The sequence below is a fragment of the Vidua macroura genome, chromosome 13 (assembly GCF_024509145.1).
Source record: "Vidua macroura isolate BioBank_ID:100142 chromosome 13, ASM2450914v1, whole genome shotgun sequence".
In the NCBI taxonomy this organism is placed as follows: domain Eukaryota; kingdom Metazoa; phylum Chordata; class Aves; order Passeriformes; family Viduidae; genus Vidua; species Vidua macroura.
The window spans coordinates 16,698,750-17,824,627 of NC_071583.1; the positions used below are offsets into that span (position 1 = coordinate 16,698,750).

At 46.0% G+C, this 1,125,878-nt stretch overlaps 41 protein-coding genes, 5 long non-coding RNA genes and 1 other non-coding gene across 103 annotated transcripts in view; 34 read left to right on the top strand and 13 right to left on the bottom strand.

The window, feature by feature from the left end:
• The first annotated feature begins 1,833 nt into the window (after positions 1 to 1,833).
• DOCK3 (dedicator of cytokinesis 3) lies at positions 1,834 to 185,780 on the top strand. The gene is made up of 55 exons (XM_053989064.1): positions 1,834 to 1,918; positions 21,226 to 21,309; positions 29,442 to 29,482; positions 31,327 to 31,382; positions 33,617 to 33,713; positions 61,739 to 61,887; positions 68,784 to 68,868; positions 76,530 to 76,571; positions 77,988 to 78,142; positions 93,082 to 93,163; positions 97,544 to 97,604; positions 99,606 to 99,753; positions 104,303 to 104,391; positions 106,472 to 106,597; positions 115,810 to 115,934; positions 119,959 to 120,121; positions 120,606 to 120,712; positions 121,402 to 121,573; positions 122,027 to 122,124; positions 123,790 to 123,873; positions 124,217 to 124,317; positions 125,603 to 125,684; positions 129,634 to 129,804; positions 133,709 to 133,901; positions 134,855 to 134,982; positions 135,935 to 136,081; positions 138,082 to 138,180; positions 140,267 to 140,361; positions 141,888 to 141,963; positions 142,859 to 142,959; positions 143,236 to 143,294; positions 144,697 to 144,845; positions 147,121 to 147,206; positions 149,014 to 149,040; positions 149,188 to 149,283; positions 150,975 to 151,035; positions 151,517 to 151,610; positions 152,295 to 152,443; positions 157,111 to 157,197; positions 158,788 to 158,892; positions 162,713 to 162,854; positions 163,568 to 163,734; positions 164,266 to 164,352; positions 164,811 to 164,990; positions 165,953 to 166,036; positions 167,280 to 167,396; positions 167,807 to 167,928; positions 169,395 to 169,530; positions 170,083 to 170,164; positions 172,070 to 172,222; positions 175,617 to 175,735; positions 176,649 to 176,736; positions 180,030 to 180,152; positions 180,723 to 180,805; positions 181,286 to 185,780. The coding sequence occupies exons 1-55, from the start codon at positions 1,882 to 1,884 to the stop codon at positions 181,790 to 181,792; spliced, it is 6,297 nt and encodes a 2,098-aa protein (XP_053845039.1). The 5' UTR covers positions 1,834 to 1,881; the 3' UTR covers positions 181,793 to 185,780.
• Positions 152,221 to 189,667, bottom strand: LOC128813724 (uncharacterized). Of its 3 annotated transcripts, none has more exons than XR_008439140.1 (4): positions 189,570 to 189,667; positions 188,761 to 188,846; positions 155,148 to 155,233; positions 152,221 to 152,581 (listed from the first exon to the last, which is right to left on the bottom strand). It is a non-coding gene; the product is annotated as an uncharacterized LOC128813724 (long non-coding RNA). The 3 variants fall into 3 exon arrangements; XR_008439141.1 differs by lacking the exon at positions 189,570 to 189,667 and adding an exon at positions 189,387 to 189,482; XR_008439142.1 differs by lacking the exon at positions 189,570 to 189,667 and adding an exon at positions 189,316 to 189,401.
• Positions 189,668 to 189,714: 47 nt separating this feature from the next.
• On the top strand, positions 189,715 to 194,636 carry MANF (mesencephalic astrocyte derived neurotrophic factor). Its single transcript, XM_053989063.1, has 4 exons — positions 189,715 to 190,045; positions 192,278 to 192,405; positions 193,192 to 193,333; positions 194,304 to 194,636. Exons 1-4 carry the CDS (start codon positions 189,730 to 189,732, stop codon positions 194,486 to 194,488), a joined length of 771 nt encoding a protein of 256 aa, XP_053845038.1. The 5' UTR covers positions 189,715 to 189,729; the 3' UTR covers positions 194,489 to 194,636.
• Positions 194,637 to 195,010: 374 nt separating this feature from the next.
• Positions 195,011 to 198,030, top strand: RBM15B (RNA binding motif protein 15B). Its single transcript, XM_053989725.1, has one exon. It carries the CDS (start codon positions 195,011 to 195,013, stop codon positions 197,759 to 197,761), a length of 2,751 nt encoding a protein of 916 aa, XP_053845700.1. The 3' UTR covers positions 197,762 to 198,030.
• Positions 198,031 to 202,979: 4,949 nt separating this feature from the next.
• DCAF1 (DDB1 and CUL4 associated factor 1) lies at positions 202,980 to 268,584 on the bottom strand. Of its 3 annotated transcripts, none has more exons than XM_053989419.1 (26): positions 268,507 to 268,584; positions 267,604 to 267,709; positions 250,642 to 253,358; positions 245,518 to 245,635; positions 240,836 to 240,912; positions 240,509 to 240,582; positions 239,454 to 239,567; positions 237,619 to 237,756; positions 236,291 to 236,794; positions 235,040 to 235,141; positions 233,684 to 233,842; positions 232,224 to 232,403; positions 230,818 to 231,027; positions 229,469 to 229,638; positions 228,149 to 228,273; positions 225,801 to 227,061; positions 224,710 to 224,908; positions 223,950 to 224,032; positions 223,094 to 223,178; positions 221,526 to 221,759; positions 220,897 to 220,990; positions 220,339 to 220,443; positions 219,554 to 219,627; positions 218,519 to 218,623; positions 207,482 to 207,737; positions 202,980 to 204,025 (listed from the first exon to the last, which is right to left on the bottom strand). In XM_053989419.1, exons 4-26 carry the CDS (start codon positions 245,625 to 245,627, stop codon positions 203,967 to 203,969), a joined length of 4,518 nt encoding a protein of 1,505 aa, XP_053845394.1. In that variant the 5' UTR covers positions 245,628 to 245,635; positions 250,642 to 253,358; positions 267,604 to 267,709; positions 268,507 to 268,584; the 3' UTR covers positions 202,980 to 203,966. The 3 variants fall into 3 exon arrangements, with proteins under 3 accessions (XP_053845394.1, XP_053845393.1, XP_053845396.1); XM_053989418.1 differs by lacking the exon at positions 268,507 to 268,584 and adding an exon at positions 267,868 to 268,364; XM_053989421.1 differs by lacking the exons at positions 267,604 to 267,709; positions 268,507 to 268,584 and adding an exon at positions 204,714 to 204,769 and having other exon boundaries at positions 203,992 to 204,025; positions 250,642 to 250,716.
• LOC128813946 (uncharacterized) lies at positions 224,801 to 228,144 on the top strand. The gene is made up of 3 exons (XR_008439222.1): positions 224,801 to 224,854; positions 225,091 to 225,201; positions 228,069 to 228,144. It is a non-coding gene; the product is annotated as an uncharacterized LOC128813946 (long non-coding RNA).
• LOC128814109 (basic proline-rich protein-like) lies at positions 268,397 to 269,275 on the bottom strand. The gene has a single exon (XM_053989690.1). The coding sequence runs from the start codon at positions 269,273 to 269,275 to the stop codon at positions 268,397 to 268,399; it is 879 nt and encodes a 292-aa protein (XP_053845665.1).
• Positions 268,638 to 337,551, top strand: RAD54L2 (RAD54 like 2). 8 transcript variants are annotated; one of them, XM_053989424.1, is made up of 24 exons: positions 268,638 to 268,719; positions 270,063 to 270,157; positions 281,990 to 282,098; positions 289,777 to 289,983; positions 315,530 to 315,728; positions 317,128 to 317,267; positions 318,814 to 318,945; positions 319,686 to 319,918; positions 320,399 to 320,581; positions 320,857 to 320,990; positions 321,695 to 321,891; positions 322,419 to 322,761; positions 324,011 to 324,188; positions 324,674 to 324,925; positions 325,487 to 325,605; positions 325,914 to 326,029; positions 327,021 to 327,120; positions 327,448 to 327,653; positions 328,879 to 329,054; positions 329,787 to 329,983; positions 330,096 to 330,292; positions 330,783 to 330,872; positions 331,435 to 331,527; positions 331,741 to 333,259. In XM_053989424.1, exons 4-24 carry the CDS (start codon positions 289,833 to 289,835, stop codon positions 332,727 to 332,729), a joined length of 4,425 nt encoding a protein of 1,474 aa, XP_053845399.1. In that variant the 5' UTR covers positions 268,638 to 268,719; positions 270,063 to 270,157; positions 281,990 to 282,098; positions 289,777 to 289,832; the 3' UTR covers positions 332,730 to 333,259. The 8 variants fall into 8 exon arrangements, with proteins under 8 accessions (XP_053845399.1, XP_053845401.1, XP_053845397.1 ...); XM_053989429.1 differs by lacking the exon at positions 270,063 to 270,157 and adding an exon at positions 334,817 to 337,551 and having other exon boundaries at positions 268,639 to 268,719; positions 331,741 to 332,205; XM_053989425.1 differs by lacking the exon at positions 268,638 to 268,719 and adding an exon at positions 269,177 to 269,253.
• Positions 308,992 to 309,819, bottom strand: LOC128813945 (uncharacterized). The gene is made up of 2 exons (XR_008439221.1): positions 309,339 to 309,819; positions 308,992 to 309,232 (listed from the first exon to the last, which is right to left on the bottom strand). It is a non-coding gene; the product is annotated as an uncharacterized LOC128813945 (long non-coding RNA).
• Positions 337,552 to 337,581: 30 nt separating the features above from the next.
• LOC128813944 (semaphorin-3D-like) lies at positions 337,582 to 360,432 on the bottom strand. 2 transcript variants are annotated; one of them, XM_053989432.1, is made up of 18 exons: positions 360,361 to 360,432; positions 348,765 to 348,968; positions 343,934 to 344,094; positions 343,179 to 343,241; positions 342,835 to 342,954; positions 342,415 to 342,517; positions 342,185 to 342,313; positions 341,741 to 341,886; positions 341,399 to 341,513; positions 341,223 to 341,292; positions 340,708 to 340,852; positions 340,408 to 340,630; positions 340,198 to 340,286; positions 339,678 to 339,719; positions 339,250 to 339,368; positions 338,994 to 339,058; positions 338,689 to 338,819; positions 337,582 to 338,604 (listed from the first exon to the last, which is right to left on the bottom strand). In XM_053989432.1, the coding sequence occupies exons 2-18, from the start codon at positions 348,886 to 348,888 to the stop codon at positions 338,191 to 338,193; spliced, it is 2,259 nt and encodes a 752-aa protein (XP_053845407.1). In that variant the 5' UTR covers positions 348,889 to 348,968; positions 360,361 to 360,432; the 3' UTR covers positions 337,582 to 338,190. The 2 variants fall into 2 exon arrangements, with proteins under 2 accessions (XP_053845407.1, XP_053845406.1); XM_053989431.1 differs by having other exon boundaries at positions 339,250 to 339,407.
• A 5,728-nt stretch (positions 360,433 to 366,160) lies between these two features.
• Positions 366,161 to 424,215, bottom strand: RBM6 (RNA binding motif protein 6). Of its 2 annotated transcripts, none has more exons than XM_053989357.1 (23): positions 424,150 to 424,215; positions 419,716 to 419,825; positions 416,169 to 417,507; positions 415,351 to 415,440; positions 414,303 to 414,372; positions 401,967 to 402,040; positions 382,530 to 382,604; positions 380,907 to 380,967; positions 379,372 to 379,440; positions 378,032 to 378,283; positions 377,373 to 377,533; positions 376,544 to 376,641; positions 376,018 to 376,060; positions 375,372 to 375,432; positions 374,340 to 374,431; positions 373,512 to 373,664; positions 372,546 to 372,635; positions 371,784 to 371,873; positions 370,879 to 371,151; positions 370,248 to 370,322; positions 369,550 to 369,647; positions 368,205 to 368,316; positions 366,161 to 366,491 (listed from the first exon to the last, which is right to left on the bottom strand). In XM_053989357.1, exons 2-23 carry the CDS (start codon positions 419,757 to 419,759, stop codon positions 366,366 to 366,368), a joined length of 3,546 nt encoding a protein of 1,181 aa, XP_053845332.1. In that variant the 5' UTR covers positions 419,760 to 419,825; positions 424,150 to 424,215; the 3' UTR covers positions 366,161 to 366,365. The 2 variants fall into 2 exon arrangements, with proteins under 2 accessions (XP_053845332.1, XP_053845331.1); XM_053989356.1 differs by having other exon boundaries at positions 424,146 to 424,209.
• A 136-nt stretch (positions 424,216 to 424,351) lies between these two features.
• MON1A (MON1 homolog A, secretory trafficking associated) lies at positions 424,352 to 429,600 on the top strand. 2 transcript variants are annotated; one of them, XM_053989707.1, is made up of 6 exons: positions 424,352 to 424,546; positions 425,782 to 425,923; positions 426,154 to 426,621; positions 426,802 to 427,570; positions 427,659 to 427,806; positions 428,263 to 429,600. In XM_053989707.1, exons 2-6 carry the CDS (start codon positions 425,797 to 425,799, stop codon positions 428,401 to 428,403), a joined length of 1,653 nt encoding a protein of 550 aa, XP_053845682.1. In that variant the 5' UTR covers positions 424,352 to 424,546; positions 425,782 to 425,796; the 3' UTR covers positions 428,404 to 429,600. The 2 variants fall into 2 exon arrangements, with proteins under 2 accessions (XP_053845682.1, XP_053845683.1); XM_053989708.1 differs by having other exon boundaries at positions 424,354 to 424,546; positions 426,805 to 427,570.
• Positions 429,601 to 430,889: 1,289 nt separating this feature from the next.
• MST1R (macrophage stimulating 1 receptor) lies at positions 430,890 to 439,021 on the top strand. Of its 3 annotated transcripts, none has more exons than XM_053989665.1 (21): positions 430,890 to 430,978; positions 431,403 to 432,700; positions 433,881 to 434,069; positions 434,150 to 434,275; positions 434,353 to 434,523; positions 434,721 to 434,890; positions 434,981 to 435,158; positions 435,244 to 435,389; positions 435,497 to 435,658; positions 435,802 to 435,895; positions 435,997 to 436,224; positions 436,304 to 436,450; positions 436,527 to 436,686; positions 436,768 to 436,860; positions 436,937 to 437,170; positions 437,254 to 437,334; positions 437,407 to 437,588; positions 437,662 to 437,771; positions 437,867 to 438,032; positions 438,112 to 438,248; positions 438,325 to 439,021. In XM_053989665.1, exons 2-21 carry the CDS (start codon positions 431,483 to 431,485, stop codon positions 438,593 to 438,595), a joined length of 4,263 nt encoding a protein of 1,420 aa, XP_053845640.1. In that variant the 5' UTR covers positions 430,890 to 430,978; positions 431,403 to 431,482; the 3' UTR covers positions 438,596 to 439,021. The 3 variants fall into 3 exon arrangements, with proteins under 3 accessions (XP_053845640.1, XP_053845641.1, XP_053845642.1); XM_053989666.1 differs by having other exon boundaries at positions 435,997 to 436,218; XM_053989667.1 differs by lacking the exon at positions 433,881 to 434,069.
• Positions 439,022 to 445,250: 6,229 nt separating this feature from the next.
• CAMKV (CaM kinase like vesicle associated) lies at positions 445,251 to 452,510 on the top strand. Its single transcript, XM_053989460.1, has 11 exons — positions 445,251 to 445,408; positions 448,517 to 448,625; positions 449,832 to 449,963; positions 450,042 to 450,116; positions 450,195 to 450,333; positions 450,413 to 450,533; positions 450,769 to 450,844; positions 450,924 to 451,060; positions 451,140 to 451,218; positions 451,294 to 451,381; positions 451,501 to 452,510. The coding sequence occupies exons 2-11, from the start codon at positions 448,531 to 448,533 to the stop codon at positions 451,930 to 451,932; spliced, it is 1,374 nt and encodes a 457-aa protein (XP_053845435.1). The 5' UTR covers positions 445,251 to 445,408; positions 448,517 to 448,530; the 3' UTR covers positions 451,933 to 452,510.
• A 293-nt stretch (positions 452,511 to 452,803) lies between these two features.
• Positions 452,804 to 472,845, top strand: TRAIP (TRAF interacting protein). The gene is made up of 15 exons (XM_053989459.1): positions 452,804 to 453,024; positions 454,164 to 454,221; positions 455,423 to 455,506; positions 459,471 to 459,510; positions 461,973 to 462,100; positions 464,633 to 464,727; positions 465,327 to 465,440; positions 466,349 to 466,436; positions 467,936 to 468,025; positions 468,234 to 468,322; positions 469,017 to 469,172; positions 469,373 to 469,421; positions 469,942 to 470,067; positions 470,591 to 470,641; positions 471,613 to 472,845. Exons 1-15 carry the CDS (start codon positions 452,927 to 452,929, stop codon positions 471,736 to 471,738), a joined length of 1,392 nt encoding a protein of 463 aa, XP_053845434.1. The 5' UTR covers positions 452,804 to 452,926; the 3' UTR covers positions 471,739 to 472,845.
• LOC128813973 (uncharacterized) lies at positions 472,629 to 474,705 on the bottom strand. The gene is made up of 3 exons (XR_008439236.1): positions 473,757 to 474,705; positions 473,575 to 473,642; positions 472,629 to 472,705 (listed from the first exon to the last, which is right to left on the bottom strand). It is a non-coding gene; the product is annotated as an uncharacterized LOC128813973 (long non-coding RNA).
• Positions 474,706 to 475,384: 679 nt separating this feature from the next.
• BSN (bassoon presynaptic cytomatrix protein) lies at positions 475,385 to 562,977 on the top strand. 3 transcript variants are annotated; one of them, XM_053989111.1, is made up of 12 exons: positions 475,385 to 475,594; positions 497,054 to 497,453; positions 520,396 to 521,202; positions 548,721 to 549,179; positions 550,205 to 556,843; positions 557,581 to 559,720; positions 560,024 to 560,760; positions 561,111 to 561,204; positions 561,333 to 561,476; positions 561,660 to 561,714; positions 561,801 to 561,898; positions 562,392 to 562,977. In XM_053989111.1, exons 1-10 carry the CDS (start codon positions 475,440 to 475,442, stop codon positions 561,698 to 561,700), a joined length of 11,616 nt encoding a protein of 3,871 aa, XP_053845086.1. In that variant the 5' UTR covers positions 475,385 to 475,439; the 3' UTR covers positions 561,701 to 561,714; positions 561,801 to 561,898; positions 562,392 to 562,977. The 3 variants fall into 3 exon arrangements, with proteins under 3 accessions (XP_053845086.1, XP_053845087.1, XP_053845088.1); XM_053989112.1 differs by lacking the exons at positions 475,385 to 475,594; positions 497,054 to 497,453; positions 520,396 to 521,202 and adding an exon at positions 521,226 to 521,635; XM_053989113.1 differs by lacking the exons at positions 475,385 to 475,594; positions 497,054 to 497,453; positions 520,396 to 521,202 and adding an exon at positions 547,741 to 547,797.
• Positions 562,978 to 564,463: 1,486 nt separating this feature from the next.
• Positions 564,464 to 569,783, top strand: LOC128813771 (acylamino-acid-releasing enzyme-like). 3 transcript variants are annotated; one of them, XM_053989115.1, is made up of 22 exons: positions 564,464 to 565,215; positions 565,788 to 565,917; positions 566,017 to 566,143; positions 566,229 to 566,316; positions 566,411 to 566,486; positions 566,561 to 566,724; positions 566,797 to 566,934; positions 567,023 to 567,114; positions 567,227 to 567,267; positions 567,356 to 567,477; positions 567,636 to 567,696; positions 567,765 to 567,862; positions 567,940 to 567,991; positions 568,075 to 568,163; positions 568,272 to 568,410; positions 568,486 to 568,569; positions 568,643 to 568,723; positions 568,818 to 568,906; positions 569,009 to 569,199; positions 569,278 to 569,380; positions 569,451 to 569,557; positions 569,626 to 569,783. In XM_053989115.1, the coding sequence occupies exons 1-22, from the start codon at positions 564,793 to 564,795 to the stop codon at positions 569,729 to 569,731; spliced, it is 2,601 nt and encodes an 866-aa protein (XP_053845090.1). In that variant the 5' UTR covers positions 564,464 to 564,792; the 3' UTR covers positions 569,732 to 569,783. The 3 variants fall into 3 exon arrangements, with proteins under 3 accessions (XP_053845090.1, XP_053845089.1, XP_053845091.1); XM_053989114.1 differs by having other exon boundaries at positions 568,075 to 568,410; XM_053989116.1 differs by lacking the exons at positions 567,940 to 567,991; positions 568,075 to 568,163.
• A 223-nt stretch (positions 569,784 to 570,006) lies between these two features.
• Positions 570,007 to 574,620, top strand: LOC128813996 (acylamino-acid-releasing enzyme-like). 7 transcript variants are annotated; one of them, XM_053989497.1, is made up of 22 exons: positions 570,007 to 570,088; positions 570,203 to 570,311; positions 570,384 to 570,513; positions 570,633 to 570,714; positions 570,818 to 570,893; positions 571,030 to 571,172; positions 571,375 to 571,512; positions 571,586 to 571,677; positions 571,769 to 571,809; positions 571,876 to 571,997; positions 572,171 to 572,231; positions 572,342 to 572,436; positions 572,520 to 572,571; positions 572,642 to 572,730; positions 572,943 to 573,084; positions 573,215 to 573,292; positions 573,365 to 573,445; positions 573,522 to 573,610; positions 573,701 to 573,891; positions 573,964 to 574,066; positions 574,140 to 574,246; positions 574,327 to 574,620. In XM_053989497.1, the coding sequence occupies exons 1-22, from the start codon at positions 570,059 to 570,061 to the stop codon at positions 574,463 to 574,465; spliced, it is 2,190 nt and encodes a 729-aa protein (XP_053845472.1). In that variant the 5' UTR covers positions 570,007 to 570,058; the 3' UTR covers positions 574,466 to 574,620. The 7 variants fall into 7 exon arrangements, with proteins under 7 accessions (XP_053845472.1, XP_053845466.1, XP_053845471.1 ...); XM_053989496.1 differs by having other exon boundaries at positions 570,056 to 570,088; positions 570,182 to 570,311; positions 571,769 to 571,997; XM_053989494.1 differs by lacking the exon at positions 574,140 to 574,246 and having other exon boundaries at positions 570,056 to 570,088; positions 570,182 to 570,311; positions 571,769 to 571,997.
• MST1 (macrophage stimulating 1) lies at positions 574,608 to 579,019 on the bottom strand. 2 transcript variants are annotated; one of them, XM_053989498.1, is made up of 18 exons: positions 578,836 to 579,019; positions 578,317 to 578,458; positions 578,047 to 578,159; positions 577,802 to 577,916; positions 577,456 to 577,592; positions 577,264 to 577,384; positions 577,046 to 577,164; positions 576,786 to 576,951; positions 576,562 to 576,692; positions 576,377 to 576,479; positions 576,160 to 576,296; positions 576,003 to 576,038; positions 575,809 to 575,920; positions 575,662 to 575,739; positions 575,450 to 575,596; positions 575,262 to 575,368; positions 574,927 to 575,066; positions 574,608 to 574,846 (listed from the first exon to the last, which is right to left on the bottom strand). In XM_053989498.1, the coding sequence occupies exons 1-18, from the start codon at positions 578,885 to 578,887 to the stop codon at positions 574,685 to 574,687; spliced, it is 2,118 nt and encodes a 705-aa protein (XP_053845473.1). In that variant the 5' UTR covers positions 578,888 to 579,019; the 3' UTR covers positions 574,608 to 574,684. The 2 variants fall into 2 exon arrangements, with proteins under 2 accessions (XP_053845473.1, XP_053845474.1); XM_053989499.1 differs by having other exon boundaries at positions 576,786 to 576,948; positions 578,836 to 579,018.
• A 488-nt stretch (positions 579,020 to 579,507) lies between these two features.
• Positions 579,508 to 629,081, top strand: DAG1 (dystroglycan 1). Of its 4 annotated transcripts, none has more exons than XM_053989786.1 (3): positions 579,508 to 579,582; positions 613,604 to 614,013; positions 626,205 to 629,081. In XM_053989786.1, exons 2-3 carry the CDS (start codon positions 613,732 to 613,734, stop codon positions 628,611 to 628,613), a joined length of 2,691 nt encoding a protein of 896 aa, XP_053845761.1. In that variant the 5' UTR covers positions 579,508 to 579,582; positions 613,604 to 613,731; the 3' UTR covers positions 628,614 to 629,081. The 4 variants fall into 4 exon arrangements, with proteins under 4 accessions (XP_053845761.1, XP_053845760.1, XP_053845763.1 ...); XM_053989785.1 differs by lacking the exon at positions 579,508 to 579,582 and adding an exon at positions 580,003 to 580,105; XM_053989788.1 differs by lacking the exon at positions 579,508 to 579,582 and adding an exon at positions 599,723 to 599,738.
• A 1,669-nt stretch (positions 629,082 to 630,750) lies between these two features.
• Positions 630,751 to 634,039, top strand: NICN1 (nicolin 1, tubulin polyglutamylase complex subunit). Of its 2 annotated transcripts, XM_053989792.1 has the most exons (7): positions 630,751 to 630,885; positions 631,040 to 631,213; positions 631,509 to 631,622; positions 631,994 to 632,065; positions 632,289 to 632,417; positions 633,492 to 633,596; positions 633,738 to 634,039. In XM_053989792.1, the coding sequence occupies exons 1-7, from the start codon at positions 630,766 to 630,768 to the stop codon at positions 633,777 to 633,779; spliced, it is 756 nt and encodes a 251-aa protein (XP_053845767.1). In that variant the 5' UTR covers positions 630,751 to 630,765; the 3' UTR covers positions 633,780 to 634,039. The 2 variants fall into 2 exon arrangements, with proteins under 2 accessions (XP_053845767.1, XP_053845769.1); XM_053989794.1 differs by lacking the exon at positions 632,289 to 632,417.
• Positions 634,040 to 634,200: 161 nt separating this feature from the next.
• AMT (aminomethyltransferase) lies at positions 634,201 to 636,306 on the top strand. The gene is made up of 8 exons (XM_053989789.1): positions 634,201 to 634,520; positions 634,596 to 634,676; positions 634,785 to 634,916; positions 635,081 to 635,159; positions 635,281 to 635,426; positions 635,516 to 635,696; positions 635,808 to 635,963; positions 636,071 to 636,306. Exons 1-8 carry the CDS (start codon positions 634,263 to 634,265, stop codon positions 636,247 to 636,249), a joined length of 1,212 nt encoding a protein of 403 aa, XP_053845764.1. The 5' UTR covers positions 634,201 to 634,262; the 3' UTR covers positions 636,250 to 636,306.
• A 42-nt stretch (positions 636,307 to 636,348) lies between these two features.
• On the bottom strand, positions 636,349 to 637,297 carry TCTA (T cell leukemia translocation altered). Its single transcript, XM_053989795.1, has 2 exons — positions 636,895 to 637,297; positions 636,349 to 636,452 (listed from the first exon to the last, which is right to left on the bottom strand). Exons 1-2 carry the CDS (start codon positions 637,224 to 637,226, stop codon positions 636,410 to 636,412), a joined length of 375 nt encoding a protein of 124 aa, XP_053845770.1. The 5' UTR covers positions 637,227 to 637,297; the 3' UTR covers positions 636,349 to 636,409.
• Positions 637,298 to 637,369: 72 nt separating this feature from the next.
• UBA7 (ubiquitin like modifier activating enzyme 7) lies at positions 637,370 to 645,751 on the top strand. Of its 6 annotated transcripts, XM_053989778.1 has the most exons (24): positions 637,483 to 637,523; positions 637,638 to 637,803; positions 638,530 to 638,664; positions 638,732 to 638,838; positions 639,024 to 639,114; positions 639,226 to 639,367; positions 639,473 to 639,570; positions 639,678 to 639,824; positions 639,905 to 640,063; positions 640,227 to 640,334; positions 640,414 to 640,494; positions 640,579 to 640,734; positions 640,833 to 640,998; positions 641,076 to 641,272; positions 641,514 to 641,578; positions 641,735 to 641,909; positions 642,023 to 642,097; positions 642,454 to 642,643; positions 642,802 to 642,911; positions 642,998 to 643,084; positions 643,158 to 643,349; positions 645,009 to 645,110; positions 645,185 to 645,285; positions 645,573 to 645,751. In XM_053989778.1, the coding sequence occupies exons 1-24, from the start codon at positions 637,483 to 637,485 to the stop codon at positions 645,697 to 645,699; spliced, it is 3,018 nt and encodes a 1,005-aa protein (XP_053845753.1). In that variant the 3' UTR covers positions 645,700 to 645,751. The 6 variants fall into 6 exon arrangements, with proteins under 6 accessions (XP_053845759.1, XP_053845753.1, XP_053845755.1 ...); XM_053989780.1 differs by lacking the exon at positions 645,009 to 645,110; XM_053989782.1 differs by lacking the exon at positions 641,076 to 641,272 and having other exon boundaries at positions 640,833 to 640,994.
• A 76-nt stretch (positions 645,752 to 645,827) lies between these two features.
• INKA1 (inka box actin regulator 1) lies at positions 645,828 to 648,862 on the bottom strand. 2 transcript variants are annotated; one of them, XM_053989791.1, is made up of 2 exons: positions 648,668 to 648,862; positions 645,828 to 646,754 (listed from the first exon to the last, which is right to left on the bottom strand). In XM_053989791.1, the coding sequence occupies exons 1-2, from the start codon at positions 648,845 to 648,847 to the stop codon at positions 645,885 to 645,887; spliced, it is 1,050 nt and encodes a 349-aa protein (XP_053845766.1). In that variant the 5' UTR covers positions 648,848 to 648,862; the 3' UTR covers positions 645,828 to 645,884. The 2 variants fall into 2 exon arrangements, with proteins under 2 accessions (XP_053845766.1, XP_053845765.1); XM_053989790.1 differs by lacking the exon at positions 648,668 to 648,862 and adding an exon at positions 648,067 to 648,163.
• A 3-nt stretch (positions 648,863 to 648,865) lies between these two features.
• On the top strand, positions 648,866 to 654,919 carry CDHR4 (cadherin related family member 4). The gene is made up of 20 exons (XM_053989796.1): positions 648,866 to 648,970; positions 649,349 to 649,369; positions 649,502 to 649,698; positions 649,771 to 649,933; positions 650,013 to 650,098; positions 650,223 to 650,318; positions 650,768 to 650,871; positions 650,944 to 651,080; positions 651,153 to 651,318; positions 651,409 to 651,556; positions 651,847 to 651,949; positions 652,136 to 652,351; positions 652,431 to 652,570; positions 652,650 to 652,797; positions 652,871 to 653,073; positions 653,153 to 653,292; positions 653,371 to 653,406; positions 654,374 to 654,440; positions 654,532 to 654,562; positions 654,699 to 654,919. The coding sequence occupies exons 1-20, from the start codon at positions 648,919 to 648,921 to the stop codon at positions 654,752 to 654,754; spliced, it is 2,310 nt and encodes a 769-aa protein (XP_053845771.1). The 5' UTR covers positions 648,866 to 648,918; the 3' UTR covers positions 654,755 to 654,919.
• Positions 654,920 to 656,267: 1,348 nt separating this feature from the next.
• IP6K1 (inositol hexakisphosphate kinase 1) lies at positions 656,268 to 693,397 on the top strand. Of its 5 annotated transcripts, none has more exons than XM_053989242.1 (8): positions 656,268 to 656,365; positions 656,757 to 656,811; positions 661,091 to 661,190; positions 685,053 to 685,398; positions 687,622 to 687,832; positions 688,406 to 688,590; positions 689,869 to 690,044; positions 690,888 to 693,397. In XM_053989242.1, the coding sequence occupies exons 4-8, from the start codon at positions 685,176 to 685,178 to the stop codon at positions 691,395 to 691,397; spliced, it is 1,305 nt and encodes a 434-aa protein (XP_053845217.1). In that variant the 5' UTR covers positions 656,268 to 656,365; positions 656,757 to 656,811; positions 661,091 to 661,190; positions 685,053 to 685,175; the 3' UTR covers positions 691,398 to 693,397. The 5 variants fall into 5 exon arrangements, with proteins under 5 accessions (XP_053845217.1, XP_053845215.1, XP_053845220.1 ...); XM_053989240.1 differs by having other exon boundaries at positions 656,281 to 656,409; XM_053989245.1 differs by having other exon boundaries at positions 656,281 to 656,409; positions 688,409 to 688,590.
• A 455-nt stretch (positions 693,398 to 693,852) lies between these two features.
• On the top strand, positions 693,853 to 696,122 carry GMPPB (GDP-mannose pyrophosphorylase B). The gene is made up of 8 exons (XM_053989016.1): positions 693,853 to 694,051; positions 694,117 to 694,197; positions 694,271 to 694,319; positions 694,735 to 695,036; positions 695,113 to 695,191; positions 695,286 to 695,413; positions 695,595 to 695,777; positions 695,933 to 696,122. Exons 1-8 carry the CDS (start codon positions 693,923 to 693,925, stop codon positions 696,062 to 696,064), a joined length of 1,083 nt encoding a protein of 360 aa, XP_053844991.1. The 5' UTR covers positions 693,853 to 693,922; the 3' UTR covers positions 696,065 to 696,122.
• A 73-nt stretch (positions 696,123 to 696,195) lies between these two features.
• Positions 696,196 to 743,996, bottom strand: RNF123 (ring finger protein 123). The gene is made up of 39 exons (XM_053989013.1): positions 743,921 to 743,996; positions 741,519 to 741,712; positions 740,392 to 740,476; positions 738,323 to 738,402; positions 737,436 to 737,533; positions 736,212 to 736,266; positions 735,784 to 735,869; positions 734,957 to 735,043; positions 734,405 to 734,472; positions 733,418 to 733,543; positions 732,587 to 732,701; positions 731,681 to 731,785; positions 731,425 to 731,550; positions 730,166 to 730,258; positions 729,900 to 729,973; positions 729,347 to 729,464; positions 728,766 to 728,865; positions 728,262 to 728,323; positions 728,101 to 728,172; positions 727,306 to 727,426; positions 726,428 to 726,529; positions 725,152 to 725,258; positions 724,447 to 724,645; positions 723,684 to 723,829; positions 723,415 to 723,498; positions 722,988 to 723,095; positions 720,258 to 720,435; positions 719,224 to 719,298; positions 718,734 to 718,821; positions 718,390 to 718,477; positions 718,180 to 718,264; positions 710,984 to 711,123; positions 710,646 to 710,834; positions 709,055 to 709,130; positions 708,816 to 708,900; positions 697,368 to 697,510; positions 696,953 to 697,047; positions 696,768 to 696,853; positions 696,196 to 696,663 (listed from the first exon to the last, which is right to left on the bottom strand). The coding sequence occupies exons 2-39, from the start codon at positions 741,598 to 741,600 to the stop codon at positions 696,564 to 696,566; spliced, it is 3,927 nt and encodes a 1,308-aa protein (XP_053844988.1). The 5' UTR covers positions 741,601 to 741,712; positions 743,921 to 743,996; the 3' UTR covers positions 696,196 to 696,563.
• Positions 698,827 to 701,714, top strand: AMIGO3 (adhesion molecule with Ig like domain 3). Its single transcript, XM_053989015.1, has one exon. The coding sequence runs from the start codon at positions 699,301 to 699,303 to the stop codon at positions 700,825 to 700,827; it is 1,527 nt and encodes a 508-aa protein (XP_053844990.1). The 5' UTR covers positions 698,827 to 699,300; the 3' UTR covers positions 700,828 to 701,714.
• Positions 743,958 to 771,853, top strand: SHISA5 (shisa family member 5). 5 transcript variants are annotated; one of them, XM_053989018.1, is made up of 7 exons: positions 746,690 to 746,782; positions 750,745 to 750,816; positions 751,422 to 751,499; positions 752,676 to 752,735; positions 766,030 to 766,145; positions 766,448 to 766,666; positions 768,761 to 771,853. In XM_053989018.1, the coding sequence occupies exons 2-7, from the start codon at positions 750,788 to 750,790 to the stop codon at positions 768,835 to 768,837; spliced, it is 579 nt and encodes a 192-aa protein (XP_053844993.1). In that variant the 5' UTR covers positions 746,690 to 746,782; positions 750,745 to 750,787; the 3' UTR covers positions 768,838 to 771,853. The 5 variants fall into 5 exon arrangements, with proteins under 5 accessions (XP_053844992.1, XP_053844995.1, XP_053844993.1 ...); XM_053989017.1 differs by lacking the exons at positions 746,690 to 746,782; positions 750,745 to 750,816 and adding an exon at positions 743,958 to 744,166; XM_053989020.1 differs by lacking the exons at positions 746,690 to 746,782; positions 750,745 to 750,816 and adding an exon at positions 746,377 to 746,441.
• A 5,209-nt stretch (positions 771,854 to 777,062) lies between these two features.
• ATRIP (ATR interacting protein) lies at positions 777,063 to 787,856 on the bottom strand. 2 transcript variants are annotated; one of them, XM_053989578.1, is made up of 13 exons: positions 787,567 to 787,856; positions 786,278 to 786,360; positions 785,109 to 785,279; positions 784,366 to 784,481; positions 783,924 to 784,075; positions 782,855 to 782,953; positions 782,255 to 782,384; positions 780,782 to 781,510; positions 780,092 to 780,234; positions 779,445 to 779,536; positions 778,509 to 778,592; positions 777,984 to 778,230; positions 777,063 to 777,511 (listed from the first exon to the last, which is right to left on the bottom strand). In XM_053989578.1, the coding sequence occupies exons 1-13, from the start codon at positions 787,841 to 787,843 to the stop codon at positions 777,450 to 777,452; spliced, it is 2,385 nt and encodes a 794-aa protein (XP_053845553.1). In that variant the 5' UTR covers positions 787,844 to 787,856; the 3' UTR covers positions 777,063 to 777,449. The 2 variants fall into 2 exon arrangements, with proteins under 2 accessions (XP_053845553.1, XP_053845551.1); XM_053989576.1 differs by having other exon boundaries at positions 786,278 to 786,363.
• Positions 787,857 to 790,901: 3,045 nt separating this feature from the next.
• LOC128814138 (protein BTG1-like) lies at positions 790,902 to 792,371 on the top strand. Its single transcript, XM_053989726.1, has 2 exons — positions 790,902 to 791,284; positions 791,397 to 792,371. Exons 1-2 carry the CDS (start codon positions 791,167 to 791,169, stop codon positions 791,747 to 791,749), a joined length of 471 nt encoding a protein of 156 aa, XP_053845701.1. The 5' UTR covers positions 790,902 to 791,166; the 3' UTR covers positions 791,750 to 792,371.
• A 15,449-nt stretch (positions 792,372 to 807,820) lies between these two features.
• IPPK (inositol-pentakisphosphate 2-kinase) lies at positions 807,821 to 834,646 on the top strand. Of its 2 annotated transcripts, none has more exons than XM_053989007.1 (13): positions 807,821 to 807,950; positions 821,312 to 821,359; positions 824,721 to 824,816; positions 825,570 to 825,636; positions 827,162 to 827,283; positions 827,684 to 827,773; positions 828,370 to 828,428; positions 828,783 to 828,855; positions 830,010 to 830,289; positions 831,488 to 831,638; positions 832,695 to 832,797; positions 833,275 to 833,354; positions 834,336 to 834,646. In XM_053989007.1, exons 1-13 carry the CDS (start codon positions 807,870 to 807,872, stop codon positions 834,559 to 834,561), a joined length of 1,476 nt encoding a protein of 491 aa, XP_053844982.1. In that variant the 5' UTR covers positions 807,821 to 807,869; the 3' UTR covers positions 834,562 to 834,646. The 2 variants fall into 2 exon arrangements, with proteins under 2 accessions (XP_053844982.1, XP_053844983.1); XM_053989008.1 differs by lacking the exon at positions 807,821 to 807,950 and adding an exon at positions 809,415 to 809,460.
• A 2,349-nt stretch (positions 834,647 to 836,995) lies between these two features.
• CENPP (centromere protein P) lies at positions 836,996 to 950,743 on the bottom strand. Of its 2 annotated transcripts, XM_053989012.1 has the most exons (10): positions 950,325 to 950,743; positions 949,045 to 949,193; positions 948,435 to 948,592; positions 947,994 to 948,082; positions 945,166 to 945,254; positions 940,085 to 940,181; positions 839,656 to 839,735; positions 837,921 to 838,012; positions 837,530 to 837,673; positions 836,996 to 837,081 (listed from the first exon to the last, which is right to left on the bottom strand). In XM_053989012.1, the coding sequence occupies exons 2-9, from the start codon at positions 949,179 to 949,181 to the stop codon at positions 837,552 to 837,554; spliced, it is 864 nt and encodes a 287-aa protein (XP_053844987.1). In that variant the 5' UTR covers positions 949,182 to 949,193; positions 950,325 to 950,743; the 3' UTR covers positions 836,996 to 837,081; positions 837,530 to 837,551. The 2 variants fall into 2 exon arrangements, with proteins under 2 accessions (XP_053844987.1, XP_053844986.1); XM_053989011.1 differs by lacking the exon at positions 836,996 to 837,081 and having other exon boundaries at positions 837,318 to 837,673.
• On the top strand, positions 855,036 to 870,056 carry ECM2 (extracellular matrix protein 2). The gene is made up of 10 exons (XM_053989005.1): positions 855,036 to 855,246; positions 858,617 to 858,896; positions 862,879 to 863,067; positions 864,322 to 864,801; positions 865,114 to 865,229; positions 865,919 to 866,054; positions 866,815 to 866,972; positions 867,285 to 867,424; positions 868,546 to 868,872; positions 869,538 to 870,056. Exons 2-10 carry the CDS (start codon positions 858,641 to 858,643, stop codon positions 869,740 to 869,742), a joined length of 2,007 nt encoding a protein of 668 aa, XP_053844980.1. The 5' UTR covers positions 855,036 to 855,246; positions 858,617 to 858,640; the 3' UTR covers positions 869,743 to 870,056.
• ASPN (asporin) lies at positions 882,913 to 898,722 on the top strand. Its single transcript, XM_053989009.1, has 8 exons — positions 882,913 to 883,177; positions 888,458 to 888,728; positions 889,952 to 890,064; positions 892,372 to 892,585; positions 892,964 to 893,074; positions 895,556 to 895,649; positions 896,777 to 896,915; positions 897,477 to 898,722. The coding sequence occupies exons 2-8, from the start codon at positions 888,482 to 888,484 to the stop codon at positions 897,672 to 897,674; spliced, it is 1,116 nt and encodes a 371-aa protein (XP_053844984.1). The 5' UTR covers positions 882,913 to 883,177; positions 888,458 to 888,481; the 3' UTR covers positions 897,675 to 898,722.
• On the top strand, positions 911,677 to 917,350 carry OMD (osteomodulin). Its single transcript, XM_053989006.1, has 3 exons — positions 911,677 to 911,909; positions 914,199 to 915,154; positions 915,694 to 917,350. The coding sequence occupies exons 1-3, from the start codon at positions 911,677 to 911,679 to the stop codon at positions 916,011 to 916,013; spliced, it is 1,509 nt and encodes a 502-aa protein (XP_053844981.1). The 3' UTR covers positions 916,014 to 917,350.
• On the top strand, positions 925,473 to 937,937 carry OGN (osteoglycin). Its single transcript, XM_053989010.1, has 7 exons — positions 925,473 to 925,722; positions 926,334 to 926,586; positions 931,480 to 931,564; positions 933,554 to 933,712; positions 934,233 to 934,435; positions 935,009 to 935,104; positions 935,402 to 937,937. The coding sequence occupies exons 2-7, from the start codon at positions 926,419 to 926,421 to the stop codon at positions 935,570 to 935,572; spliced, it is 882 nt and encodes a 293-aa protein (XP_053844985.1). The 5' UTR covers positions 925,473 to 925,722; positions 926,334 to 926,418; the 3' UTR covers positions 935,573 to 937,937.
• Positions 950,744 to 952,732: 1,989 nt separating the features above from the next.
• Positions 952,733 to 962,881, top strand: NOL8 (nucleolar protein 8). Of its 2 annotated transcripts, XM_053989634.1 has the most exons (16): positions 952,733 to 952,963; positions 953,190 to 953,252; positions 954,032 to 954,110; positions 954,401 to 954,548; positions 955,439 to 955,507; positions 955,842 to 957,719; positions 958,002 to 958,118; positions 958,449 to 958,568; positions 958,899 to 958,983; positions 959,331 to 959,475; positions 959,974 to 960,057; positions 960,611 to 960,885; positions 961,096 to 961,222; positions 961,678 to 961,748; positions 962,416 to 962,498; positions 962,813 to 962,881. In XM_053989634.1, the coding sequence occupies exons 1-16, from the start codon at positions 952,825 to 952,827 to the stop codon at positions 962,864 to 962,866; spliced, it is 3,537 nt and encodes a 1,178-aa protein (XP_053845609.1). In that variant the 5' UTR covers positions 952,733 to 952,824; the 3' UTR covers positions 962,867 to 962,881. The 2 variants fall into 2 exon arrangements, 1 of the variants encoding a protein (XP_053845609.1); XR_008439258.1 differs by lacking the exons at positions 952,733 to 952,963; positions 953,190 to 953,252; positions 954,032 to 954,110; ... (8 more) ...; positions 960,611 to 960,885; positions 961,096 to 961,222 and having other exon boundaries at positions 961,578 to 961,748; positions 962,717 to 962,881.
• Positions 962,882 to 965,967: 3,086 nt separating this feature from the next.
• On the top strand, positions 965,968 to 969,292 carry LOC128814111 (uncharacterized). The gene is given in 8 exon segments (XM_053989691.1): positions 965,968 to 966,353; positions 966,683 to 966,774; positions 966,860 to 966,961; positions 967,240 to 967,364; positions 967,441 to 967,659; positions 967,661 to 967,795; positions 968,010 to 968,123; positions 968,263 to 969,292. Coding segments are annotated over 8 exon segments (1,860 nt in total). The 5' UTR covers positions 965,968 to 966,310.
• A 3,831-nt stretch (positions 969,293 to 973,123) lies between these two features.
• Positions 973,124 to 976,438, top strand: LOC128814112 (PHD finger protein 7-like). Its single transcript, XM_053989692.1, has 9 exons — positions 973,124 to 973,499; positions 973,829 to 973,920; positions 974,006 to 974,107; positions 974,386 to 974,510; positions 974,587 to 974,752; positions 974,838 to 974,944; positions 975,159 to 975,272; positions 975,412 to 975,530; positions 975,684 to 976,438. The coding sequence occupies exons 1-9, from the start codon at positions 973,457 to 973,459 to the stop codon at positions 976,436 to 976,438; spliced, it is 1,623 nt and encodes a 540-aa protein (XP_053845667.1). The 5' UTR covers positions 973,124 to 973,456.
• Positions 976,439 to 982,637: 6,199 nt separating this feature from the next.
• LOC128813939 (uncharacterized) lies at positions 982,638 to 995,978 on the top strand. The gene is made up of 4 exons (XR_008439219.1): positions 982,638 to 982,847; positions 986,611 to 986,701; positions 987,386 to 987,496; positions 995,876 to 995,978. It is a non-coding gene; the product is annotated as an uncharacterized LOC128813939 (long non-coding RNA).
• Positions 995,979 to 1,011,194: 15,216 nt separating this feature from the next.
• IARS1 (isoleucyl-tRNA synthetase 1) lies at positions 1,011,195 to 1,104,020 on the top strand. Of its 4 annotated transcripts, none has more exons than XM_053989263.1 (35): positions 1,011,195 to 1,011,242; positions 1,012,902 to 1,012,993; positions 1,015,285 to 1,015,404; positions 1,015,896 to 1,016,052; positions 1,016,491 to 1,016,610; positions 1,019,315 to 1,019,397; positions 1,027,055 to 1,027,172; positions 1,029,662 to 1,029,809; positions 1,030,985 to 1,031,072; positions 1,034,888 to 1,034,948; positions 1,036,497 to 1,036,592; positions 1,040,995 to 1,041,117; positions 1,042,573 to 1,042,664; positions 1,046,937 to 1,047,035; positions 1,057,287 to 1,057,413; positions 1,062,114 to 1,062,187; positions 1,063,035 to 1,063,229; positions 1,068,021 to 1,068,107; positions 1,068,798 to 1,068,881; positions 1,072,268 to 1,072,415; positions 1,075,111 to 1,075,231; positions 1,078,938 to 1,079,029; positions 1,079,367 to 1,079,444; positions 1,079,824 to 1,079,945; positions 1,082,537 to 1,082,639; positions 1,082,748 to 1,082,831; positions 1,086,721 to 1,086,895; positions 1,087,800 to 1,087,903; positions 1,088,186 to 1,088,281; positions 1,089,095 to 1,089,271; positions 1,092,733 to 1,092,844; positions 1,093,814 to 1,093,939; positions 1,098,272 to 1,098,415; positions 1,099,299 to 1,099,451; positions 1,103,428 to 1,104,020. In XM_053989263.1, exons 3-35 carry the CDS (start codon positions 1,015,286 to 1,015,288, stop codon positions 1,103,508 to 1,103,510), a joined length of 3,789 nt encoding a protein of 1,262 aa, XP_053845238.1. In that variant the 5' UTR covers positions 1,011,195 to 1,011,242; positions 1,012,902 to 1,012,993; position 1,015,285; the 3' UTR covers positions 1,103,511 to 1,104,020. The 4 variants fall into 4 exon arrangements, with proteins under 4 accessions (XP_053845238.1, XP_053845240.1, XP_053845237.1 ...); XM_053989265.1 differs by lacking the exon at positions 1,011,195 to 1,011,242 and adding an exon at positions 1,011,389 to 1,011,533 and having other exon boundaries at positions 1,012,902 to 1,012,999; XM_053989262.1 differs by lacking the exon at positions 1,011,195 to 1,011,242 and adding an exon at positions 1,011,389 to 1,011,533.
• LOC128814201 (small nucleolar RNA SNORA84) lies at positions 1,013,559 to 1,013,692 on the top strand. The gene has a single exon (XR_008439294.1). It is a non-coding gene; the product is annotated as a small nucleolar RNA SNORA84 (small nucleolar RNA).
• Positions 1,104,021 to 1,121,062: 17,042 nt separating the features above from the next.
• Positions 1,121,063 to 1,125,878, top strand: part of ATP2B2 (ATPase plasma membrane Ca2+ transporting 2) — a 399,188-nt gene continuing 394,372 nt past the window's right edge. For 2 of the 5 annotated variants that reach the window (XM_053989799.1, XM_053989800.1), the window contains exon 1: positions 1,121,063 to 1,121,125. The gene's annotated coding sequence lies outside the window, so the exon portion shown is untranslated. The remainder of the gene's footprint in view (positions 1,121,126 to 1,125,878) is intronic. The other 3 variants (XM_053989798.1, XM_053989801.1, XM_053989797.1) reach the window with 2 other exon arrangements.

Sequence of the window (1,125,878 nt, forward strand, 5' to 3'; positions counted from 1 at the left end):
TTTCTTAAGTAAGAAAAAGATCAGTTTAAGTACTGGTCAGCTTGGCAGCAAGAAGAATCCTTGAAGGGCTGAGACTGTGGAATAAAGAGCCTGGAAAAATTAACCAATTCCTGTCACTGAAGAGGTTTTCTGTTCCCAAAGTACTGGGAAGAGATGAAAAGGTATTTATTATTGACATATACAGAGTTAAAATACCAAAACCAGTTTCTCAAACCCTGGAGCAGCCTCTCTCCAGCAGATGCAACTCAATGACTTTGTCATGCTTTGTCCCTTCAAAAAGCTATTTCTGCATGCTGTGGGAGTGCCTCAGGAAGGGAAGGAATGGAGCTATTGTAAATATAAATGCCTAAATGTGAATATGAATTAAGGTAGGATAGAATAAGTTGGTTTTTTTTAAATGAATAATGTACAAGCACACTCAGTTCTTGGCCACTTGCTGTTTGCTCTCCACACAGGAAAACAAAACCTAACATCCCAAAGCCAAACCAAAATCCAAACAGAAACCTGGCCCTGCTCGGTGGGGAAACAGTAGTTGCACGTGTTAAAAAAATAAATAATGAAGGTTTCCACAGCAACCCAAGTTCTGTAGTGCAAGTTGATGACTTTCATTCTGTTTTATTATATAATCAGAGAACAGATATTCTATTAAAAGTGTTGGGTACATCTGAAGTTATATTGTTTAAAAGTTTAATGCAATCCTAAAACTTCCCATCAAGCAAGTTGTTTACAAAGGTTTCTGAAAAGGCTGGATAAAAAGAGTTTTGGCAGAGGCTCTGCCTGGGGCAAGGGCACTGGTCCATCAGAATATTGCAGGGAGTAAAATTTCAGTCGCAGGAAAACTTTTGTATAACTTATTTCAGCTTTTCCTTTGCTGTGAAGAATTCAAATTCAGTTTTTATGGAAGGAAGTGGAAGCTGAACTTAGAGATGAAATCTAAAAACTGTTTCCCATTTTGGGTACGTGTTCATTGCGGAAACCGTGAGAATTTCACTAGCTCTTTAGAAGCTCTGGAGGTTGATAATACCGACAAGAAAGCGAAACACAGTATCAGCCAAATTTTGATCTAAACGCTGGTGGTGCCTGGGGTTAGCGCTGCCAGGGGCTCGGGGCAGAGGCCGGGCCGTGTCGCGGGCAGCGCGGGGCGGCGGGCGGGGGTCGGGCCGGCCCCGCTGCTGACCGACACGGCCGGGCGCGGTGCTGCACTGCGGGCCGGGCTCCCGGGAGCCGCTGGGGCGGGCAGGTGCGGCGGGGATGGGATGGAGCCGGCGATGGGATGGGGATGGGGATGGGGACGGGGACGGGAGGATGTCCCGGACCGGCCGCTCCCCTTCCCGCCCTCAGAGGCCACGCGCCGCCCCGCGCCTCGCGCCCGCGCGCGCCTCGTGCGGCCGCGCGGGGAGGGGGGGGCGGCGCGAGCCGCGCGTGCGCGTCAGGTCCGCCGGGAGCGCGAGGGGGGGCGCGGCAGCCCCGAGTCCTTCAGGCGGCGGCGGCGGGAGCGGCGGCTCGGGAGGAGGAGAACGAGAACGACGAGGAGGGGGCCCGGGGCCGCCGAGCTCCGCGGGGCCGCCGCGTCGGCAGGGCCGGAGCCCGCGGGGGCCGCGCGAAGAGAGGCGCCGGGCCGGCGGCGAGCGGCCGCAGAGGGGAGCGGCGCGGCGGCCGGTACCGCCCGGGCGGGCGGGGGGCGACCTCCCCCCCGCCCCCCGGCAGCGGCGAAGCGACCCCTGAGCGCAGCCCCGGCCGGAGCGTGGGGCGGGGGCTGCCGGCGCGGCGCCCCCGCTGAGCGCGGGGGGAGGAGAAGCCGCCCCCGCTCGATGAGCGGCGCCCGCCCGCCCGCCGCGCTCTGCCCGGGGACCGGCGGCCGCGGCCGAGCCATCCAGCAGCATGTGGAGTCCCACCGAGGAGGAGAAATACGGCGTGGGTAGGTGCTGCCGCATCCCTCCCCCGCCCCGCGCACCCCCGCCTCTCCCCGCCGGACCCCGGGGCTGTGCTGCGCGTGTGGGGGGGCGGCTGTTCCCCTCCCCCGGGGCCGGCGGTGGTCGCGGCGCTGCCCCTCAGGCGGCGCCGGGATGGGGGCAGCGCTGCCCGCGGGGCTGTGGGGGCTGCCCGGCGCTGCCTCCCCTGCCCTGCCCGCACCGCTGGATGTGCTCTGCGTGCGCTTCGGTTCGCGTTATTTCCCCGAGCGCCGCCGCGGCGAAGCGAGAGACGAGCGGAGTCCGGGGGCCCGCGCTGGGGTCGGGATCGCACAAATAATCAGAAAACGAGTTGCTGAGCCCTTAATCTACTTAAGCGCGCGGTTCCCTTTTCCCTGCGTTTCCATCTGCGGAGCGAGGCGGTGTGTGGATGGAGTTGGGAAGGGGCCGGCGCCGCCGCGGTGTCTTTAGGGGGCGTCGGTGCTGCACCTGCCCGGCCGCGGGGGCGAGGGGGCGGCCGGGCCGGGGGCTGCGGCGGGCCGGGAGCGGGGCCGCTGTGCGTGCGGACTGCGCTGGTTTCTCGTTGTTTTGCTAAATCAGACTTTACAGGCGTCTGGCATCGTGGTTGCTCTAATCTGAGGCATCACCGTTGGCGGCTTTGGTTTGTTATTTTAGCGTGTAAATCCCTGATAAGAGCAGAAATGTTACATCTAATGAAGTGGAAGATACAGAATTTCTTTTACTTGGCTTTTGCTCATTTCGATTTAATTTTTTTTTAACTGTTGACTTGTATTACAATAATAAAGGCTGTTACTGCTAAGCTGATAAGTTACTTAAACGCCTCATTAAATTTATAGTTATCAGTTGTGCATATTGATTTTTAAGTTCCACAGTGTGTAGTGATGATAGATTTCTACAAAATATTTAAAATAGTATCAACAAATTTGCTACATGATCTGTTAACCGGAACTGTTAAAGTGGGATTTTGGCAATTAACTCATGAGCAATTAGAAGCCTTGATGCCTCTTTGTTAAAATGCTTTTTGTTAATTTAATAATAAAAAAATATTTCTTGTTAATTTTTCATCTTGTACAGCAAGTATTTTGCTTAGTACATCCCACTTGTCTTCGTAGTAAAGAGAGATGAAGAAAATCACTTCTGTTTAAAAACAAAATCAAATGCAGCATCAGATGAGAACCTGTAAGTGTAGGGTAATATAAACAAGTGGCAGAAAAGAACACCTGGAAGTCGTTGCTTCCAATCGTGTTGCTGTGTCTGTTGGTCACTGGGAGTATATGAAGTTAACAAGCCCTGTTACATCCCAGCTGGATGCTGCAGGAATACGAAGCTGTTGTTTTGCTGGGGTTTTTTAATGTAGTTGATGCTTTACTTTTTTTCATACCTCATCTGCTGGGCAGAGGCCACCTCTGTTACCCTAGGATGAAACTGACTGCTATAATTGTAATGGATGCTTCAGAAAATAATTATCTATCTTCCAAATCTTGTTGCTTTTCATACATTTCTGTAGTTGTTTTTCTTTGCCGTGTCGCAGGGTTTGATATTCAGTGTTTGTTTTTGTGTTTGGCCCATGTGCTCAAATAAGAAAATCCTTGTTTTACCTTGATCCAAAAAAAACAGGTGAACTAATTTTTTTACACAGATATTTGAAAAGAAAAGCTGGGAAATCTCCAGTCAGGTTGTAAACAAGCCTGAAAGAGGCTTGTGGAAGGGAGAGCAGTGAATGAAAACAAGTGTGATTTCAATGATGTTCCCTGGGCTGGAGAATATTCCTCTAAGGATAGGGATTTTTATTTTGCAAACAACACACCTGTAGGTAGGGCTGAGGTAACGGCTGAGTTGTGCAAGTTTTGGTGATCTCTAGGCAAGCTTTTTTTGTTCTTGAGTAGCTTTAATTACTTTTCCTGTAATTGAAATTTGTTGATAATTCTCCAGAGAAAGAAAATAGGTGAAAAATGCTGCTTATATCTGGAGTTTAGTTACTACAAGTGAGGAGTGGCATATCAAAAGTAGATCTGTCATTGCTGGCTGGAAGGGTTATTTTTGTGCATTTTGAAGCAAATAGTCTGCAGAAAGTGTGGACCTGAGGGTTTGCTGCTGGGAGGTGCACTGGCAAAAAAAAAAGGGGGGGGATGGGAAATAGCAGTGTAAATTATCCTGATTCCACAATAAAATGTGCAAAAATAATCTTCTTGGCATGAGTCACTGTTCTGAGCTTATGCCTTTGGGCTTTAGTAGTTTGGGTTTGGTTAGAGAATCTCTGTCCAAAAAACCACTGCGTGTTTTCTCTGTGCTCCTGCTAAACCATGCAAAGTTTTAAGATTTGCCTTTGAGTTGGGCAATAAACTTTCTGTCCCTGTTGATGTAAGCTGTAGTGGGAGAAAAATCAGTTATTTCTGCAACTGGAATACCACCAAGAGGTTTCTGGTGGAACAGAAAGGAAGGTCGGGACATCCAGGCCCTAGACATAGCTGCTCTTGTGGACCAAGGAAAGGGAAAGTACCATTTACAGTGGTTCATCCTGATGCTGTTGTCTTTGTTGAAAGTAAGTTGTGCTCTGTTGCCTTACCTGGGTGGCTGGTTCAAAGGTGATAATTCATAGAAACTGATCCTTTAGAAAGACACTAATTCCCTTCTCAACACCTGCCTATGGAAGGGCTTTGTGTTCTGCACTGGCTTCTAGGGAGTATCAAAGGCATTTCTCCTCTCCTTGCTGGAACCCCTCTGCAGATATTCCTGTGCAGCCACAGGCTCTTGGCTGCAGGAGAATGTTAAATTTCCTGATGGGAACGCTGGTGCCTTTTGGCCAGTTCTGGAGTTCTCTGTGCCTACCTGCAATTAAGAGAAGTTTTCCACACTTGCAGTTGTAGAACACCATTGTATTGCCCAGTTCTCATACAAATCACTGCATGCATCTGCAGCAAAGATATTAAAAGATTGCTCAGGATATTTCTAAATAAACTAAACACTCTCCTAACAACCTTGAAGATCTTCCTTGATTTTATTTCTCAGCTGCTATAGCAACTACCTGGTAGCTGTTGTGAGTAATTCCCCTCTATTTAGAAATACTTATATTCAGTGCCTCTAATCTTAACTCTACTTTTAAAACTTGAGACTAGCTGAAGTAAAGCAGACAGTTCTTCCAAAGGTGCTTAAGATGGCCAGTTATGAACACAATTAATAAGAATTCTGAATGGATTATTGAAGGTAACGCTCTCTAGCCCTCTAGTGTTTTAGTATTTTTAAAGCAGTCTCTGTCTCTAAGAAAATATTTATTAAAGTGATCTGATTAGTTACTTTAGTCTTGAAAAGCAAGTATTAAATATTAATGTATTAAAAGAAAAAGTTAAATAGAACTCTTTAGTAAACAACATTTGGCTACTGTGTAAGAGCTGATTATTTCATTAGGCTGGCAGTTTTTGCTCTTTTATTTTTGTGCAAGGAGCACATATAGGCGGCTCTCAGGAAAGTGTGGTTTGGTGTTTTTTTTGGGGTTTTTTTTCTTTTTTTTTTTTTTTTTTCTTTTTTTTTTTTTTTTTTTGTTGGGTTTTTTAATGTAATTGATGCTGTATCAACAAGCCACTTTGTATGGCTGACCATATTAAATATGTGTGTATTAAGTCACAGAGGAGAAGAAGCACCTGCCTGCATCAACAGAATCTGTTCTTAGTTTATTCAAAGAATTAGGGTTAAAATCTGTTGTTTTATTTAAAAATGCTTTTTAAGTCTTTATTTTCACTGCTTACTTGGTAACAATGAAAAATAAATTCATAAGCACAAATACATACAATTAAACTTTCCCTTGTTCTTACTAAGAAGGGATGGAACATCACAATGTCCTAGTTATGGTTTTGTACTGCAGCTTTTTGATCAGTATCTTGATTTTATTTTTTCCCCCCTTGTCACTAAACCTTGGCTTGCACACTTCCAGTTCATATTTATGCTCATCAAAACAGGACTGCAGAACTTAGAAAAGTCTTCCTTCCTTCCTCAGGGCTTTTGGCACAAGACCTTGCCTTAGCTGTTCACACCAAGAGGCAGCTGCTGACAGGGGCTGTGAGTGGCACTGTGGTTTCACTTGCTCACTGGAGTGGTTTGTTACAGGTTTAAAAATGAAAAGTTACAGAGAGGTAGAGAAAAGTCCCTCTCCCAAATTAGGAAAATGTCCATTGTTTATATGGAAAGCAATATCAATCCTTGCATCAAACGCTGTGTTAGGGACATAGGTTGGTTATATTTCATTTTCTCTCCTGTGTCCCTGTGCCAGGGGATGTAATTGTCTGGCAGCAGGAGGGAGGTGACTAAGGATATTCTTCAGGGATCTGTCTTGGAACCAAAGCTACGTGCAGGGATTCACTTTGAAACCTTCTGTGCTCCATTGCTTTGGGAAGTGGTGCTGGTACCTGGGGACTTGCTCAGGAAAATGGGATGATCCAGGGATTGGAGTAATTTCTGTTCAGTACTTTACTCCTAAGGGCCTTTTTTTTTTTTACCTGTGGACCTTAAGAATGAGCAAAGGAATTTGTCAGTCAGGGATCATAAAGGAAATGTATATGTGTTATTTAACTGGATGGGAAATGAATCACACCTTGAAATGTCTCTGGAAAAGAGCAGCTCCCAAGATGCATCTGATGGGATACTATCATATAGAGAGGAGAGGTTACTAAAGTGTCATTAAATGTGGTGGGCAACTTCAGCTCCAGAGGAGGGTAAATCTGGAATTCTGCAGGTGCTGATAGAACTTGGAGATTAAATGTCCTGTTTTGTGGCAAGAAATTAATATATTTTGTCTTGTCTGTCCCAGAAAAGACTAAGCCAAAGACATTGTGGTTAGACCAGCTCTCATGAAGAGCTGATTTGCAGAACTGGATGAGAATTGACCTGTCTCCTTTGAGATTATCTAAATACCAGTTGTCCACAAATGCATTTGCTGTAGAAATTAGCCAAAATTTTCTAAATACAGGAGGAATGAAGCTGAGAAGCAAATTGCTCACAAAGGCAAGAAGTGAGATGTGTATGTTTGACAGTTCATTGCATGGTTTGTATAGGAATGTGGGGTGATCCTGGAGGAAGAAGTGATAGCAGTGCAATATGGGGTTTAAGTTTAGGTTATTTGATGGGGTTTAGAGCAGTTTTCTCCATTTCTTTGTTATTTTGCTGTATTAGGTATTCAGTTAAAACCTGCAGGACTTCAGCCACTGGCCAATAGAGTGGGGGCAAAAGCACTGCCTCCCCGAGCTTATGCCCAGCGCAGAAGGGATTTTGTTTTTAGAATTATTTTCTAAGGGTGGAAATATTTTGGTGTTCAGGCTTTCTGTCCTCACCTAACAATACATCCAGTAACAAGAGACATTTGGTGAGTCGGCAAACTTGGACAACTTTTCCTGCGTGTTTAATGGAAACAGGACTGGGTGGGGAAGGACTTGAAACTGGAATTTCTGTGCATAGTAGTACAGATTAAAAGCTTCTGACTTGCTGGGAAAAAAAAGGTTAATCAGGTTCTATCAGGTGTTTCTTGTGTGCTTTGGGTTTAAATTAATTGTTCAAGTGTTCAGAGTGAAATTAGTGAGGAAATGTAAAATAATTTCTCTTTTGAACCACTTAGGGGGTAGAAAGTTGGTGTGTGAGTATGGGGTGATGGTGCAGGTTGTGGTTTGCAGCTGTATGTGGGAATAGAGGAAGGATAACTTTTTATTAGTCCTTTGAAAGCAACTTTGTTAGGGCACAGTCAGTGGCATAGCTCAGCTGGAATTGAGTCCCACTACCCTTGCAAAGCCTTTTTTGCAGCAATTCCGCCCTTAGCAAGTCAGACTCCAATGCAGACATCAGGGAAACATGCAAGAACTATTACCAGAACTTGTAATTATAAAATTCTCTACCATGTATTTGCTGGCATTTCATAACCCACAAGAGGGGGATAATTGGGTATGAGGAAGTTTTCTGTGTTCATATGCACAGTGACATGTAGATAGACAAGCTTTTCTGATTAGCACATTAAACAGTTATTTGGAAATGGTTCTCACACAGAAGAGCTGTAACTGCCTGATGGGTCCAACAACTGGTGTTATTGGTGGCCATATGTATTCCATAGATTTGTTCTCTTGAGAAATGGGAGCACTTTTCAGATGTGGGTGTGAAAACACCAAAGAACAGGAAGTCTGTGGAAAATTATTTAGCTCTTGAAGATACTGATGCAACTTTTCCCTCCTTCTCCAGAGAAATTTTTTTTAATTAGTGTGGTTACTAAGTTTGTTGTGTTCTTCTCTCAGCTGAGCTATGCACTTAGGAAGAGGCCAAAGGAAGCACACCATGGGATGTCAGTCCAAAACCAGTTGTGATTGACAGTGGTCTTTCCACTGATTGTTTTTAAGTTATGAATCAACCTCAATCTCACAACATTTCTCCCTTTGTTCTGTTTCAAATCTGTCTGCTCACTGAACCTCAAAGCAAATACAAAATATCTCACTCAAGTGCCTGATGTTAAAATTAAACCTCTGTTCAAGTTTTTCCATGTCAAAATGAACTTCCTGAGGTCTTCTGAGATCCTGAAAGGATCTCTGAAGAAACATCTCTGAAGTTTTTTTTGGCCATAATTCCTTCCTCTTAGACATGTTTTAGTTTTGTTCAAACAATAAGTCCTTAGTCCAAACTTAGGGAATATATTTGGAAGGCAGGGAACTGAGGCTTTGAGCAGACCGAGTGCTTTCCAGTGCAGTTGTGAGGTGATTACTTATTCCAAGGATAAGACTTCCCTCCATCCCTCTTCAGCTTTTAACTACTTTTTCTTTTCTTGAGTCTTTCTGGATATTAAGCCTTAAGAAAAGCTTATGACAAGTGGTGCCAGCTAACTCTTGGTGATTAAAAGCAGGCCTTTGTGCTTTCAGAGGTAAGCTGGTGTTCTCTGAAACATCTAGACAAACCTTTATTTTTATTTCAGTGCAAGGAAGCTTGGGCACTAAATGCTTTTAGTGTTGGCAGTAGGCAGTTGATGGAGTGGAGAATTATTTTATTTTCTTTCTGTTGAATGTAAGTCCCTGAGCTACCCAAGGTGCCAGAGTGTAGCACAGAGTGCTTTGGCAGGTGCCTCACTGTTCTGGAAACCTCTTGTGGTTGTGTTTTTGAGCAGCAGGGCCCTTCTTCCCTCTCAAAATGTTTGTGAACAAGATGTTTATGGGTACCTGCACTTTTAGTATTCTGAACCTGATAAAGGAACCCTCGAACTCATGTCAAAGAAACCCAGAATTGTTAAATAGAAGGCAGTTGCAAGCAATATGTGACTGTTTGGGTGTCAGTGCACATGGTCCTTGCCTTGCTGGGGTGGGTGCTGGGTGGGCTGCCCAAATAAGTGGTGAAGGGAGCAGAGAGCCTTTCATAGGAGAATATCTCAGACAGTGCTGGATACTCCCTGGAGGGAGCAATGTCTGTTTCCAGTAACTGAGTCTGGATGTGGGGGGATAGGAGGAGATGTTTCTGTTTCACCCACCTCTTCCTTTGTGGAGAAAAATGCCTGTGGAAGTGTCTGCAGAAAGCTGCCCACTGCACCTAGGCACTGCTTTGTGTATGTGTGGCTGTGTTACATGGACAGAGAGTGTAGGCTCAGCTGAGAAAGTCTCAGCCGGAGTGGGACAAGTAATCCAAAAATATATGAATTACTGGAAAAAAGGGTTACTGAAAACTGTAGTTTGAACTTTGGTGCATTTTTGTGTTTTGTTTCTCTCTCTAAATGCTCACAATCTGAATGATTGGTGACCTGAATTTTGATAAACCATAGATACAACAGTATGGTTCTGCTGGACCTGTTAGAGAAGGATGAATATTTTTGTGACATAATCTTGCCCTGACATCTGCTGTTGCTGTACAGAATGGAGCTGGACACTACCTGTGGGCCTGCCGTGATGAGCGATGAGGGGAATCCTCTCCATGCTTGTGCCTCTGTTTAATGGTGATACTGTGAGGCCATTCCTCCAGCAGGGACTTGTTAGAGTGGGAGGAGCTGTCCTGGGACCTGGAAAGGTCCTGGCACTGCTGTGCTTGGCCCTGCTGTGTGTGCAGAGCATCCCCTGGAAGCCTGCCTGCTGGGGAAGCTCCCCTGGCAGTGCACAGTGATCTGCACCCATCCATCCATCCATCCATCCATCCATCCATCCATCCATCCATCCATCCATCCACCCCTCCATCCTCCATCCACCATCCTCCTGCCTGCTGCTCCAGCTCAGCCCTCCCAGTGCACTGATCTGAGGGGAGGAGCCACTTGTTTTTCTTTTTAAAAGGAAAGTGTTTGGTAACCTCTGTGTTCCAAGGGGTTTATGCCAAGGAAGATTGAGTTTCAAGCACTGGTCTTGCAGAAGCAGCTTCTCTTTGGACTCTGGGGCAGAAGAAGTAGAAAATAGGCTTCTCTCTCTTTCTTCATCACAGCAAGGCCCCAAAGTACAACTACCGATGTTGTTGGGTTTGTTTCGTTTGGTTTTGTTTTGGCTTTTTCTCCCCCACTTCTGGAGTGATTATATTTCTGGCAGAAGACCATATTCTCCTTTTAATAGGGGGAAAAAAGAGTTTATTAAATAAAAACAAAGAATAACATAAATAGTAATAATAATAAAATAAACCTGGGTGGAGGACACAAAAAGAGAAAAGGAGGATTTCCTCAACATCTCAGATGATGTTGATAGCATTAAATAATGCACATTTGCTTCAGTCAAGATTGGAAGAGTTAAAAATCATGAAAAGAAAGCATCTTCAATTTTGTCAGTCAAATGCTTTTTTTCTTTTTTTGTATTTTAGTTGCAAACCAAAAAAGTCAAAGTTCTTATGGGTGGATTGATAGGTTTCATAGATGTCTTCAGCAAAGTTCTTGTGTGACAGCCAGTATAGGCTGCCTCTATTTATAGAGTTTTCAGCTAAAATGCAGGAGCTATATGCTGGTAAATATACTTTTATAAATCTGCCCTATCCTTCCCTTCCTGCTGCTCATTGAAAATGTGCAAACTGACCATAAATGGCCAGGTAGCTTTATTGTGTTAAGAACTTATTTAACAGATAGACGGGAGGTCTGAAAGTCTCATGCTGTAGCCTGTGCAAAATGGAACAGGCTGGAAGCTGCTGTGGGGTGATCCCTGAGGTTTTGCAGGTGTGAACATGAGCCAGTGGTGTTCTCCTGTAGGCAGCCACGTCCCTGGCTGTGTTCCTGGGCACCAGCATGGTGATGGAAATGGTCTTTTCCTCCTTTAGTTGCTCTGGGGCTGCACCTTGCAGTATGAGGGGTGAGGTGAGGAGATGGGAACACAGGGGAGAGAGAGGAGGGTCTGTAGGATCCAGGGTGGTACAACCTGGGAAGTAGAGCATAGGAAAAGGTTGGCTCATGGATAGCTGCTGTCTAGGGAGGTACAGAGAAGACAGGGCCAGGCACTTCTCAGAGCTGCAGGGTGAAAGGAGGAGCAAATTCCAGTCAGGGACAGTGATTCCCACAGTGCATGTGGGAAAGCCCTGGAGCAGGGTGCCTGGAGAGGTGGTGCAATCTCCACCCTCCAGGAGAGTCAAAACTTGATTGGTTTCTTACCTTGTTTCCTGGTGTTGAACAGTTACGTGTTCAACAGGCTCACGTTTGCAGCGTGTGGAACGCAGCAGTGCAGAGCAGCTCCTCACCTCTCTGGGCAGGGTGTGCTCTGTTCTCTTTGCCAGCTGCGTATTGGAAAGAGGAGAAGGTTTCAGAAACTGAAACAGCCTTTGCCTCTCTTTAAAAGGGAGAAAAAGCCTGCTGCATTTGCTTCCTGCATAGAGGGAATGATGTATGGGTGAATGAATTGATGGAATAGAGTGACGGGAAGAGGATGAAGTAACAGGATAGATCCTTGCAAAGCTGGGAGCTCAAGACCAGTTCCTTAGCACAGCTAAGGCAGTGGACAACACTGTGGGCTTTTGGTCCATTACTTTTCTCCCACCTCCTGCCACCAGGATGTGCAAAACTATTTTAAACAGCTCATGATTTTTGAGCCCAATCTCTATTTTTGTCTTGGAGGACAGGGGAAGGATGCTTGCAATCCTTTGCTCTGCTACTGAATGATCACCTTTCTTCTCAGGCATCTGTTTCTTTTTTTGCAGGAATATTGTCCTGGTGCTGGTATGACTCAGTAGAAAGAGGCGGTGTTGCTAGGCAGCGAGTGAGCACTTTGCAGATGCCATGTGATGGCAGTAAGCTGCCTTGGAATAATCCATTGGTGGCAGTATTCCTGGCTGAGGTTCTGTACTGCACAAAGAAAGAAGCATCTCTGACAGGAGCAGATGCTGCCTAGCAACTGCCACTGCTCCCCGAGCAGCCTGAAATACCTTCACTTAATTGTACTGTAATTTTGGCAATACACAGAACCCAAAGTGTAATGCTTTGCTTTCAGTTCTGAAGTATATTCTTCTTCATTGAGATTTGGCATAAAAGTTCATAAAGGCCATTAATAAGGTCAAAAAAATTTTAGCCCTCTTCTAAATCATGTCTTTTGTTTAATCTGTACTCTTCGATTGTAATGTTTGGATGGCTTTTAATCAGCTTTTGATAATCTTTTTTGTGTGTGTGTATTACATTAGTGCCTGGCAATTCCAATCGGATTAGAGCCCTGTTCTGTGTCATGTGTACCAGTACACTCTGCAAGAAATGCCCCTTCTACAAAAACTTCATCTTTTATTTGGGTTTTTAAGGTGTAATTGGATATATCCTCTCTTCCATATCTAAATTATTCATGTGGTCATCTTGCTTAAACAGAGGAATGTTTTAGAAGTGCTGGACCTGTGGTCTGTTCCCTGTATTCTTTCTGAACATACTGACTGAATGAGGCCTGGACTTGCAAATAAATCTGCAAGTCTCAGATTAATTTCTGGCAAATAATTGAAACCCTCACTCACAATTAATCATTTAAATACTTGGAAGGTGTATTGTGAGGGTGAAAGCATTATTGTAGGTATTTGTAGAATAAAATGGAAATATTTTTCTTTTCATTTTCTCATGGTTCTGCTCCCTTGTCAAATATTATCAGACTATAACTTTGCAATCTATGAAGCTGCCAGGTTTAATCAAGCAGTTCCACAAAGGAAAAAATTAATCATATTGGCCTTTAATTTTGTGATAAAAATATGAAAGGATTTTTTCATCATAAACTACATCTTGTTGTTTTAAATTATTAAACCCACAATTTTCTGTGTTCAAGAACTACTGCTTTTTGCTGGGAAAAGGTTTGTGGTTCTGAGAGAGGCTCAGACTGGAAGGTACGGGGAGGTTTGGGAAGTATTAATTCAGTGCTGCCCGTAGGCGTGGTTGTGCAACACTGTTGCCTCACAGAAAGGTAAAGCTAAATCTCGCCTCTCTCTTGTCCTCTGTGAGATAATTTGTGTCAATTCTGGTTTTCCTGCCTGGTCATCCTGCCCTAGCCTGGAGACTGTTCCCTCTGTCATCCCTAAATACAAAAAACTCCACATTTGCTCTTCTTGGAAAATACATTATTAAGCAAAGGTAGTTTAGAAAATTCTCAAAACACAAATACCACAGAGTAAAAATTGTTGGTTCCCTCATTTAATACAATTCCTGAGAGTGTTGGTGACACAGGAGCCAAACAAGTGAACCCCCATTTCTGTGTGATGGAAGAGTTGTGTGGAGTTCTGGGCTGATGGGGCTGTTAAAAGTTGATGTGGTTCCACAACATTTGGGTGGCTCCATAGAAGAAAATGTATAGAAAATGCTACTAAATACATATATAAAATTAATACAAATAAAAACCTTCTTTTAGGAAGGCCCAGTTCACAGATGTCTCAAGTTGGAGGAAGCCACATCCTTGCCTTGTTCTAATACCCTTCCTTCCCCTCCTTGTTTTAACCTCTGCTAGGGAAAAGATGTTGGATTTAGAGCCATCTTTGGTCTCACCTGGTGACTTTTGGGTTACATGGAGCCTTTATTATCATCTGGGTATTATAGGGAAGAAAATAAACTTTATCTTATTCAGCTCTTAAACCTAGCATATATTGTGTCATACTAGACACTGTTATTAGCTGGATTAATTGGAAAAATTATTTTAGGGAAAGATACATGCATATCATAATATTAGTTTATCACTTTGGAGTAATTACATTATTTTCTTAAATATTAAATACTAGATAATTTAATATTGATCTAGTATTTAATTCAGTCTTTAATACTAATCAGTCTAAATCAATCTTAAGCTCAGGGACTGACTTGTGTTCTGTGTTAACTGGTGACAATGAGTAGTAGTTGAATACAAAATGCTGTATCAGGACTGTGAAATTTCAGGGTTTGTGTTTACCCTAAGTAAACACATACTCCAGATTCTTAACTGGTGTGGTAGAGGTGTGAGTTTAAAACATGCGTATGTGTTATAAAACATAAATTACACTGTCAGAGAGCTTGAGAACTTTGACGTTTGTAGCACAGAACACAATTCAGTGTCTGCTCGGTGTGATTGCCTTGTCAAGGTATTTTGGATATGGAGCAATACAGTTGCAGCTGTGCCTCCCCCGTGTGTTCTCCCTGCCATTCCTCCTGAAATGGGTTTAGTTGAAGGTCTACTGAGGATGGTCAGTGCATAATCTGAATAACTGCATGCTGAGTGTAGTACACTCAGTAATTTTTTATAAAAATTAAATGACATACTTTAACCTGAAACACTTGTTCTGCAAGTGTCATCTAAAAATATTGCAAGCTACCAGAATTTTAATAAGGCAGATAATATTAACAATGAGTTGAGAACTGGAAAAAACTGCCATGAAGTCCAGGATCTATCTTTTGTAAATGGAGATGTGTTGAAAATTCATGAAATTACAATTTTTCCCCCCAAATTAACCCATAGAGTACATTAAATCATGGCATTACCAACATCTTTTGATAAAGAAAAATCAAAATGTGGTTTAGCATATTGGATCTCTTCCAGTGTTAATGTTTTCTATTGTGGATGTGAAAACCTGGGAAATAAATAATAATTTTTAAAAGCCTGATTTAATGATTTAGAGACACATAGTTTAGATTTGGAGAAGGAAAGAGAAACGATGTAAACATGGAAAGCTCTTGAACCGATTTTGTTTCTCAGCCCTCAAATAAGTTCTTCTGATTTTCATTGTTACATCCTGGACACTGAGGAGGGAAAGGGCTCTGTTCCTTTATGAAAATAAACAAAATTACTCATGAACTGAACTGATATTATGTACTGTAAATAGAACATTATGCAAGATCAAAATATTTTTGTAGTCTTCAGTGAAATGTGTAGAAATAGGTTAAAGAAATAAGTACATGAAAAGGCATATAGTCCTGTCAGTTCATTGCATAACTTTGAGTAAATGCTAAGGAAAAAAAGATGTTTTAAGGGAATGAGCAGCTGGATGTGTTGGGCTGGGTAGTTCTCTGGCGTTTCCCACTGTTGATGTGACAAATGTGACACATTTCTATCACTGTGGTTATCAGGGCATTGACATCCATTTGAGAAGAGAAATAATCAGTGGCAGCATTGCAGCCCAGATGAGACTGGGTGGGGAGGTTGGGACACAGGAACCTGAATTGGAAAGAATTGTAAGAGCAAGATACATTTTAAAATATATCACCGCAAAAATGAAACCACCTCTGTGCCTGGCAGCAGAAAGTAACAGTGACACAGGTGAAATCTGATTCAGCATTTCTCTGAGTTGTGCTCTCCTCTTTGCCATCCTGGTGTTCAGATGAGCTCCCAGAGCAGTCGCTGGCACAGGACAGCAGAAGCTCAGGCAATGACTCCTTGATAATCCCAGCCCCGTCCCCTGCCCGGTGTCCTGCTGTGGCCGCAGTCAGCGCTGGAGCTCTCCCCAGCTCCGGTGTTCCTGGGACAGGGCCTTGCAGAGCCGAGGGTGGGACACATCCATAGATTGGTCCTCTTGGCTTTGGAGCTTGAGTGATTATTTAATTGCTGTCACCCACAGGATCTCATGAGGAGTTTCACAGTTTGTGCACTGTGTGGAGAAGTACTTTAATTAAGTTCTGAATTCTGCTGCTTCATTTGACACTGCTCTGCTTTTTGAACTGGAAGAGGTGAACAGCAATGGTTACCTGTGCACCTTCTGTCAGTTATCCCCTCTCCACCCTTTCAGCCTTCCTGGTACAGAAGTCCCATCTTGGTTAACAATCATTCACATGAAAGTCCTTATTCAGTCCTTGTTATGTTCTCTCTCACTTCTTTATATCTGTTCTTATGCTGTACGGTCCTTTTTGACAAAAGGGAAAACTGGAACATGGGGTTCATTGGGAATTTTATGCAGTACTGTGGGTAATGGTATCTTCCCTTTTTCCCCAAGACAATCTTCTGTGTGATGTGGGGTGGGCTCTGACAGAGGCTGAGCACTGAGTCTTATGGTAAAGGTCTGTGACATTCCAGGGTTCCACTCAGTGTGGCACTAGCAAGGGAGATAATGATTTTGTGTGTGAGGTGAGGACTGTTCATCCCTCATGGAATGCCACTTAAGTGAACAGAACACTGCTCATCTGCCAGTTCTGCTTGTGGAGCTTGGGTCCATTTATAACTCTTTATTACTCTGAATAGCCTGAGTGGCCTTAGAAACTTTGTGGCTTTTCTAAACGATGAGCTTTTTTGGATTATTTAGGAATACTTGAAACAGGATTATTTAGGAATACTTGAAACAGGAAAGATTCCAACAGAGACCCCTTCAGAGCTTGCTACTCAATCTGTCCTCACTATGGGAAATGGCTCTTTTATTTCACATCACTTTGCTGATTATTTATCTATGCAAACACCTTCCCACTTTATCACAGCCAAGTGCAGTTTTTTTCAAGAGCTATTGACAGGGGCTGTTTGAGAACATAGTTTGTAAAACCTCTTCAATTGTATCAATTGGATCTTCTTTGTTAATATAGCAAGGAGCTGCTTTAGGTGGAGCACAGGAGGAATCAGAGGTGCACAGAGATGCATTGGCTTAAGAGGTCCTGTTTATCTTTTGATGGTGACTTGCAGTGCAGCTGTTTATATTATACTGTGTCAGGGCATATCTATGGGCAAGGAAAAATCTGTCATCTCCTGGATCCTTGACTTTTGAAACCATTATTCCAACGCCATCTGTTCTTATATATTGTACCCCACAATTCCTTCATATGTTCTGGTACAGCATGAGGGTCACTGGCTGTGTGAGCTGGTCTGTGCCTTTCTTACTGATAAATTCCAGAGGTGAAGAGGGAAGGATTTCCTTCACTGTGGTCCAGTTTGAGTACCACAGATAAGGGACTTCAGTCTTGGAGATAATTCCTGTATCACATGGCATGTGGTGCTTTTTCAAAGCTTTCCTCTTTAGCAAATGTTAGCATTAACTGCTGGCTGAAATGACTTTGTGAGGGGAGCTACGACCTCCTTATAGACCTGAATGATGGCAAGGGGCTTCATATCTGGAAATGGATATTAAATATTTCAGCAGTGTGTCCTGGAATCCAAGAGGGATCCGTCAGACCTGTAAACTGGTGGGTAAAAGCTTTGCTTTGTGCCTGTTTTGGTGATGTGTTACTTGTGTGTTCTGGTGACCGAGGACATGGATCTTGTAAGAAATGATGGAAGCTTATGGATTGATGGACAGTTTGTAGATGATCATGTTGGGTAAAGAATTTCTCTGTGGAAAGGAAAGAAATCAGTTGTCAGAGTTCTCTCTGTAAATGGTTTTTTTCAGAATAGTTGAATTACTCTGTATTTCTCATTTATATTTGTGATCATATTTTTCAAATAATGCTGCTAAGAAGAACTGTGTACCTAAAAGGGACTTTATAAATAAGATTGTCTTGCATAATGCATATTTAGCTTAACAAATGAGTAATATCCATAACTTTTTTGGAAGTAACTGTTGTAATAATAAATCAGACTATAAAAGAGCCTTAAATTTCTGTGATGCTGTCATAATCAGGCGTTGTTTTTACCTTTTTTTTTTATTTCAGAAATGTTAAATTTTGTTCTTGTTACACAGTTCAGCAAGACAGTTTGGTCTATTGGGTCAGTTTATTCAGATTATTTAATTTTTCCTGACTTTGATTTAGTGTGGCTGGAAAATAATTTACTCTTGAGATTTGGCTTCCACTGTTTCAATAATATCTATATTGCTATCCACTGATTCTACAGATTGATTATTAAAAATGTCAAACAGAAGAGACTAACATAATTTATTGATGATTAAGAAAGAAATTAGATTCCATACTGTTGTATTGAGAATGAAGGGGGAAGGTGTTACGTTTGTATGAGAATTAATTTTCTAATTGAGTATGATCACCAAGATTGTATCTAGAGCTGATGGGATCAGCTAATTTCTGTTTTGTGATTTTTGCTTATTTTTTCTTTTTTTGAGTGAAGTAGACCTAAGAAAAGAGCTTTGTTTATCTTGTGAATAGAGCACGCTGAATTCTAAAGAGCCGATTACATATTGTAGAGTCCTTGTATCAGATGTTCTTTGTGTGACCAGTAGGAACCTTTTAAAAATGGACAGCTTGTATCTGTAAACTAACACATCTACTAGAATTACTTCCTGTAAGACTAAATATATTAAAGTCACCATTCCTGACCATATTTTAAAAAATTATTATATCAGCAATTGAAAAACACCCCTGTACTGTCTTTTCCTGGTACCTTTCCTTTAGCTTTTATTCCAGACTCACCTGTATTATTGCATAATAGGCAACTATTTGATGGCCAAAGAACTGGTAATTTCTGTCCCAGCTCCATCCTTGATTCAGTAGCTTTAATATAGTAAATAATTGCCATAGGAAGTCAGCTGCTGTTTGTTAATTCAGAGCACCTAATGCAGTGTTAACATGCAATAATACTTTTCAGAGTTACTTGTTGGGCTTGGCTGAGTAAGACCAGTCGAGTTGTTTTTCCTCCATGATTTACCTTTTCTATTGTCTACAACCACTAACATCCACATGTCCCATGACTGGTGTCTCTGTCACAAGATCCATGGCATGTTCAGAAAAGATGAAAATGGTCTAGAAATGGGCTTTTAATATTATCATGCCTATATTAATTCTTAAAATTACTCTCATAAATGAATATCTTATTACTGTATTAACGCTTCTCCATTTTGTTTTCTGGTGTTTTCAAAGGTACCTTTTTACCCAAGGTGTTTGAAGTTTCCCTTTTTGAGACATACATGAATTTTTTACTGGTTTTATTAGTTTGAACTAAAGAAATCACATTTTAATACAGGACTTTGTGGTATTTTGCAAATCAACTTGTATGTTCTTAATTTGGTAAAATTGCAAATTAGAAAAAGGAAAACATTTTCTGTATTTAAAAGATCCAGCTATCTAAAATACTGAAGGGAAAAAAAAAATACCAAAATGAAAAAAAAGAGGAAAAGCCACTGGAGGGTTGATTATGTCCTGCCAGTTCATCATTTCAGTTGTCAGTGTTCCTGCACTTTGGGTGAGGCTTTAAGTAGTTTTTCTTTGGTTGAAATCCATATTTATGATTTCCTCATGGGTGAAGAATGGGTCTGGAATGCTGATGAGCTTAGGTTTTGTTGGATTATGCTGTCTGCATGATTCCAGTCTGGAGCCAGTTGTTGTGCTTCTCCCGCCTCTGATGTAAACAAGAATTTAAAGCCTCATTTAACTGATGGTGACTTCTGCTGGGCCATAAGAGCTGAGAGAGCAGTTTAGGTTTGTTGATGAAATTCTGAGTTCTTAACTCTTGGGATTAAATTCTACATTGGGTCTCACTGTGGAAATGCAAGCATTTGATGCCATTTAATTCCCTTTAGATATTTTTTCACTCTTTCTTGTATTGGCCTCATGTGGGTATTTGCCTGATGGGTGTAGTTTGTTTTTTATTTTCCTTGCCCATTATGAAGTGTGTGCAAAGGGTTAAACTGCAGTTTTGTTTTGGTGGAAGTTCTGTCTCTGCGTTTCTCATTATTTCTTAGAAATTCAAGGTTCAAGAGACCTATCTTGTGGTACATGGTGCAGGTGGGAGTCTTGGGTTCCATGGTGTTCTTCCCCTGGACTTCATCCTGTCTGCTTCATGTGCAGTCAGAAGGGACTCGTGGCTTTGGCATGGGAAGATCTTCAGGGAGGAGCTGGACTCAGCTGGTTGCAGCATGGTGCTGGGAACTCCAGGGCCATGGGTTTGATCCCTCTATGGGCCATTCACTTGAGTTGGACTCGGTGATCCTCGTGGGTCCCTTCCAACTGAGAATATTCCATGAAATGTCCCTCCATCACATGGGAACATCTTGACCACAGCTGGAGTGTTTGCATTCCAAGGGCATTGAATGTTCTCCTGGGTTGGAGAAAAGGATGGTGCCCACTGGGGGTCACTGTCTCAACTCCTGGAATTCCACTGGAATTCCACTTGTAATGCTCTGGGACGTGTAGGTGGTGTGCAGGGGAGCTCCCCTGAGTGTGTGCTTACCTGGAGCAAGGTACTGGAGTGCTTGCATTAAATCTGTGCCTGGGGGGGGTTTAATGCTGGGCTTGGAGGAAGGTAGGTCCATACCTGCAATTCACCCTTTGTTCTGACATCTCATGTTTGAGGGAACTACCCATGTTCATGTCCCTGTTGTATTTTGGTAAATATAGCTGAAGAATATAACATTATACGCTGTGAATTTTTAAAACTTATTTTAAAAATCGAGTTTCATTTAGTATTTTTATTTATTGTATTAATATTTTCTGAAACATTAAGATGGGTTCTTAATTTTCCCTGGTTAATGAATTTCCCTGGTTAATGAAAATTAAAGATACCTGGAGAAGTAAGATGTGTTATCATGTTAGGTAGTGCTTATGAAAAGTACAGATTCTTATTGATTCTTTTGTATGTCTGCTTAAATATAATCTATGTTATTACAGGATTTTTGTAGTCTATTAGATGCACAGATGATATTTGAAATAGCTTCAACTTGGAGAAAAGTAATTGCTGGAGTTGATTTCCTGTTGTAATCTCTGCAGTCTGGGCAGCCTGTTCCATTGATGGGTTGTGGAGTAGAGTAAAAATTGTGAGACAAGGAAATCTTTGTATGCAATATAAATCATAGGTTGCTGATTAAAGTGATTACAAGCCTTGCTTAATTTAAAAATCTTTTTAAAAGCTCAGCTTTTATGATGTTGTTGAGCTTAATTTCTGATAAGGGCTGGAATAAACACACCTGATCAGGGAAAGTTGGCTGACAGGTTTTCTGGGCAGCTATGTAAGAGCTATTTTTATGCAGGGAGTGAGCTAAAGGGCTATGCTTAGAAGAAAATTCACACAAAGATCCAAGCCTCATATGTCTCTCTCTCTTTTTCCCCACCCTCCAGTGATATGCAGCTTCCGAGGAACTGTTCCGCAAGGCTTGGTCCTGGAACTAGGTGAAACTGTCCAGATCCTGGAGAAATGTGAAGGTAAGTGTAATGTCCAAGAGGGAACCCCATTTTCTATGTAAGAATATACCAATATCTTAATCTAGCAGATTTTAATAAGTTCTTTGGAAATCATGATGCATCAAATCAAAGCACTTGAATAAAACCTACTCTGACCCACTTTCCGTAGGAGAGGCTGAATGCTCTTGGCACTAATCCAGTCTGATAGGGGGTCAGTGTGTTTGAAGTTAACCATCTGTCCAGAAAATCTTGAACCCTGACCTGATTGTTGTATTGTAACTGGGTCTTACACTGAATTTTCATCATGTAAAGTATAGAATTAGTATCTTTTTTTTACTATATTTTCTCAGTGTAACTGTTATGTATTTCTAGTAAATGTATCCGTTTAATTACTTAGAAACATCTGAACAGGTGGAAAATATTAGTTACTAAATAGATTAGCAATATCAATATCAGAAAAAAATGTAAAAAATATGGGTTTAGGGGAGATTTTTTTGCATTTATCTTGATGTGTGTTTTTGTACCTAAAGCAAAATGCCACTGTAAATTTTATAGTTCTTATGTGGCTGGTGATGTCTGTGTGTGAATAAATTGAATGTACTAATGCTCTGCTTTATTCACAATGAAGAATGTGATTGAAGTTGTATGTAAAAGGAGAATTATTCTTATCCTCATGTTCAAGCAAGTGTTGTAAAACGTGTCTGGTGAGAAGTAGGTTGACAAGATACAGTAAGAGTACGTGTTTCACTGTAGTCTGAGGTGGAATAATGTAACCTTATTCCTGAGGTGTTGAACAAATTCAAAACCCAGATCCACAAATTTGAATTCCAAATTAACATTCCACAAAGTTGTAGATGTGTTTTTTTGTTTGTTCAGTTTAAAGTAATTTTTCATCTCCACTGTTAATGTTGCTCCCCAGACCTTCTGCATGCCTAGAACTGTCTTTTGCTCTTGATACTTTTTCTTGTACTCAGGCGTTTGTTTTCCCACTGACTTAACTCGTCACAAAGAAGTCACCTTCTCTATGCTAATTTTTCTAGCAATGTACATTTGTAAAAATTCTGTTGAATGAGAGCTTTGCAGTGCAGTGGAGAAAATTATCCACAAAGAAGCTTGCTGTAAACAATCCCATTCTTTTTTAAAAACCACAGGTGCCGTTATGGGCTAAGCTGTGCTCACACACTTGAGGGCAGATTGTAATTATTCTACCAGGTCTTGAAAATTAGAACGTGGTGCAAGCTCAGGAAAAAAGTATCCCTTTGCTTAGGACGGGATAAATCTAAGGGAATTAAACATTGTATGTTGCTGAAAGCAGTCATGGTATTTTCCAACCATTTCTGGGAAATTTTGAAAACTAGGAAATAAGAGCACGATCTCCAAGGAGCAGGTTTTTTATGGAAAAGCAAGTGGATAATCCAACTTGTCTTTACAGTGTTAAAAGAATTAGGCTTTGAATATTTCCTTTGCTGGTAGTTTTGAGGATGATTCCTCAAAAGCAATTCATGCCAGTCTTCAAATTGCTGAGAAAGGAGGTCCTCAGACAGGATTTTCCTGGGTGGAAGATGGTTTGTACAGAATTTTTTTGGTTTTGTATTTTAAGCCCTCCATCCTGTCATTTTGTTTGAGGTGCCTTTACAATGGACTTTGTGTATAGAAAGATAGATTAATTTTGATAATAACATCTGGAACTCCACACTATGAAACTCATCTGAATATTCAGATGGTCTGTGCTGCAGCTCTTGCATGTGTGAATTATGCAGAAAAGCACACTAAATGTGCAAAGTAGGCTCTTAAAAAGAGGAAAAAAAGCAGTCGCTTTTTAAACATTCTTGTCTAAGTGGTTGTTTAACAGGGTCCTCTACTTCTGCATTCTTTGCTGGGGATTCTTTTGTGTAGACAGACTGGATAAAATAATGTTAACTCACACAAAATAAGGGTCACTGCTGTGAGAGTCACAGGAGATCCACTGCTGTTTCAGATGCACTTCTTGAATAGTTTATGCATAATTGTCTGCAGCAGGGATTTTTCTGTCTGGGTTGGAAAGATTCACACACACAAAAACTTTTAGTGATGTGAGCTATGATTTCAGAGACTTGCCTGAAGAATTTGCCTCAGAGAATTCAAGGCTGACAAAGATTCAAAGAGTAGCTATACTTCTGAATGTGCTTATTTTTAATCATAACTTACTGAATAACTGTATTTGTATTATAAAAGAGCAAGTGTTCTTCTGTAGTGATTGGTGTAAGAAGCAGTCCATGCTTTTAGAGCAGTAGAATGAAAGAGGAGGTAATTTCCTATTTCAAGATTTTGGGTACCACTGCAGCTAAGTTTTATAGATATTTGCAGAGTAAAGAAACAAATGTAAGTGCATACACCCACACCCACATACATGTGTTTATCTTTAAGGTTAATAAATATAAATATAACTCCAACTGATAACATGTTAAAACATATTGTGGTTGTCTATGCATTTTTAAAATGAAATAGAGTGAAATAGAGTCTTTTTTAGTTTGGATCTTGTTCACATGTTTGAAATTTTGGATTTCCCCAAATTTGTGTGCCTGTTTCTCTGTGTGCCTTCATATCAGACCACAAATATCTAAATCACTGGTTTTTAACCCTTCCTAGGTCTGACAAAGGCCCTCCACTGCCCACTATGCCAGTAAATAAAAGTCATGGACTTGGTGCCTGCCTTTCCTCTGCAGGTACCAAAGGCTCCTCCTGTGTTTCCACCAAACACTCACCATCTGTAAAGCATGAGGTGTTACCAGGGAGGTTTTGTAGTTACTGCTTTCACAAAGGACTCTCATATCCTCCACTGGTCTTACTCAAAGGCTGGAAATGTTCATCAAGACACCACTTGGACCCATCCTTGTCATTCACAGCTTTCCCCTCTCTGAGCCCTTCCACTATGATCTTGGCACCAAGGGAGAACTGAAACACCAAGTGGAGCTCTCTGCTCTGCCTGCCGTGCCTGGAGGAGCTGGAGGGGCATGAGTGTGGCACTGGAAATGCTGAAAGATGGAGTTTTCTTTTTGTCAAGTGGCAAAGTATGAGCACACTCCTTGTTTGAAATATACATTTGGACTGAAGAACACTGTCTTTCAAGTCACGTGGCCATTGCCCTGCCACAGGCAGCGGCTGTCAGTAACTAGTGGCATTCAGACTAAATTTAAAATGTCTGTTTTGTCCATTTGTTTTTATTGCTAGAGGGCACTTTTCTTTAGATTAAAAAACTTCAGTAACTGTAATTATTACCTTGAGAATTTTGTATATTCACTGAAGAATGGGAACACCAGCTGATGCCTGAAGCACTAGTTAAAAGAATGTTATCTTACCCATGCAAATTCTGCTATCCACACAAGTATTTATCTACATGGTTTTCATGTGTGTAGATTAATAATTGTGTTCTTAAACCATGCATAAAATATATTTAAAGTTATTCCAGCAGTGATGGCATGGTCAAAATAAGTGTTTCTGGTATTTGGGACACTTAAGCAGCAGATATAACTTGCAATTAGGATTTTTAAGAAGTTCTTGATTAATTCAATATGCTTGAGAAGTGATGCCTTTGCCATGCTTCCAAGCTGTGCCATACAGATGAGGGAGGAGTCCCACTCCAGGCTGTCAGTGCTGTGGGAGCCCTGCAGGTTTCCTCCCATCTGAGTCAGGAGCTCACCTGTGGTTGCCTGGGCCAAAGTGACTCCTTCCCAGTAATTTGTTTTTGGCCTGAGGAAGATGTCTCCAGTGACATATCCATTTTTCTCTTGGTTTTCCCCGCCACTTTCCATTCTTTTTTCCCTCTTTGTGTTTTGTGGAATGTGCCCATGGAAGTGAAGCTGCTCAGACTCACACCTCTGCTGCAAGGATCTTGCCCAGTTATTCAAAGTTGTCTTTCAGAGCCCAGGAGCGACTTCTTGACAGCCCTCTGGCCCATGCCACGGTAAAACACATCCCATCTCTCTTTGCCTTTTGTCGTGGTAATAATGCAGCCCTGGCAGCATTATCAGCCTGTTCCTGTGGCTCTGCTGGCCCAGGGCGTGGTGCAGGCAGGCTGGGCCAGGGATTCAGCTGCTGCTCCTCCTGCCCAGCACGGGCGGAGCAGCCAGCTCGGGACAGAGCGCTCCCGGCTTTGGGAAGCTTTTGCTGAGCGCTGCTCCGCTCCCTCTCCTGGGTCACTTTGGGTGCCTTCAGCTCTTTAAAGCAGTTCACATGCAGATAACAAGGTAAAAGCAATTGTTTATTGGCCTGTCTATGCAAAAGACAGCTTTGCTTCATGTGTGAGGGTTACTCACGTTACTGCCAAGTACATTTATTTTTGTAGGACAAAGAATGCTTGAGTTCCTCTAGGAGATTCTACTAGCAGTACTTTATTTAAGAATAAATTTTAGCTTTAGGATTTACCATAAATACTTATGTAATTTATTTTCAGAATTTTGTTTGTCAAGAAGTTATATGCAGAATTTATTTTTTCCTACAATCTGCAGCTCATGATTCTTTACTTAACACTGACACTTGAGTATTATTTTTCTGAAAAGTAGATCAATATCTTTCAATTAGGACCCTTTTGCTTTTTTGTTACTGAGTCCTTTAAAGGGGTGAGCTGTTTCCTCATGACAGACCTCTTGTGGATTAAGTGGAAATCTGAAAAAGGTTATGAGATGGCTTTTAGAAAGAATATCCATTTTTGTTCAACACACTTTCAAGTAAAGATCAAAAAATCATTGGTAGCTCTTCCAGTCACTGAAATGAAGAGGTTGAGATGTGCAGGACTGCTCCAGAGCTACTTTTGCAACTTAACTTGGGCTGCACTATTGATGAGACTTCTGAGTTTGACACACCTTTGGAAAGAGGGGTTTTCAGTCTTTGTCCAACAGTTTGCAGATTCTCTAATGTGGCTTCAAGTTCCCTCACTGGATTTCCACAGGTACAGGTAGTTTTAGAGTGACATTTCTGATAGACTAATTCTTGGTTTTCTTGCACCAAACGATGTGTGCGGTATGGAATATCCCTTTGGCTGATTCAGGTCAGCCATCTCGGCTTTGTCCCCTCCCAGCCTCACTGCAGGCATGATCATTGTTTCACATTAATTTATGCACAAAATTCTTGTCACTTTATAGCTGTGTTTTTCCACTTCTTGATTTTAAATCCCATCTTCTTCACCATTTCTGTGAAGTCAGTACCCTCTGAAGACCATGTGTCACTAAATGCATGCCATAACTCTGACATATTACCAGTTATTATTTGCAGTGCAATGACACCTAAAGCTGTTGGTCAGTGCTGTGTCTAACCAGGGAGTGGTTAATTGTTGGGGTCTTAATTGTTGGGGTCACAATTAGCTGAAGCACCTGCCTTGGCTTGATGACTATTGTCATTAAATCCTCCAAAACAAATGCTCTTGAAGAGAAATGATTACATCAATATTAATGTGTTTAAGACTAATTCCAGAATGCAGGTTTAGTTCATTTTAGGGAAAAATGTAATGCAGATGCAAATTTCTAAATGTGCTTTTAAAAAAAGGCATTGTACCTTTTCCCATAGCTTTTACTTTGTGATACAGAATGAGTTGTGCATTTTACAGTGTGGGGCTTTCAGCTTCTGAGCTCCTTGACTCTCTTGCTTGCACAGAGTTGAAGGAAACTCAAAATAGAGAGGGATGACTTAAAAAAAATTATACTACATTAAAAAAGATAAAAAATAAAAGAACAAGTAAGATCTGGAGAGCACAATTTATAAGATTAAAGGAAATTTAACAACTTCTCAAATATATGAAGAAAACTACAAGAGGAAAGTCAAAAAAATGTTTTCCATGATGTCCAAAAGAAAAACAAAATCCAATATTCAACTAGAATCAAAGAAAGTTCAGGTTGTAAAGGGAATGTATGTTGTCTGAGCCACTGAAATAGGTTGTCCATGAGGATTTGCCATCTCCACTTGACATGAATAGGCCAGATTTCCAAGTACTGTACCAAAATTTCACGTTACCTGCAGTTTTACTGGCCAGTGTTGATCTGTAAAAGAAGTTTCTTCTAAAAAGTTGCCTGTGCAACACCACTGCTTTCAAACTGGTCCGTGTGGAGTAGCAGAAACAGAGTTTCCATGGAATTTGGTGCAGAAATACCTTGGAATCTAGGTTTGACAGATGTATGGATCATTTTCCACAGATAAGGAGTGCGGTGTTACTCAGCCCTGATAATAAATGATCGGATGCTGTTTAAACCAGACTCAGTGTGAGGAGAGATTAGAGACATGGCTTGGATGAGCTGGGTGATTTCTCAGGGTCCTTCCTTGCCTGTTTTTCACAACGATGTAAACACAGAGCTTGTAAACTTTGAACATTTGTTTTGGAATGAAGAAGAAAAGCTTCAGGAATTAGCTAGGTTTTTGTTTACTAATGTGCTGATCTAGATTATTAATGGTCACCCCCTTTAGTGGGTCTTGTTTTTTTACAGGTCTGTTCACAAACTTGGATAAAACCACTTTTTTCCCCATTTACCAAGAAGTTTGTCATTCTGTTTGTTTTAGAGCTTAAATGTCTGGTTATTTCTGAGGTACAGACTGTATTTAATATTAGTAACAGTGAATCACAGGATAAATGCATTTATTTTTCTGTGACCTTAAAAATATGCAGCATCTGTTGCTCAAAAGCAGGTGTGGGCACAGTTGTGTGGAGTTCTAGAAATCACTCATGTTAAGGGTCTGTATGTGTTGTTTGTGCATTTATGTTTATATTGGTATGATTGCTCTAAAGTTTGATCAACTAAAATGAATTCAAAACAATAGTTTCTTTTTAAAATATAAACAGTTATTTCATAGGAAAACAAATCTTTGTGTTATGTCCTATCTTCATGAGAAATATGTGTAATGAAAAAGATGGATTTTAATTTTTGCTTTTTTTCTGTACTAAGGTTTGCGATTGTCTTGAATTCATCAGTTATTTCATATTGCCATAGTTTCCCTTTTTAAAACAAAATAAAAATTCAAGACTATCAGGCTGTCTTTAATGCATATTCAAGGCCTTCTTCCCCACATCTGATCCTCGCAATGAGACTCCTATTATAAACCAGCCAAATCAGAAGTAGTTTTTCTAAGAGAGACGAAATACCCAGGTACTTTGCTCTGTTCTTTTCTATTCTCCATAGCAAATTACTGGCAGGTTTTGCCAGTGCAATTTAAAATAAGGGAGGGGAAAAGACAGTAAGTAGGAAGTCACTGGGAAAATGAGAGGACTTCCTATGGGAAGTGGATTTAGCTGATGTGAAGTGTTGGTTGTTGGCAGGTGAGGGCTGTGCCTGGCTGACAGTGGCTGCAGCTCTCTGGGGGCTGAACTTGGCTTGGCGTGGGCCAAGTTTGCCCAGGAATTTGGGGTGAGTGGGGAGGGCCAGGCCCCCTCCCCACAAAGGCACCCACTGTCCCCCTGCAGTGCTGGGCTGTTCCAGGCCCAGCTCCAGAGTGTGCTGCTTTTCCACTCCTCAGCCCCTTTATTCCCAGCTGAATCCTGCAGTGACACCACTGTCACCTGTGGGAAGCAGCAGGAACTGGGTTCTTCTGTTTAACTTGTAGCTTTGTGTTTTACTCCTCATTTACTTCTCTGTCTGGAGCTGTTTTCTGATGGGGAATACAAGAATAATAATGGGCTGTGTAAATTAGATCCTAAAGCCTGTTCTCTACTCAGACATATGTAAGACCAGACAGATGCAAAGAATTTGTATTTGTTTAAAGCACATTAGAAATGTATGATAATGGCTTTTACAGGTTTCTGAAGTCTGGAGATTTTGTCAAGATAAACACTGCAACAAGCTTCATGTGCCAGCCTGGAAGAAGTGTTCAGTGCAGACTCTTCCCTGAGTGCTGAATGAATCTTTGCCACAGTGACTAAGGATTGTTAGAATGGGAACTAGCTAATCTGCTTTTATTCCTGGTGGGAAGAAACAAGAGCATTGCTGGTTGTTGAGGGTTTGTCATTAGTGCAGAGCAAAATAAAAGTAATTTTTACAAAACACCCTAATAAAAAAATATTTTAAGAATTTCACCTATGTGAGGCACAGCTGGTTTTTTAGATTATCTCAGTAACTGCATAGCTGTAGTCAGATTGCTTCTGTGTAAAGACAGCAGTGCCACAAATAATTATAATGTGTTTTATCTGGTTTCAGGTTGGTACAGAGGTGTTTCCATTAAGAAGCCCAGTGTCAAGGTAAGCATGAATGCATTTGTTAATCTAATGGCAGATTAAATCTATTTTACTGTTGCAGTCCAGTAAAGTTTTCATTTTCCTTCTCTAACTTTTTTCCTGTGGGAGGATTGGATTTCTTTTTAAATTGAGTGATACTCATTAATCACTCAGAGGATCAGAAACCTTCCTGACATGTAACATGTAATTTTTTCAACATTTATAAATCTAATCCAGTTTGATCCTCTCCACCCTTCTCCCCTCAGAAAAGCATAGGTGGCTGATATTGCATTGCTTAAATGCAGCATTTTAAAGAACACATTTAATAAGTTGAATTATTAATCTAAGACAACTTTGAAAAAAGTCTGTTGAAAAAGGATTTTGTAAGACATTGCGGGTGGTTTCAGATTTCTGTGGTTTAACCATTTGATTTGATGATTTGCTTTTTTTTTTTTTCCATTGTTTTTGCTCTTGGAGAACTTTTTTGACTGTTCTGGTATGATTGTTTTTGTGAGGACATCTAAGTTTTTTAAAATGTTTGTATCCAAACATACCAATGGGTGCTTCTATATGAGCTTCACTTTCTTATCTGTTGGCTTAAATATTGCTTGTATTTAAAGAGAGAAGAGTACCAGATCCCTCATCTTTACCTAATACCTATGTATTATGGAATAGAAAATTACCTGTATTACATTGTCATGACTATAATACTCTTTTAATGAAATGTCTGCAGTCATTGTGTGTGTTGGCACTCCTGCTTGTGTGTATGTTCAGTTTTGATAGGAGAGCCCTTCAAAGCTTCCCTGGTTTCTTAGATACCAGAAATAAGCAGCATTAACTAGAAGTGAAGCAAACAAGGAAGTGAAGTATCATTTATTTTCTTTCTAGATTTTCATGTGGCTGAAAGCAAGCACATTTACTGTTTTCCTGATGAAGCCATTCCTCTGAGATTCAGCTTTTTTCCTTCTGTAGTTTTAGTCTTGCCTATGAGCAAGAAGGAATTTTCCTTAGCATTTGGAATCTTATGTACTTAATATTCCTTTCAACCTGCCCCCCCCCCCCAAAATTTTTCTTTCAAAATTTTATGGTTTAAAAGCTCTAAAAAGTGAAAGCCCACACTTGATTGCTGACATTTTGTCAGAGCCTGTCAGATGGTTTTTAATCCAAAGATTTCCAATGCTGCTTCTGTATTTCCCCATGAAGTGCAGGTTGCTGTTCTTACACACTGACAGACTTTGCTGTTAGGATTCAGGGCCGTGTGCTTTACAGGGACTGTGGAACACTGGGAAAAGGTTGGATTAAATTACCTCTTTTCCCCATGTCTCAACACACAAGAGCACACTGGCACAGGCAAGGTCAGAGTCCAGCCCTCGTGGGAGCAGCAAAAGACAAATAACTGGAGGTGTCCCAAGTGGGTTTGAACAGCTTTTCCGTGTCAAGGGAAAAAAACTGACAGCTCCAGGGTATGCAAGTAATAGAATACTTCTGTCCTTGGGGGTTCAATGCAAATTTGATGGAGGACATTTAGTTTTTGTTTAATTTGTCTTTTTAAGCCTCTGCCTGTGTCACTCCTAGTCAGCATCAGCCCGCTCTGGGAGCTGCAGGTGCTGTGCTGCAAACTGCAGAAGAGCCACTTTTCTGATCTTCCCAGGTGGAGGTTTGGTCCAGTTTGGTGTCCTGGTCTAAGACAGACTAAACCAGTCAATTGTTACTAATCTGAATGTAGAATTTTGACTGGCAGCTTTGACACAATGGTTGTTTGGGGGATTCTTAATAGATATATTGGCAGTTATTTATTGTGGCTTAGGTTACCAATGCTGAAAACTGCAAATGTATTTTTCTAATGGACAGATTTTTTTCTCTTGCAGGGGATTTTTCCTGCAAATTATATTCACTTGAAAAAGGCGATTGTCAGTAACAGAGGGTGAGTATTCTTCCTTCTTTTTAAGAAGCTACTGTGCTTTTTATCTAGAAGGGAAAGAAAAAAATAATTATTGAAACTTACAGAGATGTTCTAGTTCATTGTATCTTTTTTGTGTATGAGGGCTTGAAAATGAAATGTAATTCTACAGAATTAAGGGTTGGCTTGTTTGTTTTTAATATAGCAAGAATCAAGTCTGATGCTTACTCTTGTTTGCTTTGGCTCATAAAATTGTGACTTTAGAGGTATCATCTGAAACACATGCATTTAAGAACTCTACTTATATTCTTCCATTTCTGCTTGTTCTCTAACTGGCAAAATACTGTATTTTCCTATTTGTTATGGAGGCATCAATCAGTAGACAGCCCATCTCATTTACCTACAGATTTTCAGAGTCAGAGCTGTGTTACCTTGAATGCTTTCCAAAGGATCCAGCCCTCCCCACCTCACCCAAAGAGTGATTGAAGTGCACTGCTGAAAACTTCTGCCCTTCTCTTTGTATTCATGTGCTGTTGGCAGTGGGTTTATTTCAGTTAATGTGAATAGCAACAATGTCATGTCAGGGATATGGGGACTGACTGGGGGCTCTGGAACCTGCAAAGTTTCCTGTGAGATTGACTGAGATTCCTGAAATCAATATCTTGTGTTTTCACTGCTGCTTTTACTTGCATATTCCAGATAAAGGCTGCTGTGGGGAGATTTATAATTGCAGTGTTTCAGACAGTGACCTGAGGCAACAAATTAAATGTGGAAGATAAAATGTATTAAATGGCACTTAGTGAACTACCTGCAGAATAACAGGTGACTTCTGATAGTCTTGAATTGTAGATTTGTTCCCGAAGGGCCTCAGTAAGGGCAGCTGTAATAGTGATGCTTCATAATTTTGGAGTGTAATAAAATTATATATGTTGCATAGAATAACCACTCCTAATGTGTATCCCCTTAGGGGAAGGAGCAGTTCCCAGTGATGTGTAGTTAATTAGTCCTTGATGTTAGTTTAGAGTTTGTGAAGGGCAACTAGTTCAGGTACTTATTAGGAAAGCTGATAGACTGTTTAAAAGTATCAAAGCCTCATGCACCAATTGACACAACAGAATGTAATGCAGTTCTGAACCAGAGGGGTGTGGTTATTTCATGTTTTGTTTGAAAATTCTTTATTTCACAATATATTTCAAGTGCCATTATAAGCACTTGTGAAATAACAGAGCATGTTATTGTTGAAGCTGGCAGGTAGCTGAACACCACACAGCCACCTGCTCACTGCCCCAAACATCCCTAGAGACTTACAGGGACTGTCCCCAGGGCTGGAGCACTCCACTGTGAGGACAGGCTGGGAGAGGTGGGGTTGGTCAGCCTGGAGAGGAGAGAACACTGGACAGAGCTTGTGGCCTTTCAGTATCTAAAGGGGGCTTGTAAGATGATGGGGACAGGGCTTTTGGCAGGGTCTGTAGGAATCAGACAGGGAATGATGATGAGCTTACATTTAAGGAAGACATTTTAGGCTGTGGGCAGTGAAACCTTCACATAGGTTGCCCAGGGAGGTGGTGGCTGCCCCATCTCTGGAAGTGTTCAAGGCCAGCTTGGGTGGGGTTTGGAGCAACTGGGACAGTGGAAAGTGTCCCTGCCCATGGCAGGGGGTGGAATGAGATGAGCTTTGAAGTCCCTTCCAGTCCAAACCACTCTTGTGGTTCTCCTTTAATGGTTTTAGAAAATCTTTACCACAAAGGAACAAGTTTTATTTTTTTGATTAGAGGATAGATCACTCATATTTCATTTGCAATGTTGAAAAAAGATTTCTGGTTAGGACAGGTTAGTAGACAGCAGGTTTTTTGGGTAGTTTTGATATTGGCTAACATTTTTGAAGGGGGGAAAAAGGGGTGGACTGGCTGAAGGAAGGGACCCAAATTGTGAAGGACCCCACTTTACAGGCAAGTTAATTTAACATGCTATAGTAATGAAAACTTTTCATTGACCTTGATTAGAATGAAGTGATGTCTTTTGAACAGGTAACCAGGAAATGCTTCACATAAGCTTAATCTCGTGGAATGTAATGGAAGAACAGTAGCTATGACTCCAGAGTTGCTTCAGTTATATAACAGACAAAATGATCTCCTTAAGATATTCTCCTTATGTTGAACAAATTCAAGTTCTGGAATTCTACAAATTACTGTGCTGTCATATTTCTTTTTCTACCTTTTCCAGGCTACATTTCCTAATTTCCTCCTCTTTTTCTACAGGCAATATGAAACAGTTGTTCCTCTTGAAGATTCTGTGGTGACTGAAGTCACAGCGACGCTGCAGGAATGGGCCGTGCTCTGGAAACAGTTGTATGTGGTAAGGGCAGTGCTCCTCTCCTTGCACATCTCTAATACCCTGGGAGAAATGTTGCCTGCCTTTGTGCATTCAAAATCCATCAGAATCAATATCAGAATTGTTGGATTCCTTGTATTTAATGGGGGTTCCCTAAGTGCAGAATAATGGATCATGTGAGAGTTACCTGGACTGCGCTGGAACTTTCTGCAGTTCTGAAACTCTACCTTCAGATCTGAAAATTTCATTGTTATAAAAAAAGGCAACAATTTTAAAGGGCTATTAAGTATGTAAGAAACAATATAACAGATAATATAATATAATACTTCTGCAAGTCCCATCAAAGACGTCAAAAATTATTCAGCACAGTTTGTAAGTAGTTGTTTTAGTGCCTTGAGTCCGAAAGGAGAACTCAAACTGTGGGACGTTTTGTACACTTGTTCCTCCATAAATTAGAAGTAGATGCTAGGATAAGTGCATTGAGTTTTATACACATCTTTTTTATATAATTTTCAGTTGCTGTCACATAATGCCTCCTACTTTTGCTTTCATCCCTCTTCTTTTCTTACATTTTAATAGCCAAAGCCCATGACACAGCAGTTAAAAAACTTGAGCATTTGAAGATATTTTTTCCTGGCTTTTACTTTCTCTTTTTTAGCTTAGTAATTGCAAGTGTTAACTGTAGGATTAGGATCAAGAACTGTAGGTGGTCTAAGCTTGCATTTCCTTCCTGTCCTTTAAAGAAATACCTCTACACAGAGCTGCAGGGAGCTTTGTTTCCTCATTTCAACCTGCAGTGACAACAGTTACATGTCTAGGAAACCAACCCAGGAATGATCCAGTGGAGTGAGTCTAGTGCATCTCCAGCATAACCAGCTGTGTTCTGTGCTTCAAAAAGCAATCAACTCGTATGAACTCTTATGAAACCATAACTGATCCCAGTTCTTCTATGGGGTCAGATGTCCCTGGAGGCATTTTCTTGGAAAGGAGGATTTGATCTAATGGAGGAGGGGCAGGGAACATGGTATATGTCATGTTTCATACCACTCTTTTCACCTAGTACTTCTCCTTTTTCCTTTGTATAGACATACCTCCCTAGGTATGGGAACAAAGTGATCTTTCTGTTTTCTTTCTGTAAGATTTTTTTTTTCTCCCCCTCTCCCCAGTGTCAGCTGAAGATGACAACAGTAATATTGGCAATGGCATTAAATTGGAAAAAGGGGAATCATTTTACCTACAAATGAGCTAAGCTTCCTTTCTACTAAAGTATTTCTTTTTTATTGTTAACACCAGTTCCTTGAGGGGAAGGAGAGAGAAAGCTCTAGCTATAAACTTTCATTTAGTGATTTTCCTTTCTGGGACTGCTTTCTGTTGTAGCTCATTATATTTCTTATAACCTTGCACAAAACATTATTGTATTCTTAAATAACAGGGGAAAGAATTTACTGTTCTCATAGAACTTTGGAAGGAGGCATCTGCTCCATGATGAAGAAATTGGCAGAGCTTCTAAGCAGAAAACACATTGTTTTGTGTTGTGGGGTTTTTTCCCCCCAAAACTTACAAAAAGTTTAAAAAATCTAATATAGAAATAATCACAGAATTGTTTAGATTAGAAGAGACTTCTTGAGATCATCAAGAAGGGTCAATGCCAAGCAGGGTCAGTGCCAGGCTGACAGGACTGCCCCAGCCAGGTTTTGAGTTCCTTCTGAATGGAGATTCCCCAGCCTCCCTGGGCTGAGCTGCCATTGTTTGAGCACCTTCAGTGATTTCTTATCTCCACTGATACAGTACCACAGCTTTTCTGGCAGAACAATTTCTGCCATTGTTCAGTGGATAACAAACATTTGTCCCATCTGTGGGCTGTACATTGGAAGCCTGAGGAAATGCACTGAGGTGCCTGTGGCAGAGCTGGGACTAGAATTTTATCCTTGGTGTTCATGCTGGAAGCTATGTAAGGACACACCTTAAAATATACTGAAAGACTAAATGGAAATCCTTGTTTGTTGTTGGATCAGCACCAACAGAAATTTTTATTATTCCCAAACTGTAATAAGAATCATCTAAGAAATGTAATTGATGTTATTTATCATGCTGCTGTGCCTAGTCAGCTTTGTAGAAACATTTCTTACTGTAGGGGAAATTCAAGTGCTGGTTGTTGCACAGACACCTCAGTAGGTCAGTGCCAGCAAAGGGCACTGGTCAGTGGGGCTACCAAACAATGTGAGCAGCCTCTCTTAACATCTCTAAATAGGCTCAAAGGTACATCTCATGCTTTTTGGTGAACTCCCTACCTGAATTATGGTTTGAAAGACCAAGTTTGTTTCAATTAAAAATCCCCAGCAATCACCTTGTTGAGGTGCATTGTAAGGTTTGTGTTTGTCTCTCAGTGAAACAATGGGAGCTGGGATGTAATACCCAGGAAGCCTGCAGTGATTAAAACACTGCCTGGAGAGGGATATTATGTTGTTCCAAGATAAGGAAATTCTGCTGACAGAAAATTGGAGGGAGGAGGAAAACAGTGAGAAATGAGAGGGTGAAGTAAAGCACAGCTTTGAGACAGTTGCAGAAAATTAGTTGGTGTAAAATATTGGGAATCTTCCTCATTTTCTTCTGACCACAGAGAGCCCGTGCTAGTACTGGGAATAAACACTGCGTGGGGAAGCTTGAATGGGTTTGAGTTACAGGAGTTGTGCAGCAATCTTAGTTTAGATTTCTGAGAAATATATATTAGAAAGGTTAGCCTGAGATCATTGCATTGCACAAGGCTGTGATATTCTTTAAATTCCTGCTATCAAGGTGAAAGCCAAGTTTTAGTCTGAGGAGGAAAAGGCATTTGTCTGTAATGAGTTCACAGAGAAAGGGCTGTGCCTGAAATGAATTTGAAATAGAAAGATGTATGATGTGTTGTTTTCTTTACTATGATAACAAACTATGCTCTGAGTAGTTGGATTCTGATCATATAACTCTTTAAATGCTGACAAAACAGCATTTTTTTTTTGAAAATGCCAGAGGTTTTTCTCCAATTGGAAAGCAATGCAAATAAAACTTGGATGGAAATGATCAGAATCTGTTATTTATATTGGGTGGGATTTTTAGCAAAAAACTTTAACCTTGTTAAAAATTCTAGGCCTACTGAAAAATAATCTATTTTTAAATAGACTGAGTAATCAGGAATAGAACTTAAATATTTAAAGGGGTAAAGATGATAATACTTATTTTGGTTCTTGGGAGAGACTTTTTAGCAGGGCCCATAGCAGTAGGACAAGGGGTAATGGTTTTAAATGAAAAGAGGTCAGATTCAGACTAGATACAAGAAAAAATAATTGTACTGTGAGGGTGGTGAGGCCCTGGCACAGGTTTCCTGGAGAAGCTGTGGCTGCCCCATCCCTGGAATTGTCCAAGGCCAGGTTGGACAGGGGAACTTAGAGCAACCTGGGACAATAGAAGGTGTCCCTTCCCTTGGCAGGGGATAGAGCTGGGTGAGCTTTAAGGTCCCTTTCAACCCAAACCATTCTATGATTCTATGTGAAGAGCACATTTTCCCCTATTTCAATATGTAATCTGTTTGCAGGCAAGGCAGTGTCATGCCCCTGGAAAATGGAAAGCAGTTCTTTGCCTTCTGATCTGTATCCAGGCTGTATCCTGTATCCAGGCTCCAGAGATGAGCACTGAAACAATGGGATTTAGTAGCTACTTTCTGGCAAAAAGAGCTGCTGTTCTATTTGACCTACTTGGTTTGGTTTTTCCTGCTTTCACTGCTATTGTAAAAATCATTAGGAGGGAGTTCACTGTGAGTGTGGATCTCAGTATTTAAAATCTGTACTACATAACCACTGGAGTTGCTGGTAATGTAGGTAGGGTTAGTGCTAACCACAGCTGGCCAGATGTGTGTGTGTTTGCACACACTCATGTGTTTCACTACTGTCAGTAGGTGCACAGACCCAGTATCTTGTGGTGCTGTTTTGCCTGGCTCCAATACTCTGTTGTTCCTTAGATTCATTTGGACACCATAACTATGTCCTTCTGTGAAATCCTAAGAAACGTAGAAGAGGAGTTTACTTATTGTTTCCCAGTATTGCAAAGGCAATAGGCAAAAGATGCCAGTGATCCCCAATCCTGTACTTAATTTGGAGTGGAGGAAAAAGGAAAAGTGAGATTATTAGTGTACCACTGTAAGCAGCTGAGCCTGTTCTTGTGCCTACTCCAAAGGGATGAGGAAGAGAGAACAGAAAAGCAAGAAAAAAACTTGTTTAGGCACAGAGGTGGATAAAGATGCAAAATTGCATTTGTTACAGTGAAATGGGTGTGTGCAGCTCTCAGGTAGTTGCCCACACCAGTCTACAGACTTCTGTTGAGACAGCAAAATGATACCAGTAAGGTTGTTAACTTTCTCTCTTACCCTGTATGTGTTGATAAGATTTGTTATTTTTATACTACTTCTAAATAAAGGATCTGCAAGTTCTCTGTAAGCTTTTGTTAATTAGGTCAAACAAGACTCCTGTGAGTTTTTAAGTCAGCTAAGGAGATCACTGAAACTCACTGTTGGTGCACAGTAGCTATTTTAACTGTAAAAAAAAATTCCTCTGAGTCTAAGATGTGATGTGAGGACTATTTCTGTTGAGAGAGCAGATGACTGTGGAGAGACCAAACATAATTGCCCAATTTAGAGTTTGGTCAGATCAATAACATTAATTTTCTATTTTTATGCAAGGGGGAGCAGGGGATGTGTGGGGTGACTTCTTGTCCACTTTCAGAAGTTAGACCTAATGGTGTTTGGAATAGATGGAATTTTTGCCAGCTCAGTGTGAAACCAATTTCCCAATGGCTCCTTTTAAATTTCCTGAGGGATCCTATTAAGGAACAGAGTGGATAGCAGGACTTGGTGCAATTGCAGCAATGTGATTTGGGTGGTTTTGGGTGTCCCTAAAATTGAAGCACTAGTTAAAACTCATCTTGAAAAATGCCATTCACTGCATCACTAAGGTAGTTTACTCTTATAGGGAGCGTTCTAGGAGATATTTTTATTCAGTGAGATGTGCTTTGCTCCACATCTGATAAAACATGGAATTGCTGATGCATTTTCTGAAGTATGTAGGCAGAAGAAAATGTGACATGACCTAAAATGGATGTGCTGTACCAGAAGGTCTCCCTTCAAGGAACAGAATTTCTTCAAGTCGAGGCTGAGCATATTAAATACACTCTTAAATTCTGTGCAAGCAGACTCCTGGAAAGATGAGATATTTGTACCAAGACAGATGTACAGAAACAGTATTGGTTGTATACATGGCCCTCTTTCCTCTTTCTCATTTTCATGTCATTTTCAAGGTTACCTTGAAGGAAAATTCCTTTAGGATGATTGTTCAGGTTTGTGAGAGTCATTTTAAAAGCACTTGAAGAGCTTGTCTGGCCTCAGTTGACATTAACAGAGAGACTCGGAGGAGTTATCACTTTAGAAGACAGGACTCTGGATGATAGTGCTCAGCAGTGGTATGGATATTTTTATATCTTTCTATGTTTGGAGTGAAGGATGAATCTTCATGGAGTGACCAGAAACTCAGATGGGTGGTTGGGGCAGCTGATAGTCTTATTAAGTGCTTCACAGCATATAAGGGAAATGAAGAGTAAATATTTCCACTTCCAGAAGCATCTAGTTCTTCAGTTCCTCAGAGGGAACAGTGCACTGAGAAATCATCTCATTGCTTAGCAACTGAATCTGAGGCTTTTAGCAGATTTGTTATTTGATTACTTGAAAATAGTTGAAGATTTTTTTATTGGGTTATGATAGGCGTCTGCAGAATGATTTGGAGAATGCAGAATAATGAACATTTCAGCATTGTATGGTGGATATTTTTATAATTCAGTAGCTTTACTCATGGAGGGGGAAGCTGAAGATAAACCATGGAATGTTACAGGTTGGAAGTGACCTTGAAATATCATCTGGCCCAGCCTTTTGTCAGAAAAGGATCCTACATGGGATTATGTAGCACCTTGTCCAAATCCATTGAATGGTTGTTCTTATTGAAACAAGCATTCAACCATACTTACACTGGGATAAAAACTCTCCTGGTGCAATTGCCACCCATTGCCCTTTGTCTTCTCCTTGTGGACAGAGAGCCTCATCTGTGCTGGCACTGCAGTACTGGGATGGGATTCACAGGGAGAAAGGACCCAGCTGCTTTTGCCTTTCCTCACAGGCCAGGATCTCCAGCCCTCAGCTCATCTCTGTGTCCCTCCCCTGGACCTGCTCCAGTCTGTCTCATCTTTCTTGAGTTGTGGGGATCAGAATAAAGACCTCAATGTATAAGTGTCACACTGTGATTTATATCTGCTCATTATCTTAGGCAGTTAGAAGGTTTTGTAGGTAAAATCAGAGACTTTTGTGCTGCTTAGGTGTGTTGGAAACTTGAGCAGAGTCCCTTCTCTTACTTTGTCAAATTGAGACTTGATTTTACATCAATTTATTACCTATAGTTTCTTGGAGGTCTTTAGTGGATGTCATGACCTCTCTCTACATTTCTTCCTTGGAAGAGCAGTATTCATGTAGAAATTACACTTAATATTTATTAGGTTCCTGCTATAAAATGCAATCCATTTTAGTACTTCTTCCCTTAGAACTAACTTGCTGAAGTTCAGTTCAAGTGCTTCATATTTTAAGGTTATAACAGGTTCCCATAATTATTATTTTTTCTTTCCTTAATTTTAAGAAATTTTATGTAGTCAGTATCTCATAGTGATTTGTGGAAGACTCTGAACTCTAAGGAATTAAAAGTAGTTGTAAGTTTTTAGGAGAGTAAAATGAAATTTGTTTGTAAGCAAGTCTTATACCATGAAAATCTGAAAATCTATTATAATTTATTTGAAAGTTATTTTGCTTTGAAGAACACAGGATGTTATGGCAGTTTATTGGGTTTAAACAACAGTATGACAAGGAGCCATATATGCAGTACCTTTCATTTACTGCCACGTACAGATTTATGGTATCATTTAAGATTATTAGGATCAACTAGACAGTTTTTATGTATTTTCAAACAAACAAAAGGTTGACTGTAAAACAAAAACTATAACCTATCAATCAAACTGTGTGGGAGGAATATATGTTTTGAGTTACCATGGAGATGGATAGATTTTAATAGATTTTAAAAGTAAAGACAGAATTAAATGTAAGTCACCTTCTGGTGTCCTTTGCAAGTCTTACTGTGACAAATGACATGCAGGGTATTTTATAACCTCTTGCTTTGTAGGGAAATGTTATTTAGTCCTTGATATGGGAGGTTATAATATGCTCTTTTATTTTGGTAAATAAAACAGTAGTTGTATTACTGATGCTGACATTCATAGCAAATTGTGTGAGGATTTGAAGAGGGTTTGTTAGATTAAATTTTTCAAATATTAACTGGTTTATAGTTAACAAAGACCTCTTGCCTCTTTGAATAGTATCCAGTGTGCATGCTGCAAACAGTGCTACAGTACACATGTAAAGTGTGATATTAAAACATGGGAATTTGATTTTATTGGATGCTGCTTTAAGACTAGCTGGGAAAAACCCATAAGGAAACAGAATTTACTCAGGGGAGACCAGTGGCTGACCTGCAGATGATTTCAAACAGTCTCTTTTGCACTGTAAACACACTGAATGTTGAATTGCATTAAGTAAAGGAAAGCAGGTTTTAATCAAAAACTTGAACAGAAGTTTGAGAGTTTCTTCATCTGTCACTGGAGAAAAATCACCTGAGCTGGTCTAAGTCTGCTGATGTTACAGAATTGCATTTGAAATACAGGCAAGTGGTAGTGTGGTTCGAGTTTAGTATTCCAGAGACATATTTTGAGAAAACACGGCAGTTTGGTTTGGTTTGGTTTTTAAAGAACAGAAAATGAAGAGTGGGGGATAAGGGCTGGGAGAGACTGGCAGTCTGGCTTTTTAGAGTGAGTGAGCAAGGTGCTGTGCATGGATAGGGCTTACAAAGGAAAAGGCTGATCATCCCTAGTGGGTATTTACTGGAACTCAAAAGACAGTTTGGATTTAATTTCATAGAAGACAGAAATTGTTTTTCAGTAGAAAAGCAAAGAACATCTGTCCTTTTGGCAGCCTGGATGGCACTGTGGTCCATGTGGTATCAAGAAGTGTCCTTCAGTCTTATCCTGATTTATGCCACTTTCTGATGTTTCTATCCTTAAGACAGAGAGATAAAAAGGCAACTAGCATATAACAATTGCAGTGATTAATAGTTATTGTAATTTAAATATATATACACATAACAAAATTATATTTGTTTTCTAAGAGGAGTGGATAGCAGAAAGTTTCACAGGTGAGAGGGGTAGAAAAATCAGTGTTATATGGATCAGTGTAGCACAAGTGGATTAAATCCTTTGTGACTGGAGTGACAGTGAGCAAACATTGTGGCTGCAGCAGTGGACAGCCAGCACTTGGGCTGCCAAATCTGATTACTCTGCATTGTTGCATTTGGCTGGAGAGGAGGCAATGGTTGATAAACAAACAGGAATAAAAATGCATCTCAATTTAACAGCTCAGTAGTAAGCCCGGCAAATGGATAGATTATTAATTTTACGTAACATATTAAGGTGAAATGAAAATATTTAAGATAATTGAAGACCTGTTTCTTCTTTCTTATTTCAGCTTCCATCCACAATATTGGATATAATGTAGGGATAATTGGTAAATTAAAACTGTTCTAGAGGTACAAGCAGGGTGACAAATGCAAACATCCAAGAACCAGAGAAATGCCAGTGTTCCCAGTCCAGTCTACTTTGTCCCTAAAGGTTCTGATAAGAGCTTCAATCTCTCTGTAAAACCAAGGTAATGCATCTCTAGTCTTGCATATGTTTTCATAAAAATATTGTAGGTTTAAAGCATTGGGATGCTCAGTGTTACATAGAAATATTAGGAATGGGAAATATCTACCTTTATGGTAAGGTTTGAATAATTTTTAGTGAATTAAGCCGTAAGAACTGTATGTTGAGCCACAAATGGTAATGAAACTCTGAATGGTTGTTCCTGGGTCAGTCAAAATAAAAAGAGGTTCTGGATGTGGTCATGCAATCAAAAATTACTGTAAAGCACAGACAGAGGAAGCAAGGCTAATTTCAGTTGTTGTTTATCCACATTTTCTTGAGATCTTGACTTTCTCTTTGAGCAGACTTATAACAGTTTTTTGGTGACTGTTGGAATGAAGAAGGGGAAAATTAAATAAATTATATCTTTGGAAACTGCTCACATAATTTCTTAAATGGTTGTTGTTACATCTTATTTTTAAGTTAATAGTGATTAATGACCTTTGGAGAAATGTGTTCTCCTTTCAGAAATTCTTCTGTCTGTTTCCTAAAGCGTTATTGCTTAATATAAATTAATCATGCTATGTTTTACACATAGAGATAGCTTAAAATAGAAAAAATGCAAAGAAAGAAAAATAAAAAAAATTGGGAGAGATTTCTGTGAGAGTACTGGAACTCAGCTTCTCACATTTTTTTGTGTTCATCTTCCTGTAAATTGCATGGTAGTTTTGTTTTGTTCTTAATTTAGAGTAGAGCCTTGTGCTTGCTGGTTGGTCATAGATACAGCTTTGGGTTCAGTCATAAAAGTTGATTAAATATCAAAAGAATACTGATTGCCAAGTTTGATTTCAAAGTCTTTAGTTGCTGTCACTACCATCACTGTACTGTTTGGTGAGAAAGATACTCTGATTGTATGCTTATCCCTGAAAATATCATACTACCTTTGAGGGGGGAAAAAAATCCATCAGATGATATGAAGAATTAACTCCAAAAGGTATTTAGGGCACCCTAACAGTTTATAAAACAAATACTCATTTCTTTTTACTGCCAGTGCTCACTGCCACTAATAGGTCAAGATCCAGAGTGTTTAGAGGAGATCCAATACATATTACAGAAAAAACTGTCACTGGAATAATGGAAAACATAAATCATGTGTAGGGTTATATTATTTTCTGATAAGCTACGTTGTAGCTCTTTGTATCAGTGCCTTCCTGTGGATGTGGTCTGCAGTTTGTGTTGCTGCAACACCAACTCCTGCAGCTGCCAAGGGCACAGTGAGGGCTGGAGGTGCCTGAGCACTGCCCAGCCAAACCCTGCATCCCCAGGGCTGTGGCTGAGGGGCTTTGGGGTGTTGCACAGCAGCTGCAGAGACCCAGGAAATCCAGGAACCTCCCCTGCTGTAGGGAGGGGGTAGAAGTAATAGCTTTGGGTTCAAAGAAGTTTAGTTGCTTATGGAAATGGTATTTAAGGTGTACTCTTTGGTCAAAGTCTTACCCACAGCAGGTAGGATTGTGTGCTCATGTGACTTGGCACAGGGCTTCCTAGGGCTAATATAACTATATTAATTCTTTCTTTTCACTGTGTTTTGCTGAGCTGGGTGTGAGTTTTGCAATCTCCCTGAGCTGAAAGAGCTTCTCATAAATCTGGAAGATGCTGAGCCCTGAGTTCATTATCTGAAGTGTGTGTTTGTTTCAGCAAAGCGACAGAAGTCTGAGTTCAAAGCCCTTTGCAGAGCAGGGCAAACAGTGGTGTCTTTTATGTTCTTTGCTGTTCAAGCATTGCCTGTTTGATCTAAATTAAATTGTGGTTGATGGAGCAGATTTCAGTTTATTCTTTCTGATACATCCTCAGAGTTGATGGGGGGTTTGTGAATGCCTGTTCTGTAGTCTGTGCAAGAGGCATTCAGGAACAGAGCTGAGCCTGCATCCTGTCACAAGCAGGGGGACACTTATTTAACACCTCTCTGGACTCTCCACACTGCTGTAAGGCAGCACTGCTGCTGAGAGAGGCGGTTTGTCCCCTGCTGTCCCCTCCTGCCTGTGGCATTGTCACCCTGCCCCTCAGGAAGCAGCAGTGGGGTGGGCACAGAGCGGTCCTGGGCGGTCACTTGGCAGCTGGCCAGGAGCCTGAGCTTCCCTGCAGTTTGATCCAGTGCTCAGTGCCCTCCCAGGGATGCTTATCAAAAATGCAGATTTTAGACTGTGATATTACTGAAAGTGTTTCTTTAATTTAAGAATAATTATTCCAGCTTTCTTTTATGAATTAGTTTAAGCTCGCTTTACTGTATACAGGTGCATAAACAGGTGTTAAAGTCCTACAAGTGATCCTTGTGTTGTGCATTTCCACATCTATTACTGACAGCATGTAATAATTTTTTAGGGTAGGCCAGTAAAGTTTTGAATGCAGTAATTTTATATTGGGAATCCATCTCTGCCTTTCTCTGTGGTTTTTTTTTTTTCAGTACTTCAGAACTTGAGGTAATAATCAATGAAGTCTTTCTGGCCTGTATGTGACCTGGCAGACTGTGCAGAGTACACAGGGAAGCTACCACTTTAAAGGTAGTTACACAGAGAAGTTACCACTTTTAAGGAGTAAAGTAGTAACATTTTTGGTATCAGGATTTTTGTTGTGACCTGAATAGCTCAAGTTTAATTTTAAGTGCTTGTGGACAGTTACCTTCCACTGCAGTTTCTCTGCAGGTGATATTCTGCCCAGTGGGTGCCTTGTGCTGCTAAATGCTTTTACTGGTATTGTCAAATGGACTTGTTATTTTCTCATTAAAGGGACATGCTTGGAAAGCTGCTTAGATGGAATTTAATGAACTTCTAAAACATAGCATACAATAGTGGCTCACAATACTAAAAGAAAATTACCCTCTTTTCTGGGTAAACAGAGAAAGAGGAGCAGCAAAGGTTTCTTTTGAATCTTTCTGACTGTGTTCATTAATGAAAAGGACGCTGTAAAGAAAAAGGTGTGTGGCAGGTTTTCATGATAGAATTAATGAAATTACTGTAAATGAAAGTGTGAATTATAGAATAGTTGTTAGAATGGAAGAGAGGGAAGAGGAAAATAAGATTTTACTCACTGTGTGGATTTGGGATTTTTTGTAGCAACCAAACAACTTTATTGTATATAGGTATTATTAGTATTTTAATTTCATTTAAATGTATGTGATGATGGAAACTTTTGATCTTAGAAGTTATGGGACATGCTGGATCCTTAGAGAGATGTAGTATATCTTTATATTTCCCAAATATAATTTTTTTTTAAAAAGGAGCTAACCTGTCAATTTGAATTGGGAGGTGCCTATTACATAAGATGTGCTTTTTTAGAAGACATCAAACCCTGTCACCTTTGTGGAGCACTCAAAGCCCCGTGCAGGGTGGCAGCTCAGTTCAGGCTAGTTCTTCACTGTGCTCTGAGGACCAGCCCCCTGAGTCTGTCAGAATGCCTATCAATTATTCAGTGGCCTCAGATATTCAACAGACAGAAACCCTGCCCTAAATATTGGGAAACTTTGATTTGTACTTTTATGCAGTGTGCTCAGCTACCCCATTTCTTCCACCTGACTCTTTCCCATCATCTGTCCCTTTGTGTCTCATTTTTTTACAGGATCCCAGTCTGAGCTTCTCATTAACTTCTCGTCTTCCTTTCCCCGGTTCCCTGTCAGACACTTCCCAGTCAATCCCAGTCTTTATTTTGATTAAACTTGATTGTGTTTTCTTTTATTTCCTGAATTTTGTTGGGTACGTCTTGCTTTCCTAAATAACTCAGTTGTTGTTGTTTAGTTTTTACTTTAACGATTATGAAAGAGGACAATAAGAAAAATGTTGACGTAATTTTTCCTGCAATTAAAAATTTGACTGGACAATTTGTTTAGCTGACAAGGAGTGATGTGAAGAAATGTTGCAGTTATTTCCTGAATAGGCAGAAGGGATAGGGAAATGGGGATATCCAGTTGCCTTTCAAAAGGGGAAAATATTGTGACCAATCAAGTGCTAAGAAGATACAAACCAAACAATACGTTTTCTGCCAGTTTTTGTCTGGTCCTGGTGTCACAGAACAGAAACAGAATGGCAGTTTGTTTTTGGGGAACTAGCAGCATCACTGACAAGTTTAGAGTCAGGAGGATGATTTTAATGAGCCACTTAGGCTTGTTGTTGGATTTTGGTGTCATACTCTGAAGTAGCTGGTGAATGTTCTGTCTCGGATCTGACAATAATTGCCAGGCTTGTCAGCTCTCACTGTGATACTGGTGCTGTCATTGTGTAAATCTACATTAGAAACACAGCTAAATACAACACTTCTGTTTAACAGTTATTCTGTTAACAGCATAGTATTCTGGAAGGAACATAATTATGATTTGATATTTCTCTTGAAGCCACTGCATTGCTGTGTTAGATAAAGAACAGAATGCTGGTATTAAAATAGTTGCAAAAAGAGGAAACACAGACATTGTGTACTTTCCTTTTTTAAAAAGAATTCTCTCATGTGAAGCAATCTAAAATAAATCTTTTCTACTTGTCAGTTTTATTTATCCTAGAAAAGCCATACCCTGTTTTAAGATAAAATTTTTTAACACCTCTAACACATTCCACTACTATTTTCCAAGGGGATTTTTTTTGTCAGGAAATCTGGGAAATGCATATCTAGGTAGTTGACAGGCTTTGCAAAAGAAAAGCCAGAATTCTCTTACACATGGACAAGAGGCTGAACCATTTATATTCCATGTTTATCATTTATACATTTATGCTTTTCAATGCAAACACTGGTACTATCTCAGCTGCTTTTTTTGAGAACATTACTGTGCAACCATTTTCTAATTGAGTTCCTCCATTTTATTAGAGGAAATGAGAGAGCTGTGCCTTATGGAACATCTTTTGCTAGAGGTCCTCAAGCTGGCTTGGCCAGGACCTCCTAATGGGTTGAATAATCTGAGCATTACCTTTTCTTTCCTGATTTCTTCTACCCCTCTGCCCTATGATGTTGAACCTCTTTGCCAGTTTGAACTCAGTTTAACAAAAAAAAATTAATTTTCTTGCATATAAGTGGCTGTGTAGAGGAAAGAAATGTGATTTTATAGCTCCTGCCTTGGGAAGGATTGCAGTGCAACTTCATCCATATTGTGAAGCAGAAGGCAATTCAGACAGGAATTTCTGGTGGATTAAATGGGCTGTGCTGCCACAGTGTTAAATTTCAATGTCATAACTGAGTGGTTACCAAGAAAAAGAGTTTTTATATTATTGGTAATAGTTTAATGGCAGAGTTATTATTTTTCTAACTGCAGAATCTTCTATTGTGGAACTTTGATTATTGCTGTGCTTGTTATCTCCATCATGGAGTTTCAGCTTTAAAAATCAAATAGAATTAGATGAAGAATATTCACCTGGCTCATAGGGAGTTTTACTGTTTGCTGTGTCTTCAGTTTTACATGCACAGAATCACAGAACTGGGTAGATTGGAAGGAACTTCTGGGCATCCCCAGTTCAACTTCCTCCCCAAAGCAGACTCTAATAGAGCAGTTTGTTGAGGATCTTGTGCAGCTGAGTTTTGAATATTTTTGAGGAACCCACAACATCTCTTGGAAAAAGTCTGTTCTAGATTTTGACTACCCACAAGGGAAAAACATTTTCCTTTTGTCTAGTTGGAATTTCCAGTATCTGATGCTATTAACTAACCTTCCCTTGACACAATAATTAAAGAAATTAAGTGTAGAATTAAATCTAGCACTTACTAAGTGGTTTAAAAACAGATGAATTGATAAGAAAGCAGTTGAAAATGGAGAATTTTTATTCAATGCTGCTGGTTGTAATAGGACTTGCAGGGATGTGTTCTAGTCTGTTATTCACTAGTCTTATTAATAGCAATCAGGAAAAATCAGTGACATAGAAATTGCTGATGATGCAGAAATAGGAAGTTAAACAATGATTAGTTCAGAAATTGTGTGGTTTCTGTCAGACACTTGGCTCATTTAAACAGCACCAACTCCAATACATCCAAATATAGCAAGGCCCCACAGATGGTGTTTGTGTCCTGAGGTGCAGTGACACTTAACATGATGAAACATCATTATTGCAAACCAATCCAACATCAGCCCCTTCCTTGCTTTTGACAGCTAAGAGGATAAGAAGTCTTGCCTTTCTAGACAGGGGGCATCTGGAGTTCCAGAGGGGGAGAATAATTGAAAAATTCTCTGTATAAATTAATGAGGTGATTGCTGGGCAGCTGCTACTGATTCTGCAGTGTCCTCTTCAGAATAGATGGGGAACAGCCAGAAAGATTCCAAGGTGATCCATGATGGCAGCGAGTCCTAGGAGAGGAACGTGGAGTGGGTCTCCAGGTTACCCAGTCCAACTGAGTCCTTTACAGCAAGTTAATGTCCACTCATGGCATTTTCAACTTGTGCTCGTATTGCCTGCTGCAAAAAATCTATCTGCAGCAGTGGATATTTTGCAGCTTCTCAAAAATCCAGTACTTTTTGGACCATATGAGTTACAAGTTTTTCCTGAAGCCTGTGCTCAATCTTCTCTCCTGATTGTTATTCCTTATCCTATTTGTCATGAACAAGGGCAAGAGCTCATTCAATTTCTCTTTCCTGCAAGTTTTTGATTTAAATTACTTTTGTAATTTTGTCATTTCTAGACTAAAAAGTCAGAGTCAAATCCAACATTTTAAAAATATAATATTTTCTTTATATTCTCATTATTGTTTGAAAGAATTACTGTTTATCCATGTCTTCTTGATGTTCAAATAGATAAAAATATAAAGATAAATAAATAAAAGTGAGAATAATGTTCCAGCAGAAACCTGACAGAGTGAAGAGATTACTTTGCACATTTGCTAAGACAAACTGCAGAAGTTGAGTGAGGAGTCAGCCTATTGTGACTTATAAATAGGTATGTGGAGGAGGGATGCAGGTAGCTGATTGATAATTGTGGTAATCTGTCAACAATCTGTCAGTTCTCTCTCAAAAAAAAAAAAGGAGGATAAATCCCAGTATTTACAAAGCAGAGGCATGCAAATTTGGGGTAGTATCGAAGGCACTTTTTAATAATTAGGGTGATTAGCAATAGATTAATCACAGAAAGCAGTTGTTTCTTTATTACTGATATCTTTAAAACATGACTGGATTGTATTTTAAATGATTTGTTGCCACATTATCCTGGAGGAAGTACATTGCAGCAATCTGTGAGCAGGTTTCTATGGCATGTGCCCTGCAGGAAGTCAGACTAGATAATCACAGTAATCCTTTATAGTCTTGGAATGGATGAATCTTTAAATCTGTTTAGTCAGGACCAGCTGTGTTGAAAAACAGCATTACTAAAATACAAAAAAATATGCTATGAGGTAGGGGATGTGCTGCACTGATGTGTTTTATATTCTTTCAGGCAAGAGCGTTGTATGCAAAAGACTAATGGTTTTTTAGGAGTCTTTGTCTAGTGATGCCTTTCAGAGATGAAGTGCTAATTCTTGAACCCCTTTAAACACATTCTTTGTGGCTTTTGATGACTTATCTCCTTGGTGAGGACATGCTTTTTGGCTATTTATATAGAAACTGTGGAAAAGATTGACATTCAATACCTTTTTTTGGGCTTTCCTACGTTTCAAACACTGCAGGGAACAGCAGATATTTTGGATATCTTCAAGTGGGAGCTCACCAGAAATGGTTCAGTTGCCTGGTAAAGGTGTCAGGGTGAGTCAGGACTGGTTCCTTTGCCTTTCAGGCAGGTTTAGCAGTTGGGAATCAGCTGTGTCCTGCAGGGCCCTGCTCTGCCAGACGTGCTGGGCAGCAAATAATACTGCTGACACTGCTTGGCTGTCATTTATTAACTGGAGCTTTTCACCATTCTCCCTGTGCAGTGATGTTTTTCTCCCTTTCCATTTGGCTTTTGTCTGTGGAGCATCCTGAGCCCCAGTAAAAACTCCCAACTTCCACCTCAGAAGGTGACCCTATTTAAAATAGATGGAAAAAAGCTCAGGAAGTACCTGCACTCCACACTAACAGGAATGCTTTGATACCATTTCTTGGAATAATGAGATGCCCAAAGTCAAAAAACATGTTTTTGTTCTGGTGTTACTGGGATCTTTGTTTAAAATCTACTGTTTTAACAACTGCCAGCCACAGGTCCCTTTACAAATATTTGCACTGCTTTTGTCACATATGTGAAACAAACATTCTTAAATTGAAGAGGTTGGAATTAATTCTTTATCCTGGGAGTTTTACCTGTTTTCTCTTAGCTTTTTAGTTGTAATTCTGCCTCTCATCTTTGAACTATTTTAATTTTTTATTCACCAAAAACTTGAATATTTTACAGAATGAGTGAAAGCAAATATTTAAAACCAGGCTTTATTTATAATTTACATCCTATTTGCTGCATTCTGCTTTGCTTTTTTATGCTTTTTGTTTAACTGCTAAATTGCAATTTGTTTTCACTCCTGCTGTATTATGGGATGGCTATCAGCTCAGTGCCAGAGTTTAAAGCTCCTCAGCTTCACATGTTCTTTCATGGGGTGAAGTAGCTTAGCTTGCATTTGAATCAGTTATTATTTTCCCAGTATTTTTCCTGAGACCATGTGTGGAGCTGCAAAAGAAATGACTTGTTTATATAAATCTTACTTTGATGGATCTGGCTCTTCCTAACAACATTTCTGGCTGTTCTGAAACCCAAACTCTCTTCTCACAGAGTATCTGAGTAGATCATACAGTGTGATTCCATTTGTTATTTGTTCTCTGGAGGCATCATCCCTAAAACATTGGGATCTCTGCACCTGAGCACAACCACCACTGCCTGCAAGGTTCAGAAATGTCTGTCCTGGCTTCCCAAATATTCCTGCTCTCACAAATTTTGTGTCTATGACCCCTGTGAGATCGAGGCTGTAGTAAAATGGTGCTGGTCATTGCCACAGCTGGTATTCTCTGGATCTTCCTCTTTAGAAACCTTTTCTTCATCATGTATAAACACTGAAATTCAGAACTGAACAAGGGAGAGAACAGTTATTTAGTCACTGGTAACAGCTGCTGGTTCAAGTGTGTGTATCCCTTTATTCTGCACCTCATTTCTCCTCCTGTCATGCTCCAAATTAGGAACCTCAGAGATGTTTTGCAGAAACGAGCTGTGGCTCCTGCATTTATTTTCTCTTTTTTTTTTTTTTTTTAATATAATGGTGGGAGGCATAAAATGTGTCTGAGCCACCATTGAGAATTACTGTTAAAACTGTTGATAAATCAACAGGAGTTTGCATATACTGAAATAGTTCAAAGAGCCATAAAGAATCATTCCTTCAGTAATGAGAAAATCCTCATGTGTAAGGGAATTTTGATTTTCATATTCTCACAATTCTGTTTCATATCTGATGTTTGAACAGAAATAACTGCATTATAATGCACAATAGAAACAGAAAATTTTGGATTTGTAGATTTTTTTTTTAAGTTAGAAAACAACTTGGGTGATCAGCTTCCCTTTGAAAAAATCCTGAGCTTGCAAGTAAGGTGTACATAATTTCAGTGCATCTTGGTCTTAATCTTAGAAAACAGTTGTACTGTATTTGAATGCTGCCAAGTTATTATTTTATATATCTATTTTGCAGAGACAAAATTAGGGCTTCCAGGAAGGATTAGAGTTGTACTGAACATCTGTATGGAGCAGTAGAAATGGATCAATCTCTATTGAAACTGCTGGGTAAAAGTGCTACTGATTCCCTTGTAAAGGATTTTCCTCTGCTGGGCAGTGGTCTCAGACTTTGCAAACCCCCCCAGATTTTTTTCCTTAAAACTGTTCCTTTGAAGCTGAACTTGTCTCTTTTAGAGCACTGGAAATTACTGGAACCTGTCTATGAGAGGCATAGTTGAAATGCCTTTACTGTTTTGAATTTCCATTAGACAGTTTGGTTGGAAAACCACTGAATTTCAGTCAGCAATTTTCTTTAGGGATTCACAGAAATGTTGGAAGACAAATGGTGGCACCATGCCCAGGATCATTAATTACAAAATGCACTAATCAAACCAGTTTGCAAATAATGGTCTGTGTTCTGTGTTTTGTGGGAATAATGGTGTGTGTTTTGCTTGTGGTTTTCTTTCTTAGTGTTTTAAGTGCCCCTACTGCTACTTTAAAGTGGCTTTTGGCAAAATCTTCTCTAACATAATGAACTTGTGTTATATGACCTGCAGGGACCCTGACAGAGACAAAGAATTGTTAAAAATGTTCAAGATGACTCGTACTGACCCAGTCCTACAGATCCTGGGACTTCTTTTGAGCTTTTTTCTCTGAAAAACTCCTGTTTGTCAGGTCCAAAGCAGTAATACTCCTTCTAGAGCCCTCCAATGTGTGAAGGAGAATATTAATTTTGTGCCCTGTGGGACAATGTGTGAGAGGAGCTGGGAAGAGGGTGAAAGTATCAGGTTGTATCCTTGAACCCCACTGGATGTGAAGTTCCCTGTTAAGAATGTAAATAGCATTGGAAGAGCAGCTGTTTGATTTAAATGCAATGGAAATGCTTAAGGGAGAAAGTATTTTTCAGCTTGAAAATTTGGCACAGTAAGGCACTGCTAAAGGGAAGCTATTTATCTGACAGAACTTGTAATATACTGTAATCAGTTTGAATTTCTTCAAATATATTTATCCTGCAAGTTTTAACTTAGCATGATTATTATCAATTAGTTTGAATGTTAATTATTTATTAAGACCACTTCAATAAATGTCATGTTTATTCAGAGTGTAAACAAAAGCATTTAGCTCTACTTTAAAACTGATGTGAAAGGTAATATAATTCTGTCATGCAGAAAACAACCTTAAAATACTGATTTTTGTGGAGGGGTATATTGTATTTGCAAAAGAATGTAACTATTTAGTTATGGGTAAGAAGCTTTCTTATGAATACCTTAATTTCTTTTGCATTTAAATGATAGTAAAAAGTCTTCTGAAAGTGTGAAATATAGAGGCATCCACACTTATCCAATACTGCTTCAGTTTCCTTTAGAGCAGAATGTTTCTGTTTCTTGCTTGTCTTACAGGTGAATAGCACCAGTAAGCATTGAATGCAGCGTCTTCCTCAAGTCCTGCAGGTTTAGATCTTTAGCAGGTGCAGGTCACACAGCTTCCCCTTTTCCAGTCCATCAGGATAAGTGGGGTCTGCTGGCACTCAGTGCTTCCAGCAGGAGGCATTTTGGATGGCTGTGGCGAGATCCCAGCAGGAGGTTGGGAGTGCTCCTCTTCCAGCCACATTTACCAATATTCCAAGCTTTGTAGGACCAGAACTTCTGATGGGAGAAGAAATACCTTTGCTGTATTTCAAGACCATCAGTTCCCCCTCTGGAAGATCCCACATGATTCAGCAAGTGTGTTTTGGAAAGGAAAGGTCCATTATGGCTGTGGTTTTAATATAAATAGGAGACACAAGTCTATGAGGAAAATGGAAGGTGATGATGTGAGCAGGGAACATTTGGTACCAATTCTAGTTCTGCTTATTAAAGCTCCTTCACTGCTGGGACCTTGTGTTTACAAAAAGGCGAGGACAGTTTGGGGATGTGAAGGTCAAAGGTGTCCTTAGCAGCAGTGGCCTTGAGATGGGGGAGCTCAGGATCCTGAAGGGAGGGAGCAGGACAAAAAGCAGGACAACAACCTGAAAGAAGATCACAGTGGGAAAAAGAAGCCTCTTCCTGTTCTTGGGCTCTTTCCTTGGTGTATTGTCTTTCAGAAGGATAACTTATCTAGTCTTGTTAGTCATACTTCTGAAGAAAAATATGATAAAACATAATGTGTTGCCTTCATGTGTCCTAACACATCTGTGTCATGATGGAGGCATTCAAGACTGGAGGGAATCATCCTTAATTAAATAGCAAAAGCCTTGCATGCATATTTTTTTCCTCAGAATGGAATTTTATCCTAAATTTTACATTCTTATATTTAAGAATGTATAGAACAAGATGTTCTTACAATATAAAAACAAATAAGTATGTTTAATATCCAAAGGATTTGGAGCTGAATTCAATAAATGTAATATGGATTGAAAAGGGGTGTTAATGTCACTTGTTGTGCAGTATTATTGAAATGAAGAATTAAACCTCTAAGTTTATCCCCTTCAATTCCATTTCTATAAGCTTTGTTAAAAGTTTATGATGATGTTAGGAAAGGAGGTTAATGTTGCTGTCGCTCCTAAAGATTTAGGAGCTTAATTCAATCTCAGCAAAGCAATGGCAAGCTGCAGGCTGTGCCACAATCTCGTTAGGCAGGGTTTTCTGCAGCCCTCAGCTGTCAGCAGTGGCACCCAGGGTAGGGCTGGGCTTTAGACAGAGGGCAACTTTAAGGTATTTCTTCAACCAAATCTTTCCTCTTCTCACAGTAATTATCCTACAGAGCCACTCATATTTATTCCTGGAGAAGGCCAGTCTCCCTTCTTTGCATCCCATTTTTTCTGTTAATGAACAAAGCTAAACAGCACTAATTAACCCCAGAATACCTGTCTCATGCTGGCCGAGGTGCATTTCCTGATGATGTTTAAGAGTAGCAACAGCATATGAATACTGACAGTAGGAAGTGTCAGACATCAGAATTGTCTTAGATTTGTTTTAACTTGTTTCTGTAACTGTTAAATGTTGTCATCTTGTACTTGTCCCAAGTTGCTGCATTAGACAACTCAGGCATCTGAAGCTGTAAATAAGAAAGAGATATGAGAGTCAAGATGCACATCTTGACTGCCAGGGAGTGCAATAACTTGTACTCAGAGCTATTTACATGTGTGGCATAATTGATGTTTGGAGTGGAGAAGTTGTTTGTACCATACTGAGTTACTAGAAATAAAAATAGGCTCTGAATTGCACATTAGTGTGAGTTAATCATTTAAGGTCTGTGAGGTGATACAAACAAGTAGGAGAACACTTCTCTTCTTGAAGAAGAGCAATAGATTGGGACTAACCCATTGTAAAAGCATTTTTCTTCATAATATTGTGTGGAGAGCTCTGAACTGAGATGGGTTGATTTATTAAATTGTGACAACAGGTTTAAATATTACCCACTGTCCCTCATAGGAGATCTGAGGAAAAGCTTTTTCAAGGCAAAAGAGCTTTGCTGCCTGCCATTGTGAGGATTGTCCTCCTGTGTCCTGCTGTTCCTTAAGTGCCACTGTTGCTGCAGTGCTACCTGGGCTCCCCTCTGCAAGGGGTTGAAAGCTCTGAAAGGCTGTAGGGTATTTGTTTGGTTTGCAGCAGATAAAAAATATCACCAGGTTTTTGGATATGTTGGCAGATAGCTTTGATTTAAATAAACCATTTTGATTTTGGAGCAGAACAAACCATTGTTGTTTTTGGTTTATCGTAAAGAATTTGAATGCATTTAATTTTTTTTGTAAATGTGCAATCCAATCCAATGGAGTTCTGAAATTATTTTGGAGGCAATCCAGTTGTTGCTTTGATGCACAAGGTTTCTGGTAAAGCATATTAAATGCTCCTCAGGAGAGGGGGAGGTCAGCACAAATGGAATTTAATACATTTAGGAGAAATGGGGGAAATAAGGAGGAGTGAGAAGTTTGCATATACACTGCTAGTGTGAGGTACCTGTATCCAATCAGCTTCTCTGTGATTTAGGGCTTCCTATCACAGGCTTCATGCTTCTGAGAATTTACTTTTATTTTGCAGCTCAGGGAAAGTCAGGATTGTTGGTTTCTCCTTGGATTGTTGCCAAGAATGCAAGGAACCTTTTTGTGAAGTTACTGGTGTTAATTCAATATATCTTTCAGCTTCTGAGCTATTTGGAAGAAGCATAAGGACATAGTATATCTAGAAAAAAGTTACTACTGAAGTATGATATATGGTAATTCAGGCAGGTTATTTAATCTAATATAAAGGAAAAGCTTGTAGAAACATCTCTGTTTATCTAGTACAGGCTTTGTTTTGTGGGTTATTCTCTGCTTTTGCTTTCTTTATTGATGTTACATCATTCTTTTTACTGCTTAAGTTCTTCCCTTTTCACATGTCACTATTTTAAGCTATTTTACTCATTTTCAATGGCAAAAGTCTGAAGAACTTATTTTTTCTGTCCCTCTGATTTACTGGGCTTTATTACAGACTCTAAGTTGAAATGCCCTCTGTGAATACAGTAGAGAATCAATTTAGATAGATTTTTATTGGAGTAAATAATTTCTGTTTGAAGCTAAAAGCTATGAATATTCATAAGACAAAATAAATACAATTCATGATAATGCATCCTTATGAATAATTTGAGAACTAATAAATAGAGACTTTCAGGATAGAAGAGTGAAAATAAACCTAAACTGAGATGCCTTTCTCAGTCTGTTGTTTGATTTGGAAGACTAATGTTGTTTATTGGGCTTGACAATCATAGAGGCTTTTTCCAACCTTAACATTTCTATGATCCAGTGACTCTCAGTGTTTAATGGTGTCCTGTCAGAGAGGGCTGAGCTCACACCCAGCCCCTTGTGAAAACCCCAGGATGCTGCCTCAACCCTTAGTAAATGAAGTTTGTAGTTTTAATTAGAGAAGTTGTAATTTCTTAACTTCATTCTTGCTCGATGTTATTTTCACTTATTTGTTGTTTGTATTTTTAAACAGTTTTTAAAGTCCATTTTAGTTCTGTAATCCAAGAGGACCAGCTGTCTAGGCACATATGGAGAACTGATGAATATGTGCAAGTATTAATTGTGTTCTCAAATTGCTTTTTCTGTGGGTGCCAGTCAGGACACCTGTGTACTGTCCACATCTCCCATACAAATTTTTAGCTCTTTCCTACTTTTGAGACAACTTTGTATTGACCTGTAGTCTGACCTTTATTGATCAACAGGCACTTGATGAATACTTTCTAATTTGATAGGTGAAGTTTAAAGTTTTCATGGTAAAAATATTACAGATTTTGAGTAAGACTAAGCTATAAATTTTGCAAATATTTTTAAATTCCAACAGAGTTTTAATATGAAGTAATTTACTGACAAAACTGAGGAGAAAGGCAGGATTGTTGTGTTGCTTCTAGCTGTAGTATTTCCTTTCATGTGCTGATGGTGCTTGCAGGCTTCAATAGCTAATGTAGATACCAAAATTCATAACAAGGAACGCGGGAAAAGCTACTCACTTGCTTTTATAAGGAAAATAATTTTTTGCGCCCTTCTCCCCCATTACAGCTTAAGGCAGTTTTATGGGAAATGTCTTAAGGGACTGCTCTTGAGAGAGGCAAAATCCTGACTTTACAGTGGTGGTAAATGAAGTCATGGTAACAAAATGGCTATAAATAGGTCATCTGCTGTAACATACCGGTCTGTTATATATTTTCATATTATGTGGCATTTATTTTGAGAAGAGTGACAGAGGCAGCCGGTGTTTCCAAAGCCACCCGAGGGAATCGCAGGGAAGCGGGGCCTGCTTTGTGCTCGGCTGCGTTGGCGTTTCTGGCCCAGCCGGGCTGTGGGGATCCCGAGCTCCTGTGCCGGTGTCGGCCCTGGGGATGGTGCTGAGGGAAGAGGCCGATCCCCGCTGGGGAGACCTCGGGGAGATGAGGGGGAAAGGGGACAAACAGCCCCACGCACACTGGAGCCGAGCAGAGGGATGTGAACAGGCAATGGAGCTGGGATCCACACTGCGGTCTGTGTGGGCAGAACCCACCCTGGCACAGGGGAAAACTGGGACGAGGTGGGAGAAGGGAGGAGCTACCATGGGCTGACCCCTCCCTTCTCCTGTCATGGAGGGGAGGAAGCGATTCTGTGAAGGATGGAGGAGTTGGGAGTCAAGGGAAAAACGCTGGGCTTGGGAAGGGTGTTCTTGAGGACGGGGTTCTTTGTATCTCCCTGCCCAACTCTGTTGGAATTGGCAATAAATAAATTCCCCAAGGGAGTTTTGTTGTGCTGGGATGGTGGTTGGTGAGTGAGCTCCCTGTCTTTCTTTCCACCCACACATACTGTCATTTCCTGCCCTGCCCCGGCCTGTTGGAGAGGGGCAGTGGGGGAAGCTCCACACCAAACCCATCTTTTGGCTTTTGAACTCCAGAGAGTTCATACAGAGTCATTAAAAGAAAAAAAATACTGCCAGAATTCCACTTTTTGATGCATAGCTGCACATCTGAAGATTATCCAAACATTGATTAGTGTGACTTGTTAGTTATCAAAGAAATACAGCAAATGTTTTTGTGTCTGGGTATAGTAAAATGAGGCAACAAGACATGTTAGAGGACTTGTGCTGCTTGTGAGGAGAGTCCCAATTTGTTAAAGCCATCCAGGTTCTTTCTTTGTGACTCATTTATAATTATTACCATAAAAGTTCTGCAGAAATGCTTACTTTTATATTCCAGATTTAAACAAATATGTTTATAAAAGCACACAGCAGATCATTCTGGATGGACTGATAAGGTGCTCCTTGCTTGGGAGCTTGTGATAAAGCCAGCTGAAAAAATGAGAGATTAGAGGTTGTATGAAAATTTACTGTGAAACAGAATGAATGTTTACACATCAGACTGACTTGCACATCTTTTATTTAACTACTAACAAGATGTTAAAGATTCAGGTTTATTTATAGTGCTACTCTAACTAAAATTGAAGTATTTTAATACTTAAAAAATTGGGGGAGGGGGAGGGAGAGGTGTTTCTTAATTGTGGCACCCAGGGCCATCTGTTTTACATGTTTTTTACACAGGGGTAGGAATCTGATTAACTTAGCTTAGTGTTGAATTTTGAAGAGGTTTTTTTTTTAATGTTGAAAGAGAGAAGTCATTAAAATGTGAGTATCTCCTTCCTTCCATCTCTCCCATGTGAAGCTCATTTGTCCCTGGGCTTCTATAGTGTGAGGAGGGATGTTAGAAACTGATTTTTTGACTGCTTCAAACTCTCTTCTGCCTGCAAGCCTGGGATTAAGCCACTTTCAACTCTATTCTAGCTCTCCTTTCTCTCTCACGAGTGTTTTCCTTCACTATTATGGGTCTTACATCTATGGTTCTTTGTAACAGTTTCCCTGAGATCACATGCACAGCTCTGCTGGCTTCCACTTTCTCTTCCTCCCTTCCTTGCCCTAGACCTTGGATTTTCTGGAAGGACACCCTGTGTTTAGCTCTCTCAATACTTGTGCATTCAGTTTAAAGCAGGTGAAACATTTGTGTTCTGTAGTCTCCTTTATTTGTATTTAAAGTAAGTACTTCTGGTACTCCTTGGCTTGTATAAAATGACTGTTTAAACATAACCATAGAACATATTGTAATTTAACCAGCATGGTGCTCTGGACCATGGTCCAGATATTTTTGATATCCTTAAACCATCATTACAGGAGTGAGAAAGTGGCTCTCTTAGCAGGTTTAGCTGGGAAGTTTGAATATGATGGTTTGGGACCTGATTCTCATGATAATTTCATTCCCAACTGTTTTATTATTAAAATAGACCTAATTTGCTATTTTGATACTACCAAATTAAATTGTTTTCATCTTGGGTTTTTAAAAGTGACAGCCTTTTATTGTTCACATAAATAGCATATAAAAATGGACATTTCCCACACCTACTGTCATTGTCAGTTTATATAGGATTTACATTTAGTAATAACACCTAAACAAAATTGAGTCATTTTAAGCTTATCAGCTATGCATGATTATCTTCTTTGCATAAATTTTTTCAGCCCCAGAAATTTATGTCTTTCTGTTAGGTCTGGTGTCTGTTTTTCTTTCTTTCAAGTGGGACCAGAACCAGTATTGATGCAGAGTTGAAAGATTGTGCATCTTTTCATCTCAAAATTGTTTGATAGGAACAACTGATGATGCCATCTGTGCTTAACCTGCTTCAGCAAAACAGATGTGTAATGAGGTTCAGAGAAATTTTAAAAATGCTTATCAAAATGGATTGCATTGATGTCTGTTTTCCTAAGTCATGCAGATCTAGTGGTCTTATAGGAAAACAAACTCAAGTAGGTGGAAGTTCTTTTTTCATCTCATCTCAACTATTTTTGGTAAACAAGTGAAAAACACTTGTTCTAATAATGTGTTGCAACAGAAAACACTTATGTTTCTCTTTGTGGATGTTCCTCTATCAGATGTAGTCTTGGTAGATGCAGGTGTCTGTATTTAGAGGGCTTTTATAACCCACTCATGTACAAGCAAAGATGTGATCAAGGCAGTGCCAGCTGATCAAGTCTCCATGTCAATCCATCTACTCGGTGTTTTCCCAAGTGAGGTTCAAACACTTCAAGTTCTGCAAAGCAGTGGGAATGGAGCTCAGCTGTTCCAAGAACAGCATCCAGCTGCATCAGGAGATCGTTTTCCTTCATGGGATCCTCTTTTGTGGCAAATTGGCTGTTTTATGCAGTATTGGAGACTGGATGGAGACAAGCTCCCTTGACACACAGTCCTGACCCAGCACAGAGTGGAGTGGTTTGGACTCATGATCTTATCTTATCTTATCTTATCTTATCTTATCTTATCGGCGGTCTTGGTTGATGGCCTCAAACTTTCCTTTTTGGGGAATTCACATATAGTTATTTCCTGCAGGAGAAAAAGGTATTTCCACTTCTGTCTGGTTTTGGGGGATTTGGTTTTGGTGAAGAGGGTTAATTGAGTAATGCCAGTTCTTTTGGAAAGGATTACAGTGTTAGTTGTGGAAGTTTTTGTCTTTACTGATGAGGGGGTTTATATTATCTATGGTAATTTTTCTCTTTCAAAGTAGTTTTCCTGGTGGATTTTATTATTAATTGCTTTAGTCCTTTTTAGCCTGCCAAGTAATGAATTTTCACACACCCACCCCCCCTCATACCTGGCTGAACTTCAGTAACTGGAATATCACAAATAATTTTAAAATGCTCTTTTGTTGTGGTGACTCATTGTTGCTGACTGTTCAGAGCCATCCAACTAACTGCTGACAGAAGTAAACTTTTTCACCTCTATCACTTTAAATCTAAAATTTTACATTTTCTGTATGATTGGAATAAGCGATTCCTGCTGTGCCTAATGAATCCTCTTTATTTAGCATTAGGTTCCATCAGAAAATGAGCCTCTTAGCAGATTGAGCCTAAACCACAGGAATAAGAAGTTATTTAGTATGAATTGCATCCGTTAACACTACTTTTTGATGTAAATATTTTAAGGCTCACAAGAACTGGATTGATGTTCCTCTAGGGTAATTAAATGAAAATTGGGTAACTTATTAATCTCTCTTTTTCTCACACTTTCTCTCTCCAAACTTATTCTCTCCCCCTCTCTTTTTCCCCTGCTTTTTTCCCCCTCCTTGCCTCTTTCTTTTTTCTCTCTCCCTCTCTTTTCCTCCCCCCTTCTCCCAAAAATGTGCCTTTACAGAAACATAAGGTAGATCTTTTCTACAAACTGCGGCATGTGATGAATGAGCTCATAGACCTCCGCAGGCAGCTGCTCTCGGGGCACCTGACACAGGATCAGGTGCGAGAGGTCAAGAGACACCTCACAGTGAGGCTGGACTGGGGCAATGAGTAAGTACTGGGTCCTGTTTCTTCTACTTCTTCTCAAGTAACTTTTATTAACAAAAAAACCCTACACAACATTTCCTTTCCAATAGTATTTGTGCACAGGGAGAATTTGGGATTATTTGAAAATCAAATATAACTTTTTCCTCAATGTATTGCCTTCTACAGGGAGTTTTGCTCTTGGTGTGAAATGAGCTGTTTACCAGTAGGCCTTTCCAAGGGCTCCCTGCACTTATAAAAGGATTAGGTCACTTCACTTACTTGGTAACCTGTAGAATATTAGGCTTGGGAGGATGTGTTCAGAGGTACTTAAAACACATATTTTTTTCCACTGAGGAAGTATTTTAATGGTTGGTGCAAAAAATAGAGAATCTCACAGTTAACCAGGGACATGGGAGCTGAGGCTGTGATGTTCAGACTTTTTATATCATGACACTTCTCAGAGGTTTGGTTTCCTTGGTCAGCTCCATGTTGATTTTGTGGAGAGGTTCTTTTAAAGGCAAAGACAAATGCGATTCATTCACACAGAAATGATAATAGATTACCATTAGACAAAAACCAGCCCTTGGCCAGACTTGTGTGTCCTGGGATGTGGATCAGACAGGTAAGCTGTGCATGACACACATGACACTCTCAGACAGAGAGTTTCCCACTGGGAGTGGGATTAGTGCTAATGAGCATGTGGGAGTGGGGAGGAGTCCTGTAAGTTGACAGCTAAGGAGAAAATCCAGTGTTTGTCATTAAGCTATGTTTGATTCCATTCCGTGGTCACCTACCTCAAAACCCCCTCTGAGGGACATACCTGAACACCCTGATAAAGGTTTAGCAGCCCCCTTGCTGCACTTCATTTCTCTCTCGTTGAAAGAAAGTTCTGAAGGACATAGACCAATAGATTGCATCAATCTTTCTGCAGTGCAGAATTACAGATATTTTCCATTCTTATTCCCAGTAGAGCAAATGGGAACCAAGAGACTGTTTTTGAGCATTATGCCTGCCTGGTTTTGCTCAGAGTTTATGGATCAAATTAGCAACAAGAAGCTGCAAAAATGCTGTGAGGAAAAAAAGATGAGGAGAGTGGAGAGCAATGCAGCACTGAAGAGGATAGGTTGTTCCATGAAGTGCCTGTAGACCTTTTTTGATATAAAACCTTTAAATAGGAAAGTAATTGAACTATAAAGGTAAATCTAATGCATGACAAATATGGAGAAGCCTCAGTGAAATCCGTAAATATGTTCAGGATTATATTCATCTACTCAGGATGCTTGTTTGGGGGGAAAAAAATCTGTTTCTTACTACAGGTATTGAACTCCCGAGAGAAAGATATGCATGATATCAGAGATACATGTAGTATTTAAATCTAAATGTCTGGGACTTCGGAGGTGTTTCTGCAACATCACTCTTTTCCACAGAATTTCTGGAAGAGTTCTGCCACTTTCTTCTATCCCCCCTCTCTGTGTGTTTTAGCATGAAACTTTCAACCACCTGTGTTAATCTGCTAAAAACATTAATGATTTTCATAGACATATTCACATAGTACTGGCCTTTTTCAAGTATTATAATAGTGTTAATTGCTGTATGTGAATTAATGTTGTCTGAGAAGATTGACTTCCCTGCAGTTTGAGCAGAGCTGTAATTACTCAAGTCAGTACAATATAACAGGAGCTATTCCATTGCCAAGCAGCTTTCAGGAAATAGTAATCTCACACATCTAATATGTAACATGTTTGCTTATTTATTGAGAGACTCTTTTTATCCTGACCTTGATCATTAATGAATTATATTATTTGGGAAGGAGTGATGCAAACATGAGACTCATACTTCTTGTCATCACCAATTACTGATTTTTTTCACTTTGTTAAACTGGTACAATTTTCCCTTAAATACACTGGCAGTGGTTCTGGAAGTCATCCCTTGTGTCCTGGTAGGAGCTGGTGGAAATCAAGGGACAGATACCCTCCTTGAATGAATAGCTACACATTTCTTTTTTTGTGGAAGAGCTCATTTAGATTGTTTTCAAACTTCCTATTTGCTTAGTCTCGCATGCTTACTGTAAACACTAAGAAGTTTTGCACTGTAGTTGGGCCTGTTAAAATGTGGGAAAATTATTTTACAATAATTGCTGCTAAACCCCTGTATTGTTGCTAATCATTTTTCTAACACAATACTGATTGCCCCTTCCTCTAGCCATTCCATTTTCTGTTGCTTACACATTCTTTCTCCCCTGTACAAAAGAAAGATCCTGGACACAACCTTTTTTTTCATTCATTCATTCCTGCTTTCCTCTTCCATCCACTTACCCCCAGGTAGCTTAGGTTTGTACACATGCAGGGCTGATATTGCTGCTACAGAGGTTTTTGTATATCCCAGTCAGAATTTGGTACCTTCAGATGAGCACCTTGCTGGTTTTACACTTGCACTTTTAAGCATCTCCCTGTATATTTTTGCACAGCCAAAATCTTATCTGCTGTTTTCTTTCCTGCTTATCTTGCTGGGTTTTATACAAAATACTGCAAATACTTCTGCTTTCTAGCAGTGTTTCACTCTGATACAATTGGCCATAATATTGATCTATGGAAGTCTGAAATGCTATTGGAAGTGTCCAATGGCCTGTGAATAATAAGGAAAAAGTTGTAAAGCATGAAACAAATGTTATAAAGCTGAAGTCTGCTATTTATCATCTCATTTAAGTCACATTATAAAGTTGAATCTTCAGTTCTTCATCTCATTTTCTATCATAATTCAAATAAAATAGATACTTGATTTTGAAATTTTTGTTTAGGTTTTTGCTTCTACATGAATGGATAAGTCTTTCAACTTTTACTATTGCTTAGAATGGGAAACCAGAATGCAGCTTTTTTCTGATGAAGAGTTGTTTCATTGTGGAGACTTTTGCATCAAAAGCAGATGAAGGAATCTGCCTGACAGAGCTTCTATTTGAAATGTGAATCCTCTGCCTCTGCTTCAGTGCCAAAAGCTAATTGCAGCAGTATGTGCAATACCTTGTGTGCCAGAAAGGCAGATGAAGCTTTCTTCAAAGTAATTCAAGTTGAAAATCAGAGGTCACCTCACCTGATCTTCAGGACTGATTCTTTCAGATTAATGTATCGTCTGTCAGGAGATTACCAGAAAGCATCCAGGTCTCCTTGCATACTAAGGGAAGACACTTCCTTCCCTATAAATGTGGAATATATATTCTATGTTTTGGGTCAGAAACAGAGTCAGGAGGGGGAGCCACCAATACCTTGATATTTTTGACAGATAAAAGCCATAAACAAGATGACTTTGTAGGCTTTTATTACTTTTTAGTCAAAGGTTATTCTTTTTTCCCCATAAAATGTTATTAAAATCATTACATTGAAAGAAATTTTCCAAATAGTTGCCATAAATTCTGCACAGAAAGACCCACAGGTAGCTAAAAGGTACAAATGAGCGTTTAAGAAGAAAAACAAAGGGCAAAATATTAGCAATAAATCTTTTAAACTGTCATACAAAGAAAATGAAACACACTTTTAAGGTCATGATTTTTCTCCTACCTCAGAATTGCAGTTGGACAGTCTGTAGCAGCTGGTTAGTACCTACTGACATCCATAACTGTGGAGGGCAGGAATTGTGTGATCTAATGAAGTCAGCACAGTCTTGAATTTCAAAACGCCCTGAATTTCAGTGCTCACACTCTTAGATTATTTTGTGGCTTGGTGTGATTTATCCTCTTGTCATATTTTCTTGACATAAAAGGAGTAAGAATGACTTTTTAGTGGTGTTGTAACAATTAGCTTAAAGTTAGCTGTAGTGTTTGTATTGTAAATAAGTGAACGTACTAGAAATTAGGACTATTCCTCAAAATCACCATTAAACCTAAATTGATTTTTTCTAGAAGCCCAGGCAACCTTGAGTTGTGCGTTCATCCCTTTCACTATTAAAAAGCCCTGTATTTTTGTCAGTTGGCTTGATTTCATATTACTTGAGAGAAAATTATCTAGAGATTTTAGGTGGTGGATTTTTAAAATTTTTATCCCCCAAAGAAAGGAAAATCGTGAAGACTTTTATGTAGATGAGGAAGAATGTCTAAATGCCAGCTGGAGGTATCCCAAACAGGTGCAATCAAGAGGTAATTGGTAGGCTTGGGGATATTTTGTAGGTATACTTGGGAAATATTTTTGAAGGGCAGTTCAGTGTGAAGGCAGAATAAAAGAGCACAAGAATTAGCTTGTAAAAGAAGGTATTGTGGAGACAGGAACTGTCAAATAAACAAACCAGCACATTATGTAATTTTTATGCATGCTCTGTTTTGGAGAAATACTGCCTGGCAGCTGGGGCTCTTGTATTCCCCCAGTGTTTGATAATAGAGAGGGAAAGTGGGCCACTGACTGTCATTGCCATCTCAAGCATTACGTTGTCAGTCCTTCACAGGCAAAAAAAATAATTGATACAAATTGCGTGTACAAACCTGAACTTCCACCTGCACAGTAAATGGCTGCATGTTTGTGCTCCAGCCAAGACACCCTTATTTGCTGGGAGCAAGTGTTCTGCAGGATTAACATAGTATTAGAGAATGAGAATCTTCTGGGCTGAAAATCCACGGTGTTAAGGGATTTAACTAAAAATAGGGTATTAGATAAGTTTCACAGGGATGCTGCTGCAGTTGTGTTGAACATTATTAAGCAGAAGATAATACTTTTGTCATGTTCTGAGTAATGAGTGCAGGCACTGCTTCACCCCAGCTCTCCAGAGAGCTGAAATGATGTGAACAGAACCTCATCAGGCTGGGACTGGCTTGGCCAGGTTTTCCTGGGGAACTTTAATAGAGCTCTGTGACTGCCCTGGAACTGCAGTGCACACACAATGGCTGTGAAAATGTTTGTAGGGAATAATCTGTTCATATCTGTGTGCTGAGGGGAAGTCCCTTTTTCAATGTACTTTAGGGGTGGGAGTGTGCACACATGTGAGTGACAGGGTGTTTTGGAGGTTGTTTAGAAACTCACATTCAGGAAAGCTTCTATGTGTGAATTTGATGAGCATTAACATTAAGAAAAAAAAAAACCTTTGCAATTATCTCTAACTGATTTTACCATTTTTTTATTATATTTTTTTACTTTCTGTGATAAGTAGGCTCAACTGGCAGCTGCAGGTAAGGATTATCTAGTGTGTCCTTATTTTAATCTTTTTCATTTGGTAAATAGATGCAGTCATTTTCATCATTGCAGCTGCAGTTTTCAGATACTGGTCCTGGGCCGCAGATAACTTGTGTTTGATAGGTTTAATCAAAACAAAGTGTGAAACCATGACTTTCAAAATGTAGCATTAGAAATTAGAATTTGGTATTTGACATGAAACTGCATTGGAGAAGGAAAGCTGCTCCCTTTTTTCCATTGAAAATATAATTGATTTGAGCAAAGAACTGAGAATGTGGAAATTCCAGTTAGTCAGCAGGGGGTTTCAATGACCATACAGTGGTGCCAGGGCAAGTGAACAGGGCTGAGCTGTATTTTGGAGATGTGCTGGTTTAGGGATATAGATAAAGAAGGAAAACCTGCTTAGGCAAAGATTCAAAAAAAAAAAAGAATTATGAAGTTTGGAAACTTGTGGGTAGTGTTTAAAAGCACCGTGGTGAGCAAAGGTAGCTGAGCTTCCTCCAAACTGCTGGTTCTCCCCAGCTGTTGTTTTAAGCCAATTGCTCAGAAAGAGACACTGGATTGCCTGGAGCCTTCTGTTATTGCTTCACACAATTACTCTACAGTACCAGAGAGGTTTTTCTCAATAAAATTTTTCATTTGCCATCAGGAACAAGTCTGTGCAGAATGTTTCCCTCTCTGATTACAAAATTAAATTGGCTTCTGCTTTTATTTTATAGTTTGTGATAGGAGTGCCACAGTAATTCGTGAGGGCACCTCTTCTGCTTGTTTTTTTCTTTAAGACTGTTGAGAATTTCAATATAAAATGTCTGGAAGTGAAGTACCAAGTTATGTAAGGCAAAAGTAGGAAAATGGTTAATTAATGTGTTGGGTTTTTTAAAAATGTATTCCTAATATGTGTTCAGTGTAGCTTTTTATTGTAATGCTCAGAACTCTTTGTGCCTCAGGAACTGAAGATCTGTGGAGCAAAACTTGGGGTTTGTCACCTTTAAGGTTGTCTTGTTCTGCAGTCTACAGTTACTAATTATTCATTAACAGTTTGCATTTCTTTGTCTGGGTAAAGAATATCTTATTCTGTCTGCTACTCCTGTGAAGCTGTGACCTGAACTGCCTTCTCTACAGCTGAATTCCTTAAGTAGTCATCTTTGCACTGGTATTTTTTTCATCAGTTTATATATTTGATTTGAGCCAAAATATTAATTCTGTTCAGAATAATTAAAAACATTTTGTGGGTGTTACAAATACAGATTAAGATTATTGTTATTGCAGTTATTGTTTATTATTAACAAAAATTACTGTGTTTACACGGGGGTGAAGTTTTATGAACACCAGGAATATCAAAGCAGCTTCCCAAGGCTTGGAATCTGTTGGCCCATTTGAACAGTACTATTAATGGAACTCTTCCATTATGTAATGAAGATCTTACTTGAATACTTCAACAGCAAACAGAGTATGAACTTGATTTGCCTGCTACATTTCCATGTACAAAATTACTTTGTTTTGAATACTGCACCAACATATTGGCCAAAAGCTTCCCCTGCATTAATTGCCAGAGCTCCACTGAAGTCAGGGAACAAAAAGTAACAAGTTTGTGGAGGGATTTTTTGATGTTTGCATTAAATTTTCTTTAGAATTGTTTAATTGTTAATAATTGCAGTAAGACTGGAATAGCTGAGTATTTCTGTGTCCCTGCCCTGGAGGAGGTACATGCAGGAGGTGCTGGTGACCATTCATGTGCCTCACTGACGCTGCTCCTTCCTTCTCTTGCAGACATTTGGGCCTTGACTTAGTTCCACGGAAGGACTTCGAGGTTGTGGATTCAGATCAGATCAGTGTTTCAGACCTTTATAAAATGGTAAGAAATTCTATGGGAGATTCCTCTGAGTTTTCACTGTGGGAGGGAGAGAAGGGAAAATGTTTATATTCTTTACTCTCACGCGTTTTTCTGTTTCCAGTGGTGTTGTAAGTTAAATGTCTTCTCCATTTGCACCCTGACCACCAGAACAGTGTGTCTCATATCCTAAGTAGTGGCATGCTTTGATGCATTTTCATTTCAATTTACAAGTAATGTGGTGTTAACTCTTGCAAGGTTCTCTGAGCACAGAAAGTCTGTGGGAGCCATTATTTGATTCTTTGAGCAGATTTGCAGATGAAGAATACCTAAGTGAAAAGTCTTAGTTTGTGTTTGCATAGATAATAAACATCTTTGCCTTGTTGCAAAGATTTTTGCGCTCACAAAAGGGGAGAGAGGAAGGGAGACAAGTGCATAAGTTAATTTAAGTAAAACTAATCCTTGAATGTCAGTGCTCCTTAGAAAGCATGGAGTGCATTTGAATAAGAATATTTGGATTTTCAGGTGAAGTAGTATAATTCCTTCACTGGAGTGAGTTCCAAATGCTGTCATTATTAGTCATTTGTACAGTCCTGCTTGTACGTAATGAAGTTGTTTTGGAAATGTGAATTGTGCCATTAGTGAACTGTAAAGCCACTCATGCATTTTACAACTTAACTGTGTTTGGATTCTCTCTTAGTAGGACTAATATAGATAATTTTGGTTTGGATTGTGATGTAACTGTAGAGGGAGAAACAGCATGTAAAAATCAGGAAAGTGAATGAAAACCTTTCCTCAGATGCTGTTTTATCTAAAAAAAAAAACCCAAATAAAAAACCCTCAGCAATTATTTTGTACAACTTCTTCACTTAATATCTTCCAAAGAAAATAGTTGTTTTCTACATAATGTTGTTACAGTGTCACTCTACTTCTAGGAAGCTTTTAATTTCCTGTTTTAAAACAGTTCTGACTTTCAGCCATTTAAGATCAGGGGCAGAGAGATCCATGGCTTGGTGATGGGTTTGGTGTGCAAGATGTGACTTTTCCTTAAACCAAAGCATGTTTTGTAAACAAGCTGGGTGCTGTTGCTGGTTTGGATTATTTGCACCATGTAACAGTGGATTTCATGGAAAGAAGTAAGAATTATTGCATAAGAAATATGAAATTACACCAGTCTATAGTGCTAATTTTTAAAGTTTGTTCCTAATTTGCCATGGTCCATAGTGCCAGTGCAGCAGGGTTTTCCTTCAGTACGGCGTGGAAATTACTTGGTAGCAAATTCCATCAGTGAAGACTCAGGCTGTGAGATCAGTTGCTAACTAAGGATTGGTTTATTACTCTGAGGTTTATTCTGCATATTTTTTTTACTCTGAATACTTGGAGTACTGCAAATAGGCAATATTTATTGCCAGAGCAGCCTGATTATGTCACCCCTTAGTCCTGTGACTGTCTCTGTGCTGCTCCATCCTGGGCAGGGCTCAGGACAGCACCATTACTCACTTCACACTTCACTGCTGCCAGAGTCTGTAGATGCAAGAGGACAGTGCTGTCTAATCACATCTCTTCACAGTCAGGAGGCAATTTCAAGAACCAAAGCAGCTGAAAAGCTGTTCTTTTTTACCTTAAATTTTGTAAAAAATGAAGGAAAGGTATGTTGGTGACTTAGGTTGTTTTAGGGTTATTTTTAATGTGGTTTGGGGATAGTTTCTATCATTTACCAAAAGCCCAAGGAAAGAATCCTCCTTACTTGTGGCTAAATACTTTATGGATTCTCAAATGAGCAGTGAGGTTTTACATTGTAAAATAATCTTGCAGGAATAGTTGTGAGAGACAAATTACTTTCTTATATTTTCAGGATTGTAGGATGTTAAATGTAACATAGAAAACACTCATTAGCAGAGCAATGGGTGAGGTAGCACATCAGATTTTTCTCTCTGTGACAACAGAGATTCAAGCACTTTTTGCTCAGTCATTAGGCTTAGCACTGCTCTTCTTGATGATAAATTGTAAGTTGTTACATTTGAGCCTCTCTTTTAGCTCTCATGTTTCATTGCTAAGTGTGTGGCTGCTGGGTGATGCTGTATTCATCTCTTTGGCAGAACTATTGTGCTCTGAGGCCTTGCACATCCTGCTTCTCTGTGTTTCTCATTCTGAAGCTAAATGCCAGTGGCTGCAGGATGCACAGCACTTGTCAGGAATTGTTGCTTTGCTCCTGAAGGAAAACAAATTGCCCTTTCCCTATGACAATGTTTGTGACTTTAACCAATATGACAGAACACTTTTTAAAAATACATATTACTTTTGAATGGTGGGAAAATATGTTCTCAGAATTCTGCCACAGAGCTCAGCGCTGGAATTTCCACTGGACTGAAGTTGTCATTTAGGAACACAAAGTCCTGCAGGACGTCAGGAACACTTGGATGGCACATTTTAGTGGAAGGGTTACAAGACACAAATATCTGAAATGGTTTCACAAATCAGAAATATTCAAAGCTGGTGATTATTTACATTTAGCTTTTCTGTAAAGTTATTGCAGTGGGTATGTGTCTTCAAGACAAGTTCAGGAGGTGCATGAAAGGCACAGATGCTGGCTGTGTAACTGCTGCAGCTTAGGCATTTCTTGCAACTGTGTGAGAGAAATGCCATGAGTTCACCAGAGCTCCTAATTAAAAAAAAAAAAAAAATAGAGTTCCTAAATAAATAGTTTAAAATTAATGTTGCATCACCTCAGAACTGTATATTCTTTATTCAAATGGTAAATGTGATTGATAGAAAGGAATAGTCAAGAAAATAAGAATTCACTTACCCAGAACTCTTCTAGATAAGGAAAACAAGTGGACACAAATTGGACAAAAGATCATGAAATCTTTGTTGTGATTTTCTTGGTTGTTCTTTGTAAAATAAAGCAGATTAACAGAGAACAGGTTTGAGTACACTGCATTCTAAAGCCCAGTAAAAAGTCAGCTGAGAATATGAAGACAGAAAGCAGTTTAAGACTGACTTGGGAATGAGGGGATTCACTCACCAGGCATTGTTAGGGAAGGAATGAGGAAGAACAACACTGAAAACTGTTATTGATAGATAAGATATCATGAGAAAGAGGTTGGATGAGAAAATGGAGGTAAGGAGAATTGATAGTTCTTTCAGTAAATTAAAAACAAAACCACAAGATGCTCGCTAACAGGCCAAGTTGGATAAATTAAGAATTCTTCATTTCCTCCAGGCATTAGAGTGAAAGGGAAATTGAGATTACTGAGAGCCAGTTTACAAGAACAGAATTATAGAGAAGTATAATAGAATAGCAAAAGTGGGTAAATAGAAAAATTAGAAAGGCAATGCACAAATTCAAAGATAACAAACAAATGTGGTCAATTGTATCAAGAAACAGTTTTATATAAATAACCTGGTACTACCTGGGAAGCTAAAAGAAAGTTTTTATACTGGGAAAAACCAACTGGCACGCGATGCAAAAAAATAATGTGGCCCTTAATGTCCTTCTTGCCCCACTGAACTCTGCTAAGGTGGTAACTTTTTCAAGAAGTTTTCAGTTCCAAGGGATTTGGAGTTCCAGTTGGCATCTTTGGAGAAGCCATATCAGACACGTTAGTGATAATCATTGGGAAGATGGATAAGGTTCCAGAATACCAGCAAAGGGCAAGACAATTTCACACCTTAAGAATAGGTGATGGAGGAGGAGCTAGTAATTTTTCTCTCCCTGTAAAAAATGCTGGAAAATAATACTAATACTACTACTACTACTACTAATAATAATAAAAGAAAATAATAATTACTTGCAGCAAAGACATGAGTAATACTGAGTGTGAACTTGTCCAGAATAAGCAATTTTTGAAAGTTCCAGAACATAGATAAGTCTAGTGGATAGAGGAGAAGCAGCTGATGCCATATTTAGATTTTGGTAAAGGTTTTAAATGTTTGTTTTAATTTAAATTCTCCAAAGGTCATTAGTTCTAGATTAAATTACTGTAATGTAAACACAGAGCTAATTAGAAAACCCATACAAAAAAAAAAAAAAAATTGAACGGTTGTAAATAATTTGATTAAATAGGAGGAGGGATGAATTAGCTGAATTTCTTGGGGTCATCCTCCATTTTGTAGTACTTCAAGTTTAATTAAGGACTAGATGCTGAAATAAGGAGTCTGCTTACTAAATATACAAAATCCACAAAGTTGGAAATAGTATTTCTGATTCTTTCAGTGGAGGGAAGGATCAGAATTCCAAATAATAGAGAGAAATTTAAGAAATTATGTGAAAAATGTAGTATACTAGGGAGAATCATAAATGTAAGGTTTTAAATCCTGCAGTCAGTTGTTGGCTCTGAAGTATAGATTGGGACACTACAAGCTTAGGTGGTTTTGTAGAGGAGATTTGAGGTTATAATGAAATCACAAGCTGAATTAATTAATCTTTTCATCCTAATGATGGATAAGAAAAGAATCAATAGGCCTGGGTTACAATAGCAAGGAATCAATTTAAGCATCAGAAAACACTTTGATGAGGAAAGATATACTGAACATTGTATCTGTGAAAGTTTGCACAGTCTTTGCAGACAACTATCTTTTGGGAAAAATAAAGGTAAAAATGGTTTTGGTGGTGGTTTTTTGGGTTGTTTTTTTTGTTTGTTTGTTTTTGTTTTGGTGGATTTTTTTTGTTTTTTTTGTTTTTTTTGGGTTTTTTTGGGTTTTTTTTTTTTAGCATGAAGATGGATAGTTTCTTAACAGTCCTATTTTTATATCACTTTGGAAGGCTTTTCAGGTTGGAAGGGGCCTCAGGGAGGTCTAGGCAAACTTTCTGCTCTCAGTGCAAGGTCAGTAGTGAATTCAGACCAGGCTGCTCGGTGCTTTGTCCAGATGGATGTTGAAATTCTTCAAAGGAAAGGATTGAATGTTGTAATGGCTGCCCTGATGGAGTTACATTTTGCCTTGTTGGAAGGGTGGGATATCCCATGTTGTAGTTGATGACCACAGTGTTTTGGCCAATCTGCTGTGCAGCTCTGTGGAGAGCCTGGCTGCCTCTTTGTGCTGGGAGCTTCATGGACACAGGAAGGCTGCCACAGGTCACCTACAAACCTTCTCTTCTCCAGACTCAAATGCTGCATTCCCTGCATCCTCCTCAAACACCTGTGCTGCTTCACTGCCCTTTGCTGAATGCAGTACTTCAGCTGTAGTTTACTCAGTGCTGAGGAAAAAGGAATAAATGTTATTCTCAGTCTACTGGCTCCATTCCTGTTAAATTTACATTTAACAGTAAATTGTTAAATGTCTCTGCTGCCCGAGTGCTCCCCCAACTTCTGTTTGACTTGCTTTAGTAGGACCCTGCCAGTCTGCTGTCCCCAATTTAGGATCATCTGGCAATTTAAGATCACATAGGTTTCAGGACAGACCTCTGAAGAATGCACACCATCAGCCCACTACCTTTGGAGCCTGAAAATCCTACTGTTTGTTGAATTTTTTTTAACAAATAATGGGTCTGTCCATGAAGGTGTAAGTTTATAGTTGGGTACAGGAATGCTGTGGGAGACCGTGCTGAGGGTCTTGCTGAGCTAGGGGAACACAGCAGCCACTTATCTTCCCTAATCTACTGATTTGGTTATTTTACCTCAGGGGAATCACTTGATCCAGCATAATGTACCCCTGATAAATCCATGTTGGTTATTTTCAGTCACCCTCCCATCCAAATACCCAAAAATGGCATCTACCCTCTGGGCACTTTGCCTGGCCAGAGGCAAGGGCACATAAATTAACTCAGTCAGTGATTATATTGTAATAACATGGTCCTGAAGCATGAAAGCAGAGAGTTAGTCAAATCTAATCTTTTAGTTGTGGAAAAATTTAAAACCTGAGGTTTTTACCACTTATTGTCATAGATTTACCTCAGTGTACACTCTGTAAGCAGCAGTGTTTGCTGATGAATCTCTTCAGACCACCTCTCATATTTGTGTTGCCTGAGTGTCTCACTTTCTTACTTGGATTTAGAGATTAATTTAATCAAAAGCAGTCAGGACATCTTGAATAGCTTAAATAACTGGTCTTTTCTGTGCCAGCTAATTCTGAGTGGCTGCAGGTGACAAAAAGATGATAGGCAACTCAGCCAACTTGAAGGCTTTTAACATTCAGAAGATGATGCAATAGTTAGACAAACAATGGGGCTGGAGATCATTATTTTTCTACTGAGAGTGTGAAAGAGGACATTTTTATAACAGTGAATGTAAACAGATGTCAAAATATGCCATGTAGAATCACAGAATTGTTTCGGTTGGAGGAGACCTTTAAGATCATTGAGCTCAACCATTCCCCCAGCACTGCCGCAGCCCCACCAACTCCTGTCCCCAAGTGGCACAGCTACAGGTCTTTTAAATCCAAGGGTGGGAACTCCACCACTAAGGCTTGACAATGCTTTAGGTGACAAAATTTTCCCTAATAGCTGATCCAGTAGTGAGGGGCCCAAAACTGAACACAGGATTTGAGATGTGGCATCACCTGTGTCAAATACAGGGGTGTCCTTGGCCAGCTGGGCCCACTGCTGGTGAGGGATTGAGAGTGGCTCAGTGAGCACTTCTGCCAGCTCCCCCAGTACCCAGCATCTCCTTGGTTTAGTCTCATTATGAAGAATATCTCTCCTTTTGTGGTAAAAAGTCTTTTTTGTGTTCTTTGTGAACACAACAGCATTGTAGATTAAGAGTATTGCCAAATGCATTTTGTGGACAATCTTTTACTTTCACCTCCTTTGAAGCTTCATGTTTGTCAACAGATCTGCTAATTCTGGTATAGAGTGTAAATGTTTGGTCAGAATAAGATGTTGGGTTTGTAATAGAGGGAGGGAGGTGGGGCAAATGAAGAGAGTATTTAATAATGTGTGGCAGTGTCAATGTTAATATTTTGGTTTAAAATGCTAATATTAAGATGATGTGCAGGGAAAGGCATGGCAGAATCATAAATGATGGTTTTTTTAAAGCTCTCTGAAACCTTTTCAATTTAGATTAGTATTTAAATCTCCCTTTGGAGATTAAATGGCTTCAGTGAGTCTTGCAGTCCATTTTCTGATTATAACATCTCCTTCTAGCATAAAAGGCTTTAAATACAGCATCATCCTCTGACTTTTTAGACATGTAGCTCTTTATACTGATTCTTCTTTACAGGTATTGGGCAGATGAAATTGTGGAAGAGTCTTTAACCAATTTTCAGGATTTCATTTTTTATTAGAGCAAAAAGTTTTAACAACGTCTAAAATCCATCTTTCTTTCTAGATGCCTGTGTTTTTTAACAAATGCACCTTTCCACAGACAACATACCAGGAGATGAGGATTAGTGAGGTATCTTCCCATTTAGCAGAAGAAGACACAGGTTATACAGAATAATTAAATTTTCCAACACTGTAATAACATTTATTTTTGAAATTCTGTCTAACTTGTGATAGCCATTTACTTTAAAAGCTAAGGTAAATACTCCCTGTAAATTCAAATAGGTAAAGAAACAGCTAAACTGAGAAAAGCCTTTAGGAAAGCAAGTGGTCTTGTGAGTGATGATACACTGAAAAAAAGGCATGTAAAGTTGTAATCATTTTGAAAATCATATTTTAGAATTACTGTTCTAATGCTACATGAATATAATGTACATATTTCTTACTTTCAAAAAGGTTTAAATTTTACTCTTTTGTATCTCCACAGCATTTGTCAAGTAGACACAGTGTCCAGCAGAGCACATCACAGGTAAATACCATCCACATTTGAATTTTTTATTGTCTTTAAATTCTTGGTAAAGAACTTGGTAATGTAGGTAAAGGTATGATGGAGATTACTGGGTAAGTCCTTACCCACAGAACACTTCCTCAGAAGATTCCCAAGTATTTAAGTCACTAAGGTCCGTCTTCCAATTCCATTTAGGTCTCTTTTCCTGAGCTTGTAACTGTTGTTCTTAAAAGATACAATTGTGTAGTGAGATCAAAAGCCTCGCTCTGCCCCTGTGACTCTTCTGTCTACCTGCTAACACGTGGCTTAGTGGCTTCTGTTTCACACATCCTTTCTGTACTGGTATAATCCAGTCCTGGTCATGGAATCTGGCTTTGATCTTTACAGATATCTGTGCTTCCACAGGTACCTGTCTTTAAAGAATGAGGATTTCCTTGGATTTAATTTAAAGTCCAGAACAAAATTCCTTTTAAACCAGTACAAATCTGAATTGTAAGTCTGGAAATTTAAGATTTTTTTGGTTAGACTGTACCTGTCTATGCATTCAGAGGAGATGAACATAGGGAATTTAGGATATTCATGCAACCTGTTTATTAAGATCAGCATGAATGGATGTAAAGGGTTATAAAAACTGAAAGCATACATTTGGTTATACTCTTTTTTTTCTTTGGCCACCCCAGCATTCACTGCTGTAAATAGGCCTTGATATGTTGAGCCAAAATGTAAACCTTTCTATGGTATCAACCCTTGTTAAGTTTTTTTATACCTGCAGGACAAACTGGTCTGTTAAGCCTGGTTCTAAGTCATGAATTGTTTTTGAGTGGAAAATGCCCTTAAGTCCAAATGCTCCCCCAGCATTGCCAAGGCCACCACTAAACTGTCCCTGAGTGCCACATCTACACATTTTTAAAATCCCTCCAAGGATGGGCACTCCACCACAGTGCCCAGTACAGAGGGACAGTCACTGCCCTGGTCCTACTGGCTGCAGAAATGACCTCTGTAAGTGAATTGCAGCTGCTCAAAAGAAATAATGTAACAAATGTTACTAACAGTGCTTTGAAGTCCATCTGCTTTAAATGGAAATCATCAGGACTCACTCCAGTACTGTCTTATAATTCATTTTCAGTTCCAGAATCAAAGCAAAATTTGAGAAATAGGATTGACTTGGTTTACTTGATAAAATCAGATTTCCAATGCATAAACCATTTGTTTTGTATCTACTTGGTTATCACAGTTTCATCAATCTATTCAAATTAGAAGCGGTAAAAATAGAGACAGAAATCTTAATCTAGCACCTATCTCTGAGGCAGAGTAAATTTGAGATTAAACTTTTACTTGAGGGCGAGAGGAGAGCAGGATCTCTGTTAAAATGCTCACGTTGGTCTGGTGTCCTTTCTTTGTGAAGAAGTGCCAATGGTTTTCCCTGGTTTGACTCAGGTGGACACCATCCGTCAGCGGCACGGGGAAGCCTGTCGGATGCCAGTGCCTCATCACTTCTTCCTCAGCCTGAAGAGCTTCACCTACAACACCATTGGAGAGGACACAGATGTCTTTTTTTCTTTGTATGATGTCCGGGAAGGCAAACAGATCAGGTAGGAATTTGTCAAACAGCTAAAAAACGTCCTAGGAAATGAGTTGTAGCAGAGCAGATGCATTGGAGATAAACACGTGGTGTGTTCTTGTGGGCCAGCTGGAAGGACAGAGCTGGTAGATCGCGAGTTGCTGGCCCTGCAGTCCTCATGTGGGAATATCAGAAGTACTGGTCTTTGCATAGGAAATTTAGTGAAGCAGGAAAGGCACAGAATGGTTGAATTTTTTAGTTTTCTGACTTTACCTCCAGACATTACAGAAGGTCTTGGTGTCTCATCGCTTCCTCCTTAGGGCTGTTGGTTAAGAAGCACAAATAATGACAGGGCCAGGCTGAGGGGCTGGTTTGAGAAGGGACTGCTGTGTGCCTCTGTAACTTTCCTCTGCTCCTTGCCTTCCTGTCACAAAATAGCTTTTTTTTGGTCACTGTATTGGTCTCAACATAAACTCTTTAACATTCCTCCCTATGTCTGTGCTCTCAGTTTATTGAAATAATTGGTACCAGTGTTAGCAAACATGAGATGGGCCGGCCTTTTTTCTTACAAGCATGTGTTTTGAAAACATCAGAGTATGTAGAAGAGCATTGCAGAATTTATTTTGTGTCTTGGAAGTTGAGCAAATGCAGCTTACAGCTCTCTTACAGCTTGGTCTGATCTGAAGAACACCATGTTTGTGCAATGTTCTGGGTTTTGGTAAAAGCGTGTCCTGACAGTCACTTGCTGTCATAGTCAAAACTCTCCTAGTTTTCAGCAATTAGGTTTAGATTTGTTTCAAAGTGAGGGAAGAGCCACAGAATATTCTATCCTGTCTTTGGAAAAAAGCTCAGAGTAAGTGAGAACAGTTTTGTATCTCTTCAGAGTACCTCCCACTAAAAATTTGTCTATTTTAGAAAGCTCTGATGACTTGATGGTATTTTCTGATATCCAGCTTAAACCTCCCCTGACACATCTCCAGCCCCTCCCTGCTGTCCCTGGGCACAGAGAGCAGAGATTGGTGCCCTCCCATCCCCTGCCCCTCGGGAGGATGCTGAAGGCCCCAGTGAGGTCTCCCCTCAGTCTCCTCCAGGCTGAACAAACCAAGGGCCCTCAGCTGCTCCTCACAAGGCTTCTCCTCCAGACCCTTCCCATCTCTGCAGCTCTTTGGACACTCCCGTGGATGTAGTTTAGGATGTGCCTTTGATTCCTCTCTTGAGAGAATTACCAGAAAATAGCTGTTAAGAGGGAAAGGTGAAAATGGAAAACTAAACAGAAAAAAATACACCCAACTAGTTCCTACTGCAAAGCAGTAAAATATTACATAATTTAGATGAGAAAAGCTGCCAGGAAGAGGAAGGGACAGGTGGACAAGCTGCTGCTAGCAGACATTGCTTTGAAAGAAGATGAGTTTTCTTGGGCTGCAGTTTGTATGTAAACACTGAGTGGAGAGCCTTAAGGAAAGGGTTTTGCCAGTGTTAAAAATCAAAAGGAAATAATAGTTATAATGAGAAAAAGCACAAAGAGTGGTTCAGGCAAATTTAAATAAATATAGCAATGCTTTTTTGTGCAAACAGTTGTTATTACTTAGCTCTTTGTATTAAGCATCAGTGGTCTGCTATAGTGAAAACAGCATAATTTTTTACATTTTCTTACATCCCAAAGAGTGCTGAGGAAGAAGTGTGTAATGAGGCTGAGCTCTGTTTTGGAGAAGAAACCAGAAAACAGACAAACACATTGCTACAAATTTAGAATGATGTTTTTGTATCTACTTTTATCTATATCTACTTAAAACATTTTCTTTCCTCTCGGGAAACAGTACATTAATGTAAAAAACCCAAGCAAGGCTTCTGCACACTACACTCTAAATGAAAGGGACAAATTGACTTCTGAAATGGTTTGGAGGGATAAATTTCTTACCCAAGCAGCTCACACTGGAGGCTGAGTGGCTTTCAGCATTACTGCCTTGGACATATGCTGGATTAGAAACCTCCCTGAACATGCTGGTGCCAAGAGTTATTTCCCAGGGAGGTTAAGTGAAGAATTGCTGAATGTTTCAGTGTTATTCAAGGGCTGCAGTAACAGCATGCACCAGGTGTGGATTAGCAATCAGAAGGTTGGAGCAGCAGCTGAAATACCATTTGAGATGGTTCCCAGGTTCTGAATACAAAGATGTTCCTGTGTTTAATGGTTGTCAGCAAAGGAGGAGCAGACAAAGGATGACGGGGGGAGCTATGGACAGCAGGAATAACAACACTGTCATCAGAGGGGTCACACCTAGAGGTAAACACAAGGAAAAAGTTACTTCATTTTCAGTCTGACAGAAATATAAGTAATACTTCTAAGTAAGTAGAACTTGAAGGTTCAGATAAAAAAGGGATTAAAGTTTATTTGTCTGTTTTAAAGTATTTGGGATTTCTTTTTTTCTTGCATGCACAAGCCACTAGTCTAGCAACTTCGTGACTCATCTTTAATATCTCAGTTTGTTTGCTGAGTGGAAGTTACTAGAAAATTATGTGATAATTGATCTAGTTTGGATTCTAGCCAGTGATTATACCCCATTGTGAGATATACCTTGGGATGAATGATCATGGAGTGATTGAGTTCAGAGTAACATCAAGAAGGCAACAAAGAAAATGTTACTGTAAAGATGGTGAACTCAGTAAGGAAGGTGTCAAATAGATCAGGTAAATAGAGATAGGTAAACTGATATGGAGAAAAGACATTTGAGAGTTGTCTGTTTCTGAATGATACTGTTGAAGAGCACAAAAGCAAATTGTTTCAGCAGGAAGGAAAGATTAAATATATGGGGACAACAGAAAGTCTGTATCATGTTCTCTGGTGAAATGGAGTTGGAAATGTAGTATAAAAAAAGACAGATGAAATTGCACAAACAGGGATAGGAAGAGACAGAAACTTGTAGAAAAAAATACAAGTACCAAAGGGCATCAAGGACAAAAAACCAAAAGAATAATTCTATAATGCTTTACCAGCAAATAAGCATTTTTTACAAAATCAAGAAATAACTGAACAGATTAAAGGGGACATTAAGCCATGAGCAGATGTTTCCAAGATAGCTGGAGTATTTAATAGCTGTTTTGCCTCAATCTCCCTAAGAAGGTCAGCTGCAATCCGATGACAAATGTGAAAAGTTGTGGAACAAATAAACTACTTGTTAGCAATAAGAAGCTAACAAGATGGTAAGTAAAAGTCAACATAGATTTGTCAAGCACAAATCACATCAGAGCCAACTAATTTTGTTCTGTTATATGGGAATGCATCTCCTGCTTCAAACAGAAGAGAGGTATTAAACTTGATAGAATAAAGAGATAAAGTCTGGATGAAACTGCTCTAAAGGAGCTGGAAACTGGTAGACAAAAGGATGCAGAGTGTTATTTGTGCTAGAAGAATGCAACAAATCAGAGATATATTTACATTTCTTGACATTTTTAGCATGATTTTGGTGAGTGAAAATAAATTAAATCCAGTAAAGCAGTGTGGTTTAGATACCTAATATAATAACTCTGTTTTTCTAGGAAAATGCATGGAATTATGCATAGCTTAGAAAAATTACACATTCAGAAGTATGACAGCAGGATTTTTTTCTGAAAATAAGCTTGTTAAGTCCATTCCAACTGTCACAGAATCCCAGAATGGTTTGGGTTGGAAGGGACCTAAAAGTCCATCTCGTTCCACCCCCTGCCACGGGCAGGACACCTTCCACTGTCCCAGGCTGCTCCAAGCCCTGTGCAGCCTGGCCTTGGGCACTCCCAGGGATCCAGGGTTTCTCTGGGCAGCCTGGGACAGGGCCTCCCCACCCCCACAGGGGAGAATTTAATTCTGATATCTCATCCAAACCCACTCTCAGTGTAAAGCCATTCCCCCTTGTCATCTCACTCCAGCCCTTGTGAAGTGTCTCTCTCCATCTTTCCTGTAGACTCCCTTCAAGTTCTGGGAGGGGCACTTAGGCTACCCTGAAACCTTCGCTTTTCCAGGCTGAGCAATCCCAGTTCTCTCAGCCTTTTGAGTATGGAAAAGGATAAATAAATGCCCATCTTATTTTTTCTTTATAAAGTTTGTTTAAATGTGTATGTTTTTCATTCTGCCTGCATCTTCAACCAGTTACCCTATTTTACACACCACTGGGATTTAAAATTTTCTTGTCATGTAGAAATATCCTTAATTATGGAGAGTGAATAGAACAAAAGAGAAACTCTGATGTGATTGAATTTGAAGATCTGAGGGCCTAAGCAGTAATTATGCATGGGAGATGGTGTTGTGCATATTTCTGCTGGTAACTCCTCCACCTGCTTCCTCCTACTTACTGAGCCTTTGCCATTCCCATTATAGCAACGACCTCGTCGTGACTGGAGGATTGGGAGATGTGCTCAGTGCCTGTGGTGGTGTTGATGGGAGTGACTGAGGAAGTCCACGTGGGCATTTCTCATACAGAAAAGTGTTCAAACCCTTTGTTGAGAGACCAGGTGTTCTCTGCAGTGTCTGTTTAAAATATCTGCCATGTCTTTGGGGCGAGACAGGATTGTAAACACTGCAACATAGGCTAGGAGTTTGGTTGAGAAACATCTATTTCAGTGTTGAAATTTAAAAGCAGTAGCCAAAATGAGAAAAAATATAAGCTTGCTCTTTAAAGCTCTTGCTAATAGGTAATATAGAAAGATGTTTTTTGTGGAAAATGTTCTCAGTTTGTGGGTGGATGATGGGGAGAATGTGAGCAGTACAGTCTGTCCCAAGTCTTGTCTTAAGGATTTAGCACCATTGACAAAGCAGTTCTCAGGAGAGAAACATGGTTTGGAAATATAATTATGGACTGAAAAAACACCCTGGGTCTACAGCAGGATAGTTGGATTCAGCTGCTCAAAAGTCATCTGATATAAAATCATCTGCCCCTACTTTTCAAGGCTGAGTCAAATGTTCAGTGGCAAATGTTTGGCTGTTAGTACTGCTCTGCAGTGGGGTTTGGTGCTCTGCAGAGATAATGGAGATCATGATTACCTATTTGTAACTCGTCTTTGGATCTTGGATCATTTTCCAACCAAATTATTTTCTGTAATAAAACTCATCAGACAAACATGTAAATAGTTCAAAATACTAGAGGGATAAAAATATTAGAGAACATAGTTATCAATTTAAATGTATCCTTGTAAGCAAGTAAACTTCTGGGCCATGACCAGACTGGATTTGGTTTAACCAGTGTGTGAGTGTTAGAAGCTTTCTCAAGTTGCTACTCATTTGTATAACCTGGTCCTGTAGAAGTCCCGATACTGCACTTGAGTGGCCAGGGGAGGCTGTAAAAGGAAAATGTGCCAGTGTTTAGGTAGAGTAGAATGAAATGCAGCACTTGGAAACACTGGATTTAGAAATGATGAATTTGTAGGGAATTTGATTTTCACTCTTTCTGTAGTAGGAGTTTCTGAGACACAGTATCCCGGTTCAGACGTCAGAATACAAATCTGTACCAAGCTGCTGAAGGTTACCTTGACAAATTTGACAGGAATCCCTCACCTCTGTTTGTATTTGTTGATGGCCATTAGCTCCATGGTTCTCATCATCATTTAGTCTTTTTTGTTATCCTTTTTAACTGTCAATAGGAATGTATATCAACTGCTAAAAAATGTTAGCAGGAACAGTGTAGCTAAAATTACATTGTGCTTACACATGCCATCTTGAATAATTTTCCTGTAGCACTTGCTAATTGCAGACAATTACCACTCTCAGGAGCTTTCATTTCAAACACTGAGCCAACATGTGAAATGCAATGGCAAATTTCCCACAGGTCCTGTCCGAGAAGGGGTTTGAGTCCTCTCAAAGCTCTGATGTGCAGGATGAGCATCCTTAGTGCAGGAACACCTGTACAGAGCAGCCCTACCTGCCCAAGGCAGTAGAAATTGTACATGTTCTGGACACCAGATTCTGCTTGGGCAGAGGGAAGTTTGGCAGCTGGGAGTGGAGGGGGGGGCAGGTGAAATAAAAAAGAGTAAGACAGGCATTAATAAGGTCAGAAAAAGGAGAGAAGGGTCGCTGTGTAGATAAATATGGTTGAAGTTGAATAGCTGAAAGAGAAATTGTTAACTGACATGGAAGGATCCGCAGTAAGAACTGTGTCAAACCAGCCTGACTGCATTCTCTCCCAGGATATGGGACTGACCTGAAGATCCTTTTTCTGTATTGTTTCTCTCTCAAGTAATGGCTCTGGGAGCGCTGGGACAATGTGTGGGCATTTATCCTCAGTTAATTGCTTTAAAATATTATCATGTTCCTTTATTGCCAGTTGCTATGTAAGGAAGTAGAAAATTATATTTTACTTTTATCGTGCAATATATGCTAAATTTTCCTTTTGTTATGTTTTTAATAGCATAGCTATTTTAAAATAGAAAAGTTATCTCATTCACTGTCAGTATAATGATTTGTCTGCTGGGAAAAAATAACTTTGTATCACTCTGAATTATTTCTTTATTATTCAGAAAATTTTCTTAGGGATTAACCTTACCAACTAATGAGTTTTTTCTTCTGCTTAGTCATGAAAAAACCCATCTTTATATTTTTACCTCTTCTAGCAATCTGATCTGTTGGGATAGCTTATCCTCCATCAGCTCCTCCTGTACTTCAGTTTGTTGTGGCTTTAGTATTTCAAGGGGACTATTCTTCTGAGCTTTGTGCAATAGATAATTCATAGCAATAGTAATGGGAGCAGCACGACCTTTTCATCCTGCTGAAGGTGAACTTCCTCAAAAGCTAAGCAAGCATTAAGAAATATTGCTACCCACAGCAATGGCCTTGTTCTGGTCACTGCAGTGACCATGGAAAATCTGTGTGTCTCTGAAGTCTGCTGCAGACAGACAGCTGGAACAAAGAGCCTTTCTGGTAGAATACAGAACTTCTGAAAAACACAAGTTTTGTCATCACTGTAGACAAAACCTGTGGAGTATTTTATAAGGTTTTTTGATGGGTAGGTTTTTAGAAAAGGACACAGGAGAAGTGATGCATTTTCATTTTCTTTATTGGTTGCTTCAGCTGACTTTCATTCCCTGGATCTCTCTCTGGAATGTGCATTTGCTTGGTTTTCCTATTCTCTGTTTTGTTATTAGTGTATGCAAAAGAAACTGCTACTGTCTGGATTTGTATATGAAAGTTGCTGTAAGAGATGTAAGTGGTGTTATTAAATATGTTAATTATTTTCTATAAAATTACTATTTTTCCTAGTTCCTATGGACTTATTAATATGTAGCTATTCCAAAGCAGGAGCTTTTACAAATATCCATCTTATTTTGTATCTTTCACCCCACCATCCTCCTTCCCCCACAAGTGGGGGCTTTTTTTTTTTTTTGGTTGAAGATCAAGTATGACATACAAATAGGCAGGGATATTGAGTTTTCTACAGGTTATTTTGATTTTTCAGTTGTTAACAGGAAGAAATCAATGAGTTGCAAGCATTGGAACTTCCTCCCTTTTCCTGCTCAGGAGGAATTGACAATGTGCCGTGAACACACACAGCTGGAAGAAATTCTGCTCACTTGAGGGGCAGTGGGGAAATCTGTGTTGTTTAAATGTGTAAGTGAGCTCAGAGAAGGCACTTCCAAGTAATTTTCTGTCTGTAGGAAGGCTCAGTGGATGGAATCCTTTCATTGTGCCTGAGCTCTTTCTGTGGGAAAATTCCCCTCAAAAGCCAGGTCTGCGTTCCTGACAGAAATTGTCATGTGCAAAGCTCTTGTAGAGCAGGAATTAAATATGACAGCTGCTGTATCAGACCTCAGAACCATTAGCTTCTCCCAGGGTAGAGATGGTGATAAAATCCTTATTCTACAAAATACCTGTAATCCAAAATTAGCAGTCTTCCCTGCAAGTTTCCCTCACCTGCCACCTGGCAGGGTCAGTCCGCCTTGCCTTCCATTAGTTAAAATCACCATCACTGGGGAATCTCACTGACTGATGACTGAAGTCTTTCTCTCTCTTTTTTTTTTTTTTTTTTTTAATTGAAGCCTTTTCTAGTTGAGAGAATTCCTTTTAGGAGCAAAAATATGTACCTTTCATTATGGAAATAACAGAAAAATCCTCATGATGGTGTCAAATGTTCAAGTGTAGCAAAGTCATGAGAAGCCAAGGAGAATGTAATTGGTGCTTACCTCCCTTTCCCCTGCAAGCCTCAATAACGCTTTAACATTGTGGTGGTTTTCCCTTGAATGTGGCAAGAGAAATGACAGGTAGTTATTTTCACTATTTTCTGTTTCCATGGAAACCCAGTGTTTGCAGTAACAGTCTTACTGTAAGCTCTGTAATCCTCCCCTGGGGCTTCTCGCCAATGTGGTAATTTAATAATTCATGAGCATTAAGCCTGAATTTGCTGGGAAGCAAACTGTGTTGCTTGGAGCCGTTTTCTCAGGGCCAGATTCATTTCCCTCACAGATTCAGTGTTCTTTTCTCTAAGATGTCTTTATAAAATACACTCCATAAACCAAAGCAGTGTACTGTGCCTCAGTTTTTTGTGAAAGTGGGGTTATTGCAGAGCTACTGGATTAGACAGCTCAGGAAAGAACTCTCCTGCCTCCCCCAACAAAAGAAAAGGGGAAAAACCAAACACACTCTGTGAGCACTTGCCTGAAAAGGAAGATTGTTAAACTATCCATGAGTCACTGTTGAGACAGTGAGCAAACTGAGAGTTCAGCAGGGGTGATGCTCCTGTCTCCGGGGCTCGGCAGTGACCACTGTCGATGATGGATTGCTCAAACACTGCTGGCATCTGGGAGATGCTGTTGGTTTACACTGGAAGTGGGAATTGAGTTCTTCACAGACATCAGTCCATTCTGTACATATGCTCTGGCTTCCCGTCACACTCACACTGAGAATGGAGACTCATTCTGTGGAGCTCTGGGAGATTTTGTTATTAGGTCAGTCTTACAGCAGCTGTAAGGACCTAGATTTCTTCCCAAGAGGGTGAGCAAAAACTAGCTACTCTAAGAGATAATCATGATGAACAGAAAATAAACTTGAAAAGGTTTTTCAGAGGATATTCCTACTGCTTAAATAATCTTTCAAGAGTAAAACCAATTATTTTTCACAATGGGAAATTACTAAAATGTCGATATAGGTGCATGCTTTCTTCATGAACATGAGACCGTGCTCATGAAACAAAGTTCAGAAGGCCTAAAGTGAGACTTTTAGAAACTTTTTAGAAAGTTCCTACAGGGTGTTCTCAAAAGCATCAGGCTGCAGTGCTGTCCTGATGTGACCATTTCAGTCAGTGACTGTGGTAATGTTCTTGCAGTTGACAAACTCAAGAGATTTGAACACATTTCCAAATTCCAATTTCCAGTTTGGCCAATGGAATGAAAATAAAAGTATTTTTTTCTTGTGTGAAATTGTGCAAGCAAATATGAGAAGCCTTGTGTGGTTATCATTAACTGTATTGCAGGGTGCAGCACAAATGGAAAGCCAGGACAGTAGAGCCTGATTTTCTCTCAGCCTCCAAATAGGATGGTGGGGAGCAGCATTGCTTTCTGGCTAATGCTGCTCTCCTGGGGCTTTAAAACTTCTGCTCTGCTGGGTCAGTGCACTTCCTCTTTGATACGGGAACAGCTTCCCGAGTTAATCCATGCAAATATTAGCTTGACCAAACTGTATGGTTTTGAGACTGTAGTTCAGTTTTCTCTCCCCTTCCCATTCCCACCAAGCCCCAGGGTTCTCTTTCATGGTGTTTCTCTCTCAGCTTAATTCATGTTTTGAAACAAGCTCCTTTTTTTGCAGCTTTAAGAAAATGCTTTGATCCTATACCAGTAATTCCTCACATAATTCCATTCATCTGGTCAACATATTGTCCTTGTAGAGCTTGTACACACAGGGGCAGGAAGAATGCAGTGTTTGATGCACTTTTGAAGTAAACTTCCTGAAATGTGGTGTGCACAAGACTGGGATATTTTGAAGGGAATTGTTGGCAAGGTTTAATTGCCATAGAGTGCCCAGCTCATCCCAAGCTCTCTCCTGGGTGGCCTGTGTGGAGCTTGTTGTTGAGATTTATCTGGGACAAAATACAGTGCTTTTCCAGTAGCATCTTCAAATGTTTATGGTACTCATATGCCAGCTCAAATGTTAGTCTAGAATTATTGTCAGGCATGTTAGGGTTAACATTCTTTAAAGAAAAGACTAGAGATTTTTCAGGGAGGAAGGCAGAGGAGAAATGAAATACTATCATGCTTATAATTTATTTTTTAACCAGTAGGACTGAAGGGAGATGAACTGTCCTAGGCAAGTGTTGTAGCTTATTCCTGCAAACTTCTGCCTTCTGTGGCAGCATTTTCAGATTTTTGTTCCTGAGTTTGTATTTTGCATGCAGGCAAGGTTTTACATGATACTAAAAGTGTCAGAAAGAAACTTGAGGAAACACCAAGAGAAGATTAAAGTCTAAAATACAAGTTGTTATATGATCCTTTCCACTACCACATTACCCCTCCCCTTCCCTACGTGTGTCATGGACCAATACATATTTTTAAAATACCTGTCTTCTTTGAAGGGGTTGGCCACATGCTAAATTCTGAAAACCCAATTAAATACAGTTTTTGAGGAAGGACTGAGGTATTTTTAATATTGGGGGTTTTCAGTGTTCCCCTGGTTTTCTCTGGAAATGAGAAGCACTGAGGAGAATAAGAAAAATTAGGGAGCATTTGTATATTTGTACCTTTTCCCTGTCAGCGGCACATTGGAATGGAGAGGGTGAAGAAGGTTTTGTTTCTGGGAGAAATAGCTACTGGACCATTATTTAAGGCAAGGAAAGGGTATAAGATGTGAGGTTTCTGCCTAAGGAGATTGAAGCCCTAATGTGTTGCTGTCCCTGCTTCAGAAAACCAGTCTCCTATACTTTGTTATAGAATTATTTTTTTTAGTCAGTGTTCTTTATCATCAGTCTCCAATTCAAAAGAAAATTGGTCTGCAGCCTCTCTGCAGACCACAACTTGGGCATTATGCATTTATTTATCAATGCCGTACCTACATTCCCAAATTGATGCTCAGGATTTTTGTCTTGAAACACCCCCAGTAATGAAAGGTGCCCATGAATGAATGCAAGGGGCTCACCAGTCCAACCCAAGCTCTTTGCCAGCCCTTTCCTTTTGTTGTCATCTTCACACATTGTGCGAAGAACATCCCAAAGACCTCAACAACAAAAACTCCCTGGGGGCACTGTGCCACTCCTGCTCACCCAACAGTAAATTTTGTCCCTGTTTGCCCCCATTTTCATGCTGAAATGTAACATCCCAAACCAGTGATGGCTTCCTTCCTTTCTGCAGAATTCAGTATGGTTCTGTTTTTCAGTCACTTTGGGGAAGCCAAGAAGTGAGACACTACACTCCTTTCATTTTTCCTCCTTTTCAAGTGAACAAGAAGCTGTTTGGCTTTGCTTGTCAGAGCAGTGGTTCTTATATTTGAGTAGCTGTAGCAATTACTAATCATGAGAGTGATTGTAAACCCTGGCTTAGTGCTGCACAAGAGGTGGTTTCACTATGATGTGAATTAGCACAGGAGGAGATGCTGCAATTAGAGTAATTGGAGCTTACTTATAGCATATAGGAGGGAAAGGAATAAATAAGCTTTTGTTTAAGATACTGCTTCTGATGTGGTACATCTTGTGTCTGAGCTGAGCAGTCTAAAATGTTAATTTTTTTTCTCTGTTTTGATGCCTTTATCTCCAATTTTATGCAAATTAACTGATTTTAGTGTATATTCAGAATAGTTGAAAACTTTTATTGGGTTGTTGGTTTGGGTTGTGGGTGTTCTGTGGGTTCTTTTGGTTTTGGGCAGCAGTAGGATCTAGGAGTCAGATTGCATCTCAGTACCCTCCCATGTTTCATTTCCACCACATTTGGCAGTTATAACTACTGGGTTTTTAATTAATTTCCACATGGAGTTTATTCAGATTTGATATTTCAGTCTTACTAAACTGGACTTACTGTTGCCTAGATTTCAGTGCGTGTTCTTATCCTTGTGCAGAAGATAAACTTGAGGAAAAGACGCACTGGAGACTCAACTTTTTCCAAGGACGTAGCTCTTAAAGGAAGAAATTAAGATACTGAATTCCCATTAAGTTTCTTGACCCTAAATGTGTGTATTTTTGTCTAAAAACAGACCTGCAATGATAGATGAAGGCAGTGGATTTTCAGGTCATTGGAAACAGGGTTATTCTTCCAGATTTGCTTTGACATAGAAATAAATTTGCAATTGTAAAATGGGAAGCAGCTGACTAACTAGTTCATAATGTGGGTCACCAGTGTAAAAAAGGTTCCAGTCCTATTCCAGGGACCCTGACAGTATCAGCACCACTGAGACCTTAGTAGAATAATAACAGAACAGCAGAACAGTAATAAACTGTTCTTGATCAGTAGTGATATCAAAAATTAGAGGAATGCTGGACATGAGAAATAAACCCACAAGTTTAGGAGAAGTGATGTGCAAGGAAAAGAGGGAGAACTGGAGCTGGCTTGGTCCTTTGGGGTGGCCTCTTGGCACTGCTGCCCTGTCACTTTCTGCCTCCTGTCCTTGGATCTCCTTTGGCCAAATGCCTCTTCCTGTTCCACAGTTCTCGAATGCTGCAGTTGAGTCAAAGTTCCTTTAATTATTTATTCACACAAGCTCAAGAGCACTCAAGGGAGGACTGGAAATTAAGGAAAGGAATGTAAAGGCTGTTACTGCAGTGGTGCTGGAATAAGGGAACAGGTGATCAATAGGCAGATGAGAGAGGTGGTGGCTGCTTCATTTCTTGAAAAGCACTGGAATAGGGGGACAGGAACCAGATTTTCTCCATGGCTTTAACAAGGAAAAGATGAATTGCAAATTTTAAAAAATTTCCACTTATTAATGGAGGAAAACCTTGCAAGAGACCATCAAGTGAATCTCCAGAATATCTTTCTTTGGGTGCTTTAAAATCACACTAAGCAATCTTTTGTTAATGAATGAAATCCATACAGGCAGCTCAGCTCAAAGACTTGGCAGCCCATTCTCTGCCGTTGTCTGAGGGGCAGTCTGCACAGGATTTTGTGGCACACAGTATTGTCACATACTCAGCTCCTATATGAAAATTAAATGCTCATTAGAGCTGAAATTATAATAATAAAAAACCTAAAAAATCACTGTTTTGAAAGTTCAAGACTGCATCTTACTGGAAATTTAAAATACAGTATGTAACATTGATTTATGTGTTAGGTAGATAGAAGTAGCTGTGAAGATGTAACGTTGTTGTAATGTGACTGCCTGTGTAATATTGTGATGTTCTAGTATTGTCCTGCTCTCCACTAAACACATCACAAAACTACTGAAAGAATGGATTTCACCATGTCACTAAAGCACTTGGTAAAATATTCTTAACTTGCTGGTATCTCAAAAGAATCATCAAATATCTGTTTCTTATGGATTTCTTTGTGGCATTTCAGCAGTCTCTGAGGCTATAAGCATTGGTAGCAAATTAATTAAAATTATAACTGAATGGGGTTGTGGGATACATGGAGATTGGAGTAATAGTGAGTGACAGGGAGAGTGAAACTGGATTGCTGAGCATCATTTACTTACATAAATTATCATGCAAAGGTGTATAATGAGATGTATGGGTCATGCTCGAGATTTAAGGACCATTTCAACAAAAGTAATCATTCTGAAAATATATCAGTGTTTATAATGGACAGGTCATATGAACTCACAGCATAAAGCTGTGTGGAAGGGCCAAGAGGTGATGTCTGATAAATCACAGGCTGAGCAGGAGCTTGGCTTCACCTGTGTGGAACCCCCAGATGTGTGTGTATTTATGGTGCAGGTGCTCTCAGTACCAGACTGTTACAATCTTACAGCTTTAGAACTCTTCCTAAAATGCTGTTGAGAAATTTCACTGTGAGTTCTACAAAATTATTCCAGTACTTTTTCTTGGATTTTTTAAGAGTGTTAAATTGCTTATTTGTGTGTGGGGATATACTGCTATTCCTGCCCTGCAAGAAACAAGTTTCTCTAAAGGGCTCTTTAATGCAGAAGGGTGACAAAAAGCAGTGGCTGTGCACTGAAATCAGGCATTTCCCATGGTCCATGTGCTTTAACAGCAGGGATGAGTGGCCCTTGGAGCAAGCTGCCAACGGAGGTAGTGTGGACACTGTGCTTTCATTTTCTTCAGGCCAATGGTGGATAATATGCTGGCAGATGTATAAAATGAAGGTTATTGGAGTTGATGCAGTTGTACTGGATAGGATTGAAAGGATCTGTGATTATTGGAAGATTTAATAATGTGCTCTCTCTTTATTTCTGTGATAATCAAGGGAAAAAACTGTAGTCAATACTTAGGGGGTTGTTGCACACTAGGGAAAAAATTGCTCATCAAACTTACTTTTACACATAAATTCTCTGTCTTAAGAAGTAATACGAATTTCCATGTCTTACCATGCATTGAGAGTATTGTTCATTTTTTAGTATGGCTAAATGTGCTGGTTTTATTCATCAAAGGGCTGCTTAATTTGATTGGTAAGAGTTATATCAATTGAACCTTAATGTATTTGAATTAGTGTCTTGCTTCTAGAAATGCTCTATCTTGAAGGAGATTGCTTAATTGGTATTCTTGTAACTTTTAGTGTTGAGTGGATTTTAATGAACTCAGATTTACCAAAGGCAGTGTACCCCTCAGTAAGTTTGTCTTAGCCTTTGCCTGGAGGAGTTGTAATGTGTACAGGTTCTGTGCTTCTTATGTTCACATTATTTTAATGTTATTGCATCATGAATATGCATCAACACAATGTTTTCACATGCAGACTACTTACTATTAGAAATCTGTGCTATTCCATGTAATTTTCTATAGACCAGTGAATACTGTTTTATAGACTTTGGAATTATAGCAACAGTGCATCTTTTTTTAATGAAACCCAAATCTACCTGTATTTTTTCTGTTGAAGTATGTACAGGAAAAGCTGATTGTTTTTTTACCATTGTTTGTTTTTCAGTGAGAGGTTCATGGTGAGGTTAAACAAGAACGGAGGCCCCAGGAATCCGGAGAAGATCGATCGAATGTGTGCACTTTTCACAGTACGTGTCTGTTCCCTTTCTTCTCCCCTCACAGGAGTGGGGCTGGAGGTTTCCTGAGGGGACACCCAGTTCTTCTTCTCTTCCTCTCCAATATAATCAGTAGAAGAGAAATAATTTTTGTTATGATTTTGACTAAATGTTAACATAGAAAGGGAAGGTACTGCTAAATTATTTTTATGGCTAAGTGAATATTCTGAAGTACTTGCATTTGTTCCTGCAGATAGTGTGAAATTTTGAATATTTTCATTGGATATGCTGTGCTCTTTGACAACAGAGCATAGGAAAAGGCTGTGATGGCCTGAACATGAAACAAGGCACTTTTTTCTGAATGAAAATCAGACAAGTGTTTTCCCTTGTCCTGTCCCTATGTGCCCTTGTCAGAAGTCACTTCTGCGCTGGTATTCAGTTGTGTTTAAAATTCCCTCAGAATCAGGTGTCAGACCATCATTTTTTCTGCTACTTCTTCTCAGAAAGAATATGAAAATCTAGAGGCACTGAAACTTAACAGCTCCTCACAGAATAACTGTAAGGAATCTCAGATCCCAAGTGTGATAAACACCTTCCATCGTGACTCACCTTTAGTTAGTGCACATGCTGGAAGCTCTGTAGCAGAAGTATTTTTACCTTCAGTGAAAAAGAAAAATGGTAGAGCTTTGGTTCTGGCAATGACACTCTCTGGGGTCAGGCAGGGCTGGACACTGAACCAGCCATGGTCCCCAGCACTGTTCCCTTCTCTCCATTACGAAGGCAGCAGAATTCCTCCTCTTAGGGAACAGAATAGATCTGGGTGTAAGGATGCTCTGTTGTGTCTCCATCTGGATCTGAGAGATGCAGTCCAAAAGTAGCACTGACCTGGATGCTGACATCAGTAGCAATTCTGGTTGTGGTACCATCAGTGAGGTGCTGCCAGCTGAATAAACATCAGCAAGGTGACAGTGTCACCCCAGATATGGTAACTCAAAGCCAGAGTCTGGCCCTGCTGAGAGAAGGTGGGCAGGGGTTAAGGTTCAGCACTGGTGTCTGAGTCAGGCAGGAGTGAAAGGCAGGAGAGCGCAGCTTTGGGAGTGCCCTATAGGAATATTCCCAAAAGGCAGCACAGTATCAACTTTGGCACTCTCTGGGCTCTGGGGTTCATCAATTTGGACATCCAACTTCCCCACCCTCACCCATGGCACACGACTTGGGGTCATGGAATGAGTGTCCTATTTGTCTCTTTGTGGTGAACAGTGTAAAACAGTTTTTCTCTGGTAATCTGCAAACCAGCCTTTACACCATTTAAAAAATAATGATAAAGTACAGCCAGGTCCATAACAGTGCCAGGAGAGACCTGCTGCATATTCTGAGTAGGGCCAGTGTATTCCAAGAGCAGCCAGCCCTGGGATTGCAAGCTTTTGCCAGTGCAGCTCAAATCCTGACCAGAGATACCTCCTGAGCTCCCTTTCCTATTACTGTTAAAAAATACCAAAGCTGCTGCAGTCTCAGCTCTTCAGAGTGCTCAGACTCCATCACTGGCTGGTGGAGGTACTTAGACTCTCACTCATCTGCTATAGAATGTGTATTCTACATAACAGGAATTATAATGAATGTGTACTCTATGTAACAGGAATTATAATTGGAAAAATTATCTGTGCAAAAGATCTTACACTTCTAAAACAGTATTTTTCATCAAAGTGTTCAAAACACTATCCAAAGTGTGTAGTAAAAGAGCAATAAATATTTGCTTTTTTGAATAACCATTTTATCTGCAGTGGTTCTATCTTATCATAATTTCTTAATTTTGAAATGCTTCTAAGATAAGATAGTTCTGTGATTTTCAGTCTTCTCCCAAGCTCATGTTCATCTTGACTTTAAATCTATTTATTTCCTTGCCCTCCCTCACCACACCACAGTGTCTTTGTAAAACTCTCATCTTTCCCCAAGGCAAGCAGCCCAAATCTGAGATGATTCAAGGGATCCCTGTCTTTTCCTGCTGTCTCTGTTACTTCTAAGGGTTCAGCTGTCTCCTTGTGTAAGATATCAAAATTACCCAGGCTTGGGTTTTACGTCTGCTGTCATATCATAGCAAAGGTGAGAAACTGCTTGCTCTGGAGACGAAAGCTCACTGAAGCAAACCTCAGCCTGTGCACATGTTAGAAACATTCCTGGGTCTGAATTAAAATGTAACTGCACTGTATAAGGTTGTTATTTTTGTTATTCTCTGTGGCCTATGATGTTGGCAGCTGAATTAAATAACTTATTACTGGCAGACAGGTATCCTTGATTCCAGTGGTTTGGGGGTTGTTTGATGGTGTTTGGGTTTTTTAACACAAAAGCAGACCTTTCTAAAAACCAGCATTGTAAAGAACTAACTATTGTTGTAAAGTAACTCTCTTCCATACCCAATATAGGTAGGAAAATTTAGGGGCAATTTTCTAAAAAGCCATTCCATTAGAATTATAATGAAATTATGTTGTGTATCAGTCAATATAATTTAGGAAGCTCAGAAGGATGTGGGAGATACCCACCCTGTAGATGCAGTCCTAAGAATAACCAGTAAATGTGTTTTATCCTCTCCTGGTCCTAGGAGATGTACATGGATTCTCTGCAGAGGAATTATCTGAAAACTTCCTCATAGGGGTTGGGGCTTTTGATTGTTTGGTCCATGTCATAGTAAAAATTTCTTGCCTTGTAAAAAGCCTGTGCTGTACAAACTGAAATGCAAGGCCATCTGGGCCCACATTTTTTGTCTTTTGCCTGTGACACTATATTTGTGAAATTGGAAAAGCAGCTAAAGTGTGAACCCATCAATATGTTCATGCCCTGCCGTTTTCTGGTGTTTTGACAGCTGCCCTTTGAAAAAATAGTTCTTTAAATTGCTGTTAATTAGAACTGGTAATCTGATGGTATAATAAAATTCCCCCTGTCAAAGCACAGGAATCTATTGCTCTCTAGAGCATTAAGTATTACCTCCAAGTTTTTTTGCTTTTTGAAATGTCTTGTCAGGCATTTCTGAGCTTAAAACTATGTCAAATCCCTTTTAGTGTGGAACTTCATGTCTCCAAGACATGCAAGATAAAGGCTACCATATGTTACCCTGGTATGTTGGGTGATGGAGAAAGCCTAGAAAGTGTTTTCCCTTCTTGGTGCAGCAGTGCATGTTGCTCAAAATCGAGCCTGAGGAGGAAATGCTAAGGATGGTTTATGTAGTTTCGTTTCTGACTCTGGAGAGCCAGATCTGCTGGTTAGCAGCATCCCAAAGAGTGGCTCTGCAGCTCCCTGCATATTCTGCCCTGGGAAATACAGAGCTGCTTTTAGAGAGCAAGGAGGTACAGCCATGAATTTATTACTTGCCTGCTGTAATTCAGCAATGTAGCAGAATTGGGAAGGGATTGAAACTTCTCCTTAGGATGAATTCCCTTTATGCCTAGTTCTGAGTCACTGTGCCAGCTTTTTTTGTGCTGTGTGGCACCGTAGTCTGGAGTTGCATTGCCATCAAAATCTCACTGGTTAAGGTCTGGATTGTCAAGTCACATGAGAGATAAATTCCCTGTCTGATTTAAGGTTCATGTTTTAGCTTTCACCAAAATGCAGGTTTTAATTCTAAATTGGTTCAGATTAGGGATGACAGATTTTAGATGTTCGCAGTTTAAATTTCTTCCTCTTTTTATATAAAAATAGCATTATTTCCTTTTACAGCAGTTATAATACCATGTAGTTGAGGAGCTTTTTAAAGAAAACCAAGAGATTTTATCTGAATCACAGACTGTTGCAGTTAATTTTTGTGTAAGTAGTACCTGACAGTGAGATGACAGCACTCAGTAGAGAAAGAGGCAGCAGCTGTTGCTGTAGAGCACAAGGAGCCTTTTTGCATCACTCTAAAACAGGGATGAACATTCTTTCAGTACACAGTATCTGTTTAAAGTCTTGTCTGGGAGGTGAGTGGCATAGGGAAAACTGGTTTTTAGGAAGAAATGTTTCTTAGACCTTTCCTGTAAAAAAAAAAAAAAGCAGGAAGAATGTCTCAGAAGTTGCTGGTTTTTTATGAAGTTATCAGTGAAAAGTACAACATACCAAGAAAATTGCAATTAAGGTGGCTTCTGACATATGAATGCAAAATGCTGCAGTAATGAGTTATTGAAAAGTATCCTATGTGTATTTTCTTAGTTTATTTCTTTATTTTTAAATTTTTCTCAGAGTCATAACATTTATTTGTCTTCATTAACTTCAAGTTTCCTTTTGCTCTTCTGTAGGTTCTCCTTTTCCTGTTGTTTGGTTGTTCTTGAAGCTCATTTTTAAAAATCTTGGCCTGCTTTTCTGTAACATGTGATTTCAGAGGTTTCATCCACATTTATAGTTGCAGGCACTTATGCTGGAATGTCTCTGTTTTTTCTAATCTTTCAGGATCTCAGCAGCAAGGACATGAAGAGGGATTTGTACATAGTTGCCCATGTAATCCGAATAGGTACAGTATGATTTAGTGCTTGAAATATATGTAATAAACACAGATCTTAGAGTATTTTTAAATGTCTGTTTTAATTAGCTGACTTTATAATGATTTATACATTTAGAAAACTCAGTCATAGACTGATTGACATTCAGACCATATGGAGCTAAGTGTTAGAAAGTTACTGATGACTGTTTAACAGAGATTTTGTTTTTCTGAGTCTGAAACAGAATTTTTGATTAAACACCACATCTACAGGAGAGGGACAAAGTAAAAAGGCTTTTTGTTTAATGTTTAAAAATTTCAAGTGAGATCTTTTTACTGGTGCTATAGCTGGGTTACAGGGCAGGACATCAGCATGTCTGACCTTCCACATTGACTAAATCAGAGGCTGTTAGACAAATATATGTCAAGATTTGTTTGCTGCTGTAGGAGTCTGTGGTGCAAGTACATATTTTACTTGTGTTAAGTATAATTTATTTTAAATATTAGGCCTAAAATGTTAATAGTGTAGGAGTAGCAGAGACAGTTACCTCAGCTGTGTTTTTGTAAAGTCAGAAGTGCCATTTGTGTGTTTCAGGTGACTGAAGAATGGCCAGGCAGTGTTTGCAAGGAAAGGGCTTTTAAGCCTGTTGCCAGCCCAGTCACTGCTCACACCCATTACCAGCCACAGGCACCTTTTCTGAAGTACAGCAGCTCTAAACAGAGCTTTGTGTGTTGTGCTGGGAATGGCAGTGTGCCTTCAGAGCCACGAATGTGTCAGAGAGGTCGGGGTTTCATTATCTGACTCCCCGTGTCATAAGAGCCTACACGTCAGAATTGCTCTAGCACTTGAGGTGATAAATGGAGTCTGTAGAAAGATGCTGTATTAACCTTGATGCAAGGGCTGGACAAATTATTATGTGCAATGTTACAAAGTTCACTTTGATTATCACAGTGATTTTTCTGGCCTTGGCATATTTTGCTCTATTTAAAAACTGCCTCAGTAATAGGACGTTAATCACTGAGCAGCTTTGTACCTCAGAATTCTCCTTCCTGTTCTCCAAGGAGCCATCCAAACATGATAAACAACCAATATATAATGTTACATGTATTATATACAATATATAATACATTTCCTTTAAGAAGTTGAATAAAATGAGAATTTGTGCAAACAGTGCACTCTAAGGAAGGAGCGCAGTGAATCCCTGGGTGGGTCAGACTGATGAGTACAGCCATATTCTTGGCTCATCCACAGAGGATTTGGAGTCAGCCCAGCTGGATGCAAATATGTGTCATGGAGCTGCAAATCAAAGCTGGCCAGACATGATGCTTTTCACTTTGCCCTTGGCTGTTTTTTGCTGAGTGAGGTGTAGGTTTAAATGGACCTCTGGGTTTGAAAAGTTTGAGTGAAAAGCTGTGGTGGGTTGACACCAGGTGCCCTCCAAGCCTCTCTGTCACTCTCCTCATCAGTGGGCTGGGGAGTAAATAAGATGGAAGAGAATTCATGGGTGAAGATAAAGGCAGTCTGATAAAGCAAAGGCCATGAGCAGAAGCAAAGAAAAGCAAAAGATTCATTCCCTACTTTCCATCAACCATCAATGTCCAGTCACTTCCCACAAAGCCAGGCTTCAGTCTGTATAAAGCCAAACCTTGCAGTGACCAGTGTCCTCACTCCTCCTTTCCCTTGTGTTGCTGAGCAGATGTCACATGGTTTGGGACATGCCTTGGCCAGTGGGTCAGCTGTCCTGGCTGTGTGTCCTCCCAGACCTGCCCCCCAGGCTCCTGGAGAGGAGGATGTTGCAGGGCCAGCCCTGGTGCTGTGCCAGTCCTGCCAAGCATCCCTGGGCTGTCACCAGCACCTCCCTGAGCACCAGCACAGCCCAGCACGTGGGGCTGGGGCAAAACCAACTCCAGCTCCTCCAGAGCAGGCAGGAGTGTCACCTGCAGCCTGGAGCTGAAAGTCCTGGGTGTGATGAGCACAGCAGGCAGGATGTGGCTGTGTGTCCATCCCTGATGTTTGTGTTTCCCTCCTTTCAGGCCGCATGTTGCTCAATGACTCCAAGAAAGGGCCCCCCCATCTGCACTACCGGCGCCCCTACGGCTGTGCCGTGCTCAGCATCATGGACGTGCTCCAGTCCATCTCGGAAATCAAGGAGGAAAAGGACTTTGTGCTCAAAGTTTACACGTGAGTAACTCCTAGAAGGAAGTTTTTTGCTTCTTTAATATTCCAGCAGCTCATAGAAACTAATTAATATTATCCACAGATGTTTCAGGTGTGTGAAATGCTTCAGAAGTTATTGAATATTGCTCAAATCTGTGTGACTTGCAAAGCTGCTCTTTTATTAATGTGAATTATTTAAAATCTGCTGAGCTCAAACCCAAAGAAATGTGCTGCATTTCATCTGATGAAGGGAATAATAACTCATGCCTCATCTGCTATTCCTTACCACTCATACTAACCAACAAAAGAAGTAGAAAACAACCAAAGCCAACAGTGTGTGACCAAAATTCTCAAAACAATTCAACATTTTTTGAGCAGGAATCTATCTTCAGTTATTTGTGATTTTGAACTTTGAACTAACATTCTTATTATGAAATGTGGTCTCACAGTTGTAATAAAGAGGCCACAGACAAACTGTCTGGAGACTGCAGGGAATATTTAAATCCCTTGTCAGTGAGGATAGATACTGGCAAGATCTGCTTTGCAGATGGGCTGAGGCACAGCTGACACTGTTTTGTGGTCTGTGGCCACTATTGAGGGTAATAAAATAATTTGGTGGGTGATGGAACTTTGTCATTCTTTGAGAAGTGCATTCAGCAGCAGAAAATGTGACCTTCAAGGAAAACTAAATGAAAAAATGTCTTTTACTGTTCACTGAAGATTATTGAATGTCTCTTCATACATTAGAAATCTCTTAAGTCCAAACAAAAGTCTCTCAGAGTCAGCTTTTTCATTCTTTTGCCAAAAGTTATGAAAAGTGTAGCAAAAATGTCAAATTATAGGAAAGAAAATGGTCATCTTTCTTCTCTCTGTCAGTAGAATCTGGCCAGTCTTGGCCTTTTGTCACATTCAGTTTCAGCTTATCTCAGAGCAGTGGGTTTTGGGTAGATAGTTCTATTGGCTTTGTAGATATGGTGTTAATGTATTGCAATTGCAACATTTTGAATGTTTACAGAAATTGAACATTCTGATTATTAGATTTCTGTTTTGTTGCCCATTTAATGCTTCTATAGTTTCTGAAAAATTGAGCAAGAAAAACTTGTTGAAACACTGGGCTTTGTCAGTGACAAGTGGAGTCACACAGCCCTTTAGAGCAACCCAAAGTCTTGGTACAGTGATGGAATGAAAATCACAGGATACAGAGCTTCCCTTTTCTTCCTGCTGATCTGCAGTGTTCTGGTAATGTGGATTCTCTTCACAGCACCCAGAGCACCAACAGTTTCTGCCCAAATTCCTCAGCAGATTTGCACCAGTTGCTCCTCATGTGGGGAGGGACAGCCCCTGGCTGAATTCAGCTCTGTAATCAGATGTTTGTGCTTCTTTATCACTATTATCACTCGCCTGGGCTGCTGTAAGGCTTGTACATCATTCTTTTATGTTGCTGCTGTTTGCAGTGTTCTGTGTAAACCTCCAGCAGAAATATTCAGGAGGGAACATGGATATATCTGAGGGGCACCAGCTCATTCCCTTTGCAGCTTTGATAGCTGTTGGTCTTTCATGACAGAGTTGTCACAGGTTTGCCTCGTGCATCTTCTCTTTGCACGTTCCTTTAGCTCACCTGCCTTTTCCTGTTTGTTGGCTACATTTGAAATGACAGGGTTTTGTCCTTTGGAAGTTTAAAGTTGAATATGAGTGCTTTAACAGCCCCAAACTGATTTTCTTACCTGCTGCTCTCATTTTGATTACTGTTAAAATGCCTCAGGCCAACTCCAAAACATCATAAAGATGAAGTAAGGAGAGAGGTGTATTTGTATTTTTCAAGGAGCAGTAAAAAGCATTCCTACACATATACACTATGTGGCTAAAGCTTACAGCTGCCACAAATGAGACAGCTAGAAAAGCCTTTTCACAGGGAGAAGCTGGAAAAAAATTGAAAGACTGAAAACCTAACAAAGACTGAAACAAATACATGGTCTGTAAATGGAGACTTCTGTTGAAATCCACAAGGGAATGAGTATGGGAGGGGAAAAAAATCAATTTACTTCACCAGTCTTCCTCAGCTTGCCTTATTATTGTTAAAGATTTATGTCTAAAAAATATTTTTTCTCACAATTGAGATTTTTCTCTTTGTTAATCCCACATGTTAAAATCTCCCTAAGAGGATAGAGTACCACAGCTGTAGTTATAAGCTCATTATGCAAAAGCATAAAGGTTTACTTTTATTATTCTTTTTAATATATATGTAAAATAATTTAAAAGCGAGATGGAAGTTAAATTCTCAGTCCATTTTTACTGAAATGACTTAATATTTTATATTAATTTTTATCTTTAATGAAATTTTTTGCTCATTGAACATTACTCTTTTTGTTCATTTTACAATTCCCTTGAAAACTTCATGCATTTCTTTTCCATACTCACTTTTTCTGGGCTTTTTTTTTCTGTCCTATTTTCTTTCAATTTTTTTCCCCTTTCTCCAGCCCTAGATCTTTAAATTCTTACCCATTAATGCCTGAATGCCTTTCCCTTTTGCTGTTCCATTGTTGCTATTTGCCCAGCTGGACAAGAGCTCACATCCCATTGCTGTCCCCAGCTGCTGACACCGGGGGCTGCTGTGGGATGGAAAACATTCCAACTGTGCATTTGCTGCTCAACCAGCCAGCCTCAAAGGTGAAGGATGGCTCAGGACTGAATTGTTATTTAAAGGAGAAATGGATTCTTTTATATACTTGGTATTTGGACAAGTAAAATGTGAGCACAGTAAGACACATTCCAAGTGTTTCCAGGCCAGCCTGTAAAGCTGGGAGATCTTCCTTCCTGGCACCCAGGAAATGCAAAGTGCAGCTTCCACTGGCACTTGGTACAAACTGGCTTTAAGTTGATTTTGGGGTAACTTAGTTGCAGGTTAATTTGCAGGCATAAGTCATTGGAGGCTAAAACCTATTTTAACTTGCACTCCATAGGCTGGTACAGCAACTAAAAAATCACCTCAGGTTAGACATTTGTTTGTAACTGTGAGGAGGGAGAATGGTATAGAGTTTGTGCTACAGGTTCTCTCTCTACTTTTAGGAGAATATTATGTGGAGTAGGATAAATGACTCCTAATGTGTTGACAATGTGAAGATAATTTTTATTTTTTCTTGATGAATGAGCTGAATTAGCGCACAACACCACAATTATTGGCAGGGCGTTTGTGCTGCCCATTAATGCCTTAGCTCTGTTGTGTTTTGGTTTTGAGGGATTGTTTTGGGAAGTACAATTTACTGTCCTGTGAAGTTCTGCTAGGTCACTTCATGCTATCTGCCTTGTGTGACTGTGTGGAACTGGTGTCTCCTCCCAGAAGGGACATAGTACTTACAGGAGGTGGGCAGTAGAGCAAGTGAAATGTTCTGTGTATTTCATTTGTTCCAAGTTGTCTCTGTGCCTTTTGCCGTTCTAAGAACATTTGGGGGTGTCAGTAATTTTGCCATCACAGGCTTTAGGGGTTACCTAATTATTCTTGGCAGCACATGGTTTTGCAAGATTGAAGCTGTAGGAAATTACCAGTTCCTACTTGTAGATAGCCTGAATTCCTTCTGCCATGCTGTTCTTCAGTTACATAATGCAGCAAACAAAAACATCCCCACTGTCTTCACAGGAGCTGCTGTGTGTCTTACCCTGGCTGTGTTGACATGTTGTACTCTTGGGGGGAAGCAAAAAAGGAAAAAATGGAAATATCTTTGGAGAACTTGTACAAAGTGGCTTATTTCTCAAAACTCTAGGAGCTGAAAGCTTGGAGTATTAGCTTTTCTCTTTTTTTTAACCTTTAAGAGTCAATAGGACAGAAGTTTAATTAAATTGTTTAATCCAATTGCTTTTCAGGAGAAATGAGATTCACTATTGCTGCTGAGTTATAAACTGCTGACTTCATGGGGAATCATTGAATCTTGCCGTTGTGATTTAAATAAAGGACAGAGGCATTTAAAATGCTGTTAGACTTGAGCAACATAGTGCTTTTCCTTTCTTTTTTAACCAATAGCACTGTTAGTGGTAAAGGTGCCAGTTTTTTTTCACATGGGAGAAGATTATATGGCTCATTGTTCATGTAAAAGCTTGATAAAGAAAGCCACTTCAGTTCTCTGCCTTTCTCTCCACAGGCTGAGGTCTCTCCCATCCTGTGGGACAGTAGCCTGTGGCCTTAGAATGTGAGGCTGGTTTCCTTGGTTCCCGTCTCAGTAGCACTTCCATAGGTGCATGTTGTGCTTTGCATCCTGAACAGAAGTGTAGCACTCATTTTCTACAGGACAATTCAGATAGAACATACAGAGCTTTCTTCATTCTGTCGTAATCTGAAGAGTGGAACAATGGCTTTTATGACAGAAGAGTCACCACCAGCTCCAAAGCGTCCATTGAAAGGACATAACTATTAGGGAATATTTTGTTTCCTTCCACTTTTAAAAATAAGAGTTATATGGGATTTCTCTCATTTATCCAAACCCTACAAGCTTTCATGTTATCTCTACAGCAAAGTTGACTGTCGTGTTCTAAGATGATTCAGTGAAAGCATTTCACTTGAATTAGTGTCCTTTTATTTTAGGTGTAACAATGAAAATGAATGGTGCCAGATCCATGAGAACATCATCCGCAAGTCCAGCACCAAATACACAGCCCCCAGCTCCAACTATGGTAAATATCTCCTTGGGCTTGTTTGTCAGAGCAACAGCTGAACAACTCCTGTAGGGAGCAGCTGATTATTTGTAGCAGAGAAATTTACTGAGATGTGAGGTTTTCCTTTCGTAACTAATGACAGATAAATAGGGAAAGTAAAACCTGTCTTATCTGTTTACTTCATGTAATGGTGTATGTAGTTGCTAATTCAGAGATATCACTGCTCTCCCATTCCCAATGAAGCAGCTGATAGGGTACAGTTCAGCTTCATTACAGCCAGTTCTGCATTCATTACCAAGTGCCTGACTCATGGTGATGTCCAAGAACTGAATTTGTCTTAATTTTGCTTGTTTGCATATTGAGGCACTGTAGTGGAATATGCAGTGCACACTCCCATAGAAGAGATTAAGCACAACACTAAGCAAATAAAACATTTTGCAGGTATGGAATTTAACTGTGTGTAAAGATGGTTTCATTCCCTGCTCCCCCTGTTAAAGTTATCCACTAGTCATCATTAAAAGATCTTCCTAAATTCTTTATAACTTTGAAAACTTGAGCAAGATGTCTGAACTTCCAAATTTGCTCCACTCCTTTTACACTGGAATTTTTAAAATTTATTTTCATTGGTTTGCTTTTTAATAGCAAAAAAGGATATAAAATGAACAAGTTTTCCTGTAAGGCAAAAATAGTCAAGGCTGATTTCTCATGAACATGTCTCTTGTGTGCTGTGAAACATTCTGCACACACAGACACCCTTATACATGGTATTAAAGGATTTGGACTTTTTCCATGGCTTCAGAACCAGTGTTTTCCCTGCAGTGCTCTCCTGCCTACCCAGCTGGGCAGTTGCAAGTCCATGTTTTGGCAGCTTTTCAGTACATACATGCTGACTGTCCAGCTGGCTGGTTGGCCTCCCCTTTTCTTCATTTTAAGGCTTTATGCTCATTTTTTTCATCCCAACTCCTAGTATTCATTAAATGTATACAATCTTCATGTAATCTGGGTATCTGCTTATTTGCCAAATTTGACTGAAGCCAAACAACAGGCTTGAAAATTATTTCAAGTGGAGAAGGCAGGAAGTGGGTGGGAGGTACATGATACTCCTGGTTTTGTTTCCCTGGTAACTTGTCTGAGAAAATGGTGACTAAATATTGGTCCCAAAGCCCAGATATTGAGCTTAGCAAAGAGCAGGACTTTGGCTTGTGCAAAAATGTGCATCCAAGGCAGGGTTTGGTTTGGTGTGTGTTGTTCTGGGCAGTGAACAGAGAGGACAGAAAGAACTCTTGATCAAGACACTGAAGGAGATAAAGAATGTGAAAAATTGCTCTGTGCAGGTAATTCTCATGGATGTGTGGAGCTGGTAGTGTGTGCTCAGCAGGTGAGACTGGGTTTGAATGGCTGAGCTCAATCCTGGTATTTTTTCATATGGTAATGCTGGACTTCATCATTTTACCAGTACACTCTCCTATGTTGTAAAAGCAAGTAGAGAAAACAGCTGGACTGAAATAAAGTGTGTAATTATTCCTAATCCAGCTGCTCAGATTATCCACTGAACAACAGAACTAGTTGCTGAAGTCAGGTTGGCCAAACATGAAACCTGTTGAGGAACTGCTGGGAATTTCATTTAAAGTCATCAGCCCTCTATGAAGCAGTTAAAGAAATTAGTGGAACAGATACACTTTGAGATTTAAATCTTTTTCATGGTATAAAGCAGAATTAAAGATACTTTAGAGAGGTTCCAGAGCTTTGTGTGGTTGGTGGTCCCTCAGACAGAAGTGGCATTGCTCATACATGTGTCATAACCTGCTGCATGTGAGGAAAAGAAATAATGGAAGTACTTTCTGTACCTGGGACACGTCTGCAAAATTAAGTATTCTGATTGTTAGGAGTTGTATTTTAATACAATTCTGTGTTCTTGACTGATCCCTTTTAACAGTTTTGTTTCCTCCATTTCAGTTTTCAAGGGAGAAAAGAACTCTGTGTTTATATATTGTATTAATTAACTGTGGAGCAAAACATTCATTTACCTGCATGCTTTGTACACACAGAATCTAATTCTTAGGTCAGAAACAATGAACCTGTTTGGTTTTTTCCCCAGGACTTATAATATCTCTTCAGCTTCTTCGTGGTGACATGGAGCAGATCCGAAGGGAAAACCCCATGATCTTTAACAGAGGCGTTTCTGTCACCAGGAAGCTGGGATTTCCTGATGTTATAATGCCAGGTAAACAGAGCAGCTCCAGGCTAAAATACTGGTCATTCTTTTCTCATACTTTCCCAATCAAGTGCAACTGGAATGGGCACTTTACTTGAGTGGGATTTGTAACAGAGTTGTCTTATTTATCAGTAAATGCCAAATCCGGGGAGGCAAATGCTAAAACATTGTCAGGAGCAGCATGACAGTGATAGAAGGTATTAAAATCATGTGGATAGAAGGGGATCTGGAAAGATTGCTCTGATGCTCCCCACAACCCCAGCCAGTTAATATCCCTCTTGTACACTCAGCATATAGATGTTTCTTTTTAAATGCATGAAATTTCTTCTTCCCAGCAATCCAAATCCTGGAAAAAATTAGTTTCCACTCTGCTACCTTGATGTTTTTGAGTTTGTGTGATCCTTTTGTAATGAGAAGCAGAGAAGGTGCAGACCTGGTCAGATTTTCCCTCTGGCCTCACAGAGCAGCTGGCCCATGCACTGGCTTGGCTGCAGCCCTGCTGTGCTTCCGCTGCTCCTCACCTCTGGAGCAGCAGCTGGAGATGCTTCTTGGCTTGGCAGCCCCAGCACAGCCAAGAGTTCATTTAGAGAAAAACCCAGAATGTGGGCAGTCATGCAACCACATAAAACCTGGTGTTACCGTGGCTTGACTTTTGCAGTGTGGTAAGAAATGGGTTTGCAAATTAGTAGCATTTGAACTATTACTTCATTGCTGTGATGAGCAAGGCCAAGGATGACTTGACAGACATGGGAGATTTGGTGAAAGCATAATGGGAAAAGCATCAGATTTTATTACTCAAAAGGCTGCAGTGAGACATCAGTACCAGAAGTAGTTGTAGCCTCGTTATGGCAACTCTTCAGAAACCACAATAAATAGGGAGTAAGTGGGAAGCATTTCTAGAAACTAAAGAGTCAAAGGATTTAGAACAACGTGTGTATATTTACTAATGAGCTTGAAAATGGTGGTAACAGAGCAGCAGAGGATGTGGGCTATAAAAACAATTATAAGTTTTGGTTCTTAATGACCTTATAGCAGTTCCAGGCATAACTCAAAGCAATCAAATAGGGAAAAGATGAATTATTGCAGGCTGATGTACAGGCACAGCAGCTGCAAGGTGATCTGCTGTAATTGAGATCACAGCTGGATGTGTCACACTTACACACCTGTGCAAGGGAATTGATTCTCTTCCAAGAACTGCTTGATCCTCCATTTCTGTGGATAAAGCTGTACCTCAGGTGCTTCAGGCCACTGAAACTGAAGGAACAGCTTCATGTCCTCAGTGTTCCCTGAGTAATGTTTTTTGTTTTCTGGGCCCTGGCCACTCTGCAAAGTGCACAGTGTGTTCCCTGTATCTGCTGCTTTGAGCAAGGCTTTGGGCCAGGGCTAGAACAAACAGGTCAGCACAGCTCATACAAACAGGACTCCTGCCCTAAGCTTTTAAAATTCTCTTTTCACTGCAGCTAATCCAAATTTCCAGATTCTCTTTGTGAGAACCACAGTTTTTTTGGAGAAAACACTGGGGTTTTAAGATTATAACCTCATTGGAATTGGACTAATATACATTTATACACACACACACATATATATATATATGCTCAAAATGCTGATTGATAGAAACAAATGTGTGGAAGGATCACCATTCTGCTATTAAATGCTTCCTGCCTCTCTAGAGGATCTGGGCACAGAACTTCTTGGTTCCAGGTATGCTACAAGAGGTATTCATATGTTGAGTTTAGATGTAGAGCTTATGGCATTGTAAAAATAATGCTTCTATTTGTGAGGAAAGGTAGTTTGTACATGTCTGTAAACACCAAGTATGAAAAGCAAAGCAGTTGAGGAAGTGTGAATCAACTTTCACTGTGGTTATAAACTAGGACATTGCCAGAGTAGAGAGGAGCTGTGAAGAGAGGGATAGTCATGAATGGGGCTCCAAACAAAGGCTTTCACTATCTTGGGTATTCCCCAGAATAATGAAATCTCTGGAAAATGAGGAGATTGAAATGTAATGGAGCTCCACTGATGCAGCAAACAGTGTTCAGTCTAATTACTAATCAGGGTTTTTTTGAAATCAAAGTGATGTACTCAAGTGACAGTAGATATTTGCCTGTTGTTTGCTTTTAACACAACAGATGCAGTTGGAGTTGAAGTTTGCCTGACATCCAGGATAGAACATTTGGGTTGTGTTACCTTTCAGATGGATTAGCCCAGCTGCATGAACAAGGAATGTCTATCAATAGACTTTGTGCTTCTGTTTCTGCAGCCAGGCTCAAACATTCTTCCTTAGCTTTATGAGTATTGTCTAAAGTTGAAAAATAATTCACTGGGGACACACATGACCAAAAAAAAAGAAACAAAAACCCCTAACAAAAGACTAATGTGCACATTAGCATGTACCCAGCACATTAGCACACACTGTCATGCACATTAGCAGTACTCAGCCATGTCTGCTGCTTTAATAGTCTTTGTCAAACTGCCTCTTCCTTGCTTCAGAACTGTTTGTCATTAAACACAGGTTTCCTCTTCCAGAAAACAGCACAGAAAATTCATGACTTGTATATGCAAGTGGATACAGATTTTTCAGGACAGTGTCATTTAAAAATGTTTTTTATGAATAAATTAATAAAGACTTTGTCACCTGGTACTTGTAAAAAAAACAGTGATCATTCTGCTGAACCAAGAAATCTGTTTTTAAAAAAGTAAATAGCTCTAGCATTTCAACTTTTTTTTTTTTTGTTATAGGTTTGAACGTTTTCATTTTCTTTTTTAACAGGAAATCCTCTCACATGTGCACATCTTAACTATTAAAATTTTGTAGTGTGTCTCGTTACAGTTTTCCTATCCCTTTTTGTTTTCTAAGCTGTAGCATTAGCTCCCTGTATCAAGCCCTCTTTTTCTGTCCCTCAGACAGGAGCAACATCAGTGGTAGCTGATCATCATTAAGAAACAAAGTGAAACTGGTCTTTATGGGTTTGTATCTTGCATGGTTATGCAGAACAAGCTTAATATTGTACAACACAACCCTTCCTGCCTTCTTTTGTAAATATAAAATGTTCTTTGTTTCCTACTGTGTTGTGATCTGACAAGAGCATCATAAAGACTTCAGTTATCTTTTTTTGCAAAGTCAGAGGGGATTCAGTCAAACCAGCCTCCTGAAGAAGTTATGGTGGGGTTTTGTTTATTTGTGGTTTGCTGATTTTTATTCCTTTTCTAAATTGTTCCTGGGTTTAAGGCCATGCATCTGATGGTGCCAATTTTACCTTTCCCAGAGCTGAGAGCAGTGAGGCCTGTGCTGCTCCTTGGGGATTGCAGCTGGGCTTTGTGCAGGACTTGCTGAGCAGAAATCTGTTGCACAGGCTTGGTGTTTGTCAGTCCCCCAAGGACATCCCTCCCCTTGCCCATGTGCTGATAAGTATTCTGTCTTTTCCTTTGATCCTCTGATGAAAAGTGCATGCTTCATCTCTGACTCGTGAGTGATGTTTCTTTCTCTTTTTTCTCTCTCCTTGTCTTAATTTCCTGGCTTCTCTCCTGTTCCTTTCCCTTTATTCTCTCCCCTTTGTTTCTGATGCAGAGATGAAGATTGTTGGGTGTAAGTTTCTGCTTTTCTGTGTAATGTCTGCTATTTGCTTGCTTTTTTCCCATTTTCATATCTTCCATGGAATGTTGGGATTGATAAAGACAGCGAATCATAACATCACAGGGAAACTTCGGTTACAGGGAGGTGGAGACTTTGTCTCTCTTCATACCACAGGGTTTCAGGCAAATTTAGTCACTGTGACAGGTGAATCAGTAAGAAACAGGTGAGAAGCATCTCAGCATCTGTTCAGTCAGTGAGCACAAAGTCATAGCAAAAATGCATTGAGGAAAGGACATGGTAAAATCTATCAGCCATTCTCAGCGTGTTCATGGCAAGAGTGTTAACAAGACCAAAAGCCATAATTATGTAATAATTATCACCAAAAAATATCTACTTTTTGAGAGAATAAAAAGTATTATTTTCATAAATAAATTTGTGGAAATGGAAAGTTGGCGGAGACAAAAAGCATTAAAAAACAACTTCCTACTACTGAAAGGCAACTATTCCAGGGAAATCACTGCATTTAAAAAGGGCATTGTAGAAATTCTTTTCTATACATAGAAGTCAAACAATGGGTAGCAAATAACCTAATAAGTATTGCTTGTCCCTTTTCTTTGAAACAATTGTGTTGCTCAGTGAAAGCTGGAGAAGCACACGGAGTTAAACTTGCATAATGTTCTCTTTAGAGAAAAAAAAAGCTAATTTAATTTGCCATAGAGGCAGCAGATAAAGCTTTGTTTCCCCTTGTTGCTGTAATATTGCTCACAATTATGTTAATAGTTGCTCACTGTAACTATTTCAAGAATATAGGCCTTAAAAAAAACCTACTGCCTGGCTGGTGAAGGGCCAGAGAAATGAGCTGCAGAAGTGGATGAGATGTGATCCCCAGAGTGGGACTGTGCCAGGAAGGCAGTGGGAACATGGAGGGGCTGCAGAGGGGGTGGCACCACTAAAGGCAGGCAGAGTCCCACAGTGGGAGGAACAAGTCCCGAGGGGCAGCCAGAAAGCAGCACAGGGGTGCTGGAGACCCTTCCCACTGACCCTTGGCCAGTTTGTCCTTGTCCCTTTGGTTTGGAGGAGTGATGTGATGAGCACAAAGCTGCTCCTGTCAACCTCAGCTGTGCTGGAGTCCCTGCCCTTCAGAGGTAGCTCTGTGTGTGCACTGGAGGCAGCTGCACCTCCAGGTGAGGATGGAGTTTTGCTGTTTGAGATCAGAGACCCGTCACTGGCCCCTCCAAAGCAGCAGCTTCCTGGGAAGAGCCATGCAGAGAGGAAATGGCTGGGATAATGTGAGAGTCTCAGGCAGGAAGCAGAGCAGTTCCCTTCAGGGAGCTCAAACAAATAGCCAGAACATGTGCTAGATAACACTGCACATGAAATCCTCTACACTTTATGCTTTGCTTGAAAGCTTTCCTTGCTGGCCCAAGTCCTCAATTTGAGCTGCTGTAACTTGGCTCAGGTCAGTGGGGTGATGCTGATTGGCTCTGGTTGTTCATTTATGGATGGGACATAAATGCACACGTTTGGGTTTTCTTCAGATAGTGGAAGATACTTTGAATAACTTTCTTGCCCATTCACTCTTCTGTGAAATGCCACTTTTTTTAAGAGATGCCAAACCCAGGGGTGTTAGAGAGTCCAGCAGACAGTGCATCACAGTGTGGGGCCCTAAGTGAATAGGACCAGCACAGCAATTTCATAAAAATAAACCTAAACATTAATATTCTGATTTTTTTTTTCCCTTGGCTGCCTAAATTGTAAAAGACCAAACTTTCACCTTAAAAAAATCAATATTCTCTGGGTAAATAGTTATTTTACTTAGTTGAAACTAGACCTACACACACCAACTTCTGGGAGCTGCCACTTCTCCCCAGCTTGCAGGGATATATTACATGTCCACAAAGTCACAAGCTCAGAAAATGAAGTTGTTAGAATTGAGTGATCAGAAATTTGTGTCTCTTTCTCCTGCAGAAACTTCTGTGAATTATGTACCCTTTTTTGATCTAGTATTCTTCTGCACAAAACAGGGACCATTCCTGTCCTTAGTGTCCAAAATCTTTAGGATCCCTGAATAAAAAGTGTTTGATTGAATGCAGACAGTTCCTGTAAATTGTTACTATTTTGCAGTATAAGTAACTGGTCAGTCTTCCAGTGAAAAACCTACACAACCCTGTCAGGATAAACACCCATTTCTTCTGCTGGAGACTGCACAAGGAGTGGCTGTTGGGCTGCTTCAGGTTATTAAGTCTTGAAAATGATAAATAACGATTTGGAAGTCTTCCAGTACATTCCTTTATACTGCAAATGCAAAATCAATATTTGGCTCATGTAGCCTTTTCCACCACTCCTTTTTGCCCCCATTACCATTAAAATAGTTTGAGGTCAATACAAGTGAGCCCCCCCCCCAAGCTATAATTTATGATTTATAATTTAAACAACATGTTTGTATGTTGGACATTGGGCCTCGTAAATAGGTTAAAAGAGACAAAACAAAACTCCAGTGAAGGTGAAGGGAATTGATAAAGAAAGAGCCCCAAAAAATATCAGATTTTTTTTTAATATTATCATCAAAAATACTGTCTTTCAAGACATTTGATACGGAATTAATGTCAGTAACCATGTGTATAAAAAGTGCATGGATTATGCTAAAAAGAAGTTTACTTTTGTTTTTAACTGAAAAACAATTGTAGAGAGATGGGCTTTGAAACAAATCCCATTCTGGAAACTCTCTCTGAGGTTTTCAGTTCATCCTTGACAGCCATCCAGCACAGGGACCTCAGCTTAAAATGACATCAGCAGACTTTGCTCTATAAATACCCATGGCCCACTGGCCTTGTAGCACTTTTTATTCCTGTTCTGATGGTGGGAGGCCACAGCTCACCCAGTTTTTTCTTCTGTGCTGCTGTTTGGAAAGGCCTGAGGCCTCTGTGGTCCCAGCTGAGCTACCAGCCTGGTTTTCCCCCAAAATGCAGGATTTGCTGTCACAAGCCCAGGACTGTTTGTGCAGTCATTTGCATGAATGGTCTGACATCTTAAACAAGTTCATTATTTATCTCCTTGTCTCTTTCCAATGGAATTAATCTGGCCAAGCCCTGTGTGCCCTGGGCACCCCTGGTCCTGCTGATGGCACCGTGGTGCAGTCCTGTGCCAGGTGTCCCGTGCCAGGTGTCCTGTGCCCGCTGCCCCTGCGTGCCCAGCCCCACAAGGGGCTCAGCCTTCTCTCTGAGCACACTCAGAGCAGAGATTGCAATAAACTGCTCTGTGCTCAAGCATTTCTTCTGGGTTCTGTGCCACCCACTGGGGTATAGAGCTCAAATCCCTCAAAACCACAGGCAAATGGAGAAAAACAAAATGCTTGTGAGGCCTCAGGTCAACTGATACGTTAAGAAAATGAGATTGTTCCTTGTAGGAAGGTGATTTCCACCAAAATAATCACCCTACCTGATGGTTAAATGCTTTTTGTCTTTGTTAGATACATATGTTTCCTATTTTACTGTGTGTAGTGATCTTTTTTATTTTTTGAAGATCCAATAGACTGTTTTTACAAGAGAAGACACACTGTTATATTTCTCTATAATACATTTTCCCATCTTTTCCCTTAACTTTTTATGTAAATCCACTGGTTTTAAGATCCCTCTACACCCCACCCCAAAGGCATTTTTTTTTAATTAGTGGAGTAATATCCCTCCTGTTAAGCTTAATAGAAGATAAGATCCTATATATAACCAAATGCTGCCTTTAATTTAGGCTGGAAAATGATTTTTATCTGACATTGGACTTTGCATAGCCAGACTGCCTTCCAGAAAAGAGGTCATAAGTAGGGAGCTCCAAAATGCTAATTATAGTGAGTACAATTAATTTCTATTAAGATTTACAGCATACAAATTGAAACTTTTTTCCTAATTGAGCAAACCGCTGAGAGAAAGGGATGGAGTCTGTTGAGCAGGAGGATTTTCAAAACAAAAGGCCCAACTTAAACCATATTTTGTGATGAATTTTGTATTTCCTTGCTATCCCTATAATCAGGATAGAGGCATCTCAGCTTGATTTTGATCCCCGAGATAATTTTCTCTATTGTGGATTGTTGCATTTGGTGCTGTGCTTTGATAAGCCAAACCAGATCCAGTATCTGAGGTCTTTCACCAAGCTCTTGCTGTCGTCTTTTCCCTGTTGATGCCCCCTGGCAGCTCAGCCTCTGGCTGGGAGGTGTTGCCAGCACTGACCCTGCAGGAGAGGGAGGCTCCTGGAAAAAGGAGCACGTTCTGCACACAGATTGCCATTCACAGAGAGTTCCCAGCAGGAAGCACTGACTGGCAGCCACAGAGCTGGATTTTCCATGCTAAAGAGTTATACTTATCTCCAGAAATAAAACTGAAAGCAAAGGCAGGACTGAGAGCTTCTATTGTTTGTCCCTACAGTAAATTAAGGAACAAGTTCTGTGGGGTTTTAGACTTCAGGAAGAATTTGAAGCGCTGCTTTAAGGGGCACAAAAGGATGTCCCTCAGTGCCTGAAAGCAAATGCTGCCTTATTGCATTGTGCTTCTGATTAATACAGAGATTTAACTGCATCAGTTTCTCCAAGTGGAAGAAGTCAGACATTGAAGCAATCTCTGCTTTGTTCCATTACTTTGTTATTTAGTGTCTTGAGGCTGATTAACAAAATACTTGCCTTGAAAGGGTTTAATTTTTTTTGTTCGGTTGTTTGTTTGGTTTTGGTATTTTTATATATTGCCCTTTAGTATGTTTGCCTTTCTGGCAAGTAGATAAAAAGAAATGTTATGTATGAACCATCATAAAATGGTGACAGTAACTAAAACTTCCAGAAAAATATGTGGTACCTGCTGTCCTTTTGGTGTAGGCCTTAGAATTGAGCATATTAGTTTTGAAAGCAGTTTCCCAAATCAGATTCTAAAATAAAACCAAACCAAGTGAGCTAGAGTCTGTGAAATTCAGGATAACAAGATGCTGAGGCACAAGCATTTCTATTTCTGAATATAGTAATTTGGTCTGAAAGCTCCTGAAAATGACGTAGTGAGAAGCTGGCAAGTGTCCATACTGCCTGCTTTCATATAGCCATGCATATGGATGCCAAAGGCCAGCCAGAAATCTAGCACAAATTACATTTATAATTCCTTTCTAATCCATCTGAACTGATTTGTGATCAGGTTCCCAAACAGGCTGCTTTTATTTTGTTGTTATGATAAAAGGAAATTACGAAAATATAGAAAATGCTTGAAAGGCTAACTGAACATAATGTTATTGTGATTGTTACAAAAATACTTATTTTTTGTTAAATATATTGGAAATAGGGGGTCTGAAGCTAAGGATGTTTTGTCAGGCTCAGCCTGACACTTCCAGCTCAGCTAACAAGGCACAGTATAGCAGGAAGAGGTTTTTTCCCTTCCCCACTTACATAATTAAAACCAGTATTGATCCTGAGTTCACATTATTAAAGGCATTACTAACAATGGTCTGATTTATGCACTGATATTAAACTGTTCATCCTTATTAACAATTAACTTGCTGCTTGGAATGATTTGGGCATCAGCCATCGTCTTGCAGAACACAGAGAACGATTTGAGAATGGAGCTGGGACGGCCCCGGTGTCCCCTGTGGAGTTTAAGGCTGTGGCTCCTCTCTGTCCCTGCAGGTGACATCAGGAATGACCTGTACCTGACCCTGGAGAAGGGGGACTTCGAAAGGGGTGGCAAAAGTGTGCAGAAGAACATCGAGGTGACCATGTACGTGCTCTATGCTGATGGAGAAATCCTGAAGGTAAGTGCTCCTTTCCCTGAGAGCCTCAGGTGCTCCCTGCAGGGACACATCCTCTTGTTCCAGAGTCTCTGATGCAAGGGAGGAGTTAAAATAAAACTGCCTCTCTCTCTTTTTTTTTTTTTTTTTTTTTTTTTTTTATTGTGAAGTTTGTAAGCTCTGTGTTATGGTCAGTTATAAATCTGTAAGTATTTGGAGCACTTCCCTTATATGGGGATAGAAGACTTGGAGAAAATACTCATAAACTGAAAAGCCTGTGTGATTTCCAAATGTGATGTCAGTGGCTAAAGTAAAAAAATTTAGAGTAACTGTAATCAGAACTAAGAAGTATAGGCATATCTAAAATTAAATAATATGTGTCATACAACACGATGAAATGTGATTCCAAGGGAGACTTCTAAATCTGAGTTGTTGGGTTACAATACTGAATGTAGTTCTGGAAAATAACTGAATAAAATTTCACCCTGGCTTGGCTCCATTCCAGCTGGGAATGGGGATTGTTTATGTTTCCTGTTTTACCTCCTCTGTTCTTGTAGTTTTATTGAAGAGAAGGAGGTGGGTGGGAGGTTGTGAATATAGAGAAGTAAACAGGAAGTATTTCAGCATGAGCAGCTATCAGAAATAACTTCCCCCTACCTTTTCTTTTACCTCCACTGCACTAAAATGGGCTTTGTAGCCATTACTGTGGAGAATCTATACACCTAGAAGTGTGTACCGAATACATTGCCACTATCTTCCGCTTTTAATTGAAAGGAGAACTTTCATTGCTACAACTGCTTGTGGTTTCATTAAATATAAAGTGTATTTCTTGTAAGGAACTCGTTTGTGCCTAGAGCTGCTGCAGGAAGATCAGATTCCTTTTCCGCTGAAGCTTTTCAAACTGAGTGGCAAAGTTTTAATCATCAGTTGATTTCAGTCTGACAAGGACAAAGGGAAGTCCCTCAAACTGCAATATCAGCATCTTCAAATGCTGATACATAATGGTGTCTAATGATTATATACAAAAGCCAGATAATTTCTAGACATTATCAGTCTTAACTTGGGTGATTTTGGTTGGAATGGTCATTCACAGAGATGAAGTTGGTTTTTCACTGCCTTTGCCTGTTATTACCATTGGAAAGTACACTGGGGCTTTCCATGGACAGGCATGGCACAAACACTGGAAAGGATGGTCAGTCCAATTAGAAAAAAATCAGGTGATGAACAGATTGTCCTGAGAAGCTGTGACTGTCCCATGCCTGGAAGTGCCCAAGGCCAGGTTGGATGGAACTCTGAGCAACCTGGTGTGGTGGAAGGTGTCCCTGCCCATGGCAGGGGTTTGGAACAAGATGAGCTTTAAAGTCCTTTCCAACCCAAACCATTCTAGGATTTGCCATAAAGGAGAGACTTTACATATAAAGGACCTTTGTGGGGTTTTAAAATTTTGGCCACATATTTAAAAGAAATGTTCTGTCCCAGTTTTTATGGTATTGCTCCTCTGTATGGTTGCAGTCAAAGCAGCAAAGACACTTGGTTTGTGTCTGGGATCCCTTTGGTTTCTGGTGCTTCGTGATGCCTGTGAATGTGGGCAGAATACTGAGAGTTCATAGACCCTGGAGCACTGCTGCTCCTGGCTGGAATCCTGGTTGCTGCTCCTGGCTGGATTACCCTCCACCATTCCTGCCCCATGGCCTTTCTGGAGCAGAGCTGCCAGCTGAGACACTGTGTGCAGTTACACAGGATGGGGGAAGTGGTCAGAGTTTTCATCTGATGTCCCAACCAGCAGCACAACCCAAATCTGAATTGTGCCTTTGTGAAGCCTTTAGTAGAACCATGCACAGCATTAATGAGAATTTTCTCAGCTCCTCATTGCTGCTGAGTGTATTTTGATCCAGAAATAGTCCTATTGAAAAGAGTGAAATTACCCCCAGAATGTAGGGCTGTTCAAAATGAAAATGAGTATTTCCTTCTCAAAATGGTCTCACTCAATTGTTACTATGTTTCAATATAGTCTGAAAAATTAAAAAAAAAAAAATTCCTTTGACACATTTCTCACTTCTTTCTTCTTTCTATTCCAGTAGCAGGAATAGCCTGTGAATTGCAAGGCACACCTTTAACAACAGAAATTTCCTGATCGTTTTTCTAGTTTAGCTTCCCTTCCCTGCCTCTGCCCTCTAATTCCCCTGCATATTTGGGTCTCAGGGTCACCAGGTGTCTGGAGATTAGTCTGATGTTTGTATTTTGCAGATCACAATTTAGAATTAAAGATTTACCAGTCTGCCCTCCTCAGACTATAGATTGTAGTATCACTGCATGGGAACTAAGCTAACAATCAGAAGGAGAGACTATTGATTAATTTGAAGTTCATAGCATGCAACTGCATTCAAAGACTGGCAGTTTGTCAGCCAGAGCAGGTGGCTTCTTGATGGGACAAAAAAAGCTCACATTAAAATTTGAATTTTTACTGTACCTTGTAGAGAAAATAGAAATACTGTTTTGTTTGCTCCTAAGAGCCTAATGCAGAATGAGGTTTTGGAATTGCTGTGTTGAAGCCCAACCATTTACTCTTGCTACAGAATAGAACTGGGATCTTAGAGGTGTTCTGGGTTGCAGTATTGGCACTGCTTTCTACTATCCTGTTGCTAGCTGCAACACTTAATTCTTGCTACTGTTTTAAAAACATGTGGGGTTATGGCTTATCCCATGTGGTTGCTGAGGATTATTTGAGAGGACTGAGTTGTGTGAGTTCAGCCTTCAGTCACTCAGTTTGGATCAGAGCCTTTGCAGTGAGTCCCTGTCAACACAGTCAGTCCTTGCATTGAATCTCAGAATTCCAGAGAGCATTTCTTCCCTTTTGGGCTCCTTCACAGATTCTTAACTTTCTCAAAGCCAGCAGATTATTGCCAGAGGTTGAACTAACTGGGTCTGGTTAATGGGGTGTTCTTGACTGAGCAGTCAGATGCCTACAGACTAAAAAAAAATCAACATTTCTGGTATTTTCTTGGGTTAGAATTTGTAGATGAAATGACCAGTAGCAGTTCTTGTCACGACACTGTTCCATGGGGGGGTTTTACATCAGAATTTATATTACATGTGTTATTCTTGGTTTGCTTAGCTTGTTTCTTCCTGGATTCATTATCCTTGGACATGCTAAAAGTAAGAATCTCCAAGCTGTCTTTATTCTGCTGGGTTTTGAGAGATATTGTATCTCCTGCATCTCTTTGCAAGTGCTGGGTCTAGAGCATGGGTTAGTGCTCATATATTAAAAATGTGCTTCCTGTTCCCTGTCTTCATCACAAAGAACCTTTTACTGTCCTTATTTCAGGACTTCAATATTTATCCTATTTTCCTTCACTTGTATTCTAAGATTTTTTTTATTTCCTGAACAGTATCAGTTCATGTTTTTCTTCATCTGTATTTTTGTGAAGGCATGAATTGGGCAAGATCTCTGAGTTTATTAGATATGAAGGCAGAAATTTAGGTCCAATTATGTTTTTAGGTGATGAGTATTACACATAAATTCTTTGCTTACCACTCAGGAAGTAATTTGATTAGAAGTTTCCGGGATACTCAGGAAGGCTGGATAGTTGTAGTTTTGAAAGATGAACATTTGTAAAGAGCTTGGAAAGGTCAGTTATCACTTCTGAACCGAGATACTGAAGCAGAAATCGAGTTAAAGGGTTTTTTCACAGAAGGCTAATATTACAAGTGATGGTCCTATTATGTCCTATTTCTTGGACTCAATTTTATATATTTGGACTTAGGTGTTTATTGTATCTACTCAGTACTTGATGGAAAACTTATCTTAAATAAAAACTTAAGATACTGGGATTCATGCAGTATTACAGGTCTCTTAGTTCATCCTTTGACCTAAAAACAAGTTTTAAGATCTCCTAAAAAATTTCACATTTCATTGTGTCTGAATTTCTGCTTCTGACTCTTTTATGTCTACAGAAAGCCATGAATTGTATAAAGGTTATCACTGGCTGATAAAATGACTCACAGGTGGTGATGTGATGTTTAATGCTGTTGTTTCCTTTGGTGGCAGGACTGCATCAGCCTGGGCTCGGGCGAGCCGAGCCGGAGCGCCTACCACTCCTTCGTGCTGTACCACAACAACAGCCCGCGCTGGGGCGAGATCATCAAACTGCCCATCCCCATCGACCGCTTCCGCGGCTCCCACCTGCGCTTCGAGTTCCGCCACTGCTCCAGTGAGTGCCCCTGGCCCGCTCCAAAACGCTCCTTCCACTGCCAGCTCCAGCTGGATGAGGCTGTCACTGGGTGGAAGGCAGGAAAGGGAGGCCAGCCTGAAATACAGTGAAGGGGCTCTGCTGAGCAACCTTTTGCTGAATTTATCAAACAGCGCACTAAAAACACGGTGAACGATCAGTGCAGGGCAAAGCACTTTGTAGATGTTTGTCCCTGCTGTTCTTTTGTTGTGTTTTTCTGTAGAATGTTTTCTTTGCAGGGTAAACAGTTTAGATTTTGCTATGTTTGGCATGTCTGTGTTCGATTTGAAACTTGTCAGTTCTTTACGTAGAACTAGAAAAAAGAAATTAGAATTAGAATGAGAAAAGTCGTTTGTTATGTAGCTGCTTGTTTTCTTTTAGGCATGTGGAGAAGTTGGTGAGTAATCTTATATATATTGACAGGGTATGCACAAATACAATTCCTTCTTTCTATCTCTTGCTGCAGCAAAAGACAAGGGAGAAAAGAAGCTTTTTGGTTTTGCATTCACCCCATTGATGAGAGATGATGGCACGACCTTGTCAGATGATATCCATGAGCTTTATGTTTATAAGGTACCAGCTCTCTACAGACTTTTCATTGCTCATCTCTACTTCATTACTTAAATGAGTAATTACATTATCCATCTCCCCCTTATTAGAAGTTTGTGAGGAACAGATTAATAGTAGTTTCAAAATTTTATACATTCAAAATCACATGGTTTGGCTAGAGCCTTCTATTCTAGGTGCAGCTTACCTTTTCCATCCTGATGATAATGATTTATCTGCTATTAATCCCATCCATTTTGGCTTCAAACACGCTGGTGTTCATGAGCATTCAGCACTTCTACCAGCCTAAGGCATTGCTCTGTGCCTTTGTAAGATGACATTGTGCTGGATTGAAATGCCTCATGCTGCAGTGGCACAGCTTGGCAGCCCTGCAGCAAGGGATTTGGGCTTTGGGGTTTTTCCTTCCTGCTGATTCACCTGGGTTTATTTATTCAGTACAATTTTCAGGCAGCAGCACTAAGTTTACATCTGGAAGATCTGGTGAGTTCTAACAAAGCAGTGGTTGGAGATCACTCTGTAGAGCTGGGTCTATTCTGGGCATGTCCAGGCCCCCAAGCAACAGCTTTTCCTTAGAAGTGTTGGTGTGCACCCACAAAAATCCCAACACAGGCACTGTTGGGGAACTGCTGACAGGCTCTGGGCATGTGGGATGAGATGGACAAGGTGCAATTTCATCCCTTGTGCTGTCCCCACAGTGTGATGAGAACAGCACGTTCAACAACCACGCGCTCTACCTGGGGCTGCCCTGCTGCAAGGAGGATTACAACGGCTGCCCCAACATCCCCTCCAGCCTCATCTTCCAGCGCAGCACCAAAGAGACCTTCTCAGTCTCCACACAGCTCTCTTCTACCAAACTGACCCAGAATGGTGAGTTGCTGATCACTCAGAACTGCCCAAGGCAGCAGGAATTAGGAAAGAGAGAAAAAAAATTTCATTGTTAGCTCTTCTACACAATACAGAGTTTGTTTTGCTTGGCTTTTACAGAATGGCTAAGTAAATAAGATTTTTTTACAGCAACATCCCTAAAGCACAAGCAGACAGGAGTGGATTGTCCACAGTGCAATGTCAAGTCACACGGGAAAATGCAGCCTTTACTCTTTTCAGAGCCCTTTACCATTCCTCCATTCCTTTCTCCATTAGCAGCATTGGCTCACTCCATATTGTACTTCTTGTTTTCCATTATATGTATATATTTGTCATTTCCCAAGAAGTGTGGACTGCATCAAGAGGTGAAATGCAAGGGGATGAATCTCTGATGGGTCTGGGGTTGCCATTCTTCCCTCTGTGTGTGGTTCTAGCTCTTCCTCCCTCTCTCTGCAGTGGATCTGCTTGCCCTGCTCAAATGGAAAGCTTACCCAGATCGAGTGATGGATATTCTGGGAAGACTGAGACATGTCAGTGGCGAGGAGATTGTTAAGGTATTACATGAAATAACAACCTTTGGATGTATCTGTGATAGGCAGTGAGTTCAGACCTGCAGGCCACTTCTGAAGGCTCCCTCTTACTGTGCTTTTTGATTCACACTGTGAATTTCCACACTGTATGAATTGGGATTTTATTATGATGTGAAACTGGACAGGAAGATACCCTTGAGAATTAGTGCACAGTGAGTCTGTGGGATCAAACCAGAGCTAATCCTTAGTCAAATTCTCTCAGCCACCTGTGCTGGGTCCTCAGCACCAGGGTTTCCAGTCTGCAGTCCCACCCAGCTGCTGGTGCAGACACAGACCCTGGCAGGGGCTCTCTGGTGCATCCAGCCAGCAGTGCACCACTCTTCTGTCTGCCAGCTCATCATTTCACCAGGTTTTGTAGCCACTGTTGCTCCACATGATAATCTTGTGTGGCCTGAGCTTCCTTAGGGCCCAGGAACTTACAACTGTGTTTGAATACTTGTGGTCTCAGCAAAACAAAGTTCATTCCAGATATGCCTCTCATAATCTTAGGTGTGCTGGGAACTTTGTCTAGGATTTATTTTTATAAATCTGGAAGTAAAAGCTGATTTCTAACACAAACAATCAAGGAGTAGAAACCGAAGACAAATCCTATCATGTAGTAAAGTAGTTTATCATTAAAGCCACTTCACTGTAACTCATTTGAGTGCTGCCATATCTGGAATGTTACTCTTCATGATAACTTGGTAACAGTAACAAGGGAGCACAAATCCCATTTATACTGGAATTCTTCAAGAATGTCATGTTTTGTACACTTGGTTTGTAGGGCAGTACAAGTATCTGGTTTTTATAGAGAAAGAAGAAGAAAGATATGGATTGAATTATTTCATGGGGAGAAGTAATTGATTCTCCCCATAAATCAGCTGTCATTTGGCACTGGGATATGAAGAACAGACTGTAATAATTCAGAAAAAAAGACATTTTATCATTTCAGAGACTTCATAAATTGTTATAATTTATTTCTTGTTGTCTACATCAGAAATTTAAGTAGAATAGATTAAAAAATCATGAGAGAATGTGCAGTTAACGATCTCCAGCACCCTCCTTCACACTCATCCTTTTGGAGACTGTGCTTTCAGAAAGAAAATCACTGAACTGTCAGTGCTCAACAAGCTGTGGAGTTAAGGGTGAAAGAAGCAATTGGCAACATGTAACTTGCCCCAATTAATGCTTGTTAGAAAAGCTTTACTTTCTGTCATTTAACAAAAATTTCAATATTAAACATAATTTAATGTACTGCCCAGCTTCAGATTTGATGCTGAACAGTACCTGAGACTCCAATGATTTGAGAATGAGAGCAAGTTCTTTTGCCACTGGTGTCAGGCAGCACTTCCAGTCAGCTTAAAGTGAGAGGAACACTCAGTCAAAATTAAAAATCAGGTATATAGTACATATTTCTTATTTTTTGGTTTTCTGTCACTTTTGTTTGAAAATATTCCTTGCAGAATAAAGAGAAAAATTTTTCTTTGTAAAATCAAATTTAAATCTATCACATCATATGGGTGAACCTGAAGTGATTTATCCTTGGCAAGTGTTTCACAACGATATTAACATGCATGAACTAATAAAACAGGGGAGAAATAACCTTTTGAATACAATTTAAGTCAAAATTCTTTGTTTATGTCATTTTAGTTCCTACAAGATATTCTGGACACGTTGTTTGTAGTTTTGGATGACAACACAGAGAAGTATGGTCTGTTGGTCTTTCAGTCTCTGGTAAGCTGCTGGATTGTTATTTATCTCATGCTCAGTGAGTTTTAAGTTTCTTATGATCATGTTACTAGTACTGTACTTCTGTCAAATATGAAATGCTCAGCTGGATCCAGCCATGCTTTCTGTAAAGATCTTGGGTGAGCAGGGCAGGCTGGCCTCAGCACATGCAGGGGCAGCAGTATTTATTGTCTTGTGGGAGAAGCAACCGGTAATACCTGATAACACAACAGTGGCTGTCTAAAGCAGCCCCTGTATTTGAATGCTCCTTACCTTGGGTCACTTGTTTGTAGACACTTGGCAGCAATGTGCAATTCCTTGAGTTGGGTTCCCCTCTCTATGTCCCCAGGTGTTCATCATCAACCTGCTCCGTGACAGCAAGTACTTCCACTTCCGCCCCGTGATGGACACCTACATCCAGAAGCACTTTGCAGGAGCTCTGGCTTACAAGTAGGTCTTGTGTTCCTCCCTTTGAGAGATGGCATCACCAAGTTTGGGAATGGTGGCGCCATCAGGATCACAACCTTTCTGGCAGCAGTGTCCCCAAAAGTAGAGCTACTCACCTGGAAGTTTTCCAACACAGCTGTAGGGAAAAGCTGCCAAATGTCACCAGTGGCTGAGCATGGTTGGCCATTTCTCTTTCTCTTCTGGACTGGCAAATCTTTCTTTTCTTTTTTTTTTTTAACTGAAGAGACACTCAGCAACAACTTATTATCAGTCTGTAGTCTATACAAATGAGCTCCCAAGAGCATATGCATTCTTCATCTTAAGGATGTTGGGATGCATGACTTGTGTGAAAGCTTAGAGAACTAATTGTAACTTCTAAAATAGACTGATATTCACATAAGATGTTCTATTTGGTTGCAATTTAATTTCAGTAGATCAGAAATTTAAATTTCACTATCACTTTGATGATTCTGCCTTATTTTCTGGTATTCAAAAGAATTTTTGCATAAGTGAATGAGACAGACTTTTTAAAAGCAGTAACAGTTACCATTCAGGTTGTTGGTTTTTCTTTTAGACCATTGCTTTTGTATATCTGAGTATATTCTATCTTTGGCCACAGTAAACTATAAAAAATAGCTAATAATTTCTTTTGATTCTTTTAAGCAATTCACATTTTGTGTAATTAAAATAAATATAAAAAAATACTCTGTCAATGGCAGGTAAAACCCCATAGATAGTATACAACACTGGAAGGGACAGTTGTGTTCAGAGGATAAAAAGGTGTTCTGCTTTGTGTTAATTAGCACCTCTTTCAGACAAAACAAATGTTTTTTGGTAATCTGATGTCTGAAATAAAGCATGGGTTTAATACAGCTTTATAAGTTAGTCCAGATGGTCTTGTGTACTTAGTAAAATAGATGCAAGTATTTTCTTTGTGATCTCAGTTTCTAAAAGCTTCTTACTAAGATGAGAGCTGAGATTTCTTCTTAAAACAAATGTATATTTTGGTCTTAGAACCATAGCTTTATCAAAGCTATCCTTCTAATAACATCTTTTTTATGTGCTCTTAGTGTTCCTCATGGTCCAAGTCAATTACAAAGAAGAAATAATTTTCTGGTTTTGAAACTTAAATAAATGTAAATATTATGTAAATTCAGTATCAAGGACAGCTGTAACTGACCACTGAAATAAAGTGAAATGAGACTGGTTTAGAGATCTCTCCCTAAAACCAAAATGTTTGATGGCTGTCGGAAGTGGTGCTGAAGGCTGCTCTTCACTGTCCCCTCAGGGAGCTGATCCGGTGTCTGAAGTGGTACATGGACCGCTCGGCCGAGCTCGTGCGCCAGGACCACATCCAGGAGGCAATGAGAGTAGGTATCCAGGGGGAGCACTGCTGACTGTCCTCTGGGACCACAGAAGGGCTGGGAAAGCTGTAAATGGAACCAAGGGTAGTGTGACACTGGCTTCCTATAATTGTTTAACCAGATTTTATTTTATATAGCCACAGTTTTAGTTTTAGGGGGAGATTCATTCTTGTGCTGAAAAAAAATGAAATAAGTAAGTTCCCTTAAGCCCTTTTGCAACCCTGTGGAGAACTTAAGTGGGACTTACATCCATGGCCAGTGCATAAATACTCCGTTTATGTGGACTACACCTTGCCCTCCAAGCAGCAGTAGTTTTGAGTGTATCAGGCATGGATGCTATGGCTCAAAGTTTCACTCTTCATTTCTGGCTGTGACAGTGCTTCATTATACCACGGGTTGAAGTCCTGGAGTATTTTAAGCAGCAGATAAATGAGTCTTTAACTGGATAGAAATCCTCAGAAGTAGCACAGGACCTGACCTATGGTTCTGTGATGGGAGCATGATGTCCCAGGGAGGCACAGCTGTGAGAAACACCAGGAATGTTTTGGTGCTATTGCAGAGAAATTGAAGAATAAACAAAGTATTCATTTCATCATGTGTAGTAGTAAGCCTGGAAGTCAGTGTGTCAAGTGCATAAATACAAGATGCCAACATTTGCAGGAAGATGTTTTTCTTTGAGTGAATGCCCACCTGCACCTTCTGCCTCCAAGGGGACTGGTGTCCTAACACTGAGTCTGGGCACTTGGAGAACAGGAAGCAGTGGCAGTGATCAGCACTTGGATTTTGTCACTTGTCAGTTCAAACAGGTGTAACTCTTCCAGGTGAAGGACATTGCCAATGTCATCCTCTCACTTTCCACATCCCCTGCGAGGATCCTATGCAGATAATACAAGGGCATTACACCAGTGCTTGCTTTGGCTTTGTAGATATTGACATTCTTAGGAACATCTTCTTTGGAATTTTCAACCACAGATTCATATGGAATGGTAACAATAGATCAAAGATGCCTTTTCAAGGAATTAGCAACTTTCTCATTCTTTTTTTTTTTCTATTGTTATCTTTCCTTTCCTTTTTTTTTTTTTTTTTAATTGAGAAAAAAGCTATTAAAGTTACGAGATGAGAGGAATTCCAGCTGGAATGACTTTGAGGAGGTTTTCTTGTCTCTCAAACTACTCATTAATGCTTTATGCAGTGCAGCAAATAGAGATGTAGGGTATTGTCCCTATGTGATCTGCATTTTTTGAACCTCATAGCAGTCCTGTTTGGAAATTGTAATGACAGGAATGCTGGAATGTCTTTCGGCAGCTGGAGTTAGGGAAGTCAGTTTGTGAATATGGTACCTTGTGTCTCAGCCTCCAACGTAGCTCTTTGCTTGCTCAGGCTCTCAAGTGCTGGCCTGGAATGTGGCTGTTCCCTCTGTGAGGGAGGTCAGTTTGCAGACCTGACAGCCCAAGCCTTGCCAAGCACAGGAATTAAAATTACCAGCAGAGTTTGTGCAGACCTGACAGCACATCCTCTGCCACCCACACTGCTGTCACATCTTATTCAGACAGTTGCCTTTGCAGGTATCTTTTGCAGGCCCAAATTCAGGGCTTTATCTTCTCCCATTACAGTGAAGTGATTGATTTCCTTCTTTGTTTCCAGATTTTATTTCAGGCATTTGGAGCAAGTTTGTATTAAAGACATTACCATTGCTAATGTGTCATTACTAGTACCAGATTCTACTGTTGGGGATTTCTGTGGTTTTGATGTGTTCACAACACTCCTTGCATTAGAAGTTCTTTGACTGAGAAAACAGGATAGCTCTATATCCCTTTTCTCCTGAATTATCTGTTCAGTGTAGTGCCCTAAAGCTGGTGCTGAAATACTCTGCACTCGTACGATTCCTGGCTGCTCATGTACATCCGTGATGGACAGCTGATGTCTCATAGGATTCTGATTTCCAACCCTGGCATTAGCAAAGAGAGCTCTAGAGGACTTCTAAAATTTTTTACCTCCCTCAAGACTGCTCTTAATTTTCAAAACCTTCTGTGCTTCTTGGAGAAGCTATAACTGAAAGGACATTTCTACCTAGAACACAGCATCATGCTCCTTTATTGTGCCCTATACAAAGCTCCACAAAATCTCCATCCAGGAACAGCTGCCTGTGCCTCCCAGGGGACTTCTGTAACCAAGTGTCCATGAATGGCTCCACAGCCCGTTTTGCTGTCCCTGAGGAAATTAAGAACTAAGGAACTGTGTCAAGGAAATGCCCTTCCAGCTTCAGTTATCTTCCAGCAGAACTATATATATGTGGGTTTTGCCTAGATTAAGGAACCAACAGCAAGGGCTTTTCTCCCTCAGGAGGTTTTCCCTGAGTCTTCCCTGCAGGTCACAGGGCAGAGGTGCTTACATGTTACATGAGCATGCACACAGACTGTGTTTGTAAGGGACCTTCTTTAATTTGACACTGATCTTTTATATGATGCCAAACATCACTGAAGGCTGGGATTTTCTCTCAGTACATTTGTAAGTCTTTAGGCACAAGTACACATCATATTTGCGATGCTGTAGATAGCAAGAACCAAAGTTGGTCCTGGTGCTGACTTGTGCTACCAAGACTTGGTTTGTGTTTTTAGCATCCCGGCCACGTGTGCAAACACTGGGAACTCTTTGGTTCACTGCCTGCGTGGGCTCATTGTCTGTGCTAAGGAAGTGCAGTGTTCTGAGCCCTGCTAGCTCACCTTCCACAGGGAACTATGGAGGTTCACACACAAATGCTCTGATTCACTGCAAAATGTAATCCTCACATTGAAGTTATGAGCCTTCAGATGAGAATCATGGTTGTGTGTACTGAAGGCCTAAAGCAGCTCCTACGAGCACAGCATGTGCTGGGTTTGGTGTTGGCACAGGAATGTCAGCCTTGGAGAGCTGACTGGGAACCAAATGGCCTTTGTCTGGAAAGGAGCTGGGAACACAGCTGGTATTTCCTGATGAAGTCCTTTGGTGTAGGGAAGATTCACTGGGAGATGGTTTAGTACAGAAGTATAAATAATAACTGCTAATTGCCAAAGTCACCATAATTTCTAGGGGGGAAAAGGCTGTAAGAGTCAATGGCATTGTGAAATCCATGGTGGCTTTATGAGGAATTTCACATTCCCATTCTGTATCCTTAAAGCTGTGGCATTCTAAAGCTTACAACATAGCATTGCATACTTGTGCATATTGTGTGGTGGTTCAGTGAGGGACTCTTACGGGTGCAAAAATATCTCCTGGGAGCAAAACTTGTATTTGAATTAACTTCCAACTTCCCAGCATTGAAGTGAGACAAGAATATTTTCCATGGAATACAGTGAAATATTACTAAGGTTTCTATACAGCCTACGATTGCTGAATCTCCAGCCTGTTGTTTTCCTGTGCTGGGTTTTGAGGATATCATCAAAACATGAATTATGTCTTCCCTCAATCCTGCTTGCTGGGCTGGTGTCTCAGAACTGGTGATAGGGCAGTGACTTGTCACAGCTGCTCAGAACAATGTGTTTTCTTCATGGTCACTGCTGCCAAATCAATGCAGTTCTAAATAATGCCACTTACAAAATTTGAAAGAAAATAGAATAGCTTCTTCAGACACTTCATTGTGCCAAGTCATGAGAAAATCAGAAATTTCTTACCTTGATCAAAATTCTCCTCAAATTATGTAACTCAGATTTGTCTCCCTGATGTAAATGCATACTTTTTCTGTTAGTAGGACATGCAAGTAACAAAGATTAGTGGTTGAGAATGGGTACTTGCCTAAGAGTAGCTCTTTCTCAGCTGAATTATGTAACTTATAAAGCCTGTTTTTCATTCTCCTTTCTAAAGCTCAAGAATTTAGTTATTATGCATGTAGAGTCTTTCCTGGTTCTCTTTAAAGCTCCTTTATTTTTCTTTCTCTCTTTTTCTCTGTCTTGATCTCCTTCCTCTCCTGCTCCTTAAGGCCTTGGAATATCTTTTCAAGTTCATTGTCCAATCTCGGATCCTTTACTCCAGAGCTACTTGTGGAATGGAGGAGGAGCAGTTCCGCTCCAGCATCCAGGAGCTTTTCCAGTCCATCAGATTTGTGCTCAGCTTGGACAGCAGGAGCTCTGAGACTCTCATCTTCACACAGGTTTGCTATTTCCTACACTCCCACTGGCAAACCACAAGGCAGCTGTTCCTGCACGGGTCGGAGGTGTGGGCACGTGGGGGTGAAATGCAGGTCAGGGGAGTTTTCCCCTCTAACAAGGTGGTGATGCTGGAAAACAAGACACCCATAAATGGCATTAGGCAGTAGTTTTGCACAGGTGAGCTAGACTGGGGGCACTCTAGGAGGAAGTGACTTCTCACACAAGAATGCAATTTTTGCTGTTCACAAAAGTAAACTGCGTTTTCAAGTCTCCCTCATTCCTATGTCTCATAGTTGGGTGTTGCAACAAAGCAGATGGGACTCCGTTTCTTCATGCAGGAAAAGCCCATCCTTTATTCACATAGTTCATATTTATAGGAAATATCAGAAGGCACTGTGTTAAACCTAATTGGTCAGCAATACACTGACACTCAGTTTATTGGTGGGTAAATGGCTAGGGTGTATGTCTGTCAAATCTCTCTGTATTTGGTTAGTTTACATATTTTCTTTGCTGATTCTTATGGGACAGATTTCTTGATTAGAACAGGTGCAAATGGTTTTCTTACCAGAATAGCTTGTTGTGTTAACTGCTTTCATTCTTATGATTTTTCACGTGGGAAGTTAGCTAGCTGCACTTAGAAGAAATAACAGGCCAGCTGGTAATTTAGCAGAGCAAGACCTGATTTTATAAGGCCTTTCTTTTATACTATCTCTACTTGTATGCAACAGCTGGCCTCAAGAATTTCTAAATTCTTCATTATAGTATTTCAGATCAATACTTACAGTGACAGCAGCATCACAGTGAGAAGTTCAACTGATGTATTTGCACTCAGGTAAACAATTCCAGCTAAAATTACAGTCAGAATCATGTGCAGCCTGACCACAAACATGTTGTGATGCCCATACTCACATTTAAGGCATCATTAAATATGGTCCAGGGGACTTCATGAAGATTCCATGTGGGCTGAAGACAATACTCAAAGTAAGTAAGGATGCTGCTGAGTTTTGGGTTCAGTTTTAAAGACCACTGTACTGCATTACATACTGCTGCATTTAAATTTTAAAGGTCAAACATGCTGTTTGATGCCTCTGCTCAGAGAATGTCAGAATGAAGCACCCAGAGCTCCCTGGTTAACGGGAAGGTGGTTTGTAATCACTAAGGCAGAATTACAGATGTTTGGAACACCTGCTGTATTTTGCAAAAGAAGCAGCTGCTGTGAACATTGCAGCCAAGTAGTGACTCTGCTGGTTCAGGAAGCTGCCAGTGGAGTGATCCCTTTCTTAAGGAGCTGCTCTGAAAGATTTGAGAACAGCTGCTCTAATGTTTTATTTAATCACCCATTAGTGGGTATAATAAGATGAGCCAGGAACAAGAGAAATCAGTGCACGGAATTTTGCAGACAAAGTGATGGTGAATGGAAGCAGTATCTGCTGAATGTTTTCTAGTTGTGTTGGTTCCAAATAGAGAGGGAGAGTCACTTTGAGGATGGGGGATTTTCCTTTTTTTTCTTAGTTTCTCTTCTTAATTTTTTCCCTCCTTTCTCTCACTATGGTATTTCTTACTTTAAACTTCTGTAATTTGTAAAGCCTGTCCTTGTTGAATCTTTGAAAAGTTTACTTTTTGTTTCCCCCTTGCCACTGTGTTGCCCCCTGATCCCATTGCCCCGTAGGCCCCCCAGCCTGGAGGGCAGGCGAGCGGAGCCGGGACAGGTGCCCCACAAAAATGTGGGGGCACAACAAGGCCGACATTTAATTCTGTAAGTAATGATCCCCAGGACTGCTCAAGTGTTTCATTGTGGATGTTCCCAGTTAATCTCCTTTCCCTACCCCAAACACTCTTCCTGCATATAAACTAGAGTTTGATGTTTAAGTGGCCGGTACTTTAAAACTTGGAGATGTGGAATATTTCAGTTATTCATGGACCAGTTTATGGCCTCCACACACCAGTAAGACAGTACTGAGGGGGTACACAAGATGATATAAGTCAAGTTGTTCAGGGGAGCCAAGCATTTGTTTCTTATTTGATTATTAGTTCTGGAAATCTGGACAATAGTTAAATACCCACAGAAATGCTCGAGGCCCTGGCAAACATAATTTCCCTCACACTTGTCCTCTTCTCGAGGATATGTGACAGATCTCAGTGTATCTCAGTTTTTTCCAGCAATGAGAGTAAAACTGATTTCCTTCCTCCTAGGCAATTAGTTTGACATGAGTAATGTTCCAGCATATTTTAGGGTGTTGAGCAAAAATGGGACCCTTCAAGGAACTGTTGAAATGATGTCACCTCAGGAAGCTCCAAATCTTCCTGCAGAGATCCCATGCCTACCCTTGGATTGCTAGGGGTTATACAGAAATCCTTCTGCTTTAGAAGTAACAGAAAGTTTAGGAAAACTCCTGTAAGGTTTTGTTGCGCCAATATTGTAATTTCGCTTGTATTATCCCAAAGATAACAACAGTGACTGGATTTGTGGCTGTTACTGCCTTCCAAGAGTACCAGGAGCTAGTGAAACAATTTATACTTATTTATTTTGTTAGTACATTGTAGGTATGCAGGAACAAATAGGTGACAACACCCAGGAGGCCTTATGGGGGTTTGTGGAATCTGAGTTGATTGTAACAAAATAAGATTTTGAGAGACAACGAGTGGAAGAAGGAGGTAAATTTATATTCAGAATAATTTAATGAGCTCTACCATGTTAGTTGTAAAAATAACTTGGTTTTGCTCAAATACTATTAAATAGATTTCACTGTTGAAGGAAAAAAGACTTGGCAAAGGAGGAGGTTGGGATTATATGGATAAGGAGAGTCATGTCAGTATGGAAGAGATAAAGAAATGTTTATGCAATGAGAAAACAAAATATCTCTGAGGAAAAGGAAATACTGACAGTGGTGAGACTCTGGAAGGGCAAAGCTGAACAGAGATCTGCAGTGAAGTCTGGTAAATCTGAACTTGTGCAGGAAATCACTGAGGGGTTTGTGTGGAGAGCTTTGGGGAAGGGAAGTGGAAATGGCAGGAAGGGAAGGGTGGAGGTGAGGCTGGCTCAAGAAAGCAACCATCTAGGAATTAAAATAGTTACAATGAGGAAGCAGGTGTGAAGTTTGGGTAGCATGTAGAAGAAGGGAAGAATTTTAAAACATCAGTGGTGGTGGCAGTTGTTTGACAGGACACCAAATGTGCAGAACTTGAGCATGGGGTGATGCATGAATTTTCTAATCTTGCGAAAAAATTAACTGAAAAATAGGAAATAAGACATGAAGAGGTTTTTGCTGGTGTTGTGCTGACACCATTTCTGCACTTCAAGAAGCACTTTCAAGGACAGCTCCAGCTTATTGGAAATATCTGTTACTGCAAGAATCACATGCACACTCGCATGATGTGATGCCTCTTTCACGTGGACTCACACCCCACCCCTGCTGCAGAAATCCTGGAATGTCACATGGCAGAGCTGGTTAAGGGTCTGTCAGCAGGTTCTTCACTTCAGAATATTTTCTGAAGAGGTTTAACTGTCCCAGGTAGTTGCTTAGTACAAACAATTGGTATAGAACTCTCTAATCAGCATGTTGTATTAACTGAAAAAAGTAAATCAACAAAAATGGACTATCTTGTCTGCTATCTCAATTTTTCTTCTATTTTATAAGCTGTCTCCTAAAATACAGCTTTTTGAAGCTATAGCTGTGTGCTCTACTTATCCTAAGATTCACTATTGTAGCAGTACTTGATTTTTCTATGCTACATGTGACTTGTTCACTCTGAGCTCCAGGTACCACAAACCGTGACCACCAGCCATAGCACAGTCCGCAGTAGCTTTGTGCAGACCCTTTGTTCAGTGTTCCTGTCGTTCCCACCTCACTGCACTGAGCTGCAGGTGGGGAAGTGCAGGTGCTGAGCTCCCTGCTGTACCCGCAGGCTGCCCTGCTGAACTCGTTCCCCGCCATCTTCGACGAGCTGCTGCAGATGTTCACGGTGCAGGAGGTGGCGGAGTTCGTGCGGGGCACGCTGGGCAGCATGCCCAGCACGGTGCACATCGGCCAGTCCATGGACGTGGTGAAGCTCCAGTCCATCGCCCGCACGGTCGACAGCCGCCTCTTCTCCTTCTCAGGTGAGCCGGGGCTCAGGCCCGCTGCTCACTGAGGGCAGCAGCACCCTGGGTGCTTTTGCAGTGGCTTTGTTGCAAATAATTCCCTGCTGACCGCCGATAATGTTGGTAAATATTTCTCTTGGCTGCGTCATTGATAAATGTATTCATTCGCTCAGCTGGTTGGAGCAGGGTGCCAATAAAGCCAACATTGTGGGTTTGATCCCTCTTTTCCCAAGGGCTTTCACTTCATGATCCTCACATTCCATGATCCTTGTTTGTCCCAACTCAGAATATTCAGTAATTCTGTTAACTCTGCTCAATACAAATACTTTACAAGTTTCACTGTGGTAGGAAATGTTTATAAACCCATCATAGATAAATTGTAGTTACTAAAGGTTGACTAACATACATTAAAAAATTAGTTAATTATTAAAACTGCCAAATCTCACTTTACATTTTGTGTTGCTCTTACCGCGGACAGGAAGAAAACCTCCTTTCCAGCCAGCTTATGCCTGAGAAGCTGGAGGGATAGTCGTGTGAGAAACCCACCACATTCCTTTAGAGTATCTTTAATCTTTATGTTGTAACTTTAGTATTTCTTTAGCTCAACACTTTAGTAACTCTTTCATTCTTAAAATTTTACTTAAATATATTATTGTTTACATATACTTTAAAACAGAATTTTTAAAAAAATCTTTAAGAACTCAGTTGTAAATGGCTGAAGACTGTGAGTGTATTTCATACATAAAGATCTGAATGAAAGAAATTATGAAGGTAAAGTGGAAGATAGAAAGCTCCATTGGGTTTCTCTTTCCTGTAGTGAGGACCTCAAGTTAGTGCACTTAAATTATTGTACTCAGTACAAGGTGAGAATGAGAGAATGATAACACCACAGAATTTTGTTGAAACCATCCATTGTAGTTGTTTGTAAATATTTTCTTTCCTTACATTTGTAACGATTTTCCTTCATTCAGAGTCCCGGCGCATCCTGCTGCCTGTAGTCCTTCACCACATTCACCTTCACCTACGACAGCAGAAGGAGCTGCTTATCTGCTCTGGGATCCTCAGTAGTATCTTCTCCATAATCAAGACTAGTTCATTGGTAAATCTGCTATGTGATTTTAATTTTTTATTTGCACCACTGATTTAGTAAAATAAAGAGTGAGATATTTTTATAGGTTAATACAGGTTTTTCAAAGAACCTTTTAAGATTGTGCTGTCAGCAGGAGAACATCTGAAATGAGGGTCTGGCTCTGTGTGTGACTCAGAGCATCCTGATTACACAGTGTGCTTGCTGTTAGGAGTGGGGGATCACATACACCCTCACCAACTTTGACACTGTTTAATTTTCTTCATGCAAGCCCAGAGCTTAGATGTCAGTAGAGTATAAAAGTTCTACATAGCTCAAGGACTCATAGCTCTGCCAGAGACAGTAACTAGCACTTTGTGGTTCGCATTAAAAGAATACTCTAAAATTATCCAATCAATGAATTCCCACTTACTTCTAGAAATTGCTGCTGAGTTTCAACACCCAGCTTTGATGGTCATAATACTCTGATCTCAAATGGTAACTAGATCATGTAAAGCAATGCTCACAAAGAGGGGGTGGTGAAATTTCCCCACCTGACTAAAGTAGGAAGCTCATGGTGCTAAATATAATTCATACCAATGTGTATTTCCAATTACAAGTCATGGTTCTGTGTGAAAGGAATGAGATGAAAGGCATCATGGAAATAAGCTAAAATAATACTGCCATGGAGTAAAGGTTCCTGAACATAATCTGCTCCTGTTGTGTTGTAGACTTTGATTGTAGAGTAACCTTTATGGCCGTGACCTGAGTGTTTCCGTCAGAGACTGTCAAGGTAACACACACACACACACACTGACAGAACAACAGGATCTGGTACCAGTGAGGAGTTTGATTGTACTTCTGTGAGCCTGTTACAGAGCTCTCTGTCCCAGGGAGCCTGTGCTATGGCTGACTCAGTAGAACTGTCTTTACCAGTTCCATCTCTCCAGTTCCTAACTATCTGTTTGCTCACCACTTGCTGTAGGAGGGAGATGTCGTGGAGGAGGTTGAGATGATGGTGGAGAGCCTCCTGGACGTGCTGTTACAAACTCTGCTCACAATCATGAGTAAATCGCAGTCTCAGGAGGCGGTAAGAGGGCAGCGCTGCCCGCAGTGCACAGCAGAAATCACTGTTAGTAACTAACAATCAGTTTCTATTTCCTGCTTCTCTAACCTCTGGTTCAGTCCCTCACCACCACTGGCACCTCATCATCATCTCTGCTGCATGAATGCCCAGGGCTTTGTCTCTTTCCCTTAATAAACCACAAACCCCTTCCTTCTTCCCTGCACTAGTGAGGGCTGCAGGAAGCAGTGGAGCTCAGGAAACTTTAGTGGATTTCCAGATTATTTTCTTGTTTGTCTTTACAGCTGTGATTGAGAGTTATTGCTTAAGACCTGAGGTACTAGGGAACTGCCTAGGGCTTCACCCCTAAGGTGATATCACCAAGGGCTATAATGAGTATCAGGCTGTGATCCCCAAAACTGAGAATATGACAGTGCTCTGTGGTTAAATCCCTTTATTCAACACCCTGGAGAGCTTCTGTCCAGGGTCACGATTATTTCATGTAAATGAAACACAACATACTCAAAAAAAGAGATGCTAAGTCAAATGAGCTGTTGAACTTGGTGGGAGAAGCCACCACTTTACCCAGGCTGCCAGCCTTAGCCACAGGGAAAAAAATTTTCCTTGACATGCAGTGGAAGAGAAGAAAAATAATAGAATTTTGCTTCTTCTTTCCTGGATTTCTGCCCTTTTATATTCTAGCCTATTTTAGCCTATTTTTGTTTGTCAGAGTCTCTAATGCAGCTTTTGCACAATGGAGGATGTTAAGCTGCTGTTCAGAACATCCTTTTTTTAGACTTGTTTTTTTTAGCAAATGGCTGAAACCTCAGCAGTGCTGCTGGGGGCAGATGTGCACTAAGGTGTATTTCTCACACAAGAGAGAAGGTTGGATCTTTCCTTGTTAGCTCAGTTAACGAGATGTGCTTTGATACAGAAGAAAGGCACTGGCTTGCAAATGTCCAGTAATATCTCAGTTTCCTTTTACTGCTGCCATTTGACTTACTGCTGTTTCCCACATGCCAGCCCACACAGAAGAGCACATCCTTCTTCCTAGTGAAGTTCAGCCCTGGAAAGTTTCTTGCAACAACCCATGTCAAAGCTTCTGGGTAGATGCTTGAGCCATTTAGAGTAGCAATAAAATGGAAGGCACAGTCCCTTGTATTTGCTCCTCAGTTTACATTTCACAGCACAGTGATATATGGATTCTTATTAGATATGGCTTAGATTTGTGCATTTTCCAAATTAGTTTCTCTGTTGCAAAAAAAAAAAAAATAGTGTTGAGCAAGGGACTGGCAGTCAACAGACCCAGTCCTGATGTTTTTGGCACCACTTTGCTTGTTCTCTTGGACAGATTGCTTAACTTCTCTGTGCTTTGCTTTCAGATTTGTAAAATGGGGGAGCTCCTCTTTGGAAAACACTTTGGGATGCTGTGGTAACTGGTTAGGGTGCATCTGCTTGCAGAATTACAGAAATGTAATTGTTGCTCATGTAGGCTTACCCAGACTGTGCTCAGGAAATCTGACTGCAGATCTGTCAGTACTGGAGCTTTGACAGCACAGAACTTGGTGAACACTAATAAGCCATATATTTACAAGCTTCCAGACATCTTCTGTAGCCCAGCCTGATCCCAAGCTGTCACTGCTTTACAGGTCAGAGTCACTTAGTTCAAATAACTGCTGGTTTATTGGCATGAGCTGCAGTCACACCTCTAACAGACACTGTATATTAAGTACCTGAGAAAGGTATTGTCAAAACCTGCACGCTTGGAGGGTGATTTTTTAATGTCTGTACTAATGATTTTAAATTATTTTTGTTTAGACTACAACTTTGATTAAAATATCTTTAAAACTGGCATCTGTGGAGGAGCCTCCTGGAGCTGTATCCCTGTATTAACAGGAACTCAGGAACTGTTAACCTGCAGTACTTTCAAACTCTGTGCATGTCAGCTGTCCCCTCATAGGCATTGGGGCCATTTCAGACCCCTCCCTTTATACCTTCCCCCGGGTTAAGCTTTGTAACTGTGAATTTTCAGATTGTCTGAATGAAAGAGTTTCTCATTTGGTCAACAGGGAGAATATGTCTCCTGCCTTTTATCTTTGCTTCGTCAGATGTCAGATACTCACTTCCAGCACTTACTGGACAACTTCCAAAGCAAGGATGAACTGAAGGTACAAAAGGATGTGATGTTTGTAGGGTGATTCCCTCAGAATGGGACAGCAGAGGGGAATCCCTGCAGCATCACTTGCCCTGTTAATCATTCCTATTCACTGGCATTCTGTTCAGGGACCTTCCTTTCACTTTTACAATCATTGGGGTAGTGTTGCAAAAACACATTTAAGACCACAGGGCACTGAATTATCTTTATAACAGCAAATAAAGTCCCAGGATAGATGTTGTTGGACATAAAGGATATTGTAATTGTTACATATAAAACACAGGCAGAGAAACAGGACTTTTTAATCCTGTGAATGTGAAGTCACTTGTATAGCATTTTGCTGCATGTTCAGTATGCACAGGAACTTTCTTACAAAGGGTATTGATTTTATGCCAGAAGAGAATTTCAATACTTTTGGGAGTTAACAAATGTCTCTAGCAGAGGAAATCTTTTTTTGGGAAAGCTGTAACCTTACCACTGCACTTGCTGCATGCTTCTTTGTGAACATCAGCTTAAATTATGGCTCTCTGTGAACAGCAGGGGCTGGTGAGGGGCACAGACCTCTGACATTTTGAAATGGCACATCTCATACCAGCAGAACTTCTTAACTTCGATAGGGAAGAGGAGTATCTCCAGCAACAGCTTGTTTAAAAGGCAGACTAATCCTATAAATAAAGACAAGCTTTTATCTAAAACGATTTTGTTTAGCATGGCACTCAAATATGCACAATAAGAACAATGTAATGTGGTAGGAACTTCTGTTACCTTAACAAATGGAATGAAGAAGCAGTGAAAAGTCCTTTCTGGATAGACTTTCACCTTTAGAATGTTTTGTGTGCATATAGAGAAGCTGAATAAATGAGGGAGATGAATTTGGGGTGATAAAATTCTTATCTTTAGGTTGCAGGGTTCAGTGTATCTCAGGTTGATAGTTATCTGAGATTGCTGCCTTTCTGGTAACTTTCAAATTGCTCACAGGAAAATGATTTGGTAAATTAATTCATAATAAATTTTAATGGATATTTTAAAAGCCATCTAAACTATAGTTCTCATGTCTGACTTGTGGAAAGGTCATTGAACTAAAATTTATCTTTATGCCCAAAAGAACTGTTGTATCTCTGATAATCTGAGAATATGTTACAAGAGTACCACAGAGGCTGAAGATTTTATATATTACTCTATTCTCCCATCAAATGTGGCTGTTATAATATTTTCAATACTATTTCTGGCATGGAAAGGCATTTTATTCACTTACCACTGTTACACTTTGGGCAAAACGAGGCCAAAAGTCAAGGAGCTTCTAATATTTTACTCTGAGCTCAGTTGCACCAAGGTATTAATCACCCACCCTCTATTAAGGCATAATGGTAGTATGGTTTTGAAGAATCCCTGGTCTGCCAATTTCTCTGTTATTTTGATTTTGTCTGGAAGGAAAACAAAACAACAAAATCATAGTTTGCAAGGCCAACAACTTGTCATGTTTGATCTTTGCTCTTGTTCTGTACAGACATGGAGGTGCAGGTAGTCAAAAACCAGAAATGTCTTCAGGTTTGGGGATTTTTTTTTTGGAAAGCAAACAGCCAGCTGAATGTGTCTAAGAGCTCTTTGCTACTGTGTGTTGCCAGAAATGGGATTTTCTGGTACTATTTTAGGAAGTCTGTGTAGGAGTTTTATTGGGCTTGGGGGTGTGGTTAGTTCTCAAATTGTGACATAAGTCCAAAGAAATTTGGACAGATAAATTAATAAAATGAATGAAATTAAAAGGTGATTATGAGTCCAGCATATTTGAAAATAGCTGCAAATTGACACTGGAACTCTTGGTGAGAAAATGAGAAGTCAGATACAATTATGCACATAGGGAAGATTTTAATCTACCTGTAGAAGTGAAGATTTTAAAGAAGCTGGAAGTTGTATATTAGATTCAAACAAAGGAATAGAGCCATATTGCAATGTGTGTTCCTTTCATGTTTCCAGGTGAATGGCCTTGCAACACAAAGTTCAAGTAGAGCACACTTAGCTTAATTGTCTTTCTTACAGTCAAGAAAATAGATTCACTTGCAACTGCTGCTGATTTTTACATATTTTTCCCTGTGTGACAGGAGTTCCTTCTGAAGATTTTCTGTGTGTTTCGGAACCTGATGAAGATGAGTGTCTTTCCTCGAGACTGGATGGTGATGAGGTTGCTCACCAGCAAGTAAGTAGAGGAGCAGGTATAAAATGTTGCCATTCTGTGGCTGTTAAAGCCTGTGGGCAGTGTTTTTCCTCAGACTGAGATGTGAGGATGAAGACAGGAATTCTGGAGTGCTCATCCTCATTCTGCTGTTGTTTTAACACACTAGACCAAACCTGTGTGTTCGTGGGTTTGTTAAACTCCAGCAGTATTCTCAGAGCCAGGAGTTAAAAGAAGAGCTGAAGGAGCTGCCCTGAGGGTGAGGGGCTGAGTGACCCAGCAGCTCCAGCACACAGGGTGAACCCAGCTTCCCACACCAAGGCTGTTTATGAGCCTCTCCCTCCCTTGTCAGGGAATCCCTGCCTTGAACATCAGTTTTTTTCCCATGAACATCCCTCTGTAGCCAAGCAAGGAGAGGCTCCTCAGGTATTTTGGAAAAGGGGGAGCAAACCCCAGCCATGACACCAAAGCATTGCACAGAGTTCCTTCTCAATTCAGTTCTCATCTGCCATTTTAATGCTCCATTTTATCTCAGTTTCTTGCTTCTGCTGGGTTAAGTACTGTGCCCTTTGGATCAGCAGCAGTGTTGAACACAGGGTGGCTGGAATTATCCACTAGTTCCCTTAGCTAAAGTAGCTGTGGAATTCCCACTGGCTGAATGACAGCTGGAGCATTCCCACTCTGAGGAAACACCATGGAAATGCTCCTAAAGGCTGCCTGCTCAGCTGAGCTGAATGCTCTGCGAGTCCACCCTGCTAATGAGAAGTGAAAGAAGTGGATTTCATTAATTCAAGCGTAAAGTTTCTATGAAGTTCTGTAAGAAGAAAGAAATCCACCTGAAACAGTAGCTCCCTCAGATGCTGCAGGTTACCTGTTCCCTTGGGCATCATTTTGCCACAAAGCCTTAGACTGACAGTTACATTTAGCAGTGCTACTGGAGTATTGCTTGCATGTGAATCAGAAATGTGCTCTTCTTTTGATACTATGGTTGCCTTATCTACATGCCATTTATTAATTCCTGAATCTATCATGTGCCTTCATTGCCTTTCACAAAGGTCTATGGGTGTATATAGCCATCAACAAAAAATAACACAGAATCAAAAATTAGCAAAATACTCACAAATATCTGGAGTTGAATGAGAGTGAGATAAAGGACCATTGTATAGACAAGAACAAGGACAGCTCAAACTTTTTGAGTTACTCTCCTCCGGGGAAAAAGCCTTTCTGCTGAGAACAGGAGGAAAAGGAGTGTATTATTCCATTTCCCTGGTGGTCATATGGCCCAGCCATGCAAAATAGACAGGATTTTAAATGCTCATGTGTAAATTCTAAAAGTTACAATAGTAGTGAAAGTTTGTAATCTTGTATTAATTAGTATACATTGTTCATTAAAGAAAGAACAGTGAGTTGTGTGTAAATATCATGGAGATTGCACAAAGAATGTACTTCTCTGTACCTGTAGTAAAACCAGCACTACCAACCACTGTAATATGCTGTATTCCAGATTCAAATGTTCTCTTTTGTTTTCTTTTCTTTGTTTTTGGCTGCAGTATCATAGTTACAACAGTTCAGTACTTGTCTTCTGCCCTGCATAAGAATTTCACAGAAACGGACTTCGATTTTAAAGTAAGAATTGATTCAGAAAATGTTCTGACATCTTTTCAAACCAGCAGTAACAAAGGAACAGAAGCTGCCCTCTCCATTAGCTGATGATATTTGCAGCATTTATTAGAGTGTCTGTCAGGAAGATGACCTAACTGATAAAGGACAGGAATGGAATCTGCTGTGGAATTGATGGGAAGTAAAACAGATACAGTGTGAGATCAAATCAGGAAAATTAAGTCCCTCATAAAGGAAACTAGTAATTCCATAAACATGGGGCTAATGGAGCATCCTGTCTGATGGATAATGCAATGTAAATTCAGGCAGTGCTTTTCTTGAAGTTGAAGCATTCATGAATTTCCTCTCCCAGAGGTCTCTGGCTGATGATGACACAAAACCTGGAGGAACACAATCCTAGGGAATATTGTCCCTGTGTCTGATGTAGTTGGAGATGGGCATCAAGTTCAGTGTTAGTAAGAAGAGCTGCCAGACATGCACCTAGGGACAAGTGCACACACCAAGCTGGCAAAAACCTCGTCTCTTTGGGAAAACAGACCAAATTACAGGGGGTCCTATTCATGATATAATTTGATCTCTGGAGATTCTTGACAGATAAAATCTGTTCAACCTACAGAAAAACAATTTTAAAGTTTGCTAATGTCACCAAGTTTATTCATTCTTGAGCTCTGGTGCAAAGAGGAAAAGCCAGTGGCATTGCTTTTGTGGGGGTTTTAATTTTCACTTCCTAGCAGGGTTTAAATAATTAATTTGTGACTTTAAGAGTTAATTTGTATCTCCATAGTAAGAGACATATTGATGAAGTTACCCCTTGATTACAAAAAGGAGTCTATGTCTTTCTCCACTTATTTAAAACTTACTTTTGGAGTTTAATATTATAAAATTCCTTTGCTTGTCACAGGTGTGGAACTCTTACTTCAGCCTGGCAGTTTTGTTTATAAACCAGCCGAGTCTTCAACTAGAAAATGCCACACCACCTAAGAGGAAGAAGATTCTGGATAAGTAAGGATATCTTTTGTTGGGCTCCCACCTCAAAAAAGAGCCTTCTTTTCCTACCATAAGCCTCTGTGGTTTATTATGAAATCTGGGATGTGGAAATGCTTGGGAAATTAATAACTAGATCTCCCGGTACAACAATCAGTGATTAGTCAAGTTGTTTGATATTCTTACATTGACATAAATGTGAATTGAATTTTTTTTAACCATTTGATTATTTTTTCACATCATTGCCTTGCAAGTTTTTGTTCCCTGGGCAGCTGTGTCTCTGTTCTCTCTCAGATACGGTGACATGAGAGTGATGATGGCCTATGAGCTCTTCAGCATGTGGCAGAACCTGGGTAAGCCTCTCCCTCTCTCACTTGACAACCAAAGCCAAAGGAAAACCCTGTTTCTGTCAGATTTTAAAAAAAATTTTAGTGTTTTCTGGCATCACAGAATCCTTTGTTTCTCTGAAGAGAAGCACTTCTCCCACCAAAACTCTCTTCTTCACTGTATTCTAGAGGAAAATAACAAAATGTTTGCTAATAGAGATCAGAAATACAAGGATATGAGAAGGGGTCAATCACTAAGAGAGCAAAGGAGTGACACAAGTCAGATTGGATAACTTAATAATGTGGCTGCAAAATATTCACCAACCCAAATACAAACATTTTATGTGTAGGAATATAGGTAGGTGCTGCTATTCAAAAAAACAAAGACTGCAAATGTTGTCTGATATTCAGCTGAAGGGGAGCTACCTGTAAAATGCTATGAGTAAAGGAGATTTTGTAATCTCTGAGAAAATATGTAAGAATCTGGAGTAAGAGAAGAGGGACCATATTACCGTCACAGTGTTTTCCCTAAGTGCACTTGATTCTAGATTAGTTTGTCCAGTCCTGCTTTCTACGGCTAAAAGAAACAAGAAAACACAAAAGAATATAAACCCAAGGTGAGCTAGACAAAGTTCAGACAACAGTCAGGAAGATTACAGAAGCAATAAAACTGAATAAGCCTGATTTGTCTTGTACAACTGAAATGATACAGCCAGAACTGGTCACAGTTCAAAGGATCTGTGTGGAAAATAGAAGGCCCTCCAAGGTAACAGAGATATAACACCCAGAAAAATAAACTGGACAAACTCTGCTGAGAAGCAAGAAGCCAGTTTTGGATGTGTAGATGCAGACATTTATCACTGGATGCTGTTCCAGATCAGGCTTTGTTGAGTTTCTCTCTGCAACAGTGCAGTAGTGTGGCTCAAAAGAGGATGTCAGCAAAGTGCCTCAGGTCCCTCCTGGAGAAGATCCACTTGGTCCCAGTCAAGGGCAGTTAGGAAATCAAGACAGCAATGGGGACCAAGAGCTCTGTAGTTCCTTCAAATCTAAAAGTGCTCTATTAAGTACCGTTGTTCTCACCAGCCCTTTCAAAATCTTCATGAACTGGAAGTACCCTGGCCTCTTTTCCCCCAGTTAGTATGTTTTAGTTGGGTTACTTTTGACAGTTTGAATTCCTTTGCAAAGTAAAATGCACTGACATTTTTTTGCTGAAGGCTTTCACAGTGAAATTAAAAATGCTCTTAGAGACTTTGCAAGAAATAGTGTAAAGCAAATACTGATATTTCGTTCCTTTTCAGGAAAAGAATGTTTGCTTTTGTAATGCTTATGCTTACTACTGTGTAAATGTCATTATTGCAAGGGTTCCCTGTTTTCTCAGTGACGGATAGCAAAGGCTTTTATTTAATTACCATTGTTTTGTGTTGTACAGGTGAGCACAAGATTCACTTTATTCCGGGAATGATTGGCCCCTTTCTGGGTGTTACACTTGTTCCACAACCAGAAGTCCGGAATATCATGATCCCAATCTTCCATGACATGATGGACTGGGAGCAGAGAAAGAATGGCAACTTCAAACAGGTGAGGGCACTTCCCAAGCTTTCCTTTCTTTGCTCTGTCTGCAGTGTCTAGGTGGAAGCAAGGAGTTTGTATTTTTTTATTTGTTTCTGACTGTGAATATGTCATGTAAATATGTATAACATAGAAAATTCAAGACCTAATTCACAAAACTATCACAAGACCCCTAAGATTGTTTAGTGCAAACTGCATTCCCCATGAACATGAGGAAGAGAAGGGATGTGTTCAGCACACACAGATGGGGAAAAGAATTTTGTAAGTGCTGGGCTATCACTGCTCCCAGTGGTTTCACTTAGATTATTAGTCAGACATTAAATGGGTCAGACTGAGAACCAAAAATAGGGATGGTAAAGATTTAACCAGTCTTTGTGAAAACAGTGCTTTCTGCTTCTCTGTCTTCAATTTGCAGCTAGGAAGTGGTGTTGTATAATTAAATCATTAACCATGCCTTGAAACAGACTTTGTAGCTGCTTTCATTTTCAGAAATTGCAGCAGCTCTCTGGGAAGGGTTAAGTCCAACAAGAGCTCTGCAGTTTCTACCTGCTGTGAACTCTGATTGCAAATCAGGGAGAGAAATCTTCATCATTGTTTCCCAGTCATGGTCAGAGAATTGCTTAGATTTTCCACTGCAAACCAGATCCCTGAAGTGCAGAGCATTGCTAATGAAGGGTGGGTTTGGTCTGGATCCTCAGAGGACAGTGTTTCATTGTCATTGTGCTGGGGCAGTACTGGGGGCCAGTGTCTGCAGAGAAGTGCTCTGAAGGAGCAAATCACCATTAAATTATCATAATTCATATGATTAGTTATTTGCACAGTCATTAAAATGCCAGATCTAATCTATCATTCCAGGAGAATAGCAGACCTTTCCCATAGCCTGATCTATTATAGGCTGTGTGGAAAAGTATTACCAGGAACTTGTTTTTCTTCCTCTTCAACTCCCATGATTGCTACAATTGTTATTATTTACTATTATTATTATTATTGCAATAGCATTTTGATCATAGTGCTCTTTCCACTGGTTTTAGCATAACAATAGAACAGTCTTTCTCTGGAATTTACAGTAATAAGCATCTACAGTCACCTTCGAGTTTCTGGGCCTATTTATATTTTCTGTATTAAGACGAACTCTTTGTAATCTTCATTTAATTTTTATACTCACTAATGTATTTTAAACTACAGCTCCAAGAATATTTCTTAAATTACCTGTGGAGCAAATTTCCACACTGTTTTATGAAGCATATATTGTAACCTTCTAAGGTTAAAGATGAAATAATCATCTGTATTAGTGATTAAATAAATAGTTCAATACTCCAAAAGGTAATATACTTCATTAACATTATCTGCTGGAACCAGGCAGTTATTTGCTTTCCAGTATAATGCTGGATAGCTGGACACAGGCATTACTGATTTCCGTTGTCACTGTAGATCACAAACAAAGGGAGTTGTTGGTTTGTTTTTTTTTTTTTAATTCCGAGCTACTCTTCACCTTTTAAATATTCAGTTGTTTGTCAGAAAACATAAAAACCCTGAAAATTCATTTTCAAGCCCTTTTTTAATTTTCTTCAGTAGTTCACGTTTTTACAAGGTTATTTTTTCAGCAAGGCTGGATAACAATACAGTCTGATTCAGGGATGAAATCAGGTCTGCCTTTAATGATTTGAGCAGCAAGAGCACCAAATCCACTTGTGTAGCAGTGGTTGATTTGTTTTTCCTTCCCATCTTTACTTCCTTTGCAATTTGGCAGCTGAAAAATGTTGAGGTGGTCAAACTATGCTTGTTTTTAAATAAAAGTAAGCCATATTTCTGCAAATAGTTTCAGCCTTTAGGAGCCTTTGTCTTCACTAGTAGTGAAACTGTCTTCTGCAAGATTTCTGACTTCATGAAATTGTTTTTATTTAGTGTTACATACATCAATTTATGCACTTGAATCAATTTTATAAGAATATCTGATATCACACTTGATATTTAGGGTGGGAATTAATATGTATTCAAAATCTTTTTAAGAGAAACATAATGATGTTGGTGTGGCCCTTTATATAAGTGAAAGAAAAAGCAAAAGTGTCATATAATCATAGAGAGGCTTAAAAAGTGGGGTTTAATGAACAAATAATCTTCTAATAGAATAATGCCTGGGTGATTGCAAATCAATTCCACCAGCAGAACCAGCACAGCAGAGCAGTGGTGCTGGATATTCTGTTATAGTTCAGGATCCAGTTCACCTGATGTGCTGGTTCACTGGAAGAGTCTCTGAGTGATGGATTTGGTCTCCTTCCTGCAGGTGGAGGCCGAGTTGATCGATAAGCTGGACAGCCTGGTGTCTGAAGGAAAAGGTGATGAGAACTACAGGGAACTCTTCAGCCTGCTGTAAGCTTTGCCAGTTCATGCTCCTCGTGTTGTGCAGGGCCACTGGAAGAGTCAGGCACTGATCTGTGCAGCCACAGATCTTGGGGGAGGGCAGGAAAGGCCTTCCTGGCAGGCATCCATGGAATGGCTCAGTGAAGTAGTGCTGGAAGTAATATAGAGACCTTAATTCTTCTCTGTCTTTGTGACATCTAATAAAAGGCTGCATAGGTTATCATCCTCCTATCAAAAATTCATTTGCTGGAGGAGCCAGGGCCCTTCTCTTTCCATAGCAGTGAGTGAGATCCTGGTCTCAGGACTGTTTAAAGAGACATTGTAGTATCTACAGAGTCAGGCCTTGTTAGAGCAAGGGAGATTTTCCTTTCTTTCCTTCTATTTTTGAAGGCTATGTTTTGGTTGGTTCAACAGTTGCCAGTTGCTTCCTCCATTATGACACTTCCTTTCACACCAACAGTTCATACTCAGAAGGATAAACATGAAGATTTTATGTCTGACTTTACATTTCACTACTTTTGTGTTGCATCCTTTTTGATTACTGATTTCTCTCCAAATTTCATTTTGAGTGTTACTAGTTTATTTCAGATGGAATTATTTTGAACTCTTGACAGTGCAGAGCAGTTAACCCATTTTTTTTTAATATTCTAGTGAGCCAGAGAGATCATTAGCAGAATTCTAGCCATATACTCCAATTTTACATGGCCCCCAATAGCACACAGGCTGTTTGAGGCATAAACCTTTGTTTTGCTGGAATCAGTAATTCTATTTCTGAATTTGCAATTGCACATTCATTCATTTCAAGCTTGATAAGCCTGCCTGCCTATCCCATGTGCTTATCCTCAGGAAGTATGGAAATGTATTCAGTTTGGATTTGTGTATATACAGCCTTGGGAAGTCTTGGATCTTATGTGTACAGATAAAGTAAGTCTATTTCAGGGATAAAGGAAATATCTATTCTTTTTTTTATTCATGTGGCAAGAGGAATAGTGTGCCTTTGCTACACTTGAAGACATTCATTACCTGAAATGTTGAGAATTCAAGGGCTGTAGCTGTTTACTCATGTTTAAATAATAGTGATTGGATGCATTACCAAGAAACCTGGAATTCCAGCAACCAGTTAGTTTATATTTCCCACCAAGTTGTCTGAGAACAATAATATGAGGAGACAATTTGAGGAAAAAATTCCACAAATTAGTAAATGCTGTGTGAAAAAACCAGTTGACCCTGAATTCTACTGTCTCAACTATACTGCTGAAAAGGGAATTGGCTCCCTCAGCTGTAAATCATCCCAGTACTGAAGAGTTTGCCTCTTTGGAGGATGTGACACCCAACAGAATTTTTCTCCTAGAAGTGGCAAATTCTTTGTCTGGAAATCCAGTTTCAGGGAAACAGGCATGTAAATTTGCTTTCTTTCTTCACTTTTGAAACACAATGTTCCTTGTTCTTGTTCCAGCCTTCTCCTTCACTACTGTGTGGTGCTCATGGGTGCTCACTGTACTGTCAGTGCTAGGCAGGAGCAGATTGCTCTTATTTCCAGTTTAAATACAATGTGATTCAGGGTTAGTTGGTTGTTGATTAGAGATGAAAATTTATGGAGGGATGAGCAAAGAAGAAATATTTGCAGTAGGTTTGGACTACTTTTCAGTTTCTGACTGCTGCTAGCAGTATTTAAGCTACAGGTAATAATGTGGAATCAAGTATTGCCATGAGTGTTGCTCTTCTTCGTATCTGTTAAATGGCGGTGTGAGGATCTTGTCCCTTCTCCTGTCAGTTCTGTAATTTCCTTGTCTTTACTTCATGCTGCCTGGAGTAGAACCCAACTCTTTGGGCCTTATCCCAGGTAAGATGCTAATTCTTCTGGAACTTGTTGTATGAGGGAGAAACCAAATTATATGTATGAGGGAGAAACCAAGTTGTCTGTATCAGTCTGCATGCCCTGCACCATTTCCCTGGAAGCCTCACCTGCTGTCTTCCCATCTCCAAACAGTTTGCTGGAGAAGATTGAGCAGGAAACTTGGCGGGAGACTGGAATCTCTTTTGTCACGTCAGTCACTCGGCTCATGGAGCGTCTGCTCGACTACAGGTATCTCACAGCAGCAAGAGCACGTTCTAAGCATAAGAAGTTTGTCGAGACATGGTACCAAATTCCTACAGGGAATATTTTTATTGACTATCAAGCTGCATGCATGCAAGTCAATACATCACTGCTGGGTTCTGAGCAAACATCCCAGATCCTCATCTCATTCTTCTGTGCTCGTTCCTGATAGTTTTGTACTGAGGTTTATTCAGGTTGCTAAAACATTAATTCCTTCTGTCACTGAAATGATCTCACCTAATTCAGGAAAATAGATGTTAAATGCAAGAGTGATCCCCAAAGCCTCATTGAACCAAGGTGTGCTGAATGCCTCATCCAGGCCTGCAGGGCTGGAGAACTTCCAGAACTTATCTGGGAACTCTGACACATCAGCTGGTGGCTCATGAGCAAGATTTCACTATAAATTAGGCAGCCTTCGTTTAGTTTTAAACTGAAGTTTGCAGGACTGTTGTGTCAATGCAGCTGAGCTTTAACTTAGTTAGAAGGAAATATTTTAACTTTAGATTTATATATACACACACACTCAGAGGGTTGTTTTTTTTTTAATAATAGACAATTTGAACCTATATAGAACTGCCCCAGATATTTCTATCTTTAGCCTACTGACAAGAGTTCAAATAGTTTTTTCTTCTGCTGCTGCTCATTAGAGGTGAAACCTTCTGACTAGGCTGGGTGTTCTGCAGTCCCAAATCCTTTTCTGTACTTTTTAGTTTGCTCTTTTTGTTATCCTTACCACCTTGATCCAATCTCATATTTTTTTCCTGGCAACAACTGCTCTACAACTACTGTGCACAACCAGGTACTGGAGACACATTTAAAGGGAATGCAGGGGAGCTGCTTGGGGTTTTTGAGGGGGGAGGGTGGGGGGTGTCATGTGTTTTTGGCTTCTGTTTTTTGTTTTTTAGTGATAAACAGCTGCCAGCAAGGCAGCTTTGACACACAGATACACATTAACATGCTTAATTGAGAAACACATACCAGTTTTTAATTGATTTTCAATCTGCAGCTGATTTGTCATTCCCAGAACAGGGAACTGGAATGGGGCATTGGAATTTGGAAATACACAGGCATTTCTTAGAGCCCAGCTGCCAGTCAGTAGCTGTAGTAGTTCTCAAGATGGTTTGCTGTGTCATTGCTTTAAAAAATTCGTCTCTTGTACCGTTTGAATAGAAATAATTTCTAAAATATTCCAGACACCAAAGATAAATTTTGTGATTTAACTTACCTATGCAAAAGTTAGAAATCTAATCTAAATCCCTCAGGTTGTATCCTTGTGTAGCACACCACACTGCAGAGCTGCATTTATGGAAGCCAACCCTTTGACTAGGACTAAATGTTTACATCTGGATAAATAAGAGTTTTTTACTTTTGTAGTAGATCTTGCATTTGGATTATTTTTGACCACTGTTAACTGATTTTTGTTCAGATTCTTGTAAGAAATGATGAAACAGTCATTTCAGGTGCTTGTTCACAGATGCAAACTTGTATGGGGACACTCAGTTCTCACATCATCTAAGCCCTAATATGGAAATTTTTCTTAGAGAAATTTTATAAAATTAAATATATGATTATTTGTTGTTTGTCATCCAGGGAAAGTCTGGAAGATAAGATAGCTTCAAATTTATTTTAAAAGGACCGTTTTTGCAGATGTTTGTTTCAACATTGCTCTGCTTTCTTAGGGACTGTATGAAAGGAGATGAAACAGAAAACAAGAAGATTGGCTGCACTGTTAACCTAATGGTAAAGATGTTTCCTTCATCTCTTTGTGATACTGTGCAATCTCATTGAAACTGGGATGGGAAAGGCTGGGATAGGAATCTGTGTCAGGCAAGTGTAGCTTCAGAATCCAAGCAGAAGAAAATGATGAGGATCGTGAGGATCCTCTGGAGGCCTCTGATCCAACTCGCTGCTTTAAGCAGGGTCAGATAGGTCAGGCTCCTCAGGGCTGTGTCCAGCTGAGTTCTGTGTATCACTGTGACACAGGTTCTACAACTTCTCTCACCTCTTCTTTCAGCTTTTCACTACCTTCATTTTGAAAAAAAAATCATGCCACAGTAAAATTAGTGGGTTAGATCAGTGTGAGTGTGAAAAGAATTATTACTTTTTTTTTTTTCCCCACTAAGAATGTGTTCTCTTTTCAATAACTTTTCACATCCACAGATGCTGCTGAGTGCTTGAATGGAGAGTCTCAAGAGTTACAGCTCTGTTTTTTCTTTCACAGAATTTCTACAAATCTGAAATTAACAAGGAGGAGATGTACATCCGCTATATCCACAAGCTTTGTGACATGCACCTGCAGGCTGAGAACTACACAGGTGAGAGAGACATTCCACAGAGTCTGCTTGAACTCCTCATGACATTTTTAACTCTCCTGATGTGATATAATATCTGGCTCATTCTTTTGGAAAGAATTTGCATTAATCACTTATAGCAGTTAGGAAGGCAAGAAGCTGAGGCCCAGTTCCTTTCCTCACATTAAATACTGTCTGTTTATGCCCGCACAACCACATGATTATTGCATTGCACTTCAAATTTTACATTAAAGTGTTCTTTGAAGAAGATGGATTTAAAAAAAAATCACAACAGTGGAATAAAATTTAAAGGAAGATTAGCAAAACCACCATTATATTATCACTTGTCATATTTCCTCGCCTTGTAGTGCTGAGGGAGCACTTGGAACGTGTATGGACTCTAATGCTGTGTTGTCCAAGCTCTGTTTACAGCTGCAGGCCCCAAATCTAGCTACAGATCTGAACATCTGACTGTGCATTTAAATCAAGAAGCTGGTAAAAAGAAACTTGACCATTTGTACCTAAAAATCACGTGCTGCTATTTTAAGTAATTGAATAATTTAATGGTCCTGTAAGAGTTGAGATTTTTTTTGCAAACTATAGATCAGAAATCACAGACTGTGTCAGAAGCAGGTCTGTGACCTTTCAGTATTGACTGTGTTTATTTGCTGTCATTGATTCAGTGCTCCATAATTGCCTTTCCTACAGAGGCTGCATTCACTTTGCTTTTGTACTGTGAGTTGCTTCAGTGGGAGGACAGACCTCTGAGAGAGTTCCTGCATTACCCATCTCAGTCAGAGTGGCAACGTAAGGAAGGTCTGTGCCGTAAGATTATCCATTACTTCAACAAAGGGAAGGTATGCCAACTTCTTCTCTTTTCCAGCAGCTTCCTTCCCTTTTCCTGACTGACTTAGGGCTTGCAAGCCATCATCTCAGTTCAGTAGTCTGGAAGTAAATTTTTTTCAAAAGGGTTTATAGCATGACAAATTGGCTCTCTGGACAAAAAAAAAAAAAAAAAATAGATGAGAAAAGGTATTTCATTATGTATAGCATTTGGAATGGATTAGGGAGGCCAACAGGACAAACATCAGAACATTTTTAAACCTTTAAACCAAGCCTTGGATCAGCTGATGTGGCAGAGTGCTGTTCCTCAGCTTTTGGGGGGCAGGATTGCATTTTGTAGCTGTCTATGCAAACTGCTGTGCTATGACTCATTTGAGAACTTGTTTTGTGCTTAACCTACACATGGAAATGGCAGGCAAATGCTATAAGGGTCTCTTTATTGAAAAAGATTTAAGTCCTTTCAGTGTCGCTTATTTTAAAGTGATTTTCAATTAAAGTGCAATTCCATCCACTGCACAAGAAGAAAATCAATCCATTTCAATTTCATATATTGAGTATGAGTTTGCTACAGTTAATTTTTTTTTTTCAATTACTGCAGAAGTAGATGTTTTAGTCCCTTGTGTCATGGTGTTTTAGGAACATTTCAGAGGTGAACTTTAAAAGTGACATCATCTATTGGAGTATTTTCAAATTTTTCCCTTCTCTAGGAAAATTCCTACGGCTTATGTTCTTGGGACATAACATCTGTATGTGTGCCTTGATTTTGCCAATGACAGTGGCATTAAATACAAATGTGAGTTGGTTCTTATGGGGCTGCCATTATAGATAATTCATTCCTAGTCCTGGTAATAGGAGTTGCATATGGCAGAAACATTTTTTAAAGAACCTGCAAAAGGAAGTCACATTCCTGTGTGAAGGAAGAAATGGCCCATTAATGAGGAAGCAATTTAGATTTTTTTTTTTTTTTTTGTGTATGTGTCTGCCAGAGTTGCTCTTTTGTGGTAACACTGCATATGGTTCTCTCATTTCAGAAATTTTCAGGGATTTTCAGACTGCACTTACAAACAAATAACTGGTTTGTGCAAATATTGCAGTACTGTACTGTCTGACTAGACAGAGATGATAGAGGCACTATGGAAAGCAAGTGAGCCTTTCTTTTTGACAACAACGGGGAATCCATATACACAGTGAAGTAGAGTAAAAATTGACTGATGTAATTAGGCTATAAAACTCCTAACAGATTATAGAGTGTTAACCTCTTGAGGTTTTCTCCCCACTGGATGTTTTTGGAGTTACTTGATTTGTGTTTTAATCCTCCTTTATTACAAATGGTAGCTGAATGATTAACTAATCCACTTAAGCAGTATGTACATCACTCAAACTATGGAAGTGAAAGATGGTGAGAAGCCAAATCCTCCTTTTCAGCACTCTTGTTCTGTGACAGGGAACAGCTCAGGGAATGGAAGAAACCTGCTTCCCTCTACTTGTGTCTGACAGCTTCTTTCTGCACTATCCTGAGATGGTCCCCTCTCATGTTCTGCAGAGCAGGATTTGTTGTTGTCCTTCAGTTGCATTTCCAGAGTTCCATTTCTCATGCTGCTCCTGGCCTCTTCCACCAAGTGAGGGTGTCAAGGCAGAGTGTAAAGGCTGTAAAAATTCTGCATTTGTTTATAGGAGAATTTTCTCAGGATAGGAATAGGAGGGAAGCTGCCCACAAGGGTGTCTTGTGACATGCCAGTGGCACAGCCCGTGGCAGGCCTGGGATGCTGCAGTGGGTGCAGAACTGACTCCCACCCTCAGCAGCGTCAGCAGCAGCCCTGTGCTGGAAAGGAACATGGTGTTCCAAAGCCCTTTTAGCTTTCCCTGGTCATGTGCCCCTTTCTGCTGATTTCTACTATGCTGTGAATTGGTTTGTGGCTCAGCTGGCAGTGTGTGCAAGTACATAACTTAAACTGAAGATATTTTTAACCCTCAGTTACAATTCTGACTGTTAAAACCCAAAAGTTCTCTAGTTGAAGACATCTGTGAATGGAACAGTTTGAACTCTACTGATCATGTTTCTGCACAGCAATAGCTCGAAAGCTACACAGCCCACTTCTGTCCAGTTCACTGCTGGATTTATTAACTGGCAATTCTGAGCAGCTCCCATCGTGGCACTGCAGGGTCTCTTCTCCCTAGTGCAGCCAAGTGCACACAGAGACCCAAAGCAGCATTCCCAAAGCACTTAGTTTTTGATCATGTGCTCCATACCCAACACTTGAAATAATTTCTCTTGTGTACCCTCATGGGAATCATTTCCAAAAGAAATCTGCACATTGGGATGTGAGTAAATAAAGGCTGGCATTCAGAAGGGTTGATTGTCTCTACCTATGCCCCCTTGTGTGCAGTCAGCTGAGAGCTGCTGGTGCCATAGGAGAAAGCTACAAATAAATGCCCTGTGAATGTGGCTTTCAAGTAATACACAACATGCAAATACATCACAGGTCAGCAAAACAGAAAGCACTAATGAGGAAAATTACCAGTGGAGACATCAGGAAGTTATTTGAAGAGGGAAGTGGCACTTGCATGTCGCTTGGAATTACATATTAATTATCTGTACTGTGAAGAGGTTACTCATTAGCATCACAGATTTTAAAATTGAAGCTCCAGTGACTTGGACATCCATTCATTCCTTTTCCTTTCAAATATCTACAAATCATTTTCTCTTTAGGAAGTTACCTGTATGTTGTTTTTCTTCACTTCTCTATCTCACCTTGTATCTGCAGAATACTCAGGTAGCACAGTGGAATTTCTTGGTGTGGAAACTGAAAGAAAGAGAGAGCCTGAGTTAGGATGACAGGAATGGTATCAAGGTTCATGTAGAAGAGGTAGTATATAGCGAAATCAGATGTGGTTATATGTTGTTCATTTAATTGACATCAGAAAAGGAGCATGAAAAGGTTACATCCCTCAGATCACCTGGAGGGAAAACAGCTGGTGAGATTTCTGCTTCTGTCCAGAAGACAGATTAGAGAGTTAGGTAGGCTTTAGTCACAGCATCCCATTTGGAAGTAAAACTGCTCGCATTCTCTGTAGGGAAAAAAAAGCCATTTATTCCTGGCTAGATGTTTTAGAAGTGAACATAGTTCAGCTGAGGAGTGAAAAATCTATGTATAAGAATGTGCTGTAAATCTCTATAAATAATGTGCTGAAACCATATAAAATGCAGTGGTGTTTGAGTTTGCAAATACAAACACTTAACTGACTATGGTTGATCTCAGTTCAGTGGATCAATTTGTGTGTCATGGATTTTGACAACCCACAGCAAAAATCCTGTTAATTTGAGATCACAAATACCTCACTAATATTCAGAGTAATCAAGAAACTGGTCTTTCAGTTCCTTTCCTATTGTGTCTATTGCTTTGATCTAAATAAATCTCAGGCCTTCCATACTCCCAAACTACAAATACTATCAGAATATCCAAATTGATTCTGGTACAATATTTTATTTAGCAAGTTTTTATTGAAACTTTTGTAATTAAATTAAGCTAAAGAGCTGTAGTAAGGAAGTGGTAGTAAGGAGAGAGCAGACACTACAAATGTGAGCTTAAAGGGAAACACTGTAGACTGCCTCATAAATTAAATCAAACAGTAGAGATTCACTTTTTTATGTGAAGGTAGATGTAACCAGAAAAACTGTTTCCATATTAAGTGCTAATATTTTACAAAATTGCTGTTAATGACTGTTTCCAAAAATTTACAATGTTGCTATTAATATTCTTAAAACTTAAGGTGATAGTCTAACTCACACATCAATTTTGTTTTCACTACAGCAGGGTCCCATGTAAAACAACTGGCAAATTAGCCCAGTAATGCATAATAAAACTTAATCCAGTAAAGGTTCAACTGGTGCTCTAAATCCTTTACCATAAGCATGGTAAGAAACAGCCACTCCCCCAAAAGGCTTCCAGTGTGTGCAGGTAAAAGGTAATGGAAGAGGAGATGTCAGTGTAAAACGAGCTCTCCAAAATGCCACTTGAGGTAACAGGAGAGTCTTTCTCTCAGTGTGGGTGTGCCCAAAGTGGGTCTCTGTCCCTCCAGACCTCTGGGATGATGAGTATGGTGTGCTAGGAGAGATCTATTGTGTGGGACTGGGAGCTGAAGAAAAGAGTGTGGCTTTCTGAATATGGATATTGATTCACTGCAGTAATGCAGGTCAGTTCTGAGGATGTTATGTGTATTGGAGTGTTCCCACTGCCTGACAGTTTGTGCTTTCAGTGGGAAGGAGCAGCCTGGGAAGGGGAGCACTTTGCTGGGGAGCCAAGCCCTAACTCTGTACTCCAGGGAGTTCTAGTGCAGGAAGCAAAGGAGCTGTTGGGGGTGGGTTGAAGGGATGTCTAGCACGAAGAAAAATTGTTAGTTTTATTATCTTTCTCCAGATAAGTTCCCAATCTCATAAATGAACTGTCAGAACAAGCAGTATGTGTGTGTAATTTCCACGGAACATATGCCTCTGTTCCCATCTTTTAGAAGGAACTGATCTGCTATTTAATGGAAATGGTTTCACCGCATTGCATTTTCACGTCTAATCTCTGCCATTTCATACCAAATGAATTCCCAGAACTGAGTTTCCATATTGCTCTCAGCTGAGCTGGCAGTAGCATTGTGTTTGCTGTGAGTGTGATTTGCTTTGGCCCCGCAGAGCTGGGAGTTCGGCATCCCGCTGTGCCGAGAACTGGCCATCCAGTACGAGAGCCTCTATGATTACCAGAGCCTCAGCTGGATCCGGGTAAGTGGCAGCACCTTCTCTCCTTGCAGACTCTTACCTCATTCCCCAGAGCATTTTGCTCTCCTCTCAGAGCATTCTGAATTTAAAAAATAATCACATTCCTCAAGGAGCTCCATGCATTCACTGAGACTCCTTACCATTGATTTATATTGATGACTTTGGAGGTCCACTGAAATAATTCCAAGTCTCGTAGCAGTAAAATCCTGTGAGTATATGAAGACAGCACACACATAGAGGAGCTGGGCTTCCTATTGCAATGGCATATTTACATATATTTTTGTATAAAATATTATATTTTTAATACATATTTCATTTTAATTCCAAAATAATCAAGGACAGCTTGTGCCTCAGTGAGATAAGATGAACGAGAGAGAATGAAGAAGACAAATGTTTATGGCATTCTTACCAGTTTACAGGGATCTCGTCCTCTCATACAACCAAACACGTGATGAAATCAGGGCACATTTGCAGCATCGTGCTTTAATCAGAAAAAGCTGAAGTTCCCATTATTATTTAAAAACTTTCCGAATGTGAAAATAGTTCATCTCCTCCTGTCCCCTGGGGTAGCATACACGTATCCAAATTTGAGATTTATGCTGTATGGATACATGCAGTGTTTTAAATTCTCTTTCTAAAAAATCCAGTTTATTTTTATCTGAAGACACCTGTCTAACAAGGTCTGATAAACTGCACTTCTGAACAAACTGTTTTCTCCGAAGTGGCCCCAAAAGAAAGCACGTCACCAGTTTGGCTGTGCACTCTCTGTGCCATTCACATCACCACCACATTCCTTGATGCTTCCTGCAATGACTTTGGGACCTTCTCCTTCCTGGAAAGGGAATTAATGTTTGTGATAACTGACCACAAACCAGGATGCAATATTGCAAGTTAGGGTTCCTTGCAGTGGAAGTAATGGTGTCAAACTGGTTCTTCTCCTTGAAGAGCCACCTTTTGCTACAGTGAAATTCCTGGGAGCCTTTCAGTGGAGGTTCAGTTTGCCAAAGGGTCTGGAAATCCCACACTTCATCTTTATTGGCACAATTCCACAAAACTACTGACTGGAACTAAAAAAAAGTCTTTTTCCTCTTTCCAACCACCTTTTTCTGCCATGTTAAACCTTCTGGTGCACAGAGCTGATGATTTAATTTTGTTTTATCCTTTTTCATGCCCCTCAACTCAATTAAGGCAAACCCAATTAGATGTAATTTTCCAGGCAGTGGTATGGATTTTGGTCTGTAGGAGAGACTAGGACACTGTGAGCCAGGCAACGTGGATCTTAATCTCAGCTTTGTCATTAATTCTGCAAATGCAAAGAAAATTACATGCAAGACCTGTTTAATTTAAAATAAGATAAACCAGGAAAAATTCATATGTCATCTTCTAAAATGTAAAATGAGTATGGTGATATTCTAGTCTGTTCCACCATGTAGACTGGTTTAATTAATAATTTTTATCTTTAACAGAATTTTGGTCTTTTCATAAAAAATTGCAGGGGTGAAAGAGTAATATGATATTTTAATGAGTCTTGAGATGTTAATGTTTTAAGTGCAGCTTTAAGGGTCTGATAGCAGCTATCTCTTTCCTCCACAGAAAATGGAAGCTACCTATTACGACAATATAATGGAACAGCAGCGCTTAGAACCAGAGTTTTTCAGAGTTGGTTTTTATGGTCGAAAATTCCCATTTTTCCTGCGGGTAAGCCAAATTTATACAGGATGTGACAAAGTGACCAGGCTCAGAGTAGCTGTTAAGGCTTTGTATTTTTGTTTTGGAGATATGATGTCTACTATTCAGCATATTTTTTTATGCCTGCACAAATAAAAACATTTTTCTAGCTGAACTGAAGGACACGGTCCACTGGGAATGTTCTTGGGAACAGAGATCAGAAATTTGACTCACGCCACTGTGAATTTTTGATGAACTGCAGATGCAGCACAAATTGCCTCTATATTAAGCAAAATGCTGTATTGCAGCAATGTTGGGTCATTACAACTAATTTTCATCATCTCAAATTATCACACTTTAAAAAAAGTCTCACTTGACAGAATTCTAATCCCAGTCTGATGACTCTTATGCTGTGTGCAAGTGAAAATTTCCTCTGTTTGACAAAAGCCAAACAGCTTCTTTGGACACATCCTCACTTGGAGCTCATTGGTTGCTGGTGTACCAATCCACTTAAAAAGTGAAATTTTCTTCTTTTCCTAATGAGGAATCAAACTTTAAATGGGTATTTGTTTATACAACGTCTTGTTGCTACTTTAGAGCAAGGAAGGAATATAATCTGACAAGTGCTCCAAGAGCTGCCTGCAAATTGATGGCAGATGCCATTGAATGTGACAGGACAAGGTAACTGGAAGCTTTCAAGGACTGGAGGTGCATGGTTTGTGTTCTCTTTGAAGGAATGGCTTGACAAGAGGTGCACCAATCAAGGTACACAGGATGAAGCCATACAAAGCCATACAAAGAGGGCAGCATTTTGAGAGCTGCCCTCTTATACTCCCCTCTGATTATGAAGTTGTTTGTTGGTTTTTTTAACAAAGATTTCAACACTGGGGTTTAATTATAGTCTTTTAATGGAAACACAGGCAGGGATAATAAAGGCAAGTTGAAATTAGTCAAGGAGAAGAAATACCAGTGCATAAAGGGTGATGGTTTCATGTTATTTGAAGGTGAACAGTGCCAGAATCAGAGAATCACAGAATCATTTAGGTTGGAAAAGACCTCCAAGATCATCGATCCAACCTTTGACCAATCACCACCTTGTCAACCAGGCCATGGCACCAAGTGCTACATCCAGTTGTTTCTTAACACCTCCAGGGACAGTGACTTCATCACCCCCCTGGGCAGCCCCTTCCAATGCCTGACAACCCTTTCCATGAAAAAATTCTTCCTGATGTCCAGCCTGAATGTCCCCTGGTGCAGCTTGAGGCAGTTTCTTCTCCTCCTGTCCCTTGTTCCCTGGGAGCAGAGCCCGATCCCCACCTGGCTACCACTTGCTGTCAGGAGTTGTAGTGGGTGAGAAGGTCCCCCCTGAGGCTCCTTTTCTCCAGTCTGAGCCCCTCCTCCCTCAGCTGCTACTCACAGAATTTAGAATGCAGCACCCTGAAGCAGTGTGCAGAAGACCCTGCAGAGGAATCCAAAGAAAGGAGGGATGCTGCAGTGTGAACCTAGAGCTGCCCCATGAAGATTCCAGAGAAAACTGACAATTCCTGGTTTTTATATCTAACAACAAATATTTCAGCAAGTGACAACACAGTCATCATGGCACACAAGCCTTCCTAAATCTGAAGTACTGTCAGTGACTGGAGCTTATATTTTATCTTGTGGATCCTCACTTTTACCTGGGATCCTGCATGGCCAAGATGTTTGACACTGCTTGAGCTTCCTGTGCTCAGCCCTGACTCTTTGCAAAGTGCTGTAACAACGTGGATCCTTGGCTGGAGAAATTACCAGCGAACACAAGCGTACATAATTATAATCCTTGTTAATTCTGCAATTATATTTGGTAGCAGTACTTCTGATAGCAGATTACTAATGTAGCAATCTCATTAAAAGTCATCCTCCTCCTTTCTCTCCCTAATGATCCATACAGCACACACACTGTGGAGCACAGACTAAGCCCATTAGCAGTCACATCAGCATGGATCACACTGTAAAGAGATTGGAAGCAGCTATTCTAGAGAAGAAAAAGATTTACATGGATTTAAAATCTTCAAATGGATACAGGAGTGATTTAAAGTGATCAAATAACTCCAAGCCCTTTTCTCATGTATTTTTCTATTGCTGTATAGCTTAAGACAGAAAATAACCACTTCTTTCTGTATCTTTGATTTTTTAAGACCCTTTGTCTAGAAAAGTCATTGTTCATGTTTCTATGAATTCTGCATCTATTTCTAGCCTTTCTACATAAGTAAATTTAAATTAAAACTGTCCATATCTTCCATCTACCAGAAGTTCAAGTAAGGCCTGACAAACCATGTTTTGAGATCTTGTGCTGGCATCTGTCTGAAGTCTTATTAAATTTAGCTTTGAGGTGTTTTCAGGGCATTATTTTTAGAATCACAATAACTTTATTTATAGGCTTACAGTTTTCTAGATTGCTGCAATCAAAAGCTAAAACAGAGAAAGCAGTAAGTGTCATGAAGAGATTCACCTTCAAACATGGGTTCACTCCAAATTTAATAATAGCTGCAAAGTTTGAGCATTACAGACTGAACTGTCAAGATTCATCATGTGATTCTTCTCCCAGTCCATTGGTTGCTGTGACTGATGCATACAAAGTGACACATGTCACAGTCAGAACAGGAAATCCTTTCCATAAAGTTGAAATGCAAAGCCAAAGATAACTGAACTCCTTGGCTGTGTTTTATGATCTGGTTTTGCTACTTTCCCTTCGATTTTGCTACCAAGATCAAGAACTGCTTGGCCACATCCCCTTTCAAGAGCAATTAAAAACAAATTCTTGAATATACTGCAGCCTCTAAATGCAAGAAATAAAAGGCTGTTCTTGTTTATTAATTTTTTAAATTGCTTTAGAAAGGTGAAAACCCTCCCTGTTATTCTAGTTATTATACGTATGAGAGTTTAAACTACCAAAATTAGAGAATTTGCCTGCTTTGCTTGGTCTTGCACTAGGAGATATTAATACTGATGAAAATTGTGGTTTGTGTGAGGGTTAAGACACTGGAATACAATCTTCCTGACACTAAGGAATTTAGAAATACTGAATTGTGCTGTTTGGAGTTAAGAGATTGCTCAAAAAGCATCCAAGAACTCTGCACAAGTGGTTTAATGCCTCAAGAGTCATCTAAATGCAGCTTTCCATTATTAGCAGAAATAAAATTTTGTTCATCACGAGGAAAGTGCTTTTAGGGCTGAAGGGGAATTTGTTAAGTGGCCACTGAGAATTCTTGGTAAAGCTTTTCTGTATTACTGTACTATTGACAGGGGAGTTCCTGAGCATGTATTGTTCAACACCATCAGAGCTGGGTTGTATGGCTGTAATAATACAGCAGTGATTAAACAGTGTTTTTTGTGAATAGTTTGTTGCAACTTCTCTCTAAGGAGAACTGATAAAATGATAAACATATATCTCCCTCTGTTCTATCAGAACCTCAGGACTTTTATCCATCTGGTATAAATAGTATTTGAAGCAGCTTTCCCAGCGTAGAGCAGCCAAGCTGGTGACTTAAGTTTCAGTTGATACGTTTCAGTATAGTCCAATTAAAAATAGTGCCTTTTCTGAAAAGCAGGTAAGAAGGGACCACAGGACTGAATGCTGGGTGTGCCTGAATCAGAGGCATTGTGCTGTTCAGAGATCAGTGGAATAGTCTCCTCATTCTTCATAAAATACATTGTAAAGAAAAAGGAAACGATAAAATACATGAACTCTCACATTAGCAGATTGCCACTGTCATTTATCTTTGGTTTTGAAGAAAACATTTGAAGTGAGATAGAAGTCAAGAGAATTTAACTTACTTTTAAGGACACTAATTTATGCTTGTCCTTCTTGCAGAACAAAGAATATGTGTGTCGGGGCCACGACTATGAGAGGCTGGAAGCCTTCCAGCAGAGGATGCTGAGCGAGTTCCCCCAAGCCATTGCAATGCAGCACCCAAACCACCCCGATGACTCCATATTGCAGTGTGATGCCCAGTGTATCCTTCTGTGAAAGGGCAGACTCTCCCTGGAGCTGGGGCAGAGCACAGAGGCAGAGCTGGATATGGACAAAACCAGACCCTGTCTGCAGCAGACAGTAACTGGTTTGCTGTGCGACATGGTGTTGGAGAGAGCAGTGAATTTTTATTCAGGGAGTAATGCAGATCATGTTCCATGTAGAAGGGAAAGGGCTGTGCTTGGTCATATCCATGTTCTAATGCTTTACCAACAGCACTGGTGTCACACACAGTGTGTGTCCTTAGGAGTATTCCTGATATCTTCTCTTGGCCAATATTTTGTTGGGAACATATACTAGTTCCAAAGCACTATTTTCTATTCTGCTTATTTTTCTTACATCAGTATTTTACTTTTTAGCAATTTCCTTTTCTTTAAAACTGTTGAACCTTTTTATACCCAAGGCTTTGAATCTCATTCTTCTCACTGGTCACCTGTACTGGAATTTGGCACACCCGGTACAATGCTCAGTGCATTTAAGGACTGAACCACATCACATTTAAGGGGACTGCAGGGACTTTGGAGAGCTTAGTCATGGAACCTGCACTATTTGGCTTCTGAGAGAACAGCATGGATTCTGTGCAGGATTTGAACCATAATGTCACTGTCAGCAAATGGAGCCTCCTGTGTGGTTGCTGTTTCCTATCTGTCTTTCCTAACACATGGATAAAGCTTTCTTTGACTGCACAATTACCAGATTTACAGATCTATGCAGTGACTCCCATCCCAGACAATATAGACGTGCTGCAAATGGACCGTGTCCCTGATCGCATCAAGAGCTTTTACCGCGTCAACAACATCCGCAAGTTCCGCTACGACAGACCCTTCCACAAGGGCCCCAAGGACAAGGAGAACGAATTTAAGGTAGAAGTAGCAAATAAGCTGTGTTTAAGTGTTCATCTCTTCAAGGTGAATACTGTCTTGTTATTTTATGCTGATGGAGCCTTTTAGGTAATCCTGATTTGATAGCCAAAGATACTACAGTAACTCAAGTAACAGGTTAAATCCATGTTCTGATTGAATATTGTTGAGTTCTGACCTGCTTAAAGCATTGTCCAGTTTAAAGGTGTGTTATTTTAGTGCCTGGAGACACTGTTTGGCTGCACTTTTTTTTTATTACTGACACTTAGGTCTACAATGTCTTTTTGGGTCCCATGACACAACTGGTGATTGGACGAGTTTTAAAAATTAATAGAAATGTTGAATGTGTTATTTCAAGCATACTGAATTCCTGTTTTGTTGTTTAAGTGACTTTCAGGGAGACCTTCTACAGAATTAATGCTTGGGAGGTTAATGCATTCTTTTCTGAGCCTTGCCCCCTTTGCACTTGTAGTAAGAGTACAGAGGATGTGGTTGTGATTCACTGTTCCTCACAGCCTCAATTACTCCTTGCAGAGCTTGTGGATTGAACGCACCACTCTGACCCTGACTCACAGTTTGCCTGGGATCTCTCGTTGGTTTGAAGTGGAGAGAAGAGAGCTGGTAACATTCATAATTCCTATAATAGGGGGTTGAAATGATGAATTACTGAGGACATGGGATAGGCAGCTTAAAACTGGTTGGGCTGAAATCTTGCAGTTTAAAATGGTGTTTACCAAGGGTTAAATACATCCTTTTTCTACCACTTCATCTAAACAATGGCTGAATGGAACCAGGGGAATTGTATTAGCTAACAGTATAATGGAGACAGTGCCAAAAGGATGGAATAATTACATTGCTGCCATGTCTTCGGTATATAGAAAGACATCTATTATTGCAACTGAGTGACCTGAAATCCAGCACTGCCAACAGTGGAGTTTGTTAATGTAGCTAATTTTCTACAAAGCAGTAAAAGTGAAGGGAGCTCACTGAACAATCCTGGAGTACCATTTTATTACAAGGAAGATAATAAATCTCAGTGAAGTGTCCATGGAATTAAAGTATATTTTATTGCCTTTGAGGTTGAAGTAAGTCCTTTGGAAAATGCCATTCAAGTGGTTGAGAACAAAAACCAGGAGCTGAGGACACTGATAAGCCAGTACCAGCATAAACAAATGCATGGCAACATTAATCTTCTCAGCATGTGTCTGAACGGAGTGATTGATGCCGCCGTTAACGGGGGAATTGCGCGGTACCAGGAGGTGAGCCAGGCTCTGCTTCTCATTGAGTATCACCCTTCCTCAGTTTTATTTGCATTTCTGTTTCAATTACAGTATGGCTTAATAAGATAAGGAATTCTCATGTGTATTATCTAAAGATGGGGTTACACCCCCTACTTGGTTATTCTGCTTCAGTGCTTGCATAGCCACATGTAAGGAGGCTCCAGGGGTGGAGCTGGGATCTCACATGGAAATAGGTACAGGTAACAGTGGGGTTTCTCAAAGATGACACTTGGCTTACCTGCAAGTCCTTGGCAGGTAAAACAGCAAAGCAGCTTTTTTAATACTGCTCACATTATAGATTCATTTTGCAATAGAGGCTGAGGGACTGGTGGTAACTGATTAGGTCTGGAATCAGGAAAAACCACTAATTCATGCTACTGAACCATTATCTTTGCTGATGGGCTAATTTCTCATTGTAGAAGTAAAATGATGTTAAATACAATATGTTATCCAGCATAATCTCTGGCAAGCTGTTACTTAAACTGAGCATTGTAAAAGGTTTAGGGTAAAATACTGAAAAATTGCAGCAGTGGTTCAGGGGTTTGGGATGGCTCGCAACAGAGCCAGGGAGCGAATGCTCTTCAGGCTTTACATTAGTTGCCAACTTACTCACTAAATTCCTTTAGCTTTAGGCAGTTATGTGAAGGAAACTATAAAATTCAAATAACTGGAAGATACAAGGCTTAGTGGTATTGCTCATCACTGTCACAGGGGGAAACTTGGTCAGAGTCATGATTCAACAGAATCATTTCAGCTGCCAAGCCCATTTTCTCTGCATCCCAGAGTGCTATAAAACAATAAAATTAAGCTCTGCTGTTACCGTAATATATTTTTTGTTTTCCTAAGATTTTTGGACCTTTTCCTTTCATCCTTTGACTCCAATTTATGATGAAACATCTTCCCATAAGCAAAAGGCACTTTATTTTTTCTTCTTCCTGCAGGCCTTTTTTGATAAGGATTATATCACAAAGCACCCCGGAGACGCAGAAAAGATCACCCAGCTCAAGGAACTCATGCAGGAACAGGTACTATTTTTCAGGTGCAGTGGGACAGTGCTACATTGTCTAGATTCATCAGCAGTCAGTCTAAACATCAGATCCAACTGATTCATTCAGAAGTAAAGATTTTTGGTACAGGAGATCTAAATACATTCCAACAAAAAACGAGGGAAGTGGTCAATGCGATTATGACAAGTCACTCACCTTATGGGATGTGAGGTGAAGCTCAGCTGAAAGTACATTAATTTTGTTTTCTACGTTTATTATCCAACAGACATCTTGCTACATTTCAAGCCTGCCATTCATTTTTGGCATTTTGAACTATGCCTTCCTAGCAAATTTCAAAGATAATCGGAGGCAGGACAGGTCAGGCTTGAGATTAAAGTGGCAGAGCCACATATAAAAACTTAATGCCTATTTATATTATCTGCAGTTTTATTTTTCCATAGTGTCTCCTTGAAACATCTTGGTAGATAAAGCTGTGGGATGCTTTGATGGGAATGAAATCAGATAATCAAATCCCTCTTAACTGAAAGTTTGGAAAGATATACCCCATTAAACAATGTGCCCAAATGTGAACAGAGCTACTAGGCTTGTTCTTCAACAAATCACTGAATTGCATTTCAGATTCCCCATCTGTAAAATAATGCTTATCTCCCTTCAATCCTCAGGAGGTGTTTGAAGATTAATTAGTTATTGTTTGTAGAGACTTTGGATCATGTAGGGAATTACATACATCTTAAGCCTCCTATCATTGCTATTTTCTTTCATCTGAGACCTTATATAATCTCATTCAATCATTAAAATTATATGTTTGACCTTTGAAAAAGTGACCTTTAGAAGTAACTAATGAGGAACAGGAGGAGTGACTGCTGCTGTTCATCTCAATTATCAGAAACTCCTTTTAGAAGTCTCTGCTGGCAGCTCAGACCCTGTCCCTGGCACTGGCAGGAGTTTTTGTCGCAGGGCATTATCTGTGTGAGGGCATAATGCTGTTCACTCTGCAGAGAGAATCTAGCTCTTTTTTTTTTTTTCAGTTATCTCCTAAGAAAAGCAATGAAACATGACATAAATGTACTTGTCTCACACTTAAATATTTGTTGGAGTAGTATGAACTTGCCAGGACTCCAAGGCTTGCTTAATTACCAGCAGTTTTGTAATGGAGCGTTGCATATTCCTTGCACATTGCCAGAACTGCAGGACAGACTCCTGTTCTCTCTCTTAGACACAATTTATTTGGGTTTCTGATGTTGCATTTTCTTTTTCACAGGTACATGTCCTAGGAGTGGGTCTGGCAGTCCATGAGAAATTTGTACACCCCGAAATGCGTCCCCTGCATAAGAAACTGATAGATCAGTTCCAGATGATGCGGTCCAGTCTGTACCATGTAAGCCAACAGTCACTTTTCCATTTTTGAATTATGATTAAACATCTGTCAGTTGCAGAAATGTTCACAAAGTAACTGGGCAGATACAGCATTGATTGAACCTACTGGACTGCCAAATTACCAAAGGAATTCTTGACTTTTATGCAAGAAGGCAGTAGTAGAAAATATGTTACCTTGGCCTTTCAGCAAGAATTGTTAATATTTGTATGTTCTTTGTCATATCACAGAGCAATTGTAAAGCTTAATTTTCAGTTGCTATTTCACATAGCAGAAAATTATGTAAGACCAAGGAAGATTACCAGGAGGTGTTGGATGTTCTCTTCAAAAGAAGTGTCATAACTGGAAGTAGCATGAATGAAGAAAATTTGCAGTTTTCCATGACTGACTTAGCTGAAGTGTTTGTTGTGCAGGAGTTGCCTGGTTTGGATAAGCTGAGCCCAGCCTGTTCTGGCTCCAGCACCCCCCGCAGCAACGTGCTGGTGTCCCACGGCCCCATGAGCCCAGAGAGCATCAAGCTGATGCATCGACACAGGTAACCCCCTCTTCTTCCCAAACATCCAGGGGCTCTGCTCACTGTTCCACCAAGGTTCCAGGATCTAAGGAGTGCTTAGCAGTACTGCAGGAGGGGCAGCATGAGTTTAGGCAGAAGTGCCTTTTGTCTTCATTCAGTGCTAATTATTGAAGTTGGAGAATTGGAATAAGAAAGTTGAGAAATCCAACTTGCAGCAAATGCTGAACACCTCCAGGTGTGACTCCATCACTTTCCTTACTGTAGAGGCAGAAACACAGATCTGCTACTCAGTTCTCCAGACTCAATCTGACCTCAGAGGTCTCAACCTCTCCTACTTCTGTTGCACCAACAGCAAATATCTGGGTCCTTATCTACCATAAAAGGAAAATTGTATGGCTTGTTTTAGAACCCCATTCAATATGTACCCATTTTGAAGAATCAAAATTGTTAACATCATTATTTTTATAATTCTGACCAAATCAGAAGCCAAATACAAGAAAGGCAGCCATGATGTTTTGATCAGTACATCAAAAAATGACCCTGTGGTGCTTTTTCAAACTGAATGCCCATATATTAAATCTGAGATAATGACAGAGGATAAAAATTGGCATTACAAGGACAAAATAGTGAATTTTATATCCAGCCAACACTGCTTATTTGAAAATGCTAATTGCTCTTCTGTGTTTATTTTTCTTATTGGGTCACTATATTTTAGCTGGTTTTAAAGGCTGGCACAAAAAGCTGTGGAAAGTTGGTCCATGAATTCAGGATGGTGACATCCTTTATGCTATTAAAACTGAGTAGCTTATACTGCTCCTATGGCTTAGCAGTTGATAAACAGTGTCTGGGGATAACATTTTTTTTCCTCAAAATTCCTCACTTTGTAAAGGCATTTTTAGGTTTTAGGACAAACTAGGGAAATGCTGTAGTGTACAATGTATTTGTGTGTGGTTCAGAGTGACAAAGAAAAGTTCATTCCCTGAGGGAGATCAGGGTACAGCCTGCACACCAGCTGGGCTGTATAAATTTACTGTCAGCTGCAAAATTGCCTTCAACTGTAATGCTGAGGGCCAGTGTATGCAATAAGGAAAACTGGATTTTGACCTGTGTGTCTTGTGCTTGGATTCCTTCGGAATGTTTTTCTTAAGCTGCTCCCACTCACTGAGCATTTAAAATGAGCGTGGTTTCAGTGTGTTCTGTTATAAACAAAACAAATATGCACCCAAGGTCATGATGTGATGTTACCCTGGGTTTGGGTTCTGAAATTCAACATCCTATGTACTATTCTGTTTTACCTGTAATCTTCTTGTCACCTCTTTCATATTTACCCACATTTATGGATTTGTTTGAGCTTATTTGGCCTTTTCAAAAGTGTTTGACATGTAGAGGTGACCTAAAGCAGCAGGTACTTACTAGTTAGGAAAAAAAATCAGACTTCACAAACAGGTTTAAAAAATAATTATGCCCTTGCTCTGTTTCTTTTCCAGCCCACTGAACATGCTTGGTTCAGTCCGACACTCCTCATCCTCTCTGTCGTCGCACACCTCCAGTGAAACAGGAAACCTGGTTATCCTGACAGACAGCTCTGTGGGGGAGACTGCTGAGGATATGTACCACATGCAGGTACAGCTCCAGCACAGCCAGGAGCGGTGGCTGGGAACAGCACGGAACATGTTCCAGAGGGTTTTGCTTAGGAGAAGTTCACTTTACCTGTGCACATGCTTGGATCTATCTGTGATACTTTTTTCAAATAACTGAATAGGTAGAATCTAACATTGTTCAAGAAATATGATGGCAACTCACTAGATTAACTTTGGGAAGAAATCTCCTGTGTTTGTACAGTGACTGTGGTACTGCAGTCCAAGGTCACCCTGCTGCTTTCAGAAAGTGAGATTTTTGCCCCATTTGGTTTACCTGCCCCTTTGAACATGTGCAGTTAGTGTTGCTCTTGGTCTGGGGAGGTGGAACAAGTCCCACAGTCCTGAGTGCAGGTTAACAGTGGCCTGCACTGAAGCTGGGCAGAGGCTGCCCTGGCTCATCCGAGACAGGTAAATCCCTAAGGCACTGATGTGCTCAGGTCTCTCTCGATGGTTTCTCTGCCTCCTGCAGCTTGTTTATCCTAAGCCCAGGTACCAAGGCTCAGTCACCAATGTCTCTGTTTTATCCTCATCCCAGGCTAGTCCTTCCACCTCCAGCCTGAGCTCCACTCACTCAGCACCATCCCAGATGATTAACTCTGCCCCTTCCAGCGCTCGAGGTAAGCATGGACAGGCCCTGATGGGGGGCACCTGCAGGTGTTCTCTAAACCTGGCAACCTTGCTGACTTACAGGTGAAACACCACCTACATTGACATGTAACACTGTTTCTCTTTTTGGACATGTAAATACCTCTTCAATACTTTTTCTTTACAAATGGTTTCATTCCCTATTTAAGCTTTTTTTCATCCATATTTCAAATGTATCTCTAATACATGCTGGTTTCAGGCGGTTGAATTTCATAATGATTTCCATTGTTCCACCACAAAATTGTGGCAGGCAGTCTAGAGGAAAACAAGTCCTTGGTATAGTACTTAAAAGAGATCATCAAGACAAAGGCAAAGAAATAATTTTACAAGCTTAAAGACATTATGACAAAAAAGGACTTGAGGCACTTTAGCAGAAACATATGTATACAAAAGTAGATGTATAGGATGAATGTTGAAAGATATTAATTTTAAATAATGGAGATAAAGAAAGGCTTCCCTGCTGGGAAATTCTAGAAGAAAGGAAAAATATAAAAGCAGACTCTGTGGGTACTCATATTGCCTTTGTGTTACAGTAGCTGGTATTGATACTGATAATCATTTTCTTCCTCAGCTGAAGCAAAACCACTCTGTGTGATCTCCTGACTTTTGTAACTTCTCTTCAAGGTTTTCAGTTTTTTCCTCTCATTTTGGATTCTCAGTTGCAGGTTCTACACCTCCTTTCACAGGCATCTGAAGAAGGTGTCCAGGATACAGTCCGAGATAAAGGCTGATATTTAAATCTTACCCCTTTTTCCACATAGGGGAATTCTGAGTCTCCTGATGGAGAGGGAACATGGAGAAGAGCCCTTTCTCTCAAGCAGTCTTGGGGCTTTTTTGCTCCATCTGCCAGTAAAATCCTAATTGACTGGCTGTTGTTATGACACAGATGCAGCAAGGTGATTTAATTGAGGGATCAGATGGAGTAGAAAGGTGAGAAGTGAACATCTTCAAATAAAGGCAAATAGCTGCACTAATTACCAAAGGCTGGAAGGAAAATAATGACAAACAGTAACCAGGTGAAACTGGAATAACAGGAGAGGGAAGATGGAACTGAGGAGAAGGCTATCATGTTAGGAGGATGTCCCTAAGTGGATGTGCCTCAGCTGGCATGTGAATCTTTGGGGGGATCTGAAGGCTTTAGTGCTGTACTGTTTCATGCTGTTTTCCACTTTAGAAGTCCAGCGACAGGCTCACAGTGACAGGCTGTGACAGGCTGTGACAGTCTTTCTGAGCCTGATGACTGCAAAGCATCACCAGCTTCCCTCTTTACGGTATTATTCACTGTTGCTTAGAAACCAACGTGATGAATGCTCCAAAACGTCTGGGCTGCTGGGTGAGCCAACAGCACCTCCCAGGGATGGGACCCAGACAAATTTCAAATGGGAAACAGTAAGAGAAGTAATGAGTTTGAAAAATATGTATATAGCCTGTGATACAACATTCGTTCTCTGCTGTTCTATTAACTATTTAGATTAGGTGAGCACAGCATTCAGACATTACCCACTCATGGGATTTCACTTCTAGTAAGGTCCCAGATGTAATCTGTGTTTCCCAGTGTGCCAGTCACTGTCCTGGTTATTACAACACTGCTGTTGGAAATGGAGCTGTTCCTAATGAGAAAAAGCCCTTACACTTAAATTCCACTGTGGTAATGCAGCCGTGTTCTTTTCCTTGGTGATTCTTCCTTTTGTTTTGCTTTTTAACTGGGTGAATTTGATGCTTGTGAAAATGAGACCAGTATCACTGGCTGGAGCAAGGTACTTCGCAGACATGACAAGTGCAGCTCTGCCAATGCACCTCTATCCTTTTTTTTTTTCCCTTTTTTTTTTTTTTTTTTTTTTTTTTTTTGGTATTTATTTATATTCTTTTTAATTTAGCGCTGGTGAAAGGTGCTGGATTGACACCACTGGAGGCTGAAGCCCTCTATTTACCCACAGAGCAGATACAGCATGGGCGGCAGCTGTGCAAGTTCCCCCACGCTGCCCCCACCCATGTGCCTCATCTCTGTCCTGGAGGGACCACCTCTAGAGGTGAGAGGATAGTTCAGTCTCCATGACCCATCCAACCCCTGGCCTTTCTGCTGAGACTGCCAACAAAGCTACAAGAGTCATGATGCTGCAGCTGAACACTTGCCAGATGGGAAGTGGACAAAGGCCAACAATTCATTTCAAAAAGGCCACCTAAATTTATCAACTTAACATCTTTGCCACCTGTGGCTTTAACCTGAGCATGGTTGGGTAGGATTTCTAGGGTTTAGCTTGATTTTTAAATGCTTCTCTCCTTGATTCAAATGATAATGCAGGTACTTAGACCATCTTCTCTGTTTTACTACAGAGTCCTTTCCTGAGGAGATGGGTATCTTTATAACAAATTAGTTCCATCAGTGACCAAAGGAAGCCATGGCCTTTTGTCTTAAGAATCCAGCAGGAATTTAAATTTTTCTCCACTTCCAAAAAATTACCCTTTTATGGATCTTTAAAACAGCAACAGAGGTGATTCTTTGGCTTATCCAAAGAAAATAACTAAACTATTAATCTCTAAAGAATTTTTAAAGGATAGTCATCAGGAAAGTTGATCAATTATTTTATCACTGAACTACAGATTAAGGCATCAAAATTTACACTAGTTATAATATACACAAGTTACAGCAGAAGTCTGATAGAACTGAACTCAGAACACTGCAAGAATTTGCTAATTCTGTGCTAACAATAGACATTAGTAGTTACTCATTATTACAAGTATGTATCTCTCAGTTTTCACCTGGCTTGACCCTGAGTAGTTTCTTCCCTGTCAGGGAAGCACCACTGTTGTTGTGTAAAAGGTCAGTAGGAAATTCAGTTGGTTTGGCTTCATCTGAGGTGGCTCATGAGGCACTGCTGAACTTTACTGCAGTTAAAAGATTACAAAAGCCAGGGTTCAGAAAGCAAAAAACTAACTCAAAAAGGCTTGGAAAGAGCTAGGAGTGAGTTAGGGTTTATCAGTAATTTAATTTAAAATACAATTAGGACTTCTCCAATGCACTCAAAAGCAATTCCCACATGACACTTGAGTGGCCTCTAAAGGCATCCCTGCTGCTTCCTCAACACTGCCCCTTGTTAACGTGTAGAAAATGAGTCCTGGTGTCTTACTCAGCACTTTGCAAGAATACATGTACTTACATTAAAACTTCCTGTTTAAATCAAAAAAATTAGGACTTGGTGCAGGAGCAAACTTTTCATAACCATAATAAAAATGATGAAGCAGGAGAAGAGATTCAATGAGTTTGGAGTTTATATTAATGTTCAGTCTATTCTTTAAAATTAATACTTGTCACAAGTGGATTAATATATTTATAATTTCAAAAGCAAAATTAACTCTGGCTTTAGCACAGGTTTTCCTTTCTCATTAGAAAGTACCTACAGTGCTGCACACATCAAGTGCACCAAGCTACACGCTAAAAGGAGTAAGCCCTGGCACATGCTGCAGCATTTTATTATGGCCACTGTCTGCTCTGGAAGCTTTAGAAGCTTTTTTGACTTTGCTGCTTAAGTTTTGCCAGTCCTTGAAAGAAGCTGCAGTTATTGTGCTCTCTATCTGTCCAAAGCAGCAATACTTAAATTTTGCTTGCAGACTGAACACTTGGCATAATCTGTTACCATTTTTATAGCTATAGTTAATGACAAATTTAGGGTACCAGTTTTTTAACTACACTCTGCCAGCACATGTGGGATTTTTGAGGTCCTGCAGTCCAAGGCCTTTTGACACTGTAATCCCATATAAACTGACAGCAGGTAGAGGTGGTTTGGTCTTTGATATAAAAGACCAAGGATGACAAGATAAATAAAAAGAGGAAAGTTTGCAGTGTAGGTTGTGCTGTGCTGTAGTTCTGGGCACACCTGAAAGTTCAGCATCTTAACATTTGTCCTGTAGAACAGGACTATCTGTGACCTGTGAGGAAAAGACTCAGCACAAAGTGTTAAAACTGTGTTCTCCAAGCTAACGTTGTACATAAAAGCAAAGAATGTTGTCTAATTTTGTTTCTGTTCTATGTCTGGGGAGAAAATGAGTTCAGGACTAGAATGCAGATACTCTGCCACTGTTCATGTCAGAGTGGGGGTGTAGATTAATCTGGCATCTGCCCCCCCCCACCATGGAAATGTTGCAATTGTAGGACTTTACCCTGCATTCTGCTGGACACATTGTTCCTTCCAATGTGTGCTGAATATTAGTCCCCAAAACTGCATGTTTGCTTTTGCTGGGGTAAAAGCTGCATCAACCAGCACCAATGCCTTTGCTCATATGTTGGAGTGCTGTCCAGGTAATGTGTGTGGTTGTGGAAGTTTGCCAGAGGGGGCATGTATTCCCCAAAAGCTGGCATGGCTCTGTAATGCGCTGTGTGCTGCCATCTGTTCAGTGCGTGTTTGTGACGCAATCAAACAATCAGTGCAAATTACAGCTCACTTCAGCAGCTTCACAACATCAATCCTGCCTAATATTGTGCATCCCAAGGGTTGCGTGTATCAGTAGTGTCAGACTTTAGGAAGTCACTAATGAGAATCATTCTTCTGGCAATTCCACTGTCAGCTGTTGCACATCAGAAGGTGTATTGTTATGTGGCACTCATCTTGAAGGACATGAGTCCCAAGTAATTCCACCTGCCAGGAAGCTGTTACATTAAATACCCCAATATCTTAAATGACAACTATACAGATAACTAATAGATAAATCAAACTTATTATTCCTACTGTGAAACTCTACTACTCTCCTACTGTGCATTGGTAAATGTCTGGTGTCATCAAAGGGCTCAGTACAGCAACACAATAGTAATCATCATTACAGCAGCATTGTAAGCAAAGTGCCTCTCACATTTATAGAATATGCTATTTATTATTGGGGTTGGTTTGCTTTAACAAGAGGAAGCTGACCAAGATAGCACCAATTAAATGGCAACACTTAACCTCTATCCAGAACCAAAGAATAAAGTATTTTCCTGTAGATTTCTGCTTTAACTGAATGGTGTATCTCAAGCTTTTATCCCTTTCTCCCACATTCAGTCCTAAAATGAACAATTTTATGGCATTTCTGTAACTCCACAATACTTTATGGGGCAAGGGAGCATTAGGCACAGACACAGCTGATTCCACACAGATGCCCACTTTTTTTATGTCTGAAAGGAAGCACTTTGCAACATACAACTAGGGACACACACATCTTACACACCCTACGTGGTATGTCCTTAATTGTATACAACAAGCCAGTTCTTACTCCATCCTCGTGCTATGCACCCACCAACAGGCAGCTGCTTAGTGGGCTCGGCACCACGTTTCCTTGAGTCCTGTGAGCTCGTGTGTCCGAGCAAGTGCACAGGAGGACTGAGATCCCTGGGCATGCAGAGACATGGCTGTTGTTTGTCCCGTGTACGTGATTTTTCTCACTTGTTTACAGGCTCTCCCTCTCTACCAGATAAGTACCGCCACTCTCGGGAGATGATGATGTTGCTGCCAGCCCACCGGGACCGACCAAGCAGCGCCATGTATCCCGCAGCTATCATGGAAAACGGACAGGTAGCAGCTCTGGTTTCTTCTGTGTCAGTTCAACCACCTGAAACTGTGGCTTTATTTTGCTGTCTTTGACCACCTTAAAGCTTTCTTTTTTATTTTTTGAAAGCACGGCAATTCAGGATCATTTTCAGAGGTGAAGCAGAACTTTCCCTATTAGTCAACCCCTGGAGGCACTCACTGTGGCAGTTGAGTGATACAAAGTGTAGTGACTATTAAAAGAGCAGATACATCCTGTGAAAATGGACTCACTTCCCAACTTTGTCCTGTGAGCCCTGGTCCAATTCAAGTAGTCACACCATTCATTTTCTTAATTTGTTTAGAACCATGGCCATCCATCCTGCAGTCTAGCCTCCAAGTTTATTCTAAATAACTTTATAATTTCCAGTGGTATCAAAAACCATGAGAGGCTGAAATAATATACTGATACATGGTTTTTAAAAAATCTGTGCTCTAATTTCCCTGGACAAATTGAAATGTGTGCCTACATGTAAGCATTTCAATCTCACCCTGGCCTGCACATTTGAAAGGACTCTCCTGATCCTGCCCACTTATCACACTTGCATTGGAGAGCTGTCTCAAAGCATGCAAAGTCAATGTTCAAACAAAACCAAAGATAAGCTTCAGAGGGAAACCAATGTATTCCAGCTGCTAATGGGCACAATGCCAGGCTAGAGCTAGTCTGAAATAACTCCTCCAGAGAGCAGGAATTGAGGGTCCTCAGCACTGTTACACCTTAGAGATCCACTCACCTTGCACTGCAGTACCTGCCAATGTAGGCACAGCTTAAGGTTCCCAGGGAATCGTTAGTTTAAAAACTTCTTTGCTTAAAAAAAAGGAACAGAAAGTCCCCATGTTGCCCCAGCTGGTCTGTAACTATTTTTTTTAATTCTTCTTTGCTAACTTTCTTCTCTCTTAGCCTCCAAATTTCCAGCGCGCCTTGATCCAGCAAATGATTGGACCATGCAAACCTTGCAGTGATCCCAACCTGTCTGTGGCTGAGAAAGGTACTCCTTTTCCTCTTCAGCATGCATGCTAGCTAAAATGTTATTCCTCTGGTCATGCTACAGCAAGTAACAAATGGGCTTCTACATTTCCTGGCGGAGTGCATTTCTCTCACACTTTTCTAATTAACAGTTTAATTAACTGGGCCTTCTGCCAACCTACCATCATTTCAGAGCCTTCACAGTAGGGTGAGGTGGCACAGACCTCCCTATTTCAGAAAGCTTTCTGAGTTTAGCATTTTGTTATTGAAACAATTCCTGCAGCCTTTGTCAAGCAAACCTGCAAAGCAGCAAATGAGAAGTTATCTAAGAACAGCCCAAGACTGGGACTGTATTTTTTACTCATGAATTATACTGGTTTTAATACACATGTATTGCTTAAAATACAAACATTCCTTGTAATCTCTCTCTGAGGTAGTTTTATATTTATTTATCATTAGCAATATATGCTTTTTTAACTCACTCTTCTGAAAAAAAAACAGGCAGAGTCCCTGCAGGGGAAAAAAAAAAAAAAACTGAAAGAGGAGAAAGAATTTGTTTGATGTAAAAGAAAAGGAGCAGCTAGTGAAGGAGGTGCCATGGACAAAATTATGGGCTCAAAAATTATCTGAAAGGCAGCATTCTGAAAAAGCAGAAGAGGGAAAAATTCCTGAATCAAAATCTGAGATGAGGAGGCTGCCTAAGCAAGCAACAGTCATGTATGGCTGGGAAAAATGGTGTCTTAGAAGATTTCTAAGGCCAGGAAAGACCACTGCAACTCTCTAGTCTGACCTACATCGTGGAGTCAGATTTTTATCTGTCTTTTTATTTCAGTAACTGTGCCAGAACTAAAATGTACCTTAAAAAAAAAATTTAGAATTTCTTAAATCAAAATCCCCTCCTTCAACATGAGTGGTCCACATTGAAACCAAGCACCATAAATGGCAAAATGATGTCTTGATGACAATAATGAGTGATGACAAGAGAGATGGGGAGTGAGGGATTAAGAACTCCATCTTAGCCATGTTAGTTTGAACCAAACATATGACAGGGATGGTGAGATCTTTGTACTGGACAGGAGAAAGATCTGAATAAGGAAGGTAGATATTTATTGTCTGTCTAGGAAAAAGTACTTGAATTTGTATCTGTGGGTGATGATAGGAGTGTGGTATTCAGTGCCAGGAGACCAAAGACACAATCCCTAAGAAGCCACAAAAGACACAGGTGATGTTCAGTGGGGATGGTGAGGAAGGAATCCAAGCTCTTGTGCCTGGCTGGTGGCAAAATGCAGTTGCAGGTGCTCCTGGCAGGCCTGAACCCACAGCATTCTACATAGCTGGGATGCCATCTGCCCTGGATTTTGTGAGCAGTCAGAGCCCTGACTTCCCCCACCGCCTCCTGGCCGTGTCAGAAGTTCTGTTCGGTAATTCCCAGTGACAGTGGTGACATCAGTCGCCCGGGGCAGAATGGTTCAAATGCAGCCTCCCCACTAATTAAACTTGGCCACTGAACAGTCACTCAGAAAGACTTGGGCTAAGTCACAGCACTGGGAGCTCCTTGCTTCGGTTCTTCCCTGAAGCATTTTGGCTAAAACACTGGTTTTACTGGGCAGCAGCCACTCTTCAAAATCATCTCACCTTCTTCCAGCACTCCTAAATGCTCAAAAGGCTGTGAATGAGTGAACACTGAGAAAGCATAAATGGATTTTTCATTGGGATACCATGTGTTCTTCTCCACGTTCTCATTCTGCATCTCAGTGTTTAAAAAAAACCCAAAACAACAAGCACAGCAGTAGTTTTACAGGCCAAGAAAATCAGGTTTTCCCTCCTTTTCATTTGATGATGGGATATGGCAGGAGAGATGAGCAAGGCTGGCACTGCTGTTGCATCTTGTTCCTCTGTTTTAGCCCGTTGACACCAATTGCAGTAGTGCAAATTAGAGCACTCTGGCATGCGTACAGGGAAAATCCATCTGGAGCCATACTACTTATGTAGAGAGGTAGGCCCTGGTTTGAACCTGTTCTCTGTCAAGATTCTCCTTCATATGCCTTTCTCAGGTTCTCAGGCTGAGAGTCTCTCTTTAAAAAAAGAAACATTTACTTTTATATTTGTATGGGGTTTGTTCTGTCTTATGAAGCTGTCACTTTGTGATCTTTTTTACTTTAGGGAATTTTAGGCCTTGGGGAGCCCATGCTCATGCAAACTCATGAACTAGGGAGACAAAAAAAAAAGGAGAAACCTTTCAAAGTCATTTTAGAAAAAAATGCATCAAAAATGGCTGCAGGCATTTTAATTAAGGGAAAATCCTCTTCAGATGTCAAACTCCATGTTTATTTCTCTAGGCTTCCATTTTGCAAACTGAAGATGGAAAAAGCTATTTTTATCTCAGTCTTCTTTGACAGGCTCAAATAATTACTTTTTTTTTTTTCTTTCTTTGCTAATCTGAAGAAATTACAGTTGCTTATTTGTTTTTAAATAAACATACAACTATTGCGTCTCTCTTCTTAGAATAAATCAAGTCTTGTTTGGAAAGAAGGTGCATTTTAATAATGTTCAAGGTTGACAGAATTCTCAAGATCTTGAAAAAGGTTCATGTTCATGTCAAGAAGCAGCTTTTATTTCTATGAAAAACCAAGTTCATGAAGTTAATATTCATTCTCTGTTAAATGCAGCAAGCGTTGCTCTCTCTATACTTCCTGATTCGCAAAGACTTGATCTCTTCAGGAGACTGTAATACAAGGAGGCCAAACTTTTGTCTTTAAATATTTTCTCATCAAAGCTCTTGATCAACTCTGTAGCTTAGTAAATTGGAGCTTTGAAGTAATTTATTTTGCAACATATTGAAACAGACTGAGGTATAATTTCCATCATGTCCTTTATTCAGTCCTCACTGAGCCTGCAGTGCAGCCACAGGCCATCCAGTGTTTCCAGAGGGTTTTGCCATGTTCCCTTGTCACCACTCCCCACAAAGCTCACACCCGAGATCCAGCCACCGTTCCTTTGGTGGGATTTCATTTTTACCTCCGCACTGATTTGCAAAAATCCTGCCAAAGTCCTACTGCTCTTCAGATTTGTTAGAAATGAGCCCAGGGATGGAGGGAAGCTGGGCAGACTAACCCTGCAATCCCCTAACTCTCACTTCCTTAACAAAGCATCTCTAAACTTAACACTCTGTAGCCTTTCTGTGCTTTCAATCCTGCCATTCACTGAGTCTCTGGAATCTGTCTCTCTGCTGCTGGAGAGCACACTGGAAAGCCAGTGCTGGCCCCACAAACTCCATGTCCTGTTACTCGAGTTCCATCTGTTTCAATCCTTCAGCTGTGCCAGCAGCACCCAGTAGCTGGAGCCTGGACAGTGGAAGCCGAGAGGCGCTGCCATTCCTGTCTGCCCACGCTGGGAGCATCCTGGCCCCACCAGTGCCTCCCCGAAGCCTGCCCCATGGTAAGGACGTGCCCAGCAGGCCTGCTGCAAATGCCTGCAGGTCACACACACACAAATCCAGACCACCTAAAAGTTGACTATAGCCTTTTCCCCCTACCCCTGTAAAAACAAACAGAAACAAAAACCCTAGAGTCTTTCCTGGTCTGCCAGGTTTTCAATTTTTTTTTCCAAATCTTCAAATTCTTGCAGTCCTTAAGCAATATGGACTTGTGTGTACTTTGGGACTAGAATTAAGTAAGAGTGCCGAAGCTTGGTGTGGCTTCTTACCAATGACCAACTTTAGCAGTAATTTAAGCTTACAGAATGAAACTTCAAATGTTCATTGTCTGAGCCTGTTGCCTTGCTATGAGATTCTTGACAATGGAGCAGTGAAACAACTCTCTCTGCACTTAATTTCTCTTTAGCAGCCTGTGTGTGACAGATGCACTCCGCAGTATCCATCAGACAGGCAGCCCTAGGCTGGCGTTAGCAGCATGTGGAGCTGTTGCCTGGCATTACAGAGCTAAACCCAGCTCTGTGGCTGCAATGAAACAGCACAAGTCTGCATTTCTGACCCTTGTCTCATTCCAGGACACTACTCACTGCACTTTGATGCCTTCCACCACCAGCTCAGTGATGCTCCTCCGGCACTGCCCGCACGAACGTTGCGCAAGGTAATGGCAGGAGAGCGGAGAGGGATGTAGGGGCACAGTGGGCTCCTGAAAGGGATCCCCCCTTCTCTGCTCCCACCAAACAGCTTATGAAAACAGAAACACTATTTCTAACATGCTAGTAACTTGCACATGAGAAAACCCTCTGAAAGCTCTTAACCTATTCCATAGCTGAATGCTACAGAAATAACTCACAGGTTGTAGGTCCTTCCCTTTTCCTTTTTTGCACCATATGCTGTGATTTCAGCACCCTGATCATCACCTCAGCTGCTGTTTCCAACAGCTCTGGTGTTGTTGAGTGCACTTGTCTGCCCACAAGTGGTACTTCCATACATGTAAACCAATAATCCTTGACATTCTGAACATAAATGGAACTGCACCGTTGTTAACCACACTGTCAAAAGCTGAAATGGAGCTCAACACACAAGATGCAGCATTGCCTCCTTTGTCAATTTTAACCTGGTTTTGTTTCTCTCCAAACAGTCCCCTCTTCATCCTATCCCTGCATCGCCCACCAGTCCGCAGTCTGGTCTAGATGGCAGTAACTCCACTTTATCCGGCAGTGCCAGCAGTGGTGTCTCTTCCTTGAGCGAGAGCAATTTTGGACATTCTTCTGAACCACCTCCTCGCACAGACACCATGGATTCTGTGCCCAGCCAGGCCTGGAACACTGACGAAGATCTAGAGACACCCTACCTCCCTGTCAGGTACAGTCTCTCTGAGCCTGATGTCCTGGAGTCGCTCAAATCCCAGCCATGCCGAAGCCACTCTGCTCCATCTGGAGTCATTCCTCAGGACACCATGGACCCTCCTGCTTTACCCCCCAAACCCTACCACTCCCGGCTGCCAAACATGGAGAACGAGGAGGGGATGATAATTGAAGATGATGACAAACACCGCCCGTTGCATCGTAAAGTGTCCCAACCAGTGAGTGGTGGAAAGGAAGAGCAGGCCAGGGTGGCATGGGAGCACGGCATCAGCGAGCAGTAGGGACAGCTCCTGGTACGCAGCTGGCATTGGCATTCCAGGTCTGGATACGACAGAGAGAGCAGGACTCGGAGAACAGCAAACCGATTTTCTACTGCCGCAAGGTTATGTCTGAAGCCCACAAAAGCAATTGGGCCAGCATGGCAGGTTGCTGCTTTCCTTTTTAATTTCTTTTTACACCTTTCCGTTATGTTTTTTAACTTTCTGTGCAGTGGACAGTTTATTCCTTCTGCAGTTTCTTAACCACATCACACGGCATATGAGCCATAGAGACTTGCAGAAGCTGAAAAATACAATTTTAAGTGGAGGGGAAAATGGGGGGAATGTGGCAAGTTGATTTTGAACCTGCTTTCCTCCCAGTTCTGAGACGCACATGAGTAGAAGCTGTTGCACTAGGGACATATTTCTTTGCTGTACAGAATTGAAAGCTCATTGCTGAAATCAGGGATTCTATGAACTGTCAGGCTGGAAGGTGCATGAGCTGCAGGCAGTGGAAAGATGGCAATTCTAAGAAGAAATTGGCTCTTTTGAGAGCAGGATTGTACATATCTGTGCAGTGATCTCCCTGCATTGGTTCATAGGTGCTGAGGCAATCTAAAGCAGTGCTGAATGCACTGATCTCCAAGATATCATTTCCAACAAACTCTGCCTCCTTTGTTTTTTATGTACTGTTTCATTTCTTAAATTTTGCTTTCACTGGCTAAGCCAACCTGCTTTCTCATGGGAATTGTGTTATTCATCTGTGCTACAGAATGAGAGGAGGTTGGTGGCTACTGGAGCTACAACCTCATTGTAGGCCTTTCCCATGCCCAGCTTTGGGCAGGCTGTTGACACCAGCATTTCTATTCCAGATTAAAACAAAACCAACCAAATTGAGTTTGTCATGCCACAAGCTGGTTGATGACCCAGCCAGTAAAGAAAAGGTGGCTTAAATGCATCATATCCAACAATCCTTGCCTCAGGGCTGAACATCATAATTCTCACCAACTTCCATCACACAGGAGCTGAGATTCATTCCTGTTAACTCAATATCCTCAGTCCCTTCCAACAACTCACTGCAGCTGGTGTGCAGAAAGAATCTCCCATCTCTCAGAGCAGACAGAAAACACCAAGACTTGAGCAATGCCTGGTATCAAGTGTACACCCCAGAGTCAGGGACCTTAAAGGCAACCTGTAAAGAACAAGTGTTTGTTTCCTCTTTTGCTTCTTTAGAATGTGTAGTAAGAGCTGCTGTTTCTCTCTTCTAGAAGGCTGATTTCTCTCTCTCCTTTTCTCCTCAGGCAGCAATACACCCTTTCCCCATCCCATATTTTTTATTAATAAGCTCTAGAAAGGGCTGAAGAACATTGTGGGGGACACCAAGCCACACCACACAAACCAGAACTGTGCAGAGCTGAAGACAGTTCAGGTCTACGAACCCAAAACATGCCTTTTAATCAGTAGTTGCACAGTCCAGGAAAAAAATAACTATGGGTAATTTTGTTCTTTACAAAGAAAATATCTTGGTTCTAAGAAACCTTTTATTCCTGTTTTCATACTTATCAAGAAATTTTCAATCAAAATAGTATTAAATATTTAATGTTTTTAGATGAACAAGCCACCTTCCTTTCCCTTGCCATACCCACACACATTTTAGCCTTCCTTATAACCCTTTCACCTGCAGACTGCAAAGCACACTCCGTAGGATTGAAACAGCCCTCCCTCTTTCCTACCACTGAAAAACCTGAAGCACATTCAAATAAAACCGCCACGATAAAAATTAGTGTCAGAAACAGGAACAGCACCCAACTTACACCTTGAATTCCTGCCTAACTGCTCGGTTTCTCCTGCTACAAACAGCATAAAGAAGCAAAAAAGGATTATTATAAATCTTTTACAGGTCACCTTTAGCACTACCTCTAAATACAGTGACTGGGCAGAGTACATAGTTTCTGAACTGGCTAAAGATGGTCTGGCTGTATAAAGTCTGGACTCAGCAGTTGTATGAAGGGGACTTTAAGAGGATTTGTTTGTTTTCTTTCTCAAGCTCTAGCCCATGCAAAACTACTAAGTTATGGATTTGTTTCTTAAATGGCCTGTTTGGCTGGAACAAAGTCTCTCTTGCTTCCTCTATTTTGTTACTAACACAGGCTGCTTGTAATCATTATATCCTTCACGATTTAAACAATGATAATAAAATCTGGCCTATAATGGGTGTTTCATCTTTAGCAGGAAGGAGAGTTTTCCAATGCTAGGACAGTATTCAGTGTTAACAAACCAAGCTGGATCTCTGGTATAGAACAAATGTAGGAAAACAACTGATGTTTTCAGTAAAGGTAAGTCAAGGTAATTCCTTAGAAAAGGGTGAAATGTTTTCACATATGCTATCCTCCAATCCCACTGAGACTCTTCCAGTGAAGTTCTTCAAAGAACTAAGTTTTAATTCCATCTCCCTTGCCCCAGTTTCTTTCTTTTCCTGGCAGCAAGATTAAAAGTAGTAAATGTAGTGACTTACCGAGCTTCCTTAATGTGAAAAACCAGCAGGCCTTGCAAATAAAACTTTGCAGAACCAAGAATGCAATTACCATGGGACTGAGTCCCAGGCAGCTGGAAAACTTGCCCACCAGATCTCTAATCAGTCTCTGAAAATGCATCATCCTGCTCTGATTAGAGACCTGGTACAACAGCAGTGAGTTCATTTGGGGAGTCTGGCTTTCCTGTGTATTTGCAAGAGTTTGAAGATCAATCAGGTGATGTGTACAAATACCTACTTTATGGCAGGTCCACATAAAGAAAGGTGGAATAAATTGCTGAATTTACCAAATTTAAGCCTCTCTGGAGTTAAATTTCTGTTATTGTTCTGATATCTACCAAGTATTCTGTCTCCCTTTCCAGTGTTTGCCTTAAAGGGAGCAGAAGATAGAAAGACTATTATTAAGATTTTGTGAATCTTGGAACTAATATTGCCTGGAACTACTATTTCTCTGTAGGGTGAGGTGTCTTTTAGCATAGTACAATTCCAACGTCAAGCTCAGTCCTGGAGTAGGTGGAAGCAACAGCAGTTGCACTTGCCCAACAGGATTTGAAGACTCCTTGTATAAACCACAGCAACAGGATGTTTTGAACAGGACCTTGACATTCTATACCTAACTCTAATTCAAACCTCAGTGTACTTGCCTTCATTGGGTTTTCTTTGCATAAGAAAATAGCATGTGCATTCCTGAGAAAATTGGTGGAATTCTGCTATAAATCTCTCCATCATCAGTGTACCTGCTGGCCCCATCTGAAACAAAATTGAGAAGGAGCTACAGTGGTAGAAGAAAAGCAATTAAAACAATTTCTCTGAATCCTACTTTTTTTTTTTTCCCAGTAGTTGGGTTGGTTTTATTGCTGTATGCAAGACTCAGATCCTTTTTCGTATTTTCCCCTATTTGGTTTTTAGCTTACTTACCCTTTTCTAGGTAAGGGATATTGCATATCCCTTCTATGGAGTATCAGCCAAAACTGGGGAGGCTGGAGAGAGCAAGAGCCTTTGGGAAACAAATTATGTGATATTTAAATTTTCTCTGGTCATGCTTCTTTGTAAATACCCCCATTTGAATGCTGTGTATTTGTACAGGAAATTGAGCAAAAAATGTATAGATTGTGATGTCTGACTGGTATTCTGCCCTGTAAATGTGTTTTTAACCTCTGGCATTCTGTGCTTATTTAAAAAAAAAAGGCGAAAACCTCTAACCACTTCTCTTTTGTGTATTCATGTTTAAAATAAAATGAAAACAGCTATCTTATCTATAATGGAAATCAAATTCAAAAGGAAAAAAATTAATTTGTACAAGTGTCCTAAAGGTACTTCATTGTATATATTGTGATAGCATGTTTCCAGAACCAACAAATAAGTGGTGTGAATTTTAGATGTAAATATCTGCCGTTTGTTTTGGGTTCCTTTCCCTTACCCATTCACTCGACTGCTGTGATGTGGAATTAAAGATTAATACCTGATATTAAAACAGTACAGCTGTATGGTCATTGCTGTCCTTGAGGCAGGGCTATCCTCAGGCTTCTCCAAACCTTCACAAGAGACAAGGAAGAGCCCTCACTTCCCACCTCTGTGTGAATGACAAAAACGGGGGGCAACCTAAAGGCCCTTGTGTGTGGTGAGGGAACAGCTTCCATGTTTAAGTGTTATTTAGTATCAATTTCTTGAAGCAAGCAGCAGGTACAGCCCCCTCCTGGTCTAGTCAGGCAGATGGACATGGCACTTGCAACGGCCCCAGGCCAGTTTGGGGGCAATACTTTCAGAGACAAAGCTCTCCCCTAGGACAGCTGTGGAGTGGCTGGGTGCCACTTCCTTATCAGCTGGGGTTAAACCACCACTATCTCACTGCCTAAAAGACTGCTACTCTTTTATTGCAATAGTACTTAAATACTGATCATTTGAACAGAATAGGTGTGAAAGAATAGTAGTTAAGACATGTAGGAACACAGGATTTGGGAATTGAGAGCTATGGTGACTTCTACAGGCTCCTAATCTCATATTTTCTTCTATTAATACTAATAAATGAGGTCATTGTACAGGAGGCAAAATAACTCATTTAATGTCTCAACAAACCAACAAAAAAATTTCTGATACCTGTCTCAAAAGACATTTAGCAGCAATTCTGACTCTTCAGGTGGCCCCAGGATGTACATGGACTGCCAAGGCACCCTTTGCACACACCACAATCAAATACTGAGAAGAGAAACTGTAACAGGCTACTGAAGTCTGTATCTGTCATAGAATAGAATCATAGAATCATTCAGGTTGGAAAAGACCTCCAAGATCACCAAGTCCAACCTTCAAGGAAATACCACTCTGCCCTCTAAACCATATTGTGAAGTGCCATGTCCACTTGGTTTTTGAACACTTCCAGGGATGGTGACTCCACCATTTCCCTGGGCAACATGTTACAGGGCTTAACTACCCTTTCAGTGAAAAAATTTTTCCTAATATCCAACCTGAACCCTTCCCTGACACAACTTAAGGCCATTTCCTCTTCTCTTGTCACTTGTTCCCTGGGAGAAAAGGCCGACCCACACCTGGCTAGAACTTTTCAGGCAGCTGTAGAGGGTGGTAAAACCTCCAGCCTGAATGCCCTGGTACCCTCAGCCACTGCTCCTAGGACATATGTTCCCAACCCTTCTTCAATCAGACCCTTGGAGACTGTTTCTAAGCCAGGTTATTCACCTTGGTTAAGTAAGTGGTTTTTATTCTGACAAAAATAATTTATTAACTAAGCACAGGTAATAAAAGCTGTGTTTTGGCACAACAAAAGATGTGTGAAGCCCTCAGCTGTAAACAAGAGTTAAAAAAATACTCTAGTTTCTGTTCAAACCAACAGAACAATTTTTTTCAGTGCAAGTCCAATACTTTATTTAAGCTGCCACTAGTCAGATTGAAATCTAAATCCCATGTCCACATACCTCTTCTTATCTAAATAAGAAAACTTCAACACAGTTTCAAAATGTGGCTTGTCTGACTCAGTATGAATTTCATTATAAAGCTGATAAGAGGAGAAATTAAACCTCTACAAATGACTCTAACCTGGCAGATGAAAGATTCAGCCTCCCACACCCTATGCATAACTGTGCCTCCATTTCTGGATGATTCTTAACAAGCTATGGACACAAACACAGTTCACAAGACAGAGCTCTGAGTTTAGCTGTCTTAAGAGAAGGTTCACACACCACTTCTCTCTTTTGATGGCCTTTACAGTCAATCCCACATAAATTAACCCAATTTGAAATAGCAGATCTATTACCCTTCATCTTCTATTCAGCATTCATTCACAGCAGTACTGCATTACCTTTTCCCAAACTGTTTCCTGTCCCCCCGACAGAACTCACTTCTATGTCCTCGCAGCCCAGCACCCGAGGCTGAGCCCCTTCATCCCTCCCCATGGCTGTAAGAGATTTGTGTTCTCAGACGGCAGAGCCAGCACAGCCCCAGCTCCCACAGCTGCCAGAACAGCCTCTGTTTACCTGCACTTCCCAACGACTCCAATCCCCACAGATCCACCGAGCCAAATTAACTCTCCTGCCCACTCAATTGGCTGACTAGCCCAGGCAGACCTTAGAGCACCTTCCAGTGCCTAAAGGGGTTCCAAGAGAGCGGGAGAGGGACTGTGGACAAGGCCCTAGAGTGATAAGGACATGAAGGAATGACTTCACTCTGACAAAGACCAGGGTTAGATTGGATAATAGGAAGAAACAACAGTGAGGACCAGCACAAGCTCTCCATCTCAGCCAGGACAAATCCCTAATGCTCCAGAGAGACAGGGCATGGAGGGTGGTGGAACAAACAGAGCCCCAAAAACCTCACCATGGATCAAGAAGAAGCACAAGCTAAAATGCAAGGAATCAATTCTAGCTACTGAAACAAACTATAAATAAAAAGAAGGAAAAAAAAAATCAAAATACAAAAGGAGTCCTTGTTCTTCCTCAGACGCACTTGAGGATCCCATATTAAAATACAGAGGCTTATTTCCCAATCCAAAACCAAGTAAAACCACTTGTCTCCTATTCAACAAAAATGTATAAAGTTCCTAGTTTGAAGATGTTTCATAACTGCACTGTTTTGGTAGGTAAACTCTGTACTTATTATGACCTTCCTAAAGTGTCCTAATTCCAAATTTAAGTCCTATTCCCACCTAATTACAAAGCCACTTCATCTCACAGTTCTTTTCACCACTATCCTGATAAGAAACAAGGGCCACAACTTCTCTGCACACCTAAGTCACTTTAATGGGTAATGAGCATAATTCTAAAAAAGCCAATAATCTTCCTAAAGTATACTGATATTGAACAATTCTGGAAATCATTATGGACTGACTTAATAATATTTATATTGATCTTAATAACCACATTTGGAGAGATAAAAAGATCTAGAAATGTGCAAAACCACGTCTCCTAATGATGTACTCTCACTGGTAAATACTGTCCTAATTACTGCTCACCTGCTGTGACCTTTCCTGAATCAGGTGCTCCTCCTCCCCACACTGCCTGTCTCACCTCGTCAAGCTTATCACTTGCACCTGATGACCTGCAAGAAAATTTTGATTAGGCACTGCCCCACCAGGCTGCCTCAAGAGCCCATGGAGCTGCATGGGAGCTCCCTTGCGGTAGTACAGGGCTGTGTGACTCTGCCTCTCCCTTCTTTCACTGGAATGATATCCCAGGATACACAGAGTTACTCGTAAAGCCGCACAAGGAGCTATCAGCAGGTGTGTGCTCCTCTCCCAACTCCAACAGAATTTCAGTTATAAACTCACAGTGTCGGGGATTGTGGAAGGTAGCTAACAGCACAAACTGTGAGGACTTCTGGAACAGAATAAAAATATTCTGAGTTGGAAAAGACCCGCAAGGATCACCAAAGTCCAACTCCTAGCCTCGGCACCGGACAACCCCAAGAATCCCCCTATGTGCCCCGACAAAAGGTGACAGGCCCAGCGACTAGGATATTAAGTTGGAATTAAGCAAACAAGAAAATTTCTTTCTGGAAAACCACTCACCCAAGAAGCCAGAAACAAGTGCACATTTTGACTTCTCAGCTGTCCCTCCTCAAAGCATCCAGTCCTTGTACCTCACAGAGCGTACCCAGAGCCACCCGTGACGGGCTGTGCCCGTGCTGGCACCGAGCCCGTCCCTCGTCCCCGCCGCTCCCACCCCTCACGGGACACCCATCCCGCGAGCCGCCTGCCCACGCGACTCCTCTGCCCCGCCGACTCCACGCTACTCGGGGACCTCGAGCGACCCTCAGCCTCACCTTGCGCTGCCCCACACCGCCCCGGCACCGCCGGGAGAGGGGCGGAACAGGGGCCGGGGCTGGCCCCACCCGCCCTCAGGTGTGAGGATTTGCCCCTTTCCAAGATGGCGCCCGCAGCCGCCGTCAGGGAGCGCTCGCGAGCGCCCTTCCCTTAACAAAAATGGCAGCGAAGGGGGGCGGGGTCCCGCTCCGCGCGCCGGCGCTCCGCCGCCTCTCCCCAATCAGCGGCCGCCAACTCTCCCGTGGAGGCGACGGCGCGGCCAATGGGAGCGGAGAGCGTGGCGGCCGGGCGGGGAGCGGGCCAATGGGGCGGCGGCGGCGGGGGCAGCCGGTGTGGGGTGGTGGTGCCGGTGGTGCCGGTGCGGCGGGCGCTACCGGGCGAGGCGGGATGCGGGCGGCCCACGGGCTTTGCGCGGCGCTGGCCCTGCTCCTGCTGCCGGCCGGTGGCCGAGCGCTGCGCGACGGGGACTGCGAGGGTGAGTGCGGCCGGGCCCGACCCGCGGGCACGGCGGGGGGAGGCCGCTCCTCGCCGGTCCGCCAGGTTGTGGGGCCGGGACGCGGAGCAGCCTTGGGGCTGTTACAGCCCCTAGTGACAGCTCGGCCGCCGGGGCTGGGCCGGGCCGGCGGGAGCGCTGCCTCCAGCGGCAGGAAAAGTCTCCCAAGTCTGGCTAAGTGCAGACGGGCCTGGCCGAGCGCCGCTCGCAGGCGACCGGTGTCGGGACGGTGCTCGGGGGTGTCCGGTGCCGGGGCGATGCGCCGGGATGCCCGCGGGGAAGGCGGGGCGGGGCTTCCAGCCGCGTCCCGCGCCGGCGACGGGATCTCCCTTCCGGGAGTACTGCTCTCTCTCTGTCGGGAAGTTGCCGGTCCCTCTCCACGGGGTCAGCGGTGGTGTAGAGTCCCCACGGGAAAGAGGAGCGGCGACTCCGGGAGACCGGACCGTCTCCAGGCCGGGAGATCAGCACTGTTGAGGCTCGGCACTGGCGGGGCAGCGCTCCCCGCCGGCTTTCCCTGCCGGGTGACGGTGACCAGGCAGGGAGCAGGAGAACGCGAGTGAGGTTACTCACCCGGGACTCCCCCTTAATCATCACAGTATTACGGAGTGCTCGGAGTCCTCTCAGTGAGCACAGCCAGGAGCCGTGAGAGCTGATCCAAATCAAGTCGGGCCTTTTGTGTACCACGGAAATACGAACGCCTCGGGGGTGGAACCTGTTGAACTGCACAGCAAATTAAGCTGCTCCTGTGCAGTGCACTGAACAGATTCCCCAAGTGAAGCAAGAAGAACTTGAGGTGGGGCTCTAGTAGCTGGTTTGGGAGTTTGGGATACTAATATCCCTCCTCTACAGTAAGACAGAATGAGGGGTGGGAACCCCATAAATCAAAACTTCCAGCTGCACTAGACTGGGAACGTTTCTATCCTACAGTGGCCATCAGTGTCACTACCTGCAGCAAGTTTTTTCTTCCCAAGTTTTCACTTCCCAATAGCTTACAGTGAACATCAGTGTGTCTGTGACTGGGGACAGACTGGTGGGAGGTAAAAAAGGGTGCTGTATGCATACAAAAAATATTTTCCAAAGTGGCCCATCTTATAATTAGTTCTAATTTTAATATAATGAGAATACATTTCTACTCAGTTCTGTGATGGCCATACTCCATTTTCTGTCATATCCAATTACTGTGCCATGCATTGTGTTCTGAGTTGAACACAAGTTGCTAATGACAATAATATTTGCCAGTCCCTTCCTGCTGGAGTAAACAAATCTCATAAAAGCCATAACTCAAACCTGCTCCTTAGAGGCAGAATGGTTCTGGGCACTCATCTTGGCGTGGGAAGGGGTGAGAATCCACAGGTGCTGAGCAGGAATTGGCGGGACTGAAGAGTGCTCGGTCCAGGTGCACAGATGAGTTGTGAGCAGCAGGGTGACCAAAATCTGACACTCAGGGTGTCCCTCAGTCATCCCACAAGCTGTCTGCCCTCCTTCCCAGCCACACACGGGGCTGCTGCACTTTGGAGCACGTACGGAGTGACTGCTGCCAAGGGAAGGAGCAGTGACCGATTTGTGCAGCCCTTCCCACAGGCAGGAACTTGGATCTGTCCTCTCAGCTGCAGCTGCACTTGTGGGAGTTGCGTTATGTCTAAGAGTATTCCCTCTTTCCATCTGAAACTGCATCAGAAGCTTGTGGAAATGAAAGAAGGAGAAAGGTGCTATGGGAACATGGCATGGGATCACATTTCTTTTTCTCTTGGAAGTAATTTCAACTGAAGCAGCCTGGTAATCAGTGATACCCTGTTACTGAAGTCAGCACACGGGGAGTCTCAGAGGATTATGTACAGAGTTGGTTTTCTGTCAGCACTGGGTTTGACACCCATGTTCTTACAAGTTGCTTCCCAAAGCAGCAAGACAACTTTAAATGTACATTTTTGCATGGGCGCGGTTTTGTGTCCATATGATCCTGTGCTCACTCGGGACAGTGTACAGTGGCCCCTAGACACTTGCATGGATCTCATTTCTCAGATTGTCACAAACCCACCAAAAGTACCGGGGCATGTTGTTGATTCACATGTGCTCTGAATGACTTTCTGAACCATGGGTGAAGTTCAGAAAAGTTCTGTTAACCAAACCCCCGATTCCATTTCCCTACAAGTGTCCTCTAAGAGCTGCCATGAGCTTACTGCTCTGGCTGATAACTCCATCCATCTTCCCTTCCAGTGTGTGTCACATTCCTGGGAAGGTTCTACCAGAGTCTAAAGGACAATGATGTTGAATTCACACCTTCCAGTATTGAAAAGGAGCTCTTGAAATCCTGCAAAGAAGCAAAGGGCAAAGAGAATCGCCTGGTAAGTAGGGGGAGTCAGTAATATTTCCCTTCTGCAAATGAGGGGAAACTGAGTTTGTATGATGTGGCTTCCCAGGAGCTGTTTTTGGTGGCTCTGTGGCCACAGTAGGTCCTGTATTTTTTATGAAAGGACTTGAGGAGTTCAATCTCTTTACCTTATAAAAAAGGAAAAAAAACCACCACCCTGTCAACAGTGATTGGACTGGCTGGCATCTCACTGTTACTGAAGCACTGGATATTACAAAGCTTTTGTTTGGTGTAGGGTTTCCCTGTCCCTTAAATGGTATTTGGGGTGCTATGTAATCTGTTAAAATATTTATTAAAATCTGTTAAAATATTTATCTTTGGCTGCTTAGCTGAAAACTAAATAAAGGAAAACCAAATTGCCCTAACTAAAACCAGAGGCAGTTTGTGAATGAAGAGGCCCAAGGAAAAAGCCTGCACTCTCCTCAGAGATCTATAGAGATACCATCAGACATGCAGAGGGGGAATGCTTCAGAGAGGCTCTTTGAATGAAGAAGACTTTAATCCTAATCCTGTTCAATTTTTATAAAGTTAAGAAACAAGATCAGCCTCAGCAGCTGTAATATCATTGCAATGGAAAACACCTGCTCAGTATTCTGGGCTCAGTTAGGCTCCTTTTGCCCAGCTCTAGCTCTAGTCCCTTGGGGAGGTTCTCTAACAGTAAACATCGAGCTGCAAAACCAGATGAGAACAGGAACAGAAAACTCTGCTTTTAGAAGCTTTTTTTCCATGCATCCCCACTTCACTCTTTTCTTTCCTCTAGTGCTATTACATTGGGGCCACAAGTGATGCAGCCACCAAAATCATTAACGAGGTATCAAAGCCCATGAGTCACCACATCCCTGTGGAAAAGATCTGTGAGAAGCTAAAGAAGAAAGACAGTCAGATCTGTGAACTAAAATACGGTGAGTTGCCTGCACTCATGATACCTGCCCATGATTTGCTGGGGTGTGGATGACTGGGGGTGAAGCAACATCCTAAAACTACTCAGTCCTGAGTTCTGTAGCCTGGTAAGGTTGCACAACCTGGGTTGCTCTCCATGAACATCCTAGAGAGTTCTATGGAGATGCTTAGCTAAGACTGTTGGCTGCTAACCCTTCTTGGCTTCAGGGACTCTGCAGGGACTCTGATCAGCCCTGGAATAACTAACTCCCAGGTGTAGCAGCACTGCTGCGCTCACACTGCTGTTTGGAACGTTGTGTTTGGGAGGGTGTGTGGTACAGCCTGTGCTGGCAGCAGGCAGGGGTGTCACTGTGGCGGGGCTCAGGCCCTTGGCTGAGCTCTGCAGTCCCAGCTGCTCTCCTGTTCCCATCAGCAGGGTGATAAATTATGCTTTCTTACCTCCTCTGGTGCCTCCTCAGAGCATTCCACTCTGTTTCTCATCATCTTCCTTGAACTCTCATGTTCCTAAGATGACTCCTCTTCTTGAAAAGACTAATACAAAAAACAGGCATAGAAATGCCCCCTTCTGCTTTCCCTTATAGCTGCCCTTACACCCCCTGGAGACACCCCTTAGATTGTGGGTCTTTATACTTTTCATTTCTCCTACTAAGGTTGTGTTGCTTCCTAAAAAGCTTTTTGTTGTTGTCACTTTCTTATCTTTCCCTTGAAATCACTCTGCTACATTTCTTTTATCCAGTGGAAAAGAAGTGTTACTGCTCGTGTAATAAAGGGGCTTTCAGGGCTATTATGGAACTCCTGCATCTAAACTGCAAGCAAGCTTTCTGTCTTCTAATAATTTTTAGCATTAAGAGCCTTATCTGCTGTGCAAACCTAACTTAGGCGTTCCTTCCACCCCCGGCACCTCTCTCTCTCTTGGGTTTTGGCTTCCTCGCCCACCTGGCATGTCTGAATGCCACTCTGCTCTCCCCGCAGACAAGCAGATCGACCTAAGCACCGCCGACCTGCGCAAGCTGCGCGTCAAGGAGCTGCGGCGGATCCTGGATGACTGGGGCGAGGTGTGCAAGGGCTGTGTCGAGAAGTACGACTTCATCCGCAGGATCCACGAACTGATGCCCAAGTACGCGCCGAGGGCGGCCGGCGCCCGGACAGACCTCTGAGGGCCGAGACCGGGGCGATCCTGGGGCTCCGAGGGGCGAGACCGGGCCTGTGAGGGGACTGTGAGGGGCGACCTTGAGGCTCTGAGGGGCGACGCCGGCCCCGCGCTTTGTACGGGACTTTCATTAAAGTTCGCCGGTGTGTACCGGGCGGAGCCGTGCCGTGTGACGTGATTGCGGGACACTCCCCCCCCCTCTCCAGACCCCGCACCCGCCGGGTCGCGGCGTTCCCCGTCCCCCCCTCCCCGCCCTCGCTGCATCCGCGGGCCGGCCCCGCGCGCGCCCCCTCAGCGCGCCGAGGGGCGGGGCTTCGCCGCCCGCCCTGATTGGCCGCCCGACCGCCGCGCGCGGGCGGCGGGAAGCGCCGTGTGACGTCACGGCCCCGTGACGCCGACTTGCGGCGCGGCGCGCGCGGGGCGATGACGTAGGGCCCGCGCGGCGCGGCGGCCGGAGCCGCCTTCGCTCCCTTTTGTCCAAGATGGCGGCGGCCGCCGGAGGCGCCTCCTGAGCCGCGGGCCCGGCGCGATGAAGCGCGGCAGCGACCGCGACTCGAGCCCGCCGGGGGCCGCGGGCGGACGCGCGGCCGCCGCCGCCAAGCGGCCCCGCGACCGCGACCGCGAGAGCAGCAGCCGACGCGGCCCGCACCGCAGCTCGGGCGCCTCCCGCAGCAGCCGGGACAAGTCCACGCCCGGCGGCGGCGGCGGAGGCGGCGGCGGCACCACCACCAGCAGCGGCGGCGGCGGCGGAGGCGGCTCCAGCTCCCGCAGCCACCGCGGCGATGAGCGCGCCGGCGGCGGCGGCGACTCGAACCACCGCCCGGCGGGGAGCGGCTCGGCCTCGGGCGCCCGCGGCGGCAGCCAGGCCGCCCCCTCGTCCTCCTCCTCCTCCTCTTCCCGGGCGCTCGGCGTGCCCAAGGCCAAGGCGCTGCCGGGCGCCGTGGTAGCCCCGTCGCTGCTGCTGGCCGGGCCGCCGCCGGGCGCCGCGCCCTCGCTGCTGCTGGCGCCGCTCGGGGGCTCGGCCGGGCTGGCCGGGGAGCCTCCCGGCTCCTGCGAGTACAAGACGCTGCTGGTGAGCGGGCTGAGCGCGGCCTTGCCCGACCAGCTGCTGGAGGACGGGCTGTTCCGCCTCTTCCAGCGCTTCGCGGGCGGCGGCGCCGGGGACATCAGTGTCAAGCTCTCGCACACGCCCGAGCTCGGCCGCGTCGCCTACGTGAACTTCCGACACCCCGGGGACGCCCGCGATGCCCGCCGGCACGCCCGGGCCCGGCAGCTGCTCCTCTACGACCGGCCGCTCAAGGTGGAGCCCGTGTACCTGCGCGGGGGCCGGCGGAGCCGCACGCCGCCCCCCGCGCCCTCCCCGGAGCCGCTGGGGTACCTGCCGCCGCTGCACAGCGCCTACCAATACAAGCAGCGCTCGCTGTCGCCGGTCACCAGCCCCTTGCTGCGGGAGCCGCGGCCCCGCCACGCCGCCGCCGCCGCCTTCGCGCTGGAAGCGGCCGCCATCGGGCTCTCCCGGGAGCGGGAGCGGGCCCTGGATTACTACGGGCTGTACGACGAGCGCGGCCGCCCGTACAGTTACCCCATCGTGGCCGAGGAAGACCTGATGCCAGAGGATGACCAGAGAGCCACCCGCAACCTCTTCATCGGCAACCTGGACCACAACGTGTCGGAGGTGGAGCTGAGGCGCGCCTTCGAGAAGTATGGCATCATCGAGGAGGTGGTGATCAAGCGCCCCGCACGTGGCCAGGGCGGTGCCTACGCCTTCCTCAAGTTCCAGAACTTAGATATGGCTCACCGGGCCAAGGTGGCCATGTCGGGCCGCGTTGTGGGCAGGAACCCCATCAAAATTGGCTACGGAAAAGCCAACCCCACCACCCGGCTGTGGGTGGGGGGCCTTGGCCCCAGCACTTCCCTGGCCGCCCTGGCCAGGGAGTTCGACCGCTTTGGCAGCATCAGGACTATTGACTACGTGAAGGGCGACAGCTTCGCTTACATCCAGTACGAGAGCCTGGACGCTGCCCAGGCCGCCTGCGCGCAGATGAGGGGCTTTCCTTTGGGCGGACCGGAGAGGAGGCTCCGAGTGGATTTTGCCAAAGCAGAAGAGACGAGATACCCGCAGCAGTACCAGCCCGCGCCGCTCCCCGTGCACTACGAGCTGCTGGCTGACGGCTACAGCCGGCACCGGAGCCTGGAGCAAGACTTGAGGGTGCGGGATAGGACTCCTCCACACCTCCTGTACTCGGACAGGGACAGGAGCTTTGTGGAGGCAGACTGGGCCAGCCCTGCCAAAAACGCCGAACGCAGGAACAACCTGGAGAGCTACAGCCGGTCCGTGCGCAGCCGGAGCGGGGAGCGCTGGGGCAGCGACGGCGACCGCAGCGTGCCCAAACCGTGGGAAGAGAGGCGGAGACGCCGGAGTCTTTCCAGCGACCGTGGGAGGACTACTCACTCGCCTTACGAGGACAGAAGCAGGACAAAGGCCAGTGGGCCAGCTCTAGACCGCAGCCCTGACAGGGCTCGCAAGGAGAACCACACTACAGAACCCGGAGCCGAGAAAGAGCAGAGCAACTCCCTCCAGAACAATCGTCACGCGGCCGAGGAGAAACCCCACCGCGAGCCAGCCGATGCTCCCCAGCCCAAAAAAAGGGACAGCGAACGCAATCATCGAACTGGTGAATCGGAATCAAAAACTCACGAGGAGCCAAAATCTGAGACCAAAAAGCTAAAGAATTTATCAGAATATGCTCAGACGCTGCAACTTGCTTGGAATGGGCTTCTTGTGCTAAAAAACAGCTGCTTCCCCACCTCTATGCACATCCTGGAGGGAGACGTGGGTGTCATCAACGGACTCCTCAAAGACCATTCATCCGGCGGGAAGCTGACGCAGCTCAAAATCGCTCAGAGACTTCGGCTGGACCAGCCCAAGCTGGATGAAGTCACCCGGCGCATCAAACAAGGCAGCCCCAATGGCTACGCAGTGCTCCTGGCCACCCAGTCCGCCCCGGCAGGGGCAGGGGCCGAGGGGACCTTCCCTGTGGTAGAGCCTGGCTTGCAGCGACGGCTTCTCAGGAATCTGGTCTCCTACTTGAAACAGAAGCAGGCTGCTGGGGTTATCAGTCTGCCCGTGGGAGGGGCAAAGGGCAGGGACAGCACAGGCATGCTTTACGCGTTCCCTCCTTGCGAGTTCTCTCAGCAGTACCTCCAGTCAGCACTAAGGACATTGGGAAAGTTAGAAGAAGAACATATGGTGATAGTTATAGTCAAAGACACTGCCTAGCCCACACTGTCTTTTCAAATTCCATGTTTTCTTTGTGTGTCACACAGCCCAGTTGTTTTTAAGGCTGATCATTTTGGTTGAGGCTCAAAACACCTTGACCAAAGTGGTAAGATTTTTAGTTTCTAATTAATTTTAATACCTATAATATCTATTAAAATTTTAAATAGAGCCCATTTTATTCGTTTTTAATATGTGACACTGTCCGCTGTTGTTCTGTATTTTTATTTTTTAACTGTATGAAAAGTTGTCAGTAAAGCCTTGTTCACTGATGGATTTCTAAATTTGTGCGGTATCCCAGTTCTTCTGGCCCAGGAAGGAAGGGTGAGTTCCCTGTGCTGCAGGAGCAGCCAGGCCAGATGAGGATCCAGCCCAGTTCAGTTCTCAGATCCCAACCTTGAGAACCTCCTTCATCTTTATATGTGTCCCTCAAGGTGGGAGGGGAAGGGGGTTTTTAGTGCTGTATCAGAGACTTAAAGGTTGGGTTTTTTTGGTTGTGGTTTTTTTGTTTGTTTGTTTTTGTTTGTTTTTTTGGGGTGTTTTTTTTTTTTTGTCCTGTTTGCTTTTTATTTCGTAAATTTGAGTCTGGATGCTTTGCTGTTGAGTCTCTGTTTGAGAATAGAAGCTTCCCAAGAAGCCAGCAACCAAGGAAGCAAATCCTGATCAAGAATAAAAGTGTTCTTCATACACACCAAAAAATTAGTTGATACTTGGCAAAAAGTTTGCTACTGAGGAGTGGATGCTGTATTCAAGTTTGGTGAGGTTTGAGACCACCTGGTACATGCCTCAGTCATAGAAGTTCTTGGATAAAACAAAAAAGGTTTGACATTACCAATTTTTATAAAAGGCAAAACAAGCAGAAGAAAAAAAAAGTGGTTTAAGGGGGAGCCCCCTTGGGCCCATATTAGATGTGGACAAGCTTGGGGCATGAAGGTGTTTGGTGAGCTGGAGGTGCCCATTTGCAATCAATCATGTTGTACTACCTGGAATCCTTTACTGAAAGATAAATGGCTATTTTTTTTCCCCTAAAGTTTAAATTTGTTCTCAGGCTTCCAAAAACAGACAGAAACGTGTCTGTCTGGCTGAGAATGTGTTCTGTTACCACAGGTGACCTGTAACAGAGGAACCACTGGAGATCAGAATCTGAGCTCTAAAACGGGATGGATCCATCACCTGTGCTGTCTGTGCTATGAGGTGGTTGGGTGGGAGGTCAGAGCCTTTGAGTGCTCAGCAACATAAGGATGTGGTAATGAGTCCAAGCTCGAGTTAAAATCCACGCTTGTTCTGTTTGGGGATATTTTTATTTTTTAAAATGATGCCTGTAGATTTTAGGAGACTTACAGAAAATTGTGTGGGATTAAAAATGCTACATTTTAAAGTTTCTTTAGATTTGCAGGTGTTTTTTGTTGTTGTTCTCATAGTAAATAAGTGAACAAATTCGTGGGAGAACCAGATTTGTCTCACACCAATCTGTGTGAGCCAGCAACTCACTTGCTGAGGGTTGCCAAAAGCCCTTCTAAAACTCCTCTCAGGTATGATTGGTGTCACGACCTATTTAGCAGGGAGCATAACTCAGTCTAATGATGCTTTTATTTTTCACTTTTTAACCCTGCAGGGACATCGTCAGCTGATGATGGTTATTAATATCAACAGCTGTGGGTTGGTTTGTTGGGGTGGGGGATGATGCATCTTCTGTGAAGGCACGGATCAGAGGGGATCTGAATGCTCCACTGGGAACAGCAGGGATTCGGGAATGTGCTGCGGGAGCAGAGGAGCGGCTCCACTGCCCGAGCAGCCAGGCTGCCCCGGTGGCACTGGGCTGCCCCGGTTTCACACGGTTATAGGGACACCGACTCCGCCCTCCTGACCGGGTCCCTAACGCAGACGGTGCCAAATGTCAACAATCGTAACCGTTCGGTGTTACCTGAAACCAAGTGCCATTAAATACCCCTGGCGGCCGGTCCTAGAGCGATTAGAGCCTTTTGCGGGAGTATCCTGCCTTGGAGGTCTCTGGGCAGCTTGAGGCAGTGAGGACGAGTGCCCACCTGGCTGATGGTGGCAGGGAGGTGCAGCTCGTGGTGCTGCGCTGTGGCCTTGGGTGTGTTATGGAGTGTGAATGTTAGGAAGGGGAAGATAAAAAAACCCTAGTAAATTATAAAAGCTGCAACTGTTTGCTGGCAAAGCCAAGGAACAGCCCGAAATCCCCCATCTCTCACTGTCCTTGTGAAATAAGTAAATAATAATGTAGGTTTGTTTAGAAGACAAAGGTTAGGTGAGATTTGAATGATTTGAATGATGGGATTTCTCTTCCCAGAGAGGTGGCTGATGGTTTTAAGTATGTGAGACCAACAATCTTCCTTCTACCAAAATTAATAGTTGTAAAGGAGAAGTTGGAGGGTTGTGGAAAAAACACCTGGGAGAGAAGCAGCAGCATCCATCCGACATGACAACCCGAGCCTTCCCTGCTCCCCAGCAGGCAAGGGAGCCACACCACGGCTTTAACACACTGTGCCAAGGACAAAGCCCCCATCCCCTCCCTACACAGATGCATCCAGGCTGATTCCAAGAGAAACAGGCCTGAAAAAGGGGCTGGCAGTTACAGCAAAATAACTCAGCATCTGGATCTCGCAGCATCAAAGACTTGGGCCTTACACTGGGATGGGCAGCAGTTCTGGGGAGAAGATATGGGGGGTGGGAGGCCTGAGCCCCTCAGTGGTGCTGAAAGGTGCTGGGTAAGGCAGTGCTGGGGATTGTTTTTGGGAGGGTGGTGCCTTTCAGCCCAGTACAATGGGGCAGTAGGGTGATCATGGCAGGGTAATGGTGTCTGCCTCAAAGGGGGAACAGGGTGTGAGATGGTGGATGGGCTGGTCTGAGAGTGTTTGTGCTTAGCCTGAGGTACCCCATCTTTTATTCTAAGCACCCATTCAGCAGACATTCTGTCTTACAAGGCCTTTTAACAGCAGTTGCTGGCTGTCCTTCCTACTGAAACAGGGATGAGAGCTAGCCCTGGACATGCTCTGAGCAGTGCTGAGGAGCCTCAGTCACAGCCCTCAGCTACACTTGGTGAGGTTTGTACCCTGCTCTCCCAGCCTTGGCCTGTGGGAGGTTTTTTAACCCCAGCCCTGCAGGGATGTGCTGCTCCCTCCCACCGTGCTGGCAGGGCATTGCACAGGCTGTGCTCCGTGGAAGGGTGCTGCAGTGCACCAAGTGGGCCAAGCGGGTCCCAGCGCACTGAGGAGCACACTGACAGGAGGGCACAGGCTGTGCTGGGCTCGTCTGCTCACAGCATGGGAGGAAACAGCCTCGTTCCTGCTCCCCTCTGGTGCAGAGGTAGGAGTATGTCTTAGCCAGCTGGCAGGACATTTAAATCTCCTTCCACCCCCTAAGCCAGGATCTGTAACTGATGCATAGAAGAAATACTGTATGGCTCCACACCAGCCACGTGCTGTGAGTATTCCAGAAGATTATAGGATTCTTTCCAAGCAACATGCTTTTAGATAGATTAAACCATGATGCCAGGGTGGCAGGTGATTTTCCAAATGCTGAGAATTCTCCCCATCCCAAGCAGCTGCAGAATTATGGCCTGATAAAAACAAAATACTCCCTTCTAGTCCCCGGTTCTGAACTCCACTTTGCACCCAGGCTGGTGCAGTCACCTGTTCCCCAGAACTCTTCAGTGAGACCCCCAGAACAAAGGCAGTAGCATGGGGTGCAGGCAGCTTCCCCAGGTGTGCATTTAGCTTCAGAGAGGCCAGGCCTGCCCAGGACAGGGGCTGGGGGGGCTGCTTCTGCAGTTATGGGGGGTGACCTGCAGGCCCACAGAGCAGGCCCAAAGCCACTCCCTTTGGCTCTGTCCAGTGCAGTTAGGGCAGGTGTGGGAGGGGAGGGAGCTCATATACTGACAGCATCTCAGGCTGAAGTCAAATGCACACACAGGAGCTCCATCCCAGGTGTTTTGGTTCTGTCTCACAAAACTAACTGGCAAATTCCTCTGAAACAGCCAGGCCCAAACCAGCAGCAGATGCAGCCAATTACAGCTGGGGTTTAATGCCAGAACAAGATATGGACAGCTGGCACTACATCTCCCTGGGAGAAGGAGCTGAGTACATGCTTTATTTTTTTTTTTCTTCCCCTGAGCTGCATATTTTCTATGGTGAAGTTGGGTGGGATAGTTCCTGATAAGGCAGAGGCTACTTCCACAGCTGTTGGGTGGCAGATCCAGTTTTCAATCCCCTCATTTAATCAGAATGCTTCTCCAATTGCTGATCTTAAATGCTGTAGTAGTCACTTGTTCATCTTTATCAACTGTGTAGGGTACAATTATCCATTACAAGTTGCAGCAAAACCTTTCTTTTTAATTATTAACAAGCAGCCCTGGGTAAATGCATTAAGTAGATGCAATGCTGGAGGGAAAATCCCTTCTTTCAGTTAAAAAGGAAATCCTTCCTCTTCAAGCAGTAAGACTTTGAGCCTTAGTTGAAATGACCAGTTGTTGGTGGAAAAGTGGTTGTAGTGTCAAGGAGTGAGAAGTCTCCAGTTCCCTGTTCTGCCTCAAACCCTATTCTTAAAGTGGCCAAAACAGAGAGAGGGTTAAAAGGTGAGTGGATGTTATCTGAACACCTGGGAATGAACAGCACAGCCCTGGCCTTGGCCAGGCAAGCAGTGAGCACATTCACCTGCCAGCTCTGAGACAGGCCCAAGCTCTGCAGTTGGGTCAAACACTCCAGTGCCATTTCTTCCTCCTGTTCTGAGGGCAGGCTCTCTTGTCATGCCCCAGCAGGAGCACCTGATTTCCCTGTGCCCTGACAGCCACAGGGCAGCCTGGGCAATGCCAAACCACAGGAGGCAGCAGGTGCTGCTCCCAGCTCCTGGCACATCCTGGGAGATGCACAATTCCCTCTGAACTGCAGAGTGGAAGCTCCAGAGCACCTCCCCACACAAGCCCCAGCACCAGTAGCATCCTCCAGCTCCCACTCAGCGTGGTGAGCATGCCACTGAGAATTCCAGGCTGTCAGGCAACCTAAGGGATCAGACTGGAACCCACAGCTGCTGTGCCATGGCCATGCTGCATTCCCAAGTCCCTTTTTTGTTTCCTTTGTGTTTCCTTTGCCCTTCCTTACTGCAGACAGGTTCCAGCTACACCTGGCTGCTTTCAGCCAAGCCCTGCAGGCACATGGAGCACTGCTTTTGCATGGCTACAATTCACAGCCATACACACAGACAGGATTTGTATTTAATTTTTTAATAAATACACTTTACATTAAAGAAAAAGGCCTTCAATTTGCAGTTTCCACACAGAGGGCAAGAGGAAAAAAAAAAAAAAAAAAGAAAAAGAAAGAAAGAAAGAGTAAAAAAACTTGAACCACAAAGGGCAGAGGGGAGAAAAAGGGCTCAAACTCCAATCCCAGATTCCCATGTCTTCAGGAATACCAGGCTCTGACTAGGCCCAGCCAGGATTTCAGCCTCCCACTATAGCTGGTACCACAGCACAAACTGACATTGGCAAACACCCCAGGGGCTCTTCCCTGGAGGACAAAAGCATCTGGAACACACTGGTGCATTAGCAGGTGTAACACCTGAAGTTCTTATTTTTTAAAAATAAAATCATATTTAAAATAAAAATATTCTCACTCCTCAACGATATTAGAAACCATGATCCTCTTATTTCACTTAGTAGTTGCATAAATTTTCTTTTAATTTTAAACAATTTTTCTCCCCAAACCTACCCCATGGTACAAGGTACTACAGGAATACAAAGGTCTCCCCTCTTTACTAGAACACTTGCCTTTTTTTTTTCTTTTTTTTTTTTTTATAAAACTATTTCTGTTCTTTAGGAAAGAACTTTATACAAAGAAAATATATTGTGAAATATCTTCAGAAGTTTCCTTGAAGAGTCATCTCAGCCTAAAATGAAAAAAAAAAAAAAAGAAAAAAAAAAGAAAAAAAAAAAAAAAAAAAAAAAAAAAAAAAAAAAAAAGAAAAAAGAAAAAAGGCAGAGAGAAATGAGGCCTAGCCCCAGGTCTCTTTATTGAGACTTAGCCCCGAGCCTCAAACTGACTCAAACCAACACAGCGGATCGGCAGGAGATCCTCAGGCTTTCCCAGGAAAAGTAGGGCTGGGGTGCTCAGTCAGTTTCCAATTTGGTCTCTGGTCTTCCGCTGGGAAGGGAGCATCTCCTCCTGCCCACACCCCGCCCCGCAGCCGCTCCTCACTCATTCAGGGACAGGATGATGTCGTCCTCCAGGTCGGAGTTATCGGAGCTGTCGGCTGCAAAGGAGACACGTGGGTTATGTTTGGTTTGTGACACAGGAGACTGTCACCCTGCCTGAAGCTGCAGCTCCCTGGGACACACAGAGCCAGCACCATCAGTGCTCCAAACTGCTCAAAAGCAGCCAGGAAATCTGCACCAGAGCTTTCCTTCCCTGCTTACAACAGAGGCTCAAGGAAAGCAGCTTTAGCAAGTGCAGTTCCTATGAGCTGGCAGGTTTTTCCCCTGACAAGGTAGGGAGGATATCAGCAGAAAGCTGCCTGCACAACTTCCTGGGCACAAAAAAGGGCAACAGCTCTTCACACCAGGGGCTGGACAGATGTGGCAGTTGTTCCTCACAGCTGGACAGCTCCACCGATGTGCACAAGGTAATTCCTTGTGCAGTGAGTTGGACCCCACTAAGGTGGAAGCAATCCACACACTCCCAACTAGAACCTTCCTCTAGTAACTCAAAGATTTTGGTAATGAATTTAACTACAGGTCACTTCCTAAAGGTGACCTGCAAATTGTGCTCTTCCTGGTTCTCTTCATTGTGGTACAGAATGAAGACATGAAGGGATTTACCAGAAGCAGTCACACACACATACACACACTTGCTTTTTATCTTCAAGCACAAGATCTCTCCTCCCTCAGCTGTGCAAGAGGGAAGTGGTAGCGGCTCTGGCAGCAAGAGGGCTCCTGCCTTACCTTCGAGGTGATGTTGGCTCTTTTTCTTATGCGAATTCATTGGATGCAGCAGATAACTGGGTGTTAAAAATAGTTTAAAAGAAAAAAAAAAAAGACACCAAGACTTCCACTTAGCCATCTCAGTAACGGTGGATCTCTAAAATGCCTGTCAAGGTAAGAAAGACCTTCTGGAAGGTTCACCCCTTCTCAGATGCTATCCTTAGGGAAAAACAATCACAGGCAAGCAGAGGGCACAAACCATTTCCCCCAACCCTCCTCCCTGAAGATCAGCCAGCTGCCTTTCCTGTGATCAGCAAGGGATGCTCCATCTCACCATCCATCAGACTGAAGCTAAGCTGAGGGGTCATCAGTGCTCCCAGAACAGCCACAGCCATGTTGGGGAGATAGAAGACACCAGCCAGTGCTGCAGCAGCTACACTTACACAGTAATAGGGAAAGAAGCACAAGCAAGATAAAAATACAGAAACTCTGGAGAAGAAAAGCTGAGAAAGTTGGAGTTATAAGGGGGTTTTGTCATTTTATTTTTTTTTAATGCAGAGGAAAGCTTTGAGAAAGGATCTCCTCACTATTCCCCAGTTCACCACACAACATTCCAGTTCTGAGCTGTATGCAAGTAAACCTGACTAGAGTTAACTGCTTGGGATGATTAGTTTGCACAAACCTGCCTGGAAGTTGCCATTTTGGATTATGGAAGAAAAGAGGGATCAGAATCATGCTGCTGGTGAGAATTCTATATATTTCTTCCATCCTATGCCACATATGCATTTCAAAAATTACACCCATGTGGCCCAGGAACAAGCTCTTGAAAGACCTGCACAATGCATGAACTGCTTTGACAAACAGGTGTTTACCATCCCTAGGTGGTAACAAAGGGGGAGGAAGACAAATTCAGGTTCTCCATGGATTATTTTTAAAAAAGGAATTAGAACCTCTTGTAAAGCACAAGAAACCAATGCCACTCACTCTCCTATTTAGTTGTTCCCTGAATTATTTTGCTTTGGCAATACTCACTGTATGTTATGGAGGTTCACCCACAATGCAGCAAGAATCTGCAGCAGGGAACACTCTAAATGCACCCCATGCCAGTACTCGCTACACTGGCAGTGCCATTCCAACTTTTAATTCTGTAACAAGCATAAGCAAAGGACAATTTTAATTGCTCTTTGCTGGGTGGGAAACAGAAAGGTCAGATGAAGTCACAGAAAAGCTGCCACAGAACCCCACTCATCAAACCCATCAAGGGCCATGCATGCATCAGCCTGGCAGAGCTGCACTTCCTGCTCTGAGTTCCCGAAATTGCTGCTAAGCAACCTAACAGCCACAGGATGGGCTGGCTGCAGCTCCACAGCCATACAGAACCAAGGTCTGCTCTATCCATAAATGATGTACAGATGTGGCCACTTCATAACACAGCACTTTGCAGAGCATGCCTAAAATTTCTGTCAAGTAGCCGCTGGTTTGTTCCAGGAAGAGTTATTGAAATGGCCTGAACATCCTGGCCGTGCTGCCCCTTGGACAATTCAAAGTACAGCACCCCAGGTGCTCTCTGCAGAGCTTTTGGCTCTGCATTCCCTGAGGAAAAATGAGTGTAGTAGTGTCACAAAGATCCTGTCCACCACTAGGACAAAGAGGTTCCCTGTAACCCCAAAATGTTGCACTGCAAGATGCCATTGATGACTGAGCTGTGCAAATATCTTATATGGCCCTACAATATAAACCTATTTCCTTCTAGAGAACAGCAGAGTGATCCCACAGAATAACTCTGGCAACCTCATGTGGCCACGTCCTTAAAAACGACTGAGCTACATTGCCACAGAAGACATGGATGAGCCTGCCAGCCACGTCACTGCCACGGAGGGGCCTGGCATGCTTCATCCTCCAGCTCACTGGCAGGCAAGACTGATGTGAGAGCTGAGATGGGAATCAATCACCACAGGACCTCAAACACCTTGCACACTGTAATTACTCATCCTTACCAATCTTTTAACTTAAGGTAACTATATTATGTCAATTTTTACAGGTTTTTTTTTTTTAATTTTCAAGCTAAGTGGTTTTGCTGCACATACTCAAAAATTGTGCTGCAAAAAAGGGAACAGAATCTGATGTCACAAATCCCAAGTCTCATGCTATCCTACTCACCTTCCTTCTTGTAAAGCATTTTTCCAAACACTACTGCTACATAAAATGTTCAGACCTTTCTATGCACACATAGTTCATATTTTCAAATTACTGTATTTGTAGAATGCCAGAAAAAGAGAACAATTTAAATTGCATCCCAAAAGTTATGTAAGCTTCAGAATACTCTAATAAAGGAAGTGAAATGCCATGTTGGCTTTGCACTTTAAGCAATTATGAAGGAGAAAGAACAGCACCAAGGATCAAAAGTGCTTCTCTGTCCTTACAGGGTCACAAGAGGCAAGAGGACTGTGAGGTAAAGTTACACCTGTGTCCCCTTGAAGGGCAGGACAGGCAAGCAATCAGACAAAGTTTCTTCACATGGAGATCTCACACACACACACCCACACCTGGGAGCACTTGAAGAAAGGAGATACCTCCTTTTCCAGAATGCACAGTTGTTCTCTCACATAAGAGCTGTTTTTACCAGCAGATTACTAAGAGAAGCCCCAGGTGAACAAGCATGATGATGGCCTGTCACTGATACCAGCCAGGGACAAGCCAGTTAAGTCATTTCAGGGGAAATTTAGATGTCGTCTCTTTGTCAGGACCTTAAGCAGTGGACAAGGTCACCAAGGTGGGCACACACTTACTATCTCCAAGAATCAGCTCAACTTCCTCATCAGCATCAGAATCTTCATCTTCACCCTCATCTCCCTCTTCCAGGAGGTTGGCAATCTCCTCATCATCGGAGGGAGAAAAGTCATTTTCTCCATCCTCACCAGCATTCTCATTGTTCTCATCCTCCTCCAGCTCAGCCTCCAGCAGCTGGTCTGTATCTAGTTCATCAAGGTCATCTGTGTCATCATCATCTTCATCATCATCTTCTTCTTCTTGCTCCTCTTCCTCCTATAAAGGCAGCAAAAACAATCCATTGCAGACATTAAGATAAATGTAAAATGGAATAACAGTAACTAAAGAAGACCTATAGTTTAACTTCTCCCTATATCCAGCCATCAGACAATACAGACACTCTCCCATCACCCATCTAAGCATTCTCTCCAAAGCTTCAGAACATCACACATGCCAGATCACTTGCAGGCCTGCAAAATCTTAACTGCAAAATGCTGGTGCAAACAGCATTGGCTCAATCTCCTCTCCAGGACCGGCCACCAACACATGTCACCACAATGCACCCTTGAGAAGGACATGCAGTAAGATCTGTTAATCCGTGGCTTTGCTGCTAGTCTTGTGCAAACTGCTTTTAGTTTCAGCAGGACAAAAAGCTCCACTTGACATCAAACCACATGCACCATCAGTCTCTGTCATTGCCATTTAGATGAGGTACAAAATCTAGAGAAAGATACCTTTAGCCTAAGCCAATCCCTGAATCACTCAGCTTCACATGACAGAACTGTTTAAGGCAGCTCAGAAGCCTCATCTTTGGTATTTACCTGTGGATCAAGATCTTTATCAAACCATCAGAATTTGCCTTCTGTAAAGCAAGTGAATTCCTCATTGTACAGACAAAATCCAGAAATCTGAGTGTAGTGGATGAGACTGAGTGGGAAGGAGCTGTAACAGTTCCAGCCTTCTCCCAGACAAACTGCCATCACAAGCCAAGCTCCAGAGCATTCCAGGACTGAAAGAAAAGCTTCAATCCACCTGCACATCTCCTCAGCCACAGCCTGCTTCTCTAACAGAATGCTCTCAGCTCATTCAGTCCTAATTAATTGCCCCTTTGTTTCGGGAGGAGACACATTTTGCAAAATTAGGAAGCAATTAAGATAGACATCTAACAACCCACTTCAAGGGCTCCTTCGGTTCTCAAGCTCACCACACTCCCACTGTTTAGACTGCTGCATTTTCAGATCTAAAGGGACAGAGAAAAGTCCTGTACTGTCATCTCCCCAACCTACTCTTTCTTCAGTCAGTGCTCTAAAAAAGCACCACACTCACACAAATCCAACATCTGTCACAGGCAAAAGAAATAAAGAAAGCCAAAAAGCCTGAGTAAATTGTATTGTTTCTTCACTTGCAAAAGGCAGCCAAATCTTCACTGCTGACCAGACCAGTTCTTAAATGCAGATTATAGTATAAAAGCAATGGTTTGCTACATACAGTTTCATTTATGACAGAGTTTATATTAAACATAAAATTAAAACCAACCTCTTTTTAAGCCTGTGCTTATTTTAAGAAATTACAACTTTACTTTGAGTCAATGAGTCCTCAGATATACAGATTTAATTGTATACACAGTGGGAGAGGAAACATCTTACTTGCAGTTCAGTTTTATGCAGTGCTGTACTGGGTATAATTTTCCATAAAATATACTGAATAGAGTATAAAAGCTTTGTCTTAATAATTTGTGTTTCTTTTTGTTCTCTGCAGTATCTGCACAGAGACCAATGTCTTAAATTTTATTACTGTGTTCATAATTGAAAAGCTGATTAAAAACTGAAAAGGCAGGAGAGTTTATTTTCCTTTTCCAGTGTCTAAACAACACTGAAGCAGAAAAGAGGTATCAATTTATTCAAAAATCTTGGAACTGTTAAACCAAGTTTCTCAGTATCTGGAGATAGAGACACATCTGGAGATATCAGGACAGAAAAGTATGTTGTCTACAAGATCCATTTAGAGTCCATGTAGGCAAAACTTGAAGGATTCTGAAATGAGTTAGGTCCCCTCTGTGTTTCTACACATGTGGAATTTCTGAAAGTATTTTTTCCCTAAATATATAGTCCACAAGGATTCAAAATGTCAAAACCACTAAATTTTATTATGTTTCATATATAACATATTTCTTGGAAATTAAATTACTGTTTCATCAACATTCTAATTCAATGTTAAGGCAAGGCATATTCAAATACAGAATGAAATGCAGTTGTATAGAGTTAATAATCCCTTCTGGCTGACAAGAGTAAGAGCCAAATTACACAGAAAGGTTGTGTATTTAGCTGCAAATTAACTTTGAAGGGTTATATCAACCAGTGAAGAAAAAATAATTTGTGAAAATACAAACAGAAAAAATGAAATATTTCCACTTTTACAGTTTAAATTACTTAATCTGAAGTTGGTGATTAGGGCCAGGCCACATTTGTTTAAAAACCACCGAAGAACAGTAAGATGAGATGAAAATTATACCTGTCCTTGGTAAAACAGAAAATAGCATGTAACACATGCTCCAAGAAATCACATGCACATGTGAGTGTGACACACACAGTGACATCCTTACAGAGCTGGAGGGGTGACATGTCACAGGGCTCAAGAGGAGCATCTTCATCAGTGAGGAGGAAACCTGTACCTTGCCATGTTTTAAAGAACCCAAACACCACTTGGACACTGAAGCTTCTGCTAAGCTATAGGCAAATAAACTCTGGCTCATCTTCTGAGCCAAGCCAAGCAGCAGCTCTGCAGGGCCAGCGCAGCATTCCCGGCTGGAGCAGACAGCTCCACGCAGAGCCTGGGGACAGCTCTCCAAGCAAAGCACCCAGAGCTTCTGCTCCCAAACCCACCCCCTGGGACACACAGCTGTGTGTCACAGGGGTGAGCGAGTGCCAGGTGCATCTAACAGCACCACATGTAAGTGATATCCAGGCTGTTCATGAGGACGCAGGATGAATCCTCACAAGACACCACAACTGTCTCATGTAAGGGATCCCTACACAGAGAGAAAATGACACACCTTCCTCAGGGACTCAAGCACTCTGAGTAAGAGCAGAGGAAAAAAACTCTTGTGCCATGTCACAAGGACAGACAAGACAAACCATATCCAGGTTTGTGTAGGAAAAATTTACAGAGATGTAATAGTACAAGAAAACCTGGACATAAACTTAGAGAATCAGAAAAGTTGATTACACAGCAAAGGACTATCTCGAGATCTTCTCAAAGCAAATTACAGGTAACTTAACTCTACTACCAGTTTGCTTCCAGAAAGCCAAGTAGATTTGGTTCAATTAATTTACCATTTATAACCCCCAAAGGAAAAAAACTAAACCGCATCCCCTAATGGAATGGCAGATACCGGGGTAGCTGCACTGGAATAAAAAAAAGCTGCTTGACCTAATTCTTCATATTACCATTTTTTACAGCCCTTTCAGAGCTTACTAAATAACCTTTGCACTTGTTCAAGCATTATGTGTTTTCTGCCATATTGTTCTTTGATACTTGTTGGCATGCACTTCATAAGCTTTCATCATCATCATCATCAACTTTCTTACCATTCCCCTTTACCAATCATCTTGCACATACAAAATTCACAAATTTGTCTTTTTTGGGTAGCAAAGCTTATTGATACTTGACATACTGGTGTTCATCTCTCAAAAGTCATGCAAAAGTTCAGGAAAACTCCAGTATTTCACTTATTCAAACTGATTAAAAATACTTGTTAGCTAAGCAGAACTTTAACTTTTTGATTTTAACATATTTCTGTAATGTAGTCTAACATTAAATTAGTGTATGTACAAAGTGCTTCCAGGAAGTACTACTTAAAGCACTGCAGATTTGCAGTACATAAAAATACACCAGCCTGCTTTTAAGTACTCTCAAGACTTTTTTATAGAGCTTTCTCACATTTCTTGAATCCAAAAGTTTATGACCAGGTGACCAGAATTTGCGATTTCTCCACTGCAGATTACACAATGTCTCAAATTTACTTTAGGCTGGCCTTTAGTTGCCACAGGAAGACCCCACAGGTCTTTTTCAATTGTTGATATTTGGGTTTGAAATTTTGGTTCAGTTTTGAGACCTACAGGTCACTGATTTTTTTTTTTTTGCTTATTTTACATGGTTTCAGCTGTTACAAAAAGCTTCATCTGTTTGTCTCACACCTCATTGACTTTTTCTTCCTCTACTAGGAGCTGATTCACAGTGCAAAACCTAGCAGCACATCAACAGCTCTGCCCAGCTTCCTGGGACTGCTCCATGAACTCCTTCCCCAGCCCCCACTCATCTCCCATCAGCACCTCCAAAGCAGCACCTCTCACCCCCAGCTGCTTTCCAGCAACACTTCCTCCCTCTGAAAACACAATCTCTACTGCACCTCTCAGTCTGAATCATGCTAGATGGTATTACTCAAACTATTCTTATTTTCACTTACCTTTTCACTATCTGCAGAACTACTAATCAGTGTTAGTAAAGCTTTTCCCACTACTTCAAATGTTTCAGCTCATATTTAATTCACTTCTAGCTACTTTTAGCCAAGTCAAATTATCTGCTGGCAACATCTGCTTCTACCAGTTGTTTATATTATCTAAGTTTGTTTTCTTTTTAAAGAAATTCATGTTTCCCACAGTTCCATTATTTTGGTTAATTTAGTTGTAAAGAATTTTTGCAAGAAACAGCCTACTGGTTTACTCCACCCTCCTTCCCCAAGTTTCTCCTAGAGCAAATTTGTAACTTCAGCAATCTGATCCCTTCCAGATTATCAGTATTATTTTAATTACTCCCTATTGCCAAGATTGGGAAGGGGCTTCGCTTTCATAAAAAAGGACATATGATCATTGTTCAAATGCAAGTGTATTGAAGAATGTTTCACTCAGAGGAGTAAGCCTCTCCTTGTTCTAGTAATTTATCTTTCTCTACAGACAATCCCCTTGTCCTATCTTCTGACAATTGTACTCCTTGCTGAGTACCATGCTGGTACTTCCTGGGCCTTTGCAATGCAATTCCCAAGAGTGACAATGTCTGCATTTCAGTCACTTAAGAGTTGCTTTCCAATTCCCTCTCCCCAGCCACTTCTTAACACTCCTGGACAATGGGCAGTAGAAAAAGCTTAAATATAGCCAACAGACTCAAGCATGTAAGGATTTTCATCTCCTAGACTACCTAGTGTCCATCCTCCCCCTCAGCTAGCAAACCCATAATTCCTGTTACCTACCAGTAAATTAATTCCAAGCATTCATCTCCTTCACACTACAGGGCTGCACCTACTTTTACCTTCTTGGTTACTTCAGGGTTAGAATTTCTACTTCTTCATAGCCATTAGTCACAGAGCTAAAAATGTAGAAGCCTGGGAAGGTGCAGAAGTTACCATATGTAACAAGCAAGGAATCTTACCATAGGCTTCTATGCAGGTGTAGGTATATGCAGATTTAAAACAGGAAACAGCACACAGCGTACAGAATGTCACAGAGGCAAAACATGGAGTGAAGAAATAAAAAGCAGTTAATCTCTTAGTCTGTGTAAGTAGGTTTAGCTTGTCTAACAATGACTACTTACCTGTGATGAATGACAAACTATCCATGATACAGACAAACAAAAGCTTTAAGGGAATGGGGCTCACATGGATCCAGGAGCTTCAGGTGGGGCTCTTTTGAACAAATTCAGGTTTTGCCTATGAAATGTTTCATTTCAATCTGTCTGCAGCTGATGATAATCAACCTGGCTCCAGTCACTGTCCTCTGAGGCATGTGCAAGCCACCATTCCACAGCTGGTATCTTCCTTAATGCTTGGGATAAAGGGGTTCTAAGGTGACTTATTAAATTGTCTGTGGTGCAGGGCTCAGAGGTAATGTAAGGAGTACAGAACTGGGCACAATTTCTCAATATGATTCTTTTCCTTTCTCTCACTGATCTCACTCTCACTTATAAAAATAAATTCATTCCTTTAAGTCCATGACAAAGAACGATACTGCATAAAGGAATTTAAGAATTTGGCACATAAATGAACTCCCTGTCTATGGACAAGAATTTGTTCCTTTATTTTCTCAAGCCTCTGACTGGCATTTCTCATCACAGATGAGGCAGCTTTTATTTACTTTTATCCCAGCTACAGTGGGAATTCTATAAAGATGTGCTAGGCAAGAGGAAGGATATATTTAATTTATGTCACTGAACAGGCAGAATATGTTTTTATCTCTGCTGAAGCTGTTTTACTCCATAATACTAAGTCTGCCCTTCTGGAAACTCCAAATACTTATCTCTTTCCAAGAGCTTCCTCTGTTTGCACTGCCTGAGAGCTACTGAAAATAGATTCTGGAGCAAGAGAACAGGCTAAAGCAGTCACACTTATTTGCTACTATCTAAAAAGTGGTAAAAAGTACAGGCACTATTCTTTTAAATATCAGTTTTGGAGGATGCCTGCTCAAAAGATGTGTCTGTTATATAAAAAGGTCTTTGACAGAAACCTCTCTTTACTCAGCCTTCCCAGCTGCAACTAAGCTCAAAGACTTCTATGAAGATGTGCAACAGACACATATTTATAATAATTAGAGACATTTGTCTGAAAACATCCATTCGCAGCTATTATTCTGGAAACCATTTTATACCTGAACAAGATCTGAAATCAAACTGTACCTTCAAATATTACAGGAACAGCTCCTAAAACAAACCCTTACTTTAGGGTCCCTGGTGACAAAAAATCATTGTAGTCAGCTTACAGTGGCAAAGTACCACGATGGTCTGATGATTCCCAAATATTCGTGTCAATATGAATTAAGCTTTGTGGGGTCTTTCCCCAGCAAGTAAGTATTCACATGAAAAAAAACAAACCAATTTATCAATCAACAGCAATAAAGTACAGTGGAATTGCTGTTGGAATTACTGTTTCAGGTACACAGGGGGAGAATCCTAAAATAAAAGCAGAAACTGGGTTCACATGGACATAGACATAGAAAGCTGAGGAAAACATTCTCCACCCTGACTAAACCATATGTTAGAACAGTGATTGTCTTTTGAGTCTTTATTGCCTTTTCAACAAAGCTTATTTCCCATCACCTGGAATTTTCTAAACCAATGCAAAAAGACAAATTACACACCTACCATCAACCATTTGGATAGCCCAGAAGCACTGCAGGATAATTAACAGTTCTTCAGGTCTGGCAAAAGAAGTAGAACACTTTATAGGACAGGGACAGCTAGGTGAAGCAATGTGCTACTGAAGCCATAAATCTCTCTGAACATGACAATAACTGAGAACACTACTTGAGCCTTACAGATGCAACATCACCCACACACACCACAGAGAGAAACACAGGCCTTAGCTAATATGGAAAGGAAAACTAAAACAGGGAAGTAAAAATTAAAATCCTAAAACCCACTCAGATCACCTCATCCAGACTTCAGTTTCACAGTTTTGAGTCTACTCTGTGTTCCCTTGGTTTCAGCTTTTCTGAGCACAGAATATTTCTGAAGTCTCCTTTCCTAGCCCATGGCAGCTGCCATGTGCCACTTCCTCTGAAATTCCTCATCTGCCTCACTACAGAAGACAGTAGATTAACAAGGGAAATGGGATAGCAATCAGACAAGACAGAGAAATAAGAATAAAGCAAGCTAACAACTAAAAGATGGTCCAAGATCTGTACCAGTAGCTCAGACATCCAATTTATTTTCACTGAATCTAACTGAAGGAATATATCAGAACAGTGGCAAATACAGGAGGAAAAAGAGGAAGATCTTGCAGCCAGACTGAAAAATAGGAAACCCTTACCTATTTCCTTCTATGCTGAACACAGTTTTGCAAATACTTGTGAGTAAGACTGCTGGTTATTGATGGACACATTTGGATACTCACCCATTAGTGAAATAATTCACAAAACTCACGGAAGTTCAGAGCAGGAACATTGGTATTTTTGGAGTAAAACACCCAACCAAAGAGCTTGTAAACAGACTCTTGTTAAGCCTGTTAGATCCTCACTTTCCCTCAGTGCACAGAAAGTACAAACCACAGAGCATCAACATTCATTAACATTTGTTTTGTTTAACAAGGCTTGACAGCTCTGGCCATACCTAGGGAAATGCAGCCTCCCAGGGATCTCACTGGAAAGGCTGGTACAGCAACAGGGAAGAACCAGGCCACACTGGTGCTGTCCTCAAGCATTTCAAACAAACCCACAAACATTCACTGCAGCAGTCCCGTGCTCAAGCCACTGAGTCAGCCCCATCATTTAATTTGAGGGCAATTTATGTAGGAGATCAGTTGATCTTACAAGGCTGGTTTGAGATAGGAGGAATAACATCGATGTTTTGTTTCTTAAATTACAGAAGGAAAGATATCTCTAGAGCAAACATCCTGCTAGATGCATTTTACATACTCTCAATCTTTGCTTTTTGAAAAAGCTGTCATGGAGCCATCAGCTGACATTTGTCAGAATTGACATGGTGAGGCATCAAAATTTAGGGTAAAAAAAAAGGCAGATATTTTTCTCCATATTCTTATCTCTTAGCACAAATTTTAAAACCATTTCATTGTGCATCACATGACTTCTGTGCAAGGCTTGCCTATCAGCCACACATCTATTTGAGTACTCATTATTTTGTATTTTCTGTACTGAGTACTCATAACTTTGTATCTTCTGTACAGGCAAAAAAATGTACCCATGGACCCATGTAGGTCAGATATAAAAACCCAAATATACATCAAGTCATGGTGTGAAGAGGTAGGGGTCAAACAGATTAGTTTCTGCTTCACAAATCTTGACCAAAAAAGACACCAGATTCATGTTGATTCATATGCAATTACCCTCCCCCCACCACTTTCATGAAAGATCAAGAAAGCATCCTCTTTCAGGCAGAAAGGGTTTTAGAGTATCTGTGAGAAGTTCCAACAAGTTTGAAATGCTATACCAAATTTTTCAAAAGCTAAATCACAGAAACTAACTAGGCAAATACTGAACACTTATATATGTGTGAGGATATGCACACAAACAAACCTCTCAACAGACAAGTGTACCAAAGAGAGTCTGCTTTTATTCAGGAAAACCTCTATTCATTCTAGCTCAATGTTGCATGTCTCTTCAGAGACAAAGCTGCATTTCGTAAACCTGAGACAAAAATAAACCCAAAGAAAAAGCATAGAACATCTGTGGGACAAGGAGCAATGGGCTTAGTTTATGTTTGGCTAGATATACGTACCTTGAATTGAATTTAGGTTCAGAAGTGTTCTTATATTAAAAACAAATCTCTCCTACTAAAGAAACTTGGTTGTAACCATCCCTAAAAATTGCTGTCTAGGAAACATGTACAGACCCCAGAAATTGAGACCATAAAAAGCAGCAGTTATGCAATACCAACTAATCACTCTTAGCTTGCAAATCAATCCAGGAGCAGCTTTGTTTGAACACTCCATCAGCTTCACAGAAAAGCTTTTAGCACACTCAGATTCTGCCTGGGGCCACCTCTATTTGTAAGACAGAAAGTGTCCCCAGCCACATCTGATGGATGGCAGATCCCTTATCTCTGCTGGGTACCTGGTGTTACAGCCTGGAACCATTGACTGCCTTGCACAAACACAAATCTCCCTTAAGTCAACACTTACCAGTCATTTTGCAAAGCAGTGCCCTGACAGCTGCTAGTTAATCATTGTACAATGCAAAACCCATTTCTGCTACAAACTCTTTTTGGAGATTTTATAAAGAAAATATGAATACTAAAATATAGTGAAAGTGAACGAAAACAGTAGAAGTGGAAATAGAAATAGTAAATATTGCCCAGGACAAGCACTGGATGGCTAGGATGTAGAAAGGAAGGAAGGAGCAATAATCTTTCCTCCCTTTTCATTGCTTCCCAAGAAATTCTATTCTTCTAATCTATTAAATCTGGGGATAGAAACAGTGACCAACGATTTCAAAAGAATGCCAAGACTTCAATGGCAACCTTGCAGCACACTTAGTGGCCAGGAAAGCACACTTCACACCCAAACCATAATTACTGCTTTATCTTCAGAATTACAGGGAAATCATAGTAACAACAACTACTCACTGCAAAGAAAGTTACTCTTTCCTGAGACCTGGTCTTCAGTCTCCTGAACTAAAAATACAGGTTCTAACCTAGCAACAGGAAGATTCAGAGATAGAAAGGGTAGCAGAAATCCAGCTTTCCACACAGCAGGAAAAAACTCAAAGTATCACCTTCTGGCATTCTTTTGGAAAAGGTGAAATCAGTTTTTCTCACAGGAAATAAAAATGTATGATTTACTAGAACACAGACACCAAAGAGCAAAGAATAATGCATTTTAAATCTTTAGGGAATTGAAGCATAAGGTTTTTGCCTGTCCAAAAAAAAACCCAAAACACCTGACACCAACGAAGTTACAAACTGATTCTGTTGAATTTTAATTCTCACTTTACCGTAGTAAGCATTCTGTGCCACTGTGTATTCTACCAGCTGCACCCTGAGGAGCACTCACTGCAGTTCTGAGCTCTTCTGTCAAGTTGCCAGAGGTGAAACAGCTGATCAGAAAAGGAAAACCAACACATCCCAGTGCAAACCTACAGCCCTCTTCAAAATTCTTTAAACCTTTTGCTGTGTAGAAGTACTGTGCAGTTTCACTGCATTAGTCACAAGCTGTGTCTCATTCAGAAATTAGTGATAAATTATGTCCAAATATGAGAATTGGAATTGAAAAAAAGGAAAGCCTCAAGCACCACTGTCTATATTGGGGGTTGAAATACTTAAAAAAAAAAAAAAAGCAGAGCAGAAAGCAAAGCTTCTTGAATACTTAAGGAAATTAATAAATAAACTATTATTTAGTTTACAGTGTGTTAGTTTAGATTGTGTTAGTTTACAGTGCACAAAGTTACTGTTCACACAGGTTCTGCACCAGACAGTCCTAGTTTACACTGACAGTAAAGTGATCTATTTCATATTAGGTGAGGCCAAATGAGGCCTCTGGACTTTCTGGGTAATAAATGAACACATGTAGAGGGCTAACAGCTACTCTAGAACACCCAGCTCACTGTTATGTGACTCACCTGATCTTCTTCTTCATCCTCCTCATCTTCTGCCAGCCGCTGCCGGCCCACTTCATAGAGCCTGCACACTGTGTCCATGTTCATGGCATCCATGCTGCCCTGGTTCTGCAGGGGAGATGCCCACGTGCAAGTTAACCCCAGGAAATGAGCTCAGCTGTCATATTCAATGCTACATCTGATCTCAATCACAGCAACATTTCCAAAATCCTTCCCTCCCATTTACCAGTAGCACTAGAATTAGCACTAAAAATGGTTTCAAGATCTGCCACGTTCCCTGAAGTAACATTTCCAATGACTCCTAATAAAGAAAATTTTCTTGGTCTCACAACCCTTGTCATCTCCAACTTCATTAGTTAAACATGAAATCTGCCCTGCTACAAATTCTTGACTTGCTTTTGTGGTCTGTAGGGATCAGTGATTCTGCAGGGATATCACAGAGTATAAAGCCGACAGGAGTTCACATTACTCACTACACATGCATAATCAGACTTCAAGAAATTGGGTTCTGACAACATATTATGGAGCAAAGAACTGCATCCCTAACAAACCATAAGTTTAGCTCAGTAATTTTTGCTTCAAATCCTTAGCTTCTGGGATTTTGCTAGGAAGACAAGTGTAAAAGGAACAGTAAGAGTGATTCACAGAAAAGCTCTGTGGGAAGCCCCCTAAAGATTGCATTTCCCAGTTATTTGGTACAGTGCACATTTTTATTTTCAATAATAGGAAATTATTGCTATAAATAAGAAAAAAACTACATTTTTCTTTATGCTTGTGAGAAGGAGAATCTCTGTACATTTTGAAGTGGGAAGAGTTTGAAGAAGAGAAGCAAATGTGTTTGGAAATTTAAGGAATAAGAAGCAGCAAAACAAAACTGCAGGAGGTGCAGAATAAAAAAACGAGCAGCATCTTTAGCACCATCAAAACACCACCACTGCTTAGGACATGAATTTAACAGCAGGAACTCCAAAAAAGAAACAACAAGCAGTGCATTCAAACTACAGCTACAGAGACCAGGGCTTATTTTAGCTGCATTACCTCAATGACAGCCAGATAGCAGTCCTTGCTGTCTGTGCACAAGTCGAAGATATTCCGCTTTACATCTATGGTAGCTGGAAAACATCACAGAACAAACTCAGTAGTTAACTGCAGGTTACTTAATGCTCACTGAAAAAGTGTTTAAAACCAAATAATACAGTCTTGGGACAAGAAAAAACAGCTGAAGCTACTGAAATGAATGTTTGTAGGTAATTCAACCTCTAATAAAGAATAAAAACGTTGGAGACCATTGTAAAAAACAGCCATGTAAACGCCTAACCTGCTCTGCACGGTGCCTCCTCTATTGATAATACATTTATTGGTTTCCCTAAGCACCATAAACAACACATCACCCTTCAGAATAGGTGGCAACAAAGGGACTGAGTTGTGACCTATGCCTCCTTTCAACAGCAAAAGCCACGTTTGTATATGTCCACAGAAGCAATTAGCTTAGCTCCATGAGCTAAAAAAAGGAGCCCCGTGTGAAATGAGAGCAATGCCATCCTGGCCAAGTGACCTGCTGTCTCAGATTATGCCTTACTTGGAAAGAAGGGAGGAAATAAAGCCAGAACTGCTGAACAGGAGCAAGTAAGGCAGTCACACACTGAATGGGATATGATACTTAAAATTATGTCAGTGTTAAACCCAACTCCTGTGCTTCCTCCAGAACAGGATGTAGGGGTTTTTTTTCTCATGCGTGCAAAGAGAAGTGAATGTTATTATGCAAACTTTCAAAAAACCTTTAAACCTCCAGACAAAGCTATTGGCTCCTCTCTTACTCTTACCTATAGGTTTATAATCAGTTGCATTAAATGTCCTGAAAGAAGAGCCAAAGGGACTTCTCATTCTCTCCTCCAGAAGGTCATCCTCATCATCTGCCTGCAACATAGCTGAACCAAGGAAAGATTATTCCAAAAATCTGCCTTCCATTAGTCACTACCATTAATCAACTTCAGATCAAATGAGACTCTGGCATGAATTTTCTTTAATAGCTTGGCAAGACCCATTTAATATCTATTCTTCCAGAGATGCCTTTATTGATACTACAGATAATCAAAACTTAATACAGAGGACAAAATTATTTTCTCAAGCATCACTGGATCTGCCACTATACAATAGGTTGCTTTTCAATCTCACAAATTAGTTGTGATATTGCTGATGTTACAGAAAACTGTCTTTGTCAGCAATACACGTAGCATGAATATACTGGAAAAAATCCAGTTCACATATGCCAGTAAGGCCTAGAGTTACAGAGTCTCAGAAGCTTCCCATTTCACTGAACAAGCAACTACTTATCTCACAAGAGATGACCCAGGACAGTTATGTAAGGGGAGAAGTCCTACCTCCATACATCACTGTGCCAGTATAGTTGAAGACCACACGACACTGATCCAGTGCAGGTACTGTGTGTAACAAGTGAAAAGTTCGGAGGTCCCACTGAAAAATACAGGCTAAGGAGCAACAAACAATTGAAAATTTCTATTTCCTTTTCAATGAAGTGGCAAAGAACTTGCTAACTGCGTTCAAGAAACCTCATTGCCTCTGTCTTGCAAATAGGATTAAAGCAGAGGTGGACACTGGCTCTACAATTCCATTCCACGTGTTCAAAATGAGAAAGCTCTTACACAAAATGCCATTCCCAGACATGAGAAATGACTGCAGTACCTTCAAGACTGATCCTGTTAAGACATGGGAAGAGAGCTGAGGTGCTATGGAGTGTTATCAGATATGAAAATCTCTCTTGCTCTCTCTGTATTAAGTATTTTCTCCAGACTACATCAGAGGCAGGATCTAGATTTAAATTAGCTATCTAACAGTCCCTACTCTTCCCTGCTTCACAGACAGAAACTCTGTTACCACACATAACATGTAGCAGAGAAGACCATTAATACAACTCTGCAAACAGCTGTTTGTTCATCCACACCAGCTCTTGAGGTCTCAGTACCAGTTACTACAGTGGCCCAAAGGATACAATTTCAGTGTTGACTATGACCTCCAGCCCATTGGGATGGAAAACACCACTGATAGTCATGTTGAATTTGTCAAACTTGTGGATGGCTTGTGCTGATCTGACATCCCAGAGGACACCATCATTTAGGACAAGGTCATCAGTGGGGTTAAAGGTGGCACAGTTCTTCTTGTAGTTGTTGGCAAGATCTGGGTTAAACAGAGTCAATAGCTTGTTGCCAGTCTGAATATCATAGATCTTTTAGATTAAAAAGAAAAAGAAAGATTAGTCACAATTTGTAATATACCTGTGCCTAAAATCTTCCCCTTCCTTGATTGCTTACAGAATCACCCCATTCTCCATTTCATTTTTCCATTTCATGTGACAGCATTCCATGAATAACCTTTCCTACCAGCCCTTTAATAGTTTTTCACAGCTGGAACCAAGCCTCACAACAAGTTTTGGCCAGTGCTTGGCTTACTGCAGGTTCACTGACACATTTCACTACAATCAGGATGAGTTCCAAATAAAATAACCTCACTATTAGGAGTGGACTGGGAAGCTGCAATCACAAGGTACCACTTAGCCAGAAACTATTTCAGAAATGGAACTACTGTCAGACCAGATGGTATTTACAAACATTAAAACTCCAAAGCACACAGCAAGGGGAAAAAAGCCAGAAACTATAGAAAATGAATTTAAATTCCTGGCATTTACACAGAAAGGCAAATTTGAGCTTTGGCACAAGAAACTTTTGGAATATAGAAAGAGCTTTAAACTAGTACAAAGGGTTTGTGATCATATCCTCGGATAAATCTGATTTATAACATCTTTCAGAGCCCAGCTCTTTTTCAAACTTACAGAGGAAAATATTCTCTAGAACTGGAAAACAAATCCATTTACCAGATAAATACAATAAACAAACTTCCAGCTAAATCCAAGCTAAAAACTGGACAGGAATGGAGAGTTTACTTAAACAAGTCCGAGTAACATGTGAAATTATAAATAATTTGAATAAGTTATATTTAATGGAAAATTTTTATGCAAATTCTCTTTTAAGAGAGATGGGGACTACAACAAATGCAAAATAGCACTGCAAAGCAGCAGCAGGTCTCTGAAGCCTTGTCTGTCCACCTTGCAGGAATTCATGCAAAGCACTACAACACTACTCTCTGAAGATACAGTGGTAAAGTTAAATTAACCAAAAGTAAGCTGCAAATCTGTGAGGGGCAAAAGGAGCACATTTCTAATAGGTAATTTCCCACAGCTGTTGACTGAGCTTATTATTATTACTAAAGAGCAAGGCTAAGAAAGCAACTTCAGAGGAAAAAAAAATCCTGCATGATCTCTCTCAAATGAATAAAACAAAGCAGACTCTAAAATTACTCAGGATACCTGCCCAGAGGCAGCACACTGCTTGTGATGGTCAAGTTTATACCCTCAGGAACAGGGAGAAGTTACTTGACACTTTCAAAGCTTCCAAACTCATCAGTTACACAGAGCATCAAAGCACTCCCATCAATTAACAGCCATCCTATGGAGAATTATATTTCTGGCAGAGCTTCACAGCCATGAGCTTTCCTGGTACTTACATGTGCAATGTCTCCCTTTGTGCCAATGACCCTGTCCTGAGAGTGCTTGCTGAACTCCACATAGTGGTCATCAGGGAAGGAATGCCTGCAGATACAGTCAGTAAAGAAGTCAAGGAATTGCAGATTCTACATGACCCAAGCAAGCCCAACAGCTCCAGGACAGGCTTCAACAATGGAGAAAAAGTGTAGAAAACCCTCTCCTTTACCACTGACCACATCATACTGCAGTAGCAAATTCAGACCTGAATCAACAGAGCCTGCCACAACTAGAACACTTTGGAGAAGTCAGCAGGATCATGAACATTGGAATGTGCAGCCTGAGGGAGCTCAACCTTTCCTCTGAAGAAAAGCCTCTCGCTGACCCCACGCAGGTCACATCAAAACAGTTGTTTGCAACTAAAGTAGACTAATCAAACCTTTTAAAATGAAGAGTTTTCCACTCATCTTTTATATGGGAAGGAACAATTGTAAATACTGAAATAGATTTTAAAGAGTTTGCAGTCCAGGTCTGACAATTTCACCATGCAAACCACCAAGCTAGTTGATTCTGAACTGGCTACAGAAAGACTCCAAGGTGATCTTTACAAACATGAGAATAAAAACACAAACGTGTTTCTTTGCCTTCAGGAGTAACAGTGACTTTAGTGATCTATCTCACATGAAATAGGACTTCAGGTAGAACTTAGCTAGAATTTGCTCTTTACCAAATAAAATAGGGAAATTGCCAACATAAGAAAGGTATCACATTTTATTTCTCACAAGAGACATTTGTGCTATTCTATTTTAGAGTTCATTCCTGTTTCAAATGGTTCTTCCAACTGCAGCACACCCCACAGCTGAATCAGAGTGTACCTACTTCATATCAAAGACAGACTTCATTCCCCACAATGCAGATAGAGGTTGGCTCCATGTAGCAGATGTCAGCAATAAAGATCCATCCTGAATTTCCAGATTGGCATAGAGGGAAGGAAAAGAACACCAGGGAAAACAGAGGTCATCATTTTACCTGTACACTTTTAACTTACAAGATCAATTTAGAAACTGTAGAGCAGACACTTTTGTGTTTAAAACTACTCCTATAGGGATAAAATCCAAGTATCCAATACTATGTATAACAAAGAGCCCAAAGTAGACAAACTTTACAGGTAACAATAGGAACAATCTATGATGTTAACAGCAGATAAAATCAGGATAATCCATGGCTGAATTCTGATGCCCTATGAGGGGAGTCCATTCTGCTTATAAATCTTTTCTTTCTTACTAGAATGAAAGGTTTCTTTCTCCAGTAAAGATATATAAACTCTGATATCTTATCTTACACATAAATAAATGTGTAATAGTCAGTTTAAGCATTTTTCCACTTCCAGACATATATATTAATTTCTTAAGAAGGCACAGAACCACTGTGTATCTTCTTTACTATCTTGGGAAGAAGAAACCCTAAATGTAGACTCACAAGAGCGACAATATGCAACTATTGTAAGTACCCCAACAACAGGCACTGCAGGCCAGCCAGTAGGTGCATTTCAGATGTACATATCCAGATGAGCCCAAAACATCCCAGGGCTTAGGCAGTGAGAACTGCTAAAGATCAGAACAGGTCTGTGGTTCCTTACCCTGGATGGCTCAAGGTGCGTGATGGCAGAGTTATGGCAGTTGTAACTGGCCTCTTCCTGTCCACTGAACACGTTATAGAGTTTCAACTGCCCCGTGCAAGTACCCAGCATTAAGAATCGTTCTCTTGCAGAAAATGCACAACAGGTAAAGCCACTCTCATCCTCATTTGCTTCCCTGAACACAGAAATTGGACGGAACCTAGAGAAGGCAAAAATACATGGGTAACCCAATGGAGAGAAGCAAAACTGAAATGCTGTGTGATATTAAATCCAGCCCTTAAAGATTGCACAGATACAAGTTATAACTTTCTTCTAGAGTAAGGCAGGTGTCAGTTTGAAGACTAGTGCTTGAGTATTACAACAGTGTTTGCAATCTTTCAGGGTTTGTTTTCCACTATGTGGTACTTCTGTTAAAGCACATCATTAAGCTGAAGCACTTGGACTCCATCTTCAAAGCTGGATTGATGGAAAACCTGTAATGTCAACACCTGGGTAAGTACAGAGAGCTAGCAAAAAAAATTCCTAGCAGTTCTGAAACACTTATCACAAGAAGATGTCATATGAGCTAAACAACACCCTGGTATCATAACTGCCCAGTGACACTGCTTTCACTGTGAATATCTCACGTCACCTTTAGAAACGTGTCACCTTTATTTTCATAAACTTTACATCACCTTCCAGTTTAACCTCAGGAAAGGCCACCGGTGGTGCTGATGATTCAGTTGCAAGAACAAAATAGAGATTTCACTGACCTACATCTGTCAGCCAACCATCCTCAAGGCTATGTTACCCTCTCATAAAATTGGTGCTGCATACTCACCTTCCAATGGAAAACAAAGAGCTACCAGCTTCATTAGTCAATGTTGCTACTGACAATAAAGTGTGCTTTGTGTACTAAGGGTCAGCACTAAGGACAAGACAAACAGAACAACTACTAAAAATGCCTTTCAAGGCTCTTTCACTGTCACTGTGAATGAAAACTCTTTTGTCTCCAAGGATACTCCACCGTGGGACTGCACAGCCTGAATCCAGGTAAGGCTCTTTGGCACAGGGTACATCCTGAGAGATAACAACATAGTTTTCTTCCTTACCTGCTGAATATAAGGTGTCTATCAAAGCAGCCACCATCCACCCCTCCGTACTTCGGAAAGGCCGCCCTGCGGGTCAGCCGTGAGGTAAAGTTAGTGGGCGCCTGGCGCCTCTGTTTTGGCTCAGGACACTGGTGGGGAGTAAAGAGAGAGAAAGGGGGACAGGTGGCAACAGGGTTCTTGCAGCGGGCATGCTGCTCCCTAAGGTACTCTGTGATTATACTGTCCAGCGTGGGTGGGGAAGGAAGGTGTCTGTCCAGCTGCTTTTTGATAGCTGGGCTCTGGCTGTAGGCGCCATGGTCCGATTTTTGTCGCAACACTCTGATTTTCCTGCCGTTGCAGGGAGACGGCCTTTCCCTGACAAAGCTAATCCTGCCAATCAGAGGAGAATTGCTGGCATAAGAAGGGCCTGGAAGGGCAGGTGGGCCTTGGGATGCAGACGGTCTTGCCTGAGCATGGACAGAGGTGGCAGTGGAACCTACAGCAGTGTGGCTACTCAAACGGGCCGAGATGCCGTTAGCTATACGAGGAGTGCGAGGCAGAGTCACCGGAGAGGCAGCGGCTGCAACAGGGGTGAAGGCAGAAGAGTGAGATGCTGCAGTCATGGGCAGGTCAGCCTCTTTCGTAAGGACAGACGCCGTTTCCCCGAGGCCCTTAGAGATGAGATGGTTCCGAATCAGCAGCAGCAGCTCCTTCTCAGGAAAAGTGATCCTCGACTGGGCCACCACATCCGCCTTCTGCAGCCGTGCCAGCGAGACGTCCGTGCCGATGAGCAGGGGCTTCCCCGAGACGCGCTCGATGAGCTCGGCAGCGTACTTGCAGAACTTCACGTGCTCGCTGCGCTTGTCCTGCAGCACGGGCTCCTTCATCAGCTGCTGGATCTGGCAGCTGCTGAACAGGGGCAGCTTGCTGATGATCTGCCGGACGGTGCTGCTGCGTGACAGCCCCACCAGGGCTTTGCAGGCCAGGGCCCGGATCTGATCCGCGTCAGTGATCGGCATCTTCACAGACAGCAACGACAGCAGCACCTTGATGCCATTGTTGGACTGCACCACATTCCACATCTTGGCTAACGTGTGTTCACTGCTCTTGGGGGCCTGAGGAAGCTTCCGACGAGGAGTCCCAGAGATGAATTTCCCGATGCTGGAGATCCGGTTATCTGGGCCACACACACAATTGATGATGATCTGAAGGGCTGATTTCTGAATCTCAGCATCATGGATGAAAAACTCACCCTCAGCAACCCCAAGGATGATACTAATACCTAGTAAGGGAAAGAAACAGTTTCTTTATTACTCTAAAACTTATCTTACACAAGTTGATCAGACAAGTAAGGGAATCTTCTAACAAATTTGAAGAAAATAGGTACTTCCCTTAATTCCAGAAAATCCTGAAGTTCTGCTAAATAGTCTAAGACATATTCTTCTACCTCCCTAGCAAAATATTTTCCTGCCCTGCTGGTCCTCCACCTCATCATCAGTAGGTAATGTCACACAATCTCTTAGATTGATCAAGCACAGCCCAGGAGTAAAAAATCTAAAGTATCTGGACAGAGCAAGATGTACAGACATGCTCTGATTCCTACCGCATGGAGCAACTCTTTTATAAACATCAACAAAGTAAACCCTAAGAGGAAGGAAGGGGACCAAGTCACTGAGGACAAAATAATCGTATCAACTTCCAAAAGGGATCGGGTAAAAAAGAAACTTTAGGGCAACTTTTTTCCCCACAGAATTCCTCTTAGTTTCACGTCTGCTTCATAATATCAAAACCTTCACAGAATTGGTGTTTGCCTAGAGGTGTTTTGTGCAAAAGGAATTGTCTTTTGCCTATATCTAGTATTCTGCCTGCCTTTATTTTTATTTTCTTACAAAGAAAAGTGAGGCTCCAGTTAAAGTAGAAGCCTTGGATCTGATCCAGGCACATCTCACTCATTTACATGCTGAACCTGGAGGTAACCAGTTACAGCATAAGTCACACAGCAATAATTGTTCCTCTCCCTTACTCTCAAATGCCATATATCCTCAGGAGACCTAAATTTCCGAGAAACTGAGGACACCTAATAGTCCCATTACAAAAGTATATTTGCCTCCACCTGTATTTAATGAGCTCTTGAAAACAAGTGCAAGAGAAAGACCTGCCTCTAAATTTGTAACCTAACCACAGTGCTAATCATGACACAATTTTAACCACAGTGCACTCTCCCATCTATTTGCATCCTTGACAGTAACTCTGAGTACATGAATTATTTTAACCCTTGTCTCACTATAGGTGAGGAACAGCCAGCCAAAACCCATGTAGCAAAAGACAACTGATAAATGTGCAAGTCATTAGGACCATATTCTGCTTACCCACAGTGGAAACAGTAGATCCAGCTTCATCTAACACATCCACAGGTTCTGCCAGTTGCAACTGGATTTTAGGTACTACAGTCAAGATGGCCAGTACATCCAAAGCATATCGTACCGTGTCATTCCTGGAAGACAGCAACAGAAGAACTCCTTAGAATTGCATGTACAGAGCTGTTTCAATAACATAAAATAGTATTCAATTTACTCTACTCCAAGAAATGGAAGTAAATCAGCCACATCTGCTGCATTTGATGGTGCCTTTTGATTTTAGAATGAAAAGGGTTGGTCTCCATAGAAGGTAGTGCTCACATGCACACCATTGCCTGCAGTCTGCCAACATTTATCCCACATGGCTCACAGGCTCCTAAAAACATAGTAATTCTGTATTTATAAAAATAAGAATGTTAGGACTTACTAATGAAACCGTTCTAAATTAAGCTGCTAAATTTAATCTAACTCTACATCTTAGCTGGGAAACACTGCTGTCCAAAATACTCTGTCACCAGTTAACTGGGAAGGAAGTTTTTCTGAAGTCAAGGGAAACTGTTCAGCAGTAAACCAGACAACTCTGATAGTCAAAAAGACACCAACTTAGGCTCTAGCTCAAGAAAGATGCAGGAATGTGGAAGGTGAAAAGGGATGTTCAGCAAGAGGTGAGAGAGCAGAAAAATGCAAAAAAGATGAGATTTTTCACCTGGTTGGAAAGGTAGGAGTTAATCCAGATTAGGTTAGCAATTAGGAAACAGCTGCAGAAGGAAAGAAACAGGAGAACACAAACTACCCAGGCGGGAGAGTGCAACCTGAGAGTTGGAGGGAGGCAGGGAACTGCAGAAGCAAAACAGGATTTCAAAGGCTTTCAATTTAAGTTAGGCAAGGAGCTCCTGCAGGCAGCAGAAATAAGGAGGGAGTCCCGGCCCACCTCATTCCAGGATTAAGATATGTCTTAATTTCACCCTCTTCTTGGAGCATTTTCTAGCCTCTCTCTTAAAAAAAAGGTAAACAAATTTTGAGACAGATAGAAAGAGGCACAGAACTGTGATGAAGCTTTTCTGAGAAATCAGTGCCATACTAATTCAAAAGCCTGAGGCATTTTGGCTCTTCAGAAATTTCTTGACATCCCTCTCTCTACCTTAAAATTTTAGTCCTGCTTTCCCCAGAGTTAGCTTTGATAATCACTGTGTTGCCACAGCACAGGCCCTAACAGCACTAACCAGCATGTGCCTGTTTTAAACTATCAGGGTAGAAAATCTGGAAATGTAATGTCCTGCCCAAGAGTCACAAGTGCTGCACTCAAATAGAGCACTACAGCAAACAGCTCACCTTGCATAGTACGTCTTCCAGTTGCAGGCAATGGAAATGAGCTGAAGCATGAGCTGGACACAAGACAGCTTGAGAAAAACCTCTGCTGGCTCCCAGTAAAGCTGTGCTGGACCATACTCAATCAGGAACTCCATCATCTCCACAATCTGCTCATGAGTATAGGAGCAGGCCTGCAGGGTCCAAGGGACACCATTAGATCACAAGGGTTACAAACTTGCACATCAAATCCCTCACTGCTGGGATTAGACTGAGAACTGCATCTATAAGATTAGACTACTCTGTGTCTTGAAGATTAAGTATTTACTTTCTGGTTGATTCCCCAGTTATAAAAGAATATAGCAACTGTCACTATAATGCACAATAATAAGCTTAAGGATAATATCCTTGAAGTTTCTTTACAGTCTCAGAAAACTAAGGCAAATTTAAGAAGAAAAGTAACATTAAATTAAAATTCTACTCTGCTTTTAAGCTACTAATCTAGTAGTTACTACACCACCACTCAATATACATCTATGCTAAAATACTAAAAAGGTTGCTAAAAATATTCAGTTACATTTTTTAAGTTTTGACTACAAAGCATACTGAATTAAAAAAATTCCTAGCAAGTTTGCCTTTCAATATTTTTAATTACATGAGAAAGCAACATTTTATATACATTTTTAGTTACTGAAAATAGGTGATTTCTGCAGAAGCAAAAACTCCCTTATATTTTCTTACTTCAGTTCCTCCAGAAAATCATCATAAATTAAATCAGAAACCACAGGTGAATATACTTTCTCAAAACCAGCAGCCCTAAAATCTAGTTTAAAAAAGGCCTACCAAACGAACAAACCCAAAACAAATCAACAAAACCAGCTTTGCAGGGAGAAATCAGGAAAAAAAATCATAGCCAAGACTATGGATTATTATCTATCTGGATCTCACAGGTAATTTCTAAAAACAGTGGTGTTCAAAACACATTTCAGTTATCATTATCAAATTAAACTTACTTCTGAGTTTTTCAGCATTATATACCTCTATATACACACAGATTTTGTTCTTTCAGAGATTCACAGCATAGAAAACCCCACAAATATCAAAAACAACCTGCCTTTGAGTTTTTGAGAGATGGAAAGGTCACAGCACATGAGCAGGAGCCTTAATCAAATGTAATTCAGAAAAACCTCAAGGGTTCCTCTGTATTTTCCTATTGCAGTGCCATTCCACACAACAGGAAGAAAGTACAAATGGAACAATTGCAGCCTGCCTAGTTATTACACCGGCTTCAAAGGGTATCTACACGTGTCTACAGCTTGGATTCAATTGAGAAATGCAACAACCATGTGAAAAGCCTGCACTGTGCTCCTCACCTTGTAGGGGGGCTGTGGATGGACCAGGATGCCGCCCTCAGTGCGCTGCAGCGACTGCTTCACCTGCTCCAGTTTGATGGCAAGGTGAGCCTCGAAGTAGCGGCGCAGCGCCATGCAGGTGTGCTTCCCCGTCTGGCGGCTGGCAAAGATCTCATCATCGCTCAGGAGGGCTCCTTGGTCTTCCAGGTTTAAGATCTCCAGAGTGCTTATCTTCAGAAAGAAGTTGGGTGTGAGGAAAAAAAAAGTTTCATCAGCTCAGTCTTCAGGAAAAAAGCATCTACAACTCTTAGCTGCTCTTGTACTAAACTCTAACACTGCCTTTGCTGTACAGGACATAGAAGCACACTGAGAGCTGACAAAGGCTGTCTGAACAGAAAAGGGTCTCTGTGTGTGTAAACAGCCAAAATTGAACCATGCCCTCTCCTTCACTATCTATGGAGACAGAAATCACAGAATGAACTAGGCTGGAAAAGACCTTTGAGATCCTCAAGTCCAACCTATGACCTAACACTTCCTCATCAACTAAACCATGGCACTGAGTGCCACATGCAGTTTTTTTAAACATGTCCAGGGACGGTAACTCCAACCCCTTGCTGGGCAGATAATTCCAGTGCCCAATCACTCTTTCAATGAATTTTTTTCTGACATCCAATCTAAACGTCCCCTGGCACAGCTGAAGACTGTCCTCTCGTTCTGTCAGTCATTGCCTGGGAGATGAGACCAACCCTTACCTGACTAGGGAGTTGTAGAGAGTGGTAAGGTCACCCCTGAGTCTCCTTTTTTCCAGGCTAAACAAGTCACATCAGTGTAGGTCTGGAGGCAGTGTTGTGCTGGCTATTATTAGGCATTATATGGCACCACACAGTGTGCTTGCACCCTGCAGCACTGATGTCCCTGAGTTAGACACAGCTCAAGCTGCAGGAATGCACAGCAACACCCTGCAGACACTGCAGCTTTTCTACTTGAACAGTGTCTTGAACTTGTGCCCAGAAGGTACCATAGCTCCTGCAGCACACACACAGCCATTCCTCTCATGGAACAAAGCTGCATTTATCCACATCTAACAGCATGCATGTCTATGTGGAGTGGTAAGAAACATCTGGACTATCACTAAGCCACCACTGTTTGAATGAGTATTGCTTAACCCAGGAGTTGCACCAAAAAAGCTCCCAAAGGGTATAAGGCCTCTAGATAATAATCATAATAATAAAACTAATAAAGATAAAAGGAGGCATGTGAGTGTCGCTTAGAAAACTCAACCCACCTCTCCATCTCTTGGGAACTGAGGAGGAAAAACCCCAAACAACACCAAAGAACAAAACTCTACAAAATGAACAAAGTTGCATTTACAAGGTGCAAAACCTGCCACTAAACCCCTGTTCCCTACTAAAGGCCGCAGCCCTTACCAGGTTAACCAGACGTCGCAGCCCATCGTGCCTATCAAACAGCTCCAGGACAGCACGGAAGGAGAAGCAAATGGAGAAGAACATGGTGGCATGGCAGCAGCCCGAGGCGTGGGAGCACTCCATCAGCCACAAGGTGTAGTTCACTACATCTGAAAGCACATTATGGGGGTGCATGCACACCTAGAAAGCAAAAGAACACTCTTGAGGAGGACTTCAAACAGGTTGCTTAAGAGACTTGGTCCAAGGAGAATGAAGACTCTTTGAGAGGACAAGTATCAGCTATTCCCAGCTTGACTTGAGACATCTGAGACATGAAATAAGAAGTCCCATTTCCAGACCAGTAAAAATAGCTGCTGACTAATAAAGACTAAAAAAGAATATGATTTGGCAATGTAGGATTAGAAATTGGTCCGTTTCCAGGGCAAAGCACAATGAATACAGCAGCCTTAGTGTAGTATAATTCCAGAGTCCTTCTCCATACACTTCCATATATCCAAAGAATGCTTCGCTAGAGGCAGACAAGTTTCCACTGAAGAAACACAAATTCTGCTCAGTGAAACCAAGTACCATATGCAATGCTGAGGTACTAGCAAACTCTGGCAGCACTGAAGCCTAGGGGAATTGCAAGGATTGTCAAATGCAAGACTAGAGCCTGACTCTTCTCTGGAAACACACAACTGAGCTGGTCTTTTCCTGCTCTCAGGCCGTGCCTCCGAGATGTGCAGACCATGTGCTCAGAACTGTACTTTTGCATTTGCCTATTTACTTCTACTGAGGAGGAACTGGGAACCCTCTGTCAGGGTCGGTGACAAGAGAACTGAAGTGCTGGCACCAGCTGCTGTGTGCCAAGTTAGCAGAGTTTTCCATCTCTTCCCTGCTGGTGTTGGATATACTCAAAGAACACAGTGCTACCAGCTTCAGACCTACCAGCATGGACTACTTGACAGGGGACTGTACCCTGAAGCTGGCTTCCTCTGAAATCCAAAATGTACCACAGATACCTGCTCTACCTGGTATCTGAACATACTGGGGATAACATCTGGCAGAACATCTGGAACCATGCATGGAGAAAAACCATCTCAGGTGTAGTAGTCCATTGGAACAGACAGGAAAAGAAAGGCAAATGAGAATGAAGGAGGTTTTTGTTGAGATTTTTTGAGGGAAAGAGGGAAGAATAGAATGAACAGGGTGATTAAAGTATTAAGACAATGCTGACAAGGTCTTCTGTTACTTCCCTAGGAACTGAAATCCACACCCTTGAAACAAAACACTGTTATTCATATACACACCTTGAAACAATACACTATTATTCATATACCTCCTAATGCCTCTGCATATATCAATAATCCATATAAATTTGCTTTTAAGCTTAGATTATGTTTATTCACTGTTTGAACACAGGGAGAAACATTGAGAAATTATGGGAATCACAGCAGTTACAGTACAAGAACAACTCTTACCCTCTCCATAGCATCTTGATTGTACGACAAGTAATACAAACACATGGACACTCCTGTTGCTGCCATGGAAGGACGAGGAATCTCCAGCAACTTTTGCACTCCTCCATGAGCAACAAACTCTGTAGCAAACTTGTTGTGCAGCAGCAATGATGCCAAATGCTAAGGAATCATAAAAGGAGATTAGACTAGGATTCTTCAAACTGTCATCAATTCCATCCCCATCCCACAGAAAAACAGCAGAAAAAGTAACTGCTCTGTGCTTTGTGTACCTCACTTCTTCCTCCCATTACATTTAATCCAGAATGTAGTATTTATCCCAATAACAAAACCAAAAGAGACACTACCAGACATATTTTTTTACACATCTTGAAAAAGAAATACAAGAAAAGCAGAGCAACTCAGAAATTATCCAACAGGCCACCTTAAGGTCTTTCTATTGCCTTCAAATTCTCTCACTTTCTATTACCATTACTAACTATTTAAATGTCCATTCATGTTTTGATTATGACATATTGCTGACAGAAGGAATTTTACAAAATTAGGTATAAAGGCAATTAAAGGGAAGTCTGCAGCTGCACTGAAGTGTACTGCACACTGCTTTTCTGTATTACCTACATCTTAAGAGGAAACAGTAAGAGCCACTGCAAACCCCACTCTACTCCCAACTGAAGTAACCTACAGCTACTGTAGGAACACTGTTCCTTCAAAATAAATTTTCAAATGACAAAGATACAGAGAGGAAGACTCTGGAGGATCAGAGGCAGAGAAGTTATTGTGAAAGAGGGAAAGAATGCACAGAAAAGTTTAACTTGTGCTGCTGCACTGCAGGTTTGGCTTGAATACAGTTATTTTGTGTGGCTTTTTACCTTGGGGAGGTAACCTTAAAGACTACTCACACAGAACTAGTTTTTAAACCACTGAGTTCAGAGATGTCATACTGAGGCTTCTGGGAGTAAGATGTTTATGCTCCTTCACAAGTGTCCTGTGAGATGGCAGGCAGTGGAATAACTCAGGAATGCCATCTAAGGGCAGCAGGAACACAATCATTTGACAGAAAAAGGAATTTTTATCATCTTCAAATAGGTAGATGACAGGTGAACTTAATGGCCCTTCCTGCACAATTAAGATATTTTTATTCCCTCCTTCCTTTCCTGTTTTTTCATTTTAAGTGCTTGATACTTCAAAAACCAAAACTGCAATGCATTCAACTTGAGTGAAAGCCACTTCCAATCCTGGGGAATGCTGCAAGACATCAGCCTAAAGAAGATGAGCACTTGCCTTTGACACATAGCAAACATATATTCCATGTTTTTACAATGTTTATGGTATATTTTATATATTATGAAAGTAATTTACCTTAAGGGCTTCAAAAGTGAGCAGCACGTCGTTGGTTCGCTTCAAATCAATGTAGTACATCATCAGCTCCCTTGATCCCAGTTGCATAAAGATGGGTAGCAGCTGAGAAAATAAAAATGGGACACTAGCTGAATGTTTCATGGGAATTACAAGGTCTCTTTTGGTTTATACTCTCTCAAACCCCCAGTTTTCCCCTATTAGCAGATACCTGTTATGAGAGGTCAGAGGTAACCAGCTCCATCCATAGGAAGCAATAAAGGTTAACAGACCTCTTGTAATACATCTGCTGACTGCAGCAAGGTGCATGGCAGCTGCCACACGGAAATCTTAAGACTCTCCTCCAAGTGCGGCTATGGAAGTCCACACAGATACCACCCTGGAGAGAGGCTCCAGCTTCCATCTGTGCAAAGACAACTACCCAACAACTGAACAGAAAAAACAGGAGAGCAGGGCAACAGACCAAAACCCTTTGCATCATTCTTTGTAACACCTTCATGCTAGTAATTCCTATTTTTATAGCCTACTATTGCTGGCATATGAAACAATCCAGTCTGCATGCAGGGTGTTAGGGGGTAATGATTTCACTGGCTCTCACAGAAACAAAGCACACATGTGCACACACATAACATCTACCACAAGGCAAAACTGTGTTGCTTTGTTCTGCTACTAATTAAGGTAAACCACAAAAAAAAAATTAAAAAAAAAAAATTAAAAAAAAAAAGGAAACACTTTTTGGTAAATCTGACACGGCCACATTATTTTGTCTATTTAAGTATTCTCAGTTATCAAAAGCATCTGCATAACATGGGCCCTGCCACTTCTCCTCAGAACTACTACAGAGGTTACACAAACCACTTCATTTAGAATTTCAAGTTGATTATTTCCTCAGACTTTTACTTGTAGGACTCCATTATATCCACCATAGGAAACAGGAAAAATGTCTGCATTTCAAACAAAGCTTCCAAGCACTAAATTTAGCAGGAATATGGGACAAAATTCCCAGCCATGCTCCAACTACCAGACCACACATCTGCTAGGTTCAGGTTTGAGTATTACCCACCAAGTAATATTCAAACTAATGACTTCATCAGTTTAGAAGTCATCAACAACTCAGGAAAAGTTACCAGTCTTAATCATGACAGGAAATATCAGAGCGTGATATAACAGTTCTGCCAATTCTCCCCCACAATTCCACTCAGCTTTGTACAGAGAATTAGAACAGAGTGCTTCCTCCCACCTTCATATGCTCACCTCTTGGTACTCCCCCAAGGGAGTCAGGTACTGAAGAATCAGCCTCTGCTCTATGGCAGGAGTCAAGGGGTAAAGTGTGTAATTAGTGCCAATCACCCATGGGGACATTTCTGACCAGCTGCTGTTGGACAGTTCAACAAACATCCGCTCTGGTTCCGAGGTGGAGAAGCCCAGCTTTTGCTTGGCCTTCCGGAAGCCGTCTCTTTCGTGCTGTTTCCCTGATCTGCCTTTTCTCAGTCCCCCATCATCTAGCTTTGTAGCAGAGTTTACTCTGCTACTGGTCTTATGACTTGAATCGAGGTGAAAGGAGATCTCTATATCACCAGAAACTTCTTCTTGCTCTCCATCTACTGTCATCTCCCCATAATCCATATCCACAGCCTCTTCATCGAGGGGCAGCAGAGGATCTGATGGCACTTTCCGAGGACTGGGGCGCTTGTTTTCCTGTTTTGTGGTCATTTCAGTGACCTGCAACTCTCGTAGCCGACGAAGCACCAGAGCCACCTGTTTCAGAAAAGCAGCACTCATGAGAATACACTCCTTGCTTTGGTCATGCATCTCTCCTCAGCCATATTTTTTGTTATCATCATAAAACCCCTCCACAGCACATAGTGCTGAGTATGCTGTGGTGTACATTTGCCCAGAGAATAACTTCAAAGTGACTGAGAGAACTCAAATCCATTTTGCTACAGCAACTCTTCATTCTAAAATATCAGCACCATGTCTCCCATGTGAGAAGGAAGTGGCTGGAAAGCCATTAGGAGCAGATGAGCTAGAGTGGTGCTAACAGAAGCACATACCAGTTTGCAGCATCCTTCCACCATCTCTGCCCAGCCTGAAATGCAAGCAACATTCCCTTTGGAAGCAGCAGCTTTGGTAAATTGCAGTTCCACAAAACCAAAGGTCATGCTTTTACTTTTAATGTTTAGAAGAGAAGTCATAGCTGTCTCCATTTTGACTTACCTTTCATTTTAAAACTCTGCCTGGTGTTAAACCTCTGTAACTATTGCACAATCACAATGTGCAATAGTTACAGATGTAGAGCTTCTGAAAGTTCTTCTTTAAGGAAAGTATGAGTATAAGCCTCATTAACAAGTAAAGTATTTGACTTCTTAGGTTTCCATTGTCATTTTGAATACAACTGCTGTTAACAGAATAATCAGGCTGCATGCTCCAACTCAGGCAGGAAAGGATGGGAACCACGATTCTTACAGACAGTAAAACCACTGTAAGACTCATATTAACCCATGAATGTGAGCTCCCCATAAATAAAAATCATAAAGAGGTAACTGTACTCCACAAAGGGAAAGTGATTGAGAGATCATTACCAATTGGGAGTTCTCATCCCTGTAATTTGCAGCAATGTCCTGGTTTTCCATAGCTCCTCCCAACAGTCCTGTTGCATATGTCCTTAGGGGCTGATCAGCCTCTCGTGCCCACTTAAAGAGATTTTCAACTATGCCTTCCTAGAAGGGAGAAAACAAGAAACCAGTTCTAACAGTTACATTTCATCTTGAACTTCTCAGTCCCAGAGTCACACTGAAAGCATCTATTGGGAAGAATTCTCTCTTATTACAGTAATGACCAGGCTGGATTTCCTACCAAGCATGTAACGAATAAAAATAACAGCAAACAAACAAGCAAACAAAAATCTAAATCTTTATGCTGCATGAAACTATGCCCAGGCATCAGATATCTGGATTTGCACACCTGCAAAAAGTGGCCAAGGTGCTTCCTAGGAAGCAGCAAAACACTACAGGTATGAATTAGTCCAAATGAAAAGCCCAAAGTTCTGGTCAGCTTCACTAATAAAAATCCCCAGCAATTTAGCAAATTTCAAATAAGCTGTGTTGAACTTATATCAAATAAAATGAAATTTGGCTAAATTCAAAACAGACAATTAGAAAGACAACGGTTTAGAATGAAAGATCAATTTGCTTCCTCTAAATTGCCACTGGGTTCAGAAACATCAACAATGATCATGACAGAAATCTTGCACATAATTTGAATTACAGGTACAATACAATAGAACATCAGTGAAAAGTAATAATGAAGAGACACATTTTAACAGGAACTCTCAGCTTACAGATTTTTAGAGTTGCCTGTTATATACTTAAAGACAATTGCATTATTATTTCAATGCACTTACATAATCAAAAAAAGTCTAACTGATGAGCTGTGAAATCCCTTGGTCGCTAGAGGGCCTCTTTGTGACAAGGACAGCACCCTCTTCCCAAAGCCTGCTATGTACAGGAGCCCTAAGTGCCGGAACAGAGCTCTAGATATTCTCAAGTCAAAAGGAAAAAAAGTCCCTCAGTGCAAAGATTAATTTCATTTCAGTTTACAGAGAGCTTTGGTCTCTGGAAATAGCTGTATTCTCCTCAAATGGGGAACTACTGTTTTGGTTTTAAATTGTTTTTTGATCAAGGCTTCCCAGCCTCACCTTTGGACAGATCACAAAGTGCTCAAATCAAATCTTTCACAAAGGGAGCACATTATTTTCTTTTATCATGCTTTAGAATTCATCTGCATATTTCCAATAGTAGAGAAATTAATTTATAATTTTTATATACAGCACTGCCTCATTTCCAAACTTCAGAAAAACTTCAATTCTTACAGATGAAGAAACTGTGGCTTGAGTGAAATTCACTGTCTCCTCACTTTCCACTCTCTGTGCATTCCTTCAGAACAACTCATTTGTCAACATGTGAAGTCTGATTCAGCTGTCCATCACAGCTCCAGATAATGCCCACAAAGCTTGTGGATTTTAGACTGCTTAGTTAAAGTATGACTTGCTTATCACTTAGCTCTAGGAAAGCTATCACTCTGCCAGAGCTGGGGATTACTGGGCAAGTCCTCCATGTTCTATACAGCCTGCGCCATTCACAGGCCTATAAAGTAACAATTCCCAAAACATTACATTAAATTCCAGCTCCTCTGTTTCAGTCAGTCACACCACACTTTAAAAAGCTATGAAATACCCAAGATTTGATTAATTGAACAAGCCAAGAGCAAAAAGCCCCAAACCATTAGTGAGACTGAACAGATTGGCTCTCAGACACAGGATTTCAATATAGCTTTTTACTGGTTTCTCCTTTGGGAAGTCTTGTTGGAGTACAAAATAAAGAAAAGCATAAACCTCAAGCTTTAGTACAGGTGATACCTTTTCCTGAAAGACAACAGCTGTTTCCAGTCCCGGCATGATGTCCAGCAGAAGTCTGCAGGCAGCAGTGTTTAGTGGAGGTTCTCTGCTTGTCATCACATAAGCATTCACTAGCTGGAGAAGATCAGGAACAGCACTGGTTTGAAATTCAGCTCTGACCAAACCCACAGCAGTGAAAGCCTTACGGCTCCCACAGCAGCAAAACAATAAAGTAAGGAATGCCAGTCTAAGCCCTGGATCTCAACATGACCAGCCTTTAGCCTGCTCCCTCAGTGCTTTAGAAGTTGAAACTACTTCTCAGAGAAGCAGAGAGCCTCTGATCTGCTGTTCACTGACTAAATATCTATCTTGAACCGACTTGTAAAGACAAGTCCCTTGAAAAACTGTAACAGTACAAACATTAAAAGATAATGAAAAAAATTAACATAAGAAATTGCACATTTTTAATTGCTCATGTATGTGCTTATCACTTGCAGCTTGTGCAAGCAATCTGTCAGAATCCTTCCAGCAACGTGTACAGATATAGGTGCTTGCAGGCATGCAAAGGTCACAAAATTCTAGCTATTAAGTCATGTTAGAGTTTAGCAAGGCAAGTGGAAGGGCAGACTCTTGCCTCCTGATTCTCTGCCTGAGTCTTCTAGAGTTGACATGCTCTTCTGTTCCTGCAGGCAGCCCAGTAGTTCCAAGCACTCAAAAACAAAGCACTTAATGGTGGAATTAATGTATGCATTTCCATTATAGAATAAATTATGTTTTTGGACTTGTATTAGAGAAGCTCCATTTTCTTTTAAGAGACTGATAAACCTTGAAAACAACTAATTCAGTTGTTGCTACACACATTCCAATAGCTCACAAACTCCCCTTTACTTGAGTCACTTTAACAGTGGCAAAAGAGTTGCTCTTAAACCCGTCTTAAAAACCAGTATTATGGAAAAGAGAATTCTGACACCACTAAAAAAATATTAAACAAGTAACAAGGTCAACCGGCACAGAGAAAATAAAAGCAATAAGGTGCTGTGAGGAACTGACAGAGAAAGTTCTCAGAGTAAACCTACCGCATTCATGAAATCATCATTCTTGAAGAGTATCCTCAGTAAGTGACCAAGCATGCACTCCGGGTCTGCCCGACCTGTGGGACAAACAGGAAAACTCATCTTCCTACCTCAAGATGCCAACATTAATATTGAACTGCTACCTTGAAACTGACCGTGGGATGCTCTAGAGTCAGCACTACAGAGCACAGCTTCCCAGTGCAAAAGCAGTGTCAGACCTCGATCAGCAGTTGGCACATTCAGGCTAAAAGCTGTTTACTTTTGAATATGAGCTACCAGGTAAGCACTGGGCCACAGCTGATGCTGCCATAACAGCTCAGGACACCTTACCTGGGTGTCGGTCATCAAACGGGTCCGGGTCCCCTTTGCGGTACTCTTCAGTCTCCTTCTCAATCAGCTCGGACATTCTGCAGCAGGAACAACACAAAGTGAGCAGAATTCACACTCCTGGAGCACAGCTCCTCACAGCCACAGATATGTCAGAGCACTCCAAACCAGCCCATCAGCTTTCACCCAGTGTTCAGTGCCACCAGAGGATTTCTGACTGTCCACAACGGGGCAGGGGGGGAGAAAAAACACTGGTCTCTACTATCTCATCTCATTTTTAGCTCCAAAATGCACTGAACCCATAGCAACACCCCAGAGATGCACAAACACTGGCACTCTGAAGGGCCAACACCTTTTATTTACTCATGTTAGACTCCTTGTGGTGTTCTAGAACAGAGTGTAGAGAACTAGAGCAAATAAAGGGCTTGAGCAGTACTTCTCACCACCACAGTGTCTTTCTTTTGCAGCAGAGCAAGTCTTGAACAGGTGACTTACTCCTCCTCTCTGTTCAGTCTGTGCAGGGGCAGCTGTTCAAACTGTCTGCAGTGTTTTGTTATTTTGCACATTAAATTTCAATTGTGTTGTAGAATTAAATATAAATATTTAATAATTATTAAATACTTTTATTAAGTGCTGTGTAACCTCTATTCAGTTATCAACTTTTTACCATGCGTCAACTACCACCACGGATAAGACAAGGAGAAACTCAGCCAGCTCCCTGTTCACAGATCTTCAAAATACATTAAATGTTCCTCTGTATCAGAAAAACAAAATTGAGTTGTTTTGGAGCTATGCCTTCCCCTAAACTGAGAAGCAGTCTCAGCAGACATAAGAAATGCTATGCTCTAAGTAGTTTAGAATGACCAGTAAGAGAATTATTATTTTTATTTACACAAAATCAAGAAGAGAAAAAATTATCTCATGGTCAAACAATAAATAATTCCATAGTCATTCACTGTCCTTCTCCACGCAGTGTTAAAGCAGAAACATATGCAATTTGAGGTGAAATAAAGAGCACACAATTCAATTGAAAAAGCATTAGGAAATTAAATCTCATTTCCTTGGTATAAAACATGATTCCTTCCCCTCTACGGAGGTCCAGAGTGGAAGGCAGCACAGTATTTTAAAACAAGGTCTTAATACCTTAGAATAGTTAGCTAGGCAGAGTTTATCACAGGGGAGGGAAAACTGCTGGGAGGCTGCAGTAATCCCTGGAAAAATATTTGTCTTTCACAGAGGATTTCCCTTACAGAACACTGCTGACTTCTACTCCATGCCTGTTACTTTCCAGAAAATACCCAGTGTTCCCAGGCATGACTAGAGGCAAAAATGTACTTAGTCCTGCCTCTGTGAGCTACACTGACTTGCCAGTGTGACAGAGGATGACTCCTGCCAGATTCTAGGAACAGCAAATTAGCTCATTGGGAATGAGCAGAGAACTTGCTTGCTTGCCTTTGATCTGACAATTATCTTTCAACAAACTGTTGATCCTGTGGGGTTCCAATATTTACTTTCATAAGCCTGATTGTGAAAGGATGCAAATTGTGTCCCTTTTTAATAATAGGTGGCACAGCTTGAGCTCTCAAGAAATTCTGGCACAAGCAAGTCACTTAAATTCTCCACTGCCAGCTCCTCATTTTTTTCCATGAGAACTAATAGATTGAGGGATGTCTGCTGACAGAAAACTCAGACAAATGGGGAGCTGGGAAGCAGCACTCTCGCCTTGTCAGGTCTTTTGAGGTGATAATTAGCATTTTGGTGAAGTGCCAGAAAGGACAGACAGCAGCATGGAAAGTGAGCACAACACTCTGGCCAGTGCATCCTGTCTGGGTAGGCAGCCAAACAGCAAGCCAGCTCCCAGTGCTTTCAGGGACAACAACATTATCACAGGCTCAATGAAAGACAAACATGAATCGCTAATTATGGAGGGTTTTGAGACAATTATTCACAATTGCTTGAGCAAAATTAAAAAAAAAAAAAATTAAATGAATAAATAAATCCAAAACTAAAACCACACAAACATTGCCTCTTTGAAATTGATTTTAAAAAAACCATAAAAATCAAGCTTGCTTACAATACCCTTCTTTTAACTAAAACATACAAAGGTGGTTTGTGACTTGACTTAGATAAATCTATCTAGATCAACAGCTTTGTCAATTCTCAATTGAAGCAACAGAGTGTCAAGTAACTACCACAGCTCATTTCTGCCTTCTAACATAGGCACCTGGTATACAGGGCTGTAAGAAAACACAATTCACAAAACCACAGAGCTTTTATTCAAGTTTCAAGATTTCCTTCATTCACTTGGCATTATACTTGTTTTGCAGCCACTTCCAAGTCTGCAGACAAGATGTAGAATTTACACTGAGCCATTTACTTCTAATTTTTTTTTTCTCTTTACAACTGTCTTTGGAAAGTTAGTCAGATCCTCATTTTCACTTGCCACAAACAGCTCACCTTGGGAGCAGGGAAGGGACACGGGTATACAGAAAAGTTTGTCAACTTTGCAAGGCCCTCAGTGATCTAGATGGAACAACAAAGCCATCCTAATCCTGCTTTGTGTCATCACCTGGCATTAATGACCAACTTGAGCCTTTACAGCAGATTGCAACAGCATAAGGTGCTCTAGGATCCCACACCACAATACAGTTGGTTTGTGGAGATGAAATTACAATGTTAAACTGCTGATTTATTCCCTTGATGAAAGAGGCTCCTGGGACACAATAAATTATCTGAGTCCCACAATTTGCCTGATTGGTTGGACATGACTTGCATCCAGTCTATGAAGTAACACTTTTGCAGGATCATTTCAATTTACAACAGTTTTGAAAACCATGTATACTAAATATCTGTTGTTTGCTGATAGGCTTTCTGAGCAATTTCTTCAGTTCATACCTTCTAAAGCTCAAGTGTTTGTAAATCCAGCTTTTTGGAAGTGACAACTCAGCTGTGGTCTGTAACTGCTGCTATTACTGTTGCTGTCCTTGTCCTGTTACTGCACTCTCACCTGTGCTGCCTCAGCGTCACATTCAACAAACCCCCACCCACAAAGGGAAGTTTTCTTCCATTTAACTCACAAGAAGGAAGGAAGTAGAAAAATATCACTCACCAACAAGTATCACCACAGCTCCCTCTGCCCTAAGACCAAACCAATAAGAAGAGCACTGCCCTGCCTCAGGACATTGGCCCATGGAAGCTCTAGTTGGCGAGCATTCCTCAGGAGCATCTCTACCAGCAAACTCTAAATATCTACATAGCTAAAACTCTCTCCTACAAACATGGATCTCATTGATAACTGAAGCACTGTAAATCTAACTTCTGATATTAACTTCTGGCCAAATACCCATGCTACCTTAAATAAATCTACTATCTCTACTAAAGCAAAAATACCCGAGCCTTCACCACTCATAACCATTCTGCCTGCTGCACAGAAACCTTGAGAATCAACAAAGTTATCAGACTTGTCTGAGCATAAATAATATAGGGAGCTCCAGGAGCTGAGTGGGAGCAAGAAGTGCCAGACTGCTATAAGCACAAAAAAATACATGTTTTGTTCAAATGTCTTTAAATTTCTTAGAATACAGTAAATTTCTGGTTATGCCTACAAGAAGAAGCCTTGAAATAGCACACTTCTTTCAGACAATACACAAAGATACACCAAAACCTGCCTCATGATTTTCAAGAGCCCCAGTAGTTTTTAAGTGTTAAGGGTTGGCTTCCTGTTGCTCATCTCCTCCTCCTATGCTGCTATTTTTAAAGTGCAGTAAGAACAGCAAAGAAGTTGTGCCCAGTGGGTGAGGCACAACACAGACCTGAGCAAAGAAGCTCCACCAGATTCCTGTTACTTCCACCCAGTGCCAGCTCCAGCTCTGTGCACTGACTTGTCTGACCCAACAAGGCAGAAGAGACACCTGGACTGCTCCTGAACTGCAGAGCAGTTGAGTCCTGCACACATGAAGCAGGCCATGGATCTGCCAGGAGAGCTGTGAGGAATTGGGGGAATTTCTGCAAATCTCCCCTTAAAGCAGGAGTAATGTCAGTCTACCCAAATTAAGCCTGGCTTGGGAAAAAACAAATGCAACTGATCATTCAAACCTTTCTTTTGTACTAGATACTGTCTTATAGTTAATGGTGTTAAGCTCCAAATAATTTACTGGTCCAGGGAATTTTTCTCACAATATCAATGCCAGTTGACCATCACACAGCTTAAAAAAACCCTGATTTTAAAATCAGGTTTTAAAATTTCACTTTAAACATGCCCTATGAGTTTCACTAATACCTTCTCAATATAGCTCCTCCTACTCATCCTACTCTCACTCTTTCATTTAATCTGATCAATGTCACTGCAATCCAAAACCCCTCAACACCTTGCTTGCCATCTCCATGAATGTTTATAAGCTTCAAGTGAAGATACCGAAGTTATTTCAAACATTTAATGATGCTCCTGACTTCTATGATTTCAGAGAATCAAATTCATGTTTTAGAGACAGTGTAAGACGTCTTTGTAATATAAACTTCTTATTAAAAGTTTTTATTTAAATACCACACTAACACTTCATTTTCCAGATAAAGAAAATTAATAACAGGTTATCAAGTATGTGAACATCTCAAGAAAGCACATGATAAAAGCTGCTGCCATGTAACTTCAGCTATTCAGCTTTAGGGATTTGCTTAGTAGATCTTACCTGGTGAGAATAGGGACCATGTCTTGCCCGCTGCCATGTTCTTTCTCCCATTGCTCAAGCAAAGTAGTGAGCTCAGCCTTGGAGTCCACATGCCCAGACCCTGAAGTCATGGCTTAGCCTAAGGCAGAGGTAACAACCAGGAAAAAAAAGGCATAAAAATGAACAAGAAATCCCACTCTTTTACTGTATTCTTTGAAACAATCTAAATAAAATATTACAAGTAATTTGAAAGAGGCAAATAATACTCAGCAAAAAGGAGCGAGAAGATAAAGTGACAGAACAGTGCTTTCAAATGTGAAAGTTTCTTTCTGGTCCTTCGCCTGCAGACTAAAGAACATGTGCATCTCTGACACAAGTCCTGACTGGTGCTTCCCAGCCCTGACCAGGCTGGTTGGAATGCACAGCTCACCACAGCTGTGTTCACTGCCTGAGCCTTTTAAAAGATCTACCTCAACTCCAGGAGCAGACCCGAGTTACCCTTTGTGGTGATTTACTCAAGAACCAACCCAGCCAGGGCAGCAAGACTGTGATCAGTGTCCTTATCCCAGTTTAATGCCCTGCAGCCAGCGGTGGAGGTGCCAACCAACTCCTCGGGCCCACAGTGCTGAGGAGCAGAGGCAGCCCCTGAGCGCTGCGGGCAGTGGGAGCAGCCCCAGGACAGCCGTGGTGGCAAAGGGCCGGGCACCGCTCCTTCAGGGCTCCCAAGAACAGCCAGTGGCTCCCGCAGGAAGGAAGGATGATCACAGGAGGGAACACTGCAGCAATTACTTCAGATTTATCAGCTTTTACTTGCATGACAACAGCTGACAGAAGATTTATCTTCCCATCCTCAAAAGTGAGAAACTCCTACAGCATTGAGTGACTTGTTGAAGTATCATTTAATGAGGGGAACTATCACTGTAGGTTCTGTTTAAGCCTTTAAATTTCCAGGTGTCAGCTTTTGTCGATCTGATAAAAACCTACTAGAAATATTAACAGCTTAAACTAGAACAAAATCTGTCTCAAGATACTGCCATGCCCCTAGTTTCCAACCTGACAGACTGTGATTGCTGTGAAGAGTTGCAATTTCTGGAGGAAGGAATGCCCAAAGCAAATTTATAAACTGACTTTGTATTGGAGGTAGGGGAGAGTACACAAAGCAAAACAGATTTCTTCACATCCAAAAACACACAAAGATTTTCAGCATTTCATTAGCCATAACATAGCCAATATCCATCTGTCATGAGATTAAATACCCATTTGTCATAACTGACCCAGAGAAAGAAGTTTTCAAACCAGTGTAAAATACAGAAGTGTTTAAGACAGTGGCATACACATCAACTCCTGAAATACATGTTCAGGCGTCAGTCAAATGACAGACTCTAAAGGCAGCAATAGCATAGATAACACATGCATTTATAACCCAAGTTGTCTCTGAAAAACATCACCATAATTTAACTGTGTGCTGGACACCTCCAATTGGTTTAAAACTTCTCCTCACTCAGGGAATGGATGAACAATCCTACAGTTCTACCTCTTGTCTCATAGGTGCTTCTGAATTTAATGTACTGTGACTGGTTGGTTAAATGGGAAACATGAAGTTAAGAACACTGGCTGAAGATTAAACTGGCAGAAACTGCAGAAAAGTCATCACCCAAAGACTATGAAAAGATAAACCTGTGACTACAAGAACACTGTTCTGTTAAGTACTATATGAAGTGGGCATATGCTAACAAAAAAAAAACTACCTAAGCATGAAGAAAGATGATGTTTCCTAATTCACAAGTAATTATGATTTTATCTAGGGCACTCATTATTCATTCATTCATTTCAGAACTACATCAGGAAATTCAATGCAAATGCATAAATTGCTTAGGAAGAAAAACTACCTAGATGCAGGCAAAAACATAATGAGATTGTACACACACACTCCCAAAACACCTTCAAAAATAAAAACTACTCTAAGCTCATAAAGCTCCATTTCCTTTTTCATTAACTGAACACCACGTGCCAGCAGCTCTTCAGAGCTTTTAAATATCACAGAAAAACATTCAGACAAATCCACTCTGGGCCTCAGAACATAAGTGCTGTAACAGAATCCACATTCAGCATTTCAGACACCCCCACCTTTATTCTGTACTCAAGGGATACAGCAAAAAGGGCCCTGTGACCTCAGAGCTTCTACAGGACCTGTGCAGGCTCTCCTGCAATCTGGAAAACAATTTACTTCCTCTAATAACCCTTAACTGTTCCTCCTGGAAGATAGAAAAGGTCCAGCAATATCTACAACAGGTCAATGAAGTCCCAGCCAGGAAGACCACAGACCTGCTCACTGTCCTCTGGGACACCTTGTGCTATACCAAAATCAAGTGAAAAATCCCAGCTACCCCTAAAACCTGGAGTATTGCTTCAACAAAGATCATTATTGGTCTAAATAACTGGTGCTGACAGAGAGCTGTTTTCCTGAAATGAAGTTATAACATAGAAATGCCACCCTTTCTACTGGGACACGGCAGTGACAGTGTCTTGCCAAAGTATCTCCTGCCTTCCACAGGCTTGGCTTAAGACTTCCAATCTATTCAAATAAATACAATTATTTTAGATGGCACCACAGAAACTCCTACTGTGCTCACTTTTTTCAAGAATTCCATTTTAAATCAAAGTGAAGAGCTCTGCAGAAAAGACAAGAACATAAATGCTATGAACTAAACCTGTAACTGTCAGCAACACACCTGGCCTGATGGAGAGGAAACCTGGGAGAACAGCTCTGACTTTCACTATTTGCCTTGAACAAGTTAGTGAAAAAAATCCATCTTAAATTGCTCTCCAAGAACCAGCAAAACAGATCAGATTGAAATTCAGGAGGGGGAGGGGGCAGGGGGGATGTAATTTTTTTCTCTTAATAAGTTTTGAAAATCACAGCCTACTACAGATTTCAGTTTGAACACCTAATAAGCTAAACAATGGGATTTTCTCCCAAACAAGTGCCACAATGTATTTAGAATCACTATTAACAACACATAAAGCAGTTACTCAAAGGATTTGACTTTGAAAGACAAATATTTGCAGTCTCAACTACCACGGTGGCCACTGCCACTGAAAACCCACGTGTGGCTGTTGCAGCCCACCGTGCTTGGTGCACATGGTATTGCTTTAATGCCAAACACTACCTGCTACTGCTGTGCCACAGCGAAGGCTTTATGGGCATTGCACTCTTCTGAGCTTAGCTCGAAGAATGTGACATAAAAGGGAAACCCAAAGAGTACTGAGACACAGATTCCTCAAGGTACTCTCATGTTTTTGAAACCTCAGACACTTCAGTGCTTGAGTCACCTTAGTGAGACACCTCTGAACAGTGAGGAAATAAAATTCCAGTGACCTCTAAGCACAAACCTTGATTGAGAGCCTGGAACAGCTGGAGCAATTCAGCTCCACCCTTCTGTCCACTGGAGCCTCACAGCAACTGCAACACCACTACAGCTCACTCCCTGACTGATGCTCAGGGAAAGCATCAGCAGGTTCTGAACACACTGACTTCCCACAGAAAAACATTTTACAGCATGAAACCTCTAAGTGAATAGAAATATACTTGTAAAGTCTGAAAACCAACAGTTTGGTTATTTGGGAAATTACACAAAAGGCCTAACTTAGCAATTTAAATGCAAAATCAATGAGCTACATAATAAAACCAAAAATTATATCTCAAGGAAAAAAAAATCTCCTGAAAACCACCATTTTGATTAACTTTGTAGGAAGATTACACATCTAAACTAATGTGCACATTAAATTAATGGGCAGAAATTACATGAAGATTTCTAATTCCACATGCATAGGGACAACTCAAATTCTAATAACTGCACTTTGGACCAGCTTAAATAGTCCAAACTTGATTCTAAGTATGGCTGAGGACAAAATGTAGGGAAGACTAATGTAAAAATGCAACACCACTAACGAGTTGGAATCTAATTAATTATCCAGCAAAGCTGAGCAGTACATTTGTAGGTTCTTTCATACTAATGCTTTAACACAAAGAATTCCTTACTTTAAGAAAAAATAAAATTCTCCCTCACATCACATCCCTCTTTAAAGAGATGAGGCATCTGACAGCTATTTGTCTAAACCTGTTGAGCCTGAAATAACCACGTGGAAGTTAAAGTATCACAAACTGTCAACACTGAAGTTCACTTGAGGAAATAAAATACCACCAAGTAAGAAAAGCCTCACAATCTCTGGAGCAGAAAAACGTGGTTTGGTGTGTCCTACACTGAGGGAAGTCTACGTTTGTTCAACTTCTTCTTTAACAGAGCTCCAAATTGGCTGTTATACTGCATATATCCCTATTGTTGATTTTAAGTATTTGTTTAAAAACTCGGTTGTTGAGGGTGTGGGTTTTTTTTTTTTTTTTTTTATTAAGGCATTTTAAGGACAGGGAAAACCACAAGGTTATTCAGTTTCCTGGAATTTCTCCTTTTACAAAACAAACCTAGAACTACGTTCTGATCTAGCAAGACAAGCCCAAAAAAACAGGAACAAACTTCTGCTGTCTACAAAATACGGAAAAAAAAAAAAAAAAAAAAAAAAAAAAAGCCCCGCTCTGTTTCAACATCAATTCCCCTTCGCGCGGCTGCAAGGGGAAACACGCGGGCCGCGCCTCGCGGGGGGGCCGGTGACAGCTCCCGCGGGGTCCCTCCCGCACTGCCCGCCGCGGCGGGACGCACGGGCGGCCCCAACGTTTAGAGATCGGCAGAGACCAGAGCGGGGCAGCGAGGAGCCAGAGAGCGTCCCGCCCGAGCGGGCCCGGCGCAGGAGGAAGAGCCCGGCGCAGGGGGCGGGCCGGGCGGGGCGGCGCAGGCCCGGTCCCGCCGGGGGGGACGGGACGGGCCGGGGGGGGACAGGACGGGCCGGGCCAGGCCAGGTCAGGTCAGGCCGGGCTCGCCGGGCCCCCCGCCCCGAGGGCGCCCCCTAGCGCGGGGGCGGACCCGCAGCCGACCCCGCGCCCCTGAGGCGCCCCCCTCCCCCACCCCGCGCCGCTGCCCCTGCCCGGAGCGGAGGCCGCGGCCGCCAACCGGCCCGGCCCAGCCCGGCCCGGCGAGGCTCCGGGGAAGCGGCGGCGGCGGCGCGTCCCGCCCACCCCGACCCCGGTACCTGCGCGCTGCCCCGCGGTGCCGCCGCCGCCGCCCCCGGCCCCTGCTGCCGGCCCCGCGCACCCCGCGGCGGCCGCGATCGCTGTGGAGGGCGCACACTTTTTTGCGTCACCGCGCTGCGTCACGGCGAGAGCGTCACGGCCGTGAGGGAGAGGGGCGGAGGCCACGCTCTCGGCCGGCCTGCCGGGAAAGGAAGTTCGCGCGGGGCGCATGCGCCCCTCTGGGAGAGGCCGCCGCCGGGGATACTGGGAGCTGTAGTTCCCGGTGGGCGCCGCCATTGCCCAGCGCCGTGGCTCCGGGCGGAGGGGTCGGTGCTCTACCGGGCGCTCCAGAGAGAGGGGCGAGGCTGTTGGCTCCGCGGCCCGGCGTGACACGGAGCAGCCACCGAGCAGCAGCTGTCGGCCCCGATACCTGCGTGTCGGGCCCGATAGCGGCGTGTTTCTGGGCACGCCGCCATCCGCCCTCCAGCCCCACGGCGGGACCATCACCGGCTGCGGCTGCTCCTCCTTTCTCGAGGCAGAACGTTGTTGGCTGTGTTGTTCACCTCCAGCTGGACAGCGGGGTGTTTCAGAGGGAGGGTAGCTTGCAGGAGAGCTCGGATGCCGAGCGCTCCTGCTCCAGAGTGATTCCTCTTCTTATTTCCAGCGCAGGAAGGAACATCGTCCTGCTTCTTCACACTTAAACGAGGGCTGATTTTGGCAGCCGTAGTTAAACCCCACTGCGGAACCGAACACACACTTCCACCACTGCTCTGGACCATAACAAAGGAGGAAGAGGCGACTCGGGCTCTCCTGGTGTCTCAGGAAAACTCCTCTTCCCACGTTCCCACCCTTCCTACAGCTGCTCATGATGAGCTCCAGAGAGCCTATCCACTTCCCAGTCCTTCCCTCTATCACTGCAGAAGTTCTGCACCTGCCTGCGATGAGAGTCTGTGTGCAAAGAAACCCTTCAGCACTGTATGGCCCCATCCCTGTGTGCCTTCCACATGCAAGTCTTCTGTTCCTCTGGGATTGCTTGTCTTTGTTGGTTCCACAGTGGGAATATCCCCAGTCCCGTGTGCTTTTACACGGGTAATGAACTGTTACTCTGCACGGTCCCTTGCCTCGCTCTATCAGGTTACCCATGGAGAAGGTCCACGTGCTCTCAGCGACGTGACCATTGCTGAGGGGAAGGAAGATCTGGAAAAGCACACTGCTCACCCAGGCCCTCGTGGCTGGTTGGAGCATCAAAAGTATCAGACCTGCCTGCAGCGTTACTATCCAGGGAAGATCATCACATCCACAGCTGTACTTTCTTTCCCCGCCCCTGCAAGGCACCTGGGAGCCTCGAGGCAGCCGTGGGGCTGTTCAGGAGGAGCTGCAAAGGTCAGCATTCCCACCCCTCAACCCCATGTTCAAAGGGCTGAGAGCAAAATTAGAATTTCCAGTTCCTGCCATATCTATGGTGCACTGGAGAAAGGGTCTCTTCTCAGAGAAATTGGCATTCACTTCCCAGCTCACCTGAGCTAGTGAGGAGATTTGGAGCCTGCTGCTCATTGCCAGAGCCTGGCACGTTGCTGGCACAGGGCACAGCTTGCAGTCACCCCCTGGTTCTGCCACAGCCTTCTCTACAAACTGCCTGAAATGCTCAGGCCTCCAGCTCCTGCATTTCCACACCTCAAAGATATTTGGGAAGGATTCAGTCCAACATTCTTGTTTCCCACAGGGTAGGTGGGAATCCTGCTGGCTCACCTGTCAGGAACAAGACAGCATGAAAGCTGAAATCCCAGTTTATGCTGCTGTGCTCTAGTAATTGCCCAGGTACTGGCAGAAGCCTTTCTCATAGAAGAATAAATATGAATTTAAAAATTAATAAATAAGGGGAAAGAGGGTCCTCCCTCTCAAGGAAAAGCTTCATAAGCACTATTCCTATCTAAGATGCCCCATATTGTCCACATTAATCCACTTTCTTGCGCTGCAACAGCATAAATCCCTGCCCTGGGCAGTGTTTGCACAGGTAGGGATTCTGCTACGACACTTGCAACATTTGACTGTCAGTCTTGATTAACTCCAGGATAATGAGTGTGACAGTGGGAATCCTGCAGCACTGGATGCAGTGAGTAAGCCCCCACCCTGACAACAACACTTCACCTTAATGATGCAATTGAAGGGAAAAAAGCCACAAAACAAATGCAAAATGTGACCGTGGATTGCAGAGCAATAAAAACGAGAGGCCAGCAGTGAGCTGGCACCTCTTGCCCTGTGGGATCTTGTAGCTGAGAGAGAGGCCTGTGGTCTGCAAGGAAGGGAAGGTTCAGCTCCGCCAGAACATATTCCACAGGATGGCAAACTGATAGTAACAATGACTTATGGCTGGATCACAATTTGAGGTTCCTTGAACAAAATAACCACTTCTTCCCATTACTGTCACATCCCAGATCATCTCCACAATACTGTGGTTTACCAGGAGTGGGTAAATTCAGGTCTAAATAACTGGCCTTCATGGGGCCCTTCATGAGGCCTAGACTTAAGGAGAATTAGCTGTGGGATCAGAGGGGAAACAGCACTGTGGGAGAAGCCAGGAAGACAAAAACTGTGTTTCCAAAGGATGCCTTGAGTACAGCTAGGGATGGAAAATTGTCCAGGATGCTTCACCTCTCACAGCTGCTGGCAAAGGCAGAGAGCCCCAGACCCAGGCTCCAGGCTGCAGCTTCACCTTCTGCCTGAACAGACCTTCACTCTTGAGAATGAGAAGAAGGTAATTATCAAAAAAATCACAACATTCAGAGACGCCTCGCCACAGCTGCCCTACAAGGAGAGGACGGATTCTTTAGGCTTTTAGGAGTGTTAATTGCTCACCTTGACCTCCAACACAGATCTACAGTGATTAAGTTTGTTGACTTCCTACACTTAACCTTTCATTAATTGTCCCATCCTCTTGTGGGACTCAGTTTGCTTGTCACCGTGTTTCTCCCTGCGACTGAGCTCCTGTTGAACGACAGCTGTGACAGTGGTTACTGACCCAGCAGTACCAGCCTCTGCAGCACAATTCTGCTGCGTGACTCGTAGCAGGTGAGCAGTGAGCCCAGAATAGAGTTCAGTCCCTTCCCAGCGCTCTGTACCACTCTGCAGCTGCAACTGCACCCAGCACCCGGCTGGATTTCCCAGCAGCATCCAGGGAAGGGTACAATGCCGGGACTTGAGCCTTTGGGAGGGTCTGAACCTGCCCTGCTCAGCTGCCTGTAAACTGACGGGTGTTTCTTTGCAACGCCCATGCCCCGGGGGACTGCAGAAGCGGGTGGGAGGTCAGACGTCTGGGGAGCTGCGCCTGGGAGCAGAGCTCATCTGCCAGGGCAGCAGAGGAGGCCAGCGGGCTGTGCCGAGTCCCCCTTCCGCCCTGCCAGTCTCCTGTGTGCCTCTGGGAATCTGGGGAGTGGCCAGCAGGCACAAAACCCTGACAAAAAGGCCTCGGTTCCAACCCCAGGACCATCTATTGCTCTCCCAGCCTGGATCTGCCCAAATAGTTCAGAAGTGGTTTTATGAGGGGTGAAGCAGATGAGGGGTATCTGCAATGATACATCTGATTGACATGTATCTAGGGCTAAATTTTCACATTGTACAAAAATATTGCCTGATGGATTAGATTATGGCCATGGGTGACCTGCAAACTGGCAGCCAACACCCCTCAAATGATCTCCCATTTCTTGCCCACATCACAAGACTGCAGATAATAGAGTAGAAAGAGGTACAAAGGGAGAAAAAAAGGTACAAAGTGAAATAAGCAGGGAAAAGCAGTTCAGTGGCATCTCCTCTGCCTGGACAGACTGGGCAGAGCCAAGGGGCTGCAGGCATTGCCACAGGTTACCTGCGATCCAGGTGACCATGGACAAGTGGGGCCAGAATACGGGCACTGAGGGTGCGACAAGGGAATAGTTCAATCACTAGATGGCACACCGGCATCATCACACCACACCAGCGTCCTCTTGGGAGGAGAGGAAAAAGCTCAGAATAGCCCAAAGCAAAAATTAACAAGCAATCATCCGGGGCCGAGGTGCTTAGAGGAGCCATCTGTGTGCTCACACACAGAGCAAAACCACCCAACAACTGGAGAGAGACATCAAATGTAAAAGGGCAGGCAAAATTCAATCGAATTCTGCCTGTGCTCCTTTGCTGTTTCTGAGTGATGGTGGGAAAGGCAGGGGAGGCTCGCTCATCAATGGAATGCAAAGAGGAAACACACGGAGGGCAGCAGAGGCGGCGCTGATGCAGGGAATGCAGTTGCCACCTTTTCTGAGGATTATGCCTGCTCTTGTATGTGGAGAGAGCATTTGGGGTTTCCTTCCAGCAGAAAAGGCCAAGCAAAGCTCAAGGAAAAGTTTCTCACAGAGATACGAAGACAGAGGGGAACAGTGACAGCAGGCTGGTGGCACCTACTGGAAAAGGATTTCAAGGGTGGTTGCTTGTGGGGAGAGGAAAGAGTGATAGGAGAGTGATAGCAACACTTCTGGGGCAGGTTTTCTCTGGGCTGGAGCTAAAACAGCAACACAAACTAAAAACAGCTAAGCTATTTATGAGGGGCCGGGGAGAGACCTACGCTTTGGCAGCTACCATTTGGCTGAGCTACCATTGTGCCTTGCTTTACTACTGCAGATCAGTAGAAGCAGTTCACTCACAAAAGTATCAAGGACCTTGCCATGGCCACCTGCACTAACTCTTCTGGACACTCACAGGATCTGTAGGACTTGCCATCAGGCAGGCTGCTCCCCAGGCTCTCCTGGTGTTTGCATGGATTCAGCAGTGCAGACACAGGCTCCCCAGCCAGCTGCCCCTGAGCATTTAACCCAGACTGAAGAGAGAAGCCAGATCTATATCTGGGAACATGGAAATGCAGAAGAATGTCGTTCATCAGCTCAGATACTACTGAGAACATGAGCAGGCAAAAAGCTCTCTTCCAAACAGGCTGATGCCAAAACACTCCATTCAGACACTCAATGTGATGCCAAGAGCACATAACTCTGCCTAGCTGAGCATCTGAGTGACAGCACATCTGCGTTTGCAGGCTGAAAGTCAACAAAAAAGTTAAATAGTACAAAGTGATCAGTGTTGCATGAAGTATACACTGCCATACACCTCCTGCTTGCAGGAGCATGGCCCCCAAATCCTGACCACACTGCTACTGCAGTCTTGCTCAGAGCTTTGTGCTCAGCTTCTCTCACACACACAGCAATTTCAAGCGGATTTTCATACCTCTCCTTTCTCCCAAATTACTGAAAAATAGGGTTATTGGTGTGTCCTGTGATCTATGAGCTATCCAGGGGTATGAAGCTATGAAAGAGCCTTGGGAGACTGGAAGTACACAGATAAACCATGCACAGAGAATATACAAGGGAGAACATGAGAAAAGTGGGGGACACAGAAAGTGGCATCATGGCAACAAGGCATCATTTCCTAACTAAATTCATCTCTCTAACTGGGAATGTTAAAAGTTCATTTCAGGCACTACACAAAATCCCTTGCTAGTTTTTGTGGTTTAACAAAGGTTTTCCTTTCTTTAAATCTGTTTTGTTACTCTAGGAAACAACCAGCAAAGAAAACTCTTCATACAAAAGGAAGAAAGAAAAGACTATGCACAGCACACTGTGAAATGCCTGCAAGACACACACTGGGAATACAAACAAATTCTTCCTTATGTTTTCCAACAACAAGGATCTTAGGGATTACTTGTAGCAATAGCAGCTTTAAAAAACAAAGACTAAACAGAACCAAGGAAAAATACCGTTTTAAGACTACTAGCCTTTTTAAGGGGAGGGTGGGGTTTGTTTTGGTTTTTTATGTTTGGTTGTTTTTTTTTTTTTTCTTTTTGTCAGGCCTTAAGTGCAGATTTTATATCTGCTTTTTCATGACATCTCTCTATAGGAGTTAATTAGGTCAAGTGCATTTCTGTCTCAGTTTTTGATGCACATGGAAACAATAAACAAATTGGTGAAAGTAGGCTATAATGGTGGCAGGCACATGTGCAGATATTAATTTTGTATTAATAAGTTGTTTTATGACAGAGGGATTCCACCAAGGGTCTTAATAACAACTGTGTGGTGTTCGTTATCTGCAGCATCTCCTGGCAATCCTAATTTTTGGCTTGTCCATGGTGGTGCTTATGGCTCTGGAAGCTCCACAGATAGCGACTCTCAGCAGCCACACATGCGTGGCCCTGCTGCAGGCACTGCCCAAACATGGCACCTGGAGCCCTGCAAAGTCTGAGCACTTGGCTCTCACATTCAGCCACACTTAGGAAAAAGCTCTGAAGCTCTCTTAGCAGCATAAAGCATCCAACAGAGTTTGACATGGGGAAAGTCCCTAGCTGAAATGAGGTAATGTAAAGCTGAGGGAGTCTGTGCTGGGATTCACCCAGGACTCTTGCCCTAAGTTTTCCTCTGCCATGAATAGGTCATGTCTTTTCACCCAGAAGGAATGACTTCCTCCAGCAACACCTCTCTCTGTGGTGCCTTGATCCTGAACAGCCTCTGCAGCCCCAGAAACACTCTGGGACAGGGATATTTGAGGGCAGCTTCCTGCAACACTGAGCACCTCCAAGCCCAGGTACCTTGGAATGCAAGTGGGCCTTGGGGCACGTTGTTACTGGTGCAGACCCAGATCTCTGACGTCGTGGTGACTTAACAAAGTTCTGGTTCTGCTGCTGAACTCAAAGTGCCACAACTAGACAGCAGCACCAGCTCGAGGCTCTTCCCTCTTCCACTAGTTCCCTTATGTAGATGAGATTGTCTTTTCTTCCTTCCAGGAGCTTCATATCCCCAGTCAGTGGAGAGGAAATAGAGCAAGAATGAAGCCTCATAAATTTTCTTTGCCCAAATAAATCAGAAGCACCTGACAATATGGAGGAAGGGAAGGGAAAACACTGAATTTTTAGGAATTAAATTGGATGCCAACCCACAAAGGAGAAAAATCCCACTGCCTCCCAGGGCACAGCATGCTCTGTTAGCAACTGCAGGGACATACTCATGGGCTTTGGTCTCCAGGGAACCTTGTTTGTGTATGTTTAGTTACATTTATAGGAGTGCAGGGTATTTTATGAAGTAGTCTATTCCTTTTGGGATGTAGATAAGTGCTGTATCCTTATTCTAAAACTAGCATTGATAAATGATAACCAGAAGAATACCTGAATGTCCTCTCTGCTTTTGGAGCTGGGGTTTAAGGGCAGCTCAGATGTGCAGAGATGGCTGCAAATGGCAATAAATGGGTGATGCGAAGCTCTGCGTTTCCATTCAGATTGAACACCAGGCACATGTGTAACACACACACACCCCTCCCTGTGATGTGAGAGGTTTCTGAGAAAGACACATTGTTACCACTTCAGGATGCAAAGGAACAACAAATTATCAAAAACCAATGTCATCAGTCAGCAGTTTTAGAGAAGTGAAAACCATTCACAGCCTGAGAGTGCACTTGATTCAAAATATTGCACTATGCATTTACAACAATGTGTCTGTACCTGCTGCAATATGATTGTTACATTGCAATTAAAAGCTACTAATTATGAAATAGGGACATTTTGGAGGAATCATTTTGGCATACCCCAATTAAGACTTTCTTTTTTTTCCCAAGATTTTTTATCTTGCCTCTCTTTTCATCAAGTCTTCTCCAGAGAAAAAAAGATAATTTTCAGTTATTGGACACACCAAATCACCAGTACAACTGGATAGGATCAACAGGAATTTTCCCTGTATTACCTTATTTCACAGTCTATATATGTGTTTAATGTAACATTCATGCACTTACAATAATTTCATTACATATAATGTAGTACCTGGGCAGCAGTCGTCAGTGTTGTCTGCAAGGAAAACGATGCTGTAGCCTGAAGAGAAGTTAAAAAGATGGGAGGACACAATGAGAGATGTTTATAGCTTTTACAGGCTGTTTGGACAGCAGAACTCACGGGAGATTTTAGCAATAGGGATGCAAAGCTTTAAGCCAGGAAGGAAGAAGGAGGCATATTTAGCCACTCTTCAAGGCTAGGATGCTATTTTCTATAAATCAGAGTTTTGCACTGTGGCTGAGAGTACCAAGATTTATTTTGCTTTGTCTTTGGATCGTGGGAGTAAAATGCTGGTCTCCTTGAAATATGTGGGATGTTAGTGACTAGGATAATAAAGGCCAGATTTCACCATAGACATTTTGAATTCTCTTCATCCCAGACTCTCCCAGCAGGCTGGCTGGGATTGTTCCCAGACTGTTTTGTAGCAGAGAGGTGCACCAGGCCAGATGAGCCCTTTGAGACACAGCCTCCTCCCACAACTTACTGTTAACTACTGTTACATTCTCCTGGGGTACAGAAAACTGCCATGGGCGAGGAGAGAATCCCCTGGAAGATGGATCCCCAAGGGAGAGCTCCGGGGAACAACACTGCCTGCTGTGGAAAGTTTTACAAGCAAACTGCGGTTACCCACCATTCAGATGGTGAATATTCAGTGTTTGCTTTAGAGCAACATTTCCAGATCCAGCCATGCAACTCCCCATCTCTCCCTCTCACAAAGAGAAAAGGGAGTGCTGAGGTCTCACAGCTCCAGCTCTTCTGAGTTCCCTCTTTGCCTGGACTTGATCAGCATCACTCTCCCAATGCCTTGGAAAATGGGAAAGGAGGAGGAAGAAAGCAGCTTTCTTCCAAGCAGGTTCACAAAACCTTTTGTCTTGCTGGACTGGTTGCAGACATCCCACATTTACAAAGAAAAGTTTTTGCTCTTATTTCTAATGCAACTTTTCTCTCTTGGTTCTCTCTGGCTGAACCTTTGCCAAGACTTTAGTAAGACATACATTTTGTAGTTGATGGAGTTGTACCCCTTATCCTGTGCACATAGGAGAATATGTCACCCTGCAGACACTATCAAATTCCAGAGCTTGTATCTTCCTTCCTAAGGAAACAGTGTCTGAGGCAGGGGGGTTTGCTCAGTTAGGAATAATCCCCAGGAGGGATTCAGCACTGGCTGAGGAGGATTTGCTGGAGGGAGGGCTGTAGCTCCCCTCTTCCCCATGTAAGTGTCAGGTGCAGCACCCACATCCCTGAGCTTTTTTTTCTGGGAGGACTCTGACTTCACCCTGTGCTTCAGCCACAGCTTCTGGGTCTGCCAGTTCTGGTCCATGCCTCTCATCCCATCTCAAATCACTTGATGCTGGGGAGTTGCTGGGAGTACTCGTGTCCCAAACATCTCTTGGGAATTCGGCAGTCTCCTTCCCACGCAGACACCAGCTGGGAGCAATCCATTCCTGCTCAGCTCTGCACCCAGACTGTACACAAGCAATTTTAAATCCAGGGTGTGGACTAGCTGAAAATGACTAAGAAAATGAAAGATGACTAAGAAAAACAAGCTTGTGTGCTGTGGAATTATCTCCAGCCTGAAAGCTGAAGAGCTCTGCAATTCTCCTGCAAAGCCCTGAGAGAGGCACAGATCTGATAACATTGAGGCATCCTAAAAGCCAGAGACCCTGCCTCCAGCTCATCTGCCAGCAGATGTTCCAAAACACCTCCTCTGGCTGCTGGTCTTCCAGAAGTCTCTATCAGTGGAAAAGCCTGTTCTGCCCACTGCTCTTCACTCCTGTGGAGCATGGGGCTGTGCAAAGGAGTGAGCAGGGCTGTCAGCTCCTCTGCCCACATCCTATCTGTTTGTGACTCCATGGCAAAGCACACCAGGGCTGTGGAAGTTGGTGGCAGGTACACACAAATATGTCTGGATAAACTTCACTCCTATCACTTGCCTGATTTCTGACCCTCTGCACCTACAGTCCTGCCATTGTCTGCCTTCTTCTGTGGTTTTCCTTTAATTTTGCCCTAATACTTCATGTAATTCTGGTTGCTATGCAGGGTTTGCAGGCTCAGCTGCCTGTAACAACCCCTCTCCATGGGTGTGTGCAGCTTGGCTGCAGTGAGGACACTTTGCTGATTAATTTGCTTCTTTTTTGTGTAGTTATTTTAGATGCTTGGAAATAAAATAAAGCTGTTACTGATACCTTCCCTCTCCTAATGCCAACTAACTTCAGCAAATTAGTCTTTTTCAAAACCATCCTTTATGTGGTCTAGACCAAAGTGCAGACAGGAATACAAACTGTATGGCTCAACTTACTTCCCACTTTTGTTCTCACCGGGGCCATAAGGTGGGTAGTGAGGGGCAAGGAAGCACTGCAAATCAGAAAGAGTGTATTTGGACAAGTCCATGGGTCCTGTGCTGGGTCACCACACAGGGTGATGAGGGGAATCCCAGAAGCTGCTTCCTCTTCCAGAAGCTGGAGAAAGGGAAGGATCTGAGTCTTGATTCCCCACATGCTGGGCACATGTCCTGCACTATAAAAAGAATTATTTGATGTTTCATAACCCTTTGGTAGTGCCTGAAAGGGAGCCCAGTACAGTTTCCAAAGCTCTTACAACAGGTATGTTGTCACCTTAACTGCTATTTTGATCTGTAAACAGTAAGTTTCCAAAAATAATTGTCCAGCCTCTTGATTGCATCGTTCTCCCCTCCCTGCTGCATTGGCCTAGCTGGCAGATCTTGTATTTGAGCAAGAAAGGTCATTGACCATAGCTCCAGCCATGCAGGTGAAGAAATAACGTGTTACTTCTCATTTGATGTATCAGGACATTTTATTCATACAGGCAGCCCCAAATCACCTCCTTCATACGTACAGTTCCATAAGTTCCCTACTTAAATACATCCACCATCAAAATGATCCAGTTAAGTCATGCCCCAGAGATTGAGCCTTGCAGGAATGAAAATGTGCTTTTGAAACAGAAACTTCCTTGAGCTCCTAAACCTCAGGAACAACTGTAAAGCCAGAAGAGTCAATGAAAGAGAAAATTTTAAAGTTTAAACAGTTGTTGTTCAGGGACTGCTTTACAAATGAGTGAATTCACCTGTTGTGGAGGAAAAACAAACTACAATGGTGTTTGCCTATTTCAAAACTCAGATACCACCCACTGCAAGAGAGCACTGAATTACACCAGTGTATTCCCACTGAGTGAAGAAGCAGAAATAACTCCCAAACACAAGAGGTGCTGGGTTGAACAGCATAATGAATTGTGCCTTTCAAACACACCAGCTTTTGCCATTAGTATGATTACATCCCTCTAGAACAACTGGCTCTGCGTGGTGGGTAGTGGGCAACGCCTGCAGGGATCCAGGTGGGAGCCAACCTTGGATACCAGGGGAGTGTAGGGAAAGGAGCAGCTCTGGTTCCACTCTTTGCCTTAACAATCATGTGTGTGACCAGGGAGTGTCATGTGGTACATTGTTTCAGGATTGTGATACTAAAAAGAAGTGTTACTGCTAATAAATGAAAAGTGAAATCAATGCCAACCCCTACATATGGGCTGCTTAAAGAATTTTTGGTGATTACAACTGTTCTAATAAACAAAAGATTAGCTCCTATATGAGGAACGTGAGAGTAGAAAGTATATTGAAAAGCAGAGAAAAGTTATCTTCCTTGTTTTATGGCTGCAGATTAATAATAAATCCTGGATGAGTCTACAGATTGAAGAAACAAATGTAGGTCTTACCACCATTAATATGAAAAGTGCACTAAATTCTCTTCCCAAACCTTGATAATCCATTCATAGTCCTTATATCTGTTGCATATCTACTCAAAACCAAATGCCTTTTATTATTATTCATTTAATTGCACATATCCTTCTCATCTCCTAAAAAACCCTCCTTTTTGTGCTACCCTTGTGTAAGGATAAATTTCAGGGTAATCAATTAAAATGCAGTTGTGAAATGAGCAAAACAAAAAGAAAAAAACCCTCACTGTCTGAAGAAATCTATAGCCTTCCTCCCTGTCCCTGGTAGAGCCCCAGGATCTTCATCACACACACTCTGAGGGTGAAAGTCAGCAGGTTTAACCATGGGGAGAAGAGCAGCAGCTGAATAGTCCCTCACTTCTCCATCAATAGCAAATACCTGCTGCTCTTCAAAGGGACCAGAAACCAGGAGCCAAGGGAATCCCAGGACCAGCAGGGCAGGGGTCTCCCCAGTCAGTGCTTGCACCACAACACCAGAGTCAGAAAAGCTAGGCAGGCTGAGGAACAGCAAGCAGCATCACCAAGGATCCAGGTCACCAGAGAAACTCATGGCAATAAGGCACAGTGAAAGTTAAGGGAAAAAAAAAAAAAAAAAAACAAACCTGCAGCCCAGACCCAGCAAAACAAAGCTGGCATAGACCAAGACTAAGTGCCTAGAGTTGGGTTTAAATTGAGCCCCTGTGCTAATGAGCAGTGTGTGTGGAAGTCCCAGGTGGGGCTGGTCAGGGCATTAGGGACACTATGGCCCTGACATCCGCAGCCCAACAGGGACAGTGTTGTCACACAGGGGAAAACCTTCTTGTATGAACTGTTATCAAAGTTAATTCCTCGGGGAAAAGCTCACTGTAGCATTGAAAAGGAGGTATTGGCAGTAAAAACCCACTCACATTGGTTGTGCATTGTGTCATCTTCCCACAGCTAATGGCAGAAAAGTAGAGCTGGCTATAGGCAAAAGCAAAGTGAACAGCAGCCACCCACAGGTCTGTGACCCAGCTCTTCTCTTGGCAGGAGTTTGCCTCGTTTCCTTGGAGTGTTGTAGAAGTTGGTTGTGCCCCTTAATAAGGACCAGCCAAGAGCTGCCTGCTGTGAATTTGCTAATTGGCCATCACAAGGTAGTTAAATGATGCATTTGCATCTGCTGGAGCTGTGGGTTTAACTTTGTCCCCCTCTGTGGGAGGTGTGAGCACTGTGGGTGTCTGGGGTTCACTGCTGGCCTCACAGACATCACTGTTGGAGTGGGTGACTAAGCAGAGTGAGCCTGGTTTTAGCCAGCACCCTGCTCTGGGGATTGCCAAGAGCAGCTATGTGACCTTTTCTAATAAGATGTTGCCTTGTATTCATTTGTAAACTTGTTACTTTTAATTCTTTAAGTATAAAACCGCCTCTTCTATGAGCAAAACACCCTGTCTGGATCTTTCTTCCTCCTGTTATATCATCACATCTTTGCTATTTTCTTTACTTTCCTAAACCATAAACCCTTCCAGCTCCGTCTGGAAGAAGTGGTGCCTTGTTTCACCTTCCTGCACCCAAGTGTTTGAAAATGGATTGTTGAAGGCTGAAGAGTGTTTCAAGTGAGCGGTGCTGTGCTGAGTTATGCACTGACATTACAGCGTTTCAGTACTGAAATTCTCCCAGAGCAGCTCACCATAGGGTTAAGAAACCAAAGCAGAGAGATCTTGCTTTGTCGGGACACTGAATCCCTTCTGGATCGGGCCAGCGCAGAGCAGGCAGAGGAAGTGTTCAAGTTGTTTCGTGTGGTGAGGTTTGCCTTGAGCTTGCCCGTGACGAAGCTCCCTTGCTCCTGTCCGGCCGTGGCTGGTTCTCAGCCCCTTCTAGCGGGGGAAGAAGGAGGCTGCAGGCTGAGTGTGGAAGTGCAGGTGAAATCCAGCCTGGATACCATGACGCTGATTAAATGCCCGCGAGGCTGGAGCACCACAAACCGAACAGGCTGCTCTGAGTTGTGGCTCCCTCGTGACTCCTTGACCAAGTCCTTCAGCACAAAGCTCAATGATACGTTGCGATATTAGAAATTGAGTGAACTTCTGTTTCTCATTTTCCACTTCCTCCTGTATGACTGCTTGAGCCCTTCTCTCAGGATGAAAACAGCTTGGCAGCACCGTCAGCTTTCCCATCCTGTAGTTGGGATGGGCTCCCTGTGAGGGACTGGCTGGAGTGTCCCCCTTTCTTTCACAATGGAACAGTGCAGCAGCAAGCAAAGGGACCAGTGAATACCATCTGGAACAAGCACCAAATAGAGAAAGGAGGAATATCAGAGACTAGTAAAGGCATGTGGAAAAGGAGGTAACTCAGATGTGGTTCATGGTGAATGGTGGTGTGATGCAGAGCACTGTGTGACAACCCTGGCCACAGAAGGTCTTCAGGGAGCACAAGTGGTGTCATGGCACATTGATGTCTGTGTTTCTTCAGTGACAGTTGACATAACAGGTTAGACCCCGCATTTGAAAGAGAAGGATCTAAGAACGGGCACGTCCACCAGTAGGAGGAATTGTGTTGTCACTAGAGAAGAAGTCGAGACGAAATTCCTGTAATATATGGTCCCATCAAACCAAACACACTTGTTCCAATGGTGAGGTTTGATTTATTAATGACTTTGTATAGGGTGTCATATGCTGACTTGTATCTGCTTGGGTTGCAGAATGAAATTCAGACCTGCTCATCTCACTGAGTGTCTGGACTGCACCTTGAAAAAATGTGCTGTTTCTAAGCATTCTGTCACAGGCTTTCAGTTCCCAGAAATCCTGGTCAAATCTTAGGATGAAAGAATCCAGAGGTATTCTAGTGTCAGGGTGCTGAAGGCAAAGCTGAGTTATCCTCATGTAAATGGAATATGTATTTTTCTCTTGCTCTAGAGGGAGCCTTCAGAGAGTCTTGCCCTCTGGCTGAGTAGTTCAGGAGATGCTTCTCTAACTTCCATGGAAAGCTGTTGCAAGGGCATTTTAATTCCCTATGTGTTTTGTAGGTTACACGTTTCAGAGCATTTAATCAGGGATGTGGAGTCCTTTTCAAATCATCCCTTTTACCTCTTTTATAGATCCTGTTATGAGGAAGAAGGCCCAGAGTATCCAGAACAGTACTGACCTCCCAGTCAGGGCACTGAGCATCAGTGCACCAGAGCTACTTGATTGACACTTTTATGTGGGCACAAAACTCAGGACTGAAGTCTGTATGCATAGAGATCAAACTTGATGTTCTGATCAGGAAAATCATGGAAGGCACCACTTTGAAAGTGCCTTTTCCAAGTGGAATAAAACTTCATAAATTGTGCTCTGCTGGACAAGAAGAACACAGCCAAGTGCAGAAGTGCTCATGGTTATAAGAGAATCAATTAGGGCATGGTGATGAATAATGCATGTGCAGCTTAGGAGAGATGGATGACATCGGTTTTATTTTTGTACCGTTAATTGAGAGTGATCCTAGGACAGAAAAAAGCACAAAGGGAAGATGGGGAGATTCTGGTCATAGTGTAAGAAGCTGGAAGCTCATCAACAATGCTTCCTGTCCATTAAGCTGTAAAAAACTCAGGAAGAGGAATTGTACTTATGTCCTCTACGGCTCCTAATCCATGTAACTGATACTGCCCAAGAACCCCATTCAGACTGTAAATGATATGAGCATTTAAAGAGTCAGAAGTTGAAGCTCTTGCTTTGAAATCTGATGGCCTTTCCTGTATTAAGACAATGTCTGTCTTGCTCTTTTGGGATCCAGTTGTAGGGCATCAATCAGTCAGCTTTATTTATCCCTAGAGGTGTGGCTGTGCTTTTCCTTGGATATGTGCAGGGATCTCCAAAGGAGACCCAGTGCAGTGGGGTGTTATAGAAAGCTGGGGACTCAGGTGGGGAACGTTCTGTTGCTGTTCACATATTCCACCCCCACCCCCCCCATACTGATCTGCAGGCCAAAATCAACTGCTCTTCAGATCTTATGGGTCTCCCCTTGGGTCTGAGCACTGATTTGGTTTAAAAAGCTAAGGGTCAACTCTGAGACTGAAACAACTGCTGTAGGCTAGAGCAGGAGCCTGGCAAAGCAGAAGTGCTCCATGTCCCTTTGCTTTGGTGCTTCCCAACACCCAGCTACAAAAATTTCCCAATGCTTGGATGCCTGCCCAGCTCAGAGCAAAATCTGCTGCAGGTGCCCTGTCGTATTCAGCTGGGGCACAGGACATGAGGGGAGGGCAGAGGTCACATGTTGTGATGAGCAACCAGCCACTGGCCCAAGGAACAGTGTTGGTTGTTTGTAGAGCACTTCTGTTGATGGCTGATGTGTGAAAGGCTGTGAAAGCACTTGGGGGGTTGTGTAGGTGGCTGCTCCACTGAAGTTATGGGGCAACCACTGATCCCACCTGGAAGATTTCTGACCATTTCTTTATTTGCTTCTTAAGGGAAGACTCACAGTTACAAACTAATCCTCCACCAGAGATGGTAAAAGACAGCTGGTGCCTGTCCTTTAGGAGCCATAGCTGTTGTGTGTGGTGGGATTTGAGGGCATTTCCTTGAGAAATAACACCTGAGTTTGCTACCCCAGTTCTCTCTGGGTGATGCAACTCCAGACTCAGTGTTGCAAACCAGCAGCCATAACCCCCACTTGCTGCTTGGACTGAATGTTTTTAGTTGTGGCATCAGTGGGTGTCTTGAGGCTGCAGCACGAGCTGCCTGCTGGGGAAGTGTGGGAGATGTGGAGCTGTGTGAGGGGATGAGCTCTGCAGTGGGATGTGCAGGCAGCTCCCTGTGCAGACCCAGCCCAAGGTGTCCACCAGACAACATGGGTGTCCCACTGCAAACATTCGTTGGCTGTGAAAGATAGTGGTTGTACAGCTACAGAAACCAAGAATAACCTTCTAGGCTTTCTGTTTTAGCTAACTCAGTAGAAATAAGGAGGAGGTGCTTAGCTGCTGGAGTGCTCAGAGGACTGGCCTGTGAAGCAGCCACCCTTAGCTGGGCTGTGCTTGTCCGTGTTGCTGTGGGGCAAATGCCTGAAGCGTAACACATTAAAAGCCCATAAGAACTCCTTGCTGCTCTTCTGGGGGCATTCTGCCTGCTTTAACTTGGACTTGTTCTGTTGCTTCTGAGGTCTCTGCCACCATCCCTCTCTCTGAAGGTCTCCCCTGTGTGACAGGCTGAGGCAGGGAAGGAAAATCTGGACTTTCATATCAGGTTTAACAGCAGAAGGTCCCATAGAGGATTTGGATGTGTCTGGATGGGTAGAAGGGTAAAGGTTTACTGTGATCCCTTCATGCCTTTGCCAAGTACTCTGGGGCACACTGTGAGATAGCTCTGTGGTGCTGTGGCCTTTTAATTTTGGATCAGCTCTGGCTTCCCCGAAACCCAGGAGGACCCTGAAGTACTCACAGCTGAGTTACACTGATGATGCTCAGATTGCCAGTACATACCCAGGCCCAGACGCCAGTCTCCCACTTGTATTTTTCTTGCTCTGGATATTTGAGCACGGGGGAGCCAGACAGGCACTTTCTCTGCTGGACTTGTCCTTTTTGTTCCCTGTAACAGATGAAAACACAGAACTCAGGCTGCTGTGCAGGCTGAGCATCTCGGTGTGGTGTCAGCAGAGTGTCCTGGCAGTGACAGAGGCCATGGGCATGCTGGGCTCTCTGTCTGTGGGACCACAGCCAGCCCATGGAGATGAGCAAGGAACTCACCTTTTCCTCAGCACTCATATCTGAAATGTTGCCTTCGCTTTTGGATAACCCTGGTATGTGAGACTTTGAATTTTAAAGAACCCTAGGGAGGCTGCAGAAAGGTTGGGGTTTAACAGGCTGTGGGAAGTGGGAATGTCGAGCTGGAGAAGGGTTTGGGTGGGCTCAGTGATGGTTGCCCAGCGCCTTGTGGGCAGGGTATGGAGGCAGCAGAGCCAGGCTCGCGGCAGGAGAACAGGGAGCAGCAGTGGTGAACACAAATGTATCACTGGCTAGAGAGAGAAAGTTCTCTCCTGTGAAGAGCCCGGCGCTAGAGCGGGGCTCGGAGCGTGATGGGTTTCTATGCATGTGGAGGGCTTTAACCCCGAGGGGCCAAGGCCCAGAGCTAAGCTCCTTATTGTCCCTGCCTCGGACACGGACACGGCTGGAGGAGAGGCCCCCGAGGCTACTTAGCCTTAACGACCACGGCTCCCTGTGGCTAATTAGCAGCTTTCCGCGGGCGGTGGGGAGTTGCCCCTTGCAGCCGCTCTCCTCACAGCCCATGGCAGGGGCAGCAGCAGCCCTGGCCCCGCATCCCGCCCCATCCCGCCCCATCCCGCCTCATGCCGCTCCAGCCCCGGGACCCCTCGGGCCGGGGGGAACCTTTCTGCGCCCTGCGGAACCTTCGCGGCGGAGGCGCCTGTTGCTGCCCGGGGGACGAGGCGGGCGCTGCGACGGGGGGCGGCCCCGAGCGGCGGCGGAGCCCGAGGAGCGGCGGAGGCGGGAGGAGGCGGCGGGGCGGCCGCAGCTCCCGGAGCTCCCGGGGCCGCCGCAGCTCCCGGGGCCGCCGGGCCGCAGCCCCCGCCCGCCGCCCAGGTGAGAGTGCAGCGCTGCGGGGCCGCCGCCACAATGGGAGCGGGCCGGGCAGGGGCACGCCGGCCAAGGCCCGCCCGCCCCGCCGGGGATGCGCGCGGGGCGCCCGCCTGGCCCGCGGTGGGCGCCGAGTGGGGGCGGCGGGGGAGCGGCTGCCGCGGTCCGAGGGGCCGGGAGCGTTGCGGGGGTGGGAGGGCGGAGGGGCGGTGCTGCCGGGCCGCCCGGGGGGGCGGGTCCCGGTGCGGGGCGAGGAGCCGGGGGCTGCGGGGCTGGGCCCGGGGCTGAGGCTGCTCCCGCCTCCGGGCGTGGGGCGGCCGGCTCGGGGCTCGCCTGGCCCAGCTTCGGGGCCTGAGCGAGGTTCTGGTTGTGGGGGAGCCGGGGGTGCGCACACCCCCCGTGAGCTGCCGTGGCTCCCGGGGGTCCGCCCGTGCTGGCAGCGCGGTGCTGAGGCGGAAGGGCCTGGCGGAGCCCGGCGGTGCCCGGGCACGGCGGCTGTCACGCTCTGCCGTGGCCGAGCAGCAGTGATCTGTGGGACTGGTAAACAGACATGCAAAGTCATAATTTTTTGTCTGCGTGAGACTTGTTTGTGAGCTGTGGAAGGGGGAGGCTCGGTGTGCCGAGCTGGTGCTGCTGATCCTGTTACCTCTCCTCTCCGGATCCTGTCTCCAGCTTTTTAACTTGCTCCCTCCGAGGAGTGGGTTTGGATGGCTGTATGTTTCAGTGCTCACATTTGAGAGATGCTTGTAAACTTCATTGAAATCCCATCCTGTCTCTTAGTCGATTGGTATGAAATTGATGCTTTAAAAAGTTTACTACATCCTTCCAGTCTGTGTGCAGGCAGGGGAATTTTGGTTTAAAAAACCAAAGAGAAAAACCCCAAACCCAAAACACTAAACAGGAAAAACCCAAACAGTAAAAGGAAGTAACGGTTCTTTTTTTCCTTTTTTAAAATGCTAATAAGATGGTTACATTTGCTTGTCTTTATAACTGTTAACATTGGATATCCTTTGTATGGTTATGCAAGCATCATACTTGGTGAATAATCACTTAGCCTATAGGAAATCACTGCAGAAACTTCTGTGTTGGTTTGAGATGTTCTGCTGCCTGGTTGAAGGTGGTAGCTCCCCTTCCTGACTTAGAGTAATGGGCCTTGTGAGTGGTCTCTGTGTGCTTCAATGCAGAATCAATTAATTTAGAATAAACAGCCTTTGTTTAAGTAGCTCTGCTCTAGGGGCAGCAGCACCCAGCAGAAGAAGAAAAACAAAACAGTCTGCTTAGACCACTGCAGGTGCTCCTGGTGGGAGCTGGCGTGGTTTTGGTTTGCTAAGTGAGGCTTCTTTTCCCAGGTGTGGAGCTGGTGACCCTGAATATACAGAGACAACAATGCAGCTTCTTACCCTGTGCCTTTACAGCATCAGAATGTAGGGGTTGTTCCTTGAGGGTAGGTGCTGAACGTGAAATTTTCAAGAAATATACAGTTTTTACTTTAAGGAAGAGCTGTTGTGGATGTGTGATATTTTCTACCTCGGAGTAAACACTACCTTCTCCCAAAAAAGCTCTAAATGTTTAGGCACTGGGTTCCACTTGTTCTGCACTCAGGGGTAACTTCTGTGCCTCCAGAATCTCTTGGAATTCCAGATGTGATACTCAAGGCTATTGCAGATCCTGGGTGGGAACCCGTGCTCTTGTGAGGAGATGAACCAAACAGCATGGATTTTGTCTTCTCTCGACAGTGGTTGCATTTTAGTGAAGATTTGAAAAGTATAACCTGACATAGTAAATCTGTAACAGGACATTGTGGTGTTCTCTGGGATCCAAGTTGACATTGTGGAATAATTCAGACTGGAAAGGGCCTCAAGAGGTGTTCAGTCCAACCTGCTGCTCAGAGTGGGATGTACACCAAGGTCAGACCAGGACTTTGTTCATTCAGGTCTCAAACCCTCCAAAGATAAAGGCTGGTCGGTTTCTGTGTCCTTGCTCTGGTGCTTGGCTGTCCTCACCAGGAAAGACCTTTTCTCTAGGTCGGGTCACACCTGCACCACTGCAGTTTGTGTCTGATGTCCTGCTGTGTGCCCCTGTGCACAGACCCCCTGTGGGTCCAGCAGATCTGCTGTCAGCTCCCCAGAGCCTTTTCTTCTCCAGTCTGGATGTCCCACAGCCTCTCTTCACGTCTCTGAGCATCTTGGTAGCCCTCCACCAAACCCACTCTGGTTCATCAGTGCCTGGCATGTACTGGGGGTGCCCAGAGCTGCCTGTGGTGTTTACAGTGGCTCTGAAAAGTGCCGAGTGCCAGGAGCCATGGTTTCCCTGGGTCAGGGTGGCTGTGCTCCTGCTGGTACAGCCCAGTGCTCTCACCATGTGTTGCATTTCCTGTGAGCAGGGATGTATTTGTAGCACTGATGTCTCTCACCCCCCTGCCACACAGCTCTGCAGAGACCCTCGTTCATGTGCACACATACGTGTGTAAGTACACACACGTGTCACATCACACCCCCTGCAGCTCTGAGCAGTAGTTGTTCCATCCTTCTCCACATATTCCAGTTGTCACTAGTATGATTCTTGGCTCCCTGGCTCCCTTTCTTAAGTCTTCTGCTGTCACAGGTATCCTGGGTTCCCAGCTGAGAGGTCTGCCTGTTACTTTGCCTTCACTTTGTTTCTCAAGATTTTGTCCTTTGAAACACTTCTTTGAGATGTATCAAGTTACCGTGCTAGGAAGGGAGTGGCAGGCTTTCCCATGGGGATGGAGTTGAATCCCATGTGATCAAATCCAGAATGTAGCAATGCAGAAAGTGTGCTTTCAAATATGGTGGTTTATGGGTGTCAGTTGAATGAAACAGTTGGGTACAAGGTTTTAAAGAATGCTGTTAGTTACCATGCAACAATGTTCCTGTAATTTCTCTGGGCTTGCTTCCATCAGGCGCCTAGAAGTTTTTGGGAGACAATACCCTGTGGGATAATATTCTCTGCTAGCATAGTTTCTTATTTTAAAGCTAATTCTCCAGAACTTAGGTTCTGTAAAGGTTAAGTACTGTTTACTATTCCTAGATCCTTGGTACAGATATAGTTTAGAGACATGTTTTCTGCTTACACAAAATAATTTCTGCATTATATTTACCTGATTGTTGAGTTAATTACAGCTGAACTTGTTTCGGAGAATGCTCATCTCAAGACAAGAATTTGTTGTGTTTAAGCAATATTTTAGCTATTTAAAAACAATTTATAGAGAGCTGGGGTTTCCCCTGCCACCCAAATCAGTGCTTACTGAGTACTGTTGCCAGCACAGAAGACAACTTGTGTAGAATCTGATATTTAGGTAATTTGAAACAATGAATGAAAATTTTGTTTCTTGTTAACTTTTAGAAACCTCACATTTAATTTTTAGGGCTTTAATGCTTATTAAGAAACAATCTTAAAGATGAAGGGGAATGATGAAATAATAAATAACCATTTGTTGTTTGAGAAAGGGACAGAATTAGCTGATGAAATCAAGTGTCATTATATCCTGGGAGAAGAAAGAAGGTAGAATTACAAGTAGCCATGAGAAGGTAAAATTTGTTGAACAGGCACCTTTAGGAGCTGGTTGAGTTTCTGAGAATATGGTGATATTGTTTTGTTGCTTGTTTTTTTTTTAAGTCATCATGTTTTAAAATCAGCTTGCTGGTGGCATGACATTAGTTATTGATCAGTATTTTGTATGTGATATCCAGCAAATGCCAAGTGCACATTTGCTGATTGGTTTATCTGAAGTTGAAACAAGTTTTGAGGGGGAATAAAAAGATGAAAAAGTATATATTGCTTTCATTCATGCAGATATAAAACTGCATAAGAATATCAATAAGATTTGTTACTTTGAAACATATCTCAAGGTATAGAAAATAACCTTTCAGAAATTCTTAAAGGTCAGATGCACCATTGACTCAATTTATGCCTGATGTGGAGTAGCAGAATTTCTGTGCAGTCCTGTGAGCAAGGCTGATTCAGTGCTATTGCAATCTCAGAGCAGCTGCAGTAATTGAAATCTTGCTCTTGCTCAGTGGTAATGCTGGAGTTGGGGTCAGTCTGACACCTCCAAAAATCTTGTGGCATTTCAAAGGTATCTGTGACTCACTTGAAGGGTTACATCCATCACTTAGACCTCATAGCAGCGTTTTCAGTGAGCTCTAAACCCTGCAGGTAGGAGCAGTGATTTGAAGCCCTCTGGGGTGGCCTGTCAGCTTGTCCCAAAGCTTCTGTTCTGAGAGTGTATCTGCAAGTTGAAATGCACAAAGAAAGAAAGGAAGAGTGATCCAAGTTTGGTGTTAGTGACAGTCAGTTATTCAAGCATCAGGAAAGATGTAAAGGCTGGTAGAGACATGTCTGGAGGAAGTATTGATCCTGTGCTGGGGAAAAGTGCTGAATAACTTCATGACTGAAGATATCATTCAAAGATGCCAAAATCTTTAGGGGAAGACTTTCAGCCAGTTGCTTTGAAACAAGGCTGAAGAAATCTGTTAGATGCTATCAGTGCAGCTTGTGGTATAAACACAGAGTGCAGCATTCAAACCATACAAAACTGTGCCCTCTACTACTGCCCTAAATCCTAAGAGGAATTTCTGAGCTGCAAAGTGCAGTTACCATTTGCTTCTTGGACACCTATTTGAAGCAGAGGAGAGTTGATGAGATGAACTAGCTTCTTGCTGGTATGACTTAACTTACTCTCTCCTCCTTCTCTGCACGTGCACACACAATGGTACTGGTAGGAGCTAGCCAAGAATTGAGCATATTAACAACATTTCTCTTCTGCCACTGTACCTGTTTCTATGCTGGTGGATGGCAGATAAGTAGAAACCCAAAGGTGGAAAAGCTCAACATGCCCACGTGCTTTCCTGGGTTACAAATACATTGAAACTTAAACTGAACCAGGAGGACTTTGGTCGAGCCAAGTGCAAAACAACATGGTTTGTGTAAGAGAGGCACTAAACTTATAAAAGCAATTAAAGGGGTTTTGTAGTGATTTGGCAGAAAACTCTGGTGTTCTCTGTGGCAAACCAGCTTGATCTAATTAACAAAGAAGTGGAGCTATGCAAGGGCAGAATTGACCAACAAAAATGCAGAACCTGGGCGGTTCTCCTACAAACAAGGAGTTTGTAGTGCAACCACAGGATGGGAAGTAATTGAAACATGGTGGAAGTAAGATAATTTTGATTTGTACTATCTTCTCTTCACAGTGAAAATTTTTATCCAGAATTCTTATGAACTTTTCTAGCCCAGCAGAACTATGGAAATGACATTTTAGAGATATAGTAATTCACCAAAGATTTTCTCCAGTTTCTCAAGTCTTACCCAGAACATCAGCATCAATGAAGTGTGGGTTATTATATTTGGATTTGTTGAATCCAGAATAAATAGGTTGTTAAAATGTATTGATCTTATGTGAATTGCTCTAGCAATTTGTTGCTGATACAACAACAAGCAACCAAATCCCAAACTAAGCAAAATCCATGGACCTGTCAAAGCCTGGGAGTGGCTAGTGGAGCACAGGTGCTCCAACTGCCTGCTGAGTCAACATGGAAAATGGAATGTTGCTCCAAAAGGAATTGATTGAGGAGGGCTGCTGGTGGGATTTACTCAAAATTAGTGAAGCAAAAGAGACTGTTACGTGGCTGGGGAGTAGCAGTGCTCTGAAGATCAAAAAATTCTAATTAAATCTCTTGTATCAAACACATACTTACAAATGGGATTTGTGTGGTAATTGTATTCCCATGACTGCTTCAGTCAATGAGGGTGTTGTTGGGAAGTGAATCTTGTTCAACAGATACAGTTTCATGTATGATCTATGAGTCAACAACTGGATTAAAAACAGTGGATGTGGAAAATAGAATATGAATGGAGGATTTTTTCAGGGATTGATAGTAGGTCCAGAGCTTTGTAGTATTTTTGTCAGTGGCCTGGAAGAAAACATGAAATTAGAGCTATTCAAATTTGTGGATTATGTAAAGGTTGTGCCTGAGTGGTGAAGCATGAAGAAGGAACAGCAGCTGTACAGTGTCCTCTGAATTGTTTGGATAACTGGGTTTAATATGGCCAAATGTTTGTATAGAGCTGGAGCATGTTATGGGAAAGACTGGAGGCTATAGGTTTAGAATACAGAATTGTGCTTCCAGAAACCAGTGACCTTGGAAAGGATGGCAGGAGAAGAGCAGATATATGGCAGTGTGTCCTCAGAGCTTAAAATAAGCTAATTAATTTTTAAAATACTAATGTACATTCATAATAACAGGAAATACTGAATGAGGACAGAGAGGTGAAATCAGTTGCAGAGAATTTTGACAAGGTTTAATGTTGGTATTCTCAAAGAGATGTTCAAAGACAAGAAAGATGTAATGTTCAATGTTATTTGAGGGATTAAACTGCTCATTATAAAACTTTTTCTTGAACTGCTCAATTGGTTTAGTGTATCACAAGGTATTTAAAAGTATCTCAATGTTCTTTGGGCAGAATAGGCTGTGTACCAAAGGGCTCTTTAATTTAGTGGAAAAAGATACAATAGCAGCCAATGCCTGGAAGTTAAAAAGATTGTTTCAAATTAGGAAAAAGGCACAGATTGTTAACAGTGAATGTGATCAACCACTGAAGACATTAGGAAGATGCTTGTAAGTATTAAGGAAAATTAGGATGTCTCCATCTCTCGAAGTCATCAAGTCAGGTGGAGTATCCTTTGGAAGATGTGGGTGAGGAAATGCACTATAAATGTACGTGTGTACCTGCCACCATACAAGTGCAGGGGTATTGGCACTTGCTAAACAGATCTCACCCAGTGTTCAGACTCTTCCAGCACGTGCTAGAGTCAGTCAGAGGATCTGGTAGATGTAGTTGTTCTCTTACAGCACGCTTTTAAATCTATTAAGTGTATATTTTCTCTTGAGGGAGTAAATGTTCTTGTATGCACCATGTATTTAAATGAGATCAAATATTTGTGATCTCTTTTTTTGGGAAGCACTGTCATTTTGGTGATGGGGGGAGGAAGGGGCTCTGTATGTGGAAGGACAGGCGTGGCTGTTTCATTTCCTGAAGAGGTTGGACTATCTTCCCAGTGTTTTTCCTCAAAAAAAAAATCTTGTAATGTGCTCTGAAGAGGTTTACTCCAGTAGTGAGTAGTCTTTACATTCTGTATAAATTGTTTTTTCACTGGGGGAAGAAATTGGATGTGCTCTTGCTGGCAGAGGTAGCTGGGTGTGGATGCATAAGGATGTTGTGCCTTGTGTGTCTCTGGTAGTATGAAATCAGTGTGTCCCTTGTTCACCAGAGGAATGGTTTCTGTGTTCTGTCTGCCAAAGCAGTGAAGGATGGAGAGAGGAAAAATCCATGGGTCCTCTCCTGCCTTGGCCATTAGGGAGATTACTGGTTGTCTGTGGCTTCTCTGTACACAGTTGTTTGGGATGTTTTCCTAAACCCTTCTGGAAGTACAATGGAAACAAATCTGGCTGTGAGAGCAGCTTGTGCCTGGTAGGCACCTTTCCAGACATCCTGATCCTTTCCCCATCACAGAACGGGTGCATGCCCAGTCATGTGTCAGAGCAAGGGCCGTGGGAAATGCAGGAGCTGGATGCTCTGCTCGTGGCAGATTGTCCTGGATGGCCTTTCCCCAGGTACTCCCTCGACTTCAGCAGGGAATGTGTGCCTACACCAGCAGCCCTTGTGCAGAAGGGATGTTCCAGCAAGCATCAGATGTAATCTGTCTGTTCAGGACATCTGGGTTTGGGGAAGGGTCAGCACTGTAAGAAGTGACTTCTTTTATCACTGAAAGAGGCTGTCCTGCTGAAAGAAGCTACCTCCTTGGACCATTTTCCAGCCAAGTGTTACCTTTTCCCCTCTAATACTTATTATTTTGGCAAAGTCTTGTATTCTTTTTTTTTGCACTCCTGAGCTGGTCTGTGCAGGAAGACTTAGAGGCAAATCCTTCTGTTGACGGAAGTTGTTTATCTTTCAATTTCCTTGCAGCTTGGAGGGGGTGTGTCTCCTCTGCATTTCTTGCTCTCCTTTCTGTTATCTCGTCTGACCCATTTCGCTGACAAAGAGAAGGAAGGCAGTGAAGAGAGACAGAAGTGGTTATAAGTAAACAGTTTCTTTACCTTCCCTCACTCCCTGCAATGATCTGCTGGCTTCTCTTTGCAGTTGCTTTATGGCAGAGAAGATTGAAGGTGAACAGAGTTAATTGTCTGGGAGTCTGTATAAGATTTTGGGGATTGGAGGAGATTTTAGAACTTGGGAGATAAGGATTTCAGGTTTTTTTATTTCATTTGGTCTTAATGTGCTGGAACTCCTCCTGTATCCTATATCAGGCAGATATCTTTCTCATGGTTGCTGAGGGGACCTGTCACTTCTCACTTTTATCTATACTTGGCTGTGACATTATTTAGTATAAGCTATTGAATGTGAAAAAGTTTACCTGTGGCCTGGGTCAGAAAACTGAGACCAACAGCAGCAGTCTCTGGAGTGGCAACTGCATTCCTAGAAGAAAAAAGGATGAGAGGAGACTTTGAGGACCTCATGCCAAAGGTGTTTATGCCTTCTTGAACAGTTTGGGTGAAGTTCAAGTGTTGAGTGAAACAAACACAAAGCAAACACAGAGTATGTGCATGAGAGGCTACATACACCCATATGTATTTTTGGCCAGATCCCCACAGTGGTTTTTGGGTTGCATTTTGGGGAGAGGTTCTAGGACAGCCCAGGAATATCTACTTGTCCCAGACATAATAAGATACAACAAGAAAATGAAGAGAGGCAGAGTGCTAAAGAAAGTGATTCTCTTATTCAAGTACAAAAAATCAGCCCTTGATCTTGGGAAGGGGGGGAGTCATCATGGCCAAAGTAAATTCCTCTCATGAGGTTCAAGAAATTACCCATTTGTTCTTGTGGTACAGATTGCATCACTTCCATTTGTCACCCCATAGAGGTGTTCCCTTAACATGTCCCCCTTATCCTGCCTTTTCTGGTGCCCACGTGTAGTTGGAAGGACCTGTTTACAGAGGCTCTCACTAAAGATGCTGCATGCTAAGGATTTACATAAGGAGGTGTATTTTGCTTTGAGCTTTGGGCAGTTTAAGAGTATTTGCTGTGGGGAGAGAGATGTACACAATAAAGGTGTCTGACTGCATGATAATACTTTATGATACTTCTGTGCTTTGAATGGCAATTGCATTGGTTTTGAATTGAAGAAATCCAGCAAAATGTAGATCAGAATCGGTTTACACAAACCACATAGTGATGCCTTGACTACTCAAAGAAAGAGACAATTGAGAAGATTATCTCACCTTGGCTACATGCACCATCATTTGGGTTGGAGTTTTGAAGGCAAGGAAGCTTTGTCACAAGGACCATGTCACTTTCTCAAATAGAAATGCTGTCTGTGCCCTGCACTGGAGCAGTATCTGGCTGCTTAGAACATGGCCTTGGTGACAGTGACTCTAGCTTGATCAGCCCATACCCAGGGCTGCATGTTTTCACCTCTCACTGTTTTTTTTTCCCTCTTTGTGCCCACACAGCTGTTCATGCAAGTTTGTGGTAGATCACATTTGGGACCTGAATTTTGTTTCCAGGTAGGTTTTCAGCTGAATCAGATTGCTGTCCAGCCATGCAGAGGGGTTGTGCTGGCACGGTGTGGGAGCAGTGTGTGAGTCGGGAAAAGAGCAGCTGCTGCAGAAAATGTGTCCGAGGTCTGGGAGGCTGCAGTCAGCAAGAGGGAAAATGGGTAATTTAATCAAGGCCAAATGTTTATTACCCTTCTGGTGCTTGTGAAATCTGAAAACTCTCTGTCAGTGTCAAGGCACATCTCTGTCTCTTTAATTGGTGGGTTTAACATCAGGGTTTGTTTGCCATCTTCTGTTTAGTGTGCTCTTTTATTCAGTCTTTGCATTTATTATTTGCATCACTCACTGATGGAAGCAAAGGAACAGCATTGCCAGTGTAATTTAACTGCCCAGAGGTTTGTTTACTCTTGCAGCATTGCTGCTTAACACTTGTGTGAAAAGGCAGCTGGCTGTGGCTTCTCCTTTCCCAAAGTAGTGCAAATGCTGAATATTCCTTCCTTAAAACAAGTGCCCGGGTTATGGAATGCACCTCAGCAACCAAACACAAGCTTCCGGGCATAGGAAGTAAGGAAAATGAGCTTGCTTTTGTAGGGGATGTTGGGGTGGAGGAGATAGCAGGAACAAAGAATATTTTCTTAAATTGAGAAGTTGTTGTAGGAGTGGTGACATCAGTTGGATTTTAAGTTCCTTGTCTGTAGGTGTCAAGGAATTTAGGGAACAGGACCAAGAAATAAACCTTACAAGACCAGTGCCTTTTTGTGCTTAGCTATGAAGTGTAACACAGGCTCTAAATAGGGAGCAACAGTTGCCTTGAAAACTGGGTGTCAGGGTGATTGTTGCATGGAATAGAGAAGATTTGGAAATGAGGGAGTGTGTTTGAGATCAGATATTTGGGGAAAAGCTGTTATCCCAGAAGAGATTTTTTTTCCCTGATTTTTCCCTCAGTCTTGGTATGTGGTCCTCTTATCTCTGGAGAAGAATTTCCTCAGGAAGCTTTTTTTTTTTTTTTTGGTGGAGGGGAGCTCTTAATTCTGGACAATGCATAGTAAGAGTCACCCTAGCCAGCATTTTTAAGTTTCTGTCAACTGTAACTTCACATCCTGTTCTCCAATGAATGGGAATAGTTCAGGTCTGTGATCTGAATTTGTTTAATTTATAGTGACAATAGTCAACTGCTTGAGAGAAGACCCAGATAATGAGTAGAGAACACTGGAGAAGTGGGCGATCTGCTTAGTCATACAGGCTCTGTAGAAAAATGCATTTTTTCCCCTCCCTTACAAAAAAATTGTTTAGAGGTGCCTTTTTCTTCCTCCTGTACTTACCATAGCACTCACAAAAAGCAAGAGAGGAGATCTTATATTTCAATTAAATCCATACTTCTGGTCAGTGAAATGCTTATTTTAACAGAATGAGATAACCTGCCTCTTCGTGAACATCTATCCCTTTATTGTGATGAGAAAGTTTTTAACTTTTATCATCTGCCTCCTTCATTCCTAGCAAGGGGACAGCTATGAATGAAGTTGATTGAGATTTTACAGCATTGCCAGTAAATCTCCTTTGGAAGTGCAATGTAATTAGTTTTCTCTGTTAAAGAATGCTGTTAACTGTACCCAGAATCTCCCATCAAGATAAGAGCTGTAGTTACAAAAATTTCTTATTTCAATCCAAATCAATAATAGTCAAGAATTTCTCCAATTAGATAAATGAGCAAGTTCAGTTAAATGACTGGGCAAAAAAACTGGCCAAGCCCAGAGTAGTGGAGAATGGTGCCACATCCAGCTGGACACTAGTGGGGTTCCCCAGAGTTTGGGGTCACACCTATTTAGTATCTCACCTGAATGAGGGGATCGAGGGCACCGTCACTAAGTGTGCAGGTGACACCAGTTTGGGCAGGAGTGTTGGCCTCCTGGAGGGCAGGAAGGCCACAACAACCCCCTGCAGCACTACAGGCTGGGGCAGAGGGTCTGGAAAGCTGTCTGGCAGGAAAGGACCTGGGGTGCTGGCCAGCAGTGGCTGAACATGAGCCCAGGTGGCCAAGGAGATCAATGGCACCTGGCTTGTACCAGCACTGGTGTGACCAGCAGGACCAGGGCAGTGACTGTGCCCTGTGCTGGGCACTGGTGGGGCACCTCAAATCCTGGACTGAGTTTTGGGCTCCTCATGACAAGAAAAACGTTGAGATGCTGGAGCTTCTCCAGAGAAGGTAACAAAGCTGGGGAAGGGTCTGGAGCACAAGTCAGATGAGGAACAGCTGAGGGGGCTCAGCCTGGAGAAAAGGAGGCTCAGGAGTGACCTTATTGCCCTGTCCAACTCCCTGAGAGGAGGCTGTAGCCAGGTGGGGGTTGGTCTCTTCTCTCAAGGAACAAGCAACAGGATAAGAGAAAATGGTCTCAGGTTGTGCCAGGGAGGTTTAGATTGGATATTAGGCAAGATTTTTTCATTGGAAGTGTTGTCAAGCATCAGAACAGGCTTTTCAGGGAAGTGGTGAGGTCACCAGCCCTGGAGGGATTTAAAAGGTGCGTCAGTGTGGCACCTGGAGACATGGCTGAGTGGTGAACTTGACGGTGCTGGGTTAGTGGTTGGACTCTATGATCTTAGAGCTCTTTTCCAACTCAAACAGTTCTATGATTCAAGACTAATAATTCAGTAATCTAACTAATAATTGAAAAAGAGGGGAGGTAAATAGTGGTGAGGCAAAACATTCCATTCCTGTTGTATTTGGGGAGGTAACAGCATCTGAGTGTAGGGATGGTGCCTTCTTATGACACATGGTTGCCTTCATTTGGGATGGTAACAAGTCAAAGGACACGAGAAGACCTGGCTTTCCTACTGTTCCCTCTGTTCTTGCTTACTGGGCACGGCTGCCAGTCAGGCAGAATTTGCAAACTCTAAATGAGCTTTGATAGAAGAAGTGGTCATATGGGGAAAGCACTTGACTGAGACTTGCTCTTAACTTTGAGAGAAAGAATACCCAGAAGCTTGTGAGTTTAGGCTGCATCACAGCCAAATGCTCCTTGTCATTCTGCTCCTGAATCTTGGAAATGTAACATTTTGGATTCTGTGTGGGTATGAATATACAGTATTGTGTGTTTGGTAAGAACAAGTACTGCAAAAGACATTGCTAGCATTTACAAAAGTTAAGTCAATTTATACGCTTGGGAGGTAGTGACATTTTTACTCTAAAAGAGCTATGTTTGGTAGCCAGCAGCTACTTCTCTGGATGGTTGTTGTGGTGCTTATTTGTCATACTGTGTTTTACAGTAATTTGTTAATATGTCCCTTTTCAGTGGCTCCTTCCTGGCTTAACACTGTGTATGCTTGTGCTGGTTGGTAGCTAATATCCTGTTTAGCATGAACTGGGACAGGACAGTTGGATTTGTTTACCAAAAGGGTATGGTGTCCCTCAGGATGTATTATCTTCCTGCTAATATTTGTATATCTCCTTAGCCCAGCTTGCATTGTGCTGCTTTTAAAGCTGTTTTGGAAGTAAACTCCAGTATGTAGAGTCGTATACTCAGAATTTTAAAAGCTAAACATATAATATGCATATCATGAGACTCATAGCTCTATTTCTTTTGTGAAATAATATTTATTATCTCCATTGGGGTGATTTTTGTGTGTATCCAAACGATCCTCTCAGCAATGTGTTGGGCTATTTGTGCTCTGTGGGGAGAAAAAGTAAGCTGCATTCTTTTCCCTTTCAGGCCTGTCCAAACCATTGGGAAGTTTTCAGCCAGCAAAGCACAACCAAAGTGCTGCTTCCATTACTAAGGACAGAACCACAGGAGACTCTTTCATCCAGTTGCTTTCCATGTGAGCTGCCTATAGTGTCAGTGTTATTAAAGCAGATGGATTTGTGCAGGATAGATAAGGATCAGTGTGTTTCATTTTGACCTGTTTAATCGGCAAGGCAAAAATCAAGAGGTTTTGGTTACTTTGTTCTCAAAACTAGCAGAAAAGTGGCACTTAAATACTAAGTTTTTCCACCACTGTTCAATGTTGCAGGGAGGGAATGACTCTGAAAGAAATTTATGACAGTTTTTAATCCTTTAATGGATTTTTAATCTACGTTGGAATCCAATAAAAATTAGTTCAATGTCTGCTTGGCAGCAAATTGGGTCTAACGTATGCTAATTGTCGTATCACATGAGTTCAAAACTGTTTATTTCCATTTCCTCCTACTTCAGGATTTTTTGGTTTTCCTCTTGTTTTTGCTCATGTTCAAGTTGCTTTGGTAAACTGTAGGTGGCATAAGTAATACTTCCTCATCCCTGGTGTAATTATCACTGCTGGAGGTGGGGTAGGGAATAAAGAGGAACAAACCTTTGTGGAATACTTCCTTTTTCTATGACTACATAAACCTGAACCTCAGATTTTAAGTCCAGTTTTGAAGAGGCAGAAGGATGAGGCATGAAAAGCAAGCTCCCAGACCTGTGTGATTCTTTGTGCTGACATGCAGACCTATGACCCAAGGCAGAGTTAAGTTGTGGTGACTTTGTGGTCTGGTGATGCCAGTGTGTGATGTGACTGCTGTCTGTCTCACAGGGGGTGGTGGGCTGCCCTGGGCTGCTGCTGATGGGAAAACTCATTTCCTGAGCAGGGACACAGCTGAAGGCAGTGAATCATTCCCCTGCAAGGAAATGTGCATCTCTGGGAGGCAAAGAGAGGAGTGTGTGCGGATGGGGTGATACTGGGAAAATGGGATAAAATTAGACCTTTTAACATTTGGAAAAATTGCAATTTTCCTCATCCTGAAAGATGAAAATGTTGTTTATGAGCTATCCCAGTCTGTTTCTGAGGGATACCCTTCAAGGAGGTGAGCCATAATGTTAGCATAGCTCAATGACCAAAGCCACAGCTTGCCTTCGAAGAGTGTCAGTGACTGATCTTTCCTTGCGAGGGGAATAGCTCCATGCCTCTTCACTCCTCTCTGTTCCACTGCTTCTGTTTATATAATTTAGTCTTGATTTATTACATAACTTCTTCTCTGGCACCTATGTATGACAAGAGCTTAAATTCCAGAGGGATCTTCCAGTTATCTCTATCTTTCCTGCTTGGGAATTGGCTCACATCTTGACATAGTTTGGGTGTTCATGAAGAGGAGGCTTGGCACACCTCTCCCATGAGCTGACTTTTCAAACTTATCTTTTGGAATTTCAGAATGGTTATCATTAATGCAAGGTAGGCGAGTCTTTCCCAAATTAATCTGCTGTATAAAATGTATTGAATGTAATTTGGAATCCTGACACACTGTGCCCTACTATTGAGTTTTCCCTACCATTTGAAATATTTTCTTATGGTTTTACTCCTTACACAGGACTTGGTTGTTTTTTCTATAGCTGTAGCAGCATGGGCAAAACATGTAAAAACACACTCAAAAGTGGCTTTTATATTGAAATGCTGTTTGCTTTGAAAGAAACAGTGATCAGGGAAGGAGAGTTTCCTTTAGCAGGTAATGCAAGTGCCATTTATATAGAATTTGACAAAGCTAAAAACATATATGGAGATTCTGTGAAGAGAATTTTTTTTGTTATTTTGTGATGGTGTTAGTCCAGATGTCAGTAATTACTGGAAGCAAAACTGATCACATGCTTCTTACTTCAGGTAGCCTGAACTTTTATGTAGTAACAAACAAATTGCTCTTCTATGATGGTTCACTGGTGGGGACATTTTGAGTATTTGAAAGGAGAGAGTTGACTTACAGGAAGACAGTTTCTGCTTTAATAAGATTAAACAAAATTGTCCTTAGAAGCAACGCATCAGTGATTAGGCAAATAATTATATACCTAAATACAAACACAAAAACATTTGCCCATTTCTGCTGGCTGTGTCCAGAGGTGAAGAACCTCACAAGTTCTGTGGGGAAGGGAGTGCTGGCATCTTATGGAGAGTTCAGGGTGTCTTTAAGGATCACAAAACATTGTCACTGCCAGCAGTAGGGTGTTCCCACATCTCTCCCGAGGTGCAGGAGAGGAGGACCCTGTGGCTGGGCAGCTCCCACAGCAGGTGATGGATGCTCAGGTTGTGTAAGGAGCTGCGGATGCTGCCATTGACTCACGCTGGCTCTTTTTGTTCAGATCGCAGTGGGAGCCAGGCCTTATGTAATGTTCATTGTCACATTCTCAGTGCCAGCACTGTCATGTCAGCAAAGGAGAAGGATTAGCTCTCCCTTTTCTTTCTTTATGGGTTGATTTTATGGTTTTCTGGGGTTTTTTTTTGGTTTTTGTTTTGTTTGTTTGTTTGGTTTGGTTTGTTTTTTGTTTTTTTTTTTCATTTCTCCTACCCTTTCTTGCAGCAGCTTTTGTTGTTCATGTTGTCAGGGAGCAACCAGTTTCAGGCTGGTTTTAGTTTTGTGGTGCCTTTTAGGAGGGAAATTGTTAGCCTGGAGAGAGTAAAAGAGCAGGTCCTGCAACTCTCTCAAAAGTGATATATGGATGTGTTTCTAAAAGCAGTCTGTTATTTTTTTTCTTGCAGTTCCTGTTCCCCACAAATCACAGTGGGCTCCTTAATACTCACATGCAGTGTAGGTGAAGACTAGATCCATTGTCCAATATTTATGTGGAGTGGGGAGAAGCACACTTACCTTCCTCAGAAGGGTGGTCCAGGACAAGCAGACGCTCCCCAATTTATGATTTCACAGGCTGCTTCTTTTTCCTTCAGTTTAATATTCCTGTGGAGAACACATTAGTTAGAGGGGATCAATGCTACTTAGTTTGTTTGTGATTTGAACAAGATAAAATGAAGGAAGAGAATTGTTTTCTTCCTTCCCAGCCAGCAGCCTGTGGCCACCAGTTAGCTGTGAGTCACAGCAGAGAAACTGCATAGCTGGAGTCTCAACAGTCTTAGGCTGCAAAGGAAAAAGGGATTTAAATCATGAAGTAATCAATTAAGGATGGCTTTAAATGCTACTTGGGGCGAATAAGTTGCTTTTGATTTTTCAGTAAACACTTCTTTGCTTTGTTTAAAGCATATAGGGTCTGCTGGACCAGTATAGTAAAACTGTTGGGTCCTTTTTGAAATAATATTTATCCTTTTAGTGATTCATCCAACACCATTTTTAACATAATCATTTAATAGGGGTTTTAATATGTTGCTTAATGTAAATTAGAGAAATTCTAGTGTTCATTAGAATCAAACTGTTCAAAACCACTGATTTCAGGTTTATTTCTTACTAGATTTTTAAGTGGGACAGAGAAATATTAATTGTTATTTTGCAATAACATTGCAAGTTATCGCTTGCAAACTGTTACAAGACTTTGTCATAGAGAAGCTTAAACTCATAGTTCCTTTACTTATGCAGTTGTGTGCTTTATAGTAATGTTCTGCTAGATACTGAAGGCTGCCTATGAGGTACCAAAATGGTGCTAGTAGTAGTCTAACACACAGATGAGATTTCCCCTGAGGAACCAGCAGTTACCTTCATACACATCCAGTTTGGAGTGTTTGTGTATTAAGAGCAATATTATAGTCCCAACCAACCATCTTACTCTTTTACTGCCAAACAAAAAATAAAAATATAAAAGGAAATTATTATTGCCATAAAACATGACTGTGTAACAAACAGTGAAGAGTGTTATGCAGTACAGACTTGGAAATATCTGTTTTTATTAAACTGTCTGTGCAAATCCTCTTGTGATTTGCCAGGGTGCTTGATCCTGTTTCTATGGCCTGGCACCACCATGGCCAGTGTGAAGTCTTGGTTACAAAACAGGCTTTAAGGGACAAATCTTGATGAGTCCCAGATATTGGGCTTGGCTAGAGGTTGGAGAGGTGATGGAATCCTCTTTACTGTTCAGCACTGGAGCAGCATTAGTGTTAAACCTGCCCTTTCTGGAGGGATTTGTATGGGATGGTTGTGTACTCAGGAATGAGCATGTCCTGTGCCTAAATCACTTGTGTTGTAGTGGGCAAAGAGCTTCTGTAAAGTCACTTTGGCTTTTCTGGCTTTCTATAAGTACAGGGGAACCCTGCTCCTTCTCCTCAAGTGAGGAAGGACTCTATTCTGCCTTGTCCTGCGTCCTTGCTTTTTACTCAATGGTATCTGTAATAGTTAATTAAATAATGGTTTAGTATTTACAGTGCTAGTGGATCCTCTGATGAAAGTGATGTACAGGAATGCCCTAAGTCCCCACAATCCCCTGATGATTGCTGTTTCACTTAACAGTTTGGCTCATGGCACACACAACCCTGCTGTGAACAACTATCGTGTAGAAGGGGAAAAGTTGCTTTCACATTTCTCTCTCAACTTTATATGTGAGAAGTGATTTTAAAGCTTTGCAGAGTGAAAGAAAAACGTGAGGACAACAGAAATGTGTCCAAATTTTCAAGGTTTCCTCACCTAGAAGTGGGCCTCCTTTCTGTGCAGGCTTGAGGAGGAGGCAGTCATCAGCACATGGCATTTACTTACTATCTGAAATAGTAATAGTTCTACCTTAAAAAAGCAAAGCCCAAAAAACTTCAGAACTATTTTTATCTTTGTTGAAAGACGGGACATAATACATGAGAGAGGCTGTCTTGGATGTTAATTTGATGTGCAGCTGATTGCAGGGTTTAACTTCTGGGTAGGATAAACATGACAGCTCTTTTTTCCTCCCTGAGTAAGTAAGAGGAATTTTTCCAAGTGTTTCCCCCTAAGATCCCAGCCTGGTTTCTCAGCAGCCTCGCCATTGTTGAGGCACTGTGCTGGAAGGCTGGATGTCTGCTGTAAGGATGGTTTGATTTGGATTTCCTGGAGCTGTATCCCTCCTGAGGCACACATCCCGCTCGGGGCCGGCTCCCGGCCGATCCGTGCGCGGCTGGGAAGGGCCCAGTGGCAGGTAATCACTTTATCTCTCGCAAAGTGCCCTTCCTCCAGCGATTAAACACTGAGCACAGTGCCTGCGTGTGCAAAGGCAGGAGATGGGGCACGTTGGAATAACTCGGCCATAAAACAGTAGCGGCAGCCACAATCTGGCCCTGTTGTGTAATTCCCCTTGGTGGGAGGCTCCGAACTGGGTCAGATCGGTGTGAGAAACGAGGGCAGGCTCTGGGCTGTGCACCGCGTACCTGCTGCCACCAGGCAGGGTGGGAGCCCTCCCTGGGCTGGGACCCAGCACGGGGCAGGGAAGGGACCGAGATAAACGGCAGCACGACAAAGGGCACAGAGGAGTTAACCATCTTTGTTTCACTCAGCTCTGCAAGATTTAACTAAGTTTTTTCAAAAGCTTCTGTTTAACTCTCCTGCATATGGCCGGGGATGCCGAGCGGGTGTCAGGAGTTGGCTTATACAGAATGTGTACTTACTGCTAAACAAAAATAAAGCTTTGATTCGAGCCCTTTTGTGCTTCAGTCCGAGGGAGACCTGCTCTCCACTGGGTTTGATTTTATCTAAAGAAACATAGGGACCCATATCCCTGCCTTTAAACGATTTTCAGAGAATGTTTTGTGGTTTTATTTGTTTTTGTTTTTAATTTTAAGGTTCGGGGACAAATGACAGGACATGAGAGGATGACACACAGGAGGATACTGATGAGAGAAGATGTATGATGTCATTCTTTGACTTGGAGCTTTTAGTGACATCACGGCACTCCTGCTTTTGCTGTTTGTAGAGGAGAGTTCATTCCTGCCATGTTAGCAGTGTTTGTGTTTCTTTGGTTGGTTGGTTCTATATAAAATAAAAAATAAGCCACTGTTTTGAAATACACATGGACTCTAGCACAACATTTGTTAGGTAAAACTTCTGATAATAGATGGCTTTGTGTATGCAGCCCTTGACTGAAGTCACCAGACATCAGAAAACAAGGGATGCTGGAGGTGACTGTGTTGCAGCAGCCTGAAAGCAACTGGGTTTGTACCTGCAGACCACAGAAGCTGAATTAATATCTTTGGCTTGTGTAAACTGGCACAGTTCCACTTGAGCTAATTCAGGTTTTGGCCTTTTCTGCCATCTGCTTGACCAAGTCAACTTATTTTGTGTGACACGTGTACTAGTGGAGGGACTTCAGTTCTCTCTGCCTGGTGGTAAAGTGCTCCTGGGACTGAGTGGTGAAAGGCTTCCTGTTCCAAAGCCAATCTCTGCAATGCCTTCTCTTCCCTGTGTTTTTCTTTCTTTCTGACACTCTTCAATGTTATTGAGGAGCCATGAGGGGCAGAGCAGGAGCTGATGACTTCAGCTGGAATAATTCAGCATACTCAACAGTTAGATTTTCAGCCCTACTACAGGGCATTAACCTTCAGGTTTCTGAGTTAATCTGGTAACTGCTGAAACACAGCTGAAAATGAAATTTAAGTGTTAAATCAAATTTTAAGTGTTTATAGATATTTGAGCTGCCTTATCTGCTTAGAAGTTTGGGGGTTACATTTTTCTTTTTTGTTTTTAAGTGGCTGATTAGTTCTCAAACATTTTATAGTTTACAGTGGAAATGTGGTATAAGTAGGGGGCAGTGGGAAGTGAGTGATGAGGAAATGTTTCCTTCATCCTTCTTTAAAGGTTTCCGGAGAGTGTGTGGGTAGTAATTCTTCTGCAGCTTGATCTTTGAATACATCTTTTGCTTATGTTCCTTAAGATCAAGATGCCTTCTTTATTTTCCTTTCTTGGTTGTTTCTTTTCATCCATCTTACGTGGCTCCTTTAGGATCGTTCTGTGCGTATGGAAGAGGAGTGCTCAAGAGTACCCATCACTGACCAGAAGTGACAGTGCATGATCTGAACAGATAAACCTTGTGGTTGCCCTGGCCCTCTCTTGAGGCTTTATTTTTGTGTTCTACCACAATTTCTGCTGTGATGCACTGGAGTGATGTAACAGAAGTTATGCACAGCCAGCCCCAGTTCTTGTCCTTGAGAAAAAGGAAATGCAAATTTTGTCTGATTCATTCTTTCTTTGTGTTTACTTTTCCTCCTGCCCTGTTTTACAATGGGAGCTCAACCATTACAACTGGATCTTTGTTGTTTTCTGCCCGAGCTATGAAGGTAACAGTGTTTTTGTTGTGTGGCTGGATCAGAGACTTCAGCCAGGCTGTGATGAGGAGCTGGGTGACCTTTGCAGTGGGTACAGCTGAGGTACGAGGGGGTTTCTGTCTCTGAGCCACATCTGCACAATGTTATGGTGTTTGCAGGGATCAGGGTAACAGGTATCCAGAGGGGATGCTGACACTGATCCTTTTTTGTATGCTTCCTGTTTGGATGGTAGTGTTCTGAAATTGTTCACATAATTTATTAATTTTTTAATATTAATTAATCTCTGAATAATCAGACATTGATACCAGGAATCTTCCTGCTGTGTGCATGTCAAGGACCAATGAAGAGATGGAGATTCTTCAATGCTGGGCCTGTATGATTATGATCCATTTCTTGTGGCATCTGTTTTCTCCACAGGATTTTGTGCTTTGTCTGATATCTGTTACTTAAAAGGCTGATTTGGTTTTTGTGTGCAGTCATGCTGCTATTATGTTGAGCCTTGAGGCTCAAAGGTTGGGATTTGCTGGGCTCACGTTCCTCTTTTGTGTCCTTCCAGGGCTGCCTCACGGTAGAACATGAGCAGGTAATGCACAAGGAGCACCACTGGGAATCATGTCAGACGAGTCAATCTCAGGGAGTGATCCGGACCTGGACCCGGACTTGGAGCAGGAGGATATGGAAGAGGAGGAGGAGGAAGATGAGGAGGAGGCGATGGAGGAGGACAATGATGGGGATGACGAGGAGGACTTACTTGATGAAAGTGGTGAGTGAATGGAGTTGGCTGCCTTGTGAAGGCTGACATAGAACAGAGGCTAGAGAGAGTTAAAGAATAAAGTAAGGATTTATTAAAAGGCCTCGATGGATACACCTTGGGCAGCACAAGAGCCCAGCCCAAGATAAACCCAAAATGGTCACAAAATGGATGATCAGTCATGAGGTCTCTCACTTTTATAAGTTCTGCTCCATTTGCATATTGGAGTTAATTGTCCAATTATAGCTTTAGGTTATGAAGTTCCATCCTTGTTTTTCTCTCTTCAGTCCGCATTGTTTATGCTCTTGGGCCTGAAATTTGGGTGGTTGCCCTTGGTCCTAAGCTAGGAGAGGAATTGTTTTGTGTCCCTACTCTGTGAAGAGAGCTCACCATCCCTTAATATGAAACTCAGAACTACACACTAAAGCAGTACAGAATCTGAAAAATATAAAAGCTAAAACCTAAGGCATCAATACATTGTTATAGAAAACTGGCTGTCACCCCTTGGGAGATTGTGTAAGGGTTAGGATTTGTCCAGCTCTTGGTAGGGAGAAGTCCTTATGTGGTTGTTTAGTTTAAATAGGTATTTAATGTATGTTAAATATGGTCTCCTGGCCAAAAAATATTTCCATCATGAAACAAGCCACAAGTATAAGTTGTAAGGAGGATAGAATTTTTCAAATTGCTTCAAATTTTGGGAAAGCAATTATATAAAGAAGTAAATAAGTTGATTTACAATTACTTGTATTATTTAAAGGATGTGGTGAAAATAAATATATTTATGTCATTGACTTGTCCCATACATAAACAATTTGATGGATGCTATGGGCAATTATTGATCATTCACAGCAATCATCTTTAACAGCTGGAAAATGTTCTTTTCTGCCAGCATACAGGTTGGCTTCTCCTTTGTTTGTTTTACAAGATGAAAGATAGAAGTGCTAAGTAAGTTGTCACCTTCTATCCTCACCTAGTTCCACCTGCCCAACTGTCTTCTTCAGAAGAGGAACAATTCAGGTCAGGGCTAATACAGGTGTTTGTGGGCTTGTGCTGTGCAGGTTACATTTGGGTGTTACTAGGTAACTGCTCTGGGTCACAGCAGGATCCTAGAAATGTTTCTTGGTCCAGAAGGGCTGATGTTCTAGGGCACATAGACAGGAATGCAGAGCTCAGGTGGGAATTCCCCATGCTGAATTTGCCATCAAACCCTTTGTATCACAAAACTGTAGCCAGAGCCTCAGGGGATGCTCTAGTTGCTTCCTTTAAAATTGCAATTTTTAGTAACTTCAAAGGGTATGGAGGTATTTGAATGCACCTACCTAAACCAACTGAGAGTATTCTTCCTTTTCTTAGCATAGAATATGTAAAAACCAGATACTTCTCTCTTCTTCTAGTTACTAAAGAGTTTTTGGCTTCAAAATAAATTGTTGTCCTCAAGTGTTGTTTGTTTTCTTGTTATATTCTTTCAGCCATGTGCTACTTGAAGATGCTGTTTTGATTTTAAATGCTTTTATAAAAATGTTTACCCAAAACGGAATGCATTCCTCTTTTTTTATTCACATGATTGCTTTTTCTGATGAGAAAGTAGCAGAAATGGAAGTGTTGGTTCAGGTAAGAAACAAGGGAATTCCCAATATCAACACAGAGAAGAGTTACAAGGTCACAGATTACTCTGTCTCAGAGACTGGTGATGATGATGTCACTTTGTTCGCAGGACCCTGCAGCCAGTGGAGCAGGAGGAAGTGTGAGGTGGTTGCCAAACTTCTATTAACAGAAGGGAGTGTCTGTATGTCATGTCCAAGTGGGTCATTCCCACTATTCCACTATTATCATAGACTTATGTACTTTATCATCAACATCTATGTTATTGTGAGTGGATACTCAGAGTTGTTTGTCAGGATTATTCTTTCCAAAGCAAACAAGATCAATGTAGGTATACTGTGAACTGCTAATGACAGCTATTTATTTTCATATTAAAACACTAGAAACATGTTTGGTTTATACTTTTATAGTGACTCATTAAAAAAAAATTAACAAATGTAGAAAATAATCAGGAGCAGTAAAAAGAACTTACATAAAACTAACATAAAGTATTTTTATGGTTGTTCATTAGGCACAAGGGAAAACTCCCATGAGCTGAGCAAAGCTAGATTGCCTCTGAGGTTTCAGATTGTTCAGCTTTAATTCTGTCTGCCACAATATCATAATGCTTTCTGGGTGCTTAGATGTATAATTATTATCTTCTATGGAGGTGTCCAGTCTGCTTTTCCTGATACCTCCTTACAGCTACACACTGCCTCCAAAATGTCATTTGGCATCTGTATCACCTTAGATCTAATATAAACCAGTCTCCTGCTCTTTAGCCTATGAAATATAACCAACTTCAGAATTAAGAGGTTCATCTTCTTTGCCCATCTGATGTTTGTAGTCCCATGGCTTTGTAGACTAACCTCATTCATAAATATCGTATTTGGAACAGACAGTTTTATTCATAAGAAGGGATGCTGTGCTCTAATGTTTATATTATGAAGCTTGTAAAAGGATTAATTTTAATAATTTCTGTTAAAACTTTGTTCTCCGTATTCCCAGCTGTGCTGTTCTCCTCCCCTCCTGGTATTGTGGTTGTTCTGATCCCACTGGGGATCCTGGGGGGATCTTTCCCTTGAGGATGAGCTCATGAATATTTCTAGCATCACAAGCTTTAGATGATTATTAATATTCCACAGCTATTTCCTTAGAAGGGTGACAGGCTGCATAAACATTTTTTCCAAACTGAAACTGATTACTTGTTTTAAATAATAGTGATAATATCAATTACAAAACGAATATTTTTTACAGTTTGCTTGCAAGCTAGTGGCTTTGTTTGGGATTTCCATGTATTGATGGTGATTCAAGTAACTTAAGAACTTTCCAGTGTTAATGTAATGTTATCCACACTTGGTGGTGGTTGATCATATAATCTCAGATTTAGCAGTGACTTGTGTTTTGCATGTTTAACCTGTTTTTGTCTTTCTGATACATGTTGTATGTGGAGTTAATCCTTGTGTGTAGTTTCAGTTTCATAGTTTTCTAGGAGTTCTTTTTACATTCTGGGACTTTAGTGCTATCTTCAGTTTTGGCACATTTTTCTCATTTCTGCTCAGTTTTGTTTGCATTTAGCTGTCCTATAGGTGGTCTAGAGTTTAGTTTGTACTTGTATGGTACAGACTTTCAATATTGAAGAACGCAGCTCTTCAACGTTTGCCTGTGCCCTCAAGGAAACAAAAGAGCCAGGAAAGCTAGTTTTCTGAATATTTCTGAGTAAGTGAAAGCTAATAACCACATGGCTTGCATCCTTTATCCATTTCTTCAGTGATGGCCAGTTAATGAACCTGAGCATCATGTGTAGGAATTCTTCCAGCTTTAGTATTTTCTTTTTTCTAGAATGCTCCTTCCAGAACATACCTATTCTGACACTTACAGCCCCTTTCCTGGCTGCCAGACTGCACACCCATCCCAGCAGCATGCTTCAATCCTAGCCAGAGGCTGCCACTGCTTTTCCAGCCTTGTCATCCCTGCCCACTTCATCTGTTTTCTCATCACTTGTGGGTTGCAGCACCTGTTTTATCATGTTTGATTTTGTGATAGCAATGGGTGACTGCTAGAAACTTTTCTTGTTAACTCCCTAAATCGTTTTCACTAGAAATGTGATGTACTGATGACTGTAGAGATAAAGGGCTGTTTCAAGTCCTGCAGTTTTTCTCTGATCCTGGTTGTTGCTCAGGGCTGTGTAGGACTCCATAGGAATAAAAGATAATTTGAGCAAAGAGGAAACAAATCTCCAATATAGATTTTACAGATCATTTCAAATGCGTGTACCATTTATACCTCAGAGCTTTCCCAAGGAAAACTGTTGAGTGTTTGAATGAATCCCACTGTACTGTTCTGTTTTTCCACTTTGGGAATGTCTCTGGATTATTCTGACTGATGTCTCTGGAATTCATTATCTCTTATTCGTATGTATTGCTGTAATTCTGCTATTAATAGTGATGGCAAGTTGCTTGTTTCCTACCTCTGAGTATATGGGTTAAACACTTTCTTAAAGTGCAGTTTGGGGTAGAAGTGGTTGTTCAGTTCTCTCAAAGATGTCTTAATGAACACAAGCATTCAGACACTGTCCTCAAAGGCTCCTTGTTGTGTTTGCATTACAGAGTGCAAAGCTGTGGTACAGCAGACAGGGGTTGGAATCAGTGCTTTTAGGGTATACTAGTGAACAATTTTCCAGTACTACAGTAGTGCTGTAATTCTTACTGTACAAAGATACCAGGCAAAACCAAATAATAACATATTAGGTGATACTGTTGTGATAAGACAAACTCCGTGGAATTGGCCTTGTTTCCTGCCCTGTGTTCTGCACTTTTTCTCCTTTCCTGTCCCCTCTTTCTTTCCCCACATTCCAGGGCTGGGAATGTGTGAGCTCTGTGGCATCTCTGTTTGACCACTGGAGAACTGGAGGAGCTCCTTCTTCCCAGCTCAGACTCATACTGTTCCTCTACTCCTTGACAAAGTGCTGGAGCAAACTAAGACTGGTTTGTGTGGGGTTTTGTGGACATACAGACTCCTAAAGAGGAGTGAATGAGAAGCACATTTGGTTGGTGGTACAGAATAGCAAATCCAGGAGAGGAGGACACATGGGTGCAGTGGTGTTTTGCACTGCAGCTCCTTGGTAGGGTGAGGGCATCAGGAAATCTCAGAACATCTGAGAGATTGGCACATAAGGTGAGTGAGGGGGAAGAGAGACCCTTTTCCTCACCCTAGCCTCTTAAAATTGCTCACCCTGCTTATGACATTTGCTAGCTCAAACAGAGCTACCTTTCCTTTCTGCAGCATGATCCACAATGTGTTTCAGTAGCTGCTTTCTGCTTGAACTTGAGCTGCCACTTGGTACTCACAGTTTTGAACTTCCCCCCTTGATACCAAGGCAGGAGCTCTTGACTTCACATGGCACCCACTGCTGATCCAAGCTTAAAAAGATCTCTGCTTATCTTGAGCCCTCACTAGAGGAAAGTCTGTTCATTTAAAGGGGTCCTGCTTGATCAGCTTTTCCTACAATTTTCACTTGGTTGTTGAGGGAAAAAATGTTAGCATGAAATTATAGCAAGTATGGATATTGTTTAATATGATGCTCCTCTGTGGCTCTTTGTGGGTCATCATTGTAGGGTGCAATTACATTGAAAGGGAAATCAATTTGTAGCTGCCTGGGCAAATTCTTTGTCTAGTCTAATGGGAAAAATGAGTAGTTAACAGCATACTTACTAGAAAGTTCATTAGCACCTGGAGTTATTAAAGCTGAAATTATTTTGGAAATCTGTTTTTAAAATCATGTGGAAGTGTGGGTTAATATTTCTTTGAATTATATATGAATACATCCTTAAGGTACAGAGATCTGCTGCTCATTTTGGAGAAGGTGTTATTCATGTGCTTCCCACCCCAAAACCTTCTATCTTTTCTTCTCCCCAACAAAGTGCTGGAACAAAATAAATCTGGGGTATGTGGGAGTCCCCAGCTGGATGTGTGTGGTTGGGAACAGAGCAACTTTCTGTCCTTACAGGGAAAGAGAGGAAACTCTTTGGTATAAATCTGTTCCTTTTGTAGGCTCCACCTCCTCAAATATTATGTGAGTTTTTGCTTTTTGACTGTGGTTATTCTTATAAATTAGGTCATGTTATACTTACCTATATGAAACTGAGAGAAAGGCAGAGGAAGAGCATGGAGACAGTCTCCTATCTTGCTAAATGGTATCATATATCATTTTCTATCAGATTTAGAAAGGTCCATCTTGCTGGAAATAAAAAGGAGAAGAAAAAAGAAACTGCTGTTAGAAAGTAATTTCCCTGCACTTTCTACCTGAAATGAATGATCCTGCTTGTGTTGGTAAATGGAGATTTGTTCCAACAACCTGAAACCCTTTTGCCTTCTACTTTTGACCAGACTGCACAGCATTTTCTTTTAGGAAACACTGGTTTTAAGTTGTCCTTCCTATCTGCTAGAAGGACAACTTCTAGCAGAGTAGGAGCAATTAGGTACTTACTGCTTTAATCTCTCCACTCCTTTTAGAAAGCAGCCTTTCACAGCTGTGTGTCCAGTTGGCACCAAGGGCAGATGGGCATCCCAAGGTCGAGGCAGCCTCAGAGAACAGAACTGCTCTTTGAGGAACCCTGCTTCCATCTGCTGCAGTGTGTGGCACAGTGGCCTTGGTTGCTGTGTGCTTCCTGCCTCAGACTGGTGATATGTGCTTTGATCTCCCATCCTTGTTAAGCTGAAGGCAGGTGCTGGGGCTAAGGAAAGGCACAAGCCCATCAGAGTAAGCTTGGAGTGGAGAGCAGAATCTTTTTGTTGTTTGAAAGTGGATGAGTTGGAGCAAAAGATATGGAAAGAAACAGAAGTCAGGTCCTAAGTCTAGAAAAGCACTGAAGACTATCATGAGGGAGGCTTTAACTGTAAACTCCTCTGTGTTCTGTATGTACCTATGCCAGAGTGGTGAGTCCCCATAAGTTATAATTCTGCACTTTAATCTACAAGTGGATGTTTGTAGTGCACAAGGTGAATTTCTTGGGGAAAGGGAAGAGTCATGATTGACATAATCTCACTTTTTCCTTCTTGATGGACTTCCCTATGTAGATCCTTTTGTTTTGGTTACTTGTGGCTGGATGCAGTTCCCTCTAGAGCCCACCAGTACTATTTCCAAGGAAGCTGGAAGGGCATATCCTGGGGGAAACAAACCTCTGCTCCAGTCTACGTTTGTTGCCTATACAATGGCTCTGGTCTTAGTAAAGAGCCAGATCTGAACTTTCAGGTACCAGTGTGCACTTTGATGTTCCTTACAAGCCAGGTAGGTTTTCATGCTTGTATTAGCTTTATGTAGACTGTCTTCCAAGCCAATAATTGCCAGCAAAGAGGATGCTTGTGTGGTATCATAAGAGGTACAAAAGCAATCACTACCTGTAAGAGAATTTACTTGTCAACTAATATCCTGCCTATTGACATGTGTTTAAACTTAATCAAATTGTCATAAGAAATTGCATTACGTTAGAAAATTATTCTTATGAATCATAGTGTTTAAATGTACTTTATCATATATAGGTGCAGAGTGTGGGGCTCAGCCTCAGATGGTTGTGGGTAACTCCGTAAATGTGCATCCAGTTGCAGATAGTGGATGCATTTCTCAGGTGATGTACTATAACTAAGAAGTTGAGGGGGTTTTGTTGTTCTCTCAGTTCCTGAAAGTGGTAAGAGTTTTGTGTCTGTTCAGCATGTGCTCTGTGTCCACAAACCTTACGTTCAAGACTTGTGTCAGTTTTCTAAGACCCAAAAAATTAGGAACTGGCTGGCTTCTATGTTTCCACAATCCAGCTGAATAAAGTACAAAAGATGCAGTTAGTATCAAAGGTAGAATGAGATGGGATGGTAGCGTTTGCAGTTTTAGCAGACCTGCTTACTGAGTAATACTGAAGGGTTACATTGAAATTGCAAAGGAGGTTTGCCTCTCATTTAGGCAAAAGCCCCATGTTTTCTCTGGGAATTTTGCTTCATTACAGAAGGTTGCAGATTTTACCTATTGTTTTTATTCTGGTGGTTTCCTGGGAGCACAGTGTGTGTGTCAGAGCAAAATGATGTTTGTGTGTGCAGTCTGAGGGGCTTGGCCCTGCCCAGCCAGTGAGGTTCCCTGTCCCCAGCACGTTGTGCGGACCCTGTGGCACCCAACTTCTTGAACTGCATTTACTGGACTCACTAAATGGTGATGTTAAAGAAAAATCTTCTTGAGTGCTTTGCTGGGAACAGCCAGTGCTGGGTGCTTTGTTATCTCCCCTTCTGCCGATTCAGACGCTGCAGATTGCCTGGCTGGGCACTGTGTTGTGTCGGGGCAGTTTCGGTGGTGGGAGGACGGTAGAGGTGCCTTGCCTATGGGCTGTTTGCCAGTAAATCAGGGAGGAACGGGGAGGAGTGGTGCCTGAGGTCCGGGGGCTTTACTGGCTGATTCCAGCATTCTAATAACCCTGTGAACTAGGTTATTCTCAGCAGGGTGAGGTGTGGCCTGGGGGCTGCTGTGGGAAGGAAGGATGAGATCCTGAGGAGTGCTGTCCCCCAGCCCCCTGCGCAGGGGATTACGGACTGCCGATGTCGCAGGTCGGTCGCTGAGCCTTCCGCCGGCTGCCTGCTCTGTCCGAACGCGGGGACTCTGTCCCGGTCTCCCCGGCTTATCCGAGCAGGGGGAAGCTCCGAAAGAAAACGTCGGCGACTCCCCTGCCCGCCTCCCAGGCTCTCTGACAGCGGCTTCCTTTTTGAGCGGGTGGCACAAAGTCTGGCATAGTCTGGGTGTTATATAACCTGGAGTAATGACTAGCTTTACTTCTTTAAAAGGAGGTGATGACGCCAGAGCTCTGCTTCCTTCAGAGCCGCCAATTGGGCGCAGGCACTGGCCGATCTCGTGAAATGATGTGTTATAACCAGCTACGCTTTTCCCCCTCTTTTCTCCCTCCTTTCCTTTGATCTATTGCGTATGATGGAATACAAAATAGAAATCTTTCTATGCAGTTCAGGAGCAGCCCACGTCCATGGCTCTGCGTTTTCTATATATATGTATATGGAGTTTCTCAAATGTTTTTTTGCCTCTCTTTTATCTCTTCTCTTAAAGCTATCACAAATGTGAGAGTAGCATGAAGGTGTGGGGAGCAGGGTCAGCGAGTGAGCAGTTATTAACTGAACAAAGAATTGCTCCAAGTTGTCCTCATGCTTTTCCGATAAGCTTTGCGGGATATAGAGGTTGTGCTTTATTGGCCAAAAACTTGCATTTTTCTTGTCATAATGCCAGAGAATCTCTAACAAAGGACAGTCCCCCTGGCTCCTCTGTCCTGTTTGGTGCCTTTTCCTCCATGTACATTTCTGACTGTCAGCTTTGTGTCACACCTCGCCATTGCTAATAGGTACTGTATTCCCTCAGCTGCAACTTCTTTAACAGTGATGAAATCATATGGAAACTAATTAGCAAATTTGTAATGTGGTATTTTCCCTCTTGAACAGGTAAGGAGTGGCAAAGTCACTTTGCCAAGTTCACCTGCTGAGTGTGAAGAAACCAAAGTGAAAATCCTCTGGTTTACATTTTAGGCAGCACCCTTTTTATGTTCAAATGTACTGGGTGAAACACTTCTTTGATTTTTGTCTGAGTTTAAAACCATGCATGGGGTCTCCTTAATTTCATTTCTTCCTAATTTATATGGTATTGTGCTGGTTTTAATGACTGGTTAAATAAAATGTGCATGTAGCTCTATGTTATACAAGTGTAATATTAAATAATAAACATGTGGAAGGAGATGAGGAACTGTTTTAATTAAATTAGAAGTATTCTTCAGATTTTAAAACACAATATCACATCACAGTTATTTCCTTTATCTTTTTAACTTCTTGCTTAGGCTTTAAAGAAACTGCAACACTGAACTTTTACAAGTGTCTGGTTCATTGTTTGGATCAAAGTATTTTTTTATTAACAGTATTCTGTACTGCAGATGTTTAAATGTCTTGTTCACATTTTCTTCAATATGCAGTTCACTGACTCAGCCTCAAAAAAATTCTAAGTAGGAGTCAGAGGACTTTATTTTCACTTGCAAATACGCAAATAGGAATGAGACAGGAGAAAGCTACAAGATAAAATCGTTTTGGGCTAGGTGAATAGAAACTTCTAGTTTAAATCTCTGTCAAAACGAATTTTGCAATTAAAACATCTGCAGATAATCTTCATCTGTGTAAAATATTTAAATACTTGAACTGTTAGAAGCAATTTAAAAGTGGTACTTTTGTGTACTGAGCTTGTGATTTATGTCAAATTTGCACATAGCTGAAAATGAATGGAATGAAATTAAAGTTGTACCAAAAATTCTTCAGTGGTGCACAAATATGTTGTGTCATCTACAGCAGTAGAGAAATTTAGCAAGTTACAGAAATAAGGAATCAGTTTCTTGAATGTAACTGGGATTGTAACTCAATGGATTTAATTTTGATTAAAATTATGATAGATATCCATGGTATAAATTCTTCAGCTTTAAATCACTACATCTTGTCTAATAATAGCTTATTTTCTTTGGTACATTTAAACACCCTTTGAAAGCCTTGGAATCTCAAGCAGTGTGTTTTGCCATGGTGCCAGTGTGAAAAGCATTTGTGAGAGGCACTGTGTTGTGTCACTTCCTGTATTTTGTGCAATTAAATTTTTGTTACATTATGTACAACTGCCCAACCTCCTCCCACTTATGATTTAGATGATTTTGGGAAAGAAAATACACCAAGATTTATATGAATAAAATAAAACGAGAAAAACCAGATTTATCAGATTTTATGCCTTATGGTTCAGTCTGAAACTCACTAAAGTAAATGGAAAAACTCCTCTGGTTTTCCATGGTTAGTTTAGATCTTATCAAAAAGTATTTTTATTTGCAGTGCAGTATTTGTTTAAAAAGCAAATGATTCTCAAAGCCCAGCAATACTCAGTTGCCAACAGAGAGTGTTGTGGAGTCCAAGTGTGATTCTGTCTGAACTGTTCTGGGTGGATAAACATCACCTTATATCGTGTCCAACTCAAACCTGGTATTCTTGGGTGTTTTCCGTGTTGCTAAAACAACATGGAAACTAGGACAGGGAAAGTGGCCTTAATGATGTGTGTGTGCTACTAGCAGGTGCTAATCAAGAGTGAAATGTGGCTGTCAAGCCTAGTTTATGTTCAGTAACTTACAAAAAATTTGGGTTAGTAGGCAGCTTCCCTGTGCAGTGGAGGTCAGTGGGGTGTGCAGAAGGTGCCGGTGCATGTAGAGCATGATTGGGAGAAAGCCATGGGGTGGGGAAGGGATTGTGCAGCCAGCCTGGAGCAGTTGAGGGTAGGCAAGGAAGGTCTCTTCTGCTTTATGGGGTGGTGATGAGGATGAACAGCCTGGAGAGAAGGGAACCACTCCAGCTTGCAGGGACCAAGAGCAGGGTGGCACATCAGGGATCCAGTGCTGCTTCTGATGCTGTCCTTGCTGGGCTTGGATCAGGTCATGGAGCAGTCATGGAGCTGCTCAGCCTGTGGAGCAGGGGTTGAGAGGTTCAAGGTGGACAACAGGCATAGGGCTGGGGAAGGAGCTACTTCACCTTGAAGGGAATGCATGTTTTGGGACATTTTGTTGAAATTTATTTAGTTTAACCGACTTCAGTTGAATAATGTTCTTTGCTATACGGAGGAACTAATGTCCTGAAACATTTTATGGTCAAGTTTCTTGTCTGTATAAACAGGTTTGAGTTTTAATGCCTGTGAATTTGCAGTGTTCAAGGATGCTGACATTGCTGCTGGAAACACTTGTCAGCCAAATAAAAAACATCTTCTGAAGAACCTTTATCTTAATATTCTATGAAAACACAAACTTCATTGTGGGTTTTTTTAAAGAGGTAATCCCCTAAGTTATTAGCAAGGGAATTTCTCAGGTAATAAAAGTTTTTTTGAGAAGCCTCTTGTGACATATAGCACAGTTTGTACAATTGCAAAGAGCTTGTGATTTGAGAGGAGAAAGGTGAGGTATGGCACCTGGGTAAGATTTCAGACCCCACAGGGGAGGGAGAATATTGTTCCTTACTGGTGAGACTGGCCTCATGGAAAAGCTATTCAGTAAATGGACTTATTTGTAACAAGATTACCTTCCATGAGATCATTTTATAAACTGACTGTTTCAGGCAGATCTAATTCTTGGTTGTGTGAATATGTATTTATCCTGGCTAACAGTGGTGCCTCATCAGCAGGCTGTTGTGAGTAGAAGAGCTAGAAAAAAATGTTTCTCCATTTTGCATGCTAAGGTGAAGAAGGAAATGCCCTTTTTATTGCTGTGTTGCAGAAGGACAGGTATAGGTTTCCTTTTTCCCCCAGTGTATTGAACTTCCATTTTTCTCATGCTTGACTGCTGTAATATGGATGTATTGTGGTTTAACCCCAGCTGGCAGCTCAGCCCCACACAGCCACTCACTATCCCCTAGTGGGATGGAGGAGAGAATTGGAAGGGTAAAAGTGACAAAGCTCGTGGGCTGAGATAAAGATAGTTAAACAGCAAAGCAGAACAAGGAATTCATCAACTCCTTCCCATGGGCAGGCAAGTGTTCAGCCATCCCCAAGAACAGTAACAGTGACTTGGGAAGACAAGTCACTGGATATCCCCCCTCTCCTCCTCCTTTCCCCAGCTCTATATGCTTAGCATGACACCATATGGTTTGGGATATCCCTGGGGCCAGTTGGGGGTCAGCTGTCCCAGCTGTGTCCCCTCCTCATTCCTTGTGCATCCCCAGCTTCCTCACTGGTGGGGCAGTGTCAGAAGTAGAAAAGGGCTTGACTCTGTGTTAGCCCTGCTCACCAATAGCAAAAACATCTCTATTATCAACACTATTTCCAGCTTAGATCCAAAGCATAGTCCCATACTAGCTGCTATGAAAAAAATTAACTCTCTCCCAGCCAAAACCAGCACTGCATGCTTTGCAAATACCCAGTTGTATTTACTCAGTACTTTTTCTTAAATCTTGCTTTCCAGATTCATAAATCTGTTAGGTCAGATGTTGAGGTCATGTTTGCTTATTTATTCCAACCCTACAAAGTCCTTAAAAGGCCTGTTACAAGATCCTTGGCTATGCACTTCTTTAATATATTTGTCCCTCTTTTCCCCCTTGGTAATCACTGTATACAAGTCAGCCTGTTTGAATCTGTGAAATAGGTGAAAGGCTGTCTTGTTACTGAGTGTCTTACTGGTAATACAGTTTTGTTTTGGGTTTTTTGCAGGGTTTTTTGGGGGTTTTTTTTTGTAAAGTTTATATAGCTCTAACTATGAAAAAGCATATTGGGTTTGTTTCAAAGTTGTGATGTACCCTGAAGCACTAAGGGTGTTTTTTGATGGCAGCAAGCATTTGCAGTGCCCTGCTACCCTCTCAAATAAAAGGTCAAATAAAAATGGCTGGAGTCACACAAAGGGGAACTGGGCTCTGCCCTGGCTGTGCTTGCAGACCTTTAGATCAGCTTTTGCTGTTGTGGGTGCAGCTCATTGTCCTGGAGTCCTGCAGGTCTGTGCGAGGGCTGTTCGGACACCGCCTGCTTTGGGTTTTTTGTGCATGTCCTGGCTTTCCCAGCGCTCCCTCACCAGTTGTTTCAGTAAGCAGCTGACTTTGTTGCATGGACAAATGCTCACTACCAGTGAGCTAATTCCATTACATGTCTCTCAGCCCAGGTTTGCTGTTTATTACTGGCATTAGATATGCCTGTGAAGGGAGCTGAGCGTGGATAAAGTCTCTGCTAACACTGAAGAAAGTTAGGCAGGATGGATAGTCCTTAGGGGTTCAACTACAGCTTTAAAAGACTTATTCTGCAGTTATTTATTCTCTTTTCTGCCTGTCCTGATGGAGGTGAATGACTGGGACGAAGGCTTACTTGAAGTAATCTCCCACTCCACAAATTCTGACAAGTTCTTTCCTGAAAACTGAGAAACTTGCAGTGGTCTACAAGTTGCTGGTTTAACCAAGTGAACAGGATGCTTTTTCACCTGTTATTGTGCAAACAGGTTACCATCTCCATCAAATTGCTCAAGTTTTAGTCTCAGTTGTCCAGGTTTCTTGCAAATTAGAAGGGCTCATGCAAATAGCTCATAAAATAGCTCACAACTGCTTTCAAAGCCAGAAAGGCTGTACTCCTTTTTGCATCTCCTTCCCACCCTCCACTGAAACTCGGAAGCAGAGTTACGGTCCCGCGTGTCCCCTGCTCTGAATGTCCTGTTGTCTGTTGGGATTCCCCTTGTGCGGGGCCCCAGTGGAGCCTGAACGGTTATGTAAGGATTTTTATTTTATTCTCAGTCTTGGTCTCTGCCACTAGTTGAACTGGATCACAGGCTGAGTGAATGGGATCTGATCTGTACGGCGTGCAGCTCTGCTGCTCCAGAGGAGAGAGACCTCCCTTGTACACACCCACTCAGCCTCCCTGCTCCTCTTCTGTCTTCTAAAACTCTTTTCCCAGGCATAACTGAGGTTGCTCCCGCTGATCGGGAGCGCGTGGGGAAGCCAAACCGTCCGGGCAGCACAGCTCCAGGCATCGGTCCCCAGTGGAGCAGCAGCTACCTCGAGCAGGGCTGTGTTGTTTGACTCTCCAAGCAGGGGAGGAGATAGTGACAATTTTTATTTAGGCTGAACACGAGGCATATTTAACTAGTTATATAACAGTGACCCTGGTCCGTCTCGGCTGGGTGCAGGGAGGATATATACGTACTGCTTCTCGTCACACCAGCTGGGTGGATTCAAGCACTAGCAGCTATTTACCAAAGTTATTTTCAGAAACTTTAAGTGCAGGTTTCCCTGCCTGTACCCTGGACTGTTTTATCAGGAGTCTTTTCCCGCCTGCGAACTGAACAGCCAGTGAGAGTGGATTTAGTGCTCGCTGGGCTGTGGGCAGAGATAAGGAGTTGTCAGGAGTGACTGGAAACTTTTGTCCTGAAGACCCTGAGACAAGAATAGCAGAAGAGCTGAGAGTGTGCAGCCACGTTGAACAAGTGTGCAGGCAAAGGGCTCGCCTCGGTGCACTGAGCAGCATGCTACTCTTGGATGAGTCTCAGCAGTTTCCAGGTAGGACACAGGTGGAGGATTTTGTGGGTTGATTTTTCTTTCTTTTTCTCCCTTGTTTTCTTTTTCCTCTTGCTTTCCTGTTACAGGCCATTCATTTTCCCACCCCTGGGCTGGAGCAACCCACTCGGTGGCTAGTAAAAGTCATCAGGAACCAAGGCTCTTCTATAGGTCTCAGGTTTTAATGTGCTCCCTACCAGGCAGGGATGGAAGGGGTTGAGATTTCAGAGCCTTGCAGTGCCTGTTGGCCTGATGGAGGGGACATGAGAAGGAAGCTCATTCTTCCTTTGTGCCTATAATTCTGAAGTCTTTGGTGATGTGACATTCTGGGTCTGGTTGTTACTGTTTCTGCTGCTGTTGTGTTGGAATGCTGCGAAAGTTCTTTTTTTCAAGAGAGGAGGCAGTTGTTAATAGCAGTATCATTTTATATCCACTGTCCTCTCCACCACCCCCTTCGACTTCGTGTGTATACTTTCCCTGCAACATCCTACTTGATAAGAGTTTCAAGAGCTTCTTTTGTCAGTGAAATATTTGGTGACTTGCTGACCGGGCAACAATCTGAGCACCAGGCAGAGCTGTTGGTGCTTGCTCCAGATCCTCTAATTAGTGCCTAAGAGACTAAAAGCTACTTGGCCGTTTTCCCCGCTATCAAGTGGAAGATGCTGGTGAAATCCTAACGGGAGTTCACAGTTTGGGGATAGCTGCCACTTAATTTATTTGCTGCTGGGAGGATATTGTGTGTTGGAGAAAAAAACTTTGTTCAGATTTGAAGAACTTTCTAAATTTGTAATTTAACTTCTTACTTTGAGGGAGGTACTTTGTGATGCCAGGCTTCTTGCACTTTGTCCATGTGGTAGATACCTACAAAGTCATGCTATGAACCCAACAGACTGATTAAAAATGGTCCCCAGGAGTTCCAGCTCTGGATTCCTGGTTTATTAGAGAAGTGCAGTGTGGTTGTCATGAGGAGTTTTTACAGAAATAAGCCATGCAATATTTGTAACCCATTAATGGGAAGGGGGGTACTAGAAAAAAAAAATCCATCTTATTTCTATGGTTGTGGTGGCAGGACAAAGAAGCGAATTCTGGGAGAGTGTGAGCTGAGAAAAAAAGGAATTACAATAGAAAATGAGTTTGGATAAATGAGGAATCTGGGTGATGATACAAGTGGCTTATGTAACTTAGTCTAGATAATAGGTATAAAAAGAGAAGACAGGGAGGGAAAGATGCTTTTGGAAATGAGACTGTAGGTCATAGATGGAGGGAGAATACAAGGTTAGAGGCCTTTCAAAAATTTTGGTGGGAAAGGTATTTGTACAAAAGTAAGAGAGCAAAAGTGCAAATTAAATCCTCTTTGTACTTGTCAAGTTGTAAAGTCTGGGGCAAGGGTTGTCACAGCCTCTATCAAAGTCTCTAGCAGGAGAAAATTATCTCTCTTTGAGGAAGCCTTTTTAACTGATAAAATGAAGTTCTGTTCTGGCTGGTGGATCTGGGAGAGTCTCCATCCCACTTCTGCAGAACCTGCCTGTCCCAAGAGAGATGATAAACTGCACAAGGTCACTGAGTGAGTCTGTGCAGAACTTACACATCATGTTCTTCCCTGGTTTTGTGCTTCAACCACTGAGCAATATTTCTTTTCCTCTCTGATTTATCTGGCTTTTCCTCACTCCAGGTGCCTGAACATTTCTTTGGGGTCTTCAAAGTAGCAAGCACCTGTATATGCACTGCTGTGATATTTTTATAATTTTAAAAATGTTTCTAGAAAGTTAGAGCAGATTTTAATTATTTTATGGTAGCACCCACCAACTAGTAAATCAAGGTTTCTTGCAGCACACTACCTATCCCCCTGTTGTCCTGCAAGAAAAATGTCTTTTATGTAAAAATTCCTGTCTCCTCATGATATACACATATATTTCTTTCTTGACCATAGAAGTAATTGTCATTTTAGCAACCTTTTGAAGGAACAGGTGCCTGTTCCTTTTCCAGGCTGTAATGTGCTTAGCTTTTAGGGTGTTGTGTATTTTGAGTGAAGGGGTCCTTGTGGCATTGTGACTTCAATTTGTGTGAGTCTGATTGCAACAAACAACTTTGCAGCCTTTTGTCAAACTTCTTTAGCAGCACCAATATTTTGGAAAGGAAAACTAGAAGCAGATTGTTGTTTCAGCGATGGTGTTTCATCCTGGTCTTATTAACTTTCTCCAGTGCTCTCGGTCACTTTTCTGGCTGCAGTTGATGGGAGAAGTGCCAGTGGAATGCAGGAGCACACAGGCTCAAACTCAACAATTTGAATTTTTCTCCCAAGTGATGCCTCCCTCATTAAACAGAGTCCTTAAAAATTCCTCTGAAATGTCTTTAGAGACTGAGGCAGAAAAAGGGAATGTAGCTGAAGTCCTGTGCTTTGTTACAGTTCTAAAAAAAGTCCACAACTGTGTATTGTTTTTTTTCCTAGTAGGAAATTATATTTATGGAGAAGAAAGAGAATTGATGGTTAGAGCATAGGACAGAAAGCCAGTAACTTGAGTTACTCAGCACTGATGCCTATCTCATTGGTTTGATTTAGTTTCTTCCTCTGCAGGATGGACAGGAGGGTGTTTCACAGGATACTGTGAGGATCTCATCATGCCCGTGAACTCCTTTGACACTGACTAGGGTACAAATGACACTATTATCATTTTGAAATCACTCCTCTCTTATACCACTACTATCAGGAGCAACAACAAAGGAGGACTCAGATGCTGGAGAATGCCTTGTGCTGGGATTATTTCCCATGCTGCTCTTGTATATTAGGAGTAAGTGTCACCTGTCTTCTTCCTGTCCTTCTTAGCAGGTCCTGGGCAAAGCTATGGTGCGATCTTGAGGCAGAGATTAAAGTTCAGCTGGTGCTTGTTGTTTGTTTGCCATTTTGGTGGCCTTGGAAGTGTGTGGCAGCAATAATCCCTTCTTTATTATTTCTCATTGCTCTGGGGGTATGCTGGTATAAAGCTACAACTCCCAGCTACCTAGTGTAAATTAATGCTTATGTAATCATTGCATAATGCAGAATGCTTGTTCCCCTACTCGTCCTCTTTTCTTAGTCCCTGAAATTTATCCCTAGAAGAGTCATGGTAGCAGCCAGCTGGATTCACCGTGCTTGCAACGTGTCAAGCCCCCATATGCATCTATTTTCTGAAGCTGGAAAGGGGAAATTTGTTACCTAAATCAATATTTAGCCACCTCAATAAACTAGATCATATTTCTCTTTTTTTAAAAAGCTTTGAAGTGTTGTGAAAATAAATAAGGTTAAATCCGGTTGCTTGTGGTTTAGATCCCCATGGTAATTTTCGTAATCTGGCTGACAAAACTCTATTCTGGGTTACTAGTTAACTGGGATAACCAGAAAGGGGAGGTTACAGTTCCCTCCTGTGCACAGCTTGCTGAAAACTTCCCAGCACTCAGCCTGAAACATTTCCTGACTCCAGAGCAGTAGCTTTATGTAACTCATTGCTCTCGCACACCCCTGGCTAAAGGATAAATGTGACCGATCCCGGCCTCCCTTGCTACCTCAGTGGGTGCCTTTCCTGTCTTTGTTTCCCTGTCTTCACCAATGCCCACAGTGTCTGTGCAAGAGAGGGGGCACGGCAGGAGGGAACAGTTTAGGTTTGAGGACTTCCATCAGGAAAAGTAGTTTTGCTTACATAGCTAAAAGAGGGATGGCAGGTAGCAGCGTTTTGTATCTCTCCAGGTGTTTCCGTCTCAAAGCGCTATGAAAATGTTTGATTTGAAATTTCACAACCCTCTTTTGAGCTGGAAATGGATACAGGATTGCCCAGTGCTCCAGAGTAACCATGAGCCTGTGGTGCCTGCGAAAGGGAGGACGACCTGACGGGCACCTCACCTGGGCTGCACTCAGGGGCTTGTGCAGGAATGGGAGGAGGTCCTGGAGGGGCTGGGTGCCAGAGCAGGTACCTGCCACACTCCAGTGGCAATGGGGTGCCAGTGGCTGTGAGCCTGTGCCATACAACAGTTATATAAGTGCTCTTTGGTGTTTATGTAACCCGGGTCTCAGCGTCCGCAGCATTGAGGCCCAGCCAGAACAAGATCTCTTGGGTATTTGGGGCCTGGTTCTGCTTGCATAATCCCGGGGTTAGAAGATATATCGCCTGTCACCAAAGTTGGCTGTTTGATATTCCAGTTTGCCTCTCGGCACTTCTTGGCTGCTTCCTTTCCCTTTGGTTTCTGGGTGGTATATTCCTTGCTCCTGCCCTTCATTTCTGCTGCCTTTTGTTCCTGAAGGATTCCTTCAGGCCAGGAAAGGAGTTTTATTCTGCAGTATAACCTCATCAGCAACTGATATGCTGAAAGAAGTCTGAAGGAAAAAAGAAGGGCAGTGCCGCCTTGTAATTTATCTTTTAAAGTTTCCTATGTATTTGGGCTTACTTCTTGCCAGAGGAGACTGGAGATGGGTTTGGTGCTCATGGTCTGGCCCACAGAGTCGGTGCTGGTGGCTTTTCTTTAGAGCTCATCTCTTCCTTCATCCTCTGGTCCTGTGCTAGAGACAGAGGCAGCCTGCCATCCTTCACCAGCAATCTGCAGATTTCATGTAGGTGTCTTGAACCCATAGCGAGTGATCTCTTTACTGATACTTAGAGAAATGAAAAACATGTTACTCAGACTTCAAGCAGCACTCTTTGTTATACCAACATGACAGACTCTGTGTCTGGTTACAGTGACAGGTATGAACGACAAACCTGGGGTGGTTAACTCCTAGATAAATCAACAACGGGAATGAAAATGTACGTGCTTTTTGACAGGTGGAGGAAGCTTCCCGTGGGAGCAGGCTCAGCCCGAAAGAGCCTTTGTGCCTGGCAGTACTGTGGCTGTGACTCAGCAGGACACCAGGCATCGCAGCCGGCAGCAGAGCTGGGGCGGGAGCAGTGCCGGGAGTCGGGCACTGCTGTGGTCAGTGGGCTGCGCTCCGCTGGGGCCAGGCGGGGCCGGCCGGGGGCTGGGGCTGCAGGTCCCGCTGCCCGCGGCTCACCGCGTGGCCGCCCGCTTGGCCAGGGCGCAGTGCCTGCCCTGGGAGCTCCCACAGCCGTGGTCCTGTCTGCACAAAAGGCTGTTCCCGGCTGTCGTGCTGGCAGCAGTGGCAGCTGCTGGTGACCGGGGGACGGCCGGGTGCGGGGTCCGCCGTGCCGGGGGCAGCGCGGCCGGGCGCGGGTGCCGCGGGGGGGGCAGGTGTGCCGGGTTATATAATACTTACATAATTAGGGCTTTGTTAAGCGCTGGTGGCTGGGAGGGGCGTCCTGCCGTCGAAGACTGAGCCCGATTATTTTCCGAGGAGAACAAAGTCTTGTTGCTAATTAGCTGCCCTGAGAGCGGCTGCCGCGGAGAGCCCCCAGTTCCCGTAGGGGCTGCGTCCTGCTCCGTCCTGCTCCGACCCCCTCTGAGGTGGCTTTCCCAGTGCTTTGTGGGGAAGCAACCAGGTGTTGATGCGTGCTGTCTTTGTGCCTCTCCTGGGTGTTGCAACAGGTAAAGCCTGGAGGAAGGAAGTCTGAGATTTTCCCTTACTTTCACCTACACTCTACTTGAGGGGTTTCACAAGGAATTTACTGCCTCCAGCCCAGCCTTGTGGTGCTTAAGTGTTTTCACACAATGCCACCTCTGTGAGAGGTGCTCTGTGCAGACACCACTTTCCCACCTTGCATGGCATCTGCACAACAGTGGCACCAGTTGCATACAAAGAATATTTTGAAAATATTTCATTTATATTGCACAGCTGAGTACAGGATGAGCCAGAGGACTCTGGTTGTTGCCAGTCTCAGAGTTGATTGCTGTGCTGCAGTTAGAGAGCCACTGTTCTTCATGAGCCAGGTACAGTTTCACTCTGGCATCACCTACCCACCACTCCAGCTGCCAGCACACTGGGGAAACATCACATAACCCTAGAGAGCATCTTCCAGGCTGTCAGAGCCTTTGTAGCTGGGCTTACTCTGCAGAGTTGCTCCTCCAGCCTTTGGCACTCCAGTTGTAGTTCAGTGCGTCAGGGACTGAGTTGCAGCTGGAGCTGTGCAATTAGACTTTCTTGTGCCATCCCTCAGTGCTCCTCCCATTCCTGCTTTGACAGCTCAGTACTGCCTGTATTAGCACTAGCTAGTATTAGCTAGTCTCTGACAGGCTTTTGCCCACAAACTGCATAGAAGTTCCCAGAAGGCCTGCAATAATATTTAGCTGCTCTTTGTTCTTTGTGCAGGACAAAAGAAAGCTCCCAAAGTAAGAATTAACTGCTCACTGTTCTGCATGCTGCTATCTTCTGTACCATGCATGCATATCCCTGTCCTTAGGGTAGGAAATAATGCTCAAAGACTCAGCAAAATGATCCTATTTGGTATCCTAAGTTTCCGTAGTGAAATTATTTTAGAAATAAACAGGAGTCTGGTTTTCAGTGCTGTGTCTTTCCTGGAGTCACTGGAGTTACCCTGGCAATTAAACTGGTCTCCCAAGTGGAGGTGTACATACCTCTAGCTAGCCCTGTTAGCCGGCTACTAACTGAGCAGGCCAGGAAGTCACCAGCTTACACAGTAGTTTGTCCACTGAGGGGTCTCTTGGATCTTCTTATGCAGCAACCTCAGGTAGGAGACCCCAAATGAATGGGAATTTCTGTACTCCTAGGAGTGCTGACTGTTGCTAGAGCCAAACTGTGGATGCACAGACACTTGGACTTACTGAGGTCTGCCTTGGAGCAGGGAGATTGGCTGTAACACTGTTTCTCACTTACCTTGGCGTCAATGCAGTGTTAGTCACATGAATGTCACACCCCAAAACAACCTGCTGCTTCATGACACTGCAGCAACCTGAGCCATTTTGCAGAGCAGGCTGTGTCGAGAGCAGTTCACTGCTGAATCGATGATCTAGAGAATATTCTCCAGGCTGAATCCTGTGCTGTTGTAACAGAAGTTTGAGAAGGGGATGAGGCGAGCTTGGCTGCAATAGGAGGTGCCTGACTGCAGGACAAATCTTTTGCTGTGTTACACGTCATGAGTCACAGCTGTGTGCAGTGTTTAGGGACAGCTCTGTCAGTCACACCATACAGGGAGCATCTGAGGCAGTATTACACACAGCAGTCACGACTCTCTTACAGAGACTTCTAAACTGTAATACTGTGGCATGCAAGTTGGTCGAGAAACCAAACACCTACCCCTATTTGTATGTACATCTGGGGGTGGTGCTTGCTGCTGCTTATTGAGCAAAGAAAACTGGCAACCTCTGGCCTGCAGCACAAACCAGAGCCATGCTGTAACCAGGTCTGTTGGGTTTTGAAAGAGCAGGCACATTTCACACCTCTAAAGTGTGTGAGAAAGGATAGTCGTGCCCCTCTTGGCATTCAGGGTACCTTGGAGGACAGAGTGCCTGGGTGTGTGCAGGTGTCCATAACCACCTGGGAACTGTTTGAGGATTTCTCAGAGAGCTATAACCCACCTGAAGGAGTAGCTGCATTGATGCTACCACCACTTCTCTTGGGAGATCCTCTTTGTAGATCTGGTGAGGACAGTGCAAAACATGGAATAAAGGTGATGTGAACCAGGTGATTCTTGGTGCTCACAGCGTGTAACCATGGAATGGATTTACACCCTTGCCAACAACCACACCTGGCTGTCTTCTGCTGGGCAGACTTGGGCCTGATTTTTCTGATGTGGCTCATCCTGCTGTGCTGGGTTGTCAGCCCCAGGCTGGTGGCAATGCTCTTCTCCAGCAGGCAATGTGAATAGGTGCCCAGGTCTTCCTAGAGTGCACAGCAGCTCCAGCATGATCAGACAGTTGTCAACATGCAAACGTGGCTGTTGAATTTTTGTGTTGTGTAAAACACTACTTGTATAACCATGTCAGAGTAGTGTGTTGAGCTCCTGTTACAAAACCATAATTGGGTTTCTGCTGTATATGTAGGTTTGGCAAAATTGGGGCAGGATTATTCCATTGATTACCTGATGGGACCTGTTCAACGAGGCTGTTCCCACAGTCCCTCCAACCCAAGATCAGACCTGTTCTTATAGAAAATAGGTGTTTGTGTCTGTAGTTATTGTTTCTTAATGTGTTTCTGTCCCAGTGTGGGTCCCATTTACATAGCTTGGAGCTCACCATATTGGAGAGCAGCCACATGACTGCAGCAGGGAGCTGTGCTTTTCATCTGGGTTACGTTTAGGCTGTGCACATAATCAGGAGTTTAATACAAAGCAGCAGCAAAACAATTCCTGCTTGTAACAGCCACCTCCTGCCGCAGGTGTGGTGGTAGCTGTTGCAAAGTTAGACTTGTAATTTTATCATTGTGTTAGTTAAACTCTGTGTAAAGCTTTATTCGTGCTGGTGGCAAGGATTGGAGCAGCCTTTGGGAAGCCGGCTGTCCCCTGAATCCCACTGCAGCTGAATCAGTGAGATGTTTGGAGCTGTTGCTAGCGTGGAAGAGCTCTCTTGATGCATATGTGTCAGGAATGTGGGCTGAGGCACAGATTGTGTTCCTCACCTCAGAACTTGTATTGGCAGGACAAACACCAGCCTGAGCAGACGTGGCTGTGGTAGATAAGGGCTTGTACTCAGTGCCGGGACCAAATTTATCATCAAATTTTGGGCTTTAGGTTCCTGGTCAGATGAGAATTATATTTTAAAAAGCCTATCTGATCCAGCTGTATGTTTTACCAGATGAGAATTATATTTTAAAAAGCCTATCTGATCCAGCTGTATGTTTTACCAGAGCTCCTATTACATATCATTACAAGGAAAGAAAAGGTAAAATGCAGAAATGGAATGAGTCTACATAGGGATTGCAGAACACATCTGAAAACATAGAGGAGACATAATAATTTGGGCTCCTGAGAAAGGCTCAGGAGGTTTTGCTATTATCAACCTTGTCCTGAAGACACCCTTGCCTGGCACAGTGCAGGTGGCAGGTTGGCTGCTGGAGGGGGTGACGTGGGCAGTTGCTGGAGTGTGGGGAGGGAAGCGCTTCCTCTTCCAAACAAGCATGGCTTTGTGCTCTCTGGTGCCTTGTCAAGGTCCTCCGGGCCCAGGGTGAGATGGCAGCAGTGTAACCATGGCAGTGTTTGTCTCCGGTTTAATGACTCATCCCGGAGCATGTGATCACGTGTGCAGCCTCCCTGCTTCCCTTTGCCCTATTTCATCCAATCTTTTGATCTAGTTATATAACCAGGAGTCAAGAGGGGTGGGGGGAAGGAAACAGTGCTGAAGAATTGCAGGTAATGTGACTAAAATGTGTCTGTAGCTCAAATAGCAGAGTTGTTGTCTGGGAAGCCTGAGAAACTGGGTTTATTCCCAGAACAGTTCTCTCTCTGCAAGTGAGCTGGTGCTTGATATCTGAGCTTGTAAGTCTAAAGAGGCATGGTGGGAGGACAGGGCTCCAAGACCTTGGCTGTGGTAGGAGAGCTGCTGTGCTTGTAGCAGTGAACCCCTTTGCCTTTATCTTCACATGCATAACTCTCCTTGCATTCATCATGAGATCTGTTCCATCCCATAAGCTGTGAATACCTGGTTTTCCAGTATGTGTAGGGCTTGCAGAGACAGATATTCACAGAAGTGTTTGAGCTGCTCTGCTGGTGCTGGTCCATGGTGGGCTGAGCTCTGAAGTCCTAAATCTGTTCTGACAAAGACTTGCAGCAAGTGCTGGGGTGGGTCTGGTGGGATGTCTGGAGAGGAAGTTTGCAAAGTTGGTGCTTTTGAACAAGGTGCGAATCTACTTCTTGTCATCTCAATTTTAAGATGTGATACGGGAGATAAGGTTAATTTAATGGGCATATCAGCATGACAGCTGTAGGTGCAATGTGCTGTACTGAAGCATCCTTCGTTTAAGCTCCCAGCATTTTGAGAAGGAATGCTCTCTGTCTCCAGATCCCTCAGAGTCACAATGTGATGCTTGTTGGTTCTGTATTACTTCATCTGCCACATTCCTCTGCACTGATGTCTTCTTTCCTTCAAAGTTCTGTCTAAGTGTCATTTCAGTTCAGTCATTAGCTCAGACACACAATGTAAGCAAGAAAGCTGATTACAAGATGAAGTTCAGGGTATCTCTTTGCCTGACACAAGGGGACAAGATGCTTCAAAGAAGCTATTACAACGCTTGTCAGAAACAGTTTGCTTCAAGGGAAACTTTTGAACAGAAACATTTCCTTTCTTTGCTCTGGAAGCATTAGCTTGGTCACTGGCAGCCTGTTGAAGAGCCAAGTGTCACATAGAACAAGGTGTCATTTCACATTGTGCTTTAGGAGTGGAATCAAGCACAAAAGGAAGCCTGAAAATAGAGAATGAAGAGAAAAAGGAATGCATATGATGTATAATGTAGAAAGAATATTTCCACTTACATTTTGTTTGACAAAAAGCTTGTTGGAAATTACCCTTTAAACCATGAGAGTGAAGCCTGGTGCTGAAACCACTGAGCTGCCTGCTGAGCCATGACCCGGTGTTTGAACCAGATAACCTTTTACATACTGTGTTCTGTTGAGAGATGGTTACACAGGTGTCATAGATGGACATTTCTGCCCTATTTGAATGATGTGAAACAAAGAAAAAGAGATTCAAGTCCCTGGTTTTAATCAGAGCTTATCAGGCCCTCATAGAAAAACAGACTCTTGGGGTAGCAAGTGCTCCACATGGACTTAAATAATCTGCCTTGTTTTCTTGTGAGGACACATTTGGGCTGTGTTGAGGGGTGTTAGTCTTGGCTTTCACTAGGGACACACCCTTCACTGTAAAACTTTTTAACTGTCTTTGACTGTCAGAAAGGACCCCAGTTTTGACCCTCAGAGTGACATGCTTGCAAATGAGTGAGAGTAGGGCTTGTCAGTTCCCATTCGGTTCAAATCCTGCTGAATGCTCATGGAAAAGCCAGCTGCCAGCCTGGCACAGCTGTTCCCATGTCATGTTCTTCCCCTTGCAGACCAACCCCAGGAAGCCGTGTTCAGCGGTGACCATGCGGAGCACGCGGAGGATGGAGAATGGCAGCGCTCGACTTCAACTACCTCATCTCAGAGCGAGCGGGCAGAGCAACTCTTGCAGAACCAGCACAAGAGCCTGGCCTCTGAGGACACCAAAAAGAAGAGGGCTCAGAAACCGTCTCACATGCGGAGGAACATAAGGTAAGCAGCAGCAGCAGCAGGACAGCAAGAGCTTGGGTCACATATGGTGGTGAAAACAGAATCTCTGCACTTTGCTTCTGAGCTGTGTTGTGCCACTGCTGGCAAACCAGATGGTTTTTCTTTTCCAAAACCTTAGGATTTCACCAGTGGGAGTAGAGTGATCTCAGACTGGAGTGCTGCATGTGGGTGCAGACTTGTTTGGTATTTCAGAAGAGTGAATATTTGGTTACGGAATATATTGCAAAAATTGTGTAATTGCTGCTGTCTTTTGAGAGATGTAATTGAAAAACAGTACCACCATTAAGTAAATACCAGTCTCAGATATTTACTGAGATGAATCCTATTGCAAACAACCTAAAATACAGTCCTTTCCTGTACCATCCTGGGTACTTGTTGACAGGAATGCTGATGCTACGACTAGCGACTGAAATGTTGGAAGTCAGTTTCACCTGGATTTTATAGAGCAGTAGTTGTCCCACATATTCTGGGACAGGTTGTGAGGTGGTAAATCACTAGGAGATTTTGCTCAAGGGAATTTTATAAGCTCAGAGGAGAACTAATGGAGCAGGAACTCCTGTGGCAGCAAGTGGCTCTCATGCCCTGTGCTGGTGGTCTTTGGTTCCTATTTAAGCTTGTGCAGATTGATTTTCTTAAAGCTGAAGAAATAAGCATTGAATAGGCCTTGGAAAACGGAACTTCATTAGGATAAAAGCAATGTCCCTGAAGTGTGGGGTTGAGTGGTTTTAAAGGCTAGTTTGAGGGAGCTAGATTTTACCACTGCTTGTACTGCACCTCTCCTCTGGCAAAAGCACCTTCATTTCCAGGACTGGACATGTGACACTGAAGCAAGGGAAAAGCAAATTCTGGAAGTAAATAAAATTACCTGTAAAGGGAAGGTGCTTTGAGAGAATGCCTTGAAACAATTGTTAAAACCATTAGAGATCCTAGCTCCTCAAAATGCTGTCAGAAGAGAATGAGGGTGGTGACTTTTTGTGGTGGAATTGATGCATTTTCTTCTCATATATCTTCTTTGCATGACTTAGTGCATTTTGTGTTTGTAAACTGCATATGAATAAAAAGCACCCTTTTAAGCAGAAGAACTGGTCTCTGGTAACCTAGTTTAGTGTATGTGCTTACCCACTTACATTTTTCCTTCTTTCATTACTTTGCTTCTGTTGAGCTTTTGTCTTTTCCTTGAGTGATAGTAGTGTTACCTGTAGTTGAGAAGTGTTGAAATAGCTGTAGAATTTGCCCATATCTTTTGGGGGATGATGTTCCTACTCTTGTGTGGCTGGCAGAATACCTGGAGCTTTTCAGTGATCTTTGCAGCAGCTGTGCAGCCGTTCACATTTTTGGAAGAAATGGAGTGTAACCAAAGCACCTTTGCTCCTGTGTTCAGAAAGCTGTTGCGTGAGGACCAACTGGAAGCCGTGACAAAGGCAGCCCAGCAGGAAGAGTTGGAGAGAAGGAAACGGCTTGAGCAGCAGCGGAAGGATTATCCAGCCTCTATACCAACTGTTCCCCTGGAGTTTCTTCCTGGTAAGCACTGGGAGATGCCAGCCAAGGCAAGAGTTTTAAGGACAGATGCTGAATGAAGAAGGTAGTGCTATGCTTGTCCATGGCAGGACAAGGGATAATGGTTTTGACCTAAAGGAAGGTAGATTCAGGCTAGATACAAGGAAGAAATGCTTTACAATGAGCACAGGTTGTGCAGAGATGTGGTAAATGCCCCACTTCATTCAAGGTCAGGATGGATTGGGCTTTGAGCAACCAGATGTAGATGAAGATATCTCTGTTCAGTGTAGAGGGCTTGGACTAGATGACCTTTGAAGGGTCCTTCCAACCCCTAACATTGTGTGATTCTATGCTGTACTTGGCCTTTGAAGTGTAAACTCTTGGAACAGCAGTTCCAAACCACTTGTAGGTTCAGTGTAGGCAGTTCCACTTCTGTCCTTATTTTCTATTAAGGATACAGTGGCTACTTGGTAAAAGGTGCCAGGTAATGTTTGTTGAAGATATTTTGATACACATCAAGTGTGTGTAGGGGGATGCTGAAACAGATTTCTCGTCTTTCCAGTTGGTATGGGAGCTTAAATAACAGGCTTGATAGAAATGCCAGATACTGTTTGTCCTGGGAATGGTCTGGTAACATGTGTGTCTGGTACTGGGGATAGTGGAACAATAGACTGGGTGCACATATGTTGGTGATGTAACCTTGGCCTTCCTTGCATGTTTTGGCAAGCAGTGAGTTGCAGGCAGTATAAATGGTTAAGCATCACTCATGTCTTTGGGTGAATATGTCACCTTGCACTGTTCCCCAATCTAGATCATTTTGGTGATATGGTTTATAGCACAGCTTCAAAAGGTGTAAAGGGCAGAGAAGTGCAGCTGGATGTTGGGCAAGGGTAAGGAATTCTTGAGTTGGCCTTGCCTCTTGAAGAAATATATATTCTCCCTTATGTGCAAGTGTTAAAAACACTTTAGCATGTGGGAGAAGGAGTAAGAGCTGTTTAAAACACTTTGGATTATGCAGAGTAGGTTCAGCCCCAGAGGAATGTCATTGCTTGCTTTGTCGCTGCAGTGATGCTGTTTGGCCCCATTAGCCTCTCCTCCACATGGCAGCACTAAAAACATACAAACAAATGCTCTTGATCAGCAAAAGTTGTTTATGATATGTGGGATGTAATTATTACAATGTCCCTACTAACAAAGAGCAGTTATTATCCCTTCAGCAGTTGGTACTTTCTCTGCTGGATGAAGCACAGCTTTTACTGAGACAAAAAAAAAAAAAAAAAGAGAAACAAAGGGCTTCAGCATGTTGCATGGTCAGTGTGCCCCAGTCAGGGCCTGAAACAGAGGGTGCCATCAGCAATGGGCTATTGTTTCAGCATATTGAGAATGGAGGAGATTGTGACCCAGGAAGCTGAGTCATAGCAGGATTGTAGACAGTGAGAGTCTGTTATGGAAAATTCCAGGACTAAGTTATTGGAGCTAAAGTGGAAGGAAATACTGTCTGGTTTCTGAACAGTTTTGTCTCCTTCCCCATTATTATGAATTACTTATTGTTTGTAATTTATGTTTGTAGAGGACCTCGTTTTCAGAACAGCAGAGGCAACCCAGCTCCCCCCTCAGGTCCTGGCTGAGGAAGTGATCTGCCTCGACAGTACCAGCAGTGGCAGTGAGGATGATACTAAAGGAAAAAATAGCATTAAAGATGGTAAGTGACCAATTGCTTCAGCCTGCTCTTTTCACAATATGCTGTTTATGCAGCCACAAGTCGGTTTTCATCTGGTCAGATGCTCCAGTGGTGAATCACTTCAGATTTTTGTAGGCCTATTGGTTTCCAATTATATGGGCAGTTCTGGCCTGTGAGTCCTAAAATGACATTTATAAAATGGCCTGTCAGGCCCTCTTGTGAGCTTGTGTTTATTTCTGCTTTATAAATGCACTTAATTTTGCCCAGTGCATTGCTGAAGAATGCTTGCAGGAGATGTGGCACCATTTGCTGCATATAAAAGGAGCATCTAAAGTATTCAGATCTGCAGCTGGAAGTGGTTTTGAGTCCCTTGTCCCAAATGCATTCGACTGGACTCCTTGGTGATCCTTAGGCATTATATGAGTCAATAAAATTCATGTCTGGGATTGGGAATTAAGAAAACATATGGAAGAGAATGTCAAACACTCCTAGAAACTGTCTCATGTTCTTTTTGGATCAGTCCAAGTTAATGTTCCCTGAAACATTTGGAAGCCAGGGAAGCTGATGCTTTCATATGCTGGTCTGAGGGGCGTGGTGTGTGCCAGTATTGTGCCTGCTTGTTCAGGATACATCATTAGGTCAGGGTGGAATTGCAAAAGCTGGGGGTAGCCTTATTTCCTGATAGGTTTTTTCCATTCTTGATAAACCCTGACATCAAGTTAACTTTGTCCTTATTCTCTCCTGTTTTGGATACTTTGCAGAAGTGATTGAGCTAAGCTCAGGAGAGGATGATGCCCTCCAAATTGTGGACAGCAGTGACTCTGGCAATGAGGGGGAGGAGGATGGCAGTGAAGAGAGCAGTGGCTCTCATGTGAATGATGCCTTAAATCAGTCAGATGCTCTGGGGCAAGTCATTGTCAACATCAATCATCCACCAAATGAGGAGGACATTTTCCTGGCTCCCCAGCTTGCACGTGCAGTAAAACCTCATCAGGTAGGCTTTGTTAGCCTTGAAAATGCAATGAATTCAGGCAAGCCTGCCTGGAAATCTCAGCAGAACTTCTTTGGTGAGCCCTGCGACCCATCTGGTGATGACTGTTGTGGACAGTCAAATGATAAAACTGAATTAGAGGAAGGCCAAGGCTCTGTATAACTTCAGCTGCTGTTACTATCAGACCTTTGTATATTTAGATGAACTTTTAAAAAATAAAATTATTAACAAACTAATCAACCCCAATTCAGATCCTCTAGCTACAAATTAATTTTGATTTATTGATATATTCTCAAGAAATCCTATGAGCATCTAAAAATACTGAGTTTCAGAGCCTTCCCTAGGTTAGAGTAATTTAGTGAACTTGAAACGTCCCCTTTACATCTCCATGGTCCTGATGTACTTGCCACTCTGTAAATACTTATCCATCGTGGGCTTTTTTGTGTGCCACCATTCTAACACTTTTTCTGCTTTCCTGCCTAGATTGGTGGAATCCGATTCCTTTATGACAATTTGGTCGAGTCCTTGGAGAGATTTAAAACCAGCAGTGGGTTTGGGTGTATTCTAGCACATAGCATGGGCCTGGGCAAGACCATACAGGTCATCTCTTTCTTGGATGTACTTTTTCGGCACACGGAGGCAAAGACTGTTCTTGCCATTGTACCTGTAAGTAGCCACATGAAGGGCTGGCTGAGGGGCTTCCCTACCCTGCTTCTTTCTTTGCATAGAGAAGGTTGATTAGTGTCCCATCACTCATCAAGTTCTATCACATCCTTGCTGCTCTTGCCCCTCTATCATTCCCTGTGTTCCTGAATTTGCATGCTGTGAGCTGCTGCTTCCATCTGGGCACACTGGGTGTCATTCCCTAATCTCATTTTTGCTCTTAAAAAGCCCCAATGACTCAACTAGGTTTTTAATCCTTCCATGGCTAACTTTTTCAGGTGAATACGCTTCAAAACTGGCTAGCAGAGTTCAACATGTGGCTCCCAGCACCTGAAAACCTTCCTGCTGATTATAACTCCAAAGAGATCCAGCCCCGCAACTTCAAAGTCCACATCCTGAATGATGAACACAAGTAGGTGACAGTAAAAGCTTTTCTTGGTTCAGGGACCTCTGCTTCTTTCTGGGTCATTTTCCTTGCATGGATCAGGGCAGTGCAGTGGTCCTGGGCAATTCTCAGTTCATTAGCTGTGTCTGTACACCTGCCTGTTGATGTCTTCACCTTCTGGGTGGGATATATTTGAATCTGCTGATGCTGCTCTGGCCGTGTATTTACTGTTGGCCAGGATCTGATGTACTGTGGTGGACTGAGTGAAGACAGTGTCTTGATCTGAACCAATTCTGAGCAGACTGGAAGGGAAGGAAGCCTGGGGGATAGGAGCATTGAAGGAGACAACAGGGGATAAACAACTTGAAGATTACAACCATGTGAATTGGCAGCTTGTTCTGCAAATGATTTTTGCAGAGGCAAACTCAACAGCTCTGTAAAAAGGGAACTCTTGTGTTTTATATTCTTTTGTGCATGACAAGCTTCTACACCTCAGTTCCTGTAAGGATTTGTCATTCTCAGTCCTGCTCCATGGCACATAAAAGGCTTTTTTCCCCCTCTGTATCTGTTTGTTTCCTAAAGAAATTTCACTGTAAACCTCCATCTCGTTTGATGTGAGAAAAGTGCTTTAAAATACCCATTGAATGGGTATTTTTTTCTCAGCAGACTCCAATCCAGTGATTCAACCTGAAATTGGAGTAAAGCTTACGGTTTATTTGGTTGTTTTGCAGGACAACAGCTGCACGAGCAAAGGTGGTGAATGACTGGGTGACAGAAGGTGGTGTGCTGCTGATGGGATATGAGATGTACCGGCTCCTCTCACTGAAGAAGTCCTTTGCCACTGGCAGGAAGAAGAGAACAAAGAAACAAACTGGCCCTGTCATTATTGACTTGGATGAGGAAGACCGGCAGCAGGAGCTTCTGAAAGGTGGGAAGTCAGCCCTCAAGAAGGGAGAGTGTGGCCCTGCTGTCCAGCTGGCTGTCAGCTGTGGCAGCACAGGGAAACAACCTATAACTTGCTTTTAGTGTCGCTGACATGATAGAACTTTGCTGGGCGGGATTGTGTCTTTGGAGGCAGAAGGCTGTTGAGCTTTGTCTGAGTCTTTAATTTCTTGCAAGAGCTCCAAGTAAGCGTGGAATTCAGTACACTGAACTCTGGGATTTGTCATTGTGAGATTTGCCACTCTGATTTAATGCAAGACACCCAACTTGATGCAATGCAGGTCACTGAACAGAAATCAAGGGACGGTCATGTTTGCTCATTACCACATTTTGCTAAATCAGAACTACTGTCTAGTCAAATGTTATCTCCTGCATCAGCCTTTCTCTCTGCACCCATGGATACTGCTTTTTTGTCTTTCAGAAATACTCCTCTGTTGTGAAGCTGGTGACCTTATAAAACCAGAACTTTGTCTTACTCATCTCTAACTAACACTTAATGTCCCTTGTCCTCAGGGATTGAGAAGGCTTTGTCTCGCCCCGGCCCAGATGTGGTTATTTGTGACGAAGGACACCGGATAAAGAACTGCCATGCCAGCACTTCCCAGGCACTGAAGAACATCCGCTCGCGCCGGCGGGTGGTGCTGACTGGGTACCCACTGCAGAACAACCTCATCGAGTACTGGTGCATGGTGGACTTTGTCCGGCCTGACTTCCTGGGCTCGCGGCAGGAGTTCAGCAACATGTTTGAGCGGCCCATCCTGAACGGGCAGTGCATTGACAGCACCCCCCAGGACGTGCGGCTGATGCGCTACCGCAGCCACGTCCTGCACAGCCTGCTGGAGGGCTTCGTGCAGCGGTGAGCCCGTGGGGAGTTCTCAGGGGTGTAGTCCATGTAAACAGCTCCTTCATCACAAGTTACCTGGCTTGTTTGCTGAGTTTATGTAGTACAACTAAATCTTGCTGCTTTATAAAATCATGGAATTGTTAGGTTGGAAAAGATGTGTAAGATCAAGTCCAGCCGTTAACCCAGCACAGCCACCACTAAAGCTTGTCCCCAGGTGCCACACCCACAAGTCTTTTAAATCTCTCCAGGACTGGTGACTTCCCTGAACAGCCTGTTCCAATGTCTGACCACCCTTTCCATGAAGAATTTTTTTCTAATATCCAATCTAAACCTCCCTGGCACAATATGAGGCCTTTTTCTCTTGTCCTGTCACTGTTACCTGGGAGAAGAGACTGTTCCCTACCTGGATATAACCTACTTTTAGGTAGTTGTGGAGAGAGAGAGGTCCCCCCAAAGCCTCCTTTACTACAGGCTGAGCCCCCTCAGCTGTTCCTCATCAGACTTGTGCTCCAGACCCCTCCCCAGCTCTGTTGCCTGAATCTGGACACACTCCAGCACCTCACTGTCTTGTAGTGACCCAAAACAGATTCCAGGATTTAAGGTGGGGCCTCACCCACTCATGTACCCATGAGTACATGGGGAGGTTCACTGCCCTGGCCCTGCTGGCCACACTGTAAAGTTGGTTTGCTTTGGTACCACAGACTCTGATAACAGAGAACTACACCTCTAACTGCTCTAGAGTGACCTCAGGTTTATTTTGATGGCTTAATAGCCAATTTGGATGTGTGCTTTGTGACATCCTTATCCAAGAATCTGAAAGTGTTTTGTGAGAGTGTTAAGGAAAGTCACAGCGACTCCACCACTCTGGAAATAAATCAGCATTTTTTTCTCAGATGAGGATTCTGAGATGCTGGTGTGGAGTGTTTTAATCATTGGCAGAGCTGAAAAGAGACTTTACATCTTATTTCTGTTTTTCAGCTACCTTGGAAAACAGGACTTTCATCACCCTCTTAACTCTGTGACTTGTGCTAGAAGATTGTAATGTTTGAGATCTTTGTAATTGTGTTTACAATTGGTATTTGGCTGCAGGGAGAGTATCTCAGAAGTCTCATACATTAGAGAAGCATGCAATTTAGAGGTCCTTCTCCCTGCAGCTGGGTGGGCAAGAAGTCAAAATTTTTCCCTACAGGCAGCCACAGGGAGGTCGTATTGAGAAATTCCCTTCCCCTGTATTTATTCCACTCTTCTATTTCCTCCACAGGCGAGGCCACAACGTGCTGAAGGTTCAGCTCCCATCTAAGGAAGAGCACGTCATTCTGGTACGTCTGTCCAAGATCCAGCGGGCCCTTTACACGGAGTTCATGAACCGGTTCCGAGATGCAGGCAACAGTGGCTGGCTGGGGCTGAACCCACTCAAAGCTTTCTGTGTCTGTTGTAAGGTATGTTTTGGCAGAAGATGCAAAGAAATATTCTAATCTGTTGGGGAAAGGGGAATATAAGTCAGAAGAGGAGGTGAAAGTGTGGTTGGCCAGGGACATCATCTCTCCTCAGAGTGCTCTGCAGTAGTTCTAACAGTATTGTTATCTTTGCTTCCAAAACTGGGGTGCAGGGATGTTAAATGTCTCTTTCAAACTGTGCAAGAAACCTGCTGGCATCAGCTGAAACAATCTGGGATGATACCTTAAACTGCATAACCTTACCTGCTTAGTGCAAGCAGGCAGCTTCCTCTGCCTTTGTGCTGTGTGGGTTGCACAGTGACCTCCTGGTTTGTTCTCAAGGAAAGAATTGGACACGTTTAAAGATAGGAGAGCCAGAAGAAGTATTAGTTCTTTCCTTTGAATAGCTGTGAGGCCTTTCAGGTCACAATCATTGGCAAGCAGCAGACCAGTGCAGGTCTAACCACTTCCTTTCTTTATCCCTTCAGATCTGGAACCATCCAGATGTGCTGTATGAAGCTCTGCAAAAGGAGAATCTGGCAAACGAGCAGGATTTGGATGTGGATGACCTTAGCACAGCAAGCACTAATTCCCGCTGCCAGCCTCAGGGAATTAAAGTTAAAACAGAGAGTAATGCTTTGGCATCACCAGTTGGAGAAGCTACTAATAGCAAGTTCCTCCAGAGTGTTGGCTTCAACCCTTTTCAGGAGAGAGCAAATCAGGTCGTAACTTACGAGTGGGTGAGTGTCACTGCTGGAAAACTCTTCATTTGGAGAGTCTGAAAGAATGGACAGTTTTCTGAAGCAGAGCAAAGAGAAGACTCTTCTGTTTGAGTTACGGGTTTCTCCTATGTTCTCTTTACCACAGAGCATCTTGATAAGCAGATCCACATGGTGCTAAGAGGGGTTTGTGACTCTTAGGAGGTAGAAGTGCAGGCAGCACTCTTATGTCATTGTTCTCATTGGACCAAAAAGGCCGTGGAGATTGTTATTCTAAATAAAGGTGTTAGGGTGAAGTTTGTTGTAAATAAGAGGGTGGTAAATGTAGAAGGATGGAGGAAAGCTCTTGAGATGAAAGAGTCATGAGAGGTCAAGAGGACACTCATTCATCGAAGAAGTTTGTCATTTGGAGCTTCTGGAATGGGAGGTAGCAGCAGCAGTTGGGAGTAATATGGCCACCTCAAACAACTGGATGTAAATAACCTTGTTGCCATGATTTATTTCTCTCACCTTGAGACAGGGTTGTTGAACTAAACAGGGAATGAGCAACTCCACCTGTAATAGTCTCCCATTTCTCGGTAGGCCAAAGACATCTTGTGTGATTACCAGACGGGAGTCCTGGAGAACTCACCCAAGATGGTGTTACTTTTCCACCTAATTGAGGAAAGTGTGAAGCTTGGAGACAAGATCTTGGTCTTCAGGTAAGCAGAGTATCACCAACTGATCTTACAGTCATTAAATACTGGAGTAGTTGGATCCCCCCTGGTACTAGGAGGCTTTTACAGAGGATGAATGCTGTGGCAGTTCTCCTTTTTTCTCCTTTTTTGTATTAATGTGGATTTTTATTTGTGGATTTTATACTTCCACCACTGTCACATTTACTAGTGAGGGTTGTTCTGCACAAACTGTGTTTGACAACCATCAGCACTGTCGTGGCTGGGGAAGGGTTCTGATACTCTGCTTCTGCTGCTGGGGGACTTTTTCCTAAACAGAGATCTTGGTTTTGCAGCCAGAGCTTGTCTACCTTATCTGTCATTGAAGAGTTTTTGGCAAAGAGACCGATGCCGAGTCCTCCAGGCTCCGATGGAGGAGTTAATAACTGGGTCCGAAACATCAACTACTACAGTGAGTGCATTCAGTCCTCCTCTCTTTTGTTGTGACACTGGTTGATCATGTGAAGGACTAATTCCTGGAAATTACCCACCATCTTCTTTTAGTTGTCTTTGGGTGTGAAAATGCTCTGCTGAAGCATTCTTCTCATGAACCTCTTTCACTGTTCTTACTTTTGTTGTTTTGGAAGACAATGTCAGTTGGATAGCAGCCAAGCAGTAATTTCCAAATCCTCTTTTGACATCTTACTTAGAAGATGCTAGACATCTTTGACATCTCACTTACAGACTACTGCTTTTTTTAAGTTGCAAAAGATCCTCTTTGCTTCCTGTTGGCTATTTGCTAGATCTTGCTTCCAAAACCAGAATCACTATGGAATGCTTTCACTTGCTCAAGGCTGTGAATTCCTCTCCCTTCTTCCCCAGCTTTAAATCTTTTTCTGGTACAGGTTGTTGCTTTGTGTGGCTACTTTGCAGGCCAGGACTGAGAAGAGTGGTGGATATGGTGTTCCTGATTTTTGCAGAGCTGCCAGAAGCAAGCTGCTGCTCAGGAACAGAGACATGACACCCCCTGCACTCCTTTACACCAGCATTCTCTGTGCTGGTGGGGGTTTGCCAAAGCCTTTACAATTTTGCTTTCTCTTGATTCCCAGAGCTTCCTGCATACATGAGGCCTTTGTTCCTCTTGTTCCTGCTTGTTATCCACCTTGCCTAAAACAGAGCCTTAAAGGGCTAGATGTGTTGTAGTGCTCCCAGGCCTGGCCTTGACAAGCTTGAGTAATGTTTACTTGATCTTTCAGTTGATCAAGTCCCAACCTGGCTGGCCGCATTGCACCTGCCTTTTTGGGCATATTACAGGTACAGAGTGTTCCAGTTGAGATGCTGGAGTACGACTTGAATTGGTTTGGAACCAGTTTCAAAGCTCAGTGTTTGGAAAGTGGGTTTGTTCTGACAGAAATCCCCCAAACATACAGAACTTTTACATTTATCTTTAATTCCTTTCTTAGGACTGGATGGTAGCACCTCTGCCTCAGAAAGGGAACGGCTGATTAACCAGTTCAATGATCCCAGCAATGCCTCTGTTTGGCTGTTCCTTTTGTCCACACGGTGAGTTGGCTGGAGCAGAAGGGCACGGGGGAGGACTCGTACTGATGTTCTGGATGCATGTGGGTTTTCAGTTCTTAACTTCCTTTGTAATATGCTCTCCATGGTATGATAGTGCCATCTGCTTCTGAATTCCCTAGGGATGTAGGATTTCAGCCTTAGGCCTCTGCAACATCTTAACAGTCTTGGAAACCAAACTTGGGTTTCAAGTTTGACTGGAGGAAACTTTCCATAAACCCTTTATGGACTCTTGATTGTGATGGTTGTCCCTGCCTGGAAGTTTTGGAAATTGACCAGGGCAGCAATTTGAAATTTGCCTTAATTTTCCAGTGCTGGGTGTTTGGGTGTCAACCTCATTGGAGCAAACAGAGTGGTGGTGTTTGATGCTTCCTGGAACCCGTGCCACGATGCCCAGGCCGTGTGCCGGGTGTACCGCTACGGGCAGAAGAAGCCGTGCCACATCTACAGACTGGTTTCTGATTACACCCTGGAGAAGAAGATCTATGACCGCCAGATCTCCAAGCAGGGCATGTCAGGTAAGTAAGTGCACAACATTGCACTCTCAGCTTTCACTCCTCTTAGCTCCTGTAAGTCCTGTTTCTGCGGGTTTGTAACTTCTTTTAAGGTTGAAAAACAGACAAAGAGGTGACAGGCACCATCCCAGGACTATGTTTGATGTTTAAGTTGGCAGTGACATAGGATCCTGTAAGAAATTCATGGTGGTAGAGCCAGCATCCTGCAGCAAGGTTGTGGTCCCGGTCCACTGCTCTGCCATTTATTTCCCCTGCTCCTCTTCTGGCTACTGCAACAGACTGGAGACGCAGGGGGTTGCTCATCCTATTTTCCCCTCTGCCTGGATATTGCTCATCTTAAACTGGGTGTTACTACTTAAATAGCTCTGTATCTCTGTTTTCCTGCAGTAAGAGAAGAAAAATAGCTAAATTAAACCATATATTGACACCTTTTACTGTTAGTGTTTGCTTAGGTGTCAAGAGTAATTAATTCATTGTGGTTCTGACCTGCCTTTGTACCATAAGTATCTTTTGTGCTGGCTTGTTCCAGTTGTCAAGCTGCTCTCATAGAATGTGCAGCTGAGGGTTGTGGTGACCCAAAGAGAGCTCTGTGTCCTTCTTTGCTCAAAACTCCAGAGGCAGTAGCCCAGCATGATCAGCTCAGTTTGCTGTTGTGCACTTGAGGTGGAGTCCCCTGGCAGCTGGCCTGGCTCCCAGGAGAGTCCTGGATAGAGGTGTTTTCTCCATGTGCTCCCATTTGACCTATGTGCAGGAGGGAGTGTTCAAGGAAAACATTCAGGCTCTTGTGAGTGAGGGAATGTGGCTGCTTTTCTGAGCTTTCCACTTTAGTGCATAGTTATTAATTTGAGCCTTGTTGGTGGGATTTGTGGGAAAACACATACTGATGTGGCTGCAGTTCTGTCCCAGAATGTGTATGTTTACAGCCTTGTTGTGTGAGATGGGACACTATCCATAATCAGTGTTGTGTTCCTGTTTGTCAGGAGCTTGCTGACCTGCACAGTTTTGCTGTGCAGTCTGCAGCACAGGCACTTGTCAGCCTGACTTGGTCAAACAGGCTCAGCTCTGAACCTGATGATTTTTATCCTTGCCTGACATTTACCGAATATTTCTGAGGATTGTGTAGATTGCAAGGAGGAAGCTGTATTAGGACAGAAGTGTAGGAAGGGCAACAGGCAAGCAGTGCTGATCTCTTCCCTTGTCTGCTCACTCCATTCTCTCTCTTTTCCAGATCGGGTGGTGGATGATCTGAACCCAGTGCTGAACTTCACTCGACGGGAGGTGGAGAACCTGCTGCATTTTGTGGAAGAAGAATCTGACCCTGCTCAGCTCTCCCTCAATCCGAGCAAGATGAAGGAGTCTGTTCTACAATTAGCCTGTCTCAAGTATCCTCACCTCATCACCAAGGTAAGACCAGCCTGCTTCTTTGCTGGCACTGCCCTGCACAGGCAGGAGTGGGCCTGGAGGTTTCTGGCAGTGTGATGGGGCCATGGTGACAAGAAGGATGCACCTAGGTGCTGGTGGGAATAGGCAGAAAATTCTCTAGAGAGGACCCAAAGATCCCTGCCCTTCCCTGTGATATCTTCCACTCATCCAGAAACACCTCTGTCCTGTACAGGTTTGGGGGCAGGTTGTCAGGCACCCCTTTCTTCAGCTTTGTGCTGGGCGTGAAGGTGGCAGTGGAATATCCCAGCTTGCTGCCAGCTCTTTTTCTGAGGTGACTTTAAACCAAAGCTGGGATAGGCAGCACTGTCCTGTCCTGTTCAGGAGTGTCACTGGTAGGGTGGTGCTGCAGAGTGGGCCTGTGCCAGATGCTGTGGGGCTCTGGGGGCTGTGTGACATTGTGGCGGGCTCCGTACTTGTGCTCCTGGCCTGGCCAAAGCTCCTGGGTTTCGCTGTGTGCTCGTGGTAAGTGATGGCCTTGGCTGGGCAGGTGATGGCATTAGCTGACTGTCACCCTTCAAGATGAGCCTTGGTCACATCCACAGCGGTGCCCCCCACACGTGCTTTGCCATGGCCAGCTCTGCCAGCCTGGGAAGGAGACAGGCTGCCGCAGGGAGCGGGCGGCTGCCGTTCGGGGCGTGCTGGTTCCCTCTTGCGGTGCGTGGGTGCCAGAACCGCGGTGCTGTGGGGTTGCAGGAGCCTTTTCAGCACGAGTCACTGCTGATCGACCGGAAGGAGCACAAGCTGACCAAGGCAGAGAAGAAAGCAGCCAAGAAGAGCTATGAGGAGGAAAAGAGAGCATCCGTCCCCTACACCCGGCCGTCCTACGCACAGTATTACCCAGCCAGCGACCAGAGTCTGACAAGCATCCCTGCCTTTAGCCAGAGGAACTGGTGAGCACCTGCCCCTTCCCTTCTTCCCATGCTGTAGACATGAAATGAAGGGGCAAATGATGCTTATCGCTGTGGGGTGGGTGCTGCACTCTCCTCCCTCCTCTCTCACTAGGCGACCAGCCCTCAAGGGTGAGGACAAACCAGTGGCAAGTGTCCGCCCAGTTCAGTCCACCCCCATTCCAATGATGCCCCGGCATGTCCCCATGGGTGGTGCAGGATCAGCCTCAAGTTCCAACCCTGCTGTCAACTTTCCCATCAACTATCTACAGCGAGCTGGTGTCTTTGTGCAGAAGATTGTTACCACCACGGGTGAGTTGCTACTGCTCAAAGTGGGTTGGGTATGTGATGCCCATGGTAAATTGAGGATGCCCATAGTGTACTGAGGATCAGGGTGAGTTGTAGATGCCCACATGGGTTGTGGGCAGATGGGCATCAGAGGCAAAGATACTGTCTCTCTGCATTTGAGTGGTTCCTTTGTGCCTGGAGGACTTTCCCTGCAGGTATACAAGAGCCATGGACCTGGTGGATTGTTGAGAGTGAACTTTCCCTGATAGGACCTGCAATACTGTCACTGGTGGTTCTGGAGATGCTGTGCCAGGACAGCATGGCTTTAGCTTCCTTGGAGCCTCTGCTGCCTTCTTGTGCTGTGTAGAAATAAACCCAGGGCTTGCTTATAGCACAGCACACAGGAGACACAACTGCACTGCAGAAAAAGGGGTTGGTGGTGTACCTGCCCACTCCTGGCTGTGGCTGACATGTAGTTTAATGGGCACTATTCTGTTTCTTTCCCCACTGCCAGATATTGTGATTCCGGGTACAAACACATCCACTGATGTACAAGCTAGAATCAGTGCTGGGGAGAGCATCCACATCATCCGAGGGACAAAAGGTAATTCTGTCCTGCTAAGACTTGTGGATAGGGTCCTAGGCAGTGCTAATTAGCAAAGAAAATGATGTAAAGGCATGAATCATTCCCTTGAGAAAAAAAGAAACAAGAAGGGAAGGAGGTCTTGAGTTTGCAGTGACTCTGTTGCAGCCCATGCTCTGTATGTGCTGATGCTGCATGGCTGTTGCAGCTGTGGCTGCTCCTGTCCCTGAGAGCCTGAGAGGAACTGTTGAACTTTGTGGCTCAGTTCTTCCTTCTCACAGCACTCACTTCAAGTCCTGAGGCAGCCACACACTTCCTGATTCTCCCAGAGCAAACTGTTTCAAGTGTGAAGTTCCACATTTCCCACTGGCACCACACTGGGAGGGGGTGATCTCCAGTCTAGGAAAGCTGAAAGGGTCAAAGTGGAGGGTGAGGAAGGGGGTAAAAGCCCTCCACTGGGCCTATGCAGCACTGCTGTCCTATTCTTACCCAAGGAACCTTGCAGGCTCATAGATCCAGGTTCTGAGCTGAGACTGGAGTTGTAAAGAAGTTGTTGAATGAAGTTGTCCTGCCTCTGTTCCAGGGACATATATCCGGACCAGCGACGGTCGGATTTTTGCCATACGGACCACTGGGAAGCCAAAGGGCAATGAAGACCGTCGGACAGCTGCCTCAGGTAGGGGCTTGTGGGTGCTGTGTGGGGCTTGCACACGTGCTTTCCTACTGGAGTGTCTGGGGCAGCATTCCTTGATGTATTCCATCATGTCTGTGCTTAGAGCTGACTCCACCATATCCCCAAGATATTTCCACCTTCCTTTCCACTGCCTCTTGGCCCGCAGGTTTTTCTCTGAGGTCATATTTCTCACCTGCTCCGTTTCCTTGTTTGCAGGCTCCCAGAGCTCTTCCCTGGAGTCTACGAGCAATGGCAGACACAGTGCCTCATCCCCGCAGCTCCCCAGCGCGGAGGAGCTCACTCGGCCCATCTCCCCCGACAGCCCCGAGATCATCAGCGAGCTGCAGCAGTACGCGGAGGCGGCGGCCGCGCGCGAGTCCCGCCACAGCTCTCCCAGCACCACCGCGCCGCAGGGCCACGCCGCCCGCACGGACAACGCGCCCGGCGCCGCCGCCCGAGGAGCCGAGCAGCGCGTGGGGGTTCACTGCGTGGCTCCCTCCGTGTCCTCGGCCCTGCCTGCCACCAGCCAGCATGGCGATGCCCACCCGGTGTTGGACTTACGGGGCAACAAGCGCAAGTCAACGTCGCCGTCGGCTCCGGAGGAGCAATCCCGGAGGCAGCAGAAGAAGCGCCAGTTGCCATCATCCGTGCAGCCCTACGAACACGGGTACCCCGTCTCTGGTGGGTTCACCATGCCTCCTGTCTCTTTAAACCACAACCTAACCCATCCATTTGCCTCCCAGCCAGGAAACTCCTTGTACATGGGCACTGGCTCCTCTTATTACCAGCTGCCCAATTTACTCTCAGACCCTCATCTGGTGTTCCCTGTGACTACTGACCCTCTGCTGACAGCCGGCACCGCCAGCTCTTCTGCTGCTACCTCAGCCACCGCCAGCGTCCCCTCATTCATGCTAAACCCTTCTCTGACAGGGGTGCTGCCCAATTACTCGCTTCCCTTCACGCAGTCACTCCTGCCCGAGCCCAGGATGTTTGCTCCTTTCCCAGCCCCTGTCTTGCCTAGCAGCCTTCCCAGGAGCATGGCATCTGCCTACCCTGGCTACGTGTCCCCTCACTCGGGCTACCCAGCTGGGGGTCTCCTTCGGTCCCAGGTGCCTCAGTTTGAACCCCAGGAGGTCCCAGAGGTGGGATGCAGCTCTAATGATGAGGACAAAGACGACGATGTCATAGAGATCACAGGGAAATAAAAAGGCCCAGCTCCTGCTCGGTCTCAGCTCCGCCAGGAGGCAAAAGTTGCAGGACCTTTTTGGGAGTCAGGATTTTCCCTCTGGGCCATGGCAGTGGGTGGAGAAGGATGCAAAGGGTGTGGCGTGGGGGTGGTTTTGTTCTTTTCGTTTGGTTTTGTTGTTTTTTAGCTGTCGAGGATAAGAATTGTATTAGGGGCTGGGAGATGGGAGAGGGATAGAATGGACCTTTGAGAGCTGGGAGAGCAAGAGCCGGGGAGGAGGGAAGCAGCAATGCAAACTGTAGGAGTGCCTCCCCCCACGCTCTGTCTGTCTGTCTGTCTCTGTTCTCTGTCTTGTCTGGCCGTGGAGGCTTGGTGTTGTGAGTCACTGCCCTTCTCAGGCCTGGAGGTGCGGGCTTGACCGCTGGCAGGGCCGAGCTCCCTCTCACATGAACTGCCTTATCTGTGAACTTCTCTCACTGCGAGAGGGGTGGGCCGGGGGTGACTCCACCAGAGGTTGGGGACAAAGTGTTTTTAATGGGGAGGGAGTGGGGAGGCATCTACATTGTGTATGTTGGGGCAGGGAGGGAGGGGATTGATGTCAAATAAAAGAAGAAAGAAAAGAAAAAAATATATAAAAAAAAAAAAGAAAATACCCCACAATTTGTCACCCTCTTCAAATTCACATGAGACTAGTGTGAGTGGAGGGCTCCAGGCAGGCTCCTGTGCCAGGGCTCTGGTGGGGGGCTCCCCCAGGCCCTTCTGGAGGGTCCCATCCAAGGTAGGTTGGCCCTGTGAGTCTGATGCCACCTTTGTGTGCTAGGCCAGATGAGTGGAGCAATGCTACATGCCTTGGTGGCCATCAGAGGGGAATCCTGCTGACTTCCCTGTATCCTGCCAGGCTGTGTGAAGGCCACGTCTCACCCTGCTGTGGCCCACCAGATCCCAGGGGTGGGTGGGCTTGCTGCTGCTTCTGAACAGCACCAGGCAGTGGAGAAGGTTGGGAGGGGACACTGGACCAGTGCCAGTTGCTGTTGAATCTGTGACTGGAGAGACTTTCCCCTGCACAGAATCTCTACATTAATTTATTTCATGAAGGCATAGTATTTATTGTCTGGGGGAGTCTTTCTTTCTACTTTTAAATTAATTTCCATATGAAAAAAATAAAAAGCTGGCCTCCATCATGTAGTGGTCGCTTGTTGGGTTGTCTGTGTGGGGACAGAAGCAGATGGTTGACCAAAGCCTAGCCTAGGAGCAGGGCCTACCATGGAGGTGGCCTGTGGCTGACCCCTGTGGCACCGGTTGGATGTGTTCCATCAGGACATTCTGCCAGAGCAGGAGCTGCTCTGGGTGCTGAGCAGCTGGAGGGAGGATGGAATCCTCTTGTCATGGGGTTGGTGGAGGAGCACATACAGAAGCCTCCTGCGCTCATTCCCAGTGAGAAGGAGGAGAGCTGTGAGGTGTGTGGAGCTGGGAAAACAGAGCTCTTGCTGGGGAAGTGCCTTTCCCCACACAGGGAGTGGCCTCCCTGCAGAGCCTAGTCCTGGCCCTGCCAGCGAGCACCCCAGCAGCTGCTCTGGGCCAGGGCTCCTAGGGAGAGGCTGGGATACCCAGGTGCAGCTGGACTTGGAGCGTGTGTGTGTGTGACCGCACTGGGACGGACACTTGAAATCCAGGAACCTCCGTGTCACATCTGGGTATCGCCATGCAGGAGCTGTGCTCGCCTGTGTTGGATGTCCCTGGAGCTGGTGGTAGCCTTTAGGGGACCCCTTGGCCATGGAGGCTGCAGTCACTGGTGTTTGCTGGGACCAACTAGGTGTAGAAAAGGGCAGGATGTCCTGACATCCTCCACCAAAGGGGTGCTGGAAGATGGGGACCTCCCTTCCTTAGAGAGAGGGTTGTGTGTGCACGCGTGTGTTACGGAAACACAATAAAAAATGTTATGGGGCTTTCCTAGTGTCTTTCTCTGTTTAATGGACATTGTCTGTCAAACATAACCACACCATTCATAGAAGCCTTAGATCAACAGTTTAGCTATGCAAATTATTTTAATTATTTTTTTAAAAAAACAAACATTAAAATAGTGCTTTCTTCTTTAACATATCCTAGGAGTTGAAAACCGAGGGGTTCTGAGCAAACTGCTGGACAACTTGTCTTTGGATGCACCATGGAAATAAAAATCAAAACCCCCCACAAAAGTAACAAAGCAAATTAACTGATGGTGTTCATGCAAGTTTCTCCAAAGACTTGACAGTGCTGCATCTGTGAGTCATGCCCTCCTGTGCTCTGTGTGTCCACCTCATGCACTACCCTGTGACACTGATTGTATGACCAGCTTGCCCAGATGTCCGTTGCATCCCTGTGAGGCTGTCAGTTTTCCTGTGGATTTGGGGAATGGACCTAGGCAAGGGCTTTCCTTGTCGAGAGTAGCAAGTGTTGAGACCTGTGGGACGTGTGGGAGGTGGGAACATGAGCCGACCCCCCAGAGCCCTGCAGCTGCCCCAGCCCTTCCTGTGGGGGTCAGGGTAGTGGGGCTCATCCACGGGACCCTCCCATGTCATCTCGGAATGGGGCCTGTGCTGGGACAAGGTGTGAAGATGTGGCTGGGGGCAGTCAGCACCGTGGTCTGGATGTGGTACTGGTGACTGCACACCTCTCTGCTCCTTGTCTCTCCAGGAGAGCGCCCAGGGCTTCCAGAGCAGGCCCTGGCACATCCCTATGCTGCCACCTGATGTTCTCCAGTGGCCCCCCAGCAGAGCCTGAGCCCTGTGGCTGTAGGAGCTGAGGATGACTGCCATTCTGCTGCCACAGGGTGCAGAATGTGCTCCGGGCCCGCTGTTAACCCAGCACCAGGGCGAGGTGTCAGGGCTGTTCCACTCCCTGTGTGGCCATGCCTTGTCCACGCCTTGGCACCCTCCTGCGTGTGGCTGCCCTGTGCATGACCCATGACCCGCTGCTGGCAAACATCCACAGGAGCAGGCAGCTGCAGCGCAGGGGCCCTGCACAGCAAGTGCCCACGTGCAGCCCCAGCCCCAGCTCTGCCCCAGCCGCCAGCCCTGGGCCCCCCTCAGGGAGGGGATGGGCCCTGGCAGAGCCTCGGCTGAGGTGGTCACAGAGATGCCCTGACCACAGGGCTCCCATGGGAGCTGGCAGTGCCCGGGGCTGCTCCAAGGCACCTGCTCTCTCACAGTGCCGTGGGAAGGATTTCCTCTGCCCCACAGAAGCCACAGGGGTGTGCGGGTTATTCCCCAGTGGGAGGAGCTCTCTAAGCTCTAAAACTCCCCTCCCGTGGGGCCTGCTCTTCTCCCTCATCTGCTCTCCCCAGAGGTTTCTCCTCTCCAGCATGTGACTCTGCTGCAGAGGGTTCTCTCTTGGTTTTCATGAGCTTGGAACAGGGGCTTTCCCTGCACGGGTTAAATTCTTCTTTTGCTGCTGAATTTCTGTCTCCAAATGACCTGATGGGAAGCAGCTGCTGGTTTTCAGAGGGGCTGCGGGTGACACTGAGGACAGCAGCACAGGATTCTGCAGAGGGTTTTGGACAGTAATGAAGATTTCTGAGCACAGCCCAAGGCCAGGGCAGATCTATGGGGACCTCAGGAATGGTCAGCTGGCCCTCTATGGTGGCACCCAGCCCTTGGTCCTTGCCTTTGGTGGGAGGTTTGCTCTCCTGGGGACCAGGTGAAGGCTGGGTACCAGTGTGGGATAGTGCCATGGGCACGGGGCAGCTGCTGCTGCTCTGTGCCCTGGGCTTGGTGGGCTTGTCCCCACTGCTGATGTGGCTCTTGGGGCTTCCTGGGGGGCTGCAAGGTGGGCACAACACAGCCCAGCCTGGCCCATGTTGGGCAGGATCTGCTGCACATTGTTCTCAAGTGTCTGGAGGGTGGGGAGGTTGGGTGCAGCTACTTGGAGAAAGCAAATATTCTGGCCAGCAAAGGGTGGGAGTTCCATGGGGTCTTCACTAGAAATTATGTGTATTTTGACTTAATGATGTCAGTGAATCATAGAATGGTTTGGGCTGGATGGGACCTTAAAGATTGTTTTGTTCCAGTCCCTCTGCCATGGGCAGGGACACCTTTCACTAGACCAGGGTGCTCCAAGCCCTGTCCAGCCTGGCCTTGGACACTTCCAGAGATGGGGCAGCCACAGCTTCTCTGGGCAACAAACTCAAGAGGCTGAAGGTGTGAGGATTGTTGCTGGTTTGGGGGTGGCTTCCAGGCCTGCAGGGACAAGTGCAGCAAATACCTTCACAGCTGGTATTTCTCGCCACCCTGGAATAAATTTTGTTGATCCAGTCTTGGAAGGACCACAAGTGGGGGAGGGCTGGGGTGGGGGGCAGAGGTTGAACAGGGACCATAGTCCACCTAGATTACAGTGAGGGATGTCTCCTTGCACCTTGGAGCAAGTGCTCCCTGTGAAGGGACGATGGGGCAAGTGAGGGAGAGCAACCTCTGCCACCTCCCGGACCACCACCACTGCCTCGGCTGCTTCATGGTGCCCGGCTCGGAGCTGGAGTCTGGCACGTCCGTGGGAGCCTGAAGGAATCCATCACTGAGTCTCATTTGGGGTTTTCTGTTGGTTTGGGTTTATTTTTCTTTTTTTTTTTCCTTTTTTTTTTTTTTTTACTACCGCCTTAGTTTGTGGCCTGTCTTGTTGTGGTTGGAAAAAGTATTGCTAGCTGGGTGGGTCGGTCGGTTGGCCCCACGCATGATCATGTGCTTCCCTCTTCTCTCTGTCGAACGGGATGTGCTCGCCTGATCTCCCAGAACAGAGACTTTGAACAATTTGTTGTTTATATGATGTATTTATTTTTACTTGTGTTTCATGTCATTTTTTAAAAAAATAATAAATTGTAAGTTGGTATAACTGCCTGTTGCTTCTCTTTTTTTTTTTTTTTTCCCAGTAAAATAAATGTCAAAATGAAAAAAGGAAAGTGGTGTCATTTGAAGTGGGTTGGAGCTGGGCTGGGCATGAGCATCTCTGCACACCTGGAGCCCAGCCTCAGCCAGCAACTGTGTCCTGCTGCTTCCAGCAGCACCTGGGCTCCATCCACACCTCGGCAGCCACCCAGGTGAACATTCTGCCGCCTCCAGAGCAGAGGGAGGCATCGCACGGCTGGCCCTGCTTGGGCTGGGTGCTGCAGGAGTCAGGGAACCATTGGGACAGCTGGCCCTTGCCCTTCCCTGTCCTCTGTGCTTGTTATTGCTGCTGCTGATCGTCAGTCAAGGCCAGGGGAAAGCAAGGAAAATAAATATTCTGCAGGTAAATAGCTTTGAGTCTCGGAGAGGCGGCGGGGGCTGCGTGCCCTGGCCCCGGTGCCCCGTGGGGCGCGGAGAGGCCGCGGGGCTGGCGGGGGTTGAGGTAGTAACAGCGAGGCGGTTCTGCACGGGCAGGCAGAGGCGTCCCGGAGCTGGTGCCGACGTGCGAGGAGGGCCCTGGAGAGACCGGGGAGGGGAGCTGTGGGCAGCCCTGGCTCCCTCTGCCCCTCACAGGCGCTGCGGGTGCCTCCGCACCCGGCCGTTCTTGCTGTCCGGGGACGGGTGCTGCCACTTGTGCCAGGCTCGCTGCCGCTGCCGTTCCTGCAGCCGCAGGGCATTGCAGTAGGCGTCCAGGCTGGTGCCCGGTGCCCCCAGGGCCCGCGGGAAGCCCTTGGAGCCCGGGTGCAGGTCAATCCGGGGCCGGGGGCTCTGGTGGGTCCCTCCCGGCTCAGCCCCCCTGCTCCGTTTGTACGGTGGCAGCTCCGTGGCCTCATGCCTGATGACGCGGAGGCTGTAGCGGGTGAGGAGCCGGGAGAAGGAGCGTTCCACCGCCTGGCACTCGTAGGTGCCCACGTCCTCCCTCGACAGCTGGCGGATCAGCAGCCCTTGGTCCAGCACCAAGAAATGTCCGTTGTTCCTGACCTGGGGCAAAGACAGAGCTCGTGGGTCAGTCCTTGGGGATAAAAGCCACCCCTGCTCCTCGTCCCTGCTGCCCTGTCCCCGTACCTCGCTCGGGGCTGTCTCCTCGCCGCGCCGCACCAGCCAGCGGATCGTGATCTGCGGAGAGCGCGCCAGGCACTCGAGGAAGGTCGAGTTCTTCTCCACCCCAAAAACCACCTTCTCCACCGCGGCTGTCCCTGTGCAGGGGAGGGGGTGAGTGCCCTGAGTGGGGCTGTGTGACCGGAGGGAGGGCAGCACGGAGCAGCCAGCCCGCGATGGGGGCACTGGTTTCCCAGCGCGGTGCCGCCCGCCCTCCTGGGCACGGCGCTCCCTGGGCACAGCTGGCTGCCCCCACTGGAGCTGGCGCTCACCCTCTGCCGTGTCCTGGCACTGGCTGAGCGGGTCAGCTTTCAGCACGTCCTGGCAGCGGGCACGCCTGTGGGAGAGCAGAGAGGGCTGTGGGATCCCTCCGCGGCAATGCCTCAAGAAGGGGGACTAGGAAAGGGTGGGTGGCAGGCAGGCAGAGCGGCAGTAGGGATCTGGCTAATGGGTAAAGCTCCAGGGCTGCCGCTGCCTCTTCCCTGCTCCGAACAGGGGGGTGCAGGGCTGGCCCGGGCACACACTCACCTCTTCTCGGTGAGCAGGTGTGGGGCGCAGGTCTTGCTGTCCCAGGTGCAGTAGGGATCCCTGGCCAGGCAGCAGTCGGTGCAGGTTTTGCCGTAGAGCTCGCAGCGGTACAGGGAAAGCTGGAGCAGCCCGTGGGTGCTGCTCACAAACAGCTCCTGCTGCTCGGGCAAGCGGGACAGGGGCAGTCAGCACCCACGGCTGGAGACCGGGGCTGGCAGGGAACAGAGCCCTGCCCCGTGCTGGGGTGGAGACACTAGGGGACAGTAGGAGTGCGAGACAGAGCCTGCCGTTCCCTTAAAGCCCTGGCAGGATCCCATTCCCTAAATATGCGCCTCCTGGGGCCAAGGGACCCGGCAGAGTGGCTGGGATCAGCTGGCCTCTATCCCTGTCCCTGGACTGCTTTAGGGAGAAGCAGAAGGGACACTCACCCGCTTTGGTGATAACTTCATGTCCAGGATGGGAGAAGGTACCTGGAGGGGGAACAAGAGGGTGCTGCAGCCACGTCAGTCCCTCCTGGGTGCCCCAGCCTACCAAGTAGGATTGTGCCTCCAGGGGTTATAGGATGCCAGGTCCCTGGTCGCCTGCTCCATGCAAGGAGCCTTGGCCCTGCTTGGCGTGGGCAGCCCAGGACGGCTCCGCCCAGCAGCCCTCCTTTCAAACTTGGGCTCAGCCCTCCATTTCAGTGTGGGCTCCAAAGTGCAACCCACTTGGCCCCTCAGGGACTGGATGGGAAGCTGGAAGATGACTTGGCTCCAGTCCCACTTGCACCCCTCGGTGTTTTTCTGCTGCCCTGGGCGGGTGGGAGCCCCCAGCAGTGAGGTGAGAACCTCCCTGAGAGCGGCCAGTGACTTCCTGCAGAGCCTGCAGGGAGGGTGTCAGGGCCACGGGAGGCTGTGTGGTCCAGCCCTCTCACTTCAGCCCCCGTGGTGCCACCCTGGCTGCCTGTACCTTAGTGACGCTGATCTCCTCCAGGCTGATCACCTCGGGGCCACGGCTCACCCCGCCGGCCAGGGCCACCTTCAGGACTTTGCCGTCATCTGTGAAGGCAGCGGGCGGAGGAGCTGTCAGGGCTGGGAGCGCCCACGGGCTGGCGGGACCAGAGTGCCACGCAAGCTGCCCCGTGGTGGCAGCGCTCCCGGAGCCGGGGTGAGCTCCCACCTGTGCCGAGGAAGAGCACGTCGTAGTCCCGGCTCTCCGTGTCCAGCCGGTGCACCAGCAGCCGCCGCAGCCGGTACGGCACATTGACCCGGACCAGCACGGGCTGCCGGCCCTGCGGGTACACGGGCTCCCACATCAGCTGGTGGCTGCGCATGAAGCTGATCAGCTCGTCGGGGAAGTCCTTGGTGGACTGCAGGAGGGGGTCGTACGTCTCACTGGGGCACTGTGTGACACAGGGGCTGCATTAGGACCAGGCCAGTCCGTCCCGCTCCCCCCCCCAGCTGCTCCCCATTCCCTTACCGTGCCGGGCCGGGGGTAGGGGACACGCCCCTTGTATTGCACCCAGCGGTAGTCGAATCCCTCCTTGTGTGCGAAGGGGCCGCTGAAGGCGGCTCTCACGGCAGCCATGGAGTAGATGCAGACGGCAGAGCCGCTGAAGACACCGCTGTCGGGAAGCACAGGGCTCTCAGTGTCCCGGCTGCTCCACGGGGACCAGGTGTATGCACAGCCACCCCCCTCGAGCCCACGCTGTCCCCTGTCAGCCCTGGAGTCACGCACAGCTCCCCGGCGGTGACAGGAATCGCTTTGACACAGCCAGTGCCGCCTAGGGATCACTGGCTGTGCCGATGCCAAATTTGCGGTTTAGCGATGTGCTGGTGAACCAGCGGCAGGGAAAGCAGGGAAATGCTGGTGACCCTTCCTCAGCCAGCTGGGTGCTGGTGCTGCCCTTCTCCCCACAGAGCTCCCTCGGGGACAGCTCTGGTGAGGGCCGGACTGTCCCACACAGGGACTGTCCCACATGAGGTCCTGCTCACCTGGAGACTGTGAAGAGCCCAAAGACAAGGGGGTTCTGGGGGTCCCGGGTGCGCAGGAGGAAAACATCCTCTGCAAAGAGAGGGGTGGAGGTGAGGCACAGGATGCAGGTGGGCATCCTGGGGGCGTGCTGGAGGGAGCAGCCATGGTGGAGCTGATTACAGGGCTGGGCACTCACCCAGTTGGTCGAAGTGGGTCTCAGTGCCCTGAGGCCCGGGGATGGAGCACACCAGGCGGGCCTTCAGGAACGTGCTCCAGCGGTTGATGAGGCTGCGCTTCCCTCCAACATCGTTCTGCCAGGCACCAAGAGCCAGGATCAGTCCAGCCTCTCTGAGACTCCTCCGCTGCTGTGCCCTCCTCATTCCCACAGAGGGACACCCCCAGCCCTGAGCTTTCTGCCTGTGGTAGGCGTGCAGTGACACCCTCACATTCCTCTGCTTGGGATGCTCCTTGGTCCAGAGCAGGTAAAAGCCCACCTGGTGGGACAACAGGCCACAGGGTGTTGGCCTTGGCAACTGACCTTGCAGACCCTGGCCACCCTGGCGTGGATGTGCCGCTGCTCCCAGTGCCCAGCGTCCATGGCCGTCTCACGGAAGAAGATGTAGACTTTATCATCGTGGGGGTTGTAGGTATCGGGGATGGCATAGGCACCAACAAACGTGGGCTCTGAGGGGGAAAGGAGCAGCACAATGTGGCCCTGTGCCCTGATCCCACCCTATGGTACTGCCCTGAAAGCCCTTGGGAACAGTGTGAGGCACTGAGGGGACACAGGGCCCATGGAAACCTGGCTTCCCAGGAGGCAGAACACCATTCCCAGTGCTCAGGCTGTGGAACATGTGCTGAAGCATGGGTCCCACCAGGAGCTTCATCAGTGCTTCCCCCCAGAAAGGAGAGAGGGCCTAGATTAGAGCTCTGGCCCCAGCGCTGGCCCCAGCCTCTCCCCAGCTGGAAGGAGAGGTCCTACCGTGCAGCCAGTGGTCCTGGTTCTGCTCCGTGCGGATGTAGCTCTGCTCGGCCCCGTTGACCCAGGTCCGGAAGAAGGCAGCACTGCTGCCCATGAAGTCACTGGAGGTGCCTGAGTACAGCTCCCCACCTGCAGGGTCAGGGGGGTGTGGGTGGGAACAGCACCTCCCAGCACAGATTATTCCCAGCACTCCCCTCCCAACATCCCCTCTGCTCCTCACTCCCTCTTACCGATGAGGAGTCCCGTGAAGGGTTCATGGGGGCTGTATGGGCATCGTCCTCGCCCCGATTCCAAGGAGTGGGTCACCAAGTGCATGCGGGGAGCCCTGGCACCCTGCCAGAGCCAAGGGGGAGATGTCAGCCCAGGGGGAGTCTGGGAACAAGCTGGAACTTGGGGGAAAGAGTGGGAAGGAGGTTGGTGTGTCTGTGATGAGTGGGCTCCTCCCAGGGAATGCCAGAACCTGGTCCCATCCCCATTGGGACACCCTGACAGTCCCAAGCCAGAGCTGCTCTCTCCATGTGAATGCCAGGGACTGCACCAGGCTGGCCACCCTCCCGAGGCTCTGGGGCTCCCTCTCCCGCTGCTCCCAGGGAGAGGGGTCTCTTGGCACCTTCTGCCATAGGGATATGTCTGTCCAGGGTGTCCCTCACCTTCCCCCGGGCTCCCAGCTGGATGAAGGCACAGACGGGCTGGTAGGAGCCGGTGCCACAGGCGAACACGTGGCTCTGGTTGAAGGGCTGGAGGAGTCGGATGAAGTTGGCACACTCCGTCTGCACAGGGGAGATGTTTGTCAGGGCTGAACTGTGGTGACTGCTGGGGGTGTGGAGCCCGGCCAGACCCTGTCCTGGCAGCTGTTCAGCTGGGCTCGGCTCTGGCTGGCTCCACAATGCCATTCCAGGCAGACCCCCAGGCTCCCTTTCGGGGTGATGGGGTTGTTTAATATCATTGCTGAGCTGCCAAAGGCAATGGGTGGGGGCTGCCAGCCCTACTTTACCTCCACGTTCTTCCCTGCCAGCTGGCAGTGCTCGACCTGCTCCCTGGGGGCTGGCCAGAAAATCTGAAACACAAAGACCCCACGGATGCAGCCCCTGCTTCCCTCAGCCTCCCGTGGCACCGGTGGGAACAGGCTCAGCCAGCAGGCACTGCCAGGCTCAGGTGCACAGCGAGGACATGGGGTTGCTCTGGCACAGGTCTGAGACCCCCCCTAAGTCCCCAGGGCCCAGTGGGCAGCCTGCCAAATCAACTCAGAGTGAACCTGGCGTGGGGACAGAGCCTGGGCGTGCCGTGGCCCACCCAGGCGGTGGGCAGGCTCTCCTGGATCCCAGCCTGTGGGAACACCAGGCTCCAGCGCCTTAATGGGATTTTCTTTTGTTAGGCTCTGGCCATACACCCGGCCAGCAGGATGTCTTGGGATGACATTACTGAACTGGCTGCTGGAGCTCTTGAGGCAGCAGCAGGGACTAGGTGTGACAGCAGGGCTCTGGGCACTGCCCGCAGTCCACCCAGGTCACATCTCCTGGCCAAGCCACCCTGTCCCTCTGGCGTCAGCCCTTCCCAGCAGGGCTCAGCTCCACCAGGGATGGGCTGACCCCACTGATTGAGACATCCTGGTGTAAATGTGTCCCTGATGAGATTAGAACAGCCCAGTTCAGAGTACATCCACCTCCACGCCCTGGTGCTGGGACAAGGAGTGGTTCCCAGGGAGGAAGAGGCCAGCCTGGCAAGGGCCACCATCCTCCCAGCACTGACCTTCTCAGGCTCTCTGCTGGGATGGTCCAGGTGGAAAAGGAAAATATGGTTTTTTGCTCCCACCATCAGCCAGGCTCTGTCTTCATCCACCAAGAGGGCTTGGAAATCCATCTCATCCCCTGAGGCCAGCAGCAGGCGAGAGCTGTTGGATTTCAGCAGGTCTGAGGAACACAAACAAGGTGTGAGAAAGAGAAACCCATCCATGAATGACACAACCTGCAGCCAGAGGCCCCGTGCCTCCCTCTCTGGGACAGCTCTGGTTACCTATCCTTGCTCCAAGGGTACACGACATTCCTGCCACTGCCTTGGCAAAACCCACCACCCTTGGTGCCCCTGAGCTCATCATGGAGCCTCCTCCACATGCATAGCTGAGGGAAAAAGTCACTCCTACAGAGAGCAGAACTGCGCTGACCTTGCCCTGGCTGGGCTGGTTTGCAGGCACGGGGCAGGACAGGGGTTCAGCCCCAGTAGCTTGGAATGCTCAGCTTCCAGCCTGCCTTCCAGAGGAGCTCCTGGAGCCCCAAAGCCACCCTGAAACCGTGGGCAGAGGATGAAGCAGAGAGGTGACTCACTTGCTGTGACTCCTGGTGTGTTTTCCTCGGGCTTCAGATCAAGGGAGTTTACATAAAAAAGGTTTTTGCTGTTGCTGGGGCAAAGCATCCCTCCAAGGAAAGGCTGTATGGAAACGGAGCCAACACAACCTGCTCTGGACACCCTCTGCACCCATCCCTAAGCCTCTGAGTCTGTGAAGTGGCTGCTGGGCTCTACCCCATGTCAGGCAGGTGGATGGATGCACTGGGACTGACCCTTGTAGGGGAAATCCCCATCTGTGCCTCCAGTGCCATCCCAACCCAGCACTCCACGTTTCCCAGACTGTGTCCTGAGGCACAGCCTAAACCCAGCATTAGACTGGCTCCGGGAAAGATCCAAGGGTGCCATGACCCAATGCACTCCTCTGGGAGCAGAGACCGGACGGTGGGAGAGGCTCTGCTGTTCTGGCTGCAGCTCCTCCCATGCAGCAGCCGGGGTGGCTCGCCTGGCCCTTCTGGCACAGTTGTGGCCATGTGGGTGTGTGAGGAGGACAATAAGCTGTTGTGTTGGTTAAAACTCCGGAAACAACATCCCTGGGGCCAGTATTGGTCCGTGATGTGCAGTGCCAGGTTTGGGGGCTGTCTGTGGAGCGAGCCCCTCCCCGTGCAGCAGGAGCGGCGGCTGCACCGACACGGGACCGAAGCAGCTGCCACCCCCCAGCCCTGCTGCCAGGGGTCAAGACAGACAAAACCAGCAGTGAGGCAGTCCTTGGAGCTTCCAGAAGTCATAACACATCTCTTCCCTCTCCAGAAGTGACAGGACGTGGCTGGGGACAGAGGGCAGTGCAGGGTAATGGGCAAAAGTGAGGCCATGGGAGGGGGAAATGGAGATAGGCTGCACTGGATGGGGGCTGAATGGAGGTGGAATGTGGCTGGAAAGTCAGGGAAACCTGTAAGATCCGGGCTGAAAGTCTGCCCAAAGTCGCATGGAGTGATGCAGTGTGCACGGCTGCGAGGGCGGACGTGCGGCCCCGGCTGCAGGTGGGGTGGACGTGGGCACAGGCACGGCTCCATCCAAAGGGAACCGGCTGACCCGGGACGTTGTCTCACTTCCTTCCACTCCTTTTCCAGGGCAGAGGGGAAGCGGGGCCAGAGCCTGCGGGCTGGACACGCCACTGACGTCCGCTGGTCCCTGCTGGGCCGGGCAGCCCGCCGGTCCCTGCCCGGATCCAGCAGCCAGGCTGGCTCCCAGCTCCCCTGCTCCGGGCAGCTCCCCTTACGGTGGGGACACAAATCCTCCTCTGCCAGCAGCAGCTCCAAACCACATCAGGGAGCTCCTGGCTCTCCTCCTGCTGCCACAAAAACTGGCACTCCCCGCCTTCCCTCGCGTGCCCAAGGGCTCTCCTCTGGGTACCAGAGATACAGAGCAGATGGCTTCCAAGCCATTTCCCACCAGATGAATGGGATTAACAGCTGAATTCCTGTCCCTTCCTGCGGGCCATTGTCCCTGCTGGATCTCCAACAGGGTGCGGTGCATCGTTCACCCTCCTGTGTCTGCCAACGCTCCCAGGACCTGCCTGATCTGGGGGAAATGTCAGGCAGGGCTCTGGGGAGGGGAGTTGGGGTGGGAGGACAAAGGCTCATCCAGTACATGAGTGCAATTAAGAGGAATGGGTACAAGCCTGGTCCTAGTGAATGTCACTTGCTGGTCACTGTCTGACCTGCACCAGCCCTGTGCGAGGACAAGGTCAGGCAGGGCGATGGAGGAGCCTCTGCTGCCTCTGGTAGGACGTGGGAGAGCCCTGGAAGGACTCACTGCCCTGCACTTGCTCCTTCTGGCAGGTTAATGACCAGGAGGGTCTGAGCCTGACCCCATGGCTCTGCTGCCTCACCAAGGGGACATCGAGTGCTGGGATCCAGACCCAGGAAGCTGCTGCACAAAAACCAGCCTCTTCTCACCCTCGGGTCATTAGATCCAAACCCAACACTGGGGACAGGGAACCAGGGGGGCTCTGCAGCAGCCATGTCATGGCCAAATTTATGGGTGAGCCCGGAGAAACATCCTCTCCTTTGTGTTCACTATCTCCCAAGGCCACGGTGTTTGTCTTTATTGCCGGGACCACTATGGATGGCCTTGTCCCATCCATCATCTCCGCCTGCCCCTCAGCCACAGCATCCCCCGTGCAGGGTGACCCCGAGCTTCCTGGGGTCACAGCCCGGCTGTGCCGGAGGGCTGCCCTCTCCCCTTCCCCCTCACCAGGCACAGCAGCCCACGGAGGAGATCCCTGAAGCCCAGGGCAAGCTTGGTGCTAAATCGGGCTCTGGCCCCCCACTGCTGTTGGCTGATAAGGGACGTGCCAGGGCAGTGATAACCAGAGCCCCGTGACCTCGCCGTGCTCCGGAGCACTTGCTGTGTGGTGGCAGCTTCTGAGTCCTGCCTGGCTGCAGATCAAAGGCTGGCAGAGGAGCCGTTTGCCAGTTCCTGGGATATTCCTGCAGGAGAAGCCGGCAGCCGTGCTGTGCTTTCCCTGCTGCACAGCCTGGGGGAAGAGAGGCTGAGCTCAGGCAGCGCCGGGGCTGACCCAGCCTGACCCAGCTGAGCCCAGGCTGCCCCTGTGTGCTATTATAAACTCCTCCTCACCTCCTCGGCAGGGTGGGAGCCGCTGCTGTTGTTCCTGGCCCCGTGCCCTGTGCCCCATCCTTCCTGTGCTCTCCCGGCCCTCGCTGCTGTCATTTCCTTCTCTCGACCCTGCTTTACGTCTTCTCCCCCCGCCCCCCCGAGGGCTCTGCCCGCCACCCCCATGCTGGGATCTGAGGGCAAGGCTGATCCCGTGGATGGACTCTCAAAGGCCTCCTTTTATTTATTTTTTTTTTCCTAGGGGTTTTTAAACCTAAACTTCTCAAGGCATTGTGTCCTTGAACCTGCCCCGTGCTGTCCATGAGTCACATCCCTTCGCCATTGTTCACTTCGTGCTTGAGCCCTCCTGATGCTGGGAGCTTCCTCTTCGGCCTCTGCCCGAGGCGCGAGGGCTTTTGGCATGCCTGGCCCCGGGACACTGTGGGGCTTTGAAGTCAGCAGTGCCCTTTCTCTCCAGCTGCCCCAGCAGCCCCAGCTGCCTCCTCTGGCTCCAAGGAAAGGCAGAACTGAGCTGTTTCTGAGCTGGGCTATCAGCAGGGCCATCTCCTCACACAGTTATCCTGCACTCTTGGGAGGTCCATCCCTCTCCAGCCACAAAAGGGGAGCATCTTTCACTGTGCTGGTTGTCCCTGCCTGGAGAGCAGTTTCTCAGGGTGATGGAGTGGGCCAAGAGCATGGCCCTGGAGCCTGGAGTGCCGTGCCCATGGGAAAACTGCTCCACCCTCTCTCAGGTGTGGAGAGGGCTGGGCCAGCCTCCCAATGGTCACATCCAGGGCAGCACTAGGGATGTGCTGAGCTGCCATCCTCCAATGAAAGGAGGATGCTCATGCTGTTTTTCACATAGGAGAAGCTGAAAGCAGCTCAATTGGCCACATCCATATGCAGGTTCATGGCAGGGTGAGAAGCTGCCAAGCTGGCAGGGTTCTGCTCTACCTGCTCAGGCCATTCCCCTGTAGACTTTCTCTAGGTGCTCCCTTTCCACACTTCTCTGGGCTGTGTTTTGTGCTACCTGTCAGTCTGCCCTTGCTGCATCTTCAGGTCACCAAAGCAGTCCCCCCTCTGCATCAGGCTTGAGAGGAGCAAACTGTGCCTCCCCTGAGGAACTCATCATCCAAACAGAGAGACAGATGCAGGGAGGAAGGGAGAAGTGCAGCAGGGAGATGATCTGAACAGGGAATCAGTCTCTCCTGGCAGAAGAGGAGGGTCAAAAGCAGAAGGGCTGAGCTGGGGTAGGACTGTGGTGGTGGGAGGCAGAGGAAGAGACTGATGAGTCTGTTCTGGGGCTCAGTATCCCTGCGAGCTGAAGGCAGGGGACATTCCCCAGGGGCACCTAGTTCAGCCTCAGCCCAGGATACACCAAGAGAGGTTCCCAGTGAGTCTGAGAAGAAGGACACATCTCCTCTGGTCCCAGTGTTCTGCTGGATCAGGGCAGGTTATTCTCCATTCAACCTCCTTTTCCAATGGCAGCAGCACTGGTGCAGCATCCCCAGGGGTTGTGCTTGGAGCTGCACCCCTGAAACATCCTGAGGGCCCAGAGTGTGGAGAGATTACAGCCACGACCACAGGGCTGTCTGTGTCCCCAAACCCTGACCATCCTTTTGCTCCCTGGGGGATGCTCTCCCAGCCCTCCCAGGCAAGGTGCAGACCCCGAGGAACCCCTTACCTTTGTAGGTGAGGCGAAGGCGTGGGGCGTGCTGCTTCCATGCCCTGCTGCTGCCCAGCTGCTGCAGGAGGAGGCAGAGCAGGAGTGTGGCCAGGGGCAGCCAGTGGCCAGGGGCAGCCCACATGCTGGCACAGGGCAGTGGGCAGGGTCTGCTCTCCCTCACAGCACCATGGTCCAGCGCTGAGATGCCACCTCCAACGCCGGCTGCAAGCAGAGAAGGGGAAAGGCTTCAGCTGTGGGCACTAGGCCAGTGTGGGCACTGGGAAGGCAGCTGTGGCTGGGACCCTCTTACCTTCCACTGCCCTGGGGGCCCCAGCACATTCTATGCCCAGGGAGTTCACAGGGCAGCTATTCCAGCCTAGGGGAGGTGTGCGGGGTGATGCCAGCGTGCCCACGTCACGTGGTACCTGGGAGAACTGGGATTTAAGTATCCTGGAGGTGACTGATGTGAGGGCATAGTACCCTCCAACCCTTCAATGGGCTCTCAGAGCTTGGGCATCCTCTGCTCACTATCTGCTCAGACTCCAGTGCTTGGCAGAGCCTGGTGAAGGATCCCTAATATTCATCTGTTCTCAGCTTGGGGTTAAATCTCATCCCTTTCACTGAAAGGGGAATTCATGTTTTGGAGCACCATCCATAAATGCCATTTCTGTGATCTCCCCAGTATCATCTGTGGCTCTGTGTGTACATGTCACATCTCTGGCTAGGATCTCTGCAAATTCCTTGTCACCACCACAGAGCTCTCTGAGGCCACCAGCATCCGCTGGCTCCAGGGTGCTGTGGGTTGGAAGGGCTCTTTAACACATACCCCCCTTTGGAGGTGTACAGGGGTTCACAGCCTCACAGCAGCTCCCACAGCCCCTGCCAGGAGCAGGGCTGGTCTGCCAGCTCTAACCAGTTAATCCAGGCTGCTTAGATGCTTTTTCTCCACTTAATAAAAAACCTGGCTCCTACATGGCAGCTCTGACTAACTCCCCCTCTTGCTGCATATTAACTTCCTCCAGTCCCATGACTGAAAGATTTAAAATGAGCTTTTTGGCTCATCCCTGGCCAGAGGCTCTTGGCACAAGGAGCAGGGGATTCTGCCATCCCAGCGATGGGATGTGGGAGGGATGGTGGAGCCAAGTCTTTCCAACTGCCTTGCACAAGAAAGAGTTCTCAGCTCTGCCTAGGGGGGAGGTTTTGGGCTGGTGGAGCTGGGCTTTCTCTCCCTCCCAGCAGCAAACTGTGGTTGGGCTGGGGTGCAGCTCCTTTCTTGCCCTTTCCCTGCCTTCACTACTGCCTGGATCTCACTCTGGTCAACACAACATGCTGCAGCTGCTCCAGGTCCTTTCCCTGTACCAGGAGACCTGGCACCACTCTGGGACATGGATGTGACCTCGGGGTGGTGGCTGTGCTGTGCTCTGTCCCTCTTTAGTTTGGAGCAGCTCTTTCCACCCAGACAGCCCTTCCTGGGCACTTTTCCACATCAACCATTGCCTAAGGAGGGGAAAAAAAACACCCCATAAGTATGATGGATTTAGCCAGGTTCAAACTGCTCCTGGATTGTGGAGAGGTGGGGTTCTCTGTTAGGAACCCATCAGCCACATGGGGATTCACAGGCAGTGCTGCCCTTGCTGCCACAAACACCTCCCCAGCAGGCAGCAGTGACAGGCTGCACTCAGCCCTTCCTTTGCCCAGCACCTGCAGTGCTCTCCCAGAGCCACCCTGTGCACTCACAGCCATGCCCTGAGCGAGCACTGCTGTCCCAAGGGTCATCACAAGGACGGGGCTGGCACCTGACAGGGATTTTTTTTTTGCCTTTGCCAAAGTGTGTTGTGTTGCTGCAGGACTTGGGAAAATGCTGTCCTCTAATTGAAGGTTTCTATAAATGGAGCTGGGTCTGTGCTAGGCTTAACTTTGGGCTAAGGCAGACTTGGAGGAATCTTTCATGACCCAGGGGATGCCAGGGCAGGCTGGGATTCTGCGGATGGCAGGCAGGGCACTGCTCCTGCCTCAGGACACGTTCACACACGGTGAACTTCAGGGCCAGGCATGCGCTCCCGTGAACAGCTCGGTTATACCAGTGCTCCATATCCTGCCCTGGGAATGCCAAAAGCAGGGCTGATGGCAGCAGGAGCCACAGCCATGCCCAGGAGGATCCCATAGCCCTGGCACAGCTGGGCACAGGCATAGGAAAGCGAGGGGTTTGCAGCAGATAAGGAAATAAAAAAACTTCCAGAGGATAACCTCCCGTAAGAAACACTTCCCATGGGTGTCATCCTTTCATGAGTGTTTAAGGGCTCCCTCCCATCGTGCCCAGGCAGTGGTGAGGCACATCCACCTCCTGACACCCGGCTAAAATCCTAGCACAGCCCCCTGAGCCGCCTGTGCCCACAGCCCCTGGCACAAGGACATCTCTCACTGTGCCAGGAGCGCGGGGACACCGGGAAACGGATCTGCTGGAGGTGAAGGGCTCGGCAGAGTTTACACAGAGAGGGGGAGCTCGGGTGCCTGGTGGATGGAAACAAGCTGGGAATGATGAATCCAGGGTTAAATTAAACACTCCCGACAGCTTTAAATAATCAACTGTCCAGAGCTGCAACTCTTTCCATCTCAGTTTGGAGAGGGAAGTGAGATGAGGGTGGGCTGCCAAGGGGAGCCGGTCGAGGGGAGGTGGGGGGTTGACATTTCATACTCCAGGCACCACAGGACCCACAGGGGAGGACTTGGGGAATGGCAGCCTTGTTTTGGGGGGCTGGCAGTCACCAGGAGTGCCAGGCACAGGTCATGACACCACGGTGCTGGGGTGAGTCTGCCAGCAGTCCACCAGCTACCCTGGTCCCAGTGGCTTCCCTGTGCCCTCCCTCCCTCTCCTTCTACTGGAGATCTGCAGAAGTGACAGAATCACAGAACGGTTTGGGTTGGAAGGGATCTTAAAGATCATCTTGTTCCAGATGTGGGATGCCACCCACTGGGTCAGGTTGCTCTGAGCCCATCCAGCCTGGCTGTGAACACTTCCAGACTGGGCAATCCACCACTTCTCTGGGCAGCCCGTGCCAGGGCCTCACCACCTTCACAGTAAAGAATTTTTCTTAACATCTAATCTAAATCTCTCCTCTTTTAGTTGAAAACCATTTCCCTCTTGACCTATCACTATCTGGCTGTGTAGAAACTCAGTCTCCCTCATTTTTATAAGCTCCCTTTAAATTACAGTAGGGCTGCATTGAGTTCTCCACAGAACAGAAGTCCAGCAGGTCTGAGGTTCTGGGCTGTCTCACAAAATCCCCTGGAAAGCCTTGCCAGAGAGTGAGCAGCCCAGAGAAAAGACAAATCCCTTCTATTTGAGACGTGGGTACAGGCGGGAATAATTTATCCACGAAAGCACCAATTTCCTCTTGACAACCCCTTTGTGTTGCAATGCCGTGAATAGTTTAAAGCAGCCCAAATTTCAGAGGGGGAAGGGCCCTGGCAGTGGGTTTATGGGGCTGTAGATTATCTCGGAGAGGGAAGGGCGTGCTGAACTCGGCTCCGCAGCACGAACAGCGGCGGCCGCGTTGCCATGTGTCCGCTAATTTCACAGCCCCGATTGTGTCCCAGATAATCCCCACGCGCCGCTGACAGCCTGCTGCCTTCTCGGGTTACACGGCAGGGCTGGCAGGGCCAGGGGCAGGAGGCGAAATGCTGGTCCCCAACAGCTGGGGGACCTCAAGGGAGAGGAACGGGGGGAGGAGAGGCACTGCACCCCTCGCCAGCATCCATCCGTAGGGATCACCCCCACGAGGGGACAGAAGCGCTGGGCTAGAAATCGCCGTGAGAGGGGGGAGCCTCAGGGAGCCAAGACCCCGTCCATGGGGCTGGTGCTTCCCAAGGTTCCCAAGCACCCAAGCCCTGGCTCCCAGACCGGAGCCCCACGCTCCTGAGACTGTCCTGCCTCTCCCAGCATAAGCCCTGGTGTGGGTGGTTCCCTCTCTGCCAGTTTTGGGAGCTGGGACAGAGTCACATCCTGGCAAGGAAACTGAGGAGCAAAGCCAGGGCAGGAGGTGCAGAGGACTCAGCCCGGGTGCCCATCCTGCACACTCATCTGCGGTCAGCTGGGTGCCTGCCCATGCTCTGTGCCGTGGGAATGTGGAGCCACGCGTGAGGGGGGCGTGCGCAGCCGGAGCTGCTGGCCCCGTGCCTTGGCGAGCCCCCCTGCCCGCAGCTGTCCCTCTTCCTAAATCACCGCCTGCCCCCTCCCTGCCCGCGCAGAACGGATCCCTCCCTGCTCAGCCCAGGGCTGTGGTTGTCCCTCTCCATCCCGTGCGGGATGATGGATACCCCGGCAGCTGCAGGGAGAGGCAGCTGTCGACTTTCTCCAGTGGAAGGACAAAGGCACATGGGTGAGCCCTCCCTGCCTTCCCCCTGAGTTGCCAGGCTGGGGCAGAGCCAATCCCTGAGGGAGCCTGTGGTGCTGAGTGATTTGTGGGAGGAGGACGTGACGGTCCTGCTCCATGACATCAAAGCTGGGACCGCAAAACCAAGTGCCAGAGCTTGGGTGGCATTGGGACATCACGGTGTGTCCTGCGAAGCATCGGGGTCCCAGTGAAACCTTCAGTAACAAGGTCACACGTGCCCACACAGATCCGCAGAGATCGAAGGGAGGAGATATTTGGAGGGGTTGGATAAGGGATTGCTGGGCAGCAGCAGAAGGCTGAGGCTGCTCCAGGTTCGGCCCTGTCGCTGCCAACACACAGCCAAGGGCCAGCAGGATCCCGTCCAGCCGGGACATCCCCCCACTGCCACCTCCTGAGATTCAATCCCCTGGCTGCACTTAGCCCCAGACCACCCTTCCTTGCCAGACAGCACTGCTGCAGTGTGCCAAGCACCACGGGTGGGGACAAAGGCACCCAGCTGCTGCTGGCACGCTGCAGGCCCTCGGGATGTCACCCCTGCCAGCCAGGGGGCTCCCTGCCCATGGGGACTGGGTGACAATGGCAGTGGGGCAGGGACAGCCTGGGGGTCTGGGTATTATCAGAGGGGCCTGGCTGCCTGTGGTGATACCTCAGAGCAAAAGCACAGCACAGTGCTTGTCCCCCTGAAGTTACAGTAGCTGCAGGCACACTCCAGTTGGGACCACATCCTCTGAAAGCAAGTGGGGAATTGCCAAGCCTGAGGCTGGCCAGGGTATTAATAACTGTTTATGAAGGGATAAAGAGCTGGCTTCCCTTAACATCCTGCTAATCCCTTTCTTGAGAGGCTGCTGGCTCAGTCCCCACCTTTCCCTTGCTACTGAGAGGTGAAGCCTGACCTGGCCTGGCTCTTGGGCATCTGGCTGGGAAGGCGGCCCAGCAGTGGGCTTGTCTCAGGGCACAGTGACAGGCACAGTGAAGGGCTGGATCAGCCCCTGCTTCCAGTCCCTGCAGGACTTTTAGATGTTCCTGAATGTGCTGCTTGAATGGGACATCCACTGTTCCTCCTCCTAATTTACCCCAAGGGCATCCAGCCCCAGGGAGACAGCAAGTGCAATGTACAGAGAAAGATGAATGGAAATACAGCATTTATTGCACCTTGCACGTCTGCTCTCACCTAAAACGCTGCCAGAGCACAGGCAGCTTCCAGCACAGAGCAGTACCACAGTCCTGTTGCCCACCCCAGGGCTCCTGGAGTGGAGAAACCACACTGGGACACCAGTGGGAAGTGGCAAATTCACAGAGGATTGTGTTCCTCCATGGATAAAATGGAGGAGGAACAAGTGTGGGTTAATTCGGTGTATTAAACTCTGGGCTGACTCGGCATACTAAATTGCCAATTTGCCTTCGAGTGCAATTGAGAAGCTTAAATTTCACAGAATAACAGAATTGTAGGGGTTGGAAGGGACCTCTGGAGATCATCTAGTCCACCCACCCTGTCAAGGCAGGGTGACCTGGACCAAGTTACACAGGAATGAGTCCAGGTGGATTTGGAATGTCACCAGAGAGGAAAACTCCACAACACTCCTGGGGAGCTGTTCCAGTACTCTGCTACCCTCAATGTAAAGTTCTTCCTTATGTTGAGGTGAAACTTCTTGTGTTTTGCTTCATGGCCATTACTCCTCATCCTGTTGCTGAGCACCACTGAAGAGAGTCTGGCACCATCCTCTTGGCACCCACCTCTGAGATATTTATATGCCTTAATGAGATTCCCTCTCAGTTTTCTCCTCCCTAAACTAAACAGGCCCAGCTCCTGCAGTCTCTTCTCAGAAAAGGCACTTCATGATTGGAGGGGGCTTGCCATGCTTTAATGCTGTGTTAAAGTACCCAAGTAAGGCAGAGAAGAGGCTGTGTACTGCCTGCTGAGCTGCCAGACCAGGTCCCCAAAGCCTCGGGGGTCCCCAGAGGCAGCACTGAATTCCTCAGAGCCATTTATACCCCAGTGCTGAAACCCACTCTTGTCACCTGTCTGCCACATGGCCTGACACTCAGCACAGCCCTGGGGAGGCTCGGGAGCCCTGTCCCACACAGGAGTTGTTCTCTTGGCTTCAGATTTTCCAGGCTCAGCCTGGGTGAATCCCACATGTGCTCAAACCTGGCAGGGGCTCCAAGGCCAGGGATCAACAGGGACTCCAGCAAGGGGCAGGTTTGCCTCTGCTCCTTGCATGGACTGGCTGTAAAACCTCCATGGGTGACACCTGGGGTTTCAACACAGAGCTCACCAGCCCTGGGTCACCAGCTGGAACCCACTGTCACAGGCTGCTGCTCCTTTGGTGGCCTCTGGAAAAGAGGTGGTGGGTTTGGCTGAGTGCTGGTGGGACCCCTGCAAAGAATTCCAGCAGAGACCCAAGGGCTGGGAGGGACAGCTCCATCTCCAGGGAAACATCCCTGGCAAAAGAATTCCTGTTCCCTGGGCAGGCTGCAGCCTGTCCCAGCGCTCCCAGGACAACTCTGATTGCTTCCTGAAGATGCCAAGGCTTTCTGCAGCAAGCCCACAGGATCTGTGACATTGATTTTCTTCATTCACATTGTGACTATTGCTTCCCACCTCCAAACCTATTAGACAGGGATGCTCAGCACCACTCAGAGTGCTTTTAGCTTGGCCACATCTCCCCATTCCAGGCAGGAGCTGGCCGTGAAACACCTGCTCTGCTGCTCGGTGACCCGGCTCGTGAGCCACTTCACCACTGCCAGCCAGTGACACGGCTGCTGCTCGCACTCCCGGGGCCACTGGCTGTCCCAGCTGGGGCCACCCGCCTCCCCCGACACTTGAAAGCTCAGCAGTGTTTTGTTTTCATCAGCGAGAGCCCTGCTCCCGGCGCTCCTGGCCGCTGCGCTAATTGGAACAGGCTGGGCAGGCGTGGGGGGCTCCGCCGGAGAAAGTATTTTAATGAGGATGGAGGGTGCCTGACCTGTTATCTGCTTCTTCTCAGAGTCTCTTGGCCGGGCTCCTCGGGAATTACAGCCTGGATTGCCGGGTAAGGTCTCTGGCTCGCAAACCTTGGCGCCCTGCGGAGCGGCAGGCTCCGGCAGCCGCCCCGCCGGGCTGCCCGGGAGCCGGACGGGCTCTGCCAGACGGGCTCTGCCGGCTCCCGGGGCGCTGGCAGCCCTGCCATCCACCGCAGCATCCCGGCAGCGGCCTGGGGAGCTGCCTGCACCACGGCTGCAGCTTCTGTGCCGGCTATTTCCCGGGATCAGGGAGCAGCGGAGACGCTGGGATGGCCGCCGGGCCGTTCACCCCAGGGCACTCGCCACTCGGTCACTCTTCCCAGGAGACGCCGGCTCCGCTCCGGGCAGAGCTGAAGGTGCAGCGCGGCCGGGAGCGGCCGGGACAGGTCAGGAGCTGGGCAGCTGTCACAGCGCTGCTGTGGGGGAAGCGGGGCAGCCGCAGCAGGATGCTCCAAAGCACACAGCTCCCCTGCTTTTGTCATTTCCCTGCCCTGCAAACACAGGGAGAAGCCAGCCCAGAACATGGAGACAAATGGGGGTACCCCCTCCCAGCACAGCTCCTCTGCCAGTGTCAGGACAGTGCCAGGACAGCACCATGTGCCATGTCCTCCTGCCCAACCCCTACCTCACGTGAAGGCCTCTCTGCCCCCCATGAACTCATCTGCACGGGGTTCCACCATGGAAGGCCACAGTGGCTCCCATTACTCTAATGTGGCGCTGAGGCACAGATGGACTAAGTGACCTGCTCATGGCCAAATGGGAAGCACAGCAGGCCAGGGATTGACCCCAAGTGTCTCATCTTCCCCCAAAGAGCAGCTCATCTTCCCAGAGCACAGAGCAGCTCAGCACTGAGCCTGATCCATTCACCTGGCTTTGGCACATGGTGGCAGAGCTGTCACAGTGTCACTGCCTGCCCGTGTAGGAGCACACACCGTGGGAAGGCCAATTCCTCCCTCAGAGGACAAGCAAGGGACAGATTGAAACTGAAAGCTCTTGTTTTCCTTTTCACACTACAAAGAACTCAGGCCAAGTTAGCTGACATCAATGGTCTCCTCCTAGAAAAGGGGGAAATAAACCTGGACCCGACGGTGGGAGAAGCAGGGGAGATCCTGCACACAATAAATGGCAGCTCGCCAGTGCACGAGAGCAGAACAATAACCCCACACAGCTGAGTGCTTGTGAACAGTGTCGTTCCAGGGAAACCAGACCCTGGGCAGGCTCCCAAGTCAACAGGGGCTGATGCTGGCAACAGTTGTGCTCCATGTCATGCCATGCTGATGGTGGAGAGGAGTTGTGCTGTCTGGAAAACACGTGTGGCATGCCTGCAGGTAGAGTGGAGCTGGGGGAGATCAGGGGGTACATGGAGCATGGAGATGGCAGAGCCCAAATATCCTACAGCAACTATACTGGGAAGTAATAAAGGCTTATCTCTGCCAGGAGCATAGTGTGCTCCCTTCTGGGTACCACAGAACCTCTGTCTGTGTAGATTTATGGCATCTACCTGCAAGGGGATGCTGGGGGTTTATGGCTGTGTTTTGGGATCTTCTAGTCTTTAGGGAGGGAGAATGACTAAGTGCCCTGTACTGAGTCCAGCCCTGTCACTTACACAAGTCCTTTCACCATCCTGCGCTTCAATTTCCCCAGGTAAAATGTGCTGGAGAAGGTACAGCCAGCTCCTGCGAGCGGGGCAGGAGCAGGGAGGCATCAGGTGGCTTGCAAGGACTAGAGAGGACCAAGGAGGGAGATCCAGTCCAGGGCAGGTAACACTGTTTTTTTTCATCCTCTCTCCCTGTTCCCACTCCCCTTTTTGCTCCCTGCTCCAAGCAGTGGGGAGCACAATCCCCTGATCTGACCTCCTCCAAATGGGGGGGCTCCTCAAAAAGGGCAGGTGAGGCTGGGTGTGTCCCCCTATTCCCCATCCAAAAGCCATTCCTGGCTGCCCCCCAGGCCAGGAGGTGACTCAGCTGACTGATCTCTGTGGGTTTGTAACCATGTGAGCGAGTGCCTGTAAGGATCTAATTGCCCTGTGCTCTCTGAACTTCCTCTCGCTGTAATCCCAGACGGAGTGGGGAGAGACCAAACTTGGAGGAAGAGGCAGCTCCAAGAGTCTGGGAGCCAAGATTTACAATAAATTTTCATGCTTGCTGTAAACAGTTCCTGAGAGGGTGTCACAGGAGCACAGCAGAGAGCCAGGCAGCAGAATCCCCATCTGGAACCTCTGCCAGCCCTGCCGGCTCGGGCTGGGCTTGGCAAAGGGCAAGAGCTGCCAAGGACCCCGGACTTGGCTCCAGCTCCCTGTCCTGGAGCTGGGTGCTGCTGGATGCTGCTGCTGGCACCACAGCCTGGGCATCGCCTCTTGTCCAGCCAGATGAGATGGCTCAGACTGTGGCAGCTGCTCTCCAGCCTCTGTGCACAGGCATGATGGGATTTGAGAGAACATCTCACATCCTTGGGGGGTTTCCTGTTAAATTCTCAACCTAAGGAACTGCAGCAAATGATCCCTGTCTAACACACTTGTGGAATTCAGTGAGATTAGATTAGGGGTGAATTCTTCCCATATTTCTTATAGGGCTGATATCTCTGCCCTGGCTTTCGGATTGACTTCCCCATCCCCGGCTCATTAATCACCGGGGTGTTTGTGTCTCTGTCGTTTTCAATACCGTTAGCTCAGCAGGAGTAATCTATCTGTTCCAGCAGCCCATCGTGTCAAGCCAGTGACCCGTCAGGGCTGCCTGACCCATCCCTTTGAAGGCAGAGCGAGGAGTGGCGGGCAGAGAGCTGGGACACGCTCCGCTTGGCGAAGAGAAAGCTCCCCACGGCTCGTGCTGGGGGCGCGTGGCCGGCATGTGTGCGGGACGGCCGCGGTCCTGGGACCAGACCTCCTGCAGCACTTCCCCCTTCCCTCGGGCACATGGCTGAGGAAAAAATGCTGCTTTCCAGTTTAGCAGTATTTTCCTGACCGTGCTCAGCAGCTGGATCAAAGCAATGGTTCTTTAAAGGCAGTAAACTTCTTAACTAAGGGCAGGCTCACTGGAGCTGATTTTCAGAGGGCAGTGCATCCCGTGGCCCGGCTGCCTTCTAGGGCACACACTCAGGAGCTGTGATTCATACCAAGGGTGGTCTTAGTTCAAGGATAGAAAGAAAGAAATTACCCTTTTTGTCTTAAGTTCTTTAAGTGTTTTGTTATTTGTTTCTGGACATAAACAATCATTCAGCCTTCTCCTTCCTGCCTCACCCTGAGTATCAGCCCCTCACACCGAAACCCACCCGTCACTCTCAGGACACTCAGGCATGCAAGTCTCCTGACTCCCAGCCATCCATCCCCAAGATCTGTGATGCTTCCAAGAAGAAGGATCATTAGTTAAGGGACTCCTTTGCAGAGCACTCAGCATTTCTCAGGCTCTGTTTCTTTTCTGTCTGCTGTATCACTTGACCCAAGTTTTTGAGAGCTGAGGCTTTGCAGAGAGGGTTGAAGAAACATGATTTCCCTGTCCCAACAGATTTTATAAAGCCCAAGCAGAGGACAATTCTCTCACTGACCAGGCTGTGGGTTTTTTTGGGTTTTTTTTTCTCCTTAGATCAAGAATGACACAACCGTTTTGGAGGCAAATGACTGATTTTTATCTGATGAGGAAGGAGAAATATCACAAAGTTATCTCTGAGCAGCAGCAAAGCCCGCAGCATGGGCAAGTGACAATTAGCCAAAAAACCAATTAGGGTTTTTTGGGCTCCTCAGCAGCAAAGTAGAGCATTGAAGTCGAGAAACCCTAGAAAAACCAGCTCTGGAAACAGCTTCAGTGTAGTAAAAAAGCACAAAACCTCCTGGGACCCAAGTTACAGCATTAAAAGATACAGCACAAACATAGAAGATCGGGGGATTAGAGTAAGGTAACCTTTAGGGTCCCTTCCAACTCAAAGCATTCCATGATTCTGTAAAGGTTAGTAGAACTTTTCATGCCATGCTAGGGCAAACCGAGCGGCAGAGTGAGCTCTGCTCTCTCCACAGGGGCTGGGATAAGCCCAGCCACTCGTGAGTTACTCTGCACGAAGCTGTAAAACACAACGAAGCCGGCAGTGAAAGCAGCAGAGCTCATGACTGATTAACCCCGGCTCCTGCTCCCCCTGGGAACGCCGCCCCGGGCAGCTCTGAGGGAGCGAAGCAAGGCAGCCCGGAGCAGCCCGGGCTCACGAACAATTAACCATCGCTCATTACTCACCGGCCAGCGGGATCCCAGCGGCGATGCCCACCCTGCCGCCCGTCCAGCGGCTCCAGAGAAGTCTCCCAGTGAAGCCAGAGCACCTGGAGGCTGCGGGCGGCAGGAGGAGCCGGAGGTGGGGAGGACAGCCGGGGGCAGCCCCTCATTCATACCCAGCCCCGGCTGCGGGGATCCTCCGTCTGGTCCGTCCCCTCCGTGCGCACACCGCAATTGCCATCTAGCGGTGTGGGATCGGTGTGGCCCGAGCTGCCGGGCTTCCATGGAGCCACAGGGAAATACTCGTCTTCTCCCGGGAAGTTCCATCCCTGCAGCTCGGGGCCCAGCTCATGGAGGGGGATAGGAAAGCAGCGGATGCAGCGCTCCTGCTGGGGACTGGGAAGCCAAAGAGCAGCGCGGTGGATGGGAGAGGCTCGTGGACACAGGCACCAGGGGTAGAAAGGAAAGCTCTGGTCCATGGGCAACTCCAGAGCAAAAGGCAAATCTGGGAGGATTTGGGCTCCAATGCACAAGCACAGTGCAGCAGGAGCAGACACAGATACCCATGGACCCGATGTATTAACTATATATTTCCCCTTGAATCCCGTGTTCAGCTTTGGGCCCCTCACTATTATAGAAGGATATTGAAGTGCTGGAGAATGTCCAGAGAAGGGCAATGGAGCTGGGAGCACAGTCTGATGAGAAGGGGTTGGGGGAACTGGGGGGGTTCAGCCTGGAGAAAAGGGGGTACAAGGAGTCCCTGTTGCTCTCTACAACTCCTTGGCAGCAGGTTGGAGCTGAGGGCTGGGGGTGGGGGGTGTTCAGGCTCTTCCCTCAGGCAACAAATGTGTTGTGATTTAATCAGGACAAGAGGACAGGACAAGAGCAAATGGCCTCAAGTTTTGCCAGAGGAGGTTTAGATAGGATATTAGGAAAAATTTCTTCACTGAAATGATTGTCAAGCATTGAAATAGGCTCTTTGGGGAAGTGGTGGAGTCAGCATCCCTGGAGGGATTTAAAAGTCATGTAGAAGTGGCACTTGGGGACATGGTTTAGTGATGGGCTTGGCAGTGTTAACAGCTGGGCTCAGTGATCTTAGAGGTCTTTTCCAATCTAAATGATTCTGTGATTTACAAGGTGTTTTTTAGCTCCAGACAGGCTCTGGGCTGATCCTGCAGCCTGAACGCCCATCAGTGGCTGGGGAGCATGAGGTGCATTCCTGGAGCATATTGGGTTTGGTTTCATCTGAAAGGAATCTGGTTGATACTGGCCCAAGCCAGACCTCTCCTGAGCTGCTCCAGGACACAATCCAAAAGTGGGGGAAGTTGTGAGATGGATTTCAGAAGTGCACCCCAGAGCCAAATTAATGGATCAGGCACAGCCCAACAGAACACTGGTGAAAAGGGACTTTCCTGCCTTTGCAAGAGAGCTGCTTGGCCCCTCTCCTATGCCCCAGCAATAGAAGGACCCAAGGGAGTTACCCAAGACCCTGCTGGGGCCCTGGGGACACTGAGTGGCCTCAGGTGAGCCCCCAGGCACCCACCTGCTGCCCACTGGACTGGGGTCTCCATTTAAGGCTAGGCCAGTGCTGTGGACACTCTCTCAAGCTGTGCTCAGGTCCAGCCTTCTCTCCTGGCCAGATTCAGGCTGAGGTGGGCAGCCCCATCTCATGGATGGACCTTGGACAGGAGGTGCAGGTAGCTTTGTTGCCAGCTTGTTGTGACAAGCTGGGGTGACCCTGCTCCCGCTGCCTCTCCTTAACAGGAATCCAAACCACCCCAACACAGGTGCTCCAGCTCCTCAGGCTGATCCTCTCCTTCCCTGGTGATGGAGCCCAGCATGGGGCAGTGTGGAATCCTGCTGTAGGTGGGCAGAGGGATGTCCTGGGGTGGGAGATGCTCGCTGGGTGTCTGCAGCAGCAGCAGTGCCTGTGGGGTGATGGCTGGGGCAGCTCCAAGGCTGAGCTCCAAGCTGTTATCCAGCCCTCTGCCTTTTGTGGACCAGCCCATCCTTCCATTGTATGGGACTGGGGACTCTGTCCCTGGGGGGCAATGCTCACATTCCCAGCTTCCTCAAAGCACTCCCAAGCACTCCACAGGGAAAGAGGTGCACTTTAACAGCTGGACAGGACTGGCCTCCCCCAGGCTGCAAAAAGGGCAGAGCAGCACATACACAGACCCACACAGCCACCAGCAGTAGTTTGACCAGACCACAACCCCTTCAAAATGTGCTGGCAAGAAAAATCCACATGAAGCTTGGACAATTGTGTCCATGCTTATCCCAGCTATTCTGGGTACTGTGACTGACTGTAGTGTCATTCATCTTCCTTTGAAGCTTTGTGCTACCAGAAGGAAGTCCATTAAAGTGCAGCTTCACAAAGATTATACTTGATGACATTTGAAAGCGTTAACGTCCCCAGTACAAGAACAAAGAACAGAATGGTCTTTGTATGGATATGGATAAATAAGGAAATGGAAAACCTACATTAAAACAGGGGCATGATTTGAGCAACAACCTCCTCTGAACACTGAACTCCTGTTTCTCAAATCTTAAAACATTAAATGAGCAAAATTGTTCATCATATTCAGCTGGTATCTGAGGGGCAACCCCCACCTTGTCCTCCTTCCAGCAGCCCCTCTCTCCCTGAGGCAGGTCACTGCTGCAGAGGGAAAGGCATTCCCTGGCTTCTCTATTCTCTTCCCTTTTACAAACACTTCCCTCAGCCCAGCTTACTGTTTTTTTTCTATTTACAAAGCACAGCTCCATCTCTTTACATAAATATGTTTCACTGAGAAGGGACTGAGTCACTGCTGTATCAATATTAATATGAATAAATATTGGAAATCTAAGACTATCTACTTGCTTTACATTGGAAAAGGGTGGAAAAAAGAAGCTCATGCTCCAGAACCTCTCAGATGTCTGAAGCAGCCTCCTGCATACCAACCTGTGTGACTGATAGAGCTCAGAGATCGACACTCCCTTGAGCAGGGGTCCAGGCAGAAGTGCCTCCAACCCTCTAAATGGGTTTTCACCTCCCCTTTGGTTCCACTCACAGTCCAACGCTCCTGTTGCCTGTTCCTTTTCAATTAAATAATCCCTTGAACCCCCTTCTGCCTTTTCTGCCTGGGCTTTTTGTACACCCCAACCTTAGTGCTGATCAGAGGTCACCCCAGTCCTCCTCCTGTGTGTAACACCTGCACACCAAGCAACTGCTCACAGGACCTACCCTGTGAGTTTTTCCACTTCTCCTATTAGGACCTTCCAAAAATAAAAGTAAATTGTAACTTGAGCCCTACCCATCACCACAGGATGGCACACAAGGCAATGTGCTGAACACAGCCACAGCAGAAGTGTAGTAGTGAGTAATCTCTGAAATAAAAGCAAAAGGGTTATAAGATGTAAAGGTAGCTGCAATTCAGCTACAGCTTTGGGTCACCATCCTTTAAAAAATATTAAAGGCATCAAAACCACTGCACCAAGGATAAATACTTGGGGTTTCTGCATCACCGACTACGCTGCTGTTTTCCTGAGAGAACATGATGTTTTCTGGTTTGGTGCTTCTTTGTAATGCTTTTAGCTTCTCGCTCTATTTGTCTGTTCCAGTTTGTGAATAACCTCGTTCCAGTCACCTCAACCCAGCCCCAGTGGAGGGCTCCATGTCCCCTAACCCTGGATAGCCCCTGCAGATGCACAGCATGGGTAGATGCCATGCCTATGGAGAGATGTATGTACAGGCTATGCACACCCATCTTCAAGGGAATACACACTCTGGGGTGGGTTCACTCACTCTGGGTTACCTCAGGGAAGTGGAATTTCCGGGAATTAAGTCAGTATCTGTCCAGGGGATACCTTGATTTTCCATGGGCTGGCACTGGAATACTTCCTACAGTTCAGGTATTCCCAAGCCACACACAGCACATCCCCAGAAATCCCACACTTGTGGGAGTAACACCGTGTTGCTCTGACCTCTTACACAATATTCCTGATTTCCCATAAACATTTACTATGATCATCAAAATAGTAGAAGCAAACACACCAAGTATTTCTATGATTAATACAACTCATGGGAGGTATATCTACCACCACAGACAGAAAAGGGATTTCTCTCAATTGGAGACAGATACATCCTGCAAGTAGATATTTTTAATTACTTTTTTTCTCATTTTCACAGCAGTCTGTTCCTGCTCCTCTTCTGTTCCCGACTTAAGCCCTGGCAATGGGCCTGCAAGGAAAGTGTTGTGTTGCTTCTCCTTTCAGACACGCACATCACAGATTAGAAGCAAGCAAGCACACGACGAAGCCAAGGAACACACATTATTTAGTGTGGTCCATCTGTCCAAGGGAAGCTGCTCTTACATTTATCTGGTTTATTATCTTCTAATTAATCACGTATTATCAGTCGTTAACATACTTTCACTAAGATGCATGTACCCATTTAGCAAATTAATAAAATCAGCTAATGGGTTCTCACATTTGGCAGCTGTAAAGGCTCCCTCTGCTTGTCTTGGGAATGATGCTCTGTGGGTGCTCCGTTTTGGCACACCCAGGTGCTCAACACACCCAGGTGCAGGACAGCCTGAGCTGTAGCTACCAATCTGCACTCAGATTCCCCTCTTCCCTCTCTCAAAATGATGCCCCATCACAGTCACACTTCTTCCCCCTTGGTGCATGGATAATTTCCAGACTTGACAGCACCAGCTTGTGGTGCCACCACTATTTCTTCCTGTGTAGGAGTTCATCCCCAGGAGCCCATCACCTTCTTACATGCTTGGGGCTTCCAGGAAGACTGAAGGCCCTCGCCCCCCACGTACTCACCAGCACCACACACACCAGGGGCTGCAGCACCAGGGGCTACAATACTGCAAACGTGTCCTCCATGCTCCTGTGGCACTGCCTGTGCCAGACACAAGGAAACACAGCTTGGACAGGTCTTCTGCTGCCTTTGGAAGTTGTCAGCTCTTGCAGGTGGCTCTTCACCTCCAAATCCTGCTGCTTTCAGCTTCCACATGTCCTGCTTTCCCTTCTTTGGAGTACTTGAAAGCAGTGTCAGGCCCTGCTCTCTGCCACGTGAACAGGAAGGTGGTGGTGGGTACCAGCTCCCCATTGGGCCTGAGATCTGCTCCCACCAGCCACAGCCATTGGCATCATCCTTATCCCTGCAGGCCACACTCACCCTTGTCCCCTGCTGTGCTCACACACACAAACTATCCTGTGCTTTGGTCAAACTGCCCCTGCTACAAACTCCTGCCCAGGAGCTGCCTCCACACCTCCCCAGGACAGGCCAGCAGCACCTACTTGGCTTTTCCTCTGTTCCCCTGACACCCTGGGCCAGCATGGTTATATCCCCATGAGGGTCCCCACACAATACTGCCACCAGATCCAGCCCACCCCACGTGGAACGCTCTGCCCTGGCTGGGACGCCCAGACAACACCCAGCACTAATGAGGTCACCATCAGCCATTAAGCTCCTGCTATTAATTGAACCCCACTGACCTCATCATTTGCCAGGATGAATCCCACAGAGATCACTCCTGCTCCTGAATTCCTCCCAGGCCTTGGGGCCATATCCTGCTCCCAGCTCCCACCCTGAGCCAGGAGTACATGGCACCAGGGGTATCTGTCCCTGAGATGACAGAGAACATGCTGCAGGACAGTGGCACCACTGATAGGGTCTCCAAGCTACCAAACCTGTTCCAGTCCCACGGACACAGCAGCAACTCCCAGTGACCTCATCAGCAGAGAGCAAAACACAATGGGAACCTTTCAAAGCACCGTGCTTTTAAAACACACCATTTTAGCCAAAAGACAAGCACTGAAACAAATTTTCAGTTTTATTAAAAAAATTCTAGCAGCAAAACCTGTAACAATTCAAAAAACAACAACAACAACAACAACAACAAAAAAAAAAAAAAAAAAAAAAAAAAAAAAAAAAAAAAAAAAAAAAAAGAAGAAGACCAAACCTTCAAAAGAACATGACACAGAGAAAGAGACAGAGATGGAGCAAGACAGATCTGGGGTTCCTCCACCGTTCACTCAAGTTCCTTATAGCGGGCAAACATGACCCTCCGGACAGCGTCGCGGTAGGTCTCGTTGGACTGCCTCTTGGGGGGCTTCCCTGGGGCCCCCAGCCCAGGGCCCTTCCTCCTGTTTTCTGCCTGCAAACAGACACAGCTTGTGTTAGTGATTTCTCCTCCCATAAATAAGCTTCCCTGGGCTGCTTCAGGAGTGCTGACTGCTCCCGTGTGGATACGCGAGCGGAGGAAGAGCACGCGCTCTGTGTTCTTCCAAAAGCTGTTTGGGAAAAACTACAGACCCTTTGTGGGCAACAAAGGCAGCCAGAAAATGCCCGGTGGGAATCAAACCCCGGGATCAGCTGTGGAGGAGCAGACGGAGGAGTGGGCAGCCAAGGGTGGGCAGCCAAGAGACAGCGTCGGCAGCCACGGGCGAGCCAGGATTGAACGCGAGCAAAGGAAAGCACTGGCGAGAGCTGGGCTCCTGGGGAGCTGTTTGCAGTTCGCCTGCACTGGCACAAGCTCAGCTGTTCTCTCTAACAGAGCTCCCATGGGCACTGGTACCTCGCTTGGAATTTCAATCAGTTTTCAAGGACTGGCTTCTGCAGCCAGCACCTGCATTATTCAGCAATACCTGCCTGGAGTTAGCCCAGGAGAGCAGGCCCAAGGCTAGAAGTTTCTCTGGCTTTTCAGTCCGACCCACCTGAACACCAGAGATCTCACTAGCTGGGCCAAGAGATCAGAGTTGTGTGGGGCTGGCATGGTCACATGGCTTTGCTCAGCATGACTTGGAAGTGAAAGGCAAGCACATCTCTTCTGGCCTTTCTATGAACTGTAGGAGGCTGTGCTTTGCCATCAGCTCCCCATCCAGATGGGAAGCCCTGACGGGAGCTCAGACCTCCCAGAGCGCGGCGCTGGAGCTGCCTCTGGGCAGAGCCTGTTTTATGGGCACAGGGACCTCACCACAAGGACTGAGCAGCAGCTGGGGCTGGTTCCTGCTGTCTGCACTGAAGAGGGACTCTTCCCTCATGGATACAGGCTCAAGCAAACATGCGTCATGAAGACTCAAATATTTGCTTTAATGACCTACTTGACTGCAGGCTGAGCGTCACCCCGTGAGCCCTGCTCCAAGCTGCCTGTGCCTCAGCAGAGAGCTGTGGACACCACAGCACCTGGCCAGCCACAAACCTGCCACCAGAACACGGCGCTGCTCATGTGGCCCTGGGCAAGGCAGAGCAGACCCTGCCCCAGGCTGCTTCTCTGATAAACCCTCTGCAGTAAATTAAGGTCCACTGAGAGACCAGCCTGTCAGAGAAGAAAGAATCTACCTGACCCTGCTTATCCCTGACATCCTTTGCCAATGGGCCTCTGTTCCTTGTCAGGTGCTATATCTTGGTATTATCTTCTAATGTCCAGAGTCTGCAATGGCAGCAAGAGCCTCACAAGCGCTAAGCAGAGCAGAAAAAGAGCACCTTGAGTCCTGTGGTTTTGTCTATGCTCACACCTCCTCAGGGGAAGTTCACCTTTTTTCCCCAGCTGACATTGCTGCAGAGAACCGAGCTGGTGACCTGTTCGAACCCTAGCCTGACTTTGAGCAGGTACTAATGAGATGCTCACACCCTTCCTGCTCACTGTTACTCTATTTTCTATACCTCCAGATCAATACAAATTCTAATCTTTTTCGAGAGCCAACATACTTGCAGCCCCTCCCAGCCTGCAAAGTTCAGCAGTGCACACATATTATTCCATCAAGCAGGTGCTGAGATTTGCAGCCTGACTTGAACTCCCTCCAGCTGTCCTGGGAAACATTATGGGCTGCAGGACAGTGGTGTGCTCTGAAAGGCAGGGAAGACTCACCTCCACTGGTGATGCTGTGCCCTGCTGGTTGTGACCAAAGCCCTTCTTCCACCCCGGAGACTGCACCATTCGGTTCCCTTTGTTGTTACTGTCGAGCCTCGGGTCATAGTCACTGCAAAAGAACCACAATCAATTGTCCAGTCTTGTAATGCTTCAAACACACGCCAGGGATTTTTAGTTCTGCTAATAGAACCTTCACTGACATTTCAGCCTCTCATGAGGGATATCCAGGTTTCTTGCCAGAAGCACACCGCCTAAGGAAACCACCACGGTGGATTCTGTGTGCAGGGCTCACACACCTCTGACTGCACAATTTCTTGTCCCACCTCAGGGGGAAATACACCAGGGCACAGGAAATGAGCTCAGACTTCAAAATATTTACAGTGTAAGCAAGCCAGGAGCCTTCTGTGCTTGTATTTCTTAATTAAAGTCTTAGCAGTAGTAAGAAAGCAAAGTCTAATCCCTGCTGCTCTGTTAGATCTTTCCTTTCTCCCAGCACTGTGGTCATGGAGCTCAACAGATGCAGTGTTGATTCGGACACTCTTTCTCCCACTTCATTATTCATCCAAGACCATTAACCAAAAGCCACAGATTTGAAAACCTCGCAGCATAAAAGACTCTTCCTTCAGACAATTTCTGCTTTCTGGCTGCTGGTGACACTGCACACAAACTGTTTTAGTTTATCTACAGCTATTCCAGGAAAACAGAGGGAAGAGAAGATGTGGATGTTTAAACTGCAAGACACAGAGGACAGGTCTCCTTCTGAGGTGCCGTGCCAGAAGAAACAGGCACATAACCAGTTCCATCTTCAACACATGCCTGGCCGTTCCTCAGCCCACTGAACACGCGAGCTCACAGCAGGCAGGCCTGTCAGGAACTTCACACAGCACGCACTTTCTTCCTCCACCTACTCCCAAAGAGATGGAAACAGCTCCCAGCGTTCCTCTGAGTCAGGGAACAGATGAAACACAGCTTTGCTCTTTCTTTCAATGGCTACATGCCAGGACAGGAGGGCAGCAAGTGCCTTAAGGACGAGGTGGATGGGAACAGGCTGCATTCTGCCCTCTGTGTCCAGCCAGACACACTCAGATCCCCATCTCACCCCTCCAGCACCAGGCAGCTTTTCTCTGCCTCTGCCTTGTTTCCACCCCAGCCCTTTTCTGCCCTCTACAAGATGTCCTGCAGTACAACAGGCTCACACTTTGAGGAGCTCTGTCTCTGTCTGGCTGGCTGTTACTTTGCAGATCTACCCCAGTGGACAATTCCCAGCCTTGGTCTGCCAGCAGCACACATCTCATCCTGGCATCAGTATCCCCAAAGAGATGTAACCCAGAACAGCCATTACCTCTCCGACTCCCGGTCATATCTGAGTCGTTTCCTCTCTGGTGAATCCATCTGCTGGAATTTCTCTCTCCGGTCATTTCCTTTGTCTTTATGCCTCCCCTTCACAACAGAAAGGGCAAAATAAGTACAGGAGCTATGAAGGATTCAGCACAGTAGGAGATTGCTCTGCATCCAGGTCTCATCACATCCTCAGCTGGCTGGAAGGCTGTCCTGGGGACTCACAAACCCTGAATGCTCACATCCCACAATACACTTGCTCTGTACAGATGCCATCTGTTGGGCTGACCCAGACCTGCTGTTGCAGCCTTTCAGCTACCACACGAGGAGCAGCTCTGTGACCTTACAGTGGACAGCCACAGCTCTCCTGTCCCTGGCCAGACAGCAGCAGCCCATACACCCCATCAGTTTTAGATGGAAATTTGTGTCCCACTTACTCCAGAGCCCAGTGCTGGCTTGCAGGACAACAAAATCACACTCAGGCCCTTCTGTGAGGAGAGAGATCTGCTCTTAGAAGTCATAGAACTACCTAAAGGTCCCTGTGCAGAGTGAGCCCACAGTTCACTTTTGGGAGGTATCTGATGCCTGATGCCTAAGTGGATGCCTGCTGACACCTGGAGCATTAGTGGAGGGTCCCCCTGGGACCACCACCCCCCCAGTGCAGAAGCACAAGCAGCTGCCTGCCCACCACCACAGACACACCTCACGCTCTCTCTTCTCCAAATATGCCAGTTCCTGCTCGGATCGTTTAATCTTCATATGAATCTCTAGGTTTTGCTGGAAGGAGGAAGACAGAAGGCAGTGTCAAGGAGAGAACACAAGCTGTCAGGGTCATCTGCTCCACCCATAAGGAGCACAGGTAAAGCAGCATGCTCTTGTACCTGCACTATACCAGGCACAGCAGCCTCTCTTGCAGCCCACACCACCTGCTCCCCCACAGAGGCCTGAAGCCCTTCCTCCCTGCAGTAAGGAAGGCAACCAGTCCTATTTTAACCCATGTGCAGCTTGGCTCTCCTAAAAGCAAGAGCTCAAAGGCAGCACAGACCATGGGGGGTGCACGTGCCAAGTTCTTACCGCTCTCACACTCGTGTGTGCCAGCACCCCACTCTCCCCAAGCCTTAGCTATCTCACTGCAGCTTACAAAGTCACACCTTGACGTTATAGCACTCCCATGGCAGGAACAAGCAGTTCACACAATGCTTTGAACAGAGCTCTGGGGGAACTTTGCCTGCTACTGTGTTAATTTCAGCACAGCTCTTCCCACCCAACCACTGCATTTTCCGTGCAGCTCACAAAGCCATTGAGCCAAGGGCAGCCCCCAGCTCCCCCATACCTTGTGCAGGTTGGAAAGCTGCTGGTGCTTGATGAGCACTTCCTTGTTGGGAAACTGCCTCCTGCACAGCAGGCAGGCCAGCTTGTTCCAGTCAGTCAGTTTGTCGTCACTGGCCTTGGCCTTCCGCGGCTGCTCCTCGCGCGGTGCCGGCGGGTGCGGGGGAGGCGGCAGCCACTGAGCCTGCGACTGCTCCTCCTCTTCCTCCTCCTCTTCATTGTCGCTGTCTCCTCCATACTCTCCCAGCAGTCCTATCAGAGGGTTCACCACCTTGGGCTGAGGGAAGTGGAGAAAAGTGTGACAATTTGTAGCATCAAGCTTGCCAGGCCAGCGGGGCTTTGCTTCCCCAGCCCATCTCCCCGTGACTCCTGTCTCTGTTCCAGTCCAAGAGGCAGAGAGTTGCTTCCCAGCAGCACAGGCAGGGAACAGAGAGGAGCTGGCTGGTTTCTCTCCCTTCACACCACGGGGTAGAAGCCCTTCTGCTCTCTAGACAGGCTGTGCTTTGGTGCCAGGCTTTTCCAACTTGCCACACACCTGAGAGCGCAAGAAGCCAACCGAGGCAGTGGCTGTTTGGCAGTGAGCTGCTGTCACTCACTTCCTCTAGAAATGGAGATCAGTGAGATTTGGTCTTCCTCACCCTGGAGGTGGCTGGAAGAGTTTTCTGCCTTAGGACTGGCTGAGTGAGATCCTGCTCAAATGCAGATAACAAATGTCCCCATACTCAAATCCCACAAACAAGTTCAGACTTAAAAAACAAACTGCCTTCCACCCCCAGCACTCCCTCCTCTGGCATGAGAAACATCTCTGGCACCTCTGGCACTCACAGTTGCAGCCAGGCTGTGCTGAGCCTCCCTAGAACTGTATCCAGGCTCAAACAGGTCAAAATAGAATCCTATGGAGACACTTACTGGGGCTGCACTCTCTTCCTTTTTCACAGAAGGAGGTAAAGGCTTTTTAAAGACATCTTCTGCAGAGAACTTCTCCTCTCCAGTCTCAGTCTGAAACAATCAAGGTCAGGTGTTGAGACTGCCACAGCATGGACTCAAAGCACACAGTAACTAAGCAATCATTCAAACAGGTCTCCAAGGAAACCAGGTGGTTGGCAGAAATGAGGTGGTGGTTTTGGTGGGAGACATTCCCATTCTGGGGAATCCAGAGATCTCCTGGAGCCATATTCATGATTTCAGAGACAGCTGCAGCAGCTCACCATGCTGCCTCAGCCCATCCCGCTCTCATTCTCTGCTAAACTGTGATGCTGACAGCGGTCCCTCATACCAGTGAGGGAGCTGGGGCAGGGCCAGGTCACATTTGAGCACCTCTGTGTGTCCACAAAGGACATGAAGACCAGGTTCAAAGCCACCCCTACTGCCAGACAACACCAATTTTCTCTGCTGTGACTGTGGCACAACATATGGCCAGGCTCAGTCAGCATGGTGGGGTTTTCAGGATCTTCTTTATGCTGGACAGAGGGCACCAGAGACTGCAGTCAGCACTGCACAGGATGAGCCTGTGATACTCAGCTGTGTGCTCAGCAGCACAGACAGGGATGAAGCTGGGATGAAGCTTCACTTTCACACATTTTACAGAGAACTAGGCTGGAGCCCAGGCTCCAATTTACTGGCTCATGAGTTACTCATACTTGACCAGGGAAGACAAGTGCAACACCTTACCAGGCCTGTGCCCTCATCCTTCTTCGCAGAGGGAGGCAATGGCTTTTTGAAGACATCTTCTGCAAAGAATCTCTCCTCTCCAGGCTCATTCTGAAAAATCCAAGACTGGGCATTAGGCCAGCGATTACACAGGTGTCAGAGAGAGCACAGTGCAGCCAGGAAGCCACTTCTGAGCATCCACGGAAAACAAGCAAGTGGGAAAAATGACAGAATGATTTCTACTGGAGATGCTTTTACCCTCCATTCAGACAGGACCACGCTTCTCCTAGGTCAGTGTCCCTGAAAGCCTCTGATGACTCCTTGGCTGGCTTGTTACCAGCCTCAGGGGGAGCTACAGCCCTCAAGTCCCATGTGCTCAGGACTGGTCATGCCACTGAGCACATTCAGACCAAGAGGCAAGGAAGAACACAAAGTTTCTGCATTGACATCTAGCAACCCTCCTGGCATTCCTCAGGCCCTGTCAGTATCACAGCCCTGGGCTGTGCTCAAACATCACTTTGGCCAGTTACTCCCAACCAGCAGCTCCCACACTGGCATTTGCTGACTGGGAACAGCAGTGAAGGGCAGTGTCCTAGGACTGGGGGGGCAGAAACTGCAGTTAGGGGAAAGCTGTTTATCCATCATCATCTGACTTGATGTGTTTAAATGTCTCTGTCAGGTTTTTGTTGTCTATTACAATAGTTGGGTGCTTTCAGCAACCTGAGTGAAACATGTCTCAGTTACTTGGATGTGTCTGAATCCTTCACCATTAGGAAGGGATGAGAAGCCCTGGATTTAATGTAAGGAGAGAAAAATTTTGGGAACTTACTCCCTGGCTGGATAACCACCATGTTCCTTTCTGGCTGCTGACCCCACTGTCTTCTGTCACTGTCCCACCCTTTTTCAATCCTCCAATTACTCTCCATTTTCTCACCTCTTCCCTCAGCCTCCTGGCCTCAGGTCATTCTGATGCCTGGAGGGAGTTACCTTAGCAGAAGTAGTTTTCCCTTTGTCCTTTTTGTCCCTGTTGTCCCTGCCGTGTGGCTCCTTCCTGTCACTTGTCCACTCTTGGCTCCCGTGCCGCCGCCTTCTGCTCTCCGTCGGGGGTGAGGAGGGTTCCCGCTCTATTGTGACTTCCCTCTGAAAGAGGCATTTGGAGCAGGCTTAGCCCAACCACTGCAGTCTTCTTACTGGGCTTCTTGCTGAGCACAGTAGGAAGGGACTGCAGAGGGCAAAAGCTTCAGAACTTTGCTGGGGCAGAAGGCAGCTGACCACAGCCAGGTCACCAGAGCACTGCCCTGCTCTCCCACAACATGAACATCCCCAGGATCATGAAAACAAGATTGTATTTCCAGAAAATCTCTGCTGATGGCTCTTTTTTGGCATCCTTGACAGCTACTGCTGGCTAGGATGGAGAAGCAAAGAGACCACAGTTGAAAACAGGGCTCTGCTGTCCATTCTTTCTTACAGACAGTCACATATCACATGTCTACAGCAAAATTTAGCTATGATGCTCTGCCTTTAAGTCTACCTGAGGAAAAGCAGACCAAAAACTCTCCAAAGGCAGGGCTTCAGAGGCAAGAGGCAGCTACAACTGGTTCAACACACAGCTAATGGGTTCCTAGCCTCTCATTAAGTTGATATTTTGCAACGTGCATCCCTTTCACACAGGTCAGAAGACAGAGTGAAAAACACAAAGCTGCCTCTGTACTGCCCTACACTGGCTTGTCTTCAGGATGTAGCTGCAAAATCCCTCCAGAGAAGAGCAGTTTGTAAGAACATATTGCATGTAAAGCTTCCTTCCCAGACACTCACCTGAGTTCTAGGGTCATAGTATGTCCCAGCTATGGGATCATAGTAATTCCCAGTGTCAGGATCATAAATGTACGTGGACACATCTGATGGTGCTGAAGAGAGAGACAGCAGTTAGCACCACAGGCTTCCAAAAGCAGAACTTACCTTTTACAAAGACAAAAGCACGAACAAACATTACACTGGTGAAAGGATCAATAATGGGAAATAATTTTTTTTTTCTCCTGGCAAGAGAGGTATGAGTATCTTCACATCACTTGACCTACATAATCTTTTCGTTAAGGAGTGAGAGGGGTGATAAGTTTTCACAATTCTGGTTAGGACTCTGGCAAAACTTCCATATCAAAACAAATTTACAGGAGCTGTGCTGAGATCACAAGACCACAACACTTGGTCATGAAATTCAGTAATTTCCCTAAGAATGGGGTAATGAGTATCTACATCCACCCACTCCTGTGAACAAGGAAAAGCTGTTCTCTCTCAATCCTGTTTAAAGTGATGACACTCCCCACATCCCTTCCACCCCATCAGTGTATGAAAGCTCCCAAGAAGAGAGGGGAGTGAACTATATCTACAGGAAAAGCCAAAGGCCTTAAGGGTAGTAGGCCCATAATGTCAGGAATGCTTCTCATTTCCAAAGTGTCCTTTGACAGACCTCAGAAATGCTATATAAAAATCAGTAAAACAATCAGGAGTGCTCTTCCAGCTACTGGCATTGCTGCATCAAGTGTATTTTCTTCTGTCTTCTCTAGTAACTGCCAGGCTGATTTTATCCCATCAGTTTTCCACAACAAGGAAAAATAGGCAGCAAGTTTCCTTTATCTGCGTGTAGTTTCGCACAGTGAGAATAGAGAGACACACATCATCAGATAGGAAAATGTGACTAAACAAAGTTGGCAAAGGAACTCACAAGTGGGTGTAGCAAACAAACCTACTCTTAGCCTTTAAAAATATTTTTGGGCTGATTTCTACATGTCAGTGCCCTTTTAAGGAAGAAAAGTCTCCACAGTAGGAGTGAAGCAGAGTTTAACTTACACTGTGCTCTGGTGCGCCTCTGTGATTCGCCACCCCTCCTGTCTCTCATGCCCCTTCTGCCCTGGAGTAAGTGAACAACACACACAGATCAGACACTCTTTAACAAACATCATATTGCTTCTCCTCCCTTTGACAGGCCTAAAGTTCAGGAGAAGAGCTCATTTAGCCATCCTAAACAGAGCACAAGCAGACAAAGCTTTTCATCTGCAGAGCAATGGACAGCGTCACAAAGAACAAGATCTCTGCAGCTGCCATGAGAGGTGCTCATAGCAAGCCATATGGAAGCCTTTGCCCCACACGGTACATGGGAAGAGTCCTGTAGGCTAGTAACAAACACTAAAGAGACATTCACTCTGGGAACTGAGATCAGTCATCAGTGAAATCCCTCTGTAAAGTGTGGCATCAAGTAACCCAGCCCAGAACTTCCTCCAGCAGCACTGACTTGCACTTCTGTGCAATGATAAGCAGTATGAGGGGCAGAGCAGCAGTGGGCACATTTGAGCATTATCACCCCATCTTCAAATGTGGTGAAATATGTTCTACAGTATTTCAGCATCCAAAGAGAAAAAGCCTAACACAGTCAGGTCCATCACTCCCCAGTGCTCCCTCCCTTTAAGCAACCTGCAGGGAAGCTGTGCAGACCTACCGGGCCATAGTAGGAATTGTCACCGTGCTCCCCATAGTCATTCCTGTTAAGACAAAGGTTGTTTGTTAATAGCAATTTGGTTTTACACTAACCTCGGTATATTCAAAATGATCAGCAGGACCAATAAAGGCAGAAAGATCATCTTTTCTGGCCACATCCTGGACTGTGTCCATCCCAGGAGACAGACTTGGCAAACCACTGTCTCCACAAGAAATATGACTCCACTCTGCTGTGTCTACAAAGATGACTCTCTCCACATGTTTTTTAAAAAGCTGAACCCACTAATTCCTGCAGAAGGGGATTTGATAGCTGGACAACAAGATGCATTATGATCACTAATCCCATTCTGTTCAATCACTGAAGCTTCTTCAAGCTTCAATGCCTTCACTTCTCCAACACATTTTTTGGTTGTACAAACATCTGTGCTAAATCCCATGCCAAACTTCAAGCACCTGCTCTGACAACAGAGTTCTAGCCTCACTGTACAGCACATAAAGGACAACACCACTGCCTCATCTGTCAGTACCTTCTCCTCCCTGTAGCAAGATTCACTTCCAACGTACGCCCATCAATGCAGATGGGGGGATCCAGGTTCTGCAGTATCTTCAGCAACCTCAGTGCCTCCTGTAAAAGGAAAAAGAATGTCCCTTTCCATGAGAAGGAAACAGCACATTTTACAAATCCAGTCTGCCTGAAAGGAATGTTTTGTGCTCAGTAGGACAAGAAACACAACAGTAAATATTAGTCTAAGTGTCAGTGAAGGGTATTTAGGATGTGACAAAAGGAATAAATGCAATGTGAGGCTCTCTGCTTGTCCTATGACCACTTACAGCAGCCAGCTGGGGACGACATTCTCCTAGGGCTGCCAGACAGTGCAGCACTGTGGCTGCTGCTGCCCTGAAGTGTTTTGGTAAACACTCTCTGGACCAACATCAAAGAACAGCTATGGAGTCTGAGAGCCACCCAGAAATAGAAAATATGAACCCTCTGACATGGAAGGGTGTGTTAATTGAGATTCTTGCCTTCTACAAACAAAAATAATTGGATTCAAGTTCTCTGCAAACCAAATACCTATGCAAGAAGTGTTCAAGTTTAGAGTGTCTAAAAAGAAATGTACTGAGGTGAGAAACTCAATCAGTGTCACATCTTGTGACAACAATCAATCTTTGACTACTAAAGGCAGAGAACAACAGCTGTAACAGCTAATTCCTGTACCTGGTAGAAGCAGAAGAAAGGACTCGCTCCAGCACAGCAGCCTCACAAGTACAGAGATTTCTTGTATTTCTGTGGTTTCTCTACTTCTACAGATATCACATGCCAACAGAGGGAGCAGGTGAAAGCAGGAAACTACTTACAGCATGGGATTCCAGTTCGATGAAGCCATAGGTCTGCCCCATCCGCCCAGCCTTGTTCTTCATGATGCGCACGCTGGACGTGGACAGACGCACGTACGGGGCCAGCAGCCCCACGATCACCTCGGGGGGGGTGAACCGAGTGATTCGCTTCAGCATAATTGCTGAGAGACACAATCAGGCAGGTGGCCCAGAAAGAAAAAGTAGTGAAAAAAGATAATTTAGAACTAGGTGTGCAGTGACTAAACCCACTCAAAGCAAGGGCATGGCTCCTTGCAGTTGACTCTCAAAGCCACTTTTTTCTCTCCACTTTGCAAGATGCTCCAGTTACCACCTCCAATTGCTAACCTTTCCTTCCCAGAAAACAGAGGAGAAAGTAGCCCCTTCTCAGAGCTCAGCCCAGGGTAACTGCTGGCCCAAAAGACTTTTGAAGCTGTGCTAAATTAATTGCACCACCCTAAAGCCAGCTCAGCCTGAATGAATTTTCCTAAAGGCAATTTGTCAGCACCTTTGGAGCTGGACAGCCCTCCATTATTCTGTGCCACAGATTTGCACAACATAGAAATAGCCTCCAGAGGTTTCAGTGAAATGCTGTCCTTTCTGCAGACGACCTCATGGAGTGCAAGCAAGAGGGATCCAAAACTGGTCTTTGTGTCACTCACTTCTGCTTCCTCCACCATCTGGTGGTGTGGCTTCCTCTGCTTCCCTCTGAGAGGGAGGCTCCTGGTGCCGGTCCATGTCCCTTCTCTTCTCCTGTGAGGGCCGACGCTCTCTCCCTTCATCTCTCTTCCTTGGCTCCTGTTCCTGAGCCTGACATTCCTGCTGTGGAGCAGGAACTGAGGGCTGGAGAGGCTGCTTTGGAGATCCTGGTTGACCTGACAAATCTTGCTCAGGTGTTTCAAGCTTTGTCTCTGCTATTAGAGAGGAGAAATGAACTGGTTCCACAAAAGAACGTTTCAGCAGGTTTTTTTCTTCTCCTATTTTCTGGCCCTTGCAGCAGTGCTCCTTATAAAAGGCAAACCTGTACTGCCTGTTGCATATCCAGTGTTTTAACACTTGGCAGACACAAGGTTTGTTCAGGTACTGCCATCTTTCCATTGCCTTGTTTTGTGTTGGGCTGCTTTACACGACTTTTCTAGTCAAAGGTAAGAGGCTTTTTGGCCTCCTTTTAGGATTGGCTCTTGCCTGAACAAACAAGAATCAGGGATGGATTTAGACACGTCCCTTCCACATCCAGGACAACCTATATGGCAGTGATCCTTAATATCACTTATTAATATCCACAATGTACTCCTGATCATCCATAGCCAAGCAATATCAACTAGTAACTGTCACCCTGTTTATATGCTAGAGGAAGACTGGGTTCAGACCCCCCTGAGACCACTGAGTCAAACACATCCTTAATACAGTCACAGATTTTATCAGGTGCCTACTGACCACAGCTGAGGCAGAAACAATGTGGGAACACCCTGCCCCCCAAGTCTAGCTATACCATTCAGAGAACATAAATCTCAACAAGCTTCTGTGCTTGAAGGTCTCTGAATGGCCTGGCTTCACTGTAGAAGAGATCTCTACCTGAGCTTCTAACACTGCTGGAAAGGGAAGCCAGATCTGTGAGGCTGCAAAGGCGGATACCACCAGCCCAGCACCTGCTGCTGAAGCCTCTTCCCACAAAGAGAAGCAAATGAGGGTGCAAGACATGGCACAGTGAAGCTTCCTTCTTTAATGTCCCTGAGAGTAAGTCCCTGCTCTCACTGTTTGGGCAGTGGGCGGCATGGCAGAACACACAACGATTTTGCACACAACTTGCTTGGCTGCCAGCACAGCTCACCTTGGACAGGCTTGTACTCGTTTGTCTGCAGTTTGTAGAGTGCAGTTTTGGCTACAGAACCTCATGTAAAATTTGCACATGAAACCAGCTTGCACCTGCAGCTGTGAAAACTGCCTGTGCAAATCACACAGCCATGAGCACAACCCTAGAAATGGGGAGGGCAACTCTTACTGAATTCTTGCTCAGCCGACGTGTCCTCTCCCTCAGCACCACCTCTGGACTCTGGGCCTGCTCTGCTCCCTGTAAGAGAGGCACACTTAAGTCTACTTCACACCCATCAGTCACAAAGCATGCCAGAACTCATACAAAGCTGCAGTAACCACTGCAAAAGCCTAGAGAGTTGCTTTGTTTCACCCAGTCATAGAGAGGTTATCTTATTGCACCCTTTCCCAAGAAAAGCAGGTCAGTAAGAAGCATTCACCACAATCTGTCTTCACAACAGGTTAAAGGCTCTGTTTAATTTGCCCCTGGGCAGTTTTGTTACAACCCACAGCTGCATTGGGGCAGCTGTGTGAATTCTGCCTTCACAACACTGATGGAGGTGCCACAGAGCACTGAAAACACAACCACAGGGACAGTGCTTCAGTAAACAGAGATCTGTGCATTGGCAGTGAATGTACTGCCCTTCTGCCTGGGGCACAGTGCAATACATAGAAGTCTGCTCAAAGATACAGAGTCAATTCTTACACAGTGGCTGGAATGCACAGACAGTGCCAGAGGAGGGTGGAGGACTCATTTGTGGCACTGTGGCCCCTGGCACTGCACCCAGGGATGGAGAAGGTGGGCACAGCCATCATCCCAAAGAAATCAGTTCCTCAAGGAAGTGTGTTTTGGCTCTTGTGCCCTCCCACCCCAGAAATCAGAGGTGTTGGTGGGGTGAGGAGAAGCTCCTAGAGAACTCCTCTCATGCATTTTTTACAGCCAGCAAGGTGAGTTCAGCAATTCCAGTCCTGGATTCGCCTCTAATCTCCTCTCCCAAGAACAAGTGAGAGGGCAAATGGAAATAGTCTCAAGTTGCCCTGAGGGAAGTTTAGATTAGATATTAGGGAAAATTTCTTGACCAAAAGGGTTGTCAAGCATTGGAACAGGCTACCCTGGGAAGTGATAGAATTATCACCTCTAGAAGTGTTCAAAAAATGTGTAGGCATGGTGCTTAGAGACATGGGTTAATGGTGGGCTTGGCAATGATGGGTTAATGGTTGGACTTGATTCCAGAGGTCTTTTCCAACCTTAATGATTCAATGATTATGTGATCCTAATCTGAGAGTGTCAAAAGTGAGGCAAATCTGAGAGTCTCTGAGTGACACTAAAACCATGCAGCTGCATCTCCCAAGGAAGGTGGGTCAAGGGGAAGCCATCTCGCCTATAGTGAGCAGTACCAGCTCACAGTCCCAGAGGACACACAATTCTAACTCCCTGGATGAAAGGACAACACCAGACAGTAGGAGGGAAAGGCTGTGGGCAGTAACACACCTCTCCACCAAGCCTCACAGCAGCAGAGAACCTGACAGCGACCCATTGCATGTAACATCTTCAGTGTGGACAGGCAAAAGGGGCCTAAGTGAAGCAAAACTAACAATCCTCCCACACAGTGCTCAGCTAGTCCATCCCCAAGAGGGATGCCATGGGAAACCAGAAGAAAAACTTACATGTCAGGTTAGATGAAACTTTTAACCGACCAAGCTCAGGGGATGACATATACTCACCATCTCTTGGGAGCTTGCAATAGGAACAGGAAGATCTGTAGCCCACAGTACACACCTTACACTGCAATGGAAGATGGACAGCATGAGGAAGTCGTGTTTTGAAGGCAGTGAGTACAACCTGCTCCACAACTCCAGATTCTGCAGTGTGCTTTCAGAAAGTAGCAGCCATGAAAAAGTTACAGCAATGGGGAATGGCAGCAGGGGCCTTTGCTGGAATTGCAGGTAAATGCTCATATGACTCACAGCTGGGTTTGCCTTGGGAACAGGGCTTTCACACAACTACTGAGCACACATTTATGCACTAGTCCTTGAGATGGAACTCTTCCCCCTCTCAAGTGATGCTGGATCAAAAGCTCCCTGCTAGGCAAAATGTTGGTTCAAATTGTCCAAAGTTACCTTGGCATTCTCTAACCTGAATTCACCCCTCAGGCAGTGCTGAAGTCCTTATCTGAGCTGAACTGTAGATACTGATGCAATCTGGGCAGTTAATAATGAGGTGTTTGCCAACCAAGAGGCAGAGCTGTACAGGCTTGGATGGTTATCCCACCTAGAGCCACTGTGGGGAGAGCCAATTGCCCCATTTTCACAGCTCTCTCCAAACACAGCATCCCTGACTTCCTCCTTAAGCTCTTTGCAAATGCATTGCTTTTGTTTCATAGCAATTTCTTCCTATGACTGAAGCCTTGTGGATGCTCTGGGGCACAAGAAATCTCCTTCAGGCCATGGCTACACACAGCAACAGTGAGGACATACAGTGCAGCCACCTCAGTGCACTGAGAGCTGTTTGAAACCACTGCTTGAAACTTGTGTCTGCACCTCTGGACTGCTTCAAGCAGAGATGAGGCACAGAGCAACAGCTCTGCTTGCAGCTGAGTGCATCCAGTCAGCTGGATGAGGGTCTCTGTAGCCCAGGGTGATCCAGTGGACAAGGTGGGACTCTAATTAGAACCAAGTCCTGCTGCAAACTCAGGCTGTAGTCAGTGGGAATGCAGGCAACAATCCTGTCCTTTCTCCAGCCATCACCTTCAGCCTGCTGCAGCCACAAGTTCCTGTACTGGGAGAACCTTGGGGAGGGCACAGGAACAAAATGACGCTTGGACAACTGTGCCTTCCCAGAAATGGACCAGTTCCAGCATGTACTAGACTTGGCTCATGCTGCCTAGACTTGGATCCATTTCCATGCTCCCTTCCCTGCTGCACTTACTACAGCCACAGCTAGACCACAGGTTCCTGTGTGAGGCAGAGGGGTGGTTACACACAAGAACCAGAGTGAAGCCTGTTCCATTCCGGTTGGCAAAATCACTGTCTCATTGTGGTTTTTAAGGAGAAAGGATCCACACGCTATTTTTCCCACATTTTAAAAAGGAATCACTGCATATGGACAAGGCTGTTCTGTGCCTGGCTACCTGTACCACAGCAACATGCACGCAGAGGTGAGACCAAAAAACAAGGTAGGCAAAAGCACAGTTTAGAAGGGGCAAGAGCTTCAGGGCAGGTGTTAATTACTCTGAGGGACTTTGGCCACCGAGCAAATAGCTAAGACTCCTCTGAGCTGCCACTGCCACGAGTGCCAGCAGGGGAAGCACAACACAGCTCTGAGCACACCTCTGAGCACATACTTACACGTTTGCAGCGCCAAAACTCTGGGCATGGAGTGTATTCAAGGGTCACTTCTTTGCCACCGATCGTAAGAGTTCCCTGTTGAGACAAGGGGGTAAATGACGAACGTGCCCAGCACACACAGGTTACTCAGAGGCAAAGAAAGGGGTGAAAGCTCTGGTTCCTAAAGGTTTTGCAAGTGAAACAGGGTGAAAGGGGAAGAAAGTCTCCCAGTTCAGTTAGCTGGAGCTTTGCCATGGAAGTGGGAGGGAAACAGCCTGTGCCCTGCTCTAGCATGGTGCTACAAGGCTGTGTTAGCTAGCTCCAGAGGAACCAGGCAGGAGAGGCCTTGCCACCTCCCAGGAAGAGCAGAGACAAGTAATTAGAGTGGGAAACTGCTGTAACCTGCTTTAGTCCAGGTGCTGGCAAGGGGCAGCTGGACAGACTCCCTCACACCAGCTACCACCAGGCTGGTCTCAATGCAGCTACTCGAGGAGGAACGCATGGAAAAATCCTCTCAGGCGAGAGAATTTTCATACTTGGGTTAGTCTTCATGCCAGTCATGAAACCATGGCTTTTCTTCACAGAAATACACCAGAGATCTGCCACTGGCCCTGCAGCCAGCAAAGCCACTGCTCTGCAGCCAGCCCTTCCTTGCTGAGGCTGGCCTTGAGCACCTGAGCAGCAGCACCTGAGGGCCTCCACTGCCCACAGATACACTGCTTCCAGATCCTCAGGTGATGCTTTGGACATGTGCCAACACACCCACAAGCTCTGCTGAAAGGCAGATAAAATGGGTCGTAGGTACAAGTCCCATGGCTCCTGCCTGGAGCAGCAATGATTCCTGGTGGCTCCCATCTGCCATGGACAACAGGCCATGCTTGGGCACGCAGGACGCAGGCAGGCCAAGTCACAGACACACACAGCCATGAGACATCTCCTGTCACTGGAGGTCACTGGAGGCACTGCCAGACCACACAGCCTGGATTCCCCAATACCACAGTTTGAGACTTGGTATCGATTAAGAGACCCAGAGCCAGGTCTCCCAAGTCCCAGGAGAGCAGCTGCCTGACAGCACAGACAGATGTCAGGGAGCTGTAAACGGTCCCAGCCCACTTTGGGGACCTCTCCTGAGTCAGAAGTTTCCCAGGTACTCTGACCCAGTAGCCTCACCATGCAAAAACCCCCAGTGCAAACCATGAACACGAGAAAACAAGTTCCCAGAGTTATTATTCAGAAGTCATGATACACCCATGCATAAACTGCTCTGCAGAACGTGAGGGAGATGCTAGGGAATATGTAAAGTGGGAGTGAATAGTTCATAGGAGGGAATCGCTGAGTGGCAGTAAAACAATCCTTTAACTCCTACAAAAGAACACAGCAGGGTTCCACCACCTCCCCTCTTCCCATCCTGCCTTTTATGAACCAAAGCCATCCTTCCCTACCAGGCCTATGTTGAACACTTTGAAGGGTTCCTTTCTGCCACCCAGCTGCTCAAGCACTGCTTTCCAACATGGATCTGCCTTTGCCTGACAGAAAGTGGAGCCACTCCTGGACTTTGCTGAAGGCTGGTGTGTGCACTCAGAGCACCCTGCTGCATCTTTGGAGAATCTGCTCAGGGTCTATTCACAGCAGGGAGCATTGCTCACTTCACCTGTCTACAAGAGGCTTTGCACCTTCTTTAAGGCACGTGAGGAAACACAAGTGAGAAAGGGAAGTGGAAATCAAGGCTGTCCCACTGGAACTGTTGGTCCCTGAGACAGACATGCTCCCTCTCCCAAGCAGGGCACCCACCACATCCCAGCACACACTCAAGAGATGGGCAGTGCCAGGAGCAGGCTAGAAATGCCTGTGGGTGCCTCAGGACACACTGAGCAGAGGCAGGAGGAGAAGGCAGGGTGCACATCCTCATAAGCCCAGGGAAGTCCTTGGGAACAGCAGCCCCTCACCAGGCAGCTGCAGCCCTGCCTAGGAGCTCAGGAAACCAAAAACTCGACTAGAGCACATCTCCTCTGGCAGGGCCAATCCATCACAGAGCTTCATCCTTCTACCAGCCATTGAGGACAAACCTTGCCAGAAAGCCTTAAGATTATTTTTGGTTTTATGGAAAATGGTATTTAAGTGCATGTTGTGCTGGCGGTGCTGGTCCCTTCCGCAAATTCCATTTTCGGAGGCTGCAGAAAGTGTCACTTGCATAATTACTCCCTGATTTCCCTAACACCCTGCTGATTGCCTGCTCACTTTTTCAGCAAGCTCTCTCTTACTGATTTCTTCTTGATAAAGTAATTTTCAAGGTTGCAATCATCATTTAACTCTCCAAAATGAGTCTTTCACTTAGGACACACATTGTCAGGATTCAGTGGCTTTGAATTCCTCGTTCTCCCATTTTGTTACTAGATTCCATCACAAATATTTTCAGAACCTTTATTTCCTCTAGTGCCTGTCTCTGCTTACTCTTCTTCATCTAGTTCTTTTACTGTGCAAAAATTTCAGTATAATTGAGCAGATTTCAACTGAGCAAATCTTGGTGAAAGGACAAAGATTTTTCCAAAAATTTCAGGGAAGAGTGCTGGGGGCAGGGGGGAAAGGGTAAGCTCAAAGTATGCCACATATTGTGTCTGGCACCATATCTCTTCCACATTCAGGCATTTTATCCTAGACTTTTTCACCAACCTGCACTATGTCTGTTAATTCCTCTGTATTTTTAATACCCTGTACTTTGGAGCAACTTGGCTTTTTCTAAGTCAGAGTGAAACAGAAATGTCTCTCTGGTCTTCCCAGTCAGGAACCTCCCCCTCATAACTAGCAGTAAACACAGAGTTGACTCACCAGTGGAGGGTTTAAAAGGCAGCACAGCTTTGCAGCTCCAGGACAGCAAGCTCTCAGCCATGGAAATGCCCAGATTTCCAAGGGCATGAACAGATTCTATTGTTTTCTGAATTGCCAAATTCATCAAAACAGAGCATCAGGACTTTACTGCTGGAGCAATGATTTGTGCTACTGTTTGATACCTTTCAAACACGGTTATACACGGATTTTTTGCTTAGAGGTCATTGGAGATACAACACTGAATTCTAATCTAAGTGATACAATTCAGTCCCAGCCAGTTCAGCTACTAAAAAATCTGCCCTATGGCCAACTATGTAAATACTCCTGCCAGCAGACTGATCCATGGAGCAACCCTACCATGAGATGGTCCTAGAGAGCTGTGCCAGGAAACCATAAAGTCTGTTTGCAGAGACCATACACAGGGCAGCCATGTCTCAAAGCTCTTCAGTGAGCAGGGACAAACCTCACAGGAACAGAGGGCTTTTACAGAGAGAAAGAAAAAGGAGAAAATCCCTTAGCCATGATATCCACAGGTGACGTAATCCATCCAAAAGCACTTTGGAGACTGTGTCAGCAGGACAGGGCTTCAGCAACAAAGCTAGTTTCACTAAAGCAGTTTTCAAGCTTTTTGTTCCCAAAAGAAGCAGTAAAGAATACCAGGAAGGTAGACCTACCTGTGAGAAAAAAGCCAGACCACACCCTAGGACACATCCTGCCCACTTTTGAAGTTGGGTTTAGCTCACCTCTAGTTTATCCTGTTTGTAACAGCACTGCACTGCACAGAGCCCAGCCTGGCTCTGCAGGTTCATGAGCACTGAGCACTCTGATCCCACATCCTAGGGAACCTCTGGAGCTACTGCCAGGGCCAGGAGACAGCCTGCTGCAGGTCAGCCACTGCACAAGGCACCGCTTCTGCTGCTTGTCTGTCAATTAGCATTTACAGTTAGCACGCTGGGGTTTTTCATGCTTGTTGACAGCCTTTTAATGATGATGACTGGGGGCTGAGGAGGGGGAGAACTTGCCAAAAAAGTCTCTCTTTGCTCTCAAGACTGAGATGACAGAATACAAATCATCAATGTCAAAGCTTTTGCTAACTGTTTCTCTGAAAAAAAATTTAGAGCATCCAAGAGTGACCTAGAAAACTGGAAGTGTGGAAGGAGAGCTCTCAGAACACAGCCACTCCCTCAAATAAAACCAGGCTTCTCCTTTAACTGAATCTATCCAAACACTGAAACCTTCAGTAAAATTTCACTTTGGAGCCTCCAAACAATGAGCTGACAGTACTCCAAGTATTTCACCCCACAGGTCATGCTTCGACAGCTACAACAGGGACTGTGAAACTGCACAGAGATGTGGATGCAGCAACCAACACCACCATGGATTGCTGTGGAGGAATGTGCTCCAGTTCTTCCAGAGGGATGGCAACAGCCATCCATCCAGGATGTCACCATCCCTGGTCACAAGGGACCAGAGTGCCTGACTTAGTGGAACAGCAGTTGTCAGTCTCACCTTTACAGACAACACACCTGGGGCAGCGCACATCAGTTTTGGAACAGAACCAAGGCTCTGCTACCAAGAACCCAAATCCACAAGGATTAGTAAGCCAAACTTTTCTTCTTGGCTACAACCCCAAGGCAGTGCAGGAGGTGCCTCCCGCACCTGGTTCACCACAAGTGAACCATCTTCAGACCCATTTTAGCGGCTGGCTCATGCACAAACCAAACACCACGTCAGCTAATTATTTCCTAATATTGTTTGTCATCTGATTAAATGGAAAATATCTGTACCATGAACTGAAAGGTTCAGGTATCCTTCTCCCTGAGTAATAACCAAGCTGGAAGACTGGTTATGTGGTTCAACACGATAAAAATTAACTGAAAATACCATTTGTAAACAGATAAAAACCTGCATACAAAGATTATGACAAAAGAATGCTTATGGGCAGCACAGTAAAGCAGTCATATTAAAATACCATACTAACCTTGTTTATATGATGCTAATTCAGCCCTCTTCTGCATATTTACTATAATTAGGATGGTTATTCAAAAATCAGTATACATCCGTCATTTAAAAATTATTTAAAATGATTAATGACAAGTGCTTATTGCCTTGGGAATGCTCAGACACTACTCCAGGAAGCAGTCTGGGAATGCAGTGGATGCCCCTGGTCCCAGCAGCACTTCCCAGAATAAAAAGCTCTTGCCATCCTCAGGGTATATTCCAGCCCTGGCCTCCAAATGCACTGGATGGCACAGCACAGGAGACAAGGGGCTGACAGCACAAGCCAGATTATCTAATTGGAACTGCAAATCAAAATGCTTTCAGGTTCTGCTCCTATTTGAGTATGGATTAGAAATGCAGATTTAACAACCCCCAACCACCACACAATGCAAGTTATGTAATGGCATCCTATTCCACTGGCATGTACCATGCAGAGGCTGAGTGGGAGCTGGCAGGGAGAGCACAGGGTTCTCTCCCTGACAGGATTCACCTTCAAATTAGGCAGGCAGGTGAGATCAAACACCAAAGGTCTCCCTGTCCCCAGCTGCTCGTGGAATTGAGGAGGCAGCACCTTCCTGGGATGAAGCAGAGGGCCAACACCTGGGAGGATAAGAGACCAGCTGGAAATATTTCAGAAGAAGATCATCTCAGCCACAGAAACTGGCTTCTCATCCCGTTTTCCATATGCTGAAGCTTTTATCCCTAAACTCATCAGCAGCTGCTGTACAAGGGACTCAACTACACAGAGCAACAGGCAGTACATCTGCTTACCTCTGACAAAAAGCAGATGAGAAAAGCTGTGAACCCACAAACCACAATCCATCTGCAATTAAACAGTTAGAAATGGAACGTGACATGGAGCTGAAGAAACAAGAGCAATCCAGGCTGCTGCAGGGTACTGCAGCAATCTGGCATTTCCTACAGCAAGAGTAAGTATAAGCAAATTCCTCATGAGGTGGGATTTTCCCCAAGGCTCTAGCCTCTTTGTTGAGCTCTCAAACCAGTTGCAGCTCAGGGATTGCTTTTTATTGGCCTGATCTAGCAGTGCATCCAGCACTCTACTGCTGAGTGGCTGACAGCCAAGGCAGAAGATTCAAGATATACAGGGGAAAAGGATGGTTTGAAAAGTGGTGGATCCCTGAGGAACTGTTACATCACCAAATGGATCCAAACAACTTTGCTGTGCACTATTATTACAGATTTCCATCAAGACTAACACCGAGATGACAACTGACAACATAAACAGTGTGTTAGTGGTCAGGATATTTGGCTCTTGGGCATCAGAGACACTATGGAGCTGAAGAGCACGTGGCATCACCTTGAAGCATTTAGCAGTAAGGCATTTATTTCAACAGTGATCCAAGGCTAACCAGCTTGGCATGCTCAGGGCTCCTGGTCTTCAAGGTCAGGGGAGGCCTGAGAGTGAGAGCCCAAAGCTGTCACCATCCATCCTGAGCTGACAGAACAGTGCTTCAGGCACACCACTAATGGGCATGTTAAATTAAACTGGCACTAACACAGAACTGAGGCATTAGGGAGATAATTGAGAGAGTGCTAAAGATTCAGTAGCAAAATGTAACAGATTAAGATACTATATAAGGATTATTTTATCCCAGATAGCTCCTGGTACCTCTTTTTCAAAGTCCTTTTATTGAAAACCCATTGCCCACTAGCACTGGGACCATCCACCGTGCCCCACAAGTTTCCATATCTACTTGTTCCTTCCTCAGGCCTCCTCCTGCCTGGTTATCCAGGCCATTTGTCCTTTAGCAGAAGGTGCCAGTCTGCATCCTTTAAGTACCTTATTTCCACAGACACCCCAGCTAGCCTGCTGAGACACCTCCAGTTTTCTTCCTACGGTTTCTAAATTCCCTGGATACCAGCCATCCCCTTTTTAAGTAAGTCCCAGTATCTTTCTGCAGCTCACCTCCCCCCACTGATATCCTTTTCGCAAATACACACAGAAATTGCTTTTCAGACTATGCCAGCTCTCTACATTTTAATGCCTGAATTTTGAACTCCAATTCAGTTCCAAGTTAGGACTCTCAAAGTGCTTATCTTTTAAACACAGCATTTGCTTTGCCTGTCAGCACTCTCAGCCCTGCTCTGAGAGCACCGGAATGGTGGGCACAGGCAAGCTCCCAATTACAGCTCCAGGAGGGATAACAGCGATGTGCTGCAGCTGGGGAAAACACACAATGTGCTCAGCACCTCACATGCTCAAGGGCCAGCTTTGGGCAGCAGGTGATATGAATAGCTTCTGCATTTCACCCTTTAAGTAGATTTCAACACATCTGAAAGTTTTCTTTGATCCAGTGAAGCCAAGTGGACTTTCACATGCCACTCAAGGCCCTAATGCATCTCTTCCTGGCTAATGCCGACCTCCAGCTTCCCTCACTCCTCTGAAGAGGGCACCTTTGCAGATCAGCTTATAGGATCACTGAGAAAGAAGTGGAAATTTTAAAATGAAAGCCATTCCTTAACAGCATGAAGGAGTCAGAAGACGATTTCTAGAGTCCAGACAGTGAGGATCTGGGGACAACAGCTCAAAGAGGGACAAGTTCTGTGCTCTGGCTGTGCTTCCACTCCACAGCTAAAGAGAAGCATGGATGGTTAAGGCCATATAACAAGGTAAGTGTAGGAGGCCATGTGAGTTTCTTTAACAGCTGGACTTGATCTTACAAGGTCTTTTCCAACCTAAATGATTCTAAGTCAAACACTTTCATGCTCAGAAAAGTATCAATCAGGTTGAATCCTCTATTTGAAAAATGTACTTACACTATCAAAACTTAAGAGTATTTAAATATTTAGCATATTAAATATCATTATTCATAGATGGCTTTAGGGAAGGATCCACATGGCTTTGCCTCATCAATATTCCTTGACTTATCACAGGCTACTGCAAGGACAATGTTTGAACAACAGCTGTTTCACAGACCCCGTTCTCTCCCAACTCAGGGACTTCCCTTATCTCTCCAAAATGATGCTCTACTGCCTGGACATATTTCTCACTTTTTTTTTACATGACCACCTTTTTCCTCAAAGGTCATCTCATCCCATCTCACTGTTAAACAATATAAAGCTTAAGCACATTAGCACAATGCACTAATCCAGTCCAGGACCTTACTGTGCACCTCCCTCAGGGATACTTTACAATTAGCAATGGCCATAAGGAAGCTGGGAAACAATGAGGAAACACCCAGCACCTTAATCATAGGTATGAAGCACAAATATCAAAACCCTGAAGACAATCCCAATGCAAAATCATGGCGGAAAAAAAAAAGGCTGGAAAGCTCTGCCTTAAAGGGGTAAATTTATTGCTAGACAATTCAATTAAGCATTTGAAGACCCCCCACACACAAACAACACATGTTCTTCCACTGGAGCGTGTACCTATGGGATTACACACCAATTCCAACACCTGCATAGTGAACAGAACTCAGGGTGTTCAGTGCAGCAGCAAATGTTTGCTAAGAGCACACCAGCTGTGATGGGGAAGGGTGTGCTCCAGAGGCTCCTCCACACACGCCTCCAAACTCCATTCTTAGGCACTCGGAGCCTTCCCTGGCAGTGCCTTCTCTGCAGCCAGTGCTCAGGCAAGCTCCCTGCAGGACGGTCTCTCTGCTGAAAGGAAAAGCCCCAAAAAACCTGGGAAGAGGAAGTACCTCTGAAGAAAAGAGGGGTTTATCCTTAGTGGCATCATTTCTCAATATTCCTAGATTCCCAGTTAATGACAAAAGTGGGTGTCTGATACTGCCTCCCACAGGATAAGAGCCCTGTCATTTGCCACCAGCAGTGCAACACTTACCTGTGTCATCCCAGTGATGATTCCCAGCACATCACTGTGACCTTGAGGTGGCCTGTCCAAAAGCTATATCCAGATCCTTAATGGTCACACCTGGACAGAACATCAAGGCAGCTGGCCCACCTTCTGGCTGGCACCTGTACAGACTTCTGTGTCTGAGCAGATGCTGCCTCCTGAGAGCTCTTCTTAGGAGTTGATTTGGAAAACAGCTGCTTTAACCTCTTGGGTCAGTATTTGCCAAGAAACCTGACACAGCATGAAAACAGTTATCCAAGCCCTTTGGAGGGAAATGATTTTTCCCTGCCAGCCTGGCCTGGGTGCAACGTAATGCTAGTGGGTGTCACAGTTCCCTGTGGGACCCAGCACCTCTTCCTTTTTCAGGGCACTGGGCTTTAAGAGCTTTATTCAGGCAACTGCACTGCACAAAGTCCAGAGGTAAATTCAGATCATTCCTTCCTGGTCAGTTCCCAGAACTGCTGAAGAAAGGAATTCAGTGCCTTGTCAGGGTGCAGAAGTTGTGACTCTCCAGGCTCCGAGGCTCTGGTGGCTGACCTCAGCTCTTTGGGAGAGTAGAGCCAGAGAGGTGAGTGTGCAGGACAGCAGTTCCTCTGATAACCCTGACACCAAGGAAGGAAAAGAACACAGTTCCCTGTTGTGTCACAAATGCCTCAGCATGGCTGAAGTCCTAAGGGATTGGGAAGGGGAAACAGCATGCACAGACATCTCTTTAAACTGTCAGATAAGCTGCACAGTAGTGGGTGGCTCAGATAGTGTGACTTGAACCCCCTGTGGGACTTCAATACCTGGGGGCTCAGGACAGCTACTGGCCCACGCAGACTGAGGGCAGCCAAGCACAGGGTACTGCCTGCAGCTCCCTGTGTGCTGCTCACCCTCTGCAGCAAGCACTGGAGCCCCAGAGAGGTGATGCTTTCAGCTGCTCCTCTTAGAGCCAGATGGATCAATCATTTGCCTGTCATCAGGAGGTGTCTGTGAAACTTTCTGGAATTCACTTCTTACATTTAGTGATGTGCCCAGTACACACTGGAAGGAAGAAAAAGTGATGAGCTGAATTAATGGAATGGACGGAGAAGGCAGCAGTGGCAGTGGACACACCAATTCCACATGAACCAGGCCCAGAACAACAGCTTGTCTGGGAAAAAAAATCCAAACCACCTCAGCACTCCTCTCCAGTTATATCACAGGTTGGGAGAATCAATCAGGCTTTCAAAACCCTAAGGTTATAAACAGTAAAATACCTTAGTCATCATATCATTAATGTACAGCTTTGCACCGTGAGAAAGCTTCTTAGTGAGACTTCTCAACCTGGTATTAAGTGTATGAAAATACATCTTGGGATTCTTAAGACTTAAAATTACTTTCTCTGTTAACTCTGCTCCTGAGATCCTTGATGGAAAAGTACATTGAATGTTTGCTTGGGTTTTAAATGCCATCCTGGCTCAAATCTGGTTCATGAAGCCCATCTGAATATTGCTAATTTCCTTGTTAGACATGGACTGTACATCACAAAAAACAAAGATTTCCCCTGTTGTCTATGAAAACGGGAGAAAATTACGTTCATTCTCTTGTTCTAAAGACAGCTTCAGAGTTTTAAATACTTAAATCTTATGTTTACAGCTTTATAGCTTTGACCCTCATTAAAAATGTAATTCCTTACATGACAGACTTGATTTTAGACCCCTGTCCTTGAGAAGCTGTTTGTTCATCCTGTGGAAGGCATAACTAACTGAACTTATAAGTGGCCTGAAGCAATGGAGATGCAGGAGGACACTTGGATGCAACATCTGGTAGCTGTCAACACATACACACAGTGCAACAGCACCACAAAATAAACCTTCAGGCAGAATGCTCCTTTACATCTGACAGCTTTTGTTCTGCAGAAGCCAGGAAGAACTTTCCACCTCCGTCCTTCCTCTCCTTGTACAAAACAGCTCCAAGATTTTCCCACACAACCCTCTTCTGGGAGCAACTGTAGCCAGGATTCAGTAAGTTGGTCACACAATGCTACTGAGGAGTGGCTGTCCCATTCACAGATTCCCTGACATGATGGAAGAAGAAATTCTCCCCTGTACGTGAGAGGACTGGGGAAGTTGGTGCCTTTCCTCAGCAGTGCAGAGGGATTTTGCCTGCCAGCACTCTCATAGCTCTTCCACCTCCTGTGTTTCCTGGTCCTGCACAGATGCAGAATGACAGCAAAACTCCTGATCTCTGATCTTGTAGCACACAGTGTTTCTTGTGCTCTCTGTAGGTATTAAAGCTTTAATAAGAGTCTAGAAGGTGCCCTGTGGCTTGCAGGGGAATGGGGCGGATAATAACTCCATGTCCTCCTGTGTTAAATACCTGTTTCCTTGTTGCCTGTGATTGATGGATAATGACACAATAGCCCATTTAGGCGTGCCGCCCCCATTTTCCACTGTAATAATTTCATTTCTAGACAGGAACATTAACAACCCAGTTACAGTCAAATGGAAACAGAAATTCACAAATAAAAGTTGCTGACTGCCAGAGCTTTGATCTTGCATCTTCAAACTTGAATCTGAATTTAATATTTTACTCGCATGAGTTTCACAACCCAAGCAGAAAACAGCAAAATGCAATGTACTTCTTTGGAATGAGCCCCAATTCCAGAGAGCCAAATTTCTGTTATTTAAACTGAAAAGGTCCAATACAAACTCAGCTGGGAAGAAAACAGACTAAAATCCACATCTGAAGGGAATTCTAGCTCTCTCTCACTATCAAAACTGTAGATACACAAAAAACATACATTATTTCTGCAGAAGGGTAGGCAGACTATTTCTTTGAAGAGAAGGAAACAGTGGTTCTGCCTTCTTCCTTAACCCCAGGAAGCAAGCAGTTCAACATTCTTTTCCGCCTCTGGAGTCAACATTTTACCTTCCTGTTCCAGCAATCCAACACCAACAGTGCATCAAATAACGGAAAAGCAATCACTGCTAAAATAGCACAAAAGCATGAACGAACAGTTCTGAGGCTGAAGCTTACAACAACAACTCATCAAATGAAATTTGCAACATTTTGGTGTGCTCCCACTTATCAAAACAGTCCAGATGGAGTCCTAGCATTATAATCTGGCTCATATGCTTGTAAAACATATCTGGTGTTCCCCTTGACATTGCTGGAATTAGGCTGAGGACTCATTGGACTCAGCCCAACAATTTATGTCACCTCGTTCTCAGTGACAGGTCCTGTGCAAACCATTATGGCAAAACCATGATAGAAAATGGTCTCACTCTGGAAATGAAAGTTGTGGTGCATTCACTGAGATGTCTTGATTCATGACTGAACCCATCCAGACATTTCCCTCTCACTGCCTGCTCATCTCCCTTAAGACACTTCAGTGGTATCATCAGCACCGTCCACTTCTAAGAGTACAGAGGGAATTTCTGAGAGTGCAGCCGCGCTTTGGTTAGTCACCAGCTTACTTAGAGGATGACTTCAAAAGCATCAAAGCAAATTAGTGGCATGAGTCCTACTACTTTCATATAGGAGCTTGATCAAGGGATTTTACATCCTAATCCAAAATCCCCTTCTGACCATATACACAATTTATCAGCTGCAGCACTACACAATCTGTCCTACACCTGATTTACCATGTTCCTTTGAAGCACTCTGAGGCTACGAGGCACATACCTTCCAAATGCTTACACAGGGATGTATTTAGAGTTTTTACAGATCTTCACAGAAGATCAACTAATGTTGAATGCAAACTCAATTAAAAAATGTACAGTCTGTGAGAAAGAGCAGCCAGCAGTAAACCATGGCTCTGTTTTAAGGTGAAACTGCACCTATACGTAGCACACATAGCATAATCTATGACTAAGATTTCCACACTGGTGCACAGTTATTCCATTAACACATTAGGAGGAGAGGACCTGACAGCTACAGAGACAGGGTGCCATCTGTATCCTGCCCATGCATCCAAAGATTACATCAAATCTTTCCTAGCTCAAGGCAAGATCTCACCTAGAAACAAATTCAAAGGATGAGTGTTCCAGATGCCTCATCACTCAGGAAAATGCTTTGTGTACTGAAAATGACCAAACCAAAGCTATTTCTTAGGGAATGCTTTGCCAGCGAGTCCTCTACAAGACAACTTGAGCCCTATGGAAGGGGCAGAGGCAGACTTACCCATGGTACACACTGCACTTTGCATGCACAAGCAGGACTTTTCAAGTGCCCCCATTTTTACAACATCAGTGCTGGGCATGACCAAAGATCCGGCTGTCCCGTGGTGGTTCCTCACTTTGAGCCACCAGTGCAGGGAATATCCAACCTTTTCCTGCCCAGCAGCTGTGAGTGATGCAGCACAAGTACTGATATATCAGATCACACAGCCAGTCAGAGAGGACTGGACACCTGTCTTTTCAATCACTCACAGATCAAATTATTTAAACAAATTGCAGGAAATCATAATTATTCCCTCCAGCTCCTGGCATTGTAAACAGAACATCTAATCCAACTTGATTAACAAGGTGTTTATAATCTATAGGGAAAGAATGGTTATTTCAGAGTTACATCACCACACAGATTTTTTTTTTTATGTCAATGGGCAAAAAATTCCAACAAATTCATCACCAGAACAGAAATGCAGCGGCCAGGAGGGAGAGCAGTTTCATTTTAGAGAAGGGTAGGGAGTGATGCTTTATGTGAAACAACCTATTTATATAGCAGCCCAAGCCAACCTCAGCACACAGAATAGACAGTTCTGTAATATACAGCAATATTTGAGTCCTGAGATAACCCTGCTGGGCCACACAACCCCAGCAGCAGTCAGAGATACTGAGGAAGTCCCACTTAAGTATGTGCTACATGCTCCAGCCAGCTCACTCAGAAGCTGGCCTCTGGGACAATCTCATTGCAGTGCAGCAGCTCAGCAGCAGCAAACACACACAGTCCCCACCACATGGGTAAGGTGAGGCTGAAGGAAAAAGGAGGACAGGATTTTGGAATATGAGCAGGGAGGTGGAGGGACATGGCAAGCTGGGAATCACAGAAGTAGAGCAAGAAGATGCAGCTTCACAACTCTTCTAGTGAAAAGTGAACTTATTTTAAAACACATTGGGTAGCATGGTTTGCTTCTTCAGGCAAGGCAGGACAGAGCTGCCAAGAAGGAGGTTGTAGTTTTTTTATCTGGGTAGGGCTGGAGAAAACACATTGATGGGAAGCTACTATTGGCTGAAAGGAAGAGTGTGTGAAGTCTCTGGCAGAAGATCTCTTACAACCTTCTGTGCCAAAGGAAGAGGGACTAAGAGGATTCACACGGCTTGGAGAGCTGAGATGACAGAAGATGTTGAGAAGACAGAAGAGAAAAAGGTCCAGAGAAATATTTTCGGTACTTCTTGGCAGTTACATTTTACAACAAAAGCCACCCTTCTCTGCACGTGGAAGGGCTCTGCAGCACGCAGAGATTAAGCCAGTCCTTCCAAACAGGCAGTGCATTTATCACAGCTTCATTGCAGGATACACACATGTACACCCACACACCCAGCCCTGTCACAGGTCACTGCAGGCAGATCCAACTGCTTATTCACAGTGAAGTGTCTGCCCAGCTCCAGGAGCTCCCCACTGCAGGCTTCCATACTGATCTCAAAAGCTTACAACTCCAGTTAAACGCCGGTACAATGCAGTGATTAGTGACACACAACAGGGAATGAAAAAATGATTGACTCAACACGTCAAGCCTCTGTGATGTAAGACCAGGGTGAACTCATGACAAGGTCACACACTGAATCAGATACAAAAAACCCCAAATCAGCTCTGCTGCCTGGAAATCCACTCATCCACTAGCCTGCAGAGAGAACTTTCCATAGGTCAGGTGGCTCATAAAAATTCCTCCACAATGTGCATGTTTCCCAAACCATTAGGATGTTTACAAAAGAAACTGCCTAGGTATACAAGCCTTTCCCTCACTCAAAGTGGAAGACTCCAAAAGCAGATTCTAGAAATCCACAATCAAAAGCAGGACAGGCTTCATGGGGGTGAGGGAGAGCAGGGGAAAAGGCGATGTGCTAATGACACAACCTGAGCAAAATCCACACATCTAATATGCAACAAGAAAAGCAGAATATAATGCCACCTGTGGATCTGAGGAGGACAGATCAAAAGCAAGGCCACCTCCAGCACCCTTAGCCTAACAGACAAATGGATTTCAGTGTATTTGTGGACATGCCACCACCACCCTCAACTGCAGGTTAAAGCTAAAGAGACGGAGTAACATTGTCAAGTGAATAAATGATGGATACCAGACAGCCCGTGAAAATGCATTTGAGGCAGGTGTCATGTTCCATTACAGAGGGAACCTGGCAGATTCTAGAAAAAAAAATTCCACACTGCACAATTCTACCAAAAGGCACATTCTACCAAAAGGAAAGAAATTTGTTTTGATGCTTGGACACACATTTTCTTTTACAAATTGCAACACACTCCCTGTACCACAGGCTTCGATAAATACTCCAAGGTTACAGGTCACAGGAGAAGTTCCATTCTCAGGATAAGCACATGCTCCTTCTTTATTTAATTGGGAAGCCATACAGAGTTGTGGCTTGTTACTGCAAATGTTTTCAGGACAGAAAGTCCTAAGCTTTGCCTGCTTGTCACAGCATCTTGTGGATTTTAACACCAACAGCTACAGTGAAAAGCCTGTGAAATCTGATCTGCACCAGAAATTCTGTTCACACAGAATACAGAAAGGCCCTGCAGTGAATGGATACAGAGGAATAGGCTCAGAGCAGGAGAAACACACAGTTGATGTTTCTAGTTGCAGAAGAGTGGGACATGCTCAAGTGAGCACCCATCAAATCCAGTAAGAATCCCTCTTACTCTCTCCAGTAAAAAAAACAAGCAGGGAGTGGAGACATTGGTGTGCTCAGCAAGCTGAACCAGGACAGCACTGCAGGGAAACTGCTCTGACAAGTGCCAGCCTCAGTGCAGGAAGGCACAAGAGCAAGTCTTGAACAACCACTCCAGCACATGCCTGGAGACCTGCACAATAATGTACAGTGTATGCATTTTTAAAAGTTCATGCTACAGCTCCCCTCTTGCCCTCTTTCTTAAGAAACAGGAGGAAAGGATTACAATGTTGTTAGTTACTAGCAACAAGCTAGGAAATATTCATGCAGCCAGTGTTGCTAAGTTTGAGGCCTGAGCAGATTTGGAGACAATACACAGTCAGTTGAGACAAACCATTTGCTCCTGTGCTCAAAAAAACCCTCTTGCTTCCATATGTATAACAACCAATTCCATTTCAGTGAAAACACTTAGAGAATTAAAATATGCAAGCAGCAGAGACAGGCTCCTTCCATTTCTGCTCCTCCTGCCTTTATGACACACAACAGTACACAAAGGGTACTTCATTTCCCACCTGATTTTCTCACACAAGTAACATGCTCGTTATGTCTGTTCTTTCTACACATGAAAGAGGAATGCAATAAGATCCCATGCCTATGGACAAGTGCAGCCATGGGATGCATTCCCAAAGTTGCTTCCAAGAAGGCAACCTGGTGCCCTCAGACAAGGAACACTACTACACCAGGGGCTACGCCAAAGAAACGCCAAATGCCACACCACACCCTGTCAAAAATGAGAATAAGGGAGGGGAAATTATTTAGGAGAAATCATGCAACTTAGCAGACAGAAACCCCCATTTTCTATTCAAAATAACTTTCTCCCCAACAGAAAAGCAGCTCATCGCAGACAGAAAAGGTCTCACACAACTCAAGTGACAGCCACCGTGAAACGAAAGGCCACCAGGAGCATCACCAACCATGAGGCTGCTATAAGGGCTGGATCTAGGCTCTGCACAACGAATCAACAGCTCATCTGCCCTGCCAGGCAGAGCCCCCACAAAGCCAGTGGGAGAGCCAGCACCTGGCACCTCACTCATCCAGCCCTGTGCCCAGCACCTCCATGCTGGGAATAACATCGACCCAGCACCTTCCATGCACATTAGGTGGGACCTTGGCGCTGGAATAAGTTGCCAATGCAACAATCAACAAGTCAAAGCAATTAATAAGGGATCTATTGTCATTACTTTAGCTGAGGCAGTTAACACACATGGAATGAAACTCTCCTGCAAAATTAGGGCAACACAGAATATGGGTGTTTCCTTATCACAATATATGTAACAGAAAAGCCCCCTCAAATCTCAGCAGTCACGTATACATGCTAAGATTTACTGAATGGAGGGAGTTGAACCTGGTAAATCTGTAGTTTGCAAGTCTGGCAATGATCTTAAGTGGGTGCTGTTGTGTGTCGAGTAAAACAAAAGGATTTCACAATAGCAGAATGATACAATATAGGGATGTAGCAAATTGTTCTTCAGGCAGGGGCAGTTCAACAGGCATTAAACAGCATCAAAAATGCTGGTTTTGCACAAGCTATTTATTCCCAGCCTCTAGATGCCTGAGAAAGAGGCAGGTTGACTAGCGAGGGACCAGCATGTCACTTGCTATTTATGCTCTCACAAGTGACTGAATTTGACAGGGACAGTTGATAACCTTCTGAAAATAACTGAACTATCAAAGAATCTGCATCTTAGCTAACACAGGTTTTTTGTTTTGCAGCTTGCAAAAATGCAGACTCTCGGTCTAAGGAGATGATCTTGCAATTCTACCCTGGAAGTCATTGAAGTGGAATATCTATTCTCTAGGGACAATTCATAACTCCCTTTCTGAAGATCTCTATTTGTCTCTTACTGAGAATTTTAAAGTCACCTATTTCCTTTGCAGAATGTCAGGTACAGATACTGCTAGTTTTTGGTTGGTTTTTTTTTAATTTAGGTAATTAGAAGGGCTCTTTTTCATGTTCAATCAAAAGCAGATACGACAAGTTAACCTATGTGGGGCAATCCAGAAGTTACAGCTCTCCTGACCAAATACATGTAGCTTGGGTCATCCCAAACTCCACATTTCCAACTTCTCTAATTACTAACTACTGTAGGTCTATTAAAACATGATTAAGATTGGCATATGGAAGCTTGGGAGATGATCCCTTCCAAGCACTCCATCTTTCAGCATTTGTCTGCATAGACAGAGCCAGGTATAGCAGGAAGGAAACTGGAAGACTTTCATACCCTGTCTGTTTTTAGCACATCCCAGGTGTGTATGGCTGGGATCTCAACTCCTGTCACTAGCAGGGAAGGGAAGCACAGGAAAGCATTCCTCAGCCTGAATTACTGCTGTAACTGATGCTGGGGAGGTCAGTGTAAGCAGCAGTGGAACAGCAGCCAGAGCTTCTTCCCATGCATGTGTGTGCAGTGATTTACTGAGCACCTGCAAGCACTCAGTTCAGTTTAAGGATTGGTGCCTACAGGCTTTCTGCTGTAGCAATGGACCAAACCTGATCAAGTTAAAACACCTGCCCAATTCTATATACTCCAAATGGGAGAAAGGGCAGAGCAGGTATCAACAATCAGAAAAAAGAGGGATTCCCAAATTCACAGATACTTGGGAATTGCTTTTACATAGGAAGACGTTATTTCATGTGAGCAGAATGGTGGAGAGAATATGGAGAGGCATTTGGGTAAAAGCTGTGTCATCTATAATTATAGATTCCCCAGTGACAACAAAATAAATTGGGAATTGTAGGAACACTGAAGGGAAAATAAAAGTTGTCACTGATGGTAAAAGTAATAATTAATTCTGGAGCCTTTTCTCTCTCTGCTCCTCACCACCACCTCAGTGGGAATGTGCCAGGCTCTTTCCCAGCAACAGAATTATTTCTGTAAAACATTTTTTAAGTTGCAATACCTCTGTAACTGAAAATAGAGGCAAATGCGAGTGCTTAGTGGGACCTTTGAAACCCCAGCTGTGAAGACTCATTAACTGTAAGTACATTTTTGCAGATGCACAGCTCTGAATCTGACTCATAACTCTCCTCCCATGACAGCAAGACCCAGGATTCAGGTAAAAAGGCTTAAGATAATTGATATGGATCCTTACTCAGGCAAATTAGGAGGAAGAAAGCAGCAAAGAAGAGACTTAAGGGATATGGTGAAGGAATGGGGATCAGAAGTTGGCTCTGTTGAGGGATCCATCATTCCAGTTCCAAGGCACAAGGAGGGCAGTATGAGACAGGAATCTATGTTTTATCTAACAAATTTTATGCATCTTGCTCTTGTATGTGAGAAAACAGCTCTAGCTTCAAATACTAGGTCAGAATAAAGGCCCCTCTTGAATAGTTACTGGGGATTTCAGTCATTTTGTCCTTTCAAGGGCTGGAAATGTTCAGGTTTACCAGGCTCAACTGCACATGAGGGTAGTCCTTGTGTCTGCAGCTCCGGGTTGCCAAAGGACAGGATAGGTACGGGGGAGATGCACAATTAAGCATCTCTCCCACACATAAGGCATATGGCAAAGTGGAGCACTCAAGTCACAGCTGACTCAGAGCTGCACACGAGGGTATGCACCTACAGTCACATGTGCATGTGTGTGTGCACGAACAGCCGGGGGAAGCGTTTACTGCCAGCACAGCTCTTCCCAACTGCATTTCAGTGAGTACAAAAACAGCAGGGTCAAAACCTGCAGTAGGAGTCTGTCAGCCACCAGCCTCTGACTGCAGCCAGTGTGCTGACACACATCAGGGAGGAGGGCAGACCATTTGGTGTCCAGCAGCTCTTTCCCGCTGGCATTTCTAAGCCTGATACAAGATTCTGGTAACAACAACATTTAAACCACGGTGTTGTGTATTATACAAGAACAGATCTTCCTTCACAAAAACCTCATTGGCTTTCCACCACCCCACCAAAAAAAATTAAAAATCTTCTAGCAGCATTGACCGAATTGTAAAGCAACCTGGTTGGCTTCCATGCATCCGATGGCCTCTTCCAAGAGTGAAAACTCCACGCAGACATAGCCATAGTCGTAACCTGGGGACAGCATTTAAATACAGACGGGAGTCATGTTAGTGCCTTGTCATACAGAAAGCCACATTAAATAATCAATTTCCCTTTCCCTCCAATGACAAGCCCTCTAACCACCACCCCTCTACCTCAGAATGAAAAAGAAAGAAACCAGGGACTAGCTGGATGATGATTAACTGTGCAGTTTACCATGAATGTTAAGAGTAGTGTTCCCACTTTCCCTTACACAACCCATTGACAGTCACACCCTTTCTTAGGGCAAGGAATAATTGCTTTGCTGTTTATTTTTTCTAAGTCATAGTGACTTTCCATTGCCAGTTTCATATGTTGTGCTACCTTGGAGGCAGCACTCTCCAAAGTAAGTGTTGATAAATCATTTCCAAGTACCTTGCTGCAGATGTATTTTACACGAATAGCCAGCATTTTAATTGGGCAATATTTCAGAAAGAACTAACACAATTTCTTTGCCTTTGCTATTTTTCTTTCAACACCTGCTTACTTTTTGAAGTCCAATCCCTTGCATTATGAAAAAGTGCAGCTGAGCAGGAATGAGAACTCCAACTTTCTCATTTTGGTATAGATATCACTGCACACATAAGAGGGTGTGGAGCTTTAAGTTTAGATTCAAGAAACTACGGAGCCTTTACTCTTCTCACTCCTTGGAAAGCTGTCATCTCCATCACTGCAGAAGGGATCCACTGATTTAACTGTGTACTCCAGTTACCTGCACTGAAATACTATGTCCCAAAGTAAAGTGCAGGGTGAACACTACAGAATCTAAGACCAACTCAAGATCCATGCCTAACGTTGAAACTATCTCCAAGAACTGGAGCACTGAGGAACAACCTAAAGTCACAGCCTCACCCTTCACGTGTCCAGGCCACCACACTCCAAAACAGTACTTTCCAGATGATCACGGGCAGAGATGATCCTACATGGGCATAAGCAGTGGGAGGGTTTGGCTGCCTCCTCCTGCTGCTCTTTTGGCTGGTTTGGAGCAAGAGGAAGGCTGGTCTGCATGTGATTTGTGCCACTTTAGGCACCTAGCTGCCCTGGTGAAGAGTTTGTCTTCCCTCCTACTAAAGATGCACATCTCAACTCCAGTATTTTCAACCCAGGTGTGTATCTGGCTCCTACTGCTTCAGCCCCTCAGCTTTTGTGAGAAGGTAACTTCATGCATGCTTCTCTCAGGCAAGGCATTCCAGCCTCCTGGAATCCAGCCCCCATCTCCCTCAAGCCTCTGCCTAAGAACATTTGCTGCACTCTTTAGTTTTTCCTTCTCTCTCACTTTACTATCTTTGTACTTTACCACATCAAAGACCAGACCACACAAAATTATTTCATCATCAAGCCCTACTGATTTTTTTTAATCTTTTTTTTTTATTCTAGGAGCTCTTTGCATGCTGTTCTAACAACACAATCCTGACTTTGCACCTTTGCCTCTAATAACAAGACTCCAATTTTAATCTAGCACCTCTTCCACCTCATAGAGGAATTTATTCCCCTTTCCCATATTATTTTAGTCAATATAATTATGTTAAATGGAAATTTATCCATCTGTGTGCTGTTCAGCTCAGTGGAAGATGCAGTCCAGCAGCACAACATCTGTGGTGGAAGGCAGCTAAAGGCACTTGACACTCATACATCAAGTGGGCAACTGGAACTAGAGGTGTGGTTTCAGCTGGCAGAATTGACAGAACCAAATTGATTCAGCTGTTCCCACAGCATCCATTCTGCTCTGCAGTACAGCCACACCGGATCACATTTTGAAAGTGAAGGAGTTCTCTCTGCAGAAGGCAGCTGCTCTCCAGAAGCAGTGCTGCCCCTTGCTGGGAGACTGCTCTGCATGCCAGGCAGACACCTCTGCTACTCCATGCACAGTATGCAGCCTCACATGGTACATTTTAAAGCCTTACTCAAATCCAGAATTCTCGAGTCCCTTCTTTCTCTTCTGTTTAGAGAAGGGTTGCGTGAATGATATTTGTCAGCCCGTAAGGCTCCTCATTCCCCTTCAGAGAGGATTTTTGAAAGCTTGCTGTAATCAGTAAGGCAAGATCAGAGCACTCTTATTCCATGTGTAGGAGACCACACGAGAAATACAAAGCAAGACTGCAAAAGTTTTCATTCTATTTGCTCTGCAATAAGAGGACATTTACATCCCAGCCCTCATGAAGGAGTGAGTAGTTTAGACATGGATTTAATCCAGCATTAAACACAACTGAGAGTGCAAGGCTGAATGTTATACAGAGATACAAAAGCTCAGATGCTTGGAGGAATGTATGCCAGAGGATCATTCCAAGCATTACATGGAGACAGTTAAGGGGGAAGCCCAGCACGTTTCTCCTTCTGCGCTTTCCCCTCCTCTGCTCTCCCCCACCAAACTCACAAACATAGCAGCAATAACATGTACAAAAACAATAACCATGGGCCCCATATCCTGCCAAAATGCAGCTCCAGGCCAGACGATCAGCTCTTGTGGTCGGCTCACAGAGGGACTCAGCGTTCTGGAATTCACTACAAGCTGTCCTTGCACAGACAGCACCGAAGTAGTGATGCAAGAAGAGAGCAGCCTGGAGCCACTTGCTGAAAACCACTGCTGAAGATGTGTGGGGGCTTGACACTTTTCCCCTCCCCCAGATCCAGAGCTTTGCATGGATCTGACAAGCACACTCAGGATGTGAGAACTACAAACATCAGCCTTGGGCGTGCCACCCCTGCTCTGCCCCCCTGCCCCCAGCTCCTCCAGAGCATCCTTCCATTTTAGGCCATGGCAGGGAGACAACTGAAATGGAAGCCTGTGGAACAACGGCACCACACCTTCAAAATGCAATGGCTGCTGATTTTTCCACCATCTGCAACAATCACATTACCCAGAGGACAACACTTGAAACAAAAGCCTGTGGCTCAAGGCTGGTTCTTAAAGGGGAGCAACTACAGAGGCTCCTGCCACCAACTGTTGTTGTGCCTCTTCCCTGCCTCCTCCATAGGGCTGGTTCAGTCTGTGTAGCAGCTGCTGAGCTTGGATATTTTTGTTTCTGAAGCCTTCACACAGTTTGCCTGTCAGAATGCCAACAATTTAGGTGCTGTTACCAGAATCAGGGCATGAGATTTTGATGGGGGAACAGGGCCAGGCACCTACCGGCAGGAACTGGCTCCACAGGCATCCCAAGGTAAGCAGTGCTCCCCTGTGAGTGAGAGCTCTTGGACACCCTCTGGTATTCTTCAGGCCATAGCAGTAAAACCAAACCAATCAAACCAGCAAAGCAAAACCACTGCTGAAGAACAGTGCGGGGTTTTTGACCCCAAGAGGCCTAACTTTACATGCAAGGTTTCACATGAAGATGAAAATCCTGGCTTCTTCACCTATTGATCAGTACAATATTACAGTTTCAGGATGCATAAGAAATTATAGTGGAGTAATGATTTGCAGAAGTATAGATGATCAACATAAACTCTGTCAAAAGGAAAGAAATCCTTGTGTGGTATTTCCCTCACACAACCTCTGAGCACGCTGCAGCACAGCTACACTGTCCAAATGATCTTTCCAACAGGAACACTTGAACTTGCACAGATTTTGGCCCTAGCACAGCCATAAAACATGCATGTCCTCATCTCCCCCCGTGTTTTAGGTCAACTGTGTAAAAGGACTCTTGTACCTTATTTAGCTACTTCCTTTCAGCTGTGCAAGTCTACAGTACCACAGGCTGTGTACGACAGATGAAATCAGAATGCAAGGAGAGCGTGCACATAGATTGCAGAGGACTTCTGCTTTCCCTTAAGTGCTTCTATGTATACACAATCCTTTACGGATGCTCCCAAAGCATGCTCGGCTGTCTTCTGCACTGAAAATGGCACAAATGCTTAATACTTAGGAGTAGGGACACATTTAGAGCTCCAGGAAGCTGCTCTGCGAGCATTGGAATAAGGAACATTCTGCCTCTGAAACAGACATGTCTTAGCAAAGTGAATTTTAACAGCAAATGGAGGGTCCCTGCTAACATGCAAGAGTTTGGCTAAAAATCCTGAAAGCCTGCCTTAAAATTACTGTTCTTTGGCTTCAGATATAGAGATCAAAGACTTGAGATTTAAAATAAGTCTTGTCTCTATACAGACACAGTTTCTACTGAACAACTGACACACAGTAATGTGTTACTTCACCATAGTTTGTTATATCAAAGATCTAAATAAAGGAAAACCACAATGTTGCTCTCATAGGGGCTGTAAGCAGTGTGAAGACAAAAAAAAATATCTCTGGAGTTTCAGAAGACCAAATGAAAAGATCCTGTAGTGACAGCAGCCCTCTCTGTGCCAAAGCAAAGATAGTTTTGGAAAGAAGGCAGGATGGCAACATGACAAAGGCAGCCAATCCAAGAGGTGATCCAGCTTCTTGATTCTAGGACTGAGTGTGCAGTCAGTCGTGCTCCTGCACAGCCCCAGCAAGCTTAGGGCATTAGGTCACCTCATGTCTATGGGGAGCCATCACCTGCCTTTGCAAAAACAACTGTGACAAACCCCTGGCTGCTCTGGTGCAACACAAAGGTGTTCCTTTTCCTCCAGGGCAAGAAGAAGATGGTCTCCCATTAAAGTAACTCCATGTAACAGCTCACCAAAGGACACTACACTAACCTGGGCAGCTGGGCCACCTGCCAGTGTGGTGGAGGTCCCTGCATCTGCCAGGTGTGGCCAAGCAGCCTCAAATCAGGGTAGATAGATGCAATGCAGTCTCCACAGGCAGAGAGCTTCCCCACCATCACTACAACACTTGACTTGTGTTTTTTCCCCTAGGATAAGACAGAACTACCACAGAAGAAAAGCATTTGCAGTTCTGGAGACTTCTAGGATTCAGAGAGATGGCACATTAAAGCAGAGCCATGGCCAGCAGCTGAAGCAGGAGATTCTTGCTGCTTGCTCCCTCCAGAGACAACTTGGCAGGGTGCAGCTGAGGAAACACTCCACAGAGTTTCACCCATGCTAGAGAAGAAAGTTCTATTGCTCCAAGGGCAGCTACAGCATAAAGTATGGAGTGACTATGAAGGACTTCTATATCCCTGAAAGAATCTGTGGTCTCACACACTGACCTGTGGGAGATCAGGTAATGGAGACAGGGATTGTGCACCCTGTTCTCAGAGAATCTGCCTTTCTGTGGTTGAAAGGAAGATCTACCTAATGAGTGGGAGATTTTGGCCCCACACACAGGATTTGCCTGCTTCCTCCAAGGAAAGATGCAGATGTAGGTCATCCATACCAGAGTGAATAATACTGGAGAACACAGGGCTTTCTCTGGATCTCTGTGCTATTACACTGGGCTACTATTAGGAGGCAAGATACACTCCATGCTTCCAAGAAAACAGGAGCTCCTGGACATGCTCAGGAATGGCTGTAACTGTATTTACTCAGCAGGCACTGCCTTTGCAGTGAGGATGGGCACCAGAGTAGTGCCTTCCATGGCAGGCAGAGGAAACAAATCTGTCCAACCAGTCTGAAAAGCTGGAGGGCACCCCCGCAGCACGGCAGGGACAGCGACAATCTATCTATGCTACCACAGAAGCCAAAATCATGAGCTCTCTCAATACCAGCTTGTGGATTCTGAGCATCCATAAATTTGTCAGATCTCTTTACTGCACAGATAAATTGGTCTACAGAGCTACTAAAGCTGAAGAGCTGTACTAGAATAAACAGGACAATCTGCAACAAGCCATATCCCCAATCCCTTTCAAAGGCTGAGCATTTACAAGCCACACCTGCTGCTGGGAAAAGGCCTGTCATTTCCTGATGTCCCTCTGTGTAAAGAAGTACACTCTTACACTTATTCATAACAGAGATCAACACTGAGACCACAGGAAATGAAACAGAGCTGTATTCTGAAAGATAGAGCACTACAGTCCATCCTCCTTCCCGGAGAACAAGACAGAAGAAAGGACCTGCCTGAGACACCCTCAAAGGCAGACACTAGCACCTCCATCAACTAAAGGAACTACTACAGTCAGAGCCCCAAATGGTTGTCAACCCTTCTTGGCCCAAGTAGGATAGTTTATACACAGCACAAAGGAGAGGAGGGGAAAAACCTCAATGCTAAGATTGTACATACTGTAGTTTTATTAAAGACAAAGTATCACATTATGCTTGTACAGAAACCTAGAATCTGAGGAATGTTGGGGCTTTCACTAGATTCCATGAGAGACGACTGTGAGCAGCATACCTGGGAAGATGGTCCACTCAGAAACTTGGTTTAAAGTGCTGTTAAGTGAACCTGGATATACGACTTGTCATCTTAGCACAAAGTAATCAAGGTAATGTCAGTACACTGTGCAAAGCCTTGAAGTTTTGCTCCAGAGACGCAGAAGGAATGAGCATCTTTGTAAAAATGGTTTCTGCATGTCAAAAAGGCTGTGAGCATGTTTTATGGATGGATGTGTTTGTTGCCTTTTTGGAATAGGCCTTATAACCCTGAACCAAGGTTGATCACCATCACAAACACTGACTCAGACCAGATTTGTACTTCCTGTTTCCTAAGCCACCACATCACAGATAAGGAAAGAGGAGCAAGAACACCTTTTGCTTCCAAGAGACAATGCACTAGTGTCCTGAAACCAAGCAAGGCAAGCTAAAAGGCTACTGCCCACACAGCTGGGAAAACTGGCAAGGACTGCTATTGATGACCATGGACTAATTCCAGCTAAGTGTATTTTTTGGTTCTTGGCCAGCTATTCTGGCTACAAGCTAGACTCAATTGGTTCAGGCAGATCAGTGCTGAAGACATTTCCACAAGTCCTGGCAGGTGAGCCCTGCAGTCTGCAGAACTCTGCTAATGACTGGGGGATCCTACCACACCTCAAGGGGAAACTCCTTGTGTGCTACAGCATCTCGTGAGCTCAGGGATGGTCACCTCAGCTCTCAGCAAGTGCCTGAGGTGTGCATGCCTGAGTCATGGCTGATGCTGCAGACTGGGCCACACAACCTTCACTGTGCAAAGCACTAAGCACAGCAACAGGAGATTATTCATCCTATGGTGCATCAGCACCAGCCTTGATGGTGAGCCAAGCTGTCCTCTGTATAATTAGCACAACAGGCCAGGTGCCCCTCTCCACCACAGCATGTGCTAGAGCCATCCCACAGCAACCCACAGCATGTGCTTTGTACCAAACCCAAAATCCAAGTCCTTGTGGGACCTAGTCCTCATCTTAACTCCAGAGGGCTGGTGTCAAGCCCTCTCTATGGAGAAGCCACCAGCTCACCACAAATCCATGCTTTGGAAATGTTTCACCCTGGACACTGCACCACTCCAGAAAGGAAACAAAAAGGTTTCTGTTTGGCACAGTTCCAGAAACACTCCCTCCCCCTGCAGAGTAGCAGCTCACCGCTCCAGTCCTACCCAAGGCTGAGAGCTGCAGCACAATGGCACCTGTGGCAGGAGCAGCATCTTGCCAGCATTTCTGGCCTCCAAGAGCAGCTCTACCCAAACATCACCCACAGCAAGGAAGCTAAAACCCTGTTTATATGTGGGCCTGGCAAATGCACAGCCAGGTCTGCCTCAAGGGAAAGGCGATCTCACTGCCTTGGAATGCACTCCAGCCATGGAAAATGGAGAACTTATCCCTACTGAGGAGAGCTGCACCAATTAAAAAAAAAAAAAAAAAAATCGGCACCAATTTCTCCATCATGAACTGGAAACTTCTGGACCTTTGGCTTATGAGTTTTAGCAAAATATAACACTAAAAAATACAATTCTGAATTCCAGAGGCTTCCTGATATATTCCTGAAACCAATGATTCACTGTTGTGATATACAAGATAAGACTGCACTTGGAAGGGGAAAAAAAAGCAGCACCTTTTAAAGATTTATCTGAGGGGCTTATTAATATTTAACAGGGCACCAATGCGGCAGAGCTTAGAGAGAACAAGCAAGATAATCCAGTTTCTTGTAGGACTTGGCCGAGGCAATTTTAAGTTTAACACAGGGAGGGATAAGGGAAGCAGTTCCAAACACCACATAAGGGGCTGGTGTGGAGAAACGAAACAGAACAGGAATGCTAGGGCAAGAAGGTGGCTGAGCAAGCAATAAAGTACATTTAGTGGCAATAATACTTGCCAAAACAAAAGCTTTTCAAAATGGAGCAGGCAGCTGCCATAAAGCAGCTCATGTTTTCAGGTGACACCACATTTCTTGGGTGTTCCTTCACCACAGGAAGAAGCCTGTCCTTTAGCAGGAGTCACCTGTGTCCATGTGGACATTGCTCTGGCCCCAAGCATTACTGCTGCACAGGGAGCTTCTACCTGCTCCAGGCATTCCTGTTCCACAGATGCTTTGCTCCTCAGGGGTGCTGTATTGTGTTCCCACACACAGGGTTCAAAAACCCTATTTGCCAGGGTCAAAACAGGGATAAAAAACCCAGATCTCCCAATTTCTGAAGTGCTGCGCTAATTTAGAGAGTACATAAAGGGGCTGGGGTGATCTCACAGCTCCTGCTGACTAGAATCCAGCTCACCTGGTCCCTCCAGGTCCACTTCCACTCCAGGTCTCCACCCTAGTGAGAGTCCATTCTCCACCAGGCTCTCCTAGCCCAGCAAAAATTCTTCTCAGTTCCCCAGATGGGCTTATGGAGTGAACTAGAAAAGTCTTGTGGGCTGCCAGCCATTTCTCAGGCTCACTTTCCCTGAACAGCTTTCACAGCTGCTGGTACCAACACTAACACGAATCCTGGTTGGAAAACACATGTTCCAGGCTTGTCACACTGCATGCTGCATCCAGGAGAACAATTTGAGCAGAAGGCTCAGTGTGGCTTGTGCTTTCACTTAGTTCTTTGGACACCACTGCAGTGTTCTTTAAGATAAGCAGCCCTTTAAGATAAGGCTGGCTCCATGTGCTCCCTTCTCCAGGGCACACGTGAGTGACTCAGCCAGAGTTCTGTGCATATCAGACCCTCAAGGTGAGATCTCAGGCTTATGTCTGACACTAGTCAGGGAAGTAGAAATAAAGCCTGATGAAAATCAGGCAGGAGGTAAGTTTTAAATATCATCAAAATCAAAACCAGGGCAAGGTGTGCTCATGTTAAATTCTTCAAAGGTCAAAAGGGATCAGCTTCAAGTTCCTGGCAGTCAGCACCAAGGTGAGAGCATGGACAGTAACAGGAGGAGGAGAGACCCCATCCCATGAGCAGCCAGTGTTGACACACACTGCACTAACATCTCCAAGGAGGGGACACCATGGTGTAAAGACACACAGAAGCCCTGAGCCCAGCAAGCAGAGTCAAGCACCTTCAGAAGGAATAGGGGAGCTCACAATCCTTTCCAAGAGAGCTGCTGACAAGCCATCACCAGAGGCATCTACAGGAGCAGCGGGATATCCATGCTCTGCCTCCACACAAGGCAAGGATATATTGCTCAGCAAAGCAGCTGATAGTCTTTGAGAAGGTTCCACGGTCACCTCAAGGTTTGTTCTTTGCAAAGATTAATTGGACAGACATGAACAAACACACTTGAGAATGCAAGCTGAAAGATTTAATATAGTTATTTCTGCCAAGGCTTATGCATCACACTGGAAGAAGCCCTCCTCCCCCCAAAAATGGATTTGGCACTTTCAGTCTGAATGCACAGGCATCAACTCAAAAGTCTAACTGATGGAAATTACAAGTTAATGTCTTTTAGGGTAATACTATAAAGTCTGACTTTGACATTTTATCATTGTAAATATCTGCCTCTTTGATTTAAATAGAATTACTATGCCACTTCTTAAGGTCTCTCACTGCCTTGTTTAAAATCTAGCCATCATTTCAGTTTGTGGGCTTCAGAGACAAAATAATCTAAAGAATCAACAGCTTGAATGCATACCAAAATCACACCAGGTATATTAAGAACAGAGTTCCATTCTCAGCACAGCCTTCAGTGAAAATAGATTTTCCTTCACACATACAGAGTATGTAAAAAAAAGGGGCTTTATAAAGAAATTGATCTGCTTTTTCCAAGAAAAATCAACCATATCTTTTTCCCCAAACGAGAAAGAGGCTTGTAAAAGATCATACAGTAGAATCATTACACTGAAGCTGCTGAGATAAGCTTTATGATAAGCGTTATCTTTTTGAGAAACTGATCCGAACCTCACTTATTTTGAGTTAATTGTGTGTTATTTGTTACGGTTGTTATTGTTCCCCCCACAGCTGCAGGCATTCTTCTCTCAAACACATTCAACATGCATACTCATGATTAATGTTATTTTTAACATTTCTGGACAGCACTCAGAAATATACAATGCACTCAGACTGGCTTAGCACGTGCTCCTCTGAGCCAGGCTGCCATCGTCCCACCGAGCCGATACAGCAGTGCAGGTGTATCCCAGAGACATCAGTAATCCAAAAGGTTTGCTTTTAATTCTTATGGATATTTACATACACACCCTATCACAAAAACATTGTTTAGCCCATGACTGGCCTCTAGTTTCAGAGGTTCAGCTTTTCACAAGTTAATATTAATTCAAATGGATACATTTCTCTAGGAGAAGCCAATGTGAAAAGCTGGATTAATTTTGCAACGGCTTCTAGTTACCCTATTTCTAAAAGAAGTATTCACAGTGCAGGAAGCTTTTATTGCCCTAGACACATCCATCTTGTGCAAGAAGGATCAGAGAGCTGTTTAAATGCAGCCTCAGGACACAATGCAAAACAAAGACTTTGGAGGCCTCCACATAACCTGGAACAAAGCAACACTGCTTAAATGACTGATGTTGACTGGATAGGGTTAAACAACAGCTTTACACAGCTCATAAAACATGAGCTAATTTTAACTTCATTCTTTGCCTCCCCACAATTGCCAGAAAAACTTTTTAAAAAGCCAACTTTGCAGCTGAAGAGACAGAACAGAATGCAGCTTTTGGAGAGACAGCAGAAAACTGCAACCCTCGCATCACATGTGACCACCCGCAGATACCGGAGCTTCTGCACATAACTTCAGACACTGCATCTCATCCTGAGCAGCCTTTGAAACAGGGAAGGGGAAGGAAGAAACAGCAGCTCTCTAATGAGGGCAGTAAGTCCTAATAACGTACATGGGAAGAGACTTACAAAGAAATTTCCAGTTCAAGTTGATTTATTACTGAAGTGACATGTTTCAGAAGGGAAAAAAACCAAAACAACTGACAAATCTCATCAGCACAGGCAAAAAAGGAGCGTGTTGCAATTATTGTGTTGCAGTCAGTGCTGTGTGGGTGACGACAGCAATACTGAAATATGCTTAGGAAAGAGGAAAGGAAGCAAGAAAGACTAACTGTGCCCCTTAAGCCCTGCTTGTTAGGACACAGGGATGTTCTTTAGTTCAAAGGTTCCTGAGAAGGTTGTGAAATCTCCTTTGACAGCTTCCAGAAACAAAAATACACAAATACCCCACTGCCCCAGTTTCTCAACACATTGGAAGCCTTTACGTAATGTATTGACACCAAGAATTCCAGCTGCTTCACATACAACCCATACTGAAAATATGAAAAAGCACTGATGAACGTAGAAGCCTCTGCTCTCCTAGTTTTAAAAATAAAATTAAAATAAAATATCAGTTTCCAGGTATTTCCTACTAGTATTATCCACACCAATCCCCAGGACTCACCCTTCCTACCATCGCACATCTTTGTTCCAGTACAACTTTTTCACAAAGCAGCCTTGTAAAATATTTCTTTCTTCAGAATCCTACACACACTGATCAGAAGTACAGCAGAACTTTATTCTTTGAATGAGGAAGATCATCCAGACCCAGTATTTGGATATCTGCTTGTAAAACTTACTTTGTCTTTTTATTTAACCTGTCTTCGTACCTAAGCAGGGCACCAGTTTCAGGTTACTGAAGGAGAAATGTTAGGATGGAACAGGTTTCCTGAGGACACTATTTGTGCAGCATTTGTTCCACAGTAAGACCACCTCAGAAACAAGATTTAGAACATTCCAAAAGGATTTAGTAATCATTAAAAAAAAAAAAAACTATGGAAGAATTAACCTGCTGTCCCATGGCTTTGCTCTTGATAGCTATTAGAACAGCCTTAGTGCTCTTCCTGCTGCTCCTACACCTCTCCAGAGGCAGCTGGACACATCCTTTACCTCTGAGGCAGCAGTGAGTATACCCATCAATTTTGAGGTCAAGAGGACAAACTACAAAACTCAGAGGGCATTTTCATTAAAAGAATACCCGGAATCAGGGCATGTAAGACTTTAACCAAATTGCCTAAGAGGATATTAGTGTAAAAAATACCCTGTTGTCACTTGGAACTAGAAGCACTGGAAAAGCATTCTCACCTGAGCTGTAATCTTTCAGTCGCAGGTCCTTCACAGGTGTCCCATCAGGCCCTCGGAAAGCGTTGAGGATCTAGAGGAAAAACAAGATCCACTTCATCTCCAAAATCAAACCCTCAGACCCAAGGTACTTGCCAATGCACATTTCTGTCGCTCCAAGAGTTCTATTCTTTCTAGGTTAAGGCTGTTACAAACTGACACACTTTCCAGCAGTACCTGAGAATTGTTACTGAGTTTTCGAAGTATTTTTGGGTTTTGTTTGAAGAAGTGAGCACCATTTACACCACAATTCAACTGTTCAAAGGTTTATTACACTGGTTTCAGCCAGCCTGTTCAACTCAGATCCTTATTTAAGGTCAAAGATGTCTTACTGCCTTTAAGAAAATCAAAGTACAAGGGCAAATGTTCTGAGTCTTATCGTCCTCTGAAGGACAAAGTTCCTCCTGTGAGTTCTCCTTTATCAAGCCTCAGAAGATGATCACTACAGCTTACCCTAGCAAAAACTGCTGCATGTAGGGGTTCTCGTGCCTGGAACTTTCACCAAATAAACAAAAAATCCCAAAACTGAAGTCCTAATTCATAGGAAACGTAGCTACTTTCACCTTGTAGCCTACATCATTTTATGTTTTTTTTTTTACTAAAACCAGCAGGAACAGCAGATATCTTTTCCATCTTTGTAAGATCTCATTTAAGCAATTTCAAGTAACTAAGAACAAACAAGTTCACTTAGACACTACTTGTCTTCTGAGCCCAAAATAGTAGTAACAATATTTGGTATATATAAAGCAGTGATGAAGTAAGGCATGTTGCAGAGTCTGGAGTCAAGGCTTCTAGCTATCAACACCCCACATGCAACCACAGGAAAACTCATCACTTCTAGAACCCCCAAAAACCCAGAATAATCAGATAACAGGTAACATTGCAGTGACTTCTAAATCTGGATTTTCCCCCTGGGGAAATGACAGACCATCTGATATGCATTAACCAGACTTAAAAGTGGTACTTTAGAAACCCTCAGCAGAAGTTTCTGGAGGAGAAACATCCCACTTACATCATCCTTTGTGGCAGTTTCAGGCACTCCTCCTAGTCGAATGAGCTTGCTTGGCTTCACATACTTGGGGCAGGTCCGGTAATCTTGGTCCTTGAGTTCACACAATCAAAATGGTTTTACAAATGAGAGATACCGGCTCACAAGATACAGTAGCAAAATAAAGCAGGGGAAAATTCAAAGGCAAAGGCCCATAAGCAGCCTGACTCAAAGCTTTAACCCCTGTTGGAGATTCAGGGAGCTCTGGAGGAGCTCTTCATATGCTTACTGAGCTGTATAGGAAGATCTAGCTCCAGGAAAATAAAATGGGCAGATCACATCTCTCTGCTTTCCAGCAGTGGGAGATTCAAATTCAATAGTAGTTATTAACTCAGTAGTTACCACTACCTTCAGGTATCCAAGATAACTCTGAAGGAAAAGAAAGTATATATGAGATAGTAATACACAGGCCCACCCAAGGCAGTAGCTCCTCTCTGATACTGCTCATAAGCAACATTCAGGGCAAAACAACAAGATAAGGTTATCTGTAACCACTTCCCCCAGCACTCTCTGGCCATTTTCAACCTGGGGACTTTCTGAACCAAATCTGGTTCAAAATATTTAGCAACTCTCACTTGCTAAACTGCACTTCTCTTGGGAAGTGTTTCTGAAATAGAAAGGGTGCCCATTAAATAATTTGGAGCAGAGAATGACCTCAGAGAAGGATGGTGAATTAGAATAGAACTGAAGTGGTGGGATATGGATGAAGACTCCTTCCCAACTCCTTCCATTCTTTGGCCAACACACATTTAACAGAGACATCAATTGACAAAAACACCTACCTGAAGGTTCTTATAGGGCCTAGAATCTTTGCTGGGTTTTCCTTCTGCAAAGGACTTGCCATGTTCGTAATCAAACATTTGATGCCCCGGCAGCCGGTGATCCACATCACGATATTCCATGTTCCGGTAGTCTGTATCTTGCCTCCCAAGGAAATCCAGGTCACCTTCACCCTTTAACCCAAGATCAGAATCGGATCTTTGCTGCTCCCCCCCAGAAAGCTGCTGCTGTTGCTGCTTGTTAGCAAAGGTCTGAGGTTGCTCCTCTTGGTCCTGAAGAGTAGGAAGAGGTCCGCGGCTATTTTGGAAATTGTGTGAAGTGTCATCTTCAAGACCCAGTCCCAGGGATTCCTCTTCTCTGGCCGATGCTTCCGAGTGTTGAAATTCTCCTTTTTGGCTACCAAAGGGACTTCTATCTAGACTTAGTGCAGACTCATCTCTTTTGCTGGTGCTTAAACCAGAGCCCTCTCTTTCTGCTAAAGGTACAGTAGATTGGTTGTGTCTAAAATCTACAAGGCTTTGATCCACAGGAGGCATTTCCCTATCTGAAAAGTCCATGGGAGGAGCCACATCTCTGCTCCTAAAATCCTGATCAGATCGGGATCTGTGCCTATTTCTGAAGTCTGACGATGGTGCGTTCCTGTTTCTGAAGTCCAAATCAGAAGTGCCCACGCCCCTGAAGTCCAAATCAGGTACATCCCTATTTCTGAAGTCTGAATAGGAATGTTCTCTGCCCCTGTAGTCTAACTCAGACATGTCTCTTGCCCTAAAGTCTGAATGAGGCCCATCTCGACCTCTGAAGTCGAAATCATAAGACCCCCTTCCCCTGAAGTCTGATGGAGGTTCCTCCCTACCCCTGTAATCCATATTATGTGCTTCCCTATCCCTGTAGTTCATACGGAACGTGTCCCTGTTCCTGTAGTCCCCTGAGGGGACATCCCCACCCCTGAAGTCCATAGGGGGCCCTTGTCTCTCCCGGAAGTCTCCGGAGTACATATCCCTGCCCCTGTACTCAGAAGGAGGTGGCTCCCTACCTCTGAAATCCATCTGAGACTCATCTCTGCCCTGGAAGTCAGATGGTGGGAAATCCCTGCCCCTGAAATCGTGGTGCCCATCCCCACCTCTGAAGTCACTACGTGGTCCATCTCTAGCTCCATAGCTGAAAGAAGGTTCCTCTCTGTTGGCAAACTGAGGATTGAGGAGGCCTGAGAGTGCCTGGATATCAAAAGGAAGTGATTTTCTGCCAGAGAAGTTGCCAGAGTGTCTTTCTTGACCAAGACTATCAAGGGAAGGAGGATATTCCCTGTTCCACCCGGGAGCAAACCTTTCTTCTTGGCTCCCACTGTAGAAATAAAGACAGTATTATTCATAACGTGCTTAAGAGTCTGAAATCTACACAGCAGCACATTCTTCTCTAAACTTTTATAGAGCTGTGTAACAGTCTAAGATCCGCAGAAGATATTGATGTTTGGCAGTTTAAGATGAGGCAGCATACGACAGATGTGAGAAAGTAAACTTGGGTGCTCCCATTTCAGCACAATTTCCAGAAGCACTCAACAGAGAATACCTGCAACATTAATGGGTTAATGATGGTAGCAATCCACATAGTCCTGCACTGCACACAGCTCTGCAGCTGTCTGAGGTGCCAGCAGCTGGTGTGTTAGTTCATTAGCATCACCAGCACACGCCTGTGAGGAACCCAGGAGCTTAAGCTCTCCGGGCAGTATGGAAACACCTAAATTAACACACCATCCTGAGGCATATGAAAGCAGAGGTTACCAAACGGGCTTTACTGACATGCCACAAAGACTCATTGATGCTTCCTTGTGCTGGAGTCCAAACTGGCAAATTCTGAAAGCCATCAGTTCACTGAGGGTGCCTCACAGGACTATGCCAACAATCAACTTCCAAGATATCCCTGTGCTTGTGCCTCCAGACTGTCTTACACCAAGTTCACAAGACTACAGCTATGAGCTCTCCCAATATCTCCATAAGAACGTTCAGGAAGTTTCTTCTTAAGGCTGTTGTTCAAAACCCAATGGGGCTGCTTTTTTTTTTTTTTTTTTTTTTTTTTTTTTTTTTTTTTTTTTTGTGGGCTGGAACTATCTGATTTTTTATCTAAGCAAGGCTCCAATACATTTTTTTAAAAACAGAATGATACAGTATCAGCACATTTTAAAATAACACCAAATGCTACCCAAAGCAGTGGACATTTCCTTAACAACTACAGCAAGTCATTACTCTGAGTTTGTTGTACTACAGAATCACTCACCAAGATTAATCAAAGCATACACAGATTTCCTAAGGTACACAGTCCATTTCACCATCATGTAGAATAGCAATTAAAACTTGGATCAAGGTCAGCATTCCCCACCCAATACATTAAAGAATGATGCCAATAAAATCCACTTAAAAATCATTAGAACAGCACTACTGATATAATTACAAGAAACAATCCCTCCCTCATCAACACTGTTACTACATGTTCTGGAGGATACTTGATTTTCATCAGCTTTCTCAACATATTAGAGTAGACAATTATTTGAGGTATTCTTACAGCAGAAACCTAAGGCATGCCATGAGCAGTACCTTTATCACACTGATTTTCAAGGGACTGAGGTGCATACATGAGCAAAGGATGAAAGAATAATGCACAACAGAGGAAAATTCTAAATTTTGGTGGCTTCATTTTTATACCCAGCGCTCTCTTGCAAACACAGGTCTCAAGCAACAACCAGAGGAACACAAACTAATATTGTGCTGTGCAGGTCAGCTGCACATCAATCTTTAGAACAGTTGCAGTGACATTCAAAAATGTCTTATGAAGGACTATATGGGAATATAGACTTTTTGCAAGTGCATGGAGTGGTAGGACAATGGGGAATTGGTTTAAACTGAGAGTGGGCTTAGATTAGATCCTAGGAGTAAATTCTTCCCTGTCAGGATGGTGAGGCCTTGGCACAGGTTGCCCAGTGAAGTTGTGGATGCCCCATCTCTGGAAGGGTTCAAGGCCAGGTTGGACACGCTTGGGGCAGCCTGGGATAGTGGAAGGTGTCCCTGCCCACACCAGGGATTTGGAACAAGATGGTCTTTAAAGTCCCTTCCAATCAAACCATTCTGTTATTCTATGCTGTATGGACTAATCAACCTTATGGAAAGAATTAAACTCTCAAAATTTTAATAAAATTGTGTGTGCAATCAATGTGTCAGTATTTCTGAACTAATTTTCTTCTCTTACAGGTGTTAAAAGCACACAATACCAAAAGCCACACAGCACATCACATTAGCTCACAACAGCTAAACTAAGTATCACAAGAAAAGGTGGTGTGGGGGACTAGAAATATTAAAAGCAGCTGTTGCTTAAAAACTAAATTAAAAACGCCACAGAAATGCAAAAACCATCAATTAACTTGTCTGTTCTCTGGCAATCACAACTAGCTCTGGGTCCATAGAGACCTCACAACTTCTACCAAAACAGTAAACAGTGAGTTCCCAAGGCTTATTGTATTTAAGAATCTTCCTGAAATAAACTATACATTGAAGTGCTTACCGAAAAGACCCCATTCTGTTGCCTTGTCGATGGTCTCCCCACATTTTGATCTTGTCTGGTAGGCTTCCAGAAATGGTTAATTCTCTCTAAAAACACCCAGACACCACAACCTGTTGAATAAACAACATGATGATAAGCCACAAGGCAAAGAACACACATGACATGAGAAAAACACTGCTGGTTAGAAGGGGTATGTGTAACATCTGATCAAGATACACAGATATACAAGACCACACATTGGCATGAATGAATTCAAGTGTTGCACTTCTCCATGTTCAAATTTGTAAGTGCCAAACGACTCCTGAAATCAAACTGTCAATATGGTGGGCAAACAATTTGATATCTGCTTTGATTAACATAGAGCTTTCCAACATACTGTGCTGTCTGACACTATTGAGGGTGCAGCTAGAAATGTGAGAACGCCGCCATCTATAAACAACAAGGACCACTGCCGAACAACAGTTTGCAATTAATGTTTAATCCAAACTGTTTTTGCCAAAAGCTCTTTGCTGTTCAAGGAAATGATCACCACTCTTGGTCTACCATGGATACTCTGCCCTCAGAAGTATGTAGATAATGGAGGAGGTTTTGCCAATAAATCATGACAGGCACTTCTCCAACACTGCCCTCATCAAGCAGAGTGACGCAAGTAACACTTGCCTCAACAGAAATCTAAAATTTCATCCACTTCCTCCCACCAGCAGAGAAGGTGAGGATTTCCTGGCGATAACCAAAGCCAGGACTTGAAATAGGAAGTACTTCCGTCTTTCCAAAAGAAAAAAAAAAAAAAGGCTGCAGCAGAGCATGGAGAAAACTGAGGGAGATGGCAACCTGATGGCCTCAAACCTGCTCTGGCCAATCCAGCTGCAGTGGTGCAGGAGGGCTGCCATGTAACCAGACCAAGGCTGGGAGACCTGGTGCTTACACACTGTTCCAAAGTGGGATTATTTACCTCCAGTGGTTGAGGGGACAGAGGACAGTACAGACAGTCAGTGCCAGGCCTGGCTGGAGCAGCTCTTGTCAAAGAAAGGCACATAAAGTCCTGTTTGTTCTCCCTTCCAAAGGTCAGCGCTGCCATAGCGGAGGCAGGTCAGCAGAGCAGGTTATGACAGACCTTCCACCAAGGAGCAATTCCGGATGCTGCTGCTGGCAGCTGTCTGTGCCAAGGAGCCGAGGGAGCTGCTGTGCCAAGAGAGAGTCCATGCTCTTGCCAGGGTCCACTACCCCCCAGGGAAGGCTCAGGTGGGAGCCAGGACAACAGATTCTGGCAGAAACCAAGCAGGCAGACACTGAGGAAGGCAACCTGTACAACCACTGCTAATCCATACACCCAGTGTCACTTCCAAAGAAACAGGCTCATCCCGTTGCCACTCAAGCCTGAGAGTACTGTCTGCTCACATTTTACGCGGCTCTTGATAAATAACCACCCTGGTCCCAAGGATTTCCTCCATCTTTTTCAGAGGAAAAGTTCTCTTACTAAGAGAACCAAGACCACACCCCCTTCATGGCGAAGGCAGACAAAGGGAGATGGTTCCTGCTGTCAGCCAGTCCTTTCATCCGAGATCTTTTGCAGCCTGCAGACCTCGCATTTCTTGCTCTTCCCTTCTGGATTTCCCTCCCCCATTCCAGTTCTCCTTAAGTCAACAACCTTACCAAAACTTAAAAAAATAAAAATAAAATCCCTTGCCAACTGGAAACTGTTTAGACATAATATTCAAATTATCAGACAATGAAAAAAATACCACTGGACAGCTACCAGGCCTGGCACAGACCTGCTGAGCCATGCAGCAAGCGCCGGGAGCGTGAGGTCATGGTTCAATAACACAGGGAGCAACACTGGCTCGGACAGCCCCCACTCAGCCTGATTTGCTCCCTGCCTCCACCTTTGGCAAAGCACTGGGTGTAAGCTGTGCCAGCTTGTGCTTTTCTGGGTCTGCACCACGGATGACCCTCAGAAGAGAGTTATATTTAACCCAGGTCACTTCAGTGATACGCTTCACCACACAACCCCACAAACCAAGGTGACAGCAAACTGCAGGACAGGGACAGAAGGGTCTTAGCCTGGCTTCCACTGACACCAAGATCTCCTGAAGGTACACCCTGCTACAACTGCTCCAAAAAAAGCACACCGTGATGAGACATCGTGAGGATTCACCCTTCTGCCATGGGCAGGTATCTGCCAGCTCAGCTCCCACCTCCCAGCTCCCAGGTAAATGCTGGGAGACAGGTCAGCTGAGTGAGGCTGTTTGCCAAAGACACCCCAGGCCAACAGCAAATCATGGCAAAAAGCCACCTGCGTGCTGGGAACTGTGCATCCATTAGTTTTATCATACTCTGGTCACAACCAAGTGTTTGAGGAGATGGAAACAGCCCAGTCACTGGCAGAGCCCAGACCAACAGCTCTCTAGGACAATCATGAGCTGTTACAATTACCCTGAACATTCGGGAGGCACATTTGCATCATCTTTCCTACTCCTGTCCCAGCTGGCTCTACTTCCTGGTGGCAAAGCCTCAGCTCCACTGAAGATACAGAAGGCACAACTAAAGAAGGAGAAGCTCTTTTGTGGTTTTAGTTCCTCCAGTGACTGGTGCTCGCAGAGCCCTCCCAGGAGAGGCTGGTGGAGCTCCGGATGCTCCCTGGCAATTACACCCAATGACTTCCTCGGGACCGTGCCCCTGCCCTCCCCAGAGCTTCCCCAGACAACTCTGGGGAGGTTCCTGGCTCCACTTCCCAATCTGCACGTGCCAAGCCTGACAGCAAACTCTGGAGCTCTTATTCCAATTTATATCTTGCTATGGTAAAATAATGGCTTTGATCATGGGGACTGTGCAGCTGAGCCACACTAAGCAACTGGTCTTCTTGAGGACTAAATAAAGACATCTGTCAAGGGGCCGAGTGGGAAATGCCAGCACAGCCCTCAAGTGTCTCCTCACCAATTTACACCCAACTTCACACCTTTTTTCCCAAATATGGGGGAGAGAAGGGTAATTGGTGACAGACTGGGTGCTATTTTCAGAAAAATACTCTGATATTCAGAGCTTCTCTCCAAACAGATTTTGCCAAGACTTGGTATTTATAGAGCATGAGGAAATCAAACACAGAAATACATGAGAGCAGAGAAAGCAGTTTGCTGTGGAACAACTTTCTGCACTCAGTAAAGTTTTTGTAAGGCTGAAGAAAGGAAAAGGCCTCTGTGAAATCTAAGTACTGCAGGAGGTACAAGAGAAAACTATTCCCCAAAGCTACAGAAACTGCAAGTAGCCAAGAAAGCCAGTTACATCCAATGTTAGTTAGAGATCCCTAATTCAGAAAAAATATCAAAAGCATGTCACTGACATATGGAAGTGAAGGGAGAGGGAACCATTTTGCCTCTCATAGGTGTCAGGCTGGAGGATTTTCATTTAAAAAGAGGGGATGTGAATACTTTTCATCTCTGTGATGCTTTAAAAACATGTATTAGACAATCAGGTGAATTCCTAACATACAACCCACCCCATTACTATCCTGACCTTGCTTGTCTCAAAGGACTTCACAAGTGTGTTCCCAACCAGTGGATGCTGGGAAAGACTCTCACACCACTAAAACCCTGCTAGGATAGGAAAGTGGATTCCACCTTCAGCAGCATTGCCAAAAGTAACACCACACAGCAGCAGCAACACCAGCCCCTTGAGGTGCCAATTGTTTTTAAAAAGAGAGCACGGGAGGTCACGGGCATCACTTCCAGTCGTTCCTGATCACCGCCTTACGTGGCCTCCACCAGAGGCAGACCACATCCTGCCTCCACCTAAGCCTTTACTCACAGCCCAAAATCCCATTTAGCCCATCACTTGGGATTAAATCCACTAACACACAGCTCCCATCAGATCCCTCTGCAGCCCAGCACGCATCCAGCCCACTTTGGTCCATCCCTTTTACAACCACAAGCATTCCGAGATGGACACACATATGACCTGGTGCAAAAAGGCCCTAATCTTGATCAGGGCCTCAGAACAACACTGAGATATCCACAAACACCACAAAAGCTGACAATGATACGCACACGGCAGCCCCCAACACTACCATGTGGGATACCGTATCCCGATCCAGGGGCTGAGCATCCCAACCCCACAACCCACATCCCACTAGGGCATGAGGTTCTGATGGAGACACCGAGCCCACGGCACGCAGCTGCGGGCCCACAGCGCCAGGCCCCGCTGCTTCACGCCCCGCAGCGGGCCGCACCCAGCCTCACTCTGTTCCTGAGCCAAAACAGACACACCACCCCCGCCCCCCCGCCGCCATCCTCATGGACCCCGCAGCCTCCCCTCCTCTACCCCGGGCAAGCCCACCCCGGGAGCCCCTCGGGACACTCCTCGCCCCTCTCACCCCACTGGGAGAGATCCCCTTTATCCCAGGCGATCCCCTTTATCTCCCGAGAGACCCTCATCACCTACTCCTCCTCTTCCTCCTCCCGCTCCGCCGCTCCCGCCTCGCACAGGCCCCACGGCCGCCACGGCGAGAACCCGGAACTTCCGGCTCCCTCCTCCCCCTCGGGCACCCAGAGGATGCTGGGAATTGTAGTCTCTATTGTCCCGTTCCTGCCGCCCCTTCTCAGGCGTGTCCTTGCGGCTCACGAACTACAACTCCTATGATCCCCCTTGGAGCGCACCGCCTACAACTCCCATGATGCCCCCCGGCGGGTCGCCGCGATGGCGGGGGTGTCGCCGCGGTCGGGGCCGGGACCGGCGGTAGGGCGGGAGGTCACCGCCCGCCGCCGGCTCCGAGCCCTTTTCCGACCCGCCTAGGCTGTGCCCAGGGGGCTGCAGGGCGGCCCCGGGAGGAGCCGCGGAGGTGGGTCCCTGCGCGTTGTCATTAAGAGGGGTCCTGGGCCTGGGTCGTGTCGGGGCTGCAGGACCGGTGACACCTCAGCGCTGAAGGGGGAGGGGTCGGGAGGGTCCGGGGTGGGCCGGGAGGGTCCTGGGGTGAGTCTCGCCCACGGGAAGGTCAGCAGGGTGAGGAGGAAAGGTGAGGACGGGGCCCTGATCCACTCTCCGGCACCCTCCAGGGCTGTCACAGGATTTTAGTGGGGTATCTGGCTCCCCCAGGTGCGGACGGGATCCCAGTAAGCTCCCCGGCACTCTGCAGGGCTGTCTCGGGCTCCCCTAGATGAGGACAGAGTCCTTATCTGTTCCCCAGTACTTTGCAGAGCTGTCACAGGGTTCTGTGGAGTAAGGGTTTAGCTCCCCAGGGGACCACAGAGCTTTGGCCAGTTCCCCAACACCCTCCAGAGCTGTCACAGGTTTGGGGGTGGGAGCTGCATGAACCCCCGCAGGTAAGGACAGGGCCCTGATCCACCCCGGGGCTGTCACAGGACTCTGTGGGGGTGGTCTGGCTCCCCCAGGTGCAGCGTTAGTGGGATTGGATTTGGGAGCAGAAGGTGTGCCGGGACACAGAGCAGAGCCCGGGCTCATTGAGCTTCCCTAGCAGCCAGGTTCAGGGGCACAGGCTCCTAGCCAGCCTGGCCTGCCTCCTGTTGCTTTTGCTTGTGCTCACTTTTGGGCTGGTTTTCCCCCAGGGAAGGGAGGAAGGAGTGGGCTGGAGGCATGGCTTCTGCTGGAGAGGGCACCCAGCTCCCGGGGTGGTGCCATATGTGCCAGCTCACAAGGAGTGTCACCAGCCTCGTCCCATGGCAGCCACCTAACCCGGTCCGAGGAGGGTCATAAACCCCTCCCTTTGCAAACACGAGGCCTCTGGGATCTCAGGTGTAGGGACAAGCCCCATCCAGGGCCGTGTCCCTTCCCCCTCACTGCACAGGGAGACTGAGCAGCTTTCACGGGGGAAATCGGGGCCAAGCCTGGATGAAAGGTGCCGTGGCCAGAGGCCTGGAAAGAGCTGGGGCTGCGTGAGAGAGGAAATCCTGCTGGATTAGAGCAGCTTTCCTGACATCTCACCAGGGCTCGGTGCTGCATGCTGAGCCAGCGGGATTGGGCCACGAGTGCTGGCCTGGCCCCGCTGGAGAACAGAGCATTTCAGGGCCTGCTTTGAAAGTGAGGGGACACAGGGGTGACACTGTGGGTCACATGCAGGTCCTGCCCCGAGGAATGGCTGCAGATGTCCATAAGAAGAAAAGCTGGGAAGTGCCCAATGGGTCCCTGGCGCCAGGAGATGGGCAACACGCAGAGAGGTCCGAGAGCCCCACGCCGGGGCTGGCACAGGGCACAGAGCCAGGTACGGAGCACAGCTCACCAAGGAGGGAAGCAAGGGGGGGAAAGAGCAGCTCCTCATGCGGGCTGGGACCTCCACAGCCCTGTGGGCAGGGGCAGATGGGCCCACTCACCACTAGCAGGACCCATACCCACAGGGTGCTGTGGGATGGGGAGAGGAGGCAGGTCCCCTCTGCATCCTTCCCCCAGCATGAGGGACACAAGGACGGCTGCTGCATGGCCCATTGTTCCCAGGGGCGGGCCAGGAGGGAGCCATGTTCTTGCACACCCGCTCCTACGAGGACCTGACCAGTCCCGAGGACGGGGCGGCTGCGGCGCAGAGCCCGGAGGAGAGGCGGGGGGAGCCGGCCGAGCAGAGCAGCATGGAGCAGATCAGCAAGGACTTCAGCGAGCTGAGCACACAGCTCACGGGCATGGCCCTCGACCTGGAGGAGGAGATGAGGCCGGGCAAGGAGGGGAAGCTGGAGCCATCCCCGCAGACCACCCGCCGCGACTCGGTGCTGTCGGGGAAGGAGGAGGAGGACGTGACCATGGACGCCTGGCGCTTGCACCGGAAGCACGTCTTTGTGCTGAGCGAGGCGGGCAAGCCCGTGTACTCCCGCTATGGCTCTGAGGAGGCCCTGTCCAGCACCATGGGCGTCATGATGGCCCTGGTGTCCTTCCTGGAGGCTGAGAAAAACGCCATCCGGTCCATCCACGCAGGTACCGCCCTGGGGGGGAATGGGATGGGGGGGTCACGGCCTGCCCATCCATGCGCCTGCCACCATGGGCCACGTCCCTGGGGACAGATGAGTTGCTGGGGGAGAGGCTGCAGCCTGGCTGTAGCCCTGGGCAGCCAGGCTCACGGGTCTGCCCCCGGCCCGCCGGGGACTCCCTCCCAAGCAGATGGCTACAAGGTGGTCTTCGTGCGGAGGAGCCCGCTGGTGCTGGTGGCAGTGGCCCGCACCCGGCAGTCGGAGCAGGAGATTGCCCACGAGCTGCTCTACATCTACTACCAGATTCTGAGCCTGCTCACCTGGACCCAGCTCAACCACATCTTCCAGCAGAAGCAGAACTATGACCTGCGCCGGCTCCTGGCTGGCTCCGAGCGCATCACCGACAACCTGCTGGACCTCATGGCCCACGACCCCAGCTTCCTGATGGGCGCCGTGCGCTGCCTGCCCCTGGCCGCCAGTGTCCGGGACGCTGTCAGCAGCAGCCTGCAGCAGGCCAAGGCCAAGAGCCTGGTCTTCTCCATTCTACTGTCTGGGAACCAGCTGGTGTCTCTCGTGAGGAAGAAGGATCAGTTCCTTCACCCCATTGACCTCCATCTGCTCTTCAACCTCATCAGCTCTTCTTCCTCTTTCCGGGAGGGTGAAGCCTGGACTCCCATTTGCCTCCCTAAGTTCAACTCCAGCGGTTTCTTCCACGCCCACATCTCCTACTTGGAGCAGGAGATGGACCTGTGCCTGCTGCTGGTCTCCACTGACCGTGAGGACTTCTTCACCGTGTCCGACTGCAAGCGGCGCTTCCAGGAGCGCCTGCGGCGGCGGGGGGTGCACCACGCTCTGCAGGAGGCCCTGCGCACCCCCTTCTACAGCGTCGCCCAGGTGGGCATCCCTGACCTCCGGCACTTCATCTACAAGTCCAAGAGCTCCGGGCTCTTCACCAGGTGAGGCCCCGGGGAAGCACTGGGCCAAGGCCGTGGCACGGGCCAAGCCCCTTCTTCATTGGGTTAATGGAGTGCTGTGTTCCTGCAGCCCCGAGATTGAGGCTCCCTACGTGCAGGAGGAGGAGAAAGAGAGGCTCTTGGGGCTTTACCAGTACCTGCACAGTCGGGCCCACAACTCCTCACGGCCCCTGAAGAACATCTATTTCACAGGCCCCCGTGAAAACCTCCTGGCATGGGTAAGGCTGTTGGTGGGGTTTGGTGAGCCTGTCTTTTCTGGTCCTGTGTGGTATGGAAAGGGGGTGGTAACACTACACAGCACCAGCTCCGTGGTCCCCAGGGAGGACCCCAGCCTGTGCATGGTCCTTTTGAAGGTGAGCCTGCCCCTGTGTGAGGGTGGGACAGGCAGGGGTAGCAGTGGGAGCTGGTGAATTCCAGCACCAAGGGCTGTGCCATGCCCTGTCGTGAACTCAGTGCTGTGGAGAATACCCACTGTGGGGCAAACTCCAGGGTTTAGTTCTCCCACTTCTGAGAAAACCAGATGCCACCCATTTAGGATACCCCACTGCCACTTTGTGTCCCTGCACTGGAGCCCCTCAGCCCATTGCTGGTAGCCCATGGGGGGGAAGATGGAGTGCCAGCCTCAAGTGGGGCACAGTCCTGTTTCCCAGCATGTGTCCTGTTCCTTCTCCCAGGTAACCAATGCCTTTGAGCTCTACGTATGCTACAGTCCCCTGGGGACCAAGGCCGGCGCCATCAATGCTGTCAACAAGCTCATGAAGTGGATCCGAAAGGAGGAAGACCGACTCTTCATCCTCACACCTCAGACGTATTGATGGGCATCACCCAGGGCATGGAGCCAGCTGGGAGAGCCCCCGCTGTGCTGGGGAGCCCATTCCCAGGGATTCCTGGGCTGTGTGTCCAGGGGAGAGGGCATGGTGGGACCCCAGAGCACAGGGAAACGCCACCTGCGGGACTGTCCAACCTGGTTGGTAGAGATGGGGTGCACAGGGAAAGGGAAGGGGATGAACAAGACTTTCTCTCAGCTGCAGGCAGTGCCCCAGCTGGGGGGCCTGCTCTTCCTTCACAGTCCCCAGCTCCATCCCTTGTTGTGGGGGTCCTGGAGTGAGGCTGCTGGTACCCCAGGTTACTAGAGGGGAGCAGAGCCCCAGGATCCTGCTCCCTGTGTCTGGCACCTCCCTTCTCTGACTTCCTGTGGCTGTGCCAAGGGTGGGGGTCTCCAGGGGAGATGTGGCAGCACTCAGGGGAGCCCTATGTTGCTGTGCCCACAGATGGCGGGTGACACCGTCTAGGGGAGGGACAGGGCTGGCCTGGGGCACACGCTGCTCCTCTCCCTGCCTTGGGGGATCTGGATCCCCCGAGTGCCAGGGAGCGTCTGCAGTCCTGGAGCAGGTTTGCCCCCTTGGCATCTGTATGAGCCTGGACCCTTCCCACTGTGGCTGTGAAAAGGATATCTGTCCCTGGGGATGCTGGCAGGCAGGATGGGTCAGCCTGCCCCAGCTGGGACAGCAGGGTCCTGCCCACCTCACCACAGGGACACAGAGCAGCTCCAGAGAGCTGAGGTGTTCGTCAGGGTGCTTGTGGGCTCATGGTTCTGGCTGTGGGTAATGGATCCTAAAGGGGCAGCTCAAGCACATCTCCTTGGAGACCCCCCCCAGTACAGGGCCATGGTGCTTCCCAGCCCATGGAGAGTTTTCCCCTTGGCACGGGAGCACCTGTCCCCCAAACCCAGCCCCTCAGCCAGCTGCGCTGAGCTTCCTGCACCTCCCTGACCGCCCCAGGCACTGGTGTGGGGCTGAGCACCTGTGAACGGCCCAACTCCGTGTTTTGGGGCTGTCTGAATAGTGCTGGAATAGGTGTCGGAGGAGGGGCAGAGCCATCAGGGTGACACCCCGGCACAGAGGGAGCTGGGAAGGATCCGGCAGGGCTAGCACAGGGGTCTGCTCCTGTATTTATGCTCCTGCCAGAGTGTAATCGCTTGTCTTTGCTCATAAACATTATCTGGACCCTAAGTTAAGTCTTGTCACATTCCTGTGTGTTCAGTGGAGTGGGGGGATGACCAAGCTGGGCAGGAAGTTTGTTCCAAGTTTTGGTACGGTGCAGTCCAGCCCCGGGGATCTGCTGGGAGCCAGGAAAGCTGCCTGGGAGTGGTGCAGGGCTGCCGGGGTTGTGCTGGCAGGAGGCGGCGCTGGCTGGATATTGGGAGCGGCAAAATCCCCGGGCTGAGCTGGCCACGGCCAGCTCATGTCGAAACCGAGCAGAGGCGCAGCTGGAGGAAGGAGCTGTTGGGTAAGGCCGGGAGCCAGCGGAACTGCCGGGCCTTGCACAACACGGGGCGGGAGCCTGGGAGGGCTGGAGCTGGCCAGGCGGCAGGCACAGCCTCTCCTGGGACCAAAGTCCTCAGCACCCCGCTCACCTGGAGGAAAGGTCCATGTGCAAACCTGGGGTTCATGGGCCTAGCATCTGAGGGCAGCAGGGCACTTGGAGGGCAAATCCATGTATGGATCGGGATGTAAAGAATCTTCCCCCATCCCTATGAACAGCAGTCACTCCCAGAGGTGCTGGCACCTCCTGCCACTGCGGGTAGCCAGAGAGGAAAGGGACATGAGACACAGAATGGGCACAACAGAAATAACCCTCAAAGCTGCCCTGGCAAAGCTGTGGCTCTCCCAGCCCTGCTCTTTTCTCCCAGCTAGGAACTCCGACGCTGAGCCTGCCGCAGCCCTCAAGGCTGCCCTGTCGGCCTGGAAGCGAGCAGAGAACGCGGTGCCACCGCGGGAACTGTGAGGAAGCGGCAGTTTCGATTCTATATGTCAGGCAGGCAGCTGTCCCTATGGCAGCGGGGCTGGGGGCTGCGGCCGAGGGGCCAACGGGTACCGACATGCAGGACCCCACTCGTACCCAGGGATGCTGCTGGCAGCCACCTCCCAGCCACGGGGATCCCCCGACGGCCACCCGGACCTGCAGCGAGCAACCGAGGCAGTGTGCCAGCCCTGCGCCCGTGTTCCGATCAGCGGCCCCGACTCACACCCGTGCGCCTCTTGGGCACCGTGCCCAGCCGTGCCTGTCACCCCGGCAGTGCCCAGCCACTCTCCGGGTATCACGATCTCCTTGTTCCCCAGAACACCCTCCTTCCCCCGGGCTGCGTGTGCCGGTGCCGGCCCCCGGGGAGCCCCGGGCGGTGCGGGGGCAGGACCCGCCCTCCCCGTTCCGCCCTGTCCCGTCCCGCCTCGCCTGCTCCGTCCCGGCCCCTCTCCGCTCCGCCCTGTCCCGGCACCGCACGGCACGGCAGCGCCCAGGTGAGCGCCCTGCCGCCCGGCACCGCTCGGATCGGACCGGACCGGACGGATGGGGCGGGGGCAGCCGGAGCCAGGGGAGATCCCGGACCTGGTGAGCTGCGGCGGGGCCGGGGGTGGAGGCCGGGAGTAGTTCGGGGTCCCAGTCCCGGGAGGGTGGCGGAGGCCTTGTACTCGTCCCACAAGATCCTCAGTCCCCGTTGCTGTCCCAGGGGCTGGCGGGGTCCCTATCCCAGTCCCCAGAATGGGTCATTGCAGGGCAGAGATGCCCCAGGGTGACAGGCAGCGTCTGTAGGTGGCAGAAGGCAGGATTTGTCCCTCTGCCACAGGCAGCTTGGCATCACCTCCTACTCATGGTATTTCGGAAGAGGTTTGATGTGACTGATCCTCCCTCGGCACTACCCATCATCATCTGGCCCTTGGGAACCCTGGCAGCCCCAGATGACACCTGACTGTGGCTGTGCCTGGGTCCTCACCTAAAATAAGTGGGTAAAACCATTTTTTTTTTATTTTGGCAGATGCAATGGTGGCCCATCCTCCATGTGTTCTGAGCCTGCTGGGTGCTGAGCACTGTCGATAACCAGTGGCACTGCACAGCATGGGCCTGTTGTGCTGTGTGTGCCTCTGGCTGCTGCTCGCCCTGGCCCTGCTGGATGCCGGTGCCTGGCAGTGTCCCCGCATCCCTTACAGCTCCACCAGGAACTTCTCCATCCCCTACACACTGCCCAGCCTCGATGCTGGCAGCCCCATCCAGAATGTTGCTGTCTTCACTGACTCCGACAGCCCAGTCGCTGCCTTTGTGGCCGTCCGCAACCGCATCCTTTTGGTCAGCCCCGAGCTGCACCTGCTCTCCGTCCTTATCACCGGCCCAGTGGGCAGTGCCAAGTGTGAGATCTGTCGCCTGTGCCCAGCTACCACAGATGGCCCTGAGGACACAGACAATGTCCTGTTGCTGCTGGACCCACTGGAGCCATGGCTGTACAGCTGTGGCACGGCACAGCATGGGCTGTGCTATCAGCACCAGCTGGAGGTGCAGGACGGTAAGGTGGCCATCACAGCCACACACTGCCTGTACTCGGCCATGGGCAACAGCCCTGCCTTCTGCCCTGACTGCGTGGTCAGCCCACTGGGGACCAGTGCCACTGTGGTGGCCACCTCCTACGCCTCTGTCTTCTACCTCGGCTCCACCATCAACAGCAGTGTGGCAGCAGGGTACAGCCCACAGTCGGTGTCCATCCGACGCCTGAAGGGCACTTTGAATGGCTTTTCAAATGACTTCCAGTGGCTGACGGTGCTGCCACAATACCGCAACAACTACACCATCCGCTATGTGCACTCCTTTGCCGACGGGGACCACGTGTACTTCCTGACGGTGCAGCCGGAACGGCCGGGATCAGCAGTGTACCACACGCGCCTGGCGCGGCTCAGCACCCACGAGCGTGACCTCCGCCACTACCGCGAGCTCGTCCTCGACTGCCGCTTTGAGTCCAAGCGCCGGCGCCGGCGCAGCGGCGGGGAGGATGCTGAGAGGGACATCGCCTACAACGTGCTGCAGGCAGCCCACGCTGCCCGCCCTGGTGCACGCCTGGCCCGCGACCTCGGCATCAACGACACCGACACGGTGCTCTTCGGTGCCTTTGCCGAGAGCCGGCCGGAGAGCCGAGTGCCACAGGAGAACTCGGCTGTCTGCGCCTTCCCCCTCCGCCTCCTCAATCAGGCCATGGAGGAGGGCATGAAGAAGTGCTGCGGCACCGGGCACCAGCCACTGCTGCGGGGGCTCAGTTTCTTCCAGCCGGTGGAGTACTGCCCACACAATGTGAGTGCTCCACCCTGCGCCGCATCCGGCCCGGGGACCCTGGGGGGTGGCTGGGATGTGAGAAAGTGGGTTCAGGAGCTGGGAAACACTGGTGTAGTGGGATGGATGGTGGGGTGGGGCAGGGCAGGGCAGGGGGAGAGCGGCATCACCCAGGTGTGAGTCAGCCCAGCAGCCACCCACCACCTACTGCAGGGGATGCTGTGTTCTGGCAGCCCTGGCTGCACCAAGGCGGCTGGGTGAGGGCAGGGATCTGTTGAGCCCCCCACCTCACTGGTACATGTGCCAGCATATGGGCACACTGCCACATGTCATGCATTGGGCCAATTCTTCTCCTGGTACGGCCTCCCCAGCAGCTTCAACTCTGGCCCCCGTGGTGACTGTCCCTGGACCCCAGCCACCCTCTCCAGCTTGTTTATGTGGCGGGGGGGGAGGTGGGCAGGAAAGCCACAGAGCCTTGGTGCCTCGCAGGCTGGATGTGTGAGGTACGGGCTGCTCCTGCCTTGTCCCCCAGGCCCAGACACCGCCTTCTCTGGGCAAATAAACCGCAGGCGGAAGTGCAATTAGTCACCGGGGTTCCTCGTCTGCCACAGCCGCGGGGCAGGAACACCGTGTCCCAGGTACAAGCCCCGGCACGGCCAAGATGCAGATGGGTGGGCACCCTGGCAGGGCCCCCTCATCCCAGCACATGACACGAGCTTTGGTGTCTTCAGCCAGGCTCAGGGCAAGGTGCAGCCAAATCCCCTCCTCTTCCCACACAGAGCAGACAGCTCACTGCTGCTGACTCACGCTGTGGCAGGAGAAACTCAGAGGGGACCCCAGCCCCTCTGCATTGGGGGCGTCAAGTGGGGACGCCATGGATCCTGGTGTCCCTCTTCAGCCCCTTGCTGAGCTCCAGGGGTCAGGGAAGACTGGGGTTGGAGTGAGCATTCTGTGGTGCCAGCACAAATAACTATATCCAGATGGGATGGGAGGGGAGGGCAGGATCTGACGCCACATGGGGGACTGAGGGAGGGCCTGCTGATGTGGTTTTTTCTCCAAAATTTTCCCAGCCTGGAGGGGAACTTAAGCAATCTAGTGCTGCTGCAAAATATCACAGATCAAGCTGGTGCCTACCTGTGAGGGTGTGGGAGTTGGGGTGGCAGGGCCAGCTCCAAGTCACCCACCCCATGTTCGGCCACAGGTGAACCTCTCAGCACCGGTGGTCAACACCAGCTGCTGGGATCAGCCCACCCTCATCCCTGCTGCCTCCCACAAAGTGGACCTGTTCAACGGGCAGCTGACAGGTGTCCTCCTCACCTCCCTCTTCGTCACCGCCATGGGAGATGTCACTGTGGCCCACCTGGGCACAGCAGAAGGACGCGTTTTCCAGGTGGGATGGGGGGTCAGGTGGAATGTCAGGTCCTGGCAGGCTGTGGGGTATGCTTAGCCCGCTGCTCTGCCCTGCTGCAGATGGTGCTCCAGCGCTCCAGCTCCTACCTTCTGACCTTGTCCAACTTCTCCCTGGGAGAGCCGGGGCCAGTGCGAGGTGCCATGGGGCTGCAAAGCCACTCGCTGTTCTTCACTGCTGGCACCAAGGTGAGTGGGGGGTCTGCGGGGCGTGGGGTGGGCATGGAGCTCCATGTGTCCCACTCACCTCCACTCTCCATCCCCAGGTGTGGCTCCTGAATGTCACTGGCCCTGGCTGCCGCCACTTCTCCACGTGCCAGCGCTGCCTGCGGGCTGAGCGCTTCATGGGCTGTGGCTGGTGTGGGGATGGGTGCAGGCGCCGCCACGAGTGCACCGGCCACTGGGTCCAGGACAGCTGCCCACCCGTCCTCACCGACGTAGGTCTGCGCTGCCGTGCCCCTGCTCCTCACACCTCCCAAGCACTCAGATGGGGAGGGACATGGCAAATGGGGTGGCATGTGGTGGGACCCCCTGCCTGGGATGGATGTTGTGTTCCTCAGAGAAGAGTATTTCTGGACCCGCAACAGTCACTGGACTTTGGGGGCTTGGGGTGACACGGGTGCCTCTCCCACAGTTCCATCCCCGGAGTGCCCCACTGCGGGGTCGGACACGGGTGACACTCTGTGGAATGACCTTCCGCTCCCACTTGGACCCCGACCCCAGCCACAGCCCCCGCGGTGCCTACCGGGTGGCAGTGGGACGGCGAGGCTGCACCGTGCTGCCGGGGGAGAGCGAGAGCTACAGGTGTGCAGCGGTGCTGGGAGAGAACAGCAGCTGAGAGGGGTCTGGGGCTGCCCCCCGGCCTGGGGCTGATCCCCCATCACTGTCCCGCAGACCCCTGCCCACCTCGCGCCGCAAGGAGTTTGTGGATGTGCTGGTGTGTGAGCTGGAGCCAGGGGGGCCGGCAGCGGTGGGGGGCCCAGCCGACGTGGTGCTCACTGTGGAGGAGCCCGCCAGACCCTCTGGCTTCCGGGTCTACGGCTCCGCCACCCTCGGCGGCTTCGTCTTCGTGGTATGGTTCCACACTGGCAGTGCCCCTAGAAGGGTCGGGGGGGTTTGGCTCGCTCACCCGTCCCACTGACCCCATCTCTGCTCAGGAGCCCCACGTCAGTGCCCTGCACCCCCCGTTTGGCCCTCGGGGGGGTGGCACCCACCTCTCACTCCATGGCAAACACATCTCGGCAGGGAGCAGCTGGCAGGTGATGGTCAATGGCTCCGAGTGTGCCCTGACTGGGCAGCCCAGGTACAACCCTGCCCTGCACGTGGCACAGCAGGGTCCCGAGCACGGGACGGGCACGGGGAGCCCCTGCAGTGCCACTGTCTCCCCAGCCACGGCTGTCGTGTCTCCAGGCAGGGCAATGGGACAATCCAATGCACGGCTCCCGCCGCTGGTGGCCTGGGCGCAGCCCGGGTAGCCCTGTGGATCGATGGGGAGGAGTTCCCGGCCCCCGTGCCCTTCCAGTACCGCCCTGACCCCACCGTATCCGCCATCGTCCCCAGCTGCAGCTATGAGTGAGTGCGTGGGCTCCCTTCCCCTGGGTGAGGGGACAGCCCTGTCCCGCCACTGCCCCGGCTGGGCAGGACGAGGTGCTGGGAATTGCAGGCACCCTGGGGACCATGTGCACCCCGGGGAACCTGATCCCTGCCCACTCTAGGGGCTCGCTGCTCACCATTGTCGGCACCCACCTGGACTCCGTGTACCGCGCCAGGATCCGCTTTGAAGCCGGTGGTGTGATTACCCAAGCCACAGTAAGCACCGGGGTGTGGGGCCATCGCTCCCGGCCCTGCCCACCCCACCGCAATCCCCTGGGCACACTCCGAGCCGGTGCTCAGCATCTCCTTGCCCACAGGAGTGTAAGAACCCGCTGGCACCAGATCGGCTGCTGTGCCACAGCCCAGCCTTCCCCTTCGAGAGCAAGGTGGAGGTGGTGCTGGGGAACCTGAGCGTGCTGCTGGACGGCGCCGACGGCCGCTGGCTGTTCCGCCTCCGCTACTACTCCCGGCCCAAGGTCTTCCCCTTGAAGCAGGAGGGCAGGCGGCTCCGCCTCAAGCCCGGCGACGATGAGATCGAGGTGCACGTACGTGGGGCAGTGGGTGAGCCAGAGTAAGGGGTCCCACTGACAGGACCCCCGAGCTCACAGTGCTCTGTCTGGGCAGCAACTGGGGCTGGACGCCGTGGCCACCTGCATGAACATCACCATGACGGTGGGGGGCCAGGACTGCCACCCCAACGTCCTGAAGAACGAGGTGACGTGCCGCCTGCCCCGCGAGCTGCGCCTGCCCCCCGCTGGGGCCCCCGTGGAGGTAGGAACCCCCCGGGTGGGCAACCACCCGCCCCAGTCTCCCCCACCCTATCCCTGCTTAGCCCCTGATCCTCCAGATCTGTGTGAACGAAGCCTGTGAGGCGCTGGGCTGGGTTCTGTCCCCCCCCACATCGCTGGACCTGGCCGCCAGCCTGGCTCTGGGCACCGGCATCACCTTCCTGGTCTGCTGCGTCCTGGCTGCCGTGCTGTTCCGCTGGCGCTGGAAGAAGGGGAGGGGTGAGTGCCGTGCTCGCCGGGCACTCTGATGCCCTTAGACCCTGCCACGCCACCCCCTACCCACCCCATCGCTGCCTGCAGGTACGGAGAACCTGGAGCTACTGGCACAGCCCGGCCGCAGCGAGCCCCCTGTCACCACCCAGCGCCCCGGCGTCGACTACAGAGAGGTGCTGGGTAAGTGGGTGTCACTGGTGGGTGGCGGGGCGCTGGGTGCTGCCAGCCCTCACCCCGCCTCTGCCTGTCCCGGCAGTGCTGAACACAGCGGGCACTCGCGGCCCCGTGGGGCCCCGCACACGAGTCACCAGTGCCGGTGCCAATGGCAGTGCTGGTGCTGGCGCAGCGGGCGGCGGATCCCCCATGCCCCTGCTCAGGGCCACATCCTGCTGCCTGGAGGATCTGCGGCCGGAGCTGCTGGAGGAAGTGAAGGACATCCTCATCCCCGAGGAGCGGCTCGTCACCCACCGCCACCAGGTCATCGGCAAAGGTGACTCTTTGGCGCCTCGATTTGGCTGTGGTGTCACCTGCCCAGTGTGTGTGGTGCCAGCTTTGTGCCACTCGTCCCTGCAGGGCACTTTGGCAGCGTCTACCATGGCACCTACACGGACCCGCTGCTGGGGGACCTCCACTGCGCTGTCAAGTCCCTGCACCGTGAGTAGCTCCCCCTCCCGTGCGTGCTCCCATGGCGCAGCAGCGGAACGGCCACAGCTCAGCTCTCCGCAGGCATCACGGACCTGGAGGAGGTGGAGGAGTTCTTGCGCGAGGGCATCCTCATGAAGAGCTTCCACCACCCTCAGGTGCTCTCGCTGCTGGGGGTGTGCCTGCCCCGCCACGGGCTGCCCCTTGTCGTCCTGCCCTACATGCGCCACGGGGACCTGCGCCAGTTCATCCGCACCCAGGAGCGGGTAGGGGGTACCCCAAGGGGGGTGGGCGGTGATGGGTGCCAGGGTCTCCATGCTCACTGCTCCCATCTCACAGAGCCCCACAGTGAAGGAGCTCATTGGCTTCGGGCTGCAGGTGGCCCTGGGCATGGAGTACCTGGCCCAGAAGAAGTTTGTGCATCGGGACCTGGCAGCCAGGAACTGCATGTAAGTGTGCCTGTGCCCTCCAGACCTCCACTACAGGGTAACCGCCTGGGTCTGGGGGTGCCCAGGAGTCCCCACCTCGACCTGGTGTCCTGCAGGCTGGACGAGACGCTGACAGTAAAGGTGGCTGACTTTGGGCTGGCGCGGGACGTGTTTGGCAAGGAGTACTACAGCATCCAGCAGCACCGCCATGCCAAGCTGCCTGTCAAGTGGATGGCACTGGAGAGCCTCCAGACCCAAAAATTCACCACAAAGTCTGATGTGGTAGGCATGACTCTCCCTCCCCGTCCCATCCCCCATCTCCATCCTACCTGTGTGCCCATGGCAGCTCTCTTCTTGGCAGTGGTCCTTTGGGGTGCTCATGTGGGAGCTGCTGACACGTGGGGCATCGCCGTACGCCGGGGTGGACCCCTACGACATGGCCCACTACCTGCTGCAGGGGAGACGCCTGCCACAGCCCTCTCACTGCCCCGACACCCTGTGAGTGCAGCTGGGGGTGGCAGGGGGCAGGGGTTGTCCTGGGGGGCTGCCAGCACTGACTGGGGTGTCGGTGCAGGTACAGGGTGATGCTGAGCTGCTGGGCGCCGGCGCCCGAGGAGAGACCGTCCTTCACCGGGCTGGTGGGTGAGCTGGAGCGTGTCCTGGCCACGCTGGATGGTGAGCACTATGTCAACCTGACTGTCACCTACACCAGCCTGGACTGGGGTCCTCCCTTTCCCCCTGCTCCCCCGGGGCAGCTGCCTGATAGCGAGGATGAGGATAAACATAATGAGGAGGAAGAAGAAGAGAAGGAAGAGGAGGAGGATGACAACACATCTGTGTGCTGATGGGATTCCCTGCACCATGGGGTCCCCCAGACTCCCATATACCATAGGCAGGCTCCCCTGAGGAGGGATGCAGTGTGCAGCCAGATGCTATGGGGCACCCTCCCTATGGGATGGGTGCTGGGAGGCGGCTGGGTGCTGTGGAGTGCTCTCCCACAGCTCACACCCAGACCCTGCTGGCTGCTCCCCAGGATTGGTCCCACACCACAGGATGCTGGGGGCTCAGTCCTGTGCTGGCTGGGTGGTGTGAGGCTCAGCCCCACAGTGATGAGTCTGTGCTCTGGGGTTGGGGGCTCAGTCCCATAGCAAATGGGTGCTGTGGGGCCCCATACCCAGGGAGTGCTGTTGGGCCTGGCCTTCCCAGGGCTCCCGTGGAGTTTCCAGCCTCTTGGCTGCTCAAATCACTCATTAAAACCTAATTATATTTTTTCCCTGGCTGGGGCTGTGTCTTTGAGGGGGCTATGCCCCAGGTTGGCAGCATCCTCGTGCCCCTGCATGGGTGAGGTGTCTCCCCACCTGCTCTTGGGGCACCCGCCTCATGTGAGGCACTGAGGAGGGGACACCCACTGTTGCTGTGACAGTGAAAGGAGGGCATCTGCACAATGGTGCTGCTGTGGCCACCCTGGAACCATCCTCCACTGCCTGCCACTCCGGGGCCCCGCTCTGCACCCTATGTCCCACCATGGCCCTCTGACCTTGGGATGTCTAGGAGGTTTTTGCTAAAAGTCCTCCTCCCAGCCACATCTGGCCTGTGGCCAGGGTGGCTGTGAGGCACGAGGCATGTGAGGAGTACCATGCTCCTGGACGTGGGATGACGATGCCCCTGCAGTCCTGGCACATGGGCCATGCTACCCCAGGATTCGTGGCACGATGGATGCCTGGGGCATGGAATTGCAGTGCCCATGGGGTCATGATGCTCCTGGGATGATAGGTGGCCAGGCATCAGATCAGGATGCTCTTGGGGTTGTGGGTGCCCAGCCATGGGATCATGGAGCCCAGGGCATGGGATTACAGTGTCCCTGGCACTAAGGTACCTGTGGGACCACAGGACATGTGATCACAGTGAGGACACGATGGCACCCAGCCCATCTACCGCTCCTCATCCTGCCTGCCTGTACAGGGTCCAGTGGGGCACACTGCTCCGGGCTTGGGGCTGCTGTCTGGTGACCAAGAGTCATTACCAGCTTCACTTAATAACACCTTTATTGCTTCAGTGCTGCCTGTGCAGGGGACAGTGAACCTCATGCCTCAGGGCATGCCAAGAGATGGGCATGGGTCTGTGATGCTTGCTGCCCAATGAGCTGGCTTTCTGCTCCTTTTGATGGAAGTGGTGGCAGATGTCACACTTGCAAGGAACTCGTCCTGATGAAGAGGTCCCTTCTGCCCCAGTTTTGGGGCAAAAATCACCTAGAACAAGACACTGGAAAAGAGGAGGGGAGCAATGATGGGCATCCCTTGCCTGGGTACAGGTCCGGAGTTCAGGGCAGGGGACAAGGGCAGGGTCTGGGATGGATGGATGGATGGATGGATGGGCACGCAGGGGATGTTCAGGGAAAGCCCAGGATGGGCAAGGGATGCTGAAACACGGTCTGTGGCTGTGGGCAGCACTACTCCTGCTCCATGTCCAGCCACACAAGCCCTGCCACCAACACTGGCTTTAAATAAAACCTCCTCGGCTGCTCATTAAGCAGTGCTGGAGCCCAGGGCCGCGTCAGCTCCCATCAGCCAAGCTGTCCATCTCCACCGGCACCTCACACCTGCACGGCTCCACCGCCACGTGCCCGAGGGTATTTTTAGTGCAGCTGGGTCCCAGCATCCCACGGTCACAGCGGCTTCCAGCACCGTGCCTCAGTTTCCCCACAGTGCGACTGCTCTGCTCCCCTGGCCTGGGTTTTGGGTGACCATGACCTCCGGTGTAGGTGCTGACCTTGCACAGGGAAGGCCAAGTAGCATCATTTTGGCTCGCTGCTGAGTTGCTGTGGCAACGGGAAGAGCCTGGCACTGTGTGATTATTAGGGCTGGATCAGAAATGGGAGGTGCTGGGCACTGGTTCTGGGGGTTGCTGCATGCCTGGGGGGCAGCCAGGGTGACTGACTGGGGCACCAGCAGCTCATAGGATGCAGTAATGCAGGGATGGATGGATGGATGGATGGATGGATGGATGGGCTGGCACTCTGGCTATTGCCCTCAGCTCAAAGCAGAGTGGGTGCCCAGGGCTATGTTTGGGTGGCAGATGTGTGCCAGGCCCGCTGTCTGGTGACACAGGGGACAGCTGTGGGAGCACCCAGTGGGAGCAGAGTACCTGGAGGGAGCAGGGCTGTCCGTGCTGGCAGTGGGGTGGCACAGTGAACTGCTTGTTAGCTGACAAGTCTGGTGTGGTTACGGTGATGTGCGTGTGGGCGGCCCCCGCTTTAGGCTGCCCCCCTCCCCCCACGAATGTGCTTGCAGAGATGACAGATTTCATGCTAATCCACATTTATCCTGCCCTAATTACGCTGCAGGAGGTGAGGAGTGAGCGCCCAGACTTCCATGCCAAGGGCTGGCATGTGCCCACCCTTGTCCGATGCTGCCTGACGCTGCTAGCTGGGACTGGTACTGGCACTGTGCCCACTGCCACGGCGCCAGGGACAGGCAGGTGACCTGTCAGGGTGGCATCTTGCATGGCACCTGGCACCCCTGCCGCAGCTGGGGGGTGCCTTAGAGGGCCTACCTGGGCACCCACAGGTGGGCATTGGGTGGCGGCACCCTGAGGTGCTGTGTGGCTGGGCATGGTTGGTGCAGCACCGGGCTGAGCTGTGGGCAGGTGAGGCCGTGCCACGCTGTGCCAAGCTGTGCCAAGCCACCTCGTGCCGTGCCCATCCGCCACGGCTGCGGCAGAGCAGCCGTTGTCCCATCCCGGCAACGCGCCGTGCACACACAGCACTTTAAATGTTTTATTTGGGGAAAGTGCTGTCGTTAGCAGGGATTAATTATTAAAATCGGAGCCATCTATAAAACATGAGTGGCCGCACGCGGGGCTGCGGGTGCACAGGCAGAGCCGGGCACGGTCCCGCCACCGGCATCGCCCGGGGACCTGCTGCGACGGCGTTTGCCGGTGATGCTGCAATGGCACCTCGACAGCGGGTTTGGGCTCCTGGTGGCAAAGTGGGTGCAGGCAGCGAGTGCCACGGGGTGGGGGCTGGACTGGGAACGGGCAAAATTGTGCAAAATCAGTGTTTGGGTGAGGCGGGGGTCGCCGGTGCCAGCCGTCCCGGTGAGAGGTGGCAGGAGGCAGCAGGCAGCGCCGAGCTGTTTTTAGCGGCTGCCGGTGCTGGGGAGCGGGCGTGAAGAGCAGCCGCCGCGGCACCGACGTGCCATTTTTAGAAACTGGCAAGTTTTGCTAATGATGCCTGCGAGCGGCGGGGGGGCTGCACCCCGGCACCCCCAGTCCCTGCTGCCCGCAGCCCGGCCCCCGCAGCCAGCCCTGTCCCTCTGCCCTCCCCGCCCGGGTCTGGATCCTGCAACTGGGGGCACCTGCACAGCCCGGGGCACCCCTGCACCCACTTGAGGCTCTGACGGCCCTCAGGGAGCTCTGCTGGCCCCCAGAGAGCTTTGGTGGTACTTGGGGAGCTTCAGGGGCCCCTGGGAAGCTTTGGTAACCCCTGAGGACCTTTCCTGGTCTCTGAGGAGCTTTGGTGGCCTTTGGGGAGCTTGGGTGGTCCCTGGGAATCTCTGCTGTCCTCTGGGGATATCTGCTGACCCCCGGAGGAGCTTTGCTGGCACCTGGGGAGCTCGTTGTCCTCCAGGAAGCTTTACTTTACCCCAAAACCTTCCAGATTATAAAACACATATTTTTCTCCTTTCTCTGTCCCTGAGACAGCACTGGCCCTCAGCTGGGGAGGCTCACCCCATCCCAGCACCTACTCAGGACCAGTGCCAGCCATGTCCCAGTCCTGGTCTTGGTCCTCTCCCCTGGGGACAGTTCTCTCCCTGAGCTCTTGCCCTGAGCAGCCTCCCTGCATCTTGATCCCTATGGCTGCAGGTACTGCCAGAGAGCCAGGGGACCCCCAAAGGCCTTTCAGTGGGAAGGGGAGTCAAACCCTGATGCCCTGTCATCATTGTAATGCAGGAGTACGCTGTGGAAAACAAGCCCCTTTTCCCCATCAGGGCTCCAGGGACAAGAGCCAGCCCTGGATGTGACAGGGACCAAGCCAGTGGAGAGGTACAAGGCTTTTTGTACTGTCATCGACAAGGGACAGCCCACATCAGGAGCAGGCTGGCCAGGGACAAGCAGCCACGGTCAGTGGTGCCCAGCCAGGTGTGGGGCAACCCTGTCCTCACACACAGTGTGGTCACCGGCTGGGATGGGCTGGCAGAGCTGTGGCACTGTGGGGGACAAAGTACCTGGTGGCAAAGCTGAGTGGCTCTCTGGCTGTGTCCCTTGACGCCTTCCAGGGCACATGGGTGCCATGGGACACCTATGGGGAGGGCAGCCCTGCCACTGTGCACCCCCACTGCTGCTCATCCCATTAAAGGGCCAGGGGTGGCAATCAGCAGCTGCACCGCCTCTTTTTCTCTCCCCCTTGCTCCCCACCGGCCCCCCGAAAGGAGGGATGGGGTTTATTTGGCCCCGTTGCCGGGCCGACGTGCGCAATTATCGCTGATTGCCTGGCGGTTGCCATGGCGATGGCAAGCACGCAGGGATGCGGTGCCGCGTGGTGCTTGAGTCACGGACACGCTGAACACCCCCCACTGCACCCCACCGCGCCCCACCACAGACATGCTGGACACGCATCCCACTGCACCCCGGAACAAACATGCTGAGCACCCCCCGCTGCACCCCACTGCACCCCCCGGGCTGGCCCTCCATCCCCTTCACCCCCCTGGGGCAGGGGGATACAGCCAGATGTCCCCCAGCTGAAGCAGGGGGGTATGTCCAGGTGCCCCACACCCCATGTCCCCCATCTGAGGCAGAGGTGTACAGCCAGGTGCCTCCCCAGCCCCGGCAGCCCCACCTTGGGCATCCCAGGCTCACTCTCTCCAGAGCTGCTGTAGGAAAAATCACCCCAGAGCGGCCATGCCACCCCACACTCAGCTCTGGGGTGTAGTGGGAAGGGGGTTGGGTGCATGGGGCAGTGGGACACGGCACTGTAAGGACAAATGGCATTGGGGTCAGCAAAGCTCATCACCCCAAAATGGGGCATGGAGCGGACCAAGATCTGAACCAGAGTCAGGACCAGGAGGGGACCACAGCACAGTGATGGGGCCCTGTGGCAGTTCTGCCACGGGCAGGAAACTGGTGCCAGGAGGTGACAGGCACGAGCTGGGGTCAAGGGACAATGGAGAAGTGCCAGCACATCCCTCATGCTGCAAGCCACCACCGGGCAGCCCCAAGCCACGCGGGTGCCTGCCGGGTAATTACGACTTACGCTCCGGGTCCCCGCGAGGTGCAGAGATTAATAACCGTGGCGCGCTGCTGCCAGCCGGTATGATTAAACTCTTGATTAGAAGCTCAAACTACAGTGCCCTGCTAATTCCCCCTGCTCTCACACACCCTTAATCACCCAGCACGGGTGGTGATAGGCCTGGGGCTGGCAGGGCTCGATGCCACACAGGGGATGAGTGCTGGGAGCACCCCAGCTGGCTCTCCCTTGGAGTGCTGGCTGGTCTTCAGTGAGCTGAGGGGAGAGGCTGGCTTTGGGACCCTGGTGTCCCCTATCTATGGGCAGGAGAGGGCTGTGGGTCCCGTGAGTCGATGGCCACACCCTGTGGCAGCTGAGGACCTCAGGAGGTGTGGGGAGCTGGGGTTTGGTGGGCGCAGGGGCGGGAGGGGAGGGAAGTGGGGGTGCAGTTCGGAAGCAGCACCATATGGGCAGCAAATGCCAGCGTGTGGCACGCAGCCCCTGGGGAGGCTCCACACACGTGGCTGCACGGGATGAGGGGTGAGGGGGCTGGGGAAGGGACTGGTGCCCTGTTGTGCCCTGGGGACTGTGCTGCCCACCCCAGGCTGGGTCCCGTGCCTGGGCTGTGGGCAGAGGTAAGAGAATCAGGGTGGCCGATTTCTTGTCCCTTTCTTGTACCTTGCCCCAGGCTGTGGTACAAGGACAAACCCTGTCACAGGGAAGTGAGTAGAGCCTTCGGCGCTGCCCCTGGAGGAGAAGTTGCCTGGTTCCCACTGGATAATGGCACAGAGGCAGGAACATGTATCTACCCGTGTCCTCATAGCACCTTTTAGTGCCCTCAGGGGGCGGATACCTGTGATGCTGAGCCCATGCCCAGCTGTGCTAAAATCCTGCTCCCATCCCATCCCATCCCATCCCATCCCATCCCATCCCATCCCATCCCATCCCATCCCGGGCCAGGGGCCATGGCACAGCGCAGGGATCCCGGCTCACCCCAGAGGGTACACTGTGGTGTCCCATGGGGTCTCTGGTCCCGCGGGGTCCCCGGCCCCCGGGCTGTGGCGGTGTCCCAGCTCGGTGACAATCCCCCGGCCTCGCCCACCGCGGTCCGGTCGCTCCCAGCGCCACGCGTGACCCTTCCCCGCGGGCGGGGCGCGAAGTTTGGCGGTGACGTCAGGGGAGGGGCGGGGCATGATAGGGGGCGTGGCCCCGCGGTCCCGCCCCCCCAACTTGCCGCGCCGGGCGCGCGGGGCCGCGCCGCGACGGACCGACGGCTGGGCTGGGATCGGCTGGGATCGCTGGGATCGGCGGGGATCGGCTCGGCTCGGCCCGGCTCGGCCCCGGCCCGGCGCGGGAGGGCGGGCGGGAGGGGCGCGCTCCCCCCGAGCAGCGGCCCCGGGCCGCGGCCCCCCGTTGCGGTCGGAGAGGCGTGCAGGTGAGCGCCGCGCCGCGCCGGACCGGGGGCGAGGGGGGCCGGGCCCGGCGGGGGTGGGGGGGGCGTTGCTGGCATCTGTCACTGTCTGGCCCGGGGCTGCCCCCAGCTCTCTTCCCAGACCCCGGTGGCCCGGGACGTCCCGACGGGGCCGCGCGCATCCCTGTCCGGTGCGTGCGCGCCCCGACGGCTGTCCGCCGCCGCGCTGCCCCCGCCGGCGCCCCGCGTCCCGCAGACCCCGAGCCCCGACGGACGCCGTGGGCACGGCGAGCCGCCGGAGCCCGGCTCCCCCTGCGCCTCCCCGCTCGCCCCCCCGGGCCGCTGCTGCCCTGGTGCCGCCCCCGTCTCCGCGAGGAGCCCGGAGAACCGGGCCGGCACCGCTGGAACGGGTGCTGCCGGGGAGCCTCTCCCCGTGCCCCCACCTCCGAGCATCCCCTCCCGGACCCCGCACCTCTCTCTCCCGCAGTCCGCTCCCTTCCCGCTGCCGCAGCGCTCCGAGCCGGCCAAACGCAGACCTCCCTGCGGTGCGCGGCCCGGGCTGTCCCTCCGCACACCGCGGGCCGGGGGCGGTGGGACTCCCCCAGCCCTGTCTCAGCCCCAGCCCGGCGGCTCCGCGGGCAGCGCTGGGCCGGCCGGCCCCTCCGCCTCCCCTCCGCCTCCCGCTGCCTGCCCGCTGCCTGCACTAGCAGTATTTCGGTCCGTCTTAGCCCGGCTGCGTTTTCTGCCTCTCCCCGGTACATCCTTCCCCCGGGACGTGGGGGCGGGATGGCAGGGGGAACCCCTCACGGACATGTCCAGGGCAGCTGCAGGTGGAAGCGGGGCTGGAGATGAAACACCAGCCAGTGGCACCTCACGCCGTGGGGCAGGGCTGGGGGTCGGGGGTTGGGGGGCCCCGCTGGCGAGGGCTGCACGGCTGCGTCATCCCTCCGTGCCATCCCCACCCGGCCACCCACTTCCCCGCTATTGTCTTACACCCGCTGTTGCTTCTGCTCCCAAATTAGACACTTGGAGGGGGGTGCTGGCTGCGTGCGGGTGCCAGCGCAGCACCGAGCCTTCCCCCTGGCACCCCGGGGAGGGAGCACTCATCCCTTTGCCCACCTCTTGCCTGGGTGCCCCTGCCCCGGTGGGGGTGCTCTCACCTGTGGGGTGCAGGTGTTGACCCCGACGGTGGGCTGGGTACCAGCCTCCCTTGCAGGGTTTCCCAGGTGCGCCGAGCCCCTCGAAGCCAGCCTGGGGCAGGGGAGGGTGGCAATGCTCAGCCCCGGCAGGATGGGTGGCCACTAAACCAACGGGAACTAATTTTATGAGCGCAGATTAGCTGAGTGCTCTCATAGACAGCAATAAAATCCCAATATATCATCCCACCTGGGTCCCCTTCCTGGCTAATCCTGGCACCGTGCCACCAGTGCTGGCAGCCTGCTCATCCACCGGCCAGCCCTAGCCCTGATGATCTGTGGCACTGAGCCCACCGCCCCTCCAGCAGCTGCCAGGACAGCCCTCATTCCCCTTGGCCAGGTACAGTGGCACGGCAGAGCCGATGTCGTGTGGCACGGGGACACAGAGGTGCCAGGCGGGGCATGTTTGCCAGGAGAGCTGCTGGGATGAGTCAGGTGTAGGCTGGAAAACCTCATCCAATCTGGGGCACAAGCAGCGGTGTCCCATGGGTGCTCTTCTTCTCTTTTGGGACTTGGTGCATGCTGAGCGCGACTAGGGCAGGCGCCCTTACTCGGTGCAGGCTTTCCTAGCAGGACGGTGCCTGTGTGCCTTCCAAGCTGGGAGCATCCATCCTGTAGGCATTGCTCCAGCAGGCATGGAGGCAGGTCAGCCCCAAAGGATGGAGGCAGGAAGGAGAATCCCCCTGTTCCCTGGCTCACTGCACTCATGTCCCACCCAGGTTTGGGTCAATCACCCCAGGGAGCACTTAAGTGCGTGCCCTGGGTGCTGCAGGAAGCACGCCTTCCTGCCAGGGCCTGCACAGCAGGGATGGGGCTGTGCACCTGCAGGTGGGCCGGGTGCTGCCGGGTGCTGCCCGTCCCTGCCCCCTCCAAAGGATGTGCCGCTTTCTGCATCTTCAGCTCCCATTGCCATAGCAACAGGCTCGGCGCTTGGGTACCCGCGATGCCGGCTCCCGCATCCCGCATCCCGCAGCCATCCTGCCCGCAGCCCTCGCCACCGGGCCCCGGGCGCTGCCGGTACGGCACAGCCAGGCCCGCGCAGCGCAGCGCGGGGTTTGGGGAGCTTTAGCGGTGGGCAATGGGTGCCTCCAGCATCGTGCCAGCTTCCCATCACAAGGTCCCGCTCAGGCCCATCCGAGAGGGCTGGGGGGCCCCAGGCAGCTCTGTCATCTTCTGAGCCATCAAAACATAATGTCAGCTGAAACTTCCTCCCGCTAACACAGTGGGAAAGTGTTTCCCGGTGGGAAAGGGGAAGAAATCACTTTCTGTGATCAATTTTTTTTTCTGGGAAGCTTCCAAGAAGGATCTGGTTTTGAAGAGTTCCCAACAGGGAAGCAAGGGGCAAAGCATTCTTCCTAAAGGGCTGGGGAAGCTGGCATCTGCCAAGGCTGGTGTCCTGACCGCTCCCAGTGGCAGGAGGGCTGGCACCTCCGAGCTGCAGTGCCACCTGCCTGGTGCCACAGTCAGGGCTGTTTGGGGATGGCAAGCTGAGACTGGTGTAACCCACTGCACATGTGACAACGTGTGACAATGCTCTGCCTGGGGAGGCCCCATCTGCTGAAATGTTACCGTGGGCAAGACTGGGCTGAGAAACAGGAAAGGATCCGTTCACCTCTGCGTGCCTCCCCGGTGGGTGCTCCAGGCTAACCCTGTGCTAACCCTGACTGCTAATTAATCATTAATAATCCACAAACAGGGGCCAGAGGGGGAAGCTTGTGGCTGTGCTGGCAGCCTGAGCCCGGGCAGAGAGGCTGGATGCCACGGGCATGGATGCACATCGGTGGGGCTGGGCACACGGCGGCTTGCGGCAGCTGCAGAGCACGAGCAGCCGCTGTGCTCAAGTTCCACGTTAATTAGCACAGCTCGGGAGGGTCTGCTGTGGCTCCAGGGGGGCCGGCAGTGCCGGGGCACTCACTGCCTCTCCCTGCCCTGCCAGCACCGGGCCCTGCGATGCCGTTTGGCTGCGTGACGCTGGGAGACAAGAAAGATTATAACCAGCCGTCTGAGGTGACCGACAGATATGACCTGGGCCAGGTCATCAAAACGTGAGTTGGTCCCTCCACGGCCCCACGCGTGCCCTGGGGAACCCCAGCCACCTGTGTGGGGCTCTTGGGGTGCTGAGGAGTGGCACAACACTGCCTGTGGGGGCTCTGGGGGTGCTGGTCCCCAGCTGGGCCGGGATTGCAGGGTGTATTTTGGGGTGGCTTTACCCTAATTAGTCCCTCTTGCTCATGTGTTGCATGGGGTAAATTCACAGCTAGCTCCAAGGAGGGCAGTGAGCTTTCCCACTGCTGCTGGCTGCAGCTGGGCAGCTTCCCATATCCCTCCCTCCTCCCCTCAAGATTTGCAGGGATTGCAGCAATTCCACACGATCCTGGCTCCCTCGAGCATTTTGTGAATCAGGAGGGCTCAGCTACAGCAAAGGAGAGGCAGATGCCACTTGGGGGGCAGTGGAGCACTGCTGCTTCCCCCAGCTTTTATTACCATGCTGAGGAACCTGTTAGGATGCACTCCAAAAAATGAAGCCCTCACACCCCTTGAGAGTGGCTTGACTGCAAAATAGGCACCAGAATTTTTTTCCATCAGCTTCCAAAACACCTGCTTGGACAGAGGTCACACCTGGCAGGATCACACTGGGTGGCAGTGGGGACCTTGGTGCTCTCAGATCTTTGCTCCATCCTCTGGGCAGTTTGTCCCAAAGCCCACAGGTCACTGTTCCCCTCCACCCGGGGCAGTGGCTGTGAGGATTTCAGCACAGCTGGGGGTATTGGAAAGCCAAGGGCTTTGCTGGAGCAGTGCCAAGTGCCCCCCGGGGGCTCCCCTGCAGCTGCAGCCTGGCCGATGGGCTCGAGCACCATTAATAATGGAACAGAAATACTGCAGCTACCGGCACATCTCCCTTTCTTTCTCCCCGACTGCTGTGCTGATGTTAATGTCGGCTGTGCTGCTGTTCCACCTTGGCATGAGTGGCTTCGCGGTGGGTCTTACCCCTCCTGTCCTGAGGACGGGGCTTTTTAACCAGCAAATTCTCCCCCTTCCCTATCAATTTGCTTCTTCCATATCAGTTGCTTCTCACTGCTGTTTTTTTCTTCCCCTCCAAAGTGGTTTTGAGCCACAGCTTTCTTGTACTTCTGTGGCATCTCCCCTGACTGCTGGGATCTGGGGGAATGCTGGTGGGCCCAGGGACCACCCAAGCACCCCAATCTCAGTGGTCCCGAGGGACGGGGTGATGTCTGGGGGTACCCTTGCAGGGAGGAGTTCTGTGAAATCTTCCGGGCCAAGGAGAAGACGACAGGGAAGTTGTACACCTGCAAGAAGTTTCTGAAGCGGGATGGACGGAAAGTGCGGAAGGCAGCCAAAAACGAGATCATCATCCTCAAAATGTGAGTGCTGGGGCTGGAGGGGATCCTGTGCTACTGGGCAAACTGGGAACTCCTACCCATGCCTCTGTCTCTCGGCAGGGTGAAGCACCCCAACATCCTCCAGCTGGTGGATGTCTACATCACCCGCAAGGAATATTTCATCTTCCTGGAGCTGTAAGTTGGGGACATTTGAAAGTGGGGAGGGGGTGGCCCCACCAGGGTTGGGTCTCGGCAGAGCTGCTGTCTCTGCAGGGCCACTGGCCGGGAGGTCTTCGACTGGATCCTGGACCAGGGCTACTACTCGGAGAAGGACACCAGCAATGTCATCCGGCAGGTGCTGGAGGCTGTTGCCTACCTGCACTCACTCAAGATCGTCCACAGAAACCTCAAGGTGGGTGGCAGGGGGGTGGGAGCACCCATGGGTGCTGCCATGTCCCCCATCCCGGCACTCACAGTCCCTGCACCGGCAGCTGGAGAACCTGGTGTACTATAATCGCCTGAAGAACTCCAAGATCGTCATCAGTGACTTCCACCTGGCCAAGCTGGAGAACGGGCTCATTAAGGAGCCCTGTGGCACCCCTGAGTACCTGGGTGGGTGAGAGCCAGCTGGGTGGGCATGCAGGAGCAGGCAGTGCTGGGTCCCAGCAGGTCCCTGCTGCTCCGTACCATCCATTCCTTACTACCTGCTGCTGCACCTCCCATTCCCCATCACCCTGGGGGCTGATCCTGGGTGCTTCCAGTGGGTGCCTCCCACTCCCCATCATCCCAGGGCCTTGGCTGGGTGGCTGGGGACCCCGGGGGATGGTTGCTCTTCTGTCTCTGGCAGCTCCGGAGGTGGTGGGGCGGCAGCGGTACGGGCGGCCGGTGGACTGCTGGGCCATCGGCGTCATCATGTACATCCTGTGAGTGTGGGGTGAGGGACAGGGTAGCTACAAGGGCTCAGGGTTGGGGCGGGACTGAGCCCCCCACCACATTCCCCAGCCTCTCGGGAAACCCCCCTTTCTACGAGGAGGCAGACGAGGATGACTATGAGAACCACGACAAGAACCTCTTCCGCAAAATCCTGGCTGGGGACTATGAGTTCGACCCTCCGTACTGGGATGACATCTCGCAAGCGGGTGAGCCCCACACTGGGAGGGGTACGTGGGGTCCCATGTTGTGCCCTACCAGCACTGACTTCTCTCCCTGTGCCCTCAGCTAAGGAGCTGGTGACACGCCTGATGGAGGTGGAGCAGGACCAGAGGATCACAGCAGAGGAGGCCATCTCCCATGAGTGGTGAGCAGCGGCAGGGTCAGATGGGGAGCCAGGGGGGCACTGATAGGGGCTGCTTACCCCTCACTGCCTCTCCAGGATCTCTGGGAATGCGGCCTCTGACAAGAACATCAAGGATGGCGTCTGTGCCCAGATCGAGAAGAACTTCGCCCGAGCCAAGTGGAAGGTGGGTGTGGGTGTGCTGTGCCTGCATGTCCCCTCTCAGCCAAGGGGCTAAGAGCCTGGTGGGGCTGCCAGTCCCTGCCCCTCCGCCAGCCCCACACCCTCCCCGTCTCTCCCCCGCAGAAAGCCGTGCGAGTGACCACGCTCATGAAACGCCTGCGGGCGCCCGAGCAGACGGAGACGGCGGCAGCTCCAGCCCCGGCAGCGGCTCCGGCTCCGGCAGCGGCTCCGGCCCCGGCAGCAACTCCGGCCCCGGCAGCGACCACGGCCCCGGCAGCGACCACGGCCCCGGCAGCGACTCCGGCAGCGGCCCCAGCTCCCGCCGCCGCGGCCACGGAGCCCGCGGCCACAGAGCCCGCCACCGCCACGGCCCCGGCCACAGCCCCGGTCCCCGCCACGGAGCCCGCAGCCCCCTCTGCCACCGCCCCGGAGCCCGCAGCCCCCGGCACGCCGCCCGCCGCCACGCAGCCCCTGGCCCCCGGCACACCGCCCGCCACCACATGTAACGAGGCCGCCGCCGCCGCCGCCGAGCCCTCCAGCGAGCAGAGCGGCTGAGCGGCCCCCGCGCCCCCTGTACATAGCCCCGGCATGGCCCCCACCCCCGCCTGCGCCCCCTTTTCTACGTGCCCCGCCGGAGAGCCGGCCGCGGGGCAGAGCCCTGCATGGCGCCCGTTCCCCCATGTCCTCCCAGCTCTCTCAGTCTGTCCCCCGCCGCCGTCCCCTCCCCCGGGGATGCCCAGAGACGCGGGGCAGCCCCCCTCGGCCGCACGCCCCGCAGCGCTGGGGGGGCGTCGCGGGGCCCCCCGGGACACGCGTGCATGTGCGGGGCCGCAGGCAGGGCCGCCCGGGACGGAGCGGGGGCCATCCCGGAGACCCCCTCTCTGTCCTGGGACCCCCGGGGGGGGGGGGGGACACGGGGACCCCCGCCCGGGGGCAGCCACACGGCCCCCCACGCGTTGTGCCTGGAGGACCCCGCACTGCCCCCCCCCCCCGGTGCCCCCTCCCCGGTCCCCGCTTCCCCCCTCGCAGCTGCATGCCTGCAGGGCCGGCTCTGCCCGCGGCTGCCGCCGCCGCCGCCCCGCGCCCCGCCGCTGTATCTCTGGCAAATAAAGACCCCGCTGAGGACAAACTGAGACAGCACCAGCGCCGCCTGCCCAGTCTCTCTGTGGGGCCGGGGGGCTGCCGCGCGTGCCGGCAGCACGGCGCTGAGCGAGGCGCGGCACCGCTGCCCGGGCAGCGAGGGCAGCGGGACCCCGTGGGCGCTTGCCGCCGGCAGGATCCCGGGCAGGATCCCGGGAGGGATCCCGGGTGCCACCGCGGGGCCCCGCCCACTCCCATAGGCCGCGCCCCTCGGCCACGCCCCACAGACCACGCCCACCAGACCCAGCGCCACCCTTAGCCCCGGCGCGGGATCTCCTGAGGTCACTTCCGGGGCGGGCCGGAAGCGTTGCGCTCGCGGTCGCGTTTAAACCGCGCAAGGCCGCGCGGCTGCCGCGGCCCCGGGTGTGACCCCCCGAGCTCCCGCGGTAACCCGCGCTGCCGGCCCGCCATGCCCATCCGCGCACACTGCACCATCTGCTCCGACTTCTTCGACAACGAGCGGGACGTGGCGGCCGTGCCGTGCGGGCACACCTTCCACCAGGCCTGGTGAGCGCCGGGGCGGGCGGGCGGGGGCTCGGGCCGGGCCGTGGGGTGTCAGCCACGGGCACCTTTGTGGCCCCGCGCGAGGGCTCCGAGGAGTTCACGGAGCTGCCGCAGCAGTCCGGGCTGTGCCGATCACGCACGTGAACGGGCTGTCCCGGGAGGTGGTGGAGGTGCCGTCCCTGGAGGTCTTTAAGGAAAGACTGGATGTGGCACTTGGCGTGGTGGTGATCGGCCATAGGTTGGACTCGATGCTCTCAGATCTTTTCCGACCTAATTGGTTCTGTGCTTCTGTCGCTGTGCTGCCTGCAGGCTTGCTTCTCCGGAAGAGCCAGTGTCACAGGGTGTTTGGAGGGAGTGATGTTGGATTATGGTGAAGCTGCCCTGGTAATTCCATGCTTTTCTGGGACTGTGTTGTGAGTGTCTGTGTTGAAAGGAAATGGTTCTTAGGAAATAAACTTTGTGTGGGGAGAGGGTGGGCATTTTCTTTCCTGGCTAACGAGCTTGGAGAGGACCGCGGGTGTGATTGTCACTTCTCACTCAGCAGCGCTGCTCGGGCCTGCTCTCTGCCAGCAGCCAGCGGAGCAGGGAGAGCTTCCAAAGGTAACCTGCCAGCTCCAAAGCTCTACCTGCTCCCAAAATACCCCTTTGCAGTGTGACGTGGTGGCTTGGTTGCAAAATGCATTAGTAGCTGTCCTGGGGAGCCCGGCAGGTTTGCGTTCACCGTCCCGGAGCAGAGCCCCGCCCGCTGCCCCTCGCTCAGCAGTGGCACCCTTGGAGCTGACTGGGCTGGCATCTCGGCTGTCACATCCTGACAGAGCCGCTCCTGTGTGCATCCACTCGCTCCTGCGAAGCTGCGGCTGTTCAGTGCCTGTCTCCCAGAGAGATCTGAGCTCTGCAAAAGCTCTGCCCTGTTAAAGATAAGCTCACATGCTAAATTCAGCCAGGATTTGTCTTGGAGATGCGGGTGGAGCGTGCGTGTGGAACACGGAGCTCCTGCCGGCCACGGCACTGGACTGAAGGTTTGCCTCTCTGCTGGACAAGGAGTCACATCCTGCTGTCTCCTGGGGAGATGGGAGATGGCCCCTGGAAGCAGTGCTCCAGGGCTGTAAGGATTTACTGTGTGTTTTCCTTTTCTTTCTCAGCCTCTTCCAGTGGTTTGACACTGCACCGAGCCGGACATGCCCGCAGTGCAGAAACCAGGTAAAGTCATCTCCTGTGCACACCTCTGGCACCAAGGAGCTATGGCCTGGGGTGATGCTGGAAAAAGGCTCATGGTAAAAAGCAGAGGGACTTTCTGTCACTTGGGACTCCCTAGAGGAGAGGAACTCCTCAGCCATTTGGGTTGTGGCAGGCTGAGTATGCACTGCAGCTCCTTTCAAAAGGGGCTATGAGTTTCACAGCTTTTACTTAGGCTGGGTAAGTATTGGCATGATGACAAGAGGGGCTGCAAGGGCTTAATGGGACACCTGACTGGTGTTTCTGGTATGCCCAGCCCATTGCTGTCAGGTGAACAGCCCATTCTTCTGCACGTGGGCCTTACAACTCCTCCTGGCTTAGCAGTGCTCGACCCACCCTTGAGAATGGCGATGGCCGCGGAGAGAAGGAAGGATGTGCTCTGCTTCTGAGATGGGAAGCTGAGCCTTGGGTTTCCATTGGCTTAACTGGGACCTGACTGTCTTTGAAGTCCCTTGTGTCACCAGCCTCCATGCCACCAATAGGTCTTGGCATGTAGTGGCTGCAGGAGATATTTCCCTGCTCTCAGATGTAAATTTTTAGCCAGCTGCTGCTTGGGCTTATTCTGTGTTCGTGCTTCTTTCCTCCTCTCAAGGTCTTGGCCCTTGTTCCTTCCCTGACTTGTTGATTCCCTCTGTTCTTCTCTGCCTCTTACATCTCTGGGTTACCATGGAGTTATCGCGAAATAACATCTTATGTGGCAGTAACCATGCAATTAGCTGGTGTCATGACTGTATATAATACTTAAAACACAAAGCTGTAACTGCATGGGGGAGGTGTGGAGAGCTATCAAATTCAATTACAGCACCTTCTGCCTGCAGAAAGCAGCACGTACTTCTGTCTTAGGATTTGGCATCATGTTAGCTCAGCATCAGCTGCTTTGGGCTGAGCTGCCAGAGAACAGACTGCGCTCGATTCAGAAATGTCTGAATCTTTCTGCTGTGGCTCAGGAGCTTGGCTGGAGTCACACTCCCAGAAACTGAGTGGGGGGTCTGCTGCTGTGCTGTTGAGCCAAAGCAGAGCATCACCACTAATGGTGTCAAACACGTGATCTGATTTGCCTTTCATGGCCTTGTCACAAGACAGTACCTTCTCCCCCTCCATCTGTCTTCCATATCTGTTGTTTCCATATTTGTGCCCATCAAACTCTTCTGTCTCCTGTGTTTAGGTCAGCAAAAGACACATCATCAATAAGCTGTTTTTTGATGTTACCCTGGATGAGCAAGCAGCACCGGATGCTGAGACCCTGCAGGTAACTTGACGGGGGAGTTCTTTCCTCATGTGATGCTTCAGCTTCCTGGAAGGGTGGCCTGGCCTGCTGGTCCTCTGCCAGCAGGTGCTTCCCAAGCTGGAGTTTGCTGTGCTCATGTGTCTGACCTGAAGCATATCAGTCTCTGTGGTGATTTAGCATTCCCTCTGACCAAATCCCATGTGGTGACCCAAGGAGCCTCCTCTACTTCCTGCTCTTCCTTCTGCTTCTCACTTTACCTGGAAACCTCCTGAAACAGCATCACATCAGACTGCTGGTCCTTCCTTGGGAATGAGGGTACAGAGCTGTTCCCAAGGGCAGGAGAAGGGAAATCCCAGATGCAGTGAATTGCTGCTGCTATCTGTGGTGCGGTTGTGTGAGAACCTCTCTGGAAAGAAGAGGCCATTGGAGGAGCCTTCTCCTCCTTCTCCCTTCTGTGCAGGGAGGTTGCTTGTGCAGATTGAAGGATGTGGGGCAAAGTGATGAGGTCATGATTCCCCAAGAGAGATTAGGAAAGGAACTGCCTGAAGCCACACCAGCAGCAGTGAACAACGGGGAGGCTGGGTCCTGGCGGGATCCTGGATGGAGCTGGGATGCTGGGTGGTGTGCTCCAAGTGCCACCTTTGGGTGTGGAGAGTTGGGTGTGAGTAGGGATAAACACAGAGTGGCTGTTCCACGTTCTCCTTTGTGTAGTGTGGATGGAACAGGGCTCCTTCTGTCTTGGAATTATCTGTTCCAAAAAAAGGGTGGCCGGTTGACCTTGGTATAACGGGATGCTTGTACCCTCTTGTGTTTAGAAGCAGCATGTGCAGCAATTACCATAATTAGCAGTTGCCATGACAATTCTATATGTACTTCGTATGTCTTTAAAATAAAGCCAGCCAGACTAGAATGTCAGTAGCACTGTCTTTCTCCAAGACCACCAGTAACAAAACTGAAGAGCGAAGTGCAGAGGGGTGGAGGAGCATCTCTGGGCACTGGGAGCCGCGTGCCCTCGCAGCAGACACACATTTCCTTTTGTACGGATTGAGATCCCTTCCCACGAGTGTAATGAGATGACTGACTTGGAAATGGGTTGTCTGGAGAGAATTGCCCTAGAAAATATTCCTGTTCTCTCTCACCCCCTACCCCAAGATCCAAAATGGGTTCCCCCAGCCTTCTGCTCCAGGCAGGCTGTGCAGAACTGCTCCCTTGCTCAAGGGCAGGACTGTGAAGCTGCTCCTGCACAACAAGCTTAATGGTAACTCCTCCTGCTCCTATAAATCTTGTGTGTATGTGTCAGAGCAACATCTAGCCTCACTGTACAGCCTGCTTAATGAAGGCTCTGAGGTCACCAGCAGAAAGAACCAAATACTTTTCTGGGTAAGTCAGCATCATTAGCATGTGCAGCTATTCACTGCTGTGTGCACTGTGCTGGTTGCTGCTGCAACTAGTTTCATGTGGTGTGCTGCCTTATTTTTGGAGGACATGGAGTACCTTAAGAACACAGATTCCTTGTTCACAATGGGTGAGGGATTAATGTCCACCTAGATGTGAGGTCTGTCTGTGATGGAGTGTCTGATTCTGGCCAGGCAGCAGTTCAAAGCAAACACATGGTGGGCCAAGCCTGGGTCTTCAGTGGATGAGGTAAGAACTTCTGGCATCCTCAGCCAGAAGCAGCTTCACCTGAGGAAGAAAAAAAAAAAAAAAAAATCCAAGGTTTGTGATGAACCACTGCTTGGCCCTCCAAGAGCCTGGGCATAAAGTGGTGTTCATCTCTGTAATCAACAGGAGTTGTATCTGTGCAGCCCACAGCTGTCTTGGAATAAGCATTTGGCCTCCTGCCATGAAAAGGATGTGCTAGAAAGCAGCGTGTAGCTGTGGTCTGCTTGTCATCTTGGGGTGACAAGCTTGGGGTTCTCTTTGGGGAGCCAGTCTTTGGCACCCAGTGAAGTGGCTGGAAGAGCTCCCTCATGATCTGAAACCCCTTCCTGCTGTTGCAAAATTAGCCAAATTGTCTTTTGAACAGTAATTGTCTTTATTACTGTTTGTCATTCTTGCTGTTACTCAGAAATGTTTACAGTCAAAGGAGTGCTGGGGTTGTTTTGCTTTCCAGCCCCAGGCTAAAACTTAGAAACAGTAGAAACACCAGGGGCAACTAAACAATAGAAACGCCAGGGGGAACCTGGATCCCTGGAGCAGCTGCAGACCACAAGCTAAGTGTCCAAGCATTTCTTTCAGTACTGAACCTGGGTTTAGCCTATACTGAATTTAAAGATGGTCCTTGTGAGCAGAACAGTTTCCATGTGGCTGTTCCCAGAGCAGGAAAAGGGTGAGTTTTGGAGTGTAACACCTCAGCGAGTCTGTCAAGAGCTACTTGTGATCTGGGGAGTTCAGAGCTCTTCCAAATGAGATTTCAGCTTGGTGAAGAGGAGATGGGGGGAGGATTCCTGCCTGTAAACCTGCTGAGAAAGGTAGAAGCCTCGGAGGACAGCTGTCTGTTTGTGGTCAGGATATATTCGTTTGATCTTAGAAAAATATGGTCTTCTAACTCAGTCTGACAGAGAGGAGAGCTCTCAGAGGAGAGAAAATTGGGAGCAGTTTTTAGGAGCTGTGGTGGAGGGTGAGGGATTTCAGATTAAGTTGATGAATGAGGTAATGTTACATAGCTGCCTGAAGTAGCCCAGGGTTTCTTTGCTATCATGATAATTAGCACATCTTGTGAGCCTGCTAATCGTTCCTGAATAGGACTCTGAGGAAGCTACTTCAGAATAGTTCCTGCAGGAGAGTTAATTCCACGTTAGCCCTCCAGCAGTTGTGCCCCCTGGGGCAAATCCCAGTCAGCTTTGCTAGGCTTTGCATTTAGTCCCTTCTGCTTTCCAAGCTCTACATACCACATTCTCTTTCCTGCCTTTATTGTCACTAGCAGAGCCCTAGCTCCAGTCCCTTCAGAGCCGTGGTCACTGCTGGTGCTATTCTCGGCTCAGATTTGCATGTAGCATTCTGGGTTGCATAGATTTGTGTGCCTGTGTTGGCATTTTATTGTGGTTTTATTCCACTGCAGTTCCTGCCTGACTTGTTATGTGCTTTCCTCTGCAGTTCTGTAACACAGCTTTTAAAGTCATCTTCTATTGACTCTTTTCTGCATATATTTATCTCTCTGGTTTTTCTTTTAAATATATATATAGATATAAATAGTCTCTCTTTTTAACCTCTCTACATTTCCTTTGGCTATTCGCCAGTGTTAAATTATATCACTTCATTTTCTCTAATTTAAACTACAGGGCCTCTGCTGCCTCTTTCTGATCCTTGATGAAGGCGTTAGAAATAGTTGATATTCCTCAGACCCTCGTGGTACCCGGGGGATTTTGTGCACGCTCAGTTGGTGTGTTATGGATTGGTTTCTCAGTGATCTGTTTCCAGCCATTCGATTGAGCTGTTAGCTCATATCAGCATCCTGAACTGCAATGACTTCAGTGTCTGTCAGCATGTTTGAGTGCATGCTTGGTTACCTTTTCAGGTGTTTGACTGTGCTCTCCTGTCTCCCACCTCCATCTCATTAAAGTTCACTTCAGTTTAAAGATCTCTCAGTAATCCAGTTAGTCTGGCAACATCCCTCCCTTATTGCCTTGTTTAGGTAAAACATTATAAAAATTGTTCTTGCCTGACTTCCTGTGTTTCCCTGAGAGCCTTCCAAAATTATTCAGCTAAAACAGGATGACTGACAGTGTGAGAAACACAAGGTTGACAAGGCTAAGATGAAGCTGTGATCCGCTTTTCTCCCCCTGAAGAATGCCAGTTGGAGGTGCTCTTTCCGTTCCCTGTGGTAATCCGGGCTTGTAACTCTGTGCTTGTTGTTTCCATGTTCCCTCCTTAGTACCTGCATGGTCCAAAAGTCCTGCTGAGAAATCTCTTGGGTCTTCTTAAGATTTGGTGAAAGCGTCTCTGCAGGGTGTTTCCTAATCGGGTTCTCTGTGTTGTGTTTCAGAATGAACTGGACAAGGTGAAGGCCCAGCTCTCCTTGAAAGGTGAGTTCCTGCTGCCTGCAGGGGATCAGCAGCCCAGAGTGAGCAGCTCCTGGGCTCTGCCTGTGCCAGGTGGCTTGCCCAGGTCTGAGGAACCCTTGTGCAGAGGCCACCTCTCTCTGAAGCCAAGGGCATGGTTCAGGCTGCAAACTGTTTTGCTAGAGCAACTTCTTTGGTGCTTTTTCTGAGGTGAGAACAGCTACAGTGATGCAAAGCTTATATGACAGAGCCTGAGTCCACAGCCTGGCCCAGCTCTGCTGTAACTCAGGAGTTCACTGCGAGTTTAGACAAGTAGATGCAATTTTTTTGCCCCCTTCCTAATCACAAGCTTACAGAATTGCAGCAAAGCTCTATTTGGAGCAGGCTTGAAAGCAAAAGCCTTGGTTTGCTTGCTGGGAAACTCACAGCTGCATGTGGCAAAGGCTCATTCCTTCCAGCAGATGAGAGGGTGAAAGTGGTGTCCAAAAGCAGCAGTGGGAAGGCTTTGGATTTGTTTGGCTGTTGCAGTGCCACATGTGTCGCGCGAAGAGCAGACGGAGTTCAGTGTGCACGCACTTCCATCTTCCCATCTTTAATTTTAGAGGATGTTTGAGGGAGGCAGGAAAAGCAAAAGCCCTGGAGACTTGTCGATGGGTTTTAAAGCATCGTCTGTAGGCAGCCTGTCATCAGAACATGAGTCATGAGCAGCAAAAGGAAAATGTCAGTCTAAGTGACAGAAATCCTAAAACATGCTAGCAGAAGGGGAAAAAAATGTTTAAAGAATGCTGGGGGCTCACCCACGCCCCAAGAGTTGTCTTTCCTCTGCGTTCCCTGCATGCACGAGACAGACATGAATAGCCAGTAGATTGAGGATTCGGTCCTTAGCCTGAGAGTAGAATTGGATGGTCTGCGTCTCTATTCTGAGGCCTGTTCTCCTGCCAGCTTGGTTGAGTTTAGTGACTTGGTAGAGAGCCAGATCTTCTGGGGAAGGTGGCTGGGATTCTTGCTAGGATATTATCCAAGAAAAACTGCTTGAAGGCCTGCTAATCTTCTCGGCTTCTGGTGAGTAGAGGTTGGATTTGACATTCCCTGTCCCATTCTGTTTTCATATTGGAAATGCGAAGCTCCTTCCTACCTCCTGCCTCCTTTGCTGTGGGTACTCTGCTCTCTGCTGGTTCCTGTGTATAAGTTCTCCATGTGAAGCTGTGCCCTGCTCTGTGTGCTGCAGAGGAGCTGTGGAGCTGCCAGGCTCTGATCAGCTTGCAAATGGCTCGAGAGGTGCTGAGCTCTGAGCAGGCTCTGTGGGAGGCACTCTGAATGAGCTGAAAACTCATTCCTGCAGCACAGAGGGGTTTGATTCCTGCCATCTGCCTCTGGGCAGCTGGGAAAGGAGGAGGGGGAAGCCCTAACTCTTTCAGTGGGTGTGGAGTCCCTGCAAATGCAAGGGAGCGTCTCCAGGCACTGCCTCCGGTGGGAAAGGGTTATTCAGATCAATGGAGAAGCCACCCGCGTGCTTCTGCTGGAACACATTCTTCTCTTGTTCCCTGGTCCCACATGGCTCTTTTACTCCCTGATTGAACAGTGCAGCCTCACTGCAGACCATGCTTCTACAGGATGTGGAGGCAGAATTTAAAACTGGATGGCTTGCAAGAAGAACAAGCTTTTTGGAAAGGCACTCTTTGGCTCTCTACTATTGCCAGGCTGGAGCCACAAGCAATTTTAGCAAAGATTGAAGATGCTGAACTGAAGGTTTTACCCTGCCCTCAGCAGGGTTAGGTGGAGAGGTTCCTGCTTTCCCTCATTACCCAACTATCTTGAGCTTCTCAACGATGCTGGCTGTTCCCTGCTTGGTCTTGCAGCTCCTGATAGTGGTTGTTGCTTTCTGGGACAGCAGGATGCAAAAGTTTTGTGACCTGCAAAAAGTGAACACTTGGGGAATCTACTTAAGCTGTCAAGTGTCCTGTGGTGCCCCCAGTGTCACTACCTCCTGCCCTTTGATGTATGTGCTGTGGTTAGTGAGGGCACGTGCAGCAGCTTGGTGGACTCCTGCATACAGCTGCCCCATGGCCCCCAAAGGGGTTCCTGACACATAAGATTCCATGTGGAGAGGATGGATACAAAGCTCTGTTCTCCAGCTCTGTGACAGCTTGGTGTAACTCGAGAGGAATTATTTCCTTGTGCAAGGCTGGCTTTGAGAAAACGCAAGAGTTAAGATACATCATCTTAATGCTAGCAGGGCTGGCGCTGGAAAGCTATTAAAGGGAATTTTTTATCTTTAGTAAAGAAGTCTTGAAGCCTGCTGGCACTGAGAGAAGCAATTGCTCAGTACAGACCCTGGTGCAGACGCCACTTAGAAAAATGGCTCTCTCCAGGAATGGCTGAATCCTGGCAGCCTGGAGCTGAGCCTGCAAGCAGTCTGTGTGCTGCTGTGCTGCAACTGGAGTCTGGGTTATCAGGCCATGACCTTTTCCTTTCTTCGTTTCCAGAGAAAGAAAAGCGGGAATGCCAGGTTGTTGTGGACGGGCTGAGGGACACTCTGGATGTGCGCAATGCCACAATAGAGTCACTCCAGAAGATGCTGGGAGAGACAGAGATGCTGTGCTCCTCTCTCAAGGTACCCTTCCTGTACCCATCAAGACTAACCATCATGCAGTCAGTGTTAGTTCTGTTGAAGAGCTCTGCAGATCCTGCTAATAAAGAGATTGTGCTGGTGGGATTTTGGGTCTGGTGCCTGGATTTTCATTTTGGTTTGATTAATCGAAGCAAGTGCTGTTGCTGGACTCGAGGTCCTGTTTGTGATCTGCCTGAGGTGATTCAGAGGCATAAAAAGCCTACAGGCCTGTGGTTTGTGTACAGGTGCTCAAGGTAAAGGTATCCCTGGTGAGGGGAAAAATGCCAGCCCAGCCTGAGGAATGTGGCTGAGCCTCGCTAATGAAGTGGCAGTGCTGGTCATAAAGGTAGTAGCAGAAATCTAGTGTGGGAACTAGCCCCAGCACCCCATTGCCGAAACACTGGTTCCCTGAGGTAGAATGTTCTTCTGAAATGGGTTTAGGCCAAGTGGGATTCAAGGAAAATTAGTTTCTTACTATGATCGGGGGGAGAAATCAAACTGAAAAATATGGAGGGGGAGTTGGAGGCTTCAGCTGAGTGGGATCTGATCCAGCTAACTCTCCTGCCTCTGTTCTGTTGCCAGGGCTTTGCCTCAGTTAGGTTAGTAATGTGAAGTCCAGGGATCAAATATTCTTGTTGTGCTTCAGTGTGCAGTGACTCAGTGTGTAGTCACGTACTATGCGTAAACAGCAAGAGGAAAAGGGTAAGAGCAGGAACAGCTTTGTTGGGATGTCTTGGAACAGCTTTGCCTTGATGCTGGGCTGGGCAGTCTGTGCTGTGTGAAGGTGATGTGCCTGTCTCAAGAAGGTGGGGTGCAGGCAGGTGGGGTTGTGAGCTGCAGGCTGGAAAGTGGGATAGGTGTCTACTGCACTTGCCATGCTGTCTGACCCAGTATCCTAAACTGCATCGTGTTTCTTGACCTGCAAGGCCAAGTGGCCGAGAGAGCTTGTAGACATGTCATGGTGCTGTCATGCTATGTGCCACCTGCAGCTGGGCTCTTCTGGGAGGAAGCATTCAGGAGATCTACCTGATACTGGGACAGAAAGAGTAAGGAATTAATGCCAGGCTGGCCTCACTGTGAGCCAGCACAACTGTTGTTGCCCAACCATGGGATTGTATCCGATCTGCTTGCATGTAAAGGCAGCCTGGATCTTGGCTATGCCATAGATGCTAGTGTGATCCTGAATAGGTCAGTTGCAGGATACTTCTGATGCCCCCTACTCCAGCAGAAATAATTGTGACAATGGAATGCTGCTCAACTCAGCATCTCAGTACTGGGTTTTCCTGCCTTGACACCTCTGGAGGAGGCTCTGTGCTTATCTTCACTGTTGCAAAACCTTCTTTGTATGCTTAAGTCCCTTTAATGAAAGCTGGGCAGGGCAGAAGGATTAGGGACCTGGAGGTATCTTTTCTGTGGCCTATGGGGTTTCCCAGCTGAATGCCAAGCACTGTCTTAAACTGCATCATTAAAGATTAAAGCACTAAACTTCTGCAGTGAAAATACAGGCTTAACTCGCTGTGACGCAGGTTAAGGCTGCGAGCTGGGCTTGTCTTCTGCTGGCACTGCCAGTTTGCTGCAGTTTCAGGCTGGCTGAAGCTGGGGCCTCTGCCCTGACCAGGCACAAAAAACTGCTGTGGGGATCTGAAGTGTTGAGAGTTCTGGTTAGGGAAAAGCCAAAGACAGGCTCCAGTTAAACAAGAGTGACACATGAGCCTGCAACATTGTCCCTCCTCAACTTCCCAGTGGTTTCGCAGCTGTTTGGTTTCTGTGGCAGGAAGTGGATAAAATCCTTGAACTTCTGTGTGGGAAGGAGCTTTACAAGGCAATGATCTTTTGCCAGGCCTTTCCCTGCATTTAGCGCTGTGCTGAAACCAGAGCCTTTCAAAGTTGCTGTGCAAGGTGCCCAGGCACACAAACCTAGACAGCACAGATGCATCAGAATGGTGCTTATTCAGCTATCCCCATCCTCTGCCACACTGCAGATGTGTGCTTTTCCATCTCAGCTGAGGTTCTGTGTTACTGCTGGAGAGGCAATAGGCTGCAGTAGACTTGCAGCAGGTGAGAGAAGTGCCCAGGTGGATGTCTGGTTTGGCTGAGGTCTCCCAGAAGAGACACACTCATTCCTATCTATGCTCTAAGCAGCTAATGGCAAGGAGAGTTGGGAGGCTGAAGCAATCAGCTGTGTACAGAGGGAAAGGCAATAGTAAGGTTTGCTTGCTGTGGACTCCTTTGCTTTTGAAAAACAAATTGTCACCACTGCATACAGGGTGCTGTGCAGCAGAGAGGGGCTCCAACATGGGTTCAGCTCCAGCCCCGCCTTGTGATTAGTACTGAGACCCTGCTGTGCTTGTGGGGAGCAGAGCCGGGGGTACAGTGGGAGGGAGTCCACTCTCCGTAATCCCAGGCTGCTGAGGTGGTGATAGAATTTAGAGCCGATGTGTGCTCCCAGCTGCCCACAGTGCGCGTAAGCCGGGATGCTTCTCCAACAATCCCTGGAGCCTCACTAGCGGTCTGTGTGTGCTTGCTTCCCTGCAGAAGCAGATGAAATTCCTGGAGCAGCAGCAGGAGGATAACAGAAGTTCAAAGGAGGAGGCCCGCCGGCTGCGAAACAAGCTGAGAACCATGGAGCGGTGAGATCCGGGGTGCTCCCTGGGCCTTGCAGGCTGGGCTGAACACCTCTGCCTTTTTGGGGATGGGAGAAGGGTCCTGCTGGGCCTGCTGCAACACTCACCTCCATGTGCTGGCTCATCTTACCTTGAACTTTGAAATGGCTGCTTTAGCTGCCTTTGCATGCCTCCTGCCCCTGATATGTTTGCAGACAGCTGCTCTCATTAAAGAGCAGCAAGGCGGGGTACTGGCCTCATCTCTAGTGCACTGAGCATGGCTATGTGCCATTTCTGTTATCAGAGGATGCTGGGGCAGAATGCCAGCCCAGGAACACAGTCAGCCACAGGGCTATAGGGACCAAGAGCTGGGCATCAGTTCCATGTGCAGTATGTGTGTGCAGCTGCCCCTTCTCTAGTCCAAGTAGTGCTGCTTTTCCCCAGTGAAAAGCCCTGCTTGAGGTGAGGCAGCTGTCTCTCTTCTCCCATGACACCCAGAGTGCCTGCAGGAGAAGCTCAGGCTGCACCAACCCCTAGAGGGGGAAGCAGGCTCTTGTCTCTTTCCCAGGTCTGTTTGTGATTCATGAGCTGAGGGTATGTTTTTGTTTGTGTTTTTTTTTGTGCAGGATTGAGCTGTTGCTTCAGAGCCAGCGCCCAGAAGTGGAGGAGATGATCAGAGACATGGGAGTCGGGCAGGCAGCAGTGGAGCAGCTTGCCATCTACTGTGTCTCCCTCAAAAAGTAGGTGCTGCAGGCTTGGCACAGCTGGCTGGTGGTGTTGTGGGAGTGCCCAGGGAGAACCCTCTGCTGAGCACCAACAGGCACATGGGCTCTGTGGGGCTCTCACCGCCTCTTAGGGCTTCCACTGGGCTTTGACTGACAGATCCTGGGAACCTAGTTTGGAGCCTGTCACACTGAACTGTTCCTCTTGTCACTGTAGTGACATGTGTGTCACCATGGGAACCGTCTCCAGAGTTGTCAGTGCACCTATGAAGTGATGATGATTATTCTCTCTGCTTTCTTCTCATGCCCGGGGGAAAGCAAGCGGGTGCAGAGCTCTGGGTTGTGCCCTCTGCAGCACTGCGCTGTGCAGCTGTGGCCTCTGGCAAAGCAATCCTCCACTGCTGCCCTCCCCTACCTGGTTATCCATCTGGTCCTGCTGGGGAAAAAACACAGCTTTTTTTGTGTCCATTCTGATGGCAGCTGAATAACTGCAGCTTTGGTACAAAGCTGTAATGAGGCAAGTGTCCCCGTGGTGTAATTGGGAATGAATGTGCATGGCCAGTAGTGTGAAGTCTCTGAAAAGTCACTTAAAGCAAAGTCCCCTGTTTGCTGTCAGCATGGAGGCTGTGCTCTGTTTTCTGTCTTTTTCACAGGCAACTAAAATGTCTCTGGCTCTGATTCCCATTTTGCTGGTGGAATCAGGCATGGTACCCCATGCAGGTTTTTCTCTCCCCATGGTGTAGTGGAATGTGTGACAGTGTTAGTACACTCACTCATCTTTATTCCTTAAAGGGCATTGTGTCCTCCTGGGTTTTCTCTGGTGGTTATGCAGGTCCAGAGCTTCAATTTGGGGGTCTTGGCTTGTCTCTGAGAAGTTTTGGCTCAGCTGCCTTACAAACAGTGTGACTCTTTGGGTCTCTTTGTAGGGAATATGAGAATTTGAAGGAGGCTCGGAAGATCTCTGGTGAGATGACAGAGAAGCTGAAAAAGGAGCTGTTTTCTGTCAATAATAAGGTAAAGGGATAGTGTGAGTTGCCAGGGTGACATCTGGTCTGTAGATCCATAACTGAGGCCCAAGGCCTCTGTAGTGACCCCCTCCCACACTGATAGGTACAGGTGTGTGGAAGGGTCGGGCTGAGGTTTCTGGGTCAGGATGTGACGTGGTGAGCAAGCAGTTCATGGGCTCTTGTCAGGAGGGCAGTCTCTGGGGACAGTGCTGGGGCAGCATGTGCAGAGCCAGCCAGAGTTTGGCAGGGAGCCTTTGCTGGAAGGCAGCAGCACACAGGTGCTCCACTGCTCCCACTGGGTTCTGGAAGTAGCAATTCCTTCATCTGGCTACACTGCTGAGCACTCAGCTGCCAGCTCCTCCTGCTGCAGAGCTGGACCCCTAAGGAAATGGGAAGGGGTTTGGAGCCAGTATTAGTTGAGCAGGACTTAGTCCTGGCTTGGCACATCCAGTCACACCCAGCCTTGTGCCTTCAGCCAACTGAACTGAGCCAGGGCTCCCACATCATGCTGTGCTCAGGCAGGAGAGCTTCCCAAAGCACAGTAAGGACACACAGGTGGCCCTGCACAAAGCCTGCCTGGGCTGGTCCTGAGCTGGTGCAGAGCTTGGGGATGCTGACGTGCCTCTGCTGCTCCAGGCATGGCTGGGGTCTGTTAGCTCAGGTCAGGCAGGACTGTCTTTGTCTGTTCTGGTAGTGCATCCCTGTGAAAAGCGTGTGTGTAGCCTCACTCCCCGAGGCACAGGTGTTCCCTGGGGCATCCCCATGTCTAAGCCAACAAAGTGAGAAGCTGTGGGTGGATTTGGCCTACTTCTGTTACTCAGCCATAGCTGCTGTCCCCTCAAATGGAGGAGGTTTTCAGATTGCTGTTCTGTGCTCCCCAGAGGACTTAACCCCTACACAAGGTTCTGCTGTTGGAATTGGGCTGCTCCTGGGTGAGTCAGACCCAAGCTGTGATGGCCAGTGTGGGTCAGGAGGATGCGAGTCAGTGCACAAGGGGCTCCAGGCGTGGCTGCCAGAGAGCTGACTGTACCCACAGTCCGTGAGCTGGCCCAGGCTCCCGGACCCGCCAGAGTGTCTGAAGTGGTAGCAGTCCACTTCCTGACCCCTGCTGCTGGCATGCTTCCCTGTTGAATCAGGCTTGTCCTTGTGCCAGCACTGCTGATGCACAGCCATCCTCCAGCCTGTGGTTTGTGATTCCTGTGCTCTGGTGTGTCCAAAGTCCTGCAGGAATTCAGAATGCAGCCACCAAGTGTTAGAGCAGGGAAAAACTGTGGGGGTGAGGCATAAATGCTGGGCAAGCAGCCCTGGACATCCCTCTGCAGGCAGCTTGTGGAATTGGGTAGGGATTGGGTTGTGCTGATACAGGAGTGGTTGGTCAGACTGACACGGGAAAATTGAGCCCTTAAACAGGGGAAGTAGCATTTGCTGCAGAGCACACTGCTCTCACAGGGCTCTGCAGTCCCCCTTACCCAGGTAAGTGTAACCCACACTTGTTGTGTTCTGTAGCTGCAGAAAACTACTTCAGAGCTGGAGAAGACAAAGGAGGAGTTAAAAAGCACACAGAAAGATCTGAAGAATGCAGACAAGGAGATCTTGGTGAGAATATCTTTCTTCATGGCCAGCTGCCAGTTACTGCAGACTGGTCTGCAGCTGCAAAGCCAGGAGTTATTCTGGCTTTTGCTCAGTGACTAAATTTCCCAGCCTACCTCTGAGCTCCGCCTGTTGTTGATTTATGGAAAAGGGGCAAAGTATCTACTTCTAAATATTTCCTTATCTCACTGGCTGCTTTCCCTTTTCTCTCCAGAGTTTGAAGAAAAAGATAGACATCCTGCAGGATACTCTGAAGGTCCCATCTGTAACCAGGGAAACACTCAGTCGGCTAGTCTTGGAAAGGTTAGTGAGCTGCATGCTCAGACACAGTACAGGCATGTAGGTGACGGGTCCAAAGCCAGAGTTGACAGTGTAACTATCTGAGAAAGCAGAGATGTACTAGTCTGGCAGGTGTTGCAGAAGTATGGTGGTTTTGTTCCTTGTATCCTTTTTCTTGTGTCTGACGAGATGTTTGGTTTACGTGGAAAAAGCCTCGGAGGCTTTGGGTCAGGAGAGGGTTTTGAAAAAGTCTTTGTCACTGTGCCCTGCCTGGGAAACATCCCTAAAGCTGCTGTACTTATTGCTTTAGAGTTGGCCATGTGATGAGCATGCAGTGGTGTATGGTGACCAAAGAGCTCAGCTAGGCAGAGGAATCTAGCCTGAGAAATGCCATCTGCTTTTATCCAGCCTTACTTGAGGAGCCTATGCCATTAGCCCAGTAGAGCAAGCTGGGTCGTGTCCATAGAGCAGGAGTGTGTCAGTGTGATTCCTGGGCTCTGGGTGCTGCTGTCACAGCACTCAGCATTTATGGAGGAGCAGTAGTATGGGACATTGAATTTAAACTCTGGGGTGCAAATTGTCCTTTCTTTGACGTGTAAGCAGAACGGGGCTCTGCTCCTGGTGCCACTGCTGTCTGAGCACTCAGTGTTGTGGGGTGCAGCTGTGCCCTGGGTGGCAGGCAGTGGCTCAGTGACTGATGCTTTTCTTGGCTTTGCAGCCCTGCTCCCCTGGAACTGCAGCATCCAAAGCTCCACCGCCCGGCCCACAGCGATGAGATCAATCTCGATGCTACGTACGATGTGGACACCCCTGAACACCAGCCCTGCACAGCTCCCTTCGGCCCTGCAAAAAGGCAGAAGCTGGATAAAAAGCCGTGAGTTTTCCCTCCTCTTTCTGCTTCTAAAGGAGATCAAAGTCTCACTGCTTTGGAAGTTTCTGTGTGAAATCAGATAGCTCTCCAGCTGCCTGATGGCGTGCTGCAAGCTTTGTCGTCATTTGCTTGGCCTTGTCTGTCCTTGCCAGCTCCATTTGAACAATAAATCTCTGCTGATTTGCTCCTTGGGCTCCTTACAGGCCTCCTGTGGTAAATCTGGCGAAGAAAGTTCTGAAGGAAACAGTGGAGGTAAAAGGAGTAATCTTGATTTTTCTGTGTCGCCTCTTTGATTCTGCTGTTAATAAGGTTGTAATAAAAATCTATTTTCTCCCTTGTGGCCATAGACTGGCCCATCTATAGAACCAGTCTGTGCTTCAAAGTGTTTTCCTTGATGGTCTCTTGGAAACACTGTTGCTGCCTCAGGCCTCCGGGAACTAGGCAGGAGCAGGGAGGGTGGGGACGCATGTGCTTGCTGATGATTCTGCCCCAGATGTGCTTCACAAAGACCACTGGAGCTGACCACAAGGGCTGTGGGGTCAGCTGGGGTGGCTGTTAGCCCAGGCTTCCAGGGGGGCAGTGCCCTGCCTCCTGGGCACTGTTCCACATAGGCCCCAGTGGGAGGTTGAAAGCTGCTAGTTTTCAACCTGACGTGGTATGGCAGTAACCATTACCTTAAATAGCTGTCTGTCTTATTAGTGCTGCCTGTATATGGATTCCATTCAGCAGATTGTGCTGGTTAAAGGGCTTTTCTTGTTATTTTGTGGGACAGAACGGGGCAGATGATCTGGAGGATGATGCTCTTAAAGGATTCTTGCCAGCATTCATCAGGAACTCTTTTCTCTCCAAGAAGCCATCTTCGGGTGGTTTGCTGGGTTCCCACAGGAACGTGGGCTCTGTAAGTATGACTGTCCAGTTGGTGAGTGTGCCCAGGGCTGGCACTGCCACCTCTGTCCTGAACTGACCCTGAAAAGAGGAAGTGAATGAGGCTTTTACCTTGCCACATACAGTGTGTGGAAAATAAATCTTGGAGCACAACCTGGCTACTTCCCAGTCCTGCAGAGCTCCAGGGATGACAGATGCTCATTCCTTTCCTGGCAGCAGACTAAGTGGTTCTCAATGTCCTATTCCTCCACCTCCTTGGAGCTTAGGGTATTCTCCTTGTATTCCTCAATCCCAGTGACAAAATCCTAAGCCTTGCTTGGCTTATCTGAAAAAGTGCCCAATATTCCCAAACTTTGTTAATACCCATGGGTCTGTCTTTTTCCAAAAGTGAGGGCTTAGCACAAGTACTGAGTGCTTCCAAGGGCCTTTAACCCCTCTCCAGAAGCTGTGGTCTGCAAGACTCCCCCTTCCCCATAACCAGCATGAGGAAAAGTAGCCAAGGCTGTGCTCCAGACTCCTTTGTTTCTCTCTCCTAGGTGAGGACGGGCTACGATGGCATGGGAGGCAGAACAAAGTTCATAGAGCCAGTATCCTTTCCTGCAGCTTGTGTGGCAGTACTGATGCTGTGGGCACCTCATTTCTGATCCTTCTCTTTGGTCTCAACAAAAAACAGACTTGGGATCTTCAAGGGATGATGTGATTTCTCTCTGAACAAATCTGAGCTCAGCAAAGGTGTCAAGGACCTGAACTTGCTGAGAGCACTTGTGGCTGGTTCAGAGGAGCACATCAGCTAGAAACCAGTGCAATTTTCAGGGACTGCCTGTGCCCTTGAGATTTTATAGCAGCAGTGTAGCACAGCCTCTTCTGGCTGTGTGCCTGCCAGCCCGTGCAGCCGGAGCTCTCGTTCTGTGGGATGCTGCTGCTCCACTGTGGTGAGGAGTGGCTGGGCTGAGCTCACCCTGCTGGGTGTGGAGCTGTTCCTGCCTTGGGATTGCTCTGCTGTGGGAGGCTGCAGGTTCTGGCTGCTCTGCCTTCACCTGCACAGTGTCCTGGCTCGGGAGGTCTTGCAACTCAAATACCTATGCTGTTAAAATGCTGGTATATGTGTAGGGGGATAGCATAGAATCATGAAATCATTAATGTTGGAAAAGTGCTCTAAGATCAGAGTCCAACCATTAACCCAGCATTAGCAAGCCCACCACTAAACCGTGTCCCTAACCAAAATGTCTGCATGTTTTCTGAATGCTTCCAGGAACTTCTGCCACTTCCCTGGGCAGCCTGTTGCAATGCTTGACCACCTCTTTAGTGAAGTTTCCTGACATCCAGTCAAAACCCCCTGTTTGGGAAATGTTCCCTGACATGTGGGACAGGTGTGTGTCCAAGCTCTGCTCCTGTGAGAAGGTAGCAAAGCCCATCCTGTCCTGCAGGGAGTTTTTCCTTGGATGCAGATATATGGCTGGGTCCCAGGTCTATGGTTCAGGCTGGACTGCAGCAGATGTTGGATCACTTGTGTTCCCAGGGCACTGATCTGTGCTTTCCTTGACAGTTTTACCTCCAGACAAACCTGGCAGAAATCCGTCCATTATCAGTTAGGAGCAAGAAGAAGGTCTCCAGACCAGTGTCTGCAGCTCCTGCATTTTCCTCCAGCAGCAGCCAGGCCAGAATGGACACTTTCCTGCTGTGAGAGCCCCCAGACTTCCTGGGAGAGACTTGGAGAAGAGGCTGCAGGACAGAGCACACTTGCCCAGAGCCTGGCATGAGGCAATGTGCAGCCACCTCTGCCTGGGGTACTGTTCACTAAGCACTGATGCTGCCCTGTGACTGAGATGAGCTGCCCTGTGGAGAATCCTGCCCTTGCAGCAAGCCTCTGGAGGCCAAGCCTCTGGCTAATGCCTGGACTGAGTTACCCTCATTTTACCATTCCTTCCTCCTTTTTTTCAAGCAGAATTGACAGGGTTTTCTTGCCTTCTGGCCTCCTCAGAGTTCTGCAGTTGCTGCTGCTTTGGGCTCTCTGGCACCAGGTGGAACTGCACTTCTTGGATGCAGCCACAAGCAGGAGGTGCAGGAAGGGTGTCTGGGATGTCAGTCTGGAGAGCAGCAGGGAAAATGGACCTGGACCAGCTCCATGCCTGGTGTAAATAGTTCCAGGAAAGTTTACTGGAGGAAGAAGCATGTAGAGCACCTGTGTGGCTGTCGAGTGTCTGTATATTCATCATCCAATGAAACACCTTCCCTCAACCACAGGCCTGTTGGGGCTGGGGAGATCCACAGATGGGCTTGGGAGCTGTGTTGCCCTGCCTTTTTTTGGGTCATGAGGTCCAGATTTCAGGCTTGGCACCGAAACTACTGACTTGGAAGGAAAGTATTGGGGTGACCCCCTGCTCTACTTGGAAGCAGAGATAGGGGTGCTGGTGCGACCTTCGTGCTGGGCACATGTTGGTGTGAAACTTGTTTATTAATTCCTATGTTTTTATAAGAGTGTATTTTTGTTATTTTGTAACTGTTCTGACTTGCGATTGGAGGGTTTGGAATGGCCTGGAGAAGTGCTGAAGAATAGCTCCCTTCAGGAGAGGGGGAGGCTGGTGGGGTTGAACATGTCTGGGTTCTTCAGCTTGGAGCTGTGGAACAGGAGATCCACACCTGAAGCAGGGCTGCAAGGAACAGATGTGGTGAGGCACCTCATAAAGCACTCTCCTGTACAAATATGACCTTTCCTATTTCCAGCTGCTTCAGGCCAAATCTATTACTGGACTGGCTAAAAACATGTTTTTAGGGAATAAAATATATTACTGTGCACACTTGTTAACACAATTGGCTTATGAGCATTTTCCAGCCTATTGCACCTCAGGGTGGAGGTCTGAGCTTGGGTGCTGAATGTAGGGTGATGGATGTGCTCAACCCTTCAGGTTCCTTTGGGTGCCAGCCCTTGGGAGACAGGTCCCTTGTGCAGGGAAGGGCAGTGGTGGGGTGAAGCCATGGGGACAGTGATGCCCATCCCCAGGGAGTGAACAAGGCAAAGCTCTGCAGAGCACGAGCTGTATCTCACCTGCATCACCTGAGGCTGACTGCAGAATTAAGTGGAATGGGGGGAGAGTTTAGAGGAGCCAGGAGAAGAGGGTTCAGAGGGCTGGGAAAAGCAAGCTAGGGGAGAAGGGAGGAGGGACTTAAGCAAAGTGAGTTCTGCAGAGGACAAGCCTGGGAAAGGGTCTGCAGAAAGCCTGCTGTGTGCTGTCCTTGTCCCTTCCAGTTAGGTATCAAGTGTCTGTAAAATGTGAGACTTGCTCTGGATCTCTCCAGTTCAGGAAGACCCTTTTAAGAAGGCAGCAGCAAAGGTTTGGGTGTGGGGCTGGTGGGGAACATGGGCTTCCATGTTGGGCTGCTGGAGAGCAGGTGTGGTGTCTGCCCATAATGGGAGAACAGATCCCAGCTGGCAGTGGAGGGGTTGAGAAGGGTTTTTGGGACTGTTTTGACCCCCATGGCAAGTTTAAACTGAGGTTTGAGCATCTTGTCTGGGCACTACCTGCACCAGCGCTGTTGCTGGCAGCTGCTCCAACCTCTGCTACATTCAAGGTGGATGTTTCGGGTTGCCTGTGTTTGAGGGACACATCACCTCAGGAAAAAATACAAACAAACCAAATTTTTTTTGTGTGTCTTGGCCACCTGCTAAGTGCTGGCCTCTTTCATCCACTCCTGCACTCTAACCTTCCATAGACTTGCTGCCGCTGGGTTGTTTCTGATGTGTTTTTGTTCTGGTTTATCGGACATCTGTTGCCCTGCCCAGAACTGAAGCTGTTTTATTCTCTTACTCAGTCCTTTCATATCCTCCAGAGCTCTTTTGCTGCCGTGGTAGACCTTCTGCACCCCACACCTGCTCCTCAGGGGACAGCAGTGACCTCCAGCGCCAGCATCCCCTTCCCTGGGCTGGGGGCTACAGAAGGGGCGGGGAAGGCGCTGAGCTCCCTTGTTCCTGGGGCTTGTTGGAGCCGGTTGCTATTTCGGTGCGCTCCGAGGTGAGGCTGGACCCAGTTTCACGTTTATTTTAGGATTTAGCGCGTGTGAGTTGACTCACAGCCCATAAAAAGCAGCCGCCAGCACTGCCCGGGCTCGGCTCCGCCAGGGCTGGCGCGCCCAGGGACAACTTTTGGTCCCCGCTGGGGTCCCCCCGAGGGGGGGTCCGGGCCGTGGCAGCCGCAGGGTGGCAGCAGGGGACCGGCGGTGGCGGCGCGTCCCTCCGCCCACGGCGACCGGCACCGTTAATTAGCGCCCCTCATTAACGGCACGTGGCGGGAGGCAGCCCCGGCCGTGCCGGGCACCGCTGCTCTCTGACGCCATGGGCAGCCTCTGACCTCACTCGGAGAGAGCGTGACCATTGGCTGGGTGCTGTGTGACCTCACGGAAAGGGCGGTGCTGCGTGGCTGAGACTGGAGCTTAGGGACAGTGTGTGAGCCCATTGGCTCGGCCCTGTGATGCCCTGGGAGAGCAATGGTGGTCGCTGGCTGGGTTCTGGGTGACCATGGGAAGGACAGGGTGGTTATTGGCCGAGGCCAATTGCCTCATCAGCGAGCCTGTGACGTCACAGGGAGGGATGTGCTCAGTGCCTGGCTGAGAGTCTGCCATGGTCTCATGAGGAGCAGGGTGCTCACTGGACAGTAGCAGGGCTGCCTGTGACCTTAGAGGGAGCACGACAAGCACTGACTGGCAGAGTGTGACATCATGCGGCAGTGCATGACCTCACAATGGCACAGGACACTCATTGGCTGGCAGGGTGTGATGTTCTTGGACAACCCATGACGTCAGGGGCGAGGGGGGTGCTTATTGGCTGATGTGGTGCGATGTCCAGGGGCAGCCTCTGACAACATGGAGGAGGCAGGTGCTCACTGGTTGTCAGGCTGTGACTTCCAGGAGCAGCACATGACTTCATGGAGGAGGGGACACCTCATTGGTCAGTGGAGTGTGACATCCTGTAGCAGTCCGTGACCTCATGGGCGAGCGGGCGCTCATTGGCTGTTGCGTGTAACCTCATGCGGGCCTGCGCGCCCATTGGCCCCCGCCCGTGACGTCACGGCAGACGGGCCGCTCATTGACGGCCAGCGCGGGAGTGCCAGTGGCGCCGCCTGGCGGCCGCGAGCGCTGGCGCTGCGCGGCGCCGATTGGCCGGCGGGCGGGGCGGGGCGGGGCCGGGGGGCACGTGCCGGGGGGGCCCCGCGGGGCGGGCGGCGATTGGTCGGGCGAACGCGCGCGTGCCCGCGGCGCGAGCGGGCGCGGGGGCGGCGCATGCGCGGGGCGGCGCGGGCGGGCGGCGATGGCGGAGCGGGGCTGATGGCGGCGGCGGGGGCGGCGCTGCGCTGAGGGAGCGGCCCCGGTCCCGGACCCGCCCGGCCCGACATGGGCAACGAGGCCAGCCTGGAGGGCGGCGGCGACGACGGGCAGCTGCCGCCCGCCGCCGCCGCCGCCGCAGGGGCCCCGCCGCCGCCCGCCGCCGCCAAGCCGCCTTCAGCACCGGGCGGCGGCGGACAGCTCCCGCCCGCCGCCGGGCCCAGGTCAGTGCGCGGGGCGGGGGGCGCGGGGTCGGGCGCGGGCTCCGGGGCTGCGGGGGGCTGTCAGGGCGCGGGGCACGGCTGGGTGCGGGTGTGGGCACGGCGGAGTAGGGGTGGCGGGTGCGGGTGTGTGGGGCGGAACGCGGGCAGCAGGTGCAGCCGTGAGGGGTGAGCGGTGCCGGGGTGCGGCGGAGAGGTGTGATGGGGGCTGGTGTGGTGAGTGCAGGGGCGTCTGGGGGGCAGGAGGTGCCCTGGGGTGCCGGTCTGCGGGGCACCTGCAGGCGAACGCAGGCAGGTGAGACAGGAGGGTGCACGGACTGCGAGCGAGGGGAGAGACGGTGCGGCTGTGGGGTGTGGGCAGCAGGGGGAAGGCAGGTGAGGGAGGTGCAGTGGGGCTCAGGGAGGTGATGGAGGCACCCGAGGCAGGTCACTGCTGGAGGATGTGCACCCTCGAGGGAGCTGGCAGCTCCGGGACACCCGTGGGTGCTGAGGAGGACAAAGCTGCGATTTGGGGCTGGGTGTGGGAGAGGGATGGAGCGCCCGGGGAGGAGTGTCGTGTTTGGGGGACAGGAGAAAGCGGGGTGCTGCCCGGTGGGCAGAGGTCCAGCAGCAAGGAAGGAGGTATAAGGAGAAGGGAGTGTGGTTCATGGTTGGTGGGTCTGGTAGGGATCGGGGGTTGGTGCCTGGCAGCACACAGTTCAGAGCACTGGGGCATGTGAGCACCCCAAACGTCGGCACCCCAAATGTGACCACTCCCAAACGTGGCCACCCCAAGTGGAGCCAGCACCAAACGGGAAAGGTCGTTATGTAACAGGAGGGACATGCAGCCCTGCCAGGAGTCATGGGTGCAAAACCTCGCAGGGAACTGCACCGAGCCTTCTGCCAGGCAGCGCCAGCTGGGAGGGAGATACTTTGGGAGTGAGTGTGGGATAAGAGATATTCCTTAAATGAAAAAAGCTAATCCTAAAACATAATCCTATCTGAAAAAATAAAGGCAAGGAGCAGAAAGTTGCACGGAGGGATGCAGAGGACTCGGTGGGTGGTTCTCCCTCAGTGTGTGGCCAAGGCAGTGGCATTCTGGGCTCTTCGCCTCGCCTGGGCAGTGATGAGTGCTGCTGGTCTTGCCAGTCGTGTTGCTTCAGACGGGGAAAATCCAGGTGGGAGGCTGCAGTCTTGCCTGGCAGTGGGCTCTGTCTTGCTGGGCTGCAATGGCTGCTCACTGCAAACCCTAACTTCCAGTGGGCTTCAGGGGTGCTACAGCTGTGGGCAGGCTTCTGTCTGTAAGATCCCTGAGAGCTTTCACACAACGAGTGTGAAAAAAAATAGCTCTGAGTGAAATTGTGCTCATTTTCCTTTACATTTTTCTTGCTAGAGAGTCACAACCTCTCTGCTTTAGATTTTGGCAGTGAAAAGTTGTTCATAGCTGCTTGAACAATTTAAAATTAAATACCTGTGGGGCTGTTTAGGCTGCTGTAATGAGAGGAGCTGAGGAAGCCATGCAGGTCTGCTGTCTCTGTCCAATTTTGGCACTGCTCCTCCATTACTGTCCAGTGTCCATGTTTGCTGTTTTGCAATGCTGGGGCTTCCAGGGGTTTTTAGGGTCCTGGAGCATGTGGGGCTGGTGGGTGGAGGAGCACAGTCTGTAGCACTGGCCATCCGTGCTCCTCTCCTGCCAGAAACACCAGGTTGTTTTTTCCGGCCATGCTCCAGCCCTCGCACACTGAGCTGATGCTCCTGCACCTCCTGGGAAGCTGCTGCTGGGGAGCTGCCCTCCCTTGCAATTAATTAAAGCAATTAAAGAGGTGGGCCAAGTGGGGCTGTGCCATGGAGCAGCAGTGGGATGGAGACGATGCTGAGCTATGCCAGTGTTTAAAACCTAAGCGTGGGAGGGGTGTGGGGGGCTGAGATGACACTGAGGGATTTTAATTCAAGGTAGCAAAGTGGCAATGAAGGGAAATCAGGCCTCGAGAAGAAAGTTGCTTTTGTGAGATGCAGGAGTGGGCACATAAAGACAGACCATATGTTGTGAAAGGTTCAGCAGAGCACAGGATTTGCTGGCCAAGCAGTGAGTGTGGAGTGCAAAAGGTGCTGCTCCAGAAATCTCAAGTGGCCAGAGAAAGTGAGTTTCTCTCAATATCAAAGCAATTTTTCTTTTCCTCTGAATTAAGTAAGCTAAATCCACATGTAAGCCAGTGAAAACCATAGTAGTATGACTTTTCTGTGTCATTTTTCACAGTTTGCTTTCTGTTACACAGAGAAATAGTCTGAATATCTTATAGGGGCTGCTCTAGATTTTGGGGTCTTGTGTTTAAATCCATAATAACAGTTTCTAAGAACTGTGCATCCACTATGAAGACACTTCAGAGAGTAGAAACCACAAATAGGAGTAGCATCTTCTCACTAAGTTACAACACCTACCACTGTTTATCAACTTCGATTTTTTGCTTGCATGCTTTGCTGAGGCACGGGGGAGCCAGAGGTCGGAGGGAAGCTGGGAGCAGTGCTCGGCTCTGGGGTGGTTTGGCTCTGCCAGCAGGATGCAGCTCTGGAAAAGACCAACACGATGCAGGGTTTCATCAGGCAAGGTGTTTTCAGTGCAGACCTCACCCGTGTGCAAGGAGCTGCTGGAATCTCACCTGAGGAGGCTGTGCCTGACTCTGGTACTCCAGCAAGGTGAGATTGAATCTGAGGAGGGAGGGCAGGATTGCTGCTGGTCTGCTCAGACAAACAGAGCCTCTAGCCTGAAAGGAGGTGAAAAGCTGGGGCATCGTTCACCTGTAGGATCAAAGGAACCCAGGTTGGTTGCTGATGCATTTGGACAGAAAGCTTTCCAGTGCCTGACAAGTTCTGGTCTGTTCTTCTAGAGACCCCCTAAGCAGAAGGGACAAGCTCATTTCACAGTGCAGATGGATGGATGGATGAATGAAAAAGGCTTGGATGGCAGAGCAGGGATGATCCCCAGTTCAGAACTGTAGCTTGGGGCACAGAGCTTTACATGGCTGGTTTTCCTGGTAACCTGCAGAGAGACTTTATTGCTGCTTCTGATTGTATGTGCCTGATTTATGCTGGATTCATTCAGGTTTTCGGTCTCTCTGCTGCTCAGCTGTGGAGCTTGTAAAAGGCTTTTTTTGACACCTGGATGCATGAGCTCAGGCTGAAGGATGGGAGAGGGGAAGAGAGACAGTCTCCTGGGAAGTCTTGAGGGCCAGCCACAAATTCAGGGGCTGTCTGTGGGAGCAGCAGTGCTTTCCAGCACCACTGTTTCTCTGGAGCTGGCTGATGCACATTGCAAGCAGCCAGGTGGGCTGCGAGGCTGGGAGCGAGCTTGCTTCCATGGCACACTGGCAGAGGTACCAGGACCTTTGTTTTCCACACTGTGGGTCATACCCCAGTATTTCTTAAGCCTCAAGGTAGGCTGTGAGCTGAAGCTCTTGAAGTGACCAAAAGGGAATATCTCCAGTAGTTCATGGTAGCACCTTTGGCATGGGCTGTGAGCTCCCTCAGAGCCTTCCCTTGGCTTGGAACAACAGCAAGGCAAGTGCTGATCCTGTTTACCCTTCTGTATATTTAGCATTGCTCTGTTTGGCAGGTGATGGAGCTTGAAGTAAAAAATCTGGTGATAGGGAAGAGTATGGGAGAAACAGAACTGAAGGAAAGCGCTTTAAATCAGAGAAACTTTGGACAAACCATTGCAGTTTGGAGGTTCCTTTTTACCCTCTCAGTAGCTCACTTGAGTGTGCTTGTTTGCTTACCATAAAGTACTATCACAATGAGAGATAAGAACTTTATACATAAAGATAATTGTTTAAAAAAGGCAACATTGCCTCTTTCTTTTTAAATGGGCACTTTTCCCAAGCTTGCAGAAATGAGCAGTCAATGTCCATTTTCGTAAGACTGTGCTAGAAATAAAACCAGACTGTGTGATGGGAATTCAGGCTGCGGAGCTCACCTGGAGAGCCCAGAGAGCCAGCTCCATCCTCATTTCTGTGCTCTGCTCTCCCCAAAGGCTCTAGCCCTGCACAGGATGGGGCAGAGGCATCACCATCAGAGGCATTGCTGGGAATTTCCTCAAATAATATAGTTTTTCCCTGGCTGAGCCATGGACTGGCACTCTGGAAAAGCCTGCCATGCTTCTGCACTTATTGAGCATGAGTTTATTTGCTGCAAGACATTTGGAGGGAACTGAGGCTCGGTTTAAGTAAGGAGGGGAAGAACAGATACGCAATGTTTTGAGATCGTTAAACTTGTGTGAGCAAAACAAAAAGTAAAAGGAGTAGAAAATGGTGTACATGATGGACTGTGTCAAAATATTTGTGGTGTTAAATACTCCATTGGGTTTCAGTTCATCTTCCCTCGTGATGGGCAGGTGGTGCTGGCTGTGACACAGTGCTTTGCGTACTTGTGATTGCTCTGACAGCAGCCATTAGGCCACTGCATCCAGACGGCACAATTCTGGGTGCTTAAGTAACTCCAAAACCTCTTCTGGGAACATGCTCATCAATATTCACAGTGTTTGGCATCAATTATTAATGCCTTTATTTCCAAAACAAATACACAGATTTGCAGTCTGCCTCGCAGGTTGGGGTTTTTCACTGCTGGAACCAGCCTGGATGCTTTGCTGTGGGCATGGATCTTTACCCCTCACTTTTGCTGCGTGAGGGGGCTCCTGGGGATGTCCCTGCAGTATCCACTTCTGCTCAGAAATGATGTAGAAGAATTTGGAAGGATTGATGTCCTTTGCTGTGTTGGCTTTGCTGAAAAGCTGGAGGAGTCATTGGCTGCTTCTGGTGCAATTTGAAGCTATGGCAGGGCTGCTTCTTTTGCACTGGAAAGCTGAGTGCTGATGGTCAGCCTTCTAGTGGAAGGTGTTCCTGCCCATGGCAGGGGATTGGAACTAGGTGATCTTTAGGGTCTCTTCCAACCCAAACCATCCTGATTCTTCTGCTGATGCTCAGGAATGGAGCCGCAGCTCAAGTGGCGACATCCATTGAGGCTGGTGGTCCCTCCACGTTGTTGCTCATGTTGAGCTGGCTTCTGCCTCTCCACTTCTGCTTCTCCAGCGTGCTGGAATAAAGCTGTTTCTTTTCTCTGCTGTGTGAATCGAGCACATATTTGATGTTTCCCATCATGTCTCCAATTCAGTGCAAACAGATAGTCAGTGCTGTGGCATATTCCTGCAGTTTATATGAGTTTGGGGAATACTTGATGTGCATCTGGACTGGCAGAACACCACAGCCTGCCTGCCACACAGCCTCTCTGCACAGCCGTCTTCACTGCTTCCCCGGTTGGGGCTGGCACTGTGGCTGGCCCAGGGTGTTTTTCCAGCAATCCTTTTCCAACATCAGGCTAATTTCCTAGTGTATGAGGTGCCCCTTGGGAAGGATGGGACAGGCAGTCAGGGTGCAGAGAGTGCTTCCCAAGAGCAGGTAGCTCAGTCGGGTGAAATGGTTTCATGGCAAAGGCGTTCTGGTTTTTCACTAAATGTGACAATAAGATTATCACATCGACTGCTGTTGGGCGCTGCTGCTCCAGGACGTTCCTTGGGTTTCTTTTTTGGCTAGTGAGTGACAGCAAGTGCTGATGGTCATCCTGGTCCCACACATCGTAAACTGTTATTCTTCTTGAATTTGAGATCGTCGCTGTTGAGCCATCACTGTGTTTTCAAATGTCTGTTTGAATGACAGATTTGTTATTTTTGTATCAGGCTATGAGCACGACTATTCCTACAAACAAGTTTTTTTGTCTTTTTTCGTGCCTGGAGGTGCTAAGCTCCGGCATGACCCTGAGGTGCTGCTGTGCAGCCTGTCAGTCATCGATGAGCACGTCGTACCGCTTTTCATGTCACTGATGCTGGGAAGTTTTTATGAATGTGGTGAGCTGGCTCCTCGCTGAGAGCACCCAGCACCTCCAATGTGCTATTTAGGAGCCTGCAAGAGCAATCAGCATCGCTGGACCCTATTAACTCTGGCCTGGGCTTTATGGTGTGGCTGGAAGGGATGTTCATGAGCTGCTGTGCTCGTGTTTAATACCAAAGATGACTTAACTACCCTGATGGTGGTGTCTCGCTCACTCTTGGCCTCTGCAGCTTTCCAAGTGTGTATTTGATCTTGAAGAGAGACCCCAGCTCCACTAAGAGACTGGGGACAGTGGATTGGGAGGGCAAGAGACAGCAGCTCCCTGCCCATGTTGAGCTCCCCAGAGACAAGTCAAGAAAAGCACCTCTGAATGCAATTTTTATTTTGTTTTCTCTTATTATTTGTGTAAGTGCCATGGTTTGGCTGGAGATGGGGAGGGAGTGTGCCCTCCAATCTGGCTGCTGGCACTGGGTGGCAGAGATGGTTATGATGGCTAGCAAAGACACACCTCTGCAGCTCAGAGGCCCATGCTAGCCAAATGGCAATGAAATGTATGTTAAGAGTGAGCATAAATAAGTGTAGAAGCAGTTTACCAAATGGAATGATGGGATATATGATCACAGAAGGTTTAAGTAAAACCGTAGCCTCTGAATATACAAAGTTGCCCTCAGTCTAGAACTATAGTTTCTGTGATGAGCAGCAGATTAGCTGTTCTTACTGGCTTCATTTCCCCCTGAAGATGTGATTAAATACTTTGGTGCATTCTGTTTTTTCAAAAATGATTTAGTTGTGTTTCTAGGTCATTGTCTATAGAAGAAAAATGTTCTTATATTTAATGCAGTAGAGTGCGTTAGGCATCTTCTAAGAGGAGCTACAACACAAACCCCTCTCCTGCCCAGTCTGTTCCCAGACCTCTCTCCTGTCCCTGTCCTTAGCACAGGAAGGAAGAGCCTTTACACCTTCTCCCTAGAGCAAGAAGATGAACATCTCCATGTGGAGACTGTTAGTGCTCCCTGGGCTGGGCAAGGTTGTCCAAGAACCAATGGGCTGTGCAAGGTACTGCAGGGGAAAGGTGGAAGCACAGGGCTGGGGGAAACCTCTGGGCCTTTACTTGCTGATAGACACCATTATTCACCCCATCACACCCCCACTAACGAGGTAATGAGTGAAATCTTAAATGAGACACTCTTCTCTTATGGAGACAGAATGAGAGCTGGGGTTGTTTGGTCTGGAGAAGAAAAGGCTCCAGGGGGACCTTAGAGCCACCTGGACCTCTTCTATGATCATGTGTAGGTCCTCATGAGAAGAGCATTTCCTGTCCTCTTGGAGGGTTTCCTCTTTTTTGATAGCTATAACTGAACTTAGAGCAAGCAGGTGCTGCATAGAAAATGCATCCATGCTGCTTGAGAAATGTTGCAGAATTTTGAGGGTTTCTGGGCATGTGTGACTAAATGTTCTTCACTCGGTTCTAGGACCTGACAGGGACCACAGGCTCTCAGACATGACAAATCAGTTTCCCACGCTGAATAGCTTTCAGATGAGGATTTGACAGCTCCTCTGAAGGACGTAGAAGAAAAATCACCGTGAATCAAAATGTCATTTGGTTTAGATGTGGCAAAATCCCACATTTCAGCTGGGGTATCCAAGGGTGGTAGGCCCTCCTCCATCCAGCCCAGAGTGCTGGAGGCCTTACATGGCAGGGATGCTTGCAGAGGCCAGATGTTAATAGCTGAGGGCAGCCCCTGAACCTTTTTTTCTCTTTGTTTCCTTGCATACCAGTGGAACATTGCTTTCTAGCCTGTCTTGAGTCTTTCCTGGCCTTGGGGGTTCGCGGGCTTTTCCAGCTGCTGAGAGGCTCAGAGCCCGGTTCCAGTGGACATCCCTGTGCAGGACCAGTCCTGAGGGTTGTAGCATCCTGAATAGGGAGATTTATTTTGAAATTTGCCTTTATTTGTGGATTTTTACCTCTGTTAGGAGATGCTTGGAGTAGGCAACCTCTTCTGGCGTGATCTCAGGGTGCTTCTCAGGGTGCTCCATCCTTGGAAGTTGTATGGGGGTATGAAGTCAATGTGGGATGTGTCTTCTTCAGCTATTGAGTGAATCCCGAGAGATTTGGTGCTCTTAACAACCCACCTGAGACCCAAATGGGTCTGCCATGGGCTTTCCAGTAGAAGAAAGAGTCTGTTGGTAGCTTGTACCCTTCCTTCATCAGTCTAGACATGAGGAGTACGAAAAGATTTTGCCATATTTAATGTCTGCAAAAGGATGAAGTTGTGCGTGGGAATTACTTGCAAAGATTGACATGTTGTAGCTGCTAACCACCCCTTTTTTTTTATTATTTAACCAAAAAGCAGATTGCAGCCTAGGAAAAACAGCATGTTTTTTTTTTCTTTCATCTTCTAAAGAAAACATTTCACTTATAGATATGTGAATTTATGCATTATAAAATAGGAATAGTTGAAAATTGGAAATGTATAATAAGTTCTTAAGGGACTTGGTAATTTGCCTTTGTCGTGTGAAAAAAACCCCAAATCAGCTGATAGTACAAAGCTTATGAAAGGCTGGGGAAAATGTGGGGCTGAACTAGATCTTTTTCCATGTTGACTCTGAACTGTACTTTTTCTTTTGATGAAACATGAAATTACTTTTAATTTATTTTGTTTCAATCCTAGTTACATAAACTATTATTTGATTGTACAGCTGGACTGAAAAACTGTAGGAGGTCTCACATTTAGGATTTTGCTGCCTCTCTCTCATTAAGCCTACAGCCTGATTTCTTTAAATGCACCTATTAATCTTCTTAGGGAGACAAATTGTTGTTTGGTTGGGTTTTTTCTCTTTTTTTTTTTAAACACTACCCTCCCAGTTAACTGGCAGAGTAAAGTCTGCTGGTTTGCAGCCTTTGCAGGTAGGGCTGTGCTGCAGCTGGGCACCGCAGTGCCAGCGCCTGTTGCCTTGGTAGGCTGGGTTTGGTCTGTTTGGCTTAAACACCCAAGGTGGTCACAGCCTGAACTGCTCTCATCGTGCTCAGCAACAACCTCCGAGTCAACAGGAAGGAGTAAATGTTTGGTTTTTTTTTTTTCATTTTAATTTTGCTGTAGTCTACTTCAGTAGTTCATCTGTGGTAACTTGCCAGAGAAATGGCTGCCCCATCCCTGGAAGTGTTCAGGGCCAGGCTGGATGGGGCTTGGAGCAACCTGGTCTAGTGGCAGGTGTCCCTGCCCATGGCAGGGGGGTTGGAATGAAATTATCATTAAGGTCTCTTCCAACCCAAGTAATTCTGTGATTTTATGAACTTCTGTTACATTTTTGATTTCCAGTCTGAGACTCATGGGGTTCCAGGTTTGAGACCTATTAATGTAGTCCTTGTAGGACCAGCAGTAGGACACAAAGAACTCCATGTTGTCCTTCAAGTGTGCAGATTTTTCCCATATTTTCTCTCAGATGCATCAGCTTTGTTGTCTCCTGCCCACCAACGCTAAGCCACCATAATTTGGGTTTCTTCCCTGCTCATCACAGGATTTCTCAACACTCTAGACAAGTGTTGGTAGTGGCCCTTGGAATGCTGCCCTTTCGAACCTTCTCTGCTCTCCTCTGCTGGGAATGGCTCTTGGGAGGGTGAGGGAACTACTGTCAGTCTCAAACACATCCGTGGGCTGCACCAGCTCCAATATGAACTTGTGAGATGTCTGGAGCAGATAGTGCTGGAGCACATTGTGTTGGGGCCGGGCGGCAGCGGCAGCTTTCCGTAAATACTCCTGACGCCGGCGTACGTGAGGAGGTGGTGTTGGGTGTTGCTCTCATCCCTGTAAAACAGACCATCCTTTGTATTCAGGGAAGATCCGTAGTCCCAAAGAGCAAAAATATCCAAGCCTTCTCCTTTTCCCACCTGTATCTAAGTTGTGGATGTTTTCCTTGGGAATCCTGTGGCTGGGGAGCACACCAGGAAAAGAGGTTGTTTTTGTTTATATAGTGTATTATATAGAACCTTTTGTGATGGTGGTGATTTTCAGAGCCCATTTACCACTCTATTAGATGAGGTTTTGACTGGTTACACACTGCAGTTATTACAGAACATCAGTTCCTGTTGGAGTGGAAAAGATGATCCCTATCACTACATTATATGCCACTGATTACCTCAACCTGGCAAAAATAAGGCATCCAGAAACATCCCTCTGGGAGGAAACTCTGAATAAGGGTCTCCTTAGGCATCCCTTTTCTGCTTTATTTTATCTGCCTTCCTCATCTTCCAGTCTCTCCTTCTCCTGCATTGTTAGTGGATGTTAAGCACTTGTTAATGGATTAGGATAGGATTCCTCTTGGCTATACAACTCAGTTTCATCCAACCCATGTCCATGATTACCTATTTAATTTTGATTTATTATTAAGTGAAAATATAGACCCAAACACTCTGAATTGACAAATTACCACACCTTTCTTTTTCTTTGAAATATGCAAACAAAAACCAACCAGCTGCTCTGGGTAGGAATAAAGTGCCTTCTGCTTCTCAACGTGTCTAAAATTTGCTTCACTTACCAACTAAACTTCTCAGCCTTAAATTTTACCTGCTGCCATTTCTGCCAAGCTAAGCCTTCTGAGGGCTCTGCAAGGACAGATACATCAAATATGCAGATGCCTCCATCTCTTTGGGGACAAATGTTCTGGGCTGAGGTATGTGCAGCAGGGAAATGCAGGCAGGGACAAGGCACCTCAAAGAGTTGCAGAAGCTGGAGAAATGTTTTCCTTTGATCCTATAAAGAATTTGGTAGGGGAATTTCAGACTCTTGTATTTCAAAAGTACATTTAAACTAAACAGCTTGAGATATTGAAGTTGATGGTGTCTCTGACAGTATTGGCAATATATTGGTCCTTGGGTTTCCTTTATCTTTCCTGTTGTGAATAATGAGTTTTACACATAAAAACATAATTCTGAGTTTGGTTTGCCATTCCAATTCATATCTCTGGAAACCAGAAAGTGCAAATCTAAGACACAGAAACACTGATACTGAGTCCATCCAGTGCCAGCCCCCAGCCAGTGTCCCACCAGGCACTGGCAACCACACTCTTAAATAACAGACATTTTTGGACCCTGTGAGCTGGTGTGGGGAATGTCAGGGAGGGAGAAACCTCTGCAGCTGAGAAGTGTTTCTGAGAAACATAAGCTGATGTGAAGATTTTGTTTAAAGGCATCTGGCCATGTTGGACACAGATTTTTCCTCCTCACAGGGAAGTGTGGGCTCATCAGTTTTTCCATGTACCCCTCCACTTGTGCTGTATTTGGAGCTCTTCATGGGGATCAGTTGATGGCTGTTTCCTCAGTCCCTGCCCAAATGATCTCTTGATTGCTCTTCCACACCTTGGATATCCATTCTCCTGGTAACCTGAGGCAACCAGAAATAATAGAAATAAGGACCTAAGTGGCATGGGGAAGAGTTAAAGGGACTATTATGAGATAGCCAAAATGTGTAGAGGTGCAAAGACAAGAACCGCAGGATGGATAAAAATGCTATGGTTTTTCAGAGACACACACAAAAAATTAGGTCCTTTGTTTCATTTGCCCAGGCTCAGATAATTGAGGGTGCAAAGTCAGGATTTTTTGGTTGCTGCGTAGTCACCAGGAGCTGCCTGTCTCTCTGCAGTATGGCACTCTGATTTCCTCTCCTGGAAATTGCTTTTTAACTGTGTTTTTCTTTCTTTTTTCTAAAAATACAAACCAGTTTCTTTCTGGTCTGTCATTACTGCCTCTTTTTTAACAGCACTTCTCTTTCTGATGGCTCTTCCTATTTTTTTATGCCTGGAATGAATGTTGTTCTTCGTTCTGGGCTGAGTTTGGTTGACTCAAGCTGTCATGGAGATGGATAATGATACATTTTTTTGCATCAGATTTTAATTTTGGAGCATGGGTGGAACTCATTCAAAAAAAAAAAAAAAAGGGCCCTGCAGTCTCCCCAGTTTCTTAATGGTTGAATACCAGCTTCTTGTGGAAGGTAGAAGTGTGGGGACCCTTGTGTGATGTGGATGCTACCAGGGATGTTGACCTGTTGGAGACAGACCCCTGGAGTGATCCCTTTTTTGCCCACCTGTGACAAACAGTGCTCATGTTGGATTAGTTTTGTGCAGCCAGCCAGCACCTGCAGGAATCTGTCCAACTCCGGGACAGAGTCAAGCCTCCCTTTTGCAAGTCAAAAGGGAGAATTGCAAAACCAGACCTTGGTGCCACTCTTTGTGGGGAAGGAAGCCAGAAGCAAGTCAAGGAATGGGCTGCCTTTGCTCTTCTCTTTGAATTGCTTTCCAAAATGCATTTTTCCCAAAATAACTTAATTGTGTATTTTTGGGGGTGGATTGTTCTATATTTGTTGATGAGCATTAAATTGATGTTTTCTGAGAATGGTCCAACATGGCTTGCAGAACTCTTTGCAGAGCATCAGTGTCTGATTAAGAACCCATCACTACATGTGGCTATCGTTGTTCTCTGTGCCTCACTCTGCATTTCTTGACCTTGGATTTCACCTGCCATGATGTTACGAGACATCCAGTTCAGGAGAGCCTTCTACAGCTCTTTGCATTCAGCTTTAGCTTTGAATACGCTGAATAAATTTGCATGGCTCAGCAAACTTGTCCTTTCTTTATCCCTCCTCCTTCCCAAGCCATTTATGAATATCCCATTTATCCCATGGCAAGATCCTGCACCTCTGCTTGTGAAAACCTGACCATCTGCCTCTATCCTTGGTGTCCTAAATCCTGATAAGTTATTAACCCATAAGAAGGATTCCCCTTATTTCTTCATCTTCTATTACTTATTTCTTTCTCTCCTTTCTTTCTAGATTTTTATCCTAAAAATTCTCCCACTTGAGATGATTTTTCATACTAAGTATTGCCTTTTACTCCTGTAGCTTGGTTGTTTAACGATATTGCTGTGTTATAGCAATGTCTTAAACCATTTCTTGACGGTGCATGTTTTGTTAACAGGTGCCATGGAAACTTCCCTTTGTTACCCTTCCACCTGCTGCTTTTAATTTCTTTCTAACAAACCTTCTCACTTTTCCTCTTCTTTTTTTCCCAGTTGTATCTGAAAATTATAGTAATCATGTGAATTTCTGTGTTTTTTCCCAGTCCTGCAAATAGATTGAAGCCAAGTCTATTACAGTCAATGTTACTGAAAGTTTGTGTATCAGGTTTGGCTCCTCAGAGCAGGCGTGTTCCTGTCACAGGATTGAGTCCAGAGCAGGTAGCTTCATTCTGCATTGCTTTAGGGAATAGCTAATGAACTAAACAAAAAATTGTGTCGCTGCTAATTAAAATCAGAGAGGCTTTCAAGGAGGGCGGGCGTGGGTTATAATCATAGATTTACGAGATAAGCTTTCACCAGCCGTGTGCCATAAAAATTCCTTAGCTTCATGCCATGGTTTATCTTTCAGCTTTGCTGGCATTTCGTAAATACAGAGCAGTAATTCATGGTGTTGGCTTTCCTGGGACAAAGGCCTTCAGTTAAGCGTGACTGCAGCAATCAGCTCTTCTACCCTTTAATTGCCAGAGCTCAGATGTAGGATGTGAGTGGATGAAGGCTGAGGGGAGTGGCTGCTCCTTGCCTGGGGTACTGTCCCCAGCATCCTTGTCCTTTCTGCTGCCCACAGTACTTTCAAGATTGTCATGGCTCTTCTATGTTATTTTAACACACAAAAATGACTTGCTCATAGCAATCAGTTGTACCAGGGAAGGATATGGAGGCAACACATCGAGTAGCTGAGTGGAAATCAGATTGAAGAGATGGCTCTAGCCCACACCTCTCCGTGGCTCCTGGGGACATTTATCCCTGTTTTAGCTGCTGTTTCCCTACGTGCTCCTTGGTATTGGTCGCAGGGCCATAACTCTGTGACACAGCTCTTCGTCATTCATTGCAGACTTTTCAAATCCTGCAGTAAAGAGGAGAGGAGCTCTGCAGGCAGCAGCTCACTTTCCTGTGCAGGCTGCAGCATGGCCACCCTCAGCATCACCTGGATTAATGCTAAACGAGGGGCACTTAATGACCCCAGACCTGCTGAGCATCCTCCCCTTCAGCAATGTCCTTGGGTCCAGCAGCTGGGGTGACGGATGCCTCCTGTCCCTCCAGGTCTTCACCTGCACTGAAAGTCCAAAGCTGACCTTCCAGCTGCACCCATTCCCTCGATGAGGTGATGTTTGTCTTTGTCTTGGATCTTTCAGATACCTCCTAAGTGCCCAGAGAGAGGCAGAGAGGGATTAGATACCCCATAGCCTTTCTAGGATCTCTATATTCATCCCAGACACAGTGAAGCCCTGGCTCTGCACCTGCACTTTCCTGGTTCTCATCACTGAGCTGTACAGCTCCTCTCATGCCATGCAGCTGATGGCATTTTGATCAAGAGATGGATTCTACTCTGTCTCTGAAAGATTTAAAGATAGTTTTCAGCTGTCACAGACTTTCCCTGTTGCTGAAGTAGAATGAATATTGGACACTGCACTTACCCCTGAGATATCTTAATGCTTTGAAATTCAAGATCATTAATGTTCTCAGCAACAATTATATAATTTAAAAAGGAGACCCTATTCAAACCATTGGACCTTTATAGTGCCTGCTTCTGTAAAGCTCTCTGAGAAGTGAACTCTTTGATATATATGGGACTGAAATCATTACCTGCTGACTTCTGTCAGGCCCATTTGCCTTTGGCTCTGAAGGGTTTGGCCAAGATCATGACAGTAGTGGCCACACATTTCAGGCATCAGCAGCTGAAAGAGCAGCTCCCCAGAGCAGCATGTGGTGCTCTGCAGGTCACTCAGTGACCTTCTGGATTGTGAGAGCTCATGTGAGAGATGCAAAACTCTGTCCTGACTCCAGTTCAGGTCTTGGGGTTCATAGAGGCTGCTCTGGACTCTATAGGGATCAGTTGTCTTGCATTTAATTGCAGATGTTCATTATGGTCTGTATAGGGTGTCTAATAGACATCTGACCTTGGGGTTCTTTGGAGAGGTCTGGGGATGTTGGTCTGGTGAGCAGGAACAGCCACTACTCTGGTTTTATATTGCAAAGTGCTCTAAGGGAAATTACTCTTGGCTCAACCAGGGCTAAGTATGGTGCAAATTAACTACTTGCTTGCCACGTAGCAAAATTAGAATGGTAAACAACAGAATAGAATAAAATAGGGTTGAAAATAAAGTATTTCGAGTTGGAAGGGCCTTCAGTTATCATTTAGTCCAACTGCAAATGATAATGATTCACAAACCTTTATGAAAAGGCAGTTGTGCAGGAATGAAAATAAGCAAGTAAATGCTTATTTAGAGCTTAAAGCAGTCATAAACCCCTCTTCTGGTATGTAGGATTTGGCTAATAAGATGGCAGATGCCTCTCAACAGCTGTGGCTGACAGAGCAGCAGCGAGAGTGACATTGACTTGTTCTCCTGTTGCTGATTCTGGGTTGAACTAGGCATGGTGCTAAGACGGAGAATAACTGGTTTGTGGTAGCTGTGTAAACTGGAAATCTCCTGGTTCTTGTTACCTTTTCATGCATGGCATTTTAAACAAAGGGAAAAGCCAGCAGCAGCTCTAGGCGTGTTGTCTCCTGCAGAACCAGGGCCAGGGGAGGAAGCTGGCAGGCACACGGTGCATGCAGCACTGCTCACCCCACGACAGCACCACCCCCTGGGGAAGGCTGTTAGTTTGGTGTGTTGGTTGCCAGTGGCTTGTGCCCCTGCCTGCCTGGCCAGCCTCTCCTTGAAGCCCAGCCCTAGCAGGGTGTAACAGCAAGGCAGGGGACTTGAGGCTATCGCATTCCTCTGTATTTATGAGAACAGGTATGAGGGTGGAGGTTAAGGACCCAAGTGATTACCAGGTTGGGTGGAAGCAGGAGCTCAAGTACACTGTCAGCATCAGGAGATGCACTTTAGGGATGCCTCAGTCACCGGGAAAATGCCTGACAGAATCTGCATCTTGTTTGACAGGGATAATGCAACCCTGGAGCACAAAGCTGCAGGAGAACAGGGTTTTTCCACTGCTCACAAAAGCAAGTCATTAAACACTGTGGCCTTTCACAAGAGTGCTTGTGTTGCCATCTAATAAAATACTCCCTGACAGTTTCTAGTCACCATTTCATATTTTCTATTTTGATTTCAGCTGTGTGGCATTTGCTGTTTTTAAACTATCCATTTCTAGAGTGATCCTTTTCCTGCATGGACATCAGTGTAATTAATTTAGGGGCACTTTGATTTAAGCAGGTGCTTAATTCTGTAACTGCTGGGGGCTTTCTTTTTGTCAAAGCAGAGCCTAATACAGGATTCCCTATGTCGGATATAGGACTTTTTAGAGCTACAAGCTGCACCCAGTAGAACACCCAAGCTCAGGGTATATGTGAGTATTGCTAGTGTGAGATTTTCAGAGCTGAAACCAAAGGCCCTCCACATCCTGTTTGTTTACTAAAAGGGTGTCCTATTTTCTAGTCAGACTTGCTGACAGGCAGTATATACCAGCTAACATTTGCTATTATCCTGTGCTGTTCCTTTGCCGACCCATAACCATTCAGAATTACGTCTTTCCAAATCAAACCCAGTGCCATTTTGACCTAGAGTACAACTGCCTTCTTATTTAGCTACCTGTTTTTTTCTAAATAGGTTATACTCAGTGATTCTTAAAATCAGTCATGTGGATGTTCACATCAGGTTTCAGTCGAACCAAGTAGGTCAAATCTCTGCTCATAGCTGAGCAGTTCTAATTCTTGTTGGTCAGTCCAGCCTCCCTCTTTTGGGTGTGAGCCTCTTCACATGTCTCTCTTCATGCTTTATCTTGAGTTGTTTGCTGCTCATCCCCTTGGTTTTACTGCAGATAAATAATCATTTTCTCTCTTTTTCTATCCAGTTTTCCCTCTTTTTTTTCTACTAACAGAAAAGACTTACTTGTCCTCATTTTGCTGATTTTTGATCTGGTTTTGAAGCTGGGAGCTCCCTTCCATGGACAAACTCAGCTCCTCTTCAGAAAGCCTGAGCAGGGCATGCAGTTTGTAAAATCACAGTGGCACTGCCACTTATTTTCACGGTTTTTATCTACTACAATGCAGTAATTAGATCAGTTGCCCAGCAAGCAAGGACCCATTTCCCTTAGCATGAGGCAGAGGAAGGGATGCAATCCGTGTTTCTCAGTTGTATAGAAGGGCTGCAGCTCCTGAAGGATTTACTCAGACCACAAATGCCAAGCTCCCGTGGATGCAATCACTGCCAGAGTTTTGTGGCAGCTGAGCAGGTGGATGTGGCCAGTGTGCTCAAGGCAGGGATGTGAAATGAGACAAAAACCAATAAATCAGTAGAAAACCAATGCTGTCTCTTGAACTTTCCCACACAAGTCAACAAGACTTGATTTACCAGCTGTGCATGTAGATTTTGTGTAATATTGTTATTGCTTGATTTTATAGCAGAGACACTAACAGTGTTGGCATTTACCTTGTGATGGTTATTGCTCCCAAGTTAGCACTTCTGGTGAAAAAGGGCCCGTTGACATCTCTTGGGATGCTGGCTCCAATCCTGGGTCTTGCCTGTAAAATTTGGTGGCACTGATGAACATACTTGAGTTAAATTAGAGCAATTCCCTCCTACAGACCCTGACTTTACCTGGAAATTCCCAGATAAGAAAGCTGTACCAATTTGCTGGCAGAGAATTGTAAACCAGTGCTATGTCATTGCATTGCTTTTATCTCCACTGCTGCTGCTGACATATTTTCCCTGGTGCTGCTGTGGCATCAAAAGTCTGGTTTAGGACAAATAATGTTTTTCTGAAATTAAATATTAACCAGCAAGCAGTCTAACATTTGTTTTGGCTGTAAGTAGGACTTTGTTTTTAAAGCTTTCCCAATTTCTGTAATTTTAGTGAAAAAATGTTATTTTTACATTAGGGAAAAAATCAGGCATAAAAAATCTGAGGTGCTTGTGACATCTTACACTGCTGAGCTTGGTTTTGTGGTGAATGGCTTTGACCCTTGGTTTTCCTTGTGTTATTCATGCTTCTGATCATCCCGGGCAGCTCTTCCCTCTCAGTACTTACCCATCTCCTCCCAGGGTGTTGTGTCAGCCCTAAATAGAAAGGCTGGTTTCATATCCATGTCTGTTCCCAAGTGGAACTAGGGAAGTTCTGGGCCTTGTCATCAGGAGAAGTATCTGATGGAGAGGCAGAGCTGGATATGGATTAATGTCTCAGGGTGATTTTTAGCTCTGGGTTCTGTGGCAGCAACCTTGCAGCTTTGCCTCCTTTCTTTCATGGAGCTGAGAGTTAATTTTTGTGGGTGTTTACTTAGCTTTGTGCTGGAAAATGGAGTTTTAGAAAGAAAGAAGAAAGACACCATATTTCAATTTAAAAACAATGAAAAAAGGAAGGAAACAGTATCTTCCCAACTGCTCACCCTCCCAGTGACTGTGGGCAGGTGAGTAGAGCTGCCTGCCTGCCCTTCTTGTGATAAAAAGCATTCATAGGATATCATGAATGAAAACTTTAGCAGTATAATTGTTAATACACTCAGTCAAACACTTGGTATTCTTTAGTTCTTTAGTTATTCTTTAGTTGTACAAAATTATTACTCCATTGGTAACAGAGAGCACTGCTGAGTTTGGACCCTGCAGAAATCTTTGACTCCATATCACCCAGTATTTCTAATTCAGCAATTAGGGCAGTGCAAAATCAATACAACTCCAATCAAATGGCAAATCCTGCCTTATTAAGGCATTTCAATTTAATTGTTAATAGACACTCTAGTGGAATTGGGAGGAATTCTTTGGAAGCAGTAAGCAGCCCAGTGCTAGTTAACTATCAGTGATAAAGCCTGAGCAAAATAGGGCTGAGCTGAAGTTTGGGCTTTTGTAACAGAAAAAAAAAGAGGATTCATAGATGGGTACAAATCATACAAATATTGGATCATCCTTGCAGAAGATGCAGTGAGCGTGGGCCTGTGTTTGATTCCATATGACTATTCTCATGTTCTTTCCTGAGGCATCTCTCCTGGATTGAGTTACTGTACTTGACAGACCAGATGATTTCTTCTGGTCTTAACATTTCACGGGTATGTTCAACTGGTGCAAGTGAGAGACAGCACAGCCTGTGTCACAGGGGGGTTGAGGCATCCTGGATAATTATAAAATAAATAAATGCAGTGTTGGTAGAAGTGCATGGAGTGAAACTGCTGCTGGGAATGGGACGGAGGTGGTGCCCAGCATTACTTAGCACTTGAAAAAGTGCAGGGAGATGGGAGGGAGCTCGAGCCCAGTCTGGGAAAGCATCTCTGGAGCAGCACTGACCTGCCAGACAGTGAGCATCCAACCACCCTCGTCTGTCTTATGTGCCAGCAGTGAGGCTCAGGGCAGAATAACAGCACTTGGTGTATTGTTCCTCATGGGCTTTTGCATTTCCAAGAGAGCCACACTGTTGTGGGTAGGAAATGTGAACTTGTCTCTGTGTTATCTGACAGCTCCTTGGTGGAGTCAGAATTCTTACTTGGTGGCAAGTATTTTTCATATCAAATGGGGAAAAAACCCTGAATTTTGAAATTTGCAGTGGAATAGAACTACTGAATGGTTTGGGATGGGAGGGAGCTTACAGACCATCTCATTCCACCCCTTGCCATGGGCAGGGACACGTTCCACTGGACCAGGTTCCTCCAAGCCTCATCCAACCTGGCCTTGAACACTTTGAGGGATGGGGTAGCCACAGCTTCTCTGGGCAGAATAACCATTCTGCTGTTCCAAACAACAATTATTTATTTGACCATATAATGTTATTTCAGAGTGGTTTAATACACCACTAGGATAAGGTGTGGCTAATACATAAATGCTGAGGGTTTTATGGAAATATTAAATTTAAGGTGAGAAGGTGCATTTTGCTTTCTGACAGTACTTCCTTCTGGTGTCTGGGGCTGAGCTCTCCAATCTCCACCAGCTACAGATGGTTTTATGTGTTTTATGAGGCAGTAGCTCTGCAGCCCTTGACATCAGGAGTCAAACTCCAAATCTGAACTGAAGGGTGTCAGAACTAACAAGGGAGGAGCAGCACATGCCAACAACATTCATGGCAGGTGCTACTGTAGGGCCAGGAGCAGTTTTCTCTTCAGTCTAGAGCAGATCACGCCCTCCTTTAGTGCTTTGCTTTATTATTATTGTGATTCTTTCTTCAGAGAAGTGGGTTTCAACCTGCAGCCAGAAAGTATTCCCAAAGTGCTATTTTACTATTTATTTTCATCCAACTTCCTATTACTGTGGCAACATGCACTTTGAATTTCATTCGTTTTATGCATTTAAGTTCCCTTTTTAAACCTTTATAAGGTCAGACCCTGCTTGGGTAAACCAACAATGTATTAAATTTGAGGTTCTGAGTAATACTTTTCCTTAAACAGCTGCAGATCACAGGTAGTGAGGGCATTAGGGCTTCTGCTTTTTCGAGAAATATTTGTAGCCATTACTGATAAGCACATGGACCAAATTATTTGGTAATTAGATAAGTATCTTCCATCATAGATTCATTCTCATGCACTGGTGATCCATCAGCAGCACATTACAGGGTGCCTGCCCTGAAACCATATGGGAGGAGGGTGTGCAGGCTGTCATGCTGTGCACTGCAGCACAACAGCTCAGAGCTCTTGCAGCTGGAGCTGCTCCAGAGCTCCTTGGGATGGCCAGGAGCATCCCTCAGCACTGTGGGGTGCTGAGCATACTGCACAGACTGTGGGACTGCTGCAGAACCAGCAGTGGGTGTGATACTGACCTCAGGGTTGCTCCTTCTAAGTAGCTCTGGTTTCACAGGGAGGTTTCATCACTCTCTCCTGGTGACCAGAGTCATGCCAGCTGGGTTTTTTTGCCCAGGCAAGACTCACATCACCCAGAAGAGGGTTCAGCTGGGGCCAGCCAGCCCACAAAATCCATGTTGTCTGTGTTTGTTACTTCAGTGCTGATTACTAAAGTGGAGCCAATGTGCTCTCTTTTGATTTCCCGCTGCTGTGGCCCCTGGGAAACAAGCCCTTAGCTGCTTTCACCTGTGACTTGCATGGTTTTGCCTGACAGGTGAGGAAGTACAAGTAGTTCTCCTGCCTCCATTATGGTTCTGGAGGGGTTTTCCTTTAATAAATAGGCTCTTTGCATGCTGCTGGTTTCACAGCCACTCATGAAAGTAGGCTGTGAGAAGCCGGTTTAGTGCGTGTTGGCTGCGTCCCTGCAGGAAGGGCCCTGCAGGCTGCAAAGCAGAGTCACGGCTGCCTCTTCCAGTGAGTTTGTGCTGGAGAAGTGCTGGGAGCCCTGGCTGGCAGGAGGCTGAGCTTCTCAAACTTCTCACGCACGTTTTTATGTGCAACTTTCTGACTAAAGTTCAACTCAGAATACACCGAATAATTCAATTGCATCTCTGCCACTGGGTTATATAAGAGAAAGCTGAAATCACGCCTTGTTTAGTAAGGTAAAGTGTATCCTTCTGCTGATCTGAGCAATTTCCCTGGTTTGCAGTGGGGTTTTGCTATGCCTTCTCGGCTGAGCTGGGATTTTGAGGGGGAGAGGGTGCTGTAGCAGTTGTCTACATTAACTGGCATACAAATATTTGAAACCTGGGCTTATTATGTGTGTTTTGATGGTGTTTCAGCACGCTGAGGAGACCGGAGCAGCTGGACCAGGCTGCGGGCCAGCGGTCAGCATCCCCCTCCCTCGCACAGACTGCACCCAGCTCCCAGAGCCCCCGGGAGATGAGGGGCCGGGGCCAGCCTGGACCAGCGGCAGAGGGGCCGCGGAGGACGCTGCAGGTGGACGCCAGGAGCCAGGGCTCGGGGAGGTCTCCCTCGGTGTCACCGGAGCGGGGCAGCACCCCTACCTCTCCCTACTCTGTCCCGCAGATTGCCCCCCTCCCCAGCAGCACCCTCTGCCCCATCTGCAAGACGACAGAGCTCACCTCCTCCCCCGGCCAGCCTAACTTCAATGCCTGCACTCAGTGTCACAGCAAGGTCTGCAACCAGTGTGGCTTCAACCCCAACCCGCACCTCACCCAGGTAATGCCTTCTCTTCCTCATGCAGCCCTCCTGGCTGCTTCGGGTGGGTTCTTGCTTTCTCCAAGCACAGAAGTTGCACCTTTGTTTTTGACAGCTGCAAAGCATTGACCAGGAGCAAGGGTTCTGCTGGTAATAAGGGAATAATTGTGCTAATGTGAGTTTTGATGAGATGGGGGAGATAAATTAGTTGAAAGGGATTGGTAGATTACCAGGGCTCAGTCTCTCTTGAGATGCCAAAACATTTAATTGAATTCTCCATTCTCAAAATTGTCCCGGAGTCAAAGGACTCGGCAGCAAGGAGGGGAGCAGGGGGGCTGCTGAGGTGTGGAGTGTCTCAGACCCTGACTCACAGCAGGTTCTGGTGGGTTCCAGGCAGCGTCACGCTCCACACAGGGAGGGAAGTGCCAGGAGTCGTGCACAACACGCGGCACTGCTGGGGGAGGAACGTTCGTGGGATGTGTGAAATGGATGCTGAGGGTTCTGGGGGCGGATCCAGCAGCGGTGCTGGAGGTGGGCGCTGGGGCTGGCTGAGGTGAGGGGCTCCCTGTGCCAATCTCTCAGGTCACACATCTCCACACAGGGTGGGAAGTGATTGGATGGTTTTTTCAGCTGTTAAGAGCCAAGCCACAGGGGTTTCTGATCTTAAAACAGAAACTTAAAGCCGCACTTCAGAAAGCAACTGTGCCACTCCAGTGACACAGACAGGATTTAGGCACTGAAGCCCCCTGGATACCCAGGATTTACTGCCAGTAGCCATTTTGTGGTAAGCATGCAATGTGTCCAAGCACTCCTTAGACACAGTGGTGTCTAAGCATCATTGTTTGAGGAACTCCTGCCTTCCAGTCCTTTATCCTGATGGAAGAAATCATAGAGTTATGGAATGGTTTGGGTTGGAGGGGACCTTGAAGATCACGTAGTTCCAACCTCCTCCCATGAGCAGGGATACCTTCCACTAGACCAGGTTGCTCCAAGCTCCATCCAGCCTGGCATTGAACACTTCCAGGGAAGTGACATTCACAGCTTCCCTGGACAACCTTTTCCAGTGCCTCACTACACTGATAGTAAGTAATTTTTTCCTTTTATTTAGTCTAAACATACTCTCTTGGAATTTGAACCCAAGTCCTATCACTACATGCCCTTGTAAATAGTCTTGCCCTATGAAGGAGATACCCCTGCTATAATGATGCATAATTAACTGGTTCCTGATACTACTTACTTCACAGGTATTTAGCCCTGCAAAGGTCTGAATAAGGTCTCGGATCTTAATAAAGAGTCCTGAGGTGGAAATTCAGGGTCCTGCAAAGAAATGCCATGGGCTACTTTTCTGTTTCGCTTATAAGTTTCATTTTTAATTAGATTTGCCAAACATTAATTTGGTGTCCAAGCATTGCCTTGAAAGTTGTCCAGTTACTCTGAATAGTACGAGTTAACAAGGAAATAACAAAATAAAAATGCAACAATTTCTCAGTTTCTGGTCTTGTCTCTTCTGCTTTGCCCCAAGAGCTTACCCACAGTGGGCTCTACCCCAAGTCTCTCTTTCAGATACCAATGTTAAAATATGTGTGTGCACAGAGACTTTGCTTAGCAGCTCTAGGCCATTTCGCTCTTGGCATCTCTAGGTCTCTGTGTCCTCAGAAATGTGTTTGACTGCAGAGCATTTTTAAACATGAAGTCAAAAAAAAATGGACCTGAAATGGAAAAAGATGTTGTTTTTTTGGTCTGAGTTTAATATGCATTTCAGCAGCAGGCAACCTTATGACTTGTAAGTAGGTCATTGTGGGAGCTGGGGGATGAAAACAGTTGTCCAAGAGAAGTGTTTGCAGCTCCTGTTGGCAGCCCGTGTGATGGGCTGGCTGGGGGAGCAGCAGTGGTTGCTGCCTTGTTGGAAGTGTGACTCATTTTCCTCAACATCATTCCTTGTGCTGTTATTCCAGAGTCACACAGAGAGGTGCCTGGAGCAGCATCCTGGTGCTGTTACTGGGGGGTAGTGGAGGCAGCTGGAAGGGCGCTCTCTATCTTGATGGTGGGAGCTGGGTTGGGAAGGATCTCTGGAGGTTACCTGTTCCAACCTCTGCTCAACGCAGCAAGCAGGGAAGGGATCTCCAGGCTCCCATTGGGTCCTGGAGCCTTCCAAGGGTGGACACGCTGGGCCCAGATGCTCCACTGCTTCCCCTCACAGGGCAAACATCTGTCCAGTCTGGTCCCTCCAACCCAGCAGGTGCTGCAGGGCAGCTGCACAGCATTGCTCATGAGGTGTTGTATTCTCTATTTGCATTTCCTTATGAATATACTTTCGTGTGTATGGTTGATACTGCCACTTTGTGCTGCATTAGATATGAATTTGTGACTTCTTTCTGCTTTCAAGGCTCTCTAGCAGGATTAAATAATAAAAAATACCACATTTACTAAGAAAATCAAACCAGAGAAAACCAAAATTGTTTTGCTTGGTACATCCTCTGTTGTGCAATCTGTGGAACTGCCAGAAACCACTGGCATGGTGAGGTAGGAGCCGCAGGGTTGGTTTGGCATAATGATCTCTCAAACTGTTTTGAGAGCTGGGGTATAAATCCTGTATAAACACTTTGTTTTCATTAGTCATTTACTTGTATATATATGCATAGCATAAAATAGCTTTTTGTAATACATATTTAAAGAAAATAATAGACTTAGTGTGTGAGCTGTAGTCCATCAAGCCCTATCTTGCCACTTTCAACTTCAAGAGCAGATTTTTCAGTGGAGGGTTGACTGCACCACCTTCACTTTGTACTTTGGTAATACCTTCTCCTCAGAAGCACATAATTCCCTTTAAAATACTATTTTTTCTTTTGCTGTTATTTAATTCCTTTTTGTGTGGCTTGATGGTCATTTTATCTTAAAAGCAAGTGAATTTCTGTGCTGACAAAGCAATCAGTTTCTGTGGCATCTTGAGTTGATCACTTGCTGAGAAAAACAAAATCTCTTTTTGGGTTTTTATTTCACTGTCTGTTTGTTCCTTTGAGCAGCAGCTCGTTCTTGTTTCACAAGACTGGGCAAACAGAAGTTCCTGTCTGCTGCTGGTGTCACTCATATTTTACATGTAGATAATTATATTGTTCCCTCTGTTCATCCCGTGCCCTGAAATAGCTGCTGTCATCGTTTTCAATTTGGTCGTGTGCTGGTGGGCTGCTTTCCTTGTTCATTCACTTATTCCTGAAGGTCGGTGCTCTTGCCATAGACAGTTATTTTAAGCAAGGAAAGGGAATTATCAATCAGGGAGCAGTGGTGGCACCATTAAAGACAACAAGTTTTGAAATAACGTGCTAAAATCTAGCAGTTTATTTACAGTCCTGTGCAGGAAATAAGTTTTTGAATGGAGAAGTGTTATTTTAAGTGCAACATTGCAGCTTTCACATTCTAGTATGATTTTTAATTTCTCATTAAAACTTCTTTCTACTTTTCCTCTGTGTTGTCTCTGAAGGTTTTTTTGGGCAGCTTGTTCTGCAGGACCATACCAGTGATGCTGTCATCTCCTCCGGGGGGAATAGCTCAGTTTCAAACCAGTACAATAGGTTTAGAAAATCCTCTTTTTATACATCTTTCACTTTGTTCTGCTGCTCCTGTAGCTTTTGCCTGACTGATCCAGCAGCATGTTCATCTGATTGGATTTGCTCTGTTTGGTATCATAAGGAGTAACCTGCAGGCATCCTTTCTGCTTCTCTGGGGTTTTGAAGTGCCGCTGCACATTGCTAATTTGATAAATTAATTCTTCTTCAGTCTTCTCTTAAAATTTGTTGGGTTTCTTTTAATTTGTTTTCTCACCATCCTAAGCGCTAAACCAAAAACACGAGGAACTTGAGTTTGATTTTAATCAAGAGCAGCAGCACAGCATTAAAACGTGTGCTTTAGTTAGAGCTGAAATGAAACTCAAAATGCCTGGCTGCCTAATAGGTCTGCTTAGAACCACTTGGGATTATAGGAAACCTTTCTTGTCTGCCTTATATTTCTATTGTGCCTTTTTCAATTTGAAGTAGTGTTTATTAGAGGCAGTTTCATAAATATTCAGATGCACCCCCCTGTATAAAAGGAACATGTTTATACATATGTGTTCTTTACCAAATTGCTTTCTTTTTGAAGGCCCTGCTTTTGTCCCTCAGCTGTTTTGATTTTGTTTGCTCTATTTGTGGCCGTATTTATGACTTATAATTGTTAAACTTCTGTTCTGTCCCATGTTTTTAGCTTCACTTAGGGAGATTGAAGAGGTTCTTTGTACTTTTTATGCTATGAATATAATGAATTATGAAATATTTAAAATATTTGAGAGCAAATCTGTTCCCTGCGTGCTCTGTGCCATGTAAGCTCATCACAAACCTTTGATCACGGACCTTCAGCAAACGAAACATAAAAAAAGTCTCAAGGATAATTAAAAACTTGCTGGTTGGTTTCCCAGCAGTGGTCAGGGTTGTTTGACAGGAGAAGAAAATTCTCAGCACCTCTTGAGTTATCTGTAGCTAGAGGAGGTAACCACAAAAATAAAGTTTTTAGGTAAATGTTTAAATTGTATTAATGGAAAATACAGCATCAGCTGAGGAGATGAGACTGAAATTATGTGAGCATTGTGTAGGGCTGTGTTTATCCTGTCATAACCTCACAGCAGATGGTTTTCTGCTCAGTAGTATAAGAAAATTTGGGCAAAGTGGAAAAAAGAAGAAGTTGGGGGAAGCTGAAAAGTGACACAATGCAGAGTATCTCTGGTGGGAGGAATGGGGCTTGTTGACACTGGAGGAATGTCTGTGGTCCAAAGCCTTTTCCAACCTGGCTGTACTGTCAAGAGTGGTGCCTGCCCACAGCATCACCTCAGTCATTTAGCAAATGACTGAAAAAACCTCAAATATCGAAATTGTGAAGCTGTTCATACACTGCTTTCAAAGGACCCCGTTTCTCATTTGGTTTATTGTCCCAGTTTTACACATTGCACCATGTTGGTATATAATTTTCAGTAAAACCCAGCATATTTGTGAGTTAGGGGCCCAGTCTAACTTATTTACCCTGCAGTAGGCTTTGACTTGACTAATAACCACTGGTTCAGAAACCCTGCAAGGCAAGGGCTGTGCTTAGCATGCCAAAGGTGTTGTTATTAGTTCCACATTAAACCAATGGCTGTTATTAATGGCGGTGAATCCCCATCTCCTCCTCTCATCCATCTCCTCTCCTGCCTGTCATTCATTCAACATCCAAACATTTACAGGTCTCTGATGCTGTGCAAGTGTGGGTAGAATCCCTGTTGGCATCAGTGCTTTCACCCAGGGCTGAGCACTGAAGGACTGGATGAAAACAGGGATCTACTTCCTGATAGATAATTAAACATGAGTTTTGTGAGACATTTGATCTCCCTTGTTTCTCCCTGCCCTTTCAAGCAACCAAAATGCTCTTCACCTCTTTGGATCTTTATTGAGAAGCCATGGGGCCAAGCTGACATGACATTTCCTAAATTTCTAAGTTGCCTCTGGGTGCATCAACTCCATGTTGGATGTAGCTCTTTGCAGTGGGGGGGATGAGTTGTAGCTCATGAGATGTAGCTCTTTTGCAATGCAGAGGATAAGTTGTGACAGTGATATTACATTTACACAGTCTCTTCTCTAGCTGAACAAGGCAAAGCCCTTGGGACCTCAACAGGCATTTGTTTTCCTGGCCAAGAAGCACCTCCAGCCCCAGCCATTGGCATGTGTGTCATCCTGCATCTCCTGCATGCCCTGCATCTGTAGTATTGTGCTCATGGATAAGCAGAAGGCTCTGTTTAGAGGTCATAGTTCCCTCTCATTTTAAAGAATGGGTGTTGGGCCTGAAAAATAAATGTTTCTCTGGTTGGCATCCCTTGGGGCATTTCACACTGGCGTCGTGCTTTTGGTGTCTCCGGGTAGCTGGAGAGGTGGGGCTGGCTCTGTCAGCAGTTGTCCTTCCTTGTGTGCACCTTTCAGCAAGTTCAGAGGTGTGTTTTTTCCTCCTGTGATCAGATCAAGCCCCCAGACACCCTTGGGCAAGCAGTATTTTTGTTCTGCTGTGATGTTAGCTTCTTGTGTCTGTATATGGTAGCTTGTACCTTATATTCAGCCAGACCCCTGTGTTGCTGAGTCAAGTTGCCCATTTTAGAATGATTTGTCTTTTGAGATCATCCTCCTTCACCAAATAGCTGTAAAAATAAATCTGTTGTTGGCATTACGTTGCAGATCTGGGAAAAAATTTCCATTGGATCCTGCCGTGCAATAGGAGTGAAATGCGTGTTTTATTCCAGTTCTTTCTTTGTTTTTAGCAGAGCTGCAGCCAGCAGTGACCTGCATGGACAGTGGGTGATGCTGTTTGCAGGAGCTGGGGCTTGGCATGCCTGCTACCTTCTCCTAAGGATACAGCAATTTGGGCTGCAGCTGCCTGGGCAGGGATGCTTGGCCTCATCTGCTGCCACAGATCCATCCCAGTGTCTGAGGTCAGCATCTGCCCCATGGGCAGGTGGGACCAGTGCTTTCTGCCCTACACTTCTCCTCAAGAGAACCCTGTGAGCTGGGCACTGAAAATCTGCTCTTTGTGGCTGCAGTCAATATTCTGTGGATTTTTTTATGGTGACAAAATATTGATAGGAACATGGGATTTATCACCCTGAACTAACAGGTTGTATGTGTATGCATATTTGCCACATTTTAGCCCTTCCTTACCATTGCCCTTCACCCCTTAATCCCTTTATCCCTGCACCAGGTGTTCCATCCTGTATCTGCAGCGTTGCAGTGAAGGATGTGTCTGTTATCCCTTGGTAGACTTTAATTTTTTAATGGGATGATTAACACTGAATGAAGCAACTCATATGGAGCTGGAGAGTAGAACACTTGCTCTTGCTGAGCCTTTCTACTTAGAAATGGCTTGTTTTGGCCCCTGCTGCAGCCCGAGCAGGAGCTTCTCCCAGCCATCCACAATGACATGCAACTCATCTGTTTGACAGATCACAATTTAAGTTAGAGCCCATGAAAAGAAAAAGCTCATGAGTAATTCTGGCTGTTTCTCCCAGTGTGCTGCCTTTTGCTGTGCTCTGCGTGGATGATTCAAATAATGCAAAATTCGCTGGCAGAAAATGTCAAAAAAGATCTTGGCTAAACGGTTGCTGGTGACTAAGGGGGTGGTGTTGCTCAGGGTGGGTCCTTCGCTGACGGCTGGTTCGGCTGAGCCGCGGCTGCGGGGACGCAGCAGGGGCTGTGGTGACACCTTAAATTGTACGGAGGGCACGGGAGAGCGTGCATCGCGGGCTGGAGCGATGCTGCGGTGCAGAGGGGTAATTAAAACAACTGCAAGTGAAGAGGAGTCCTCCCGAGGGATGGGAAGTGGCCTCCTTTCCGCTTGGCGTCTTCTGCCGCTCGCTGAATGCCGAGCCCAGCAGGCCGCACGGGCTGAGCCGCCGCCGCCCCGCGCCCTCCTTCCCTCGGTACATTAAGTTACAACAAGCTGTTTGCTTGGATGAGACATGGTTTTCTTCTGGCTTTCAGCTCCCAGATCACTATATCATTAAAAAGAAAAGCCAGCTGAGGATCGGAAGCGGCTGTCAAGCTTTCCATAGTGGAGCAGGGTACCGAGTCAGCGGCTCCCTGTCTCTTTGAGAGCTTTGCTGTGGCGGCTGCTTGCTTTCCTTCCCTCCCCCTGAACATCCCCGGGCAGAGGGATAAGATCCCTTACGGCCCATGGTGATGGATGGGGATATTTTGCTCACACAGTTGCTGCTCCAGGTTTTCCTACCGGTCGAGTGTGTGAAATCGCTCAGTGTTTGTGTCCCTCAGCTCCCACTTGGTGCACACGCGGCAGCCCCGAGAGCAGGAGCTGTGCAGGGCTGTACAGCCCTCGCCTGTGCGCTCTGGTTTGTGGTGTGTGTTTGCTGCCGGAACGCTGCGCTGCCTCGGGGAGCGCTTAGGAGGAAACTTCAAGAGCTTTCAGTGCTTTGATGGGGATTGAGTTAATCCTAGCTGAATTCATTCCTATTTACGGTCTTTCTACTAGCTGCAGAGAGCAGGGTGGTTGTAGTGGAGGGTGTCAGACACTTTAGCACCCACTCCGCACCCATCCCTATGGGGCTGTCCCAGGGGCTGCATCTTTGGTGCAGCAAGGGGTGCCCAGTGGGAGAACCCCAGCACAGGAGGAGATGCTGTGACATGGCTCTTCCCACCTTGAATGATAGTGACATTAAAGGTCTGTATGACAAAGGTGGTGGCATCTTGTCAGTGTCTCTTGTAACCTGAATTTAGCTGATCACAGTGCTATTTTTAGAGCTGTGTGGGCTCCCACCACAGTGAACCACCTTGCTTCTTCCTGATCCTGTCTCTTGTCTGTCTGTTGGCCATGGTCACATTTAGATGCTAAAAAGGGATTTTCATAGTGTGGTGGACTGAAAAGCCTCAGAGATTTCTGAAAGCAGTCCTGTGTATGCAGTGAGGTGTTTGTGGAACAGCAGTTCATGCCTGCAGAGGTATTTCTCACTATCTTAATTCAAGCCTTGCTCCCAGACCTCACCCTCCTGCCATACCCAGCTCTTTTCAGAGACATGATATGCAGCTGTGCTCCTGGACAGCCCAGATCTGAGAGGTATGGTGCTGATGGTCTATGAAAACTGATTATTTTAACTCTGATTTAAATGGTGTTTTATCTCAGCTACGAACCTTTTGATCAAGGACAGCCGAAGGGGGAATGTTTCCATTCTGGAGTCAGTTTATGTTGTAAATAGGCTGTGCCAGTGGCATGGCTTTCTGCTTTGAATAAATCAAAGCCAAATTGTTAGAATGGCTCTGGAAATCCAGGGAGCAAAATGTGATCTTAATGGAATGGGAGTAGACTAAGCAGCAGGCTGGTGAGATTAAAGGTTTGTCAGTGGAGTTAAGGCATGTACGCAACGCAGCACTACACCAGCTAGAAGTTGTTTTTCAAGACTGAACAGATGTGTCCCTCCCCTTCCTCTCTTGCTCCTTGCCCAGCCCACTCTGATGCCCATCTCTTGTATCTTAATCGAGCCCAGCTGTTTGTGCAGCAGCTTTGCAAAGAACTCTCAGGATGAGAAGTTTTAATGCTGACTTTTTGTTCCCTCCCGAGTTCCTCTGCCACCCCCTTGCTATGTCCAAGCTGAGGGGGCAGACTGGCCAGACCCTCAAGTTGAAGACCTCCATGGAAGAAAGAGACCTGAGCAGCGGGCAGGAGAGATGTGCCCATCAGTCTTACAGAGAGGAAGTTCTGGTGCCCTCCTACCTCCAGCCGCCCTCTCCCCTTTCCAATGAGCACAACACAGTATTCCCATTAGACGGAAGCAGAAGCACAAACACTCGGGCTCATCTGTTCAGCAAAGCCTAGATTATTCTGAATCATCCAACGTCCTTATCAGAGCGCTCCAGCCGGCGCTTGCATCAGTCACAGTGCGGGCTGGCGGAGTCGGAGGCAGTGCTCTCCCCGTTTTAATTGCCACAAGCCAGCAGCTATTTGAAGCCCTGTCCCCAAAGAGCAAACGAGCTCGTCACTTGAGCTTGTAGCTCAGCTTTGCAGGAATCACAGGATCAGCAAGCATTCCCCATTAAAAGCCTGCTAAGGACGCAAACATATAGGGCTGCACGTGTAGTGCATCAACCAGCTGGGTGGGATGGAGTGGGGGCACTGCTGGGCTTGGACCTAGGAGTGGGAGCTCCCCTTGGGATTTTAGTTTTGGGGTTTTTTTCCCCTCTAAATGCAGAATACCCTAGAAGCTGTAAAGGGCATGTCCCTCTGACTCCTTGAATATGAGGTTCCTCCAAAAACAGCTTTGTCATGGCTCTGAGCTGCTCACGGATTCTGTTCAGACCTTCCTGTTCTCTCAGGCATACTATGTTGCCCTTCCTCCCCACAAGACATTTCATGTCTGTCCTGATCTCCTGGAAGGCACTGCTTACTGCCCTTTCCCCCTGAGAACCTCTGTTCTCAGTATGATGCCCACTAGATAAAATAACAGGTCTAGTGGAGTGGTTTGGCTAAAAACTAGTGGTCTGTGTTAAAATTAATCTGGGGATCTGAGAAAGAGTTGAATTACCTGTATTTCTGGATTCCTCTGAAGTAAGGAGCATACTTACTGTAGGGGAGGCCTGTCCTTGGGCTCAGCTGCCTCTGCTTTGCCCACATACTCTATGTATTGCAAAACCTTTCAAGCTTTGAGAAAAGCAAATACCCTCAGTATTTGACGGAGCACAGTATGTTAGTGCAAGAGCAACAGTTCTGGGATCCACCCCAAAAGGTGAAGCCCAGTGAAAGTGAGCCCTTGTACCCCATGCATGGTGCTGTCATCTACTCCTCAGCAACCTGCTCAAGGGACCTTTGGCAGATTGGGACATGAATCCTGATTTTTCTCAGAGTACCAAGTCAGTATGGAGATGCTGGGCCAGGCCAGCTAATGCCCTGAAATTTATTTTTACACACTCTGCCTTATGTTGTGACCTGCCATATTAATTTTCCAGCTGATATGATTGTGGCTTTCAAATTGGAGAGTGCTTGGAGAACTATCCCCAAACAGGCATGCTGCTGCTGCCATCTGTCTTTGAGCTGCTTCTGGGATCCCACTACTTGCCCTCAGCAGACAATTGTTATTGCTTTATTGAATTAGGAAGAAAAAAAATCCAGCAACTTCTCAAATGCTATTTCCAGGTGCTAAATCCCTTTTGAACCAGGGGGAGATGTTGGAATAATAATTCTTTATGCAGATCCTGAGTGTAAAGTTTATGCAGTTCTGCCCAAAAAAGTCTCATGATCTGATGGTTTTGAATGACATGTCATTTGGAGAGCTCTGAAGAGCTCCGCTGCACTGAGGGATCTCCAACCAAGAGCCAAAATTGGGCAATGTCACTCTTACAGTAAAAACTGAAAGCTTCAGTGCCCTTCCTAATGATTTTGGCCAGCTCAAGCTCTTACCCCAAGTCACCCTTCTTCTCTATGCAATGCCTTTTCCCATGTCTTCCAGCTGCAGGCACTTGTCCACTGCCATCCAGCCTGCATCCTACTGGGAAGCAAAGATCTTGGCATGGCAAGACCCTCACCCTGTGGGAGTAGGTCACTGTGCACCAAAGAGCAGCATCCCTATGGACCGCGTGCTGTGCTGCATCCCAACGCCTTCTGCATCCCGTGCTTCAGACCTGCTCCTCCTTTTCTTTCTCTGCAGTGTGCCAGGAGTCAGCCCACGCCAACAGACAAGGCTGTGGGCAGATAAAAAGCTTATGGGAAGGTGGTGTTTATTTGGATATCAAATGTTTTTCCCTCCTGGTGCATGGATCCTGCTGCTTCCCCCTTGCTGGCCAATCCATGCCTTCTCTGCCCTGTTTGAGGCAGTTCGGTGCTGATTGCTTGCAGTCAGCGTGGCTCCCACTGTTCAGCTGGATATTTTGATGCACAATACTTGAAAATCAGAGGCAAGATCTCTCCAGCTGAACCCCAGAAAGTGGGGGGAGCTGTGATCACTGCTGCTATCTCACCTGCAAAAAATGTGCCCTGTAGGTCATCAAGTCAGTCCTGTGGCTGGTAATTACACGAGTCGCCTGGCTTTACAGCCAGGGCATGACAACGAGTTTTAGTGTTTCTCTTCAGAAGGGGTTTCTGATTGGCATTGGAGCAAATCAAAGCAGGGTGAAATCAGCTTGAACTGTGCAGTTTGCTCCTCTGTAGTTTTCTTGCTGTCTGGAAGGACGTGGAGCACTGCAGCTGGCACTGCCTATGTGCTGCTTGTTGGAGATCTTTCAAAGGAAAGCTAAGAAGCCCTAGAAGAGCATTTGCTTCTGCAATATTTTGGTGTTTTACCGGACTGATTTCTATTGGAATGCTTTTCTCTTTTGTGGCAGTTTCTAGACTTGCAGTTGAGGACTTGACCCTTTATTTGAGCTGAACTAAACTGGCTTTTGTTGTAAGCTTGCCCAGGGTTTCCAGTTGTGCTAAGGTGTCCTAAGCAGGTTACTCTATGGTAATCCTCTGGGCCCCCATTCAGGAAGGCTGCAGAAAGCTCCCGAATGGGGTCAATTCAAATTTTGGCTTGGGTTGTGACAGAAAAGACAATCTTTCAAGCAGCAGGATTCTTTTTCATTAAGAGTTTATTCACCTTTCTGGTATATTGGTTTAGATCTCCACGGCAATGATGACTTCAGCTCAGCAAGCAAAATATCATAGACTAGAATCCCAGAATGGTTTGGGTTGGAAGGGACCCTAAAGCTCATCTCATTCCAGTTCCTGCTATGGGCAGGGATACCCTCCACTAAACCAGGTAACTCCAAGCTCCATCCAACCTGGCTTTGAACATGGCCAGGGATGGGAAGTTCACAACTTCCCTGGTCATCCTGTTTCAGTGCCTCACCACCCTTACAGTAATTAATTTCTTCCCAATATCCTCTCTATTCTTGTCCTCTTGTCAGTGTGAAGCTGTTCCCTGTTTTTCTGTCACTCTATGTCCTTGTAAAAAATCCCTCTCCAGCTCTCTTGTAGCCCCTTCAGGTACTAGAAGGGGCTCTAAGGGCTCCCTAGAGTCTTCTCTTTCTAGATTGAACAACTCCAACTCTCATCAAATCATTATTTGAATGATCAGTTTTAGTCTTACTTTGCAACTAGCTTTTATTTTTTTGTTTTTTTTGATGACAGGGTGATTGCTTTTATATACTGGTTGGCAGTGAAGTAGCCCCTTTTTCAAGGCTAAATAATAGCTATAAAAACTTAATGAAAAGTGATGTGGTTCTACTGGTATCTGTGCAAAATCTAATTGTTTGCAGATTCTTGTGTAAATTTTATTTAGTAGATGATGACTTTTGTCATTATGCCGGGTGTATTTGGATGTCCAGATGTATTTGGATGATGATAGGAGTTCCAATACAAAAAGAAAATAATCTAATATATTTAAAATAGGTGGCTGGTGACTGGACAAGCTATTTCTGGGAAAGGGTGCCCAGGCTGGAGGAAATCTACCCAGTGCCTCTTCTCTGCTTCTCAGAGAGTCATAAAGAGGCTCAAGGTTTGTGGTAGGGTCCTGAGCCCTGTGGGAAAACCCCTTGCATTCGTCTGGGGTCACTGGAGCCAAGAGCTGGTACCTGCCCCTCTGCCTGGTTCATTTCCCCTCTGCCGTGGGAAGGGAGCTGCCTGGGATGGCTTTGTCATGGGTTTAGGATTAACCCTCCTTCTTGACTCCTTCCAGGTTGCCTTCTCAGGTCTCTCCTATCCAAGTGTGGTAAGTTCTGGCTGGATGGGGCCTCTCCTTCCCTTAGCTCTTCCCCAGCAGCCTGAGTGTTGTCCCTCGTGGCAGGCCCTGTGGGCCTCCATCCTCCAGCACTGCATCCTGCGCTGCCTCTCTGCAGCTCTTCAGCTCATCACCATCATCTGATGCAATTCCTGGGGAAACCAGTACAGCCAGCTCCCAGGAAGGGCTGTATGGGACACCCAGCCGTGTCCAGACCATGAACAGGAGGGGAGAGTGTGCTGTGCCTGTCTCCTCCAAGGTGCACACCCATACTTTCTGCCTATTTTATTTGTCAGTAATTGCATCCTCCCAGCAACACAATAACCCAGATGAAGGTCTGGGCTGTCCAAAGGGTTTTGTGGAAGATCAAACCTGCCCTGGGCAGCCTATTGCTCCTTTGGCCAGTGTTTAGTACCCAGCAGGGTGTCTTGGGATCATGGCATCTGCTTGCATTTCTTTTGCTGCAGCCATAGATTTGTGTTTCACAGATTGTGTGGCTAGTTGGATTATAAATTATTCATGACAGGCAACTTATCGTGTTTATCTGGAATAATTGAGCAATTAAGTCTGTTTAGGTATGTAAAAAGATTGTGCAGTGGCTTGTCTATCTTCAGGCCCTAAATTCTGCAAAAGCATTTGTTACATATTTAATCCAGAATAGCAACAACAAGAAAAAAAGAAAGGCAGAAGATACACTCTGCTATGATGCACTGATCCGCTATGATGTGTTCATTCACACAAGTTTTTCATTCCAGTGGCTTCATTCGTAAATACACACTAGCCCAGGATAAATTAGACTTAACTTGGCTCTTTCAGTCTGGAGAAAGTGTGAGGCCATAAATCAGGTCTGCAACCCTGTCTCTGAAAACACTTTGGGCTGTTTATGCCAACACCAGAATTGTTTTTAGTGTTTAAAACCTTCCATCCTAGACGCGTGGGTCAGAGGATCACACTTCTCTCTGCCCTCATCACTGCTGTGCTACACTCAGATGTTGATGCTGCTAAGGTAGTGCAAAGTTTGGAGGTGAAAGGATCTTTAAATATTCAAGAGTGTTTAGTTTAGTCCCTGAGCTACAGCCATTACCTCCCATTGCTGTAGTTGTCCAGGAGGGTTCCCAAAGGAACTGGAAGCTCATGAGCAAGGCTACAACAGGGACCATTCAGAGCTGAATAAATGTGAACCATGCAGTAAATGGATGATTTTATTCTGTGTTACTAATAGGAAACTGGGCTGCTTTTAAATTGATCTGTTACAAGTCTATTTACTGAGAGCAGCCTGTGCTCTTTATAGCATTATAGCTGTGAATTGCATCGCTGCTGCACATGACACCCTGAGGAGCCCCGTGGCCTCATATGTTCCTCTTCTTTGGGCAGGAGGTACCAGGGAATGGAAAGTTTTGAGCTCCTCTGCTCCCTCCCAGGCTGCTATTTTAGTTCTGCAGGAGACAATGAGTGAGCAGGACCGGAGGCTCCTGTTACTCAGGACGTCCGTCCTTCGGCTGGCGGCAGGGCACGGGAGCAGCAGCAGAAAAAGGCAAAGCAAGCCATTAGGCTTTCCTTGGCCGAGAGGGCTCCCGTGGAAGTCCCGCATTACGGAGCGAGAGGGACCTGGGGCTGCACTTAGAGCACCTCGGCGTGCAGAGCTCGAGAGGTTAAAGCCCGGGGTGAGCTCTCTGCCATGCTCCCTGCCCCGGCCCAGGGAACAGCATCCTCCCAGCACGTACAGACGTCCAAATCTTTCATGCGCTCCTGCGGACGAGGAACAAAGGCTGTCTAAACAGGAGCTAGTGAGGCAGCAAATCGCACAAGAAACCTTCCCTAATGAACTGGAAGGACTTGTCCCTTTGCCTCGGGCGGCGGCACTGCCGGTTTGCTTAGCTAGGCAGCGCCTTGTTTGGCGGGGGACCCACGCTCCGGGGGGAGCAGAGGAGCAGCGCTGGGTCTGGCGCTGGAAAGGTTTCCTCTGCCCATCTGCTCCTCTCTGCCAGCAAGGGCAAGCAGTGAAGGAGGGGATGCTCTCACTTCCTGAGGAGCTAGCCATGGGGGATGCTGCCGGGGAGCACCGTCCTGCCTGTGACGGCAGATCGAGGTTAGTTGCAAAGCTGTTGGGCGTGCAGTTATTTCCTTTGATCGTGTGCTTCATCCCTGTGTCCGTGGTTGCATGGTGCAGGGAAAGATGGACCGAGCAGTGAGGTGCAAGTGCTGGAGGTTGTCTTTGAAACTGCAGAGCCTCGTGGGGGTCAGTGCCTCCTGATGCCCTTTGGGGAGAGGAGATATGCTCAAGTAGCCTGGAGTTGGTTCAGGGAGTGCTAACCAGAGAAAGGAAACTGTTTGAGAAGTGACTCATAGGATGAAATGGCACTGTCTTATTTTGCAGCTCGATTCTCTGGACAAATGCAGTTTCCCATCTGTTATTTGTAGAGAATGAGATGAGTTTGGGGGTTGGTTCCTCTCACTCGCCAGCAAGCGAGCAAGTTGATTATTTTCTGGCAAGAATTAGCAGGATGATTACTGACGGCTCCGGTGGCTTCCCCTTCTGGGCAGGAGTGCCAAGGACTAGATTTTATTTATATTGAGATGTTTGAAGATAAAGATGAGCATAAGGTGGCCTTTTTGACAAGTAAGTCAGTGCCTCTGTGACCAATTCCCCTGTGAATTAAGTGCTGAAACACTCCTAATTGCACATTTTCTCTGGAGCCCTGGATTCTCCTCAAACTGTGCTTTAGATTTGGACCAGGAAGCTTCAGCCCACGCTGCCTGCATGTTTGCATCCGCCTCCTCTCCACCTGGATGCAGGCGTGAATTCTGGTGATGTCTTGACTTGCAGCCCGGCCCCGGGCACACAACAGCTCCTGCACCCTGGGCTGCTCATGGTCCTCCCAAGGCACCTCAGGAGACTCCATCTCCTGGTGTTATCCGTGCCCCTCAGCTCGGACTCTGGCTGATACACCACATCACAGCCTCCACAGGATGCTTTGCAGGCTCCTCTTTGCATTTGCATGTAGGCTGTGCACTGATCCAAACAACCAGGGCTGCTTTTCCTGCCCTCCACACACGAGCTCCATGGCAAACTCTCCCTGTGCTGCTGTAGGAGAACTGAGCAACAGGAATGGTTCGGCTTGGAAGGGACCTTCAAGATACCTCGTTCCAACCTTTGCCTCAAACACTTCCAGAGAGAGTTTAGTTTTGCTATAAAACGAACCTAAAACTTCAGAAAAAGGTATATATTTGTCATGCACTCCATCAGCCAGTCTGGGATGGTGTAGGAAACCTGATCCATTTGGTACCTTTAGTTTTTTCCGTGCATCAGCAGCTCCTCCAGGATTTGCTGAGCTTTCCCTGCTCTCCTGCAGCCATTCCCACCTCCTGCCTTCCCAGCAGTATCCCAACTCCCCACAGCTTGCTGTTCCCTCTGTTGTCTAGCCAAGGACTGCCTTCTAGCACTGCCTCTTCCCTTGGATGAGGATATTGTTTAATTGCAGAGTATGTATGTAGCTTTGGCAGAGCTCAGTGTGACAACGTAAAACATGAGACGTGCCCCCCAGAGAGTCGTCCGGAGTGGATCTGGGAGGCATGGACGGAAGGGACGTTTCACTGACTGGCTGATTTTGTGAGACAACAGTTCTTCATGTGCAGGCAGAGCTGCTGAGCTGAAGACACTTAAGGACACTCTCAGGCAGGGCACTGACAGTTCTTGGGAGAGGCCAGGCTGTTGCAGTGTTCCTCCAGGTTAAGCCAGTAGCAGCCATGAATGAAACCTGTCTCCATCCAGTCAGTGATCCTGCTGTTGAGCCTCTCTATTAGTCTGATTAGCATAGTAGCTTCATTACCCAGTTCCAGCTGGGGTTATTTTTATACTCATACTGGTGCCTGCAAAAGGCAGAGGGAGCTGTGACCATGGCCTTGGGGTGCATCTGCTGGAGGGTGGCTTCATCTGGGGAAGGGGCCCACTCAGGGCTCTTGGATTTGAAGAGCTGCTGCCGGAGGTGCCCTGTTGTGCTCTTCCCAAACATAGTTGGTTTTTTTTTTTTTTCAGGATTTCAGTTTTGTAGAATTATTAAATACACATTTTCAGCAACTCATAGAAAACACAAATTCCTTTTCTGTTCTGAATTCCCATGAACTTGGTTTCTCTTTTTTCAGCTCGTTGTACATCTTGTCTCATGCCAAAGGATGAGTGTGGGTTGTATCTTCTGCTGAACAAAGCTCCTTTTCTCTGTCCTGTCCAAAATGATCGCCTTTGGGTGAGATTGATCATGCTGGACTCAACATGACTTGAGACCTGTTCTTCCCAGTCTAAAATAATTGTTTAAAGCAGGTCAGATGGGCTGAGCCCAGTGGCCTTCTCTGACACAGGGGTGTGTAGCTAGCAAGGTAGATGGCTTTGGCTGCATTGAGGTCTAAATGGGTAGAGCTGGTGAGGAACCATTCCATTTCAAATCTCCAAAGTCATAAATATGGTAAGCTAAATATGGTCTCTCCTTTTTGTTTTTTTTATTCTTCTGTAGTAGGATAACATCCTGGGTGACCTCCAAATGGTCCAAAATAACCAACCCTCAGCAAAGACAGAATTATTCTTAATTATAATCCTAAATTTTGGCGTGAAAATATCTTGGATGTTCAATTGCAATGTTTTTCTGCTTACAGTGCTCATTTTAAAGCTTCTGCCCACTGCAAAGGCTGAACTCTATACTCGAGATACTTTTAGAGCTGTATTGTCTTACACAGGGGAACAAAACAACCTGCACATAACCAGCGCTCCCTCACATCTCCTGGTAACAAATAATGGGGATGGGCTATTTTCACATAGTCTCCTAAAATAGGTGGTGTTAGAATAACTGCAGAAGCCTTACAGACTCAAGCTGTGTCTATCATTTCAGATAGTTTTTAAATGTGTGCTTTTCTTGATGTTTTTCTAGATGATTTGGAAACCACAGTGCACAGAGATGGATCTTGGTCCCCCTTATGTACCTGCTCTGCAGAGGGTCACAATCTTGCCCAGCATGCCTGTAATTTTATATGTGTGTGTGTATATGTATATTCAGTTTACAGTTTTTATCAGTGTTTAAATCTGCACTGGGCAGAGCCAGCATGTTCTGTGGATATTCCTGCTGCAATTTTTTAAAAGAAACCACTGATTGGAAAGTTTTCATTCCTAACGGGATTTGCAAATGGTTGGTGCTCACAGGACAGCATTGAGGGGGGAGGCACATCTGGCAGCTGTGACCCAGCAAGCACGGCCACTTGCTGACCTACCCATGCATTGGGGAATCATAAGATTTGGAAGGGGGTTTTGAGGAATATTCTGGGGTGTTGGAGGGCTCTGTGGTGGGAAGGGTAAGGCTGGTGGTCGTAGGTGTGTTGGGAACTGCATGCAGGCTGGGGCAGGTCAGCTATCAGATACAGACATTCCAAATGTCTGTACAGATGGGATGGTTCAAGCCATCAAAGCTTGTGAGACCAGAACAGGCATAAAATACACTATAGATAAAAGGCTTGCAAGCTTTACCTCCCTGTGTCTTCTGCTGAGCCCAACAGCATGTGTATAATTTGCTTTAATGGTTAGAAACATCTGCTGTTAAAAGTGATGCTTAATATATTTGGCTTCCACTTCCAGTCATTAGTTCTTTTTATGCCTTTTTCTGCCTAATTAACAACCTTTTAGTACCTGATATTGTTTCCACTGAATGTGCTGCTATATCGTAATCAAGTCACTTCTTAATCTTCTCTTTGATAAACGAAAAAGATCAACCTCTTCAATTCTCTCATTTCAGACATTTTCTGCATCCCTAGAATCACTCTTACAGATCCAGCCTGTATCTGCTGCAGTGTTTTACTAATCTCCTTAAAATGTCGGTGTGGAACCATGGAGGGCTCTGGAAGGAGTCCCTTGGTGCTGGAAGAGGAGGCTGAGCCACCTCCTCAGTCCTACTTCCAGCTCCAGGCTTCTTGCATGGATTGAGCACAGGTTTGCTAGGCAGTAGAGACTCATCTTCATCGATATTTAAGATATGGGTGGCTGGAACAAGATGATCTTTAAAGTCCCTTCCAACCAAAACCATTCTAATTCTGTGGTTTTGCCAAAATCCACTGTGTGTGAGTGGTGCTGCCCATAGTGAGATGATGATACCTTGGCAGTGGTGAATTCTCGTTGCCCCCAGCTCAGCCAGGTAACCAGTCTGAAATCCATTTAGCATATTCACTATTCATATTCTGTAGTGCTTTTTATTTTTGTCAGCATGTCATACAATACTAGGTCAAAACACCTTTTGGACATCAAGGATATTGCTTCTGTGCATTACTAATATCAGATGTGCAGAGAATAAAATCAGGTTTGCTTTGCCGTGACCTATTTTTCCTAAACCCATGTTGATGGGCATATTTGTGTGTCCTTCAGTTCTCTGCACTGTCTTTCTGCCTTGGACAGATGTCTGTCTCCCTGTCCCCTGCAGGCCATACCTTTGCCTTCTTCATGCAGAAGATTCTTCCAGCCTCCTAAAATTTCCTCTTAAAAATGAACATCAGCACGCAGCAGTTTTCTTAGTTCTCTTAGAGCTCTTGGATGCAAAATTATTCAGTTCTGCCAAATTTAAATATCTTCTGGTGATGGTAGATGTTGTTGAATGTTCTTCTCGATTGCTAATAGGATGGAAATGCTTCATCCTCATAACGAGTGTAATCCTTTTTGTTCCCAAATGTTCCAGGACAGTGATTACAGCATGTCCATCATATCTGTCTCATTAGCATCTCTTCCATCTCCACCCAGTGAAGGACCCCCGTCCTTTCTAGGAAGAGTCTGGGTGTAAATCTTTACTATTCCAACCCCTGAAACTTTTGATTTGGTGAAGAATTGGGCAAACAGGACACAGGAATAGAAGGAATGGGATTATTTAATTGACTTGCATCACTGTCCTCTAAATGTTTCTCTTCTAGCTTGAAGATTCATCATGCAGGGGGAAGATGCCCAGAAAACATAGAGAGAAGTAGGGGAAAAGAGTATGAAAAGAAAGATTTTTTTCTACTATTTCTTTATCACCCAGGCTTTTCCCTTCTCCTTTCTCCTCCTTGGGGGAAGGATTTTTGGCAAGACAACTCAGCCCTTTCTCTCTGCTATCTTCCCTGCAGCATCCTTTAAGTTGTCTTTGATCTGTGTAACCCACACGGTGTGTCATCAGTTGCATCAGTAGAGGCCAGCCAGGCAATTTGTGATAATCCCAACTCAATTTACATTTCAAATGCTTGCTCTGGGAGCTCATGCCCCACTGTATTTCCTGCAGCTTTCTCCTGCTCCCCAGGACAGATGTTCCTCAGCAGTTCCTCACCAAGTCACCAAGAGCAATTGGATGCTCCTATCCCATTTAAAACACCCCCTGGCTTCTTCCTGTCTGGGTGGTAGGTTCGTTGTGAAAAGTAAGAAAGTTACAATGATTCCATTGTTCTTCAGCCCTGAGCTGAGGGAGGTCCTGGTGGGCTTGTCCATGAGGCACACGCAGCTCCTGTGGCCCCAGGACCCAGGCACAGTGCCTTCCACTGCCTGGGTTTTCCTGGAGGAGCCTTGGCCAAAGGCAGAGTGGGGGACTGTGTGTGGCACTGGGAGGGAGTGGATCTCCTCTTCCCCCAGTTTCCACCTCACTAAGGGTCTTAAAATGTGGGTAAGGAGATTATGCGGAGAGGGAAGATTTGAATTTCTTGCATCCTGGGAACAAGAACCTGAATAGAAAGGATTGGTTCTCCCTTAATTTGAGCTGATGGGGATGGTGGGCAAAGCTGATGGGATTTTGGTAGACACTCTCTTGAAATAGAACTGTGGGGAAAAATTCCAGGGGGTGTGAAAGCAAAAATAACGCAAGAAATTCTGGATGTCAGAAGAGAGACAGCAAGACCCTAAGAAATTATAAAAACTGAAGTACTATTTTCTGGAACTAAATATAATGTGGCTCCTTTGGAACAGCTTGGAGAAACTAAAATGTAGCGCAAAATTGCTGGGGAAAACGGAGGCTGTTTTCCCTCGGCTCCAAGTGAAGGACTCGAGCGGAGGTTGGTGTAGAGAGTGGCGTGGGAGCTCAGCAAGTACAGGGAAGTCTGGGAAAAGCACAGAGCTGATGTGCAGCCAGGCTTGTAAGGTGATGGGGAGAGTTTTGCTGGAGGCAATGCCAAGCCTTGGCGCTGGGTGGAGAGGGGAAGGGGTGCGGTGGGCAGGTGGAGGTTTCATCCACCCCCCATGAATTTGAACCCATCTTTCCTAGCTGATCTGAATTTCCTCTGGTTTTAAAAGTTTATTATTTGAAAGCTGGCCTTTATGAGAACCCTTCTGGGGAGGGAACTTGTAACAGTGGGTTTAGGGCTTATCTGCCTCACCTCTCGAGAACTTGCCATCATGCCCCATCATGAGACCTTTAATAACACCCAACTGCATCTCTGCAGGCAGCTCCTGCAAGCAGAAAAAGGTTGAAATGTGCCTGTTGAAATGTGCCTGTTTGTGTGGTTGGAGTACAGGGGGGAAAACCCTGTGGCCAGGTTATGAATCACCCCTGCCTCCAACTGTAGGACCAAAAAGCCAGGCAGACCTGGAGCTGTGGGACTGGGCAAGGTGATTAATGTCTGTGCAGCAGGGATTAAGCTGAGCCTTAGAGGTGATCCATAACACTAGAACGAAGAGATGGTTTCCAGGATGAAAGGCAGGAAAATGCACACCTCGTGCAGTGGGTGCAGGCCTGTGGGATATGCAGCCTGCAGGGAGCACAAGGCCCAGGAGCTGTTGGGTGCTGGCCCTGCCAGGCTCTGCATCTGCTTGTCCTGGGTGCTGCTCTGGTTTTTGGGAATGTCCTGGTCCTTTTTGCCACCTTAGTTGCTTGTATTGGAGAAGTCTTTTGCAAGCAGACCTGGCTGTCCTGCTGACTGTGCTGTATATTAATACTTGTGGAGCTGCTGAGCATCCTGGTGATTCCTCATACGGAAAGGCTCTACAGCCTCTTTAATTAACTTAATTTAGACATTAGTGTGTCACAGGGAACATCTCTCGTGGGGAAAGAATTTCGTTTATCACCACTTAGCCAGGGAACTGTTCTATTTTTCATTTGCATGCAAAAGTTCATTATGGTGAGAGTGAAAATTAACCCTTTGCTCCCCAGCCTGCACTTCCCTTCCTGGAAGTGCAGATGCATTGTGCAAGGAACAGCACTCTTATAGCATTCCAGAGCCAAATTTTGAGATGGAATATCACAACCACTGCACTGATTCCAGAAAATCCATCTCTGCTAGCCCCAGGGAAGCGCTGAGCATGGCACAGTGGTGTTTCCTTATTTGGCCTTGGTTATTCTCTTTGGTATCTCTGGTCACCAAGCAGGAGGGAAGAAATGGGCTTTGGGAGTTGGTGGAGCTATGAGCCCTCGGAAAGGCCCCTCTTTCCCCAGGAGAGGCAGAGCCTCATGGCAAGCAGTCACTTCGCAGCAGAAGCCTTGGAAGCAGACCAAAGCTAATTAAAGCTGGTGTTCATGCCGGCATGCTGTGCCATGGGTACCTGTGACAGATGGGGGCTGCTTGCCCCAACTGCAAGGTACTGCTGGTGAAGAACATGGTACCAAAATGTTTTTCAGGGGCTGATGACTGGTTCCTGGGGCTGTGTGGGGTCTGTTTGGGGAGAGGTAAGGGTGTGCTGGGGCTACCTGCAGACAGCTGTGCCTACCTATCACTCACTGCCCGTGTCCTCTCCTTATCTCACAGGTGAAGGAATGGCTGTGCTTGAACTGCCAGATGCAGCGGGCGCTGGGGATGGACATGACCACCGCTCCTCGCTCCAAGAGCCAGCAGCAGCTGCACTCCCCTTCGCCGTCCCCCTCCCAGTCCCCAGCCAAGCACCCGCAACCCCCGGCTGCAGATAAGACCCCACCAGCCCCCCGCCCCCTGCCACAAGAGCAACCCAAACCTCAGCCCACAACGCCGCAGAGGGAACCGCACGGCCAAGGACAGCCAAAACCTCAGGAGGCGGCCAGGTCCTCCCCGCAGCATCAGGCCAGGTCCTCCCCGCAGCATCAGCAAGCCAAGCCTTCCCCCTCTGAGCAGAGAAAGACGCCAGGAGATGCAGGGGCAAAGCCCGCTGCCCCGGCCGCTGGGGCTGGAGCACCAGAGCAGCCCCAGGAGGGGCTCACAGGGAAGCTCTTCGGCTTCGGGGCATCTCTCCTGACCCAGGCCAGCACGCTCATGTCTGTCCAGCCAGAGGCCCCTGCTCCGAGCCAGCCGTCTCCTGGCAAAGTGCCTCCAAAAATTGTCTTCAGCGACGCCAGCAAAGAGGCTGGTCCCAAAGCCCCAGGGGCACAGGGCCGGGCTGGTGCCGCAGCGGCGGCGAAGCCGGGCAAAGCGGAGCAGGGTGTCAAGCCAAAGGAAGTGCCGAAAGCAAGGGTCTCGTGCCCCCTCTGCAAGGCGGAGATCAATGTGGGCTCCAGTGAGCCCCCCAACTACAACACCTGCACAACCTGCCGGCAGCAGGTCTGCAACATGTGCGGCTTCAACCCCACGCCTCACCTCGTGGAGGTAAGGGGGCTGGCGGGGCGGGCATCTTCTGATCCAAGGGTGCGTGCTCTCTCCTTGCATAAAAGGGAGAAAAGATAGGGTGCTTGCTTTCAAAGATCCATAAAAAAGCCTTTAAGAAACTGCTGAAGCCAGTTTCCTCCTGGGGCAAGCTGCAGGGCTGGAGTCCGTGGTCCTTCACCTCTTGGCAAAAACATGGATTTCGTGTGTGTACACTGATTTCATGCTGGTTTCATGCAAGGAACAGAACAAGGCATGGCTGTTGTTAAGAGCACCCCCAGCAGTGCCCACTGCTCCCCAAAGGTGTCCAAGGGTGAGGTCATGCAAGTGCCAGTCACCAACTAGTGTTCTTCTCCTGTTGCTGTGGATTGAGGCCTTGGCCAGACTGGAGATGAGGCTAATGAGGGATGTTCTGCAGCTCCTGCATTCTCAAATGGTGAGGCTGCAAGGAAGATGATACAGGGGAAGAAAGTGTCAGGGCCTCAGCAAGAGGAGCTTGGGTGCAGGACAATGGAATGAGCTGTGCATTGGGTGGATGTGGGGATGCCCAGTGTTGTATGGATGTGAATTGGATGGTGAATTCTGCAGCCTGCTGAGATGGAGTGCAAGGAGAGGAGAACGGAGACTGAGATAGTCTGAAATCCACCCAATCTTACCTGTTATAGTTGAGAATGTCTCTGAATTGTGATGCCCACAGAGATCATCTTCCCAAGCACCAAAGAAGCACCGTAGCCAACTCTAGCCACTGGTGTTTAGAGAGGAGAGTGGTGCAATTGGTTCAGCTGGAGCATCCTCCTACCCCTTCCACCTTGGGAGCTAGAGAGGGACATCTTCCAGGCCCTTCACCCCCTCCTAGACAAGTGATTTGAGACCCTGACCAGTGGAGGCCCAGAGCTTGCTCCTGGAAGTGCTGCATCTCGCAGACAGTTAAGACACAGAACTGATAACATCAGCACATGGAGAAGTTAATGGGAACTTGAAATGACCAGAAGTAGGATTGCTAATCTTGGATCCGTTTCATGGCAGATAATTACATTTTACGTCCCTGGCTCCTCCCTGCAGTTTCAATTATACCCAGTAATTTTCTGTTCTTCCTGAAGCTGCTGCTGCTGCTGCTTCATTTGTGGTCACATTGGCAGTGGAGGAGGCACCTTCCCCGAGTGTCTGTGGAGGTGCAAACCCCCCAAATGGCCATCTCAGTGTACACAATGCTGTTTTCAATGTCGGTGCTCTGCTCCTGCTGTTGCTTCCACCACTGCCTGCACCCTGCCCTGGGGGCTTGAGTGAGGAAAGCTGTCCAAGTGTTTGTTCTTTGGGTAGGGCTGAATCCCGTGTTGGCATGCCCCTGGGCAGCTTGTTCCCAAGCTTCAGAAAGCTCATGAATTGGTGAAAAGGCTTCCATGCTTGCTGGCACCTGGCTGCTAATTAATTAATTAGAGAATTAATTTGGGGTTGGGATGTAGCCAGTAACATGGTGATCTCTGCATGTACCAGGGAAAGGTGAGCTCTCCTCAGCCCTTGTCTCCAGGGTCACTAGCTGACACCTGGGATTAAATTTCAGATTTTGAAGGCTGGACTCTGCCGAGGTTCCCAGAGCTCTTGAGCAAATACCTTCAGACACCCTTGGGCAAACCTGCTCTGGCATGTATGCTCCCTTAGTGTTTCTTGCTGCAGCTCATCCCTGCAACATCTACGAGCCTTCACATAGAGTGAAGACCCACAGCAAGGTCTTACGCGGGCATGGTGCTGTCGTGGGTTTTGTTTCCCTTTACACTGAACCTTTGTCCAGCTCTGCATGGTTGGGTTGGTTTATGGGATTTATTTTTATAAGACTTGAGGAAGAAATGCAACACTTGTGCTGTGGATGTTTTTAACAAAAACTTTCTGAGGAAAGGAAAGCATCGTGAGGTCTGTTAATGTGGTTGGGCTTTAGGTTTGCTTGATCTTCTGGGAAAATTGCTCTGTGGTCTGATCTCTCTTTGCCTGCAGCTCACATGGGCTTGTCCCAAGCCCTGAGGTTCATGCAAATACCAGAACTCACTCTTTGAAGTAGTGAGGCTTGATCCATTAATTGTTTGATGAATTAGGACCTTGGCTATAAGCTGCCCTTGGAAGTTGTGTGAAAACTAATGAGGGATTTGATCCCAAGTCTGGTAAGTGCAGAAGAGCACGAACTGTGGTGAGATTGGCAGCACGCTCTGCACGCACCCCTGGAGCCTGGGCAAGGCTTCACCCTGGGCCCAAAAAGCATCAGTCACAGGGAGGGAGAGGGCATGGCCCACAGCATCCTGGTTTTTGGAAAAAGGATGGAGTTTTGCAGGAAAATAGTGCTAAAATCATGTGTTTCCTGCAAATAAAGTGTATTGTCACTTCCAGAAAGCAGCAAAGGCTGTTGCCCCTATTTGCATCCCCCTAAAACTTCTGATTTCCCTGGAAAGATGTGTTATTATACCCATGGTATTTTCATTCCCATCCCACTCCTGATCTAAAGATGGAGTCGGAGGCTCTGTGTCCCTGCCGTCCCCTCCCACCCTCTGCAGCTGCCTGGGGAGGTATCCAAGGAGCTGCCTCCTCCCCAGCACTCTGTTCAGCCAAGTGCACTCAAACCTACCAAAAGAGAAGAAAACACTAAAAGTGCTAGTTTTCTGTGAACTCACTGGCTGAGCTGCATAGGTGCTGAGCCACCCAAAGAAAAGGGTAACTTGTGCTTCACTTATTGTCCTTGCTCCACTGTAGACTGATGCTTATGCAGGTGAAGGATGCTCCAAGAGTATCCCACACATGAGAAGCTGGGTCGCACCTCTGAGCCCAGAGTTTCTAGAAGATCTGCCAGCAAGGCTGGCTTTACTCTGGCTTTGGGTCTTGGTGGGCATGATCAGAATGTGCTGGTGAGGACTGGACACCTAGGGCATGTGAAGAGTTTAGGGATAAGGGTGGCATTTTGGCAGAACATCCCAGGAGAATGGGATGTGGACTATGGTGGCTCATGGCTCTGGAAGCTGTGGGTGACCAGCAGAGGAATCCCAAAAGTGTGCCTGACTTCCACTTCCTCTGCATGCTTGCCATAATATCCAGCTTTACCATAATTACTCAGCTTTAAGTAAGTTGTTTATGTGAAATACCAGGAGTACAGGTGCCTGGAGCTTCCTCCCACCTCCTCACCTCCTCCAGGAACTGCAGCCTGGGAGCAGTACTATGAGATGTTCTCAAGCCAGAGATGACACTTTGGGACTCTCCCAAATTCCCTACAGCCTCAGCTGTAGGGAAGAGGTTTCTGTTGCAGGAAGACCAAGTGCTGGATCATTTCACTGGGGACGTAGGAAATCTCTCCTGTTTATGGCAGAGCCTGCTGAGGGAACAAGTGACCTGGCAAGAGCTGGCTTGCAGCGTGATTGCCCTTGTGCTTGCATGATGTAACCCCAGTAACCCCAGTTGACCCCAATTGACTCCAGGGGTTTTGTATTAAGGAACAAATGACCTATGCATGTTGTGTTACTAAATAAACATGGCAGGATGCCCCTTTGCCTAATTAACCAGACTGAAACAGGAGCAGTGACAGGTTTCATTGCAGAACACTGCTGATTCCCAGGTGCCAGGCTGTGACCTCCAATGGGCACCTGACCCTCAGGAGGGTCCTCTTCCTGATTTGTGGTACTTGCCATACCCCATCCAGATGCTAAAACTGCTTTTTTTTTCCCTTGATTGCCCCATGCATTGTAAAAATAATTCTTTTTTTTATAACACTTATGTTGTCATAGGTGGTGCTGCTGCATTGCCCTGTCTGATCTCACCAGTTAATGCTCTTGGGCTCCTTATTACATGCATTATATGCATATATAATATAGCATATGCCTATCATATGTTGGTGAGACACAGGAACAGGTTTCGCAGGGAAGCTGTGGACTTTGCATCCCTGGAAATGCTCAAGGCCAGGTTGGATGAGGCTTCGAGTAACCTGGTCCAGTGGATGGTGTCCCTGCTCATGGTAGGGGGGTGGAATGAGATGAGCTTTAAGGTCCCTTAAAATCTGGGATTCTGTGATTATCCTGGGTGTGGTATCACAGGATGCAGCATCTGCTCGAGCCCTTCATGGGACGTGTTCCCCTTCTGCTACTCCCCTTGTACCTGCAGCCAGGTACAAAGCAGCCCATTCAGATGGATTTCTTGCAAAGAGTTTGTGATCCCTGTAACAAATACTGTCTGGAAAGCCCCGGACCTCTCTTTTCATCACGATCCAAGAGCTCCTGCTGCATAAAATTGGTCCCTAAGCAGAACAGCTCCCCTGGGTGGGCTGCTGCACTGCTCAGGTTCGAGATGCTGATGCTGAGGATGGGGCTGACCTGCCCTAGTTGCAGAAGCAGCCACGGCAGCTCCTGCGCTCGGCTGCAAGGAGGAATGCCTGGGAAAACGGACTTCAGGGATATGGAAAAAGCTCCGTGAGATCAGCCTTTGTGCAGATCAGGGTGTCGCTGCCGGCAGCCAGAGGATGGGTTAGAGAAGGAGAGCCGAGGAAAGGTTTTGTGCCAAAATTATTTTGGTGTCGGCACATACGTTTCAGAGATCTGAAAAGAGAGCAGGGAGGAGCGTCGGGCTCCTGCCTCACCTGCCCTCGCAGCCGGGGGAGCCGGCAGCCAGGAGCCTGTGTTCAACTCCCGATTGCACCGTGCCTCCCTGCCCCCTTCCCAAGGGTCCCTGCTCTCGCTGGGAATGTAATTAGCTCCTAAGCAAAGAGGATTAGCGGAGTTAAGAGAGACTCCAGCTCAGCACTGTCCTGGGGTGGAAATTCCAGCCCCGGTCTGGTGTCTGGGGCCATTCCCCCCTCCTTCCAAGGCAGAAAAGCAGGATATATGTGCCTTAAGAAGAACCAGGTGTCTGTGTTGGGGATCCAGCAGCTCTCCATCTCAGAGAGCCCTATGTCCTTCATGGGACGATCAGAAATGCTTCCCAAAGAGCTGCCTGCCTTCTGAGTGTGACAGGGAGGATGGGTGACAAGTAGGGACAGGGGCTTAAAGTTTTCAAGCATCATTTTCCCATAGGAATCCAGGTCCTGTTACTGTCCTGTTGTTCCTACCAGGCTCAAAGGGCAGCAGAGTTCTGCAGCTCCTGATGGAGCAGGGAGCAGCTGTTGTCAGTCACCCTTTTGAGGCTGTTTTCCCTAACTCGAGTGTCCTGCAATGACAGCTTGGCAGTGTCCCTGGAATTCAGACAGGTGCCCAGTCCTCTTTCCAGGGACACGAGGAAGAGCAAAGTGCCATTCTTGAAAGGTGGGCAGGGGGTTGGACCCTGGAGTTTTCTGCGGAAGAAAGAGGTACCCAGAGATGCAAGTCCCAGGGTGCAGCAATTGCTGGGTTTCTCCTAGATTTTTGTGCAGAAATCATGATTTTGAACAATACCCGAGCCCTGAGGGTATGAATATTTGGGTCAGTCACATAAACTTAAGTCAAACTGAGAGCTCTGCATAGTAGCTCTGCAGGAGAGGAAGGCGGTTTCGCTGGCCTGAGCCCTCAAATCCTGTTAAAGGCTGGTAATTAACAGCTCGCTGTGACTCAGGAGTTTTCTGAACCTGCTGTAATTAAGCTGGTTCCTGCTGCTGGGCTGGGCAGCACTGCGTTCCCCAACAGCTCCTCCTGCAGACACGGGGCTGGAGTGGGGCTGGAGTCATCGTAACCTTGCAGACAAGTCTGAATTAAAGAGTGGAGTCCGACCTGATGGGTGATGAGGAGCATCTGTGGGTGGTCCACTTATGCAGTCCATGTTTCTGTGCTGGACCTCACTGCTGGATTTTCTGCAGAACCCCATTAGATGTTAGCCCTGTGTCTGTGCTGGCTCTTGTCTTCTGCTGGTTGTGGTTTTGGAACTTCTGGGACTGCTCCGCACACTGGGGTTTGCCTTGCTGTGCCTGCTCTCAGCTTCTGGCCACTTTAAAATTATCTTAAGAACTGCTGTTCCTTTGTTTAATCAGTAAAAAAGCCAGAGCTCCAGGTTCCTTTCTTGTTTTAGCTGCAATTATATTATTAAGGGACAAATGTCAGCTGTATGTGGACCCTGCTGATTGATACTTCTGAGGCAACCGCTGCCCACACTGCAGATTGTTTTCAATGGTTCATAAAATTGAACAATATTTTGAGAGGAGTGACAGTGGCTGAGCAAAGTAGGGGATTTCTGCCTTTTAAATGAAGATATATTTGAAGTGAATTATGTTTCCCCGATGCCAGGCTGGTTTTCCAGAGCACATTTGCTGTGCCCTAGGACTTGGAGCTGCTGCCTGTTGTATTGCTGTGCTCCTGGGCTAGCAAGCTGCTAGGGCCAGCAGTGCCAAGGTGTCTCCAGAGCTGTTTTACTGGGAAGTGAGTGGATATGTCAGGATCAAAGCCTGAGTACTTGCTGTTGCTCAGGCAGTCAAAAGATTTGGGCTTACAACAGGCAGCCCTTTGGCTTTGGGGAGGTCAGTATTGCTTCTGGGCCAGCCTGTAGTGCTGGAGGTGAGGTGGCAGCAGGACAGATGTGATACCTGAGTCTCCACTGCTGATGTCCTTCTCAATAGTCTGTAAGAGCTCATGGAGCCATCACCTCGCTGTGGGTTCTGCTTTAATTGGTGGTGAAACTTCATCTTTGTGGTATTGATTATGGTTTCCTAGAAAGTGACAAAGAAAAATTTGGGGAAATGCTTTTTGCCCATATAACATGAAGAGGTGCTCATGACAGCTCTTCTCCCCAGCTAAGCTTTGACAGCTTTTCCCAGCAAATGCTTATTTTGGCAGGTATTGCAGATCTGCTTCTCGGGGGTGATGGTGTTCTGTCCATGAAACTTCCACAAACTCATCCTTCAGGAAGTGGCTCAAGCCATCCTCGAGCAGACAGACAGGGACAGTGACCTTGCAGCAGGGACATGGACACAGACGTACAGGGCCGTCACTGCAAGGGCATTGGATATTCTCACCAGTTGGGTGCCATGAATATTAAAATTCACCAACATGGGAAGGGCCTGAGTAACTTTCCATCACCCGACTGAGGTTTCACAGTTTGGAACAGCTCCGGGAAAGGCTGAGAGAAGATCAATAACTGCCCTAATGCACCCTGTTAGGGACTTTCTTGACCTTGAGAAGCTTTGAAAAGAGTTACTGTTGTGCACATGAAAGGTTGAAGGCAGCAAAAATAGGCAAAGTGGAAGCACAGAGAGGAAGCAGGACAAGCTAAAGCTGCCATAGTGTTTTATAGATATCAGAAAGGGTTTCATTTATATATGTACTGGAGAGCAAAAAAACCCCAGTTCATTCACAAAATTCAGGTCACCTGGTTCTAGCACAGGGTTTTCTGCCTTTGCTGTTCAAGTCAGGCCCAGCAGCCATTCTGGTGGGGCAGCCCTGGAGCTCTGTGCCTCAAGGAGCCTTGTGCCTCTCTGCTGCTTTGGGCAGTATTGCTGATGCCCACTGCAGCACCAACACAGAGATGTCCTCTTAGCACCCCAGATGAGAACCCCCACAGGGAGCTGGTGCAGACCTCAGTGGACACCTCACTGAGGCACACAGCTGGCATGGGGGAAAAGTGAGGGGGTTCCTGTGTCACCCTCCTAACGCTGTGCCAGGTGCAGCAAAGAGCAGGAGATGATGGAGGAAGGCAGGGGAAGAGGAAGGCAACGGTACAGAGGAGGCATGGAGCTCTCAGGGGAATGGGGACAGCCTGGACACTCATTCCTGCTCCTGCTGTGCCTTGCATTGAACAATGAGTGTCTGAAGAAGCTCAGAATCAGTCCCCAGTGCAGGGACTGGTGAGGTTATTGCCTTCTCTACGCTGGGAGACAAAGTGCTTGGATCAGAGGGGTTTGGATCACACTTGGATCATGTTTGTGATGGTCAGCTTTATGAGATGGCTCCTTGGGGTCTGGTAGACATGGCAGCGCTGACCCCTGAGTCCAGGCTGCTTGGTGGAGTGTGTGGGCTCCTGTGTCCTAGACCTCTCCCTTGCCCACAGCAGGAGCTGCTGGTGGAGGTGGTGGTAGACACTGCTCTTACAAAGGCAAAAGGTGTGGGGGGAGTTGGATTGGAGGGACCCTTTGGAGCAGCATGTTCTGAGGAGCACTGTGGGGGCTGGTGGTCCCTGAGCAGGTACCAGCAGCAGATGATGAGAATGGTGGGACCACCTAAATCAGAGTCTTGGTCTAAAGCTGTGATGGGCAGACAGAGGAAACAGCTCTTTTAGTGGGAGATGGCGAGAGGATTTGGCTGTTCAGCTCCTGTTTCCACCCCTGTGAGCAGCCACAGCTTATCCTGATGGGCTCACAGACCATTATACAACCTGGATCTTTCTTCTTTCTATTTTTTTTTAATAACATGCCATGTTAATGCTTTATTTGGGAACATGTTAGGACACTTAATCGAGCGTTTAATTGGCTTTGTAACAGTGGATTTCTGAGTGGGCTGAGAAGGAGGCAGCTTTAGGGCTGGGCTGCAGTTGGAGATGCTCAATTTTCCAGCTGTGATGGGAGCATCTCAGACTGAGTTTGCTGGTGTTGATCCACTTACCAAAGCACCATTGTTTCTCCTGTTGAGCCCAGTGGCATTTTGCAGTTGTATCCTACAGACTTTAGGATCTGTAAAGGTCCCTGGAACAAAATGAGATTGAGGAGAGGGGCTGCCAATGGTGAAGGGTGTGGCCACGCTGGGAAAGAATCCAATGGGAATGCTGATGATGGGATGAGATTGTTGGGATGGGTTTTGCTAGTTCAGGCCGGGCTCTTACGTTGATTCCTTTCTTGCCACATCCAAACTGTGCTGGTAAAGTCCCATGGGCAGGACAAGCCCACGTGGGCAGCTTGGGCAGTGGAAGTACATTGGTGCTATGCTGCTGAAAAAAGTCCAGGCCTTTATCAGAGTGTGTGCTATTGAAGGCTGTGTCCTTCTGTAAGGATCAGCAGGACTTGAAAGAGAGTTTGTGGTCTCTACAACTCAGCCAATGCAGGGGTTCACCCTGGTTTAACAGTGTTCCACATACCATGTATTTCAGGATCCAGCCCTTGCTGTGTGCTGGGATTCCCTGTTTTCCCAACTACACCTGTGCTGGGGTGAGCCATGCGAGATAAGGACTGAGATCCCATCTCCCAAGCAGTATACACTGGGTGTTTGAGAAAACACTGCTGGGCAAAGAAAGAAATGACATTTACTTCTATGGCAAGAAATGGCATTATTGGTGTGGTTAAAAATGACTGCTCAGGAGGTGGCCAGCTGGGTGTTCCTGTTCTTCCTCCATTGAATCATAGGATCACTGAATGGTTTGGAAGGGATGGAAGGGATCTTAAAGCCCATCTGGTTCCAATCCCCCTACCATGGGCAGGGATGATCAGGTTGCTGGTGGGGCTTTGCTGGAGGGACACAAGCTTGTCCCATCAGGTGGCACTGCCAGCAGATCTGGGATGGGGAGCTGGGCCCTCACCATCATCCCTCTCCTCAAGTTTCCCTGCTTTGCAGCATAAACTGTTCTCCTGTGAAACAAAGCCTTCCTCTGTGGTGGAGAGGGAGGCCTTGTATAATTAATGCTGCCGGGGGAATCGGGGCTCTGCAGTGCTGCAGTGCCCGGGACGCAGCCAGGCTCCAGTGCAGCATTCCCTGCATGCAGCCATTCTCTGCCAGGCAGAGTGAGGAGCAAGCACTGCCAGCCAGGGCACTTCAGCCTCTTATTTCAAAGCACAAAACCTCACCGCATGTGAAAAGGCAGAAAGCTGAATGGACGAAGGAGGTGCACTAGGGAGCTGCTCCTTCCTCCTCCCCCTGGCCTGGTTACTGGGCTGATGAGCTGCGGAAGGTGGATGGCACCAGCCTGAAGTTAAAATAAACACCAAAGTGAAACAGAAAATGAAAGCAAGCTCATTCTTTGAAGCATACCGAGACTCTGAGCCTGGGAAGGTTCTCTGAATGGATATTTTGAGCAACATTTCATTCTTACATTACAATGTTACATTCGTACATTAACAGGTAATGGTTCTCAGTCTCGGTGGCAGAGCTGTTTGTGTGGCCTGTGGCCACCTCACAGCCATCTTTCCAATGATTTTTCTGTCACAGGGGTCAGGGACTGAGTGGAAACACATGATGAACGCCTTTTTGGTTGACATTTGATATGGAAGTTGAAAAGAAAATGTTTCACAGGGACAGGTTGTCTTCTGGAGGTGTGAGACCCTCACAGAAGGTGGGTCCCCATGTGGCACCCCAGGGCAGGTGCTGGGTGGCAAAGCCCCAGATGCTAGAAATGGGTTTGTTTGTACTAATTTTCTATTCTTCCAGAGGAAATTCTTGCATGGCTTCTGGGGACCTACATCCTGGCATGAGGAAGAGTTGGGTACCAAACTTTTACAGGCACTCTGACCCCCTCCAGGGAGTTCATCTGCGTCTGACCTACTTAAAAGCCTTGCCACAGGACCTTGTGAACCCTGGCTTCCTCCATCTGCATTTTCTCCACAGAGCAGAAGAGGGAATGACACATTCCTCCATTTTCCACTCCCTGTTCATTTCCTTGCCCTCTGTTAACCCATTCAGCACAGATTATCATCCCTGCCCCTGTCATTTCACCTGAAATGACTTCCTTTTCCTATGTGTCCCTAATTTTTTGTGCCTAAGAGCAGCTGCTCCAGTGGGCAGACAGAAGCCATGCTGCATCTTCCTTGGTTGTGAGACAGGATTCCTTAAACACCCAAATGCTTCCATAGCCTCTTTCTTCACATAAAGCTGTGAACTAGCTCCCTTCCAACAATTGGGAGCGAAGGAGGGATTAGCCAGGAGGTGCCATTATTAATGTAAGTGATTGTAATTGTAAGCCAGGGCATTAACAGAGATGCTTATGCTTGATCCAGCAATGATTGCACTCCTTTCCTTCTTCAATTTTTATCCTTTTCCTGCTCCTGTGAGCAAGTGGAAAGGTGTTTCCAGAGCTTGGGCTTCCGCTTTTCCTTCCCTTGTGTGTTCACCCTGCAGTATTTAGAAAGCATAGGCAATATTTAGAAGCCACCAGGGGATAAAATGCTCCATCAAATGTGTGATCATTCCCTGAGAAAATGAGGAGTTATTAGGAAATGTCCCTTGAGAAACTGACAAAGCTAAGGAGAGTGCCAGAGGCAGGGCCAGCAAGGGCTCCAGTGTCTCCAGGGGCTTGCCTGCTTCCTAAGGACATTGATTGCTCCAGTGCAAACTGAATTTCTCTCTGCTGTGAGGATGGTGAGGCCCTGGCACAGGCTGTCCAGGGAAGCTCTGGATGCCCTATCCCTGGAAGTGTTCAAGACAGTCTGGATGGGGCATGGATTAACCTGGTCTAGTGGAAGGTGTTCCTGCCCATGGCAGGGGGGTGGAACTAGAGGATCTTGAATGTCCCTTCCAACCCAAACTATTCTAGGATTCCATGATCTCCCAGAGGGAATGCCAGCGTCTACTTGGGGCTGATCACCTCCAGCATTGGGGATGATGATATGGGGTTCCACCTGCAAGTGGCTGCTCTGCCACCCAATTATTGTGAATGTAAAATCCCCCAAATTTTAAAGGCAGTCCTGGCCATGCATAAGAAAATTGATAAGAAAAGGGACACGAAGTTTAAAGAGGGAGCATAGCCACACCCTCAGGAAACTGAGCAGGAGCTCATGTGACTGCCCTCTGGCAAAAGGAGATCCAAAATAATTTATTACTTTGTACTTTGCCAAGAGTTTCTAAATATGTTGCTTCAAATGGCACCTAGAGAAGTGAGATTTTCTAGGCAGTACACAAAATGAGCTGTTATAAGTAAGCAGCCCATTAACAGGAATGCTGGCACCTTCTCTTTGAAAAAAAAACCATCCTCCTTGGATTTAACATTGGTTGTTAAATTGTTGTTTGCAAACTGAATGGTGGTTGGTTTATAGTCCTGATGCAGTCACAGCCAAGCACAGGTGCACTGAGAGCAGTGGGGAGCTGGAATTCCCAGCGAGGACAATGCCAGGAATCCAGGAATTAAATGTGCCCCCAGCCTGAAAACAGCAGATTGAGAATCTCAGCCAGAGATTCTGGCTGCACTAACAGCACTCCTGCACTAACAGAAGGAAATATCAAATTTTTTCTTTAAAATTGCTTCAATTCTTTGTATGGCAGAGTGGAATTTGCTGGGGTGGGGGTGGGCAGAGGTGTAGCCAACTGCTGGACTTGCTGCCCAGCTGAAATGCATTTCCCTTCTGAGGCTGTTCCTAGAGCTGATTTTAAAGCTCTCTAGGAGCTCCTGGAAGCGATTCCCCAACAAAGCAAATCGTTTCAGCTAATTAAGAATCTGATGAGAAAGCCCCAGGTAATAACTTTGCAATTTAAACAACTTTCTGAGGTGTTTGGAAGAGAAACAATTTGAAAGGTGCAGCTGCTGTAGTTACATTTTGTGTGTGGGACAGCAAAGTGGAGGCACAGGGATGTGGGGGACACAGCTGTGGTTACTGCTGTGCTTTATGCTGCTGCTCACAGTGGACGTGGAACCAGGTGAAGGGGACAGGAGGAAGCTGGGATGTCACAGCTCTTGTCCCATGTGGATGGTGGCAGCCGTGCTGTGGGGTTCAGCCTCTGGGGCACAAGGGGCCGTGCTGGCAGGTGGCACAGGGCAGGTGTGAGTAAACTATTTTCCCCAGCATACCCTGCAGTCCAGGCTCAGCTCTGGACTGGTCCCTGTGTGCTGCTGCCATGGTCCCCACCTCTGCAGAGGCTCAGAGAGGGGTGCTCTGCAGAGCATCCCCTGTGTTTCAGGCAGGGAAGATCCAGCCCTGAGAGCTGTTCAGGCTCAGCCACTCAAAAATCCATGGTGATACGGGGGAAGGGCATGGTCCCAGCTTCCCCCAGCCCCGTGGGCAGGAGCCAGTGAAGCCCAAGCACCCTCTTGCCAGGGCTGGAAGGCTCTGCAAGGGCTCTGCCTCCTTTGCTGAGGATTATTTCAATTCTGTTTCTGCCTCACTGAGGCTGTGCTGAGCCAGCGCCAGCTGTCCCTGTCTGTGCCAAGCAGTATTTGGGAACCAGAGCAGGCTTTTCCCTGTCTCTCCTCTCCATGGCTATAGGTCCCCCACCAGCAAACCCTTGAGCTGCCTCAAAGCTCATTCTGGCTACAACCATGAAAATGCACCAGACCTCCTCAGCAGAGCATGGGGCTTTATTTCCAAAGTGTTCTCTTCACTGCTGCTTTGCCTCCTCATCTTCCCACTGCCATCTGCTCTGCCTGCTAAAATAAGGCAGTGTGCTGCGGGTGAGCGGTGCTGTGCTCAGGGAGCCTCTGCTCTGCCCAGGCTGCTTGGCACAGGGACCCTCTGCTGGCCATGCCGTGGCCTCTGGGAATGGAAAGGGAGGGTTTATCTGCCCCCCTGCCCGCACTAGTTTCAGGTTTATCTCTCCAAGTTGATGGAAAGAGTGGCAAGGTATCAGGGTGATGCCTTGCAAGGGAGTTGGCTTCTCATCCTGGAGATGCTCATCTCCCACCTGGGGCAGATGGTGACTTGCTGAGACTGGATGACCAAATTTTGGATAGTTTAAGTGAAATAAACCCTACATTAGGAGAGCTTAAGTCTCTGGAGAACGGTCCAAGTCCTTCATGCTGCTCTCATTCCTTGATGCCCTCTCCCGTGATTTCCTTGTGAAGGAGTTACTGTAAGGAAACAGATATAGGACCACCTCCACCTCCCTTTTCCCTGGAATGATGAAAAGCCTCAAAGGCAGATTTTCTGGGGGCCTCTTTGCACCAAAAATGTGAATAACCAAGGACAGAGTGGGAATCACTCTGTGTCTTAACACACGGCAGAGCACAATCCTTCATCTGCTTTTGTGTTTCTCACAACACAAAACCCAGAAGAAAGGTGAGGTTGGGAGGTGGGGAGAAGATGTTTTGCACAGTTAGCCCAGAGACCTCATTGCCATGGGATACTGGAAAAGAGTACAACAAAACACTGTAACACAAAGGGAGGGTTTCAGGGAATTGGAGACACCTTTGGGAGCGATAAGAGGGATTTCTTAATTTCGGAGGTCTGTTTGGGGATTTTCAGATGCTTTGTATTGTCCCATGCCACAGCTAGCAGCCTTTGGGCTTTATTTGTGTCATGACTGGAAGATAAGTAGCAGTCTCTGAGCTCTGACATGAAGGGCTATTTTAGGGCTTTTTTTTTTTTGGTTAGGATATTTTAATTGTTTGGAGCTCAAAGAGCACCTGGTTCCCAAGCCTGTTGAAGCAATAAGCATTGATTTCAGAGGGGTTTGTTTGACTCAAAATATTCTCAAAGAAAAAGAAAAGCAACCCTACCGGTATTTGGTTTGGGAATAACCCCACAAAGTGTGGATTGTGGGTATGAGGACAGACTGGTGGTGTGGGTTTGCCCATGGCTCTGCAGGTGTGGGCTCTGTCCAAGCCAGGGCAGGGTCCAGGCAGTGGGGCTGGATCCTCGGGATGTGCATGGCTGAGTGCTGGCCCGGGTGAGGGAGCTGCTGCAGCAGATCCCACTGGCTGCTGAGAGCAAACACCCGCACTCGGGTCTGCGAAGGAGCTGTGAAATTCCCCTCTTTACATAATTCCCTGGTTTACTCAGAGCTGTTAAGTATGACCAACAGTCATCTGTTTGCCGAGAGCAAATAGGACATGAGGAGAAGAAGAGCAAACCAGAGCTAGGCAGAAGTATTTTTAACAAATCTGGGTTTTTCTTCAGGCTGGAAGTCAGGGGAGTGTTGCCAGCCTTTAGAGGAGCAGGTTTCTGCAGTGGCCCCGAACTACTCTTAAAGTGGAGCTTCTTAAATTACTTAAAGGGTTTAAGTGAGGTGGTTCCTCTTGTGGCTTCAGGAGCCACAAAGTCCCGCAGGCATCTGTCTGTCTGCAGAAAGGGCAGCTCGGGAAGGAAATGCCTTCACAGATCATATTAAATTGAGTAAATATGTGATTCATATGATTTTTTAAATTTTTTTTAAAGCAACCATTTTATGTGAACTTCATCATTTCATTTCCTTTTGGCTTCTCAGCTTCATTCTTGCTGCATTACTCTTGAGATGGAGAATTGCAGCTCTTCCACCCCAGCAGCTGTAGCCAGTTCCTGGCTCCAGAGAGACTGGGTGCTGCTGGTGGCAACATTCATCCAGGTCAGGGTCACCATCAAATCACCAGCTGAGGGGCTATCAGCTATTCCTACTGAAGTTTAATTTAAAACAAGGTGGTTTTCAAAAGAATCTTAAGTTTAAAATAAGTACCGAAGGTGATGAAAATTGAATTGGCCCCACCAAGACACATTATCCCTCTGTAGGCAGCTCATGATTCCTGACTCCATCAAAGTGCCCAAAATGTGGGCTGGAAGGAGTCAGGAAACACTCAAGATGAGGCCAGATGGTGAGGACGGGGGATGTTCCTGGGGAGGATGGCTGGGAACTGTACCCCAAGCAGGTGGGAGATGTTGGCTCTGCCACTCCAGCTCTGCCATGGGCAAGAGGTGAGGGGATGGGAGAGGGTGTGCAAGGCATGAGTGTGGAAAGATGCTGCTGTGTATAATTTGGGAAGTAAAATGGCTCATCCATCTCCATTGTAACAACTCATGTTTCTAGAACGTTTCCCAGCCTTTTAGTGTAATAGTTTATTGACCTGCACAGCAGCATGAAAGATTATGGGAGTTAATTTTTCAAGCTTATCACTTGATATATTCCATAAAGGTAGTTCATTTAATTAAAATATTTCTGCTGCTGGAATTAGGACTCACAGCCTTGAAGCCTGGAGTGGAGTGCATGGGCTTTTTTTGAAGCAGCAGTCACTTAATGTGGTCAAGCAGCACTGCCCACAGAAACCAAAGCATCCAGTCCTCTAGGCACACATGCATTTCAGGGCAAAAATCATGGATGCAGATATCTCCTCCAGTGGTCCATCTGCTCCCCATGGAAGGACAATGGGAAAAGGGCTTTGGTAGCTCTTAGCAGTACAGCCCTGAGTACCCTCAGCCACCTTCATGTGGGGGTTTCAGTCTCTGCCAACATAGGGTTGTCTCTTGGGTTAATATTAAAAATTATAACTATTTTTAAAGCTTGGAAAGCTTTATGTGCAGGAACTGCAGGATGTTGGTTTGTGACGTCCTCAGCTTCCAAGCCACACCACTGATGGCTCGCCAGCCTGCTTTGAAATGATCCCTTGTGATCATGAAAGAGGTTCAAACTCAGTTTGCTGCTGCTGGACTGCTTTGGGGTGAGGGGACAGGGGAAGCAGCTCCTAGGGGGAGGAAGCTGAAGTTTCCCGAGATGCTGATTTTCTTCTGGTTTGGAAATGAGTGTCTGATAGACACTTGGGGCTCTCTGCAATTTAAAACAGAGCAATCAGACAGCTTGAATCTGCTTTTATCAGATGCAGCAAATTGCTAGTTGTATGGCTGGATATTTTAGTCAACACTAGTGCCTATGAAAAAAGAAGGTTTTGGTTAAATAAGACTCCTTTGATAAACTTAGCTTTTCTTGGATTTTCTTCCATTCAGTTGGAAAAACACATCGAGTAGTCTGTTTTCTGCAGAGTTGGCCAGGTTTCCCTTAGCAAGCATTATTTTTGCTGCAGACTCAAAATCTTCTGCATGCAGGTTCAAATGGCTTCTGAGGAGTCACAGTTACTGTGCCAAACGTGTGTGAAATAGCCACCAAGAACACCTTGCACCTACACCACACCTGCTTCAACAGGAGGGAGTCCATGGTGACTGGATATGGGCTCTGCTGGACCTGCTTCACATCTCCTGGGCATTATTGTGGGATTATTATCATGCAGCTGGTGTTCAGAGATGCTCCTCCTGCTGCCAACCTTGGTTGAGAAATACATCCTGATAATGGGCACTGTTAAAGATCAGGCTGGTTGGCAGGCTGATAAATACTGTTAAGGAGTACTGGATCACAGAGTAAATTACAATGCATGCCCAGATCGATTCAGACAAAAATGAACAATATATTACTTCGTTATCACTTGGGGAGAGTAGACTCCTGGCTCAGTGCTAGTGTTCGGCTGCTGGAAGGGGAGCTGTGCTGGATGGCACTGGAACTTGCTGAGAAGATGCAGCTTCTCAGTGGGTGCATCCCTGGCAGTGCCAGAGCAGGAACCCAGCAGTCCTCAGGGAGGGTATGCTGGGAACAACTGGTCTGTGTGTGGGTGAGAAGGGACAGGGAGCTTGGACATGGTGGAGAACAAGAGCTGCATTCCTCTCTTCTACATGGTTAGATGATGGTCATCCCAGTCTGGTCTGCAATGACTGTAAATGATCCAGATAGCTCTATAAATATCATGTTGGAGCAAAATGAGAAAATTGGAGCTTGCTGTCCTTGGGACAGCCATAGCTAATCTGTGAAAACCAGACCAAACCCTCTGCTGCTTTAATACCGTTGCCTGGATTTTATTGTGAACAGAAAATCTTCTTAATACTTCATCCATTTGGATCCAGTCTCTCAGAACTGAGCTGGTAGTTAATTTAGCTCTTTCTCTGAGATGAAACAGAGAGGAATAGTAAGACTCAGTGAAAAGGAAAATGAAAAGAGCTTTCAGCATCAGATTTGCTCTCTTGTTCCTCCTATTCTCCTTTTTCTGAAATACTCAGCACATGCTCACATGTCGCTTCCCATCATTGCACCTCCAGCTGTCCAGCCTGGACATGACTTTCCTCCCACTTCTCTGGAAAGATGCTCCATCTTGAGTCCATCCCAGGCCAGGGGCAGTTTTATCTCCACCTGCTCACTGCAGAAGGAAACATCAGGTAATGGTCAAGGTAGCGAAAGATATGTGGTGATAGCCAATGGCCAAGAAAAAACACAAGCACATCCAGACTGGAAATAACAACAGAGATAAATGAGTGACCAAGCTGCTACCCGGTGGTGGCGACTGTGGGAAATCAAGGGTGAGATGTGAAATTTGGACCAAAGTACTGAGGGGTGACCAGGTGTAGATGGGAGTGGCTGATAGTAACAGAGAGAATGGCCCGTTGGAGGAGATTGAGGGTTGGCCTCCATGTCTCCTCACCATCTCCAGGGAAACCCACTCAGGTTTATCTCCACCACCACTGGGAGGTGGCACCTCTGCTTCCTGTTCCCAAAGGCAGCTGGTTTCTTTCTGGATGTCTGTGTTAGTGCAGGAGCATGGCAGTGACACTGCTGCTCAGCAGGCCATTCCCAGGGCAATGGATGCTCACCCAAAGCCCTGGGAGTTCATCCCATGGCTATTAGACATGCCAAAAGCATCAAAGTGCTCTCCTTAATATCCTACTGATTTTTTTTTTTTAAATCTAATGAACTGGAAGGAAATATGTTGAGTGGGGAGAGATGTCTATATATATTCTACAAAAGCACCGGTTTCCAAATTTTGGACAGCTGTGTACCCTTTTTTAGCAGCCCCTTCACACAGCCCACACAGCACCCAGGCTCTCGCCTTCAGCTCGTTTGGAAATACACTTCCTTGATTGCAAAATAGTTTAAATCCTTTGACTTAGAAACATTCTTGCCGTTCAAATAGGATTTTTTTTTCTTTTTTTTTTCAAGCTCCAAAAATACAGAAGGTGCTTCCTGCCACAGCAGCTGCCCTAATTTTGGAGGGAATGGAAGATGGGCAGGCATGAGCAGGGGGGAGCCTGGCTCGTGGCTATGGCTGCACAGGGATGCAGGTGATGAGAAGCTTCCAGGTGGGAGCTGCTGGCTGTGAGGGCTTCAGCTGGATGCCAGAGCCAGGGGTTTATTCTGGGGTCCCAGCCAGATGTTGGTTGTCCAACCAACCCCTTGGCATTTGGGTCAGTCAAGGTGAGCTGCTTTCCCAGTTCTGTGGAATAAAATTTTTGGGGTCCAACAGTGAAATAACAATATCAAAAAGTAGTCTGAGCTTGACTAACACCACAGTTCCTCATAACGTGGAAAAGTTGCTGGCATTTTCCTCAGCTTCTGTCAAGCCAGATTTGGAAAGGACCCTTGCTGGGAGCTCTGGGACAGGCAGGGGACAGCAGAGCGGGATACCTGTCCACAGGTCAGCACTCCAAAAAGTTTATCTGCTTACTGCAACAGGCAGCGGTGCAGGGAAAGGGTCTGGAGCACAAGTCCTTTGAGGAGCAGCTGAGGGAGCTGGGAGGGCTCAGCCTGGAGAAAAGGAGGCTCAGGGGGAAACTTCAACTCTCTACAACTACCTGAAAGGACATTAGCCAGGAGGGGGTTGGTCTTCCCAAATAACAAGTGCTAGGATAATGGAAACAACCTCAAGTTGTGCCATGGCAGGTTTAGATTAGATATTAGGAAAAATGTCTTTGTGTCTTTGGAGAAAGTTTGTCAAGCACTGAAACAGGGTTCCCAGGGAAGTGATAGAATCACCACCCTTGGAGGGATTTAAAAGACATGCAGATGTGGCACTTGGGACATGGGTTAGTGGTGGCCTTGGCAGTGCTGGGGTAACAGTTGGACTCGATCTTACAGCTCTTTTCCAACCTAAACAATTCTGTAATTCTATGATTCCGCCTCCACTTCTGCCACAGGAGTACTGCCCAGGATGGGATACCCTGACCCAAGGTCATAGCCAGTGGGGTTTGCAGCTGGGCAAGGAGCTGCAGGTAGTCCAGGCTGGTCATGGTGGTGACAACCCCATCTGCAGCTCTCCTAGAGCCGCTCTCCTACAGCTCTCCTTGCGACGCTTTCCCCTTGGCGTGGCGGCGTTCACCGGCCTGGCCATCGGCTGCTGCAGTGGAATAAGCTGGACTTGGCAAGAGCACAGCTATTCCTCGAAGGCGAGCGGGGGATAGCATTGCTATTACTCATCAGTCAAAGACTTTCAGCTGGAATAATCCTCCGCTGGCTATGTGGAGTACGGAGCCGCAGGGTGGGAGGCCCCATGGGAGCTGTTTTGCTGACCCTCAGGCTCTGCCGTGGAGGGCTGGTTCATCCCTACTGCAGTCAGGAGCAGGGAGCATAATCCCTGGGATGAGACGTGCAAGGGGAAGGGAGAGACAAGGAGCAGGACTGCGATGGCCACTGTAGCACCTGGCTTTTAGTTATCTGGCTGCCCATCTCTACTTGCCTTCCCCTCTCCATGGCACCAGTAAAGGGGATGGGTTATGGAGCTGACACCTGGCTCCTGCTCCAGGTCCCCTCTGGGTAGATTTGGGGAGGGAGCACTGGTGCAATACACACTATCTTCCCTGCAGCTGTCACAGGGCTAGGAGGTGCCTCTGCCCACGTCCTTCCATCCCAACACGCTGGCAGCAGCTCCAGTGCTCAGCCATTGTGTGCAGCTTCTTCCATCCTCTCTTTCTGTGTCTGTTTTCCACCTGAGAGAGGTCCCAGCACAGAGAAGGGATGAAGTGGAGCAGATGGGAGGCAGAAAACAAGCCCTGTGAGGCAGAGCTCATCCTGGCGAGCTCATTACCCTGTGCTGCTTTTAATCACATTATTGCAGTGTGAAGGCCATCAATACATCACACACATTTAAAATAGAGCTGGGGAGGGACCATCAGCTCCATCAGCCTGAGACAAGCCACAGGAACAGATAAGAATAGTCTGTTGCTGGAAAACACATCACTGGGTGGCTTAGTCAAACGCTATAAATAGCAAGGGATTGAAATAACTGTGGTGGCTTTCAGGGGAGCTGATCTGCAAGCCCGGGGTTGCACTAAAACTTGCCCAGTTGATGGTAATGAAGTCAATTAGTGTGGAGCAGTTGGCAGCTGAGGAGACTCAGCTGCCTGAGGTGTGTGCAGTCCCCTCTCCATCTTTCCCTGCAGATGGACTTGGGAGCCTGTGGCGTTAGGCTGGGAGTGGTGTGAGGGAGCCAGGCAGGGGAAGGATGCATGGGGAGCTCCACTTGCTCCCCCAGCCTGGCAGGCATCAGCATTCTGGGCTCCAGAGACACGGCCTGCTGACCACTGCTTGGGAGTTCCTTTTAGTGCTCCTTTTTTGTTTACAGTTTATATATATATATATATCTACACACATGCTAAGCTTCAGAAGCAGCATTGCATTAGCAAGCACACATGCAGACGGTTCTGCATCTAGCTTGAGTGGGATTTTGAGGTAGTTTTAGAGCAAAAAAAAAGGCACAATCAAGGTAATAAAGTACTCCACACTTTCTGCCTTGTCTGTCCTGGAGGTGGCTGTCAATGGTGGTGTGGGACACACAACCCCACGCTCTGCCCAGGGATGCCTCTTTCTGCATGCTGCCCCCAGTTTCCCTTGTCTCTTCCTGGTACTGGGGCACCTGAATTCCTCTGGTCTGTTCCCACCACAGATGCACATCCCACAAGCACCTCCTTCATGTGCTCCATCTCTCCTCCTGATCTCTGGTGTTTCCGTCATCACAGCGCACGTTTTTGTTTCCTTGCCCTCGTTTCAAATCCCATCACTGCCTCAGCCTCCTAGGAGAGATAAAGGCTGGGGTGGAGGTAAAACCAGGCCTGTGGTTGTCTGCTGATGGCACATGATTGTTCAAAGCACCCTTTGTGAATGTGCCCTAGTCAGATTTTGTTTTACATCCTCCCCTCTGTAATCAAGAATCCCAGAGAAGAGCCTTTGGCACTGGTCAGCACACCCCCTTCCCTGCACCGTGTCCCAAAACTGTGGCAGCTGAGTCAAAGGTGCTCAGAGAGGTGTGGGGAGGGGATCTGGTGGGGCTCTGGAGAGTTCAGCTGGAGAATGGGCAAAATCCAAGGGGGAGTGAACATCAGCCAGTGTTCAGCCATTGGTATCTGAAATGAGCGAGCACCAGCGTTGCCTGAGGAGGCTGCAGCTGAGAGAGCTGAGAGAGGGAAGGGCACAGGAACACCTAGAAGGTGGGGAACCTGGCAGCCAGTGATCAAGCATGACTTAGTCCCTTTCCTTCAACACTGTGCTAAAAACCATGCACAGCATGGTCAGAGCTGCAGTGTTCTTAGCACAAGGATGCAGCGTGCTGGGGAACTGGGATCACATGGTGAGATGCCCCCATTTCTGCTGTGGGAGGGTGTGTGGAAGGTGTCTGGTTGTCAGGAGTCCTCCTAAACGGAGCTTTCCTGCTAGTGGGGCTGAGAAGAGGGCTTGGGAAGTGATTTTATGAGGTTCTTGTTAATTTGGATCTTGATTCAGATACCAGAAGTGTTTTCCATATTTTCCAGGCATCCATCTGTCACAGTGACGAGCCCTGCACAGTACTTGTCAGCAAATAAATTAAATATTCTGGTGAGATTCACTGCATTTAATGCTGGGAGATGAGATCTGGCTTGTGAGATACTTGTACCTCATGCTGCTTATCTTACTTTGTACAGATTTTTGTCCCAGTATTTTAATAGATACTGTTTTGATTGTTGAAAATAATGCTGTAGAGCATAAGTAACTGGGCAGAGTCCCAGGGGTCACGTTGTGGGGAGCAGTTTGTGTGGGGATAAAGACCATGGCTGAGCATCTTCCAGGCACTGGAGAGGCTGAGCCAAAGGGCCCAGGGGCTGATGGGGATGGTGGGACTGGTAACCAGCAGCTAACTGGGGAAGCTGGGAAGCTTCTGGCACCACTGGCTCCCACCAAGCCTCTCAGATCTCCAAGTCACTGAACAGAGGATTTGTGTTTAACTGTGATGCTGAAGCTCTCTGACTCCATCATTAAAAAAACCCAGCGGCGCTGGGGGAATTCAGCATTTAATTAACTTGCCAAGTGGTAACGTTGACCAGAATTATGCAGGAAGACTTCTATTCTTGTTAATTACAGTTTTGTTGTCGCCCATTAGTAAATTGAAACAATTGCAGGGTAAGACCTGGTGGAGGTTGGCCAGCACGGCTGTGGCCACCTGCCAGCCATCTCTGGAGCTCTGGGGAGGCTGGGCACACACCAGTCCCTGCAGCCCTCACTGCTGACCCCCCTACCCCCACCCTGCCTCGTCCCCCGGAGGGAGCACAGCACTTACAACACTTGCTGCCCCTTTAGCAGAGCCAGCAGGAATTGTGGCCAAATTCGGCATCCCCTGATGCCACTCGCATGGTGCACAGTTGAAACCTGGCATGGTCATTCCCACATAGATACAGTGTCTTAAATGAAGCTGCCTTCCCTCAGTCCCTCATGCCCTGCCCCCAGGGCTCTGTCCTGCCTCTTGTGACTCCAGCAGCACTGATTGTCTCTCCAGAAACCCACTTTTCCTGTGACTCTTCTGCAAATCCCAGTTCTTTGGAGGCAAGGAAAGCAGGGAGCCCGAGGAATCAGGGCAGTGACCCTCAAAGGCTGTAAGCTGATAACCAGCTGGGCTGGGCAGCCCCCAGCGGCCTCACCCCCCTGCCTCTGGCTGGCTGTGTTCCAGTGTGCCCTGCCGTGCCAGTGCCTCTTCATTTCAGATGGCATCTCAGGCACACTTTGGTTTCATCCCTCTTCTTAATTATTGATGCTTTCCTCTGCCTGGAGCCCACTCTGCATCCCAGCAGTGTTGCCCATCTTCCCTGTGTGCCACAGCCTTCCTCAGCCCCAATTCCCCATAACTGTGCTTCAACATGGTTAAACCCCCCCATGCCCACCACCACAGTGGTTCAAAGGCAGCAAACCTCAGTGCCAAGCAAAGCCCAATCCCCATCCTGATCAGGGCCAAGGTTTCCAGAATCTTTAAGTGTGGAGACTCAGACATAAGCTGCCGTGCCTTTGCCATAAGCTCTTTACCCATTTTCCACCCCAATAAGGGGCACCCTGGCTTTCTGGGCATCCAAGGGTTTGGACATGTAAAGCACTAATTACAGGCTAATTATTATTATCTTCGTGGGATCTGGTTAATCTCAATGGGGATTTACAAGCTGTTAGCAAAGCAGCCACTCCTCCAATGTTTGCATTTTTCTCAGGGGCAGCTTAATGCCCTTGGCCGTGTTCTCTGGGAAATGCTTGAGGCCAGGTTATATGGAGAAGGAAGCTGCTTCAGAGCCAGTCCCTCTGAGAGGGATCACAGGTGCTGTGGGATAACCAAACACCGAGCTGATAATGCTGCGGGAGAGGGACGGATCATTTGTCACCAGCAGAGCGTGGGGCACTGGCACAAGGCTGGGAGGTGCCTCAGCTTCAGCATCCTCACATCCTCACATTCTAAATCCCCCTGGGATTTAACCCTCAGACACATGACAGGTGTCAGTGCTGTGGTTGATGGGGCTGCAGAGGTCTCTCAAAGATGGAACAAAGAGCTCAGAATGGTTTACCGGAGTCATTCCCACTGGCACGGGCAGCTTTGCTTGCCTCCACCTTCCCACAGCTGCCGTGGGCAGGATTTCTGTCTTCCTCATGTGCATGGGGGATCTGGGCAGCTCACAGCTGCTGCTACTGGAGTGTTCATTGCAGCCAGTGTAAGCTGTGATGGCAAATGCTGCGCTGGTTGCAGCAGCACGGTCTGTGCTCACACACAGCTCCACATGGCAGTGGCTGTGCCAGGGATGGGGCTCTCCCACAGCTCAGGAAAATTCAGTTATCCCTTCACTACTTTTCTGCCATAACCTCACAGTCATTTTCCACAGGGGTTCAGATTGAAGCGCAGGGTGCAGGACTGTCAGCAGGGTCTCTTCAGCATTTAAGACCCTAGAGGTGCTGAAGGAAAAGTCAGTAAGAGAAGATGCAAACTCAGCATATGCCAGTGTCTCAGTTCAAGTGTCTCGGGCTTGGCAGGCACCTCTCACAGCTGGCAAAGCCCAAGGACCCTCTCTGCTTGCCCTTCCTTAGTTCCTGCCTTCCCGCTGTACCCAGGCCTTCCTGCCTGCTTTGAAAGACAAGGTGCATTTCAGAGTAGAGCTCCACAATCTTTTTGGCAGAGCTATTTTTAACAGAGATTGTTCCCTTATCCACTTCCCAGTGCAGTCCCATGAAGAGTCGAGCTGTCACATCTACGAGAGCAGGATGGCAGGGTGAGCTGCTCAAACTGGGACAGCTGCCAAGAGGAATGGCTGCAGAGCCACAGCTGGGAGGAACCTCAGGGAGGAGCCTCACACCAACCTGCAGAGACAACAGATCATAGAATCATAGAACAATTTGCATTGGAAGGGACCTTCATCTCGTCCCAACCCCTCTGCCATGGGCACAGTCACCTTCCACTAGACCAGGTTGCTCAAAGCCCCATCCAGCCTGATCATGAACTCTTCCAGGGATGGGCATCCCCATGGAGTAGATTAGTACTTTGCTTGTCTGGTTGTGGAGGAGCCCTAAGCCTTGTACTGATGAGATCACACACCAGCAGTGACATCTGCCTCTCCATGGGCTCCTTGAATGGGACCTGATTGGCACTCAGCATCTGCAGCACTGGTGGCCAGTGTTGGCCTTCCATGGTCTTTCTGGGCTTGAATTTTTCTCTGGAAGGGCAAAAGCAGTTGTGCCCATCACATATGCAGAGGTCCCCAGTCACCAAAGTCTAGCAGGTTGGGGCATGATGAGGATATACAATGCCCCCCTCAGGGAGGGTGTAAAGGATCTGAGTGAGGCAGGCTGGGTAGTTCAAGGCAAGCTGATCTCCTCAAGCTCCTTCAGGACCATGGTGGGAGCTGGTGTGGTAGTGTGGCAGACAGGTATGGGCAGGAGCTGAGCTGAGCTTTGCCCTAGCACATCCAACCCATCCCCTGTGCATTGTGCCCTGCCCTCACTGCCTGCATCAAGGAGAGAGCTCTAGCAGAGAAAAATGGGATCCCTGAATGAAAAATGAAAGGTTGTGTATTTCCATGAGGCATGGTTTCAATTTGTGTCACACAATCACATTTCCTTCTGTGGTCTGGAATAATTACACAGCAGAGTGGGGCAAGCAGATCTGATTCAGAGGCACGGGAATGAGTTCTGAAATAAAAGAAGACAAATGCAATCATTAAGATACAATAGGCTGCACTTGCCCCTTAATTAGACTTTCTCTTTGATTAAGCAGTAATTAAATATTACTGTGCTGAAAGGGATTTTTTTAAATGGCCCTCCGAAGCCCTAATGTATTCTTAAGATGTTTGTGTGAAGAGCAGGGGCTGCTGCAGGGTGCTGGGTGTGGGAGGATGTTTTACACCTGCCCCTTTCCTGCAGGAGCAGCCCTCCTCCCCCTCTGCTCCCTGGAGAGCAAGGGGCTAGATGGCTGCTCCTGGGCTGGATTGCTGCACAAGTGAAGATGTGTCTGGGGGAAAGCCCTGCTGCTCCTGGCCACCACCAGCTGCAAGGCATCTCCAGCATCTCATCAGAACCTGGAGACCCCTGGGATGCAGATGACAAGGCTATCACAGTTCTGCTGTCCCATAGGTATGGGATTTGGAGTCATGAATTAGAATAATGAAATTGTTCAGGTTGGAAAAGACTCTTGGAATCATAGAGTCCAACTGTTATGCCAGCACTGCCAAGGCCACCACTAAACTCTGTCCCTAAGCACCACATCTACACATCTTTTAAATCCCTTCAGGGATGGTGACTCCACTGTTTCCCTGAGCAGCCTGTCCCAGTGCTTGACAACCCTTTCAATGAAGAAATTTTTCCTAATATTCAATCTAAACATCCCCTAGTGCAACCTGAGGCTGTTTCCTCAATGTCATTTTGATGAACCTCATCTTCTCCAGGCAGACGATGGCCTCTGGGGCCCCAGGGCACACAGCCCTGGCCCCAGGCTGGTCCAACTGAAGACCAAGACCACCTCTCGGACAGCATGACAGCTCCTCAGGGCCAGCCACCCCTTGAGGTTAGCCACCCTGAGCTTTGGGATCCATGGATCAGCAAAGGAGAAGTCTGGGAAAAGAACCTGGAGCATATTGTGGGGTTAGCAGCAAAACTGAAAAGATTTAAGATGCTGAAACATCTAAAGGGAAGGAGATGTCAGGCCCCTATTCCTGGACATCCCTGCGTGGGTAAAAATAGCCCTTGGGCAACCCAGGGGAGGAAAGCGCTTCTGATCTCTTAATGCAGAGCCCCTGCCTTAGCCCTGTGGGCTCTCTGCCACTCACAACCCTGCTTGCCTCTGCTTTTTCCAGGCCATAAAACGACAGCTCTTGCTGAGAATTTCACTAGACAAGATTGTCTTGTTCTTTTCCTGCACAGCATGTACTTTGTTTAATATATTTGGGAAATTCTGGCATACTTGTGTACCCACTATTTTTGTTAACCTAGAAAAAAAGAGCCATAAGTGTTATGATTATGCTATTAAACCTTTATTGTATCAAAGAAAACAAATCAGAGTGAGAGAGGAGCTGTACAGAGCTGAGAAGTGTTAAGCTACGGTAGTAATCTGTCTTTAATTGTTTAATTTCTCTTAAAACTGAAATACCACAAGGCTGAAGAATGAAAGAGCTGGTGATGCTGAGGGATTTTGGGCGAGAGTGTGCAATCCCTGTGCTGCAACCTCTGAGTTGCAGAGGTCTCTGCAACCTCTGGCTGGACATCTCTGGGTTCTGGACAAGGGTAGGGATGGGTTGAAGCTGGATGTGGATGGTTTGCAGGGTATGGCTATGACACTGCATGCCCCTCCACAGCTGGTTATTTGGTTTGGGTGGGCCGAATCCTTTGCACCATTGCCAGGTGTCCCACCAGCAGAGCTCCTCCGTGAGATCCCTGCTGGGGTGAAGCTCGCAGAATTTCAACAGGACTTTTCCTTCCATTCTTTTGCAGAAGAACGAATGGCTGTGCTTGAACTGCCAAACTCAGCGGCTGCTCGAAGGCAGCCTCGGCGACCCTGCCCCAATGCCACTGCCTACCCCAAAGCCGCCATCCACCGGCTCCCCGCGGCACCAGCCGCCCGCCGCCGGCCAGCAGAGAGCGCCCACGCCGGCACCCGTGCCCGCCGAGCCAGCACGCCCCGAGCAGCAGCCCTCGCCCGCCAGGAGCCTCCGGGCTGCTGAGCCGAGCAGGACCGCGAGCCCTGCCCCGGTAGAGAAGAAGCACCCACCGCCAGCAGAAAAGAAGCCCCCGGTGCCGGCAGAGGAAAAGCCCCTGCCCAAAGCTGCCCCGGAGCCTTCCAGAGCTCCTGAGAGCGTCGCTCCAAAGGGGAAGAGTATGACCCCCAAACCAGAGGTGGAGAGAAAGGAGAGCCAGGCACTCCCCGAGGCGCCACGGGCAAAGGAGCAGGAGGTGAGCTCTCAGGGTGCATCCAGCTCCGAGCCTCCCTGGGCACCACAGCCTGCTCCAGGCTGGCGTGGTACTGAGCTGTGCCTCTATCAGTAGTTGTGCCCACAAATGGGGAAGGACCTTCACAGGCTCCATGGCAGCATGCTGATATTTGCCTTCTTTTTATTAGGATTACATCAACTCAGGCAAAATGCGATAGTTCAGGTCATGTCTGGCCTCTGGATTTCTTTTAAAATAATAGAAGGGTAGTTGGGATTTGTTGTCAAATGGAAAACTCAGCATTCCATGTTGCAGCAGTGGTTGTTTTTCTGTTCTTTATCCCACCTTTTCTAAAATTCAAAACAATTTGGGGAAACATTTGGCTGTCTTGGGATCGTGTTTCCCCACAAGCAACCATCCCAGCAGCAGCCAGCAGAGCCCCCCATGGGGAGGGGACATGGCAGAAGGTCCCCACCTGGGAGGGAATGGCTGCCCCCCTCGCTGCTGTGCAGCCCCCAGAGAAGAGGCTCCTTGGGTCCCCAAAATCAAGTGGTCTGTGGTGCCTCTGTGCTGGCAGTGTGGCAGGTCCTGCCAGTAGCACCGGGGCTGGGTGTGATGGCACAGTCCCCATGGCTCAGAGACTTGTCCCTCACACTGCCTAATTGTCAAGCCAATTAAAGGGGGCTATTTATTTCTGCTGTCATCTAGCAAGAATCCTGGGGCCGGCCCTGCCTCTGAAGGGTGCCTTGGGGGCTGCAGGCCCAGTTTTTCAAACATATTTATTAGTCCCCCAATGTATTTATGCCCAGGGCCATTTGCTGTACCATCCCCTGCTTCACCACACCCTCTAACCTGCCTTTATTAGCACAGACAAGTTGCTGATGTGCCACTGAATTGGGGAATACAGGGTGGCCCCCAGCCTTTGCTCTGAGCTGGCTCCCAGTGGTTCCCAGACTTTCTGTGTGCTCCTTGGGAGACGGTTTGGGGGACGTAGGAGCAGCAGCTCTGGAGCTGCCTGGATCTGACACTGTGTTCTCCCTTGCCTGCAGGATGGCAGCAAGCCTTACCCCCCAGACCTGTCCCGCAGCCCTCAGAGCCTCAGCGACACCGGCTACTCCTCTGACGGCATCTCCAGCTCACAGAGCGAGATCACCGGCCTGGTGCAGCAGGAAGAGGAGAAGCTGAGCAGCACCGGGCTGGCTGGGCAGAGCCCCCCCAGCCCCTCTGAGCTCACCAAGTTGGAGAGCAGCATGAGGCCTCTCCTGGAAGGCCGGGGTGCACCGACACAGTCCCCGGAGCGTAGCAAGAGCCGCACAGAGCCACAGGAGGACCAGCGGCAACAGCAGCGGCCACGGTACCTCTCCATCACCCCTGAAGCCTTTGACTCAGACGAGGAGCTGGAGGACATCCTGGAAGAGGATGAGGAGTGGGAGAACCAGCGGGAGCGTCGGGAGAGTGCGGAGTCCTCAGATGAGTTTGGCAGCAAGCTGCGGCATGACTATGTGGAGGACAGCAGCGAGGGGGGCTTCTCCCCAGTGCCCCCCCGGAGCAAGGGCCAGGAGGCAGAGATGACAGATGAGGAGTTCATGCGGAGACAGATCCTGGAGATGAGTGCTGAGGAGGACAACCTCGAAGAGGAGGAGGAAGGCTATGGGCGCACCAAGTACAGCGTCCCCAAAGCTGGTCAGAAGACTGAGGCAGAGAAGGGCAAAGAGCCAGCGTCGGCCAAGCGGCGCCTGCCACATGGTGCGAGCAGCATGTACACAGAGGAGAGCAAAGAGGTGGAGGCAGTGGAGGGTGATGACTTGAGCACGGCCCAGGGTGGGCTGCGGCGATTCAAGACCATTGAGCTGAACAGCACAACTGGCTATGGCCGGGAGATGGAGATTGGCCAGGAGCCAGATACCAGTGTGGACCGGGAGCCCGAGCTGGAGATGGAGAGCCTGACAGGCTCCCCTGAGGAGCGCTCACGGGGCGAGTACTCATCCACCCTGCCAGCCACAACGCCCAGCTACACCTCAGGCACCTCACCCACCTCCATCTCCTCACTGGAGGAGGATAGCGACAGCAGCCCCAGCCGCCGGCAGCGACTGGAGGAGGTGAAGCAGCAGAGGAAGGCTCGGCATCGCTCACATGGCCCCTTGCTGCCCACCATTGAGGATTCATCTGAGGAGGAGGAGATGCGGGAGGAAGAGGAGCTCCTGCGGGAGCAGGAGAAGATGCGGGAGGTGGAGCAGCAGCGCATCCGGAGCACAGCACGCAAGACCAAGCGTGACAAGGAGGAGCTAAGGGCCCAGCGGAGGAGGGAGCGCTCCAAAACCCCCCCCAGCAATCTCTCCCCCATCGAGGACGCCTCCCCCACAGAGGAGCTGCGACAGGCGGCAGAGATGGAGGAGCTGCACCGCTCCTCTTGCTCCGAGTACTCGCCTTCCATTGACTCAGAAGCAGAGAGCTTTGATGCTGTGGCCTCCAAGCTGTACAAGTCTGGCAGCGAATACAACCTGCCCACTTTCATGTCACTGTACTCCCCGACAGAGAAGGCGGAGAGTGCTACCAGCCAGCCCGTCAGCAAGCCCCTGAAAAGCGCCGAGGAAGCCTATGAGGAGATGATGCGGAAGGCAGAGATGATGCAGAAGCAGCAGGTCCAGCAGGCCCAGCCTGCCTCTTCCTACAGCAGCACCTACCAGCAGGTTGGCTACCGCAGTACTGAGGGCCAGAACGGCTTTGACTACCAATATGGCGAGGAATACCAGTACGACAGCGGCCTCACGCGCCCCTCCCAGCCCGACTATTCCAGTGCCCTGCCGAAGGCAGGAGCAGTGTACGAGGAGATCCTGCAGACCTCACAGAGCATCTCCAGGATGCACCAGTCCTCTTCCTTTGACCTGGCCCTCAAGCAGGGTGAGAAGGTGAAGGGGCAGGAGGAGGCATACCAGGAGAAGCGCTTCCTCAATGCAGAGAGCGCCTACGCTGACCTGCTGAAGCAGAACGGCGGCCCACTCACCCCTGGCACAAGCCCCACACAGCTCTCTGCTCCTGTCTCCTTCGCCAGCTCCGACAGCAGCACCGGCAAGACTATTCCTGATGTCCGAGTCACTCAGCATTTTGCAAAAGAGGGACAAGACCTAGCCAAGCTCCAGAGTGCCCCGGTAGCACCCAGCCCAGTATCCAAGGCTACTACCACTCCTTATGCTTACAGCAAAGGCACCAGCACAGTGACAACAGCAGCAGGCAGCCCTGGGAGTGCGCTGCAGAGCTACAGCTCACCAAGTCCGGAGGCCCCATCCGTAGCTGGGAGAAGCTACACTCCATCAAAGAGCACTGTCAGCTATGGCTCACAGACCGAGGATACCACCAGAAGCAGGACGGTGGAGATCAGCGTGCAGACAGCCAGGGAGAAGATCCCAGCTGTGAGTGACAGCAAGCCCACACTGCCCAAGACATACACCTTCTTCAAGAGCTCCAGCCCTCCACTCTCACCCACCTCACCCACACAGAGTCCCACCCGCACCACAAAGGCCACGGCAGAGTTTTCCACACAGACACAGAGCCCAGTACTCTCTTATGATGGTCCTTCTGCTGCTGCTGCTGGCCCGGACGCCTCTTCCTCCATGGTGGTGCAGGGGACGCAGACGCCGCACCGGGCGGGCTCGCCACGCCTGACTCGGCAGGCCTCCTCACAGGACTCCCCCTTCATGGTGATCACACTGGCAGCCGATGCAGCCAGCCAAACCAAGCCAGTCAGCTCTGGCGCCTTGACATCTCCCACTTCGTCCCCCACCAGGCCAAGCCGGCAGCTGCTGGCACATGGTTACACCCAGACACCAGAGCCAGAGCAGCCAACAGGTGCCTACATCAGGGCACAGCCAGTGAAAGACCACGCCCAGAAAGCACCTGCCGTGACTTCAGCCGCTGACGGCATCACAGGACTGTACAGCTGGGGAGCACTCCCCGCAGAAAACATCTCCCTCTGCCGCATCTCCTCCATCCCCGGTACGTCCCGGGTGGAGCCAGGGCCCAAGGTGCCAAGCAGCAACGCTGTGGACTTACGGACTGCATTGAAGTCTGCCCCCATCATCATAACAGACCAAGGCATGGATCTCACGTCCTTGGCCACCGAGGCCAGGAAGTACTGCCTGACCCTGGACCATATCCCCAACCGGCAGTCCACAGCCATCCAGCCTTTGATCATCAACCTCAATGCCCAGGAGCAGCCCCACTCCATCATCGCAGCAGCCAGCACTGCCAGCCTGGCCATCGCCTCTCCCATGATTCTCTCGCAGTCCAAGCAACCCATGGTCTATGGAGACCCTTTCCAGAGCCGTGTGGATTTCGGGCAGGGGACCGGGAGCCCAGTGTGCTTGGCGCAGGTGAAGCAGGTGGAGCAAGGTGTCCAGACAGCCACTGTCAGAGCCAGTGGGGTGGCCAGTGGCAAGCCTGAGCCCACTGCTGCCCCACAGACCAAATTTGCAAGGTACGGCATGCCGGGACAGATGGTGAAGAAGGACGTGCTCCTCACCCAGACCGGTGGGGCACAGAATGCCAGCGGCCTCCCACAGTCTTTCCCACCAGAGCCAGGATCGGAGGTGTACCGGGCAGTGCCAGTAGAGCTGAAGAGCCAGAGCCCTCTCCTTGCCCTGGGTGGCAAGAAATCCCAGGTGATGATGGTGCAGATGGAGGAGGCAGCGACTGGCCCGGTGACCAAAGTGCTGAAGGAGGAGGTGCCAGCCAACGTCCTGGACCTCACGGGCGTGAAGCCAGAGAGCCAGGTGGCCTGCTGTGACATGGTATACAAGTTCCCCTTTGGTGGCAGCTGCACAGGTGCTTTCAACCCCACCTCCAAGATGCCAGAGAAGAAAACCGGGGAGGCGGCAGTGATGCCTGGTCGGAAAGCTGGTGGACCAATGTATGGCGGCAGAGAGCCAGAGCTGCCAGAGACCTTCCCTTACCGGGAGCAGCCGGCCCCGACACCTGCACTCTACGAGGAGCAGAAGTTCTACCCAGCCAGCGCCTTCGGACGACTCTACTCCTCCATGTCAGACACGAACCTCTCTGAAATCGGGATGAGCTACTACCACACAAAGGGGGATCAGTCCTTCCCTGCCCCAGCAGGTGATGCCGCTGTGGACCTCAGCACCATGAAGCACTCCTACAGTGTGGGCTTTGCCGAGGGGGGTTACCTGGGCCAGGGGCCACAGTATGGCTCTTTTTCCGACCTCCGCCAACCAGGAGAGCTGCTGAGTCACCCCTTTCCCATGCGGAGGTACAGCTCGGCCTCCAACATCTACTCTGATTACCGTTTCTCACACCGGGGGGACCTGGCCAGCTTCCAGGAGTCCAGCCTGGCCCACTACAGTGCCACCACGGCACGTGAGATCAGCCGCATGTGTGCTGCCCTCAACTCCATGGACCAGTACGGGGGCCGGCATGCCAATGGCCCTGATGTGCTGCCTTATGGCCCCAGCACCGGGCAGGGGGGCACAGGGGGTTTGGCAGCTCAGCAGCAGGGCCCTGTACCCCCCAAACCCAGTGGGATGTACAACCCCACCTTCCCTGAGGGACGGCAGGGCTTCAGCAACCTGGCACAGTACAACATTCCTGGTGTCCGCCTGGGCACCATCCGGCAAATGCTTCCTTCCACCGCAACCGTGCGGGCCGCCGACGGCATGATCTACTCCACCATCAACACCCCCATCGCCTCCACGCTGCCCATCACCACCCAGCCAGCCTCAGTGCTGCGGCCCATGCTGCGTGGGCTATACAGACCCTATGGCCCAGGCGGTGTGGCAGCAGTCCCACTGGCCAGCTTGGCCAGGCTGCCAGTTGTCACCCCCCGTGTCCCGCTTGCAGCACAAGGCCTCTACCGCTTCCCGACCCCAAGCCGGCCAGCCCCAGCAGCCTCGATGATGGAGACACCCGTGTACCTGGGGAAGCCCGTCGCCAGCACAGCACCGGCAGCAGTGGGAGCTGCTCCCGCTGCCAAAGCACCTGCTGCCCCCGCCGCACCTGCCAGTGGCTTGCAGAGAGCAGAGCCGCCACCAGCTGCCCCCCGTGCAGAGGCGCCAGCAGCACCAGCAGCCCCCAAGGAGAGTGGGCCAGTGGCCACAGCGCCCAAGCCACCACTGGATGGAGCTCAGCGGGAGGAGCGGGAGCGGGAAGAGGAGCGTCAGCGCAAGCAGCAGGAGCATGTGCTGCAGCTGGAGCGGGAGCGCGTGGAGCTGGAGAAGCTGCGGCAGCTGCGGCTGCAGGAGGAGCTGGAGCGGGAGCGTGCCGAGCTCCAGCGGCACCGGGAGAAGGAGCAGCTGCTGGTGCAGCGGGAGCTGCAGGAGCTGCAGTGCATCAAGCAGCAGGTGCTGCAGCAGCAGCAGGAGGAGCGGCACGCGCAGCTGGCACTGCAACGGGAGCAGCTCGCCCAGCAGCGCCTCCAGCTTGAGCACATCCACCAGCTCCAGCACCAGCTGCAGCAGCAGCTGGAGGAGCAGAAGCGGCAAAAGACCATCTTCCCCACTCCCGTGGAGCCCACTGCCCGCCCACCCGAGGGGCCCGCTGAGGCGCCGCGGGTGCTGCCGCACAATGGGCAGGCATGGCCCCCACCGGGCCAGACACCCCCAGAGGGGCCTGCCGGTCCCCGTTACCCCATGCCACAGCGGCCACTCAGCAGCTCGGCCTCGGACATGTCACTTCAAGTCGAGGAGTCCTGGGAGCCCGGCCGGGGCATCAAGAAGAGGAACTCGATGCCACGGCTGAGGGATGCCTACGAGAAGGAGACCTTTGCGGCGCGGAAGATGGCGGACAGCAGCGTGCAGACAGATGAGGAGGACGGCGAGGAGCGGTTCATGCTGTCGCGGCGGCGGCGGACGCGGCGCAGCGCTGACTGCAGTGTGCAGACGGACGAGGAGGACAGCGGGGAGTGGGAGCAGCCCGTGCGCCGCCGGCGCTCCAGGGCCTCACGGCACACTGAGGCCAGCACCGAGGGCAAGACGGACGGGGCAACCCGCACAGCCAGCGTGGGTATCCAGACCATCAGCGACTGCTCAGTGCAGACAGAGCCCGACCAGCTCCTCCGTGTCTCCCCCTCCATTCACATCACCACCCATGACCCCCGAGTGGAGATTGTAAAGTACATCTCAGCCCCAGAGAAGACGCAGCGGGGTGAAAGCCTAGCCTGCCAGACAGAGCCAGAGCCAGCTCCCCAACCTGGCGTTGTGGTCCCCCAGTTGACGGTGCCTACTACCATCCCGCCCTACTCCACCAACCTCCAAATCGTGAGCACAGGCCCCCTGGACCCCCACACTGTCCGGCAGCAGACTCTGGGCAAGTTTGAGAAGAAGAAGCCAGATCCCCTGGAAATTGGTTACCAATCCCATCTGCCGGCTGAATCCCTCTCCCAGCTGGTAACCCGCCAGCCACCCCGCTCTCCCCAGGTCCTCTACTCACCTGTCTCACCCTTGTCCCCCCATCGCCTCCTGGAGTCCTCCTTTGCCACCAGCGAGCGGCTGAACAAGGCCCACGTCCCCCCACAAAAGCACTTCACCACCGACTTAGCCCAGCGCCAGCAGACGCTGCCGCGCCCCATCAAGACCATGCAGCGCTCCCTGTCTGACCCCAAGCCCATCAGCCCCACCTCTGAGGATGCCAGCAAGGACAGGTTCTCCCTCTACCAACACCCACTGCTCCCCAGCTCACAGGTATGTCACCACAGGGAACAACCTTACCCTCAGGCAACAGCCCCAGGAGGCACCTCGGGACACTGCGGTTTCATTAGTGCTGTGGCAATTAATATTTCAGAAGGCCGGTCCCCGCAGCAGCTGATGGCAGCCAGCAGGCACAGACGTGCATGCCAATACCAGCAGCTAGAGGGAGGCCCTGGAGGTCCATTGGCTGCATGAGCAGGCAGGAGATGCTGCGGGTTGGCAGCATCAGGGCTGTCCCCTGCTCTAGATGGGTCCCCCTTCTCTCTCGAGGAGCCACGACCATGCACGGCTTCACCTAGGGTTGTGGTGGCTCTTGCTCACACCTTTGCCCCCACACACCAAGGTTGCCTTGGGCAGTCATGTGCCCAGCCAAGAAGTCCCGGGGCAATTCCTGGGGCAGCAGCACCCACCGGCAGTCCTCCAAGTCCCTCTGCCAAGTGCCCATGGACAGAAAGCATTTTTTGCAGCAGAGGGTATGCACATGGCCAGCTCAGCACTTGGCCGGCTGCCACCCCTGGTAATTACTCACGGAAAGCGCCCTGCCTGTTACTTCCATCCTATTTATTGCGCTTTTACATAAACGCTGCTTTCTCAGTGCATGAGGGAACACGTGCACAGCGGGATGCCTCACCCCAGCCCCTAGGGCACGGGAGGACCACTGCAATGCTTGGGGTGGGATGTGGGGGGGACACCCACCTGCCCTCCTGACCAGATGTCCCTTGGCTTTGCAGGTGGGGGGGCTGCAGTCAAGCTCGCTGGCACGCAAGGTGAAGCGGACACTGCCCAGCCCACCGCCTGAGGAGCCCCACGTCCCCCTGGCGAGCCCAGCTGCCTCCCAGCTCTACCTGAGCAGCCTGGCTCCCAAGGCCACCGCGCCTGTCACCAAGGCCAGCCTGCTGAAGGAGCTGGACCGCGACCTGAGGCTGGTGGAACATGAAGCCACCAAGCTGCGGAAGAAGCAGGCGGAGCTGGACGAGGAGGAGAAGGAAATCGACGCAAAGCTGAAGTACCTGGAGCTGGGCATCACCCAGCGCAAGGAGTCGCTGCTGAAGGATCGCGTTGGTGGGCGGGACCACCCCTACCTGCGCTACCCCGGGGATCGCCGCGACTACCTGTCAGACAGCGAGCTGCACAGCCTGCGCCTCGCCGCCTACGACAGCGCCGGCCTGCGCCCTGCCGGGCAGTACCCCGACTACAACGCCGCCGCCGCCGCCGCCGCCGCCGCTGCCGCCGCCGCCTCCTACGGCGCCTACCCGTACCCTGCCCCGCAGGGCCCCACCGCCTTCCCACCACCACGCCTCCAGCACCCCCAGTACCCCACAGCCAGCACCTCACAGGATGGCTTGCCGGCAGCTCCACTGCCCACCTTCACCTCGCCTGGTGGCTTCTCGGCCCCCGGCACCGCATACCCAGAGCTGGGCACCCCAGCCCAGCCAGGCTTCCAGCCCCAAAACCCCTACCAAGCCCCGAGCGCCTTCGCTGGGGCAGCCACCGTGCCGGCGGCACAGCCCACCCTCTACCAGAGCCCAGCAGACATAGCTGGCGGGCACCAGAAGCCACGGCAGACCTCTCTGGCTGACCTAGAACAGAAGATCCCCACCAACTACGAGGTCATCAGTGCGGCCACCAGCTCCTCTGCCGTGCCTGACGTCACCTTCAGCACTGCACCGGCGAGCAGTGGCTATGAGCAGTACAAGGCGCCTGAGACCCGGCCGGCTGAGAGAACCAGCACGGCACCGGGCCCCTCAGCCAGCTACTCTTCGGAGTCCCTCTACACCAGTCTGGAGCAGAACATCCCCCGTAACTATGTGATGATCGAGGACATCAGCGAGCTCACCAAGGAGAGTCCAGCAGTGGATGGGCAGAAAGCAGAGCCAGTGCACACGAGCACCGATAGCCGCCACAGCAGAGAGAAGAGTGATCTAGGGGACACCGAGGGCTCCAGCCGTCCTTGCTGCTACACCAAAGCTGAGGAGGAGTCTGAGGAGGACATCTATGATCACCATGGCCCCGACCATCGTGGGAAGAACAGCTACTACCGGGGCACAGAAAGCAATGGCAGGGTGTCAGGGAGCTCCACCAGCTCGAGCTACTACTATGGGGACAGTGAGTACCGGCACTCCTCACGGATGGACAAGCACAGCTCTGGCACACCACTACCGAAGCATTCATCCAAGAACCTGGCACCTGCTGTCATCTCCTCCAAGCGCAGCAAGCACAGGAAGCAGGGCATGGAGCAGAAGATCTCCAAGTTCTCCCCCATTGAAGAAGCCAAAGATGTAGAGTCAGACCTGGCCTCCTACTCAACAACCACCTCAATTGGCAGCAGCAATGTGGCCTCCAGGGCCAAGAAGCTGCAGGATGAGATTACCTACGGCCTGAAGAAGAACGTCTATGAGCAGCAAAAGTACTACGGTGTCTCCAGCCGGGATCTGGTGGATGAGGAGGAGCGGATCTACTCTTCCAGCAGCAGAACCCGCTCCTCTGGCTATGGGGTGGAAAAGTCCACCAGCCGGGAGATGGGCGGCCGGAGCAAGTCCTATGAGCGGGAGAGCATGGAGCGCTCCCAGAAAGTCAGCTCCAAGCCCTCGTCCCTCAGCATGAGCCAGAGCCGTGGGCGAGCGCCCATGCGCTCGCAGCCCTCAGAGGAGGAGAGCCCTGTCAGCCCTATGGGGAAGTCAATGGGGGGGTCGCGCACTGCAGGAGGGCCGGGCCCCCAGTCAGCAGGGGACCCCTGCTCCCAGTTCTGCTCCAGCCACTCGTTGCCTGATGTGCAAAAGCACATCAAAGACGTGCCAAGGAGTCACTCGTACAAGCACGAGGAGGGCTACGGCATGGATGATGCCCATTGCGTTGTCTCGGACAGCGAAGGTAACAGCTCCCCGTGGTGACCACCCCAGAGCATGGCACTTCCCCGGGGCATGCCCGTCCGCTCGTACGCAGAGACACTCTCACCGCCTCAGTTTGCTTGACACGTGCCTTCCTCCCCCTGCCCTGGGTGTTCGGTGTTAGCCGGTCCTGCACGGTGCCCTGCTGCGCCGCGTCCCGTCCCCACTGGCACGTGCTGTCCCCTGCGCGCGTGCCCGCTGCTTGTCCCTCCCACTTCATTGCATGGCTTCCGCCCGCGCAGCCTCGAGCGAGAGATTGACTGTGGTTTGTTTTTGGTTTCTGAAGCCTATCATTTGGGTCAGGAGGAGACAGACTGGTTTGATAAGCCCAGGGAGGCGCGGGCAGAGAGGGTCAGGCACTACGGTGGCCACTCTTCCTCACAGAAGAGACCCCCAGTTAAGCACACCTACCACGATTACGACGAGCCCCCCGATGAAGACCCGTGGCAGCACGACGACTACCCCCAACACCGCGAGCACCGGCACCACAGGGAGTATGATCGCCATGCTGGCTCCTCCCGGCACGCCAGCGACGAGCCCCCACGCCGCTCCTCGAAGCAGCACCCACGAGAATCTGGCCGCCATGAGCCCCGTGGCCATGGGCCTTCAGCCGGCCCCAAGAAGGCACAGCAGCCCGAGTCCCGCGCACCTTACGGCCCCAGCTCCTCTGATTACGCCCCATCATCCCGCCCCGCTGCTCACCACCATGGCACTGAGACCCCCAAGGCACAGAAACCTTCCCAGCCGCATGGGTCGGCCACGCCAGCGCCGAAGCCGGAGCCCCTAACACACCCACAGCAGCCGGCGGCCAGGCAGCAGCAGGCAGGGCAGCCGGCAGCGCGGCAGCAGCCGGCAGCACGCCAGGCTGCCCAGCCAGCAAGCTCGGCACAGCCTGACAGCAGGGCCAGGACACAGGGACCCCCCTCATCCCGGCCACCGCAGCAGCAGCCAGGGCCGGCCCAGGCAGCAGGGAAGGCACCAGCCACACTCCATGCACAGCCGGGTGGACACCCAGCACCGGCGGTAAGTACAGACTTAGCTGGCCAGGCTGCATCCTGACCCCACAGCTCTGCCTGGAATCGACACAGCTGGCTGTGGCCAGGGGCTGGCAGGGGAAGTGTTGGCAATGGGAGCTATGGAGTAAAGCGTATCCCACTCACACACCCAATACAGACACCCAGAGGTGCTGTGGAAGCTGCCATCCCCTTGAGGGGACCCAGGAGGGGACATCACTATGTCCTGGATCCCTTGCTGCCTCTTCTGGGGCTGTGGAGCAGTGTTTTGGGGTTTCAGTGTCACCTCCCAGCCTGGGCCACCCCTGGCAGATGCTCTGCTGGGAGGGTGAGCCCTGAGAGCTGTTTTCTCCTTTCCAGACAAAAGTGGAGCCAACAGACACATCCAAACCTGCAGCAAAAGTGCCACAGCAGCCAGGGAGAGCGCCGTCAGCACAGCCCCTGGGAGCAGCAGGTCAGTGAGCCCCAGTGGCACTGTGCCATCTGTCCCACCTTATGCCACCTGCCTGGCACCCCAAAGCTCGGCTGAGCTCCCCCAGCCAGGCCTGTCCCCTGTTAACAGTGGCTTCGTTTGTCCCCCAGCAGACAGCAAGGCCGGTCCAAGGGCAGCCGGGCCACGTGGTCCCGCGGGCATGGCCTCAGGGCAGCCCGGCGGGGAAGGAGAGAGCGTCTTCTCCAAAATCCTGCCAGGGGGGGCAGCGGAACAAGCAGGCAAACTGACTGAAGGTGAGGGCTGCTCCTGGGATGGGGACAGGGCTGTGGTGCTGTTCTGCACCGAGATGGGGTCAGGCACCTTGGGGATGGTTGGGTGCAGCCAGTGGGATGCAGTGCTCCCACATTTTGGAGCCCAGGGAAGTGGAGGGCCAGGGTTACTACGCCATACTGACACCTGTCCTGGCTTCCCCGCAGCGGTGTCAGCTTTTGGCAAGAAGTTCACTTCGTTCTGGTGAGAGAACGGCACAAGGTGAGTGCAGCCAGCACCGGGCACTGTGCCGTGGGCTCTCCCTGCCCCGGCCGTGCCTGATGCCCTTCTCTTCCCTTCCACTGCAGGAGTTTGGGAAGTGAGTGGAGATTTGAGTCGTTGCAGTGGAAAAACCTATGAAGAAGCCAATGAATTCAGCACGCGGCGCCAGACTCTGAGTATAACAGTGAGTGTACAGGGCACACCTGCACACAAGTCCCCTCTGCCATGCCACCTCTGAGGTTCAAGCAGCACCAATGTCCCCTGAGCACCTGCTGAGCCCTGCCTTGCCATACTTCCAGCCTCCAGGCTGGGAAAGACATAGCACGGACCCATCCCTTCATCCTGGGCCACTCATCGCCATCTTCATCCCCAGGTGCTGGCCCCAAGCCAAGGCGTGGAGGCTTGGCCTTGTTCCACACTCTCAGCAATGCTGGTGCAGACCCTGGGTTTCCAGGGAAGCTTTGCGCGGTCCGGGCTCTGCTCCGGGAGCCCGTCCAGTGCGGGGGCGGGTGGAGGCGGCGGCAGCTGCTCCGCCGGCAGTGCCTCTTGGCTCTCTGGGGTCTTTTCTCTCGGGCTAGCGCTGCCGCTCGGCGGGGACCCTTCCGCGGGGAGGGGCTGCTCAGACTAACGCCTCTCTCTCTCGCTCTCTCTCTCTCCCCCTCTCTGGCTCTCGCAAGCTTTTGAAAACAGGGCGATCCCTGGATGCTGGACCAAACGACGGCCGAGCAGGGGCCCGGCGGACGCCCCGGGGCGGGTGCCCCCCACGCCTGGCGAGCAGCTCCGGCGCGGCACACGGCGAGCCCCGGCAGCTGCCCCGAGGGGATGGGCCTGGTCCGGACCGTCGGGTCAGGCCCCGTAGGTCGGCTGCGGCCCTTTCTCAAGATTATACGCAGAGTTGCTCCCTCTGAACCACAGCTCTGGCCTCTTCATAGGTTTTTCCCCCCCGCGAGCCGAGGGCTGGGCGCTGTGGGCGCCGCTCCTCCTTCCCGACCCCACCCGCCCCGCCGGGGCCGTCCCCGCGCCCCCTGCACTGCGGCCGCTCCCGGCCCCGCCGGGGAGCCCCGGAGCGCGTCAGCTAGGACCTAACACTGTTTCACTACCGAAATACGAGGCCATAGGACTCTGACGGGCGGCGCGGCCGGCTGGGCGCGTGTCCCGAAGCCATTGGAAGCAATTGAAAGGGCCGCGCTCGCCCTCGCCACGCAGCCAGCGCGCCTGCCGCCGGGCACCCCTTTTCTTTCAAGAACAGCCTTAATCATCCCACTTTGATTTCTGTGTATACCTCATCCGCACCGGGGTGGGGGGGGGGGGGCACGGGGCGTCGTCAGGGGGGATCCTTTTTTCCTCGGTTTCTTTGGGTTCATTTTCTTTTGGTTTCGGGGTTTTATTTTTCTAAAGTTTATACCAAATCCTCTTCCCTCTTTGCTTTGTGCGATGAGTTAGCACACGGGCTGTCGTCTGTAGAAGCAATAGAGTGCAGGAGGCTACAAAAGAGCACAAATCCCGTGGAACAAGATCAGGAGAGCTTTGCCTCCGGCAGTATCCTTCCTTTTACTGTGCAATCCAAGTCCTTCTCAAGCCATTTTGCGGGGACGGCCGGCGCAGCGGCCGGCGGCCAAAGCCCACTCGCCCTGCCAGGAGGGGATTCCCAGGGGGGGAGGCAGCCCGAGGAGGGGTCTCGCCCGCGCCCCGCCGCCTCCCCGCGCTGGCAGCGCCCCGCCGACACCCCCGTGGCGGGGGGCAGCCGCTCGCTCACCCGCCTGATGTTCTATGCAACGAAATAACACGACTCCAGAACAAGACCTGTGAATAGCTAATCAGTTCAATGTCGCGCCTAAGGGTTCCATCGCAAAGCGTGCCGCCGAGCGACCCGAGAACTATTCAGTACCGACCACCCGTGCGTATGAATTCGTGGCATGTTCGACCCACGGAGGGCCACTTTGCCAAAGGGCAGCCCTAGCGCCCGTGACCGTCTGTCCCGTCGTAGAGCATGGCTTGCTACTTCTCTGCACGGTTCCACCCGCCTTTCAGTGCTTGCTGTTCTTTGCCTGGACTTTTCTTTTTTTTCTTCTCCATCAGTCCATCGCTGTACTGAAAGCTCTTAGCAGATTTATGCACTTGTGATCGAGGACCCGGCTGCCGCGGGAAGCCCACGCTTTGTGGCAGATCCCTCGCCGGGAGCTCTGCCGGTGCCCAAGGCTGGGGGCAGGCCGGCGGCTGTGGGACGGGGGTCCCGGGGGCAGCCCCAAGGCGGAGAGCCCCGGCCCCGCGCACAGCCACCGCCTCTCCCCGCCGATGACAAGTGCAGAGCCTGAGGGTGCCTCCCGCGGGCCGCCGGCCCCGCCGCTCCTCGCGCTGTAAATACTTGTACAGTGTGTAAATCGCACGCGGGACCGAGACCCCCGCCGGGGCCAATCTCGCCGCCCGAGCACATCCGCCACCTTGCCTTCGTGCCTGCCAGGACCGGGGGCACGCAGTCCCCCCGCCGGGCCGGGCCCCCAGCCCGAGTTGTGGCAATCTGCTGCACAGGGCGGGGGGACCGGGGGGTGCAAAGAGCGAGGGCCGAGCGCGGCTGGGCGCCGTTTCCAGCGGTAAGTGCGATGCCGGGTGCGCTCCCTCTGAACATTGTGACGGTGTGCGTGTCTGCTGTGCTCTGTGCCACCCGTAGTGACCCCGTACCGTGCCGTACCGTGCCGTACCGTGCCGTACCACCCCCGCCGCTGTGTCGTGACTCCCTCCCAGAAGCTGCCCCCTCACCAGGTGTTTCTGTGGGAACAGAATAAAAAGGACTTGACACAAACCACAGGCTGGCCCCGATTCTTGCCTGCCTGCAGTCTGGGGTACGGGCGATCGGGACGCCTGCCATGGTGGGGGAGGCTGGAATGGGTCTAGTTGTCACCGAGCACTGTTGAGCTCTGCCACTCACAGCTGGGCTGGTGGGATAGGGGCTCCCTGTGGGCATCAAGGACCCGATCCCACCTGCCTGGCCAGGGCTCCCAAGGGTCCAATCCCTGTTGGCAAGGCTGCTGTGGGCACCAGTGATTCAGTCTCGTCCCCCTGACCAGGCTGCTCAGTTCAATGGGCCCGCGATGGCCCGATATCCCCCAGCCAGGCTGCTGGGCTGGGGATCCCTGTGCCTCTCAAAGGGCTCGATCCCCCCGGTCCTGCATATGGAGCCCCTGTTCTGCAGACACCCGGTGGGTAAACCACCCCTGGGCGACCCAGAGGCTGCGGGGCCGCGGTCTGTCCCCCGGCTGCGGCCTCAGAGGGGCCCCCGCGGGCGATCCGGTGGCTGGGGACGGCGGCCGCGACACGTCGGGGGCGCGGGGGACCCCGCTGCCCGCGGCTGCAGCGCCGCCCGCGCCCACCGGGAGGCGCTTCAAAGCGGGAGGTGGCCCGAGCGCCGCAGCCAATGGGAGGTGCCGCAGGCCGGCGGCCCCGCCCCATCCCGGAAGTGCCGAGCCTGGCCCCGCCCCCCGCCGCGAGGACATGGAGCCGCCGGTGAGGGGGATGGGGGGAGTGACGTCAGAGCTCCGGGACCCCCCCGCCCTTCGGCCCCGCTGCCCCCTCCCGGCCCCTCCCTCGGGAGTCCGGTCCCGCACTGCCCCCCCGAGCCCGCACCTCCCGGCCCCGCTGCTCCGCTGACTCTCCGGCTCCACCCCGGGAACTGCCCGGTACCCTTCTAATCGCCCCACAGACGCCAATTGCTGCAGGACCCTCCTAGGCGCCCCTTGCACCCCACGACCTGCACCCAGTATCCTGGCAGCCACGGGTACCCCGGCAACTGTCCCAGTACCCTCCTGATCCCGGCTACGTACCCCAGTATCTGCTCTCCAGTGCCCTCCTGGTCCCCGGTACGCCTGTAGTGTCCTGGCTCTGCGGCCCCATTCCTGCACTAATCCCTCTACTCGTCTCCCCCCGTGTACCCCAGCTCTTCACCCGCAAGCGCTGCCCCCAGTACCCCCCCAAATCCCCCCCCCTGTCTATCCTGGAGCCCCAGTAAATGCCCCTGTGCCCCATTACTCCCCGGTCCGTGCCCCCCACCCCTCCAGCCACCCCGGCGTGTCCCGCAGGTACAGTCACGTGTGGAGGAGCTGTCGGAGCTGTACCGAGAGCTGAGCCAGCACCCGGGGCTCAGCACCGCCTGCCTCGGCCCCGACCTCACCACCCAGTACGGGGGCAAGTACTGCAGCCTCTACACCGGTACGGGGGTGGGGAGGACTGGGCGGGGGAAGGAGGGATCCGGGGAGTCCTTGCCTGCCTGGAGGGGATGCAGCTGGTGTCCTCACCTGCTCCCCGCAGAGTGGTCGCAGCGGGACCTGGCAAGGGTTGAGAACATCAAGTTCTGCCGTCAGTACCTCATCTTCCACGATGGAGCCTCCATTGTCTACTCGGGGCCCGCTGGCACCTGCTCTGAGATCAAGGACGAGTAAGTCCCATCCTGCCCCCCACACGGGGTCCCTCGGGGTAGCCATAAGTGGGGGGCTGATGGGCACTCACCCACTCACCCACAGGCTGCTGAGCCGGGAGTCCCCCAGTGGGATGCTGAAGGCTGTCCTGCGCAAGGTCCCTGGCAAGGAGAAGGAGAAGCAGTTCCTGGAGGTGAGGAGGGGCCTGGGGGTAAATGGATATTCACTGGGGTTCAGGGCTGGAACCACACTGTGTCTTGGGACCACCCTGGCATCTTTACCCCCAGGTCTGGGATCAGAACCGGAAGGTGAAGAGCATCGACCTGACAGCGCTGGACAAGCATGGCAGTGTCTACGATGATGGTGAGGGGCTGGGGAATGCCAGGGAATGCGGGTTTTCAGGGGACAGGGTGGCCACTGCTGACCTGCCCCTGCAGACCAGTTTGGGTGCCTTGCCTGGTCTCACTCGGAGACCCACCTGGTCTATGTGGCGGAGAAGAAGCGTCCCAAGGCTGAGTCCTTCTTCCAGAGCAAAGCCCCCGAGCTGGGCACCTCTGATGAGGACACAGGGCACCCTAAGAAGGAGGATGCACCTGTCAAGGTGGGGTCTCCCCACCCTGGGTCAGCTGGGGGCCGGCTGTGTGGCTGTGGGGCTGACCAGACTGTGCCACAGGGCGAGCAGTTCGTGTACCACGAGGACTGGGGGGAGACGCTGAGCACCCGCAGTGTGCCCGTCCTCTGCGTCCTGGACATTGAGGGCAACAGCATCTCGGTGCTGGAGGGCATCCCAGAGCACCTCTCTCCCGGCCAGGTCAGGATGGGGAGCTGCAGGGAACCAGAGAAGGGAGGTTTCAGGAGCCAGTAGCATTTTGAGCTGCTTATCTCCCCTCTCCCCACAGGCTTTCTGGTCACCTGAGGACACTGGTGTGGTGTTCGTGGGCTGGTGGCATGACCCCTTTCGCCTGGGGCTGCGATACTGCACGAACCGCCGGTGAGTCCCCGCAGGGCACCCCCCATCCCAGCCCTGCTTGTAGGACCCTCCAGGGCACCCACCCCACAGCCTGGCCCCCCGACCCCAGTGTGACACCCCTCTGTGCTGGCAGGTCAGCTCTCTTCTACGTGGACCTGACGGGCGGGAGATGTGGTAAGCAGTGCACGCCCCAATCCTGCCGGTGCCCTCGCTCCCCTGCCACCCCTCACCATCCCCTCACCATCCCCTTGTGCCTATGCAGAGCTGCTCTCTGAGGACTCCAGGGCTGTGTGGTCACCACGACTCAGCCCCGATGGCTGCCGCATTGTCTACCTGGAGAACAATGTCCTGGGCCCCCACCAGCAGTGCAGCCAACTCCGCATGGTGAGCAGCACCAGGGGGACACTGGCAGGCACCAGGGAGGTGCCAGGGTGCCCATGTTAGGGTGGGGCTGGCAGGAGGGCAGTGGTGTCCCCTCCTTGGGCTGCAGTGGGGACAGGCAGGCTGAGACCCTTCAAAACTTGCCCTATGTCCTCCTGCAGTACGACTGGTACACCAAACACACTAGCACGGTGCTGGAGGCTGTGCCACGGCAAGCATGGGGTGAGTACAGCTCTGGGGGTGTTGGGGGAGACTCAGGGGGATGCTGAGTACCACCACTCTGATCACAGGTGCCTTCCCGGGAATCTACTGTGGCGCACTGCCAGGGATGTGCTGGGCAGCCGACAGCCGCAGGCTCCTGCTGGACACGGCCCAGCGCAGCCAGCAGGTGAGGGGGTGGTGGGGGACACCAGGAGGGGCCTGGCTGGGTCAGGGCTTCACTGGACTCTGCCCTCATGCCCCTAGAATGTGTTCGTGGTGGACACAGCAACAGGCGCCACAACTTCGCTGACAGCTGGTGAGTGACAGGCCAATGGGGCCATGCTGGTGCCAGGGGTGGGGAGAGGGTCACACCTGTAGGTCTGACCCCCTCCTCCCCAGATTCACCCCCGGGAAGCTGGTCTGTCCTCACCATCGACCGGGACCTCTTGGTGGCCAGGTTTTCCACCCCTAGCTGCCCCCCCATGTTGGTAAAGTCATGTCCCCAGTGCCCACCAGCCCCTTGGCATGGGCACTGCCCCCTGTCCCCAGTGCCCACCAGCCCCTTGGCATGGGCACTGACCCCTCTCCCTGCTCAGAAAGTGGCAGTCCTGCCCGCCGCCGGCCATGAGGCACAGACACAGTGGATCTGCCTGCAGGATGCCCCCCCTGTGCCCGGCATCAGCTGGGGCATCCACACCCTGCAGCCCCCAGCAGAGCAGGAGCATCCCCAGTACAGTGAGTGTCCAAGGTGGGGTCAGGCTATGCTCCACCACCCTCACTGCTCCTGACACCCCCTCCCTGCCTCCACAGGGGGCCTGGACTTCGATGCCATCCTGATGCGCCCAAGTGAGGGTCCCACTGGCCAGAAGCCCCCCTTGGTTGTGATGCCCCATGGTAAGAGCTTGTCCCCACCCCACTGTACCCCAGCCAGTCGGTGTCACCCCCCTTTTGTTTTTGCCATTTGCAGGTGGTCCTCACTCTGTCTTCACGGCCGGATGGATGCTGTACCCGGCGGCGCTGTGCCGTGTGGGCTTTGCCGTGCTGCTGGGTGAGTGACACCAGGGCTGCGGGCGACACAGCACCCATGGAGGGGCTGGGGGGGGCATGAAGGAGGAAGGGCTCTGACCCTGCTCCCCACGCAGTGAATTACCGCGGCTCGCTGGGCTTTGGCCAGGACAGCGTGGCCTCCCTGCCAGGCAACGTGGGCACACAGGACGTACACGATGTGCAGGTATGGCCTGGCACATGGTCCTGGGGCACTGTGTGCTCCTGGAGGTGCCCTGAGAAGGGAAAGTGGGGCTGCCTGCTCAGTGGGTGTTCCCCGTGGTGGCAGCTCTGCGTGGAACGGGTGCTGCAGGAGGAGATGCTGGATGCTAGCCGAGTGGCACTGGTCGGCGGCTCGCATGGGGGCTTCCTGGCGTGCCACCTCATCGGGCAGTTCCCTGACACCTACCGTGCCTGTGTGGTCCGCAACCCCGTGGTGAACATCGCCTCCATGGTGACCACCACTGACATCCCAGATTGGTGAGTACTGCAAGCCCAGCTTCCCCAGGCTCCTTGCCATCTCAGCCACACACGTGCCCCCAACTCTTTTGCCCGCAGGTGCCTGACAGAGACAGGGCTGCCCTACAAACCTGATGCCCTGCCAGATCCAGCCCAATGGACAGAGATGCTGCACAAGTCACCCATACGCTATGTTGACCGGGTATGTGTTGACTGTCCCCGTCCCTGTCCCCAGCAGCAGTGCCAGTGCTGAGACTGTGCTGCTCCTGCAGGTCCGTGCACCTGTGCTGCTGATGCTGGGGGAGGACGACCGGCGTGTGCCCCCTAAGCAGGGTCTGGAGTATTACCGTGCCCTCAAGGCCCGGGGGGTGCCCACACGGTGAGTGGGGTGCTGGGGGCTTAAACTGTGGGGTGCAGACACGGCACTAATCCCTATTTCCCCTCCAGGCTGCTCTGGTACCCAGGGAACAACCATGCGCTGGCTGGCGTCGAAGCCGAAGCTGATGGCTTCATGAACACGGCGCTGTGGCTGCTCAAGCACCTGCAGTGCTAAGGGTGCTGACCCCTGCTGCTAACCCTCAATAAACGATGTAGTTCAGCACCAGTGTCTCTAGTGCTAGTGCCAGTACCGGTGTCATTTCCACTCCTGGAGCTCCAGGTGCTGGTGGCCGCTGGACCTTTCAGCTGCCCAGATGTGCGGTGGTGCCGCCGGGGATGTGTTGGGCCATGGGAAGCGTGACCCCTGCCTGGCCATGCGGGGCAGCGGCTGGAGGGCTGGCACCGGCCGGGGCGCTGCCGCCGGCCTCCTCCCGCGTGCTTTGGCAGCCGTCCCACTGCGGGCGGCAGGCGCCGGCAGCCCGGCCCGGCAGAGAACAGCCCCATGGCCACGGGGACCGAGAAGGGTGTGGAGGTGGGCAGAAGGGCTCAGGGGAACTGTGTGGGTGGGCACAGTCCCGTTTCGGGCGGTGGGCATGGGCAGGGGGGAGAGCTTACCCCCGTCCAGCATGTCCCTTCCCTCATCCAGGCGGCCCACGGCCCCGCTGCCTGCTACCGGGAGCTGAGCCGGTTTCCTGCTGTCACCCGTGCCGCCCTCAGGGCCGCGGCTGGGGGCCAGACCTTCCTGCTCTACACCGGTGAGTGGCGGGCTCGGCCACCCCCGCGCCTTTGGCCCCTTGTGAGCGGGCGCTGACGGTCCCGTCCCTCAGAGTGCAGCCGGCCCGACCTTGCCCGCAGGCGGCTCCTGCGCTTCGGCCGCCACTACAGCCTGCGGCGCACAGCCGGCCGCGGGGGCCTCGCCGTCAGCCGGACCGCGCTCAGCGCCGAGATCCACAGCCAGTAGGGCACGGGCGGGCCGCGGGATGGGACGCCGTGTCTGTGCCGTGGCCGCTGCCTGCGGCGTTCCCAGTGCCCGCAGCGCACGGCCCGCCGCAGCCTCCGTCCCTCCCCGCCCTCAGGCTCCTCAGCCAGGACTCGCCCACGGGGCAGCGCCGCGCCGTGCTCAAACGCTGCCCGCGGCAGGGCCACGAGCTGCTGGAGGTAACGCGGCGGTGCCGGTCGCTCACCGGGGTGGCCGGAGTGCCAGTGCAGGGTGGTGGGCACCGTGTGCACGGTGTGCCGGTGCTGACGCCCGTCCCCCCAGGTGTGGGACAGCGGGGGATGCAGCCACAGCGTGGATCTCACGGCGCTGGGGAAGCATGGGGACGTCTACACGGAGGGTAGGGCCCCTTCCCCATGGTTCCCACCCACAGCAGGGGCGAGGTTGGCATGGCCAGCAGCCCTGGTGGCTGCCTGGTGCCCAGCTGTGCCCAGCTGGTGCCCAGGCTGGGCTTTGGCACCCCCGTACCATGCCAGGGCCTTTTGCCTGCCTGGCCTGGTCACACTCGGAGACACGGCTCCTCTATGTGGCTGAGAAGAGCCGGCCCAAACGACAGCCCCCCTGCCCCTGGGATGTGCCAGGAGCAGCCTGGCCAGCAGCAGAGGATGAGGATGAGGAGGTAGGCGCCTCATGAGTGTGTTCAGTGCACCCCCAAGCATGCCATTTGCACTGTGAACATGGCACATGCCCCTTAGGCATACCAGGCACCCCCTGAACATGCTGTGCACCCCATGAGTGTGCCATACATCCCATGAGTGTGTCATGGACGGAGCTGCATGCCTGGGGGCACCAGCCATGGGGCTGATGAGTCTGTGCCACAGGGCAAGCAGTTTGTGTACCACGAGGACTGGGGGGAGGCCCTGAGCACACGCAGCATGCCAGTCCTCTGCGTCCTGGACCTGGAGGGCCTCAGCCTGTCAGTGCTGCAGGGAGTCCTGGAGGACCTCTGCCCTGGCCAGGTCAGGATGGGGTGCGGGGAGCGCCCCAGGGGACCCAGCCTGGAGCCATGGGATGAGCCTGACTGTCACACAGGCCCTGTGGTCCCCGGATGACCGTGGTGTGGTGTTCGTGGGCTGGTGGCACAAGCCCTTCCGCCTGGGGCTGAACGCCTGCTCCAACAGGAGGTGGGTCCCAGCCAGCAACCAGCACCATGCCAGGATGTCCATGCAGTATCAGCACAGTGGGGGTCCAACCTGACCCACTCTTTCCTCCCAGATCAGGGATTTTCCACTTGGACCTGGCCAGCGGGTGCTGCGGTGAGCGCTGGGGCCCTGGGGGGTGCCCTGGGCATCCCTGGGATGCTGACCCCTTGTTGTTCACAGAGCTGCTGTCAGCAGAGAATGGTTCTGTCTGCTCCCCCCGGCTGAGCCCTGATGGCCAGCGCCTGCTCTACCTGGAGGGGGTTGTGGGGGGGCCCCACCGGCAGTGTCTGCGCCTGCGCATGGTGAGTTGGGCCCCACAGGCACCAGGCACGGCTGTGCCACCTTGTGCTGCCAGCACAGTGCCCAGGTGTCACAGCCTCTCGCAGCGCTTGGCTGGGGGGTGGGGGTGTCCCCAAGCCTCTCTACCTCAGTTTCCCCTGGCACGGGTCCATCCCTGAGCACTAGCTCTTCCCAGCTCACCTGGCAGACAAGGCAGACGGTGACAGTGCTCGACGTGGTTCAGGAGCCCACGGAGGGTGAGCAAGGCGTGGTGGGCAGAGCTAGGTTCTGATGGGGGTCTGCCACCACCCCCTGCCAGTTGCCCATGACTCTGGCTCACTAGCCCAGTGCTCTCCCCCACTTGCAGCCTTCACCGGGCTCTATGCAGAGGTGCTGCCACCGCGGTGCTGGGCAGCTGACAGCCGGCGAGCCGTGCTGGGCACCCCTCAGCGGAGCCGCACGGTGAGTCCAGGGGATGGCAGGGCCAGGGACGTGACCCACACAGCCCATGGTGACACCACTGCCTGTGCTCTGCGCCCTCACAGGACCTGCTGCTCGTGGATACGGAGACGTGCACCGTCACCAACCTCACAGCAGGTACATGGTACCGGCCACCCCTGGTGGTCTAGTGAGCAGCTATGATCACCAACACGTGTTCTGTCCCCAGGGTCATCTGAAGGGTGCTGGGAGCTGCTCACTCTCCAGTGGGACCTGCTGGTGGCCACCTGCTCAGCCCCCCACCACCCCCCCAGCCTGGTGAGCAGTGCCCTGGCACGCTGTGGCACAAGTGGGATATGGCACAGCAATGTGCAGCCAGGCACAGCACAGTGTGGCACACACACCATGGTGTGGTGTGCCATAGGGAGGCATAGTGTGGTGTGGTACAGCCAGAGCCAATATGACACAGCTTTGGCATGGCACAGCCTTGTCACAGCACAGCACCAGTGTCATCCATTGCCTGTGCCCAGGTGGTGGCCGTGCTGCCACCAGCAGGCCAGGAGTTGCCCCTCGGCTGGGTGCCAGTGGAGGACACCCCAACGGTGCCTGGTGTCACCTGGAAGACCCTGACAGTGCAGCCACCCTGCAGTGGGCAGGGCCCCACTGCACAGGGTGAGCCCCGGGGGTCCCCTGCTGCACCTCGGTGTTGCCTGGGTGCCAGGAACCCTCGGGAGTGGGGGGTGGGCAGGGTGCTGGGTGCCCAGGGTGGTGGCCGCTGAGTGGGACCCCTTCCCTGGCGCAGATACCCAGGCTTTTGAGGCCCTGCTGCTGAGCCCCTCAGATGGCACACCACCACACCCCCTCGTTGTGTGCCCCCATGGTGAGTGCGGGGACAGTGGGGACACCCTGGCAGTGCTGGTGGCACCCCAGGTGATTCCCATGCTGGCCCCAGGTGGCCCCCATGCTGTCTTCGATGCCCGCTGGCGTCCGAGCATGGCTGCACTGTGCCAGCTGGGCTTCGCTGTGCTCCTGGGTGAGTGCTGGGGAGCTCAGGGACACGTGGCCCTGTGTCCCAGTGAGACATGGCACACATGGCCCTGTCTCCTTAGTGAATTATCGTGGCTCCCTGGGCTTCGGCCAGGCCAGCATCAGCTCCCTGCTTTCCCGTGTGGGTGAGCAGGATGTGGCAGACACCCAGGTGAGGGGTACTGGGCTGAGGGTGCTGGGGGGATGCTGCTGGGAGGATGCTGCTGTTTGGGTACCAACGGTAGGTGCCCCATGGGTGCAGCTGGCAGTGGAGCAGGCGCTGCACAGAGAGCCCCTGGACCCACACCGCCTGGCCCTGCTGGCTGGCTCCCACGGAGCCTTCATCGCCCTCCACCTCCTCACCCGTGAGCCCGAGCGTTACCAAGCCTGTGCCCTGCGCAGCCCCGTCTGCAACCTGCCCGCACTGCTGGGCACCTCTGACATCCCTGACTGGTGAGTGCCACCCCCCATCCTGTGCCATGCCACGCTATGTCCCTGTGCCACCTACCAGTGTCTCTGCTGCAGGCGCTACACCTCCCTAGGGCTGCCCTACTCCTTTGAGCGGGTGCCATGTGCTGAGGAGGTGGCCACCATGCTACTGCGCTCGCCCATCGCCCAGGCAGCCCAGGTAAGGCAGGGTCAGGATGGGTGTGGGGCGCCAGGTGTGGGGTGTCAGACACGCACTGAGGGCAGTGCTGCAGGTGCACACACCGGTGTTGCTGTGCGTGGGCGCCCGGGACCGGCGCGTCAGCCCCACGCAGGCGCTGGAGCTGTACCGGGTGCTGCGGGCCAGGGGTGTGCCAGCACGGTGAGTGGGGTGCAGGTGGGAGCCGGGAGGGAGCTCTGGGGTGCTGGATGAGCATCTTCCCATCCTGTTCCTCCCTACAGGCTGCTGTGGTACCCAGAGGGTGGCCACGCACTGGCTGGTGTGGAGACAGAGGCCGATGTCTTCAAGAACTGTGCCCACTGGCTCCTCCAGCACCTGGGGCAGCCCAGGCGGGATGGGACAGGCCAGCACAGCCCCTAGTGCCCACAGTGGTCCTGGGCTATGCCAGCCCCAGGGTGACTGCTGGCCCTGGGGACCACACCAGGACCAGAGGCAGATGGAGTGAGTGTAGCCAGGGACATGGATGTGGGTTGGGCTTTGATGTTAAATAAACGTGAGACCCTTTGCAGTGCTGACCCCTGTGGCCTAAGCTGTGCCTTTATTGTGCAGTGGCAGCTGTGCCAGGCTGGGAATGCCAGCTCAACCCATCTTCATCACCTTGTAGATCCAGTCAACATAGAGGGAAACACGGATGAAGAGGGCAGGCAGGTCAGTGCGGGCACAGACACGGGAGGGGGTGATCACCCCCTCCAGCACCCAGCAGTCAGCGGTGAGGCAAGCCAGTGGTCCACCATAATCACCCTGTGGCACGAAGAGAGTGCTGTCACCCTGGTGCCAGCACCTTCCGCCACCCTGGGGTGGCTGTCCCCAGCCCAGCTCACCTCGCAGGCACCCACGCCGGCACGCAGCGGGGCAGTGCACAGATCACTCTCCTTCAGGCGCCCACGCAGCGCCCTGTTGCACTCGCTGTGGGCCAGCACTGGCAGCCGCGCCACGTTCAGCACGCTGCCGTCTGCCGTGCCTGCGGGCAGAGAGCGCTGGGCAGCGGGCATGGGATACAGGGGAATGGCATGGGCAGGGGATGCTGTGGGCAGGGAATGGCATGGACAGGGTGGTATCAGGGACACGGGATACTGTAGGCAGAGGGATGGAGTGGCTTTGGCAGGAGCTGTATTGAACAGGGAATCCCCCAGCAGGGGCTGCCCGTGGCAGGTACCTCTGGTTTCCCCCCAGCCGGCGATCTCGCAGATAGTGCCCGCAGGCACAACATAGCGCTCAGGGGGCAGGCAGATCAGGGCCACACGCCTGGTCAGAGCAGCTGGCCTGTGGCAAGGGGGACAGTGGGACACAGTGCCAGCCTGACCAGCAGTGGAGCATGGCAGAGGCCAAGGCACAGCCACTCACCTTGCCAGCTTCAGCATCACCAGCTGGGACTCAGAGGGGCCACAGACAATCCGCACGATGGGGATGGTCTGTTGGTCAGGGTCCCCAGGGCCAGGGTCCTTGAAGAGTGTCCCCAGCTGCACCTCATAGCCCGTCAGGTCGGCATCACTGTGGAACAGGGACATGAGGGCACAGGGGAGTCCCACCACCCTGCAGCCCAGCCCCAGCCTTACCAGGAGAAGAAGCACTGGCGTGTGCTGATCACCCACTGCTCCTTCACCAGGGATCCCCCACAGAAGTGCACACCAGCCCTGTGGGGACATGGGGTGAGCTCTAGGGGACACTGAGTACATGGCAGTGCACGCGGGACACCCACTCACCGGTTGCGGATGCTGACAGTCCAGGGCGAGTTGCCAGGCTGGCCACCAACGATGCGCCCCTTCTGCTGCAGCCTCTCCTCCCGCTGGCCACACTGCTCAAATGTCACTGCGTCTGTGGGTAGGGTGGGCATCAGCTGGGGCTGTACCACCAGCACCTACCCCAGTGTGCCCACCCGGGACCTGCAGGCCCCCACCTGTATTCTCCATGATGGAGGGCACCGTGCTGCCAGCTGCAGAGAGAAAACAGAGGGTGGCACTGGCAAGGTATCCAGCCACTCTGAGGGGACCAAAACTACCCTGTGTGTAGCCAGGGTCCCCTCTAGCTCTGCAGGGATGTGGGTAGGGGCTCACAACAAGGCTTGATGGCACAATAGTCAAAGGGGGTACGGGGGTCCATTGTGTAGCACCAGGGGCCATGGCTGTCGTTATCGGGATTGCGGCAGTAGTTTTCCTCCAGGTGTGCCTCAGGGTGGGTGGCAGGTGAGATCCTGCCAGGAGGCAGTCACCATCACTGTTACCATCCCCATCTTCATCCCCATCCCTGTACCCACCACCCTCACACACTCACTGGGGCACGTGGGGTGTCTGGGCAGCCCAGGGCTGGCAGGTGATTCCCTTGCGTGTCTTGCTGACGTGGCCATGGTAATGCTTGCCGTGGCCATGGTAGCACTCTGGAGACAGGCAGGGAGGGCTGGCACCCCTCACAGGGGCGCCAGGATAGGCACCCAGGGACAGGTGCCTGGGGTGGCTCACCTTGGGCATCCTGCTCATCAGGGCAGCGGCGGATGTGGAAGCAGAAGGCGATGCGGACAGTGGGGCGGGAAGTGAAGCACCACGGTGCTTCTGATCCATCGGGGTTGCGGCAGTAGTTCTCCTGCAGGTCCCTGGAGGAGGGGCCACATGGTTGTCCCCCCTCAATCCACACTCATGGGTGCTGCCCAACACCACCCTCCTGGGGGGCACAGCCATCCCCTTACTTGCACGGGTACTTCTCGGGCACGAAGTGGTGCTTATGGGGCACCTGGGAGTCCCAGCGCTGGCAGGGGATCCCCGACACGGTAACATTCACTTGGCCACGGTAGCCTTCACCCTTGCCCCTGAAGCAGCCGTTGGTGACGTTGACAGGCCGTGGGCGTTTTTCTGCTTGTGTGGCCAGAGAGAGGGGCAGAGTAGCAGGGTCAGGGGTGGCACCCAGGACCTTCAGGCCCAGCTGTGCATGATGCTAATGGGGACTCACTGCAGATGCGGATGCGGCAGTATTCGCGCTCCCGCTCGGGGTCAGTGGTGTAGCACCAGGGCCGCTCGGAGCTGTCAGGGTTGCGGCAGTAGTTGTCATCTAGCCCCTTGTCAGGGTACCTGTGCCAGAGACAGGGAGCAGCAGTTGAAGTGGCACCATCACCCCAGCACCTGGTACTCAATGACAGGAATGCACTGCTGGGGGCTGAGGGCTAGTACTTGTTGGGGTGGTAGGGGTGCTTGTGTGGGTGCTGCAGGTCCCAGCGCTGGCACTCTGTCCCTGATTCTGTGTGGTCCACGGTGCCACGGTAGTCCTCCCCATTGCAGGTCATGCAGACAGCTGCCAACAACTGCAGGGCTCAGTGTGGGGGAAACATAGAGCACAGGGTGATCCTGGGATGTGGCACTCACCATCCTCACACTTCTTTATGCCACAGCTCTGGTGCCGGACATTGGGATCAACGGTGTAACACCACGGGCCCCGCTTGTCCTGGTCAGGGTTTCGGCAGTAATTCTCCTCCAGCCCATTGTGACGGGACGGCAGAAACCTGCTGGCAGCAGAGTGGGTAGGAGGGCTGACAGGAATCCTTTGCCCTGGAGTGGGCACAGCAAGGATGATGTGCTAGCCCTGTCAGTGCCATTGCCCCCAAGCTGTCCCCATTGCTCCTGCGCTATCCCACACTGCTCCCACCCCATTCCCCATTGCCCCATGCTGCCCAGGGTAGGTGCCACGGGACAGCCAGGGACACGGGGGCACCTGTGGTCATGTGGTGTCGTGGCTTGCCAATGCTGGCAGCGCAGCCCCTTCTCTGTCGTGGCCCGTGTGCCGCGGTAGCCGGAGCCATCACCCACGATGCAGTCCCGCAGGTAGTCTGAGCAGAGCCAGGCACCTCTTCAGAGCCCCAGGGCAGGGGCAGGGCACATGGGCAATGAGGAGTCCTGTGCCGGGTGGCCTGTGCCCAGTCTGTGGTGTCCCCATGCCCACCCATGGCACCAGCCCACCTTTCTTCTGGTACAGGTCATAGTGGATGTTTTTCTGCAGCTGGATGCGGGGTGAGTGCTGGGTCCAGGGCAGCAGCTGGCACAACTGGCTCTGCTGGTCATGGTGGAAAGCCCTGGGAGGCACAGCAGGAGTCTGGCAGGGCACCATGTGAAGCCAGGGCCCACGGGAGCTGGGTCACACACGTGAGCACCCAGTGTCCCAGTGCAGTGACCCAGTGTTGTGGCCCGTGCACTCCCACCTGCCCCGCGGTGGCACTGCGTCCTGCTCACCGGCAAGCCAGGCTGGTGGCACAGCGCTGGGCACACTGCTCCGCAGTGCCCTGCTCCGGCAGCGGTGGCGGTGAGTCCACAGGCACTGCCAGCAGCTCGGTGGCTCGCAGGCGCTGGAAGTCATTGAGGGGTGAGCGGTGGCCTGGGGAGTGTGGCAGGAGCTCAGTGTGCCAAGGGGGCACAACATAAGCACTGTGGCGTGTTGGATCCCTGCCTCACAGAGGAGGATATCCCCGTTCCACAGAGCATGGGATCAGTGTCCCATGGAGGAGGGGAACTCTGTCCTATGGAGCATGGGATCCATGTAATATGGAGCACGGGATCCCTGTCCTATGTCCTGATCCACGTGCCCTGGAGCGGGAGAGTCCCTGCCCTACATCACCCGCTGCTTCCGGCAGCCCCCCTCCGCCGTGGGACAGGGCACGGCCTGCAGGCTCCCGGCCCGGCCTCTGGCCCTGCCTTAGGCCCCGCACTGCCCCGCGCCCTCCAGCCCCACGGCGACCCAGCCTGGGGCCCTACCTGAGCCCAGAGCCGCGGCCAGGGCGAGCAGGACCCCCAGCACGGGCTGCATGGCGGCGGCCCCGCGTCCCCGGGCCGCTGCAGCTCCGGGACGGCCCCGAGCAAATATTTGCGGTCGGGCGCGGGGCCAGGCGGGGCCGGAGTCACCCCGCGGCGGGCACGCGTGGGACGGGGCGGGGCCAGCGCCGGGGGCGGGGCGGAGAGGGCGGGGCCTGGTGCGGCGGGGCGGGGCCAGGCGGGCCCGGGGTCACCCCGGGGCGGACACGTGCAGGGCGGGGCGGGCCTGAGCGGCGGGGCGGGTTCTGGCGGGGCCGGGTCACCCCGCGGCGGACACGCCAGGGGCGCGGGTGGGGCCTGCGCACAGGGGCGGGCCTGGAGCAGCGGGGCCGGGTCCTGCGCCAGTGAGGCGGGCTCTGGGGGCGGGGTGGGGCCCGGGAGGCGGGGCAGGGGGCGGGGCCTTGCGGCGGGCCCCACGGGAGCGGGCGGGGCTCTGGGGCGGGGCTGTGGGACGGGGCGTGGCCGTATGGGGCGGCTCGGCGGGGCGGGGCGGGAGGGGCGTGGCCGGCGCTGTAGCCGGGCGCCGATTGGCCGCGGCGCGCTCGTGCCGCCGGTTGCCAGGCGCCGCGCGCGCGCGCCAGCCCCGCCCCCGGGTACGTGCCCGCGCGGGGTCGCGCTCGCGCCGCGCCGCCCGCTCGGTGCGTCGGGGCCGCGGAGCCGGCGGGAGCGGGGCCGGGCCCGGCGTGCACGGTGAGAGCGGGGACGGAGGAACCGCGACCGGCCGGAGCGTGGCTGCGGCGGCACCTGCCGGGCCGCCCTGCCCTTGGCGGCGGGGAGCGGGGCTGGCGGCGGCGGCGGCGCGGCCTGGGCAGAGGCGCGGCGGGCCCGGGCCTGGCGGAGAGCGGGCGGCGGGGTGGCTTTCCCGGCGCGGCGCCGCCTCATCTCGGCGCGCCTTCCGCGGCCTGCGGGACCGGCCCCGTGCCGCCTTCCCGCCGGGCCGCGCTCCCTCCGCGCCGCTTTCCCGCCGCCGCCCTCGGCCCTGGGTGGGCGCCGCGCCCGAGAGTGCTCGGCGGGGCCGGGCGGGAGGCGGAGCGGGCCCGGGGCTTCAAGCGGCTGGGTCGGCCCGGGCTGTACCGAGTGAGTCTTGGGGCATCGCCGGGAGCGGCCCAGGTGCTGTCGGTGGGGGCAGCCGGCTCTGGTTGTGACAAACCCCGTGTGGGCGTCCCGGGCTCTCCCCGCTCATCGGGACCGGCCCGGCGCCGTGCGAGCACAGGTGGGTGTCCAGGTGGCTGGCGGAGGTGTGTGTTCCTCAGGGACAGGTGGCTGTCCCGGGCAGGGTGGCCGGGCAGCCTCTCAGCGCTGCCCCTGCGGGGCTCCGTGGGCCCCGCCACTTCCCAGGGCTGACCTTGGCTCCGGGCGCTGCGAGCGTGACTAACAGCAGAGGCTGTTCCGGGAGGGACAGACCTACAGGCAGACTTTATCTTCACTCCCCAGTGCAGGTGACTAAAGGCAGGTTAGTGGTTCTACTGCCCGAAAAGGTGTAAATGCCAGATATTACTTCTGGCCTCTCTGGTTTCTTGGAAGCAACAGGCTGCAAAGTGGCTCACCCAAGTTTCCAATGCCCATCAAGTCAACAGGCCTGGATTTACTGAGTTTTGCCACGGGTTTGAAGTTGGCAAACGTGTGTTTTTGGAGTGTAACTAGGTCCTGCTTCTCAGGGGGGAAGGTGTGGGCAGGGGGATGTGGGACCTGGCTGTAAGGGATCGCTGTCACTCCCTGAGGTATATCTCTCTTGGTCCTGGAGCTTTGGGCTCCTAGGCTTGGGAAAACACCACTGGCATTCACCTGTCCAAAATGACATTAAAATCTTCTGTTTGTGTTTAAAAACCCAAGAATTTGCCTGTTTTCTCTTAGTCCTTCAAGGCAGGAGCTTCTTTCTACCACCCATTTCTGTTACGTGGTTGACTACTAATGCCTCTTGCCACGTGAGTACTGTTCTTAACAAAACTTACTATTTAACTTGCCAAATGGAATCCTGTCTCATCCCACCTTTAGCTTTACAGATTCCTTTCCTCACTTCAGGAGCTTTTAATTCCTAGGTTTCTTCACACAGTCTCTGCTGCTATACCAAGTATCCTAAACCACTTATTCATTCTTCCCAATGCTTGTCATTGCACTCTTCTCTCCTAAATATAGGGTAGTATGCCAACAGAAGGAGCTTGAGAGCAGGCTGAAGTGCTGGGAATACCACTGTTTACTCAGAGGAGTAATCAGCAAAGCCTGGCTGATTCCAGGTCGCACTGACTCCTTGCTGCAGGAGTTCAGGCTCACTTCTTTGGGAGCTGGCACAAATGCTCCAATAACTGGGAGACGTTTCTGACAGCACCTGCTGGCTTAGACATACCCATTTCTTTAAGCATTGTGTAAACAGAGTAGTAAATTTGCTTAATTGTTGGCATCAGACCTGAGGAATCGGTAAGAATTATGGGGCTGATAGCAGTAAAGGTGTTCTGCTCTCACTGCACACCAGTAAGTTTTGTATGTATGGGATTTGTTAACCCCAAGCACTTGCCTGCTTTTAGAAACACTGGTACTTGTTGGTAACTTACCCACTCTGTTCTCCTCGTCTCCCAGTGCCCGGAGTGCTGAGCTCAGCCGCTCTCAGAGGAGCGAGAGGAGGATGTGTGACAGGTGGAGTGAAGCAGAGGAGGATGTGTGACAGGTAGAGTGGGACCCTTTGCCAGCTTCAGCCATGAAGCTCCTGGGCAGAGCTGGCCCAACGCTCTGGCTGTGACTTGTCTTCCACAGGCGGCTGCTCTGGAGGAATTCTGGCTCTGCCTCTCTTGGGCAGAGCCGTGCTCTGACAGCGAGGGGGTAGCGTCGGAGGGAGCCCTGCTGCATCCTGGCCTGTGTGAGCATGCCAGCAGACAGGCCTGAGAGGTGCTCTGGGGCTCTGCACTAAGGACCAGTGGTCCTGCTGGGCACTGAGGGGAAAGAGAAGTGTGTGGTCACAGCAGCTAGATCCTGGGGAAGTTTTCATGCTTTAGTGTCTGCAGCACAGGTGTGAGGTGCAGTGTGTTGTCAGGCTAGCAGAGAAGGTGTGATGGTTCTGCCCTGGCAGGAGTGGTATTGCTCTCCAGTAGGAATGGTGTCTCCTTGCCTTTTCCGTGTTCCTTAGAGAGATAATGAGAAATTGGTCTGGAGATATATCTCCAAGGGTGCTGTGCCAGCCTGGGGAGGAACTCCAGCTGATGGAGTAAAGGTCTGCCTCGTTCTGTGAGTAGCAGCTGTCTGAAAAGTTTTATAGGGATGATTTTGGGTGGTTTGTGCCTTTACTCCTGGTAGCTGAGGAATAGTACTGAGGAGTTAAGTCTAGTGATGATTAATTTAAGTGAGGAAAATGCAAACGCTGAATTCTTCTTAGGCAAAGAGGGGTCATGTAAATAAATGCCTCTGGCATTCTTTGTGGTGCTTGCAGACTGTCTACCAATTACTTCTGGTCTCTTGCTGAATCAGTGGGAGGTTGTTGCTCCTTGAGCTCCGACTACTTTGGCGGTGATTTGGGTGAAATACAAATAAACACAGTTGGATTGACCTAGTGTATCTGAGCTCTTGGTATGCTGAAAATGTTTGTTCTTAGAATGTTTGCGCAGTCTGGAGAGCTCTGTACCTTAAGCCCAATTTGCAAAGGACTGTGACCGTGTTTAAGCTGTGAAAAATAAAATATCAACCCAAAGAACCTGTGCTTTTAGGGTTTGTTCTGTGAGATTGAATTTGAGCAAACTACTAAGGTGCTGCTGGATGGAAAGTTAATATATTAAGCTATGTGAACATTCTAGGTAGGTGCACATCCTAGTCTGGTGTGGCCTTCTGTCTGCGTATCTCTCTGTGCTTATCTGTTGACTGAAACTGTCTCTGGTTCAGCTTTTCTGGGATAAAATTTTGGCTTGCTAGCTAGAAGATGGTTATATATGATGTTACCAGTATTTTTGTCAGTGGATTTTTCATGAGCATCTGAACTGATCTGCTGATGCAGCAGTGTCTGAAGGATCCAAGTCCCCTAGTCAGGCAGGTCCTTCACTGTGCAGTGCCTGAGCTGGTGACCAGCAGAAAGCTCCCTGGCTCTTGTGCCTGGTTTGTGAGCTGTTCTGGGTGAGTGAGGAGGAGGAGGAGATGGGGCAAGGTGAGTGGCATGGCTTTGATTGCAGTTGAGTAGGCAGCAGGGGCCTCTTGTTTTGCCATATCCTGCTCAAGGTCACCTCAGTGCTGGTTTTTCGGAGCCTCGAGGCACCCTAGGAGATTCCCTGGAATCTGCCCGTGGCAGCAGTGCAGCCTTGCGGGGTTCTTCCATGTCTGGGGTCCTGTCCCTGGACAATGTGGTGGGACCCAAGAGCCAGAAAGGGCTGCAGGGCTACCAAGTGCTCCCTCATCTCCTTACTGTGGCCCTCTCCCATGTCTGTGGAGAGCTCACAATGGCTGCCAAACCTCAACACCAACCCATGCTTGTCCCGGGGTGAGGTAGCAGAGGGTTGTGTGGGAAGGCTGAGCTGGGTAAGCCTCACTGCTTTTGGAGCAGAGAGGTCAGACCCCAGACATACCATTGTGGTGCCTGCAGTCATTTTGCTCAGCTGACCTGTTTTGTCCCTGGGTTAACTTTCTGCAGTTTAGTAACCTGGATTTTCCATGGAAGGAGCTTGTGAATCCCCAACCAGGAGGAGTTTGTCAACAGCCCAGCACTGCAGGGGAAAAGAAGTGAGGCCCAACCTGGAGGAGGAGGTGTGCATGGTCCCTGTGGTGGGTTAGATCAGAGCAAGTGGTCACCTCAGCCACTATCATGGTTTGATGCTCTTAAAAGGGTCTTTCTCTGCTTTCAGCTGTGCATTCTTGCCTCTTCCCAGGGGCCAGTTGTCGTGGTGAGCTAATGGATTGACCAGTGGATTCTGCTGATTTGGCATAAAGTTGATGGTTTTTCAGCTTGACCCATTATTCATTATGCAAGGCTTTGCAAGGGAAGGGTGTTGGACCATCCTTGGAGGCAGGAAGCCATTGCATCAGCAGAACTCTCCCTTTGTAATGGTGCTCTTGGCTATAACAGGTATTTACTTTTTCAGGGTTGAGTTGTCCCCCCCGTTTCACTGTGCTGCAGGTATCCTCTAGGCCTGGAGAATGATTCTTGGTGGGATTCAAAGTCTGACTTTGACATGCAAGAGGGTGAGGCTTGGAAGCAGCAATAAAATTTGTCCCAGCCCCACTGTGTTCAGCTTTGTTTAGGGCTTTTCTTTAGAAAACCAGGCTCGCAGCCTCATCTGACCTGTAAAAATGTATCTGAGTGAAGGTTTCCTCTCATGACTTCTTTCCTCTCCTCTTTTCTCACCTTGTGGTCTCACCACAGTGCTTTTGCCGTCACTGCAACCCCAAGTAAGGGTATGGTGTGTCTTTCCTGCTGTACTTTCTGAGAAGGGCTCGATTCATAGAGGGTTTCCATGGGCAGATTCTAAAATATTTTGTGTGCTAGTTTCTCCAGCATTCCAGCAAACTGGCTCAGAAGCCCCTTCCTGCAGTCCTTGATAGATTCTCCTCGTTAGGGACCTGACAGGCAGCATTCCTGCCCTCCCTCCTCTGGGGTGGAGAAGTGGTTACAGGGAGGGTTCAGTTTAATCTCGCGTAGTTACAGGTCACAGGCGCGCTGGATGTGTGTGCTGAATTCACATGGGCTTCTCTCTATTTTTTGAACTAGACTGTGCATTTTGACTTCAGAAAGCTTAATATTCTGTGAAGTATGTTCCTTAAGGGTGGGGATTAGCATTCAGTAATTTTGATGAGAGTTTCCAGTAGCAGATACTGATCATTGTATATCAGTCCCAAGGGCTAGGGATTGATTTTTGGATGAGCTTGAATGATAGTTTGAACCAGCGTTTTTCCACTGAAGTGTTGAATCATGACAGGTGATGTGAAAGCCTTGTGCCACTGTCACAACCTCAGATTGCAATGTGGGGATGGTGTGCTGCTGGTCCTTGCTAGGCTGGCCCTAATTGCCTCTTCCCTCTTGCCCCCAAATGGATTCTCCCAGGTTCTTTGGGAAGCACATCTCTTTCCAGAGCTTCCAGGATTTCCTTGTGTGGGGCTTCTTTGGGACTTTTCAATTTCAGTGGAGAGTGACCAAGATCCCTGTCTGTAGTGCTCGATTATCCAGCAGTCCAGGCTACTGTACAGATTCCACTTTAATCAGGGTGGAAATAGTTGCGAGTTTTTCCAGTGTGAACTTTTTTCTAAAGCAGCTCTTCAGTATTGGTATCTAGCTGGGAGTTCCCTGTACAGCAAGAAGTTTCATCAGGTCTTCTCTGAGTATTGCTGAAATGTAAGGTGTGACCTTCATGTTGTGGCACTCAGGATTCCTGCACGAAGGCTTTACACAGCTGTGGGCTTCTGGGTGGGGAATGAGAGGCATATTTGAGGCTGCAGTGATTCCCTGTTCATGTCCCCTAGGCCTTCTACTTAGGTCTTGACCTCTGTGGAGTGTGAGCTCTCTGTGCTGTAGGAGCTGATTCCTGCATGACAGACCATGCATGGCGTTTCCCCACCCCAAAGGAAATATTTCTAGTGGAATTTTTATGATAGTGCCTGGGGGCCCACATTAAGGAGATAAAAGGTGGTTATTCTAAAACCATCTCTGAATTCAATTTCATAGGATCCTACCAGGAAGCTACACAGAATCAGTGTAGCTGTGTGACTTTTTCTCTACAAATCAGACTGCTGCCTCTTCAGATACAGGTAAAGGCTGGCTGGAGACAAGGGTGGGACTATGCCAATTCCAAGGCAGAATCTTCCACTATTTTTCCTAAAATTCAAAATCTCCTTTGCCTATCCTCTGAAATTCCTTGGCATCTTTCCTTTCTCCTACCATAGCAAAAGCTTTAAGACATGTGGGAAAGTATAATTGCAGAGGTACTGGCATCAGCTGAACTTAATGGGCACGAACAACTCATATAACTGATTTGTTTCATTAATTCTCAGTTTCAGTTCATTGAAAGCTTCTGCACTGTGGTGTTTGTGCACAGAATAGCTGTTGTATGGGATGTGTAAGAGGTCCTGCAAATTCTGCAGTGTGGTCACAATGCAGATCTGCCCATCCCGAATGGGATAGAGCACCAGGAGTAAGGCAGTCAGCCTTATTTTAATGAGTGTCCAGGTCAGATCAGGGTTTTTTTAGGCTGGGCATTAACGTTTGTGTTGAGGGCAGTAATACTGAGTGATTTGACTGAGACTGCCATGTAATCTGGTGTAAAGGTCTGTGCCATGGTGCTGCTGTATGTGTTTCCATGGTATCAGTTCACTGCTCCAGGGTGAGCTGTGTGGCCAAAATGTGAAACTTTGTGTCCTCTACCTGGGGAATTTTGTGCTTCCACTGGTGTTTACAAAGCAGTGTTTTGTGTTTGTCTGTGTGCCTTGCGCTGGTTGCTCTTTCAAGAAAGAGTTACCACATCTTAGAGTAAGATTTTGTTTGAATAGCAGGGGTCAGCCTCTAGGGAAGTAAGAAATTTGATCTGAGAACGACAGTCGTTGAGATAAATACAGATATTCAGAAATGTCCAGAGAAAACTAAAGCAACATGTTCTAACAGTACTGCATGCAAAGCCCATGAACCCTTGGCACTAAACTGTAAGAAAAGTGTAGGAATAGGGCTTTACAGCCTCATGAAAACTTTGTAGTCAAAGCTAACGTGAAAAAGGGCTTCACTTGCTGCTGGCAGTGATGTAAAATTGTATATTGAGGAATTAAAGCTTTGAGAAGGCAGTGGTGCTCCCCTGTGCAGTAATGGTGATAAGCCAGGATAAAAGTTGTGTGCAATTCTGTGTGCTGAACGTGGCAGAGGGAAGTACTCTGTGATTACCATGGCTAATTTGGGTGTGAGAAGGTTTGCTTATTAAAGCCTCAGTCAGAGGTGGACGAGCTCCTGCAATCTGGAAGCACTATTCCAGCCTGTGATGTGGTTCAGTCACCACCCTCCCCTCAAACCAGCGTCCCAGCACCGGTACCATTGCACTGCACACCCATTATTCCTGAAAACTGGAATGCTGACCCTCCTCTTCGCTCGGTGCTGCTCCACCAAAGCTCCTCCAATCTTTTAGTCATCGGGTCAGTGGGAGTGGTCCAAGTGCTGCTGGCCTCCTCCTCCTCCTCCTGCTTTCCCTGCGGAAGCCGTGTCCTGCCGGGACAGGTGGGGCCGTGCATCTCTCGCGCACCTCGGTGACTGCACGTGCTGTGTGAGCTCAGCCTGGTCTGGCAGTCGGCTGTGCCTGGCCCGTGGCAATCCCAGGGGAGAGGGGTCGTGGTACTGTCCTGCCGTCACAGGAAGGAGCTGTTTCCTGCAGACCTCTGCGCTGCATCCTGGTGCTGTGCGCTTTGCTCCAGCGTGACCCAGCTCAGCAGCCTCCAGCCTTTTTCTCTCCTCTGAATGGCAGGCTCCTAAAGCCTCCCCTGAAGGTGCATAACTTTGTATGGGAAACTTAATCCTGCTGACTCCAGGTAAGCCTCTTCACACTTTCTATGGATTTCTTACAGTCTGTTCACATGCTGGTTCAAAAGCTTTGCCTTGATACGGTGCTTCAGGAAGTCCTTTGAGGCAGTTTCTGCCCTGCACCACAAGGAAAGGCAGAGAAAAAGTGAGATTTAGGGTTTGATTTTTTTCTGAAGTTAAGATGAAGTCGAGATACTGCATATAGGGGCAGTTCTGAAGGCACTCCTTGGCCACACATACCTGTGTTTTGTGATGAGTCGATCAGTTCACATCCTGCTGGAAAAGCAGTCTGCCACTAGCATGAGGGAGATCATGGAGAGCAAGGCTGGGTGCAGAGCTCTGCCCTGGGAGTGTCTTCTGGACTGGTGTAGTGTTGGGCTTGGTCGCTCCAGCTGGGAGCCCAGGGAAGATTGCTCCACATGCTGAAGTCCTCATTTCTGGTCATATATGGGAATTCAGGCTGGCTGAGCTGACTCCCTAGGCAAGTGTTTAGGGGTGAGATTCTTCTTTAAGCAGTGACTAAGACGATGATTATTAGTGAATTCTGCACAGCTGACTCTGAGCCCTGTTTGGGACCAGCAGTCATAGGCTGTGCCAACTGGAAAAGGTCAGCTAAAGCCTGGGCACACAGTGAGGTGTCTGGTTTGGAGCAAGGAAGAGCCACCCTCAGCTTCAGTAGCAGCAGATAGCTCAGCTCTGCAGCCTGAGCCCATCCAGGAGCAGACACCTTTCACTTCCCAGTGTCAGTGTCTGCTCTGGTTCAGGGCAGGCACTGGCATGTACAGAAGCTTGTAAGCACACGGGTCTGCATCTCAAAAGAGGTTTTCTGCTCCCATCTGGGAGTGGAGGAAGAGTCTTGATGGGAAACTTGGTAATGTAAATCTACTCTTAAAGAGCTTGAGGATCAGCTGAAGTGGCCAGTGTGTCCTCCTGCCTGGCCTTTGTGGCAGCAGCCATCTGAGCTGATTTGAAAGCACTTTTCAAAGGCAAACTGTTGTACTATTTACCTCCTCTCCTCAGTGCAGAGGAATTACCTGTGTCAGCAGAGCTGAGAAGTTATTTTTTTATTTCAGGCTTGGTGGGGAATATAAATTTGAACTCTTTTGGGTGTAGCTAAAGATCCTTCTGGAGCAGAAACACAGCAAAACATTGCAGCTCCCCATCTGCATGGTGATCCTGAACGGAAGCACAGCCCTTTGGGGAGAATGGTGCTACATCAGGAGCTGATACTGCCAAGCATAATGCTCCAGGTTTTTATCTTCACCTGGTCTCTTGGACTCAACAGGTTACCTATCAGTGTAGAGGCTGTTGGTCCAGGAAAAGAGGTCTTGCAGCAGTGGCTGCAGGCTTTAGAGCAGTCCCTTAGAAAAGTCACATGAGAAAAGCATTTCATGTATTTTTAGATGTCTTTTAAAGTGGCTTAGTGGCTGAAAAGAAACCTGCGCCAGGTCACTCGCCTGCTTGCTGCAGTTTGCCTGGCAGTGCTCGAGCGGACTGTTAATGTGGAATAGATCCAGTCGGAGCCTTCTGCTCGAAGGGAATTGCTGTGCCTGCTACCAGGATGCAGCTGGCTGTGGGAGGTGACCGTAGCTCTCAGTGTGTGCTGCTTAGATGCTGCTTAGGACAATAGTGGGAAATGAATGGGAGATGTCCAGCTGAACCCAGTTTAATTTGTCTTTATCTTTGGAATTGTCTGGGTTTTCCTTGGTGTCTTTATGCAGTGCTCTTGCCTGGCACAGTTTGTTGCAGGGTCCAGACTTGGTGTGCTCAGCTTCTCAGTTGGTTTGAACAGGTGCTGCTGGCAGAAGAAGTCCTGCCTTTCCCTTGTGAAAAGGAAAAGAGAAGTGGTCCTGCAGACCCCACATCCAGCCTGGAAACTGAGCCAGATGGAAACTGGTCTGTTGTTTGTCTCTTGTTTCATACCTTAAATGTGTGTCATTTCCCACATCCACTTCTCTGTGCACTGTAACTCTTGTACCGGCACAAAGGGAAGAGAGGACTGGGATGGGAGAGGTGGAAATGCTTCCTTGGGCAGTTACAATGATTAAAATGATGATGTGGCTGCCTGTGATGCTGCTGTGAGTCTTCTGGCAGGCTGGACCACATCTGCCCTGTGAGGAAGAGGGCAGGGAGAAAGCTCAGCCATTCCTCTGTCTACAGATTTTCCAAGTCTTTGCCAACACGGGAGGGTGCATTACAGCTTGCAGGCCCCATGTTGCACGGTCCCTTGAGATCTTTGTGGGCCACTGAATAGGAGGAAAAGTTCACTGGTGTAGCAAGGAAGCATGATGCAGTGCATTGGAGGGTGGAAGTGTGAGCTGACATCCTGGGGTGCACATGAGGGTGAGGTTATTGGTGTTTCAGATGTTTGGTGGCTGGGCTGTCATACCACTGCCTACCAGATACGAAGAACATTTTTTCCAGGAGTCCTGCCCTTTCAGAATAAGCTGAAAGAATGGGAAGCAAATACAAGCGAAGAGAGCAAGGGACTTGAGAGAAGCCTCCTCTAAAAGCAGCAGTGTTTATGTAACAGCTAGCACCAAATATTCATATAAGATAAGCTGTGATTTTTACCTTGAAGCATCTGGTGAGGTGACCATTTGCTGACAATGTGTAGGCAGGTGGTACAAGGGGGCTGGAAAGCTGCAGGTTGCTCTCCTTTTCTCTGAAACAATTCTGGCCATAAATGATGAAAGTCTGTGTTTAACAAGAGGAGGAAGCAGCCAGACAATGTAAAACCTGGGAAAGGTGTCTGGTTTTCCTTGTTTACTTGCTAGAGTGCTTAATAATGGAAATATGTAAATGAGGGGAGAATATGTCTTTTCCATCTCTTTAAGCCTTTGACTCAAGACAAGGTGCAAAAGTGACTTTCATCAAGAGATGGAAACTTCAGGGACCTGTGATCAGGTCTCACTTAGATGCTGGCCTTCAATATGATATGGGCATGGTTAAGAACATACTCCAAAGTACAAATGTTGAGCTTTTCAATGTGACCTGCTAAACTAAATGAGTATTTAGCAAGAAAATTTGTTTTTCTTGTCCCTCTCACTTAAAATGACTGGGGCTGTGGTAAGAGCTCTGGAGATGCCCCTGCATCTCACCCAAAGCCCTAGATTGCTGCTTAATTTATGCCTCCTTAATTTGAGCCCAGGTTTCTGGAGGTGAATTGTAACAGGGTGGTCGGTGGTGGGTGTGGCTGGTGAAGATGCTCCCTGGGGGTCCCCCAGAGTCAGTGTCTTGCCTTGTGTTGTCTGGGCTGGGTTGAAGGCTGGTGTGTGCTCCTGGGCTGAGGCAGATGGACAGCTGCATGTGCCACTGCCAGGACTGCCTTGTAGGGAGATGTGCTGGCTGCTTCTCAGAAGGCTCCTGCAGCTGGTGGCTCCTGCAAGCCTGGCCCTCAGGGCTGGGGACATGCACGCCTGGCCTTTCCCTGGGTGCCTTTTAGTGCCTGTATAAATACCAGCAAGTCTCAGATGCATTGGAAATTCTGGCCCTTTTTTTAAGCAAGTCATAAATAGGTTGGTGCTCACTTGTGGGTCCGGCAGAGCTGTCACTAGAAATGATGTAATGATTAAACTCGTCGTCGTGATGGCTTTCCTGCTGAGCTTCCCTCCCAGGTCTGTTTTTCTGTTCTCTTCAGGAGCATCACAGGTGCCAGGTGAGATACATTTAGGCCCTGGAAAAAAAGTTAATTTAGCAGAACTCGCTATGAAGTGGCGTTTCCTAGGATGAGACAGACCAGCCACAGTCTGTCTTCTCCTTTTGATGCAGACACTGATTGTGCTCGCTCTGCTTCCCAGGGAGCCCGTCCCGGCTGCAGCACAGCTCTGCACTAGATTTTATAGTTAGTGCTCTTTGGAATAAGTGTCATTTAAAAAGTATCCAGCCAAGAAAGAGCACAAGATGTAATTCCAGTGACGTTTGTGGATTTTTTTGTTTGGATTTTTTTTCTCCAGAAGGACAGTGGTTTCTATTAAAGGGAATTGGCAGTGCCTGGCCTTTAGCCCTGGGCGGGAGATGAGCTTTGAGGGTTCATCCCTTTGCTGTGGGGACAGGGTGGTTTTCTGAACTCCTCAAACAGTGCAAAGCTCAAATCAAGCCATTCCTTGCACATCTGATATTTTTGTAGTTAACCTGTGAAGCTTTTGTGTACGAAGCAGAAGTCCTGGGAAGGTATGAGAAACAAGCTATTTTTACTCCATCACAAATAGGGCTTGGCATGTTTATTTTAGACTCCGGAGCTGCTCAGGCCACTGTGGGGTTTTTTATAGTCTTCTACTGTTACTGTCAGATTAAAAAATCAACTTGAACTCTGGAAATCACAGGAAAATAGGGTGCCCCGGTGTACTTGGCTCCAGTGAGGCTCTGAGGAAGCTGCAGGGAGGAGTTGCCTGTGTTGTGCAGTGTGGCAGTCTCGGGGTCTCCTGCATACCAGAAAAGTCTTTTCTGAGCCACCAGCTGTCCATGGACTACGTGCCCTTCTATTGCATCAACTGCCCTGCAGAGGAGCAGTTCCCTTGCTGGGTGTCCTAACTGCACCTGTAAAAAGTCCACAGCTGAATAACTTGAGGAGCTCTGAGGCCAGAGCAGAGCTTGGCCATGAGGTGAACAATGCTGCAGCAGGTCATTTGTGCCTCCTGCTCCACAGAAGGTTTGAGTTGCCAAGTTGCCAGCATAGCTTTGAAATTTTTTTTTTTTTTTTTTTTTTTTTTTTTTTTTTTTTTTTTTTTTTTTTTTTTTTTTTTTTTTTTTTTTTTTTTTTTTTTTTTTTTTTTTTCAGATAAGTTCACCAGGCAGTGGGAGGTGAAATTAATGAGACTGGCTCGTTTTCCTCCTGCCACTGGAGTCTGAAAAGGGAAGGATTTAGGTCAGTCCTGCTCAAAGAGTGGGAGGATGCATGGAGGGCCCCATCCCTGTCCCTGCTTGGCCAGCTCTCTGCTCCTGCTGGTGTGGTGTGGTTGAGGAGTGCCCCTTTAATTGCAGGTGTGCTTTGCACAGGCACTTCCAACTTTTAAGCTCTTTATCCCAGTTTATTATTAGAAGTAATTAAAAGTGTGGCCAGTGGTGTGTTCACTCCATGGTGGTGGTGTGCATGGTGTTCAGTGATGGGTCTGTGTTGTGCAAATGTGTAACACAAGCAGCCCAGATTCTCTGCCCACGCAGGCTTAACCTCACCACTGAGGTGCCTGGTCAGCAGCCAGCCCCCACCTCTGGGCTGGGGGATCCTGCTGAGCCCTGGGCTGTTCCAGCCCCTTTGGGGTGCAAGCAGCTGACCCGAGAGGCTGCAGGGCTGCAGTGTTTATTATGAGATTCAGTAATAAACAGCACTGGTACTAATTTCCAGTTAGAGCATTTTATACACTTAGTATTCTAAAGCTCATAATTATTACTGCTAAATCTGACAAATGGCAGATCTGCCACCCTTCCCTCCCATGGCACTCTGCGTTAGTGTGCAAGTCCACCCCACTTTGCCCTCCCACAAGTCTTTTGGCCACAGACCAGATGGAGAGTCCAGCAGGTTGTCTGGGGCATTCCCTGGCATCCTGGGGGGTTCAGTCTGTTCTTTGGGGTCGTGGCTGTCTGTAGGTGCCCCTGCTCCTACAGCAGGAATGTTGACCCTTTGTTCTCTATCTTGCACCTTGTTCTCAGTATTTTCCTATTTCAGAACCCATCTCTTCCTTGCCCATGTCCCTCCCTTTCTCTGCCCAGATTCCCAAGTAACAGCCCTGTATTACTTTCTACTCATCACTTTAAACTCTGCTTCATCCATACACAAACCTGGTGTTTGTGCTACATAGGAAGTTTCTCAGCTTTATCTGACTCGATGTCACCTCAGTGGCCTCACAAGTCTCCACACCCCAAAGCTCCCCTACAGTTACATGGTGTGTGTTGGCTACCCTACACCAAAGACAAAAAATCCCTAATGCAAATCACTGTACTTCAGCCTTGATTCCTCTTCCCGTGTCCAATTAAGCAGTTTCTTAGGTGCAGTCTGCATACCAGTGCAGGAAATTAACATTTTTCACAGTTTTTAGGCTTACCCTGCATCCTTACCCAGGGGCTGTTGGAACTGCTGCCATAGCTCCCTGCAGAGGTCCCAGCTAGCCATGGCCAGCAGTGCTCCATCAGGACCTCCTGCTTACAGCTGTCCCTGAAGAATTTACAGCCTAAGCTGAAAGGATGGAAAAGGAGATAGAGGGGTGATGTAGCCCTATTCTGCTGAGCAGTCACAGAGCTCCTCTAAGCTGATTTGGCTGATAGTGGTGAGGAGCAATGGCAGGCACTTACCTGCCCCAGGTACCTGGCCTGGCAGGCATGTGTTCTCCCCAGCTCCCCACAGCACTGATGGAGATAACTGCAGTGCCCTGTGGGTGTTTTCCCCCTCTCAGTTTCAAGAGCTTGATAAGCAGGAGGGGTTTGTGGTGAGGATTGGGCTTTCAGCTTGGTTGTTATCTGTTGGGTTGACTTAAGTCTGGCTTTCAAAACTAGGTAAGGCAGCCAGGCTCGGAGTGTCTGGTCTGTTCTCCAAACAAAACACAAGCTTGGCGACAGCACTGTGTGTTTTGGATTAAGCAGGCCTGAATTTATTTGTCAATATTAATATTTGTGTACTGTACAGCACCAGTGGAAGTCTGTGCTCTGAAGGTTAAGCTGTGTTTTGTTGGTATCTGGTGCTCAAGGACCTGTATCCATAATGGGATGGGTGCTGGGGAGCAGGATCTGCCCTTAGCCATGCTGTGCTTTGGACCTTCCAAAAGCACAACTGCTGTGTCTGGGTTTTCCCTTCTGCACGAGGGTTCAATGTCCCTGTGGATGCAGTGTGTTTGGGTTGAAGGGCATGGATTGAGCTCTGTGTGCACACAGGATACCCAGGTTAGGACACAGGGCGATCCATTTTCCCTGTTCATGCTGCTTTGCTGCGTCTGTAGAGGAGCAGGGCCTTGGGGGAGCTTTGGCATGTCTGCAGTGTAGTTGGCTTGTTACGTGCAGTACTTGTGTTCTGGCAGCCCTGCTCACTGCTCAAATGGAGCTCCCAGAAATTGCTGCCAGTGGAACGTACTGTGGCTTTGTCAATGACAAAAATACCTAGTTCTTGAGAGAGTTACTTTGCATACAGAGTTACTGGTGTATTTTCTTTTGCTTATTGTACTGTAAAAAAAAGGGGGGGGGGGGAAGATAGATTTGAAAATAAACCTGCTGTTGTTAGTTTGTGAATAAAGATGTTTTAATCCACGATTAAAACAGGATTTGGTGTATTGGTAGAGACCTGATGTTATAATGCAGAAGAAATGTGTTTATAGAAAAGTTCCTGCAAAAAAACTAAAAGTGATACCCTAGGCAGCGCAGCAGAGTTTTAAAAATCAGCAGCAATTTTGCCTGGCAGCCAGCGGATCTAAAATGTGAAGCATTGCACTGCACTTCAACAGCATAATACATTTTGAAACAAAGTGATTTAAAATATTTATTTATAGAAAATATTCTCAGGGACTGGAATGCAACTACACTAACACTTAATATATTCCTGGAAGAGTTGTGTGGCTGGTCAGCGTTTGTTTTCCAAACTCTATTTTCAGCTCTTCCAAACGTTTCCATAGGTGTTTTGGACAGCTTTTCCCTGGCGTGCTGCAGCCCACGGCTGCTGCCAGCAGATTGGGAGAGCCAGTGTGACAGAAGGGCTCTGTGCTGAGCCCCCCACCATGGGAAACTTGCTGCCCTTTCCCAACAGTCCCAGAGCAGGATGCTGGGGGGGCTGTGATCTCCTTCCCCACCTGGCATGGGTCCCTTTCCCCAGGACAGGTGCAGCTGTGCGCTTAACCTTTGTTGCCAGAGGAATTTGGCCCTTCTGCCAAATGCCTCATTCTTCCTTTCCTGGAATGATCCAGCCTGTCCCCTGCTGAAACAGCCCTTCCCAGGGTCCTCAGTGACACGGCCTCTCCTCCCGTGGCTCAGGGTGACCACACACACTTGTCCTCCTCATGCACCCTTGAGCAAATTGCTTTATTTCTTTTATTTCCCGTGTTTGCTGCACTGGCTTCACCCTGGCTTTTCCCATCCTCCTGATTTCCTCAAAACTGGGAACATGTCAGGTGCATGTTCTCAACAGAATATCCCTAAGGGCAACTCTTGAATAATCCTCTGGATGAGGAGGAAACCAGAAGGGTTGGGATAGAGTGTATATAACCACCTTATCGAGACCTGGCAGGAGTTGAAATCGACGTGTGTGTTGCTCCTGCAGAACAAACAGCCTTGCGAGGACTTTGGCGAGCGGAGCCGGAGCCGTCTCTCTGAGGCCGTGGTATACGTTGTTTTTTGGGACAAAGACTACTTAGACATCTGGATTGCATTGGGGATTTTAGGGGAAAGATAAATTATTAGTTTGCTGTGAATGGAGAATGACTCTGATTGCTCTGCGGGTGTGCTTTTGCCAGCTCACTGCTGCACGGGCGGGTTCACATTCTCGTGCTTCAGAAGGAGAAACAGCAACTGTGGAGGCTGTTGGCCATGTCCTGGGAACTGGGGGCTGAGCAGACCTTTCCCGACCTTCTGGTGCACTGAGAAAACATGCTCATTTTATGGGCAGTTAATTTATAGAAAGTTCCTGTTTAAATTTCCTCCAAGGGCCGTAAAACCGGAGGACAGCTGCACGCATTAGCTGGCTAATCAAACACTGCTCACCCCTGGCTTGCCCTCCCCTTCTCCTCACCACCGCTAACTTCGGGCTCCTTCATGTGAGTGAGTGTGGCAGCGTTAGGAAATACACTCAAAAACGGTCTGCAGAGGAGTGGCTGCTGCTCCCAGGGTTTGGGGTGTCCTTTCCAAGCCACAGCTCTCGGGACTGGGCTGTTCCCCAGGAGCGTCCAGGGTCAGTCACATTTTGTATCGCACTCTCCCTGATTTATAAAGACTCTGCTGTGCTCTCTGCCCTAAGGAATGGTGCTGCCTGCCATGGAAATATCCACCCCAGGCTGAAATAAAAACTTTGTTCACATTTTGCTCCTCTTCCAGGCATGGGGAAAGCTGTGATTGTTTCCTGCTGCCTCCTCCCTCCTTCCCCAAAGACTGCAAATAAGTAAAACCTCATAGATTTGTTTGCAGTTATGTCGAGTTCATCTTTAGGTGAAAGGAAATCACTTTAGATGGGTGCTGTGGCACCCGAGCTCCAGAAATGCAACTTTGCCTTGGCTCCCTGCAGCAACCAGCCTGATAGAATTTCAGTATGGGTATGTGCTCTAATAAACTTGATCCTAATAGCTAATTTCGATCTAGTTTGACAGAGAGGTTGGGAACTTAGACACTGAATCTCTTAAGAGCTCCTCAGAGCTGCTTTTTCCTACTCTGACAACAAGCAGGCTCATGTTCCACCCTCTGCTATAATTGTACCGGTTTATTTTCCATCACCTTCTCACCGTGTTAAAACTAATGATGAAAAGGAGAAACTCCTAGCCCACGTACAGGACTGAAAACCAGAACTAAAACTCTTGCTTCTGCCCTCCCAGCAGTATCTGCTGCTGCTCCTAACAGCTGTCCTGCCTGCTCTCCTTGCTGCCTGTGCTCATCAGCTGTGGGGAAGGCAGCAGAGCCCTCTCTGTTTTGGAGAAGTTGGTGTGTTTTCACCCTTATCTCCCTTGTGTTCTACAAGGAGTGTTTGACCAGTGCAGAAAATTACTTTGACTGTGTGATTGGAGGCTGCAGAAACCTTTTTGGAGCCCCCTGCTTTATCTGCCAGGAATTTAATAGAGGTATGATGGCAGGAAAGAGCAAAGGTGAGCACGTAACACCCATTACAAGTTTCTGAACCTGCGAGGGCTCCTGCAATAAACCCCTTCAGCAGATTGCCCAATTGATGCAAGAAAACTGGCCCGATATCTCTTCATTTTGTTTAAGCTGGGGCCTGTTTCCCTTCCTTTAAATCTCCTCTGCAGCAGTTGGGGAAAAAATGCTGCAGAAAGAAATGCCAGGAATGTGAACAGCAGGTGGGGACTGGCAGATGTACTTATCAATCACGACAGGCTGACGAGTGGTTTATTCCTCTAAAGAGCTACTGTTTGCCTCCAGCTTGATTTACTCCTGTCCTCTCCAACTCCTTCCAGCCTCTACCAAGGTTCAAGTTAAGAGCAGGGTAGATTTCCCAGTTCTCTGGAGCATGCCATGCTTGGTGCAGGACTCCCTGCTCCAGGAGGCCAGAAGAAGGGGAAGGTGGGGGCAGACCCCGTAAATCACACTGGAGGGGTTGCAGCAGCCCACCTCATCAATAACATGCCGCATCTCAGGGATGGGACTTGGGAAGTCTTGCTTCCGTGGTGCCCAAGCAGAAGACAGACTCGATTAGTTAAATGAATTTTCTGCACTGTTGCTTTTCAAAACATGACTTCATATCTCAGAGGAGTCTGGAGTTATTTCAGTGGACAAAACCCTATATTAAGGAGGTGGTGCTTTGAGATCACTTGCATTTTTGAGTGAGAAGACGGACACTCTGGATTGCAGATCTGGACCTGTGAAAAGGGGAGCAGGATCCTCTGGTCCTCGGAGGTTCAGAGGGGTTGAGCCATGGTTTGGTGTGGCTACTCCTGATTCTCTGAGCACCTTTCACTTCATATGGAAATGCCTCTTTGTAGCAGGGCAACCCGATTTACATGAAATAACAGGCTAAATGGCGAAAAGCCTTTATCTGTTGATCTCTAAGCAGCTTTCCCGGGAGTGTTGGCAGTGTATGTTACAAGCAGAGCAAACCTGCCATCACAAACGACATTATGGATGCTTTTCCCTCCAAGCTTTCATTCTGGCTGCTGTGCTTGTGTCAGAATTCATGTGTTGTCCCAGCACTTTGGATGCACTCCATTTCTGTGCGCTGGTCCTTGCAAAGCCCGGGATAAGCCGTAGGCTTGCAGGTGATGTGATTACACCTCTCCTTCAATGGCTTGCAGGTATTTTCCCTGGCTACTTCAGCCCGAGTGGATCTTGCTGTTGTCTGCAGTGCTCCGGGCACCCAGCTCCAGTTCGCAGTGATTTGCCTTTGTAGGGGCGTTGCTGATGTAGATAGTTGTCTTTAAGAAAAATGAAGTCGCATCTGCCCCAAGCTTTCTTATCAGTTTTTCTTCAGATTGTTGCTTGGTTTTGTGAAAGAGCAGTGGAAGAAACAAATAGCTTTCCCAAGGAATAAGCATAGAGAGAATAAGGGAGCAGGCAGGGCTGCGACACCGAATAAAGATCTCAGAAACATCCCTTTTTCCAGCAGCAAAATGCTTTTTTCAAATTCTGTTCCCAGGGCACCACCTTGGCTAACGGGGGCTTGTGTTGGGAGGTGCTGCCTTCAGGTTTTAGAGCAGCTGAGCAGCAGCTGAAGCAGCAATTCGGGTCACAGTGCCATTCCCAGTGCCACCTGACCGCATCCTGCCTGGAGCACCTTGCCCTGGCTGTGGTCTGGCAGCCGGCCTCTCCCGCTGCCCTGCCCAGCTCCCTGCGGGAAGTGGGTCAGCTGGAGAGCAATGTTCCTTCCAGGGGAGGCACCGAGCAGTGACCAGCACGGCCAGATGCCACGAGCCCCACAGCACATTCCCGAGGAGCTGCCTCCCACTTGCAGCCATTTGGCCAGAGCTCTCTCGTGCAGGATTTTCCCAAATCGGCTCCCATTTGGAGTGGATCCAGGCTCACGCTCTGGGTGTGGGGTGACCTGCTTTAGCTGCTGGGGCGGTTTTGCCTCCGCAGGGCAGCGTGGAGCAGCGGTGTCTGGGTGACACCGGTCACACTACCTGCCACGGACTGCTTGGAGTCAAATTTAACGCTTGGGACTTAACTGCTCCACTGGAATTTCCCATGCCGAATTTCCATGCTGTGTCCCTGCCTCAGGCTTTGCTTCAGCTTTTCAGCAGAAGCAGTTGGCCATTTCCAAGAGTTAAAAGATTTTTTTTAAAAGTTTTATTTTGTCGGTATTTAAAAACCAAACAGCCCCTAACTGCTTGCATTGAGAGGTGCTTGGGTGGCTCAAAGGCTGCATGGAAGGTTGGCAGCCCCAGGCTCTAGTTGTAATGCATGTGCCATCTCCCTTCCCAGCAAAATGCCCTGTATCTTATGGATCTTATCGGGTTACAGGCGTCTGCAAGGCTCCAGGTTCACCAGTGTTTGTACACTGGTTTTCATAGATCCTGTCCATCCAGGACCTCCTCCAGCCTGGGGCCAGAGGGACTGAATCAGAGAGGGAGGGAGGTGCTGCCTCTGCCACTATCCCAGTGCTGGGAGCAGGATCCAGTCTCTCCTGGGCTGCTTGCTGACAGTCATGGGTGGGTGATGTGCTCGCCTGTCTCAAAGGCAGAAGCTGGAGTAGAGGTGGAGAAAAGCAGTAAACTGTGGTACTTGCTGGGACCAGCTCATGGACAACCTTAATTCTCAGGTATTCTGACTTTTTAACTCATTATTTGCAGCCTTGAGATTTTAGATGTTGCCTTTATTACCTAGAGCAGCATCATACTCTGGGGGGGGGGGGGGTTTAGGCTCAGTGAGCAAAGCTCTTGGCTGACATAAGGTCTTGAGGAGGAATAAGTGAGGCAGTCTGGCTGCTGCTGCTGCCTGCAGTAGGAGGCATCATCATTACCTTTGAAAGTGTTTTTTGATTGTGTGTGGAAGGTGTCTCAGATCTGTAACCTGGATTTGTTTGCTCTGAACAATTGACTCTGGTGATGCTGCGGTGTGGACAGTGGTCCTGGTCAAAGAGCTGTTAAGTGAGTGCTTGGTGACTGTAACTAGTAAGCCAGGTTATTTTTGGCATAGCGTCTCTGCTTTGCAAGGGATAGACTGAACTGCTAAAACCACATTTTCCCCCTGCAACCCATTATGAAGCTCAGAAGAGGCCAGTCCAGAGCTGCTCTTCAGAGGTGGGCTGTTGTAGAGATGCTGGCTGTGGTGTAAGTAGGTTTTTATTTTTGAACTTTAGGGCCAGCCCCTCCAGGTGAGGGAATGGGGATTGTGATCAGGCTTTGTAGCTGGCTCGGCTGAATTACTTGTAAGTTCCCTGCCTATGGCTGGACTATTCTGCATCCTCCAAATGCTGTACAAAGTGCAAGAAGGTCCTGCAGGACTGACCTGATCTCATCCCTGAACCAACAGTCTGTTAAAGACAGTGAGCCAAGGAAATACTGTATAACCACTGAAGTTAACATAAGCAAAGCAAAGCTTTGGTGCGTGTCGTTGGGTACCTAATTGCTGCGCTTGCCACCTGGGGATTGGAATTGCTCTCTGCAACCTGAATGGGATGTACTGTGATAAGCAGTTTCATTGTTTCCCCACATCTGCAGCAGCTCTGTAAAGCAAAGGCAGGCTGAACACACCTTCAGAGCTCCACAGCCTCCCTGCAACTCCAAGACTGCCTTTTTTCCTGCAGTGCTTGTGCATCTCTCTCCATAGAGCCCATATGCTCTTGCTAAACTGTTTATGTTCTCCTGTGCCGTTTGATAGCAGTGAGCCCTCAGGTTTTTCTGGGAAATGTTTCAGGCTTACTGGGATATAGGTGCAGCCATAGGCATGTGACTGTGAGAAGAGCAAGGATAGCCCAGTGGGTGCTAAGTAACAGGATGCCCTCTTAAATTAATTACTGGGTTTGGGACATCGCATTAGCGGTGAAGGTCAGGCGAGTGCTGAGCCGAAATCAAAGTGAGAGTGACTTGGGGGGGTGGATTCAGAAGTGGTTAAGGACAAATGCATTTGTCTGCTGTTACACGGCTTCGGGAACACTTAGGACTGATGTGGGTGGCTGTTGGCTGAGAAGTGGGGCTGCTGTCATTTCTCTGCCGAGGTCATCAGCACAGACTGTGCCTGGGGCTGGGCTCTGCTCTGTTCTGGGTGCCCCAAGGCAGAAAGGGTGGTTCTGTGGAGCAGAGCTCCAAGTAGTGGAAAAAGGGGCATAGAGGCACTGCTGTTACGAAAGGGGGTTACACAGAGTACGTCCAACTTGGCTAAGAGGTGGAGGGGAGAGTGGTTTTTGGGTGTCCAAAGCACACACAGTGAGCAAGAAAAGGTGGTGCTTGGCTCAGAGAAGATCAAACTATTACAAAACCCAGCTGAGTGCTGGTTTAATTTACCTTGTTGCCTCAGAATGGCATCTGAACATTGGAGCTCTGATGACTTTGCCCCCATTCTTGGGATTCTTGCAGAAAGAGTCATCCTATGCTCCATGGTGTTTCTTTGCAATGGGAAAGTAGTCAGTACAGGATCTGCCCCATCTTATTCCATTTTTTCTCTTTATAACTTAAATTCCTATTTTGATCTGCCCACTTCAGTTGCCACAGCTGCTGCTGTCTTGCAGTCAGTGTGCAGCTGTGAGTCTGTGCTGCTGTCCCCTCACAGCCATGCAGATTGTCACCTGGGAAGCTGTGGGACACAGCTTCAGTGGCCTGGGCAAGCAGCTTTGGGTCTCCTGTGTAAAAATTGCATTGCAAGTCAAAATAGAGGGATGCAGCCTGTGCTCACACTATTTTAAATACACTGTAATTTAGGGTTTCTTTCCTCATAGACATTCAGATGTTGCTTTCAACATCTCTGACCTGTACAAGATGGAGGAGGGAAAAATTACTGGATTTTTTTTCTGCTGTGGCTAAATCTCAGGGCCATTTTTTGAGGTCTGATTCCAGATACCATGCCAGCTAGTTAACTATTGCAAATGTGTTACACTACACAGGCTCTGTGGCTGCTTACAGAAGGAAAACAGAAGTTTTCCTTACCTTGTCCTTGCAGTCTCTCTGCCTCCCCTTTTCCTGTGAATGCTCTTAACCCAGTTTGTCCTTGGGTCCTAGTTTTGAATAACTTGTCTGGTGTCTGAGCAGGACAATTTGATCCTATTTTTAAGTCCTTTGGACTTTTTTGTCTCTGAAATTTGGGATCAGGGAATGGCAGGATGTTTATTTTGGAATTGCTGCAGGGGGATTGCTCAGAGCAGCCCCTGAAACTGCTTTGTGTGAGAGAGAAGCAGGTATTTAGTTAACCTGGCTTTGTGCTGTCAGGGTTGTTTCTCTGGCCCTTCTTGCCCAGATCCTGAATGCATGATCCCTGGTTTAAGAAATGAGCTTGAGCTATGGCTGAATGTGTCCTGTTATCTGTATGGATGGGGCAGAATATTAGTGTTTTAAAAAAAGCCTAAATCTCACTGATACTGCAGTGAATATGTCCGGTCTCGCCTTGAAATAATTGAACTTGTCTCTTGATTCCTCAATTCCAGAGCAGGGTGGGGAGAAAAGCTGGAGCTATCTCTGTGCCAGTGGACATGTGATGAGCAGCTCCAGTCTTCCCTGCTCCTGGCTGAAGCCATTGAGGCTATGGTCAAAACCAGATGAGGGTTATTTTATAATTACACAGTGCAGCTAAATAGCATAATTTAGTTAAAATATAATTTAGTGACATTAATGCTGCAGGAATGCCATGCAGGCTCTGTTAGTATCTGGTCTTTTAAGGTGCTCATCTTTGCTTTGTAATTTAAATCAGTTTTCCTGCACCAGAGCACTTGGGAAGGAGATGGACCTGCAAAGCCATGAACTGTCCTTCTGCCTTGGTAAGCTTGGGCTCTTGCTTTTGGACTTGCCCTTTGAAGGAAAGGGTGGCCAGCTTGGGCCAGAGGTGACTGTGAGGAGCAGAGTGCCACTGAAGCAGCCCAGCCTTTCAGTCCTGGTCTCCAGGAATAGAAGGCATTTATAAAAATGTGCACCTGCAGGAAGAGGTTATTCATTTGATGGCTTTTAGTGACTCCTGAATTTCTGCTGGTTTAAGGGAGTGTGTTGCCCAGCTGAAAGCTGCTGATCTTTAGGGAGTTAATTCCTCCTCTAGAAGCTTTCTATGCCTCTGTGACATGGGAGCAATGCTGCTTCATTTTGCAGCTTTCCCATTTTATGGTTGATGGTTAAAGTTGGAACATTTCTGTCTTCTTCTGCCAAAAAGCATTTAGAACAGTTTTCATGAGAAACATTAAAAGTTGGAGGTCCACAGCTGATGCCCTGGCTGTTCTGCAATAGTCACTGGGGGGTAAATATATTTAAATGAAGAGCTGTGGCAGTCTTGCTTGCTGAGTAATAAATCAGGGCTGAGAAACTCCATGAAGCTGAATCTTAAAGCCTTGGCTTGGAGTTGCAGGGTGGGGTGGTAAAGCTGCTGGAATGGTGGGATGTTTCTAAACAGAATGTGCCTGCCCTTAGTTACACTGCCACAAAGAACGTAAATACTGCTGCATACACAGCTGAAGTGCTGAAAATGGCTTTTTGTTGGTGTTGCTTTTCCTTGGTTCCTGTCTCTGCTTAATGTCAGCTGTCGGTGCTTTCCCTCGCCTTGGTAGCAGTAGCAGGTAGGGGAGAGATCCAAAGCTTTGCCTCCATTCCTCTGCTTAGTGCCTCAGTCCTGGCACTGTGACACCAACCTATAGGAAATTATAGTGCTTGAGCACTTTCAAGGACCTGCGAGAAATATTTCATTATCTGAGGAATTTGTGGAATACCCAGAAGGTGATTATAGACCCTTGGAATGTGGCTGTGTCTCCACAAAGCACTCCAGCCAAACAGCATTTTGAGGTGAGTGTGAATCCTCCACTGACCCTTTCTTCTTTTCAGATTTGGGTTTGGTGCCTGCAGCCCTCAGGCTGTGTGTTCCTGGCACTGGAGGATCCCCAGCCCCAGCTGCCCACACTTGGGTGCTCCTGCCAGTACCATTAACAAAGCCAGTGCTTGCCTGGTGGCCATAGTGCCAGCACGTCCTAGAGGGGCCCAAAAGCTGTTATAGTGATGAAAAGAATGTGTCAAAGCACAGGCAGGGGTCCTGCCATGAGCCTTCTAACTCAAGAGTAAGGCCAGAGGTGCAGCCTCAAAGGGGTTTGCTTCAGAACAGGATTTGAAAGTTTGATCAAGTTTCCTGAGAAGGTGATTTACTGAACTGCCCTCTCTTGTCAGTGTGTCTTTTATGTCTTTCACCCCTCTGGTAGCTTCTGCTTGCTAATTTGGCAGAAGGGGTTTTGTATCTTAATTATATAAATTAAATAAATAAAAAATAGACAACTGGTAGGTGGAGGAGTTTTGGCTAAAAAGACACTGAAGCTCACCTCGCTCCTCTATGTGACCCATTCAATGTGTAATGTACTCCAAAACTCCAGATTTTGTGCCTTGCATGACCTAGGAGTTCATCCCTCAGGGTCTTTCTCTTTTTGTAAGGACTCTTTAGTACTTGTTATGACAGAATGTCCAGTGGAAGCTTCCTCTCCAATTAGGATATTCGTTGTTTCTTTTCCATGTGGATTCTCTGAAGCCTCATAAGGGGTTTTGTTCAACCTTTAATTCAATTAAGAAATCAAGCAAGAGATGTAAATCTTTTTAGCCTCATTGGTTTCAGTGCTCATGACTACAGCTGTAAAGAACATGTCCTGCACGGTACAGCGGAGCAGCTTAAGGGAGGAAGTGTTTTTCCAGGCTGAGATTTCAAGTGCTGCTGGAGGTTTGTGGATGATTTTGTTCCTTTGGAGCAAGAGGAAAGGCTGCAGTCACTTGTCAGTGATGGTGGCTTGGTTTAAACCTGTTTCTGAAGCAGCAGAAACCTCCTCTTTGATAGAAACCCACTTTCCAGCTCGGTGACTTCTACCAAAGGTCATTGATGGGTGTGACTTAGACTCGAAACAGCTGGTGGATGGTGAGTGATACCAGGGGACAGGACACACAGTGGAGACTGTCACACCAGCTGCTCTTGCACATGTCCTTTGGCACTTGCTGGGGAACAACCTGCCTGCTCAGGAACACAAGGTCGGGCTCTGATGCTTCGTAGTCCTCACATTTAAAAAGTGACGCCTTGTGTTTTACTTCTTGTGTCCATGTGCTTTCCTGCCTTGTCTCCAGGTGCCCCAGCTGCCAGCCTGGTGTCCTCTGTCCCAGCTCTCCTGCAGGATGGGATGGCTTCTGCTAAAATGCTTTTCTCTTTTGCCAAGTTCTTCATTGCAGAATGAGTGACAAGTTCAGCATGATACAAAACTTTCCATATTAAAGAGAAAGTTGGAGTCAAAACTCCCTGTTTTATCTTGGCGCCTTGAGTTCTGGTTTTTATTAAACCTTGGGAACATTTGTGCGTGTGTGTGTGCATGTATGTATAGATATATATGCACACATCTGTTGTGTTTATCTTCAAAATATGCATTTTTATGGTATTTGTATGGAAGGAGATCTTAGTCCCATTTTTTTTTTCCCATAAACTTTTCTAGTTTAATTTCCTGTGGATTTTAGTACTACCTTTAGCTTACATTCCCTTAAACACAGAATTAAATATTAGGATTTTTACACATTGTCACTTTGTTTTCAGACAAAACCAGGAGTTATGAGCAGAGTTTTTATGGACTTGCTCTGGCTGGCTGTGCACTGGAAACACAAGTGAAGCCAAAGCCACATTAGAGTGCATGCCCTGAGGCAAACAGACCCTTGCTCTGCCCTGCTGCAGCTGTATATTTAGCCTATATGACTTTTCCAATAACAGCCAGGAGAAGATGCCTGGAGAGGAATTCGAGTCATCATTTCCATGAATGCCGTCCCAGGATCAAGTGATGCTTGAGCCAGAAACACTGCCTTGGTAACTCTGCCTTCTATAAAATTGTCTGTCCCACCCTTATGTTTTTTTTAAACCCACGTGAAGTTTAAGCATTCCTGTTCGTGACCCTATGGGATCCTTAAGAAAACCCATTTTGTTTGAGTTAGTTTGGCTTCTGGTCCTTTTATTAGAGGAGAGCGTGGGCTCTTGTTTCCCATCTCCCTAGTGCCCCGATGCATCCCACTTTGTTCTCTTCAAGCTTCCTTCATGAAGGATCCACTTTATACCTTTGATTCCCATCACTTTTCTCTGCCAGCTTTCTCTTGAGATAGGCCTGGGTCACAGGATGCAAGAGGTGTGGAGTGGCATTGTTGAAGCTGTCCCTCTGCTTGGGCTTGTTGGTGGATGTTTATATCCTAATTTTTCCTGGCTGCTGGCAGCAAGCTAATGGCAGTTCTACCTGGCTGCAATGTTTGTAATTACAGGGGAAAAAAAGATCTCTGAGGCCTTCTAAATACTTGGGAAGATTATATCTGAGTTTCCTTTCAACTGAATGCACTTGAAGATACGATCTGAGTTGGCTGTCTGGGAATAACAAAGTGGAGGAAGGGATTGATTGTGGTTGCTGAAACTTTCATCAAAGAGTCGGGAGTGTTGCCTAGCCAAAATCTGCAGCTGTGGGTCACTGCCACAGGTCAGGCACAGGGGACACTTGAGACATGGCTTAAGCACAGGGCAGGTAGCACACAGAGCCTGCAAGGGGCCAGTCCAGCAGGGTGGATGAGCAGGGGGACATCCAGATGGTCTTCCAGCAAGTCTGTCAGGTCAGTGTGGAAGTGCGTAGTCGAGAGGCACCTGTGGGTACCTTACTCATCCCTCCTGCTGGAGGCTGGGGAAGGTGCTGCCTCCAGAACAAGTCTTGCCACAGCATCTTGCAGAGGAAATGTGCTCTGCAGGGAAGAAAAAACATGCTCCAGCTGCCAAAAGGGATCTGGTGTACTTTGTGCTTCTGCTGCTGCTACTCTGCACTGCCCCTTACACATACCTCAGCAGGTGTGCCCTGGCTGGGGGTTTTTGGGACTGCCAGGCTGCTTCCTCCCCTGCACAGCACTTGCTGAAGTGCTTACTGGAACATATCCTCAGTGCTTAACTCTTCAGGTAAAGAAGTTTTTCTGGGAATAGAGTCCTCAGTTGGGGAGAGCAGTGTAGTAGCCCAGCTTCTGGACAAACAGATGGGGCAAAAAGAAAAACTAGACTCTGCATCTTTTGTCACTCTCACAGAGCGGTAATGAAGGTAGCAGAAAGCTTCCTCTCAGCAACAGGAAAGTTAAATATCTCAGTGCTTGCTCTAGCAGAATAAAAACTGCTGCAAGGTGTTGATGGCGGTGACCACTTCCCGCGCAAGCGTCACGAAACTGCCTGTGGCCTCTGGAACTTGAAAGCAACAAGTTAGTGACAGCTTGCAGGCAAAGTTCCCCATCAACAGGAAGGTGCTGCTTATTTCCCTGCCCAGCACACATTTTTAGCACTGCTGTTTTGGGTTTGAGTTTGTTTTTTTTCCCCTAGATTGTTTTTTGGCATCAGGGTTTCCTGTTACTGACACCAGATGTGCTGGAGACGAGCAGTGCAGAAATACAAGAAGGAGGAGGACCAAAAAAAGCAGCTCTTTTTGTGCCTATGTCCTTTGGGCTGGGTGTCACTTCTGAGCACCTTCACCACATTTAATATGGTGACAATACACAGCAGGTACATGATGTTGAAATGAAGTTTTAGGGTGAAGAATTGAGTACAGCTTGGTTGGTACCTCCTGAGCTGATGGTGTCAGGGGTGACCAGCTATTGATGGCTGTGGGGGGAGAGGGTGGAAGGAGCTCCAGGGGCCTCAGGAGCACTGATCTGAGGCTTCCCCCTCGGATAGGTCTTTCAGGGTCCGATCTCTGATCATGAGCTGCTGCTGCTTTGGTTTTGGTGCACATGTGGATTTGAGCAGGCAGCTGTGAGTGCAGCATTAAGCCAGAAACTGCATGAGCTTGTCCTCCAGCCTCCGTGTAAGTAAGGCCACCATCCCTAGAGATGCCTGGTTAGTGTTGTGCAGGACAGGATGCTGTCACTCTGAGCAATGTGGAGTGGGGAGCTTTGTCTGGTGGTGAATCTGCTGTCCTCTTCCTGGCCTGTTCCCTCATGGCAGATGCCTGCCCTGAGTCTGTATGTGACCAGTGTGTCTCTGTGTGGTTGTTCTGCTGTACATCCCTGTCTGTAACTCATGCTGTGTGCAGCAGCGTCTGGAGCTCGGGTCATCTGTGAATGTATGTGGCAGAAGCCATTGAGGTTGGAAATAACCCCCAGAGGCGTTTGCTGCACTTCCCATAGCCTTTAACATAGTCTGTTGGAAGGGCTGCTGCCTTTGTTTCAGGGTACGTCCGGAGGAGGGCAGGCACAGAAACTCTTGACTGTTTCCTAACTTTCATGCTCCATGTACATACTACAAGTCAGGCTTGCAGGCTAGCATGCTCTTGGGCTTGAAGAGACTGTTAGTTCATAACTTGGTGATGGGCTGCTGTGCCCAGACACACTGCCCGTGGGCTGTTTGTCCCTCCTGCCCCCCTTCCCGGGCTCCTTCAGCAGGGCGCAGACGCGCAGGGAGCACCAGCCGCCTCTGCCCGGGCCACGCCGCCAGGCTGGCACCAGGGGTGCCTGCTGTCGTGTTTGGGAGCGGGCAGCACGTCCGGCAGAGTGCCATCTTTGTGTGCCTGGCCAGGGACGCTGGATTTCATCATTCCTGCTGCTTGCTGCCTTGACTCGCAGGCGCGCGATAGCTGACGGGGCTTGCCCAGAGATCCTCCTGTGGAAACACGCACGGGAGATCTCTGCAGAGACAATAGCTCTGCTCTGCAAATGTGCACCAAATCTTTTTAGCTGAGTTTGCTTCCTTAGAGAAAGGCCTCTTGTTTAATGCTTTCTTTAATGAGGATATTTGTAAATAAGCAATCAGGTAAGTGGGATTCCTCCTAACTCCTAAATATCTTCTTAACCAGAGTCAAGAATTGCACCGCAGTTACTTGAGCTTTCTGCACGCTCGGCTCAGTGGCATTAATATGCTGGTGGTGATTAATTACCGCAGCCCAGTGATGTGATTGTGTGCTTGAGCAATTGGATTAGATGCAGCTGGACAGAGACTTCACTTTCACTGGTTCTTGCTGAAGTGGTGTCACAGTCGGCCACAGAGGAAGAGTAATTTCCAGGACAGCCACCCTCCTCTGGCTGGGATGCTTCCCCTGGCTCCACACATGGGTCTGTGATGGGCAGAAGGAAAAGTCTCTGGGAAAATGCATGGCTGGGAGTAGCTACTTTGTCCTGCTCTCAGTCTTTCCTTTCAGTCCCATCTTCTGCCTGCACTGTTCAGTGTTCCTGGATAACAAAGGTACAGCACGTCCTTACCGTGTCAGTGGGTCTCATAGCTGCATGGAGAAGGAGCAAATTCCAGCATTGCCTTGACAAGTCAGCATCATATCAAATGCAGCATCATAACTTCACCAAGCAGGCCCAGTTCTGTGGCTCTGCGAGGGGGTTTGGCACTGGAGATCAGGAATCAACCTTGGCACATGCACTAGGACTGAAGCAGATGTTGATACTGACTTTGATGTTTCATCCAACACTCTGAAGGCTTGAACTTGAGACCAAAAGAGCTCTCACAGAAGCAGGAGAATAAAGAGAAAGTCAGTTCTTTCAGAAGATCAGACAGAACTAAACATCCTGAAATTCAGGACTAACCTGAACCTTCGTGTTTGTTCTGCGAGACTGGGCAGTGCAGATCCTGCTGGAAGGAGGAGCACAGTGCCATGTCGAGGAGCTGGGGTGGTCTAGCCTTCCCTCTTAACTGGGAAGTGCTGCCTAAGTCAGTCACCTCTATGGCCTGATGCTTCCCAGAGATCAGCAGAAAACCACCTGCAGAATTCCATCTGTGCTTTGGTTTTGGCCCTGTTTTGAATTTGTGAAGCGCTGAAGTTTTTGTTTCTGGAGAGCTCCAGTTCTGTGCCACTCACCAGTCATGGACAATGACCCAGAATGCTGCCTTTTTCCAAATACAGCTGGGATGGTTTCTCAGTTGAGTCAGGGTTGTACCCATGGTAGTGCCATGTGAGGCGGTGTGGGCTCTCAAACCAGAGGCACCAGGCAGGTCCCAGCACAGGTTCCTGCCTTGCTGCAGGTAACATTCACTCTTCCACAGCTGCATCCAGACCCACAGTACTGGTGGCCAGTAGATTTGCAGAGCAGCACTACTGGCTTTAGGCAGGGGATTCCCTATCCCAAAAGGATTCCACCTTGCACTGATAGTCCCTGTGGACCGCAGCACTGCAGGGCAATGCCTTGTACAGCGCTGCTGATAGCTGGAACCACCCTGCTTTTCCTCCTTCACACACTGTGAGAGGCTGGCAGTGTTTCAGCTTCTGTCCATTGTGTGGTGAGGTGGAGCTGTGTTAAGAGGTTTTTTTTTGGTGGCGCAAGTTTGTTCTCAGCTCTTCTGTTTGTTCTTTGTTATCAGCTACTGAATTCCTCCTATACCTCCTGTGTGCTTCACTCCTATATGCTGAGCCTGTTCTTCCATAGTTCCCCTAAAATGAAACTCTGAATTTGCAACCTGCAAGTGTCACATGAGCATATATTGGCCAGTTGCTGGGCTGAGGGGCAAGTACAGGGCAGTGTTTGTTGACTGCTTTGGTAAGTATTTCTGAAATAGGTGATGACTTCATCTTCCTCTCCTGCTCACCACAGATACCAAGAACCAGCAGCTCCTTTCTGCCCAAATGCTCCTCTCCATCCAACAAAAACACCTCAGGCTGGATCACGTTATTTGGCTGAGCAACACAGAGCTGTACCACGCTCATGCATGAGCTCCACTGCAGTGTGATAGGGACTGGCCTGAAGCACCTCTCCAGGTGTTTTTACAGCCCCGTGCAGTTGTACACTGTGTGTCTGGCTGTCTGGGGTGTCTGTCCTCTGCTCAGGTGTGGATACTCAGTGCAGCAGTGAGAGGGAGCCACGTTTCCTTGATAGCATCTCAGCCCCATGGCAGCCACGGGGCTGCTGCCACGTTCCTCCCCTAGCTACAAGTCTCTGATCCTGCCCGTGCTTGCCATACGCATCAGGACCTTCCAACGAGCAGCTTTCAGGAGAAGTAGCTCATGGACAAGGTGTCATCACTGCAGTCACCGTGCTCCAGGCTCTGTGGAATGTGAAAGTAGTTCTTTCAGCTTTGTAAGGCACAGTGCAGGGACAGAGTCCCCTGATTTCCCATCATGATGAGCAGTGACTTCCTCAGGACCTCTTGCAGGTGTCTTTGACATCTCTGTAGCTCATTCACGTGGCCTGTTGGATATTCTCCCCCAGACATCTACCGTGGTACTCATTTACCTACTGAGATAACTCTGCTCATCTGAAATCAATTGCAGTGTGTCAGATCCTCCTCTGGGAGGATGGTAGGAGAGATGTACCCTATAGGGATTGTGAATTGTCCTTACCCAGCAGCCACTTCCTGAGGATAAACTCTGGAGAAGCAGCTCAGGCACCTCTCTTTGGGTGAAGACCATCCTGTGCTGGTGGTTTTGCACCCAGAGGGTGGTGGGGCACTGAATGGGCTCCCCAAGGAATGGTCACAGCCCCAAGGCAAGAGCTCAAGAAGCATTTGGGCAAGGCTCTCAGGCACATGATGGGATTCTTGGGGTGTCTTGTGCAGTGCCAGGAGTTAGACTTGATCATCCTGATGGGCCCCTTCCAACTCAGCAGAGTCTATGGGTCTGTGTTCCTTTGCCTTTGGGAAGAGCCTGGCATCGCCTTCCTTGTTTCATCTGGTATATTCCCCTCCCGGTCATCTCAGACAGCTGGAAGCACAAGAGCAGCAGGGAGTGGGCTTTTTTGTAGCACTGACCTTCTTACCAGCCATCCTCCCATCTGTCTTGTGGTTCCCAGCAATGTTATCCTGCCTCTGCTGTCTCTTCTGCCTTTCACTTGAGACAGGTTCTCCACAGAACAGCAGTCAGATCAGGTATCTGCCTCGTGGATCCCGTAGCCAGAGGTTATTGCATTCAGCTCCTAATTCCCACCACCTACAGCCCTCTGTGCTGTGCCCTGGGCCCTTTACCTTGGGGCAGGAGGTGTCAGCCCTTCTCTGTGTGGGGTTTATAGTGAAAGGCCCATCGAGGGGTGCAAATGTGCAGGTCCTTAAACGCTGCCTCTCAGCTTCTCTAGAGCTCAGGCTTTAGGGCAAGCAACCAAACCTTATCTCTCCTGTTATTCCTAGAGCCTGCTGTGGTAGCCTTGGGTGCGTGCATGGGCAGACCTCTGCCTGCTTCTGCAAGCCTCTGGTGGGCAATACACCCTGCCTGGCCCCAGCACAGCAGGCAGCTGAGTCCTGTTGTGCTGCTCTGGGAGCTCTGCAAAGGCAAGAAGCAGTGGGATTTCCCTTCCCACACAGACTGGCTCCAGGGTCTCTTGGGACAGCCTGATGTGAATCATATGGTGCAGACAGAACAGGCTAAAATAAATCCGACTGGGAGCCAGTGGTTGGGAGCTGTGCTGATTTGCTCTGGGAATTTGGAGCCACTTCTCTCTCAGCCTGGGAAAAAGGAGTTGGTTCAAGGCATTAGGGAACCCAGTCTTGTGTGCTCCTGGCATTGAACAATGTCTGCTTGGTCTGTGTGTCTGTCCTGCCATCCTGTGTAACCCACCATTCCATTACTCATTACTGCAGATTCGTTACCAGGGGCTGTGCTGGCTGCAAACTGCCATACCAGAGTGGGCAGTACAACTTCCCTGGGGCCCCAAATGGCTCTGTCCTATTCCAGGAATCCACTGGTCTCCTGCAAGCAATCTGTGAAGAGGAACATGGTGGCACAGATCTGTGCCATGGCTGAATGCAGTCTGGAGGGAGAAGTAGCTGGGGAAGCAAAGGAAATGATGGCCAAAGGAACAAAGAGAAAGGAGGGAGGTGGTAATGATGGGGACAAAGTGAAAGAACAAAACAACAAAGTGAGGGAGAGCTGGAGATGTGTCTTGGCAGAGTGTGGGCATGGGTGAGCTGTACAAGCAGGAGAGAGCTGGATGGCAGTATAAACCACTGTGTGCATAGCTCACTCCAATCTGATTTGGGGCTGCATGTTGCAGGCCCCCAGATCAGCTCTGAACACACTAATACAAAGTTGGACCTGAGAGGAGACCTGGCTTGAAAACCAGTCTCATGGGTCAGAGGAGCAGAAGCATCTGTCATGTGTCAAGCCATTAGGATGGCAGCTTTGGACTTCCAAATGTTTCTTGGTATCTTTCCTACTGGGTAACTGGCATTTAAATCCACTGATATTCCAGCCTGGCTTCAGCTCGCCTTGAAAGGTCAGCTATTAGTGTTGTGCTCAGTCTCAGCTTTGGTTGTATCTCCCCTGTCTCCCTACCTGTGGCTATCTCAGGATGCTGTGTCTCCAGAGCAGCAGAAACATGGCTGTGTGCATGGAAAAGCAGGAGGATCTTGTTTCTTTGGAGATGCCGTATGTCAGAAGTGGAGCTGAGAAGCTCTCGTGCTCTCTGATGGTTGTGGTAACTTGCAGTTAAATCAAAAGCTGAGGCACTGAGAGTAACATGGCCAGTAGCCCTTGTCCATTGCAAGGTCACTGTGAGTTGGATGGCTGGCTTGGGTATCTTAATTAATGTGCTGATTGGATTTCCTATGTCTAACCAGGTTCCCAGGACTCCTAGGATGAGGCTGCTGTGAAGGACTGGTGGATCCCCTGCCGGTGCTGTGGTGCCTGCAGATTCCCTGTGATCTCCTTTCCAGCTGGAGCACCGTTACCAAGGCTGCTGGGAAGAATGACTGTTGGATGCCTACTGCAAGCCCCTGTCCTGGGGAGGACTTGGCTCCCTGTGCTGCTGCTGGCAGCCTCTGCTCACTGCCACTGGCCCAGCGAGCCGGCGGAAGTGGTTCGGGACTGGGAAAACCAGCTGGAGGCCTCCATGCACTCGGTGCTCTCGGAGCTGCGGGAGACTGTGCCGGCTGTGGTGGGCATACCCGATAGCTCTGCCGTGGTGGGACGCTACTTCAGAGTCTCCATCCCCACGGATTTAATTGCTTCCAATGGAGAAGTTGTCCAGGTGAGAAACACCATTCCCCAAGGATCATTTTTAGTTATATTCATGCAGGATCGAGCGAGTCACCCCACTAATGGGCTGGGTCATGAGGGTGGCTGGGAAGCAGCCTCACAGTTTTGTAGGACTACAGGAGAAGGATTTTTATTAAAAATTAGTGACATCTCATTGCGAAGTTTCTCTCTTCTGTAACAGAGAAGACTTCTCAGGGATGACTAATTGAATTTGTTGGCTGTATTTAAACTATTAAATGCTCTGCCCCTGGAACGATGGGCACATTCATGAGGAGATGGGGATCCCACATTTGTGGGATCTGGGGAGCCACAGATTCCCTGCTGCTCAGGCTCGGAGAGTTTGCTTCACTGTGGTAACAAAACATTGCCAAACAGAACCTGTCCTGCCAGCAGGGTTTTGGGCTGCCTGTGACACTGTCTCTCCTAACCTTGCCCCTAAGTCCCCTTGGGAAAGATGGTAGCCTTTCCCCTTATCTGACTTAAACTCACACCGCTGGCACTGCAAGGACCTGAAAACTGGGTTTTGGAATGAGTCCTGAATGTAGGAGAGGGGTAGAATATAGTTCAGAGGAAGGTAGAGACATGGTCAAACACAGGTGTGCTCATTGTTAGTCCTTTCCTGGAAGGGTTTGCTTGGATCACGTGGAATTCAGAAAATTCTCTTCTTAAAAAACAGACCTGCCTTCCAGTTTCAGGATTTCTTTTCAAAGAGCATTATAAAGCATTATAAAAGGACAAGCTTCTGGTGTGTCTAGAAGATCAGAGGGAGATGGAGAGAAGTCAGAAGCAAGTCTGACATCTCAGTTTCTCCTGGAAGGCAGGTTTGGTTTAGCTCTGGGTACAGTCACACAGTTATCCCAATCCTGATATGTGATCCTGCTGGCTCCAGCAATGTGCCAGGGTGGGCAGAAAATCTGAAGAATGCAGCTGTTATGGACAGAGGGTCAGACAGGGGGAGGAGGGTGAGCCCCTGGCCAGAGGAGTCGGGGAAGGGGCCACGCTGGTCTCGGTGACTCCGTGCCGACCCATGGCCGAGGTCCCTGCCCAGCCTCACCCACAGGCTGTGCTCAGAGCACAGGGCACCTGTACAGCACCAAGCTGCCAGAGCCTGTGGTGAGCCCCAGATCTCATGTTACAGAAATGATAACTTTGGGTTGGGATTTTGCATCCAAGTGGCTTGTTCTGGTGTTGTCTAATAGCTGCTTTGATGGCAAGAATAAGTGTCAGTATTTATATAACACCACAGCTTCCTCTGTCATCTTTTCCTGGCACAAAAGTCATCTGTGGTAGCTCAAGTAGCTGCAGGAAAATACTGAGGGATTTTTTCCATTCCACCTGATGGCTTCACATTATGCCTCTGCCATGTAGGTGTGAGGTGTGTTGACCAACACCAACACGCCTGGAAGGGCCTGGGCTGCAGCAGGACCCAGCAGCTGCTGGTTGTGTGTAGTTCAACAAACTCTGGGAGTGATTTTCATGCTTATCCCTGGGTATACCCAAGTGCATGTTGCATCTGTTCACCTTGAAATTGATTTTAAAAGTGCAGCAGGCTTTCACTTAGCTGCTGTCTCTGGAAGGGCTCTCCTTGCAGAGAATGCGTGTTGGCTGCTGAGCACAGCTGACCTTTGCTATGGGATTTGATTCCTGGCTAGTGAGAACTGCGTAGGCAATTTTGGGTGCTAGGATGCATTTTTGATTTACTGGTAAGTTTCAGGGCAGATTGCTCTGGTCTTTTTCTCAGGCTGCCTGGCATTTCTCAGCTGGTACAGTAAAAGCATAATACTTCTGAATCTTAATCTCTGGTGTACTTAAACCCTGAGAAGAAAGAATAAGGACTTCTGTTCCTTCTGAGATAGAGCAGGGTTTACAATGAGATATGGTTACCTGTATTTTTTCCTCTTGAATTTTAAAGAAATTATCTACAATTTTTTATTTTTTAAAAAAATGTTGACAATTGCTGTCCCCAGATTCCCACTGGAACCTGGAGAAAGTGTGATTGCTTCATTTCTAGATGATTCCCACTGATTATTTCTAGGATTGTGGTGGGGATCGCCTTGAAGCTCCTTCTCAGATTCTCTCCCTGCTTGTTAGCAGATTCCAGCCAGCTGTAGACAAAATACTTTTATCTGCAAACTTGGTTGTGGGATGGAAACAACGCCAGGCATGTGCAGCGTGGTGGAGGAGTGCCCCGCAGGCACGCACTCCTGCACAGTCAGGTATGTGCTCCTGGGAGCAGTCCCCAGCCTTTGCCTGCCACCCCCAAAGCTGCTGAACAACAGGTGAGAGTTTTATGGCTAAGGACAGAAGCAAGTTTATTTGAATGTGCTCAACCTGCAGAGAAAAGAAGTAAAAAACTACCACGTGTCTTAATTTCAGAGTCTATTTCCACGTTGCTCAGAGCCAGCTGCCTGCAAGGCACTGGGGCCATGGTAACACCCATCCCCTGTGCCTTGTGTTCCCAAGCAAGTGCCTTGCTCAGGCAGTATCATGTGCTCTGAAAAGCAGCTGGAGCTTGCAGGTATTCCAGCTGCTGGATTTGGCAGCAGGTCAGTCCAGATGCTGTCCTCTAGCTTCCTCACTACAGCGGGCTTCTGGCTGTAAGACTGCTCTCCTGCTGTCTGGAGGTGGTTGGAAATTAAAATTCCTTGCTGTGGCTTCCTAAAAGGCATCTTGCACGGCTTTCTGTCACATTTTGACACCAAAACATTGGTATTTTTACAAGGTCTGGGTTAAAACACCCAATTTCCCCGTATCATACAGCCCCCTTGCCGTACAGACAATGCATGGGTGGATTGCCACTGGCTCCCACTGGCTCCTGGCAGATGCTGGCTGGGATAGAGTAAACATGGGCATTAGTGCTGGTACCTTCACCAGTCATCATCTCCTTAACCCTACTGCCACTGAGGACTGTGTGGAGTCTGACCTGTTACCTCTCAGCTGTGTCCTGTCAAAGAACAGATCGTGCTCCCGTCAAAAGACCAGTTGGATTTCCTGTTCCTGCCACTTCTGTTTGAAGCTGCTCCAGAATTTGTCTGCTCTGATTAAAAATGCAGCTTCTAGCCTAAATTTAGAGATGGCTAGAAATATTTATATGTGCTGCCCTTTAGCCTAAATCAATTCTACCTTCATAATATTTACTTCCCTTATGTATTTATAGGTGACAGGCATATTCTCCATCTTGATTTTATTAGGTTAAACAAGCCAACCTTTTTAGTCTTTCTCATAAAACAAGCTTTCTTTCCTTCCCCTAAGCTTTGCAGCTGTCTTCTGCACCTCCTACAGCTTGAGTATATTTTTCTTATGTTTGCATGACCACAGCATTACAAAACATTCCAGATGAAATTTTACCAGAACCTTTTATAAAAGCATCAAACTTCCTTTTCTCTTCTATAAATAACCTTGTTTTCTATATCCTACAATCGTTTGCTTTTCCATGTCTGCTTTGCTTTGGTTTGGACATCTTCCTATCAGCTTAAATATTCTGGTCTGTAGTTTTTGCTGCTTCTAGCTGTTGAGTCCCAGAAGAGGACAAAAGGTGAGGTGCATGATTTGGTGTGGTGCCTGTTACCAAACATGGCTCTCCACTCATGCCACCAGCCAAGATGTGTTATCCCCACAAGGAACTGAGCCCTTGCACAACCTGATATCTTAAATGCATATACCCACAATACATAGAGACACTATTAAATAACTTTTATTTAAAGATGGCTCTATAAAGCATGCTGGAAGGAGAGAAACTCCCAGTGTGTACTGCTTCCCAAGGCACATCTCTGCCAGAGCAGGAGATTTGCTGTGTTTTCCTTGAAGGTCATGTAAAGCTGCTGACCTGCCTTCAGTCCTGGTAGTGTTTGCTGTGGGATGGATCCCACAGAGCAGATCTGCATGGGTTTGTAGCCAGTGCTGAGGAGCTCAGGTGAGCATTTCCAGCTGTGTCTTAGCCCCTCATTATTTTTAGGTTTGAAGTGCATGGTTTCCATAGGGCTTTGTTGGGAAGACAGGTAAAACACATAGCAGAGGCCCTGAGAAGCTGTCTCTGTAAGCAAACATAGCTGGTGGGAAAGTGATTAGAACAACAGAATTCACTCAGGTAAATTACACAGTGCAGCTATGGAGTGGGTTTGGAGGTTATCAGAGACTGGATATCCATCTGGGAAAAAGGGAGTCTTGCTTTCATAGAATCACAGTGTTGTGTAGGTTGGAAAATACCTTTTAGATTATCCAGCCCAACCATTAACCCAGCACTGCCAAGTCCACCACTAAACTTTCCAAGCAGGAGGCTGAGTTTCCAATGGTTGTTCTGTTTGCCATCTGCTGAAGTGGCTTTTATTGAACAGCTTTGCTCTCATCAGATGTCGGGGACCTTGATTTATAAACAGGATCCACAGAGATTGGGTTGCAGGAGTCCTGACAGGGGTATCTACTGTCAGGGCTCACATCAATCCTGCTCCAACCCCAAAGCCAAGGGCTGGATGTTGACAGCCAGCCTGCAGTGCCAGGACACACTTGCTTTCAGGGAAGAAAACCACAAAATACTGACTTTTTTTTTTTTTCTCTTGCAATGATCTTTATTTCAAAGCATTTTAACTGAATGTGAAATTTATTAAAGTGGCATTTCTCAAAGGAAGAAGAGAAGCAAAGAGCACTCCCGAGGGGCTGTGTCATCAGGCTGGGTATCTTAAAAGGCTCTCTGTGTCAAGGCATTTGAGCTTCACCTCCTCCCTGGGGTCCCTGGTTTTCTTGGACTAGCTGGGAGGTGCAGCAGCAGCCGCTATTTACAGGCGAGCAGACAGGGATAAATGGCAGTGCCTGGAACAGGTCCAGGCAAAGGAAGACTTGGGCAGGACTTTGCTTGGTTGCCACACTGCAGTCTGAGTGATAAGATGAGCTGATAAGATTCCTTCAGGGAGGCCGAGGGGGCTTATCTTTTTCCTGCAGCGAGACCGAGTCAGAGAATTTGGCATTTTCAGTGCACACTTAGTAACAAACTCTGAATTTGGAGGAGTGGAAAATGTGACTCGATCTAATTATAAACTGGCTTTTCAGACGGGCTGGGAAGTTCCTTGTTTTGCCCTGCTCTTACAGGTTGTTGCTTTGAGCACCCAGGGAGACAGAGGAATGTGACGATAATGAAAATCCTGCGAAGGAGCAGACCTGAGGCTGCAAGATCTGGTCTGCCTTTCCTTGCCATGCTCTTAAAAGCCAGCTTTCCAGCAATCTGCTGATGGGAGGAATAAATTGCCAGGGCTGGTTAGCTCTGCGGTGGCAGCGCTAAACCCCCAGCACTTGGCATCCCTGCTCTGTGGTATTTTTGCTTCCCTTTGGCCTTTCGCTTATAAAAAGTCGCGCTGAAAGAAGAGCCCGACCAAACTTTTTTTTTAAAGCTGTTTGAGGCTTTTCCTGCCCCGTGCTCGCCCCCCGGACAAGGGATAAAGCGGGGTGTGGGCAGCCCGTGCTGACCCTAGCCCTGGCGCGGGCGGGCTGCGCCTTCCCGCTCCAACAATAAGGCTAAACAAATCCTTCCAAGCTGCTTGCACGGACCGATGAAAGGAGGATTTCTTGGGACACTCAATGTTTTGTAGTGACCTCCCAGTGAAACAGCTGTTGTGTTCCCTTGCCCAGGCAGAGTGGGACGCTGAATGGTGTCCTTATAGCCAGCACAGAGGCGCATCTGGAAACGAAGCCGTCATGGCAGGAGTATGCAAGGGTGGCATGAGCTGGGCGTAGCTGCTCAGCCTGCACCTTTGCAGAGCTGTTTTACTGATGGTAAAGAAGCTGGTCAGACAAAGCCCAGCTCGTGTGGAAGGCAGGCTGAGCCCACAGCACAGCCCTACTCCCACATCCGCAGAGTAGGGGGGCTGTTTTCTGTGTGTGAGGCTTCACTCCTTGAATGGCTGGGAAATGCAGATTAGCAGGAGACAGGTAACTTCTCATTCAGGTTGTCAAGAGCACATAAAAGCAGAGCAGCTACTTCGAGTAACTTTGTTACTAGCTTTTGTCCTTCAGAGGCTGAAGTTTGAACTTGAAGATGAGGGCCAGGACCAGTGATGTCCTTATTCCCCCTTAGCTGCAAGCCTTATTCCCCCTTAGCTCAGCTTTCTGGGCTGGGTTTGATTTGTTTTTCTAAAGCAACAGCCTCGGTGCATGGAGACATACAGGAAGGGCTTTGCAGGGCTTTGACTGAGACCAGCCAAAATGTGGGGTTAGTTCAACCATCCTGACCTACCTGTGCATTAAGGAAGCACCAATTACTGGCTGTTCTTGTGTAGCTTTTGGTCTCTGAACAGAGGTGGTGAGCTCCTGCTGGTAATGATGGCTTGTGTCACCGAGGCTGACGTACTTCTGAAAGCCAGTCGAGTCTCTGGGCTGTTTTTAGACTTCCAGGGGCAGAGGCATCTGCATGAGATGTTCTGGAGCAGCTTGTTTTGTCCATGAGTTCTTGGGCCTTTTGTGCAAGGTACCCAGCAGCCCAGAGGAGCAGTGTCTGCTGAGGGTACCCAAAAGCCCTGGCAGGTATCGCAGTCCCTTCCACAGAGAAGCATCTGTGTTGGAAGTCCTTTCTGCTTGCTGTGCCAAGCACAGCTTTCCTTTCTCCAGCCTGAGCTTTCCCATAGCACAGCACTGCAGCAGCAGTGCCCAGTGAGCAGAAGGCTCTGAGAGGTGCCCATCCTCTTTGCACCACTGTTTTCTAGGCCTTGTGTTTCTAGGCATGGCCTGTCTGATGTCCTAGTTTGCAGTTCTGTTGTGTTAGAGGAGAGGAGGTGGCAAGTAAGGTTGGAGGCTCCTTCACATGACCTCTCCTGGATGCACACAGGCCAACCTCCCTGGCAGGGCTGTTCTTGGGGCCAAAGGCCCACAGCTTCATAGAATCATAGGATATTGAGAGTTGGAAGGGACCCACAAGGACCATCAAGTCCAAGCCCTGGCCCACCACAGAAGAACACGAAGAATCACCATGTGTCTGAAAGCATTGTCCAAACATTGAACTCTGGCAGGCTCTGGCAGCTGCTGTGGGCTGAGGGCTCTCCAGCTCCTGTCTTGCACCATCGCATTCCATGACCCAGTGCAGCAGCCTCTGCTACCTTGGGACCTGCCTGGGGCTGTGGTTCCTGGACAGCTTGGTCTGCAGGCACAGTGCAGCCTTTTTGCCACGTGAGGAGTGCACCTGATGGATCCACAGGCAGAGCCTGCCTCCCAAAACAAGGACTCCATCCTCTGAGCTAGATCCTGCAGGACCTGTGCCCATCACTTCTCCTGACTCCAGTCTGGCTGTGCTCATTGCAGTGCCCACAGTTCTAGCAGCACTGGGGTGGATCTGAAGCCAGCGTCCCTCCCCCAACTTTTGTGGGACAAGGCAATGAAAATCTACCTTGCCCATGGATCTGATTCAGGGCTGAGGCTGCCTGTTGCTTCTGCTGCCAACACTGCCCATGCTGCAGCATTAGCAGGGGGTTTAAATTGAAGCTTGGGCTTAGGCAAACAGCTTAGGCTTGACTCTTTCTCTGCAGTTATATTTGCATTTGAATTGCATTTGAATTTCCATTTTCTTCCCCTGCCTGCTGGTTAATTGCTTGCAGAAGCCTGAGCCTGCAGACTTGGTGTGACACTGGCTGGGTCAGTCGGTTGGGCACAGCTCAGCTCAGCTCACCTTCTGGAGGGCCCAGCTGGGATATTCCTCATTGCTGGCCATGTGTGTTGGGGTGATGCTGAAGGAGTCTGGCTACAGTAAATTGTCATCAGTAATTACACCCCAGATAAATCCCTGGCACAGGGTCTGTGTCTCAGCAGCTGCTGGACGCAGGGAGGGGAAGGGGGCAGTGGGAGATCTGGCAGAGCTGCAGGACTGTCCATGCTGACTCTGCCCAAAAGCAGTCATCAGGGGCTTTTTAGGACTGATGTGAAAGGAGACGACTCCCAGCTGCTGCTGCCTGTGCAAAGGTCTGTCAGCACCGACAGGGGAGATCCCATTGGATACTGCCACGACTGGGAATTGTGCATTGTGGTGTGCCATAGTGGAGACCTGTGGCAGGATCCTGTGGTGCCTGTCTCCTGGCAAAGGGCTCACTGCCTCCTGTTCAGGGGATTCATCAGAAGGAGGAGGACTAAATACCTGGAGGATTAAAGGGCACTCTAGTAAGCAAGAATGCAGTTTTTGCCTGAATTCCCTCGAGGCAGCAGTTTTGTTCACTGCTCCTTTGCTTATCTTTGTCTTGTTGGCTACAGGGCTTTAAGATCCAAGTTTAAAAAAACAAGTCAAACTGAGCTATCTTCTTTCATGAGCTGACTGCTCTTGGCTGGCCTAAAAATAACAGGCCATGTCTATCTGAAAGGATTTTGTGAACAAGGTCTTCAAAACCAGCCAGACCACTCACTGTATGTATTTTAAATCACAATCATGGCTTATTTTTTAATGGTCTTCGATACACTGCCAGGCTTGTGTAATCTTTAGCCAATAAGCATTCATTTACAATTATTTCAAGTAATGGGAAAACAAAGCCTTTTTTTTTAAAAAACTTGGGCAATGGAAGAGTTATTTTGAAACCAGACCCCCTGAGGGAAATGGCAGGGCTCAAGGCTGATACTTATTGCATACATAGAAAAGTGGGAAACTTTTAACATGAAAACTAGAGATCCCAAATCATTAACTATGTGTAGCCTTAACAAATACCCTTTGAAGCAATATTTGAAGGAAACATTGCTAGAACAGAGTCCAGGTCTCCCTCCTCACAGTCCACACCACTGCAAACACAGCAGTGACGTGGACAGGACAGACCCACGCCAAGGCTTCCGCTGGTCAGCATTTGTTTAGGAGCAAATATTTTTAACCATCATGCTAACAACTTTATTTATCTACTCTAATCTTTCTGGGCTCTTCCTTTCTCACGTGAACATGGATGATTTCTGCTATCAGGTCAGTAGCTGTGTTTAAAGCAGTGCAGAGACATCAAATGCTTGTGACTTGTTGCCTTCTCAAAGATTTCCCAGGGGAGGCACAGGCTTCATAGGAGTAATCCACATAAATTTGATTTTCTTAATCATCTCTTGCAGAGCCTTTAGAAACAGTCCACATCTCCTCACTGGCTGAACACAGCTGAACTAGCTCAGCTCTTTTTAAATCAAGTTTAATTGGGTTTGTAAATGTTTTGCAACTGTCGCATCCCTGCTAGAACAAGTCATCCCAGTCAGTGATTGTTTGGCCTTGTTTTTGTTTTTCAGGAGAGCCTAGTTTTTGGTATGAATCTGTCTGGCTGCAGTTTCCTTTTCTAGCATGGGCCCTACATGTAAACTGTAGGTTAAAAATGGTTTTCCAAGCAGGAATATTCAGACTGGCCTGTGCCTCCCTCGTTGTCATTTCTGCATGTAGGGTCAGCCACCTTTCTGAAGTGAGTTTGGCTGTCAGAAGTAGGAGCAGAGATGACTGAAGGAAGAATCACCTTGTGACATGAGACTGGGTAAAATACTGCTGCTTGTAGGTCTTCTTCTCAAGTCATGCCTGTGCCCAGGGAGGAGGCAGCAGCAGAAAACTCTGACTCTCAGGAAAGCTGTGTGGAGTGTGTGATCCTGTAATTAAGGGCTTTTGCAGAGTGCACAGAAAGGGAAGATTTGTTCCAAATGTAGCCTAAAATTGCACACAGAGTGAATTTAACCACTCACTATTAAAGTTTTTATTCTTCTTGATTGTGTAAGCCTCAATAATGCTGTGGCTTTGTCCTGGCTCCCTATGTTTCTGTTCCTTATGTGTGCCCAGCCCAGCCCTCCTCCACAGTGGGCAGCTTAGTGGCTGATTTTGGCACAAGAAGATAAAGAGTGGAACCATCCAGCTCCTGCTACTGTAAATGCTTTATTGGACTGAGCATTGTCCTGGCATCTCAGTTTTTAGAGGGTGTGATGAAATTACCCTTTTTTAAAGAAAGATGGGGGCAGGTCAGTGCTTCTGGCTGGGCAGGAGCAGACCCTGCCTTTGTTCTCTTTTGGCAGAAGAAATGCCAAGGAAGGACAATTCGTTCCTTTGTTCCTGCAGGAGCGAGGCTTGGCTCCCTGTGCCCAGCTCAGGTGAAGGGCTGCCTTTCCTTTGGGATGTCTGGGCTAAAAGCAGCTCCTGTTCTTGCAGTGGAGGAGGAGTGAATGCAGCCATAGCCCTGCCAAAACCCCTCCTCCTCTGCCAGACACGTGGGTATACAACAAGGCCTAGCATCCTGGGGAAGGATGCTCACATGTTGGAGCATGGTTGCATATATTGAGCTACAGGGCCCTTGGGACAGCTTCTTCCAGCTGTTGTAAGCAGGAATCTGAATTCTCTGCTCTGGCATATTGCTGGTGAGGAGCTAACTAAAGCTGTGCTGAGAGCTTTAAACTCTGCTCTATAAGCTGTACCCAGCATGTGGCTCATGATGTACTCTCCAGCTTGTCCAGGCTGGCTGAAACCCTTTGCAGCTCTTGCACAAAAGCTTTTTTGTGCTGCTCTTGCCAAAAGATTTTTGGGTCCTGCGTTGTGCTGGCAGAGCTGTGCATCCAGACCCTTCCATGTGCTGAAACCCACAGTGTGAGGGTGATTCCCAGGATGCTGCCTGGATCCTGCCTGCAGCCAGGGAGTGGGAGTGGCACCCAGGACTCAGTGTGCCCAGCCCTGCATCCTTCCTTATCCATCCAGGGGCTTTCCCCTGCAGGACCTGCAGTCTGGCCAGTCCAGCCCCAGCTCTGCACCTGCTGCTGCATGCAGGAATGCTCCTGCCAGGCAGGTTTCCTTGCAAAGCTCCTCTCCCAGCTTTGCATTTGGGTAAATTATGAAATATGTATAAGCTTTACAGAACTGCAGAGAACCAAAGCACCCTTTCAGGAAGAGAGCTAGAGCCTGGCTCTGTGTTGGACTGCAGTGAGCCCAGACCATGGACCAGGCTGCTAAATGTGTCTCCATGAGCCCCAAAGCATCCTGTTTGCTCTGAGTGTCAGGGGAAGATACCTCGTGGAGTTCTGGAAAGCCCAGCCAGCGCACTTGCCAAACGCCTCCAGGCCTGGGAGGTGATGAAGCTCGGGTTACTCACTCTGGAGTACCTACAGCCCCGGGAAATGTCACAGCCCACCGAGCTGGCAGCCTCACCCTTCCACCACTCAGCCCGGCTCCGCTGCGCCGCGTGATCCGCGAGCGGCTGTAGAGCACACAGATGTCAGCTGCCAGGAACTGGGGGGACTTGGGGGTTTGCACTCACCCTCAGCTACAATCCAGGGCAGGAGACAGTCCCACGGGCTGAAAGAGGTACTAAAGAGTGTGTTGGAATCCTGAGGTGCCTGTGCTCTGAAACAAAGCCTTCCCTTGCAGCAGCAAGTTATGTGAAAGTGAAGTCCTTCATTTTTAGCTAGCCTGGGGGTGAAGCCAGACTGGCGTGCTGTCCTGTGTCATGTCCAGCAATTCGTCAGCCCATGTGCCACATCCCTGCCTGCCCACACTGGCCATTACACTGGGTTTGCTGCCTTCCTTTATCCTTGGCTGCTGTTGCTCTGGCAGAGCAAGACAACACCAGGCAGCTCTCAGGATTTCCTGCTGCTTGTTGAGAGCTGGTGTGCTCCAGCCAGGCCAGGGACTCAGAACCATAGCTGGCCAGCTTCTAGCCCCTCTGGGTCATCCTGGCTTTGGGGACAGTGGGACAAGCTGAAAATAAGTGGAGAAAATACATGTTCTGCTGAGCTGCTGGAGCAGTGGACTTCATGTATGTAGGGTGGGCCGGGTGTGATGGGGTGAGGAAAGGAGCAAGATGGCCAAGCTGGGAGAGGAAGGAGTGGGAACAGGGCAATTTTTGGATCAGCTCTGCTGTACAGCATAACTTCACCCTCAGCTTTGTCACTGTCCCCATGACGTAAACTCCCGGTCTGCCCTCAGAGAAAATGAACCACTTGTGCTTGGCAGTTGCACAGCAAGTGTTGGAGCACTTGCAGGCGAGGGGACCTTGTGGGACATTATGATCTCTTGTGGCTCCTTAAGCCCTTTGGGTCCGGTGCACCCTGCAGAGCTCATCCTTGCCAACATGTGGAGGAGGAGGCAAAGGCTGCTGTGCTCTGGCCAGGATGTTCCTTCCCCAGTTGTTACACTTCAGATTTTTTTCTTTAATCCCTGAAATTAAGCATTACTGCTGATAGAACCTGTCTTCATGCTGTACTTCTAAAAGCTTTTTTTGTTTGTTTGTTTGGTAGATCTCTGAAGCTGGGAGGGACTCCTTGCCTTCTTGGTTGCACTGGAATGCGGAGAGCAGCTCCCTGGAAGGGTTGCCCCTTGACACGGACAAGGGTGTCCACTACATCTCAGTGACCACTCTGCAGCCCTTCCCAAATGGGAGCTATGTCCCACAGACCACAAACGTATTCTCCGTTGAGGTCCACCAAGAAGACCACAACGAGCCTCAGTCGGTGCGTGTGGCCGTCCAAGACACGAGTGACACAGCGCCCTTCGTGTGTGGCTCAGAAGAGCCAGTCACTATCCTGACTGTCATTTTGGATGCTGACTTAACAAAAATGACACCAAAGCAGAGGATTGAACTCTTAAACAGAATGAGAAGCTTTTCAGAGGTGGAACTTCACAACATGAAGTTGGTTCCTGTTGTAAATAATAGACTCTTTGACATGTCGGCCTTCATGGCTGGACCAGGAAATGCAAAGAAGGTGGTGGAAAACGGGGCCTTACTCTCATGGAAACTGGGATGTTCCCTGAGCCAAAACAGCGTCCCCAACATCAGCAAGGTAGAGGCTCCAGCTAAGGAAGGAACCATGTCTGCCCGCCTTGGCTACCCGGTTGTTGGCTGGCATATTGCTAACAAGAAACCTCACCTCCCAAAGAGGATGCGGCGGCAGATCAACGCCACCCCTACGCCTTTGACTGCCATCGGGCCGCCCACCACTGCCGCACAAGAGCCACCCACCAGGATTGTCCCCACCCCAACGTCGCCCGCCATCGCGCCTCCCACGGAGACAACGGCACCTCCTGTCCGGGAGCCCATTCCACTGCCGAGGAAGCCAACAGTCACCATCAGAACCAGAGGCCCCATTGTCCAGACGCCCACGCTGGGGCCAATCCAGCCAACCAGGGTAGCAGAAGGCACGGGCACGGCCTCCGTGCCGATTCGCCCCACGATGCCTGGGTATGTAGAGCCCACAGCAGTGATCACACCGCCCTCAACTACCACCAAGAAACCAAGAGTCTCCACTCTGAAGCCAGCCACACCGTCCACGACAGACTCCTCCACAGCAATAACACGAAGGCCTACTCGAAGGCCCAAAACACCCCGTCCAACAAAGCCTCCCAGCACAACCAGATCGCCCATCTCCAAGCTGACAACAGCCTCTCCGCCGTCCCGCGTGCGCACCACAGCCAGCGGGCTGCCCCGGCCCTGGGAGCCGAACGAGCCACCCAAGCTGACGAACCACATCGACAGGGTCGATGCCTGGGAGGGCACGTACTTCGAGGTTAAGATACCGTCAGATACCTTCTACGACAAGGAAGACACCACCACTGACAAGCTGCAGCTGACCTTAAAGCTGAAGGAGCAGCAGATGATCGAGGAGAATTCTTGGGTGCAGTTCAACAGCACCAGCCAGCTCATGTATGGCATGCCAGACCACAACCACATTGGGAAGCATGAGTACTTCATGTATGCCACTGACAAGGGCGGGCTTTTTGCTGTGGATGCTTTTGAAATCCATGTTCACAAGCGCCCACATGGGGACAAGTCTCCGGTGAAGTTCAAGGCCAGGCTGGAAGGGGACCATAACGCAGTGGTGAATGACATCCATAAAAAGATTATGCTGGTGAAGAAGCTGGCTCTGGCATTTGGCGACAGGAACAGCAGCACAATCACAGTGCAGGACATCGCCAAAGGCTCCATCGTAGTGGAGTGGACCAACAACACGCTGCCACTGGAGCCTTGCCCTCGGGAGCAGATCCGGACTTTGAGCAAAAAAATTGCGGATGACTCCGGCAGGCCGAGCCCAGCTTTGTCCAATGTCCTGCAGCCCGAGTTCAAGCCTTTGAATGTGTCTGTGGTTGGTTCTGGCAGCTGCAGGCACATCCAGTTTGTCCCCGTGACCAAGGATGGCAGGGTGATCTCAGAGGCAACGCCAACGGTGGCAGCAGGCAAAGACCCTGAGAAGAGCAGCGAGGACGATGTGTACCTGCACACTGTCATCCCTGCCGTGGTGGTGGCCGCCATCCTCCTCGTGGCTGGCATCATTGCCATGATCTGCTACCGCAAGAAGAGGAAAGGCAAGCTGACCATCGAAGACCAGGCCACCTTCATAAAGAAAGGCGTGCCCATCATCTTCGCCGACGAGCTGGACGACTCCAAGCCCCCACCGTCCTCCAGCATGCCCCTCATCCTCCAGGAGGAGAAAGCCCCACTGCCCCCCCCAGAGTACCCCAACCAGAGCATGCCGGAGACCACGCCGCTCAACCAGGACACCATCGGGGAGTACACTCCGCTGCGGGACGAGGACCCCAACGCGCCGCCCTACCAGCCTCCCCCCCCCTTCACTGCGCCCATGGAGGGGAAAGGCTCCCGCCCGAAGAACATGACCCCGTACAGGTCCCCACCGCCCTACGTCCCCCCTTAACAAACAGGAGGCTCTCGGGGGAGAAGGGGCCTCCAGCTCCACACCGGTGCTGTCTGTGGGCCGGCAGCCCCCTCGCCAGCCGGGAACACAAAAGCCCAGCCCGCTCCCCAGCAGGCTCTCCCCGGCTGCGCCCGCCGCACCGGAGCGCTCGCGGGACTCGGGGGGACACTTGTTTTATTTTTGCCTAACAAGCTTTGGTTTTATTTTATTCATAGAAAAAAAATTCTCGGCTCAAAGACGCCTTCCCGGCGGCTGGGCTTCGGCCGGGGCCGGGGCGGTGGGCAGGGAGGGGGGTCGGGACGGGTCGGGCCGGGTCGGGAGGAGCAGGCAGCACTGGGGTAGCACTCTGGGTCTCCGCTGTTTGCCTTTAACACTAACTGTACTGTTTTTTCTATTCACGTGTGTCTAGCTACAGGACGTAACATGAAAGGTAGCCTAAAAATAATTAAATTCAAGGGACTTTCTGAAGTCGGTGGTTTAAGTTTTTACATTTAATCTGCTGTTTACCTAAACTGGGATGTGTAGTTTTTGGGGATGGGGAGGGCAGTGCTGTGCTGCAGGCGAGCTCCACGGGCTGCTCAGCGGGGCCAGCCAGCCAGCCATCCTCCTCCTCTCGGGGGTGGATCAGCTTCTTGGTTTGGGGTTTGATTCTTTTATCATTTTTATTTTATTTTTAATCAAAGAAATCCTATCTTTCTCACGCATCATAAAATAGTCATGAGTTGGGTCGGCCTGGCCTGGGGTGCCCATGGCTGAGCAGGGGGTGCATCGCTGTGCCAGGGAATGCTCATGGAAGGATGAGCTGAGCCCTGTGCCACGACGAACTTCTCTGCGAGCACCAGGGTTGGGGGGGTCGATTTGAAGCAAAACCCCCTCCCCCTGGGGTGTTTTGATGAGAGTAGAGTGTGTTCTCTGTCCCGGCTGCTCCTTGGGACTGTGCAGGAATGGCCTCACATTGGCACTCCAGCCTGGACACTGTTGGAAAAGATTAAAAAGTTAAAAAAAAAAAATAAAAAGAAAAAAATAAAAAAGCGCCAGGAATAGTTAATAGTTTAAAAAAATCGGTGAACTCTCAAATCTAATTTTTTACTAAATTTTTGATACAGACTCCGATTGTTTTATTAAAAAAAAAAAGACGTAAAAACCGGTGTGCGGCTGCCAGCAGTTTGTACGGGCTCAGCCCCCTCGGGCCGGCCCCGGGGGACCCGCCACGGTACCGGTACCGTCCCCATCCCCTCTGCTCCGAGCCCCGACATCCCCAGCTGGGATTTGCCCGTGTGCGCCCCGGGTGAAGGGCTGACCCCGCACATCGGGGCCGGACCCGCCGCTTCATTCCGGAACGGCGCTGCCCGGGGCACCGGGGAGGGCAGCGGGGGGGGGGGTGCTCAACCCCCATCTCCGGTCTCGGCGCCGCGGGGCCGAGAAAAAAATAAGCCCGCCCGGGGATGCCGGTGCCGGTGTGCGGGAGGCGCTGGGGGTGCGGGGGATGCCCGGAGCCAGCGCGGCCCCGGGACCGCCCCCGCTCCCGCCGCGGCGGGGCCGCCCCGGGGCGGCGGCGGGGCGGGGGCGCCCCCTGCCGGTGCCCGCGGGCGGTGACGCCATCGCCCGGCCCGGCCCCGCCCCGGAGCGGCGGCCGCGCGGCGCCGCCATGTCGGGAGCGGCGGGGCCGGGTCCGCCCGCCGGGCCGGGCCGCTCCCCGCTGCCCTGCGCCCCCCGCCCCGCCGCCCCGCTCCAGCTGGCCGGGGGGGCCGAGCCCGCACGGCCCGGTGTCGCCGTCATCGACCTCCGCTTCCCCCGCGGCGCTGCCGCCGACGTGAGTGCGGCCGCGCCCGCCGCGGTACCGTCGGGGGGGGTACCGGGGTGGTCCCGTGGAGTCACGGGGGGATGCCGGGGGCGGTGCCGGCGGAGGTTGTGCTGGGGTGGTCACACAGGAAGACGGGGGCCGTGCCGGGGACGGTGCAGGGCCGGGGGAGTCGGGGCCGGGTGTGGTGTCGGTCCCGGGGCAGGACGGGGGATGCCGGGGGCAGCAGCGGGGCGGGGTGGGTGGGGATGCCGGTGCCGATACGGGGCGAAGCCGGGGGCGGTCCCAGGGCAGAAGGGATGCCGTGGGCGGTATGAGGAAGATGTGAGGGGCGGTCCCGGGGCGGAGGGGATGCCGGCAACGGGTGGATGCCGGTACTGGGGTACCACCCTTACCCATGCTGGGGATGCAGTGCCAGTCCCAGTAGAGTGGAGGATGTCCGTGGAGGTCCCGATATGGGGCTGTGCTAGTGCGGGTACGGGGACGTGCCGATCCCGGTATGGGAGGGGGATTGCCGGTGCGCCCGTCCCAGTACTGGGGGGAGGATGCCGGTGTCGGTATCGGGGGGATGCCGGTGCAGGTATGGGGGGATGCCGTTGTGGGGCTGAGGTCGCCGGTCCCGCAGGTGCAGGAGATCGTGTTCAAGAACTTCTACACGGCGTTCCTGAGCGTGCGGGTGCAGCGGCCCGGCCCCGGCGGGTCCCGGCGCTGGATGACCTGCCTGCGGGACCTGTGCCTGATGCCTTGCCCGCACACCGAGGAGGGTTCCCAGGACTACTTCTGCCTCCACCGGCACCAGGTCAGCATGTCCGGATGGGACTGTGGCATCAGCCCCCTCTGGGGCCCACCCCTCTCTGCCCACACCCCAGGATGGCTCCTGCTCCAGGGGTCTGGTGCCCGTGTCCCAGTGACCCCCATGGCTGTGGGAGTCCCGCCCCCTGTGCCCCGCTCAGCCCAGCCAGCCCTCACGGGACGATGTTTCCCTTGGGCTTCTTCCACCTGGGGTGGGTTGGGGGTTTTGGGAGGATACCCCCAAAGCTGCCCCCAGTCAGTGCCAGCCCCTGTGGTTACACTCCCTGGCCCTTGCCCTGCAGATGCTGTGTGACCTGGACCAGGTGACAGCAATGCGGTTCATCCTGCGACAGCCCTCCCCAGTCTGGCTCCACTTCACCATCGAGGACCTGCAGATTTTCCCCCCTGGACAGAAGGTGAGCAGGTGCCAGAGCTACCCCACTGCCAGGCATGGGCAGGGGGCCAGGACAAGCCACTGTCCCCAGCTCTATACCTGGCATTTCCCCCTACAGCTCTGGGGAGCACACACACAGGGATGTGAGTCCAGGTCCTTGTCCTTTGCTGGGGCACTTGGGATCCACTTGTGCTCCAGTGGTGCTGGGGAAGGGACTGCTCCAACAGCCACTCAAAACACAGAATTCCCTACAAATTTCTCTTTAAGGATAGTAAAGTGACACTTCCATAGCAATATCACTAGGGGTGAGCTCGAAGCCCCAGCAGGCTGCCTGGTGTAAAGGATGGAGATAGGGTTGGGAACGCCCTGTGTGACCCTCTGGATCTGTTTCAGAGTCCTCAGAAGGATTTTCCCTCCTGGCTCTCCCAGCTGACCCCTCCGGAGCAGCCAGCCAGCCTACATGGGGTGAGTAATCCCTGCTGAGGTACTGGGGGTGCCAGCCATGAGCATCCATCGGGAGGCTGCCAGGCCCATGCCTGCCTTGTTGGCTCCAGGCTTTCACCAGGAATAGCTGTGGAGCCCTGAAATAACCCGCCTTGTGCTGGAAGTAGTTTGCAGTACTAAGGAGAAAAATATCTCCACGGGGATGTGCTATTTGAGGTGACGCTTAAGTCTATTTGCCCTCTAGTCTGGGGACAGGAACATCACCAAGGGAGAAGTGGGTGCACAGTGCCCCTCAGCCGACAGCAGTGGGATGGAGACAGGAACAAGAGCATCCCTGTGGGAGCAGTGGATGCACAGCATGGTTCAGTGGCAGGTGGGATGTGTGGGAACAGGGACAGGGACATCTGTGGGAGCAGTGGGTGCACAGCATCACTCAGGGGTGGGTGGGACATGTGGGGACTGGGCTGGTTCCCAGTACTTTGCAGAGGGTGTGCTCTGGGGAACACGTTGCCCAGCCACGACAGCATGTGGGCAGAGGGGCATCACAGCACGTGTTTACAGATTGCCAGCCACATCTGCCTGGCAGATGGCGGGCAAAGTCCAGGCAGAGCAGGACCAGGATGGGAGCTGGCTCGCCCATGGGAACCTGCTGAATCTACTGGAGGTGCTGCCTGCAGGAGGGTGGCACACAGCCCACACCTGCTGGGGCAGTTCTGCTGCTGGGCTTCCATGCTACGCTGCTCACACTGCACCAGCAGTGAGACTGCTGCTCCCAATCCTTGCCCAGCTGTGTGACAGTTTGGGGAGGGCACCCTAGTCCCTTGCTGATTGCTTGGATCACGTTCCCCTTGGCAAGAAGTATCTGGGGCAGGTGCCAGATGTTGCTCTGAGATTGGCTCTTCCCAACATCACCATGAGGCACCCCTCAGCCCAGTGCCACAGAGCTGTGCCCCCGTGAGAGTTGTGCCCCAGCCAGGAGAGCTGCTGCTGAGCCCACATGTCCCCATGTGGGCTCAGCAGGTCCCTGGCTAAAGGTCCCTGGGGTGAACCAGCATGTGTGCCCAGGATTCTGCACCCAAGCCCAGGGAGCATCGCATAGTGAGGCTGTTGGGAAACTCTGGACTGTGCAGTTAGGTTTGTAATGATTAGCCAGCAATCAGCTTTCTGTCCTCAGCCTGGCCACCTGCCAGCAGAGATGGACTGTGTTGGCACCGCAGCGCCCAGGGATCAGGGTCACTCACCTACGTCCCCAGTGGTTTGTTTTCCTAGAGAGGGGCCCTGCTTACCTCATGTTGGGAAACCACCAGCAGGTCAGCAATGTGGGCACCATCACGTGCCTGGCTCCCTGGGAGGCAAAGCCATCCAGCCACACCACTGCCCAAACCCGGGATCATCCAACCCATCCGGGCCATCCCTGCTCCACAGCATTGTGCCCACTTCTTTCCAGGAGCTCCCTGATCCGGAGAAGGTGTCGACAGAGGTCCAGCAAATGTGGGTGCTGACAGAGGTGATCCGGGCTCGCCAGGCAGCTGCCCGCATCGGGCGCTTCGACGTGAGTCCCACCCCCTGCTGACAGGGACTCTGGCCTTGCCACATGGCTCAGGAGCCCTCCCAGAGGGGCTGCTCCCAGCAGGATGGGGCTGGAGTATCCCAGCAGTGCTGTGCAGACAGTGACAGTCGCTCTCTTCCCCAGGTGGATGGCTGCTACGATGTCAACCTGCTTTCCTACACCTGAACCCGCTGGTGCTGGTGCCAGCTGGGGAGAAGTGTCCCTTCCATGCTCCCGGGGCCTGGGTGGATTCCTGCATTCCCTCCTCGGCCATTGACCCCGCGGGGGTCCCAAGCCCTCCCTGTGCCCCTTCCCTGACTCCCTCTGCACTGCCCAGCAGCAAGGGGCAGCGCTGTCCCTCCAGAGACCCCTGGGAGCCTCTCCTGGACACGTCCCGTGGGCAGAGCCCGGACACTGCAAGGGGGTGGGGGGGGGGACCGAGGGGTGCGGGGGTGCTGGAGGGGTCACCACTAAAAGCTGCTACGTTGGCCCTGCCTGTGCCCGCCTGTCTCTGGGGCATGGGGGTGGCCGTGCCGGCAGCCCCGGGGAGGCGGTGCCGAGGGCGGGACGGGCCGGGGGCGGGGGCCGGGGCCAGGGCCGGGCGGACTCCATGTCCCAGGCGCCCCGGGGCCGGTCCGAGCCGTGCCGGGAGGGAGGAGGAAGAGGAAGATGCTGCGGGCGGGCTGCCGCGCCGCGCTGCCCCGCCGCCCCCCGGGCTCGGCGCCGCGGAGAGGGGCCGGGGGGAGCGGGGCCGGGGAGGAGGGGCTGAAGCAGACGCCGCTGGATGCCCTGCATCGGGCCCGCGGCGGGCGGATGGTGCCGTTCGCCGGCTGGACCCTTCCGCTGCACTACGGGCAGGGCCACCTCCAGTCACACCTGCACACCCGCCGCCACTGCTCCCTCTTCGACGTCTCCCATATGCTGCAGGTAGCGGGGTCGGGATGAGGGGGCTGGAGCAGGGGGGTAGCCGCACCACCTCACAACCTCCCCGGCCCCTTGCAGACCCTGGTGTACGGCCGGGACCGCATCAGGTTCATGGAGAGCCTGGTAGTGGGGGACATCGCCGAGCTGAAGCCAGGACAGGTAGGGGCAGTGGGCAGGCACCAGGCATCCAGTGGGGTCGGAGGTCCCCGAGATGCCCTGGGAGGGTCCAGGCAGCCCGCCCATGCTTCCGTGGGCCGTGTCCCGCAGGGCACCCTGACGCTGCTCACCAACGAGAAGGGTGGCATCATGGACGACCTCATCGTCACAAACACGTCAGAAGATCACCTCTACGTGGTGTCCAACGCCGCCTGTGCTGACAAGGACTTGGCCATCTTGAGGGTATGGGGCTGCCTGAGCCCCGCAGGATGGGGGGACACGCAGTGGGAATGAGTCCTTCTCCCTTTTGGTGACATCCATGTTGTGTGGGGTGAGGTGGCCATGGCCACGTGTGGGGCTGGCACTGGCCTGGCCCCCGTGCTAGCAGCCCTCTGTCACCCTGGCAGGACAGAGCGGCGCAGCTGCAGGCCACCGGCAGTGACGTACACCTGGAGGTGTCAGACAATGCGCTGCTGGCTCTGCAAGGTAGTGGGGGCTCCACATGGGCCTGCCCTCCTCCGGGTCCTCTCCCGGTGGATGTCACTGCCCTCCCCACCTCCCCCCCTTTCCCTGGGCACCGCTGTCTTCCAGCCACCTGCCTCCCCAGGTCCCTCCATGGCACGGGTTCTGCAGGCAGGGCTGTCGGATGACCTGGCCAAGCTCTCCTTTATGAATAGCGTCACCACGACCGTCTTTGGCGTGCCGGGCTGCCGGGTCACGCGCTGTGGTTACACCGGCGAGGATGGCGTGGAGGTACCCAGGGAACTGTGCCAGCATCCCCACTGCGGTACCACTGCAGGGGAAGGCCGTGCCCCACTGACCCTGCCCGTGTCCCACCGTAGATCTCGGTGCCCGCGGCGCGGGCGGTGGAGCTGGCCGAGCAGCTCCTGGGCGTCCCCGACGTGTGGCTAGCAGGGCTGGCAGCCAGGGACAGCCTGCGCCTGGAGGCCGGGCTCTGCCTCTACGGCAACGACATTGATGAGACTGTCACCCCTGCCGAGGCCGGGCTGATGTGGACTTTGGGTAGGTCCACCTCCACCCCCTCCTTGGGGCAGGCAGAGCAGCAAGGTGTCCCCAGTGGGTACAAGGAGATCAGTCAGGCATCACCAACCCTCACCCATCTGTGCCCTGCAGGGAAGCGCCGGCGTGTGGCCATGGACTTCCCTGGTGCTGCTGTCATCATGGCACAAGTGAAAGAGAAGCCAAGGCGCAGGCGTGTGGGGCTGACGTCGGTGGGACCCGCCATCCGGCCCCACATGGCCATCCTGGGCCCCGAAGGCAGGCCTGTGGGTAGGTGGGGGCACTGGGGATGGCACGGGCACGACCCCAACCTGTGGCCATGGCACTGACAGGGGCTGGCCAGGCCCCGTTCACCTCCCCGTGTCCTCACATCTCAGGCACCGTGACCAGTGGATGTCCCTCGCCCTGCCTGGGCAAGAACATCGCCATGGGCTATGTGGAGGCAGCGCACAGCCGGGCTGGCACCGAGCTCACCGTCGAGGTACGGAAGAAGCAGCATCCTGCTGTCATCACCAAGATGCCCTTTGTGCCCACCCAGTACTACATGGCCAAGTGAGGCCAGCCCATGCTGTGGGCACAGTGCCCCGGCTCCAATAAACACCTGCCCCATTTCCCTTTCCTCTCTGATTCTGTTGGCAATGCCAAAACAAGGAGCAGCAGGTGAGCACAGCACTTTAATGGTGTTGGCAGTACCCAGCTGGCAGTCCTGGTGCTGCTCACTCCCGGTGTGTCTTCATGGGCTCTGTTGCGGGGCCATCCCTGCAAGAGAGAGGCAGCGTGAGCACGGCTGGGGCGGCAGCCAGCACAGCACCCCAGCACTGAGGCAGGCACCTGCCTGCCCGTGTGGGGTGGGCAGGGCTGGGGGGCCCTTTTTGGGGCACATTGGTCTGGGGGGCAGTTGGGCAGGGTGGGGGGCTCAAAGGTCGGGGGCACAGCTTGGGGGGCACTTGTCAGAAGCCACAGCTGGGGGGGGTAACCGGGGCCGGTGTCCCAGAGGCCCCCATCCGGACCATACTGGGCAGGCGAGCAGTCACTGGGCTGTACTGGTGCCGGGGTGCAGCTGGGGGGATGCTCACTGGGCAGGGGTCGCTCACCGGGCTCCGAGAGCGCTGGCCGGACGCGGGGGAGGGAAGCCGGGCAGGCCCGCGGGGGGTCAGCGGGGAAATCAGCGGGTCTGGGCCCGGTAGCGGTCGGGACTCACCGGGGCGGGCAGTGCCGCTCGGCGGCGCCGTTGCGTCCCGCCGGGCCGGCGGGGGACAGGGAGTGCGCGCGGGGCCGGGAGGGCGAGGCCCCGGAAGCGGTGCCGGGGGAGCGGCGGCCGGCGGGGCCGGTCCGGTAGCAGAGCGCGGCCACCGCCCCGCCGTAGGCGCGCCAGGCCAGGCGGACGCCCAGCAGGCTGATGCCCAGCCAGAGCAGCAGCAGCTGGCACAGCGCGGCCCGCACGTCCTGTGCCGCCCACTCGGCCGCCAGCTCCCGGCCTAGCGCGGCCAGCGCCCGCCACGGCGGCTGCCAGCCCGCCGCCACCGCCGCCATGGCCGCGGGGTACCGGGGGGCGAGGCTGCCGGGGGGGCGGAGCCTCTGCCCGCCAGCCCGCCCTCAGCGCGGCACCGGGGGCGGGGCCTCCTATGCCGCCTGCGCTGGGGGCGTGGTCCATGGGGCGGGGCCGCGGAACACCGGTCTGGGGGCGTGGCCTGCCCTGTACCCTGTGCCGAGCTGCGCTGTCGGGGCGGGGCCTTGCGGGACTGGCTCCTCCCCGGGGGTGGGGCCGGTCGGTGTGTGCGGGGCCGTCATGGCGGGAAGCGAAGAGGAGCCGCGGTACTCGCGGCAGCTGTGAGTGCGGGGACCGGCACCGGGGACGGGAGCGCCACAGGATCGAGGCAGGGCAGGGCAGGGCGCGGTGCAGCGGTGCCGGCCCCTGCTGACGGCCCCCGCCGGTACCCGCAGATATGTGCTGGGTGGCGGCGCGCGGCGGCTGCCCGGGTCGGCGGTGCTGGTGTCGGGGCTGCGCGGGACCGGAGTGCAGGTGGCGACGGCTCTGGTGCTGGCGGGGACCGGGCGCGTCGTCCTGCACGACTGCGGTGCCGCCTGCTCCGCCGACCGCGCCCACCAGGTACCGGCGGGGCCGGGCGGGGCTCCTGGGGACAGGTACGGGTGAAGTTCACTGTAACAGGTACAGGTGAGGATCTCATAACAGGAACTAGTGAGAATGCCGATAGTGGGTGCAGATATGGGTGGGGATCCCGATAATAGCTACAGTCAGTGGCCCCAGTAACAGGTAGAGGTATAGGTGGGTGTCCCAGTAATGAGTATGGGTATGGGCACAGGTCCCAGATACAGGTATGGATGAGGGGCCCCATAATGTGTATAGGTATTGATAAGGGTGTTGGTAATAGGTACAGACTCATGTGGGGGTCCCAGTACCAGGTACGAGTATGGATGGGAATCCCCATAATGGATACAGACAGCAATCCCAGTAACAGGTACAGGTATGGATGGGAAGGCCCCATAACGTATACAGGTACAGAAGGGTCTTGGCACAGGGTGCACACTCAGGTGGGAGTCCCAGTAACAGGTACAGATGTGCCTGGATGTCACAGTAATAGGTGCGGGTGCAGTTGGGAAAATCCCTGTTTGCAGGTATGGGTTTGGGGTGAGGGGCTTCCAATAACTGGCACGAGTTGGGGAGGCTGGTAACGCACAGGGTGCCCTTCATTGTCACAGGTAAGGTCCTTAGCAGAGGCCCCCTTACCAGTGCAGACAGGGCCTGTGGAGCAGCCCACAGTGGTGAGCTGCACCCCAGACCCAATGGGTGCCCCACCATGTGTCCACTCTGCAGTTCCTCCTGGGAGAGAGTGATCTAGGCCAGAACCGTGCCAAGGCGTCCCAGCAGGCCCTGGCTGAGCTGAACCCCCGTGTGGTGGTCGAGGCTCACACCGGGGAGCTGTCGGAGGCCTTCCTTGCCTCCTTCCAGGTGAGCCCGTATCCTGGCACTGGGGGGACCCCCGGGATGGCAGTGCTCACTGACAGACCTGGCACAGGTGGTGGTGCTGACTGAGTCCCCGCTGGAGGAGCAGCTCCGCGTTGGGGACTTCTGCCATGCCCAGGGCATCTGCTTCATCGTGGCTGACACCAAGGGGCTGGCAGGGTAAGGGGTTTCATGAAGTCCTGCACTGGCTGTGGGTCACCTTGTCTCCAGAGCCCCAGCCCTGTGCTGCAGCCCATGTTTTCAGTAGCCCACTGGCAGGGCTGCTTGGCCTGGGCAGGACATGGCAGTGCTGGGGCAGCTTGGTGGGGCACTTCCTCTGGCAAAACCCCATCGGTCCTCTCCAGGCAGCTGTTCTGTGACTTCGGGGAGCGCTTTGTCGTTGATGACCCAGCAGAAGGGGATCCAGTGTCTGCTGCTGTGAAGCACATCTCCCAGGTAGGAGGGAGGGCAGGCCCTGCAGGTCCCCCAAAATGTTGCTGCCTCTTTCACTGGCTGTATGCCACCCCAGTCCAGTGCCCCATTCTCACGGAGCCTTTCCCTCCTCAGGGCAGCCCAGGAGTGGTGACATACATGGGGACAGAGAACAGCCATGGCCACCTCTTCCATGACGGTGACCTGGTGACGTTTTCTGGCGTGCAGGGGATGACAGAGCTGAACAACCAGGAGCCCATCCCTGTGCATGTGCTCGGTGAGACCTCCAGGGGGATCCTGGCTGCCCTAGCTCAGGGTTGAGGAACTCACCAGGTCCTTGGCAGTGACCGTGATGTGACGTCTGTGCTCCTCTTGTCCCCAGATGCCTTCAGACTGGAGATCAGTGACACCAGCTCCTTCTCACCCTACCGCTGTGGGGGTCTGATTTCACAGGTGCAGCAGCCCCAGGAGTGTTCCCACGTAAGTCCTTCTTGGCCTGACAGTGTTGCCACCCAGGCTGGGGTACTGCTGTGCCATGCTGGGCCCCAGGAAAACACTCACCCAAATCCCTGGTGCTGTGCTGGCAGAAGCCCCTGTGCCAGGCACTGGAGGAGCCCAAAATCCAGGTGGCAAGTCCCGAGGATCTGCCACGCAGCTGCAGCCTGCACGCCGCCTTCCAGGCCCTTCACGCTTTCCGCAGGGAGCAGGGCCGCCTGCCGCGGCCCAGGGCGCCCGTAAGTCCCTGTCCTGCTCCTGCCGGCCCCATCGAACCTCCCCACCCTGCCGGGGACTGCCCTCTCCCCTCTGCCTGCAGGCGGATGCCGAGCGGGTGCTGGAGCTGGCGCGGAGCCTGGGAGCACAGCAGGGTCCCCTGGATGAGGACATCGTGCGCGCCTTCGCCAGCGTGAGCGCCGGGGATCTGTGCCCCGTGGCCGCCGTGGTCGGGGCGCTGGCGGCTCAGGAGGTGCTGAAGGTGAGCGGGGCGGGGTCCCGCTGGCCGTGGCTATCCGGTGGCGTTTGGTGGCCACGAGAGGGCACTTGCTGCCCGCTTGGGGACGCCGGGTCCGGCAGCAGGACTGGGGCGCGGTGAGGGGGAACACCCCGCTGGCTACCTGCCCATGGGCTGTTCGCCCCAGGCCATCACTGGGAAGTTCCTGCCCCTGGACCAGTGGTTGTACTTCGATGCCCTGGAGTGCCTGGCGCTGGCGGAGACCACGCAGCTGACAGAGATGGACTGTGCCCCGGTGAGACCCCGTGTCCAGCCTCTCCCAGCTGCCTGGGGTGCCTTGGCTGCTGTGCTCACACAGCTCCTTGTCCCGGCAGAGAGGCTCTCGCTACGATGGCCAGATTGCCGTCTTCGGGGCCAATTTCCAGGAGAAGCTGGGTCACCAGAAGTACCTGGTGGTGAGTGGGCAGGGCCCATGGCACTGGGAGGCTGCGGAGCATCCAGCTGGCACACGGAGAGCTGCAGCATCTCTGCCCTGACAGGTGGGAGCTGGTGCCATCGGCTGCGAGCTGCTGAAAAACTTTGCCATGATGGGGCTGGCGGCAGGGCCGGATGGAGAGCTCATCATCACTGACATGGACACTGTTGCTCTCTCCAACCTCCATCGGCAGCTTCTCTATCGCTCAGCAGATATATCAGTGAGGCAGCATGAGGCAGGGGCTGAGCTCCCCCCAAAGGGCTTCCTGGCTGTCCCAGGGGCTCTCTAGGGCTGCCCACCCCTTCTCTGCCCTGGCAGGAGCCAAAGTCGGTGGTGGCTGCAGCAGCCGTGCAGCGCATGAACCCTGATGTCAGAGTGACAGCTCACCAGAACCAGGTGGGACCTGCTACTGAGATACTCTACAAGGACAACTTCTTCCGGCACCTGGATGGTGTTGCCAGCGCCCTGGACACAATAGAGGCCCGTGAGTGCCAGGAAGGGCAAGGGGGCCAAGCCCCTGGACATGCTCCCTGGGTCCCCAGCACTCCTGGCTCCCTGCAGGCACCTATTTGGAGAGACGCTGTCTCCGCTGTCGCACACCACTGCTGGACTCTGGCACGGAGGGGACACTGGGGAATGTGCTGGCCATGGTACCATCCCTGACCAAGCTTCTGGGGCCAGCCAGTACCCCCAGGGATGGCACCTTCCCCCTCTGCACCCTGCGGCACTTCCCCCGCACCATCCAGCACACACTGCAGGTAGGCTGAGCTGCCCCAGCCACAGCACCCAGCGAGGAGGCATTGGGACCTTTGTCTTCCTTCCCCTTGTCCCATCCAGTGGTGAGCCATGGGCAGGATATGGCCCCAGCTGCTTCCTGCTGGCAGCCTGAGTACTGCTGCTGGCCCTGCCAGAGCCTCCCCTCCCCCTGGGCTGGGACATAAGAGGGAGGTTCCAGTGCTCAACACCTCCTTTTCTCACACCTCAGTTTCTCCTCCACAGTGGGCCCGTGAGGAGTTTGAGGGGCTTTTCCAGCTACCTGCAGAACAAGTCAACAAGTTAATGGAGTGAGTGGACGTTGGGGTAGTGACACTGGGAGAGGAACTTCCAGCTCTGCCAGGGCACTGCTGGGAATGGGGAGAGGGTGCCAGACTGCCACAGCCCACCCAGGTGCCTCACAGGATTGCTCTTGGACCAGCATCAGCAGTTGCCTGGTTTTGCAGGGACCCAGCTTTCCTGGAGCAGCAGCCGCCAGGGAAGGTCCTGGAGCAGGTGTGGGACAGCCTGCGGGAGCGGCCGCAGGACTGGCGGGACTGTGTGCGCTGGGCACGCCGGCGCTGGCAGAGCTGCTACCATGATGCCATCACCCAGCTGCTGCACATCTACCCCCCGGAGCATGTGAGCCCAGCACCATGGGGCTGGCACCCCTGGCACACCTGTCCCTCCACCAGCCACCTCACTGCAGCCAGGGGCACACACTCCTGGGCCTGACTCTTCTCTCCCTGTGCCAGGAAACCAGCCCGGGTGTCCCCTTCTGGGCTGGGGACAGGAGCTGTCCCCATCCACTGACATTCAACCCTGACAATGTGAGTGCAGGGAGAGCTGTGGGGTCTCATATGGGAATGGTATGGGCAGAGGGGGAGCCAAGCCTATGCTGGGCATACAGGGAATACTGAACTGTAGTTGTGCTCTATCTGCCACAACCTGTGCGGGGCTGCCTGGTCCCGGGCTGGGTCTGTCCCTGTCCCCCAGTCAGTGAGGGCACTGCAGGGGACAGCTTGCACATGCCCTGTGGCCAGAGGAGGAGGAGAGGCTCCTCCTCCTGGGAGCCTCTGGGGCAAAGCCAGGCAGTTCTACGAGCTCGGGGCAGTGCTGGCAGCCCTTGGCTATGTGGGACCAGACCAGCAAGGCACCCCAAGACCACCCCTGTTCTACTTCACAGGACACCCACCTGGATTATGTCCTGGCTGCTGCCCACCTCTTTGCCCAAGTACACAGGGTGCCACCATGCAGGGACCGGGGGGCCATCAAGGCTGTCCTCCGTGATGTGGTCCTGCCACCCTTTGCACCCCAGGAAGGGCTCCAGATCCCCCTCACAGAGGAACCCACAGAGGAGGCACAAGTTCCCAAAGGTGAGGTTCCCAGGTATGTTCCTGGGTCCAGCCTGGTGGTGGTGGGGCTGTGGCTTCTTGTCCCTGCTTCAGCAACCAAGATGACCCAGACCAAGGTGGGGACACCCCAGCAGTGCCACAGTGCAGGAGTATCATGCCAGGCGTCCCTGTGCCCCCAGATCACAGGCAGCTGACAGAGCTTACCCAGGACCTGGTGCAGTGGAGACAGGAGCTGGTGGGGGATGAGGACACACATGCACCCTTGATGGAGCCCATCCACTTTGAGAAGGTAGGGGAGCCAGGCAGGTGGCCCTGCTTAGCTTGGGGGGGTGATGTCCTCATGGGACGCAGATGTCCCCACACTCTTCCCCACAGGACAACGATGTCCACATAGACTTTATCACAGCAGCGTCCAACCTGCGTGCAGAGAACTATGGCATCTCCCCTGCCAACTGGCTGACGGTGAGAGGGGCAGCCTGTGGGTCAGGAGTCCCTGTCCTGTGTGGGGCAGCTGCTGACACCCTCCTGTCCTCAGAGCAAGCGAATTGCTGGGCGGATCGTGCCCGCCATCATCACCACCACGGCAGCCGTGGCCGGGCTGGCATGCCTGGAGGTCTACAAGCTGGTGTGGGGGTGCCAGGACCTCAGCTGCTACCGCAACAGCAACATCAGCCTGTCTGCCTGCCTGCTGCTCCGTGTGCAGCCCCCGCCAGCCCCCACCTACCGGGTAGGACCCTCTTCCCTGGGAAGGTGCAGGTGGGGGACACCCAGGGGCCAGTGGCATCTGCTGTGGGACAATGTCAAAGGGACCCAGGGGAAAGGAGGTGGCCATGCATCAAGGGCAGCCCAGGCCATAGCACTCCAGAAATGGATGTGGGTGCTGCAGTGGGTTGGGAATGCTGCCAGGCAGTGAGGAACCAGCTCCTTTCCCTGGCTGACCCCCAGCAGCGAGACATTCCACTGTCCCATTCACCCAGCTTCAGGCCCAGCTGTTCTGCTCTGGGGTGCCCGTGGGGCTGAGGCAGCCCCACTGCCCCACGCAGGCCCCACGCTGAGCCCCACAGCCGGGGGTGGGAGGCCGCTGGAGCCGCACTCATCTGGCTTATGGAAACCAGCTGCGGCAGCCAGAGAGCAGCTGGCACCGGGCCGGGAAGGGCCGCCCGGGGGAGCGGGGCCGGGGGTCCCGGCAGTGGGGAACCAGGGAGGGAGAGCAGGGGTGGGGGCAGGCCCAGATTGGGACCGTCTGGGCTATAGAGGCCCCTTTGTCTGGGGGTTTATGGCGTGCGAGGCAGCCCTTCCGGCACGGCAGGAAGCGCCGATTGGAACCAGATTGGCCCGGGGGGCCCAGGGCCGGGGGCAGGAAGAGGGGGAGGGAGGCGACTCCACTGCCTTGCGCCGGCTCCTGCACCACTTCGGGCTGATGGCTGCCCCACGGCCCCCTCAAACCCCATGCCCAGCCCTGTGCCATCCTGGCTGTAGTGTCCCTGGGTTGGCATCATCCCTGGACGGAGGATGCAGCTGGGTCTGGCCATGCCCTCAGGTCCCTGCAGCAGCACCCAACACCTCCGTGTGCCAGGGCGAGGACACCCGGCGTGACATTTCACACCCAGCTGTTTGCCTGTGGTGGGAACACATGTCCCCAAGGCCTGCTTGGTGTGACCTATGTCCCCATGGGGACCTGGGGAGCCCACGCTGGGGGCCAGCCTTGTCCAGAGGAATATGCTTCCCAGGACCAGGGCAATGTACTTTGGTGGTGGAGGGCCGGGCCGTGGCTTTCCCTTTGTGCCGAACAGTTGCTGCCCCGGTGAGGATGGGGTTAAGCCCTTCTCTTCACCAGTGGGATAAGTGCAGGCAGCAGAAGGCGGAGGTGAGAAGGCAGCAGAAAGCAGGAGGGAGAGTGACCAGGTGTGAACACCCCCCCCCCGAGTGAGGCTGGGGCCAGGCGGGCAGTGCTGGTGCTGCCTGCAGCGAGGGCAGATGGCCGTGTAGCCCTGCCAGACGGCACGGGGCCGTGTCCGGCGCTTGGCCCCGGGCTTGGCACCACACTGGCCTCCTTGGGCCAGAGCAGGGGTCGTGGGGCCACAGGCATGAGAAGAGATGATTGTGTGGGGCTGAGCAACACTTCAATGGCCTTTTGTGTGCCTGTCCTGGCCCTGGGCTAGGGGTAGTGCCGGCCCCACACTGACACTGATGCTTGAAGTGGACCCCAGCAGTGCTGGGAGCATAGTTGTGTCCCCCACTGCCCCTGCACCACCATGGTGCCCCCATCACCCTGCCCATTTACCTGCCCTGATGTCCCCCAGCCCTTGTGCTGCACCAGTCCTTGCCCCATGGGGCTGGTCAGCCAGGACATGGGGTGCCAGTGCTGGCTGCTCCCCCCTGGCAGTATGGCGGGCGGGAGTGGAGCTGCTGGGACCGGCTGGAGATGCGGGCAGTCGGCACAGATGGGCAGGCGATGACGGTGCAGGAGGTGCTGGACTGGCTGCAGGTGAGCCCAGCGCTGTCAGCACTCAGGTCAGCCTGGGGGATGCAGAGCCAGATCCTGACACCCACCTCTTGCAGAGGACATATGGCTGGACCGTGACCATGCTCCTGTGTGGCGACATCGTGCTCTATGACAGCAAGGCAGATGCAGAGACACGGGCCCGGCAGCAGGCACAGAGGTAGGTCCCTGGCTCCAGGGCCCAATCCTGCTTCCGGGGGGGCTTCCAGCCCCCACTGCCTCAATCCTGAGCCACTCCAGCTGCACTGTAGCTCCCAGCCGGCTGCTGGATAAACATCCTGCCGGCAGCACTTCCCGTGGCGGGACCCCTGCCCGGCCCCTTGCTGCTGGCCCCTGCATCCCACCAGCCTGGCTGGACACCCCCAAGGGGCCCAAGGCACCCCCGGAGCACTCAGCCACCCTTGGGGGACAAGCCAGTGCCCCCAAACCGCCCTTTCCCTGCTACAGGTTATCCAAGAGCTTGGAGGATGCCAGGATGCCGCAGCAGCAGGACCTGGAGCTGCTGTATATGTGCGAGGGAGAGGATGCTGAGGCTGAAGATACCCGTCCCCCTCTCCTGTGCTCCCTACCTTGAGCAAGGGGCCAGCACCTCCTGCCCCATGCAATAAAAGCTGCAGGCTGCAATAGACCTCCTTGCAAAAACCCCCTGCTTGCCCCTGCCCGGGGCACAGGCACTCCCTTTGATAAACGCTGCGGCGCCCAGACCGTATAAAACAGGGGTTTATTTACAGGGTGGGGGTGCGGGCCGCAGCGGCAGGGCTAAATGTAGCCGATAACGTCGTTGCAGATGATGGGCTGGCGGCTGCGGCTGTTCATCAAGGCGGTGAAGCGGTGGAAGTCCGTGGCCAGCTGGGCGATGTTGCTGTGGGACTGGTGGAAGCAGGCGCCCTTGGGCTGTCCCCCCAGCCCCAGCGGGCAGGAGAAACGCTTGGTGGCATCGCGGCCCCCCGACCGGGCACCGTCGGCCCCCCGGGGCCGGGCCATGTTGGCCAGCTTACGGCGTACGTTGCCCGAGAGGCTGAGCAGGAAGGCGGGGGGCTTGGCCAGCCGGCGGGAGGGCTCGGCGGGGGCCCGGCGACGCGGTTCGGCGCCCACCTCGGGCAGGTCCATCCAGTTCTCCACCAGGTCAGCGAAGCAGTTGTCGCCCAGCACCAGAGGCTGCCGGTTCCGGCTCTGCGACAGCAGTGCTACGGTCCAGTCCTGCGTGTCGGCGGGCTCCAGGGCCCTCCACTGCTCCAGGCAGGCGTCCGAGGTGGATTTGGGGCGGACACGGCGGGCGGGGGCGGGCGGTGGGGCGGCGGGACCGGCGGACAGCCGGTGTGCCCGTTGGCTGGGCAGCAGATGGCGGCGCCGCACGGGCACCTCCTCTTCCCTCCACGTGCCCCCCGACGCCTCCGAGTACCCCGAGTCGAACTCCAGGCTGCGCTCGCTGGCCGGGGGGGAGCGAGCGGCCGGGCCCCCCCCCTCCTCCTCCTCGCCACCGGGATCCAGGCTGCAGGCCGAGTCCGCCGCCGAGCCGGGGCGCGGGGCACGGGGGGCCGGCCCCGTCGCCCTTCCGGGGCGGTGCGGTGTCTGCCGCGTGCCGTGCATGTGCGCCCGCAGCGTCGGCCCTGCGTCCCGCCGGCACCACTGCAGGGAAAGGCCACATCAGCACGCTTGTCGCCACTGCCCGCAGCCAGCACCGCGACCCCCATCCCACCCTCCTCGGCACCCCGCGCCTCCCCCCGCCCCGGCTCGTGGGGGCTTCGCTGGCGCAATGGGCGTGCAGCAGGGTGCGGAGAGCGGGCCGCAGGTCCCGGCTTGCCTGCAGCCCCGGGCCCCGGTTTCCTGCGGCTTCTGCGCGGAGCCGGCCGGCGTGCAGCGGCTTGTCGGGTGAGCAAGCAGGCACCCAGCCCCGGCCGTGCCTGCGGGAAATGACAGAGGGCCACGGCACGTAGGAGCGGGCGCTCCACTGCCCCCCCCGACAGCCCCCTTCTCGGTAGGGAGGCAGCCGGGACGACTCTCCGGCAGAGTCCCACTCGGTGGCACGGGGCCAGCGGCAGCCCCAGGGCACCCGCGGGTGCTGGGGTGGGGCTCTGCACCCGTGCGTTGGCAGGGCCACCCACCCACCCTGCGCCCTCCAGCTGGGGACACCCCAGGTGACGTCAGGGTGCAGCCAGGCCTGCGGCCAAGGCCCAGGACCCCCCAAACGCCGGGAAATAGAGGGACCAAGGCAGCCAGGGCTGAACGGAGCTCGGCCGGGCGGGCGCTGGAAGGGACTCCTGGCTCCCGCAGCCGGGCCGCTCCTCACTCTTGAATTCCTATTGTCTGAACCCAAAAGCAGGGTGTTACGTCCTTTTTCCTTTCTGCGCTGGAGTCGCGGGAAGCTGAGTGTGCAGGAGGGATTGCTTCCAGGACCGATAATTCTGTTCTCTCTGGCTTGCCCTGACAGAGCTGCTGGCAGGACTGTCCTTGTCCCTCTCCACGTCCCCGTCCCAATCCCTGTCCCTCTCCCCGCTGGCTGAGACCCTCTCATCCAGCCCTAGTGGCAATGTGCCACCACTCCGAGCCGCCCAGTCCCGCCGCTGGCCGGGAACACTGGGGCAGCCGGTTGTGAGGTGCTGGGTAAGCATGTGGCAGGCCCAGGAGAGCCGAAGGGCCACCCTGTCACCGCCGTTCCTCGGAGCAGCCTAGGTGGGTGGCAGGGTGGCAGCTCCAGGGGGACGGTGCCGCTGGCACCTTGACAGCTGGACACTGTGGCCTCTGGCCACCCGTGCCCCCACACCACCGGAGTCCCACCGGGCACACACGTCCCCCGCGCCGCCTTTGGCCTCGCGTGTAATGTCACGGCCTTCATGTCACCGGCAGCGCCCGGACGTCACGGCAGTCCCGGAGCGGCGGGGCGCGGGCACGGCGGTCCCGTCCCGTCCCGTTCCCTCCCGGTGCCCGCGGCGGCACTCACCCGGTCGGCGCCGAGCTCGTCTGGGCGGGCGTTGTGCATGCCCGGTCCTGCTCCCCCGGCCCCGCTCCCAGAGCCGCCGGTGCCGGTGGCGGAGCAGCAGCAGCAGCAGCGACAGCGGACGGAGCGCCCGGCCGTGCCCGCCGCCTCCCGGCGCTGCCCGGCGGCCCCGCCCCGCCCCGCCCCGGCCAATGGGGCCGCCGTAACGTGAGCCCGGCCCGCACCGGCACCGCCGCCCCGGGGCCCCGCCCCGCCCACGGACCCCTCCCCGCCGCCCCGGGGCCCCGCGCCGGGCACCACCCGGGCACCGCCGGGCCAGGCGGGATCCGTATCCCGCCCGGCAGCACCTCGGGCACCGGGGGTCCCGCAGCTCGGTATGCCCCGCCGGGAAGGAGGGCAGCCCCGGTACAGAGCCCCGGCGGAGGCATCTCCCGTCGGCACCCCACGCCACCGGGCTGCTAGAGCCGGGCTGGGCGCTGGAGGAGGGAAGGGAAGACTGACCCTGGCCGCGGTGCCCGTTAATTGGGATCTAATAGCGCATAATGGGGATCCCGGGAGAAGCGGCACTGGTTTGCAAATGAACGAGAACACGGCCAAAAATTACCTCCCAGCTAATTTTCCCGATTCCCGAGCGTGCCGCGTGGAGAAGCAGCGTGGGGCGGCAGCCAAACCCCACGGAGCTGCGAGGGGCTGGGAGCGGCAGCGTGCCGAGCCGGGGGCACTGGAGCCGTGCCCTGTCCCTCCCCCGGCCGGGACGGCCACCACGGGTGGGGATGGACGGCATGACGCCGCGCCGGGGTGGTGCCCAGCACCCCTGGCAACCGGCTGCAGCTTGTCCCAAACACCCAGCGAGCCATGGGCATGCACGGACATCTCACCTTCCTCCTCCTCAGCCTCTATGCCCCGGGTAGGTGCTTCAAGGTCACAGTGTTCGGGGCACCCTTTGCCAGATCCTGGGTGGATGACTGAGAGGAAGGGGACAGGGGAGAGGCTCTCCTCGGTTGTTCCCACATTCCTGGGGCTGACTCTGAGATGGGCAGAGGGATTGGCAGCTGCCTGGCCGGGTTGAGGCGGGGAGGGGGCATCACACGAGCATGCTCAGGGCATTGCCCGGCTGTCCTCAGCATTGCCAGGACGTTACTGGGGCTTCTTTTGCGCATCACTGTGGCATATGCAGACACCCCTGGGGTTTCATCAGAGCATCTCACAGAGGGAATTCTGGGGCCTCCCCAGGGCATTGCCAGGGCACACCTGGCAGGCTGCAGTGACACTCTCCTCTTTGCAGGGACTTTCGTCAGAGCAACAGGTAAGAGCAGTGCTTTGGACCCGGCTGTGCCTGGCAGGGAAACCTGTGCCTGCATTAGTGCTTAGGTGCAGGAGCAGGGCTCCATAAGCACAGCCAGATGAGCCATCAGTGATCCCTGGGGTCTTCCACCAGTCCTGCCTGACTTGCCACGTGTGGTGGCCCTGAGTGAGGATGCAGCGTCAGGCACCCGTGTCGCTGAGGTGACCGTGTCCTGCAGCAACTCGAGCAGCAGTCCCAATGTCACCCTGGATAGCATCGAGCCCGACCATCCCTTCAACTCCATCGCCATCAGCTCTGACCCCACCGATGCCACCACGTTCCGGGCAGAGGTGTGGCTGGGGAATAGGGAGTGGGGCAGGAGCTGGCAGGCTCCCTGCTGAGTGACTGTGTACCCATGGCAGGTGACACTGCGTGCTGGTGCAGAGCTCGATGCCCGCCGGATGAACCAGTACACACTGATCCTGCGGGCTGCTTGTCCTGGTGAGGATGAGGTGGAAGAGTGGCTCTTTGTCCGGGTGACAGCAGGGCATGTGCTGCGATGTGACACCCCCTTTGCCAGCACAGGTAGGAACAGGAGGGATAGGGCAGCGGGGGCTGTGGGTGCCAGTCAGCACCAAGCTCCCATGGCTATGCTGTGTTCCAGAGGGTGATGTGGTGCAGGTGCTGGCAGATGTGGCGCCCCGGACACCCCTGTATGCCGTGCTGCCACAGCCACTTGGTGGGCTGACGGTGAGTGGGTGAGTGGCATCTCCCTGGAGGGCCACACCCCCATAGAAGGGAGCAGCCTTGGAGACAGCAGAACCCCAGGTATGGAGGAGTGGGACAGGGGTTCTCATCACCCTCCTTTTTGCAGTTCAGGCTCCAAAACCACAACACACCACTCACGCTCACCCGCCGGGGCCTGGTGCTGGCACCTGACAATGGTTTTGACCCCAGCAAGGACACCCAGGTGGGCACCAGCAGCCCCAGGCTGGTCACAGCCACCTCTCAGCCCACTGGGGCTTAGCCCCTCCCTGGCCACAGCTCTCCACATCCTGCTCTGCCCATTAGGCCCCTGTCTCCCTCTGGACCCACAAATGCTCCAGCCCTGTCCCCATCCCCTTCTGCATCTCAAGTCCTGTCCATAAGGATATCCCTGTCTGTATTCCTGCCCATTCTAGTCTCCAGCTCATACTCATCTCCATCTCCACACCTCTTCCCACCTCTGCTCCTACTCCAAGCCCCATTCTCATCTCTCGCCCCCTCTCCTTTGTCTCTGTTCCTACTTCTGTTCCCATCCCACCGCTATTCCTGTCCCTGTCTCTATTAGTAGCCTCATCCCTATCCCTGTCCCCATCCCCATCCCCATTGTGGTGCCACTCAGGGCTGTCCCACAGCTGCCCCGGTGCTGGTCCACAGATGTTCAGGTTGGAGATTGAGGTGATGGATCATCACGGGCACAACTGCAGCGGGGCTGTAAGGGTGGAGGTGCTGCCATCACGCCGTCCCCGTGTCACCTTCCCGTGAGTGGGGCTGGGTCAGGAGAGGGGTGCTAGTGGCACCAGGCTGTGCCTCAATGCCAACCTTGCCTGCAGTGAGCCACACCGGGCTGTGACAGTGACAGAGGGCATTGGCCCCTGGGAGGTGGTCACACAGGTCCGTGCCAGAGGTGACAATGTCCACTATGCCATCCTTGCTCCTGTGGCTCCCACGCTCTTCACCATTGATGAGGGTGAGCAGGGATCCCCAGGGACACCCTGTCCCTGTCCCTGTGCCCAGTGCGAGGCCACGGCTCCTCCTGCAGTGACAGGTGAGATCCGCAGCACCCGCCGGCTGGAGGTGATCCGTGCCCACCTCCTCATCCGGGCTTACAACGCGCTGCACCCTGACGACCACGCCACCGCCACAGTCAACGTCACCGTGCAGGGGACAGACCGTCAGGCACCAAGATGTGTCCCAGCCATCTTCGTGTATGGTTCAGGGGGGAGTGAGGTGCATGGGACTCTCTGCTGCACCCGGAACATGGGACAGAGGCTGAGCTGCTGGCTGCTCTGCCGCAGGTCCCAGGTGCCTGAAACCGTGTGCCCCGGCTGCACCTTGATGACACTGACGTGCACCGACACCAGCACTGACGGGAGTCTGCACTATGCTCTCGAGGGGCCTCCCTCCTCTCTCTCTCACTTCTGCATGGAGGGGCCACAGCTGAAGGTGAGCTGGGCCATGGGCAGTGCCCAGGTGGACAGCAAGCCCAGACCCCGGAGCCCAGTGGGACAGTGGGACCCTGTGACATGTGTTGTCATGCCAGGTTCTGGGTCAGGGCTCCTCATGGCTCCCTGCTCCCCAAGGCCTGCTTGTTCTCCTCACTTGCTCCCTCCTTCTCCCCTGGCATCGCAGCTTTGTGGGACACCCTGGCTTTGTGGGATACTCTGGCTTTGCAGGGTATCTGAGCTTTGCAGAGCACCCCAACTCTTCCCTACACTCCCCTCCTGGCTTGGCAGGTCAACACCACCCTGGACTATGACTCGGAGGCCATGGCTGCTCTGGGCTTCCAGTTCACAGCCACCATTGTGGTGACAGTGGGAGGACAGCCCCTACAGAGCAGTGAGTGCCCATGTCCCTAGGGTGGGAAAAGACCTTTCCCAATCCCCAAACCAGCAGATCACAGAGGAAACATTCCTTCCCTGCTGCCCCAGAGATGCCCACCCCAGGGCTGGTGCCTCTGTCCCCATCTCAGCTCAGCAGAGGCTGTGGGATGCCAGCATGGCTGAGCAGCTGTGTGCCACACAGCCCGTGTGCCCGTGCTTCTGACGGTGACACCTGTCAACGAATTCAGACCGGTGTGCCCACCCGGTGCCACCTTCACCGTGCCAGAGACAGCAGCTTTCGGCAGTGTCGTGGGGCGTGTGGCAGGCACTGACCGCGACTACCCCCTGGACAGCCTCGAGTACAGCCTGGAGGGGGGGTCTGGCCCCGCACAGCCCTTCTCCATCGACAGGCGCACTGGTGAGCACCCGGCCCCTTCCCAGCCCCCGCCACAGCCCAGGGCACCTACCGGTTCCCAGCGGCTCACGGCTCCCCGCAGGCGAGATCCGCGTGGTGGGACCCCTGGACTCGCGGCAGCAGAAGAGCTACAGGCTGGTGGTGCGGCTGACGGACACCCACAATGACCTGGACCTAAGGAACAGGCAGAGCCGTCTGTGCGACGTGTCTGTGCGCCTGCAGGTGTGAGGGCAGCCCGCTGGGTGAGCTGTGGTGGGTGCATGGACTGGGGGTGCCCTACTGCTTCCCCCGCTCCTGGCAGGCTGTGCCGGACCAGCTGCCGGTGTGCATCCCCGAGGTGCAGGAGCTGCGGATCGCGGCTGGGTCCCCGGGCAGCCGCCAGCCTGTCACCCGCCTGGCGTGCCACGGCGGCCCCGACAGCGGCGTGCTGACTTACAACATCGTTGGAGGTGAGGAACGGCCAAGCCACGGCACAAACCAGCCCTCGCCGTGGTGTGACACTGAGCAGACCCTCTCGTCCAGGCAATGAAGATGGGCGCTTTCGGCTGGAAGGGAGCACCCTTGTCTACCTCCCCAGTGAGCGAGCCGAGCCCCACCCCTTTGTCCTGCTGGTGGAGGTGTGGGGCGGCTCTGGTGCCCGCCGCCGCAGCAGCGTGGTGGCACTGGTGGTGCACGTCACCCCCCGGAGCACCCCGGTGCCGCCCAGCACCACCACCCAGCACACGGTGAGCAGAGCCCGCTGACCAGGGGGTGCTCCAGGGTCCCTTGAACCTCCCATGGCTCCTCACACCACTGCCTCCACAGACGCTGCAGAAGGAGCCGCTGGTTGTCACGCAGATAGAGGCAGTGTGGGACCCGCCAGCCTGGTTTGTGGCCGTGATGACCATCACCGGTGCCCTGCTGCTGGCCACCCTGGGCTGCATGGCCCGGAACCTGCTGTGCAGGTGAGCCCCAGCCCACCTCACGGCATGGCTCAGCGAGCAAGGCTAAGGGTTCACGGCTGCCTTCTGCTCCTCCCACAGCAACCGGGCCCCTGGCAAGCTGTTCCTGGCCAAGAGGTGAGTGCTATATGGCCAGGGTGGTCATATTGGCAGTTGTATTGTCCTTGCACGTAGCCAGGGAGACACAGCACATAGGGTATGTTTAATATTCTCTGCATTTGGCCGTGGCTTGCTGTGCCGGGGAGTCATCTCAGCCCAGGGCAAGTGTGCAGCCCTGATGGGAGCAGAGAGAGCAATTTGGCCAGTAGACCATGATGTTGGTGGCCAGGCTGGGCCACAAACTTTGTAATGGGCAGGGTGGGATGGCACAGTGCTATTGCCAATGCCTATTGCAAAGCTGGGTCCTGGCACCAGGGCTGAGGTCACTGCAGCTCACCAGGGGAGCCCCTGTTTGGCAGGGGTGAGCCCCATTTGTCAGGAAAAGCTCCCAGGAGGACGTGAGCAGGCTGCACAACACCCGGAGGATCAGTGGTGGTGACAGGTGACAGAGGAGAGAGCCTGGGGAGACGCTAGAGCAGCCTGTGCCAAGTGTCTGCACAGCAAGCCCGTGGCAGGATAACAGTCACCTCCAGTGGCATAACTGCCCCAGGGTGATGCATAGCTGGATCCAGGTTCATTGGTAAGGTTGGGGCCACAGTGCTTGGTGACACTGGGACTGTCGTGACCATGCAAAGGAGAAGTCCCAGGGCCAGCCCTGTGGGTGGCCCTGGTGGCTCCCCCAGCACAGCGTCCTCCAAGCACAAGAGTGGTGCGTGCCAGCACATGGGGAAACAAGTGGATATGGTGGCAGATCTGCTTGGTGCTCAGGCACTGGTGAAAGGTGGTTGGTGCTTAGGGGAGCACAGCTCTGTCACAGTCCCCTCCTGTGCCAGGGGACAATCAGGTAGGTAGATGATGGGCTAAACAGGGTGCAGCTGGCAGGGCAAAACCTGGCTGGCAAGTCGCTCCCAGCAGCATCTCTTGGAGTTGAGGCCAGCATCCCATCACTGACAGCATTCCCTCCCTTCCCCTCTTCCTTCTGCAGCTCCAGGGATGTGGTGGAGCACAGCGGGGGCAAGGAAGAACAGGGACACCCACGTGCCAGCAGCCCAGTAAGTGTGTGGCAGCGAGGGTGGGTGCCCTGCCAGGGAGGCAGAAGGAGCCCTGTGGCCCTCAGCAGCCTCTCCTGTCTCCTCCCCACAGGGGCAGTTCGATGGCCATGCTCAGGACCCATGTGAGTACCCTGTCCCACAGCCCCTGCTGCCTCAACAGCAGCCTCAGGTTGTGTCCCCCAGGGCAGAGGGGTCTGAGGACAGGAGAGATGGGGACCAGGCCCACAGGGTAGTGATTGAGTGCTGCCTCCATCTCAGGCACCGGCAGGGACTATCTCTTCAACAGCGTGACCGGGGCTCGGCGCTGGATCTGAAGGGCTTGACTTGATGAGGGGCTCCTTGTGACCCACAGCTCCACGTGGGCCGTGCTGGGCACAGCACCGGGCGCTGGCAGCTGGTACGGCCCCCGGCGAGGAGACCCATCCTTTGTGGCCAAACCTGCTGCACATGGGGTGCAACCACACCCTGAGCCACCTCAGCCAGTGTAGACCTAATAAATGATGTCAGAGATTGCACATGCGGCTGTGATTGCCTTAGGGAGTCCCACTGGGGGCAGTGCTGCTGGTGGCGGTCCTGCTGTGCTGGTCATTAGCACTGTCTCGTCAGCCGTGTGAGTGGCACGACCCAGGACAAGGATTGGCAGCGGGCTTGGCACTGTGAAAAATGTTACAAGAGCTTCGGCCAAGTCTGCTTCGGTGACAGAAGCATCTCTGTAGCCTCTGGATGTGACCCAGCCAGGGCAGTCCTCCACAGGGAGGTTATCTGGGGCAAGAAAACTCAGCCACCGGTAATTTTGAGCAACTTTTGCCCCGACTCCCGCGTCCCCCTCAAGCTCTACTTTGTTACAGCGCTCGCAGGCGCAAACGGGTAGGACGAGCAGCTGGTCGGCAGAGGGGATGGGTTGATAATTGGGAGGAAAAGTGAATTAGCGTGGGTGCAGGTGAGCGGGACGCCGCAGGAGGAGCTGGGAGCGGCGGGAGGCTTTGAAGGCGTCAGTCAGCTGGAGGTGGGAAACCGGTTATTTGAATTTCAAAGGAGCGCGCTACGGGACGCCTCCCTGGCAGCTCCTGAGGAAATGAAGCGCTGGCGGGATAAGAGGGAAGAGACTAATTTGGGGAGTAGGTGACTAAGGGGAGGGAAGGGGAACAGGGGCCAGCCATGAAATTTCACAGTGAGAGGGGTCATCTGTGTGACTTTGCCTGAGGGCCCCTTTTGCCCTGAACCCACGGGAACCGTGACCGTCCGGGAATTTAACCCTTTGTGGTACCGGAGTGGTGCGTGCGCGTGTCCCATTGGCGAGACCCCGCTCCTAGCGGCGGCCGGAGGGCGATGCGGAGCGGCCCCGGGGGCTCGGGGCCGGGAACTCTGAGTGTGGGTGGGACCGCGGGACAGGCGGGTGTGAGTTTGTGTCGGGGAACACGGAGCGGAGCGGGCTCCGATCGCGGAGCGGGCTCCGATCGCGGAGCGGGCTCCGATCGCGGAGCGGGCTCCGATCGCGGAGCGGGCTCCGATCGCGGAGCGGGCTCCGATCGCGGAGCGGGCTCCGATCGCGGAGCGGGCTCCCTTCTCCGCGGGCAGCCAATGAGGCGGCGCTGCCCGTGAGTGGGCGGGGCCCTGGCGGGCGTCACATGTGCCTAACGTGCGCTGCCATCCGCGCTCGGGAAAGGGCGGGGCGGCTCTGCGCTTGAGTGACACAGAGTTTGACCTATCAGCGTCCCGAGAGGGCCCCCGTGGGGCGGGACTCGGGCGCGGACTGGCGCGCAGGGCGACGGGGCGGGCTTTGGACGGCGCGGTTGCTATGACGGCCAGCGCCGGGCCCCGCCCGCCCGGGCGCCGCCATCTTGTTGTTGATTCGAGCGGCGGGGAGCGGCGGCGCTGGGGCTCCGCGTTCCGGTGTCCCGGCCGGGCAGGCAGCGCCGGCCCCGGTGAGCCGCGGCGGGCGGGGACAGGCCAGGCTGCCGGGCGGGCGGTAAGCCGCGCGCGCTGCCGTGAGGGGAGACCCGGGTGCGGCCCCGTGAAGGGAGAGGGGGTTCACAGGCACGGCCCCGTGAGCAGCCGGGGTGAGGGGGCAGCGAGCACCGGGATGGGCCTGGAGTGGAGGGTTCGGTGCGCGGCCCCGTGAGGAGGGGCTGGGGAGAGCCCGGTACGTTCCCGTGTGTGCGTGGGTGAGACCCGGGCGCTTTCCCCTGCGGGGCCCGCCTGGGGCACGGCCGGGGCGGGGTTCCCCGGGCTGGGCAGCGCGGTGCCGGGGCAGGGCCGTGCCCAGCGGGCAGAGCGAGCGTCGCCTCCCTTTGTGCCCTTCCTTCCCTTCCACAGGAGCTGCGCGCAGGAAGGAGCTCGGAAGCCGCGGCGGTAACATGAAACCAACATGGTGAGGAGGCTGGTGGGGCTAGGGGCCCGTCCGTGCTGCCCCCCGGCAGGGGAGGGGTGTGGGTGGCCCCGGGAGCGCTGGCTGCCCCGGTGGGGACACCCGGAGTGCCTGGCAGTCCTCCGGGGCAGGTGTGCTCGTGGCTCTGCAGACCTGGACCGGGACCAGCCTTCTCCGGGTTTTTCCAGGAGGGGCTGAATTAGGGTAGGTGGTACTGGGTCCATATGCCTTCATTTTTAAGCTGAGCATTAGCTTTTTTTTTTTTTTTTTTTTTTTTTCCCCGAGCAGTATACTTTAATATGTGCTGCTTTTATCATTTCAAACTGTCTTGCTCTTTTTTTTGCTCCATCTGCTTTTCCTCCCTTCAGGTTCACCTGGCTTAACTTGGTGTTCAGAGCTTCCAGAGCTGGATTCCAATAATTGGCCTTTGCTAACGAAATCTGAATGGTGCAGGAATGGTGGAGACTTGGGTGTCTCTTCATTCTTAGTGTAATGTTTCTGTGATCGTTAGGGCTGTGTAAACATAGTTAGTAGCTTGTCTCACAAAATAATATGCAGTAGTGTGTTGTGACAGTCTCATTGTAGTGAACTGTCACCTGCAGCTGATATGCTAACACATGTGTGTGGTCAGGCTTTTGATGGAGGAAATAATGATATCTTTGTTGTTTATCACTGAACTAAGATTCTGATTTCCTTTTTATAGAAATTCAGGAGCTTCAAAGTGTTTTAGAATTAAGTGTACCAGTTATTGTCTGTTGTCACAGTAAACCTAAGTAGGTCTCTCCTAGTCCCATGTAACAGTTTCTTATTATTTTGATTGTGAAGTATTTTTCTGGGTTAGTTTAGCTCTGACCTAAGGTAAGTGCTTTGTTTTGGAGCTGGAAGGATAGTGGTAGGTTGTGAAAAGATTTAGTTGTGAGCTCTATAAAGAAAGATAACATTGGGTTGCTTTTTCAACTGCATCAAATCCTTGTTTTGTCAATGTATTGAATTGTCCTAATGCCAGTTTTTCTTTTCCTTTCTTAGAGGGTGTTTCATACCCTCTCAGCTTTTTCAGCACAACCATTTCCAGGTGCATGGATGACCAACCTATGCTATCCTGGTTAGAACCTGTTAGGCTGATGTGAAATGTCCTTTTTCATGGCTTTGCCTTTGCTTCTGTCTAGTAAGGAGTTTTGGGAGAACAGGGGAAGTGATCCTTAGCTCCTGGAGGGGGAAGTTGATGTATACAAGGTTATTAGCATAGGAATCTTTGATGGAAAGAGTAAGATATGCTGGGGGGACCATCTCCTGGACCCTCTGGTTTTTCATTAGGCACTTAGTGGCAGTTTTGTGTCTTTCTTGCATAGAAGATCAAGTGAACAAATTATCTGTTGAGATGTCAAAGGGGATAGTTTTTAAGGTCTGATTCTGATCACAAATTTCACATTCCCTATGTGGTTTCACAGGTACTTCAGCTCATGTAAGTATAGACTGCAACCCATAGGAGGTTCTTGCCTTGTTGCTTATGCCTGTGCAGGTGAGAATCAGAGTTCCCTGACTTACAGACTGATCAAGCTAAAGACAAACTGTTTGTTTTTCTATCCAGCTTTGTGGGTGCACAAATGAATTTGCAGGAGCAAGGGAAATGGGGCTGGTGCTGAAATGGGGTCTTATCTGAGTTCAGGGTAATCTGCAGTGAGACTGTGTAAGAGTGCAACAATGCATTTTTACATTATCTATTTTCTTGCATATAAATATAATTTTAAACCACATTTTTACATATGTTCAAAAATTAAATGAAACAGTAGTGCCCATGCTTCTCTTCTACTTCTGTGAATCACTGTGTGCCTCATCATCAGGTGGACAGCACAGGATATGTTCTTCTTATAAAAATATTATAGAAAGACAAATTAAATGTGCTTTGAGATCCCCTCTCTTGGCAGATTGTGCAAGTCAACTGACTTGGAAGTTATTCTGTATTGCATTGCACGTAGTGAAAAGTCAAGGTTAGAGTAGCAAGCACTCAGAGGTCAAAAAAGTGCCCAGACTGGAGTAGTACCTGTGTCCTTAATCAGCTAATTGGCCTTTTAAATAAGCATTGTGATTTCTTCTTAATCAGGCAGTTGTGTGCTCTGCTCATCCCATCTGAGCTGCCTGGTTTGTTTCTTTCCTTTTCTCCCACAAGCACAGAGCTTATTCATTTTGGGTAAAATGTTCAGACTCTGAAATGTGACCTTGTTGAGCTTGACTGGAGCCCTGTACAAGCTTGGGGCTGTTTGTTGACCATCTGCTTACAGAGCACCGACTCTTTGATTCAGTGGATCACCAAATGTTTGTAAAAAGGTTTAATCACTTTGGATTTCAGTGTTTTCTTAATTTCTCTGTGCCTAAAGGTTTTTGTGGGTCTGGTGAATTCTGACTGGCATGCTGGGTATGGGATGGCACTCTGTGCTTTCCATTAGGATAAGAAATGCAGGTGCTAAGTTTGAATTGGATATCCAGAACTCATGCTTTAGAGGAGGTGTGTTTCTTCCTTCTGTGGTTGAAATACAGATACTGAAGCCATGGAAAATCTTACAGAGGCCTTGATTATTGCAGTGTAACCCAGGTACTCCACTCACTGTCAGTAGATTTCCCCAGTCTGTCCATCAGGGATTAGCTTGTAATGTGTTGGAGATGTGAGCATCTCAGTGGAGTGTTAATGCTGGGATTTGTAGTCTCAGAACTTAGTATTGACAAAAAGCTGCAGCCTGATTTTATTTGCTCTTGCATTTGACAGCGTCACATTGGTGCTGGGCAGGGTTTAGCATTGAACTTGACTTGCAGAGTTTGTGTGTGGCTCTCTACTTGCTTGTTTATATAGTGTGACATGCATAGGAACAACTGCTTTACTTTCTGACCTCTCAGTCTTTGAGAGGGACTGTATCAAAAACAAGTCTAGTAAGTACAGAGGGTCCCTAGTGAGCTCTGAAATGGGTGAGCTCCAGAAGAGGAGCAAAAGAAAAGAAAATGTGACAGAACCCTCTGCAAGAGTCGTGTCAAGTATTTGTGTTACGTGCTGTAAACTGAAGGAGCCCTTCAGCTATATGGAGGAGCAGCTAGCAGTCTCCCTCATTTCTATTCCTGATGTGACAAGAATGCAGAGCAGGATGCTGGCCAGTGTTTAATCTCAGGTTTGTTGCTGGTGTCACAGGGGTGGTGGGGGGAGGAAGAGGAAGTGTGTGTGCGTGGCTGCTTAGTTTCTGTTTTGCAGGCATTGCCTGTGTGCAGTGTTGTGCCACTCTGATGTGGCAGCAGCTGTTATTTTTGGCCTTCCCAGTGTGCTGTTCGGGTAGATGTGCTTCCTAATAGATGCAATTCTCTTAATCAGTGTTGTTGGGCTGCCTGTGCTTCCTGTGTAGTCCATGCTGGTGTGAACCACTCTGCAGATGGCACTGAGGTGCAAGTCCTTTGCCTTCATTTATTTCCACAGGCTCTTCTGTATGCATTTTGAGTGGCATTAACTGTGTGTAAAAGACAAGCTTCCTAAGCTTGCATTTATTTTGCATCACCCGGTCAGTATGTGGTGTCATTAATGTTTGAACCCCTTCTTTGGGAGTAAAGGAATAAGCTTTGCTATTACAGGGTGTCTCTATCTGTATAATGTGCCCACAGTAGTTAAAATGGGTGCAGTTGTTTTGTTAAAAATCACAGCAGAGATAGTTGCCATAATCATATTAGTAGAAGATCTGTGTCAATCAAATCTGATAAAAGCAGGGAAAGAGGTATATGGATGTGTCTGTCCTGGCAGGACGTCACTGCACGTGCTTGGGAGCTGCAGTTGATAAGCTGTCTCTGATTTAGCTTTTGTAGTTAGAAAGGTTATCTCCTTCACCAGCTGTCCTGCTGCTTTGCCAAACACTACCTCCCTTGTGTTGGGGCCTACAACCAGGCCTGTTCAGCTGCTGGGCTTTAATATACTCTGCTTCAGCCTTTCTTCCCTAGTGCCCATCCCTGACTGGTGAGGAGCAGTCATGGATCCTGCTCTGCTCCACCCTGGTTGGAAATTCTCAGCAAAGGGTGGCTGAGGCAACTGGGGACAGTGTGTCCCCTCAGCCCAACTGGTGGGTTTGGTAAGGAGCATCTGTCAGAGCCCACAGGAATGAGCGAGAGCATTTGCTTCCTGAAAGGAACTTGTGAATTCCAGTCCCAGTCTCTAGGGAAGGCATGCTCTCAAACATTCTGGATTGACAAGCAAGTAAAGTTCTCAATAAGAGCTAATTTAGGACTTGCTAACTTGTTTCCATACATCATTTTGCAGGCTGACTTGCTTCTGGGGTCCTGCTCCGTCTTGACTGTGAGAAGTTGGCTCCATATTCCAGTGATTGCTCAGCCAAAGGAACTTGGGTGACATCTACAAGGTAACTTTTTTCTGTTTTGTTTGGAATACATATGCAGCCACCTTAGAGATACAAAGAGAAATAAACTTCTTCCTTTTTACCTGTTTCTTTGTAATTTATCCTTCAAGTAAGGATATGTAGATACAGTTTGTGGGAGTTTTGCTCTTATTTTTGAAGGATACTACAGGAACACCCAGCTAAGTGCAGTTGCACAGAGTGAAAAATTCAGTCCTGTTCATTCACCAAATCAGTGTCAGTTCTTTGTAATAAGAACTAAAATTCCAAGATTTGGAGGCTCATTCATACTCTAGTAATTCTGGCCATTCAGGTGGCTGATTTGCAGCTGAATCACCTTATGATGATTTCAGAATTCTAATCATTGTCTGCTTTTTCCTTTCTATTCAGAGGTTAGTTTGCTGAAAGTTGATAAGGCTGATCCGATAGTCTTTCAGTTTCAAAGAGGTTACTTCATACTGTCCTGAATTTGGAAGAAAGTCAATAAATGTTTTCCCCCGGTCAACAAAGATATGACTCAGTATATCTGTGGTATAAACAGACTCAATTGACCTTGTTTTCTTTAGACATGGTGTGTTTAAGTAGTGGTTGTCACACAGTTCAGTTTCCTGGTGGGGAAGCCCCTGACCTGGTGGGTGATGGTCTTTCTTAGTTTGAAATGCAAAAGGTAATGGCCAGAGAAGCTGAGCTCCACAAGTACCTTCCTGGGGTAGGGAGAGGAGACACGTGGTGCCTTCTCTTCAGGGCATGCTCCTGTGTCTCTCACTGCTGACTTAAGTGCTGATCTAAAGCTAAACTGCTGTATAGCTTATATATTCTGTTCTGACATTTCTCTTTTCTTCCCCACCATAGTTCTTTGCTGAGCTGCATTTTCCCCAGTTTTTTAAACTTCCAGAATGCGTTAATGCAAAATGAGATGTGATCTTTAATTCAAATTAAGGTTGTTCCATTGTTGGTATCAAAGTATTGTCAAGCATTTCCAAAAGTGAGTTTAGAAATCTTAAAAAGGGCACAAGAAGATAGGGCTGGCTGTTTGTTCTGTGTCCTTTGACAGTACTGTCTGAGCAGCTTAAGCACGTGTGGGGAGCAGTCATGATCTCATTAGAGCTAACTATAGGTGATAAGCAGCTTTGAGCACCAAAATCAGTGCACCACCAAGTGCAGATGTCAGTGAGTTATTTAAAGCAGGAAGGATTTGGGAGAGAAGCCTGGGGGCTACATAGTCCTGTGTCTTACTCAGTGTCTGAATCAAACCATCGAGTAACTGCCATGAAATTGCTGGAGCTCTTGCAGAAGATGAGATATGCTGCTCTTGCATTGGTTTGTTGGTTAAAGGCATGGTAAAGTCCTGGAGCTTTGGAAGACCATCACAGCACTGCTGCTTGGTGAAAGGTTTATTGCTCTTTTCCAAGCTGTGGTCTTTGTATAAAGCTGTGTGACACATCTGAGGAATAGACCTGTTGAATTCATGGGGATTGACTCTCATCCCACAAATATGGAAACAAAAAGCATTTTTAACTTGAGTCTTTTGAGTCTGTCCCAAAATAGTTGTTGAAGCAGTCTGAAGCTCCATTTGTGTTGAAACAATACATATGCAGGTTTTTTTTAGATAGTTTCTTAAACACTCCCACACTTCCTATAATAAAACCCACATCATGTTTGTCTCAAAGATGTGGATTTTACTTAGATTAAATATTACACTGTATAAAATGTTTATGGATCCCTTTACTTTTGCAAATAATGGAGTGGTTTACTTTATTTTCCATTAGAACCAGATATTGTAAGTGTGTTTTCTAATGCTGTGCAATTGGCATTTCCTTTACTTGGGCATAAATCTTCTTTATGTAATTGAGGTCTTAATACTTCACAGTTCTTACCACAAGTGTTGACCTGAATACACTTATTAAAATTTGACAGTAAGCTAAATGTGAACCAATAAGCATTATCAGGCATGCTTTATGCATCTTTCATTTTTATAGAACTGAGGAAAAACCTCTAACTATTTTAGTCAGACTGAATAGGTATCACTGTTGTGCATCATGCAGAGTCTGAATAGTTTTCACTTTTCTTCAGGTGTTCTGCACACTAGTATTTATTTTTTCCTGTAATAACAGCACTTGGGGGTTTCTGGTTTTCCCCTTAGTTATTCTTAACTTTAGTTAAGTAAATCACAGAAATGTCCATTACTGTGGTCTGTGTGTTAGTTATGTAGCATCCTTAGCACTGACACTTCAATGATTTTCAGCAGCTTAGAAAACTGAACCTATTGACAATTTGGTTCACCTAATGACAAAAACCAGTAGTCTTAAAAATTAGTTCTGATTTGTGAATGCAGCTTGACTCAAATATTCTTAGTTAAAATACTTAATGGTATTGTGTCATTCACCATAGTGAACCAAGGCTTTTATTCACTGCATTTGATATATCTTCCTAAAACCTGTCAATTAAAGATCACAGCTTAGATGGTAAAGTGTTTGAGACTTTGTTTTTTGGAGTTCATCCCATTGTAACATGACAACCAGAAGAAAATTCAAAACCTTTTAAGAATTCTGCCAAAGATGAGTGTCCCATTGTAGTGAGCTTGCCAGGTTGACTTTTGTATGAGTGCAAAGCTCTTTGTTTCAGGTTTCCTGTCATTTGCAGTGTTTTATGATTCTCAAAGAAGAGAACTCTGTTATTTTCCACCCATTATGCTTGTTATTTTGTGTTTTTCAGCCCGAGATGATATGCTTTTGGCACATGTTATCACACTGTATTGATCTGGAAGAGAAAATGAAAGGGAAATTGGCTTTCCCTAGCTATATACAGCCTGTGATGTATTGTGGCTGTGAGAATACATGTGATTTAGCAGACTGTTATTTTGAAGGAAAAAACCCAACCCAAACCAACCTGCAGCATGGCCTTGCAGTTTCTTTAGAAGAACTTAGTGTTAAAAACCAAGGTAGCTGTGGTACACTTGAGAGAAGTTTTGCTGTTAAAAACAAACTTGCCACAACTTGTGTGACTTCCAGATGAGTGTGCTGTGTGTTTTTAGTGTATGGGGCAGAAGATTTTTTTATGTATGTGCAGGTGCTGCATCTGATTATCTACAAAACAATTTGACATACCAGGTTTACCATACTTTCTTTTTGCTTTGGCTTTACATCTCTTACATAACCAGTGGCCTCCGTTGTTGTAAGTGGCACACTAGAAAGCCTGTTGGAAGGAGCTTTGAGATCCACTTCAGCAGCTTAACATTTAGATAAGATGTTGGGAATTTGTGACCTGTAGAGTGTTCACAGGGACTTGTTTACGACTGCTTCAGTGAACAGGAAGTTAAATATAGGCTTTGTTTGTCTGATTCTTCACTTCAAATGAAGAGAAGTTTCTTGTTTCAAACCTTCAAACAGAGCTGGTTGGTGTGGCAGAGCATTTCAAGGGGCCTGCTAGCCCAGGTTAGTGTATAGAGTTATAATGAAGATTTGGAATATTAAAGGTCCCTTTGGAAGGTGCTTAAAAATACAGTAGAGCGAACTGTGTTCTGAGCTCCCTTGAATATTTCTTTTTCAAAGCCAAGTTACATTGGATACCTTGGAAGTGTGAGGTTTGATAGAAGAAGGTACCAAAGAATGGTGGTACTGGTTCCTGATCAGGTAGAATAATCTTGCAGACATTTTAAAATGCCAGGTTTTGTCCTTGAGAACATGTAGCACCTTGCCAAGCTTGAAGTTGTGATTGTCTGACTGATGCATGTGTCTCCTGAGAAGACAGCCTCAGGTTCAGATTGCCTTTCATTTCCACTCAGCTGGCTGGGCCTTCTGTTAATTCTTTGTCCTTTACCTTCCAGAACATGCTGCAAGCCACAAAACAACTCCAAGGTATTTTAACAGCTTTAAGATTCTCCGTATGAGTGATTGAAAGCCTTGCAGATTATGCTGATCCTGAGGAGAGTTACAGGATAACAACAGGCCCAGATCAAAATCCCTTCCATGACCCTGGGTTGTGTATCATGTATATTCTGCCATATTGAAGGGATGAGAGTATCCTTGTATGAAATTCTGTTTAGAGCTTTATCTGGTTTCAAATGAAATTACTACCTTAGCTTTCAGTCCCATCAGATACTATGTCATATATTCTACTTAAATTAAGTACCAGATTTAGTGCAATGTCTTTGTCTAAAGTATGTTTGCTATGGCAGACGTCATTATTTCCCATTCCAGACCTCAGAAATGAAATGTTGCCCTTTATCCTTGAATTTTCCATGGCATTATTTACTTTCTTGCAGCACTTCCATTCAGATTTCCCCCCCTAACGCACAGCTTGTTTTTTTTCTCTTTCCTTTTCAATGTTTTTAGTTTGTTGTGTTTTTTTTTTTTTTTTTAGTGGGTTGACAGTACAAGAGAATATACTCTTGAGGTATATGAGAATGTACCTTCCTTTGGTGCTTCCTCATGGAGAAAAAAAATCACAGTGAAGTGTTCAGTTGAGAAGTTATAGCTCATGTTTTCTTGCCTGTGACCCTCAAGGGTCACCTGCTTAGGAAAATTAAACTGATATCAAGTAGGGGGCATGGATTTGCAACGTGATTATGTGGCTTTAACTCCCTATGGATGTGCTCATAAGGTTGTTCCTGTGACAGCTGCATTAATCAGCACGTTCATCTTTACCTAGTGAAGTAGGAATCCCTTAATGTAGATGCACTGATAGTGATAAAATTACACTTCTAAGGTAAAGCTTGTTTTGCTGGAGGTGTTGAGAAGGTAAAGAGTGAGGAATGCTTTATTTGTTGTTGTGAGTAGCACTTTTTTCAAGGAAAAAAATTAGATAAAAAAGTGGGGGCCCAAAATATGCCTTTTCCAACTGAACTAATTTTTTCATTGGCAATGTAAAGTTAGAAGTGGTTGCAGTGAGAGAGGAGGGCATCTCTCAGTTGGGCATAGAAGATTTTACCTATCCATACAAACCTTGGTATATTTATTGTAGCATGGGTGTCTACTTGAAATTACAGGGCAATGTGCAGTTCCATTTTCTCATGCAGTAAATTAAGTGGTGTCCTGAGCATTGGTATAATCTGGAGTACTGTATAACTGACTGCCTTGCATTTCTCTGAGCTTTTTCAGATGTTTAAGAAAGCCCCAAATTTTGTTTAGTATCTATGTCTCAGAATTACAGTAGCAGAACAAACCACTAGATAACAACTGCTCCCTGTGCTTTTGGCACAAGAATTTGTTTACCAGGGTGAAGTGAGCTTGTTTGGATAATCTTGCTTTTATTCCTTTAAGTCTTTCTGTTGGACTGATGTGCTCCTAGATTGTCTTTCTGTTTCTGCCATTAAAAACAGAAAAGTTGCTCAAGGATTTGGATTTTTGGCCAAGCAGCACCACATTCATTCGAAAGAGATGCCCTAATTTGAGTCTGTATTAAGAAAACCAATTCAGTTGTTCATTTACTTGGGACACAAATTCTTTAGATTTTGAGAATTTTAATTAACAAGCAAGGCTAAGTTGAAATGAAGTGCAAGGGGATCATGAAAAGTGAAATGATTGCCAGACTTCTGGCTTTAAAGTATGGTTTAAAAGTAGCAAGATAGTCAAGTAAATTGTTCCTTTCTGAAAAGCTGTTTTTCTGCTGGCTGAAGTATACCACAACTGAATGGTTTTACCAAGATCATGGAAACATTCAGTGGGAGCATCAAAACCAGTAGCCTGTTCCTGGTTCTTTCCTTTCCATTTGGGTAATCTCAGGTAGATTATGGTTATCTAAAAGTTATCTGAAGAATCTGTTAACCAAATCAACTGAGCGCTTTGCTGACCTGTTAAGCTTCTGCAAAGAGATGTAAGAATTGCTGCATTTCTCATGGCTTTGAATGTTTTACCAGTGTTCAGACAGAAGTTGTGCTGTCTGATAAAACTGCAGGATGCCATTAAGGACCTGCCAAATATAAGTGTTTTGTGCTTCCCTGTGTAGAAAAAGACAAGTGTAGCTGAGGCAAAAATGTTTGTTTAGCTTTATCTTCACAGTTAGAGAAAGAGAAGATTCTGATGCGTGTGCCCCCCCCAGTCATCTCAAATGCTGTTGTAACTGCCAAAATACCCTGGTGTATCTCTGTCTGCATATGTGAGATTAAAGTCCTCTTGGGTATTGAAATTCCAGCTCACATGAGGCTGTGAAGCTGTTAGTGCCTTGCATTCCATGGAGGGGTAGGTGGAGCTTATGCAGACAACATATTAAAAGTCAGACTGCTAATCTTTTTGTTCAGAGCTGCTGTTTATGCATCACCTTCAATTTTGGCAGAACATCCTCAGTCAGGATGCTGCTCTGATGTGATCTGGTGGTGACAAGAGGCAGAGGTAGAGCCCAAGCCATGGCTGAGCAGATGTTTGTTTCTGGCCACAGAAGTGAGAAGAGGAGTATTTGCTTGTTTGGGTCTTAAACTTATTCTCTAACAACAGGAGTTGTACTGAATGGGCATTGCCACAGATTTTCTGAAGGCAGAGATACTGCAGTCCCCAGCTCCTTTAAGAAAGCCAGTTGCTTGCAATGCCCTTATCTACCACTGTTCATTTCCATATAATTAATTCTCAGGCAGCTCAGAAAAAGGGCAATGTATAGATCTGAGGAGGAGATGGATCAGAGTGGTGTCACAGCCCACAGTGTATGATAGGAATTGTAAAGCTGCTTTACAGTGAGCTTGAAGTGAACCAAATCAAACACTGGTTTACAGAGGCCCTAAGGGTGAGATTAGCTGGCTTGTGATGGTTCTTCTTGGCAAGTCTGTGTTTGGTTTTGATGCATAACTCTTAGACTTGATGTGTTTAAATCTATATGTTGTCCTAATTCCTAAGGAAACAAAACATTTGTGCTGCTTCCTGAGTACTGGAGCCAGCTGCTACTCCTTACCAGCTGACTTTGCTCTCCCCTCCCTTTGTACAGGACGTGTTGTTGTTCACAGTGTGCTCTTTGGATGGAGTGTCTGGATCTTGACTGTGGGATCAGTCTCTTCAAGATGAGAAACATTTCTCTTCACAGATCCTAAACAGCTGCTTACCAGTAGCCATGCTTTGAAAATTCCTTCTCCTTGTCCCAGGTGGGAATGGGATGTAGGGTCTTGGCTTAGCTTTCCTCTGTAGTCTACATGCAAAGCAAAGACAAAGGAAAAGTGTTTGAATATCTGGGTAAGTTTTCTGAGTAGCAGAGTATTGCAGGACTGTACTCTGAAGGTAAAGAGGAAAGAACAACTTTGCTCTTAAGCATTGTGAAATGGAAAACTGCACATATAAACAGCAGCATGATGTTTTCCTTGTTAGTGGTAGGAAGAGGCAAGTGGGAGAACTTTTCACCTCTGGCCCTAATGAGGCCTTTTTGTCTTTAGCATTTAAAGTCTCAACATAAATAAGTCACTGCAAAGGGATTTTTGCTTAAGTCAGGTCGCAGTCAGGAGCTTAATAGAATGTGGTTTCTATAACTTGTGGAGAAGGTTTTTGAGCAGTTAATATATATCATGCAAGTTTTGCTGCAGTTGCTATTTTTTCTATACTTTCTTCATTTATTTTTTTTTTATTTTGGGGAAGTAAGTAGTTGAGTTATTAGGGTAGGAGGACAGGGAGCCTGCATTGCGCATCTGCATCGTGACCTGGAGAGTGAATCAGCTCAGTCATAAGAGTTGAGCCGTAGTGAGTTGTCCGGCCATTTTCTGGCAGGCAGGAGTTCCTGAGAGTGGCTTCAGTGTATGGATGAGGAAAATCCAGTTTCAGTCTGCCTCTGCTGCTGCAGGAGATGAATTTAATAACATCCATGTCTTTGCTGAAGGGACTCAAGCTTGAGGCAAGAGCTCTTTCTGTTTTGGTTTTTTTTTTTTGTTGTTGTTGTTTGCCCAAGTAAACAATTTTATCATTGGAAGAAGATACTGAAGTTTTGAAATCCATGTTGTTCCCAGAAGGGGGCAGGGGAGACTTGCAAGTTGTGGAGTTTGATAAAAAGTACTTTTGTTTGGTTTAGTGACACTTCCGTGCTGGCTTTCAGGCACAGCGGGCACTCCCGCCGCCCTGGCAGCGGGAACGTGGCACGATGAGACGCCTGCTCCGTGCCAGGAGCCTGCAGCAGGGACCTGGGCTGCAAGCCTTCCCTGCCTTGGCTCTCCTGTCTCTTGGGGAGCATTGCAACAGCTGAGAGTTCTCTCCTGCAGTTCCCTCTCATCTGATACACTGAAATGATATGTGTGTTAAAGCCATGAGAGAATGGAGTCATCATAAAACATCTCCATTTCTATACCAAGAGCAATCTGGACAGTTGGCATCTAAGTATGTGAAAATCTTAGTTCCTTATTCCCTTATTCTGTCATCTAGATTTTTATTCTTAATTAAAGCTAGGAAGAAGCTTCTCTATGCAGCTTTCTAAGGGATTTTTGGGGGAGTCCAGGTTTGCTCTTTACAGACCTAACTTCCATTTGCTAAATACAGCCTGGCTAGCAGTGAGAAGGAGGCTGTTTTGCCAAATGTTTTAGAAATGGGGTCATGCAACTCCAGCAAGTTTGTTTTATGTCTGCAAAGTGACCTGGGATTTCTTTGACAGCCTGGGATACAGACAGAACAAACTTGGCCATGTTAGTCTGCAATTCTGTCTTTGAATGGGGGAAGCAGCTACTTTCTCACAGGAAGTGCTTTTTGCAACATTCCTGATAATTTTGACATAAGTTCTACCTCTACACTGGCAGTGAAAGGGTAAACAAAGACTCTGCTGAATAAGGGGGCTGGATCAGTGATGCACAGACTTCCTTGAGGTATTTGATGGTTTTTATGCCTGAGTGAGTTTTCAGTTGCAAGGTCTCCTGGCTCTTGTGTCTGGAGACAAGGCTGAAAGAGGAACCAGCAGTCAGAAGCAAATGGAGGCACAGTGGGGGATTACTTGAGAGAACTGGAGCCATGGGAGCCCATGGGACCCGATGGTGCTGTAGTGCCAGTCTTGGTCATCTTGGAAAAGTCACAGGGGTGCTGGCACATCTCTGATCACTTATTTTCAAACTAGGCCCAAAGGATAATCCAGGGTGATCAATCCCACTTGAGTCCTGGGCACAGTCATGGGTCAGGTCCTTTTGGTACACCTTTCCTGTGTGAAACATGTGCAGGAATGTGACTGGGAACGGTTAGTATGGATTTACTGACTCTTAAGTTGTGTCTGATGCACCTCATTGTCTTCTGTGATAAAATAATAGGATTTGTGGATGAGGAAGAGGACTAGGGGCCATTTGCCTCATTTAGCTTAAGTTTGCTGGGTGTTCAGACACTCTCCCACTGTATTCTTGTGTGCAAGTTGGGACATTACAGACTGGATGGGTGGAGTATGAATTCATGCACATCAGGGAATTCTGAAGAGTAAATGGAGTCAGAGGCGGATGAACGAGTGATTCATAGAGCTCTTTCCACACAGGATGTTAGCTTCTGACAGTAGGCTCTTAATCAGTCTTTTTTTTCCTCCTGAATGTCATCCTTTGCCACAATGTGATAAGAGTGGATAGAAGACAGTATTTAAGAGGCTGTCTGGTTGAAATTCATCAGTCTGGCTCATTATCAGTGTGGAAGATTAATCTGTCTTTTCTTGGGAAGAAGTGGGAAGGTTCACATGAATGTTCTTCAAGATTACCTTGTTTTGTATTTCATTCAGTCATGTGTATTTGTGATTGCAACTGAACTATAGTTAAATACAATACATGGTAGTTTTGGGGATTTCGGTTATATCTAGGGAGGATGTGTTTGGAATGCTGCGAGGTTAGTTTGAAACAGAGAAAAACAATCAGTCAAAACAAAGTAATTTTGTTTTCAGCGGGTTCCAGCTTCTTTGGGTTTGACAAACTTGCTGTTATAAAAGGTGATCTGGAGGTTTTCTTTACCTAATCTGTACTTTGAATTCTCTTCAGTGTTCCTAAGATACTGTGGAGCATCTGATGATCTTTTCAGGATTGCCAGTCTGAAAAGAATACTGTGACATTAGATCTGGTCAGGCTAAGGTGTATATATTTTATGCCCAATGAACTGTAATTGTAGAATTCAGTGTGTGGTGTTTGCTTTGGGATTTTTTTTTCCCCTTTCCAATACCGCTATTACCGCCTTACTGCAGCCAGTGGTGTGCGTTGGAAATAAGAATTCAGTTTAAGCTTTCTAGTGTGCTAAATTAAGGTGCCAGTTATGAGCAGAGAGGTTAATGGTCTTACATAACGCTGGTCTTGAGGTTTTTTGCACTGCAGAATCAAAAATAGCAATTAGGAGTTCATTTTTTGTCCTAGCTGTGTATTTTTCTGTGGGGATCAATTATCTGCAGCAACTGACTTTCTAATCAAAGCTGTTTTTTCTGTTTTAAAAGCATCATAATTTAAAACTTGAGAACAGTATTAAAAATCCAAGTTCACCACAAGCTGCTTATGTTTGTCTTTCAGTTAGTGGTCTCCTGGAAAGCTATAGATCATCCTTATTTTATCAGAACTGCCTAAGGAATGTAATTTTAGCTCTTCTGTGTTTATGCCTATTGTAGTTATTCTTCATGGGTTCAGCTCCTTGTCACTTTTGTGTGTCTGTGGTTAACCCTGTAGCTTCTCTGTACAGTTACTGGATAAAACTCTTTAACTCTTGGCTGCACTTTGCTGTTGCATTGTGTAGTTTGAAACAGCCAAAACCATGGAGTGTTCTTACAGATGCATCTGTTATGTTAGCCAGTACTTTTTTTTTCTTCTGAGAACACTTCGCCATTTGTCCCAAATGGGAACTTGTGTCTGTTAGATTTAGCTTGTATGTGTGTCTAATCTCATCCTAAATCTTCATTCACAGAGATGCTGACAGTGTGTTCCTTCCTGTTGAGGTTTCCCTTCATGTCTAGCCCCACATTTTTTTTCTCATTGTGGAATTCATAATGCATTGTAACTTTAATTACCTTATGAAGACAAAATGTATGTGGTCACCGCTATGACAGCGTGGATTGCTTTACATCTGTGCACTGTGAAGTGGCAAGGGGAATAATTCCTGGTTATGTTGTCTAGAGAAGACTTAGGATTTGCTTTGTAGACTCCATTTAGAAGTGTCCAAATGGTGTCTTGTGTCTTGGAAGGTGAAAAAAAACCCAAAAGAACAGAGGGAAAGTTGTCCTCAAATTCTTGGTGTCTGATGTCTGTGAGAAAGAAGGATTTATGTAACTGAATGTGCTGCATTCTGCTCCTTGGCTTTCCCTCTGAGGTGCCAACATGTTCTTGCAGGGCATTGCTGCTCTCACTTCCTGACAGCCCACCTGGGCTTGGTGCCTGCTGAGGCTCTGCTTCGGTACAGGAGCGGAGGAGCTGTGAACTGCATTCACTAGACTTGCCCTAATTTTTTAGCATATGGTGATCTCTGCTTTTCAGTCTTTCCTTGATGAAATGTCTGTTGCCAGGGTAGTCAGCAGCCTGCATGTGCAGATAAGCTGAATTGGGATTTGAGCAGGGAAGCACTAAGCAGATCTGCAGCTGAGTGTGTGACAGCACAAAGAAGAGTCCCCTCCAAACATCACTGGCTGTGGCTTTCCCTACTTGCATTAGAGATTCCATTAAAAGTCTGGTCTTTGAGCAGTCATCTTATAAATTTTTCTAATATCTCTCTGCTGGTAGAAATGAGGACACAAGACATAGTGTTCATGTGTAATAGCAGTGGGCTGGTAGCTGAGCAGAAGTCTCCCAAGGGTAGGATTCATAATCCTCTTAAAGGAGAGGAGAATCAGAGGCTTCGGAAGGTCACCTTTTGCAGGGTGAGAAATATTCCCTGTGCAAAGCTCTGTTGCCTCCATGATCAATTCCTCTCCCATTTTCATATTTTATCTCACAGCAGCAGAAAATAGATCTAGATGAATCCTACAAGAGTCTTGACCCCTATAAAACTCCCACTGCCTCAGGTTTGACTACCTGCCAGAAGACAGCTGTGTGTATATGGGTTGATAATCTTGTGTGACAGAGTTATGAAGTCTCACTGCATAGAGATAGTGCTCTGTTCCCCATGAGACACTTTGATCTAAAGGGGACAACCATGTGCTTCTACTTAGTGCTTTGCAGCTTCAACACAGTTTTACCTTTGCCTTACTTTGTTGCACCTGTATTTTGCTTATGTTGGAGACCTGTGAGAAATTCAGATTTCTAAATGTAGTCCTAAATGACAGCTTTACTAAATTTCCTTAATGTTTTAAAACCCTGTAATATGTGTATTTGATGTTTTAAGTGCAGTACTTTCACTGTTAGTGCCTGTCAGCAGCCAGAAATTTATTAACTTCTTGCTTGTGATTATGATATTTTGGTGATGTGTTGGGACAGAGATACAGCATTTGCTCACGAACTTAGTATTTTCTTTTAAAGGCCTACTTTTTCTGCAAGATTGTCCAAATACAGTGGAAACTTGCTGCTTGTTCAAGCAGCAGCCACAACTTAATCTCTGAACTTTGGAGGAGTGAATTCTGCATGGCAGTGGCCCAGACTGTTCTTTAAACTTGCTTTCCTCCACATGGCAGCAAGATGGCAAATAAAACCTGAATTTTCTGTATCTCTGAAGCAAAGCTGGGCCTTCCAGGAATCCCTAATTTAAGGAATGCAATGTCCAGAGTTAGGTCTTACAAGCAGTGGTGAGAGCTTGCTGCAGCAGATGTTAATCATGAGGAAATGGGAGTGAGGCTAAAGTCATGAAACATACCTTAGTGAAATTCTCCTGAGGAGGCCCTACGATGTCCCTGTCACTGAGGAGTTGCTGTCCACAGCCAAGGATGACGTGTCTGCTCTCCAGCAGTTGAGGGGTACGTACACAGACACAGCTTTTTGGACCTGTGGTGGCACAAGAGCCCTTTCATGGTGGGACAGAGGACAAATTACTCCTTCCAGCGTCGTGTCACCCTCAGTGTTGTTGCAACTCCATTGCTTCACAGGAACTGCTGCAGTGGTTTCCTACAGAGCCCTTTAGATGGATCAACCCTTCCTTCCTAAAAAGCTTCGTTGTGCAGAAGTGGTCAGTTTTCTGAAGTGACTTTCTTAATAGTTTAACCAAGGTAAAGAGAACCTTGGATGTAACCCAGGCAGCAGTTTCTAAGAATTCTTTGTTGTTCATGAATCGGTGTTGTTTGTATAATGTTGTTGTTGCTGTTCCCCCTGGCTTTCCTCCCCAGTACTGCTTGTGCATGCTGCTGCTGTTTGTCATGCCCTATTTAATCACAACAGGCTGTTCCTCTCTCTCCTCTATATATTTTAGCAGCTCTTTTGCTCTGAAAATAATGCTGGTATCAAATAAGTTAAATATTTATTTTTTAGCAAATAGGGTGTTTTAAATATTAATGGTGTGTTGTGGAAGATGAAAACATGAAGGATTAGATTGCAGATTTTTTAATGTACTGTTTAAATCTTTTGAACCAAAGGTTTTGTATAACTATTAGGTAGTTACGTTGTGATGTTTTATCTATGTTGAGTAAGAACAGCTTCACAGTTGCTTGGAGCTGGAGTTTTGCTGCCTTGGTTCCCACTTTTCCTTGGTTTCCCACTCCCTTTTCTCACTTTACATTCTGAAAGCAGGAAAAAGAGGAGATTAAACCTTTTTTCTTGACTTCTGTCTGTTGATGCTGGGGGATTGTCGTCCAGATGTGTTAGGGACCTGATCCAACTTAAAATTGACAGTTTTTTGTTTTGTGTTGCTGTTTTGTTTTCTTACCAGATTGGGTACTTAATATAGCTGTCTGCAGGGGTGCTGATGCAGGTGTAAAGAAGATGTCAGGAGAGGTGAAAAAGTCAAACGATGTTTCTGCTGCAAGTGACAACTCGCGTCTCTTTTAAAGTCAGGGGGTGAGACTGTTCTCTAAGTGTGTGTTTGCAGGGCAGCTGGAGCTGAATGGAATTGGCTCTGCTCCTCTCGTGCCTGCCCTTGCCCTGCTCAGTGATTGTCCCCTTTTACTTTCGTTGGGCACTGGCAGTAAACCAGTTCAGGAAGCCACACTGGCAAAAACAACTTCTCTTTTTTTCCGGGTTAACTTGTTTGCTAGGCTGGTTCCTGAGCAGGATCAGTGAGTGCCAGTGCTGACTCAGGGGAGAGGATGGGTTTGAAGAATGCTGACTTAGATTTACTTAAGCTGTCATGGAAGCATAGTGTGAGATGCATGTTAAGGAAGAAAGGGTAAGGTTTGCCAGTGAGCAATTTTTTCAGTTTTGTGTCTTCACAGATTGATGTGGTGACATCTACAAAAAATGCTGCTGAACAGCTTAGAGACTTATTTTTTTGCCTCCTAGAGCAGACACAACAGAAACTGTAGAAAGCTGATTTCCTGAAGTTATTTCATTAATATGCCTCCTGCCCTTTTTATGGTTATTCAGTCTTTTGTGCCTTATTTTCAATGAGAAGGCTCTAACAAGGGTGTGTGTCTGATGCAGGTACCTGATACCAGCTGGAAATGGAGAACCAAGTATTTCCCAGTAGGTTCCCAGGCAGCCATCAAAAAATTAGGTATTTTCAGTTGGTTTTGTTTCAAACAAGATTTGAGCTGGTAATTTGGGAAAACCTTCTGTCTGTTTCTCTCATAGTTGTTTCTAAAGTGTGTTAGTATGGCATCATTGCTTAGTGCTTATTCTGGTTGTCAGTATTGCTGTTTGTATTTCCATGTTCAAATAAAAATTCAGCTGCAATTTGAAGAGTTGCCAAAACTGAAGATAGGCTCCCCCGTTCACTCTCTGAATGTCACAGTCTTCAAATTAGTGGGAATCTGCACATCACGTAGGCTTGTGTTTCTTGAATGGAAGATCACGAAGAGAGTTAGTGGTTATGCAATTTCTGGAGAGTTTTGTTTCAGAACTTGGCCCAAAGCTGTTCATTCTCTTTAGTGACTTGGTTAGTTATGTTTTTATGTTTATTTCAGCATGCAGGCTGCAAAAATGACATATAATTTTGGACAAGCAACAGCTCGAGGGAGCTTGGTAGCCATGCTTTAGCTGTAGGATAGACATCAGTGTGACCTCATTTTGTCTCACTGGAGGGATCCTCCATGGTTGCAAGCAGTGACAGTCAAGCCCCCTACGTGGTGTTTGGTCAGTGATCCTGTTCTACAGCAGCCATGCAATGAGGTGAGCTGGGAATGCAAACATTGGCTTTAGGCACAAGGATAACCATCAGCAATTCAGGCACCTTGTGCTGATACAACTGTTTGTACAGCTGCACAATAGAGTGGGGATCTGACCTGGTTGAAAAGTAATCCTTAAAAAAAACAAAACAAAGTGCTGGTTTATTTTTAACTGTGATCAGTTCCCTAGTTTGATTCATAGTGAGGCTGCAAACAGTTGTACCAGTACAGCAGAGCTGAGTGGGAGGGTACTATTAATGCTGTTCCAGATGTCAAAGGATTGCCTGTGCAACCATGGTCTGAAGAAATAACTGAAGGAGGAGTTAGAAACTGATGTGGCTCAATCAGTGCCAGAAGGAATCTCAATATAATATTGGGTGGTTTTTTTTAAGGGATTTGGATGGCATTGGTTCCATTGTGGAGGATCACTTTATAAGCAACCAAGACAAGCAAGCTTTTTTTAACCCTAAAACTGCCCTGTTTTACCAACCTAAAGAGAACATGGTGGATGAATGAAGTATCAAGGTGCGTTTTTTTCTTGTGCAGACCAAACTTCTGATGTATGTGTTTTCACTGTCATGTCAGAGCTGGAGGCGTAGGTGTTCGCCTGGGTTTTCTTCCTTAATTCACTGGTTTTACACATTCTGAAAGCAGAAAAAAAAAAAGATTAAATATTTTTTCTTGACTTTTATCTTCAAATAGCAAAATACCCAAGCAGTAAAATCTCTTGTGTTTTCCCTTATCTTCCCTTATTTTTTTATAAGATTGTGGAGGGCAAAGAGCCAGAAAACACACCTTTTTTCTCTTTCTTCATTGCTCATGCAAGGTCTGAAACTGTGTGTGCCCTTCCTGTTGAGGTGGGGGAGCTGACTGTTTTTCCTGTTGCAGAATCCTCACTTTGGCAACTGTGCTTTGCTTTCTCTGGGTGACAAGTGTAAGGTGAAGCACATTGATTGTTCCTTTCAGTTTCTTTCAACCACCCTCTTGAAGCCTGAAAAAAATGCTCTTATTGCTGCACAAGTACTTCCTTTTTCTTGGATTTTGGTGCTTTTGCTGGACGTTTCCTCTCTACAGGAGCTGGAAGGATCTTGTCCCATCCTTCCACCTGCTTTCCAGGTGTCTGTACTAGCTGGGGGTCTGAGGGACACATGGCTGAGGTGCACAGCCTTTTCTCCTTGTCCAGTCCATGTGGAGGTGTGAGTGGGAGCTCAGGCTCCAGAGGTGTTTGCACATGTGGGTGACATCAGCACCTTGCAGCTCAGAAGCCAGCAGTTACTCTGTAGGAGATTAGGCCAAATTGTTTTCCTTGGCTCTGGTCTGATGCCTTCAAGGTCTTCTGGGGCATTTTAAGACAGGAGAAGATGAGATGAGAACTTAGGAGGTGCCAGTTGTTCTCTTCACCCGTGTTGTAACACAAACCTGAGACCTGCTTGCCTGACTGCAGTGGATTCTCCTTGGCTTGGTGGGGCAGCTCCCCAGTGCTGAGCAGCCCTTCCCTGTGCCACCCATCTGGCTGAACTCTGTCCATGCTCCCACAAAATCTCACACCTCCCTCTTCCTGCCAGCAGTGCTCACTGTGCAGTGCATTTGTCCTCTGGCTCAGCACAGCCATCCCCAGCTCTGACTCATTCTCTTGCTGACAGCAGCTGTGGTGCATTTACCTGCTCCTCCATCCTGCCTTCTGATGCTGTTGAGATTGTAGAATTTGGTACCCACAGCTGACATGAAAGTGCAGTTTCTGAGTGGACTCCTCCTCATGCTGAACTCAGCATAGTCGTTCCATCATCTTCCTGCTGGGGAGGCATTTGGGTGGTTACCTGGATGACTGTGCAGGATTCTTAGGGTTGTGGCTGCCTTATTTAAGCCTCACTGTCAGGGAAGAGGCCAAGATCTGTGACTAAAGAGTAGGTATACTTTATTTTAGATGAAAATTTTAAACATAAGATTTTTTTGAGACAGGAGATAAAATTGTTCCCTCTGCTTATTCAGCTCATAAGTTGAGTTACAAATTCTGAATTGATCTTGGAGCTGGGCTTCTTCAATGGGAATGGCATGAATCTTTTTCCTTTCTCCCTGCCATGCTGACAATACAGGGACAATTTTCTGCCTGATGATGAGTTTCTGAGCCCCTGCACTAATGTAAATTTTAAAAGATGTTTTTTCTTGGTGGTTTAGGTTGATTCATTGTGGCTTTTGACTGTTGAAAGTATGTTCCTTTCTAACTAACTGTCTCTGACCGTTGGATTGGAAAGCTGTCCTGAACAGCCAGCTTTTGCATTGGAATAATTTAAAAATAACCTGTGGAGACTTGTTCCTCTTTGTAAATGATGTGAAGCCAGAAATTAGCTCACAGAAAGCTGAGCAATGAGGCCTCACAAGCATTGATCTTCCCTAAGCCCTTCTCTAGAAAGCATGTGTCATAATCTCATTTCTCCTATAAAATGCAAAGCTGATATTGGATGACCCTGCTCTCTTAGGCACAAGCTTGGAAAAAAAGTCTTCTGGGCTGGTACTGATAAAACAACCTTTTGTTGTACATATTTTGTCAGGTCTTGCTGCTGTGGAAACTCTCAGGCTTGGACTGCAGCCAGTGCTTTGGAACAGAGAAGGAAGGTGCCCTTTTCTACCAAGGCAGTGTGTATTTGTGGCAAGGTACAGCAGGAGGATTCAGCAGTTCAGCTCCCTCTTGCTCATCCCCCCCTCCCACTGGGGAGGAAAGACTGGTGATGACCAGACCAGGGCTGGCCCTTCTTGCAGCCTTTGCAGTGACACTGATAGCAGTGACAAGGACTGGCAGGTCCCTAGACAGCCTGTGCCCTCCTTGCCAGTGTGGTGCATTTCTCCACTGAGGAAGGGGAAGCCTGGAGAAAAGAGCAGCAAGGGAGTTAAATCATATGATCCCTGTTATGTGCAGTCCTCCACTGCTCCCCAGCATGATCTTATCATAGTAAGATCATGCTGGGGAGCATGGGGAGCATTCCTTGTCCAGCATCAGGCCAGACAGGAATACAAGCTGGAAGAGGCCATTTGAGCCCCAGCTTGGGTTACTACCCCTGTCTGTAGACAGCTGCATGACAGGTGTTCACAAAATGTTGCAGAGTACCTGCTCCATATGTTGCTGAATGTGACAGACCTTCCCTATTAATGGCTGTGTGCTAAGAGTTGGCTTAAAAAAAAAAAGATAAAAACAGAGAGGCTACCACTGGGTGCCAGTCTGAGAAAAGGGGTATTGTCTGTGTCCTGGGTCTGAATCCTTAACAAGGACTCCCAGTACCTCATCCCTCCCGGAAAGCTTGCCATGCTTTATGTGTAGGTGACAGCAGAAGAGCCTTTGCAATTCTTGCTAATCTGGCCTCTAAGAATAAAAAGTTTAAGCCCTTGTTTAAGCCCAGATCTAAGCACTGGTTTTAGTGAATGGTTTCAGCAGTCCAGCCAGAGTTAAAAGTACATGGCTCAGCCTCTCTTTCTTCAGAAAGCGCTGAAAAGGCTTGGCTTCCGCTCCTTTCTTAGGAAAAGAAGAGGAGAAAATTCTTGGTCTTGCAGGCTGCTGGCAGAAGTGCTGAAGCTTTGTGATCAATGTGATAGAAGTATGGTACAAGTAGTCTGTTGTGGTTTAACCTCAGCTAGCAACTCAGCCCCACACAGCCATTCACTCACTTCCCTCCTGGTGGGACGAGGGAGAGAATTGGAAGGGTAAAAGTGACAAAACTCGTTGGTTGGGATAAAGACGGTTTAACAGGTAAAGCAAAAACTGCATGCATAGGGGAGGTAAAAGAAGGAACTCATTCCCAATCTCCCATGGGCAGGCAAGTGTCCAGCTGTCCCCAGGAAAGCAGGGCTCCATCACAGTAGCAGTGACTTGGAAAGACAAACACCATCACCATTTCCCCCTTCCTTTTTATTTCCCCAGCTCTGTATGCTACGCTTGACACCATATGGTCTCGGATATCCCTGGGGCCAGCTGGGGTGTTGCCTCCCAGCTTCTTGTGCACCCTCAGCTTCCTCACTGGTGGAGCAATGTCAGAAGCAGAAAAAGCCTCGATTCAGTTAGCCCTGCTCACCAGTAACAAAAACATCCCTATTATCAACATTGTTTTCAGCACAAATCCAAACCACAGCCCCACACATGTTAAAAGGAAGAAAATTGACTCTCCCAGCTAAAACCAGCAGAGTCTTCCTTCAGATCTTTGAGACAGAAAGATGTATGTCTAAGGACTGGTACTATAAGCTTAATTTTATTTCCCTTTCTCTAGGTTCAGACAAGCTCTGTCTTAAGTAGATCAGGCTCTTTCCTTGTGAACACTTAGCAGTTGGTGCATATGTGCCCTGTTGATGAGAAAAAAAGAGGATTGGTGAAGGAAGCTCAGTTCATGGCGTAGGGTGGAGCATGCCTCGTAGTGGCTATTGTCCTCCTCAAGCCCTTGTTCACTGCACTTCCTCCCCAAGCCTCACTGTTGCCATTCTCCTCCTCAGCTGGCATTCTTGAGCAGCTTTTCCTAAGACTTCTGTTCCACTTTGGATGCATGCATATAGATTGTATTCTACTTCCTGGCCTCAATCTGACGAGTCATCCTTGTCACGGTGAGAGCAGCCTGTCCAAAAAGGAGTATTTGGTAGTAGTTCAAGTGTTGGACAAGATGCATGAGAAGGTTCAGGATTTAAAGCTATGTGCTTAAGTAAGCTAGGAAAATCTGTAGCTTCCTGAATGTCACCAAGGCCAGATGTTTCTGGTTACATCCCAAGTGTTGCTGCAGGTTCCTGGAGAGTTGTGTTCTCTGCCCAAGTCCCAGGGCTCATCTCCATTTACTGCTGACTTGACAGACATGTTTCAAACCTGTGGGGGGGGGGGGGTCAGCTTTTGTATTGGAAAGTTGATCGCATAGCACAGTGGGAAACAGGTTTTTTTCAACTTTCTTAGGCTGGGTTTTCTTCTCATACTTCATCCAATCCAGCATGAGTAGAAACAACCCTGCTTTTCAGCACAGATGTTCCTGCTTTTCTTTGCTAATGAGTCTAGCTCACCAGGAACCAATTGACCAAATGCTGTACTCCTCTTGCTATACTGGTATTTTCTATTCTTGTGCTTTGCTCCTGAGTGCTCTGGGGCTGTTCAGAGAAAGTCCAGCTTGTGTCATGGTGACGTTGGGGTCTGTATTTATCCCTTGCCTGTGGCCTGTCTCCAGAGTCATCAGTGGCCATCTGCCTTAGCCTTTGTTACGGCAGGGCCTGGGGGCTGGAGTCGGAGGAGCTACGGTGCTGGAAACACGGATGTGCAAGCTGCTGAGGGCAGTCAGTGTTCTTGCTGTGTGATTCATCACAATTTAAAGCATTTGTTCTCCTTTTTATTTAGGGAAGTAGCTTTACCAGTGAGTCGTGAAGCGTTGCCAGTGTTCCCGTACAAGATGGCTTATAGAGAGCAGGGACATCACATCCTGGGGTACTCAGCAGTAATTCTCACACCCATGGCACTGCAGCTCCCTGCCCTCACCTCTTGTCATGTGGTGACCTCCAAGGCTAATTTTTCTGTCTCCTTTAAGTTACACCCTCAGAGGAGACATTGCTGTTCTTGTTCTCTGGTGCTGTGTACTGGCAGAGCATCTCCTTGGGTCTGATGCTGGTCTGGTAAGATGCCTGTAGTCTTCAGACAGGGTTCAGTAATGTTTAAGAGGTCTCTGTCTGGATCTTCAAGAACACAGCACTGTTTCTATGAAGGGATATATTCCCTGCTGGAGGGTGATGTTTGGTTTTGGGGACAGGGTTTACCCCACTTAATGGGTTAGGAAGAGCAGAGTTATCTTGGATGTCTTACTGAATTTTGTTTGGAAATGTGTTACTACAAGAAAACACATCTTATTGCCAGGAAATGTTTAAACAGTGAGATATGCAGATCAGACTTGGAGCAGATACACTGACAGAGATGTCTAGACGTAAATATTGTAGAGCAAATTCTGTTCCAGTGCATGAGTCTGTTACTGGGGAGGATAATGAAATATGGGGGTTGAGATGTCTGTGTAGTCACAGATAACTCTGCTCCTAAATCCCGACCCCCACCTTTCCTGAGTCCAGCTCAGTGGGCACTTTGTCTTTTTAAGGAGAGATCATTCTCCTGGAAGGGGGTGCTGAACTAGCCTGGGTGTTTCACTGCTGCTTGAGCTGTGGTGGTGGTAGAAGATACCAAAGGATCTGCTTAAATGATCTGGTCTCCCTCAAGCTGTTTCTTAGACTGTGCACTGCATTTTGCAGTTTAATTGGAAGGATTTTGAATTTTTTAAGCCAGCTAAAATAGTTGAACTCATGCCTTTGTTTAACAGACAAAGGATGAGTAATATTTAGGAGTTCAAATAGTTTTCTGTTTTATATTCGTTTGAAACTGCTGGGATTCTTCTGTCTTTGTTTGTGGATAGTGTCCGTGTTTAGTAATAACCCTTTACTTTGAGTTAGTTTGATGAAAAACACTAAGCTGTATCTGAGCTATAAAGTGTCTCTTTCTCAAGCCCTATGGAAGTCTTCATCTTTACAAATGCCTCTTAAATGCTGCTTGCCACAAAATATTTTTTTCTCACATTCACTTGAACGTGGGAAAATACTGCCTGTATCACTGTTTCTCTAGAGTGTGTGGATGTGTGTGTAGAGCAGTTGTACCTGGCTTTGGACTCTCTCCCCACCTGAGGCCCAGCTCCCTCTCTTGTGTCACAGCGTCAGAATGTTTTGGTTTTATGGCTTTCACTTCCTCCCAGGGAGCCTGCACACCCACAATTTGTCATGTTGGGGTTTCTTGGTGGTGCTGGGGTGCTTGGCTGTGAGCCCAGGAGGCTTGGTGGCCACAGCCATTTCCCAGCAGCCCTTGGATGACTGCAGTCCTGAGCATCATGTGCATGTCCCCTGAGTGTGACAACAACTGTCACACCGATAAATCTTGTCTTTCACTTGTCCTGTGAAGTTTAAACTACAGGAAGGTGTGAAGTTAAGTTTGTCCTCTGTATTGTTTGGAATAGCTGAAAGCTCTGCTTTAGTCATTGGCAAAATAAAAGAAATTTAATCCAAGACAAAGCTGCATCAGGAAGGGGAGATTTCAGTCTGTGAAACATTTGCCTGGAATCTGTGAAGTGCTGACCTCTTGCAAATGGTGGTACCTCGCTTATTCGTGGATATTAACTGTGTTCAACCCAACTAAAACATCTGTGAGCTGAAGTTTTTTCTTGTTGATACAAAAGCAAACAAGAGGGAGGAGAGAAATCCCCAGCATGTTTTTGTTTGTGATCCAGCTTAGGCTCTGAGTGAGTTTGGGAGAAAGAGTTTGAGAGATGCCTTGAACAAACTTTGACATGACTTACTTCAGAGAGGGACTCTCTGTGTTGTGGGTTTTTTCCCCTCCTATTTCCTGGCCCCTGCCTTAAAAGCCAGCTAAATATTCGCATTATTCCCCTTGCACTGAATGTGGCAGTGTGGTCATGTAACCACAAAAGGAAATGTTTTCCATGGGATCAGCAAGATGATTCAACTCAAATGTACGTACACTCATACTATCCCAAAAACCCAGTGTGAGGAAGCAAGCAGGATTGAGCAGACAGGGAGAGAAAAGCATTGTCCTGCTGTGGGGAATTTGGGTTAGATTGGGTTAAACAGTTATGAAGTATCACCCCTCCTTTTGAATCTCTTAGCTTCATCTCTGACATGGCCGAATTGGAGCGGGGGAGATGAGCTCGTGTTCATCCAGAATTCCCCCGGCCTGGCAGTGTTGTGTAGCTGCAGGGACATCCCGTGGCCAGATGAGGAACAGCCTGAGCCGTGTCCCTTGTTCAGGCCTCCAGGATCCCTCAGTTCTTAAATTACGGCCCTTGGCTGTTGCTGTGTGAAGAAACTGGAAATTCGATGCATTTGGAAACTGTAGTCACCACTTGGTTCTTGTACCAACATTTGGATAACTCATCGTTGTGAGGAAATCCTGTGACATTTTCCCCAGCAGCCTCAGGGGCAGCTGTGATCTAAGCTGGAAAAAGGGCAAGTCATCTGGAGAGAATTTGGGCAGCTTTACTTTTCCATCATCCTGTGGCTGTACCGGGCACTCTGCAAACACTAAAAGACCATCTGCTTCTCTAAAGCACTTGTAATCTCATTTGGATTTAGTGATATATCTTGCTTACCTCTAGAGATCAGGGCTTTGTTGTGCATATAGGTGCTGTGAAAGCATTAGAAAATTGTCCTGAAAGGCTGAGAGTAATAAAGGAGAGAATCTGAGCAGAATCCATTCAGTTCCAGTGCACACACAGGGACAGAATGACTGTTTACTCGGCGTCTTTCATGTCAGTGACTGAAGAGAAGTGAGCACTAAAGGAGGAAACAGTGTGACAGTAGCAGGTGAACAGGAATTATTTAGATGTTAAAATTGCAGAGGCATGAGGAGGGGATTTCAGATTCTGGAAATGTTTGTACTGCCTGTGTCAGTCACCAATACTGATAGGCAGGTGTGGGCGATAGCTCACAGTCTGCTCCATTGCCTTACTAATAAAATGAACAGGGAAAGAAATAATATTTTATAAAATGGGAGGCGTAAAATAGCTGTATTTCCTCCTTTCCCTGTCTGCTGTCAATCCTATTGGAGGAGCTCTAGATGAGACTGCCTCCAGTTAGTGTGTGTTTACCTGTAGGATTAAAGAGGTGGTGAGGAGCATGCTGGAACAAGCAGGATGTAAACAGAAAGCAGAAGAGGATATGGGAATAAATAAGTACCATAAACTTCTCCAAGCGATCAAGGAGTGAAAGTGGTCCTTTACTAATAGGAATCTCTTGCTTTTTCAGATCACTGCAAGGAAGCAAATTGCCAGGATTTCCCCCCTTTGGCTGCCTGACCACTGCTGAGCTACCCCTCCCAGCCCATGTGGCTCTCCCCATGCTCCAGGAGTGCAACGGGTGCCCAACGCGATGTGTGTTTGTCAAACCATGGAAGTGGGCAAGTATGGCAAGAATGCCACTCGCTCTGGAGACCGGGGGGTCCTGCTGGAGCCTTTCATTCACCAGGTGGGCGGGCACAGCAGCATGATGCGCTACGATGACCACACTGTCTGCAAGCCCCTCATCACCCGGGAGCAGCGCTTCTATGAGTCCCTGCCCCCAGAAATGAAGGAGTTCACACCTGAGTACAAAGGTGAGGCCTCTTGGCATTTCAGAGTGCAGTTACAGCCTTTAAGAACCTGCCCTTCCATTTTCCTGCAGCTGCTGCTGTCTTGCTGTCTTTTGGGGTCATTTTGCTTTTTTTAAGCTCCCTTTTGTGGGCTGGCAATTTGATAGTAGCACTTGGAAAGAAGGAAGTTGGTTTTTTTTGGTAGGCACACTGAGTTGAATGTGCTTCTCTTTCTAGACAGAGAGACAGAGAATATGCAGTGTGACAATTGTAGTCCAAAGTTTAAGGTTATGGATGTGTAACTTAAGCAGTTTTATTAGCAAGTTATAATCAATTACAGCCTTGACCTTGAGCTAATGTAGCCAGATCATAGACTGAACATTTGCACATTCCAGTTCCATAATTTATTGCTTCCTCATCCCATCTCTTTTATGGATCCGTAGCAGCAAGCTGCTGAAGCAGGAAGTATGGCTTTCCCAATGCTGAGGTGCAACCTTGTCCCCAGCTGCTTTGAAGGAGTGGAATTTTCCAGTGCCTGTGTCATTGTAGGAGGTTGGCAGCTCAGCTGTGTCTTTGAGAAGCTCGATAGGCTTGCAGCCTTGTGTGTTTGTGTTCAGGGTGGTGATGTGGTCAGGTAGGCTTCTGGGGGGGCTCAGTGTTCCTGTTCCCTCTGCTGTTTTGTCTCCACATGGCACTGGGAAGGTGGTGCTTTACAGACAGCTGGGACCACCATCTGTTCAGGGTCTTGCCTTCGCATCTTACAGCAGCCTGATTGTCTCAAAACAGTATCAGCTTCCTTCCCGGTGTCTGCACACAGGTTGTCATGAGTGAGGGGTGCAGTCTGCAACAGATGGGTCCTCTCTTAAACCTCTGGCCATTCTGGGGCCACACAGTGCTCTAGTGTCCCATCAGAAATCCCACTGAAGCCTGTAGTTCCTAGAGTCCATATGATGTGAGTTTTTCTTGGGGCAGTGTGTTGAAAACCAATGAAGCTGATAGTCCAGATGGACTTGTCTTCTTGAGATCAGGTGCTTCTTGGTACCCTAATGGCATGGGATGTGCATGTCTCTCCCAGTGTGAGATTTCATCCTATGCAGTTTCCTCATAGTCCTAGAAATCTTTCCTACTGATCTGGGGGAGAGGAACACTGGGTATGATATTTTCTGTCTGAGCGCTTGGATATTGCTGTAAGACTTCACAGAGGTATTTTGAGCACATCCAGGCAGCACTTGGAGTAGCATTTATGTAGTGGCATTCTGGAGTCATGTTTCAGGCACCTGAACCTTGATAACATTGTCCTGTGCAGATAAGGAGAAAAGAAGGACAAGAACGGGATGGCTGGCATCAGCTGGGCAGGACAAGGTTTCCTCATGTTTGTGATAAATCATTTGGTTCAGTGCATCTGTCATTTGAAACTCCTGGCAGCTAGTCAATACTAGTGACAAGCTAATGAAACATTTTGTCATTGCACATCAGGAGATGGGCTGATGGCCTCATTTTCAGGGCTGGAGCAGTAGTCCCAGAAATGGAGATGTCAGCCCTAAATGGAAGTGTCAGCAGTCCTGCTCTGTGGCTGGCCAGATATATTCTGAGTCTGTGCTGCGGAAGATCCATAACTTCCCTTGGACTATGGTGCTTCCCAGGAGCTTCAGAAGACGAAACTGGACAGGACACATGGTCCTGCTTACCTGCACTTGGCAGAGGTAGTTATGCTTCCAGAGCCCTCTGTTTTTATTGCTAGGAAGGCCTGGGCCCTTGCAGATCCCTTTTTTTGAGACTGGCTGACTTGTGATAAGAGTGGCAGGTGTCACCTCTGCCTTAGGGCTCTGTACTTCATTGCTCTGATGCTGGAAAGCTCCTTTAGCAAAGAAAGCACAGTCCTGCTTGGCCAGTGATGTCCCTGTCAACAGCAGGAATGCTTCTGCAGGACGTAGGTACTTATCCAAACAAACCAGGTATTATTTTACATGCTTTGCTCCCCTCAGCATCTTGGCAGACTGTACTTGACTCTCTCCAGTTATACATTTGCTGCAAGACTGAAGGAAGGAAATAAATCACACCCTCTGCTTTCCAGCTGTACTTTTGTCCTTATTTCCTGTGGTGGCAGAGCTTCCCCCTCTTTCATTGCTCTGGGTTTGCTTTGCTTCTCTGTGAGTTATGTTTTCCTCTCTCCTGCAGAACATTTGGTTGATAATGGTTGTGTATTCCCTCCTCCAGGAGAATTGACGTGTTACTTCTCCCTGGCAGGTGTGGTATCTGTCTGTTTTGAGGGAGACAGTGATGGCTACATTAACCTGGTGGCCTATCCCTTTGTGGAGAATGAGGCTCTGGAGCAGGATGATCTGCCAGAGAGGGACCAGCCACGGCGCAAGCACTCACGCCGGAGCCTTCACAGGTCAAGCAGCGGCACCGAGCACAAGGAGGAGAAGCCTGGCCTGGCCAGTGACAGCACCGAAAGGTAAAACTTGGAGGGCCCAGTGACAACAGGAGATCTCTCTTCCTTACTCTTTGGTTGAGGATGTTCTGCAGTTCCTTAAGGTGGCCAGGCTGTTGTGCACTTGCTAGCCCAGCACATTTTGGCACTGCAGACTCTGTCAGGAGTTTTGCTGGGTTCAGGACCAATTCATCCATATGAAATGCTTCTGATACAGGGTAAGTGTTGGCAGTGTATCAGATGTGGAACCAAAGCATACAGAGCAGATTTGAACACTCTTCAGTCCACCTGGTTATTAACCCAGGGGGTTGTTCCCAGGGAATTTTGAATATGGGTCTTCTATCTCCTCACCCCAGCCAGAGCTTCCAGATGAGCAAGTGTTCCTGTTTGCTCTATTAGCAGAGATATTAAATAGACCAGATCCTGGAGCATGGGTCCATAACCCAGGGTATTGGTGAGGATTTGCTTTTAGAAGATCTGCATTGTGTGCAGCAGGAGAAGGAACAGAAGATGGCTGTGTGCCAGTGGAGGATGTGACAGCCGTGTGTGAAGAACTGATGGATTCTAACAGGCAGGTTTGTTCTGTCTTTACACCAGCAGCATCCAGGAAACGAAGAGTCCCAGGGTGGACTTGCACATCCACTCAGATGTTCCATTTCAGATGTTGGATGGGAACAGCGGCCTGAGCTCCGAGAAGATCAGCTATAACCCCTGGAGCCTGCGCTGCCACAAGCAGCAGCTGAGCCGCATGCGGTCGGAGTCCAAGGACCGGAAGCTGTACAGTATCCTTTGGGAAGCACAGCTGGGCGTGTCAGGCTGCTGCTGCCCTGGCCTTACCCGTTTGTGCCCGAGGCAGCCAGGCCTGCATTTCCCTTAGCATTTCTGTCCTCATCCACAGTTGAGTTACATGTTCCTTTTAGCTATTCCTTCCTGCTTCCCATACTGTGACACTAATGAATCATAGAATGGTTTGGATTGAAAGGGACCCTAAAGATCTCGGTCCACCTTCAGGCAGTCTGACTGACTTCTTCATATGGTTGGAAGAGGGGTTTATTTTCTGTGCCTTCACAAGTGCCTTTTGCTGAGCTTGCCAGGTTGCGGGGTTATTTTGTTTCACCTGGATTCTGTTTTCCTCATATAGAAACAAACTTACTTTAAATAGCCATATTCTTCATAATTTTAACTTCGTGGGCTTCCTTCTCCAATTCTCAAGTGGGAGCTTGGAGACTCCAGATTTTATTTCTAAATAGAGTGCATCACTTGCAGAGAAGTCATTCTCTTTGGCTGCCCTCTCCTTTTTAAGCACACTTCCTTATTTTTATGAAGTTCCTCTTTCTAAACCAAACAGAGTTTCTCTCTTGCACATTTAATCCAGCTGTGCTCTGGTTGCCATTTCAGATTTTACATATTGATCTGTGGCCTGTGGGACTCCTTAGGGCAAACTTTTGGGGTATTTTTTCCCCCTTTTGGAACAACTTGCTGTACAGAGTGCCTGGGGTGTGTTCTCAGTGCTGTGCTCCAGTGCAGGAGCTTGCCCATTGTGTGCTGCTGACAGAGGGCTCCTGTTAATGTTCTGTTTCCTGGCTTTGTCACCTCCCCAGTTCCCTCCCTGTGTGTTGGGCAGTGTTGCTGTTCTGGACAGGCCAACCCTGCCATTACTTGACCCTTGAGTTTTCAGTCTGTAGGCTTTGTATTGTTTATCCATATGGTCAAATGGCTGATTTGATTAGACTTTAAGCTCTCTGAATGGATCAGCAATTCCTACTGGCATACTATGTCCTTCCTGACACCAGTGTTTTGCTTTTCAGTTCCCCTCTGAATTTCCAGTACAACTGCATGTGACCTTCCTGCTGTTGGCTGTTTCCTTCTACCAGCTGCCAAAGTCTGGGTCCACTCTTTGGGTTTTGTCCTTTTCTTCAACTCGCCAAGCTGTTTGTCTTGTCTGTTCTTTGGTTCCTATTTGTTTGTTGTCCAGCCCTATGTCCTGCTGGCCCAAGTCCCTGTCTGTGGTGGCCCTTGGGTGCCTCTGGTGGGTGAGCTCTCCTTGACACACATCCCAGAGTTCCTCTTGCTGGAGAACGTGGTGCATCATTTCAAGCTTCCCTGTGTGCTTGATCTGAAGATGGGGACCAGACAGCACGGAGATGATGCCTCTGAGGAGAAGGCTGCTCGGCAGATGAAGAAGTGTGAACAGAGCACTTCTGCCACCTTGGGTGTGCGTGTGTGTGGGATGCAGGTAGGGATCCCCCAGGCTGCAGATGCTGTACCTTCCTTTTCACAGCTGCATTAAGCCTCCCAGTTAGTGTTTTCTGCTGAGCACTGAATTTGAACTTCCCACTGTAGGTAGGTACACCAGCATTCATGCTATTTCTGTCTTCATTTCTGAGCCTAAAACAAATGAACCTGCTTTTCCTGAGATGGCCTCCTTTGTCCAAGAGCTCCTTTGTTCACAGACAGGGGATTTTCTGTATAAAATTATTTTTGTGGCTTAGTGTTCAGCTAGAATCACAATGCCTGGGGATGGAAGTGTCTGACATTTCCTTCTGTACTGCACTGATTGTTAAAAAGTTGCTCTGCTGTGCCTGGGCCTGTGAACAAGAGTTTGCTGTTGTGCAATAATCGCTCTTTTCCCCACCTGCTGAAGGAACCAGATCTTGTAACCCAGATCTCTGCCCGCAGACTCTGAAGCAATGAGGGCTCCTCGTTAATCACTTGCCACGTAGTGGCAATAGGTGTTGGCAGCTCCTGCTGCCAGAGGATTGTCTGAGTTGTTGTAAGACTTAGCTTTTCAGCTCTTTGGGTCAGTTGTGTCATGCCTTTTGGGGCACTGGGACTTGTGAACCCCTTTTGGGTGTCCTGGAAAAGGACTAGTGCTCAGGCATCCTGAATATGCCCCTGGGTGGCATCCATGAGCTGCTCTGGGATGCAGGGAATGGGCAGAGCTGTCTCCTGCTCCCACTCAGTCATAATGGGGATAGGATGAGTTCCCTCTGCCCTGTCAGTGCAGGACAGTTCAGGGCTCTCTGTGTAGCCTTAGCCCATTGCTCCCACTTGATGTGCATTTCCTTTGGTGTTCCAGGTCTATCAGCTGGACACAGGGCATTACTTATGCAGGAATAAATACTATGGGCGCGGCCTTTCCATCGAAGGCTTCCGCAATGCCCTCTACCAGTACCTCCACAACGGCATTGAGCTGCGCAAGGACCTCTTTGAGCCCGTCCTCGCCAAACTGCGCAGCCTGAAGGCGGTTTTGGAGAGACAGGCCTCCTACCGCTTCTACTCCAGCTCCCTCCTCATCATCTACGACGGGAAGGACAGCCGCGCGGGGACCTTGGTGGAGCGCCGGCCGGAGGCGCGCCTGAAGCGGGTGGACGGCCCCGTCCCGGAGAGCCTCCAGGACGGCAGCAGCTCTGAGCCCGGCTCCTCGGCCCAGCCCAAGGTGGACGTGCGCATGATTGACTTTGCACACAGCACCTTCAAGGGCTTCCGCGATGACCCCACTGTGCACGACGGACCCGACATGGGCTACGTGTTCGGGCTGGAAAGCCTCATCAACATCATGGAGCAGATGCGTGAGGAAAACCAGTAGCTCTGGGCTGTGGCCTCTAATTCTTGTCCTGGTGGCAGGAGCAGACAAGACCACCCACTACTACAGGAAAAACACAGACAAATTTGGTTTTAAACAACTGTATCGCTCTGTTGTTTTTTAAATGTACTTGGATAGAAGAGCTGAGGTGAGGCAGGATGGAAGAACTCCTCGTGCTGACTAGATGGTTCTGACCACACTTGCTCTGCCTTCTGGAGGAGGCTCTGCAGATGCCTGCTGGGTGTCAGGTGTCCCGGTTCTTCGCTCATCATATGTGCGTTCTGGAGGGAGGACCTGCACATAGGGAAGAGAAAGCAGGAGGGCCCAGGGCCCTTGATGAGGCTGGAGCTCTGGTGTGAGGAGCCTTCTGCCTCAGGAGCTTCCCCTTTGAATTTCTCCTGAGTTGTTTGACGGTTGGCAGCGTCTGTGAGGCCACTGGTGAGAAGTCAGGTGCCAGTCTCTGTGTTCGGTGTCGCTGGCTCTGCCCTGGGTTTTGCCGATGGGGCTTTGCTTTTGATGCTGCCTTTTTCTGCTGTTTGGGCACTGTGAGTAGCTACCCCAAACACGGAAATGAAATGACCAAATGCAATCCCTGGCAGAGCTGTGGCCTGGAGGGAATGCCAGACACGTGGAGCTGTGCTCGAGCCTGGGGTCTGCTTGCTCCCTGATGGCATGGCATGGCGTGGGCAGGCACAGGGCTCTGCAGGAGTGACTCTGCCCTGGACCACTGACTTGAAAGCGCTCAGCTCGTGGGCTAGCAATAGTATCTGTAGCAGTTAACATGACCCCATCTGTGCAGTGGGGCATTTTGGACCATTTCAACCCTTCCCCTCCTGTAAAGTACAGAATATGTCCCTCCAGCACAAAGCTGCCCTCTTCCCCTGGGGACCCTCTGCCCCCAGGCCCTGCTCTTCCAACAGGTCTGGGGGTGGTGGAAGGGGAGGCTGAGGCTTAGGGCTGATCCCCATCTCCTCCCTGACGGTCTCTAGAGGCCAGGTGAGGGGTGACTTAGCTGAGCAGTGAGTGCCACTGTCTTGACTGTTCAGTACCACTGCCTGACTGTTCAGCTTTGCTTCACAGAGTCAGTGTCCCCCAAAATAAATGTCCCCAACCTCCTTTGATGAGGAATTAACGTTTGATACTGTGGCCTGGTGGTACCGGCCCAAACCCTGCTCCACCTCAGCTCCTGTTTCTGTGCTGGAGCCCTGGCTGCTCCCTCCTGCTCTCACTGACTTGTTCCATGGCATTACCATTACCCTGTGTACCCACAAGGCCAGGGTTGGGGTTTTTTAAATTACTTCAGGGAAGCTTGTTTGGGGAATACTCGCATGTCGCATGTGTGCCGACTCCATGTGCGCAGAGGCCGCTCGGAAAGCACGGCTGCCACATCTCAGGCACAGGTCTGTGGCACTGGTGTGGAAGGGGACGGGAGAGCTGCCCACTTTGTCTGCCTGTCTCCCCGCTCTTCAAAGCCTGCCCAAGCCACTGCTCCCCTCCCACCCTCTGGAGAAGGATCTTTATCCATGGCACGCTGCCCTGCACTGGGTTACTTCATTGCTCCTGCGGGTCCCTACCTTGCCCAGACTCGCAGGATTTTCAGGGAGCAGGTTTGCAGGAGGCAGCGAGGCTGGGTGAGTGCAGGGGTGTAGGTACCCACAACAGCCGTATTATTCCCTGGCCCTGCCCTAGCGTGGCCCATCGCCGCCCACCTCTGCATGTCCTTGTCCCCGCGGGCTGTGCTCGGGTGAGTCACGCCGCACGGCCGGGAGAGCCCCTTGGTGTCCCCCCGCGCTCATTCCTGCCTTTCCCCGCCTCACTGGGCCGTGACGGACGGGCCACGCTGCCGGTGCTCAGTGGGAACCGCCTCCCTCCCTTCGGACCACCGCGGTGGGACTCTACAGCTTGTACATAGCCTTGGCCCCGTTTGTTTTTACATGAATAACCACCCTGTTTGTGCTTCACAGAGAACCAAAAACCATTAAAGGATCTGTTTTTGTCCGCGGCGTGCCGTGCCTGCCTCTCTTGGGGACGGGGTTAGGGGGTTGGGATGAACGTCCCCGCCCGGTACGGCTGTGGCCGCTGCTCTCCTCTCATCAGGGTCGCCCCGGCCTGGGCAGGATGCGGTGACTGCAGCAACGATCTGGCCACACGGCGCTGGGACCCGGGCGGGCCTTAAGACCTGGTGGGGGCGGGCGGCAGGAGCCGGGCGCTGTGTCGGGGCGGGCGATAGGACCCGGACAGGCGGTGTGTCGGGGCGGGCGGTAGGAGCCGGCGGGAGGCAGGGCCCGGGCGGGAGGCAGGGCCCGGGCGGGAGGCAGGGCCCGGGCGGGAGGCAGGGCCCGGGCGGGAGGCAGGGCCCGGGCGGGAGGCAGGGCCCGGGCGGGAGGCAGGGCCCGGGCGGGAGGCAGGGCCCGGGCGGGAGGCAGGGCCCGGGCGGGCGGGGCGGTGCCGCGCGGCGGTGACGCGCCCGGCGCGCCCGGCGCTGACGTGTCGGTGCGGGCGCTGGCGTGAGACGCGGGACGCGGGGGATGCGGGCGCTGATCCTGGTTGGCGGCTTCGGGACGCGGCTGCGGCCGCTGACCCTGAGCCGGCCGAAGCCGCTGGTGGAGTTCTGCAACAAGGCGGTGCTGCTCCACCAGCTTGAAGCTCTCCGGCAGGTGGGGGCGCGGGGCGCGGGGGGCGCGGGGACCGCCCCGCCGCCGGCTGACCCGCGCTCCCGCAGGCGGGCGTCAGCCATGTGGTGCTGGCGGTGAGCTACATGTCGGACGCGCTGGAGGCCGCTATGCGGGAGCAGGAACAACGGGTAAGGGCCCTTCCGCCTCCCCCCGCCTCCCCCCGTTACCCGGCCTGTCCCGCCGCTCACCCTGTGCCCGCAGCTCGGCATCCGCATCTCCATGTCCCACGAGAAGGAGCCGCTGGGCACAGGTAGGATTCGGGCAGGAGCTTGGGGCTGGAGGGCGGGCGCAGGCGGGATGGAGGAAGTCCAGGGACAGCAGGGTGGGTGCTAGGGGGGGACACCGGGATGGATACGGCACGGCTAGAGACGCTGGGAGGAGGGCACCGTGGGCATTAGGGTGGGTATGGATGGGTAAGGATGGGGGACACTGGGAGTGGGAGTGGGACGCCATGGGCAGCAACATGGCTGTGGATGGGTAGGGCCGGCAGGAGCAGGGGAGTCAGGAGGGGTATGCTAGGATGGACATGGGCAGGACCAGGGACAGCGGGCCGGGTGAGGATCCAGAGGGACTGGGGACTTGGGAGGGATGCTGGGACGGGCAGAGGCGGGCCCAGCAGGACCCGGGCTCACCACGTCCCCGCGGCGTCACTCACGGCCGCGCAGCGGGACCGCTGGCACTGGCGCGGGACCTGCTGGCCGAGGACGGGGAGCCCTTCTTTGTCCTCAACAGCGATGTGATCTGCGAGTTCCCCTTCGCGGCGCTGGCCCGTTTCCACCGGCAGCACGGCGGCGAGGGCTCCCTGGTGGTGACCCGCGTGGAGGAGCCAGCCAAGTACGGTGTGGTGGTGTGCGAGGCCGACACCGGCCGCATCTGCCGCTTCGTGGAGAAGCCGCGGGTCTTTGTGTCCAACAAGATCAACGCCGGCCTCTACATATTTAACCCTGGCATCTTGCAACGCATCCAGGTATGAGCCGGGGTGCCAGGCTGGGCCAGGCTCAGGGACTGTGCCCCCTGCTCAGCCCTGTACCTCATTCTTGCAGCTGCGCCCCACCTCCATCGAGAAGGAGATCTTCCCAGCCATGGCACAGGATGGGCAGCTCTACGCCATGGAGCTACAGGGTAAGGCCCTGAGCACAGTGCAGGCAGCATCGGGGGTCTTGCCTGCACTGCCACCCTCACGCTGGGGGCTGTCACTGTGGCTTTGTCCCCACAGGCTTCTGGATGGACATTGGGCAGCCAAAGGATTTCCTTACGGGCATGTGCATGTACCTGCAAGCGCTGCGGGCTCAGCACCCCGAGAAGCTGCACTCGGGGCCCGGTGTCGTAGGGAATGTGCTGGTGGTAAGTGCCAGCCCCCAGCACAGCAGCCCCAGGCACGTCATGAGCTCTCTGCATTGTCCCACCACTGTCCTCACTGCCATCCTCGAGCTGTGCCCTCCTCTTCCCTGGCTGGCCAAGTGGCACGGGCTATGCCAAGAGCCATCTACCCTCCCAACCCTGGCATGGGCCCTATTCCTTCCAGGACCCCAGTGCCAAGATTGGGGCAAACTGTGTCATCGGGCCCAACGTGACGATCGGGGCCGGCGTGGTGGTGGAAGACGGGGTGCGCATCAAACGCTGCACTGTGCTGGAAGGGGCCCGCATCCGCTCCCATTCCTGGCTGGAATCCTGCATCGTGGGCTGGAGCTGCTCCGTGGGGCAGTGGGTGAGGACATGGGTGCCCCACACGGGATGGGGACTCAGCTCTTGCCCTCTCACCTCCTCGGGCTGTGCCTGCAGGCATGTGGTCCCTGCAGGCAGGAGCAAGAGCCTGGCACTGGGCCCCAAGCCCAGGGATGTGACAGGGCCTCTCTGGGGCAGGTGCGCATGGAGAACGTGACTGTGCTGGGCGAGGATGTCATCGTCAACGACGAGCTCTACCTCAACGGGGCCAATGTGCTGCCACACAAATCCATCGCCGAGTCTGTGCCAGAGCCACGCATCATCATGTAGCAGCCCCCAGCAGGCCCTGCGCTCCCAGCTCTCCTTGGATTAAATATTTATATTTCCATTTACTGTTAAGCATCACCTGAGTGCAGCCCCAGCACCGGGGCCTTCCCTTTCCCATCGTTCAGGGTACCACATAAGGAAGAATAATTTAATGCTGCTTTTCATGAAGTCGGCCCCCAGCCAGGGGCAAGTTAACAGCCCAAATGCCCAGCTCAGCCCCCCTGCCCTGGCCCCGGGGCTCCCATGTGTTCCCAGCACTGCCACAGAGCCGAGGCCTTGGGCTCCCCTCCCTGAGAACGGCCCACGGGGCAGAGAGGCTGCTGGGCACCTGCCTTTCCCACCCTGCAGCCCTCCTGCCTCACGCTGCTGCCCCGTGCTGGGTCCTGACCCTCTGGGTGAGGGTCCCACAGCCCTGAGCAGGGCAAGCGTTTGGGGAGAAGCCAGTGTGAGGCGGGGGGGCTGCCCCGCTCTGCTGGGGGAGCCCCTGGTGTGGGGCTGGGCTCTACGAGCTGGCTGGCTTGGTGAAGTCGTCCACCCCTGTGATAGTGGCCTTACAGAAGAAGCAGTCCTTGTTGTTCATCAGGTGCTGGTTGATGCAGGCTCTGGGACAGAGGAGGAAAGAGCATCAGCCCCCACCCACACGGCACAGGGCAGGGCCAGGGGCTGGCAGTGATCCTGGTGGAGGTCAGACATGGGAGCTACTCACTTGCATGACTTGTGGGAGCAGGGCCTGAAGATGGCAGAGATGGGGTGTGCGTAGCAGATGGGGCACAGGTCTTCCTCGCTGGTGGGCTGTGGGGGTTACCAGGAGTTAGCAGTGGCATCCAAACTCCCGTGTCCCAGGCCTGCCGTCAAGGACTGGGACAGGGCTGGGGCAGGGGGAGGACTCACCAGTGTGGTTGCAGCTGCCTGCTTGGACTCCTCACTCAGATGGTTCAGCATCTTTTCCACCTTTGCCAGCTCCTCAGTACTGATGTACTCTGTGTCTGGGGAGGAAACTGGGTGTGTGTGGAGTGAATGGGACCCTCAGGCAATCCTGAGGCTGCTGCACAGGGGCTGCAGCTGCCCTTGGGGACCAGCCAAGACAGGGAGCACTGGGTGCTGAGAAGTACAGGCTGGCACTGGATACATCCCCATCCAAAGTGCTGCTCCTGGGGTGGTGGAGGAGGGCATAGACACCTGTCCCCAAGACTAAAAGGGCTGGGATGTCGCAGGGGACACAGACACCGGCCGCCCCATTCCTCCCTCCCCAGCTGTGGGTGGGTGCTGAGCACAGCCCAGCTCCCAGTGCAGAGCCAACACTTACAGGTGTGCAGGGAGAAGTGCCGCTTGTCCGTGGCCGGGGCGGCTGCTGCCAGGGCCGAGGGCTCGGCGTGGCCCAGCAGGTACTGGATGGAGCGCAGCTGGAAGCAGGGATCTGCCAGCAGCACCGCGGTCGCGCGCTCGGTCCTGCCAGGGAACACAGACCTCAGACAACCCACCCTGTGCTCCCACACCAGCATCCCCAGCTGGTGTCCCCCTGGTCCAGGGGAACATGCTCAAATGCAGCCAAAGAGCAGCAGCCATCCTCCTCCTCCTCTGCCACCCCAACTCAGAGGCTCCGGGATCAATGTGGTGCTTCAGCACTTGCTGAGGCTGCAGCCCTCGGGCCAGGGCCTGAGCCTGAGGCTGCTGCAGGGCAGCTGAAGCATCCAGCACTGCCCTTGATCACAGCACCTCCGGGGAGGTGCTCTGCAGAGCCTCACGCCAGGGGCTGGGGTCCTCCTGCACCAACAGGACAGCTCAGGGCAAGCGGGTCCCCCCAGAAGGCAGGAGGGAGGAGTCGTGGCCCTCTCTGGCTTCAGTGGGCACAGCCAGGACGCATGAAGGTCGCCTTAATGAGTGTCTCCCTCGGGCACCAGTGCCGTGGCCTGGTAACAGCCCCTGGCAAGGAGCAGAGCTGTCTCCGTGGCTGGCCCAAGGGCAAGCAGAGCCGCCCCAGCGGCAGGAGGGGCAAGGGAGCAGCCAGTCAGCACAGGCTGAGCCGGGGCGCAGGGGGTTAACAGCCCCTTGCCTCGCAGCAGCCGCAGCCGCCAAATTAGCTTTTTGCTGCCCTAATGGAAAACAATTCCCCAGCTCTCCTCTTCCCACTAAACCGCCTGAGCTCTGGATAATGACATTCCTGCGTGTCCTTCACCCTATGGCCACTCCTTCCCCGTCAGCAGCCCGCGGCACCCCCTCTGCCGTGGGGACCCCACCGGGCTCAGCCCCCCCTGCTCACCCCCGGGTCGGGGGTGCTGGGGAATCCCCAGCTCGTGGCGTGATGAGGATTTGGGCAGCAGGAAGGACCGCGGCTGGGAGAGCAGCAGCACCGGGGGGTGACTGCCATTCCCACTCCCAGCCTGGGTGCAGGATGTGACACGAGGGGCTTCCAGAGGTGACGGGTTTATTCCAGCATTCTGCCAGAGGCTAGGCAGTGGCGGGGCAGCCGCTTTATGGATTACAGCCGGTCGCAGCTCTCCGGCGGCTGCACACCGGTGCGGCCAAAGTGGTCCTCGGCTCCCCTGGGGACGAGCGAGCACGCAGGGTCGGTGCTGGCCGCGCATCGCTCTGCCCACCCGCAGGGAGGGCCACGGCCAGGCACGGGGACGGGGACCGGGCCAGGGCCACCACTCCCCGCGCCGGGGCCAATGGGATCCCGCCCGGCCCCCTCGCCGCGCACCGCCCGCGCGTAAATAGGGGCAGGAGCGGGACCGCGCTCCCGGAGCGCGCCCGGCTCCCGGAGATGCTGCCCGGGAGGGAGCCGGACGAGGCTCCCCGGAGGTCGCAGCGTGCGCTGAGCCGGCGGCGCTGAGCCCTGAAAAACTTCGCACTCCAGGGATGAGCAGCTCCAGGAGGCAGCAAAGCGCCCGCCCAGCCCGACACACAGCCCCGGAGCGCCCGAGCGCCTCAGCCCCCTGATGCCGATCGCCGGCGCCCACCCGACCCCCGGCAGCCCCCGGCCCCCGGCAGCACAGGTACGAGGCAGCCTCGGGTGAGCCGCGGCAGAGCCGGGCAGGGCGATGCCGCCCTTTAGGTCTTTTCAAGCCCCACGGCTGGAATCGGGATTCTCTTTCGCGGGGTGCAAAAGGGCGTCTGTGGATGCTTGCTAGAGCCAAGCCAGCATTCAGGGAGAGACGAGAGACGGCGGCAGATTTTTTCTCGCGTCTCATCGAGCCTGGTTGTGCCGCCGGGCTGTACAGAGGCTCCTGCCCGCCACAATGTCCTCGCCGGTGACCGCGGACTCGGTCTGGCCGCGGGTGGCAAAGCTGTTCCTGCTGCTGCTCCAGCTGTATGCCCTCCGAGCCTCCCCGCAGCCCCACCGCTGCCCCGACACCTGCATCTGCACCTCTGACCTGCTGAGCTGCAGCCAGCAGATGCTGCGGTGGGTGCCCGAGGCACTGCCGCCCACCACCAGCACGCTGGACCTCAGCCACAATGCCCTCACCCAGCTCCACGACCACTGGCTGGCCGCCCTCCCACACCTCGAGGCCCTCCACATCAGCCACAACCAGATTCGGGACCTTTCTCTACGGGCTTTCCACAATGCCTCCTTCCTGCGGTACCTGGACATGTCCTCCAACCACCTGCAAGCTGTGGAGAGGCACTACTTCGAGGCGCTGGTGAGCCTGGAGGAGCTGCTGCTCTATGACAACCACATCAAGCGGGTGGATGAAAACGCCTTTGCCAAGCTGAGTGATCTGCGGAAAGTCTACCTGAGCTGGAACAACCTGACCACCTTCCCCTTCCATGCTGTACAGGGGCTGGGAATCCACAAGCTCCGCACGCTGGACCTCTCCTCCAACAGCCTGAGCAGCATCCCCGTGGAGGTGGTGGCAGCTCTGCCCGAAAACATCGGCAATGGCTTGTACCTGCACAACAACCCCATCCGGTGCAGCTGCCCACTCTACCTGATGCTTCAGCGCTGGAATCAGCGAGGTTTCAGCTCCGTGAAAGATTTCTCTGAGGAACACACCTGCAAGGTGTCTGACAATGTACCCCGGTCCCTGATCAAGTTCCTCAAACACAGACACATGTTTGAGAACTGCTCAGCGAGCACCGAGGACGCGCACCTCTTGCACTTGGAGGTGGTGGTGGGCCAGCCCATCCTGCTCACCTGTAACACCAGTAACACCAGCCTGCCGCACGCTGCCACCACCTACATGTGGATCACCCCTCACCACGAGCCCATCAAACACCCAGGGAACAGCAATCGCTCCCTGGAGCTCTATCGCAACGGCAGCCTGAGGATCGCCGCAGCCAAGCCCTGGCTCTCGGGGGTCTACGTAGGCTTGGTCATGAACAGCCCCTACAACTTCAGCAGGATGTGTGAGTTCAACATGACCGTCCTCTACCCCAAGGCAGCTGGGGAGACCTTCAGCACTGGCCTCACGACCCTGCTGGGCTGCATTGTGAGCCTGGTGCTGGTGATCATCTACTTGTACCTCACGCCGTGCCGCTGCCTGGGCTGCTGCAAGAAGCCGGCCCCGCTCAGCCCCCCGCAGGAGTGCAGCGCCCAGTCCTCCATCCTCAGCACCACTCCCCCTGCCACCGATGGGCCAAACCGCAAGGCCAGTGCCAACAAACACGTCGTCTTCCTCGAGCCCATCAGGGAGACACAGAATGGCAAGATCCGCCTGGCCCTTGGTGAGGACTTCCCTGACCCCAAGCACCCCAAGGTCCTGCAGCTCAAGTCGGACTCAGAGTCCATCAGCTCTGTCTTTTCTGATACCCCCATTGTGTCTTAGTGGGACAGAGCTAGGAGGAGAGCTGAGGCCTCCCAAGAGCTGGTCTCCTCCATCACAGCTAGATCAGGATTATTGGGCATCCCGAGTTCCTGGCTTGACCACGACCCACGGGAGCGACTGACATCACCCTCAACCGCTTCAGCCGTGGGCTCCTGGTGGGTTTTGGGCCACAGGAATATTGGTGCCCAGCAAGAACGCCTTGCATAATCTGCTGGCAATGGCCTTGTTAGCACACGGGTAACGCTGATGAACCCAGCATGCTGGAGAAATATCCCTTCATTTGGGCACCCACCCTCCCTAATGACACACCAGGCCTGGGGGTCTGTCATGTCCCCAGGCATGAGACGCCCAACCTGACACCACTGCCACAGACCCCCCAGGCCAAGGAATAGCTGTGACAAGTGGGACACTGTCCTGGCTCATGCCAGGGTCCTCAGGAATGGCAATGCACCGTCCTCTCCCAGCACACGCCGGTTGCCATCAGCATGTCATGGCTGGGAGCAGGGGACTGTGACCCTGTCACAAACAGGGGGTAAACACCCCCACACCCCTCCCCAAACGTGGCCATGCAGGAGGGATGGAGCTCAGCGTCTGACCAGCCACGCAGCCAAGCAAACCTTACAAGCTTTTTCTTCCCGAGAAGCTGTAAATCGTCAAGGCAGGATTAGGTGACGAGACACAGCGCCCCAGCCCGCATTGCTCAGAGCTCGCCGTGCCACCAAGGACACTGAGGTCTCCGATGCACCACGCGCTCCTTCGCTGCTTCTCCTTGAGGCGGACACGCGCTGCTCAAGCACAGCTATTTAGGCAGTAACCTAATCAGCCTATCGATAAATGTGAGTAATCCTCCCCTCTCCTGGGTCGTAATTCTCTAGTTCCATTGGAATAAAAATGCCTATTTTTTTAAGCTCACGCTGGGCTGAGTGTCTCCTTGCCCTTGCAGCAGTGTGCAGCTCACGGGCACAGCGGTGGGAGGCTGAGGTCTGAGGGAGCCCTGAATTCCTGCAGGCCCAGCACACGGAGCCAGGCAATCTGCACTGGACTGGCAGCCTCTGCTCCCATCAAATGGCCTTCAGGTGGCCTCGGCAAGGGGGTTAAATGTGCTGGTGGTCTGCTGCTGGTGAGAGAGGAGCATCCAGTGGTTTGTCCTTGGGAGGGCAGGTCCCCTAAATGATGCCTGGGAGCTGGGGAAGGAGCAGCACCAACTGACACGAGGGCACATCCAGACCCCGAAAGGAACAAGCAGGGTTTAGATGCAGGGGAAAGATACCACTAGGGATGGGGCTGGCACTGCCTTTGGCAAAGCCCTGGTGCTCCCTGCAGATGGAGCCCCCCACTCATTTCACCTGTGCTGCCTTCTCTGGCACCCACCCTTGCCTCTTCCTGAAACAGGGAGAGGTTCTGTGCCCCACAAAATGCCTGCCTGATCCCACAGAGGGATAAGGGTGTCTTACCCATCTGCCAGTCACCAGTATCCCATCCACAGCTGGAGCTGGAGCAGGAGCATGTGGCCATCACATGCAGCAAAGGGGAGGCCAGGGCTACCAGCTGTGGGCAGGAGCACAGCTCAGACATCATGGGGACAGGACCCTTCAGAGACCTGCAGGCCCCTCCCATGGCTGAGCACCCTGGTCCCAAGAGCTGCTGGCAGGAGGGGAAGAACCCTGTGGCATCGGGACCACACTAGCACACATCCTTTCAACTCCTCTGGCTCTGAAACAAGCAGCTTTTTCCTAGCAAAAACTCAACTTTGTGCCCAAATAAATTGTCAATACTGCCCCCTCCCATCCAAGGAGGGGTGAGTGTTTGGGAGAGCAGCTCTCCTGAGGCAGCCTGGCCTCCCAGCGCTGCTCCCGACAGTGACTTTGTGCAGCTCCGTGCGGTCCGTGCCCCGCGGCTGGCGGAGGTGACGGATGCACAGCGACAGCCCCCGCTGGCTGTGCCCTCGCTGCCCCTCGCCCGCCACCGCTGGCCCTGTCACCTCGCGTTAGCACAGCGTCCTGACGGGCCCAGGACGCCGTGCCAGCCACACCGTGGGCTGCCAGGGGCTGACGAGGCGCGTCGCTGTCGGACACAGAGGTGAGCGGCACCTTGAGGGTGGAGCTGAGGTGCTGCCATCGCCCCTGGCTTTGCACCAAGGCAGGGATCCCATGGGAAGGAAGGTTTGAATTTAACCTGGGAATGTCTGGGAAAGAGAAGCGACCCAGCTGACTGCACCCGGGTCCCAACCAGACAAGGGCACTGACCTGAGTGTGGCCCGCACCTGCTGAGACAGTGCCAAGCCCGTGCCAGAGCATGTGCCACATCTAAGCACATCTTCCTCCCCAAGGAAAGATGAAGTGCTGCTCTGGGACCCAGCACCAGGAGTGGGTGTTACCCACCCATTATCACCATTCTTATCTGTCTTGCCAAAAATCTTCCCCCTCCCCACTGCCAATACCAGCTTCCCAGGCATTAGTGTTTCTGCAAACCCACATCCGCAGCTGAGGATAATGACTGAAGACTGGGGAAAGCTCAGGGAGTGTAAGAAAAGCTCCCTGTGGCCTTTCCAGGGACACATCAGCCTGAAAAAGCCCAGGAGAGCTCTCCTAGGCTGGCTGCAATTCTCCTATCCCTGCAGGAAAGCTGAGGCTTGCTCTTCAGGGACTTGCTCTGAGATCTGTATCCGTGCTGCCCTCAAGGCATCCCTCTGCCTCTACCCAGGAAAGTCCTGCTGCTGCTTTTCACACGTTCCTGATGCTCAGAAAGGATCCCACACCACCACGCTGCTGATCCAAGGAGCGCTGCGAGGTGGTTTGAACTGTGGAAGCAGTTCATTAAGCAGCCTGAAAGGCAGAACATCTCAGCAAGGAAAAACAGCCAGGAGCAAAGCCTCTCTGACAGGCAGGAGCTGGGAAACCTAATGGATGTTCCCCAAGGAATACACTGTCCTCTCTTGGCAGCCATCTCCACCATTACACCCCTGGCTCCCTGCCAAACCTCCCTCCTGCTCCTTGACTCTGCAGGGCAAATAATGGGTCAGCACAAAGCTCACTGGGCCTGGCACACAGGGACCTGTGCCAGAGTGTGTGGGGATAAGGACTAGCTTTGGGATAAGGACTGGCTTTGGGGACCAGTGTCCAGCACTGACTCCTGTCTCCTCTGGCACTTCACACCTCAGCCAGGACAACGGGGGTGCACTGACTGCCAGTCCCATCCTGTCCTCCTCTCACCAAGGATGGACACGGCAGGGCCTGGATCCTTTCCTTATGATGCTCACAGTTTTCCAGAGAGCTCAAATCAGCAAAGCCAGGTGCTGGTCAGCACAAGGTCTGCTCCTGCCTCCCAGCATGTGCCTGACAGCCCCAAGGGGCTGGGAGAGCCCAGCCCTGGCAGTCACATCACTCAGGATGAAGGCAGCTTGTAAAAACACTGACCACACTCCTTTTTTAACCATGAAACCTAAGCCAGAGCTAATAATTCTTCTGTGCTCTGGCTCACGCTCACCCCAGTGTTACACACTGCAAAACTACAGTACCACCCATTTTCTGAGTTTTTAGAGCAAGGTACCAAGGATTCCTTTAGACTGTATGGTCCATGAAACATCTACTCCTGCCTCTCCTTCCACCACAACTTGCTCACCAACACTGCTGAGGGAGCATTAGTGTTTAAGGGATCAGTAATTACAAAGTCTTATGGGAACTATGCAGAAAACTGCCATGTCCATGGGTCCAGCCAAGCCCCCAGGGTCCCAGCAGCACTTGAGCACACACCCGGGTGGCCAGGCTGATTAGGAATCTGCAGACTGAGATCTTCTGATCTTTCTAGTGGAGGTGATCCCAAAACAATTTAGCAAATGAGCAGTCTTTTTAGCCTTCCTCTCCCACCCAGTCTTGTGCCTCCTTATCTTTCTGCTCGCCAGTGTGTTGCTCCTGCCCCAGGAACTCCTTTATCTCCTCCCAGCCTATCTTTCTGCACTCATCTGTAGTTTGCAAAGGAGAGGAATGTGGAGAACCAGACAGAAATATCCTGACATCACACCAGCCCAGTGCTGCTTCTGGCAGGTCCCACTGGCTCCTGCTCAGCATCCCACTGGTTCAGCATGGTTGTTTCTGGTCCAGGATTCCTGTCCTGTGATCTGATGGCTGGTACCACCATGATCCTGGTGAGCACAGTGTGTTTCCTTCTGTCTTCTCCATCCTTCATGCAGAAGTCCCTGGGAGATGCACCTTGAAGGCTCTTTAGGACTTGTCCTGTACAGACTGGTTCTCTGGCTCCTTGCATGTGTCCCAACCCTCTTCTCACCCTGGCAGCATCACCTCCCTGCCTCTGAGGGGATGGAGGAGCAGAGCAGTGGCCCTGCCCTGACACAACCCAGCTCATTTCCACTCTGGGATGGCCACTCACTTCCCACAAAGCCAGTCCTAATTACAGCATGCTCTCACACACAGGGGACCACAGCCTCACCTCTGGGCCTCACCCCTTCCCCTGCCACTCGCTCTCACCAGGATCCTGACACCAGCTCTGGCCAACACTGCTCCATTAGCTCACTCTGAAAGAGGCTTAATAGAAAATCTGCTCAATTATTTAGCAAGCACACAAACGGAGGGATGATACTGCCTGAAGACAGCCAGGGTCTGTGGTGTGGATTCAGCCCAGCTCCTGGCTCAGCCTGGCAGATTTCCTCTCCTCCCCGCTCAGTCATTAAGGCTGCAGAGGGAGGGAAGGGACATCCCTGCCCTCGGCCCTGCCAGCCCCTGACACTCCCCAGTGCTGCCCAACAGCTCTCAGACCTGAGGGCTGGGAGGAGGCACTCACCACGAGCAGCACCAGCCCATCCTGCCTGACCCAGCAAGGAAATGCACCTCTGCTCTCTCAAAAGCACAGCCTACTCCATCCAGGGACCATGGTGAAAGATGGATCAGCTATCTCACCACAGCCCGGCCTGGGCAATGTTCCCTTTCCTTGTGCTTAATGGCTCTGTTTGATGCCAGGAGTGCACAGCAAGAGAACTCAATGCCTGGATGAGCTCCTGTGCTGGGAAAGGAGCAGCTGAGGCATCTGATTACAGCCTGATAAGGTGATTGGATGAGTTGGCAGGGCCCTGGCTCTTACTTACTTACTGAACTTCCCCACTGCAATGTTCTCATCCCATAAATGGGACTTTGTTCCTTCACTACCACATGAGCCTATTCCCTATGTCCCAGATGTTTGCAGCACCTTCCAACCAAGTGCCTGGCACAGTGTCTGCTTGCTGGGTTAGAGGCAACCAGAAAATACACAGCTAAGCCAAGGAAGTCTCCCAAAGTCCTGTCCCTGTCCTCATTCTCTGGGACACAGGGAACCAGTCAGGGTCATCCTGTCCCTGGTAATTCCCACAGGGACGTTCCTACATGCAAATGTGGGTTGGAAAATCTCTTTGTTAATGATCTCTCTCAATCTGGGAGTTACCAAATGGGACCTGGATGAGATTTCTACCAGCTTTCAGCACTGCCCAGGCAGAGTGCTTCTGGGGAAGGACAAAAGCCCATCCTATTATCCTGCTTGCTGCACTGAGAGAGAGAAAGGAAAAAGGAAAGCTGTCTACAGATGAGTCCATGTAAATGGATCTGCTCTGGAGAGCTTGGTTACCTACAGGACCCTTTAAATCACTTCAGCCATAGCAATCATCTCCCATGAGTGTGTAAAGAGGAAGGCTGGAATTCTCCTGTTCCATTCCTCTTACTCATGCACCTGGATACAGATGCTTCCCACTGCTGTGCTCTGGGTCAGCCATCATTGACATGCACCATCTCCCTGGGTTTTGGGTGATTGCTACCCCAGCTGTGCCTCGCAGGCTTCAGCACTCTGTAGTGATGGTGCCTTGGACAGAGGATGAAGACAGGGCTGAGCCCTCGAGGAATACAAAGGCAGCAGAAAAGCCTCGGGTTTTTTGTTTTCTCCATCCCATCTCTGTTTGCCATTTCCCAGCGTGGCTGCACAGAGCAGAACTGCTCTGTAAGTGGGGTGCAACACCCAGTCCTCAATTCAGACTGCTGCCAAGAGTGTGGGAGCTCAGTGCTCCCTTCCCCTTGACACTGCCTTTGATCTCTGCCATCCCCTATGCTCAGGGCAGCAGCAGAGGGTCACCAAACCGCCTGCTTTGGTTCTTTTTTCTTGATTGACCTCAGTGGCTCCCCTGCAACATTTACTTGCCTTTTATAGATCACTGACGTATCAAACCTCAGGTTTAGTGCATGGCTTTGCAAAATCACACAGAAGAATTTTGCTTTATGGATATTTTCCCCTGTGCTTCTTCCTGTTCCACCTTCTGCTTCTCCCACTCAGTCAGGTCCACCTTAAGGACACAATGCTTTTCACACATCATTCCACTGTTTTGCATTTATTTCTCCTTTCCAGTGCTCAGGGAAGTGACTACAAAGCCCTTGAACATCAGAGACTTGCCAGCTCCCTTGAGCACAGTGTCTCTGGTTTGTGATGGCACAGCCCAAGGCATGAAGGATGTTGTTGGCACACAGGGGACAGTGCCACTTGGTGATGACACTGGCTGCCTGGAATTCACAAACCCAAAGCACAACAGGCTTTTCAGGGAAATAATAGAGTCTGGAAGGTTTCTCTCTCTTCAGGATTCCCTAGAGGCTAGGAAGGATGTGACTGATATCCCACTACCATCTTCCCAGTGCTCTTTGGAGTTTGGTAAACTGAGGGACAACCCTTCCCCTTCCCCATTTTGATCTGACAAGTGACCTGACCTGGGACACATGTTCAATGGAGAGACAGCAGGGAAGGACTTCTCATCCTGGCATGCAGGAACTGTTTTATCACCTCCCCCTTCCCTTCAGGAAGAACTGTCTAGTTGTGGCATCAAATCCACAATGTTCGCCCTTTCCACAGAGCAAGGTTCTGAGGGCAAGCAAAATCCACCTCTGTTCACAGCCCAGAAAGGCCACTGATCAATGACCTTGTGCCCAGGTTTTGGCACTGTCACACTTGGGGCTGTAAGCCTGGTGCAGCAGCCACGGGAGGCAGGTTATAATTAGATGTATTTATGTACATCTTTGAGTCCTTGAGAGAAGAAGCTGAAAGACTGGCTGCAGGGCTGAGCCACTCGGCCAGATGGGACTCTGCTCTGCAAAGCCAGACACTATTGTGTTCTCCAAACATGAAAACAAGCAGGATGTACAGCACAGACAGAAGAGCCCCATCTCCTACAGCAGCCTACAGCAAACAGTGACCAGGTAAGACACCTGCAAATGACACTGGGAGACAGCAAAGGCAGGGCTGCAGAGTGTCTGAATAAGTCTATTTGCAGGACTCAGAACAAGCAGACACAGACACATAAATGATCAGGTCAACTGTGGCTTTGTTCAGCCACAACACTCCCCCAGTGATGCCTCTCTGAATAATTGGCTACCATAAAGACAAGATTTGTTTAATCTTAAAATCAGCATCACCCAAGAGCCTGGAGAAGACTTTTCTCACCTTTGTAGCACATGTCTGGGCAGCCAGAGAGCTCTGCACACATTCTGATGCCTTCCTAAGAGGGGTCCAGGGTGAAGGAGCTCCAGTGAGCTCACTTCCAGCCAACACTGTGTGCTGCAGCACTTTGATGTGTCACCACATCAGCACAGCTCTATCACACGCAGCAGCCACACCTTCCCCCAGCAGCTGTCCTGTCACACAGTGCCAGACCCCATCCCAAGGAGGAAGGTGCACACATGCTGTCAATACAGCATCTCACAGCCACCTCTTACAAGGGTTCTCCATCACAGGCACCTCTCACAAGGGTTTTCCACCACCACAGGAAGGGGCTTTGCAGTAGCACTGGGATGCAGCTGCTACAGGGAATGTGGCTCTTTGGTTTCTGCCTGCTCCACACTCATCAGCTTCACCTCAATTTAGTCTCCACACCCCATGCTGCTCCTGCAACACCTCCCATGTCCCACTGCAGCACCCAGAGCAGTGCCACACACAGAGACCCTGTGCTTTGGAAGGCAAAAGCCACTCACCCCTGAACATCAGTGTCCACCAGCAGCCGGACCAGTATCCCTGTCACAGCCACAAGGATTGGGTAATGGTCCACGCTCTCCAGCCCTATGGAAGCAAAAGAGAAAGGTAAGAGCTTCTGCCACCGTGTGACAGGCAGAGCAGGGCAGGTCTGATCCCATCCAGCTCTGCACTAACCTTCAGTCCAAGCCATCCCTCCCTTCCCAAGGGCACACTCCCAGCACGTTTTCCATGGACTCACCTGGCAGACGGAGGTTGACCACTCTGTCAAACAAGTTCCTTTCAGCTGTCACACGGTTCAGCACCTGGTTCAAGAGCTGTGTAGGGAAAAGCAGAGAGGGTTTGTATTTTCTGGATGGGCCTTCCTGTGAGCAGCATCCAAAGAGCTTTGGGGCAGCATATCCTTATAGTTTGGACTCAGTGCCTGAGAGCTGGTGGATGCACAAAGGGAGACTCACAGCACACACCTAGCTTGGCCCTGGCATGGAAGGAGTGGTAGCACATCACAGTGGTTGTACCAGACCAAAACCTCCCAGGGAAGAATCAGTCTGAAGTCAAGACACCTGAATGTCAGCACCTTCCACCTAAATCTGAATTCTCACCTGCAGAAGCCAAGCTACTTCTGCAGATAAAAGCTCCTGGCAAGCAGAAGCTACAGTCCCCACAACAGCCAGAACCTGTGAAGAGTGAGCTGGCAGCCGTGGGCAAAAGCAGTGTCAGCAGGGTGAAGCACAGTCCAGGTCCTGTCCTGCCTGGAGCTGGCAGCAGGATGAACCCACCAGCTCTGAAGCACGGGGTGAGTGCAGAGAGCAATCTGCAGAGACGGAATCAGCTGTGACCACACTTAATTAACCACCATTAGCTCTCACCCAAACCCCCAGGGGGATGAGTAGGGACTGCTCCAGGCTTGACACACTGCTGCAAACTGAGCTCCGCCTCTCAAATGCAAAACCCCTCTTCCTGCTGCCCCAATGCACAACAGCAGAACCCTGCACTCCTCTGTGGCCTGGTCAGTGGTGGAGCATGGCTTCATAACAGCAACAGGTAGCAAGGAGGAAGCTGCAGCACCCCACTCTCTGCTGCACATTCCCCAGCTTGCCTAAGCCGCCTGCTAAGGGCCCCTCACTTTCCTCCTCACTCAGCTGAGCACCTCCCTCATGATTATGGTACCAGACCCCGCTACCTCTCGCTCTGTTTCACCTACTCTGAGCTCTGAGCCCAGAGTACCAACCTTTGTGGTACTGCTAAGGTACAACCAGCTGCTCTCCACCAATCCAGTGTGTACAAAGGCAGTCTGCCCTCAGGGCTTTCCAGGATTGCTCATGCTTTAGAAAAGAAACTAATTTAATGGAGCCTAAGGGGTGTTGTGAGTTGGAATGGGGCTGTCCCAGTCACTGTGGCAGGAAAGTGGAGACATTTACTACCAAATTCTAGGACTGAGGGATAAAGGACCAAGATGCCTGCCCAAACACTGGCGTGTGTGCCCTGTGAAACTGGCTACACTCTCCACAGCTCCTTACCCATACCTTCTCTCCAGATTTCATGGCACTACTTGTCACAGGAGAATTCAGCATTTACTGGCCCCTAATAAGGAAGATTTAAGCAGCTGACACCCTCCCTCCCAGTAGAAGTAGAAATCAGCTGTGACCAGAGCAGTTGCAAAGGAGGGGAGCAGTTGATATGTAGAGATTTTAGGGAGCACCACCTGTTCTGCAGCAGCTCTAAGTACTACAGCACTTGCAACAGGAGCCCCTGGTTCACCACACATCCACGTAGAGGGCAGAGGGGTCCCCGTGCCCCTCCAGATGCTGCTTCTTCACACAAGACGATACCTGGGCAAGCCTCCGAAGCAGCAGCTCTGACGACGGGCGATTCCAGTCGAGGAAGATCTCTGGTGCCAGCGTGACGGTCATTTCCAGCACCCTGAGCAGGCTCACCGACAGGTCAAAGCAGGTGGCACACACCTTCAGCTGGCGGCTGTCCACGAAGTTCCTCTCCAGGCGCTCTGCTGCCTGCTGGATCTGCCAAGCAATGGAGACAGCTTAAAAAGGAGCCCGTTCCCAAAAGGAGGGCTGCGACCCCCAGCCCAGTGAGCTGTGCCTTGAGCCCCTCTGTGTGCAGGACACAGCACCCATCGAGTGCTGCATCCCAGAGCACTGTGCACACCCACCTCCTGAATCATGCCAATGAACTCGGAGAAGGCCCAGTTCAGCTGGTTCAGGACACTGTTGAGGAAGCTGGGGGCCAGGTCACGGTCGCTGCGGAGCAGGTCTGCCATGTGCCGCTGCAGCAAGGTGGAGGGACACGGCTCTGAAACCAGACAGCAACAGCTTCAGTGGCCTGGTCCCGGGGCAGCCACGAGTGAGGGGCAAGGGCAAGCTGAGAGAGCAGTCCTGGGCTTGGGAAATGTTGGCTTGTGCCTTACAGTAAGCAGAAACAGCAGGACACTGGGAGCTGGCGCAAGGACGATTCTGAGCAGTGATCGTGCCTGTTGGGCCTCCCAGCACTTATTTCCAATGCCAGCCTGAATTAGCCAGGGAAGAGCCCTCTGTGCTTGCTGCTGCCTACATGCACAGGAGCACTGCCCTGCAGCTCAGAGCATCCCTCTTGCTCAGCTCTGCAGAGGCCCACGGTCAGCTCAGCATTAATTGCTCGATACCAGTGTGGCAGCAGCTGCCCAGAGCCAGCACAGCCACCCTGGCCTCACATGGCCGTGTCTGTCTGCCTGTGTCTGGGGAAGAAGGTATCCAGTAAATCCCACTCCTGAGAGGCTTCTGTATGGAGCTGAGGCTGGTTCTGCCCTTAGCAGGCTCAGGCAGAGCAGCCCACACTCTCCAGCCAGGTTCAGCCCAAGCACAGACACATCCCCTTGGTTTTGAGGCATCTCATCTCTGGACTTCCTCACTACCAAGAGCACAGACGAGGTCAGGGCCAGCAGCTGGGAAGCACAGTCAGGGCTGTGTGGGACACCAGCCCCAATGGATGGGCAGGGAAGAGAAGGGCGCACAGATGGGACAGATTCCGCTCACCAGCAGAAGTATCCTCTGTCAGCAAGAGGCTCACAAAACATTCAGTATGACAAGGGAAGGGTACTGGAGTTCAGCTGAAAACTCAGAACTTGGAAAGAGAAACTTGAGCAGATTTACCACCCATAGGGAAAAACCCCAATCTAACTACATTTTCCTCTGCTAGAAGCTATTAGAAACAGCAGGTGGAAACCCTGGCAACACCAGAGGATGCCCAGAGGAACAAGTTGTGCTGTGACTGCAGGAGCTCTCTGGGGTTGCAGCCTGCTCGAAGGGCCAGTGTGGCAAAGCAAACTCAGGATACCTTCCATCACATCTGTAGGAATCAAGAAGCAAGGCACAACTACAGGTAGATTGCTAGCTGGGATTAGCAAAGCCAGGGAGGGATGACAGGAGACTGTCATCTGAAATGCAAACAGGACAAATTATTCTGTGAATGCCCACTAGCAAGTTCAATGAACTTCTGTTATTATGGAGGACACTCACTGAATCTCACAGTGCATAATCACCCCAAGCAGGCCAGTGGCCCAGCTTTGATCCTGTCTCAAAGCTCATTTTTGGGAGGGATTTCATCACAACAAATGTCTTTGATGTCCTACTCCCATCCACATGTACTTTCCAAGCCTTTGGCTACACATGGCTCAGGGACTGGCCAAGCCAGACATCCTTTTTACATATTTATTGGTCCTCTGGGGATTTCTTGCCCAGAGTCCTCTGAAACTGTGTAAGCCTTTAGTATTAAATATGTCCCAAAGCAACACTCCACAGTTCTGCTGTGTGTCGCAGAAGGAATTCTGATTGGAGAATGGCTCCTACTTGCTTTATTTGTTAATATTTATTCTCTGTAACCCCTTCCTTCTGGTGGTAGAGACAGCAAGATGCTCCTCTCCAGTCACTTCCTCCAGCTAGCTGTGATTCCAGACCTTCATGACAGTCTTTTAAACAGGATCAGCCTCAGCCAGTGCAGTTTCTCCCACTGAAACTGTCCCATCTTTGTCCCTTTTGCCCCACCTTCCTGAAGCCAAACATCTCTCCCAGGTTTTCTTTGTAGAGGTGGAATCAGAAGCACACGCAGCATCCAAACCACAAGCGCGTGGCAGATTTGCACAAAGGCATAATGTGGTTTTGGTTTTGTTCTGGTTTGCTTTCCTCATAATTCCTGTTGTGTAATTTGTTCCTTGGGCTGAACATCAAGCTGCTCTTCTCTAAAAGATTACAATAGGTTGCCAGCTCAAGGATAACCCTCAGGAACTGGTCCAGAGGGACAAGAAGAGAAGCCCAGGAGTCAATGCTGGGGCATACCTTGTCTTCTCTGCCAGTGATGGGTGAAGGGGCACAGCACACTCTTACTCCACCACTCTACACTTGGTGATGCTGAATTCTATCCATGTTTTCTCTCCCAGTTGTTCAGAATTGAAAGGTCTTCTTGCAAGGTTAAGTTTTTAGTGCCTTCTTTTCCCCATCCTCCCTTCAGCATGTAAAAACTGCTCTTTGTTAAAATTGCTGATGTATTAGTCCCTTTCCAGCCTTCAAGTACCAAAGCAGTTCTAGGCAGAGATCACCACTCCTCATGGAAGAACTCTGCATGTTGTCCTGCTGGTCTGTTGCCAAAGCCTCTTTTACTAACATTGCAAGTCAGGACAGATCTCAGGATGAGCTGCCCAGCCAAAGTCTACCTCATTTGAAGGCAGCTTTGTTTTATTTGAAGGATGCTCCTACGTTTGTAATAACTTGCTTTATCCTGATTTTTAGTCAATGACTACTTCCTCACAGTCTTTTTTCAATGAGTGGTGTGATTCTGCAATTCTGGGTTCTTAAATGCTTTCCCTGGTACTGGCAGACAGTGCCAGACTATAAGAGCACTGAAAACTGGTGCCTTTTGTCAAACCTCTTCACAGGTAAATGTGTTTACTGAGGATTTTAAACCTAACACCAGGAAACAATTATTTCCTTGGCTTTTGTTGATCCCAAGAGGATTCTGAATCTAAAGATGCTAAGATTACTGCTACTCTTTGAAAGCAACATAAGGAACAAGCCCTGGAATAGAGCACAAACAACTTAATTCCTTGCACAGGTTCCCAGATGAGGTAATTATTACTGGTATCCAAAACCCCAGTCCTGGTGCTGTGTCCATCTTCATTTCCAGTATGTTCACCTTTGCTGGGACATTCCCACCCACCTCAGTTACCACTGCCCTCCTGGGCAATGCCACATCCCTTATGTGCCACTGCAGGCAGGGATGTCATTTCACAGGGAGCCTGTGGATACTCAGTGATGGGGAAACTATCTTGATCCTGGTACTAGGAAGTCATCAATCCTTCAAAATTTGTACCTCCCTAATACAAAACCCACTCAATCGTGGCTTAGCCTTTGTTATGACAGATAAACATCAGTTATTGGAAGAGAAATTGGCAGTTTTTCAAGGCCAGAAATTTTGACCTCAATACATTTAATGTGGACAACAAAGTGTGGAACCAAGGGGTTGTAGATACATCCGATGTTTCCACAACAGAAACTTCCCTGCAAAAATATAAACAGAATAGAGGAAAAGAAAATCTAGGTAGGGGAAACTGTGAATTAAAACACAGAGTTCTTTAAGAAGATTATGAGGGAGCCAGAAAGCCCAGTGCTTGTATGGGGTTTCTGGCTGAGAGAAACCAGCAGATGAAGCAAAGATGTAAATTAAAACATAGGAGGTAAAGTGAACGTAATCAAACATAGGTAATGGTAGGCAAAAGCAAGGAGAAAAGGGGTAGTAGATGGAGAAGACATAAAAAACATCCTTGACTGGCCATGGTAATGCAAAGTTTTTTCAACTATAGGAAAAAATATAGCAGAATTATTTAATAGAAGTAGTAATGGCAGAAAGTCTAACAGTAGCAGAAGCCCATTATTAGAGAGAGTTAAAAATTAATAACGCAGGCAAAGTGGAAGCCTTCAATAAGTGCTCCTCCTAGATAATGGTAAAGAAGGAGTCACGTGCTTTCATCACAGGAAGGTAATTATGTACTTTTATAGTTTGCTAATGACCCAGCAAGATTTCTAACAGGGCTAATTGTGAGATCTCTCCGTCAGCAGCCTGAGGGGGTCTCTGGACACAGCAGCAATTACAGTAGAGCTTGAGCACAGAAGGGGAAAGCCCCAAATGGAGCAGATTCAGAAGTAAAGCAGCTCCATCCAACACCAGTCTGAGTTTTTGAAAGGCTCCAGATGTGTCTGTGAGCCCATGTCAGTACTCCCATTTGGAGAGCATTTAGAGAGGACCAAAGGGGAGGCTGCAGGGCGAGGCAGAGGAAAGCAGGCAGCACCGGGGATGAGAGATCCATAAAGGTTGAGTGTGAGGCATCAGGATGGCCCAGAGCTCCTGGGATCCATCTGTGCCTCCAAAGCAAAGCCCTGGCAAACCTACGAATGTGAGTTTTGACTCCATGACCAGCACATCAGGGAAGGTTCCCACCTGCATAGCACCAAACCTCTGGGGCTGCTAAAAACATGGCAAGGGTGAACACCCCACCGGGCTCACAGAAAAGCAAAACACCTTCCTGAATAAGACAGAGAGGCCACACATTTTTCACCACCGAGAAGGACCAAGAAATGAGTTTACCATGGTACACAAGTGCTTCTGAAGAATAAAATGTTGTAAAGCAGAGAAAGGCAGAGCAGCAGCAGTGGAAGACAGAAGGTGAAGTTAGGTAGGGGAAATGGCTTCAAATTGAGAGGAAGCAGGTTTAGATTAGATATCAGGAAAAAATTTTTTACTCTGAGGGTGGTGAGGCCCTGGCACAGGTTGCCCCAAGAAGTTATGGATGCCCCATCCCTGAAAGTGTTTAGAGCCAAGTTGGACAGGGTTTGGAGCAACCTGGTCTAGTGGAAAGTGTCTCTGCTCATGGCAGGGGGTTGGAACAAGAATGAGCTTTAAGGTTCCTTCCAATCCATATCATTCTATGACTCCCATCAGGAATTATAAGCTATGGATTTATTTCTGAGGGTGAGCAATAACCATCAGAAGGGCTTGTTCAACTACCACCAGCTGATGCTTTTGGTGTTGTCAGATCAAGGTGGGATCTCCTCCTGAAAGTCCTCTTCAGCTTAGGCAATTTGCTGGACTTGGAAAGGGGACAGGGGTGAACTTTCTGGCCTGTGTTGCACAACATTTCAGCTCGATGATCTCATGGTCCCACCTACCTTCCCTCGACCTGAGGGGTGTGTGGGCAGAAGGCCTGGGGCAGAGCAGCCCTGTGATACAATCTGAAGCCACCCTGCAGCTCTTGCTTTTCCAAGCCAGGCTGGGCCCAGCATAGAGCCACTGCTGCTGCTCCTGCTGTGCCTGCCAGGACAGCACCTGGCCTTGCCTAAAGTCATGGTGAAAGCAAAACAAGTCCCTGCAACACAACTACCCCAGCTCTGAACAGCCCCGTCTGCTCTAAGGAGCCAAAGTGAGGCAGAGCTCTGCTTGCGTGAGAGCTGCTCAGTGCCAGCAGAGCTGAGGAATAATTCTAGGAACAAACAGGGACACAGATGGCCCTTCTGAGCCTCTGCCCCCTTGGGCTAAGCCAGACAGCATCCATTGCTCACCCTCAGTGAGCACGGGCAAGAGGCAGCAAAGGAGACCAGCTTGTCTGTGCTCTGAATGTTTCATGGAAGTTGTGAGGCAAACCTCCCCAACCTGTGCAGTCTTCCAAGGAAGCATTCCAAAAGCAGGACAAGGCTGGAGCATCAGAGGAAAGGTATTTGCCCACACTCCCTTCAAATTGGCCTGCAGCAGCAGACCCAGACAAACAGGGATTTACTTAGCTCAGCAGTTTGTCCCATTGACATTGCCAGTGCTCAAATTGCAACAAGGTGAAGACTGATGGGTGTGAAGAGGAGGGGGAGTCATCTCCTCCTCCTTCCCTGGGCAGCATCTCAAGGACACCTCTGAGTCCCCTGTCCCTCTTCAATTAAATCAGCATTCATTATTGATTTGGTTGAGCCTTAAAATAGCCCTTCCAAGAGTAAGTCCCCAGTAGCCAGCAGGGCCACTCTGGGCTCAGGCTCAGACTGTGTGGAGCCACACGATGTGTGGAGCAAGGCCTCGACAGCTGAGCAGCTCTGCTGCTGCCCCAGAGCTCCTCAGGATGGGCTGAGCTCAGTTACCACCCCATAGGACTGGTGACAGCCACTCAGTGCCTTGGTTGTGCATTAGGAGAGTGAGGGGACAGCCATGAGATCTCTCCTGCATGTGTGCCAGGGCTTCTCCATCTCATCTCAGGATGAGAGGAACGCCTCCAGCAGGGTTCTGACCCCAGAGGCAACCCTGGTAAAACAGGTGCAAGAGCAGGTCCATGATGCAGCCTCAGAGACTGACACATGGGCACAGCCCCCCTGGCTTCTCCCAGGGATGGAACTGAGGAAAACAAGCACTTGTGAAGCTCTCTGCCTACAAAGAAGGGTCTCTCTAGGCAGAAGAGGGGAAGCAGGGAGCTCTCTAAAACTACTCCACCAGACACGAGAAGGTCACACAACAAACTTACTCTGGAAACTAGCAACAGAGAGATCTCCTGGGCACCATGGGCAGGAGAGAGAAAAGAGAACAAGAGTGCTGTTAGACAGACAGGCAGCTCCCTGGGCAGGGCTCAGCATACACCTCCATGTGCCACCTGTCCTTCTGTCCCCCGTCCCTGCGCAGGTCTCCAGGAACAAAGTCTGGCACAAAGCCTTTTCCACAGCAGAGGGGCATCAGGAATGTATCCACACAAGCCCAGAACCTGTGAGGGTAAAGCTGGGGACATGATCTTCAGCTCAAGAAAGGCAACTTCTCCCCACATCTTTCTCAGCCACAACAAAGCTGAGAAACTCCTCAGCTCAGTGACAGTGCTGAGAACCAAACTGCAGGGCCCAAGGCTGGACAGGCTCTGCCAGGCTCTGAGAGATGCCAGGATAAAACATTCCCTGATTGCAAACTTACACAGTGACCTGTCTCCTCGGGCATCTGCTCCCTCTCAGAGGGCACCTGCTGCTTGGCAAACATGACAGCTCTTCCCCACAGCAGCTGTTCACTGTGCACAGGGCAGAGCTTTCTCTCAGGCTAAAATTCTGGTAAGGATGCAGTCCTGGGCCTCTCTCCTTTCCTTTGGAGGGCAGAACCCCTGCTTATGATGGGTCTAACTCATCATTTGGCATGCCCAAATCACCAGGAGAGAGGCTGGGGATGGCCAGGCTGTAAAAACCAGGCCAGGAACACCCTACTTTGGCAACTATCCCAACAGCTGGCCTGGCCCATAGGGATAGCTGCTAAGGAAGAGGCTGTCCTCCCTAAGCACCCATCAGAGCCCTGAGTGCCAATCCCTGTCCCACTCACTCTGCAGGCTGGGGAGGCTGGCATCCTCAGGCTTGGTTTTCAGCAGGTGTGGGAGCCGTGTGTATCTGTACCCAAAGCCACAGCCCTGGCAAAAGAGGAAAAGAAAGATCTTAGGGGCTGAAAAACAGTAGCTGCTGCTACTGGAAAGTGAAATGTTCAGTGTCCCAGCAGCCCCAGGTGCTGAGAGGGGCAGGGATGCAGGATGCTCACCCGCCACAGCCTGACGAGGATCCAGTTGGTCTGTGCCCAGGGTCGCTGCTCATAGGGAGCCAGGAGGTTCTTCATCATGGAGATCCGCCTGCCAGACAGGGCCACAGGTCAGCCCACAGGGTTTGGGAACAGGAAATTAAACTGGACACACAGTAGGACCCGTGAAGCTGGGGCAAAGCCACTGGTAAAAGGGTGACAGAAGGCTCCCAAATCAATTCCACCACCCTGCTGGCAACTTGTGGACCCTCAGTGGTGCTTGGCAACCCTCCTGCTCGCTCACCCAGCCCTGCCATCACCCCCCAGCCCTGCCCCAGCTCCCCTGGAACAGGCAGGGCAGCACTTACTGCTCTTCTGGGATCCTCTCTACAGCACGCAGCGAGTGGGGGTAGCAGACGTAGCTGGCCAACGCCTGCATCAGGGAGTCCCGGATGTCTGGGGAGGAATGACAAGGGACTAGGCCAGGCACCCAAGGACACAGCACACCAGGGAGCACCTGAGTGCCACTGGCTGGAAGAGACTGGCCCTCATGTAGAGGCACATTGTCCCTGCTGACATGGAGAGCATGCTTAGGCTCAAGCAGCTAAGAAAAAAGCCCAAACTGGATATGCAGGTAGCTGGGACATGAGTCCTGCTCTCAAAAGTGTGTCCTAGGTCATGTATCTACCCTGCAATAAGCAGGGTAAGGACAGTGCCCAGCCTCATTTTGAATGTGGAGGCACAAGCACTGAACAGATTCAGCAGGCAGATCCCAGTAGAAGCCTAGTGAGCCACTGGCAGTGGCACTGGCCAGACCCATGACATTATCACCCCAAAAGCACAGGAATGCAGCCTCACCTGTGCCCACAATCCTCGAGTCAGCAAAATGCTTGGCCAGGATGGCAGCGAGGCGCATAAGGGTCTCTTCATAGCCTGCAAGACACGGAGGGAGCAGGGTCATGGCAACAGCCTGAGGGGCAGCCCTGTGGTCCCAATGGTCCCGTGGACATGGCACAGGCCATGGAATGAATTTCTGCTACAGCTAACTGCAGCTTAGTTGTGTGTCCAATTGTCAAAACAGAGAGCTGGGAAAACACTTCCAGGAGAGCAGAGATTGAAACAGTTATTTAGGGAAAGATAAAACCATGCAATAGAGTTGGATGTTAAGGGAGAAATGTCTGGTGCAGAAGAGGCTGAGCAACACAAAGAGCACCCTAGGTCTATGCAGAAAAGCCACGTCCAGCCTGCATGCACTGTAGAAATTGCTACTGCTCAAGTCTGCTCTTGCCCAAACAAGAGCACTTCAGCTATGTCCTGTTGGTGGGAACAGAAGCTTTTCTTACCTTCATGGGCTCTGGAAAGCACTGAACTATTTGCTAAGAGCTCAGAGAGGTAATTTAGCCAGGAAAGCACAGAATGTGCACAGACTGAATCCACCTAAATGCAGACTCTTGGCATCAAGTGGGTGGTCATCTACATAGGAACATCTTCAAATCTCAAGGGAATTCAAAAGCAGTCCCAATTTCTGCACTCATGGCACATTCTCTCCCACCCAGACACCAGAAGGCCATGGTAGAAATTGCTGAGGCAATCACATCTTACAGCACCTCAGCCCATTCCTGATACCTCCTTGGAAACACAATCCATAGTTGCCAGTGATTTTCACTACAGCCAGCCCTGTGACAGCTTCAGACAAGGCATGGGCTCCCTACCTGAGCACAGTGACCACAGCTCACCACCTGCCCCACAGCTCAGACAACGCACTGGTGCAGCACATCACAACCAGGAACGGACACAGAAAGGAAGATGCCCAACTACTGCTTCACCATAAAGATGTGGCTTGCTTTAGATTTTATCAGGCCAGAATCAGGAAGTTGTGCCCATCCCCTCACCTGGAAGTTCCTCCATGCTGTTGACAGGGCTGAAGTAGTTCTTGAGTGCACTGTAGCTGTTCATAGCCACGCTGAGGTAGAATTCCGGCATGAAAGCGAAAAGCGAGCCCGTCCTGTCGCCGTGCTCGATGGTGCGGATGCACACTCGCAGCAGCCAGTAGATATCCTGCATCTTCTCCTGCCAGAAAGAACACAATTCCCACTCAGCTGTCAGCTTCTCTTGGGAGAAACAACAACCAGCATCACGCTCAGACCTCAGAAACAACCCCATATTGGAGATCTCGCTCAGACATCTTACTGCTCTAAGATCAGTAACCAGAGCTGTGCCTGGCCTATCCATAAAGCCACGGATGTGGAAGAAACAATCAGAGATCTCGACACCAACCTCAAGCATAGAGCATGACTCTCACCAATGTGATGGTTTTGTCTCACCAAGCCTTGAGACCCTCCAAGCACTACTCCTTACCAGGGCACGTGCAACCACGCAGGCCTGGCAAACAAACATGTGAGTTTTGATTTCAAGGACACTGCTGAAGGAAAGCAGGCACTAGCACTTTCCAGAAATCTGCTGGAAAGAAAGCTGGTCCATTGTAGGGATTAAATGGGAACAGGCTGAAAAGCTCACACCAACTCAGATCTTTGCAATAGGCAGCCACAGCCCTTCAGGTTCTGTGCCAGCCATTCAACCAGATTTACTGTCTTGAGGAACATCAGCCTCTTGTCTCTCTAAACAAAAATCGGAGGGTCCTAAATTAAAACCAGGAAATTTAAGGTCATCTACATAATTTTAAGCTATAAAAATGGGCGCCACCAAAGCCATAAAAAGAGGAATGTTATTTCATATCCTGCAATGGCAAGAAATAGCATAAGCAATAGCTACTTGCATAAAAATAGATGAAGAAGGGTTACACTTCTAGTTTAAGAAAAAAATTAAAATCAGAGGTGCAGATAAGGCATTTCATTTGCTTAATGTCTTTTCTAAAGTATGCTGTTACCATCTTTGGGAGATTTTCATGGGTTTATTCTGTAAATTAGGCTGAACTAGTACAAATCAACTAAACTGACTAACAGATATCTTTTTCTCAACACTGACCCGCATCTCAGCCAAAGTGTTACTTTCAGGATTAAAAACAACTGTGCAGAACAACATTAAGGTTAAAAAAGCTGCCTTTGGCTTTAAGACTTGATAACCTCAAACATAATTTCAGGTATTGCCAAGCTAGAAGAAAGCCTACACCAAGAGGATACAAAGATGTGATTAGCCAGTGAGATAGATAAATACAGTGCTGTAATAAAATAAGCTGTAATTCCCACTTGGATGTTCTGAAGGCAGAATTATATGCTTTAAAACTATGAGTGTTTTTAAGCAGTAGCACTCCCTTTTGTCTAACTTTGAATCCCCCAGAATAAACCAGTGGCTAATTCCCTCGAGGAAGGAGCAGCCTCTGCCGTGCTCTGACACCTCAGCACAGAGCAAGACTTCACCCCTAAACAGAATCAGGCTCTTTCTCTCCAACAGCAGCAGCTGTCATCATAGAGATGAGATCCTCCAGTGCACACAATCCCAGAGATGCAGGAGCTGCTGGATGGATGCCTCCATTGGGAAAGAGCAGGGACTTGAGATGACTGTGAGATGGAGCCCTGAAGGCACAGGCTCCTCAGTGCAGCCACATTCCACAAGCTCACTGGGCCTCTGGGGCACATTCCTGCTCTCCCTGTGGGCCATGCAGGCCAGGATAGCAGCACAAGCCACAAACAGGGAAGGCTGTAACCTTCAGTCCCAGATGCTGCTGATTCATCAGGAAAGGTGACACTGCAGTCCTGGTTTAGTATGACAGTGGATCATCTAGAGACATGAATAGTGTTTCTGCATTGGCCACCACAGTGATACCTGCAGTGCACCCTGGCGATGCCCCTCAGCCTTTCCAGAGCAATCTGGGAAGAAAGGTTTATTTTCTGGCAAGCATAGGCTCTGCTAATGCAGCTGGAGAGCTTTTGCCTTGCAATCCTGCTTGGGAGGGAAGGAGGGGACAAGCAAAGAGCTCATGAGTCAGGATCAGCCACTGTAGTTCTGCCAGATGTGTTCATAGGAACTCTTTTTCCCCTCCCTGTTTACATCCTGGGACACACAAAAGCCACAAAGAGAGATAGGACAAGGCAATGGAAGTCAGGAAAAAATCAACAAAACTGCTTGTAAGAAAACAGACCAGAGCTTTTATCCTGCAAAATCATGAATTTGGGGGGAAAAGGACAACCTGTGCAAATAGGCACTGCATTAGTAAATGTGTGAAGAAGGGGAGAACACCTGAACAAGAACTCCCTTGACTTGGATCCCACAGATTCCAGGAAGAGCTGCAGTAGTGAGATCCCCCTGTGGCACAGCACAGCTTAGGGAATTGATTCACAGTAGCCTCTATCCTGTGACATGTCTTGAGAGTTGAATCTCCCTTTGATCTGCACCCTTTTGTCTGCAGTGCCCTAAGGGAAAGGCTACAGCACCATGCACAGCTCAGATCAGACTGAGCTGATCACTATGGGACACTGGGGATCAGGAGAGGAACTAAGCCTAGAAAGGAGTCTCTGATACACAACAAAGGAAAAAGCAGCCCCAGAGATCACTGACATTGCTTCAACACCAGGAAAATGACACCTGTGACATGTGAGCCAAGCAGCAGAGATGCAGAGGCTCACTGGTCTCCTTTCAGCTGCTCATGTTATGCTCCTGCACACCTTTGAATAAATGGTGACATTTATCCAAGCGAGGCGCCGGCTCAGGTGGTTGAGCTTCTCAGAGAAGACCTTTTGGCTCTTCAGCAGCTCCTCATGGATGTCTCTCCTCTGAAAAGAGTGCAGAGATGTGAGGGCAGATGTCACTGCCATTTATAGCATTCTTTTTCAGTGCTGGACAAACAATGCAAAAGCATGTATCACCTTGGGGCTAGCTGGGGAGTACTGGCAGGGGGAAAGGGGTCAGCAGCCTTTCTGTGGAGGAAGTGGGAATCAGTGCTATAAAAAATCTTATAAAAATCACTTATCAGTCTCAGCTGAAGCCCACAAGGCCTGATGCAGATGCTGGTACAGTTTGGCAGCAGGAGTTCACCCTGCCAGATACTGAGGCTCTGCCAGAGAAGGAAGCTGGGAATCCACAGACACTTACCCTCTTTGGGCAGCGGCTGATTTTTTCCTCTGTGTCTTTCAGTGCCATGGCATATTCATTCACATCATCTGACACACCAACCATCTGAAAAGCAGCAGATTTCAGCAGTAAATAAGGGGTTTTTTCACCTAAACATACAAGCACGCAAACAGAGTCCCAATGGAAGTTGGCAGAAGGACAGGGCACACACAGTCACTAAAAAAGCAGAAAACAGAGTCGGTGTAGAAGCATGGACATTGGGGGAAGGGATTCCTGCATGTACCACTTACCTTCCCCAGCTGCTGGTGAACACTGAGGTTGTACATCATCACTATCCCATCCAGGACTTCCAGGAGGGAGTTCTCAGTGATGGGCTGGTCTGGCTCTTCTGGGGGTCTGCCCAGTAAGAGACCCTCGTTTCCATGGGTGCCTTCAACTGCAATGCATTCCCAAGATAGGAAAGAAGTTCTTAGCACAGCATTTTGGCACCTCAGCTTCTGCCTGCTCCTCTGTGAAGCCAAAGCCTTGCGGTGTCTCTCTAACATGGAACTTCTTCCCAGCCCATAGGATTCACCAGATACCACTAGATACCACACTACCACACCATTCTCATCTTGCTGCCTCTATCAAGCTGACCTGTCAGATCTGTTCAGACTGACTCAAGTCACGCAAATTCCACCACCTCAAGCCCTGTAGATGCTTCAGAGGCCTGCCTGGTCCACCCAAACAGCAACAGTGCTGCTGCTGCACACACTATCCTCTAGCTGGTCTGTCTTCAGAGCATGTGAGGCTACAGCTGCCTCTGAACTGCCTTCCTTGCAAAGTCTCACTGCATTTGGAGGAACCAAGGCAGCATCTCCTTACACACAGAGTGGGACAACATCACCAGTGTCATGTTCAGGGTGGCAAAGGGGTCTTTTGGGTGTCAGCATGCCCTGGGAACGGGAAGGAGCAATGCTGGCAGTAAGGAGATTGCGTTCCTCTGGGGAGCTGGAAGATGCCATTCTGCCAGGGCCCAGCTGGGCCATGCCAGCACACAGCAGGAGTACTCACTGTCCTCCCGTGTGCGCTGCTCCACGCGCAGCGTGAGCACTTTGATCTTCTCCAGGGTTCCAAGGGGCCGCCGCGGGTTCATCAGGCTGACGGCTGCCGTGCTCAGGAACCGGTTGGCCCGGCCCAGGGTGGGGGAGCTGAGCCAGGCAGGCCTGGCAAGAGCTCCACCAATGGCCAGGGCAGCAGAGGGACGCTGGGACTAGAAGGAAATGAAGGGAGAAACAGTTCCAGTTGTGTTTGGCTGCCTGCTGTTCCTCCCTTGACCTTGCAAGGACGTTGGTATAGATGCACAGTGGCCACTGGAAGATGAGTAGGCAGGGTAGCAAATGGGTAAGTCCTTCCTCCAAGGGCACATGCCAGGCACAAACAGCACACCTGCACACCAAGAAGCTGCTCTGTCTACAGTTGCCTTGCACCTTTCCAAATGCAAGCACCAAGAGCTGCCATGGAGGGGAGGCAGCACATTCAGATCGGTGGGTAGTGAGAGAGCAGGGCACAGAAAATTTTGCTGCTCAAACTTGGTGCACCAAGGACCTCACTGATCTCCAGTGACTCTCATCCAAGTGCAGCTGTTTATCTGGTGGCCCATGGACTGGTTACAGTCCTGGCCCAACCCTGCCTTGCTGTAAAGCAAAGCCTTTCTAGGCAGAGGCCGAACTTGCTGCCCCAGCGCCAGGGCCCCCACAGGTGAATAACCCAACTCACCTGTGCTGCTGATGTTACTGATTCCTCATCTTCATCAAGATCATCCATAGTCACTGCCTGCAGCTCTGCAGGGTCGATCAGGATGTTGGCTTTTGCAGCCAGGTCATCTGCACAGAGCACACCAAAGCAGTGATGAATGCAGGAGTCACTCTTCACTTACCATGAGGAAGACTCATCCTCTTTCCTGCTTCTCAGCAGTAGAGAAAAGTTAGATGCTCTATCAGAACAAGCTCATCTGTCCCAAGCTTCCTTACAAGGAACAGATCTGCCCTTACAAAAAGAACAGAGACCAAGCAGCAGCAGATGCTGCCCTCCCAGGACCCATTTCTGCTCCTGGTCCTACCAGCTACAAACAGGATAACTGAGGAACCAGGAGACAACCACCAGGGCCAAACTGGACTAGTGCAGGAATGGCAGCTCTCTGCCTGAGACAATCTTTTAAGCATCCAGCTCTTCAATGCTGTCCTATGATGTGTCCCTAAGTCACTAGGACAGAGGCCACACCCAGAGGAAGCCTATGCTGATGGCTACACTGTACAAAGCCTGAAGAATGTGTTCTTTAGTCCACAGCTCTGTCTGTACAGCTGGTCAGGATACCTCAGTAAGAAACCAGAGGAGATAATGTGGCTCTTAAGCTAAGTAATCTAATCTTAAACAGCCAGGGATCAGCATGAGACAGAGAAAATGGTCCTTATCTTGCAAACACACCAGGGAAGGAGAAGAGACATCTGAGCCAAAGGCAAGCGCCACACTAGCCAGAAACCAGAGACAAACCAAGTCCAAGGGAACACCAAAGGGTTTCTAACCCTTGCACAAGACAAGCTTTGGAAGCCTAGTGCCAGAGGAGTGTGCACACAAACACACAGCTGCAGTACATACACAGGGCTGCTCCTCCCTGCCCAGGGTAATGCACCAAGCAAATCCTGGGCACCCTTCACGCCCAGCAGAGCCCAGCTGATGGTCAGTGCTTTGACAGCTCCCAGCCCCTGGCTGTGGTGCAGCAGGAGCACCACTCCAGGGGATATTCCCAGACTATCCCCTTCCCTCCAACTGCCACATGCCCAATTCAGGGATACAAGCAGTAAACTGTTAACTTAAAGGACACTCCACCTAAGACGTGTGGTGTCTTCTTCAAAGTAATTTGAATCTCATTAAAATTCAAGTTTCCTCTCCCTGAATTTAATCAAAATTCATTACCCACAGCTTCCTCCCTGGAATGTCTTGCATGAATTCCATCCAAGACCTGGATTCAGGTATTGGCAATGAGAGCACTTACCTTTCAGAGTCTTCTTAAGATGAGACAAAAGACCTCCAAGTCGTTGAAGGTCAAAATAATCCACCTTCCCATTATAGAAGAGTTGAGGAGGGACATAGGCCTCTAAAACAGAGGAGGAGATTTGTTTTTTTTCCCATGCACAGGATGTACAAAGTCAAGTAACGGCTTCTAAAGCAGATCCCAGGACTCACATATAGGACTAACATTTAGGGACAACTTTTGTTGTAATAAAAGCACAAGCCATTAAGGCAGAGGTGATTTCCACAATGGAGCAAGCATTAGATCCATGCAGAAAGAGAAGCAACCAATGGCCATCAATAAGACTGCCAGCACTTCCTCCCTCCAGCCACAGTCACAGGGGTAAACTGGATCATTAGATAACTTGGCAGCTCTCCACCTGGCTACTCCAGCTCTGCCACTTAGTCCCACAGGGATAGTAAAGCACTTACTGAGTCTAGAGGAAAGGTCAGCCTAAAGTAAGGAAATGGAATACCAGTGGGGTCTAAGGGTGGGAAAGCAACTGGCACTGATTTAGTTTTCTCCTTATTTCCACAGTTTGGGAACTCCAAAATCAGAAAAATATCTTCCCCGAAACTCTGACTAATGGATCACTGAGCTGCCCTTCCACAGACCCACAGTCAACAGTGGACTCTGCTCCAGAGCAGATGGGGGAATAGCAAACAGTACAGGTGTCCTTTTGCAAGTCTCAGATCTGGATGCTAACTGCAATAGATCTGCGCACAGGAACTTTCAAGGTGACAGAAGGCTCAGGCACCCATTAGAGACATAACATTTCCAACATCCTGGAAAGCACTGCCAAGAGGCAAACCTTGTCCTAACCACAGAAAAGCCTGCAAAGCCTCTCCCCCAGGCCTCACCTTCACTGCTCAGGGAAGCTGGGGTCTTTGTTTTGTGGCCATCCCAGAAGTAGCGCAGGGCAGCGATGAGACGGTGCAGGAAGCACACCATGTACTCTGGTGGGCACAACACAGCCAAGTTCTAGGGCAAGAATGAGAGTCTAGCATCAGGGCAGGTGTGAAAGTGCATCTCAGGCCAAAGGGCTACATAGAGCAGGCAGAAACTTTTGTGTTCTCAGCCTTGCTAGCATCTCCAGCCTACATCTCTAGCAGAGAGCCCAGACCTGATGGTGGGCAGTAGTTTCCACCTCTAGGAAGTCCTGGGACACCTCTGTCACTGGTCTGACAGAAGATGAGGGATAACACACATTCCATCATGAAAGATGGGGATGAACACAGGGATGCAGGTAAAGAAAGGGTTTCCTACACAGCAGATGCCCACCTCCCAAAGCCTCAGGCCAACAGCCTGACCCAGGGCCAGAGGAACAATCCTCACCTAGGCAGTGAGGAGGATGCCAGAGCCAGCAGCCCCACTGTGGCAGAACACTCCACAGCCACACTCCCTGAGGGGCTATAGGAGGATATTCAGCTCCCACCTAAGACTTTCAAAGGACCACTTTCCTATAAATCTGCACAGGACTTCTCTAACTTGCCTGGTTTCTAGCCTCAGATCTCCCCCTCCTCATTCTCTGTCATATCTAGACCTCAGTGGATCAACTATTGGAAGCAGCCTGGCCAGAAGGGCAGAATTCGCAGCCTGAAGGTGCAGAAAGCCCCCAGGGTCAGACTTGCAGGAAGGCTGGCCCTCTGACTTACCCCTCTGTTGCTAGCGTTTTCCTGAAGAAACTTGCGGAATTTGTTTAGGAAGATGTATCTGGAGGCTTCCCCCTGGCAAAAGGAAAACCAGGTGGTAAATCCAGGATTTACAAAGCACATCACATGAAGATATTGTGACAAAAGACCCATAGAGTGCTTACCCCTCCTCTGTCCTTGTTGTTCAGGAGCAGCTTCAGAATCTGAACCTGGAGACCTTCCACCACTAAGAGGGGGACACACATCTGTCATCAGAAAACCAGTACTGGGAGCAACTACCCCTCTTACCCCAACTGCAGTACCCTGTCCCCAGGAGAAACCCTGTCCCTCCCCAGCACAGGGGGCCCAGGAAGAACCAGTGACAGCAGAAAGCTAATCCCACCACTGAGAATTTTCTCCTCCAGTACCTAGCAAGAAATTCATCCATAGTTAAAAAATAATGCATAGGTTTGTTCCTGCTCCATCAAGGGGGGCTGCAGGTCTGTGCAGCGGGGTCCCAGCACTCCTAATATGCCATCAGAACAGAGCATGGCTGGCCCCCACCTCTGCACCACAGCCTATCCTGGCAGGAACACAGCTGTACTTCATGTAGTGAATGGGATTTAGAAACAGCTCCTGGCTGCACAGAAGGTGTGGAATCTTGGCAAGCTCCCTCCTTCCCCACAAACCTTCAATGCGTTTCTTGAGCCGCTGGCAGCCTCTTTCATATGCCCGACGCCTCAGTCTCTCCTCAGCACTCTCCTCCTTCACCTCCTTACTCTCCTTGCCCTGGTTGGGGGACAGACACTGAGTAGTTAGGAGAGCACTGCACAAGGAAAATGTCTTGCCAGAAATTCCCTTAAACAATGCAAAATGGAGAGCAGAAACTCCCTGAAACAATGTGTCAGTGTGTGACTGCAGCTGGCAGGACACTTAAACAGGTCTCCTCCAGCCTTGTAATGAGTAATGGCAGGAGATCTTTTGAGGACACCCCAGTCAATTCCATAAATACTGTGAGGTTCCCTTCCAAAAATGTTGCCACAGTAAACTGTCCCCCCTCCCCTGTCTGAGCATCACACCTCAAACATACTCTCTAAGAGGACAAAAAAGATGACAAGGGAATGGAAAAGCTCCAGCTCTCAAACTGTAGGACCCACCAGTACTAACACAGCTGGAAATAAGGGCCATCCAACTTCCTCAGCCAGAAAAAGATGCAAATGGCAGGCAACAACATTTCCTCAGCCTCCTCGGTGGAAGTGCCTGTACTCACCTCCTTGGTGAAGCGGTTTGGCCACCACGTGGTGGGAATGAGCTCCTGCAAACCTGCCTCCTCCACACGCAGAGGGCTCTTGATGTAGAAGAACACAACTGAACGGAGCACATCGAAGCTGTGCTGGAGTTAAAGCAAGCACAGAAGCTACAACGGGAGAAGGGACAGGGCATGTCTCCAGAGCTGTAGTGAAAGACTCCTTTCCAAAGTGCCACTGCAAGATCCAGAGGCCTCTGGACAAGCCCCACACAGCTATCACAGCAGCTGCCCAAATGCTACCACAGAGCTGGACTGCTCTGAAAGTGGTTTTGCTCTAGGGATATTAGAGGTCTGGTAGAAATGAGTCCTGTGTGTTATGAGGATGTGAACTATACAACACTGCTCCCTCCCCTCAAAGCATTCGTAGGAAATTGTGTCAGGCAGAGGATACCTGAGAAATGACCTGTCAAGACAGGGTGGCTTCTGCCTCCCTGGACCTACAGGTCCTTGAAGTGTCCTCAGCTGCATTATTGAGGGAAGGGAAAACTGAGACAGGAGGAGACACAAAGGATACAGAACATTGCTGAGTAGGTATTTCCTAGATTTCTCATGCTTCAAGACTGCAATGGTGAGCCGGAGGTAGTGGATCTAGGAAAACAGGAGAAGCAAAAGTGACTCCATCTGCAGAACACACAACTCTCCAATGGCTACAGTGTGACGGAACTGCCATCTTTGGATCAAACAACTACAGGATCCAAAACATCATGTACCTTTGGGTAAGGGGACATAACAGAAGCTGGCTAGTCACAGATTCCTGGGGATTCAGAAGTGCAAACTCACTTGCAATCCCAGGTCTGGGATGATGGGGGAGAACCTGTAAGCCCGCAGCAGGGACATCAGTAGCTGCTTGAGGCACTCATGCACTTCATACTCCTGAGAAAATAAGAAACATATTTAAGAACAACAGCAAGGAGTCAGGAACAGCTATAGCTCCCAGAGTAAGATCTTGGAAGGAAGCATTCATTCCTGAACTGAAAAAGCAGGTGCTCTGAACCCACAGTGTCCCTCTGACTCCAAAGGAGAGAGTCCAAGCAGAAGTTGGTGCCAGTGCTTTGCTACAGGGAAACAAGCTTCTGCAGGAAGTCCAACCCAAAAGTCATCTACAAAAAGCCAAAGTCCCAGGCCCTATTTGTTGGGCAGTCACCAGTCCTCTTACTCCCTGACTCTACCCAAGATACAGTGTTGGCAGAACCAACCCAGAAGAGAACAAATTAAGTCTTGGGTAAATGTGATGAGAGAAGAGTTGTCTATTTGAATTCAACTCATAGCCAAGCAGCAGGATGAGAGCCAACTCTTCCACAAACACAGCAGTCCTACCAGAGGGTCCATTTTCACTGCTAAGATGGTGGGCCTGAAGGAGTCATGACATTTTTCTATTAAACTTCTCATGGCAGCTGGCTGGGCCAGTGCCTACATCTGTTAACTGTTACCCCAAAGGGCAGACGTGCTGTCTCCAAGCAGATCCCTGGCAGTGACTGGCTCTGTGTAACCACCCAAGCACTCCAGCAGCAGCAGCGTCCCAGCTGCCTCAAACATGCGTCCCAGGAAGGAGTAAGCTCATCCAGCATGGATAGGAAGAGAAGTTGGAGGAGGCTTTTCCCCAGCAGTGCTGGAGATGGTGAGAGTGCACTGCACACTTCTACCCTGGTCCCGCACACTCTGGTCAATCTCTTCAGCACATGGCAGCACTTAAGACCTCCACAGTCAAATACACATTAATAACAATCAGAAATCTATTCTTATTGATAAACTTGATGTTTCCAGAAACAGGAAGTTATTCACCATCATCAGTTCCTTTAGCAGTAGGAGAAGCTTAGAAATGCCTGGTTAACTCATTGCCAGTGTCTGCATTCAACCCTCAGTGCCTGGGTGTGCAGCAGCAGCCAGATGAGCTAATTGAGAGGGTGGTCTACCACAAAGAAAAAAGAAGAGAAAGACACTGAACACCACCAGCATTTTGTAGGGAAGGCTCCTGTCCTCAGCACCTCCCAGAGTCTCCCTGGGATCCCTAGGGAGGAACCAGCACCCTAGCAGCTCACCTCCATAAGAAGCCACATGAGATCCAGCAGCTGCTGAATAAGGGGGTGGGCCTCCACTGCCCCTCCTCGCTCAAGGATGCTCAACAGGAAGGTCATGAGCACATCTTCCACCAGGTACACCTTGCACTGCAGACAGAGAGGCAGGTCAACATTCCTCCATGGCACAGGCACTTCCCAGCAAAAGCAGGGGATTACTTTGGCTTGCAAGAACAGTAACAAGCACTACAGAACCTGGCAATGGGCAGGCAAAACTCACCATAAGAGGGGAGAAATAATTGAAGATGTGAGCTAATGTAATCAACACTGTGGGCTCTCCCTGCAGCTGCCACATGGATGTATCTTTCTCCACCAGCTTCCCCTCCTGCAATGACAAACCCAGAAAGACACATGGCTTGGATCCAGCCCAATCCACCTGTACACCAGCAACTGAATGAACCACATGCCTGGAGCAGCCACTGCTGCTGTCCCATGCCTGACTGCACCAAAAACCTTGAACATGGGAATTCAGAATGCCAAAGAAGCCAGGCCTATTCCTCTGGAAAGCTGTAGTGCAGTCCAGATGTCACTATCAACCACATGCAGGGACTTTGAAAATGTTCTTCTAAAAAAAGGCTCAAGTTTACATGATAATTTGTAAATGGGAACACCTACAGAGAAGGACAACTAGCAGGCCTTCATTCAAGCCAAGACCATAGCATATGGCATTCCCTATGCTTTGGGCATAAACAGATCATCCCTCATCCTAGTCCAAAACAGTGTTTCCAGCAAACAGTGCCACAGCCAAAACAATTGTCAAGGCAGACCTGCCAGAATTTCATCACTTTACTGAATAGTAAAAAGCTTGGGATATGAACAAACTGATTTCAAGGGTGCAAAATCAAATGCAGCAGTTGTGACCCTGACAAACCTCACTTCTTGAATACTGCCAATGAAACCTCCTAGGACTGAGAACAACAAAGCACAGTGTGACTTAAATTAAGTCCTGGAACTATCAGAAAGCCCATTTTGCAAGGCAGAGAGCTCCAGGGACATGCATGCCCCATGCAAGCATTTAGATTCTCGAGTGTATGAAAACATCTGAGCTGGCAACATGTGCCAGGGAGAGCAGAACCACATTTTCCAGCATGGTGCCCCTCAGATCCACCCAGTGATGGCAGCTTACCGTCACATCTATTCCAATATGGATCACATTCTTCAAGTAGCCCAACAGCTTCCGAGCCTTCACCAGGTCTGCCACAGGAGGATCTTGCAAGGGCCGGTAACCTTCCACTGGATAAGTAGGGAAGTGTTAAGGGAAAATGCAATCTGATCCTTTTGGGACTCCTTTTGTCTGTGCAAGGGAAAGACTCTGTCTGCTTTACTTTGTACCCAATCCCAGTTCAAACCATAGTGCCTTCCTTCTACATGGATGATAAGCCACAAGCTCTTATCTCCACTTCCTCAATACTGCAAGCAGAAAAGTATTTCACTTCTGCTTGGTGTGAAATACTTTTTTCATCAGAAAGACCTACTGGAGCTCCCACTACAGCCATCAACAGGCACAGCCAGGACTGCTCTGACAGGAGCTCCAGGCTTCAGCATTCACACATCAACAGGCAACACTAATACCATGTCAGAAGTCCCGTATGGCTGGGAGGTAAAAGAGATAAGTGACCAAAAGGCTCAGCAGCACATCAGCATTAGGGTTTCCAAAACTGCAGAGTGAGAATTTTGTAGGATCTGAGAGTCTGGGAGCAGGCAGCCCCCAGTTGTAGCAGCAGCTGCTGACTCAGAGCTGAAAGCAACTCTCATTTCAGAAACTTGTGTTTGTGTCCTGGAACTCTGCTTCAGCTAAGGAGGTATTTGGCTCTTCTCTGCCTGACTAGCTGTGCACACAAATGCTGACAGCAGAAAGTGAACTGCAGTCAGGTGTGTATATTCTACAGCCTCCAAAGATGGTCTCAGGACAGGCTCTTCCCGCTTCAGACCTCCTCTCCCCACACCTAAAGGATATCGGAGTGGACGGCTTCCAAAGTTAAAAGCAACAGACTCTTTGAAGGAGAGGCTGATGGCAGGGAAATAAGCCATTCCAGCACCCCTCGTGATGTTATCAAAGGCAGTTCCCAGAGATATGCCGTTCCTGAAAGAAGGAAAACCCACAAGGTTTCAGTCACAGCAGGAGGGGTCTGAGGTCAGCTGGGCAATACAGATATCAACTTGCCAACACGGACACACCAGTCAGTCATGCCTCCTGTCATTCTTAACCTGGCACACACGCAAATGTCACAGCTCTGCTGAGTGACAGCCACAGGAAGCACAGGGTCACTCCCATTTTCATATCAGCATGGGAGGGCTCTGGGGTCTACACAACATGCAGAGCCCACTCAGCTTCAAGGGTAACCCAAATCTGTGTGATAACTAAAGCAGCAGGACATTTTAAAGCATATGATTTTTTGGCCTCATCTATTTGATGTTGGTGGCAATCAAGGATAATGCTTTCAATCTACTCCTCCATAAAAGATGACACCAACCACCTCACAGTTCTTAATTGCAACTGACTTGTTGCAGGCCAGGGCCAGAGAACAATTCTCATTGTGCATAGAAGCTGGAAACTGGAGATTTATCAACCTTTTCACAGCTCCTTGTAAATTTAGGACAGGCAAGGCCTACACTGACTACAAAAGCAATCAATTAAAGCCAAGTGTGGCATTAAGCATCACAAGAGATGTTCTTCCCTCTAAAATCCTGGCAAACTTTATAAAGATTTTGTAGCTTGAACATCTTCCTGCCAAATGTTTTCAACTGAACTGAACTGAGACCCAACAACCCATTCAGATGGTTTCTGACCACAAGACAGAAAAACAAAGGCCGGAACTACCAAGGAACATAAAGGGGAGAGAGCAGAAATAGGGCTCAGCAATCTGCTGAGCAGGGAGATAACCCTTCTGTTACACAGACATACAGACATAAACAAAGCAGGGAATGGGGCAAAGATGCTTACAAGCAGAAAGCAATGGTGCCCTCATCAAGGTCTATCAGACAGCTGACGATGTCTCCTGCTGCCCAGGACTGCAGGAAAGGGAGAGAAGAGGTGAAACATATATTTCCAGGGTTTTCCCACATCACAAGAAAGACTGCAACCCAACCAATCCCTTGTGATTCAGGGTTAAAGAAGAGAGAGTTCCTTCTCCCAGCAGCTCACATAATTTTCAGGCACTTCTAAAGCTCAATTGGGATCTTTTTCCCCTCTGGCACGAGGAATGTACATTTATCTCAACAATGCACCATGCTCTGACGTACTACAGAGAACCAGAGCCTTCCAGGGACCAACAGCAGCACTAGGCTGGGAATCAGTCTGCTGGGGCTGCTAAACAAAGCACCGAGACAGCACATCCAGCACCTCTAAAGTACAGACAAGTGCCAGCAAACAGACTGAAGCAGGGAGAAAGGCTTGAGGGCATTTAACAAGGCCCAGCAGAATCCAGTGAGCAGGAGGAGTCATCTGCTTTCTGCTCCTTCCTCTCCATCCCATTCCTGGGGGACAGCTACTCACTTTGCCATAGTTTGTAGTAGTCACGTTCCACTTGCGCACCCTGTTTCCATCGTAGGCATATGAATCTGGCGTGTCCCCAACGCCTTCCTGCACAAAATATGAAAGAGGAGACTCAGACCACACCAGGCATAGAGGATTCCTCTCATTGCAAAAGAACCTTTAAGAGGGAGACCAGTAGACAGGGAGAGCAGCTGACAGCACACATGCTCGGCTTGGGAGAAATCCTCACTCTAGGAATGAATCCAGTGGTCTGTGATCTTTGGTTCAGAGAAATGCACCACTCCCTGCTTATTTTTGGGTCAGAAGAAGAGTACTGGCATCCGACACTTCTCATTTGTATCACAGCAGCCCCCTAGGATGTCCATCACTTCCCCTCTCACATACTGCAGTGTGACAAGTTAGTGAAATTCTGCAGCTGACATCCCTTTCCAGCACCAAACATCCCACCCAGATGAAACAACATCTCACCCTCCCCTGGGCAAAAAAAGCCCTGTAGCACCAGCTGCTGAGGCCCATCCCAAGGAACAGGCTGCCAGCACTGCAGACACACACACTTTCTGGGGAAGATACCAGCTGAAAGTCAATATGTAGCAGTTCTACGTGCAGCAAGAGCACATCATCACACCCAGCACAGGCTTTCTCACTGAGCACCGTTCTGTGGACACAGACCAGAGAGTCTTGTAAAGACTCTTAAAATAGCAGGCCTGGCATTTTGTGTGTGTGTATGGCATTTCTGGTGTGAATGCCAGCAGGGCACAGCACCAATGCAATGCTCTACACTGACCAAAAAAGCAGTGCAGGAGCATCCCCCAGAGTGGCTATACTACCTCCTGATTAAATCTGCAGTTGAGAGTACACCAGCCAATCTGCATGAGTCCCTGGGAGGAGATGAGCACCTCATAAATCCATTTCCCTGAAAGAAAAAGAGAAAGAGATGCCACACAGTGAATTCTTGTCCCCTAGCTTGTTGTTAGGGAAGCTGAACCTGACACTGCTCCCACTGAAATAACACGTGGCACATGTGACACAAAGGAGGTTCAGGACATCCCCAGGATTCCCCTCTCACCCCTTAACTCTGGCATCACACAATTCCCCCATCCTTCTTATCCCCTGGAGAAGTTCAGTGAATGAACTGAGGAAGAGGGTGCTCAAGACCTGGAACAGATTCAAGATTGCCTGAGCTCTCCAGTTGTCTAACGCCCCATACACTCCTCACAGGGTCTTTTCTCAAAGCAGCTCTGGTTTATCTCCTTACCTTTATACACACACGTTGTGGCCCTGATGGACCCAAAGTTACTGTGGCCAATCACCTGGACCAACAAACAAAAGATATTTTAGTGTCAGACAAAAAGAGAGGCTTGTTCAGTCCTTCCCATTCTCTCTGTCCTAGTGCTCAAACCCAAAGTAAGATGGAGAGCTATTCACAAGGACAGTATAGGGACAAGAAGGGACATCTTCCCCACCCCAGCAGCTGTATTTGGATTCCAGGGAATCATTCAGGTCCCTCCCACAGCTCATCTGTACTTGATAAACCCCAGTGAAGCACCCAGCATGGCAGCAGTACAAGGACAACATGTTGATAGACAGCTTCCCAGTGAATTGGCACAAAAGTGTATACAAAAGTGATTATGATATGGGAAAGATATATGAATGCTGGACAAGTTAGAACAAAACTACAGATTCAAGGTGTCCAGACCAAAGGCCAGGATTGGCAGGTAACATGCTGCCTGGAAACTGAACCGTGTTAAATCCTGACTCTTGCTGTCTTGGGACAGACCATGAAGAGGAAATGAAAGTAGGAACAAGGAATTCACAGACAAGCCAGTCCAATCCATTCTGTGGGTCAATTCTAGGTACAGCCAAAGTAATCTACAGCAGGTGGTTAAAGGGAAAGGGGAGACCAGGGCAGCCTGATTTGTTAGAGGCTATAAAGCAGGCATAGATTAAGGAGGGAATCAGCTCAAGAGCAGGGGATGTGCTTTCTCAGTGAAGGGGTGAAAGGAGTGCAGAAATGACTGAAGTAGGAAAGAGTTAAATTCCAGTGGATTCTTTCAGCTGACTTTTTGCACAGGGAACATCAGCTAAGGAGCAAGCAGGTAATTAGTGGAAACAAAGGAGAAAGGAAAACCTCAGCTGTAGCCTCTTTCTAGCCTTTTAAGAAGACCAGAAGGAAGGAAGAGGCAGCCTGCTGGAGGGAGGGACAGGAAAGCTGGCTGCTTAGCCAAGTGAGCCCCTGGGCCAGGGTAATCCTTTCACTTCCTCACAGCCCCACTCAGACTTTGCTGACACTTAGTGGTACTGCTAGAATTTTTCTCAGGAGAGCTCATTTCCTCCAGGATCCTGCAGCTTTCAGGGCAGACTCCATTTACACACGCTACAAAGCCACTGACAGGGATCTACTACAAAGAACAAACCAAGAAGCCCCAAGTGCTTTTAGTCCCACTAAACCATTTTCTGCTGTGTCCAGCAACACACTCACCCCAAGTAAGTCATCATCGACCAGCAGGAGCCCCTCAAAGCCACTGGTGTGGTCCAACACCACAGTGGAGGGACCGAGCCGGCCCTCTGCTACCTGATCTGAAACAAGAGTTGCAGAAAACCTGTTAGGCAGACTTGTGCAGGATCCAGTGGACCCAGCTCACCTGCTGGGTACTTCCAGCCAGACTGTGACAGAACATGGATTCTGCCACAGGGGAGGAAGATTAGGATAGTGCTGCCTATGTTAGACCCTGAGAAACTCAGAAAAGGAGAGATTTAAAAGGAAGTCTTCACAATGACTCAGCTATGCAGCATTCAGGACACATTAAGTTTTCCACATCACCTGAAAATTTTACTTTGACAAAATTCGAAGGTTAAACTCTGTGCCAAATATTTGGCCAACATGCCACACTTTGACTGCAGCCAGCAAGAAAAATTTGCCTTTCTAGGAGGGGAGCAATGCCAAATCCTGATTCGTTCAGAGAAATGATGCTAGTGAGAATACAGGGTACAGCCTGAGGCCCAAAGTGAATACCTGTAGTGGAGACCAGCATGTAATTATTGTCAACAAGCCTCTGCCTCTCTCACTGACAATAGCACTGCACACTCCTGGTCAAAGCAATGGTTCTGCATATCATTATCAGTAAAATACCCCCAAAACTGCTTCTCCAGACATTTTAGCCTGGAAATCTGCCTCCATCTGCAAACAAACCTGCTGCAAGGCTGGCTGATGAGCCCCTCACAGGCAGGATTTAAAAGCACAATAAATTAGAGCACAGGGAGGCACAACAGTGCTCACTCAGGAAAATGCCTTTCATGATACAACTTGTCCTTCCCAATTAAGCAGCACAAGCAAGAAGCACAGATTGGACGGGCAGTATCTCCTACCTCTGCTGTCTTCAGAGCCATTCTCCTCTGCCAGCAATCGCTCAAGGTGCTCCTGCAGGTTCTGGAACGTCAGGTGCTTCCTAGGGAATAAACACACAGGAGCTCTCACAAAAAACTTTGTCTCCAGTATTTCAAGAGATGCAGCCCAGACCCGTGTCCTGTGCTGAGACATGAACCATGAAGTTCTGTCAATCTGTTTCATGTCATGAATCTAAGGAATCTGTTGCCCATTGTGTTGGAACAATGAATGAAGAAGGACCAAGCACAGCACAAACAAACCAAGTAGTTAACAAACAATCTTACAGTCTTCAGTCTGCTCAGGAGTGTTTTGTGGCAGTAAGAAAACTGTGGTAGAAGGCAGCAAGAAACCAGCTGTACTACCAATAACTATGGATACGACTTTGCTGCAGTCAGCATCATACAAACATGGCCTAAGTTGGGATTAGTTTTTTCCCCAAAGTATTTTGCAATACAAAAGAAGAGAGAGGACCACAGCAGCAGCTGTAGCAGTTCAGACAAAGGTCAGGCAAGTCCAGCATCCTCTCTCTGTGAAAACAGCTAAAATCATTTTGTTTTCATACTGAAAATTCTCTCCTGCATCCCCTTTGGGCCACTGTTCTAGAGAACTTACTGCCCTTCCTTGGTTCTCTCCTTTCAAGGATATTTTACTTAGCTGATCCTTGCACAAGAGCCTCCTTTTAGTAGTGAGAACCACTAGTTGTTCCTATCCCTGCTTCCCATTTCCAAAGCCATCTGGGAAACAACTTCTCACTTCTCCAGGACTAGGGATTTCCCTAAGACTGGTGAGAGACATTGTGAAAGCCTGATGGATGTGAAGATGCACAGAAGTGAAATCAAAGAATCAATTTTGGTTGGCATGAGAAGGTGGCTTCAGCAAAGCTGCTTAATCAGCACTGGCATGGAGGAGGAGTTGTGGAAGGAGAGTGAAGAGAGAGAGGCACAGAGATGTCTGCAGTGAGCTCCTCTACAAAGAATTCAGGCCTCTGAAGGCAAGATGTCATACCATAAAAGTTGCTCTCATATGGCAAATGTTATTTCCAAGACCTCTTTAATTACTACTGGGCTTTCTACCAAGTAGCCATGTCCAGGGAAAAAGGGTGGAAGGCAGGAAAAAAGAGAGACCAGTCCAAAGAACTATCAGTTCTGTGCATTCAAGTCATTAATCACCAAACAAAGAAATCAGAAATATTGAAAACCAAAATGCTCAGGCAGATGGAGTGTTCCAAGGCTTTCTGGCAGGAGAGTTTGTGGTAAAGTAACATGACCCACTTTGCCTCCCCCACACCATCACCCTGGCTCACCAAGAGCCAGAGGGCCAAGAGCTATTTATAGCAGCTCTGAGCTCAAGTTGGAGCTGGCAGTCCTAAGTATAGTCCATGGAATGTGACCCCAGCCATGCTGCAGCACTGCCAACCAACAGGAGCCACAGGCCTGACTCACTCTGCCACACTCCTACCTGCCCTGAACCTGTCTGACTTGCCTCTGGCAAAAGAGATGCAAGAGGAATTCTTTTCATCCAAGACTGCAAGTTTCTGGGATAAAAGGTAAAGGACAACTGAAAATAAATAGGGAAAAAAAAAACACTCACTAAACAGGAATTTTGTGTTTCTCTTCCTTTGGTGACTCCTAATAAAAGTACCAGCAGTTCCACAGCCTGGGAAATGTATGGTATTGCATGGATCGGTAACAGTCTTGCCTTTAGGTTACAGGGCACTATTTTTAATTCCTGCACCTGACATATGTGCATTTTGCACTTCCTTACAAGCAAAGGGGGAACAGGAACAATCAGGTGAATGCCTACTTATTTAAAAAATATTGCCTAGTGAGGTGGTATATGGGATTTTTCATGCAAAAAATAATCCGTCCTCACAAGCCCTGCAGTTTGAAAAAGCCATTAAAGAGCAGACCTCAGAGTTGTTTCTGTAACATGGAGCTGCAGTGTTTTTAACAAAGATCACTGTGTGGCACTAAAAGATCTTTCCTTTCACGCAGTGCTGTTTATCTGGAGGTGGCATCGCTTGCCAGCTGGGCAGTGAGAAGTCTGATACCTGTAAGCAGCTGCAGGCTGGCTCCCATCAGCACTGGTAAAGACTCGATGCAGATAATCATTCAGCAGCCTGCTGTTCACAATCCCTTGGGAGAAATAGAAAGGAAATAATCTTAGAGAGTCTGGGGTAAACTCAAACATGAATTTCACGTACAAGCAAGAAACTGGTAACTATGGGTAAATTATGTTCATGTTTGCTGATCAACACAATGAAAAATGCAGCTTCAAGCAGTCATTCATCACCTTACTGTCCTCACCAGCAGAACCACAGTCCAGCATTACTGGGTGCATCTCCCCAAAAAAGACTCTTTCCAATTTGAGCTGCTCTGCCATAGCAACTGGGAGCCTATAAATCTCTACACACAGGTGGAAGTGCATCCTCAGGAATCCTGCTGTGCTACTTGCTGCTGTGCTAAAGTAACTCCAAAAGCTGAAAGTAGGAATCCAATTTCATTTAAAAAAAAAAAAAAATCTTAACACTACTGCAATTCCTGATGTCCTATTAATATTCAGGATGTCTCTTAACCGCATAAAAGATGCTGAGATGGAAAGGCTGCAGGAGCAGTTCACCTCGTGTAACCCAGAACCCTCTTTAATGATGTGTGCCTCACCTTCACTAAACAACCCTTAGTGTCACACTGATGCAGCAATCCTTGTTTCTGAGTGCAACAGTGCCCTCAAATGCCAGATTTGTGGTCTCATAAGCACACTTGTGCTGTATTGGTGACGCCAAGAAAAAAAAACAGACTGCCTGCAGGTAGCAGAATTTCCCAGAAAAGGATTAATTTGAGAATTTGACAAGCTGTTCATCCTGAAAGGGGAGTTCCCTAAATCAGTTGAGTCTCAAATCAGATGACAGGCAGGCAACAAAATATTTTCCAGCCTTATGAGGCAGGGCTGTGTGCTGAAGAAAAGGCTCTGTGACCTGAGTTTCTGGAGTCATTAGTACTGCAGGAATGTCCTGTCCAAAATCTCATCTCACTTTGAGGATTTACTCCGTTTTAGCACCGCTACACTTCACACTACCAAAGTAACTGCAACTTGAAGGCAGCTGATCTCAAGCAAGGCAAGGGATGCTCCCTGGATCCACACTGCTCCTGTTTTCACAAGGCATGTACAGGACCCTACCTGTGACCTTGGACTTCTCTGGCTCAGTGCTCAGCCTGTAATTCTTCCTTGAGAAAGCAGTCCCAGCACCTCTCGACGTCATTCTTCACAGGCACCACTTCCAGAGCAGACATAAGATGGACAGACGCCTAGAACAAAACTTTCTGGGGAGGATGCTGTCTTTAGACTTCTCCCTTTCTTGGAGGTTGGTTTACCTGAATTAAACAACAGGGATAAGCCAAAAAATAGCCACAATTCTTGCATATCCTAATGACATTACACAACTAACTGCTGACCCTGCTCTCAGTCCCACTGTTGTCCAACAGCTCAAAACCTTCCCAAAGCAGACAAACCATTAAGCCACACTCCAGACAGCCACACAAACCCCACTCCAAACAAAGGCACAGGCACAACCAAGCCAGAAACACAGGCAACCCTCACACCAAGCCTGGGCCAGAAGCACTGAGCCAGCACAGGGCCACAGCCACCACCACTGCCAAACACTGCTGAGACTGGGAACCACACCGCACTGCTGCTCATGTCCTGACAAACACTTCTGCCTTTCTCTCCCGCTCTGTATTCAGGACAGCAACATGCGCCTGGTTAATCTTCTGTTTAGCAGGTGTTTAGATTATTCCACTACCCAAAACAAAGAGAGAGGAAAAAGGAATGAGACAAATGCAGATGGACTGGACTACAGTAGAATAGCACTGACTACAAAGCGAAAGACCCAGCTGTGAGAGTCACAGGGACAAAAGCAGAGACAGGTAATATACAATAGTGTTTACAAGTGAAAATCTACCACTAGACTAGAGATTCAGGAACTTTCCTGGTATCACTAGAATGCTATCAGAGCTGACATGTGCCAGGACAAAAAGAATACATTCAAGTGGACAGTTCCATCCAGCTTCCAAATGTTAGGTTATACCCCCGTCCTGCTTCCAACTGTTCCAATAGCCAACCCTCACTGGGAGACTGTCCCTGGACATCCATGTGTCAAAGCACTTTATGACACACAGAGCAACAGGAAGATGCAACAGGAGCAAAGGCTGCAGGAATTAAATGCTTGTTGGCAATCTCATGCAGAGCAGAAACTAAGGTGAACCCAAGAAAAGTTAGTGACTCCAGAAAAGGAGTGCCAAGTGCCACAAGTGCCACAGCAACTCAAATTCCCATGAGCTTCAGCTAGACTTGGGAAAGGGTTTCCTAAAACCTCTTTCCTCAGGACCACCCCAGCACTCAGCAGTGGAGCAACACTGCCCGGCCCCCTCCTGCAGCACTGCTGAGCAAAATAGCGGGAACAAAGCAAAAACCAACCTCGATCAAAAGCTCTGAACGATGTGTCAGGAACTCAAAACAAGAGATAAAACAATAATGAGAAACTCCTCATTTACCACCAAAGCAGAGCAGACAGCACAATGTGTACTATCCTAAAAGTACTCGACACATGACATGAGTTCAGCTCTGTCAGAACAAGTTAAAAACACCCGAGGGCAGTCAGGAGGGCCCATGGCTCTCCTAAAAGGCAGCCACTCTGGTAACCAGCGCTGCCCAAACAGCCTGAATGCCCAAAGCAGAGCATCAATGCCCAAAGCAGAGCATGCAGCACTGCCACACTGGTACCATATGAGACGCAGTGTTGGCACTGCCGCAGTGCCAGGGTGTTTGCTCAGTTGGAGCAGATGTTGCTTTCAACAGGTCTGAGAAAGGGCAGAGCAGGGGGACACACATCTGCCCCATGTGAGACTCACAGGAGCAAAGATGCCCTGCTCTGAGCGTGGCCCCGGGCTGAACTCCCTTCTCTTGGCAAAAGCAAGCAGCTTGCAGCAGCAGCAGGGCAGAACACACAACACAGGAGCAGCCAGAGCTGAAGTGGAGGCGACTGGAGGCAGGCGAGGAGGCCGAGAAGCCAGGCCGGCCAACACAACTTTGTCTGGCAGCTGCCGGCCAAGCCCCGAGACTCGCAGCAGGCAAAGGGAAACAGCACAGCCCGACACGGATCACAAAAGCGCCCTGCCTTCACCCCAGGCGTGGGTCCCCGTGGCACCCCAACCTGCCGGCACCCCAACCCACAACCACCGGGCAGCACTGCCGTGCTCGCACCCAGGAACCTGCCCCAAAGCCGGACTCACCCCTTAGCCCAGCGGCGCCCCATAACCCAGAGACAGCCCCTAAACCGGGCGGCACTCCCTGCAAGCACAGACACCCCAAACCCGGAAGGACTTTCCGTGCCCACAAACACCCCAAAGCCGAGAACCCCCTACACCTGCCTACAACCCGTGAGGCGCAGCAGCCACCCCCCGATCGGGCGCCTCCCGCGTAGCCCGACGACACTCCCGGAGCTGGCCGTGCCCCGAGCCCCCCCGCGGCCCCGGGGCAGCCCCCGCGCTACCGGGACCGGGCCCTCCGGCCGCCGCACTCACCGCCGGCCCGGCCGCGCCGCCGCCGCCGCCGCTACGGCGACCCGCGAGGGCCATGGCGGGCGGGCGGGACGCGTTGCCGGGAGACGGGCGGGACTCTCCCCGCGCTCGGGCAGGGCCGCGCCGCGGTGCCCTGCCCCGGGGAAGGACCGGCGGCAGAGACCCCCCCCCCCGGTGCTCGTGTGAACTTCTCTCGAGGAAACCGAGCAGGGTCGGGGCCGCCGAGACGCGAAACTCGCGGCCGTGGAGGTGGGCAAGCGGCCGAGGCCAGCCCGCACGGGGGAGGCCAGGGCAGGTGCTGCCGACCCCCAGGGAGACAACGACCCTCTGGCCCAGACCTCGCACGCTGCCCTTGGAGAGGGAGGAGGAGGAGGAGGAGGAAGCCGACACGTGAGCGTGGAGCCTCTCAATGCACTTTATTGTGCCTATGGAGTGGGACCAGGGCCAGTACTGGGGGACAGTCCACAGCAGGTCCTGTGGCGGTGTCCAGGCTGTGGGGATTCTGGGTCCAGAATTGCAAATGGGAGCAGTTTTGGATCCACATGGGCCCAGGGAGCATGGACTGGAGCATCTGACACTTTCAAGATAGAAACATAGATTCACAGAATGATTTGGGCTGTAAGGAACCTGAAAAATAATCTAATTCCACCTCCCTGCCATGGGCAGGGACACCTCCCACAAGACCAGGTTGCTCCAAACCACATCCAGTCTGGCCTTGAACACTTCCAGGGATGGAGCAGTCACAGCTTCTCTGAGCAACTTGTGCCACGGCCTCACCACCCCAACAGCTTGCTGGCACCCAACTCCAGCAGCTCCAGCACCACCAGCCAGCTGCCATCAGGGTCCTTTTGTGTCTCCCCAGATCCAGAAAGTGTCAGACACTCCAGCACCCCTGGGCCCCTGTGGATGCAAGACTGCTCCAGCCTGCAGCGTTGGGCCCAGAATCCCCACAGGCAGCCCAGATGCCACTGCAGGACCTGCCATGCACTGTGCCCCAGTTCTGGCCCTGACCCCACTTCACCAGCACAATAAAGTGGACTGGGAGGCTCTCTCAGGCCTGACAAAAGTATCTGGCCACAGGACCATTACACTGGGTCACTGGAACAAAATGCTCTATGTCGTGAAGTTTGACCTTGTGCGGCTTCTCCTTGCTATTAAACCCAGGCCTCTTACAGCAGACTCATTGAAATGTAAAGGTTTCTACCTGAGAAACAATAACTTTGTAGTCTCTCCTAAGGTATGGGGAAATCACAACACCACACAATTCAGTCATTCTTTCCATCTTAACACCAGACCCTCGGGCACCGTGGAGCTGTAGACTTGCTGAACAATTCACTTATGGAAAGCAACAGAATTTCTCCACTTCTGTCAATGTTTACTTGTGTGCAAATATGACAACAACCTACTTGATACAGTTCTTGAGCTCACATACAACCTTCAGGTTAGGTATGGAAAACAATCCACAATTCACACATGCTTTTGGTTATAGCATTGGTGGAGCTCAAGAAATAGCCTTTTCCTAGAAACCACCTTGGGAAAGCTCTTGAACTTGGCAGATCTTCCTCCTAGTCACAAGTCTGGACCTACCCAAGACTTTGGCATACACTGCACCTGTTATCTAAAACATGGTCAAGAAACTGTCCTGGCTCTTCAACTGGATCCAAACAGAAGAAGAATTTACCTGAAATAAACAAGGGTGCAGTGTGCAAGAGGCCTGTGCCAGCCTCTGGATTGCTGACCATTTACCTCTGTCAGTGCTCTCAAGTCATCTCCTAACACACCTGAGCTTTCTCTCCTGTGAGCAAGAGATTCTGCAATATACTAGGAAGCAGGTAGGGTAGGGGAGACTGAAACCTCTCCTTGAGATGCCTTCTGGAAGGCCTGAGAGGATGTCTTGTGAAGGGAAAAAAGGTAACCAGAGGGAAGTATGGAGCAGAGGCCATTTACCCTCAGAAACTTAGAAGGGGGCTACTTCATCAATCCTGGTGTTTTTTAGCAACAGTGCTGTAGCACAGGTTTTGATCCAGAGGCAGGAGCAGTCCCTAGGGGAAGACAGAACAGGCTATGAGCTCAGGTGGAGTACCCAGGCAGCCAGAAACTTTCCTCAGCCAGCATCAGAGTCCACTAGGGAACCTGCCTGGACAACAATCAGAATAGGGAAAAGGAATTTGAAATCCAGCCTTGAAGAATTCAGGTCTGAAATGCAATTCAGGACCATGATAGAAACCTGAACTTCCCAGAAGTCCTACAATACTAGGTGTGTGACACTGCTGGGAGTGACTGCTTCCTTCAGCTCCTGCCTTTAGAGTGTTCCCAGCGATCCTCTTTTACCAACCACCTTCCAAGCCAAACTCTGGTACTTGGGATTTTCTCACCAGCCTTTCTGTATTTTGCTTGGCTTTCCAAGGCTAGGGCATGACATAACTCCATTAGGTAGAAGCTGACAGAAGTGATTCATTCAGGGAACAAGCACCTTGGCAAGCTTGGATGTGGCACTTGTTGCCACGGTGGTGATCAGTCACAGGTTGGACTCGATGATCTTCAGAGGACTTTTCCAACCTAAATGATTCTGTGATATTGCGATGCGGTGTCCCCTCAGGGAGAAAGAACGGCGTTGGGGAACGGGAGCCGCAGCCGGGGAACGCAGAACAGGGCTCGGGGAGTGGGGAAAGGAGAACTGAGGCCGGGGGCTGGGGAACGCCTCAGCGCTGTCCCGCCCCGCTCCGTCCCGTCCCGCCTGCTGCCCCTGCCGCTTCCCGCGGGCCGCCCCTCCCTGCGCGCCCCGGGGCGCGGCCGCTCTCCCGGCGCTGTGTGGGGGCGTGCTCGGCCTCTGCCTCGTCCGCCTCCTCCTGCTGCCGGCGGCCGGTGAGCGCGGGGAGGGCCCCGGCACTCAGGGGGGTTGGGGGGTTCCGGGTGGCTTTCGGAGGCCGTGATCATATCCCCCGGCGTGGGGAGCCCCAGGCTGCGAGCTCAGCCCCCTCAGCTCTGCCGCCTGTGTCGGGACGGGGGCTGAGGAATGCGGGGTGTTTGGGGCTGCGGAGCCGCGATGTTTGGGGCTGCGGAGCCGCGGTGTGGGGGGCTGAGGAACGCGTGGTGTTTGGGGCTGAGGAGCCGTGGTGTGGGGGGCTGAGGAGCCGTGGTGTGGGGGGCTGAGGAACGCGTGGTGTTTGGGGCTGAGGAGCCGTGGTGTGGGGGGCTGAGGAGCCGTGGTGTGGGGGGCTGAGGAACGCGTGGTGTTTGGGGGCTGAGGAACGCGTGGTGTTTGGGGCTGAGGAGCCGTGGTGTGGGGGGCTGAGGAACGCGTGGTGTTTGGGGCTGCGGAGCCGCGGTGTTGGGGGTGTTGGGGGCGGCGGCGGACGCACGCTGTGAAAAACGCCAAAAACTTGGTTTTTAAAATTTTTAAAGTTTAATAATAATAAAATGGTTATAAAAATAGTAATACAATTAGAGTGATAAAAATTTAGAGTTAGGACAATTACAAGACAATAAAAAGCAAAGAATTACGGACGTCCGGATGCTCTCGGGCACTTAAGCCACGACAAGCATGCCTTGTGAACAAAGGAATCACCTTAAAAGCAATAGCCTGTTGCATATACAAAACACTTCATGATTATGCATATATTTTATTTAAAACAAGAACTTTGTCTGGTACTTGTCAAAAAGTTTCTGTTAATTCCCAGGAGCCTTTGAGTCTAAGTCAGGCTTGAAGAAGTTCGTTTCTGTTGATAAGGAAAGCCATAAATTCCTCTCCTCTGGAAGATTTAGGGGTTTCTGTAATTGTTATCCTTGTGTGAAGAATTCCTTGATTATCTCATCTCTTTCTTGAGCTAGTTACAAAGCATCTTACATAGTATAGTTTCTATTTTAACATTGTGTTATAACCTAAAAATACATTCAACACACTACTTGAGAGAATTAATACAGCATAACTTTCCAACATTACACATATAATATTCATTGTAACTATTGCGTAAAGCCAATCATAAAATAGGCATTTTTCACACACGCGTACAGCTGTTCTGGCGCGGAATTGGGTTCGCTGAGGGGAAAGTCCTGATGAGGGAAAAGTTCTGCTGAAGTTCGGTGGGTTTGTGTCGAGCCGTGGTGTCGGCCAGCAGTGGCTGTGGGACCCCACCTGATGATAGGGCCTGTTGGTAAGTAAGGTAATGCAATGATGTATTAAAGTGGCTGCGGGTTATTCTTGAAGCATCCAGTCAAAAACCTTCACTTTTTCACCCCCGACACAGTAAATTCTACCCTTTTACTGGAAGATAATAGAAACACTGAGATGTTAAGTGATGATATCACATAAACAGCATACTTATGTAAGCTTGTTTGATGACTGAGTTCATATATAAAATGCTATTATTGATAATTTTTTTTCAGCAGCCCAATCTGTTGCTATTTTGTTATTGTGCTTAGAGGATGGACCTTGTGGTCTTCCCCAGCTTTGTCGTTAGAAAGAGCAGGTGTGATTACAGAACTTATCTGGTGAGGTCTCAGAGAAGGAGAAGCATTCTTTGTATTTTATATATCAGTGGTATCACTTGATCAGAGGGATCAAATTCTGCACAAACCTGTGCAGAAAAGTTGCTTGTGAAATGCAAGAAGACATTTGACTTGGTCAGAGTAGTCCAGGATCACAGTTTGTTTGGGGGGCTGAGCTGAAATCGTTGTGGCTGACCTGGTCAGAGTTTTATCTCTAAGTACTTCAAGGTATGAGCACTCGAAAAAGGATTCTTTAAGCTGACTCACCACGCAGGTGCTATAGCTGTAACTGTACCTGAGTTGCTCTTGAATAAATAGGGGGAAGTTAGAACTTATTGCAGTGATTGAGGACTGGGTGGGAAGAGTTTGGCAGCTCTGCTCTTGAGATGGAATTTGGTCAGTCTTTAAAGGTTTTGTGTGGTACTGATGGTGTGAAATCATTACACTGATGCCCTCCAGGATAGGAGGAACTCCTCAGTAACTGGACTGTGTTGGGTTGGGTGGGGACTGTACCTGTTCTCAGGTGATTCAAATAATTAAACCATCAGAAGACCAGCTGGGGAAAAAAGTACCATCAGTTGATGGGGTGGAGAGTTCAGTCAGTTGAGGAAGAGTCTCATGGGTGCCACAGCTGATGGCAGAAGAGAGGAACAAAGTAGAGGCACCAAATTCTTTGGTTTGCTCAGCTCAGCCACCTGAGAACTGGCCTAGACCTTTGGTTTTCCTTGTTATTTTATTGTGCTGCAGTAGTACAATTGTGAGGCGAAGGGAGGAATTTTGTTGGTTGCCTTGCTGTGTAATTTCACGAAGTACTTTGGAATTGGTTTAGCTACCTGTCATGTCCTTGTTAGGGATAGAGGAAGGAGGGAGGAGTCAGGTGGCATTAGGTGTCTGCAGAAGAAAAATTTGATCGACCATGTATAAGCATATGTAAATCTGTAAAAAGTACTGTGCTATGGGTACAGAAGTTCCTTTTTGTTTCTTCTCTATGTTTAAACTCTTAGAAGATTTTTGTGTTTCTTTTTATCATTGGCTGTGACACCTAAATATTTTTAGCTTTTTATATATTTTTCATGTATTTGCAACATTGTAGGCTGTTAATATAAAGTTCTAACTTCTAGTACTTTTCCTGTCCTCCTTCATAGTTTACCAAACCCTTACTTATACATTCTTGAAATTCTGTTTAGTCTTGCCTTTAGCTAGCAAGGACACTTTGTTTTGCAGCTTATATCGTAGACACAGTAAAGTGTAGGGTAAAAAAGAATTGGGGGCAGCTCCAATGGGGCAGAACCCAGGGGAAAATTACCTAACCAACTGCTCTTCTAAGTGGACAATATTTGATAGGTATACTAATCAACCTTATAAAAAATGTAGAAATACTGTATTGTGTGTGCATATCACCATATTGTGCACCATTAAGGCTGTCAATTAAAGACCTGCATTTATGTTATCATCCTAACACTGTTTGGAAAAATTCTGTGTTTTATTCCAAGCAACAGTATTCAGGTATTTCTTAATGCCATGGAATGAAGACTGAATTTTCAGATGTTAAAGTCAGTTTAAATATTGTCTTTCCCTCTTTTTGTTTGCTTTCTCTGAACAACTACACCTGAAGGATTTTGAGTTTTTTGGGTGGAGTGTTGTTTAGGAGCAAGATATCAGGCTATGTCTTGATAGGAAGGAAAATGATGAATGAAAACCAGTTGACTGCAGCATTTGTCATTGAAAAATGAAGTGATGCCCTTCTTGGGAAATGATTTTTGCTTAAGCTTTGAGAAGTATTTTTTGTGGCAGTTAAAAGCTTTTAATATGCCACTCTTCTGGTGCAGTTACTCAGGCTTGGAAGGGCAAAGACAGAGAAAACAGTCAGTCTCTTAAGGAATGCAGTTCTGAAAAGTGTGGGATGTTCCTTCCCTAAGGGAGCTATCCTGGTACATGAACATCCCCATGGATTACCACTGGAGCTGCACCAGGTGATGCTTGCAGTGGGAATGCTACTGGACTGATTTTACTTCTAAGAATCTGTTGTATGACATCTCTGTTTTCTGCAATGGATTATCAGGATTAGGATTTTCTGTGAGGTAAACAGAGCAACAGGTACAAACAACCAAATCACTCAGAAATCCAAACCTGCAGTGAATGCAGTGGTGTTGCATCTTTTCCATCAAGTCAAATCTCTAGGAAAATTTAACATTTTATTCTAACTGATTTTAGGGCCTTTTGGTGTTTTTAACCTTTTTGGCAATTCATGTTGCTCTTTGAGTCTTTACAGTAATTTCATAGCTACTATCAGATATAGTGAAGAAAATAACACCAGCATCTTATGCATTTTCATGCAGTTTAGTGCTTACGTGTGTGTGAACATTTGGATAGAGGTGCTTGATGAAGATGAGATACTCTGTGTGTAAGAAGTAAGTATTTGCCCTTGCTGTACACAAAAGGAAATACTCGATTTGTAAGACCTGACCCAAGTACTTTCAGCATATTTAAATGTTCACTTAGGTGGTCTGGTTGGGATGACAAAAAGACTTTGTATGATTATTCCTTTACTTACTAACTACTGGTTTGTAACTCTTCTCAATTCTGGGTGAGGATTGTTAGGCATATACTGGTTATTTTGGCAAAGTACAACTTGCACAATCCTGTCCTGTCCAGAAATCCACAGATTTCTGCTGTGGATCTTGTCTGGATCGATATTGCTGCTCTAATGTATTCCTAAAATTTGATGAACTGAAATTCCAGTGCAATCAGCTTAATAAAAGTTATGAGGCAAACTGAATGTGTACAGCACATTACAATTCTGTCATCAAGTGACAAAAACACACTGTTTAATGGTTAAATCTTCCTAAAGGACCTTTCTCTTCTAGATCTCTATCAGGCTTTGTCAGGGATCAACATTAATGCTTGTTACTTACCTGTAGAAAGGGAACAATGAGCTGGATAAATGAATGCATTAACTGATATGTGTGTTCTTGATAATTTTCAAATACTTACACTCTGTTTAATTTTTCTGAAGGTCTTCTGATGCAGAAGACCCTCTGGAAGCTGTAAAGAAGATCACCGAGGAAATGAGGAAACTCACGTCCACCAACTGGTTGGGATGAAGCTTTAATATGCATTTTTTGTTACCTTTGTGGGAGGGCTTCAAGGCCTGATACAATATACATTGATGTTTGTTAAAATGATTGTCGTTGTCAGTATCACTATATCATGTGGAAAGTCCTTGTTATTGAAAGCTTAACTTCACACTTTAGGATGCTCAAGGACACCAGATAGGTACCACTGGTACCTGCTCCAGATGGAGAATGTTACCAAGTGAAAGGCATCCCAAAGGAGCAGAGAGGACACGCTCCAAAACCACCTATTGTGGAGTTATTACTGTAGTCACGGAGTGGATAATGTGGAAAATTGCCAGGTTTGCTGTGGAGAATGAATGAGGCTGGTTGAGCGCAAACTTAGCTGAGCCACTTGCTTATCTTGCACCTGGCTCAGGCAGGGCTTAACCACTGAAGGATGTCTGGGGTGAAACACTGGCCTGAGCTTGATGTTGTCTCTGTGAAGCACAGAAGAGCACCCACATTCCTGCAGGGAAAGCAAACGTCACTCACTCCCCTTTATCCAGGCATAAGAGGACTTGTTCAATGTACAGATCTGCTCCTTGGAGGCCATGATGATGTGCAGTGGTAGTGTAGGTGCAAAGACTATCAGAGATCCTTACCCAGGTGGAGGAGGGAGTGACACTGAAATGTCACACTTCTGTTCTGCCTTTGGTTCAGTTTGAAGGTAACAGAACCCCTCATAAAATTGGTGTTTTGTTTTCTCCATGTAGAGGATGAGAATATGGCCCCACTTGGTGGACAAATCGCTGTGCTTGCTCCTTTCTCCTCCCCAAAGCAGGGATGCCTGTGTCAGAGCATACCTGGGTGAAACTAAGCTTAGTTAATGGTGAAGGTGAGCTTAGTAAAAAGCTGTATTTGTTGATTTTTGTTGTTAATCACTGACTAACTTTAGTTACTTGGGGCTAATGCAGTAAATGCATTTATCTACAGCTGCTCCAAATCTATGTATGGCCTATTTGGTTTTGGATTTTGCAAAACTGCCTTGGAACAGTGCTGTCAGGTTATTGTCAAATCCATACTTTTAGCACCACAGGCAACAAAAAGAATCTCTCCTTTTAGTGTACATTACCTTTCATAAGCACTTGAAACTTAGCTAGGTGACTTGAATAAGTAATAAATTCATTTTTTTGAGATGAATTCGCTTGTTACAGGATCTCTGACTCGGAGATTTTTCAGGATCCCGATGATTTCAACTTTTCTTCCGGCCTCAGGTAAGCCATGCAAGCTTTTAAAATGGGATTTGTGTAGAGATTCTTCATTGTGTAATCAGGACGTCTAGACCTGGCAGTGCTGGGTTAACAGTTGGACTCAGTGATCTTAAAGATCTTTCCCAGCCTAAACAATTCCATGATTCTGTGCTGCTAGAATACAAAAATAGAAATACTAATTTGTGTGTTAAGAGTGTGGAGCACTCAAAATCTGTGTGTGTGTTGGAAGAAGGAGAGACCTGAGGAAGAAGCTGGATGTTGCTATTTAGACCATAACAGTCTCTTTATATAATAATCTGCATCCTCCCTGCTGAACAGGAGGTTGAAGCATTAGCATTAGATTCACAGAATCACAGAACAGCTGGGGTTGGAAGGGTCCTCTGGAGATCCAGTCCAGCCCTCCTGCCAAGGCAGGGTCCGCTGGAGCAGGTGACACAGGAATGTGTCCAGGTGTGACTTGAATGTCTCCAGAGGGGAGACCCCATGCACTCTCTGGGCAGCCTCTTCCAGTACTCTGCCATTCTTAACATAAAGAAGTTCTTCCTCATTATGAGGTGGGACATCCTCTGTTTTAGTTTATGGCCATTTTTCTGTGCTTTGTACTCAGAAAATCCATAGTGGCTCTGGAAGAAAATCTGCTTTTGTTTGAAGTATCTCCTCGGTGTTCTAGCATCTTTTGCAGTTCATTTCTATCAATATTTCTCCATCTGTTTCAATCTTGGGAAGAAGTGAATTCCTTTAAGCCTATATTGGTGATGACAGGAGTCCTGCTGTAAAAATGTGTCAGTTTTTCACAGTGCAGAAGATGATGAAGAGAGGGCAGGCATTAATCACAGAACGTTACAGGGTTGGAATGGACGTTAAGGATGATCTATTCCCAGCCTCCCCCTGCCATGGCCAGGGACACATGTCCCACTTACTGAAGGCCTATCCAACCTGGCCTTGAACACTGCCAGGATTGAGGCATCCACAGCTTCCATTGGCAACCTGTTCTAGCGCATCACCACCCTCACAGTAAAAACTTTCTTCCTAAGAGCCAACTTAAATTTCCCCTCTTTCGATTTGTACCCATTACTCCCTGTCCTGTCACTCCAGTTGCTGACAAAGAGCCCCTCTCCGGTTCCCCGCAGCTCCTTCAGACACTGGGAAGTGCTGGGAGGTGTCCACACAACCTTCTCTTCTCCAGGCTGAACAGCCTCAGCTCAGCCAGCCTGTCTCCTTAGGGGAGGTGCTCCAGCCCTCTTATCAACATCGTGGCCTTCCCTGGACTCGCTCCAACACTTCCGTGCCCTTCCTATGCTGGGGACGCCCGAGCTGCGCGCAGTGACGCGGAGCTCTGGCTGATGGATGTCTCTGCATAGCTTTGGGCAATCGGGATCGCGGCAGCGGCGCTGGGGCTCCCCTTTAAGGGGCGGTGCGGGCGCCGTGACGTGCGCGGGGCCGGGCGGCGGGCGCGGGGCGAGCGGCGGCGGCGAGCATGGGGTAAGCGCGGCGGGGCTCGGGGGGCTCGGGACGGGACCCGACAGCTGCAGGGGGAACCCGCCCGGCCTTCCCGGAACCTCCGGCGGAGCGGGGTCAGTACCGGCTGTGAGCGGGGCCGTGCGAGCGGCATCGCCCGCGGGGGTCGGGGCCGTGCCCCCTCACCGGCGCAGCCGGGTGGAGCCCCCGAGCTCTGTACGTCCAGGCACATCTTCACCTGCGGGGCAGGAAGGAGCCGCGCTAAAGGCAATAGGCACTGGCATGGTGGTGTGAATGGGGTACATGGATGTCTTGGAGCCTTGGTCTCTTTTGGCGAGGTCTCTCTGACGAGGAGGATTTAATGTAACAAATGTTTTGGATGAGGGATGCCCCTTCTCAGCTAGGCTGATCTTCTGTCTTCAGATGTGTGGTGGTTCCGGTACAGCAAGCATGAGCCTTATCTTGAAGTCAGGGCTTGCTCTTTGTAAATGACAGAAAAAAACATTTAGGAAGGAGCAGTTAAATAGTTTTAATTATCGTTGTTTTCAGCTGTGGAATGCTTAAAAAGAGAACTGTGGATGTCTCAACTTGAGAAGATAGGTGACTTCTCTTTTCCTTTTCAATTACATTGCAGCTTTAAAAAAATAGTGTTGTGCAAAGGCCTAGACTTGACATCAAACTTACCTTCTTGTTAGGCAATTTTATTAGAAAGGTGGAAATTACTCACAGGAATACTGTCCTTGAAAAGCCACCTGGATATGACTCTGGAAGAAAACCACATCTTAGAACTTTCCAAAATGACTTATGACTGAGCTGTCCCATTTCAATACTGGGAATTGCAGTGAGTGACACCATCTGTGACTGCAGCCAGTGGGACACCAAGTAGGTTTTTGTTTAGTTACAGACTGTGCCCGGGGTTTTGTGTTGGAGGTTTCTATGCTTTTTTAACCAAGTAGTAAGCTGAATTCCTTCTGGAAGAGTCGTCCTGCTTCCTTGCCTGCAAGGTATACTCCACCCTCTCTCTCGGTGCCAATTTCTTTTAAAAGGCAGGTTTTGCCTTATTTCTTGATGACTATGTTTGTTTAATTCTTCACTGTGTGGAGAGAAGGGCTGATGTCAGAATATTTGTTTATCTCCAGTAAGATGAGCATTCTCTTTGAACAGTTTGTAACATGACAGAAAGCAAAAAGGGCAACTTCCTTTAGTGCCCTGTTCTTTCTTAGGAGTTGCAAATATTACCTTTGACACTGCCCTTGAAAAGGAGGTGATGATTTCCTGGTATTATGGGTCAGAAAGTGTTTAGTTCCCTATTTTTACATCAGGCTGATTTCTAGATTGAGTTACCACCCTGGCACACTGCTCACAAATCCTGTCTTTTTAAGAGAACTTCCCCTTTCTGAGGGTGAGTTACAACTACCTGTGGACTTGCCACTGGACTCTGTGATCTGGGTGTTTCTTCTCCCTGCTTGGAAGTCCTGCCACAATTACACCCTAATTCTAAGGACAGGGTTAGGGAAGGGCTACTGGTGGAATGTTTGTTTATTCTTTGTTGTCTTGCCCAGCTGAGCAATTTCTAGTTTGCTTGTGCTTTTACTTTTTTGCTGCATTTATTCTGGTCTTATTCTGGACCTTCTGCAGAGGTCTTCTGCAGAAATGCAAGCAAAGCACCAGTTTTCAGTAGGTTTTGTTTTAGTATCATCCTTTGATATTAATGTCTTTTAGTATTTCTATTGAGTATCAGGTGCTGTTGAGGCAGGTGTGCATTTTGGGCAATCCTTTTAAGAGTATTTCACATTGCAAGAGGTCCATACATTATAATCTTCAAACATTTTTTAAAGACAATAAATTACACTCCATTGGAGTGTGTTAATAATGCACTTCTAAGTACTTGAAAGCATTTTGCTTCCCAGAATGCTGCATTTGGAAGCAAATGTAAGCATTCTAGGAAAAGTATAAAAGTCAGGGTTAACTCAGATTCAGGCCTTTTACTTTGTTGATCAGTCCTTAAAGATCATGTGTAGCTTTTAGGTCAGGTTGTAGGCATAGGTTTCATACTGCTGAACTTGATAAATTTGTCACCATTTTTCCTTGACCATAAGTGGTTTCTCCAATTTCTGCTGCTAGTGAATGCGTTGTGGCAAAGGTTTACTACTGGAAGGTGTTCCAGGATTTTTTCCCCCCATTTTAATTGGATTACTGAGTTTTCCCCTGCTTTACCCTGGTTTCAAAACTGGATTGTGAGTAATAAGGTTAATTTAGTTGGTTTCCCCTTTTCATTCTGCTGTATGTAGTATTCTTACTTTAAGAAACTGCAAAAAGCAGAGCACTGATTCATCAGGACAGAACTTGTTATTATTTTCATTGGTAATGTGATTACTTAGCCTTGGTATGCCAATTTTCCAATAGTGACCCTTACTGGAAAAGGAAATTAGATGACTCATAACCACAATTCAACTAATTGTGAAGTATTTGAGTACTTAAGGAGGTGGAGCAATTCAGAACATCTGTATCAGAGTTACAGAAGAAAATAATGTAGCTGGGGCAGCTGATACTGGGCTTTCTCTAATTGGAAACAAAACTTCACATTGTCTGTGTACACAGTTAATTTGGCTCTGTTTCTGAATTAATTTCTGCCTGTAAGTTACAGCAGATTGTGTAATAGGTACAGTAATACTTGAGGCAAGGCTGTTCCTCCTTATGAGAAGGGGAGGCAGAATGTCCATCTTCCTGGGAAGCTTTGGCCAGCAGAGACAGACCAGCCTTGTTGGATGGGGATGTGCTCATTTGGGGTTTGAGCCATGTGTTGTCTTGTGGCTTCCTTGTCCTTTTGTGATACAGAGAAAATCCATGCCTGGTTGAAATGTGGCATCTGCAATAGGCTGCTACAGGCTAACCTGGCAAAACCAGCATATTTCTAACAGTGAAAGATATGGTTATCCTGATTTTCTTTGTCTGGTTTAGATATTTTCAAGCCTATATTTTCTCCACAGACAAGGTCAAAAATGCTGTGATATTGAGCTATGCCCATTTCTCCTCTCCTGCTATCACTAACAGGGACTCCAGTTCACACGTTCTGGTGTATTTCAGTACTCCAGGATGTGTAATAGGTTGCCAGTGGTAAGAGAGTAAATAAATGAAGATAATTACAGAATCACAGAATTGTTAGGGTTGGAAGGAACCTCTGGAGATCATCTAGTCCAACCCCCCTCCGAGACAGGGTCACCTGGAGCAAGTCGCACAGGAATGAGTCCAGGTGGGTGTGGAATGTTTCCAGAGGGAGGACTCCATGAAAATTGGAAAAAAAGCTTCTAGAAATGTTAGCAATCTCTGTTTAATGAGCAAAGGATTTCTTTTCCAGTGCTGGTCCTTGATATTTTCTGTAATAAATGGGTTAAACTGCATACAGCCCATTCTGTGAGGCTCGTGTTCAAGCACAGGCTAATCTCACCAAGGAATGTAAGCTTCTTGCCTGGAAACAACTGAGACTTGGATTTGAAGCTACTTAAAGAAATGTTTTATGCTTTTTACTAGCCTGAAGAGTAAACATCAGCTTGCACAATTAGCACTGGTAACTTACATTGCATTTGGTTTTGTGTTTACTCTGTTCTTGGTGAAGAAGTTGCTTGAAGGTGGCAGAGAGTTAGGAGTTGTGGTCTCTGCTGCTATAGGCACTTAGGTTTCATTTCCTCAGAAGCCAGGCAGGAAGGAGAGGTTGAAAAATGATGCCCTGGTGCAAGAGGCAGATGTACACAGCTGGGTTAGCGTGCCCTGCTCACCACAGAGGGCTGTGTGACAGCAACAAACAACCTGAGCATACAAACACACAGCAGGATTGATCACTTGGATTTTGTTCAGGAGTTAATTTTCCTGTGGCTGTGTGCTTCACTGGCTGTAGGTACCTACCAGGATACAGTGTTCCCTCTAGCTGTGGGTTTTGCTGTGCCACTGTGTAACTCTGAAAACAGTAAATTTTTAACATACAAGCTGACCCTGGAGAGAAGTTGCAGGCAGAGTAGCCCTCAGAGAAGGATCCTATAGCTCAAGAAACAGAGAATTCTTTAAAAACACGTTTAAAAGATCATTATGACTATTTATTAGGATCTGTAAAACTTTGAGCATGTGAGTTCCAAAGGTAGCTCCAACTCTGCTTTTTCATATACTGCCATGAAAAAGCCATGACCCGAGATGTAGCTGGATACATTTGCCACAGATTGTGTTTGTAGATGTATTATGGGAGGAGGAGAATACCCTCAAATTGCCCAGCCTTTTAAAACTGCAGCTGTAGGGTCTTCTGTGAAATGAACAAATTACTTTTGTAATTTCAGGAAATTACCAATTGTGTAGAGATTGGCCTTTTGACAAAATCTTTGTATTCAAAACATTTTATACCATTGATTTTTGATGTGATACACCTCTTGTTTTTTATTAGCATGATCTCTGGCTCTCAGTTCCACTGAGAGGTAAACTTTAAAACCTTTTTTTTTTTAGGGTGTGAAAGGCACTAGTCATCAAAGTCACTTTTGTAACTCTTTTGGTCAAGGTCTCGTTAATAATCAATGCCATTTAAAAGAAGTAGTGGTTGGCCAGATGTGACCTCTGCTGCAGTGGTCTGTTCTTGTTTGTACAGTGTTAGATTTTACTTGATGATCCTCGTTGTGCTGGATGAGTAATATTCCAGAAGAGAAGGGGAATGTAGGGCAGAATGTCAGTTCATAGTAGTACAGGATAATTAATTTATGTAATTTAAACTTTGCTTCTGCCTGAACGCAGTGTTTGGAAATTTTATATATGGGATGATACATGAGTAATGTGGGTAAAGAAAAAGGTGTGTTTCCTATAAAAGCTGGGTTATAAGGCAGGCAAAGCAGGTGGGTGTAACCTAGTCCAAACTTCCTTTTACTGCAGTTCCAGTGTGTTTGGCAAGTCATACACCAGGTTTCAATTTGCCAGGAAAAAATAATACTTTAGCTCTTTGGCCAAGTTAGTTTCCAAACTGCTTAAATCTGCTTCTAGAATTAGTATGGTACTGGCAGTAGCAAATTCATAATATTGCAGTTTTGGTGGGAAAGTTATGTGTAGCACTTAGTTGTTTTTTGTTTGGTTTGGGTTTTTTTTTCAGTTAAACATGTTCTGTTAATTCAGTTAACCATCTAAGAAAAATCCTTCCCATTGCCAAATTCGAATTTGGGTGTGGGGGTAACATCCTGTGTCCTTGAAGTGGGTGGTAGGAAGGGAGCTGACTCATGTTGTTTGCCTTAAATATCTGTCATCATTCTACATTCTCTTTTTGCCACAAAAGGAACATTTAAAGTTTATTTACCACTTGCAGAAGCAAATGCCTTTAATTGTGTTTAAGGACAGTTTGTATGCTGAGGGTCCAGTGGACTGAAAATTATCAGGGGGCCTACATGAAGCTGCAGTGTTAATTCTTGCACTGTGATGAAAGACTTGAGTCCCTCTGAATGCAGCCTTGGCTTTTCCCCTTATGTTCATATTTTAATGCATCAGTTACTTATAGCAGTTACTCTCTGTTTTCTACAAAGTGTACAATAATAGATTTCCTGTCAAACTTCACCGGGAAATTGTATTTTTAGTATGTATTACAAGGGAATTTATATAAATAGACATATTTGGTACAATTACACTCTTTAAGGACCAAGAAGAGATGCTTGTATACATATTCCATAATAACCTGCTGGATCAGGGTGTCAGATGTCTAAGACCACAAACTCCAGGAAGTTGCCTCCCTGCCACTTTCTCATAAAGGCTGCTTATGAGCACGTTGTGCTAAACATGTTATTTTTAAAAAAAGGAGAATTAAAAAAAATGTAAATATAATATTCAAAAATAGTAGTTAGCTTTATTTCCAGTAGGTCTTTGTGTATAAAATTGCAGTTTATTATTTTGGGCTTAAAGTAATCCACATCAGATTCCTATTTGAACAAACAGCTAAAGGCTCCATTCAGCACATATTTAGCAAACTTCCTCCCATAAGACTCTTGCCTTCTCTTTTTCTATAGCACTCTGGCAGTTGCAGAGTTTCTTGCTTCCCATGGCATTATTGCTGTTTTAGCTCGTTTCTCATGCCAGGGCTGGGTCCCTGGGCTGTGCTCAGCTGTGGGCTCTGGGGGATGCAGCTCAGGGCTGTTTATACTGCAGGTAAACAAAGGGGTTGTTTTGCTGGGGCTCCTATTGCAAACTCTCCTTTTGAGAGTACCCAGAAAGAATTATGGAAAGTAGTGCTGAGTTTTAGGGGTTTTTATTTAATATGTGTCCCTGCTAGAGTAGTTTGCAGTTAATGATGGCTTGAGCTGCTCTGAGGGGTTAGCAAAAATAAAGTGAATCCCTTTTCACAGGACCCCAGCAGGGACATTCTGAAGTGCTAACTGAGTTAACATTTGTCTGAAACACCAGACAGCAGGATTCCAATCCACACTTCACTGCATTGCAGAGCTCTAAAATGACTTTGCAGTTACTCAAACCTGCCAGTCTGATGAAACAACTAAGATTTTGCGAAGTTGAAACCATGTTACTCAGACTGAGTCTTAGGCTGCCTGTTGCCTACCACAAGAATCACTTGGAAACTTCCGATCATGTAGAGATCCTCTTCTGATGAGGTGGCCAAGGCTGCACCAGCAATTACTGTGATTGCACCTGGACTAGAAGGCTTAACTGTGGTGTATATTCTGATTGTCTGCTTGTGCTGAAGCTCCTGGCTGTGCTAAACTAGGCTGGTCCCTCTTGCAAGTGTTAAAATCAGGCTGATGTTTTCTTGTGAGATTGCTTTCTGAGTAATAGTAACTTTTTTTCGTTTCCTCTTTAGGAAAGTGGTTCTTATGTTCTGAATTTTTATGCTAAAACATTAAACTGAGGAAGTGTGTTGCTAGTAAAGTTGTAAAAACTAATCCCTCTGAAAGGCTCTTGGGAATTCATATTGCCTTTTTTTTTTTTTTTAAAGAAAAAGGATTATTTTCCTGCTAAACTTCACAGGCAGTATGTGGCATTGTGTGGCTGTGACTGAAATGTTAGTTAAGCATCTCTCTCTGGGGACTTGTTTGGTCATGCCCTACACCTGAGTCAGGGCAAACGTGGATGTTTACCATTCCATCACATTTCTGGGGACTGGATCCTTTTCTGGAGCAGTAAGGAATGACATGCATATACTCAATTTTTTATTTCACTTTTAGGAATGGCCTGAATTATCTTTTGAAGTCTTTCCAGACCACCCCATGTTACAGCCATAACTCACTATTTGTAAATGTTTGTTTTTAAAAGCAGCAGTGCTTTTGAAAAGAACCTTGTCAATGTGTTTCTCAAAGCAAGGAACAAATCTTGGAATAGATTAAAACTTGCACAATAAAAAGGCTGCTTAAACGAATTTTTCATAACTAGGTGGTCTCATTGTTCATTTGGATACTTTTTTCTGTATTAAGACAAAATTTTTAGTGTGTCCTACTCACATGAAGGCATAGATACATGAAAACTTCCTTTGTATCAGCTTACAAAATGTCACTGACTTAAGTGAGTCTATTAAGAAGAGTTTAAAATACATTGTTGGAATCAAAACTTTGATATTTGAAAATGCTTTAAATAAACTTTACATTTTTTTTCCATTTGACTGTTCAAGATCGACATCTCCAATATGAACAACTGCCTTGAGAATTAACTTCTGCAAATAGTATTATTCAGATCCTGGTCTTGATTCTCACATTTTAAGGTGTCCATTACATCTCATTCAGTCCTGAAAGGGCTAAAATAGGCAAGTAACTCACTTTATGTGAGCTGATAAATATTTTGAATAATTAAACAGCTTTAAAGGTGAGTCTGTGAGACATTCTCATTACACATACACTTCAGTGCTTTCCAAGGGTGAGAGGATAGGGGTAGAAGTGGAGGTAGGGCAAGGCAGGAGAGAGGTGGTGGTAGGAAAGGGCAGGACGTTATCTCTCCATTTTTACTAAATGGAGTAAATCTCTCCATATTTGCTTTCTCTTACATTTGATGAGAAGTTGCAGTTTGTCATTGCTGCAGTAAAACTGCGGTTAGGTTTGATTTTGATTTTGTTTTTTATGAAATCACTGGCAAAAGTTTGCTTTTCTGTGAAGAGAGAGAAGCAGGAAATGTCAGTGAATGAGCTCAAGCTGTTTATAACTGTGCTTTATTTAGACTATGGTATATATAATGTGGGAGTCTGGAAACCTGAATTGTGACTGACGCCAGCAGAGCGCTCTGAGCTGGTGCTGTGGCCACCCTGATTTCTGCACTGTGACGTTTGTTTGCAGAATGCAGGGGTCAGGTGTGCTTTTGGTTTCGGTTGGCTTTTGGTTTCTCATGGTTAACTATTCAGGGGAAGAATCTATAAGCAACAGTCCCTCACGTTTGTTCTTTTTCATTTATGTACAATGCTAACGGTAATTAAATTATCATTTAATGTGAATATGGCTTTTCCCAAGTATTTTAGAGCCCTTTAGGCAGATTCATCAGGTGAAAGCAATCAAATGAAGCATTTTTTGTCTAAGAAGAGAGTTAATACACTGCAAGAATGTAATACACGGTGCCTGGAATGTGTTGTCTCCTGAAGGTTAGAAGGTTCACTGAGTAATGCATGTTGAGCACCATTCTGACTTCACTTGACTATCATCCCTTAGTGGAAGCCTTCCTGCACCTTTTTCAGTAGTGGGATATCACTTAAATGCTCAAGAAGTGCTCAGGTCAGTACTCCTTGGGCAGTAAAAAAGGCATTATTACAGTAAGGTAGTGACTGTCTATGCAGAAATTCCGAAAGAGTATTGCTAGTTTTGATTGTCACTAAAAATACTTAGGAAAAAAAAATCTTTTTGAAGAACTCCAGTGTTGAAAGAGAGTGTTGATGACATGAATTACAAGTTCACTGCACTTACTGTTTTTTCTGTAAATGTCTCCCTACTTTGTGCTGTTCTAAGACTAGCCCGCAGGAGCCCAAGCACTGGCAGGAAAATTATCTGCTGTGAAGCAGGTGATAAAAATGCCTCCCAGTAATCATTTGTTACACTCCTTAAAGAACTGTGAGAAGAGCTAACTCCTCTCTGTTATTTTACTTGCTTAGTTGTCTCTGAAAGCTTATAATTTTGGTCTGCAGCAGTCAGACTGTTTCAGTGGGTAGGAGTGGATCACAGTGTTTGCACACAAAAACACAGAACTCTTAACGTGTATACCTGACATGCCTGCACTTCAAACATGTGTCTCCATTTAACTCTTCAAAAGATGGGTGCAGAATGTCCTTGTGTCGTGGTTGTGTCATTTTGCCAAGGACACAAGTGATGCAAATGCACAGGGTATCTCTAACAACTTGGTGAAGATGGGGACATGGTGTGTTGGTTTTTTAGCTTTGCTTTTGTTGCGTTCCTTGTTAGAGGTAGCAAATAGGAGATACCTGCTTCATTGAGCAGAAGACTTTATTAAAAATAAACAAATGGAGGCCGTGGTTGGTGTTTTTATCTGTTGATGGCCATCAGCTTGGCTGTCGATGGGCTTGTGCTGTTTTCTCTCCTCATACCAGAAATTTTAGTTGTGAAAGATAAGGGGGCTGTGCCAGTTTCCTGCTGTGCTTGGTAATTTATGATGAGTAAATATTTCACCACTTTATCTCAGTTTTTCTGGTATCTTTGATTCTGCTCAGCCTTTGCTAAAGCTCTAAGAAGTTTGTTGTCTGTACAAGTGAAGAATTTTAGTTGTCTTTGTCAGCCCTAATTTCTTTCCTTGACATAAGAATTTCTTTCCTTAGCATAGTTCACTACAAAAAAGGTGTTTTTCCTTTACTGGGGAAAAAACCCACGGAAAAACCTAGAAGACTTCTTTGCTTTGTCTCTGCTACTATTGCTGGAGAGTAACTGTGTATAATGGAAGTAATGTCAGCTTCCCTAGTGAGAGAGCTCTTTCAGGGTTGGTCCAGAAGTGGAAACAAGAGGAAGGAAAAAGCTGTTGGCTGCTCCACAAGTATCAGAAATTGCAGCTGGCATTTCTTGTCCTGCAGTTTCTGAAGGTATCTGTAGTTTGTCACAGGTGTTCTTGCTGTTTGTTGAGAACATTGGAATCAAGATCGTAATTCAGTGTATGAATCAACTGAGTACAGTTCTCTCTCTTTTCTTCTTGTCTTGAAATCACATTTGTATTTTGCTTTTTACACCAGGCTTGAAAGAAATGGGATTTTTTGGATGGTGATGAGCTGGCTGTGAAATTACTGTGCTGAAGTGAAGCTAGTGCTCATGAGGATGAGAGGGCACTTAAAAGCTGGGTGTTTAGAAGTGTGTGTTTAGGTTAGCATCTCAAAAATGTTCTGTGCAAATAAATGTGGCAAAACATGCATGTATTCCTCAACAGATTATTTTCACCTTTACATCCTGTGGTTGTGCTGCAGTAATCCATTTATTTTCCTGGCAGTGTTTCTGACGTGGTTCCTGTGACTTCAGGAGGCTGCAGCAGTTCCTGCTTCCTGTATCCCATTCAGTACTTCATGGTTGTATCCATAGTGCTGTATTTAGTGCTTCACAAATCAGTGCACAAGTCAGATACAGTTACAGTTTCATAAAATCATTGTTTTGAAAGAGATTTGACTCAAGCTTTTTCTTCTAGCTTTTGCAGAAACAGAATAAAATTGATGCACCCTCTTTTAAGGGGAAAGAATGCATTTTAAATTGAGCCTTTTTTATTTGTCAGTGCTCAGCTTACTAAGGGTTAAGTTGCCCTAGAAGACACTGAGGTCTTTTAAATTTGGGCTAGGGGTAAACCATTTTGCAATTCTTTTTGTCAGTGATTTTACCTTCCAGTGTCACTGATACTCAAATGCAGTTTTCACATTTGATGGGTGTTTGGTAGCCAAGTGAAAATTGCTGGATGCTATGGAGATTTTTTTTTTTGTTTAAAGCTGTTAACAGGAAACTGAGCAGGGAAAAAAAAAACCAAAGAGAACTCTGTAGCCAAAATCTCTACCAACAAACAAAAACAGGATGGATGTGAAACTGGCTCTCTGGTCATTATTTTAGAGCTTGTTGTTCTTTAAAACTGACTTCCTGCAATTGTTCCCAAAACTGATGCATGGTGTGTTTTCTAAGAAAAAAGAGTGCTGGAGACTTTGGCTTCCATGAAAGATGGGTTTTATTGATTTCAGACAGTAGGAAACAGATAATTTCATTTAGCATTTTAAAGGGAATTGTCACTGGCTTTGCTCTGATACCTTTTCTTCCCTGTGTGTAAATAGAACTTGTAAAGCTTCGAGAAGTAACTGGTTTTGTTTGCCTCCATCATATGGTACTCATCACAAAAGTCAAAGCTATTGTAATCTCTGGTCTTCCCATAATAAATTTGGGAGTTTTAGGCAGTGTTTCTGTATCCCATAATACAGCCTGGCATACTTGCTGTTGCAGAAAAGTCAGGATTTCAGTTCTTCCTAACTGTGTGAAACATGGATTCTAAAACCTCTGTTTACAGAGGCCAAGGAACCTGCCAAGAATCTGTTCAGGGCTGAGATTGTCTTGAGTTTGGGACTGAGAAGTCTTAGGGAATGTGGGAAGAACTTGCTGTCACCCCAACAGATGGGGTGCTTCATGGTGGGCATGCTCTGAGCCTGCGTGTTCACACTAAAACAACAATAGTCACAGACTAAAATGAGAGGGACCAAAGACCCCTTGTCAGGGGTGGTTCAGCTTCCCCTGGCTTAGCAGACCTGACCTCCTGCAGCACTGCCTTGCACAGTTGTTTTTTAGTCCAGTAAGTACTGAGAGATTGGAGGTGGAGCAATGTGTTTTCTGCAGGTTTGGTTAGGGAGTGACTCTTACCAATGCTGGTGGTCTCTGTCTTGCAGTTTTGGAGCCCTTGCTGCCATTGGAGTTACTGTCTTTGCAGTAATTGTCATTACTATTATTCTGTGCCTCACCTGTTCCTGTTGCTGTCTGTACAAAGCATGTCGAAGACCACGGCGTAAGTAGCTCTAAATTTATTTTATTTTTCACATCTTTGAAGAGGATTTTTTTTAAATCCCTCCCGTGAAATTGTGTTTCTACAAGAGACAAAAATACTCTGCTCAGAAGTTGCAATACCTAAATACTAAAAATAAGCATTTAAGCCACTTCAGAATGTGAAGTTGCAGAGAGATGTTTTGGAATATTTTCTGAGCATTTAGAAGTTCTCTTCCATCCCACCATGTGGGGGGTCTGGGAGTTGTTTGGGGTTTTTGTTTAGGGACCAGCAGCACTAACCATGTTCCTTTTCCTTGCCTGTAGCTGTGGTGACCACCACTGCCACCACGACAGTGGTTCACTCTGCCTATCCCCAGCAACCAGCAGTGCCACCCAGCTACCCAGCAGCTCCGTACCAAGGCTACCAGCCCGTGGCTGTGCAGCCCCAGCCGGGGATGCCGGTGGCTCCGTACCCTGCACAGTACCCTCCCCCTTACCCCATGCAGCCGGCGGGACCCCCAGCTTACCATGAAACTGTGGCAGGTAAGGCAGCACCAAGTGCTTCTTCATCTCCTAAACAGCTAAAGAGACAGCTGCTCTGGAGAAAATCTTAATTGCATTTATTATTTTCTGTGGTTATGTTAATACAAATGTAAACAAATTACGTAAAACTCAAGTTACAGTGGATGCTGCTGTTCAGCCTGGTGGAAATTTCCCTATCACTGTTTCTGTGTTAAGCAGTACCAGAGGAGGTGTGAGCTGGAGCTGTACTGGCAAAGTTTGGCATTGTGTGGGACTGTCAGCAGATCCAGTAGAACGTTTTACTAATTCAGCTGACATTTAGTATTAAAATCAAACTCAGTTAACATACATATGTGCATATATATGTATACATGAGTTGGATGTTTCCACATTCCCTTTCTAATCTAATATCTGTGAGCTCTATTCTGTAAGAGGATGTAGTGACAGGACAAGGGGGAATGGATTTAAACTAAAGCACAGCAAGTTTAAATTAGTTATTAGGAAAAAAATGTTTACTGTGAGGTTTGTGAGGCCCTGGCACAAGTTGGCCAGAGAAGCTATGGACACATCTCTAGAAGTGTCCAAGGTGAGTTTGGATGGAACTCTGAACAAGCTGGTCTCATGGAAGGTGTCCCTGCCTATGACAAAGGGATTGGAAGGAGAAGTCTCTTGACAACTTGCAGTTAGAATTATCAGAATCTTTTTTCTTCAGCTTTCCTTCTTTCACAGCATTGTTTTCATGCGGCCTTATTGTTGCAATGACTAATTCCCACTTCTGCTAGTAATAGCTGTTCTCTGAACAATTGGCTCCAGACTGCTCAGAGGGGCCAAAACTAGGCTTTTACTTGTAGGATCTTCAAGTTCTCTTACAAACCTCACTGGTCATCCTTCTAAGTAACAAAGTATAGTCCTGACTAGTAGATAATGCTCTTAGAAAGTAACTTCCAGGACAACTTGAATATAAAATGGCTTTTCATGGTGTGAAAGATTTGCAAACAGTTAGAAATTTTACATTACTAATGTGCAAACCAGCCCCACATGTGAAAACACTGACTTGGCAGGACTGTTGACTCTGTTTTTCTGTTATAAATGCCAAAGAAGCTGTGGGTTTTACAGGATTATGCCAAAGTGCTTTGGCTTCGTCTTTCTCATATAAGGGAGACAATAAATTAGTCATTTCACTTCTCCTGCTCTCTGGTTTCTCAGGCTGCTGCTGGTTTGTTAGTTTTAAAACAGTTGTTTTGTTTTGGGTTTTTTTGGTTTTTTTTTTTTCTGGGAACATACCAGAGCACTTTCCATGTTGGCAGCTGAAAATGCCTCACAGTGAGAGTTCTTTCCTTCATTTCTCCTGCATGTTAACCAAAGAGCAGGCTGTTAATTAGGTCACATGCCAGGGGAGAATACCTGCTCTGCCACACAGGAGCTAAACCCACTCACTTTACAAGATCAGCAGAAGATAACCACACTTGCACTTTCCAGGGATCTGATCAGGTACTACTTGAACAAACTTGTGCCGTTTGACAGAGCTGAAAATGGAGATGCCACTTGAGAGCAGCTTTTCTCAGAACAGTAGAAAATAATGATCTCTTCCAAGAGATGCACATCTGGTATATAAGTCAAACTCTTTCATGTGCTCAGTAGTGGTGGGATATTTTTTTCCTTTTATTTTACTTCCTTAATTAGTTTTTTGACACTTCACAGGAAAACATTTTCCCTGAAGGAATCCTAAGATGATTTCTCTAGTCCTTTTACCAGTGATTTTTTTCTCAGCACACTATCATGTATATACTCTTGTATGTGCACCCCTTACTTCCACTGGTGCTTTTTTTGAGCCAGATCTGTTCCTTTTTTTAGACTAGGTTCTCCCTTAAAGGCTGCTCATGTACACTCAGCATCAAAGAAGCCCCAAAGCCAACAAGAACAAAAGTTTTTGTGCTCTTACTTCTGAAATGCAGATGTTTTATGAGTGAGCACAAGCTGTTTTCAAGTCCCATTAAGATACTGGCTAAGTTGAACCTTTTAGCTGTGCGCTCAAAACAGAAATTGCCATTTTATATGTAGAGTTCAGAATGTACATTTTACAAATCTGTTTTTTCTTGTGTTTTGCTTTTGCAGCTGGTGCTGGAGCCCCTTACCCCACCCAGCCCCCTTACAACCCTGCTTACATGGATCCTCAGAAGCCCACCTATTGAAAAGCTCTTCTACTGTGCTTCTGCATACAAAACTTTTCAAAATATGGTTTGTTCTGTTTACACCATGCACCTGTACTATATTTTTCTGGAAGACAAAAATCTTTTGTTTAAGTGGAGTGAAAATCAATTCAGTATCTTCTCTTTTTTTAATGCTCCAAGGAAGGAGTATTTTTCTTGCAGAAGTTAATTTATACCTCAAGCAAATACAAAAAGAGATTTTGCTCTAGATACAATTAGAGAAGTGGGAAGAAAGAGTATTTCAGAAATACAGGACCACAGTACCATTTGCTGTGCAATAATTTTGAGAGGAATGGTCTAATATGAGCATTGTCAAATACCCAAAGCTGTAGCAATCTTTTGCACAGTATTAAAATGTAAAAACTTAACCTCTGAGAAACTACCTGATACATGTTATGTAAGTTCTGCCTGTTTTGAAGCTACTATTGTTAGGTAAGCTACAATTTAATACATTTCATTTATCATTCAAAAGGGAATTTTCCTGTTTTGCAACACATTTACCTTTGGTAAGGGGTAGTAAACCATGTTTAATTGCCTTTGAGCTAGTTCTAAATAGTATGAGTTGGTTATTTCCTTGTTTTCTGTCCCAATTTTAAGGTTTATAAACTGTGCCTCCATTAGGTGTTATAGCTAGAAATCAACAGACTCTCTGCCACTTAAAGGACCAAATAGATCAAAAGCTGAAACCCTGAAAATTCTTCATAAAAATTATTGGATGAGTTATTTCCTGTTCAGGTAGTATTGGACAAGCTTACTTCAGCTTGTACATTAATGTATTCATCTGTTGTTGAAGAGTTTGGAATTAAAATCAGCCCCTTAATTACACGTTAAGCAGCTTTCAGTCCTGCCTCATCACAGAGAAGGAATTCTTTTACAGGAGGGATGGGATGTCAGCAGAAGATTGGGGTTTTCAAATGTTCAGGGTTTTTTCACTGTCTCTGGTGGGAACTGTAGGTTGCAGGAATGTAAGAATTAGAGACCTTTATAGATCCAGTCTGCATTGGAGTAACAATGTGCAGGGTGAGGGGCCACAGTGGGCATCAAACCTCCCTTTTGTCTTCAACATTCCCATAAAGCTGAGCAGAGAATGAGAAGTCAGGCAAAGGAAGGATTTGGTCACAGCCAGGTAATGCATTTTTAAGAAGGTAATGCTTTCAGTCATGAAACATCTTGAGGCATCCTCGTGACTGTTAACACTGCTGGGTCTTTAGGCTTTATGAGTCTTTCATTGCTCAGATAAATAAGGTGGAGGGTTTTTTCACTGTCCTCAACAATTCTGTCTTTTCCAACATTGAAATGCAATTTGTTGTTAATCCTCATAGAACTATGTAGTTATTTACATGTATCACTGTGACATAATAGGTGAAATAATTTTAACATATCTTTTACACTGATTTTACTTTTTTTAGAGAGGCCATTGAGCCATTTGTCCTGTGATTCTACATTTGGGGTATATTATTGTTTGGTGCATTGTTTTACCTCACAGAGTGGATGGAAACTGCTGCTGTCAAAGGCAGCCTTGTTCCTTTTCCTCATTTTTTGAGTCTATTTCTGAATTATTCCAATTCCTTTTTAAAGAAAGTTTTCAGGGCATTTCAGAAGAACCTTGTTGAAAGTTCTTACACTGGGGTTCATGACAACCTGTGCCCTCTGTTACACCTCTCTGAGTGTTGAAGTTAGTAGTAGCATGATATGGTGCCAAGAGGCACTTACAGAGCATGTATCCATGTATCCTGTGTCTGTGTATTCCTCCTCTTTTTCCTGCCTTGTCAGCTGAGGAATTGGGCAAAACTTCATTAAACTCTCAGATGTTACATGGGACCAACCAAAAAAGGATGGTGTCTTCTGTATGGAGGAGGAAGTATTGCCTTAGAAGTCTGGAATGTTTCTGTGGGAGAGCACTGAGTAACTGCAGAAATAAATCCCATGCTACAGATTCTTCCCCTGGTGTTTATTCATGGAGAAGGAGGGCAGAGATTGTTCCAGCACCTTTGTTAGCCTGTGTAGAGCCAGGCCAGGGAAAGCACAGGTACAGCATCCAGTGTGGGGCTTCCTGAGGTTACTACTATGTCCTGCTCTTCCTGTCCCCCACCTGGTGTGACAAAGAGAGCAGCTCGTGGCAGTCACAGTGTCGTGTTTGGGTTGTGAGAGGGAAATCTGCAGTTTCATGGCAGGATGGCTCAGTCATTATCCCTGAGGAGACGGGAGGAAAGTAAGGTGGCAGCAATAACAGATTTTCCCAAATACAAGGTTTTGGGGTGGAAGTTGCACAGAACAAACAAATAGTCCTGAATTGCCACTGCTCTGTGTGTGGTGGTGGGAGATGAGGGGTAGGGTTAAGGAGCCTGAAAATGGACACCTTTCCATCAGTGCATATGTGCAAATGATGACTATATGCAAGTGAAAAGATGAGTCATTAAGGTGCAAGGAACTGCCTTAGCTGTACTATTACTAATTCAGTTACAAAACTTACTGAAAGAAAATGGTCCATTTCAGAGTTAATCAGATTGTGATTAATTTCTTATTGTTAGGGCATTAATCATCTTTAACAATGAGGTGTAGGACCAGATTTTATTTGGTTCTTGCCTGGCAGCCTTGTTGAAGCTTGTTTTCAAATACTGACGAGAATGGGATGGTTACAGGAAAGATGGAGATGATCCATAAGTTTTCAGTTTAAGCACTGCTGATGTGTCAGTCCCAGCAGCTGTTGCCTTCACGTCACACTTGTTCTCCACAGTGCTCTAGGGAGTGGGGAGGGAGCTAAGACTTTAAATTGTGATATATCTCTTTTTTTTTTTTTAATTCTGTAAGTGCCTTTGTTTCAGAAATGTTTTGTGAAATTAAAGACAGCAGAATATTGAATTTACTAGATAATCATTGTTGCTTTTGTTACATACTGTAACCTCGCTTTGTATGTTGTTTGTAGGTTAAACTTAAGTATTCAAACCAAATGGCATAAACTCTATGCACCTTTGTAATAAATTCAGTGTTTGAAGTACATTCTGTCAACTTGGTTTTCTTAGCCTCATTTTGAGTATTATTTAGGGGTGTATTTGCAAAGCTACATTTTCCTTCATGTGTTTGACAGCTCGTGTTACTGAGTGTCCTTCAGGTCACCTTGTATCCTGAATATCACTTTTGGTGATGGAGACTGAAGCCTAACCAAAATTACAGGTCACAACATAAAGCAAGGACAGTGTAAGCTGCTGAATGATCTTCTGACAGGCTGCTGCCAAGCAAGTCCAAAAGGATTGATTCTAAGGAAGTCTGTAATTTCATTAAAAATATCTTCTCAACCTCTTTAGACTTGTGTGTTAAGTATTGTGCCTCATTCATCAACTTGACCAGTTCAACATGAGGTAATTGATGCTTTCTACTCTGTCTGAAAATGTTTTTGCTAAAGTGTTTGTGTATTTTATAGTTTTGATAAAAATACTTTAGAAAGGTTGTATTCACACCCCTGACTCATTAATCTTTCACTTGAAAATATTTTATTTAGGCAGGTCAAGAGTATTCTTTATATGACACCATGCAGCAGTGAATTGTTTCGTGTATTGCCAGCTGTGTTCTAATGTAGCATTTAAAGAAAAAGGGAGAAACACAGAAATTTTTAACAACCCCACTAACACCCAATCAAAACCCCATAATAATTGGGTAATTTTGTAGTGTTATTCCTTGATTTTATTGGAGTCTTAGCTGCAGAGTGATAATGTGTTGGAGGTGCAATATAAATAATTTCACTTCCAGTTTTATTTCACATTTTCTCTTAGTTGACTGGGGGTAGCAGACAAAATGCATGCTCCTAAAAATCTAAATCTAGAAAACATATAATTAATATTTGGGCTAGAAATGACACCAGGAAATTGCAGTTATTTGTGGTGATTTTGTTGGCACTGCTTTTTAGTTCATCTGTTCCTCTTTCAGCAGGTGCACTTGTCCAGTATGGCTGAGTTTGAAAAGTGACAGGCAGAGAAATGCTCAGAAGAAAGCTGTGTGCATTCCCCTCTCTCTGCACACAGGGCTGAGGAGCAGAACCTGGGTTTTGATTAAAACCTGCAGATTCCCTTAAGGAGCACATAGGGTTTCAAAGGTACCTTCATCCTTTATTGCAGCAAACGGTTGTATAGGAGAGCTAACTGCTGTACTGAAAGTTGGGAGCCCAGGGTTAGGTGAGAAATATTACTGGTTATGTTTTCATAGTGTTTAATCAGCAGATGTCTATGGTAGTGTGAATTTTCCAGAACTAAACTTGGCATGCATTTAAAACTCATGGCAGGGTTGTGTGGGAAGAGCTGGACACACAGGAGGGAAAAACTTCAATTATTGCCAAACAAGCAATTCTTGCCTGTTTTATTTTTTCCAAGTATGGAAACTCAGTATCATATCTCAGCACTTGTAATAACTCACAGATTTGCTTTAGCCAGTGGTTTGGGATCTGTTTTTATCTCTGGTTATTATTTGACCATATGTAGTTGTTTTGCAGCCTCTACTGCAGGAACCTGGTCAGATGTATAGTTTTCAGTGAGTCATGTAGGAGGGGAAAAACATGCATGAGTTAAACCTGTCAGAGGTGAGAGAAAGCTGAAGGAAATGTTACTTTATCCTTTCAAGAGCTCAGGCTTCTGCACTGATGGAATTGTGTCCTCTGCAAAGGCAGCCCCCCCTCAGAGCCAGTTAGCCATTATAAAATAACCTCTGATATCCCATTTCCCTTACTGCACTCAAAATAACTTTTAAACCAGCTACTGCAGCCTTTTCATTCTAACACTTCTTGTTCCTGCAATGGGATTTGTGGTTCACTCTCTGATGGTACCTTGCCCCTGGAATCAGGTAGGATGTCATTCTCAGACTGTTGGACAGGGGTTGCAGCTCAGCTGTGCTGTAAAGAAGGTTCTGTAGCAAACCAAATTGTTCATTCTCAAAACACCAACCTACAACATGATTAACGCATAGATTAAAACGTTACTGTTTGTGTTATCTCTGTGAGGACACTCTACAGGCATTGGTTATTACATTCTGGCCATATATGAAAACAGAATGGCAATTTCCTCTGAATATTTTCAAAAGCAGGTTAGCCTTTGAGCAACTATTGCACTGTCAAGCTTTAGCACTAAGTTTTCAAATTAGTCCAGGCTCAGCAGTGATACTTCAGGTGTGAAGGTGTTGGCCCTTGCTCTTGGAAGCACTTTGATAAACTTCAGCCACAATGGGTTTGTAGATCTTTGTAGAGATCACAGATGACTTTTCTTATCAGTCTGCTAAATTACAATCAATAATGTACATTTTTTAAACAATTTACACTGGTAGTTTGCATTTGCTGTTAGATTCACAGCGGATAAGACAGTCTGTGCAGGCAGAACTGCTGCAATTTGACCCTAATTGTAACCATTTGGTATTATAGCCATAAATAATGCAGACTAACAAAAACATGCAGTGGTGAGGATGACTTTGTTCTAATTGTTTAGAACAGGCTTTTAAGCACATTAGTGGGATTAATATGAATAAACCCAACTCAGGTCAGGGAGGTTGTATGCTACAGGACGAGGTATTTTGTATTTGCCATCTTCACCTATGTGTCAGCTTGGTTTAAAAAGATGGGCTTTTGAGGCCTGACATGACACAAAGCAGTTGTTTGGCTTCTCTGTGGAGTTTGTTTCAGTTGGGGGATGGATGAGCTGCAGAGGCCCCTTCCAATCTCACCAAGTCAATGATAATGCAAGATGTAGAATTGAGCAAGGTTTCATTGAGCAGGAAAAAGCAGCTCTGGTGAGCTCAGCTTTCAGCCAAGGGGAAACCCTGGTTGCCATCCCCACGGGCAAGGAAGCAGATGGGTGGCTGCTGCTGAGGAATGTGAGAATTGTGTGTAGAACATGCCTAGTGCCTTTCCTTTGCTCAGTACTTCATTGTGCAGTCTTGTGCAGTCTTGTGCCTGTGCTTGATGCCAGAGTAAATTGCTTTTCTCAGTTAATACAGAGGCACAGCTTATCTGTAACATGGTGGGGAAATGCAAACTGGCTGTGGAAAAGCTGCTATGGTGGGAGTTCTTCAGGGAGTGAAGAACAGATCATCAGGGGTGATGACCTGTTGCATACATGATTGGATCTTTTTAATCCTGAGAAAAAATTCAGGAGAAAGTAAAAAAGGAGAATTGCTGAAGGTTAGCACAATCTTAAAATAATCCAGACAAGGTTGATCACTGTAAATGTCTTAATTATGGTGGTTCTGTAAATATATTTCTTTTCTGCCTTTTCTTTTTAGGAGTACAGCCTCATTTTTCCTTAGGAATGTGAAAAGACAATGCCTTCAATTTTAAAAGCTGTGGTTTAATTTCATAATAACACAATGTTAGTGTGATTCCTGTGGGGGGAAAGTTTGGATCTGTTTGGTGTATGGAGCCTGGGTTGTACTGCTTTAAAGTCCAGAGTTGGGGGAAAATGAGAATGTAAATGTACATGTTTGGGTGTTGTCTGTTAGAGGGGGTGGATGGGAAGGGATGCAGAGCCAGGAGGGAACAGTTAGGAGTTTTCCTACTAGTTTTTTTCCACAGATAACTCTTCTGTTTATATAAAGTTTAGCAATAATCCACTTCTCCCTTCTTCCAAGTTGCCATACACACACCCTTTAGATGAAGCCAGGAATTTTTTTTAACAACTTTTTATAACTGGATTGCTCCAGCAGTTTGGGATTCCTTAGGGAACTGCTTTTTGTCCAAGTTCTTAACAGTTCATTTGGTCTGTTCACCCACATGGGTTAAATGTCTCTTATCTCTATAAACTCAAATTGTTTAGAGAAATTAAGTGGTAAGAACGGTTGAAAACTGATGATCACTGCATTTTGGGATATCTGAGGTGCTGTGACTGTCAGATCTTTGTTAGGACAGCTCTAAGGTTGCCCCTCAAAGCAGGCACATGGCCAGATACTGCTTTACCACAGCTCCTGCTCATTGGGCTGTTCTTAAGGAATTATCTTAATGGGTTTTTTTTTTTGGTGTGTGTTTTTTTTTTTTTTTTTTTTTTTTTTTTTTTTTTTTTTTTTTTTTTTTTTTTTGCTTTGTTTATTTCCTTATTTATTTATTTTATATGGACAAGTGAAATGTTTTTTGTCACACCAATATCTGCAGCTTGTCTTGTTCAGGGCCTGGTGACAGTTCCAGGGTTCTGACCATGCAAGCATACACAGACTTGGAAGGCTTTGCTGCTCTGTGCCTGTGCATCCTTCCTTGGTGCATTTCAGCAGGAACATGGCAGTTTCCAGATGCTACGAGGGACTTCAAACCTGTTACTGAGAGGAGCTTGTGTTTCACAGAAGTGACCTGGCCCTGCCTGGTGCAGCTGCTGCTCAGAGAGGAGGAGGCTGAGCCCAGGCTGGGGGGAAGAAGGAGCTTTGTCCCTCTGGAGGTGCTGGGTTATTATCCCAGTTCTTCCTGCACAGGCATTTCTAGGAAAGTTCTCTTCCAAAGCAAGAGCCAAGCCAGGAGCTTGCTGAGCACACTGGAGTGGGCTCTTTGCTTCAGGGTAGGTCACAGCCTCTTTGGGCATGACCAGAGAACAGAATGTCTCCCAGTTTTCCAAAGGCTTCCTTCCCACTCCTGTAGAGTCTCTTGTCCTCCTGGTTCCTGGATCCAGGCTTGTTCTTAACCAAGTCCCTGCTGAAAATGGAAAAGGGCTCTCCCATCTAAACACACACACCTGTGGGCCCATTTTAATAACACACTTCCCTTTTTAGGGTCTAAGGCTCAGCTGGTGACTTGCAGCCCAGTGTGACAGTGAGTGAAAGTCATGCACACTTCAAAGGGTGGGGCAGCAGCTCTTCCTCCAACCTTTGGTCCTGAATCCTAGGAATGAGAGGCTCCTTCATCTTCATCATGACCAAAAATCCCAGTCATTCTGCACACATTTAAATATCCTTCTATTGCCTAGGATGCAACCCTCAACAGTACCATCTTACTCTTTCAAGGGGAACTGTAAAATGTAAGTTCTAGTATTGTTTGTTTTGGCATCTTAGTGATTACACTTTCAGCAGATTGATGAAATTGAGTGAGCTCAGGTGACCAATCCTTAGCAAGAAATTCAAAGCCCTGTAATGAACTGCCAATTCTTAAGTTATTTCTAGAAGGGTTTTTAAAATCACCATAAACTATTTACTAATATCAATATGAAAATTCTGGAAGTCACACAAGGAAGTGGTACAGCTACAAAAGACACAAGTGTGTTCAAAAGGCTTTCATAATGAATGCAGTGATGACAAACACCTTGGCACATTCAGCACCATAAATTCAGCTGTAGTCACAGTAAAATGGAAAATAGAGAGAAATTTCCATTCCATTCACAGCGGGTTCATACAGGATGGAATTCATAACCAGAACCAGTCATAAGCCATTGAGTGGTTTGCACAGCAGTATCACTCTCTCATCAAAATTCCTTCGCTTTCAGCTACATTTAGATAGCACTGAAATAATTGCAACAAAGAAATGTGTCTAGTTGTGCTGTGTTTGAGTGCAACCCAAGATTATCACTTAAAAGGATGATTCAAAGTTCACATTTACATTGGCAATGATGATTCAGATGAGGAAGGACAGATATCTTTGCTGTTGGCTAGCTGGAGTCTGTTCCTTGGTCTTCTGGCTCAGGAGGATACAATTCATCCAAAATCAGCTCTGCAACAAAAAATAATAATGTTTCAGAGAATTATTTTTTTTCCTGCTTCATACAGTATACTTATAGCTGGTATCTGCATTTTAGAACATACTGATGGTAGAAGACTACAGCAAATAAAATTTTTGAAGGGTCCATGCAAATAGGTCTTTAGATTTGTGTTTTGTCACACAAATTTCTCCCCTTCTTCACTACCTTTTTTAGGACACATTCCACTATCCCAGATTGTTCCAAGCCCCATCCAACCTGGCCTTGGACACTTCCAGGAATGGGGCAGCCACAGCTTCTCTGGGCACCCTGTGCCGGGGCCTCCCCACCCTCACAGGGAAAAATTTCTTCCTAATATCCAATCTAAACTGCCTCTGGAGGTCTGAGCCACAACCTGATGTGGTACTTGTTAAAAGAGAACAGTGACAGAAGTGAAATTTTTATTTCTGCAACATGGAAAAAAGCCAACATTTGACTGATGTTTACCTTCAGAGGCACTCAGTTTTTGAGTCTTTTTGAGAATGGCTCTTATGCCTGGCATGGCTTGGTCGTATTGATGGAGAACTTCCAAACAGTGTTCATGGAACAGTTTATCTTTCTGAGACAGGCTGTGCAAGAGTAAAACAGCATCCCGTAAAAACTGAGTAACTTTTTCCCTGTGTGCACACAAGCTGGTCTCAGATCTAATCTTCATCCACTGTCTGTGCAACATCACAATTAGTGCCTTAACCACCTGCAAGAGGAAAAACAGTGCTTCAATACACAAAGCAAAAATAAAGGAGCAGAAAATTTATTTTAGCATGAACTTTACTGCTTAATCTCTTCAAACTTTCAAATTTCAGGATATTTTCTAGCAAGCCAAAGCAAGCTTCCTAGAAGATGGCATCCTCTCAAGTACAGGACACTTCTATTTCTCTACAGCAAAAAAAATAAAAGGGGCAAAAAGCAATTTCAGTATTGAGTACTTGGAACTTGTCAGCAGGTTAAACTGGGGCAGTGTGGTGAACGTACCTCGAGGTAGCACTGACAGTCTGTGCCAGGAAATAAAACTGCTGGTCTGGAGCAGCACACGCAGCGTGCCAGGAGCCTCACTGTCTGTTACAAACACAGGCTGTGTTAGAGTGAGGGCTAAGTTATGATAATTCATTGCTAGTTTCAAATAATCTTTGGGTTTTTTTTTTTTCTTCCTAACAGCTGTCTTTTACCCTCAAAATTGTACAAGCTTTTCCCCCTGTAACACTTCATAGACAAGAGTCTGCCTTGCACAGAAACCTTCTCAACTTTCTGATGAGCAAAGCGGACAAGGTCAGTGGCCTTTAATTCACTGCATACAAACAATGTGTTTACACTTAATATTATAGTGCAGGTGGGGGTAATTGAAAGGGTTCAAAATTCTTTAAAATGAGGGAAGTAGAGCAAATAGAACCTCAAACAAGTCTGTTGTCACTTTTGTCTGTACAAACGACACAAATTAGATTTAAAAGCTATTCTTTCTATATATAACCATGACAAACAGCAAGGTAGCACTTCCATTCATTGCAAGGAATATAAATCCTAAATCACTACAGAAAATTTATTACTTTTAAATGTAATAAATACAATCAAAATGAAATCAAAATCTTGCTTCTTTTTACTCTTCTATTGCTCTAAAAGCAAAATAAAGCTTAGTGCTGAACATCTGCAGCCATCCTAGGATCTTCCTTGGTTTTTTCAGTGACTTGAAAGGCTATTATGACTAATGGTCTCTTCAAGGATAGTTATTGATTCAGTTTCAAGCAGGTCCTTTCAAAAATCAATGTAATCCCTTACTGCAAGCCCATGCTTGCAGTTTTGTATTTCAGCTAGAGAAAGAACTTGTTTTCAGACAATTTGTGCACTATCCTGCTCCTCCCACTCCCCCAACTGGAAGGAGAAGGAAAGAGCACATGGACACTCAGCCGTGGTTACCTCTTGCTCCAGCTGAAGCCAAAGCATTTCAGATGCTGATTTATCTGGTCTTGAAATTATGTACATGCAGAGTGCAAGGAGAAGGCAAGTGTCTGAAACAGAGAGAACTTTGTTCTTTTTCCAGACAGCCACTTTTTCATGACAAAAATTCTATCAGGCAAGAAAACATTTTGAGTACTATCCTAGGGCTCATGGTACAGGCTCAGCTTCTTGTTTTACTTCCCACATCTTGAGCAGTGCTGAGGAAATTGGTATCCCTAAACCTTATATTTGCCTTTATGGTAATTTTGTCCTGGTTCATTCATAAGGAACTGAACAGAGATCATTTGTCATGCAGAGCACTGGAATCTCTGAGCAGTGCCATGAGCACAGATAAATTTCACTTCAAAACTCCTCAAAAGCCCCTTTTCCCTCATCATTCATTCACCTTAAATACACAATCTAGAAAGTTATTTTAAAATGGCTATCAAAAGCACTGCTTGTAGACAGATACCACAAGACAAATACTCTCCAAATCATAAGCAGAAAACAAGTTTTCAGGTAACACAGCAGGCTTTTTGCCTTCTGGGGTTTCAGCACCTTGGAGCAAGGCCTGTTTGCATTACTTTTAGTCATGGTAACAGTTCTCTGTCTCCTCAGTCTTTTACCTGAATGGGAACAGAGCTGAGCAACCAACAGGTGGTGCTGGGCAAGAGCACACAGGAGTCTCACAGTCAGAAGCACAGCAGGCAGAGGGGTCTCGGGCCGCAGACAGCGCTGCAGCACCTGGCTCCTCAGTAAGTGCTGGAAACTTCAAAACAAAACTTCGTTAGAAAAGGGAAGTGCAGTTACAAGTTGAAAATACCCTACTTTTTGTAGACAGTATCATAATTTGTGGCTTTTAAGCTATTCAGAACATACCCGATCTCAAATTATCTGTCATAAATACAAACTATGCTGGAAAACATCGTTACTTTGGCAGTCACTCTGCAGTTCACACTGGCAGTTTTACCTGCCAGAATGAGATCCTGTGCTTTCCTTCTTTATTGCACCTCCCAGCAATCACAAAAACCCCAAAATGAATGTTATAAAGCTTCTTCACTTTCAATGAGGAAACAGCATCTGCTTCATATGAACATCATCAGCAAACCTTGTTAGTGATCAGGGATGGTTATTATACTCATTAACAGCAAAGGCAGTAGAAAGATCCTCAGCTGCTTCTCAAATATCATCTGAGATGGGATTTCTCTCATACACAGCACAAGTTCTAGTGGAATCTGCCCAGATGAGTTTTAACAGAGAATGAAAACTGCTAAACAGTAGACTCTGAAATAATTTTAAAGCTATTACTGACTTACTTTATTAACAAGTCCATAGTTGAATTTTCAGCTAATTTTAGCAAAACCTTAAGGCTTTGGTTCAGGATATTGTCAGTCTGGGAACCCCTTGCAGCAGAAAAAGCTAAAATCTGAAGCAGCTTTTTAAACAAAGAATGTTGAGCTCCATCAGTATTGGGAGGATCCTGTGGAGCAGGCAGCCCTCCTTGTGTCCTGCTCTCTTCTTTATTGTCACACTGATTGTCGCACGACACATTTTTGTCCATCTTGGAAACCTGTTCATCTCCAGCAGCAGAACTGTTTTCCATTTCAGCAGATAGCAATGTGTGGACAACATCCCGGCTGTAGAACACCAAATAATAAAGGATCCCCAGTGACACAAGAGTAGTTTCTTCAAGGGACAACCTGAAGTCCTCCTTGCCTGACCCCGTGTTTGTGCTGGCTCTGGAAGCAGCAGTTGGATGGGTCCCACAAGCTCCATTCCCTGGTGTGTCCCCGAGCTGCTCTGCTCGGCAGAAGGCACCAATGTGGTGCTCCACCAAGGGCAGGAGATGCACAGCACCTTGGATCCTGCTCTGTGTGAAGGGCAGGAGCCCTCCCTGGCCTTCTGCTGGGTTTCCCTCAGACAATCCTTCATCCAGAGCAATCAAGTTCAGTCCTGTTATTGCCAGTTTTTGAGCTTCTTGCAGGGATACAAGAGGAGCAATTCCTTCTTGAGTTGTCCTGCTGCTGGGGAGTTGTGTGGGCTTCCTGTCCAAATAAAAGTAAAAGGGAAATGCTTCACAAAAAAGGCAGAGAACATACTTGAAATCTGAGTTATCCATATTATGAATTGAATAATAGAAAGGCCAGAGTACTAAGAGATGTCTGTTTCCAATATAGGAAAAAAGGGGGGAAAACATCATCCTACTCCTTGATGCCTGCATGGAAGAGCCATTTCAAAGCATTCTAGGTTTCATTACTAATAAAACCTATCTGAAAAGCAAAGGTATTTCAGAAGCTACAGTCTAATTTTGTAAAGTGAGAAACTATTATAATTCAAATCCAATCTTCCTATTTAAAATGCTTTACCAGGAAATATAAATATATATTGGAAAGTTGCATACCAATTGTACATTAAAAATTGAACACAGTTTATATTTTAAAGATATGAAACCAAATTTTGGTCACATTTTCAGCATTTTCTTCCCCCTTAACTCATGATGATGTTTCTGTGCTTCCTTCCTTGCAATGCAAGCTGCTAACAGCTTTAGTTTAGTTCTGTGCCTTCCCCTGATAATTAACCTAATTAATTTTTAGTGATGTTCCAGGGTTTAGTATCTGTGATAATCAAAGATACAGAATGATGTTCCAAATTTTGCACTAAATGGCCTAAGCAGAGCATGATTTACCATAGGGAATGAGCTGTCCTGCATGACCAAGTGTTTCTTAATACAGAAAATGCCACTGTGCTGAACATGGTAGACACAGTTTAAAAAAGAAAATAAAACTTACGTATCCAAAGAGTTGGGTGGCAACACAGCTCCAGGTAGAGGCTCAGAGTTGCTACTGAGAAGGTGGCAGAAACCTAGAAGTGACCCGGGGACAATGGGCTGCTTCATCAGTGCATTCAGCAAGATAGAACCTGGAAGGATACAGAATTTTCTTTGGAGAAGATTTGCCATCAACAACAAAAAATCAGTATTTCAGAAGATCAGCCTTACTGCAAGAGTGCTTGCAACCTCAAAATGTTTTTTTCATTATCAATCTTCTTTCTTAACAGGAGGATTATTTCCAGAAAAATTAATTTAAGATATATATAAATATAAACCAAGTTCTATTTAGAGGTATTTTAATTATGATTCCATATTTACAAAATAGCTTGAGCCAAGTGATCACATACCCCAGCTGTTCTGGTGACTTGCCCTCCATTTTCTACTCTAGACATTGAAATTATGTGATGCAATTCCACTGCCAACTGTAACTAAGATAGTACCCTAAAGAATTCTTGGAGCTGACTGTTGAAAATGCTTTATAGTGTTTTAGGGTTTTTTAAAGGTAAAAAAATTAACCATTTTCCCTGGCTTTATTTCTGAATTACCAGAATGATATTACCTTGTGTATTTCGTTTGGGGACAGAGTTGTAGGAACCATTTTTTCCTGTTGCTTTGTGCTGCTTCAGAGATGGAATTTCAGGATGGGTTATCTTCCTGTCTGAAACAAACAGGGATTGGGAGAACACAGATCTGCACCCATCCTGTACACACAGCCATAGTGTTAGATAATCTTTTGATAATCTCTGTATGTCACAATTACCAAGCAAACCAAGGCCAAAAGCCTTGCAGAGTTCAGAAAAAAAAGTAAACAAATGTATTTTTTCAAACAAATAGGCATATGGAGTATTATCATAACAAACAACAGCAAGACTAATGCTTTCAGGCTACTGCATTTTTCTTTTTGCTGGAGTTCCTACTGCCCATATTTTTAGAATGAACATTGTAACTGACAGCAACATCTCAGATTTTTCCTTACTCTTCAAGTAAGGATTAGTTGATGATATTCACATTTCTTCCATTTATTATTTCCCATTGTTATTAAAAAACCACTACTTTTGTTTCATATTATAGCAATCTTCATATATATATAGATATTAATTTCCTAAGGTTTACTCAATGAATTTCAAGATAGAATTTTGTGAGAATTACTGCCCTACATATAAAAGAGGAAATGAGTACATTGTTTCAGTTGCTCCTTTCAATATGGCTAAATATGTACCCTTTAAAATCCAATCCCCAAAATGCTAGAACAAGAATACAAAACATGCATTACCTGACTAGCAGACCAAGAAATAGGCAAATTATTTCCTATTCTTTATGCAATGAGAAAAGACAGATCAACAATTTGGATGTTTTAGTTCATCACACAATAAAGTTTTTTATTGCAGCCACTGGCCACTTCATCATTGCCACCTTGGCATCTGGTACTAAGGTATGAATTAAAATGATCTTCATGCAAATTTCAGTCATGGCTATTTAACTCCAGTTAGCATAAAGTGGAAAAACAATCTAACTAAAACCAAAATAAATAACTGTGAATTGACTGCAACTGTTCAGTCACAAAATACTTCTCCAATGTAGAATGTTCACACGTAGCTAAAAATGTTGCAAGCTGTACATGGGTTTACCTTCTTTGATTGAAGTAGTCAGGGCCATCAAATTTCCTGATGGCCTAGTGGACATTTCAGCATTGAAGGATTCCTTTGTAGGAAAAGATCTTTTTTCTGGCTGTGGAGAACATCCTTCTGATTTCACTTGTACCACAAGATTCTTTTTAGGGCTAAGATAAAAAGACAAATCAGTATTTCTTTTGTAAATATTTTATTAAATAACAATCTATTTTCTTTGGGATGATGTTTTAGAGATACTTCACTATATACTCTCTGAATTTCTGTCACAGATACAAGGAAGGCTCTTTTTTGAGCAAATTCCATAGATGTCATCAGACTTCTTTGTTGTATTTTTTAAAGACAACAGGGCTAAGAGTCACATGAAGAAGGAAAACCTCTTCAATAGATTAAACACATGTATTACAAAAATGAACACAAATTCCTTTTCCAACCCCCCTACCTTGTTGTTGGAATTGCCTGAGAAAGGTGTTTGTTTCTTTCACAGTTCTGAAGTCGTGTTCTTAATTCATTCATTTCTGCGTCCTTGAACTGCAGCTCCGAGTGCAAGGACTGTAACTGAAAGAGGAGATCAGGACAGTTTTACCAGTTCAGGAGTGGTGCAGCTGCAGAGCAACTGGGTTACAGAGAGCTCCAGATCACCATCTGCTTACTGTGAACTCCAAGATCTCCGTTTTTAGGAATGTTAGTCCAATTAACACTGTCTGAGAACCAAGTGCCAGGAGTTCAGGCAAGAAGTGTTGTGAGTGGCTAAGACAGAGCAAGTGCCATGCAGAGCATGGCTCCAGTGAGGCTGCAGAGCCAACTGGGCAAAAGCAGCCAGTCCTCTTCAGGGCTTGCACAGAGATGACTGCAACAAGAACAGCAATCTGATCAGAGCCACAAAGCATGTTCTGTCACTTTTTCCCACTCTAACATGCATTCCAATTGCAATGTTCTTGGGATGGCTTCAAAAAAGCAGTAAGTAAATGAAAACCTCTACCACCTGAATTTCACTCCTTTATTTTGGCAGGGGAAGACCCTCAACAAGTTCTTACAAATGTTTTCTTCTAGGTAAGAAAATAAAAGCAAGCATTGTGGAAATTTCACACAAATGTTGTTCCTTTGACTAAATGGTCTGTGACATCATTAAGTCATAAATTAGCATCTGCAAGTGATGTGCAGGTAACTGATAGACTTACAAACCTTTTTGGAGAACTCCTTTTCTTTTTCACTTAAAATCTGAGATTTTTGCTGTTCCAGTAGCAGGTATGATTTTTTCTGTTCTTCCATAGCATACTCCATCTGCTGCATTGAGTCACGCAGAATTTTAATTTCTCCATTTTTAGTGAGAATTTCATCCTGCATTTCTTTCAGCTGCAAACAGATGAGTTACATTAAAGGATGGATACAGCTGAAAGTATGCTTTTGCGGTATGTGGTTGAAAATTAGGTGTATTTTTAATTTCTAGGGAGAAAAATGCTCCTGGTAACCCAGCTCAGAAATTCTACACATGTTGCCTCTATTTTTTCTCTAATTAAATCAGGCTACTGTTTTCTTTAACATAATTAAAAATGACAAGATCATCCTTCTCTTTCACCTTCTCTGCAATCATGTTTTGGTTTGGTTTTTTTTTTTTTTTTAAGTGTACTAGTCACACACATCAATTATTTATTCATTGTTTGGATGATAACAGTGATAATTTAATTACACTACTACATCCATCAGGACAGCCAACAAGCACTCTAAGACAAGGTATCACCCCCAGAGAAAATCTTAATGACACTGAGTCTCTAATACTTTCTGAGCAGCCACTACCACTCAGAGACAAGACTTTGGGGATAATAAAGAAGTTACTCAGAAAAGCAAGAAGAAAAGATCAGAAAGACACTTCTCTACAACTGTAAAATTATGATTTGATACAGTATACAGGTAGGAGATTTCCTGATAAAGGTGGATATAATAGAGCTGGGACAGATACAGAGAAGGGAGAAAGGGAAACAGAGTATCTCTCCATAAATGACCACCAGAAGGTAAAGTAACAAAGTCACTTGAAACTCACGTCACTTTCTCAAACCTTTTAAGTTAAACAAAACAACTCTGGCTGACAGGGCAGAGAAATTATTTGATAGGGAACAAATAGAACTGAAAAATTAGCATTTGCTAATCTGAAATGACCAAGAAATAAAATATTGCTCTTACTCTTTAGTATTACTAGAGCTGTTTGTAGTACAATGATTTTATTTTAACACACCCCTGGATTACAAAGATTAGATCACCGTGATTAGAATTAAATGCTTGGCACTGGATTTATCCCACCTTTCAGTTGTTCCTATCAAAAATGTGGTACTTAGAGAAGGGAGGATATTGCCAACCTTCCGTTTGACTTCTTCATGCTGTGTCTGCAGCACTTCAAACTGGAATGCATCTCTCATCAGACCATCTTCTGCTCTGCTTCCTGCTGCAGGGAAAAGCCAAAATCTGAAGCACAGATGATGAACGTGCATCACTGGTGACTCAACACCAAGGTTTTGTTATTTGTCATTGCACACATCTGAATATCTTAGTATTTTACTGTCATTACAAACAGGTGAACTGCCTCATCTAGCCACCACAGGAACTTTGCTAGTGCTTGTGCATCAATTCTTATAACAGAAGAACCCCTGCCCCTTCAAATTTCTAATTACAGAATGGTTTGGGTTGAGAGGGACCTTAAAGATCATCTCATATCTTAAACCAGCAAGATGACCCACAGCAAAAGCAAGCATTTCTTCTGAGATAACTTTACTGAATGTACAAACAAGGGCTCACTGAAAACTTACTCAGCTGGAGAGGTGACAGATGTCAGGGTTGCTAAAACATACTTAGATTATTCAAGCTCTCTAAAGTTCATTATTAAGAAACCCCTGCTTTTGTTTTGTTCAAAGTAAACCTGAAAGTCAGCTGTTAATACAAGGCATGCTATGCATTTATTAGTGGAAATTAAGAGGGGAAAAAAAATCTGAAAGCAAACATGCTACTAGGATATGACACCTAAAGCACGTTGAAAGTTTAGGAAACTCGGGTTTTTTTATTTGGCAGGTTTGACATGCAGCACCCTTGTCCCAGGCTGGCATTACCACACACACCCCAGGCAGGGCTCCTGGTGCTGTGAGATAAGCGCAATGCTCCTGCTGGGATTGTTATTCTCGTTATTCCTCTGAATGCCAGCCATCCCTCTGACCCCGGGGGTACCACCGTGGGGCGCTGGTGGCCAGGGGAACGGGCAGGAGCAATTAATTCCCTTAAGGGAACTGACAAGAAGGATGGAGCAGTCTATTTACAAGAGCCTGTAATGACAGAGCAAGAGGAAGGGGCTTCACGCTGACAGAGAGTTGGGTTAGATATTAGGAAGAAATTCTTCCCTGTGAGGGAGGGGAAGACCCAGCACAGGGTGCCCAGAGCAGCTGTGGCTGCCCCTGGATCCCTGGAAGTGTCCAAAGCCAGGTTGGACGGGGCTTGGAGCAGCCTGGGACAGTGGAAGGGGTTCCTGCCCATGGCAGAGGGTGGCACTGGATGGGCTTTGAGGTCCCTGCCAACCCAGGCCATTCTGCGGTTCCTAAAGGGACACCAAACCCTTTGGCAGCAGCGGGGCAGTGAGGGGCAGCCGCCGGGACACACCGACCTTGCCGCCCGCCCCGGGGCAGCTCCGGGGCTCCCCACGCGTGTCCCGCGGGCGGATCCTGAGACAGCGCCTGCGAGGCCAGGATGTCGATCTGCTCCAGGTCGTCCGCCGTGAAGTCATCACTGTCCCCGAAGGGGTCCATGGTCCCGGTCACGGCGCTCTTGGGGCGCTTGTGCGGGGGAAGGACGTCCCGGAGCGCCGGCGGGGCGGCCGCGGCGCCGCTCTCCCCGAAGAGCGCGGGGCCGCTCCGCTTGCGCTGCCCGGGCAGCGCCGCCATGGCGGCACCGGGACCCGCGGGCCCACACGCCGCGGGGCAGCCCCGGCCACGCCCCCCGCGCGCGCCGCGCCGCCCGCCAATCACCGCCGGGCAGCCCTCCCCGCACGGCCAATAGAGTGGCGGCAGCTTCAGAGCCGGCTGTAAGCGCCCTCGCGATTGGCCGCGGACCGCCGACACGTAAGCGCCTCGCTGATTGGGAGGGAGGGAGGCGGGAAGGATCGTCCCCTCAGCGGTGTGAGGGGGAGGAGCTGACGTCAGGCTGTCGAGCGATGACATCAGACTGGGCGGTGACGTCACGGTGAGGGCTGTCCCGCTGATGTCAGACCTGGCTTCATCCCGGGCACGATGGCGTCACACCGCAGCTGGAGGGCGGCCACAGACACGACTGCCCTCGATAAACTGGGACCTCTGAAAGTGTCAGGGAAGTGCAATATTTGCAAAAGTCCTGTGCTAAACCCCCACTGTTAAATTACTGGCGTTAACCTACTTTTGTAATCATATTTGGCTCGTTTTTAAATGTGGACAGAAAAATAGAGTTTCCAGCTCTGTGTAACTCAGGTGGGTGTGAGGCCACAGCTATGTTGATAAACCTTTTAAGAGGAGACTAGACCATAGTCTTGCAGCACATTTTAAAAACAGAGCTACAAATTATTTTCATTTCTACAAATCAGTTTACAAATCCCTTGATGGTCTTTAAAGTGAAAACCGCTGTGCTAGTGCGAGATATTTCCAATTCTGTTAGAGAACCCTGATTTTTCTTGTTCATTTCGCTATTGCCCCTTAGGTGCAGGGAAATTGGGTTATCACTGGAGGGTAATTCCCCTTATCCGTGCACTGCACGAGCAGCCTGTGAGGAGCCAGAACGGCCCAGAGGAAGCCCTGAGGGTTCCCAGCTGTGCTAAAGGGGCAGCAGTGATTGCAGTGGAAGCAGCAGGTGGGAGCAGCTCATCTGCTCAGCTCAGGTGCACACAAAAGGGGCAGTCTCCGAGGGCAGGTGCACTTGTGGCACTTTAGTTTTGAGGTGCTGCTTAAAGGTTTTATTTTTGTTTCTCCAATAATTTGTTCTATCAATTATGTGCACCTCCGAGGGCAGGTGCACTTGTGGCACTTTAGTTTTTGAGGTGCTGCTTAAAGGTTTTATTTTTGTTTCTCCAATAATTTGTTCTATCAATTATGTGCCAAACCGGGGAAATCGTGGATGGGTTTGATGCTCAAACCACTGAAGGTACCATTATTTATGTTTGGAATTATTGCTTTTCTCCCTCTAGTGGGGATGGTAACATAATGTTAGTCTTTGTAGTCTTGCCATAAAGAAAAGTTTCTTCTTGCTTTTAAGAATGGTTTTCTCTCTTTATGTTTAGAGAGAGATGGAGTAAAACCAAAATTGCTTGTTTAGTTTAAAACCTCTCCTGGCAATTTCTAGTGCTCTGTTTCTGCTGCTTATGTTTAAAGAGACACATACCGAGAGCTTAATTTAAGTAATCTAAAAGGAACTGCATTTAGACATTACTTGTTCATAATTCTGGGTTGGTTTTGTTTGTGTGGTTTTTTTGTGTTTTTTTTTTTTTTTTTTTTTTTTTTTTTTTTTGTTTTTTTTTTTTTTTAATTTTATTTTTATTTTTGTTGTTGTTTAATAAATTAGTAGGATTATGCTAGTATGACTATTTTTTATTATTGCTCCTTTTAAATAATATATTGTTTGAGTTGTATACCTTCAGTTTTACTTTCTCCTCTTCCTCTAGCTGAAATTGAGAAGGAATAGAATAGAACACTTGCACAAACTTTATTTTTAACAAGATAAACCAAGATACTGACTTTGTTTTTCTCTACTCCAGGTGTTCCTGCTAAAGACACAATGACTTGCAGAGGATTAGAATAACAACAAAGTAAGTCTGACATGTAGAATTTGCTTTAAATATAGCTGCTCATGGAACCATTTTTGGGCAGGGGGACAGTTGCATATCTGCTGATTTCTCATTTTTCTGTGTCTTGCTTACATTGAGTCTTAAATCTGAAGCTCCCTGAGGAGAACACAACAAAGCAAAGTGTGAGTTTAGTGCTACCTAACAACTGTGGCATTTTTAAATTTTTATAGCCAGAATTTCTTGTTTCATTTGAATATTCCACTTAGGACTAATGGATCCAGGTGTCAGACCTCAATCCATGTGAGCAGTTTTAGCATTACCTATTGACTCTTGCAATACTTTTAGCTACCATTCATCTGCTTCCTACTCTTACCATTATTTTAATTTCTCACGAGCAAGTTAAAATCAGGGCCCTTAATGTCTGTCCTGGCTTTAGCAGTATCTTGTTTTACTGACTTAAGTGTAAAATCACTGGGATAATAGGGAACTTGTGCATTTATTCATTTGGGTGCACACATCGTGGAAGGGGGAAGCTCTTTAGCATAATTAAGCATTAAGTTTAATAAGTTATGCATGGATTTGGACAGTTCTTAGTGCTGCTAATGCTATGTTTATTCTAAATGCTAGCAATAATTCCATAACGCCAATGCAAGTGTTGTTTCTTTGTCCCTTATTTCAATTAAGATCGATGTGAACGTGTTTTGTGTTCTGATTCTCAAAACACTGAGTAAATCAAAACTGAAGTGGATGACTGAATCAGTCCAGGTACCAGCAGAGATTTATTTTTTTAGCTTAATTCCTAAAGTATGAGGTACTGAAATGCAAATGGGACTTCGGTGAAAATTTGTTATAATAAAATAGCATCTTGATCCAGACCTGAGAGTCGGTTAGGAGAGAAGTAGTCTGGGTTTTGGGCAAACGTCAAGAGTTCTGTCATTTGCTGGTACAGGGAAAGGAAAACCCGCACGTCAAGGATGACCTCGGCGCTGTATGTCTGAGATGGAGGGGGGTTTCAGTCTGTGCATTTGTATTGGGTATTTGTCGGTATTTGTATTGGGTCCTGAGAAAGGAGAGGGGAAAGGGAACAAGGCAGGATAACGGCGCTGTCTGCCTGGAATACGGCTGGCGATGGAGCTGATGGAGGGATGAGAGGAGGCGCCGCTGGCCGGGGGTGCCGATGAGGGCAGGGCAGAGCCGAGCGCGGCGCGCGTTGCACCCGTTAATTCCGTTGGGGCGAATGAGCGGCGGGGCCGGGTCCGGCCGGTGCCCCGAGCGCTGCCCGGCGGGGCGGGCTGTCCGTGCGTCGGGCTGTCCGTGCATCCGCGCCGGTCCCGCCCCACGGCCAGCACAACAAGCCCGCCCCGTCCCGCCCGCGCCGTGCGGCTGTTGCGCGGAGCCGCCCCCGGCCGCGGGGGCCGGGCCGGGCCGGGCGGCGCTGGCAGCGGGGCCGGGGCGGACATGAGGACCGAGATCTCCACGGCGGCCGCGTTCGTGACCCGCCTCCTGCGGGCCGCCGGCGGGGTCGGCGAGGAGCAGCTGCGGTGCTTCCGCGAGTGCCTGCAGGAGGCGATGCGCGGTGAGTGCCGGGGGGGCATCCCCTCCTTCCATCCCCTCCGTCCCTCCCGCATCCCGCGGGGTCCGGCGGAGCGCAGCCCCGCGCAGAAGCTCCTCTTTGTTCCCTCCCGCAGAACACTACAAGCACCACTGGTTCCCCCTGGTGCCCTCCAAGGGCTCCGGCTACCGCTGCATCAGGATCAACCATAAGATGGACCCCTTGATAGGAAAGGCGGCGGGGATGATCGGACTGAACCACGAGAGGCTCTTCCAGCTCTTACCCAGCGAGTTAACGCTGTGGGTCGACCCCTTCGAAGTGTCCTATCGCATAGGTGAGGATGGGTCTATCTGTGTGCTGTACGAAGGCCCCCAGCCTGGAGGGAAGGCGGCCAAACAGCTGGAGAGCAGGACCAGCTGCAAGGAGGAGTGGAGAATTGGCAGATCCAGCCCTTCCAAGAGTTACAACATGATGACGGTTTCCAGTTAAAAACAACTCTTCCCTGTACGATGTTGTATGTATCCCAACTTCGTGGTAAAGTTAGATGTAGCTGAGCTTTTTTTGTTTTTAATTATTTTTTTTTCACACTATAGTCATTAAAGTTGTGGTAGTACTGCCAAGTTCTTTGTGGCCAAGGGCTAAATGTATAAAGCAGTTCTTTACACTGCATGTTCCTTTCTGGGTTGTGTCCTGTAAATGCACTGTACAGTTGGTGGATTGTTTTACACATTTATAGTTTCGAAAAAGTTTTGCGCATTTGTAATAAAAAGCAATATTGTAGCACTCTTTATGATGGGTTGTAGTCAAAATTAGTACTTGCTAAAAAAATAAATCTGCAATTTGCAGAGCAATAACACAAAGAGGGGTGGGAAACAGATCTAACATAAATCCAGTGATTTGTCTGCACAGACTTCTCTCAGGGTCATTCTAGTTTGACTGTGAGGCACAAATCACAGAAATAACTCTTTATTTTTTCCTTTTTCAAAGCATGCATTTATTTGAGGGCTGGGTTCCATCACACCCAAATATTTTAGCAAAAAGAAATGGGGAATTCATTGTCTTGTTATTACTAGTTATGGGAGTAGAAAAATAAAGACTTGCTTAAAATGCTTCTGACTTGTTTTGGTGGTGTGCTGCTTTTTTGTTTGTTTGTTTGTTTGAGTTTTTAGTTTGTTTTTGTTTTTTCCCAGGCTTTTAACATTGCTCTTAAAGCTTATTCTATCTATTTCTAATAATTGCAGAAAGCTTTGTAATTAAAGAGGTGTAGCAGTAAACATCCATCTTTATTTCAGATCACAGCAAAACACTCAGTTTTGGGAACGCTTGCTGGCTGCCTGTCTTCAGCTGAATAATCTGTGGAGAGCTGGGTGGGTTTTTTGGTACTGAATGGAAGCAAAAGTTCTCTTCTAATATTTGATCTATTGCAGAAAAAAAAAGCTTGAGTTTATAAGGAAATGGAGTTTGGGTTTAACACTGCAACTTGCACCATGTAGGAAGCTCGAGTGAAAATTATTGTCAATGCTGTAAGTGCCTTGGCTTTTCTGGAAGGTAAATCCTGCTGTTTCTGGCTTTGAGTTCCTTATTTTTGTCAGGCTCTCTAATATCAGTTGAGTACAAGTTTTAGTGAAGATATCAAATACAGTAGATTTGATGTAATAATAAAACTTTGTGCTGCTGGTTTATGTGGATACTCTTAGTGTTGATATCCCAGTAAAGGATTTCATTTACAGGCATTGTGATTCCTATTCTAAGAAGCAGTGGTTTCTAATTCAGCCATAGAAGGCTGCCTGGCATTGCTGATTTCTGTAGCCTGGTGTTGGAGCACAGTTGAACACTTGGTGAAAGGGAGCTTTGTCTGGTGTGAGTATGTCAGCAAAAAAAACCCTCCTTGGGCTATGTCAATACCATGGTAGAACACACAGCGAGGGAAGGGGCAAGTCTGGGCAAACTGGAAAGGGCAGAACTCCAGCTCACAAAGAGGTTTTTTCTTTGTTTGCCTTAGAAAAAGCTGTGGCTTGCTTCTTGCTGTTTGCTTATTATCTCAGAGGCAGGCTTGTCTAGTGGTATTTGTTTAATCTGGGGGAAATGTATAGTGCCATTTTCTTAGTAATTAAAACTCTGTAAAAATTGATTGCGTGTTTCTAGTCTATCACTCCAATAAATAAGTTTCTGAGTTACTTTAACAAATGGGTGTTAAAGGTCTGGTGGCAAATTTTCTTTTTATTAGATAAGATTGGAAATCAGTTTTCATGACATTGTTTTATCCTCTTGAGGAGGCAGAAACACTTTCCTTTTCCTCTCTGATGAATATTCAGTGTGGGTAATCCTATTTCCTTGGGACCTCTGAGGGATGTATTTGACACATTTGTCAGTAATTGAACAGAATAAATCTGCTAAGGGTGAGGTGCCTTCTAAGATTAAATTTCATTTGAAAGGTAATTGGCCTTGCTGCACATTGTTAACAGCCCACTGGAAAAGATGGGTATGAAGTCTTCAGCTTAACAGAAGGTTTTCCATAGCAGGAAACACTTGAAGTGGAATTGAAGATGACTTGGGAGTCAGGACATGATTTCCAGCCATTGGGTGTGGTTTGAGGTGAAGGAGGGTGCAGCAGGTTCTTCAATGTTCTGTTCTTGCCCAGTGTCTGTCCATGTACGAGCAGAGAAGAGCCTGGGCTAATCCAGCCATGATGGAATCTGCTGCTTTTATTAATCCTTCCCTAAGCAATGGGATGTGTCAGATGTTACATGATACCACAGCTCCAGTATCCTATGTTCTCTGTAGGTTTGATGTCTATCATTGAATGGGCAATTTAATGCAAGTTAGGTTTCATGTATTTAAGCTACTGGCATAGAGTTGAAGTCACTCTGCAGACAAACAGGTCGGGGACACCGGGGGAGTTGAACAAAACCCACTGAAGCAAAGAAAACACTTGAGCTGCAAGTAAATACCCTGTGATATCTGTGCCATCTAGAACTGCATTCCATTGCTTCAAGAAACGTCAAAGATGTACTGACAGCACAAAAGCTGTTCTGAGGGAATAGGCTGCTTGGTAGTAAGCCAGGGAGGCAGTTATTTGGAGGAGGTAAAGAAAATCAACTTTGTGTTTTCCCTGAGAGGTGATAAGTTTTGTGTTCTGCTGTTGCAACAAACAAGGCAAAGTCTTAACATCTTTAAAATGACGTACTTGTCACACAAGACTGACCACATCTCATCAGCCATGACTGATTGGACTGGTTTGGATTCTGCTGGAAGGATTAGTGCATGCTGGCCTCCTTGAAGCAGTAAAAATACATGGAGAAGAACCAGTACATGCTTCTTTGGATGAGGAGGGGTTAACTGTTGGATAACTAAAGCTGAAATTTGGGGGGGGGGGGGAATTGTGCATTTGCCTGTTTCTCCAAAATATTGCCTTGCTGCCAAATTAATTACATAACATTTGTCTGAGTGGTAAAATCCACCTGAGACAGAAGGTCCTGCTAGTTTATGTATCCTGTCCACTTCTGTACTGCAACTGTTGCGTATCACCCCCCTGACTTGATAGCTGGACCTAAGCACAGAAATGAATGGTTTTGCTGTGAGAACTTCAGGAGATAAGGGGATTGTCTGTACTTGTTTCAGATTCTATTACCTTTAGAGTTAGGTAAATGAAAATATGAAATTTTGGATGTTTAGGTTTAGTTTCTAACCACTGGTCCCTATTTCCTTATCCTCACGATGAAAGGCTTTTTCAGTGTGTAGCACTTTATATTGCCATCAAATGAAACCTGTTTTTCGTATTTAAAGGATTAAAAAGATCAAGCTTTTAAAGTTTGAGCATAAATTATTTTCTTTTAACTGGGATTTACATACATGCTTTTTGCCAACACTTGTTCCATTTTTAATATGTGCCTGAGAATATGTTCCCAGGGAATGAGTGCAGTGAACCAACTGATCCTGATCGCTCCGTTCCCACCACGATTTGCTGCTCACTAGCAGTGCCAGTGCTGTGAGCTTCACTTCACTGAGAGCAGTGCAGAAGTCCTGACAGAATTACTAAAATCATGAGGTCTTTCACTTAAATAATTTTTAATTCCTGTAATGTGTTCTTCACTGTTATTTTGTCTAGAATGCCACATGTTTTGGGTAAAGTGCCTGGTAAAAAACCTAAATAATGAGTTTGTGATTGCTCACACAAAGGACAAATCCCAGGTTTGTTTAGTAGCTTTCTGTACAGCTGGGTTGCATTAATGAAGTTGTTCTCCTTTGAATTATGCACTTCTTATGAAGTGAATTAATGCCTGATAAATTAACCTCCTGTTTACATTTAATCCATGATTAAAAGTCTTGTAAGTCTCCTGCAGTTATTAGTTGTTAATTTCTTTACATTGGGACGCTTACTCTAGAGAAATTTTCTATCTGTTCCCACATGCACTGGAAATAGACATTGAGGTCCCACGGATATCCTAAGTTCTCTTGGGCATTTTCTAGACTTTGTGGTTATGTTTCTCCTTATGAAACCCTAACACTTATTATTTTTATATTATCTGGTCTAGTCATAAGTATATTTCCATTACTTCATTACCCTAAAATTACCCACATTACCAAATACAGGTAGGCAATGTTTACTGATCACTCCCAGTTTTTTGCTGATCACTTTAGGAATTTTGCCATCTTCCTCTTTTCAGAACTAGAATTCATTTAAGTGCTGATGTGTCTTAACCAGTTACAAAAAGGTGAAAACCTTTTTTCTTAGCTATTTGAACCATGGATTTTCCTCTCACATTTTTAGCTTCCTTCAGATTTTTTTTCAACTTCACAATAGTTTGCATATGTTGAGTTTTTTTTTTCTCTTTCACCTTGGTTTTCTTTAATTATGACTCAGAATTCAGATTTAATCTTAACTTCTGTCTCATGTTGCCTCAGTGTAGCATCACTCAGCCATCACTTTGGCTGTGTGTGGCTCTCCAGGCTGATCCACATTGCCATGGCAGAGTGGGAAGATTTGTACTCTTGGGTAGTAGAGGTGTGTTGGTTCCTGACTAATAAGGTTGATACTTTTTATAAATTATTTTTCTCATGGTTCCAAAGTCACTCTTAGTAATATATAAGCTATAGAAGTAATAACTTATTTATTTTCATGGTTTTCTTGCTGTGGAGTGAATTTATTCCAGTATTAACAAGTGATATTTTGCTTTCTGTTAGAAAGCTATGTAAAATTTTCATTGAGAAGTGAACTGCTGATTTTAGGTTGGAATTTGGGTAACTTTGGTGGGCAATGTATTTTGAGATGGAATTGCATGGAAGGATCTTTCATCTGTTTGGAAGATTCAGTTGCCCCTTCTTTGCAATCAGCAGGACAATCAACGTCTAGAAAGTGTCAGGAGGCAATGAGAGGGCAAATTAAATTGTGACTTGTGGCCACCTTGGTATTATCATTGCTTGAAACTACTGGGGTCTGGATTACTGATGGTAATATTTGCATAGCCTCATTAGCTGATATGTAGGATGAGTTATTTTTCACAGTGGTTCTTAAAAATCCAAATAAATAAAAGCTGAAAAAGAAAATAAATGTTGGTTCAGCTAAAATAAACAGCAAATCAGTCTTAAGTCACTGGAAGACAAAGCTGCAAATATCTCCCTTGGTAAAATAACTTCAAAACAGAGTAGGAAGAAGAAATATTAAATTGCCAAAATACTTGGTAATGTTTCAAGCAAACCTCGAATGCTAAATAAATACCCATCTTAGAGAAATAAGTTCATAATCCTGGATATATGCCAAGTATGAAAGTTCATCTCTGAAACAAAACACATTTTAAAAAGAAAAATGCATATTAAAAGTAAATACAGTCTTTGTAGAAGCTGTGATGCAGCACATTTAAATATGAACTTTTTAGAGGATAAATTATTATCAAATTTATTTGTAGCTGAGTAGTAGTGAGCACAGTGAACTTGATAAAGCAGTTTTTTCTGTAGAGCTGTTGTGCCCTCAGTCATGCAAACTGAGCTTAAATTGATCATTTCAATAATCAGTTAGTGACTTTGGCCTCAGATGACTGATATTACATGTGTAACTCCCAGAATTTTCTGCTACATGAATGGAAAAAATGAACAAACACACAAGAAACCTAGGAAAAAGAAAATACTTCATGATCTGTTTGGGGCCTGGTTGCTGCAGCACTGCTGGGCACTCAGAAGGGAATGCTGCATAGAAGCAAGATTGTTGTATCCTCAAACTACTGAACTTCCTTCATTTGACACTGAGTGCTGCCAGGGAACTTGCTTTCCTCCACTGGGACTCCGAGGAGGGAAAGGAATTTGCATGTTATTTACAAATAACATTACCTACAAACCTAAACTTTATTTTGCATGCTGCATATAGGTGATTAAAGTACTAATGAGAATTCCTAGTGTTCTGCATTTTTAGATGAAATTCTACTTTAATAACTGTACCTATCTATGATATGAATATGCAGTTGACACTTTGCACTAGTCCCCTACATATTATTTATACGGCATCATTAGCATCAAAACAACCCTCTGTGAATGTTTCTGTTACAAATGTGCAACCTGAGGGTTAAATTTGCATAAAGACACATGTAGGAGTGATGGAAAAGAACATAAACTACTACAGTGATTTGGCTTTTATATATTCTTGGAATGGATTACTACAAAAGCTGACCCCTTAGGCTTATCTCACTCTGTGAATTTGGATTATCAAGAATAAATGGGAACAGCATTCTCATAATGTATGTGATGAGATAATGTTTTATTTAGGGCTCAAAATAATGCATTACTCATACAAATCCTCTCTTCTGGGAAGTGTGCTGGGTTTTTTCTGTATATACCAGAGGTCACATCTCTCCTGACTGCATGTTAAGGGATGATGCAAGAGTTTTGGAAATTAATTTTTCCCGTGGATATGAAAAAGATGGACAAATGTTCTGGGAGAGGGTTGTTTTGTTATTTTTGCCTCACAGTGTGATAAGCTGATACTGAACCCACTGGATATCTTGATGTGGCTTATGAGCTAATTTTTGGATTGACATGTGCATGCTAAGTCATCAGGTAAGAGTAATTAAATATGTACTTGAATTTAGTAGAAGTGCTGAACATTTGATGTGGAATTAGGTATTTTGATGGATGGAGGTTTTGCTGAACAAAATTAATTCAGAGTCATGAACTGTGATATTTATGCAACACTTGGTTTTGTCTTTAGTCTTTTCACTGATGTTTAGCTAATGTCTCTGACAGGCCTTTTTCAATGACTCAGTGCTATGCTTTTTAAGTTGTTGCTTCTGTAGGAGTCAGTGGAACTCCTCCTGTGTTTAGCATTAAAAGCCTTTTGGCTCAGGGCTGGATGAACACTTGAGGCACTTGCACTATTTAATTGAGTCCTGTGTTAGATTCATGGTGCTGCTTCCAATTGCTGAAGGATCAAATGAAGATTCAATAGTAGCTGAAACCTGAGCTGTTCTGTGAGTCACCTCAGCAGAAAGGAAAATAATTTATCTATGATGTGTCACAAATGTGTGTGTGCACCATATGGCTTGATGGTGTATTCAGGGAAGCTGTGTGTGTGACTTGTAAAATATTTCCTTTTCTTTCCACAGACCGTTAATACTGATTCCTTTTCTAAATTATTCTTTTTCTAAATTTCTAATTTCTAAAACACTGGACATTGAACATCCCTAAAGGGCTTCATTTTGGCTGTGATCCAGAGGGGGCTGTCTCAGTCTGTGACTAGAAATCAGCAGAAAAGCACATACCAGGGCTTCCCTTTCAGAATCTTGCTTCCCTTTCAGAATCTTTCACATCATCTCTTCTCATTAAATTGTTAAAAGTTTGCATCGACATGAAATTAAGAGAAATTAATGTTTGTTTATTGGCAGACACCACACCTTGGCAATGAATTGGGACAGTAACCAGCACTGGATAAAAAGGGAAGGTGAATCCTGTGCTTCCATGAGGCATTTCTTTCCAACCTTATCACAGCTCCTGTTTTTGTGCCAAACTGGCCAATGTAACACTATATTGCAATGAGCCTTTTGTGCTCTGTTCTAACTGGCACCAGTATTTTAAAAGGCCTGGGATCTCCTGTTGCAAAGAGAATTATCTGTCCACTATCTTCACAGGGAACTGTGGTTGGGAATACTGAGATCTGGTGTCAGCTGTGTTAACTATGTGGGAGCAAACAATTATGCTTTTGGAAAAACTTACCTGTAACATAGTCAGCATATCAGACAGGATCTTAAATACTACTTAATTTTTTTTTTCATATGCCTTCTGCTAATCAGTTTTAGAACACTTGCAATTTTACAGCAGTTTTTTTCCTTTAGTGGTTACTTCAATATTTCTGAAGATTGGATTTTTTGGGGGTGTGCTGGCTTATTGGTCTTTTTGTAACCTATCTCCCAGTGTGGGTAACTGCTTGTAAAGGAAATATTTAACATGTGGCTGTGATGATTATTTCCGCTGCTTCAGGCACATAATAAGACAAATTAAAGCTGGTGTTCCACTTTCAGCATCTCAGCTTTATGCCCTATTTACAGCTAGTTTTATTCTTGTTTAAAAATGCCAATGAAATATATTGTTAAACTGTGACACCACTAAGTATTCTTCATTTATACTGTTGTCTCCTGTTTCATGCTTAATTTGCAATTTCTAACCCTTCCCCCCCCCCCCCCCAGTGCATGCTGATGTCTTTAATTGGCATTTGTTTATTTTTGTTTGAAAATCACTGGGTGTTGTTTATTCTTCCTTCTGTTCCCCCTAAATTTGTAAGCACTGTTTTCACAACGGAATTCACGTGGATGCAGCCAAACTGTTCTCTAGTTTTTTCTAATATTCTTCTTTCCTATGTGTGCCACATCAGTGATGGCTCTCACCTCATTCCACCAGCGTTTTTCAGTAGCTGTTCAGTGTTTTTTCCCTGTTTCAGAGGAATGGGACACCTGTCACCCAAGAGACACTGTGAAAGGCAGGTTACCATTTACAGGCTGTAGTCCTGTGTTCTGACAAACCTTTCACTGTGCTGCAGAAAAACAGAGCAACTGAAAACCTTGTATGCCAAATCTAAAGGTAGATGTCCTCTTTATAAAAAGATGAGTCTGAGCTTTTTAATGATTAAGAGTCTTGGGGGTTGTATTAACAACCAGGAGCCAGAAAGGAGATTCAGAGCTGCTCCTATCACTGAGTTACCTGGGATCTCCCAATCATATGAGGAGTGTGTGCAAACGGCTTTGCTACTGAAAAACAAACAAACAGCCCCAAATTTCAATCCTATAGATTTTATTCTATGAGATCCAGGAGCTGTACATGGCGAGGAAAAATAAAGTAATGCACCTGATAGTGCCTCCTTAAACCAGCAGATGAGGCTGTTTCCTGTTTTATCTCTCTTGCCACACTAAACCCCTGGAAATCTGGAGATCTGTAACTGCAATTAAATGTCTGTCTCCAGGGGTGATTTGGTAAATGGAAATACCTGCCCCTGCCTCTTTTTTTTTTTTTTTTCCACTCTAACACAGTGTTACAGAGTTCACTTAGACAGGTTCAGAACCAGCTGTCAAGTGGATCATCAAGGTATATATTTTTAATCTATAAATTCATGCCAGGTGGATTTGTACCTTCTAAGGTGCCAAGCTTTGGGTGAGAAGGCGGTTTCACTGCTTTTTGGGCCTGATTCTGTTTTAATAAGTGTAGAATTTGACCCAGAATTTATGCTCACTCAATCATCTTAAATTTAATTCCTTGCTAAAAAGCTTGACTTGAGAGATCTGTGTGTGTGCATATACGTATATATACATATATATATATTCTCACTGACATGAAACAAAAGCATAAATATGAGACATGTGACATGTCATGACAAGTGAGACACCATCATAAAGTTTTTAATTGCAAAGAATACTGCACTTGTTTTTGGCAGACGATCAGTCAGAGAGATCTCATAATCACTTGTTAAGTATCCACTTCATTCCACCTTAATCAAGAGAGTTGTAGATTGAAACCTCTGAAATAGCTGTTTTAAATCAATAAAGTTTAGTGGACTGTGTTATCACTGGTCCTCTGATGGTGCAGTTCCCTTCAATTCTCTTTTATAACCAGGGTAGATGAAACAGTGAGGGCATGGGAGAACTCAAATTCATGTGTTTTTCTGGGGGAGAAAGAAAAAAAAACAACCCAAACCCTCCTGTCAGTAACAGCTCCTGCCCTGCTGAATGAGCCATAATTCTCTCTCCCAAAACATTTCTTCATTGTTGTGCTCTCTGCTGCTTTTTCAGAGCACACCCAGAGATATCTGTTCCTTCTGTGTTTTCTCTTTTCCTTGGAAGGGCCCCGCGGGTTTGCCCTGCCAGGAGGTTCTGCAGCTGCTCAAAGTGCAGTTTCATAATCAGCCTACTGTGGTCTGAGAGGGAGCTGGCAGCAGAATGGCAAATCCTGCGCTCCCGGACGCTGTGGGATGTGTTCCCATTCCTCCTCCAGCGACGGCTGGAGCGCTTGTGTGGCTGTGCCGTGTCACGCTGCTTTGCTGAGTCAACGAAACAACCTTTTGGGAAAAATCCCACCTGAGAAAAGTCGACCATTCATTTGATGCATAATCAAATGAGGTGACTCATGGGTGTGACTTTGAGGTGACTCATGGGGGTCCATGTGCCAAGGGCGATGCGAGAGAGAGGCGGGAATACATGGCCAGATTTGGAATGGAGAACAAGATCACCCTTTTGAGATTCCATAATGTTTATATTGGTGTCTCTGCTTGGGAACTGCATTACATCTGTGTTTATGTATTGGTGATGACAGATAATGTGAGGCTTAGAATTTGAGAAGGTGTCTCTTGGCTATTTATCTGTTCTGCTTATTGGTATCAATCATGACAATTCCAGTAAATTGGGTTCTTCAAGGGAGCTGGTCAGGGGGAACATTAAATTTTATGGTGCCATTTATATAATGAGATCACTGCAAAATCATTAACACTACAGTGTTAATAAAAATAATAAAATAATAAAAGGTAGTACATATGGATTGAAGGATCTTTATCTTTGAAAGTATTTGATAGCTGTGCCGAGGAACATAAATCTGAATTTCTCAGTAAGTACAAGGAAACTTTGCCCAGTGTGTCTGTACCACTCTATATATTGCTGTTTGGTGTTTTCCATCTATTATAGATTGGTGTTTCTGGATATAAACTGAAGTGTTAACATGTTACCAGTTTACACATAAATTAGTAATTTATCTTCAGGAGACCTTGTACTCAGTGAACTGAAAGTTCTAATAGGGAAGGTTTCCTACAGAAGTGTTGCCAAATGATGGTGGTTTAGCTGAAAACCAGGTTAATCTACACATCTTCTTCCCTGTTTAAAGAGGTTCACACAGGTTGGTTTGAGTCAAAAAGCTGAATGCTGTCCTTTAACCATTAACAGCTCCAAGGGCTGGGCACAAGGCTGGGGAGTATTTGTGATAGGACACAATAAAGTGTTTTCACAGGAGCAGCTGCAAGGGGTGTTTGATGGTGAGCAAACAGTGCAACATTAACAGCAAGCACCTGCACTGAGGAGTGTTGGCCTGGACTGAAAGCACCACAAGTCCTGTAGCTATGGGAGTTCTGCCCAGGCTACAGAACTGCTCTGCATTCACCTCCTTATGGAAAGAGTATCTTGATTTTTAGTTGCTGCTATGTCCTTTAATACATGGCAAGACCTAAAAGCTCTTTATCCCTTCATCTTTCCTTCCTTGCCTGCAGATTAGAGGGTGTAAAAACAGACTTTAAGGAGGTGCTTAGATGGGGTTGGTCTTGTTCCTTTCTGTCTTAATACCCTGTCAAAGCTACTAGGATTTCACCATAGTTTTTTGCTTTAATGACCTCCTACAGTATATCTTCTTTTCCATATATTTTCTCTTACCGGTGGGGAAAAAAAAAATCACAACAACACTGTGTTTTGGGTCACATCCCACTGGTAAATAGTTGTTTTTCTTTTCAATAAATGTACAGGCCTTCTGTGTACAAGAAATGTTTTTTAATTGTCTTGTCTACGTGTAGAAGGTATTGTCTGTCCTGGAAATTCTTTGGAGTTAGATATACAATACAGAGTTCTTCTTTATGCTGTGTCTATAACTTTATAACTCTCTCAGACTGTATGCAGCAATTAAAGTTCTTGGTAGCTACAATGTCTGTTTATCCATATCCGTGGTAAGTTTGTGCTCTTATCTGCTAACAACACAGATGTGGCTTTATCTTTATTCATGTAAAATCACCTTTCCTGTTACTTACAGCCTTATTCCTGAAGCCATGACTTCCTTTATTTCTACAGTATTTTACTGTGGTTCAAAGTACCACATATACTTTCTAAAAAAGCCACAGAATGACACACTCCAGTCCTATTGTAATCTTTTTTTCTTTGTTGGGTCAGTGATTCTTAGTCAGTGTGAGATGCTGAAATGACAGTTGGAGCATGAAATTTCCTGCACTTCTAGTATGTGTGTGAAATTATGTAGAAAAGCCAGGGATTCAAGAAATAACAGTGGCATGGTGCAGCCTGATATGAGAAAAAAAGACAAAGCTTGAACATCTGAATGATGTGAGTTACATAAGTATATTCCATTTTTGCTGGTGTGAGTATAATAAAAGTATGAAACTCAATCCTATTTAAAGAGAATTCTATCTTTTGAAACTGAAAATGGTGTAGTAGTTTAAAACAAATAGTATTTTGTAGCACAATTTAACTGTTGTATTATCAAATTCATTTAATATTTTTGGACTCATTGCCTTGAATTTGTGATTTTTAAACCTGATTTCTCCAGGCAGATGTTTGTAGGTCACAGGATAGGATCTTTTGTGTCATGATTACTCTTTTCATAAAGAACAAAATATCCTTTCTTTTATACAGAAGCCTTTTTTATTTTAGGAACCAGGAGAACTAAGATGTACCTATTATAGCAAAAATCCTTCTCATGAGTTTACAAGACCTTTGTATTATTGGCACCCAATTTTATCACGAGTCTCAGGTAATGCCATTTTTTTTCCTCTCAGATTTGGGTTTAATGAACTTTTATAGCAAAGAATGTTAACATTAAATACTTGCCTGATACTTTTTTTTTTTCCTCCCCAAAGTGAATATGTGGACTGTTCTTACAATTTCATTCTCATTCCCTGGTGAACTTACAAATTGCAAAAGATGGCAAATGAGAGAGTCCAGTGTTGATGGCTTCCCAAGACCAAAGTATCCCGAGAAACAGGGATTGTGCCATAAAGCACAGTGCAGTTACAGCACTCTGAGGAAAAGAGATTTCAGCCTGTGGTGCTCTTCTGACTCCTTCAAACATCTAAAAAAGAACTGCTGAGGGGATGAAGTGGGGGCTGGAGAACTGAAGGTACTATTACATTATGCATTCCTGCTGCAGTTTTAAACTCATTTATTTGTATACTGAAATACCACAGGATACCTGGCCATCTGCTGAGGTCCCTGTGTGGATTTTGCAGGTCACTGAGCTCTGTGCTCGCAGACCTCAAGGCACCTAATTAAAACCCATCCAGGTATGTCCACACCAGCTGTAGTTACACCACCTGACAGGGGAATTCCAGTTAAGCAATACCTGAATGCCATTAATGGCACCAAAGCTTCTGATAGTTCAGTCCAAGCATGTTGTAGATAATACCTGGAATGAGTAATAAGACCTGATAATGCAGGGAGAAATAACATATGTTAAATAGGCTTTTGTCCCTCCAGGTTTAATTTTCAGCAGTGTATTCTCAGAGCACTGCCTCAAATTGCCCAATTGGTAGTTCTGCACCTCGGAATGCTGGAGTAAAAGGTGGAGAGGGAAGGTCCTTGCTGGAGAGAAGGAGTATGTTAAAACTTGGTGTCCTCAGTGTTGTTTACCCATGCACTCAAACCTCCACTTTATTTTTAACTCTGTAGGTGCATTTTTCAGAACTATGGAAGAATGTGCTGTGCTAGAGTTCCTTTTAAAATTGAGACATATTAATTTTGCCATTGCAAGACAATACATTGGTATTATTTCCATATGTATTTCTCGGTGTAAGCCTAATAAGTGTTCAAATACTACTTCCCTGAAGTACAGTTATTTTTTAATGATAGTATCATAAATACCAGAGTCTTACAGTCCTGAGTGAAACTTCTTTGTAACACTCTTAAAAGTCAGAATAATATGTTTAATTCTTGTATGTTAGATGTGCATTTCTAGTAACATACCATAGAGAAACTTTGCAAACACAGATGACAAAAGCCTACTTTAAAGAAATCACTGTCATTATTTTAATCTTTATCAAATGGTCAAAGGAGCAAGAATTCCTTTTTCATGTACATATGTATAGTATGCTAAAAAAGGAAAAGTGATTATCAGTTAGTATTTTAGCACATATTTTGTTTAACCCCTGTTTTTTAAGTTTAGTGAAATTGGATGATGTGTTTAAGTTACACCACACACATTTAAAAAAAAAGATCAGTGACTCATTGCAGATTTATGCAAGTTTTATTTTCAGCCTTCTAGGTGCATCTTCTCTCTCTGTAAAAAAGGCACCATTTACTTTGCTTTGACTTTCTTTTGAAAAGCTGCAATAGAGAGTCAAGTTTGGGTACTATCCAAATTATACAAATGTTCATTATACAGAGGAAAGCTTCTGAGTGTTAATTACCTCCTTTTGTGCTAGCCTGGCCCCTGTCATGAAGAGCCTTGTGAAGAAGCAGGAAATAAATGGGGGAATTTCATAGAGCCTTTAGGGATTGCTTTAAAATGGTCATGGAAAGGTATGTTTCACTGCTTGTGGTCAAAACTCATAGTCATAAAAATTACTGGATTAATGGTTCTAGAATTTAATCCTGTGTTTGTGATAGGGAGTTTGGATCTTTAGATTGTTTTCTGTTTATCATAAATCATGTATGTGTATATTCATACGTGGGAAAACAGCTTAGTGTTTAATTTTTAAAGAATGTTACACAGATGTTGATCTTTCTGCTTCTAACGCTGGGTATTTGAATGACTTGGTATATTGGAGCACAAGGCTAATTAAACAGACACTTGACTGCAAGAGAAAACAGCTGTAAAACTCAAACCAGCGTAGCTGGAAACTGTAGCTGAAAAGACATTGGAAGGGACTGCCCAGGGGGATGGTGGAGTTACTGGAGGTGTTTAAGAAAAGACTGGATGTAGCATTTCGTGTCAGGTTTAAAGGTGGTGACTGGTTGTAAATTGGACTTGATGGTGTCCTAGTTTAGGGCAAATTTGGGAGAAAACCTCCAGGAGGAGCCCCCAGAAAGCAAACCCCCCATGGCTCCTCCCCCACCTGGTTCGGGAAGAATTTCCTCGGAGAGAAGTGGAAAAAAACTTGTTTATTCAACAAGCAAAACACTCCCCAATACAAAACCAAAACAAAACAACAAACAAAAAAAACCAAAACAAAACAAAAAACAAAAAAAACAAAACAACACTAGGTGGCAAAACTCTTTCACCGCTCTGAAAAGATGACAAATTCAGAAAGTCTCTCCTGGTCGCCCAGCTATCAGTCTCCGGCGCTGGGGATGGCTGCTGCAGGTCACAAAATGCAGGCTCTCGGTGTTTCATGGTGTTTCCCAGGTCCCAGTCCGGAGCAGGTTTGGATGGTATTCAGGAAAGGGAAAGAAAAAAAACAGTTCAGGGTAAAAATTGGACTGCCTAGCTAAACTAACTAACAAGCAAAAGCAAGGGCAAAAGCAAAAAGAGGAAGAAAGAGCAAAGAGAAAGCAAGCCAGCCGGCAAGCAAAACCAGCAAGCCCTAGCCTCTCTCGGACACCGACCGTGGGGGGACGTGAGCCGGCTGATAACAAGACAAAACCTTCACTTTTTGGAGCCAGTCCTGAAGGCACAAAACATCAAGCATAAACAGAACACACGACTGGGGACACGAGCACCATAACGTCACCCTAGGACAGATGGTCTTGGAGGTCTTTTCCAGCCATCCCAAAGTGAGCGCGTTATACGGGCACCCCACACCGCAGAACACACGGAGCTGGAAGGACCCATTGGGATGAGAGTCCAGCTCCTGGACAGCCCAAAATCCCACCCTGTCCCTGAGAGCATTGTCCAAACTCTCCTTGAGCTCTGTCAGCCTCGGGGCTGTGACCGAGGGGAGGCTGTTCAGTGCCCGACCCCACTCCGGGTGGGTTACTGATAAAGATGAGGTCTCCCCCCAGTCTCCTTCTCTCTAGGCTGAACAAACCGAGGGCCCTCAGCTGCTCCTCAAAAGCCTTTCCCTCCCGGTCTTTCTGCATCCCTATGGCCTCCTTTGGATGCTCTCTAACAGCTTAGTCCCTTTTTATATAGTGTGGTGCCCAAAACTACACACAGGAGTGAAGATGAGACCATTGCAGAGCAGAGCATCCCCTTTGACCGGCCGTTCTCGGAGGCAGATGATGCTTTTCCGCCGGTTCTGCCCGGGCGGCGCCTGAGGGGTCCCGCGGCCGCGCTGCCCGGCCCCGCCATGGCGGCAGCGGCGGCGCTGCCCGGCTCCAAGATGGCGCCGCGGCGGGCGGGACTTCCCGCGGCTGAGGGCGGGCGGCGCAGCCGCGATGGTGGCGGCGTGAGGCGGCGGGGCCGGCGGCTGCTCCTGCCCTCCGCGCGGCCCGGGCCGGGCATGGAAGTGGAGAAGATGGATGAGAATGAATGGAAGTACCATGGCGAAGGCAACCAGAGCCTCGTCGTCTCACACTGCCAGGTAGGGGGGAGCCCCAAGCCGGGCCCGCGTGAAGGGGGCGGCCCGGCGGGAGCGGCCGCTCGGCCCCACCGCCCGCCCTCGCTGCTTTCTTTCCCGGAGGAGTTTTCTGTCCCGGGGAGGTCGGGCCCGTCCCGTGGGGAAGATGAGCGGGCGTTTCTCCGGGTCCTCCGTCACGGCCAGCAAGGATGGGAGGGACGGCAGCCGATGGCCGGGCAGCTGCCTCCTGGAGATGGGAGCTGTGAGGAAAAGAGCTAAAAATTCGCCTTTTCTATCATCATTCCCGGGTGTGGGTGATGTGACAGGAGAAAGCGAGCTGATGAAGGCGTGTTTTTCCCTTTGTCACCCACTCTGGCTCTGTGAGGGGTTTGAGCACTCGCTGCAGTGCTGGGCCGGGTTCCCGACTCTAATTTAGGTTTTTGGCTTTGCCACGGAGCTGCTGTGATGTGATCCCGCCGGTCACTTCATCCCCATTTTCCCATGTACCTGTTGGTCTCTTTTTTTGTTTTGTTGATTTTTTCCCCCTTTTTGTTTGTCTGGGGTTTTTTTGGGTGGGAGGGGGCCACGGGGGATGGAGGTGTATTTTATTAAAAAATACCAGTATGATAGATTCAGCACTTGAAGGATGAATGATTAAACGAAGCTGAATCCAATCAAGCACACTCTGTGTCAGTTTATGCTGACTGTATTCGTGCTCCCCTTGCACGTGCATTATTTACTTAATATATTGGGATACATGCCTCTTGAAGGAATTTATTAATTTTCTAAAAAATGCCTGTGGCCGTGTTTGTGCTTTAAAGATGTATTTGTATTTTAGTTTAAAAGCTGATCTGGATTTGCCACAGAATGTTCTTGATGATTCATAGATCAAAACTCAGCAGAGCCAGAATGTTGAAATGGAGGATTTTTTGTAGAAAAAGAGCTATAATAAGAGTTCAATCTTGAGAATAATTTTTTAAAAATTATGTCTAAATGAATGATTGAAAATACTGCGTTATTTTAATGTTTGCTTTCTGTGTTATAAGTATGAATTGGATGTAAAATATTAACAAATACCAAGCCTGAGAAAATGCTAGAAATCTTGTGGTGCTCTCCAAACTTTAGTAGAGGCACTTCTGTGGCTCTGGCTTCCCCCCCACCCCTTTTTATTTATATCAAATACTATTTAAAAGCAAATTTTGGTGTAGGAGGAACATGTATGAATTTGTTTCCTGTCACATTTAACTTTGAAAAAGGCAGTGTAGAAACTACTCAGTCACTGGATGACGGGAGTCAGGATAAATAATGGATTATTAGTGATGTAATTGTGATTATCTTTAAAGATGTGGAAAGTGAGGAAGTCAGCCAGTGATTCAGAATAGCTGCTGAGTGTGCCAGTTCTCTTTTTAACAAGATGCTAAAACTTTTTTAAGATAGAGTGAAAGTGAAATAGATACAATTTTTCCTTTATAGACAACTTTGAAAGAGTAAAGCTTACATTTTGGATCTTTGTGTCTACTGATGACAAAGTCTGGTAAACTTGAAGCCTATAAATACTATTTAGATGCTAATTGTAACTTTGTGCCTCTTAGGAACAGGATATGCTTGCACCATTAATCATCGTTCTTGTGATCTGGTGTTAAGTTATTCTCAGGTTTGTGTGGATGGATCAGCAGCCCAGCTAAGACATTTTGACTGTCCTCACTTCATTCTGTAGCTTCCCAGTTCATGTTTTTTGTGTATCAGTGCAAGAGGAGGGGATAGGGACTTGGTGGTGGTGGGAGAGACATGAATGGCTGCTCAGATACCAGTGAGAGGCCAGATTGGAACAGTGCATGTGCTTGTTGTTTCCATGTTCTGATGTGTAGTGGTGTTTTGAAATGTGGAGAGAAAGCTGCTGCCTACTTCTCTTGGTCTAAGCCTCTCTTCCTTGCTTCCGGAAAATTTGAGAAGTTTTGTTTTTTAAACTGGAACAAAAAAGTGAATCCCTGTCCTTTTGGAGAAGAGGGCATGAGCTGCTTTGCCTCTCAGAAAACGAGGTCTGGGGTGTTGTGTTTGAGCTCCTGCTCTCGCACTGCTCCTTGGAGCGCTGATAAGAGCCCTGTGCAAGGTCATGTCTGCAGTGCAGGGTGTGTGGGCTGGGGTGGGCAGCCTGGCTGGACACTCCCATTCCTGCCTGTGAGGGCTTTGGCTGGCTTGGGGATGGACAGAAAGGGCTATAAGGCCCCTGTCATCACAGGGTGCTCTCCCGTGTTTAAGACTCTGCTTAGTTCCTGGGGTTGCTCCATTCCCTGTAGGTTGCCCTTTAAGACATGAATGTAACGCATTGTTAATCCAGTACAGTACCAAATTAAAAAGTTGGTCATGGAAAAGTCACATGCCCAACAAACAGCTCTGCTGGCAGTGAGCTGATAAGCCCTGGACGCAGGCGACACACAGCCGCTTTTCCAGTGCATCCAGACAAAGCTTTGTCTGGCAGTGGGATGCTGGCATCCTGTGGAACGGGCTCTGTTGTTTCCATGAAAGTGCTGTCAGTGCTTGCTGCACTTTTTCCTCTTGCTGGTTATTAATCCTGCAGGATGTAACAGTGACAGGAGTCTCACTGTGTGCTGAAATCACTGCAAGTGCATCTCTGTTCCTTTCCCTCCAGTGCAGGATAAGGATCCTGAGGCACAGCATGGGCTACTCAACACGTCTCTTCTTACTGTGGCAGTTTTCTAGAGTTACTTTAATTAGTTTGGCAGCATTTTGACAGTGATCTGGTGAATAAAGATGGAATGCCTGCCGAGCATTTCCAGTTCCCATTATTATCACTGGAGCTCTGTGCTTGCTTGCTTGATGAGCACTCAAACTTCTGCTGTCATGAATTTTTAAAGTTTCAGTTCTGGAGAATCTGAAATTCCAGAAGATGTACAGAATTATGGTACAAATTTCTCTGGTAGTCAGGCTTTTCCTTTTGGTTTTTATTGAAGCTGTGAATGAATTAAGTCAAATTGAAACTGAATTGTGGCTGAAAGGCCTTTGTGTAGTCTTGCAGTCTGCTGAAGTGCTAGAATGATCAGACAACTTTGCTACCTCGTGATTCTAGTGTGAAATACAGCTGGTAACTCTGAGGTGTTGGTGAGACATCTGTGCTGCAGGACAGATACAGATACAGCTCCACAAACCCCCAACCAAGCACCATCACAGCCATCCAGGTAGTTTAGAAAAGAGGTCTCTTTTTCCCTGAGTTTTTATTGGAGAGTTGCTCCTTCTGCTTCAAATTTGGCTTCAGATTTAAAAAGAGAGTGAAGCAGTGCTTTCCTTTCTCTTCCCTGCTCGTGAGCAGTGGAGAGGGTTCAGAGGAACTGCTGCAGAAGAGTTATCTCCTGGTTAGCTGTTGTGTCTTTCTGCAGCTCAGATCAGAAGTGAGCTGGAAATCCTCCTTTGGACTTCTGCACTTCAGTCAGTTGTTTGCTCTTATGGGACACTTAACACTTCATTTCAAAAGGCTTCAGTAGGTGTTTGTAGAAAGTAGTGTAAGCAACTCTAGGAATAATAACTTGGATTTCTTTCTGCCGTTGAAACATGTGCTTGTAGTCTGTAGTAGTTGCTCTATGACATGAAGTATGTACATTCCTCCCGGCCTCTGTTTTACTTCTTGTGTGTTGGGATACTGTGGTAACCAAAAGCCTAATTTTGAAATACATTTGAACATTAAACTTGCATTTCAGGGTGAGTATGGGGAAGTGGAAAATAGGAGGCTTTTTCCTCCAGCTTGGTTTTTATTCAGTGAGATAGTCTAGAACAACCTTGTCATGTTGTTGCAAAAGGTTGTGGTTTATGGCTTGAGATGCCTGGATTATTAGTGTTCATCTACTCCACGTCTTGGAATGTTTGCAGCTCCAGCAGATATCTTTGGGTTTTGGTACAGGACTTAATTAGTAAATGCATAAACCATCTCCAGAGCAGCTGTGAGCTTGTAAGTAGGAAAAGGGAAAGGAGGGAAGATGGAGACGGGAAGGGAAAGCTTAAGCATAGCTAAGGAGTCTGGATGAGGGAGTCAAGCCAGGTAATGAAGATTGCAGAAGATTCTCAAAATTGGTGCCTGTAGTAAACAAATAATATGTCTCTTCTCTGTGATATTTACTTTCCCTTCAAGACCTGTGGTAAAGATGGAGGCTGTCCAGTGCTACTTTAGAAGCATCCTTCCCAATCCTTGTGCTGGCTGCACAGGGGACTGTAGTGAGCAGAGGTGCAGGGAGAGAAGGGGATCTTGTGTTTTAGCAGCAGTCTCTGCTTTCATTGCATCTGTAGCTGCTTCTGCTGGCACCTGCATTATGATGGCTGCAAAGCATGTGTAGGAAGTCACTTTCTGCACAGAGGGGAGGGCGACTTTGAGATAACTCTATGAGAAGGGCATTTGTGTCAAATCAGGGTAGATAATTGTTCCTCGTAGCGCCTTTGCATTATGGAATAGTTTTCCTGTGGCTGTTGATTGTTTTGTTTATAAGAATAATGACAAGTTCAGTAATGTTGCAATAAACTTACTTGAAGAGAGGACAGGATTGTATGTTTAGACAGAAGGGTGTTGCTGAAAGAGTAGAAAGCTTCTAGTTAGAATGACTTAATTATCTGCAGCTTTCCTCTGGTCTTGTTTGGCACAAAGGGATGATGCTGATCATTAATTGCTGTCTCGCTGAGAGAATCTTCTTAAGGTGCTTTTTCTGATGATGTCATTTTGTACATGTCCCAAAACTTGTGTGGCCTGTTTCTTCTGTTGTTTTTCTGTGTAGAGTTGCCCGAATCTATTTTGTGCTATTGAAGTTTGTGTAAGTACTGACACCCCCCAAACTTCCGAGTTGTTCCTGAGAAATTCCAGATTGCTGACTATAAAGCAAATTTTTAAAAAGTAGTGTTCTGTTTTTTGTTCAGTTGTGTTCTGATTGGGTTTTTTTTTTCATTAATATCTATATATGTCTTGATTTCATGGAAAAATAGAACAGGCTGATGATTCCTGTATTAAAGAATCTTCAGTTAGGGAAATTTTGCTGTTCCTGTGGTTATAAATACAATAGCATATTAATAATGGCCTTCTTTGAATACTGCTCTGATTAAATATGGCCACATTCTGGTCTCTTGGTCCTTTTACAGAAAGATATTACCAGAAAAAGTGAAATGCAACTTCTATTTCTTGGATTTAAACTTGACTAATTGGGAAAGGCATAGTTATGGTAAGACTTGAACTACTTGAACTTAAACATTTTTGTCTCCTTGATGAGATTCTAGTATTTACATTCCAAACTTTGCTGATTCCTGCTGCTGGTGGATTTGGCAGTCATGTAATGTAGGGAGAAGTTCTGCATTTGATTCTGTAGAATTTTCTGCCTCTTCTGTTTGATATTTGGGTTTGTTTTGTTTTTGGTTTTTTTTTTTTTTTTAATTTTAAATTTCATAGGGCATTTGTTTGACCTGGATTCTCCAGCATTTTTTATTTTTTTGGGCATGTGCATATCTCAGCAGTGTCTAACTCTAAACATTGTTTAATAAAGCTCCCACACCTGCACATCTTTTGCCTGCTCAGACAAAAGGACAGGAAGACAGCTTGATGACTAAAGATAATAGTCCTTCTTTCTTAGTTGTCATTGCTCTTGATTTTTTGCATTTTATTTACTTGTTGCAAACAACTGGAAGAGCTTCTGCCCGAATTGACGGAAGCAGCTATGAAAAGCAGTTGAAAAAGCCAGGTATGTGATCAGGGTGTGTCATCAGTGAAAAGAAAGGAAGAGATGCCTGTCTTGCTGGGAGCAACAATGAAGTTTTTATGAACAGAGGGCAATTGCCAGTTTGAGTTGGAATTTGGGAACCTTTGTAACACCTGTATTAAACTGTAGAATTCCTTGCATGGACCATGGCTAATTGATATTTAGATACACATCTATGGTCAGTGGATGAAAAAAAAAAAGACAGATTTGTATTTGTTTGTGTTTAGTTCTTTGGCTAAACAGGTACAATGTGATTGTTGATGCCATAACTAATTGACCTAACTCTACTTGAGTACAATCTACAAAGGTTTTATTATAAACAAAGAATTAAAAGTTGAAAGTACTTCCAGTTCTGTGAATTAGCTGTGAAACTTTTTATTGACACACGCTTCCCCCAAGTTATTAGGTTGAGTCAGCATCAAGGAATTTTAATTCTGTATCAGGATTTCAATTCAGTATTGTACCAGTAGTTACATTTAAAGTTTTCTTGTGTTTACCAGGTTTCTGCACTGGAAGGATGCTCTGAATGCAGAGTGGTTTAGTGTCTGACATGAAGTGAAAGGGAAGGTGGCACTGGGTAGCAGGGCTGAATGTAGAGAGGAGAGAGAGGAGAAAGGCAGCAATTAAAACTTCTCTTGTATGAGTGCCTTAAGTTTTGTAGATGCAGATGGGGAAACACAGCATGTGTGTGGATGGAGATGGGAGACAGAAGCTCTGTGGTCTAACACTAATCCCATATGACAGTGATCATTTAACTGCAGCAGCAGCAGCACATCTCTCCTCCCTGCAGAATACTTATTTCAGAGGTGCTATCTTTTCCTAATAATGAGTGTTGGAGCAGACTTGTCTTTTGGTGACCTTCTTTGGAAATTTTGGAAATTCAAACTTTACTTTGGGTCTTTTTCTTTTTTCTCTTTTTTTCTTTTTTTTTTTTTTTTTTTTTTTTTGTGGGACTTTTGAGAATGCTGAAGTCTATATCCAGTGAAAATGTAAAACAAATCCCAGTTTTGCAGTCAGGCTCACAAAGTCATTAGCCTTGATTAAAAATGATCCTGTTTTTTTTTTTCTGGTTGGGTTCAGTGCTGGCTCAAACTTGAATGAGTTCCTTTTGCAGTTGAGATCAAGATGTTATCTCAAAAATATTTCTTTTGTGTCTGTTACAAGTGCTTGTAATGCAGTGATGGAGTTTCTGCCCTCAGCTGACAGTGGCCGTGGGCTGGTTGTTTTGGATAAAGAAGCCTGGCTGACCCAAAGCTGTGTAGGAGTGCTCAGTCTAAGATATGCTACTTTATTCACTCCTTTGGTTCTTCCTTCCTCCCAGCTTTTCAGTGGCTGCTCCTTTTGCCTCAGTGGGTTTGTCTGTGACATGGAATAAAGTGCCAAGGAGGTGTTCTGACCTCCTTGAAGTGTCCTCCCTGACCTGCTTTTACTCGGGAAGGAACAGTCACTGGATTCTACATGAGCACAAGGCCTGCTTAGGTGCCTTCTGGTTCACTTGTTCTGGATGCTGAGAATTATTCACTTGTTCTAACTGTCCATTTAATTATTTAACTTAATTCTCATACTGTTTTGACTCTTTATTTCCTCCCCCCCATTAATAATTTCCTGGAATGCCTGGTTTCCCCAGCATAACATCAGATGACTTGGCAGCTTAATGCTGGGAAGTGTGTGTTGCTGATAGAGGGGGCTTTAGAGCAGCTTAAAGGGAGGAAGCTTAGGATGTGTTTTTATGTTCTGATTGGTACAACTCACCTGTTTGACAGATGGATGAGGTATTTGATATGCTTTTAAATGTTAAGGGCCATTTTTCCTTGTTTCACAGCAAGGACGTCAGGGCCATGTGCTGTGCTACCCAGACAGTGCTAATGCACACTGAGGGCCAGGCATCAATGGGTTTATTCATCCTGTTCTCTCTCTGGTATGTGTTTCCACCTCATACCAGTGGGTGTTTCACTTGATATCATTTCAGGTGCTCTGATTAGCTGCTTTGGCTGAAGGGCAGACATTTCCTCCTCACTCTTGCCGAGTGAAATCATTAAATTCTCTTGGAATTGGTACCATCTGTGCATTGCAAGGTTATAGAAGCTTAACTATAAAGTGAAACCTGAGATAGTGCTTGACTCTCATGGGAATCAAGATCATAACCAAGCAGAAAAAAAAAAATTGTAATGAGCACCTGAAGTCTGATGCAAGCTGTGAGCTCTGTGCTAAAGAAAACAAGTGTCATGGGGGGTTTGCTTTGCAAATAAGGGTTTGCCATATTGAATGGTGTAAAGCCAGATGCCATGCCAGAAATCCTTTATTCATGTTAAGAAATAAAACCATTGTTCTTCAAGGACTCCTGTGCTAAATAAAAGAGTATTGTTCCTATTTCTGAATGCTTCTTTGCACTATGGGTGAGCAATTGCTAAACTTCCTCCATACAGGCAGGAAATGTAGCTTTCCTCACTTTGTTTTGTGTGATCTTACCCACCTTATGTAGAACAAAACTGAGTTGGAAAACAATTGTGTATAATACTACCAGTGTATTTAATTCAAAAGCTACAAAATTTTCTAGTACTTAGTTTGTTTCCATCTCTCATAACCCTTCACATTGCACAGCACACTGACCCTGGATGAGGAGACCTTTAAAAATGTCTTATGTTGAGTATCATGAAGGTAAGCTTTGGCTGAAGTGCCCTGGGCAGCATGGTGGGCATGTTTTCACTGAGGTCTACCATATCTCAGAGGGACACACTCTCCCTGTCACTGTCCTTTCTGAGATGTGAAGATAGCACTTCTTTGTCCATTTTTCTCCTTCCCAGAAATGGCATTTTCTGAATAGAAAACCATTGTTTTCTGTTCAAATCCCTAAAACTAGAATTGGAATTGAAGGGGTTATGGGATGTAGATTTGGAATAAAAAAAGTCAGAATAATTTTTTTTAGTTGGCAAATTCTGCATTCAGTGTGTTACTGCAGGAGTAGCTTAATATCAGCTAAACAATTCCATAGTTCATGTTGAGTACCCTTGGAACTGTCAATAATCAGTATTTGCATATCACTGTGTTCAGTTTGTTTCCCTCCCTTGGACTGGAAATTAGATTAATGAGAATGTACTTTCTGTAGGTGCCATTGCTGTAGGTTGTTGTAAACCCACAATGATTAGGGAGCACTAAATAACTGCAGTGGTAGGTTCATCCTTAGAGCTGTGTTTGATAAGTTCTTGGTAACTCTTCAGGGTCAGCAAAACAGTGAATTAAGTAACCAGTTACAAAGAAATTCAGAGCCTTTACAGACCCTATTTTCCCCAAAAGTATTTGACTTTGTATCTTCATCTCCTTTGGCAGTGGCTGGTGGTGGTGTGTGAAATTAGTTGGAAAAAATAGCAGAGTAAGAATTGTAGAGAAGATTTGTTACCAGTCTTTGAGAGTGTTTCACCCATGTTTATAATTGGAAACTTGTGACTTTTATACGCACAACTTTAAAAGAAAGATGGGTTTTCTTATCTGTTTCTGTATTGTGTGCCTTTTTAAGTAACAGATAGGTGACTGTGTCATGTAAAATTGCAGATAGTGCCTGCAAAAATACTGGTGAGTGTTTAGATACCAGAATTTATGAGGTGTTGTGGAATGAGGGAGATGATGGGTGTGGGAAGGGGGGTGGAGTTCCTTTTGGGACTTAAAAAGTTGCTTCTCAGAGTCTTGTTCTCTACCAGTCGGTCTCACATATGTGAGCCCAAGCTGGGAATCAACGAGATGAGAATCTTTTCCAGTTTCGGAAGGAGAGATGTCAGAGTAGTGCTTTGCCTCCAGACAAAAGCAGTTAATGTGAGCTGCTTAGAATAATAATAGAGTAATAACAAATGACGTGAACCTGCTTATTTGGAAAAGGAGAAGCTGATGTTTCCCAGGCTTTGTGTTTGGACAGGCTAATTCTTCGTATTTTTTTACAGAAACTTATTTTGAACCCGTGTGAGCAGAGGTGGTAAGAGCAGAGGGAAAATATACATCTTTCTGTATGTCTAAGCAACTTTACCAGCAGTAGAGCTAATTTTAATTTTTCCTATTTCTTTCACTGCCATCAACTTTTACTGGATTTTTGTTACTAATGTAGCAAGAGACCTGAAAAAAATCTCCGTGATGCAAACGAGGTTGTTCCCTGAAGGGGAATATCAAGATTATAGATTTGCCCCAGTTGTGTTTAACTTCTAAAAACTCTCCAGTTCAGGAGGCCTGCATTTTATGACAGTGAGGTCATAGAATAAGGTCATTATCAAACACCAGGCTGTAAAGAAACAAATGTAAGCTTTTATCCTGGTTTCATAATTCTACTGCCTAATCTAAAGTACCTGGATTGATTCCAGTCTTATTTTGGCCGAGCTACCAAGGATTACTTTATTTTTTGGATTTTATTAAGATTAATATAATAGCTGTAGTAACTGCTCCGGAGAATAAAAATTCTTACAGGTAAGCTTTTGGGGACCAAGCCCAGGACACTGTTTTTTTCCCAGGACACACGAGGACAAGAGCTGTGTGTGTACACATACCGCTGGTTCTGTGATGCCACCAATTTTGAGTACTTTCACAGCTCCTCCCAGGGCTCCTTCTCTCCCTGTTGGCAGTCCTTAACTTTGTTCTGCTCTAACCCAAACAATTGTTTGATGATGGGGTGCTAAAGAAGCGTTTGCCTTTCTTGGTGGGGCTGTAAACTGCGGGCTGCAGACTCCAGACGCTGTGGCTGGGGATCGTGCTGCCCCAGAACGCCTCTGGTTACATCATCGCCGGCCCAGCGCTTGTGGATGTGTTTTCAGAGACGCACGTTTCGGTATCCTTGTTGCTGGTGTTTGTTTTCAGCTTTCCGTAACAATTGGAAATGGTTGTTGTTGTAGGCCGAGTATGGGCCTGGAGCCACTAAGAACATTGTTATCTGCCATCAAGCTGCTCTGCTCGCATGTGAGAGTTGTCCTTAAATTCCTTATTTGAGAGTAGGAGCAGTAGTGTGTGATGTTCTGATGGGTTGGTTATTTTTAGTCTTTTGTCACTAAATGGAGACTGAACATGTGCAGGGATTAAAAAAAAAAGTAGAGAATTCTTCCTTTGAATTAATTATTTTTCTAACTTATCTTACATCAAAAGATTTGAAGCCTTTTACTGTTTTATGTGTTACATTTGCCTACATCCATGCAGTTTCTTTTTTTTCCCCTTTGCTTGCAGCCTGCTTTTTTTGTCTTTTTATCTCTCTGACACTGTTATCCAGCTAACTAAATACTCTGATGGAGCCAGTGCTTTGATGGAAGTGGTGCTAGGTGCCTCTGTAAGCCCTTCCACTAGTTGTGGAGAAGGAAATGTAGGGAGCATTAGGATCTAGTTGATCTGACTCAAAGTGCTAAGGAGTAGTGACAGCCTCTTCAACGACCCATTCCCTTTGGAATTTGGGCCATTCTTGTGCATGCAGATAAGTATGGCATATATTTGGTGTTCAATCTGTAAATATAAAAAATTGAAGGCATTTTAAGATAACTGACAAAAAACCTCATGGCAACAACCACCTACAGTATTTCCAAGTAAAGAAGCAGCCAAGTGAATCAGAAATGCAATAGTGTGAAAAATGTGGGCCAATATTTTTGGTGGTGATACTTCTGAGGCAGTTGGCATCTGTGACATCTGATGGGTTAACCTTGGTGCTGTGGAACTGGTGTTGAAATGCACAAAGGGATGTATCTAGCTGGAAACTTGCCTCAAAACAGGAAAGAAGTGTATTGAGGGTTTTTTGATGTTTGGTTTCGGGGTGGGTTTTTGTTTGGGGATGGTTTTGTTTTTTTATTTCCTCTAATCATCTAATAGTCTTACTGAAATGTAGTTTGGGCTGGCTGGTTTAATTGCATCTGTGAAGTTTTGTTTGAACAGTGTTGTGTTTCCTTTTGACATCTTTAGGCCAGCAACGTGTTCTTCTTTTGCCATATGTAATTTTGGTCATTTTGCCAAATCAGAAATGACTTGCTGATGAACAAATACTGTCCTGAGTCCTGTGAGAGCAAATCAAGTTTTCCAGAGCACTGGTTGGAATCTTGGCTGGGAACTGATTAAAAGATAAATATCTACACTAGCCTTGAAAGATTACAAAATCATTCTGAACAGATTAGAAGTAATAATCAGATCACTCCATCACTGATCCACTTATGAATAATTAAAGTAGGAGACCCAAATGGTTGAAACACTGTAAGAATAACACACTGCACACAGAGCTACAGGCTCATCAGGCCTGGGCTCTGTTACTCATGTGTAGGGCATAATGAGAGAGAGAGGAAATGTCACCAGGAATCTTGTCAAATCCACGTGACTGTAATTACCACTCTGGTGGTATCTCCTTTACTGTTGGGGCACTGTGAGAGTGTTTTCCAGATGTGGGTGAATGCTGAGATTTATGGTGACGTGAAACTTTATAGATCTGGAAGGGGCCTTGTCTGGCTTTCAGTGGCAATGTCTGAACCTGGACCTAGTCTTGTTATTGTTTTGGATGGCATATTGCCATTAGTTTTGCTTCTTTCCTCTTTCTCTCCATGTTAGTAATTAAAGATATCTGCAACTCTCTCCCTCAGCATGTGCAGAAACAGCTTTCAGCTCTGAAATATGGAATAGATCTGGTGCTGTCATGCTATGTGAAGTTTTTTAATGGCAAATAATTTGGAAGGGAAAAAGCTTGGATTCCATAAACACGAAGTACAACTGGGACATTTTGTCTGCATTGTCTTTGTCAGTGAATCTGAATGCACTTCTGTGCCAGTGCTTTAAATTGATGTAATCCTTTTTGGTGTCTTGGGAAGGCCCAAATGGAGACAGACTGGCTAAGAGAGAACTGGAAAACAGCTGTTTGTCTCTACCTTCTGTAATGCCCACTTGTTAATATCCCGTTGTACCTGAATAGGCAGAACTACATCAGTGGAAGTATCTCTAGGATCAGATATTTAGGCAGACCAGAGGCAGGGCAGTGTGTTGCCTTTTAAGGCAGCAGGTGCCTTAACACCGTGTCAGACTTTGATTTTAATTTGTAAAGTGTCAAGCTTTCTGAGTTGTTACAAACTGATAACAATTGTAAAAATTACAAAAATTAGTGAGTTTTCCTATGGTTTTAAGGTAGAATACTTGGAAACATGCTATATTTGTTCTTGTGTTATGTATTTACTCTGCAGAAGTTTATGAGCCCCAGGGTTTAGTGTTAAGTTCAGCTGTGTAGCTGCTGCTGGTAATGGTGTCTCCTTAATAATTTGTAATGCTCTGCTGATACTGTAAATGAAATGGGCCTTGTGTCTCTTCTGGGGAGCTTTGGTGCACAAATGCCATGGTGGGGGTGTTTGTGGTTCCATGTGAGCTTTCCCAGATTTTCAGAGCAGTGCTGTAAGCGAAGGGAGCATTTCCCTGGTGTACTTAGTGACTGGAAGTGCAGAGTGGCTGCCTCGTTAAACTGATGGCAGAGCTGGCAGCAGACATTGCTGTGTTTGATTTCAGCTGGCGTATTTGATTTCATGTTGAGTGAAATAACCATCTAAAATGTGCTTTTCTGGGTTTTTTTCCCCCTTAATTTCTCAGAGAGGTACATTGGGGAATCAGACAATTGTGTTTATAAATGCTAATGAATCCCTATTCTTTCCTGTTTTCCTCCAGCGCTGTGTGGTGCTACGGTTTCTGAAGTCCCCCCCCAACCAGAATAAGGTAAGATTTAAACCTGTCCTGTTGCTGAATGCCCTTGGGTAAACTAATAGCCAGTGTGAGGAGAAACAAGAAACCTGTGAAAGAGCTGTGACTGGCAGGAGTAAGAACAAATGGATGTTTTGAAATGTGCCTGTGTTTCAGGGGGTTTGGCAACAGGAGGAAATCTGAGGTTGTCTTATGTAACTGGGATGATGGGAGTGCTGATACCAAGAGCTCTGTGTGGGGCAGGGTGTGAGGCTGCTGTGTGTCAGAGGGCAGAGCTTTCAGCTGTGGCACAGTGTAAATGCTCCATATCCACCTATGGGAGCACAGGGATGCTGAGGAAGAAAGGAGTTTTCCTGGCTGTAGCCAGGTGGGACAGAACAGGAGCCACACAGAACTGGTGTCATGGTCAAGGTCTGCTGTTGACCACCTGTTCAGTAGCTAAAAAGCCATGGAATCTGAACAAACACATGAAATGTTCACAGAATACCCTTTGTCAGTGAGTGATTTAGTGTCCTGGCAGGACACAATCTCACAGTTTCTTCCATGGTACAAAAAGGTTTTCCTGCTCGAGAAGGAACTGGAGTGAGTTACTTTAGATTTCTTCTAGCAGGGATAAAAAATGATCAAAAACCAAAGGTGGAGCATAAACACAGAGTTCCAAGGAAGAAAAATAAGAAAAGAGAGCACAAGGTTCAAATTCTTTCATTTCCTCAACCTCGAGGGGAGTCTTTAGGGTGTGTTACCTGAGAGATACAGGGAATGGCTTGAGTTGCAGCAGCCCCTGAAGCAGGGCTTTGTGAGGCACAGTGACACGTTGTTCTGATGAGGGAAATACAAAAAGCATTGGGGCTCTACTGAGAACTGGTGTGTCTGCCTAATTTTAGGAAAAAAGAAACAAGGATGAATGTAAGCAACATCTAGAAAGGGCATTTTATTGCTTTAAATCAGGAAGATGAATGTGAAAAGCATTCAGTTTTACAAGGGACAAGTTACTAAAACAGAGGAAGGAAAAATTAGTGAACACAGCATAAGAGTTATTTGATGGTCTTTCTGCTACTATTTAACTTGAAAAAAGGTCTAGTAAAATCAAAGTATGATTGAAGTAGATTTTTGAGCTGCTTTTATTGGCAGGATTTCAAAAATGTATCTTGTGCTTTGGTAGCAGCCCAAGATAATAATGTTTAGTGTTAACAAGAACAGTGATGAGTCCAGGGCACCAGAAGAAAGGAAACAGTGCTTATCTCAATTTTTAGTATAGCAGGAGAGGACTAGACCACAACTTTACATAAAAAGTCAGTCTGTTGCAGTTTATTTAAGAAAACAGAACACTGAATGCCTGCCCCTTTTCCTTTTTAGTTTTTCAATTTTTAAATTTTAAATTCAAAGAGATTGTTGCATAGTAATTGTTTTTAAACAATTGACAAAGTATGAGAGAGTCACAAAGGAAGGCAGGAAGTGACTTTTCAGTTACCCACCACAGCACTGAGGCTGGGCATACACATTCCAGTGCTGCATGTTGAGGAGAGCTGGCTCCAGTGTTTTGCATCTGTCATGCATTGGGAGTGTGCAGACTTCACAATTCACTCTAAATAGAAGGTTTTGTAATTTGAATATATTTACTTATTCTGGTGATTGATTTTTTTAAAGGACCATTTTTTCTTGGAGCGGAACAGAATAAATATTTTATCATCAGATCAGTAAACAAATCCTGGAGAATCAGTTTTGGGATGAACTTGCACATAGAAAGAATGACAGGGAAAAAGTTGTAGGGTGGTGGTTTTTTTTTTTTTTTTTTTTTTTTTTTGAGTAATCTGTATTCCTGACTTAAGCAAAATTAGGTTCTGAAGTGTTCTGTTTCTGTGCATGACATCACAGGTCATCCAAGGTAAACAATGCTGAAAGAAGCAGTTCAAGCAAAATGTTTTCTAGTAATACACACTCTGAAATTCAGATGTGAACAAATAGGTCTCAGTCTCTTCTGTTTAACTCCTTTAGGAAAGGTAAAGAAGTCTGGATGCTGTTTTGTACATTTAATTACGTGTTTAATTATGAATTTGGGATTAGATAATTCAGTAATTGAACAAGGTGATATTATTGTGCATTGTTACCTTATTGTTATGATTGAAAAATACTCAATAATGTAACTGGTGAGTCTTTCCATGTAGTAAAAGTGACAGCAGTAAATTTTAATGAACTGCTTATTTCTCAGTGTGAGAGTGTGTGTATATATGTTAACCCCAACCAAACCAAACACAAACCTGTGGGTGCTGTGTACGTCAGCAAACCAGGTCAGAATCATCTGTAAATGGGAATTAGCTGAGGTTTCTGTTACTGATGAGATGGTGTAATGTTCCTTCTCACCATTCATAAGTTAAAGAAGGGGCTGTTGTAATTTGTGATTAGTGCTGGATGTGGTCTTTCCTCCTTTCTCTAGGCTATGTCAGTGTCTGGGTGTTGTCCTCTAGTATTTTATTTCCTCTTACTCTGCTCTGTTTATTATTTTTTCTCCTGCTCTTGTTTTTCCTCTTTGATTTGCTAACATGTACCCAAGTGTTGCATTTTCTTTTCCTCTACTTAATCTTATTGTGAGGTTTTGTGAGGGTTTTTTGAGTGTGTGTGTTACAAAAGGACAGAGTAGCTTTGACGTTGTCTATTGTAACAATGAAATACCTTGCAGAGAAGCAGAGTGTGCCGGAGTGCTGGGAATGGGATAACGTTGCTGTAAAGCTCCTTTGCTCCCTCCTCAATGAGTGAGAGTCTGCCCAAGTCTGACTGTGCAGTTGTCCCTGTCCTGCTTCCAGTACTCATGGAGCTTCTAGCTTTTGGCATCTTGTCTCATAGAAAACTTTCCTTATGAAATTACAGAATATCACATTACAGTAAGATTTTTCACTGGCTAGGGTGGGATTTGGGACAGATGGCAAGTTTTGTACCTGTTCATGCCAAGGTTTGGAATATGGCTCAGTCTTTGCAGCCATTCTTCCCAATCTCCATGATGTATTTTGTAACACTCCAAGCCTCTTCTGCTCTGCAGCTGTTGGGCACCTCTTTGGACTGCTGGAGTTCTCTGAGCTGTTTTAAGAATAATGGTCAGAGTAGGTCTCGAGCAGTCTCCCCTTGTTCCACTTTTGTCACTTTCTCTCTCCTTTGTCCCCTGAAACTGAAGAAGAATCATCTCTTCTGACCATTTTTCTGTTTGTCCCAGCCCCTGAGGTGGCAGTAGGGAAAGAAATTTAGCATGTTTGACTTCAGTGTGCACTGACCTGACAAGCTCAGCAATGAAGTTATTTGTTAAATCACTGACCAGGATGGGTGTGTGTTCTGGAGTGTTGTTATCATTATTTTGGAGTTCAGTTACTACATTTCTGTCTTCCAGACTCCAGAGGAAATACTACACCATCTGCAAAACATCGTAGACTTCGGAAAACATGTGATGAAGCAGTTCTTTGGGGAGAACTATGTTCACCATGGGGTAAATGATTTGTTTTTAAAATAAATGGCTTAGGCATTGTAAACACTGAAGTGTTTGGGAGAACACTGAGTGCCAGTGAAAGGAACTAACAGGGTTTGCACACAGGAAGCATTTGGATGCAAACAGGGAGCCTGCTCTGTGCTGATGAGGTGATTGATTGTACTCAGTGGTTTGGCTATTTCAAGCTACTGAAGAAAAGTGTGGTCATTTCTTTGCTCTGCCCAAGGCAAGAAGGGTGTGTGTGTGAGAGAGATTTTTAGACTAACTGCAAAACAAGGGGAGAAACCTGGTTCATCTAAATTGTTGAGGTTTCTGTGCAGTCAGAGGTCACCTTTCCCCTTGCTCTGTTCTTCAGGGCAGCCAGATCTTGTTCACTGAACATCAGATAAGAGAAAAAGTTACAGCTTCACCTGGAACTTGAGTTACGCAGCTCTGCCTCGGAAGGGTGGGATGTGAGACATGGGACTTTTTCATTTGTGGAAAGGACAAAGTGATGCAGGTTCCTTCACACACATTAAACCTGCACTGAAAATGCTCTTTGTCATGCATTTATTTAAGTTAGTCCTTGGTTTTTATAGAGGAGCAAGTGTTGTATGTGATTGCAGGTACAGCTGTTCACAGAGTGAACCAGAGGGAGAAGCTGCTGACTGCATACTTCAGTGTACTTTGTGTACATTTGCTGTTCCATTTCAAGACTCCCAAACTGGGTATTAATTTTTGCATTAAAATGTTTTCTTTTTTGTTCCCCAATAGGAAATTATTCAACTGCCTTTAGATTTTGTAAGACAGCTGTGTTTGAAAATCCAGCCAGAGAGGCCAGGTAAGTGGCAGGGGTGGGATTAGAATGGGGCTTCCTCAAGCTGTAAAGCATTTTCCTTTGTTCTAAAGTAAAAAAAGCATCACACTACAGAATATAAGGAAACTTTTTTTAATATTTAGACAATGATAAGTTGAAAATTTGTTGTGGAAAAAATGGATTGTGTTCTGGAATTAAAAGTAGAATGTAATAGCTCTAAAATAGGCAAAACACCCTTGTGGTGTTTTATGTTCCCAAATGTTCCTGAGAGTGGCCAGAAACTCCTGCTTTAGCAAAACTCCTTGAAGATAAATACAGTGTTAAATCAAAGTACTATGGTCAAGTGCTTTGATACCTTTGATCCAGGAAAAAAAAAAAGGGATTAATTTATAGTGAGCATAGGAGACACTATTGTTGATCTCTCCTGTTTGAGTAAAAGTTCCATAGTGCCAAGAACCAGTGAGGAAAGTTAATAGTGTCTAATAAAAGTTTAAAAACCAATGATACTCTGGTGGAAGTGAATGATAGAATTTAGTTTTATTTTTCAAAGTTAAACTTTGTGTGTCCACAGCTGCTGGGGATTGCAGTGTGGTGGTGGGGAAGTGGCAGGTGCTTCACAACAGTGAATCTCACTTTTAGCAGGAATTTTTTTCAAACCTCAAGGATTTTTTTTTTCAATGTTACTCTTCACATAAGCCTATGTAACATACAAAAGAGCCTCTCTAATACTTCAGATTTCTGTGCCTTTCTGATTTGGCAAGTGGCTTTCAGCTGTGAAGGTGTGAAGGATGTACTTTTGCTTAAATTTAGAAAAAGAAAACAAACGTCAACATTTGGTTGGAGACAGAAGGCTTCTTGCTCATCCTGGTGAAGCAGTATGGCATGACAGGCTGGTGACTGAGGCTTTGGTTTCTCAGATTTATTTTTGCTATTGCAATATATTTTTCAGAGTGGGCATTTTTCTTAGCAGTGGAAACTGTAACAGGAGCATGTGTTCTGTGTGTCTGTTTAGTAACAGGTACTTGAAAATCTGGGGGTATGTGCTCTTGTTAACTTTGAACTACAATCTCACAGACCTTTCTGTGCCCCAAAGGATGCACGTGGAGAGAGGTTTTCAAAGGATTTTTATGGAGAATGCCTCTTGAATTTATGATATTACTGCAAATTTTCAGATTCTTTTGACTCAGCTGAGGGATGGTAGGTCATGCATAGTAAGAAAAGGGGAGATCATATCTTTGAATAAATATATGAATGAGTCACTTTATCTGTTGTTGGCCAGTCCATTTCCTTGCTGTTTCAGGCCTCACCTTTCTTGGGATGAGCTGGGAGCTGGCCATTAACAGCAGCTCTTGGGACAGGTTTGAGGAAACTGAAACCAGGCATTGATAATGGGGAGGGCAACTTTGTGCAAATGCAGAATTGGCTGAAGCTGATAAACCGTGTGTCCTGTCCTTCCACGCTTGTTCCCACGGCCCACCTGGTGAATGGGACTGCTCCAGAGCGAGCAAACACCCCAGAGCTGATCTCCCTGTGTTGTTGTCTGTCCCAGAGTGTCGCTGTGACAAGGACATGGACACGCTGAGCGGTTACGCGATGTGCCTTCCCAACCTGACGCGGCTGCAGCCCTTCCGCTTCGCCGAGCACCGGCCCATCCTCTGCATCGAGATCAAGGTGTGCAGGGGACAGAGCCTCAGGCCAGAGGGGCTTGTTTGTCTCCTTGAACTACACTCTGGCCCCAGCAGTTTTCAAGGACTGCAGCAGTGGGGGAAGGCAGAGCTCACTGCTTTCACTGTGACCCATAGGAGGAAACAGCCCCCTCTCTCTTCTAATTCCCCATCTTTTGAAACATGGGAAATTCCCAGGTGTTACTAGGCTTTTCTGTAGGCCACAGCAGTTTGGTGTGTCATTATTCTTTAAAATAATCCGGAGTAATTCAGCTTTTAAGTGCTGGAAATTTTTATAATTTTTAAAAATTTTCCTTTAACTGGAAAGCTTTGCATATTGTATGCTTTTATATTTCTATAGAGAGAGACATTTGTATTTACGATCTTATTTTGCTTGTTTGTTTTAGCCAAAGTGTGGCTTCATTCCTTTTTCCAGCCATGTTTCACAGGAGATAAAGCACAAGGTGTGTCGTTACTGTATGCATCAGCATCTAAAGGTAATCATTAAGTCACCCTTCTTTCCTTTGGCTGTACTGTGCTCTATTTGCTGTTCCAGGCTTGCTTTCCTGTTGAAACTTGCTCAAATCTCTGATATGACTAAAGCTGGTAGGAGGATACACAGCTGAGTTGCTGGGTGTGAATTTGTTAATGAGAGATGGAACAAGTTCTGTGGGAAGCTGGAAGCAAACAAATACAATATCAGCCTTTGGGGACTATGAATGCTGTGATTGGGTCAACTCTGATGTGGAACTTCCTTCCCAGATCAGCTCACCAAGTGCATTCTGTGACTTAGAACAAACAGCACGTAACAGGCACGGAGTTCATGGACTTGTGCCTGCTGTGACTCTGGAACGGTGTGACTGTGACTCCCTGAGATTTAATGTGACCTTTCTCCCTTGTGAATGTAGTTTGAGTGACTTGAGTTAAAAATGACTGGGAAACACCCACAGTGGTCATGAGTTTTGTGTTCAAAGTTGTTTAAACGTCCTGACCTCCGAAGGCAGGATGTCAGTGCCACACACCTGACTGTTAAAATGGTAGAGCAGCTGTTCCAGGTAGAGAGGGTAACAGCAGTGCTCTGGGTTTTCCACAGGTAGCCAATGGAAAATGGAAGCGACCAAGTAAATATTGCCCGTTGGATCTCTTCTCAGGGTAAGGATTCTGTGGTTTTGCCCCCCTCCCCCCAAAAAAAAATCTGCATTACAGATTTCTTGCTTGGATTACTTTGCCTTTCACTGGGGTATTATGGTTGATCAATGCTGGCTTATCTGGACCTTTACAGCGATTATATCTGGTGCTATTTCCCCCTTTACACCTATCTCAGCAATCAGAGCTGCCTTTTGCAGCATAACATTGCACCCAAGAGCTGTTCAGTGTACTCAGATCTGAAGTTCACTTTGCCTGTGCCATGACCTCAGTGTGAGTAATGTGCTCAGTGCATGTGCTCATGCCAGGTGTGAACATGCAAAGGCTGTGATGAAACATTCTTGGCTTTGTTTTCCCTAGAAATAAACAAAGAATGCACTTTGCTTTGAAGAGCTTATTACAGGAGGCACAGAACAACTTGAAAATATTTAAGGTAAACAGTTAAATCTCTTCTTGCTTTTTTGCCTTGGATTTTAAACAATTTGACTTGAGCATCTAAACATTCAAGATCTTCCTTCAAACCTACCTAATCAGACCATCACTGTTGGAGCCCATCAAGAGGAGGAAATGGGGAAGTTCTTTGTTAATTCTGAGTAATTATTATTTCTCTGTCCTCATCTGAAATCTAACTGACTCAGAATATCCTGAGTTAGAGGGACCCATGGGGATTGTCCAAGTCTAAATTCTGGCCCTGCACAGGCACCCCAACAATCCCACCCTGTGGCTGAGAGCATTTTCCAAATGCTCCTGAAGCTCTGGCAGACTTGGGGCTGTGACCATTCCCTGGGGAATGAATTACTGGGAAAGAATCACTGAGGAGCAATTAATAGAAAAGGACTCTTAAGGTGACCAAAGTTTTAAAACTTTATGTACTGCTTCAGGAAGAAGAAAATGGAGAACTTGGCATATTGCTGCGAATACTTTGTTTTAGATTCCTGTTAGAGCACTGATGCAGGCTCATGGCATAGCAGGCCTCACTGAGGAAGAAAAAAGTGGCATTCCATGACACTCATGTAGGAAAAATATGAAGCAATAACTGATAATTTATGGAGATTTTCAGATTAATTCTAGGAAACAAGATTCTTTCAATTTATTTCCAATATTGAATCAACAATTTGAATTACTTAAACTTCTATGAGCTGCCCTCTTTTTGTACTAGTATGTAGCTGTCACATCTTTTCTTGTCCCCTTTCACAGCCTTCCCTTTGCCAGTCTAGGCTGGTAAAAAAGGGTTTTTCACATGGTGCTTTTTCATTCCTGACATTATTCAGAAAGAAATGATAGGAAAATGTGCCAAGTATCATTCACCTGTATTGTTCTGATTCCTTACAGGCCATTAAGTTGGGAAAGTAGCTCTTGATTTAAACAGTGGTTTTGGTTTTCATTCAGAGGTTGTTACTTGCAGGTTCTGATTAGACTTAAGAGGACAAATCTTTAAGAGATTGGGAATGTGTGTGTCTGTATGCAGATTGTTAAGGTAATAACACTTTCTATGCTTAAAATATTAGACTTGATGCTCTGAATAGCTCAGTATGAATAACTTGACTTCCTGATGTGCCTAAAGACTTTTTTTTCTCCTTGTTGCAGAATGGGGAACTAATTTATGGCTGTAAGGATGACCAGGACTGTGTCTCTGACTGGAATGAACTTGCTCGTCACTTAAAACCTTTCTTTTTCCCTTCCAACGGGCTGGTCAGTGGCCCCCACTGCACAAGGACAATTGTTAAGGAATTAATCCACGTGATCACCATGGCGCTACTGAGTAGCACCGACACCTGCAGGGCAGGCGACATGAAGACAGTTCCCATTTCACAAGGGAGAAGCTACTGTGAAGCAAGTGCTTTTAATAAGGAGCTAGTAAGAAATGGTAAGGGCTATAATTTTGTAAAAACTGTCCATAATTTACTGTTCATGGAATCCCAGAGTGGTGTGGGTTGGAATGTTACAGGCCACCCAGTCCAGCCCCCTGCCATGGGCAGGAACACCTTCCACCAGAGGTTTCTCAGAGCCTTGTCTGATGTAACAATTCAGATCTTTGTCTCTTGGTTATAAATACTCATATGAGGATGGAAACAGGGGAATTCTGGTGGCATTTAAAAAAAGACTTCTGAGCTGTGTAGCTGCCAGATAATTGTTGTGAATATAATGTAATGTTGTAGTGAGCACTTACGGTACTGTATCTAATAAATAAATAAAAATAAATTCAGGAGGTGGTACAGGAAAAATGGAAGAAATAACAGTTTGAGCTGATAACAATCATAGATATTCCAAACAAGTGGGGAATTTTTATGTTGTATGTGATGAAGTTGGGCTGCTTTGGTTGGTTTATTGCAATACCCGTACTTTGCCTTTCTCTGCTCCTCCTGTCAACCCTCACCAGGGCACAGCCCATGTTCTTTTCTTCAGCTGCTCTTCTCTGTGTGAAGAGAGGTCTGAATAACAGAGGGAAAAGCAATGGGAAGTGAGAGTGGGAAAACTTTAAATTAATTCCTCAGTGCATAAGTTCTGTATAAGCTCTAATTATTCAAGATGCTGCCAGTTATCCTAATTACACAAACAGCACATTTTTTGCTCTGCTTTTGAGGAAGACCTTTTTCACTGCCCATGGTTTGTTGTAGTGCTGGAGGAAGAGCTGTCTTAGAGAAATTAAAGCAAATACAGTTCTTGATACTGTATAAAAAAAGACCCCAGAGCTGACATGCTACATTACTGTCAGCAGTTGATAGTGTTCAAAGTGAATTTGTGGTGGCTTCAAACTCAGATGAGACATTTCTCCTGTGGACTCAAAATGAGTAGATTGCAGTGGATGTAGGTGTGTTTTGGTGGGGTTTTTTTTAGGTAGTTTGTAGAGTTGAATATCAGGTGTTTTATCCTGCAGTCCAAGATGAGCTGTTTAAATCTGCAGGTCAGTACCTGCACCTTGCACTTCTGTTTGGAAACTGAAGTGTTTTGAGGTTTCCCCCTACCTGTGACTGGACTGAAAGTATTTTCTAAACAAGCACATGTAATGGCAAATTGAAGCTAAGACTTGTGTCTGCCTTATTTTAAAATGCATTTTCTTTTAGGTAAACATAAGTTGGAAAGCTCTGGTTTACCGAGGGGTTGTCTCCTTTATAAAACCCTTCAGGCTCAGATGCTTGACATGCTGGATATTGAAGGACTCTATCCTTTGTACAGTAGAGTTGAACAGTACTTGGAGGAATTTCCTGAAGAGAGGTAAGACTTGATGGCTTTCCTTTCCAGTCCTGAGTAACCAGGACTGCAGGCAGGATTGGCTCTGTGCACACACTCTGTGGCACTGCACGTTCTGAATTTCTAACTGAACTTCCAGCTGATGTTGGTCACTTTGGCCTGAATTTTAATGATTTTGGAACGTTCACAACAGGCTAAGAGAGGAGAATGCTCTCTTAGTACTGAGGTTGTGTATTTGCAGAAAGGTACTGCAAATGAAAGGGGTGGTTTCTCCAGTCCCCAGTACCTGCAGAGCTGGGAATGTCTGCAGGGGTAATAATGTTCTGCAATGATGAATGCAAGCTGCTGTGGTTTTTTTCCTCAAATAAGGCTTATTAGTGCAGTAATAATTGCTCCAAGCAGCCTCCACTGGGGTGCTGTTCCTCTCCTGTGCTCACACGAGGGCACTCTGGCTTCGCTCAGGAACTGCTGCTGCTTGTGCAGAGCACTGGAGAATGTGTTCTTTGATCTGTGGGGGGTTTGTGTGCGACAAACGCCCCTGGGAGGGTTCAGTTTCTCAGCAGGGGCTCAGCTCTTCAAAGGGGGAAAGAAGGAGCCCAGGACACCCTCATTAGCACATGGTGTTGGAGCAGGGCCCTGTCAGACATGCCTTTGCCCCCAGTACTTTTTCTGTACAAAATAATATAATATACATATAAAATAGATCTCAAGGTATTATTATATATTTCTTATATATGTATTTTCAGCAAGGCTTCTGCAGCTCCTGCAGACTGCTACAAATTTCGAAACTTACCCATTTTTTTGCAAAAACCCCATAATTTTGCACTGGTACAGAAATGGCAGTGGATTAAGAATGATTCATATTTATAAAACCCCACACAACCCAGATCCTAAGCAGCAGCAAATCTTGAGTGATTTGAGAATAGCAGGGACTGTTGTGATGTTGGTTGGCAGTGGGTTAATACTTGGATTTGTTTATTGTTGGGTTGTTCTGAGTGTCTGGGCTGCTGAGGAAAGAGCACACTGAAAACCAGCACATCGTTTTGGCTGTCTGTAAATCTTCTTTTAACATTTATTTAGAAGTACATTACAGATAGATGGACCTTACAATGAAGTGTTTTATGAGAAGCTGCTGGACCTTTCCCTGGAAGATGACGGGACAGTGGCGTTTGCATTAACGAAGGTACTTGGCACATTGTTGAGGTTGTTTGGTCTGTCGGTGTTAATTAACCTCTGTCTCACTGAAAGGGCTGGATAATACATGGAGGTAGCACCTCTGGCTTGTCAGGGTCTGTGCAGTTAAAATTCTTCATTGTGTCACGGTGCATCTTTATACCAGAAGCAGTTAAAAACAAGCTTGTAGCACCAGTTCCTGAGAGAAAAATGGTTTATTTGCTTTCTAGACTGAGGAAGCATTTGCAGGAACTGGTGCTGTTTGGCCTTTAGGAATATGATCTGTAGGAAATAAACGTGACTCTTATACAAGATGCTGCAAAAGCATCTGCTCCTGCCAACCTTCTGTTCCAGAGAGAATTTCCAGCTCTTAAAGTGCCAACATACCAACACAGGGGGTGCAGTGCTGCTTTTTGTAAGGAACAGGATGCTTTACTCAGGTAAACACCTCTCTAAGAGAAAACGTGTGTTATTTTCTGTTGTACAGGTGCAGCAGTACAGAATAGCAATGACTGCTAAAGACTGCTCCATCATGATTGCCCTTTCCCCCTGCCTGCAAGATGAATGGTAAGAGCTGCCTGCACCTGCTTTGGAATGGCTCCAGTTGTTTAGAAATTGGGATGTTTGTACTGTTCAGGCAATTCAGTCACTTAAAAAAAGTGTGTGGGGGTTATGGGGGGGTGGTGTGTCCAAATATTTGGCTGTGAGAATTTTAGTATAGTTCTAAGACATTTATGACCAATGTCTCTTTCTAAAGAGTTTTAAGTTGATCAAAAGGATCAAAGTTTTATATTTATTCCCTTCTTAAACTTTGAATTGACTATTCATAGCAGCTCTGGATGGTTTTAACTAGGTACAGGTTTTCTGCCTTGGTGCTCTCATAGGAGAGATTTTTCAAGCTGAGTTGCCTTTAATGGCCTAGTTAGAATAAAAGCAAGGCAATAATCAAGAGGTGACAGCTTTGGCTGTCAGGCAGGAGGCTTTGCCATAATATTATCCCTTTTGGTTTGTGTCAGCAGTGCTAATCTGTTCTTCTGCAGGGGGCTTTGCTTCACCAGAACCCTTTTATTTTTAGAGAATGCTGTTTTCTGCATTTGTCCTGCAGTTCTCCAGTGAAGTGTTAGTGATGGACATGATTTGTGCAATGTCTGACTTCAGAACTCCTCCATCCCATAGCATGCTTGGACAGCATACTAAATGTTTTATTATCTTGAACCTAAGTAGGAGTCCCTTTTCTGCTTTTGCTGTTAATAAGGCTGTTGCTTTGTATGCACCACCTAGAAACAGCTTAGATTTACTAAATACAGTTTGCCTTCAAGTTGTGTGGAAGCTGAAAGGAAAATCAAAAGAAGATATGCCAGCAAGGTCCCATCAGGACTGGCAGAGCTGGAGCTATAATTTCCTAAGTGCTACATTAGCTGCAGTTTATTTTCTTGAGCTCCCACAAAAGTTCTAAGATAAACATTAGAGTCACTTCTGTAAAGGGACACGTAAATCAATAATACTGGTTTCAGTGACTCAGATGTGCAATGTGGTTTTATTTTCCAGCTCTGAGCAAAGACCTGTGGTACTGACATCCAAATCCAGATTCACCTTCTCTGTTTCTGTGCTGGACCTGGACCTGAAGCCCTATGAAAGCATCCCCCACCAGTACAAACTCGATGGTGAAATAGTCAACTATTACCTGAAAAACGTACAGGCCAAAGAGGACCCAGTTATGTCCAACCTCTTCAAGGAGAATGAAGACTGCACATTAGTTCTCCATAAAGTGTAACCATTCCCTTAAGGTTATTTTTATTCAAACACATGAGAAAGTGAAAGATTATTGGAATACAGTTATGGTGATTTTTTTCCTTTTCTATTGTGTTCAGTGCATTTTTCAGCTGTGAATGTTTTTGCTTTATGAAATGATTTCTAATGGGTAATGCCTTCTCAGAGACCTGGGATAGCACTAAGCCACATGTTTGCTAGATAACCTTAATGAATGTATTTAATGTGACAGAACAGGTAATGTGCCATACCTTGGAACTAGAGAACAGATCAAATTAATATGAAAAGTCTACTTCCTTAGAATTGAAAGAGCACAGAATTAAAGGTTTCCTGAAGTATTGCACTAACATAGAAAGCCTAATTACTAACAAGAGAATTACCTTGGACCCTGTGCTTGGAGTCTCCCTCATCCCTACTAAAGGAGGGAATGCTCTGGCAAAACCTACACAACACTTTAGCATTAATCCACTGGAAATACAACCATGCAGTGGCTGCTCTGTGGAACTGCCTGGCACTGCAGAGCATTTCAGTACTAATGCATGGACTAGGAACACCAGGCTGCCTCCAGAAGTTGTGTGATCACCTTGTATCTACCTTAAAGCTTCTGAAGCAAAGTGCAAAGGGTTAAGGTAAGCAACCTTGAGTTTTACATGATAGTTGGGCTTAACTCACCTGCCATGCTGGTTTTTATTGTCTCTGTACATTATATGCTGCTATTGGAGGTGAAACCACAACTTGCTCTTGCCTAATTTAAATTGAGCTATAAGAAGACTATGTTCTGAGTTTTACAGGTTGTTTCAGGTCTTTCAGATAGTGTCAAACATTGGCACTATTACACTGATGCCCCACACACTGCATAGCATGAGCAGCTGCTTTTAGGCTCTTCTGCTGTAAATGACACAGGAAAAAGGTGACAGAACCCCATTTTCTTCCCTACAGCTGCAGTGGAGTCAGTCTTGTGCCAGGGTGAGCTTTTGTCAGTGCTGCAGATGAGCAGTGCTTTGTGCAGCTGAAGGCTGGGGAGGTGCTGCAGCAAAGCCATCCTTGGGGAAGATCCTGAGCTGGAACTGAAGGGTATTACCAAACTTGAGGGTGCAATGATAAAATCTGCAGCTCCTTTTCCCTCAAGGAGTACACCCCCTGAATGGTGTAGAGATACTTCTCCAGCCCCAGTGAACAGCTCTTACCTGGATACAGCCTGTGCTTACCAGTAATGGTGTTCAGGGTCCTAAAAACAGTGTAACCTTTGAATTGTTCCACTTTACCTGAAATTCAAAAACAGGACCCCTGTACCTTGGCACAACTCAAGGAAGAAATGTGAAACACAGAGCCACTACTGTCCCTGTGCCAGAGACCTGAGCTGGCAGTGCTGGCACCCAGTGCCAGGAGCCCTTCTGGGGCAGGGCCTGAGATGTGAGACTACAACAGTGCAATGAGCTGGCAGCAGGAATAACCCCTTCTTCCCAGAGAAAACCTGGAGGAGGAGAACTCCTTATGAATCCAGAAACCCTCCAGCTATTAGAAAGAGGAGGAAGGAAGGACCCTGCACAGCTGGGAAGTTCCCAGGTTTTTATGCTGTAACTTTACACACGTTTCATATGCAAACAGCAGTGTCTGTGCTGAGCAAACAGTTTTGTTTTCAGGCAAGGCGAGGGAGCTAAAGATGAACTGAAGGTTACACAAAACTGGCTCAACCAGTTCCATGTCAGTGGAGAAGTAGGAAGGAATTTTGCCTGTGTACTGGATTCCAGTCTTGAAATGAGCCTGCCTTATCTAACAAGACAGAGCTGCCATTAATCAAAACCCAATCTCTGGTGTTGCTCAGTCGGGCAGAAACCAGGCTCTGGTCTGTCAGTTTTTCCTAACCTACCAGAACAGTGGGAGACCATTTCAGTGATCAAATAGTGGAATATTACATTTATGGGATTAGAAACATACTGTTGCTTTAGTTCAGACTTCACCTCTTTCCCCACTGCTGCATGGAGTGGGTGGTTGTGCTGCCAGGGGCTCCAGCAGCTCTGGCCTTGGAAAGGAGGGCTCTTCTTACCAGGAGAGCCCAGAGCTGGTGGGTTTGGGCTCTTGGTTCCAGGAACTGTTACTCCCCAGCTGAGAAGTACCTGACTTCCAGTCATATCAGTTTGGCTGGGGTGCAGTGCTAGTGCAGAGCAGGAACTCCTGGAAACACTGAGTTCCCAGGTGGGCTCATGGCACATCTGATGGAAGTGAAGGGAGATGCAAGACATTCATCTGAGCTGTTTTATTTCTTCAGGGATGAATGTGTGAAAGGTGATGCTTTGGTAATGTGTTGCCAGGATTTCCTCCTCCTGGAAGTCAGAAATGCAAAAGAAGTGCTGCAGTGGGCAGGAGGTGACTGGCTCACCTGTTCCCAGGGGTGTCATGGGCCTCTCTGGGTTAGCTTAACGCTGTCTCAACACACATTGTGGAACAAAGTTACTTCATACAGTTACCTTTGGGTTTTTTAGCGTTGTGCGTCTTTGAAATCTTCAAATTGTCTTCTTCCACCCTAATTTAATGAGAAAGCTGTTTAACTCTTTGTTCTAGGAGTCTCTTACTGTTCTTTTGTCATTTTAAAATCACTGTACTTTTACAGAGCTGTGAAATGAATTGGATTTTTATGGACTTGATTTTGACAGTGCATGATCTTTTAACAATTTCCAGGTATCTAGAAAATGTTAAGAAGATAAACCACTCTGGTACATTAATGATTCAGAAAGATAAATTTATAATGAAATCACTCTGTACATGTAACTATTTTATTTGGCATTTTTGTATTTAAATGGCTGTATTTATTTTCATGTCATGACAATTTATATATAACGTGCCATAATTGTACAGATAGCATGTTTTATGAGTATGGTTTCTAAATGGAAAATAACTTAATGTTTATATTCAATAAAATTACAGACTGTGTAACACAATATCTTAATTAAAACTACTTTTGAAATTGCTACCTAGTGTAAATGATGCTGGCATTCATTCTTCTGAGCCCAGCACTTTGATCAGGTTCTCGATGGCTGCCTCGATCCCGAAGAGCCGGAGCGCGCTCCGGAAGTTGCCAGGGATGCTCTCCACCCTCCTCATCTTCTGCTCCAGGACTGCAGGAGAAACAGAGCAGTGCAGGTTATTTTCCAAGAGTTGCAGCAGGGCTGACAGCAGGTGGGTAAAGCAGGATGCCTTGCAGACAGACAGGGTTTGTGAGCCCTTGGAGATTACACAGGAGGTGAAGTGTAGCTGCTGCTGAAGTGGGGTGGGTTTGTGTGGCTGGGCTCTGGGAGCTGGACTTCCATGGCCAAAACCAGGGCCTGGCAGTTCTGGAACAGTCCCTGAAGTGATTGAGATTACCTTGCTCTGGTACTTTGGGCAGCAGGTCCAGGACAGGTGTGGTGATCCCTTCTTCATCAAGATGGATCTTCCAGACAATCATCAATTCAAACCTGTACCAGGTGCACAGGAAAAGCAGTTCAGGTTAACCAGGTGCTGTCTTTGAAGTTCCTTCAAAGCCAAAAGTGCAGCAGTCATGAGGCTCAACCTTGTGCTCTGCAACAGAATTCACCTCATATAATACAAGAACCATCTCTGCATTCAGGAACCAGGAACACATCAATCCAATGACAAGGAAAGGTTCTGACTACATCCAGATTTGCACAGTGCAGTAAGTGAGAGGAAAGCAAAGGAGAGCACTGAGTGTCCCCTGGCTCCACCCCTCATGTAATATCTACACTCAGGATCAGGTGCTGAGAACAGGAAACTTGTTTCAGAAGTGTTTGCATAAATAGTGATGTGCTGGGTTTGGAATAAAGACTATTCATGGCCTTTTTAGACTAATGGCAGGTAGACATCTGTCCAAGGCCTACATTCCTGCAGTTCTTTGCTTTTAATTAAAAAAAAAAAAAAAAAAGAAGCCTAAAACCATCATTACTTCTTCAGGAATAGTGTTGGTGGTTGTGCAAGGCCAGTCATGATTCCCAGCTTTCACAGTGGATGGGATCACTGCAGCATCCCAAGGGAATGGTGAGGCAGGAGCCAAGTCCAGAACAAGATCCACAGCAGAGCTGCTGCTTTACAGCTCCCTTTGTTCCCTCCAAACCTCACCTCCCTTACTGGAGGTAAGGCTTTCCTAATCCACAGTGAATCACTGTGAGGAGCAAGATCCCTTTCTCAGTGGTGTTCAACCCATCATGACTCTAAGAGTTTCCTTCCAATGTGATTTGTCAGCCTTTTGCCACCTTATTTTTACAAATCCTTTGGGAATTTGTGCACAGCTTGTTCTGGGATTTTGCAAACAAATTTCTATGCCAGTCTGTTTTCTACCAAGCTACTGAAATGACTTTTATATTCCTTTGTTTCATATGGGGTGAGAGGGAATGAGGGTAATGGAATTGGCACCTGGTGCCAAGGGAGAAACTAAAATAAAGCAAGTTCTACCCTATGTGGGATAGTCTAAGAACAATTCATTCCTGCACCCCCAAGCTGAAGCATTTAGATTTAAAGGGCAAGTTTGGCTGAATGAAGCAGCATCTTCTATTAGGGTTTGTTTGCTGGTTCTACACACAAACATAATGAAGGGAGCTGTGCCTTATTTTCTTTTAAATTAAAGCATGTTAAAGCAAGGTGTACCAGGAGAAGGGAATGCTCTGATCCTGTCACAAAATAGTTGCTTTTCATGGCCCTTGCAGAATTCCTGACAGTGACAGTTACACCACCTTACATTTAACTGTAAGGATTTTTTTCCCCTGCTGAAAATCTTAAATGTACTGGAACATCTCTCATGGGGAGGCCAAACAAATCCCATGTGTCTGGTAGGTAATAATTCCTTCATCTAACTGACTTCCTTCTAAAACAATGGAAAAGCATAGCCACAGTTGCTTTGCTTCCATTGCACAATAAATGCCCTTTTCTTTCTGTTCTTTAATGGCAAGACACCAAGGCAATAGCAAGGAACTGGGCTTTGCTGGGAGGGGACTGGGATCCCTCCTTCTCCTGCCACAGAAGGAACCCAGAGCTGCAGCACAAGGCTGCTGCTCTGCCTGTGCAATCCCTGCCCTGTGTAAATACAGAAATGCATTTATTGGCTTACCCAGAAACTTTGGGGTTCTTTAGAATTATAAAATCTCCCAGCAGTCCTTCAGGAAGGGTCACAATGTCAGGATACTTGGCCTGTGAACAAAAAGGTTCAACTGGTTCATAAAAATCACAGCAGATAAGGTGGTTCCTACCCAGTCACAGTGGATTGCACTAAGAGTAACAATACTCACTCTCTGAAATTCTGACCTGTTGGTTTATTTTTTTTAGAGATCCTTACATAAAACCCAGGAAACCTTGAAAGAATTTTTTTATTTTAACTAAGTTTGTTAATTGGATTTAATAACACCTTATAATACATCACCATGTCACCCCCCCACCTCTGTGAGTGATGACACCTCACTGGTACAATCTGGTTTGAGATGGACACCAAGCTGCACAGAAGGCTTTGAAAGAGCAATTAAATCAATGACATACCAAAATAACCAATGTTAGCAACACATGGGACAGCAGCAACGTGATCAAACATAAAAATACTGTCTCCTATTACAATCCCATGTTTCTGGGAATTATTTTCAGTTACTGCAATGTGCACAGGTTGATGGTTGCTCCGTTACTTTGTTAGTCCATCTGATGTGTTTGACATGTCTTGTGAAAGCCTCAGAGCTTCAGAGCTCTTTTAGAAGCACTCGTAGCTCTGTACGGATCCTGCAGGTGCCAGGTTATCCAGAGAAGGAGGGGATGCACAGACACCAAGGAGCAGCATCCTGCAGGGATGTGCTGCTGGGAAAGGAAACGGAATGGAGCCACAGACTCCAGGGCTGTGCCCTGCTTGTCCTGCCTCGTGTGCTGGACACAAAGCTGTGTTCCAAACCTTGCAGTTTATAAAGTGTGAAAAGTCTCCCAGCCTGAATCATTCCACAGAGCTCCCAGTACAAGCAGCAGGTCTTATGGAAAAGGAGCAGGAGAGCTCGGCTTCGAGCAGCACTGGAGAAAATGAGTTTGGTTTTATGGGATTACGCCTCATCTGGCAGAGCAAAATTGCTACCAGATGTGACCTTGCTCTGGTTTAGGAATTTCTGACAAACTGAAGGGGGGCTGTGCAGGATGCCAAATGACATACAGCACATGGAATTTGCTCATTTTAATTTCTACCCAGTATCCAGTACTGTATTTACTGCGAGGATAACAACCATGATCTCTCCTGGGAACACAGACACAGAAGGGAGGACACTGAGCAGGGCAGTTACAGTGTTAGAAGTGTGGCTGATCAAAGGTCACTCATCCAGCAGAGCAGAGATCCTCTTCCAGCTTCACTCCCTGTGGAATTATGCCCCTCTGATAACAAAACAAGTTTTCCAGGCTTTCCTCAATAACCCATGCCTGATTTCCACTATGAGCTCTCCTAGCTTGGTGTCAGAGGCCTGGAAGGATCCAGCAATCCTTTAGCTCCAAGCAGTAGATACTGGAAATGCAGAATTAGCTTCTACCTGGAACTCAGCTTGTGCATCCCTCATTTACCAGGGATCCCAAGTATCCCATAGCTAAACACCCAGTCACACTTCATCTGCCCACACCCAGACATTTGGGAATCACCAGAGAAAATAGATCAGAGGGAACCAGATAAGAGTTACAATTGCCAAAACACTGAAATGCTCCCAGGGCTGTCTCAGGAGTTCCTGTGCAGCTGGCACGTTCCCCTCAAGCTGGGGGAGGGCATATTTACGTTCTATGAAAGCCAGAGGCAGCTCAAGGAAAGCCCAGTGTATGATTTTCTGTGGAAAAGCTTCCCTGTACCTGGGAGAGGGAGCTCCAGTGAGCTCTGCACACAGCAAGGGCTGTTCTGTGCCTTCCCTCAGTGCCGGGGCTCTGGCAACCAACCTGAATGCTGTGAGAAGCCAATCCTGTGTGAAATTCACAGGATTTGGGATAAAATCCAGCTTTTCAGTGGGAAAGGTCATATTGTAGCTATCCACAAAACACACAAAAAGCCAAACCACAAATACCTACATCCCTGTTTGCTATAAGCCAAGCCCAGACCCGTGCGAGGATCCTGGCTGCCATTCCCACCTTCCACCAACACCAAGTGGGGACAGGAAGCAAAGCTACTACACCCAGGCTCAAGCAGCAAACTTAAATACTGACAATTCCAGGAATGAACTCTGGGAAATGCAGTCACGCAATCTGCCTCTTATATTCCACACAGAAAATACTGAATACAGGTTCTGAAACCCACAGTTAAAGATGTGGGGATCTGACAGGTGACTGAACAGCCAGGCACAGGGTGAGCATGGACAGATTCCCAGTTCCAGACACTCTGTGGGTACCACATTACCACCTCATCTTCTCTGCTGAGCAAGCTTCCAAGTTTTCCTTAAGGAAAAGAAAAGCTGAGCAATAAAACCGGAGTAACAGAATGAGCTGAGCCCCTGAAAAGTCTCTTGGGAAAGCCAGGAACTCCTGAGGGATCTTGTAAACCAGACCCAAGGCCAGGGAAAGAGATCCCATCAAGGACATGATAGCAGATGGGAAGGATCAGCCCCAACTGCATCAAACAAAACCTGACTTTAATCAAGAAATATCTTTCCTCAGATGACTTTTAAATGTCAGCTTATGATCAAAACCAAAAGCCCAAGCTATTATTATTACTCCTAGACGGAAATTGTTTTTCCAGCTCCTTCAGGAGTCCAAGCAGGGAATGTTATGGGAACTTTTGTCTCAAACAGGAATAGTCTCAAACCACAAAGGGACTGTGGTGATGGAGTGCACAGCTTTCCCCTGCTCCCATGACAGATTTTACACACACAAGGACCATCCCAGGGAATACACTTGTAGCAGCTATTTCTCAACAAAATATATTATTCTGCAGCTGTTTAAAGCTGCACTGCAATTTTCTGCACTTGAAATCTCTGCTAAGGAAAATGTTATAAATGTGTTCAGCTTAAGAGCTGTAGCTACAAACGCAAAACAAAATTGGCAAGGGAGATGCCAGATAAAAGCAGATAAATTTGCTTCTGTCCCAATTAGCAAGAAAACACACGACTGCTCCCAGCTGGAACAACAGCTCCCTTTTACTGCTAATTCTGAATTTGCTGTTCTGGAAGAAGGACGTATATAAAGAGTTATGGTACCATTGCTTCTCTACAGGGAGAAGCAATTTCTAAATCTGCCCAGGAGGCTCTGATTGGGCTCTGATTTGGGTAATTTCTCTGTATGGTTTGCTCAACTACGGCCACGTTATCACCCACTGAAATCACACATGGCTGGGAGCACCAAGACCTCAAATCCCAACACAGCCATAACATCAGTAATTTTTAAAATGAATTTCACTAAAGCAATAAAGGCACATTTAGAAAGTGGAAGTTTCTCACTTTGTGCAACTAAAGGAACTATAACCAAGAACCCTTCAACTAAATTACACCCCATAGAAACACTGTATTTTCAGAATGGACTTATGAAGCTTCACCACTCGTAATTAAGTCTCAGAATAAATACAGCTCCCATCTTCCCATCTTGAGGGAAAGTTCCTCAAGCAAACCAGTCCTGCTGGTGATCCCTGTGATGCCAATCACCCAAACCTCTGGCGCCGGTGGAACCATGAACGAGAAGAGCACAAAGTCAAAGTGGTTTTGTCTAAAATGATCAAGTGGTTTTGTCCCCGTGGCAGTCCCAACCCACCCCCCATGCTCAGTCAGGCTCAGTCCTCTGCTTTTAAAATTAAAATCACAAGTGACACAACCAGCATGCAAGTCTCACTTTTTAGAAGAGGAAAGGAGAATTTTGGGAGCAGATTTGAGGGCCTATAAGAAGGTGTGACAATGGCAAGTAGTGACAGGAGAACAGGGAACTGCTTCCCACTGCTAGAGGGCAGAACTAGATGGGATATTGGGAAGGAATCGTTCCCTGTGAGGGTGGGGAGGCCCTGGCACAGGGTGCCCAGAGCAGCTGTGGCTGCCCCTGGATCCCTGGAAGTGTCCAAGGCCAGGCTGGAGGGGGCTGGGAGCAACCTGGGATAGTGGGATGAGATGATCTTTAAAGGTCCCTTCCAACCCCAGCCATCCTGGGATTCTATAAATAACAGTTTGATTGTCACCCTGCACAGGACAAATCTTTGCAAACATTTACCAGAATCTCTCCCAGGCTCAGGACACACCTGGTTCCCTCCTGCAGCACAGGCACAGCTGGTTGGTCACTTGGATAAAAAGTGCTCTGCACCCACCTGGTTTCAGACCTGCCCTTTTTATCAGCCCAGACCTGTGACTTGAGTCATTGCTCCCTTTGCTAAGATTCAATCCTGCAGCTACCTCTTGTAGATCAGCCCATGCTCTGCACATGTACCTGAAACCTCTGACCACCAGAGGCCTGTGGTGCCAGGGAAATCCCTCTGCTTTGTTCTTTCTTTCCTTTTCTCTTCCCTTGATTACAGCTTCTCTGTTTTGGTCCCTGCTCTATTGCCACTTATTTTCCTCCTTCCATATTTACATAAAATTATTTTTTGTGCTTGACTCCACCATGAGTTTACATGATTCAGTTTGTCACCGTGCTCACAATGTGACCAATAATTTTCCATAATTTTTTATTTTCCTAATTGGATCTAGGCTGTAGGTCTGCAGAAGAGCCAACCCAGCATAACCAAGGCCTGAGTACACAAAATTCTGTGTCTCATTTCCTTTCAATATCACTTTGTCATATGGCAACCATGTGTTTATCTGCAACTTAATTACAGCAGACTGGGAATAAATTAAAATACATAGTGGAGGTTTATTTTTGTGAGGAAAAATAGAATTAAATGAACATGAAACCTCAGGAAGAACAGGAAGGGGGAGATCATAAACAGGGAACACAGAGGCTGCAGATGGGTTTTTTTCACTTTTTTTCTTGCTGGGCAAGAGACAAATCTTCTCTCCAGTATTTCTTTTTAAAATTGTCAAGGGAAAAGATTTCCACTAGTTTATTAACATTTTAAGCCCTATATTTTACTAGCTTAAAATTTTTCTTTGGCATTTTATTTAAATTTTAAAATACACTGTGCTAACACTGAGCTGGCAGTGGAGCCAGGCCCTGGCACAGGGATTGGCCCAGCTCCAAGCCCAGGGCACAGGAACTCGTTGGGATGTTGTGGGAGAGCACTGACACTGCCCCATGACATTGATTTTGGGGGAAATACCCAGAAAACCAGCAGAGCTCAGCAGTTCTGTTCTTCCTCCACAACTTTACTGATATATTAGTTTTCATTCTGTTGTATTTTGAGTCCCCTGCCCTCCCTCTGCAGCTAGGTATAATTAAATATTTCTTGATGATAAACTTTATGAACGGCACCGTGTGGAAGCCAGCAGAGATGTCTAAGTTAGCAAGGGATGCTGAGTAGCCAAGGACAATACAGAGATGAAAAATTATGGAAGGAAAAAAGATGTCATATTGCAGAGCAGCATGAAGCATCAACAATCTGTGAAGAAAGAATTGTGAGCCAAATTTTCAATAATCTGAAGGAAGCAGACTGCAGGAAAGGCATTTTTAGGAGAGAAATTAAGCCAAGTTTGTGTTTTCTTCCATTATAACAGAAGCAAGATACCTCATAGATCTTTATTTTTTTCTGTATAAATTTACTGCAAGATTCTCTCTAAGCCTTTTTGATGTCTCAATAAAAGGGTAAGGATCCAGAATTGCATAAAGCAACTTGGATTTGAAGTACCACACAAGAGTTGATTATCAAATGTGGCCCAACTTGCTTTTGTAGTTTACATTATCAAGCTCATCCAGACAGGACAATTTAAACATCATCTAAATAAAAGCATCTGAATTTAGCTAATGACTTGGCTCTACCACTGTGTTATCTTTTTCCCAAATAGGCAGATCAATTTAAAAAATAAACCATAGGACACAATGAAGAACACCTACTTCATCTAAATTAGCTCAAGGTTAGACATTTACTTTTAAAAAAGTGTGATTAAAGAAATTTTTTAGACAAGGCACTCAGCTTATCTTCATCACTTACTGCTGTGGATTTTTAATCTTTCTTGAAGGTCTGAAGAATTATTTGCTTCTATGTGGGCAAATTTATCTTACCTGGTAAAGATAGGTACATCCATAGACCCACCTGGAATATCCCAAATACCATTTTCATTTCTCACCAGGAGCTCTAAATGGATTGAGAGGTCAGTCTATCACTTAGAGCAAAGTGTCCCACAGCACAGGGGTTTGGGCAAAATCTGCCCCATCTGCCTGTGCTGTCCCTTTGGTGTCCTCAGGAGCAGCTGTGCCTCCACTGCACACCAGTCACACAGGAGGAACCTGGGCTGGCACAAAACAACCCCAAAACCTCCTGTGGGACTGGCACTCCAATACAGCTGTGCTCCAGTTTTAGCTGCATCTGGATTTGATACCAGTGAGGAATGGCAAAGTCCACAGCACAGTTCCTCCTGAATGTGTACAATAATCACCCAGCAGTCTCCAGAAGATCAGATTTTTCCTTTATCATACACAGGTATGTCCATGTGCACCCTCCCTTCACAAATACCTCTGCAGTATTTCTATTATTCTTCCTGAGCTTTACAAAATGGTTTAACACCTGCATTAGATAAAAAGTAAAGCTTTACCTATAGACCTATATTTTCTATAAAACATATACTGCAGATACACTGAAATCTTTCCCACAAGACATCCATCCTCTTCTACAAAGCATTACATTTTGGACAGACTCCACAGAAATTTGCCACTCAGTAGCTTTCATTTGTCTGATTATTTACAATTATCAGCTGCTTATGTGAAAATAAATATTAACATGCAGTGCTGAAGTGCCTGTTGCTAGCAACAAGAGCAGGAATGGGTCCAGCTGAAAAGCTCTTGAAAGCTTTGAACCCAGTGAATTCTTTTCATGTCATACCCAAATACAGTCCTTTAGATCTGGCTGTCAACAACACGACATTTCAGATTTCCAAACACATCCTTAGCACAAACAAAAGGGACACAGGAAATATTCTTGAGAAGACACAAACATCTGCAAGAAGAGATTCACCAATTTATAATTATTGTACATGTGAGAGTGTAAAGTTGTCAATCCACTGGTAAATAACAGGCTTGCAAAATTGGTTAACTGTCCTCAAACTTTGATGTACTCAACAACTTCCAAAAGAAAGCTGCAAAACCTCCCCAAAAAAACCAAAACAGAGGCAAAAATAAGGAACACTAAAAACCTGTAGCACTGTACATGTGCAAACTTTGTTATACTTTTGACCAAATCTCTCAACAAATTGGATTTTGACTCAAATATCTGTGTACTGGTGAGTAGAAAAGAATTTAGGGCAGCAGGGAGAATTCTTTAGTGTATCCAGGAGGAGAAATCACAGGCAGCTGCCAGGCAAAAACATCTCCTTATGCTCCACCTTATTTGGTTTATAAAGGCCAAAGTTGCACTGCCCAGGAATGTTGTGTGATGCGTGTGGATAAATATTTGTTTCATTGCTTAGGTACTGCAACAACACAAAGAGCACTCACTGACAATACCAGCGCAGCTGCCAGTGCATTTCATTCCCTCTCAATGCAAACTTGAGGCATTTCACAATTTCAATTTCAATTGCTGGCCTTGCAGAAACATTTCAAAACTGTTGGTGACAATGTGTTTTGTTCTGGTAGAAGCCCAGTTGAAAGGAAAACCTTCTCTTTTTCCTTTTTCAGTTTCCCAAGCAATCAGTTCAGTTCTCTTGTGTTTTTAAAGCTCAAAGGAAGTAAAGTGACCCAAACATTCCTGTGTGCAAACGTGGTGAATGTTTAAAGTTTTCCTTGTGTACAAAGCAAGAGATTTGTCCTAAAAGCTGTGGAATGCCCGCTGCAGCCTGGATCCTGGAGCACCAACCTTTCCCAGCCTTTCACACAGATAGATCTGAGGAAGGAGACCTCAACCCTTTTGAGTAAAAATAGTTCAAGAAAAAGGAAATTAAAGCAACAGACAGAATGAAGATTTCCATTCCCAGAATTTAAACATGAAGTTACCCCCAGCTCATATAAAAAACAAGGCTGTAACACTCAGTCTCCATTCCCAAACCCAGGCTGAGTCCCACAGCAGGAACTATAAGGGAAATCCAGACAATCCCTTGGAAAACTCGAGAAGAAAGGCAAGCACCATCATGTTATTGAAAATGGAGTTCTGATTACTTCAATATTCATTTTTCCACTGTAGAAAGACCTCTGGATGACTCTTCCCAAACACACTGAGCTCTAACATCTGAGGCCTCCAGCATATTCTTCACCTTTGGCTCTTCCCCCCTCCCTGTTTTGGACTCAGCTCCTGCATTAGCATTTCTTGCAGCTGCCCCTGCCAGTGCAGAAGTAGCACTGTCTAGACTATGCACATATTTGTGCCTCCTAAAACCTCTTAAAACAATTCCAATTGCAGTTGTACAGCTCCTAGACCTCCAAAATCACGTTTCTGATCTCTGGCATATCCCTATGGATTCAGAATTATTGTCTAACAGTTCAATCCTTATTAACTCACAGGATCTTTTCTGCTAATTGCCATGAGACAAAAATACCATAGCATTCAGTTCCCAAAGTACTCGCCGTGAATGGACCTTATAAAATGTCCCAGCTTGCTGAAACAAAATCAGTTTATTCCACCTTGGACAATTCACGTTGTGTAAGAGAAACAAAGGTCACAAAATACAGAAAAAGTAGCAAATAAATCACAGAAAAATGGAATATCCAGAGCAGGAAGGGACCCACAGGGATCACTGATATCAAAACCTGTGCAAGCCTTTCCACAGGGACAGTCCAAGAGGCAAGCTGGGATTGTCTAGCACATGGATATGTTGGTACAACAGGAATTACAAGGGAACCCATCTATGTCCCCAGCCCCAAATTTCTCCTCATCTTAATGAAAACAAATATATAATGAAATGAAATAATGAAAACAAAACTCAGTGTTTCAGAAATAACTCTACTTGTTCTCCAGCCATTTGATGATTCCTCCAGTTCCCAAAGGAAAGGGAACACACAGCATTTAATGTGAAGAACAGAGAGAAATAATAATAAAAATTATTGGCAAAGTCTGTCTGATCCTGGGAAAAAACCAAACCACGCCAACGTTCTCCTTCAACAAGAAATGTTTATAAACCATACACAGAGCCATCCAGAAAAACATAACCTGCTCAGAGGTTTTTTTGTTTGTTTTTAACATTTCCCCCTGGAAGATGACACAGGGGGAACTGTGCTGGAGTGTCAGGAGATATACAACTCCTGTTTGTTTGGAGTTGCCAAAGTTTGGCCACAAATGCCCATCAGACCATAAAGCAAACATAATTAATCACTTAATGGGTGTTTTCGACTCGCAGTCAATTCTGAATTTTGTGCACTCTGGAATTCTAAATCTCTAGAAATGTGATAATCAGAAATACCAATATAGTATTAAAAGTTAAATTTAAAAATGAGGCATATGTACATACACACACATACATTTATCCTGCCATTATGCCCCTTCAGATTCTCACTGGTAGCTGCAGAACTGCTGTACAAATAATTTTTGTCATTGTCCATTAATTCACCCAAACAATTTGATGCTACTGTTTGTAATGGGAAAAACATGAATCAACAGGCAAAGACAACTAATTTTTAAATCTAAGAGGAAACCACAAGCAAACTTTGCTCTTGTCCTCAAAGTGTCTTTTTGTCCCAGCTGCCAACAAATCCTTCATTTTGACTAAAATGCTTCAAAATATTTGTGTCCTCAGTTTACATCTCCTTCCTGAGACAGTCTCTCAGTGGAGAGGCATCCTGTTACTAATTCCTGCTTAAATTTAAAACCAAGGGGAAAACATCTGAGGCCCCAAAGAACAGGGATATCAGCAGCAAGTCACAGGAATCCAACCCTGTTGACATTTCAAACAACCAGTTTTATCTGTAAGATCAAGCTGAATTTTCATATGTCATTTCTGATACAGTCTGAGATAGAAACAGAGCACGAGAAAAGCTTAAAAAAAGATGCATTCACTTTTTAGAGAAGTACATAGTGTTTTGTATGGAAACGGAAAGTGCAACCAGGCGTGAGCAAGAAAATGGAAACCAGATGAGAAAGGCAAACAGAGAAAGACCATTAGAATAATTACATACTCTTAATTTCGATAATTAATATATTTAAAATGCAGATTTTTATATATTTAATTTCTTTCAGTATTTCCTATAGATAAATGATATATTTCTAGATATAGTTATTTAAAACAGAATTTTCTATCTGTTCATTATAGCCCAATCTTTATTTAAGAGAAACACTGTCCCTTTGCTCTGGTGGGTGTAGTTGCCTTGTGAAGAAATGGAACTGGGTATGAGAAGCAATGACATCAATGAAAACCTACAGGAGGCTTATGGCTCATGCTGCTGCAAAACACAATTATTTTAGAAAAACATTGGAAACCTCTAAGTTCTATTGATGAGTAACAATGCTCATTACTGGCACAGGAGAGAACCAAGCCCCAAGCTGAGCTCTTTGTGCTGTTTCAGACACACAGAAGATGTGCTGAGTTGAGTATTTTGGAAAGACATGAGTCAGCAAATAGCTGAAATAGACCTACCCAATCCACAGGGAAGTGTCACCGTTTGAACCCCCAAAAAGAAGTGATATTATTTGACAGAAAGGCAGGAGGACAGGGGAAATCTTCCATGTTTCCTTACAATGCCAGGGGTTTAAAGCTGTATTTATTCAAGGTAGGTGGGCACCTTGCTTTGGACCACCACAGGCAACAGCTCCAGGTAATTATATAATAAAGATTCCACTACATTTCTTCATTAATGCACATAGAGGCAATTTGTAAAAGCTTAAATTTCAGGTAGCTCTAAAGAAAGGCTTTACAAATTACTTCATCTGTTTGGTCATTGGCATTTCAGATATAATGTGAGAAAAACATACCACAAATTAAAACTGATGCTGTGGGACTGAACAGAAACCTAACCAAGAGACAATGAGTTATGGCAATAATTAGTGTCCTCAGAAAGTTATACTAATGAATATTAATATTCTGTTCACTACAGTAAAGAACTGGAATTAGGATGCAGTTACAGTTGAAAATTAAGCTTTTCAAAATGCAAATAGATCCCAGCCACACACATCTCCCATTGCAATTTTAGGTTTATTCCCACCTAACGATGTACGCCATGCTTTTTGCAATGTATTGTTAATATTTTTAAGTAAGTGAGGAAAATCTGTGCTTAATACCTCAAGGTTTACCAGCAGTATTTTGTCTTTTCCTGTATTTTTTTTCCGTAAGGATATTCGTGACCACTGATTACAGAAGGAATGCAGTAACTGGTACAGGTTTCAGAAATGCAGTGTACTACCAATCCCAAATTCCCCATCTCATGTTTTGTGCTGACTTTAACAGTTATAAATTTTTTTCCCCATTGCTACTTTTTTCCAACTATGAACTTGTGCGTTTGATGTTAAAAAAAGTAAACCACATAAGTAATTGCAAAGTTTAGGATTCTGTCTTTGATCAAAATCAGTCAGCAACTGCATGGATTCATCATGACAACTAAGAGTAAAGCAATTTAAAAATGCCATTCCATTCTTATATTTCATTGGAAGGTTAAAAAACTGCTGCTGTAATTTTCAGTTGTCTCTTTTTACTCCAATTCTTGAACAAAGCAGAAATAACCTCACATTCCTGAATGTGGATATGTTTTTTTGACTCATAGAAATGATATTTTGATCAATGTTTTAATTAAATAACAGATCCAACTTCAACACAGCCCTTCTGTAAATAACACAGTAAGCCAGGAGGCATAAGGAAAATATCTATTCATGATACAATGTGAGAGAAAGCTGTTAAAATTAAGGATGACTGTGGAACATTTAAATCTATAGAATGCACTCTTGGTGCCAGGTGAGACATGGTGACAGGTACTGAGGTTTGGGGTTCCCCCCAAGGAAATGGATAGTTTGCAAGCATATAAAATTATCAGAGATCTGCATATGGCTGCTGCTCACCTGTGGCACCAGGAGGGAGATACCACGAAGGGTTTCAGGACAGAGATAAGAAAAGGAAAATGCTGTATATGCAGGTGGCCACTGCCCTGTAGCGCCCCATACGAGGCTGTAACATGCAAAGGCAGAATATTGCAGAGTTAAAAAGGAAGGATAGGGGAGTACCAGTTTTCCTTTGATGCTCAAGAAAGAGGATAGGACAACCAGACTGTAATTATTAAATAAAGGTATAAGTCTGCAAAATGGAAGTTGTAGGGAAGCTGTAAACCTTGGCTGTGTATTTTGAAATGGCTGAGAAAAGAACTTGTGAGGGTGAAAGGGGAGCAAAGGGAATAAAGGAATAGAAGGTAAAGCAAATAATGAGATCTGGGCAGCCAAGAGGAGCTGCCTCTGTCCTTGCTGTCTTTCAAAAGCAGCAGGACAAAGCCTTGCTCTGGCCCCTTGCCCTGCTCCCAGAGCAGGCTGGACTCGCTGGCCTGCCCGAGCTCCTGAGTGCAGCCAGGTCAACGGTGGGGAGGCAATTCCAGCAACATGGAAATGATCAGGGCTGGCTGAAGTGAACTCTTGATTTCCTCTGCTCTGCTAAGCCAGGTTACACCTGCCATCCACTGCCTCAGTGAAGGCTATTCCTGCTCCCATCCTGCTTGGTGTGGCCATTATGCAGATAAAAGATTCCATTTCTGAAAGGTATGATACAGAACTGAGTTTCACGGTCTCTGTATGCTGTGACCATAAACAGTTACTTCAACTCTTCTTTCTCTGTACTTTTCATACATACACAGTACTCTGTACTCTTCAGACTTTCTATACTTAAGTTGGCTTAATTATTTTTATTTTCAAGATATCCTCCTTCTATTCCTTCAGCCTGCTGGCTTTCTTTGATGACAAAGATCACTGCAGGCACCTTGAAGGCTTTTGAAAAACAGAAGTTATTCCTCCTGTTTCACCATTCTCCATGTGTTTAAGTGGCCTTTCAGACAGAAGATGAAAATTTATAAGCTCTTCTCAGCATCACAATTCTGATAACTTATACATTAATTTGACCTCCTCTGAGGTTTAGAACAGGGGCACAACAGTAGTGAATGTTTTTCCTCCCTCCATTACCTCCCACATAAAGAAGCAAAATTGATAAGAAGGAAAACAACAACAGTATTATTGTACAATGACTAATAGTTCTTGTTGGGAGAGGAAAAGAGAAGAATCCATGCCAGAGGCTCCAGCTTCCACAGCCATTTCTCACATCCTATGGCTCTTGCTCAAGGCACAAACCAACAGTGGCAGTTTGCCCTAAGATATAAAATCATAAAAAGTTCTAATTCTAATTATTATTCACTCTTGTTTAGTCTGCCTCTTCTCTCCTCAAAGGACACAATTCCACATTGAGGCATCTTAACAGACCAAAGCATTCCCACTGCACAACTCATTCCAGCAACTGGCCATGGGATGGACAGGCAAAACATGACTTGCAGATGAAGCAGAGATTGGCAGCTTACTCTGTGCTCTTGGATGAACCATTCCCATAAAAACAGTCAATATCAGATCTCTGAGGACAAGCAGTGTTTGCACTCACACAGAAACTACCTGAATTGTGTATGTCTGAAAAAAATTGCCATGCTAGTCTGAACTTTTAGCAGAATATACAGCATTTTTTTCTTTAGTAATTATGACAGGCAAGTTTATGTGGAAAATTTTAATGTAAATAACAATATTAAAGCCAACCTAATTATTAATCTTACACAGATTTAAATCTCATTGAAAGGCAGAAGATGATGTCCATTGTCATACACATTTTTTTTTCCAATTAAAAATCCTAAAACCTTCTTGATATCAGGCAGCCACGGGCCACTCTTTAACAGCTCCTACAATTTTCAAGTGTTACTGCTCATTGCAGGAAAGTGCAATGCCATTTTCATGAAGAGGGACCTGTGTCTTTGCAGATCCCTCAGTCTGTCTTTATTTTTTCCTTAATAAAAGTTGAGAAGATAAGCAAGGGCCTCAGACATATAGTGAAAATCCTAAATCCCCTAAGCTGACTGAAGGATCTCAATGCGTGTCTGAACCTACACCTCACTAATGAAGACAGGTTGAGAGACCTGGGGCTGTTCAGCCAGGAGAAGAGAAGGCTTTGGGGACACCTCAGAGCCCTTTGCAGGGCCTAAAGGGGCTCCCAGAGAGCTGGAGAGGGGCTTGGGACAAGGGCCTGGAGTGACAGGACAAGGGGGAAAGGCCTTAAGCTGAAGGAGGGCAGGGTTAGATGAGACTGGGAAGAAATTCTTCCCTGTGAGGGTGGGCAGGCCCTGGCACAGGGTGCCCAGAGCAGCTGTGGCTGCCCCTGGATCCCTGGCAGTGTCCCAGGCCAGGCTGGATGGGGCTTGGAGCAGCCTGGGACAGTGGAATGTGTTCCTACCCAGAGCAGAGGGGAGGAATGGGATAAACTTTAAGGTTCCTTCCATCCAGATTTTCACTCCATTTTTTTATGTGACTGTCTCCTTTCCTTTCAAACAGCTCCAGATAAATCACCAAAGTTTAATATTTCTTCTTTTGGCTTTGCAAAGCAGAGCACAGTAGGAACTGGATGCCTATTTTAAGAGACAATGTGTTCTCCCAGTATCTTTCCACCACACACCAGTTAACAATTATGGTTAACTCAATGGTTACACCATTCCATGACTATCTGTCTAAATATTCCTCAGGCTGTGAGTTCAAGGAAACAACAGATTTTTAATGTCAGCAGAACTCAGAAAACTCAGTGTCCCAGGTGAATTTGTCATTTTGAAGCTCAGCAGACCCATCCCATCACCCCCGGGACACTTGGAGCGACCTGGGGATGCAAGAAAAGGCTCTGCTGGCACGCACAGGACTTGTGGTAATGTACCCTTAATTCCCTCCCTCCTCCTCTCTGGATCACCAACTTCCCTGCAACTTCTGCAGAGCTCAGCTTCAGGATCATGTTTCAGGATGTAATTAGCCTTACAAAGAGAAAAAATGAAGGGAAGGTGCTTTGGTCGTTTTATTTTCCATGCATAAGCTACAACCTGCAGTGAAATAATCACTGTAAATGAACAAAAGAAAAACTTTCCATGCTAAAACTTCAACAGAAAGGCTTGCTACTTATAGATGACAGCCTTTAAGTGCAGAAGCGGATTAGGAAAACATGAATTGAAAAAAACGTTCTAATTTTAATAAATGTTTTTATGTTAAGGCTACATCTGCCAAAGTGTATTAGATCTTATTATTTTATAAAAATCTACATTAAGTCATGCCGCCTGGAAACTGAACTTCTAAATACAGAAACCAGCACTGAATAAAACACAGAATTTTGTTTCTTTTGCAAACATTCCATTTCCTTGTTCCTTATGTGACTGTAAGTACTGGAAAAGGATTTCCAGCTGTGCCTTGTCAGCCTCGGGACCGAAGGCATTGTGCTGCTCCTCATTTGCCCGAGCGAGGTTCCAGTGCTCCGAGCACCAGCACAGGCTGAGGCTCTGCACACAGAACTCAGCCCTGGCTCCCCAGGGGAAGAAGCTATTCCAGACTTAACTAAGGAATCATCTCACATGTTTCAACAATCCCTACAGTTTCTCTGTTTGTTTTAAAGATATCACTGAGATTTTGTTTCATTTGCAACAGGAGACTAAATGACAGCAAGCAGAATCTGCTGTTAGGTTACATTTCAAGGTAAAATGTTTTACATTTTAAATTACTGCTTAAAGCATGACGTTGAATGGCTTAAACTTCATGTTAACTTTGCAAATATGTAATATTTGAAATGAAATAATGTGGGCTGTATTTAGCAATACTGAACAGAAATGCCTTTCTAGATTAAGTGTGCAATACCCGTTGAGCTGCTTTTTGTTCTGTCTGAATGTTTGCCATGCACATCCAACTTAAACTAACGGAAAGTGCAACTGCTCTGGCTGCTATGGATAAATGTATCTCATTTCTGTGCAATGCATTTAAAAACGAGTGAGTGAAAAATCTTGGCAAAGCACTTTAACCCCTGTGTGTCATGAGATATCACGCTGACATCCTAGAAATGTGTTTGAATTTTGACTGAATAGATGAAGATAGATTATTTAATAAATTCTGATATTCTGGTATTTCTAAAGGGTCTCTCCTTTAAAAATTAACTATTTCCATTAACAAAATAGCAAGCTGACAGGTACTGAAGATAAAGGTACAAATTACTGAACACATTACAAAGGAAACGTAAAGGTAATAAAGATGCTTTCACATACTGTTCCTGATCTAAATATTTATGGGTAAAATGAAAAAAGGTACAGCAATGCAGCCACGTTGAGACTATCTGGCAACACAAACAGTTAATAATTTTATTACACCGGCTATCTATAATTTTATTTTACTATGCAATGATTTATTATAAAAGTCATAAATGGAATAGGCTGAATTTCCCCCACATTAAAAGTTGGCTGGCCCTATATGAAATACACCCTCCTGAGAGATAATCTGAGGATCCCAGACATGGGCAGGAAAGGCCCAAAGCACCCAAGGCCTTTCACAACTTGGGCCTTAAAATGTAAGGCAGCACTTATTAACAAAGCCAAGGAAAGGAACTCAGCAGCCCAGTGTTTTGCATGCAAAGAACATAATTTGGTTGAAAGTAGCAATATTAAGCTTTCAGTGCTGAAGAGTTAAATTGGTGTAAAAAATTAGCATATAAACACACATGTGAACAAGATTAGTTTATAAACATATTTTTTGGGGGGGGTGTGTGGTGTGTTTTCTGTTGTTTTGTTTCTGATTTTTAAAAATTTGTATTTATAAAGTACTTTATGAAACCAAGTTTCACTTTAAAGTAATTTGCTTTACTACAGAATTTTACTCTTTAAGTTCCTAGCAAAACATCTTTTAATGTACATTAAAATCTCTACAGTTAATGTAATATAATTCACTCCATATTATTCCTGACTTAAAAAGAAATGGAGAATGGAAAAGTATTTCAGTCATGCCTTTATGTGCCTCTGGTCACAAGAAGAAATGGTTAAATGTTAAAAAAGCCCAAGTGCAATACAGCAGCATTGTAACTGCACAGTTCTGGTGCTATTATAGAGTATCCCAGAAAAATGGAACCATAATTAAGATGTCAAAAACTTGACAGAATGAACACACATGGCCAAGCCTTTCCTTTGTACATCCAGTTTTCCCTGAGGGCTCTCAGTATGTTTCAGCCCAGCTTGTGGAACAGAAGTTTCCTGTGTAATTTTACAGCCACTCATTACCACGCAAGGCAGACACCAAAGGCTTTGGCTCATTTGTCCTGAGGCACTCAGAAATGAGCACTTTCTCAACAAGATCAGGCATTTTCAGTGCAGAGGGCAAGCTTCTGCACCGATTGGAGATGTTAACTAACAGTAATTGCTGTAAATAAAAAGCTATAGGGCCTATACAGCATTTTGGAATAAGCGATTTCCGAGGGGCAGAAAGCAGCAAACTAAAGTCTGGATTCATTTCAAAACCTGCCATTCCAGGAGATGCTGTGAGGATTTGCGTGAGATACTTGCATCTCAAATTCCCTTCATATATAAAAATATTAACTTCAAGTCCTGCAAATTAATATCTAAATTTGCAATAACATTTTAATTTTAAAATAGTTGAGCACAGAAAGGACAATATTAAAAAGAAGTAAAATGCATACTCTTAAGCTTATTTACTGGCAACTTTTCCATTTTAAAACATGAGAATAAAAAAAAACATATGAGAATTATGATGTGAAAAGCATGGAAAACATGCAATCAATCACATGCCTTCTATTAAAAAACAGCTAGACAACTTGTACCAAAAATGTGACCTGTTCTATAAATCAGAAAATACCAAGATGAACAAGCTTTTAAACAAAATCTATTTCAGGCAAAACCACAGTTCAAGTTCCTGAAACAATACTGTCCAATATTTATACAATATAATTATAATAATATTAACTCCAAAGTGAAAGATGACATTCAAAGCCAGGTCTGATGAACATTAAGAAAAAGCATTTTTTAATCCTCTCAAAACTTCCTCAGAGAAAAACCGTGGCCATGCTCTAAGCCTTGTCTTGGCCACAAAGCCCAAGAGCTCCAAGTCCTTCACTAATTCTCACTCTCCCAAGAACACAAATGTCTCCTGTTTGTGCTGTCTCAGTTAAAATAGGCCACGGGACAGCAGCATTGCCTTTTTGCAAGAATTATGCAACACAGCTCTGACATTAATGACCCTGGATGTACAGGCTCTTATTTCCTTCCACACTGGTACAGCAATCCACTGCTGGATATCCTTCCTTGTGTGTGCTCCTGAATCTTGACTGCTCTGTTTTGGAATGCCACCTATTGGTGACAGTAAATGTAATTTTTCTGTCATAAGCTCAATTATTTTGAATTTTTTAATAAGTAAATGCAGAACACAACCCATTCTAGATCAACCATACTAGAGCCTACACTCCATAAAAACTTCCACTGGAAAAGCAGTTGTGGGATGTCAGAAATAGCACAAACTTCCTGAAGGTGTCCTCTGCAGAACCAAGTAGATCCTGTTAGAGAAATGGATGGCCAGGGATGTATGGAAAAGCAACATCTCTTCATTTACAGTGAAAAAACACCTTGCACAGAAATGCCAACACAAAAGCATTTGGGGCAGCACATCACAAATGAATTGGGCATTTTTCTGTTACTTTTCCATTCCCACACCCAGAAGTTACAACACTCTGGAAGAAATAAAAAAAGGAAGACACATTTTACAGAACTCTCAAGAAGTCCCTTGCTGGGAGCAGCAACAATTACCGAACAGCCAATGCCTCTGGCACTGCAAATCCAAATCACCTTTTCAAATGCAGCCCCAAACACAAACCAGCACCCGTTTGATGGCGACTGTTGAGAATCACTACAATCAAACTGGTCACTGGAGCTCTCAGAGGGCAATTTCTTTCCAAGGAGAACCTTGGTTATATTGAACTACCATTTCTTAGCTCACTTACCTTGAAAAGTGCCGTGTGTGACTGATATGGTCCTAAAAGTTTTCCAGGTCCCCGATTCCCCTCTTTTTCCCATTCCAGGACACTCTGTGGGACCCATAGACGATGCAGGCACCATCACTGCTCTGTTATTTCCTGCTCCTCTGGCTGTGCAGGGATTTGTGCCCAGCCGAAGGCGCTGCTGGCAGGAGGCAGAGGAGCAGGATGCCCCCCAGGGCAAGGCACAGGAGCCCCAGGGCAGCCGGGCTGGAGCCCCTGGGGCCCAGGATCCCGCTCATCACCATCGATGACAGCGTCATGGGCGTGTTTGACTCCCTGGTGGGGCTGGGGCAACACGAGAGCACCTACAGCGTCTTACCAGGTGAGAACACAGCCCCTCTGCTCCTTGGGGGGCTGACTTCTCATTTCAGACAGGTGAGCTCATTAAAGCTTTATTTTAGCTCTACTTCCACACATACCTGCTGCCTTCTGCAGCCATTTTGTGGTTGGCATTATGAGGCTTTTTATCAAACCCTGCTTTGCCAGGTAACAGCAATATTGCCTGCAAGTTATCTGCATTATTTTTTTATCTTAATGAACAAGAAATGGGGTATTTTCATAACTTCCAATGTGTTCCAAACTTGTGTTCCCAGTTTGGAGGCCATTTTAAAGAATTATTGCTCAATATATCTCCAAAGTCAATTAACATTTCACTGAGGCCTCAACACCAGTAACAGCAGTGTTAATTAAAAGAGATTCAAGTTTTTATTTTTACTTTATGGGTTGCATTTTTGAAAATTGCAAACCTTCAGGAATAATTCTTGATTTTGTAAATAACTTAATAACACTTGGTAGTGGCTGCAATATGGAAGTTGCACTATAAACAAGACCCTTATGATGGAAAACTGAGTTAAAAGAGAAGAAATCCTACTCATTCAACACAAGACCACTCTGACGCTCCATCTATATTGACAACCCAGATTTATTTAATAGAAGCTCAGTAGTGTGATTTATAAAAAACTTGCCTTTTTGGTGATCCAGAGGTTTTCACCTCTGTAGTAATATGTATTTTATGGATAGAGATATTTCCATTCCTCAAGAGATCACACACTAAGTAAAATCTTCATATGCAGTTCAATGAATTTTATGGGAAAAAAACAAAACAAAACCAAACCAGAATGCCCTGATTCCCATATTCTATATAAAATAATAATAATCTATTTTTATGAGCAAGAATTTAAGCCTTTCAGTGTGTCACACAACAGACATGACCACTGGGTTAAGAGGTCTCAAATGGCCAAACATAAATCAGACACATTTTCCACACAATTACTGTTTGTTGTGAGTCCTTACTTCAGAAAGGCTGAACCATTTCAAATCAAGTATTTGAAACTAAGGGGTTTGAATAGGAAAACTAGCAAAACTCTGGACTATGGCATTTTCAGTGTGTATTGCAACATTATACATATTACTAATGTCAAACATTTAATTTGAAAATATTTTTTAAACAGAGGAAAATCCCACGTAAGTAGCATACACTTCATGTAAGATATTCCAGAGTTTCTGTCAGGACCATCAGTCATGCTGAAATAATGCACAGCTCTTCCCCCTCCCCACCCCACTTGTTTCTTTCTATCTGGACTTGCATCCAAAAGCTGAGCTAAAACCACTGAACTCATTTTATTTGGAACTCCATGCTGAATTTACACCATATTTCCAAAGGTTAAAAGTCCTATGCTCATCTGCCAAAGACTGGAACCACAAGGTATTTTTTTAGTCTAGCTTTTAAAGTTCAAAATTTTTTCAAGTTAATGTCAGATTTGGAAAAAACAGAGCCTATTAAATAATATAACACTATTATTAATCATGCTTCAGAATAGAAGAGAATGCAATCCAAACATTAATTTCCATTCTCTTAGCTACTTGTTTTGCTCTTAGGAGTCTAAAAAAAACCCAAACCCACCCGAATTTACAGATATATGCAGGATGAAAATTAGCTGCTAACTGGAGGTTTAACAGTAACTAGACATATCTAATTCCTCCAGATTATAATCATGTGAACATTTAAATTAAATCAAACAGTTGGCCACAATATGAGGTAATTTGCAGTTGTCCATCAGGTAGAGCAGAGTAGGATGTTCACTGCTGCACCATCTCTGATCTCTCACCCCCCACCTCTCCCTGCTCACACCAGCAAGCTGAAGTGACTCAGTGGTCAGGAAACGTGAGGAGCGTCTCAGCACAGCCTTTTTGTGTCTCACAGGGGTTCTGGGAATCCCCACAGTGCCAGACAGCAGCTCTCCAATACACCCAAAGGGTAAAACCTTTGTCTTTGAGCACATGCAACTCTCGTGTACCCAGGGAAAAAAGGATCATTTGTTAAAGAAGCCTGCAGAGGCCAAGCCTGATAACTCAGATCTTTATGCTTATTCAGACAAGATTTACACTGATTTCTGATACACTCTAGTAGCTAAAACAAAAGAAAGAATTTTAGGAAGCACAGAAGAATTTCCTTCTCAAGCCAGATTATGCTCTTCTGGAACAGTAATTGTTTTATTGTTTAACATGAGTAAGTGCAGGATTCTTTTTGTGTTTCTTTTGGAGGTTATTTAAAAGAAGTATTGTGGCGTACTGGCAAGCACATAAACCCCAAAGTCAGGATCCAGCAAACAGCTGGATTGCAGATACCTGGGTGAAATGACAAGGGACTTAAAGCCAACTAACACTTGGCCCAGGCTAATTCCTCTCCTCCTCCAGTTGACATGGTTGGAATTGCTTAGAGCACAACTTTATGCAGCTGAAATGAGGCAGAGATGTCCCAGACCTTTGAAAAAACAAGATGCAACTACTCAAAACTTTAATTTCTTGCCTTTTCCATCCTAAAGAACAATTTAAATCAAAGCATTTAAAAAAAAATATGGAATATAGAGGATCATCCAAATGGGATGATTCTGATAATTTATTTTTATTGTAGAAAACAGATTGATATCCAGTGGTCTTTGAGTAGAAGGACAAAGTAAGCACCTTTGTTATGAAGTAGGACTACCTTGAAAGACTGCAAAATGCCTCATTTTGAGACAAATATTAATCCCAGAGACATTTCAAATGAAATATTTACAATAGTCTTACAAGGTTATTTAGAGGCTATCCTGAATACTCTTATTAACACTAAACACCCAGGCATGGAGCAGGGCAGAGCGTGGGAAAACAAACCCTACAAAGAACCCCTCCAAAGACAATTTGTGCACCACAAGTGAAAGTCTCCTTGGCATGCAGATTCAGGTGAGAAAAGATTTTTCCACCGTATTAATTTTCATCTGAAGGAGGAAGTCAAACTGAATAGGTAAAGAGGAAATTTCTTTTTCTTTATATGCAGGGAAGTACAAAGTTAACTTGGAAATGGGTTTTCATCTGAAAAAAACACTTCAGCAATGCATTCTTAGGTTGGTTAGAAAGAGGAAAAGGAAGGTGTGAGGGAGTTCAGCTTCTCAACAAGATCTAGAGGTACACAGAAAAATAGGAATATTTGCATGGGATGAAGAATCTCAACCTTGGTTTTCCTTCTCTCAAAAAACCAAAAATAAAAAAAGCAATGTGCTAAAGTGCAATGTTTATCCTGGAGTCTGGGTGAGAACTGCCCAGGGAAGATTCTGCTGAGGTGAACTCCACCACTGGAATGAAAGGAAGACTCGGGTTAGTTTCCTTCCCAAGTCTCTGTGCTCTCCAGATCACTTCCCTACTGAGTATCTGACTAGAGCTTACAAAATTACATTTCTTTCTGAAAATTTCAACCAGTACCCTGGGGAGATCTCAGTCTTTTGTAGGTACGTGTCCAGAAATTGAGAGACAGAGTATTTCATAGCACAAGTAGTTCTAGATTACTGCTTTTCTAGAAAAGAGGTGTTTTTGGTTTTGTTTTGTTTTTTTTCCTCAGATGAAGCAAGTTACAGGGAAGTGGGCATTTTTGCCATCTCATCAGTCATCCCAGAATGGACTTTACTTCCACCAAGCCTATGAACTGTCACTATAAACTGAATATTGTTACCGTCCCAGTTCTGCAGGGCCTTAATAAAATTTTCTCATTTAATGTACAAGATATTAGAAAAGATCTGTAGTGTACAAGACAGGAATAGAAGAAGGTCTGGAAAAAATATTCAAGTTTTCCATAACTGGAGATTACTAAAAAGCTGAAGAAAATACAGCTATGAAAAGTAAGGAATAATGATAAGATCCTTTGAATAGGGTGTATTTTACATATTTTCAGAATGAGAACACAATAGTAGTACTTCTTTCCAAAATTTTAAATGAACACTGTTGGTTTACTTTAAGCTGTTTCACTCCCATTTCCCACTTTGTGTTCCCAGGGAAGAAGGGGCAGTGCACAGCTAATGGGATGATCATGTTCGACAAAGCCGTGTGGTCTCCCCAGCCCTGCGTCACCTGCCTGTGCTCCAAGGGAGAGGTGATCTGTGACACAGCCATGTGTCATCCTCTGAAATGTCCCCAGACTGTCATTCCCACAGGAGAGTGCTGCCCAGTGTGTTCTGAAACTGGTATGGGACACCACAGATTTTTTAAAACCTTACATAAACACTGCATTTAATGATCCCAAAAGTTACAAGGTACACATTATCCTGAATTCCATGATAAAAGCAGCTCTTCAGAGTTTCTACTCCAGTTGACCTCAGTTTCTCTGAGCACTCTGTTAGATGAGTTTGATGCCACATTTAAAGAAAAGATGATGCTAAGTATGCAATAGTAAAGATAATTGTATTTATTTTTTTACTTCCCCTTTGTGCTTCCCCCTACATTTACAGAACTTTGTAAATGTATGAAGAAATAACATTTACTTATATTTTCTGTCCCATTTCCATTTATAAAGGATCAATCAATAACTACTGGCCATTATTGATGTATTAGACATACAGACTGGTAAATCTTTTTTAGGAGTGCAAAAACTTGTAGCAATTTGATGTAAATCAACAGAAGAAAGTCAATTCACAAAAGAAGCCCCAGAACGACAATCTTGGTATTTCACAATAATTTAAATAAAACTGGTACTTTTAAAAAGAAAAGGAACGGAAGAGATAAATACGAGATGTGATTTCCTTCCTTTCCTTCCCACACTCCCAATATTTCATATCTGCAAAGTACTGAACTCAATCTCCTCCTCCTGTAAGAAATATTTATCCTCATGTGTATATGCATGTGACACTCTGAGATGAGACATCATAGGAATTCATTGTAAAACTGTAAAAGTCATGTTGACTGAGATATTTAAACTCCTTTTATTAGAATTGTCCTATTATGGAAGTAAAAACTGCATTTTGGAAATGGAGTTAATGCATTTCCCTGGTGAGACCCCCACCTGCAGCCAACTCCTCCCCTGACAGTCCCTTTTGGAGAACAGGTCTTGACCTTTGTGAATTTTTTCCAAATTAGCTCCCACTTCCAGACACATTATTTTTCCTCTTTAGACACCTCCATCAACACAAAAACCATAATTCATAATAAGTCAAAAAAGAAGATAATGAAGGCTGTATTAATTTTTCCACCTTTTTGTCTGGAGTTCTCAGGAACTGTAGCTGTGCACAAACTCTTCTGTACGGCTGCCTCCATAATTTGTCAGTCAAGTGTGCCTTTTACGAAACAGCAATTTAAGACCACATTTTTATTCTTTGAATCATATTCTAAGAGGAATAATATTCTATTGTCATAATTTTCTGCTGTATGTGGGAAACAGTGCTTACTAATATTTTAGTTTATCACACTCTTTTGTGTTGTTTTGTTGTTTTTTCCCTCATTAGCCTCCTCGCTGGACTCCGGTATAATTTCACTGGATGACATCACTGAGTTGTCTGGTGACTCCCCAGACCCCAAGGACCTCGACACCACCAGTGTTCTGCCATCAGCACAAACTCAGATGGAAAAGGATGAGCTGCTTCCAACAGAAGTGATAGAGATTAGAGACAAGGAGGGTCACAAAAAAGGGGAGAAGAAAAGAAAAAGGAAAGGCAAAAAGAATCGCCAGAGGCACAAAGGGCGTCACAGAGAGAAGCTGCCTGTCCCCAGAACAGGAGATGCAGGAGATGTGCAGTATGAAAGTGATGAAGATGATGGTGCTTTCAGAATTCCATCTCATTTCCCAATTCCTGTTCCACCCATAGAAACTCCTCCTTTGCCCTCTGGATGTTCCACCTCGGACACCACAGTAAGCTGCATCAATGCCAAACTTACACAAATACCTCCCATCTCAGATCCAGACCTAACAAGTTTAGACCTTACAGGTAATTAATGGATCTACTTTACATGACTTTTCTAACAACATCCACCCTCAAATGCAGTCAACAGCACTGTTAATGCTTTGTCATTCCTTAACAAAGAAAAGTTTTAGAAATAATTTTACAGCTAAGCCTTTAAAACAAGAAATTAAAACCATTAGATTTGCATGCCAGCGCTTAAATACCAAGATGACTATATCTACACAAAATTACTGTCCATAATGCTATTTTTGTGATATATTTTCCAGATGCAATATTACACACCTCAGGTGCAGACTGTATTTCAGAACTCAAATTTTTTCTTGCCTTGTGTCCCAGGAAATAGCATCACTACTATCTCAGATGAAGCATTCAATGGGATACCCAATTTGGAATGGATTGATCTGAGTAAAAATAACATTACCTCTCCTGGCATAGGTCCCAAAGCATTCAAAGTAAGAAAGCCAACTCCTCTTCTGCTACCCTCTCAGTAATTGCTGCCTTTGTTTTTTAAATAATGTTTTTTGCTTTTCAGTTTATGGATCTAAGCCACTTTGCACCTTGTATAAGTAAGCGTTGTATAGCTCAATAGCTACTTTGAGAAATCTCTCACCATAATAAAGAATTAAAGTTAAGATATGATAATTTTTCATACCAATTTTTTAAGCTGGCTTTAGCATAATAACCCTCAGTTACTGAAAGCTGCTTCTGCCTGAGTAAATTTGCTGACCTACAGAAAATCATCAGTTTACTCACAGATCAAGAGGATAAGCATGTGATTTCTAAATGCATGTACTTTGAAGTCCTAAATACTGCACAGTGTAGTGAGGCAATATTTCCACAATTCACAGAGAGCAGCAGGAATGTAACCAATGATCCTGGGGAGCTGCAGCAGGGCTGTGGGGAAGCTCTCTGAGCTACATGTGACATTAACTGGCACTTTTGTTAATATTTAGCAAAAACTAACCTATTAATTAGACTGACAAGAAAAAGATAATAGTTTTTTTTTTATTCAAAACACTGGATACTACTGCACTGCTGCTGAAAAACCTTACAGAGTGTGTGTTTTAGAAAATCTTAACTCAATATTTAACTGTGTATTTTGCACCTTGATAATACAAATGCTCTTCATCCCTATGATAAGATCCTGAAAAAGCTGAAACGTTTGTATTTGGATGGAAATATGCTGGTACTTATTCCCTCTGAATTGCCATCAACTTTGGAAGAAATAAAAATAAATGACAACCAACTTCATGCCATTGATGAAGACGGCTTAAAAGGTATTTAAAAAAATGAATGCCAATCATATGAAAAGTCAAAATAAATTTGAAAAACTGAATGTTGAACCTGGTTTGACATAGAAAAATAATTGTTAGCTTGAAGGTGCCATGTCTTTAAAAGGCAGCACAAGCTGAAAGACCTGCATGACAAAGTATTTTAAAATTATATTTTCCCTTATGCAACTGCTCCTCTCCCAAAGCAGTTTATTTTTAAGGTCACTAAGTGGAGTTGAATTTGAAGCATGCTGAAGACAGCTACTATCCCCACCTTTAACCTGATGGCTTTATGTGTGGTGAAACCATTTTAGTTATTTTTAAATTGCATGGAAGTGAACAGATTTTGATGTCCATGAAAAATAAGAAAGAATCTAATTGGAGTCAACCATGATCATTTGAAGCCAGTTTAAACATAGGCTGATAGAAAAAAGAGAAAGAAAAAAGAAAGGGTACCATCCATGTCAGAATTTGATGGACTTTTTTGCTTCCTTTCCTCTCTTGCCAAAAGAGTCCCATCTAAACTGGATCAGCTGCTGCCCTTTCCATTTGGACTGGGAGAGGAAAATGTAAATAAAGCTGCGGTCAATCTCTAAAGCTCTACAAACTTATGAACAATTCCATGATTATGAGTTATCAGTTCATTTTTATTGTTCATTGCTGTGAACTGATCTGGGTAATGTTTAAGACCGTTAAATTATGAATGTGCATTTTAACAAGATATAAGATGGCATTAATTAACTGAAATTAAACTTTTTCTCCTTAGATTTAAAGAACTTGGTCACTCTGGAATTAGAAGGAAATAAGCTTAGTGAAGCAAATGTCAGTCCTTTGGCCTTTTATCCTCTGAAAAGTCTGTCTTATTTGCGACTGGGGAGAAATAAATTTAGAATTATACCACAAGGTCTTCCTGCCACTCTTGAGGTAAAAAAAATCCAAAACAACCAAAATAAATACTAACGACAACAACCCCCCAACAAACACCCAAACAGAAGCAATTCCTTCTGTTTGCCCTTTCAAAGCAATATGTATTCTCACAAATGAGAAAACAAAACAATTGCTTTGAAAAATTGTGTTTCTGATGGTCCCACTGCAGCTACAAACTGACTCTGGTTCAGATTCAGAATTAACAGACCAGGGGATACAGGGGACAGGTAATTGCTGCACTTGGAATTTGCAATGGGAAAACTCAGCCTATTCTGATCTCACAAATTTTCTTCCCAAATGCACTTACAGGAGTTATATCTTGAACATAATCAAATTGAAGAAGTGTCAGAAATTTGCTTTAACCATACCAGAAACATCAACATCATTGGGCTAAAGCATAACAAATTAGAAGAGCACAGGATAGCACCTTTGGCTTGGATAAACCAAGAGTAAGTACCAGACATTTAAAATACATTTATTTCATTTTTCTCTCTTTTTAGTGAGTCAAATAATCAAATAAATATTTGCACTTCATTACTTTTAACTTGGAGTTGTAATTATGCTTTGATTTGTTTTCCTTTGCTAATTTTTCTAAATTTCCTTTGCCTAATTGTATAATCTAGTAGATACTCAGCTGTCAAATAGAAAGATTTTTTTGCCTCAAATCTGTAACATATTAACATAAAAGTCAATTTTTTTCCTGACCACCCATTCAAAAAGGAACATTAATTATAAATAATACTATATACAATTACATGGTAATTTAGTATTGATACATAATTATCTCACAGGTAATTTAAAAATAATTTAATACTATCCTAGCCTTATTTCCCATTGGATTAAAAATTATAAAAGTAAATAAGATGAAGGGAAGACTGTACAGCTGCATTGTCTAAGAACAGAATATAAGCAGAGTGAGCAATGAGAATGTAAGTAGTAAAAGATGACAGTGCTTTTGATTTTCCTGCTAAATGATTTGCCAAGCTGAGCAGGGTACCTGGCCATCACTGGCAGCTGCAGCCCTATCTCTTGATTCCTGAACTTGCAAATTCCTTAAGCTGAAAACAACCACGCTGTTACTACTGATGGCATTTCTCATCCCTGGAAATGAAGCATGTGGGACTGATTCATTCACACAATTCCATTTCAAATGGGCTTCAGAACAAAGCTTAAAATTCTCTGTTAATGGGATAATGACTGAAATCCCAAGGTTATTCTAGTTCTTCAGTCTAACTCATTATTGCTGCAATCCCAAATAAGTCCCTTGGGATTCCTCTGTTCTGCCCCCCAGCCCCCCCCCCCCCCCCCCCCCATTACCGGAGATCGCTTCCCATCAACAAAATCATTGTGCTTGATTGGTAATTCATGACTTAATTATTTCTATTCCCAGAGTAATTATGCATGACGATGTTCCATAAAATGCATTCTGCCCAATTAAGAGAAACAAATTTCCCTTGGAAATTTCATTCCCTGGTGATGCCATGAAGCAGAGCCTTGTACAGAACACAGCACTGCCAGGGCAGGAGCTCAGAGGGGTTTCAGCCTTTTTTTCTTTTCTCCTTTAATGCAGGAACTTGGAGTCAATCGATCTCTCTTATAATAAGTTGTATCATGTTCCCTCCTATCTGCCAAAATCTTTACTCCATCTGGTACTTATAGGAAATCGGATTGAACGAATTCCAGGCTATGTGTTTGGCCACATGAGGCCCGGGCTGGAGTATCTCTACCTGTCCTTTAACAAACTCACCGACGATGGCATTGACCCAGTGTCATTTTTTGGAGCTTACCACTCCCTGAGGGAGCTCTTTTTGGATCACAATGAATTGAAGGCTGTACCCTTTGGGATTGATGAAATGAGAAAACTACGTTTTCTAAGACTGAACAATAATAAAATAAGGTAATTTCCAAGCGCTTTGTTTCATTAATGACATTAAAATAAATAAGACATGCTTTGCTTTAGGAATTTGTTATGTTAAAGTAAATATTTGTTAAAAAAGTCCGAAGGAGGAGCTGAATCGTGAGTTTTGTTCTGCAGTATTTCTTAATATGACAGAAGTGAGATTTCCCCCTTCCTCACAGTTACTGAAAATGCTCATCACCAGCAATCACCAGCTTTTCTGCTCCTGGAGCAGAGCCCAAAGTGATAACAAAATAATGGGAGGAGTCAGCAGCTGGAGTCACCTGGTGAGCAGGTTCCAGCAGCCCCAGCTGGGGAGCCACGTGTGTGATCCAGGCTCTCTGTGCTGGTTTGTAAGGCAAAGGAATGACAAAGAGAGAATTCCCACGTGTCAGACAAAGTTTGCATTCAGCAACACGTGGTAATACTTTCCTCAGGAAAACTCAGTATATGATATAAATGAGAAAACAATGCAAGGAGAGAATGTTCAAAATAATGGCTTTTGAAAGTCCTCAGTAAATATGTAATTGAGAAAATTTAATGTACTGATGAACTTAACATTTTCAAATATCTAAATAGACAGCAACTAAAATAAATGATGAAGTTAAGAGTTATCTGGAATGATTAGAACATGACTGTAACATGATGTCTCCCCTGTGTCACAGGACGGTGCCCCCAGAACGCATCTGCAGGACTCAGACCCACCACGAGGACGAGCATGACCACAGCGAGGAGGAACATGAAGATTCCCACTTGGAACATGTTCACCTTGAAAACAACTACATCAACACAAGGCAGCTCTCCCCACATTCATTTTCATGCATAAGATCCTATTGCAGTGTTGTTCTTAAACCACAGAAGACCAAATAAACCCCCCAAATTCTGCATTGCAGCCCCCATGTCTAAAAATGCAGTTTTATTTATTCTCTCTACTCATTGGCCTGCTTATTTCTGATTTAAACCCTTCCTACTGCCATAAATATGATACTGTATATTATCTACTGAAGGTACCAGTGTGTTTCTTCATATTGTTTCATTATAAAACCATCAAATGTAAAAATTTAAGCTTAAAAACCCTTCCTACTACCATAAATATGATCCTGTATATTATCTACTGAAGGTACCAGTGTGTTTCTTCATATTGTTTCATTATAAAACCATTAAATGTAAAAATTGAAGCTTAAGATTTTGACATCTATTTTTATTTCTATTAACACTATTCTGCTGAAACACAACAAGTCAAACTGTGCCCCCAGGCACACCCTCTATAAGATCAGATTTTAGGATTTAAAAATATAACTAAACCCTCAGCCTGGTTCTATCTTATTTGATTAACTGAATTTAAAACATTTTAAGTGATACCATCAACTGTAAAAATTGTACATAAAAGATAAAAATCCTTGAGCTATGAACATTCTGGCGATGCAGGAATCAAATTTCTTAAAACACACAAAGGATTGGATTTTCTACCATTTTGCAGTGTTAAGCTCTCTTCCAAGTGAAATTAAAAAAAAAAAAAAAAAAAAAAAAAAAAAAAAAATTAAATTATTTGTTTTAGATGACCCAAAAAGCTTCCTGTATTCAAACACACATTGTGATGAACTAGAGGAATGAGCAATTAAGTTCTATCTGGATTTTTTTTTTTAACGAAGCATATTTTAATTTTTAAAAATTATTTTTAAAGTCACAGTAATGGGTTCCACTGATCTGTACCATAGTTAGTTTGTTAGATTTTTACACTGTACAGGATGTGTAGTCTTACAATAAACTTGAGCAAAACACCACATATTGCTGCAAGTATTTTCATTCAAGCAGAATTCTTCTCTTATCAAACATTCAGAGTCCTAAGACCCAAAAGAAATTCTCCACTGGATTTTCATGGGATAACACCACTAAAATACAGATGAATCAAGATTTATTGCGACCATTAACATATATTTTTTCCAAGGTGTGCTTTTTTCACTATTAAGATACCATAAAAGTATAAAAGTTCACCATAAAAGTGAACTTTATGCAACTAATTTGACTAAGATTATTCCTTTGGAGGTTTAGTGCAATGAGTATCAAGCCTGCCTGACATCACGCTGTGGAAGTTGTTCCTATGAGGAGCCCTCAGCAGTGGAACGTGACCTGAAGTGAAGTTACAATGCCAAAGTAAAGCCCCAGTAGCGAGACAGAGAACGAAGGAAAAATGTTCTCGAAATGGAGCACAACAGTAGCAGAGGCAGGAGACCAAGCAGGAGAAAGAAGCCAAGGGATGAAGGACACAACAAACGGGTGGGTGCTTGCTCACTTCAGAAATACATGGGCAATTTAACTTGCACATTTCCATATGTCAGATGGAAGCAGCTCAAATCCACTCTTCAAAATGACCAATTATATTGGAAGTGGAATGGGCTTTACTATAAAACTCTCATCACTTCTAAACAATGAGCTTGAAAGAATTTTATAAACAAAGTAAATGGGATTGTCACCATTTTACAGCTTGTGACTCTAGGACACAGTGACCTGAGAATTCTTGGTCAAGAAAAACATGGGAACAAGTTTGGAATCTTTGGCCACCAGTACGATAAAAATATGCAAGAACAGCTCAACGTAAAACCACTGTAGTTTATTCTCTACAATATATTTGAGCAAATAATTAATTTTTGCAGGCTTACATTGGAAATGAATATACTTTGAGAAGGCCATTGGATTGAGAATGGAATAATAGTTTTGCTAAGTGTTATCAGACTCAGAAGTCTTATGAAATAGTGTATATATATATATATATATATATATATATATATAAATATTGTGAGAGCCCTTATGGCAAGTCCCTGCTGAGAATTGCTTTGAGGGAGATCCTGCTAAGCCAATCCAGTAACATTGCTGCTAGGCAATGGGATCTGGGAGATGCATAGCAGCATTCTCATTTCTCCTGTTCTCCACACACACATGCAGCTGACTTCTATTCATAGATAAATTCAAGAGTGAACCAGCTGCAATTTTCTAAGACTGCAGAGATGTCCCATCAGAATTTTTAAAACATTTCAGAGAGGAAACTGCTTATAGTACAACAAACCCCTAAATATAACATTTTCAGTAACCCAGCCAGAGACAAATGCAAGGTAAACAGATCTGAATACAAGGTGTGAATGTTGAAACTACAAGAGGGAAAGTTATTTTACAGTCAGTAAGAGACCAGAATAGGAGAGGTTAGGATTCAACAGCCATAGCAATTCCAGAACCACAATGCTTTGTGGCATAAGAGGATTTTTGCGGGTTTCGAATCTCAGTTAGATTTCTAAGTTGTGACTTGCATTGTTGGCTCAAGGATCCCACATCAGAATTTTGACAAGACTTGCTAAATCTCATATAAATTGAAATGGAGCAGAAGACATCCTGTGGTTATCACCAAATTAATACAACAGGTATAGAAGACATTGTTGTTTTTACTGAGGAAATGATGACGGAACTTGGAGGATCTGCCTGAGCCAGGGCCAGGCACTTCTGGTATGATAAAAACTGTGGAGGTCTCCAAAAAATAATCTTATTTCCATGGAGGCTTGGACAGCTTTCTGAATTTGAAGGAACAATTAGAGGCAATGTTTTCTCTAAGCTAAGGTAAAAGAGCTTTCTTAGGAAAAAAAACTCAACAAAAACCACACAAAAACCTCAGAAAAATAAAGGCATCAAATACCTCCCAAAATGAGATTTTCATTATTAATGCCCATGTTTTGAGGCTATTAGAATCTCTGAGACCCCAGAAATTGAGTTCATGCTATCTACCCTTCTCCACTTTCCATTTCAATTTAATAGAGATCCCTCCACAACAAAGCTACAAATCACTCTGCCCTGAAAAGGAGTTGCTGTGTAACCACTTGCTTTCTATTTGCCCCTGACAAAGTGAATTTCACTCAGTTAATTCACTCTTACAGTAACACTACAGAGAGTAGTTGATGTAATTTCTGAATTTCGATTCTGAAATATCCATTATGCTTGCACTTACTGCAAAAACCCCATAGCACGCTAAAAGAAAATAACTATCAGAACTAGGAAACAGAATGTTAACATTTTTCTACCAAAAATGTGGGCTTTTACTGAAAGAAATTGATGAACTTTAAAGCTCTTTCAAGTCACAGCTTCGTAAACAGTTACATCACAGCAAGAAAATAAACAGTTTATCATTTGTGTCATGTGGTAGTGCCAGCGTTAACTGGCGGAAACTCTCCTGAGAAAACATTTTCTCATTTAAGTACTATGTTTATATTTCAATGTATACAATTTTCAGACAAGTCTATAGACAGAAAAATAGTAAAATTATGAGTAAACACTACCAAAATAGATTTACACAATATCCCTGATAACTTTCTGCATGAAGTAGTTTGCAGAGAGCAACTCTGCTGACCATGGGTTTGCAGACCAATACAATTTCTGGTGTTCCGGAGGGCTCCTCAGGAAGCTTCAAAATCTCTCCTCAGCTGGAAGTGTAACCCCAGGGACCGGCTTTGGATTTACAGCCTCAAACAACCAACCAATGTCAAAATAACAAAGAACTTGAGGTACCAACATCTGATACAACTTCTACACCACCTCTCCTCACTGAAGTCATGGATTGGGTTTTGGAAGACCAAACTTCAGGTCAAATCAGTGCTCTAAGGGGTCAGAACCACACCATGGCCACCTTGTAGAACATCCCAACCACAGAGGTGAAGCCAAACCTTTGGAAATAGTGAATGTTTTTAAGGAGATTTCCTTTAAAGCTGGTTTTGGCTGCAGGAAGCATTTAAAGATTTAGCGAACCGTGTAACCAACCCTCATTTGGAAGAAGCCCTGCTTAACAGTCTCACTGTCTTCTTGTAAAGTGAAAAAGGTACAAACATCCATGCAAAAAGATTTATAATAATATGTTGGACTTGCTCAGCAGGCACACATTTCTATTTCCTAATGAACAAAAGAGATCCCTGCTTTTATTGCATCTTTAGTAACATGACCCCTGTCTTACAGTTAGTTACCACTGAATCCCAAACTCTATTTCAAGGCTTTAATTTTACTTCTCTTGGCACACTGAAGACTATTTTAAATGGGGAAAAAACAGCAGACATGTGAAATAAGAGCTTTGATTTAAAGATGTCAACAACTGCTGTTCAGTCTCAAGGCCCCAAAGTATTGTGGAAAAATGTTGGAACACTTTTTCCATCTAAAAGTAGCGAAGACGTCACTTAAAAACCTCTAAAATGTATTAAACAGATCTCCTTTTCCACATTAAGAAACAATCATATGATCAAAATGAATCTAGCTTTTTATTTTCCCAATAAATTAACATCCTACTCCTAAGTTTTATACCAATTCAGGTACCAAGAAGCTATGTTCAAATGCCTGCAAGTATAATTTGAACATTTTTTTTACAACTGCTATAATGAAAGTCAATGGAAATATAGTGTTTAATGTTCCCACTAACCAGGTTAAAAAGTCTCATTACAGATGCAATGTTCCTTGCTAACAGACACCCTGTTCTACATTAAAATTCCATCAGGAGAGACCCATAAAGACACAGCACTGTTCTTTTATTTTCAATTTAAGAAGTGAAGAGAGACCATCAAGCATAAAAATCTTCCATTCTACATGATGCAAGAGTTACTGGGTCACTAAATTACCTTTAAAAACACATTTTGCACCATTGTGTGTCTCTGAAAGAACTTACAGACTTGAGTACTGCATAGAACATTTTGACCACCCCAGAAACCAATTAATGATAAATTATCATCCCTTTTATGATACTGAAATACTTCAGTTAGCAAAAGTAAACCAACAGATTCATTACCTCTATGGTATCAACTTTTTCACACAGTAAATGTGCTTCTCTCAACTGGATAATGTTTGATCAGTCTTAAAAGGATCCCAGAGTATTCTGAGTTGGAAGGGATCCATGGGGATCATTGATCCAATCCCTACACAGACACCCCAACAATCCCACCCTGTGCCTGGGAGTGTTGTCCAAACATTCCTGGAGCTCTGGGAGCCTTGTGGCAGTGACCTTTCCCTGGGGAGCCTGGGCAGTGCCCAGCGCCCTTCTCCCTGATACCAACCTAAACCTCCCCTGACTCAGCTCCAGCCACTCCCTTGGGAATGGCAGAAAAAAAGCCAAACTACCTCAGGGTGAATCTTGAAACTAAATGAAACATCTGTCCCAAAACCACAGCTTTACTTTGCTTCAAGGAAAATGGAAGCAAAGGAAGCCCAGAAACAGCAATGCCCTTTCTCACTGTCAAAGCTGGGGAACTGGCCGAGCTGGGCTCTGACCTGGGCCAGGACAGTTCTGCTTATGCATTTCCCAGAGAGCCCAGCCTGATCCTCCCTCATCCTGCCTAACTGCTGCTGGACAGAATCCTCCACATTTCCATAAGTATTCACTGACTTTATCAGCCTGTGAACAGTTCATAAAGTTTCCCAACACACAATCTGGTCATTGCTCTGGAGTTCCTTGGAGCAGCACACGACTGCCTCTGCTCTGCAGTCAAGTCTGGTAAAAATTCCCACAGTGGGGTGTTGCAGGGTAATACAGGATAATAAGGGGGAATAAATAACACCACCACCACCACCACCACAGGATACAAAGGGGAAACTCCTTTGAACAGAGAGATAGATGGGCTGGAGGCTGAGAGCAACTTCTCTTGCCATAGCCCAGTAGCTGAACATTATTGTATGAGCCCACAAAGCTCACATGAACCATCCCATTTCAGCCCCTCACTAAAACCAGTAGCAGAGTTTGAGCTGTATTTCCTACAGGTCTGTCCTTCATTGATGCCTCTCTGTGGGAATCCAGAGGGCTGCCCCCAAATCAACTGTCCTGGTGACTAAAATCATCAATCTTCACTTATTTTTATTTGGGAGTTCTATGGGTAATAAGGCTTATCTGGGGCATTGACTTCAAAGCTCTGTATTCAGAAACTGCAATTTTTTTCAGCTTGGGAAATGTAGTGCATTATAATTAATTTGAAGACCATATTAATGTCAAGAAAAAGAAACAATGTCTCTTCCCCAGACTGCAGCTTCCTTCATAAAAATGTCTTTCTTTTCTACAAGAGCATAAATTATGCAAAACTATTCTGGCTATTAGGAGCAAGACAGCTGGGGGAAAAGCCTGATTATTTATGATAAGGTCCAGAAGCCTTAGGCTGGACTGAAAACATCCCCTGGTGTTTGGGAGGTACAGAGGCTGTGCTATTCACTTTCCCCATAAAGGCCAGCAACGTTGCTGCCCAGGGCTCCATGGCCATTCCTAAGGCTTTGCAGCCACACTGGACACAAACATTCCCTGTAGTCTCTACAAGTGAGCAAAATACTCAAGAGTTGAGAGAATCCCCCCAAACAATAATCTTCCAGTCTGTTTGAGCCATCCTGGCTCCATTCAATAAATAGTCTTTTCTCCCAAGGATTTAAGGATTAAAGTAAATTAAAGCATTCAGAGAGGGATTATTTAAAAGGTTCATCTTAAAAACCATTTACCTTGTAATTTCTTCTCCAATAGTCTGTTATGTAAGGAACTTCCTACAGCCACTAAGTAAACAATTACTGTAGTTTGGTAGAATTTCCATCTGTTTGGAGTTTAATTCTTTGTGTAGGATGCAGATTTCCACACAGTTATTGATTGTAAACTTCTGATTCATTACTTCTGTTTTAGTCTGTTAATTATATTAATGTAACTTTGATAAAGTGAGTTATTCAGACCAGCTCATAACACACTGTTTCCTACAAAGTACTTTGAAACAGTTCTGTTAATTCAGTGAAAAGATCTTTCATTCCAAGTGTGCAGTATTATGAACATATGCAGAGAAATCTGTAGGTTTTCCATGCAATATTACTGAAACAAATCTATGTTTCTCTGTGAGATTTTTTCATATGATAGTAATGCATAAAAGCTGACTTATTTTTTCCACAAGACAGATATTTTTCTCAAAGGAGCAATACTGAACACAGCTGTGGAAATATTAGATCTTCAACAACACTATCAACAAAGACAGGAATCTTCTAAATGAGTTATGTAATGGTATTTTTTAAAGGATTAAAATTAGGAAAAAGGATTAAAATGTACTATTTTTTACACAGCAATTTCTCCAAACCCCTGAAAGCTGGCTATGCCATTACCTCTCATCCTCTGGCCTCACAAATTCTGTTCCTTAAAACTGACAGGGAATGGCAGCCCTTGGGAACATTTTGTGGTTCTCAACCCCTTTTCACTGACAGTTCCATATAAACATCTATGGATTCCCTCTAATGCAGGATGGTTCTGGACTTACTCAGGTTCTTCACTACAAGTCTTCCAGGGAAAATTCTCCCTTTTTTTCCAGCTCACTTTGGCTCTCATTACAAAGAACTCAGGAAGCAAGACTTTTCCTCTTTCAATTAGACCAATTACTTTTTGAGTCTATATGAAACATTAAAATCCATTTCACTTTCTTGCACATTTCCACAGCTGAACTATAAATGTTTCATGAAGTATTTCCTTCTATTTTGAACCTGCCACCCACTGATTTCTTTAGTGTTGGTCTAGTTTTAACATTGGAAACATCAAAATAATTACTGTCTTTCTTGACAACATATGGGTTCAAAGAAATCTGCATTGCCTGTATTCTGTATTTATTTGAAGGCTATTTTGAGAGCCTCTGGTAAAAGCTTGAAAGACAGAAATAGTGATTAATTCCCATTTTAGCTGAATTTAATTTCTTTCCAACCTGAGCAAAGAACATCCTCTAGTTTTATGTGAGGAGATGTACATCTTATGCACTAACTGAGAAAAATAGAAATTCTAACAGACCGTGAAGCAAAAGTATAGTCACAGTATGAATTAAATGCTGAGAAATGCCCATGGCAGGGGGTTAGAACTAGATGATCTTTAAGATCCTTTCAAGCCCAAACCATTCTATGATTCTATGAAATTGCCTGTTAAACAAAATAAAAGTTATTCATTAGTATGTTACTTTCTAAAGTCAAGGCTCCTTTGTTCTGCTGTGGTAAAACCAAATGGAAATCATCCTTTGTAGAACACAAATGTTCAAGAAGAAAATAATACCCTTTACATTAGAAATTGCTCTACAAAAAAGATCTTCTTTTCCATACCACAAGTTAATATGCAATTATGACATATGTTTTCTTTCAGTTTACATAAATATTTCCACTGAGTGGTAAAAGGAGCTTCTGTCATCCAGTAGATTTCTGTCTCTGACAAAAAGCACTGCAAACCCATCCATAGCACCAAGCTTCTTAATACACTCCTGTATTTGCAAACAAATACTTTTGAAAATAGTGTATTAGGACATCTGTCTGACAATCCTTCTCTGCTAGTTTTTACATGGTCTTTTGGCTTAATTTAGGAGTCTTTATCTTCCTATTTTTTTCATTTTTCATTAAAAAAAATATAGTGATAGGACTTATTTGTGATTTTCCCCTACAGCTGAAAGGGGAAAAAATGAATGCTAAAAATCAACGAAACACTTAATGGTATAGAAATGATTAAAGCAAATTTAATTGCCTTTAAAAAAATGCCCACTGGAACATAATATAGATTACATACTATCTACAATTTAAAAGTAGCATAATTATGAGAAAGTAATACTAAAACTGTAGCGGCAGTCATTAGCTAAAAGTAAATCAGACTTTTTCAGAAGGCTCCCAATTTCTTGGGAGTACTTAGAACCAGACCCAACTCTGCATGACAGATTTACTGCTTTTGTGTTGATGAGAAACAAATGAAGCCCTCCCAGAAAATTCCCACAGATAAAAACACACATCTGAACACAGGCTGAGTTCATTAATATGACAGGGAAATCACTTCTTGAATCAGAGTATACCTTCCTTATTATTAGTAATGATACTAATGATTAGTAATGAAAGAAATGCTTTCATTTCTACTATTCCAAAGCGAAAAATTGTGTGCTTCAAAACTTGCAAACAAATTGAGTTTGGACACCTTCCTAGAGACCTTGTTACTTTTTCCATCTACAAAACAGATGTGCTCAAAGTGCACGCAAACATTTACAGATTCAGGTTCTTCATTAGACAAAGAAGTGCAAATTGTAGTTAATTACTGTCTCAGGAATGTGTTATTCACTGCTTCCACTTCTAACAGTCAATCACAAACTGCGTCAAAGTCATCTTTTGGGACTTTGTATTTTTAATTAATATAAATTACTTTGGTTGATAAGTCAAGTTCAGAAAACTAATTCCAAATTAAACGATACTATCTTTTCACTCTAGCATGCTTTAAATATTTTTTTTCTGGACTAGATGGCCACATTTCTTTTTTCTTAAAACCAACAACTCACTGGAACTTGATGACAGTCCCCATTTTTAAGCGTTGTCTTTATTATCTGAACAAAAGGAATCTACCCAAAGGCTGTGTAAGAACGTGAAATAATTCACATTCCATATTGTCCATCCTCTTTGGTAAAACCTAAGGGAAAATGGGGGAAATTCAGCATTTGTAGGTGATCAAGATTTGGGTTTTTTTAAGGCATTGTTGAACTCTGGCAGAGTAAATGCTTGATACCCTATGAGGAAATGTTCTCAGTCCAGTTCGTATCCTGGAACAGAAAACTTTCCTTTAGAACTTATTGTTGGAGTGATTCAGTAGTTTGGCACTGGCTGCAGAGTTTTTGATTTTAACTACTGTTTGATTTTCCGTGAAAGACTGTCTAGTGTTTTCAATGTCTCTAAGGCAGATAAATACCCATATTCCATAAAAATGCCATGTCACATCATCCAAACCTGTGAGCAGCATCACAAGCACGACTGACAATTGACATGTACTGACACCCAAACTAATTTCAAGACCTTCAGTGATCAGGCAAAGCAGTTTCCTGACCCAGTTTGGTGCACAAACCTTTCCACAGGACCAAGGAGAAGAGCATCAAGGTGGGAAGAAGCCAGGTGGGAGCTTCTGAAATTGGTATTCCCATACTGAGGAATTCATATTAATCTGTAGCCTGAGACAGAACAAAGTTAAGTGATGCTGCAGAGGCAACAGAAACTGTCTGCAAGGGTGAAAAACCCTTCAGGTGATGTTTTGCTCTCCAGTCATTCCAGGTCAGCACATCCTTGCATCCATAAAAGCCATGATGAGCCTGACAACCTCATGGATGTACAGACATGTACACTTGACTTTATGGCTCTTTTTGTACACAAGCTCTCAATATTGCAAGTTATGACCCGCCCTGCAATATTGCTGTGTTGCTAACAAACATCAGGGACTGAGGACTTTTACTGCAAAGGAAACTATTTTGATGCAGTTTTTAAGTCATCTGCCAAAAACATGCTAAAAATATTAACAAGCAGAAGTTGATTCACACGTGATGATAAAAAAAGATTTTTTAATATATTTATATAGAGATACTGAAGAATCAAACTGAACTACAAAAAAGCTGAAGGGCAGATTTTGTATATTCAGCTGGGTAAATGGTGTAGTCCAGCCTGAGAGGAGCCAAAATTTAGCTAAAACCAAAATATGTGACCACACCGCACATGGACCGGTTGTGAGCACAAAATGAATATGTCATGTTATTAAAATGTGATGGGCAGGCTCCAAGGCAGCTTTGTGCAGTTGATGTTAGATTCATCATATTATGTAAACCACATTTATAAACAGTGCTAGAAAATGAAAAAGTACTTAGTTTGCTTTAGAATAACAAATGTATACAAGACTGGCTTAAAACAGAGATTGTAATGGTGGCATTAACCACATATGGCAGCATATGTCTGCTCTCTCAGACATATCAAGTAATACAAAATACAGTCATTTCCAAAAAGAAATGAAAGGTAGCAGTTTGTATCACTGATGAGATAACCAAATAGAAAACACCATCTAAATTCTTTTTCATCTGCATATTTCACCATAGTGAGACAGTATTCTGAATCACATATGTGTCGGATATACTTCTATTCTTTGCTCAAAAAATCAATCTCCATTACTCATAAATGTTACATAAGTATTTTAAGGCAAGACAGAATTCCAATTTTCAACCAATTCTTTAGAAAACATACTAACATTTGCTTGCAAAGGAAATACCCTCAGACTACTATTTTAAGTATCTCTCTTCATTAAGCTCCCAATAACATGCATTAAAAACCTGAGACACTGAAAATGTGCTGCAAATGTTGAAATGAACGGGCTCATAAAGTGGATTGAGAACTACTGGTTAAGTTTTAAGCACTGCTGTCAAGAGTAACATCTAAAGTTGAGAACTGAGTAGTCAAGAAACCCGAGAAGGTGATTTCTGGGCATTTTATCCTAGATTGCAATTATATTCAAACCAAAATAGTGGATCCATGTCTTGATATATTAAGTTATATTAAGTTGCATTACAAGAACAGCATGTGAGCTGTATTTATTCCTGCCCTCCTGATACTATATACTGGACAAAATTGATGGATAATCCACTTTAAGGTAAGATTGTAGTATTTTTTCCAGATACTACCACTTTGTGTGTCACCTTCATTATGTAATTGGCTATGACAAACTATATACCCATAGGAATGTGTTCCTACCACCAGAATCAACTAAAAAGAGAAAATAATAATAAAAACCCTGAGTATTCATCCAAAATTGAGATGTTACTAAACCTCAAAAATAGTTTGCTGTAAAACCAGGGTGAGCTGAAACTGCTGATTCAACACTTTGCTAGTGAATGAAGTGAAAAAAGAAACCAGTACATTTATATCACAACCCTCAGGCCCTGCTCTCTTCTATTGAACGGCCAAGAAAATGTTGGAGGGTTTTTTAAAACAGCAATTTAATACTAATTTCCTCAAGTAAACCCATCCAAACCAAGCTATTCAAAACACAGGGGAGTGTTTGCTTAGGAAGCTTTGGTTTCTACAAGCAGGCAAGAGAATGCAGATATATGCAATTTGAGATTTCAAAAAAGCTTAAGATCATCCTTCAGATTTTTCTGTGGGAACGTGATTGCTTTTGAAACTGTAATTTTATTCCTTGGGAAAAGTGATAGAGAGACACTTTATCATGATCCATCTGTGCTACTGGACCTGGAACACATCAAAAGCAATGGTGCAGGTAACACAAGTCTTGTCTTGGTAGATATCACAGCCCTAAAGTTTTAATTTTTGGCATAGAATCTTTTTTTCCCCTTAAGAAAGTAACAGTAGACAAAATAACTATTATGCAACATACAGGCATTTTGCAAACAGCACATTACATGTATAACAAAAAAAAAAAAAATCCCAAGAAAATTTCCAGGCTTTTTTTTTTTTTTTTTTCCCAATGCAAGACAGACTTTTAACATAGAAAGCAACTAATTAAAGAAAGAGATGAAGTCAGATGTGCACAGAACTGGGTATAATGTCCTGGAAATTTAAAGACACAAAGTGCTTCCCTGACTATGAAATTTGCTTTAGGTAAACTCCTTTAATTAAACATTTTTGAAGTTTACATCAACAGAGGCCTATGAAAGGTAAACAAAGAATAACCCAGTTTCTAAATATTGTGATGTGCTTATCAGTACAAACTTTGTAACAGGGCACATTCTCAAAGACTTGATTTTAAACCCACAAGTTCAATCACAGAATGCTGCGAATATTGCCTCTGTTTTCATTAATAGATATGCTTTATTTCCCACACACAACAGAAGAAATTAGCTATATTGATAAAAATCTGATCTATAGTTTACATTCTTGAACCACTGTCCCTAGCCAGACTGCTGCCTCTTGAAAGCAGAACTAAAACTTATACGGAGCTACACAATAAAGTCCTAATTTTCTAACTTTAGAAAGTTTGGCAGCCTGCAGGTCACTGCAGGCTACTGGTTTACTCTGCCACTGGCTGAAGTTTTATAGTTCTATTCAAGTCACACTTTTAAAAGAATAATGGCTAGTGAAATCATAAATAAGTGGGATTCCACAGCAGGAATGACCTGAAATGGACCTCACTGTACTTCCAATGGCCTGATGTCAACTATTATTAAACTACAGGTTTTATAAAGTCTTCCACTAGACGTCTAGAGTTAAGCCAGAAGTTTTGGCTCTAATACAGGCAGTGATGAAAAACATATGAGTGGTAACAAGTCGCCTTAATATCATTCTTCAGTGCTAAGATGGGCTAATCTGAAGCAGCACTTTACTCTGGTATCACCCACGGTGCCAGACGGATCAAGAGCATTGGAAGTGGATTTTTTCTTTATATATGCTTTTCATTTCACAGAACTCACTCTAGCTTCCTTTTCCCCTATTTTTTGGTAATATGAAATAACTGGACATAAGGACCTAAGGTGGATTATCCCAGTGCTTCTGGAAGAACTTCCAAACCTGCAAGGTATGTCCAGTTTGAATACCTATTCTATATAAACAGCAGCAAAGAGTTAAGGTTGTCAGTCACTATGTGCAGATTAATAACATCAGATAATTTAGAATTAGAAATACCACTTTTTAAATGGAACATTTGAAAATTTACTTGCAGCTGAAATACTTCTGTATTTACTACATGTGAGCTGAAAAACAAATACAGCAATAGTGAATTATTTAACTATCAAAGACTTGTCAGAAAAATGTAACAACTGACCAGAACACTTTTTCTCAGTTATAACCATTGATGAAAATCTACTCTACAATAACAGCAACACTTATTTAGTAATAACTCAATGTTAACTTTCTGTAATTTGGTATTCAAGTTGGTGGGGGTTTTAAAGTACATATCAGCAAAATAATTAAAAACAACTCAGGAAAGAATGAACTGTAGATGAACTACAACCTAAAAATCCTCATAAATCACTCAATAACAAGAGTCAAGCAGGTCTTCATAAAAAGTAATAGACTCTGTAAACACAACTTATTTTGTAAACATCCTCTTAATTATTACTGCTTAACTTCAATATTAGACTATTTCTGTCAACAGACATTCTACAGTAATCTTACTAACAAAAAACCCCCCTCCTGTTTTTCCTCAGCAATTTAAGTAAATAAATTGAGTAGATAAAGAGTTAAACATAAACTCCTTTTATTTCTGGATTGGGACAGTGACTAATAGAAGCAGAACTATTTTTAAATATAGATTTCAAAACAGTTATGGTCTTGCCTTTCTTTGGACAAAATCTGTGCACAGAGAAATTATTTGTGTTATTAATGAACACAGGGACTTTTCTTTGCCTCTGCAAAGACCACCACCAGGTCATTTAAACATTTCCTTTTCAGCAATAATGCCATGGGAAATTTGTCTCTGTATATTGGTACCAGGAGTGATTTCTAAATATAATTTAGAGTCTTTTTAAGACTTAAAAACTTCATGTATTAAGTCCTTCAGTATCATAACTGATAAGACAGCAAAGTCCACATTGCTGGACTGGTTTGCAGCTGCCAAGCAATTGAGAGTTATTTGTTGTTGGGTCTCTTTATGCACTCTTCCCACACTAACAACACAACTTCTACTCTCACTGAAAGGGATTTTCTTCCTATAACTCATGTTTAGAATTTTCACATCACAGAAATATGGGAATTTTCCATATAAAATATTAAGGGTTTTAATAATCTTAAATTATACTGTGACATCACTTGTATTTAATGATTTATAAATTATAACTAATAGCATAAAAAGTGCCTGTGTTCCATGTGTAGTTTGGCAATATGAGTTTGGGTACAGATGACCACATTAGTGAGGATAAGTGTATCCCAAACATCCAGTGCAGTGATTTTTGGACAGTTAAAGACCTCAGGAAAGCACCTTAGAGCATCTCTCCATGTGAAGTGCACTCTCCACATTTAGTCACCTCACCTTGGGGTGGCTCATGTTCCAGGGAGAAAGTGCTCAAAAGCTTTTTGTGCTGAAGGATAAGAAGGATTGACATAAAGAAGGTACAATGGAGCTTGAATTCACCACACTCTTTGTCAAACTCATTCTCAAATGTTCTGGTCTGTTAAAACAAGAATGGACAAAGCCAGGCTTTGTCCAAGTGACAACCAGCTGCTCAGGGCATTATTTAACAGAGCACTTAAGCCTGCCTAACAGCTTGAATATGTCAGGAATGGCTCCCCCATTGCTTCTCCTTCCTTCTCTTTCCATTTAATGTTCCAGCCCAGCCAACCAGGCTGTTCCACCCATTCTTTTGTGCTGGTTCTGGTACTCCAAACTGACTCAGTTTCTTCACTTGGAAAGAATATGATGGGGTTTTCTGTTGTTCACATTAGTTTTGTGCTGGTGTAGTGAGTTCAACCAGCTCAGTGAACAGCCTGAAAGGAAGAGTTGGTACCAGAGAGCTGGCAGGGAACACGTGGGAGCACAGTCAGGCTCAAGTGGTGGCAGGGGACCATTATATAGGTATATATACACATATATACCTATATATACACATATATACCTATACCTTCTGAAACAGTATTTCATAAAATCTTTGTGACAGTATTTCATAAAATCTTCATGACAGTAGTTTCAAAAAGATCACTAGGATCTTGGATTTTAGGCTTTCTTGTAATTCTCTTATTCTTGAAGTTTAAGCATGCAGAAAGTTTGTATAAGTTCTTTGAGAAGTGCTGCAGAGTCAGAGCATTTTTAAAGAGTCATAACAGCATCTGTTTACAGGGAAGCTCCAAACCTCAGGCAGGAAAGAACCATCCCCACACCTTCATAAAACTCAGATCTTTAGGATCCATTCCTTGGCATTTCTTTGGCCTATGCAAACCTAGACTCAAGCTTGATGATCACTCCTAGCTACAAAGCCAGAACGATTTCCTAAGGGCAAGATGGGAAGATGAAGCAAGGACTTTTTTCTTTAAAATGAAAAAAATCACAACTCAGATTTCCTTACATAAAGGGACTTGCTTTCAAAAGATTTAACTCGCAGAACCAATATGTCACCAGTGACACATTTCAACACTACTTTTCTAGAACTTTCTGAGCAACACATGTTTTTCAAGAGTTCAAATTGGCCACTACTCCAGTCGCAGCCTCAATTTTTTTAATACTTTGAAATCCTAATTTTTGGCTATGTGAAAGGAAATATGCAATCCATTTGCTACAGATGCAAGTGTGGGAACAGATTTTTAGGTTGTTTCATAAGAGAACTTCCTAGCACCACATCCAAAACAACATTTTAGGAACATACATGCGAGTTTCTTTTAGATCCAATAAAACTACACAGCCAGCACCTTTCACAAATTGAAGTCAGAAGGGACTAAGAAAGTCCATGTCCCAGGACATCATCACACTTGATATCCTGCATATGGAAATGGTGTCTCATCACTGGATAAACCACAGGGCATTTTGGCACTTCGGACCTAAACTGCCAGGGAAGAACAGAGAGTGTGACAGCCCAGCCATTAAACCACTTGTCCAAGAACAATGAGAACTTGGAAGTCTGAAAGGCTTCCTCATCTCCTAATTGATGATATGACTAAAGTAGTGAAGATTTTGGCCTTTTTCTGAAGCTGAAATAGAAGACTGAAAAGGCCAAATATTCCAAAGGTGCACAGCCAGAGATGACAACAATTGTCTCCAAAAAGCCAAACAGAGGTTCCTTCTTCCCAGCACTGTTTATATTCAAAGAGTCTTTCAAGGACAGACATTGAAAGGGATTGCAAGAACAACCACAAAATTATTTCTAGGAGCATTGTAAGAGAACATTATTTTGAATACAAAGGAAAATATATGGGAAAAATACATGTGAAGATAATCTTGTTACATCAGTAAAAGTACATGCCCTACCCAAATGGGCATGCAATTGAACTATTATGGAAAATATTAAATTTAGCTAGATGTTGTTTACCTACAAGACACAAAGTACTTTGTGATTCCAATTTCAGGCATATATTTGGACGAAAGAAGTGCCCCATTCTTTTTATGTTATCTGAACACTGTTAGCTTTCTTCTTTTTAAACTCCCTGAAATAGACACAGATATAGGAGCAGCAAGGTATGCAAGAAATTTGCATTTAATGCTATTATGAACCCTCTCCAATAAACATCAAAATGACTCTGCACAGAAAAAAGTACAAACAAAATCTCATTTTGAACAAGCCAAGTCAAGCCCCAGAACAAAGCTGAGCACTCCTTTTCCTATAGTGGAGGATCAATGACAAAATGCCTACATAAAGGCATTTTTCATCTCCAAACAGATCAGCAAGCATTTAATTAGGTGATCAAACAAGAATTGACACCCGTTTAGTATTTCCTTAAAGAGGCCTATGATAGTCTAAATAGAAACGTTTTTATAAACAGGACATGCACAATAAAATTGCTTGCAGCCTCTCTTAGTTTATGGAGCACATTTTCACTTCCAAATGACTTCTGGAATTGGGACTTGAAGGGAAAAAATGTCAAGCTGAGGGCTGAATTTACATTTTCTCACAGTTTGTTGCATTCTGTGGCAATTCTTACTATCTTCATTCTCCTCTGCACCTAGTTTTGTAGGAACAAGGAAAAAAAACCCCACCAAACAGAAAAGCCCCAACCTATGTTTATTGAAAAATTCACACACAAAAATAGCAGATTTCAGCTTTTTTTCTGGATGTAAATTAAGTCACCGATTTCCACTGACATGGATTTCTAACAGGAAAGTCCTTCTCAGAGAAAAGAGCCCTCCTCAAACAGAAGTCAAGAGAGAATTGGGTTTGTTCAGCCTGGGAAAGAGAAGTTTCGGGGTGACTGAATTGTGACCTTCCAGTGCTTGAAGAGCCAACAAGAAAGACACAGAGGGACTTCTTACAAGAGCCCTATAAGAGTGACAGGACAAGGGCAATGGCTCCACACTGGCAGGGAACAGGTTTTAACTATTGGGAAGAAATCCTTCCCAGCGAGGGTGGTGAGGCCCTGGCACAGGTGCCCAGAGCAGCCCTGGCTGCCCCTGGATCCCTGGCAGTGTCCAAGGCTGGGTTGGATGGGGCTTGGAGCACCCTGGGATAGTGGAAGGTGTCCCTGCCATGGCAGAGGGGTGGAATGAGATGATCTTTAAGGTCCCTTCCAAAGTGTTCTGGGATTCTACAACTCTGTGAGCTGTATTTGCATGCAGAGGTGAACTTCTATCACTGGCAATAACAAACAAATGACTGGAATGTGGGAAAAGCTGTTGTCAGGACTGAAAACTTCAGATTAGACTAGGAAGAGCTTAATTAAAGTGTTTAGGGAGTGGAATACCGAGTGTTTAGGAAGTATCCTGCTGAGTGCATTTTATGCACTGCTAATCAAGCACTTCCCAATTTTATAAGCAATGCACATATGCAAATATATCCCACTAAAAATATTTTTTTACTGAGAAAGAATAAAATAAATCATATTCCAACTTCTGGTAAAGTTTACTACAAAAATTACACTTCAAAGCATGAAGCAAATGATGATATTATTTGTAAATGAAACTAAAATGCTCTAATATCACATTAATGCCTAATGAATTTAAGTTAATATTATGTGTAATTTTATAATATTAATTTATATTAAAATATTATTTTTATATCCTTTATATACGAATTAAACCTCAATATTCACAACAGGCTCTTTTTCAGGACTAGATGGTGTGGCAGTGAGTGAAGTAAACAATTCAATAGCTTCATCTGCTGTTCCCTATTCACTGATTCTGATGCTTGGTTTTTTGTTTGTTTGTTCACTTTCCAAGACTGGTTATCCTGACTAAGAAGATATGAAAGAATACACACTCCTTCTCTTCTTGGCTTTGTGCTCTGCCAAATCTCTCACTGGTCCTTCATATTTTACACTAAAGAATATGATGCTCCAAGATATGGAAGACGATGACGATGATGATGATGATGACAATTCTCTATTTCCAACCACTGAACCCATTCTACCACTCATTCCTTTTGATCTGTTCCCAACATGCCCCTTTGGATGCCAGTGCTATGTGAGAGTTGTCCATTGCTCTGACCTAGGTAAGAATGAATTTGTGTGTCTGTTCTCCACTGGATTCTCCTTTGTAGGATTTGTCTTTTAAAAGATGAATTATTATGCAGGAACATAAATGGGATGCAAAGTATTCCCTCAGCTTAACTTCTACCAAAGTTATCATCCATTTAGCCAAAGGCAAATGTGTTCCTGTCACTGATGCAGGTACATCCCAATCCCTAAAAGTGAATTCATTATTAATTGTGGCAATTTGAATTAGTGCTCACTGAAGTTTTCCTGTCATTCAAGGCAATCAAAGGACTGTGCTCTCACCACTAGCACAGTGATAAATGCCATTTTTACTCATCACAGCCCTGCCACCTTCCTAAACTTCATCCTGGACTCCTCGTGTCGTAGAAACATTGTCCATACATAAATTGCTGGGGTTTTAAAAAATGTGTTGTTATTAAGGAATCAAAAACTTTTGCTGACAGCAGCAAACTCTGGTTAATGTATCCGGTCTACAGATTTCAAACTGCTTTACATGAGTTTACACATAGAAAAATCCCGCATTAAAAGATTTCATCTTTAGATAAGTGCAATCTATTAATTACAGAATAATTGTTAAAATGGACAGCATTTAGCATTTCATGCATCAGCATTTCCACTCAAAAGAAAGTTACTGTCCCTGTTGAGTCCTTTCTACTGATTCAGGATCTCAGATGGCCTGAGCTGCAGTGGGTTTGTAACTAAACAGCAAACTGGGTTGGAGGAATAATGCTACTGGTACTGATTTATGTTAATGACTTGAACCCTCAGCAGTTGCCCCATTGACATGGACAGGGCAGAGCAGAGGTCTGAAGGAGCACTAAGCAGAGACTCCTGAATCCACAGCCATGCTCCTCACCAAGGAACCACCGCCCTGGATTCCTGAGGGATCCTTTCTCCAGGGACAAAACAGCTGCTGTCTAGGACAACCCATGCTCTGAGGATTATTTCACAGATGCAAAGAGTCCACAGCGAGCAGCTTTCATGGTCAAGGGCAGAAGCAATTCTTCCCAAAACCTTGCACATGTTTGTGGTACATTCTTGCATCATTAGTTTTTCCCACTATCAAAAATTCCCTTCTACCTTTTGCTTTATGGCTGTTCATATTTTCTTCCCCACCATATTCATTAACAATCTTATTGTGTTTCAATGTTTAGCAGTTAATTTCTTTGGACTTAAATACAGCACATAATGTTTCTGTTTATGTCACATACTTATGTAGGTTTGACATCAATTCCTCGCAACATCCCGCCAGATACTCGTATGATTGATCTTCAAAACAACAAAATCAAAGAGGTCAAGGAAAACGATCTCCAAGGACTCACATCACTTTATGTAAGCTTGTTATTTCCCAAGTTTGAAATCTTAGTTAGCAATCTGAAATATTTAGATACCTAAAAAACACAAATGTTATTTCCTTCTCCAATAATATAGATAAAAATAGCCTAATGCCTGCATATTTGAGTGCTTCCACACAGTAAGAAGCAAATACCTTTGAGTTGTAAGAACTACTTTCTACCGTACCCAGAAAATGTACCACATAGATCTAACCAAAAAGATTCTCAAGATTTTTCAGTTCTTAGCACGCACAGAAACATTCCCTACATTTTAAAGGCTGCAAGGCCTCCTTTTTATCTGCTTAGATGGAAAATAGCAGAAAGAATTTAACCTCACAAAATTTAACCACATTTTCTGAGGGTATCTTCAAAAGAAGAGAACATAAAACTAACACATACAGCACTGAAACCAGTGAACAGAAAACAGAAACACCAAATTACTGGAAAAGTCAGGGGCTTTACTCCTAATTTGTTACCATGCTCAATTATGCATGTAGTGACAGGCTTTGAAACAAATATCACTGGCAACTGATAAATCTAGATGTTTACAGTATGCAATAATCCCTTTTTATGATGAAAGGAAATGAGAGTCCAGAGGGCTGGGAAGTAGATTAATTCTGCTTTAGAATATTTGTTTCTATTGGATGTCACTGTAGACCCGGTATCCAGATCTAGTTCCACTAACAAATACTGACCATTTAAAATTTTTTTCTCTAAAACCCAAATCTATTCCATAACTGATAGCAAATTAATTACATTCTAGTCTCCATTAGAAAGACACGAGACACACAAACTAACATAAGGACCATTCCTAAGACATTAGGAAGAAATTCTCCCCTGTGAGGGAGGGCAGGCCCTGGCACAGGTACCCAGAGCAGCTGTGGCTGCCCCTGGATCCCTGGCAGTGCCCAAGGCCAGGCTGGAGGGGGCTTGGAGCAGCCTGGGACAGTGGAAGGTGTCCCTGGCCATGGCAGGGAGTGGCACTGGATGGTATTTAAGGTCCCTGCCAACCCAAAAATCATTCTGTGACTCTACAAAACAAATCCTTTCAGTCACATTTAACTTCTGAGCAAGATCTGAAAATTTACCAGATCTAAATGCTTGTGAATGGGCCTGTTAATTGTTATGGCCTAGGACAGGACAGAAAAAATAGGAACTATATAAATTCAGAGTTGGCAATGAAGCATTTCCTAGTCTCTTGTCTCGTGTCTGGGTGCAGAATGGTGTTAGCAGCAAGCAAAAAGTAACTGCACAAACTGTGGTTTATATTCTGTGTAAAAGATCCAAGAGACTCTTATCTCCAACGACTGAGAAAGCCACTGGAATCCATCAGCAAACACATTAAAGACCAGAGTCACCACTTAATTATGTGATAGCTGAGCACACTGAGCTGCTTTGCTTTTTCTCCTCGGTTCATTTGTGGCAAGGCCGAACAACATTTTCACTGAGAGCAAAGTTTATTTTGTACAGCTTGGCTCAGTCCTGGAGTCTGCTTAGCAAAGGCACAGATGGCAACTTGGATTAGGAAGGAGCATTTCCTGTTTATTTCCTTGAGCTAACCTCATTTTTTCCTGGGAAAAATAATTCTTGTTTGCTCTACTTTTTTTCTAAGAAGAGATGACTCCAAGAAATAAAAAAGAAACATAAATGAATAGCTTAAGTATGGAAATGCAGAGGTGTGATTTGACATGCAAAATCATTTCAGATAGTGTGTATTTTGCTGTCTGTAGTAACTCATTACAAGCTCCCTGATAACACATAGCAATGAGGAAGAAGCTGCCCCCAAAAGACTCATGTACTGTACAGAGGAGAGAGACTGAAGTTCACAGGAGCTGGAAACGTCAAATAAAACATAAATTCATGTGTCATATACAGATACTAACGTCGAAGAAAGATTAAAAACTTCACTTTTATTTTGCAGCATTATGTTAAAATAAAAGATGAGATTCTGAGTTTTGAGAATTTGTCTGCATCAAGGAACAATAGTGACGAAGTATATAACCCCATACAATCCCACAAAATATCTGAATACAAACATATTGTGTTGCCAATTCTCAGGATCCATTGGCACCTTGTCAGCTCTACCTTCTGGTTAATACTCCAGCTTTCAGTTTCTTCTTTGTTTTTCATAATCAACTGAAATGCCTAAAGCATCTACAAAGTGCTGAAGTTTGGTAGGATGGAAAAATAAAATATTTTAAATACTTAATTGCTGAATTACACATCAAATCCATGACTTCAAATTCATAGTCATAAGACTCCTGGATAAAGAAAGCTTTCTAACTGCTCTTTCCATCTCCCATAGGCACTGGCTTTGAACAACAATAAAATATACAAGATCCATCCCAAAGCCTTTCAACCAACAAAGAGGCTACGACGACTCTATTTGTCCCACAATCAACTGACAGAGATTCCAACAAATCTACCCAGAACTCTTGCAGAGCTCAGAATTCATGCTAATAAGGTTAAGAAAATCCCCAAGGATGTATTTAAAGGAATGAAGTCTCTACATGTTTTAGGTAAGTCTTAATTAAGTAGAACAGAAAATGTCTTTACCAAACATGGAACATATTATACATCATTTCCATTCAAACATTTCCCCAAGGCACAGTTTCCTCTTAAAGAGATATGCATTCTGTGGGAATACCCTCCACAATTTAGTTTCTATGTGAAGTTGCTGCAAAGGTCAAGTTTTGGATAATCCTGCAAACCAAGCAACACAGCCTTAATACCCTGAGGGCTGTGACACCCCTCAGAACAGACAATCAAAGCTAAACATTAATGAGTGCTTGCAATATCAGAAATCATAAATAAATTTAAATCAGCTCTTTATAACTTAGTCTAAGCTGCACAAAATTCCTATGCCATAAATGCTTTTCTTTTTCCCCCTTGGGCAGAAATGAGTGCAAATCCTCTTAACAATGATGGAATAGAGCCAGGGGCTTTTGAAGGGGTAAATATCTACCACATACGAATTGCAGAGGCCAAGTTAACTTCAATTCCTAAAGGTAGGTCTGCTTTCCCTTTTCTAGTTTACTTATACCAGCACACTCCTTAATAAAATGCTTTAACATCTGAAGGATTATTAAATTCATAAATTTGTTTTGTATTGTCATTACTACCAAACCACTTCCTACCTTTTGTTTTTGAACTTTATATCCAATTCCCCATCCCAGAAGAGTTCATGAACAAACAGCACACAGTGCACACACCTTCTACCTGTCAGCACATCCATTCCTCTCACAGAATGTCCAGACACTTGTCTCAGGAGGAACAATAAAAAGAAATTCCATAATTTGATGTCACTTCACATCTTTCACTTGTCAAAAATCCTCACAGAGAAAGCATAAACTCCCCAGTATTTGATCAGGGATATAAGGGATGCAAAATTCCCACTTCCTTTACGGATTTCAAATATAAGTCCAAAATCTCTAAAATTTATTTTTAATATTTCAAGTCACACTGCACCTCAAATACGGTGGTCAATGTAGTTTTGCTAAGTAAAACTTAATTCTAATATTTAATTCACCATAACATAATACAAAATCAAATCACTTTTTCATATAGAAAACCCCCAACCTAGTAATTTAGGTATAAATAAATTAAAATACTAATTTGACAAATCACTGACCTCCACACACACAAATGTAGCATAAAAGATTTCAGTACAATACTCCACCTGCTTTTTCTGCAGATCAATGTGGAACTGAACCAAATTCTCATTATTTTCAACTGCTCAAAACTACCAGCTAAAAGAAAAAGGAAGGAAACAAAGCAAAACATTCTGTTCTATGCTCTAACTCACAGGGAAACAATGTTGGCCCCGTATTTATTTCTGATTATTCAGATAAAGAACTTAAGAACTTGTTTCTTATTAATCTCTTCCTGTATGCATATCTATCTATCTATCTATATATATGTACATATAAATATACAGAAGAGAATAAGAGAACACTAAAAAAAACCTGTATAAGAGAAAACTGTAGAAGAGAACAGTAAAAAAACTCTCAACAATAATCAAAACCAACTCACCCCAACTGTTCAGATAACTTTAAAATCAGAAAGCCTTTGTCTGCCTAACAAAAACAAAAAAAACCCCACAAAAACAAACAAAAAACCAAAAAACAAACAAACAAAAAACCCCAAAACAACCTAGTATCAGCTCCTGTCACTTAGCACAAAAAAATCCCAATGTAAAATGATTCTAATTTTGTTTTTCTATAGAGAAATCCCCTACAAAGACACACAAGCATGAGGTCCAAAATGTGGTGTCAGATACACAAACAAACCAAACCAAACAGGATTTCATGGTGAACTCCTTCACCACAAACGCAAGCTGAGTTTGCAGATGCGTCTCTCTGCAAATGCTACAACAGCACAAAGGTTTAAAAAAAATGTAGCTTATAAAAGGTACTAAAAACGTGCCTTGGACAGGTGGGTGGCCTTGCCTCTGGCTGTTGTCACTCAGGCACCCAGAACTGCGAGCTGGAACGCAAACTGGAGCAGAGCCCAAACAAACCAACGTTATTCCAAGAATAAAGGCAGGCTGGGAAGCAGGCACGTCCCGTCAGAGCCGGGAGCAGCGCTCTGCCAGCCCCAGAGGGCAGCGGAACCGCTCGGTGCGCTGGACCATCCACACACAGGCTCGGGAAACCGGGCCCAGCACCAGCAAACATTCAGGCTGGCATGAGTTCCCTTGCCCTCACTAAGAGGATGTTGTGGAAAGATTCGCCACCTCCTGGTCCATTCACCAGTCTGGATTTGGAATTTTTGGAAACACAACAGAAAATATTCTGGCATGGGAAAGAGCTATCAAATACCACAATTCTGCTTAGAATACTCCAAAACCTTTCCCTCCAGTCCCATCCTAGCAGCTGTGACAGCACAACTGCTACAGCATTTAGGAAAAAAACTACAGATCTTCAAAAAACTCTCCCTGGTTCCAGAGGCTTTGACTACAGACTCTGAGAAAAATGTACAAAACACAGGATCAACATCTTTGACAATGTAACCATTAGAGTTGTTATAAAGGAAGCCAGAAAAAGTACCAAATTTTGGAACTCTTATATCTCTTAATTAGCATATATCCTTCCACAGCTTAATTTTTTTAAAAGTTATTATTTTAAACCAAATTATATTGGTGATTTTCTTCATTAACATCCTTATATGTAATTATATGTAATATAATTACATTATCTATTATTTTATATATAATCCATATTATATATATGTCACATCTATTACATATATACATATTACATATATATAATATTTATTAAATCTATTCATAATATATATTACACATATATGTAATATAATTATATATACTCCATTATTTGTAATACCTATTTCTTTGATGCAGACAACCTCCCCAAGATTCTTCACCTAATTCTAAACACAAAGGAAAGAAGCTTCTTGGAACATAATAAATGTTCCAAGAAAAAATAAGTTGACTTGGATTTTTCACACTGTGATTTTTTTTTCATCAGATTTGCCCTCCAGTCTTCTGGAGCTTCACTTAGATGACAATAAGATCACAGGAATTGAACTTGAGGATTTTATCCGCTACAAAGACCTACAAAGGTAAAATTCCCTGGCTGGATCCCTTTATTTGTTAAAATGTCATGCCCAGGAAGATCTTATATTTGATACTTCTCTTGTTAATGGGAGAAAAAAGAATAAGAATTATAGGTGTTTTAGTAAGAGTTGTTCTAAATAAGACCCAACTTTAAAATCCAAACACACCCCCAAACCCCCACATTAGTCTTGTTATTACATGTTTTGCCAACAGGCTGCAACAGAAAAGTAGGATAAAAACAAAATATAACTAACCTAAGTTCTTCTAATTCTTATAAATTTATTCTTGTAAATACAGCAGCTGGTAAAGGAAACAACAGCTCTCAAATGCAATGAGGTTTAAAGAAAAATATGTGTTTCTGAGGAATGTATCACTGAAATAGGAGAGAAGGAAGTTCTCTCTGTAAAGCTCAGTTAAGAATGCTGAAAAGATGGCTGAGCAGCACTGGATTTGGTAACAGAAATTACTGAACTGCCTTTAGATACCAAATTTAGTTTCTATAAATCAGGAAAGAATGGAGAAAAAGGGGCTAACAGGAAGGGCAGAAAGAGCAATTCTGAATGACCTGAGGCTCCAGCTTCTGAAGCACCTTCTGAGCAAAGCAGGCTGAAGCCTTATAGCAAAAAATATAAGGAAAAACTGGAAATAGGAAAGAAGGTAGGCCTGCTTAGTAAAAAACATTATATTTTAAAAATAAGCTATACATTAAAAACAGCTTTCTAGACAAGACTTGCTATTTGGCTATTTATTAGAACTTACTACAAGTGACTACACTTTGCAGCTGCACTACTTGGTACAATGATATGATTTATTCCACAAGCAACTTGATGTTTATAATTTAAACACTTGCCACTATAATTACAAAAACTGCATGCAAAACAGAACAATTGCTTACATCAGATAACTGATAACTGCTGTGAGCCAATCTCTAAGTTAGGGCAATGTTAGGTCAATGCTGATTTTTTTCCTATCAAAGGTATCATCTTCTATCATCTTCTCCCAGTTCTTTTCTCCCTCTGTATTTACTCCTGTATATTTCAATCTTAAAAAATAAAACCCAACTCTTCAGTGCTGTTGTGAATCTGTGAATCTCAATTAGTCTTTAATTAAATGTTCCTTGTACTATTTCTAGGCTAGGCCTCGGCAATAATAAAATCAAAGAAGTGGAAAATGGAAGCTTTGCCAACATCCCAAGTGTACGTGAAATCCACCTGGAAAAAAACAAGCTGAAGAAGGTTCCTCCTGGATTACCTGAACTGAAATATCTGCAGGTCATACACTGAACTTATCAGACAGCTCTGGGAGTTCTGAGTTGTTTGGCATTCCCACTATCACACTGACGAGGTCACAACCAAAAAGCATAATTAACTGACATATATATTTTGCCATGAGTCTCCTACTAGGAGAGCCTGAAATCATCAAAGCCTATTAAAGAAATAAACAAAATCAAATTGCAGGAACACTTCCTAGGAAAGGAAAAAAAGGACAAGAAACTGCTACACTCAAAAATTGTCTCCAGAAATGAGAATCTAATACTGCATCATTATAATTCTTCCTACAAGAGAATATAAAATTGCATTTTAGAACCAAGTTCCCTAAGAATAGAATCCAATTATTCGAAAAACACATTGACAAAATGCCATATGACTTTTCTTTGTGGAAAGACTGGGGCAGGAGGAAGACTTTTCAAAAAAAATTAACACCAATTTTAAGCTCTTGTTACTCTCAAGGTCTGCATGGAACAGATGTTTTAGCAAACTTCAGCTACATGCTAAGGAATATTTTCCCCATTTTCATTCAACTCCTGTATTTTTCTGCTCCTATTGCTGCAGGTGGTCTTCCTTCATTCCAACCATATTGCGAAGCTGGGAGTGAATGATTTCTGTCCGACGGGACGAAGGAAGAAGAAAGCCCTGTACAGCGGCATCAGCCTCTTCAACAACCCTGTCAAGTACTGGGAGGTCCAGCCTTCAACCTTCCGCTGCATTTTAGCCAGGAACAGTGTTCAGCTTGGGAACTTCCTCAAGTGAGACCCAAGTTGGTTGTTTCAAAAAGCAACTTGTCCAAATCAGTTTTACAATACTTGAAATTTGCAGAAAAAATGCTGATTTTACGCTATTTAACCGTTTACAAAGTATTTGCTATTTCAGAGGTAATTAATTAGAAACAATATGTTAAGTAGGATCCATTGTATTATTTGACAATGTTCAACCTACATTTGAGTAATTTAAACAAAAGTCTTTATATCTTACAGAAGGACTCTTAGAAGTGGAACTGGAAACTGTATTTGATGTTTCCTATTATAGATGTTAAATGCCTTCCTTAAATCACATCGTTTGGACATATTCTTTCTTTCACATAAATCCTGAAAATCATGTGGAAGTGACTTTTTCCACAGTTAGGAAAAAGAGACCTAGGCTCACTCCCAGAAAGTGTTGTAAGAAAAGTTGCAAAACCAAAAATTACCAGACTTCAAGGGCAATTTCTTCTGCCGTTTTTGATAATAAGCAAAGATGTAATAAAAAGCTATGATATTGTCAGGTAGTTGTCTCTAAGCTAGAATATATTCTTACAATCTTTTAAGTGAGATAAAGACAAGTTTCATATCAAGAACAGACAAAAAGTGTTTAAAAGCTGCTGGTAATTTTTCCTTGCAACTTTAAGAAGAAAATGTCCTTCAATGTTTTGCTATTGATAGAATTGGATGCAGTCTGAACATTAAAAGTAGGATTCAAGAATTATCATATGCTTCAAGCTTAATAGGAATGACTATTAAACTCCCTTTAGGCCAGCACAAACATTTTTCCTTTATCTATAACAACTGTAATCATGTTTTTCACTTTATTCTCTTCCTCTTTACATTTTGACATCACACGGGTTAAGGATCCCTCCTTAATGGAAGTACCTTACAATTGCCAAAACCAAGCAGCTGGAACTCACCTGCCCTGCCCTTCCTGTGCAGGGCAGCACACAGAACTCTCAATACTGACAGTACTGTATAAAATGGATATTTTAGATATCTATTTAGTGTATATTTGCTATTGGGATTCAAAATAAATTAAATAAACTTACAGAATACCTGCATGTGTATGCTTTATTACATGGTTGCTCACATCAAAATGTTCTGACAATATAACCAAGCACATTTGTGACTCTTCTCTAGGCACTTCCTCTAGTGCTCCTTTTTCCAAATCTACAGAGCTTACAGGTCATTTATCATTGCTGGTTTGCACAAAGTTCAAAATCCAAGACTTTGGGAAATGGCACAGACTCGTAGAAGAAAATACTACAAATAACTCAATTTGTAACTACAAATAACCCAACCTCAGCCTTCCTACCACCCACCTAAGTACACTACACAATCAGCATCAAATCTGAATTCTTTCCATCTGCTTGATCTCCTGGTAGTTAATATTGTGTTAGCACCACTCTGCTGCTGAGACACAAAGCTATGTGAAGAGAGGAGGCAGAGCAGACCAGGGGAGGCTTTTACTGAAGAACAATATTTGCAAATCGAAATTCCATAACACACTTCAAAGCAGAATAAAAACAGAAGACTAAACAGAACACAAAACCTGAAATCTGCTGATGACCAAGCATCTTTCTATTCCTGGCTTCTGGAGATGTTTCTAAGGAGTGCATTTCCTAGCAAATACCAACATTCCCTTAAGGACAGACTCCACTGCCTGAAGTACCATAAACAACTAATAACCCCATGCAATGTTAGTAAATACAATAGGTAGCAGAGAAATCATTACATCTTTATGAATCACTAGTTTATATGTGTTCATAAACACTCCTGCAATACTAGTTACATCATTCCAGCAATGCCAACACCAGCAGAAAAGCTGATTCCAATTCTGTAGATTAACTGAAAGAACAAACTCACAATGTTGTGCAGTACATTTTTCTACACTAATTTACTGGTAAGGTTTAAAAGGAAACACAACAGAGAATGCAAACAATTCCTTATCTAATTGGGGTTAATGCAGTGGACAACAGGAACTGCATCCTTGTGCTCTCTAAATCTATGAATTCTTTACATCACTTGTGTAAGAATTTCACTGAAGTTTTAAGTCTGCTACTGAACTCCTACTATAATGGGAAAGCTTTGTAAAAATATAGTAAAGTCCTAAGAGGTAGAAAACCATATAGTCTTGATCTTATCCTTCCAGAGCCTTAAAAACTCTCTTGCCTTCTCACTCATTCCTCTGGCCATGCACCCAGACTGAGAAACACTTTCTCCAGTCAGCACCCTTGGATGCATAGAACATTCACAGAAGAAACTGCAGCACTACTTTGGAAGAATATACCTCTACCCTTCCTGTTAATAAATAGCCTCCAAACTATTTTATCATCTGCTTAGGTCTGCACTGTCCTCCAAGCAAATTCAGCCAGCTTAGAAGTTTAAAAAAGTTTCATCTGTGACTTAAACTACACTGACAATTTTTCATTACAGCAGGGAAGTATCAAATGGTTCATTTTAACCATTTCCTGTAGATTTTATTTTTAGAGAAGAGCAGTAATTTCCTAGATCACTTCAAATTGATAGGATGCCTGTCAATTAAGAGAAAATAAACTATGCTCAACAACCCTCCACTATTTTCAGATATCATTCTTCAGCTGGAATTTGTGGTGATAATAGTTAATAGTTTCCACACCTTGCATCTTTGGCATGCTTTAAAATAGATTCAGGTGGATGTGTCAGTGGCACACAAATATTATGATATAAAATGCACCTTATGCAATTTCAGCAATGGTTTCTGAACATGGACAAAAATGTAATTAACAGAATAGTAATTAACTGATGATAACACACTAGTGTTCAGTGATCTTCCCACAGAACAAGGCATTTCAGTATCAGCAGATAGGAAGAAAATCTGTCAAGAAATCAACTCCACCTTTACATTCTCTAAAAATGTTATAGGGAAAGAGGGAGAAAGAGAAACTTGATATAAATCCTTCTCATTACTTATTCCTTGTACAAGAATCTACATTTCTCTAATAAAAAAAAAAATAATATTTATTCCATCTAAGATTTTCAAACTTTAAAGGGCTTCTCTCTTCTGAAAATCTGCCAGGTCCCTACACAACAGTTAACAAATTTCACCAGAGGGTGGCAGCCTGTGGCTACAAATAGAAGGAAAAGTCATTCTAAAGAATAAATGACAAAGATTATCAGAGCACTGGAAGAGCCCAGTAAACGTCACAAACACTGATTAAGCAGAGGGGCCTGTTTGAGTACTAAAGTACGATTTGAGTGCTGCTAAACCCTGCGTTCTTTGTCCTGCTCTACACCATTAAATTACCAAGGGATGTAATAGTCTCATTTTTCCAAGTCTTTTCCCCGCCCCTTTTCCCAATATCAACCTACTTAATGCAGTACTTCCAACACAGCAATACAAAAGATATTGCAGCATTAGTAGACAAAGAGAAGCAAAATTAATAAGACACAAAAAGTTTAAAGAATATAAGATACTGCTAAATCATTATTTTAACTTCCACCATCAGCTGTGGCAAATATACACAATGTAAATCAAAACATACCTTCAATAAAACATATTTTCTTTCATATGATCTAGGGTTAGATCTAGGGATCTTTCTCCTGCTGCTAGACTGAATTAAAGAAGGTGAAGAAGTGTTTATTTCCTTTTTCCAGTATTAGTAGTGTCTTCCTGCTCTGCCCTGGATGAAACCTGCAGGAATTCAGCGTATCAGACAAGCTGGCTAGAAGTGTCAGGAAGGAGAAGAGGACAGATGGACAGAGAAGGAGCACAGCTTTTGGATCTCACTGCCTGATGTTAAGAACAAAGAGCTGCAAATTCCTAAAAGCACAGCGAAGTTTGGGCTGGATGAGCAGATAGTGAGGTGGGCTGAAAATGGGCTGGAAGGCAGCGAGCGCAGAGAGGCCACGTGGTGAATTCCAGCTGGAGGTCAGGAACTGCCAGCGTCGCCCAGGGGTCAGTGCTGGCTCCAGCTCTGCTCCCAGCTTCATTATCCATCTGCATGACAGGGCAGAGCACACTCACAAGGTCACTGGTGACTGATATGTGACTCTCTGGGGTTATGCTGCTGGAGGAATGGCCAGCAGGGGCTCATGCAGTTCAGCTAAGGGAAGCCCAAAATCTTGTCCCTAGTGAGGGATTAGCCCATGAACTGGTGGCTGCTGGCTGACCTGGAGAGCAGCTTTGCAGGAAAGGATCTGTGGGTCCTGGTGGACAAACTGAACATGAGCCAGCAACGTGCCCTTTGTGGAAGGACAGCTCACAGTATTCTGGGCTGCTTTAAAGGGATGAAGACAACTCTTCATTCCCAGTGTTGCTGTCACTAAGTTATTCCAAGAGCTAAGAAGCTCCAGACGTCTGGATTCCTATGGATTTGAGTCGTGCAAGCCTCAGGTCCCTCCAGCTGCTCTCTGCCTCACACCACAGCACCTCTCTGCTGCCAAAGGCCAGAGCCAGCCATGTGCCAAGTGGTCACTCACAGCTCTGTCCTCTCCTGCCTTCCATCTGCTCCTAAGCAGGATTTGGAACTGTCCCTTCCCAGCTGAAGGACCTCTCTGGAGCACTTTCCTCTGCCCAGCTGCTATTTTCCACAAGTTAATAACAAGAACATAAATATTTCTCTCTATCCTGTGTCAAAATTGGTTATAATTGGTAATAACGATTAAAAGATACTGAGTGAAATAAGTGACAAAAAAAAGGTTCTTTTCTTTAAAAAAAAAAAAAATCAAGAAGGGAAAGTTTGACTATTTTAAACATAATGGAAATTTCCAAAATGTTTCATGAGTATTCCATTAGGAATTCCTGCACCTGCATTTCCCAAAAGTGAGTGAAATGACTCAGACCAGAGCAATTGAAAAACATAAACTAAGAAGTGCAATTTTTAACCCTCCATATCTGTTTGCTAAAGCAGCAAAATATCTCAGCTACCTAAACCAGGTTGTGCATAGAAAATCTGATATGACTTCACTGTTAGGCAATTTTAGAATAACTTAATGTAATCTCAAAAAGCATTTACTCATGTCCTAGAAAGAAATTGCTATTATCTCTTGAAGATACTCATTCCATATCCATTCAATTGCCAGTTAAAATACTGCACTATTTATCCAGAAAAACTATGGTACACTGCAACAGACAAAAAAAATAATATTTTCATTTCATTTTTAACAGAATTTAACAGCAGCATAATAATAAAAGCAGTACTAAACTAAAAATAATGAAATTGTTTTTAAAAGATCTGAAGGATCTTTTTTTTTTTTCCCTCATTCTCTATGTTTAGAGAATGTTTCCTCATTCTCTTATGTTTAACATTGCTTCTTGGGCTTGTGTTGGGATTTTTCCCTCCTTTCTGGGGAGACTAGAGATTTGAGAACAAAGCTGCTAATAGGAAACATATGGAAAAGTTCTGGAGTAAATGAAAATCTGACTTGAATTCCAAATGCCACGTATCACATACCACAGTCTAAATTATCTGCTAAGATAAATGCAGGATTTACCCTCCATACTCAGTGAATCACATGAGATGGAAGACAAGGTTATGTATGAAATAAACAAAAACAGACTTGCATGATATTTAAGAGACTTCCAAAACTAATCAATATTTTGAAGCAAGTTGGGATGTTTCTCAAAGCCCATGTGAGCCAGTAAAAGACTGGCTCAACAGAACATGCTGCCTTGCTGCAGTTTTTCATATAAGATATGAACATTCCTACCCAAGTGAACAGTCAGGCTCTGGATTTAACCACTGTGCTGCTGTGGTTGTAGTGGGAACCCCTCACAGCCAGGCTTTCCTATGCATGAACACTTCCCTGTCTCAAATCCCTGTCCAGGGGAAATGTGACGACCATGAGATTTCTGGCACAGCAGCATTGAAGACTCAGTTTTGATGAGAATCTCACACATTTCCCCAGGCAGCCAAGCCTTGCCCCAAACTCCCTGTGCAGCAGCAGGGAATTTAGCAAGCCTGGATGCACCAGAGTAACCACACATATAGAGAGCCCCTCAAGAAGTGATTCACACACCTGGTTCATGCCACTTGTGCTACCCATCACCTGCACAAAGCTTTCTGTCAGAATCAAGCAGAAACACTGAAATCAACGGTTTCTCCTCACAATTACATTTGCAGGAACAATTACGGTGTTACAGTCTTTGCTGAGAATGGAAAATATCTTGAGCTGTCAGGCTGCCAGAGGATGGAAAATTTCCAGAGGGACAGAGAGGGAGAAAGTCACAGACACAAGCATGGACTTGCCTCTTAATGCTTCAGCTAGTGGCATTTCCAAAAGCTGTTTAGACATAAAGACCAATGAAAATATTTTTCTTCCAGAAACACTCTTCACAGAGCATGTTAACTCATTTGTGGAAAAGAAAGCTGGCCTGCCATTCTAAAAGATATTATTTAACCAACATTTATATGTTATTTAGGCCACCAAGAACATACAGTCACCATTATTATCCTTCTGTCACCTCTATCTTCTTTTCCAGGGCAAAACAAGGAACAAGGGAGTCACAAGTCAGTAAAAAGGGCCTGATTTTTAGCATGAAGAAACCACTTTTGTATTAACCTTGTGAGATGATGTCCAGACTCAGGAAGTGACAGAACAATCTATTATCCTGCAAGAATAATAAAAGCAACTGTCTATATTAATTTCTCCAGCAGCAATATTGTGATGCAGCTTAATTATTACTTGCTTAAGAAAAATTAAGTGATAAATACCTAGAAATGAATAACTTCAGGAAAGCTTACTTGGCTTTTTAGAATGCATATTTTTCATTTATAGTTTAAGCTAATACATTCAGTTTCTATTTAGATGTTACCCTCCTGTAAATTAATATTACTGGTATCTTGTATTTCCTCAGATACTAGATTTTACAAGGAAAAAGACTTTTGACTTAATTCCTTTAAAAAAGTTACTAACATAGAAAAAGAAAGCCAGATAATTTTCAGGAAAACAGCAAAACTAAATGTCAGTACAAAAGTAGAATATTTTACCCCCATAGTCCCTGACTACACAATGCTGTCCTTTAGTGCAAACCAGCAGAACCATCACGTAATAGGATGAATTTTGAGATTAAAGAATCGGGATACTTTTAGGAGCTATTTTCCACGCAAACACCTACCTAACCTGGGAAGTTAATGATCTGACAAACTATGCTCCTGTACAGTGGCCTGTAAATTTGAGATACTTGATATGAAGATAAAGTCTGTCATGATGCCATACGGAAGAAAACACTTCAAACCTCACACCATCATTATCACACCCAGCCCCCCAAAGTACTTCCTTAACCAACATGCCAAGAGATCCCTTGTTTCCCCTGTCAGGACCACAGTTAACAATTAGCATTCATAAACCCACAGCCTTTTATTTCAGAAAAATAGAAACTAAGTCTGATCTGGACCCAATCTTCAATATCCTTCCTATTCCCGCTAATAGATGGAAGGAAAAAAAGTAGGTACCCTTTATAAAAGCCCTGTATATTATTTATGATAAAGGCACAAACAAAGTGAGTATTTTAAAAATATAAAATGTTTCTTACCATAAACTAACTACAACTCGTGGTGCTGTTTTCCTTGAGCGCGTTCCATTGGAGCACACATGTGTAAGGCAATATTTCATTACTCCTGTTTCAGGAATGCTTTGCCTTAGCAACACTGTGTTTTATGGATTTATACTGCTTCTAGTGCCTTGTGCTTAGGACAGAAAGGGTAATGTATGCTTCCCACTTGAACAGTTCCCTCCCAAAATCAGAATGCACAGGAACTGAGAAGAGGAGAAAATGTGAGCATGGAAAACACATCTGTCAGATGTGCAACTGCTTCATAAAGGCACTGCTCTGTCTTTCTAAAAGGTACCTTTCTACTCAAACATCTCACCATGGCTAAACCCAGTATCTAGTTCAGTCATTAGCAGTTCAAAACAACTACCCCAGTCCCCATTCTGGGGCTGCTTTCACAACACACAAATTTATTTAGAAGTTTCAGCATTAAGCCAAATGTTTGGCAAAGATGTGAAGGGAGATCTGGACAGCTGTCTTGCATTAAAACTGACATTTTTAAAGGGAGCTACTACTATCAGCTCAGTTCTGTTAGAGTTTAATCACTCAAAGCACCGATTTCATGCCATTCCCTAAGACCCAGTTAATATTTTTTTTTAGTAATTGATTCTTTTAGAACAAAAATGTTCTGAATGTTTATATTTTGGCTACAAACAGCTTTAGGCATTTACTCCACTCTGCAAAAAGCAATAGGACAAGGCAAGAGAAGGTGTTGAAAGCAAGAGAGAACAAGGACACACTTGCCAGATTACCATGGAAGGTCTGTAATGCCCAGATCAACCTTTTCTCCTTAATGAAATGGAAAGAGAAGGCAGTACCCAAGGCCAGGTTGGACAAGGCTTGAAGCAACGTGGGATAGTGGATGGTCCCTGCCCATGGCAGGGGCTGGAACTGGGTGAGCTTTCATCATTCCGTGATTCTCTGAGTACTGGTTTTAGTGTGAGCCTTGCTCAAATCTTCACGGTAAGGCCTTTTAAGGATCCCAGAACAGGTAATAAAAGAAACAACTTCCAGCCAGAGTGATAGGATCAAAATAAGACACCCCCCTCCCCCCCCCCAGCCCAGAGCTCTGCCAAGGAGGAGCTGTGATTCACAAATTATTCAAACAACAGAGAAACCCTTTTGATTTGATTAAATCCCATAAATCAACAGACACATTTATTTTGTATGTCAAGCATGAGCATCGCTTCCAAAGGACTGTTAATATTAAAGAATGTTCAAACAAAATGGAGATAAAAATGGAGAGTAACCAAAGGAAATAAAGGGTAGAGAGATTATATCTTTCCTTATAAGAAAATATGTCAGGGTACAGAATGAGGTGTAATAACACCTGGTGTTTCTATGAAAGCTTCCAAGTCACAGATTCTGGCTGCATAAGAATTGCACTGCAGGCCATAAAGGCAATGTGGTGCCAACATTTCAAGGTCTGTGCTAAAAGGAGAGGATTTATTCACTTTAAGAAAGAAGGGATAATAAAAATTAAGAACCATTTTAAGGCTGATGTTAAGTTTCCAGACTATAGGAGAGAACTGAGCAGCTGCCTGGCAGAATCCTCTGCACCACCAGGCTGGACAGTTGTATTTGTTTGACTATTTCTAGAGCAATAGGTGTTTAAGAAAAGAAACACATTCTGTAGTCATTGTAAAATCAAAGACCATCACTCTTAAATGCACGCCAGAGCGTAAATAGGAAGCACTTTCCATCACGTACAAGGGGAAAATTTCTGCTAATGCAAAACATTTTCCTACTCATGATCATTCAGGAATGCTTTGGCAAATAACTTAGACAACTACTCTTTATCCTTGCCTGGAAGTGCCTAAAAAAAGCCTCTAATCATATGATTTTCAGATTGGATACAAACCTGAGAACAGTGTCAAGTTGCAAGCACATTTACTAACTCTTTAACCAAAATTGCAGGAAGTCCTTAGCTATAAATGAATGAAACAAGCTAATGAATAAGGTATTAATATAAATTATTATGGTAGAATTCACATGATCTCTTTTAGACATCTACCAGTTTAGGGCACTAAGTCATCAGTTCTGCTCAAAATAAATGAGAAGTGCCTGCTTTGGAACAGACACTCAGCTCCATTACCTTCCTCACTTTCCTCCCAGAACACTGTGTTCTTTTATTTACAATGTTTATTAGTGAGTGCAAGACACCTGTCATATACTATGATCATTTATATAATTTGATATAAGACACAAATCAGGCAAACTAAAGACTGTTAAAGTTTGAGGTCCAACTGCTAATATTGCCTCAAGAAAATGAATATACCTGCACCAGTAAACAGTGGTTGCAAAACCAGACAAGTATTCCCAGAACTCCACATGGGAGGAAAGCACAGCCCAAAGTCATCTTGGAACAACCAAAGCAAGCTGTATAAAAATACAGAGTATAACGCAAAGCATATTTATTAAACAAGCTACTCAATTACTAAAAACACAAGTGTCAGCTGACAACAGTGACTCTCCTCAGCAGAGATTTATAATTTCATATAATTCAGGGTATTTTAGAATAACCAGACACTATTTGCTACACATAATATTGCTTACATCAATTTTTAACTTGTTTAATTATTCCAGTGTAAATTGTTTATGACTACTTGTTACTGTGTTAGTAGAAACACATGATGAGTACAACCCTATTTAGATGTCTCTACTGTAGAAAGTAAAATCCATCTATTTAAAAAAACCATAACCTCTCCCAATATACTATTAAATCCTTCTAAGATGTCTAACACAGCAATATATTCAGAAAAAATGTTACATCCCTCCTCTTCTGTCAGTCCTTCAAAGTCAACTATCCACTACCATAAATTGATATTGTCATACAAAACCCCTCACATATTATAAATTTGAACATGCCAGGAAACTTGATACTTGGCTTTTGCAGTACCAATTGTTCCTTGCACATGTTCATGCACAAGTGTAACCAATCATCCTAATGTATTGCTTCTAAATGCATAGATGCTTCTAGTGAATTCAGCCCTAAAAATTCAGTGTATCACTGTTCATTAGTAGAAGTTACTCAATAAGTTCCTATGAGATTATAATTAATTCCCATGCTACAAGGTCAATAAGCTCAACTGTTTTCAGTTGCTCAACATGCTCTTCCCAGGAGCTCTTAGCAAAACAAAGCAAAACATTGAAAACAGGCTGCTCAAGATGTGGATTGCCAGAGTTTGGATCTCATAATACCACCTACTAAATGGGAAATACATAGGGACCACACAACAAGGTTCAGGTCAGAGGCAACAGAAAGCCTCACACAGGGCACAGCTCTGTCCTCCTTTGCTTTTTCAAACAGATTAGGCCTTGTCTCAGCTCTGTTGATATGATTTGATGGCCTCTTTTCCATAACCTTTAAAAACACACATTCCCACAGGGACATGCTCCTGGAATGACTTTCCATTCCATGAAGAGCAGAACACCACCAAAGCCTGTGAGGGCTCGGGCTGGGCTGGAGGCTCTGCAAGAACAAGACCTTCAGCATCTCCATTTGCTGAGCTCTACACTTCAGTCAGTGACTTTTCAGAGGAGTTCTAGCACAGGATAAATAAATCCAGCAGCCACTACAGCCCCAGTGTTCAGTCAGCTCTGCCAAAGGCAAGCACAGGTAAGAAGCACCTTTGCAGATCATCCATGGAATTCACAGAGGCTGCAGGTGGCTGCTGACAGCAGTGCTGGGCTGCCAGTTAAGGCCTGAAAATTGGGATGCCAAGAGCTCCTGTGCCTACAATGTGACTTTGAAGTGCAGCCCAGCCTCAATGACATTGCCAACAGCTGTTTCCTACCCACAGGCTTTACAAGGAGCCAAATTACAGCCTTCACAGTTCCTTGTTATATCTGACTATGCACTCCCTTTTTTACTGTGCCCTCACTCACAGGAACAAACATCACCAATTCTTATCTAAACCACAGAATTCCTTCAACTTTTTGAAGTTGTTGTCAACTGAGGATTTTAAATTTTGAGCTTGAGGCCTTTTCAGACATCTGATATAGCAGGGCCAGACCTTTGCCATTCTATGAAGATCATGTTTCCAACACAGTCCTCAGGTCTAACTTCCCCAGCTTGGCTTCATTTGAGCTCCCTAAACCCTCTATAAACAAAATGCACTTTTTTTTTCCCTTTATACTTCATACGACCATTGTAAATTTTGGAGGGAAAGGAAAAAAGAACTCACCAAGGAAAACCCACCAAACACAAAGAAACCTAAGAATCTTTTACAGTTAGACAGTGAATATAAGGAAAAGGCCAAATAATTGAATGTAATTTATACCTTCTTATTATCAGGGCCATTCACCTCAAGGTCACTGGTGATCCTTTCCACTTTATCCCAAGAACATTTTGACTAAAATTTGGAAATTTTAAATGTGTTCGGTAGACCATACTCAATTAGCTAAAACCCCCTAAATTAATAAAATAATAGAACAGCCTTTCTTGTGTCTTCAGCTCAGAAACAAAATTGGAAAAAATGACAACTCTAATAAGTTGAATGCAGTTAATGGAGACTGTGAAATTCCAAAGATTTTAATTGATGAAAAGGATCCATCCAGGTTTTGCTAAAGAAAATCAATCAGCTTGAAGCCAACTCAGACTTCTAGCTTGCCATACATCCCACTTTGCATCACAACTGCATAAATAAAATTACAAATCAACATTAAAAATAATTCCTTCCAAAGCATTCTTAAAACTAAAAAACAAAACATGCTGAAAATTCAATAAATTTTTACAGCCTTTGAAACAAGAAGTCTTACATGAAGGATGCTAAATTTAATCCCCCAATTATCTGCCTTGTAAGGAAATTCCTGCCACACCACAAATGAAAATGAAGATCAAACCACACAATTTGACCAAGATCACAAAGTATAGACTTGTTTGTCTCCAAAACAGCTCTTGCAACAAAACAGGATCTGAGTCTTAATATATTCCATGACTAGAGCTTCAGAGCCTCTGAAGCTCAATATGCTTCAAATCAAGAGCTTTACCACAATTTTTCAAAGGACAGACTCTTCTGTCCAGCCACCATGGATTTTTAAATTCATCATGAGGTTTTAGATCTCCTAAGAGCTTAAGAGACTTTGGGACACAACCAGTAGTAGAAAACAATACCAAAATATCAAGTATGAAATTGGAACTCTAATTTTTATCTTTGGATAAAATAGTTTTATGTATGTGTTACTTATAGCTGCTACTAGAACAAAAACCATATGCCAAGTTCTTTGTCTTGTGCTTAAAAAATACCCAAACTTTGTAGCAGCCAGTAACATTTTACTAACTGGTCATAAACTTGGGTAGGGCTTTTTTCATCCCTCACTGTGTATGTATTCTATTAATTATTTAAGAAAAAATAATTACTGGTTTTGATTTAGCGGTACAATGTAGCTATTCAACTATTTGTGGCACCATTAATCAAAGACTATAGGGGTTTCTCTCTTTCAACTTCTCCCTTGAATTCTGCATTCCCTACATAAATATGACTGCTTTAGTTTATTTCTAGTATTGCCAACTCCTCAATATCACTTTGGTCATGACTTCTGATGATTTTGTTTGTACCCCAAATGTTAGAATTATGTATTATTTAGCTCCTTAAAAATCTTATTGTCCTCAACATTAGAGAAGAAACTTGAAAAGGCTGAGCAAATCATCATGAAGCTCAAAGACAAAAAATGTAAACTATTGCATTGAAAAAACAATTATGATACTTCTAAGGCATTTTTTAAGAAGAATTTTTAAGAACCAGATTCTTCCTTGTGAACAGATTTTGAAAGAAAGTAATTCTTTTACCAAGCCAAAAGCATAATTAAATGCTTTGGATAAATCATACACTTAAATCACTTCACAAAAAAAAAAAAATCCATTTTCTCTTTTTTTTTGCATATATCACAGGTATTTAAGTATCATATAGCAGCAAAGGCAGATAAATGTACCTTCTTTCTTTAATTCATCTTAAAACCTAAGATAAATATTTTTCTTGAGTAAAATGGTTATGTTTCATGTCATAATTATCCTTTGCACAAGATTTATGCTCTCGCTATGCAACTTAGCAAAAAAGATGTTGGAAAGTCACTGTGAATGCTCAACTTTAACCCCACCACACCAACAGCAGTGTACAGAACAAATCCTCTGCAGGAAGGAGACAGGACATAGACATTGTGGGGGGAAAAATAAGGAAGAGGTATAAGGGCTTATTTATAGCACATGCTTTGCCTTGATTTTGGTACGGTTAATTTTTTTACTGTTTCTTAACTTCATCCTCAGAGGACAAACCCTTCACAGAACTGAATCACTGCAGCTGAACCCACACAATGAACTAATAACCTCTGTAATAATTTTTGAAGCCTTATTCTCTTTTTTTTTTTTTTCAAATGGGAGTTGGTAACTGAAAGAATCCTGCCAATTATATTGAAGGGATTTGAACAAAAGGAGAAATTGCTTCACAGCCTTATGACACAGCATCTACAGCAAGTGATGATGTGGCACAAAGCAGTTTTTAAAATTTTACTGGCAAATCAGAAGAGGGGCCACAAGGCTGTTATTTCATGTTGCCTTCCCACAAGGCTCCTTACCACAAAATATGGCTTAGAGAGACCTTTTGTTCCTCCAGCTGGGGTAGGCTATGTCTTAGATGATTGCACCAGCACAAGAACTTGCTGCCCTCCACAACTTGAACTTCTCAGACTTCCAAAGAGTAAGTTTTCTTGGTAAGCAGGAATAAAATGAACTGATTGTGTTATTTTTCAGTGAAGAGTGATTCATGCATGTTATATAATATTTAGCTTTCAGCAATTAAACTGCTTGCAAATAGAATTACTGAGCTCTGACTTGATTACAGATGGTAAAGAATCAAGCTTCTAATATTTTCTATTGTTATTCAACTTTGTAATTATGTGTTCTATCATATTGTGTGCATTTGACCTGCATTTCCTGTTATCAAGTTTCGCCTGGCATGAGTGTTTTAAAGCTAGTTAAATTCTTAGAAATATTTCATGAAGAGGTGTCAGTGTCTCAGTGTTTTGAGACAAAACCTGCAAGCCTGGCAGGACAGTTACTATTCTACCAGAAAGATACTCAGCTACAGCCAAAGTATCAAAATGTCTCCCTAAAACCAGCTCCTCCCTCTCCATTAAACCTGTAGGAGAGACTTTGGCACATATTACTTCTTATTTATCATTTCATCGGACATGATGGGCGCTCTCTTCACATTGTCCACATGGCAAGTAGATCAATCCCACAATGGCCTGATTCCTCAAAGTGAGAAGACTTACCTGAGTTGTCCCTTCTGGTTTCTAAGGACAATTGTGGCACCAAGAACAAAAATTATTAACTGGAAGTTTTGTGACATGGAGTAGAAGTGCTGGGAGAACAGAACCAGAAGGTGAAGCTCAAGTTCTGGACTGCAGCTGAAGAGGGAAGAATCAAAAGGAAACAAAGAGCATGAAATAGGCAAGGGGGACAGACTGGGATTTGTTCCACAAAACCAGAAGGCAGTCATGGGAGTTAGAAACAGATTTTAGATAGACACCAACTGGACTGATTAGAAGATATTCTGATAGACACGGCCTGAAATGTGAAACCCAGTGAATTCCTCCTGAAGTGCAGAATTCCTTCTCAACCCAGCACAGTGCATTTATGCAGCACTGTGGTGCAAGGCTGCTCTATGTCACTGCTAATTGCTTAATTACCTCGAACATCCCACAGTGCTGCAGGGATATGGAGTCCCTGGCTTTGCAAAGGACCTACCCAGAGAGGAGTTCCTAACTCCAGTCAAACCTAGTTTTAAGGTTTGCATCAGTTAGGAAACTCGACTGCATTCAAATGCAAAGTTAGATATGCAGCTTAGGCAATACCACATTGACACCCAGCCACTGGCACACACAGGCTGTGTCACACAGCACGATTGCAAGGATGCATCAAATTCCAATAGTTTGTTACTACTTTTCTTCTTAGAATTCTCTCTTTCCTGTTCAGTTCATAGAATACATCACACATTAGGTAATCACTGCTAGGAATCACCAGAAATGACTACTTGTCTCACCTCCTTTGTTACTGCGAGTGTTCAGTAAACAAATATTGACAAAGAGTCCCTTGGGTACAAAACATATATTAAAAAAAAAAAAAAAAAAAAGAATAACTGTTTTTCTCTCTCTGCTTCAGGGTATACTGAGCAAAGTCTCTTAAATTTTTCCATGACTCCTGTGGTTTGACCTGCAATGTAACATTGCTGCTTAAATTGAACAGCTTGACATGATTCACAACTCTTATTCTGCCAAATAAGCAAGGTTCCTTTGACTGCATAAACTAATCTAAAAGTTAGACTGGCTTTGAGCATCAGAAATTTGACCTACAAAATGATTTGCCTTTCACAGCATCAGGATTTCACCTCAGAAGGGTATTTGGAAGGTAAATTAATTCACATCTATAAGGAACATATGATTACAGAAGCAGAAGAAGACTACAAAGTAAACTTACCACTAAAGATTTTATACCATGTGCAATGCACGATGGTTGAATTGTACTGGCTTTAAATAAATGATGGGAACAGAAAAATCACATCATCCTTAATACCAGTACTAAGTCAGTCATGTTTTGTGGAAAATAAAAAAACAGCACAAAATGCCACAGAACATACAATTTGCAAAGCCACGTAAATTTCTGTTTTACTTAACATACAATATTTCCAAGTAATCTATTTCAATGTTCCTTTTATAGAAACAATACTGTTATGGTACCCTTCAGTACCAAGCACAGTACAGATGGACAGTTGTTCCTTGCCTGAAGTCAGACCAGAAAACCTCTGTTTACTTCAAGGACAGTAAATTTGTTTTTTACATGGAAGGTATAAATCAAAACTTGGGTTTCCTAGTAATGTCACAGACAGTGTTGCCAAAAAAAGGCATTATTCTACTTCATTATATATTGCTGCTACTCTAAAACTTCTGTGCTATTTACTTTATAACTATCTAAAACTTAATGTTTCCTCTCATCAACAGGTCACAACATATCAATTTAAATATGGGGATTCTGAGCCACCTATTGGTCCTTCACCTCCTTTGGGCTGCTTTGGTCTTTTGTCAGTATGAAGACTATGATTTTGAGGATGAATACGGTGGGGAGCCAGATCATCAACTTCCATACTATTTTAACCCGAATGCCCAAGCTGAAGTTCCTCGTTTTCCTTTTCCAGTTGAGTGTGCCAAAGAATGCTTTTGTCCACCAGCTTTTCCCTTATCCATGTACTGCGATCACCGGAAACTCAAGACAATACCAAACATCCCCAGTCACGTTCAACAACTTTATCTGCAAAACAACAACATTGAAGCTGTGCCTGCAGGACCATTCACTAATGTTACCTTCATAAGGGAAATTAACCTCAGCTACAACAATATTAAATTCCATATGATTGACCATGGTGTTTTTGCTAAACTTTCACACTTAGTGCAACTTCATTTACAACACAATGAATTAGAAGAATTTCCATTCCCTCTGCCCAGCTCTCTAGAGAGACTTCTCCTTGGTTTCAATAAAATTTCCCGGTTACCTGGAAATGCATTGGAAGGCTTGCCCAACATGACCACGCTTGACCTTTGCAGTAACTTACTTGATGACTCAGTATTCAAAGAAAGACCCTTCTCAAACATGAAAAATTTAATGCAGCTCAACTTATGCAACAACAAATTACAGACAATGCCTCCTGACCTGCCACCATCACTTCGGCATCTTTCTCTTGAAAATAACTCCATTTCTCATATTCCAGAAACCTATTTCCACAGACTTCCTCACATCGTTGCTCTAAGAATGTCCCACAATAACCTGCAGGACATTCCACACAACACCTTTAATCTACCCAACCTTCTAGAACTTAATCTTGGACATAACAAATTGAAACAAGTGTTCTATATTCCAAGAAGTTTGCAGCATTTGTACATTGAAGGCAACGAAATTGAAAGTAGGTTGATGGTTAAACTTTTTAAAAAGCAATAAACTTAGAGGATTTTGGCACTGGTTGTGGGAGGAGTGTGGGGAGAATATCATCCTGTAGTCTTTGGAATGCAATATAAACACATCCTCAGTTACTTGAGACCAATTTCAAATTAGAGAAGATTTAATTTTTGAAGCTTTTCTCTAATTCACAGTTCTTTGTAAAAGTTAATACCAGTTTTTCATGTAACAGCTAAAATTTTTTGAAAATTGCTTCTGATTTAGCAACTGATAAAAACATACAGAGAAAAGGAATTACGAAAATATTTTATTCTCATAAAACAGTAATTACAAATCCCTTACCTCACAACCTTGTATTTTGCAAGCCCCCAAACTGGTACCATTGTCAGTTACAAAACTGATTTAAAACATAGAGAAGGGCTGTATTACCATGCACCAGAAAAACATTTTCCATTTTAAATTTCTAAACCTAAGTTTCACTTTTGCAACAGGTCTAAAACACAACCACTTTCTGCATTTTAATTAATATTTTTTACTCTCTTACAGACATCAATGTTACTGTGATGTGTCCAACTCTGGACCCACTGAACATCAAGCAGTTAACCTACATACGAGTGGACCAGAACAAGCTCACAAGCCCCATCAGCACCTATGCCTTCTTCTGCTTCCCTCTCATCAGAACCATTTACTATGGAGAGCAAAATGTCACTGTCAGCAGGCCAAGTCAGCTCAGAACACCGGTGTTCCGGCGGTTTCTAACACCAGAGGAATTCCAGGAAGCAGAAGACAATCATGAAACACTCAATCAAGAAACCGAAGAAGATCATGAAGCAGAAGACAGCTATTTTCATCCTTACTATCACTGAAGTAATCATTAATAAGTTAATAAGTATATATGGAAATTTCTCATTAGTCTGAGTTATTCATATCTATTCTAGAACAACTGGGCAATTTGGGATATTCAAGATGCATCTATAAAGTAGAGATAAGAGTTTAAAGTAGGTAAATGTCCTATTATTGGTGTAGTAAAAAACAACACTAGGAACAAAGAGAACTCTCCTGAGCATTAGATAAAGGTCTGACACATAACCTGGGTTGATGATGGGCTCACCTTTGGGTGAGCAACCAAAGTGAAAGAAAATTGACTTGAAAAGCTTCTCTGTTCTAAAGTGATCCAATTGCAAAATAACTAAAATACAAATCAGTGCCATAATTCAATAGGAACAAGTGACTAAGGCCAAAAATCCATCCAGCTCTACATACTACTGCTGACAGCAGTAGCAAGGAGACGCTCTAGAGAACAGGACAAGAGACTGAGATTACAAAATAATTCCACAAGGTTCCTCCACATCTCTCAGAAATACAGATATTTCTTCTTCCAGTTTCAAACTGGACAAGGACATCACAAATATGGAGCTTCAAACCTTCCCGATATTATGTTTCAAGTGTCCTGACAAGCTGTATTATAATACTCACTTCTTTGGTTGTCCTTTAATTATCACAATCTTTCAAAGGGGATTTCAGCTTATTACTAACACAGGCAATAAACAATCTTTCACCAAGCTGCTGGGATCTAGAGAAAAGCATGTGCATTAACACAACTGAACCATTAGCATTTATATTTTCCCTATGCTTCAGCCCATGTTATTTTAGAAGACACAAAGAAATGTAATATAATCTTTGCATTTAGAATTATTCATCAAGTAGGACAGGTACAATGAAAAGCATTGCAGGTTTTTTAAACTATTAATTTATCCCTCTGCACAGCTAATACCAATTAGCTGTATTCTGCTTCAAAGTACAATCAACATTGCTTTAAGTAACCTGAAGAAAACTTTGAGCTATGCAAATTTTTTATATCTTATGCCTAGAAACAGATCCAGATAACTACAGGGGAAGATAACACTATAGAGCACCATATTGCCTTTTTTTATCACTTCTTTATTTTTCAGCACTTTTTCCGTGATAGAGCTTTACTAGCTGTGAGGAAAAAAATCCCTGTTTTCAACAGCAAAATTAAATTTTTGCAAGTGATAGATCCATACATCATACTACCAACTTTGCATAATTTTATGTAGTCTTTTTAGTTGTCCTACACTTAAAAGTACAATGTAATCAGATTTCTATTAGAATTTGAAAAGCTAGGCAGGCTTCATTTTTTCTCTTAGAATTTCAGGTTTTTTTTTTTTAGGCCGATATTAGTATTTATGGTTTCTGATGTATAATCTGAAATATTAAGAAAATGAAAATACTTAATTACTTCTTTTTAAGAGAAAGATTTATTGTAAGGCTATGAATATAATCTTTAAGAATATAGATAGACTTTAAGGACAACTAGTTGTAAGAATTTGTGGGTACAAAATTTATTCTATTGTTATTAACTTGTGGATCTTCAGCCAACTAACTCGAGAAATCTGCTCCTCTCTCCTTCCTCTTTTTCTTATTTGCATTTTGAGCAGATCCAGTATTCATAGCAAACTATTTTATGGTCACCTTACAAATTCACAGCACTACAGAATGTCCGCTTTAAAAAAAAAAAAATTATTAATGTTTATCACCCTCAAACACCTCTGGGTTTCTGAAAAAGGAACACATGCATGTATTCATTCCTTAAGTACTCAATATCACTTATGCACACTATATATAAGAATTTAGATATATCTATAACTTTATTCCTTTATTAATATATACATGTAGTATATTAACCTTTCAGCTATTTCAGATTTTAAGTGAATGGTGCACAAAATGCAAATCTAAAATAAGAGGATTTTTTGAAAGGCTTGCTCAGCTTTAAAAATAAAAGAACACTATCCTGCTGTAATATGAATATTACATCTTTTATCACAAACTTTCTGCTTTTTAAAGACATTTATTAAACAAAGCTTAGCTTTAGTTTTAAAGTAGAAGTCAAAATATTGATATTATATATATTTCTCAAAGTCAGACTGGAAATTATTGAAAATTTCAGAGCTGTCTTACTACACTTGACTCATTCAGGTGGAACATGAAATTTGTATTACAAGCAGAACTATTATAACTCAGTTTTCTTTCAATTAATATTATCATATAATCTGTAGCACATAGGACACTTATTCCAGAAAGTCTTTTACAGTGGCCAGAGAACTAAAGACCTGGTAGCCTCAGAGAAATGAGATTTATAATAAAGTACTGGATTAATGGAATCAAACTGAGTGAAATTTGCTCTGGTAACACAGGGGATGCTGTCTGTAAAAGTCATGATGTTTTTGCCTTCCAAGTATCTTGGAGTTCTCTGAGGGAATCATGAAGGACGTGGAAAAGAGAGATCCTGGTCCAAACAGCCTACAAAAATTCCTAAAGGTTTTTAAGGAAATTAAGTTGCCACAGATTAAAAGGCAACATCACAAATTAAAATCAAATAAATTATGAGAAACGGCCTAAGAATAAATGGTCAGTTCTTGCTGTGGAGGGGATCCCACTGGTGGGAACTTAGCAGAGAGCCTGTGCTGGAATTTATTCCCTTTAAAATGCTAGCAAGAGATAAACAAACCAGGCTGAGAAGTGAGATGCCAACAATGAGTGCTAAGCGTTGCTGGAGAATGGCTGCAAAAGTCCTCAGGATGCTAAAACAGCCAGTGGAGCTCATCACAGTTAAATGAGAAGTGATGTCCGTGGAAATGATGATCTTAGTTCCACATTAAAACTAATGAAGGGTGACCTCACCAACATCACTCAGGGAGCGAGACTCAGAAGTGCTTCAGTAGCAACAGCTCAGTGAAAATACTGGCTCAGCGCCCAGGAGTCACAAAAAGGAAACTCAAATGTAGAGAGTAACTAGAGACAAATGGAAAACAAGAGACATCAAGACACTGCCATAAATCTGTGGCTCACCCAGACATTAAATGCAGTATTGATTTCCAAAGCCTCAGGTAGCTGGTGTAATTACACAGGGCATGATTGGAAAAGGATTAGAGCAAGGTCACCCAAGGTAAGGCCTGGCTTCTATATCAACAACATGGAATGCACTAGGGCTCAGCAAAGAGATGGCTGAGGGGGATACAGAAGATACACACAAAATTATGAGTTGCATTGACAGCAAGGGTCTGGGGATCTGCTCCAGTACAAGGGAAGGAGCCATCAAATGAAGCTCATGTGTCCTGTGTACCCGAGGATACAGTGGATGCAGCAGCAATTTTAGACATGGCATTGAGAAAAGACACAAACAGTAATTGAGTTCCTTGGAAGAGATCCATTAAAGGTTGTTAAATGAAACACAGTAGGTACAAAAGTGCTGAGCTGAAAATAGCTGGAGAATGGAAGAACATTTGAAGACAGGATAGAGACAAGGATCATACATCATTGTTCTATTCTCTGTCTTCCCAAAGCATCTGTTCATGGGCATTGCTGGACACAGGACATGGTACACTAACCTTTATTATTAATTCCACACCAGTTCTATGTTGTCACGATCCTGAACCATGGTAATGTGCCAGTACTGCTCCTCACTGCCACTGCCTTGAGACAGTGTAAAAGATACTTGCTTCATTTTTGCTCTGGTACTTACTTACATGCTATTTATTTCATCAGTAACAGCAAAATCTAACAATGAAATAGCTTAATGAGTTTGTTTACAGCACAGTCAGAAAACACAGAAACAAAGCTTGATCTGAGTTTTAACTCTGCATCTCCATGAGCAATTCAGGTAAAGTGCCAACCACCAGACGTTATTATAGAAATCAAAAGAAAGAGAAATAAAAGTATTTTAATCCAACTCTTTATATTTCTTTCTTTAGCCCAAAAAAGGTGGGAATATATTTTGCTTTTTCCCGATAAATATTTTTTACAGTTTGCTTCAGTTTATTACTCTGATAATAAAAGTTATGTGATGAGGACAGAAGCTCCTTTATAGAAAACAGATGTTTTGCAGTTCGTGTTTTCTGACTTAGTTTAACACATTCACATTTCACTGTTACATTACAAATCCATTTTCTTCTTTGTTACCCAACCTGATCATTGTGAGCTATTAAGCATAGGCATTTCCTACCTGAAAAGCAGGAAAGGGGAATATACTATATTTTTAACCAAAAAAGTACACATTGAAGAGATTTCACTATCATTTTCCAGTACTGCTGCAAGAGTGTGAACTACTCAGCTATAAGCCAATTTGTGTATACACTACTGCAACTTATGGAATTCCACAAATACAAACATTTTTAATGTTTTAACTGTTTTGCCCAAAATTTATATTTCTAACAACCTAATTAATTTAAAAGGAAAATAAATAGAAATACAACCTTGTAATTTGTTGCATTAATTCATCATCTACAGAGAAAAAAGAAAATCAATTCCCCTATTCTAAAAGCAGAACACAAGGAAAACAGATAAATGTGAAGATGAGCCACGAACACAGAGAGTAAAGCAGATGCTATGAACAACATAAGGAACAGATGCCTGGAACACTGAAGTAAAATATGGATAAGGCCAATGATTCTTGGAGCCCTGGCTCAAATGTCCCTGTGGACATAGTAACAGCTCTCAACAAATGATGGTATTGTCATAAGGAAGTAATGCCAATTCTGGAAGGAATTCTAAGAAATTGTAATAAATTGCAGTAGGTTGGCTTTTGTTTCAGGATATAACTGATGTCACATAGCAAAGCTCAGGAGAACATATGTTCAACAGGGGTCTGGGTAAATATACAGCACTGTTACTCTGGTTATCATTTGTATTTATTAACCATAGTTTGATTTCTGTTTAATATTATGCATGATTTTTGCAATGTGCTTTATTCATTTTTAAGACCATAACTGATAATTTTTTTACTTTTCCAGAAATGCAAGAAATAAAGGTAATGTCTTCAGCCTTAAAAAATTCTGATTATAAATCAGAAACATATGGAAGGATGTTCATACAATCACTTGGTCATTTTTCAGCTGTCTTCGTTTTGCAGCTGGTGGCCCTAACAGTGACCTAAACTAATTTAATTCACTGAGCCTTGCAAATAGTTGCAACTTTTCATAAAAATCTGGAGGTATTTATGCATAACTATTTCATTTCAGGTACTTCTTTAGTGATTCTGAATCTTGAAAAATGTTCTATGTTTTCTCTAGGACATGATGACATTTGTTTTACATTTAATACTACCTCTGAACACTCCTCCATCCCTCAAGGATGCTGAGTTTGAACTGAGTTTGCTTTACACAATGACTCTTCTATAGCACCACCTTCAGTTCTCAAACCAGCAAAGAAACCAGGAGATTGCTCCCTCCTCCGTGATACTTTTAGTTCCCAGAATAAATGCAACTCCATCATCATTACTGGCACTAAACTGCCTTAAAGCACCTATCAGGACCTTAACAAAAAGCAGAAGGGAATGAAGGGGTCTGAGAAGTTTCATATCATACATATATGCAGCAAAGAGTTAAAAGTAGTTTTAGAGAGTAGAACTAATTCCATATAAATATCAAAAGAAAAGGCCTGTGTGTTAGAAAATAAAACTTGTGTAGAAAACCATTCCAAAATGTTATTTCTTTTAGGTTAAAAAAGGAGAAAATAAAAATAGAACCATCGATTTCAGTTCTAACATCACTTAATGCTTTTGCCCTCTTTAACAGTCAATCTCTCACTGCTTGCAGATTATTATGTACATGTTATCAGGCTGGTGCAATAACTGTCTTTTCCTCCATAAAACCTCTTCTATTATAATTACTGCAATCCAGAACAGCTGTCAACATTGTGAGGTGTTTAAATCACACTCCGCACAAGTTATGCCACGGAACCTCCAACATGTTGCCTTCCACATGAAGCAGAAATATCACACACAAAAGAAAATCCAGCATTGTGCCCAGGTCTATAAATACCCAAGAATCTTTAAAAGCTTTCCTAATTTGTCCAAATCACATTTTTTCCTACACAGATGTCTGGCCAAGAGAAGACACTGACTGTGAACATTCTGTATAAGGGATTCCCAGCACTCACCATAAGCACAGGTCAGCTGAGCAATAATCCATAGTACTTTTTCTCAAGAACACTTATAAATAGTAAAACAGAAATGGCAGAAGTTGCCAATATCATCCTTTAGAGATTGTGATACAAGATGAAAGCCAAGGTCTTTAAGCAGCTGCAAAATACACTTCCTCTGTCTAAACACAGAACAAACCTGAGTGATTGAAAAGAATCTCAGCTTTGGTTTATTTCATAAGGAGTATCTTGGAGCAACTTTATGGGACTCTCCCTAGTGCTGCCTCATAGCCTCATTAACCCCTGCACCCCAGAGGTAAGGCCCTATGTTTTTTCCTCCCTCATTTTCTTTTTCCAGTGTTCTGCCTCCCATTGCACAACCTCAAGTCTTTATATAAGCAGTGCCAGCTCCTGCCCCCTTTAATTCCCACAGGCACCTTAGAGAAGTCATTTCCAGCCTGTCTTGCACAGATGAAAGTTTACCCCACTCTGTATTGACATATAAACTAAATACTAGATTACTTCCCAGATGCTGAAGATTTAGTAAAAAAAAATAGTTACCCTCATTTCTGTCTTGCTCTCCTATGTTTTTTCTACCTCTGCCATCCACACCCATCCAGCTTCTCACTTTTTCTCTCCTATTATTTGTTGTCTAACATGACAGAAGAAAACCTTGGAGAACAAATTTTACACCTATTCTGTATGCTACCCTTTTCAACTAAAGCTAAGTTTTCCTGACAGCAGAATCCAGAGACCAGAATTCAATCCCATTAATCTGGCTTGGGTTCTAGCCACTACAAGAAAAGAAATCTTGTGGTTCATTTACACCTTCAGCTACACTTTATATCCTTACAAAATGACAGGGAAATTACTACTGTTCAAATTTAAGCCATAATTCCATGTCAACAAAATTAGGAAAAATAACCTTTTAAAATGCCTAACAGTCCAGCTGTAAGCATTTTGTGGGGAAATCAGTCAGAGCAAATGAGATATCATGGGGAAAATAAAAAACCACACCATGGACACATTACTAAGGTCCTCTTCAAAAACTGGAGCTCAATGAGTTAATCACACAGCAGGCTTAGGTTTCCAGGAAAGAAACCACCTTCCAAGTACATCGATCCTTGTAACCAGAGTCCAAGCAATAGACACTTATACATCCAATTTCCAAGCACTAGAAAAGCACTCTCTGCTTGTCAGGGTGTTTTCTGTGAGCTCCCCTACAGCCAATGCATATGAACCACATATTTCATCTCGCATGATTTGGAGATTGTGGTTATTTCTAGTCACTCTGAGCAGGAATAAAGCAGTTGAAGGAAGCAATACTCCCCTTCCTTGTTTGCAGTCACCCATACCAACTCCATCCTTGTGCTAATCTGAGCATCTGGTACATGTTCAGATAAAAACTGGTTCTATCTGACATTATTTGCTGACACATTTTCTTCTTTCATGACAATGCTGACAAACTATGGGATAAGGTTACTACTTTATTTGGCACTGTGAGCTACTCCTTGATGGCATCATGCCAAATAAACTACTTAACATCTCCCTCTTTGAATGTATTTGTAAGGAAGTATTCATGAGCTTCTGAGAAGTGCCTCTATTGCAGTGAGTACACATACAACAACCTTTTTGTGATAAGCACAGAACCAAAATCTTGTGACCCTGATGAACACAGACTTTTCACGTTTTGTGCAGAAGCTGTTCCTGAAGTTGTCTAAAAATCCAGACCCTCTTCTCTTGCAGATCAAAACAAAGTGTTTCCTTGAATGAAGACTTCCTACATTTTCAAGGCCTCATTTATCTAGTAGCTTTCCCCCATTTTAAAAAGCTGTCATATGTAAGGAAAAGATAAAGCTATTCCTAAGACAGTCTATGTAACTGTGAAATTTAGGATTTCAGTACTTAAAAAATAAATTATCATAACACTATAATAAATATATTTAATATTTTATATCTTGCTTTCAAAGCAAGATATAAAATACTTACTATGTTTTTCATAGTAAGCATTCAAATACTTGTTTTGTTTTTTTTTTCCCCCTTAGAATAGTTATCCTTTGATTACATTCAAGCACTGGAAACATTTGGATGCCTCAGAGACAGAGGAAATCCTAACATGGATGTTTGGCAGATGGGTGGCAGCTGGAAAGGGTAAGTACAAAGCAGAGCTGTGTCATTACTTCCCAGACATGCACAAAGGCAGGAGGGATGCTAAGATGGTACTGACACTGCAGCTTAACCAATTCCAAACTCCTGGAGTCATTGCTCCAGCAGAGTAGCATCCAATGGGATTCATTCCAATGGCCCAATTTCCATTATTACTGAGCCTCTTCCCTCACATCTCCAATTCATCATCACAGCATTATCCTAGAGCAAGCTTCAAGTCCAAACTATCACATTGTTAAATTTGCATATGAACTAAGCTACAAACATTTTTATAAAATCCAAATGAGTTCAGAAACTGGTGGTATTATAAACCCAGAAAGACTTTAGACAGCAGCTGGCTGTAGCCACTCTGCAGATTTCCTACAGACATTTGGCTGCTAAACAAGGCAACATTTAAAAGAAAACTTAAGCAAAAGGTCCACCATTTATCATCAGTATTACTCTAGAAAAAAGAAAAGAAAAAAGGTATAACAATAAAAGAGAAATGACAGAAATGTAAATCTGGATATATTCCCACTATATTTTATTGCTACATACTTTTTAAAGACTTGAGAAAGTTACTCTATAAACTTTCAAAGTTGGTCTGTCTGTCTCCCATTTGTGCTGACTGCCAAAAATTCATAATGAGGAAAAGGATGGGGGAGGAAGAAATGCATTACAAATCCAGAAGACTGCTGCTCATAGTTCAGATGGAAATTCTACACCTGGACAGTGTTCACTGAGTTATCTGTAAAACTGAAACAGAACTTTATTCAAAGAAAGTATTTTCTGTGAAACCCATTTTTCAATAAACTGTCTAATAAGTCAATTAATGAAGGATTTAGACATTGATTGTCTAAAAATCTCAACACACCACACAAGAAATTCCAAAAAATGTTTTTCCAGAACTCCTCAGACTGATAAGTTTCCATTTCATAGATAGGTAAAATTTCCCTAAACATACACAACTTGTAATAAAACATTTTACTATTCACAAAATGTGACTAATACAACAGACGTGTGTTTTGGCTCTACCTCTGTCTCAGAAAGCAGCTGCTTTGTCTCTAGGCTGAAGCATTGCACAAAATGGAAAACACATGCCTTATTAGAGACCTCCAGTTTGCACAATTAATATTTAATTTACAGAAAAAGCCTTAGCAGACATAAAGAGCAAATCACCACAAAGCAGAAAGCTGCCATTTGAACAAGGAACACCAAAAGTAGGATGAGCTAGACAGGCTTAGCATTTGCAAATGTTATGCAGAGTACAACCCCCTGCTCCAGGATATTACCTCTCACTCTGGGACAGAATGCTGGCAAAGCATTTTTACCCCATGGAAAGCACTTTTCAGACTGTCAAACTTTGAGAGAGTATTCAGTTCAACAATCTGGATGTAATGCATAACTTGAACCTAAAGTACACCAACAAAAGAGTAATTATAGATAAGGATATCTGGTTTTTCAGTGAAGAGCTTGGAATCTGCTAAAAAGGTAGGTGGACTTTTTTCCTAAAAGTAGATTAACTTAGAGCTTAAATAAAACTACAATAAAGAGGAGAAAAATGCTGTGCAAAGATTTATTTTTTAAAATAGTGCATGCATATTTGTAATGTTTCAAAGATCATGTTGCAGCCTCTTCCCCTTTCCTGCCTGTAAAGTGCCCAACCTGTATAATATTCTGAGGGTATTAAGTTATCTTCTCTTGTAAAGTAAAAGACAATGGGAGGCTTTTGTTATAGAGCATTTAGGTTTGAAAACCCTTATTTTGACAATAAAGCAAAATGCATTTGAACCTCACATATTTTAATTAGTTAATCTATATATATATATCAAATATTTAATAGTAACAAAATTGTCTTGCTTTTAACAAAGATAACAAACTGGGAAACAAACAAATGCAATTAAGAGAATATTTTCCTTATTTGTTATAAAATGTTTATTATTTCCCAGTTTCTTCTCATGTTAAGAATAGGTTTTATAGAGTCTAATTAAAGGATACCAAGAGTTAAAAGTTGTTCCATGTTCCTTATGTGTTAGAAATCACTGCCAACAAGCACTCTAGGCTTTAAATATTGTTTTGATGGATTGCATTTTCATTTCCAGTCCCAAAGAAAGTGTTCTTCAGAGTCCAGGCACGAGCAGATCTTCACCAGCTCACTGAAAACCACATACATTGTTCTGGGCAAGAATGGAGACTTTGCAGGCTACTTTTTTTTTGTTTGTGTTTGTACCTTTGGTTAATCCAGCACCACCTCTACAGCAAGAATCACTCCAGTTTTATGAGTATGATACAGATGTTGCCATGGGAAGCCTCACCCAACAAGATTATGAAATGCAATCCAAGGATATAAGAAAGGTATTTTATTTATATTTTCCCTTTAATATTTTTAACTAAAACAAGCATTATATGAAAAAGGTGTTATGTGCATGCATGCGAGTTTTATGGACAAGTCCTAAAATAACAGGGAAACATACAACAAGTTCAGACATAGGGAAAGCCACTCAAACTAAAACCACAAAAAAAAAAAAAAATTACCCTTGCTACAGTCTGAGTAAGCCACAGAAGGCAGGCTTGCACAAATAAGGCTAAAGCATCATTTTAACTCTGCTGTTCTTACGTGCCTGCAATCATAAGAGTTTCAAGAACCGGATATATTAATTATTAGCTCAACAGTTTTAACTATGTTGTATTAACTCAGTGAGTTTGCTTAAGAACAAGGGACGGTGATTTTTTTAACTATCAAAGTAATAATTGGAACCCCCCCTTTTTATTGAACATAATCTGCCAGTATAAACCACAGTTCCTCTTTTGACCTGCCAAACAATCAAGTTTCTTGCCTCAGTTTTTCAGAGGTGGGTGGTTTGGGTTTTTTACAGCTCAACAGTTCAGCAGTCCTGAACTTCTATAGAATGTCCAGTGCTGGAGGAGTCACTTATGCATTAACACTTTGAGGGGCTTAATAAAGAGAATATCCCCTACATCTCAGGGCACTCACCAGCAGCTCCAAACAGAATGTTTTTGTTGGGTGCTTCACATTCCTGCCTCTGAATTTCAATACAACAGCAGAAGACACAAAGCCGTGGGAGAATTAAGTGAAGTGCCACAACCTCAGCTGCCAGGGACAGTTACAAACGTCACATCCCCATTCAGACCCAACCAGTACACACCAGTAGAGAAGGAGATACAACACTGCTCAGGGAGAAAAAACAGCAGCAATTGTCCCAAGAGTAGTTGCCAAGGAAAATACCACAGATCCAAACCAAGTGGTAACAGCCCAGTATGAAAAGCTCAAGGAGGTTTTCATTAATATTAACTGTACTTGTGACAATAACTTAAGCCTGATAAGCAAGAAAAATAAAACAGCAAAAGATAGTAAGCAAAAAATTGCAGCCCAAATACAGAAAAATCCCTTTTGTATACCTTTTTTCTATTTCTCAAATCTACTTAAATTACAGCTCTCCACTGTTGATTAAAACTATCAACTACATATTTATAGCAAATAAATGTCTTAGGTATTTTTAAATCTGACACCTGCCACAGTGATGAAGTAACACGTTTTCGTAAACCCATGAAAACAGGACTATATAAATGACTCCTAACTAACTGGTGACAATCCACTCTGAAGCAAGTCTTTAAAAAATACGAAACCTGTTAATTTTAACCAACCAGGCACAGCATCAGATGACACTAATCAATAAGTTGCTTGCAGAAGATTGCTGCTGCTTCAGTAAAGGAACAAGGAGTATACCTTCATGGAAATGGTTCCAACAGATGTGCCATAGACAAATCAAAGTCCTCCTGGCATTGCTGTAAGCTGGAGGTCTTCCGAAGGCCAACACTTCTGCTTAGGATAATTCTAGGAATGTAGTCAGTCATTATTTCCATCAGATCAGGTCTCTATTGACATGTTTTCATTGCAAAATAATTAATGAGTTCCTTATGTGCAACAACTACATTGACACAAGTGCCAGTGTTCCCAGTTTACATCATGGGGTGCACAAACAGATCTCCTATTCAGTTATTGCACCAATTTTACTCCCCAAATATTCCAAGTGTTAACTGGAACTGAAATGCATGCCAAATGTTTCCTCAAGCATGCCCAGTCAGAAATCTGTCTTGCATACAAATTTAACTCCTTACTGTATGCTTGAACACACCATTAGACTTTTACTAAAAACATCAGAAGAAATTTATTACTGTGATTATTTGAAACCACAGCCACACCAGTCTTGAATAAAATTTTCGCAATTTAAAACACAAAATCTTAATTTCCACAAGAGAACAGAACCACTCAATTAGATGCTGTCTCACATCTGGACTAACTCATATCATTGAATATAAACTACCAGACCTTTGTATTATAAGATGAATAAATTATTTTGCAGAAATTTGAAGATGGTTAGAGTATTTAGATGTAAAGTGTTAATGTGTCTGTGCAGTAAAGTGGAATAGGCAGGTGGAATTTAAGTACGTGAGTAGGCCAATATTCCTTCAGTGCATTCCTTACATATGCAAGTAATGAACTTGTGGTTATAATCCAAACAATCTTCTGCACTGATACTCCATAGTGAGGAATTTTTATGGCTGATCAGCAAATATTTTTTAATTTTAGGAATTTAATGGTATTCTGCAAATTACCAGGTATAATTTTAATGACATTTCCCACTGGCAGATATTAGCAGTACATTTTATTCTGCTAAGAAGGCCCACCAAAGACTACTTTGATGGTTCAAGTAGGAGACTGTGCTAGAAACCTTCACCTGGGACAGATAAGCTGTGCCAGCAAATGTTATTAAATGTCCCTCAGGAGCCAAACCAGCTGCAGCCATACAACTCCACTTGTTCCATGAGCAGTCCACGTACTCAGAAGTCTCTACTAGCACAGATACTTCAAGGTCCATGTCCTCACGTGCCTAATGAACCTATCTTTGTGAGCTAACTTCTGCAGAAAGCTTCTGGGAGGTTTGCTGGAGTGTAGCTGGTAAGCTGACACCCCCAGCTGCCCTCTACCCAGCATTCTGGCCAAACTGCTGCCAGAATCCTACTGAGAACCTTTAACTTCTTAAGTGACAACCCAAAAACTTCACTAGGACAAACCAAGCTAGCCCAAACCAGAGCCAGAGCCTGAAGAGGCAGACACAGTGGAGAGCCAAGGGACAGATGATTCACAGGCTAAAATGGGGTCAAAATGACAGAGGCTGGCCAAGATACTTGTTTCTCAGGCTTTATGTCAAGCCTGAGGGGTTTGTTTTGCAGAATAAAAAAATTCCCACAGTCAAGTATACACAAGCAACTAAATACCAAATAAAACACAGTATCAGAAGGAGCTTGAAAGCTCTTACCTGCACACTGCACTTGCAGATGAACCACCTCTGTGCCTGAAGGAGGGGAGCGTGGGGGGGATTAAGAAAACTAAAAAGGGTTAATTTGTCAGCACTCTCAGTGTGCAAGCAGCTCTTCCACAGAGCACTCCTTCCAATGAAAACCTGACTGCTGTTCCTTGCATCACAAGAGGCCACAATAACCCCTGCAGTGTTACAGGCTGGGGACGGTGTGGCTGGGCAGTGCCCAGGCACAAAGGGACCTGGGGGCACTGGTTGACAGCCAGCTGAACATGAGCCAGCAGTGTGCCCTGCTGGCCAAGAAAGCCAATGGCTCCTGGCCTGGATCGGGAATGGTGAGGCCAGCAGGAGCAGGGAGCTCATTCTGCCCCTGTACTGGGCACTGGTGAGGGCACACCTGGAGTGCCGTGCCCAGCTCTGGGCCCTCAGTTTGGGAAGGACATTGACACACTCGAGCACCTCCAGAGGAGACAGCGAGGCTGGAGAGGGGCTGGGAACACAAACCCTGTGAGGAGCAGCTGGGGGAGCTGGGGGTGTTCAGCCTGGAGAAAAGGAGACTCAGGGGTGACCTTATCACTCGACAACTCCCTGAAAGGTGGCTGTGCTCAGGTGGGGTTGGGCTCTTTCTCCAGGCAGCACTGACAGAACCAGAGGACACAGCCTTAGGCTGCACCAAGAGAAATTTAGGTTGGATGTTAGCAAAAGGTTTTTTACAGAAAGGGTGATAAAGTTCTGGAATGGTCTGCCTGGGGAGGTGCTGGAGTCACCATCCCTGGATGTGTTTAAAAAAGATTGGATGTGGCACTGGGTGCCAGGGTATAGTTGAAGTGTTAGGGCTGGACTCGATCTTGAAGGTCTCTTCCAACCTGGTGATTCTGTGTGAAGAGGTCCTTTCTGTGAGCAGCCCACACCTTAAAACAGACTAACATACAGATCATGGAAACAAATTACTCAATTTCAGCTAATACCTGCAAGGAATGTGTTTATAAACTAAGTTGTCCTGCAATTGAAAAGATGCAATGACTATCTCCAGGAGGAATTATGAATAACTTTAAATGCAAGGACATCTCAGTCATTTTACTGAGATTATTTGGGTACAGCAACAAAATACAACTTATACTCACAAGAATCCTATTTAGTTTTGCATTATATGCAAAATCCTGATTGTCAAAACTGTTTGTAAATACCCACCTATTGTAAATGCAGGTGAACCTGGTGGAAAGAAATGCTGATGTCTGACTCCAGTTCAGAAGGCTGAATGATTTCTTTATTATAACTATAATACCTTGATATACTATTTAAAGGAGATACTAAAACTACATACTTACTTTTTCTAACTACCATATCTAACTCTCACAACTCGTGAACCTCTCTGAGAGCCCAGACACAGGTGGATTGGATTGGCCACCAGGCTCAAACAATCCTCACCAGAATCCCATCAAGCAATCACCCCAGGTAAACAATTCTCCAAACACATTCCACATGGGAAAAACAAGGAGCAGAAATAGAAATTGTTTTCTCTTTCTTTCCTCTGTGCTCCTCTATGAAAAAATTCTGAGAGAGAAAAGAATGTGCCTGCCACACCACCAGTTAGATATTCCTTCCCACCATATAGACTGTATTTTCTATTTCTATTTTGTGTCTACTCTCCTTTCCTGAAGAACTTCAGTTTTCTAAGAAGCACTGGCAGCACCTTCCCTTCTTGCCTTTTAAAGTGAATAGTTCACATGTAAAAGTAACAATACATCAGTCAGCCAACCTATAAAAGCATTTTAAAAATTAAGTGTCATTGGTAGGTATATTGTAGGAAGCTCACTTTAAAAGATGTTATTTCAAATGCATGTAATGCTCTGTGGCTTTTTGTCTGAGGTTTGTATTTTAAAATAACAATTGTTCTCTCACAAAGGATGGAACAAATGTTTCTCTTGACACTTCCCTAATGCTGCAAAGAGATGACAGCCAACTCGATGTCCCACCAACAAAGGACACAAGTAAGTTAACTGATATGAATATTGTCATGTCTAAGCCATTGAAAAGACTGTATTTTAACATACAAATCTAAAGTGCAAAGGATAAAAAGGCTACAGAATTAATCTTTTAGTTTATGAATACTTTCATATCTCCTATGGAAAACCTTGCAACTTCTGATGGAGCAGGCTGAAAAATTTAAAGGATCCTCAGGGAAACTCTGAATACACAAAGCACAGCTTTGTAAGCATCTCCACAGACTTGTCCAGTCATATTTGCCATTGAGCTGTACCCAAGTTAAATAAGTTAGACAAGACAACGAAGAAAAACAAAATACATCCCCCAGTAAGTTCCACAGTTTAACCAAGTGATGATGAAATACTATGTGCTTAAATTATTTCAACAGATTTATTTGAACAATTGGCTATTCTCAAAGTTTACATCTGATGATCAGTGAGGTCAATGTTTAAAATACATCACGAACATTCTTCACTTTCCAAAGCTTCCTACAGACTCTGGGTACATTGTCCAGGTTTCTCCTAACAAGCCCCAGTGCTCTCTGCACATGAAAAGGACAAAGTTTTTCTGCCAAACAGAGCAGTGAGAAAAAGAGACACTTATTTTGTGTGTCTGTGATATAAACTTCCAAAAATAACTGACGATTCAGCAAGACCAGTGGACTGTCAGTGTCTACCAAAGTGCTAATTCAAGGTTAATTATTGCCAAACAGCACCTGTCAACAAGCCCCCATCAGAAGCTGAGCAAGCCTCCAAGAACATCAGAGCTTCTGGACAGAAAAGCATAAAAACTATTGCCTTTTTAACAGTGACAACGTTGTTTGACATTTTCCATTTCCTACACAAACATAAGAAAACAAGCCACTAAATAAAAAAAAAAAAACACCCAAACCACCAAATAGGGCAGAACTCTGCAGTGTAAAAATGATGATGTTCACAAAGCTAAAACTCAAAATCTTCATTCTATTCTCTGCAGTGCTGCTGTATGAAAAAGAATTACTGTTACATGCTGGCTTCCCAGTATTGACCAGCTGCTTTTCTAACTCCTCACTGGTTGTAGAGGCTCCTGTTTTGCTGTGTAGTGACAACTACCCCATGGAATGACCCTGCTGTCTGCATTGCAGGGTGGAAGCCAACCAAAACTCTCAAAATATAGAAAACACAGCACAAGACACAGCAGTGGTGATGAAACAGGATTCAAAGCCACATTCATGATATATATTTGAATATTGCTGGCAGAAAAGATTAGAGCAAAGCAGAAATTACTGATACTTTACACCTGTCCATAAGAACTAGGACAAGCCAGAAAGGTCTCAAACTACATTACATAAAGTTTCTCTCTACATAAAACAGCTGCAAAAATCTCAGTATAAAACCAACAGAGATATTGTGCATAGGGCTCTGAGCAACCTGGTCTAGTGGAAGGTGTCCCTGTCTGTGGCAAGGGGGTTGGAATGAGATAACCTTTAATGTCCCTTCCAACCTAAACCATATATGAAATATAAACATAATTGCTGGAGTTTTTATCAAAAGGTTTAGACAAAATAGTAGCTAGGAATAAGACAGGATATTGTGTGGCCTGCCAGAAATTCTCCAATGCACTTAACAGTACCAAAAATGCATGCACTGCCAGGTGTTTCTCCTTGTGGGTTTGGTTCCAGATGTGATATTTAAAATGGTCACAAACTTGCAGTTGTCACACTCACCATACTCTTCACCAACTAGAGATTTAAACTGAATTCAGGTTGATTAATAGCATTTCACATGCTCAGGTAAGAATAGAGATTATACTCAGGGAAATCACACACAATAAACAGAACAAAAAAACCAAAACAGTTGAGAACATAAATCTTCTCAGAACTTGGTGCAAACAGAACTTTTTAAAAACCTAACAATGGGAAATCTTAAAAGACACTGGAGAAAACCCTATTTTGAGTAACCAAGCTTAAGTGAGTGGAGTAATGCTGTAACTGTGTGCTCTGCCCTTGCTGGCAGACCTGCCCACGTGTCTGCTGTGTGTGTGCCTGAGCGGCTCCGTGTACTGCGAGGAGATCGACATCGAGGCCGTGCCCCCCCTGCCCAAGGAAACCGCTTATCTCTACGCTCGCTTCAACAAGATCAAAAGGATTGCAGCCTCAGACTTTGCTGACATTAGTAAGTGACACCCCAATTTCCATCTCTGTTTTAGAATACAAAATGGAAAGGCACAATGGACATGCATTTTGGACCCTGTAAACATCTTAATACTCCCAAACAATCAGGCAAAGAGCAGATTGCTAAAAATAAAATTCAGCTCTGCATCCCAGACAGTCTTTAGTGACCAGGCAGAATTTTTCCTTCAAATGCTCTAGGGACAGGTCTGCCAGCTATCTCACTCCACAGCATGACAAATTCTTTGAATATCTGAAATCATGTTATCTCTAAGACCAAAAGAAGGATCCAGAGTATTACTTTAAGACAAAAACAAGGATCCAGAGTATTTGAGTATTTCCCTTTTTTATTTTTTCAATTAAGACCAGGAAAAAAAACAGATGTCAATTTTAATAGTATTTGCATTTGTAGATCACAATTTAGATGCTGCAGCCAACAGTATAACATCTAGCATATACAGCCATACACATTTCACATGCCATGTAATTATAAAGTTAATACTTAGATTTTCTTTTGTGTAAAGCTACCTTAAGAAGAATTGATTTTAGTGGAAATAGGATAGAAGAAATAGAAGATGGAGCCTTTTCAAAGCTTCTGCTGTTGGAAGAACTTTCTCTTGCTGAAAATCGACTTGTAAAACTTCCTGTTCTACCTCCCAAACTAACAACATTTAATGCAAACCAAAATAGAATCAAGAGCAGAGGAATCAAAGCAAATGCTTTCAAGGTAAGGAAAAACCCAATAATCTAGGTAATCAAAGTAACCAAAATTAGTAACCAGACTATTTAGTCTGCCACCAAATTCTTTTTCTGTATTTTTTGTACTCTAAGAAACAAACTGTGATAAAGCAGCTTTTGCTTTGCTTTTAAGGCACTGTGGAATATCAGTCATTTGTGCACTCACTCCCTCATGTCCTCCATGTATAAAAAAACTTTCTATGAAATCTCTCACCTGCTTGCTTTCTTTTTTAACATGTAAAGAAAAAATATTCAAAAATTGATGGCTCAGTTAGAGTTCCGAGGACTACAGAAATACTAATAAACAATATACATACAGTAATTTATAGTGGTCTCAGTTTTTATAACCAACATGTTGACACTGAAATTTCCCAAACATAGAAGGTCTGTTCTGCGAATTTCTTGATATAATAGAATTCAACATTCACAGCAAAAGAATGGCTTTTGTTACATCAGTTTACAGGCTATGTGATCAGAAAAAACTACTGATGTCTTGTAACAGACATGAGTTCCTTAACCTCAAGTAATCCCAGCATCAGTAACCTCTCTTTCTGTTTAACAGAAGCTCACAAATTTGGCCTACCTCTACTTAGGACACAACGCACTGGAATCTGTCCCCCTGAACTTACCGGAGAGTCTGCGCATTCTTCACCTTCAGGTAATCCCAAAGGATTTCCTTAACATTCTCTTAGGAAACACCCCAGAAGTTACACACTTCAATCAAACTTGCTCTATTTTAAAACAGTTCCCACTACAGTTTTCCACTGCACCTCTGAATAAAACAATTTACCATATCAATGTGTACAACCATCCAGAAGTTCAGAAGCTGCTAATTCCCATGCAAGGATTTATTATTGTTTCTGTACATCAGGGATAGGAAATGGCAAAAAGAAGCTCTAATCTTTTATGAACAATGCACGTGTGGATTTATTTATGAACATGTTTTGGTTTGCAGTACAACAACATCACCACCATCACGGATGACACGTTCTGCAAGTCCAACAACACGCGCTACATCCGCACGCGGATGGACGAGATAAGGATGGAGGGCAACCCCATCGTCCTGGCCAAGCACGTCAACGCCTTCTCCTGCCTGAGGATGCTGCCCGTGGGAACGTACTACTAGCACTGCTCGTGCCACCCCACACGCCAGCCCCAGGCATGCTAACAAGGATCACTTCTTCCTCTGTTTACAAGCTCATATCCTCTCCCTTACTAACGCTCTTTTCCCTGCGTACCCAGACCTTCTGCTATGTTGCACCGTTCTCCTCTGAAATAGCCATTTCAAACCAGTCACTTTAGTAGTTATGGTGTGCCTCATGCTTTCAGAATCTTTTCTGTTAATGAAAGTGTAAAAAATATATATATGCACACACATTATCTCAATTTTTATTTCACCACGTCCTCTTTAGATAAAATCACACAAAACTGCCTGTTCTCATTCTTTACCAGCACTCAGAACAAACACCACATTTTACTTTCAAATAAATGCAAGATTTTCTTTGAGCAAACCAAAGAGGAAAAATACTTCTGAATTCTAATCCCACTCTTTTAATCTGGAGTGAAATCTTTGCAGTTAACCTTCAAAAGTGTATTGGATGAAAATACAGATGAGAGAAGGTTATTTTTAGAAACAGAACTTCTCCAAGCTTAAATTCATTAACATTTCCTTAAAAACTTGATTTGGGGTAAATGAAAATAACTCCGATTTAGGTTTAGTACACCAAGCAACATAGCAACTGGAACTTTGCAAAGATGTTTTAGATTTCCTTCTGCTATTCTGCTTTGAAAATAACATGTTTTATTTTTACACAATGTATTTTTAAGTGAAATATATCTGTTTTGCTGAGCTGTTCTCACAAGAGCTGTTTTTGCATTCCCAGCTTCCTATTTTAAAACAGTCTACATACAGCATAACAGACTCAAATACCTTTGTTATTAACTAATGATGTAGACCAAGCCTTGGTTCCACAGCTTCTCCTGACAGGAAATGTGGCAATATAGTGAAAAGCAAAGCTGAATTCATGTGTTTACCTGTAAATAAGTATGATTTCATCTAGATGTCAGACCAAAGAAAGAATTACCCTTCTACAACAATACTTCTGATCATTAGGGAAAAATCAAATCAGACTTTGAAGTTACAAAGAAAAGTTGATTCCATCATTTATCTGAAATCAGAGGTAACTTCAAGCATTTCACTCAACTACTTGAACCTCTGCAGCATATTAAAAACACAAATTGACACGTGCAGGCCTCAACACTCAGTTCTTCTAAAACTGGCCATCACTGATAAGGGGCACAATGTTTTTAATTCCACAACTGTAGATTTCTGACATCCAGTTTCTCTCCTCCAATACCTCCCACAGATGTAAAGCTTCCAGACAAATGAATGGCAAAGGTGTGCTAGTTACTATTGCCACATCCACTTTGTACTAATTTTGAAGCTAGTATAGATTCCTTATTAGTAGAAATAGTTAAGGATCAAATGCATGATGATGTATCACTACATCTAAAACATTGATTTTACAAGATATTTTGTATTAGTTTTATTTATCTTATTTAGCTAAGCCATGATTTGTTACTGCTTGTGCTATGGGGAATTGATGCCCACTTAATTTTGAACACATATTTTTGCCCTGAACCCGTTCCCAAGAAAAACAGCAACCCCCAATATTTTCCATTTTAAGTTATTTAGTGTAACAAGAAGGAAATTCCATTGTCTTAATTGAGAACTAAACCATGTCCGGCAGCAATACTTGTTTTCATTTTTCTACATAAATAATAAAACTTTGATGTTCCCAGGTTTTTAGAAAAATATAAAAAACAACTTCAAAGCATGTAAAAATACTTTCCAATGTCAAGCCAAATTTCTATCTGGAAAAAATTAAACCCATCAATTCTCTCGCGTCTCTTATGATAAATGCCTAAGATGGAAAAACACAGCTGTAAGTGTAATAATGTTACATAAGCAGCAGCTTCTGATCTTATTCTCATCACAAATCATTGCTACTAAAACTCTTTTCAGTAAATCACCAAAAATAAATAAGTACCAGTAAATATCACCAAAGATGTGTATACACAAATAAATACATATTTTTTGTAATATATACACACATGTAAACATTCTAAAACCTACCAACACATGATTAATTCTACATTAAGATGTTGTATATATTTTTGAAACATACTAATTATCATCAGTAACACTAATTAATGCTCTTAACACTTTGTGAGCAAACCAAAGTGGACAAGTTGTACCTTCTGAATGTCTCATGAAGGCACCAAGTTCTCTTATGTGTTTTATTTTACTTTCCCCATTCACAGCAAGTTAATCAAAACATGAAGTGAGAAAGGCTTCAGTAGGGAGGATTTCCACCTCCTATTTCTGTGACCAGTACTAGTATCAAGCTGAATGTAAACCATTTTATTTTTTTTCCTATCACTCATTTCTGTTCTGTATTTCCAATAAAACTTGAATTTTTGTTCTTGTTTATCGGTATCAGCTTCAACAACCTGCTCTTCCAGCCATGCCAACATGTTTCAGTTGTTCAGCCTCACAGCAGACTAAGGTTAGAAGGTTATTTGTAGATGTAAATCCATTTTACAGACATATTTATTGTAACAAATACAGAATACTAAGTGAACACTCCACATGCTCCTTCAAAACCTATTTTGAATCGACCTTGAATTGCCATTAATCTCAAAACATTCAATATTACTTGAAGTACTCATCCACTTCTACATTATCCCTTTCTTCTCAAGTACCAAAAGAGGAAAGAAAAAATAAACTACCTTGGGTGTTTTTACACTACACTCTGAGGAAAGTATCAGAAACTATTTTATTTCTACATAGAAGCCTCGGCAATTTTCTTTAAAAAAAAAACAAAACAGATTAATAGAAAAGCTATAAATCCAAGACTCCCCCTCAACAGTTTTCTCTCCGAAACAGGGGAGTCTAGAGAGCAGGTAGGGGAAAAAAAAAATAAATATAAAGATTACAGACTCATTTTAATGTTGTGTAAGTGTGAATATTAACAGGATAGACTTCTGAGTTGGTTTTATGCATATATTAACAACATATGTCTAATTGCTTTCCCACAAATTACTAAAACATTAAATTACAAATATACATTCCCCTTGGCAATCTAGTTATTTGAATTGTCAGATTTGATCTTTGAACCCTTTTATTAATTCTCTTACCTGAGAAAGGTTTCTGTTTCAAGATTAAATGATTAGCAATGCTAACAAAAATAAGGTCTAAAATACTCTTTACACAGTCAGTCATATTTGGTAAAAATTCTCCCAAACTGGTTTGTCTTTCAACTTTATCTTTGTCTTTGACCATGGAAATAAAAATACCTTTAGAAAGAACATCTTCAATATTGACAAACTTCTAATGTCTTCAATGAATTATCTTCACACATTTTTTAACAATTAGTAGATAATTTCATTGTTTATACTCACCATCTGAACAAATACTTTTAAAAACTGCTTATATAACAACAATTTGAAAATTGTCTCCAAAACTCTTTCCTATTTTTTTCTTTTTATTATATTTTAAAATGAGAAATATTTAAAACAGATCACTAAATCACTGTCCCAGAAACCACAGTCACTGGTGATCTAAGGATCAGAAGACATCAAAGGAGGCTGGAAAAAACAATTGCAGAGTGCTAAAGCTCTTGGTGCTCTACCTTTTCTATGGAGGGATTAGAGAAAAGCCCTTAGACAAAAGACAGCAGGATTAGGCAATGCCAGTTCATTGCTCACCTGAGGACTGGATTTTTTTTTTTTTTAGTGCTATCAGAAAATAGAACACCTTTTTTGTGTTCTGGTTGATTGGATAATAGAAATTTATTAATTCAGCACAGAGCTCAAAGGCCTAAAAGACTGAAAAAATAGGAAATATTGCAGTTCCCACTTGATACTACAAGCTGAAAAGTAAAGATGGTGTTGAGTTTAATGACAGTAAATTCTTGAGGTACATAAAACTCAGCCAAGAAACCACAAACAATTAAGCAGCTATTCTCTAACATAAAGCATCACGTAAAATGTTTTGTGTCTGTAACACTGTAGTATTTTTACTCCAAGGATTAGTTGTTGATCTTAAAACCAGCACAAAGCCAAAACAAACAAGCCAAACACTGGTAATTTAAAACTAAGTTCAAATACTATGTTCCAGTTAGGAGGGAGTAACAGTTTATTTTCCACACAAGTAAAACACTCTAGAACTGAAAGTGCTATCATCCAAACACACCCTGACACATCTTCAAGAGAAACAGTTCTAATCCTTCAAAATCAACATTTATATGCCAAATACTACAAGTGTTATTTTCCTTTAATTTCTTCTTTTTCCTTTTTTTTATCAAAATAAAATATAATACCAAAGCAAACTGTCTTTCTTCTTCACAGAAAGGCAGTCTTATTTTCTTTCACCCACGAGGAGCACAGCAATTGCTGCTCAATTGCCCCTTGAACACAGCACAAATTTTTAGCTCATATTCTCTTCACCACCACATACAAAGCTAAGATCCTATATTCTGCTAAAGGCAGCCAGTTTCACTTCTAATGCTCTATCTTACTAAACTTCTTAAACAATAAATATTGTACTAATAAAAAAAGACTTGATAGACACTACCTTGAAATGCAGGAAAGTGTGTCTACGATGTTCATACCACTCAGCATAGGTTGAAAGGCTTCTGAAAAATGTTAGAATATCTCCACATTCTTCAGTGCTATAAAATAAAAAATAAATTATTTAACCACTCATAATCAGATGTATCAATTTGATCACCTAAAATTCAAGCTTAAAAAAATTCATTAGCATTGTTTGAATATGAAGTAGAAATCACCCAAAATAAGAATTGCAAAGCTGAAAAAAGCTGTAATGATTGAAAAAGAGGTTGAAGAACACATTCCAAAACCAGTGTTTCTAGTGTTAATCTTATGTGTAAAATGTGGGAACAAAGTAGTCACCTGCCAAGTCTTTTATTCTTGTTCAACTTCTTTTCTAAATAAATTCTAAGATGTTGCATGGTAAAACCTAAATGGTAAGATTTCCCAAATTGCATCACTAACCTTCAAATATTCCCAAAATCTTTGTCCTCACCAACTACCTGCCTCTGCCCACATGACATTCAGCTTTTCAAGATTAACCTTGCAGCTTCACTAGGAAAGGAGGCCTGATGACACAGGGCATCTAAACCAAGACTTTTGTCAGACAGTTAAATCTTGATGTGATCTTGTTTTCAGAGCAGAGGGGCTCCAGCCCTCTGAACATCTTCCTCACTCTCCTCTGGACCTACTCTAACAGGTCCACCTTCCTTCTTATGCTGGGGAGAGAGTGGGAGGGAAAGATAGATATAAATGTTTATTTTTTGAATTTCTAGTAAGAATCGGGATGGAGAAAGGAAAAGAGATGATATAAGGTGACAAACTGTCAGGCAGCAAAAAACCATACATGCAGGGCTGTTGGGGAAAAGAGGAAAAAAAGCTCATAAAGGGTGTGCAGTTTTCACTAAACAAATGCAGCCAGAATGCAAAGGATGCAAAACTCCACAAAAACCACATGTCAGAATACCTGAAGTACCATGATTATTTAAACATAAGGGTGAAAAGCTTCATGTCATTGTTGATAGGAAGCCACAGACAGTTATTCATCATCAAAACACACCTGGCAAGCACTGTTTTGGAAGTACAAATATTTATTTTGGTTACTAATATAGGATTTTACAAGTTTACAAAACCGGACTGAGGAAGATACCTGACTGATACTTGAAAATATTTCAAAAACTTACAGTATTTAAATTTTAATGTAAATTTGACTTTTAACATCCTTTCTGAGATTAGCTATTCTTTTTGGATTTTCAGAACAGCTGAGAGCAGACTTGAGGCATTCACAGAATAGCTGCAACAGTGGATTACCAAGTCAGTTCAGCCTTCCCAGGGAGAACTGTGCTTTCAATCCTGCTCTATTTAATACAGAGGAACAGCAATCTAGTTACACAAAGAAACTGAAAAAAAAAATACATTAAGGTCATTCAGATATTGAAAATGTGAAAGAAAAGCCAAACAAATTTTATCCCAGCCTGGAAAGAAAAGCGTCATTAAAGGAAGTTACCACAGTAGTCACAGCTGCCAACAAAGTCAGGCCAAGATGACAAAACCACTGGCAGTACGGGGAAAAGTGAGTCCCTGGAAGGACACAGACATTGATTTACAATAGTTCATCAGCCCAGGTCTGGGAGCTGTTTTTAACCACAACTCTGAATTCTACATGTCAAAGCCTACACATTCTATAGGAACTGTGGACCCTTGGTAACAACTGCCCACATCCATGCCTGGAGAACAGATTCCACACAAACTGCACTGGGCTTTTTCAATCTCCTCTTGTGGAACAGGACAACACAAAGCTTTATTACAAAACTACACACTTGAAATTCTTTTTGAAGAACTTGGCTATTTTTATAAAATCCACGTTTATGCTATTTAAAATACTATCACAAACATTGTGACCTTGGCTTTTAGTTTATTTCTTTTTTGCCTCAAAATAATTTTTAGGTGATGCAGCAGATTAAAAGTTTCAAGGCTAGATCATCAACAGAAAGAAAAAGTTTTGTGTAGAAGTTCAAAGAACCAGTTTCAAATGTAGTAATTAGTCAACCAATATATCTGAGCATGTACTTTTCTCACATAGCACTGGCTAAATTCAAGATAGAAAACAACTCAGTGTTTAGAAAGGGGGAATCTGTTGGCAAAACCAGCTGTATGTAAATCCATATTGGCAAAAAAGTAAGAGACTGCATAAGAGCACCAGTTCACTGAACTCTCACAGCATCAAATCTACCCATAAACACTCATTCCTAATTAGCCCAAATTAACCTAATTCCTCCTGCTGAAGTCAACTACACAACATGCCAAGGAAACATGGAATAAAATAACAAGGTAGTAAGAGAGTGGATGGCAAAATTCAAGTCTTTTATTTTGAAAGAATTTAGCATTACAAAAATCCACTTGGATCAGAAAACACCTGTCTCCAATGCCAACATCCATGTTACAGAGAAGTCATCCAAAACCAGCTAAAAGGATATTCAGGCAGAGAGTAACTCTGTCAGGTCAAAATCATGAGCTCTTCATCCAAATATTCTTTCACTTTCACAAAATATCAACAAAACACAGAAGTAGGTAAGCAGTGTAACTGTTGTAAAAGTACCTATGCCTCCTTTAATATGTTCCTTTATGTATTTTAAGGGAGAAAATATTTTTTAACTCACTGCAGAATGCAAGACTTCCTACATTAGCATAGAAAACCAAAGCACAACTCAAAGCTGGGGATAGAATTCCTACTTCCCTTCATTTGCAATAGACTTTGCCCATGCAGCATTTAATAAAATGCATATTTCCTAAATCCTGCACTCTGACTTACAGATTCTAACTAGTTAGTAAAAAGTAAGAGCAATTTTCATACTGCTTAAAATCTCTATTTGCCTAAGTAACCCAGACAAAGGTGAACTCCTCCAACAATTAATGGGGTGTCAAGCCAAAAAAAGGAAAAAGGACTGACAAGAGTTTTTTAGATGTTGTGGCTCTCAACACTAGTAAAGTATAACATAAGTAATAAGTGGTCCAAAGGGGACACAAGTGAAATCCAAAAAAGACAACTAAATATTGTGATTCCATTTGCATACATCTGTTATTGCCACAAAATAATTAAGAAATTATATTAAAATATACCCACTTTTAAAAAATGTACAATTCTTATATAGAGATTTTTCATTTATAAATTGCAGCAGTACCTGCAGGCTGCTGAATTTTGCTTTATTTAAAAAGATATTGCTCAAGTGTTCCAGCATTCCCCTATTTTCTTCCAAAGCAGAAACTGAATGCCAGGTTTTTAAACTCTGCTGCTCTTAAAGACAATTTTCTGACACATACTATGAAAAAAAACAAAGCAAAAAAAAATATTAGAAAACTGGGGAGGGCAAAAAATCCCAGCCAGGAGACAAAACAGAACAGAACTAGACAATGGATTAGGCAAGACCGGGCCAAGGAAGCAAAAGAAGAAAACAAACTGGTAGGGAGGCTGAAAATAAACAAAACAGCAGGAGACCAGATTCAGCTGGTCAGAAATGGAGGGAAAAGAAGGGAAGAGGTAGGAATTTTAGGAGCAGACTAAAGAACAAAGGGCTAGTTGGGAAAAGTCTGAAACTGGACATGAGGGGATTACAACTTGGAAAAAGAAATGAGGAGTAGCCCAACAAGGGGATTGGGAAAACAGGCCCTGAAGGGAGATCACAGACTGAATGGAACAGGGAGGGTGCTCTCAAACAGGCACTGCAGGCATCAGCCATGGACTCACTGCCTCACACTGGCAGCACACACTGCAGCCAGGACAAGGCACCCAGGAAAAGTGAAATTTGAAGGTGTTATGGGGGACAAGTTTGGGTTGTTCCCCCCCTCAAAAGTATTTTTCAGCCGACTGACCACATTGATCCTATTGGCCACGTGGCTGCAAGGGTATTTACAGACACAAGGCCAACAGGTGGCACGTGCAAAGGGAGGCTCAGGAGAAGGCACTGACTGCTTTGTTGACATCTTCTATCATTCATGAAAACTTGTGCTTATTTATGAATACTGGCACAAGCTGAAAAAGGAGAAGACACAAGGACAAGACAGCAGCGCTCCAGCCAGGATGAAATAAAGTCTGCCACCACTTCAACACATTCCTTTCCAGTGTTACTATTAAGTTCCAATACACTTCTGCTGTCATAAAATACTCATGAATAAAGCACGGCAATTTCCTTTTCTAAATCCCACTTCTTGAGAGTAGTCAACTGCTCTTCCCAGTTTCACCACAAGCTTTAGTAGATTTGTATGGAAATCTCAAAGCCTTTAAGTAAAATAATCAGTTCTCAGTAGAGACTACTGAAGCCTGAGGTGACTCAATAGACCTCTCTCTTCACCCATCTGTTGGCCCTTTCCCTCCCTCCCCCACCTAAAAATAATAGAAAACAAAAGAATTAAACCAATGACTCAGTGATAATGTATTTGTTCTCAGAACAGCTTGCCAGCAGAATTCAGTGGAATACTGCAGATAAATAATTTGATCATTTACTCGTCATGTTACCACAAGAAGTTGGCACACTCCAGAAAATAATTAAAAACAGCATTCATTCATACATTAAAGTTTTAGTATGTTAATTTTCTTAAGTCATTGCACAAATACACTAGTACATGTTTTTAAATTATGTTTTTTAAGATATCAGTGAAATAAATCCTGTTGCCAATAAGAAAAATGGAATTGAGAGCTGAGAATCAGAAACAGGCAAATACTGGAGAGGGGCTCTGGATGTGCACTTCAGGCATTCCCCACGCTGCAGCTCACATGTGAGGAACAACATCTGAGGAACAATTATATTAATTAAGATGTAATAGCTGAGGCTGTCATGTTACTTTTCTCTTCAAACAGCTAAAACACACTATAATCCAAAACCTGGCCCTGTTTAACATGAATTTGTAATGGTCCTTCCAGATCTTAACAATCATGGCTTTTCATCTTCTCTCCGGGATACAGATAAGGGATGGGAAGTGTTTAGGTTGGGCTAAGGACACATCACATAAAGACACTGGCTGCCAGCAATTTACATGAAAACTCAGTACTGCATTTAGTATCCCATATCCCACACAATAACTTGCCTTGAGCAAATAATTCCATCTTACCGTGACAGAAACTTGCTCACGTTTGAATCTTCTGTGGATTCCATTACAATGCTGAGATCACTAACAACAGCAGACACTTTCTCATTGTTCTAGATTGGAGACGTAACAACAAAATATTTTAGAAATTGCTCTGGCAAGGAGAAAAATGTGTGTATTTGCATATAAAAATATAGAAAAAGTAGATATAAATGATGCTAACTACTATAATCCTTAAAATAGCATTTTTAAAACTACAACTTGTGTGCGTAAACAGTTTCTTTAATTTCAAGAGTAGCACTATTACCCACACAAGGCTTTTAGAATAACACCTGAGTTTGTCAGCATAGAAAAAAAATACATATATATAAAGGAAGGTTCATTACTTTTTTTCACATCTATCTCACTTCTTGAGGATTCTTCTCATATTCCAACACAACCTTGAGCTGCCACATATACCAGAAAACTCACCTATAAAGGTTTTATCTGTTAGTTTTGGGCTGGTTTTTAAATTTTAAACCCTACAGTTTTGTCTCAAAATATTGTCTTTTTTACAATTGCTGTTACTCAGAAATATGTGTGGGATAATAAAATTATTCTAAATTAATTAATAAGCTGTTAAAGAATGAGAAAAGGTGGTTGGAGTAGAAATGAAGACACAAAAGAAGTTAATTCTCTTTTCTATGCATTCTTGAACACACCAAAGTAATGGATTAGATACCAGTGAATGAAAAAGCTTAAAATCCTGGTTTGAAGACCATAGGAAATGCCTCACTTTCAACTTCTTATACCAAGTCACCACAAGCAAATGGGAATGTCAAGAGAGGACTACAGGGATCTCAGCAGTCCCTGTACTGCTTGGACAGAAGTCCTGCTAACACTGCCATCACTAAAGATGGGAAAAGCAAAGCAAGGCACTAGAGAGGTTAGTGGATGTACTAAATAACATCAGGAAAAGTCATTTTAGGTTTAAAGCATGAGGTTCAATAGGGGGATGGAGTTGTGGAGAAGCTGCCAGCAGTCAGAAGCTAACGTGCCACCTTCTGAAGGGACTGGTTTGCTAATGGGGGGTTACTAACATGCTAAAATGCCATTGTGGGGCCAAATAAAAAGATTTAAAAGGAAAGCTCTGGGCAAGAAAGAAACTACTTTTAAATGATTGCTTTCCCAAAAGGCTTAGACTTGTTTTGGCTGATTTTCAAGCTCATGTCCTCTCCTAATACTTAATACTATGGAGGCTGAGTTAACTCTATTGTGACTTCACTACTAGAATAAATAACTACAGTTAACAGTGTGAAGAAACTATTCCTGATCTTCTGCTGCATACCAACAGACCTGTTACCTGCTGGACACTTCCCAAAACCAGCATTTACTCCTCAGGACAGGTGAAACTGGTTATAACTGCACTACCTTGTCCATGCTAATGTCAGGACAGGTTATTTTGAGTACAATGTACTTCTAGCAAACAAAAAAAATTCATGCAAAAATCACTTCAAAAGTATACTTTTACAGCTGAAGTGAGGGTTTTTAAGTTTATATACACCGGGATTCCCTATCTTATCAGCATTCAAAGTAGCCCAAGTTTTAGACATTAGGCAGCCAAGTGCTGCCGCTCAGTGGTGCAATGGCTTTAAGCACCAATACCACCGGCAATAAATTTCACACCCAGTAATGCCTCTGAGCCCCACTGACACCAAAGATGTCATCATGCTGCAGGAGATGCAGCTGAGAAACATTCTACGTGCAGCTTTATATAAACAAGTGTAAAGAGGAATCATGAAGATCACAAGTTTTAAGTCACAAATGGACTTCAGAGGTTGCTTATTCAGCTAAACTATTGCAGTTTCAAAGGATAAAATCCATGTGTGGCTATCTAAATATTCAATTCCCAAATTAATAATATGGCTTTTCTAAATAATAGAAATAACAGGATAGACTATAATAGGAATGAATTAATCTTTATTGTTCACTCTAAGTCCCATTGCATTAAATTAAAAAAAAAAACAAACAACTTTAAAGCTGAACTGAAAAATCAAGTTTTCGTGATGTTAGAAATACCATTACAAAGTACAACAGTGTTAGAAAAATACTATTGCAAATTGGGATAGAAACTATTTTCCTTTGCTTAGCATCCTGAATTCTGTGCTAAGAATAGAGTCTTAGGAAAGAGCTCCCTCACAGAAAATCAGCAATCATTGGTGTAACTTGTGGCATTGCTGCAATGACTACTCACATTAACCAAGCCCACACAAATATAACCAAAGGGAAAAAAAACCAACCCAAACCAACAAAGAGAGTTGCTGAAGTCTGTAGTGTTTTAGCTTTTCCTCAGTTTCTTCCAGAGAGATAACATTTGGCATCTTCTAATTTCCAGAATAAGATAGGTGACTCTAGAACATGCTGTGTGGGATGAAAGCTGTGCTGGGCCAGGGTGAGGCCCCAGCAGGCACCTGGCAGAGCTGAAGGACACCAAGTGCTCCCAGGGCTTTACCTCAGTGTCAGTCTGCAAGAGCATCCTGCAGGGAACACCTTTTGGGAAGGAAAGGTGATAAAGACCTGGCAGTACTGGGTTAACAGTTGGACTTGATCTTGAAGGTTTTTTCCAACATAAAGAATTCTATGGTAACCATTCTGTGGCTGATCACTAAACCTGACCTATCTACTAGCAACTATCTTGCTCGGATGCACACGGAATTCCTAAGTTGGGTCCAGATGTTAAAGAGCCAAAAGAACACACTGAAACTTAGATTAAACAGTTGAAGGTTTCAGCTGGAAAAGGAAGCAGTGACATTTGTCCATTTGAAGTTTTGCTTGGTAGTGGGGCTTTTTTAAAACCATACATAGACCCTTACCTGCATTTCAAGAAGCTGGAATTCCAGTTGGAAAGGCAGGGAGTGACACTTCCCTGATAATTTGTGCTTCTGCACTGTCCCATTTTGAGCTGTTATAAAATCAAGTTAACAAAATAATCAATTACACTTCTATTCAATAACTACTGCATTTCTTCCCTTAGTCATATTTAAAGTACCAACTGTTACCATTCTTCATGTAAAGAAGTTTAAGATACTAAAAAACACCAACAACTAACTCCACTTTCCCCCTGTGCAAAGCACAATAGTATTCTGTCACTTTCCTGTGAAAGAAAGGATGATATTTACATAGGAATGATTTTGTCAATGAACCAAATCTTACTGTATTTCAAGTAATTGTCTTTCTGCTAACAGTGAATTAGAACAGAGGTTTGCAGATGAACTGCAACCAGTATGCTCAGTAAAGGGCACAAAACTGCTTACTTTTTTCCACTGTTTTCTGGGAATGGCTAGTGAAATGAAACCCAGTAAATTCTGTTAAAAATAAGAGATCTGCTTCTAGACTTTCAAGCTGAGCTTTCAGGTCAGATGGAGATTCATGTCCCTTGGTTTCTCCCTGAGTTTCTCTTTGGAATGAGTTTCTAGAATAGAAAAAAACAATAAAATCAAAAGGGCAAAATACCCAGACATAACATGTCAATACAGCAATATCATTAACTAAAAGGCATTGGTAATGGGATCTGATGGCTTTCAGACCCAAATCAGTTTCTAAGGGGTCAAGTTTCAGTTGGGTCACATTGCTGGAAACAGTAAACTATTCTGACTGACATGAACTCTTTCCATTCACTGTCAGGCAGACACAGTTTTTATTCCAAGTCTGGAGATGCAAGCATCCGTTTTGAGAAATGTGCAAAAACATGCAAGAAAAGGGAGCCAAGATACCTTTACTCATATAAGTGACTTATTTTATCCATGGAGTCTACATTTACTAACATAAGGAAAGTCCTAGCACAGAGTCAAAAGCTTATCCCAAACAATTTTGACAAAGAAACTCTATTAATCTAATAAATGAAAAAAAAAAAAAAAGGCATACATTGACTTCAGTATCTCCTCATCAGAAAAGAAGGTGGATTCTTGTTGCATATCTTCATACTTTTCTGTCAACAGCCTAATTTCTTCTTCCAGTGCCTGGATTTCATCCTCATAAGCTTGAAAAATGCCCTCGTCCATTTCTCAGAATCACTGCATAATACAAAACAAGGATTTTTCTCAGGAACAAACAAGGAATCAATTTTTAAGAAACACAAATATAACATTAGGCAATTGTTTCAAGATGCAGAGCACTGCACAGCCTCCCAAGACAACAGTTAAATCAGGGATCTAATGGAGTCAGAGGCTTAAGAACCTTTTTAATTAGTCATTATTTGATCCAGGAGTGCACTCAGCTGTTTTACATTTGCTGTAATAGAACAACAAGCTGCTCCACAGGTAAAAACCAACTGCAATCAGATACAAAAATGGAACCCAGCTCTGATCAATTGACCTAATGACTCACTTGGGCAGACAAGGCACAGCTGCTCCTAACACAATCTGCCTTCAGAGTAAACAGCAGTACAGAGACACTAATTGCAAACACCTTGCACCAATAATTTAAAAAATAAACCTCAGTTTTCAGGAAAAATAATCATCTGGCATTCAGCCTAGCTACAACACATTCAGAAGTGTGTGGAAGATATATGCAGCTCAAAACTAATGTGCTAATTTTTTTGACCTGGAAAAACCCAACATTTAGTTTTGTGTGTCTTTAAACCACCCCTACTCTATGTGGTGTGCAAGTCCCACACCAATATCCTTCAGTAAAAGGGGATGAGGGGGAAATTGGATTTTATCCATTTATTTCATAGGAAACGGTGCCTTTATAACACACATAAGAAAACAACATCGAAAGCACGCTTTGCATTAAAAGCCTGCTTAATGAATAAAGGAAGAATATGCAATTAAACATTCATCAAGTCATCACCAATTTTTTTTGAACTGGATATGGTGAAGAAAGTCATGATCACAATAAAGAGAATGGTGTGAAAAACAGAAACATTACCAGAGCCGGAACGTTACCCCAGATCAGCTGATCCCTCTTTTAACAGCAGGAACAGGAGACATAAACTACTTACAGCTACTTAAACTCAAGGATTTCACTAGGCGGCAGAAAACTCAAACACTAATTCCGACTTCAAAGATTCTATATCTAGGAAAAAATACCTACTCTTGAATCAAGTAAAACAAAACTTTTACAAATAGTTCTCCTCTTGTATAGCCTGTGAATATTTATAAATATTTGTGCATTAACAGCACATCTTGTACATTTCTACGCACCTGCCCGTTTACAGCCCCGAGTATTTGACTTTATGCAGCCACAGGAGGAGCTGGGAAGCGCTTTGGAGCGTTTGTGAGACCCGAACTGGTGCGTTCCGTGCCCGCTGCTTCCCTGCGGCCCTTCAGACCTCGCAGGGCGCTGCTGAAATCGCGACTCGTCCGAGGAGCCGGGGCTGACCCGCGCCGAGGCTCGCAGGTGACAGAGGCGGCCCAGGGGCGGAACGGGTGTCCGAGCAGCGCAGTCGGGAGCCCTGGGAGCCCCAGCAGCCGGCCTTGAGAGAGGAGCGGAGGGAGCCGCGCTGAGGGGAAGGGGCGCTGAGCGGAGGGAGCGGCGCTGAGGGGAAGGGGCGCTGAGCGGAGGGAGCGGCGCTGAGCGGAGGGAGCGGCGCTGAGGGGAAGGGGCGCTGAGCGGAGGGAGCGGCGCTGAGCGGAGGGAGCGGCGCTGAGCGGAGGGAGCGGCGCTGAGGGGAAGGGGCGCTGAGCGGAGGGAGCCGCGCTGAGGGGAAGGGGCGCTGAGCGGAGGGAGCGGCGCTGAGGGGAAGGGGCGCTGAGCGGAGGGAGCGGCGCTGAGGGGAAGGGGCGCTGAGCGGAGGGAGCGGCGCTGAGGGGAAGGCAGCCCTCAGACCCGGCGCGCGCGCCCCGCACTTTTCGAACCGCGCGCCAACCCACGAGCCTGGGCGCTACCACAGCTGCTGCCCGAGCGGGGGGCGCCGGCTGAGCCTTCCTTCCCCTCCCTGTCGAACAACAGAGCCGCTGAAGAATAATTCCCGAGCTCTTGATTATAAATGAAAGCAAAAAAAGCCTTGCTTTGTCGGCTGTTCCCTTGTTCGCGTTAATTTTTGCTCACGTGTTCCGGACAACACCCCCGCTTTTCTTCCTGGTTAGTCACTTTCAAAGCGTCCGCTGCCACGGGACCCAGCCCCCGTGTTCCCGCCACACCTGACCGGCCGGAAACAGGAACCCAGCAGAGGCGAGCAGCCCATCAGCATCTAGCGGCACCAGGAGGCGGAACCCTTTTTTTCGAGTGAGGGCTGGGAAGAGTTGCAGCGGGGGGAGGAAAGGTGGTGGCGCTGCGCGGCTCGCACATGGCGGCGGTGAGGCTGGGCCGGGGGCGCCTCCCGGGAGGGGAGGGGAGGGTTGTGCTGTGCTGGGCTGGGCTGGGCTGGGCTGTGCTGTGCTGGGCTGTGCTGGGCTGGGCTGGGCTGGGCTGGGCTGTGCTGGGTTGTGCTGGGCTGGGCTGTGCTGTGCTGTGCTGGGCTGTGCTGGGTTGTGCTGGGCTGGGTTGTGCTGGGCTGGGCTGGGCTGTGCTGGGCTGGGCTGGGCTGTGCTGGGCTGTGCTGTGCTGTGCTGGGCTGGGCTGTGCTGGGCTGAGCTGGGCTGGGCTGTGCTGGGCTGGGCTGTGCTGGGTTGTGCTGTGCTGTGCTGGGTTGTGCTGGGTTGTGCTGGGCTGGGCTGGGCTGGGCTGGGCTGTGCTGGGTTGTGCTGGGCTGGGCTGTGCTGTGCTGTGCTGGGCTGTGCTGGGTTGTGCTGGGCTGGGTTGTGCTGGGCTGGGCTGGGCTGTGCTGGGCTGTGCTGTGCTGTGCTGGGCTGGGCTGTGCTGGGCTGGGCTGGGCTGGGCTGTGCTGGGCTGGGCTGTGCTGGGTTGTGCTGTGCTGTGCTGGGTTGTGCTGGGTTGTGCTGGGCTGGGCTGTGCTGGGCTGGGCTGGGCTGGGCTGTGCTGGGTTGGGCTGGGCTGGGCTGGGCTGGGCTGGGCTGGGTTGTGCTGTGCTGGGCTGGGCTGGGCTGTGCTGGGCTGGGCTGGGCTGGGCTGTGCTGTGCTGGGCTGGGCTGGGCTGTGCTGGGTTGTGCTGTGCTGTGCTGTGCTGGGTTGTGCTGGGCTGGGCTGGGCTGTGCTGGGCTGGGTTGGGCTGTGCTGGGCTGGGCTGGGCTGTGCTGGGCTGTGCTGTGCTGGGTTGTGCTGGGTTGTGCTGTGCTGGGCTGGGCTGGGCTGGGTTGTGCTGTGCTGTGCTGGGCTGGGCTGTGCTGTAATGGGCTGGGCTGTGCTGGGTTGTGCTGTGCTGTGCTGGGTTGTGCTGTGCTGTGCTGGGCTGGGCTGTGCTGTGCTGGGCTGGGCTGGGCTGTGCTGGGCTGTGCTGTGGGAGGCTCGCGTCCCCGCCATAGGGAACCCTTGGGTTATAGTGTAAAGAGCCCTTTGCGCTTATTCCCGTGCATACAGTTACATGGTTCAGTTCTATCGTTCAGCGTTAAAAAAACAAACCCCAACACCTGAGCTCTGGTTTCCTGCAGCAGCGCGGGGTTTCCTGCAGCAGCTCTGGAACAGAGCGTGTCACCTACTGCAAGTCAAAGGAGTGCTCTGCTCATAAGGTTCTTCATGGCTTTTTAAATGCGCTCATTTGTCCCTAATTCATTATTCTAATCACACTAATTTCCGTGAACGTCGCTGAACTGTTTTGTCTCTGCAGAGGAACAGTGTTCTGGTGTGACACCTGGACTTGGCAGCATGGAGAAGGAACAGGTTTCCAAACGTCTGTATGTTGGAGGGCTTGGCCATACGATTTCCAAGGCTGAGCTGGAAGAAAAATTTGGCAAGTTTGGGCGTGTTTTGGAGGCAGAGATTATTACCAGGAAAGATGATCAGGGTAACAGTTTTCTTTCATCTTTTAAAAATTATTTGCTTTTCTGTTTGGAGCGTGAAATGGAATTTTTGCTTTAGAGACAATTCAGTTTTAAAGGAAATGACGAAACTACATAGAAACTAACTTAATGTTTGTCATTGATCAGGGAATCCTACAAAAACTTTTGCTTCAGTTTTAAAGGAAATTATGAAACTACATAGACACTAACTTAATGTTTGTCATTGATCAGGCAATCCTACAAAAACTTTTGCTTACATCAGTGTCAACATTTCTGATGCAGATCTGAGAAAGTGTAAGTACTTTGTTTTTGTTTTTTTTCCTTAGTTATGTTTTTGAGCCAAAGTTACATTGCTGATAGCTCATCTCATGTTGTCACATCCAGCTGTGGTCATGGCAGAGCCTCTTTCATTTTCTTGTCAGGTTGATTTTATTTTCTTTAAGCTGCAGTTTTGTGGAAGCAGCTTTGCTGAAGTTTTCAGAAATTGCTGTGAGCAGATTGAAAAGATTCCTTGTGACTGAAGTAGGTGATTTGTGAGTTTCAGAGACTCAGAGAATGATCTGGCTTGGAAGGGACCTTAATGATCATCTCATTGCACCCCTCTGCCATGGCAGGGACACTTTCCATTGTCCCAGGCTGCTCCAAGCCCTGTCCAACCTGGCCTGGGACATTTCCAGCATGGGGCAGCCACAGCTGCTCTGGGCACCCTGTTTGTTTGTTCTGAGCCTTTTATGCTTCAAGTGCTTTCACAGATCTGTAAAACACAAATTGATTTCTGTGGAAGGAAACCCAGAAGAAGAGCTGATGTAAAGCTTCTTTTGCAAGGTGCCCCTGGATCTGGGGAATGCTGCCATTAGGCACTTCTGAAGGGAGAGCTGCAGTTTTGGATGTAAACCTGCTGGTTTAAGATTTGGATGTTTGCCCTTTCAGATGCAGCCCTAACCCATGTGAGCAGTCAGGTGTAAGGTCATGCTGAGGGAACCTCAGGCTGTCAGAGGAGGAGGCCTTGTGGAGTCTGTGATGCGCTTTTCTTTTGATGTAGAAAATACTCATTTCCCATCTTTGTTTTGCAGGCATGTCAGTTTTAAATAAAACAAAATGGAAAGGGGGGACACTGCAAATTGAGTTGGCCAAAGCAAGCTTTTTGCACAGGTAGAAACCAATCTTTTCAAATGTATGTTGTTGCTAAAACTGCCCTTTTTTCTGCTTACCTGGTAATGTTATGGCTGTACTTTCATCTTGTACACTCTTATAGTTTCAGTTTTGATAGACTCTCTGGGCTGTTGATTTGTCTTTGATGCTGTAACATGTTTTGCATCATTATTCCCTCAGAGGTGATGGGTGTTAATTCCCTGAGTAGTGAATGGTTGTTCTGTGGGAGGGGATCACTGCCAGCTCCAATTCTGCACCTTTTTCCATGTGTGATGTACCTTCTGGTACAGGCTGGCCACGGAGAGGGAGGAAGCAAAGCTGCAGAAGGAAAAACCACAGAGAAATGACCAAATGTGTCTGTTGGAATCACTGAAGAAGAAGGGAGTTGTGGACTTCCACATGAGAGCAGTACCAGGTACAGAGGTGCCAGATCATAAGGTATGGTGGGGTAGATATATAACAGAAATAAAACAACAAAAAGCAAGCCCCTTGCATCTAAATTCATGCCAAATTTATGCTTTATGTAAAGAAGCTTCATTATTAAGAGTGACAGTCCAAGCTGTGAAAAGTACTCTCAGGAAATGCCTCGTGTGCAGACATGGAGAGGGCTCCTGTCATTCTTTGCAGTGACTGGAAATAATCATGCTCATACTGTCCACTCTTGCTATGTGAAATGAGGAAATGCCTTATTCCTCATTTATACTGGGAATATTGGTTGTGTCACTCTTAAAAGCTTGTAAAGGGAATTATTTCTATGCACCACATAACTTTGGGTGGCTGGGTTGGGCTTCAGCACAGGATCAGGGCCTGCCCGTGCTTACAAAAGTAAGAATGAAGTTACCTGACATGCAAATTTAGGTAACTAAATTTATATTTACTACAAAGTTTTCAAAACTGTTTGTTAAGCACAGAATGGTTTTGGAGGTATTTTTAATTTTTTTTTGTGGGAAGGGGAAAAAGAGCAAAATAATAGTGATTCTGTCTTTGTAGGTACCACTGTTAATTCATAAACCAGAAACCCTGTGCTAAAAACAGGGTTGTAAAGGGTTCTTTACAACAGCACCTGCAAAGAAATTTACTTCTTTAGTATCACTCTTTATTTGCAGGTTGCAGAAAATTTTTTTTTTTTGTTGGCTTTGGTTTATTTTTGAGAAGGACGCTAGCCAAGTTGCATGGTAGGGCTCACTAGAGAGAATAAAGAAAAAAGAATTAATCACATGTGGTTCTTTATTAATGTTTTTGTTATTTAAGAATAAACATTTGTTTTATTCCAGAGTTACTTCTACTCTCTGGGGTTTTTTTTGAACATAATTTTTCTTTTCTTTCAGAAATGGGTTGTTGGAAAATTTGGCAGAGTCTTGCCTATCCTGCACCTCAGGAATCAACAAAAAAATAAAATATCCTTTTCTGATTGTTTGGCCTTAAACACAATTCCCTTCCTTCTTTTGTCATATGGAAGAACAGTTGCTTGACAGTCCTAATTTTTATTCCTCTGTCAGGCTTAATTTACTGAATCCCCCAAGTAAATCCTGCAGTAAGTTTGTGTGACTTGAGTAGTTGTTTTACACTGCACTCAGTTGCTTAAAGGCTTATGGTCATGGCATGAAAAAGGATTCTTTGCTGTCCTTTCCTGCAGAATTCATAAATTCTGCAGAATTCAGAATTCCTGTTCATAAAGCCCTGAGTCTGCCGAAAGAATTGGGGTCTTTCAAATCCTTAACTCAGACTAACGTGGTCAAGTATGACCCCTCAAAGTATTGCCACAACCTGAGGAAGCTGGAGCCAGAGCTGGCACATGCAGCTCCTGTATCCCAGCTCACCTGGAGCCTGGAAGGGGGAGATGACAGCGTGACCAGGAAACGGCGAGGGGAATTCCCTGGGATGAGGAAACCACCGGAGAAAAGGAGGCAGCTGGGCAGAGAGGCCCTGAATGGAGCAGCTGTGTCTGTCCTCTGTCCTCCAAAACACACAGACTCACCCCAGCTGGGCCAAAGATCAAAACCTAAACCTGGTGAGGAGTTGGAATTGCCTCCAGCAAGGAGACTGGATAGGAAAATATCTAAAAACGCTAATGGAGTTACAGCCAAAAATAATACCAGTGTTTCTGATAGCGACCTTGATTCTGAAGAGGAGATCAGAGCAATGGTAAAGAAAGAGGCAGAAAGACAAAAAGCTGAAAATGTTGAGACTGAAAGTGAGCACTTGGAAATTGTTGGAGATAATTTTGAATTAAAATACAGTAGCCACTGGTCCTTAAGCAATTCGGATACCATGACGAAAACTATCAAAGGAAGTAACAAAGAGGAAGAGACTACGGAATGTGATAATGGTTATGATTCAGCAGATACTGATGAAATTATTGCTGAAAGTAAAACTCCAGAAGACTCTAAACAGGGGAGGGTGAAAAATAAAGAAATACTAGCTAAAAAAAAAAGTGGTTTGGTAAAAAGCTCCTCACTGAAACCTTGCAGTTTAAAAGAAGAACACATTGAAAGAAAAGGGAAAATTAAAAAATCCAGAATTGCTGCCTTGCAGAGTACGGCAGCCAGCAGTACAACAGAGACATGTGATAGTGACAGCTCTTCTTCAGAGGCTGAGAAAGGGGAGTCTGAAATCAGCTCTGATTATGAGTCTATGATGCAAAACTGTTACCACTTAGAACTAACCTTGGATGACTTAAAAGCATTGGCTACAGAAAACACTGGGACACCTGTAGAGGCGTCAGGCAGTGAACAGAGTCCTTGTCAGTCCAGCATTGAAGATAATCCCAAGGGTAATACTGTAAATAAACCAAAACTTTCTAAATTTCACCCTGCAGTTAAAAAAAAAAACATCTGTCCTGAAGATATACTGGCTGATATTTTAGTAGGGGAGGAGGATGCTGTTGAGGAGAGCTCCAAGGGACAGAATAATTCACATTTGAAGTATCAGCCCTTCAGAGGAATGAGGTCCCTCTGTGTAAAAGAGTTAAGTAAGGACAGCACTGGCTTAAAGAAGAAGTCTGTAGAAAATTTGGGAGTTGAAGCTTGTACATCTTATTTTGGGGAGGAATCATCTAAAAATCAGCCAAAGAACCGTCCCTTGTATTCACTTGAAGTCAGCAGCAAAAAGACACACAAAGTGCCTTGTGAACAGCATGAGGAACTGCCAGCTGCTGCCACCTCAGCAGGTCAGAGACTTCAGCCTGGTTCCAGGCCTCATTTGCAAGGCAAGAACAAAGGTGTGAGTTCTCTACAAGACCAAAATTCAGAGCACAGAGCTGCTGCTGCCAGTACTGATCATGGTGATGGGAGCAGTGACATGGACAGTGATGCTGCAGGGGCCCGGGAGCACATTAAACAGCAGCTGAAGAGCCCAAAACCGCTTTCCAAAACATTAAAGAGGAATACAAGCAAAGAAAATACAGAATGTGAAGGTAATAAACGTGGAAATGAGAACACAAGCCTTCTGGAAGATAAGAAGCTTTGTCTTAGTGCTGCTGCCTCAAAGAAGCCCAGTACAATAGAGAAACAGCTCCAGGACAACCAGAGGAGGCTGGCAGCTCTGGAAGAGAGACACAGAGAGAGGGAATTACAGAAGAAACTAATTCAAGGAGCTCTTTCAAATCTGGTAATTACAACTTCTACCTGAATAGTACACAGTAGAAGGAAGAGGGTAATTAATACATGTAGAGTAAGATGTTCTAAATCATAATCTGGAATTTCTAATGACATTGCCAGTTTTCTTCTGAGAGTATACAAAATGCTGCATACCTCCTGCCTGGAATACCTGTAGAGTTGCAAGAGGAATAGCGGGTTCCTACTTTTTGTGTCATGAAATCATCTTTCAGATTGTCATGTCTGAATGCAGCAAGTATTTGATGTGTTTGACTTGACAGTTGACTCTTTCTAGGACAGGCAGCCAGCAGGACAGCACAAACACATCATATTCGATTCCGATGTGGAAGATGAAGCTGAAGTGGATGAGATGTTGAAAAAGGATGCAAGTTTGGGAAATGGGCATGGAGAAGTAAGTGTTACTGGGGAAAAAATCAGTACGATGTAATCAGAAAGTTGAATTTTTATACCAAACTATCTCATACTGTAATACCTGTGTTTTGCTTTGCATGGGTATTTTTCCTATGGTAAAACTGAACAGTCATAACTGTAAAGCAGAATTGTACAAGGTGTGTGGACAAGGTAAGATTTGAAGCACATGGATCAGGAGGGGAGCTGGTTGTGCAAGAAATCCGCTTTGTCATCTAAACTGGAGAGCACATGAACAAAGTTGGTACTGATTTACATTCTCAAACTTATGTGAACAGCTGCTTTTCTCTTCTTTTCTGTTTGTGTAACAAAGGATAAGTCAGCTCCCAAACCTTCGAGCAGACTGTTTGAGAGCAGTGAGGATGAGCAAGAGGATATGGATGATGAGCGATTCAAAATTAAACCCCAGTTTGAAGGCAAAGCTGGTGAAAAAGTGAGTGAAGCCATTACTGTAATTTAGTTTTCCTCTAGGTTTCCATAGCAGCGCTTCAGAAGAACATAACCTGTGACTTTTCATTCTTGCTGAATATGATTTTTATGAACTTAAAACAGAATTCCCTTCAAGGAAGGACATAATGTGTGGTGGGGAGTGGGAGGAGTTTCTCTGACATTGTCATCTTCATATACAAAGAAATTACTGGAAAAGGCATCAAAAGCTAAACATAAAGAGTATGTTGCCATTGTTATAGTAAAAAAAAAAAAAAAGTTACTGAATTACGATATTCTTCTCCAGTGCTTAATAGCATCTGTTTCATTTGTTCAGCTCCTGCAGCTGCAGTCTCGCTTTGGCACCGATGAAAGGTTCCGCATGGATGCTCGATTCCTTGAGAGTGACAGTGAGGAAGAAGGTAAAGCTGATCATGCTTCCTGTTTACTGGTAGCCATAGAGCCTTCCAACAGCCTTTCTTGCTTTACTGGGATCTTGTGTAGAGAATCTGTCAGTGGCAGGAGTTGCACAGCTGTGTGGTGCAATCAGTGAACAGATTAAATAAATGCTCTGACTTTGCCATGAAATAGGTGCCTGTGACATTTCCAATGAAAGGTTTTCTACAGTGGATGGCAGAAAACCTTCAAGTAGCTTCAAGATAAAGTGATGTGCTCATAGATGCGAACTCTTCTAGTACTATAGTAAATGTTATGCATCCCACATTGCAGGCTTAGCAGAGGAAATAGAATGTGTTTATTTTTCTCTTAGCACAGACAAACAGCCTGAAGACAGATGAAGAAGAGGAGCTTGCTGCGGAGAAAAAGAAAAATCTGCAAATACTGGGAAGCCTCCTGAATATCAACATGGAGCAGCCCAAGCCAAATAAAACAGCTACAAGTGTGAAGAAATTCAAGTATGAATCATCTGCTCTCAGTAAAGAAGGAGGTTTAGGAAGGAAGCTGAAAGACCCTGAAACCTTTGAATTTTGGAAGATGGGTATAAAGGGTTCTTGTGTGTTGTGTTGGGTTTTTTGCTCCTTTAGACTACTTGAATTTATGCAGTATTTGGTACTAGAAGAAATATATCCACAGCTATATAAATAGCTGTATTTATGTACATCCTCAAGAGATTATCAAGTGCAGGTATAAACTCACTGCATAACACACAAGTGAGGGCTATGTTTTATCTGAAACATCACAATTTGATTAAATCCACTTCTGCTTATATGCTTCCTGACCCAGACTCTGACTAGAGGGTGCTTTCTAATTGCCAGTTACATTTTGGAACAATTTAGACCATTTTTGGTAAAGGAACGAATGTGAATCTTGGTCAGAATGTAAAATTTTGAGGTAGCTTTCATTTTGGTGTTTAGATTGTACACTGGTGTTTCTTTTCCTTTCTATTTTTATAGAGATATTAATGCCCTCCGTTATGATCCAACAAGAGAGGACCATGCAGTTTTTGAAAGGAAACAAAGTGCTACAGAAAAGGAGAGGTAGTATTACAGCTTGCTAACTACAATTGTGTTACTTCCCTTAGAAAGATGGTTATAGCAACAGACTGAGTTTGAAACTATGCAGATTGATATGATTTTAATTTAGTTCTCTCTCCAGTTGCTAAAATCAAGATATAAAAGGAATTGTGACCACTAAAACCAACATGTAGTGTCATCTTTCCTTTCTAATCCATCTGTTTTCTGGATGCCCTTTTCTGTCCTCACTGAAGGTGAGAAAGGTCAATTCAGGGACTTGGAGATTTACAGGTCTGTGGGAAAAGCTTAAGAAATCTGTGCTACAGATTGATCAGATTTTTGTTACCATACATTAAGTGAAAAGTCATTTAAGGATGTAGCAAATGAAAAAGGACTCTTGTTCTTGCCCTTAGACTCCAACCTCAGATGTTTCCCCACTGCTTACCCTTGAAAAGGAACCACTCCTTGATGGGCTTGGATACGGTTAGGGAGACATTCAGAGCCAGGTGGCTCTCAGGGAAGCTGTCTTTGAAAAGGACGTGTGCTGTGTTGCTATCCTTGAACAATCTCATTTCAGTAAAGCCAAAAGGAAGAAGAAAGAAGAGAATGAGACACTGCCTCAAGTGTCTGAAGAAATCTATTATGATATTGCTGCTGATTTGAAAGACTTGTTTGGATCTTTAAAGAACAAACCAGAAAAGACTGTGGAAATACCCTGGGACAAAGAGGACGTGCAGGACTCTGCCCCAGATGACCATTTGGGACCTTTGCCTGAGAACAACACAGCTCAGGAGCCGAGTGCTTTCAAGTTTTCCTTCTTTGGAGACACAGAGGAGTTGGGCATCAAAGAAGGTAACAGCAGAATGTGTAAGAGATATCTAGAACAAAGTGGAAAATTCTGGAGCAGAGATGTAGCTCAGAAAATCTGGCAGGAGAAGATTCTGTCCTTCCTAAATCAGTCTTCTCCTGTGTAAGTATTTCACTCGAATTAGGAATTTTTCCTGACAAGTAAAGATATAATCTGGTTTTGGCTTTGTTTCTTTTTTGGTGCTGTTATTGCAGAGCCGTACATACTTGGAACAATAAAGCCGGTAAAAGTCACATGGCAAGAGGATCCACGTTTCCAAGACAGCAGTTCTGAGGGTGATGATGAGCCTGAGATGTCAGAAATTGAAAAGGACCGAGAAATGCAAGTTCCGTTTCTATTTGTTGTCTACTTGGCTGTAGTAGTTGGATGGTGTGGGAATATTAATAGCAGCGCTCAGGAAATGGGAAACTGACATTGCACACCTCTGAGCAATGAAAGTCATCTTGGAAAACCATTTGTGCTGCCCAGAGTCAAAATGCCCAGCAGCCCACGTGATGTGAAGTTGAATATGAAGAGAGAGACGTTGAGCACAAGAAATTAACTGGGTCATTTTGGTTTGACCAACTCCAAACTGAGTTTGGCCAAAAGCCAAAGACACAGTCAGTTTTCTTTTAAGAAGTGGTTTATTTTTTTAATAGAAGGCTCTATTTGGTTACTGGGGAATAAAGATTTTCAATGTATACCAATGCTTTCTCTGAAGCACTACAGTTTTAACTTGTCTTTGTGGGATTTGATAGTACAATTTAGGATGCTAAAATCCCTTTGTACTTGTCTAGGTTTCTTTCTTTACCACGCTCAGAGAGTGCTAGAGTTTTCTTCTTCTCCAAAGATGATGAACGCCTAAGAGGTACGACAGAATTTCTTCAATCGCTTTTGTATTGTCCCTCACTGGAATTCCGTGAGGAGGAAAAAATGCTGCCTGCTTATGAATGTTTTCTAGTCAGAATTTGGCATCCTTACTTATGGTCAAAGTTGTGGTAATACCCAGTGAGAATGTACCAGTAAAATAAAAGCAGAGCAGCTTTCTGGCTTTCTTTTCTTTCAGACAATTGCCTAATAGGAATCTGGACTTTTAGAGCTTATAAAAAAAATAGTCACTTGACAAGTTACGTAGACATTTTGGATCCTTGCAGGCATAGCTTAGTGAACTCCAACCTACCACCCTATGTACAGGGCGTGTTAAAATGGAGAGCTCAGTCCTTAGCAGGCCTCAGTTCTGGGGGAAGAAGTGCGATCCTGGTGCTGAGCTCCTAATGAAACAGCTGCTATTTCAGTGCAATTTAGATTGCAGCACGTTGAGGAAAACTGCTGCTGCCTTTCATGGTTCTTCATACACCAGGCTGCAGTAGGGAAGATTTCTGTTGGAGCCAACGTCTGGTGGGGGGCAAGAGAACAGGAAGGATGGGAAGAATTGACTTCTGAAGAACATTATTGCTGTGTTGTCCATCATTGTTAGAAGCAGCAGCACAATCCAAAGTGTTTAAGCCTATTAATTGGTTCTTTGTTTTGTGCAGAGGGCCCAAAGTTATTTTGTAGATCAGCAGAGCTCAGTGAAGAGAAAGAGAGTTGGGAAGACAGACGTAGATTATTGCTTGAGGTGAGTATGTAAGATCTGTTCCCTGGGAACTCTAGGTGAAAGCTGAGCACGGGGAGGAAATGGAGGTATGAATGGGCGTGCAGAATTAATTCAGGGCCTGGAGAAGAGCCTGCAACTTTGTAACTCCCCGGGAACAAAAGTGTTTTAGTGTACCGGTGTGTATAACATCATGTTGTGTTGTCCAGTCAGGGAAATCACTAGATCTTTGTCTGTTACAGGAGCAGCTACTTAACTATATGTCAAGAATGTATTTAAGAGAAAGAGTGAATTTAGAGACTTATCCTAATACCATGTTGGATATTCACTCTTTTCAGGAATGCAGGAAGAAGCACAAGGATGCCAAAAGAAAAGTGAGAGCAAAACAATAAATTTTCTTTCACAGATTACAAGCTTTGTGTTTTTATTCCTTGAAGAAGTTGCAAAGGAATGTTGATTTCACAATCCTTTCAACGATCTAACAGGAAGAAATACTGACAGTCCATGTTTAGGCAGTGTTTCCGAGCTGGGGCTGATGGTCTTGGGTGCTGGGGAGCCACGGGAAGGCTCCAGTCCTGCCTGTCCGGGCAGGCTGGGGCCATTGAGCTCCGGCTCATCCCTGGCGGCTGGAAGGGCAAGCAGGAATGCCAAAGGCCCCCCAGACCCGGCCGGGCCGGAGCAGAGCAGTGCCCCCAGCCCTCCAGGAGCGGACGGGCTCTGCCAAGCCCGACCTGGGCACTGCCCCCAGCCCAGGGACACGCGAGGGCTTTGCCCGGGAGCCGTGCCCAGAGCAGCAGAGCTGTCACACCCCAGCTGGTTCTGGTTGGTGTGAGGCCCCAGCAGCGCCCGTGGGTGCCCTGGGCAGCACAGGAGCTGTTGCCAGGGCCTGGGGAAGCACAGGGGTCAGCCTCTGCACGGCGACACAGCCTGCAGGCTGCAGGGCACAGAGCCAATGGCAGCGGGCATGGGCACCTCTGCGGGGCTCTTTGCCTGCAGCAGCATCGGCCCCAAGGGCTGCTCTGTCCCTGCCTGCCTGCCTGGCTGATGGGCAGGGCTGGAGGCCTTGGAGAGCAGGGGCCATTGCGGGCACGGGTGGCCCAGGAGCTGCCCCTGGCCCAGCTGGGCCCCACTTGGGGAGGAAGGAGGCTCCCAGCCACGGCATGGCTGAGCAGCTCCTGCCTCCCCCTGCCTCTGCCCTGGGCCCCACATCGCCTGCCACAAGAGCCCCTGGGCCAGGCCGTGGGAGGGCGGCTTTGCCCTCACCTGGCTCCCTGGCACCAGGGCCCTCCTGCTTGCTGTGAGACATGGCAGCTGTCAGCGGTGAGTCCCTGAGCCGGAGCACCCATGGCCTCCTCCAGGTGCTGGTCCTCTCTCTGTGGCAGAAAGAAGAGTGTGGGGAGTTTGCAGCACAGGCCCAGATCCCGAGGTGTGGGGTCCCTCTGGTCCCTGGGCAGCAGCGTCCGGCCCAGCCTTCTCCTCCCGTTGTCAGGTCGCACTGACACACGGCCTGAGCCCAGCGTTCCCTTTTGGGGCCAAGGGAAATCTCTGCTCCTGCCTCTGGCACAGGGCCCTCTGCCAGCAGGTCAGGGATGGTGATACCCTCAGAGAGAGGCGTGGACAGTGGAGGAAAGCCAGCATCTTGCCAGTCTTCCAAAAGGGCACTAAGAAGAAGCCAGGAAACTGCAGGCCCATCAGCCTCAGCTCCATCCCCAGAAAGTGACAGAATATCTCCTCCTGGATGTCATCTCTAAGAGTGTGGAATAACAGGAAGGGAAAACCGTGGCTGGGCTTAGCTGCTGTCCTGCAGGGCAAACGACTGAGTTTGCAGAAGAAGAAATGAATAAAATACGAGTTTATCCATGGCAAGGAAGAAAGCAAGGCCGTTAGCATGGAAACTGAAAAACACATCAGAGTTACTGGTAGTTAGAGGATACGTGCCTTAGTCAGCAGCGTATGTGCCTTAATAATTTGTGGTAAACTCTTGCCAGTGAATTATTGACGTTAAATGCTTTGTAGCAATAAAATACAATAAGCTATTGCTTTGTCCATTGCATAGAATGAGCTGTTTGGATGTAACTAGTGCCTTAGGATCAGACTTTTTTAGGGGTATAAATCTTGAGAACAATTTGTGAAGAAGAAGAAGCCATTGTTGTCACTGTACAGGTGTATGTGTATGCTTTGTGTATTCCATCTCTGCAGCGACAGAAAACCATGCTTGGCCAATCTCACAGCCACCTCTGCTGCACTGGCTGGCTGGGTTTGTGAGGGGAGAGCAGTGGCTGTTGTCAGCCGGGACTTCAGCGAGGCTTTGTCCCGGCCTCCCATATCACGGTCGTGGGGCAGCTCAGGGACAGCGGCGTAGAGAAGTGGACAGTGGAGCTCCAAACTCAGATAGCTGCGAGCTCAGGGGGCCGTGCTGGGGCCAGTCTAGTTTGCCTTATTCCCCAGTGACCCGGCAGAAGGGACGGAGCGCTCCCTCAGCACGTTTGCTGATGGGACAGAAGCGGGAGCAGGGGCTGATGAACCACACGGCTGTGCTGCCTTTCACTGAGGACCTGGACAGGCTTGAGAGTTGAGCAGAGAGGGACCTAGTGAAGTTGCACAGGGGAAAGCCTCTAGAAGTGCTTGAAGCTTTGTAATTCCCAGGCAATAGAAGTTTTTTAGTATAGAGGAGTGTATAACGTCATCTTGTGATGGCCAGTCAGGGAAACCACTGCATCTCTGTATGTTACAGGCACACTTCCTTGTACGTATGTAAAGAAAGTCCTCGAGAAAAACTCTGAATTCAGAAACTTCCTCTAATATTATGTTGGATTTTCTGGAATGCCAGGCAAAGCATAAGGATTCTAAAAGGAAAGTGAAAGCAAATCAATAAATCTACTTTTTGAGGTCTGAAGCATTTCCTGTTTGTTCCTTGAAGAAGTTCCCAATGTTATGTTTGAAATCCTTTCAAAGATCTAATAGGAAAAAGCATTGGCCCAAAGTGTTAGCCTGTGTTTCTGAAGAGGAATATGCTTTTTGTGTCAATTGAATGTTTGTAGCAGGGTTTGCGGGTTTCTTTTGTGTGTGCTTTGAATGTGAGTCTTTGCAAAACTTTGAATAATTCGATCATATAGCCAAGACAACATTTGACTGTGTCCTGCTGTCCAGTGCTGAACAGGGTTGAGACAGAGCAGGCGGCTCTGTGTCTGTGTGAAAGTTGCAGGAGCAGCACCAGGAGCAGCAGCAGAGCAGTGCCCGAGGGTTGCCTCGGGGCCTGGCATTTGACCCTGCACTCGCTGCAGGAGTCCCTGCCTGGTTCCCTGCTGACCAAACCTTTGCACCCATCTGAGAACCTGGGTTCCCAAGGGGGCCGCCTCGAGTGGTTGCCAGGGACCTGAGGCTGTGGCTGCCCCGATTTTGGCTGCACGATGCTGATGTCAGAGTGGCCATTGTGACCCGTGCGACCAAGGCCCCAAAAGGGAACGCTGGGCTCAGGCCGTGTGTCAGTGCGACCTGGCAACGGGAGGAGAAGGCTGGGCCGGACGCTGCTGCCCAGGGACCAGAGGGACCCCACACCTCGGGATCTGGGCCTGTGCTGCAGGCTCACCTGCCTCTCCCTGCCCAGAATCAGTGGAGGAACAACCAGAGCAGACTGCGGTGTTCCTCGACGTGACGACGGGAGGAGAAGGCGGACAGGAGCAGGGCTCACGCAGGGCTGAGCAGGGACTGGTGCCCTCGTGGCTCTGGGCCTGTGCTGCAAACTCCCCACACTCTTCTCTCTCCCACAGAGAGAGGACCAGCACCTGGAGGAGACGGTGGCATTTCAGGACAGGGACTCACCACTGACAGCTGCCATGTCTCACAGCAAGCAGGAGGGCCCTGGTGCCAGGGAGCCAGGTGAGGGCAAAGCCGCCCTCCCACGGCCTGGCCCAGGGGCTCTTGTGGCAGGCGATGTGGGGCCCAGGGCAGAGGCAGGGGGAGGCAGGAGCTGCTCAGCCAGGCCGTGGCTGGGAGCCTCCTTCCTCCCCAAGTGGGGCCCAGCTGGGCCAGGGGCAGCTCCTGGGCCACCCGTGCCCGCAATGGCCCCTGCTCTCCAAGGCCTCCAGCCCTGCCCATCAGCCAGGCAGGCAGGCAGGGGCAGAGCAGCCCTTGGGGCCGATGCTGCTGCAGGCAAAGAGCCCCGCAGAGGTGCTCATGCCCGCTGCCATTGGCTCTGTGCCCTGCAGCCTGCATGCTGTGTCGCCGTGCAGAGGCTGACCCGGACATCTGCGGTGACAAACTGGAGGACTGCGGGCTCTGTGCCCACGTGTTCTGCCTGGTGAGTGGCTCCAGGTGCTCCCTCCACCATTGCAATGGGCAGTTCCTGCCTCTCTCTCCTCATCTGCTCATCCCCTTTGCTGCAGTTCTTTGCCACTCTGCTTTTTCGTCAAGACAATGATCGTGTTGGACTCATGGGATTTCTTCCTAGAGATATCCAAATTGCAGTCTGGCGGGCAGCACTAAAGGTGAGAGCCTGACAAGAGCAGGGAGATTTGTGCCAGGCCAGGTTTGCCAGAGCTGAGCCCAGACACTTGGAATGAAAGGCCTGCCCTTCTGGCCGGCTGTGGGACAAAGTCTGGCTCCCAGCAGCTGCACAGAGGCTCTGGCACAGGAGCCTCCTCCGCCAGACGTCTCTGTGGGCTGAGACCCAGCAGTGGCCACATCCTACGCCCTGCCTGGAGCCGTGGGGCTGCCTGGGGAGGCCCCGAGGCTGCTGCTGATGGGGCTGCTTGGCTCTTTCCAGCACTGCTGCGTCTGTGGCCAGAGCGGGGCAACCATCATGTGTTGCAAGGAGGACTGTGACAGATGGTTCCACCTGCCCTGTGCCAAGGAGGGCAGCTGTGTCACACAGTATATTCCAGATTACAGGTACCTCCTCCCCACTCCTGGTCGCCCCTGGGAGAAGATCCAACATTTCTCACTTTGCCCATCCATTTTCCTCCAGCTCCTTCTGCCCTGAGCACCGTCCAGAGCAGGACGTGGAGGCGACTCCAGAGCCGGGCACCGATTGCCTCATCTGCATGGAGCCTGTGGAGGATAGAAAGACCTTCAGAACCCTGGTGTGCCCAGCGTGCAAAAGGGCCTGGTTCCACAGGGACTGCATCCAGGTAGGAGCCATCCCCTCAGCCCGGGGCACAGCAGGTGCTCAGCAGCACCAGGGCCTTGCTCACCCTGCTTCTGTTTGCCCTGCAGGGACAGGCCATGTGTGCTGGTGCTTTATTCTTCCAGTGCCCCCTGTGCAGAGATGAGGCGGCATTCACAGTTGAAATGTTCACCATGGGGATCCGAATTCCCTTCAGGTTGGTGTCCTTCTGCCTGGCTCACAGGACAGGAGGTGCAAGTGCTGTGCTGTGCCAGGCCCTGCCCCAGCAGTCCTGGCCCTGCCCTGTCCCATGAGTCTGGGCTTCAGCGTCACACAGGACTTGGAAAAGCGCTGGAGAAAGAGCGGGGACAACCTGTACCTCCATGAGGGCAGGACATCAGAAACTCATCAGCTTTTCCTTTCTCCGTCAGACTGCCAACATGGGAGGACAATGATGCCTTTGCGGATCTAGGAGAGAGGCACAGCAGGTGCACTGCCAGGGATTGCCTTTACCCAGGAGGCAGGGAGGAGGCAGAGGAAGAGGGGTAAGCTGGGGAGCTGCACCTGAGGCTCTGCAGGATACATGTGTCACTTCAAGGGCTCACAGGGGAAAGAAACAGAAGAATTTGTCTGGACAATCCTGTGCTGTGGACACGTTGTCCACGAGCCCGTTTGCCTCCCCAGGCCCTGGGAACTGCTCCTGTGCTCCTCCTGCGCTGCTGAGGGCACCCACAGGCGCTGCTCTGGCCTGAGAAACCGCATACAGAGCTGGGAGTGTGACAGCTGTGCTGGTCTCGGAACGGGTAGGAGGCAAAGCAGCCGGTGCCCCTGGGCTGGGGACAGTGCCCAGGCTGGGCTTGGCAGAGCCCGTCTGCTCCTGAAGGGCTGGGGGTTCTGCTCTGGCCTGGCTTGCCTCGGGCCTGGGTGGTCTTTGACATTCCTGCTTGGCCTTACAGCTTCCAGGGATGTGTCAGAGCTCAGTGGCCCCAGCCTGACCAGACAGTCAGGACTGGAGCCTGCTCATGGCTCCTCAGCACCTGGCACCCTGGTGCCATCGGGGCTGGATCCCCAGTCTCCATCTGCGGAGACCAGCAGCAGCCACCAACACATAGTATGCCTGCAGTCTCTGCTGTCTTCTTCACCGGACACCAGCAACCCCAGCACATCAAGCTCAACGTACAGCAGCTCCTCTGACCCTGAGGACAGGGTCCATTCCAGACGTGCTGGGCCCGGCTGCAGGCCAACCCGCTCTCGCCAGCAAGGTCGGGCCCCAGAAGGACCCCTTCGATGGAGGAGTCACTGTGACAGGAGCAGGAGGACAACCACAAGGACTGAGAGGCCCAGGCCAAGGGAGACACCTTCACAGGCATCCCCCGGACACAGCCGCGCCTGCCAGCAAGGTCAGGCCCAGAGTCCGCCTGCCCAGTCCAGGAGTCGCCGTGACAGGAGCAGCCGGACAAGACCAAGGACTGAGAGGCCCAGGCCAAGGGAGACATCGTCAGGGACATCCCCCGGACGCAGCCGCTCCCGCCTGCAGCGCCGGGCCTTGAATCAACCTGTCCTGTCCAGGAGTCGCCAGGACAGGAACAGGAGGACAGCAGCAAGGGCTCAGAGGCCCAGGTGCAGGGGGGCACCGTCAGGGGTGTCCCGCAGGAGCAACCACTCCTGCCAGCGACGCTGGGCCTCAACTGGGACCTACAACAGCAGCACATAGGGGCATCTTTTCTTTCTAGTCCATCTGCTTGCTGCCGTGTGGTGCTGTGTTTTTGTGTTAAATCTGCGTTTGTCCCCTGTTCCCTTCCCTAATCCCTCCTCTCCCCAGTTATCAATCTTCCCAAGCCCATCCCTAACCTCCTTCCTCCCTTCCAAGTTGTCAATCCTCCCCATCCCTGCCCCTGTTTTCCAGCACTCTTGGCCCAACCCCTCCTTCCAGAGTGTTCTCTGTCTATTTTGTTATGCTCGACCCCCTATCTGTGTTATTCCACTCCCCTATTTCCCCTGATAGGTTTACAATAGTTTAGTCCCACCTTAGACCACTCCCCAGCTTTACCCTCATTGGTTAATGTTCCTACACCCCTCCTCTGCCCAAAAACTTCTGTTCACCCCCCAGCTTGGACTTTGTTCTTAGTTCTGTCCACCTAATAAACTCATCCAGCCTTTACCCAAAGACCCGTGTCATCGTCATCTGTCCCTGTGCCGGACCAGCGATTACTGGGAATTGCAGAGCTCGCAGGGGGACGGTCGCGCCCCTGCTTTCGCCGCCCAGCACGGCCCCGACGGCACACGGCAGCACTGCCGGAAGTGACGGTGAGAGCGGTCAGTACTTCTCCCAGTAGTGGACTCAGAGCCTTCTCCAAAGAATTTGTTAGATTTTCATTATTTTCCGGAACGACAAAGGAAGCATAAGGATACCAGAGTGAAAGTACAAGGAAACCAATAAACCTTTGAGTGCTTAGAAGCGTGTCACTTTTATTCCTTGAAGAAGTTGCCAAACAGTGTTACTTTCAAAATGCCTTCAAGGGGCTAACAGGAAAAAAGATTGGCAAAGCTTGTTAGGCAGTGTTTCCGAGCTGGGGCTGATGGTCTTGGGTGCTGGGGAGCCACGGGAAGGCTCCAGTCCTGCCTGTCCAGCCAGGCTGGGGCCATTGAGCTCCGGCTCATCCCTGGCGGCTGGAAGGGCAAGCAGGAATGCCAAAGGCCCCCCAGACCCGGCCGGGCCGGAGCAGAGCAGTGCCCCCAGCCCTCCAGGAGCGGACGGGCTCTGCCAAGCCCGACCTGGGCACTGCCCCCAGCCCAGGGACACGCGAGGGCTTTGCCCGGGAGCCGTGCCCAGAGCAGCAGAGCTGTCACACCCCAGCTGGTTCTGGTTGGTGTGAGGCCCCAGCAGCACCCGTGGGTGCCCTGGGCAGCACGGGAGCTGTTTGCCAGGGCCTGGGGAAGCACAGGGGTCAGCCTCTGCACGGCGACACAGCCTGCAGGCTGCAGGGCACAGAGCCAATGGCAGCGGGCATGGGCACCTCTGCGGGGCTCTTTGCCTGCAGCAGCATCGGCCCCAAGGGCTGCTCTGTCCCTGCCTGCCTGCCTGGCTGATGGGCAGGGCTGGAGGCCTTGGAGAGCAGGGGCCATTGCGGGCACGGGTGGCCCAGGAGCTGCCCCTGGCCCAGCTGGGCCCCACTTGGGGAGGAAGGAGGCTCCCAGCCACGGCATGGCTGAGCAGCTCCTGCCTCCCCCTGCCTCTGCCCTGGGCCCCACATCGCCTGCCACAAGAGCCCCTGGGCCAGGCCGTGGGAGGGCGGCTTTGCCCTCACCTGGCTCCCTGGCACCAGGGCCCTCCTGCTTGCTGTGAGACATGGCAGCTGTCAGCGGTGAGTCCCTCAGCCGGAGCACCCATGGCCTCCTCCAGGTGCTGGTCCTCTCTCTGTGGGAGAGAGAAGAGTGTGGGGAGTTTGCAGCACAGGCCCAGATCCCGAGGTGTGGGGTCCCTCTGGTCCCTGGGCAGCAGCGTCCGGCCCAGCCTTCTCCTCCCGTTGCCAGGTCGCACTGACACACGGCCTGAGCCCAGCGTTCCCTTTTGGGGCCAAGGGAAATCTCTGCTCCTGCCTCTGGCACAGGGCCCTCTGCCAGCAGGTCAGGGATGGTGATACCCTCAGAGAGAGGCGTGGACAGTGGAGGAAAGCCAGCATCTTGCCAGTCTTCCAAAAGGGCACTAAGAAGAAGCCAGGAAACTGCAGGCCCATCAGCCTCAGCTCCATCCCCAGAAAGTGACAGAATATCTCCTCCTGGATGTCATCTCTAAGAGTGTGGAATAACAGGAAGGGAAAACCGTGGCTGGGCTTAGCTGCTGTCCTGCAGGGCAAACGACTGAGTTTGCAGAAGAAGAAATGAATAAAATACGAGTTTATCCATGGCAAGGAAGAAAGCAAGGCCGTTAGCATGGAAACTGAAAAACACATCAGAGTTACTGGTAGTTAGAGGATACGTGCCTTAGTCAGCAGCGTACGTGCCTTGATAATTTGTGGTAAACTCTTGCCAGTGAATTATTGACGTTAAATGCTTTGTAGCAATAAAATACAATAAGCTATTGCTTTGTCCATTGCATAGAATGAGCTGTTTGGATGTAACTAGTGCCTTAGGATCAGACTTTTTTAGGGGTATAAATCTTGAGAACAATTTGTGAAGAAGAAGAAGCCATTGTTGTCACTGTACAGGTGTATGTGTATGCTTTGTGTCCATCTCTGCAGCGACAGAAAACCATGCTTGGCCAATCTCACAGCCACCTCTGCTGCACTGGCTGGCTGGGTTTGTGAGGGGAGAGCAGTGGCTGTTGTCAGCCGGGACTTCAGCGAGGCTTTGTCCCGGCCTCCCATATCACGGTCGTGGGGCAGCTCAGGGACAGCGGCGTAGAGAAGTGGACAGTGGAGCTCCAAACTCAGATAGCTGCGAGCTCAGGGGGCCGTGCTGGGGCCAGTCTAGTTTGCCTTATTCCCCAGTGACCCGGCAGAAGGGACGGAGCGCTCCCTCAGCACGTTTGCTGATGGGACAGAAGCGGGAGCAGGGGCTGATGAACCACACGGCTGTGCTGCCTTTCACTGAGGACCTGGACAGGCTTGAGAGTTGAGCAGAGAGGGACCTAGTGAAGTTGCACAGGGGAAAGCCTCTAGAAATGCTTGAAGCTTTGTAATTCCCAAGCAACAGAAGTTTTTTAGTATAGAGGAGTGTATAACGTCATCTTGTGATGACCAGTCAAGGAAACCACTGCATCTCTGTATGTTACAGGCACACTTCCTTGTACGTATGTAAAGAAAGTCCTCGAGAAAAACTCTGAATTCAGAAACTTCCTCTAATATTATGTTGGATTTTCTGGAATGCCAGGCAAAGCGTAAGGATTCTAAAAGGAAAGTGAAAGCAAATTAATAAATCTACTTTTTGAGGTCTGAAGCATTTCCTGTTTGTTCCTTGAAGAAGTTCCCAATGTTATGTTTGAAATCCTTTCAAAGATCTAATAGGAAAAAGCATTGGCCCAAAGTGTTAGCCTGTGTTTCTGAAGAGGAATATGCTTTTTGTGTCAATTGAATGTTTGTAGCAGGGTTTGCGGGTTTCTTTTGTGTGTGCTTTGAATGTGAGTCTTTGCAAAACTTTGAATAATTCGATCATATAGCCAAGACAACATTTGACTGTGTCCTGCTGTCCAGTGCTGAACAGGGTTGAGACAGAGCAGGCGGCTCTGTGTCTGTGTGAAAGTTGCAGGAGCAGCACCAGGAGCAGCAGCAGAGCAGTGCCCGAGGGTTGCCTCGGGGCCTGGCATTTGACCCTGCACTCGCTGCAGGAGTCCCTGCCTGGTTCCCTGCTGACCAAACCTTTGCACCCATCTGAGAACCTGGGTTCCCAAGGGGGCCGCCTCGAGTGGTTGCCAGGGACCTGAGGCTGTGGCTGCCCCGATTTTGGCTGCACGATGCTGATGTCAGAGTGGCCATTGTGACCCGTGCGACCAAGGCCCCAAAAGGGAACGCTGGGCTCAGGCCGTGTGTCAGTGCGACCTGGCAACGGGAGGAGAAGGCTGGGCCGGACGCTGCTGCCCAGGGACCAGAGGGACCCCACACCTCGGGATCTGGGCCTGTGCTGCAGGCTCACCTGCCTCTCCCTGCCCAGAATCAGTGGAGGAACAACCAGAGCAGACTGCGGTGTTCCTCGACGTGACGACGGGAGGAGAAGGCGGACAGGAGCAGGGCTCACGCAGGGCTGAGCAGGGACTGGTGCCCTCGTGGCTCTGGGCCTGTGCTGCAAACTCCCCACACTCTTCTCTCTCCCACAGAGAGAGGACCAGCACCTGGAGGAGACGGTGGCATTTCAGGACAGGGACTCACCACTGACAGCTGCCATGTCTCACAGCAAGCAGGAGGGCCCTGGTGCCAGGGAGCCAGGTGAGGGCAAAGCCGCCCTCCCACGGCCTGGCCCAGGGGCTCTTGTGGCAGGCGATGTGGGGCCCAGGGCAGAGGCAGGGGGAGGCAGGAGCTGCTCAGCCAGGCCGTGGCTGGGAGCCTCCTTCCTCCCCAAGTGGGGCCCAGCTGGGCCAGGGGCAGCTCCTGGGCCACCCGTGCCCGCAATGGCCCCTGCTCTCCAAGGCCTCCAGCCCTGCCCATCAGCCAGGCAGGCAGGCAGGGACAGAGCAGCCCTTGGGGCCGATGCTGCTGCAGGCAAAGAGCCCCGCAGAGGTGCTCATGCCCGCTGCCATTGGCTCTGTGCCCTGCAGCCTGCATGCTGTGTCGCCGTGCAGAGGCTGACCCGGACATCTGCGGTGACAAACTGGAGGACTGCGGGCTCTGTGCCCACGTGTTCTGCCTGGTGAGTGGCTCCAGGTGCTCCCTCCACCATTGCAATGGGCAGTTCCTGCCTCTCTCTCCTCATCTGCTCATCCCCTTTGCTGCAGTTCTTTGCCACTCTGCTTTTTCGTCAAGACAATGATCGTGTTGGACTCATGGGATTTCTTCCTAGAGATATCCAAATTGCAGTCTGGCGGGCAGCACTAAAGGTGAGAGCCTGACAAGAGCAGGGAGATTTGTGCCAGGCCAGGTTTGCCAGAGCTGAGCCCAGACACTTGGAATGAAAGGCCTGCCCTTCTGGCCGGCTGTGGGACAAAGTCTGGCTCCCAGCAGCTGCACAGAGGCTCTGGCACAGGAGCCTCCTCCGCCAGACGTCTCTGTGGGCTGAGACCCAGCAGTGGCCACATCCTACGCCCTGCCTGGAGCCGTGGGGCTGCCTGGGGAGGCCCCGAGGCTGCTGCTGATGGGGCTGCTTGGCTCTTTCCAGCACTGCTGCGTCTGTGGCCAGAGCGGGGCAACCATCATGTGTTGCAAGGAGGACTGTGACAGATGGTTCCACCTGCCCTGTGCCAAGGAGGGCGGCTGTGTCAATGTCTACATTACCCCATACAGGTACCTCCTCTCCCCTTCTGGCCACCCCTGTGGAATGGTGTTGCATTTCTCACTTTGCCCACCCATTTTCCTCCAGCTCCTTCTGCCCTGAGCACCGTCCAGAGCAGGACAGAGTGGAGGCAACTCCAGAGCCGGGCACCGATTGCCTCATCTGCATGGAGCCTGTGGAGGATAGAAAGACCTTCAGAACCCTGGTGTGCCCAGCGTGCAAAAGGGCCTGGTTCCACAGGGACTGCATCCAGGTAGGAGCCATCCCCTCAGCCCGGGGCACAGCAGGTGCTCAGCAGCACCAGGGCCTTGCTCACGCTGCTTCTGTTTGCCCTGCAGGGACAGGCCATGCGCGCTGGTGCTTTATTCTTCCAGTGCCCCCTGTGCAGAGACAAGGCGGCATTCACTGTTGAAATGTTCATCATGGGGATCCGAATTCCCTTCAGGTGGGTGTCCTTCTGCCTGGCTCACAGGACAGGAGGTGCAAGTGCTGTGCTGCACCAGGCCCTGCCCCAGCAGTCCTGGCCCTGCCCTGTCCCGTGAGTCTGGGCTTCAGCGTCACACAGGACTTGGAAAAGCGCTGGAGAAAGAGCGGTGACAACCTGTACCTCCATGAGGGCAGGACATCAGAAACTCATCAGCTTTTCCTTTCTCCGTCAGACTGCCAACATGGGAGGACAACGATGCCTTTGCGGATCTAGGAGAGAGGCACAGCAGGTGCACTGCCAGGGATTGCCTTTACCCGGGAGGCAGGGAGGAGGCAGAGGAAGAGGGGTAAGCTGGGGAGCTGCACCTGAGGCTCTGCAGGATACATGTGTCACTTCAAGGGCTCACAGGGGAAAGAAACAGAAGAATTTGTCTGGACAATCCTGTGCTGTGGACACGTTGTCCACGAGCCCGTTTGCCTCCCCAGGCCCTGGGAACTGCTCCTGTGCTCCTCCTGCGCTGCTGAGGGCACCCACAGGCGCTGCTCTGGCCTGAGAAACCGCATACAGAGCTGGGAGTGTGACAGCTGTGCTGGTGTCGGAACGGGTAGGAGGCAAAGCAGCCGGTGCCCCTGGGCTGGGGACAGTGCCCAGGCTGGGCTTGGCAGAGCCCGTCTGCTCCTGAAGGGCTGGGGGTTCTGCTCTGGCCTGGCTTGCCTCGGGCCTGGGTGGTCTTTGACATTCCTGCTTGGCCTTACAGCTTCCAGGGATGAGTCAGAGCTCAGTGGCCCCAGCCTGACCAGACAGTCAGGACTGGAGCCTGCTCATGGCTCCTCAGCACCTGGCACCCTGGTGCCATCGGGGCTGGATCCCCAGTCTCCATCTGCGGAGACCAGCAGCAGCCACCAACACATAGTATGCCTGCAGTCTCTGCTGTCTTCACTGGACACCAGCAGCCTCAGCACATCAAGCTCAACGTACAGCAGCTCCTCTGACCCTGAGGACAGGGTCCATTCCAGACGTGCTGGGCCCGGCTGCAGGCCAACCCGCTCTCGCCAGCAAGGTCGGGCCCCAGAAGGACCCCTTCGATGGAGGAGTCACTGTGACAGGAGCAGGAGGACAACCACAAGGACTGAGAGGCCCAGGCCAAGGGAGACACGTTCACGGGCATCCCCCAGACGCAGCCGTGCCTGCCAGCAAGGTCAGACCCAGAGTCCGCCTGCCCAGTCCAGGAGTCGCCGTGACAGGAGCAGCCGGACAAGACCAAGGACTGAGAGGCCCAGGCCAAGGGAGACATCGTCAGGGACATCCCCCGGACGCAGCCGCTCCCGCCTGCAGCGCCGGGCCTTGAATCAACCTGTCCTGTCCAGGAGTCGCCAGGACAGGAACAGGAGGACAGCAGCAAGGGCTCAGAGGCCCAGGTGCAGGGGGGCACCGTCAGGGGTGTCCCGCAGGAGCAACCGCTCCCGCCTGCGACATCGGGTCTCAACTGGGACCTCCAACAGCAGCACATAGTGTCATCTTTTCTTTCTAGTCCATCTGCTTGCTGCCGTGTGGTGCTGTGTTTTTGTGTTAAATCTGCGTTTGTCCCCTGTTCCCTTCCCTAATCCCTCCTCTCCCCAGTTATCAATCTTCCCAAGCCCATCCCTAACCTCCTTCCTCCCTTCCAAGTTGTCAATCCTCCCCATCCCTGCCCCTGTTTTCCAGCACTCTTGGCCCAACCCCTCCTTCCAGAGTGTTCTCTGTCTATTTTGTTATGCTCGACCCCCTATCTGTGTTATTCCACTCCCCTATTTCCCCTGATAGGTTTACAATAGTTTAGTCCCACCTTAGACCACTCCCCAGCTTTACCCTCATTGGTTAATGTTCCTACACCCCTCCTCTGCCCACCAGCTTGGACTTTGTTCTTAGTTCTGTCCACCTAATAAACTCATCCAGCCTTTACCCAAAGACCCGTGTCATCGTCATCTGTCCCTGTGCCGGACCAGCGATTACTGGGAATTGCAGAGCTCGCAGGGGGACGGTCGCGCCCCTGCTTTCGCCGCCCAGCACGGCCCCGACGGCACACGGCAGCACTGCCGGAAGTGACGGTGAGAGCGGTCAGTACTTCTCCCAGTAGTGGACTCAGAGCCTTCTCCAAAGAATTTGTTAGATTTTCATTATTTTCCGGAACGACAAAGGAAGCATAAGGATACCAGAGTGAAAGTACAAGGAAACCAATAAACCTTTGAGTGCTTAGAAGCGTGTCACTTTTATTCCTTGAAGAAGTTGCCAAACAATGTTACTTTCAAAATGCCTTCAAGGGGCTAACAGGAAAAAAGATTGGCAAAGCTTGTTAGGCAGTGTTTCCGAGCTGGGGCTGATGGTCTTGGGTGCTGGGGAGCCACGGGAAGGCTCCAGTCCTGACTGTCCGGCCAGGCTGGGGCCACTGAGCTCCGGCTCATCCCTGGCGGCTGGAAGGGCAAGCAGGAATGCCAAAGGCCCCCCAGACCCGGCCGGGCCGGAGCAGAGCAGTGCCCCCAGCCCTTCAGGAGCGGACGGGCTCTGCCAAGCCCGACCTGGGCACTGCCCCCAGCCCAGGGACACGCGAGGGCTTTGCCCGAGAGCCGTGCCCAGAGCAGCAGAGCTGTCACACCCCAGCTGGTTCTGGTTGGTGTGAGGCCCCAGCAGCGCCCGTGGGTGCCCTGGGCAGCACGGGAGCTGTTTGCCAGGGCCTGGGGAAGCACAGGGGTCAGCCTCTGCACGGCGACACAGCCTGCAGGCTGCAGGGCACAGAGCCAATGGCAGCGGGCATGGGCACCTCTGTGGGGCTCTTTGCCTGCAGCAGCATCGGCCCCAAGGGCTGCTCTGTCCCTGCCTGCCTGCCTGGCTGATGGGCAGGGCTGGAGGCCTTGGAGAGCAGGGGCCATTGCGGGCACGGGTGGCCCAGGAGCTGCCCCTGGCCCAGCTGGGCCCCACTTGGGGAGGAAGGAGGCTCCCAGCCACGGCCTGGCTGAGCAGCTCCTGCCTCCCCCTGCCTCTGCCCTGGGCCCCACATCGCCTGCCACAAGAGCCCCTGGGCCAGGCCGTGGGAGGGCGGCTTTGCCCTCACCTGGCTCCCTGGCACCAGGGCCCTCCTGCTTGCTGTGAGACATGGCAGCTGTCAGCGGTGCGTCCCTGTGCAGGTGCGACGTGCAGGTGCTGGTCCTCTCTCTCTGTGGGAGAGAAAAGTGTGTGAGGAGTTTGCAGAACAGGCCCAAAACCACGAGGGCACCAGTCCCTGGTCAGCCCTGCGTGAGCCCTGCTCCTGTCCGCCTTCTCCTCCCGTCGTCACGTCGAGGAACACCGCAGTCTGCTCTGGTTGTTCCTCCACTGATTCTGGGCAGGGAGAGGCAGGTGAGCCTGCAGCACAGGCCCAGATCCCGAGGTGTAGGTCACGTTTTAATCTGCATGGATTTCCACGTAGGATAAATGGAGAAGATGGTGCAGTCTGCTATGCTTGCTTTGGTTTTTACCCTAAAACTGAACGCGTTTGTACGAATTTACCAGCTTGTTGTATTTTACAACAGCCCGCTACTAAAAAACACCCTTTCCAGGAAACCTGCACAGATTTGTCAAAAACGAGGTTCACTCTCCTGGTAAACGTAGCAGTTTAATAAAGGACAACAGGATACAAAAACAAAGCAAAGTTTAAAGGATGGTTGCTTGGCATTCAGCCAAGAGCACACCTGCTCTTTCGGAGACACCCTCCACATAGCTTTTCTTTGCATCAGCCTATTGTATGTTCATAAGCAATCATGCATATTTAAACTTTCCTCTAAACTAGTTTAGATGTTCCAAGAAGCGTTTAGCATGGCTCCTCCTCGGGTCCACCTTTTTTAGAGCGTGTACATTGTTTGGCTGTGCTTTTAGTCCGTTCTTATGACCACCTTCAGCTTGGGCTTTGGTCCATGCTTTCTACAGAGGGTAGGTGCTGATAGTTGGCATGTCAGTAGCAGGGGTCTTCATCAGATGTTCACTGGATGTCATCCCAGCCAAGCAGGCAGTTCAATTACCACAAGCGTAACTCTATCAACTATTTCACTACTCTAAGTTGAGTTTACAGCAGAAATAATATATATATCGCTATAGTAAAGTTACTTTAACATTATACATATAGCATCCACTTTATTATTTGTTATATTGAACAGTATTATAATATAGTATTATAATAAAACCCAGTATTATAATATGTACATATAACAGGTGGATTAGGGATCAGCATCCATTGGCAAAATGATGACTTCTTTTACTAAGTACTTACAGATATTGTCAGTTCAGTCAGAGAGAAAAGGAGAGAGATTTCTACCAGGCTAAACCTGGGAAAAAGTCCAAGAGGAATGTAAATTATCTATCATCTCTCTTTCTGTTCATATTGTTTATAGATATGTTCTACCACCGTGTGCTATTCACAGTGCACCAATGATGTGAAAGGTTTTCACTTTGAGACCAATCATACTTCACCTTAGCGACCCTGGTTATAAAAGAGGAATGCTAGTTGTTAATAAAGTTCAGATCATTCTTTGCCTTCTGAACTAGGAGTCATTTGCATTCCCGTCCCTGCCTCAACAGCAACAAGTACTTATTACAGAACTATGACAGAATGGAAGACTTCTTTTACTAACTCATGGCTTCCCTGGAATCTAAGCACTCAGCTCCCTTTATGCGGAGGATTTGAGGGCCAACTGTACCAAATCTCATTATTAAATTGGTAGCACCAGACAAAGGAATACCTGAGTGCTTTTTAAGACTTTGACATACTTGCAAAATTATGAAGGTGACCCTTTTTAATGTCAAAACATTTAATAGGTTTTTTTCACCGTCATGGTTCTCCTGATAGAGTTGAGATAAATGTGAAGATTAAGATTCAATATGTTTTCAGTCTTCCCTTTCATGCCCTTTATCTTTTGGCACACCTTCATTTTCCTTTCAATTCTACGGCTCCCCTCTTATGTTTTAAATCAGGTGTAACATTTTGCTATTTCGTGGTGCCACTCTCTCGATCTACTGCAGAGGGCCAAGCAGTGCCGGTCTGTTGGCAGGTCCCAGCCGTCGCTCCTGCTGGCGGCCCCGGGGCAGGAGCGGCCCCGGCCGTGCCATGCCAGGGCTTCCCTCAGGTGTCGGCACTGGCAGCCCGGCTCTGCCGAGCGGCCCCGGCCGTGCCATGCCAGGGCTTCCCTCAGGTGTCGGCACTGGCAGCCCGGCTCTGCCGAGCGGCCCCGGCCGTGCCATGCCAGGGCTTCCCTCAGGTGTCGGCACTGCCAGCCCGGCTCTGCCGAGCGGCCCCGGCCGTGCCACGCCAGGGCTTCCCTCAGGTGTCGGCACTGGCAGCCCGGCTCTGCCGAGCGGCCCCGGCCGTGCCATGCCAGGGCTTCCCTCAGGTGTCGGCACTGCCAGCCCGGCTCTGCCGGGGGGCTCTGGCAGTGCCACAGCTCTGGCCCTGCAGCCGCGGGCAGCAGCAAGATCTGCGGACTGGGACGCCGCAGCGGCCACACGCTCCTCGCAGAGCCCGAGGAACGTCCGCACGCTCCCAACAGCGCGGCGGAACGCGCTGAGGGCGCGGCGCGAGCTCGGCTCTGGGCGGGAGCCGCCCCGCCCCTCACACCCGCCCGCCCCTTCCCGCCCTCCGGCCCCCGCCGCGCGGCGCCAGCGCTGTCATGGCGGCTCTCGCCCACAAGGCAGCGCCCTGAGCCCGGGAATGGCGCCGGGAACGTTCTGGCACTCTGGAAGGCGCGGGCGGGCACCTGTTGCAAACTGTGCGAGAGGGCCCATTTCCTGAAGCAAGCATGTCCTGTAATGCTTGAGCTTTACGCACTTCCAAGCCTGATCAACAAGAAGAGACATTTAACCTGTGACACACATAGCAGCCTGCAAGCTCGAAGTGATGGCCTGATGTCAGAAAAGCAAAGTATTTGTTGCTAGAATTGTCTTTTAAGACTCAGGCCTGGGCATGTTTCACTGATCTCCGACCCAGAGGGAAGTTGACAAAGCTTGGGAAGAGGGATGCCCACTGATAGTGGACACAAAAGATGCAGAATTTAGGGGCCATAAGGCCATCTGCTAGAACTGCCAAGATAAGAAAAACACTCATAAAGTCAACTCAGCAAATATGCTGAAATCAGCTCCAGCTGGGTAAAAAAGTGTGATGTTTGCAGGCAACAGGACTTTGGCACCCAAATTATCCTGGGCCTGACAAAAAGTCGGCGCAGTACAAGCGCTGGGCATTGTGCTTCAAGAACCCAGCTGAAAAAGCTGGTGAGACTGTGCTGGATTCTTGTGTGCTATCTACCCCTTCTCTCTACTTCTTCTCAAAATCTATTGTAAGCCTGACTAAAAAACCCGAGTTAGAGCCATGCTCACTGCCTTATTCTCAAAACTTGCAGCTGACTTAGAGGTTTGGTACCTTACAGAGCGCATTTGAGGCCGTGGAGCTGGAGGGACAGACAAGTGATGAAGTGGGCAAAAGTCCTTCTGGAATAGAGGGGGCACCTAGGGTGAGACAGCCAACACCACATGTCGCGGCCACCTCTGTTCCGAAGGAAGGCAGGGTCCTTGCAGGCCTTCCCGAAAGCGTCTCAAGGGAAGGTCTCGGTCTCCCCTGCCCTGTTTCCTTGACTTTAGCTGAATCTTTCTCTCACAGAAAGACAGGAAGCTCAGGTGTGCTAGGAGATTGCTGTGGGCATTGGCAGAGGTGAAGAGTCAGGAATCCAGAGGCTTGTGCAACTCTCTTCCACGGAGAATCTCTTGTCATGGATTTCTGATGAACCAGAGCTTAAATGGCAAGTCAGCAATTGGAGAAATACACCACTGAGACAATAAAGCTGTAACGTGCCTTGTTTTGAGAGGGACAAGTAAAACAACAAAAGTTCAAGCAGCAGCTACTGAGAAGGTGAAGAAAAACTATTCTTTCTATGGTTTTCTAACGTTTGTTTTCTTCTCTGTGCCTTGGGAAGATTGCCTATATCCTATTTTTTTGTTTTCTTTTTTCCTGCCTTCAGAATGAATCTTGCATTATGGATATTTGAAGTCAGATACAAGAAACAAGTTGTCTATTGTTTTCATATATCGATTGGTAGTCATAAAAAGGGAAGTTTAGAGTTAACAGGCTTTATCTTTTATAATTTGTTCACACTCAATTTTAAATGGCCTTGCATGTCATGCTCGTTTGCAAAGATGCTAGATTGGTCTTTGATGGGCATTCAGCAAAGAAACAAATACATCAAAGACTCTGGAGGTGGCTGCCATGGCAGGTTTCCCTGAGGGGTGACAGCCCCAGCCCCGCTCCATGGCGGGTTTCCCTGCGGTGTCACAGCCCAGCCCCGCTCCATGGCAGGTTTCCCTGAGGGGTGGCAGCTCCAGCCCCAGTCCATGGCGGGTTTCCCTGAGGGATGACAGCCCCAGCCCCGCTCCATGGCGGGTTTCCCTGAGGGGTGGCAGCTCCAGCCCCGCTCCATGGCGGGTTTCCCTGAGGTGTCGCAGCCCCAGCTCCGCTCCATGGCGAGTTTCCCTGAGGTGTCGCAGCCCCAGCCCCGCTCCATGGCGGGTTTCCCTGAGGTGTCGCAGCCCCAGCCCCGCTCCATGGCGGGTTTCCCTGAGGGATGACAGCCCCAGCCCCGCTCCATGGCGGGTTTCCCTGAGGTGTCACAGCCCAGCCCCGCTCCGTGTCCAGTTTTCCTCAGGGCGGTCCCACCTCCCGTGCAAGGCGGTTTGTGTTGCGCGGCCCGGGCTGGATGGGTGGAGCCGGGGCAGCCATTTCGAGCACGGCCTTTAATATCGCCCCACTCGTTCTGCTCTTTCCCGGCATTTTCCGACAGAGCTGTGCTTATCGAGGTTTGACTCTGTGTCCAAGCTCTGCATTCCAGGCAGCCAGTCGTACACGTCTGCACCGTGCCCAGCCCATTTTGGGGTAAAGCGATGCACCTGCCTTTCAGCCAACTGTGTGGGTCCAAGGTCTGCGTGCACACAGAATAAAGAACTGACTTGTTTGCACAGACAGCTGTGGTTTTCTACAGCTCAGCTGGCATGTGTCAGCTGCACACGCTGCCCTGTGTCCCAGCTCCGTCACACTGGCAGTGTTTTGCATGTCACACTAGTGCTGCACGGAGTGTCACACTGGTGGTGTGTGCCACACTGCCACTGTGTTGTGTGTCACGCTGGCACTGTGTGCTTCTAGACCTTGGAGTGTAAGCGGGAGGGTGTGAAAGATGGTGACAAAAGAAGGATGCCAAACAAGAGACCAGTTGCTTCCAGACTCAAAAGCCAGCTCTCTGCTATGTAATAGTGTTTTCTTCTCCTTCACCTGATGTCACTCTGCCATGTGCACACCCCAGAGAGCTTGTTGCATGAAGGCCCTTTGGAAAACTGACTAGGGCAGCACAGTACTTTAGGAACATCTGTGGGAGCCATCATGAGCCATCTCTTTGCTGAAGACAGGTGCTGTTTTTAACCAGTGTTTGATTACAGCAGGGCTGTTGATATCCATTTTGTGTAATCTAAAAATAGCTTGTTCAGCTAGGGAGTGAGGACACGCTCCCTACAGGTCCAGGGAGCCTGAGGCTATGGCTTTGCTGTGTTCAGAAGGCATCTCTCTGCTTAGTTTTAATCCAGCTGGACTGAGTACAACAGTACCCAAATAGAAACACAGAGTTTGGAGTGGGTTCACTAACTGAGCAAGTGTCCTGGCTTCCCAAGAGGTTTCTAAAACTTGAAGCAGTCAAATCTGGCCCTATCCTGGCTGCTATTTTCAGTTTAGTTTGCCTTTGCCTTTGTGATGCGACTGAGGAGTGAGAATACTCTTCAAGCCAGAACTACAGAATTCAGTTTTATTGGTCATTTATTATATATCTCTCATGTATTGTTGCAATTCCCCAAAAAAGCACATCCTGTAATTTCCATGTGTGACTCCTGTGATGAAGGACTTGTGACTTCTTGGCCAGTTACTTTTTGTAATTGCAGAAGAAATCTCCTATTCACCACAAATAAATCAAGTTTTAGTGCTATTTAAGGCCAACTTTCTGCTGAACACTTCCACATTAATGCTGGTTTTGAAGATGATACCTAAAGCAGTTAGAGTTGTTTTATTGATGGACCTGAATTAATGCAACATCCTTATTAACTCAATCTTTTTAATTATATGTTGGGAATTTTCTCAGTAGCTTGGCCTGCTATTTGGGATCATTGACTTTACTACCCCTTTTTGTGATCGAAGTGTATTAGTGAATCTCATGGGCCCTTCAGGATTTGCTCCAGCATATCAGTTGGCAGGACATTAAAGTTGTTAATTTTATTAAGTTTCTGGGGTTTGTTCCAAATTCAGCATTGCTTTGCATTAGAGTAGGAGCTGAAGAGGTAGGATGTTAGCTTTTCCATTTCATATCTTAAAGCAGCAGGTATTTTTGCAGCGCTTTTCCCCTAGGCTAGGGCACACCTTTGATTTCCAATACAGAGAGTTACTCCTGGGACAGGTGAGACTTTTAGACACTCAGGTACACTTTTGTCTGTGTTGATTTTAATACACGGGTCCCACACAAAGGGAAAACCTTTTCTTTTTCTTATTTAAAAATCAAAAATAATCCACTGTAAAGGTATTTTAGTTGTAAACCCAAGGCTTGTTTTCTTTGAGGAGGGAGTTTAATTTACTTTCTGCCTTCAGTTTAGTACCTTTTAAAATTGCCTCACCTTTGTTTCCCTACTTTCCTTCTTACAGTGATGACGCACTTGAAAGGGATTTTTATCGGACAATACCCCAGCAGGGATTTGAACCATGTTCTGTTGCTTTGGAAACCAGAAGTTATAGAAGACAAGTTTGCTAGGCTTAGCATGAAACGTTTGTGGACGACAATTTTCCGCCCGCGCACAGCTCAATATGAGGGATTTTTAGGACCTCGGGCAAACTTGTTACTGTTGTTAGCTTGAGGGGGGATGGCCATCAGGGATAGTAACTGGGGACAGCTTGCCATGCTGTGCGTCAGCCTGTTGTAACAGGGAGCAGGGCTTACTCTATGGGGCAGGAGCAGGCAGAGTTTGTGCAGCAACAGCTCTCCCAGCCAATTGCAGAGGTGCTCGGTGCAGTGGAAGTGTTTGTGGTGCTTCCCTTGCTTTTATTTTTAATATGCTCTTCCCTCCGCCCCACATAAGGTGATGTCCTGAAGCTTTCGCTCTGGTTTGTGCAGTAGAACTTGGTTAAACCAAACATTTGCTGTTCAATCATTTAATTGTTACTTGTATGTGCCAGGAGAAGGTTCTGTATTTTGTTTGCCTTTCTGAAGAACTATGCTGTAGTGTCAGCTGTGCAGCGCAGCTAAGCGAAACATCTGAATTTCCGTGTACACAATTTTCAAGAGGAGTTAGGAGACACTGAAGAAATTTCATTGTTATTTACTGCAGTTTGCCAACATCCATTTTGATTAATGAGGCTGGAGTAAAGGAGGACTGGAGAGCTGGAGAGCTGCATCAAATGGTACCAAGCTGCAGCTGCACAATCAGAAGCGGCTAATGCTGGTGTCAGTGAGGATCCTGCAAGGCAGCCTGGCACCCTAAGGGATTGGGAAGAGGTTGAGGAGTGAATGCAAATCACAAAAACTGAGGACCGGAACACTGGTCCCACCTTCCAGGTATCTAAAACAGCTGGAGGGACTGAATAATACCATGATGGAAGACAGGGATCTCTGAATCTCCTATTGCTTTGTGTTTTGGAACAGTACCTGAAAACCTAATTCAAGTGTCTGCAACCTTCTCCCTGCTGGAATCTCCCTGGGAAGGAATTTTTCATTTTTGTCACTCATGATGCAGTACCTGTACTACAGTAATTTTCATAAATATGTTCACTTCTACCTGACATCCAGTGTGCAAGATCTTATTTTAGTTCCTCTGTGTCTAGCAAAGACTGTTACCTTGGGTTTGCATGTGGCACTTTAAGTAATGGCATAGAAAACACCACAGCTTTTTAAATTCCTTCTCTTATCTTGGCTCTCATCTGTGCTGTTAATACAGGTAAATGAAGTGCAGTCACAGTGGGGGAAAAGGGCATAAGAAGCAGGGAAGCCATTGATTTCAACATCTTCTTCACAAGCTTCTCACATGAAGTTGTTTCCTCTAGGAGATTCTAATCAAAGATGTACATGTGCAGTCTCAGTTTTTTCCTACAGTTTTAGAAAAAGCTTAAATTTGAAGGAAAAAAACCCCAACATCTACAGCCTTTCCAAGAGAGATGATCTAAGCGAAAGCGAAGCTGAGTTTGACATGCTGTAGTTTCTCGAGCTGTTTCACCTCAGCTGTGAGGTTTGATTTTTATTTTTTTTTTTTAGGTTAAAAGCATGTTTTCTGCCTTAGATCCACATAGATTTTTATCTCCTAGACACCTTCTGCATACACTCTTATCATCCATGTGATTTGCAATACCTACTTTGCATAAGCAGAGTGACTGATAAATGATGATCCATTTATGTCTCAGTGCAGGTAATTGTGGATGCTTGGATGCTGCCATGTTCTTTGATTTAACTGGGAATATACCAGGTTCGAAGTATGCATGGTATGTGTTTTGTACTGACAAGAAGATGAAGGAGAGAAAAGCATAAAAACAAGTGGTGCAGTCACTGTTTTAAATTCTAAAAGAATAAAAACTTTTGGGGTTACCTTGGCAGTTGACTTTTTTTTTTTCCTGTTTTCAGGTTACAGCTGTTGGAGTTAGTGGGGAAAAATGTGTTGTCATATGGAATAGCCTCATTTATTTTGACAAAAACCAGTCTTCATGGTATGAAGGTAATGGTGGGTAGTGAAAAGAGAACTGCCTGTTGGATTACTTAACCTGTTGTCACCTGACAAATGTGTCAGCACTTTACAAAAAAAAAAAAAAAATTAAACAATAACTGAGACAAAAGGCTTCTAGGATTCTGTATGGTAACAAATGCATGTCTGTTTATATAACCTTACTTGAGTTCTGAGGGATAAAGTACTTTTAAAAAAAAAAGTTTATTTTATATTGCAGTAGTGCTTTAAACTTAATTTAAAAAACAATAGTTTTTATATAGTAAAGGAGATGTAATAAAAATAGCTTGTATTGAAGCAATATCTAAAGCTCCTAAATTTGTTAGAAGTGTAATTTAACAACAAATTTCCAACCTCCCAGTCTGGAAAAGACAAACTGTATGACCACAGAGAGTGGAAAGAGCAGCTCCTCTTCCTGACAAATTCAGGGTGGGATTGCCCCTTCTGTATTTGTGCTCCCAGGCTTCCTTCAAGGGTGGGATCTGCTTAAGCCCAGTCCCATAGAGTGGAGAAAATTACTCATTCTTGAAAACTCCACTACTGGTTTGATAGTCTGTTTTAAAGGTCTGTTTTACTTTTTTTTCTTCTGGTAGATAATGAATTGAAACTGTAGCAGAGAGCTTGGAAGGAATCCTTTATCTGATTTCTGAAACTGTACAAATCTCTGTATTTGCTCAGGTCCTGCTAAACTTATCCGCTGTGATGAATCGACACAGGACTCTTTCCAGCATGTCATGCTCGTGTGGAAGCCTTTGCACCCTGGCAGAACCTGCCAACTGATGCTGGCAGGTAGCACTTTATCTATCTTGCAGTTGAATTGACAAGTACTTTTTTTGTTTTGTTTTGTTGTTGGGTTTTTTTTTTTTTTGTTTTTTTTTTTTTGTTTTTTAATTTTAGATTTTGCAGCTTTATCATTTTAGAGAACAATGCCATTTAATTTTCTAGATACAAAACCAAGTGTGATAAAGTCACAATGCAAAATCTTTTGTCTTGGGGGAGAAGCAAAGATAAAGTGGCAAAGTATACTGGCTTTAAAAAGCTTTTCTTCCTATTCTTGGAAAGCAATTTGACTTCTTTCCATCTCCCCTGAACTTCCTGTTCTTCATAAATAACCTCCCAACAGATAATGGTTGTCCTTATATCCTTTCAAAATCTCTCTCTGTCTAACATGGGCAGGAGGCTGTAATTCTTTTGTTCTGACCTAAGATAAAAGTCTTGGGACATGACAGCGGCAAATAAATAAGGCAATTGTTAGAGGGCTATTTGGGGGTCTGATAACTACACTGGGCACTGTTATTTTAAGCTTCTGAGTTATAACAAACCAAACAACATTCAAAGGGAGAACTGTCAAATGTGGACACAAAACTGTCCTGAGGATGAGTGTGAGGGTGGTTAATGTCTGTCTCCTCTGGGCACTTCAGCTGGCCATTGAAATGTGCTTTGTGTTTATTCAGCGGTGTTGCCATTGGTGATTTTCTTCCTTCACTGAGGATTCGGGCATGGGAATGTCCCTGTAACAAAGCAGTGCCTTCACCTCCAGGCCTGGCACTGCTGCAGTTGTCTTGGGCTCTGGCTTCTCCTGCTGTAAATAGAGCATATCAACTCCGTAGCCTTGGCAGCAGGACTATATTTTAAGAATACAAATAAAACTGAGGTGTCAGGCTCCTGCAGGCTGTCAGTGGACTTTTGTGCTCAGCTGCCCTTCTTTGTTTCTCTTTTTAGTTTATTTTTTTTTAACTTCTTCTTAATGTCTACTGTTAAGGAAAAAAAAAAAAAAAAAAAACAAACCACCTGTTTATCTCAATAGCATTTCATATTTCTTAATTCTAGACAATAATTTGTAGGATTATCTGACCCATCCTCTGCAATCTGAAGTCTCTGATTTCTATCTTACTGCTCTGCTGGTTATTTTTAAAAAAATTATTATCAGATCAGAAAGTGAAAATTGTCCTGTATGAAGAGCAAAGGTGCCAGCCTTGGCCTCTTAGAGTCAATTTTGTAATTTTGTTCATTTATTACAAGTACCGTAACTATTTCATATCAGGCCTCCCCCCATTTAAGTTTAGGTAAGAGCTTATTTTATGAACAGGACCCTGAGTCAATTACTGCTCGTCCTGCCATCCCAGACCAGGGTGACAAGCCACAAATAACAGCTCCAGTGATTGCCCCAAAAATGTGCAAATACTGAAAATGAGCAGATCTTTTGTATGAGCAGGTTGCCAGCCTTCTTGTTGGAGAAGCAATCAGAATCAAAGGCTTATTCCAGCTGCTTACTTCACAAATAAATGGACTAGATGTTGATCCACTGAACCTTATGACTGCTGGCATGTAAGAGGCATTGACACTTAGAACACAGTGAGGATATTTACAGAGAGTATTTACAATATTACCTCCTACAGCTATAGCCAAATACTGTCCTAGTCCAGCTTCTCTCCTGCAGCATGTGAAAACTAAAATGTCCCAGAAAGCCTTCAGGGATGTGTTCATTAAGTACTTACTCCAGAGGCTTTCAAGGATTCTGTGGAATACCAGTTGTTCTAGATCTGGCTCTGTGAACACACAAACAGCCATCATTGCCCTGCAATTGTTTCTGAAGCCAGGTCTGAGACAGGAAAATACATCATTTGTTGAAATGCTGACTTTTGTGCTGCTGATAAAAGGGACGATAGCAAAACTAAACACCTCACAGCTGCTAGTGGCGTCTCATTTCAGCTGAATTATCAGCTAATTATGGAGATCTTAATTTTATCTTTTTTTGCGTTGCCCTTTCTTGACTTGTTCCTTTAGCTGCATATAAATGGCAGAAACTCAGCTGAAGACTTGTTGATGCTGTGATAGTTTGATGCCCTGCCTTCATCTGATTGTCTGGGCATGGAATCTGATCTGTAGAGTTTGCTTTGCTCTCATATCATCTTCTATAGTTCCAGGAATGTAAAGTTTGGTAATACTTGGGTTGCCAGTAAATTCTATGACCTCGAAGTGTTTTAAAATTTAATGTGTGAGAGACCTGTTTTTATGTTGATTACTGAAGTATGTGACAATGGAAGTTTGGTTAATATGTTGTCATTACTATGTATTTTAATTAACAAATAGCTGGACAAAATACAAACCAGTCATTCTCTCCTTTAGCTATTGAGAAAATGGTTGGAAGTCATCTAGTCCAACCCCCAATATTTTTAAACTCTGTGGAGCACATTCATTCCTGATGGATAATTATAACAAACCTTGAAAAATAAGGGAGAATATATGCTTGCAAACTTGATCAGGTTTGGGTTTTTAAAAAGGTAATTCATGGTTACTTTGGAATTATTCTTATATGTTTTAGTTAAAATTCAACTTTTTAAAATTTTTGAGTGCGGAGGTATTTGAACACATCCCATCCACAGAAGTGAACGAATGTATAGCCCCAAAGAAATTTACAAATACAAACACTTTCATCTACTATAGTTCTTAATTTATGGCTGAGCAGTTTCTTGCAACATGCTGAGTATTTCCCTTTTGTAACAGCCTCAAATTAACATTTTATGCTTCTTTCTTGAATAAATACAAATCCAGCCCTGAAAATTGGGCTCATTGAGTCAGTGGTTGCTATGGAAATGTTCATTTGAAACATAAAGCTGGAATTGGATGTTTGTTTCCCCCTGATTTGCAGCTTCTCCTAATCCCCTCCCCATTGGTAACAGCTGCCTTTTGCAAGGCATCTGGAGGGATGATGTGAGTGTCCTGCTCTGGGCAAAGTGAGCCAGGGCAGCTTTGTGACTTAAATTGGTGATCTGAGCTAACTTGTGTGAGTCTTTGAGTGATGAGATAGGGCTCTTCTGTTGCCTCTGAGGTGGAGGTGGCAGGGCCTGGGCGAGGGACAGGTGGCAAGTTCACGTGGTTAATGTTGTTTTCTAATTCAGCTTCGCTTTGTACAAGATTTAGATCTACTTGTTCCAGTGTTTTTAGGACAAGGGCTATTCTTACATCTTATATTACAGCAGATTTATTACCAGACCATGCTAAAGCTTGTTTTATAGCAGTGCTACTACATTCTTACCCATGCTTGTTTTAACCACTGATTGTCCTCTGTTCTTTAAAGGAGGTGGGGTAGGACAGGACATATTTTGGGGCTGGAGAAGAACCGCACTTCTGGGAAATTGCACGTTTTCATTTTGATGATTAGGACAGCAGGAGCTCCAATTCAGGATATATCTGAATGTTTTCTACTGGTTTTATCCCAGCACAAATTGCTGGTCTCTTTCCTGGTCATTAGATGAAAGATTTTTCTTCTTTTCCCTTTAATGAAGGAGAACTGTACCTGAATTGCAGTTTTCAGATGGAGGTTTTACAGCACAAGGGAAGAGCCTTGCCTCTTCTGCCTCAGTAGTGAATGAAGCAAGCCCAGGTACTTATTTATTCACTGACTACATGTCCAGTGCATGTAGTGGGGAGACATTTTCTAAAAATACAGATACGTCATGAGACAAAGAAAATCAGCTGATATAATTAGAAAAACATACCAATGTCTTCTCACATGCACCTCCCTCAACCCTTCCACTCTTAAACAAAATCAATGTACTTTAGCCCAGAGAAGCTTCAGGGTGACTGAACTGTGGCCTTCCTGAAAGGAGCCCACAAGAAAGATGGAGAGAGAATTTTTATGAGAGCCTGGAGTTACAGGACGGGGGGAAAAGGCTTCAAACTGAAACAGAGGAGTTTTAGATTAGATATTAGAAAAAAATTACTCCCTGTGAGGGTGGTGAGGCCCTGGCACAGATTGCCCAGAGAAGCTGGGAGTGGGAACACTCCATCTCTGGGAGTTCAAGGCCAGGTTGGACAGGGCTTGGAGCAACCTGGGATAGTGGAAGGTGTCCCTGCCCATGGCAGGGGGTGGCACTGGATGGTATTTAAGGTCCTTCCCAAACCAGCCCCTTCTATGATTCTGTGTTACTTAAAAGTTAAGTAATAGTTGAGATCAAATCCAAGTTGAGCTCATTTTATTTAGATGTACACCAGTCAGACTATCTCAGGCAGATAGCTAAGAGGCTGGCAAGAAAGGTGCATATTTTAATACAGAGTACAGGTGTTTGCCATAAGCCATCTAATTTAAAATTTGCAGCGGAGTTTGAGTTTTGTCATTCCTAGTGAAATGTGTTTGGAGGATTATGTGCTGATCTGGGTGAAGGGGAGAGGTTCTAGAGGGGGTTTGTGTTCTGGGGAGAAGGCTGAAGTTGGCATGTAGGGCACCAGGCCTGTGCTCTGCATTGCACTGGAAACCTGCTGTGTTCCAAACATGATGAACTGGAAGGAAAAATGTGGTTGCAGAAGTTAAAAGGTGTGAAAAGGAACTCTGCAGAGAAGTTCTCTTGGTGTCCTGAATACCAGGGATTAGATTAGGTGTGGGGGAAAGAAGTGCCTACACCTGGATTTAGGAACCAAGGGTGTATCTTTGTGGTGAAGACAGGCCAAAGAACATTCTGGACCATCTATTTTCACTGCCATCAGGTTGTAAGGATCCTGATCCTTCTCCTATCAAAATTTTCTCCTGCTTCATAACTATTGAGATAAAAATCCAAAGCTTTCTTTTTTTTTTTTTTTTTTTTTTTTTTTTTTGTTGTGAGTATAATCTGCTGCATCCCTATTCAATATTTAACATATATTATTTACTAATGTCAAATCCATGCCAAACCTACTGTGGAGTAGTTCTCTTTCTACAACTCCAAATAAGCAGGAATGCCAAGTCATAGGAGGCACTTCACTGCTGAATAATTAAACAGGAGTTTTATATTAACTGGGATGTGTCTTTTGGAAAGAAGTTAGTGTCATCTTTATCTTGTGAGGCTCTTTGGTTAATGGGCATGATTTTTTATTAATTGCTGTCTTAACTGACACAGCTGGAAGTTTTTGCATTGAATAGAATTGATAACGTTGATAATGTTTGAAAAACCTAGAGCTAATCCACACTGAAATAATTTTACAGTCCCAGAGAATGAAAAGTCTAATTCTGTTTTGTAACACTCAATAATCCTGTTTGTAGTCTGAAAAATAATGTGTGTCATGTAGCCTTGAAGGCTGGTCCTTACCAGCTGTTATTCCTTCTGAGTATTAAAATTGGTTTCTAAGTCAGCACCTCATTAAAATACTCCTAAACCAGCTCTTTCCAAGCTGATGGCTTCCAACTGGAAACTTAAATAAGTCTGTGATAAGGGAGTGCCAATGCAGACATTGTGAGCAGCCTGTCATGTGCCCTGAGGTGTTTGTTTTAGAAGTGCAGTAATCATGAGAACTGTCAAAATCCACTGGAGTTAAAACACTTGTTCTCCTTTACCTTGCTGAAATGGCAGACTTTCCTGATAAGAACATTTAGATACCAAATCCATGGTATAACTGAATTGCAGCCACCAGCTGGCCTTCTGAGACACTCTGTGTAACTCTGGCTGTCCTAAATACGTCCCTAAATTTGAGATTGTCATTTCCTAAAAGCTAATTCTGCCTGTAGTGCTAAGTGGTTACCTGCTGGCATGTCCTTCATGCCCCGAAAGGCAATTTTCAATGTAAATCACTAGTCATAAACCAAAGCAGACAGGCTGTTGTGCACACATTGGAAAGCACAGAAACCACTGATGTGGAATTACTGAAGATGTTCTCCTACGTTATTTGTAATTGTTTAAAAAGGTGCAAGTCTGAAGTAGCTTGAAGTTGGAGGTGGGAAGGGTTGTCTGGTAGGGAAACTTGGCATGGGAAGTGGCCTGTCAGCACAGGAGCTGGAACAGTCAGGGAACACTGACATGGGCCACGTGGGCACTTGTAGAGAGTTTGTCCTTTTGCACAATTAAATTTTTCTTTTTCCTGCTGGAAAAATTCCATTTTTCTGTGGGTCTCCTATTAGTGGATTTTGGCCCCATTTGCTGAGACAGGACTGACACTGGCTCCTCCAAAGAATTGGGTAAATGAGTTCTCTCTGTCCCCACTGGAATGGAAGCCAGGAAGACAAAATACACCAGAACTTTTGTTGTCATCCCCAGCTCTGGGTGTGGGTGACAGATAAGGTAGCAGAGTGCTGAACTCTTACTCCTTAAGCCTTTAAAGATTTAAGTGGTATCATTTGGTGTAGTAAAGTTGTGGTAATGCTCTTTGCCATGTAGCTCTCCAAAGAAATGCAATTTTTTACTCACTGGTAGTTTAATACCTTTTACCAGCTCTGAAGAATGGAAGAAAATATTTGGAGTATACTTTTGAAAATTATGAGAAACTACAGGGGAAAATATAAGAGGTCTAAGGAGCTTTGAGAGGCTTTTCCTTTAGAAAGCTCCAGGATTTTCTGTATTGGGTGGAGGTTATACAGTTGTTTTTATCCTAATGTTAACATATTAGGTTACAGGAATCTTTTCACTTAATTGAACAAACACAGGAGAGTATTTACGTAACTGAAGATCTGCAACTGCCAGCAGAATTAATTAGGAGAGGAATAATTAGGCAAATAGTAGTGTCCAAATGGTCCCAATAGAAAAATGTATTGCAATCCCAATAGAAATCTCATTAATGTTGTTGTTTCTGATGAGCTGTGCCTTTTGCAGTATCATAAAGGGAGGTAAATGTGGAAGGATCTCAGTGGGGTGTCAGCTTGGGTATGAGGCAGAAACAATATCAAGGTTTTAAACTGTCTGGTCTCATTACTGTCACTTAGTCGTGGCTGCAGCTCCACTATCTGCTTAAAAGCCTCCTGTGATTGAATGAGCCACTTTAGGGTGAAATAGGTACAGAAGAGAACGTTTCAGGTTAGTATTTGGTATGGAATTGTTGCTTCATGCATGAGAAACAAGTTGTCTCTTATGCTGAGCAGATAACCCAGGAAAAAATGAGACAAGTGGAGCTTATTTCAAGTACTTCTGCTTGAATGTTTCAGTTTACTGCTTCAAAGAGTGGAAAAGTTAACAAGCACATTATCTTAGACTTTCCACTGTAATGTCACTCATGCAGAGGGAAAAAAAAAGGTTAAATAATGTGATGTCATATTTATAGCGGCTGTTCTAGGAAACAGGTTCCTGGTCTGCAGTAACAAGGTCTGTCCCATGATCAGTGAGGGAAAATACCTTAGAAATAGTCCTCCAGCAGGGAAGTTGTGTTTTCCCTATTTCCCCCTTCTTTTGTCACCTGAGAATCTTTTTTAGCTCCATTACAAATTACTTTATTATAATTCTGAGTGCGTTTTCCAAACTTGTTTCATAGGTGCATTGCAATGGACTAAAAAGTATTGTACTGTGAGAAAAGCTTTAATCAAAACCTATTAAAAAAAATGAAAGCCTTTCACAATTAATCATTCAGAGATCCTAGCTTGGAAGAAGTGTTACTTCCTCAGAAATAACCTCCTCCATGCCTTCCAGCTGGGGCCTGGGGAGGTTAAGGGAGATGTTTAAGGGTCACAAATACCATTTGAGGCAACACTGGTAATATAAATTGTCTCAAGAAACTCCAGTTTCTAACCAAGCTGGAATTCTGGCTTTCGTTACTCTACCAGGGAGCTTCAGGGCCCTCCTGTATTGATTATTAACAGGGTTTTGTTAACATTTTGATCAAACTACTAACAGCTGAGTAAGTTAATTTGATTTTTAGTGATGGGTAAATTAATCCACATCAAAATGTTCTAGGCTGCCAATGTAGGCTGAAAAAGGAGTGCTTCTCTTTGTCACAGTGAAAGTTTGCTGTAACAGTTGTGTACATTTTGGTTTTATCTGTTCCCCTTCCCCTGTTAGCTATAGTTGCTGATGTTTTTCATTAACTTGGTTTCCTATTATGGCAGCAGCTCTGAATAAATATCAGTTAGGCCGGCCTCTTATTTATGTGCATGTCCTTAAAATGTGACTATAAAATGTTAATTAATTCTAGATTCCTGGGGCCACGTTCAGACGTGTATGTCTCCTCCTTAGTGAAGAGAGGGAGACACTCAAGGGAGATTTTTATGACTTTTACTCTAGACCCAATGTTTGAACACAGAGGTGGAAACAATTGACTGTCAGTCTCTGAATACTCCATACTTTGTTGTCCACTCCAGAACACCTGGAAATACAGGATTCTGATTTCTTACAATACACTGAATTTGATGCCACTTGTTACCTAATCACTTTTAGTGTTAATTAAAAAATCTTTCTTCTGCTGCATTCTAAAAACAAGCCTTTTGTCCTGCAGCCCCACACTTCCAGGAGGGTGAGCAGAGGAGCTGTGTGAGGCAGGAGCAGCAGGCTGGTGCCTCTGGAAGGAGCTGGCTGTGCTGCCCATCCCAGAGCAGGAGTGCCACACGTGCAGTCTGGGAGCACCCAGCACCTGCGTCAGGGACACCGCAGAGGTGACAGATGTGCAGCAGCTCTGGTGCCTGTAAAAATACCAGTTGCTGTGCAAACACTGTGCAGACAAAGAAGGGCTGCTTCTCTCTCTAAGTGTTCTTGAACAAAACCCTTCTAGGGCGTGTGCTGTGGGAGCATGGCAAAGGCCAGGACTTCCAGAACTGGAGAGATTCCCTGCCTTGAAGGATCTCTTCACAGCCAGCACAGAACTGGAAAATCTTAGAATGGCCTGGGTTGGAAGGGATCTTCAAGCCCATCTCATTCCCACCCTCCTGCCATGGGCAGGGACACCTTCCACTATCCCAGGTTGTTCCAGCCCCATCCAAGCTGGCCTTGGACACTTTCAGGGGTCCAGGGGTAGCCACAGCTGCTCTGGGCACCCTGTGCCAGGGCCTCACCACCCTCACAGGGAGTATTTCTTCCCAATATCTAATCTAAACCTACTTCTGTCAGTCTTAAACCATTCCCCCTTGTTCTGTCTCTCCAGGCCCCTGTAAAAAGTTTCTTTCCATCTTTCCTGTGGGCTCCTTGCAGGTACTGGGAGGTCAAAATGGACTTTCTGTGCACCTAAGACAGACCTGGACAGAGCTGTACTACTGAACCCTCTAGGGCTATTGGAATCCTGGGAAACTGGGAGAAGTAGAAAATAAACCTTAAGCCAGAGAAACAAGCAGAAAACTCATTTCTTTGTGTGCTTTTATTTTTTTTCCACTAGAAAGGAAATGCTTCCTGAAGCTTTTAAACATTTGCTCTGCCTAAATTTTAACCCTTTTTTCCATGCCATTTTTTTCTGATATCCAAAAGTATTTTTTCAAAGTAGAATCCAGGCTAATGCAAGGAGAGGAACTGTAGATTATTGAATAATGGGGCAGTCAAAATAATGGCCACAATGTGAGAAATAAACAGGCAATAGAAAGTTAGTGCTAGAGAGCACTTCTCAGTACCTCGGGAAGGTTAAAAAGCTCAGGTCTCAGTAAGTGTAACTTTCCTCTGTTGTGTCTCAGCTGATGAGCATCCTCCTTCTGGCCCTACTGAGTCTATGTCCTGCCTTGCCTTTTTCACCACTAAATCAGAGGCAAAAAATCAGGTTGTTAAGCCATTTCTATTGTAAACCTCTCATGCTTTGGCTTTCATGTCCTCACAAAACAACAGAAGGAAAAAAAAAAAAAGAAAAAGAAGACAAAACCAAAAGAACAACCCAGTGCTGAGGCTAATGACTGAAAAATCAAAAAGGGAAAAGGGAATGAAGATGTGAAAGTGAAAAACACAGAGTTACTTGGGGAGGAGAGGGTGAAGGCAGGTGGTCAAAGAGTAACACTGCTCAGCAGCAACAGGAATTATTTCTAGAAAAAACACCCTCCAAGCATTAACAGATCTGGTCACACTGGTGTGAGGGCAGAGGCAGCGAGTCAGGAGGTGAAATGGTGTATAGCACTGAGCTCTGTTGCATTCTGTATGTGAGACAGGAATCCCTATGGCAGGATTTTAATTCCACTGGCACAGCAAGAGCAGCCTTTCCTAACCCCTGGTGCTGCTCTGCCCAGTGTCAAGGGTCCTGACCCCACGTCTGAAACTGAACTTCACTGGGGTCATGTCTGCAGGGGTTAAATGGCTGGACTTGACCTCAGAGGTCTTTTCCAACCTCAGTGGTTCTGCGAATCTGCAATAGAGAGGCCCTTTGGAACCTGTTGGACTCTTCCAAAACGTGTGGTCTTTATGTATCTCACAAAATGCCATCCTGGGAGCTTTGGCAAAGTCGAGGACTCTGTGCAGGCTCCCCTTACAACACAAACAATCCCTTCACAATTTACACAAGTCAAATAAATTAGTGATCAAAGCTAGAATGGTTTGAAAATGTGCCTCTGCCTGCGGCAGTGAGGATTGCTGGGGGCACTGCCGACTCTGTGTCCCCCCGGCCATGGAAATAAAGGGTGCTGGCTGCTAAAGAGGGGTGCTGGGAGCCACCCTGGGGCTGCTGAGGGGACCCCCGAGGCGGCCAGGCTCGGCCAGGAAGCTTCATCATAGCCTGGATTTATTTCTCATTCAAAATCACTGAAAGCCAAGCTCCTCCTTCTGATCAAAAGCCAATTTTCTTTTTCTATGTGAACTTAACTGTTTCTTGCTCGTGCTTAACTAGATTTTAAAGTTATATTTTAACGCAAGTTAAAGCACTCTGGATATTTTCCCCCCTTTTCCCAGCACAGGCTGGAGGATGTGGGTCAGCATGGAGGCACAGAGCTGCAGCTCTTGGGGGAGCAGATCGTCCCTTCCCACTCCTCAGCCCTGCCGGGTCCTGGTGCCTCCCTGCCGTCTGTGCCATCTCACTTTAGTGAGCTCTTGAAAACAACATCCAGCGGCTCAGGAAACACTGGCCCAGCACATAAAAAGCAGGTCACCTCTCAGGAGTGCGTGCAGATCCCAGGCAAGCCATCCTCTAAAATTAGAGCTTGTGTTGTTCTTTTGTTTGTGTTACACACGGGTTGTTTCCACAAGAAGGAGTGGATTGTGACCTGAAACTGAGCTGTAACACATGCGGTGCCTGCTGAGAGGGGACAGGGATTTGCTCTGTGTGCAGATGGACAAATCCTGCACCCGGCAAGTGCTGCCAGCGGTGTCCCACAGCTTTGCCCTGCCTGCAGCACTGCGCAGACCTTGAACGGGGAAGTGCCAGGGGCAGCTTCTGCTCCACTCTGCCCTTCTGTTCCCCAGGGCATGTAAAACTGCTCTGCATTCCAGGTACATTTTGCAGAGGTTCTGTTTTGATGTGTGAAACATTTAGCTTGTCTTGGGCTTGGCCACTTTATTTATGAAGGAAAAGCAGAGCAATAGTTTAGAGATAAACAGAATTCGAGATTGCTCCAGAAAATGATTTGCCTAGATCTCTTCTGTAATTCTAATATTACTAGATAGGCCATCATCAAATGTTTAGAATACAGTCACCCACACTCATCGTTTGTGCAAGAATTTTGATTTAAAGAAGCTTTTCAGAGAGCATTTAAGCTGAAAGTGCTTAAATGTAGACCTCTAACTTTTTTCCTTTCCTGCTATACTATTGCACAATTAAGCTCTTACTTTTGTTAGTTTTTATATTTCCTGAATGTGGGAGAAATACAAAATATGTTGAAGTAGAACCTGAGGTGTTGGGAATATAATGTAAGTATGGATTTATTTCTAAAAAGAGAAAAAAAAAAAAAAAAGTCTAGCAGAAGTTAGTTGTATATTCTCTGACAAAGTAGGGCTCTGCAGTGGTGTTTGTTTCATAGGCTGTGCTGACAGACACAGGGACAAGGTCTCACCTCCTGGTCAAAACCAGCCCAAGCCCCAGAGAATTTTGGAGGACTCTGCAGAGGCTGGAGAGCTGTAGGAATATAGGGCCAGGCTCTGTCCTGACAAGTGCAGACACAGCTCCTGCTGCCTCTGCCTCGCTCTGGCAGAGCTGAACGAGGTCCAAAGTGTTGGTGTGAGGCTGCCATAGCACCAGTGCAGACCTGCCTTGCACAAGGTTATGCTGCAAGCCAGTGCTAAAGCTTTCCTGGCCTAAGGAACTGAGGGAAACATGGGTGATAATTAAGCAGCTTTAGAATTGTTCCATGTTTTTGATAGTTGTTAAATGTTTCTAGTGTTTCTTGTATGAACTATCAGGTGTGTTAAACCACAAAACAGCAGAATACAGCGGGGGCTTAAATTTAGACTAGTTCAGAGAAAGTAGTATACACATAGACCCTGCTCCTTGCCCCAGGAAGAGAGGTGGGGACAGATTGCATCAGTTGGCCTAATCAGGGATGAGCCACATTGGTGATGACAGATCCATAAACTAATGGGAGCATTTAACATAACAATGTGCATGTTGGGGGGATATGAGGGGACAAATGGTAGGAAGCAGATGTGTGCTTTCCTCCTGGAGTCAGACACCAGCTGGAAGGAGCCCTGCTCTCACCAGCAGTGTTTCTTGTGTGCTTAAACTTGGCTGGCTTGTGATTATTTTTGATACTCACATCCAAACACTGGGAAGTGGAAGCTGTTTCTTGTTCTGATGATCACCCTCTCTTACAGTCCCACTGAGAGAAGGGTTTAGGAACTGTAAGGAGAACAAGACAATGAGAGATGTGGAGGAAAGGGAAGAAATGGGATCTTTAGGAACAGAAGGGAAAGGAGAAGGCTGGAGCAGGAGGATGCTAAAGCAAATGGAGTAATGTGACCACAAGAAAGGATTTCTAGAAAACAGAAATGTGAGGAATCCCTTCTGATCACTAGTGAGAAGGATTGCTTCAGCCTTTTAAGGCTAGATTTGTACCCTTACAATGGCACACATTTAGGCAGTTATCCCTCAAGAGAGCTCTGAAAGGGGGGGAATTTTACTTCTAAGGTTCCTCTTCAAGTGTACCCCAAAATAATCAATGAGTATAAAATCATTACTAAAAGGAAATCTTCTCATTTTGTGAGTGTCCAGCTCAGGTTTTTTTTTTTTTAATTAATAGAATTTTGATTGACATGCTGGCCTATAAAGGGATCAGAACACAGTAACACTTGTATTGTGTGAATGGCAAAGGTGGAGTAAATCTCTGGCTTTACTTTTCCAAGCTCTTTAGGACCAACTTTCCTCATGTAAGTGTTAGCAAAGAAATAATTCATGCATGCTTATGGATTCTTTCATGCCTGCATGATTTTAATCATAATTAAATAGTACATGTCTGAGATCCAAAGGCAAACCAGAGTCAAGTGTGCCTGACTCATTTCTCCTCTCTGAACAAAAATGGGAAACATCAAACCTCTGTGTGAGGCTGTCTGATGTTCTGGTAGCTTTACCCTGCTCTCTCATGTAGATATCCTTAGGTAGATATCTGATACTTGCTGAATTTTGTAGTAATTGTTTACAGGAGGGGAAAAAATGTGTTCTCTTGTGCACAGAGAGAATTTCTTGATGGTCTGAAATGTGCAACTGGGCTTTTCTTATTTGCAAAATGGATTGAAGCAGGTCTGGAAATATGATTTGTCTTTTCTCATAACATATGTCAATGAAACAGGGATGCAGGAAAACTGATGTAAGCAGCATAAAAGAATCTCTTTTAATCCAACATTTCCTTGGAATTTGTTTCCTTGGTATTTGTGAGACCCACTCAGAATATTTTTTTAATCCTGTATGTGGTGTCCCTGTGCTCATGCAGTTGCTCTGGTACTGAGTGCTGGTGTAGGTGGATCAGGACTAAATAATGAAATAATCCATGGAAAAAGCAGGTTTCAGTAGGGATGGCACCTTCTTGTGTGTGCTCCTAAAGCTGAACACTGGAAGTGCTTTAACACAAGCTACAGGATAATGACACTTGTGCAGATGTTTTGAAATATGTATTATTGATTATTTTTTCCCCTAGCTTTGTCTCTGACTCATGCTGCTCCATGTGTCCTTTCATCTGTCCCTCATAATAATTTATGGAGCCAAGTGTAGAGATGTCAAAGGTAGGACACACCAGCCATTTCTGTTCTGTACAGGGAAATACACAGACTGGTGCTGCATTAAAGAATGCAATATGAACTCAACCTGTACATCAAAGAACCCACAAAAGAAAGTCTCAGATTTACCTCTGAGTTAAAGTTTCTCTTCTCTGTCAGTTTTCAGATAGTCTTCAGAGAGGGATGAACTCATGGTGCAGAATTGTGATCAAAACATTGAAAATAATTCAGTCAACAACCAGGCACGAGTCTGCTGGAAAGCAGGCTTCAGTGGTTGTTGTTTCCAGGGGTGGATTTGAGCTGGAACTCTGGTCAGCACTGCATTTCTTCCAGCTGCTGAGGCGGGGGTGATGTGACTCTAGCACTGTAGTGTGACAGGGAAGTGTTGCCCTCCCTTCCCCATTCCCCCTCTGGCTTCTCAAATCATTATAAATGTGTTTTCTCTCTATATTGGGTGTTGATAAGGAGTACCTGAGAGTTGTGACCTTATTGTCCTTCCTGCTGTTTTTCCCATTCTGAAGCAAGTCCTTTTTGTTTGTTTACAAACTGCTGGATCCGATTTTATTCTGTTACATAGAAGATGGTAAATCCAACTGAGCACCCACATTCAGTTAACCACAAGAAGTTTTCCACCTGGCAAGCATGCAACATTTGAAATATTCCTTCCTTCCCGATACTGAACCAAAATTCTCTCTATTTAAAATTGCATTTAGTTGCATTTTCTTGGAGACAGTTAAAAAAAAGGGGAAACATTTATTCATTGCAATAGATCAATTAAAACTAGGTAGGTAAAACTAATTTTACAACCAAGTAACTTTTGGTTGTAATGAAGTGATCTCAGTTTTAAAAGATGACCTTCCTAGGAGCAAGACATTTTCAGGTACAAGTCATCTGTACTTTTACAGGACAAAACACAAAGATTGCATTTGTAGATAATGAGTGTTTAGATAGCATCTGTGACTCAGGGAGAAACTGATTAGAGAGTCTGCAAGAAGAGATGCAACCCTTGCAACAATTCTGTGTGGATCCCAGGGCTGATCAGTGTGAGAAAGAGATGATTATGCCAGAAGCCTTCAGTTCAGAGAAGAGACAGCTTGGAATGCAGGAGAGGTTATAAAACCATTGGTGAGATAAGATAAAGACTGGCTGTTCAGCAGCTCCTCTAATTCAAGAGCTCTGGAGGCATTGCACAAGCCTGATGGAGTCAGTGTGTGGGGAAATCCAGGGTGAACTTGGGGAGCTTATTCCCAAAGGATAACAAAGTCTCCTTGCTTTGAGGGAGTGGGGTGTTACAGTGAATAGAAATGTGCTGAGGACACAGCTGATTTGGAGCATGGTTTTGTTGGTTTTGCTGTGCAGAAAGACTGCTGGGCATTTGAACTGCAGTAAACAGAGTGAGACTTCAAGTAGGTGCCACATAGCTGGGGTGTGATCATCCATCTTCCTGCTCCACTGACAGATTCCATGAGCAAGGGTGGGCACTGCGGACAGGCCCAGGGTGACAGGGATGGTTTCACTGTGCCTGGCAGGGGAACAGCAGAATCTTTCACTGATCTGGTAAATGGGCTAAGCTGACAGCCCTGCTCCATTCACAGCTGTGCTGAGGATCCTGTGGCAACAAGTTGTGCAAACACAGGAGGCAGAGGATGTTCTCTGCGATTCCCAAAGTGGGGAGTGGGCACACCTCGCTGGAGATGGCCCAAGGGGCACTCGGGGAGCAGGCCTGGGGCTGGAAGCAGCACACAGCCTGCAGGATTCCTGCTTTGGGGCTGATAAGGACAGGAACTGCATGACAGAGTTCGTTTGTGGAGGGAAAAGGGGTGGAGCAGGATAATTAGGAAATGCTGGCCTGGACAAGTGTCTGTGGTAGCAGGCAGGAGGAAACTCTCCACTTTGCCCTGCTCCTGGCAGCAGCACACTGCTGCCCTGACTCACTTGTGAGGATCCGGCACATTTTTTACCCCTGACTTAACTCTTGCAAGAGCCCTGGAAACAGCAAAATTAGCACATTTCCTTGATATTCTGGGGCCTTGGACACTTACTGAAGCAAGGATCAGTGACTCAGTCTCCAGCTGGGCTGGGCTCTCGAGGGATGTTGGTAGGACAGAGCTCCTGTAGCACTTCCCTCTTTGAGTCTCCTCACCCTGTTCACCCTGACTGAAGTGCTCAGGCATGCCAGAAGGAAACTTTTTTTTTTTTTTTCTTGGCAGAAGTTGCTGGTTATATTTAAAAGAACTATTCTGGAGCTTGGAATTTTAATTATTTGGAATCAACTTTTGATTAAATTGTTGCTATTAAAAAAAGGAGTCATCATCTGGAAAAGACTTTAACTGGCTGGGAATAACTGCTAGACAGTGTGTTTATTTATTTCAGTTCAAATCTGCTGCTGTTAGACTTTGGATTTCTTTTCCTGAAGAAACATGGGGAGGAGTGGCACATAAATCAAAATTTTATTCTGAACAAATTGCCTTGTTCTGAATTGCATAAAACATTTGATCTTTTTTCGCTGTAAAATTTCAGGATACAAGGATCATTAACATTAAAGATAATATGAAATGCAAAAGTGTTTGTTGACAGGAGATGGGAGCTTCTCTTCATATGAGACTGTACTTTTCTTGTTTCTCAGCTAAAACTGGCCTGTTGTGGCTGGCTGTGATGTAGCAGCACTACAGCCAGGAGTGGTGGTGAGCTGCACCCAGTTTGATTTAAGTTTTTTTTTTTTTTCTCTATGGTGAAAAAGGGTATCTTCACCCAACTAAAATAAATTACACCTACTGTGAATTTTATTAGCCATCAGTTTTTGCCCGGAAAAGAATATAAGAGCTAAGAAAAAATAACCAGAGACATTTGAATGTAATTGGAAAATATGACAGCAAAATGGTCACTGCTTTTACAGCGTACAGTTAAAAAAAAAAAAAAAAATTATCAACTCATGTTGAATGGAACATCCTCAGATCCATGACAAATGCACAGCTGGAAATGAGAGGTGACAGGCTGACCATTTTCTTCCACTCACAGTTACTTTTCTTCTAGGAATGTGGCTGAAAACTTTTCAGGAACTGTGAAAGAAAACAGCATCACTGTTCCTCAGTGAAAAGCAGCATTTCTGCTGTGCTGGAGATTTCAAACAGCCCCACAAACTGCGAATGCACCTGCTCAGCTGTGTGCTGAAATGGTAATAATAAATAATAAATGCTTCTGCCCCCTTCAGAACATTACCAAACCCTTATTTTCTCCAGGAACATTTACAAAATCCTAAGTCACCCTGTGCCCAGACTGGCCATAAAAATACCTTACACAGGTTACAGCAGAACTCCTTGTGTTGTAACAAAGGCCTTAATTTTTCTTCCTGTTTGCTTTGGACTTCCCAGTCATTTGTATTTATTTATATAAGTGACTTCCAGCTGTACCCCTAACAAAAATTCACTGATGTAAAGACTTGATATATAAGGTTCTGTTCATCACACTTGCTTAAATTTGTAAACCTCACCTGTATGAGAAGTGTGTCTATAAAGGAAAAATCCTAGGAACATATAAAACTCGTTTTTGTAAAGTTTGAGTTGAGCAGGTTTGTTGGCCACTGGGTTGATAGGTGATCTTCTGGAGCAACAGCTTTTGGTTTCTTTTCCCAGCCTTGATGTTGAGGAACTTGGTTATATTTGGAATTTCAGCTTTGTTAAGTACTTTCAAACTTAATTATAAGGGGTTATTTGTGTCTGCAGCCATTACAAGGCAGATACTTTCCAAACACTCACAAAATTCCTAGTTCAAGTGAGAAAGGAAGGAAACAGGGAAAAAAAATTACACTTAAGCCAGATCTGAGTAACACACCAAGGAAAGGTCTGTAAGAGAATTCCCTCTGGGAGGGGAGCAAGGCTGGTGCCTGGATGAACTTCCAGGGCTTCCACACAAATGGATCATTCATGGCAAGTCTCTGGTGGACAGAACACAGCTCTCCCTTCCCCAGTGGAAGATCTCTGTAATTCTGTCAGGCTCTGTCTGACCTGTAATTATGGCCCTCTGCTCTTTTAAATTTACACTCCTGCTTTAGTTTGCTTGTGTCCAAGCACATCCATATTATGATGCAAATTCACCAGCAGCATGAAGGCCAAGTTCCAAGGAAGTGTTCCTAAGGGAGGTTTTGTCATACTTGTTCAAATCACGAGTCAGGGAAAAAAAAGAAAACATGCATCCAAACCATTAATTTAACATGTTAGTGCAGATCTGGATTCATTAATAAAATACAAACTTGCTGATGACCAAACCGGTGCAAACTTAGGTTTCATTTACCCATGAGAGAGGTTTATTTCTCTGCGTGCCTCTCCAGGAAGTTCCCATGGAGTGAGATTCCCAGAATAAGCATGGCTGTAATGCAACCCTGCATCAAACAAACTGAAGTTTGTATGTACAGACCACTTGGCTAATTCCAAAGAAAATAAACATGATGTTGGTCTTAACGTGTTCAGCAGCTTTTTTTTTTCTTAAGAAGGGTGAAGAAAATGGTGTCTTTGGACATTTTCTTCCAGAGGATTGCAACTAAGGTACTACAAATTTTGAATATTTTGTCTTAAAATACAGTTTCCTTTGTAAGGATAACAGTTAACTCCTGTCTCTCTGTCTGTAATTGCAAGAAACATCCCACAGAACCCCAGAATGGTTTGGGTTGGAAGGGTCCCTAAAGATCATCCAGTTCCAACCCCCTGCCACGGGCAGGGACACCTTTATCTGCAAATTTATCTTCCACTTGTCCTTCTGGCACACAGATTTCACCGTGTCTGCGGGGGGGAAAGCACAAAGGAGACGAGGGAGCAGGAGGCGCCATGAGCAATGATGGCCCCGCATCTCCTGTTTCAGACCTGTTAAAACAATGTCCCTCTCTTCTGCCCTGGCAACAAGTTCCAGGAATGTGTTACTTGCTGTAATTTTTAACCGTGTGTAGAGGAATTGATGCCTCCTCGTTCCCTTTTCAGGGAGTTGGTGAGTTGAGCGTTGATCAGATCTGCTCCCTGCACGGTACTTAAATTTAATCCTAACTGGCTCTGGTGAAGTTGTTTCAGCTGGTGGCCCTTTAAACCTCTTTCTAGACATTTCTCCCTCTGCTGTAGTTGGTAAAAGAGAAATAAACCTGCTGTCAGGAGCAGGGGGCAGCCATGGAAGCTCCGGCCAAAGTGCCCCCAGCATTCCCCAGCGAGGGAGGGCCAATAAAGACCTGCAGGGCCGATCAATGGCTTTGGCGTTTCCCTTCCCCGCTGTGCCCGCACCGAGCCGAGCCGGGGGGCCGGGCAGGGCTCCCACCCCGGACCGCTCGGAGCTGCTGCGTTTCGAGCTGTTGTCGCTCTCCCCGTGTGCCAAGGGCCGCTTCCTCGGCCGCCCTCCGCTCGCCGCGGAAATTAAACGACTTTACCGTCGTAAGCCAGAATCGGGGCGAGTGCCAGAGAGGCGTCAAACTTTTCCGCCGCCACTTTGGCCGTCACCGCCCCCCTGCCCGGTCACTGCCCGTCCCCTCCCTCCCGGTCTCTCCACTGCCCCCGACGGCGGCTCTGGTTGTCCCTACGGCCCCCCAGCCCCCGCTCCCCCCAAAACCCAAAAAGCGCGGTCCGCTTTGATGTAGCCTTCAGAAAAGTTCACTTTATTTACAAGGGGGGCTCCCGGGGCTCCCCCCTGTTTACACACGCACATTTGTAAAATTAGCCAACCCCCCTGACAAAAACGCAAAGGAATGGCTGAGAAATAAATAAACCTCTCCCACCCTCCGAGGCGGAAAGACTCCAAGCCAGCGGGGTTCTGCTCCCCCCCGGCCCGGGGCTCAGGCGATCCTGCTGCAGAACTCGTCGAAGTCCCTCTCCATGAAGAGCTCGCTCTCGATCACATCGTCCTCCGAGGGGAAGTACTGCTGGCTCTCCTCCTGCGGGGAGCCCGCGGCTGCATGGGCCCCGGCCCCGGCCCCGGCCCGGGCTGGCGGGGAGCGGGCGGCGGGTCCGGGCTCCCCCGCGCACTCCATCAGCGCCCCGCGGGCGTTCTCCAGCACCCCCAGGTACGAGTCCATGTCCAGCGGGTCCATCTCGCAGTCCGACCCGCCGCTCTCGGTGCCCACCGAGTCCGAGCGCAGGTGCATGAGCTGGTACTTCTCCCGCATCAGGAACTGGTTGGTGTTGCGGGGCGCCCGCATGCCCGGCGCCCGCCGGCCCAGCACATTGACGGGCCGCAGGGAGAGCAGCACCCGCGGCCGCGCCGGGCGGTGGCAGCGGCGGAAGGCGCGGCAGTGCTGCTGCTGCAGCTGCTGGTGCTGGTAGTGCTGGAAGTGGCTGTGCGTGCGGCTGCCCAGCAGCTTCCGCGCCCCGCCGGGGACCCTCCCGCGCCGCCCGGGCGGCCAACGGGAGCGGCTGCCGCCCCGCCGGGGCTCGCCGCCCTTCAGCGGCGTCGGGAAGGCGCCCCCCGGCACCCCCTCGCCGCGGGCGGGCTCCCAGGGCGGGCACACGATGAACTCCGCGCGTCGCAGCATCGCGGCCCCCCGGCCTGTCACATGCTCCGAGCCGCCGGGACGCCCCCGCCGCGCTGCTCCTGCGCCGTCGCCTCTCCGGCGCGTCCTCCGCTTCTCTCCGGGCTGAGCGGCCGTTTCCCAAGAGCCCTGCGGGGGCCTCTGCGGGCGCCTCTACCTTTTCACGATCCGCTCTGTTTTTTTCTTGAGCGGAGCCCGTTGGCAGCGCATAGCCTGGCTGAACGGCTGCGGGCTGCGGGGCAGCTTGACGGGTTCCAAGCCGCCTCTTCGGAGATGGTCTCGCCTACTCCCCGGCCGGGCGCTGCCGGGCTGTCAGCGCTGCGCCGGGCACGGCGGGCCGGGGCAGGGCCCGGGAGCGAGGCGAGCGAGGGGAGGGGAGGGGAAGGCGCCGGGACTGAGGGACCGCACAGCGAGCGCGCACCGCCCGCCGCCCCGCGCCCACTGCCGACGCGCTCCCGCGCGACTCCTACTTATCACCTCCGGCGCAGTCCAACTGCCGCCGCGTCGCGGGGGGAGGCCGGGGCAGCACAGCCGCTCCTCAGCCGGCCTGTCCCCGCCAAACTTGGCCCTCCGCGCCCGGGGAGCGCGGGGGCTCCGCGGCACCGCAGCCCGCGCGCTCGTATCTCCTGTGTTATCCCGGGTTATCCCGGGCTCTCCTCCCCCTGGAGCGCGCTTTGGCTTGGCTCAGAGCTGCGGGCGCATTTTGTTCACACCCTATTCACGAAGGCCGTTTACGCTCAGCTCCCCGCGCAAGCACCGTTGCCCGCCCGCCCCTTGCAGCGGCGCTACGCAAACCGCGTAAGGCGCCGGTCCCTTGCAGCGGCGCCACGCCAACCCCTACGCAAAGCGCGTACGCCGCCCGTGAGGGGCGCTGGGGGGTGGTGGTGGTGAAATGGCCGCGGGGGCAGCGGGGAGGGAGAAGGAGCGGCCTGAGGCCGGCACCGGGCGCTGGAGAAGCCGCGGCGCTCAGTGCCAGTGCCCGCGGCCGCCCTTCCTCTGCAGCTCCAGGCTGCGGCCGGCGCCACCGCCGGGCAGCGGTGACCTTCCCGCGGGTCCCACAAAATGGTGCCCGCGCCTTCTCCCTCAGCCGCTTCACGCCAGGGATGTCCTCTCCTGAGGCTTCACGCTGGTGGTGGTTTTTTGGTTTTTTTTTTTTTTGTTTTTTTTTTTTTTTTTTTTTTTTTTTTCCCTCTTTAACCTCTCCGGCTGTATCGGTGTCTTTTCATCAGTCTAGAGTGAAAAATGAGAGCACAGACATTCATTCTTGTAGTTTGGGGAATGCCCCAATTACTTGTGCTGGGCCTTGGTCCCTCTACTACAAATTTCCCCTGATTTTCCAGTCGGTTTTGTGTGGCGTTTTTCTGCCGTGTATGTAACTAATCTGACAGTGACTTCCCTGTTCACCCCCTCCCCATGGCCAATCTGTTCATGGAAAACAAGCTCAGTGTTGCCCAAACGCTCCCAAGTAAAGGCTGTGCATGAACAAGGGTAGCAACTCCCATGCAGGTAACATGTTATTACAATTTAACAGTTAAGGGCAAAGAAGTACAAAATATACAGGGAGAGACGAGGTAAAAGTCTGGATTTGGGCTAAGAACGAAGTTAAGAAGTTAACGTTGCCATAACCAAATTGCCCACATTTGTTTCACTGCTCTAGAGTGTGTATTTCTAAGCAGTGTTTGTTTCAAATTCCATTCAGGAATTATATGGTATTCCATTTAAGCTCAGCTGGTGTTACCACCTGTGTGTTTTACCAGCTAAAGGCCAAAATGGAAGGAGTTGGCACTGGAGCAAGCAGCAGCTGTCTAAAGTCTGCAGCCTCTGAGATGGGAGGGCACGTGAGAGCAGGGGGAGGCTGCAGCGCTTTCAGAGTTCATCAGGATGTTTATCAAGAAATGCCACATCATGTGGTGGAATCCACATCCCGAGTTGTCACAGGCTTTTTCACAGATGTATTAGGCAGCAGTGTGGCTTGAATAAACTTCTGGCATTCCAAACTTCCCTCCTGGATACAGAACATCCCAGAACTCTGGGTTTGTACAGAGGACTCTGCCCTGGCAACCACATGCACCCAGGCTCTCCTGCCTGGCTGATCAGCCCAGCTCCGTCAGGCCTCAGTTCCCATTTTCTCTTCTGTTTCTCTGAGTTTGGGGCAGGTCGAGTCTGCATTTCTTTTAGCTGTTCTAGAAGGATGTAGGAGATTTTGTGCAGAAAGGAGTCTTGTGCTGCTTTGTGCAGGAGAGAATTCCAGTTAATGTGTCTCTTCACATCTGGATTATCCCTAATCCACCCACTGACACTGCCCTGCAGAGACCTGTTAATTCACCCTGTACCCAGTCCTGCAAATCAAAAATGAAAGCTTTTATTGAAACCTGTATTGGTACCTACACCTCTATAAGAAAATAAGTTTTTAGAGCAATTTGAAATCATTACCTGGAGGCAGCTGAATTGTTTGTGCCATGATTGACCTGGCCTTCTTTCCCCATGCTCTGTTCTGGGCAGGGTTCAGGTGTGCAGGCTGGGAAATCTCCTTCCCTCACCTTCCTGGCTCACTTCTATTTCTCCCTGCCTTTTCACAGCTGTTTTCAGCACTGGAAAAGTGGAGGCAATGTTTTTTAATGTATCATGAAATGCTTTGTAATTTCTCAGTGGTTGCCAGCCAGCTACAGTATTGTTTTCAAACCCTTAAGTTTCCTTTGACATGGGGGAACCCGTCTACAAGTTTGGTTTTTTAAATTTTTTTTTTAGCAGTAGAGGAGGGACTTCTGTTGTAGTTACAGCCTTAAGAATTGGTATCTTGAGATACTGAAGAGTATCCCTTTAACGGAGGTAAGGTCGAGCTCCCGACAGGAGCTCGGTAGAGGCCCTTGGTCTCCAGTTACTGGGAGAAGCCCAGTGTCCTGGTCTCGCGGGGTTAGAGCCGGAGGGGCTCTCCAGGACACCCAGCACAGCTCCTGCCCGGGTTCGGGCTCCTTTCACCCCCGTGCCCGTGAGGGGAACTGCCGGGCCCGCCCCGGCCCCTCCCGGGCCCTTCCCAGGCCCCGCCCGCCCAATCAGGGGCCGCGGGGCGGGCACGCGGGAAAATTTTCCCGAGCTGCCTCGCGCCGCCGTGAGGCACCGCCCCGGGAGAGCTCCTGCCCAATGGGCGGCCGCCTTACAAAGCTCCTCTGTGCGGCCGCAGAGAGCCGCGCGCTGATTGGCCGTGGTACTGGCGGCGCTTCCGGCCATGCTGCGCCGGGCGCGATTGCATCATGGCGGGACGGAGGTGAGGGGGGGCCCGGCCGGACCGGCCCGGCCCGGCCCCTCGGCGCCTCACGGCCCGGCCAGCCGGGCTTGGCTCATGCAGGCGGCGGCCGGCTCCGAGACGCGAGGGCGGGCCGGCTCCAGCGGCGTGCCGGGGCGCTTGGCGGGGGAGCCGGTGCTGGGCGGCACCTTTAGGGTGTCCCGGGAGAGCGGCGGCTCGTGGCCCGGCAGTGCCTGTGCTGGCTCCGCGGGAGCGGGCTCCGGCCCGGCTGGCAGCTCCCCTGCGGCGTTTGGCCTTGTTAGCTCGATTTCTGTGTGTACAGCGTCGCGTTCGTGTGTGTGTGTTTTACTGCCTGGGTGCTGTACAGATCCTTTGCGTTTTGGGCAGTTTAGGGATTACTTGTGGGATGTACTCATTAAGTTAGCCAGATGCTTTATTGCAGGGCTTAATACTTAGCAAGTCTTGGTTTCGTTAGTTATTTGTGCAAAGAACATAAGGCCCCTTACAATGTGTAGTATGTCTTAAGCATTCCCTTCAGCATCCTTTTAATAGGGGGGTTGATGAATGCACCCTTGTTATTGCCGCAGCTGCGGTGACTTTGATATCTCCAGCAGACATTGGCTTCCACATCCCGGGAGCCTTTTGAGAACTTTAATTCGGCTTGGTGGTGACATGCTTAGAAAGCAGCTGTCAGGTAATAGAATTCAGTTGTCACATAAAAGCAGTGCTCAGTAACTCAGCTGACACTGGTTTCTGAGTTTTTATTAAAAAGACGTAGTTCAAAGTTATTTCAAGATAATCTAGATTTCTTTTTTCACAATGGCATGTTACATTTTTAATCAAGGTAGCATGATGACGACAAGAATGTCTTAAGCCATCACAAGATACAGTGTAAAACTGGGCTCTTGATAGCATGAAGTTTTTGTATCTAAAGAGAGCATTAATTAATGAGTGTGCTTATTGCTTTAGCAGTGTTTTAATTGGCCTTTCAGTATTAAAGGAAAACCTCGCAGGGGGACAGCTGGGCTAGTGTTGCAGTTTTATTCCTTGTATAAGACACTAGCACAAGATTTTCAGAAGCAACGTTTGTTCTGTAGTTCAGCATTCTGTTCCCATCCATCCTTGCTTTTGCTTTAAACTTGGTGGTTTCCACCCCTTCTAGAAATGGAGAATTGTGACTATCAGGTGATCAGTTTAAACTGATGTTACCCCAGAACAGTACCTGAAAAGGCAGAAATGGGGTGCCAGGTGTGCATGGAAAATAGAGCAGTGTTTAACTTTGGAGAAGACAGCTGTGCGAGGAGAAAGGAAGCTCCTTGTCTTTGGAAGGAATTTTGGTCTCTTTTACAGAATAGTTTGTAGGAGAAGGTGACTGGAACAAGAGTAAGAGACTGATCATAAACCCCTGGAAATCAGAAACCTTTTGTCCACCTTTAGTTCATCCTGTGTTTTTATACTTACCATTTCTCAGTCGACAAAATGATTAATATAATGAAATCCACTTTGTTTTAATCATATACCTGATATATGGAAAGTAGAACAATAATTTTCAAATGTGGGTTCACTTCATTCATAGTGGTATTTTATTTGAATTTTTATTGATTTTTAAAAAATAATGTTTTAAAAAGCACACGAGAACTTGCTTTTATGGTTTTAATGTATGCTTTTTTTTTCTTGTAGATAAGAAGCCCAGCTTAAGTCTCAGACTGCTGTAGTGCAATCTCCAGACTTTTGACACCTTTGCCTAGTGAATGTTGTTGCCCTCTAGAAAAGTAAGTGTACTTAATAAAAACTTGCTTAATGGTGCATTGTCTTAAGCTCTAACACTTCATGTCAGCAGAAAATGAACAGAGAACCCTTCATGTGTTTACTGATCTCTGTAAAAGTGAAGTGTTGTCTGAAAGTGGGGTTTCATTAGACATGTTTGTATCATTTCTGTAATATGGTTTGTGATGATTTTGCTCAGTCTGTGTTGAAGTAATGAAGTTGTCCTTGATTATTTTGTGATTTAGAATATCTAGATTGCTTATAACAAGCTTTTCTTCTGTGCTGTAGAGATATTCATACCTCTGTCTATAAAATGATTGTTAGATCTTGGCTTTTTTTCTCTGAGGTTGAACCATGGCAAGATTTTCAATGTGCTTTTGCCTTTTAAGTCAGTCTGTTTAAAATTCTGTTCAAAATTCTAGATTTCCACAAAATTCTGGTTTGTAACTTGGAAAAAATAACCGCTAGTGACGGTTGCATGTTAATTCCTAAGAGGATATTTATTCCCAATTCCAAAGTATCTAATTGCCCCTGCTCCTGCTGCAGTAAGCTGGTGCTGTTCCTGAGTGTGCCCTGTGGTTGCTGGATGCTGCTGTGCCCGTGCAGTGCTTCAGTTGGGAGGATGGGCCCACAGTGACCCTGTGACTTACGCAGGGAGGCTGTGACCCGTGAGCAGCCTCCTCAGCCCTGTCACAGGCACACCCCAAACCCCAGCCTGCCTCTGCTTTCTGCAGACACACACCTGACAGCTGGCCAGTCTCCAAACCCTTTGCAGTTATCACTAATTTGGGAGGGCTGAGCTGGAGCTGAGTAGAACATGCACATCCGTAAGCCTCAGGTCAGCTGGCTTGTGGGAGATAAAAGCTTTAAGGCTGAATTCTTTTATCATTTCCATTGTCTCTGTGATCAAATCACAGAGAAAGGACACAGCCTAGGCAGTGCTTCAAGGCAGAATGGTGAAAACTCTCCTACAGGTTGTGTGTAGAGTAACTCACTGTGCTCAGGCTGGTTATTACCTCTTAAAATATATCCAGGCCATGTCCATGTGTTCCTTGTCAGCCTTGCCACCCCTCCAAATGCTGTGATGCCTGTGCACCAGGTTGTGGGACTCTCAATTATAATAATATGATAAAGGATAATTTGGATTTGTTGGTGGAGAGAATGATTTGTCATGAATACAAAAGTGGTGGAGTTGGTCTGTAGAACATTTTTTCATAGGGGTTCAAGCCTTGAGCTGGCAATTTTTGTGGTGTTCTGGGTTCCATTTTAGCAAATGTTTTGGAGTTTCAGCTGTAACTGAAAGAATTCTTTGTGCATTTGTCTTTGTTGCTGCTTTATGGTTAGTATTTACAAACCTGAGTAAATCCCAAGACTCAGGCCTTGTGCCGTTACTTGCAATTCTCTAATGCCGAGTGAAGCTCAAGGCTGTAGTAGCTGCTTCTGGTGTAAGTGTGCTCAGGAGCAGCAGCTAAAGTGAGAGGTGGAAGAGCCCTTTTATTCTCTAGCATCATCTGTTACAACCTTCATAACCAATTTTCTCCTGTTAGGGAGCTGCTGTCTCAGAACACTCTTATTCCCCAGAGCTTTGTTTAATTCTTGCAGTGGCATTTTATTGAAAACTGACCCTTTTCTATCTCACAGTAGGTCTGGGACCAGGCAATTGCTGTGTATTCCTAATTATGTTGAGAATTCCTCTTCCCTGTGTTGCTTTTACAGAATAGAAGTGGCGTGTTGGGCCTCAGTTTTAATGTACTTAAAAAACTCATGTTTATCTTTGCAGTGTTTTTCAGCTGTGCTCTCTGCAGTCTGGCTGCTTTTAGGGGCATCTGAGATTGCTGGCACAGCCGATGGAAAATGCTCTTTTAAACATCTAAACAGTGTGAATAAATGTACAGTGAAAAGGAGCCCCTTCTTCAGTAGTTTAAAGTGAAATTCTCTGATACAAACTGGTGCTGAAGGGTCAGTTTGAACTCAGAAGCTTTTCCTGAAGAAAAATCTCCAAACCTGTAACCAAAACATAATTTACCCTTTGACTGTTTTCTCTGGGAAACAGAAATAAAAAAGGGAACAATCGTAGTTGAATGAATGGAGAATCCTTTTCCTGTTCCAGAACTTTGGTGTGAGTCAGTCAAAATTAGGCTTCTTTTAGAATGGTGTGCTTGCTTCCATGCTTGCAGTGAATCAGGCTCTTTGGATTGGTGGCATGGATTTGAAAGATATAAGTTGTATATGTGGAGTTATTTTTTCTCACTTCTATTCAGTATGTATTTTTCTCTTCTTGATCCTGTTGGGAAAGAATGGTTCAACAAGTTCCAGAAAACATAAATTTTCCAAATGAGGAAGAGAAGATATTGACGCTCTGGAAAAATCTTAATTGTTTCAAGGAATGCCTGAAGCAATCAAAGAACAGACCTAGGTAAGAATCCTTTAAAAGCTGTAGCAACTGTGTGTGGCAGTGCAGGGTTGGCTTGGCTGTATTTACTCTTTGTTTTCCCTTGTTCTGTAAACAGCAGCACCCTCCCTTTGCCAGCAGCAGGCCTGGCTCATGCTGCTGTCCCTTTATATTTCACTTGGTGAAGAATCAGCGGTGTTCAAACAGTTGTAATAAACCTGTAATTTACTGCCTGGTGGGTTTGTAAGAGCAATGGGGAGGTAAGCAAAGAGCTCTTCCCACTGTGGAGCAGTGTGCTGGGGTGTGCCATGGGAATCCTGGTAGGACTGGCAGTGGTAGGAACTGAACAGGCTGGAATGTCCCTTCAGTCCCACTGCCAGCGTGGCACCTGTGCTGACTGATCGTGGAAGAGGAAGGAATGGATATTTTCCAAGTGAAACACAAGTAGTATAAGCATGGAGTCACCCTGCCTGCTGCTCAGTTTTTGCTTTAATGAGGAATGTTTTGTGTTGCAGGTTTAACTTCTACGACGGCCCCCCATTTGCCACGGGGCTCCCCCACTATGGCCATATTCTTGCAGGAACCATCAAAGACATTGTGACCAGATTTGCTCATCAGAGTGGTTTTCATGTTGACAGAAGGTTTGGCTGGGATTGCCATGGCTTACCTGTGGTATGTGTCATGAATTTACCTGCAGATACTTCTGCTGGTTCCTCTTTCCCTGTTGTTCCCTGCTTATCACTCATATTTCTGTTGCTTTTATACCCGACATTGTTGCTAAGAGAGAAATGGAAGTTCCTTGTCCAGTGTTTCTCTGGCTTTTGTGTGTGGTGAGTTCAGGAGCTTCCTACTGGTCATTGCTATGAACCTGTATTTATTTGGGTCATATTTCAGAAACTGGTGTTTTGTTTATTTTTCTAAAGAAACAGTCACACCAGGGTGAGCCTTTGAAATCCCTGCCTAGTTCAGGTGCAGCTCTCACGAAATCTCAAAAGGTTAAAGGAGGCCCCTGAGCCTCATTAGAATGTATAGGACACATAAAGCATCCAGGGAAATCCTGAAAGCTTTTGATAAGAGGATGTTTTGTTTTGTTGTTTTCCATGCTCCCAGGAATATGAGATTGACAAGACTTTAGGCATTAAAGGGCCAGAGGATGTGGCAAAGATGGGGATTGCAGCTTACAACAAAGAGTGCAGAGGGATTGTCATGAGATACGCCAAGGAGTGGGAGGTGAGTGGAGGCTCAGTCCACGTTCTGCTGAGCATTTCTAAATGTGTTTTTGCAGAACTGTTTCAGGTGGGGGAACTTGATCCTTTTGTCTGATTATGTGCATAAATCTCTTGGCTTTAAGCTCGTGTGTTTCCCCCATGTGATCCTGAAAGGGGAATAAAAAGAGCACCTTTGTGGCTCGGAACAGACACTGCTGTGCTGGCAAGAGAAGGTTACTTGCAGGTTACCTGCACCTCAAAGTGTCTAATGAGATGCGCTGAACAAATAACAGATATGTTGAACGTTGTCTCTTTCTTTGTGTCTTCTCTTGTCTAGAAAATGGAAAGATCTGACTTTGGTTTTCTAATGCAGCCATTGAAGAAAATTAACATTAACCTCACTGCTTTTTTGCTTCTCCTTCCCCACAGTCTTTTCATTGCCAGAGTGCAGGGCAGCAGCTTGTATTTTTGGAAGAACAGAAATTCTCACATCTGGTTTTGTCACAAGAGGTGTGGGTAAAGCCTCAGTCTTCCCAGAGAATATTGGTGTCAGCTTTGCATCCCAGGAATACAGGGAGAGTGTTGGTGTCTGCAAGTTTGAAGAATGGTAGTTCTCTAAAATTATTTCCAATAAAGCTTTATCTTAACCATAATTTTTTTTTCCTAGGCAGAACAGTCCTAATTATTTTAATTTTTACCTCCTGCATCACACTCCTCTGCATGTTTCTAGTCCTGCTGTATTTCTTTTCATGGAAACAGGAGTTTCTTACTTGAGCATCACTTGCCTCTTGCCCTTGGGAGCATTCTGAAGTGAGTGGCTGGATGAAAAGCAGACAGTTTGTTTTTTTTCAAATTACACTCTGAAATGTTGTATTTCAAACCCATCATTGATAATTCTTTGTTGCTTTTAGAAATAAAAATAGCAAGATACATTCTGGTTTGTTGTGGTGGTTTAACCCCAGCTGGCAGCCAAGTACCAGTGAGTAGAGATAAGAAGAGTTTAATTGAAACAAAATAAAATATAATGATGCTAATAATAATAATAGTAAAAGAGGAGAGAGGGAGGAATAAAAGCCAGGAAAACCAAGTGATGCCCAGTCTGGCTGCTGAGTGATATGTAGCCCAGTGATTCACAGCTCCTGGCCAAGTCCCCCCAGTTCTCTGCTGGGCACGGTCCTGTGCTATGGAATGTCCCTTTGGCCAGTTGGGATCAGCTGTCCTGGCTCTTCTCCCAGCCAGCTCCTTGTGCAGCTCCTGGCTGGCACAGCCTGGGAAACTGAGAGCTCCTTGCTTAGGGCAAGCACAACTCAGCAGCACCTAAGCCACCAGTGGGGTAACAACATTATTCCCATCCTAAATCCAGAACACAGCACTGTACTGGCTGTGAAGAAGAAAATTAACTCTATCCCAGCCAAACCTGGAACATTTGTGGTTCATTTTCCATACATTTTAACTTGCTGTGCTTCAGCAACTGGTGTTTTTGCAGTGCTGGTTAGTCTAAGCACTTGATATTTTGGGTGGTGAATGGATTTTGTATTTTGTTTTGTTCATAAACTTGTGCATGTATGTGTGTATTTTAGATGATAAATAAAAATAATGAAATTTGTTTAAATATCTTTTGACTTGTAATAAATTCAAATACTTTGGAATAGTGCTGGGAGAGGAATTACCAACGTTTCTGTTAGATAGTGTTTCTTTTCTGCCTGGAGTGGTTAGCAAATATTTGAGCCTTATGAAAAAATAGAAAAGGTTCCTTGGCTGTGTGAGATCTTACAATGCTGAGACCAAACATAATGCTCCAACTTTGTGAATCCTTGTGCTAATCAGTCCCAGGCTATGGATCTTACTAGTGGTGTGTCAGAGTGGCTTAAAGGTCAGGATGGAAACTGATCCATGTCAGGAGCTCAGGTGTTGTGTGAAAATGTAGAGCTGAGGGAGTGCATGTGTTCTGTGTTCACTTGGCTGGTTTGACATTCAGTGTGGGCTGTGTGTGACACTGTCAGGACAGGTGTCCCTGGCTTGGCTGGCTGCAGAGCTGGGGGGTTTGGATGGCTGTGCAATCCCACTTGTCCCAGTGAATCCCACAGCTGGCTCATTCCTCGTTAGTGTCTGGATGTGACCATGACCTCTCCTGAGACAGGGGCTGGCACCTGTCACTCCTGTGGCTTTGGCAGCCCTCTCATGGCTCTGGGAAGTCAGAGAAGGCAGCTGGCCCTGGAATAGTTTGATAACTTGTCATGTATCAATTTCTTTCAACATTGCTTTGTCTTCAAGTTACATCATGTTTTCATGGAACTGAAAGCTGATAGACTTCTGGGTTTTCACTGTCTCTGCAACAAGTAGTCTTAAAAATAGAAGTGAGACCACTGTAATGAAAAGCAATTTTCAGGCATTTGAACCTTGGCTGAACCTTGAGTGATCCACCATTTCTATCTGATGAATGATCCATGTGATCTACCATTTTTGCTGTGTTGAACACATTTGCCTGTTGTGTGACTTTGGTTCTAAATACCCATGCTCATGGTTTCATTCCTTCCTTATTTCTGCCTGTATGAATACACTGTTCGGAATTATTATCAGGCTAAAATATTTTATAGATCTATTTCATTGAGATGGGACATACAGTGAAAACAGCTGATTTTTATTTTACAGAATAAATATTGGTAATGTATTGTGGCAATGCATTGTTAAGATGCCTTTCAATCTCTGTTTTTGTGTCTTAACAGTTCAGTGTTACCAGATTAGGACGCTGGATTGACTTTGAAAATGACTATAAAACTCTTTACCCCGAGTTCATGGAGTCTGTGTGGTAAGTGAACACACATTGCTGTAGGGATTTGAAATGTGAGAAAGGCTTCACTCATTGCAAACATGTGTTGGTCCATGTAGCCCTAGAACTGTTCAGAAAATGCCAAATGCAGATAAAACATCAGGCAGAGTAATTAAATTGATGTGAAATCTCTTGATGTCCAAGTGACAGAATGAACTGTCCCATTTTTTCCTTCTCCAGGATATCAGGACTTTGCAAAATAAAGTGCAATAAAATAAAATAACACTCCCTTTAGTAAGCCCTGAAATCTTACTGCTCTGTGCCAGTTTAAAAGCAGTTCTGAAGATCTATTAATATGGTCCTTGGTTGGTTTAGGAAATTACATTCTAGCTCTGCATTCTTGATGTTCTTCACACTGTCAGCTGCAAATGGGCAAACTGTCCAAGCTCAGTTTAGCTCCAAACCTCTTCTTCAAGCCTGATTTTGGAGGCTGTGAATTTGCTGTTATCTTTTTCTTGGCAGCACAGTTTGACAACTGTCTTGGACTCCTGGTGCAGAGCTTAATAAAGTTTGGGTGTTTTGGCAATATATTCAGGGTGCCTGTTGGAATTTCAAAAGACAAGACAACCTTACAGGTTAAGGATGATCAGGTTGGTTTAACACAGTGAAGAAATGGCAGCTGTGAATCCTTTGGGTGATAGAATGATATCAGGGAGAGGCTTAGTAGGGTATATGCTGACAAAAAGCCATTAAAAAGCAAATTATGTGCATAATAAAGTATTACTGAATATTTGGTAATATTAGCATTACTAATCAGCTTTAATTGTGTAGTTAGTTTCATGAAGTTGTGACACTGGATTGACAGACCTTTTAGATGTCCCTGAAGCCACTGCAGAGGGCTGAAGTGCCAGTGAGATTTCAGTGAGCATTGGAAAGATGGTGGGAAGGCAGCAGATGTTTAACTCACTCAGCTGAAGAAACCCTGCATAATTATAAAGCCAAAACTGACAAGAAACCCTCATTTTGTAAATTACAAAAATACTTAGTGGCGCCTCAAATCCTGTTTAATTGGATTAAAAACCAAATCTGCCTTGAGCTAGTTGCAGGGTCTCTCTCAGCAGCCCAAGCCTTTTTTTGGTGGTTGGTTTCTCCCACCACTTCTTTAAAAGGCAGTTTCTGGTCTTTGACCTGCGTTACAGAGATCACCTCCTCTAATGCCTGCTTTGATACAAACTCTAAATTATATTGGATCTGAAAACTCAGTGAGATTTCAGGAAGTATGTAGGCATACTTAATTTTGTACTTTTTTTGCTTCCTGATACTGTTAAGTTTCTGTTAAATCATGTCATAAAACGCATTTTCTGTTTTTAAAAATTGGGGTTTTTTTGGAAAGTCTCCTAGGACTGTCTCAGGGCTGAAGGAGATAATGCTTAAAGAGAGCTCTGTCACTGTATTTAGAGTGGTGCTTTTGGCAGGGTAATGCAAAATTTCCCAAAAATTCAATAAATTGGATGGTTGGCCAGGCAATCATCAGACCCACAAGGTGTTACTGAAGTTACTTTACATGTCCATCAGGAATGTTAATTTGACATGTAGGTTCAAGCATGCTTCTCTCACAATTTATTCAATTTTTTCTGAGCTCCTTTTAAAATTCTTTAAAAAACCTCTAGGTGTCCAGTAAAACTAAACTATGGACACTAAAATTTGGTGTCCAGCTATGTAAAAAAGAGAAATTGCAGCTTAATTTCTGCATTGACTGCCCTGGAGACCATATTGACCTGTCCAGTGGTTTTACCTTGTTGTTATTCTGTCTGTGGGAGTACAATGTACAATGCTGAATTTAGGCCCAGAAAAAACAAACAAACAAAAACAAAAAACAAAAACAACCCAAAAAAACCCCAAAAAACAAAACAAAACAAAAAACCAAAAAAACCAAACACACACAAAAAAAAAACTACAACAAAAAACCAACAACTTATGAAAATGGTAGTGGGCATGGCAGCTGTAGGTTTTGTGGTTAAAATATGGTGAGGAGTTTGTCTTTAGTCATATGATCAGCTAAACCAGTCTGTTTAGGTTATATTTTTTCTGGTCTGTAGCTTTTCCTGCAGCTCTGGAGTGGCCTCAACTGGAATTTCTTTGTGGCATGTGGTGTTTTCTTCCTTGTTTCTGTTGAGTTCAGTGAGATAACCTAATACTTGTAATAAATGTTGTTTTCAGTGGTGGCTGATTTGATCCAAATTATTTAGATTTGAAGTATTTAGGACTCAGACACCAAATACATCTGTTCAGTATCTCTACAAAACAATATTAATAAGCTCAGAATGCTAGAGAGCATTTCTTTTTCATCTTTATAATTGGTCTGGTGGAAATGACTACCTTGTTGGCATTTTGATGTAATGTCATATGATGACTGACTAAACTAAATTTTCAGCCTGCTAAATTTTGACTTACAACAAAACATTCATGGGTAGAATTGTGGTATCCTGGCAGAATTTTTCAGGGGAGGATTGAGAGTTGGTGTTAGTGAGAGGTGAAACTGCACTGGTTTTGCATGTTAAGATTCAGTCAACTGCACATATTGAATAACTTCAATAGAACTTTCAAGTTCTAATTCTGTACCATTTGTCCTGCAGCCAGGACAATCTCAGTTAAAAAGTGCCCTTCACTGGAACAGTGCAGTGAGTGATGTTCTTGAGCTGGCATGGCACAAACATGAAATATGTTCTTGCCTTTTTTTGTACAGTCACAAGACACATGCAGTGAAATGGAGAGGAGCCTGATGGGGGCTTAAACTTCTTACTGAGGTGGTCTGAAAGAAACCTTTGGGAGTTGGGATAACTATAAATGAGTGTCCTCAGTGCTGGGTTGTTGCACAGGTGTGGGCTGGGTGTGAGTTCTCCCTGGGAAGCAGCCGGTGGGATGAGAGGATGCTCTGCTGTTCCTGGGTGATGCCAGGGCTTGGCCTCTCCTCCTGCTCCTCTGAAGGGTGGCTTGAGCAGATTCCTGTCACCATCTAGTGCCCAAATGAGCAACTGCGGGCTGAGCCTGGTAGAGACAGCCCTTGGTTGCAGAGCTCTGGGAGGAGGTGCCAGGGAGAGCTGGGCTCACACCCAGCCTGCCCTGAGACAGGCCCAGCACTCAGCACTAAACAGAATGATCTCAGAGCAACAGATCTCTGAACAAAAATTCTCCCAATAGATTTCTCCTAGTAGAAATCACTATTGCATTCTATGTACTCCATGGCTAGTGATTCTCTAGAGAGATACTGGTGATAAGAAATGTGGTTTGTCCATTTCTCTATGAGCTACCTGTATTTTTTTCCCACATTCTTGTATTTCTTTTGTGCATTAAGTTCTCTAGTCCCCTTGTTACCTTCTCACCATTCCAGTCTTGTTGGATCTTGTTGGAATCTCTAAGGAGATTCCAATCTCCTTACCTGTATTTTGGAGGAGGAAAACACTGCAGTCCTAGGGATGATCTTTGGGATAAGTCTAACATCAGTTTTAGATATTCAAGTTTTCTGTTATACAGGTATTTTGCATTTCTGGCTTGATCCAGAATCTCTCAACAAACACATAGTTCTGAAGATTACAGCTTGGAAGGTAGACCTGGAACAGAATGATCTTTGTATGCCAGGACTTTAAAGCTTTCAGTGGTAGTTTAACATAGAATTTGACAATTTCTGTACTCAACAATTCCAAGGCCTTGGAACAAAGAAATACTTTTTGTGACTTTCTTCAGGAGCTGTCTTTCCAAGCTGCTATTCTAAAGATAGGTTGTGCTTGTTATTGGAATTCATGTTCCACTTAAACTTATGCTTTTTTGATTCACATCCAGTGTTTTTGAGTACTTTTTTTTTGTCCCTAAGTATCTGTTTTTGCATGTTGCTTTCATTTTAATTTCCTCTTGTTTTTCAAGTGTTGTCCATGAGTTGTAGGAAAACCTTTTCCTCAGGAGCTCTGCTTCCCATGGTGCTGTTAGGATGCAGTGTTTGCTGAACTTGAAAATGGCAGACCTTCTTACATGGTGTGGTGTTTGTGCTTGGATTTGTTTTGTGGGTCTACAGAGGCTATAAAATTGTCCTTTTCTCTTGATATGAACTGATGTGAGGTCACACAGCAATAATTTTGTCCATTTACCTAAAGTACCATGGATATGTTGAAGTCATAGATCTCTAGATCCAGCAGAACTAATGGCCACAGAACTGTTCACAGTTCCTGCTGTTTTTTCTTTAAAGAAAAAAAGGGTGGGGGGGAAGCACTTTATATATGTCAGTGTTAGTTATGAGTTAGTTCTCTGGAAAGATTGGAGTTCTCAAACCCTAAGAAAACCCTTAGATACTGATCATTGCAAACAGAGCCCCTTGATCCCTTAAAGGAATGGCATTAAGGACTTGGGAAGCTCCAAGATCAAATTTGATGTGAGCTGGATGCTGGTGTCTGAGAAGTGGCTTGCTTTTGGGTAGTGAGAGATGTGGGATGCTGTGTGGGATGCCAGGGTGTTCGCAGTGCTGCATTGACTGATGCAGTATCTTTTGGAAACAAAAGCTCCCTTTGCAGGAATTTGGTTATACCCATTTGCTGTGTGTGTGAGTTGGATGAACAAACTCTGCAGGAAGGTTCTGGTTTTTTGGGAGTTCTGGGGAGAGCAAGGCTTTGTTATTGGCTGGGCTCGAACCTCATGACACTTCAGGAACAGCAAACTCTTATCATTTTGAAAGTTAAACATTGCTTGCACCTTTAGGGACCAGATTCTTTCTTTACAAGAAGCTGAAATATGCATAGAATTTCACCTTTTCCCAAACTGCATTTTTCTTCAGTAAAGGTCTGAGTGCTGCTCCCACAGCCAAGAGGATGCAACTAAATTTATTTATATATGAGGAGAAATGTAGCAGAATTAGAGGAACAGGATTTGATTTCTCACTTCTGTGAGTAGATGCTTTTTTTCTCATTAGAAAGGAACTCTGTGGTTTCCTTAGATTATTTTTTTCAGAAGGCACCGCATTTTCAATTTTGGCTTAAAAACCTGGGGCCCCTTTCTTGCAAAGTGTCAACATTCTTCAAACATAAGGGTTAAACCATGTTTTATGAGGTTATTGTCTAAAATATTGTGATGACTTTTTACTCAAAACATGATCTCCACCTGTAAGTGACTCTTACTGTTATAACCATCTCATCTTTGGCAGGTGCTGTGTTTCAGGTGGGCACTGCTGCAGGGAGCTCTTTGGGAATCATCTCTGCAGCTCTGCTGGTCACACACCAGCAGCTCCCAGCAGCTTTTTAGTTAAAGAAACCATTTTAGGTGCTTTTTAAGATAACAAAAGAGCTTGTGTAGTGGTAATGAGGGCCATGGCATCAAACAGCAGTCTTGACTCAACTATAATTCTGTTTGTTCTGCTGGAATGGCTGTGTGAGGGGACAGGTTGTGACAAACTCCAAAGAGTGAGGAGCTCGGGGCAGGGAGGTGATTAGGGCAGGGATGTGCTCTGAAGCCCATCCCTGCTCTGAGTGCACAGCTGGAGCCCAGGCAGTGCAGTGGGATGGGATTGCCACAGGAGGGAGATGCTGGCCTGCATTGGGAGCTTGGCAGCTCCACTAGTGCTCACCTTTCCTGAGCAGCTCCCTGAGTTTACAGTTATATTTACAGCTGAATTAAATATTCAGTGTTTCTCTGAGTAGTTTCTGTGTGCTGTTAGTAGGCAGTGTTCTATAGAAAGTAAAGTGGAGCCCTTTTCTATAGGTGTTTTAGTTACTGTTTTTGAAAGGCAAATAGAACACCTTCAGTAGGAATGCTGTCATTTGTCACAGGCTGCATTGATTATGCTCTGAGGGGGTAAGCATACATTTAAAGTTACTTTAACTCCCACAAAAACTTGTGCAGTTAGCCAGCTTAAATTTATATGCTGAAAGCTGGTGAAACTATATTCAGGGATCATTTTTATAAAAGACTGGTCTAGATTTATACAAGTCTAAGTTGATAAACTTCAAGTCTCCACTGTAAAACAGTCACTCACTGCTATGTTTCAGATTTGGGTTGGGGTCAGGCAGCCACATCTTGCCTGTTGGTGACATTTCTTGCTTGAACAAGGTTTCTTTGGAGTTGTGTGTAAGGAAGGTAAGGCACCTTTGTAGGAGTGCACAGCTCTGAGGGACTCCTGGGTTTGGCTCCTCTGTGGCAGAACTTGATGCTGCCGAAGGTCTCAAGGGCTTTTTCCATCTCAGACTTTGGATCATATAATTTTTCTGATGTTAGTGACAGCTCATAGGAGAGTTTTGGACTTTTACTGGAGGCCCATGGATGGATCTGAGTGGACTGCACATCTTTTCTGTGTGACATTCTGTATTTTCTCCAGCTGCCTAGTCTGCAGTGTAATAATTATTCTGATTAAGGCATCACAGGACTCCATGTCAGCAAGCCAGGGCATGTCTTTTGATATTCTTATTTTGGGCCACATATAAAATCAATGCAATAGTCTACTTGTGTTTTTTGTTGAAGATGATAATTTCAAGCATCAAAGACAAGACACTGACTGAAATACAGGTCGAGCTTCTCTAGCACAAAATGACAGCCTGCAGAAAGAAGTGCTGCTTGCCAGGATTGGGTTGGTTGCTTAGCAATGAGCTATTTATCTGCAAAGAGACCCAGAAAAGGGATCAGGATGGTTTGAAAACATAGTTTGAATAAAAGAGCTTTTAAAGTCAGCAGAGTTTAACAGTTTTTCTGTGAAATTCAAGATGACGAGGCTCTGCAGCAGCTCTGATTTGTGAGTTGAAGCTGGCAGGATTATTTAAGGCTTGCCCTCTCCTGCCTTACAGCCTGCAGGCTGTGCCACTGAGTGTGCAAGTCAGCGAGACATGAGGAGCTGATAAATGTTGATGATCCTTAAGGAAACCCTGGAGTATTCAGAGTTTGTTCCTCACATGGACACCTTGAATTGTTGTGTGAAGAGTTTCTCTTCCACTTCCATTCACCTTGAGCACTGACTCAATTTGTCACTTGCAATGTGAAGTGCTGTGTTGATTATTTCAAGAAAACACAAGGATCCAGCTATGCTCCAGGCTGTACTGATGATTTCCTAGGCAGAGGTGTGAGACTGTGGTCTTGGCGAGTTCAAAGCAGAACATTAAATTGCAGCACCAGAAAACTGAGTTCATTATTTTTCATGGTTCCCTGGGCCCTTCTGTGGAAAATGCTGTCAGATTATCAGGATTTACTTGGGGTGGGTTGCAGGTGACTCTGATTTGTATCTGTGTCTCTGCTGTAGCACTGGTTGCTGCAGCAGAAACCTAAGATCATGTGAGAGGTGAGCAGCCATGTCACTACAGCTCTTGTCTAAGTTGACTGATTTCAGCCTTGTTACTGGTTCAAATTTCAGGTGATCTTTGTATTCAGGAAATCTGAGAAGGTACTTGGATGGAACACAAATCCATATTGCTGGTTAATCTCTGTGCAGCCCGTGCATGGAATACCAAGCTGCTAGTACCAGCTAAAGCTAAAAATCTGCCAGAAATGCAGTTGCAATCAATTATCTCTCTGCCTTTTGACTTGCAAATATTGCCTGTAGTTTATGGTGGATTTTTTAAAAAAAGGTGTCATTCAGAAAGAAACTACAGCTAGAGCTGAAACCCCATTTTGCACTTCATTTACTAATTGTGAAACACCAAGTCATTCCTTGTTCCTTGTGTACTTCCAGGTGGGTTTTCAAGCAGCTCTATGACAAAGGCCTGGTGTATAGAGGGGTTAAGGTCATGCCTTTTTCAACTGCATGCAACACCCCCCTGTCCAACTTTGAGTCCCATCAGAACTACAAGGTAAGTTGCAACTGGATTTCTCCGTTTTCTTCTGTTTGAACTTGAAAAGCTTTGGTGGTACCTAAGCATGTCATTACACTCCAAATTGGTAGTAAAAATCTAGGTAAATAGGTTAATTTTGATTTTTAATTTTAATTTTTTTTTTTTTTTTTTTTTTTTTTTTTTTTGTTTTTTTGTTTTTGTTTTTTGTTTTGTTTTGTTATTGTGGTAAACTCTCTGTGCTGTCAAGGCTTTATTGCAGTGGTGGATTTTCATGCTGAATTTTCAGAGGAGAGCTGCAGTTGTCTCTGTCTGTGCACATTTGACAAGAAGAGGGTCTTTGGCAGGGTTTAAATCTTCTGTGAGGAGATTCATAAGGAATGTCAAAGACTCTGTAGCTGTATGATAATGATTCTAAGAATCATTAATTTATATTGGGAAACACCAGAAAATGTTTTACCCAATATAATGCAGGGTTTACTGTGGTTTGTAAAATGTTCCTTTAAAAATGAGTGACAAGATGAAGCAAGTGCAACTTCTGACTTGCAACAAACTCACGTTCAGGTATGTGAAGGCAGAACTTGTGTCCCAATTTTCCAAATGCCACATTAGTTTGTAGATAGAGGTTTTGTATCCTTTCCAATCCTGACCCAGGCCTCCATATCCTTATATTGTAAATCTTGCACTTGCATTGTGAGAGCAGAGAGCTAGCACAGATTGTGCATCTGGTCTCTATATCTTGCCTAAAAAAGGCCTGTTTTCTAGCCAAAAATAGTGTTTTTAAAGCAAATGTTTAAATAGACTTGGAGTACAATGCAGCCCACAGATACCAGAGAGATACCAGAGCTTTCAGTGTTGCTGAAGGGTATTTATACTGAAGAAAAAACGGTTTGTGATTTATGAAAGAGAGATTTGCAAAGATATCTTGATATTTGTGACTGACAACTGAAATAATTACTTTTCTTGCCCTTATTGGCTGACATTTCACACAGACTCAGATAAATGAGCTTTCTTTATAACAAAGACTTTTTTGGGGGGTTTGTGTGTATGTATATCTATGTTCTCTTTTTCCATAAAGCTTGAAGCTCTCTTCTCTTCTTGAGTCTTAATGAAATATTTAGATGCTGTTTCTTACTCTAGAACCAGAGGTGTGGGTGGGTGAGATGCTGCTCTGCCATTCCATGCAAAAATTACTTTTCTCATCTGCCAGAAATGGTGTTTGGAAGTTGTGGGTCTGTGAGCTGACAAGATTTATTCTTGGTGAGCACAGGCATCTCTGGGTGTGAGGCAGCTGTTGCCTTTCTCACAGTGGAAAGCAGCCTTTGGCGACTGTTTATTGATCCTCTGAGAGCTGGGACACAAGAAACACGTTCAGAACCAGAGCTGAAGCACAACTGAGTTATCAATGCCAGCAGCTGGTATTGCATTCAACTGAAGAAATGGTGTCTGCAGGTGAAATTCTTACAGCTAAAACACTGCACAACACCATTACCTGTCGGCCTGCATAGTAGTTTTTATGCTTTTTTGTCTCCTGGGTGAGCTCAGTGCTTCAGAAAGCAAAGTGAGGAGCCTGCAGTGCTGCCTCGCGCTCGGTACCGCCAGAACCGAGAGCTCCATCTCTGCCTGGTATTGAGCACGGGCCATGGCTTATGTAATATTTATGTTTTACTGTTGACTGCACCAGATGTTCGCAGAAAATTCCCTCTGGAGCAGCCCTCAGCTCAGACATAAATAGCTGCCTGTCCCATGATGCCATTAACTGTTCCATGATGCTGGATGGAAAGCAGAGCGCCTCGCACGAGACGTGCCGAGGCCACAGGACCTATGTTAGGGCTTCGGGTCGGTGTGCATGGCACCCTCTGAGCTGGCATGTAGAATTTCATAGGGAAAATTTCACATTTGCAGGATTAGACTTGCTTTTACAAGCAGCTTTTCATCATATGTGAAATGTGAAGTGACTGAATAGGGTTGTAGTTGGCCAAAAGAAAAACTTCTTCTCAGGGGATTTTCAGGATTCAGTTGAAGGTGAAGTTGTATAGAGTAGCTGACAAAGGTCTCCTTCCTTGAGGTTTTTTTACTTTTAAATATTGACATACTCTTGTTTTTAAGTACCCCAAATGTTTCTTCCCCCTTGTTAACAACAGCTTCTTAATTAGAGATGAATCATTTTATGTGATGGCTGTTCTACCTAATCCCTGGCTGCAGAAGAAAACGTGGAAGAGGCTTTATTTAGCAGTATCTGAGAAACTGCTGGTTTTCCTAACCCTTGAGGTTGGTTCTAAACTTCAAAAATGGGTTATAAGAGGTGCCTATAGGACCTGCACTTGTCTTCCTTTGGCGTTTTGGCAGCAAATCCCCCAAATCTCCCTGCTAATGGGAGATTTTGACCCTGTGGCCTTGTTGGACTGGCAGACTGCACTGGTGTAATGAGACATTCAGTGACTGGTGCTCTATTCTGACTTTCACCTTTTACATTATAGATGAACATGGCATACTAAATTGTTTTTCAGGATGTTCAGGATCCTTCAGTGACCGTGAGCTTCCCACTGGAAGAAGATCCAAGTGTTGCTCTTGTTGCCTGGACCACGACTCCCTGGACCTTGCCCAGCAATCTGGCCCTTTGTGTTAACCCAGAACTGCAATATGTAAAACTGAGAGGCAAGTGTTGAACACCTCTTCCTTCAGTGCTTGTGGATATGTACTTATGTTTTGTATTTTAGACTGGTTTATGTTAAATTTGCTGAACTTTCCTGGGGTTGAATCAGGGATAGTTTGAAGGATGAGATCCACTTTGGATGTGGCTGATGATTTCCAGCTGCTCTGCTCTTGTTATTTAACATTGAGAGTACTGTTCCTTACAAAATACTGATAGATAAAATAAAGAATAATAAAAAATAGTTGTGTGTGTTTGTAGTCTTTAATTATACCTTCATCTACAAACACCTCTCCCCTTTTTTTTATAAAGTCAAATAGGGAGTAGGAATTTCCAGTTTCAACATAGCCACATGAATCTGTTGTGTGTTAAACATGAGCTTGTGCAGGCCTTTGCAGTGAACTCCACGTGTTCAGGTTTTCTTTTTTTGAAGAGAATTAAGTATGTTTCAGTTTTCAAAAGTTTTAACATAAATTTGGTCATCTTAAAAAGAAATATTGTGTATTTTCAGAAATAACCTCACTTGCCTGAGGCCTTGAGTGGGGTTTGGATGTCTCTGGCTCAGTGCTGTGGGATAGTGATCTCGAGTTGGCAGGGTAGCAACCTGAATAAAATTTGTCATTGAAGTTAGGAAATCAGTGTGGTTTGGGATAGAAAATGAGTTTTCTTCATAACATTTCACTAATTTTGGATGTTAACTTCCTTTGTTGGCATATACTTCTTTTATAAAGAAATCCAAGCATGTAATTGAAATAGCAAATCTCAGGAAGGCTGCATAAAGTGCAATAATTACCTTACAACTTAATAATATTGATTTTATGCAATCATTGTCCAGCTTCCAATCATTTCCCTCTGTTTCAGTTACAATTTACTGTAACTTCTCAATTGATTTTTTTATTTGACTCAGCAATAATAGACAAGGTATTTCTGCCTCTGCAACAACAAAGCACACTGAAAATCAGCGGCCTGGGTTTTATCCTGTGGTTTCTGTTTACACTTAGCCTTTGGAAAGTGTTCCTTAACTGGCTGTGTGGGGAAAAAGTAGCTGGGAAGTAGTAAAGGATTATTCTGGGCAGTTTTATTGTTACAATACCTTGCATGTATTGAAAGGTTTCATAATGATGCAAATGAGGGGATTAAACTGAGATTTGTGAAACTTCTGTTTTATTTTATATTTTAGATAAAGCCACAGGGAAGATTTACATTTTGATGGAGTCCAGGCTGGTGGCACTGTACAAATCTGACAGTGAATATCAGATACTTGACAGGCAAGTACATCAATTGTTACACTTGCTAGCTTTCAGTGTTTTTCTAGATCAGAAGTTAAGTGTTTTTAAGAAGATGGATTTCCCTGCATCTGTGTTTATATTGCAAAAATCTATAAAAGGAATTGAAATTTGCTGGAACAAATTGGTCTTGTATGAGAAGCTACAAAGAGAAAAAAGTTTCATTGGATCCTTCTATTATGGTGGAGGAAAAAAGGTTCCATAGTCCACCCCTCTCCTTTGTGTTTACATTAAGGTAAAAGTTTGAGAAAATGCTGGAGGTGTGGTCCAGATGCCTTCTTCTACACATCATGTAAAGATTTAAAGGGAAATGGGCAAAACAATCCCATTGTTTTTAGCAAATAAATATTACTTCTCTAATTAGTGGCAGTGATTGCTTTCTGCAGGGTGCTTATTCATCTTGATTAGATGGAAAAATAGGAATTATTTAAGAGGTCAGACTGGGCAGGGGGTGCAGGTGTTAAATTCTGTAGCTCTTTTAGACAAAATGTCTGTCTTGGCTTCTCTTAAACATTTTGTACAAACCAGCAGCCTGTTAGAGGTCAAATAAAACAAAGATTTGTTTGCTCACTTTATTCAAACAAACAACTCAGAAAACCCTATAAAACCCCACATAACCACAATAAAAAAATAAAGACTAGAAATGTTTTTGAGAATAGCACCCCATCTTCACTGGCATCAGTTATTTCTATTTTTGTATTTTATCAAGCAGTTGAAAGCTGTAAATTGAAAAAATAGAGGATATTTCAGCCAAGCAGTTGTATGTAATCATTAAATTAGGGAAATACAGACCTGGAATATTTAAAATGTTTCCTGTTCTGATGGCTCACACTGTGACAGTTGAATAATTTTCTATTTCTGCATTGCTTTCTGTCCTTCCCCCCTCTATGAGAATGCTCTTAATCTGTCATTTGGTCTGTACCAATTTAAGCTGGTGTTCAGTTTCTAAAGATGATGTTCAGTGCTCTCATTCTTCAGGCTTGGCTGAACTTCTGATCTCTGGAGCTTTTTCCTCCCCTCTGAGTCATCAGTGGAACCAGTGAACAGTGTCAGTGTCAGGATGGTCCTGCCAGGACACCACTGGGAATTTTCTTTTGGTCTGATACTGAATTAACAACAGCTTTCTCTTGAAGTGGTGGTGTATCCTCCAGTTCCACTGTTGGTGTGAATTGGAATGATAAAGTTTCAAAACTCTCACTAACATTAATACCTAAATTTGATCTGCTTGCTTGCTATCTAAGCTAGCAAGTCTGCCCAGAGAATTCTGGCTTTGTGTGGTGTGTTCTTGACAAATTCACATTGTATGTTCTTCAGCACTTCTCTTACTAAAGACTCTCAGTCCCTTGGAAGTTGGATCAGGTTGCTGGACCTGTCTCAGTGGGTTTTAGGTGCATCAGTGCTTCAGTTCCTTGGGAAATACAGATACTCTGTTCCTTTTTGGTCTTTTGAAACCTGTTCAGAGTGTCTTAACAACTAAGCCTTCTATCAAAACCATTTTATTTTCTTAAGTATTTTAAATACATCTGCTCTAGGCTTAAAAAAGAAACAATATATAGCTCATGTATTAAATTTGTTGATCTGTTGTCTTTTGTTTCCAAATTCTTCTTTTAATGCAATACTACAAATTTAACTTCAGCGTGGCTGCAGTCATTGTATATCAGGAATGCACAGAACATTTTGGCCTTCTTCTGATGTGGTGTCTTCATCAGAAATTTGAAGAGCCTGCTCTTTAAGGCAATGATACACATTTCAGGTGTTGTATTTATGCCCCTGACTAATGGTGTTTCTACCACCGCCACTCACCCGCCCAATCTTGGATTATTTTTTAAATTTTCCTCTTTTTTTAACCTCTGCCTGTCTACAAGGCTGCTAGCACATCTCTTTGCAGAGCAGTATATTTTAATTCTTTTTGTATTAGTGCTATGGTCTCTTCTCAAGCTGATTTCTTTTCTGGTTTTGGTCATGCTCTAGTTTTCCTATTATGTAATAATTGATTTTCGCAAATGTGAAATGTGAGACAATTAAAAGGTAGCTGGTAGTTGAATGGATCTGTGAAAGATTTAGATCTGTGAGTATCTAAGTTCATGGAAATGAGCTTCACCACTTCTGCTCTTAACTTTTTTTTTTTCCTTTAGCTCACTTTTAAATTCTCAAGCAGTCAGGCCCTTGAGGGAGAAATTGATGCAACTTAATCTATACCAGGCATCATGCTGAGGTCAGGGAATGGTCTGATGGAAAATATTCAGTGTCTGAAGTCCCCTGAACTGGCTGCTTTGCACTCATGAGTTGGTTTGGGTGTATTACCCCAATTTTGGCCATCGAGTGGCTTCCTGTTCTATTTAGCACTGGTAGATGGGATGTGCTTGTTGAGCATTTCCCTCTCCTTGTGTTAGATTTCAGTATTTTGGCGTATTAAGCATTTAATTTCTTCACACTGTTTTCTCTTGTTGTCTCTTTTTGGATTCTAAAGAATCCAAACCAGAGGTTTCTGATCTGAGAGTGAAGGATTGCTGAGGTGATATTAAACAAATCTTACTACTATAACTTAGGTCACAAGAAGGCACCACTGTATAAATTTTCAACCTGAATTTCAGGACTTCGACAAACAAAGTATTTCAGATCCCAAAATGAGAATCAGGAATGTGATCCACAACCTTTACCATTCTCTGACTTGTGGTAAATAAGAGTATAACTACTTTTTTTAAAGCCAATTCTGGTGCTTCACATTCTGTATCTGAGCATTCCCACATCTGTGTGGCTGAGCACTGGGATGCTTTTCTCTCATCTGATCCTGATTAAGCACCTCAAACATTCCTAAGGCTGTTTGTAATATAAAAACATATAAACTATCTGCAACGCTGAGGCTCAGAATAGAAATCTCCCTTATTCCCAGAGGATATTGTGTGTGCTGAGCTGAGGAGTCTTGCTCTTGAACTTGGCAGTAAATGCTGCTGCAGGTCCTTCCTGTGCAGTGAAACAGCTTTGAAGAGCCCCCCACTCTGAAGGAGTCAAGTGTTTTATGGTTTGACCATTGTTTGGAAGTTGTAGATCAAGGACAGAGTAGGGAGAGACCACAGCTGGGAGACAGTCAGAGAGCCAGCCCATCTATTAGATGAAGTTATGTTTTAGCAGGATTTTCCCCCTGAAATGGGATGATTTAAGCATTTTCAGGGGAGTTCTGAGCTGCAAATCCCAACCTAATCACTGCCTTTGTCAGCTGCTGTCAGGGGCCTGAAGGGAGCCAGACCTGCAGGCTCCATTCTGCTTTCCATGTCTTGTCTGGCTCAGCTGGTCCTGTCTGTGTTGGATCATTCCCTGAGATGCCTGTGGAGAGTCTGGATGCCCAGTTTAGAATAAGGACTGAGGCATCTGAGCTTCACAGGCTGCAATGCCCTGCGTCACAATCTTCTGTACATAAAACTTCAGGTGGTTTGGGTCATTATTTAGTTCTCTTGGACATGCTGAGCTTTAGGGCTTTGTTGTTAGGATTATTGTGTTTTATCCAGAAGATTCTTGCCCAGCTTTACCATAAGGAGCTTGTCATTAATGCTTAATTCCTTTATGAATTTACATTGATTGATTGAAGTCCATCAGGTACAAGTTATAGCAGAGATAGCAGAGATGCATGAAAAGACATTGGTTTTTCTCCAAGTTACCACAGAGGTGGGAAGTAAACTTAAGGAAATGATTTTCATCTTCTGAAATCAAATTCTGTCAGGAAGGTGAAGAAGTAAATAAGAAAAAAACCCGAGTTTTTAAGTTGTTAATTTTATGTTCTTGTAAATCTTTGTCCTCAGGTTTCCTGGTATTGTTCTTAAAGGCAAGAAATACAAACCACTTTTTGAATATTTTATTCAGGTAAGATGAACCAGTTTGGTGTTTGATACAGGATATAAAGACAAAAAACCCATTCTGAGTATTCCTTGTTCATATTATAAAAAGATCTTAGGTTCTAACAACAAACTCCAGGTTGTATTAAAGTACTTCAAAATCCTGGTGAAAGTTTGAAAAACAGTGTTGACTTTTTTCCTCTAATTTTTTCCTTTAAGTTTTAAATTCACTCAGAGTAAACACTGGGTGATAAACAGAAGTTTGATTTCAGATTGCAGAGAAACTTCAATACATATTAACAAATACATATTAACAAATATTCTCTCATTTTCTCATCTGGTGAGTGTTGTCTACCTCCTAAGTGCAGCTTTGTCTTCACAAGGGAATGACTTGGATAACAATCACAGACATGTCATGTTTCCCACTGAAGAGTTAAAAGCCTTTGCTAAAAACCTGCTGATGCATCAGATTTATCTGGATGCAGCTTTTAAGCACTGCATTATGTCTGGCATCATTGGTGATAAAAGAATATGTAGCAATAGGAGAGTACCTAGAGAATTTTTCTCAGTTGTAAAAAAAAAAAATCTGAGTAAAAACTGGTAACATTTTTCAAAGAGGAGAGGTGCAGCACTGCTGGCCAGGCAGCTGGGAACTCCTGTAAGGGATTTGGCCATTTGAGACACTTCCTGTTCTGAAAGATGTGCAGGAATCAGCAAAGGTAGGAAAACCTCTGTAGGGAGCAAGCTCTGGTATTTCTAGAGCAAGTCAAATACAGCTGAATCTGGAAAATTGCACTGTGCATCTGAGGTTTGGAATGGATAGATGTTGTGAGTCCTGCTGTACTTGTAAGGAGCAGATGGGGGCATCTACAATATTTTATTTAGAATGGAAATCTTATCTCAAAATAGCTCCCTTCAGAACAAGCCAAACCTAATATTTTGTAACATATTTGGTTCAGCTGTGACTCCAGTATTATTTTTTTACTATTTTTGTTTTAAGGAATAGTAAATAACCATTTAGTTTTCATTATCTGTATACTGAACACACTGAAAATTGTCATATCTTTTCTTAGCAATTTTTTTTCTGTGTTTTCTCTTCTCTCTGTTTTTAGTTGGTATTTACCATGCTCTTATTCTCTGGAGGAAATAAAGAAAATTTGACACTATAAAAGCAGATTTTTTATTTAATTCAGAGGTATAGGGGACATACAAAAATGCAGGGAAACTTTTGTACCTTTCTTGGTTGTGTCCTCACATTCAGGAGTGTATTGATTTGCAGTCTGTTAAGCACAGGACTGTGTGAAGATCTGTGGATTGAGGAGTAATTGACTTGGAAGCCTTCTGGAGAGGTGTGAGATTTAATCATACTTGACACTCTTTAAATGAAGTACACAGGTGTCTGGGCTATGGGAAGTCATTAAGTCATGTTAGGGATGTCACATTTTACTGTGTCACTGATTTTTGATGCAGTTCTTCCCTCTCTTGTGTGGCTCGTGGCTCTGCCAGGTTCTGAACAGCTCTGTTTTGCTGTATGTGTGTAAATATATCTATATAAAACCATATTTTTGTGTTACAGTGCAAAGAAAAAGGTGCCTTTACTGTGGTAGTGGATGGTTATGTGAAGGAGGAGGAAGGCACAGGAGTTGTCCATCAGGCTCCCTATTTTGGTGCTGTAAGTATGAACTACACATCTGTAATGCTAATTCTGGCTAGCACACATTGCTTGACTTTCCAGCTCCTGGAGACTCTCTCAGGGTGATTCAAGCAAATCTTCCTATTTGCTGCTTAAAAATGTAAGAATATCATGTAGCTTTGTATTCTCATGAGCTCTTCCACTTGGTGCCTGTGCTAGGCTGGAGATTTTTGTGTCCCTTGCTTTGGTTTGTGTGGTGCTGTGTGAGCTGACACACAAAGACTCCACTGGGTCTTTTGGATGTCACTGAGCTCAGCTTCTCTCAGAGTCTGAAGCTATAGCTTTGGGAAGGGCTGATCTGTGGCACTGGTAGTGAAAACAGGCTTTGCTAAGTGATGGTTTTGGTTGGGAACAGCAGTTCTGCTCAGCACACTGCCCCTCTTCAGCATTTCAATTTCATTACTGGGCTTTTAGAGAATGAGAAAATGCTTTCACTGCTTTTGTCCTGAGACTTTATCCCTTAGTGTGAAAGGATTTTGTTGCATTCCATTCTTTTTTTTTTTTTTTCTGTCTTTATTGTCCCTTCCCTCAGTCTGTTCTTTTTTAAGGCTAGGAGGAATAATTTGTCATGGATTTAATCATTTCAGTTTTTAGACACTTGAATTAAATGCACTAGTTTGGGCTCATTGTCCTTTTTGTAGAGTGTCCTGTCTTCAGCCATTATCCAAAGATGCCCTCAAAAAACTTGCAGTGCCTAGCAATTAGCAATCCCTGGACCACGAGCTCTGTCATAATTTCCAGAGAAACTTGGCGTTAGCAACAGGCCTTTTTGTATTCATGTGAAATAGCCCATCCTCTTCCGTCCTTTTTTCCCTGCATTTTGCTGAAGGGAACATCCATTGTGGTGGTGTTTCCCTTGTCAGGATGATGGTTGATATGAAAAGATGTTCCAGCTTAATATAGCTCTGAATAAAGAAAATTAGAGTGGGCTGTTTTAGCAGTTAATAAAGAAAATGGTGGTGGCTGGTCAAGTGTCCTCAGGAGGGTAAATCCTGTCCCTCTTCTGCTCCTCAGGCTCTCCCCTGCAGCTGAATCTTGGATGTTCCAGAGGGGTGAGAGTTGATTTAGAGTCAGGAGCTCTTAGTGTGGGAGATGGAGGGAAGGAGGGGAAGAGGCTGCCAGCAGGGAAGGAGCTCTGGAAAAAGCTTTCCCTGGGCTGCTCTAGGAGTGGTTTGTGTATTTGCACAGTCCAGTTAAACTTATTGGAAACAGCTTGTTGGAAAGCTTGACTGACCTCTTAGAGCAAGGATTATCTGCCCTGTTTTATTTGATTTTTTTAATAAGCCCACTGAGTTTTGTAAACACAGAGGAAAAAAAATTCTCTCTCTCCTGGGAAATCAGCAATTACTTATAAAACATTTGTTTTTAGAAAAAAACCTGAGAGTAACAGTTAAATGCTTCACAAAGAAAAAAATACATAAGAGATTGTGAGAGGAAAAAGTGCACAGACATCACAAATGAAACATGGCAGTCATCAGCTAAGGAAAGGTTTGAGTAGATAACTTCTGGTACAGGGGCTGAGTCAATGGGCTGTGCTGCCTTCAGAAGGAAAGTGCACAGTGTATGTTGCACTTAAAGCTGCTGCCTTCTTTTTGGGGTGCATGTAATTCAGTTTTGACAGCCCTGAGATTATTTCTGTTCACAAAAGCTCCCAGAGGTCCTGGTGTAAGTTCAGGATGTCATTATTATATAGGAGACTGTGTGGAATACTGCTGGTGTTGCATGTTGGCCTTTAGACAAACTTAGCTGAAAGATGGGAGATGGTTCATGGCAGCAGACAGGGTTGTGTTCCTGGTTAATTGGCTCTTCTGCACCTTCCTGCTGAGGTGAAGGTGAATAGAAAAGGAATAACTGGACCAGGATGGTCAGAGGAGAAGAAATAAAGCACAATCCTTCACAATAAGCCTCGAGTCTTGTCTCTGTTCCTTCCCATCAGTATAAGTGAGTCCCTTTGATAAATAAAGCTGGAAAGTCAGGGTTTTATTTCTTTATTTATTTAAAATCCTACTTACTGATACATGTTCTATATTGCTGATAGCTCAGCAGTGTATGTCTCAAAAAAAACTGAAAGTAAAAATTCACTTTCATTTAGTTTCAGATGTAGTTTCATTGTCTCATGTGCTGCCTTTGCCAAATACAAGCTGCCACACCATATCAGAGCACTCTATTATTTCAGTTCAAAAGACATCAAAATTAAAGCTCACAGAACAAGACAAACCTGTATTAAAAACACTGTAAACTCATTGTACCACCAGATTTACATGACACTAAAATTCAGCTGCTCAGGCATTTCATCATATGTAGATGTACCTGCAGTCAACTTAAAAAGCTTTAGTAACACTTGAATTTGCATACAAATTTTTAATTTGCAATACTGCTAGTGCCTGCTCAGGCTGTGACACACAAGGTTCATAGATCTGTTACTGATGCACTTTTTTTCAGTACCTGACACTTTTGGCAAAAGTGATACTGGTTTTTGCTAAGGGGTGCTGAAGGTGAACATCTGACTTTGTGTTTTGGTTGTTTTGTTAAAATTTCACATAAAAAAGCTTTTGATTTCTCACAAATGAACTGTTTAATAATTTCTACTTCTTAATTTTGTATATTACAACTTCTGTGTGTAATCTTTTGAGGGATTTTGAGGTACAGGAATGACTACTGTAGCTCCTATCCTGGAAAAAACTGATACTGAGCTTAGCTTTTATTTGAGCTTAACACTTATGGATTCCTTGTATGTGCCTGAATATATTCTTGCCTTGTGCTTACTGAGGGAAATCTTCATTAAATCAAATGGCAGCTCATTCCATTCGTGCTCAGGTTGTTCAGGGGCAGGGAGCTGAGTGCACACAGGCAGGGCAGCACAGCCCTTTGTGTGCCCCTGGCTGCAGCAGTGCTGCAAGTGGAGCTGAAGCACCTTGAGGCAGGTGCTGCGTGGGGCAAGGTTTGCTCTGCTGCCTTCCTCAGCAGGGCTCTGAGTGTGCCAGGCTTTGTAGTGAGTGCTGGCTGCTGCTTCAAAGCCTTTAAGAGCTCACTGCCAAATCAGGGCTGACATCAGCTCTGTGTTTCAAACCCACAGCTCCCAGCGCCTCTGAGCGAAGGCCAGCAGAGAAGGGCTGATCTCAGCCATGTCCTGACTGCAGGAGCTGGGTGACGAGGGCAGGGGCAATAATTGTGTGGTGCTTTCTGCAGCTGCTGGACAGGGCTGTGCTCTGGTGGCAGTGCTGGAGCTGCAGGGATTTGTTTCTATGTGTAAAGCTTTGGTCCGTGAAGCAGCCAACTTCCCTGTCTGTGGATGAATTTCATCCTTTAAAACAGAACAGGTCTGGCTTGGGGGAGCTGGGAACCTCAGGGATAGCGGGGAGAGCTGAAGGGACAGGGCATGGGAGCCCTGCCCTGGCACTCCAGAGCTGGCTCAGTGTTGGTGAGTGCCAGGGGAGGAGAATGCAGGGAGCTGTGGAGCACTGGCCTGTGAGATGTGTATTTGCACACTGGCTCTGGGGTGCTGTCCTTGGGCAGCCTGAGTGGTGCTTTAGGTGCAGCTCCTGTGAAACAGCTGCTGTGTATCCTGTCAGCCATTGCTGTGACTGGGTAAGATACAGATTTACTCTCACTTCAGACTGGAAGGTAAAATCTGAACTTTTCTATCCCCTTACTTATTTTCTTTTAATCTGTTCTTTGATGCCATTTTTGTTCAGTCGTGTTCAGGCAACTCTGAAGCAACTTTTTCTTTTTTTCTTCTGATTGCTACAGGAAATTAAAAATTTAAGTGGAAACTGGCCAGGAAAAAGAATATGATGTTGTCCATGTGTGGTTCTTGGTCAGTAGCATTGCCTATGGGCCAAAAAAGATTGAGAAATACAGTTTTAAAGGCTTTGGATTGTTAAGACATTCAGAAGATGGGACTGCTTATGTGAAATGCCAGAGTTAGATTGATTAAAACAACCTGCTTTCTGAAAAACGCCCTGTTGGCTGGAGAGCTGGGCAGATCCAGGCTCTGGCTGGGACAGGAGCAGGATGGAGTGCTTGGAGTTCCTTTGCCATGCAATGGTTGCCTGAAGCTGTTCACTCCATGTGTGTATGTGTGTACTCAGACATGTAAAATGCATGTGTGTGTATGTGCATTGATGTGCATAGAAAAACATGCACAGATCCCCTGTACTAGGTGACAGTCTGAAGAAATCATAATTTTCTGCATGACTAAAACTACAATCCTATAAAAAAGGACTTTCTCCTAAGTATTTGGGATTAGTGAAGGTTGAGTATTTTGCTATTCTTGTCCAGTAATCACATTTTCTGTTCAGTATTTAATTTCTGTTTTGAGGGATGGATATCTTACCCAGCATTTTGTATTCTTACAGCTTGGTGCTTGTCTCTTTTGCAGGATGATTACAGAGTCTGCATGGATTTTAATATCATTCAGAAGGACTCTGTGCCTGTGTGTCCTGTTGATGCATCAGGCTGCTTCACAGCAGAAGTGGCTGACTTTGCTGGGCAGTATGTGAAGGTCAGTGGGCCTGGAGACAGTAAATTACTACTTTATTCAAGATACATTTTATGTATGGTAGAAGCTTTCTTTCCTTTCCCTGTGTGGGCTTGTTTTCAATGTGTGACTGGTATCTGGGTGAAATTAAAATGTGTTTTTAACATTTGCAACAAAGTTGGAATTGTTTATTAAGCAGGTGAGAAAAAAGCTGATATGCAAGTAATGTTGCCTATCTGTGGTGAGAGGGCAGAGGAGTATCCTGTTTGCAGCTGCTCCAGAGAGCTTCTCTCTCACTCTGAGCTTTCTCCAGACAGAAATGTCATGTCCAGAGTCTCCAGGCACATGTGCAGGGCCTCCCTCACCTCTGGATAACTCTGAATTTCCAGGTGCCATCATTAAGTTTCTCCCAGCCAGTTGATGTAACGTGACCCCCTGGAAGGTAGAAATGCAGTCATTTCCCCACTTGTGGGCTGTGTTGCAGTGGGAATTTACTTGACAGTAGATGCAGGAGAATCCCTGGAAAAGGAACCTACAGGAGCTGCATATTGCTCTAGATGCAAATCCCTAGCAGGGAGTGCCTCTTAAATTCCATGTCCTGAGAAAAATTGCTTTTAGCCCTGCTGCTACAGTTTGGTAGCAAAGCATGTTCCTGTAAACAAATGCAGTACAAGATTTTAAAGTCTTTTCCAATTAAGTTGAGGATTCAATCAGCTGTCTTTCCTTCCTGCTTTATGCATTAAGGCAAATAAGAGGACACTGGAAGCTCCATGTTTAGCTTCTTGCTGGTAAAAATCTGAATTTAAAGCTCTTGGAAAATTTTCTTATGGTACTGAATTTTTCACTTGTAGATATTTGTATATTTTTTCCCCTTAATGGCATATTGACACTTGTATGCTCAGTGGATTGTCTTAAATTATCAACATACAGCTTTCACTTCCAGCTTAGCATGTAAATCCCAGTTAATTAGTGAGGTACTGTGAAATATGCTTCAAATTCTGAAATTCAGTCACTTTAGAGGAATGTGGTATCAGGAAGTTCAAATATTAGGTAAAAAGCACTGTGTGATTTCCTGCCTCAAAATTAGAAGACTCAGTCATTAGGATATTAAATAATGTAGTTTCTGGCTTGTATTGGTGCTTCAGAAAATTTGAATTTTGCACACAGTTGTGTGTATATGGAAAGAAAGTTAAGGGTTTAAAAGGACTGATGCTTTAATTTATAAATTTTAATTTATCCATATGGCAGAGACACATTGAAGACACTGAGAACAAACAGAGTTTGGAGAGCAAATAACTTTGCAAATTTAGTGTTTTACAGTGCCCCTGCAGGAAATGCATAAACTTGATGGCAACTTTGTGTGTGTGTGTGTAAATGCTGGGTTATGCATAGTTTTTTTTTTAATTAATTTGAGTATCTGAGACAAATCCTGTGGTAGCTTAGTGAGATGTGTATTCCAAGGCAAATGTGTGTTTTTAGGATGCAGATAAGCACATCATCAGATGGCTGAAGGAGAAGGGCCGGCTGATCCACAGCACCACCTTCCAGCACAGCTACCCCTTCTGCTGGAGGTAAGCACACACCTGCACCTGCCTTGAGCTGAGCTTTCTAACAGAGAGATTCTTCACCTTTCTCCCATATTTTCCTCCTCCCTTGCTTAATTTTCCTGGCAAAAGTAAAAGTAACATAAACCGAGATTATTAATTCAGGAGAGCTCCAGTTTTGTTTTAGTCATCAAGGATTTTTTCTTTTTTTGCCATAAAACTGATGAATTTAGGTGTAGTGCTGAAATTTAATTTCTATTTATGATTTTAAATGTGTGTTTTTGTAGTTTGTGTTGCTCATTTCTCGGTGTAGAGCTCCTAACTAACCACCTCTTGTAAAAAAGGTTATTTTTTAAGCAGCTGAGTGATGGGAAAGGATTTTTTTGATATTGAATTGTATCCAAATAAGCATATCACAGAAGGTCTTTAGATGTTTGTGTTAAAGCTTTGTATAACTAAAATATAGCTCTTTTGAACCTTGGAAGATGACTTATTTCTTTGAAAGAAACCCACCTGCTTAAAATGTGGAAACATCTCCCTAGGTGGATGTCTCTGGGGGAAGTCTCCATGTGGAATTCTCCATGGGCCTTCAGTATCAGTGATAAAACAAGTTTTGGTTCTGAGGAATACAGGCTAGACAGATTTAATCTAGAAATGAAGCTTGTTTTTATTAGTGTCCTCCCAGGTTTGAAATTTCTACAATTGCTGTTGTAAAAAATCACCAAACAATATCAAATTAAAAAAAAACAAATCTTCAGTAATCTTTTAGTAGAGTATTAAATTCTTATTATGAGCAAAGACACACTTAAATTAAAATACCAAATTATCTGAAATAGCTTGAAGATTTTAAGTCCTATCTGATGTATACAACATCTGTACTGAAATAGCTGTGATAAAAGCTCATCTCTCTGTCTGGCTCTGACTCTGCCAGGTGAAGTGTTCTAGCAGGGTACATTTATCTTTAATTTATAGCAAAAATAACCTTTGCTTGCTCTTGAACAGCAAGATTGGTTTGTTTCTAGCAGCTGCCTAGATGAAGAAGGGAAATTGCTCTTCAAGTGTTACGTCCTTGATGATTTGGGACAGTTTTTGAAAAATGGCAGGCCCAAAATCAAGCAAAGCTTGTGTTTTTGTTGTGTAGCAACTCAAATATCCAGTCATGGCCTTCTGAGACAAAAGCAGGGATGTAGAAGTGCTGATTCTGTAGAAGATCCTTAATCCTGCCACTCTGTTGACATTTTTGTTGATGGATGATAAGTTGCAGGCAGCACCTAGCAGCAAATTATCTGGTGGGAAGAGCCGAACAATGGATTCTACTTGAAAAGCTCATTTCACTGCCATCACAAATCAAACCATAATTGGAATATGCTAAAAGTAGAAGAGTAGTTCTTAACTTTGAACATAGTTATAAGTTATTTTGATTAATGTAAGAAAACTTTGCAATCAGACTGTTCTTAATGTACTACTGCTTTTCCCTGAAACCAAGCAGGTGTTGAATCCTTGGGATGTTGAGAAATTTGCCTTCTTTTTTTTACATATCATGAAATCAGGGTCCTTCTCTGGGTAGTAATTTGCTGTCAACTAAACTTTAAAATAAGAAAAACACAGCAGCTTGGTAAGGACACAGTAGATAGTTCTCAGTTAAATTTGTCTTTATTGGAACTGCTGAAAATGGAGGACATTGGTCAGAACTGCTCTGTGCACGTGTGAGATCTCGGGTGTCTGTGTGGTCTGGGCAGCAGTTCAGCAGCTGTTGGATGTGACAGTTCCTCACAGCTCCTGCCTGCCATTCCTTTGGGAACAGTGTTGGGAAGCTCTTCCACTGGCAAATGTGGAACTTTGACTTTTCCAAGCCAGAGAAGGCAAAGCCAAGAAGCATCTTTATAGCACGGGCTCAATTATTGATCATTTCTGTCCTAAATTACAAGAAAACAGAGTGAGATCACAGTTAATGGGATTTGATTGTTCTGATGTGTTTCTAAAGAATCTGTCTGTAAGGGGAGCAGAACTTTGTCAGTTGGGACAGAGAGGAATGGTTAGGCAGGGACTTTGTATGCATCAGACTTTGTCTGGGTGGTTTTCCCCTTGTGTTGATGGAAAACAAAACCCAGCAATGGGTATTTCTGATTTGATTCTACAGTAAAATCCAGTTGAATCTGTATTCCTCACCCTTCTCACCAGTCATGAGGGGCAGAAATGTGGGGGGTGTCACTGCTTGGGTAGATTTTATTGTTTTGTTCTCTGCAGTCTCCTGCTGAGGCACTGCTTGGTAGTACAGCCAAAAGAAAAATATTCAGGGAAACTTTGCCCTCTCCCCTTTATTGTTGCCTTCATGTAGGAGGAACAGAGCCCTGTGGGTGCTTGGAGTTACCAGGTGTTATAACCTCGGTGTTGGGTGGGGAGTGGTTCCCCTGCTGGGCCTTTGTCATGGATCCTCCCTGCCTGAAGCCACTCAGCCAGCCCCACCTGCTGCTCTGCTCACAGAGCTGGGCTGCCACCATTGTCCCAGCCTTCCTTCCCCAACATGTTAAGACCATGTGAGAAATTTTTAATATAATTTTTTTCTTCTTCTTGTTTCCAGTTACTTCAGATCTTGTGATGGCAATTCATCATTCTTCAGACACTCAGTGAAACCAAAACACCTTGTAGCTTGGGGAATGCTTTCTTTTTTACTGGGATCTTGCTGCTGTGTGACGAGTAAACTGAACTGTTCTCATTTTTTTAGTTGTTAAGACTTAAATTTGTGTAGCAAACCATCAGTAGGTTTGCATTTAATAGCTAGGACACAACTACATTATTATTACTTTGAGCTTTCACCATTTCCTTTAAGGTCATAGGCACTTTAACACTTAAGCACATGGAAACATACAGGTTATAGTTAAAATGAAAAGTCTTTTGAAATACAGTGTTAAAAGAAACAATGTGTTTTCTATTGTTGGGCTTTGTGCACTGTGAGTTCAGCTTTTAAGGTCTGAACAACTTTTGCTGTGGGTTTTCTTTCTTTTGTGGGTCAGGCAGGTACACCTTTAGCAAGTGCTGGCATAGTAGCAATTTTAATTTACATCATAGTCTGCAGTAGTTGGTGGATTTCAAATGTGTTCTTGCTGTGGATATAAGTAAAATGGATTAAACTTTGGCTGTTTGTAGTGCTGACTGCACATGGGAGATAACAGGAGTTTCTCAGGGGTTTTGCTGGTGAAGTTTTGTGTATTGCCAAGTTCTGAACCAAAGTGACTTAAATAAAAGTAATATTTTTCAGAAGCGTTTTGTGGGGTGGGTTGATGCTAAAGGAGAATGAGCTTTTTGTCTCAGTGTTGTTTGCTTCTCTGTATCCATAGTCACATCCTATCCTCTAGGGCTCTACTCCCTCTTCATCATGGAATAATGGGATGGATGTGTAGGATTAGAAATGTCTGAGCTCCTGCTAGTGACCTGTGCCCACTGTTGGCTCCCACATTTAGAAGGATCTGCTGCCTGAATAGTTATTTAAGACCTTAAGCAGTTATTATGGAACTGATAAATCAGACTGGGTTGGGGCACTACAGTCAGATGCTTGGAGATACTGATTTTCCCAAGTAATTTAGGAAATTGCTCAATCTGTGCTCTGGCCAGTCCTGCTTCCATTTCTAAGCAATCCCAAGTTGTGAAACTGCTCTCCTCCCATAAGGATTTTCTTTTAGTTCTTATTGAAGTAAGGAATATGTTAAAATATATTTAAAACTTCTTTTATATGCTTATTTCTTGCTTTCCCTCTCCTCCTGGAATGGAACTTTCTTCTAGTTAACCCTAGGTGCTGTTAGTTCTTTATGATTTGTGATTATTATTTTAAATGCAAGTAGTAAAAGCACAGCATAATGTTCCCTGGCTTTTCAGGCTCATGTACACATGAAAACTGATGCAGAATGAGCTCATGTGGAAGACTGAAATATGACACATTTTAATAGTTACTGAAGTTCATTATGTTGTACTATGTAGGAGCACAAATTTCAAATTCAAGTATTGTTTGAACATTCTCATGATTGCTCTTGCTATACAAATTCCTTGAATTACTGGGTTTGAAGGCTGTAAAGTTTTTTTCAGGACTGGATTTCAAAATAGTAGCTCACATAAGTGTAACAGTTTATGTAATTTAACAAACCAGACAAATCCCAACCTTTAACTGTGATAATATTTCAGCAGCAGTGAGCTCAGTCTGTGGAAAGGGGACTGTCATGTGCAAAAACAAATATTAAAGAACACTTTATAAATAATGTAGCATTTAAAAATGTTTTTGTTTGTTTTATTCCTTTCCCTGCACAGGTCAGATACTCCACTGATCTACAAAGCTGTGCCCAGCTGGTTTGTCAGGGTGGAGCACATGGTGGAGAAGCTGCTGGAGAATAATGCCCAGTGCTACTGGTAAAGTGTCCTGCACAAATCTGATTTATTCCTTTCCCTGGAGCTGGGGGTGTAGGGGGTGTGTGCTGGAGCTCTCCAAAGCAGTTCCACTGTTCCTGTGCTCACTCTGCTTTGTATTTCCACTCTTTTTCAGCCAGTGCTACTGGGACCGGTTCTAAACAGTGTTTTATCTCAGTTTTATCAATGTTGAATATTCCCCAGTAATTTACTGGGAAATACACTACAGGGTCATTAAAAGTGCCCTCCAATCATGTTATGCAAACCTCAACAATTCAGCATGAGAGAAACTGCAGAGGAGAATCCTCCTGCAGAAGCAGGGATGTGCTTCCCAAAAGGCTCCACCTGAGACAGTAATAGAGGCAGCTTAGTGCTGTGTATATAATGTTCCAAATTAAACTAATTTTTAGACAAGCTGTGGGTTTTTTCATCTAGTTATTACAGATAAGGTTGATTACTTCATCATAGGTGCATTTGAAGAAAAAAATCCATGCCCACTCTCTCCCCACAAACTGCCACAAAAAGCTCAACCCAGCTGCCCTAATTGTTGTAGGTAAGCTCAGCCACACAGTTTTAAAGAAAAAATTCTGTTAATGGCAGAAATGAAATCTTGACATGTATATGGGGAGTGTGAAAAATACTTGTGTGAGATTTGTGTAGAAAACAGCAGATGAGCTTTAGATAACAATTTAAATGTATTTTTATGTGCAGTCAAAGGGAACTGTTGGTGCTGGTGGCCTTTTAGGGAGTCAGTCCTGGGTTTGTGGTGGGTTAGTAACAAAAGGAACTTATCTTCTGAACCTTCATAAGCTGCATTTTTATCTCCCTTCCTGTCATCCATCACTTGTGCCTGGGAGGCTGAGACCTCCCAGTGAGTGAGGAAAACTTGGAGATTACAACCTCATTCAGTCTTTCCTTATGAGGGCTGCAGGGAGAGCTGGGATTCCACCCCTCTCCCACCTCATTTGTCTCTTGTAGAGAAGGTGACTCAACCTTCAGTGAGCAATTACAGCTTGTGCTGCCTTTTTTTCATGGACAGTAGCTGGCAATTAAATTCTCCATGAGCAGCTTTTGCATAACTGCTGACGTGGTGCAGGCAGTGTAAATCCTGGGATCTGTGGGAAAAGTCAGTGATCCAGAACAGAGCCTGCCCAGAAATGCTGCAGCCTGGCTTTGCCAAGCAGCACATGCCCAGTCTGGCTGTGTCAGGAGAGTTTAGGGATTAGTAAGTGCTGTTTTCTGTTTTCCACAGCAGAACATACTGTGATCCTCCTTTGGGGCAAAAATAAGCTGGAGAGGGGGTGAAAGTGTTTGTTCTTAGCTTTAATTAGCTTCCTCAAGATGCTTTCACTGTTGGGATGACAGTAGACCTGCATACTTAATTTTCACATGAACAGAAGAAAAAATGTAATGATCCTGTTAAGAAGTGCTTGAATGGATGGGGTTTGCTTTTCCAGAAGCAGAGTTTGAGGAAGAAGCTGCTAAGTGGCCTCCATTCATCCAGGAGACACTAATTAGTAAGAATTACTGATCAGTTTGAACCCTGCCTCATGCACATACTTGGGTTTCAGTGGTACATTTTGTAAGTGCTGAGTACAGGGGATACAAGTGGAAGCAAATGTTGGAGCTTCTGTAGCAAAGGTTGGGTGAGAAGAGCAGGCAATGACACCATTTAGCAATTTTCAAAATGCTTGGAATTACAGGAGACATTTGTCCTTTAGGCAATTCCTGAGTCTAAACACAGTTCCATAATTGAATGTAAAACTGATTCCTCAGGACTCCTCTTAAGGCCATGTGATGTTAAAGATTTTGGGAAGCTTTTTGTTGGCAATATAGCACAAGTAGAGATGGATGATCACAGAATTATTAATAAATAATATGTATTTCCACTATGTGATTTCATAGTAATTTGAATACTGGGTAATCTTGAAGTTGGCTTTTAAAATCCAGCTTTTATAAAAAATAAGGGAGTGTTTTTGAGGTTTTCTTCATGTGTTCTCCATTGATGCCAGTTTTGTTTGGGCTGTAGCTTCTGAAGTTGGCATTGAGACTGCTGGCCTTCTGCAGTATTCATTTATTTAAATTTTGGGAACTCCTTCCTTCCCAAAACCTACTTTTTCTGCTTTTGAAGGGACTTGATCTCTGAAAGTGTCACAGGAATAATATGTAGCTTTTTAAAATTTTATTTTTGGACTCTCTGGGGTTTCAGCATGTCCTGAAAATGAGAAAATTTGGGATAAATGCTTTTCAGACTATATTAACCTTTACAAAATGGGTTTGACTGCATTGCTTTTTTTATTCCTATAAATGACTGATAGGTATATTGTCCCTTAAGAATAGCTGCCCTCTTGATAGATATCCTTTCTGATGAAATAGATTAAACATACTTGGACAAACTTTGCAACCTGATTGCATTTCTAATTAGTTTTTTAGTGAATTACCCAACTTATAAGGCCACAGTCATTCAAAATTTATTAAAACCAGTAACTCTATTTTCATTTTTCAAAATGAATTTAACTATCACTTCCAATAATGGTTGCATGAGTAATGTGCCAGCGTTTTTGTAAAACCAGAAGCCAAGAAACCCTCTCTGCTCTGTCACATCCTTATTGCAGTCAGACTGGGAATTAACTTGTGTTGGATGTTGATGAAAATGCACAATTGGAACAGTATTTAGGGGGCTGTGCTTCAGCCTTTAATTGAAGTTCCCTTACTGAATGTTCTTTACTGTGTAACTGAGATCTTATTTAAAGAAAATTTAAATCAAAAAGGTTATTTTCTGTTTGGCATTCAGGCACCCACTACTGCTGTATTTAAGATGAAGAGAGGCAGATTTGGCTGCTGTAAAATCCAGGCTTGTCAGACCTTGGCTTTCTATTCTCTTGATAAGGAGAGTTGGATGCAGCGCCAAGGTGTCGTCTGGATTTCAGCCTTAATTGTTGTCACCACCATTTTCTCAAATGGTTTGTTGAAGAGCATTTTTTATGTACCCACAGATTAAACCAGGCCACCTTAGATTATAATTACAATATAGGACTAATTCCTGTCATCAGTGTTCAAAGTTGGTGTAAATTGAAAATTTATAAGTTACTGTAAGCAATAAATCTGTATAACTTACAATGAGAATTCCAAACTGTTGTAGCTCATCCTTCTGGCTGTGGTTGTTGTATTTCCATTCTTGCAGACTGATAGAAAAGACTTTGTATTTAAATATCAGCTCTGAACTCCTTATCCTTCAGTAACTCCTGAAACACTGACCAGTGACTGTTGCCAAGTTTCTAATGTTAAAGACATTGTGCAGTTCTGACATTGTTTGCATAAGATGTGCAGCACTTGGAGTAGTGGAAAAATGAGCATCAGTGGAAGGAAAGCAGTGATGGGAGACAGGGACTTCAAAGAAGCCAAACCTTTTGTTCTGGCATCTTCTCACCGTTGAAGAATTCAGATAATAAGGTTGTAATAAAGAGCTTGATGTATGGTTGAAGGTATTATTTTCCTGACTTCCATCACTTAAGCTCTTGGTTCTTGCTGGAAATGCCACCCACAGCACATTTCTGTGAATGCAGTTGAAGTGAGAGTTTTGCACACACTCCCTGCAGCTCCTGGGTGAGCCCAGGTGTCTTCTTATGTGTCCATCGAGCCCATCAAGCTTTGGAGAAGCTTTTCATCCTGGTCATTTTAATCTTTGATCACAAAACTGTCTCCCACCTGTGAAAGAGATGTGATCAGCAATGATGCCTGTTTGTGTCAGAAACCCCGAGGCTGTGGAGCCCATCCACAATAGAAAGAAAATGTTTATTTTACTGAACTGATCATTTTTGCTCACATGAGGAATCTGAGTATGTAGCAGGGCAACAGAATTTTAAATAATGACAGGAATGTAGAGCAATGGAAGAAAATCAGTGAGTCCCTTATCCTTCTTCTGCTGCTTATTTTTGTTTTATAGAAAGTCTCACGACATTTTCTTTCTTTGTTTGTTAATATTAATACATTTCATCTGAACAGTTTTAAATGTATGGTCTGTGTAGATTTTTTCATTTTTTTCTTTTCTTTAGTATCACCATACAGTTGTAACTCTTCTTTTTGAGTCATCAGTCACACTTTTCTTACTGAGGAATCTTGACTACAAATGAGATCCTCCCTCTAGTAGCAATTGTGATATGTACAGCAACGTGGAGTCACTAGATGGCAACATTTCCCGAGGAAAAACCCAAATTAGAGCCATTGCCTACAGCAGGAGGTGGAAAAAATTGCTGCAGGGTTAGCCTTGTGTTTGTCTAATTTAAAGAAGGTTTTATTACTGTCTGTAGTCAGACATGGCTGAGGATTAGAAGTGAATTTGGAGGCTTGTTCACTGGATTTTGATGGCTTGTCTTCTGCTGCACCTTAATTTTGCTGTTTCCTCTCTGAGCCTCTTGTGCAGAGATTGCTGATGGTGCCATGAATGCAGAGGTACCTTTCCAGTCCCACTGAAGGGTCACCAAAAGCTTATTTTTTCCTTCAAGGAAAAGCTTATGAAATAAACCCCCCAAATGCCAGTTCACTAAGCAACTCCAGCACGATTTTCTTGGGCAGCTGATAAATCTGTGACACGAGTAGTGTGTTGAATGTCTGCCACTGTCACAGGAATGCAAATGTATTGATGTATGTGGATTGAAATGGATCCTGAGTGCTGATGCCCTACAAAAGTACTTTGTGCCAGGAAATGTTAGAATATTCCCAAGGAAACTGTGCAGAGAGAAGGAAAGTGGAAGCTTCCCTTCTCCCTGGCTTCGGGCTGCAGGGATTATTGGTAAGATAAGGAGTTCTGGCAGCAATTAGCAGGGTGCCTGGGTCGTGGAAGGGAGCTGGAGCAGGGTTTTTAGTGGGGTGTGTGCCAGCGTTGGAGGTCAGGGCTGCGCCGCCGCGTCCGAGCGCGGTGACGGTGACGGGGCTGCGTCTGCAGCAGCATTGCAGTCACACCACAACGTGGGGGTTGCCATGGGAACCAGGAGAAAAGAGGCAAGAGAAACATTGGGAGATCAAAATGATTGAAAGCACAGCTCATCTAGCCCCTGTAAGCTGCACCAGAAGCAGCAAATGCAGCGGTGGAGGCAGCCCAGGCTCGTGTGGGGTTGCACCATTCCAGCAGCTCTCCCAGGCTGAGGAGCAGAGCTGCTGCAGTGGAAATTCTGCCTGGCACACACTGACCTTTCCTCCCTTCCCCTCTCCTCCCTCCCGCCCCCCACAATGTTTAATTAGGTCCATGATATAGATTGGCGCTAATTAAAGTGTCAAAAGGGCATGAATAGTTGCTTATTTTATCTCTTTGAATTAAAAACCATTAAAAATCAATTTGAGGGCATGTTGAAGGAGGCATGTTATTAGAGTGAATTAACATAATGGAATTTAAGCCTTTGTCTTCTAAGGGTTGGTTAATGTTTAAAAAGAAAGCCAAATTCTACACTTAAAATAAACCCCCCCAATTGGTATGCTAGGAATTTAAATCTGTACATTTTTAGTAAGATGACATAGAATAACTACTTCATCACCTTTGATGTTGCTGATACAGCTCTGCTGTCTTCTGGAAGAGTTTCTCTTTTCCAGACTTAGAACTGATTCCTGATTTCAGATGGCACTTAAAAAGTTACCAGCTTGCCAAAGGGCAGGACAGATCTGGGACCATCCTCACAGAACCAAAGCTGTATTAGCGTTCTTAATCTGGTATTAGGTCCCCTAATTCCCACTGCTTAAGGTAGCATTTTGTTTATCAACTTTACAGTCTTAACTCCTTTAATTAGCAATTATGAAGTAAATCTTACCCAACACATAAAGGTGCTGTGGCTTTGCAGAGAATATTATGAATAAAATTAGCTGGTAAGAAGAACAATGAAGAGTGGGAAAGGATTAGCCTATCTTTATGTAGTATCTGAAACAGCTTTTCATGTTGAGCTGATGATAAAAACACGAGGCTTGTGCAGGGGCAGTGTTTTATTTTGGCAGTGCTGTTTGTGTTTACAGAAAAGAGGGATGGTGCTGCTTTGAGACAGTTCCTGCATCCTGTGACTGGGGAACCGTGAGCCAGCTCAGAGCACATCTGAGCTCTCAGATGGAATAAGGAGCTGAGTTCAGTATTTGCAATTGTGTTATGAGCACAAGAAATTAGCTTCAAAATATATCTACAGAAAAGGAGCAGATGTCTTCATCCTTTTAATAAGATTCCTTCTGGATTATGTGATAATTTAGAATATTTTTTTATTTGCATCTTGTACCTTTTTCCTCTGGAGACAAGAGTCAGAAAGCAAATTTATTTCTTTTAATTGATGCTGTTCCTTGAGTATTTATTGGTGCTGAGAACACAGTGGCTCAGCCTGTGGTGGCTCACTGTCAGCAGACTCAGTTCTGCTCTGGGATTGAAGGTGGTCAATATTTGCTGTTTTTAAATCCATGCCCACATTGCTTGTGTGACTTGGGTGCTGAGTGGTGCATAGACTGAGAAGGCAAAGAGGATGGATGGTTCCTGTTGTAATAAGTTAATAAATGTTGTTAAAAGACTGGGTTTTGCTTTGCTCTTCATGGGTTTTTTTGGCTTGTCAAATGGAATTTTTATTTTAGACATGAAGAAAATGAGTAGCTACCAAGAAAGGATGTGGGAGTTGACTGTGCAGAGGACTTAGCAATGCATGAATTAAGCAAAACCCCACATCTGCTTCAAAAATAGGAACAAACAGTCAAAAAATGGACATGGAAATTTGCAGCAAATGAATAATTTTCATTATCTCTAACTTGTATGATAGAGTTTTGATGTTGGGAAAGTAAGATAGACATGGGCATTCAAACAGGTTGGAACTGACGTACTTTGATTCAGAATCTTCCTAATTTATGATTTGGCAAAACAATATTTATTCCTTTGTGTTGTGGAGTTCAGTTCCCTGAACTTTCCAGCTGCTGCAGTGTCTGCATGCTGAAGTTTATTTAGTGCCCTGTCCTGGGTGCCAAGAGGAGAAATTGCAATTGTCCCACACCCATGAATCAAGAGCTCCCTGACCTGCTGAGGCAGCAGTCTCCTTAACCTTGCTAAATGTCAGAGAAAGAAGTATGAAATCTTATCTGTGTCATTTTGCAGAGAATTCTGAAGGTCAAACAAATTGTAGGCCAGTTGGGAAATAAAAAAACTTGTTTCTCACAGCTCAGTTTGAGGAGCTGCAGCACGATGGCTTCGGGGAGATGGGGCTGCTTTGATTTTTCACTTGCAGCCTCATGGAGCTGTTGGGTGCTGGGGCTTGATCTTCTCTGAGATGTGAAGGTGTCAGTGCCAGTCCAGGGGGTCTGAACAGGCAGAACTGGGCACCCTCTGGTCACACCCAACTGCAAACTCAGTGGTCAGCAGCAGGAACCTGAGATTTGTGCTTTCAGCCTGAAGGGGGTTTGTGATGGATATGGGGTTAAACATGAAGAATGTGTGCATTGGCATATGGGAGAGGGCTTTTCATTTATCTTCCAGATGCTTTGTGTAGATGGAATAGTAAAGAACACTCCCTCAACTAATACATGCCTGTGGCAAGATGATGTCTTTATGAGAATTTAAAAGGAGAAATATACCAAGAAAATATCTCAGAGTAGGATGAAAAGAACCTGAAAAACTATAAGAGCACTAACCTGGAATTGGTGTAAATAAAGATCAGGTGTTAATAACAACATCATTGAGAATACTCTTTTGTTTTTTTTCCAGCCTAATCAAATATTTGAGTAGAAGGTGCCTCTGATTTTATTTTTTTCCCATGTGAGATGTAGGTAAGTGTTAAGCTGAGCTATCTGGAGCGAAATCTAGTGAGAATAAGTAAAAGCAATGGGCTCCAGACTTGAAGGGCTGTTCCTGCTGCAGATCCCTCTTCCAGCTGGATCCCAGCTGGAGGCTGTGTCTGCCCTTGGGCAGCACTCATGGGCAGCATCTCTGCACAGGCAAAACCCAGCTGCTTTAAGTAACACTTCCTCTGAGTGATGTGCTCAGAATGGGTGTGAGATACAGGCTCCTTTTATTTGACTTGATGGCTGTGCCAGTGTTATTCCTGCCTTGTACCTCTAAAGAGCCACAGCTCATTGTTGCAAATGTGGTTTGAGGAGATGAAGTGGTTTGTGTTTTATGTCCCACTGAAAACTGGCAGCAGGGTCAGACAATTTTACCAGAAGAGGTAAATTATATGCTTTCATAGCTCAGAGAGCGAGATCACACCACATACATTTTTGTGGTTAATGTCCACTTTGGGGATAAAATTAATTTTTCAGGCGTGTTTTGAGGAGGCAGAGTTGAAACTCTTAGCATTTTAATGTCATTGGGGGATTGTCTCAGCCTCTAGCTATGTTAAATGGGACTAATAATTTCAGCTAATCAGTGTCTAACAACTTCTGAAAAATGGAAACTAGTTTAGGAGTGATGTAAAGAGAAGTTTTCCACATTAGTGGAATGTTGGGCAAATGCTAATGAACTTTGTACAGTTTCCACTTGTGTTTGGAGAGAGGGTCTCCTAAGGTCAGCGCAGACAGTTAATAGTAATGAGTCCCACGCTGAACCAAATCGGGAAAGCCTGTATACGTTCTAAATTTCAAAGCAGGGCTACAGATGTCATGTGAAACATGAGTCACTGAGTTTGTTTAAAATTTTTTTATATTAGATTTTTGTTCGAGAAGTGTTACAGAAGACAACTTTGCAGCTGAAAGTAACTCCAGAAATAGCGAGGGAAGCTGTGGAACCTCAGGCTGATATTTAGTGAGGCTTTTAAGGGTACTTTTTATCCACTTGAGACAACACTGGCATCAAGAAGCCTTTAGATCTCTGCATGGCTTCATCATGGGTAAAACTTTTAAAAGACAGTGGCTTTTATTTTCATCAATAGATTACCTTTTTTTTTTTTTTTTTTTTTTTTGTTCACATTTATTTCGTAAATGTCCTGCTAATGGGCCAAATCCTACCTCACTGTGTTATGTGAATCCCTTCTTTTAATTTTTCCTCTAAAGGAACCTTTCATCTTTGTTACTCTTGGGACTGATCTGTGATTAAAAATCTTCTTTAAAAAGAAATACTTGACAAGAGGACCAAGAGCTTCAGAAAGAAAAGGTGGAAGAGACCCTGTGTGCTTTGTAGCTTGGCTGCTCCCCCTTTGGAAACTGTGGCTCTCCTAATCCAGCTCAGACTTTGGGAAGGACCTTGTTAGTTAGACTGGATAAACAAGCCCAGCAAAACCTGCCATGGGTTGCTCAAAGCTCAGTTCCAGAGCTGCTTTTTTGTTGTGAGCTGCTCATTCACAGCTTCTGTGTGTCTCACACTGTCTGAAGGTTGCTTTTTCTGTGAGTTTCATTTGAATTTGGTATTTTGAAATGCACCTTTAGGCATGAGGGGAGCATACTGTTGACTGTGAAACCCATTGCTTTCCTTCATCTGCATATAATCACTGGGTAGATAGTTGTTTGTTTGTTTACATCCTGGGAATAAAGAGTTCTAATGGTTCTAATCAAACCACCAGGCCACTTAGCACAGCCAGGAACCTCGAAGGGCATCGCCTTCTGGCGTTAACCTTTGAGCTCCAAGACACTTTCATACAATGAAAATTTGTCTTTAACATCTCTCAGTGCCCATTAGTGCTCAAAATGAGGCTTTAGCAAGCATTGATAGGGTTCTGTGGTTGGGGGTGTGTTTTGTTTCTTAATTGGGTAATTCAAAGTGAGATGATAAATAGCTTGGAAAGGATTTTTCGTATGATCTATCAACCTGATTAATGTGCGTGTACCTGGATGCCCACACAAAATCCGAAGTTCCTTTTGATGCTATTGCTCCAGGCTTTTCAATCATGGGAATTTCATTCAACCTCAAAATCAGTGGCTGTTCCTCTTTCTGTATGTAATTTAACAGTAGTGTTGTGATCACCCTTAGCCATAATCCTCCAGTGCTGGACTGTCCTGAGGACTTCAGCCATTGTTTCATCCCTAATGAATCTATTTTATGTTGCACATGTTTTCCTGAGTTCCTTTATGGTAAAATAAATCTGGTGCTTTTCACTCCTGCAGCTTACCTGAGATCAGAAGAAGGCAGTGTTGTGTTTTTTGGCAGCACCTCCACAGGCCTTGCAGCAGCCAGTGCTGTAACATGAACGTGCTCCAGGTCAATCAATGCTGAAATGAACTACTTTGGTGCATAAAATCAAATATAACCAATTCTTACTAGGTTTCTTATAAGTGGAACCTAGTGATACATGAATGCTGTTGTTTTTTTTGGCCCAGGGTTCCAGATTTCGTGCGGGAGAAGCGCTTTGGGAACTGGCTGAAGGACGCTCGAGACTGGGCCATCTCTCGGAACCGCTACTGGGGCACCCCCATCCCTCTGTGGGTCAGCGAGGATCTGGAAGAGGTGAGTGAGGAACATGAAAGCTTCCAGCTGGCAAAACCCCTGCCTGTACTTGTGGTTTGCTTATTTTGGTGTCTCTTTGCTGTTTACACGTTGTAACAGCAGATCTGTATAACCCATCTATATGTGTGTAAGAGGTGATAGATCTGTGCATATTTATGGGTGCATTTGTGTACCTGTACAGGTATTCTTTGCTTGTGCTTGACAACTGCAAGCAGTTTTTCTTGGTTTTTACATTAAAATTAATCTTGTCTTTCCCAGAAGAATTTGCAGTGATGGCAAATCTAAAGGAAATAATAAATGCAGTGAGAAAATGGCAAGGAGGAGATTTTTTGTTTTTTTTTTTCAAAACTCCTTTAAGTCTGCTTTTGATATTCTGGTGGTTGGTTAGTTCAAGCCAAATGAGTTGCTGAAGGCATAAAAACAAGTCCACCACAGCAGAACAGTGAAGATACATATTTGTAGTGCCACAAATGTGAATGTAGCAGACTGTAAAACTATGAATCTAGTGGAATGATGAAAATGTATAATGGTAGTGCTAGAAATGAGCTTTCTCAAATTGTAAGGTACCCTGCATTGGTAGCATAATGTAGAGGGCAGAAATGAACACTTAACACAATTTTGATGGTTTTAAAACTCTTTCTGAAGGTAAAGTGGGTTTGTATTTTTTATGTGGTGTTTTCCTTCTTCTTTTTTTTTTCTTTTTTTTTTTGCATTGGGTTAGTTCCATTAGATACACATGAAAAGCTTCCCTCATGCTGGAAGTAGGAAATGGTAATCAGTGTCAGGGTGTCCAGGGAAGGTAAATACTGATGGCAACATCCCAAGCCTTTCTTTTTCTCTCTCTTGATTTGCAAGTTTTACTCTTCATTTTAGACCTGAAAGACCTCGAGTAGGAAAACATCTGCTAGAGAACTATTTTATGATCTTAAACTTGCCATTGCTTAGATGTGCACCATAAAGCATTTTTTATTTTCTTTTCAGTGGGAATCTTGGTAGGCAGGGAGATATTGGGAGAGGGAGGGAGCTACTCCTGCAATTAGGATTTAAGTATCTAAGAAAGCCTTGGCATTTGGAATCTATTTGTGCTGTAAGTGTGTTTGTAAATTACTGACAAACCAAGTGCTTCTGTCTCTCATATAACAGTTTCGTTTGAGGACTCACAATTTATACACACTTTTTTCCACATTCATCCAACATTGCTAAGTCTCTTGTTTGATATAACAGTTTCTGTTAGGTAATAAAAAGGCTTTCAGTGTTGTGGCTGAGTATTTCATTCCACAGCTGAAAAAAATTGTGTAAAGGTTTCATTACTTCCACTCCTTGACTCCAATATTTCATTTTCTGTCCAGTCTCCCCATATCTGTATTCCTGTGTGTACTGATTTTTTTGCTTTTGTAGGTTTGATTTGTTAGATTTTAATAACAAAATGATGTCTAACTTGGAAGATTGACCTTTCCTTTGAAACGAGCTGCAAATATTCCTCAGGGCTCGGTGTTCTGAATAATGATGGAAATACCAACAGGTCTATTATTTCTGCCCATAGATATTACACATTTCTGTTTGCTCCAGAGACTGAATATTGTGCTTCAATAGCTGAGTACAGCTTCTGAACAGAGCTAAATTTCAAGTTAGGTTTTTTTTTTCTTTTTAAATATTCTCTCTTTTTGTGTGTGTGAGATATGGCTTGAAAAACAAATAGGGCTGGAACTGATGTGGAACTTAAAGCCTAGGTGACATCTGCTCTCTCAGAAATGATACTCCCTCAGAATTCCCTGACTCCAGTGTTACGGCAGCCTGGTGTGGGATTGCACAGCAGCCTCTTCATGCCTTGTTCTCAGAAGAACACTTTGTTGCATGCAATTATGCTTTGCATATTAAATCTTGGAGAAGTAATAACAATTCCTTATTTAATATACAGTAAGGTGAATTAATTGGTATTAAAGTGAATTTTATTACAGATCAATAACTGGTTTTGCACAGTTTTGTTTTAGTTTTCTTTTAGCATAATTATCAGGTAGAGACACATAATGGAAGTTAAATTTTGAAGCTTGTGTTTATTGCCACATTTTTGCAGACAGTTTATCATTTTAAGCTTTCAAATTCCAATGATTTCCTCAGTGGAGGAACACATCTCATTTAGATTAGATAATAAAATTTTTTAATATAACGCCCAAGTTGGTAAAGCAGATATGGGCTCATTTTATAGGACTTGCATACAAATTATAATGTTCACAATTCAGTGATGTTCCCTGATCATTTCCTGGCTTGTCACCCATGGTAACCCTGCCCTGGGCTGGGTGCCCTCAGTGTTGCCCAGCAGAAGGAGAGGGCTCTGGCTCTGTCTCCTGAGGGTGCGGAGACCCCTCCAGGTGCATTTCTGGGCCACTTCTGGCTGACTGTAGCAGTGATTTCTTCTCCTGTTTAATATTCATGGGATGCTTTGTGGATCTCTGACACTGTGTGGGCTTCCTGTGGGCACTCCTTGCTCCTCAGCTGTGCTACTGGGCAGAGCTGAAATGGCAAACCCACAAAAACAAACATTTTTATCTAGCAGGGACTGCAGGGCTGTGCCACAGGAACGTTGAGATCCATGACTGCTGCTGGATGGATTTGTGCTCCTCTGGACATGGATAATCCTGGATCTAATGTTCATTTTGTTAGCAGGGGTTAACCTTGACCTGTGCTTTCACGTTAGGTCTTGGAGGTGCTGACACAGCCCATCTGCTGCAGTCTGAGCTGCTGTTAGATGTTGGTAGAGCTGCTTTTGTAGCTGATGTGAACCATAAAATGGAGGAGGAGCAAATGCCTGGCAGGTAGAGGAGAGGGAGGGCCCGGGCTGTTGGGGCAGCCATGGCTCCTGAAGGGATGTACCCAGAGCAGGAGCTTTAATTGGGGAGCATCAGCCTGTGTGTGCTCCTTGTAGAAATGATGGGGTGCGGCCTAATGAGGCGTGGAATTTGATTAGCATCTGTTTGCTGCTTTCTCCTCTTGCCTATCAGTATCTAAGAGCTCCCCTTGGGACAGAGGAGCTCCTTCCTTCTGCCTTGGACAGAGGCAGTCTTACTCAGTGGGGGAGATCTGTGTTACTCTGGGGGTTGGTGGATTTTTCATGTGAACTCCGGTTTATTTTTCCATGAGTGATTTCTGGGTGCAGTTCTGCATCAATATTCAGAATTTTGCTTTAGCATTGAAGTACTTGTTCAAGAAGCACCAAATAATGAGCAGCTTTTCTCCCAGAGCTTAGTGTGAAAGTATATTCAAATACAAAGGTTCGTGAAGGTGAAGTAATTGGTATCCAAAGGCATTTTTTACCCATTTCTCTGTTAATACCTTTTCTTCCTCCAGCAGTGCTGAACTAAGCACCTGCTGCTGCTCACTTGAGCCTGTGTGTTTACTTATGAGGCTACACGAATGAAGAACAGATCTGGGTTAAAAATTGTTGATGAAGATGTATTTTTACCTGGGATCAGGCCCCTCGTGTAGTTTGTGTGCATTCTGCAGGCTCTTGTACCTTGCTAGTGGAGTCATTGTCCTGCCTCACTTCCTACAGAAAAAAAAAAGACAGATAAGCAATGAAAACATCACATTTCCAAAGTACTTTAACAATAGCAAATGGTAATTAGTAATGCAGATCAGCACTTGGATCAGACTGGGAAAATCATGTCTTAAAACCCAAATCAGACTGAGTTTCTGTCTTTTCTGTAATTCATGACTTTTTTTTGGAATTAAATACACCAAAACCTTTCAGTTAGTCACAATTTCCATGTGTATACATATGCATATGTGTAAGACTAGCTAAAGGAATTGAGCAGTGCTCTGATTTTTTGTATCTTAAGAGCAACTTCAGAAGTTACTTCATGTGAAAAACGTCTGGCCTATTTACAGCTTCTTTATGGTGCCACATTTAACTCCTTCCCTGTCAGATCTGTCAGACCCTGGGGTTTTTCCATGGCAATTCTAAATGGGAAGGATGGCATGTGGGACAGCATCTCCAAAATCAAGGCCTGTACTGCAGCTTGTGGCTCATGAGTCCTGCCAGATGAGAGAGGCCACAGGGCTCTGGGAGGGCTCAGTTTGAGTAAAACCTCAAGGAAAAGAAAGCTTTGCTTTCCTGCTTTCTCAGACAGTTTTTCAGAATCATTATTTCATGATGTCAGTGCAAGTCTGGTGTGGAAGTCAGCATTTTTCTTAATAGTGTGTTGATGCAACAAAACCAAGAAAAATCTTTCTTAGCAACCCCTTTGGTAGCTGTGACACTTTCTTCACTTGTACAGTTTTGTCTACCTGGGATGGAACACTTATGGATAATGAGTTTTAGGGGTGGAACCTGGGATCTGAAACTCCTGTTTGTGTAAAACTCAGTCATTTCAGAGGTTCAAAAGTCAGACTTTTAAGAGGTTTTTGGTTGTATCTGGTTTGGAGAAGCCCCCTCCACCCCCAAAAATCCCACATTTTTTTGATAACGTGGCAAGATGCTGCTGCTTCCAAGTCTCCAGTTCTTGTAACATGAATTGTATTAAATCAGGGCAGTGGTCTTTAACATCATTTGAGGAAGGAGAGCCTTGTACAAAATTTTTATTGGTTTTTTTCAGCTGTGTCAACTACTACAAGAGATATTGCAAGTCTCCTGTCTGACATTAAAAAAAAAAATAGCTGTTGTGTACAAATAACTGGCTAAATTTCTGTAATTTCTCCTACAGGTGGTTTGTGTTGGTTCAGTGGCAGAACTGGAGGAGCTGTCTGGAGTGAAAGTGACGGATCTGCATCGAGAAAGGTGGGTCACAGAGACTCTCCACTGGGTATTTGAAATAGATAAGCAGACATAAAAAAACCTTGGGGTTTTTTTATCCAAACCCTGGGAAACAGATTTAGGGAAGAGAAAAGCTGTAACAGGACTTGTAATTAACACATAGAAATTTTCTTTTTTTCTGTTGAAAAACACTTGTTGAACAATCTTAATACAAAAATTACAGAGATTGTCAAAGGAAATGCTTTGAAGGACCTTTTTGAAAAGTCATTCAAATGAAAGCCAAAACTGCTGTCATCCTAATATACCAGCATGACATGAACTTCTCCTAGTGTGGTTTTGTGGGGGGTTGCTGGGTGTTATAGATGGACAATGAGATAATTGGCTCTCGCAATTAAGGGATGAATATTGTGTGAATATTAAGAAAAGCTTTAGTGATGTAAGTTATGTTATTATAGTTTAGATGTCCTCTGTTCTTCCCATAGTTCCCTTCCCCCCATATTTCTGCCATCAGACAGCCTGGGTTGTCTAGGACAGGTAAAAAGGTGTGCACATGTGCCCCTTGCATGGGGCAGCTGGGAATGGAAAAGCTTGTTGCTGGGGGGGTGTGGCACGGCAACACCTGATCTCCAATCACTTTACAAGAAAGCAATCTCCACCGATAAACGGCAAAGGAGAGCTGACTGACAGACCTTGGGAGGGGCCTGATGCACCCCAAGGGGTATAAAAGGCAAAGCATCCATCTCGAAGAGGAGCCAGCCACGAGGGCAGCTCCCAGGCCTGCTTTTCCTTACTTAGTCCTTCGTTAAGGTTATATAAACCTTGCGAATTTGGAAAGCGAGCGGTCGTTTCTCACGCGGTGTTTGTGCCGCAGCATTGACCAGCTGAGCATCCCGTCGCGCTGCGGGAAGGGCGCGCTGCGCCGCGTGCCCGAGGTGTTCGACTGCTGGTTCGAGAGCGGCAGCATGCCCTACGCCCAGGTGCACTACCCCTTCGAGAACAGGAGGGAGCTCGAGGACGCCTTCCCTGCCGACTTCATCGCCGAGGGCATCGACCAGACACGAGGATGGTAATTTCCTGCCATTTATTATGTCAGGTGTCTTGGTTTGAAAAGACAGCTGTCTGCTAAGGAAGGCAGGAGCTCTCCCTGAAATAGAAAATGTGAATCCCCTTCCTCCGAATTACTGTAATTTTTAACTTAAGGGGCTCTCAGGCAAAGATATAGGGGTAGGAATAACAGTTCTTATTAGGAAAATTAAAAAATACAAATGCAATAGTACAAAAACCAGAAAACAACCAACTGACAGAGCCAGAATACGCCCTGACCCCCCTGTGTTTCAGGGTGGTGGCAGCAGTGCCATTCCATGGGGGCTCACCCTCCTGCAGTGCCAGCTGTGCTTCTGCTGGAGCAGGGTCCTGCACAACGCTGGAGTTTTCCTCTGGAGCTCCAGGGCTGCTGGAGGTGGGCCTGGGCTCCCTCTGGGAATGCAGTGGGGCAGAAAGCTGCTCCTCTGGGAATGCACTGGGGCAGAAAGCTGCTCCTCTGGGAATGCAGTGGGGCAGAAAGCTGCTCCTCTGGGAATGCAGTGGGGCAGAAAGCTGCTCCTCTGGGAATGCAGTGGGCAAAGGCTGCTGTGCTGTTCCAAGGTCAGATTGGATCCAGGTAGGAATGCTTGGCTCCTCCCCTGGGCAGAGCCTCTCCCCATGGGATGATGGAATTGTCTCAGCCATGCAGGGACACTCAGTGGCCATGGACAGCAGAGATCTCCTGGAGGGAGGATTGGTTGTGACAGAGATAAAGAAAACTGCCCAATTAGCAGAGGGTAACTGCCCCACCTTTAACAGATGCTAATTGAATACACACCCAGACACCAGGTTATTGCCCTATGTGTAATACTTCAATGCTTTGCTATCTACCTTAATAATTAATATATTTATTTAACAGCATTTTGTGATTAATTTACTTCAATACTTTCATGGCTTTAATGCTGTACAGATAACTTGACTGTTTCTGTACAGGTAGGTGTATAATTCATTTTTTAAACTAAAATGCAAGGTAGTCTAAAGCTTGGTGACAAAAAAAAGTTGTTGTAGAAATACATTATTAGCAAGAAAACTTCCCAGCTTTTATGGAAGTAGGTAATAGGGCACATTTTTGGCCTGGTAATCTCAACAGCTGAATGATCACAGAGCTGAAGGTGAATTGATTGAAATGGAAGTCAGTGTGTTGAGGATTTGAAGCCAATGTAGAGCCTGGTAATTTTTACCCCAAGATTAAATTTCAATTTTGGGTTTATGTGAGTGCAGAAAAAATTAAATCAAACCTTAGGTTGTTTAGATTATATATTTTACAAAAAAGTCAAAGTTTTTAGCTGTAAACTGCATCTGCTGCTTTCACTCTGGATAAATCCTTTTCAATCATTGGTGAAAAATTTTGTCTGATTTTCTGTGGTTAATGTTCTCATACATACTTGTATGCTACATAGCTTTAGTTCTAGCATTGCAAAGTGTTTAGTCCATGTCTGAAGTTTGAGGTTGACTCTGAAAATTGACAGATTAAGATGAATTTTTGTGTTTTCTGGATTCGTGACTGTGTCCAAGCAGAACTTTTCCATCCAGTAACTTGAGGTATTAGAGCTAAATAAATTCCTCTGGAATACAGTTGGCACTTCTCTTTGCCCCCTCCTTTACCACCCCCCCAACAAACCAAGCAAGCAAAGCAGGCAGGATGCCAAATACAACTAAATTTCATGATTGTAGTGAAATGTCTTCATTTTTCAACCCCTTAATTGCGATGCAAAAAATACCTCAGTATACAATCAAATACTGTTGGGTAGCAAAAGGAGAATGAAAAACTTAATTTTCCCTCTTTATTCTTTTTATCTGGAAAAAAATAGAAAAGTACTTTTTTTTTCTTTTTTAATGGAAGCACTCAGGATGAAGACATTTGTTGTGTGCCCTCAGACTTGTGTGCCATAGTCCGGGTGCAAGAGGAGGCTTTCCCTTTTCAGTCTGGGGCAGATTGTTTTTTTTTTTTCTTATCACTGTAAGAGTTCCTGGGACTCCTACCCAGAGCCAGGTGTGTTTCACCTGTTGTGGTGGGAAGTCAAAACACCTGCCTCAATTCCTGCTGCTCCCACTTCTCCCAGGTTTTTAATGAGCTGGAGCTTTGCCAGCAAGTGTTGGGTGATTTGTAGTAGAGCACTTCTGATTTGTGAGAGACAGAAGGAATTAAGATGTGAGGTCTAAGAGAACAATGAGCAGGTGAGTTCTGAAGTGTTGGGAGCACAGGATGTGATTTGTATTTGGCACATCCTGTACAGAGTGTGAAGACTGAGAATGGAGATTGGTTTTGTGTCAGGTCAGAGACTGCAGCGGCTGTGAAGTGAGGACTGGGAGGTGGGGAAAGGCTCAGGAGGTGCAGGTCTGGTGGCTTCTGCTTCACTCCACAGAAGAGGAGAAAAAAAATCAAGGGAGACAAGGGGAAAATTAATGTGACAAAGGTGATTGTCCAGGAAAGTGATATTTTTGATGACTTTCTGCATGGATAGAGAAACAGCTGAACTATATTTGTTAAAGCCACAGGACAAAATCTTAGAGTGGCTGGGTTGCAAGACCTGGGTTCCAGGCAGAGTGGTAGGAAAGGCTCTGCCTCTGTATAGGGAAATGTGGCAAGATTTGTGTTCATGGTCAGAATGTGGTGGCCCACAGGGAATTCACAGCTGGAGGGTTTGGCATGAACCACAGGATCATGAATTTACCCACACATATTCAAGAAGAAAAAGAGAGAAGATTCCCTCTCTGTTTTCTCCTTGGTGGAAAGTAGAGCAAAGGAGTGAATTTCTGTCCCTGTTATGGCCTTTTTGCTGTTGGTTGAGTGACAGGTATTTATCTGCAAGGACATACCTAGGAACAGTCTTGAGATTTGGTGACTGGAAGGTGAAGCAGCAGAGGATTTGAGGAAGCTTTCAGGAAACAAATGTGTCTGTGGACAAGATATTTCAAAAATAAGGTGCAGTCAAAAAAAGACACTGCTTTAAAATATTCTGAGTGAATGAGGTGAATTTTAAAACACAACCTGAGGAAGAATTAGAAGAGATCCATCAGAATATGTGGATCACAGGTTTTCAGAGACAGTCTTGTAGCTGTCATCAGCTAAGGCACCTTGTGCTGAGGCTCTTTGGGTTTGACAATTTGAACATAAAATTTGTGATGTATCCTTGGATCCTTTTCTTCAGTGCCCACTGTCTGCCTGTACAACTTGCCTAATACAGGGAATTAGGAATTCCTAAAGAACATTGAAATCTCTCCTAGTTGGTTCTGTTTTGTGCTTTTTACCTGCAAATTCAGGTGCTCTAATAAGAGAAGTCGAGACCAATTTGCAGAAAGTGCTGGGAGTTTGTCAGTGAGGAACTTTTTAGTAAGTACAGAGGAAAAACTGCTGTGTTTGTAATAAACTTTCAGCCCTGTAGGCTTGAGGTGTCAGTCACCTGAGTAAACAGTCAGATGTTTGTGTTTAGGGGTTTTCTTAAGAAAGTTAAAAATCAAGACAGAGATTTTGAATGCAAATGTTTGTGTGCAGGTGGAGGAGTATTGGTTAAAATTCATGAAATTAAACTGCAGTTTAATAAAGAGGATTTGCATCCTGCAGTGTGAGTTGAGGTGATTTTGAGAGTTAGGGGCCTGTCTGAGATAAACATCAGAGTTGTCATGGAAGACACTTAATAAATGCACAGAGCAACCTCTGCAGAGGACCCTCAAGTGTCAGAATAATGCTTTTGCAATTATAGGCTGCTTTTTGATAAAAACAACTTTGGAACATACAGATGGATTTTTCACCTCCCCATGAAGTGTTTCTCCACTAAATCTTCATGCAAATACATAGTTCTGAGACATAACCTCCTGTGCCTTATTATAGCTTTTTTATAATCACCTTCTCTCTGAAGGTTGCTAAGCAGTTGTCAGTGTGATGCCTGTTTTGAACCAGGAAAGCTGTGGCCCACCCTCCAGTTACTTTCTTAAAAGTAATTACCAGCAGTGCAGTTCCAGCAGCTCACACAGCCCTCCTTTGGTGAAGGCTCTGGCTCCTGAGTGTGAAATTATCACATCATCCTGTACTTCCACTTAATTTCCCAGATATAATCATATATCAGCCTGTGAACAACAGGTGCCTGTGCTTGCTCCAGCACTGATTTCCAGTGTGTCCAAGTTTATAGAGTGACTGTAAACACAGCAAAAAGAATGGGCAGGAATCACTGCTGCCCTTTGTTGTGGGAACATTCTCTTATTTCCTAGTGATGGCTGATTAAAGCAGGCAACCACAACCTCCTTCCAGTCAAACCTTTGGCAGGATTGGAAGGAGGCTTCTCCCATTTTTGGTAACTTGCTTTTATACTTTTATACTATGTTCCATTGTCTGTCAGGCTGAACACACAATAAACACACAAACACACACAAGTATGCTGGTCCTGAGTGCTCTGTTTGGTCCTGACTGATGTCATGCTCACAGCTTTGCAGTGAGCAAGCAGGAAACTTGTTCAGGGGCAGAATTCCCTTTTTTCTACTAAAGAGGGAGAATGCTGCAGTTTTCTTCCTCATGATCTTCCTAATGCTTCCTATTTTTCTGCCTTCCTGGACTAGTAGATCCCAGCAGAGCAAACAGCATGATATGCTTCAAATAGGAAGATCTACTTTCCATAAGCTCCTCTTCTGACTCTTTGCCACATAAATGTTCCTGAGACTTAAAATTTATCTTTGCTGGAGGAAAGCAGCATAATGCAACATTTATTTTGTAATGAAGACATGCAGGCTTTAGCTTGGTGTATTTATAAAGTCACATTTGTGTTGTCTCTTGTTCCAGGTTCTACACTTTGCTGGTGCTGTCCACTGCTCTTTTTGGGAGGCCTCCTTTCAAGAATGTCATTGTGAATGGCCTTGTCCTTGCCAGGTTGGTGTCAATCAGCTCCTTCCTGAGCAGGTTCTTTTGTCAAAGAATGTTTCAGATAAGACCTGCAAATTGTAAATGGAATGTGAAATGGACTTTGAAGCTGTTAAGACTTGCCAGGGTGATATCTGTGCTGCAGGAGATAAGAGCATCTGAGAGTGAGAGGCTCACATATCCCAGCATCTGCTGCACTGGGAGGGTTAGTCCCTTTCCAGCAGGGTTAGTCCTTCTTGGAGAGAGAAGATGAATAACAAGAATAGGAAAGAAATTATACCTGTTATGCAGAGTAAAGGGGATGATAAATGTAGTTTTAGATGTAGTTTAAAGTTAATTATATTTGTTTCCCTTTATTTTTTAATGAAGCTTTGCCAGTGGGCGGGAGGGATCAATTCAAAACAAGTGCATCTTTCCTCAGCTTGGGTAGGAAGGACAGATTTCCTGCTTAGATTTGTAACTTGGGAGCCTCTTGGTTGGGTTTTGGGTTTTTTCAGTTGTTTTTGTAGGTTCAACAGTCCTACAGAAATGATGTGCTAATATATAGTTACATAGAATTACATCTGCGCCACCAGGAACATACTAGGACAGAAAAATTGAGCTGGATTTGAAGGGCCTTTTTCCTTTATCCATTAAAATAAGTGTTAAAAGTGTTAGAAGAGTTCTGTGAATTGATGCCTACGTTCTGATGTTTTCTAGTGATGGCCAAAAAATGAGCAAAAGGAAGAAGAATTACCCCGATCCGATGCACATTGTGAACAGTTATGGAGCTGATGCACTCAGGTAGGGTTTCTCTGGTGGATGTTCTGTGGGCTGTGTTGGCTCCCTGCTCATGGCAGATCCATACCAAGAGGCTGCTTGTGGGGGGTTTGACAATTAGCAGCAGGAAGAAAGTTAATTTTAGAAGCTTCTAGACCACTGTGACAAAAGTAGCTGCAAGAGTGGATGAGTCTAAAAAGTGGCAATAGATGCAGTGCATGTCTCCCTCCCTAAAGCCCAAGGGATCTGCTTCTTCCAGCACTGATGGTCTGAGCTGAGCCAGTGAAAAAGGGAATAAAATATTTGATAACAACACTACAAGGTCACTTTTAAATCATTGGCTTAGAGAAGGGTCTGTGCATAATGCACAAAACATTTGTCTCCTGTTTGCACTGTACATTTTCTAGAGAGAAAGTGCTTTGTTTTTGTGGATGTAAGTTCATCATTTGCACCTAATAGTAGTGGCACCAGAAGAGCAGAAGTGGAGCAGCCTAATATGTGTAGATAAATTGTCCTGGTCAAACAGAGATTAAACACAGTTCAAGTGGTTCATTAAAATTACAGGAACACATGAAGTAATTACACAGTCACTTGGTACTCTGGCTTGGTGCACTGACTGCATGCATCAGGTGGTACCTTGAGGTAAAAGTACATAAAAGACATTTTAATAACTGCAGGAATGCACTACTTGGGCATTTCTCTAGAGCCCTGTAATTCTTGTGCATATAAGAAACCCTGCAACTCTCACACATTATGTGTTACAGCTGCACACAGAACTGATGGGCTGAATGGAAGCTGAATGTTTATTGGGGAAGATGGTTGTTGCTTCTAGATAATTTAACAGAATCAATGTGAAGCTCTAATTGTTACAAGCTTCAGCATTTGAAAGACCTAGTACATATTTACAGTGGAGAGATGGGTGGAGTTCTTACCTTTAATCAAGGTTGCTCTTTACAAATAAATAGGGTAGCACTGAGTTGGTAGCTGCAATGAGAGTGAAAAGCGTTGGAGTTACTCATACTGGAGATTTTTAAATCATAGGTGATGTTTCTGTTGGAAAAAAAAAAAACCTGCCTTTTTTATAAACAAACCAAAAAAAATCTCAAACACCAGAAGTTACACTTCCATTATTCATGCTTTTTTTTTTTTTAATTTCTAAGAAGCTAATTCATTTTTCTGCCAGTGTACTCATTCTTTAATGTCACATTTATTTATACCTACACCCACACAGAGAGTAAAAAAGCATTGCAGCCTGGGCTCATTTCTGGAAGGAGCTCTGCAATTCAGTTCTCTGCCTTTTCTGAGGTGCTTGATGTTCTCTGTTTATAGCAAAAGCTACAACTGAGGTTTTTTCCTTGGCACCGTTTCCCTGCAGAGTTACTTTAGCTTTTGCAGTACACAAATATATATGTATATTCTAACTCCAGCTTTGAAGTATTCTCAGCAGTAGCTTGATAAATAGATCAGCGGAACATATAGATATGAGTTGGTGAAATGAATATGGAATTGAGTAGAAAGGGCAAACAGCAGAAATAACAGCACAGTAAATTTAACATCCCAACTTGAGGCTTCATGAAATTTGAATCCTGAGTGAAATCTGTTAGAAGGGCCAAACCAGCTACATTTCAGTATTGCTGAGACCTGGACTGGTGACCTGTCCAAGCTGAGCTGTGTCAGAAAGAATTTGCTGGTCCTGGTATTTCCAGCCTTTGCTTTCCTCTGTCCTGGGGTGAGGATTGCTGTTAGAGGGGAGGAGTTACATCCTCCTCTCAACCTGGTCTTCAAATGCAGAAGAAATAATGCAACAAGCTGCTAGTTCAGAGGGGTGAAGAGGAGATAATTCACTTTTTTCTCCTGCATTGCCAGCAAACTCAGTAACACTGGCTTGATCTGAGGAAGGTTTTATTTTCTGCCCAGTGGGTCACTGAATGGCTGTAACTAAACTGATGGAACTCTGGTTTTCTTGTGGGCCTTATTTCTCTGTCCATACAATAAATGTGTCTTTGAATTGGAGTAACTGAGGAAATTACTCTTCTTGTAACATTTACGTATTGTAAGGCAGGGTAGGGCTGCTTTATTAAAACAAACAAACTCCCCCAAAAACAATACTAAACCACCACCAAACTGTGGCACATAATAATTGTGATAGAAGGAAGGTGTGGTTTAAGGATAGACCTAAATTGTAGTGTAGTTTAGGACTTACTAGTTCATTGCCATTAATTGTTCTGTACTTCTGTAAGTTTATAATTTGAATTCAGGTATGAATTCACTCGGGTGCTCTTCGGGGTTCCATTCCCACCCAAGCCATTCTATGAATATGTGTTTAAAATTTTTTTTTGTTTTGTTTTAATCCAGTACTGAAAAAGCCCATTTCTGTGCTGCATTACTGTCTGTTTATTCTGGCAGCTCTATTTTTATCTATTAGTTTTAATGCAAGAAGCCCTCTCTCCTGAAGAATTTATGGTCTGATATTCTTGAATGTGCTGTGTCAAACCCCATTAAGATTTTAAAGCCTTCTAAAGGAAGTGCCTGTAAAGTTATATTAGTTTAAAATCATGATTTTAAAAGGTTAAATGTGTGAAAAAATGGGTTAATAAATTTGGATTGAAAGATGCCACAATCTTTAAAATGAAAAAATGTTTGGTTTGGTTTTCATATTTGAAAAATTAAATGAAGTGTATCTTAATCAAGTTTGTATTCAAGTTTTCTTGACACCTGAGTAAGGCCTGGTTTCTCTTTGAGTTAACTTGATAGATTCCAGTTTATTTCTGAAGACAGAATATTTGGGGGAGAAGGTGGGATAAAGCATAAAGGTGGTTTTTTTAACTCAGAGACAGCAAAGAAGCTGAGGGACATTTCTGTCCTTTGTGTAAGTAGTTGGTGTCACCTGGATCCTCTGCTTTGGTCCCTCAGAGCTGCCTCTGGATATAATACAATTTGTATTGTAGGAGGTACATCCTTTGTTACCTTTTGGGACTGTCTTTCAGAAAATGTTGATTTCTGCTCTTTTCCTTGGGTTTGCCTGGTTTATTTTGCTCCTTAGTTCTGCCAAAGCTTTTCATAATTGAGGAGGTGAACAAGATTGAGTGGAAAGACACTGGGTAGTGGTTAAGGAATTCAAAATATTACCAAAACCAGAGGTACCATCCTAAAGATGAGCCATGCACTCTCTGCTTGTTTTATACTGTAATGGCATCTGAGCATGTGTTAGCACAGAGAGTAAAAAAGAAAATTTCAACTCAAATTCTGTATACAGCATCCCATAAAAACTCCTGGAGGAATTACTAGTAAATGGTTTTATGTTCAGTTTGTTACATGCCTACAATACAGCCATCTTTGGAGTTTTTCCTGTGAAACCCTATCAGTATGTGCAGTTTTAAGGTTTGAAGTATTGTGCTTTTATTTTGCAGGTTGTACCTGATCAATTCTCCCGTGGTAAGAGCAGAAAACCTGAGGTTTAAGGAGGAGGGGGTGAGGGATATCCTGAAGGATGTGTTCCTGCCCTGGTACAACGCCTATCGCTTCCTGGTGCAGAACGTTCAGGTCCTGCAGCACAAGGTACAGCTCTGGGGGGCTGAGGGCAAGGGACTTGCTGCTTCTTCAGGGTTCAAGGGAATCAGCATTGCAGGGAAATTCAGACTGGAAGGGAGGTCTGCACTCTGGAGGTTGTCTGATTTTTACCTCCTTGCTCTAAGTTAGATCAGGTTGTATATGATACTTGCTCTTAATTTGTTATTTGCTGTTTGTACCATGCTTTATAAAGCTGTAGTCCCCTGCATCTTTCTCTTCTTGACCAAACTTATTAAACAGAAAGGAGGAGAGGAAGGTGAGGGACTGCCAAGACATGACAGCTCTCATTTCTCATATTAGAATGCTGTTGAGTCCCTTTTACTTCACATCTGTGGGATGCTGCTGCTGCATTCAGACTTGTGGAATTGGAGTTCCAGACCTGGTGTTTGTGGGGTCAGGGCACACTGAGCAATTACCTGCTGCTCCTCACCCCCTGGGAACACCACTTAAAGCCATGTGGGGATCCTTCTGAGATGTCCCTCCTGAACCTGGGTGGGTTTTCCTGGCAGTGTTTCCAGAGCAGGTGGAGGCAGCAGTTCCCACTGATCCTGCTTTAGTGCTGCTTCTTTTTCTTTGCTGTTCCTCTGTGTGGTGAGGTCAGCACAGCCCCTGTCCAGCAGGATCTGTCACTTGGGCTGCAGGTTCCTCTGCACTGAGATCAGTGCTCAGCACCACACACTGAGCAGAACTGCAAATCAGTCAGCAAAGTTATTTGCAGTAGTGGCTGCTGTGACAGTTTCTTGAGCTAACTCATTTACAGGAACTTTAATTATGAATCTGCATTAAAATGCTTAACTTGGGAATACTCAGTCCTGAATACATTAGCCACAGCAAGGAGATTGTCTTCTGTAACATGACAGTAATTTTTTAAAAAGTTATATTTAAATGCAACTTAGAAAAAAGATTCTGAAATGGAATGGAAAGAAAGGCAAATCACAAAAGCAATAATGCTTTAGACTTGTAGATTACATTTGAAGTCTGCTAAAAATGCTGGATGAATGACAGGAGTTTCTACACTTTCAGTGTGAAAGCAAGATTAAAATTTCTTTCTTATAGTAATTTTTCATTAAAATTGAAAATTTGATGTGTATTTTATATAGTTTCTATTGAAACCAATTTTAATATTTCAGCTGAAATTAATGACAGCAGGTTTAGTGCAGACTTTTATGGGAGAGTGGGAGCTAAATGAAAAGTGCAAACCTTGTAGTACAAATGCAGTTGCAGCCTGGCCACTGTGAAAAGCTGTCATTTGACTCAATAAAGGCAGCTGAATTCAGAAATCAGTACAGTAAACAGCTGACTTAAACAATTGGATTTATCTGTTTTAGCAACCTCTTTGGGGAAGAAAGTTTGCTAACTCCAGATACTGATATTCAACAAGTCTTTTTTTTTAGGATCCCTAGACAGCATTTATCAGACAAACTTAGATGTTACCCACAAAATACACTTGTTTATCTTGTGTGACCTTTGAATTGTCTAAAGTGAACTTTATAGCTTTTTGCTGTGATCCCATTAAATCTTGCAATGTCAGCTCAATTGGGGATGGAAGACCCCAGTGGAAAATCCAGGTGCTTAAGGAGATAGGTTTGGTAATTCAGCAGATGGATTTTTTTCTTTCCAAATAGTGAAATCCTTCCCATGCACCATATTAGGCAAAAGAATGTGGTATTGGATGTGATAATGCTTAAATTAGAATTCATGCACAGGTTTAAGCAACTTCATCATTGTGTTCTGCTTCCTGCAAGAGAGAAAGTAAAATCCCAGTGTCCTGGATCAGGTATAATAATGACTTAATGCTTACTGTAATTCCCCCTTTAATTGTAGTTGGTTAATAACTGCTGACCTCACACTGGGATTGTTCCTCTTCTGCATTTCTTTCCTATGAATCTTCTTCTTTATACTATGAAAGTGGATCTGTAGTGTCTGGGTTTAATAATCCAAAAAGATTTTTTCATCTGGGCTCTGAGGGAAGGGAAAGTCTAAAGGCTTTTAAAATCAGCTGTTAAATACTTTTTGTAAATTAAAAAAAGAAAAACAAAAAGCTGTTTCCAGCCTGTTGTAAGAACGTGGAAAAGAGTCATACATGGTCTTGCTTGCAAGGCCCTGCAGAAGCAGCAAAGTGATGCCATTTTTCAGATGGCTGCAAACATCAATGCTCTGGAAAGCAGAAAAAATGCATTGTGTGCATGTTGGATGCTAAAAATTCCACCTATTTTTTCATTCATTTTACATTCATCTGTGTTTCAATGTGTTGAGATTGTCCCATGTTCTTAAAAGAGTAATGGTCTTGTTTCTAGGCCTGCTCTCCAAAGAGAATCCATCTGCATAGTGAATTCCTTAGAAATGCCTCAGACCTTCCTGGATGAAGGAGCTGTGTAAATTCAGGGATCCTACTCTGTGTCTGGAGGCTGGGAAGAGGATTGGTACTGCTTTTTATCTGCTTTAACAGGCCCAAATCGCCAGCCTCCTTTGCAGTTAAAGGTGGTGGTGAGGCAGCAGTGAGACAGGTTTTCCACAGCTCCTTCTCTTACATACCTGTGTCTGGAATTTAATGTTTGCTGGTAGGAAACCAGTGTAACTCAGGGAAGATGCCAAAAGAGTGGTAGCTGACAGGTAATTGGATATAGAGGTTTGATTACATACCCTGATGTCTTGGAAATGTGCTTTGTGTTTTTGATGATAGGATGAGGGAAGAGAATTCCTTTACAATGAGAACACAGTTAAGGAGAGCAATAACATCATGGATAAATGGATTCTTTCTTTCACCCAGTCCCTCATCCAGTTCTTCAAAGCTGAAATGGCAGGTATGCATTTTTGCTCAGGGGGTCTGGGGGTGTTTCATGTTTCATTGCAGAACTTTCCTTTCCACGCAGAGATTCCCAAATTCTGTCAGAGACTTTGATAAAAGGAAGGAAATCTTTTAGCAGCTACCATAATCCATGGAATGCTTCTTTCATGGGTGTTAAGTCAGATTTTGCTGTGCTTGTTCATGAGATTTCAAAAATGATGAGGCTTTTTTTGTCACAGCTAATCCTGTGAGCTTGGTGATGGAGCTTGTTGCTGTAACAACGTCTGCAGTGCTTGGAGCAATTAATAATATTATAATAGTCACTGAAAGACAGCAGTGAAAAGGAAGCCAAATAGAATTTGGAGAAGCTGTAAAAAAAGGGATAAAATGGGCAGTGCTCAAGTCAGCTGAATAAAATAATTTTGATGGGTACATGAGCACTGGCAATAAATTTTTCCCTGGTATAGTTCCACAGAGAAGGTTTCTTTGGAATCATGCTGTGGGAGTGTGTGCAGCAGAATTAGGATAAGTGTATTAGGATAGCTGTAAGAAGATACTGTCCAGTTTTTTTTTCCTGCATGTTGTCTTTTTCATCATCCCATACCTCTTGATGCTCACATTACATTGGGACACTTAATTGCAAAGAGGAGATGCTGCAAGAACCCCCTGAAGTAGTTGATAAACTTGCAGATGGGATTTGAAGAGGTTTTGGTGCATTTGAGGGCACTGGAAGCCCAGATACTGGAAAGAAGATGGCTTTGGTCATTGTCACTCCTGGTCATGAATGAACAAATAACCCCCCTCAATGCCTGTGATCTTAAGTTACCCTCAGAAGAATTTTAGAAGCCTTGGGCTTGGGAAGGAAGGTGTTAAGTGGGATACCAGGTAATAAGGAAATATCTAAATGCCAGATGTGAGTTCAGCAGGACACAGGACAGTCCTGCACTGCACTCATCTCTTGCTTTCCCCCCTGACTGATGTGATGGTCACTCTCACCAAGAGCAGTACAGTTTATCTGGCTGTGACACCTGAACCAGCTCATTTGGTACAAGCAGAATTCATATGAGCTCATCTAAAAACATTTCATTAAAGGAAGAAAAAATCCTCAAGCTACCCAACCTAGCAATATGATAAAAGTTGGCTCTCATTGATGAAAATATGGCTTGCAAGTTGTTGTCCTTGAAATTTGATGATGGTTTGTGTTGAGTTTCATGTGTTGCCAAGCAGAAATAAGCAGAGCCTATGCAAGTTTATGTGCTGTTTGTGAAGAGGAAAATACTCTGAGGGACAGCAGAAAATTCATTTGTGTGTTTGTGAACCTGGGATCGTGGATCAGTGCATGGTTTAAACAGAAATATTTGTAGGAAGGTGAATATGGGGACAGAAACTTGAATTATCTGCTCTGGGCTTCTGAGAGGAAGATGAAGCTGACAAAAAAGGGATGTGTCAGTGACCATCTTTATAAAGTAAGAAGATCCTTCCAAGCAGGAGAAGAGAGTTCCTGTTGGAAAATGATAATGCAAAGACTTCCAAGGCAGTAGTGTTGGTAGGAAATTCTGTTGTCTTGTATTAGATGAAGATAACATTGTGTGCTTATCAAACGAGTGGCAGTCTCATGTGGAAGGGATTAATAAACAGAATTTTCCAATTTATTTTTCTGCATAAACTCTGGATTCAGTCAGGCAGATCTTAATGAGATGAAGTGAATTTGTGTACTGTGACATGATACTCTAATCTTTTTTACAAACATATTTTGGGATTTTTTTTTTTTTGAAAATATTTTCTACTTCGTATCACTTCAAGTAGGAAAAATGTTAGGAAGAGACAAGGGAAGATTATAATGGTGACTGGTATGTCAAATGCTTGAGAAAGGAGATAAATAAAATATAAATTCCTGCAGCTGGAGGTCATGGGGTGTAAGAACACACAGATTTGAAACAGGCAGTGCTGGAGACCCCAGTGACCAGGGAAATGCTGCAGCTGGGTTCTGCTTCTTCCATTTCATCCAGTGCCGTTCAGTGGAGCTGAATTTTACACCCAGCTCCTGCCTCTGGAAAAATGTTTCCATTAAGTCCAGCTTATGGTAATTCTGCCCCAGTTTGTCCTGGCACTTGGAGAGGTGGCAGTGTCAGCCCAGGTGGGGTCAGTGTGGGATTGACCTCACCTGGATGGGCTGAGGGGCAGGGAAGGGGCTCAGCCTGTGCCCCCTCCAACTCTGGGTGCTTGAGAGAGCCTGGAAAAACTCCAGAGAGAGGGAAGAGCTCTCTGCTGGTCCTGCATGGGGAGAGCTTTGCCTTCCAGGAGTGTGTGCAGCTGGAGAAGAGGAGGCCCAGCCCCATTCCCAGTATTCGTGGAAAATGGCACAAGCTACATTGTGCTGAAAGCTGATGTGTTTCAGGGATGTTAATATTCTGTATTAAAAATCAATAAACCTTATTAGGCTTTTATACAGTGAAGTGTCCAATACAAGCACTTATTTTAGTAAAACATCTTTTCTCCTGGTGACTGAAATGAAAAGAAGTGTGTAGTGTCTCCATGTACATCCATGGCTTTTTCCTGAGTCACAAAAAAGCAGATTTCACAATTTGGTCACAGCTATTGAGAACAGAAATGCATTTTTACAGGTTAATACTGTATTTCTTGTTAAAGATACACTGTTCCTGAAGGGTGGGTTTTTTGATTATTTTAAAATTTGTTTATATCAGCTTTCCTAACTAAATAATGCATAGCTAGAGGAATACAAATTTCCCCATAAATAATGTCTTCCCCACCATGGTGTGAATCTTCCGGGCATTTCCTTTTTAGGTTTAAATCCCAGTTCTTTGCCTTTAAAAACACTTCTGCTCTACAAAACACAGTGAAAAGTGTGGTGGAGCTTTTAAAGCCAAGATCCATTTTACTCAGTAGCTGCTTGATTAATGAAACTGCTTCAGAATGGAGCTCAAGAAGCTCTTGGCTTTTAGAGAAGTTAAATAAAAGTTAAAGTTTTCCTTAGAAATTTTCCTTAGAAAATTGAGTCCTGTGTAAGGTGTGTCCCCCTTATCCCCCAGTTTTCTCAGGAACAGCTGAAATTTGTTTCCTTGTTTTGTAGTGATGTTGGGGATGACCTTGGTGCTGGCAGTTTTCCATGATTTCAGTTACACAGAACTTGAAAATACAGCTCTGTTTATCTCTTACCTCATCAGCCTCGCTGCTACTTCACATTTCAGCTTACCCTGTTACTTAGAAAAATAGTGGAAAACTGTAATTAATTCAGGGAGACTTGGTTGAAGTAGGTCTCATTTTGAATCTGCTGAGCAAAAGGAGGAAGCGTTGGCAGTGATTAAGAAAATTTTATTTTCTGGTTCTGCAATAATTTCTGTTCAACTTGCAGTGCCTTGGCTGTGTTTGCAGCATGTGCAAATGGAGGATTTGCCCAATCCCCTGCCATTAATAGTCTCTTATCCACTATCCTCTTTACCAGTCAGATAAAAGCATAAGGCTCCCATAATGTCTGTTTGTGTGGGATTAGGGAAGCAGTTTGGGAGGGGGGAATGTGTTTGTCTTGAGCATGAAAGGGATGCTGTGCATATTCAAAATACAGCTGTAAAAAGAGCAGTATTTGGTCATTTTTTAGAGCTTTCTGCTGTGTTTAACACCAAGGCTGTAAAGCATGATGTGGTTTCTAAGTGAGGAGCTTGCAGAGGGCAGATTTCACCTGCAGGAACCATTTTCCCTTGCAGCTTACAGGCTGTACACGGTGGTGCCCAAGCTGGTGAAGTTTGTGGATGTTCTGACCAACTGGTACGTCAGAATGAACCGCAGGAGGCTCAAGGTAGGGATCAGCTGCTCACTCCTGCCCTGGCAACAAAGTCCTGGCAGTCCCTGGGAATGGCATTCATGGCAGCTCCACACAAGATCTTGGCTTTAAATGCTGTCACTTTGTGCCTGAGAGTGGCACAAAAATTAACTGTTCTCTCTCCTCTCTGCTTTGTGGGAAAAACCAACCAAAATGCCCAATAATTCTGTTACACTTGCTCAGTGGAATTGACCAAAGTTAATACAGTTTGGAAAACAATTGTATTGCATTAAGATAGGAACCTTTTGAAGCCTATTGAAGAGCATTTCCTGATCCTAAAATGGCTATTTTTCTTGGTGAATTCTTCCTTTAGGGCGAGAATGGGACTGAGGACTGTATTATGGCCTTGGAAACTTTGTTTAGTGTCTTGTTCTCCATGTGCAGACTCATGGTAAGGGAATTACACCCCACTCTCAGTAGCACTTTAAAGCAGTTAATAGAAAAGCACCTTTGTGTAGCACAGTTCATTTTCCCTTTTCTTTGCTTATCTGCCCCATGGTAGTAAAAAGAAGGCCTGTATCACCTTATTGATAAGGACACATTATAATTTCTTCCCTGATGCCCAAAAATAATATGTAAATATCAGGCAGGAGGTAAATAAGTAGTCTGAATTCCATTATTTATTTCAGTCTGCATTTTCAATAACATCACAGTCGCAGACACTGTGTAAGCATTGTTTTTGCTGAGCTGCCCTTATGTAATTCATGGTATTACTGATTTATAATGTCCAAGCAATAAAGGAAAGCTGGTGATTGAATGCAACATTACAGGCACCATATACTCCATTTATCACTGAGCTGATGTACCAGAATCTGAAAACACTCATTGATCCAGCCTCGGTCCAGGAGAAGAACACTGAGAGCATTCACTACCTCATGCTCCCCCAAGTCAGGTAAGAGGCAGCTCCTAGGTGGCAAAATTGGGGTTTGGTCATTTGTCGGGGGATTTTTGTTCTTTTTTGGGGTTTGTGGGTTTGGGGTTTTTTTTAAAAACTTTTTTTTTAAACTTGTGTTTAAAACTGCGTAACAAGAAACCAAACTGCTTTAATAAGGTAGATATGCCTTTGTCTCTGAAAAAACTTTAGGATGCTAGTGAACATGTTCTTTTCTATGAGCACAGAATGTTTATATTTTCATTAAAAACTGATGAATTTTACTCTCTTTGCTGTAGGAGAACATTTCCCTTGCAGTACACTTCACACTTCACCCTCAATTTTAGCTGGGAATTTTCCCTCCATATTTAGGCAGTAGATTGGTATTAGCTTAAAGGACTGGAGATGGGAAGGAAAGCAATTAGGAGGAATCCATGTTCCCAATTCATAGTATTTTCCTTTGGTGGGCAGGAATATCCTTATTTACTCCTCAAACTGTATGTTGGCTCAAAGCTGTAGTGCCTAACTGTGAAAGGCCCTAAAGGATCAGAGAGATCACTGGTATTGCAGTGGATTAAGTTCCTGCAGCACTGTCTGCTCTGGGTATCCGAAAATAAAAGAAAAAACTTGCCTTCAGCGTTGCAGCTCAGTGTGAAAACCCTCAAGGACAGGGGACGTCACCTTGATACTTTACAGTTTAAAAATTTAAGCCTTCTCTAATGGTGTATCTTTTTATGGCTGCTGCATGCTTTGAGGAGGGTGTATGGTCTTTGTGAGAGCTTTAATAGTGAGAGTTACTGCAACAGGGAGCTGGAGATTGACATAATGATGGTGCTGATTTTCTGTTCCCTGGGCAAGTGCTGTGAAGAATATGTAATCAAGGAATGCCACTCTCATCAGGGAGCTGCCAGGAATAGGATTGGGCTCCTGTAGAATGGAGTCAGGGAAGGATGGAGAGCTGTTTGCAGGGACTCAGTTCAGGCATGGGCGTAGCACAAGCATTTAAAAGTGGCTTAGTCACTCTTCACTGCAGTTAGTGCTGACTTGCTGCTGCATCATGCAAATGTGGGATGTATTTGAGGCTTGCACCACTCTTCTCTGTATTGCATTTTGTTTGGGTTTCTGTCTGTTACTAGTTTGTGGAATTTATTGGATCCCCTGTGTATCAGCTGTTCCCTTGTCCCATAGAAAAAAGCCTTTTCAAATCCAGAGTATTGTTAGAGTTTCACCTGGAGTTGCAAAGCACATCACTGCATTTACTTTGAAAACTTTCTGATACAGCATAAGGACAATATTGTCAATTAATAGGAATAGAGATTTTTGGATGCAGTTACAGAAAATACCACTTTACAAGTATGAGGAGTGCAGATAAAGCTTAAGGACTTGGCCACTTTCACAGCTGAGCTTGTCTCAACACCTGTGTTAAAACCCCACCAAGGTCCTGGTTGGTTGCTCAGTGTCTGAACAGATGGGTTGCATTAAATTTTGTGGATTTGCATTCAGTCTTTGAAAAATACTCTCGTGTGTTGTGGCTCTGCAGTGTGGTTTGGTGAGACTGAAATACTGTCACATAATCCTGTATGAAGCTTTCTGGGAACAAAATGTTCCATCTTGTAATTTCCACATTTCCAAGCTGTTGGAGGATCATCCTCAGGGACTGGCTTTTGGAAGAGCAAAAGCTTCAAAAGAGGTAGAAGCAACTCAAAGCCTTAATGCTGCAACGGGCATATTTCAGTTGTAAGTTTTGCTTCACCAGCTCTGTTTTTCTGGCCAGTCCTCACTGGAGTTGTGGTTTTCATCCCAGTACTTCTGCTCCTTAGATTACAGCAAGTATTTGTGCTCATTTAATTTTATTCATATCTGTCTTTTTAAGCAATACCTCTGCTCTTGCTTTGATACCTGAGTGGTTTTAAAGGAGCTGCCCAATTAGTGCATCTACTCAACAAATCAGGAAAAACACATTTTCGTAACATTTAACTGCTTGTACATTTGAAACAAGATGTAAATGTTAATTGCCTCAAAAAAAAAAAAAAGGCCAAAAATTCAACCCCAATTCTCTTTCCACCCCACCCCCAAAAAAGCCCCCAAAGGTAAAAAAAAACCCAACCCTGCCTAACCTCAAAATGGAAGGATGTTAAAATTATTGAGCCCAGAAAGTTGTTAAAACTCTAAACATCAAGCTCAAATGCAGTTTCTGGAAAAGATGATAAATTGAGATCCAGTGAATTGTTGTTACAGGGAATTAATTGTTGCTATAAGTACCCTATTTATAATATCTTTTTGCATCTTCTTATGATATTATTAATGTAAATTGTACTTTTTATTGGCTATTACTAGAATAGGTTGTATGACTCAATCCTCTGCACCTTGTGAGAGGTACTAACAAAAGATGTAAAAATAGCTCTGTTATTTGTTTTCAGCAAGTTACTTCCTCCTCATTTTCTCCACAAAGAGAGAGGAAAAGGCTGTTTGTTCATTTTTCAAATTGCCCCAGCCAGGGCATAATTGAGTCAGTTGCAGGAAATGTCAGAGAAGGGGGTAAAATGTTTTCCATCTGCTCAAAAGAGATGTGATGAAAATGCAGCAATTATAATGTTTCCTTTCTAATCTAGGGAGGATCTCATCGACAAAAAAATTGAAAGTGCCGTTTCTTGTTTGCAGTCTGTGATTGAGCTGGGACGAGTGATCAGAGACAGGAAAACCATCCCAGTCAAGGTTAGAACTCCTCACATCTCCTTGGGAATGTGTAACAGCTTTGTAACTTTGGGATGAACCTGGGGAAACGGAGTAGTTAAGTTTGTGTTTTGATTTCTTTTCCCCCAGTATCCTTTGAAAGAAGTAGTAGTTATCCACCAGGATCCAGAGGCTCTGGAAAACATCAGGTCTTTAGAGAAGTATGTACTTGAGGTAAGAACATCATGTTTAAGGGGATTGTGTCTGTTGGATTGTGTCTGTTGGTAAGAGCCTCATGTTTAAGGGGATTGTGTCTGTTGGTTACTTGAACAACCTCCCCTGTTGACTGTATTAACATCTCACAGGTGAAATGAATTTCCAGGAGAGCTGTAATGAAGGGGATGTCAGTGGATCGTGTGCCAGTCAGTTTAGTGTTGAGAAATACTTAATCCTACAAACTGACCACACTGGACTGAGAGGCTGTTAGAATCTGACCCGTTTGCATTTTCTAAAGCCATGAAATCCATCTTCAAGGATCAGTGACGCAAAATTCTTGTTCTGTTCCCACTGAGCACTGGCAGTACAGGATCTGAGGGGGTTTTCCCTGTGCAGAAACAGTGTGGCCCTTATCCTGTGCCTGTTCATTATCCTGTGCCTGTTCTTGGGAGCTTAAGGATCCTTTCTTCCCTTCAGTGAGGCACCTGTAACAGCACATCTGCTCATGTGCTTAAAATATGCCATCCTGATATGGTTGAAGTTGCCATTGTCGAGGTCAGCTGCTTTACCTTGACAAAGAGAACAAAAATGTGCATCTTCCCAAAGAGGATCAGCTCACCTCACTTGTCTTAGTGAGGGCAGCCGTGCCAGTCAGGGAATTCAGGAGATGAAGCACAGGAGTGCCTCTGAAACTTGTGTTACGTATAATTCCAGCAACATGAGCTTTCCCCAAGCCTAAATACACATCCAAGGAAAGTCTCTACAAATTCTGCTGGGGGAATCTGCACTGGCTCAGGAAGTCACAGCTCAGTGCACAGGACCTCTACATCAGTGCTGTATGCTGCTTGCTTTTAGTTACCGTGGGAGTTAAATGCCTAAGAATTATTCACTAGAGGAATTTTAATTTAAAAAATAGTAATTGATTTGCAAGTGGAACTGTAAAGCTTTTCTGTCATGTTAACTTATTGATTATTGCTCTTAGATTTGGCAGTTATGATCTCTCGCTTCAGAATTGCTGTTATTGTTAATTATAATCATTTCAATATCTAAGTCTCTTCAACAGCAGAATTCTGTGAAATTTAGGTTAATGTCTGTCCCATTTTTTTGGTTCTGAAAAATGGATTTTAAATTGTAGAGAATCGAGTTTTGAGGGAGATGAGGTTTGCTTCCTCAAGTTACTTCCAAAAGAGTAGTTGCTAGAATTTGTTGTCTGCTTCTATAGCCAATGAAAGGTAACAAAAGAAGCTAATAATTTTTAAATTATTACATAATTGGATTGTACATTAGTATGTTTTGATTTGTAGTCCGTTGCTACTGCAGACAAAAGTGTCTTCTGGAGAGATGAGTTAAAACAAGCTCAGACACCTTTGTGGAAGCACAAAGTACTGTCTATTCTCCTGGTTTTATGTGTCTTAAAATTCAACATGCTGCTGCTGGAGCTTAGTGTGTGTTTTATTGTACTGCATGGCAATCAATCCTGTTGTTTACTGGATGGTGCAGAGCTAAAGAGGTCAGTGATTACAGGCAGGCTGGGCAGCATTGCTTGGGCTGCATTTGCAGCTTTGTTCATCAACCTCCTGCCTATTCAGAGCTTTAGAACCTTCAGTGATTGCCAGGAGTAAATTTGCAGATGCCAGAGGTAATGGGTAAGGAGAATTACACCATTTAATTTTCTGTAGTTGCTGACAAAAGAATGGGAAAAATATACTTGTCAATTCTTCAGAAATTTCATTCATGGCTTTTGCAGAAGGAGCTGTAGTCTTTGATCTGCAGTGCTCCTCTCTCATCTTCAGAACACAGCAAATCATTTAAATAAATGGATTTTAATATTAGAACTTGCCAGATTATAGAGTTGTTATGCAAAAATAGCCAAGCTCATGAAATGAAATAAACCCAGAAGGCTTTTAGCAACTGGACACAGTTGCATTTTGTTCATTTCTATTTGAGGCCTTTTACAAACCTGGGTCAGGACTTTTCTCCCCAGCTGCTTCCAGGGAAAGGTTTTCTCTGTAAATTTGACTCTGTGCACAGTCAGAATCTTGTTTCTATCCAACCTTTGTATTCCCTCCAACCCCCAGCCCTGTGTAGGGCTGCTGTAAAGCAGAAAATTGACTTCTCCATCAAACCCAGGAACCGAGCCTGTGACAGGGCTGCATTATCTGACAGGAGCTGTGGCTGGGGGGCCCAGCAGTTTTTCATTTCTTACACTATTACATAATGAGTACTTATTTTCCTTTTTAGGCTGCCTGCTTAGAGAGCCCAGCCCAGCTGAAGCACAGCATTTCTGACATTTCTGTCTCTGTTCTGAGGACTGGGCATAGCTGGGGCAAATGGCACCAGCTAAAGGCTCTTGTATGTTCAGGCACTCCATGTACAGCTCTTCACTGGTCGTGGGAAGGGCTGCTTGCCTCAGTATGTCCCCATGAGACTCGAAAGATGTGTTAAGGAGCTAATTTTGAGTAATTAGGAAGATAAAATTAAGAATTATTTTAAGTCAAAGCTCTGAGACTGATGTAAACAGACCTAAGATAGAGATTTGCCTGTTTTTCTAAGACTCCATTCTGGGTTTTTAAATGGATAATGTGTACGAAAGAATAATTTCCTAATCTAATTAGTACAGAAAACTTGTCCTGATGGAGTTGGCTTCTCTGATTTATCTAATCAGGCCCAAAGTAATTTTTCAATTTGTGCTATTTTTTGAATTATTATTTCTTTTCCCCCACGAGGTTGTCATTTACAACTCATGGGCTCATTTCCAGCAGCACCCCATTGAAACTGAATTTCTGAAGTGCATAATTTTCATTAAATTTCCTAAAAGATGTATTAAATAAAATTAGATTCAGTTGTGTTCTTGGCTCCTCATGACAGTAGGACTTCCTAGGAAATTAGGCTGCGGCTCAGAGGTTGTATTTAAGCATTATTTCTCAATCCAAATGTTTGGCTACTTGCTAGTCCTGTCATGCTGATGCTGCCATTTACTTTTGCTTCCTAAATGCCTTAGAGCAGCTTGTTTGCCAGGTGCACCTGGTGGTGCTGTAGGATGGTGATGGGAGCTCTCACCACCATCCAGTGGGCATTAAACACCAAATGCTCCAAGTACTGGGCAGCCTGGCAGACAGCACCTGCTGGATTGCGGTGAAATGTACGTGCGTGTCTGTGCCTCATGTTTTCCAACCTGTCATGTCCCCCTTCAGCTCTCTCCTCTCCCAAGAGTTCCAGCCTTGGTCTTTCCTCATATGAAAATAACCTTGTCCTCTCAATCAGTTGTGTAAAAATTCCCACAGCACCACTATGTTCCCTTCAGATATGGGAATAAAATCTGCATGTGCAACTCAGAAAAATGAGCACACACCTTCCTGCAGTGTCTGGGGCCCCTCCTAAAGTCCATGCAGGTTTTATAAAGCTGTTTTGGCTGAAGGACACAGCCAGAAGCTTTTCTGAGCAGGGTGGTTTTCTGTGCAGTGAGGAGCTGGAATGAACAGGTAAGGAGGAGACAAAATGGGGCCATTTTGTACAGCCTGAACTGTGAAATGGTTGGTAATGATTTCCTGGCTCTGTGTGTTCTGAAGGGACTGTTCCAGCAGAATTTTCTCTCCTGAGCTCTGCCAGGCCATTGGCTCCACCACTGCACACAGAGGGAATGGGTTTAGCTCTTCGGGCAGTTGTGAGGGGGAAATCAAAAGGGCTGTTGAGTAGGGGCTGTTTTGAGGTGAGAGCTGCGTGTTAATAACAAAGAGCACCCTGGAGGCTGAGGGTGGGGATGGGCTCTGCTGCTGAAGGTGGGCTCAGGGTTGGGTTTGTTTGCTCTCCCAATGACTCGGTCCATAGAGACGACCCTGTACAAACCTCACGCCTTGACACTTGCAGCTTCCCTGCTGCTGAGCTGCTGTGCTGTGTGTCCCTGCAGGAGCTGAACGTGCGGGCGCTGACGCTGTCTGCGGACAAGGGCAAGTACGGCGTGCGGCTGCGGGCCGAGCCCGAGCACACCGTGCTGGGCCGGCGCCTCAAGGGCGCCTTCAAGCCCGTCATGGCTGCCATCAAGGAGCTCAGCAGCGAGCAGCTGGAGAGGTTCCAGGAGACAGGTCTGTAGTGGGACAGGCCCCTCAGGGATGGCAGGGTATCCTTCTGTGGGCTTAGGGCAGCTTAAGGCCTACTTCTCTCGTATTATCCCTCTTCAGCTGTTACGAGGAGGAAATTTGCGGTCATTATTTCCGTTTTTTTTTTGGCAAGAAAAATGGTCGTGGGCATTGATTTTAAACTGTTCTCCTGTTAAACTCTTCCCTCCTGTCAGAGATGGTTTAGGGTTGGTAATATGAAAAGGTTCTTCCCCAGAGAGTGTCAACCACTGCCCAGGCTCCCCAGGGAATGGGCACGGCCCTGAGGCTGCCAGAGCTGCAGGAGAGTTTGGACAGCGCTGCCAGGGATGCACAGGCTGGGATTGTTGGGGGTCTGTGCAGGGCTTGGACCCGGTGATCCCTGTGGGTCCCTTCCAGCTCAGGATGTTCTCTGATTTTAAGTAAAGCCAAGATGAAGCAGAGAATAAGCTTTCTGTGAGGCCGAATCAGATTGGAACTGAGTATTTGTGCAGTAGCTTTTATTCTAAAAGCAGTCCTTCGATTCCAGAGTTACAAGTGGGTGTGAATTTTGCAGCTATATCTGTTTAGCAAACTGCTTAAATGGAAATTCGGAGTTGGTGGAGTATAGAGGTTATTTTTAAGTTTTATTCCATTCAGATGGTTCTACACAAACAGTTGCCGAAGTGCCTGTGTTTTAGTGAGCTCTGCTGCCTGGAGAAGTGCTTGTGTGAAAAATGGAAATGTGGGATAATTCACTGCTGCTTACTAGTGCTTAACTGCTGTTTGACTGCATTGCCAATATATACATTGCACATGTTTGAAGTCTGAAACTTGGTTAAAGCTTTCTGAATTTAAAATTGGGGGTTTTACTTGGATGATAAGAGATGCTCTCCATCTGCCAACCCTGCAGGCAGCATTGTTGTGGAAGGACACGAACTGCATGGGGAAGATCTCCGTCTCATGTATCAGATGACAGAGGGATCTGCCCAGTTCGAGGCACACTCCGATGATCAGGTATTTTATTGGTTATTTCCTCTCTTTCTTTTTTTGATTAAGGGAAGAGTTCCTCAGGAAATAGTAGGAAAACGGTGAGGTAAAAGCTGGCTTGTGTTTGTTAGTTCAGGTAGTTCAGCACATTCCAGGAGTGTGTGAATCCTGGAGCTGTTCAACACTCTCTCCACTATCGTATTTTGTACGTGAGGAGCTCTCTAAAGGCACCCTGAGCTCCTGAGAGTGTTACTTCCACCTTGTTTCCAGTTTGTCACCTGTTCATCAATGTTCTGTGCATTTGCTCAGGTTTTGGTGCTGCTGGATGTGACGCCAGACCAGTCCATGGTGGATGAAGGGGTTGCCCGGGAAGTGATCAATCGCATCCAGAAGCTTCGCAAGAAGGTGAGCAGTCAGTGGGCTGGGACAAGGCATTTTCATTTCCTTTCCAGCAGTCTGGGCAATATGCAGAGACTGCATTTTTAATTAAACATGAAGCTCTGTATCATTTACTCCTCATGTATGGCTTTCTGATTGGATTCCCTTGCAAGAGCTCTAAAGGATGTGTAGAGAAAATTTTCATGGGACATGTTATTTTGGAAGAGGTGGGTGCAGTTAAGGCTGCATGAATCACAGACTCATAGAAAAGTCTGGGTTGGAAAGAACCTTTCTTCAGCATAAGACTGAAAAACTACAAATTTTTACCAAAATAGATATTTTTTACATTATATGTATTTAAAAAAAAATCTGTGTAGATTTTACATATATATACACATATACACACCTATGTAGTGTGTAGTTTTAAAATATATATATACATATATATACATACATACACCGATGTAGATTTATGTATTTTAATGTTTTTTACATATATAAAACTTGAGGATTGATTTCTGTATAAAATATAACCAGGAAGGATTGTGGCCATGAAAACTCTCCCATGTGTTACTGGATTTAGATTCAGTTCTGTAATGACATAAAACTATAATTTATTTTCACTATAATGAATAGCAATATACTTAATCTTGCCTAAACTTCCATGTTTTAAGATTCTTGGTGTTTTTGTAGAAGGATTGTTTTCTTCTAAGTCTTTTGTGGAAGCTTTTAACAACTGCTTGATAAATACTTTTTTTTTTTTTTTTTAACTTGACAAGTATTCCGTTCTTGATGTGTGGTTTTGCTGTCACTAATGGTGTTTGTGTGTGTGTCCTGCAGAGGAACCTGGTCCCCACAGATGAGATCACAGTGTACTACAGGGCCCTGCCAGAGGGGGAATACCTGGACACTGTCATCCAACAACACGCTGAGTTCATTTTTGCCACAATAAAGGCAGACCTGAAGCCTTACCCGGTGCCTACCTCAAAGGAAGTTCTCATCCAGGAAGCAACCCAAGTAAGGAGGAAAAGCATTGCTTGCACAGTTCATCTTATTTGCTTTTAACCCAACAAGCTGCTCCAGTTAAAGAATAATGGTGTCAATATTTATTTGTGGGATAGAGCAGATGTTGTTTTCTGTTTATAATTTTCTGTATTAGTCTTTCTTGGTTTATAAAAGAAAGGACTTGGATTCTGTATATGTGGTGATTTTGAAAATCAAGCTGCTTGGATACCAAAGTAAATAACTGCAGTTGTTTGTCTGAACTTAATACACAGTTATTTGTACTTGGATTAGTGTGTTGTTTGAACAGCCAAAATGTTGTTGCTCTGATTTTCTTAGATTAATAGACTTGTATTAGAACTACTCCTTCGAGGCTAAATTTGGCTTAAGACCAACTTGTTTAATATTTAAGGATGTTTGTTCTTCTGCCCTGTGCTGCTGAAGTTGTCTGTTGTAAAAGTGTAGTTTCATATTTCAAATCAGCAGCAATTTCTGTTGTTTTCTTTGATTGCTTCTTCTGACATATTTGATGATAGTTTTGCTGTGGTTTTACTGAAACTTACTCTATTCAAAAGACATTCCTAGCAGAGCTGTGAATGAACTATTCTTCAATATAAATGTCCTGCTGCACCACAAAGATTAATTCGCACAAGAGCGTAGGATCTATCAGACTTGAAATTTGATTTACAGAATGGCTGAGAAGGCAGGGAATAGCTGAAAGGAAAGGGCACATTTCATCCATCTTAATAGTGTGTGTAAAGGAAATGTTTTATAGTTATTAATGGCACTTCTGAAGTTGTACAGATTTGAAACAAAGCCCTGTTTGGCCTTTTTCAAAACTATCAGTTTCATCTAGTGACAGATGGGGAAAACACTAAGTAAATACTGTGGTTGAGAAATCACTGAAAATCTTTAAGTACTTATTTGATATTTTTGATGGACAGCATCAAATCTGAATTGGAATGTGAAAGCAGCTGGAAATACAGTGCTGGGAATCACCTGTCTGATTGCCTGCCTCAAATCACCTGTACCTGAGCTTTAGTGCTGGTCAGTGTTGCTTTCCGTGAAAACTTTCATGCCTGTGCAAATATGGTTCCCCCATGCTTATTTTGCTCTTACCTAAATCTAATTTAGTATATTTTAGTGAAGAAAACCATTGTGGAAAGATGAATGTTTTGGTTTAGTCATAAATAATGATCTGTGTGTGGAGACAAAATCCTACCCTGACAGCAGGCACCTGACCTGGTTTTTATGGATAGAACTGATGGCTGTCGTCTGGATGTCAGCAAAACCAGGCAGTCCTTTCTGTTGTGGAGATGATGAGTTAGTGTGTGACCCTGGGAAAGGTTTGTAGGTCAGGCCAAGCATTTGCACAAATGCTGAATTTCAGAGAAAATCTACTAAACTAAATGGCACTGTTCTGCCAGCCAGTTCTGTGGGGCTGTTGATAGCTCAGTTTAGAGAAATGCAGTTGTCTCATTGTGGGCATCCAGCTGAGAGGACCTCCTGCCACCTTGAAACCTTGGCAGGGAGAGTGTTTCAGCCAAAACCATGAGCAGGGAATTGGGATTGTTCTTCTCTCTGGAGGAGAGGAGGCTCCAGGGAGAGCTCAGAGCCCCTTCCAGTGCCTAAAGGAGCTCCAGGAGAGCTGGGGAGGGACTTGAGGTAAGGGATGAAGTGACAGGACACAGGGAATGGCTCCCACTGCCAGAGGGATGGGATATTGGGAAGGACTTGTTCCCTGGGAGGGTGGTGAGGCCCTGGCACAGGGTGCCCAGAGAAGCTGTGGCTGCCCCTGGATCCCTGGAAGTGTCCAAGGCCAGGTTGGATGGAGCTTGGAGCAGCCTGGGACAGTGGAGGGTATCCCTGCCATGGCAGGAAGAGTGGGATGAGATGGTCACCAAGGTAAAGCACCTTCCAGCCAAGCCACTCCAGGATTCTATGAAACACTGCCAGTCCTCAGTGCTGAGGGGGTGCAGTCTGTGTGTGGGAAATGGAGGCACAGAAGAACAGAACTCATGCACTTGTTCATCATTATTTTATTTTAAGGAGTCTCAGTTACAGAATCATAGAATGGGTTGGGTTTGGGAGGGGACCTTGAAGATCATGTAGTTCTACCCCGTGCCATGGGCAGGGACGGTCACCCCAGAGAACCTCCTTGTGGAGGAGCTCTGTGCCTGCTGCAGCCCTTTCTGTGCTTATGGGCTGGATGTGCCTCTGAACTGTTTGTCACACACTTAGACTTCAAAATAGATGTTGCAGAGAGAAACAGATGACTGAGATCCCAGTGCAACTGTCAAGTGCCCCTTGGAGGTTTCTGTTGCTGGGCCTGCAGAGATGGATTGCTTAGGGCAGGTGCTTGACTCTGTGTTCTGCTGCAGCTCCTTTGTCACACCAAGAGCAGTGACATGAGAAAGTCCTTCCTGAGAAATCCTTTCATGTGAGTGTGTCAGTTCAGTCAGCTGTGGCAGGATCATAGCACCAAATTTCTGGAAGTTACTCAGAGGAGTAACAGGACTCTGCCTAATGTTGAATATATGTGAGGACTGGAAGAAAAATGAAATGCACTCTGTTCTTTTTACATTTATTGTGATTACATTACTTCTGGGAAATTATCCTGGATCAATTTTTGATACAAGGCTTTAATTCTGAGCTCCTTTCCCAAAGACTTGCTCCAAGCTGCAACAACAACAACAACAAAAAGCGCAGTTTTTCAGAAACTATTGGGGCAGAAAAGCAGGTACTTGAGAAATGAATTTTGAGTTGTTGGTAGAATGGATAAACACAGAATGGCATTTGTTGCTGCATAAGTGTTTTTCTTTGTAATAGGACTTCATTAAATAATGACACTTCCAAATTTGTCTGTCACCCTTTGGACTGTGTCTCTTGCCAAACACCATCTCTAAATTTATAAAACAAAATTGTTTAAATGGTCTTTTAGTACCAATTGTTCATATGGGTGATTTCTGGATCTTTTTTTGGAAGATCCATGCTGGATTTTCTGGAGTGCCTCCAGGTCTGACAGGGTCACTGGTACCTCCTGGGGAGATACTCAAAGGCTGGTGGTACCAAGGCAGCTGTGACCCAGAGGGTTCTCAGTGGTCCCCCAGGGATAGTGAAGGTTTCTCCAGGCAGTGACTGAGAGCAGGGCCCTGGTCAGTACTCTGAATTTCTCTGGAAGAGTGTTCCTCTTGGGCAGATTTGCTTTGGGATTGTATTTTGGGAGGGTGTCATCACTACTCATCACTTGTGAAAATCAGACTGTTTATTCCCTGCTTTTCTGACCTCTGGTACAGGCAGATTCACGTCTGAAGCACTGTCACTGAAGGAAAATGTAGGAAAAAATTCCTATTTTATTGTAAATCACATTTAGTATAACAAGGCAAGATCTTAGTGTTGTTTATTGAAGGAAAATATTTTGCTGTGTTCGTTTAATAAGCAATACTGAAATAATGCTAATCTCTCTCCTTCCCCAGCTGAAGGGATCAGAGCTGGAAATCACACTGGTCAGAGGGGGGGTGTGCCAGTCTGTTGGCCCAGCCTGTGCCTATGTCAACCTCAAAGTTTGTGTCAATGGGACAGAGCAAGGTAGGAATGAACATCCCCAGCTTGGTTTCTCAGGGCTGCTGTAAGGGAGTTTGGAAATGGTGTGCTGAATGCTGGAGCCTGAATTCATTTGAAAGATGGTGCAGCCTCTCCTCCAATAGGAGCTTGAAATTATTCTTGAAAATAAGTTTATTCAAAGCAAAACCACGCTGTCCCTGATTTCTTCTGAGGGAAACGCTCCCGTGGGCACAGGAGTTGTTACTCCTGCTCCAGGGAGAGTTTGTGTGTGGGTGTCTTTGTGGGGAGTGCACTCTCTGGATTCGGGGCTGTGCTTGAGAATTTGTAATTACTGCTGTATGTAGCACTGTGCAGGAGGTGAGGCCTGGATGTGGAGGAGATGGTTTGAAAAGCTCAGGTATGAAGTACAGAGATGAAATGCATACTTAAAACTAGATAATGGCCCGTGTCTTGGGCAGTGGGCATGGGTGCAGTGATGCTGTTACAAGGGTGAGTTATATATTACGAAGAGAGAAAACTAAATGCACTTGGGGAGGTTTTTCTTGCATGTACTGACACTTTATGTATGGAAATAAGTGTGCCTTGTTGGACATGGTCACAGAGCTGCTCCCTGAGTGAGAATGAATCCAACTGGAAAAGCTGGTGACCATCTCAGAGGGCACAGTCTGTCAGCTTTTAACCAATATAATACTGAGTGGTACTTCAGTAATAGACAAATGAACCTGCCTTGTTTATAAAAGCAAATAGAACTTCTACACCATAAATCTAAAGTACCCATCAGACCATTTCTTTGTTTTATCTTTTTATCTTTTTCTTTATTATTGCTTTATTTATTTCTTTTCCCTTTCCCACTAAAAAAAATTGGGAAGATGCAGTGTTGCCAGTTTTAAATTGGCTTAGAAACTCACTGGAAGTAATTAGCATCATTAGAAAATCATTAGAACTTGGATATTGCTTTCAAACTGCATTTTAATTTCTTAATTTTGGTTTTAGATGGTGTGTTGCTGCTGGAAAATCCAAAAGGAGATAATACCTTGAACTTCACTGGACTTGTAGATGCTGTCTCCTGCATTTTTGGTCTTAAAAATTCCAAACTGACAGTTTTTAATGGAAACACAGGTAAATGGAGTATGACAAGGAAAATTGAAAGTGTTTCTAGCACCATCTAGGAGTCATTTACTGTATAATTATTTACTGTGTAATTTATATCTATCTAGCTAGCTATATCAAATTGACAAGAAAATGGGTAAGGAAATATTCCATTTTATAATACTTAGCTTATGAGACTCTGTTTATAGTCACATAAACATGTTCCCAAAAAGCTGCTGCTAAATGGTGCTCATCTATTATCCTGCTTCCATTGCAGTTCTCATCAGGACAAAATGTGATTTATTTCAGTGTTTCCACTGGGCCCAGACTATGCTGGATCTTGATGGCGAGCTGCCATCAGCCTTTCCATGCTTTCTTTTCCCTAATGCCTCAGTAGGCAGGGTGAAAACTTAAGCTGAATGCAAACTGTGATCTGTAGAAGAAAAATGTTGCCTTTCCACCCTAGAGAACCTTGAGGAGCTCTGCATTTCTTCTTTTTTTAGAAAAACCTATTGGAATATTCTTGCAGCTTGAACTTTGTTAAGGCACAAGAATGTAAAAAAAACCCCAAAACACTATAAAAATGGTAATTGGATGGCTACAAAACCTTTTATTAGTGTTTTTTTCATGGAAATATTACTGAAGCACATCTGAGGGGGAGGTACTTGAGTTGGCTGATTTGGAGTGCCCCCAAGGCTGCTGAGGATCACCAGTTCATGTCAATGAACAATGACATCCATAAAGAAACAGTCTTTGTATCACTGTTGCCATCTCAGTCCTTAGTTTCCTTATTGTCCTGTCCTGAGAATATTTCTAGGAGGATTTCTGGGGGTTTCCCATCTGGTGTTATCCATTAGCTCCCTGTGATAAATCTTTCAGGTCGTGCTCAGCTCAGCTGAACAGTCCTGTCATACAAAAGGATTAATCTTTGCTTTCAGTCAGAGGGGATTTAGAGGAAATCCTTTAGTATCTCCCTCAAGTTCCACTTGTGTTTTGAAGAAGGAAATGGTTTTCCTTGAAATCCTTTTCCAAGTAGGAGGGATAGCAGTGTGTGTGCCTGCAGAGGGGGGTCTGTACTTGTACTGTTCATTGTCACCACAGGTAGGAAGAGATGACCTGCAGAAGGCCCAGAAGAGTTGGAAAACTCCCATCTCATTAAGTTTAGAAGTAGTTTGACCCCATATTTGGGTTTTTTCTGCCATTTATAGGACAAAAAGATGCAGCACAAGTCCATTAATGCTGAAGTTCTAAAGGGAAATGGTGGAGAAAGTTGAAACCTTCCCTCTTCCTCTGCTGTAGTAACAAAGGCTTTATTCCTTTCCTTTCCATGTCACTTTTACTCCTTAGGAATCATTTTGGGACTTCCATCTTGGCATGCTGATTTTCACCTTTCAGTGTGTGTCAGTGGTCTGGGCAGAGCAGGGTATTTTCCCTGCCCACTTATTAAACGTATGGAAATTCCATTGGAAAGATCAGATCATCAGATTGGCTTTTGTGGCAGTGTGTCACATCTCAAACAAGTATTGGTCAGCAGATGTGGCACCCTGGGGAGTCACAGCTCAAGGCATGTGCCAGGAAAGCAGTCCAGAAAGGTGTCAGAGAACAGAACCAGAATTCCAGTGTTTGCTTTGGATAGAGTCCATCTGCTTTATCTGCCCAGCCTTGGTGTGGGTAACCTCAGGTGAGGTCTCTTGGTGACTCCAGGACCTCTGTAGGTGAGCAGGGCTTGGAGTCAGATGCTGTGCCCAAGAGGAATTGCAGAGAAAGGTTGTGCACTCCAGACAGATAATTTCTGAATAGTTCCCACGTGTGTTAATAAAATTGGGACCCAGTAAAACCATATTTCTGGCTCCTCATTCCCTTCCTGTGGTTTCCAGGGCTGTCCACTGTACTTGCAGTAATTTATTATCTTGTTCTCTAATTGTAATGAAGGTTTCCTTAGGGTTGTGCCGTGGCACAGGATCAGGCAGTTCTTATATTAAGGGAGGCTCAGATGGGTCCTGTCCCTGCTTTTCAGTGCAGCATTTGGAATAATGGCATAAACATTTCCTCCCCAACAGTGTGTCAAGGTATTTTGAGTAACTCCAGGCCCCAAACAAGGCTCTGGGACTTGTACTGACTTTCAAAAACTGAAAATAGAATGTGTCTCTTTCTACATTAAAAAAAACAAAAAATTGAAGGGAAGAACCTGGGCTCAGGTCAGATGGTAAAAAAGTTATCTATGACTTTTTTTTTCCTGTATACTACTGAAAAGTCCAAGCTTCTTGTCTGGAAAGCTTGTGGACTTGCACTCAGCTTTCATGGAAGTAGCCCATAATGAAAAAGATTTATTTAAAACACTTTCACTGTGCTTATGGGAAGAAATGCATCTGTAGATCATGTAGGGCTTAAAAAAACGGAGGGGCAAGGAAGGTGGAACAAAAATCCCCCTACAAACTTTTTGATCCATGCCTTATTTCATCTTTATGATTTTCAGATGGCTGATTCTTTTAACCTTCAATTTTTAAAAGGCTGTGAGGCTGTAAGGTACCTTAGGGGGAGAGCATTAGCACTTAAACCCCAGTTGCAGGGAGAACTGACTTTTAAAGTGATTTTGATGAGCACTTGTAATACCTGCTTGCCTTCAAGTCTATTGATATCTAGGAAAAAGTGATCCATTTTTTTCTTACTCTTATGAGAGGGTTCTGTGAACAGACTTCTCTGACAGCCCTGTGCCTGAGCTCTTCCCTGGGGAATGTCAGTGCTCCTGGAATGCCACAGGCTAATTTGTTAATTGGGCAAACCCCCATTACTGCAGCTCATGCCTCCTTGCCCTGCATGGATCCACAGGGGAATGGCAAACTGGGAGTTACTGGGGCCAAGTGTTCCCAGCTCTGTCACCCCCTCTGCTCTCTCTTCCCATGGCCTGAAATGGTGCTGGTTCAGGAAAAACCTGCCCCTGGCTCCCTTCCATTGGATGGAATCTTGGTAATTCCTCTCCACTTGTTAATTCAGTTGTTTTCTTGCTTTTCTGAAAATAAAACCAAAAGCAAATCCCCTTCCTGTGCTTGAGACAGGCCAGAGCAGTGCTTGGCTTTTGGTTTCTTTTTTCTTTAAACTGTTATAAATTTATATATAAATGCATAAAAGTTGATATTTAAAATACACATTTGAGAATCTTAGGTGCAGCCTGAGGTCTTTTTGCTTCCTTGAGCAGTCTTGTAAACACTCCCAGTGCATCTCACTCTGTTCTGTGGCACTTGACAGAATTTTGAGAGCTTGTAGCTCAGTAGTGATTACTGTTCATCTTTTTGTGGGGTTAGGTTTTTTGGGGGTTTGGGGCTTTTTTTGGGAGCTTGGTGGTTGGTTTAGGTTTTTTTTTTTTTTTTTTATTTATAAGTTTATAAACCTACGAAATGTATGCATTTATAAATTATTCCCCTTGAGATTCTTTCATGTGAACTGATAGAAAATGAGCTTTGTACAGCTTAGGCTCCCTGACATGTGAATAGGTGCTGTGGAATGAAAACCTGTTGGCTGGAGCTGACAGGTGTGCCTGTTCCATATGTACAGGAACACACAGTTCTGACAAGAAACTAAATGCATCAGCTCTCCCTGGATTTGATTTCTGGAGCTCTTTGCAGCAGGGAGTGATATTATTCCTGTGTATCTTTAATACCATGCCCATCAGTGGCTCTGTTTGACCTCAAGGCTCAGGCAGTGCTGCAGAACTCATTTTTGTCACAGAAACCTCATCAACTTCTCCTCCCAGCACTTCATGGATTGCTTCTGATGTCCTTGGAGACAGGGCTGCTGGTTTGGGTCTGGCCTTCCCCCAGTCTCTCCATCTGCCTGGCTGGAGTCATGTGCTGGATCATGAGCTGTGCTGGCATTACACACAGATACTCGTGTAGGGGACTTTATTCATGAGCCATGGCTTGAATTTTTTTTGGTTTGTTTTTTCTGAAGTTTAATATATTTAATAAATATCCTGGTGTTGCATAGTAACAAATTCCCAGTTTTGCTTTGGCCAGGGAAGTCTGGGTGCAAGCAAAGATCACAGCTTTTCATGCAATGAGGTAGGAATGGTTGGCTTGGGTGAATAATCTCTTGCTTGTTTGAAGTTAGCTAACTATTTTTATTGCATAAGTCACTATGTGTATAGGAAATGTTATATAGGAGCTAATTTCCACAGCAAACGAAGCACCCCCTTTGTGTTATTATGAAAACCAAATATTTCTGCACAAATGCCATTTTTCCAGAGAAGCTCTTTCTGGAGGACGGGCTGGTGAAAGAGGAGACACTGCTGCAGTGGGGGCAGGAGTGAGACAGCCTCCTTGTCAGCTCCTGGGCTGGCCTGACTGGTGCCACTTTCTGTTGCAGAGCTGATCAACCAGACAGACCTGCTGGGCCTCAGTGGGAAGACTCTGCACGTGACAGCAGGGTCAGCCCCTGCCCTGCCCAGCTCCCCCAGTGCCCTGCTCTGCCAGTACATCAACTTGCAGCTGATCAATGCAAAGCCACAAGGTATGTGGGCTGCTGGGCTGCTCCTTCACAGCCTGGGCTTGCTGTCGTGCAAGTTCTGCTGCACAGGTGTAGGTCCATTGGTATATGGTGATTTTGTTTATTTTTTTCCTAGTGTGTACTTTCTGATAAAAACAACGTTTATACTTAGATTTTCTTCCTCTGTTCATGAGAGAAAAAGGAGAGCCAGGGCAGCAGTTAAACATGAGCCCCCTGGGCATTGTTTCCCTGTTTCTGACCATCAGCTCACCTGTACAGCTTATTGTAAAAGGCTGAGTCTAAAACAGACCAAGTTGGAATGAAAAGCCAGCTCTTCACCAGGACATTGGAAACGGCCTGTGAAACATTTCTTAGTGCTATTTAAAAGCCAAATGAATTGTAGTATTCACCTTTTCTTGGGTATAAATATATGTGTGTGTAATTCTGTTTCCCACCTGCTAATCTGGCACTCTGAAAGCTCACATGGGAGCAGCTGAGTTGTTTTAGTAACTTGCCCTGGTCTGAGCCCTTTCTGACACTACTGAGAGCTTGCAGGAGCCAAAAACATAGTTTTTACAGGGGATTTGATCATCAGTAGGTGCTTGGTGAGCTTCTGCACACAGTGGTTTTTATGTCCTGTTGAAATATTTCATGTTTCCCAGTCTCTGTGTTATCCTGTAAAGAAGTTTTCTTCTGTTGGTCAAGCTGTCAGTCATCACTTACATTTCTGGTTTTATCATTCATGAACTTAATGACTATCTATAGGTTGGTATTGCTAATTTGTCTCTCAGTATCATGAAGAAATAGAGTTGAAATTGAAGAAGAAATCCTAAATTTCAATTTGCCCAGATAAAAGAAGTAATTTCATTTCTTACCAGTAGTGACTCAGCTGTTCTGTCTTGTCCAGAATGCCAGAAAGGAACAGTGGGAACTCTACTAATGGAAAACCCTGTTGGTCAGAATGGATTAACCTACAAAGGTCTTCTGCATGAGACAGCAAAAGTTTTTGGGCTCAGAAGCAGGAGGCTAAAGTTATTCCTGGATGAAGCACTAACTCATGGTAAGCACAAACCTTTGGTTTGCTCATTGAGGATCCTTGGAATTTGTTGTTGAGAAGCAGCTCGTGTAACTTGAGATCCAGTTTAATTACTAAATCCACACCATTCACACACTGGATTGTAATTTTGCCCAGCAATTCAATATTAGCATGGTAAAATCCTTTAAGCAAACATACAGATGTAGAAGTTCTAAGCTGTAATGCATTCCCTTCGTGAAATGGCCAAGGCAAGTTGTGAAAGCTTTTTCCTCCTGCAGTAAAGGTCAGTCAGCAGTGGGAATGGCAGTGCCCTGCTGAGTGACTGAATAGTGAATCTCCTCCTGGAAGTGGCTCTACAGGAGGAATATTTTAAGCATCTGTTCAAACTTTTAACATTCATATTGTTGCATTGTCTTGGAGCATTGGAGTGGGTGGAAAAGAGTGTTGGATCTCTCTTAGAGCAGTGTGGGTCAGTCAGACTCTGTAGGGCACAGCCATTTGGGATACCTGGGAAGCAGGAATCTTCAGCATGTGCTCACAGGTCTGAAATGCTAAAGAACCCCCCAAAACCACTGACGGATGGGAAACAAAAATCTCTGATTCATGAGGAAGGTGTGACTGAAGCTTGAGCCACCTGTGGTGCTGAAAATTGGACCAAAGTGATTTGGGACTTCATTTGACAGAGAGAACGGATTGCAAACTACGTGGTAAAAACTCCAAACAGGGATTCCTGTATTCAGGAGAATTCAGCTCTCTGAATGAAATGATGCTAAGGATTCTGTCTGCAGTGTGTCACAGTGATGTGGTTTACAAGCTGTTTGGGAGGAATCCATGACATTTATTGGATTATCACATGTTACCTTGTCCAGAAGTTGGACATTTGCTCAAACTGCCCATCTCAGGGTGGGCTGAGCTTCCTCAGGAGGTGCTGTCAGTGGGGAGGGCAGGAGGGGGCAGCTCTGGTGCAGCTGCTGAGAGCTGGGGTCACTCAGCTGCCCATGAGGATTCAGGTGGGATATGTGGAAATCTGAGCAAGGAGGGGTGGGGGGGTTTTGTTGTGAATTTTTGGCTGTTTGGTTTTGGTTCTTTAAAAATTTTTACTTCATATGACCTGGAGTATATTTATTCAAAAGCCATTTTTGTAGTTCAAATGGATCTCAGACATTGATGAAACTTTCTAGTGATAGTTTGAGCAAATGCCAAAAATAATGTGCTGAGTGGTGTTAACAGAGAACTGGAGCCTGGAGTGTTTCAGCACAAAGGGTAAAAAACAAGAAGGTGAACCACACTTGGTTTGCATAAACTGAAAGGTATTTTTGTGTGCAGCCTTGCCCACCTGGGGATTCAGGGATTCAGGCAATCAGGAGCAAGGGATGTTAGGCACAGTTCCTCTTTGGTTCAGCACCAGATGATTCTGTTAGACACTGAAATAACCACTGTAGGAAACTGCAGAGCTTTGAAAGAAGCAAGGAGCTGACAGGACAGGAAAATCTGCAGACAGGCAAAACAGCTTTTAAGGCTCAGTTGAAGTGAGGATTTTAAAAATGCTTTCACATGAAAGGGAAATGGGTTAAATCACTGTAACATTTGTAGCATGGATTCTCTAGAACTGTTTAAACTTTAGTTAAAGTGTATGAAGTGACAATTCACAGTGATGTGAAAGATCAGATTTGATAACTCCTCCAAGGCCAAAACAACAGACTTGGTCTCTTTTAAACTCAGAACACAGAGATCTTGGTTCCACAGGTTTATTTGTGTAGCTAATGCCTTGTAGCCACATTTCTGCTATCTCAGATTTAATTCGCAGCATTCACCTCCTTGAATAACACTTCTTAAGTTTAAGCACTGGTACAGATGTATTTTATCTTCACATCTCTTTGTATGACAAATGAGTGCTGCATATAAAACACTTTGATGCCTCTAGAAAACATTAGGTCAATTAGTGTTTATCTATATTGTTGCAGCTTTGTAATCCCCTATTAATCTTCTGATCAATCTGTTCAAGGTCTTACCTTCAGAACAACAAAGTTTAGTCTCTTGAGTAGCTTTTCTGTGGTTTATTCTAAAAATAAAAATGTATTTGCTGTTAACAGTTTGAAATGTTTCATGAAAATAACCCACAAATTGGAAGGTTGGTGCCTGTTCAATAAAAAGGAAAAACAATCACTTGCTGGAAAATGAGTTATTGGTTTTGAAGAGGTTATTTTTATAAATGTTGTCGGTCCAGGCAGTTGGGCATCTGCTGTCTATTGCACAGAAACTCACCAGCTTTTCAGAAAGAAACGTGGTTTTCACTCCCCCTTTGTAATGTTGGAAAACATTCCAAAAATAAATGTCCAGGTGGTGAATGTTGCTTATTCCTGAGCTGGAGAGACAGAGGTTCCAGGTACCTGATTGTTCCACACTGGGAATGGTGGGGAGACTTCACTGCTCCCTGCAAAGCCCTTCCATGGAGCCATTGGCACAGAAAGGAAGGTGTCCCTACAGTCTGTTGATAAATCAAATTTCCAGTTTTTAAAACTAATTGCTGTGATAAGTACTGTTGGAAATAGGTTCATGCAAGTTCCTCATTTTTCAGGATCTTAAAAATAAATATTTAATAAGAGACCTGGAGACCTAAGTTCACAATTTGTTTGGCTGCTTCTGCAGACCAGACTCTTACATCCTGATGGAACATGTTCCTGGGAAGGAAGGTTAGTGAGGGAATAAAGCCCTAATTGCTGAATTGGATTATAGCTCTATGGACAGATATTCAGCTGCTTAAAGGGTGGTATTACAATGGAAGAGAACTCCTGGAAAACACCATGATCCATAAGGACTTCTCAGTTTTCTGATTAACTGATGGCTTTTAAAATCAGTGCAGATTCTGTGTGGTTAGTCTAAAAATGAAACATTTTTCAAAGCAGGATGGGGCAGGGCACTGCAAAAGGGTTCCTCTTGAAAACCCCCAGCCAGTCTGGGTGTTATTAAGGTGTCCTTTGTGCTAACACTGGTGCCAGATCTTTATATTATCTTGTGTTTGCTGGGGTTGTCTGCAGGGGTTCTGGGGTGCAGAGTGACACCGTGACCCCGGTCAGTCCTGGCTAATCTGGGTTTCACCAGTGTTCCTGTGCTTACACCTGCCAAGTTTCTTATCACTCTCAACTTCCTTAGTGCAGAGGCCCTGGGGGTGTTTGATACTGGGGTGACTTTTGTTCCAAGGCTGTACCTCCCAGTATTCCAGACCCTCTGCTCTCAGTGGGGCAGCTGATGGGTGCTCAAAGCAAAATCAGCAAGCACCAGGCTTCTGGGGAAAACCTCACATTTCACAATGTAATAGTGAAAGATTGCAAGCTCTGCAGGTGACTTTCCCTAGACACAACTGGGATTACTCTGTGTTTGTGTTTCTTGAGTAATTACAACCTGAGTCAGCCTGTTGGAAGCGTGCTCTGTCCTTCAGAGGTTTGTTGGGACTTTTATCCTGTTCCTGTTCCAAACTCTGTGCATGTAGCTGTGAGAAGACTTAGAGAATTATCCTGTATGGTAAGAAAGTCTTCAGGCATACTCAGCAAGATTCCAGCAGTAGTTTTTCAGCAGATACTGGTACAATCCTTGCTTTACGTATGAACTGTTTATGAGGGACTCTGGCTTTCAGTGCATTGTGTTGTACTGTTGATACTGACTTCATATCATGGTGTTAGGGTTTTCTGAACTAGTTTGCTGCTCTGTCAGGATGTGAGAGCTGTGGGCTGATGTAGACTTTCAAAAAGTTCTACTTTGGAACATAAAACAGGCTCTCCTGCTCTTGCAGGGACACTCCTGACATGTGGTGACCCTTCCTTTCATGCCCTGGGCTTTAACAGAAGGGAATTTTGAGCTGAGCAGTTTCTGTCCCAGTCCCACTGTGGTGGAACCAGCAAAAATGTCTGAATAAAGCAAATTAAAAAAAAAAAAAGTTCATAGTTCTCCTGGTAAGCAAGAGCACTGACTCTGTTGTTTCTCTCTTCTTTCCTTCATTCAGAGATCACAAAGGATGTTTCTATGAAGAACCTGAACATGAAGACCCTCTACGTTCATGTCATACCCACCACAGCTGAATGTTGAGAATTCCAGATGTATGACCGTGTAGACTTTTTTCCACAGAAAATGAAGTCAAAGGAAATTATTATGCTTTTAGATGAACATCCAAGTTGTGTATGGTACTTTTAACATCTTTAGTGGCACACAGGATGTTTTCTACCAGTGCATGTCTAATATGCTGCTCTTTGGTTTCAAATACAATGTATTTTCATTATGTTATCTTAATATGCTGTAAAAGCTGTTCAGAAACCTTAGATATCTATGCAGTAATTTGCCTGAGAGAAATGGGACTTGTACCTCAGTGATGTTGTTCTCTGCCTGTCCTTTGTGCAGAGGGCATCTTTTCTAAACCATGGCTTACCTACAAGGCTCTCTGATATATATCCACCCTCCCACAACAGCTTTGTAACTTATTTAAGGGTTATCTGGATTTGTTCATTTATACTCGCTGGGTTTTCATCAAGTGTGTGGCTGTTGATTTCAAATACTCCCTAATTTCAACATTTGGAACAATAAATTTGCTTCATCTCCTGACTCTTGCTTCCTTGAGTTCAGAGTACTTTGCTTCCTCAGGGTTTCTGAAGAAGACACCTCTTAGAGCTCCATATGGATCAGGAGCAGCCAGAGACACCTGAGATGTGACAGTGCTGAGCACCAGTGGCTGTTTGGATTGTGGTGCTGACAGGTTTGGGGCATTGGGGGAGAGTTATTCTGATGCAGAAGCAGTTTCAGACTGAAAACAGTTGGGCTTTTAGTTTTTGTAATACCCAATAGAGCTTGTCATTGTTTCAGTGTTCGCTCTGTACCTGCTGGCAGGGGAAGGAAGAGCCCACCTTTGGCAGCGCTGGGGGTGTTTCTGCCTGGTTCAGCTGGAGGTTTGAGCACACCTGGCTGTTCTGCACCTCCCTGGGGTCAGGCACAGTGAGCCTTGGCTGTCCTGACCCCGTGCTGGGCAGGAGCTGCTGCCTGCAGTGCTGAGAACAACGGGGCACACGCTGCAAACACTGGAGTGACAGCCTGGCAGAGCAGAGACTCGCTGAGCACATTTTTCCATTGCCCTGTGTGTTTCATCTTTACACTATGAACAAAACCCAAAGCTGGTTCATGATAACTCTGTATTAGTTGGAATTACTATAAATAGCTGTTCTGTGTAACTCCTGTACACTAGTGGATTGTACCAAAATGGTAAGGAGTCCTTTGAAGTGAACCAACTTCCTGGCATTCAGCTTACAGAAAATTATTTTTATCAGTATTAAAAATGGCTGTGCCTCCTGAATCACTGGCATGTTCAGGTTAATGAATACTGGACATTGCCCTCTACTTTTACCTGGAAGTCAGCTGGTTTTTACTGACCTAGTGACAAGGAAATCCAATTTGTATTGGTTTGTGGGTTTCTTTGTCACATTAAAAATGTCTGGGTTTCATCTTCTGTGAAAGCAAGATCGCTGTTCCTAAAGTAACTTTGCTTTATTATTGATGGAGAGTAAAGGGAGATGGTAAATGATTGCAACCTAACCTCATTCTTAATGACCCAGTCTAAGGTCACAACATTGCTTGCATTTTTAAAGACTTATTTGGCATTTAGCATTTTGTCCTGTTTCATCTCACTCTCCTTTCTTCACTGCACACATTTCACCACTTCACTCTTCCTTTTTCTCCTTTCCTTTTCCTTTTTTTTTTTTTTTTTGTGTGTGTGTGTATGTATGGTTGGTTTTGTTTGTTTTGTTTTGTTTTGTTTTTTAACCTGGTTGCTTTTAGTCTCTCTGCTTTCTCTCCACATCAGCACAGTGCTCATGGGTTGTGATGACTGGAGCAGAAACCCAGGTGTGCTCCAGCCTGCTCACATCACAAGGATGGAAATGCCCATAGATGCTCTTTCTGTCTGGTGGGATCAGTAGAAACTGGCAGAGGGGAAAATTCAATATACTTCGGACATAGAATGGAAGAACAAGACCAGAGTTGATCAGAGGACACTGCTAGAAATGCTTCTGGGTCCATTAACTTTACATCAACATAAGTAGCATGTAGTTAAAAAAATAATTTGGTGGCAGAATTAGGGTTTAATTTTCCTTTCAGGTGCCACTGTTAGATAGCTGTGATCTCTTACCTCCACAGCTGTGAACGTTAGGATCAGGCTGTGACCCATTTGGGTGAACTTGTGCTGTCTCTACCTTCCTTCTCCACATCCATTTTTAGTACTCTTTTTTTATTATTATTCTGGATAATATCTAATCATTGCATGAGAGTATTTATCTCTTGGGATCTTGAAGTGGGGAATGTTTCCTAGTAATTTTTTTTATTGAGGTTTCTTAATGCACTTCTATAACATTATCTAGGTTGGGCTAATAATAGTCTCTTGGCTTGATGTGATATTCTTCAGGATTTATGTACCTCAATTAGCTTCCCTCTTAAATAGCTTGTTTCACAAATGAGGTCCCAGACCACTGCTGCCTAGAGAAGCCATGGCCAGGGCACTCCCAGAGCTGTGTCACAGCATTTGCTGCCCCTGGAGGAGTTTGGATCCTTGAATTTTGATGTTGCCTCTCACCTGGTGGCATTCCAGCTCTCCTCCTGCCTGGAATGTGTGCAGCCTCCTGAGCCAGCTTTGTGCTGCTGGGGAGCAGGAGGTACTGACACAACCCAGATCCATTGTTATATCCAAAAATCACAGTGCTGGAGCTCAGCAAAATGGGCACATCCCCCACCACACGTGCACAGGGTTGTGTCCCTCCACTCTCAATCTCTGGGAGCTGGTCTGAGCCCCAAGGGGTTTGCCCTGTCCCAGTTCCACCAGGCTGGGATTCTGTAAGTGATCTGAATTGGCACCCTTGGCAAGGAGAGGGCCTGGCACTGAGCAAGGCTGAGGACAGGAAATCCTCAGGCTTGGCTGAGCTGAACCAGCCGAGTTCTGTGGCAGGAGAGCAGCAGGACTGCTCCCTGTGTGTCCAGTCCCTGTCATTCCTCAGGACCCATCACTGAGCGTGGGCCAGGCTGGCTCTAGCCCAGAGTCACCTCCCTGCCTCCCCAGGGTGGCTACAGCAGTCAGAGCTGCAATTCTGTCCTGCCCAGGTGCAGGGAAAGGCAGTGACTCTAAGTGTCCTCCTGCAGGTAACTTCCAGAGAGAAGAATGGGTTTTAGGAGAGGAAAAACAAACAGGTTTCTCCTCATCCTGCAATGAGTTGAGTGGCAGCTGATCAACCTTTCAGCCCTTTTGCAGCTCAGAATCTTTCTGATTTCTGCCAGCAGCAGTGGAGTTCAGTATCCTCATCATTACTGGTTAAGCACAAAGCAATTACTCAGTTAAATAATTTCTTGCTCTTTGTCTGATTTCTTACAAGCTGGACTCTTAACACTGATTAAACAGATTGAAAATACACTGTCTGCAGCTGCATTACAGAAGGTGACCTGCAAGGTAACCACAGATAATTTCCTTTCACATCTTTCTTCCCCAGCATGAGCAGCACAGCACCATCCATGCACAGGAGCAGCTTTGCTCAGGGAACACAACTTTGCTGAGTTAACTTTACTCTTGCTGTGCTGTGAGTGGTGGGGAACTGGGTTGGAGGGAGGGACTGTCATCAATTATCTAATGTTTTCCCCAGTTAAAATGTTTATGTAACAAATATAATTACAGCTTTTATGTAATTGAGGGTGGGGGGGGAAGATTCCTATTGCAGTATGTCTGGATATTTCAGTTAATTTCCAGTCTCTGTCTGTACAAAGTTCTAATTAGGGGGTCACAAACTCCTCAGAAGACTTCTGAAGTTCCTTGTAGATGGAATTAAAATTGTTCCAAAAGATATTTAATTTTTAAGACTTTCTTGGGAGTTCTCTAAACACTGTTCTAATTCTGCAATTTTTTTCTAGTTGTCTTTAGTGTTCAAAACAGTGAAAACTGTTGAAACCTCGCAGACAAGCAAAACTTACCCTGGCACTTAATACTTGCTGTGTTTGATCAGGTGTGACAGCTGGGCAGCTGTGCAGAGGGTGCTGCCACAGGATATCATTTGTGGTCTGCCCGAAGGGGACAAAATATCCTTTAGTTTTCAAGTCAGCAGTTTTGCAAAGGTGAAGACTATCAAAATGTAGACCTAGGACATGTGTCCTGTGATTAACGTGCTGGCAACCCCCAAAATCTGGGATCTTTGGGTCTTCATTGCTTATGGCTGTCGTGTGCCAGGCAGTGCAAGTGGGAGGAGATGAGCAACGTGGAAAAACTGAGATCTTAGACTGCAAGTCTTGCTGGTGATACAATCTAAACAAGGATGAAGGATCCTGAATATTCCTGAAGACAGTGTTTGTAAGATGAAAAAGAGAAGTTGCTCACTGTATCAGCTGAATGAGCCAAAACCCCAGCTCAGGCTCTTGGAAACCAAGAGCTTTACAGAAAAGGGAGTTGTCACAGCTTAGTAATTAAACAAGGACCAATAATTCCATATTCTTGCCAAAGAACACAAGTACCAAAAAAAGCAAGTGCTGTGCTGCATAAACAGGATTGTCTGGGAGATGGTGAAGTAATCTTTCCACTCAATTACTGATAAGGCTCCTCCTGCAGCCCTGTGTCCAATTTTAGGAACCCTGCCATGAGGAGGATGTTGACAATTTGGAGGGAGGCCCGTGAGGAGAATCAGGAATAAGGGCTGGCAAAGATGTCTTGGGAAAGATCGAGAGAGTTGGCATGTTTATTCTACAGCAGGGAAGACTGAGGTGAGATGTGAGGAATCTTCCAATAAATAAATACTAATTGCAAAGAGAATAGTAATGAACAAGTTTTCAAGAGGCTTGCAGTGAAATGGGATGGGAATTTAGGCCACACATGAGGGGAAGCTGCCTAAGAATTAATCTGTCCCTAGGATGGGTGGCCTGGGAAAGTGACAGGGTCTTTCTGACTCACTTTTAAAATTTATTTTGTTACTTAAGGAAACGATGGATTTGCAAAAAGAAATTCCTGACAAATTTCAGCCTGTCATTAGCTCATCCATAAAAATTACTGGATACAGGGAAAGAAACTGGTTGTTAGTTCTAAAATGTGGTTTTCTTTGGATATCTACAATAATGTGTTGGTCACATTGACGTCTGAACACCTCTGGGGCACCCTGTGGCATCCTCAGCAGCTACTGGGACGTACAAGCCAGATACAAAAATGGATTTTGCTGGCAATATTTGGGTACCTTCAAGATTCTGTCATTCACTTGGTGTTAAACACCATGGGACTTAAACCAGCTCTGTAAGAGGAATCAAAGTAACAGAAAGGGCATTAAAACCCCAGAACAACACAGGTTATATTTATTTCTCTGTGTTATGACTGCTTGCCCCAAAGGGCAGTGGAGGGGACAAACCCAAACTGGAACATTTACCTTATGTTGCAAATCTCTGCATGATACTGTCAGTTTGTGGACTTGGCAGGAGCTTACTCCTGATCTTAATTCTGCAAATTAATTAGAAAAGTGTCTCAGGTTCCCCTTTTTAAATGGTCTTTGTAAAAAATGCCTTTCTCTGCTGCTCTGCCCTCATCTCAGGGACATAAACTCACAGTTCAATACTAACAGAGGAGATGAGCTGGTAAACAGCCACAGGTGTTTCTATTTCCTCCACCTAAAATTAAATTTAGGAGTAATTGAGTATCTCTTTGAGGAAAAAAGTCCCAAAGCAGCCGTGTAGTGTGTCTGCCACAGCGATGGTGGGGGCTGTAAGCACTGGTGCCATGGTACCAGCACATCTCTATTGACTTGTTCCAGGTCTATTGATGGGCAGCACTTGGATTCTTTTCTCACCTCCGTTTGCTGCTCCACTGCCTGGATTTTACAATACAGAATTCTGAATCTCAGCTCTACAGAACACCTTGAACCTCTTCCCCTCCATGGCTGAGCCACTGCCCTGCAAACCTGTGCTTTTGCTTTGATGCCTTTTTGGGGCTACCTAAAACCAGAGGCCAGTCAGAATTAAGGGAATAAAAGCAGTTCTAGTTATGGAAGGGCCTTCAGGTACATTTTGGGCAGACAAAGCCCCCAGGGCCTACACCCAAAATAGACCAAGGGTCACAGGGTTTTATAGTTTTATAAGTTGGGTCCATTTGCACATTGGGGTTAATGTTCCAATTCCAGCCCCAGGCAATGAAGTCATTTCCCCCAGGTTTGCTCCCCCAAGTCCCTTTTGTTCCCATCCCTGGGGCCTGAGGCAGTGAGGTGTCCTTGAGTGCCAGGCCTGGAGAGGAATTGTTGTGTCTGCCCCAAATGGGAAAGCTGCAGCTGCCCCTGAGTGTGGAGTTTGGAGTTACACACCAAAGAACTGCAGGAGTGCAAAGAGATGAAAAATAGACAAGCTGAAATCCTAAGGCATCAGCTTTTAGCACTTGTGTATATTAGCCAAAAAACACTGGCTATTTCAGGCTGTACATATTCCAAAGAGATGCCTTCCTCCCCCTGAGGAAAACAGCAAAGAACCAGTAACATCCATCATTTTAAAAATGGAAAAACCTACAAAAAGATTCTGCAAAGAGAGACTTAATGGTCTGTTTCCAAATCCCATTTTGCTGTCGCTACCATCACGGACGAGACACAAACGGCTCGCTGGGAAGAGCAAGAACAGTCTCAGCCAAACAGAGCTGCACAAAATTGTCAAATATTTAGTTTGACTTGGATTATTGTGTGAAACTCTGCTTTCAGCTGCTCTCTTGGTGGATGCACAGGCCTGTCCTGGGTAGATCTGAGAGATGTGCTAACCCCAGGTTGCACAGCAGAGCCCTGAGGATCCCAAAGCATTGTTTCCCTGCTCCCTGTTTCTCTGGGCTGGTTGGCTGCACGTGGGAATGTTGTTCTTTGAGCTGCTTCTGGCACAGTGGATTTTCATTCCTGCCTTTCCATTCCAATTTCTTGTGCGTGGACTCCAGGGATTCTCACTCAAAGCTTCATTTGCCAAGCAGGACTTGTCTGTGCTGACACAGAGAGGCACAAATGTTGTCACTGCTGCCAGAGGGTCCAGCCTTAACACCTCGGTTTTTTTTCTCCCCACCATCAGTGGCACACCTAGAACTTATTTTACTTTGCTGTTTGCCAGAAAGGCATGCTGCAGCTGACAGTTCAATAATGTGTATTTATATTTTTAAACATTAAAGTGTCTCCTTGAAGACCAGGCTCTTGGTGTGTCCCAAGGCAATTCCCACTTTAAGATTTCTTTTGTGATGTGCAGAGAAATAGTTGATAAACTCATTAATTACATCATGCATAAACAGTGAACTCATTGAGGGGGAAAAAACCAAACCCAGGATTTCTTTTAAGGCAAAGAAATAGGCTGATGATTTTGTAGGTTTGCATTTTTAGAAGTGAACAGAGGAACTTGAAGCCTGTGAGACTTGTCCTGTTTTTCCTTAGCTCAGTAGCAGAGTGCAGGCTCTGGTTGCTGGATCCTCCCAGAGCTGCCATTCAGAGCCTGTATCCAAATTAATCTTCGTTAGATGATGTAAAAACAGCAACAGAGAAACTCACCCAGGAGGCAGTGGCAGCAGGTTAATTCTTGAATAATTTCCATCACAATAGGAGAGGGAAGGGAAAAGGAATGAAGTGGTGGCAAAGTGAAAGGTTTTCATGCAAGTGTATATAATAAAGAGAAAGGGAAGATAAGGGCACCAAACACAGAGTGCATGGAATCTCTTTATTACAAGGTTGTCTCCTTAAGCTGCTGTTTTTTAAGGTATTAAGAGTTGCAAGAGGCCAAAGTAATTTACATGGGGCAATAATATCAAAGAGGTTTTATACACCTTTGTAATAACATGCCTAAAGTATTGCCAGTTTAAAGCCTTTTCTTGCATGGAATAATCACTTTGAAAAAATGTATTATTCCCCAGCAATAAAACCATGGAAAAGCTGCATTGTGTTATATTAATTCAGACATGACAAAAACAGAGAGCACGATACAAAGAGGTGCATTTGGAGGAATAATTTTTTATAACTGTTTGTCAGACTTATGTAAGTTAACCAGGAGTTTATCCTTTGGAAATCAGGAGCTCTGTAATAATGCAACACAACACAGTAATGTGTACAAACAAAGAGACTTTACAGATGAGGAGACATTAAGTCAAGGAAAATGAATAGTTCCACAAGTTAAAAAAAAATTAAAATTAAGGATTAAAGGTGAAAGACTTGAGAGCTGTGGTTACTGGTACACATGCACTTGTCTGAGTGTCACGTGTGGTTTTCTGTTCCATAGTCTGTTTTCCCCAGTATAAGAATGGTATTAAAAATCACTTCCCACAGCTTACCTGTATTTACCATTTTGGGAGACAGCCATCTAACATCCTTCATCCTCTCATTGTTTGCATCAGTTTGTAAGGAAAACTGAAACCTGATCTGCTTCTGGCAGCTGAGATTGAAACATTGTCCAGGAGTTCTTAGCAGAGCTCAATTACTGAAGTAACTTTTTAATATTGGAAATAGAGCATTTTTTCAGGTATTGCTAAAGAAGAATGATGATTTAAAAAAAAAATCCTTAAACTATTGCCTCTTTCACAAATGGATAAACAGAATCAGCTCTTACCATGGTATTCCTTGTGGGCATGGAGGGCTGGTTCATGGTTTGTCAGATCTTGCACTGTCACGTTCTCCATCACTACACAAGCACAGGGGATGAAGAATGGAATAAAACATTTTCTTTGTGGTGCTGGAAGGACGGGCCTTTATTCTATCCTTGGCATCTCTATTCACTTACTTTTTGCTTTGCCCTGTGGCTGATAAGGCCTAACATTAAAATGAGATGTAGCAAATGGTGGAAAGGCAAAGTGACCTGGAGAACCCTCAGGTTTGTGTGCAAATCCTCAGCCTGAAAAGGGTCAGAGGGCTGGGGTTTTCCTTCCCCTTTTCACCTCCTTCTGTCCCGTCTCTCCCATTTGCTCAGCTATAAAATGCTGCAATATTTCACAATCATTATGACAAAAACTGGTATTTGGGAACCTTTGCAGAGGCTTTGCTCCTCCCTGTGCAGACCAGGATTTATTGGAGGCTGCAGCTTGGTGAGGAGCATCTGAACACACGAGCTCCACTTTGCCACGAGGAAGGAGAGTTTACTTGTCTTTGCACACTTCAAAGTTGAGTCATGTCCTATAAATACACTGCACATAACGAGGATTTAGGCATGAAGCAGTCTGTACTAGTGTTTTGAGAACCAATATTGTGGTTTTCATACACTTGAAATCCATGCCAGGCTAATCTTAGAGTGCCTGTTCAGGCTTAGCAAGGTCACGGAAGTGCTTTGTGCAGTCACACCTGTGAGCTGTGTGTAACTTTTCACTGACTTCTCAGCGTGCTAAAAACCACGCAGAGTTCACTTCCCTGCTGTTTTTATCTAGCCAGATGATAAATGAAAAGGAGAGAGGGGGGAAAAGATGAGAGACTGGTGAAGCTTTGTCATGTATGCCTAGCACTGAGAAACCACCAGCCCTGCCAGCTCACAGATCCCAGGAAGTGACATAATTAAAGGAATATTAATCTGTACTAAGTACATCTACCTCAACACCCCCTTAGAACTGCAATAATTACTGCTTTAGCAGAGACTTTCTGATTCATGTATGACAGTGCAGCCCATTAAAAGTTAGTAATGTGTGTATGTAATCTGAGAGAAGTTTTAGAGGAGCAGACGAAGATTTCATGGATTTCTTTTTTTTTTGTTTGTTTGTTTTGGTTTTTTTGTTCTTTTTTTTCTTTTGCTGGGCTATGGAAGGTGCTTGTTTTCTGGCATGGGTTTACTCTTATATAATAAAACAACCTTTTAAAAAATATTGTATCTTCATACCTGGGTTTACTTTCTTTGATCTGAAGTAACTGAATATACCCTTAAGCCTGTCCTCTGTGTGTATAGGCAGGTTGTAGGGTAGTTTGAACATCTGGGCAGGTGCTGTTCTGCACTCTGTGAGTTGATTTGCTGCCTCATCTAAACCTTGAACATTTCTCTTAGTGCAGAAATTCCTGGATTTTCCTTACTGAAGCTCCCCTAACGCTGACTCAAATGTGTATTTTCAATTTTGGGGACTAAATACAGACACAACTAATGAGCTTTAGTTTAACCAAGAAATAAACCAGAGACAGGAGAGAACTGAAAGAGGAAACAGAGATAACTTAATTTCCAGGACCAAGTCCTGGCTGCCTCCTTCCTCTGGGAACAGCACAGTCCATCTTTGGGACCTCACTCTGTGCAAAGAACTCACTCCCTTCTTCCTCACAGAGAAAGGAAAAAGTCTGGAGAGACCAGAGCTGCTGGGGAGAAAGCAATGCTGCTTATCCCAACCTGTTCATTCCAGGCAAAAACAATGATGGGGCTGCAAAGGGGAGGATTTCTGAAAGACCCAGGGACTTTTTAGTCTGAGCAGTCACCCCAGAAGTGTTCTGGTGAGTGGTCATGGAAGGACTGGCAGCCCACCCACCACGAGCTTTTCAGTGTTGCTCCAGCTTTTGTTTTCCAGCACATCCCAGCTCTCTCCTGCTGCTGAGATCCAGCTTTCTGTGCATAACTGGGACAGCTGGCTGTGTGCAGGAACACTTGTGGTTCCCACTTTCAGGAAAGATGGGACATTAGGTTTTATTTCTTTATTTTTAAATTCTTCTACTCAATCAAAAATTGTTTATTTTGGTGAGAGTTTTAAATGGTACTGTGATACATAAAAGTGATATTGGCCTCGTTAGGAAGTGTTTGTGTGCATCAGCCTGGGAGCAAGAGCAGCCCAGCAGGACAAGACCCTTTGCAGAGAAGCCTGAACCATTCAAATCCCATTGTAAGAGAATAACTTCTCCCAGGAACTTGTTTGTCCTGGGATTTCACTTACATATAACAAAAAGTTTAGACCATCTCTGAGAGGTAATTAAAACTTCAGGGGCTGGGGGAATATTTTTGTTTAGTGCATTGGCATTCTGTGTCAAACACTATTCCTGAGGTAATTTTGATCCAGCTATCCCTGGGAAACACTAAAGATAAGGGAGTATTTTCAAGATCAAGAAGTCTGCAGAAACTCAGACCACTCCAGAAAAGCATTTTAAAATAAACTTCATCCCAGTGTTTATCCATGGTTAATTAAAAGTTGTGTAGAAAGTTACACTGAGAGAAAAACTGTGGTTTGGATACACTTTGTCAGTATATTGTTGTTGACAAAGCTGAGGTTTAAAGCTTTAAATGACAATTTTTATATTTACAGGAATAAGAAAGAATCAGAATTTATTGGCTGAGAAAAAAAAAGCAAGTAGTTTTTAACTGGGAGTAGTTTTTTTGTCTAAAAGTTCTAGATCAATGTAAATCAGTATGTTGCTGAAATGCTGTAATACAGAAGGCTGAACGAAAAATAAGAAAAGGTTTGTAATTCATCCATCTCTAACGTAATCCACATGCACACTTTTGCCTTTCTGCTGTTTGCACTCATCACTATAATATATGCCCAGGATCATCAGACAGATATATGGATTTAATTATAAAACAATATCAGAGGTTAATTCTTAATTAATCCTTACGTGCATAATTTAAGTGTGTAGACACCTTAAATTCTCTCTCCAGATAATGGAGAGGTGGAAGGGGGGATACTGAAGGAGATCTGGAATTGCCATCTGGGTGTGCTTATTTCTCTTGTCATTGTTTTATGTATGTATGTATAAATATAAATATAAATGTAAATATAACTATAAATGTAAATATAACTATAACTATAAACATAAATTATAAATATAAATATAAATATAAATATAAATATAAATATAAATATAAATATAAATATAAATATAAATCCCACTCCTTTCAGAGCTGAAGGCTGCAGGTGAGGCCACACAAATGCCAGGTCTGCCCCTGCTGAGCCAGGCAGGGCCTCACTGCTGCTGTTTAACATGAGTTAAACCTCATCCACCCCTGGGACAGCTCAGCCCACCAGGGCTTGGGTGATTGTGGGGTTAATTTGGGAGTGCTGGGTGATTGTGGGATGGATTTGGGGATGTTTTGCTGGGAGGTACCCAAGTCTGACAGGAATGCCTGTGCTCATCCCACCCCAGGGCTGGCTTGCAGTGCTTGTGAGGAGATCCAAGGTGATTTTTTATAAAATGCAGTGAGAAATAAGCACTGGGTTCATTAGCAGGAGTTTTGGCCAGAAGCTGGAGGAGTGAAAAAGCAGATTTCACTGTTGATGAATTGCAGAGCAGCCTAACAGCATTGTTAACTTCCTTTTGCAGTGGCATGGGTCTCCTGAGTGCATCCAAGGGCTTCCTGATTGCTTTTCCTGGCAGCTATGACTTAAAGCAATCACTCAAAATGCATGCTGACAGATTTGCCTTGCCCTGGTGCTGGTGTTAATTAAGACTTGAAGTATGAAAAGTAAGGGGGCTTTCTAAAAAAATAGCAGGGTTGTAATTTACAGCCTTCTGTCCAAAGGAGATACTGTAAAATGGTGTTATTCTCAGAGCAAGTGAATTATTCTTACCCAAACAGCGGCAAGTTAAATCTGAGATTTATAAAATGACCACTGGGACCACACCTAGGTTGGTTTGCCTTGCTAAATTCACTTTATTTGCAACATGAATTCTATGTTATTGATAAATATTTTAGGTATTTTTGTGTAGTATTTTTTCCAGGAACTTCTGCTGCAACCATTGATGACAACAAGTATTTAAATCAATTATTCGGCTTCCCCTTGGGAAGCTGCTGTAGAAAGCAAGGACTGACTTTTAAATTTATAGGAATGTTGAGACAAATTTGCCAATACTCAGCTGGTTTTCCAGTACTGACCTTTAGCTGCTGCTTTGTTTTCACTGCTTTTTTTTTTTTTTTCTTTTTCCTTTTAAATCTGATTTTACTCTTGTTTCTGAAATGCCCTACATCCCATGTCCAAGGATTTAATGCTCTGCCACTTTCAGGACCTTTGGTACTTGCACTAATTTTGCAAACTGATGCCTATTTCAATCTATCAGGATTTTTCTTGGACAACAAAGTAAAAAAAAATGTTGAAAAATTGAAAGGAGAGGACCGTGTTTGAGTTTATTTGTGATTATTATACAACTTGAAGTTGTCTTTTCTGTTCTTAACTGTAAAATAACAGTGCTATGACTTAACATTTGGTAATTCACCATCTTTTGCCTCTCAGTGTTTTCAGAGTTTTAAATCCAACACTGGGTCCACTTGAGCATTTTCCCTCGTGTACTTCCTTGTTAATAAATAAAACAAAATATCTAAGTTGTTCTCAGAGCAATGTCATCCTTACTAAAGCTTTTACTTTTGCCAGCTGATTTCTCACAATAATCTGTGGGATGGGTGGTATATAAAATTTGGGGTTTCTTTACAGCAGTCTTGCTGTATCACTTAAGAGGATTGTCTCGGTGTGTTGCAAAAAGGTTTGGATATTGCAAAAAGCTCTTTTGCACAATTTACCCTGCGTATAGAAAAGAACTGTGTGACTGCTAAGGAGTTCAGGGGTCAAAAATGTTATCCTGACTTCTTTTATATCCGTGTAATTAGCAGATTATGACAAACCAAGTCAGATTATGCATCTGGAAAAACTAACTTGTGGCCCTTTTCAGAAAATATATAATTGTAATATCATGTTCACGATATTCTTCTGACTTTTTTGTTCTGGTGGCTTCAGGTTGACTGGTAGGGATTTTAAATTTAATTTATTTTTAATTTTTTTTTTTTTTTTTAAGAATACAGGTGTTGTGGACACCTCCATCCATTGAGTTCTAAATGGCCTTTTATGCTGTTCCTGCTTTGGGGTTGCAAGATCATCAACTTTATGTAATGTTTAACAAATTACAGCTTGAGAATTGCCTGGGAAGCACCAGATTTGCTTTGGTATTTATTAGCATTGATAGAGAAATCAGTTGGTAACTTTTAGTCAATCTTGTTTCTGGCCAGGGTCAGCAGTACCCACAGCACGGGGGCTCTGTGTCTGACCTGAAGAATTGCTGAACATCAGGTGGAAATGGAAGTGCCTCTACTTTTTGTGTGGCTGGAGCTGGGCCACAGCAAGGTCATTTCATGTGAATGCAAACAAAATGTGTCCTTTGCACTTGACTCTTTTTGCTTTGATACTGAATTAGAACAGCAAAATGATGGTCCCAGAATATCCCAATATACCTAATAATCCTCTGCTCAACCTGTATTTTTTCAAAACAAAGCCGAGGGCAGGTTTTGTTATCTTCTCCTGTAGTGTGTATGACGTTGAAACATTAAATGCAAAAATCAATTTCCTCTTGCTGGTTGCTATAAGACATCATGGCAGCATCACAGGGTGTTTTACTGACACAGCCTTTGTCTGGCATTACTTTTGCTCTTAAAACCAGCAGATATTTAGGGCTGGTTGGCTTTTCACTGGCAGGCTGGTGTGAGGGTGTGAAATTACTGCAGGAGATCTCACTGGTGATTCACAGGGATACATTTTCTACTCTATCAGATGCTGGATGTGTGCCACGGTTTGGTGGCATTTGATACCATGGGAGTTTTTCCTCAATAGAAGCCACGGCTGGGTCTGAGCATTCTGGTAATGAAATGTCCCAAGTTGTTGGAAAAGCCCCAGTTTGGTGGCTGGGAGTGCAGTGTGGGCACCCCAAATGTCCTCCCTGCTGCTCGTGTTTCACACAGTGTTGGGTGACCACTCCTGGTAGCACCTGTGTGCCTGAAGGATGGGACAGCTTTTAGGATTTTGCTCTCTTGATGCAACAACTGCTGCGTTTTTGGCAGATTAAGTGTTCTTCCCTTTCATTCTCAGTGTTGCCCCTTGGCACCAACAGCAGTTCAAAGATAAACTCTGTAAGTGCAGGAGGGCTCACGGGATGGAAGATGTTCTGTTTATCTGTGATATCAAGACATCGTTGCTGTGTCCTTTCACAAACACATCTAGTTTTAGAAATTTCCTAAAGGAGGCTGAAATACAAAATAGCTGCTCCATTCTAAGGTGATACAGCCAAAATCTGAGCCGCTGAACTGGCATCCATTGTCACTTCCTTTCTGAAATTTCCTTGAAAATCCTCTCCTGTTTTGTTAGTGTGGAAACTAAGCTCCAGGTTGTGAAAATGATGTGAAGCTAAAACCTGAGAAGCACTGTCTGAGAAGGATAAGTCTCTGTTGGGTTATTCCAGTTGAGGCAAGCATAGTGCCAGAGGTTAGTGATTACATGATCTGTGCTCCTTTACATTCTTTTGGTGAAGGAGATGACCCCCACTATGCACATATTCCCCCCTTAACCAGGAAAATGAGGAAGAATTTAAAGGAATCTCTAAGCATCACCTTAGATGAGAGGAGGTGCAATGAATTTAGGGAAAAACATAACAAAAGTGATCCTAATCTCTAAAATATAATAAGAAGTGTTAAATTTAGTCATTAGTTGATGTTGTTACTGTTAACATCACACTTTAAGTATTTTTAAAACCTGCATGCAAGAGGTTGAGTTCCTAGAAATGCTGTAGTAACATAAAAGATGTGCTGAGACCCCTGACATGTACTCTACAAAAACATGGGGACAGCTTCTGAAGTTGGCAGAAATGTACAAAATTCTACTTCACTGTCTGCATGGGGGGAGATTTTCATAGGCAGGAGATCTTAAAATGAAGAAATCTGCTCTGTCATTCATTGCTTATCACTTGTGATAAGCAGCCAGACACTTCTATTTCACCGTGATTGACAAAATCAGTTGTAGGGGCTAAACATCTCAAGATGGAGAGGAGGCAAGGAAAGCAATAATTTGTTTGTGCTGCTCTGGTGTTATTAATTCCAGCTGTAGTAGCTGACCTGCTGAGGATGTTCTGATGTGAGAGTCACATGATTGAGACTGTCCTTGTGTGTGAGATTTAAACCCTGAGCTCTGTACTTGAGCCTGGGCATTTAACAGGTGTAGCTGTGTGTGGAATTCAGTATTTCTGTGAAAGCAGTCTGGGGGATGTAATGTTTTTGTGCAGCACAGAATTACCAGAGACATGCATTTGCAGGCAGCTAGTAAGGATGCACATCTAATGCTTTTCAAATGGCACTCCAATCATCTGCTTTAAATGATTAATAAGCACGAGCTGAAAATAGCACCGCATTTACCTAATGTTTGCATGATTATTTTTGTAAACTTTTCATTCAGCCTTTCTCTGCCATCTTTCTAAGCATTGTCAAAACAAAAATCGCTGCTATTCTTGATTAGTTTTTCTCAGTTGGTTTGATCTTCCTCATGACCCAGGGAAATGTAGCAGGGGAAAGCACCCTTGTTCACTCTCACTTGACAGTAAGCATGTGGTTTAAGATCAAATGAGAAAACCAATCTAGATATTTGCAGAATACTTACAGGTTTCTGATTTTCTTCCAAAGCTGGTAACTGAACTTGGTGAGACCTACAAGTCTGGATTTTGTTAACAAGCTTGTAACATCTTCTCCTGGGTTTCAATAAGTTAGAAATAGTTTTAAAAGATGTGGAGGGATTTGTACTTTCATGTTGCCTGTCCTACTTTTTCCTTTAGTCCTTGGTGAGATAAGGTTAAAACTGGAATTTAAATGGTGTTAAGGAAGAAGCCAAGATAGTAATCAGAATATAATTAACAGCGTATCATCTGTCAAACAAGCAGGGCTGGGCAATGCTGCTATTCACCAATAAAAAGTGGTGGAATACTTCCAGTTTTCCAAGTAAAATGCTGGTGTTGTTCGCTGTAGCAGTCTGCAGGTGCTGTGTGATGTGTGTGCATCCCTCACACCACACAAACTCCCACCCCACCTACCAAATACACTTTTCTGCTCTTCAAAATCCCCTCTGTCTCCGTTCAGCTTTGGGAACATTTTGTAACTGGTTTTAACTTTCAGGGTGAAAAGATTTTGTGGCACAAGAGAGCTGTTATGAAATCTAACTTAAGCCCATATGTAAAACCAGAACGTGTTGGTTAAATACCCGGCATTAACTACTCTGGCAACATTTCAAAGATGCCATCCTCTTTGTGAACAAAAGTAGTATCTTCAAATCTAAGGCACGGGGTGGGGTTTTATTACTAATTTTCTAAATCTGGAGTGCTGTTGCTCAGTCTGTGTAACACACATCACCCACACATCACAATTCCATTTTTTGTACTTCCCCAGGTGCTGTGTCCCAGGGTGGGACTCTCCAGCTCTCAGACTCCACATTAGGCTTTCCCCTTGAGATTTTTGCAGAATTCCGTCGGGAAACTGCCGCGTGTTGAGGAAAAATAAAAGCAAAAGGAAGGTGCTGGTGTTAAACGTTCGGTGCCGAACAGAGGCGGCTGAGCCCCGTCTCGCTGAGGCGCCCCAGAGCCGCGCTCACCTGCGCGGAGCCTCCGCACGGTTCCGGCCCCGCCGCGCATCCCCCGAGCCCGCGGAGCGTCCGCGCACCTGCGGGAGCCCTGCGGGAGCCCTGCGGAGCAGAGCGGGGCGCGGCGCAGCCTCTCCCCGCTGAGGGGAGCCCCAGCCCCGCCGGGGGAGGCTCGGCTCGGCTCCGGCACCTCGCGGGGTGGGGAGAGGCGCTGCCCGCCCCCCCCCAGGGCTTCCCCGCTAAGTCTGACGGAGCCGCCGCCTCCCAGCGCAGCGCAGCGGCCCCGGCGCAGGAGGAGGCGCCGTGCGCGGCCCGAGTCCCCGGGCGCTGCCGCCGGCGAGGGGACAGCGGCGGCTCCGCGCTCCCGGCGGCTCCGCTCCGCTCGCCGGCTCAGGTAGGAGCGGCAGCGGCGACCCCGGGGCTGCCCCGAGCCGCGGTGACCTTGACGGGGGCGGCGGGGGCGGGGGCGCTGCCGGGGCCGAGCCCATCCCGGCGCGGTGCCGGGGGCAGCGGGATGCGGCCGGAGGATGCGCTCGGGCGGGGGATGGAGGCGGCTCCGCGGGGCGGGCGGATCGGCGGCAGCGGCTGCGCTGCTGCGGGAAGCCGCTGATCTCGGTCCGGCTCAAGCCCGGAGGGCTCTCAGAGACGGGAACGGGTCGGGAGGCGGCGGTGGCCGCGCTCTGCCCCGGCCGGGGGCTGCGAGGCGGCGGCGGAGCCCGGTGCTGCCCGCCGGCGGCCCCGGGGACGCGCTCGGGGCGCCGGGTTCCGGGAGGTGACGCTGCTCCTAGAAATATTAATTTGAGACAGTCACAAGGAGGTGGTTGCCCGCAGCCCCGCTCCCTCGGCGGGGCTGATGGAAGGAGAAGCCCTCCCGGGAGCGCCGTCCCCGGCGCTCGCCCAGCTCCTGCGGTGCCGCTGAGCTCCGCTGCGGCCCGGTTGGGGCTTTTTCGGGTTTTTTTTTCTTCTTTTCCACGGGGGGATTTAAATGTTTTACAAGCAGTAGTTTCCAAAGCCTCGCAGTACTCCAGCGGAGCGTTTCGAGCGGCTCAAAGCCCGAGGAGAATGCGGCGGGAGGTAACTCTGCCCGGCTCACGCCGTGCACCAGCCCCGCAGGTGCCCTGGATGCCGGCTGAGGTGGCCGCTGTAGTCCCGGTCGCCACCACCTTGGCATGGATGTCGTCAAGATGTGCTTCCCTACCGTCACTGAACATAATGGGTCCTTCTGCTGAAATCTTGGTTTGGAGACTGTACTAGAAACGTGAAAGGAGGGGCACTGTCTTCCGTTCTGTATCTTTGAAAGGCCTCCTGTATTGTAGGTGGAGAAAACCTCTCGTTTGCTGAATTAAACTGTCCAAAAGTTTATTTCCTTCTGTGTATTTCTTGCTCCTTCTTTTTGCTTGTGGTTTTTTTTTTTTTCCATCTTATTGTGCACTTTTATCACGTTACACCAACCCAATTCTGTGCTAATACTTTCTTTACTTTCTTTTTAATTAAAGCGTATTTTGTAGTAAAGTGCTATTTGAGAAGCATGGGTACCAAGATAAGGTGCTGGGAAGATAGGCAAGCTGAAAGCAATGTAGAGTAGGACTTAACTGCTCCCAAAATAAGCTAAAATGTAAGTTTTTAAACAGTGTGAAAGTTGATAGTGCTGTAACTCAACTCCCAAACAGTAAAAGGGAATCTTTTAAGGAATACTGTGTGTGGCTGGTAGATACTGCGAGCCCTGATTACGTAAGCAGTTCTTTGAGTGGGTCTGCACGCACACTGTCATGTTCTCAGCAGCACTTTGTTTCTGACCCTGTCCCCTCACCTACACGTGACTAATTTTCATGTGCTGACTCAAAGAGGATTCAGCATTTTTGTTACTTTTCTGTGGAGAAGTGGTTTGTCTGTGGTATCTTGCTAAGAAACCAGTTCAGTATTCTCTGCAATGACTTCATGATCTGACGTTAAGCTCCGTTTTCAAAGTGAACATTACTGCAAGCTCTTCCTAAAGCAAAAGAACATGGATTAAACGTTCAGTTTAGTGTCAGTATTAACATAGTCACTTTAACACTTAATGGAACGAATGCAGAGTATTCTGTTACCTTGAATTCCTACTTGATGCTGTTACCAGCACTGTCCTTTGCTCACATGCTGTAAATCCAGGACCACAACCTCTTGATTACCCAGGCTATTGAGTGTGATATTGATCCAAATGTCTGGCGTGTCTCTCTATCCTGTAGGCACAGAGTTTGTGATGATTGGGATGGGGCTGGCCCAGCCTCATCCCCAGTGGCTCCAGCTGTGAGCAGCACTGACAGCAATGAGCCATGGAGTGCCCAGGGGCACTGAGCAAGCACCAAAGGGAGCAGAGGGCACACAGGGGCACTGCATGAACATGAGGGGATAAAAGGCTGGGCTGAAGAACAAGAAGGGCAGATGCTTTGCAGTGATGTTACTCTGTGTGAGCAGACACCTGAAGCCTTCTGAAGAGGTCTGGTGTTACTGTGTGTGTGTTGAAGCTTTCTGAAATTGTATGGGGATACTCTGTGTATTGTGGCTGTCTCAGCTGTGACACTATCCCAACCAACTCTTTCAACCATTCAATTGTCTATGTCCTGATTATGCTAAGTACGTTTTTATTGTTTTTGACAAGCTCCAGACAGGGAGATAACTGGGATGTTTATATGGTGTCCTGTGATGCTGTCACCTTGATGGATTTGGTTTGGAGGAGTGCAGGGTGGAGACTGAATGGAGCACTCTCATAGCCAGTGGGTTGGGTTTCCTTTCCCCAAAGAGGTGCTTGCTGTTGTTGGAGATGTCTCAGGGCTCCTCTCCTGGCCTTTGTCACTGTTTCAGAGTGCTGTGAGTCTCCACTGTGTCCCATGTCATGTACCAGGCACCACCGGGCACCTCTGACAGTGTTTGCTGCCTTTTTGGAGCTGGCTGAGTCAAACCTGGTGCATTTGTCTCTTTCCTTATCCTTGGTTATCAAGAACCTCAGGTCATTTACCACAGAAACTTCAGTGATGTGACTGGGAAGTTGGACTGTTTGTCTGAGTATTGGTAATCCTCTAAGTGCTTGGAGTTTACCTGCATCAACAAAACCTGCATATTCTGGTTATTGTATGCAGTTTAAAGTGCAGCATGTGAGGTTAAAAAGGAAATTCTGATACTCTAAAACTTCCATTGTAACTTAAGGATAGGTTCAGGGCTGCAGTTAGGGAAAAGTCATCTGCATTGACCAGAGGAAAAAGCAGAGTAATTGTACAAGAGAGAAATGATTGTTTTAGTGGCAGTCTGATGGGAGATGATAGTGGAGGAGATAATTGGGAACAGAGTGAATGTTTACATTTAAACAAAATTGTGTGGCTGCTGAAGTCTTTTAAAACAAACATCTGAACAAAGTTCAAACTTCTGGTGAAGCTTATCTTTGGAATGTGTGTGTCAGACATAAGAATTCTGTTTCCAAACAGCTTTACATTTAATGTACACTGTGCAGTAAATGGTTGCAATTTGCCGTGTTCAAAGTGGAACTTAATTGTCCTTTGAAAGAAAAAGTTTATAAGAAGATAAATAAAAATTCATATTATGTTATGAATAGAAGCGGCAAATGCAAAAGGATAAATGGTTTTAATTATCTGAAAAGAAAAATATTAAATATTTGAGAAAGGAAAAGTGAGGATGAACAAGAAATATTTGTGTGTAATAGGATGACAGAGGTGGCAGCAATGAGTGGCACAGTGGCTGAGATCCAGGTTGGTCTTGGTATATTCATGCTACAAAATTATCAGTTAAATCAGAATGGCTTATTTATTGCCAAAGCCTACTTCGGAAAAAAGTTTCATCTTCGTAATTGAAGTTATTTAGTAGTGAAATATTTCAGACTTCCATTTTCTGGGTGTGCCCAGTTTTTCATATCTATGTGATCTAAGGGATGTGTGACTGCCATATTGCTGATGACCCCAAATCCAGCAGCATGGGCTGGTATCTAAGGGGCATTGGTTTTAAATAATGATTATGTCATTATTTATCATACATAGGTCATTATGTAAAAGGCCATGTTTTCACCTATTTTGGAAGTTATGCTCAGAATTCTTGAATATTTTGTAATACCTAAATAAAACAATTGGTGTGCTGCAGGGACACCCTCCACACACTGGAATGTAAACAAAAAAAGCTTTAAATATTTCTAGGAGGCAGAGGTTGCTACATCTTTAATTAGTGCAATAGGAGGTGTGTTTTAGGAGAGTGAATAGGAGAAGTGTGTGAATAGGAGAGTTCATTGAACACCTTTAATTGTGCAGAAAAGGCATTTCTGAAGAGCCTGCTCAGGTCAGTGCCCTCAGTGCCTCAGCAGCAATTCTCTTGTGGATGTTTATTTATCTGTTTCCAGCCTTTCTCTGCTCTGATCCAAAGGCTTGCACTGCTGGGTTTTACAGTCCCTCCATCACTCGTATTCCCATTCACATCCCAAGAACTGCCCAGCTTCTGGGGTTGCCATGTTTGGGGTGCCAAAGGCTTGGCAAGGCAAAGGTGTGGTGCAAGAGCTGAACCTCCGTGAGAGAGCCGCAGCCGTGGGGCTGTGTGCTGGGCTGCCCAGGTGCCAGAATACAGGAACCTCTGTTTGCACAATGAGCTCTTTCCCTGGGTGGTGGAATGCCTTTAAAAAGTCTCAGCAGTGGGGTTTTTCAGAGCCAGACCTGCCTAATTTCTTTGGTGCTCTGAGGTATTTCAGCCTGCATGTAGCTGTGGGATTGTGCAAACACAGAAACTGTCACAGGGGCTTGCACGTTCATCAAGGATTGATGTTAATTGTTGAAGGGACAGGATTTGGAGCTGCAAGACTGAATCACATTTCCCTCTCACACTCCACAGCAGAGTGACCTTGGATGTGCATTTCAAGTTTTGAAAACCTTTTGTGCGTTGTGAAGCCAGAATAATGCAGCTGTCTCTGTTCAGTGTTTCTAAGATTGATAAATCATTAATTCCACAGGGTTTGGGGAATTGCCTTTAGCCTGATTTATTTATTAAAAAGGCTCAAATAGCTTGTATTGAACTTATGAAAATTATACCTACTCTAAAATCATCCATCAGGGATGAAGATTGTGCCAAAATTTTGCAGCTGCTGTCTGCTCCAGATGCATCTCTTCATGAAATGCTTT

Bases quoted from the DNA above. Each gene is read 5' to 3' on its own strand.
- DOCK3 (XM_053989064.1), top strand. From the start codon at position 1,882: ATGTGGAGTCCCACCGAGGAGGAGAAATACGGCGTGG. The intron at 123,874-124,216 runs GTAAGCTGCTGG...CTATGTCCCCAG, and splicing joins TGTTGGTCTTTCAGTCTCTG to GTGTTCATCATCAACCTGCT. The intron at 124,318-125,602 runs GTAGGTCTTGTG...CTGTCCCCTCAG, and splicing joins GCAGGAGCTCTGGCTTACAA to GGAGCTGATCCGGTGTCTGA.
- MANF (XM_053989063.1), top strand. From the start codon at position 189,730: ATGGCAGCGAAGGGGGGCGGGGTCCCGCTCCGCGCGCCGGCGCTCCGC. The intron at 192,406-193,191 runs GTAAGTAGGGGG...TCTTTCCTCTAG, and splicing joins AGGGCAAAGAGAATCGCCTG to TGCTATTACATTGGGGCCAC. The intron at 193,334-194,303 runs GTGAGTTGCCTG...CTCTCCCCGCAG, and splicing joins GATCTGTGAACTAAAATACG to ACAAGCAGATCGACCTAAGC.
- RBM15B (XM_053989725.1), top strand. From the start codon at position 195,011: ATGAAGCGCGGCAGCGACCGCGACTCGAGCCCGCCGGGGGCCGCGGGC.
- DCAF1 (XM_053989419.1), bottom strand. From the start codon at position 245,627: ATGACTTCAGGGTCTGGGCATGTGGACTCCAAGGCTGAGCTCACTACT. The intron at 227,062-228,148 runs GTAAGCAGAATA...TTCCCTTACTAG, and splicing joins ATCTACTGTTTCCACTGTGG to GTATTAGTATCATCCTTGGG. The intron at 224,909-225,800 runs GTAAGGAAGAAA...TGCCTTCTCTAG, and splicing joins AGACACCTTATATTCAGCAG to GTTCCGTCCAATTTCTGTGT.
- LOC128814109 (XM_053989690.1), bottom strand. From the start codon at position 269,275: ATGACTTTGCATGTCTGTTTACCAGTCCCACAGATCACTGCTGCTCGG.
- RAD54L2 (XM_053989424.1), top strand. From the start codon at position 289,833: ATGTCAGACGAGTCAATCTCAGGGAGTGATCCGGACCTGGACCCGGAC. The intron at 318,946-319,685 runs GTAAGTGACCAA...GATACTTTGCAG, and splicing joins AAAAAATAGCATTAAAGATG to AAGTGATTGAGCTAAGCTCA. The intron at 321,892-322,418 runs GTGGGAAGTCAG...CCTTGTCCTCAG, and splicing joins GCAGCAGGAGCTTCTGAAAG to GGATTGAGAAGGCTTTGTCT.
- LOC128813944 (XM_053989431.1), bottom strand. From the start codon at position 348,888: ATGTGGGCTGCCCCTGGCCACTGGCTGCCCCTGGCCACACTCCTGCTC. The intron at 341,293-341,398 runs GTGAGTGCCCAG...CTCTCTTTGCAG, and splicing joins GACCCACTTCGACCAACTGG to AGGATGTTTTCCTCCTGCGC. The intron at 338,820-338,993 runs GTGAGCGCCAGC...TCCCCTGCACAG, and splicing joins GTGCCAGGACACGGCAGAGG to GGACAGCCGCGGTGGAGAAG.
- RBM6 (XM_053989357.1), bottom strand. From the start codon at position 419,759: ATGTGGGGAGACCATCGACAAGGCAACAGAATGGGGTCTTTTCG. The intron at 376,642-377,372 runs GTAAGTAGTTTC...TTCCTTTTACAG, and splicing joins TCGAACTGGAATCCCATGCT to GAGGCACTGAGGTTGCTGAA. The intron at 372,636-373,511 runs GTAACTCCCTCC...TGGATTTTTCAG, and splicing joins GGAAAACTACTTCTGCTAAG to AATGAGCCTGGAGAGGAGAG.
- MON1A (XM_053989707.1), top strand. From the start codon at position 425,797: ATGGCTGCAGATGTCCATAAGAAGAAAAGCTGGGAAGTGCCCAATGGG. The intron at 425,924-426,153 runs GTACGGAGCACA...CATTGTTCCCAG, and splicing joins GGCACAGGGCACAGAGCCAG to GGGCGGGCCAGGAGGGAGCC. The intron at 427,571-427,658 runs GTGAGGCCCCGG...GTGTTCCTGCAG, and splicing joins AGCTCCGGGCTCTTCACCAG to CCCCGAGATTGAGGCTCCCT.
- MST1R (XM_053989665.1), top strand. From the start codon at position 431,483: ATGGGCCTGTTGTGCTGTGTGTGCCTCTGGCTGCTGCTCGCCCTGGCC. The intron at 436,225-436,303 runs GTACGTGGGGCA...CTGTCTGGGCAG, and splicing joins ACGATGAGATCGAGGTGCAC to CAACTGGGGCTGGACGCCGT. The intron at 436,687-436,767 runs GTGAGTGCCGTG...CGCTGCCTGCAG, and splicing joins GCGCTGGAAGAAGGGGAGGG to GTACGGAGAACCTGGAGCTA.
- CAMKV (XM_053989460.1), top strand. From the start codon at position 448,531: ATGCCGTTTGGCTGCGTGACGCTGGGAGACAAGAAAGATTATAACCAG. The intron at 448,626-449,831 runs GTGAGTTGGTCC...GTACCCTTGCAG, and splicing joins CTGGGCCAGGTCATCAAAAC to GGAGGAGTTCTGTGAAATCT. The intron at 450,334-450,412 runs GTGGGTGGCAGG...CTGCACCGGCAG, and splicing joins TCGTCCACAGAAACCTCAAG to CTGGAGAACCTGGTGTACTA.
- TRAIP (XM_053989459.1), top strand. From the start codon at position 452,927: ATGCCCATCCGCGCACACTGCACCATCTGCTCCGACTTCTTCGACAAC. The intron at 462,101-464,632 runs GTACCCTTCCTG...GCTTCCCTGCAG, and splicing joins TGCTGTGCTCCTCTCTCAAG to AAGCAGATGAAATTCCTGGA. The intron at 465,441-466,348 runs GTAGGTGCTGCA...GTCTCTTTGTAG, and splicing joins TACTGTGTCTCCCTCAAAAA to GGAATATGAGAATTTGAAGG.
- BSN (XM_053989111.1), top strand. From the start codon at position 475,440: ATGGGCAACGAGGCCAGCCTGGAGGGCGGCGGCGACGACGGGCAGCTG. The intron at 556,844-557,580 runs GTATGTCACCAC...TTGGCTTTGCAG, and splicing joins CACTGCTCCCCAGCTCACAG to GTGGGGGGGCTGCAGTCAAG. The intron at 561,205-561,332 runs GTCAGTGAGCCC...TTTGTCCCCCAG, and splicing joins ACAGCCCCTGGGAGCAGCAG to CAGACAGCAAGGCCGGTCCA.
- LOC128813771 (XM_053989114.1), top strand. From the start codon at position 564,793: ATGGGCCCGCGATGGCCCGATATCCCCCAGCCAGGCTGCTGGGCTGGG. The intron at 566,144-566,228 runs GTAAGTCCCATC...ACTCACCCACAG, and splicing joins TGCTCTGAGATCAAGGACGA to GCTGCTGAGCCGGGAGTCCC. The intron at 568,570-568,642 runs GTAAGAGCTTGT...TGCCATTTGCAG, and splicing joins CTTGGTTGTGATGCCCCATG to GTGGTCCTCACTCTGTCTTC.
- LOC128813996 (XM_053989490.1), top strand. From the start codon at position 570,059: ATGGCCACGGGGACCGAGAAGGGTGTGGAG. The intron at 570,089-570,181 runs GTGGGCAGAAGG...ACCCCCGTCCAG, and splicing joins GGACCGAGAAGGGTGTGGAG to CATGTCCCTTCCCTCATCCA. The intron at 572,572-572,641 runs GTACATGGTACC...TTCTGTCCCCAG, and splicing joins CGTCACCAACCTCACAGCAG to GGTCATCTGAAGGGTGCTGG.
- MST1 (XM_053989498.1), bottom strand. From the start codon at position 578,887: ATGCAGCCCGTGCTGGGGGTCCTGCTCGCCCTGGCCGCGGCTCTGGGC. The intron at 576,952-577,045 runs GTGAGTCCCCAT...TGGCCACACAAG, and splicing joins CTGCCGCATCCGCATCTGCA to CAGAAAAACGCCCACGGCCT. The intron at 575,921-576,002 runs GTGGGGGCCTGC...CCCTACCCACAG, and splicing joins CTCCATCATGGAGAATACAG to ACGCAGTGACATTTGAGCAG.
- DAG1 (XM_053989786.1), top strand. From the start codon at position 613,732: ATGACTGTTGGATGCCTACTGCAAGCCCCTGTCCTGGGGAGGACTTGG. The intron at 614,014-626,204 runs GTGAGAAACACC...TTTGTTTGGTAG, and splicing joins CCAATGGAGAAGTTGTCCAG to ATCTCTGAAGCTGGGAGGGA.
- NICN1 (XM_053989792.1), top strand. From the start codon at position 630,766: ATGCCGGCAACGGGTGGATGCCGGTACTGGGGTACCACCCTTACCCAT. The intron at 632,418-633,491 runs GTGGGATGTGTG...ACTTCTTTCCAG, and splicing joins ACAGCATGGTTCAGTGGCAG to GAGCTCCCTGATCCGGAGAA. The intron at 633,597-633,737 runs GTGAGTCCCACC...TCTCTTCCCCAG, and splicing joins CCCGCATCGGGCGCTTCGAC to GTGGATGGCTGCTACGATGT.
- AMT (XM_053989789.1), top strand. From the start codon at position 634,263: ATGCTGCGGGCGGGCTGCCGCGCCGCGCTGCCCCGCCGCCCCCCGGGC. The intron at 634,917-635,080 runs GTATGGGGCTGC...TCACCCTGGCAG, and splicing joins AGGACTTGGCCATCTTGAGG to GACAGAGCGGCGCAGCTGCA. The intron at 635,697-635,807 runs GTAGGTCCACCT...TGTGCCCTGCAG, and splicing joins CGGGCTGATGTGGACTTTGG to GGAAGCGCCGGCGTGTGGCC.
- TCTA (XM_053989795.1), bottom strand. From the start codon at position 637,226: ATGGCGGCGGTGGCGGCGGGCTGGCAGCCGCCGTGGCGGGCGCTGGCC. The intron at 636,453-636,894 runs GTGAGTCCCGAC...TCTCTCTTGCAG, and splicing joins GAGCGGCACTGCCCGCCCCG to GGATGGCCCCGCAACAGAGC.
- UBA7 (XM_053989778.1), top strand. From the start codon at position 637,483: ATGGCGGGAAGCGAAGAGGAGCCGCGGTACTCGCGGCAGCT. The intron at 640,335-640,413 runs GTGAGACCCCGT...TTGTCCCGGCAG, and splicing joins CAGAGATGGACTGTGCCCCG to AGAGGCTCTCGCTACGATGG. The intron at 640,999-641,075 runs GTGAGTGCCAGG...GGCTCCCTGCAG, and splicing joins CCTGGACACAATAGAGGCCC to GCACCTATTTGGAGAGACGC.
- INKA1 (XM_053989791.1), bottom strand. From the start codon at position 648,847: ATGCCGTCCATCCCCACCCGTGGTGGCCGTCCCGGCCGGGGGAGGGAC. The intron at 646,755-648,667 runs GTAATTTTTGGC...CTTTCCCTGCAG, and splicing joins TCGGGAAAATTAGCTGGGAG to TGGTGCCGGCGGGACGCAGG.
- CDHR4 (XM_053989796.1), top strand. From the start codon at position 648,919: ATGGGCATGCACGGACATCTCACCTTCCTCCTCCTCAGCCTCTATGCC. The intron at 649,370-649,501 runs GTAAGAGCAGTG...GTCTTCCACCAG, and splicing joins GACTTTCGTCAGAGCAACAG to TCCTGCCTGACTTGCCACGT. The intron at 654,563-654,698 runs GTGAGTACCCTG...CCTCCATCTCAG, and splicing joins TGGCCATGCTCAGGACCCAT to GCACCGGCAGGGACTATCTC.
- IP6K1 (XM_053989242.1), top strand. From the start codon at position 685,176: ATGTGTGTTTGTCAAACCATGGAAGTGGGCAAGTATGGCAAGAATGCC. The intron at 685,399-687,621 runs GTGAGGCCTCTT...TCTCCCTGGCAG, and splicing joins GTTCACACCTGAGTACAAAG to GTGTGGTATCTGTCTGTTTT. The intron at 688,591-689,868 runs GTATCCTTTGGG...CACACATCCCAG, and splicing joins CAAGGACCGGAAGCTGTACA to AGTTCCTCTTGCTGGAGAAC.
- GMPPB (XM_053989016.1), top strand. From the start codon at position 693,923: ATGCGGGCGCTGATCCTGGTTGGCGGCTTCGGGACGCGGCTGCGGCCG. The intron at 695,037-695,112 runs GTATGAGCCGGG...TCATTCTTGCAG, and splicing joins GCATCTTGCAACGCATCCAG to CTGCGCCCCACCTCCATCGA. The intron at 695,778-695,932 runs GTGAGGACATGG...TCTCTGGGGCAG, and splicing joins GCTGCTCCGTGGGGCAGTGG to GTGCGCATGGAGAACGTGAC.
- AMIGO3 (XM_053989015.1), top strand. From the start codon at position 699,301: ATGTCCTCGCCGGTGACCGCGGACTCGGTCTGGCCGCGGGTGGCAAAG.
- RNF123 (XM_053989013.1), bottom strand. From the start codon at position 741,600: ATGACGTCGAGAGGTGCTGGGACTGCTTTCTCAAGGAAGAATTACAGG. The intron at 711,124-718,179 runs GTGAGTGGGACA...GTCTGGTTTCAG, and splicing joins CAGCCTCCCCAGCCTGCAGA to AGCCGTGTCCCTCCACCTTG. The intron at 709,131-710,645 runs GTATCGTCTTGT...TTCCCTACACAG, and splicing joins TGCTTCGGAGGCTTGCCCAG to CTCTTGAACCAGGTGCTGAA.
- SHISA5 (XM_053989017.1), top strand. From the start codon at position 743,973: ATGGCGGGCGGGCGGGACGCGTTGCCGGGAGACGGGCGGGACTCTCCC. The intron at 744,167-751,421 runs GTGGGCAAGCGG...ATTTTTCTGAAG, and splicing joins CGAAACTCGCGGCCGTGGAG to GTCTTCTGATGCAGAAGACC. The intron at 766,146-766,447 runs GTAAGTAGCTCT...CCTTGCCTGTAG, and splicing joins AGCATGTCGAAGACCACGGC to CTGTGGTGACCACCACTGCC.
- ATRIP (XM_053989576.1), bottom strand. From the start codon at position 787,843: ATGGCGGCGCTGCCCGGGCAGCGCAAGCGGAGCGGCCCCGCGCTCTTC. The intron at 778,231-778,508 runs GTACGTTCACCA...TTCCTCTTGCAG, and splicing joins ACTGTCAGTGCTACCTCGAG to GTGGTTAAGGCACTAATTGT. The intron at 777,512-777,983 runs GTAAACATCAGT...TTTTTGTTGCAG, and splicing joins AAAACTGAGTGCCTCTGAAG to AGCTGATTTTGGATGAATTG.
- LOC128814138 (XM_053989726.1), top strand. From the start codon at position 791,167: ATGAGGACCGAGATCTCCACGGCGGCCGCGTTCGTGACCCGCCTCCTG. The intron at 791,285-791,396 runs GTGAGTGCCGGG...TCCCTCCCGCAG, and splicing joins CCTGCAGGAGGCGATGCGCG to AACACTACAAGCACCACTGG.
- IPPK (XM_053989007.1), top strand. From the start codon at position 807,870: ATGGAAGTGGAGAAGATGGATGAGAATGAATGGAAGTACCATGGCGAA. The intron at 825,637-827,161 runs GTAAGTGGCAGG...TGTCTGTCCCAG, and splicing joins AATCCAGCCAGAGAGGCCAG to AGTGTCGCTGTGACAAGGAC. The intron at 832,798-833,274 runs GTACTTGGCACA...TCTGTTGTACAG, and splicing joins TGGCGTTTGCATTAACGAAG to GTGCAGCAGTACAGAATAGC.
- ECM2 (XM_053989005.1), top strand. From the start codon at position 858,641: ATGCAGGCACCATCACTGCTCTGTTATTTCCTGCTCCTCTGGCTGTGC. The intron at 864,802-865,113 runs GTAATTAATGGA...CTTGTGTCCCAG, and splicing joins AACAAGTTTAGACCTTACAG to GAAATAGCATCACTACTATC. The intron at 867,425-868,545 runs GTAAGTACCAGA...CCTTTAATGCAG, and splicing joins TTGGCTTGGATAAACCAAGA to GAACTTGGAGTCAATCGATC.
- ASPN (XM_053989009.1), top strand. From the start codon at position 888,482: ATGAAAGAATACACACTCCTTCTCTTCTTGGCTTTGTGCTCTGCCAAA. The intron at 892,586-892,963 runs GTAAGTCTTAAT...CCCCTTGGGCAG, and splicing joins GAAGTCTCTACATGTTTTAG to AAATGAGTGCAAATCCTCTT. The intron at 896,916-897,476 runs GTCATACACTGA...CTATTGCTGCAG, and splicing joins CTGAACTGAAATATCTGCAG to GTGGTCTTCCTTCATTCCAA.
- OMD (XM_053989006.1), top strand. From the start codon at position 911,677: ATGATGTGGCACAAAGCAGTTTTTAAAATTTTACTGGCAAATCAGAAG. The intron at 911,910-914,198 runs GTAAGCAGGAAT...TCTCATCAACAG, and splicing joins CCAAAGAGTAAGTTTTCTTG to GTCACAACATATCAATTTAA. The intron at 915,155-915,693 runs GTAGGTTGATGG...ACTCTCTTACAG, and splicing joins TGAAGGCAACGAAATTGAAA to ACATCAATGTTACTGTGATG.
- OGN (XM_053989010.1), top strand. From the start codon at position 926,419: ATGGAGACTTTGCAGGCTACTTTTTTTTTGTTTGTGTTTGTACCTTTG. The intron at 926,587-931,479 runs GTATTTTATTTA...TCTCTCACAAAG, and splicing joins AATCCAAGGATATAAGAAAG to GATGGAACAAATGTTTCTCT. The intron at 931,565-933,553 runs GTAAGTTAACTG...CCTTGCTGGCAG, and splicing joins CCCACCAACAAAGGACACAA to ACCTGCCCACGTGTCTGCTG.
- CENPP (XM_053989012.1), bottom strand. From the start codon at position 949,181: ATGGACGAGGGCATTTTTCAAGCTTATGAGGATGAAATCCAGGCACTG. The intron at 948,593-949,044 runs GTATGCCTTTTT...TTTCTATTCTAG, and splicing joins GAGGAGATACTGAAGTCAAT to AAACTCATTCCAAAGAGAAA. The intron at 940,182-945,165 runs GTAAGATGGAAT...TTTATTTTATAG, and splicing joins GTGAGCAAGTTTCTGTCACG to CACTGAAGAATGTGGAGATA.
- NOL8 (XM_053989634.1), top strand. From the start codon at position 952,825: ATGGAGAAGGAACAGGTTTCCAAACGTCTGTATGTTGGAGGGCTTGGC. The intron at 960,886-961,095 runs GTAACAGCAGAA...CTGTTATTGCAG, and splicing joins GGAGTTGGGCATCAAAGAAG to AGCCGTACATACTTGGAACA. The intron at 962,499-962,812 runs GTGAGTATGTAA...CACTCTTTTCAG, and splicing joins GACGTAGATTATTGCTTGAG to GAATGCAGGAAGAAGCACAA.
- LOC128814112 (XM_053989692.1), top strand. From the start codon at position 973,457: ATGTCTCACAGCAAGCAGGAGGGCCCTGGTGCCAGGGAGCCAG. The intron at 974,108-974,385 runs GTGAGAGCCTGA...GGCTCTTTCCAG, and splicing joins TCTGGCGGGCAGCACTAAAG to CACTGCTGCGTCTGTGGCCA. The intron at 974,511-974,586 runs GTACCTCCTCTC...ATTTTCCTCCAG, and splicing joins GTCTACATTACCCCATACAG to CTCCTTCTGCCCTGAGCACC.
- IARS1 (XM_053989263.1), top strand. From the start codon at position 1,015,286: ATGGTTCAACAAGTTCCAGAAAACATAAATTTTCCAAATGAGGAAGAG. The intron at 1,041,118-1,042,572 runs GTCAGTGGGCCT...GTGTGTTTTTAG, and splicing joins TTGCTGGGCAGTATGTGAAG to GATGCAGATAAGCACATCAT. The intron at 1,092,845-1,093,813 runs GTAGGAATGAAC...TTTTGGTTTTAG, and splicing joins TGTCAATGGGACAGAGCAAG to ATGGTGTGTTGCTGCTGGAA.